Source organism: Cuculus canorus, chromosome 3, assembly GCF_017976375.1.
Source record: "Cuculus canorus isolate bCucCan1 chromosome 3, bCucCan1.pri, whole genome shotgun sequence".
Lineage (NCBI taxonomy): Eukaryota > Metazoa > Chordata > Aves > Cuculiformes > Cuculidae > Cuculus > Cuculus canorus.
Window position 1 is genome coordinate 55,059,908 of NC_071403.1, and position 1,010,538 is coordinate 56,070,445.

Genomic DNA, 1,010,538 nt, shown 5'->3' on the forward strand with positions numbered 1-1,010,538 from the left:
CCAAATTTACATTGAAGTTAGCATTTAATTATCTGCTTGTCATTCAATTACACAGAATTGGAAAGATCATTTAAAAATAAACCAAACAAACAAAAAAGACTTTTAAGAAGCAGCAGGCAAAATACTCACCCTCATGTGTTGCTCCCTGAAGAACTGTTGCCTACTGCAGCTCCTCTCACCAGCCCTGCACCATGTTTTCCGTGCTGGAGACACAAGATGAGACACAACTCTCATCTTAATTACCTGTTGCGGTGTCTATCTAGTGTTCTCTATGTGCTACTTTCATAAAGACTTCTTTATCTGAAGGGAATATCAGAGGGATATCTGTTTCCTAAGAAAATTGTGGGTAAGCCTTGATTAGGTGGCAGGAAATATCCACTATGCAGCAGTCTGTGTACGGATGGGGGATATATATTTCTTTTAATTATTTTTAATAAGACCCCACATTTTAGAGACATTCTGGGGAGTATGGTTCTTAAAGACTCAAGGGTTAAATTTAATGGTACACGTTATAGAGTAAGATAGTTAGCATGAAGAGAGTTGACACTCCCTCTTTGCCCCCCAAAATGGAGATAGCTGGCATTCTGTACTGTTGTTTTCTTTGTTAAAACGAGCTGGTGGTTTATGAAATAGATTTTTAAATAAAAAGACATTAGCTAAAAGTTAATTGCATAGAAGCTGAATACTTATAGTTCTCCTAAATGTCTGTTCTGCACATTGAGGAATGAAAACATTTGGGATTACATCTTTGATACTAAATTGCAGAAATGGATTGCATAACACAGAATAACACGGAATACAGAAGTGAACAAGTCTTTAGGATCGCTGGGCTTAAAGAAAATAGACCAGAGAGTCAGGTAAGATTTTTTGCAGAACTTGCCTTGGGCTGCCAAATGTTTGTGGTACAACTGAAAAAATTACAGTACATTATACATTTAGACTGACTTATCGCACTGAATACAGCAAAGCTGGTCTTGTGTGAAAAGCGTGGAGGACATTATTTTCCCTCTATTTTATTCCAGTTAATCTTCTCTCTCACTGAAGCTGTGCTCTATAGAACCTAGATATTCCCAATGTCACAGCAGGAGACAGCTCTCCTGCCTTAACCCCTTAGTTCTTCATTGGCCTGGTCTTTCTCCCAGTGGCATTTAATCGATTTCAGTGGATGTAGACACAGTTCCAGTACTGTCTCTTGTATAAGGAAGCTGAGTTAAGAAAAATACTAAGTTCCAGAGAGAAGGAAAATAGTTCCGGAATTTAAAACTCTTAAATGACCATGAAAACCTTAAAACATTAATGTTTTTATATGAAATAACTGGAAATCTCATTAAGACATCTAATTATCCCTTGGTAGCAGTCACTCAAAAAAAAGAAAGGATCCAGAAAATGAAAAGCAGACTGGACATCTGTGAGAAAAATGACCAAGCAGTTCTCAGCAGCCCAGGCCTCATAGTGCTTAGGGTATTTAGAACAGCACAATCCTCTTAAGGTGGGCTGCAATGAAAAGATTGTTGACAGAGGGATATTATACTTTCTGAATTGAAATTGCCTGAATTGGAAGACATTTCTTAGTGCTTTGCTGGCATTTACTAATTGTTTACCTTTGAATCTTTAGCTGCAGTATTTTATACTTCTGGTTCCGCTTCTGTGTCATTCCCTGCTGTCTTGTAGCCTGTGCATGGGGAAAGAATAAAAGGATTTGCCAGAGATGTAAGAAAGCCTTGTTATGCAGGAATGCCTCTGGTAGGTGCAAACTAAATGATGATTCCGCACCTTTTCTCTCTCCAAAATGGTGCCAGCCATGATGCAGTGGCAGAGCCTTTCTAATCACTATCAGAAACAAAGGATCGAGCCATTTGTGCAACAGCATCCTTTCTAATCACTATCAGAAACAAAGGATCGAGCCATTTGTGCAACAGCATTCTTTTGCCTCCAGCTGCCCCTCTTGCTGCCTGGACTCTTGTCTGCCTCAGTCCTAAGCATGGCCTCTAACACAAATCACAGCAACCCCCAGCCCTGTTTCAGTATAAGGGCCCTGATTCTCTGGGCAAGCTAGAGATCACTTCCATCTTTGCTTCATGGTGCAAGTTGGCCCATTGTATCTTCCTCCCTTCTGTTCTTTGATCCTGTGAAAAACTCAGGGAGCAGCTGGGGAAATGACAACAGGGTATGGAGCTAGTCTGCCATCCAGCAAAGGATGGTGGTGAAGATGGTGGTGAATTAAAGGCTGTTTATTTACTCCTTTGTGGTCTATGTGAAATTGCAAGTGTGAATTTGCAATTGCAATCCACTTCCTTTGGAAAAATCACTGCAATTGATAGTAATTAGCAACCTCTTGCAAACTGTTGGCAAGCTGTCCTGAAAACAATCCTTAAGTTCCTTGGGTATTGCATTGCCCAGACTTCTAGGTCCCAATTTAATACGTTCCTCAAGCCTGAGGCAAAGGCCCTGCTCCAAATACCTCTCCAGTAGGAAACTCTGCTAAGTGACCATACGGCTAAATGCCCAAATGGCTCAGAAATTGGGCCATTCTCTCTCTTGGGTCTGGAGGGGCAAACCTCCTGGACGTGACCACGTGAACATGGTGCTATGGTACTAAGATGCTGCCATATAACAGTGTCTAGGCAAGACCTCATTAGAGGTCTGCCTGCTTCACAAACGGGACTCGGACACAAGGACCTTGTACCAGATAAGCATTACAACCACAAGTTCAGATAATTACTCGTGAAAACTGTTATATGCTGTACACAGAATGGCCTGTTTTCTATAGCCCAACATCAGAACTGCTTTGACTAGGCAAGTGTTTTTATTAGAACAAGGCATAAAACCATCAACAATGCTGATTTATAGAAATGCAGTAGGAAACAGAAGTACCAAAGTTGAGTGCAATACATGTCAGGTATTTTTTGCTAGGTGTATTAAGTATGGATTGGGAAGAAGGACCTGGATAGCTGTTAAGAGACTCCTCTTGCTCTACAGAGATGCCTCAATGTCATCCTACCAATTCTCATTTATCACAGGACTTCAGGTGCTTCTGAGCTCAAATCATCAATTTTAACAAAAAAACGTCTTGTTGTGCACACGCACAGCCTGGGGTGAGCCCATGTCCTTACCAGCTCCTGGATCTATGAGATCAGACGCAGCTGCTGGGTGTAGTGGCAGCTTTAACACAAACATTCTCAGAGTGATTTGACACAGTCTTATTTGTATGCTCACTTCCATGCTACCAGTATGTTATTAAACCTGCAACCCTCACTGTTTCATATTTTTTTCCAATCTGAATAACACAGCTGATGTCATTTCCTATTCACCAACACCCAGATGACTAAGAATCACTAATCCAGCAATCTCTGAGCTCTGGGATCTGTCAATCAGTCACCTGCCAATTCAGCCACAAAACAATCTACATAAGCACTCTACTTTCACACCTTTTTTCGAACCACAGGTGTCCTGAATGTTATGGTTACTATCAACAAAGGCTGCTGCCTCCCGGCATAGTAGCCATAGTGGTAGTGTGAATCAGAATTGGCCGCAGTAAGGGCAGTAAATCGTCAGCACTGAGCAATGCCATCTCATTAATATTAGCGTCTCATCACCAACTGCTTCTTGGAGACAGATGGCTGCAGCTGACTCCCAAAGCACTGCTTTCTCTTGCCACCCCCAACAAGCTGTAGCATTTTAGACATCAATGACCTAGTAGTCTGTGTTCATTTATGCACTGGAAATGTCTCTTCTGTCCTGTTGTCCTCTTTTCCTGTCTCTTTGTTTTCATAACGAGAATCACAAACTATCAAAAAAACCAGTGTTTATTTCATCAGAGAATTCCAAACCCTATGGCTAAGAAATCTCCACCTCGCACTAGCTCTGTTACAAGACCTACTTCAGGCAGTGTAATGCATCATGACAACTAAATAAATATCTTTTGCCAAAGGGAAAACTTTCTACCTGGCAGGTGTGAAATGCTTTTGTTTGTCTCTTAATACAAATACCTTATTTAAGCAAATAAATGAACCCTGAAAACAAATCCTATGCATTTGCACTGGTCAAACAATTGCAATCCTAATTAGACCCTCCCTCCTGCACTGAGTTGTGCCAAGGACACTTTCCCAAAACTCACTTGAAATAAAGATTCTACAAAGATAAGGAGATTTACCAGTGTTCAGTTTAATGCAGTGTAAGGATCTCATAGCCAGTGTTACATTCTCTCACCAAGGCTTATGGACTTTCAAACAGCAATGTGCAGGAGTCTCCATTGTGACAAAACAAGTGAGGCTTGCACAACCATGTGGTAAAGATTTCTTTTCATGTAATGTTAGATGATATGAAGCACAATAAGGCTTTCTAAGAACTGCTAAGTTACTAATAATAATACTGCACAGCTAAGTGGAGGCAACAAGTGACAGGCTTGGGCAGCAGCAGCTGTTTAATTTTATAGATATCGATTTTATTTTAAATGTCTTTTGGAATCTACAAGCCATGTCAGAATTAGGAAATGAAGGCAAACAAATAGAAAATATTTCTCAGAAGAAAGTAGCTCTTGAAAACCTTCTGTCTCAAATTTTATCACTTAAAGCAATTCAAGCTTGTTCTTTTTTTTCTTATAGTTTCCTGTATCCTAAATTTGCGCCTAGAAGCTAGTTATTAAGAGTGTATTTTTGGAAACATGGATACTTGTACTTTTAAAGTAATTTAGAGCAAATTACTTTATATTGGATGCTAGCAGCAAATGGGAGCTAGCACAGTAAAGGCAGAGGGAGTGGGTTAACAGAAACTGCTCATGATGGAAAATATAGTGAGACAAAACTTCCCTGACTTCAAACATCAGCTCTAATGATCACCTCGCACCACAGTGTCTGGCACTCAAGCTGATAAAAATAGAATTATTAAGAAGGTCCTTAAGTGTCTGTGGATCAGTTGATTGCATCGCCTTAATTAGACAAGAGTTACATTCCTTAATGTTTATCCAGCTTGTTAACTGAGTGACTGCAAATTGCTTTGGGGAAGGTTGTGGCAGCTCTGTTTGGGGTGATGTGTGGGTAGGTGGGGATGGACCTGCAGCTCCCTAGAGAGGAAGATAGACCTTGGCCTGACACACCTCTGGTCAGTGTAGAGCATAGGGAATATTGCCTTCTACTGGCTAAATATTTATCAGAGCATAAACTGTGACAGATATAACTGGTGTAAACCTGGTGTAGCTCCATGGATTTCCATGACACTAGATATTGGATTACATTAGAGGAGGCTGTGGCCCTCTAACTGTGCTTTACCAACATAGCTAAAGGGATTGTTTTAGCAGACAAGCTCCTGCAAATCTCACAGGGTCACTTTCAGATGTTGTTTTCCTAGCTGACCTTCTTACTCTCTTGTGTTACTAATCCTGTAAAAGAGACAGCAGCAACATGTGCCTGTGTCTTTATTGCTCCAAGGCATAGCCCAAGTTTTCAGCAAAATCACCCCCAAAGGCAAACTGCTCAACACTGACTATCACTGGAATAAGGCAAGTAACAGAAGAAGGGCAAGGCACATAGAAGAGCATGGTAGTGTCTTCAGCCACTTCAGCAAAATTCTTCAGAGGGCGTTTGCCAAGGTCTTTGCTGAAATCTGATCTATGCAGAAATTTATGGAAGGTTCAGTGACTTACTTCCCGCAGTTGGCTCTCCTAAAGGGAGTGGAGAGGACAGAGACATGCAACAGATCTTGAAAAGAGTCTGAGTAGCAAAATGTAGCTACAGCAGGAGATTTTAAACTTCATTGAGCTACTCAGTGTTTTAATGCACTGTTTCAGTTTAGATTTACATGCTGAACATATACATATGCAGCAGAAGGTATGTTGCAAAGCCAAGCACTCAAAGAAGGAAATGCCGTAAGGAAAGCGGCCTGTGCAAATTTACTCCCTCCTTTGTGGGTCTTCATATGTTACATAGGTTTCAGTTTTTGTGGCTGCCCAGTTCTTTTTCCGCAGACCTTTCTCATATTCAGAGCAAAGAACAAGCAGGCCTTGTTTGATGGGAAGCTGTTCAAAACTGCTTTTTCTTCTGTATTCAATGTGTGTGGCAGAACCATGAGCTAATATTCATTGCATGTCGTTTCAACTTCATGAGCATTTTTAGTGGTACTGACTGTTATAATATCCAAGTTTATTTTCACAACTCATCCATGAAGTCAGGCCAGAAACATGAGTCTGATCCTGACATCTTTACTCTAAGTGGTGAGTAATGTCTTTCACGATTACTGGTGCTGCTCTTCAGAAAGAGGGAAGAAAATTAAGGCCTGATGTACAGTCAATGTATTTGTGCTTCTTCTAAATGCCCCCCTTGCACCAGAATGGTATGTCAGAATGTGATAGTCACCATCTGGAATGAGTTAGGTTCTCACCAAAGACATGTAGAATGAACTTGATATCAAATTAAAGGACGGGGAATCTGGCCTGTCAAAGAGAGGGATATGTTGTTAAGTCCAAATTTTGTTCTGCAAATGCAGTTTTTCCAATGCCTTATGTGCAGTTTCTAGTTACATACAGCCTCATGTGCAGCCTCTTTGAGTTGTAATACATGGCACTTCTGGCTGGCAGAGACTGAAGCATGCAGATGCAGCCTAAGCAGGGGAGGGAAGAGGATGAGATTGTTTTATCATCCTAGTTACCAACGTCCTCTATGCTATAGTACAGGATATTTGATAACCCGGCCATTTGTATGTACAAGGTCAAAACATTGTCCCTTAGATATCATAGCTACTGTTGTAATTAATGAAAACTGCAGAGCTGGGATACGAGATTGTGACAGCAAAAGGGAAAAGCCTAATGCTTTTCTTTATAGCAAAGTTCTTCCAGTGGCATATAAACATAGAAAAGTTTCAGCTTTCAAATTTCCTACCACTGCTCACTCTTTAAGACTTGATTCTTGGTAGATTACAAGGTGCTTGCTTTGATTTTTTAAGATAATAAGAAGCTAAAACTGAAGGAAAGGCACCTTTTAGGATTTGTTTGGCATTTTTTTTGCTCTTGAATGAGAAATATTGAATAATATTTGGAGCAACTGTTGCTTCCCAGCAGTTTACTACAGAAAGAGATATTTTGTCACAGAATAATTCTGCCAGACAGTTGTGCAAGTACACATTAATGCATTTTGCTTGAGGCCAGACAGGTTGTCAGAGGCAGGTCAGGATGCATATTCCAGCGTTCCAGACTTCCCCTGTTGGTTGATGCATTTATAACAAAGTTCAGTTGTTGATGCAAGGACTGCCTATTTCTGAATGAATCCTGACCGAAGTGTTGCTCGTGTAATTGCGGTAGGTCAGCAAGCATATGGTACCACCATTTATGAAGGCTGAAAAGCAAGGTTCACATTGTCTGTAGCTATAAAGTAACAAAGGAATAAGGTTGAACATACAAAGCTTGTTTTTGTTTTCCTTTGTCACTGAAATATGACATGAATGAACTGCAGAGGATCTATAGCTACAGTAGTAGGTTCTAATATTATTACGTTTGCTGTTGGAATATGGAGGTCTCAAGGTCTCCAGAAACATTAAACCATATTTTTGAGAAATGTTTTCTGATAGGCCAGTGTTCTCTGCAAAGAGGGTGCACTGAGGCCACTTACCCAGTGGTGCTGGCATTTGCTGTTGGATTTTCTACTCAGCAGTTTGCCAAAATGTTAAATGTATATTTTGAATAATTTTCTGACTACTGAAGTGGTTTATTTTTGTTTTCTTATGAAAAAAATTATCTTGTATGAGTGATTAGGTTTTTTATTACTTCCTAGAGAGAGAAATGAAAACTCTGTGACGCTACAGAGAAGTATATCTTCCAAGCTGTACGTACAGTAGATAAAAATCATACCTGCTATATGTATACCTTTTTATTGTTCTACTCAAGGTCTATAGAATGCAATTTATTTAGTCCCTTTTATGTGATGTAAGACAAAACTCATTCAGGGGAAAAACATTCAAAAATACATAAATAGCAGAGAAGGCAAAATGCCATTTTAGCTTTAGGTTTCTTAGATACTACAATAAAGAGTGAAGAGAATTTCTTTGAAAATGTGTGCCATTTAAATTTGTAAAAAAAAAAAAAAGTTATTATCTAGCAATACAGTTTGTATTCTGCCAAACATGATAGTACGATGAATTCAATAAAATAGAAGCAAAACTTACTTTTAACATTTTCCCATGAGATGTTAAACTAAGTAGGAAAATATAAGGATGTGATTGTGTGGCATCATTCCAAACACTGGCACTTACTGGCTAGGAGCCATTATACTCCCCTATGAGTAAACTGGAATAAACTGGGCCCACCCTGGAATCTGGCAGATTGAAGACTAAGATTAATGAAAGCCACCTTTATTTTTCTCCTCATCTCATCTCTCCCCTGAGTGTTACATGCTTTGAACTGCATGAAATGAGAAAGTTTGTTCCATCATCCAGGTATCATTGGGCTGTGGCCACCACAGAAAGAAGTTTGACTGTAATCAGCTATGACTTGAATGACCTCCCTGAAGAGCTGGGACTCGTGCTACCTGTGTCCCAGTGACCTTTAAACAGTAGCCAAAAGCAGGCTGTCTGCTCCTAGTCACATCTCAAGCTGAGATATTTAACCAAGATACCTGAGTTAGGAGCATGGTTGCTCCAAACTTCGTCTATAGTCAAGAGAGAGACAGGCAGACGCTTAGTGAAAACTATTCAGATAATTTCTGCCATTTCTGTCACTGATGTATTTTAATGCTAACCTCATTCTCCCCATGAGTTGGTGGAAACGACACACAATTACACCGCAAGGCAAGGCCCAGAGTTTTTTATGCAATCCAACAAACTTCTTCATGCTTCTTGTAAAGACCCAAAAGAGAGAGAGAGAGAGGGAGGAAGTTCATCTGTTTATCACAGCCACCTACCCAAATGTATGCATTATTTTCCCCCTTAAGTTAAACATAGAATCATAGAATAGTTTGAGTTGGAAGGGACCTTAAAGATCATCTAGCTCCAACCCCCCAGCCATGGGCAGGGACATGTCCCACTAGATCAGGCTGCCCAAGGCCCCATCCAACCTGGCCTTGAACACCTCCAGGGATGGGGCAGCCACAGCTTCCCTGGGCAACCTGTGCCAGTGCCCAACCACTCCCATGGTGAAAAAATTCTTCCTTATATCTATTCTAATGGGGATCTTCTGACCTCAATTTTAAGTAGAATTTAAGACTAGACAGGAGAATGCTTAATGCTTTCTGTAGCCATCATTTAATGATAAAATGAGACTATGGAGCTTCCTCAGCTTCATTCCCTCTCACTTTACTTCACACTTGCCAGTGGCTCAGTGAGAATTTAATGCAGCCATCTGGGTTTTAGCCTAGCTTCCTTGCAGTCCGAATATACCTGTCTGTGAAGCTGAATATACCTGTCTGTCGGTCCTCCCACAGAAGATTTCCAATATTAGGCAATTTCAACCAGATTTTGCCAAGGCATAAAGATCTCAAAGATACTAAGTTTATAAAAATAATTTGCCAGTCATGTACAGAAAACCTGTTAATACTCACCCTGAGAAAAAAATCTTCATCGCTAGTTCAGCCTTATTAGGCACCAGCGCACCTGGGGATGCCAAAGGGAGGAGGTAATTCATGCTGCTGTCACCAGATGTGTAGCTGTATCCTGCATCAGCTAGACTGCAGTAAGCTCTTCATACTGGATTTGGCTGGTACAGACTTAGTTTTCTTCCTACCAGCCTGTGTGTTACTGTGTTTTGAATTTATGACTAACACACCAGTGTTTTATCTGTTCTGAACAGTGCTCAGACAGCATCAAAGCTTTCTATTTTTGTCACTCTACCTTGCAGTGAGTCGGTTAAGGGTGGCAAGAGCCTGGGAGGAGACACAGATGAGGCAGCTGACCCAAACTGACCAAGGGTGTATTACATGCCATATAACATTGTGCCCAGGAATAAAACCTGGGAGGCTGTCTTTCTACAGTAGCCATTGCTCAGAGACTGCCTGGCATCCATCCGTTTTTGGGAGATGGTGAGTGATTACATGTGTATCACTATTTTTTTTCCCCTTTTCCTTCAGTTATTAGACTTCATCTTGACCCATGAAGTTTTATTTTTTCACTTTTGCTCTTCCTAACCTCTCACCTGTCCTACAGAATGTGGGTTGTTGGCCAAGGTCAACCCACCACATTCCTTTACATGAGGTCTGCTGATAGAAATATATATGATGAACCTTGAGGATAAAGACTTGAAACAAGCTTGGCAAATAATTAAATAACTTACAAACTGGACAAGCTCCCATATTCATTGAACATAGCAGATTTACAGTACTTTAAAATAGTAAAAAAAAAATGCTCTTGTAGCACTTGAAAGAAGCATTTATAACAGAATACAAATGTGCACAGGGTGATTACTAAAGGATGTTCCTGTACTTGCCCATTGCAGTAGCTTGTATCCTGAGATGAAAAGCCACAGCCAGCTAGCACCATATAAATGCAGAAACTGAAAAAAAGGAAGTGGGAAGTGTAGACAACTAATAAATGGGAATTGCATTGTTTGGAAACAAGATGAAAGAGGCTTTGGATGACGTAGACTATCATGGGATGGTTATGAATTGCCATGATGTTTCTATGAACAACGTGGTGCTATCTGGCATGTGTCAGAGTGTTCCCAACAGAGAAATAGAGGCATAAATGCTACAGAAGGTGGTGGTGTGACCACACCACCTTATGCAAAAATTCCATCACTTGCACTCAAAAAAGGCAAACTAAAATGGGAATGACTTGATTCTAAGATGCTTAGAGAAATGGTGATCCAAGCTTTTAAGCACAGCCTTTTAAGCTGAGTGAAACAAATGGAGTGGAAATATGATTACTGTCTCCTCCGTCCAATCAGGTTACAAAGGGAATAGGAAATAGAAAATCTTAAGCTTACAAATGATATTGATACAATGATGAATAATTTTAAGCTGGCCATTAATACCTTGGAATGAAAAGGTTTCTCATCACTAGCGGTTGTAATCAGGTTCTAGAATTGCCTTATTATGAAAGCAACTGGAACTTAAAAAAAAAAACCCTGTTTGCAAGAGCACTCTGTAAATTTATGGAAAGCCTTGCATAACAAGCTGCCTGTGATGATGGTCTGGATACAACACACTAACAACACCTTTCTACTCCTGAGACTTTAATATCATGAAAAGGAAAGAAATTAGGTGGTATTATTATTATTATTCTCCACAGCCTCCTGCTGTGGAGAACTGTCTGGTAATGCCATTGACTAGCAAGGGAAGCTGCTGGATCCAAGACAGTGACTGCATTAATTAAAAAGCATCAATTAAAAATTGCATTTGGATGTTGCAAGCAATTCAATAACTGATAGAATAGTCCTCAAAGTCGGAATTTTCATTTGGGAGTAGGCCAGCTTGAATCCTGTAGGAACATATTTGAAGGAATCTCATGAGATCACCTTAACTGTCAAGGCCTACTGCTTGTAATAATGGTGTTCTTTTAAGTAATGGGGTGAAGGCAATAAGAAAACCCATTTTTTTTGTACCAGGCAGTGTTGCATAGTAATAAGTATACGTCATTTATCTGACACTTGCTCAAGCTCTGCTAAGGCCTTTTAAATGCCTACTAAATTTGCCTACTGCAAATGTTTAAATAAATACAAATAGCAAAATAGTGTGAAGTATATATTGTTTGCTGGAAATGTAACAGAAAAGAGGCTCACGGTGCACTCATTACAAATGGCTGTAAGTCATGGACTTTTTTGGTTTTTGAAGAAGCAAACTTACTGACTTCAAGTTTCTTAGATTTTTTAGGCCAGATTTTTCCTCACTGCTCAGCACCCAAAATCACAGAAAAAGTTTTAACTGTTCTCTTTTATCTTTGTGCACCACATTTGCTTAGACACCAAAAGAATCTTTTTTTTCTAACTACAGCTGGCTTTTGGGTTTCTTTATGGGACTGGCCTTTTTGGGTTTCTGAGTGAGACTTGAGTGCTTACAAACATCAGACTCCAAGTATGAGAGTCAACTGTACCCCATCTCACCCAGATGATGATACAGCTTATGCGCAAGCAGTAGGACTGCCCCAGCCATCAGTCATCACAGCGATCTATTGGAATGGGCCCTTCCTGAGAGGGACCGCGCTTATGAGTTTTCTTGAATAGCAAAGGTCTTAAAAAACTCGAGCAATGTAATGGCATAAATATATATTTAAATTTGCTGATCTGCAGCTTATTTTGTATACTGCAGTAGTCTATCGAGGTCTGTGGTACGGCTGTACTAGAACAGCAAGAAAAGCAAGCTTTCTGTTTAGTTTTATATTTTTATTCATTCAATTCTACCCCGAAGCTTACACAAAAAAAAAAAAAAAGAGGACTTAAAATGAAATGCCACTGATTGTTTTTAACTTGTGCACGCTAGAGGTCACACGAGAAGAGATTACTTGTTCAGGAGATGGTATCCTGCAATGCAGGAGCTTATTGCTACAACTGTTTTGAAGCCTATATTTGCTTACTGTAAAACCCAGCAGGATGATGCAATAGAAATACCCTTGATTATTGGGTACTGACTGATTTTAATGGAAATATTGCAGTCATTTTGGCCTTTGAGAAGCAGAATTAAAAATAAAAGTCAACCTAGCATTTGTTGTATCACTAAGCACTTGTAACATTTCAGTGTAGCTTGGTGAGGTAAGTTTTTCTGGTTTTTAAATTCATCAGCTGTGGAACACATGGACTTCAGTTATTCATTAAAAAGATTTCAAACCCTTTTACCATATTGTGATCTCTTTGCTTTGGAAAAGAGCAGTGGAGGGCTTTCCAGGTTTAGCTTCCAGGCATAAACAAACACAGTTGGCTGAACCTATTTAGAAGTATTTAGCATCCATTCCAAGAAAAACACATTGGCCCCACCAGAAGTAGTGTCTGAATCCTATTTCATTTTATTGATTGCTGCTTTTCTTTTTAGCACTATCTTTTGATCATTACTTGAGGTCTCCATCCACCAGTTTTTGGCCTGGTAACCAGCAGATGAAGTTGGCAGTTTGCCGAGATTACTGTTTATGAGGCAGACAATACAAACATGTGCCAAGTAAGAATGAGTGGGTACAGTGTGTTGTTTCAGCTGTACTTAAGTAAAGATTTTTTACAACAACTCTGACATCAGTGCCCGATGGATTTTAGTTTGCAATAAAAGGAGCTGGAGAGAGTGGGCATGAATGTGTTTTGTAGATGAAATATTCAACTAACAAAGAGACAAAGAAGAAACTGGGACATCAAGTTCTCCCAGAGATCTCCTATGTACTGCTAAAAAGTTGAACTAAATGATGTTTTCGAAAAGTCTCTAAATTAGCCTTCTCACAGTGAAGCTAGTGGTAAAATTCCCAGTGATTTCAAAGGATGTCAGTTTAAGCCACTATACCTTAGGCCACTGGAAATCCTACCTTTTTTTTAATTATTGTTATTTCTTTATGTCCCTAATTGGGACACCTTAAACTCCAAACTTGCTTCCTGCTTCCCTGACCTTGTGTGTTCACTGTGCCAGCACACAGCTGGCCTCCACTTTGGTGCAGCCACAGATTTCCCCCGTTGTGAGGAAAGGGCTGGTGGGCATTTGAGCTGTTACCTCCATGTGGTCTCGTTGTGCTCTCTGAACTGAATTCCTAGACTGTAAAAAACAGATAACAGTGCTTCCCTGTCTACATGGATTATAAGGATTCCTCAGGCTTTCTAGGGATAAGAGCAAAAACTAATGTAACAGGTGATGTTTCGCTGCATATTTTATCTACCGGCATAGAACCATCACTCCATTATTCAGAAAAATGGAGATACAGACAAGAAAACCAAATTAAAAGCAAAGAAAAAAGCACTGTTAATAACAATGAAGAAAACCGAAATGGCATATGACCCAATTTCTAAAAAAAACCCGAAGTGTGCAGATACACAAACCACCACATTAAATATGATTCTCCATATGATTAAATGAGCTTCTTTCAACTTGCCTACCTTTTTCCGTTGCTTGAAGGGGAACTGAAGGAAGCACGAGAGTTTTGCTGCCTGGGAACAAAAATCTAGTTTTAAGAGCTGTAGTTCAGCTCTCCAGCTCTGTTTCTCTAGATCAGCTGTCACCATAGTAGTCATCATTGAATCAGATAAATTAAGTCAGCATTGGGCTAACCAGTCTTCAGAGTTGTTAGCATGCCTTATCCTTCCTGTCTTGCTGCAAGTGTTGCTTATTGAGGTTAATAGACCCAATCATTTACTTGGTAAATGTAAAAAGTGGTTTGAGCAGTATGGTGAACGTGAGGAATGTAACAGTCATTGTTACTTCAAGATGTGAGAAAGTTTGGCACAACGGGCTAACTCTTCCCAGTCTTCCAGGGCAGCAGCAGCTTTTGGAACATGGCCTCTCACCTCCAAGGACCTCACGTTCCCCCCCACAAACGCAAATTGTACTTCAGATTCCATCATCTACAAGGCTTTGCTGCTATACTGGTTTTCACTATGGATCGTACCTTACCATTCATATGCAAAAACCAAACCCAAGCTGTCCTTTGGGAGCATGACTTCTATTTCCCAACAGAGCCATAATGTTTCTTCTGAAGTCCCATTTACTGGATTTTTTTAAAGTATGCACTTTAAAATGAAATTATTTGGCTTGCAGTTTACAATGAGATAGGGCAGATAGATAAATGATATTTTAGTCAAAGTCACAACTCCCTAAGTATTATTTATGCTAAGCTTTGAGATATGCTTTTTTCCTTAGGGAGCCAAGCTGTTACATATTTTCTTCTTAATCTACACAGTATTCAGATTTCATTGCCAGCTGGAATTAAATATTAGTGATTTTCATTGTTGTTATGGAGCTGCATTATTATAGAGATAATTATTAGTGAATATTTCAGCATGCTTCTTGTACATAATTCATTTAATATACACAGTAAATGGAGCCCAGATTGCAGTATCAAAAACAAGTCTGCTAAAGATAGCTGAAGTTTGGTGACAAGAATTTCAGTCTGATATTTCAGAGCTGAAATAAGAGAAATAGTCTGAATAGGCACTGAAGACTTGGTTTGTTCTGTTTTGTTTTGTTCTGAATTACAGCATCAATAAGATTATTTTTTTTCAGTTTTAGATTTTTCTTAAAAGGCATTTTCCATCCAAAAGAAATTAAGTGTAGTAAATTATAGGTCCAATTCACACATCTGTATAGGAATTAAGGCTTTCAGTGACATATTAACCCTGATTTTTCATCCCCTTTAAATTGTAGAAACTATTATAATCTCACTGTAAGCAGAAATCAGATTTACAGCCTGTACCACCTCAGACTTTGTGCATGTAAGCATACAGATGTATATGCATTAACAGAAAGAAGATCAGGATATGTTCTATTAAAATCAGCAGGATACACAATTTTTTTTTTGTCAGGGTGTAAATCTGGACTGTGTGAAGAAACCTTAAGTGACAAGAACCTCTAACATCAGTCTCTAAAAGCGAATACTCAGTCAGTACTGGAACTCCTTGCTTTATTCTCCTTTTCTGCCCTTGCTCATGTCTTAGATGAATGCTCATCATTCTATCCTCTGACAAGTTCTTCCCAAGAAAGAGATGTTTCTATTCTAGCCTTCTGACTCATGCCTGGCCAGGCCTGAAAGAAATAGAGCAGCTGATCTATAGTTCATTGACTTCAATGGACCCTGATCCAGGGGCATAACTTACGCGTTTCTGTGTGACTAGTAAAACATTAACCTGTTAGGGCAGGCTCTAACTCAGTGGAACTGCTGACATGGACAAGTTTTTCTTCCTCTGTAAGAAAGACACACACAAAAAAAGGAAGAGATTAAGATTTCTTTTATTCCAAATTTTGTCGATATGAAATATAGTTATGAGCTCCCATGTAACACGTTATCAAAGTAAAATCAAGCATTATGATTTTTTCCCTAGCATGCTGGCAACAAGCCATATAAATTATAGAATAGACTTAGGTACAGGAAATCAAATCATGAAATCATCAGAGTTCACAGTAAAATATTGCTATTAGGATAATGCACCTAAGTGAGGTACATTGCAGCATTCTGTTGCATCCCTATGCTTCAACATAGCTAATTCTGCAATATTTTAGTTCACTGGTGCTGTCATGGTTTAGCCCCGACCCAGTTAATTTCGGCAGCTAAAACTGTGCAGCTGAACTCCCAAGTCTCTTCCTCCCTCCCGCCCCTCAAGGAAAAGGGAAAGGAAAATGAGAGGAAAAAGACTTGTGGGTTGGAAACTAAACCTACAGCTTTAATGAAATGATAATAATAATGAAAGTAATAATATATATATAAATATATGAGATCGTGACCCCACCCCACTCCTCAATGACTATACATCATCGCAAATGCTGTAGAACACATACGAGGGAAGGGTCCATGGCTAGAAGGAGTTGAGCTCAGGAACTGGATTCAGGAACACACAGATCAGGGATCAGGAGTAATCAGACAGATGGTCATCAGTGGGTGTTGGCCGTAGCAGAAGAGTGCAGACCCTCATGGTCTTTCAATTTCATACCGAGTGTGACGTATATGGGATGGAATACTCTGTTGGTCAGTTTAGAGTCACCTGTCCCATCTGCCCATCCTTGCAGGATGGGCCTTTCTCCGCCAGCTTGAGGATCACCTTGGTTACTATAGAGACAAGTATAAGCATTGGCCTTTCTGCATACCAATGCCTTGTTTTGTCACTTCTAGCCAGGAACACTGTCTCAAAAACATGCAGTTAGATTTCGGAGAATGAAGTTACTTTCTGTAGTCATCTTGGGATTTGTTTGTAACTCAAACTTCTTGTTCTGCACTAACTGATACAAGGCACACCCATATTTTTAGGAGTGTACGGCCATGCCATACAAAACATTAATTCAAACTTGACACAAGAAATCCTTGGCTTTGGAATTTACTTTGCGCTAATGATATGTTTTAATCAAAGGGCTAAGTTCTCACCCGGGAGTTCAGATCAGTCAAAGAAATGCACGACCACTCAGCATCTTTGTAATCACTTTGTATTCAAATAAAAAAAAAAAAAAAAAAAAAAGAAATAAAGAAAGTTTAATTTTTGACCACTTTATTTATTGTGCATTTTTCTCCAAAACTGAATTGTACAAGTCCTTACATGGCATGTTGGAGGTGGACAGTACCCATTTAATTTCAGAGTAAGACAGCAATGCAAAGCAAACTGAACAGCAAGATTGTTCAGGCTTGGAGATGCTAGTAAGTTTTACTTACTCCATTAACACTGTAATACAAAAGATGTCCCTCTGCCCCACACTGCTTGAGCTGTGAATGTATTTCCAGAAACATACCCATGTTTCTCAATTTAGGAGAATGATTATAGAGGACCCCCCTGAGAAGTCTCCTCCTGCCTCTCCTTGCCATGCCCAAAGCATTGTTGTAAGCAGCAGAAAAATTAAGCCCTGTGAGTTTAGTGTGCACAACACTTAATCAGATACAGTCACCACTGCAACAGCAGTCACAGTTAAAGCTTAAACTGCATCCTTAGCTAATCTTCCAGTGGTAACAAAGCCTTTAATGAGCATGTAGGCAGGTTTTGTGTCATATGTTACAAATACACAAGCACGGCATAAAGCTGGATGTTTCTATGAGAATTTGGTTTGAAAGCAAGACACCTACAGGAACCTACCTGTTGGGAAGGAACCCTGAGAAAACACTGAAGAGCCACACTCTTCCCTCAGCCAAAAAAGCTGTTAAGAATACTGCCTCAAAATCAAATATTGTGCTGAATGAGTAAAAGAGTGGTCAAAGTAAAAGCAACTGATGCAGAGAACATCCTCCACTCCCCTTGACCCTCTCACACTCAAAACCCACATACGCAGGCCACTTTCTCTTGCAAGAGTTGTAGATTCCTGACTATAAATGTCAATCAAACTTCCTCATGGTAACCCTGTCTGGTCTCCATGCTGACAGACTGTACAAGTTCAGAAAAGTGTAATTTATTCTGTTTGTACCATGATGAGCAAATCTGTCCATTAAAACAATTACTCTTTTTGCTTAGTGGATATCTTCAGTGTGACTCTGATATGATTGCGTAAGCAAGTAAGCAAACAACAAACTGGGCCAACTTCTGAACTCCACGTCCCTGGAATCACTGAGAGTTTTGTTTAAGCAAGGAGTTCAGAATTTGACTCCAATGAAAACAAGCTTCAGCAGCAATGTGGGCTGGCCTCATCACCACTAGTCAAACCAGTGATCTCCCATGCAGGTTCTGTTCCACTCCAGGCCACAGTTCCAGCACCACTCAAATCTGCACTGAGGGCGAGGACATTTCATATGCATGCAGCCACCTGCAAAACAGCAACAGAAAGGCTTTGGTACCTGGCAAACACTTAGAGATGTTAGGCTATAATTAACAGTTTTAAAATCAACTTTCTCATGCATTCAATTATTAACAAAGTATAATATTTAATAAAGGGGAAGTACAAACCTGAAGAACATTTTTCACAGGCTTTCTAAAAACCTTCTACCCCCTTTCTTATTGGGGTGGAATGTTAATGGGGTTTCAGTTGAGGGACTGCAGTAGCAGGAACTGCAGTCCTCTCTGAAATTGAAAGAATCATAATCGTTTGGTTGGAAAAGACCTTTGAGATTATTAAGTCCAATCATACTTGTCCACTACTAAATCATATCACTGAGCAACTCAAGAAACTGCACTAGGGATAGGGAAAACTGATGAGAGTCTGTGGTGTCTCAAAGTAATCATGGAAAAGTCTGTTCAAGGATACTATATTTTAGTCCAGCTGTAAGCCAGAAGCTGAACAAAAGTAAATTCTTTATTTTTAACTTGGACTCAACAACTGAGAGATTTGCAAAGAGAATAAATCAGAAGACACAAACTTTGATGGCTGACTGTTGATTATATCAAAATGATATTAGTAATCTGATTTGAGCTTCTTAATACCTTAAGCAGCCTTTTGATGACATCAGTTTTTCCTGTGTGTTGGGTTTCTCACTTGTCCATATTGTGAAAGCAGCTTTAATCTCTGCTCTCAACCTTGATTAAATGTTTATTTTGTAATATATAAAACATTAACATTGTCAAAGGTCATTACAGGAATACACTTCAAATGGAAATTATGTTGCCTACCACACAAAAAAATCTCTTGCATTATTCAATCTGAAAGAAAAGCATGCGGTATGAAGAAAGGCTGAAATGTCATCTTGGTTTGACTTCAGATGGTGACAGGAGATACACAGACCTTGTGTTCCCTACTGTATGACTTGCTACCCTTACATCATCTTTTCTACAAATGCCACTGCATAGAATCATAGAATAATTAGGGTTAGAAGGGACCTTAAAGATCACCTAATTCCTACCTCCTTGCCATAGGCAGGGACATCCCACTAAATCAGGCTGCCCGAGGCCCCATCCAACCTGGCCTTGAACACCTCCAGGGATGGAGCAGCCACACCTTCCCTTGGCAACCTGTGCCAGTGCATCACCACTCTCATGGTGAAGAAATTCCTCTTTATGTCTAGTCAAAACCTGCCCCTCTCCAGTATACACCCATTCCCCCTTGTCCTATCACCACAAGCCGTTACAAATAGCCCCTCCCCAGCTTTCCTGTAGGCCCCCTGCAGGTACTGGAAGGTCACTATAAGGTCTCCCTGGAGCCTTCTCTTCTTCAGGCTGAACAAGCCCACCCCTCTCAGCCTGTCCTCATATGGGAGATGCTCCAGCCCTCCAATCATCTTTGTAGCCTCTTCTGGACCAGTTCCAACAGCTCCGTATCCTTCTTAAGTTGAGGATTCCAGAACTGGACACAGTATTCCAGATGAGGTCTCACAAGAGAAGATGAGGTCTCAGAAGAGAAGTAGAGCTGGCCCATTCAGGGACCAAACCATGATCTCGGCATTATAAAGCACCACACTCTGACTGAGCTAATCAGCCGCGCTGTAGACTCTTTCAATAAAAAGAATAAAAAAGATCAGGAAATGCATTGTGCCACTGCCCATTCAGTACATTAGGAACCCCAAACAAGGAATCAAACTCAAGAGCAACAACCAGTCAAGCACACCCTGGTGCGCAATTACATTCAATATGACCTGAAAAGCTAAAATGAGACACTAAGTGAGTTTCTGCAAGAACTGTTGCACTAAATCTTAAGATACAGGACACTGCACATTAAGAAAGAGGTCCACCCTAGTCATTTTTGATCCAGTGCATAGTTTTTCTTCTTCTTGCGTGTACTCTACTAGCATTATTACAGAAACCAAAGCTCAGCCCTGGTTTCTGCAGTTTTACCACAGTGCTTTAACAAGAAGGTACACTCCAGTCTCCATGTTACACTTTACTTAAGGTTTACATCCAATTCTCTCTTAAAATTCATATTAAGCCATCACTGGGTAAAACGCATCTCAGTCCTGGTGCAGAATCCAAAGCCCAATGGGCACCTTTCGTCAAATGTGTGGTCTACCTGCTAAGCTATATGAATCATGTTATTCCCTGCTATATGACAGCTGAGATCAGCAGTCAGAGTGGAGAGTGCCTCAAGCAATGTGGCCTACAGCTTTGTGAGTACAGCACTCCTCTGAGAGACGTAGATGTGTGTTTAAACTTACTCGGACTGGGAATTGAGGTCTTTCACTTCAGCTATTACAGAGAAGTTATTGGCATATAGAACTATTCTACAATGCCTATAGCTATACAGGCAATTAGAGAAAAATTGGCATTGCCACCATCCCTTTTAAAAGACAGTGTTAGCAGAAGCATTTAAGGAGGGAAGGCAGAATTATTCTCTTGTGTGTAGCCAGTGTACTCCTTCCAAATGAGGACTGTTGGCAGACTTTGGTGTACAATTGTCAGCCCCTGACATTAGCTGTACTTAGGCAGAAGTGAAGCGCTCCTTTCAATTTACAAATGTCAGCCTAGAAGCTGGCACATGCAGTACCATGACTAGAGAAGAAAGCAAGCACTGCACTTCTTAAGCTTCACGCCTTAATTCACAGAATCACTGAGGCAGGAAGGTGCCTTTAGAGATCATCTGGTCCACCCCAACTCTGCTCAAAGCAGGATTAACAAAGTAGGGTTCTTAGGGTTTTGTCCATTTGGTTTTGAAAATATCCTAAAATGAAGATTCTTTCTAGGCAATTTGATCTTATTTTTAAATTGGATTTCCCATGTTTCAGTTTGTTCTCATTGTCTTCTGTCCTATCAGTGGTTACTGTTAAGAAGAGTTTGGTTCTTTCTTCTTTGCTACCCCCATAAAGTATGCTTTTATGCAATTCTGTTATCGACTTTGTATCGCTGGACTTGCTCCAGTACAGGGGAGCCCAGATTCAGATGTGTCTCACCAGTGCTGAGCAGAGAGGAAGGATCACCTCCCTTGACCTGTTGGTGATACTCTTCCTAATGCAGCCCAGGATGCTGTTGGCCTTCTCTGCTGCAAGGGCACATTGCTGGCTCATGTCCAACTTGTAGTCCTCCAGGACACTCAGGTCCTTTCCACCAGGTTGTCCCTCAACCTGTACTGGTTCATTTCCCTTTGTTGAACTTCATGAGGTTTCTCTCAGCCCATTTCCCAGCCTGTCAAGGTCCCTCTGAACAGCAACACAATCAGCTGATTCCAGTGTGTTTAAACATTTCTAGCCTGCTGCCATGTCTTTGGTGTTTTGCATGCTGACAGGGTCAGGCTAAAAGCAATGAAAGTTTTTTTTCCTGCTGATTATCCATTTTCAATAAATAATTCTTTCAAAGATAAATGTATAATGTTCTTTTTTTCTTTTTGAGACCTTGGCGACTTTCACAAGCGACTTCCCTAAATATCAGTGCAAGTTGTGGGAATGGTGTCAGATAGGGATATCCTATTTGTGGCAAGTGACAACTGCCTGTAAATTAACAGTAATGGTTTTGTAGAATAGTCTAAGAAAAAATAAAACTTCAAGGCTGATCAGAAGGGTTTTTTTTTTAATTGGCTATGCACAAACTGTTAAGGATGAATAGTCACAATTACTATTTGTCTGTTTCTAATCCAGTTCAGTTTTCTGGTTTCCAGCCTGTTTTACAAGACTGTAAATAAGTTTTTTGACCTATGCCTCTGTTATCTCTCTTCTGCTGCCCACCTTGCTCTCTACACTTCACAAATCTTGTCTCGCTTTCCGACTCTTGAATTCATGCTTTCTTTCTTTCTGCTTCTCAGGCATGAAGAAGTCTCCCACTTTTGCATCTGCCAACTGCCATCTTTTCTTTCATCAAACTCCACATTTCAAGATTTGGTCCTATTTCTTCCTCAGTAATATTTGTGTGGTATTACTGCTTGAAGTGTTATCTCCTTGTAGTTTACAGTGCCTTATTTGGTGTTTTCAGCTACCAATTTGAATAAGTGATGCCACAAAACTGAGAAGCATCTTCTATAATTAACATTAGTATACTAGCTAGGCAATCATTTTAACGTATTTTGATTAATTAACACAAGTACAATTAAATCTTGTAACAGCATGAACCTATATGGTATAGACTATTTACCGTTCCTGTTCCCTGTTTTAACCACACCAGTACCAGGAGATTACTTTTCTTCTTACATGGTTAAGTGTTAATCAGTGCAACCAGTTTGTCAGAGTCCACGTGTCTCTTCTACTGCGGGCATGTGGGTTGAGATTAGTCTCACCTAAATTCAGCTATATACTGCATAGACATCTACAGCAGGACTAATTCTCCACACCCCACTTTTAGGTGCAATTCTTCTAGCCTACATTAGACACATGTTCTGTTTTGTTATGAGATGAGTTTTGCCCTACAAATGTCTATTTTTTCCAGTGACAATGGAAAATCTAGGCAACTATCTGGGTATTTAGTCCTAAGGATGCTACATCCAGTGTGTTATGGTCCTTATCTTCCCTATCTATAAAATAGCTGAGCATTTTGTGGGGCTTAATTAGTAGCTTTAGAACTAAGTAATTCAGATTTAGTGATTTCAAGGTAATTTAGATAAAGTGACAGAAGAAAGATTTAAGCTCTCTGTACTCTCCCTCTCTTGGAATAATAGTGAGCATATGTACACATGCACATTCACACATTTATATTGTAAAATTAGTTTTAAAACAGGTAAGTATGAGATATCTAATAAAATTACCATTTTTTTCTACTGGTATACTGCAGCTGGGGCATGGCTTGGTTGTCTTCTTGATTGTTTCTCTAGATGCCTCTTCCCATCGAGCTTGCATGGCTGCACGTTCATCAACTACGTATCCCTGCAAAGAAAAAACAAACACGTGTGGGCATAATACTGAAAGGCTGTACCCAGACATGATGTCTGCACTGAAACGATAACCATTTACCCAGGAGTAACAGACAGGAGTGAGTTCAAGGCCAGGTAAGCTGGATTTTGTCACAGATTGACAGATTTAGTAGAGGACTGGTACAGTTGGACTTGATGATCTCAGAGGTCTTTTCCAATCTAGTGATTCTATGATTCTACTAGATACAGATTTTTTGCTTCAAAATGCAAAGTTACTTTCTCCCAGCATGCACAACATGTGTATCGCGTTAGAGCCTGGCTCCAGGATGGCAACGGAAGCCACAATGATGGAGCTTGTGTGCCACCCTGGGGGTCCTTCCTATATCCAATTGTGCCCTCCCTCCTGCTTCCTGCCTTGAGTGCAAAGCCCCAGCAGGAAGATACAGGGGATATCAAGCCATCCTCCAAATGCACAAAGGCAGGTAAAGCAAAAGGCAAGGCGAAGCAGGAGTCAGATGAACTCAGCTGAAACATGACATGTTAGACACTGTAGGTTAGATTCTGCTTCAGGAATTAAAGCTCTTCTTACAATACAAGCAAAACCACCAACACATTCAATGCAGAATGGTGGGGTCCCTGGAAGGAAACAGTTTTTCATAATAAAGTGTACTGCTTTGTTTCAGAGGTCTAGATTTCATTCAAATATAAATCTGTATCAATGTAAGAGGCCTTAAGAGGCACAAAGAAGAAACACAAACATTTTGGAAAAAAAATTAAAAAAACCCAAACAAACCAGTGAACAATGAAAGCAAGTATGACCCCAGTCAGAATGACACAGATGGAAAAAGTCATCATGAAGAGTGCGCTAAAAGGGACTCCTGTGTTTGTCCTATTTGTGGCTGGGACAAAATTACACAAGTGTCCTATTTGGCCATTTCCTACCTAAAATAATAGTACAAGGACAAAGGAGAGGGCAGCGCCTTAGGTAATTTCCATCACACAAGGTTAGCAACTATATGAATGGTAGCTGTAAACACTGTAGGTAGGCTCCAGCCTTCAAGTCCTATTCTCTCTAGACGTAATGTGGGATTTTTCAATCATGTGGGAAAATTATGAGCTTAAATTAAATGATATAACTTTTAAAAATTTCCATAACTTCTTTGTGTATACCTTCTAAATGCTTGTAGGCTGTTATGTAGATAGACTTTCAATATAGATAACTTTAAAATATATTTATTTCTAATAAGGCAGAAGAAGGAAATGGCCCAACTTCTAAATATTCAACTCAACCATAACTTCTCTTGATTTCTGTTCAGCTACTACTGATAAAACCTGTGAGTTGTTGTGGTGTCAATGAGTAAGAGTAGATTTTATTTCTTGGCTGAAGTCGCCCAAGCCAAAATGTAATAACAAAGAGCAACATTTGCCGAAATCGATTTCCAGCTCGTGTGGCCATTGCAACATGCATCTTTACAAAACCCAAACAAACAAAACCAAACACCAAACCTAGGCCTTTTTAGTCAGAAAACCTAAAAAATGTATTTAAGGTATTGTTTCTTTTATTTTAATACCTACATCAGTCTGCTTAGCCCTTCAATCCCTTTTGTTGTTCCTCACTTAATATTCGCCAATTTGCTAGTATTTTTTGATGTAGAGGTAACAAAAGTGAACAAAGTCTTCTCAGCTCTGTCCTAGAATTGACTTTTACATTTGGCTCTTTGCTTCTGGAGAGGGAACTCTGCCCTGCACCCTGCTGGATTATTCAGCAATTCGGCAAAACGATGACCTCTATACAATGGCACGTAAGTGAGTTCTGGGAAATAGAAAAAGCTGCTCAGCCTAATACCAAAGAACATAATCTGGTATTGATCTTGCAACACCTTGATCTTTAAGGAAGGATGGCTTTAGCAAGCAATCTGAGCTAACTCAGAGAGGCCTGAACAAGATGATGGGGAGAGCGAGAAATGCTAGATCAGGACTTCAGTTTGCCCACCGACAGAGGAAGATGATATTAATAATGTCATCTGGTTGTGATGGGCATTAGTTACCTAACATCATTAAAATTAATTCAAGATGAAAATCACTACAGCAGTGACAAAACATTTCTATTATTTTCAGAATCACAGCTACATTAGAAGACCAGATATATTTTTAATTTTTGTAGTCAACCCAGAAGAGTTTCACAGTGGCTCTGTTTTTCCCAAGTGGCCCATATCCAAACTGTGTGGTTCAGTACTTGGAAACATATGTTTTCCCCATCTTCATATCTTTGTTGTGCCCTAATAGCAAATGACACTGAGACAAAATTTCACATGCCAAATTGCGCCAAATTGCTAATTTGATTTGTATAAAGATATTTGATCTTAGTTCTGAAAACAAATACAAATTTGGGAGAGCTTGGGAATAACTCAAATAAACATTTCAAACCACATATATGCAATTGCCTTAGAAAGAACAAATTGCTGAAAAAAGCAGAGTGAATTATTATATTATTTTCCATTGCAAAAATTCTAGCACAAAATAGATGCAGCAGCATATTTTCAGCCCATTAGAGCTGAAACATCCCTCCTATGAGCAGTCTTGCTGAATGCTAAGTTAAAATCTTCCTGCTGCAGAAAGCGAATGTAGAGAAATGGTACAGTGATGGAACTCCTCCCATGCAGTAAAGAAATCACACCATACTGATCCACAAGCTTCCAGTGTTCATATGCTTTATGTAATGCTCCACATACAATGAATGCAAGCACACATACATTTATCTGCATTTTTTCCTCAAACAATAAAGGAAAGGTGTATAGTAGTTCTCCATTACCAGTGTCTATTTAAATCATGTTCTTTCATCCAAAGCTAGCACACCTAATCTCCTGGACAATGGCCTAGATAAGATCTACCAACCAGAGGTGGCTCTCATTTTATTCAGCCTTCCTGACTTTGGATAGAAATTTCAGAAATGCTCCTCCAGGTGTGCATCACATGTCAGTTTGTTGAAGACAGGAGACTTTGATCATTTGTGATGCTGAACCCACACAATATGTTCTAGATCCCCAATTATTAAAAACCCTTTGTTTTTGTGAAAAGCTACTAGAATTCATCCATGATGCTATATGAATATTTTTTCTTATTCTCAACCGTGCTGCTCATTATGATCAGGAATGAATACCCATAAATAACAGGAAGCTACAGTAAGAGCTATTGCAAGCATTTTTCAACATCCTGTCTGCAATATTCTCGTAGTGCGACAGAGGAAAAAGTCTGTTTTCTTGTCTCTGGGTCACACTAAAGGACGCAGATTTACTTCAATTCTCTTTCGACGCTGAGTCCTTTTGAAAAACTAACAAGGATAAAGAGACCACAGAAACTGCCAAGCACCATACAGTAATACAAGAACATGAACGTGGAAAGCTTTTTATGCAGTTAATCAATATCAGGCAGTACTGGAAAAAGTTCTACAGAGGCAGAAAGCATCTTGAAGTAAAGCGTCCTTCTTAAAACAGCATCTCATTCAGATAATAGGGCACACATCGACTTGTTGGTAGAACTGCATAAAGTAAACAAGGTATGTGTTCACAGTCAGCCACTAAGCAGTACCACCTGTATTAAAAACAGTTATGGTAAAACTGCTTGTTCAAAATACTGGAAACTTTAACTATATAATGTTAAATTCCAGTATCCACTGTATTATATACCGTCTTATGTAAGCATACCTCTTTTATGATGGTGTTTATTTTGCCTAGCACAGACAACATCTGAAAACTGAAGACCCTTGATTCAGAATAGAATGTGAAACTGTTAACATTATGTTATACCTAGCTTTAGTAAGTGTAATTTCTGGACTCCTGCTTATTTACTCTTGGTGCTTAATTCCTTTCTGATAAGCAAAAAAGCTGGTCATGCATTACTTGAAGACATGTATCCCAGTGCATCTCCCTTTAAATCAGAAATACCTTTCTTTTTTATCAGAAGTGCTTGGTTGTAAGTTAATTTTTCATGGGAAAATTAGATTATTTAAAAAAATATATAAAATTATGACTTTATGTAAAGACAGCATTTTAAAAAGGCTTAGATGTCTCAAAACACAAAGTATAACTACTCATTTTCTAGCATCAATATGACAGTAACTATGGATATTTGAAAGACAAAGAATAATTTAATGTACACAAGGCAATGTCCAACTCACCACAATATTTAGATTAACACAGTCCACTACTTATTTCGGACTAGAGCTCTAAGCAAAAGCAGCCTCATCTGTTGAAGCGTGGTCTACAGGAGCACTGACAGTTCAACTTGAATTTCTTTTGTTTTCCTAACATCTACTGGGCTGTTTTATGAAGATATTCACTTCAGTTAACCTCCTGTCATGTTTAGTGGGGTCTTTTATAATACTTCGGTTGTGGAGGGAAAATAACAGATTTTAGGGCACTAGGCAGGCTAAAGGACTTTTGGAAAAAAATCCATTATCTGAGTCATTTGAGAGTCAAAATCTCACAAAAAGAGGTGCACATAATTATTGGACAAGTGCATTAGTCTAGAGAAAGATTTGGCATAATCAGCACACTAAAAACCAGTTATAGATCAGGAGCAAAAAAGATATTCATCAATGGGAGTATGTTTCATGCACTGGAAAAATACAGGTGTCAGTACAACACTGATGCAGTTAAACTCGTAGGAAGCAAGTCTGTGTGAGCCCATTTGTCTGATGTGTCTAGGAGATTCTGTAAAAAAAGAGCTGTTTTGTGATGACAGCAACTAGCTAGAATCAAAGTGATATGCACAGGCTACTGTGTCTGACACAGATGAAAGAGACTTCCACTAAATAAAATAAAAGCTTTCTGGTCAGGCAACATCTCACATCCAGGTTTATCACTCTGCAGGTTTTGGACCACTGATATCAGCATGAATTAAACTAAGTTAGGTGGTGAATACTGAATTTAGACAGCTCTAAAGGAGAAAATCTAACCTAATAAAGGTCATTTTTGTGTAACTGCTTTCCATGAGTGAAATAAAGAACACACCTTCTCCTGTAAGTGGCAACACAGCTGCAAATGACTGTCAGCTTAACCTCATAAACAAAGGAGCCTGTCACTTCTTTTTGTTTTATTACTGCTCAAAATAGGAAGGTTAAAAGTCTCTTTATATAGTTCCCATATACTTCTCATTAGATATAAAGTTAAGACCTATTCTCAGATTTCCTCTGGTGCATATATATTTATAACATAGAAATTAATTTTACAGGACACTTCCTGGTTACAGCTATTTTTCTTGCTCCTTTAATTAGGCATCTGTGGGTTTAAATGTCCTGTACTTGACATTGTGAATATACCAGCTACCAAACCCCTGAGCCTCAGTTTCTTTTTTAATTGTTTAAGATGCTTTAGAAATCAAGGTAGGTATGCTATTTTTTTTGTACAGCCATATTTTATTCAACTTTTAAAATTTATCTGATGGGAAAAAAATCAATAGTCTAATAATAGATGTTCCACATTTCATACTGTAACTCAGGACTCATTGAAAGATGTTACGTATGATGAACCTCCTCAATAGCTTTGTCTTTCACTAAACTGCAGTGAAATTATCCGTGTTTTTTCTGTGGTCAGCATTTACTAATTAGCATTTTGATTAATCTTCCCTGTCTTTAGAACAGAAAAAGAAACTTCCATAAAAATGCTGTGTTTCTCATTTTAACTCTTGCCTATAGTATGCCATTTCAAATACCTCACCTTTTGTTTTCCACTGTTCTAAAAGCAGTAAGGAAAGTTTGCAGACATAGTGAAAGAGCAATTCTGAAAATAATATTTGCAATATTTAGAGCATAAACACATAACACTGATAACCAAGAACTGAATCAGAAGGTCATGTAAATGTGGCGTCCAATATAACATACATATTTTCCCTAACAACTCACCTTCAATGAAGGTTTAAGCAAAAAAGGAGCTTGCTTCTTCCTTCATACAGTCAGGAGACAGACACATTTCCATGATCTTGTCAGCATTATGTCTTTCTGTTACAATTTAATATGCACATTGCATAGTTTTTCAATTCCACAGCAACATTGTAAGAAATACATTGTACGGAGCTTGGTTTTCATGAAGTGTTAGCTAAATATTTCAAATCTTAGCATTAAAGTAATTCAGCTAAGGATATTTTGAAAGCACCTTTATTTGGCTGTCCCACATTAAAATCAAATTCTAAAATATCTTGTGCTCACAGCGGGCCAATATGTTCTGCTGCATAATTACAGCAAACCACCAACTACATAAAGATCAGGTTTCACAATCTTATATGCCTGCTGGGAATCTACAGATGAAATAACATGAGATCAGACAGATGTGGTTGGCAAAAAAGCCTGGCAAGCAATGTCTATATATTTTATACCACCTACTGGCATCTTTGAAATATGCATACCTGAGCAATGGGAGGAAAAGAAGGGCTGGAGGCTCACCTGCAGCCCAAGTGAACTAGGAATTTTTCTGGGAACTACATTACACAAGACTTCAGGAGGGTGCCAAGTGATGTGACACACATTCCTGGATGTGTGCGTGCACATGGCTGTGTTTTCATGCTGTATCTATGCAGCTAAAAGTATTTCTGGGAAGTGATCAAACGGGTCTGCTTCAGAGCTGACAGTTTGCCTGAGAGCTTATGACTGAATTAGGCTGGGGCCCAGAAGCTGTGGTTAGGCTTGCTGTGAAGGCATGTGCTGATGAACCAGCCATGGTTAGGGCTGTCAGGTGGCATGCGCAAGAAATTGTAATGATTTTTAGCCACATCAGCAGTTAAAGATGTATGTTTAGTGATTAATTTTTCTAGATTGCACAGTTTGCAAGGCCAGGTTTGTTAGAACTAGCTGAGCTGGCCTGGACTAAGACTAGCTATGGCCTGATAGAATTTTAAGGAGCTTGGAGCAGAAGAGACCACTTGGCAAACTTTAAGACTTCAGCCACCATAGACATTTTATCCAGGCTTAGGTTTTACAGGTGTTCCTAGGCTAAGGTTAATAGTGGAGTTTGCTCAAGTGAAATGAACTGGATTTACATCTGGGTCCTACAAAGATTGCCAGACGGGGTTTGCGGGGTAATGAATTAGATATTGGATGCTCTTTTAGGTTAAAGCCTTTGAATGCAGGCGATTGGAGGGAATTGTGTACAGCTGTACTATAGAAATCTATCACGATGCTTAATTTATTCTCTTTACTAAATTCATAGCAACCTCTGAAAAAGTAAATCTGCTAAAAAGCCGTTAACTTTTTATAACCACAGACTCGTTGGCTTGGCAAGACAAGATAATCCACAATTAAAACCATCTTGGGGAAAGATTGTCCATAGGACCATCTCTAAAACATACTTAATAATCCATTTTATCCAGTTTATGTGATTTTTTTTTACAAACATTTATGTCTCTCTTCCCATATTTTATTCACTTATTTACATTTGTGCCAATTTTACGTCCGTGTCATTGCTACTGCTGTTACAGTTAAACCATGCAGATGCCTGATCAACAAGCCCAGCACTGAAACAGTCCTGGGAGCTACTCTGTACATGTTCAAGTCTCATACATGATCCCATTTAATTGTCCAGCTGCTAGTGAGCAAGAAGGTACATTACTTATCCTGGTGAAAAACAAACTGTCTAGAAAGGTTTTGCACTGGAGAAGCGAGGCTAATTTTAAGCTAGGGACTTACAGAGGAAGCTGGTTTGTGGCTAGATTCCCGATGAGCATAGTCCATATATGGATGAGGTTAAAAGGGTCCAGAACGCTTGGTTTTGTGGTGTACATGGCAGGGACTATGTGGTTCTTTCTAAACCTAAATCTGGCTGGAGTCACCTTTATTGTGTCACCCACATCATGCACACTATGCCTTTTAATCCATCAAACATGATTTATTCTCATATCCCAACGTTCAAACAGCTCCAAGAAGTGGCAATCATTTTAAAAGAAAGCTTCTCAACTGAAGTTGCCACAGATTCATTTAGTTTTCCCTAAAATTATGTAATTTACATACGATGATGGGAAGTAATTGGCCCTGCACCAATAAATGCTTAAGATCAGTTTTCAGTGGTCTATCAGGATTCAAGGACATTCCAGTAGGAAGAGGGCATTTTATCCATTCCAATGGATCATGCAGTATCTGTGCACAGATCTAAAAGAGTCTGATATACAAGTACATAAAGCTAAGCAATTATCTGCATGCCTGTGCTGATTTTACCTTTTCTGCCCCAATGCCCTCTAGATTCCCACCTTTATAATGTTCAACGTCCTTTATTTTAAGTAGCTTTAAGCATCATGCATGGCACCTACTTTGTCCCTCTTGTGCTTCCTTCCTTCCTTCCTTCCTTCCTTCCTTCCTTCCTTCCTTCCTTCCTTCCTTCCTTCCTTCCTTCCTTCCTTCCTTCCTTCCTTCCTTCCTTCCTTCCTTCCTTCCTTCCTTCCTTCCTTCCTTCCTTCCCTCCCTCCCTCCCTCCCTCCCTCCCTCCCTTCACTGTCCTAACAGATGTGATTCCTCCTCTTGACCTCAAGTTTCCTCTTTACTCCTCCTGACATCTGGTCCAGCATAGGCCCCTTCCACCACCACCATTTCTGCTTCCTAGACCCTCATAATTGTCCCAGATCATCTCACAGGCTTATTCTCTTTCTTCTATCTTTGTTCTCCTCTTTATGCAGCTTTCACTTTATCTCTGAAAGGTCACAGCATGTCGACTGTTTCAGGGTTGCTTTGAGTGGCACCATAGTTCTTCCTGCTCTCCATGTTGCCAGCAACTTCTGGCTATCTAATTCTTCCACAACAGCACTCCTTTTTGGCTTTCTTTCCAGCTCTTTGCCACTCCTTACACTCTACCATATTAATCTGTATTTTGATGACTTAGACCTAAACCTCTTTGCAAGTGTTTTCTTTCATGCCAGGAACAGCAGGGACGTGCAGGCACTTGTAGAACTCCAAAGAATATGGCAGATCCTTTCACTACTGTTGCCACTAGAAGCTAAAACAAGCCTGCATTTTCCTTACAGAAAGTATTTTCCTGTGACAAGATATCCTGCACCGGTTCCACAGAGGAGCAGTTTGGTGGCAGTCTGTCTGGTTGACTATGAGTGGTGGGAGTTATGACAATAAGATCTATTTCTAAAATACATTATATGGAAAGGATGTGGACAGGAGTCAAACTGGAGGAGCTGAAGCTATACAACATGATCCTGAAAGTACGCTACTTCTACCTTGAAACGCATAGTCAAAAGTAAAACAATCCTTCTCACTGCCCAAACAAGTAGTACAATAATAGCAAGCTAAGAGTTGTTCACCTAGCAGAGAAGAGCCAAACAGAAAAAGCTGAATGCAGGGGTGGATAAACGTTTACATTAATTTTAGCGAAAGAGATGAAACAGTCCTACCACACTTCTTTCCATATAGGTCCCACAAACGTTTTGTATGCAGTTTACATGTGTGTTGTATGCAAGACAGCTTTGTAGTGACGTTATTTGGATGAAACAAACATCTCAGCAGCACCTGGGTTTGCTTTGGTTTAGCTACCTGAGTTTGCTCACACGGCTAAGAAATCCAGGAAAACATTCTTACAGTGGCACATCACCACCTTGTGGAGAAATTTAATTAGTGCAGCTCTCTTAGGTTCTTAAAGAAAAAGAAAGCTGACCTACATGAATTAACATCAGCTTAAGTTGGAGTCTAAATGAATTTCAGATAACTGTCTACACCAGGGAATCGAAATGCATAGCTGCAAGAGTTATTCCAGTAATATCGTTTAACTATTTTGGAACAGCTCTTTGAGAGTACAGGAAATTTTTCAGGAACAGCAAAAATGTTCACATTACACTGAAACACCAAAAGCAGTCAACTTCACTAAGTTAACAGGTCTAATTGGGTGCAATTCATGTGCTGAGATACTACCCCAGATAGATGAAGTGCTCCCTTTGTCATCAGGAGAAGCTAAGACAATATGGTTTTAAAATAAACCACTTCTATGGTATTCTGATTTTTCCTGACACACCTTTGTCTCTGCCCTAGAGCATGGAAATTATACAAACTCTAGCTCCCAGAAAACCAACATTGTTAAACTTCTTTGCAAGGTGCCGTGATGACTTTCAGTGGTAGGCATAAATAGCTAATGCGTACAGGTCTTACTGTTCGTGTTAAGATGTATTCAAGTTCCAGCTCTATTTAAATCAGGTGAGAAATTGAACCTTAGTCTCTTACTTTACCAGGCTATTGGATATTTTAAGTATCTCTTAATGTCTCTGTTGAAGTTGTTTTGGTTTTGCTTTATATGAATGGGAGCTGGAAGACTGTTCTAAGGCTATTGCAAACAAAAAGAGATTGTTCTTTGTAGGGGGTAGTTAAGCTGCAAATCTCCTTGTATATACCTATGTGGTTACAAAAAAGGAGGTTGCACAAATTCATTGAAAAAAAATATTGCTGATAGCTACTAAACACAAAATTCCATATCTGAATCACAAATCGCTAGAGACTCGGAAAGTAGATGGATTTGGGGCCTCATACAGTACACATTTCAGGGTGCCAGAGGCAGATAACCTGACTGACTACTAAGATACAGGCTGTTTAATTCTGTCTCAATGAATGCTAATTATTTTTAACAATTAGAAGAGCTTCACTCATAAAGGTTAAGGGGAAGAAACCACCCAGGTCATAGCCTAGTGCAGCAACTTCTCCAAAGTATAGCAAATGAACTGTCTCAAGGCAGCCCACAGCAAAGGGTCTTGGTAGGCCTCCTGCTCCCTTCTGGTCTCTATGTTCAAAGACTATGAGGCCCCAAAAGCCAGAATCTGACAGGAGATGGGTTAAAAAGCTGACCAGATGCAATGACCTCATCAGTACCTGCCCAAATCCACAGTCCTGTATACACTGTATTGAACTGGAGGTGCTCAAAGTCTGAGTTTCCTCTCAGTGTCAAACACGTCAGACACCTGAATTTCTGCTTCATAGAAGCGCACCTCAAGCTGTGAGGTCTGAGGGGGTAACTCTCCATTTTTTTGCATTTTCACTCTCTGTCCTCTATCTATCTATCTATCTATCTATCTATCTACCCATTTATTTATTTATTTATTTATTTATTTATTTATTTATGTATTTATTTATTTAAAATGGAAAGACTGTGATTTATTTGCCATGGAGAGCAGGGAAACTTGAATCTCAAACAAAGAGAAACACCAGAAGGGAAATCTATTTTATGGCCAGATCTATAGCTACAACAGTTACAAAATTATAGGACAGTCTACAATAATTACCATGTCAACAGCTTCCAGGCTAGGCAATCCATTTTTTATTTCTCTATGCTAAACCAAAAATTATCAATAGCATTTTCTGCATAGGCTGTATAAAACTGCTGTTATTCAGTTCAAACCCACATGATTTCCTGACTGGCGCACTGAAAATAAGCTGAAAGGCAACAGGACTGCAGAAAGTCTTTCAAAAGTGTTCACATTGAATAGACACAACCCCAAAAGCCCGTTGGGAAGGCCTTTTCTTCACCAACTGATGGCAGAACCCTGTGTGTTCCTGACAGAAATCAGCTACTCTATCAATTAAAGTGACTGAAATCTACCACAAAGCCAATTCGGCAACTCCGATGGCTGGAGTAATTTGGCATGAACATAATTGCTTTTACATAGAATTATAATTAGGGCCTATTTGACAAATGTTGCTCTAGCTGAGCCAGCGATAATGGTCAGGATGTAATGAGTTGTGGGATCCCTACCTTCCGAGCCATGGCTCCCTGCATGCTGAGGAGAGAGTTGCATTCCCCTTCATGGTATTCTTCTTTACATTCACGGCAGAACACAAACTGGAAAACAGACCAAAGCACACAAGTCATAAAAACACATTAGGGATATAGACAGCAGGTTACAATCATGAGGAGTCACAGAGCAAATGATCTCTTGCCCTTCTCATTCCATTAAATTCCCATAATCCTCCTAATTGTGCATCTTATTACACACTCTCCTCATTAACACAACAATTTTGCTGTTATTATTATACATTTCATTGGTGAGGTAATATAAATGCTATTATTAAAAATGAGGTTTTGCTACATGGTCCATTCAGGGACATAAAGTCATATTAGATATTTCTGGGTGTGTTTCTCCTACACTGAAATCTGTTTATACAAGATGGGTGCTGGCTGAAACAAGCAATTCTGCTTTATAATGTTTGGTAATGGAAATAGTCTATTTGTAGTTCTGAATCAAATGTATTCTCTACGGAAAACTATCGCTGACTTTACTAGGGGACGATCACTTTATATAGGTCATATGAAATATCATTTTCTAGAAAATTATATCCTTGCCATAGACTTCTACAGAATGGTTTTAAAAAAATCCATAGAAAGAACACAATGATAAGTTACTTAACACAAGTTTTAGGGGATGTTCTCTAGACTGTTACTGCATTTCTAGCAGTTGTTCTGGTTTCACTAAATAGCATTGTTCGTTACACACGGCTTCATTGAAAAGTAACATCTTTTGCAGATGAGTAAAACAATTGTCCCTACCCCAGTCTGAGTTGCCTCTGCCACATAAACTGTTTCATATGACTTAAGTTTGGTGCCTTTTTTTAAACTCTAAACAAAGAGAAAAACAAAAATCTCCGTCTTGACATGTCAAAATCTTTGACACATCAATGCTGCACTAAATTCCACGTCCTTGCATATAAGGGGAAAAGTCAATAATGTAAAATGTGTCTCTCTTGTGCTGTTCTAAAGCCATGATGGCTTGATATGTCTTGATGCAACTCCAGACTCTGAAAGATCTCTCAGCAGTAAGCCATTCTGACTGGCATTACAAGCAAGACTGATACAACAGCCTTGATTTTTAGATACAGAGCTGCATTCACACGTAATGAATAAGGGATATCAGGAGGACATGACACTAGAACATTTGCCTACTGCAAATTCCAGCTTTTGCACTTTCATTTTGAACTTTTTCAAGCTGTATTGTCACTTTTCTAAGAACCACGGAAAATTATATTTCTTTGTTATGCTAAGGAAACTGCACTTTTATGAAAAGAAGCATCGTGCAAATTCTGTTATTCTGGAAATCTGTGAAATATGGAGCAGAGGAGTGGACTATGTGTTATAACTTCCAGAGATATAAAACCTAATCCCTTGTTTGCTTTCTTGTCACTTATCTCCACTATTTTGTCAATAATTTAAAATGTTTTATTTTACTTCAACTAACACTGATTTGTCAATTTCCTTGCACTCGTTAGCAAACAGCTTAAAAATGGAGGCACTTCTGGAAGATATGTTGTATGAGAGACTGTATTAATTTAATACTGCATCATTTAAACACATTTAAATAGAACAATTTGTGGTCAAAAGTTTCAGCCGTGTTGAACACTGCTCAAACACATCTACTATCTGTCTGTATACATAATATATCAAAGACTTAACAGTTAAGATTAGGGCCAGGCTTAACTGCATTTCCTACTGTGTGTCCTATTCTCTTTTTCCTTCATGACTTTACCTCCTTATGAACACATTTGGCTGAAAACATTTGTCTGAACAGGTTATGTATATACTGGCTTTATCACTGCCTTATCACACAACGCCACTTGATTTCCTCACTCCTGTCCCTCCCATTTTTCCCATGCGAGTTCTATTTTAAATCTTTCATAAACATTGAAAAGGGGGAAATACTGATGGAAGAAAAAACCCAGCAGGATATATATTTTGCAAAGACACTCCAGCTGCTTCACAATGTAGTTTTTATGATATTGCTATTTATTATAATAAAATTCATAAAGTCATGCCATATTATTTAAAGACAGGAAATGTATTTTCTCATTGCAGAGGGCATTTTTTATACTTACCTTTAAAATAAAAAATCCTTAGGACTAATGTTCCCAACATTTTCCTTATAGGCTTGCTGTACTGGAAACATATATGACTCTGTAACTGGGCCTTTCATTAAGAATTGTATATCCTGCAAGTAAGTCCATGAGTTAGTTTGCCACCTCCTTGTAATGAACAAAGGCTGAGGGTTTTTTTGGTGAGACAGGATACTCTTTTGACATCTTATTAGATAATGGATGAGATGTAAAATCAGTTCTGTGGCAAAAGAACACCTTGGAGGCAGATCAGTTTGTCAGAATAGATAGGCATCTCCCAACAGAAATGCATTAAGCACTCCCTTTTCATGGCAAAGCATGCATCATAAAGAGAAGGCATATCACTTACAACAAAGAGCAGCTTGTGATAGTTTTATTCATTTTTTACATTCAGACATGAAAAATATAATAAAGTTTCAGTAATAAAATACAGCAACCTCAAAACTGCTGTCAGTTAACTTGTATTTTGTGGCTTCATTAGTATTAATACAGTTATTTTTCCCTTGGATAGAAAAAGATTTAAGTTCTTCAGATAGGATTTAACACTTTTGCATAAATTTAATATTAGTAAGTGTTTAAAATTACTACAAGTAGTGTAATTACTAATAACAATCACTCTTTCCCTTCATTTGCCAAAAAAAGACTGGCACATTACTGTGATACATAGACAGCATATAAACTTTTTCCGTCTCTGTGTATTTAGCACTTACTGTTGTTACCCTTGAAAGATTCTCATGTTGGAAAACAACTAACACCAAGAATAAATCCCAAAGGTCCCAAACCTACCTTCCAAGTTTATGCATTAAAAAGAGGATTAGCAGGGAAATCTCCAAAGCACTTAAGGAATTTAGGCACTGGAAATTAATATAACCTCTGTGTGTGCTACTACAGGCTTTTGAATATCTGTAAAAATGTATGAGATAGGCCTAAGCAGAAATCCTGAATCCAAGCGACCTCAGAATATGAGGTATTAAAAATCTCAACAGGAATCCAGATCCTGTTTTTAATATCCTCCTATCTTTATGATCATTCAAAACGAAGGTAAAATTAGAATAAACTCTGGTCAATTCTATAGAATTCAAATCCCACAGATGCCATCCACAGTTCCAAGAATAATACTGAAAGAAAACTAGGATAGTGAAACCAAGCCATACTTTCAGTTATTCTTGACTGTCCCATTTATAGTGTTTTTGTTTGGAAGTGGGAATAGAATGTAGCTCCTTTTTTTTTTTTAATTAAAGAAAAATGAATTTGTCCTTTACATGCTATGCTGGCTGTGTTTTTGGAAACAAGATTTTGCCATTTCCTTTTTCACAACATTTCAAAGATTTGCTTTCCTCTGGATTAAGCACCATAGGTCTCAATCTCTCCCTTGCCTACTGTAAATGCCTTTTCTTCGGTCATTGTGACTATCATAGAATCACAGAATCATAGAGTGGTTTGGGTTGGAAGGGACCTTCAAGATGACATTATTCTAACCCTCCTGAAACCTTCCACTAGATCAGGTTGCTCAAAGCCTCACCCAGCTGGGCTTTGAACACCTCCAGGGATGGGGCATCCACAATCTGTGCCAGTGCCTCACCAGCCTCACAGGAAAAAAACCAACACCCTAATATCTAATCTAAATCTTCTCTCTTTCACCTTATAACCTTCCTCAACCTGCTGGTCACACTTCTTTCGATGCAGCCAGGGTACATGTGGCTTCCTGGGCTGTAAGCACACGTTGCTGGCTCAAGTTGAGCTCCTCATTCACCAGCACCCTCAAGCTCTTCTCTTCAGGGTTGCTCTCAATCCATTCTGCGCCTAGCCTGTATTTGTGCTTGGGATTGCCCTGAAGCAGGTGGAAGTCCATGCACTTGGCCTGTTGAACTTCATCTCCCTATAGTGCTTATAAAATATTACAGTTAGGGAGTTTGAGCGCCCTACTGTTATTTTGAAGTTACTCCTCAACTCAGATATCCCTTTTATTTTATTTTTTTTTCACCCTTACCTCCTCCCATGTGTCTACACAAGGAATGAAGGCAAGGTTGCAGTGAGGTAGTCATGGTCAAGGTTTAATCTGCGGCACCATAGTACACTGCTATTGACTTCCGCGTGAGCTGGCAACTCAAGCACATACTCAGATTTCCTGCCAGGCTTCTGCAGTCCATGTTGAAACCTTGACTAACACATTTTAACTCCTACAGTTACCACTGTTGTCTAGACTGAAGACAGACTATGCATAATACATGGTTTGGCCAAAGTGCATCTTCCAAAGTAGATGTTCACATGCAGATTAAAGATATCAGGTGAGGAAAGATGCACTCATACCTCTGGTACAGCATTTTAACGGCTCTTCAAAATCACTGTATCTATATGTCTGCTTTGACCTCTTCTGGTTTCAGCATCCAGCCACTGCTTTCTGCTTTACATTTGTCTGCCAAAATAAAATCTTTCAGTATTCTATATTATCTTCCCATGAAGGTCCTTGTACTGTAGTCAAGATACCTCTGAATCTTCTTTAGCTCAAACAGATAAACTCTTTAAGTTTCTCACTGGTTAACATTCTCCTCCCTCTCTTTTTAGCCCCAAATCACATTCATGGCAGTTTTCTGGGAACTGTGTTGTTTTTTTCATTAATTATATTTGACTGATCTTTGTATCATTGCTGTCCTGTATCAGCAGAGTCTTTGTATTTTCTTCTGGATAATTGTCAAGTACTGAAATGTGACAGGTTTGCTCCCAGTCCCTGCTGAATGCTGCTAGCTATAGCCTGTTACACATAGATTATTCACAGAAAACACTACTTTCTGTGATCTGCCAGTTGTTAATCTGCATGCCACTGCCCAGTGAGGCATCCGTACTGCATCATTTGATAGTGATGCAACAACGTGGCTGCACAGACCCTAATCATGTAAATTGGAACCCAGTCACCTAAAGCCTTTTATTGGTATATTATGGTGATGATTCCCTTATCAGAATATTCTGTAGTTTGAAGTCTTACAAAAAAATGAAATTTTGTTCAATTACCTTTTCCTTATCAAACTGTAATATCATCATAGAGTGAAATCAGTTTCTTCTGATATGATCTGTTGTCTTTGAGCATATATTGACTAGCAGTCTTATCAAAATTGTTTTGTCTTCTCTGCTCTTCTAATCTTTTTTATTTGATCTTCCCTCAGTCAGTGCTGTCTGTCCAGACCCTTCATTACAGATGGTAAATGAAAATTAAAGCTACTGAATGAAGGCAAGATAAACAACTCCATCAGTACTAGAGCTTTATGACAGCAGTGCAACACTAGTATGCAAGAGGTGCAAAGGTTTCTTAAAAACATGGCTATAGTAGTAGTTTGGCCTGTGTCATCAACAGCGTGGCCAGCAGGACCAGGGGAGTGATGGTGCCCCTGTACTTGGCATTAGTAAGGCTGCAGCTTGAATACTGTGTTCAGTTTTGGGCCTTTCAATACAAGAAAGACATCGAGGTCCTGGAGCGATGAAGCTGGTGAAGGGGCTGGAGAACAAGTCGTACAAGGAGCGACTGAGGAAACTGGGGTTGTTTAGCTTAGAGAAAGGGAGGCTGAGGGGAGACCTTATCACTGTCTACAACTATCAGAAAGGAGGTTGTAGGGAGGTGGGTGTTGGTGTCTTCTCCCAAGTGATAGGTGATAGGACGAGAGGGAATGGCCTCTAGTTGTGCCAGAGGAGGTTCAGATTGGACATTAGGAAAAATTTCTTCACTGAAAGGGTTATCAAGTGCTGGCACAGGCTGCCCAGGGAAGTGGTTGAGTCACCATTCCTGAAGGCATTTAAAAGATGGGTAGATGAAGCGCTTAGGGATATGATTTTGTAGTGGACAGGTATGGTTTGGCTTGATGATCTCAAAAGGTCTTTTCCAACTTAGTGATTCTATGATTCTATGACTATTTCTGTTTTAGTGACTGAAGCCTAATTCATAGCAATCTTTTGCTGCAGATCTCTAAAATTTGAGGATCTAAATTAAGTTGACACGGAAAGACAAATGCCATTGAGGATCCACACCAAAGAGACTTGTCCAAGGTCACATAGCAGCACTGTAAGGGAGAAGATTTACAGGTTCTCAAAAGAACCACACTCTGGTTTCATACAGTCAAAACTTAGCCTAATAAAGATAACCAGGAAAGTGTTTCCATGATTTTTTTTTTTTTTGTAAATGAAAATATGATGGAGGAATGCAAATAAGTAGTCACTTGGACTACTAAGTAGAAGCTCCTAAGAATTCTGATCAGCAAATTTTTATATTATATACAGCAAATATATAGTGGTTTGGTTTTCCATCAGACTAAACAAGATTTTTCACCTCGTTCTTTTTTTGTTTTTTTTTTTTTTTTTAAAAAACCTGGAAAGTGTTTTATTAAATAGTAACACAAATAAAACACTGGAAAAGTAAAAAATTCCTTCTCTTCATCTGACCACATGATCTCCTGGTCAAAAAACTCCCTTGAAAATGTAAAACTTTATAAGTAATCAAGTCTCAATCCTAAATGAACTTTTGTAATCAAAGTATAGGCTACTGATTGAAAATATAAGCATGACACATAGAATAGTACAGACACAAAGTCAGATACACAAAGTCATCTCTCTGTGGTGTTTTTGTTTAGAAAAATATAGCTTCCAAATGCACTTTCCAAAGTATAAATTATAATGTTATAGTGAGCAATAAATACCTAGAGATTTTATTTATTTATTTTTTAAGAAAAGCCCCCAGACCCCAATCATCACTGGAAAAGGTTTTACTATGTTTTGAGTAAGAGAACAGATTCTTGGCTACAGTTCAAACCTCCAAACCCACAAACTAAGTATTTTTTACATTGAAACTACATACTTTGTTACTTATTCACAATCAAAGTCGATTAAAAACACCCCCACCATCCCCTGAATGCCATGCTACCGCTGTGACCCAGACATTTTGGGTATTGGATGTCAATTTTACTTTGGCACTTTGTTACGTCCAGCACTAAATGCAAGATCATGACCCACATACCCTGTCTTTTGATATTCCTTGTGCTTACTACAGGAAACTTTAAAAGCAGAATATTTCCCATCTGCAGTAGCTACATTTACTTCGGATTTGTGGCTTTACCAATTGTCAGTTACAGAAAAACCTGCAAATACTACAAAGAAGATAAATGCCACAGTAGAAAACGTATCCATTTTTAATGGCACTGTTTTTCTCAGATAAAATACAACTGCAAAGCATGCAATTTTGTTGTTTTTTCCCCCCTTATAATAAAGTACACACGTTTACTATGCATATTTCATCTAAAATCAAACTTCTGTGAAAAGCATGACAATCTGTCAAAACATGGTGTCAAAAATATAGCTGCAGTCTCTGTTCAGCTTTTGCAATCTAAGGGCAATTTGCCATCAATACTATAAGAGGCAATTTTCTATAAACATTAAAAGCCTTAAGTGTAGGACTGCATCAAAATGTCTTAGAGATTTCAATGTTTTTCTTTTGAATCTAGAAGTGAAAATCTCCTTCCTAACTTCTGCAAAACAACCCATGGGCTCATTCCCTAAGATCTAGATGATGGCACATACATCTCAAGGCTCTTCAGTGAGTGCTTGATGAATTTGTATCTGCAGACAAACAGACCCTCCTGGAGTTTGCCTTGCATCAGGCAGCAATAACCTAAAAGATGGATTGGTAAAACGGACAGCACAAGCCCCGATAACATGTCCCAGACCTTCCCAAGTCTCATTTGCTGGTCTATGTGGATGGGCAATCTTACTTCTTTCCAGCCCCTTTCTGAATTGCGTTGAGATCCAAGTGCTGCAAGGGGCAGAACAGAAGAAAGAAGCAGAGTGGAACCCAGATGTTTCTCACAGATAAAATTACTTCAGGCCTCTGTGGGAGAAACGATAAAGCTCTTTCCAGATTCTTCTACTCCATACCTACACATAAGGGTAGTGCACAATCTTGCTCTGAGCGTGTTTGCTAGGATGTGAGACTTAATAGTTTTAATGCAGAAAATAAGAATGAAAGTCCATAAAGCAGAGTTAGTAATGAGATTATGTGGTATACTGGAAGTACAAACCCCTGGTTTTTGTTGTGCTATCGTGTGTATGTAATACAGTCAGGTAGCCGACTACACAAGCAAACATGAATTCAAACTGAAGTATGCAGAATTTTCAAAGTAGACCATAGTTTTGGATCTCTGAACAGGCATAGCTTGTGCCTTAACTGTGCCCTGAAGCACTGGGAAGGGGTGCCCAGACTGATACCAATCAAGCTACCTTTGGAAAAGGAAGCCAAGAGAGCTTAAACAAAGTCGACAGCTGCTTACAGCAGCAGGCTGCTAAACACAGCAAGACATTCATGTCCCTGTTACTTACCTCATCTGTACCAGAGCTGCAGACAGCAAGCAGAGAGAGCAAGGCTTCTAACTCGTCATGCTACAGAGACTATGACAAGACCTCAGATGTTAAACATCACTGCTTTGAGGAGCTATTCCTAACCCCAGAAACAGCTGCTACCTCAGATTCCGACCCCTCCTTCAGGACCAGCTGCCACAGCTGGGCATCTTTCTCTGCTCTTAATGCCTGTGTGCTCACTTCTCTCTGCCTTCCCATTTCATTGCAGCAGTAGCTTAGCCCTTTTCCTTCTTCTTCAAGTGGCAAAACGGAACTCTCCTTGAAGCTTATGCTGCTGGGAAGCTTTAAGTAGCCCTGCGGGAAATCTTACAGCCATGTCTGTAATCTGTAGCCAATGCAGCAACAGCACGTTTAGGACCTGGACTACTGTCTTTGCATGGTGGTGTGTTATGCTGGGCAGATGCTTGGAGCTAGCTTAGGGACGCAGAAATACAGAGATCCCTTGCTTCACTATGTAGTACAGATATTACAAAGAAATATAATTCATTATTAGGTTGCTGCTGACACCACTGGAGAGATAAAATGATTGTGTATTGGCTTCATTCTGTTCCCACTTAAGTAACTTTAGTATCTGGTACAGACACCTAACCAAATCTAACTACAGTATAATTTTGTGCTATTAAAATGCCTGGATGAGTAAGAAAATGCAAAGTGGATGCAAGTAAATGTAAGGTTTCTACAAATTATTTCCATAATAAATTACATGGTATTTCTATGAGGAAACATTTAAAAAAACCCCAAGATTATTGCCATCAAATAATTTAATGGAATATATTAGAAATTAATGCAAGGCATAAGAGGATTAGTAATTTATGAATATAAGGAACATTTTTAAAGCAGCCAAAGAGGCAAAATGTATCTAAGCAGTGATTTTTATAGAAAAAAATGTAATTTAGTGGACATTATTCTCTGTATTTTGAATATCTCACAGAAGTATGTAGGATTCCACTTACTACTGATAAAAAGAAAAAAAAAAGAGCACCGTATTTCTAAATACATGATACATAGGAGCTTATATCAAAACATAGCCTGTGTATCTCTGTCACTTAAGAGTAGTAGAAATCTGCTGTGACTCCAGGGAAACAATACTGTATTTACCCTAGAGCAGATAAAGTCAGAGCATGAGTTATGTTCCAAAGAAAAAACCCCAAAACTAGCATATATATTGTCAACACTAAAATGGATACAAAGAAAAATAAGAAGCAAAATTTTATACAGAAGGAAGCATTATTTTTAGGGAACTAGGATGCAATGAGGGAAAATGATAGTTATCATGAGATGCCTTTAGAAAGTGTGAGAAAAAGCATTTTATAACAAGTGTAACAGCATATCTTCCTAAAATATTCCTCCTGCAGAAGATACATCACTTTACATGTGTGATGTCAAAAGTTGATTTTTTGCAACAAAGTGGTTGGAAGTTACACTACAATATCACTTCTGGCAAGTTTGAAAAGGATGTTTTTTTGCTGAATGCATATATCAGTTCACGGGGAATGTAATGAGGAATAAATTTTACTGCCTGTGGCTTTAGCTCCTGCTCTAGCAGCTTTGGAGTTCAATTAATATGCCCTTAAACAGTACAACAAACCTATTTCCATATGATAATACTGCTGCTATGTATGCATGCCCTGGGCATTTTTGCATCTAGCTGAACATTTTTATGTGCAAACAGACCTGGAAATCTGATGGATTCATTAACACGGTTCTTGAAATGAGCTACTGAACGTGCAGGCTGGGAAGCTGATGAGTGTTAAGCAACTACGCAGTGCTTAACTCACACTGAATTGCAATAGCAATCAGGCAACTCACTTCCCCAAATGTTTTTTAAATATCCCTAATATGACCAAGGCACCCCACATATGAACTTTTATTCCATGTCATTCAGACTTCTCCTGCAATGATGTGCAAGAAGCACATATTTTGTTCATGTCCTGATTGCCAGAATTCATCTATTAATACATTAAAAAAAAGTCCACTCAGCAAATATTAAACATTTTCCAGAAGATGGCAGCAGTGACACAAGAATCAATACAGGAAAGCTTTGCTAAGCTTTTGCAGTTCAAAAATATCCTAAAAAAATCCATAGTCAACAGCTCAGATCCAGGGTTACTAACAGCTGATAAATACAAAACCAGTCCTGACAAGACAGTCTGATAAAGAAGAAATAGTACTCAGATGCACTGAAACACACAAAAAGGATCAAGGGGTGCTCCTTGTTTCAAGGGCATTTCATCTTCTCTTGAAACTGGTAACAGCTGAAGCCCTGCAAAAAGACCATCCTTCTAAATATGACCATCTAGCAAATAAAATAGCATAAATAAAGTACCCTGGATAACTACAGTGCTGTTTTAAGTGTTTTATGCTCTCTCCTACGTGCTTTTCATAACTATAAACACCAGTATCACAAATTAAGGAGCAGATTTCTCTAAGTCTCTTTTTTCTAAGGAAGTGTCCAGCTTCTGCACAAGGGTCCAATGAGAGTGCCTTTCCTCTTAGTAACCAGATTAAGCAAGGCATTAGGATATTTTTCCGAGAGAAATTATTCTTTGGGGGGGAGAGGGGGCAGAGGGAGATGTGATCTTAAGCCTCTGTTCTGCTTCTAGTTGATATTTGTCTTGTGAAGAAGCAAATACTTCAAAATTGCGGAATAACTAATCTACAATCATCAAGCCAATCCATCTTCTCTTCAAAGACCAGCACCAATCAGTTCAACATCTGCTTGGTTCACATTCAGAGTGTGAATAGTACTTAACTGCAAAAAAAATCCTGCATTAGATGTTCTAATTAGAGGCTTTTCTAAGCCTGAATATTGACACTGAACTACACAGAAACTTCAGGCAAATTTCAAAAACAGATGACAAGTTAGTGTTAAGCCTTAGTTTAAAATTAGATGTAGCCAGACCTCGGAAGTTCATCAGCTCCAAAATCTGAATGATGGATTTAGACATAGGATCTGCAATTCCAAATAATCTGAAAGGGGAATGAACTAAAATAAAAACTGTTCAGAAGATAAGTGAGAAAGAAATTACATGACATTTTGAAACCCTTCAGATCTGGTTCTCCTAAACTGGGCATCAACTTTGCAAAATATTTTTTAAAAGACAGCTGGAGAAAGCACTGAAATAATAATGAAAATACCATGCTTCATCTCTAAAGGAAGAAAAGCAGGCACTTCCTGAGAAACACAGGCCTGATAAAAAAATCAACGATATCTAGCCTGGTTCATGCCAGGAGTCCCCTGTCACAAACCAGAGGTCCTATTAAGGACCCCTCAGTTTCTATGCCTTCTTTTCAGTGCAAAGGGTAGTTCTGTGGTTTTAAGTAATTTTCTTCTGAAACGAGAATGTTTTTTAAAACCTACACTGTTAATGTTAATTGTGTTCACAGAGTATGTATCTAGTCAATAATGTGACTTTGCTGACCTTTCAAACTGATCCTTTTCTGATTTGTTGATCCTAGACATTTTCTGTGAAATAACCATATAAGCTACCAAAAAAATGATCCTTGAAATGTGAGCTTGGTATATTAGCTGGTTTACAGGAAATGCAAACAATTTGGCATTTTTCGCTGCACCATTTTGAAGAACCAGACAATAGACATTTTAGCAAAAGAAATTCCCTATTTGGATTCTGAATACATATATATGCATATAAACCAAACAAATATTGTCCTGTATCAGCATATACTGACAGGTATCAAGATCCCTGTCTACAAAACATATGCTTCGTGTATTTTTAATGTTTATTGAAATAATTTTACAACTTGGCAATTTTCTTAGTTTTCTTTGGATTTCTGACAGATCTACAAACCACCCTACTATATTTCTCTAGTTGCCTTGGAGGTAACACAGCAGGGCACAAGCAATCTAGAAGTTTTCTGAAGTGCACTGATGAAAATTCCCTGACACAAGTGATGGATGAGCCAAGAAAGGGATATGGTCTGCTGTACCTCATACTTCCATGAAGAAAGCTTGGAGATATGAAGACTGGAGGCAGCCTAAGCTGCAGCAACCATGCATTGTTGGAGTTGAGGATCCTGAGAAGAGGAAAAAGGGCAAAAAGCAGGACCAAGCCTGGACTTCAGGAGAAAAGACTTTGGTCTGTTCAGGGACCTGCTTTGAAGAATCCCATGGGAGCCAGCCCTGGAGAAAACAGGGGTCCAGGGCAGCAGTTGATGTTCAAGGATAACCTCCTCCAAGCTCAACAATGGTCCCCCCCAACCATCAAGAAGTCAATAAAAAGTGTTAGGAGACCTGTACAATGAACAAGGAACACCTGACTAAACACAGACATAAAAGTGAGGCATGCAAGAGGTGGGAAAAGTGATCCAGGAATAATATAGAGGCACTATCCAAATGTGCAGGGATAGGGTTAGGAGAGCCAAAACCTGCCTGGAGCTGAATCTAGTAAGGACACAAAAGGCATCAAGGACTTCTACAATTACATTCGCAACAAAAGGAAGACCAAGGGCAGTGTGGACATGCTGCAGACTGGGGCAGGAGATCTGGTGACAAAGGACATGGAAAAGGCAAAGGTACTCGATGCCTTCCTCACTTCAGGCTTTACTGCCAAGATTTGCCTTCAGGAATCCCAGATCCCCGAAACCAAAGGGGAAGGCTGGAGCAAGAAAAACTTGGCCTTGCCACAGGATACTGCTAGGGAATATTTAAACAAACTGGACGTACACAAGTCTATAGGTGTTAGTGGGATCCGTGAGTACTGAGGGAGCTGTTCAATATCATTACAAGACCACTCTTGATTACCTTTGTGTGGTCCTGACAACTAGGAGAGGATCATGAGAACCTAAAGAAATCCAATGTCACTTCTGTCTTCAAGAAGGACAAGAAAGAGGATCCAGGGAACTACAGGCCAGTCAACTTGGTTGTTTGGGAAGCCAATGAAGCAGCTAATTTTGGAAACCATTTCCAGACATACTAAGGACTAGTAGGTGATTGGGAATAGTCAGCACAGATTTGTGAAAGGGAAATCCTGCCTGGCTGAACTAATACTTTTCTACAATGAGGTGAGTGTCTTGGATGGACAAAGGCAGAACAGTAGATGTGGTTTATTAGATGTTGACCACGGAAACAGGTTTCCCGAAAAGATTGTGGATTCTCCATCCTTGAAGACATTCAAAATCTAACTTGACCCGACCTGAGGAACCTGCCTCAGTAGACCCTGCTTTGAGCAGGGCTGAGCTTAGATCAGGTGACCTCCAGACATCCCTCAGTGATCTGACACTTCTGTTTCCAGTTGCTTAATGAAAACTGCAAAATGTGACTACTACATTTTTATCAGGTATGAATCCGTGCAAGATTTTATTTATCTTTTACTTTGGCATATTTTTTATTAAGACCTAATTCTGCATGACCCTGAGAATCCTTTGCATATGTCAATGTTAGTGGGTTAACACTAACATTGCAAAGGGTTGCCATGATGCAAAGATTCTTCTTCGCTGCAAATATGCCTAGAGTCTGTACTTTGGAGTTGCTTTCTGCCTCATTTTACCAAAGGTGAAATCATACAACAAGGTGCCATCAAAGGCACTTTACTTACAGAGTACACGCAAGGTCCTCTTCCAGATGTTTCCTCTCTCCACTCCCATGGGATCTATCACTAATGACAAGTAAATTTTCAATAGCTGCATAGAAATCTTTCTCACACATGTATGTATAGCTATGCAGAGCATTCCTAGGACTCACAATTAGCATAAATTTCACTGCTAGGAAACATATGATATGGAACTACAATTCGGATGGCACACCAGATTGCACTAAACCAAAGCCCACTTGTTTATCCTTTTCTCAGCACAGTCAGATGCAGATGCAACACTTACATCCCAAGGAAACATGTATCTGCACATGCGCGTGTACAAAAGGACCACTCCAAGGTCCACTTCTCGGAGTAGGCCAGGCCTCTGTATAAAACCAGTTTATGCTTGACTAGAACACACCCATGAATCAATTTTCATTCAAAAGATCCAGTGTAAGAAGACAATTCAACTGCAGTGCATCTGAGTACCAGTGCCAGCGGGAGCTTTACAAACCTATTGGGTTAAGAAAAAAGTAATAAAAATTTCCCTTCTTTTTTTGCTCCGTCTCTTCCAATACTGTCACTTTCCTTCTGCTCATATCTGGAAGCATTACTTTTCTCACCTTGCTCCTGAACATAGGAAGAGCCTCATAATCACTTAGGACTAAATAAAAGCAAGAAAACACTTACAACAATACTAACAGTATCACTACACCAATGCTGGTAAGAACAACGATACTGTCTAACACAAGGTGTTAGGTTCCTTACTCTCAACCCTCTCTTTCCTGCTCTTAAAAGGCTCAGAAGTAGTTACACCTGCAAACCTTCCATCTGTGAAACCACATGATATTGGAGTGCTCTTGGGGAAGGAACAACAAGGTATATGTTTGGAAATGTTCACCTTTTCTACCTCATGAGGTATCCTTAAGGCATTCTATGCAAATTAGTCAATGGTAAGTAGGGTAGCATAAGCTAAATCCTGTATTCAGGACCTGCATAAAAAGCAGATAATTAATCAAGGGGGAGCAAAAATTGGAAACTTTGCTTTTTTTTCCCCATATATTATTCAGATAAAACCAGGCCTGAGGAAATTATTTGTGTGTCAAATCCCCACTACTTGAGCTTACATTCTTGTTGTTCTATTCTGTTAATTGTGATATTTTGGCTTTTTTTCATTTTTTTTTTCATAAATCAAAGTATTATTGGTCACTGATAAATAGCAATGTATTGTTTACCTTGAAATAACTATAATCTGGTGGAAAATGTTATGTTTTTTCTCTTTTCCTTCAAAATTCAACTCCGTTTGCTACTGGCAATTTAACGCAAAGCAAAAAAGAAAATAAACACTGTTGGTGTATGACCCCACTATATTTTTGTTCTTCTGCTTCAAAGGCAGCCTGCCAGCTCATACAGGTTACTTATGCAAACTGTATTAAAAGCAATCAACAATAATGGCCCCAAACCACTTCAGCTCCGTGTTTTCTTATTGCAGTATCGAGGGCCTATTATGGTAGCTTTTTATTAATTAGGGATCATCAGCAAACTTTCTTTTGAGTCTTCTGCTGCATTACCTTTATGTAGTATGTTTACTGCATCTGCATGCCACAACAGAGCATCACAAGCTCCTTCTGATTTCAATCTGATTTTTGGATACACAGGAGGTCAGAATTTTTCTATAAGGAGGAAACAATAAGAAGCAAAGCATGAATGCTTGCACTGAAGTGGCAAAATCATGTTTGTCAAATAGAGATGGACTTTAATTTACCCCTGTAAGTTGTGATATGTGTTATTTTCCCACTGGAGAATCAAGTGTGAGTCAGTTTTCTCAGCTGCTATATGAGAAAATTATAGTTCATGAAAACCCAGTAGGGATTAATGGGAAAATGATACAATTTGACTTACAGTTCAAGTTATCTCTATTTTCCATTAACAGACAGTGCTATGTTTTCAAATTAAAAATGGTCCCAAGCCAGAAAATTAAAGGTATATATCAATCTCATCCTCAAGGAACAAGTTGGAAATTAATCCCATGCATAGGTTCAGCTCATTTTGTGTAGCCTCTGCTCATGGAGTCAGTGTTCAGTCCCAGAAATACGATAAATGCTCATCACTTGTTAAGATAAGATTAGAAAGTCAGAATTAACAACTGTTTGTTCTAGCTTTCCCACCATCTCGGATGCTTGAAGTAACTACCTAGCCATCTGCTCAGTACAGACACACACAAGCTGGATTACATGGCAGCACCTTTTCTTGACGAATCACATACAAGCTTCCAAAGGGAAGTAACTGTGATTTGCTGTATTTATAATAATGTATATGCCACCTCAATTAGTAATATGACGATAGGTATAAGAAAGGAATTGCCCTTGAAGTCAAGAAATAATGTACATGTTTGCTATTTTTTTTTGAAAACCTTAATTTAAGGAACAGAAATTTCTCTGCTTTTTGACAGATGCCACTGTTGCTCTGGGATCCAATTAGATGTTTTCATCTTGCATAATGACTGCTAAGTATATGTACACATGGCATTAGACAAGGAATTAAGATATGTAATTCTTAAGGAGAGCAATGTCTAATGCCTAGAGTAGCGGGCTAGACATAAGGTCCCCATTATGAAAAAGCTTAACTTAAAGCACTTGAATAGTCTTTCTGAAATGGATCTCAAGTATAAGGAGTTGCTCAAGTAAACTTCGCATCAGGTCTTTAGTCCTAAGTTCACAGCAAGTTTATTTAATTCAAACTTTCTTGCAGCTTGTATTAGAAATACATAAAGCCAAGCAATAAAAACACATGTGATTACTTACATGAGGCCTTCTCAGTAGGCAGGGTTTTTACACATGATAATTGACAGGTCAACCTACAACCAGTCTGTAAAACTTATTTTATTAATGTCTTAGCTACTGAAATTTTTCTTAAACTAGAAAATAATTTGAAATACTGGTGAGTTCTTGGTGTTGCTGTTCGGCCATCTCAGCCCACTAGCTCTGCACTCAAAATCTGTTCACACTTTTACATATTTTCAAAGGAAAATGGGGTTATGTCTATCACTTTCCTGACTTTGGTCTAAGTGCCTTCCCATTATACACATTCGATATACGATGGATGTGCATCTTAGCACTGAACTGTAGACAATGGGAGAGCTATAAATGTATAAAAGTAGCATTTCTGTTAAGACCTTGACAGTAAGCTTGTCCATCAGCCACAGAAACTGTAAGGCTTAACAAGATGTGTGGTACTCTGCGATAACACATGCCTTGCGGGTGTTGTGAAGTATGAGGCAGAGGCAAATGCTTTCAGTGACCTAGCAGTCTTATCTTACAGTAACATACACACCTTGGAATATCCTATGAAATTATAAAATAGCCCCAAACTCACAGAAAATTAAATATATATATTTTTTTAATTTAACAACTAAACAAAAGAAATGAGGTGCATAATAATTAAATGGCCAGTAGAGACCAAATAGCAAATGAAATGTTCCATTTCTGGACTGCTGAGGGGAATAATAGGCAGGGTCACAGGTGAATGAAATAAAATGTCATGTGCATTTTTCATGCTATTCAAGCATAGCAATTTCCCCAAAAGGTTCTTCATTAAAACAAAAATGAAATAAAGGAAGAGATCATTTCCTTTTTTTATGCACCTTAATACTTTTCAAGACACACTTGTATTTATAATTCTGATTGCCGTTTGGAATGCTATAGTTACTCTACTAGACTGTAACACAGTCCTGTCTAGACGTTAATTTTTCAGCCTGTGAGTTAATTCATATATATACCTGTAACTAGAATAATCCAATGTTTCCAATAATCCATGGATCAAACAAAATGTTCTGGCTTCAAGATTTCTAGGAAATATGGATTTTTTTTAAAAAAGATTCTTACAAACCAGAAATCATCACTATTCAGTACTTAAACAAGTGTCAGTAATTTATCAGCTGAAATTTTGCAGTCCTGCATGATGTTTAGCAAGTACCAGGGACTACTCGAGATCGACGGTGTATTGTCTTTGGCATTTGTGAACCCTCCGATCCCCAAAAAAACCCAAACTGAAAACAACCAGTGCCTGTCATCTTTGTCCTATCTGTAAATATACATTGGTTCTGGTGGACATAGCTATCCAAATATTGATTGCAACTTAACTTTTAAAAATATATCACCCTATAGCTTGACCTAATGTCCTCTGAAGCAGTGGGTTCCATATTAGTGAAGTACTTCACATTCAACAGTGAGTTTCTCTTGCTTTTTCTTCAAGAGTCATTTAAAATTCATATGCATGACTAAAATACAGCTTTGATAGAAAAGCAGGTGAATGAATACCTCAACATTTAAATGGCACAAAAGCAAGACTACACATAATAAGATTTCTTAAAATTTTATATTAGCTGTGAGGATACATGATAAATCCACCCCTAATATTTATGCAGTTATTTCATACAATATTATTTCTCTCACAGTATATTTGCTGAAAAGTAGTACCTTGTTCAGGGGCAAGATCTCTGGATACAGATAATATCTTTTTCTGGACCGGCCAGTACATCTAGAATAGCAAGCAGGGCTCTGGGATATATATAGCCTTCTTCAGTTTGATCTATACCCCAAAACTTCTCCCTTTTAGGAGTTTCCCAGAATGAAAGAAATGAAGAAAGCTTTTCTATGAGCATTAGCAATGAAGAAGACAGTTTTGTAGACATTTGTATAATAAGTTTGAGAGATGATATGGATTTTCTGATGTTTAATCAGGCTTGAGCTCATAATGCAGCTCAGGATACTTGAAAGGTCTCTCTCTCTCTTTTCTAACCCACTAACTATTCATGAAATTTGTGGAAATATATGTGGAAACATATGGTTAAAATTTGCCCCATGGGTTAGGAAGTTACTACAGGGGTGTGAAAGATCAGCAAAGACACAGAAATAGTGCTATTGCATGAGACTTATTTCTATACAAAATCAGGATACAAAACCAGTGAGCTCATCTCACACTCTATGACAGGCAAAGTCTGCTGATAAAGAGGGAACAGGAACGTGAAGCAGATACATAGTGATGAACACAGTGTAAGGACTTACAGAGTAGAGAACAGAGTGACATGTCCCATTGTTAAATCTGCTCCTCTTTGTGCTCTCTATATCATTTTCTTTCGTGCTCCTGTAACTCTCTATCCTTTTTTCTGTTCTGTATTCTGAAAGGCAGAGACATATCTTTTAAAGGCCCTCAATAGGTTTTTGGTAACCTATTTATGTGATCGTTAGCCTTCATTATGTTTCCATCATCTGATTTTTGCATTACTTAGCTTCTTTTTTTGCTCTCTGTTACAGTGAAAAAAGAAATGTGCCTGCATCCAGGTTGGCTTTTTGTATGCTAATCCCAAACCCTTTCAACAGATTACTCTAAAGGAGTTATTTTCCTTCCTTCCCCCTTTCCCCTCCCAGCATGGAAAGAAAACCTCATATTTTCCAACATTTGAGATTAAATATTTGAAAGCTGTTATAATTTTTGTTGTTCTGCTTTGTCCTTTTTTTTCCCTTATTCCAAGAGTAATTGCACCCTCAGGCACAGGGCACAATAGGGGTTATTGCATTTTTGATGCAATTTAGCTGGTATCTTATATAACAAGACTGTCCCCTCCCAGGCTTTGCTTCACTTTGTTTACCCCAGCAATACAATCCAACATCTGATTTGCTTTCAGCACTGCAGCTGTATTTTCATCCAAAGGCTTTAGGGACTTTTCTATAAACAACTCCCAAATCTCTCTCCCATTGAATAATACCCATTCTGTTCTGGGTTTTTTTGTTTTTTTTTGGTGAGTGCTGATTAGCAAGGTAGCTGAGTAGAGGTTGTTTCCTTTCAAGCTTCTTGCTGCTTCATTCATGGTAAGAACACACAGTCTTTGTGACAGCACAGCTATTTCCAAGAGAGAGAATTTTGATGTCCTAAGGAAACGTGAGCTCATGCACAAAAGCCATCAAGAAAAAGCCAGTTATAAGGAAGAAAATGAAATATAAGCTCTTAGTCCTGCTATCATTAACTAGTGGTGAGCCATGAATCATCTATGTCTATATAACGCTATTGTAGCTCATAACCTATGTAGACATTCCTCCAGAGATGACAAAACAATAATTTTAAAGACGTTTGTTTTATGGTTTCTTGATTGATCAGGCTGTGATCTGATATACAACTACACTGACTACAACAGAGGGCATTGGCAAGTGTATGCATAGTCAATAACTATCTAAGGACATGGTTTTTGAACCATTGCTATATTATGTGTTGGACAGACCATATGAACATGTACTTCATTTGCAGTTGACTTTAGTCACTACAATACCACGGTTTTATCATACGGGGAAGGCTGCAGGAGTAGAGAGTGGGACAGGGAGTAGGACAGGGAGTGGGACCTGGCAGCTAGGACATGAATACAGGATGGGAATCTCCCAGGAAGCACAGAAAACTTGCTAGAGGAAGGGAACAAATTCGCAGGTAAGTCCTTATAGAAAGGAGATGAGTTCTTAAAAATATGGACAACTCTGAGAAGTTTGTGGCAGCCTATGAAACCGCAAATAGTTGATGGGCTGGAAAGCAATATGGAAGTAACGGCACATTTGTAATGAAACCTTGAAGGATTTATCTTTTTCCAGACATTTTTATCTAATGTCTTGGCCACCAGCTTTTCTCTGTTTAAAATTATTACTTCATTCTGGTTCAGTATAGGGGCTGTAAATGTTTACGTATACAATTCATGGTTGTGGGTGTACATGTGTGTACACAGAGTATATGTAGCATTTAGTTTGGTATGTTTCTAACAAAATCTGCCTCCAGAGATGGAAAATTCTTTCCTTTTGTTTTTCAGCATGCTTATCTTTTTAAGTGGGGCTGTTCAGCTTTATGTCTTCTAGATAGTTGGAGGTCCAGCCGCAATATGCAGTAAGAATGTATTACTGTCAGGTTAGAGTAAATGCCTGTTGGGTTCAAAAGACAAGGCAATTAGGATTTTTTTCCTGTAATTATCATTTCACAGTGATTAATCCTCAGTGTTTATCTTTCAATCTCCTTATGAGAATCATGTTTAAGTAAATAAATGAATTCTATTGAAACCAATTCTAATCACTCGGGGGAGGTTTTCATATCCTCTGAACAATGTGAAGCCATTTATTAAATCTGACAACCTCTAGCAATATGCAATCCCCTCCGCTGTTTGTTTGGGAAAGGGGTCTGTGAATGGGATCCTGCAATTTCAAGTGAAGCAGACACAGCTGAGATCCACCTGCAAAAAACTGAGAGTGAGACTCCCTGCAGCAGGTCTCACCCTCAGTCCAAAGCGTGTCTAATTCTGTCTCCCACATAAGATTTCCCATTTCAGTGATAGATGCCTTCAGAGATCCAAAGACTTACTGATGAGAAGTATGAGAGGAAGACTGGGATAAAGAAGGAGTTTAGCCTCCTGACTGTGCAGACAACCTCAGCCGAACATTTATTATTCTTTCAGAAGCATATCTGGGCTTCGCAGTAAAGGACTGCGAAAAGGTAGTACCTTCAAATGCTTTTCTGTTCTACTGTTTCTATACAAAGGAACAGTGTGTACTTCAGGCTAGATCCAATGAAGGACTTAGGTGCACACAAGTTAAATACTGCAGTATTTAATGTCCTAGAATGAAATATGGACACCTGCACACGTATGGCAATTTGATTTAGGTGTTTCAGAGCAGGACAGAGCTGCTGGCAGACAGATGTGTTGTTAGCTCACAAGGACTGCATAGTGTGCACAAAGGAACAAGGTAGACTGATTATTAGAGCTTAAGCCTACACAGATATGAATAGGTGGTATTTTGCAAGCAGACACAAAGCAGAGAGTAAACAGCCAGTTTTTTCAGTGCAAGTACAATATGACTGGAGTTCCCCAGGGATGTATACTGGGAGCTGCCATTTGTAACCACCAGCCAGGAGTCTGCAGCAAGCTGAGAAAGTTTGCAAACAACACTGTGTTGTTTAGAGAGGCAAGGATGAAGTCTGATTGTGAAGAACTAAAGAAGAACCTTACAGATGATAAAGCGGCAGGTTAAATTCCATGTACATTTTATGGCTCTCTACCTTGATTCAGTATAGGATTTAGGGGCATCAAACGAAAACACTAACAACAAAGTTCAAAGCAAGTGATTGGATGGAAGCGGTTCCTCATGACATGTACAACATGTCTGTGGACTTTATTGCCAAAGGATGTTATACATGCCAGAAACCTACACCTTTTCAAGACTGGTTGGGCAAGTACATGGAAGAGAAATCCAATGGAAATAATGACAGACATATTGATCTCGGGAAGTCTGCTTGTCTAGCTGAAATCTGTGGAGATGTAACAGACATTATTATGGATGCTTTTTCTGTTCCCGCTCTTTCATAGGCACTTGCACATGGCTACTAGCAACACTATACAGGCTCAGTGGACTCTAGGTTTGGCACAGCATCGCCATTGCCTCCCAGGGAGGAGTGTGTCCTGCTTCTGCTTGAGTTCAGAGTTCAGGCATGTTCTGACACTTGGCCCTGAGGCAGGAAATAGAGGCACAGTCAGGTGGGACTTAGCAAAGCACAGTAATACTTGCTGTAATTCACTGACATACAGATTTAGAATTTGACACTATTGTGGTACTGGTACCAGTGCAATGACGCTGGCACTGGTAGCACCCACCACTGCTGCCAACAAGCTCTGGCGGTAGGAACTTGTTGTTGTGTCAGAAATACGTCAAAACGGAAAGCATTCCTTACTACTTTACAGCTTCATTTGCACTGAACTATATCTGCCATGATGCTCCTGCATTCTTCATATATGAGATGCTGACTATGTAAAAGTAGGCCTGGTACAACAATAGGCAATGAAAAACTATATATAGAATAAGAATTTAAAATAAAATTTAAAATTAAGGGCTTGAAAACCAATGCTTCTCCCCAGTCTGTTACAAATTATACAGCCTTCATTATCAGCATGAAGAAACAGCAGTTCTTGACAGCAGTTATCCTCTTTTTTCATTACTGGGGCTCTCCCAGTTCCACCAGATCAATAGTGCTCCTATGAATCTTTATAAATCTGAGTAGCAGTTCCATTCTCATAAAGTTGACCCCATCTTGCTTTTCTGCTGAAAAGTGGAATCAAGAAGTATTTTAAGGGATATTTGAAACAGGGAGATTAAATTCTGTCTTAGTTAAACCATGAACAAAAGCCAAAAAAGAATGCTACATGCCTTGGGACATTTTTTTACCCTTGAACCTCCTCATATACTAGTGATTTTTGTAATTTCTTTTTACTTTGTTTTTTGCAATTCTGAAAGATTTTTACTATGCTTTGACCAGGCTAGAAGGTGCTTATATTTTGTAATCTATTAAAAAAAAATACTCCCCTTTATTTTGTAAAACTGATATAATTTTTACACTTCACAGTTTATATTTAGAAAAAAAAAATTGATAATTAAATAAGGCAATCCAGGTCTATTTCAAACTGAATTTTTATTCATGATCTTTCATACCAGCATAAAGCTGTTCCTTGTATGCTGTAAGGACAAATGTGGAAATTAATGCAAAAAGACTTTTTACTAATCAAAGGATATTTTAAAATAATTTTTAAAAAAGCACAAAAGGATGTATACATTGATTTTAAGATCCTTTCCAGATTAGTTTTTCAGCATTTATAACCTTGAGCAAATTTAATGAGAAAATTTCATTCTGAAATTCAGTTAGACTTCATATATTAATATTATCTATGTAGATACTTCTCAAATGAAGGAAACCAGGCTGCTTATGTACGTATACCCTCTCATTTTTCTAAGGGTTTTGTAGAAGATTTGTCACAGTGGATAAAAAAATAAAAAGCCTGTACCTCAAGCTAGCTAACAATTGTATACATCATTAATGAGAAGTATAGGTAGCGTGTAAATAGGAAAATGTACTTCAGCTCAATGTAAGCGAACCACTCAGATAGTTAAGTAAAGTATCATGCTGCTACAGAATAATTTATAAGTTGATTATTCGTTAGATGATGACAAGAAAATGCAATACTTTGGTCTACTTTACGAGGAACATTAAAAAAGAAATGACATAACTTTCCAATGACAATACAGGAGTTTTCAGCAAGATGCTAAAGCAGTGGAAGAACATATACAGGTTTGCAAAAAAACTTCGTTTACTTGCTGGGCTTCTCTTATGTGCGGAAGCCATTATGACTGCTACATTCTTTTTTAGAGGTAGGGATTTCCTTCTGGAATAACACATCCATGGATGATGATGATTAAAAAAGTTGAGAGAATAACGCTCCAACATCAGTTGTTGGTAATCATCTCCAAGGTAGCTACCAGTAGTCTGAAACAAGCATATCACTGCTATTTAAGAAGTGGAAACCAGAGGAACACTGAGTCCAGGTTCTGGTTCACTTTTTAACTCACTGTGCAATCTCCAGCAAGTCATAACTCCTATACCTTAATCCCTGAATCTCTGAACTGTTGTGGAAAGTCAGAAACACCTGAAATATGACTTGTCAGAGAATGGATCCCTCTCAGTTCCGTCCATGGGACTGGCACTTAGTCCCCTTTTCCCAGTCATTTCTACCAATCTGCTCATCACAATTTGAATATTCTATATATCTGAGCACTTTCTGATGCTTTTGAGACAGCAGTGAGCACTGCAGATTTTGGGAAGCACACCTGAGCACCTGCACTCTGCCCAGAGTGGAGTGGGCAGACATGCCTTTGCATTGTACAGCTCAGTGGCACTGGGGATGTCAGACACATCCAGAAAACAGACACACAGACGAACACCTCCTGGCTGAGGCAATGTGGATGTTGGGGTTGTGATAACTTACTGGCTTTTATCACAAAGCTGTAACTAGGAACAAAATGGAGGAAACTCATGCCTAGAAAACTGCTTTGAAATAACCACAGAGCAAGTGAGAACAACTGCTTATGTGAGTTATATTTGCAACAGATATCAATATCAGGAAATTGCCCTTTAAGCTACCAAAATCCCCATGGCTTCTTATTAATGGGCTTTCAAATGGACTATATAACACAAGTAGGAGTTTGGCCCACGGCTGCTCAGCAGAGAGCAGCACGTGCTTTGTGTGTAGCAGAAATCAGGGGCTTTGCTGTCTTCCAAGAGTGGAGGTCCAGTGGAAACATGACATCAGTTCTAATTCAGGGCCTTGGATGTATTTTCAGCTTACCTGTGACATTTACAAGCAATTGTTCAAAATTTATATTACAAGCTATACACTCCATAAAACTTTAGAAAAAGCCTTTGACCCAGAAAGAACATGTTAAACAAAATACTTGTAAGAGAAAGAACAATATATGCAGGCTGCATAAAGGAAAACTTATACAGTACAGTTTGGATACCTTTAAGCAGATTTTCTCACTTCCACATAGCTGAGTGTGTTGTTTATTTTGTTTTTTTTTTTTCTGCAAATGGCATTAACTCTGTATTTCAAAGCCTTAGGATGTTCAGTGGGAGCCCTTCTCATCTGAGCAGTCCTGTTAACCTCAACAGAAACTTAAAAAAGTTGGAAAGCATTTCCCAACACTCAGAAGGACTCAACACCTTTTGGATACAAATATCCCAAAGCCCAAGATCAGGAAACTTGTGAATTCTTCAGTGTCATCTACAAATTACAAACCTACATACCTTTGCCATATGCAACCTTCGTTCCACGGCTAACGTTTATTTGACTCATACATTCCTAACCATCAAAAGCCTTTTGTAAACACACAAAATTCTGGCAATTTCACTTATTCTGAGAAATGATCTTCACTACAAATATTCTCTTTCTTTTTCATGGTGTCACTTTTGAAGTAAGATACTATTGAATGTGAGTATTTCTTCTATTCATCCACCAGGAACAGATCCTACAATTGCCTATCACACAATAATACAGTAGAGAACCAAAATCAGTATTTTCATTTGAAATGCCATTCCTTTCATACTTTGCTCAGTCTCTTTTCCCTTCTTCCTGAAGTGGAAAATGCCAGCATCCTATCTATGCACACATTTATCTGAAATACATAAAACACAGAAATTTGGAGCTACAATGACTGCAAACAGAAAATCAGACAGCAATGATTTCCTACAATCAAATGAAGCACAGACTTTTATGAGATTCTAAGTAAAAACAACACAAATCTAGTAAAGTTTGGATCTGGATTTAAACTTCTGCTTTAGGGTTATCACAAGAACCCCCCCAATTTTAATACTTAGTAATAAAATAAACTGTGGAATTTTGTTCTGAAGATCCATCTCTGTGCTGTATATTGTTGGGAATACATAGCATATATGAAGATGGCACATGAATATTGTTGGGAATACATGGCTCTGGGATGGATACACAGCACATTTAATTACTGTACTTGTTGAACTTTTTGAACTGTAGTAGGAAAACAGATAAAACAACAGGCAAAAGGACTTGAGTTGTTTAAGACTATTTCCTTAAACAGCTTTCATACTGTAATACAAAAGTACAGGGAATTCTTTTAATAAGAGTTTTATATACATATTTAGCATCTTAGTATTTTTTTTCAGATGAAGCTCAAGGCTGCTTATGTATGCAAGGCAAACTGTTCTCCCACCTAACAGAGAATGGTCTCTGCAGATCAGAATATCAACAGAGAACTGTGGTAAAATTCTTTAGTTGTCAAAGACTACATTATACATGGGCTTTAAATGAATGGATTTCAGTTCTAAATACAGACACTCTTTCCATTCACAGAAAATTAAACTTACTCCAAAAAAGGAGACATATTGAGGATTCACTTTCTTTCTAAAATTATCTGACAGCTTCACTGTTTAATGACATACAGCCTGTCATTCCTTAGAGAATCTGTGAGAGATGCTGTGTCACCTGGATTTTACTAATACACTGTTCACATAATTAATAAAATCATGTGGATGGACCAGACTTTATCAGAAACAACATCAGTATACACAAAACCTTGCATGCTACTCATATATGATACATTGTCGATGACTGTGACCAAGGAGACAAGAGTACAAATTAGCTATGCTTAACTTCTGACTTCCTAGCTCTTCATCCATGCTATTTTTGTAACAGATTTTGAAAAGGAACTTATTTATCTATAGAAAAAATGAATGTCATTTCAGGTAATTATGGGTGTTGATTATGATTTCTTACTCCTCTGAGGCTATACAGTATCAAGAGATCTTATCTTTAAGTGTTGAGGACCACAGACAAAATAATATGAAGAAATAATCTCTAAAATGAATTTTCTTGAACATATAAAGCAAATGGTTGTATTGTTTAGTTCATCAAGCTGTGTATGTGACTATAACTGTCTCACGGATTCAATACATTCATACATATTTCTATGTCAGTGCCATGCACTATTTTTGTCATGTGTGTTTTTCACCTATAGTTCAACTAGTCTTTAAAGAAATGCAGTACAAATACGGTCCCTCTCAAAATGCCCATGCCTTTCCACTGTTGTAGCCAGCTGTTTGTAGCAAGGTTTCCTGTTGTGTTCTGAGATCACTTTCCATCTTAACCCAAAATGGTGCCTATTGGCTCACATAAAGGAAAGAAGAACGTATATCTGCTAACAAGCAAACTTCCTGCTTTGCTTTGTAAAATTCATACATCTTTTACAATGGATACTTCAGATTTATTGCTAAACCTGACCTGCCAGCCACTGGCAGAGGGAACGTCCTCACCTTCCAATGTTCTAAACTCAGATTAACTTTCATAAGAAAACTCTATTCTCATAAATTTCTGATTAAGCAAAATGCACATTGAAGAAAAAAAAAATAGCAGCTTATATGAATAAAGAGAGAGATAGTTCTTCGTGACTCTTATTTCTATGTCTGCTTATCAGTCTCTGATCCTGTTCTGCGTGATGAGTTTGTCCGTGTACTGGAATGATTCTGCAGCACTTCCTATGCCAGTCCTGCCTGGCAGGGACACATCAAGATGACCCTGTTTAGACAGGGCTCTGGGGCAGCAGGGAGCTGCGTCTTTCCACAAGACTTTGTCAAGCTTCCTTACGAGACATTTAATAAGAGTGAAAGCAGATGACAAGAACTTTTCTTTCTCCCTCTGGCTTTTCTTGGCCTAGGGCAGCCCTTGAATTTACAAGGGCACCAGCTGCTAGAAAGGTTTAAAGAGAGGGAGAGCTGAAGAAAAAGTTCCCCAGAAGATGAACGCAGCCCTGGGCACAGCTGGGGAACAAACAGACATGTTGCTGAGTATGCGTCTAAGTCACAAATTTAAAATAGCAGGATTTCAGTTTCCCTTGAAGGAACTCTGGACCCAGAAAGAAGGTCTCTGACTCTACCACCAGCCCCCTCTTCCATCCTTCAAAACAATAAACAGAACAATGCTCCTACTGTCAAGGGAAAGGAAAAGAACAGGAAAATGGAGGGGAAGAGGTTTTCCCTAGTCACTAAGGACTGACAGTGTAGTCTTGCCTCAACACGCAACTAAAGACAAAGTCCAAGTATCCCTGGGTGGCAGAAGTTACTATAAGAACAGCCAAATTCAATATCCTTATTCACTTTGTAGCACATCTTTACCTTTCTATACAGGAAAATCAAGTGCCCAACATAGCTCCAAGCATGACAGAAGTAAAGAATTTAGTTCTGCAGTGGTTTTGTTTGCTCACAGATGTCTGTTGAGGCAGCATGCAATCTGTGAGTCTCTTTCTGTACTCTTGACACCAGAGGAGAATGGAATGAGGGAAATTATATCTGAAATAGCAAATGTAGGGGTTTTGAGTCACTACCCAGAAGCATCTTTTTATAAATGAAAACTGCAATCGTTTTGACAAGCAACGTGTAGTTGGGTGGTTTTTGTATAATTTGACTTATCTGGATTTGCTTTTTATAGATCTCTTTCTTGCCCACAATGGCAATTTCCTGTTTACTGCCTTTTCCAAGTAAGATGTAATTTGTTTCCATTTGTAATTAAGACATTAAAAATTACAGCAGTCATAAAAGCTGAATACTGTTACAGGCTTTACTAGCAGAGGTGTTTGGTTTTTTACAGACAATGGTGGGAGAGAGAGAGAACGGAAAAATATTTATTTGCTGCATCACAACAAATAAAAGGTAAAAATCCCATGCTGCTTCAAACCTGATTCTACTCAAATTTTCCACTGTTCTCAGTCATGACATCTGTGTTCTCACACCTAAGCATCACCTGTTGAATCATCCTGGGAGTGTATAGGTAGCTGCATGGCCCTTAAGATTCACAGATCCTTGCAAGGTCACTGTAGTGACCTTAAATGTAGTCCTATGTTTGAAAGATAAATGTACAGCTGTAGACTTATAATAAAGTGCATTTTGTTTGTGATCTCAGTTGCTGTTAAAGACTCTATCTTTTGTTTACAGTGCCCACCAGTCTTTGTGTCATCCACAAATTCTATAATAGGTCATTTCCACTCACCTCTAGATTATTGATTAAAACGTGGCTTTGACCCAATGTCTATGAAGGTCCAATGAAATCACTCTTATGCAGGATAATCTCTCATTGGCAACAGCTTTTTGACATCTGTTCAGTACATTAGAATGTCACAAGTTGCAAAGTCAACCCCCTTGCAATAAATCGCAGTGTATTGTTTCTACCCTATTATCTTCATCAACAAAATATGTCATTATGTCTAAGATTTAAATCAAGTTTGTTGACAAGATCTCCTCTTTATAAAGTCATGCTGTTTAAAATTGATTACTTTCCTGTCCTTTAAGTCTTTATTAATTTCATTTCATTGGCACTTTCTTGTTTTTGTCAGGCACAGGTGTCAGGCTAACCAGCATATAGTTAACTGGGACATTCTGCTTGACATTTTTAATAGGTAAAAAATACTACATACTGAAACAACAGATAGCACTTTATTGCTGCTGTTATTTCATTTTATTAGAACTTCCTCTGTTCCAAGATTTATTAGAAAGAACATCAGCAGACTTTAAATCTTCTTATCTACCTCTTTCAGGACTTCTGAACACATATTATCAAATCTACTTATTTAAGAATATTTATGCCACGTACACATTTCCGTAGTCTTTCCAAGTTAGTAAAAAGCTCTAAAGTCTGCATTTGAAATAAAACACCTTATGCTACTTTCTTCCAAATATATAGCTAAGATATTTATGGTGCAGTATCGATAATTTTGCTGACTAGATCTGAAGATGAGACTACTAAACTTAGGCTTTCTTTAACAATGGATATACTCATCTTAGTTATTCTTGTCTTCTTTAATTTTTCATATCTCTAGAAGCCATGAGTATTTATTTAGCTCAATCTTTAGTTTCTTTAATTGATTTTCTATGCTTGATAAATTCTAATAGATATTAATTATTATCTATTTGTCCTTCATCCTATTTATTATATACTGCTTTCTACCTCTGTTTTATATTCTGCTTTTTATGTCTGTTTTAGGCAAACTATAAGCCAAAGCTGCCTTTTACCCTGTATGTACTACAGACAATAATGTATTGTTTCTTGAAGAATCATTACTATCCATTACTCTATGTCTAAGACTTCATTTTTCATTTCAAGAACACTATTTATGTAATATTTATATTTATATTTGAAAACATATAACAGCTGTGCTGCAAATATAGTAACCATATTTTGTAAAAATATTCCTTTTTTATTGTGCTCAAGTGAACACATGAAATATTTTGTACCATTTAATATTTATATAAGCAGTCATGCTTGCAAAACCTTACATAAAAAAGTGCAGGAACAAGCCTGGTGATTTTGGTCTGTGTAGGCCTGTGCATTTCAATATTATGACCAGTTTATGGCTGCCTGCTGTCATTTTCAAAATATTCATAAACTAGCTGCATAACTAAATTATCTCACAATTAAATTAAAATGGTTTTCTTCTTTTACTTCCTAATTCAGCCTTGTCATAACTTCCATGAAGAACTTGAGCTCTATACCAGGACAACAGGATGAGTAATCTAGTTAATATTTTATTCCCCATTAGTGAAAATACGTGGGATTTATTAAAATTGCGGAACATAGTGATAAAATTACTTATATAGAAATTTAACTGTATCACAAGAAGGATGTTGAGGCTCTGGAGCGTGTCCAGAGAAGAGCAACGAAGCTGGTGAGGGGGCTGGAGAACAAGTCTTACGAGGAGTGGCTGAGAGAGCTGGGGTTGTTCAGCCTGGAGAAGAGGAGGCTGAGGGGAGACCTTATTGCTCTCTACAACTGCCTGAAAGGAGGTTGTGGAGAGGAGGGTGCCGGCCTCTTCTCCCAAGTGACTGAGGACAGGACAAGGGGGAATGGCCTGAAGCTCTGCCAGGGGAGGTTCAGGCTGGATATCAGAAAAAAATGCTTCACAGAAAGAGTCATCGGGCACGGGAACAGGCTGCCCAGGGAGGTGGTTGAGTCGCCTTCCCTGGAGATGTTTAAGGAACGGGTTGATGAAGTGCTTAGGGACATGGTTTAAGTGAGCGTTAGGAATGGTTGGACTCAATGATCCAGTGGATCCTTTCCAACCTGGTGATTCTATGATGATTCTATGATGATTTGCTGGAGGTGGTCAGGGTTTGAGCTTGACCTGCAGCTGGATTTGAACTGAGAGTACTGCTCTAACATTGAGTTTGGGCTGCCTGAGATTAGACTGAGCACACCCATAACTTGGTACATCCAGAACTGAGTATAAAGCTGATGCTTAGCATAGGGGAAACATAGTTGCCATCATTCTTCTGTGATAAACTCTAGACCACAAAACCCTACAAAATAATGTAACAGCAGCTTCTGAAACTATTTGAACTGAGCCAGCACAAAGTACAGGGATCAGTAAGAAGCAGTCCACACTGGCAAAGGGGTGAATTGGATGGCGTTCCCCAATTCTGCCACTTCAGAGGCTCTGCAATTTATAAAATAATCAGTGGTTAAAACAATCAGTCAGTAAATGTGAGAACTAATGAATGCTTACCTACACCTAACTGGACTCATCCATTAAGAAATAAGAAGCTTTTTTCTTGATTTTGCAAGGCGTTTTGATGTTCAAGGTTTATAGTCATGCTTACCCATGATCACAAGCCACATATCTCACGCAGCTTCAGAACAATTTTGCTTGCATGAGGTATCATGTACAGTGAGGGTAGTCCCAGACAGAGTATTTCAATAAAGTGTCAAAACTGTTATTAGTCTGGGATGGGACAGCACAGTATAAAATTTACTGTAATTGCTAAAAGAAAAAGTGCTTACCATGGCTTTATCACAGTCCCATGTGTGAAGGAAGACACCGGGAATGGGACTGTGTCACTGTACTTCATTAACCTGTCCCACATGTTAAACCAGACCCAATCAAGCCCTGTGGTTGATTGCTTTCTACAATCTATGCTACTTTGTGTAGTCAGCAATTTGTGCAGCTCTCTAGCACTGCTGCTTTAGAAACAGAATGTAATTCAACAGCAGTTTTCCTCCTCCCAGTGCAATGCGAGAACCTCATAGCAAGAAAAAAGAATCAAACAGGGCAGGTTGTTACTTTTTTAGTCAATTGCAATGGCACGCAGCACAGACAATAATCTTTTCGCACAGTGTGTTTAAAGGAAATCAAAGCTTTCTGAGAGATGAAAATATATATACACTTACCAACTGAATTTCAAGGATTATAATTACCCACAGTTATATGGAAATGAGATAAAAAAAGCATCTCCCTTTAGTTTTAACAAGATGTAAAGGTGAAAACAATCTGTGACTGAAATTTACTGCATAAAATGTGCTCGATCAATTTCCTTCTGTGATTTTAATTACAGATTGCTTAACAATACCCTGCATTTCCTAACAAGACGAGCACAATCTTCAGGCCAAACGCTATTATTTTGCAAGTTATTCCATTGATATTGAAACAGCAGAATTTGAGTACTGCAGTCTAGTAATTGACCTGCTTGGAACTGTAAAATACGTCTGAGACCAATGACAATTTGAACAGTATCAAAATCAGTAAACAAGTGAAGACAAAGTAAAAAACATAAAAACATAAGAAATCTTTGCTTGTTATTTTGGTTTTGAACAACTCCAAAGTAAGTTTTATTTGCAAACTATTTTCATGTGCGTCATCCAGGTTTCAAACTTCTCAGTTTTGATGTTTGTTTGGATGCAATCATATCTCCAATTAAACTAAACACACACATTTGCCACTTCATGAGTGAAAACAATGAAGGCATTTAAAGGTTCTGACTATATTCCTTGGGAGAAAACATTCTTAAACAGACACTTACTAATGCTTGCATTTTAGGTCGCCACAGTAATGCAACTAGACTTCTGTGCGCTATCAATTTGTTCTCTAGGAAGAAATCACAATTTGAAAGTGATAGGACAGATTAATGCTTCCCCCAGCTACTTATACTATTGGATTTTGTTATGATAATGTTTAAATTTAGCATCTCATTAAATTAAGTCTCTGAAAGATGAAGTGACAGTTAGAAAGTCCTTGATACATCAGAAGTAGTGGCTTACCAAGAAAAGAGTTGACAGCACTAATGTTCTTGGGAATATGACAATCTTTAATTTACAGCCACCGTGCATAGGTTTGGTTTGACACTCTCAACTAAGAAAACATGCCCCCAAAAGTGAAATCTCGTTTTATTAAATTCACGGGGTTTTTTTTAGTTCTGTGTCAAGCTGGGATTTTCTTTAGACTTTTGAACACTTGTCTAAGATCTCAGCCTTGCCTCACTGTCCTATATACTACAATGTCTATATGATAACTGATAAGAAAATTTCTGCTTACATATGCAATAAAGTAGTACTCTGTCTCTATCATGAAGAACATACAAATTTCTGCTTCCAAGAAACCCCATGTAAGTCCAAGATGTGTTCCTTAAATTTAATCTATATTGCTCAAATGTAAACATTGGAAACAACTACAAGAAAGGATGAAAATTAATATCTAATTTTTGATATTGTTAAAGTCATTGCAGTGCCCTAAATCTGAGTTGCAAGCCAAAGACATGTTTCGGCTATTTGCAAAACTGTGGTTTTCCCCGGGTTTATCTTCAATTTAATTTTTGCTTTCTTCCCTAATAAGAGAGATAGACAGATGTTGTTTTTGCAGTTTCTTCAGTTTCCAGAATATTTTCTTCACAAAATATCAGAGCTTGCTTGAAGTCTTTCCTTCCTTTATTTTGTCTTCCATTAGTTAAAAGTTAAAGTTGTCCTTTTTCTCTTAGCCTAATCCAAAAATATGTGTGAGTAGCTCAGAATGAATTCAACCCTGGCTTCATATTTTTCTCTTAGCTGTAACAGGGTTTAATAAAGATGTCTTCATAAAGTATTTGGAACATAGTTTAAAGTGATTTATTTATACGTCTTACAGAGTGGACCTTTCTTTGAAAGTTGTTCACAACTGAGAGGAAGAGAAGGAGAAACAAGTCAAAATGGGCACAGGGAAGTTGCATAACACACCAGGAATTCAGAGTCTTCTGACACTGTATAAGGATAGCATTATCCATTCAAATGCTTTTTTGTTTCATGGTCTATAGTGTAATGACCATGCTTGCACATGGTCAAACTATTTGATCACTGTTACTTAATTATAGTGAAAATGGGATGAACTAACCAAACCTGAAGAATTCCAACATAAGCACTGACCTGTGCTGTTTATTTATTTTTTTTTTCACAAAACGGATCCACATACTTTTTCCATAAGAATGTCATGCTGCAGGCTGAGAGATTTGCTGATGATACCATTCTGCTGTACAGAAAAAAGCAAAAAAAGTGCCCTACCAAAACCTGCAACAGTTTATCACTGCTCCTTTTCATTTTGCAGGTTTGCATATGTTGGACTTTAGTGATTTTCAGTTGGCAGACACACTGAATTTTAGATCTTATAAAGGCTGCAAAGATGGCTACATCTTTTCTATAAAGTTTACATACCCAAAGTATTGCTTAACCAAAGGCTCAAAATTACTGGAAGATTTTTTGAAATGTTTTCTCTCTAGGGCACTTCTAAGTGAAGGTGACCAGCAAATTACTCTCAATTGTGCTTGGGATTTTTGATAGTAGATTTCCACTTGAGGCTTTACAGGTCCCAGTGAGTGACAAAACTCATCCATCATTCTCAAGTGTCACTGCTGGTAGCTCCAAATTCCTCTCTTTCAAATTCAATGTTTTGACGTAGGCTGAAACCATGAGTGATGCTTTGTAATCATTGCAGTCTTAAATGGTTGAATTAGGCAGCACTTCCTAAGTGTTATGAACCTTGATCCCAGCATAATAACAGACACTTTCCTCTTCTTCCTCCTTTTGAATCAAATTCATTAAAAGCAACTGAGACTTTCTCAACACAATCTAGTTGTTTTCTTTCCAAATGCACTAAGTGCATCTGACACGTCAAGAATGTGAAAAATATAAAAGCCTCACACTTTCATCAGCATATCCATGAAAAGCAGACAGAAAATACAGCTGGAGGGTTTGGGTGGAGTAGACAGAATCTATGTGACTCTGGCTGACTTTAATATCTAACAGATGGGGCTCCATATCACTAAATGCTTCTGTTGTTCAGCAAGGCTTCTGAAAGAATATCCTGTTTACTGAAGCCTTGAAGGTCTTTAATTTACTGTGTTTTTTTCAATGTGTTGAACTATAGCTACTTTCGACTGTTTAGAGATATTTTTCCATAGGCCTGAAGAGCTGTCTTTTAATTTCCAACAGTTTTTTTTTTCCTGGCCATGAGCTCAGCATGAACTATAATAAATAATGATAACAATAAAAATGCTGCTCTGAAGATGCACCACCTCTCTTTCAAAGACTAAAGAACACCATGAAATTACTGCTCATGCTACATTTAGTTATCAAACTGTCCTAACAGAACAAGAGCCTTTAAAACTTGAAAATCAAAAACCAAGCAATTCTGTGGATATGGCATTTTTCCTACATCACATAAAGAGACCTCTTCCACAATGTAAGACTCTTGCTTCCCCATAGGAATAGAAGGTACTAACTGCAGGGGCACTAGCTAAAAATGAATACATTACCCGGCTTGGACTCCCCACCGAGCACCATTCTTTTTTCTGTGTCTGAGAAGCACCTAAAACCTTAACTAACTCATGAAAAATTCCTAATGCTTGCACAACACCAAAATTTTAAGGCAACCAATATAGCTGAGAAAAATGGAGGCATTAGCTTTTCTCTACAAGTGCCTTCCATGCCTCCAAATATTAGTGATCCAGTAGTGCTCTTCAAGCCTGACATCGCATAATATGACATGTAAAAGGCTGCTCCTGCTATCATCGATCCAGAATCTGATAATGAACATGTAAAAAGTAATTCAGCTCTGGTTCACATCTCTGTGGCAAACTGTATTTTCAGTTACATATTTTGCCTTGAAAAAAATTCAGAATACTTCATTTTAAGAAGTATTTGTCACATCTGCATTAACATACATCTGATCATTGCAAAAATAAAAATCAGTGTTTCATCCCAATCAGTGTGAAAACAACAATATACAATTGGATTCTTCCACAAGATGGAAAATCCAGGGCTTTTTTTCAGCATGATTCTTTATCAATGGACTCGTTTATTCTCATCCACAAGCACTGACAGAAACTTTCTTCCACTGCACTGTTGAAAAACATTCTCCTTACTTTCAGTTATATTGCTCCCAGTATTAACATATACATCTTTTTCATGCTTGATACCATATCCCAGAGATAATTATCCAGCTATTCATGTTGATTCTCTGATGGGCTAAAACAAAGCAACATCATTACTAGTACTAAAAGAAAACATATAACTGTGATTTTGCTGTATGTGGTTTATCAGGCTCTTTTTCAGGCTGATGAGGGCCTCAAAAAATCCCAGACTAGTCCATTAGTGCTAAAAATAATTTGTCCCTTGATCTTCATCTGATATATGCAGAATAACTTTGAAGTAATTGTTAAAGCGAGTCATCAATAGGATAATCAACTCATTTCTTCCCACAAGAGTCAATCCTCCTCACTGTATTCTTTTTCTGAGGTACAGTTGGTGACACAAGGATATTAGCATTCTCAAAGCCTTCTTTCTGAAAGAAATAAGATGTATTTCATCCACCAAAGAACCTTTTCGCCTAGAAAGGCTTATTCAAATGGTTTCACTACAACCTTTGTATGCTAAAAGATCTACTCATGAAATCACTGTCTGTTTTTTCTTAATAAAAAGTTGAATGGGTATGCAAACACTCCAGCTGGGTTTGCAGCTTACCCTAAAGACACTACCTCCTCATTTAAGGATTGTGTGCCTATATAGTTTCAAAACTGTATCTATAAATTCTGTATCTATAAATCTATAAATATATATGCTGAGCTGAAACCTGTAAAGAGGAGTAAGAATTTCCTAAATTACAAAATATTTCAGGTTCTGCAGCTCTGTTTTTAGGGTTTCTTTAGTGGGGTAGTCTACGAGAAAACCTTAAAGGCTTGGCAGTGAGGTTGGGAGATCAGTAACTAGTATTGTTGATAGATTAACTGAGAATTAAGGAAGTTCTACTATATCTTAAGATGCTTAGAAAGGCATTTGAAGCTTAAACTGACCCAATTAAATGTGCTTACTTAGTATATATATATATAATTCCACATAACATATATTTAAGCATCATGTTTGAGTCACTGCATTTTATTTAGATTCATTTTTTTAAATCAGCCTCTCTGTGGCACTGCAAGCTCAACATAAAACACGCACAGTATTTTCTGAGTTGTTTAGAAAGCCTAAGAAGAAAACTGTTTTCTTTGTCACTTTATCACAATAACATCTTTAAAAAATTATGACATCTCTATATAGCTTAGCAAAAGAAGTACTTGGCAGGGGTAGCAGGGACTCAATTGTTATTTCCAGCTAATACCTCCTCCTGACAGAATCCCACCATTTTGATACGAGCAGTGTTATTCTGTCTAGAATAACCTATTGTGCCCATTGCATTACAGCTGAGAAATTAAACTTTTTCTGCTGCTGAAATCTAAACAGATGCGATCTAACTTGTCTAGGTATTACACACTGAAATAAAACACTTAGTATTGTACAACAGCCTATTACAGAGATAAAATGGTGCAATCCCGATAAAGTTATAGAAAAGGAAAAGAAACATTATTTCACTCTGAGAGTGCTTTCTGGATAACAAGCAATAAAGCAACATTTATTTTGTATGCTATAATTAATGGACGGTGCAGACTGCAGTTTTGTATTTTTTAGGTCTATGTAATCTCTAAATGTCCTTTGTTTTTACTGTGCAATCAGTTCCTTTCTTTGAAATTCTCTTTCTCTTTTTGAACTTCTTTTTAAACTGTTTAGTTTCCAGTACATGGCTGACTACTACTTTTCTTCAGAAACCTATATTGTGATCAGCTCAAGCAGCATTTTTACAAAGGTTCTGTAGTAATTTTAAAGATGGCTATACTGTACAACCACATATCTAACTCATACTTATTTAAAAGTACTATAACCTGGAAAGGCATGCTTGGATAAGCTGTATTTTAAGAGAAGCTGTAGAAAAGGAGGAGCAGAGAGGGCTGTGTAAAGGAAGAAAGTTCTGGGAGATCAGGAACTATGAGGACACGGAAGAAGACAGCTCAAGGCTAAACTCCACTTAACTTACCTGTATTGCTTGTTTTCAGGGGACAGCCCACGGACAATGCCTGTGCAAATGTGATGAACGTTTGCTGACTGCAATGCTCTAGATTGATTTAAGGGTACAACTTAAAAAATACATTTCAAAATGTGCATTGTGAAGTGTTATCTAGTGGATTTAGTAAACCAGCATGACTCCATATGCTTCTCTCTTTTGTTTTACTTAAACCAGCTTGTGAAATTCATTGAGACAGATTTATACGTTCACGTCTGAGGATAAATTCACTTCTGTAGGAAAAATCCCAGGTGTCCGAGACACCTTAGGAGCTTAGTCTAAAATTATCAATGGCTTAGATAATGTAGCTTAGTATTTGTGCATTTTGAAGGAATATGATGTGTATGTAATTTTCTTCTTTCTCTGGTGTAGCTGTCAAAATGGACAAAAAATGTATAGCTGTATTCATTCTATCCCCAGGCAGCTTTAAATGCGGTATGAAAAAGGTATCACATATGGTAATGAGTATCAAACAAATGCTACCATAAAAGCCTACCTATTTATACTAAAATCCTTTTTGTGATCATGTAAGGAAGTACTGAAAACCCCAGCAAATACAGTTTACAAATCTATGTGAGGCTTGAAAATATTTGTCACGTATGCTCAGAAACATCTATCATTAGAGGTCAGCAGTGAAAAAGAAAACAGATTCCCAAAAGCCCCAAAGAAAAATGTTCTTGAAACAACAAGGTCATGCAGCAGTGTGTACTGAAGAAACACTATGGTCTATCATATCAAACAATGACAACGTGTGTGCTATTGAAAGCTGAAAGAGTGGTGATTAGCCTCAGCACTGGAGTGCTGAACTTTTTCCATCTACAAATACCTCAAAAGTGTTCTCCATTGGACACGTGTGCTAAGGCCAAATTTAATTTTTTTCCTAGTTTACCTTGTTCAGCTTTACCCTCACAGGAAGCAGCATAATTCCAGTAGCAAAACAATTTGTCCAGCAAAGCAAAGAAGTGTGTATTATGAAATGCAAAAAAGTCACAAACCAACAACTTCTGCTGCTTATGGAGGGGCCAGCACAAAGCCTATGTACCATTTAAGTCTTGCTCAAACCTTCATGCTGGACCTCCTACTCAGATGTGAATTGCATAGAAAACATAAGCAAAAGCATGAGAAAGCAGCTGTGTAAATCAGAAGGAAAATATCAGAAATTCTGAAATGTATTTCCTTATTATATTAGTGTCGCATGACTAAATTTAATGGTGCATTTATCTTTGTGTATTTAATCAAAGGCCTAATTCATGTTCCGTCACTAAGAACTGCTGATCTGCTCTGTAGGCATCTACATGGCCTCTCTTGCTACTTTAGCTCATTGTTCCTGTGTTTAGACCTACATGTTCACTTGTATAGTGTGAATTCGTCAGCATCTCACTTAAGGACCGAGTCTCCTGGTATACAGTTCATCTCTGTAACAAATGAACAGAGTTTGTGGAAGGTTCTAACTCAGTTAGTTTTTATTAAATACATGAAACATAAAAAAGCCTATTGATATTTGCTGAGAAGAAATACTTTCAGTTCAATGGTATTCACTCTTGCGTCCCTTTCCTTTAAAGTTCAATGATTCACCTTTGATGAAATAGGGCGTCCCTGCCTCAATAGGGTCCCAAAACAAATCATCTCTATTTCCACTGGGGAAAATGGTTAGAGACGTAGAACTGTCTTTGTGCGTCTATAACCTTTCACTTTTCTGTGACATTGACTCCTGATCCACTTTGACAGGTCAATACACATCACCTATAGGCAATGTCACCCTGCTAAGCTAACTGTCTTGCACAGAAGCCAGACTATTGGCCCTGAATCAGTTCTTTTCAGGGACAGAACACCATTCATGTGAAATGTGTGCCCATGCTTCCTGGGGCTCTCGTCCCACACAATTTAAACGTGGAAAAAGACATCAAGAAAGTAAGAATGCTCTCAAGTTCACATGAAAAGAAATAATCCTCAGCATCAGTCAGAACTCAGAGACTGTAAACAAATTATCCAAGTCATCACCCTTGCCACAAGCCATGAATTTCTGTTTTTTTCTATTCGTGGTTTTTTTTTTTGATGTGTAAATTCCAAAATAAATGTCTCTAAACTTTTTTTTTTTATGAGATCTCAGTCATGATCATCCTCTTAACAATAATTTACTATTTCAGATTGTAATTAAAATATTCCATTTCACCTTTCTTCTTTATTACATATTTCTATTTATTACTTCCACTTTTGCATGTTGAACTACTTTATTTTGGTGATTTCTACATTAAACAGGGTCAGGTGGTTTAAGTATCTTAGGTAACCATCAATAATATAAAATAAAGAATGTCTATTTTATATTAGACATACATGAAACTAGATCTAAATATATTGACATATGTATAAAGTGCTTGGCAACTGTATTAGCATGGCCGTACACAAAGCATGACACAGTTATATTACCGTAAGTAGTAAAGAAGATTAATGTGTTTTATCTCTTTATGCCATCTTTATTTCCACAGAAAATCACATCTTAATCCTGCTTTCTATGTGGGGTAAGAATATATTGTCAATTATTAATGCTTCTATTCTATTTCTTACACATTTCCTGGATTGCTATCAGTAGTAATACTGTAATGCTTATTTAAGATTTTCTCCTATAGAAAAGCTGTTCAACTTCATCTCATTGTAGAAATGCAATGTACTTTCTCCTCACTTTCATAATCATAGAACTCTTTTCTCTTCCCTTGTCAAACTGAAATATTTATCAGCTGTTGTCCTCTTCTGAGGCTTTATTAAATCGTCACCTTGATTGCTACCATATTCATTCTCCTCCCTCTTTCCATTTTCATTCCCTTTGGCCTGTTGGGGCTCTAGATTTTTCTGAGTCTTCCCAAAGAACAGTTTCTCTCTATTTCCAAAAATGTGTCCTCTGCATGCTCTTTAGAAAAACTCAAGTTACTCCTTCAGCTTACGTAACCTCTTAAGCAACGTCTTCTCCCATTTCCACTTTTTTCTGTGCAACAGCTCTAAGGACTTTGTCCTTAAGTGTATTTTCTTTTCCTCGTATAATATATTCTACAGTGATTTAATATGTAGATATGCATTTAACCTGACAATTCACAGACCTCCTTCTCAACTCCATACCTGCCTCTGCCATCCACACTAAATTTCTCATAAATCTCCAATATCTCCTCATGGATTCCTAGCCATGCCACAGAGTTAAATGTTTAAATTAGAACTCTTTATTCTCCTTACTGTATCTTTTGATTACTGTGAGAAAGAGAACTATCTTTAGATGCATAACTAAAGATAGGTACATCACAGGTAAAGAAAGGTACTCACCTTTCATTTTTATATCTTTCATTTCTTTGTGATGCTTTGAAGTGTTTTTCCTGTACATACACGTATCTAGAAATGTTTGACGAGAACTGTGTTGGCTTGTGTTCTCATGAATAAAATATCCTCTTTTCTTGATTCAATTCAGACTGCTGCTGCAGAGATCATCTACCTAACAGGCACCTTTAGTTATATCACTCTCCTTCTACATCCTCCTGATCCTCCTCTTTACTCTTTACCATATTTAGCAAAAGCTATTTGTTACCTCTTTCAAGACCTTTCACAGACTGTTGTTTCTTTACATACCATTTGTCATTCTCCAACACGAAATATTGATTCCCATTTTTATCAGCACACTGTGATAATGTCAGCCTCAATCATCTAATTGTTTTATTGCTTTCTACCTTAGTGCCCTTCCCGCTCAGAAAAGCTGCCTATAAATAGCCACACAGAATTTCTTTCTCCGGTTCCACATCCTTGACAGTGAAACATCTGTTTGCTTTAATTTCTACCTAAAAAGCATAGTTGAGAACTAATAGGACACTAATCTGGTGAGACTCCTGCTTGTTGTCCTGTTGTATTATTTCCCATACACCCTTGCTTCTCTGTCTCCATCTGTTATCTTGTGTCGTGTCTTGTTTTGTTGCCATGTTTTTTTGACACCTCTCATAGTGGGTTTTGTTCTTTGGCTACTCTAAATAAATTGCATGGCACAAAATAACTGTGTAAGTCTGAACACAGGTATAAGTCGGTAGCAGCACCATACTTAAAGTCAGAGGGGTAACAAAAACAGATTAATGACATTAACCCTTTCAAACCCAGTATTATGTTTCCATTATTGTTGTTTAATGTTTAAAACTGCACTGTACAAATTGACTGACTGATTTATTATAAAATGCACAGAAACAATATTTTATATTAAAATATAAACTGCCTTCAACAAATGTTAAGTTTTTAAGAGACAGGTGATGGGGTAACACCCAACCAAAACAATTCTCTTTTCCCTTCCCCATCCATTCTTGCAAAATCCTATTCAAGACGCAAACTAAATATCAGCAATTTTCCAAAAAGGAATTATTCCTATACTGCTGTCACAGAAATTGCCTATCACTATCCTTGGTAAGACTATTGGAGATGTTGTTTAAAATCTATAGCTGTATACTTAGAAAAATCAAAAGCTTTTAAAAGCATGTTGACATGCACTGGTTCTTTGCCCTGAATGACAGCAATGGGATGCCCAAGATACTTTCTGACCAGACAACAGAACAAAAAGCACACAGCTCTGTAATTAGGTAAAATCCTTCAGCTGAATGAAAGGCTATTACTGAACCTGAAAATGGAGTTCGGAAATTCAGAGCTCTACCTGTGCAATCCTGCACATTAAACCCAAGAACGTTTTGGAGTCTATTATACAGAGGCAAGCACATGCCCACACAATAAGCGGTGTGATTACGTTGGCTTTCCTTTGTAAAGCTTTTTGGAAAAAATGATAATAATAAAAACATATAGAGCAATTTTGAGTCAGGATTTCAAAGACTGAAAAATCATTATCTGACACCAGGAGAACTATCATATGGAAAATTACTACGTTCAGTATTACCTTGAATGCTTGGAATGCTTTATAGAGAAACGAGAAACATTTTTTTATTATTACTAAGCTTTCAAAAAAATTTTATATGTGCAGTACCATTCTACTGAAAAAAGCAGCACTTAGCTTTATGGTGCACCAGGCACTCAGGCACCCAGGTGATAAACAGTGTCAGGCATTCACAGAAAGTCCTAGCTGACTGTTGGAAACTTCTTGTAATGTCTTCAGAATTTAGAAGTCCTTTCATTTTCATCATCTTTGGGAGAAAGTAAGACTGAAATTTTAATTAGTAGAGTAAAAACACATGAGAAACAGCCTTTCAGCACTAAAACACTCATCAGTGAGACATCACCTAGCTGTGCTTCCTACAGTCTTCGAGATCCTGGCACGTTACCAGGGTGATATAAATTTTATTTACAACAAAACAGTAACTTGCCTGTCCACTACCCACAGCATCTTCTTAACAATGAGCAAGTTTCCCTAACACTTCACAATGTCTAAATCAGAAGAAATTATTCGCTTCCTTCTCCTGAATTTGACTTAAATCATAGTGACTAGATACAGTGATAGAAAACAATGAATAGGACTGTTATGGCTCCACAATTTAACTGGGGACTTCTTTGTCCTGTTTTAATTCAAGTTGCATGTTCTCAGTAGTACAACAAAATTGTCTCTACAAAGCACTGTGACAGTCTAGTGTCATTTCAGAAGTGGTCCACATGTTTGGAATTTTTTCAAGGCATTGTCTACAGCTCACTTTTGAGCCATAAAGACTGAATAAATACCAGAAAGGGAAAGAGAAAAAAAAAAAAAAAAAGGAATCAGACCTGTTTAAGTTCCGCAATTTGCTCTAGTGACAGAGAAATGTCTATATGAGTCTAAACTATATGAGTTTCCACCACATAACCTTTGGAAAATTATTTACAGTCCACTTTTCCTTTTGCCACTAAGGCAGAAGCTACAGCAGAAGCAGAATAAGAATGTCAACCTCTTTCCGTAGACAGAATCAAATTATATGGAGCTGGTAAGCGATAACCACTTGTTATTCTTGGATTCATGAACTATGATTGTTTTTAAGTAAATTGCTGTATCACGTATTTCTTAAAGTGGTGGTGTGTCACTTTTCAGTGAGTGAAAGGAAGCTGGTAGGAGTATGGGATCATTTGGGACACTGCAACAAGAGATACTAAATCTACTATAACACCTAGAAATACCTGGGGTGTTCAGGCTTCAGTTGGCATTGAGTTCTCAGAAGCACATGGCTTTGAGCATTTTACTGCCGAAACCAAGGTCCTTTCTGTTGTTTTTCAAAAAATATTAAATGTTTTAAATATGGTGAGCTGTGTGTTGCTCAGGAGGTCTGAAATCTCAATGCTGCCGTGCATTTCTGGAGCCAGATCTTCAGCTGGTGTAAACTGATATAGATGTTTTGCTTTCAGTGAAGCAAAGCCAATTTACATCAACTGGGAATTGAAACTACAGCTGGTAAAGCATTCTTGGATCCTGGATACATAATTAATAAAAATTAATATTCATCCAGTGAATAGTTACTGTAGATAATTAATAACTGAAACACTTACTAATTTTTCATCTGACAAGTGGAGAAGAATCTATTTCAGTCCTACACCAAACATGCAACTAGTTTCAAATGAAAAATATTTCTCCTTGAACGAATGTCTTCATTTATTTTTGCTAAGGCTCTTTGAAAAATTGTTTTAAAATGCTCTGCCAAACAAGATCTAGCAGGGTAAATTAAAGCATTAAATTGTGGATAATTTTAAATGCAATTTTTTGCCTTTCTGTTTGTGTGTACCCCTCTATGATTATATGACTGTTGACATTTTCCAGGAGAGATGCTGAGGTCAGAGTAAGTGCAGCTTTTGACTAAATAAATAGAAAGACTGCATACTATCAGTTCCTCATTCAATCCACAGGAAAATCCAAGTTGTATAGCAAGCAACGATAAAAGACAGAGCACTCAATCTGAACAGGGTTGCAGGCACCAGCAGAATGGGAAGACTGATTTGAACTCATGAGCAAGATGCAAATCTATAAATTTTTTAATTCACAGCATTAAAAGCAAAAAAGGGACAGGCTCTGTGAGCTGGCAATGTGTAAGGTACTGTGAAAAGTGCATTCTTGCTGAATGGATCAAATCATCAGCAAGACTGAACACCTCTCACAATTAATTATGTATATGAACCAAATGGAGATATGCACATTTTTGCTTTACCACAGATGCCGCAGGTTCACACCCACAGGACACAGACTTCCTTTAAGACTATGAGCTATTTTAGTTATTTACTTATTTCACAGTTCCAATAATAGAATAGAAGTTCTTATCTGATTTTGCATGCACTGGATAATGTGGCATGTGCTTTCCTATTACTGAATGGTTAATGACTTTCTAAATTAGTTTGAAAGCCTAAGGCAAGGAGCGGATGGTTAGTAGATTTGACCAGTCATTAAAGTGCCTCTTGCTAGAAAGAAAACCCTCTAAGCCAAAATAATACTTGAGTTTTATATCAGCAGACTATCCAACCCCTATCCCAAAATTTTAATGTAATAATTAGCTTTTGAATAATTCTGTAAAAAACAGAGAAAAAAGTGACAAATCACTTTGTTGCAAGCAGAAGACACATCCTGAAATCTGAATTGTATGCTAAGCACTATTCTAGAGATGTTTCCAGTAAAGAATGGGTCTAGTTCTATTTTTCTATTTTCTGTAGAAGTAAACCACAGCCACAAAAAAAGAAAAAAATTACCATTTTAATTCAATAGGATAAGCTCAAATCATAATGCTTTTTACTATTTTTCTCTGCACTCAGAGCAGCCTTCTTCAGTAGTGCAAACTAACAGGTTTGAAAAGTCCAGTAGTTGGTATAGGAGACACAATGTCCGCACTGTTAATGTTTCAGGGATTTTATTTCAGACCAGCTTTAGTTTGTCTTGTGTGCTGAGCGCTCATTAGCAGCAGAAATGCATGATACAAGCTACTGAACCCCATCGTTCAGTTTAATTTCTTCAGGAAAAAGGCCAGTTGAAATGCCTTGAGATCGTGCTACCATGTGAATCAAATTGCTGTAAGTGGGAACAATCAAGAAATTTGCTTTAGATGTGCTCTTCTGAGACAAAAGCTCTAAGGCTAACACACATTCTGATGTTCTGAGGAATTATGAATTTTAAACAACATTATTTCCACTTCTAAGCTATAATTTTTTAGTGGAAATAAGGGTTTTCTCTCTCTTATTCCTTCCCACCATTATTTATGCTGTCACTTCATGGAAAGTTTTGAGTTGATTGAATATTTAACTAAATAGGAGAAAGAAACTACGTTTTTGTATCAGTATGATATTCTAAACAGCACTTTTTCAAATTTTTCTGATATGAAAAGAATACATAGGGACACAGAAAACTATGAAACTGCTTGCATGAGGCACCCTGAAATGTGAAATGAAATCAGCCTAATTCTTACCTTCTGATTATGGATTAAATCTCGGTGTTCAAATATCTTATAATCCATCTACATGAGCCAAGCAACACAAATTACGGTGGTATGGTTCAGCCTTGTTTAGGGTTGCTTGTTGTGGGAATAAATGTGGGGAGAAATGGGATTGGGTGCTTCCTCCTCCTCACCCATCCCCTGCCATGGGCTTTCAAAACCAAAGTCAGTAAGGAATGCAGCATGCACAAGGGCAGATAGCACCAAGGGCAACTTGTATCTAAAGCAGGGGATGAGATGTCTGGGAGTAGGAGTAGTCAGCTCCTGCTAATCAGCAAGGCCCCTGCAAGGACAGGAGCCCACTTATTTTGTAACAAGAAGGATTGCAGCTGCTGACAACCTAGCACTCCTGTTGACCTGCACTCATCATTGTAATATCATTATAATACTAAAACACACCTCCACACCTAAGACTAGCTGCCTCTTCCCTGCCTCTGAGGCAAACTGCTCCCAAATCCAGGCCTATTGGTCACGTGCATTTAAATTTTGGCACACAAATGGAGAATTCTTTCTCCACCGATCAGCAGGGCTTGAGGTAGTGACTTCAGTCACTCAAGCTCCACCTAAACCTCTGCCCCAAAGACGCAAGTTACAATAAATAGTATAGAACAAAGGGAAAAGTTGGGAGAGGAAGACGGGAGGGGAAAATGTGATTGAAGCTAAAGGAATCGGCCGATGGGCTGAAACCCCCTTTTACCCCGGATTCCATTGGGGTAAGACTTTGTGTTATGCATGCTAAATATATATCTCCACATCAGCTAATTATTAGTATCTCTCTGTACTTTATTCTTAATTATATATCTTCTTTCTATCTATGTATTATTTTTAGTTTTGTCTGGGTGTTACTGTTGCACATATATCATTCCTTGTGTTCTTGTATGTGTTTGGATGTTGGGTCATACATAGGCTTGTTCAGTGTATTTTCACAGACAGTATTTTCTTCACAGCCACTACTGAACCTTATTAGTCATGAGCTGTTGTAATCAACTGTTAATAAAATAAACTTGTTTGTACATATGTACAGAGAGATTTGAAGGGGGCTTCTAATTTGAACTAAGCAGGCTAGATGATTGATTGTCTTTGTGATACTGTTGATAAGAATCTAAGTGAAACGGTGGGTAGAGCAAGCTGGATGATATTGATTATCCTTGCATTATTGCTCATTAATTACTATGACTACCAGGCTTGAAGATATATATATATATATATATATATATTTTCCTTGCAACACTGTCAGTTAAAGGGTTAAACAGATTGATAAACTCTCCTTTTAAAGTCTCTCGTATTTATTTTCAAATTTACCCACTTGTGATGTCACACAATACTCAGCACTGGCCAGAACACCGGGAGAGCTATGAGGCACTAGCTGGTAGTACAGAAACCAGGTGAAATTTAGAATTTGAACTCATTCAGGTACATAATTTTCCCATTACTTACCACATCATGAACAACGACAAAACAGCTATTGATGCATATATTCTAAGGAGCTTAAAACCCATTCAGTGTCATCCCTCAGCTGCCTAAACTCCAACCAACTTCTGTGCTTAGAGCTTCCAGTTAGCTAGTTCCAGTCCATTGTTCTAGGCTAGATTTAGAGATTAGGGTCATAATCTTCACTTAATCCACATCAGTTGCATCTTATTGTCTATTTTCTGTTTCACAGTTGTATGTGAAACAATGGTATTTCCACTGTCCAGTTAAAATTAAAAGGCTGCAAAGGAACCTATCTATATTGTTGTACAGACACTTTGTGAAGTCACTTGCCTAGGAATTCTGCAAGGAGGTGCCCAACAATGGCCAACATCAGTTGCTTCATAAGAGAGAAGAGACTTCCCATAATCCACTTTCCTGTGGCTGTGACCTATCTATGTTCTGTCTGGTATATTTTCTGATTTGGCTTCTGACCCGATGGTTTAATCTTAGATTTTTTTTTTTTTTTTTTCAAAGCAACCATAGATTAAGCTTTCTTGATGCTAGCATTTTTCTTCAAAGAAAAAGTGAAATCTTTTTGGCACAGAGGCAGATGTCTTGTTTGAAAGAGCCAGCCACACTGCATGGGCAAGCTCCCTACTTTCTCACATAGTGAGCACCTCTTCATGTATTATCTGTTCACCATTCTTGTTTTTTACTGTTAATTTGTTTTCTGTCTCATGGCTTGTTAAAATATCAAGGTGCTGCCTGGTCTATATGAGCAGTTTCAGTGAAGCCCATCCAGCTCTGCTTTTACTTTCTCAGAATCAGCCACATAACAACTCCTTGAATTCAGGACAAAAAGCTAGAGCTCTTGGTTGCACAGCAAAGGCAACTCACCAGGGTGTATTTAAAAGCTTACTTTCTCAAGAATGAGCATGGACGTCATAAGAGTGAAATTTACTATTGAAATGCTGATCTCCCTCATTGTATGTGAGAGATGTCTAAAACACCTTTGGACTTTCAAGGCTCTGAAAAAGCTTTGCTACTCAGTCCCTGAAACTACTTCATATGTTTCATATTCTTACTAATTGCTTTTGACAGAAAACAATGGGGAAGCTTTCAGCAGAAACCCTCTATGTCATTTGTTCTAGAAAAAAAGACAAGGGTGATTCTGCTTCCTCAGCTATCTGTAAATGGAAAGGTAACAGAGATGCAATTCTTTATCCTGACCCACCAAAGCACCAGCTCTGCAATGCAAGGTCAAGGTATCTACATTTACGGACTCGCTATGCTTTGAAAAATAATCCAAGCAAAATCTAGATTATCAATAACATTTTAGCTACAGGTATATGATAGAGGGACAGATAGCTGTTTGGAAACTTCTTTTTGGCTTGAAACCCTACTATTTACAGCACTACTTGATGCTTCTAGATGGATGATCTTTTGGCTGACTCTGAACCTGTGTGGAGCTGTGCCATCTGAACACATGTGCCATCTAAATTACTTGGCCAGTATCACTAGCGGTTCAGTGCCAAGTGACTGTAGGTTTAGACAGGCAGCATACATAATGTTGTAAACGCCGGGTCCTTTGTAAAAAATCCTATCCTCTCTGACAATGCTGAAAAATTGGCTTTACTTCCTATTCAACATGTGATTGCACCTGTTTGTGCTTAAAAAAATCCTCCTTCCTCAGCCAAATAATCATAGCAATAAATGACCATTCAAATGGTGTTAGGCAACGCAAGTTCTCATCTACCTAGGAAATTAAAATCTACTTTAATTAGATATTAGGAAAATAAGTAGGTATCTTCAAAATTGAAAGGCCTCTAGAGACACTTCAGTACAATCACAGTGTCTCTTTTGGTACGTTGGACCTCATTGCGGAAAGCCCAATTAAATTAAACAGCTTTTTCCAAACACTGTGGTATGATATCAACACACTGTTTAGGGAGCCACACCAAACATGCAGTCTACCTGTGTTTGTATCTACACTTTCTGGTAAAATCTGGACAACTATCCCATTATGTTTCATTTGCAGATCAGCTGTACAGAAAAAATGCAAAATTGCCAACAATTCTGAAAATGTTTGACTGCACAGAGTGCTGATGGGAAGAAATCCTTGCCAAATTGCTTATGCAGGCACAGTTCTGGGAGTTTTCTGCTTTACAAAATAATTAGCTTATTAAGTCACTTACTGGAAGGTAATCAAATACCAATCCGTAGCTTCCAGTGAGGACACAACAAAGCTAAATAATGTGGTTACCATCACTTTATCATCTAGGTTGTATCTGTCGTGGCTGCATGTGGGTGCAAGTTTGCAGAGAGAAACTTTATGTAGACGTGTGTGTGTGAAAGTGTGTGTTACAGGAATAGGTTAAACATTATACTATCATTGCCCAAAGGAGTGCCTAATCTAACTATATATAAAAGAACTGCACTGCTAGAAATTCTTTCCCTTTGCCGTCCCATTAAAGTCACATATGCATCCAGCCTTGGATGCTTTACAAACTCAGTCAACTAAGTTGTAGAGAGCATGGAGTCTTTGAAATAGTTCTTGGATATGGAATGATCACTAATTACTCATCAATAAGATGAATATTTGAGGGACATTTCAGGAAGAGGATAATTCCATATTGATGAAAATGGTACAAACCCAACCTCTTCAGACAACAGATTTTTTTCCTCTTTTTAGGAAACTTACTGGAGAACGAGGGAACAGAAAAGCTTTATGATTTTAAATCCATGAGAGGATTAAACAATGTTAAATGGCTAAAGCGAAAATCGTCCTAGTTTTCACTATTGAAGGACATGGTTAGAATGGCTGCAAAAAGAAATTGAAGTATTGCTGTGTATGAAACTGTTGTGGTCCCTAGCAGGACTTAGTGAACTCTGCCACTGACATCATACAATGATCCACTCTTAGAGTGCTAGAGACAAATCAGAATTACTGTGACTTCAGCACACTTTATCCTAACTCTTTCTGGGACATGCCACAATTAGAATGGAATGAACTCCTACTTCATAGTTGTGTATCACCATTCATCACACACCAAAAAGACAAAAAGGCAAAACCTAGATGTCAACTTAAAAGTTATTAACTGAAACACTAATGAGTGAGCTAAGGTGGACTTCAATTTAATACAAACCAGCATATATTACCCTAATTAAACAGTGAGACACTCAAGCAAGAAAGGAGGTTTCTTAATTAACTTAAATTATGCCAAATAACTCTTTTCTGAGGAAAAGCCAATACTACTTAATATTCCAATGCAGTTAATTTTCAGAAAGAAGTATTCTATTTCTTTTAAAAAATACTAAGTACAATTTTTTAACCAAATAGAGAAAAAACATTTCTGGTTTTGTTTGGGGGGATTTTAAGTCATACTTGTTGACTTAAACAACAATGTTTACATTCAGAGACACATAGGTCATTAAAGGACCGTTCATCAGATATTCCATTATCCACTTAAAATTAACTAGAAATTTCTTTTCTGCTATTGGCAGAATTTAAATATTACTGCAATTACAGATACCTTTTTCAATGCTTAACAATACAGTTTCAAGCAAATCTCTTCCATTTTTCTCTGTTTTTATTCACTGTTCAACACTACACTCCTTTAGTACCTCTCAGCAATTTGAGGAACAATGCTGTTGATGTTTTGGATGTATTTGTTTTCCTGACGTATCCCAACAGGGAACTGGGTACACGGTCTTGTTCTAGCAGGAATTTATGTTCTGCTGTTTATGTTAACAGAAATTTATATATGTGCCAGGGGAAACAAGGTCAGAGAACTCTCTCCGGAGAAATGGTAAGCAGTATGGTAGCTGCTTATTTCTGCTAAAATGAGTAGTAGCAAAGAAAGACTTGTAGAAACGATGAATGGAAAAATATCTTAATCTTTTTACACACACAAACAGATACACACACACCTGCCCACACCCCCACATATTTTATGTATGTATTAAAAAATTACTATTTTTTAAAAAGCCACAGTAGAATAATTTCCCAAGATAAGGCTACTTTAAACATCTTTAGCTCATCACCTCAATACTTTAAATTTATATTACGATCTATAGAAAGGAATCTTAGTAGTCAATAAAGAACCTGCTTTGTTTCTGCTTGGGCTCTGCCTGTTTTGCTCTGAATCAAATAATAATCATCATAAAGACAAAGAGACCACCTAGAAGGAGACAATGCAACACGCATGGTAGTTTCTATACCACCAAAACACTTGGGAACCTAAGCACTTAGGAACACAAAACATGTTAAGGGTCAGAAGGATTTGTGCTCCTAAATCTCTTTGATGCTTTTAAAAATCTCTTGCAGTTTTGGTTTTATTCTCTTAGAGTTAGCCAGGCAATTCCACTCACTGCAACGGAATAATTTGTGATTCACAGTGGAGTACATGAGAGGAATATGATGCCCTTCATCTCCACATGACAAAAGAACTTCCTTTATTCCAAGGGAGTGTTTGTGATAAAAATGTTTAGACTCAGAAAGGGAGTATGGGACCCCTGAAGCTTTTAACAAGTTTCTTAATCTTGCAATTCCAGGCTCTCCATCTGTAAAAAAATGGGTGTAATTCTTTCATGCACTGTAACAAATAGACAATAATGAGAGTGCCTTCTGCCTCCCGCCATAGGACAGGTGTCTTGATGACTGGGCCAAGAAAAGAAAATAGATTTCTTACCAGTGCTTTTGGTCATGATGCCTACAAAAAGTGCAGATCTGTAATTCAAATATGCAAAGTATTCAGAATGTTGGTTGAATGCAAACACCCCTTTTGGGTGTAAAAACTTTGCATTGATTGGCACTTAATTTTAGTATTATTTTCCAGTGAGATGTAATTGTTCTTAAAATTTTGGAGGCCACACATCTTCTCATATTCACCTCTGAAGAGTTACTCATAGTCATCCTCAGACATACCTGGACTGCGCAAATGAGAAATGTATTTTCTAACTCCTAACTCAAAGCAAACTCTTGAGTTCCTTGAGACAGTGAAGTAGCTGGTCTCAGTTCATCTCCTACACCTCCCCCAGCAAAAAAACTACTTCTGGGTTATGCCCTTGTGGGCACATTGTGGTGGCTTTTGATCTGTTTCCATTGCAGCTGTACTACTCTCTAGCATTTTCTAATTGATACATCCTTGAGACAGATTTCTAAATAGGCACCATAAGCAAACCAAGATGCAAACCATCACATACGTGAAAAAAAGAGACACTTGTTTGTTCACTAGTTATTGCCAAGGACCTGGGTATTTGGATCAGGTCTTCTTCATAGCCCTCCCTCTTTCTACTCCAGAGTGGTAAATACAGGTTGCTACCTCTGAGAACAAAGAGATTTTCCTGCATGTTCTTTCTGACAACATCATGGGAGCAGAATCTTTTTGTACTCTCTGCCATGTGTCTCCCTCCCAGAACCTGGAGAAACTGTATGGTAAATACAGTAGCCTTTTCCTTTAAAGGAAGTAGAGCATTATACAACAATAATGGATTAAATTTTATAGCAAAATAGATCAAAAACTGCTGTGGGCCTGTACCGAAACCTTTAGTATTCTGGAAAATCTTCACTGTCGTGAAACACATGCATTGACTTTTGTGTTCAATACCAAAACCAAACTTCACAGGCTAGTGTGTTATTTGTCTCATCATTTAGTTTAGCATTTATATTAATTTTTCCTCCCCTATACTTAAGTTGCCAGCAAACTCCCAGTAAGAATCAGGGACCTTGCCAAAGTGCCTGATTCAAGTTTAATTTGTTCTCAGACTGTGTGGGACAAATCCATGACATAAAATTAGGACTATCATGAAGCACTTCATTATTTTTCAGTGACTGAAACACTTGACAAATAATACCTTCTTACTCATGCATGTATGAAGGCTGCCTAAATTCCCATCTCTATTAATTATCCCACAGAGCTTGAAGAAGTTGAAACTTTATATCTCGATTATTCACAAACTTTCGTGAATTCCTGCCAAGGCTCAAGATGACAGAATGGAATGTATTTTGAAACTCAGATGTTTTAAAAATCTCATACTCTTGAAATAAAAAATTCTAGAAACAAGAAAAAAGGCTTCATGTTTGGGTACGAATGAAGCTGTTGAGTAGGAGCAGAAATAACCCCAGGGAATCAGTCTATCAGCAGAAGATGCTGCCTTTCTTTGGGAACTCTTCTAGTGAACCTTATAATTCAATAATTTTCACTATATCAGTGAATCACCATTCCACTATTTATTAAATTCTTTTCTAGGCACAAAAGCCTGTTGAAGGTCTCCTTTCATTTTAAATATATCTGCTAGGCTTCATTCCCAGTCCCTATAGGCCATTTTATGATAATAATGCTGAGAAGTCTACATAAAGTTGGATATAAAGGAAATGGAGAAATCCTTGAAACCAAACCGTGTTCATCTTTGTTAAACTGCAATAACCTACTGTACACTTCAGCTAAATACTGTTTGTAATATCTTCCCTTGAGTAGTGCAGTACTGCTGCATACTAGTATTTGAGCAAATTGAACAGGAAGTATTGTAATATTTCTTTTGGCTCTACCTTCTACTGATATAAGGCAGTCTTGTTTGTCTTTTTACTTTATCTTTTCAAAAAGAAACACCACACAAGGAATCTTTGCTGCACTGCCAGATTCAGCATATAGCCACACAATGTAACACATAAATTGCACCTAATCACTCCAGCACTAACATAAAAAAGCGACTCCTGCTCTCCTAGATATAACAGAGGTGAAGGAATGGTGGTCTCCCCCAGGGATCTAGGGCAAGACATGAGGACTGTTTTGTTGGGAAGTTGAAGACATACCAAAACACAGTCTGTGCCCTCTTATTTTTTCCTGTTTATATTTTCCTGTTTCCTTAGTTAATAGAGGGGAAGAACTGTTAAAAAGTACCTTCTTACTCTCCTACCTCTGTCCTCAGAAGTCCTGTACATTATACATTGTATCTAACCACTTTTCTCCTTTCTTGATTTTTCCCTTCCTTTCAAACAATTCAAGCCCAAGGCCAGTACTGTGCTCTGCAGCTCTTGGGAAAGGGCAGTCTGGGCCATGGTCGTGCTCGTCACAACTTTTGCTGTTGATCTTCCTACCAGTAGCAGATCTTTTGTGTCTCGCCTCACGCATATTACTATGATTAATAATAATAAGTAAATAAAGGGAATATTGACAAAGTAGACAAAATATAAATATGTGCAAGGACAGTGGCTTTTTCTTTTTCTCAGTTTCTCAGCCTTTCAAAGAAGAAGCTAAATACTTTGCATCCCTGGATCTTAATCTTCACTTATTCAAGCTGAGTCCTATCATTGTAATCAGAGTCTATCTGTCTTACTGTGTGCAAATTATCAGTCTTGCTGAATCCTTGTTGCAGGATTCTCTTTGCATAGGACAATTTGGTATACATACTTCAAATAAGTTATATAAACAATACTAAACCAATTAAAACCATTGCTCAATATGTTTGCACTGTACTTGTAGATCAGTGACTCCATAATTAGGAATTCTTTGTACAGAATAAAGCTCAGCTTTAGTATATGAATAAACAGACATGGAAAAGAAGTCTTGACAATGAATTCTTGACGCTTTTGTACAAATGATGTCACAGAGAAATTTGAACCTACAGAAGAAAATAAACACATAAAATCAAGAAGAAAAAATTGTGAGGAAGCATCCAGACTGCAGTTTGAAAATATTTTCTTTTGAAGCAGAACTCCTAGCCACCTTCACCTGCTATGCTTTGGCTCACATCGCGATACGGTCTGGAACATGAACTTGACTCTTTTCTGATGAGACTGAACTGAAAGATTAACTCCAAGAGCTCACTTAATGCCATATGCTGCTAGTGGGCACCATATCTATAGGATGGATTAGAGTGAACCTGAGGCAGAACTCCTAAAATGTTAGTGGTGTAGTCAGTGTATCTCTAGCATCAACTATTTCACTTTGCAAATCCATTATTGCAACTCCATTTGCAAATGCAGATAGAGCCTTAGTATACTGGCAGGGCTGAGAACTATAAAGAAGTCAAGCAGGAAATGATCCTCTATATGTTTTGAAGAGATACAGACCTCAAACTGGCATGTGTTGCAGTCTGCAGATTAAAGTTAAGTCTTGTGTAAATAAAAAAAATATTGATTACAGAATCTGAAAATTCACATTACTTTAAATTGAGAGTCATAATGCTGCCACCCTAAGAAGTTTAGATGCGAGCTGGTAGTCTGGGTCTGCATTTTTGTCTTGGAGTTGTATCTGCTCTTTCAAATACTTTCCAGTCTCACATGAAATGAGGAACAAAATCTTGTCTTGCTCAACCTAATGAAAGTTTCGTCACTGACGTTTAGTGGGGTAAGGGTTTCAAAACTAAACTGCATTTCAACTCAATTGTTTTAGACCATTTTATAAAGCTCCAAATAGACTTGCGTAGAACTAAGTGAAAACAAAACACACAGTCATCTAAGAACACACCAAACATTATTTTTAGGAAATTCTGCTAAATAATAAACTAGTCAACCACTTAAAGCTGATGATCTAAGGTTCTAAGTGTTTTCTGCTTCATGAACATTTGAATGCCTAGTACACTGAAATGTTGAAACCGATACACTCCTTGACAGAGCTCATGCACCTCAAGTAAGAATATCAGCCACAATCATATTTGTTACATATCTGAAAGGAATATTTGCCAACTTCTGGTCAGCTACTGATGTTAAAATACATTCAGAGTTCACGTTGTCTCCCACAAGTATGCAACTGGACTATGAAAGAATCTCTTCGGCTGTGAACTCTCATTACCCGCATTCATACACATTAGCATTCATACAAGCAAGAAAGCTGAAATAATGTTTTAAAAGTCCTTTCTCTTGTACACTGAGATAATATGGTATAACATAATGCCAACTGCTAAATCCAATATCATTGATGGATTAACCCCCAAGCATTAATAACTATAAGTAATGATGGAATAAGAAACCCACTTTCATTTATAAGGGGCTATTAATAATCCAGTATAAAAAGTGAAGATATTTTCTATATGCTGCATAAATATACAAAAAATGATACCCTATGGGCTGCAAACAGAAATTTCTAATGAAAAAAATAAGGCTCTTCTTTTGTCCTATTCTTAGCAATAAAATATGTCTTAAATTACAGAAATCTGTGGTCAGGAGGTGTTGGCCCTAGATGGTTTGAGGAACCATTAGGTCATTGGTTCAGTTCTAGCCAAATCATTACTATCTCATTTTTGCTCAGTAGGTTGCATGAAATGAAATACTACCGGTATTTCATATATACTACTACATGAAATGAATACAACGGTTCATTTTATGAACACCGATGTTAGCACACAGCAGACAGGCCAAAAAAAAAAGGGAGAGTTTTGCGACTCAGGCAGTTTTCTCATAGTAGAGATGGTCAGAACCCTAGCCTGTTGACATAGGAAAACCTATTATTTTTTGCATGACTCCTGCTTTCCACAACCATCATTTGACAGCGTTCACAATAGTTGCAACCAGTTTATTAGGGAGAAACAAATTTTAAGAGATAAACTCATTATCTTTAAAAAAGATATTTAAAATAGGACTCGGACTCACTTGTAATTTATATTGATAGACAGTCAAGTTTAAGTAATGAATCACCATTTTGCTACTATAAAAAACAATTTAAAACTTCACTACTAAGAAAAGTACATTTGATTCAAATTCTATTCCTTATTGACTCTGTTATCTGTGCAAGACTGTTTCTAAAGAGCACGAAGTCGACCAGATGAAATCATAGATGATAGCATCCACTTTTGTTCGTCAACATCATCTAAATCATTATGAATAGCAAAGCATACTTTTTACAAATTAAAACCTTGCCCCTATACAATTTATCATGATTTGTCAGAAATCAGCACAACAGAGACTACCTCATGACTTGCTTGACTTCCATTTTTTCCCCCTCCCTGAAAGCAGAGAATCCATCAAAAGTTCACTACCCATAGATTATTTCATAATAAGGAAGCATGACTATTGCTTTCCAGTACGTAGAAGACTAATATAAACACCATAGGCCTCAATAGTATGCTTTTTATATTTGGATCAAAAGACAGTTTCTTTAAATTTATTAATTCAAATAGGTATGCCCTGAATTTGTCTCTAGAATGATATGTAATTTAGTATTTCTCTTTAGTGACAGGCTACTGAAAAATATTAAAAACCTCTTTCTTCCAATGAGAAAACTGCCTTATAAAAAGGGTACTTGTTTCACAACTTAAATAGTTTTCTTCTTCCTTGATGAGAATTGCAATTTCAGTCTTGTATGTATATTTTATTTTCTTGATTTTATATTTGGTTTACCATCTTTCTGTATGTTTAGAAGCCACTTGAAAGTCATTCCCATTGATCCACCATAACTTTGTTGTCTTTGATGTATTATTATCCATAAGAATCATATATTTTTTTTTACTTTCTTCAGTTTACCTTTAACAGAAAATCAGTTTGATTTCTTATTCTTTAGCCACAAAAAGAAGCAGTTCTTGCTTTAAGTGATTAAAGACCAAGGATCAGATTCTATGTTTTTGTATAAAATATTGATTATTTTATTTTATTTTGTATAAATCATTTGATGAAATTCCATTTCTCTACTATTCACCCAACTTCCCCTCTTTATGCTAACAGTGATAGTAGCATTGATCTCCACCCACAGTCCCAAAACACTGAAATTCTGCCTAAGCATATCTGAATAATCTTTTCCTAAGCAGTTCTGGGGAGCAAAATTTTCAGCAAATTAATATATACATGCATGCTTCTTTGTGTCTTTATGCCTAGTTGGTTGGGGGTTGGCAGAATTTATTTTTAGCCTATGCTTCTGTTTATCCCATTTTCCATTATCCTGAAAAAGTATGGATAAGCATTCATTCCTTCACCAATAGAAATACACAAACTGTGAGCTACGCACAGAATCACTGTAATTATACTACTAAATAGTGATTCCTTTTCTGGCCTATAAATATGTGAGGAAAACTTGTGTGTAAAAGAGAAGGTGGTCTGACAAAGCCTTTTTTTTTAGTGGAAATGTTAGTAAAACAACACTCATTTAACACAGAAGTACTTTTAAAGCAACTCTTTATACCACTGAAAGGAACACACAACCTAATCTTTACTCTTTTGGAAGTGTGGAATCTAAAAGTCAATTAATAATACACCCTAAATAACATTTTTTATTCTCAGTGTTAAAACACGAGGATCATCAAAAAGGTCATAGGATCATAGAATGACTAGATTCGAAAAGATCTATGAGAAATTGAGCCTGACCACACCTGTCCACTACAAAATTATATCCCTAAGCACTTCACCTACCTGTCTTTTAAATACCTCCAAGGATGGTGACTCAACCACCTCCCTGGGCAACCTGTTACAGTGCCCAATGACCCTTCCTGTGAAGAATTTTTTCCTAATGTCTAATCTGAACTCACACTGGTGCAACTTAAGGCTGTTTCCAGTACAAACCTCTTCTGGAGTTTTATGTCCAGCTCTGGAGCCCTTAGCATGAGAAAGACATGGATCTGTTGGAGCAGGTCCAGAGGAGGGCCACAGAAATAATCAGAGGGTTGGAACACCTCTCCTGTGAGGAAAGGATGAGAGTGTTGAGGTTATTTGGCCTGAAGAAGAGAAGACTCCAGGAAGACCTCATTGTGACCTTTAAATATTTAAAGTATACCTAGAAGAATAATGGAGACAAACTTTTTAGCAGGGCTGGTTGTCAAAGGACAAAGGGTAATTGTTTAAAATTTAAAGAGGATAGATTCAGACCAGATATAAGATAGAATTTTTTACAATGAGGGTGGTGAAACACTGGAACTGGTTGCCCACAGTGGTGATAAAACCCTGGAAACATTCAAGGACAGGTTGGGAAGGGGTTGATCTAGTTGAAGATCTTACTGCAGGGTGTATTGGACTAGATGACCTTCAAATGACCCTTCCAATCCAAACCATTCTATGATACTATAATTCTATTTTATATATTTTGTCTATTATGATGTATGTTTTAGGTTTGCATAATGGATGAATAAAACCTTTAACTTCAATTCTCTGTGCACTATTTAAAATGACTCTAAGACAGAGCCATCTCATTCAATTGAATCATTCCCTGTGGATGTTCAGTCATATTAACTGCCTTCAATAGGGAAAAAAAACCCCAACTGTTGCATACTACTGTCAGTGTATTACAACATAGCTACTGGTGATAATAGCTAGAACAGATAATGGCTAGTGTCATCCTGATTCTATTTCTCCTGGTGCATCATAAATAAAATTGCTCACTGAGTTCTTACCAACTACATCAGTAAATTATACTCAAGGGAATGGTTTGCATGATGGGGCTGCATGGTCTTTCCAACAGAAACTTCATCACAAGGAACAGTGTCCGCGTGTATCACATTCACATTGACATTTTGAGTCGAGGTTGCATTAGCAACACACGTGGGTTCTTCATTTCAAGATGCTTGCTCTGTGGTTGAGTATCAGTCGTGAGTATCACATGGCAGTGGAATGAGTAGTAATGGTGAGCAGTTGAGCTTGCCCTCTCCTAGGCACCTTACAGACATGAAACATAAAGACAGTTCCTTGCTTCAGAAAGCCTAATGCAATACCAAGCACAGACTTAAAAAGTGCCTTTTTTGCAAACCGTACCTAGCAAACCGTATATGAATATATCTACTCTGTAAGCAACTTTACTGTTAATTCACCTTTTAAAAGAGTGGAACATTATGGATATGTTTCATACACAGGCCTGAAAATCTCGGTGCAGACCAAAAAAATGATAATTCAAATTAATCTAAATTTAGCTCCCAAAGAGTCATTGACTATAGGACAGGCCAACAGGCTTGAATAAAGCCAACTGCCAGAGACCTCAAGCTGTTTTGTAAATGTAGGTCTTTGATAGATAATAGAATAACAACTAACGTGAGTGTAAGAAGTAAAAAGTGTTCTGCCTGGGTATTACTCTTCAATTTCCAAAGGATTTTGAACAATTTCTCTGAGTTTGTTTAGGATTTCCAAATGTGTGACTATTCTGGAAACTAGTAGTAGTAAAGTTTATCTAAATGTTTTAGCATCAGAAGCCACTCGATTAGCTTTGACTTAAATAAAAAATATCCTTCAAAAAGCTTGGAAACACAATTTAACTGGATTTTGAAAATTGCTAAGAAAAGTACTTTATCACTCATTAATAAAAAGCCATCATCAAAGAGGACAATATTCTCTTACACTATGCAGCAGAGTAATGTTAACTTACTAATTAAAAATAAATTAACTGCTGAAGACTGCACTAAGTCACATCTAGAATTAAAAAGCTTTTTTTTCAACAGGCAAGAACTTTTTTCAGCTATCTTCAGAAGCTCCTTAAAGAACTGGTGCATGATGAATAGACAATTATCAGTAAATCTTGAGAAACATACTTGCATAATTTCCCTTGGACTTGTGACACTTCTTGTTGATTGAAGTTAATTACTTGTATGACCTCTTGTAAGCCAAAAAGCAATTTTACTTCTAGACAGGATATTGAATAAACCTGTTTTTTTTCCCAACCACAGAAAAATGGGAATCTGGTTAGCTTCATAAAACACAAAAAACCCAGATCCCAGAAAGCTTTGTAAAAGGTTTCTTACACATAAATAATTAAAGCATCAAGGAATGCAATTTCTCATCACTGAAATCTCCTTTCAGTTAGTGTTTTAGGAGTAGGGAATATTTCCTTTACAGTAAAAAGTAGAACTGGGTTGTGAATACATTCAGAAGAACGAATATGGATGTTAGCTGACCATCTCTGTTCTATGGAAGCTGTACCACTGTGCTGTAATGCTGACAAGAGTGTTTTCCCCTGTCTCACAGAGGGTGGCAATTGCAAGAACCAAATATTCAGGGAGATCCAAGCAAGTGAACAATGACAACATAAAATATGGGTCTCTAAATACTAGGGAGTTTTGTAGTCATTCTGTGACCTACAGCGCTATCCAGATAACCTGTGGCAGTTCAGGCTGTGACTGTATACTCAACAAGCTCCTCCCTTCTTATGGTGAGATTTGCAAAAGGCTTCTTTAAGACAGCCTTACAGCTGTTGTTTGTATAGTAGTACCAGGCTGCCAGCCTGAAAGAGTAATGCTTTATTAGTACACAAAGACAGGTCATCTAACAATGGAAAAATAGCCTAAGGATACTCTCTGCAAGCTTCTGATTGACTCAGATTGCACTGAGGTCAAATACCTACTCTTAGCTATTAGCAGTTGGAGCTTCATTAATCTTCTAACCTTAGAAACCACAGGCAACCCCCTTGGAATACAGTAACATTAGCAATTTACTTTTCTTTTATCATAGTTTAAAGTATTCTGGCTGTCACAGGCAATTCCTTATGGCTGATCTGTTTCTGAATGTTGTTACATTAAAGGCTGAAATTTATTACTCCACATTTTTGCCTCTTGAAAGAAGGAGAGAACCAGCTAGGAGATTGTTTTTCTAGATTCTTTAATGATTATTATTAAATTCTTTCTGTATATTCTTTTGTACTCATAGGCTTTTGCTATTGCTTTATAGCTATTTACTGATCTGGTAAACTAACAGTTTCAACTTTCCAGTTTGTAAAGTTCTATATGCAGCATTTCTGTGGCATGTGTGAAGAAGTAGCAGAGAACACAGTGCAGTAGTTTTAAGTTTGCACAGGCAAACTAGCAAAATCTCTGAAATGCCCAAGTAAGGATCCAATACCATTGTTAGCTCAGTCAGCTTGTCAAGTCTGTATATTTTACAATGTATACCGCAGATTCAATTATGATCACTAAATTATATGTTGAAAGAAAGACGGTTATAGATAATGCTTTCTATAGATAGCATCAGTTATTATCTTGTCGACAGATCCTATCTGTCTTTATAGATAGATAAAGTTATCCACTTTCTTCCTCTTTCAGTTCTTCCCTGCTTTCCCACTCCAATTATTCATTAAGCAGCTTCTGTGAATTATTTATTGGTCTTTTAATTTAATTTCCTATATTAGAATGAAGAAGAGAAAACATTTGCAAACGCTCCTGAATTTTCCGAGTATTTTCAGGAGCTAAACAGGGTTGACCTGACTCAAAATTAGCCATAATAATCTACCAACAACCATTACATAAGCAAGAATAGGACAAAATGCAAAAGCATGTCAAGGGTACTCCTCAGAGTATCTCCCAGTTGTTCTACATTGCCCAAGTACTGCAAAACAGTGAAAAGTTGATGACCTGGTTCTTAGATATTAATCATCCCCTAAAATATTCCTGTATCCGGTAGGACAATTAAAACATTTGCCAGAGTAAATCCCCTAGGAAACCTATCCTGCACAGTGTAAGTCTTGAAAGAAAAGAAAAGGAAATAAGTAAGCTGAAACCAAACTAAGCTAGATAATTGGAATAACAAGTTACTATATCTCTCTTGCTCCTTTTCTCTCACTCTCTCTCTTCTGGTCACCACTTCCTTCCATCATGTCACTTCCAAATTTTCAGCTCTGAGGAAAGGGTTATAACTTTTCAATTGTATTATTGATACAGAGGCAGCAGGTAAAATTGTGACAAACCCAATGCATGAACTATGGAACTGCACGTTGGAACTATGACTACACTACCCAACATCTGCCTCACAACAGGGCCCTGATGCTGCTCAGTCATCCTGTAAATGACTCTGTCACTCTACAGACTCAGTGCAGTTCCAATTACATGCAATGAAATTGGAGTTCCACCAATAAGACATAAATTTGTACTTCTGTAAATGTTGCCCAGATTAGATATTAAACTTTTTAACAAAAAATTATCACTCCATTCCTTGTGGTTTTTACCAGACTGGTTTGTGGACAGTGCTTTATAATATTTCTTTTTTTTTTTTAATGAAAGCAGTCTGATTCTACTTGTGATACAAGATCTCTGTTTAGATTATGTACATTCACTGAACAACAAATTAGGACAGTAGAACTTAATGCTTCTTTTAGCATGCTGTTTTATCTGAACTAGGAAAAGAATTATCACCATATGATGTGAATAAGCACGTGTTCAGCTACTTCTTGTAAGCGAGGCCGATTGCAAGTTGTTGTGAATAAATGCAAACCAACAGCTTCAAATAGTTAAAACCCTTCTTACAAGACCTTGAATAAATGGAACCATGGGAAAATGCCCCTCTATTCTTCTCTTGTGAGACCTCATCTGGAGTATTGCGTCAAGCTCTGGACACAATAGAGCTGTTGGAGCAGGTCCAGAGGAGAGCTACAAGGATTATCAGAGGGCTGGAGCACCTCATATATGAGGACAGGCTGAGGGAGTTGGGCTTGTTCAGCCTGGAGAAGAGAAAGGCTCCAAGGAGATCTTACAGTGACTTTCCAGTACCTAAAGAGGGCCTACAAGAGAGTTGGGGAGGGACTTTTCACACGGGCATGTAGTGATAGGACTAGGGGGAATGGGTATAAATTGGAGAGGGACAGATTTAGACTAGACACAAGGAGGAATTTCTTCACGATGAGAGTGGTGAGCCACTGGCGCAGGTGTGTTAAATAGGCAATGCACTGCAATTTGGAAGACTTAACAATTTTTAGCATTACAACTTTTCATTTTGCGCTGTACGACATACTTTAGCAAAACATATTTGACTATTTAGCTGTCATAATAAGTTTTATTTCCTTGACCACCAGATATAAAGTGTAATGTTCCGATACATTAACTTACCAATACATTGAGAGACTTATATTTCACACTAGGATATTACTAAATTTATACTCTAACAATGGTGATCCTTGTTCAAATGCACAGGGTGCAATTTGTTGCCCTGCATGAGATTTAGAAAAGAGCAACTTAATGACTTTGTTGCTGTTTTCTGTCTCTAGACTGCTGAACAGTGATTATACACTGCAGTCAGTTTATTTGTCTTTAATGATGAAACCCAAGATACAGTAATATTTAGTTACCGTCACCATTTGGAGATAATAATGAAAAAAGTTTTAGTAATAAAACCTTCAAGAACTCATTCATTGTTTAACAAAAGTAAATTCCTCATTAAATAAACAGTAATAACAACAGATTAAAAGCTGAGCAATGATTTTTTCTTTGTTAGTTTTATATTTGAAGTTCTGACATTTTTCAGGAAAGAGAGGTTTCTAATCTCAGTCAGATATGTCAGTACAACAGTATCAAAGATAATTTGAGATTTGAAAAGTCTTAGCAATTCTAACTAAAAGACAGTTTTGGCCACCTTTACACACTAAGTAGCATTCTGTATCTGAAACAGCACTACTGCAGTGAATACAGTTCCTGTTATTGTATGTTACTGATAACATAAAAAAATTATTGTAGTAGTGTCAAGGAACTCCATTCACAAGCAGGTACACAATGTAATACTTGACCCAATGTATTAATGCCACTTTAATCCCATAAAAACTCTGTCTTGAAGGCCCTGAAGTAAATTATTAGCATGTAGAAACATCTGGAAACCATTGTGGCTCAGACCTTTGAGATCAAAGACCATCATTAGCCTTCAGAATGTCCTGTGTATCCTCAATTTCTAAGAGCAACCACCAGAAGGGCATTTCTTGTGACTCTGCAGACCAACTATAGTAACTTCCAACATCCTTGAGTACCGGAGTCCAGTTGCTGAGCTTCAGTGAACTGATCTATTCTATCTGGCAGTCTAGAACTGATTTTTACTAGCTTGAGCTAGGTCTTTCTTTATTAAATCATAGCAACTTTTAAAAATTCCTACTTAGTAAAGGAGTGACATGGAAGCCTACTGCATGACTTTTTGGAATTCTGGAAATTAAATAATTTTCTTCATAAGGCTTCCTTCCCAGTCCCAAAGATACACTGAAAAATTACTAGATTTCTTTGTTTTTAATGTATCAGTTCAATTTAATTTTTCTCTCCTGAGAGTATATGATTTTAAATGGTCTTTTAATCCATTCTTCACCCCCATAATTTCAATAAATTCAGGAGAGAAAAAAAAGGCTGATGTTATCACCTCTTTGACTCAACAATCTGTTAAAAATCAGTTGGACAACCCATTACACTGCACCATATGCTTCACAAAAGCAGTGTTTAACACCTGTGCCAAATTTCTCCAAAAATATTTAAAATAGTCCCCCATCCAGTTGATTAACTTGAACCAACGAGTTTTTACTTCCTGATAGATTTTATCCAACAATGCGATGAATACCTCTTTCAGACAAAAAAGTAGGGCTGTAGTTCCCAGTGTGCAAAGGACCAGGATATTTTTTGTTTATAAACTCTTTGCCAGACTGGCTTTGTTGATATGGTCCTAGTTATCTTAAGATCCTATTATCTCTTCTCATGCTTATCCTTTCAACAGAGACACTTGCTGAGAACATTATAGTTGAGGGAGAGAATAAGCCATTTTTCTGTTCAAGCCATCTGTCTGTTTTAACAAATTCAGCATGATCTCTCTCATTTGCTCTTCTTTTAAATTCCTATGACACCCTTAGAATATTTACTGGACAGACAGCACTGTCTGAAAGTTTTTCAGGATTTTTTCTTGCAGGCTGGTGGAGTGTGGAACTAGAAAATTTGATTCAGCACCACCAACACTATTTGTGGATTAGTCATGGGCTAGGCAGATAGGTTTAGTGGACTCTCCTTTTTCAGGCTATAATCACAAAACCAAGAAAGCATAGGAGAGGATGAGAAGGAGACAGAAGTTTTCCCTTCTTCCTGAGGAGCCTTGAACTCTCATATCTCAGAGGAAATGCCTTGAACACCACTGCATTTTTGGGGAAGTCTCCTTGAAAGTACTTCAAAGTCCTTCAGATGAACAGTGTTGGACAAGTGTTTTCTACCTCCTGGAGAGAAGTGAAGTTGCAGTTTCTTTTTCTTCTTTGGTTATTTGACTTAAATCTAGCCCAGCATTTCTTCTGCTTTATTTATAACAGAAATATTTCTTGTTACAGAAGTGAAATATACTGTTTTGGGCCAAATATAACATTTTTCTATGATATTATGTTATTTTCCTTTGGTGATTAAAAGTGTCTTTTACATTAGATGGCTGAACCTGGTCATTGATGTGATGCCTTAACTGATCAAAGGCATCATCAGTGGAAAAAAGAGTAAGAAATTAATCCAGACTCAGAACACACTTCAGAAAGATGATCCATCCCTGATTTTGCACTGTGAATTACCAGGTTCCAATGATCAGATTTCTCTCACGCAAATTGACCATGTTGATTCAAAGAGGAAACCAGCAACTTTTCTGAATTGTAAAGGAAGCAAAGGCCCATAAAGGAGAGAGTCTGTTGTATTTTAAGTACAAATCTCCATTCCTATATATCTCACAATAAGAAATAATACCACATAATTTCCCTCAAATGGGAAATAATCTCAATAATCTCAAAAGCAATCTCAGTAATCTCAGTCTTTTTAGCTTCAGTGACCCATCTTTCATGGAAAAGTAATGAATGTGTTTTATAACTATTCCTTTAAAATTTACACAAAAGTGCTATGAGAATTGCTGTTTGAGGGAAAAAAGGAAAGGTTGTATTAGCAGAGTGGAGTTTTGGGGGGAACACTAATTTCTAGGAGCCCCTAAAACATCTGATGTTTACTAGTGTCATCAGATGCCACACACGTTACTCTGAAAATAAATATATACAATTATTTCCTGAATTGTATTTCTTAAAATATCATTTTATTGCTTTGCAGCAATGCCACTGAATCACAAATACCTTTTGATCATGGGTCAGGATGAGAAACAACAGTGCAAGCAGTGAGTTACAAAGTTACCACGTAGCTCAAGAAGCAGATGGGTTGCTTTCTGAAAAAAAAAAAAAAAAAAATAAAATCTGCCAACTGGCAGGAGAAATGTTAGACTGAGAAAACAATATCTCAGTTTTGTGGAGACAGCTCCTGCAGTGACATTCATTTTTATCATGAGATGGACTTCATCTTACTGTGAGCTTTCAGCTGCAGCACAGGGAAGATTTTTTTCTTAATTCCCTCTCTCTCTCATCCTCCTTCCTGCTCAGTGTCACTATAACTCCATTGTTAAATCTCGTATTAATCTGCTAACATACTCTGAATTTATTCAATCTCCAAGTACCAAAGCTTTAAATCAGAGGTTCTCCAATAAGGCTTAACGTGCAGGTACCCTTCAATTGTACGGACATGTGCAGTGTGATAAGTGTGGCCTGTGATGAGATCCATTACATCTGTCAACATCTTCAGGAGAGCATTTTACTGTTATTTCAATAAGAATTTACATGTGACAATGAATGAGGACGAAGTATACATACAATTCTACATTTATCGTGGTAACTGTTATTGGATTTCAATAATAATGGCTTACATAAGTGTCACACATCTCAGATACTGAAATGTCTTGTTCTGCGCATCTGCTGATGTGTGGTCCACAATTTAAACACAGTCCATACTACTCATTGCTATAATGTAAATAGGAAAGATAAGAACAATAAGAAAGATCTAAGAAAGAAGAGGAGAGAGGAGATTCATCTGAGAATGTTATTAATACCATACAATAGGGTCATAATGAGTGGCCACTTTGAAAAAAAGCAGCATTTAAGCTCAAATGGCTGACTTCAAACACCTTAACAATGAACAAAAAAAACCCCATCTCTTATGTGAAATGTGTGAATCAGTAGAATTATCACCATCAGCAGACCTACTGAAAATGAGATAGTGACTCAGAAAAGAAGACTTTTACATCCTTCTATAGAAAGGTATACTTTTTGTACATAAGTATATATACAGAATATTTATCATAGCATAGATGAATTCCTAAATTATTATTATTTTTTTCCACTTTCAGATTCTAAAATTAGAATTGTATGACAAATGTCTGTATAGTACTTCTTGTTATGTACATTCTCAAATAACTCCAGTTTGGAAACTCAGCTGTCCTCACAAAACCTAAGATTTCCTACTTTCATTACTCCATATTTCATGACTTAACAAGCCACGTGTCTTAAAGATGACTTAAAGCTTTTCTGTGTATAATGAATAACAAGATTATGCCCAGCTCTATATTGCCTTCATCTTAAGGATTTCAAAAGAGAACAACAACAGCAAGCTCCATTGGAGAAGTAATTTACCAGAGATCATTATGTTTTTTTTTTTTTTTTTTTTAATTCTTACTCAGCTCCTGACCTGGGTTGATACAGCTGAGGGTGAGGGCAAAATGCGACTTTATGTTCCACCAAATCATGACTCAGTCACTTTAAGGCCAACCACAGAAATAATAAAATTTCAGTGAGGCTGCTTTACCTTAAATTGACTTTCCCTAGCGTTAATCTGACTAATCCAGTTTTACTGCTGCAAATGTACAGATAGTATAAAGAGATCAGCAAGGAAGTTAAGAATATGGCCTGGAATATTTCAGATTCTATTCTATTCCATTAATTTGTATATGCAAACATAAAATCAATTCAGGACTATTCTCCAGTAAAGTCTATGAAAGTGGTCACAGTATTCATATACAGATTCTGAGTTCAGATTCTTTCAGTTGTGATGATTATTTAGGCATATGCTGTACCTAAAGTATGTTCTAAACACAACAGCAAATAAATAAGCACACATACATAGGAAATATCTAGAGCTTGTGCATCCCACCCGCTCAAGTGATTATCTCCAAGGACTACCTTTCAACTGTCACCTTGGCACCTCTAAATCAATCTCATTGTTTTCCTCCATAACAGAGTTTCAATGCCCAGACATTTTCCAATATTAATGCAAAATGTATAAACCAACATAATTATCAAAGGAGAAAAGGTACAAGAGAAAGTATATTTGAAATGATGCTACACCTTTCTCACGTTCCTGTGGTGGATTGTGTGGTACAGAATTGAATCATTTGTCAAACATTCCAATAAGATGTAAGATTTAAATAATGGACTAGACATTAGAAAGTCTCCCCTATTTTGAACTTGAGTAATCTTTTTAAAATTCAAACCCAAATGAAAATCTGGAATATACCATTGAATATCAATTAGGTAATATAACAGATGTCATTTGAGATACAACTGTAAACTGGAAACCTAATGGGGGCATATAGTTCTTGGTTTTCTTTCCTTCACTTGTGACTATAATATGCATATATATCTGCAATTCACTATACTTCTTGGTTCATGAAAAGAAAGAAATCCCTCATATATTTGCACTAAATTATTTATGTTGTGTTTTACTTTGTTCATTGGGCTGATAAGTAAAAATATCTATGCCCTAGTAAGTACAGGCCCTGATTCCCTGATATTTTTTAATTCACTGATATTTTTGTCACATTTAAAAAATAATTTATTGTTTGACTTTTTTTCTTTAATGTTCACTGCTTTATTACTGCACCTACTGGAAAATTATACATGCAAGTGTGAAGTAAAAACTTTTATGTATTCAATTACATATTCACGTGTACCTATAATCCTTAATTTATTAAGCACAACTCTATGGGTTAGGAACCATATAGTCTTAAGCATTATATAAACAAACAGCACAAAGAAAACTCCTAGTCAGAGAACACAGATGAAAATCAATACTAGTGGAATGAATTATTTTGAACAGTATTACATCATAGTACCTATAGGCAGAGAGAAGTTAAAAAAACCTCATCTGTCAGTATTTTGGAAAAAAACCTCCAACAGGATACCTGCAAATGATAATTTTTAGATAGCTGTAACTCAGCTATACCTAAAATCAAGCCCTGCCAATATAATAATCCTAAATCTAGGCCATGAAGATGCCAGGATTTCTTCAAGAGACTGGTAAATGTATTAATGCTGGAAAAACCTCATTCTTATAATGTCTGTAACAATATATCTCCAAACCAAAGTGAAGTATTTTAAAAATAATGCAACCTGCAGATTAAATGATGTGTTTGCTGTTTTTATAATGATGCTACTACTGAAAATATGTGACTAATTTAAAAAAAGATATTGCTATGCAAAAATGCTTGTGAAAATTAACTAACAAATCTTATGATTATCTGATTAAACATTTCAAAATAAAAAATATCACATTAAAAATACTTTGATGTGCAGCAAATAAATGCTTCCATATTGTTTCAAAAATTAACCATCACAGTTTTTCACATGCAAGAAATGCATTTTAGAGATTAAATACATGATGAGATAGCACTAGAGGACTGTAAGGAGAGTACATGAAGCTTTTTAAAGAGTTTCTCAATCTAACCAGAATAAACTGTAATATTAACTTTTCATTCTTCCTTGCCAAAATAAAGATCCTTCCTATTTTGCATTACGCTATTAATTTTGCTAAACTATCAGCTATAATCTAAGTAAAATCAAGCAAGTCTTTGTCATCGATAACAGAAAATAGAAATAGGCCCACATTTATACAAGCATTTGAATTTTCAATGAAGGATATCAGCTCTGCAAGTTAAACTATTCCTTTCTTCAGATTTCATCTTTAAAAGTCTGTTATAATGTATAACTCCAGAAGGACACTGAAAGTGAAATTTGAATTTTCAATGAAGGATATCAGCTCTGCAAGTTAAACTTTTCCTTTCTTCAGATTTCGTCTTTAAAAGTCTGTTATAATGTATAACTCCAGAAGGACACTGAAAGTGAAAATAAGGAGCAGGGAAGCATTTATTTGCCTTACTGGTGTATTTTGTGATACAGATAGCATAAGTGGCTGTTAAAAGCCATAAGAAAAATATGATCAACATGTCCTACTCATATCCTAGTAGGGTTAATTCAGATTAAAATCTGACAATCCATTCTATGTTAAAAAACTATTCCTCAGCAGCTACCTTCTGAAAAATGATGCAGCTTTTGCAGTCCTAAGAGACATTTGGAAAAACCAGGGAATAATTAAGTAAACTTATGTTAGGGCTGTTTTCTTTACTGAATTTCATTACTTTGAGGGTTCAAACTACTTTGTTGCATTTTAGAAAGAAGATTAGTTTAGCTCTAACCAAACATTTGCATAGTCCTTAATCCAGAATTTGTTGACCGGACTTCTGATTTATTCTGTGACATAAACTTCATGGTCTCTAGGAAAAGAAATTTGTTACAGCTTAACCTATACAGACACTTTCATTAAATATGTGGAGCTCTCATGAATTTTTCAAGCAGACCTAATTAAGAAGGATGCTTTAATAGGCATACTCTATTTATTAGCAAGTTGTTTCATACCTCTTATGTTGTACTTACCTGTATCGTGATGTAAGTACAGCCATAAAGATATAGGCTGTTACACTCTACTTGCATGTGGCTCCCTCTTAAGATCACTATAAAATGATTTCTGCTCTAACCATAGTCCAGCTTCATATATGTAGTCACCTCCATAGTAATTTTCTCAAACAGCGGGTAACATACATTAAAATTAATAAGCCATTGAATGAGACTCTAAAACTCTCATGCTTCTCCTTCATTAGATGACATAAAATCTAATTCAAAATATAAATAGTAAAAAAGACAAACTAATACAAGTTATTCAAGGGGTTAAAAGGACCTTACGATATGCATGCAAAAAGAGGATAAAAGAGACAAAAATAAACCTCAGTTTGTGCGAGTGTCTCCAAGTGGAGGTTTAAAAACTGATACTTAGCAAAAATGTTCTGAAATTGTGTCTCTGTAGGGCATTTTTTAAAAAAAATCCATTAATAACATGTTTGCTGTTGTTGAAGTGTCTATTATGAGGCTCAGGCTGTGTAAAAGCCTGTCGCTCCACAAGAGAGATATGACAGGCTTGTCAGGAGGGATAGGAGATTGCTGAAGATGGATACGTGCTGCCCTGTTGACAAGTGGTGGGGACAAGCAAGGAGATGGATCAGTAAAAATTTCCATTAAATCAAGAAAAACACAACTTGCCCCTAACATCACCTCTGATAGTTTCTTAGACCAGCTGCTTCCCTGACACCCTACTGAGAAACAAATTGCTTTCCTAGCAGGACATTTGGACACTCGTGCATTAATAGATATGGATCCCAGCATGCCAAGCCAAGCAAGAAGGCAATTTAATATGAGCAACACTGTCATCTCAATTTAGGACAACAGTTAGGATGTCTACAGGGCATTGCAACAGTTTCTAGAAGTACACAGTGTTAGACATCCTTTCTGTCTTAAGGCTATAGAAAGCTGGTATTTCCAGTAAATAGCCAAACCAAGGGGAATGGAAAATGTAAATGCATAGATGACAACAGCATTGTACTGTCTAGGAGCATCAGTTTCAATTCAAAGGCCTTTCATTCCTGTAGAGAACTGCAGCAAAATTTGCAGGGAAGGAAAAGATAGAAAAAAGATTGGGGAGACAGCAATAACACTAGGTGGCAGGCATTTCACTTTCAGGTGGAGGTGAATTTCAGAACAAAAATGTAGCCTGTGCAGATAGCTGTCACAGCATAACAATGCTAAGTAACAGGAAGAACACACAAAATTTTAATATTGACTTTCTGCTAGTGAATGTTTTTAAAATTTGTAGTTGTTTTCAGTAACTGTACTTTTATTTTTGCAAAAGTGCCATCTTCGTTGCAATCTCCAGCTACATCTGAAGAGGAAAATAAAGCAGACATGTCATAGTTTGGAAACAGTGGGTGGTGTACTGGGGCAAAGTCTCCAAGACTATATGAAGAGAAAGGATTGGGGACTCGATGAGTTACCAGTACCTGGATTCCTGCAAGTCTGAGTAGTTTGGTGAGGCAATGATTTTTTGATGTATAAGGGAAGGATGAATATTGGAAACATCTGATGAATGGAATAACAAGATTGTTTCTGAATCTGACTGTCTTTTTCAGAAGAAAACCTCCTCCAAGTCCAAGGAAGATATTTCAGGATCATGTGATGTTGCAGACAGAAAGCCTTGGAAGGCAGCTTCACAAGGAAGTTGAAAACTTAAGGCTGCTAGAGAGGACTTACAGGTGGTTATGAGAGAAAGGGAGTGAGCAAATTGATGTCTTCACCAGAAAAGAGAGGCGTTTCCTCTATTCTCTGTACAAAGATTAGACCTACATTGTAGATAAAGCAAAGCTATGACCCCTTATCTGGATATCTTGATCAAGGATGCTTGAGAGAAAGTATTTCATTACAAATTATCTATCTCAGTTTTGCAGAGGCAAACTCCACCTAGCTTGATCCAGCTCAGCTCCAACCATTCTTATCCAAAATGTTTCCAACAGTAGTGCAAACCCACCTGCTCACTGCAGCTCCTGAAGACATTCACCTGTGCATGACAGTGTAGAGTTACATGTGTCCAAATGTCTAATCAGTATCAGGAACACATTAAGGGATATTTGCTTCTCGGAAAAAAGACATGACCAACACTAGATATACTACTTCAAATTTTGTAAGTGAGCATGGGGTTTCACAGGATTGCTGAGGTTAAGTCTTATCCTCTGTCTTCTGAGGACCTGTTCAAAGGTTCTTCCTCTGACTGGTTCATCTGCATATCATATAAAGACAGTATGAATAGAAACAGCAGCGTTTGTTGATTCACAGTTGACCACTGAAAAGGGATGTAGATGCTGTTGACTGCAATGTCAAAAATTGGATTCCCTAACTTTACGGGTAGCTTGGCTGCTGTTTCTGCTGTCCTACGTATCACATGTGTTATTTGGATAGTGTCATTCAGGGCTCTGTAACTTTCAACTGACCTTGGAGAAAGTGAAGAATACGGGTCTGTGGAAGTAGTGATAGGAAGTTCTCCGCAGAATCCCAAAGCATTGTATAAGATTATGAGAGTTATAAAAAAAAAGCTATCCAAATATTAGAAATCATACAGTTAACCACCTGTGAAATTATGCCATAAAACTTAACAATTACCTTTCTTGGTGGGGAAATGTCTAGACATTCGGTGTTCGCTATGTTTTCTCTGTCTGAGCTCTGCTCAGGTCTTCTTGAAATCATCTTTTTGTGTAAGAAAACTAACCAGTTGCTTGCTAAAACACTTTAGGATGAGCAGCCACTACTGTTTTCCTCAATCTTGACTAATGTTCACATTCTAAATGACACTGCATATGACAGGAAAAAACATACAGCTCTCTATGCTGATGATATTGCCAGGCTTTCCCCCATTGCTTCAAAGTAGTGGAATGAAATAGCTCTCTGAGAAAACAAATCAAAGTCGTACTCACTTATTCTGTATGTGTGGTAGAGCAAATCAAGATGTTAGAAGAAATCTTCCTCCAGAAGAAATTTTTCTGCATCAGAAGAAATTTACCTTCACTGAACAACCCAGATTGAAAAATGTAAACCCAGAAACATTTGAAGCAATGTTTTCAGAGTATTTCTAATAATGAAAATCAGGAATTGTAAGTTTCAGTGATAATATGTTACTGGAACAATCTTGTGCCATTCTTTTATCTGTAGCTGTTTACAGAGCTTGCTTGGATGCGTGAGAACAGAATAGAATGTTAACATGTGAAGTTATTCTATCCCTCCCCTTTAATCTTATTGACAGGTCACTTAACTGGTCACTATTTTCAATTCCTTGACCCACAATCAAGTGCTAAACAATGCAGTATATGTTCTAATGACATGACAGCTACAGTTAAGCTGTGGTACATGATGGTACAACTGAACTAGATAACATACCTTCTTGATCTGACTGTACCTAACATGGTGAGAAAGAGTAGCCTTTGGTACTTATAAAAACCAATTAGTTTTAAATCAAAAAGCCAGCTAGAAAGATGAATATCCAGCTTTTTAATTGTCTATTCTCATTTTTCTTCACTATGTGATGTTTTCAAGTTTAAAAGACTACAAAGGAAAAAAGCTTTCCATGACGAGTCATGAGAGATCAGATCAAAGAAGGCCATATATGATCAGCTGATCATTCTATAGCAAAAGATTTGTCCCACCTGAGAGAAAGCAGCATAGCATGCAAGGAGGTCCTATCATTATTGAAGTCTTTCAGCCACTGTGAATTGATTAGAATATCAAACAATTAAAGTAGACTATCAGATAAACGAAAGTACCCAGTGCCAAAAGTGACATTAAGGCAAAAGGAAACTCCCAGTCAAGATTACCATTAGCTTTTTTCTCCCTGCTGATGACCAAAGTTTAAAATACCAGTCACAACTACTTAATCAGAAATAACCATAATGTGACATAATTTTGTTAAATAGTAATATATTTCTTTTCACAAGCTAGGTTTATATTTCTAGGGATGTTGCTTGCATGCACACAACCATTCTTTGGCAATAAAAAATAAATCTTTTAGATGCTTGAGAAAAACACATGCTCTAATATGTGGTTTTAGACATAATCAAATGCATTAGTCCATACCAAAAATAAAGTATTTCACTCTTCCTAAGTACTCTTCTAGCTTATAGCAACTGACTAGTTGCACTGGTATCAGTAAGATAAAGGATTCTTGCTGATCTTAATATTTCTATGCAATTTCCATCAGCTGTTCAAAGGTTCCATACATGTATATGAGCAAAAATGCTTTCTAAACTTACTGAAGAAGCTTGGAAAAAATAAGTTGTGTTTTCTGATTCCTTTCACTCAAATATCTCTGCAACTGCCACTTACAAAACCCTACCATCAGCAATAGCAAAAGCTCCCATAATTTTAATATCAAAACAGATTAAATAAAAAAAAAAGTAACAACTTCCATTTTCAAGTTTGTTTTATCTGGTTTAAAAAAGCCCCTCATGACTAGGAAACTTAGATGTGACCAACATTCCACAGCTAGAAACATAATATTTTTCCTTATTCATCTTCTCAGCATATTCAAATAGAAAGTTTTGGCTATGGAAATCTGAAAATCAGGAATATGTTATAAAATTAATGACAAAGTCTCATTCCAACTGTATATTGAATATTAAAATAAAATGAATGTTTATGAAAGGGATTATGCTATTCACAAAATAAAAATATTGCAAGGTAAATTGTCATAGAAAACACAGCTGTACTCCAGGAGTACCTTTAAATTAATATGATTTCTCTGCTTCCTGCAAATTGTCCAAAATCCATCTTTTGCTGCATTGTGTATATGTGTATTGTTCTCTGTGTAAAATCACATGAAGTCTCAATAAAGAGATAAAATGGAGAAACTGTGAAAAAGGTCTTCAATGAATTCATGCAGCAGGAAATGGGTTATTTAAAAACAGTAATAATAATACTCAAGGTAAGTGCTGCATTTGAGAGGATTGTACAAGGGGAGAAAATAAACCATATACAAATAAAAGTAGAAGAACACATATGCACAAGAAATAGAAATGTTACATGAATAGATAGGTGCTGAAGAACCAATACACTACAAATAAAATACGGGAAGTATTATGAGAACCTAACTCTACTCAGAAGTTTTAAGATAAATATGAAATTTTGTCTCCCAAAATGAAGCACTTTTTCTGTTTTAAAGTAGAGTTAGTTGAAAATATCTGAGGAAAGACAGACTGGAAAACTTCTTCATTTAACATCTCCAAAGGTTTTATTTCAAATGTGCTTTTTATAGAATTTGGTAAGGAAAGACTGAGAGGGTGAAACCACAAGACAAATGATAGAATTGAAGTGGTACAAAAAAGAATGGAAAACCTGCATGCACCTACACACACATACAAAGCAACGTCATGCATCACTAATTCTTTCTGAGAAGGGCAACTGCAAGGAGTAGGTTGGTCCAAAGGACAGAGGAGAAAACAGCACTCAAAATCTAGTATTCCTACAAAAGTCTCTGGATCTCAGTGGTGGTGACTTACTTCCCCAATTTAATATACATTCAAGGGAAAATGCAATAAAATAATGGTGAAATTTATGAGGCATAAAATGTGAATGATCACTGCTAAGAGATAAAACACAGGTCAAGGACCCGGTGACTGAAACCTTTTCAGATTCTCTTTTATTTGCTCTAATAATAGTACTGAATTTGGAGGCGGATAGACAGTTTCCCTCCTTTTACACAACACTTATGCCTCAAATTCCACAGTTTCAATTCAATTTTTTAACCAAATCAATTGCAGAATGGGTCTGATTATAATGTGGACTTTCCCTATGTAATGTCCAGAGTCTTCAAACAGCTGGGAGACAGCCCAAACATTTGAGAGCTCTGAAATCACTGACTGTAGGAACTAGACAGATTTCTATTCTAAAGGTCTAATTGAATGTTTCTTTCCTCATAAAATGTCCACAGTGATTTTGTGGCATGTTGGCTAGTTTAGTTGGTGTTTTCATGAAATATCAGCAATGTCATTTCATAAGCAGCTGGCTATTTGAAGGAAAAAGTTTATCTAATAAAATTCTGGCAGTGGGAACTCATAAGAAAAGAGAAAGAACTAACATCACTCCTAGCTAGGACTGACTTTCTATAAAGCAGCATTTAGAAAACCACCAGGGATATGAACTCTCCTCAGGTTTATGTATGTTAGTTGTTAACAGCGCACAAGCATTATGCGATATTGCACTTATTAGATTTTATCTATTTCAGCTGGCTTTTATTTGAGACTCAGTACATCTAGAGCAAAGTTTCTTACAGACTGGCATGAGTAGAGAGTCAGGCAGATATGGAGAAAGTTGTTGACGGCACATGTCACCGATTTGTTTTCTTTAAAATCAAGTGTAACTAGGAAGAGGGTTGAAAAAAAAAGACCATTTTCGTGGATGAGGAGCATTATTAAAATGGACATCTTCCTTCTTTAACTGAGTAATAAAATCAGAAAGTAAAATAGGGCCATTGTTCAGGTTCAGGTTTCCTCACTGTGCATGTCTTCTGTTATTTTGGATTAGGAGGATTAAAAAAATCACTGTGATGTATACACTTCAGTCCAACATTTGCTTCTTTAACACTACCACATTGTTGACTCAGGATCAGATCGTGATCCATTGCAGTACTTGCATCTTCTTTGCAATGCTACTGTCTCTCTAAGCATTTATTCTCTCGTAACATACATCTGCTTGTGTCTAAGTATAGAAACATTACATTTACCCTTACTGAATTACTATCAAGTTCCAAATTGTTTGATGCCCCCCAGCTACATATCCTACGCAAATTTAATAATCTCACACCATAATCATTCATCGAGGCATCAGAAAAATTATTAAGACCTGTCAACTTCAGAACAGACTTGAAACATCCTTCCACGGTGATTGTGAAATGCTGGTAAATAGTCTATACACAGTTTTCCAACTAATTATGTATCCAGCTAATAAGATGATCGCCTAATCTTGTATCTTCTAGTTTGTCTATGGGAATTTCATATGAAACAACGTGAGGAGCTTCACTTTCTCTTTTTTTCTCCTCAAGTAACAGTTTGATTATTTGTTACAATTTTCCCTCAAGAATTAAAGTTAAACCTACTGGTCTGTAAGCATCAGATTCCCCTTTTCTCTCTTTCCATACCTGGACTTCATGTTTACGTCTTTTTTCAAAATTTTCCCTACTCATATTCTTAGAAGGAACCATTTTTCCTGTATTTTCTTCATACGTTCCCAAAGGAAAACCTGACCAGTCCCAGCTGATTTGAAAAAATGTCTCTATCCTGTCCTTTCCCCACTACAGCTAGTATTCTTAATTCTTTTTCACCAATTTTACCTCTGCTAGCCATCTGAGCAGGTTTGACCTTTTAAATTAAGACTGAAATAAAACAAGTAAACACTTCTGCCTTCTTGGAGCTATTTAATGATACATTTTCCTTTCCCAAGATAAGCCAGCCAACAGTTTCCTTGATCTTTCATGTTACTGTTTCTATTATTTCATTACGGAAAGCTTTCTGAATATTCTTTGGCAGACCTTATAATAAAAGTATTTTATTTCATGTCTTGTATTTTCTTACTTTGTCGCTGTGTGATTTCTGTTTTTCTATCTGTTCCTAGTGATACAACCTGCTTAAATTTTTTATGTACTTCTTTCTGACTTTTCAGATCATAAAAAAACTCATTGTTCTAGCAAGCTGGACTTTCCCTACCCTTCCTAGTCCTCCTTTACATTGAGATAATTTACCATTATGGTCTTAATATGATTTCTTTACTTAATTTTTAGTTCCCCTTTTCTTCTAAAACCTGATTTCTTATCAGCTACTCAAGTTTGCTTATTTCTATTGTTCCCTCCTGTTTCACTTGCAGAAGTATGTTTTGTTTGATTTTTTTTGGTTTTTTTTTGCTTTTATCTAGGGGACTTATTCTAAAAAATTCCGTCTCTAAAAGAATCAACCTTTTTGATTTCGGGAGTTGCCAACTGGCCACCAATATGATATAATTTAAATACTGTTTTCTTCCGAGACCTAATGTTGGAATTACACAGATAACTTTTTTTTGTGATCACAACCCCCTTGCAAATGTAATTAGGGAAATTTATTTCTGTCATGGGTCATCTATTCAAAAGGAATAGTCCACATGGTTTAAATGTTTTTTAATGCAGTCTTGAACAGTTACATGTTGAACTCTGAAAATAAAGACTGAACTGCTCGTTCTCTGTTGACTGAAATCTTATAAGAGATCTTTTGCTAACAATTAATGTCACATCCCACTGGGACAAACACTATTTGCGTAGCTTCTAATAAAATCAATTCAAAAACACTAATGCATTTCCCTGAACAGTGAAAGCTTGTGATGCATATTATGAAAACACCACTGGTGAGAACCACAGCAGTATATAAAAGCTATTATTGTACATTTATTGCTAAGTTTATTTCCTCTTTGATTTACTTAACTCACCACTTACCAGTTGTTTTCACTCCTCTGACAGGAGGATAGGTTGGTGTATACTACAGGCTACCTGATCAAGAACGACCTATTGATGAACCCACAGGAGGATTCATGCTTGCAAGCTCTCTACTTGGGTAGACTTCAATGACCCTGACATACGCTGGAAAAGTAGCACGGCAAGCTGTAGGCAATCCAGGAGATTCTTAGAGTGCATTGAAGATAATTTCTTAACCAAGGTAATAGACACCCCTACCTGAGGGGATGCAATACTGGATCTGATGATCACCAGTGCAAGTAAGGCTCACCAGGGACATCAAGACTGGAGGCAGCCTGGGCTGCAGTGATCACGCATTGGTGGAGTTCAAGGTCCTGAGGGATATGGGACAGGTGAGGAGTATAGTCAGGACCCTAAATTTTAGGAAAGCAAAATCCCAGCTCTTCAAGGAATTAGTCAGAAGAACTCCCTGGGACATGATCCTCAGGGACAAGGGAGCAGAACAGAGCTGGCAAATATTTAAGGATGCTTTCTATAAAGTGCAAGAATGCTCAGTCGCCAGATATAGGAAACTGGGCAGGGAAGGGAAGAGACCAATGTGGCTGAGTTGAGACCTGCTGGTCAAACTGAAGAGCAAAAGGGAACTGCACAGGCAGTGCAAGCAGGGACAGGGAACCTGGGAAGAGTATAGGGACCCTGCCCGGTTATGTAGGGATGGGTTCAATCAGAAAAGGAAGGTTAAAGAAAGTGCACCCCGACTAATGAATGAAAATGGTGACCTTGTATCAACAGACAAGGAGAAGGCTGAGGTACTCAACAACTTTCTTGCCTCAGTCTTCATGAACAACCACTCTCCTCACCCCTCCTGGGTCAATGGACAATAAGAATGGGACCAGGGGTGAATAGGCCCTCCCACTGTAGGAGAGGAACAGGTTCATGATCACCTGAGGAACCTGAACATATATAAGTCTATGGGACCTGATGAGATGCAAGCCAAAGTTCTGAGGGAATTGACTGATGTGGTGGCCAAGCCACTCTCCATGACATTTGAAAAGTCATGGCAGTCAGGAGAAGTCCCTGCTGACTGGAAGAAGGGTAACATTGCGTCCATTTTTAAAAAGGGTAGAAAAGATGACCCTGGGAACTACTGACCTGTCAGCTTCATCTGGGTGCCTGGCAAGATCATGGAACAGATCCTCCTAGAAGCTATGGTAAAGCACATGGAGGACACGGAGGTGATTAGAGACAGACGGCAAGGCTTCACCAGGGGCAAGTCCTGTCTGACCAGATTGGTGGCTTTCTATGATGGAGTAACTGCAGCAGTGGACACAGGTAAACCAACGGATGTGATCTATCTAGAATTCTGTAAAGCCTTTGACACAGTCGCCCACATCATCCTTCTCTCTAAATTGGAGAGAGAAGGATTTGATGGATGGACTGTTCAGTGGATAAGGAGTTGGTTGGATGGTTGCATTCAGAGAGTAGTGGTCAATGGCTTGATGGAGATCTGTGACAAGTGGTGTTCCTCAGGGATCTGTATTGGGATCAGTGCTGTTCAATGTCTTCATCAATGATATAGACAGTGAGATAAAGTGCACTCTCAGCAAATCTGCAGATGACAAGCTGAGTGGTTTCCATTGTCACACCAGAACTATGGGAAGTCATCCAGAGGGACCTGGACAAGCTGGAGAAGTGGGCCTGTGAGAATCTCATAAGGTTCAACAAGGCCAAGTGCAAGGTCCTACACTTGGGTTGGGGAAATCTGCCATTTCAATACAGGATGGGGGATGATGTGACTGAGAGTAGCCCTGCAGAGAAGGACTTGAGGGTGCTCATTGATGAGACCATTGATGAGCTCAACATGAGACAGCATTGCATGCTCGCAGCCCAGAAGGCCAACCATATCCTGGGCTACATTACAAGAAGTGTGGCCAGCAACTCGAGGGAAGTGATTCTGTCCCTCTACTCTGCTCTTGTAAGACCCCACCTCGAGTATTGTTTCCAGTTCTGCAATCCCCAACATATTCTGAACATGATTCTGAATATGCACAACCAAGGCACATATACTCTAATCTACACTTTTACTCCTTTATGACATGCCCATTCATCAAAGGTTTTGATAAATTATAGATGTTTTCCTACAGAATGTGCATTTTCAGACACTGCTAGGGATCTCCGGAGAAACTCCCACATTACTTGTGGTTATTCTCTATCTCCACCTGCTCACTGTGGACCAAGCAGGCAACCAGAGGTGCGGTAGTGCCTCACGCAAAGTCATGGCTCTCAGCACAGGAGGCAAGCTCATGTTCCTGTTGTCTCCTTCCAGTCTGTTCACACAAAATGCAGGAGCACCTTCTCAGTCTTCAAGTCAAGAGAGAGAATGAAGATCTTGATGCTCCTGTGAGAGTTTTGAATACTCAGCAAGATCCATCCAGGTCTTCTCAGACATCACTGTAAGGTGGCTTCCTTGTTGCTCTCATTTTCCTATTTGCCTCTCCTCTATCTCCAGTTCGGAACCCGTGGTTTCAGTTTTGATCTTCTGGTGGTTTTTAAGATTTTAATTTTCTGATTTATGTCAAGTGTCAAGTGTCACAAATGGACTATACCAACAGCAGCTATATTCATTTTTTTTTTTTCAGAATGACTTTATTCAATAAGATTTTTTACGTAAGCATATTTACCAGAAAGATAAGGAATAAGATAAGCTAATTAAACAAAATAAAGAAATAAAATCTACATTCATTTTAGTTTGAATGGAAAACAAAGTATTGTCAAATTTTCTTTACCAATGATAATATTGTAGAACATGCCCATGCCTATTTCTTGTTTGCAGATTATATTTATGCACTGGCTTTAGATTGGTGGCCTGAAAGTCAAACTTTTTCTGACATAACCATTTCAGATGTGCATAAGAGACTTACCAATGTCTTTACTTGGTATTACCTATGTAAGCATTTTCACTGGCACAAAAGATAAAATGACAGAGGTAAGAAGAAAACATAATATTGCTGTTTGAGACTTTTTGAAAACAACACCCAGCTTAACCAGTCTATTTCACTGTTCAATTAGTCTGAGCAAGTGAGCCAATAGTACCTTTAAACCTTACTATTTATCTCTTCAATTATGTCTTTTAAGTGGCAGTGTAATAGATTTTCTGTCATGGTAGTGATTGTCACCCAATTTATAGTGAGAGCTTTTGAAAAAAAAATATATAATTGACTGGTATGAATAATCTGATTTTTGAGAAATATAGGGATAAAATGGAGTTAACTTAGACTCAGTTATCCACTCATGATGTTCTGCCCTTAGTCAAGGCCTTTCTACATACATTATCCTTATCAGTATTTTCCATTTTCTTCTCCCTCATGATGGTTCTATGAGCACATACTGCATTCTATTTTTTCTATTATTTCTCACTGAATTACAATTGGTCATCATTTTCCAAATCTATGTCCTTGCTTTTCATTATGACTATTACTAGTTTACTGTGTAAGGGTGTCTTTTATTTAATTTGGTCATTATATTTTCATTCTATTTTATTTTTATAGCTCGCCCTTGACTTCGCAACATTTTCTTTACTCCATCTATTACAGCTTAGTGACCTTAATGTCATTGTTAAGGCTGAGATGCAACTTCTATTCTAAACTCACTTTCATGAGCTTTTAACTTTTCCCAGATATTCTCTTTTGAGCTGTGGGTTTTTTTTATGCTTATGCTTTGTTAGAAGTGGATTTTTGTTTGAAGCTTCATAAGCATCATCTATTTGTTTTGAGTTATCCAACATGAAAAGATAGAAGTTTTACAGCAATCAAGATAGTTTTCAGATGCTTTTTTTGGACTCTGATAATTGAAAATCAGCTTTGTTTCAGCACTTCAAAATCAGCTTTGATTGTGGAATGGTGGCTTTGCTACCTCTTTGAAACGGTTCTGAAATAGTAAAGTTCTGCATGTGACAACATTATTAAATAACTAAGCAGCGATGAGGAAAGTTGTCCTCAGAATCACTGTTTTACATAATATTCCTTTCAAAAGCTGTTTATTTTCTGTAAGAAAACTACATTTAGTTATATTTTAAATCTTTTTAATGTCATTTTCTTCTCACTCTTCAAGGAACATACGGCAATTGGATGCAATACACAGTGCCCAGTCAATCTGGATTCTATACAGGATATGTAAATTATGCAACATATGCAATGAAAAATAGACATTTCTCTTGTACTGGTGAAGACAAGCAGTGCTTTGCTCCATTCCACAGACATACTGTTGTGATTACAAAATACCTCTGAAAGAGCTTTTACTTAAAGGTCCAGTAAGGAATCCTATACAGCTGTAAGCCCAAGAAGAACACCGGGAATCTATAGACAACTTGTTTGTTGCAGGAAAGATGTTTTGTAGGGAAGTGCTAATGCATACTACCCCTAGCTTTTCTGCAGCTCCTTCCTGTGATATACTTGTACTTTGCATTTTGTGCCATTCCTTTTTATACCACAAAGAGTTTCACAATCTCAGTAAGTAATCATCTTATGCCCTCCACATGGAAAATGCTGTTGTAACTTTGAAAGAATGAACCCAGAGCCCGTCTGACCAACAGAGATTTTATATATTCCAGAGTCAAGGTAAAGCTGAGAAAGAAACTCTTCAGAAATTTATTTGATCAGCTAATGGAGAAATATAGAAAATAAAACACATTTTTAATTGGGGTACTCCTTTTAGTAAAAAAGTTTAAAACTGACAGAAACTGATGCTTTCCATATTTATACTTACACAGAATAGACTAAGACCTCTTTTCCACTCTGACATTCAATGACGTAAAGACTCCAAGTGCCACAAAAGCTGAAGGAAACAATTTTTTTTTTTTTTAATCGATGTGAGTTACTCACTTAACTCACTTTATGAGCCCTGTGATTTACTTTTAAGTTGGGCAGTGGCCAGAATTATACCAGACACATAATGAGGACATTTTTTCTTCAAGCATTCAGAACTTCAAATTTTTTCCTGACTAAGTTACAATTGCTGGTCAATAGATTCATTCTAATCTAAGACCTTATTGTTCTGGTCCAATCATTTTACTCCATCATTTCTCATTGATTAAGCAGCACTTGCATTTTACAATAATGCAATCGAAAGTGCCTCAGGAGGCCTTCATATGAAACTTCATATGAAAGGCAATAAATAAGCTTACTTTGATTCATATTTATTTTCCTTTTCATTTATAAATGGTTTTCTGCAGTCAGCCCATGTTTCTCTTTCCTGTTCAAATATGCAAAATTTTTAGAAGATTGCTCAAATAAGCCTCTTACACAATTAGAATCTTGCTGTCAGTGGCTGCCATTCTCAAGCAGTACATCCTCTGCTGATTGCATTATTGTTCCCCCTCCAGTGACTCAGTGATAGATCTGTTTATTCATACCAAATATTCCATTAACCCTTAGTTCTGTTAATTCACAAATTTATTTATGCTCATCTTATCAGTTATAAAACTGCAGTCGGTATATAAGCTGTATAAGTGGGAAAACTCAGGCACCTCTGTTGTCCAGTACAGACTGTTATAACCTTGACTTTTAAATCCATTAGCTTAAGGAAATATATTTTGGTTTAAAATGGCTACACTTTTTTGTCATGTGCAAAGCGATTTTCTCTATCATAAAAGGAAGAATAATCTTACCCTGTATGTAAATGGAATATGAAGTCAGAAGGCACAGCCCAGTTTCCCATGCATGCAGAATTAACTGCAGATACCTATAAACATTTTATTTCTCCTTTCCTGTTGTTGCACTCCATGCCTTTCCTGAGGGGTGACATGATAAAAGTGTCCCCTGACTGTCAGACACATTTCTAGGCACTTTGTAGAGGAAGAAACCAGCAGTAAGAAAAAAGTAGTTTCAAGTCCTCTCCAGTCATAAACTTCCATTATATTTAAGACTTGACAGAATTACGAGTTCATCTAATGTAATCTCCTGAGCATCATAGGCCATTAAATATCACCCAGATACTGCTACATGGAGCTCAATTATTTTAATTAGATAAGAGCACTTCAGTCGTCAAGAGACTAAACCGTAGTGTGCCATAGGCATAGACCAAAATAGACAAAGATATCATCAAAGCTGGAGGCTTTTGCAATAACAAAGAATTTCTAGGTGAGAAATGCCCCCAAAATTCCTGCATATGGTATGCAGCACATCCACCGACCTTGACAAAGAATGTCAAGTCCCTGCAAATGAGATCTGAGAGAAAATTTTGACATGTCCTTCAAGTTTGGTGACCAGTTTAACCCTGACCTGAGCATCAGCATCAAAGTACTCAATAGGTACCTAAGAAAAGGAACCAGAAGTCAACCAGAGAAGGTACTTTTCATGGATCAGTTTTACCAAGTCTGAAATCAGTTTACAATAAGTTGTGGGTATTTTAAATTCTGTACATTTTTGCATTTCACCTACTGTAAAATGTTGTTCTCTTTCCACAGCTGAAGAAATTTGAATTCTAGTGAGCTTTAGCTCTGGAATCTGAATATTAAATGAGTGACAAAGTCGAGTGTTTGGTATCTGTAATATGAAATCCCTAGCATGCTTCCAGGGGACTGTTTGATCTAGACATTTGCAAGAACTAAGATTTAGTTGATAAATCCTGAAATCAAGTACCAATGAGATTTTAAAACTGACACCTATTTTATCTCAGCCTTCAATTTAAAATGGGCATCACGTGCTTGCAATTTTAGTTCATCCTTATTTCAGACAAAATGCTAAAATTAGGGCCATTTATCTTCTGTAAAACATTGGTTTACAAAACCCAGTCTGAGTTGGTTTACGTTCATAGTGACCAGTTTTATCCTGTCTAGTTCCTAGGTCTGCGTGTCAAGTTTTGATTTACCTTTCCAAGCAAGAACTTGATTTTATCCTAGTTTTCACTAATAAAATTTTGCTGACCGGAATACTGTGTTATTCTGCTATCCGTGTTCTCATGCTAGATTAGACAGACCAGCAGTCTCTATCCCTTGATCAAGTAACTACCTCTCTTCTCTACTTCCTTGCTCTTTTTTTTTTAAGACACATATGACAGTTTTTAAATGGTGAACTCCTAGGTAAGTCATAGAATAATAAATCTAGCCAAAACACTGAAGACACTACACATTCAATATAAAATTTGTGATGTGCATTTATAACAGTCATTTTCCAGATGCCTGCATGATGCAGAAATCAGGGAAAAGCTATACCCTAAATAAATAAAGGGATACAGAATTGGAAACCATAATATGGGTCATCCCATAATATTTTGGGCATTTAGCACACAAAACTGATGAAGTCTCAATTCTAGCTCAGTTAGAACTGAAGAGACCAACATGTTGCTTTCTAACATTATTTTATTAGCTAATTCTCTGTGATTTGGGAAGTAAAGGAAAAAGCAGTTATTCTACCTATTGAACCAAGCAAAAGTAATTGATTAATTTTCCTTATAAAAAGTATTTATTTTTCTTTTGCTAGTCCTATGTACTAATATGATCCACGTTTTTAATAATGGAAACATTCTCTAGATTGCTGCATCCATTGCTGACAGCTGAGTTTCATAGCAGTCACCAGATCAATGAATTGCAGCACATATGGGCAATGGAAATAATGCACCTTGACTGCAATACATAGCTTGTTAATTGTACACTGATATTCTGGGCTAAACGTTTCATTAAAACATCATCATTCCACTACATCTTAAAAAGCCTCATGTTCTTACAGTTCATTTTAAACCATGTAAAGCATTATCAGAAAAAATCCTACAAATCCAAAAGAATTTTGGTCAGCCTGAGAAAGCCTGTCATATTTTAGCAATGAAACAACTTGCTTAGCTACTGAAGCATAATGTGTCAACAAGATGGAATTCCACTTTGTAAAGGCTAGAGTGCCCACTCGATAGAAGAAAGCAATACATGATTACTGTTTAGAGCTGGTGGTGCAATGCTAGCAACTCAGCATTTAGCAATAATAGAAAATGTCTGTCTCATTTTCATTCCCCTTGAAAAAACTCCCTATACAATATTATGAAACACTCCTGCTGTGAGTTGGTTTCTTAATCTCAGCAATATCTGCAACTATTATCTTATCCATGGTAATACCTTTCTGGTGAATTTTCTTAAAAGGAAAAATTTAATGACATGTGGAACAAGGACAGATACCTGAAATGTAATAACAAAGAGTAACCCTTCAATTTCACTATGGGTACTAGATAGCAGCTATCTCCTATTTCCATTTCAGTGTTTTGCAAATCACATAAAGGTCTCAAGGTATTTTTTTTCTGAATTATTCCCCTGTTTTTCACAGTCTTGAAGCCTTTTATTTCTGCTTCTGCTTCAACATTAATTCCCATATTAAAACTGAGACAAAAATTCAAATAATTGTGCACACAGCCCTTCTTCACCCATGACCTTTTATTCATCTGATCATGAAATTAAAAAAAAAAATTGTTTTCAGTGCAAATATCTTCAAAAATTGTCTTGAATTAGCACTACTCATGTTGACTGTCTTCATATCTTGAAGTATTTTGAAAGGTGCCTGTTTTTCCTTTATGTACATTAAAGATTTTCCTGGTACTGCTAAGAAGAAGCAAGGCACATGCCTGGAACCAAACAAATATTTACACCCACATCTCTGCTTGAAAATAAAGTCTTTTAGGTTCGTCAGACACTCAAACATTTTGATCAGATGATATATATAGAATATTGCGCCAAAATCAGACACAAGAGAGATAGAAGTTGCACAAAGAAATTACATGTTGATCATGACAATATATAGCATTAGAGCTAAAATTAATAACAACAGACTTCCAAGTGCCAGATGTGGAAACTGTTTTTCACTTCTAGGCTGGTGTACTCTTGCAAACTATTATGCACTTAAATATATAAGAAATAGTTCTGAACCAGTATCTGGGAGCTAGTTCAGGTCCCAGAGGGAGTTTGGGTGCATTCACATACCACTACAATTGAGATACAACCCCCTAAAATAAACAACCCCACTTCAGAAGTTAGAAGGACACACTCAACTAACAAAATCTTTATTTTGAATTATCAAAATTAGGTAAATGGGGATGTGTGGAACTTTTACGATTCGTATTTGTCTTCTCAAAACAAAGTATTTTTCCCAATTATTTGGGGTTTGTCCACACGCATATTATTATGCTTAACAAACCACTTAAGATGAAATACACATGCTAAGAAATGCATGCACAGCAGATAATGAACCACAAAGAGGAGCTTTGCAAACAACAGAAATGTGTATTGCATTTCTCATGTAACTATTTTAGAGTGTCCTCTATTCTATTTAGCTATCTGAAAAGGCAGACAATTATTAATTCTACAAATACACTGCAATTGCTTTTGACATGTGCTTCTTTAGCCGTGGAAGAAGAATGCAAGAAGAAATCAATGGGAAAAAAAATGCTGGGAAGAATGAAATTGCCTTAGGGATTTTGTTCTATGTAATACAATGGCCTAGGAATTCTATTTATAAGGAAGATATGGTATTTATATCTATCGATTTTTCAGGGACCTCTTGCAGCCTAAAGCCTTAAAATTTTGCCTGTCCTAGAAGGGAACATATCTTTTGTGAAATCTTGATGATCTTCAATAGTATTATGCTCACAGGACAGTAAATATGGTGTAAAAGAGGTGAAATAACACCAATTTTTGCGCTCCCTTTGCAAGACTATAAAACTTCCTTTATCATTGCACATTTAATACACTAAGGTTCAGTACTCACTTGTGGACTGGAGTTTCACATTAGGGTATCTGAATAAAAGGCCAGAAAAACATCAATTATGGCAGCTTGTTCTAAGACAATTTAAATTGCCACCCAGAACTTAGGAGAGTTTCAAGTGGTCTCAGGACCTCTGTGAGCCTGGCTATAGCTACAAGAGTCAGGCCTCCTATCAAGGGATTATCAAACAACAGAAATATATTCTTCATCTTGCTTATATAAGCCATGCTAGCATCAAGTAAACTCAAGGGGAAAAGACTAGCAGAGACTCTGTCTCCACTATCCCTGATCTCCCATCTCACATCATTCCAAGGGACAGGTCAGCTGATATTGCACGCTACAAAGTGTTTGTACTGTTGTGGAGCAAGGACTGAGATGCAGTCACATGTTAGTCAGTTATCATCCCACAGAAAGATATTGACTGTGAATGTATTGCAAGACAGATGATCGGTATATGTAGAAACCAAGGCATACTTGTTTATTAAAACGTTATGTAGACTCTTTTGAATGTCCATTCTCACCTGCTTTAAACTCCAAATTTTCTCTAATATATAGGAAATAATATGCCAGTATAATATATATGCACCGGAAGAAGGTGCATATATTGCATGGGCAGAACATTGTGCCTATTTTTAGAAAGGGTAGAAAAGATGACCCTGGGAACTACCGACCTGTCAGCCTCACCTCTGTGCCTGGGAAGATCATGGAACAGATCCTCCTAGAAGCTATGCTAAAGCACATGGAGTACAGGGAGGTGATTAATGGCAGCCAGCATGGCTTCACCAGGGGCAAGTCCTGTCTGACCAGCTTGGTGGCTTTCTATGAAGGGGTAACCGCAGCAGTGGACACGGGTAAACCGATGAATGTGATCTATCTAGACTTCTGTAAAGCCTTTGACACGGTCCCCCATAACAACCTTCTCTCTAAATTGGAGAGAGATGGATTTGATGGGTGGACAGTAAGGAGGATAAGAAACTGGTTAGATGGTCATATTCAAGGAGTAGTGGTCAATGGCTCAAAGTCCAGATGGAGATCCATGATAAGTGGTATCCCTCAGGGGTCCATATTGGAACCAGTGCTGTTCAATATCTTTATCGATGATACTGACAGTGAGATTGAGTGCACCCTCAGCAAGTTTGCAGATGACACCAAGCTGAGTGGTGTAGTGGCCACACTGGATGACGGGATGTCATCCAGAGGGACCTGGACAGGCTGGAGGAGTGGGCTTCTGAGAACTTCATGAGGTTCAACAAGGCCAAGTGTAAGGTCCTGCACCTGGGTCGGGGCAATTCCCATTTTCAGTACATGATGGGGGATGATGTGCTTGAGAGCAGTCCTGCAGAGAAGGACTTGGGGGTGCTGGTTGATGAGAAGCTCGACATGAGCCGGCAATGTGCTCTCGCAGCCCAGAAAGCCAACTGTATCCTGGGCTGCATCAAAAGAAGTGTGGCCAGCAGGTCGAGGGAAGTGATTCTGCCCCTCTATTCCTCTCAGGTAAGACCTCATCCGGAATACTGTGTCCAGTTCTGGAATTCTCAACATAAGAAGGATATGGAACTGTTGGAACGGGTCCAGAGGAGGGCTACAAAGATGATTGGAGGGCTGGAACACCTTCCCTACAAGGACAGGCTGAGAGAGTTGGGCTTGTTCAGCCTGGAGAAGAGAAGGCTCAGAGGAGAGCTTATAGCGACCCTCCAGTACCTGAAGGGGCCTACAGGAAAGCTGGAGAGGGGCTATTCATAAAGGCTTGTGGGGATAGGCTGAGAGGGAACAGGTATAAACTGGAGAGGGGCAGATTTAGACTGGGCATTAGGAAGAATTTCTTCACCATGAGAGTGGTGAGGCACTGGCACAGGTTGCCAAGGGAGGTTGGGGCTGCCCCATCCCTGGATGTGTTCAAGGCCAGGTTGGATGGGGCGTTGGGCAGCCTGATCTAGTGGGATTTCCCTGCCCATGGCAGGGGGTTGGAAGTAGATGATAGACCTTCCAACCCTAACTATTCTATGATTCTATGATAATATAAAACAAGACAAAAATGTTTTATTCTTAGAGCTTTTGTATGCCTTGGTTACCACAGCTTTTCCTGTACCCAAGCCAGCTGGTACAATATGTACTATCCTCTATGTTTTGTTGCCGTTTTCTCCTATTAAATGTGTCAGAAATTTTATATCTGAGCAATAAAAGTTAGTAACATCAGTCTGATGCATAGTAATGAGGGTAGAACAGCAGTGTGTAATGATATTATCTTGGTAAATCAATTATTATGTTTAAGGCTAATGAAAAAAAATATGAAAGAGTAGGCAAGAGTGAGGTCAGTCAGGGGTACCATGACATGGCTTTGGGTGAAGACTACTCATCATCATTAAAAAGGTAGATGCACGCTACTTTTCAAGTCAAAACAAATCTCTCTTCCTGTTCTATTTATTTTCTAGAGTAGGTAGCAGTGCCTGACTAGAGGGTACATATAGGGATGCTTAAATTTAAACCTCTCTCTTCACCTTTTTAGTACAGCTCAGTCTAGATATTTACCTGGCTGTTTCTGGCCACATATTGCATTTTCCTAATCTCTTGAGACAAAGCAAATTCCACCATCTTTAATTTTCCCAAAGGCCCTTTCAGCAAATGAAGAGCACTCTTTTGAAGACTCAAACTTACCTTTGACACTAATGGTAACGATTTTGCAAAAAGAGATTCTAGTTCCTCATTTCACCTATCAGAGAAAGAAACTGAGGAATGCTTTTCAGATTTGGATGGAGTCTTTACATGGTTAGGACTGCCTCACACAATTTTCTCTCTGAATAATGGAATATTTATTTTGCTTTAGTCCCTGGTGACCAACTTATTCTCTATTTGGTTTCTTCTGCCTCTCCATTTCTAAAATGGCCACTGAAAACCCTTTTGATACAGTGTCTTGACTTTCCATTGAAAACCTATACTTCCTCTCTTCTTTGATCCATCTCGTTAATCAAAATCCTACTTGACAGTTGTTAGCTACCTTTATAATGCAATTCAGACCTGAACAATCAGTTTGTTCTGTGCAGTAGACAACTACTTCTCTATAAGGGCTTCAGGGTGAATATCAGACCAGTGATATTAGATGTAACTTCTGCTGTCAGCAATACATTATCACCTCTGAACTTTACCTGAAGACAGGGGTTCAAATACCCCAAATTGTCTTGGTGCCATTGCAGGCAGATCCTAACATTCAGCCAGATTTCTCACTGTCAGTTGACTTCACTGTTAGGACCTTCACCACAGGAGATGTTCTGTGACAAAACTTTCTTGAGGTTATCATTTGTCAGGGTGCACAGCAAAATTCAGACACACATTTTCATCCTGTTCATTTAGAGATTCTGAGGAAGGGCCTGAATGTTACCATAATTTGGCTTATAGACCAGTCTCTTGCTTCTCATTTCAGCCTCAGTGAACTGTACTTCCTAACGTGCAAGACATCACATAATCCAAACAAAAAGGGTGAGGTTAAACTCAAGTCTGCAGATCTGGTCACTAGCAAGCATAGCACAGAGTCCATAAAAGGAAACAGAGCAGTTTCCTAAACTAGGCAATACATCAACGCTTTATGCTATGTATACTTTACTTAAAGAGCGTTTGCAGATTCAGAATTATGATGAATGAAGCTGCAAAACACAATTTGATTTTCATCACTTCAAGGTAGAAAACAGAGTAAAAATTTTTTTTTATTTTATTTTTTTTAACCAATCCATAATAGTTAATCCAGAGGCAATTCTTTCTGTTTACTCAGTCTTGTTTCTTATTACTTTCCCATATCGTGATTTATTTTACAGCCCTTTGCCTACTCAGTGAGTCTGGGGAGTACTCTGTTTTACATGCACTACTGCACGGACAGATAGGAAGTTTTACCAAGGTCGACAGATGCTAACCTACTCATAGAAGACAAGTTACTGCGACTTCCTAGTTCGCCAAACTATTATTCTTCCATGGTATCAGTTTGGGCAACACCAAAACAGCAATAAAAAGTGCATTTTCCACAAGAAAGACATGAAATATTTTACAAATATAGATATTTTATCTTCCCTCACAGCCTGCATGGAATTCAGTAACAATATCAATCATAGAAAGAGTCACTTATTAGAAACATCAACTAGTCACTCTGACCTAACATTTAATAGGTTCTTTTATATATATATGTATTTCTCTCTACATATTTCTATTATCCCCAAATCTTCATTATTGTAGGGAAACTGGTTTTTCTAATGCCAAGAAAATCACTGATCCACATTATCCGACCTCTTAGTAAAAATATTTTCAAGTGTTGTCTGTTTTTATTTTCCATAATTCTACCATTAGTTGTGTATTAATTTTAATTAACTAAAAGTTATGTTTATAAGAAAACAAAAATATATGTATTTCTTTTCATCTAATGTCTTAACATGCATAAGCAAGGTCACTGCAGTATCACAGGCTGGTCATTCTCTCTTATTTTTCCATGAATTACAGAGAAAGCTGGTGCTAATGTAATAATGAATGGTTTCCTCAAGATCCTGTTCATTTTTGCTGAGTACTAGGAGAATAAAGTCAAGCACATTTGGATCGTCATTTGCACAGTTCAATTTCTTATTTCAAATAGTCAGCAACTTCTTAAATTAAATAATGCAAAGAATCTGGAATGGACAGTCTAAATCATGAAGTCATCATTCTTAAGCCATGGTGCTATATTTAAATTGTATATCGAGCTACAGTATCCCACTCTGGTATGAAGGCTAATTCAGTGTCACTGATGGAAAAGGAAAAAAAAACACTTCCGCCCTTATTCTAACATTGTACAATATCAATTGTTTCTCACTTTGCTAGTAGGAAAATGTATGTTCTTACCCCACAGCCTATCCCATTGCCTGGTTCACATACAATTCTCCTCAATCCTGGTTCAGGAAGCAAACCTGCTCCACAGCCGGGAGTTGGACACAGCACTCCTCCCATCTGCAGCACGCACTCCTCAGCCCCATAGCACTGGTAGCGGTTGTACTACAACAGAACAGACTGGTGTTAAAGTTTGAACAGCACACAAAAAAACCTCAGACCCCCACAAACTTTGACCTTGAATCAAGCCCATATAATCAAGTCAAGTGTCCTAATGTCTTGCATATTAAGTTCAGGTTATTTGTCGGAAGTCTAAGACTTAGTGTCATTAAATAAGATGTCAGTACAAGTCAACTCGCATCATATGCATAATTTTCTGACTAAAAGCTATCACTTGCACCACTAGAAAATTGTGTGGGATATTAAAATCAAGGAAACAGCAGATTCTTTCTGTGAGTAGCCTCAAGAACTCTTACATTGTGATAAAAAATTATTGTAAATGTCATAAATATAATCCAACAACAGATATGGATAAATGCTGAACATAGATTGAAAATAAACCCACAAAACCCTCGAAGCATCTATAGCTAGAAGTACAGTATAATGCTTTAGAGCTGAAAGGTGTAAAAATTGCCCAGCCAACTTAATTTTCAAAATAAATTTAATGAAACTGATTGGCAAAATAATTCTCTGATACACACTATTTCAATGTTAGATATAATTTTTTTCCCAGGTGTGCCACGAAATCTTTTTAGTTTTTGCAGTTTTCAACTAGTTCCATCCTGTAGCCTAAAAGACTATGGAAATGCCTCCATTTTAATGACGGAAAAACTGACACACAGCAATATTAAATAATGCAGTCATTGTATCCTTGCTGACAAAAACGCCTACTGTAAAATGACTGTTGCCACTGCTGTATATTTCCCTCATCCAACTTACCCTGCTTTCAGCCTGAGTTAAGCTGAACAAGTACAAATCATGCTGTGTACACGTAAATCACGTCTGCTCTAGGGTTCTCTGTTGGTGCAATTCCACACTAGTGGCTGTACAACCATTGTAAACCAGGCTTCAGATTCGCCTATAAATCTGGTCTACTGTAGAGTGAAGTAAATGAAAGCATTTGGTCCTAACAGCCCCAAAGAAAATAGGAGAATCCAAAAGGCCAAAGAGGAAGGGAGTACTATGAATTTTCTCCATGAGATGAATGGCTTTATGGTGTGCTAAAGGAACAAAACAGAGCTTTATATTACAGCACTCACAACAGTATTTAGTGCTTCGTAAACTTCTATCCCATAACTGCTCATGAAAATCTTGCTCCCTTTTTTCTGGAGATATATTTGTAAGTGTTGCCATAACATATCTTGTTACACTGGGATTTTAAAATTAGTATGTGACTTCTTAAATTGCTATAATACATAGACACTAAAGTGTTGCATCATGAAAAAAAATTACCAAACGGAAAATACTCACCTTTTTCAATCAACAAAAAGTCAAAAAAAAGTTCCTTTTAAAGCAAAGAGCAAAATATAAAATGAGAGAAAGTCTTCAAGATATCACTCAGTGTATGAACAACATCCAGAAATCTTGAATCTTGGATTGTTGGATCTAGTAGTATTTTGAGAAATGTACAAGACATGTCTGTAAAGTCTCCTTGAAAGCAGGGGCTCAACAATTCAATTGGTATTTTTCTATGTTATTATTATGCTTAAACCTAGAGTAATGGCATAAATATTTAATGTTGGACTCATGAATTTTCAGGAAAGTCCGTAATCTTTGCTCTAAATACATGCAAAGGACTCTTAGTTGTTCTGCTGGCCTTGAACAGAAAAATGGGTAACCATAACTGCAAAACTCTCTGCTGGCCTAATTTTTCTGCAGGGAAGAGACTGACCCAAAGGTGAGGTTGGTGATTGTCTTACTCTGTTAAGAAGGAACATTGTGCTACATATGGGATTGTTAGCAGCTTCGCATTACAGAGACAAACACCAGTGACACAGTAGCTGAGATTCTGTCAGCATTTCCATTATAAATTCTCAGCTGAAAAAAAGGATATATTTTCCAATCATTAACTTAGAATAGAAGGGCATGGAGAGATTCCTTCTGTCTTCTCTCCCCCCCTCCTTTTTTTATTTTTTTTTTTTTTTGACACACAAGAAAGGAAGATAGGTAAGATGGGAATCAATCTGTATTGTTACAAAAAGTTACAGAAAGAAAATGTCCTGTCTACCTACCAGCAAGATGGACAAAGCTGTTGTATTCTGTCTGACAAATCTGACATTTTATACTGGTTCAGTGCAGGACTCATGCCAAATCAGTATAGCACTTTCATCGGTGATTTTCACACTATCAAAGCCAAAAAAATGATCAATTTGAAGACACTAAATATCCTCCTAAATGCATTGGCACATCTTGACATCTAGTTACCAAACCTGTTTTCTACTTTCAAAGTCCAGGTGTCATTTTCCAATTTCTTTTTCCTTGTGCCTATACACTAGCTCACTTCAAACCCAGCAACCAACTAAAACACATAGTAGCAGCACATATACATGTTTGCTGCTGTGGCACAGTCATATACTACATATGTGGCTTTATATTCTTTAGTCGGTGGCCTGAAACAAAACTACTCACTTTACATTGGGAGGGCATTTCTAAAGGCTTGTAGAGTACTAAATCACTTATTAAAGAATTATTAACTAAACATTTGCATATAGTGACAGTTTATGTATATTTCTTCTATATACCACAGCCATACATATCACACCAAACTGATGCAGTCAACAGTGCTTAAAGCAAGTCAATTTTCAAAAGCCCTTAAATGTCTTTGGAGCTCATGATGTAATTTTGGTCATGTCTAGATGTGATATTTAAGGATATTCCGGGAGATAACTATCACTGGGTTACTTTGCCTCTTACTATTAACTGGAGATTAAAAGCAGGATTAATTTAATTTAGTTTGGATTTCCACAGTGATGATGTCTATAGTTGTACTAATTGCTTAGACTCCCATTGTAAAAAAAAAACAGGAGAGATGGGATGCAATTCATCTTTTCCCTTTCATATTTGTACATCAGCATGAGAAGAGCTGAGCCCTCGAGTGCCCTTTTCTATTAACAATAGAGAACAGACAATTTGCTAGATAATGACACCTGAAATGAGGTGACTCCCACAATACGTGCTTCAGTTCCAATAATCCTGATCCTAAGTCACCTGGCCTAAGCTATTTTTGAAACCAAGATTTAGGAACCTAAATAGCTTAGACCATGAACCATCTCACACAATTTTAGGTCTTCAAAAATTAAACATCTAACCTAAACAAGCAATACAGGCTCCAAATATGTTGAAAGACAAGAAAGAAGATCCAAAGAAGGGAATTTATCCTGGCTTACACGAGGTGTCTAAGACAGGCAGGATGAATCAGCCTGTGGAAGTGATATTGTTGAAGCTGAGAAACTTAACTCAAAGTTTAATACATGGGGAACTTGACTGAACTGGCATTCATGGAACCTGATTTCAATTCCTGGCAGCAGCACAGCCTTCCTGCGGTTTTCACGTAAGTCTCTTAATCTATGCTTCTCATCAGTTCCCCATTTGTAAAGCGGCAGAATGATACTTGCTGATTTCACTGTAGTGTTAAGAGGCAAAATCCATTAATAGTCATGAGGACATCAAATACTATGGTAATGAGGGACATAAAATTACACAGAAATCACCAGCCATCTACTGCTGCTAGAAAGCAGCTTTTAAGCAAAGCATGTCAGGCATTTATATGCTACTGTAATAAGGTCCTCAGAATTACAGGTAGGTAAATAGCTGGCAGATTCACCATAGAACCAGATATTTCAATGTTTATTTCAAAAAAGCCCCAACAACTTTAAAAATATGATTTACTGCAAATCACTAGTGCTAAGACAGTTAAAGGTATATGAACAAGGCAGATTTTAAACATTCTGTTTTTTTTTTTTTCTCTGAAAACCACATCCTGTTCTGAACTTTCCTTTCAGCTTGTGAATTGTCCCAGTCAAACCAAATCTATACTTTCCATGAATTAAAATTAAGAGTGGAAAAAATTCCCAGCACTACATACAGTATTTCAACCATATCATGAAGTTCTCTTGTGCAATCTTTGCTCTTGAAGATTTTTCAGAGCCTTTATAAATTGTGTTATAAATTATTATCAATTATAGTATAACATAGGAGGCTGGATAGTTGTAACCATTTATTCCCTGCTCCTCACATTCTAAACTGGGATGGTTTCCCTTGATTCTTAGAATGGTAGCAGGTTTTAAGTCAGCAGAACTTCAGTAATTTGATGTTGTGAATCAAATGAAATCATAGGGCTGACACAGGAATAAAACAGGTTTAATATTAATGTGGACTGCAGTCCTTTCAGTTACTTTGAGATTCAGATACTAAGAAAAAAATGAAATGCACCTGGATGCACAAAACTCTTGCAAAATATACTTTGTGAACACAGTCATTTCTTGCTACGTTATCTAATTTGCAAGTTATGCCTTAATATTGTAGAATAATAGAATGATTGGGGTTCGAAGGGACCTTAAAAGATTATCTATTCCACCCACGCCTACCACAGCACCTATGCTATTTTAATTTTGCTTTTATGGTTTAGATAGGGTTTACTTTATTTTTGTTTTTTTTTTCCTCACACTTAAAAGCTGCTGCTCAAACCACAACAGTAGCCTTGCAGGGAACTTTGCACAAAAGTTTAACAGTAGTTGTAAAGCCAAAATTTCTAATCTCTGAAAGGTAATTCAATTACTTGTTTCTTTTAACTGCATGTAACGGTCTCAGAGGAAAGAAAATCTACTTTCTGCCGTCAGATTGTTTTTACTGCTCCTATAAATCAAATAACCATCTGTGTGTTTCAAAATTAGATTGTGGAGGCTATTAGTCCATAATGTAGACTAAGCATTTTGTTTATGTGCATTATACACATTTAAAAAAAAAAAAAAAGAATTAGTTCCATAATGTAATTACACAACTTAAAAGTACAAAAACCCTAGTACTCATTGGAGTAGTAAAAATACTTACAAAAGTGTCATCTAAAACATAGATGGACTGACATGGCTTTCCAGGGAGTCCCCTCATTTAATTTTTCCTGAGTTACTGGGCTCCTCTGCTCGTCAGTGGTGGGATATGAAGAGCAAGCTCAGAGCATGAGCTCCATCTTGTTCCCACATGACCACCACAAAGGAGACCATAAAGAGAACCACCTTTTAGAGGTCTGAAATTTGTCTGACTTTGGAGAGTTGTGGAAAATTAGGAAAGGCAGTCTCAAGAAAATATTTAGATAAGAAGCCCCTGACTGGACCAATGCAACACAGTTCATGGACAAAACTAAACTGGGGTAGAGAAGGGGAAAGAAAGGAATGACTGCAGTCTGCAGAATGCTGTGAAAGAAAGCACAAGGTGAGGAGCAAGAAAACCGAAAACGTAGAATCCTGAGAAGAGACGACACTGGAGGTTGTATTGTAAATCAAACTGAGGCAATATGGTGCAATGAAGAAAGTAGACTAATCAGAGTCTATGGCTTGGCACTGTACTTCCAAACTGTTGGATGTTTGTGGTCTTTCAGCAGTTATTCGTGGGATCAGTCTGTACAAACTGAAGGCTGGAGATAAATATTTAGTTCCTTCCAGCTCTTCTAGAGCATGGATCCACCCTACAAGTAACAACCACCAAGGACCCAAGGAAATCTTTTCAGCTGATGCTATTGCAAAATATGCAAATGTGATTCACTTCAGTAGCTACTGGCTCCCAGGAATTTAACTTCTCAGGTGACAATAGTGAATACATGCATATTCCACGAAAGTCATCCAAGGGACTGAAAAGGTTCCATCTTCTGCATCCACCTGAGACCCTGAACAGTGGGTTCAAATCTTCTCTCTGAATTTAATAAAAGCTAGGTGGAAGAGAATTAACTGTTTTAAGAAACACTCTTTTTTTTTTTTTTTATTGATAGTTATTACAGTTGTTCCAAGTGATTTCTCCTACCATTCTCCCCATTTTTTATTTCAGCTATTGAACCAAAAATAAATTACTTTTACCAGTGTCTAGTGCACAGACAAGTTAAAAAAGGAGTAAAGAAAGCAGGGGTGCTCTGTCTATGACAAGAATTCAAAGAGAATAAGTTCTAATAATCCAAGAGAGACAAAACTGAGGAACTCAGACATATTCCAATTACCTCCGAAGTCAGGGAAGGTGGTGGTTAGAATACACTCAGAACAGATATAGCATAGGAGGAAAAGAGAGGCACATCACTGGTCACATGAAATTGCAAGACATTGCAAGACATTGCAATTTTGTTGCATAGTACCAGTTATAAAACAACATGTGGTTTAAAGAGGATCAGGAGTTAAACTCAGTAGCTTAATTTTAGAGCGAGTGATGGGATGGTGATGACAAATCCAAAAGGTGAGCCAAATGAGATGGATAGAAATCAGTCATTAGACAGAAAAGTGGAAGAAAAATAGAGATGCATATAGTACCACCCACACTAAGTAGTAGCTGAACCCAGGGGACTGTGTGGGAAATCACAGTGTTGGAAGGAACTATAATCTTAAAGATGCAGACTGGAGAATACTAACAAAATAGCTTTGTTTTAGTAATTATGAAGTGGAGAAATTATTCCACGAAAATTTATTCTTTTTTATTTTTAACTGCACGTGAATCATTCACAGGTAACTTACATTTTTTCCAAGTGTAGTTATCAAACAATCTTGACCCATAAATACTTCAGAAGCACTTTGTTAATCATATTTGACAGATTCCTGAACTAAATTCAGCTGATTAATTAGAATTGTCACATGACATTACTTTCGCCTGAATGGGTAAATATATATATATATACATATATATCAGTTAGTTTAAGACTGACTTTATATTAATATTCTGTAGCATATACTTAAAAAACAAATCCTCCAGCAAGATTTGCAAGAAAAAAAAAAAATCAAAACCTTTCCCCTTCCCATACACACACATATTGTATATAAATTTATTTAGAACTACAATTAATGTTAAATGTTTTTTGTTCATACTGTCTCCTTTTAATACTAGACTTCCATATCTCCTGAGGTTACAGCTCAAAACAAAACCTAGCACAAGCCCTTGAATAGTGTGCGATGAGCATCTTCAGATTTTCAGAACATAAGTTTTGCATAAATTTTACCCAACTAGCAAGAAAATGTGAAAGAAAAACCCAGAAAGCCCCATTTAGGCTTGCTCAGATTCCAGGAATCTAAATGCTCCCAACATTTCTAAAGAAAAACTGAGCAGTGATACGAATTGCAGTAGCAGCCCATAGGACAGATCTGTTAAAATTGATCATTCCCCTGTCAAAATATCAAGAAACTGACCAATACATTCTGCAAAGTTGTCAGAGCAGATAATATAGCAGAGAAGTGTAGCTATACATTACTTAGCAGCTTCTTTTCCTGCCACTAGCATGACATCTGCTTCATCTATGCTGTGACCTGTTGGGGGCACTCAGGTATAGCAGCAGATTGCTTGCTCTTCTGTTATTTATTTTCCCTTCCAGCCTTCAGATGTAGCTGCTATTTTATTCATGAATCGCAATATTCCATTTAAACAATTAAACAAGATTTTTTTTTATCACTTCGGGAAGAAGAGGGAAGTTTCTCAGAGAGTCATTAGGGAGACTCCATAACAGTTCACTGCAAGTCGTCTTGCTATTTTGGTATGTTGTAGGGTTTAGGTCAGAATTAAAGCATTCTCTCTGCTGCCTCTGGCACTGGCTTGTTGAATAGAGCCCATACTTAGTGCATTCTTAACATATTTTTGTAAGCAGTTTGTACTATTGCTTCTTGTAGAACCATTTGCATTTACTTGCAGGGACAGCCAGCTTGACAGGGCAAATGGCTGCTGCGGGAGACTAACTTTCTCATATTGTGCTATTTTTCAATAGATAACCAATTAATAAATCTTTCATCCCAATCCTGAGTGTTTCTCAGGTACCTATGAAGTGGAGCATGTTGGACTGCATCCATTACGCCAAGGAAAAATGATAGATTATGAACAGTGAGATCAAATTGCAAGAAAAAGATCAACAGAGCTAGGACAGATAGAAAGCTTCAGGTTTTACTCTTTCTGGGGCTGCGTGTCTAGGAGATTCTCTTTGCCTTGTAAAGACCTTTGTGCACTGGGAAAGTTTCTGAAAAGGAGGTCCAAACCTGCCAAAGCTGCTTTTGGAGACTTTGTAGGTCAGATTTTCTTGTGCCTTCTCAAAGGACCAAGTATCAGATGGGTTTGAAATCTGTTGCTCAATGTATTTGCATTGCATATTAAACCAATTACTCTGGAAGCTGGTTTTATGTGGTAGGTTGGGTATACATAATGCATATCACATACCAAGGAAGCTTACAGTCTTCCATTTTACCACACAGACTATGACTATCTCCTTTCATAAAATGTAACGATAATTCCCTCCTTAAAAACTTGTTGCCAAGAACTAAACCTTAAAGGACAGACTTTTGCAGCTAGAATGATTTTCCCTTAACATACATTTCTGATGGAACAGAAGACATGTGAGATTTACATGCCCTAGAAACTAATGAGAAGTTTGACTATTTGGCCAACTGTTATAGAACTTCTTATAGCAAATATTAATCAGCAGCTCTCCGCACTTCAAACTAAACACAAAGCTTTTTTTTCTCAGCATTATTTTTCCTTCAATGCTTACATTAAGACAAAGAAACACTGTATTTGTACGGACAGACAGACAGATGGATATGTTTTCAAGTGATTTGATCAACGCCTTCAAGTGAAGGAGACTTCTCTGTGGTTATCTTGCTGCTACACAACATTTTGATTAAGTATCTAGAATGATATAAAATTAATGTGCTATGCTATCTGGCATAAGATAGAATTGGAAATGGGCAATCATTATTAAGCAGGTGTGTTTGCAAAAAGGTCCTAAAGGTACTGATTTTCGACCTTGTGCCACCTAAGATGTTTTATTAATGACTTGGCAGAAAACCAAGAACACATCATCAGTGATAAAGCTTGTAACAAATTGAAAAGAGGAAGTAATGAACATGTAACATGGACAGTTAAGTTAATGCTACAGGTGTATTTGTACTGTTGGTAAACTCTGTTTAAACAATCATCTTACATTTCAGCACAGTAACATGTAAAGTTATTTTTCTAGGAACAAATTATCAGCCACAATTGCGTAACAGGATTTCTGTCTGGGAAGCAGTGTGATGGATCATGAGCTGAATCTGGGCTGTGTCCCTCCATGTCCAAAATCACTAAGGCAACTCTTAGTTGAATAAATAGAAATCTAATAGGGAAATTACATATCTTATTGAGCTTTAATTGGAACCCACAAGCATCTAAACCGGGAATATCCACTTCAAACTGAAAGGTTCCTTCATTCTGACTGAAACATATTTAACCAACAGTCTGACTGACAGACTCCCTTTTGCTGTATAAGCAATTTTTTCAGTCCTGTGGCAGAGATATGTTGGCTCTTTCTGAGTTGCATTCATAGGCTCATGCCATTTTTTTAATGATGATAATCACTTATTGTCTCGTGGTAAGACAGAAGGAATTGGAAATGTAAAGGATCCGGGCACTGAGGAATGAGAGATATTCAATGTAGAGAGCACATTGTTGCTGGTAAAGTGGCAGAAAGAAAATACGTTGAGATTTTTTTGTCTTTCACTGATGAGAGGTATAATAAAATCTAGTGTCTGCAAGTGATTTGTAAATAAAGAATGGAAGTTTTTTCTAGGCAATATACTCTAATTTAAACAAGAATCAATCCAAGAAAGTCACGTGATGTGCATTCTAAAGGAGATCTGAACAGATTATCAAAATAGTCCTTTCTGCTTTTATAATCTGGCCTTAAATACATAAGAATTTTAAAAATAAATCAAGATTGGGCATGAGCAGTAACCTGCGCTTATTATTCTTTGACTGTTGTTTGGAGTTGAAGAAAAAATATATTGATTGTTAAGACTGAAATTGTAAGTAGTCTGAATAAAACTGTTAGAATTAATTAATTCTTTTCTATCTAGCACACAAGACAGTTCAGATCTTTTTTAAAAAATCAAATATATCACTGAATAAATATAAGAAATAATTAGATAGACATGTGGATAAAGACTTTTAAATTCCTTTCTATCTTCATTTAGATGTCTTTTAATTTTTTTACCTTGGTGTTGCACCAACTTCTCCCTAACTGTCAAAGTGTGCACTAATTTCAAGCAAGAACTACTATGGTCATCAGTAGACCCTTAGTAACAACACTTATGTAGGGATAGAATATAATTGCAATATCGTTTATACTTTTACAGGCTTATGGAATAATTCAAGCCTCATTGCAATCGTACTACTGGTATATGTTAAGACTGTAATGATAATCACTGTATCCAAATAACCGCTGAGTGCAGTCAGTTTCATAGAAAGGCAAATGTTTATAGGTGAGACCCATTCTCCAAAACGACTTTCCATATATGCCAAAAGTATTTCAAGTGAAAAAAATACTCTATTTATGTGATTAACGAGGCTTTCCTCATCAAACTCCTCTATTCTCTTCAAAACCTCCTATGATTGGACATAAATTAATTGTATTTTCTTTTGAGGTGCCTCATGGTGTACATTGTCCTATTGCTGAAGTTTGTATATGATTGTATAATACTTTCTTAATGTAAAGGTGTAAAGGTAGGTGAGTGGAAGAAAAAAAAAGAAAGTATTAAGATTACACAGGCAGTCTTAAATCTGACACTTCCTAATGACTGAGTTCTTCATTTACACTCTTTTTTTGGCCTTTATTTTTATGTATACCACTTCATTTTCTAAAACGCAAAGAGAAAAATAAAAGAAAGTCCAGCATTTATAAAACATACTACTCTGTTAGTAGTCATCAGCAAAGCTAGAGTCTACAACTCCATCCTTAGAGCTCTGTCAGTGTAGCTATCCAAGTCTATCTGGTTCAGCCCTCTCTCATACTTCCAATCTCTTGGTTTATCCATTCCCTGCTTCTTCTAATTTCTCCTTTCATCCTAGTTCTCCTACTCTCTCCTTTCATCCTAGTCCTCCTACTCTGCATAGCTTCAACAAATTGTATAGTTCATTAAGTACATATTTTCCTTTTTTTTATCAGTTGCTTTAGCAAATTTCCATCCTTGGTCCTAATTCCTTGTATGACTCTTACTCCTTCCATTCTGCTTTCTATTCCTACCCTCTTTGACCAGTGAGCTCCATCTCCCCAGTGTCCTCAAACTTCACCTCACTATGCTCCATTTATCAGCTGGCTCTTACCAGTCTCGTGGCCCCATCAATCCTGGTCATGATTTTCTTTATTTCATCTTCCTAAGTGCTCAGTCTTATCAGATTCTGGCTTCCAGTTTCTCCTTTTTCTTTCCATTTCTGTCAGACAAATCCTCCCACACTATCCTTCACGCTGTCTTCTTGCTGAGGAGAAACTTTTAGCTTTCCATAACAACTGAAGTGGGGGACTGGTGGAGAAAAATTGGAAGTCTAGAAAATGTGCTATCAGCCCTAACTGTAATAAAAATATACCTGTAGGAGAGTGAAAAGGAAAGTAGAAGCAATGGGTTGTTTTAAATAGTATAATCTGATCTTGATCCTGTACTTGGGTCACAACAACTCCATGCAACACTAAAGGCTTGGGGGAAGAGTGGCTGGAAAGTTGTCTGGCAGAAAGGGAGCTGGGAGCATTGGTCAACAGCTGGCTGAATATGAGCTGGTAGTGTGCTCAGGTGGCCAAGAAGGCCAATAGCATCCTTGCTTGTATCAGAAACAGTGTGGCCAGAAGGACCAGGGAAGCAATCATCACCCTGTATTTGGTGCTGGTGTTCAGTTTTGGGCTGCTGACTACAAGAAAGACATAGAGGTGTGGTGGTATTTGCAAAGTAGGGTAATGAAGTTGGTGAAGGCTCTGGAGCACAAGTGATATGAGAAGCGGCTGAGGGAAATACGGTTGGTTTGTCTGGAGAAAAGCAGGTTCAGGGGAGACCTTTTTGCACTTTACAACTGCCTGAAATGAGGCTGTAGTGATGCAGGTGTTGGTCTCTTCTCTGAAGTAACATGAGATATTTAAGGCCATTTTCTCAATATCTCTGTGCATTAATTTTTGACAAAAATAGTGACCATCTTATGGGTGTTGTAAAGCATGTCTCACTTATGATTTTCTAAGATTCCTCTACAGAAATAGTTTTCTGACTCTAAAGCACAGCTACAATTATGAATGAATTATGAATTATGAATTTTAAAAGAGAAAAGAGGCCACAAAAAGAGATGGATAATATTGTGAGTAGCTGTAAGTATCAATCCCTTAGTCAGATTGTTTGTCTATCTGCTGTTTTAGAGAGCCTGTTTACTGCTGTAGTTGAAAGCTGAAAAGCTGTGGCAGATAGCAGATGTACCAATTAATAAACTGTCAAGGCTGATAGATAGAATGAAAAAAAAAAAATCTCACACATATCTCCTGTGTTTTTATCCCCACATTTCAGGTCATTGGGGGTCATGAGATATACTCTACCTCCCTGGGGAGAGACAAAGCTGTCTCATTAGTGTCTATCTTTCATGACATTAAGACACTGCCTTTGAGATGCTAACTCACCTGTTCTTCTCCCAGAATCCTGAAGTGATGAAGCTCTTTAATCAAGGAGTCTTGACAGCCAGCTGTTGTAAAGAAAAATATGCATTTTAGAGATTCCTGTCAGTGCAGTTTCAGCATAAGATACATAGATGCAGAGAGGATAGAATATACAGATTACCTTAGATAAAGAAGATTAGAAAGATTAGCCAAGGTTCTGCGGGCACCAGAACACTGAAAATCATCTATCTGATAATCCTTTCACATTTCCAAGCATGCTACCAAGAATGCTTAGAAAGGTTATATTCCAAATATTTTAGCCATTTCCCCAAAGAACTACAAACAAAAGCAAGATGAAAAGGGTAGCACTGTCTGCCAGATACTGCCAGCCCCTTAGTGTAAACCAAAAAGGCTGTTAAAAGAGGATCTCACATCAAAAGCTTGGAGCCATCCAAAGCTGAATTCTGATTCACACACCAGGTTTGGACTAATTTCTAAGCATAATACAGGCTTTCTCTGATTCCCTGAAGGATTTCATAGGCTCTGCAGGCCCCACAGATCACTTTAATTTTGGCTGCCACAAATAAAATCCATTTCACAAATATGCAGTTGTCACTCACAGCTGTAATACACAAACCAACTGCAGAGGCAGTGGAGTGATTTGCCAGAAATTTGCAATCAGATCAATATTCAATTGCTACAGACTTTTACATACGTACTAGCCAGTAAGAAAGACTACTTCTTGCTAGATGCCATGCACTTCATTGACCTGTTCTGACTGTGATTACCCTCCTGGTGTTGAAATCCAAGGCTGTTACTCATTTTTGTACACTACTGATTCATTTATGGCAAGGAATAAAAGTGCAGACTATGAGACCAATCTGGGCTTTATTCTTCTCACCATAAATTGAAGCATCTGCTTGTGAAGAGAGAAAGTTCCTTAAAAGGAATGAAGAGCATAGTTCTCCCCAGAATATGGGAGGAACTATGACTTTTATCAACCTGCTTTTCTGCTGATCCAACTACAAATAGTTTACCTCTCACCCTTAATGACTGCCATTAAAAGGATCCAAATGAATTTGGAGACAGTTGTCAGGAAATCTCCATCAGCACTATGGCTTCACACAAGGCCAATGAGGCATGATGTGCACTCACAACTGCTGTTGTTGTGATAGCAATACAAAGCCTTTATACTTGGAAGCAACATAACCAAAAAAGGCAAAACCCCTACTATAGACACAATTACAGTAGTACAAGGGAACTGATTTAAATAATATTCAAATCAGCTTCTTGCTAGTACATGTTTTATCTCTATTTAGAACAGGTACAGGTGGACAATGCACCATCAACACAACTTCATCAGCAGACCATTCTAAAGGCAGTCAAGGTTTAAGGTGGCAAAGGTTTAGCATGTGGGAAGACTTATTAATTAATAGCTTGCTTTTTATTAAATATTACACTTTCTTCCCATTTAATAAAAACTATGATATCCTTATAGGCTTCTTTCTACCCACTTGTTCCCTCCCCTTCACACACAAGGATATTCATATTTTGAATGTGTGTTTTAGCTCTGAGTGATTCTCTCTTAAAGGATTTTTATTCTCATCTTCTAGGACCACAACCTCTGTAATACCTTTAACTCTTCTCTCGTCATTTTCCCAATGCTTAGGTTCTGACTGTTTATTTTGTTTCTTGTTCTCAAAGGACATAAAATCATCCTTACTGGTTCAATCACAGAATCACTGCTATGTAGCATTTTTCTGTCCATTTTTATTGGGATCTATATCTTCCAACTCGTCCAAACTCCAAATGTATCAACAGCTCTGAATGTCTCACTAATTTCTTGACCTGAGGCCAAACTTATAGCCCTGAGATGTTGACTTCTCTGTGTTTTAGATCAGAACTCACTGCACAAAACGTGGTCCCCTCTCTTACCAAGACCTTATGCAATTATTAATTTTTTTCTGCATGTAATATTCCCTGAAAATACATGCAGTGATTGTACACTGCAGTAGGATTTTCTATGCATAAGGATAATTATGATTTCATGTAATACTGTGTGTTAATCTTTGACAGATGTTAGCTTTGTAAAACCAACTAAACTGCTGTTTGTGTCTGCTTCTTGCAGTCTTTACAGCTTCTTCTCCAACCAATCATTACTTTCTTCCCTCTTATTCTTTCCAATTTATTATGTACTAAATCCCTTAAAATGGAAAAGTTTCCTTTTCCTTGCCTAGCAAGAACTTTTTCTTTTTTCCATTCTCCTTGAAAGCACATTGCCTGAACACCTATTTCTTGCAGAAATCCATCCCATTCTGCCCCCACGCATAATTTAGATAATCTTTCTTATGCAAACCGCTTACATGCATCCTCTCTTTCTTCCCTGTTAGAAACTTTAAACACTTTGGAACCAAGGATCTTTGTAAAAAATAGTGCAAAAGTATAAAGATATATATACACACACATGTCTATGTTTAAGTGTTACGTGTTGTCCACTGCTGCATCCTCTTCCCGTTATAGAACTTTTTCAGTGACTTGCCCAGTTTAGTTTTCTACCTTTTCATAGTCCAGACTTTCACTGGATCTTGAAAGCTCATTATTACTAGCAAAGAAGGAAGAGAGAGACCTTAAACACCATGTCATTGCTGGCAAGACGCTTTCTAGCAAAGAGTTCAGAAATGACAAATGCATGCAATATTGAATTATGCTAAAACACATTAGCAGGTTGCTGCCAGTAAGAAGTCCTTTCAGATCTTCACATTGCAGAAGCAATAATTTGGGGTAATGATGGCAATTATTTCTGTCAAACAATAATTTGAGGAAAAAGTGGAAATACAGAAGAAATATGGAAAACAACAACAAAAGAGAAGTAAGAGCGAAACACCTTCCTTTTCTTTCTGATATTTCTGTATGTGTTTATGATATTTCTTATTTCTACTTTAATTTCTTCTGTTCTGTAAATAGACCTTTGTAAAACATGCTCCAATGTTGTGTCCCACCTTAGCCAGAAATTTGAGAGTTTTTAAAAAGTATTGGATGACGTTAAATTCCTGCACTGTGACTACAGATAAAGGCTATAGGCAAATAAACTCCATATATAAAAAGAAAAAAGTCCATATATAAAAAGAAAAGAGATTAAAAAATACTTATTCTGCTGAAGAGAATTAAGAACTATTTGTCATTTCACCCACAAAATCACAAATATATATCCATCAACATATTTATATATATGCAAACACACACAGTGACTTAAAAACTTTTACAAGCTAAGCACAGCATAAAAAAGGTTCTCTGGTAACCTGTGCACACCAGAGTTTAAAAGAAGAACATATTTTCGAAGTCTCTCATGCACAACTAGCACTTGCCATATGAGCTAAATAATCTGCGCTTTGCAGATTTCATCTATTTTGTGTAGACTGCTTTGAGGATTAGTTTTTATGTCCTCTGTAGTACAGAAACCTTTATAATCAATAGTCTCAACAATTATTGAAACTTTCTATTTCACTCTTCCCAATTATTACTTGAAAAAGCACAGGCATACATGAAATTTCAAGAGACATAAACTGAACCATAGAAATATTTAAATAAATCTATCAGTAACAATTACACATAACAGCGTTAAAAGGAAATGATGCAAAAGCGTGGACAACTGCCTTTAATCAGAAGCCAAAACTCAGAATTGAGGACATCTACAGACTGATAAAATGACAGCTAAAGCATTTATTAGTTTCCTCTTTCAGCTGACATTCAAACCTATGTGTTTCACATGTTCTTGACTACAATCACTGTTACAGATTTTTGCTTGCTGTGGAGGTAGAAAATATGTACAAAATAAAAAAAAAAATGCAGATCTTTTGGGTTTTTACACCACGTTTTCATCTGGCATAGTTCCACCAGCCTCTAAGCAATAAGACCCATAAAACTAATGTGATAGCCTAGGAATGAGACTTAGTTTAAGCAGGAAACTAAGTTATGAAGGGATGATACACAGTTCAAGGCACCGTCAGCTATATAAACTCACTACAAGTAATTTATTTTCTTGTATTTAAGCATTTATTACTTAAATTAAATTAAAGCATAATATTTGCTTCTAAATATTCCATCATAGCCCCGATTACTTGTTTGAATAATTTTGATTCCCATATTGCTTTATCATCAAACACCTAATGCTGCACTTACAAATGAAAGGTGTATACAAAGGTAAGGAATTTGCAAGAGGAAATTTATCTTTTACATTGTGGTACTCTTTTCATAAAGATATAAACTTATTTTTAAGCTGTTCATATATGGATATGTATCTCTAAGAGAGGACTAAAGGAGCAAAATTTAGGAAGGACAGTTTAATGGCTACTAACATCATAAATCCCCTGATTTGAACATACATTTTCAGTCACATTTGTAATTAAATTATGATTTTAGCTACTACAAATTTAATTACCCAAGTAGTCACATATTTTTTCTCAGACAGAATTAGCTTCTGGTTTTGTTTTTGCTTAAAATTATCACTTTGTATGACTTATGTTCTCCACTGAGAAGGCAAAAGAAAAGCTAAATCAACCTTTAATATTGCATGAACTGGTAAAACGAAGGCATAAAAAAGACTGTTGTTTCAAATATAGCAGACTGAGAATCAACACAAGTGCCGGGGCCTCAGAGGCCCTACCAGCTTTGACTGGCCCTGTCCTGCCCCCGGATGCTCCTCACAGCCCAGGAACCCATGTCAGCCCTTGTCCCAACAGCACGGCAGCAGGGTCGGTTTCCAGCTCCCCACAGCCCTGCCCTGTCCCACCATGGGCCCCTGGAGCCAGGCCCATCCATGTTCCCATGTCCCAGCCCAGCCTCAGCCCACAGACGTCCCCAGGGAGGTGCCCAGTGCCCAGGGCTGGGGCTGCCCCAGTGCCCCAGCTGCCTGCTCCTGGCTCCAGGACCTGCCCTGACAGACCCTCAGAAGCCACTGGCCCTTGTGGCACCCAAACAGCAAAATATTATGGACTATAGAAGCTCCAAGAAAACAAACAGACTAATGGGCTTTAGGATCTACTTGTGCCCTGAATTGGCAGGCATTGCTAATCACGCCCCAGCACTGCTGTGTGAAGTACCAGTGATGGTTATGGTGAAGCTCCATCTCCTTGCCATAGGTGCAGGAGATGAATGCTGCTGCCCAAACTGCACCAAACTGCAGTGTATATTGATTATAAAAATATTTTTTTTCCACCTCCAGGACTGATTTTTTTCCTCAGAGAATGGTAGAAAATCCTACAGTGTCCTCAATAACTGTAGTTACAGTCATATACACCTCTACTGTAAGATTGCCTTATCTTCTTCCACACATTTGTAGCATTATTTCCTACTTTGCATTTTAAATTTAATCTTTCCCCAAACGGTACTATGGTTGGGTGAGATTCAATTAACTGAATTTAAGCATCTAAGTATTGGCTAGATGAGGTTAATATATTCATTGCATGCTTCCTTTTCAGTCAATAGAAGGAAATACACACCTTCGCAGTGTAATTCCTGTCATCTGAGATAGTCCAAAAAAAAAGGTAGCCAATTACCTCCATTAATTGAGGAGTCTAAGGTGACTAGGTAAGATTTACACAACTAACTTTTAGACTTTTAAGGTTAGATGAGCTTAACTTCACCCCAAAGCTGCAATTCCAATTATTTCTGCATGTGCTTAACTTTGAGTATATAAATTTTCTCAACATATTTAGCTCCTTGAAACCAAGCACTTACATTATCAACACAGCCTAAATTCAATTTCTCTCACTTGAAATTTATGTCTGCATCAACACTTGTTAATTCTGAAAAGTACATACCCCCATGTGAGCTCTGCACACAGCCATGTAAGAATATCTATCAGTGTCCTTCAAAGGATATCTTTCCACAGTGCTAATTGCTAAACCAAGCTTGCAACTGAAAAATGTTTCAAATACATGAAAATAACTATTTAATGCTTAGAAAATTAATGGATGTGTGTCTTTTTTTTTTCCTGGTTGCTCCACACAGAATCATATTTGACTGGACTACAGATATGAAAAACATTCTGTATTCAAAGAAATAATTCTAAAAGTTTGGAAATTAAGAACTCCAAAGGCAGTACTTGCAATACAACAATAATTATACAGATATACAGGCAAGTGTACACTGGCCTGCTGTGTGTGCACAGCAAAAGAAGGTGGCAAGGGAAGCCTGCTGCCCAAATGTGCTCGTTATAGTGAGTATCCATCCAGTGCACAGCCAGCCTCTAGCTACTGAGGGACACAGCAGTTGGGATCCTGCATGTAAGGTACAAGTACTAAGCCCAGCACAGCCCAGTTCAGACAACTCCATTCAGCAAACAGGAATGACAGAAAGAACACAGCCTGGCACTCTGTATGAAACCAATGGCAACAGCAACAGGGTAGCAAGAAGAGGGAGTCGGGCTAGAATTTCACACAAAATTGAACAGGTTTGAAATCCTGTAATTAGTGTTCATTTGTTTGTTATGTCATTTTCCAAGTCTCTTCCAAGCTGTTCAGTTAATTGGAATATTGTTGCAAAAAAAAAAACCCCAAACCCTTTCTGCTGTCTGTCTCTCTTCTGGTGAAAAGCAATCGTATGCTGGTGACAGTGAGGTCACTTTTACGGGCACTGACAATGATTTCAAAGTATGATGTGACTTCACTCTGTTCGTATTAATTAAATGTTTTGATGTTTTGGGTGACCTTTTCTTACTTTTGATGTTAGGAGAACATGAACAAAGACAAAACTAAGTAGAGTGCTTGGAATAAATAAATATTTTACTGAAAAGAGAAAAAGGTATTATGAAGAATATTAAGTATGTAATTCACAGAGCATAAGCACATAAGACTATCTTTGGACTGTGCATTATGTAGAAATGTTTTCTCACAGATCCCACAGAAGGCTTTTATTATAACTATTTTCACAATTTTTTTACAACCTTCATGAGCAATATTTTTGTAAATAGTAGTGTTATAAAGTTTTTTCTCTGTTGTTACCTAGATAATTTTCTAATGTAAACAAATCTAAAGCTCCCTTGATTTGTAGACTTACACTGTGCTTACAGATAACTTTATTTTTTTTAAACAAAGACTTAATTCTTAAAGAAAGAAAGGTGATAAAACTGTTCCGTGAATAATTTGTCATCTCAAGTCCCAAGCCTCAGACCTGCAGGTCTCAAAATGCAGGGGATTCATGCGGGTACACAACTTTATCTGGAAGATCAATTATTACTAACTACCCTTAATCATAAAATCACACATCAGAGTGAAACCTGTATCATGAAATCAGCTTGTAATCACTAGCTTTACCTAATGATTTATTATTAACAAAAGGCCTTATTTATTTACCTTCTGAATTCTTAATGTTAATCGTGCATTTGAGCCACGTTTGCAAACTGAAACTCTCTGACCCATTAACTCATACTTCTTCTTCCAATGCATATTTTGATGGTCTATTGTGATTGGGGTAGGTTCAGTCATGGAACATTTTTTCCCAAGAAAGAAAACCAAATGATTTTTTGTTCCACAGATGCACAGTGGTTATTCCCTTGCCTAAATATGTGTTTACCTAAAGTTATTGGAACTTTTCTCAGCAAATAAATGCCTTAGATACAGATCTCTTTCAAAACGCTACAAGCAGCATTCAGCTTGTTGTACAGAACAAAATCATATGATATTTTATTTTTTGTAAATATACTGTTGACTGTCATCAACAATTTGGGAGACAACCCTTTAGTACCCAAATATCTTGTACTGGACACCTTAAAATTGATGTAAGAAATGACACATTCAGTAAAAACAAAAAGGTAAAGTAAAAAATTACACAGGGTTCTTTACTTGTACTCATGCCATTTTGATAACAACAGTTTGCAGATGATATTTTTCTGTACAAGCAGACAGCAAGGTAAAAGAAATGCATGTCTGAAAAGAGTCATATTAAAGTATTTTGATAATATAGATTCCTTTGGAAAAGCATACAAAAGCAGATATTTTCAAAAGCAAGAAGTATTGAATTCTGTCCTTTCAAAATGAGCAGGCATGTATTTAGACTGCAAAGCTCAGCTCTACAGTTGGGCAATACTAAACTAGAGAGCATGATAAGCAATAACTGCACGTGGTTTACATACCCAGAGGTCAACATGATGAAGGTCCTTCCTGTAAGTCTTTAACAGTTTATCTGAAACTACAGGTGATGAGGCAGTTCTCTAGCTCAAGCAAACTAGTGTAGAAACAGTTAAGTCAATGATACTTACACTTTCATACTAGCAAAAAAATTGGCTATGTACACAAAATAAAATACTTTCTGTAAAAGACAGTGTATCAGTAAAGGATATATTTAAGTGTTCCTTTTCCAAAGCTTAATCTGCAAGAAGAAATCTATTTATTTTTTAAAAAATTCAGAATTTAGATACCCTTTTGTCTCCTGGTATCAAAAAGCCTGTTGAAACTAATATTCAAGAAGGTTTCATGAAAGCTTGTTGGGACACAATACTTGTTCTGTTCTAACCAGTTATCAGAGATGGTAGTTGCCCAGCTGAACGAGTTAAATTTTTGTTTGTATGCAACTAATTTCAAAATCATCCAAAGACGAAAGGTAATTTTGCTCTTGTGAAGTACTTGTGCAAAAAATCTGCAAAGGGACTGCAATACAGTTGGGAAAGGATCATGTAAAGTTGGACTGCTAGCAGCAAAAGGAACATCTCAGATTAGAGAAAATTCTGCTGGCCTGGCTTTCTCACATTGCACAGAGCTCTGGCCTTCACTGTGCTGCTACTCACGTTTTTTTTTAATGATGCTTTAAAGGACAATGACTAGAAGTAATGAACACTATTAGCCATTTTCTACTAGGGTCTTTCTTTTATTCTTTACAACAGAAAATATCAGTAGGACTACTGACCTGCTATTTCAGCTTAGAACCTTCTTCCTTGCTTGTTTTTTGCATACTAAAAACAATATTTAAAATAGACTTGAACAACTACTGTTTACTCACATCAGCATTCAAACCCTGAAGTGTACTGAGCTGCACAAGACCAGAATGCTACTGCCTGATATTTTTGGCAGTTTTCTGCATATGCTGCACTGTTATGTGACAAACTGTTGAAAGAGTCTACCACAGAGTGGAATTTTCTAAAAGAAATTCAGTATTGCCCAAGAGACTGTCAGGGTGACCATGTAATAGTGCTAACACATTTGACTAATAGTCTGTACCATCTGGTTGCTCAATACTCCAGTTTAAGTTATAAGCATAAATTCACCCATGAAATTCCCAGTAAAGTCAGTGAACACTAAACTCATGCAACAAAACAAAATCTGTGCTGTCTATCTGTAATAAGAAATTGAACTACAGCCTTTACTGTTCAAATACAGCAGCTCCAGAAGCAGAAATAGAAAGGAGACTCCTTTCCAAGCAAGTACTGACTTTCGTCAAATTAAATTCTACAGAAACAACATGATTTTCTTCTCTCTTTTTTTTTTTTAATGCTCCTTCATCAACAGAAGTTACTCCCACAGTTTCTTCGTAACTTCAGAGTCAGAAAATCAGCAAGTCTAAGGCTTCTAACATAACAAGATGATTTCTTTCTTTCAATTGAGATACAACAAAGCTCCTCTAAACTTCCTTTGGAAGACTCAACACCTTCTGCCATATAAACCTTGGTAGTGAAAATCTCATTGCAGGGATCTGGGTTGAAATGAGCTTTTCACTCTCAGTGTACTAGGTTTTTAGTTCAATCAGCTCGATTCATGAAAGGTTTTCTCATCTTTTATTCAAAATGTAGTTGAAATCTCTAAAGTAAACTCTGTTCTCTAAAATTCCCACCTTCATGCTGGCATGGGCCTTTGATAATGATCAGTACCTTTGAGAAGGCAAGTGAGAGGTCAGGAGCTTTCAGCATGTGATGGAGACTTTATAAAAGAGGAGATTGTCTTCTCAGGAAATCCAACTATCCCTGAATAAAAGTCAACACAAGGAAAAAATAACTATAGAAGAATTTCATTTGCTAGTTACTGAAGGGCAAGTCCTTAAAAGACCGCAATTCCTGAATGCCAGAATTAAGCGGGTGCAATGTAGAAAATGCTAAAAAGTTTCCAGGCTGAAATTAAACCAAAGTTCACGCAGCCACATTCCAGCTAATGGCTTGATAACAGTAGTAGATTGTAAAGCCCAAGTGCTAAGAATCATATTTGGAGAGTAAACATTACTTCTTTTTTCCCCTTAAAAGTTGAATTAAGGAAATTATCCTCCTTTAATTTTGGGAATGACAAGTAGAAAGAAATGTTTCAGCAACTAATGTTGCGATAAATTTCTGTCACACTCACATTTTACCAAGTAAGACTATACAGACGATGTAATCTCAAATAAGCCATTGTACCATCCAGAAAAATGTGGCCAGGTCTCAGAGAACAAACACAGCTTTTTATATCTTTAATTACAAAACTGGCATTCAAAGATATTAAAACGCATTTTTAAATGTTATTTTCTGTACAGGAAAATCAATATGCTAAGCTCAAAAAAAGTCTATCAGAAAACCCAAGATGCATGCATGTAGGTCTTGCTCTCTTATTCACACATGCATAAGCAGGCACAAAATTACTATTGGAGAAAGGAGAATGGCAAACAGTATTCAGTGACCCAGAAAGAGTAGTGCTTTTCTTTCTATTTCTGCATTTCTTCTTTTTTTTTTTTTTTCCAGGATATGATGTCATTCTGTATAAACAGTATATAAAAACTGCTATTCCTTTAATCTGTGCAGCATTTATAAGACTTCAAAATGAGCCTTTCACTGAGAGCTTAGACAAATATTTAAATTGCTACATAAATGACTCAGACTACAAGGCAAGCCCAGGCTACTCTAAAAATAAGTGTTCATGGACAATAAACCCATCCAGCCAAAAGAGAATTTTAAAAAGCCACAGAATATATTATGTCTCACAGAACAGCACAGACAAACCTGGATGAATGTCTAGGATTTTCTCTTTTTCATAGGGATTTTATGACAGAAAGCCATTTCTAGAACACTAAAGAATGAAATAATTGTCTATAAGTGACCTGCACTGTTGCAATGGAGTTGAAATCTTAATTGTTACCTAATCCTAATATTCTCCTTTGCAGCAGCAATACATATATGCATATTTGTTTGTCTCTGTGAGGGAACATGGCAAAGTTCCTCTTGTGAAATGAGGACAGTTTTGCATTTCACCTTAATCAGATCAAATTAGGGCAGGTGGTAACCCTGCAGGCAACATAATTAAGAAAAATGCCTGTGTTCAATACAAACTGTCCTTCCAGTCTTGAGGTCTAATAGGACATCATAGTGCAATCTTTTTACATTTTACTGGCAGCTCAGAACACAGAAGCCCACAGAGGGAGGACTACATACCGTTCTCATTTTTTGTCTGTGCAAATGCAGACAAATAATACATATGTTCTTCAATATTTACTCTAACATAAGAGGCAGAGTGTTCCTGTGAGTGCCAAAGCTGATGTCAGATGAAAACTAAAGTTAAATACAGAAGAAAAAGAAACGAAGCCACTCTCTAGTCAGGTCTAATGCTAATAACATGGTGCGAGACAGGCTAATCCTGCATTACGAGCAGTGATTTGTGTTTCTACTATAAACAATCCTGATAGGCAGGCATAAATACACTAGTTCATGTTGTGTGTTCATCTAACAAAAAAGAATTAGAATGACCTGAGAGGATCCCCAAAGAGAGAGTTAAGGATTTTTCTGATTTTATATTGATATACCAGCCCTATTCTTGATCAGACTACTTGCAATAAATAGCTAGTGAAACACATTTGAAATAAGCTGAACATTTAATGTAGAATTCTGCTCTACATTAAACAGATAGCACAGCCAGGTTCATTTAGAATATTACTCCTCTAAAGACACTCCAAGCACTACAATAACAAATTTTATATCAGTGATGCACTCAGCAACAAACACAGTATGAGTCTCTGTGAGGCGATTTTTCAGTATGTCAGAATTATAATATCAGTCCATGGAAACAAATTAAGCAGCACAGGCTTGGCTGTTGGGATCACTTTATTAGCGATGCAGTGTCTTCTCATAAAGAATGCTTTGCTTTGGATCTGTCAATGAACATCAAAGATGGCCTAGCTGTTTTTATGGTGCACAAATTATTATTTGCCTATAAAATAAACAAAACACTTTAACATCCGGCTCCCTTTCTGCAACATTTCAGAAATAATATTCAGAATAACAAAGCAATTCCTAGTCATTTTTACTGTACAGCTGAAGTCTAGTGCAGTGTGGTTTTTTAAAACAAAAAAATCAAGAGGGATAAACACTTTAATAAGGAGGAGTAAAACTGCTACACTACTAGTAATAGTGAAGGAATAACGAAAAATTTCTACCTGGTGGAGGAGTATCTATTTTTAAATTCCTGTGGATTTCTGAAAAATATTGAAAAAAGTTCTGCTCTGGTTAACCATCATGTTAATAAATGAATTGACTTGATTTTATCCCTCATGCATAAAAAACACAGCCCTTGTTATGTGGATAGACCCTTTCAGTGGGTCAGAGAAGGACGCTGCAAATGCACTGTGATCATAAATTTCCTGGGCTGTTACAATTTACCCCAAGCTCAGTGGCTACACTGCACTAGGAATGCAGAGGAAAATGGGTATGCTTTACATGGCAGGAGAGAACCCCCACAGCTTAGCATTATGCCATCAGACTCATCGGTACACTGAAGTGAATTAGTGCAAGCAATTTCATGAGATTACTCTAGCAATTTAGTACAGAACAGCTGCTGCACCATACTAGAGGATACTCCTTCTGGTCTTTACTTACATGGCAACAAATAACTTCTGAGTTAATCCAGAGTAACAGCATACATCTTTTATTTTTACCACCTTACACAGAGATATGCTATACCTTGTAATTAGTTGGTCTTGTCTAACATTTCTTTTAAACTCATAATAATTGCATTATCACAAGTCCAATACATCTTCATTACAACAGACACTTTAAATGACACTATTTCTTCTAATATTCGAATTACTTCCCATACCTAAAGCATTCACGCTTTTCCCTCAGCTACACATTTTTCTGTATTCTTTCAGTAGTGCAGTGGTTTCTAGGCTGTGAGCCTGAAGCCAGAATATACAGGTATAGGAGCAACTGCATGTATGAAATCCCACAGGGTACACAGTTCAACTGCAGGGGGTTTGTGGGGGTGCACATGTCCCCCACTCTGCCCCTTGGCCTGCCTTAGGTACAGGCATTGCTGTATCAATCGTTTCCCATCAGGGGGGAAATATATATATATATATATATGTCTTTTTCTAAATTCATACCTAATGGCATCCTACAGTGAGATCCTAACATATCTAGTGGAACAGGTTGCTCAGAGAAGTCACGGACGCCTCATCCTTGGAGGTGTTCAAGGCCAGGTTGGATGAGGCTTTAAACAACCTGATGTAGAGGAAGGTGTCCCTGCCCATGGTAGAGGGGTTGGAACTAGATGATGTTGAATGACCCTTCCAACTCAACCCATTCGGTGATTCTATGACTCTAGAATCAAATAGCTTGGCATTATGAATGCTGACATAGTCACTAGAAATCAGGAGTGGAACATCTCTGACCTTAATGCTAACACTTAAGAAGGCTGAAAACCTAAGTCAGAGCCGGTGTTCCCCCAGGGGTCCCCTCTCCCTTCCATATACAAAGTCTCCCCTTTCCTTAGCAACAGAGAGACAGAGCTCAGGCATGAGTCTTCTTTTGTTTTTCTTTTCCTTTGCAAAATTGAAAGTCAAGTTATTGAAAGTAACCATAAGGTTTAGGGTTTTTTCTCACATCATTAAAATGCTCACTTCACTTTGCTTCGCTTTAGTAGATCACTCAGTTGCAGTCGTAAAAAATAACAACACAAGGGCTCACTGTGTGTACACTTACCTTTTGACACCATGTTAACTATTATTTCTGTAGAGTACTTTGAGCAGTCATTTATATGTTAAGTACTGAACTCTGTATCACTTCTGCCTTTCAATATTACATTGCTTGCTATGTATTTTCCACTTGTGTCTGTTATGTCATGGATCAGAAATTCATTCCTTCTACTTCTGTCTGGCTCCAGAATACCATCATGCATGAAATTTCAGAGACATTTTTTTTTCCTGACTGAGAATTATTGGATATACAGCTATAAAAGCACACATAAAAGCTAAAAGCCCTTAGAATTATTTGGAGGGGAAACAAAACATCCCTTAAGCATCAAATCAGTTGGAAATTCTTCATACTGCTCTTCTAAACCAATTCCTGCAGGATTTGCTTTCTATTGTAGCTTAGCTCCTGTCTGCTTCAGGAAAAAGATGGTCAGTTACGATAAATGATTCTGTATAGTAGGATTTAGACTCAGGCTACAGAAAACTATATCTAATGAGATTATCTGATTATTTTTTAAGGATCAATAATTTATTTATAGGCAGGTGCCTCAAAGGTTAATTTCTAGTGCTTTACTCACCAAGCTATCCAGCACTCAAAAGACTTGTAGGATATATACAATCAGGTTAATCCACATCAGTTTGTTTAAAAAAATTGTCAGATTAACAAATCAATGATACTTACACCATACAAAACTGGCTTTCACTTAAAAGCGGACTGGATTTACACAGTTTACATGCAGCATAAATCCTGTTTTCTTGCAATTTAGTGGGGATTCCAGGCAAAGCTATTCTACTCTTTCTTGTCAATTTACGAGACACAAACTGGCCAGCAGAAATCCTATTGCAATTTGATGGATGTCTACTGGAGGGAAACAGGGGAGGAGGTTAAAAAGAGCAAAGCAGGATTTTTGATGTTTGACTATAGATTGTTGTCGCTGATCATTTTCCTATCTGCTTCTGCAGCTAACAGCGACTTTCCACTTAGAGAGCTTTTCCTTTCTTGACTGGTTATGCCAAGAAATATGCCTTGCCTAACCTGTGACATGGCGATGCAACAGCCCTCTGGGAGGATGCACAAACGTAGGATCAATGAATGCTAGAGTCATGGTTTTTTTTCACCCATTTCCCCATTTTAATTCTACTCACACCTGTTGCAGTCACAATAAAAGAGCCAACAATTGCTGTCAAGCAGTCTGTGGCATTGAATGCAAAAGTTTACTTTGCTGCAACAAATTCTTTGGAATGTGTACACACACCTCATTTCTCTCTCTCTGTTTCTTCTTTTCTTTCTCTGTATTTATTGTTCCCCTTTGAAGGTTGTGGAGCATTATCTAGTTTTATCTTTATTTTTTTGTTACTTTTAGAATTTGGTGGAGAGTGGGTTGCTGGAACACAGAATGCTTGAGATCATTAGGACTATATCCTTCTTTACTGGGATACTAACAAATCAAGGTAGCAAACATGTGAAAGGTACAATGATATTTTTTCGTACAATTCCCATTGAATTAGAAGAGCTGTAACATAAAACCGATTCAGGTGGCAGGTGCTTGACCAACTGAATCTCCAAGAACTCCAATAATAGTTTCCTAACTTCTTTCTGTACTTGAAAAATATGATCTGAAGACAAGCATAAATATTTGCAATAAAAAATACACCACAGTGTCAGTTTGCGGGTTTTTTTCAGTCTTGTATCTACAGATCCAACTGAACTGAAGGTTAATGCTAACATTTAAAGACAGCCTGCACATAATCTAAGAGGACATGCGACATTTTTATGTTTCAGGCTAATGCTTGGTGTCTTTGTTGTTCAGGAGAATCTCATGTAGGAAAGTAAGCTAATGTCAATGACTATCTCAATGTTAAATAGATCAAAAAATAAATAGAGACAAAGAAAAACAAGATGGAAGTGGCACGTACACAGTACAGTAAACAATTCTGCCGAGCACCGTTCTCATTTGTCCCAATCTACCACAACCAATTACTCCTGCCTCAGAGACTCCTTATCTTAGATTTTCCAAGCCAGCCAGCCTCTATTTCTTGATAAAAGACATGGCAGTATTTCAGAAAATTGCACATTAGATAAAGAAGAAATGCAGTGTTAGAAATAATTGCCCGTATTTTTTCCCCAGCTGAGATAATCCGCCATCCAAACAGCTGAAAAGCTAACTACCTTCAAAGTTGGGTCTCAGTAATCTATCTGTAGTGGCCACGGAATAATAATAGGCTTCACAATATTGTAGGACCATTGCTCTTAGCATTACTGTTTTCTAGAAAATGATGGGTAAATAATATTTGAGAGGTCAGCAAGAGCAAAAACGGCTGGGTTGAATTGTGCCCTCCACAATACTGGCTGGACATAATGCACACATGTGCTACCGATGCAACACTGAGATGCATGAAAGGTAGAAATCATCTGAGCCTGCTTCTTCCTACTTCCTTTCCCTCCTCGCTCTCCTGGGAAAGAAAAGATATCTTCAGTTTGGGAGAAGCTGGAGCTAGGAATACAACACTACAGATAAACAAATGTACTGATCATAACAAAAAAATCAATTTCTCTCTCAGTATCTTGTCTCTGTCACAGGCCAATAAAAAGTGCTATGAAAAAAAAGCATAAGAAACAAGGAAAGAGTTAAGTATCTTTGTTTACTATCTTAATCTGCAGAACGCAGTTTAGGGACATTCTACAATACAGGACGCAACCAGATCACCTTCTTCCCTTGCCAGTCTTGCGAATTCGGCATTAATCTATCTAGTCACTTTGAGAACCCTGAATACTTTTGGTTGCTGCTATATTCTTAAGCAGTAAGTCCCACAATTTTAATTTGCAGTGAGTGAATTTCCTCTGTTTGTAATTTATACCTGCTCCCTTGTAGTTGTATGGCTATCTCCAGTTTTCAAATAACAAGAGTGGGTAATATCTGTATTTTTTTTTTCCATTCCTCTCATGGTTTTAGAAAACTCCATCACATCTTGATCCAGATGTTTCTTGTCAGAACGGAAAAGTAAGCATCTCATCACACACAAACTATGCCATACCTCCAGATATCTTTGCTGCCCTATGTCTCAACAATAGTTAGTGCCTTCTTTTTCAGAAGCAATAACAAAACCTGCACTTGGTATGTGCAAAATTTAAACTACACTTGGTATGTACAGAGCAGGATGCACTCTTGATTTACTATAGAGAAATTACATTTTGTCATTCCTAATAATTCCTAAAATCTTAATTGCCCTTTTGACTTTCACTTAGTGCTCAGATGATACGCTCAGTGAACCATCCAAACAGGATGCCAAATAAAGGAGGCAGCAGATGAGAGACCAGTGCCACCTTGCCTGCTTTTGCCCTTGTACACTCCAAGCGATGCCACTTTGTCTTCTTAAGAAGCCTTACGGGAAAGCTCTGTAAACTAAATCAGTTTGTTACTCCATCCTTGCACCAGTAGCATTGCAGCCAACTCTGGGCCATGGCCATGTACCCCACTAACCTGACATGCCTCCCTGACTCCACCTCAGCTTGTCCCAGCACTGGCACCTTTCCGGTGATCACAGGGCTGTAGCTGACTCTGCACAATGTCCTTCAGTGGCAGAGCACGGCATGGACAGCCTCACTGCTGCCCCAGGATCACTCTACCACTCTCCTTCACCATGTCGTGGCAGCAAGTAGTTGCTATACAAGACTGCAAAATTACTTAACTAGTCTTTAAGGAGTTAAGGATGCGAGAGCTAAGCTGCGGTGTGAGGTACGGAGGAAGAAAACAAAATGGACAAAAATCTGATAATCAAAAACTAACACATGAAAATGAACAACTAAAAGCTTTTATCTGAAAGTTGAAACCAGGGAACAAAAGATCAGGGTAGCAAATAAATAGGAAGAACAAAGAAAACTAGCATCAGCCTCCTTCTTTTCATGTTCTATTTCATTTGTTTCTCAAAGAACACTACATTTACTTTGTAATAAGTAGCCTTGTAATTTTCATTATAAAGATCATGCAGTAACAAGAAAATTACAAGGATCATTTTATTTTCTTACGGATAAACTGGCATGGGATTGGAAATTCAACACTAGACAATGACTGATGTTCACTGGTATTTCTCCACTGTCCCCAAAGCACGTTATTAAGTAATGCAAGAAATATGCGAAGTAATTAGCCCTTAACTACATAATATTTGCAAAAGCACTGTGTTTTGCTGCATATTTTAAGTGATATTGTCAGCTTCTTTTCTTCCCATCAAATCAAACAGAAATGGAAACAGGAAAGCACTTTTGCATATATGCCTTATGGACTTTGAAAACTATGAAGAATGATTTCCCTAAACCCTAGATGTGAAACTGGAGTTTCATAAAGAGTACAAGGTTCCTCACAACCTGACCTGTGCACACAGCATGCTGGAGCATTTGCTGTTTATCTAGAGCCTGTACTGAATTCATGTGGAATAGTCCTGAGGATAAGACAATTTGTCTGATGTCCTCACTTTTCTTGTCTATGCTAGGGGAAACATGGACCTCAAGCCTAGACAGCATCTGAGGCATCTGATACATAACAAATGGAAAAAAAAAAAAAAGTCTCTATTTGTAGCTTAATCTTTCATCTGCAGGTCTCTCTACAGGTTTGATTTGGTTTGGTTTTTTTTTTTTTTTTCATTCCTGCTAGTTGTCAGGACACATCTGTGATTGAAAATCCTGGTTACGTAAAGTATGCTGCATATAGCTGTGCATAGGTGATACAACTTTTATTTTTATTTACATTAAAGTTGAGCTGAAAGTCTTCCTTGTGTTAATAAGTAGGTGAACATGTCAAATTATACAGTCATTTATAAATCTACCAGAGCATGCCATGTGCAAGGGTGATGCAGAATCTACAGCAAACTCCCGAAGGGAGGGGGCTGAAGTACAAGAAAACGTCACATTCTTTTGTGCTATGGATATAAAATGACCAATGCAAACCTAGGATTCTACTTATGTCTCTCACCATTATAAGCTGTGAGTTTGGCCTAACATAGTGATCTTTCATTCAAAAATATGACACTGTCAAAGATAATTCTCCAGCTATCCTTTACAAACACAAAACCTTAAATCCCATGTCTTGAGTCTACAGAATATAGACTAACAATCTGTAGCAGACTCAAATCCATGTTTGATAATGCTGCCATGCAATCACCTTAGGAACCTCCACTGAAGGCAATGGCAATTGAAAATTATAACGTTTGGCTCTGAATCCTCACTTTATGACTTTGTGGAGAAAGAAGAACAATCATAGCTGGGTAACAAACTATCAGTTTTGTATTTTCTGATTTTTCTCTTGAAGTTTTAACAATATTTAAATATGACTTATCACATTAATATATGTATTATAAAAGATTAAAAAATACAAGATCTGGCTCCCACAAAGTCTTTTATGGAATACATTTGTGTGCATTTTACTCAAGAGTCTGAAGTCTTCACAGATATTTCAGCCTTCTGCATAAAAGTAAGCTTAGGCAGAATTGAAAAGAACGAAAAAAAAGGGAAAAAAAAGAAAAGAAAACAAAATAACAATTAAAAAAAGAAGCTCTTTATGTGCCTAAAATATGAGAACAGTGGAAATTAGCAATATAAGTGTGCTAGGTATATCTTATGCCTTTTTCCTTTTCTTTAATTAACCTGGATGATTTAACCATCTTACTGGGAAAGGAGTTATTAAAGCCCACCTGTTACCATCCCTGAAGTCTGCATAATGAAACAAAGGAAGCCACTTAAGTAACAGCTCCAATATTCATCTTCTTTAGCAATACAACTTTTTATAAAAATAAACTTTAGGGCCTAGAGTAGCTGTATTTTTTAAGTAAATTTTGCTAATAAATTGCTTCCTTGGTAGGATGCAATCTGCAGTTTATTTATTTTGTAATATTCTCATGTGATAGTTATGGTGAGTTTGAGTTCAGAGCTCAGAAACAAACTCCATTTTGAAGGAAGTAGGGCTGGGCTCGACAGGAGGATCGATCGAAAAAGCAGAAGCCTAAATAATCACGTGTGATTAATCACCCAGTGAACAGAGAGCAGCAAATGGGGATAGTTTCACTAGGAAATTTGAAGGTGGGTGTACAGGAAGAGGAGACAGGGATTGCAGCATTAAGAAGAAACACAGAACGTTGAAGACAGTCAGCACTAGCAGAGCTATTTTTCATGTCAGATTTCCTTTAACCTGCAAGCTCTGAGGGCCAGACCCATTATCACACTGACCATGATGAACCCAGGTACTGGATGACATTTGCAGGACTGGAGCCTGTATTTTACCCAGAAACGAGGCCAGGAAAGGGATAGGTTGTACTGAGGGAGCTGCCAGCATCACACTGATAAAAAGAGATATGCAGAACAGGGGATTATGCCGAGATGCATCTGTAATCAGAGAGACCTCACTCATACAGTGTGTGTGTGTGACAGCCAAAGCAGAAAAGCTGAATGCACATCTTCCAGAACATAATTGCCCCTCTGCAGGGAAGAATATGGCTGGTCACTTTGTAAGTAGAGTGTTACGCTCTCTAGCAGGAATAGGTATGCAGAAGGATGAAGCTACTAAAAATTGCTAAAGCTCACACAAAAAACCTCTATTGTTGCCCATGTTTACCTGTGTGGACATGAGCTATACTGCAAAATGATCTTGGGAAGGAAAAAAAGTGACTGGAGGCTCTGGGAGCAGATGTGAAGAGGATATTCTAGGGCTATTTCTATTAGTCCTTTTGGAGTGGTGTCAAAGATCAGGTAAAGACAAATATGATCTAGAGATAAGTATATAACTGCATAGTTAGTGTTTACAGGAAAATAATTAGCTTTCTCAGTCATGGAAAGGTGTCACTTGAACATCTTTCCTTGACCTCCATGAACAGGACTTCCCAAACTTCATCTTAGTGGGTAGTAGCAGTGGGTGAAGCAAACTCATCACTTCTGGTAGTTTCCTTTGAGAACACAAGGAGAACAAGTTTGCCTTAAAAGTAAAGCCAGAGAAAAATGTTTTAAAGTCCTTGACTTATAAGTAATAATAACAAACTTAAATAGCAGGATTGAAAGCACGTATAATGCTGACAAGATCATTGCCCTTAAGAATAATTTGGGGCCAACCTATCACTCAAGATCTGTGAAATTCAATTGACGGTGACAGCTGCAGGCTCTGTGTTCAGTGTTTTTCATTTCTCCATATTTCATATGCAAATTTTCCCAACAGTGACATATATTAACATTTGTGCATCACACAGCATATAAGAGCTCAGGAGGAATCTGAATAAAGAGAGACATAGCAAAGAAGAGGTATTAAGAGGTATGGTCCTCGCCCCTTCCATCCGTAACCTCTAAAGCCAAAGAGAGAGGCTAATTCAGCTTATGACATGATTCATAACAGCCTATGAAGCATTCTAATTTTTGCCAACCATCATGTTTTGAAGACATTATGGCACTGAAAGATTGCTAAGTGTGCCTTTAACAGACAGCGCTTTTCTACACATCCTTCCCTAGAGTCTCTAATGGCAGTTCCATACATCTGTGCCACGAGTCAGGAAGTGAAATCTCACTTGACGTCACCTCAATTTTGCAGTTTGATGAGGGCCTGGATGTGCACCATGACAACATGTCAACATTTAAAAAGATAAAAACATTGCTGTTGTAGAAAAAGGTAAAGGGAGATTACCAACTACACGTGAGCAATGTAGTATTTATCCATCTCTTATCTATAAAGCACACAATTTCACTTATGACTGAGAAAACTATTTCCTCAGTTTCTGCAGAAAAGAATGTGAAACATTTCTTTGTAGGCCTAAATTCCCTTTCATGTGCACCATATGTGTCTTCTACTGAAGTGAATTAGAGTCCTGTACATGTTAAAATAGGAAGAGGTTTACAAATTTTCAGATGCTCAAATGATAAATCCTTTCCAGACATGTATGAGAAGAGAGATACAGTAGGAAAGAGAAAATAACTTAGCGTCATGGTGGAAAGTGTATAGGCAGTGTGTTGATAAGTAATATTGCAAAGCTTTTATCTGCATAATCGATAACAGAATCATATTTGTATCACTGTACGGCAATACATTAATAAACTTATATTCTAAGAAAAAATATTTTAGGAGAAGCATATTGCTGACCTAGAGATCAATCAGCAATGAGAAAATGATAATGGCTTTAAAATAAATGCATGGTATGAAATTATACAACACAAAGAAAATTGAAGATTCATCCCCCAAAGAAGTAATAAAAACAACTATCAACATATAGCGGGGTGAGAACTCCAAGACTTTGACAAAGTAAACCCTGACTCTTACAACTAGAAGTGTGATTCTAACCAATAATTCCAGCATAAAGAAGTTCAGGGCAGGTGCGAGTGGGGAAAGGGCTGGGGGGGGAGGTGGGTGAGGAAAGGGTTGTGGTTGCCTCGCAAGGGTTTTGGATGGAAATAAACGAGAACTTTGCCTTATGTGAACTGGGATTTCATATGACCTTCATGGTGCAGACCTGTCAAGCTGTAGCAATGATGAATGCAATCAGACAGCTATCAGACACTGTTCTAATTTAGACACAGCAAAACTTATTGAGTAATGTCAAATGAAACAAAAAGCAGGACTGTAGTGTGAAAGGGCTTTAGTTACTTTCGGTAAAATTCAATGGACCTTGTAACATCAAGGCCTTGCTGAGCTGGGCATGAAGGCCTTGGAAGCGATAAGGCAAAATTATTGACCAACTATGGCAGAACCCTGTCCCGATAATCAGAGGGAGCTTAAAATTTCTACAGGGATGCCGTGCTTTTGCAAAGTTTTGAGCAAAGCAGTTAAAATAAGTTTGAAATTTTGCCTTTCTTTTGTTCTTTTGTCAACACTACCCAGATTAATTCTTAAGCAAGAAATGTGTGAAGGAAAGTAAAATTTCTTTCAATACTATTTTATCATCTAGTCAAGACCATATCTATGAAGAACACCGGAATAATTTTATGTGCATTAATATCTACACAAGCAGAAAGACACGGGACTGAAAACCTCTTACCTGAACCTAAAATATTTTCAGTTTTTAACACATGGATGAAAATGCTCCCCAAGCCCCTCCAAACCCAGATGTGGAAAAGTTCAGGATATAGCCAAGTGTGAAATAACTAAAATGTTATTACAGACTACAAAGCTGTCACTGGAACTGTCTTTTCAGCTAGACATTGACTCAGAAATACACACTTGCTGTCCTTCATCCTTCTGAATTTACAAGAAAACATAGGGTGATTTAAGACTGCAAGCCAATTCTTTCTGATCATATGTGATCGGATTTTCAGCCTGCCCCAGATCAGAGGAAGTGTCCAAAAGAGTCTCAGTTTAACAGAGAGATTAAATGGAGGTTGGAAATAACTCTAGGTCAAAATTCTGGCTGGGATTTAGGAGGGACTTTACTGTCACAAATATCTGCTGGGGTCACCATGAAACCTGTATTATCCTTGCCTTAACCAATGATGACATAGCCATTAGGATGAAATAAAAAACATGATGCAAAATGCCTAAAAGAAAATCCAAGAACCTACAATTCCCCAGAAGATCAGAAACAGAGGAGTTGTAATCCTTTTAGGATGACCTACTGGTAGTCACGACAATTCATTGCAAAACTAAGCAGGGTGGTACTGAGCTGATACAGCTGGCAGGTTCACACCTGAAAAGCAGCCAGGCAACTTCATTCCTTCAAAGACAGCAGGTAATCTAAAACAGGAGTCAGTCTCTGCAGAAGAGAGACAGCATTGTTAACAGACAAAGAACCTTTTTTATTTAGACTTGAACTTCCTGAATGCTCTTTCAGCAACTTGCTAAACATTGTCAAACTTTCCAGATTCTCACTCTCCCTATACTCCAGCCTGGGTTCCTGAGAATCTGGACACAAAATTTTCCTTGCCTTCCTTGGAAACTATACCTTGATAAAGGACTAATCTGCCCGAGGACAAGTCTACCCCAAAGAGCTTTAGCAACTCTACTGTTGGTGCTAAATCAATATTATCAGGACCATCAAAAAATCCCCAATGAAGCCCCTGGAAATGAATATGTATATTTTGGACACATTCTAGGAGATAAAGAAATAGAAACTGCTTTTCCTGCTCAAGCCCTGCTATAGCAAACTTGGTGACACTTTGGCTTCTTCTGAGCTCCTAGATAAATATGGTGATAATTTTTACTTTAAACTGTCAGAATGGTTCCTAGTGCACTTCTGGCCCATGTGCTGCCCCCAAAAATACCTCAGCATGGTTTCAGAACAATAACATTTTAGGGCCATTTTCCAAAGGATTTCTGCATGCAGATGCCCTGGTTTGGAGGCTAGAAGAACGTCCTAGCATGGACATAGGCTGCCTTTGTGCCAGGCAACCTTCATGTGCCCGGGTATGTGCGTTTTCACTTGGAATTTACTGCTCTAGCTACCAAGTTTGGAAATATCTTCCTGCTTCTGTACAAGACCACACATGAAAAAGTCCTGAAAAGTCCTCCTACTCTACTGATCTCTAGTATCATAACACCAGAACAGACCTATACTAGAAAAAGGCCAATTAGTTCCTCAGTTGTAATTGGTCTCAACTTACTGTTTAATTCAGTGAAAGCAAAGTTAAAGTTCTCATTGTCTTAAGACAGAAGCAGAGTTAGGTCAGGGTGAAGTGGTTGTGAAAATCCAATACAGATGTGGTGCTTATGGCAATTTGTTTCAAAGAGAATTTCAGTCCAAGCTAAGAGTGGAAATACAATTTGCTCTGTCAACTCCTATTAGTGAGACTCTGTACAACCTCACTTGCTGAGGTGACAATTTCTGAAATCTAGGTTTTGATTTATAGTGTGTCCTGAGGATTAAAATACTACTTAAGATTTACAATAATTGCTAGAGCTGCAGGAAAAAAAGAAGTAACACAAATCATTTGATATAACAGAAATTCATGTGCATGAGCTGCTGTATTAGCTGATCATTCAATTGTTTTAATATTCTAACTCAAAGGCGCCTATCAAAGAAATTACTAGTTTTCATAACAGTGTGAGTTACTGGCAGTTTACAGATTATTCATTTCAGCGGTGATAAGTTCCCTTTCCACAGAGACCTTATGAACTTCAGCTGTAGCAGATTTATAGTTCTGCTTTGGAAACCATTACTTAAATTCAGTTAGGACTTGTTATCTTCCCTCACAAACTGTTAACATTAAGTTTTCTAAAGTGAAATGTTTTTATTGCAGAGAAGAAATTTTAAGGTTTAGATTTAATAAGGGCTTCATTTCTACCCGATAGCAAATATGCAGCAGTATCAAGTCTCAGAAGGAGTTTAAATGACTGCTGATTTCTTAAAATAGACTAAAGTTAAACTTCTATTTTCTATTTTAGAGATTTCTTTTCTGTTTCAAAATGTTTAAATGTACAAACCACACATAATTATCAGTATAAAAGCAGAATAAGTTGTATACTTGATCTAGTGTTCCAGTATTTGTGCAATGGAGGGCTGTGGAAGCTCCAACACAAAGCTCCATAACTATCCCTTGACTGCATGGAAGATCAACATTAGATACACTCAAGGGATTAATCTATCATTCACTTTCCAAAAAGAACAAAAAAATCAAATGGATAAATGATAAAAAAAGGAATTAAAGCAAAGGAAATGACTGAAATATGCATCACTGGAAAGCAGCAAGGTACTGCTAGCCAACTGTACTGAATAACTGTTGAACATATCTGGATCCTTGCGCTGGTATATTTGTAAGCAAAGCAGAAGATCTGATCACTTTCCAAATAGAACAAGCAACACTGTATGAGAAATAATCATTTTCCCAGCAAAATGAACTCATACACCTTTTCTGAAAAACAAGAGGTCAAGGGGATGCATATGAACCTGTCTAAAATGTATGTTTTAAAATAAAGCTTTAAACTAGGTTCTCAGAGATATGTCTATTTGAGAATAATACTTTCATATTTTAACAACTTCTGTTCTATATCCATGATTTCACAATGACAACACCTTTCTATCACCCATACTGCCTATTAAAATATGTACTCTTACTCAAGCCTGTTTGGGGCTTTTTAGGGGAAGCAGGGGCCTTACTGGAATTTGTAATGTAATTATGTAAGACGTAGACAGAACTGCACGTTTTCAAGGTTTATTTGAAAATTTTGAACAGAATGGCTACTGCACTATGACGCTAAGTAGCTGCATAAAGTTTGCTCCTAGATGCTTCAGATGTGTTTCTTATGCCTTGGAATACAAAATTTGGTAAATAATTGTTTATTAATATTTCACTACCCCTTTGGAAAGTGCACTCATTAGCGAAGAACTTCACAGAAACTGTCCTTTTAAAATAAGTCTTAAAAATGCAGTGAAAAAATGTATTTTTAAATTGTAAGTGTAAGCAATTGCATTCAAAATTCAATTGTAAAGTTATCGTTATATTATTAGATAAAACATACACCATGCAAATAACCAAAACTCTTCAAACTTGGAATAATAAATATCTTCGCAATACTGCTTAGAAGCAATACAAAGTATTAAATTGTTTAAAGTAGTTTTCAAAAAATTCAAAAAAACCAAAGATTGTTAGTAGTCTTCAGTCAATTCACAAACTTGGAATGCATAAACTTCGAATAAGCAAAAAATAAGAAAAAAATAATTTCAAAAGATAAAGCTTAGCCTGCACCAGACAAGGAACAGATTTGGCTCTGACTTAAGAGCACGTTTCATAAATTCATACTGTAACTGTACATATTCATACTGTAATAACTACAGTGTTGTGAGAGCTTAGAAATGTCATTGGATGAGTTACTGTGTAATTGGCATTAAAAGTTAAACACACTGTCATTATTCTAAAATTTAAAAAATGTGAAACCTTAGAATATTCAAAATAGAAATATTATCCTTAGCACCCCACAGAGAAAGCTATGTTTACCAATTAGCGAAAAATCCCCACTACTTTACCTTTTTTTTTTTTCAAGCAATAATAAAGATGCTCACATGAAAAAAAAACCCTTCACTTCAATAAAACTACCCATATCTTTCAGCTGATGTTTTTATAGAACATTCATTTGTCATTCCAAAGCTCCCTAATCAAATGCTGGAATGCTACCAAAATAGTTCCGAACGTCAGTATTTTTCGCAAAGTTTGACAATAATTTCCAAACCATACTTGACTCATTTTTAAGCTATTTTTAGAAGGAAAGTTCTCATCATGCATCATGACCTTGAATTATCTTTCACCTACCCACAGAAAAGCAATAATTCCCTGCTTTAATCCCCATATGCTGGCCCATGAGATTAAAATCCAGAAATGAGTCTTTGAAGACGCTGACTCTTTCCGCAGCAGTCACTCTCCCCCTTTCTTTACTGTGCAGGATACGTAGTCATGATATCACATACATTAAATTTCCTTTCTGTACAGTACTGGATAATATTGTAATCTACTCATTAAACCTCAGAAAGCGTTCACATCAGAAAATGAAAGCAATTTTACTAATATTCCCAAAATATAATTACCTGTAATTAAAGTGAATGACGTGTACAGGTGAATACACCTTGTTTGGCATAGCACACCGCATCTATGTTGTTTTCACTCAAAATTATGATATCAACACAAAAAATCAAGTATTCTAATGGTCATCTCAAATAATGTCTGTTTTCTTTTAAATGTTAATAGCACTTGAAAACCTGGATTCCTCAAACTGCTCATTTGAAAATTTCAGTTTAATGGAGATAATAGTTAATAACAAATTCATAATGCAGTTAGGGTTTGGAGGACCTAATTAAGATTGCCTGCCATTAAGTTTGTCAGTATCTTGTCAAAATACATAATAAAATGAAATTAAAGTCCCTTCCTGCTGGGCATTTTTCTAATAGACAGGTTTTCAAATATCATCTAAAACTCGGAAGACAAGTGGATTCCAGCATACCCGTATTGGTCTAAATGAGACCTAGGAGTAATTTTCACTCCCTTCCTCCCCTTTATGCTATCCTCACAATGAAGGAAAAAGATTGTAAAAATATCTGCTTTTTTTTTTTTTAAGAGACATTCAAGAAAAAAATTTGCTGATTTGTGAAGGAGCAACTGACCCAGTACTGGTCTCTAACTCAAACATTAGCACAGGCAAACATGGAAAGCAAAGGCAACTCCATTGGAAGAGTTTTCCTGGTTATTGTTATGTGAAGGGTTGGGTGTAGAAAAAAGAACTAAGTAGAGTGAAAAAACTATCCCACACAATATCTTTTCACCAATAAAAGTGACCTGAACATCTGGCTAAAGCCTTTTGTTGCCCCAAAGCTGTGGTAGCACAGCTATTGTGAGTCTACATTGTGAATCATGAAGGCAATTAAGAGAGCCTTGGGACAACTGGTTAAGGAATCAGGAGCACGAGTAACGTTTTCCTCTATCCCACCAGTTGCAGAGAATGATCAAAGAAATAGGAAGAACCAGCAGACCAGTAACAGGCTCTGATGAGTAGAATTTTGTGGGTTTTGATCATGGCTTACACTACACAACACGAGATCTGCTGGCAACAGATGGACTATAAATGTCTTAGAGGGAACAAAGGATCTTTGCATAGGAGTTAGCATTGAAAGAGCTTTAAACTAGATTTGAAGGATGAAAGGGATAAAACCAGGCTTGCTGTAGATAAGCGTGGGGACAACATCTCAATGTCTGAGAGACGGTGTGCCAGTTGCGTCCTTTGATCTGCTCTCTCTGTGGAGATAGAGGATGAATGTCCATGCAACAACAAAGGTGCAAGGATTATTGATGTGTTAGAAATCATGGAAGTGCCTGAGGACAGTCACATAGGAATTAGGGCCTCTCCTCCTTAAAAGGTAATGGGATCAATAGCCCAGCTGAAGTGCCTCTAAAGCAACGCATGTAGTACAGGAAACAAACAGGAGGACCTGGAAGCCATTGTGCAGCAAGAAAACTACAATATAGTTGACATCATGGAAACATGGAAGGACAACTCACAAAGCTGGAGTGCTGCAACAGACAGCTAAAAACTGCACATACAACACAGCAGAAAGGAAACAGTCTAGGAGGTTCCTGAAGTGTATGGCAGATAACTTCCTGACACAGCTGGTGATTGAGCCAACTAGGGAAGGTGCCCCACCAGACTTGTTTACGAACAGAGAAGGACTTTTGAATGATGTCGTGGTTGGAGGCTGTCTTGGGCATCGCGATCATGAAATGATAGTTTTTAATTCTTAGAGAAGTGAGGAGGGGAGTCAGCAGAACTACCACTTTGGACTTCTGGAAGGCAGACTTTGGGTTGTTTAGGAGCCTGGTTGACAGAGTCCCTTGAGAGGAAGTCCTGAAGGGCAAAGCAGTCAAGGGAGGCCGGACATTCTTCAAGGAGGAAATCTAAAAGGCATAGGAACAGGCAGAGGAGGCTGTACCCATATGCCAAAAGACAAGCTGGTGGGGAAGATGACTGGTCTGGCTGAAGGGAGAGCTTTGGCTGGACGTCAGAAAAATAACCCAGAGTTCATGGCCTCTGGAAGAAGAGGCAGGGAACTCGGGAGGACTACAAGGATGTGGGTGAAACCCACAGATTATTATCCTCTGCTAGTGTTTCAAATAGGCAATAATGACATACAGAGGAAGCAGCTGAGGGCAATTAAGAGGGACTTTAGGGCTCTGGGGCACAAGTAGTGTTTACCTCCATTCCAACAATAAGTAACGAAGAGGGAGAGATCAAGAAGAATCAGTCGATTGATACCTGGCTCCAGACCTGGTGTGAGGAGCAAAACTTTGGGTTTTTTGATCATGGACTGGCCCATGCACCTCCAGGCTTCCTTACTAGGGATGGGGCACGCTTGTCTCCTAGTGGTGCAAAAATCCTCACCAAAAATCTAGCAGGGCTCATAAATAGAGCTTTAAACTAGGTGTGAAGGGGGAGGGGGATGAAACCAGGATAGTCAGGAGTGAGCCTGGAAATGGCACTCTAGTGCCTGAGAGATGGTGTACTGGTGAGGACTTCCAGTGCAAGTAGGGGCAAGTACATCTGGTGAAGGAAAGGATGTAACTGGCACTGACGGGTTAGACAATCCAAGTACCAGTCATTTGGGAATGAACACTATCCCCTTTATGAGAGCGGAGGGATTTATGAGAGCGGAGGGATTACCAGCCCAGCTGAAGTGCATTTACACCAATGCACGCAGCATGGCCAATAAGGAGGAACTGGAAGCTATTGTAGGGCAAGGAGACTACGACATAGTTGCCATCACGGAAACATGGTGGGACGACTCATATAATTGGAGTGCTGCTATGGTGGAATATAAACTCTTCAAGCGGGACAGAAAAGGTAGGAGAAGTAGTAGGGTAGCCCTCTGTGTTAGAGAGTGCTTCGATACCCTCGAGCTCGATTATTGTGATGACTCGATTGAATGCCTGTGGGTAAAAATCAGAGGAGCCCACAAGAAGGCAGATATTGTGATGGGAGTCTGTTACAGACCACTCAGCCAAGAAGAAGAAGCTGATGAGCTCTTTTATAAACAACTGGGGGAAGTCTCAAGTTCGTTAGCTCTTGTCCTTGTGGGAGACTTCAATCTTCCAGATGTCTGCTGGAAGTACAATACAGCAGAGAGGAAGTAGTCTAGGAGGTTCCTGGAGTGTGTGGATGACAACTTCCTCACACAACTGGTAAAAGATCTGACAAGAGAAGGTGCCCTCCTGGACCTACTGTTTGTGAACAGAGAAGGCCTTGTAGGGGATGTGACAGTTGGGGGATGCCTGGGGCAAAGCGATCATGAGATGACAGAATTCTGAGTTCTAGGTGAGGTGAGGAGGGGGATTAGCAGAATGGCCTCATTAAACTTTGAGAGGGCAGACTCTGGACTGTTCAGAAGGCTGGTTGATAAAGTCCTATGGGAGACAGTCCTTAAAGGCAAGGGAGCCCAAGAGGGCTGGGTGCTCTTCAAGAAGGAAATCCTAGCAGCTCAGGAGCAAGCCGTCCTAATGTTCCGGAAAATGGCGGGGGGGAAAAACAGCTTGGTTGAGCAGGAAGATATGGGTGGACATCAAAAAGAAGAGGAATGTCTATGAACTTTGGAAGAAGGGACAGGCATCTTGGGTGGACTACAGGGAGCAAGTGAGATCATGCAGAGGAAAAATCAGGAGGGCTAAGGCCCAACTAGAGCTCAGATTGGTCAAGTCAGTGAAAGATAACAAAAAAATCTTTCTATAAATACATTAACATTAAAAGGAGGACCAGGGAGAATATTCAGTCGTCATTGGATGCAAAGGGAACAACTGTGACAAAAGATGAGGACAAGGCTGAGGTACTTAATGCCTTCTTTGCCTCAGTCTTTAATAGCAAGGAAGATTGTTCCCTGTGTGTACATACCCAGAAGTTAGAGGAGCAGAACGAGGCTTCCATGTTCCAAGAGGAGGTGGTTAGAGACTTACTTGCCCAATTAGACACTCACAAGTCTATGGGGCTGGATGGGATCCATCCAAGAGTATTGAGGGAGCTGGTGGACAGGCTTGCTAAACCCCTTTCCATCATCTGCCAGCAGTCCTGGCTGACTGGGGAAGTTCCACTGGACTGGAGGCTGGCTGATGTTATACCCATCTACAAGAAGGGTTGGAGGCAGGATCCAGGAAACTACAGTCCTGTTGGTCTGACCTCAATGCCAGGGAAAGTCATGGACCAGATGATCTTGAGTGCTATCATGAAGCACGTGCAAGAGAACTGGGTGATCAGCCCCAGTCAACACGGGTTCATGAAAGGCAGGTCCTGACAAACTAACCTGATCACCTTTTATGACAAAGTGACCTGCCAACTGGATGAGGGAAAGGCTGTGGATGTAGTCATCTTGGACTTCAGTAAAGCCTTTGACACAGTTTCTCACATCATTCTGCTTAGGAAACTGTCAGCCTCTGGCCTGGACAGGTGTACACTCTACTGGGTGGAAAACTGGCTGGCTGGTCGGGCCTAAAGAGTTGTGGTAAATGGAGTTAACCCCAGCTGGAGGCCGGTCACAAGTGGTGTCCTCCAGGGCTCAGTGCTGGGTCCAGTCCTGTTCAATGTCTTTATCAATTACCTGGATGAGGGGATTGAATGCTCCCTAAGTAAGTTTGCGGACGACACTAAGCTGGGTGGAAGTGTGGATCTGCTGGAGGGTAGGGAGGCTCTTCAAAGGGGTCTGAACAGGCTGGACTGCTGGGCTGAGACCAATGGCGTGAGGTTTAACAAGGTCAAATGCCGGGTCCCTACAGACTAGGGGAAGAGGGGCTAGAAAGCTGCACAGAGGAGAAGGACCTGGGGGTGTTGGTTGACAGCCAACTGAACATGAGCCAGCAATTTGCCCAGGTGGCCAAGAAGGCAAATGGCATCTTGGCCTGTATCAGAAATGGCATGACCAGCAGGTCCAGGGAAGTTATTCTCCCTCTGTACTTGGCACTGGTGAGACCACACCTCGCATACTGTGTTCAGTTCTGGGCCCCTCACTCCAAGAAGGATGTTGAGGCTCTGGAGCATGTCCAGAGAAGAGCAACGAAGCTGGTGAAGGGGCTGGAGAACAAGTCTTATGATGAGCGGCTGAGAGAACTGGGGTTTTTTAGCCTTTAGAAGCAGAGGCTGAGGGGAGACCTCATTGCTCTCTACAACTACCTGAATGGAGGTTGTAGAGAGGAGGGAGCTGGCCTTTTCTCCCAAGTGACAGGGGACAAGACAAGGGGGAATGGCCTCAAGCTCCACCAGGGGAGGTTCAGGCTGGGCATCAGAAAAGAATTCATCACAGAAAGGCTCATTGGGCGCTGGAACAGGCTGCCAAGGGAGGTGGTGGAGTCACCATCCCCGGAGATATTTAAAAGACAGGTGGATGAGATACTCATGGACGTGGTGTAGTGGTTGATAGAAATGGTTGGACTCAATCCAGGAGGTCTTTTCCAACCTGGTGATTCTGTGATCCTGTGATTCTGTTGTGCGTTTATGAAGGGGGGGAAATTAGAAGGACCAAAGTCCAATTACAACTTAATCTGTCTCTCAAGGCAAAGGACAATAAAAAAAGTTTCTATAAATACATTAGGAGCAAAAGAAGAGCTAAAGCCACAAAAATGATCAGAGAGATAGACTGTGCCTCCTGTGAAGATAGGTTGAGAAAGTTGTGGATGTTCAGCCTGAAGAAGAGAAGGCTCCGGGGACACCTTATAGCAGTCTTCCAGTATTTAAAGGGGGTTTATAAGAACATGGGGAGAAACTTTTTAGCAGGGCCTGTTGCAACAAGACAAGGGGTAATGGTCTTATACGAAAATATGGTAGAGTTAGACTAGATATGAGGAAGAAAGTTTTTACAGTGAGGGTGGTGAAACACTGAACAGGTGGCCTAGAGTGGTGGTAGATGTCCCAGCCCTGGAAATATTCAAGGTCAGGTTGAATGGGGCACTGAACAACCTGGTCTAGTAGAAGATGTCCCTGCTTACTGTAGGGCGGTTGGACTAGATGAGCTTTAAATGTCCTGTCCATCTCAAACTATTCTATGATTCTCTAAGCATTGACTATATAAAGAAACTGCTGTAGCAAGGCTACATAAACAGATTTCTCTGGTACATTATCCTCTCAGCCATTTCAATCCAACTGCTCATAAACCTGACTGGAAGATCCAGATCACATATGCTTTCTTACTTTGCTTTTTAAATAAAACAGTGATTTGGTTTAGTTGCTGGGATTAGGAAGAATTTTATCAACACAACTGAAGAGAGAGTAAAAAAAGGTGCTTTGGTATGAAGGGGCTGGTAAGAAGGTAAGGGAGGACATGTGCATGTCTTAAGATGTTTTTGCTACAGAACACATCACTCCACCTAAGTACACCCTTAAAATAATGAGGTCACCGGACAAGTAAAAGTCAAGGCCTTAAGTGAAGTGTCTCTGTAAAAGCCGTCATGGATGAAAGAATGCAGCAGGAGAGCAAGAGTGTGACAGAGGTCTGGCTTAATTTAAGCAATGCAATAAACCAAATCTAGAATGAAAAGATGACTCCTCCCTACTAGGGAAGCCATATCTTCCTCCCTCAAAAGTCTTTTTCACTCCAGCATCTCAAAAGGCATTTTCAAATACTTTGAAAATCTAATCACAGAGTCATCATCCCGGATTCAGTACATTAGAAAAAAAACACTGAAGGAATGTTTAGGGTAGATGTGATCAGCAAGAAGAACTGAAAAGACTTAGTATCTCAAGAGTAATAATGAATATCAGAGATGGGAGTGTGCAGTACAGAGACAATAAGTCCAGAACAATAATAACACTAGATGCAACAGTATAATTTAGAAAGCGTAGAAGACACATGACTAGGCATGTGGAGGAAACTTCTGCCTCCCTGTCATTTCTCTGGCTCATCATTAGAAACCTCCAGTGATTTGATAGATGTCACATCATGAGGGAAGGTGACAAAGACAAGGCTGCGGATTCATGAAACTAAATTTAAAAGAATAAACCACAAGACTTAAGAGACACATTAGCATTCTGACTCTGCCCCACTCCTGCACAGAATGAAAGATGTAATTGAGAAGCTAAGTGTGTTACGAATTCTTGTGCTGCTGTAAGGATATCCGCCTTCTTAGTGGGTATTTGGTTTACTTACTGCCCATCAGAATGAATGAAGAAACTGAATATTTGCCCTTAAATCCAAATACTGTGTAAAATATTGTCACACTTAATTAGGTCATTCTACTGTCATGTGAGCAGTGAAGGAATATTGCAACATCCTCCGAGATGTCAGAGCTGCAAATGAAGCCTTCCATTTCTGCCACTGTGTTTGTGTGTTCTGCTTTTTGAGTGGAAAACTGTTACAAACATTTTGTAAATTAATATTGCTAATATTGCTGTCCATATTTGAGCAAATTACTAAATATTGTGTGCTTATTAGAACACAGTGTGCAACAACCGTATTCTATTTTATGCACTCAACTCATAAATACCTCAGCTTCTGCTCTTTTCTTAAATATCGTAGAGTATAAAGGCAAATGACAGCGGAGAAATTAAAACATAAAATATATCATTAAAGCTGTCATAGGATTTGTCAGCTTCTTGTGCATGAAATACTGTACCAGGGAAGGCACTGTAGAAGATTGGTAACTCAGGCTACTGCATGGAAACTAGCAGAACTGTCTTAAAGTTGCTGGATTCCTAGAAATTTCACTGTCTTCACAAACTTGATTTCTTTTTCTCCTTTCTTCCCTTCCACCAAACAAAAAGCTGCATTAGAGACTTACACTCAGTTTTATAGCATAAGCCTACCGACAAACTATACATCAATACAAGACTAATTGTGCATAAAATTTAAATTCTATTGCACTGCTACATAAAAATGCAAAATGCTCCAGTGCTATAATGGCTGATGCTGAGCTCAATCCAATAAGGGTTGCCCCAAGGCAAGTAATACAGATGCAATTATCTCTCACATACTCAAACTGCTTTCTTTCACAACATTACTTTTATTATGCAAATGTATAAATCTAATTTTAATCCGCACGACCATCTAGAAGACTAAACCAGTACTCATGTCTTACCTTCACTAAGTGTAATTAAAGATACTTAAAAATTTTGTCTTGGAGGAATGATTCTAAAGTAAGAAAAAGCTCGATATTGCCTTGAACCTAGATTATAAAATATATAAGATATTAGAAGAAAGAAAAAAAATTCTTTCATTCAATATGCTTACTTGCTCACTTGCTCTTTCTTCCCCTTTCCTCCTAGAGCAAGAAGTGATTTTGTCCAGTTAAAGTTAATGTGGAAATGGAACTGTGGACTAGAAGAAGTCCATGTTTCAATAAGGGAGGCAGAAGAGCTGAATATTCATTGCCCTGCAACCTGTGTAGTCATTTTGATGACTGCAGTAGTTGCATTCTGTTTAGGCGGCACTTATAAGCACTCTACACAACTGTGACTGACAATGGAAAGTGCTGAAACAATGAGTGAGCCAGACTGTCTGTGTCAGCAAGAAACAAGAACAGAGTAAAAGCTGGTACAGAGAAGTGTGATGACAGAAGGACAAAAAAGGGAAAGAGCCACTCACAATCAAGTGGGATGTGGAACAGAAGAGACTATTGCTTTGATCTGGCACCCCTCTGTAACACTCCATGACCTGCCTGAGGAGAGGGTTTATCCCAGTCCCAAATGGACCTATTCCTCGCTGGTAACAAGGGGTTTTAAAGCCTCTTCTATCAAGCCAGTCATTTAGACTGCTGAAAAAGGCACATCATGGATAAGAATTGCTATCCTGATAATCTCCATTGAATATTATCAGGTTTTAATGAACTCATGCAAAATGCACTCTAATTTCCTAGCTGTTATTTTGTGTTCTCTGGTGAGGAAATGTTACATAATGTGCAAGGAAATAACTTCTACAATATACATCTCAGGAACAGAAAAATGAAAGTGTGGAAATTTCATTCCACTTGTGTTTGAGCTGAAATACTAAAGAATCAATTTTTCTATAATAGATAGTGAAAAAATAAAATAAAATAATTTCAGGAAAAGCTGTGATAAATCCAAGAAAAAAGGCTAGCATAAAAAGTGCATACCTAACACTAAAATGGAAGAGCTAGCAAATGAAAGCTGGTGCTCCATTCCCACAGTACGCTTTCTTAATACACATCCCTTACTACTTCACTTCTCAACATATACTATGTAGGAAAGAATATTTGCCAATGTGCTCATGGAGTTATGAAATTCATTAGAACTAGGATTTTTATCCTATCACTTTCTTCCCTGTTAACTTCAGCAGCTATCTCACTCCTTTCCTCTTTACTTGGTTTTTGAAAATCTTCCCAGCTGCAAGGACTGCTGTGCTTCTTATCTTCCCCATCCCCTTTAAATGCTATTTTATATAATGTTTATTATTTTACTGTTTTATTAACCTTCCTCGATCAGAGACAGACTAGGGTAATTGTAAAACAGAATAACATATATGGCACTGTAAATGCTTATAGAATGAAAACAATGTAATTTACCCTTTGCTGAGTAATAGTGTCTCTAATCTCTGATCTAATCCTGTAAATTATTTGAGTCAGCTCTAGATGATTTAACTATGAGCTTTTTGGCAAATCAAAGGTGCTTCTAAGAGGTTTTATGGAAATGCATCTTAGATGAAGATTTAGACAGGAAAAGATAGCATGATGTGGAAGAAACAAAGACTTATTAGCAGTTTTACTGACACCTTGGAGCATTAGAGGAAGTATGCTAGCTGAAGTATGCAACAGTACAGTAATTAGAGTAATAAAATATGAAAATTTGTTTGTACTACCAATCCAATAGAAAATGATTAGATTTTGAGAAGATAGCATAGTTGTTACTAAATATTAGTAGCTACCTAATTCTAGTGGGTTTAGAAGATTCTTTATTTTCTATAGAAGAGTTTTGATTATTATTCTGTTATGCCATTGTTCTGAATATCTGCAAAGTGCTTGTTTCACTAAGTCTCTGCAGTTAATCATAATAAATTCTGTGGGTCATCTAATAATAAATATCTCAGAAGATTGTTCTTTCTCTTTTCCAGCAATGAAAGGTCATCTGGGTCCAAAGCCACATGGTATGCTAAAAGCATGTAAACATGAGCTCTTAACTGCAGTAAAATCCACTTTTATGGGTATATAAATTTACAGGGATGAAGGCAGTGATCCTGGAAAGAGCAGTGATTTCAGTTTTCTATACAGTAGCTACAAAACTAACACGGAAAATCCACATCTATTTAACGTCTCTAGTTTTAAACAGATGTTTACAAGCTGAAGAGGATGGAGAAAAGACCCACAAGAATGACTGAGGGCTGAAGGAAATGTTTTACAGGGAAGGACTGAGAGGCTTAATCTGTTACACACATTGAAAAAGAAGATTGAGAACTGACTTGATTACAAAGAATAAGTATCTTCATGAGAAAATAAAAAAAGCAAAGAAGACAAACCACTAGGTAGTACATGATACTACAGTCTAGGGGAGAAATTCTTAATGAGAACCATTGGTGAAAGCTGAGGCCAGACAAATCAAAATGAGGATGAAGCAATGAAGCTCAATGTCATTTGTGAGGAGATCGCTGATTAATCTCCTAGAACCAAATAGCAAGAAAAATGGCAGTTCCTTTGTGACTTTCAAATACAAATCTGTTGCCTTTCTGAAAGGTGTGCTTTTTCCAAATATTTATGCTTTGCAGATTATTCAGTTTCAGGAGTGATACACATGCAAATATGCAAAATATTTTGTGTGATACACAGAAGTTCAGACTAAAATAATTATAGACCCTGAACATTAAATCAACAAATTTATGGAATTAGCATACTGATCTTTGTGGCTACACTTCAAACATTTTGATTCAGAAGCTGATGGGGACAGAGGAGTCCCTGGCAGTGAAACTATTGTAATTCAGCTCTGTAAAAGGGAAAAAAAGTTACTAGCAGTTCATGAAAGATGGCTCTGAGGAGCAATGGGAGCATTGAACTGGCATTTCTAAAAGTACTGCATGACTCACCATTACAAATTTCAGGAAGACAGGAATCATATTAATGGTCTAAAGATTCCATTAATCCTTAGGGTAGACTCAAAGTTGCCAAGTCAACGGTCAACATTTTCCTCTTTTGACTTTTTCTTCCTTTGCCATTTTCTTCCTTCTTTCTGTTCCTAAAATCTACTTGAAAATTCATATTTTAAGAAACTGATATCGAACATACCAGGGAAGCAGACACGGGACCTAAATGGAAAGCACTTTTGTAATCTGCTGGACTTTTGAAATCAAACCAAAAGGAAATAAAATATAAAACCATTTGCTGAACACCCTTCGTAAACCACATCCCCTCACCTCCTCCTAAATAGCTAACTAGAGAAAGAAATTTGTTGGGATATGCCTGATGCCTGTCTTTATTCTTTAAGCTGAAAACATGTTTTATAACATGGAAGAGCTTACTGCTATGGAATTAACATCAAGTGGAACTGACGTGTTTGGTCTCCACCCTCTAAATTTTAATATTTAAAAATCAGTCCTCAGACTTCCTGGATCACAGATTAATCTATCTTCCAAATTTCTTTTGACTATGAGGACTCTTTTAATCTAAATTTGTAACACTAATGTGTTAATTAAAAGTAGGTAATACAGTTCTCTGTACCATGTGAGCACCACTGTCCAACTAGGGCCACTGCTTGCCTGTTTACAGATTAAGAACCACTGACCAAGACAAGGTTTCCTCAGGATCCACAGCCTCAGAGTGGAAGACAGTCGCTAGGCTAAAAATTGGGGTATTTGAACCTATTGGTGCAGTGCAGTAATTTTTACTTTGAATGACACAGAGGAATGAAGTAGAGCAATTAGACATCCTTCTCATTGTCAATACTTTAGATCAGATTAGGGGAAAAAATAACCCCTTTTACATGGATTGCTCTGTTAAGCACTGATGAAATGATGCAACTAATTATACAATGGGTTTTTGTACCACAGTAGCAAAAGAAGGAGAAAAATAGGACTTGACATATCCTGCTGATTGAAAATCTTTTGGCTGTTAAAGAAATAAGAATGGTTTGTGCTTCAAACAACAGAAAACATTTTTAATTGTCTAAAAGGTGATAAAACACAATGCCCTGTTATGTGCTAATCTGTTGGAATAAAAAGTATTTGCAACATTGTAGTGAAGCTATTTTAACAAGGTATTTGAAGGCTAGACAATTCTTACACCAAAGATTTTGATAAGGTACAAGTACCTCCATGTAACCATAGAGGATTTCAATGAAAAATTGAATTAAATAGGTCACTATAGACTAAGTGATGTTACAGATACAGAAGGGAAGAAAATGTAAACAAGTTGCTCTTTAACCAATGACAGAAAGCATGCAAAATGTATTTTGAAACATCTCTCATTTAGACAGTTCTGTTTGTGAAAGGGCATCTTTAAAAAATAGCCTTCTGGAGCTCTAAACAAAATTATATTTTTCAAGGCTATTGGTCACGTTGTTCTGCCAGTTCAAGAAAACTATATGAAAGGGCTAACAAACTACTAGAAAGAGCTGGTTTAAAGGAATGTTTCTTTGGCTTTATAAATGGAGAGCATTAACTCTAATTCCTCATTTCCCCTTTTGTTTGCTTCTGATTTCTGTAGTAATTTGAGTGTACCTAACTGGAGTTGAGTCTTGCAAAAAGTAGTAAGTGTGAATTACATTTTACCAGCCTCATGATAATCTGATGGTAAGCAGCCTACTCTACCAACATGCAAACTGGACAAACCCCAGTTTTATGCCAGTGAACTCTCATAAACCCTAAAACAGTCAACAAATCTATATTTTTTCACTACTGCTAACACAGCATCTCTCAAATGTGACATAAAAATATAATGCATGCCCTATGCAGGCATCTATGAAGACTAACAAACAAAAGAAAAAGAAAAATAAAGACACATGCATAAGCCTAAAATGGGAGCTTAAATTACAAAAATGGTGCAAAACTGTTTATGTAAAATATTCTAAAATCATACAGGAAGGGCCCAACTTTAGTCTGTTCCATGAAATTCAAACTTCAAACTACTTTTTCTGTCCACTTTCCTGGTTTCAGTCAAATTTAGGATTTGCTCTTTTTAATGTATTTGCAGTAAAGTAAATGGGCCTTATAAAGAGCCACTGTCTCAAAACTTACTTGCTGTGCTCCAAATTGTCAGTGTATAAAATGAAAGATAAAGAAAGATAAAAGGCAAGAAGGATAAAATGCTAAACAATTGCTTCTATTCAAAAGCATCTGGCAAGTTTTCTTGAAGTATCCATAAGAGCTTTCATGCATACACAATATCATGCTTGGTTATTCATGGACTGTGTTTATTTCTTACCGTGTTTAGTTCTGCAGCAATTTCTCCCTTGCTTGCATGTTATGGTAAGTGCCACCCTTCTGGCTGCTTCTTTGTTACAGTCTGTGCTGCACTGATAGACATGAATGCATTTCTAAAAATATTTGTTAAAAAATAATGGAAAACTATTGGGAACCAAGTTTTTATATGGTAGAGACTACAACAACATAACATTTTTCAGTGATTTAGAAAACAAGGTACAAGAAACAGTTTTTTAGCTCAACATAGATGACTTTGGGCTAATTATTCCCAGAGCTATTGCCAAGCATAATCAGAGCTGGAGAAATACAGTTACTGTAGAAAAAAACCAAAACAAACCAAACCAAGCCAAACCAGGCATGGAACATACTGAATTTGGTTGGAGAAACATAAATTTAAATTGAACATTTGCTGTTTACTCTAATTTCTACAGTGCTCTTGTGTACAATGCCGCATTTTTCCACTTCTCCATTAGCTAGAAAGCCATTTTCTGTCCTCATCAATTACTGCAACTCCTGCACATACTGAAGGTACATCCATCCATTATTTTCCTAATACTTCAGTAAGTCTTTCTGGCCTTTGTATGAAAGGCCAAAAAGCATCATGAATGAAAAATACAGAAAGTAGCTTGTTAAAAATGAAGAAATGTCATCATGTCTGTACCTAGACAGACAAACCTAAATATTTCAAGGCACAACCCAGACTATTTCAAACACTGGCTACTACACTCCTCAACCTGCTGGAAGACTAACATATGTTCCAAATGGGGCTCATTTCTACTGTCTTTTATGCTGATTCTGCAGCTTAGCATGGGTATTGTGTTAGCGAAGACAATTTCCACAGAGCAGAATTGTGACAAATCTCAATCTGCTACAGTACATTAAACTTGGTAGGTTTAATGCTGAGTCCTGTAGACACTAGCACAGTATTCTTTGACTTGATATTTAATAGGACATAAAAGTGTTAATATTTTGACTTGATTAATTTGCTTTCTGCTTTCAGTAGCAGACAGTTATGAAAAGTTACAGTGGTACATTAGTTACAGTAATTTGGTTTTGGGACACAAGCAGAAACAAATAAAATCCATTAACAGAGCCAATAGCTATAACCAAAGCTAATAAAAAGGGCTGAAGGCAATTTATAAAAAGGAGTCTTAAAGCATCTACAAAAGAAGGAAAATTTAAAGTGACCTCAAGAGTAACTGAAACAATATTGGTTTTCCAATACTTTAGCTAATGTTTTTAATTATAAAACATTTAGCAATATATACAAATTGTCTAATGTACAGATTCTATTTGTTTTCCTTGGTTCAATATATTTATTTACTTAAAATGTTTATAAGACTTTTGTTAACAGGCATCAAACATGACAAACAACCCATTCCAGAAACATTAAAATGAGACTCCTCTATAGTTCTAATTCTGTATCCAGCTCCAATTTCTCTTTTTCTTTCAATGGTGGAATAGCCATTGATGTATTATTTTTCAAAGCAGTTCCATATTGTTGATATGCATGATTTGCAATACAATTTTCTTTTTTGATCTCAATCCTCTCCAGACAGAGCTATACCTTGATACATCATGAAACTGACCTTAATAATAACTTTAATTTTTTCTGAGATTGGGTACTTTGAATGACATAGCTACTTTACCCAAGGAAAGACGGTCACGACACCGGTGTGAAAAACTGAGAGTCTGCAGTTTTTTATGGAGAAAAAGGGACTCAAGAAGCAGTGAGAGGACTTCCTCTTGGATCAGCAGTTACGGCAGTTTAAACAGAACAAGAAAAACTCATTTATAAAAGGACGCTACACACCAAATTATTTTCTTGAATCATAGATAAAATACTACATTGTTTTCACTAGATCTCATGCAAAACCAGCATGATAGGTGACCAGCAAATTGACTCAGAGAAACTTGATACATATCATTAGTGTAAAACATATAGCTTTGTGTTCCACACATTATCTGGAATTGATTCAAGACACTATGGGTTACAGAAAGCACTTTAATGACACGATGTGTGTAGCCAGTGGAACCAAGCCCATTAGCAAAACTGGCTTCCACATAAATTTATGTGCTGCTTATGCTACTGCTTCTTGGCTGTGGGTTGGAGTACAGAAAAGGATTTGCTCTCCTAAGGGAAATAAAGAACAGTAACATTTTATGGCTATAAGAGACTGGAATCTGCAGTGTAAAAATAAAAAATAGGTATGGCTGGAAGTAGGCTCTAGCACAGGTATTCATCTCTATTAACAAACAGAAAAATCCACTTCTCTCCTCTTAATTATCAGAAAGTTAAAAAGTCTGTGTAGGCCTTTCTACACAAAGAGGATAAGTCACAGTAAGTTGCAGCACGAAGCTGCAGCAGATCTGTAAATATCCTTTGGGCCACCAAGTAGTTTTCTCCATTTGAAAACTGTAGTAATGAGGCTCATGCAAATGTAGCTCTTGGATATGGGCAACAAGTTTCCACAGGAAAAGCTGACAAGGAACATACAGACTAGTAGCTGTTATGGAGGTAACTGTCTCCTCTCTCTGCTTGTACCTTAAGGTAAAGGTAACAACCATATTTCTGTGAATATTCATAACATTCTATCATTACAAGCCCATAACATTCCTCAAGCCATACAGTTAAAGGAGCAGATTTTCTGCTCTCCAACAGCATTCAGGAAATTGGCAATACTTCATCTACATAGTGAGTGGGCTACGGAAAGCACACCTGAGTAGGACTCAAATAATAAGCTTTTCAACTTCTAATGACCCAAGAAGAAATTGAAGAGAAACAGAAGTTCAGAGTTGACACCCATCTTCTCTATTATTTCCACAGTACAAAACCGACTCTTTGAGTCAGTTTGCTGCTCTGAAAGGAACTGAAATTTCTTGAAAAGCAGAAGCAGAACATGACAGCACCACTTAAGACAATAACAGTGTTCCTTTACACATATTACAGTGAGTGAAGGCTGTCAGCTTCAGACACTATCTCATAATTTACAATGCTGTCCTTTACATAGAAACATTTGTCCTTTATGTGACCATACCAAGACACAGGCATAGACCAAGGGGAAGAAATCACTACCTTTTAAAATAACTTATTTAAGTTTGACACAAAACTAAAAAAAGCCCACAGTTTTATGATGAAAGCAGTTGCTGCAGAATAAAGCTGCCATCATAAGTATTGGGAAGTCTACAATTTTAATCTGTTTCTACATGATGATACCAAATTTTTGCTTCACAGATCTAACACTCAAAGATTCCTATATCTATGCTCATACTCAGATTTTCAATCACTAGCTTCCAGACTAGTTAATACTTCTGTATTACTTTACTTTAGAAAAGGTTAGAAGGTTAAAAAAAATACCCAAACAAATCACCCACAAAAAAGCCAGCTTCAATATTCAGTGCAAGTCTAATTTTTTTCACTAGACATAATGAGGACGGACGCAAAGTGAAGTGCAAGTATGTTCCCTAATCAGAGTGAACTAAGCTGCAGATGGCTGGACAGCCATCTCCCACCCATAGCTGGGAAGCTGTGCAGAAGAAGGACTGCTATAGGCTTGCTCTTAAACTCTGATATACTTTTGTCCTACTGTTTCCCTTCATGCCCTCTGAGGGAAAAACGTAGCCACTTGTATAGCAGAACATCATCAGAAACAGGAACTTTGGTTTGACTCAGTGTGCTAAAAAAACAAAACAAACAAAAAAAAGAGAGACATCTCCATAACTTGATAGTTTCCATTGTTGGTTGGGAGAAGACAGAAATCCTTCCCTTTTGATTTCTATCAGTAGAAGTGAAGGTACATTAAGTTAGACTAGAAGCCATGCCACAGTTTTGTAGGAGTGAATCTCAAAAGAACTACAAAAAAATTAGTGACTCTGCTTCGGTTAAGAGGAATTGCTATTTGTATAAAAGATGCTCTTCAAGTTCTAACTACTCTAAAAATCTTGAGCCACACCATTAAATTTCCTGCCTCTCAGGATATAAGGCATCAAGCTAGTTGAAGATCTAGTTCATTTGAGTAAATGAACTCTTCTGCTCAAAACAGATTTTGCTTTGGTACTATTGAGGATGCCAGCATTAAATAAACAGAAGTAAGGTGAAAGATTTCGCAGTAAACAATAGACACACTTGGCATTATTGTGGGCTTAGAAGAACTCAGAGAAAGAAAACTCTGAGATGGATGGAGCAATTCACAGCTACCGGGGTCTTGTTTCAAACAGCTAGGTGTTATCTCCCCTAGATGTTTTCAGCTAAAAGCATCTAGGTATGATTAACAGGCCACTTCATTTGGGGCAGGACACCAGATATCTAATCTCCTACTTCTTGTCCACAGTTGAAGTGTGCATTTACCACACTTCTGCATGCCTTTGCATGCCTACTAGAGGCATGGGATAGCAAAAAACTGGTGGACATTTTTCTGTCTTTAAACAGGTTGAAACCATAGGGAGAAGAGGGTTGGAATGAGGTCCTTCTTTGAGACTCTACCAGCCCAAAGGGACAATTATAATTTCTATTGCCCTTTATTCCATTACAGCTATTCCCTATTCCTTTATTCTGCTTGCAGATACTCAGCCAGTAGTGCTTTGACTAATAACTGCCCCTTTGGTAGGAAAAGAAAAGGACCTTGCAGGTAGCAATGAATTAACCTGCACAGTTCCTTCATTGTTCAATCCAAAGGAGGGAGGGACTGGGGTAAAGATAGGCTACAGTAAAGGTGAAGAAGCCAGACAATTAGAAATGAGATCATGAATATTAGAAGGAACTGCACCTGGTAAAGTCTCCAGCCTCATACAAGGAAATAAATTCCCTACATAAATCCAGTTGTGAAGAGTTAAAGATACAGGCCTACATCTGCAACACATGCTTTCAGATCTGTTTGTCCAGAGCAGTGTCAAATGAAAAGATTTAAGAAACCAAGTTCCAGTTTGTCAGCAGTGTCAGAACAAAAAAAAAAAAAAAAAAGAGAGAGAAAGGTTCCTATCTCCATGTTATTTCCCTAGTATAGAAAAAAAAATAAAGGGCTGGTCTTACTAGAGTTTCCAAAGCAACAAAACTCAAATAGATCTTAGATAATCAGTGACTCAGATAAATGGTTACCAAATTTGGAAGCAGACAGTGTCATAAATACAGAAATCAAAGCAAGTAGAAGTATCAGTGCTAAAAATCAAGAAAAAGACTAGAGAAAATCAGAAAGGCTGTTTTTATTTGTTTGTCTTGCTCTTTTACCATTCCAAGGTTAAAAAAAAAAAACAATAATCTTATGGCCTCCCTAATATACATGTGTAATATCTCTGTTATTGTAAATGGGTGAAAACAGAGTGCTTAATCATATATTAACAAAACTGTTGTGCTGTTACACAAAAGCTGCAGTATGACTGTTAAATTTACTTGTACTGAGAAGTAATTTACAAAACAGCAAAAAGCCTAAGGGAGAGCCACAGCTTAAATCAAATATTTGATGCAGATTACCGATTTATAGATAATTTGGATGGTATATGTTAAAGTTTTTTCTTAATCATATTAATACAATTATATTTACTATATTAAGTATTTTGCCTGGTTTATATACTGTTAGTTATTGCATATGACTATCTATCATTATGTCACTGTGCCAAACTTCTCATGAGATCAAAAGAAGTGATTGTTGCTTAAATAGACTCTGTTTAATGCATATGAATTGCTTGAAAACAAAGAGAACTGATGAGTGAACAGGCTGCAGTAATTTAATAGACAGATGATTAGTGAACACCTCAATCAAAGCAAAGCAGTAATTTCATGTTCTTTTTCTAAACGAGAAATGTTTTCTAGGTTGCTTGAAAAATCCCAAGAATGATTTTCAATTACAAGAAAAGCCACCTAAGTTCCAGATGAAGATGCTAATATTAAATACTAGGAAAAAAAAAGAAAAACTGAGGAATTCCTGGGGTCTACAGTATCAGAGTTGTTGCAAATGGCAAAGATGATTATTTTTCCACATTAAGAAGGTTGTCAAGGACAGAAGAATGGCTTCTTCAAGTACATCAGTAGCAAAAGGAAGACTAGGGAAAATGTGAGCATACTGCTGAATGTGGTCAGTGCCCTGGTGACAGACAATACAGAAAAGGTGGAGTTATTGAAAGTCTTCTTTGCTTCAGCCTTTACTGCTAAGGCTGACCCTCAAGAATACCAGACCTTGGAGGAAACAGAGAAAGTCTGGAGAAAGGAACACTTTCCCTTGGTCAAGGAGAATAAGGTTAGAGATAATTTAGGCAAACTAGACAACCACAAACGCATGGGTCCTGATGGGGTGCACCCACAAGTGCTGAGAGAGCTAAGCCACTCTCTGTTATCTTTAAAAGAACATGGATGACATGAGAGGTACCTGAGGACTGGAGAAAAAAGGGGGACCCAAGAAACTGGCTTAACAGGCTAGTCAAGCTCACCTCCATCCCTGGAAAGGTGATGCAACAGCTCATTCTGAATATCATATTCAAGTATCTGGAGGAAAAGAGGGTTATCAAGAGTAGTCAGCATAGATTCACCAAGGGGAAATCATACTTGACCAATGTGATAGTCTCCTATGATGGCATAACTGGCTAGCTAGATGAGAGGAGAGCAGTGGATGTTGTCTACCTTGACTTCAGCAAGGCTTTTGGCACTGTCTGTCATAACATTCTCATAGGTAAGTTTAGGAAGCATGGGTTAGATGAGTAGAGAGTGAGGTGGATAGAGAACTGGCTGAATGGCAGCTCAGAGGGTTGTGATCAGTGGTGCAGAGTGTAGCTAGAGGTCTGCAGCCAGAGATGTTCCCTGTTTTTTTCAACATCTTCATCAGTGATCTGGATGAAGGGACAGAGTGTACCCTCGGAAAGCTTGCTGATGACACTAAACTAGGATGAGTAGTTGATACACCAGAAGGCTGTGCTGCCATTCACCAGGTCCTGGACTGGCTAGAGAGTTGGGTGAAGAGGAACCTAATGAAGTTCAACAAACACAAGCGTAGATTCCTGCACCTCAGGAGGAATAATCCCATGCCCCAGTACGGGTTAGGGGTTGATGTGCTGGAAAGCAGCTCTGTGGAGAAAGAACTGAGCGTTCTGGTGGACAAGTTAGCCATGAGTCATCAATTTGCCCTCGTTGCCAAAAAGGCCAATGATATCCTGGGTTGCATTAAGAAATGTGGCCAATAGTCAAGGGAGGTTATCCTCCCCCTTTACTCTGCTCTAGTAAGGCTACATCTGGAATACTGTGTCCAGTTCTGTGCTCCTCAGTTCAAGAAGGACAAGGAACTACCAGAGAGAGTCCAGTGGAGGGCCATGAAGATTATGAGGGCATTAGAGAACCTGTCTTGTAAGGAAAGGCTGAGAGATCTGTTTAGCCTGGAGAAGAGAAGACTGAGAGGAGATCTTATCAATGCTTAAAAATATCTAAAGGGTGGGAGTCAAGAAGATGGGGCCAGACTCTTTTCAGTTGTGCCCAATGACAGGGCAAGGGGCAAGGGGTACAAACTGGAACATGGGAAGTTGCACCTGAACATGAGGAAAAACCTCTCTTCTGTGAGTGGAATAGAGCACTGGATCAGGCTGCCTAGGGACGTTGTGAAGTCGCCTTCTCTGAAGATAGCCAAAACCCACCTGGGCACAATGCTGTGCAACCTGCTCTAGGTGGACCTGCTTTAGCAGGGAGGTTGGACTAGATGATCTACAGAGGTATCTTCCAACACCAACCATTCTGTGATTATGTTATTCTGTTACCATTTTATTATCAATAAATAAGCATTTGAATGCATAGTGAAAGATGAAAGTCACTGTAACAGCTGTCACTTGACTTACCTTTGCCCTTAGAACTGATTTTGAGACATAACCTTCACTTACTCCTCACAAAGGCCCATAAACGACAATCATGTTTGCCATCGGACTGCTGATTAATCCCATCTGTGCACCAGCCCTGAAACATTATTTAGCACTGAAAGTAGATATATTTTTTTCCTTCAAGCAGAACATACACTGCTTATCACACCAAAACAATAACTTTACACCAGTCTGCTTCAGGTAATCTCCTTTGTCATCGAGAAGCATGGAAATACAAAGAAAGAATTAGGATGATACAATGAAGAGGGCATACACCATGATTTCTGGTCCTAACAAGTTTAAGTTTGCATCACTAAATTCTCTTTTTTCCCCATGTGATATTAACTCTATATTTCTATTTTACAGAGTTTTGAGTATAGACCAGAGTTTCAGCAGAATATAAGGTAGCAGTGGTGACCTCAACCCTGAGCAGCTTATCTCAGCAATACTCAGACATCTTGCTCTCAGGTAGGACTCTGGCAATTGTTGTAAGCAACAGCTAATCTGGTAAATATCTTTATCTTTTCATTTAGAAACAAGAAATATTCTCATCAGGCTGCTGGCATGAACAGTTGATGAATGTTAAAATAAAGCAGACTATATCTGTATACGGAAGCACAGGAATTGCTTTACCAATTAAGAGCAATATATGCACCTTCACAACACTATGACTTACAAGCTGACAGTGAGAACAGACTATCCCAACAGATTTAGTTTAACAATGCTTCTCTATTTTTACACATTCTTTTCATTAATATAGATGAGGTCTAACGTTATGAAAGCAGTGTAAGCAAAACTTAATCTTGCAAACTTAATTTTGCCTAGGCAATATGTTCTGGAAAAGATTTTATATAAAAAGAAATACAATCAGCTCTTTAAATTTCAGATGAACACTAGGAGACCAGAAAAATTTTGTAAGGTCTTGACATGTAGAAGCCCTCTACTTCTAATTATTGGATCAATTTGTTAGCTCATTAGTCCAAAAGCTATATAGGACTTCAGTTTTTTTGGATAGGTAAGTGAAGGCAGGCAGAAGTATATGTGACATAGAAAGTCCTCTACAACTGGCCTCTTGGATGAGGCTAACATCAACGTTTTTAAAGTTAGAAGCTTTTAGATGAGAGGCTGTAACCATTAACTAGCCTGAGTTTTTATCCTTCATGGAGAGGTCTAACAGTTGAAGAAACCAGAGAAAATTAAAATATTTTAAATAAAATTCTTTTTACAAACAAATATTTTGATGCAAGATACATGCAATGCATATTATTTACCTTTCATTATCTCTAGTAGTTTTGTGAAGATTAGCTATATGAAAACACAATACTCTTTTAAAGAGCTCATCTGCTCCTGCCTATTATTAAATACTTGAAATCAGAATAATATTCTTATCATATACAAGTATTTTCACAGCAACCAATTATTTGTATCAAATGTATTTAGTAAAATAAGATGGACACCTAAAATTCAAACTCATTTGCATGTAAATAAGCATGTCATTGAAAAAAGGAGAAACAAATCTACAGAGAACATGTGTTTGTACAATCAGAAGAGTCAGTAAATACAATGAATGTTTTCCTGTGTCTGCCGTGAAATGCCAGTACATTTAAGAAGTGAATAGACTTTCTTTGTTATAAATTAATACAGAGACTGGGAGAAAGGCTCCTTCCATTTCAGCTCCTTTCTTCACTAATCAATTGCTGCACTGTATCTTTTCAGTTTAATGGGAAAGAAAATGACAAACTTGGCACTATTTTGATGTTTCAGAAGAAAAAGGGAAGGAGGTTTAAAAAATAGGAAAGACCAGGATGACATTTTCTTCATTCTTCTTCACTCTTTGCATCATGAAAAATAGCTTGTGCACGTGTATTTTACTAAAATGTTCTTTGGAGTGCAGTTCACAGTGCAAGTACCTGTGGGACAGATTTGCAGATTGGATTTCTGGCCTTCTGTTGATTTAACATGTTATCTGAGGCATCTGGCTTAATCTCAAGATTGTCTTATTTTACTGTGCTCTAAAAAATGACAAAGCAGGACTAAACCACAGTGCAACCCTTCACACAGTTATGCTAGTGTGGCACCTTTGTTCTTTACAGAACTCATTTGAAACAAAGATGGCTCTGTAAAATACGTATTTTTTAAATAAGATCCTTGCATAAGAAAAATTTGCTTTGAAAATTATGCTTAGTTTTAAAGTATTGTTTACTGCCCAACCTTGGCCCTGTTATTCAAAATACTGTGGTTTGACCCAACTGTCCCACGTTCCTCTAAATCCTAATCAGTCCATATTTGATTACCCTAACCAGTGTGGCATGAATATAGAATACATATAGAATTACAGAATCATAATATGGTTTGGGTTGGAAAGGACCTTAAAGATCAAATAGTTCCAATCCCCCTGCCATGGGCAGGGACACCCTCCACTACGGCAGGTTGCTCATAGCCTCATCCAACCCAGCCTTTCTCCTTGAATAATTTTACTGTCTTCCAATATTTCTCAAATTCTTATGTCTCTTTTAAACAGCAATACTCTATTCCTGTATGGATACATATTATGGGCTGATTTAATCTTTACCCTACATTGTAATTAGAAAGAATTGTGATTCTACTGAGTGTGAAGTGCTTTAATATTTATCTTTTTAGAGAGTATTCAGGGCACTACTTCCCCAACAGATATACTACTTCTGATAACATTTCCACACTTTCCAACAATTTTCCACATGCTACCCTTGAAAAGTTTTCACATAGAGCTCTTTAAGGAGAGGTTCTCAGCCACTATTACAGTGACACTGTAATATCAGTGGATATTCCTGGATCAGGAAGTGATCCAGGCCTCTTAGACCTTCCTTTGAAGGTGTTGAGAGACTAAAATAGCTCATGCTACAAAGCAAATGACACTCTAGGTGTTATTTAAAGACAAACTATTATCATCTTAGATAAACACACAGTTCATAGTTCTTTACTAGAGCACCTGTAGAACGAAGATTTAAAATAATTTAGACTATTGTAACTAAAATTCAGCTTCTGAAAGACTATAGCAATTCTTGCAATATTCCCCTTAGCAGTGTTTTCTATTTTAAATATCTATTAAAAATTAGTCACATTAACTTAATTGGATAATCTGGCTGGGCTCTTTTGAAATTAATCAAACAAATTAGCATTACGGACTTTTAAAAGCGACTGAAAAGAGCTGATTAGAATACCACACATTAAAGCAACGAGCACATCTGTACTAGGGCACAGAACTTGCAGCAGGTAGGCTTCCATGGTGCAAAGCACATTTAGGGTCATACAGCTGCCATGTATTCATAAAATAACAAAGGAAGATCCTATTCCACCAACTGACATAGGCTTCAAATAAAATAATTGCCAAAATAAAAGCATTTCTTCCCTTCCTGCACATTTCTCTGTCAATGAGGAAGCTGAATAATTGCATAATGATAAATGACTGAGACACACTGTTCCCAGACATTCATAATGGTTAATTGCTGTACTAATCACACAATACTGTGATGTGCTTCTATGTGATTCAGTTAATGGAACAAAACAGCAGGGCAATGTTAGTTAAATCCAGTTGTACAGAATATCTACCTGACACACTGTTGTGGTTTAACCTGGCAGGCAGCTAAATATCATAGAGTCGTTTGCTCTCTCCTTGTCAGTGGGATCAGGGAGAGAACTGGAAAAAGGTAAAACAACCCCTGAGGCAAAGACAGTTTAATAGAACAGAAAATGAAGAGAAAATAATCATAGTAATAATAATGATAAAAGATTAAACAAAACAACTGATGCACCAGGCAGTTGCACACCACTTGCTGCCCAGCCCACTCCTGAGCAGCGGCTGCCGTCCTCTGGCCAAATCCCACCCATTTATATGCTGAACATGACATTACATGGTACGGAATATCCTTTTGGTCAGTTTGGGTTAACTGTCCTGGCTGTGTCGCCTCCCAGCTTCTTGTCTGCTTCTAGCCTTTTTGCTGGCAGGGCAGGGGAAGAAGCTGAAAAGTCCTTGACCTAGTGTGAGCCCTGCTCAACAACACAAACATCAGTGTGTTATCAACATTATTCTCATCCTAAATCCAAAATACAGCACTATTCCAGCTACTAGGAAGAAAACTGAAGCTATCCAAGCTGAAATCAGGGCATGCACTGACCCTCGATTTAAAATAAATATATATAACAATTATACTCAATGATCGCAACTGTGATGCAAGTTCTCAAACCACAAAGCTCCAGATTTGGTATATAATACTTATAAGACAAAAAATGTCAAGAAATTTTAAAATGTCAAGTTCAATATATATCAGCATTCAAAATTCCAGTTGCCTTGCAAATATGCCAAGTGTGAAATGCAGAAGCAAAATCTCTTGTGAAATTTCCAGTTCTTCCAGGTTAACAACAGGTAGAAATATTGTAAGGAAAGAGTGCTCTCTATGTCACACGTGCAATTCCCTTCATTCTTGACCCTCCCCATAATGAGAAAAAATAAAGGAAAATAAACATAAAAATTAAGGGGAGCAGAGTTAATTAACTTGTTTTAAAATTATTTTCAGTGAAATGAACTAAAATATGGAAACAACAGTAAAAAAGTTAGACGGAAGGCTCTCCTCTCCTCTCTACTTTTTATTTCTGTTTGCATTGCTATTTCTCTTTTGAGGACAACATTACTGAAGGAGGTCCCACATGTCTTGTGTTATGTAGGAGGTCAGACTCTCATGATGGTATATTTCTGGTCTTAAATTCTGTTCAGCTATCATAGTACTAAGGTATGCATTATTTCCCATGTACTGGCAGGTATATACTGCTATATCCCTCATCTCCCTGAATGCTATTGTAACTGTTGGTTTTATAGTCTTTGAGCCCTCTTCCCATTATACCCTTTCTTTTCAGATTTCTCATTTAGATTTTTCTTTCCTTTTTAAACATCTGCATTCAAACCAGCTCCAGAACACTAGAACAGATATGCACTAGAAGAGAACTATTTTCACCCATCCACTGATCATTCTGCTTAAATATTGTCCCTCCTCCTTTCTTTGCTCAATTTTTGGTCAGAATGTGGAGGGCCTGTTTGCTACTCACCTGTGCAGGAGTGTTTCCAGTTTTCACTGTCTATTGCACAGTACTGCAATAAACATGACTAATAAAAATATTGGAAGAAAGGTGAGATTTCTTTTCATTGAAAAATGCTAGGAGACTACAACGTATCACACATGATAATTCCATCAGTGAGTGTGGCAGAAAGTCATGGGTAAGGTTGTATGAGCAGATAAGTCCAGACAAGAAAGTTTAAAAGGAAGAAAAAATATTTTGCTGAAGGACTGCTGAATTTTATAGAAGCTAGAGCTACCATCACTCTTGGCATGTGTTTTACAAAGAGAGTTTTGTCCAAAGTGCCCCCTGATATTTAGCAAGAAATAATATAAAGCAGAAGAGCTGAAGGTATCAGGTGAGGAGGACAAAGTTCAAAATAGAACAGAACCATGCAATTCTGCATCAATTATTTACGCATTTAAATGCCAGACACCGGTCCCAATGCTGGCCTGTCAGGATGTTATTAGTAATGCTACAACTCACAGTGGTACCTGACAGCTACTGCAGATTCTGAAAATCTGAAATGCACCTCAGTATTTTTGGCTGTGCTGATTTGTATCAGAAACCTTCTAGTAACATTCAACATACGCAGGTAAAAAAAAACAGAAAAAAACTGTAAAGGATAGGGACACTTGATAGGTGCAGTGAATTCTTTAAATATGAATAGTTATTTATGATCTTTCACTGTGATTTTGGGTTAGATGGCACACAGAATTAACAACCTTTACTGAATATGCCATGTCATTTCACATAAGTTTCTTATTTGAAATAAATGGCAACTGGTGGAATATGACACCTCTCATATGAGTTAACAGAGCATGATGAAAAGCAGGATTTGAAATGGGATTCTAGAATAAATGGGACATCTTGAACAAAAGTAAGAAGGAGTTTCACCAACTTGCAACTTTATGGCATGTTTTGCTGGTTAATCGTTTCTATTTTGTAGTTACACTTTTGCAAGAAGATCCATGATGTTCTTTTTTTATCATGCTGATGTTACTCCGCCTTGTCATCCACTTAAATTTACTATGTATAAAAGCCAAAAGCACATTACCTCAAAGAGCTTTGGGAGGTTACACAATATGAATCAACTTCATTACCATAAATAAATGTCAAATGGCTGAAATACATTTTCTCTGATTACACTGTCAAAGGCAAGAACAAGCAGGAAGAGCATGTCTTTGTCTAATTCATCTTACAGTAAAAAAAAAGAGAAAAAAAGAGTGAAGGAAAAAATGAGTATCTTAAAGGTGATCTTTACATAATAAAAAAAGTGAGTTGATACTTCCCAAAGAGGAAAAAAAAAAAGACCTAATGGTTCACTTCATTAGTAACTAATAGTAGAAAAAAATCTGAACACTCAGTATACTGCGTAGTTGTAACTTGAATCATACTGTGCTATCTTCAAATCCTCGTTTCAAGTTTTTATGCCCTGAGCTTATGAAGAGAATACACACGTTTTGATTTTCCTAGCTATCCCAAAGAAAATGTAGAGAACTCCGGTATCTTCATACCATGCTTGCTCAGAGAATTCACTCTCTAGAAGTGGATAAAGAATTTTCAAGAACTATGTTCATAAATTTTCCTGTTGCATTAATATGTGGAAATCATCTAGAAACATTTATTTTTCACATTTGATGGTAAGGGAGCATGAAGTGACAAGCTCAGCTGTCAATGACTGCTTTTCTTGGCTGAAAGATAATCAACCAAAAGATAATCCTTCCTCTGGAAAGAGGTGTTCAGATCCCCAGGTTTAGTAACATATGGCAACTTTTAAAATACTTGGATTTCAAAAACAGTCACTTTCAAGGTATTAACCTTTACATATATTAAATAAATAAAGAACCATAGATGAATGTGATCAAGTGGTAATGTTAATTTTGAAATTTGTTATAGAAATTCAGAGACATCACTTCTAGTAGCAATATAGCACTTGTGTCTTAGACATTTTTATAATGTACATTTGTACCTTCCCAACCATTATTCATTCCTGCAGGTTTAGCTCCCAGAAAATAGAAGTAATATGAATATTGTTTATTAGCATCAAAACACAAGTGTACTTTAAATATATTTCTCATGCATTATGTATAAGAAAGAGCGAACTGACAGAATGTCAGAAGTTAATGGATTGAAAATAACAATTTAAGGTTAGTGATAGCTAACAGGAGTGATTGCTCTCACTTGTGATCGCCCCAGAGTAGCTGACTGAATCTGACTGAAAACAGTGAGGAAATTATCAAAGAAGAACCCCCACAATGGCTGCTTTCACAGCTGTGTTGTCCATGATCGGACCTTTCCTGTCACAGCTATACAGCTCCTTGATTGTAACAAATATGAATTGGCTCTAGCTGGTGAGAAAATGGTTTTGCCTAACTTTCAAGAGGTTAGAGCTAGCTGTGCACCATTCTTGCATCAACTTTGCTTTGGCCTGAGTTTGAAACAGGTTCAAAGTAACTGATACTGTATTTTTTTCAGTTATTAGACTAAAAAAAACCCACTGAAGTACTCTGGAGTTAGTATAGTATGATATAGCTGTATTGATTTTACAGATGAGTCTTCTAGGTAATTTCCCAGTTTGAGTTTGCAATCTTTATTTTCCTTCCTGTTTTATTATTCATCTTGTGCTTAGTCCCTGCTGTTTGCCTGTATCTCGGTGAACAACTGTGTACAATATAAGGCACAATGAGTTCTTTAACTGTGGCATGAAAATCTGGCCCCATAGAAACTGATGATGATGAAGCAAGTAGTGAAGTAATTCGCTACCTGCCTCCAGCAGCGCTCCACATACAACAAAGAAAATAATAGTGAAAACAAAACAAAAATCCTAACTGTATTAGGCCTGCCCTATAACATTGGACAAGAGAGGCAAAAGAAAGATTCCATCTCTATTTTAGATTGCTGCAATAGCTAAAATCAGTGTATGAATATAGCACTGCTACCACACTTAAAAAAAAAGAGAAAAAAGTAAAACCTGTATTTGAATTATCATACTATCATAGTATTATAGTATAGTTAGAGTTGGAATGGACCTTAAAGACCATCTAGTTCCAATCCCCCTACCATGGGCAGGGACATCCCACTAGATCAGGCTGCCCACGGCCCCATCCAACCTGGCCTTGAACACCTCCAGGGATGGGGCAGCCACAACCTCCCTTGGCAACCTGTGCCAGTGCCTCACCACTCTTGTGGTGAAGAAATTCTTCCTAATGTCTAGTCTAAATCTGCCCCTCTCCAGTTTATACCTGTTCCCTCTGGTCCTATTCCCACACACCTTTATGAATAGCCCCTCTCCAGCTTTCCTCTAGGCCCCCTTCAGGTACTGGAAGGTTGCTATAGGATCTCCTCTGGGTCTTCTCTTCTCCAGGCTGAACAAGCCCAACTCTCTCAGCCTGTCATTGTATGGGAGGTGCTCCATCCCTCCAATCATCTTTGTAGCCCTCCTCTGGACCCGTTCCATATCCTTATGTTGAGAATTCCAGAACTGGACACAGTATTCCAGATGAGGTCTCACAAGAGAGGAATAGAGGGGCAGAATCATTCCCTTGACCTGCTGGCCACGCTTCTTTTGATGCAGCTCAGGATACAGTTGGCCTTCTGGGCTGTGAATGCACATTGCCGGCTCGTGCCGAACTTCTCACCGACCAGCATCTCCAAGTCCTTCTCTGCAGGACTGCTCTCAAGCACGTCATCCCCCATCGTGTACTGAAAATGGGGATTGCCCCGACCCAGGTGCAGGACCTTACACTTGGCCTTGTTGAACTTCATGAGGTTCTCAGAGACCCACTTGTCCAGCCTGTCCAGGTCCCTCTGGATTAAATCCTGTCCTTTGATAGGGGTTGCGTATCAAAGCAACCATCCTTCCTTTTGATAGGGGCATTTGAAAAGGAGTACATGTGGACAAGAAAGTACGGAAAATAAGAGAAAAGGAAAATAGTTCCTCTTTTTTTTTTTTTTTTTTTTGTCACAGAGAAAACTGCAGCTTGGGCATTTGCTCAGCAACTCTTGGCTGATCTCACTGATTCAGTCTTGAACAATCTTTGTGAGTGACTATCCCTACAACTGTAACTGCCCCTTATACTCCATACAGCTGCCTGGGGATGTGAGTAAGTGGACAGGGAGATCAAAAGTGACAGAGTGAAGTTGAACATGAAAAAGTGTAGAGGAAAGGTATTTTAATGCTTATCTTTGCTTTTCACTACCCTTTACCTACTTTAATTGGAAATAAATTAAATTATTTTTTCCAAAATTTAGTTTGTTTTGACCACAATAGAAATTGTTAAGCAATCTCTCTAGGTCAACTCATAAGCTTTCTCATCCTATTTTCTCCTCCTGTTTGATGGGGGAGTTGGGTGTGTGTATGTGCAAGCAGCTGGGTAAGAATTTGGCTGTTAGTCAAAGCTAATACACTCTAAAGTTAATAGACTGGCCAAGTGTGGCATCAAATCTGATCCTGTAGGTCCTACTGGATATTCATTGACTCTGTGAAGAGAAACATAGATATCACTGCTGCAGTCTGCAGCTTGTCTTTCCATAAATCCAACATTTGGGCACTTTTAATTGTCTAGTGTCTCAGTTACTAAGAGGCTACCTGTACAATTCAAGAAAAAATATGAGAAATCTATGTGCAATCCCATAAGTGTATTTTTTCTTATCCTTGTAGTATATTCCAAAAAGACAATAGTCTATAAACTGTTACAGATTATGACCCATCTTTTCAAAATGATTGCAGAATGGGGAATATTATCAGAAAGACTGTTGTGTTCATTTTAAAAATACAAAATAAAATGCTGAGTTTTCAATAGCACCAAGGAATTTCTCCAAGAAATAACTGAAGGCCAAGTCTTTTCCATAATCCTGACCACAGGAATAAAGAATGTTAGCTGCCCTTTCTTTTAACTAACCAACTAATATTTCAGTCACTATTATCGTCATTGATCATTGCTAACGCCATATTTTGCTAAAAAACTTCAAGGCAAAACCCAACATACTCCTGGCAAAAAAAAAGAATGGTATCAGTGATTAAAACTTAAAGTGCATTATAAAATTGAGTTGCAATTTTTAAGACAGAAAAAAATAAAGCACAAATATGTGCTAAATCCAAGGACGAGAATGGACTTCACATTCTGCCAGTAAGTGCTGAAAACACTTTTGTCTCATTAAGATTAGCTTAAATATCCTCGGGCTAAGTTATTACATGATCGTTATAGGTAGAACTTATGACAAGTAAAAACTAAGTAAGAATAGATGCTGCATACATCAGACTGCATCACTTTTTTGTTATTGTCAAGAAATTAACATACAAGGTTGCTAATACGGATGAAAATGGGGCAACTTATTTAGTTTCTGAAAGCTAATTTCACAACGCCATAGATATTTGCATAAGCCATACATCAGAGAACTGGGGAAAAAATAAAAATAGGTCAAAAACCTCTATTGATTACAAACTATAATGTTCCTGAAAAGATTGATTGAAAAGAAAGAAAAACAGAAAATACGACTCAAGGATAGTTTTTCCAGCCAAGCTTTCTGCTTACAAAATCCGTATACCAATAACTCAATTTTTTAAGCTCTGGAAATGGAAAATTAATGAAGAAACTAAAATAAACCACTGCACTTTGAACACTTGCATTTTAAAACTTTCAGCCCCTTTTCTGCTTCTCAAAAACATTCAAGAAAAAACCACAACATTTGAAAAAAAAATCTGAGGGACTTTATGGCGCATTTTAATTGTGTATGATTATGAAGGAACATATTGGAATGGTCATAGAGACACATACATATGATGCAGAAGTAATTTAATACTCAGCAATGCAGAAAAAACAGAAGTGATTATTAGTGCAAATTAGACAACATGGGCTTGAAATGAAAGAGCAAGTTTTGTAACAATTGCTTTTTCAGATGTTGAGTAAAGAACACAGATTCTAACACATACATGAATTAAGACTGAATATGCAGCAGCACTTTCAAGGGTCCTCATTTCAAATATTATTTAAAAACCCTAACCTTTTAGCAATAGAGCAACTTTATTTTGATAGATTAAACAACTGTCACAATTATCTAGATTTCTCCTCTATAAGTTCAAAATGAGGAGACAAATGTTCAGTACTAAGTGACAACTGTTCTTTCTGTTTAATAATTTGTGTTTTAGCGAAACCCTCCTGCTGGAATACAATATTGGGGTGTATAGCAAAGTAACATTGCATGAGACATTATCTGTGTCTGAGGCAATAATTTCTTGCACAAGTATGTGTCTGTTTCCTTTTGTTTACAAACATATTTGCATTTTTATACAGAGAATAATAAGGATTTTCTTATCTCAAATTATTCTATTCTGTTTAAATATGAAGAAAACATTAGAAGCCCAAGGGAAATTTATTTTAGATGGACACATCTATAAGAAAATTTCAGCTACTAAGGCATCCATGTAGTCATCAATATCTTACAAACTATACCATAATCTGCTTTGGACAAGACTCTTCCAACCACTAATAACTCAGTTCAGTATGAAACTATAGGCTAAAACATCTGATTGCTGAGTTACTTTCTAAATAGCTCAGGCATGGGTTCTGGAGGCTGAGGAATGCGTGATATAATTTCATGGAGGACATATAACTTCAGAGGTTTCAAGAAGTTCTGCATCTCCCAATAAAAATGGAGGAAATTAACATCAATTTCTGTCTATACTTTTGTCAGAATTAAAGTTCCATTTTGTGTTATACCTTTACACAATCCTTTATCTGCAAATCTCTGTGGCAAAATAGGTAAGCCAATTGACGTGAAAAGATTGACAACTCATGACTGGTAGTAATTGAGCATGGAATATTTTGCCAAAAAGCTTACTCGGAAGATGAGGAATCCTCTACTATGATATGACACGCCTAACAACTACAGTAAACAACGCTCTACCAGCAGTGGAAGCATCCGATTTTGAAAAAAAAAAAAACCAAACAGTAATTTTTTTCTTATCCTTAATGAAAACAATATAAAAAGACACACAGAGGATGTATGTACACTCTTAGGGAAGATTTTCTGGCAATCAGCGTGTTTGTTGATCAAGACTCTCCCACCTTAAAAAGAACACGTCATCAGTAGGTCAAATGGCTGTTAAATCGGAGAAAACAGAAGAAGATCAAGACCTCATTGAATGACAATTCCTGACAGGCAAAGTGAGTCTTATTAAAGACCTCATAAACTGCCAGTAGAAAAATGAATAAAATGCATGATTTCAGAATGGACTTGAAACAGCACCTTAATGAAATGTTAGCGAACTGGTAAAAAATCTAAGTTCTTTATCCCAACGAACAATCAAAAATGTATAGAAAAGAATTTCTAGGGTTTATATGTCAATGGAACAAGGGCCACAAATTGTCTGGAAAATGTTACTTCCAGGGCTTGTAGTTGGGTTCATCTATAGGTTGAGTAGTCCATTCTGTATTGCTGTGTTCACTAATTCAGGAAGGAAGGAAACATGTACATCACCTCTCCCAACAACAAAATCAAGAATTTAGCCTGGGCACCCAGGACAAAGCTTTGTTCTGGAACAGAATTTTGGTGTCATCATCTTTAATGATTCTTGAAGCAAAAAGAGAGAAGTCTTAGAATAGATCCATTTCTAAAAGCTTCTTATTAAAACAATTTCACCTATCACCATAGCATTTTCTCATGATCTAGTATCATCAGATAAATGAAATTCTCTCCTACAGTTTTCATCCTTAAATGGTGACAAACTAAGAGACTGATCTGATAGTCTGTGCAACAAGTCCAGAGATAAACACATAACTAATACATAGTTAATGCACAGATCCAGCAGTACTATTATTAGATGCAGAAGAATGATAGTAGTACTGTCTACCACCTTGCGTATTTGCTATTCTGCAATACATAGTATCAAGGCTTGACAAAAATATCTTCAGGAAGGCTGAACTTGCTCACAGCACATAACCCTTGAGCTCTTGGTCCCGTCAAATAGGTTCTTCAGTATCAAAGAAAAGCATCTTTGATTATGAATATGCACAAAAATGGTATGTTTCCGCAGATGTGATTTAGCATCCCTCAACAGCTTGCGGAACTATGAATATTAATGATGATAGTTACTGCCGTATGTATCAAGCAAGTAGTGACTGGACACTGCTTTTTCACTATGGGATGTCTGATGAAAAAATATGGTGCTTACAAACATCATATTCGAAGTCTAGTAGTATACATAGCTACGCTTGTACAATCACGTGACCCATCCAAGTAAAGCAAGATTTTAATGCTAGATAGTATTAAATGATTCAACAGAGATTGAAAACAAAGGAATGAAGCTTCTTCTACTAAAGAGGTTCCAACTACTGAAGAGAGGCACTATTAAGTCCAGTTTTGCTATTGTAAATGTCAAGCACTGACAGTGAACCAACTGCTATTTTACACTTAAAACTCAGCAAATCTAAGACATTTAGAATGAGGTTAACAGACTTTATGAAAAGACCTATTCTTTATAAGTCAAGTATAAAGGATAATCATAGCCTTCTGTGAAGAATCGGAGCCAAAGTCTTTGTGAAGATAGTGGTTTCCACAAAATGACCTATAGGAAGACCTTGATTTAATAACAATCCCACTTTGTTTCCAATACTTGATATAATCCAATGTAAGAACCTGATAGCACCTTTTAAGTTAAAAGATGCGATATTATCTCTCTTCAGGAGCAATAGTTGTTGAGGTAATTTTCTGCAAGGTGCCTCTCCCATTAAGAAAAAACTATATTCTGCTATATCCATTCACAGGGAGCAGTAGCAACTAAAACAGGTCATCAATTTAGCAGACTCTTGGTACCTCGACTGCCAGAAAAATGATATAGCAGAATATCTAAAAGAGGATGGAATCAGGATCTGAAACAAATGGAATACTGACTGTTAAATGTCCTCTTTTAGCCGGTTTTAAATAACTAGCCGCCCCTAGACTACTCAAAAATCTCCATGTGAATGGAGTGCCTCAACATACAAGAAATGAGTCAGTCTTTGCCCTTCAGCTGAAAATCTGGGATAAAAGATGATAACTTCTGGAATCCCTTGCATTTGTTACTTGGAATGTCTTCTAAGAACCATAGCCGTGATGACCAGTCACAGATACTTAGGGATCTTGAAAAACAATTGCAATTACAACTATAAAATGACCAGAGTCCTTTCCTAAATTCCTGCAGTAGAATGTCCACCAAAGACAATAAGTAAGTGAAGACTTTATGGAATAACAGTACAAGAGCACCTCACAATGTGTGGCTCGAAATTGCAGCACAGCTACAGATGAGTTCCCCTTAGCCAAAGGAACAAATACGTGAAGCCTTAGTTTCCCCATTCTTCTCAGCAGATACAGCAGCTTCCAAAAAGAAAGGGCTACAAGGAACTTAATTTCTTATCCTGGAATGCAGGAAAATGTTCCCTCTCACCTACATATTCTTCCTCTGCTCATCTTCTCTCAAAACTGCATTGTGTCAAATTAAACACGCTGGATCTAAAAGCCTTGCACTAACAGCCAAGAAACATTTAGGAGCTGAATAATGGCAGAGGTTCAAAACCATGTGTTATCCAGAAGATTATTCAAGGGGAATAGTCAAAGAGAAAATTAATCTATTTAAAAGCTCTAGGAATGACTAATAGGTATCATATGCCACCATATGAATTAATGCAGTTCCTACTGGTAATTAAAGTAGGCATTCCCAGAAAAAAGAATCTGAAGGCTTCAAGACTAGTTACAATAGAGTAGAGAACTCCCTTTTTAGTATTTCTACTCAGAGAGGAAGTGGAATGGAGCATGTGAACCGTAGTGTGACAAAAAAAAAGGACTTTTCATCAGCACAAAAACTCACAGGACAATCTGAATAAAACAGGGTCATAGTACACAGCAAAAAGGTGAACTTAGGACTCTCTGTAGTACTGCTGAAGATGGGCCACTTCAATGGTTGTGCTTGTGTATGAAGAATACACATAGATGCTTAAGGAAGCTATAACAGGGCTTCAACAATAATGAAAAGTTTGGGTACTCTGCTTTAGACAGGCACAGAAGTACCGTTTTCACTCAGCTGAACATTGGAAGAAAGAAAGAGGAAACAGCAAGCCTCATTCCTTTTAGAACTACAGAAAAACATACAGAGGCAAGGGGTTTAGAGAACAGCCCTAGCAACACTGGCTAGCAGCATTTGCATATGCATGCTTTGCAGTGTGAATATGCAAATAGATAAACACTCAGAGAAACTCTATTACATTCTCTTTCTCTGCCTTGAAGAAACTTTTCTTGTTGTATTTCTAAAGCCAGCGAGTGAATTTAAATACACTTGAAGCAGCCCACTTATATGCAGCATCTGAAAAGCAATGCACTTGTTGACGTTCTTCCTTCTGTCTGAAAGTATTTTGAAAACCGAGTTGACTTTTGGCAGATAGACTACAAAGCATAGCGCAAAATCACGAGGTGTGCAGCACAGAGGCAAAGCACCAATAGCATTCCTGATGCAAATCAAAAATGCTTATTAAAAACCCCCAAGAACTGTACTAGCTTGATGAAACAATGCAAATAAAAAATACCTTAAATGTAAGATGCCTAACCATGCACTCTTTACGCAAATGATGTAAATCATTTAACATGGATTCACACAAAAGCTGAAAATTTATTCAAACATCACTTTAGAAAGTCCAATAAAGGAACAGGATCATAAATTTGAAATGAAAAATTAAGAACTCATTTCAAAGTAGATTTGAGAGCTCATGCTTTCTAATTGTTTTGTTACTTCTTTGGAATTTTTTGAGGCTTTTTGTTAAAAAAAGGAATTTACAGTGGTTTAATAGTTTCAGCTGGTCAGTGCCTAGTTCACGTGTTAAAACCTGAAAATCTTTTCTAAACATTAAGGTCTACAGATGCAATTAGGTTTTTGTACTAGTGAAAGTACTGTAGATTACCTAATGTGAGGCAATAACAGCTGCTGATGTTTTCTATTGTTATTGCATGCACCATTTTATCAATTAGTTCTGAAAAGTTTTACCAATCATCTTTTAGCAGTGAACAAAACTAATGAAAACTTGCAAAGAAATGGAAGTGAATAGAAGTAGTAATAAAAGCCGAAAAGACAATCCAAACAATTATTCCCCCCTCATCCCTCCTTTAGAACTAATCACTTCAGCTTATAATGTATAAGAGAAGGAGGGAGTAGGATGATAAAAGAAGTGCCAACAGCAAATAGGTTTTTCCTTAAATCAGTATAAATATTGAAGGTTTTTAAATGCCTAAAATGCTGATACAGGCATCTTTTTTATCATTTCCAGAACAGATATCAACTTCTAGATGAAGGATTTGCTTAATGCTTTTAAACTTTCAACCTCAGTAAACAAGCTGGTTTTGTTTATTACTTGAGTGTTAAGCACATTTTATCATGGAAATGTCTCTTGCAAATTTTGTGTATTTTTCGTCTATTTTCTTGCTTGTGCTTTTAGCCTTTAGGTACCCTGTTTTTTTAAAAGCAGAGTTAGAGTGCAAGAAGCATAATTTAATTGAGCAATAAACATCCTAATATTTTCATGCATCTAAGAAATTTAATATGCTCTGCAGCTCACTGAAATAAAATCAATTCAATAAAGTTTTGCCTTTTCCCCTTCATTGTTTACTTAAGCTTTTATTACCGGCGCGGTGTTCACGATGGGTGAAGTAATGACAGCACAGAAGCCTCGAGTCCTCTACATACACACCAGCTAGGAATAGTTCAAGTGGAAGCAATGCAAAGTTTTTCTACCAGTGCAGATCCACTTCACATCTGACCTAACAGTGCCATCTCTTTTAAAGCAAAATGGCCAGTCAAGTTTCATGTTCACTCAATTTTTTACCCTCATGTGGACTTCCAGCTGTGCCAAACTGTGTGTGATGGTTCTGTAATGCTCTCACCAACATACCAACAACCAGTTTTCAGACACCTCAGTAGGATTTGAATAACAGCTTCTAAACCTGCACAGTCAGGTACTGGGAATCTCCAGTACCTCCTCAGGAAAAACAGTGGATAAAGAAATGAATAAACACAAATGAACAAACACTAGTCAGACACTTAAATGTGCATCTGGTAATGTACAATTCACATTTCAAGCTTTGATACAGATGTCTACAAAAGTTACAGGCCTTAAGCTTATTTACAAATCTTGCCATGGACTTTCAGTACAGTTTGTAGTGCAACATTATGTCCTGAGTGAAAAAATCCAAGCTACTCTGCAATATATGGCTCTTTAGCAAATTATACATAATAGTCAGGAGCATGTGTCAGATTGCAGGAATGTAGATATATATTCAAGAAATAAACTTTCTATTTTCCACGAAAAATCCTACTATAATCCTACTACAGGATTTTGCTTAATATATGCATAAAGCATATCTGTAACAGTAATATTAATAAAAACAGAGACTCTGCAAAACAATTCTATAAATCTACTATTTCATCTGAAAGAAAGATGTTCTTCTGCCACTGCAGTGCTACCATATATAGCTATTATTTTTAAGTGTTTGTACTGGGATTTTTAAAATGTTTGTGGTAGGATATAAATGTTATTTTAAAGTGTCTGGATGGCATGGAGTTAATTTTCCTCCATATGGTGCTGCATTTTGTATTTGTGACAAAAGACATATACCAATCTTTTGGCTGTTGTTGAGCAGAACTTGAATGGCATCAAGGTTTTCTCCTTTTCCCACCATGCACCCCAGCAAGTAAGCTAAGGGTAGGCAAGAAGCTGAGAAGGGACAAAGCCAAGACAACCGACCTTAATTGACTGAAGGAATATTCATACCATATGATGCCATGCTCAGCAATAAAAGCTTAGAGGAAAGGAGGAGGGAGTGGAGCGTGTTGATAGCATTTCTGTTCCCAAGTAACTCTTCCATGAGGCCCTGCTCACTGGGAAACAGCTGAACATCTGCCTGCTTATGGGAAATAGTGAATAAGTCCCTTCTTTTGCTTTGCTTAACTGTCTTTGTCTAAACTCATGAGTATTCTTGCTTTTGCTTTTCTTATCTTCTTTCCCACCCTGCCATGGTGGGAGGGGTGAACAAGGGGCTGGGTGATTGCCTAGTTGATGACTAGGGCCAATTCACCACAGTGATGTTTTTAGCCATGAAGTATAGAATGAGCCGTATTTGCCATTGCTAAACAGGCAACCAAGAATGGCTGAGGTTTCCTAGCAGCAATTGTGGTCATACTCCATATGTGATATCTTAAAGTTTACTGGGAAAGCAGTCAGCGTCTACACTTCTGTGTATGTCTTCTTTCTAGTTATGTTGAAGTGTCACATATTAGGGTGGGTGGAGCAGGAACCGAAACCGAGTAAGAATACTTTGAGATTATGTGAAGGTATTATGTGAAGGCATTATTCAAACATATGACATAATCAATATGGTATAGTTTCAGTTCACTTAAATGTAGGCTTTATGACATCAGATCTTGCATCAGCAGAAAGGTAAATATGGAGTTGAACATCAAAGCCCATCACAAGGTATCTTGCTAATCAGAAACCTATCTGATATGTGAGTGTATCCATGAAGCTGAACCTTTTCCAGATTTGTGCTGAATCCTTGTCAGGTACATAAGTAGTTAAAGGGACAAAATGAATAAAAATTTCCCATTCTTATATAATAAAATATCACTTGTCCTGCAGAGAGAATAAGAGGCACTTGCTTGGTTCCATGTAATTAAAACCAGATGTAGGAAACAGGGCAAAAGATCTTACAGTCAAGACAAAGAGGGATCTATTCCTCACTCTAGCTCTAACTTGCTGAATAACATTACATTTTAGCCTCTCTGGATTTCAGTCTCCTTAATTGCAAATTGGTGGTATCAGCATTTATAGGGCACTTTAAAATTTAAAGACAAAAAGTGCCATTAAAGACCCACACACATATTAATGCTATCAAACATATTTGGTCAGCTACTCTAGTCATAAAAACTAGCAGCTGAATAGATTTTTTTTTCTTTGCCAAACACTGACTGATCATTGCTAACAATTATTTATGGTATAATGTTACCATTACCAAGATTATTACTACTAACGTCAGCATAACATCTAACTACAGTGACTCACGTTGTACAAATATTGAATAAAAAGACAGTCTATATCCTATAGGGCTTGCAATCTAATTTAAACAAACCAACCAAACAACCACCAACAAAAAAACACCACCAAGAGAACAAGGGAATAAACAGTGTCTGAAAGACAAATTGACTAGCATGATAGCAAGTAATCTTATTCCATTTGATGAACATTTGTAGACTAGCTAAAAAATGCTACTAGGTGTATTCACTTCAAAGACCTATTCCAGTGCCATTTTCAATGCCATTTTTTTCAGTAATGGTTGCTACAGCTGCTTCCTCCTCTTTTCTATTTCTGACTGCTCAGAAAATTAAATTACTTACTTGCCATAACATATTGCAACTTGTTAAGGATTCACTATGTCAGACTGTTGAAATGAAACCAAGAGTAATATAAAGTGTGTTGATTTTCTTTTGCATGTAAAAAGGACCATGTATTGATGAGACGTGTATATCACTATCACTGATATTGAGAAATATGTTATTATTTATTTGTTAAAGAGAGGAATTGATAAACGAACTGCATAAAAACTAATTACTAGAAATAACTGAGTTCTAAAACCTACCAAAATGAGCAGAGTGAATAAATATGATCAGCATCTTTAGTTAGCCCTTACGAAGAAAGGAGTCAGTATGGGGCAAAAATTTAGTCACTAACACACAGAACAAACTTATGAGTTACATAAGGACATACACATCAACAAGAATTACCTACTGCCCCTTCCAAGTCCCTCAAATGAGACCCTTGCTACTGAGGTTTTGTGATTCTTGCCTCTCTGTGGGGTTTCTGACAAACGGCACTTTGCTGGGTTTTAGTCAAATGGCTACAGGACTTCTCTTACTAAATGTGAAGGAAATCCCTCATAAAACCTTGATGTAACCTGGGCTTCTCACATGCCAAAAATGATGTTTTCACTGCACTTTTATTGACTTCTCTTCAGAAAGCACCTGAAAACCCGATTCCCTCTAGTCAGTATCACATGGCACTGGAATTTTTACATTTATGATGATACTTACCATGCAACCTAAGTGTGTGTAACACACTTGTGATTTTCCTTGAACCTATTACTTCACATATCCTTTTTCTCCAGATCAATATATCATCTTTTGGCTCACCAGAATACAGCAAATAACAGAAGCCATTATTTAAAACAAACTCTTCTGGGTTTGATTCTTTCAAGATTTTCGTTACTGCAAAATCAATTTACAAACATGGTAGCAATATTTCAACGACCAAAATAAGAAAATTACACTGGCTAAAGAAAATCATTTTGGTCTCCTAAAATCTTAGGAAGAAAACTGCTTACAACTGAAAAACAGAGAAATAGCCATTTTAAAATAGATTCTATCTGCCTGCATCCATCATCCTTTCTCCAGTTTGTGAAGACTATATGGCCTTGAGCTCTGGTTTAATTCATAATGATAAGTTAAGTTCACCCTTTATTTAATCTCAATTTAATAAATTTCTTCTAAACAGTCCTTCTATTAATTTATTAGCACAAAATAATGGCTTTACAGGAGGTCACCTACAGATCTTCTGAGCTAGAGAAAAGCTAGTCCACGGCATTATAAGATTTTCTCTCAATTAATATGTGTCTACTTCTGCATGAATTTTTGCAGTGTTTTGATAAAGTTTCTAGAGGATGATATTTTTCCAGGAATACAGTTTTTGATGGTTTCAAGAGGAACTTAAAATTCAGGAATAGATATTTGTATTATTATAGTTTATGTTGATATACACATAAATTATTCTTAGTCTGATGGAGCTCTGCAGAAAGGTAAAATTAGATAAAAGTCCTAACATCTCCCCTTCACTCTCCTTCTTAAACTGTTCATAATAAAAGCAGCATTATACTGATCTGCTAAAGAATTTGAGACCTAACTAAAATGTCAACCTGCAACTTACTACAAATCAGTCATGAAAGACAGGGTGGAAACTTGTATTTTGCTGTTTATTCATTCAAATAGTTGGAGTTCGGAGCTGTTCAAGCTAATCATGTGCACTGCAACATTAGCTAAACAATTCTTCTGAATCAGATTTTGATCTGGATATATTTGTGGAGTATTTGGAGTAGTCTGATCTAGTGGGACACGTCCCTGCCCATCACAGGGGCTTTGGAACTAGATGATCTTTAATGTTCCTTCCAACACAAACCAGTCTATGATTCTATGATTCTATGACATAAGTAGAGTTTTGTTAGTGAACACTAAAGTTTTTTACAAAACGTTTAGTAAAATTCTTCCAACCCAAACTATTCTATGATTCTATGATTCTATGATTCTATGATTCTATGATAAAATGGAGTAGGAAGTCTGGATTGTTTTCTTTAAAGTGGAGCCCTGAATTCAGAGGTACAGACTGTCACATTGATGGTGCTTCACTTGTCCACTTTATTGCTGATGGCAGCCACAGAACTTTAAATTGCACCACAGAGACTTGCTAAAACTATTCATCATAAAAGACTCAGTGTCAACATCCAGTGTATTAGCATGAGAGGGTACTAGGAGAGAAGTCCAGAAAGAGAGGCCAAGCATTAGCAGCATGAAGGAGCTATGTCAGTGTGGCAGGGCTCAGAATTCTCTCTCCTCTTTGAAGAGGTGCAGAATGCTCTCTGAAAGAAGTTGTTCAGAATATTTTGTTCTAATGGCAATTTCACTCTTTTTTGTTTATAACCTGCAGCCTTACACACACTAAATTTAATTGCATTTACCATACGCTGGTCAAGACACTTCATGCATCTAAATCCCTCTAGATCTTTCTCTACTTTTTATGTTTATTTTCTTTACCATCAGCTAACTTGCTATCTTCTCTGAAGTGTTCACATCTATTATCACTTGAGAAGTTCCACTGCTGCTCCTGGGGATACGAACTCTCAGTCTCTTTCTGGAATCACAGACTGCTGCTTTCTTATTGCTGAAGAAATTTTCACATTGAATCCCAGATTTTTAGCATTGGGATCAACTTTTGATATGGAACATTGCTAATTAATTTTAACTGTATACTAGGAACAAGGAAAATAATTTCTAAGATAAAATCATAAAGATGAAGTAAAATTGCTTAATTTTCAAGTGACAGTGGGCATTATATTTTGTCTTTCTCAGAAAAGGCTAGACCCTTCTACTTAACTGTATCAAAATTAACTAAATAAGATATTGTGATAACAGACTATCAAGTTCATCATTGCACAGATATGTAAAAAAACTCAGTGAAACATTATGGGAACATTACATCCAAAGATGCAATCATATTCTCATTAATTATACTTAATGCATAATATTTTTGCAGTATATATTGGTAATAACTTTACAATCAATTAGTTGCAGATATTCTAATATTCTTCTATTGCATCTGCAGGCAGGATTAATGTACTGCACTTTGATGTTTAATAGGAAGGTGTCTTCAAATCATCATAATTTTAAAGAAGGTCTTTGTATCATAAGAGCAAAGTTGAACACATCTATACTTAATGTCAAAATGAAAGGGGAAAAAGAAGCCAATTTCTAGAAAGTTCAAACATCTTAAGAGTTACACCACTAACATTCAAAGATTGTTTTCTCTAGTTTCTTCTACGGGGAATTTTGTTACTCCGTAAGTTTTATCTTATACTTCTATCATCACAAAAAGATAAAACCACCTATTATATTCTCTGGAATAATGCGTGGTAAACAGATCACATAAAGAATTCTAACTAATTTTATAGAAAAAAAACTCACTACATTTACAAAAAAATGTGACTGACACATGAATAGCATAGCATAAATCTGCAGAGACGATATGCCTAACTGCAAAAATCCACTGTAAACTAAAGTGTTTTCTTGACTCCCCTTTATTTTTTTTGTTGTTGTTGTTGTTTGCATACTGTTGTTTCTCATCTTCTTGGCTAGTTTCTTCGGCCTTTTTCCCTCTGGCATACATAAATCTGTATGTTTTTCCACTACTGAAAATCTCTTGCCTTCTGCTGTAAGAAGAATTACACTACATTACATTAAAATTACATTCTGGCATTCATCGTGCCACCATACTATTGAGAAGGAAAGATGTTAAGTTACTTTCTTGTCTATGATTCCTTAAAGACTGCAGAGGATGCTTCTATATTTAAAATTTGACTGAAAACCCCAGATGAATCTGATGGTTGAAAATCTCAATGAGGAAAAAAACAATAAAGCTAAAAGAACCACCAATTAGCTAGAAATTTAATCTAAATGTTTTATTTTTTCTAACTCAGCGATATCTAGGTTTAAACTTGCTGCATATTAAGAGCAATGTTAAACAATCTAGTCAGATCCCTGCTGCATATATGATTCTTACCACTTTCAGTATGTAAAACCTTGTATTTGGCATGTTGAATTTAATTTGCCTAATGCCTCATTCTGCCTAATCCTCCATCTTTATTAGCAGTCAGCAGAGTTCCTCATTATTTTCACTTGAAAATTTAAATAAAATGAACAAATATTTAGAGTATTTGAGTAACTACAGTGCCTCATGATTTTAGTCATGGAGTTATAGATGATCTGCATTTGTGAAGACCAATTTTACAATACCTGATATCATGCTGGAGCCAGAAGAAGTTAATATAGAATAAGTTTATGTGAAGATAAATGTCATGTACAGAGCATGCAACACAGTTCTGCCAGCCTACGTGGCCTAGATAAGATTGACACAAATGGACAACCTTCTGTTTTGTGTAATGCTGTCCATTGGACAAAGTGGAGGAAGACACAAATAGTTATTTATTTATTTATTTGGGGTTCTCTTGGTTTTGGTTTTGTCTATACAAGAGAAGACTGAAGAAAAGGAAGGTAAGAGCCTTCAAGTATGGATAAAGGAACTGCAGAGAAGCAAGAAGACAGCAGCCAACAGAGGAACAATGCAAATGAATTACAGCAAAAGAGATTCAGTTCATCTGTTCCAAGAAGCTTATTAACGTAAAGGACAGACGAATACTGGAGAAGGAGTGAAACCTGTGTTAGTGGAATTTCTTGAAGAACAAACCCTATTACTATCTTTTAGGCATGGCATAGCATTACTGATTTGCCTGTGGGAAAGTGGGCAGACAGGAACCTGTTAATAGTTCTTTCAGACTATAGGCTCCAGCTTGGCATGTAAGGCTGTGAATCCACCAACTAATACTATAGCAGAAAAAAATACGTTCAAATACACATTCATCTCCATAGCTCAGTAGCATTTTCACTGTAACAAAAGAAAGATGGTGAAACATCAACTTCTGCTGCCTTGCAAAAAGTAAATCTCACAAGGCAGAACAGCTGGTATAAAAGGCTATCTGATATGGCTAGAAATCCTCTTAACCCTACTCCTCTCCCTCATCTCTTACTTTTCCCATCTTTCACCTGAACTGGCTTAAGACAGAATGTGGAAGTAAAATCCATGTTCCTGGGATTCCATAATGTGGGAAGCCAATTAGTATCTAACAGCTGTGGATTCTGATGGAAGTATTGTCCTTGAGCTGGCTACAGGGGCATTTGGATTTGCAAGTTTCGTAGATGTTTAAGTAATTTTAAAATACTTAACTCTGTATCCTGATTTTTTCATTGCATCTCAGGCTTACACAGAGACACAGACAGTCACACTATCATGCTTACAAAGAAACTAGAAGAAAAATAAAAGTGTAGGTGTATTTTATAAAGGACTAGTTAGTTTTCAAAAAGGAAAGTCTCATTCTTTCTGCTAAGAAAAGAATAAGGAAATTAGAATTTTAAATTTCATTCCAAAATTATGTGTTTCCACCACTCATTTCCCTTGCCATTACTTTGGAAAATAATATCTGCATCGCAAACGCAAATGTGCAATATTTTGGACATATTTCTTCTTCCCCTGGAACATCAATTTTTCCTAAAGGTACTATACCAAACTATAAGAACAGACATTTTTTCTGAATTTCATTTCTATAATCATGATCATGTCTTTGTGTCCATTATATTATGCAAAGCTCTATAAAATGAGATAAAGCACTTTACTGCTTTTGTTCTGTCACTTTGTTTTTATAGTCAGTCTCTCTTTGATTATAAAGAAAGTTAGTTATAGTTTGGGCCTGTATGAGACCTCAGCTTCAATAAATTCACAAATATATTCCTAGCTCTATGTGCAGAACACTTTTTTTAAAAGGCCTTTGTATTAAAATTTAAGAGACTGTCAGAGTGACATTAGGCCATGTTTGTATCATTTTCCATTCTCATCATAATTACCATCATAGGTATAGCTTCAAACTGCAGCATTTTTCTCTCTTGTTGCAACCCATGGCACAAGAACAAGCTATCAGAATTTTAATGCTTCATATATTCTATAAGTTAAGTACAGTTCTGTATAGCTTTGACCTTTTCAATATTCCACAATTTGACTGACTGGCTACTCTAATTTTTCCCCTGTTTACAGTCTCAGAAATCTGTGGGGAAGAAGCAAAATGCCCAGCCAATCCAAATACAGAACACTGAAAAGATCAAAGTAGTAAAACATACTACAGTCTTTCACAGAATATATTAGGCATTAAAATTTTCATATCACACTATAAAAAGATAACATTTTCCCCTGCAACTCTAGACACTGTAGAAGTGGAGACACTAGTGCAGCAAAGGTGATATCACTAAACCAAATAACACAGTTTATACTACTCATACATTCTTGGTTTAAACTGTTACACATTTCCTCAAATAACTAGCTCTTTCCTAGCTTTGAAATTAAATCGAATTCAAATTCAGTTTGATAACTTTAATACAAACTTACGACTATCAGTATGCATACCAATTTGGGAAACTGCCAGGGTGGATGTTTCTGATCCCACTGAATGCATACTACAAAATTTTTGTCAACAGAAATCAACATTTCTGACTTGGCACTATGTGGAAGTTTTCATTTTCTTTGTGCTTCATAGACACTGGAAGAGTCTAGTAACAGAGGCAATTTAACGTGATTTTTATTTACATGACTCATTGGCACTCCTCCACTAGTGAGTAAATAGTAGTAGGAGCAGGTGAAAAAATGAAAATCCATTGCTTTGCCAATTCAGCATTCTACTAGGAAAAAACAAAACAAAGTCATCTTGCTATCTCAGAGATGTTAATGGTATACAAAAAGAGATTAAAAATCAAATGTGAACAACATTGAGATGATATAATCTGAATGGATTCATTTCCATATAATCATTGTAGCTTAATTGAGTTATGGAACTATAATGTATTACCCTGTTATCACAATGCACGTTGCTTTATCTACTCACTAATGAGAGAGACTTAAACAAGATGAAGAGCACTAATATGATTTGATTTGTAATTCTTTCCATGAAAACGCCTAAAGAACAGACAGTGATTATTGATATTCTATCAAATGGGGTGTCCTATTTAATACTTTTTGAATGCAAATTGTTAACATGTATCCTTAACAAGTTTACAAAACATATAGTTAATTAGAAAAGTTTGTCCCTATGATGCAGATTTATCAGAATCTCTGTCGTCTCTTTAACAGCAGACCACTTCTAAGAAAGAGGTTCAAATATTATGCACAAGTTGTTCATCCTGCTTTCAAGTCTCTGTTTTGTGGTATGATCAGACAGCAGGTGCAGTCACCAAGGAAACAAAGAAAGAAGCTACTAAGCTACTTCAACATCAGCCTTCACTCAGGAATAACAAATATATCTTATAATACAACAAGAAGCTATAATGTTTGCAAATAGGATAATAATTTGTGTTATAAAATTTATAATTTGATAATGCTGCCTGGCGAAAATCAAAGACAAGGGTGCCATCTAATTTATTGCACTGGGCTCATGAGCAACGTTTACAGGCAATGGTGCTAAGAGGCAAGCATGAATCTTTGTCCCTTCTAGTCACTCAGCTATGTGATCTCACACTGTGCTATGCTGTTCTGTCTTTCTTCTTTCATACTGCATTACAGTTACCATGTACATCATATTTTTATTTTTTCTTTTATCTATATCACGACCTGCTTCTTCTACTGTCTCACAGAAATGGCTCAATAAAACTCCAAAAGTCTCTCACAATTTCTGAGAAAAATGCTATCCTAGAGGTTGTCCTACATCGGACTTTAGACAGAAATATCTATAACAAGAGGTACATTAGGACTCCATTGAGTAAGACTGGCAATTTGGGTGGGTCAAGGAGAAATCACCAAAGAGTTTGTATATTGCTCTCTACAACTACCTGAAAGGAGGTTGCAGTTGGTGTTGGTCTCTTCTCCCAAGTAACAAAGGATAGGATGAGAGGAAACGGCCTCAAATTGTGTCAAGGGAGGTTTAGATAGGATAATAGGAAAAATGTCTTCACAGAAAGGGTTGTCAAGCATTGGAACAGGCAGCCCAGCCAGTGGTGGAGTCACCATTCCTAGAGATATTTTAAGAATGTGTAGTCATGGTGCTTAGGGACATGATTTAGTGGTGGACTTGATGGTGCTGGGTTTACAGCTGGAGTCAATGTTAAAAGTCCTTTCCAAACTAAATGATTCTATGAATATCAACTGAGTCCAGGCACATAGACAAAAAGATTGGCAATTTGTACAGGATATGTGATATGACTTGATACAAGTAAATGCCAGGCAGGAAAAAAAAAAAAAAAAAATTACGTCATTGTTCATTTTCCCATAAAAACAGTGGATACAAGCTGACTATGAATACACTTAGATTGGAAATTGGATGATGGCTTTTAACAATCAGAGGAATACGTTTCTGTGAAAAGATCCAAACAGCAGCAGCTGAAGAAAAATATTCTTATCTTGAAACAGAAAGGAAAAGTACATTGTAAAATGTTTATATTGCAATTTTTTGTTTTCCTGCATCACTTTTCACAGGCTCAGTGTATAGAGGGTTTATTTTTGCTCCTGAATTGTCACAAAAGTCGAATAATTATTATACATTTATTTTGTATGTGAGTTTAGTAAAGTGTAAGGACTGATCTGGAGACATGTCTTGCTGAGTTACACACCATAAAATTAAGCTTGTGATATTGCATGAGACAATCCTTCTCCAAAGCAACTGCAGTGGTCAAGACCAATATGGAGTAAAAGAAAGATTATTTCCCATTTAAACACACCTGTAATTGTTCAACAAACAATAAAGAGCATGTAATTTTTCTGTCTCAGATGCTGAACAGAAGAAAGGCTACACCGACCATTGCCAGTCCACTTGGCATGTCTAAAAACCTCAGGAATATCCTCCAAAGCACCACCAGAACATTTATGTTGCCCTCTATAAAAATGCTAACAGGAAAATTACAGTTACTAAATTATTAGCACTGTACTTCAGAGAACAGCTAAAGAACAAAGATGCCAAATCTCAAGCATTACTATCTGGCAGATAGCTTAAGACAAATCAATCCAGTTCTAAAAGAAAAATCTCCTCTAGACTGAGAAGAGATTTAAGGACAGAGGGCAAGCAGAAATGAAGTTCACTTTCAAGCAGAGTTGTTACTGCAATCAAAAGATACTCTTGCTTGTCACTATGTCATGAAAATAGTTGCTTACTGACTCAGATGATAAGGTACCAATACAGAAAGAGTAAGGACTTTGGTAAGAAGCACCCCTTACACAGTTCCATAACTAAAGGTATTCCTTGCAGTTGGCTAGATGGAAACATGGTCATTTCTCCAACTGATTCTGTCTGTCAACCAAGACCTAGAGCTGTCCTCACAATCACAAGCTTACAATCTGCTTATCGTACTCTTTAATTGAATATGAAAGAGGCTGTTAACAAATATGTTTATAATTTACTATGTTCATAACTTTTCATCTGGAAGATTAGCCTTTTTAGTCTTTCTTTGTGGCTGATGGTGAGACCTTCATTTCCTCATAAACCAGTTCAAAGCACAAGCCTAATTTTGGTGCTCTGTGTAATTTAACAGAGGGCTTGCTATCCTTGATTACATGGGAAGATAAAGCTTCACAGAGCCAGGACCATCCTTCCTAGGTATCTGCTAGATTGCTGTGATAGAATATTTTCACAAAAGAAGACTAGGAATAAAACAATGTCAAAGGTGGAGGAAGAAAATGATTTTTCAGTATTAAGACAGAATGCACTGGAAACCCAGAGTATTACTTTTTGAAAATGGTTTGTGAGAGTACATGCAAAAAGTCCAAAAAATAAGATAAGAACATTCTTTTTCCCTGCCTTACTCTTAGGTCTTATATATATATCAGCTTACTAGAGAAAAATCTGTGGATGCAGAAAGCACTAACACTGGGGGGGAAAAATGGCTATAAGAAAACTATCTTGTATCCCCTTTTTACTAAAGAAATTTACAAAATTTTATGATCCAGCCCCTTTCCATTGTTGGAAGCAAAGCCTTAGTGAGGTTTGAAATTTTTCTGAAATATTTTTAATGTGAGAAAAGTTATTTTTAGGCTGCTTTGCTCTTACAAGCAGGAGAACAAATGGCTTTCTCTCAAAAGCCTCTTGTAGAGAGATTTTCAATGACATTTAATAAACTCAAGAGGTCTGAATAAATATCTAGATCTTTGCAACCAGCTAAGCAGAATTTGAAGTTTACTGAATGTATATCGGTGCCACAGACATCGGGTAGCATTAAATAACCTTAGTGGATTAGTTGACCTGAGTCTTACTGTTAAAGTTGAATAAGAAAAGTGTTTATAAAGACAAGGCATAGACAGCAGTTTTCTGAGGCTCCTTCTCTAGCTGTTGAATGGAGACAGAAGGTCCTCCTAATCAGGATCCCCACTCCTGGGATTCAGATCTCCTTGAGAGTTCAGGATGGCAATGGCTCCCTTGTTGTTGGCCACCTCCTCTGTTTTTGCCATCTCCTCAGCAACATACAGGTGGAACACATACAAGGTATATACATATTAGGTAAATATCAAGCAATAAAGTAGCATAATTTCAGAGAAAGAACATCAGAATGAATAATGTAATGTATCACTAATAATAAACATTTATCTGCAGTGCATGTTTTCCACATTATTCGAGTGAGGATTCAATAATAGCTAGGAGCTTTTCAGAAGCTTCATAAAACGGCATACCAAAATGAAACTGTATTTGAAAACAAGAGTATGACTGAGCACAAAAGTGTGAAGAAGTCAAGGACACAATGAGTGGATGAATACAGGTAAAGAAACAGTGTATGTCAGCACTACCAACTAACAAGTATCAGCTATTTATCTGGCAGTTGAATTTCTTTTTATGGTTTATTTCCTCTCCTCTCTGATTTCTGTTAATCTATATTTCCTTTTCCTTTTCTCTGACACACTAATGTTTCCCTCTAATTTTCTCCTCTAATCATATGTAACCTAGAATGATGACTTTGTCCCCTTATTCGGAAGAAGAAGAAAGGAAGAGGTGTAACTTAGAGAACTGTGCATGAAAAAATCCTGAACATATAGATTTGTTATATCATAAAAATGTGAGAGGTATTGAAAATTTTGTTATATAAAGACAGACAGTGGTGATCTGGAAGTGTTCTGGTATAGATTTGGCATTGGCGTTTTTGTATGACAGAAGCTTATTAAAGAGAGATCTCGGAGCTAAATTGCGCAATTGACTTCCACATTCTGCCTGTCCAGATTTAATCTACCATTTCTAGTGAATTCCCATGTATTTCCTATTCTGTATGTTTCATAGAAGACCTGGTTTAAACATGGTTAATTTGTCTCCTGACAATGAGCGTACAGTCATGTGATACCAAGCATTTTAAAATCTCTTCACAAGAAGAAAGCAAACTCAGCATGGATTTGACTCCAGATGTCCTCTTTCTCTTTTGTCTAATCCAGCATATGGATGAAAATAATATTGGTTTAAGAAAATCAACTAAATTCTGACTGCTGGGCATTATCATTAACAATATTGTCAGAACTGTGGAACATAAACCAGGTTTTCTTGATAACGGTGGTGTTACTAGTTGCTGAGAGAAACCACAGAAGGCATTCTTACATCAATGGGAGTAATTGTAATAAAGTCAGTGGAAACAGGTGTAAGAAAGACAAACACTGTGTAACTATTACTGAAAAGCTATATAGTTCAGACCAAATCTTCTTGTTAATTAATTCATAGTTATTCATAAATAAAATACGTTGAGTAATCTCTGAGTAAGTCTAAGGGACTGTTATTATAGTTATTTATTCATGTCTCAATATGATAATCAATGTTCATTATGTCCTCAAATTAAATCTGTATATACACAGTCCCATTTTTAAATAAAGAATTAAAAAAATAATAACAACAAAAAATCCTGCTGCTTTTGTACATGACGTATGCAAATTCAAAGATTTATACAGTAGCATTGGTTTGGTTTTTATGCTGTTAGATAGGCTTATATCCAGAGTAGATGCAAATGGAGTTCTGAGTAGGTGGTCCTGTGTAAGAAAATGTCTTAGTCACCTTAACTGTATCACTGAAGAATAGCTACATATACAAGTAGGGTGCTGTTAATGAATTTCAAGGTAAAACAGTAACTTCCAAGAGACACAGCATTAAGCATAGGATGAATGATTTTAATTGGTTTTACACTTTTCATCCATGCTGCCTATGCCTGTATGCATCACACTCCTTCCTTAATTCCCTCTGCTTCATTTTGTCCCCTCTTCATTCTCTCCCTTGTTGTCCTACAAGACATAGGCTATCTCTTGGGCGTCAGAAGAGGAAGGAATGAGGTGACAGGGAACTACACATACTCCTAGGTTCATGTGCCTGGGAAGCTAACACAAACTGCTTGCCATCTGTTGACTCCATCTAGCTAAGCAAGGGACTAACTGCACTGCTGTCCAAGGAGGATGGAACATAAGCTCTCTATTTTCTTTTTCATTCTAATGACAAACTTGTTATAGTTCAGAGCAGCCCAGGAAACAACAGTAGGTAGAGTTGCTTTATTTTTCTAGTTACAGGAAATGCCAACGTGCTTTAATTAACAGGTAGATCTCTATGAATCTACAATGAAACTACTCCAGTTTCTCAAAATGCTGGATGAATAGCATGGCTGCAGCACTCAGACTACTGACACGCTTAGGTACTGTCAACAAGAGCTTGTTCTGAAGCCTGCCGAAGGAAGAGATGCCCCTCTCTGATCTGAGATAAGGTAATATTGTGATTAATATTGTGAATATGCTGCAGAATGCACCCATGAGTATTCCAATAGCAAACACAAATTTAAAATCTCAGAAGTCATCAGAGTTGAATGGAAAGGTGAGTGGTTTTCCCTCTGAGACAATTCCATCTTGGGGAAACAAAGAGAAGTCATAGCTTTATATACATAGGTTTACAATAAACTGGATGACTGTGATTTGCAGAACTAACAGAAACAAAGTATCAGAATGCACCTTTAAAAGACAATAATTTCTTTCCTGCTGGAAAAACAAAACAAAACAAACAACTGCAAAAAGAAAATTTGTATCGCCATGTGTTATCCACAGACAGGAAATCTTTATAGCTTTGGAAAACAGAGAAAGAACAAAAGTGAGGGAAATATCATGATATTCTTTCAAACTGAAAAATAAAATTGGCATTAAATCAATGAGACCAAAGAGCAAAAATGTAATGTCTCATTTATCGGACTTTTTCTTAAAAAGTATAATGAATATTACAAGCATGACGTGAATGCCATGCAGGTTAGCCAGACTGTTTCTACTAATTTTAGTGGAGTCCAGAACAGTTCAGTTCCTGTGCAATAGAGGTTTATGTGCACAGTTTCAGAGTAAATGTACTGCAAAATCAGTGCACAATTCACACAGCTAAAAAAGATGACAGAAAAAGCAATGACCTCCGTGCTGACAAGGCAGCAGCAGTAAAGAGCCTGTCATTTGCTGAAAAAAACCAGAAGGATTGATATGCAGCATGAGGTGCTATGTTGTGAACACTCACTGTACATACCACACAGTAACTTTTCTATATGAAAGGTTGTACAACAAACATGCAGGAACAATTTATCACATGCTACGGAAAACACCAGGAAGCTGGTTTTGCTTCTCTTTCCTCTCTGTTCTGTGTAGTTATCTGTATGCATCTACTGTTTAGGGAAATGATTAATGCCAAAATTAATTTGTGCTTGATTATTAGCATTCCATAAATACTACTGAAAAAATAGGACCTACTTGAAAATGCTTCTATTCTCTAGAAGTCCAGAGAAGTACCTGCTACAACTGAAACTCATCTTGAAATAAGTTGCATGGAAGGGAAATGGACTAAACATCCGAGTACCTAAAAATCACATAGTTTCCAGCAAACCTGAAAAGTTAATGCACACTTTAGAATTCAGCATACAGAAGTCAATTTGAAAATGGATATTCACTAATTTAGGTATCAAAGCTGAGAAACACAAGTCCTTTGGTACGACTTATTAGATGTCCTTAGCCTCCTCAACTATGCAAAAAATCAGTGGATAATCTGAAAACATAAAAAAATTAAAACTAACTTAAATAGCAGTTTCCTAATACTTAAGCTTTGCAATTTGCCAGACATGAAATAGACTTTCAGCTGTGTTAAATGATAGGAATGTTGGGTTTCAAAACTGGACAACACTCAGACTTCAATGATTTACAATTAATGTTTTTCTTTGTAATTCAGATTGCTAGATACATACAATTTATTTTTGGAGTTTGTTGTATTTTCTTGTTGAAAAACACCACACTTTCTGAATATTAGGCTTACAAGTCCCTATACAGCCACATCACCATTTTTAACATTGTACCTACCTACTGTCACAACATTCTTATACAGGTATTATATCACATTCTGGCCATGTACATCACAGAATTTATATTCCTGCTCTGTCATACATCTCTTACTGAAAACATAACATCCTGTTAATGGTTGAACCAGAAGCAAAAAGACAAATATATGTTCAGAATATGAACAGCTTGAGTCTGTCCCTACTGACATGGCTTTATATGCCATGCATTTTTTACACCCTTGCAAATCAGCCTCCTTTTCATCAACATATTTGGAATATATTTAGATCTTTTTTCTTTTTTCCTTTGGGCATTACTAAAATAATTTCTTATATCTTATTTTATTCCTTTCTATCAAGTTATGCATATGCGACTGAGAGCTGACTAGCAATGAAACAAGTCATGACGCCATCTGTACACTTAGTGACAGAGTCAATAGGCAGAAAACTAGGATATGAATTTACATTGCAGGAGTAAATGGTATGAGTTCTGCTACTGACTATAATTGCTAAAAGCTGTACCAGTACGGAGCTATACCTTCTCTTCTTCCCCACAGGAGCAACTTTTACACATCACACCCTTCTGAATCACTTCAAAGCATGGGGAACTCAGTCAGCTCTGGATCAGGCTTTTGCCTGCTATGAACCTATTGAACTAGTCGACGATTCAAACTGCTCTTGAATTCTTATTAAACAAAAAATACAGCGCACATAACTTACATTTCCCTCCTTTAAAAAATTAGATAAGAATGTAGTGTTAAATAACATAAATTACATAGTAATTATAGCTTGTTGAGGGAAGCTGCATGTGCAAAACTGTGGTGCAATAAAGTATTCTTTCCCATTCGTGTTAGAATGTTTAGAAAGTTTATAAAAAACAGTCTGTTATTTGAAGTTCGTGACTGTTTAATTTAATTTTTTGTGGGCAGCTTGGATGAATCTTAAAAGTTTAGCTATGTACTATAAACAGGATCAAGCCTCAAGCCAAGACACCTGCAGTTCATTTTCAAGTATCAACTCAAGTGAAGATACTTTTAGGCTAACACCAGCATTACAAGTAAACCATAGGTTAACCAGGTACTAGAAATACATCTACAGAACAACAGAAAACAAATCTCAGTTATTCAGCAAATTTCCTATGCTGAAAACAGAATAGATTTGTTTTATGCTGCACCAGCCACCATAATCTACTGAGAAAGAATAAAAAGTGGAAAATAGTTCTTTCTAATTATAGTGAGTATATTTTTTCACTCTTTTTGCTCTACCTCCCCACATAACATAACGGTAAAACGTCTTCTGATCAGAATAGAATGATCAAAACTTTGATACATTAAATGTTTCAAATTTTTGTTGAAAATTACATATAAATTAGTTCAACACAAGATCTGCCAGAAAAGCAGTGAGCTTATGAACCTGTTTCAAAAACACAGAAAACTTAATGCAATACACTCAAGTCAATATGTTATTCTAACAGAGAATGAGATTGCCGACCAAAACGACTTATCTAAGACATGATGACCCAGGAAGCATGTGACAGGGAAAAACAGAGCAAGCAAAAAGCGGAAACCAGCTAACAGCTTTTGGACTTTCAAAAGATTTGGAAGACTACTGTGATACGAAGTAAAAGCTACAATTCAGTTGTATGCAAATAAATTGATTTCTTTTCTTTGCAACGTATTACCCCAGGGATGTTCTTTAACATTTTGAAGTACAGCAAAAATATTTCATACTTTGCAATAATTTACAACCACAGTGTTCCAGAAAACGCCATTATTTGAAGACTACAAGAAGGTAAGACATTAAAATTATGTTACCTTTTTTTTTTCCTCATTGGCATTTAACTTAACTAAGCTGCTGACTGAGCTTACTGAAAACCCGAAAAACATTCAATCATTATGTAGAATTGCATTTTTGGTCAAAGAACCACTTTTCTTTGGAATCTGAACTGCAACTGTACAGTGTATAATAGACTTCATATCCCCAAAACAGATCATCTTTTCAACTAACAGTGAAAAATGTAGTCTTTTTCCTAGCCAAGGGGCCAACTATCACATATAATATCTGCATTCAGATGTTTAAGGAGTGAATTAGAAGCACTGGTACAACATAAACCCCTTCACTAGAAATCGGAGCAATCTGGGAATGAGTTCACTGTTCCATAAAATTAGAGTAATGCAGACTTTGAAACAACTACTGGATTGATTCGTTCTGTTCCCAAAATCAATTAGATTAATTAAGGTAAACTTTTGTACAAAGTCAGTTTTAGGTTTTTAATCTCATATTTGCTGATTTGCTCTGATGCAGAACCTACTCAAGATTCCATGTTTGGTCACAAGCACACTTCAAGGCCCTCAAAATACAATTGCCATTATACTGCAAGCCCTGATATGATAGTCATTACTAAGGGCAGCCAGAAAAGCTACACTAATCAGAGAAGACTTTAAAAGGTAAGAATACTTAAATGGTAATGCATCGTAATCTCTCCAAATACTGCTCATTTCAGATGTCAAAAAAGAGTCACAGGGTATGCGTGAGCTAAAAAAACCAAGGGAACCAAGATGGTTCCACTGTCATCAAGAATGCAGAACCAAAAGCCTAAGTCTGTTTGCCTGAAATCTTCTTTTATAGGCATTCCAAAATGGAGTTCTCTTTTCTCTACAAAGTATTTCTGCTTAGAAACAGAATTTACTGCTTAGTCTGCTTAGAAACAGTAGTTTAGTCTGTCTCTGGTGCCTTCTTTTTAAGAATAGTGGTTGTCTTCTCTTTTTCTGCCTCATCACAGAATGAGAGGAGAGAGTCTGGGGGTATGGGGAAAATGAAAACTGTGGTTTCACCACAACTGTGATGGATACAGAAACAGTCTCTCAGAAAGCAGAGCATTTTCCCTGGTTAACTGATTTGTTGGCACCATACAGTAATGCCAGAGTACAAACAGGACAGCATGCAATGTAAACAGTGCATAGGCAACGCCACAGCTTCAATCAAGTCTGGGAGAAAAGCCAAATAAAATGGTATGAATGGACGTGTATTTTCATATAGATCAATGGACTAAGCTCCCATTTTAGCTCTAGTTTTCACTGACTCACTGACTGCAGAGTTACAACTGACGAATCCATAATACTACAGGGAGGTTATTAAACTTTAGCATGACAACTGTTTATGTGTTCCTATATATTCTATAACTAATGGCTACAAGAATTGGCTACACTCATTAAAAGAAAACCGACCCAAATTTCTATAAAATGAAACCTGTGAAATCTAAACCATCATTTATAGCAAGAATTTAATTCAGAAAGGGTTTTAAAAATAAATGAAATAACTGCAGGAATTTCTAAGTCACCCTCTGATGGCATCCATCTGCCTGAGAAGTAATATCATTTGTGACACCAGCTACACAGCTGCAAGCATTGAGCTACTATAGGAAGCTTCCATCCTTATTAAATACTAGTTGATGAATCACAAAAAATTTAAATATTCTGCTCTTTAAATATTCATCAAATTGTTCAAATATTAAGATTAAACTTTTCTTTTAGATTGCTAAATCAAAATTATACAGGTTGGAAATTTGTTTACTGTCTTTTACAATAGTATCACTACCTGTCAGTGTCAGATGACATAATTTTCAAGCATCTAGCTGGGCACAGATTTTTTGCTGTGACATAGCAAGTTTAATTAAAACTTTGATTTCAGATATATTTGCATTTTATTCCTAGTGAAACGTTTCTACTTTACAAAGTTTCAGACTGCGGGATAGAGCAAAAATATTTACTTTTCCTATAACTCTGGCACAGTACTTGAAGACTGAAGAGAAGAATCATTGTTGAAACATCTTCAGAATAATTATATTTCTGTTTCTTCAGTGACCAATGCAGAAAAAGTAGTGAATTTATGTCAAAGCAGTTAATTTATGCTGGGGTAAAACAAGGATGAGAAAAAGCTTTTTTTCCTCTAAGCGTGGTCAGAATGTTTCACAAATATTGGGGAATTCAAAGAAATTCCTCAAAATAACATTTGTTAAATAGCAGCAAACATAAAAATGTGTAAAAAAAAAGTAAAATTAAGTAATAAAAATAACTATTAGTCAAGGCAATGAAAAAAGCAGACCCCATCTTACCAGCAGATTGCAATAAATTATGTACTTCTGAATATATGATAATCAGAAATAATCTGAACCAGATCTCTAGTGCTATATAAGCAAATGACTATGAAATTTCTCTTGTGCATCCAAGCTTTGTGGCTGACTCCTACTGCCAAAAGCTACATATCTGCACTTTTATAAATGATGCTCTATATCAGAAATACACAGCTCAGTTTATTATAAAGTGCAGTGTTTCAGAAAACTTAACAGGCAGGTAAGACAGAAGCTATGTTGCTGAGGAAGAATGAGGTGCAGAAGAGAGGTACCTAAATTGCCACTTAAAAAAGGTAGATTTGAAGTTGTCATTACCACAGGTAGAAAAAGGAAGGTATTTTCAGTTAAGAGTGCAGTGGAAGTGCTATACTAAAAAGCTGAAGAAAACCGGGCCTCTGTCTAAATCTCCCTATTAATTCTAATCAAAATCAGAATCCGAATTACTTGAGCTAAACACAAAAACACAGATTGTATTTCTAGGGAAAAAACCAGACCCTCCACTCCTCCCAATCACAAATATGCAGGAGCATATTTCCAGTATTTCTGCAACAGAAACAGATACTACTGCTCAGTCAACATAAATTTTCATCAGTTTTGAACATAAGTATGCATACATACATGATAAGCATATACTTGATCATCTGGAAAAGACTCTTATCTACATAAAACTGCTTATCTAATGATTCTGCCCAATTACTTTTTTAATTATTATTTTAATTTATTTGTAATTTATTGACTTATAAAAGTTATTTAGGCACTTTTGATTTTGGAGATGTTTAGGATATTGCTTGACTTTGTTTATAAATTCCTAACCTAGCTTTAATTAAAATAGCCCATAACTGTCAAAAATTAGTCTGGTGTGTATCAATCTCTGACAATCAATACTAAGGACTGTTTCTACCCCTTTTTCTCACAATATGTTCAACTTTGGATTCAAATGTTCCAGGATATTAGAGGAAGACAGGGACAAATTGGACCAAGAGAGGTTAGACATCTTGACCAAAGGATACTGGAGGTCAGGAAGGCCAAACACTGTATCTTTTCTGAAATGCAAATAGCCATACCATGATTAGTTTGTTTTTTTTCTGAATTCTTTCCTGAAACATCAGTGAATGGTAGGTCTTGAGACCCCAGCATTCCACAGCTAGTGAAGTTCACGTACACAACCACTATAATGAACTTGTGTTCTGTTACGTAGTCATAGAGTTTTCAGGTGTTATAGATGATTTCTAAGCCTACCATTAATTATTTCAGGGGAAAATAATACAGCATATTGCAAGTGTATCACAGGATATATTTCCAGTTTCTCTTATATGCAGTCAACATATTCTGTCACATTTTTTAATGCACAAGAAAAACCAGACATCTGCATATTCCTGTGCTTGTCTTCCACATATTAATTTGTAGCAAATTAATAAGAAGTTACACATGAGAAGTCTCATGTACCAAGCCAAGGTTATTTCTTATCCTTTGTCCAGGGAAATGTAGTTCTTATGATGTTCCCTGTTTTACAGCAGGGAAATAAGAATGTGGAAGCATCCAAGAGAGAAGGTTGGACAAAAATGGGAGAAAGTTTGAAACAACCTTTTGAAATATCTTGATTCTTGGCTAGTCTTTAAGCTGGAATGCACAACTGAATTTAGACAATAATTTGTGGCATTAATGATAAATCCTGAGGTTAATTTATGCAAATAATGAATTTAGATTCACACTTTAAATTATGGGACCCTATAAATTACAGAATTTCCCAGACTCTCCACAGTATTTTCTTCCCTATGTTCCCTCCCCTGCTCCCATGTGAGTGTCTAGACTGTAAAGAGCATTAAAATCCATTGTGGGAGTACCCATTACTCTGCCACAGACTATCCAAAGACTGTAATTGCAAGTTAGCATTCCATTTACATTTAAGACTAACACAATAAAACTGCAAAAAGATTACGTTAATGTCTGACATCACCAGAAACAATGAATATATTCTCCATTCCATAAGGGAATTAAAAGGGCATACGGTTACTGTAGATATGCCAATTTTATCACAATGTAACTCTATGGAGTTAGACAAGAGGTTATTTGGCCAAATAGCACATGCAAAGAAAACAGGTCAGACTTTAAGGCCAGTATACAAGCAGACCTCAAAAGTCAAGGGGATTAATCTATGCCCTCATTTTCCCAACATTGTTTATAGTTCCACTAGGGGCTCAGTGAAATTGTACTAACTCCATGCTACCACAAAAAGTGAAAATTATTTCAGCAAACAAATACCATATGTTTTTGTTACATGCGTTTACAATATAGTGCCATGGCAGTAACTAAAGCTAAATTTACAAATGACATATTTTTTAAAATATGTGACGCCAAACTTGGAGGCATTGCTGGACATCTCCAGTTGAGCCAAATTCACAATATTAAGAAAAAAAAATCATTCTATAGAGAACAATAGAATATGACCCCTTGATCTTAAAAGAATTCATAGCTAGAAGGTGTGAGGAGGTGAAAGGAAGTTGGAAGGATAGGGTTCTCCTGCAGTAGGTCCTTGGCTTGAACAAGGAGAAAAATCTCTTTCACATAAGAAAGAGATAAAGTGCACAGCAACAATGACATCAAAAAGTAGTGGTAGAGTTTCAAAGGAAGAAAGTCAGGATAAGAAGAGGAAGAAAGTGTCTCAAGAACTTGGAGAAGATCATACAGGCCAAAGAACCCTTACAAGCACAAACAAAAAGGGATAAACTGTACTGCTGTGTAAGAACTTAAGCCATACTAATACAGCTTTGAAAGAATGTGAATTTAATGTACAGACAGCAGGTTCTGCAATGAACAAATGCACCCAATGGCAGCAAGAAACCTGAAGGCCACATTCCTGCAGTCCAGAATGTCATTAAATGCATAAACATTAGTATTCCTATTTATTTGTAATGCTCAGAGAGCCATGCACCTTCTAAAATTAATAAGCAGAATTCCAAACTACTCCATCTTCCCCAGATTTAATCACCATTAAACCATTTATGATGGTTCCTCCACAAGGGACTTAATATTCTTTGATATTCTTATGTATAATTACTTCTTCTAATCGGCGCATAGCTATTAAGTGATGTACTGCTAAACCTCCAGGTTTCAAATGGATAAATATTAGCCTAATGTGCTCAATCAATGCATAGAAATAGCTTTAAGCACTTTTCCTGCAAAGAGAAAATATTTACCATATATCATAGTTAGATTAGCTTGTGGCACTAAGCAGCTGATAGAAGAGGACTGAAAGCCTGGAAATTACTTTTAAAGTCCTTGCATTTCTGTGAAGGACATCTTCAACAGAGAGGGAGCAAAGAAGCAGTGAGCTCCATTACCTTGAGCTTCCTATAAAACAGAGTACTTAGGATCAGAACCATTTCAGAATATTTGCTTCATGAGATAGAAAAATGCTCCTTTCTATAAAGAAAAATCACTAGAGTATACAAAAATCTTCTTGCCTCTTTCATTTACTGATTTTTTCAATCTAAATGATAGTTAGCATTTCTGGAGTAGGTTGTTAATAAATAAATCTCCTCCAGTGAAGTTTACACTGTAGCTGGTGTAATGCCTGGCAAGATGTACAATGAATACGTAAAACCTCATTGCCCAACATGACTTAAAAAAAAAAAAAAAAAAAGCATCATCATCATAATCATCATGAGTAACTTCAGTGCTTCTCAATCTGAAGATGAGGGGCAAGTAGAATAATTTCTATTTAACTTGGAGAAACTGCAATATTGTATTCAAATTGAACTGTCTGATTTTCTTCTGCATTTTCATTTAATAAAGTAAAAAATAAAAAACAAATTGTGCTTGCAGCTGTGAAGTCAGTGTTTTAAGGGTTCTTTCTGCCCAGAGAAAAATTTACTTGCTTCAAGAGTAGTGCTATAACCAAGGGAACAGTACATTTAGCTAAATCTGCAGGTATGTTTATATATATTTGGAAAACTACACATCACGTTCTTTTTCCACCACACAGAGGTAGTTTCCCTTAGCAAATATATCACATGTAAATCATAATCTTTAAATCCTTTGTTAGTTTTTGGTTAACTGTCAAATTAATTCTTATTCTCTCAAATACATTGAATGTGAACTGATTGCTGGATATGTTAAGTGGGCTGAACGTATAATAGTCAAAATTACAGGCTGTTTACCATATGATTTGATTATCGTTCTTTTTGTCAAAGAAAAGTTGAAGATATTCTTACACATGGGAACAAAAATATGGAATGAATGAATTTTATAAAAATACTCTTACTAGTATTGTTAAAATGCTTCTCTAACTGCTAGTTTTACTCTAGTAAAAGTTCTGCCGCACAATCTTTAGCATTCTGAACACTGTTCATTTTGCTTCTCTGTTCAATTTTTTTCTCGTTATATAGTACATAACTGATCATTGACAAGTAAAACACTGAAATATGAACTAATTAAAATAAAATAGCCAGTGTTTGCCCTCCTTTAGAACTAGTTCTTGGCTAAGCTGAGAGCAATTAAACTTTACAAATTACTCATCTTCCAGTTTCTTGAAAATAAATTGTGTTTTTGAATAGAGTATGTTGCAATCCTTCATGAAAGAAAAGTGTACTTTCTTTGGACCTTGATTTAATCCAAATTCAATACTATTCTTTCAATGGCAAATAGATCATACTGAATAAAATTAACAAAAAATGAGCAATTACTTGAAAGCAAAGTGCAAGAGGATAAAGTAAAATGATATCAACCGTGGTTTTGAAAATAAAGCTTTTGCAACTTTTGAAAGGCAGCTACACAATGTGAGGACAGAATTATGTTTGATTTACCTCAAACTTTTTTCATAAATTATTTCTTATTTCACATAAAATGCAATTGTTATCCCTTCTAGTAAATGAGGATATTTCTTCCTTTTCTTCAGCAACTTTTCAGTGCTTTCTTAATGAATTTTATGGCAGGCTATAACCAGCAAGGACAGAAACAACACATTTCTGCCACCTTAGCAAAGATACAGGAGGAATAATAACTGTAAGAAAGGTTCCTCACATTAATATGTCTCAGTCTTAGAAAGCAGAGGAGGACAAAATCAGAGGTTTTGTACCCTAGTTGAAAACAAAATGCAACAAAGGCCAGTTTTCCAGCTGTTTTTGCCAAATTCTAATGTGATTGAGCATTCCCTTTATTTTTCAGAATAAAACGAAAGAGCCATTTCAAACCAAAATTTCAAGCACAGATAACAAAATTTCACATCACTGGATCATGAGAGTTGGATTCACTACATTTCCTGAAGGCATTCTTCATCTTTCATTAGCCAAATAAATGCCTCCAACCCTGATGGGTGCCAGCTCAGTGAAGAAGCCAGCCAGTGACTCTAAATAGACTAATTTCTTTTATTACAGAAGACAGTTCTTGTTCAGAGCTTAAACACATTGACTGTCTAAAATAGGAAGTTATTTGGATTGCATGGTCATTACTTTTCTTTTTTTTTTTGTTAATGGATACGGGTCTTTATCCTCAAGATTTTCTGACTGTTTTCTAATGGAAGATTTGCATGATAAATATCTATCTACATTAATCTACAGCACTGTTGGAAGGTTTCGAAAAGTAGATGATGTACCTGCACTGAGCTAAATTATGCATATCTGTAAAAAAAAAAAAGCAATAAAAATTACATAGAATGAAGGACATTTGCACAATCATCTAAATTTCAATTAAGAACAGGTCTGGCATACATCTGCAAAAGGAGAACAGGACAGGAAACATCTTCTGGTGAGATAATTACTTTTCTTTCATTTTCTGTGCTATGTATACTACAGATATTTCACCTCCTCCTGCCTCATTCGTTATACTAGTTAGTCCTTCAAACAGAAAAGAATACAGTTATTTTGCAGCTGTAATACTTGGAATACTGTATCTCTAAGAAGAAGAAATTTTGAACAAATGACAGCATACAATTTTTTTGGCAAATACAGTTTAGATTCAGTTGATGTGAACAAGAGCCTAGTTTCAAAAATGCTCATTACTCATCAGCTCTCACTGCTTTTAGTGAGAACCGGTGGGTGCTGAGTGCTTTTGAAAAAAATCTAGTCTCTACAGTAGATGCCTGACTTTGAGCTGTGGCATTATGAAGCTATTTTTAAAACCTTGCCCAATATTATTTATTGTTGTATTATAAGGCAGAGTAATAAGATCCTTTGTCGAGGACTATCAACCATAAGAATTCTAGGAACATGTAGCAAAGATAAAAAATGCATTTATGAATGTGGTTAACATAACCAATTAACATTATGCAAGTAAATGAGCTATTTGTTTGTTATTGCATTGTAAAAGAAATAATATTTGCATGCTCGATTTCCCTCATACAAAAGGATCTAATCTGTTGATTCCCAAATACATTGTGAAAAGAAATGTGCATGTGAAATCAATGGCTGATTGCACATGCAAACCCTACACCGTTTTAATTGTAATAGTTCCTTTTGCCCATAAAAGTGCACAAATCCAGTTTATGCATTCAAATAATCTAATTTCACCAGGTGTCTATTAAATTGAATTTGTCATTGTAAGATGCACTTAGACATTAAAAAAACCTTGAAAAGTGTAATTCTGTAATCCAAAAGCGATTGCATATGAATTTTATATTGCTCCACAATCAACTTATTCAGAGTCTACTATCTTTATTAGATTTCAGTTCTTAACTCATTACTGAAGCACAGTTCAAAGATCTATCTTATGTTCATTATTTGTTCTCAGAATTCTTTAGAAAACCTTGCTACAGGTCTCCAGTTGTGGTAGACACTGATGAAAAAAAAAGAGGTTTACAAAGAGTGTCATTGCATAGCAGTAACTAAGAGTCAATTTTTGTCATAAGATTATTTGCTTACATGTCCTTAGAAAAAAATCTCTGCAAAATCAGAGTAATGTAGTGGCTAATGGAGGAGTACTACTGAACATACACATCTCTTTGCCAGTCTCACTATTTTTTCAACAGTCTCACCACATGTACTTCCTGATTAGTCTTCAAATAACATTCACAGAATAAAAAAAAGAAGTCTGTAAGACTCTAAATTTAATTTTATCTTGCAGTATGATGTATGAATGTTGTGACAGTGAATCTTCATGGGCAGAAACATGAGGTTCAGAAAAGTCTACAAGAGAAATCTTATGGAAGGGGTAAGAAGAAAATGGGATAAGGAAATGTATTACATGAGCCACAAGCAAAGAGTTACGTTGTTGGTTACCTTGAATTTTTGGGGTTGATAGAGGAAATGTTATTTTCCATTGCAGACAAAGTATATATAGTAGTAATCAAAACCACAATAAACACTGCACTGCAGTGCCATTGTTCCATCCACTATGCAGAGTGCTATCATAGTATATAAGATGCTGCACAAACCCCACATTTTAGGTCCCTGGTTCAGTATCACACGGGCTACAAACTCCTTAGTGACTCCATGGGAATAAAGCATAACACAAACATTGGAATAAGGCAACTGTATCAGTAATTCTGCACCTGGCATGACATATGACCTGCACATTGAGGGAACCGGCAGCTTTCTGATTCATAAGCATTGCCTTATTAGACAGTGATGAACTAATAGCTGTATTAACTGCTACTGCCAGCACCTTGGACACATGGAGAGCCAGCAGTGTCATAGAACGCACATATTAAAATCCTTGTTCCTGCTGAAAGCACAAATGCAAAGAGCATTTTGTTTTTCTGACAACTGTCTAGGATACCACCCAGCATACAAAAAGACCTTTGAAAACCTCCACTACATCTGCCTCTGCTAAAAAAACCAAAAACCTCAGAAGTATTAGTCCTGTTTTAGACCCTTCCCCTACATCCCTGAAACTAATGTTACTCTTTATCCAGTGGCCAAATTAAAAAAAATGTCACAATGTACATTCAGATAATCAGAGAAATAACACCTTTCTCCTTTTCACGGGGCCTCTGGACAAGAGTGAATCTTCAGGATTCAACAATTCTTTTCTTTCTAAACTGCCTAATCAGGACTTAATCTCTTTTCTTCTTCTAGTCTACTCCAGCAATCTCGCTTCTACTGCAATGAAAACCTGAGATTCTAGAGGAAGACTCAGAAATCCCTGTTTCTCTGTAGAACTCTGTAAAATATACTGTGCTAAAGTTCTGAGAAAATGTTTCCAAGGAAACCTGAATGAAAAGAGAACTTCATCCGATTTTCTTTTTTATATCTGATATCAAGTTCAATGAGAGGTGTCCTAAGACTTGGAAACCTTTTCAAATGAACTTTGGCCAATTCATGAGTTCAAAAAAACCACAGAAAATGAAAGGTTTTTTTCAGCTCAAATTGAAAACTAAGTGTCAGGCACTTGTTTGACTCAATTGCATGTGCTTTCTGCTATTCTTTAGAATAGAAATAAAACAAACTAAAGTATTTGAGTTAGGTATTTCTGAATTCATGCAACTTAAAATTCAGCCCAAATCCATCCTTTTGTGTGCAGGGATTTGAACGCATTATTTACTGATACTTGTGTCAGTGGAGCTGCTTCTGAGTTACTTTTGGAAGGTATTACATAAGGATCCAACTTCAAATGAGCTAATGAGAAACAGTTTTGCAAAGGGATATTATGAGGGTTTTGTAATAGATCAAATATAACTTTATTCAGCAAACTTCATAATGGTCCCTCATCAGTGGCCTGGAGCATTGATAAGCAATAGCATCTGAAAAACCAGACAATGACTGAGTTTTCACTTGCTCTGACAATTTAAGAGCTGGCTGCAAGCTTCGTTGTAATTTCTTTCCCATCTCTTTACTTTCCTCTCCGTTACTCGCCAGATATTTCAGAATTAAACATGCATTTGAATAAGATCTAGAATATCTAAGTCTGCACTCCTGCTCATGCTTAAATTGCTTTTCTAGAGAAAAGGGACTTCAGATTTCAGGGAAATGGTGGAAGCCTTTTCTGAATGAGTTTATGCAGTGTCTAGGGGGTCAGGTACACAGTTCCTATTAACACTCAGTGGTGGCCATCAACTTTGAAAATCCCACTCTGACAAGGGAAAAATAGAAGCAAGGTAGGATCTCCCAGAAACCAGAGAATTCATAATTAATAGACTAGAGCATTTCATAATTAGTAGCCATTCCACTGATCATGTTTCAAATGGTATTTAGCATGACATAGTGTGATCCGGGCTTCCTGTGGGGAGAAAAAAGACTAAGAACTGATGAAAGTAGGCAGCAAGAACTGTTCTACGCTATGCAAAACATTCTCCATATAGGCCAGGTCTAATTTCTTTCATAAAGGCCAACTTCAATAGGATTTTTGGTTGCAGTAAAGTAATTGCTTTTCTGTACACTAAGCCATAGAGATACCAAGGACCTTACAGCAGGAACACTGGAAGAAAGGGATTTTATGCTGGACACTCTACTGATATTTAACTCACTTTAACAACTCACTTGGCATTTACATAGAAGTCGTAGACAGAAAGCTGCCTACATACCAAGAATTCTGTTGCAGAAAAAGGTCCTTTTGTGATATGTGGCACTATTTAGTATACAACTTTAGTACACTTACATCCCCCTGAAACCTATAAAGAGTCTAAACATACACATATCTGAATGGTAGATTCAGCATGCATCATTCTTTTCTTCTCTAATCAGTCACACCAGTAGTTACTTTAAAACACATTTCAGTAGTCCATTATCTAGAAAACCCTGAATTTGACATGACCTTTAAATTGAGTAGGCATTTTAATCTAAATGACATACACACTTCAATTAAATATCAGCTAGAGACAATAACTAAGTGAATGTCTGTCACTTTCAAACTAAAATACGGTTTTCCATTGTAGGGTCTATATGCTTGCAAAGTTCCTTCCATTGCAAGCACCATAATTACAGTTATGTGTCTGAAATAGCAACTAAATAGCTAAACACCCTAAAATCTGGCCAATATGAATGCACAGGTGGTTTATTTGAGACTTACAGAAATAAATATATAGAAACAAAAAGCATATGTTAAAACATATAATGAAATATAATTTACAGTGAAGTGTAAGTTTATAGTCTGGAAAAAGTCTTGTTTGCAATTCATCATACCAATGTTTTTGTCTTCTTTAGCAGCTCTTTCCAGGAACTCTTTGGTACAAAGCAGAATAGTATGCCTTTTCCAACCAGGACTACTAACTACATTCCTCACAAGAGAGAACAGAAAAATTAATAGATTGGATCAGAAGGGAAAAAAAACCAACATGCTTTATTTGGAAGATATTAAGCGGAGAAGAAATAGTGCTATGTGGTAATAATAATGATAAAAAGGAGAAATTGTGAGAAAAGAGGTGAGAAAACATGAACTTCAGTGACAATTGCCCAAGCTTTGAGAAAGTAGTAGAGAGGGAGAGAGTCCATAAACAGAATACTTCTGAAGAGGTATGATTCAGCCTTTCATTTAAATCAAGAAATTCCAAAGTCTGCCTGTTGAGTCAGACTGCAGTTCAGACCTCAGAGTGGTTAAGATTCTAAAGATTATAGACTAATTTCTTTTTTATTTTTTATCTTCAATCATTACTTTACTTTGTGTATATATAAATACGTAATGGAAAATGGGAGGGTTTCATAAAGGAAATAACATTTTGATATGGCAGATAACTCAGTCACTGTGTCCAGTGAAATTAGATGGTTGGTAGATTTTGTACAGTGTGAAATAAGGTAAAATACCCTGCAAGAAAAAAAAAAAATTCTGGTGGCCTTTCTTCTCAATTAGCATAAACACATTTTTGCATTGGGACATTTCTAAGTGTCTTCTAAAACATTACTATTTGGGTACATAGAATCATAGAACGGGCTGGGTTGGAAGGGACCTTAACGATCCAACCCAAAAGCGTTCCGACATTTAGATGTTCCAACATATAAATCCCACTTTAAAATTACTAACTGGAATATTTAGAAATTAACAACTGGATAGAATAAATCTCTATTTATTTGAAACCAAGAAAATTCAGAGAAATTATAAACTTATGCCTGTCAGGTGAGAAATATGTTCGGGACCAAAATGATTAACAGGTGGTGGTTTTGCTTTTGTGCAAGTACTACTTAGGAGGTTGTAAGAGTGAGGAAGTGCTTCAGGAGTGCTATTTCAGTCTGCATGATTACCACTTGTGCCTAAGGTAGCAAGCACTGAGTGGGATCGATAAAGAGTCCTTGGCAGGTAAATACTGTTTCCACAAATTGTGCTATTTACTTTACGAAATGATAAGAGCACAGTGAAAGACTACCAGCATCTTCCAACAGTTCCCCATGGAAAGTTGGAGGATTACATCAGCAGTGCTGCTTAAAGCTAGCATTTTGACAATGATGTGAAGAAATTTAAAAGGCCAGTAAAAAGATAGGCACAGAACTTGTCAAATGAGAAATAAGTGTGGCTATAAGATAGAGTGATCATACAGTTTTCCTTCAATAGCATGCAGGATTAAATGCTTGACCAGTTCAGAAACGTTTCTTCCTTTAGTTTCTATCAATTACACTCATTTCTTGAATTGGCCCACATATTTTACCTCTTTATGTTTGTTTGGTTTTTTTATTTCAATGGGGAAGAAAGAGAAACGAAAGGAAAACAAAGCAGAGCTTCACTTCTTAATTCTGTCCATGATTTTCTGCCACATTCTGCATAAAACAGCATGTCTTAACTTCAACTTAACACTCAAGTGTGTATACAACTTCCATATGAATAATTCCTCTTAAATGAAGTATGCCAAATGAAAATATCTGAAAGCCTGACTACTTTGAGGGATATGGCTTCCTCCAAAAATAGCATGAACTGTAACCCTTTGGAATGAGGGTGCTGGGACACGGTTGTGGTCAGGAAACTGACTTGGGAAGAAGGAGAGCTGTACTTTATGGGGGAAGTCATTTCACCCCTACGTATTTGAGTGGAAAATGAGAATAGAAAACACTATTTCTTTCAAGAAGATAAACAGAAAAAACATTTTAGAATATTGTGCATAATCTTTCAAAATTATGGGGTTATAAACATCTCACAGAAAGCCTGTGAAGTAAATCATGATGCTAGTAATGTGCAATAGTTAAATCGGAGTTTATTGTGTTTAACCAATTGATACTTTTGAAAATTTATCAAAAAGTAAAACCTTTGAAAGGAACCTCTGTGTATATATGTCTTGCTATACCTTCAAAAAAACTTTTCTCAACTAATTCCTTTTTAAGTAAAACATAATTTTATGCTTTGGAAAAACATTTAGCTTTTATTTTAAAGAAGCCTGTGGCAAAGAATGATAATTGTGTTCCAATATTTAACTGTCTTCACAGTGAAAAATACTGTATTTGCTTTTCTTCAACACCACTGCCCAACAGAGTGAAAACCCACTGCTATCAAAATTCTGTCTCCCAGACATGTAGCAGTTCTCGTTAAGTCATGCTTTAAGATTTTCACTATTAAAATAAAGACCTCGCCACTTATTTCTTTGTCCATGAAACTATTTTCTTGTGGCATCTACTTTTCCTCCTGTTGTGATTTATGGGACTCTACTCAACCCTCCACAGTGTTCAATTTCTTCAAGCATGGAATTCAGAACTGCAGAAGCTCTCTGCAGAAGCATTACAGAAGTGTTCAGCACACCGCCAAAAATGGGAGCAATGTTTTTTTTTTTCCTTTATGTGATATTTACCTTATTAAACAAGATCACTTTAGCTTTATATGTCATGTCATTGCACTGAGATGTGTCAGCTTCATTATTTACTGTGACCCACTGAATCTTATTCAGACCAAATAATTTTGATTCCCTTTTTCTGCAAATATGATACAGGTTTGTTTTTCCAGGTGTATTTAACTAATGGAATATACTTCTTCTTTTCCTAGTTTGTCAATTTAGCCAGATTGTTCTTTATCACTGATGTTTTCTGTACATTATTTACAGTTACTCAGTCTTTATTTCTTCTGCAACTGCTTGGTTCATAAAAGGTAAAAACAACCAAGAACATATTTCTTTTCTACCTTGTGTTTCTATTATAGACTAGCAGCTTTACTATGATTCCTCATTTACAGTAACATTTGAGATCTTCCATGTAACCAAAAAACTGACGCGTACTTTGTGCTCTTACAGTATATTAAGATCTAATGTCTTACTAAACTGTGATGAAAAGCTTTCACATACTTGTTATTTCAACATTACTCATTTTGTAACAAAACTGGTAATTTCATGACAATTACTAAGATTATTTTTAAAACACATTCTTTCCACAATTCAGTTTTAGTTGGCTTTTAACATTATCCTTCCCTACCTCTTCATTACTGGGGTCTGAAAGGAGAAGGACAGGCACTCAGTTATTAGAGTGTTCTGGTTTCGTCTTTCTGAAATGTTTTAGCATGTTAGCGTCAGTTTGTCATCAGAATTGTTCTCTAAAACCTATTGTATATCAATATTAAGAGTCTGCTAATCTTCTCAGCTAGTTCCTTTCAAGTAAAGCTATGCAGCAAGGGGCTCTGGCTGTAACACCTGGCATCATTTCAAAAGAATAATGCCAAAACAGAAGAAAAATATTTCTGCTGTTTTGATGAGTGGAGGATATCAGAAAACTTGTAAAATGAACCAGATTAAGAACAGAAATGTATTGTAACACTTGTCTAGCAGAATCTAGTTAAACTTCTTGGGACTGTCTCTGAAAAACAGAATCAAAATGCTTCAATGGGGATTTTTGGCAGAAGACCCAGAAGCACTAGAAACACTTTGTTCTTTTTCAATTTACAGGCTTGTCAAGACTCAGCCTCAAGATGCGGCCTGTGGCTTGGAGAAACATTACCTCCTTTCCCCAAAGTCTTCTTGAGTGTGCAAACTGTAGTGGTTGAGGGAGGGATAAAGAAAAGTCAGTAGCCACCATCTCAAAATATGCTTCTTGCTCAAAATGAAGCTCTGCCTGAGCAATAGACCCTCAGGGAAAGGCTGCAGCAGCAGCAGCACGATGCTGCAGGCCACCCTGGCATGGGCAGGACGATGGCTGCTAAGGAGCCACCTGCTTCTTCCGCAGCATTTTTGGGGTGTAGGCCGGCAGCAGGCTCCAACACCCCACTTCCACAGGACCACTGAAATTATGGTGCATACTAGATTTTACACGTGACCAAACAGCATTTGATATTTCTGAGGCAATAAATGCTACCGGTGAATCAGATTTAGCATTGACAAAGTTCATTCAGGATAAATTGTAACACTATACTCAACCTGTAAGAACAAAACTTAGGAATTTGTTTCTCTTTTAAAAGTCTTTCTACCTGCACTTGCTAAGCTTCAATGCAGTTAACACGCCTGCAGTTGCAAACTGAATTTCCAGCTGTCTTTTTGTTGTGCAGTATCATTTACTTGTGGTTTCCTCCTTGGAAATTCTCAATATAAATCAATAGCATCTGCTTTTTTTTTTCAGCAAACATACAATGACTGTGGTAGTTATCAGGTTTCCTTGTCTAGGCTTTGAATCATTTTACTGCTACGTATCTGTTCGGTTAACGTGCTCTGAAGTACAGCTTCACTAAAATCACAAAAAAAGGGGTTATATTTCTCAAATATATGTTTAACTTGGAAATAAAAAAGAAATGGTTTGCAACAATATTAGCAATCGAAGCTATATTATTAAAATAGCTTAAGATGAATAAAAAATTCAGATTGCATTTTTTGAAGATTTTTCTCTATGTGTTCAAGATGAAGTGAGAAAAAGGTTCTGAGAAAAGAGGTATAACAGATATGCCAAACCAACAGAAAAGATAAGCTTACATAGATAAAAACTACCAACTTCCTCAAATAACAGATAGAGAGTATTCCTAAATCAATGGAAGATGTATTGGCAACAATTATTTTTAAGATTAAAAGCTTGAGACTGATTTCTTAAAGCATTAATATTTCATAACTTTGCATTTGTACTGTTAGGCCAATACTTAAAAATGAAATTGGCTTATAAGTTTTTATAAGAATGGCTGGTCTGCCAGACAGTTAAGGGTACTTTTTCAGCACTGTGCCTCGGAATTACCTTTAATGGGATTTATGCAACAAAAGTCCCTGAGCACCACTCTAAATATTACTCTGCTTAGTGACTAATTCAGTGTGACAGCATGAGTATAAATGAAAGGAGAATTTCAATCTAATAATTTTATAATATGGACTAAAGTGAAATTAAGTGATTTGAGAAAATTTTATTCTTATTTGAAGATTTATTGTAGAAAACAGATTTCTTTGCATAGCAATTGAAAATGGTTTAATTCACCAGAATAATATTATATTTATCAGTACAAAAAAATAGACCTCTGAAGCATATTTGTTCTTACGAGCTGCTACTTAAAAAGTTCACAAAGAGGCATAAACTTCACATTTTGGGTGAAATTTTCCCTATGTTCTGGACAGTCAAATTCAACTATTCTGTCTTTGTCCCCTTATTCACTACTATTTTTAACAGAGCAAATATCATTGGCTTGATCAAATACAGGACATAAAAATGGTTGAATATTGTATTCATTTTGTATTCAGTCTATTAATGTTTGTATTACATATTATATTTTTTTAATCTATGTTTTGTCCAACAAAAAAAAATAAAATTAAGACTCTGCCTGTGACATTTTTATTTCCTGAATTAAGAAAATCAACCATGATTATCTTCAAAATAGTTCCCTTCTGAGTTGACGCATAGCTGCATACAGTGCTGCCAACGTTCAAAGCAATTCTGCAGACCATTTTCTGAAAGGCTGTTGAGTATCTCTGTCATTTTTGCTTTCACATCTTCTACAGACAAAACACAGGTTCCTTTGAGCACTGACTTGATCTCTGGGAAGAAGGAGCCAGATCTGGCCAACAGAGTGGTTGTTCAACTGCAGCGATACTGCTACAAAAAACTGCTTTACAGACAAAGCATTGTGGGCTTTACAGCAACATTTTCTGACCAAGAGTAGGAAAATGTCTGTAGTCGAATATGCATTTACTTGTACTGAGTTAAGCGATTGAGTTGAGCCTTGTGTCACTGTGACAGGTTAGTCTATAACCGCCTCTTTGGCTCTCCTCTCCCACTCTTGGTTCCTGACCTATAGGGTAAGTCTCTTTTTTGTGTTGGGCCTCATATGGAACCTTATTTATTAATGAAAAAAAGTAAAGCTTTACAATTAATCTCCAATAAACCCTAAACATATAGGACAACCTTCTGCCATATCTTTTCTAAAACACAATTCACAAATCTCAGCATTGGCTTCCATACATTCTTATTTCTTTTCCCTGTATGTTTTGACTTTATGGAAAAAAAAAACCCCAAAAAAACCAACCAGAAACTAGAAAAAGAAATATAAATAGAAATAAAAATAAAAGTTCAACCATAACACAGAAATGCACTTCCTAAGTCACCAGTAAGGATATTTACTTCTACAGGCACCTACTTCTTACAATCCCTATCTGAAATTTATCACGCACTATTGTAAAAGTGTTAAGGCTGTCAACATCCACAAAACTTGTTCTAGAACAGCAGCTTTCAATGGTTAGAAAAGTTATATTTTCCATCCTAAACTGATCTTTGGAAAGTTTATACCCATTTGGCTTTATGTGAACATAGCTCTTCAGCTCTTCTCATGCTCTAATATTTATCACCTCTGCAATAGTTCTAGGCAGCAGTTGCATTCCTTCTCAGATCTTCATTTTTCCAGGTTAAAAGGACCAAATTCTTTTGTGGCTTCTCTCCTCTTCTCCTTTCACCCTCACAATATGTTACAACTTTTTAAGTGTACCTCAGATTTCCTGAACTGGAAACCAGAACAACACATATTAAGATATTTGCAATCTTAGTGTTAGAGATGAAGGACAAATTTCCCTTGCAATCACACTTGTTTGGGCTGCTGCTGCTGAAACACAGTAATTTCCCACTCAGATATTTTTTTCTAAGTCTGGCTATGCTTTATCTCTCTTTGATGAGAAACATGTATTCATTAGTTCTTTTGTGTGTCTGTACTTCACAGAAAATACATGGGAATAACAAAGGCTAGTGTTTAATATATACATAAATTTAGAACATTAAAAAAGGTTAGCTGCTTTTACAGAAATACTTATAGAAGCCTTATAACAGTAATACTAAGACATCCCTGCATTCTACCTTGTAGCGTTCTTGGAAATACATAATTTCTCTGTGGTAATTCTTTCTAATGTTAAATGAATAATTCAGGGCACATAAAATGGTGATTTCATATTTGAGAATTACAAAAATACTCCTTAGGATATCTACTCAGCTGCCACCTTCCTATGTAACTTTGGGCAAGCCAAAGACTCAATGCTTCAGCTCCCCATCAGCTAAGTAGGAATATTAATAATCCTCTTTCTTGTAAGTGTAAGTTGAGATCACTAATGGAAGCCGTACAAGTACACATAACAGGTAGAAAATACCTCTGCAAAAAGATGTTACTTTCTATTACCTATTGATAGGTAGAAATATGCCTACACCTGTGGCTTATTTACCTCTCACTGTTGCATCATGTCTACTAAGCAGCTTCTTGGAGCTTCCTTATAGTTGTTATTCAAGAGTTTACCTGAGGTAAAGGAACACAGATCAGTATTTCTAGTGAATTGCGAGGCAAAAAAAGTAGGTAATTCCCCTACTGTTATTTCAAAGTGCAGGAGCAGTGGCTGTTAAAGAAAGCAGTAATTTGTGTTCAGCCACAAGGCAGATATGAATTGCACCAAACTGGGCTTTTTTTGGCAGAATTCTTTCTGATTCTATTCTGGCTATGGGGAGAGACATAATTAGGAAAAAAATACTTCAAAATTATGTTTCGCAAAATCATTACAGCAATGCAACTGGCGTCTATAGTTTTTGACTTAACTTGTCTGAACAACTGAACTTAGTGTAATAAAACAATAACAGCTCCATTTGTGATGCATCCTAGATATGGATGGACTTGTGAGCATATAAATAAAGTGAAAAACCAAAGGAAGGTAATACGCTTCTAGCTTCTTTTTTACACACTCTTGTTTGCCAACAGAGTGTGACAGAAAGATCCAACAAATAAAAATACAGAACTGCTTACTGGTTCATCAGTTAATCTAATCCTTCCCTTTTTACAAAAGAGAGATATTTCCAGTCCCTAATTCTAATCCTAGTCTTATTCTGCTTTAGTAAATAGAATGGTACACAGTGACAGATTATAAATAAAGCCACATTAACATATTTATAGCATATAGTATATTTTTACTGATGCCATACCCTATAGATAGGACTGCTTTCATAAAGGGAGATGAAGGTACCTTTACATTAATGCAGAATTAATCACTTGAATTTTCCTTGACATACAGGATTCTCCTTTCATAGTCAAATATTTTCATTCCATAAAATTGTCCTTCTTTTTGCTTTTCTCCAAGAAATGCAGTCACAAAAAAAAATGTCCAAATATGCAATTCTGCATATATTATGGTAGAGAGATAATGGAATATATTGAGAATCCCTGGAGGAAAATTACAAGGATCCAAACTTCATAGATGAAATGGTAACCCACTATCTTTAATGTAGGCATGACTCTACATTGCTGAATATCTACAGATCACTGCAAAGTACATGCAAGTATTCGCCTTTAGTGCAGAAACTCCCTACCCTACTCACCCTGTGCCAGAAATAATGAATATAAGCCAAGGCGTGTTAAGACTGTTAGCAGCATATTGTATTGCAGAATAGTAGCATCAGTGCTGCCAAGTCTCCACTGATCATGTGGGGAATACAAATACAGAATACATAGAATACATACACAATATACATGCAATCTGCACCTAATACCTCATAAAGTGAAGCACAAGAAATATGAGCACAAAAGAATTATGAAGAGATACAAGTAAGCCTCTTCTGCACTTGAGTGAATGGCTAGCAGAAACAATATTGTCACTAAGTGTGCAAAAACGGAGAGCTGCGGAGGATCTCAAAGTGTAAAGTATCCTCCTATTCAAGAAAATAAAGGATGTTTTTCATCTTTGTCTAAAATTACTTACTTTACATAGCCAAGTATTTCCTCCTAAAGCTAAGTAGCATCAACTCGACAGCTCAGGAGGAACATCTCTTAAAACACACAATTTGTGTCAATAAATATTTTAACTATTTATTCTATAAAAACTTGCACAGAACAATAATAGATACAAAACCATAATGTCAGTTGTCTAGTGCTGGCTAATAGTTTCAGCAATAGCGCAGGCATCGCTTACAATAGCTTTTCATTTCTGAGTACAATACAACAGAACATGTGCTCATGTAACACCAGACTCACACAAGGACTTCAGCTGAACACACCTGGCAACACTCCTTGAGCTTTTCTCTTATTCCAGATATAAAATTTACAGAATTTGGCTTCTCACAGAGCTGAGTCTCTGAATGCCAAGGCTGAAATGTTTCCTTCTTAAAAATAGCAACCTCTGTCTCCCAGAGCAAATTCTATTTTTTCGTGAATGCACATAATAACTGAATCCAGGCAGAAACCAGTACTGCTCCCATGAGCAGTTCTACATCTGCTCACTTTAATGTCATAGCGTACCAATCACAAATACAAATAAAAAATAGACATTTTATGAACTTTAATTTAATGTAATGATTTCTCTTAAATTATGTGAGGTCTTGTTCTACACCTAGATTCTATACCTGATTTCGACAGCAGGAACCACAGCTGTTTTAACAATATTTGTAATTAGATGATTTAATGAAATACTATTCTTCCTTTTTATGGAGTAACTGCCACAAAGCATTAAGTTGTTGTTTCGATACCACCGGTCTAGATAGCTGATAGATACTAAAAGTGCAGCCAAGGTACCAAGCACTTAGTAGTATGGACATCAGGTGCCAGGACAACAGAGTGCCAAAGAAGCCGGCATACCAGTTTTGAAATACTGGCCTGATTTAGGGAAATCGACATCAGCAATCCAAAATGCATTAGTAATACATTCTTCAAAAAAAATACTGCATCGAATAGTGAAATTACAAGCATTAAGCATTGGGCATTAGTCTGTTCTGCAAATGCGGAAATTCTGTTAATTTTGTGAATGTTCTCAAAAGTAATGGAAATATCTTGGCCACAGCAAACAAATCACGAGGAAACAAATTGTTTAACAGTAAGTTTAAGTACACACAGAGCCACTTGTGATGTTATTTATGTAAGTATAGAAATAAGCAGGGCCTTGGTTACATCAGGCCAACAGAAAAATTAATGAAGGCATTTAAAGTTATGCCACTATGAAGCCAAACTTAACAGTGTATTGATAACTGATACACTGTATCTATGTCAGATACACTGGAAGATAGAATAGGGTAGATCTCCTTCTGAAAAAGTAATTCAGAAGAAAATGCAGGTTAATGCTCAGGGTAAGCTGGTTTCCTTTCTCCTGAATTTAAACATTTGGAGGCCACTCATGGAGCAAATATACGGTACATTCTCCTTGAGCATTATCTTCTCTGGCATCCTTGGCGAAGGTGACGTGTGCCAAGTAAAACGGTCAGTTAACCACCAGCTGTGTTGCTCAGAATGTTTATATCAGAGACCTATTAAAAATAGTATCAAGTACTAATTGCTGACGTTCATGCATCTCATGCCAGTAACATGGTACTTTATTACACTGTGGAGAACTTCTGCAAAGAATATGGAATGGGAAAACCATTACAGTCAGAAGGAAAGTAAATATACTAGGTTCCCTGACAGACTCTAGCACACCAGACAACTAAAACAATATTTTTGAAGCAGCATAGCTTTTCATAGCATTTCATAGCTTTTAAAAAGTCGTCTTCTCCCACAGAGTTTACAATCCTATTGTAATAAGTCAGCATGAAAAGAAAAAAAAGGGAATGTGAAGGTAGAGATCATGCTAAAGTCAAAGGAAAAAAAGTGACATATCATAAGATAACAATAAAGATTTAAAAGTTAATAAGCAAGGAATTTATTACAACATCAGAAAAGCAATGTGCATCATAAGAGAGAAGACTAGAAGGAAAAGTGAGTCAATAGGCATCAGATTTGGTGCTGCTTTTGACAGTAAGGAGTGGAAACATAAAAAGAAAGACAGTGAGGTGCACAGAGACAAGAGAGGAGGTACAAAAAAATATGAAGGTCTGTGTGGGAGGACACAAAAGTTCACAGAAAGCAGAGTTCAATGATGCAGCTGTAGGAAACTGAGACTCATGAAGTCTACCAGAGGTCAGATAGCAAGATCTAATTTCTCAGGACAATAGTGAGCTGTCAGCAGACTGATATTGTCCGACTGCACCTGTATACATGTAGCAAAATCTAAATGGCACTACTTTGTGCTATGTGGACATATCAATTCCACAACACTGTCAGTAAGCGTATCTCAATGGCATTCTAGTGTATTGGCTGGCTCAGCTATCTTGCCCTGCGGACTCGGGAGCATTGCATGCCATAAGAGGGGTCGAAAGGTTTGGTTTTACAGATGATAAGAGGATATCTTGACTTTTTAAATGATGTTCAACTTCATTTAAGGAAAGGCTTGCTTCCTCTACTGCTGAATTTTTCATTACTACATGGCATCTAGGACAGGCATGCTCCTGAGGATAAATGAATCAGTGAACAAATACACTGTGCCACAACTGCAGGGTTTGTCTCTACACTTAGTTCCATTGAAGTCAGAGATTATAGAATAGGGCCTGCATGTGACAGCCAATTCAGAATCCCTGGATGCAAATATATGCTGTGGCCAAGATTCTTCCATGACCAAGTTTCACTCAGGAAAATGGATAATTTCCACCTGGATGCACAGAAGGTGGGATTTAGAGAAATGCCAGCAAGCTTTCAGTAGAGAAGACAGATGTCACTCATATTAAAAGGTTCATAGAGTAAAGGCAGACATACAAAGATGGTCTTTGTGAAGAAACAACTTCAAGAACCCTGAGTACATGCTAAAAGATGAGAGGTGCTCTTCTTTACTCAAATTTGAGGGAACTGTTTTTTATTATAGCCCCTCCAATGAAGTAAACATCTTACCTTTAGGAAAATTTGGATCTGCAAGACCATATCCAGGTCAAGGCCCATTACATTCACTTTGGTGTACTTTGTGTGGTACTTATAAAATTAAATCTTTATTTTCAGGACAACATAATTTTTCTGTAAATTAAATTAATCAGATGTCCGTGCAATGGGTACCTCCTTACTGCAATTTAGAAATAGGTTATTCCTTCCCTTTCAACAGTAAATTAATACATATTTGAGTACTACAATTACCCAATTTTTTTTTTTTCAGTCCTCTCATTAAAACAAACAAACAAAAATCTCAGTGAGAATATCTCTCACACAATGTTTATGGATCCCAAGCTCTTTCACAGGTGTTGAAAATACATAGGCAAAAAGCTTATACTCCTTCCCTAGATAAGCAGGTGTTATCTGGCATCTTTGGTCATGAAAGAATCCTTAAAAAAGTATTCATGTTGTTATCATAGGATGTTCCCTATTCTGTTTTCTGGCTGATATTACATTTGCCAATAGATGAAGCAGCTCTAGGCACAGAAAGACATGTGGACAGGGAGAAATGTCCATCTGCTATTGACACAGCCAATTAACAAACCGAACACACTTTGAGAACTTTTGATTATTTTTCCTTTATATACTTGTGCTTCTTCCATAAAACCATCAGAATATTCACAGAGGAAATTTTAATGAAGACTGCAACAATTTTACCTAAAGTGGAAAAATACCAAAAAGTTAGAAAGGATGCCCCCTAAGAAAAGCAAAAAATCTGTGGCATGGCTACAATAAATGATCATGTTCAGCCCTCTACAAAGTTTCAAATGCTTATATTGGATGCATATGCCACCTGTGCAATTTCTCTCTGATATCTCAGAAATGACTATACTGTTAGAATCGCTACTATGGCTACAGTTTAAATCTATTCCAATCCAAAAGGTGATATAGGATTTTAAAGTTCACATTTTAAGCCAAGAAAATGCAGAGTAGTGTTACTTAGTCTATAGCTGACACTTGAAGGTCTCTGGAGACCATTCTTAGTGCCTTGTGTACCTGCGAGATTGCCTTCTTATACCTGCCAGAGCTGGTATTTGTGATGGTGCTTCCAGTCAGCAGAGATTAATGACACAAAAATTTTGGCAGAAAACAGAAATAAAATTCCATTCCAAATCAATTTGCAGCAGTGCTAAAAATCATTCTGAACCTGATTCAAGAAGGGCTGGCAATGTCTATTCCAAAGAGGTTCATTCTGGTTTGCAGAAAGATTAAACAAAATACCATAGGAGCTTGTGGAGGCAGAAAGCTCTATACCAGACTCGCTGGCAACACAATTTTTGTCTGCCCCAGAACAGGATGCTCTTAGAAATATTTGATTCACCTGCAAAACAAAGCCATGCCTTGCTCTTCAAGGGAAAACCAGAGTGGACAAGCAGTTAATGCAAATTCTTACTCCATTCTTCAAAGTAGTCCACTAGAAGTTTTCATTTCAAATTAAAGCTATATTATCCTATTTTCTTTGATTCTCAAAAGCATGGCTTTGGCAAACAACTCCAGCATCTTGCAGTGTTTCTCATTCTTAAAGGAAGTTATTGAGGAAGTAGTGACTATGACAGTAACAAGCACAATATGTGACATCTGTCAATAACCTGGACGTGTTACATTTATGGGCATGGTATGGGAATCCTCAGGAGCAGAAATGTTCATTGTCTGTAAGGAACAAAAAATGAGGAAAACAGGCATGACAAAAAAAAGACAGCAAAGAAAGTGGGGGAACTTAGCACATATATTTGAAAGAAAATTATTTTCAGTTCAGGTTTGGGATTTATACATGTAGAATATTAATTCACACTCTGGATTGAATCTATGCAAGGGGGCACTTGGTGTTCCAAGTCACTGAAAGGTGGTCAGCATCAGAGCCCTTTGCATATCCAGGAACCAAATTTTGCTGTTAAGCAAAGAAAATTACCCCTTGCTTCCCAGGGAAAGGCCTACAGAATGGAAATGGAGAGGGAGATGAAATGTGTATGGTTTCATCATAAATCTGTCAAAGTTTTAATAACTAGTCACTGAAGATCATACAGCACCACCCTTCGCAAAACTAGGGAGGGGCCTTAATTTGCTTCATACTGGCTTTGGAGTTTACTCAAAACTCAACTAGAGGTTAGGGTCATTGGCTTTATAACAGGACATCCCAAATTTTCAGGTCCACCCTCTCTTTCTCCTTCAATCTTAAACAGATACACAGACACACACTTTGTGGACAGGCTTATTAAAAAAATCTATTAATTACACACAAGCGTTGATACTGTGTAGCATATCTGAACAAGAACAGAAGAAACTAAAGGCCAAGAAAAGCTCACATTTTGATGATTAATTCACTGAAGTCCATATCAATGGTAGTAACACTCTACTATTAAAATATAGAATGAAGGACCATGAAAGTAAAATACTGCAGTTGTGTTGTAGTCTGTAACATTTCATGCACAATTTGCAATATTCTTTTACTTAATATGAATTTACACTTAGCAGCAACAAAGAAAGATAATAGATGAGAGTATGCTAGCATACGTACTTGTAACAGTGGAGCTGTAGCTAACAATAAAGTGATGTCAACCTAGAAAGAAATAATCCCATATATTCCATGCTATTGTTTAACTAAATGAGACTCTCAAACACAGTCATAAATAATCCCCATTTCTTTCCAGACTGCAAAAATAGGCTGGTATTCAGTCCTAAATGGACCGTTACAATGCCTGTTCTTTGTTCAGCCCTCCATGGAACAGTGTGGTGTGTAAAATCTGTCTAAAGAAGCAGTCCCCCCCCCCCCCCTCTCTTTTTGTCTTTCTGCTACCATGGATATGACATCATTTTTGCCAACCGTTGCTAAGTCATGAACAGAGGGAACATTTCCTTTTCTCACATAGAGGGCAGGGTATGAGCCAGAGCTTCCAAGAGACACAATGTTCTCTTTATGCAGCCAGGGAAAACAGTAAGAGAGGGCTGCCGATGGTCTGGGAAATGGCGGGCAGCCACAGAGCACACAAAGCTGACAGTGCTACCCAGCCAGTCTCAGTTCCCACTAAATTGGTGGCCTATTTTCTCATCTCAAAGAAACGAAAGGGAGGGAGAGGAGGGAGCAAAGAAAAAAGCCCTAGTTCTTCTCCACCTAACCCTTGCTGAGGCAATGTGCTGATCCCTAACCCTTCCCAACAAGCGTTTCATCCTCAGTTGGAGAACAGGAGAGGGAGTGCTTATGATGGATCCGGGAGCTGCTGCTCCTAACCTCGCTGCATATTTCTCCTGCAACCATGAGTATTATGTCTGGGAGAAAAGAGAATTTTTCAGAATGGACAGATGTTAGGTCCAAAAAGGACCCAGAAATGAATTACGGTCAATTTATAAACCACTTTAAGACATATGTTTTCAGGATGCCTGTAGGCTTAAATGCAGGTCATGAAGTCCTAACTCAGTACTTCCTAGCAGGCAAAACTACTCTTGAGATCAGTGTAAATATCATATGAAAAAGGATTTTCGAGACAGGAGCTTTGGTTATTTCCCACACTTGCATAGCTACAGTGACATTGTTTACAGTGTTACAGTTTACAGTTTTCAACACATTAAACCTTTTGGTAATTGAAAAAGGTTCTACATATTTACTTCTCAGAAAAGACATCAACGAAGCATATTTTCTGCAGCACATATAAATCTTACAACTGAAGCAATAGCTATCTTTACCCCAGGTCTGAAAACTTTCATAGCTCACATCACGTTACTTGGAGTGAGAAAAGGCAAATATTCACATCTTTAACAGAAGAGATTATCTTTTTTTCCTTATTGCAGCTATTCATCACTTACTAATCTAACTTACAAAAGACAGACTACAGCTACTTTTGCTTACTTCTGTCCTAAAAGAAAAAGTAGAATTTCCTGCATCTCAGGTAATGGCACCAACCAGAAAAATCAATTGCCTTTTGTTTTTTGAAGAATGTGAATGCAAGGAAAAAGAGGATAACATTTGTCAAAGGAGGAAAGGGGGGAAGAAGATAAAAGGATGTTGCTTGAGTAAGACAGAGGATGTATTTAGGTTCAATATGAAGTACTGCTTTTCCATTCCACTCCAGCCAAGGTTTCCATGAACTGTCATCTTCCATGAGGACAAAAAATTTACTCTTGAGAAGTTATTGCAGGAAGAGGCAAAGATTTGAAATAAGTGCTCCTATTTTCTCATCATTCTTAATTTGTGCTGGAAAAGAAGAGAGTGCAAGCACACGTTCACTCAAACCCTGCTTCAACTGCCTGTTCCTGCAAATCCACCAGCAGAGGACACCAAATGAGTGATTTTCACACTTATTTACAGACAGGTGAAATTGCTCTTAATATGGTTAATGGTAGAAAGCACATATGTCAAGAAGTAAAACTCTCTAAAGTGATGCCTCCCTTTAATACATATCTTTGGCCTTCCTACAGAAATAATTTTAAACTAATTTCATCAGCACAGGCACATGTTTCACCGATACATAATTTAGATGACATGTGGTACAATACTGTATTAGTTAAAAGATAATCCCTGTGTGTTTACATTTCTGAATGTAAACTGCTGCATGTGTAATTTGTGAAGAGAAATTTTAAGTGTGAACTTTAAATATGTTATCAACTTATTAAAAAATGGCCAGTAGTAGAAGTTTAACAGGATGGAATTAGCATATAGTAAGCACATAGCTTGTGGCATAAAAGAAACTAAACTTCTATCTCCTGTTCACAGTTAGATACAGCATCATGAATAAGCAGTGAGATTCTGTCCTCAGTCATCAAGGGAGGGCTTGATCCTGCCCTCAAATATGAAGGCAGGTGTCTTATAAGATCAGCTACTCTACTAGCACTGCATCTGATATTACAAGACACCAAGAGATGTGTGCTGGCTTACTTAAAAGAAAACTCAAAGCGCATAAAATAACCTTCCTGTGACGATCCCTGCCTGCAAGCAAAAAGAGATGAGAACTGAAAAAAAGGGCTAATGGAAAATAACCCTGTGCCTCCATCTTCAGTATAAGAAGGAAAAAATGTCATTAGATATACATATACATTCTCAAAGTTCAGTTGAGTCACAGCATCAGAAGCAAGGAATTTATATTAAGTCTTTTAGAACACTTTGGACTCCACTGATGGCATTTGTTTTGAGTTCACTCACGCCTGAATGCCCAGGAAGGAAGTGAAATGAATGTGCAATGTTGAGCTCGCAGGATATGTTGCTTGATAGGGTGCTGGCATCAGCAGGGTTCATTTTCTTGTCAGAGTCCAGAGCTGCACAAGCGTATTATTGTGTGCTTGTGTGCTCCACTAGGGAAGCTGGAACAATTTCACAAACTACATGGATGAAAAGATGGATGGTATGCATCATCCCACAAAAATGCACTCCTTTTCCCTCCTCCCCTTCCAAGAGTTTGCTTAAAAGGGGGGGGAATACGATTTCTTCTGTAAATCTCTCACAGTCCTTTATTTTGTGTTTGCACTGAGTTCCTTTGAATCAACTACAAAGTTGTAACCCAAATATTATAGTAACATAAGGAAATTGTTCTTGCTGTGAGATTTCCAAGCACTGCAGATCTGTGTCCTATTATACATGCAAACTCCATAAAAAATGCTTTACAGATTTTCAGAGACATTTTAACTTAATCTAGCTTTCCATTATTTTGATGGCACTTGCTCACTTCTCATTCGTTCAGAAACTTAAATTTCATGCTCCCCTCCTTCCTGTCAGACTAAGGCAAAACCAGATTTACATGAATCAACACAAAAATCTGTGGATTAGCAGGGAAGATATCTTAAAACAAATAATTCATCTTTGAGAGTATCTTCTCATCAAAATTCACAACCCTGGAAGTCTCTTTTGCATTAATTATTTAGGACAGTTTACTAAGGAGAATATGAATAGCTTGTCTGTTCCTTTTTTTACTAGATGAACAAATTTTTGTTAATTAGATACAGAATAACTAGCATCATCAGGACAGAAATGTGCCACTAGGGAAAAGAAAGCTACTAATGTAATGAAACATTAAAAGAGATAATGAACCTAGTCAATAGATAATTATGTATTTTGTGAAAAGAAAAATATGATTTTACATATTCGATAAGGCTGAAGCTTATGGATTCTCTGAAAAATTGCCATAAAGCACTGAGCAAAAGTTCCATAATGGACACAGACCAAACTCATTCATAAATGTATTTTAAAAAAATTAGTCAGAAAGTGCACTGCTTCCTTTCTGTTTCAACTAACATATGTGGTGGCATGGTAAAAAATTAATAGAAATAATTTGATGCATTTGCTACATGATTATGTCACATTAGTGGAATGGAAAATGTTAAAGCTACTGCATCTTTCCAAGTGAATTAAATAGGCACCATTAAATAGTCAATCATTTTTAATATCAGTATATTGCAATATCCAGAGCACTTGACTTTAAAAAAAAGAAAGGGAAAAACTGACCAGCTCTATGCTCAAGAAATCGCTACTCCGTACAACTATTAGTAATTTCACTAGTAATACTGAGAAGTAAAAAATCATTATTGTGAATAGATGTAGTAAATTCAACCTTTAGACTCCTCAGCATGGTAAATTATACTAGGCAAATATGTAATCATACCTATCAATATATCCATATTGTACCCTTCCAGTATGTCAATATAAAGAACCACAAACCCTTAGTGAAAGATGTTACATACTTCAAAGATGAAAAATCATAACAAATTAAAGAAATCTGAGGGAGACTTTGAGGCGGTTCCTTTCAAATAAAGCGGTAATTTCAAGTTGCTCAGTATGTAGAGAGTATTTTAGTATTTTTCCAGGGATTTAAAAAGTGATTTGAATATAAAAGCAGTGAAGCAGTGAATTAGGCCTGCCTTACCAGACTTCCCCAGAACAGAGCCCAATCCTCCAAAATTAAATATAAAACCCCCACTGTATAATCTAAACTGATATATAGATTTGTTCTATATGTCCTAGGACTATTTTGTTCCCAGAAAATGCATCCTGCTGAAGTGAATTTTTTTAAAGTCTGAATATGTCACATGCATTGAACATTTCATTGGCTGTTTTTGAAAGATATTAGGCTACTTAAAGTACTATGGAAAGATATCTCTTCAAATATTAAAGAGAAAACTGCTCTTGTGAAAATTTAAAATCCTTTCCCACGTTTTCTTTTGTGAAAAACTTGTATTTAAAAAGCCCTAACCTATTAAAGCTGTGAAGCCTTGCAATGTTTTAAACATTCTATATAACAGTTAAAATATACTTATAGGTGCAGTATATTCAGTATAATATACAAATGTGTAGATGCAAATTCCTTTCCAATTAGAAGTGACGGTGCTAATGATTAGGAAAAAAAATTATGAAATCATATTCTGATAATTAAGTACTATTCCAAGTCCCAGTGAAATTAATCCTTTTGAATCATAGGAATACTTTACTGTCATTTATTTCTCTTTTATGAAGACGCATTGGTGCTGCACTGAGTGACTCAATTTCTAAAGCCAAATAAACTAAATTTCAAACATCTATTCACATCCCTTCCAAACAGCAGGGGCTGCTGTGTGGTAGGTTAAAGTCTAAATGAAAGGAAATGGAAATCATCTACAAAATAAATAAATTAAATCTTGCAGTATGGCCTATGTATTAGAAAAGACTGAGCATAATGAGACATCTCATCAGCTTAAGAGTAAAAGGAAAACTCATATTAATCTCAAATCCTCTTGAAAACAATCCATTATAGCCTGCTGTGGAATTTTGGGAGGAAGTTCCTCTACTATAACTTCTTGGACATTTTTCATTACAGCATGCTGCCAGGAAGACCTGAACGACAGCCTTTATGAGTTATGATGACACAGATTTAGAACTATGGATGCTACTCAAGTTTCCATCTTACTCTCTGGTAAAGTCAGGCTTATCATAAGATGACCAAAACCACACTGGTCTGTATTCTCTGAACCCTAAATTGCATTTCCATTAAAGAAGTTGCTTTGAAAGAAGCACACAAATATATATTAATAAGAATTCACCCCACAAAAGGTTAGAATTTTAGGTCTAAAGAACCAGGGTAGTTTTCCAGTAACAAATTGCGCAGTAATTAAAGAAAAAAATGAATTAGAGCTTCATCCAGTGCAAACAGAACACAGATCTACAAATGTACATTACTTACTCCTTTTTCCTTTCAAATATCTTTCTATTTCTTAGACTTAAACAGAGGCGGAGAATCAAGTGTTCAGTAAGCAAACATGACCATACTGTGACAATAAAAGAGTTTTGAAATCCAGTTCCCAAGACAATCTAATTTCACTATGTGTTTTTCCTGAACAGCTATCCAAATCAAACATTCAATTTTCCAGGCATATTTTTCATTTTCTAAATTTTTTGAAGACAAAGAAGTTTTTCATTTTCTTTCCCCCTTATTCACAGTTCTGGTGGACTGCTAGTCCTTTCATTAAACGTTTACATTTATATAAAAACCCATACTGTTTCCATTCATTTGCGAATGCAAAAACTGTTATCTTAAACTCACTCAAGTAGGGAAATAGTGACACCTTAGATATTGTATCGCTGCTGCTGGTGATGATAAGAAGTCATGCTGTACCTGGAAAATCTTTAGTTACATGAATATGAAGTTAGATTTGAAAACCAGAGGTTCTCAATACTCTTAAATCACAAATTTCTAACAGAATAATTCAGGGTTGGCTGCACTTTGCAAAATCTCTGTTGACAAGTCTGTATAATCTGACATTCAAAAAACCAAAATGCAGCTCTGGGTTACAACTTGGGAGCATGAATTTCAGCTGGGGACAAATATTTATTTTGGTAGAAAATTATTATTATTTTCTTTGATTTAAAGAGCAATTCAATAGACTCTTACTCTCTACTGGTAAAGAGAATTCCCCCAAAGTAACACATACCACAAAATGTAAAGGATAAAAATTAGCATTTTTCTCCTGACTCATACTGACATGATATACCACTGTAATAAAATTAGTATTACTCTTTTGAAATGGAAAACAATATATTAGTCAATTCATTGTTGATATAAAAATCACCAGAACTAATATGGCCTATCCTAGTACATAACTTGCACGCATTTCCTTTAAAGTTACAGTAGCAGCAACCTCACAACAACTTAATTACCCTAAATCCAAAATTAAGTTTTTTGTTCCTGAGCCATGAGTTAAATTTCTGGAGAAATATTGGTTGGATCACGCTATTACTGTCGAACAAGAACAAGTTGCTGTTTGAAATCCATGGACAGCATAGAGTCTTAGATTTTACATGGAAATTAAAGAAAGCATTATTTGTAACTCATGGACACAAACATATAGGTGAAGCTGATATAAGGTCACCAATGAGTGACCTTGATGGCTGGAGCACTATCAAGAGCTCAGCTGCAGAGCTCTACCAGTTGGTGGACACATGTCCCATGAAGTGGGACTCAAATGGCATAAAGTGGCACTATCTCTAACTTATACACATTTGATACATATGAAGTTATACAAATACCACATATATGGTTGAAAACAAGTACGGAAATGTATGCACATATGTGCATCTAAATGTATACAGATACCTGTGTGTATCTTTGAATATGTAAACACACAAAAAGAAACTATGAACTGTTTCTCATGCATTTGTAGCCAATATCCATGTATGAGAAACAGTTCATGGCCCTTTGACAGGCCTCTGGTTTATTTATGGATTATGTTTCTAGTGTTAGAATAATAGAATCATAGAATCATAGAATGGTTTGAGTTTGAAGGGACCTTAAAGTTAATCCGTTACAACCTCGCTGCCATGGGCAGGGATACCTCCCACTAGATCAGGCTGCCCAAAGCCCCATCCAACCAGACCTTGAACACTTCCAGGAATGGGGCATCCACAACTTCCCTGGGCAACCTGTGCTGGTTCCTCACCATCCTCACTGTGAAGAATTTCCTCCTTACGTCTCATCTAAATCTGCCCCTCTGCAGTTTATACCCATTGCCCCTAGTCCTACCACTACAAGCCTTTGTAAACAGTCCCTTTCCAGCTTTCTTGTAGGCCTCCTTTAGGTACTAGAAGTTCGCTATAAGGTCTCCTTGGAGCCTTCTCTTCTCCAAGTTGAACAACCTCAACTCTCTCAGCCTGTCGAAGCCATAGGTTATATGAATCTGAAAATATCTACCAATTTTTCTCAAAATTAAGTATCCACCATTCACCTACAAATTGACCCCTGGTCACATCTTGAGACCTCCAGGCTGTCAGGTGATCTTTTATCTTTATGGACTGACCTTAGACATCTGACTGCAAGGGACCCAGTGGGTGAACTTAATAGCTGCAACAGGTTTAAGTGCTCATCAGTGAAACTCTGACCATCAGTAAAAAAATAAACCACAGAACAAACACCCTCTTTCTCCCCTGAAAAATAAACACAAAATAAACACAACCAAAACCCAAAAGCACCAAACATCACAAGTAAAACCCTGTTTGTAACTACATTAATAAAGCTTTTAATTCAATATAGTTAATTTTCCCTTGGTATCTCTTATCAGAAGACCTAGTAGGGAATTTAATCCTGCAGATATAAACAATGTGGAGCAGGGATATGGAGGAGGGAAGAGGTGGTGCAGAATCCATTTAATCACTTGAGATGCTGTAAGCTCTTCAATTTATTAAATTTATCTACTTTCCACGGCTGGTTTACACGACTAGATAAACATCTTTCTTTGGCATTTTGATGGGATCATAAAAGGAGACGAACTTTGAAAAAATAAAAATTCTAAAGACCTCAATAGAGTTCTATTGAGATTTCCAGCATCCTTTCCCTTTAACTAAAACTCATAAATAAAGAACTACGGTGTCGCATGGATTTATATGCAACACTCCCAATTGATCTCAGTGGGGTTTACTTTGAAAAATCAATGGTGTGACACATACAAAGGCAGACAGTAATTTTTTCCTACTGTAAAACAACAAAATACATTAAATATGACAAATTATAAATTGTTTTTTAACATTTGGGGTTTTTTTGATTATGGCATGTAGTATTTAGAAGTAGAATAAAAATCAAACCAGAGAAAACGAATCCCATTTCTTACTTTGTAAAAGCAAAATGGTATACAAAAGACTAGCAGAAAAACAAGATGAAAACCAATCAAGCCAAGACACCAGAACATTTAGAATTAGCCCAAAGTAGATAAAATCATCAGCAGTGTATTAAACAAGTAAAACAGGAGTTTATATAGAAATATTTCACATTAAAACAAACAAACAAACAAAAGCAATTCCCCAAAACCCCAACCCACTAAACCTAAAACCAACCAAACAGGAAAGCCACAAAAAAAACCCTCCCACTCAATTCCCTGAGTGAATTTACGGTTAGCTATGACAAAAAAAAAAAAGTAATAATGACAAAATATTGAAGGGGATATTTGAGATGCTTTATGGACCTTCTGACAACCAACTACCAAAGTCTGCACTTGGACAGTTATCAGAAGACCAAAGATAAGCCTCTAAAGTACTTCCTGTTATAGTGCAGAGGAATAATTATTATGAGCTCAGAAGTAAATCCCAAACTGTAAACATTCAAAACTTTAACAATTCAATGGAAATTGATACAGTATAACAGAATGTTTAGCTTTGAAGTCAAACTAAAATTAAAATTATAACCAAGTTAATAATTATATAAAATTAAAACACACTGCATTCTTTCCTTTTTTTTTTTTTTTGTCCAATATTAAGGGTGTAAGAAAGTACTAAATTATCTTAGTACATAGAAACACAGGACATACAACAGATAATCTTGCTTCCCAAGTGCTTCATTATATTTTTCAAATCTAATCCAAAGCCAGCACACCAAATTCACCTACAACTCATATTTCAACACTGTGGTACTCTGAAGTCCCTGAATACTTTAAGGAGTTCTCAATGTCTGTTACACTTAGAGGCTGCCTGCTGAAGCACACAGAAAAGTTGGCTAGTTAGTGTTAGGTGGATGCAGTGTAACCTCATCACTTGGAAATAATTGAGAGCAACAATCTAACTTTGCTATTCAGTATTTTGATTCACTGTTACAAAACATAACATTCAGCCCTGTCAAAGACTGGAGATGATTTTTTTTTTTTATCTTGAAAATGCCACAGCTTATTTCAACTGTGGTTTTGGGAAGTCTTTTTTTCTTTAAATAGTTATTGGCTTATTGAAGGAAACAAAACACTGGATTATCTTTTCAAGAAAGGCAAAGGAACTGAAGATAAAACACTGTTATCCACATAGAAATATTTTTCAGCTTGTAAGCAACCGAAGATCTTAAAGTAATGTTTTATATAAGCCATATGAAATTTACATTGTTGTTATGGCAACTCTATTTTTTATCAAAAAGAAATACCACAAGTTTGTACTCAGACAGAAATGATGGAACATTGTCCTACTGAGGATCTTAATAAAATGTGAGACCATTTATGCAAAACTGTAATTATTTTGTATTACTGTTACCTGCTTATTCTTCTGGGAGAAAGTACAGCCTCTCCAGGGCATACATTGATTTGATCACTTGTTACTGTAATCTCTTTTGGTATCCTTGCTTTTATTAGCCATAAAGAAAGTTTGCAAAAGTATTGTGCATGGACAGCTGTCATATTTTAATTTCACAATATCAGGAGCAGAAATGGATTGAGAAGGCACTCAGAACTCATCCCTGATGGTTAATTCTTTGCTGAGAAAAGGACCAGTGATGTAATTTATAATGGTGTCCTAGAAATACCTCCTAATTAGCATCAATTAGGTTTTAACATGACAGATTTCATTACAATATCAATGGTGCAATACAAATGATAACTTTGGCTTTCCTATATAAAAAGGTTTCTGTAACTTTAATGAAAATCACAGTCACTAGACATCATATTCCTTATTCATTCTAGCAGAGAATATGCATCCATTCATATTTCAGAGATCAGAGTGGTGAGAATGATAAAATAAAACAGGAAAGGCCTTGGTGCATATTGCTGTAGATCTCCATTTTAGCAGATATACAAAACCAGCAAAATTGTACCTACATTTTTTTCTACTTCTTTTTCACTTACATCATCATCAGGGTTTTCACAATGTCCATTTAATCTTCGGAAGAACAAATGTTACATGTAAGTCACTTCGCTTTGCTCCATTAATTATGCTTTGGATAGCTTTTTGAGTACTACAGCCAAGGAACAGGTTTGTTCTGGTGGCCATGTACAATTGTGACAGAAATGCCATGCTACAAGCCACAGTGATGTACAGCAATAAGAGGGAAAAGAGGTAAATGTGACATTTTCCTCCTAAGACTTAAATGAATAAGCCCTGAAGAAAAGTAATGATGGAGTAAAGAAATACTGTGAGCCAACACTGTTTTGATGCAGACAAAAAAAAAGGAGGAAGAATAAATCAGTCACAGCCTCCGTTCTATTGATATTTCTGAGCTTCATTGAGGACTACTTTGCAAAAGATTGTGCCCAGCAGACAAAAACCCAAGTTAAGGGCACTGCAAAGACAAACTGGCCAAAGAACTCCAGGAGGTACTGTGCCTCACTGCTTCTGTTTAACAGACTCAGGGACAACCTTTTATTGAAGCTATTCAAAAAGCATTAACTCAGAGCCTCACCATCTCATTTGAAAACTATGACATCTTCTTGGAAGTGCAAATTCACACAAAAAAAAATCTTCCTTTTGGTGTAAGCTTAACAGTGATTTCATTGAGTAACTGCCAATTTTTCTACTACATATTGTTGAGAGTAACAAAGGAGCATGAGGAGAAAAGGAAGGAGAAAAAAAAAAGAGTTCATTGAGCTCAGCAAATTACACAAAGCTGGGTCTAGAAAGTAGTTCATTTAGCCCTTGCAAAAACATTGGATGGTCTCCAAAATGGAGACTCTACAGACTTTTTCATAGCAGAGTGTCAATACACCCAGGGAGGTTTGCCTTTCTTGGGAAGGAAACAAGCATTTCTCTACTCATTTTCTGGTCCTATACAGATTACAGTTTAGGCTTGCGACCAAGCTGGCATGGGTTATATGCCTGGACTGTCCAGACCCATCAAAATTAGTATAAATCCATGGAAAGGATCAATAGAATGTGCCTATTCATCAACACAGCCCCACCCTCAATTTTTAAGAATTACATGCCCATAGCCTCTGTTCACTGTTAAAAAAGCTCTAAGAAAAAGAGCAAATGAAGACGCCATTTAAAAGCTAAATGCTGGAGAAGAAGAACACATATCACCAGGCAAAATCCTTCTCTGGGCATATATTGCGCACACTCATTTTTGCAATGCCAAAAAGCTCTGCTTTGTCATCTGTGGTAGAGATTTTAATTCCTGTCACAGGAGAAAAAGCCTACATGAAGAAAAAAATAGCATATATGTTCAGCTAAAGATTTAATAGAATCATGAAATGGCTTGAGTTGGAAGGCCATCAATTAGGTCATCTAGCCTTTAAAGGTCATCTAGCCCAAACCCTCTGCAGCAAACAGGGACATCTTCAACTAGATGAGGTTGCTCAGAGCTCCATTCAATCTGACCTTGAATGTATTCAGGGTTGGGGCATCTACCACCTCTCTGGGCAACCTGCTCCAGTAAAAAAATTCTTCCTAATATCTATTTCTACCTGTACCCTCTTTCAGCTTAAAACTGTTACCCTTCATCCTATCACTGCACTCCCTGATAAAAAGTCCCTCCACAGCTTTCCTGTAGCTCCCCCTTTAAGTACTGAACAGCTGCTATAAGGTCTTCTCGGAGCCTTCTTTTCTCCAGGCTGAACAAGCCCAGCTCTCTCAGCCTGTCCCCCTGGGGAGATACCCCAGACCTCTGATCATCTTTGTGGCCCTCCTCTGGACTCACTCTAACAGATCTATGTCTTCCCTGTGTTGAGGGCTCCAGAGCCGGACACAGTGCTCCAGGTGGGGTCTCCTGAGAGCAGAGAGGGAGAATCAACTCCCTCGACCTGCTGGCCATGCTTCATTTGATGCAGCCTGGGATATGGTTGGCCTTCTGGGCCATTGCAGGCTCATGTCCGCCTTTTCACCCACAGGTACCTGCAAGTTCTTCTCAGCATGGCTGCTCTCAATCGCCTCTATTGATATCAGGGGCTGCCCTGACCCAGGTGCAAGACTTTGCACTTGGCCTTGTTGAACCTCACAAGGGCCACACAGGCCCACTTCTCAAGCCTGTCCAGGTCCCTCTGGATGGCAGGAGGTTTAGAGAATTCTTCAAAACTTTGAACACCTAGAATGAGATTTTTTTGTCTTTCAAAGATCTGTTTGGAAAAAAAAATTATGAATTTTATATACTTTCTGGGAAAAGTTTATCTCTAAAAGCTACAAATAATAGATTTAAAAACAAAAGAAGAAAAAAAGGGGAAAAAACACTTCATGCAGAAGAACTTATTCAGCGATACAGCAACACTGACTGTGTCCTTGCTTTAGGCTGTAAAGATCTACAATAGCTGCATCAAAATCCTAGCCGGTGGAAACATGTAAATTCTGCTGCCTTTGCTGCTGGTATCACTAAATCTGATTTTCACCCACACTGTGTGGCAGCCAGTAAATTTTGTTTTGTTCAGTCAGAAACTGAAGCCACAGCCCATTCACTAAGAACAGTGATTTGTATGGGCATTCTTCAAACATTTGTCTGCATAGAGGGATTCTTTTGGTGATATATTTTCACTCTGAGAACATTTTATACCATCTTTCTAAGACTTCATTGAGAATTCTACATGGTGACTGTCCATTCTCACAGCAAAACTACATGTGTGTTTCCTTGTGCACATATCTACTCACATATGTACTTGTATTTTACCCTCTTAGATACATCAGAGGGAAAATATGCTGCCGTCTCAAAGCTGTGGAATAAATGAGAAATCGCATAAATATAAATTTATTATTCTTACAGTTTTCAGACTGCTATAATGTATTCTCTTTGGAAGCTTTGTGACATAAATTAAATGAAATTCATGACTCGATAACAGATAGGAGGCCATTAAGTAAAGACAGTATTTACTAGAGTTCATGGCTCACATTCTAAGAAACAACTTGTTTCATTTTAATCAAGTCTAGCTTAAAATCTTGGCTGCAAAACAGTGGAACAGAACCAACTAGCAGAATAGGGGCAATTTATGATATTTTAGGGAAGCATCATGCTCTGATTTGAAAATGCACAGAGGTTTAGTGGAGTTCATTTTACATTTAATTAAGGTGACTTCCAGAATGGACTTTTTAATTTCATAATAATCTAAACAAATTACTCTTTATTTTGTACTAAAGTTTTTAATTTCAGTAATCTGCTCTGAAGCCAAAAGCCACTCACACTGATACAGTAAAAAATTGTTTAAACAAAGGTTGCAGATGATGATAAATTGGTATGGCATTTGTTCTTCTGCCCTTTTAATTGAAGAAAAAGAAGTGGCCTTCTAATCAACCTGTCCAATGACTCCTTCTAGACCCATTCTTATTTCACTGGATAATACAATTAACCAATAATTACAATTACGTAATACAGAAAGCAGAAAATAACAATCAACAAAACTCTGATACATTTTAAGTGTAAAAGGATACAGCTAAGTAACCATAAAATGTAGCCATTATTTTACTGGTAGCAAAGTAATAAAGTGCAGTCATTACCCTACTGATCGCCAAGTAATGAAACAGATCGGTACCCATGATGATACATTCAGAACTGAAAAGCATTAGGTCTTTCAGTTCAAGATAGATCATATACCTGACAATGTAGAAAGGGTAGTGTGAAATGGAAACCAGTGCTGGACACAAGGACAAGTGGGGAGAAACACGGCTTTGCCCAGCATGCTCCTCACATCCCCACTCTCTCTGCTGGTCTTCTTAGAGTCGCTGCCTTTATCCCTGCAATTGACTAAGCCAGTGTCTGGGGCCACACCAGTGGTGGAGAATCTCATAAGGGGCAACAAAATGAGAGTGGAGGAGGGTTGCTCAAAGGCTGAAAGGGGCAACAAGCAGGGAAGGGGGACATGCGTCCTTGGGATCAAAGCTGCTTTCTGCATCCATGAAGTAATTTATGAATCACTTCATTCACAAATGATGTAGTAATTCCCTACCTTGCATAGATATTACTCTATTATAAATCTACAGAAATACCATTGGCCTCAAACTGATTGAAAAGCGATGAAGAATCAATATAAATGTTAAAAAATGGTAAGTAGTACATACATTCAAGGTTTGAAGGCCTTATATAGTTGCCAGTGTGTGCAGCGCATATAGTATATGCAAGGCTTGTGCAGCTGCACAGTGTATAGAAACCTTAACTCTCAAAGGAAAAAATAAGAGGAAAGGTGAGGTTAAAGTGAAATGAAGCCACACAGAATCAAGGAAACATCTCAGCAGCTCATCCTACTATTTTATGTCATCAAAGACTTGTCAGTAGAACAGTATCAGAGGACACTCACTACGCTTTTTACTCATACAGTATCCTTCATCTACAACTACCTTCTAAAACTTCCAAGGAAAGAAAAGAGGGTTTACCCAAATGCTATGTTCTTCAAGGGAAAAAGGGGCAAGCTAAGGCACCTCTCCTAGAAGCAGCACAAAATCCTTCTTTTGCAACAGCTTAACTTAGTAGGAATTTTATTTTTCTAATGTGCCCTGTATCTTTAAGTGACCACAACAACAACTCATTCGTCTCAAAACTTTCCTGAGAATTGTCTCAGTTTATGAACCTTTATGAATTTCTTCATTGCTGCCAAATATTAATTGAAACAATTAACTGTGAAGAACACGTGGGTGCAAAAATATTAGTACCTCATAATCCTTTCTAGTTAAGAGGTCCTTACCGGATTATTGCAGAAACACTCTGGAGTTCTAATTACCTATGGAAGTCCCACAAGGTTACTGCAGAACACGGTAATTAGACAGTTGTAATATAAGGTGTTAGCAGGGGATTGAGGATTTGTGCTAAGAAGCATGGTGTTTTCATGGCTATTTACTGTGCAGAGTACCAGAATTTAATGGAATTTGGTGGAAATCTCCAGTGACAAATACAGTTAAAAGGTGGGGGAAATATTTTAATAGGTATTCCACAGCTGGTGAGGAGAGACTAGTTATACTAGTACTACCCCATAATTTTTAAGTGAACAAAAATGACTCAGATGTAAAGATTTTAATGGAAGTTTTAAAAATCTTTATCAAGTATTGAAAGCAAAATACTATTCAAGTTTGTGCACAAAGCGTTTCATATAAACAAAAGAGCATTTGGCCACTGTTCATCACTAGTAAAAAAAAGGAATAGGTCCCATTCGGTGGTTGATAGCATGCAATAAAATGATGTGGCTCCTGTTGTGTCCAGAATCAACCTAAAACTGATTTCCTAGCTCTGCAGCAAGACAGTTGAACTATTCTACTATGACATCCCATGCAGTAGAACTAATTCATTATTATGGTTTTATAACTTCATCTAAATGTATACACAAAATATTGTGGTAGAATGTTATTTAATTATACTAAGACACTAAGATACTAAGGGTAAATTTGGAGTACCTAAAATTTAATCACGTAGCACTACTGCAAATTGACACCGATGAACAGGAAAGAAAAATGTGTCCCTAGTGTTTCTCTTCTGTGTGGCTGGGGCATTCTAAACGTGATTTTGCAATTGTGAAGGCATTCACACCCACCACTACTGGGAATAAGGGGAGTCAGAGGACATGACATAAGGGTCCATACTCTTTCCATCTTTACAGCTCTGTGAAGTGCATATAAAACACTACAGATGGAAATCCGTACGTGAACTGTAGATCAAGGATGTGATCTATCTGGTCTTCTGTAAGGCCTACAAGAAACCTGGGGAAGGACTTTTTACAAAGACTTGTAGTGACAGGACTAGAGGCGATGGGTATAAACTGGACAGATTTAGACTAGACATAAGGAGAAATTTCTTCACTATGAGGGTAGTGAGGCACTGGCACAGGTTGCCCAGAGAAGCTGTGGTTGCTCCATCCCTCGAGTTGTTCAACGCCAGGTTGGATGGGGCCTTGGACAGCCTGATCTAGTGGGAGGTGTCCCATGGCAGGGGGGTTGGAACAGGAAGATCTTTAAGGTCCCTTCCAACCCAAACTATTCTATGATTCTATGATTCTATAAAATTACTAAACAAAGTGGAAGGTACAGGGGAATCCATCTCTAAACCTTTTCTTAACATTTTAAATGATGGTTATTATAATTCATTTGCTCATGATGGCTAACATCCAATCCAAAGAATCAGACTTCTATAATGTTATGGGAAGAGTCTTCAAGAGGACTCTCTGTATAAAGGTGAAATTCACCTTTCATTGCTAAGCAAGGTTAGATCTCCTTCATTATTAGAATGATAATACTGCCATTTAATCTTCCTTATCCTCTCCTGTCAGTAAATTACACCCCTTGGCTTTGTATGTCAGGCTGAATAAGAGAAAGTTTATATAACTCTAAAGAACGTCTAATACTTATTTTTTTTTTTTTAATCTAAGGAAGTATGTTCCTAAATATCTAGTATACATACATGTATTTTAAAAATTTATATTCTATATCTATTATTATACTTATGCAAATAACCAGAGATGCACAAACATCATAAGCTTTTTTAATGCACATATAAATTAATTTAGAAGAAAAAAACATATAAGAAAGCTCTAGATAAAACTTTCCCTAATATTTTTCACCTCTTTACTTTAATCACAGCAAATATTTTTTGTTCCTCTGATTCTGAGTACCTGACCTTTTAACATATCATCTTGCCTGCCTCTGTATTTTGTGTCAACAAGATAACAGTTGCTACTTGCATTAGTTCATGACTCATCTCTGTGAAAGTTAAATCCTGGCTCTCATGATCCTGGTCAAATTAAAGCAAGTACACTTTGTCATTTTCAACTCAACATTAATTAAGAGCTTGTTACCTTCTGTAGGTCTTTCTAATGAAGCCAGAACGAATAGGGATTGTTGTTGAAGTAAAAGCTGCCACTATGTGAAAATCCATGTGTGTCTGTTTTTCAAGGGATTGTGGAGAGAATTCTCGCTCTGACAGGGAAAAAGAAAGAAGACAGAGAGAGAGAGAAATTCACCCTGAATGACTGTTCCCTTTCAGAAAAGCAAACATCTTTCTAAACGTTAAAGCAAGGAGGTAAAAGAAGAGAGAGAAAGATGCCGGGTTGTTGTCTCTTACAAAAGGACATATCCTGAAAAGCTGATCTCTTCTCATTTGACATAAAAACAGTGTCAAAAGAGGGAACGGAGAGGAAAGGTGGAAGAAGTTAGAAGGAATAATGAAACTGTATGAAATCAGGAATGAGGCTGAACACACATGCATCTCCTCTAACATATGATGCCACAATAGAAGGATGAGATGGACCTGGATGAAGGCATTGAGTGCACCGTCAGCAAGTTTGCGGATGACACTAAGCTGGGAGGAAGTGTGGATCTGTGGGAGGGTAGGGAGGCTCTGCAAAGGGATCTTAACAGGCTGGACGGCTGGGCTGAGGCCAATGGCATGAGGTTCAACAAGGCCAAATGTCGGGTCCTGCACTTGGAGCACAACAACCCTATGCAGTGCTACAGACTGGGGGAAGAGTGGCTGGAGAGGAGAAGGACCTGGGGGTAATGGTTGACAGCTGACTGAACATGAGCCAGCAGTATGCCCAGGTGACCAAGAAGGCCAATGGCATCTTGGCTTGTATCAGAAACGGTGTGACCAGCAAGTCCAGGGAGGTGATTCTCCCTCTGTACTTGGCACTGGTGAGACCGCACCTTGAGTACTGTGTTCAGTTCTGGGCCCCTCACAACAAGAAGGATGTTGAGGCTCTGGAGCGTGTCCAGAGAAGAGCAACAAAGCTGATGAAGGGGCTGGAGAACAAGTCTTACGAGGCTGAGAGAGCTGGGGTTGTTTAGCCTGGAGAAGAAGAGGCTGAGGGGAGACCTTATTGCTCTCTACAACTACCTGAAAGGAGGTTGTGGAGAGGAGGGAGCTGGCCTCTTCTCCCAAGTGACTGAGGACAGGACAAGGGGGAATGGCCTCAAGCTCCGCCAGGGGAGGTTCAGGTTGGATATCAGAAAAAATTTCTTCACAGACGGAGTCATTGGGCAGTGGAACAGGCTGCCCAGGGAGGTGGTCGAGTCACCTTCCCTGGAGGTGTTTAAGGAACGGGTTGATGAAGTTCTTAGGGACATGGTTTAAGGGACTGTTGGGAATGGTTGGATTCGATGATCCAGTGGGTCCTTTCCAACCTGGTGATTCTATGATTCTATGAAAAGTTAGTTGATAATAAGCAACCGTTCCTGCCTGGTTAGGAATCTCAGTAAAATAGGGGGTTTCTCCTCTTCAGGGAATAAATATCTCACTTTAAGAAGGCTAGCAAATACTAATATGTTCATTGAAAGTCACTCTTTTCATCCAGTCAATATGTGCTAGTAAAAGTTTCACAGTTTTTAAGTTAGCTCTCTGTTAATGGGAACAACAGCTGAGCATAACTCACAGCTTTCCAAAGGACACTGGGAAGTTTTGTTTATTGACTTATTGCAGTATGTGAAGTATAAATAGATTTTTTCATTATTACTTAGATGTATCCAAAGCTTTCACATCCTGGGTACTGACAAGACATAACTGGCTAGCAGTTAACCAAGTAACACATTTACACCTTGGGGAAATATCTTTTCATGGTGTATACTGAAAGTGCTAATTGACTTTTATTTCCTAATAACAGTTGGAACTAATAAGTCTGGAAAAGCTGGTGATTTCAAAGAACTGTAAATTAGACATTAAGACATTTTTAGCCTGTCAGGCCTATATGTGAAAATCTTAAAAAGTCAATATTTAAACTTCTGTCCTCTGGACTGAATTAATGAATTCATCAATAAGTCAATCATAAATGCCATAATGCAGGGTGCTGAGAATCTAACAACATCATATATGTAATTACTACTACTGTAAGTCATTGGGAAGGTAATGCAATTGCCTTTCCCTGCATCAGCAGAATGGCGATCTGGAAAAACACTGAGCTGCAGCTAAGGCATTTAGGACACATTTGCCATTATGCCTCAGGAGTTGGACTTTTTAAAAATGATCTCACTGCGTGCATCTGACAGTCTCTTCCCTCACTTACCCATACCATTCATCTACCCATTTTTTTTAACACATTGGATGATTTTGCAGAGAAGTACAAATTAAAATTATCACAAGCCCTGTGAAAATAAGCAGACAGACAGAACAAAGGGACCTTGTAAGTGCTTAAGGAAAAGATGGATATAAAAGCTCATAATGTGTTAGACGACAGAGACTCCACAAAGATGACTGACCTTAAAATATCTCAGTTGTGAGAAACTTTTCAGTCAGTGTGCACATATTATTAAGACACTAAAGTCAAATGACCGGGAATCACAAATCCAAGAGAAACCACTCTTTTTTTGTTTCTTGCAGTTGAGAGAAATCACTGCAATGCCAACCCTGACTACCTTTTCCTGCAGCTTCAAGAACAGAACCAATCTTCCAAAGTCTTTGCCTCAAATTAAAAAAAAAATAAAAAAATGAAAAAATATGAAAAATGAGAAAACAAAGAGAAGACAAGACCTCCTTCACTGCCTCTTCCTTCCAAAACCCCCCAGCACAAAACCTGAAATGCACTCATAGCAATATCTGTGCCAAGAAACAGTGTAAGGGGCTTCAGTCACCCACTACACGACCAGAAATGGTGACACGAGAGTTATATGGTCGGGACCCATGTTCTTATAAAAAGAGACAGCTTGACTAAATTAAACTAGGCTGTGTTTCATTCACTCCATAGGTTCTGACTCATTCAAAGAACATTAGCAATTTCAAAGCTGACTGCCAACTGCTTCCCTATTCAGTGTTTATAATCGGTGTGGAGGCACGATGTGATAAAAGCAAAGAAGAGGCATAACAAGGCCAAAGAACAGAGTGAAAGGTAAAGCTGGCCAATGGAGTTAAAAAGAGAGGATGGAAAGCAAATTAGATACCTCATGCTGCCAAAGCAATAAAACAGTGACAGTCTGCAAAAGAAAAGAGAAAAGAAAATTGGTGAAGTTCAATCAGGAACAGAGGAGAAATGGTCCAGTAAGAATAAAACGAGTGGCAGATGGAAGAAAGGAGGATGGGGTAGAGGGCAATTAAAGACCCGGAGTGCAGATAAAGAGAGATACATGGGAGGGGATTAAAGAACGGAAAGACAGTATCACTGCAAGGAGGACATTGGGGATCTCAGCTGACTAAGGCGAGAAGTGAAAACACAAATAACTGGGAGAGAGGTAATGAGGGGAACAGTGACATGTTAAAACCAAAGCACTGAAACAAAATCTGCCGCTAAGTATTCCAGTAAACCTGAGAGGAAATGTTGCAACAGATTTAGCCGAGCTGGCAAGACCTGAATGTGTGAAGAAAGGATGCCAAGTAGTGAAACTAAGGGACTTCAGGATGTGTATACATTGGCATGACTCATAAGATGATCTAGTCATTGCTAGATAAACCAGCATACACCCCTTTGAGACTGAATATTCATCTTTACTTTTTGTCCTGCAAGCAGATTCCCTCTTACAAGCCACAGCTGCTTTTGATCAAGAATGCTTCTGGTACAGCAACAAGCGATACTACTGCTTCTGGAGCTCTGAGCTGTTTGCTGGTTTGCGGTTTGCTAGCACCTTGTGACTTCCAGACCTGAATCTATGAATCCATACTGTTTGCTCAATCGTGAAGCTTGACTTTTAGCATCAAATTTCCACAAAGAACCCCTGAATATAAAGTCATATTAAATAGGCCTAGTAAATTGCAATTCATACAAAGCGCACCATAAATTCTGCAGAGTGATCAGACACAATAAAATTTCTGTAACAGAAGTAGTTCTGTTTTCAGTTTATATTCTGAAGTCTATAGATCTGACCTCACATCTAACACACAAATGCAAGTTTTAAAGTGATTTCAGAAGAAACCTGAAATATGGTTGACCGATATTTCCTCAATTATCTACACTGTTGGTCTGAACCACTTGGCACACAAAACCAAAAGACTCAAGAATCACTTTTAACAGCTCTTTTTGAAATCAATAAGTCTTTCCCAATGGAGAACTCTCCCAGAGCTACATAACTCCTTGGTGCTTCTATCCATTACTGATGTTCTGTCTCCCAACAAGATCACCATTCAGAAGTGCACTATTTCATAACTAGGCCAGCCACTCAACCGTACAAGACACTTTTTTTGCATGTGAAACCAAATTTTAGAGTCATGCTATAAACAGTTTTGTAAGCCTTAGTTCCATTCTGTTTTACCATGGGCTGTAATGCCATTTACAACAGGATCTGTAACATCTGTATGTTATTTTCTCCTAGAACTGACATCTGACAAAGGTAACAAAGGTACTTTCCCAGTCACCAAGGATTTTAAAAGCATTATCAGTAATGTAGGTGATCACATTATTTGAGGGGAATACTCAGCCATTTGCAGTGAAGAAACACACAGATGTCGTGCTGACCGCTTCAGAGAGCAGAAAAGGACTATTAGAAATGAGGGTTCTAATAGAGCTATTGTGTCCCATTTCACTTCTAATAACTATGATGTCTTTGCGTCCTTCAGCAGGGTTTCCAAGATGCTAACCACCCAGAGCTTAATAGCCATATAGATTCTCACTAGCCAGCAAAATTAGATGACAGAATAATTTTCCACTAACTTTTACTTGTGCTGATATTTATCTCAAATGCAATTTCCAAAGTAATCTAATGGTATTGCAGTTTTCCTTCTGTTTTTCACCTGTGTTCAGTGACTCATTCAGAACATCTTTAAGTCTTGCAACATTATGCATTGTTTGATTCATCTCCCTATGCATATTTTGGGATCCTTCTCGCTGAATCGCCTACTTTCAAAATAATTTTCACACTTTTCTAAAATGCATATTTTTTTCCTCTCTTAAGGCTTGCCTTTACATGCCTTTTTCACTTCTTATGGAGATTCAAGCTTACGATAGTAAGGACTCAACTCCCCTTTAGTTAGACTGGCAAACAACCCCTTGCTTTAAGTAAACTACATAGGTCTTAAGTAAACTAGACACATATGTGAAGAAGTGATGAGACATAAACATCATATGGAGTTAAAATATCCCTATTGTCAAATATGATTCCTTAAATATTTTTCAGGACATGAGAAAAGTGTCATTAAGAAGAGATATGATAAACAGAAGGAAGAAAAGTGAATGGCCAGGTAGTCCGGAAGGAAAGGTGAATGAACAGAGTACACAAAATGAGTAAATGGGCAACTATGGAGTAACACTCAGGAGAACGCTTTGTAAAACAGCCATTTAGAACAAAGAAGAGACAGTTGCAGCAAAACAACAGCTTTATGAAAGTTCCCTTCAGTCCCTCAGATTAGTCATACTGGCTTGAAAATCTCTGTAGTTTTAACCTTGAAGGCCAAAAGGTGGAGAGAAGGAAAGTATCACCTACACTGCAGCTTTCCCCAAGGTAGTGAAATCATGTCTGCACTGCTGTGACCCTCTGAAAAGTATGGAAGAAGGGGATACTGTCTTTTCCCTGCAGCCAACAGTCTCACTTCTGTAGCCAGTTCAACTGGCTGTAGTCCCCTTCCATCATTCCTTTATGTTTATTTCTCTTAATATCTATTATCACTTTCATTCCTATTTCTATACCCACATGAGTTTTACACTACTTTGTATCACATCATGGAAAAAAAATATGGATTTTTAGAGCTTTTTTTAAATGAAATGATAAATGAATGAATGAATAAGACAACAAACAGGAAAAAAAGAATATTCTACAGTAAGGGAAAGATATGTGTGCAACCTAAATAAAAAATACAGACAGAAATTCCCTCCGTTACTCGCCCACTTGCAGATTACTCATATTTCACATTATGATATTAGATGTTTGTATTTTCTTAATAGTCAGTGGTTTAATTGTACTAACATAACAATGAATCACATCTAAATGACTTCATTTGGAGTTGCGGACACAAAATATCTGACGTCAGTAAACGAAGTAGCTAAAGCAGTATGGTAGTTTCTAATGTTCAACACAAAATCTATAGCTTTCTATATATCTATATGCATGTGTAAGCACATGCATGTATGTATTGTGCTTGCATACATATGCATACTAGTCAGTCACGTAAACAAATATTTATGTTTACATAAAATGCGTAACCTGAGTTGGAAATGGATAAAATAAAAAGCAGCAAAACCATGAGGGAGCTATGCGAGTCATCCTAACTGAGCCATATTAAGCCATAAAGCCCCATCATTCATCGTATATTCTATATATATTTTACCAATATATTCCTATAAAAATGTTAAAGAGAGTTTTACAAATTTTATTAGGATTATTTTTCATATCGATCTGCTTATAAAAGCAGGCTCTCACAGTACTAAGATTCCAACTGTAGAGGGCCCTGAGGGAGAGGAATAGTACATATATATTTTTTAAAACCTCTCAAATTATGCAAAGCAGATTTCCAACATATAAAAAGTGTAATAATCTTAAAGTCTGCTGTGAGCTAAAAGCATGTGCCAATGGAAATCAAGGATTCTTCCCTAATAGCATAGAGTTTCCATTTTTATTCCTTAGATTTGCAAGATATCTCTAATCAGCACAGTTCTAGCACTGAACTGTTCCCAGACCAGCTCTTCAACAAATCAAACTTCAGCAGTGTTCATGCATATTCTGAGAAGACAAAAACATGAAAACCATAAAATGTTTCTTTTGCAGGCTGTACTGTGCAATTTGATATTCCTCAGAGGTCTGGAATTATAAAGTTGCTTCAGTTAAATCCTGGTGGGACAAGGGCAGGGGAGTTAATTAAAGTGGCTATAACTGCATATAACCACATAGCTTAAAAATGATCACATGAATACCTAATGCGTGTGGCATTATACAATGTGACACACAAATAAAATGAGTGACCTTTTCAGGAGTTATATTAGCTGAGTAGGCACACAAGGGAAACTGTAAAGAGTGGTGTTTGGAAGAAGCTACACAGGAAGCTTACCACAAAATCTGAGTTTAAGCCTGTCATTTTACACGTAGGCTATTGACATGTATTATAGATAACAAGCAAAAGTTAGAATTTTAGTTTACACACATGGAAATGGAAACAAGTGTTTTGACAGTAAATTTTTCAACTCTGTCTTCAACAAAATGAGTTAAGACTCTTAGAGAAGGAAAGTTTCTGAGCGATTGTCTCAAGAAGTCTGGAAGTTCTCATTTCTTCAAGGCCAAGAGAAAAACTCGTCTAAGCCAAATAGCAAAGTAATATATCTACATTGCAAAATCACATTTCTCTGTCCACTCACAAGGAATAGGGAAGGACTTTTCAAGTAAGGGGAAAGCCTCATGTACCAGAATTTAAGAACCTACAAAATGTGCCTAAGAGAATAACCTTTCAAGAATACATGTTTAAACATGGACAACTAAAATAATAATTAATTCTTAAAAGCAATCACTTTGACCGCAACATTTTGCTTTCAGCTATTTCAGCTATTATTATATGTAGGTATTCAATATACGGTATGGTGACTGTATCAGAATGACAGTATAAAGCTATTCACTAGTGGATTGAAACATTCTGAAAAGTTGATTGATATATATTGAAAGAGTGGTCAGTGGAAGATTTAGCCAATATAGTTAAATGCAGCTGATAAAGCTAAATTATGCGTGAACTTTAATGTAAAAATGTAAAAACGTAAAAGCGTAGTGTAAAGCTATACAAAGATGTACTGGTGCATTTGAATTGCATTATCTTCCCAAAATAAAATTTTTATCATGAAGTTAGATAACATAAAGTGAAAGCAAAAGATAGATATATATACATATCAGTACACACAAGAAGCCTGACAGACAGGGGTCAGAAACATCCATCTAGACATTACTCCTTTCAATTCATTTTATACTCAAAGCAGCAGAACAGCAAGTTGAATCAAGACAACTCTTTGCAGGTGCAAATCGTTACATTCTGCTTGGATTTGCCCAGACTTCTGGGTGAAAGTCTATGTCTACATGCTGCAAGATCAGCAGTTTGTAAGTGGGTGGCTGAAGCAAGCCAAGATTTCAGTGTTATCTCTTCCAGATTTTTCCGGTGCATTAGCATATACTTTCTGGCTGCAAACAATAACATACTGTATGTGTCATATTGTTAGTACTATGCCTTGAATTCAGATGTAAAAATGCCTCTCAAAATAAAGCAGAGAGTGAATTAAAAAAAGAATGTCATCATACCAGAAATGTGAGAAACTAGAAAAGACAGAGAACCATATTTTCAGGTTCCTTGGATATATCACAACATATGGTCTAGAGAACATTTTATATTTACAGCCTCCCGAAAATACAGAATTGTCATTCATAAGAAGACTCTTCTGTGCTTCTGAATTTTAAGGATCAGAATTTCATCTCATCTTGTCTTTATTGTTGGCATAAATGCACATTTTCCAATAGTACACAGCATAAGACTTTTAATTTATTTAAGAAATAGTCTTTGCTTTTTGGTCTTTATTTAAATGGCCAAGAAGCTCCCTATATACACATGGGCCCATCAAACCTAAAGTTTTCAAATTCTGAAGCATTGTGTTACTGGGCTGAATTAATTATAAAGAATTTTAGTGCTATGATTAAAACCGAACACTTTGCACCATCCTAGGCACTTTTAATTTCTAGTTTCAAACAGATCCCCGTTTAAACTTGGGGAAGAAGGACTTTGAGCCTGACTAATTTTAGCTTAAATTCTCAAACACCAAGATCCATGCAGAGCACCCATTAGTTTCACTGGGAGTTATGCAGTAAAATCTCAGATTTTAAAAATAAGTAATTCCAGTAATTGTGGGATAATAAGTATCAATGTAGAACACTGTTCTAAAAGGACCACAAAGATTTCTAGAACAAAGAAGCTGTGACTCTCAATTGCAACTTAATGTTGCTTTCAAATATTTAATCTATCAGATAATATGAATTAAATGGCACTTTTAATTACCTGTACTCCACACTGGTGAGGCCACGCTTTGAATAGTGTGTTCAGGTTTGGGTCCCCTCACTATAAGGAAGACATTAAGATCCTGGAGCATGTCCAGAGGAGAACAACGAAAATGGTGAAGGGGCTGGAAAACAAGTCTTATGACGAGCGACTGAGGGACCTGGGGTTGTTTAGCCGGGAGAAGAGGAGGCTGAGGGGAGACCTTATTGCTCTCTACAACTACGTAAAAGGAGGTTGCAGACAGGTGGGTGTTTGTCTCTTGTCCCAAGTGATAGGCGATAGACAAGAGGGAATGGCTTCAAGCTGCATCAGGGGAAGTTTAGATTGGACATTAGGAAAAAACTCTTCACAGAAAGGGTTATCAAGCACTGGAACAGACTGCCCAGGGAGGAAGCTGAGTCCCCATCCCTGGAGGTATTTAAAAGGTTGGGAGATGAGGTGCTTGAGGACATGGCTTAGTAGTAGACAGGTACGGTTGGAGTCGACGGTCTCTAAGGTCTTTTCCAACCTAATGATTCTATGATTCCATGAATATATAGTTATAGTGTGAAATCTGCCCACTATGTCACATATTCTTTTAGTTTTACAAATACTGTGAAGGCCTACTATTTTGTAAATGAAATTATAATAATATAGATGAATTGGAGGTTGTTTCACTGTTGTTTTCTTTTTCACCATTAGCAACTATGGGAATAAAGCTGAATACAGGAATGGGGCTGAATGAGGGGAGAAACAGGATTGAGTGCTTCCCCTCAACACCCATCAAGGGCTGAGTACAAGGCTTTCAAAAGCAAAGCAAATGAAGAATGCAGCATTCGTGCAGGAGTGGATAGGCACCAAGGCCATCCTGGTATCTGGAGTTGGGGATGAGATGTCTGGAAACAGGCACAGTCTCCTTCTGCTTATCAGCAAGGCCCCAGCATGGTATGTATTGCAGCTGCTACTCTGACAACCTAGCCCTCCAGCTGACCTGTACTCATCCTTGTAATATCATTATAATACTAAAACATTCCTCCTCACCTAAGGCTACCTACCTCCTCCCCACCTCTGAGGCAAACCGCTCCCATGGCCACTCCTACTGGGCACGTACCATTAAGTTTCGGCAAGCAAAGCAATAATTTTTTACTCCACCACTCACCAGGGTTTGATGTAATGATGTCAGTCACTCCACTAACACTCCACCCCAAAGGCGCAAGTTACTATAAAAAGTTTAAGTAAAGGGAAAAGTTGGGAGAGGTAAATGCCATCAAAACTCTTGGGATCAGCAGACAGGCTGAATTCCATTACTCTCCCCTACTCTGGATTCCATTAGGGTAAGACCTTGTGTTACATGTGCTAAATATATATCTTAACATAAAGCTAATTATCAGTATCTCTCTGTACCTTAACCTTAACTATGTATCTTCTATCTATGTGTTATTTTTACTTATGCCTGTGTGCTATTGCTACGCATATATCATTGCTGGATGCGTTCGTGTACGCTTTTGGGTGTTGGGTCACATACAGGATTGTTTAATGTATTCTCAGAAACACTACCTTATTCCACAGCCACTACTGAACCTCATTAAGTCACAAGCTGTTATAATCAATTATTCTTAATAAAATCATCCTGTTTGTATAAGTCACAGCAGTCTCTTATAGCTGTTAAGAACGGTTTAAAGGGAGTCTCTGATTCGAACTCAGCAAGCTAGACAAAAATGATTGTCTTTGCAATATTGTTGATAAGGATCTAAAGTGAAATGGTGTGTAGAGCAAGCTGGATAACATTGCTTATTCTTGCGTCATTGCACATTAATTACTCTGACTGGCAGGCTGGGCAATATATACATTTTTGTTCCTCATGACGCTGTCGGTTAAAGGGTTAAACAGACTGATAAATTTTCCTTTTGAAGTCTCTCGTAAATATATTTTCAAATTGACATCACACACCAGCAACCTGGATTTTATATGTCTAACACTTAAATGTCAAATCTATTACAGAATATTGCTTAATTTGGACTTAGAATTAAAAGCAGTGGAACAAAGGAAGTAAAAATCTCTCATGAGTTTCATCCAGTACATAAACTACAGTATTATGCTCTCTGTGCATCTGGATAACCATACAATGTACAATGGTTTAAAATTGCTTTTGAATACAATGAGTTTTGAAATATTGTGTTTTTCAGGTTAGATGTATTTCCAAATGCGCTGTAAAAATGCAGGGAAAATGGGTTTATTTAGAAATAATAAAGCAGCTCAGTGAATCAGTCGATCTTGATGACAGTGATGCTATCGAGCAATGAGTTTGATGCATGAAAATTCCTTTATCCAGGAAATTATGCCTGTCCATGCATAAACATAAGCATTTGAGTACCAGCCAACTGGGTAACGCATGTGCTGCTAATTATGCATGTTTTTGTGCACTGCAGACCAACAATATTCCTTCCATTGGTGAAGGATTGACTCTAAGCAGCAGCATAAGCAGAATTTTCTGGAAAGAGAGAAACGAAGATGTGAGCTACATGTTATTTGCAATAATGGCAATTAGTAAGAGGTGGAGGTATCCTAGGTTACCCTAAGATGAAACAGAAATGGGGTCAGAAAGAGTAAAGAGATTTGTGTTAGAATTGCTTCCTCTTATTCAATGAGGATGTCATCCAACTGAGCACAAGACATTAGGCCCTTTGGGGGAAATAGTCATTATAGGCATGATGTAACTGTTTGTCCTTAGCATTTGGATGTTGCTTCTGTGATGGGAAAAGAATTTCATGTAACATGATCATAAACCCATATGAAGTCAGGAGGAGAAAACAAGGCTATGACTAGTTTACCAATATATAATTTTTTTACCAATATAATTTTTTACCAATATAATTTTTTTCTTGAACAATATTGTATATTTGTTTTGATAATGAAAATATTCTATATGCTGACAGTATGTTGCATTTTTAGAAGTAAACCTTATTTTACTTCTGAAGAAAATGCAATGTGAAGAAATTCATTGATACTTGAATCATTGAAATTCATTGATTTATTACTTGGAAATAATTCTGCCTTGAGATATTGTCTGACAAAAATTATTTTTAGCTTTTTGTAAAAATATATACTAATTTCTCAAGTGGATTTCTGTAGCACTTAAAAATACAGAGCAAATACCAAGTAAATTCAGAATTGCTTTTATGATCGTCTGTGGAAACTAACCTATAACTTCTTGAATAAAGGACAAAGCCCAGAGTGAAAGAAGCACAAACTGAGAGGGGGAAGAATGTACGCTAGTAGAATAAATAAATACCTATGGACCGACAGATACACTGTAAAAAACCTTACTTATTTTAATTCTGACAGATATATATAAGACATTCAGCTCTCTTGTTAGTAACTAATTATGGTCAAAGTATGCGATCCCTTATTCACACCATTGTAAGAGAAAACTGTCACATCTAGTGCAGAGTTGCTGACCTTAAATGTGCTCTAGCTTTTAATAACTGCTGACTAGTGTTAGTCTGATTAATTAGAGGCCTTAAAACTCCTTTTTCAGACAGTATGCCATCTACAAATATGGCTGCTTCCACTTCACTGCTCATCTTTCCACTGAGAACAGAAGAATAAGGTTTGAAGCCTTTATAGAAATTCTAGACTACTGGGTAGTAAAGCAGACAAATCACTGCATTTGCTAATAATGCATTTTTATGTTCTCTTGGTTTGGTCTTTTGAGGTGATAGGGTGGGTTTTTTAAATACTGACATTCTCAGGCAGAACGGATCAGTATGGAAAGTCATAAAATTCACACTACTTACCCCAAAGGCTAGAATGACTTCCTTCACAAATAAATAATTAGGCAGATTTACAAAACGCACATTATTTTCCCAAGTGACTGGAACAGCTCCAAGCCATTAAATACATAATTAGGTAGTTTTTTCTAAAATGCTTATTATTTACCTGAGAGCCTCATCGCAGACTGTCTGGTAAATACTCTCTCCCTGCTAGCAGTTATTACCAAAAACGCCTCCATAATTTCCAGCCTTTCTCCAGCAGCGATATAAACAGAGGATATTACTTGGGGCAATGGATCATGAAAAAACAAAACCTGACTGTGCCAGACAGCCTATTTAACCGACAAGCTAAGCTTCCTTTGTACCTGGCATTCCACTCTTTTGTATTACAAACACAGAAGAAAGCAAACAAAAGGACTTTTCAACTTTTTGGTACTTTAGTTTGCGTTTTAGCTGAAATCCTTCAGAAATCCTGCTGAAGGCTGTGCCTTATGTGTGTTTATGGGCATGCATGGCTACAGAAGAAAAGTGAGGGGGAAAAAACCACTCATATTCCTATTAACTGTTTTTGTATCTGGTATGGATAATGAAGAAAACACTGTGTCTTAGTGACAAAACAAATAAGCAAATCCCCAGGCCCCACACTCCATTTGACAAGATTTTCCTTCCCATGCCGCTGTCTTGAATGAAGCCTTAATTTGAAACCATTGCCTCTCCCTAGGGGAAATGCAGTCACAGCATCAGGCGCGCAACAAGTGAATGTGAATATTCCTGCTCACTATTCATTGGCTGGTGTCTCAGCTAAGCACAGAAAGACAGGCAAGAAAAAGGTCAGGCATTAAGACCTAGCTGGCTCACCTATGCAGCCAAGGGACAATACCAAATGCCCTCTTCCTAGTGATCACAGACAATAAAACTGACCCTCAGAGTGACCCCTTTACACTACTCCACCTCCAGAGTCAATTTTCCTTACGCTTTTATCTGCCCAGAGGCCTCACTGCTTTGTGGTCCTTACAGAAGAGATCAAGAGTGACTGGAATCTCAATTAGAAAAAAGAGAGCAGGAGGAGACGCAGCAAGGCATGACAAGGTGAGGGAGGGAAAAAAAAAATACAAAAGGAGAAATGAAGAGCAAGAGAAAAAGAAATGGAAAAGAATCAGAGGGTGACCCAGCGATATTTAGGGATCAGCAAATAAGACAACAAAGATGGGCAGACAACAAAGGGAATGACAGTGAAGGATGGAATAGAAAATACTCTCCTTCTTAGAAAGTAGATAAAAAAAGGAAAGAAGAAATTATGACCAGAAATAATGTAGAATCAGGATAGGATTATTCTTGGAGGGATGGGGGGAGAAAAGGAACAAAGAGAGAGAAAGAAATCAGAACCAAGCAGAAGGCTTTTACTGTGATTACCTTTTTCACTTTAATTCCAAGAAAGATTCGAATTTGTCTAGCTTTTAACACCTTTAACCAAGCCATCTGTGTTTTACACACATATAAAATGAATTCATGGTCACAACCAAATACCTCAAATGGAGGTGAGAATTTCTTCAGAATCTTGATTTGGTGTAAATACAATAAAATTCAGCCCTGGACATCTTGGCCCTTTCAGTAAAAGTCTTTAAGTAAAAGCATGCTTGAAGCATTAGTGAGAGTCTTGTGCAGTGCAAGCCACAAAGCTGAAGGTGAAGTAGCTGAGACGTGCAACAAATCCGACAACTGCATACTTTGCCAGATCATTGCTTTTATGGCAGGTACCTTATTCTTTATGAGGTTTAAAAAGAGACACCTAGGGCAAAGGGGAACAGAGAAGAGAACAAAACAGGTACTGATAGGCAGATAGTGGGTGACTCAGCAAGCACACCAGGACGCTACTAGATGCTCTCCTTTCAAATATTGTTGTTCCCATAGCATTCTAACCCCTGTTGCAAATAAACAGTTTGTAGGATGCATCTTGGTGCTTCAGCCTAGGCCTGTTCAAGGCATGTAATGTGTAACATTCCACATACTATCTAATCTTATGAATGTTGCTGTGTTACAACTTATTATTTACTATTGAACTTTATCTATGAGCATCTGAAAGAAGCAAAGTATGCAAAGATACTGAAAGGGAATGTGTGAGTACCGTTCACACATAAATTGTTAGTGAATGACACAGCTAGCAAGGGTCTGGCAAGTTTCACTTCCATGAGCATTTCAGTAATGGGGGTGTCTTATAAGAGAACCTCCTTCACCACCATTTTCAAGTCATTTAACCAACACATAAGGAAACCATAAGTTACATTGTCATTCTCAACTATCTCTTCTGCTTTTTATCCCATACCTTGGCTATGAAGCAAACTGAATTGTGAACTAGTGAAGTTCCTCCTTAGAAGATGTCCTTGATTCTGTCAAGCCATGCAAATTGCAATATTAGTATCCCTATAGATATTTAAAGGTCATAACATAAAATATTGCAGTAAATACAGGCATATGAAATTGTTCTGGTAGATCCTATTGTCCTGTTACTTTCATTGAAATAATGAGGCTACATTGGTTTTAAAATTGGAAAACGAAACATAAACATTTCTAAACTAGCCCAAATTTATCAGGCAACAAAGTAAAAAATAGGTAACTGAAAGCCTCTGAATGATTCCTTTACAAGACCTTATTAAAACTCACCATCTGCTTATGCATTTTTTTTTTATCTTAAAGAATCTAGACTTATTTCCAAATAATACTACTCTGCTATCATGTGGTGGCAAATCTGTACAAGTAATAGCTTGAGGGTTTAGTGTCTTCCTGTTGTAATAGGCTGTGCCCCTGCAATCCAAACTTACTTGGACCAGTACCTCTTTCCACAGTTCTTCTCCCAGCTGCCCATGTTCAGTGCCATTGCTTCATCTACCCTCTCTGTGCAACAGCAGTTCCAAACCACGCATAAAAAAAACCCTAACAAATCTCATGCAGATATATTACAACTGCAATATCCAAGGACCAATTCTTGAAACCGGCCTATGGCATCAAATTCTAAGGAAAAATACAGAAGTCTGATAGTTCAGTCAATGCCAAGATTGACACAGTGCAATGTGCAGATGGTCAGATTTCATAAACATTTTGTTGTTTAGGTAGTAGGAAAGGGTATCAATAAAAGAACTCCGGGTTGCATCTCAGTGGCATTTCAACTGTGCAAATGACCTCGTGTTGTTTCACCCTCACTTCTGATTTCCACAAAGAGCTTCAGCTACTAAGAGGTAGTTTGATTTCCACCCTTACAAGATCCTTTTCTACATTCTTAGGGAAGGAAACAAGGCAATCAACTGACAGTAGGTGACATGATGGCTTCTATAATGTGAACATGGATTCCCCATAGACCACAAGGAGAACACTAACATTGCATACAGACCTTCCATCTATCACCAATTTCAGTCAATACTGTATTGGATTGCATTTGTCCCAGTCACAGAATGAAAATCTTTTTTTCTAAATCATACACCTTATCTCCTTTCCTCCATTTCTTTCTTTTCTTGAAATACGTTTCTTGGGAGCTAGATTTTATTGAGATGCTGTTTGAACCATGGTACTTTTTACAAACCTCACTTGCACCTACATTGTGCAATCATTTGACACATCTGCTATATCAAGAACAAATATGATTTAAGAGTTTTAATAAGAACTTGCATCAATAAATTATAACAGACTGGTGATTAGTAGTATTATTTATATGCAATATTTTGTACCCCTTATAATGCTGATGTCTGCTTCACAGGGATTAATTATTTTCATAATTTTGTCTAAGTAGAAATATAGAAAGTGTCAAAAAGAAAATTAGATTTTCACTTTCCAGACACAGAAATTTAATTACAGCCAACTCCTTATTGAAGGGGAATGTCTTTAGCTGGTTCTGTGATATGGCAGTAGCTCTACACGCTGCCATGTGGGAGACCAAGACTCAGAAAGTGGCTTGGGGAATATTAATCATCAGGCTTCAGAGACTAAACACATGCTGAATAAGCCACAGTTGGTCCCAGCAGGTTATCTATGGAATAATATAAGCAGAGAGTAATGTTTTCTTACAAAGGCTGCTGCTTGCACAGCTCACCTCAGAGATGGCACTATACTGAAAGAGACCCTCTTCTCAGACAAAAACGGATCTATTAGGAAATCTGTAATTATCTAGGTATGAAAGGTCAGCTTCTCCTCATGTTGCTCTAAAAGTCTAAACACATTCAAGCTTTAAAAAATATCTTCTACAATCTGTTGGACATTTTTAAGACCAACAGTCAGGTGTCTCCTGTCTATGGAAAAATGATCTACACACAAAGCACTGAAATACTGTCATTAAAAACTAAATTCCCAGCCTTGTCAAAGTATGAAGAAAGCTGGAGGCGTTATTTTCTCATTTTACCCACCCTCCCTGTGAGAACCTCTTTTTCTTTCATTCTTTGAATAGTCACCAATACTTCTTAATGCAGTGACTTTTTTGCCTCTCTCTCAGTTCCTTCTCTTCATGAATCCTATTCCCTCTCTTCCCTGTATATTATTCCTTCCTTCAATTTACCTCCACTATCCCTGTCTTTTACCTGATTAGTCTTCCTCACCAACATTAACTGCCCATGGGCTAGAATGGGAGCACCAAACAAGGCAATGCAGGAATCCTAAGCATCATCCAGGGACAAGTGAATCCAGTACTGCTTCACAGTTACATTGCAGCCACGAATAAACACAAAAGTTTTTGTTCAAAGCTGGTCCTTCTTTCTTGGAAAATATATTTTTCTGGAAAAGCTAGACTTCAAGGAGGTACAGTGAAAATCATTGTTCTTGCTATAAGAGCACTTACATAAGTTGAATTAGAAAGCAGCTTGAATTAAAAACCTATTGAAGCAGTTGAGTGTAAAGCTGACAACTAACAAGAATCTATTACTTGATTTTATTTTTCATGTAGGTGATGATTTTCCTCAATTGGATGGCAGCTTAAAAGTGACTTGCCAACCATATACTCACATCAAGAGACTATTATAACATCAACCAATATGGACAAAATCACTTTCACTCAGAATGAATACTTCTTATTTCCAAAGACACAGCTCTCACCTACTCCCGCCGAGACAAAATTATAGGTCCAATTCAGCTGGATACAGAAAAGATGAAAGACTAATACTACGCACCTCGCACTTTTGCCACTGTTTCAGTATGTCTGTTTTACTTTGACACTGGACGTCTTATTTTATAGGACAAGAAGTCTGCTTTGAAAGTTCATTCCTAGTTGCTCTTAAAGCCAATTAATTTCTAAGAAAGATTTTTTTTTCCATTATTTCTTTTCCTTCATTATTACTAACCACGGCAAGAGTCTATGTGCACTGTCACCTCCATGCAATTTACAAATTAAATAGATGGCAACAAAAGAAGTAGTAAGAGATAAGGGAGAAAAACACCTATGGTAAATGTCCCATCTTGAATTTCATTATGTCAGCTCAGGTTTCTGTAAGAATCACATGACATAATTTCACTGTAGCTGTTCCCAGAGAGGAGTCCGATGCCTACCTCAACTATAGCACAGGATCGAGCTCTTCTTGTTCCACAGATTTAGAGGCTGTTGAGATATGGAGGTGGCAATCTGCTGCTAAGGAAACAAAGACTTGAGAAAACAAACTTCAGACATTGTGCTTGAACTTCAGTCAACAATGGAAATGGCAATGAAAGAGCTGTTGTGACTTCTAACTACATCCACCGAGCTAGCCTCAAGCACCTGTGCTAGTAAAACTTCATAAACCCCACCAGATACATTGTTGATGTTTATTTTATGCCCAGGGTCAGAGGAGAACCCAGAAGACCACAAAAAGTTCTTCAGGAAACTTCAGGAAATTAAATTAAGTCTTGAGAGTGAAAATGTGGTTTATCTACATGTTTTTGATTTCCTTCTCTGTCAACATTTGGTTGGAATAAACTTACTTGAATGAGGTCAGGTTAGCTTCATCTGCTAGACCAGGGCAGAAAGCAGTCTAGCTGTATTTTCTGATAAGCTTCCAAGATTTTAAAAAATAATACGGGAAATGGACAATCCTTTGTCAACAAGGCTTTCTCCTACAGGGTGCTGCACAGAGTTATGGCACTTGTTCAGTGCACATACAGACTTACAGAAAAAAAAGAAAAATCATGATTCATCATAGCATACTGACCAAGAGTTTGTAGAAAGTTAAAAGAAGCGAAATCAGAGGAATCTTTTAAGACACTTCAGGGGTGAAAAAGAAGCAATAGAGCACTGTAATGAGATTGACTGCGTCTGAGTTCCAACATGAACTCAGTCAGTGATCTCTTGTGTAACCTCCATGTGACTTGTTGCCTCAGCTTTTCATCCCATGTTTTACCTACTCAAAAAATAAGCCTAAAGGGACAGACATTGCTTCTTACTAAAAAATAGATACAATTAAGTCAATGGACTATGTTCCAACTACCTTATTGTGAATAATAAAATAGCTGTAACAGTATGAATACGAAGAAGGGAAATAATCCCTAATAAATACTTAGTCTGTCTATAATACACAGGAAAGATATACTCAGAATTAATGAGTAGGTTGAACAGCTGAATTATTCTTATATAGGGAAATGCTCTAAGCTTCACTGCTCATGACCAATGCATATGTATAGTAGCTTGTATGTTTTTTATGAAGAACTTTTTTTGACTGACAGGAATAAAAGGGTTTCCTCCTCTGTAATGCCCTTCACCACTACAATCCTTGCATTCCCTCTGCAGAACGAATAACCAGCTTCACTTTGAAGACAATGAAAAGCAACAGCTTAGTGGGCATACAACCCCTCTTTAGACTAGAAAGCAGGATTTAGCCATGGGAAATTAATGATTGAAAGAGTCCAGAAAGAGGAAAAAAAAAAAAAGTTAGTTATTGCCAAATGCCCTTCCAAAAGATGCATGTATACCCCTCAAGAACATGAATAGACAACACGGTCATGTGTCTTCTCTTTATCTGCCATGCTTGAAAAATAAAAATACAACTAGAATACAACTGTCACCAAAAATGTAATTGCTTGTTTATTAATTACTCAGAGTAGAAAAACCTCTTTGAAGATAATACAATACATAAAAAGTAAAAATTATTTCTCCAGCCTCCTACACCTGCTTCTGTATGCTCAGATATTTCGTACCAACAAGAAATTACAAAAAGTTTATAGCTGTCAAGAATTTAACGCCCACTAAATATTAAACTTAAGGAGAACTTTGAAGAACTTCCTAATACTGAAATTGCATGAATAAAATAAAAATCTTCTAATAATACACTGCCATTTCCTGCATTTTCTAATTTCCCAAGTTACTTCAAATATTTTTAAGCAGGCTTATTGGAGAACATAGACTTCAGAAACGGTTGATGTATTGAGCCTTTGCAGCAGGTAAATCTCATTTATTGTACCAACTGGTGCACTCTTCTATTTCAGGTCCAACTAAACTTTTTCTGCTTCATCATTACAAGGCTCTGTTCATAGATCACTGACCTTCACTTTAAAAGCCCCTGCACACACATACTTTCCTAAATTTAATAGAGATTTTGTCTATAACCGAAGAGATTCAAACACACTATTTAGAGTGAGCAAATCAAATACAGTTTTCATTCTCCCTTTGACTTACAAATTTTGCTTAGGTTACCTATTTATTTTTCTCTTCTCTCTTTGGGTATTACAATTTTGAAAGATGATTCAGAAATTCACCGTGTATAAGAACATACTGTTATTATACAAATGGCATGTAATGGGGATAAAAAAAAATAAAATTAATACATATGCCTCCTTAATCATTCCTCAGAAGCTTTCTTTCAATGCAACATGGCTCTTAAGGCAATTTATTATACTTTAAAGCTTTAGTCCTTTTTATTAGCAGTTCCATACACAAACTGGTGGTAATTTTACTTATTTATTTATATATCTGTGTGGTAAAATCAGACTACTTCCAGGAACAATAGTGTTTTACTGGCATCAGGAGAACTGCACCTTTTATCCAGATTCCTTTAAAATACATCATACATACGATTACTCATAGGAAATAAACTGACGCTAAGACATTTTTGCAAAATGCCTACAGCAGTGTAAAACCTTGCCTTTCCTCGACCTCACCAACTTTTCTTTTGCCAAAGATCTGTGGAACTTTATTTTACCCTGGGGACTAAGATCCATAATGCTCTAATGCTATTTTAAAAATGAAACGATGTTCATAGAAACAGTATGTGTTTAAATGAGGTACTACATTGTACATTTGTATACAATTCCTGCTTTTAGGTAATGCTATGAGATTCTTTGCCCTGCACAGTAACTAAATAACCATAAATGATCTTTCATGCATATGCAAATCCGTCCCTCTAAGCACCTTATTAATTATTTCAAAGATACTTGGAGGTTACCACTCATGGAAATTTCTATGCATGAAGTCTCATTAATACAAGACACCATACAGAGAGATGTGATAGATTTTTGTTGCCGTTTAACAAGGACAGAGAGAGTATAATCTGTAACGTTTACTTTTTGTTTTAATGACCAATGAAATCCAGCCAGCTCCTATCTATAAGTCCTTGCTCTGAGCTGCTACAGTGGGTTTGAATCAGGGAGCTGCTGCCACACTACTCTGAACAGCTAATCCTATCAATGCACCCGGTCCCATGCTCAGAGCTTTGGTCCTCAACACTGACTGTTCTCAGCTGGAGTAGCGCTGCCTGGCACTAGATTAGCTGCTAAGCACTAAGGAATTGATATTGTTCTTCCAAAAACTACAGCAATGACACATTTTCTGTTGGAATAAAGTGAAACTATGGCATTATCAAGGTGATATAACATAGCTCATCAGCTGAGATAGTATGTGTTCAGAAAGCGGCTGTCATCTACTGCTTAATTAGGCCACATAACAGAAATCAAAGAGGAGCAAGGATACAACCACACAAAATACCTCAATGTAATGAAAAAATGCATCTTCTTGCACACCTCAGCCAGGAAGCAAGAAATTAAACCTATTTGAGACGCACTGTTTCTATGAAATCTCTAGATCCTTTCCAGCTCAAGCTATCACACACATGTGATAACACTGATCTCGTCTGTCACTGTGACCCTTTGCTGTAGCAGCTGATGTTTATTTTTATTCTGTTGTGTGTGCAGTGCTTTCACCTCTAGATTGATCCAACAAAAGATATAGAAAACTTGCTATGTTGGTACATTCCCTTGATAGAAATCAGGAACAGTGAGTCAAATGTTAATGGAAACTGCAGGCTATGTTCATTATGTTATCTCTATTTTTGAAAAACCCTAGAATGAACAGAACTAATTTGAAATGCAAACAATTTAAATGGGCTTAATTACAAACCCAAACCCTCCTGTACAGTTCTAGGGCAATGTGTGCACATGTGAGCTGAAGAAATGGGCTAGTTTTTAAGAAATCCATTCTTACAAGAAAAAGGAAAAGTAAAATAATTGTTATGAAGTCTGAACTCAGAACATTGGTATTCTCTGTTTGAGACACTATAAATACTACTTCAGCATTAGTCTGTAATGTTTAAAAATACATATATTAAAACAGATTGTTTTCATCTCTCTGTGCAACCTGGTCACCTACCATAACATAAACCTCATTACAGTAAATATGGCTTTGTTTTGTATTCCTTGCAGAAGGAGGCTCAAATCAACATCTAACCTTTTAATAAAGCTCAGATCTAATAGTTTTTGCTTTGAGTCATGCTCTGTTAGAGATAACATGCATTAAACCGACATTGTCACAGTAAGAAAGAAAAGGAAAGTCTTTTCTTGGCGTGTCCCATGGTATTCATTCCTGTCAAGGCGAAATAATTTTAGGCTTCACTGAGGTAATTAGAGAAAGCTGTGTCAAAAAGTGCTTTATCATTCTGACATGAAAATACAAACTGCAAATTGCAGTTGCAAAAATGAAGATTGTGAACTGTAGACTGCAAACCCAGAGTCTTATACTATTCAGTACAAGTGCCATGATAAGTGGAAAAGAAAATCACATGATAATGTTCTGAATGTTTTTTTACATTGAATTCATTCCTGATGAAAACTGCTGGATCCATAGCTATGAAGGAGGCTAAAATCCTTGTAGCTGAACACTAAGAGAGGAGTTGGCATCTCAGGCATTCCTCTTCAGAGGTATGATGCAACTAAGCCTTGTGACTTTCTCAAAGGACAAAAAATAGTCATCAGTTCCTAACTGAAAGATAGCCTAATTCTAGAAAAAAACAATTTTTTTGCATACCAGAAAGTCAGGTTCAAGTAGCTGCAGAAATAAAGCACTGAAGTTGCAACAGCACTGATCAGATTCTTTGTCCTGCAAAGCATTCTGAAAAATAATGCTTAGAAATATTTTTATTAAAACAGAACTGATAACACAACAGAGAACTGACCGAGGTAGCAATCAATGTTAAGTTTAGATGGCATATTATTTAAAACTGCTGAATACTCAGAGATTGTGACTGAGAACTTCTCAAACACAAAGCATACCAGCACAGTATAATGCCAGTACTTCTTAGAGAAAATCAGGCTGGCTCAGAGCAAGCAGGTATGCCCACAGAGAACAACACACCACTGTGAAGAGACAGCAGCACAGGTCCTGAAGCAGTATTTGCCTGGGCAGTCTTTATCAGCCTACCAGAAGTGTCAGAGAGCCCATCCTCTGTGCTGTACAGATACAACTATAGTTCCTTCCTCTAGGCATCACAATTCAGCTCAGGAATCTCTGTACCACATAGCAGAGCACTTCACAGCACTGCTCTGTGGCGCACATAAGCTGTGCGCTGCACTGGCACAGGGCAGCACCTCCACAGATATTTTCCCGAGAAACATTCTTACTAATGGGGGAACAGAAAGAAAATGTATAGCAATACTATTGTTATTTTTACTACTACTATCAGTGCTACTTTAATGTCTAGTACTTTGAAAACAATTTTCTGATTTAGAGAGTTCTGAAACTTTAAGATTAGCAATATTTTTAGCATTTCCATACTTAGCTGTTTCAACACTTAGAGTTTAACATAGCTGAGGCTGGATTGGCAGCAATAGCTGCTTTTACGTTCCCACAGCTGAATCCTGTCTCACTTGAACAGTAGAAGTACCATCATCCTTTGGCATTATGCGATCTCTTTCTTAGGCCAAGTCTGCACCTTCCTCACCTCTCAAAGACTGAGATCACATTCCTGAGCATGCGATCCCTGTCTTCTCACATTTTCTCCCCATCATATCCCTACTCTGTTTCTACCACCCAACTCCCACGGTGTTTAACTTCAACACAAGGAAGAGAGACTGCCTTGCTACTGCCTGGCAGGGGTAAATCTGTAAACTTATTCTCCTCCCTAAGAATAAAAAAAGGATGGATAAAACTTCTGAATTGAATTACTAGAGTTGCAAGATACATAGAAAAATGATAATACAAGTTTTGCGTAGCACGGCTAGCAATCAGTTTACAGAGAGACAAGATGGAATGGGCATTAGTTTAACATAACAACCTGAACTGGAGGGAGCTCTGTGACACTGGCCATGGCTGCAGGAGGACCAAAAGAGGGGAAAGATGAGCTGCCTGCTGCACCACTGAGATAAGTGATTAACCTAATGAGCTACCAAGACAACAGGGAAGACTACTGATAAACAAGGGGGGCAAAAAAGGCTAGATTAATCTCAAGTAGCTGATTAACTTGTGTGGGAGCAGCAAACGGATTAACTGCTGTGGAAGCAAGGAGAATGGCTGAGAGTGCAGATTGACCACGCAGTACTACAGTAACATCAAGGTCAAGTAAAGACCACCAAGTATAAAGTTCCTGTTAGGTTCCTCACAATAAATTTACTTAAATGACATTGAAAAGTGGTTTTTGTGGTATGACATCAGTGGGTAAATGCAGTGGCAGAGCCAACTGTAGAGGGGGAAGTAAAATGACACCTGACAATACAGCAGATAACAGCAATTCTAGTGAATTGTGCACTGATGACCCTCGCTAGATTGCTCCGGAAACAATTAAAACCAAATAATTTTAAATGGTTCTTACTACTCTATTTTTGATATACTCAAAGCATGTCCTCACATTAAGTAAATGCCATTCTCCTATGAGTTTTTGTCATTTTTTCTCCCACTTAGTGATTTGAAACTTGTCAGCCACTCAGACAACCAGGCAAATGCAGCTTCTATGCAGCTTCTAATATGCCAGAAAATTCTTATTATACCACTATACACAACTTGTAACAAACATATATGCACATACGCAAATTTAGCAACGGGAAAAATAAATTCTAATCTACTTCTTCATGGCAAAATTTTTGAGAATTTTGCAGTCTATGTGCCACTGTAATTGAATCAATTCTCAAAACACATCTTCCCGATTCAGTGTAAACCTTTATTTAGTTAAGTCAAACTTTGTTTCCTACTAAGGTAAAACAGATATTCTACCATCTTCTCAGGATAATCCATATGTCACTCAGTGGGGTGAAAATTAGTAGCAATATCTTCATCAACAGGAAGGCTGTTTGAATTTCCTGTTGCAGTACTATTTTTATTAGTACTTGAAGACAGACAAAGAAAGTTAACAATTTACTTAATTTGAAAGTGGAAATGTGGAGGTCAATGTGTTTCTTTTTAACCAGAAGTTTAATGTTATCATCTGCTAGCACTTCACGATTATAAAGTACTAATGTGAAGAAAGTATGCATATGCTTTAAAGATAAATGTCCTTTGGAATCCAGTTAATTCTCCAGTTCACAGGTGCAGTAAGAACCATGTCAATACTAAAACATTTTTTTCCATGAAATGAAACACTCCAGTGAAAATAATATAATTCCACAGATATACTTTAAAAAAGATCTTGCACTGAAATCAACATCACACAAATTTATAGAAAGAAAATTAGCTAAAACATACCTACGCAAGGGAGAGAATAGCCAAGCTCTGGGTCATGGATGAACTGACGGTCATTCAGCATAGTCACACAGTACAAATGGAAACAGTCTAGGCAAATGACATGGCGATGCACACATTGGAATACAAGCACAGGACTCCTGTTGAAAACAAAACAGTGAAAATGATGAACAAGGACTGGAACAAACTCCACAAAAACCCTTGTTTCACACTTCTAATTTTATATTAATTTTTCATTAGTAGTACACAGCATTGTTACGTACATTACCCCAGAATTTAGCCTGGCATCTTGCAGCACTTCTTAAAAGAAGCAGTTTCCAACATAAATCAGATGTGAGGAAGAGGAAATAAGTTTCTACTGAAAGTTGGAACTTCACTGGAAACTGGAATCTAAAGCAAGAAAAGTGCTTTAGTAACAGAAATCCTTTGTATGAGGTGAGATCATATATGGTAAATCATCAAATGGTGGTAGGCAGGATTAAAAAGAAATGTGACCAGGTAGGAAAGCTAAAAAGGACTTTGTGAAGACCATCCTGTGCCTTTAGCCTCTCAAGGCAGACATTGGAGCTCTACACAGAGGGCACTCCCTTAGTAATAAAGAGCAAATAATTCAGCTTCCAGTCAGAGGAATGGGATTCAATTTGGGAACAAGAAACCTAAACTTCAGTGCAATATATAAATATGTACCTGCATGTTGTGAGGAATTCCTACTATAGCCAATACATTCAGGGGAGACTGGAGCTGATCAGCCTCCAGGTATCTACGTTAGGACAAGCTGAATCACCTGCTTGGCTCCATTGTCTTTATGGACTAAATCTCCACAGACCATTACGGGAGCTCAGACACCTGTCACACATGCAGACACCTACATGAAGAGAGCTAAATATGGGTACCCCAAGCTTGACAGGATAATGCTTGTAGAGATGTAGAGAGCAAACACGTGGTATAAGTGAGGACAAACAGTTTTGCTCCTGAGCTGGCCCTGCACTCAGAAACTCTAGAGCATTGGCCACAGCAAGGAGGGGCAATGGCTCCCAAAATCCTGGTCAGGACTATTACAGTGGAAGTAAAAGAAACAATGAGTAATATAGGAAATATTACAAACACATGAAATGTAACTTCACTGCAGAAACATAGCAATAAGCCTAATGGGTTTGTTGTAGGATTAACTTCCATTAAATCATGATGGACATATCTCAACCATCAATTCCAAAATAATGACAATGACCATTTGGATAAAGTCATGTGCTCTGTAAGTGTTACACAATACTGTTTACTTGTCTCTTCTCCTTGAAGAGAATTACTAACCCCACATATCTAAATTAGAAAAATAAAGAGAGATGTGTTTAGCTGAAAAGAATAGTGACATTCCCATTCAAATGCTGAACTACTTTTTTAGTAACTAGGAAGAAAGAGAATAATTTTTAAAAATAAAAAGAAGAATTCTCAAGTATTCACTGTAATTTGGGAGACAGGTATTAAAATACAACATCAAATACAGCAGGACTTGTGATAAAATCATTGAAGTTAGTAATACTGCTATAGCTTCTATAAATCCTTCTAGATGATGCTTCAAAAACTCATTGAAACAGTGAATCACCAAACTCTCAATGAGGGAATACAACTGCAAAACGTAATCAATAATAATTTTAGGTACTGTATATAAGCATTTAATCTTCCATGGAAATTTGCATTAGGGTTGCACATACTATAGAATTCATGGCAGTGTGTTGGTATCTCCAAAAATATAATCTCTATGTTTTAAGGATTATGTGGAATAAAGGAGCTTAGAAACTGAATTAAATAAAACCTCCCCATTACTAATCCTTATTAGTTGCCCACTTGCTGTTCTGAATGTAACAAACAATAATTTTAAAAAAAACAGCTGTAAGGCAAAATGAGAAGCTGATCTATATCATTTTAGTTCTGGATGGTCCTAAAATAATTATAGAGAGCTGAAAGACCAGTTATCTCATCTCTACTGTGTAAAAGTCCCTGTGGCTCACCAGTCAAACGTAACTTTAAGAAAAACACCCCTAACATTTCTTCCTGAAATGCAGATATAATCAACATTGCCTATAACTTTAATGGATATGTCTCTTTTAGGGTTAATGTCTTGTTTTTATTGCTGCAGTATCCAAGTACTTTTTTGGTTTCACAGGAAGCTCCCTGGCTCATACCTCTCTGATGTTCATTTCAAAGACAAAACACATCTTATGTGTGAGGAGAGATCCACAAGAGAAAGTCATCAGAAGTTGGGTATCTTAAAGAATTCAGAAATTAATATGGTCTTATTAACAGTTTCACCCGAACTTGTATGAAATGAAGACTAACAGCACTTTGTTATGCAAAAGTACTAGTAGAATCAGTTACTAATGTAAATTATTTTGCAATAGTCAGTTTTACTTCTTAGTATACTACAGCTGTTTGAAATCTAACTGTATTCTCCAGAAGAGGCACAGTCATACACGTGCACATTTAAGCTGCACCTTTGGGAACAACTTTGATGTTACAATGTGCTGTCTTTTAATTCTATCAGTCTTGCAAACAACACATGCAAACTAGATATAAGTCTGGGTTGTGACGGTGTTGCAAAATACAAGTTTAGTTTTCACAGCTATTACACCGTTCACTGATTTTGAAGCTCACAGTATCTGTTATAATGTTTGAGAAACTCAAATTGTACACCATGCAGATTCACCCAAATTAGTTTGGCATTGGAACAGTTGCTATATTCCAACACTTGCAATTATGTATCAAAAGAAAGCACTTCTGGTCTAAAAGAGATATAAAAGTTTTGTTCCTGAGATCAGTAAAAACAATGACGTAGAGATCATCATAGCCCAGGTGAAGCTAATAAATGCTTATTTAGGATAACCCCAAGAGTTATTAATAGAAGCCTCGCTTTAATGAAGCATAATTTATTTCAAAAAGGAGTATTATGGAAATAAAAAAAAATGCCGTTTAGCGTAAGAAAGGCCCATGCTCAATCTAACGTAACAATCTAGTAATGTAAATCTGATGTATATTTTAGAAGGTATTTCATAGGTTCCATTTACATAATGTGTTTGGCTGCATTAGAGGCTTCATGAGAATAATATATAAGAAAAATGTTTCTCACAGCAAGGGATAAATTGGTCCTTTTTGTTCACCAATTAGGAATGTAACCACTTTTAAAAATTGAAAATCCAACATTACAGTGCATCACAGAAAATTTCCATAATAAGTCACTCGCTCCTGTGCACTGATTCCTTTTCATTAGAATTTTATCAGCATGCATTTACTTAAATGAAAAAGAAAAGAGAACCTAAATGTTTCTGCTTCACATTATTACTGTCAGATAACTGTGTGGCACAACAACAGCACGGCTGGAAGTGCTGTCTGGTCTGTACAGTCTTTCTTCCCTCTCCTAACTGAGAAGCACCAAGACAGAGATAATTCTAGGATAGACTACAACAGTAGACCGGCTAAATAAAGATACAAAGACTTGATCTTGTTTAGATAAGAAGCCTACTGGGAAATAAATTTTTCTAGTATAACCTAAAATCTCATGATGATTATTAATGTACCAAGAGCGAGTAGAATGGCTACGAATGTGAGGGGCTACTTAGTATAAGGAATTATTTGCCGATAGAACAGTGTATTAACTGATGCATCTTTCAATGCTTACTGAAGAAAAATGTGGGACAATTTGTTCCTTGCTTGGTCTTTATCCTTTATATTTTGATAAAAGCTTGACTGAATAAAGGTTAAACAGCATACCACAAATATGAGTCCATTATTTGTTAGAAAATGTGAGCAGCCCCAGTCTGAAGCACTTCAGAGCAAGGAGTATATCCAAGCCTGTAAAACTCTCTCAAAAACATGTTGGACAAATCTGTGAAACCCCCTCCAGGACATTTCTAGGTGACAGTTGGATTTTTCTCACCTCAATCTCAAAATTTTAGCCAAATAATAATAAAAAAAACCCTTAGCAGATGTCTAGAAGGCTGCCTTGCTAGGATTACAGTCAGTGAAGTAAAAAGAGCCATTTGGGATTCATATCTGCGCAGTAAATAAATCTGAATGCACATAGCTATATCACAGCCTTTAACTATACTATGAGTGCTATACTTATCATAAGACACTTCTGCATTTCTAATACATTTTTGCCTGCTGGCAATCTTCCTATACTTCAAAAAGCTTTCTATATAAGTACCATGAAATCATTTAATTTATAAATGGATCTCTACGCTATTCCAAAATGAATCTTTGTTAACTTACAGGTCAGATCAATAAGCACCCTTCAAGAAAAGATGAAGTCCTGAATAAAATGCGTAAAAAAAAAAAAAAAAAAACCACAACAAAAATTTTAAAAAACATCAACTTTGGTTCATAGACACTACAAGCACTCTCCTACTTCATAAACAATCAAAGTAATTAAACAGAAAAACTGTTCTTGATCAGCAGTCAATCAGTTTTGGCTTTACCCTTGTAGCAGAATACAATTACAATGCCTAAACAAGCCAGCTTATTCATTCATCACATAGCTTCTTCATAGAGCTGTGTGTAGGAAGAGTATAGTCTTATAATTCATAGAAAAATGGTGCCATATCTAGTTTCCCTATCATATACAGTCCACAGCGTCAAAACTATTGTAAGAATTGCCTGTTTATGATGCTTTAAGTGCATGATTTTATACCATGAAGATATTTCCAAGTGCTTCCAGTTGCAATAAATTATTAAATACCATTACAAATATGCTACTATTTATATAAAATATAAATACATAAAAATTACCACAGTGATTTCTGTTTTACAACTGAGGCAGTTTGGTGGAAAATATAGCAACAAATCCTGCCTTTTAAAAAGTAATCATCTATTATAGATAAATAGACCTAGCAATCGCAGACAACCTGTAACTAATAATGCAGGTCTCTAAATAATTGGACAAGAATAGGTATTTGAAACAGGTATCAAGATGCTACAAGACAAAAGAAACAACGATACAGTGCTGAGAAAGAAAACTCACTGATATGACTTTGCAGACAACAATCTATCTTTTGTGGACTTCTAGGAACACAGAACAAAATTACATCCCAGCTTTCCCCTTCCTAAGGGATGAAAATAAATCTTTACATAGACTGTACAATTTAAAAACTCCAGTATATACAAACACAGTATTCTCAGAAAACTGACATATTAAATCCACTAAAACAATAAAAAAAATAATCCTGGTTTTGTATCTTTGATCACTTGCCCCAAAACACATCAAAAGTCATAAAGTGAAGGTCATGAACAGCATGAGACATCACTGTGTGAGCTTAAATTTTCTGGCTGTGCTTCTGTATGAAGATGTATCTCAACCCATACCTGCTAACTTAAAGGCACATTGGCAAGTGAAATCTGACCTACTTTCTCCTCTACGTTACATGTTTTCCTCCAAAATGTGCTTTCATGTTTCTTGTTTCTATTGGAAAGCAGCATCAAGAGACCAGAACCCAGGAACAGCCTGAAAGTAATAAACCAGAATATAACAGGGAAGAACAGGCACACTTAAAATTAGCGCACATGATGCCAAGTGCTCCTTTCAGCAGTGCTCCTGTTAACTCCGTTGTTAAGGTTTTCTTTATGCTATGGAAGTGACAAATTATTGCCTGCAGAATCTATGTTCACTGTAGCAGGCAACAGCATCTGCCTCCCAAGAACACAGGGAAGGGAATTGTGTTACATGTACTGGTACATTCATATTAGTGCCCAGTATTACATATGTGCTATGCCTGCTTGCTCAGACTTGCCTTGTCTGAGGTCTGTGTTCAGACACAATAACCACCCTTGGCACTAACAGCTGAATCTTGTGATACCAAGGAATGGACAGTGATTAGGCTGGAAAAGAAATGTTTCCTGTAATCTATCAGACTAGCTGTCTACAGAGCTCGTCTGCACAGCAAATAACTGATAAATCAATCATGCTTTGAAAGGCGATCAGTAGAACCTGTTCCTTTTCCTTCATCTATGCTTTTAAAGCCTCATTAATGATCCACTGGAAAAAAAAAAAAATGGAAAAGGTCTTGATAATCGAAACAAAAGATGACAAACACGAACAAAGGAAGCAACTCATAACCTGCTCCAAGCAAAGGCTTAATGCTGGTTGGCAGTGAGAATATGAGAACAACCAACAGAACAGTGTAAATGTGCAACGTCTTTGCTTTTCACAGAGCATGGAAGACTTTACATAGATGTGGTTCTTTGGACCTCAGGCGCCACTGGATATTGATCTGCTCTATTCCTCCCAGCAATCCCCTGGAAGCTCAATGACTGTCTTCATATCGGGCTCGCCACAATTTTTACGTGTATATGGCAACTGTGCTTGATTTAGAAATGGTAGCTGAAGGTAAAACTAGAAGGATGTTGAAGGAGGACTCTCAGGAGAACAGGAACACAGTAGAAATGGCAGAGCAGACTCCATAAATGTTAACCCAGCTTACTGTGCACCAGTTCCTCATACTGGTTCTTTTGCATGCAGTGATGTCCTAGAGCCTGTCACTTGTACCCTTAGCTTTTGCCACTGAAGGGTGACAAATGCTTCTTTCACCCTCCCCCAGATTTAAGGTGGCTCACACAGACATTTCCTCTCCCCTCAGCAGCACAGGCAAAACCGCACAACACAGGCAGTCCACACCAGCTGCACACTTGGTTTTGCCCAGAGCCTCCCTTTCACAGGCTCTTAACTTGTTGACTAGAAACGTAACTGACAGACTAGAGACATATAGTCAGAAATCAGCCTAGTTTGATAAATAAATAATTAACCAGTGAGGCAACTGATGAAGTTGAGAGAATGATGAAATAGCACAATAAGAGGAGGAAGGACTACATCCACTCACACAAGCAGCACCATGTGATCTTTCAGTAATTAAGAAGAATATCTAAAAAACTCAAAATGCCTTTGTACCCTACTGTCCTCTTGTTTCCCTAAATAGTTGCAGAGGATCCCAATGATTTCTTCTAAGTATTTAAATCTTATTTAGTCTTACTCCCTACATCTATGCTAGTAAAATTAACATCGTCAGTAAATGTACATATGCCACTGGAATGCAACTGTCTATGCAGCTAAATTGTTAGAACAGACCTTAGCATGGGTTTAGGCCTGCCAGATAACAAAGTCTTAAACAGTTCCCGGGCATAGTTCAAGGGTTATTAAGTGGTGTTTCCAGCAGGCAACAGCAGGCCATCTTGCTTTAAAAACTAAGAGTGCTTAATAGTACAGATTTATGGCAGAAGACCTTTATTCTGGGACTGAACTCTTAACACTAGAGTTTATTGAATTATTTTCCATTTCTTTATTCTCACACCTCCATTCCCCAAACCAAACTTTTTGAGACAGCCTGTGAAAATTACGTAAATACATGACATAGAGAAATTTCACAACATGAAAGACAAGACAGAATCATGACCTCTTTTTTCCTTCTTCTGGATAGTGAAATCCCTGAGAGCACACAGGAGGAAAAGAATATTGAATAACATCTTAAGGGACACTGTCACATCATCCTCTTCATTCCCTGGGACTCCAGGAGGGACTAGAACTGTTGGATATAGCATGTTTCTACGTGTAAATGTCAGTTATTCCCTTCCAGTTAACTTTGAAAATGCACCCTGGTATATGAACTTCAAGACTGTGTCTCTTATAATGTACAGGAAAAAAGAAGATGGAAAACAAGATAGAGTAGAGAAGGAGGGATGAGGGAGAAGAAAGAAAATGAGTAAGAGGAAGCAGGAGCTGGAAGTGATACTTTAAGTGCATTTGCTCTTTGAGAATTATCTTTCACCACCTTAACATTATGTTTTATGCTTTTTCTCATCTTTCTTTTCAAATATGAATATTCAATTTATATGTTCATCCAAACAATAACTTGAGGGTTCCTCCCATTAAACGAGTCTTCAGTGTGAACCAAAGATATGATTATTATCTTATAAACAAAAACACCCTCAAGTTATTGTTATAATAAACAGATTTCTTTATAGAAAACCACGTTTTTCAATTCTTCACTATCATTATAATTTACAGATAATACCTCACCCCCTCATCCTCAAGGCAAATACCTTAGCATAAACATCAAGGAGCAGTTATCTGAGAATACCTTCAGCATCTTCACTCAAAGGGAAGAAGAAAGAGCCTTGGGCTTGCAAGTCTCATTGACTGCATCATGACTTGGTAGATTGTAAGTGTACAAAGAAGTTAATTTCCCTTAATAGTCTGAAAAAAAATTTCAATGTCCACCAGAAAATTGTACTAGCAGTGATAATGGCTTGTTTATGTCATTTTTCTATACTGCTTACAATCACTATCATAAGATATTCATATTGTGATTTTTCTTCTGATTTTGTTATGGCCCTTGTGGTTCCTTGTCAAAAGAACAGTGAGGAATTTCAATACCCAACATGCACACAGTTCTATGTTTAAATGTCTTCATTTGCCTACTCCAACTTTTTCCCTATATGTCAGCTTCCATTCCACAGAAGAGTAAATGGAATCAACTTCCCAACCAGAAAAAAGAAAAACCACCCTTGATCGGATTTCGGTTTTTAATTTAGATGCTATGCAGAAATAAACTCTGGGATTAAGACTATGAGTGGTAAAATATAAACAGTTTTTTTAGGATGTTCGTAATCAAAAGAACCTCTCTGTACTGCATTACCTTCAGACAGAAAACCCTAGAGATGCTAAGGAAAAAAATCTTTTGAAATAGAGAGTCTCATGCCTTTATTCTGTTTCAAAAAAATCTAAAAGGCTACACGGTATAAGGTTCCATTCACAGAATGGATGGCAAGAACTTCTATGGGATATAACTTCCATATCCTAAGTTATGACTCAATGTCTCGTGTAAAACATGATTTAATTACATTATTATTGTGTTTCCATGCAATAATGGAAATGTCAATGGATGTTTGATATTTAATTTTTAAATAAGTCTAGTTCATCTGTTTTCTTGCATACGATTTTTCCACCAAATTCTAGTCTCATGAAGACAGAAACCTTTCTGGTAATAATGAAGAAAGCCTTAAAATTCAGTGATGAGAAATGGAGGCACATGCAGAAAATGCAGCTATGTAAATTACACTAACAAGTAGGACTACTGGCAGTACAAACTCGCCTAAGTCATACCTCCCACTCTCAGTGTTGTTTTATGTCTTTGAAAGTTGTTCATACAAAGGATTTATGCTTTCTGCAGGAGAAAGAGTGCTGTACTGTGCTCAGCTCCACTCATTTCTATGTAGACGGACACAGCATACACTTTGATTAGCATGGAAGCAATGACTGAATATGGCAGGAATCTGATGTTGGTTCTCTAAAGATACAACAGAAATGTATTTGGTTGCACTCTGCAAAGAAGCTACTAATATCACAACAACTAAAAACTACACAGGACACTTGCAGGGAAGCAACCGAAGTGAGTAACAGAAAAGTTCAGAGTAGGAACTTCTTTCCTAGGTCTGATTCTATTTTCACTGCAATTGACAGCTACAATATCATTGACTTTAGCTCTCCAAAATTTGGTCTTACACTTTTTTTAGTAACTACAAAGACATAATTCAACATGAAAAGTAACATTTTAAATTGACAGGGACAGACCAGGTGTTTTAATCACATCTGAAAAACTTAATTGCACAGCAGCTGCATACAGAAAACATGTTTGCACCTGTACATCTGCTTAATTTTACCTGGAAAACATTCTGCTTTAGCATTTTGGAAGTCTTTGTATTTTTAGGCGGAGGAAGACAGAAAGTCCAGTTCTGAAATAAAATTAACTGATAAAAGCTTTACCAGAATTTCCTTGTCTGTCAAAATACTACCATTCCTCCTCCACCCCAAATACTTTAACCAACATCTTGCTCATACCACTTATTCATGAGTTAGGGGGATCAGTCAAGGCCAGAGAATTTCACTGCTATGCTCCGCCTGACCTGATTTACAGTTCAGAATCAGAGAGAACAAAAGTTTAACAGCTAAGTTAAAGCTGAAAGTGCGATAAGGCACCATTTTTAGGATGCTCATGCTACTAACTATGCCAGGCTTCCCAGCAGTCACATCTTTGGCTATGCAAATACTGAGGCAGAGCTGCCTCTGCCTCATTCCTCCTTTACAGCAGCTTCATAATCCCCTGGCAATGTGCAGATTGGAAAGGAAAAGGAAAAAAAAAATAAAACAACACAAAACCAAACCAAAAATAACCCTTGAAATGACAGTTACTAGGAATGCTAGGAATACTCAGCAATCCAAGTGTATTGATTCAAATCAAAGCTCTTCCAGAAACTGCCAAACCTTGTGAGCATGACTGATTCCCCAAAGAAGGTTCAAGCCAATTCTTATCAAAACTGGCTCACACATTCCCAATTATATAATGTACCAATTATGTTTCCCATTCTCTCTTACATTAGCTAGCCTAACAGGGATTTGTTCAGCCGTGCATGATTCATTAGGTTTGCCTTCTGCTTCTAAACACAGACTATAGAAAAGAGCTGCCCTTCAACCTTAGCCTGCTTTGGCAAAGTGTGAGAAGTCAATGACCTTTCCTTGTCTTGTGGCTGCTGAAACCCGTCAGCCTCCTGATGCTTTGAATCACTACACCACACATGCTCAGCTGAGTGCTGGAGCTGTGCAGGTTTTATAAATAGTGCCTAAGCAGGATTTCAGTGTACTTGCGCAAGGACCTTTATGTTTGAGGGTTGACCTCTCTACAGACAGCCTTGTTACAAGAGGTGAAGTTTATTGGATTAGAAGCAGCACTGTTAGTATTCAGGACACATTTCCAAGTGCATATGATATGTCAGATGCTTACATATCTTCCAATTCTGCTTCACATATTCCTTTTAAAGTTAAACATGAAGTGACAGAACTGTAGAAATATCTGTGTCCTGCACTCTGTGAACATAACAGGTAAAAAACCCACCTTGACATGCCAGCTGACAACGGAAAAAAAATCCCTGACCTCTGCTGAGGTGTTCTGAATTTCCTAACACCAACTACTCATAACAGAGAGGAGAAATGAAAATATGTAATCATGAACTCCACAGCTAAATATATATATATATAAAGCATAACAAATTTTGTTTGCATGGCCTTAGACACAGTTTCAGTCCTCACTCTTCTTTCTGTGTCTGTACAACTACTTATTCTACTTTATAGAGACATCCCAGAGATCTAAAAATAGGGCTAGCTAGTTGTTTATTTCATGTATTTGTAGCTATTTTCTTTTCAAAGATATTTTCCTGCATCTTCCGTTGACAGATACAATGCTTTCAGCAGCTAGTTGTTCCATCTTTTAAATAAACAGAGCACTCCCTGCAGCAACTCCTTTTCCTCCAAAATTAATTCACTATTACTTTGTTTTTCTCTCTCTGTCCTTGAGAGTCCTCCTTCAACATCCTTCTAGTTTTACCTTCAGCTACCGTTTCTAAATCAAGGCAAGTTGATCACCCTGACTTCCTGATGGGCCAGGAATCTAGTTCAACAAAAGTGGATGACCTTCACAGGAAGGTGATGCTCCATTACATTTTTCTTATTAGTCTGATTCTACACTCTGTATTTACTGTAGAAATTCCAGTTTATAGAAATACAGGGGCAACAGGTAGAGATTAATTTATGATAAACACAGCACATTGTACATTGCCAAAGGATTTCTTCTTAGCGTTATTCACATCTTAATTTTACGTTCAGTTAACTACCAAGAAACTTTTGACCTTTTAATATTCAATATTTGAGAAGTTATATGATGAAATAAGACCTTTCATTTACCTAATAGTTGGATTATAAGGTTGGTTATGCTTTAAATGCACACTCGTGAGGAGGGGAGGAAAACCTGTAGCTCTTTAAAAGTCATGTGTGCCCACATGACCTTCAACATCCTGCACACGCCATGAATTGCATGGGAGATATTTGTTATGTACCTTGAAAGGTGAAGAGCTTCAGCAACCTTGTTGACATTCTTATCTGTACTCAGAGGACAGAGCCTAATTTTAATCTTGCTTAGTTCTGCATTAATCAGAACTGACTACACACTGAGGACAGTAAGACTGGTCAACTGTAAAACCAGTGAAAGATCAAAATGTTGTGGCAAACCAGGTGCTTGCAACTGTCTCACAGTGTTTCTCAGATAATGGCCCACAATCCTGAGAAAGGTCACACTCAGAACAATCAGAAAATTGCAGCAAAAATGTGAGCTCAATTATTGTGCGAAGAAAATAAAAGTAATAGAGCACTGTTAAGGAGGCCAAAATCTTTAATTTCAGGTGTCACAGGCAACAGCATTTCAGTGGACATTTTTAAGATAACACAAAAGGAGGCCTATTACAAAACTACTTGTCTTTGGATTGGGCAAACAAGCCACCTGAAAAGTTTGAGAAACATCTCCAGCCATTTTATCAATTTTTTTTTCAATTATTTGCTACAATTATTCATATAGCCATCTTCTATTCCAAAAGGTCACTAACCTTATCTGTCATGGATATTTCAGAAAAACCTAGCTGGGACAGAGCTCATGCACCTGTTTCTGGGAAGAAAGTGCCTTCAAATATTTTCTGATGATAATATTAATGCTCCACAGTAGAGAAGATACTTAATCACCCTAGACACCAACCACGTGTAGTGTAATACGTAGGTGCTAAGTGAAATGTATGAATATATAACTTCCTGATCCAAGCAACAGAGGAGCTAACAAGAAGAGGTGCTCTGCTGGACCTTACACTTGCAAAAAATGAGGGGCTTGTAGGGGATGTGAGGGCTGAAGGCAGCCATACTCCTCTACTCGGCACTGATGAGACATATGTGGAGTGCTGGGTCCAGTTCTGTGCTCTCCAGTGCTAGAGAGACGTGGAACTACTGAAGAGATTCCAATGAAAGGCAATTAAGATGATTAAAGGACTGGAACATTTCTCATACGAAGAAAGGCCGAGGGAGCTGGGACTATTTAGCCTGGAGAAGACAAACCTCACGGGAAATCTCATCAGTATATAGATATCTGGAGGGAAGATGTAAAGAAGACGGAGACAGGCTCTCTACAGTGGTGCCCAGTGACAGGATGAAAGGCAATGGGCACAAACTGAAACAGAGCTTCTGTCTGAACACATGGAGAAACATCTTTACTGTGAGGATGACCAAGAACTGGTATATATTGACCAGCGAGTTTATGAAGTCTCCACCCTAGGCGATATTCCAAAGCTGTCTGGAAACAGTCTGGGCAACCTGCTCTACATGACTCTGCTGGAGCAGGGGGCTGGACCAGCTGATCTGAGGTTCCTTCCAATCTCATCTCTTCTTTGATTCTCTGGTTCTGTGAATGAGAAACTGGCATACAGCAGACCAACCAACCAAAGAAAGCTAAAAATCACGATGTATCATGAAAGTAATGCAGTTGCACCATTTCTTAATAAAAGGTGACTAACTAACTAATTGAAGATTGCAAACTAAAAAGTGTGCATGAGAGGTTCTGGACAACGCACTTTTTAAGCAGGAGAAAGTTATGAGAGACACTTATTTTATTTTGACCATGTTGAGATCGTATCTACTAACTTTAGCAAGAAGAGTATCCTTTCCCTCCCATGAGAAACAAAACTGCTTGCAGGGCTCCTCTGTACCCTTGTTTAATCTGTGACACTGCAATTGGAATTTGTCACTCTAGGAGCTACATCTGATGTTACAGCCTGAAGCGGAGCTAAACCAAAATAAACAATCTGCTCCATTCTGCTTAGACTAATATGACAGTGATGTAAGCCGCAGCACAGTGGAAAATGCATAAATGTGCTACTACACAACACACACACACACACACATACAAAACCAGCAACACAGCTCAGAAGTTTTATTACTCATACATTGGGTTAAAGAAGCCTTGTCTGGACTTTGGCTTTGCTATGCGACTGTATATTTTTTAGTGTGTGTTAATGTGGAAAATATGCTAATATTTGAAAAGGCCTTAAGAATTTTGTGCTGCACTGAGACAATATCTTTTTCTAAAAAAAGAAAAAAAGTTGAGTCAAGTATTTGCTTCATTGCAACGTGTGCAAAGTTACTGGAGTGGGAGAGCTGAACAGGATTATTTTATCATAAATATCCCACAGTGACACAACTGTGCAAATATTTATCCCAGTATCTTCTTTTTGAATACAATACTCATCTCTTGATGATGTTGAAGCCTTAATCTGGTTATTCCTTCTACCCAGGATCATTTGATCAGAATGGGGGGGGTGAGGGGGGAATGCTGTACATAATTATGTTCAAATTTGTCAGCTGGAATGGTTGACCTTAAATCTAGGTCTTATATGCAGTCATTTTTCCTCTTCTCTCTCCCTGAGCTAAGAAAGCCCTGTAAAGGCAACCGACTGAGCAGGTCACATTTTCCATAAAGATACAAAAAGGTTATCTTGTTCAAATAATTTTATTTCAGGAAAAAAAAAAGAGGACGGAGTGAAAAGGAAAGCAACAAGGTCACTTCAATAACAGCATAGAATATTTTCTCTTCTAGCTGCCTTACTATTTATATATTTTCAACTTCAAAGATGCACTTTCACACATTGCATTTTTATATTAAAAAAGGCAAGAAAAAACAGGAAAAAAAAAAAGGAATAAAGCAGCTCATGTAAGTTTAAGGCCTAAGAGCAAAAAAACCTCCTCGTTCCACATCAGGCACAATTTATGCGGATCCAGTGCAATCTTTCCCATATTGTCCTGCCAGTGACCTCAGCACTCATCTGTAAAATTATTTTCTCAAAGGAGATGAGGTTATCTAGTCTGGGTGATAGCTCAGGTCCTATGTTTCTTCTCAGCTGAGGCCCCTACATGAGCCCAGCTAAAGTGTAACAGCTAAAATTTAAAATTAATACCAGGGCAGACACTTAAAAGCATGGATACCCGTTTGCATTTTGCAGATAAACAGCTCGCCTTTCACAAAGCTCCTGCTCTGCTTTCTTGCTCCTGCCTTGCTGACAGCCCAAAATGTGAATTGTTTTTTTTTTCCCCGTTGCTGCAGATTGTGTGCTTGGTGCTGGCAACGCAGGACAGCCCTCACTTGCCACTTGTGACCGTGTCATGGGACCACAGCACCGCAATATCAGCAAGTTTAGGATTCCTCTTGCTTTTTCAAATTCTCACTTTAAGCAGCTCCTTCCACCGCATCCTACTAACGAAGGCATCATGCTTTGCATGCGCTTGTTTCTATTTTCGAGTTGTATCTCAGACTGGATCTGGGTATTTCCCAACGCCTCCCTTCCCCCCCAGGCAGGCTCCAGACAGCAGAAATACTCAGATTTACCCCTAGATGGGGCTACCGTCCGTAAATCGCTGCACCGGGATTACAGATTCAATTCTCTGAGCACCAGAAACTGAAATTAAGTACTGACTATTTATTAATCTCCGGCTCATTTATTAACCCCCTCATCTTTCATACGTACTCCTCTAGCCTGGGCTGGCACACGCCAGTGATCATATTAAAACCTTTAACGCTGTCTCATCCCTTTCTACCTTGTAATAAGAGCTATTTTCCAATCACATAAAACTAGACAGAAAAAAAAAGAAGAGTTAACCACTGCTTGGAGAAAACTATTGATGCTTCCTAGGTTAGCAGCGGCAGAAAAAGTTGTAGCGCAATCTTGTCACAACATCCTATACTGACATGCTAGGGGATGGCTATATTGATTTTTCTGTTTAAGTCATATGGCACAAAATATCTTTCACGTTTATTACGATGCAAGTTATCTCCTTCATATTATTTTCTATTTTAAGGTTCACATTTTTCTTAGCTGGTTGCAGCTAATGAGTTCTTACACTGAAAACCCAAAGCAAATTGGTAGAGAATGTATTTAATACCCAAATAAAATAACATTGTGAATTCTTCATGATTTTTAGCAAGTGATTTCACATAGCAGACTTAACAGTGACTATATAAACAGATCAAACAAATTACTTTGCATATTTACAGGTCTCTTTCCACTCGATTGCTTTGGTTACCTGCCCCATGCTAACCTGCACCTCTTAAAAGTCATTTCCACTTAGACCAAGAGTGCAATTCACTGTCACATCATTTGGAAATATTTTATATCCTCTATGTACAAGTGTAAATGGACAAATATAGGAAGCAAATAACTCAATCCTCTATGGTTACTAGTCTCTGCCAAAGGGATTATTATGCTATTTCTTTCTACTCTAACTTGAGGACAGAAAGATCTGCAGCTTGTTTCCTAGAATTACTTCTAGAAAACTTGCATGTTCACTTTTATGTAAAAGAAATTTATAGAAGACTTGTAGCAGAAGATTAAATGATTCCAAGCTAAGTAAAAAATAAATGGAAAGAAAAAATGAAAAGGAATGAAGAACATGCATAGTGGTACAAACCAAGCAACGAAATAGAAGTAGACAGAATAATTATAGATGTCTGAATAACACTCCAGATGGCATTTTGGGCATCACAGTTAATAAGCAGGCTGTTTCAGGGGACCAGCATGTTAGCACATTATTGCAACAACTGGAAACCAGCAGCTGAAGCATGTCTATCTGATTATCCAGGGAGTACGCTACATGTACAGTAGCAGCCAAATCCAAGAAAAATACAGCATCTGGATACTTACTGGTATGACAGGTTCAGGGGCCCATTTTTCCTAACAGTAAAGACATGCCTAAAGAAGCTACCAGAGCCATAACTACCAGTTGCTTCATGAGGAAGTGGTCTTCAGCCAGTTAATCTGGCCTAAAGTTTGGTCATTTAGAAAAGGTATCTTTTTTGTTATTAATTGCTCCATCCATATACTTCAACTAAAATTTCTTTACTTCTAGTCAGATAAAAATTAAGCTGGTTCCTGTGTTCTCCCTCTGTGCAAATGTACTTTAGTAAAAACAGCAATAACAGCTGAAAGGGAGTTTACACTAATATTTCATTTTATTCCCCTTATCACTATTGGAATCTGCAAACTACTTCTGCAATCACAACTGTTCAGCTTGAATGTTAAATTGTCCACCAAAATAAGCTTGATATCTTGTCAGTTATCTTCGCAAATGAAATACATCATTTTCAGTACAGCAAAGACTCCCATTGCTGATACGCAGCCCTCAGGAAATGTATTTCAGGGATGGAAGGTCTGATATTTCCATCAAGTAGAAAGACCCTTAGTAACACCCATCCCAGAGTAAGCCCTAAATTTATTCTACAACAGCAATTCTGTGAAAACATAATATATAGTATTCTCTGAAATGTCAAAAATAATATGCCTTCTTACTTTCAATTTCAAATGAAGGTTACACCACAGAGCTCCTACAGGTCTAAATCAGAGACAAACTCCACAGTTTCAGCTCTGGAATTAGAAGTTTTATTACTGAGTATCTATATTCTTTCTCTGTGATTTTTGTCTTTTGGTTTTCGCAGTAATGACTTATCATGTTTCTTTGTACCTGAGCAGAGCTACATATAAAAATCCTAACAATACAGGCAAAAAAAACCTTTAAGACTAATCCCTGCAATAATGGCAAAATAAATAAAGCTATTTGAAACAATCTCTTCAGCTCCTGGTGTGTTTTCTAACTGGTTGCATTTAAAAAATTACAGTTCTTCACTGTTCCTTGCTTCACGAAAAATACCTTCTGTAAACTTATTTTTTAATTAAAGGATCTGCCTCCTAACTCCCCAAGGGTATTAGTCGCTTGTTCACAAACCAGAAAATAAGTAAGTTATGGTGGGGTTTTTTTTGGCCTGAGATTTTTATGTAACAGAAAATAATAATAAAAAAGTTTGGTTTGGAAAAAATAGTAAAAACACGTGACAGTTTTCTAGCTCCCTATGACACAAACCACATTTATCTACATACACACATTCCACCCTTATTGAAGGATTTCCTGTTGTAATACTGAACAATACCAAGCATGATGGTTGGCATATATACACATTCCTAATATCTTTTATCCCCTGAGAAGGAAGATAATATTAAATACACCAGAAAATATGGCCGTCTTTTAATAAATCATGGTGGCTCCTTTGGTTCTTGATTTCTTACTTAGTATCTATTTCATCTTGACTACAGGTATGTTAAAAGAATGGAACTAAAAAGCAAGATCGTAATGAAAAAAAACTACAGGGAGGGGCTTCACTTGGTAAATTATACTATATGTGATGTGCATCATGATTCAACATGGTACTGTGGTTTGCAAGGTCTTGCCTTTTTGTTCTGTCCTCCACAATGGCATGGCAGAGAAAAACAAGAGAAAAGAAAATCCAAATCAAAGCAAAATTAACATGAAATGCCAAGAAATTAAATACAAGTCAGAAACCAGCCAAAGCTGTTTGTTCTCAAAGCAGAAACTCACATTACACTCTTTAAATATAATTAATTAAGATGTAAATTCAACAAGTAAAATCAGAGTACCGAGTATTATTCATGTGCAGCTTGATAAAAGTAAACTGTGGGAGAGGATTTAGCATTTCTTGGACTAACTCTGAAACACTGCATTCCAGATAAGCCACAAGGGAAAGAAAAGGCATAAAAAGAACTGGAAAACTTAAAGGTTGCCAAGTCCCCTACTGTCTGTTCAAGAGTTCCTATCCACCCTGTACACGGAAATCTCCTTGAGCAGCATCTAGACCACTAAAGTAAGTTATGGAAACTTTAAAGAAACATAAAATAAATGTAACAGAAGATCAGTTGGCCAGCATCAAAACAATGTCTCACATGCTTGCCCTGGAGGAGGCATTAATAAGAAATGGCTCACCTCTGCCAGACAGCATTTTAATGGATTGTGGATCCTAACATATTTTGGCATTTCTCTGACCTCCTCTGTAGATGCACCTTGTCCATCTTCTCTGTATCTCCCTTTCCATGCTGCTAAATCATTTGACAAAACTTCTGGAGACTTCTGTCATTCTACTAAATAACCTCACCATCAGCAAAAAAAAAAAATAAAAATTAATACCCTTTAAAAAATCACAACAAATACACAAAACTCCTCCCAAAGCCTAAGAACAGAAAAAAATGCACTCAAAATCATGGTTTATATCTTGTCCCCTTTATTTAAAGCATTAGAATAAGATAAATCAGTCTTTGTTTACAACAGAAGGTAGTCATGAAGCTTCTCAGCACTGATTTAGAAGATGCTCAAAGATAAAAGTGACTACTATTTATTATTTTAACTATGTTAATTATATCAATATTCCTTCTGAATAATAATTTGAATTATTTGAATGATATCAATATTCCTCCTGAAGACAGAAGGAATATTGATACCTCATAGTGCTGGGCACAATAGAAAATACAGAATGAAAGACAGTTCCTGACATAACAAAGATAAGAATCTAAATAAACAAAGGAGGTTAAAAGGTATGGGTAAATAAAATGACTTGTCTGGAACAATCGACACTTTTTTCACCAGGTGAACAACAGAGACAGCACATAGGTGTCCTGAATCAGTATGAGTATCTGATGTCTGTGCTTCACAGCTTCACAGTGGGAAGAGAATGAGTGTCATTCACAAACAATCTAAATCAAGACATTTAACTCAAACAGAGAAAAATAACCAGAGCCTACAATTACCATGATTGCCATGGTCACAGGTTCAATGAATGGAACATCTTTTCTTTCTTTCTCAGTAAAATTCAAACTGTGAAAAAAATGCATTCATTTCTTGGGAAGACAGGCAAAAGCAAAGCTGATTAAACAGCCACCTTTATCTGTAGAGATATCTGCACCAATAACAGACAGTGACGGCAGAGAAAGGAAGGTAAGAAGATGATCCTCCAGAAGCTTCCTTTGAACAGCAATAGGAGAGCAGAATTATCACAGACCTGAGAGAAACTGAATTCAGAGAGAAAATTTTACTGAGAAAAGTAGTATTGCTAAATACACAATCAGACTAATTGCCTGTGAACATTAAAAAAAAAAGAAAAGGTTTTGTCACCAGAAGACAGAGGATGCCATGACATTCAACATAATTTTAAACCTTTAAATCTTTGAGCATTTTTCAGCTACTCAGGTCACTAATGAAAATAAGTTTCTTAATGTTTAACCTCCTCCCTTGTGAGGCACTGCAAAAACCCCAGAGTTCATTATGATGAACATTTTGTTTGAGTTCCACATTGAAGACCTGGATTTTGAATATGTGGCAAGTTTATCAGGATATAAGAGCCTTATGAGAAAGCAAATGAAAACTTGTGAATTTCACAACTGCTTTACATCCAACTTTGGGCTCTTAGTCCCTCATTGTCAACATATTCTGTCTTTAGCATTTTTGTTAACATAATGCTGTAGAAGAGTTATATAACGCTGTGAAACGACACTGCTAAATCCCGGTTTTATTCTCTAATGACTTACGATCAAATACATTCAGATCACCTGTCAAAGAGAAGTTGTTTTTAAATTTCTGCTTCTTCAAGTCATGTGGGAACCCAAAAATCCCAGCACTGCTGCCGTAAGAGAAAATAAGCAATCAGAATGTAGCTGACAATCATGGCAATTATGCCAGCATGGTGCAACAACTTGCACCTTTACAGTTATGGTGTGTTTTCCAGATAGAAAAAAATGCACACTTCTCGGTAAAATAAGTTAATATTACGGTTACATAGTTAACATTCACACCGGAAAGATGGGAGGTAATCCAGAGGGACCTGGACAGCCTGGGGAAGTGGGCCTGTGCAAACCTCATGAGGTTTAACAAGGCCAAGTGCAAAGTCCTACACCTGGCTTGGGGCAATTCTCGATTTCAGTACAGGGTGGGGGATGATGTGATTGAGAGCAGCCCTGCAGAGGAGGACTTGGGGGTGCTGGTCAACGAGAAGCTCAACATGAGCCGGCAATGTGCACTCGCAGCCCACAAGGCCAACCGTGTCCTGGGCTGCATCAAAAGCAGCGTGGCCAGCAGGTCGAGGGAGGTGATTCTGCCCCTCTATTCCTCCCTTCTGAGACCTCATCTGGAATATTGTGTCCAGTTCTGGAATCCTCAATGTAAGAAGGATAAGGAGCTGTTGGAATGGGTCCAGAGGAGGGCTACAAAGATGATCAGAGGGCTGGATCACCGTCCCTACAAGGTCAGGCTGAGAGAATTGGGGTTTTTCAGCCTGGAGAAGAGAAGCCTCCGAGGAGATCTTATAGTGAACTTCCAGTACCAGAAGAGGCTACAAGAAAGCTGGGGAGGGACTGTCTACAAAGGCTTGGAGGGATGAGACTAGGGGCAATGGGTATAAAATTGAGAGGGGTAGATTTAGACTAAGGAAGAATTTTTTCACCATGAGAGTGGTGAGGCACAGGGATGGGTTGCTCAGGGAAGTTGTGGCTGCCTCCCTGGAGGTATTCAAGGCCAGGTTGGATGGGGCCTTGGGCAGCCTGGTCTAGTGGGATGTCCTGCCCAGGGGGGTTGAAGCAGAATGAACTTTAAGGTCCCTTCCAACCTATTCCATGATTTTATGAGTTATATAAAGCTTTAATTTTGTCAAAGCACTGTGAGAACCCAATAATTTGTAACATGGATTTTCATGAGAGGATTGATGTCCCTGTACCTAGGCAGAAGCATAAGATTTGGAAGAGGTATGCTGAGGTTCATCTGTCAGAGAGTTTCTGGGTACACATATTTCTGGGTATACTTCTCTACAGAGGCAACTAACTAGCACAGGGACCATTATCCCTCATAGTTACCTGATATATACTATACATAGCATATAGTGATATAGTTACAATGTTTGCAGTGACTATGTTGTGCAGATATTCTGTTCCAGAATAATATGTTCTTGTTTAGAAATACAGCAAGACATGCAGAGTGCAACAGTTATTATGAGAACAGCTTTTGCATTTAAATTCCTTGATGCAAATAAGCTTTTAACATCACTTATCGATATTTTACAGATGAAGAGCTGAGGCAAAGAACATTTCCTTACCTCAAAAAGGAAGGTAAATACACTAAAGAATAAAAAATCCCAGTTGTGCGTATGAGATTTAATTCCCTTAGTAATGAACCCAATATAAAAAATTTTGAGTAACAAAGTCAATAGTAACATAAATGATGCCATATGTATAACTTCTGCTGCTTACTTAGAACCAGTGGAAAGGTGAAGCATAAAAAAAGTTTTACACTCTCTAAAAATAGATCACTGCTTCAAACTGCATAAAATACAGTATACTTTATTATATCACAAAAAATATTTTGACGTTAAGGACCAAAAACTTCTAGGAGGGAGGGCATTATATCAAACATTTACCAATGGAATTCGCTGTAGTGATAAAAGGTTGATACTTATGAAGCCTAAAAGAATGCCATCATGATTTGCTTTGTTGAAACTCTTTTAGTACCTACTCTTTATGACAAAGATTTCTTTTGTTTGTATAAGCATCCTTCCTCAGAGGGCATCTTACTAAAGAAGGCTTTCTGCTCAGAGATAGAAGCTTCCAGGGCTCTGATATCCGTAGCGGTAACAAACAGCCTGGCAGCACTGTCAGATGCATCAGAAAGCTGACAGGAGGAGGGAAGGGAAAGGAAAGGATTGCTTCTAACCCGCACAGACTTTGAAATTTTCTAATGCAGATTATTTTTCAACAGTATTATATTTTTATTAAAGCCATACAAAATAGACTAGATACTTTTGCTTTTTGTCATCTCTCCTCTTATATGCCTCAGTTCTGCTTCACTAGTTCCTCTGAATTTGACTCTTTATACATGGCATTAAATTACAGTTATACTGGTATTTATGGCTGCAGTTCAGGTAGCCAAGAATACTGCTAATTTTCAAAGGCAAATGATCCTAAATACTTCTCTTTCTTCCTCTCTTTCTGTTTCTTTTTTTTTTTTTTTTTTTTTTGAGGGCATTTTGTTGGTTTGATTCTGAAGTAAAAGCCTCTGGAATATTAATATTCTTAATAATAATGCAGACAATTTTCTAAGACTTGTACATTTCCAGATGGAAGTAAAGAAACTTAAAGGTAAAACTAGTAAGTGTATTAATAACATTAGTCTGGTAGAACTACAGGATGTCTTTTTTTTTTTTTCCCCAGAAAAGGAAAACAGAACAGAGTCCTGGGCACTGAGAAGAATTTTTCTGACCTATACTTCGTATCTGCTCTGGAGTTGGAGCAGTTGAAATACTTTGAGTGACAGTCCTTAAGTGTGTGTTAACTTCAAAAACATTGTAGGGTAACAATGGTCATTCAAGGACTTACAACAAACCATCTCCATCATGGCAGGCGTGCCTTAGCCTAATACCCTTTTATACATCAATAAAACTTCAAAGAGCACCGTATCCTCATATACAATAAAGATATCCAGCACAGTGCTGAAAATACACTTGTGACTAAGGACCACTCTGATGTTTGAGTTAACTGCATTATATGCTTTACAGGCCAGGATGTGGTAGCAGAACTGTGTAAGTGGCAGAGATTTTTAACATATACAAGGTAATGCAGAATTTACCCATAGAAAAAACTCAGATAGATTTATCTTTCTTAGATACATTATAGAAAACTGAAGAATTGAGGTAAGACTGCAGTCAGTATGCAAACAATTAAATAGTATTTATTATTGCTGCTTTCCTTAGTTTCTCAACTTTTCAAAAAGCAAAGAACTTTGAATAGTCTAACAATTTCAATAAACTTCTAAGCAAACAAAATGCCTGTACCTTTTTCTCTCTTTCTTAACTGATATTTCCAAACCATATATGTAAAATATAATTAAACAAAATAAAAACTGTAGTAATGCAGACAGAATAGAACCTGTTGAGGAGCGGGGACATCCCTTAAATACTCCTCTTGACTTATTCATGTTCAGCATAATGAATGATTTTGTCATGATTGTTTTCTAAAAAATACTGTATATATCATATCAAAAATATACAGATCATACTTCAGTCTGTTTAAATGAAACAAGAACTGGCTTAAGGTTAACTTTACTGTTGTTACAGCATAAAGTTGTAAAGACAAGTCAGTGACTTTAAACTGTTCATGGTATTTATTATCTGAATGCTGCTGCAAAATGCATTTTTATAGCCTCAGCACTTGGTAGGCATTAAATAGCTGTCAGAGGAGATTTTGAGAGTAACCTTGTTAGGTTCTAACACAGGTTTCAGAGCACAGCCAGCCTGACTCACCAAAACTGCCTACCTCGGGTATAAGCAGCTATGTAGTACAGTCTTACATTAGTTACTGTGTCCTTCCCTGTCTTTACAGGACATCAAAAATCGCTTCCACTCTATATCCCTAGAGGGGACCCATATAACCTTGTTCTTTGTGCTTCAGCACACTGAACTTAGCATCTCTGTGCACATGAAGGAGTGAAGGACGCCACTGGGGAACCACCAGAACTTGAGTGATTTAGTTACCACCCTGGATACAAACTGTGCAGGTCATCATTCTAAACAAATGCGATACTATTCATCTGGTCATGAGACACTCCAACCTGTATCCGCTAAAGGCATTATTTAATGGACAGATTTTGAAGATGGATGCACCATACCTGGGAAAAAGCCTAGTCTAATTCTTTGCTTTATGCATAACCTGACACTAAAGAAACGACACAGTACTAATATACTTCAGTACTTTAACAATAAACAGTAGATATGGGTAAATTAAAGAAAAAAAAAAGAAAAATAAGACAAAGAGAAATTAGATATGCACTTCTTCCCTCTCCATCAATACTGTTAGGTGTAACTGGCATGAAGGAAAATAAAAACAAAATTCCATGCCTAGAGCTAACTGGTTTGCAGTTCACTGGAACTCACTATGTCTGCTTTTTCTGCGAGTATAAAGGACTCTATTACAACGATCAATGATGCTTTAAATGACAAAATGAAAATTCATAATAATAAGTATAATTAGAGGGAAAATAAACACAAATTATAGCATTTGGTCTTAACCATATTTTGAGTTTGTAAACATATGGATAAGGCAAGTCTGCAGCATCTGCAATCAATCCTCATAACTACATCAATATATTGAGAACTGAAATGTAAACAATCTCCTTTAATCCCCAAACAATATAAGTTACTGTAAAATACTCAATCAAGCTCCTTCAACAATTGTACATGGTCTAGGTTTCCTTTTGAGACATTAGACACATTATACAACAGAATGAGAGGAGAAAAAGACTACTTGCAAAAAATACTTTGGAAGTATTTGCTATGAGAGAAAAAGGAAGAAAATTGGAGAGAGAGAGAGATTACAATTGTTAGCTCTGGAAATATTTTCAATGTGTCTTTGATTTAGACAGTAAAACAGAAAGGTGCCGACAGATGTTTTCTCTAATGAGTAAGAATGAGAGACAGGACTGGATCTTAATTAGTGTGGAATAGTCATTTTTACAGAAAAAGAAATTACAAATATATGGAACTTGGAAAAAACTACCAAAATTCCATTTGTGTTTTGCAATGGAACACAGAAGGAAATTGTAAATTTCAAGTTTTGCCTTGTAGGAAAAGCAGGTCTGGATAAGTAAAAAGCTTGGTGGACTCAGGAGACTTGGGGCCAAGTAGGCAATGTTCAGTGGGACTGTTCACTTAAATTAACTGAAAAGGTAAAGCTACCTATGTGAAATGATTCATTTTTCACAGTACTGAATTTTCCTACTATACGCTCTTTACTCAGTGAAACTTTTGACAGCTTTGATTTTAACTCCAATTTTGGGCAAATCCCACAGGCTGATTGATTCAGGCACAGGGTGTTAGAGTGGAAGCATTGTCAACTTCCACTTGACTGGAGAATGGACATCAAGTAGACAATATGGAAAGCAAAAATCTGGATTAGTTTGGACTCATACTATACATGAGACAGCAGGTAATTCCCAGGTGAGCTAAGGAGGAGATTACGGGCTTCTCCCATAGGAGACAGTTGTACAATGAAGACGCGGGTATGGAAACAAAGACTTTCACAGGTAAAAGTAGAAAATGAGGAAACAAAAGCGGTCAAAAGCAGAATCTTAAAGCATGTTAAGAAAGAGGGTTTATACAGAAGAATGTAAAGAAAGAGGGGTTTATGACAGCAGAGCCAGGAGAGGGCTCTCATAAAAGCTAGAAGATAAAGGTGCTGAGGAAAAGGAGAAAGATGGAGCCCAGAGCTACAAAGCCAGCCAAAAGCTTGCATGAAGTTAGGATAGACTAAACCACTGAGACTGCGCCAGAAAAAAAGTACTCGATGGCTTCATTGTGCAGGTTCTCTCGAGTAGAGACTAAGGCATCTGTTGAAAACACACAGGGCAACATGGTCTAATCTGTTCTGTACAGGTACTTATGCCATGCGCACCATCATAACATGAATGCCCTCCAGCAGTGCATTAAGCTACATGATTAACATCTGCTTGCAGTTGTACTAATTTCTATCATTTGATCAGGTACTGCAAAACCAGTGAGAGTTAAAGAAGCTCTTAAAAACAGTCCTTTTCAAGACAGTTTAATGAATATTCAAGTTAATATACATCCCACTGAGTCCTGTCAAGACTGTAAATCACCATCCTAGGAAAAATTCCTATTTATCCAGAGACTACAGTATTCATTGCAGATATCACCATGACATAATCCTTGTAAGGGTAAGAGTTACAGAAAATAATTTCTCAGACAGGCTGCCTACAGTTTACAGAGACCTATTTTAAAGTGGCAAGGATTCCTATTAAATTCCTGAGAATTTACAACCCGTTGATCTTTATATGATACCTACTACTTTCAATACTTTCCCCTGATTTAATTCTGCAAGAGGAAGAAGAAACAGATTTTCAAACTCATCATGAATTTCCCCCAAATTGTTGAAACTCACAAACCATAAGCAGAAACCCACCTATTTTGAACTATATCAAAGAAAATTTCCATGTATATATCTTGAGATCAAGGAAATGAATAATGCAAGCTAAGATGTCTGTTACCAATGCCATGCAGATTGGTCCATTCTTTGTCTGTTCACTTTCTGTCAATCAAGTAATTGTTTAAGTACAGAAAAGAATTAGAAGTAAGGACTGCAGTTTTCCTATAAGGTATCTACCTACTACATAAGATATAATTGTTCCTTTCTATCATAACTCAGACGGTGGTTTTATGATTCACGGATCTTGGCATAATGTTTTCTTGAGCAGCATATTATTCTTCTGGTGGGGTAAGTACCACAAGACATAATTCTGAAAGGCTTCACTTTACTCCTTTCAAAAGGAGAGAGAACAGCATTACAATTGTCTTCAGGATCAGTAAAATGTGTGGGTGGTTGCATGGAAACAGTATTATACAGTGTGGGTAATTGCTTAGTCGTGCCTTTCAGTTAACTAAGCTTAGGCTTGTTTTTTTGTTTTGATTAGCCACACAAGTCAGCTTGAATATTTCAGTTCTGGGAGAAATTTCACAAGCACCTCAGTCTTCATTTTATTGTCGCAACAGAAAACTGGTACTAATAAAGAACCCTGCCCAGGTGAAAAGGATTCACTGTTCTGGAAGTCACAGAACCACCAGCTTTATCACTTATGAAGAAGGAACCATCCCAAGACTAGAATATTAATAGGCAGTTACTGAAGAAAGGTGCCAAAGATTTGTGTGTCCTCCTATCATTGGTGGAAGCTTGCACCTTTCATTCTGAGTTGATAGCAGCTGAAATATTGTTACAGTACACAACTTCACTATAAAACATATCTCGCTCTAAAGAGAGGGAATCTGAAGCCAGACAAAAACATCATCAGTGTGCACACTGGTCTTTGCAATGCATTTATTGTTGAAACTAACTGGAAGCAACAGTCTTAAGGAAAAAAAAAAAATTCTTGTGAAGTTTATATACATAAAAACAAATCAGAAGATTTGACAGTGTTCTATTCCATGGGATGACTGTAACATTTTTGTCACAGTACATCCAAAATGCTAGGGGGAAAAAAGGGGGAAAAAAAAAAAGAAAAGAAAAGGAAAACAATTGAGTTCCGAAAATAAAACTTGTTTACAGCATTAAAAATCTAGCTCTATTTCACTCAGCTGTCACCTGTGATAAAGAAAAGAAAGGCACAAATTCTCTTTCTTTTCTTCTGACAGCTGCTATTCCACAACAGGCCAGCTATCCTGTGGTGGCTTGACACCTCTTTGTCAAGCAAGCTGTTTCCTTTGCATAAAGGCACCTGATGCTGACAAGACCAGACGGAGGACTAGTGGCAATGGCAACACAACCACTGCAATGACTGAGGGTGGGATTTTCAAAAAGGCTCAAGTCATTTATGATCATAGATCCCACTGAAAGTTAATGAAGTCTGGCCTGCAAAATTACCATATTATTTAAAAACAAAAGAAATCTACTTTCAAATAAAATCATTATAATATTTTGTCTAGCTTATAATGAGTGTAAGGAAGAACACAGAATAGAAATGGAGTAGAGCTTGGCAGTTGTGAAATGCAACTCTTCCCAATTTTTTTTTTTTTTTGTAAATGGTGGATCTCAGGCGAAGATTTAGAAATTGTTTCAAAAAACTTGGAAGTTTGGATTATGTGTGATGATAGACGTCTTTATTTAGAAATTCCTACCCTTAATTCCTGAGCCCAAAGCATACCAGGCACAACAAATAAAATTGTGAAGAGGGGAATTTCAGCTGCAGGCTCCAGGTCTGATCTTATAGGTGTAGATTAAAGACGTTGAAAGGTTTTTAAGAAGAATGCCAAAAAGCTGAGCACCTCAGGAGACAGCTGGAGACTTCTGGACAGTTCAGCATTTCAGATGTGTTCTGGCCATATCTCCTCTGGTGGTAGCTTAACAAGAGGAGGCAAAAAGGACTGCTAGCCTCCAGGTTGCCCTTACATGAAAGAAGAAACTTAAAAGCCTGACTAAACCACTTGGCCACCTATTTTATGTCACTGAGACAACAAAAGCAAACGGCAGATCATAATGTCAACTTGGATTCTGAAAAACTTGTATAATTTTCCTTGTGGAAAACCTTGAAAATGTTTGTCGTGCTACTTTGTGTCTTTCTCTGGAATGCCAAATGCACTGGAGAGCACAGCAAAAGGTCAGAAAGAGCTAGGGGCAAAAGTATTGAAGAACTAATCTTGCCCAATAGTCTAGTTTGGCAATGCAAAACACTTAAAAAATATAGTACGTCCTGTGTGGTTCAACATGTCAGTTTGTATTTCTTGCCCCTGGTTAGCAAAGACTGCAAGCTAACCAAAACTCAATTTATAGCTGTGTGATAGCCAGCTTCAGTTTCTGTCAGTCAGACATCCCCTAAGGAAATTAATCATAATCATCATAATTTTTCACAGTGACTCTACAAAGATTTGGTCATTAGAAAGCTTGATTATCCTTGTTAGCAAGGTTTTTAAGCTTTTACATATGACAGTTTGTTCTCAGAGCTTGGAATTAGGAAACACTTGCTAAAGATAGCTAGGTAAAGTGCTAACTCACCCTTTTTCTTGTTTCCTCCACTAGAATAGCTTCTTGATTCTAATTAATTATGCACACTTCATGTCACATGAAGAGCCATTGCATCTGCCACAAGAATATTATATAGTTTTGAATAGAGGGAATAGCTGTGAGTCATCTTGATGTGAAAAGAGATTTTCTATTTAGATGTCAGAGCTATACAATCGGAGTCGGGACCCCATTTTTTACTGTTTGGCATTTTGGATGAAGTGATCTGGAAAGGATAAAGTGATTTATGCCCTAAGGTGGCATTACTAGTAAATAGCTCAGACTACATTGTCAGAAAAGTCAAGTTAAAACGAAAAAAGAAATAGTCAGAGAGCTGATGCACTACCTCAAGTACAATGGAAGAGTCAGTTAAGTAGCTCAGCTCCAGTCTTAGGCCAAAGAGCATGAGGACGCTGTGGTCCCTGTGTGCAGACAGACCATGGAAAAATGGCATAGGGCAAAACAGCCTCCAAAACAGGTTGTGCAAGCACCTCCCTGGGACCCTCCAGCCCACAAGGTACAAAAGCAACAGGGTTTGTTATTCCTTGTTCCCAACAAGTACTAGCTGTAGACCAGCTTATATTTTTATGCCTAGGAGTCAACAAAGAGCAAATAAAATCAGCTTCAGTTTTTTTTTTGGTGATATAATGCCAGCTGGGCTTGAGGGTCTAGAACACAGACAGATATACTGATCCAAACAAGAAAGAAGTTATATTGCTAGGCAGTCAGGCCAAGCCCCACACTGGAGAGAAACTAAATTAAAATGTCCTTTCTTTGATGGTGCACCCTTGTTGCTATTATATTTCTTAATTTACTAGGGCAGACAGATGCGAAAGTGTCAAAATGATAAAACTGAGGCAGATGCATAGAAAATATGAAGGAAATGTTATCCCTGTGCCTCCTTTAAACTTGTGATCTTGTGCAGAGCCATTTTACACTTAAGTGAAACCGTCCCTGATCAGAATTTCCTGCAATACCTCAGGGGAAAAGATTGAATGCAAAACCACTTCAACAAATGTTTCTAAATGCAAAGGTCAGAGAAGAACCAAACTGTTTTCAAGATTACATTATCAGGAAAGATTCCCAAAGTGAGTGAAACATCAATCAAAATAAGAAACACAAGCTGAAAATTGTTTGCTTACAATTATTCCATTTATTTTTGTGATGTGCCTTTCTGCTGACACATTTATCCCAAAAGGATACTCAGTTTTCATGGTAGAAATATTATACAAAGAATATGGAATTCACTTTCAATGAAAAGTATGGAAACCCACACTAAAAATAGAGAAAATAATTTTCCGATGCTGACAACACCTACCGAATCTTTATTTCCCTGGATATCTCTGCTATTCAATGATCAAACAGCAGACTAAGATAGTGGTAATTTGGAACAAATAGTATAATTAGTAACCTAAGCAAGAACAAACAAAAAGCATAGAAGCCAATTTACCAATTGGGGGGTTGGAGAGGCCATTCTACTAAGAATTCACTTATGTTCAGCATTTATTATTTTAATATGCAGGTGTTTTATTTTGCAGTCTGTAGAATTCTCTTCATTAAAAATCAAAAATATACTAATACATATTCATACCTTAGAGATATTTTCCTGAAAATGTACTTGTGCATATTTCATATAAACATGAGCAAGCATTTATGTTACTAATACAGACAATCTCGTCCAAATGCGCACATACGTATTCATTTAGAATGTGCAACTATGCATGCAGATCAGGTAACTCTGATATTTTTGCATATGAAATTACCTAATTTTCTCACCAAAACACGTAAATTTTTTTTTTTTTTGTATTTCTGGTGAAACAGATAACAGATAATACTTCATAATGTAGTTATTTCAGCCTAAACCTAATAGCGCAAAGCTGAGCACCCATGAATTATTTTAAGCACAGGAGAAGTGCTTTTGACAAAAGAGGTTACTCGCACTGTAATGCTTTGCCAGGCAAGTCTTTAAACAAGAAAAAGGTGTCTAATATAAAAAGACATCAGACTCCCTTAAATTTTTCTCTCATACGGTCACACCCAGAATTCTAAAGAAATAAACTGCCAAATGCTTTATGAATACTGCATAGTAAGACAATTATTTTATCACTTCTGCAGATTTTTAGACAAGGAGAAGAAATTACAGATGAAGACAGATGCCTATACTAATACTGAATCTATCAACTACTTTAACTGCTGTTGATAATGAAAAACAAACTATTTCAGAAAGCAGTTGATGATTTTTGAACGCTCTCATTTTGGCAAGGCTCAAACGAGCCCTTTTCAAGGATTTTCAGGGCTGAATTCACGCCACTCCTTGCACAAGATGAGCTTCTAGTATTTTTTAAGGATTGAAATGTCAGTCCCAAATTAAGGAATCCCTTCACCAGCCCCACATTTCCAAGTGTAATACATCAGGAGCAAATGGGGCTGGCTCTATGTAAGACTGTGATCCTTCTGTACTTAGTACTGCCAAAGAAAACTCATTCATTTGTAAGAATGTTATTATCTGCAAAGCTACAAGATTTCTTCTTTTTTCCTCACTATTGACAAATACCAATGAATACTTGCATGCTGAAAGATAAAGTAAGGACGCTAAGCTATTTACACTCTCTGTATACTGCTGAAAAGCATCTGCATAGCCTCTTCCATTTCCCAGAAAATGCTGCCAAATATGTTACAGAACATCTGGTCAAGACTGAAGCATATCACTGAAGACTAGTTGGTAAAACTGACTCTCTGGGAAACCAGCAGAATGCCAGAAGCTATCACGGTTAATGCCAAGACTATACATGGTCCCTTTTCCAAGACTGAAACTACTTATTACTCAAATTTGCAATCTGGGAATACTCTATCTCCTGTTGATACTAGAAAATCAAACTGCTATAGCATTTCAGTAGGATTTTTCATTGCTGCAAGACCTGAAGACTGCAACCTTCTGCAAAACTTCTGTTTTCCTCTATTTGCATTGAATTCCTTTACAGTGACCTATCCCAGCCATGGGTTTATTTATTTCTTTAGCTGTAACATTGCACCTGCTTTAAGGGCCTTTAACGTGCTATATCAAATAAATCCAGAATGATAAACTACTTCCATTAATGAACAACAGATGGCAATTATATCTTATTATTTGCATTACAGTTGTGCCCAATAGTTTGGACTAATATCAAGGCTCAGTTTTCCTAGGAAGTGAAGAAAATCACTATATAACATCATTTTTCCTCCAAAGCACTTGTAATGTAAGAAATGGGTAAAGAAAAGAGTAACTTGGGGACCTGACACTGTATATAATAGAACCCAGAAGAGGGGTAGCAAGAAGATTTTTTCACCAGTCTTGTTCTCTTGCCTGTAGACCAATGCTTCATCCACTGGATTACGTTGCATTGCCGTGAACAATTCCCCTCATGCAGTTTGCAAGATATGATTAATTTTGCATAAGCCCTTTACAAATACAACCCTAAATCTTATAAAGCAGGCACTGCAAGGTAATTGCTGCAATTTGATTCTTCTTTGAAAGCATACGGATTCTGTATTTAAGAACAAATCCTGAATTCCATCAATTTGTGGAACATGATTATCATATCTAAAATTTGAAACCACTAAAAGATAGAAAATGAAAGCAAGCTATAAATTATCCCACATCAATGCTTCATTATAGGGAGGAAAAAAAAACATTTAGAAAGGAACTAATGATGCCTGAGATTCACGCTGATTTAGCCTTTAACAGTCTGGCATGTTGTATTTTATGGTGTAATGTAATCACAGTTGCACTTTTTTACTGTCCAACTCTTTTGTATCCTGTTAATGGTATTAGATGAGTCTATAAATAATAATGTGGTAGCTAATTAGGCCATAGCCGTGTTTTTTTACTCCCTTAATGCATCCTACGCTACAAAAACAGTGTGGGGCTGGTAACAGTAAGAAAAATAATCACTACTAGTCTTCCCTATATACAACTCTACATTTCAAGATCTGGCTAAGTGTGTTAGTAATACACTTTACTGCCAAAGTTCGGGCAAGTCAGGTCACTGAACAAAGCCAAAATTAACTGTGGAAAAATTTTCATATGGCACTGGAGCATTTTGCATTCCATACATAAAATAAGACTTCCAGAGGTTTTTGTGGGACAGTTCTCCTTTATCCTCATTCAACAATATATGGACAAATAGTTTACGTGCTCAAAGTCAACTACAGATGGAGGATGAGAAAAATCATACAAAGTGCAGTTAAGAAAAAATTACAATATCTTTTTGAAGTATAATACTATAGAAATATGCACGATAAAAATGTTGGCTCTCATAGTTTTCCAGGGAAGAAAGTAAGTGCTCATTACAAACTCTTAGCCGGCATTCCCCATTTTTAGGCTGAAGACAAGAAGACCATTTCAGAAAGCATAAGATTAGGTACAGTGGCAGTAAGACCAAATGGCGTGTCCTACTTTTAAGAAAAATACTAATAGGTTGAACATATATGGACTATTCTAGGACTTTGAGACGGACTTTCAAACAAATTACCCATCACTTAACCAAACTTTCCCTCATGCTCTAGTTACAGTTTTCTGAATTACAAGATGTAATGGAATTAAACTATTAATGGGTGCAGTCTTATAGATTTCTACAGCTTAGAGGCTGAAACTCTATGGTGACCATGAAGTCACCCTAGTGAACTTTGCCCTTGCTTCTGATAATTTGTTTCTTTTACAGTATTTTATTCTAAGTACAACTGATAGGTATCAAAGTTAATGGAAATGCAGGACACAGTGTTTTTGCTTAAAGTATCTTAAAATCTATGCATGGATCTGTTGCATTCATCAAATTAACTCTGTTGAATAGTAGTCTGATTTTTCTGGATTAGCTGACCAGTTTGTCCTCAGACAGACTAGACTCAGTTTACCTGATGAAAAAGCCAACGCTGTCCAAAATTTGATAGCAACTGATACTAACTTAGGAAGAGAACTTCTTTTTAAGTGAAAAATAAAAATAACCAAAACCCCTAGGAAGACATCAAGCAAGAAAAAACTTCATTCCTTTTCTTTGTTCTCTTCCTCTGCAGCATTTAATCAATTTCATTTGGAAAAAGAACACATGATTTTGTAAGTTCCAAATCTTTTAGTGGATATCATTAACAGGCTGTCATTGAGCAAAACAGTTTTTCTACCTCACATATTTTTTCTTGCATGGTCAGACAAAGAAAGAAACTTAGCATCCTCTGTGGGCTTGTTAAAATTATGGATCTCTAAGGATATAACATTAAACAGCCAGAATCAGAATAAGCCAACAAACCATCTAAACAACACAGCAACAATGTCTCACCTAGGATGGAATCTCAACGTTCATTCTTCCAACTCTTACATCTGTGATTTATGCTCTTTCCTTACAAATAAATTACACAGTTGTTTTTTCTGAGTTTTGCTTTGTAATTAGCCCAGTGGTCACATGTTGCTTAGCGGTGGTAGCCTTCTAGTATTCCATAGAGTGTAAAAATTGATTAAGGGTGTATGAACTTACTGTCAGAAAATCTTGCCTGTTGGATTCACAATTTTGTCTGGCTACCTTCAAAATGAGGTCTTTTCTTGATAACCTTCTCTACAACAGTCTCACAAGCAAGCTAGGAAAACGCGGCCAAGGTAAAATTTCTGTCACTATATGCATACATCAATTAATGCTTCTGCACAGAGCAATTACCACTATCAGCCCCTGAATCTTCATCTACTCAAAGCTTTCATTAACATCCTGCAGGATCAAATAGAGAACTCACCTTTCACCTCTAACACTAGCTTTGGAAAGATTACAGTTGCCAAAGAGACAGGATCAGAATTGAAGAGATAACCCTCAAAGTAACCAGGTAAAGGAAAAAGAGAAACTTTAGAAAATCAAATGGAGACTAAAAACGCTAAATAAGTTACTAGGCAGCAGAAAGGCATTAAAAAAAAAGTACTTCCATAAATAAATACAAACACCATGAATTATAGAGAAGAATGAGATTATGTTTACATACTTTAACAGGGCACATATATGGCATGCGTAATACACCAAAGGCAATCACTGTGTTCTATCTACCGCTTGAAGAGCACTCAACTGGAACACTCCACCTATTTATTGAGCATCACAATTTAAGGAAAATATGGGTAAACTTGAGCTAATTAAAAGAAAAACAACAGAACACTAAAGTATATGAAGAGACTGAAGGAATTAGCTTAGAAAAGAGATAAAAGGGGTATATCTCACGAAGGATTTCCAATAGGCAACTAGCCTGAAAAACACAGTGACCTTCCACTCTTAAAGTCCACAGGAGAAAAGACTTAAAAACATCAGCCTGCCTACCAGAGCAGAAGACACAAGACTCGCTTTATGATGGTAAAGAACAGGTATTCCATGGAACAGACTGCTTAAAGGGCACAATATATCCAGCCTTAGAAGGTTTTAGAAGCAAGCAAGAAAAGTATCAATCTGGTTTATCAATCATGGCAGCATATTTGATCCTGCCATGGACGAAAGGTTTTATTAGGTGCCCTCATGAGGTGTAGCTACTTGTACGTTTCTATAACAGTCTTCATTCTGACTTTTCTTAACCAAATGAAGTCTTAAGCTTTTCAGTTCTTTATCTCCCTGCAGACTCGCAAAGGTTTTACTCTATTTTTTTTTGATTTTTAATGGTGATGTGTTAAAAATCCCCTGTGCTTGCCACAAATTAAATATCTTCTCCAGCCTTCTCAGGTAACTTGTATTATTTGAGCATTGAATTAGTTCTCCTTGAGTGTTGAAATAAATAATACAGCTGTTAGGAAACATAAATGAACCAATGTAATGTACAGACATCTATTATTAAAGACAAGTATGTAATTCAACAAAAAGGAAAGATTATAAACAACAACAGAAGCTCTACACCAGCTTGGGAGGAGAGGTTTATATTACTTCACTTTGAAACATGGTCCAGAAACTTGAAATTTCAATTCCTGAAAAATTAGAATTCTCAAAATAGAGACAGAAAATTAGATTAAATTGCCCATGAAGAGATCCTCATTATAGCCACTTAATTATTTTGAATATTATTTCACTCACTTCATGAAACATGCCTCATTTTTCACATGAATTTGCAAAACCATTACTACCAAAGCAATTTGGAGGTAAACGCTAAACAACCAGTTAAGCAGAAATTCAGCTAGAAGTTCTGTTTCTTATAAAAGATTCTGTTTTAACAGTACTTTATATCAAATCTTTGATTATCATCTTTATTTTGTTCTCCTCTCACCCAGAGGTCTTCTTTATATGATCACAATCTTTTCAATACCGCAAACTGTGCAGAACATTAACTGGAAGTGGAAACTTTAGCAACTAATGAAAAAGCACTAAAAGTACTGTTTCAAAGCAAAGCTCAATCTTTCTCCAATCTCAATAGTTAAGAATATTAAAATGTATTTCACTAATGCATGATGCTTGGTGGCTATATTAAAAAAAAATACTGAATAATTGGAATGAATTAGAATTGGTCTGTTTGAAACAAGACACTCTTCCCCACCCCTTCCAGGACTCCTATTGAATTTGACGATGAAAACTTTTACAAGGATAATTAGAACTAAACCAAATGTATAAGGAATAAAATTAAGGAGAAATTATAATAGCAGAATGTTATCTATTTTTTTTCAGCTATAAAATTGGTTTGGATTAAGTTTATAATCAGTTTATTTTGATTTTGTGTTTGCTCAGGCTTTGGCAACTTGTCAATAGTTTGTTAAAACACAGACAAATCTGTGCTTGTGACAGTTTGATATTAAAATAAGAAGTGGAGAAAACACAAGGTTTTTTAAATGTTACTGAACTATGATATTTTCAGAATATTATCAAAAAAGATGTGCATCACATTAAGTATGTAGTTAAAAAAAAATTGTAAAGTTTAGTAAGAATATTGACATTTTCAAATGACTGACTCAAAACTCCACTCCCAGCCATACAGTCTGTAAACATTTTCAAATTCGTTAAACTCATTTACTTATTTGAGTTATTAAAATGCTGCCCCGTGTTATTATGAGTGAACAGATAAGTGCTATAATGTATACCAAAGTTATTTTAAATACAGGTAAAAGTGTAAGTATGATTCTTGTACGTATGAATCCTCTATATAATTCCTGTAACAACTTTTTCTCCAAGCTGATTATAGTGGGCAGTAAAAATCAGGAGTTAACACAACTTACATACGACCTATTTACAGCTCATCCTTACTACACTACTACTCCTTATTTCAATAATGTAAAACATCTCCTTTTCATCTTCTCTTCATATTCATTTCCAATATATGTGTACTCTGGCACCACCCAAAAAAAAAAAATTGAAGGCAATTATTCTCTAGATTCTCTCAAAGGCAGAGAAATTTTGTCCCAACACAGAGACTGTTTCTTAACACAGTTCATGCACAGTAGACTGTAGTAATCCTGTATGACTGTATCTAAAATAATTATCAATTTAAGGAATAACTGAAGAATCACGGGTTGATTTTGGAAAAAAAAATTAAGTACATTTAGAAGTTCTCATTGAAGACTAAACATTTTACTGTCACATTCAATGTCAGGCACTATACAGGCTTTTGCTTGGGTTCATCTATACTAGAGGACAAGCAGTATGTTCCTTTCTTACAGCAGCAGAAACCAAAGGAATCTGCTTCTGGAACCATAACTTCATGAACTTATAATTATCTTCATGGTGGTCAGAAGAACAAGAAGCAAGGCTTGAAAAGGATCTTTATCAACCCAAAGCTAAGAAGTCAGTCACACAACATCTCTCTGTAGAGCATCTAATTTATTAATCTAAGTTATATAAAGTCAAGATGACTTCAGAAGACAGTAAAGGTCCATCTTTTGCTGTATAATAATGTTGTATTACCCCACTTGAAATCAAGCTCCAACATAAAATTAGTTAAGGATGGAGTGGGATCCCCCAGAAGCATTCTTACTCAGAAGCGACCCTTCTTATTTCTGACTTAAAACTTAGTCATGGTGAGACTATGTTAATTTGTTTTTTATTTCTGACAGTTAATAGCAGTTCAAATGTTTTTCTTCAGAGTTATGAAAGTAAATTAATTCTTAATTCCTATAAGGAATTTCAATAAAAATAATATACTGTAAATATGATTCCTGGGGAACATCAATCCTCTAGAAATCTTGAGGTTCAGTTCTTATTTATATAAATTGCAAACAACTTGTACGGAACCAAGGTGAATGTCCACAGCAGACATGGAGTAGGTCTGTCATGAATGGTCCCAGACTAACTAAGGAAGCCTCCTGTTGAAGTTTGTATCTAAAGCAGACCAAAGGATTTATTAGCAAAAAGAATATGCTATTTGTGTTTGTAACAAGGACCAAAGAAGACACTGAGGATACTGTTCCGTTTAAAGCAACTCCTGGGACTGCCTTAACTTGAAGTGTGTTCATATTTGTTTTTCCTTTCTGTATCATTCAGAATTTGCCACAAGTGTAGTAAAAAAAGGGTAGCACAAGTGATACCGATACTCGTGTGTTAACATGACTAGTGAGAGGATTAATGTGGAGAATTAATCTGGATACTAAGTAGGCATTACTTCATACTGTCAGAAAATGAGAAATGTTAGATGCGCACATCATATGTGACGGAGCATGAAAAAAATATCGTTATCAAGCTAAAGACTGTTTTTTAAATAAAATTTAAAAGGTGATGGAAGTGGAATATAAAATGGGACACCTGCTCAAAGTTTATTAGGATGGCCATACTTCTAGCCCATAGATGTAACAATAACACCAGCTTTATCAGGATTTAATGCACTCAGTAAGTCCCCCAGAAAATTTTAAAGGAGATTTCAACACCACTTCAAAAGTGGTGATAAAGTAGCATCAGTAAACAATTCAAGTCTAGGATCTGAAATTCAGCGCAAGTAAAAGGGAGTTCAGATCAGGTGTCCTGGTCCAGGTGTCCATCTGATTAAAAGATCACTGGATGCATAGATGCAGATAGAAAACAGGTGTAACAGGAAATCAGAATACTCAAAGGTCTTATTAACTATGCTCAGCTGCTTGCCTGAACTGAGCTCAACAGAATATATTGTGATGAACTGAAAGAGAAGCATAGGAATGATAGGACAGCTGACCTGGCAAGCAAACGTGCTCTTATCAAACACTTCTGCTTCTTTATTTACTGCCAAGGTTGCCTGAAAGTATTTTGATATGAATGAAGTATGGAAAGTTAGGAAAGCAAGAACTACTAGAAACACGAAAGATGTAAAAATGTTAGACCAAATTTGATTTTTAATTGTGCGGCTGAATTAATGAATTCCTATGAATTCATATGCTTTTAAATAGGGCACACAAAAAAATGGGCAACTATTACACTGAATGCTCTGCAGAGATATCCACAGAGGCAGACACAGCTGTGCAGAGCTAGCACAGATGTTCTAGTTTTATTTTTGTTAGCTCTCAATCAGATTTTAGGGGGAGATTACTCACAGCTGTTGCACACAGAAAAATAATGTACTGGCACTAATTCTCATCTACAATGACACTCACAGTGCCAGTACTAGATGTAGGGTTACTTGCTGCTCTAGGCAAAGAAGTGGACGCCCATTTCTCCTGGTCTTTAGTCTTTCAGATAATAGTCATTAACTCTTGTAGCCCTTGGTGAATGTTTGTACAGTGCTATACTTGTCCCTCGCAGGTACTGATATGACACTTTAGATGAGTAAGAACGGTATCTGCAGTCACATTCAAGGAGATGAAAATTATAAGTCAGAAGGAAATTTCTCCCTATGGTACCGTATCACACAAGTAAGTGCCTTATAGGTTTTCACAACTTTCTTTCAAACATCTTCCATTGCTCATTTTTTAAAAATAACATTACATGGAATGTAAGAGTTGTCACATACAATGAAACTTACATTTTTTTTAGCAATTTCACTTATGTCTTCTTTTAGCTGAGTTAACAACAGGTAATCAAGCCTCTCAAAAACTAGAGAACAAGTTGGATTCAGTTAAACTACCATGTACAGTTTCATGTATGTTTCTCCCTTGGTGCTAATGACAGGTTATAGTGTTTCCCTGTCCACATTCTCTGCTGAATAAAAAAAAAAGATTACAATGTACTATTACATATTCAGAATTAAGATCACAAGTTTCAGAGTCATGACCAAATTTAAAGCAAAGCCTAGTAAAAAATGTTCTGCAACAAGAATAACTAGTATCACTGCTTATACAAAAAGTACAAGTAACATCTCAAGGCTAAGATCCCACTCTTGTGTAAACCTGTCACTTCCATTCATATTGTTTTTTTCAAGCAGAATTCCTGAAATAGATGACACTCCAGTATCATGATTTACTTCTTCCATTTTAGACCTTCCTGAAAGTCTTCCTAGTGATGACCAACTTTCTATGGCTAGGCAAGATGTATGGACTACTGATGCCTACTTTTTCTTTTACAGAGTAGCCTGCAAAACAGCAAAGTCTAGGAACAACTTAAATCACTGTATTTCCTTTAGCACTTTAGCACAAACTTAACTTCAAAGCAGACAAAATTTACAGCTCCTGAACTCACAGGTGCAAACAAAACCACAACACTAAGGTCTTGTCTTTACTTTGTTATTTTTCTGAATTCAATCGTGCATATGGTCACTTGAAAGAAGTTAGACTACCGTTTCTTCAGTTAACTCCCTGGCTAGCAAAAGGTCTTTTGGACTTCCTTACTCAATTGTCAGATGTGGTGGTTATCTGTGTAGGGAGGCCTACGTGATAAAAATAATGCCTAAAGATTAAATTCCTTATTTCTATCTCAAGGACATCTTTTATAAGATACTCTCTTTCCAATAAGTCGAATTGCTCAACAGTAAGCCCCCTTTCATTTTTTCAAAATCCTGGATCTGACCACGCAAATCAATGATACGTTTATATTTTGGTTTGGGGTTTTTTTGTTTGTTTGTTTGTTGTTTTTTTTTTCCTTTTATTCTCTGCTTTATTCCTTGTTAAATCAATGGAAGAATACCTATTGAACTCAATGTGACAGAAACTGAATTTGCAGTCCTGCTACCAATACAGATAGTACTTCTGATTTACCATTCACAGGGAAGTCTCTCATGACACGCTGCCTGGTAACATACATATACCTAAAAATAGAAATCATTGCTATAGTGAAGACAGCAAAGACAAAATTTGTCCTGTGATACTCAAAGTCATTCAAAAAGATGTATATAAAGTAAAAATACGCTTTACAAATTCTCAGAACAGCAAGTATATTTTCTGGTGATTAAATTCCCTTTTGAGCTTTTTCCTGAGAGAAATCGTGGAGGCATCCCTTTACAATTCCTGAATGGTCTATCCATTGTAACAGAAAAACTTTTAGAGTTTAGAAGGAAAAAAATATTACTGGATTTCTTTCCCTGTATCCTTACACTGACTTAGAACATCTGTACAGACTCATATGTATAATCCTACACTATGACCATACACTGGTCCACCACAGAAGGAATATTCCTATTGCATGTATGAAAAATGTGCTGTAGATGCCTACTGAACTGTATAGATTTTAATATACTTTAAGATTCTAAATGAATTAACATGGCAGAGGCAAGGTCTTTTCCTTTGCAGTAAGAACAACAGTTTTTTCAGTGATTTATATTCACAATTTTAGATGGGGTAATACTTATTTCTACCCAAATCCAATTACCATTGCTGACTAGAGTGAGCAGGTCACAGTTGCTAAAATGAAGTCAGTAGAAGCGCTGCAAGGATGCAATTGTTTCTAAGTGTTATTTATTTCTGTCCTCTGCTCTGAAGTATCTCTTCAGAAAATTCAGCTCATGCAGTTATGGAAGGGAAACAAAACATAAGCAGCCCACACAGGGCCAGTTGATCTGCAATGCTGAGTGGCTCAGATCAGGTTAGGGAAGACAACTGAATCAGTCCCTGTTAAAACTGGATATATTCACAAAATTTGTGAAATGCTTGTATACAATTCAGACACAGGCAGAAGTCCTAAAGAAATGCAACACATTAGGTACTTCACTTCCCACACCATGATAAGATTCCAGTGCTAAACCTGAATTAGAAATAGATATTTCAAATGATGCTTATACTGAATACATATCATATAAAATGAAATATGAAATACATTTTAAATTTTCATGGCTGTTACGGTTACTTCAGAATAAAATTTGTCTCCATTTTAGAGAAATATTACCATTTTAAGAAATTTAAATGGAAGAATTTTTCAAGGGAGGATATTTTTACAATGCAAAATAAGCATTGCTGTTGATTGGCCAAAAGGGTCTGAATCAAATCTCTGACACTACTGAAATGTTTTTATCTGTCAAACAGTTTGCCTCAATGGGCATCAAAATATGATTAGGCCTTCCTTATTATTAAATAAACAAGACATCATCGATTTCTGACACCCAGTTCACATATTTTCCAAGAACAATATAATTGGTGTTGGTAGGTGTTAAGATCAATTTATGAGAGAAAGATCACTCAAAGATGAGTAGGATTTTTAAGATGGACCTATTATAAGAGGGCAAATTTTAGGTGAATCCAGTTCAAAGCAATGAAATGTATGGTTGGAAGTAATCACAACTGAAAGGCTTTATCTGAGATGTCTAATATTAAAGAAAGCAATCAAGTGAAAAATATAGCGATTGAACGGGTAAAGCCGAGATGGGGGTAGGAAACTGTTAAAAAAAAAACAAGTGATACTCAACTAAAATATATTGCAACCTTTGTTGAGAAAACTACTTGCTTAATTTATACAGAATAATCACACTAAAGCAGTAGATATGCATAGCTGCTCTAAATGAAGTGGAATAGGCCGCATGTTCATCCCAGATGACTTGCTAGGAGTAAATTACATTTAAATTAAGGAAAATCTTTGAAGACGTTTTAAAAGGTTTGAAACTAGATACACACAAGCTAGATAAACCTCTCCAGAAGTTCTTTAAATGTACTACAATATTGTGTTCATATGCAAGTTTAAGGTGAAGCTTCATCATACAAATTGTTTTTCTTAGTTACAATTTATTTTCAATTTCCATTTTTTGAAGCCTGAAATTCACTAGGAGTTCATTGAAGCAAGCATAAAGCGCCCAGCTTGTATTAGCAACTTCATGTCTCTTAAAATGCATGCAAAAACAGAAAGCGCAAAGTACTATCATTATGTTGTGCAGCTAAACAGCTGTTCACTTTTTTCTCCTACACTGACTTTTCCATTTCTAGAAGAATACCAAATGCAATTGCAAGGGTTCATACAAGATGGAGGTTTATTTTTTGTTTCTTTGCTGCAGACAGCATTTTTGCTTTTCTTTTTTTGTTTTCCCAATATTTTTCTGTATTTTCCTAAGACAAATTCCACTCAGAGTACAAACACATATTTGCTTTCAGTGTTTAAAAAAATAGAAGTTTTCAACTCTAATCATGGCACCAGCAGTAGTAGGTCTTACGCTTATAAATTAATCCAGTAAAACTTCATTAGTCCCTTCCATTTTAGAATTAGCAAAACGTACTTCAAATACATCTTGAAGAGAAGTCCAGGTGTCAATTAAGCAAGGCTGAATTAATATTTTCATCTAGATCAAGTATGTCAAATACCTCTAACTTGATTACACTGTAAATAATAGTCACTTTTGCTACCACAACACATTCAACTGTTTTTGTTTAGAAAAGCACTCATTGGTTTCACAATCACACTGATTCCTCCATGATGGGCAGCATTCTCTTGTCCTAGTGATAGAAAATATGTGTCAAACACAGTGCTAAACCAATAGACAACAACGGGAATATTAGATGAAGGAAATTCCTGCTCCCACATGGCATTTCTTAAGAGTTTGGTTTGTTGGGGTTTTTTAAATTTATCAGATAAAATATTTTAGATCCTTCATTTTTCATGAGAACAAGAAATGTACAGATAATAGTTACCTTAACATTTTTTGAAAATGAAGATTATTTTTGAAAGCATTTTAATTGGAATTTTTCAGTTTTGGAGTGCTTGACTTTTCTATCCTTTCTGAAAATGCAAAAAGACATCATTTACAGAGTATTTTTTATAAATTGTGAGGTGTATCAGATACTCTTAATGAGAGAGGGTTCAATTTCAGTAATTTGTACACTAATGTGAACATGTGATTCACCTCCTTAACTATCTGGAATTATATATATTTATATTTTCAATATTTGAAATCCTTGCCCTATAAAAGTTGTAGAATTTAACAGCTCCAGTCAGACACTAAAACCCAAAGAAACAGCTAACTTCCACACTCAGTGAACCTGCTGATTATTATTGAGGCATCCAGAAATCCACAGCTGTTGAAGTGATATTTGAAATAAGTCGCTTCCAAGATAGATGGCAGGTGAGAACAATCTGGAAGATTACAATGATTGCCAAGGTAAGTCCTCATATACGAATATGATGAGAGGTATCAAGTAGCAACAGCACCACTACTTGCTAAAACAGTCACCTGGAATGGGCACTACAGCTTCTACAGCTGGGTGAAAATCTGGGAAATTAATGGAGCCAAGAGCAGCCAAAGCCAGTACTGGCACAGTCCTGGGAACACAACAGCTACCCAAAAGCAAGGGCAGAGGTGGCAAGTACCAACATAATTTACTTGTTAAAGTGATGTTGAATCTCTGCAGCCTGCCATAACAAAATATATCTACCATCCTTGACTTTTAACAGCTTCAGTGAATTCATCCTGTCTTTTGAATATACACACGCATCTAGTTTTACTTCTCCACATGAATCCAATCAATACTTCTGAAAATTTACTGTCTGTTTTTGGCCATATCTCAATGGTAAGCTAATTACTACACGACAATAAAGCAGAATTGTGACAGATTCTTGTCTTTGTCCCCAAGTTGAGTCCATTTTGCCCATGACAGTAATTGTTACGGGATCTTCCTGTCTTTATCTTGACTCATGAATTTGTTTTTCCTATTTTCTCTCTCATCATGCTGGGAGTGGGCGTAAGCATACAGCTGTGGGGGACTTTGGCTGAAGGCAAAGTCTAATCTAACACAGTGATATCGACAGGGAAGAATTTCCACTACTCTTAATATGTCCAAAATATATCACAGGAGCCACAGCAAACACAAAGTAATATTCCTAAGCCTAAGTACAATTGCAGCTGGGAAGAGTTACAGAGTTACGATTTACAATAGGCTACACAAATAGAGTTACTCGCTCTCCGTGGTGTTGGGAGAATTTGATAGAATAATTATTCAGTAGCTCTAGTTTTGAATATTTCTTTTTCTTATGTTCCCCATTACTATAACCATCTTTGTGTTTTTCTAAAGCCCACAACATATGGAAAGCTGATTATTTGTATCTTGTTTCCACAACTTAAATTAAACTTAACCTTTCTCCTCATTCTCTATTGTCATATCTTTGTGCCTTAAGTTCATTCATCAGTTCATGATGACAACTTTGGCCAAGATATCAAGCAGCAGATCAGCTTGACCACATATCAGGAAATAAAACAGAAATAATTTTCTTGAACAGAAATATCATTATACTTCTCAGCCCAAACCCACTTGGGCTCTAGTGTACTTAGAGCGTAACACTAATAACCAAAACGGCTCCATTGATTTGTTTTTGAATGACACTCTTCTTTAAAGGGATAACAAGTGAGTTTCATGACTACCTCAGAAGCACAAAACTCACTGCTGAGGAAAGGCAACAGCTGCTGCTCCAATGCTGCATCAGTCCAGGCACAGGCGGCCAAGTGCACAGCCTTCACATTCCTATGCTATTTTTCCTTTGTTGACATCATCATAAATATATTCCTAGAAGCCCTAAAGGATTACTAGGAGTTGCTTGAGATGCTCAAAAGAATAGTGTAAAAGTCACCTTTCCCCCCTTTTTTTGTTTAAATTATTGAAAGACAGTTTATTTATATTAAAAGAGCTAAACACAAAGGGACTAGGATGCATTGCCAGCCACTCTTTACTCATACCTATCTCCCATCATTCACTCTATACAGTCTAAAAATATGCATAAAAATATCTTAGAAGTGGCAAGGATGAGATTAGACATCATGATGCCAAAAAAGATCTTCCCACGCAGACAGAAATAGATGCTAAAGGCTCATAGTAAAGAAAGGGTCCAGGAAGTCTCAGCTGGCCTTTCTCTTTTTTGTATCCTAACCTTATCTTCTACTGTTAATGCACCACTTCAGCGCAGCACTCTGCATTCAAATACTAGACCCAAGATATCACATTGCCAGACTGTCACGCTGTGAAGCACAGTTACCCCTAAGAATTACAATAAGTATATATACATCGCAATACAGACTAATAGAAAAACATGGATTTCTAATGCTTAAACAATAAAAAGATGCAAATATCTTTGAAGAAAAATTCTATAATACACATCTTTACTTTTTAATTTAAGCTGCAGTATTAACCTCTCTACTTTAGTAAACAGTTAAAATTTCATTGATGACTGCAATAACCTCTCTTCAGTTTTAAAGGGTTCACAAGGCTGTCATTAACAGTATCATGCAATGTAGGCTAAAATTATAAGTAATGTATTTTTTTTCTTGAAATCTATTATAGTTTAATATTTAGTATTGTGATTTTAATATATTTCGTCCTCTTGAACTTTACTAACATGCAATCTGATTTTTAACAAAGCAGTTAAGTTCTCCTCCAGTATTCATTATTTTTATTTTCTTCTTTTAGAAAACTACATAGCAGCCAAATCATTATATCTTGCAGTAGTAAAGCTACAGTGATTTCACTTTACAGTAATGAGACAAGGTTTTGATAAAACTGTATTCTGATTATTTCCGTCCTTGAGTGATCTTCCTGATCACAAACATTTCTGCAATTCACAATGATTTCCAAATAAAAGCTCAAATGATTTTTCTGTGTATACTGATATGATAACAATTTGATATTGTTTTAGGGAAAAAACTTCTAAGGATTAATCGATTTCAGGAAGTAAACAGGTGAATGCAAAAAAGTTGTTATGAATTTCCCTTCCCAATCCACTCAATATTTTATTAAGGATATATGAGTGCACACATTCTTGGAAACAAAACTAGGAAAGAGAACTTCTAGCTAAGCCTTGCTTGATACACAGTGTAAATAATTATACTCAATCTGCTCTTTGTACATTGCTGCTGAAAAATCTCAACAGATGTTTTACTGCAACACACAAAATACTCAAAGCACAGATTCAACTAAAGATGCTTCATGGGAAAGTGCTTCGAACCTGTTGTGCCATGAACTATATAGAAGTGGCTTCTTCCAGCAAAGTTCTATCTAATGACAAAAAGAATGGAAAACAAATTTGCAATAAAGCACAAAATTAGAAAGAGCAAAGATTTTTAATACAATTTTTAAAATCATACTCAGTGATACCCTGCTCCATAACTTTTTCTCAGTTCCAATTAATGGATATGGAAAAAAAAACAACAGTGGAAAAGTCTCACTTTGCAAATGATCTCCTGCTCTTTCTCGATGTGTGGAACCACTGGTAAATATTTCAGTCAGGCACCAGACCTTTACAAACAATTTTCAATTTACAGTCATTGGGTTTTTGCTTGTGAGTTTGGGCTGGTTTTATTTTCAAAAAATAAAACCGACCACCCTATTCTGTCTATTGAAATGACATTACAGACATATCCTAGAAAATAAGGAATACATGCTTGCTTCGACCTAATTTCCAGCAGAAACCTCTTCTCAAAATGTGTAGGACACCTACCTTCACAACACTGTTATGTATTGGCAGTAATGACCTGCTCAAAGGGACATCAGCCTTAGATGAAACAATGTCACTTTTTGAAGGCTGCAGAAGTCTACATCAGAAACGGAACATGAATAAACTTTTTTCTATATTTAGACTGGTGACTTAGGTGCTATGTTTTTCTTACTTCACCTTATTGACATTGTTTATAACACCTGTGGCAGTGGGTCACAGAGGGGCTCTAGGTTACACAGATATTTGTGATAATGAGAGGGCCTGAAGTCACAGATCTCTATTTATGGACTGAGAGAATCATCTTTTCTCAGTAAATGTCAAAAAGCCTGTAAATTACTTGTAGGTTCATTCTGAGAGCATGCATATGAAATAAATAACTTTGAAAAAAATAAAAGGACATACATCATTCCTATTTTGCAACTGATAAGGGATATCAGTGTCTCCAAAGTCTGTTTGGCTTATTGTCTTTCTCTTGATTTTTGTGCTGTTTCCCCATCCTTAACCTATGCCCACGAGAAAGAGTAAACAGCGGCTAACAGTGCCAGTAACATTCAATAGTTCATGTTCACTTAGTCTTTACCCGGGTTGAAATAGGCACATTTGGTATTCATTCCACTCTGCAGCATCCTGGAAACCTGCAGTCTGAACCCGTTTTTCAATTTAGCAGCAATGCACTCTGAACAGCAACATGTTACAGAGCCAGCTGGTCTTCCATAGCCTTTTACCCTCTTTTAATCTTTTAGTGTTCTACAGACACCTCATCTACTCTTGGTTGCTGTAACCTGTGACCACGTATCATATTTATGGTATTTTATACTGCCTCAACCTTCCTGTTATAACAGGTGAAGGCACTGTGATTAGCATTAGAAAACGATGTAATCTATTATTAATTTCAAGTTTGGAAGGATATCTGCAGGTAAAAGAATGTGAACAATCTTTGCTTTGCATTTCAAAACAAAAAAAAAAGTAACAAACCTAGCCAGTTAAAATTTATAGCTCCCTATTACAGAATTTCATTTGTAACTGTGTATTTGTGCATATATGTACATACAAATATATACATCTATACATCCACACACCTGCACAGATGTGCAAATGCACGTGCACCTGTTCACAAATAGAAACACATAGTCTGTTTGCATATGCAGTCACAGAAGAGCAAACTGTAGTTTTTACACAATGATTTGGTTAGAATTAATATCACAGCAAGAAACAAACAGTAACAATAGGGGAGGAAGCAGAGACTCTATTCAGAAATTTAGGAAAACAGGCCTCAAAGTATAGAAATCAAAATGGCTAAATTTGCAGTTAATTAACAGAATTCAGAGAAAATTATGGTATAGTATATAATTAGATATTCATTAAAAATCTCAAACATTTTGGGTCATAGGATACAGAACACGTTCAAGTTCCATTCTGTAAAGCATCTTTGCTGTTCTTTTGGTCTAGTGAAGATGGAGAATCAAATGGATTTCTCTAGACAAGTTAAGAATTTTAGAAAAATAGGATGCCGTATTAGCAGTGGTCATATACCTGGTTTTACTTAGTAGGATAGTTCTAATGCAATTCTCCTAGCTCTTGTGTTCTCAGAAATACATCCAAATGAAAGGGTTTGCAAAGAAGGAAGTATTTGTACTGTTGTACTGAACTAAGTACGTTAATTACACTGTAAGGTAGTCTAGTATGGACAGACTGCAGAAAAGAAGGCATAAAATTTTATTTAAAGTAAACTTGTTTGCTATTTGCTGGAGAAAGAATAAGTTGTGAATAAACAAAAATGCTTTTTTCATTTATATTTTCTAGAGAGCATTATGAATCAGAATTTTTTGGCAAATTTAATTTACATTCTAAAAAATCAGAGCAGTTTTTTCTCTTCTAAGGATTAAAATTATCAAAACTTATTTGCGTCTTTCCCATTAATAAAGTTTGAAGGCACTTGTGAGGATTCAAGAAGCACAATGAACATGAATGAAATGAGATGAATGTGTGTCTCTTCAACATCTGCTTAATCAGTAAAAGAAGTGACAAGAACTTTGCTTATTAATGAGGAATCAGGTGACACTAATTTCTTGCATTGTTAGTTTATACTCCTAGACAAAGCTCTCAGCCCTTCAGAATTAGAACACAACCATGATTATGAGTAGGTATAACACAAAATAGTTTTAAGCCTGAAAACTTTAAATATAAATTTTAAAATTCTAAGACACACTCTGAAATCTCAGCGATAAGTCTATGTACTATATTTCAAATTAAACGCTAGCAGTAAAAAATAAGCAATTTGTGTCCTAATCATGTCTGTCTCTATTTCTTATTTTAGCCTGACATCTGGTATCACAGCAGATTTCTGCCACCTGCAAGGTCAGGAAAACACAGACATCTCAACACTTACTGACTATAGCAAGCACTATTGCAAAGATTTTTACATGGGTTGGATGACTTCTATTTCTTCCCAACGGTCTGACATATACAAAATAATATCTATGAAAAAGGCAATCTTAAAAAGGTACAAAACTGGAAACCAGCATTAAAATGATCTTCCTGATTAAATAAAGAAACAATTATGGCATAGAACCTTCTAAATGCAAATAAGTCAAAGTCAGACATGATGCCATGGCATACATCAGCCTATACCCACAAAGAATACTGCGTGCCAAGTATACCTGCAGTAGCTTGGTAGTATTGCACACAACCTCTGCATCATGCACAGATCCCATCAGCCTCACCTGCAGATTTAAATTCCCGGCTCCTAATGAAACACAACATCATTGTGCTACAAGGTATGTAAAAAAGCCCAAACTCCCACACTTCATCAGCAAATAAGCTTCTGAGTTCATTACGCTTAGGAAGCCAATTGCTTTCCTTGCCATCTGCTAGCTTACTGCATCCTGAAGACTTGCCTCAGTCTTATGCACCATGGTTATTGGAATATCATCTGTCCACCTGCAATCCTGATTAGTTGTAATAAGAATATTTTTATACACTAATTAGTAAAGAGACATCTGTATGTAGGAAACCAGGGAAGAGACCAGCGTGACTGAGTCAAGACCTGCTGGTCGAACTGAAGAGCAAGAGGGAACTGCACAAGCAGTGCAAGCAGGGACAGGGAACTTGGGAAGAGTACAGAGGGATGATGGGTGGTTGTGTAGGGATGGAGTCAGGAAAGCCAATGCACAGCTGGAGCTGAACTTGTCAAAGGAGGTGAAAATAAACAAAGAAGGACTTCTACAGGTATGTCAATCAGAAAAAGAAGGTTAAAGAAAGCATACCCCAATTGATGGATGAAAACGGTGACCTTGTATCCATATACAAGAAGGCTGAGGTACTCAACAACTTTCTTGCCTCAGTCTTCATTGACAACCGCTCTCCTTACCCTTCCTGGGGCAATGGATAAAAAGATGGTGATCAGGGGTGTTAGACCCCCTCCCACTTTAAGGAAGGATCAGGTTCGTGACCACTTGAGGAACATGAACATACACAAGTCTTCACAAGGGGCAAGTCCTGTCTGGCCAACCTAGTGGCTTTCTATGCTGGGGTGACCACATCAGTGGGTAAGGGAAAACCAATGGATGTGATCTATCTGCAATTCAGTAAAGCTTTTTACATGGGCCCCCTCAACACGCTTCTTTCTAAATTGGAGAGATATGTATTTGATGGATGGACAGTACAGTGGATAAGAAATTGGTTGGATGGTCATATTCAGAAAGTAGTAGTCAACAGCTCAGTGTCTAGATGGAGATCCATGACAAGTGGTGCCCCTCAGGTATCCATATAGGGACCTGTGATGTTTAACATCATCATCAATGATTTAGACAGCAAGATCGAGTACACCCTCAGCTTGGTGTCATCTGCAAACTTACGAGTGGTGGTGCAGTTGCCACACTGGAAGGATGGGATGTTATCCAAAGAGACCTGGACAAGCTGGAGAAGTAGGCCTGTGAGAATCTTATGAGGTTCAACAAGGCCAGGTGCAAAGTCCTACACCTGGATCAGGGCAATCCCTGAGTTCAATAGAGGATGGAGGATGATGCGATTGAGAGCAGCCCTGCAGAGAAGGACTTGGGGTGCTGCTGGAGGAGAAGCTCAACATGAGCCGGCAATGCACACTCACAGCCCAGAAGGCCAACCGTATCTTGGGCTGCATCAAAAGCAACGTGGCCAGCAGGTCAAGGGAGGTGATTCTGCCCCCTTATTCTGCTCTTGTGGGACCCCACCTAGAGTATTGTGTTCAGTTATGAAATCTTCAACATAAGAAGGATATGGAACTGTTGGAATGGGTCCAGAGGAGGGCTACAAAGATGATTAGAGGGCTAGAGCACCTCTGCTTTGACGTCAGTCTGAGAAAAGTTGGGTTGTTCAGCCTGGAGAAGAGAAGGCTCACAGGAGACTGCCTACAAGAAAGCTAGAGAGGGACTTTTTACAAAGGCATTTAGTGATAAGACTAGGGAGAATGGCTATAAATAAGAGAGGGGAAGATTTAGACTAGACATTATGAAGAAATTCTTCACAATGAGAGTGGTGAGACACCAGAACAGGTTGCCCAGGGGAGCTGTGGATGCCCTCTCCTGGGAAACGTTCAAGGCCAGGTTGGATGGAGCGTTGAGCAGCCTGGTTTAGTGGGATGTCCCTGCCCATGGCAGGGGGGTTGGAATTAGATAATCTTTAAGTTCCCTTCCGACCCAAACCATTCTATGATTCCATGACCCTATGAGCTGTAAGAGAACTCTCCTGTCACAGAATCACTAGATTGGAAAAGACCTCGAGTCTTGGAAAAGGATCATTGAGTTCAACCATTCCTATCAACTGCTAAACCATGTCCCTGAGCATCTCATCCACCCGTCTTTTAAATACCTCCAGGGATGGTGACTCAACCACCTACCTGGGCAGCCTCTGCCAGTGCCCAATTAACTTTTCTGTGAAATTTTTTTTCTGATGTCCAGCTTGAACCTCACCTAGTGGAGCTTGAGGCCACTCCCCCTTGTCCTGTCCCCTGTCACTTGGGAGAAGAAGCCAGCACCCTCCTTTCTACAACCTCCTTTAAGGTAGTTGTAGACAGCAACTGCCCCCGTGCTGCTGTTTACAACTCTTCATCTGTGCATCACCAGAGAACCTTCAGCCCCACTGAAGCAGCAGAGACAGGAACAACAGAGATAATGGGGTAGGCAGCCAAGCCTAACCTAGCACATTAACTGGTGAATCAGACCATATACTCCAGTCACATGAGATTTCTCTTCAGAATATTGTTTTCTTTCCTATTAGGACAGTGAACTCCCTGACCTATACGATGATATGCAGCTCTTTTAAAGAATATAAACAACAGAAATAATTCTTCCTCTTACAAAAATATGAATGTCTTCCCAACATCATTTAATACAGATAAACTTCGAGAGTGCATTAAAATCCCATTTTCAATAACGAAGCAAGTAATTTTTCAACTAGTATAGCCACTTTTTTTTGTTTTCTCAAATGAAACTGACTTCTAGCTTGTATAGACTTAATGGGCTTAAATAATTCTTGACTAATCACTGGAACTTCGCAAAATTACACCAGGGAAGAATTTGCACCAAATATTTGTGTTGCTAGATACACCATCAGGATACACAAGCAAGATACACAATCAGCGAGATGCTCAAACACTCTGACCTATCCCATATTTTGCCCTTCCACTGAAATCCCCCAAAAATGTTTCTACACAACTAGTTTGATTTTAAACATTTATAAGCCTGTAACAATTACGAAAACATTCCGGCCAAAGCCTGACAAAGGTAATTCAGCCACAGAAAAGACAGTTGAAGTAAAAAGTTTCATTTACTAAGCTACTCTGAGTTGCGTTTTTTCCATTCTCTGTTCCTGCTGCTTGATATTTAGCTGTCGACAAAACTTCTGTACATCCAGATGGACTCAACAGCTTTAGAATATTTTATTTTAATTCATATTATTCCTTACTTAGTCACAAGAGGCATATAAGAAAGCCATAGCATACCTTCTAGGTTAATATAATCTGCTAGTCCTAGTATTGTAGTAACCAGATGCCTCAGTCAGGGAGGTACACCGCTGTTCTAGCTAAAATCAAAGGCAGAGGCACAAATGCTCTTTCTCTTGAGGAGCTGAAGAACCAAACTAAAGCAGGATGACAGAAATGAACATCCTGAGTTTTGCCCAGAGTTCAGGTTGGATGTCTTTGCCATCTGCTGTCTGCAGGAGCTGCCTTGCAGCTGCCCGCCAGCATACTGCTGCAGAAGCCTCACACAGCACCATGGCCTTCCTAAATCCAGTAACCTGCAGAAGCAGCAGAGCAGAGAAGACTTTTTTCGCTATTCTACAATTCACTATGTTACCTGGAGAAGTTCTCCAGACTAGTAGTTTTAAACATAAGTGCCTGATTTGTATTTGTTAAGCTGACAAATAATCTCTCATAAAGGCTGTGAAGATATCTAAGTCCCTTGGGAGTAAATGAGATCCTCAAGAGCTCAGAAGTTACCAAATACTGCTTACATCAGCATTCCCTTGTAAGCCCACATTTCTATATGCGTTCGTTCTGGCATCTCTGTTTCACAATTATCTTACTTACATGGATGCACCAAATACTCACTTGGCATAGCAGTTTGATTTGCATTAATTATCACCAAGCATTTGAAAAAACTAAGGACAGCTTAACATAACATAGCATATTCTTCAACTTCTAACTCTTACCATTGTTTACTTTGCAGGTAGGCAAAATAAGCACATCTCTCACATCTAAAATATAATGTGATACGTATGAGTGAGGACAGTTACAGCTGTTCTGAAAAAGCCAATAATTCAATAGAGACTGGATCTGGAAAAAGTATCTACAGAAGACATGACTGTACACTTTCTATAGTAGAGGTAGGCAGCTAACCAGTTAAAGCCACTAGAGACTACTTGCACTAACGTTGCTAACATATGCTTGTAAGACCAGGATCTAATTTCTAACAATGTCAGTGTTCCAGTATCTTAGACTTCCACTCTGTGGGAACATGATTGTTTTGGGCAGAACTTCCCCTTGGGGTGTGTGTCCTTAATTTATTGCTGCAGGGTTGAGTAATGTACCCATCACAGAGCTATTCATGTTTTATTAAAATTAATTTCAAGGGAATGTTGGTTTTAGGAAGCATGTGTAGGCCTATTTAAATGCTTTGGCAAAACAATACCAGCAACAATGAATAATGAAAATGCTTCCTTTTTTCACTCCTTTTATCTTAAGACAAATGAATTCTAGCCTAAGACTACACTAAGAAAAAGAAAAAAAAACCCTCAACATTTTGCCCAAATTCTTTCAATTTCTCCAGTCTGTCTTATATCGCTCTCCTGGAAGTAGTCCCCCTTTGCAAACACAGGTCTTTGTGATATATCTGCATATCTGCATTAGTAAAAATAAAAAAGTTGTTTGTGAGACATGACTCTCCCTACTAAATATAGATTCGTTTTCTTTAATCTCATCTCTGATCTGTGCCTGTTTTCAGATCTTTTTGTTAGGCATACGAGACCACAACAATAATTGCTTTATCTAGTAGATTGTTTACTCTCTGAGAGATCATCTTATGTTGAAGAGATGTCTGCTATGAGGTTGTCTCATTTGGTAAGTGATAATTAAAGACTGAAACTGTCAGGAACAAGAAAGTAATGTTGATGGTTTCTTGGTATATTTCAGCCACTTCAGAGTGAGGCAGATCCAGAAATGCCCATTTTACAAGGAAGAGAGGAAAGGAAATTCAGGGGAGAGAGCGTGCATGTGTGTGTATGCCCTGGGTGTGGGTATAATCAGGGCAATATTCAGAAACACAATGGTGACTAAAGGCACAAAACGCCTAACAATTTGTATGTCAGGAAGCAGAAAAACATAAAAAGAAGCAGTCCTATCACTAGAAGAGATCAGATGCTTTCTACTACACAGCTAGCTTTGTTTCAGATGCACACAACAAGAGTTCATACATCACTATGTAGACGAACATGCCACTGCTGTGGGCACTTTGCATATGCACCAGATGGGGTGTCAAGCTGGTCTATATAGGAGAGTCTTTCATTCGTCAGTGCTGCATTTTATGAAAACAATATTTAGGGCAGCCAATAGCCTTTTGTATAAGGAGAGCATAACTGTTAATTTTGTTATTGTGTTACAATACAGAGAAAAAGGAATAAAATCAAAGTACAAAATGACCTATCAAATTTGTTTGACAGGTACTAATTCACTTTGATCTATCCCTCACCATAATTTCATTGGCAGAGAAACCATAAATATTTATAAAAGTGGGAGCAGGCTGCTGTTGTTCTGTTTGTAATTTACAGCAACAAAGAATTCATTTAGATTACCATACTTGAAGTCCCAAGGTGACTCTGCCATGGTTACAGGCCCCCTGCTATGCAGGATACCTAACATAATAAAGAACAAAGCAAAACAATGTTACACTGAGACCAGGGCTCCTGGGTAATCAATTCAGGTATTTACAGCTGAAACAATAGCTCTGTGCAAATCAGCATCATTACTACAATTTGCTGATAGAAACCCTGGGGAACTCAGGAAGTGTCTGCCTGCAAAGCAGCTGATTAATCTGATTTACTTAGGTTTTGTTAAAGCATTATTGTTTGCCATCATAATTAACAGTAAATGATTGTTTAAGAAAAGGGCAAGGGAAGTGTGACCAAAGATACCCATCTTCTACCATTTTGGCCTTCCACAATGGTCAGCAAACGTAGCTGTCATGAGAAGGAATTAGTCCAGTTTAAAGCTTGCGTACTGTGAAGTACCATTACAAGACTCACCTGATATATTTTTTATTATTTTTTAATGCTTGCTTGTAATCTTTCAGACTTGAAAAAATGCAATTATGGAGTAAGGGAGAGCCAATTTAATCAATCTACTGCTTCTTCTCTTTTTGGCAGACATACAGGGCTTTCTCTCTCCCTATTTTGCCTTTCCTATTTGAAAAGCAAAGAAAAAGCAACTTCATTGGCTCTCCTCCAGTGCTTTGTCTGATGAAGGCAAGGCGTCCCACAAAGCTGCATCTTTCACACCTAGTGGAAGAGACCCTAATTCTGCCTATTCATACGCTCCCTTAATGTTGTACTTATCTAAGGAAAATGGCATTTAGGCACACTTCAGAATGTTCCTGCTCAAAGCCAGCAATTTATCTCTAAGAGAGGATGAAGCAGGCTGTCTTGCCTTGCCTGTCCGTGAAAACCTTTGCCATGAAACAGAGGTGCATGAGTATTCACATCAAGTGTAAAATGTACCTTACATTGATTTGCAAACTATCTAGAAAAAAATCAGAAATTACACCTTCAGTGAAGGAAGTTTTCAACACTTCTCAAAATAAAATCCTACACAAGCTTGCCTTAAGAGTGTTTCTACATAGAGAGAAGTTAGATGGGGTAGTTGATACACCATTGCCCGTAGCACCATCAGAGTAACAGTTGTTTAAACCTGCTTTTGCCTTTGCAAATGGTTACTAGCCCACTGGTTCCGTGCCTGCTGTAGGCTGCTCCTGAAACAACTATACACAGAAGAACACAGAGTTTTATAATGTTCAAAACCTCCCGAATGTCATGTTAGCTATGAGTAAATTGCCTTTTACATTGAGAAACATCATATACACCTCAGTCATCAGTTTGTTTTCATAACAAATATCTGAGCTGCTTCTGCTGTTATTTTTCAGAAGCATCTATTTCATGTAATTTGCTGACTGATAAAGAGTATGAGACCAAAATAACAGAGAAAATTGTATTCTGAGCATAAACTTAAATTCTTATAACACAGTATGGATCCATTCCTTTGCAGCAGGAAGAATCCAAAGAAACAAGAGAAAATCTGGAAAAGCTACTGCTAACAAGGGAGTTCTGTCTTCTTCCAAAGATTATGTCAGGCCAAATTTATATGGACTTTGAGATCTGATACTGGATGGAACTGAAGAATAATGCAAAATGCATGGAAGTCTCTTCATATTTAAATATTAAGGCACCTTACAGAGAGGCTGAAACGTTGTTTCCTTGAAACTGGAAAGGTATATGCTTAAACTCTTACTGATGCGTTTACAGGATGCCCACACACACATGCCAACAACTTTGACACTATACAGAGTAACACAGAAATGCTCTTTCTTCAGACACTGCCAGTCACAGCAAAGTTCCTTAGTGTCACTATCTCATTGTACTTAATGGGATCACAACATATCATGGACTGATAATGAACTGCAGCGTGATGGTAGATTTCCATGAGAGCACACAACTAAAATGTATTTTAGAGAACACTAAGAATGCAGCCCTAACAATAACCTAACATAAGCAGCAAAATGAGATCTATTTAAGCCTAGTAGTAACCTAGCAAGAAATCAATGACTGAAGTGAGTAAGGCACCCAACTTCTAAAATACAGCTGATGGCGGTACAGTTTGGGGGGGGGATACTACTATTGTTTGAGCACAAACTTTTGAACAGTGTTGGAAATTGAGTTCAGGGCTGCCTATTTCTAAATATACATTAAGGGGAAGGGGGGTGTGTGTGAAAGGTGTCCTGTTGGCAGAAAGGGCAAGGGAAAAAAAAAAAAACACAGAAAAAAAAGAGAGAAAAAGGAGAGATAAATGGTCTCCACATCCAGTAAGGCCTCTACTGTCTACTATTCTAAAGTGCGCACATTCAGTTCAATCCTTTTAAAAACTACAATGCTTAAGAAATTTTTTGTATGTTAATTTTGGAACTTTATAACTACAGTCTTAAAAAGGACTATTTAGTTTTTTCCTTACATACACAGGATAACATCACAAAAGGGCTTGTTCAGGCCACATCAAAGGGGTTTTTTCCACCGTGTTGTTTGCTTACGCTTTGAATAGCTTTTCTGATATGTTCCCATGTGTCTGATTATCCATCCAAGGCAACTACCCTTCTCCCAAAGAGATACAGATAACTCAATTATCTTTCTCATGATTCAACCTGCATTTTCTTTTTCCCACTCTCACTTACTGTGCGTGGTACTTTCCCACAGAACTGCAGAGAGATGAAAGCTCCTGCCACCCTCTGCTCAAGCATAAAGCTATGCTAACTTTTTTAGTTGCACTTCTAATACAAAATTGTCATAGAACTGAGCGTTCAAGATTGCTATCCAACACTTAGAAACAACTATTTAAAGAAACAGATTCTTGTAGAAACTTGGAAGCAGTGAACAGAACTCAATTCATATAGGATATATGGTAGTCTTAATTTTGTAATTTAATTTTTCAAACAAATAGTCAGTTTCTGCAATGAATTCCAAATGAACATGGGGCAGAAGAAATATGTCAAAGTAGGAAAACAAAAAAAAGAGGGAACAAAGTATCAAAAAGTAATTAGAAGCCATACTGTGGACAATCTCCAAGAACATATTTATCGGAGAGAAGTAAACCATTTTTGTGGATCTAACAAATGAAATATGAACACATTTTTTGTCAAAAGTTGTTGCAGTTGGTTTAGCTGAAAACCCAAATGCTGCATGTCAAAGGAGATTCATGTGAAAATAATTTTCATGCAATCAGGGTAAATAGAGCTACAGGCAGTAAATAAAACACACAAGTGGGATTCAATTTTAGTTTCAAAGCATTATACTTCTATTTCCAATCACTTCAAGTAACATGTCTCACATAAAATACAGAGAAATGAAAGAGTAAATAGAGAAAAAAATATCTAGGATGAAAATAAATAAAAAGAAGACAATCCAGCCCAGAGAAGTAGAGCAAATGATAGACAGAGATGAAATATTAACAGATTATAGTTTAAAAAGAAAGCAGATGCATTGTTTGAAAAATGGGACTGAGAATCACCAAATATAAAATATACTCCTCTGCAGCCAACTCCCTAGATATAGGGAGACATCCAAATTGCATATTATTTTGGTTTCCGTCCCACCTGGAATAGGCCTACCTCAAACAGATATGGCCTGTAAAACTCACTTAAATCCAACTGCTACCTCCTTACTCGGTATTTTATCTATTCAGGAGAAGTAAAATACAACCATCTTCAGTGACTGGCTTGACACTTGTTCCCTGCTTTATATGATAGTGCAATATTAAGAACTGAGTGGAAAGATTAGAGTGTTATTGAAATACTGAGGTTTTAAAGCACACAAGAAAAATAAATTATTTAGAATGGTCAAAGAGTACATGATAACTAAGAAAAAAATAGGTAAAATGGAGTACATGCAAATTTAACATAAACAATGAAAGAAATTCCTTGAGATAAAATTTATGAAGATGCAGAGTATAAACTTCAGTAGGATATCCTCCAAGTCCTGTTCTCAAAAGTCATTCAATCTAGACAAAACCTCAGAACAATCTACACTGCAAAGACAACCTTGATAACGTTAATAGTTTGGGGGCTTTTTTTCCTTTTCTGAGCAAGATGTAGCTAAGACTAGCGTGTGTGACATTATGGAAAGGTCAAGTTTGGGATACACAAATGGCCGCAAAGTAGACAGTAGAATTCTCTAATTGGCACCAACCTGGTTGCAATTTTGGTCAGGAGAATGATCCGTCAGTATAAAATGTAAAGAAGTACAAAATCTTTGCAGGGGATCAATCTATCTCAGTTCTGCTTTTGGGGGTACCTTGCCAAGCATCACCCATTCTACTTAGCAGCAGAAACTATGAAAATATCAGCTTTATATTTGACTCAACTGTTAAGCATTTAATTTAAAAAGTCTTTACGTTCCAAGATAAATAACTCTCTATTTTGGTTTTGGTTAAAATATTCTTTGTGACCTATTTATTTTACCCTTCTTGAAAGGCAAAAGTATTTCAACAGTCATGAAACATTCTTGATTGTCAAAATCTACACGTAGGTCAGAAAGTAAGCAAAGCTTCAGCCACAAAGTTCTGTTGTCAAAAGTTCCCATGAAATTATCTCTTTACCTAGAAGGCATCATTAAAAGAGACTTAGAAAAATGGAATAAAATAAAATAAAAAGATTATTCTCAAGGCAGGAGTTGAGAAGTTTTTAATAACTCACCCAGTATAGAAAATTCATGTCAATGCCATTTAAAATTATGACAATAATAAAGTCATGCTCATAAAAGTGAGCACATAAAATATTTCACTCTATAAACCTTTCTAATTGCATTTTTTTAAAATCAAACAAATATAACTGAAGGTTGCCAATCAAATACAAATAAGCTAGAGCTGGGACACTGAAAAAAAAAAAAAAGGAAAAACTTGCAGAACTCAGATTAAGTCAGGATTTTCAGGGTAGAATGAGTTGGAAAGGAACTTGGTATAAAAAGGGCGAACATACTTCGGCAACAAAGCATCAAGAATCTGATGATAACAAAGCAAGCTTAAGAAAATAACATCACTCAAACCTGAATGAAGTTCTGAAATTGTCCACGGAAAGAATATAACACCACAGTGGCAAAGGCAACACTATGGTTCCCTGAATAGACAGCTATTGCTCTGCTGTTTTTCCATGGTAACCTCAAAACTTTAAACCATTCACTGTAAAACCAAAAAAAAAAAAAAAAAGGAAAACTAGACACTTGAACTCAGATTTTAACAGACTTAAAAAGAAACAGGTGGAAAAGATGTAAATTAAATAAATTAAATAAAGGAGAAATTAAGTAGTTCAATTGCAATTTTAATCTGATCAGCACTGCCTCCATAAAGGTTTCTGTGGAGGTTTCTTGAAGACGTAGCTGGTGGCACAGCTTGCTGTCACCTCAAACACAGCAACATCTTTTGGAAGCTTATACATCAAAACCAGGTTTACATATATGACAATTTTTGCAAGTTCTATAGATGACAAAACTGAGGGCCAAGGTCAGAATACATAGTTCCTTCTGAAGAAGAGAAAATATACAGGTTTGATCCAAAATTAATAGAACCAGGCTTACTCAAAGTCAATGTGAGGTATCTCAACCCATGCAAACCCCTTTGATATTGCATCAGTCATGTGAGACAATGAATCCTGAGTCACTTGTGGTGACTGGCTGATAACCTCCCCAGCATTAAGCGTGAGAACAATACTACTCAGCTTCAAAGGTAACAGGATTTTGTCTCCCAACTCATCTAATTGGTTGAATCCTAGAAAAGCATTTGCAATTTTTCTGGAACCTGGAGATATATCATATCATTGGCTGCACTACAGGGCTTGCTGGTTGCTTGCCTTCTCCAATTTGCAATCAGCAAGCCAGCTACGTTTGTTGATTCATTACAGTCATGCTGATTTTATGGTAGCCCCACTGAACAAAATTGAAAGGTTGTCAAAATAAAAATATAAAGATTGCAACCATTCATACAAACTTCCCTAGTTTCACTTACATCTACAAGGCCTTCTGAAAACAACAAGTTCTGCATAGGGAAATCATCATTTATCAAGGACCTGCAGTTAAGAAAAAGTAGGCTTCCTCACTTTCCAAGTCACACGTGCAACAAGACAAGCAAGCAAAGCTCCCAGAATTTCTTTCAGCACAAGGAAACAGTTGACAAGATCAGACCTAAACTGGATAGTATCATATTCCTCATTAAAAAAGATCAGGACATTTAGTGCGTCACAGTCAAGCCAAAGTGTATGGCAACTCGTATAAAATGCTCAAATTACTCGTTCCATCTTGCAATATTCAACAGCACATAACGAATGAATTACTCAGTTTTAAGGAGAGGTCAAACTCTGAAGAAATCTCACATGGGTGTAGTGATCTCGTCTTTTCCAACAGTGTTGATAATTTCCGTCTTTTCTTTGGCAAGCACTGAACACTCACACTAAGAAAATGATCATATAGGTCTGGATTTGAAAAGTCTGTACTTATTTTACTTACAACAGGCAGCAATTGCAAGGCCAGTTACACAAGCAGTGTTGCAGAAATCCAGGGCACAAAAGCAGACTGTGTGTTAATACTCATAGAATATTTAACCTACAGGCAACTGAGCCTAGATGAAGCTGTTAGTTCTGTAGTTTCTACTGTTAGTTATGTGACCTCTTTAGAAATCATTGACTTCATGCCTACCATACTAACTGGCACTATTACCGCAAACTAATTAAAATTAAAAAAAAAAAAGTATATAGGCATGAAAGTAGCAACAAAGGTTTAAATATCAAATAAAAGTGAGATTGTAGGGGGAACAAGAGTTATTATATATATATAAAAAAAGAATCACCAAAGAAATGTCCCAATAAGGAAAGAAGGTTCCAAACTTTAGTTCCCCAATTAATTTTGCCTTTTAAGATTCTTTATTCCTACTAACAAAACAATTCTTGATCATTCTTCTCCCTCAGGTCCTGCAACTCATCCAACCAGGAGACAGCTACCCCTACCAAGATTTTGCAAGTACCTTCTTGTACCTGTGTACCTTTGTCTCTGGCTCTCAAAATTTAGATATTCTGACCAAACCTTGACAAGGCAAGCTGCTAGAGAAGAAAACATTAGTAAGGGGCAACTGAAAAAAAAGCTAATTTGAATAAGCCTTTGTTCTTCTATTGGCGTATTTAGTCACTACTCACACATTTCAAGATAAGCATATGTTTAAAAGACATGCTATACTACCACTTGAGCAGTCAGAGCTTTGCAGAATCATTCTTTCATTGGCAACTGATTATGTGCATGGTAAGAAAAGCCAAGCTAAAATAACTATGAAATGCAATGTTAAAAATGCAACTTTAAAAAATAATTGAAAATGGATCCTCTTACCTGCATGACATTTTTCAATGTTGTATATGGTGAACAGTAAAATAGACATCAGTAAATGCAAAGTGGAAAATTTCCCTTTGAAATTATCATTTTGATAGACTACTCTTTCCAAGTGACATACACTACTACTTAACACCGGCATTTAAAATTGAAGACAATACAGTACTGACCAATCTGCTTCCTACTGGATCGTTACAAAATCTTACAGTACAATTCAAATACATGACTGCTTACTGCACATATAAAACATCTCATGAAAGATTTTTCTTTTAAAATGAAAAAAATGAAATATAGATGCTTGCTGGTATCAAAAATGTACTCCTGCACATTCTTGACAGATTTAAGGTAAAACCTTCTTTCTCTTTTTCCTCCCCTTTTCCTCTTTTCTTTCAATGTAGAAAAAAAATCAAATTTCTTTGCAGAATCAAATAAACATAGCAGAGAGAAGGAGCAGGACAAAGGAAAAAAGGACTTCAAAGGGTATTCTGCTGGCTTCCTTAGGAGCTTAGTAAAATCTTACAAATCCTGTGGAAAAGGAAAAAAATAAAATATTCTCACATTTGGAAAAGAACAAACAAACTAAAAAGGAAAGGAACATGAACGTGGAGTAACGGTATCTCATTTCTTTACCAGCAACTAGAATATGAAGGAATGCTCATTTTTCCTTAACACATTTTGAAACGCCAAAAATATTGCCCACCATGCTGAGAAAAACATTCACTTTCATAAGAACTATTTTAATACTAGTGTTAGTACTTTAACATTTAGATAAATACCATCTGAATTGCAAGTATATATAACGTATTTTCTAGAAAACAGGAAGCTCTGATATGGTATGCACAAAAATATAAATATCTCCCTGAAAACAATGGGTCATTATAAGGCACTAGGATAAACAAGAAAGTGCCAGATACAGCATACACAATACATCTTTTTGTGTGCATATAGATTAGGACAGATTACCAGAAAAGATGGAAAATGGTAGAGGAAAGAGCCCTACCTAGTGATCCTCTAGTTCTCATGGCTGCAGACACTTCCAAGAACAACTGTCTTATTCTCACAAAAAAAGGAATAAAAAAATAAATAAGAAAGAAAGAAAAAAAAAATCTGAATACGCACTATTAGATCTGTCTCCAGTGAAGAAAACCGTTATAAATCCCACCTCACAAGGACTCATAAAAGGTATTCCCTGACTGCCATTTGGATGTGAGGGTATAATTCAGAAAATGTAGAAGGATTAGACTGGATGAGTCTAGGCCTTAAGTGAGCAAAGCATACACAACTGCATTTAAATCCTGTTGACTTTGATAAGATTACTCAGCTGCAGTAAGGTAAAACCAGGTTTTCTTTGCCCCAGTGACACAAGAAGCAATCGCCTCTCATCGGTGCACAGCACTTCTAACATACTAAACTAATTCCTGTATTTTCTCTCCATTCTTTCTAGCTGCAGGAACACTGGAACACCTTAACTTTGACAGAAAAAAAACTACAAAAATGTCTTAGATTTTGGCACTTGGGCTTTTCACAGACAAGGAATACATAGGTGGGGATGTGGAGGAGACACTTAATTTAAGTGCATAATAAGGCAAGAAAAAACCCAATCCAGTAGATGCTAATAGTAAATTATTTTATGAGCTTTACCTCTTAGATCATTGAAACTTTCTTGATCAGACTTTCTAATATGACTTCAATTATGAAGGAATGGTCAATAGATGTTCCAATCCCACTGCAGAAGCACAATGAATAGCATGGAGATCCCAGATCTGCCAAAGTATAGACCAGTCCACATGCTGACTTGTTGGACCCTGGAACAGACTGTCATACTGACTAATCATTTATTCACAAGTCTAATGAACATTTCTCAGTACTTTTTATGAACTGACACTTAAAATAGAAGCATAAGCCTTTCTCTTAAGGCAACACATACCTTAAAGAATGCACTGGAAAGAACAAGTCATCATCTAATTTTTCTTTAAAGAAAATTGTTATAGACTTGCATGAAAGTTTAAATATTTTTTACGGGGTACTAACGTGTCCTTCACTGACATTTAAGTCTGCAAGGGTTAAGAACATAAGCGAATATTTGAGAGGTATCCTGTTAAGGAATAATTTGAGTGAGTGGGTCATTGACTCAGCAATGTTCTTGTATTGCTGAAGTGTCAGAGGAATTTTGTCAATTACACCAATGGGAACAATATCAAATTCTTAATACTAAAGGTTAATACTTTTACTGTCTTCTGTTATCTGTTTAGTATTGCGTTGATTTTCCAATATCTAAAATATTTACTAAGTTTCAGGACTTTTTTTTATATTTTGCAAGACTACAAAGAAATCCTGAAAAAAATTCATCTAAATACTGACTTTTCATCCTGAGGTTAAAAATGAAAAAAAAAGTATCTATGTTCCAGTATAATCCATTCTAGTTTTAAAGGCCTAGAAAATATAAAAAAAAAAACCTTGCATTGATTCTGAGGATTTATAGAACCTTCACCATTAAAAGGGAAATATTTCCTCTGACTGCACTGAATATCTGCTGTATTTGTTATGCCTTAAACTTGACATCTCTGTCCATATTCTGTTTCATCTTTAGCCTCTTGTAGGTTTTGATCTTTTAACCTTTTGAGTTGTGTCACTTATGGTGTATCGTAGACTTCTCAAATGTTGACCAGGACACACTAAAACTGGGAGGAAGGGAGGTGAACACAAATATGTTGTTATTTCTCAGGTTTTCCCCCTGGAGCCTGTGATTGTCTCTATCCACACTAAGCAAAAATTTGTCTTAGAAGATTTTGCGAGTAGCATGCTCTCTGACCTCAGCTGTTAACGTTGCCATGTTGTTACAGCATCCTTTACAGCTTCTGCCAGTATTCCACATCTTCACCAGGACTGACTGTATTGGGAAAATAAGACATTCTCTTCACGTAAACACTCCTCTTTCCTGTGCTACCACGTGGCATGTTGCCTTATATGATGCTTTTGTAGCACACAGGAGCTCTGAACTACGCTCAGGAAATGTTAAGAAGATAAGAGAAGCAACAAAGCAGCAATGGCTAATGGATGCAGAGTACATGAAATCAGCAAGCATCATGACCACTGACCTACCAGATACAACTCTGAGCATTCACTGAGTAATCAGTGAATGGTCAGATTAAATGACAATGGGACAACCAGTTATGCTTGAAAACTTTTACATGCAGAAATCTACAGGTGAAACTTAACTCTACACTTGAAAAATAAATTAGTGGAAGCACACTCAGAGAGTTTGCAGCCATGCAAATAAACACCACCTCACAATGAGGTGCTGTTTCCTTTCTAAATGGTTTGACTCTAGAGGATTAATTAAACAGATGAAGGTGAAATGACAAAGTTTGAAATCTACATATTGTTTTCTATGAGTACTTTTGAAGTCCAAGGCCAAAATATGGAATAATGGAAAAGTCAGTAATAGCAGAGCTGCTGGGGTCACAGAAAGTAAGAGGGAGAGAGATGAAAAGGCTGCAGTAAGCAAGGCAAGATGGTCAAGGAGTCATTCAGGACTTTTAATGTGAAGACTAAAGCTTACAGTACTAAGATGTGACAAAACAAACAAACAAAAGTAGTATCTCAATATCACTTAGAGAAAAGGTGTGTTAGGAGTTATTCACTAGAAACAGCTGGAAGAGAGATTCTGGTATTGTGCTAGCTTCAAGAATTATCAGACCTCAACTAAATTCCAGACAAACCAAGTGATTATGTTACCCTCAAGACTGCAGACAGCTACCAGAAGCAATGATGCTTGTGATGAATTACTTCATCTATTTGCACACAAAAGGTTTTGTTTTTTTTTTTTTCTTTATCCTAGGGACAATATTTTTCATCTTTTATGAAACAGAATAGTAAAGGACAGTCATTTCCCTTACTGAGAACAGACTGCTTATGCTAGTAGTTAGATTTCAGATTGCTTGTCAAAACTATATTCCAAAACTATGTAGTAATGGTTCAGGCAACCTGTTCTAGATGATCCTGCTTGAGCAAGAGGGGTGGACCAGATGACCTATGGAGGTCCCTTTCAACCTCAACCAATTTTATGATTCTGTGAAGTGCAGGCACATCTATGAAAATTCATCCCATGTCAAAGATGAAAGCAGTGATGTAAACTATTGAAATGAGTTGTTAAATGAATGCCACTCAACTGGTGAAATATTTCCACAATTTATCTATTTTTCCTTAATTCCATATAGAAGCAGCATTTTTCTGGTTTTATGATGTGATACTTTATCAGCTAGAGAGCTCTAACCCCTTTGATCTCTACAAATATTTTCTTTATTGCTACTAATGACAAACAATTTACTTTCCTGCTTAAAAATAATTAAAATAAAAAAATAATAATTTTATTTAAATGAAACATTGGAAGGAAAAGCATAAAATATAACAACAATTTAAGTGTTATGAAGGTCATGTTTTTTAATTCAGAGGCCCAGGATCTGTAGCAAGTTTTTTTGAACAGAGACAGTCCTGTAAACTGAAGACGCTCTGGTTTTGACACAGCCATAATGAAATGTCTGAATTCAGAAACAAGAAATGGATTATTCTGCCTCTGACCAAGGGACTCCTTGAGGTCTTTCAGAAGACAGCAGCAGAAGGTCACATATTTTATTGCTTACATAGGCTTACAATCTGAACATCTCATATTGGGAAGAACTCTATTACAGTGCTATGTGACTTATGTTTAGGCAGTGTATTTTTGTATTACAAAGCAGGGACCCTGCAGTCTTGATTTTCTTCTCATTTCCACTTGTGAAAAAAAGTCAGGCTTTTGCAATATTCTAATTTTCATCAAAAGTAATACAAATGATGCCTAGAACAATGTGAGTATTTGTTCTGAGCTATTAGATGCAGCATCTAGCAGTTATGGCATTGAAGTGGAAGAAGTGCTAATGAGTTGAACATAAGATTGTTTTTCCTTTCAGTATTCTGTACTCAGAGCAGCCCACATGCTTTGTGAAAGCGCTACTTAGTTTTCAAGTTTAGTTAATCATAACTCTCCTTAACTTTTCATTTTGTTACTGTGCCGAAATTAATGACATTGTAAAACCAAAAAAAACAAAATATCTGAGTAGCTGGAGAAGATACTAAGTATACTGGACATATAGAGCACTTGTCTTTAAAACAAGAAACAGGGGTTGTAACAGGATAATTCATGAAACCTGTAACACAGAAATTAAATAAAGAGAAAAATACTAGAGACAGCCACAACACAATCACCTAATAGCATTAAAGAGAAAGGAATGAACATTACAGTCTATGAGATACACTAAGTACCCCTCAAGGGCCTGTACATGCTTCACTTGCTTTATGTGAAGACTTGTGTCTTGTACTTTAGAGTACAATCTTGTTAATCAGTTCTCAAGGTCACAGCTGAATGCAAGAGAGTCAGGCTGTGCATCTGTAGAAGAGTTATTTCTGGAAAAAATTATAGTTCTATTTATGTGAAAATGATATGCAGTTATGCAGTACTTAAAACCAAACCTGCAAACACTTATTCCCATTGACATAATAACCCCATTCAATGTCCTGCCTACCCCTGGCAAAAAAAAATAGAAACCTAAAACCCCAAACCCTACAAAACTGTTTTCAGAATTAAAGTGTAAAGGGTCAAATGAGAGTTGTCCTGGGGGCCTGCACACCCTTTACAGGGTTTACCAGCTGACAGGAGAAAATGCTGAAAGTGAGAGGAAGTGCACCCACCACAGTGATGTGCCATTCCTACTTGAATCTCAGTAATTGTGAGATATGGGATAGGCTGGGATGAAGAATGGTCGTAGATTTAAATTTGCTTTCCTCCTTCTCCCTTATGTTGCCCAGCGCAGCTTTGTCTTCTGATAAAAGTGGGAGAAGGAAGAGAGGGATAGAGGGCATAGAAGGGAGCAAACTGCAGCTCTGATCAGTCTGTTCTGCTTCTCCATTGATCCCAGGAGAATACAGCAATGCAGAGTCTTTGAGGAGACTTGCATTTTGCTAACTGAACCATAAAAAAAAAAAAATAAAAAAAAATTAAGTAACAATATGTGGCCAAACAGTATGAATTACATTTCTGAAAGTAAAGTTCCAATAAGATAATATAGACATTATAAAAATTGTGGAATAATTATACCCCAATTAAAAAGTGGAAAAAACTTCCCATCTGAGCAAAAACCAACCAATCAACCAAAACCAAACAGCTTTCCTGGCTTTGTTTAAAGAAATCTGCCAGGCAAAAGAATACAATGAAGCAAATGACTGAAATAAAAATGGATCACATAGTTAAGCAGATAAAGAAAGAAGGGGAGAGTTACCCTACTTTGACATTACTTGCGGCTAGTTGTCTCCTGAGTGATTAAAATGAGAAAATATCACAGATGGAAAGAAGTTTTAAATGGTTGTTAATAGCACCCTGACCTGTAACTCCTACCAACAATCTCAGAATGCCCACTGGAGGATGATATAGGGAAGAAAGAGTCCAAATGTTTCAGCAGACTCAGAAAACAGGTAAATGGTCCTGATGCAAGATGGTCACTACCTGAGTAACCAAGGCATAAGAAAATAATCAGTTCTTCCTGAGAAGCAGCTTAATGACCTTGCCATTCATACCTGTAGGACCTGGTCCAGACCTGTACATCCAGCTGCATTATCATGACCATTCTAGCCATAGAGACCGTGAGTACTTAAGAGTCAGAATGCTTGAAGCTTCCTTTCATCCTAGGGACCGTTATTCTTAACCTTTGGAAGACAATGAAGAAATAAAAGCTTTCAAGAAAATCACAGTTTGATTTAATACCTACTACAGGATTTTTATTTCTTCTTAGAATTAGTCTTTTTAGAGGTGATTACTTTAGCAGATACACACACTAAAATATGCCCCTACAAAACTACAACTATTTTGGCTGAATTTATGGATATATTTGAAGCACAAGACAGAAAAAAAGCCATTTCTTGAAAACTCAATGACACAAGTCTTTAAAATGCTTTTTCTCTGTCTCCTTACTTTGGTATTTCACTTTAAACATAAGATTAAATTACAAATGCATTGAACTGAATAAATGACTTTCAGAAGCTGTTTTATCTTTATGTAACCCGGCCAAACCATACTGCAGTTTCACTCCCACCACATGCTTCCTGATAAGGACACGGTCTGATTTTTTTTGAGGCATCTATACCAAAAGTGAATAAATACAACTTCTTTGTCAGAAAATCCAAGTCAGCCAGTTTGGCTCTGTAGGGAGCAAAGGCATAGTCTTGCTCATGAGCGTAGTTCAAGATTGACACTGGCATTGTCAATTCCTTTGCAAGAACACATTGGCCAGATTCCTAGAGCTAACATCTCTGAGCGCAGTCAGCTTTGCTGTACAGTGTATCTCAAGAGGCTGGTCCAGGGTTTCCTGGCAGCTGTTCATATGATACTGGCTATAGCGATCACAGAGAATGTACCTGATGGGAAGAGGTTTGACTGTTCTTTTTGTTGCTGTGAACAAAACAAGAAAAAAGAGGAACTGAATTTACAATTTAATGAATGCAAATGGCATTTGCATTCCAAAAGAGTACTGTCTGTGGCTCCTACTTTTACTACAAATGTAGGTGGGTTTCTCTCCTCTGCAAAATGAAATAAGAATAGTGTAATTAATGGGGAGGAAAAATGTTTAAAAATGTAACACAACTCAAATAACTGAAGTTTACTTACAGAGGGAAAAGCAACAGGAAGGAAGAAACAAGTACATACACATATATATTTATATATGAATTTATATACATATGTGCATACATGTGTATACATACGTGTGTTTACCTATACATATGTATTATAAATAAATGTATATATTATATAAATAATCAAAGCCCCATTTTGCTTAATAAACATGTAGGAGTGCATATACTTAAAGTGATACAGAACTGAAATTGACTCAGAGGAGGACTTTTTAAAGTTTTTACCTGTAGAAAAACTCTGAGGTGGCTCTGAAATACATGCAGAATGCATTTATGTTAATTCATGTATTCAGAGTAGGCATAATTTTTCTCACACCTTCTTATCTAGCAATGTACACCTTCTTGACTGCTTTAAACACAGAATCATAGAAACGTCAAGGTTGGAACAGACCTCTAAGATCACCCAGTCCAACACCACCATGCCTAATAAACCATGTCCTGAAGTGACACACCTACATGCTTTTTAAATACCACCAGGGAAGATGACTTCATCACTTCCTGGACAGCTTGCTTCACCACTCTTTCAGTAAAGATTTTTTTTCTAATATCCAATAGTAAAACTCCCCTGAATCACAGAATCACAGAATCACAGAATCACAGAATCACACAAGGTTGGAAAGGACCCATTGGATCATCGAGTCCAACCGTTCCTAACACTCCCTAAACCATGTCCCTAAGTACTTCATCCACCCGTTCCTTAAACACCTCCAGGGAAGGCGACTCGACCACCTCCCTGGGCAGCCTGTTCCAGTACCCAATGACTCTTACTGTGAAGAATTTTTTTCTGATATCCAACCTGAACCTCCCCTGACGGAGCTTCAGGCCATTCCCCCTAGTCCTGTCCCCTGTCACTTGGGAGAAGAGGCCAGCTCCCTCCTCTCCACAACCTCCTTTCAGGTAGTTGTAGAGAGTAATAAGGTCTCCCCTCAGCCTCCTCTTCTCAAGGCTAAACAACCCCAGCTCTCTCAGCCGCTCCTCATAAGACTTGTTCTCCAGCCCCCTCACCAGCTTTGTTGCTCTTCTCTGGACACGCTCCAGAGCCTCAACATCCTTCTTGTGGTGAGGGGCCCAGAACTGAACACAAACAGTTCACATCTCGATGCCATTCTCTCTCATCCTGTCACTTAGGAGAGGAGATCAGCACCCACCTCACTACAACCTCCTTTCAGGTAACTGTAGACAGCAATAAGGTCTCCCCTTGGCCTCCTCTTCTGCAGGCTAAACAACCTCAGACCCTTCAGCTATTCCTCAAAACTTGTTTTCTAGACCCATCACCAGCTTTGTTGACATTCTCTGGACACACTCCAGCAAGTCATTGTCTTCTCTCTTCTGAAGGGCCCAAACCTGAACACAATATTTAAAGTGCAGCCTCACCAATGCCAAATACTGGGCATGATCACTTCCTTGCTCCTGCTGGCCGTACTATCTCTGATATGAGCCAGGTCGCTGTTGGCCTTCTTGGCCACCTGAGCACACTGCTGGTTCATGTTCAGCAGGCTGTTGACCAGCATCCCCAGGCAGTTTTCCAGCCACTCTTACCAAAGCCTCCAGCGTTTCACAGGGTTGTTGTGACCAAAGTGCAAAACCCAACACTTGGCCTTGTTGAATCTCATACAATTAGCCTTGGCCCATTGATCTAGCTCACCACTATTCACTTAATTGAACATTTCCACCAGCATTTCTAACCACTCACAGTTGATCTCCAGAGATCAGCCGTAAGACAGGTCTTCTCTGTAAGAGAAAGTTACATCAGTGTAATTGGAGAATTTATATATTAAAAAATTGAAAATCTTTTCATGGAAAACTGTACTTGCTTTCATCCTGCTTGCTGCATTTTAGCATATGCTGATAACGAATTACTTTAAAATAAAATTAATATCTCAAGTGAAAATAGAAGACTCGCCATAGAAGTTCATACCAATTTAAAAAGTGTGGTTTAATTGGTGTCATTTTTCTTGTAGTATTCTTACATCGACCCGACAATGCAATATTACTACCATTTACAAACTTATACTGGGAAAATAATCATTCCCTTAATGGTCTCCATTTTCATCAGATTTCAAATGTCTGCAAGCAGCTCCCTTAAGATGTCACAGACATTACTGACCTTAACAAGAAAACTCCTATGATTTATTTTTTGTCATTTTCAAACTATATTGCAAACCATATTACATCTTTTTGCACCAAGTTTGTAACCGTTATTTATAAACAAGTTTAACTTGACTCTATGTTTCAAGTTCCACCAGGGGACTTAATTTATTTTCATTGTCCCTACCTGACCTTGCCCTGGATTTTTCCTTCATAAGGGAAATTTAGTTCTGTTGATATCTTAGTTAATAAAGAAGTTAGTCTGTCACATCACAATTTACACTAAAATGTTAAGTATAATTTATCGTTATACAACAATGATACTATTATTACAATCATTAAGAACTCCAAAATTGCTAAGTTTTAAAGTAAATATGTATTCAAGTTATTAAATGAAGTTTCATGCAATAACACTCATTTGGAGGAGGAAGGGATTTCTTTGCAGAAGATCTAAATGAGTTAGAATCATACTAGTTTCTCTTGTAGAAAAAAAACCAAACACAGACTGTGAGACTTCAGAAATTGTCTCATCTTCAGAATCTACATCCAAGAATTTAGGGAAAGGAAGAACAAAAAAGAGCTGCCAAGAAAAAAAAAAGTATTTCTAGATAAAACATTCTAATAAAGTTCCATCAATTGCTTTTGAGTGTGCCCATTTATTATACATGCGTAAATGAACATATTTCTCAATCCTCGTTTTTCCAGACAAAATTTTGTACCCATATGGCCCTGAAACTGATACACATCAAAAATATGATTCTATAATCTCGGATTAGTGCCTCACCCTAGATATTTATTGAAAGCAATATGCATAAACATGCCATTAAATTTCATAAACATTGTTACTTTCCTACAATATCTGAATTAGATGTTTATGAAATCTGGTAACAATGCTACTAAGCTATTACACTGAGGAATTGAACGGTTATTAAAGACATTACCTAGGACAATAGTTACTTTTCCAATATTAGATAACTAAGTGATTCTATGAAGTGCCAAACAACATTTAATAAAGTTCCCTGCATATCATGACATGTTGTCTGTCTTAGGACTAGTCCATCATGTATTTGATTTCAGAAATTACATCCTGGTACTTTTGCTTGATATAGCTATTTGCAATTTTTGCTAAATTTCTACAAATTAAAATTATTCTGCCATGTGTATATTTAGGTCCTTGTTGCTGGGCTGCTTCATTCTTTCTGTAATGTTTTCACTCATTTCTCAATGCTCTAAATGCCAACCACATCTTCCACAAACACTTTTTTTTTCACTTTCCAATTTTTGCTAAACTATAATAAGAGTTTGACAATATTGCTATAGCAGATGTCAATGATCTTGCTATGATTTTATGACTCAAAAATAACCTAGGAAAAATTGGCCATAGAGGAAAGCAAATGTTTGTTACTTTTTCCTCCACAGAGCTTTACAAAACTAAATATACAGAATATTTTTCTGTTAATCTATAGCTATATTTACTTTAATTCTTGTAGATTTTATTCAAGACATAGCAGCCTAAAAAGATTATTTGATCATCAACACAAATGCTAACAAATTACTAGCTCTTCACGACTTTGTCAGAAATAGATTTAATAGCTCTGTTTCTTACAGTTAAGCAATTGTCTTACAAAGTCATCCTCCAAAAATTAGACTTTAATGGACTTAGTGTCCATATTTTTTCAATGCTATTCATAGGAGAGGTTAGGAATTTACTTATTTTTATTGGACTTCAGCTTCAATAACAGCCTACGCTCTGGATATGTTTTTCAGTTCACTGAGTTGCCTATATCTTCTCTTTTTCTTTTGTCATAGTGGAATGTACTTTCCCAATAAACAATTGGGAAACAATAGACTAAAAATTAATTTCTCAAAACTAAACTCAATTAAATAGAAACTCATTAGTAGCAAGGAAACTAATTTCTGCTCCACATATATTCTTTCACCCTAGGATATTGAAAATAAAGAATAAAACAAAAAGTGTTGGATAAAACTGTAATTTGGAAAATGAAATTCAGATATACTCTGTCTCATATGAAATTAGAAATGAACATTACATAAATCAATTCACAGAGATAAAGTCCAGTTGTGATTTTTTTCAGGCACTCCTAGCAGCAGCTGCTTGAAAACCACCTAAATGTATCAGAAGTTGTATATGCCTATACATATAAGTGTAAAAAAAATCAGTGGCGAGTCAAGACATTCTCTTCCATGACTCCTTCCTACCTTCGAAGTTGTTTTTTTTTTTTTTCATTTAAGCAGAAAATTAATTTTATTTTCTGCCTTTACTATCTTTGTTGATGTTCAGTTAATCTGGACAGAGTAGTTCTGCCCCCAGGTACCTGGAAAGTGGCTACAAAAAGGTCATGGCTGGGAAAGCTGGGAAGATATAACAGTAAGTACACTCCTCATTTAATATTGTGGACTGTCAAGGACATTAGATCTCAAATCTGTCCTGATACAGTACAAAAAATACATAACTGTGAGTAAAACGGGAAGCACAGCAACATTCTTTATAAAAACCTTCCTAGAGAAATAAATTAATAAATACAGCAGTTTAAAAGAAGTGTTAGTTCTTTCATACATGGTATTGATCAATATGTATACGTATACATTTTTGTGTATACGAATACAACTGAAATACAATGCTTTATATGAATTATATTTGGAAACAATTTTCACACAATAAAGACACACTATTTCTCTATACTTAGTTTTGTTTCCAAAGAACATTTATCTGTATCCCATTTTCCATCTACGATTCATTAAGGACACATTGAATGCAAGTTACAAAACGTCAATTCATTTAAAATGTTAAAGCAATAACATTTTTTTTTAAAAAGGCAGACTTCTCATTGTTGCACTTGATGTTGTAAAATTCTCTTCAGCTGTCACATTCACATTCAATTCCTGTTATCACCTTTTCTTAAATACTCTAAAAGAAATTCAGAGACAGTAAAAGGCGACGGTCAACAGCTCTCAGCTCAGATGACAGCAACAGCTGAAGTTCCTCTACAAAACCTTCCCATAATACTTCAATTGAGACCGGAAAGGAACATTTTTCTGCAATTTGATAACCTTGTTCCTTCAGACCTCAGGTCTCTGCTGAGATTATTAGGCTTGCCAGTTAGTATCGCTTGTGATAGTGAGACTTCAATATACGGATACCTTTTCCAAAGACAACTGGATTGTGACCTCTGATAACATTTCTTATAGTTCACTATACTGCTATCAGATGGTGGTGATATTCAGCTATTACTAATCTTCCCCAGTGCAAAACCAAGCAGGGATGAAAAATCTTTGTCTTCCATGTCAAGGAATTAATTTTAAAAAAGAAAGAAAGAAAGAAAGAAAAGTCATAAACACCCGAACCTGCAAACATCTGCGAAAGAGAGGGCATATTGTGGGCTTCCCAGTTTCAAAAATGTCTATTTGAACAACATTTCTCAAACATCTGCTACTCTACTTTTCTTAAACTTTGAAAATGAATTCTAATGTTTATATTTACAGTTACAGCACTCACACAAAAAATATTCATTAACTAATATTTTTCACTGAATGTTCGTATACAAGTAGTCTACTCTTATGGCTTCCTGAAAACATTTTGGAAGCGAGTGCCACAAAATTTTGCACGTGGTGTATTTGGATACACAACATTTCAGTTTTAAAACTAATAATTCGTCAAATACATTTGAAATATTGTCTGTGTATCTTGCAATCTTATGTACTAAAACACATAAGCAAAGAAACCTGCAAAAGAATCTCACTGTATTGACCACAAGAGTGGCAGAGAAGACACAACACCTAATATAGAGCCCAATGAAAATATTCAGCAATCTGCAGGCTTCAGGTGAAACTTCAAATGAAAAATGAAATTAAGGATATGTAAGCATCCCATACGAAGATGGAGATGAGCATTAGTGAAATAAATTCAAATTAGAAATAAATTTCACTTGTGACAACCTTAAAAATTCTTAGCAGTGGCTGTTTAAAAACATGTAAACACATCACAAGTCATATATATTTATATTCACAAATATACGGATAAATGTAAAAAAATTAGTCAAGACATTCCCTTCCACTTGTCTCTACCGTGGACTGTAAACTAACACATATACCAAGGAGACAACAGATTGAGGTAGAAAAATTTGTGCACCATAAAAAAAGGAAAGCAACTCAGGTTTTGTTCTCCCAGATAGAGAGAAAATAAGCTCATGACTTATGTTTAGCAAAGGAGATGAGTGAGGTTGCACAAAATCCTCCTTACTTGTGCCCTGCCAGCAAAGGACATCCACAATATGACAGTACAATAGCTTCACCAATCTATTCCTTTCTTTGCAAATCTGTGAAAGCTGGAAGTTGTCTCAATGAGATGCAGCCGCAGTGCAGATCTTAATAGATTCGGAGACAAATCAGTAAGTATTGCAATGCTGTCCTGTCATTGCCACAGGGGGCTACTGTATACTAGTGTTTACAATTCAATAGAAAAGGTTAAGGCAACTGAATTTCATGCATGAGGCACATCTTCCAGAAGCACATGGTAGAAATGCCTGAGTCTAAAACACACAGTGCACACCACTAAGGAAAAGAAGGCCACTTACTGGTATTACTATTGGATTTTGTTCCCATCCCGAAATACCAATGAAAGTGCCAACAAAATGTTTCTTTGCACAGTTTTGCTTGTATCAGAGCTCAAATACTACAGCTGTACCAATCAGTATTCTGTCTTACTGGGGAAAAGAAAAAAGCTCAAAACCAATTAGTAACAGTTCTTAGTTTGATATTTGATTAATTTCTTACTTTAAATAAGTGATTCTGAAGAAATCCCATTAATTTCAGGAGCATTAGGAGACAAAGCAGTAGACATTGTCCCTGATGGTCATAGTACTCAGACAAAGTAGATTTAATTCTTAACATAATCTTTTTCCCACTCCTCTTTGAACTACTCAAGGTATATAAAGACAACAGAATGTAACAGGCAGAGATTTGGAGCATAGACCACATTATCAACACAGGTCACACAGAGGGAAAACGTGCTTTAAAAAAAGATAAGCTAAGCATAGATTTAATAACTTGCTTGGATTATAATGGCTCAAGGGGTGATTTTAAGATCCTATACCCTAGAAGCAAAAAGAAATAGCAATTACAAGTCTAGAATTAGGTGCTATTTACTCTTCTGAAAATCATCACATGGGCAATGTCTTTTAATGGACACAGTCTGCATTGTGATCTCAGAAGGGAACAGAAGGCCCCTGGTAAAACTCCCATCAAATAATGGCATAATTGACCCAAATCAAATTTGTAGGACAGCTTCTTCACTTCCAAAGTGTTTGCAGTTCAGATACAGATTCTTATCAGAAGGTGAATTTCACAAATTGTGCCTTCAGCTGTGACACTTGATTCAAATCATGAAACTAAGAGATTCTAGAATATATACTTTTTGTCATATTCACTGCTATATTCTTCCTCTGATATTCTTTTGCATTTTTTTTGAAATGCAGACCACATTAATACCTGCTACTTACAAAAAAGAAGAAGGGTAATTCAAATTATTTTAGACATTTCTAAACAATCTTTTAAACTGTAATAGCAGAAATGTACAATGTTAATGTGCAATATAGGACAGCATATAGATGTCAATAAGGAACTTGGCACACCTCCTATATCACAGATAACATCTTGCAGATCAAACCACAAAATATCACATTACAGAAATCATAATCCTCAACTTAGGGGAGTTGGTCTTCCCTTTACATGTAAAATCCACAATGGCAAAATAATTCACATATATATTATTGAGAAGCACATGATTCTATCCCTTACGAGTTTGGACATACTACCCCATAAAACTAAAGCTCATGAGTCTCAGTCCTGACTCTACAGTGATGGAAATGACTGAGTAGGAGTGATAGCAGGATGGCACAAACTGCTGCTGGAGGGGAAAATTTTGTAAGTTGCACTTTTTCTTAAAAAAAAAACCAAACAAAAAAAACGCTGAAAAAAACCCCCAAAAAAACGACGCCCCAAAAAAACCTTGAAAAAAAGATGGCTGATTAAGAGCTACTGAGGAGCTTGGGAACCTCAAAGTAGTCACCAAAGAGCCAGATTAACACACAGATATCCCTAATGATGTGCAGAGTCGTTCATTCTTTATTGACTGGAGAAGAGAGCTGTCTACTGAATTTCTAACAGGACTTCCTGTAGTACATTCACTGTTTTCCCCTCAAAAAAAAACCAAAAAAAAACCCTCCTCTAATACTCTCCTGCCCATGGAGTCTAACATGATCACAGTCTGAATTGATTTGGATGAAAGGAATTATGACAAAGACCTTACGTTGTGGTTACCCTTGAAAAACATCTAACATACACACTTCTAACTCCCATTACTAGCAAAATTAAGGTCTCACTTCCAACTCTAGTATTAGGAAGTCCAAATAGCAGAAAAACACATCACAAGATTATGTCTAAACACAGCAAAGTTGGTTTTTTTTTTACCCAAGATTATGAAGTAGGGACTTATTTAATAAAAAAATCTGCTAACACAACAGCAAATTTTTCTCCTTCTGGAGGATTCTTCGTACCTATTAAGTGACAGCAAGCCCTATATATCTTTTACATTTACGTGTATCTGTTAGAAGCTAAAAATAATGGTGCCTTTAGGAGTTATACCCTACCTAGTTTGTGAAAGATGACGTGAGGCACTTCTTCTGTTCTGCACATTTTATTTTTCACACTGCTTAACACTGCTGCTATTGCTAAGCCTGATTTATGGGTACCCTGGGGTACTCCTAACCCCTTTTGATGTTATTTCTACTGGAAACAGTTGACAAAAGCAGATCTCCCCTTGAGGGTTGCACAGTTTTAGTATTTGTTTCAACATTCAGCCATTTGCTCAACCTATTAAGAGCTTCTTCAAAGACGTAAAATAGCAACCCATCACCTTGAATGCTACAGAAAAAAAATAAATGCATAAAGGCTGCCAATTCACACTAAACCTGCCGTAGATAAGCAGAATACATTGGAAGGCATTACACTACATGGAATACTGCCTATGGATTTAGCATAACCTTACGAGGGTATTTGGCTCTGAAGTATTTCACTCTGTTGGTCAGAGCTGCATGAAAACATTCATATTGAATATAAACCCAAGGCAAATAGAAAGTGTGCCTAATGTAAACTTGAGAATAAAAATTGGCACTAGGCTTAAACATTACTTCCACTTCGTACTTTTTCTATATACTATAGAGTACATTACTGCATTAAATAAGATTTTTATAAGCTCTGCAAACCTTGCTAAAACCACATATATGCCATGCCAAGAATCTTGGAGCTTAACTGGTCTGCCTGTGGTGGACTAGCTGTCCATGATAAATGGATAGAAATAACTAAAGAAATGGTATCTTGCTGTGAACAGTATTTAAGAGAGAGTACCTGGTTGTCATGTTTTCCTGTTTAATATTCTTAAGCAAAAAGGAAAAAAAAAATGCATTTTGAAGAACACATACATTGTTGTTTAATTTTAATGCAGCAAAACTAATACAAAGTAACTGGTAATGTATCAAATACAGCTATTTCCTCTTTTCCACCTGAATCCTAGCCAAAAACGAACCTAGGTTTCACAAAATACTACAAGTTGCCAGCGCACTGGATACTACTTTTTCAACTGCATGGGAGTATTAGAAAGCAATCACCAGCAAAAATACATATTGTCACCTAAATGTTTAACTACTTAATGCCTTCTTGGCCTCAGTCTTTAAAAGCAAGGAAAGTTGTTCCCCTGTGTACAAACCCAGGAGTTAGAGGAGCAGAATGAGGCTCCCATGATCCAAGAAGAGGCGGTTAGAGAGTTCCTTGCCCAGCTAGACACCCACAAGTCTATGGGGCCGGATGGGATCCACCCAAGAGTATTAAAGGAGCTGGCGGATATCCTTTCCAAACCTGGAAGAGTTTAAGGGATGGGTGGATGAGGTGCTCAGGGGCATGGTTTAGGAATTGTTAGGAATGGTTGGGCTCGATGATCCAGTGGGTCCTTTCCAACCTAGTGATTCTATGATTCTATGAACTACATTAATAACATTATGGGTATTTTCTGTAATTTCTTTGAGTTATATATGAAGATTCCAAGAATGCTAGGTTGGAGAAAAGAATTAGAAACTCATAAAATTGGAACCACATTTCATAAACAGCCCAAGGAGTTACAGTGATTATTGTGCAACACCGATAAATTATTTCCTTTTCCTACCTCTAGCTCTTTGTGAAATGAGCTTCCCTTTGACCATTTTTCCAACTGGAAAAAAGATAATCGGAAATAGAAACTAAAAATACTTCATTTAACAAATTTACCTGTTATCACAGTTCTGCGTAGGATCTCTACCAGTTATTACCATTTGCCTGGGGATCAGGGATCAGCCATTAGCCCTCTTTCATTTAGCAGTACAGACACATACTAGAGCTGTGCACTGAAGTAAGCCAAATCATTTCTCTTGTGTACTGAATTCTTAGAAGGAGCAGAACTAGGAGCTTTTGAGTAGTTTAGAGACTGATACTTGGCCTATAACCTGTACCTAGGAGCCAGTTCTGTAAATAAACCAGAGAGGATGCTACCAAAATCACTCCTTCCAGAGGACACACCATATGAATCAGTACAGAGTTCAAGTGTCCATTGTAATTTCTCTCTTTTGACCAGCAATTGTCATTTTGCAATTCTCTTTGGTATATGTTTTCATGTAAAACAAGGTGCTACCTGCAGTGAGGCAGAGTCAAGGTACAGTAATTTCATGTTAGTTAACCATGAAAGAGAGGAAGAATTGAAGTAAAATTGCCTACTTCCAGCCAATTTCAGCTTGTGCAGCTCCTCAGGCCAGTACAAAAGACCTGCTGATGGGTGGGAGGAGATTAGGTGGTGTGTAGGAGAACAGACATCACCCACCTCTGTGAGTGAAGTACATACTCACCCACCACTTCACCTCTGTGGGGTGAAGTATACTTCATATTGTATATAAAATATAACTAGTCCTTCCCTCTTTAATGTATTAATCCAAGAGGTTTATTTATCAATAAATACACCCAGATTGTGTGCTGACCTAAAAGTTCACTGGAACTTATGTCTCCTGTATCTATTTGATGCCTTAAATTATTGAGAACTGATAAACTTCTGGGATGTCAGTAAACAATTCCACTGAACTTTACATGTAAAGCATAGGAAGCTGGCAGTTAGTGTTGTGAACAGTTCAGCTAAGCAAATCCAGAAAATTAAGTCTTGCCTCTTTCCTTCCTTTGGGATTTTGCCACAAAACAGGAAAAAAATTACAACTTCATCAATATGAGTGAATAGGTCTGTAGTGAATATATCAGCTGAGGAAAATGTCAACATATCCATTTCAAATTTGATAGAAATAATTATAACCCATTCTTAAGACCAAGTAAGAATATTTATGGCTGATATTCTTCCTTCTTGTTCCAGAAAAAAAGGATAAAACTGGGCTTAGAATGGAAACTCTCTACTATCCTTAATTAGGGAGGTTAGAACTGCTGCGTACCTAACCACTGGGGACAAGCAGCTTCGAAGCAGTTCAGCATGTACTGCCTTCAAGGTAGTCTCTGAAACAGACACGTGGCAGTGCTCTAAATGGTGTGTACATTGGAAGTGATGGACAACACACTCTTCAACGCACAATTATCTTACAATCTCCAAGATTAATTTTCTTGAGCCAAATACTATCAGCAACCAATGAGCTGCTATCAATGTAGCAGCATGCAAACACAACATAATGTATAATTAGGTCTGCGATAAAATTGGAATGACCTGTTATTTACAACAGGAAGTTTACTTCCAGAAATTCAGCTTTTCTTCCCCAAAACTAAATCTCCTAACAGTTTCACTCACACTTCCTGCTACCCTGCAATATTTTTACTAAATTCTTTCTTCCTTGCAAAATGCAGACTAATCAATAGCAATAGTTACAGTGTATAACACGGTGCTATTAGTTTTAAGGTTCTACCTCAAAACATCTAACACTTCTGTCCATCTAATCAGTGGACAGAAGTGTTTCAGGTAATTCGTCACAACAACACTAGCTGTCTTTCTTGGGCAATTGGTTTTTAATCCATGCATTTTCAAGTAATGGTAGTACTGAATGTATGTGCCCAAATACCATACATTAAGATGGATTGCAATATTTAAAACTGGAATAAACAAGAACATGAGAACAGATGCATTATAAGACACTTTTTGATTTATAAAACAAAAAGTTTCTTTATGCAAGAATAGTTTCCGTCCCTCAAAACCAGACATTCTTTCACTCTCTCAAATACATAACAGCAGCAAAAATCTACTCCCTTATGCAACTATCTTGAGCACTTGAAGTCGTAGTGAGAACTTAAGCAGTTTTCCACCTGCGACTCGAATAAGGTACAAAGAAAATAAATTACAATTATACTAGCAGGACAAAGAACACACCTGAAAATGTGGCCCATTTTCCACCATGATAATGGAGGAGAATGTTTAAAGAAGGAAAACCAGCAGAGAAAAAGTAGCTTTCTGAAAGTGATAAGTACTCTGAAGCACTGAGACTGTGCATCTCTGACACTTTTGCTTGTACTTACCTAATATCTGTGCATGTTATACATGTGATACGGCGACTGTTAGTTGTAATGAGGTTCAAAGCCACAGATGTTTCACTGTCAGTGGTTGGGTGTGCTCCACATTTAAAGTAAAACTCCTGAAATATTGAAAGAGAGATAAAGAGAAGATTACATACCTGCCGCTCCTGCCCTCCCTTTATCTTAGGCTAACTGACATTTGAGACAACAGACAAATCACCACTGCCAGCAAAAAAGGAGGACAATCATTAGGAAAGGCTTACAAGGAATCCCTTGAAAAAATACCAGTCTAGGTACATACTTGGTTCAGTGATTTCCCCAGGAAAGAAGATATTTGCTTGTGTACTGATTTGATATTAGTATGATACATTCTGTGATTTCCTCGATTTATAGAAAACAAAAAAACCCTTAATCTTAACTTCATCCAAGTATAGTCAAAGGCAGAATAATAATAACTGTCACTATTCATTAATATTTCTACACTTTTGTTACAGATGTTACCATTTTCTAAACTGTAGAACTCAATTTTGGCTCTAAATTAGTAAAGCCTGGCCTTGCTTTTGTGATGTTGGAAATCTATATGATAGAATTTTACCATCATATTAAAGGGAAGGCCTAGCTTGCTTGAACACAAATTACATTTGCAATCATATATTATAGTGTGTTTTAATTAAGTTGCTTTAGTCCATACTGTTTTATACAGCCTCTTAAGACTGCTTTCATTAGCATAATACTTTTTACACAACTGTGCTTTGTTCTCTTTTCCATTGCACCCCACAGAAAGTCATACCAATCATGCTGTGCTTTGATAAGGTTTTGTTATAAAGAGGTTGTTTTAAATGTCCAAATCACTATGCATATGTAAATAAAACCAGTCCGAAGACACACTTTGTAATACAAGCCAAAGACTACAGTTTGCAGTTACTTTGTTCCTATGGGACTGTTTTTTTTCCAGTATCAAATTGTGGAGGTTTGTAATGAAAACATTAAAACGGGTATAAATGATGTGCAAATTGGAAGGTAAGGGTATAAAAGCATCAGAAGAAATTATGAGAAGGCAGCATAAAAGAATGACAGGTGTTGATGGCATCAAGATATTAAGATCACAGACAATTCTCAAGACACCCAAGCCTGCAGAAAAAAATGCCTAAAGAAAAAAAAAGGAAAAAAAAAAACCCAAACTGCACCAAAGGAAAAAGACACAGAAAGAGTGGATAAATCAACAGCATTTCATAGCATAGCGACTCACAGAGTTGGGATAGGAAAAAAAGGTTAGTTACTATCAGCTTCTTTAATGTACAAAAGTCACATCCAAAAGCCAGCATTTCAGTTCTAGGTGAGATGAAGAAGGGGATTAGCAAAACAGTCACATTAAAGTTCCAAAGGGCAGACTTTGGACTGTTCAGAAGGCTGGTTAGCAAAGTCCCATGGGAGACAGTCCTTAAGGACAAGGGAGCCCATGAGTGCTGGGTGTTCTTCAAAACTGAAATCCTAGCAGCTCAGGAGCAAACCATCCCTATGTTCCGGAAAAGGAGCTGGCGGGGGGAAAAAAACAGCTTGGTTGAGTAAAGAGATATTGAGAGATATCAAAACGAAGAGGAATGTCTATGAGCTTTGGAAGAAAGGACAGGCGTCTTGCGTAGACTACAGCGAGGAAGTGAGATCATGCAGCGGAAAAAATTAGGATGGCTAAAGCCCAACTAGAAATCAAACTGGCTAAGTCTGTGAAAGATAATAAAAAATCTTTCTACAAATACATTAACAAGAGAAGGAGGACTAGGGAGACTATTCAGTCCCTATTGGATGCAGAAGGAACAACAGTGACAAGGGATGAAGACAAGGCTGAGGTACTTAATGGCTTCTCTGCAAAGGGATCTTAACAGGCTGGACCACTGGGCCGAGGCCAAGGGCATGAGGTTCAACAAGGCCAAATGCCGGGTCCTGCGCTTGGGGCACAACAACCCTATGCAGTGCTACAGACTAGGAGAAGTCTGGCTAGAAAGCTGCCTAGAGGAGAAGGACCTGGGGGTGTTGGTTGACAGCGGACTGAACATGAGCCAGCAGTGTGCCCAAGTGGCCAAGAAGGCCAATGGCATCTTGGCTTGTATCAGAAACGATGTGACCAGCAGGTCCAGGGAGGTTATTCTCCCTCTGTACTGGTGAGACTGCACCCTGAGTACTGTGTTCAGTTCTGGGCCCCTCATCACAAAAAAGATGTTGAGGCTCTGGAGCATGTCCAGAGAAGAGCAACAAAGCCAGTGGAGGGGCTGGAGAACAAGTCTTACAAGGAGCGGCTGAGAAAGCTGGGGTTGTTTAGCCTGGAGAAGAGGAGGCTGAGGGGAGACCTTATTGCTCTCTACAACTACCTGAAAGGAGGTTGTGGAGAGGAGGGAGCTGGCCTCTTCTCCCAAGTGACTGAGGACAGGACAAGGGGGAATGGCCTGAAGTTCCACTAGGGGAGGTTCAGGCTGGATATCAGAAAAAAAAAAAAAATACCACAGAAAGGGTCATTGGGTACTGGAACAGGCTGCCCAGGGAGGTGGTCGAGTCACCTTCCCTGGAGATGTTTAAAGGACGAGTGGATGAAGTGCTTAGGGACATTGTTTAAGGGAGTTTTAGGAATGCTTGGACTTGATGATCCAGTAGGTCCTTTCCAATCTGGTAATTCTATGATTCTTCTTTGCCTCAGTCTTTAATAGCAAGGAAAAGTTGTTCCCTCTGTGTACAAACCCAGGAGTTAGAGGAGCAGAATGAGGCTCCCATGATCCAAGAAGAGGCGGTTAGAGAGTTCCTTACCCAGCCAGACACCCACAAGTCTATGGGGCCGGATGGGATCTACCCAAGAGTATTAAAGGACCTGGCAGATGTCCTTTCCAAACCTCCTTCCATCATCTTCCAGCAGTCCTGGCCGACTGGGGAAGTTCCACTGGACTGGAGGCTGGTTGATGTTGTGCCCATCTACAAGAAGGGTTGCAGGGAGGATCCAGGGAACTACAAGCCTGTCAGTCTGACTTCAGTGCCAGGGAAAGTCACGGAACAGGTGATCTTGAGTGCTATCATGAAGCACATGCAAGAGAACTGGGTGATCAGGCCCAGTCAACATGGGTTCATGAAAGGCAGGTCTTGCCAAACTAACGGGATCACCTTCTGTGACAGAGTGACTCAACTACTGAATGAGGGAAAGGCTATGGATGTAGTCTTCTTGGACTTCAGTAAAGCCTTTGACACAGTTTCTCACAGCATTCTGCTTCAGAAACTGTCAGCCTCTGGCCTGGACAGGCGCACACTCTCCTGGGTTGAAAACAGTTTGGATCGCCGGGCCCAGAGAGCGGTGGTAAATGGATTTAACTCCAACTGGAAGCCAGTTACAAATGGGGTTGCTCAGGGCTCGGTACTGGGTCCAGCCCTGTTCAATGTCTTTATCAATGACCTGGATGAAGGCCTTGAGTGCACCCTCAGCAAGTTTGCAGATGACACTAAGCTGGGAGGAAGTGTTGATCTGCTGGAGGGTAGGGAGGCTCTGCAAAGGGATCTGAACAGGCTGGACTGCTGGGGTGAGACCAGTGGCATGAGGTTCAACAAGGCCAAATGCCGGGTCCTGCACTTGGGGCACAACAACCCTATGCAGTGCTACAGACTAGGAGAAGTCTGGCTAGAAAGCTGCCTAGAGGAGAAGGACCTGGGGTGTTGGTTGACAGCCAACTGAACATAAGCCAGCAATGTGCCCAGGGGGCCAAGAAGGCCAATGGCATCTTGGCTTGTATCAGAAACGGCGTGACCAGCAGGTCCATGGAGGTTATTCTCCCTCTGTATTTGGCCCTGCTGAGACTGCAGCCTGAGTACTGTGTTCAGTTCTGGGCCCCTCACCACAAGAAGTATGTTTAGACTCTGGAGTGTGTCCAGAGAAGAGCAACAAAGCCAGTGGAGGGGCTGGAGAACAAGTCTTACGAGGAGTGGCTGAGAGAGCTGGGGTTGTTTAGCCTGGAGAAGAGGAGGCTGAGGGGAGACCTTATTACTCTCTACAACTACCTGAAAGGAGGTTGTGGAGAGGAGGGAGCTGGCCCCTTCTCCCAAGTAAGTGACAGGGGACAGGACAAGGGGGAATGGCCTGAAGCTCCATCAGGGGAGGTTCAGGCTGGACATCAGAAAAAAGTTTTTCACAGAAAGGGTCATTGGGCACTGGAACAGGCTGCCCAGAGAGGTGGTTGAGTCACCTTCCCTGGAGGCGTTTAAGGGACGGGTGGATGAGGTGCTGAAAGGCATGGTTTTGGGAGTGTTAGGAATGGTTGGACTTGATGATCCAGTAGGTCCCTTGCAACCTCGTGATTCTATGACTCTATGATTAAGGACTACCTGAAACTTGTGAAAAAGACTTGCTAAAATGGCATTTTCTAGTGTCACTCCTTCCTGGGAAGGCTACCCAGACGTAGTTCAGCACTTGTTTGTATATGAATACAAGAAAATGAACAGGGTTGAATTAAATCAGTTTTACTAAATAAAAATCACCTTCCTCTCTGTACAGGCTTGCACTGAGGTTTACTGCCATCTGTACTAAAATCAGCCCAGAAAAAGCTCCTCATTTCTCATTACCTTGAGCCTTACAGTGGGGAGATTGTTGTCTGCAAAACAGCTGTCAATTGCTCTTTCTCCTCAGTGATCATCTTTTAGATATATTGTGTATTTCTAGATGAGACAAACACAGTACTATGCAGTACGACATCTCAGGTGGAACCCAGTAACCAAGATATGAAAAGTAATAATACAACCTTCCTCCTCAGTTACTTAATTCTGCTTCTCAGAGTCACCAATCCTTCTTCACCTCTTTGCCCTTCTCAAAATGCCTCTGGCTAAGAACAACAACAATCTGTTATTCATGATAAAAGCCCTTTAGGATGAGTATCAGCTCTTCGCTGAGGCTGTCACAGTGAATGCATGTTTGGTCTCAGTGAATACATGAATTTCGACCCATGTGAAGGAACAAGTTAATTTTTTTAAATTATTACTTTTTGAGACAAGCATCAATTTAGAGAAATATTACCCTCCTGCACTTTTCCAAACTTTATTTTCTGCTCAGCAGTAACAGTTGCAACCTAAAAGCATCCAAAATTACTGAGACACATTATATTTCAGAGAAAGAAGTGTCAATACATCTTTACAATACCTCCTTTATTATTCTCTGTAGACTTTGAATAAGTTCACACAAGATAAACAAAAATACACAGTTTCACTTTTTTTTTGGTCTTAGAAGCAAACATTCACCATACCTTTTATTCAGTTAAGGATATCTAAAACAATTTATTATGTATCAAATATTTGAACAGATAGCCTATGATATGGAAAGCATTTTGAGCATAACAGGATTATGGGATAGGAAATGTATACACTATTCAAAATTCATTACAAGACCTAGTGTTTTTGTCCTGACCAAGTCACTTAAACTCAAGTTTTAAGCATATAAAAACGTATGTAAAAACTCACCATAAATGATTTTTTTTAGACATTTTGAAGGACTGCAAAATAGCAACAGCCTCTACTCTCATCATACCCAGATCCTGCTTTTATCTACATTCTTAAAAAAAAAAAAAAAGAAAGAACCCCCAAACATGGAGGAACAATAAAACAACCAACCAATCTTTTATTTACTTATTGATTGTCCTTGCTAAGGAACAACATTTGTATCTTTCATTTTTCCAGAAGTCACTGGAACAACAACAGAGGTACTGTTCAAAAACTAAGAACAGAACAGCTATAGCTACTATTCAGTTTTAATCAGGAGTCTAATGTGATACAACCAGCATTATTAATGATTGAAAAAATCTTACTATCCACTTCTCAGGATTTATTATATGTCATTTTCAGTGATACATACCAATAAGACTTTTTTGTATGCACACAGCTTGCATTTCTATTGTCTGCACTACAAAGGAAAACCAAATATTTCCGTGACACAAAGACAGAACGAACGTTAACTCTTCAGCAGTATGCAGCTCTTCTATCACACAGTTCATCATAATGTAAACAAAGCAATGAAGGCTGCAGGGCTTTGCACCTCCGTATAAAGTGTATCTTTGCCTAAAACGTTACCTTGCAGTGGAATCGAAGGACATTTAGTCAAGCACCAGAAATGCATAACTAACACATTACAGGTACTGTAGTGTCCATGGTATGTAAATATACAGTAAGATAGTTGTAAGTAAACAACTTTTCAGTGAGAATGTCTATGCTTTCATACTAAGCAACATGAAAGGCTTACACCTTCTTCTCCCTGGAGGAGTCCTAACTCTCCCCTTTCCCTCCCTGCTCCTAACATTTTCATCCACGTTTCATTTAGAATTACAATATTCTAATGAACACTAACTTCTGGGTTAAACCAAGACTGCAGTTGTCAGAGAGATTAAATTACCTAGCGTGGCCTCTGGCACCCAAATTCTTCTGTTGAATTTGTTCACCAGGTTTCAGCACGTACAAAACAGTTTATTTTGGAACAGATCCTTTGCATTACTTGAGCCACAGACAAAGTCTCAAAGTAGGTACTTAGAACGTATCACAATCACCATATCCTAAACATTAGTGCCGATTTCTAGGATTTAAACTTTCCCATCAGCATCTTTTAAAGTAGAATCCAACTGTTTAAATTTGTTATCAAGTGTTTCCTGTAGAGTATCAATCCTTCACTTTGAGCTTAATTTCTTCTGGCAATCAGATTTGAATTTTTATGTGAACATAAGCCACAAAAAGAACTCAAGGAAGGAAGCAACTTGAATACTATATGATACCAGATCCTCAGGCTGTGCTTCTTATGGCACAAAAAGTTGTTTGCAATTCCAGGTTTGAGTGATTCATTTCTTTTCCAACCTGCTAACAAGTACTTTGGCTAAAGATAGTGATCCAGAATTCAAAATGACTACAGAATAAATCTATAACATTTAAGAAACAGGACTCCTATGCTTGAGCTGCAAATATCGCACAGGTGACATTATATTGTAAGGCCTCCCAAAGAATCTTATCTTGAGCTTCAGAGAAAAGCCAGCAGAGTTAATAAACCACATATATCTAAGTAAATTACATAATTTCTTTGATTGACTTTTATTTATCCTGAGTATGCTATACGACATGACCAATTCCATGGCCTAGTCTGCAACTACTACGGCAATTCTGCAAAATATGCAGTATATTCCCATCCATCTCATCCTATTACAACTGAAACATTTAAATTTTATCCATCCCTTAATATCAAAGAAACTGGTCAGTTCAAAGCTTCGGAAAAAGGTATTTTTAACCCTGCAACCATCTTAAAAAAAGACTTATTTTTGGTTTCCAGCCTTCGGCTAATATCACCAATGTCCTAGAGACTCACACTCAGCCATTAACCATACAGATCATCTACAAGTCTATCACCTAGCTGAAAGGCAGTACTAAGGCACCCTTCATTTAGCACTAAGGCTGCCTCAGGGAGAGCATCAGTATTTACGTGAGGATGAGGCAGACAAAATTAGGCTGTAATACTAGAGGAGTGGCTGTTCAACTCAGAGATGAGTCTCAGCTTTGAAAAACTGGATGGTCTATTCTGTCATCTTTCCAATGCCTGCCGTAGATCAGCATATGAATGAGAACAAACCAGCCAAGACACTGCCCAGCTACGTTTGGAACAGTGAAAGAAAGAAAGAGAGCAAGTGGCATAAATGTTATTCACTTCTTCTGTAGAAGATATGCTTGCCTTTTGCTCTGAAAACTCAAAAATGTACTAATGAATGTTTGGCACCTCCTGAATATTCATTCAGGAATATTCCATTGCCTATTTGCCACCCAAAAGCTTGCTGCTTTTGTTTTGAAATAAATTCTTTGACATGTCTGCACACTGGTGCTAGCACACCTATAGCTATGCTGTCCTTAAGTCTTAATCAAGTTCTACTGAATTATTGGGGTTTACGCTTCTAATATTCTTCTACAAAACGACAAAAGAGCAGGTCTTGTGTTCACCCCTACACAGAGATGTAACTTCTAACCCACACAGAGAAAGACACATTAAACACAAAGGTGTGAAGAACGTCTGCAAAATTTTCCACGTTTTTCCAATTGCCAGAGCTGAGGGGATTTGGAGTAAATGTTGCTGTGTTTGTTTACATCTTTTTCTCTCCCATTAATCTCTGGTTTAACTATTTTACTTCTATATGGACTAAAAGGTCAGATGGAATATCATCTGCTGCATCACACAAACTGAAGCTTTCTTAAAACAAAAAGCAACCAGAAACTTTCTGTGACACCCAGAACATAAGATACAAAGAAAGAGATGAATGATGTTAAAGATAGTCACATGACTAGACAGAGCAAATAGTCGATTCATACGTCCATCATCCAAGGAGGAAGTGGAGTAAGTATATATTTAGTTCATTTTATTGGTTTCAGAGAACTGTAATTTATACTTAGCTGCTTAGACAAGGAACATCACAATTGTTCCTCCCATTTCTGTAAAACGAGATAAGATGTTTCACTGGCAAGATAAGAGTTTTATGTAATGTTTTAAAAAGCAAAAATTGAACTATAATGTCTAGTAGAAACAATTCACAATCCTGTTATAACTTTCAACACACACACACACACAATTTGTTACATCAAACTTATGAAACACAAATAAGCGTGCAGCCTTCTACATGACTTGTAAGTTTTAAAAACAACTCCTGAACACAGCATTGTTATGGAATAGAATATACCACTACCAGATCAAATGGTGTTATAAAGTAGTCTTGCAAAACATTTCCCCAAAGGTTCTTACAGCTTACTAGATGGTCCTGAAAGTTAAAAAGGGTTGCAGTAAACTAAGTAGGTAAGGGGACAAACAAACAAAAAAAAAACCCAAACACCCACCAAAGTCTCCTCTTCTCTTTGGCTAATCTTGTACTGAAAAAAAATCACTGAAATCTTAGCAGTAAACTGAATTTGTTCTCTGACATTTAGCACTCTCTGTTGTCATCTTTTTCTTTTAATATCTTTTCAACATATAATATATACAGATGAGCAAGGTGCAATACATATGCAAGATGAGCTAGAAACAGTCACAGTGGGAAATCCATTATCTCCTGTATAATCTTGTTAGGAAAAAAAGAAATCTATGTTTGCGTTACACTTTATCTATAGGTTCTAGCATAAGAAATCCCAAAAAGACAGCAAATAAGTTGAACAAGCATTTAGCACAACAAATTTACTTCATGCTCCTAACAGTAGAGAAAATGCCAATGTTTATCACTAGTCAAAGGCACAGTATCTGATTTGAAAAGGTATGTTCTATTACGAATAACAGAAAAATGCGGACATTCTTCCTTTGAGACTATTTAATGCGTAGAATATGACCTAGTGTAGAAGGCTATTTGCATAGCTTTAATATATGCTTATGGTGTCTTGATAGACTGTTTTCACTGAAGTGATTTGGTTTTCCCAGCAAACTTTTATTTATTTACACTGTCTTCATTGTAAAAACAAGCAGGAAAAAAAAAAAAAACCAAAAACATTTTTTTCCAACTTAAAAACATGTATCTAGGAAGAATAATGCTACATCCACACCAACACACCGCTTATTGTTGAAAAATATCCAAGAGCCTTTCTGGATGATTGAACAGAGTTATCCACACATCTGCAGTGCAAGCAAGGTCCGCAACGTACTTTAGATGGAGCCAGCTAGCACAGCTCACAAGCAGAGTTCAGGAGTGGGCACATTCAGGTGTAGTTCAAAGTACTGAGTGGACCACAATGGTGAGACAGTGTTCACATAAACAGGCACCACCTTATGCTGTCCAGAGCGCCAGAACCACTCCAGCAAAATGACCAGCAGAAAAATAAAGCTGGCCCTGACTTACAGGCATTTGGTGACAGAGGCAGTGATACTGATCTGATTTGCCCAAGTTGCCTGTGTAGGATGTTCAGCTTACTGAGCCAACAAGATTAATTTGGCCTCACTAATGTGTTCACACAAACATAACAGATCTATTATACCATTTGTTATGACAAATCTATTTCCAGACTCCAAAATTCTCCCATAGATGGCATAAGCAATTAAAAAGCTAGCACCTGCTAAATACTGCCGTGCACCTACAACTGCCTTTGCAGTTTCCTGACTGCTAACCTTTCTGCACACTTAATTGTAGCAATGTTTGCTAGGCAAGCTCACAACTTGAAAATAAACTTTCCATCATGTAGCCTATATGTTCATGAACATGTAATAGAGATGTAGTAAGACCATGGGTAAGCATGGTGCACAAAATAATCCCGTAAGAGTAATTGTTAGTTAAAAAGACTAATAAATTTGTCTGTAAAATATACACACTTCATTCAAATGTGCAGGCCTGTAAATTATGAAAGTAAGCCCCTCCACTTTCAGAGAGAAGTCACAGCTGGTTAACAGATGTGGTTTTGCTTTGCCGCTTCACACTTCTACAGTTTGAACTTCTCATTTAACCAATATCACACTATGGTTCAACCTTGAGGAAAGAAGAAACATCACTGCTAAAACACTACCTGCCATAGCAAAGGAGTCCAGCCCTTAATATGACAAGTAACCTTTCCAGACACCTTTTCCAGATTCATAATATGATCTTTACCAGCAACACTCTGGAAAACACATGCATTTATACAGAAGTAGAAAACCTGTATTCAGCTTTTTCCTGAACACACAGAGCTCCTCACTTAGCTCCTAGAAGAGGGGGTATGTAACTGCATTCCTACAGAAAATGCTTAGGGCAGAGCACAGGGACTGGCACTCAGGCCAGTATAGCCTAGGGACAATAGTCACTGCACTCAAGATTACCTTCTACAAAATAACTATGCCCAAACAAAGGTCCTCTTCTGTGTACTGCTCCAGTTGGTCATTCTGGTATACTTAACAGAGTACAAGAAGTCACTGCTGTCAGCCGCAAGGCCAAGAGTGGGTGGCAGTGCCCTTCCACAAAGCTTAACTGGCAAAGCATCCTTTTCTCCACAGAATGGATGAAATGAGCATCAACCATCTTACTTATATCAAAAGACACTCCTCAATGGAAATTAATTCCAGATAAGCAGACCATCCCCTCCAGACTACATTGTTTCAGATACCTGCACTAACTGTTACCAAGAAGAACAAGATGTGGGCTGTACTTGACCATGTTAAATGCTGGCAGTCCAGTAACAATGCAAGTTCCAAGTAAAATTTTTCCAATGCACAATTTGCCTGCTCTTGAGGAACATACACAGGTAGAACACATTTGTTGACAGTAAAGTGATATAACAAGATATAACACACTAATATTTTCATGAAGTTGAAAGGCAGTTCCAACTGTGTCATTCTTGGGACCCGAATCAGGCTCTAACTCAGATTCCTGACAGTTGCCTTGAAACTCCCTGTTCCAAAACTTGACAAGCAGCAGGTCAATTGTAATGTTGCTAAGCAAAAACCGACTTTCTCTACAAGCATGGGAAATCAGTAAAAAAAAAAAATAAACACAGAACACTATGCAAGAATGAGCATTTTTTTTTTCCCTTAAGAAAATTTTTGCTGCAGTATGCCATCTCCTAGGTAACCTGCACTGTTTATTCTGAGCCTCTCCCAATCACAAGAGCTTTCTCTAAAACAAAATGAGAAACAGGCCCTCAAGAACGATATTTCAAGCCTCTAGTTAAATATATTCAAAATGAACTCATCTGACTCTCACAACATTTTATAGTCTTTAAAATAAAAGCAAAACATATGTAGTAATGGGGGAAGTAATGTTAATTAAATGTAGCAGTAAGTATGCTAATGCATGCAAGTTTCTTGTTTTTAAGCAGGTCTATCATTCTTTTAATTTTTGTCAAGTTTTTTTTTGGAAGGGGTCAGGGGGAAGGGGTAATTTGGATTTCTTTGGGGATGTGGGTGGGTAATATGGACCAAATGTTTTCCACTATGATTCTTCTCTTTTTCATATACTTTGCATAATTATTTCTACATATTTTCAAAGAATAGTCAACTTTTACAGTTACTTAGAAAACTATTTTTTTAAATTAAAGCTTAAATAAAACTGCACAGATTTATTAGTTCAGGTTTCTCTGAGCTAGAACACCAGTTGAATTTTCCAGCTAAACGTGAATTACAAGAATTAAGTTATTACAGCAAATCCTTATTGATGGGTTAGTGATTCTGCAAGCAATGCATTATTGTCTACCAGTGTTTAAGATAAACAGATTGATTTCTGGAAGCTTTACGGGTGCCACCTCTAACACACGTAAAAGTCACAGCACCTTTAATAGTTATTGCCATTTTGCCATTTTTCCCCTCTACAACCTGGAATTCACTTGGGGCTGACATTTCTATTTGAAAAAAAGAGGAGATATGCACAGTTACAGGTTTTCCTGATGGAGAAACAGTGATGTTCAGTGAGACGTTATTTCTTAGCAATTACCACACAGGAACCAGAAGCACATGGCTTTTCTTTAAAACAGAATACAATAAAACCCATCAATGCAGCTTGAATACTCTTGTGCCACTTCTGATATTGCAAAGGTGGGGTAGCTGGAGTGCAAGACAGCTCTATGTATTAATGGGATTGTTCTAGTTTGGGCTACAGTACAACATATTTCTCTGACTTGTCAGCTAAGTCTAATAGTTATTACCATGATTATGGGGCATTGGTGCGTAGAAAGGTCACTGCTCACGCCTAGTCCTGTGTAAATAAAGCCTTCACAGTGTTGGTGGCAAAGGCAGTTGCACTTGTGGAGAAGGGTAGACAGAACAGGTGACCCAAACCTGACCAAAAAGTATTCCATGTCATACGCATCATACTCAGTATAAAAAGTTTAGAGATCACTAGGGTCAAGCCCTCTCCTTTGATGGCAGATGCTCAGATAGGACCACGTCTGTCTGTCTGCTGCTGAAACAATCCACGTGTTCCTGAAGCCAGTTCCTGAGTCCAGTTCCTGCCTGCTACCAAGTCCAGTCCAAGAACTTCCCTGAACTTGCCCTGCAGTGTCCGTGGTGATGTATCCTAATCCAAGGAGCCAAAATTGGTTTTGTATACATATATATACACTAATATTTTTATTCTCCTTTTACAGTTGTTGCATTAAAACTGTTTTCTTGTTAGTTTCAAACCTATAAGTCTGTCTGCAAGTGTGGAAGAAGCTAAACCAGAACAAAGAGGAAACTCACTTTCCACTACAACACTTTCTACATTTCCAGGCAGCAGTTTAAACATGTGCAGATTCTTAGAACAAATAGTATCCACTGTTACCTTGTCCACATAAATTGAAGTACTTCAGTGAAAAAGCTCAAAAATGTGATCTTGGAATGCCCCAAAGATTTACTGAAGTCCTAAAGATCTGCTATGACATACTGTACAACTGATCAGCAGAAGTATTACTGAGAGACATGAGTTTTTTTACAGAGGTTTGAAAGGCAAATGTTACAATGCATAAGGTCAAAACCACTGTGGATAACATGCTTTTAATAAGCTAATGAGCTTTGTTTTTAAAACATATGTTTCTAACTGTCCATTGCACTGAAGCAAGGGAAATACTTGACTTCCAAGCATCTTCTCAGCAAACAGGTTGAAATATTGACAAATTCTAATGACACTAAGAGCTTCACTAAGACATTTCTATGGATTTATACAGTTAATTAATATTCATTCAAATTAATATCCTATTGGAGGAGGTTCTTCAAGCATAGAGCAGTGTTAACTTCAACAGACTACTTGGATATTTAAAAGCTGGGTGTATACTTCCAGCATCTTCCCAAGCTGAGTCATTAAGGCAGAAAACAGAATCAGACAGGCATTTATTGTTATAATTTAACCTTTCTAGACTCAAAACAATGGAAGTTCTACTTATTCTCAACTTCTCTGAGCTAGAAATACATACTTTATAGTGAAGACAATCATGTCTGCCTGGCACCATATAAATCCACCACTACAAGAAACCAGGTGTTCCTGAGAGCAGTTATTCAAGGACTATTCAATGCATTAGCATGAACCAAAGCCCATAATTTGTAGCAGTATTTCCAACACAAATTACCTTACAGCCCCTGGTGAGGGAAGCGCACAGATGATTCCATTGACTACATTATCTAACACTACCATATTCTAGAAAGAGCTCATGCTTATTTAAAATTTAGTTCTGATTTGTAAGAGTGAGCTTATTTCATAGACTGCATACAAAGAAGCACAAGACCCAAATTAAAGAGTTTACAGATCCCAAATTAGTTACAGGCACAATGCAGTGGAAATAGCTAGACCAAAAACAGAGTAGACAATTGTTAAACAAGACCTAATACCTCTACATGTTAGAATTTCAGATGGGAACATCAAGCATGGAAACTACGGGTGGGAAACAGATTTTATGCTACGGAAAATTTTATAGTGGCTTTTGGATCTAACAGATTATGTCACATAGCATGTCAGCCTGGCAAAATGACACAGTTATTAAACACTCAATAGCAGTACTCGCCCAATGTGAGCAAAATAATTGTGCTTTTCCTTATAAATGCTGCCTGACATTTCAGGAAAGACTCCTAAATAACCATACTAACAAAATCACCTTCATCTGGTTTGATTGCTGATAGTTGATTGCAAGAATATGTTGCATGCCTGAGTGGAAATCCAAGGTTTCAATCATCAGTAATGAATTTGCAACAGCTGCAGACAGTAGCATATTGTTTATGTGTCATGTGCAGTGAGCAACAAAAGATTCAATGAAAGTGTTACTGAAATTCAATGAATTAAAAAAAGCTATCCCTGAACACATTAGACACATTGCAAATCACATGCAAAAACATGTATAAAAGAAGCTGTATGTGAAAAAAAGAAGGAGGGGTCTGATCTGTGAAACAAGTGACAGAATAAGCACAATGTTAGGGTTTGGAACAGATTCTATTGTATCTTCTTGAGTTTATTTCTCTGGTTTTAATATAATAGCATTTAATTCATAGATTTTAATTATTGCTTCACAATTTCTTTAGGTCTCTGAATGCCTATAAGCTTTCTAAAACTCTAATAGATCAAATGCACAAAGGGTTTAATCCTCTTGAAACAATATGCAGAAGTTACTTGTGGAACAACACAAAACATGAATAGAGTACCTGTAGCACTCACTACTAGGCTTGGGACTATATTATGAGATGGGTACAAACAGTACCTTCTTGCAATGCATCATCAACACATTTCTCAGGCATTTCTAAAAGTAAAAAGTCCTAAAACTATTGCAGGCTCATTTACATTCAGGTCTGGTTTGTGAACACTGACTTCCAGCATACTCAATGGGATTAAAGAAGCTTTGAGCGATTTAGGATTTGGTCAGATGAACACAAGGCTGTACTCTGCTCACTTTCCACAACATTGAACCCTTCATACTGAGAATCTAAACAGGATATAAAAATGATGATTCATAAAACATTAACTGCTTATTCAGTGAATCCAGGAACACCACAAAATTCAAAGAAAAGCTTTTGATTTGTTCACCGAAGTTATCAGTCTTGCCAAAACTCTCATTGATTCCTGTTATAGGACAGCTCTTCAACTCGCCTGAAACTGCCTCTCATCAAATGATGAAGCAGTGACAGTTTCTTTTATCAACTTAAAAACAAAGAGCAGATTTTTTTCAAAAAAAACATTGTAATCTTCAGCATATTTTGTTCAAACTTGTACAAAATTGTGACATTTTCCCACACGTAAATAGAAATAGTGGCAGGAATACACAAAAGATGAGCTAAACTTCTTGAGATCATTCAATACAAAGTACATCCAGACTGCCTCTGGATTTGTCAGAAAGCCTATGTAATTCCAGCTCACAAAAAATTACATGCAACTCTTTGCTCTGCTGGTGAGATGAGAAAACAGATCCAAAGACTTGGCTTGATTGAGGTTTTGGAATTTTTAAGGTGTCAAAAAATGCACTAGTTAAAAAAGCTTCTTAAAGGAGTAGTCAAAATAATAAATCATTTAAATACATAACCAACTGCTCTAAATGGTGCTTGTTATGTTTGTTGGTGGTGGATTTTGACACAAGCACCACTTGTGGTCCATACAACATATCCAATATATTGTGGTAATACTCTCTTTTCCACACTAAGAGAGAATAAACATTCACTTTTTCTTTTCTTTTTTTTTTATTAAGAGAAGTCTTAATTTTAAAAGCATTAACTTTTCTTTGCAAGACAAATAATTTAGCTTTTTTTTGTCCTTGTATAGAATTAATTCTATCTTATAATTCAGTTTTTACCTATCATTTTCTCCACTAAGAAGTGGAATAACAGTCTCTTTATAAAGGAAAAAAATATTTACTCCAGAATGAGGCTAATTTGAGAACATCTGTAAAAAAAAAACTAATTATAATCCTACAGAAGTAAAAGGAAAAAAAAAGAGTTGGAGTAATTTAACTACAATTCAAAGAACTCAAAAAATATTAAAGATCTTGAAATGCTAAGAGAAAGTCAACTGCCTTGTTTCTTTCTTTACTAATCAAGTATTTGAAGTAAGCATTTTTAATCTGTAATTGCTTTTAAGGACTTGAAATTAAAGGCCTAACAAAAATTACCACAATGTAATTGCAGCACCTTCCTAGGTTATTTCAAAGTCCCATAGGTGCTGTTTTCAATGTCGCTTCCCCTCTTTTCTCCTCCTTAGAAAATTCACTGTTGGCAAAACCAAACAAAACTGCACAAACCCACCAGCATTTAGTAGTGATTTAATAGAGAGCTTTACAAGAACAGAACCACACCATGTCATAGTTTAGGGTGGCAGTCTAGGCATTTACAGGCATGTGAGTCTGACACCAGCCCTGGATAGAAAACGGCTAATATGATACTTTATTAATAAAAGAAAAGATGTGTAATTAATGTCAGTCAGCAATGACTTCTAGTAACTAGAACCCATCAAACTAAACTGACATTTTTACGAGTTTACAAATTTTGTGGAACAACATAATAGCGATGCTGCAGCTTACCCAGATTTGTGTGGCATTTGACATGGCACTGACATTTTGATTAGAAACTAGAATACTATGAAAGCAATGCTAGAGGGACTTAACCACTATTTTTCAAAATATAATTTCCCCAGAGAATCATCAAGTGTCAGTTTTTCAAGGTGATCTTGCTGTGATCATCTCCCAGCCCTATACTATTCAAGATGTTTGTTAATGATCTAGATAAAAACGAAGTAATTGCTGATAAATTTTTCAGATGCCGCAAAACCTGGGGGAGTGGAAAATGACAAAGAGTCACTGACAAAGCCATACGAAGAGCCCACTCAGTCAAGATCAGACAATGTGCACTCTAAAACAGCCAAAAGTCAAGTCACACCTTTCTAAGTAAGAGCCATGAACACAGGAGGAAGGACCCTATCCAGGGAGGTAGCATTTTGACTCAGGTTTTTAGAAGATTATCAGCTGAGTTTGATCCCTCATGATGGCATTATAGTTAAATTGTCCAATAAAACTGCTGTTATCAACATAAGTAATCCGACTATATCATATCTATACTTGGCGCTACGTCATTGCTATAACTATGCCCCGTTCTGATATGTGAAATCTATGAAAAATATGGAAAAATGGTAAAAATGCAACACACAACTGAGTATATGATTAAGGACTGGAAAATGAGGTTTTGCTACTTACCTCACAGAACATTCAAAGAAAGGATAAGGTATATAGATGTGATAATGAGAATGATACATATGCTATTGGGATTGATTAGAAGGCTCTCACAGATCTTAAAGATGACATACAACACCATCATTAGATTTGTCTTAATACACTGTAATGTGTCAATAATTTCACTCATCTATGTGGATTCTCAGGTTTTTCTAGGGAAATTAGGGTCAAATAACTGAATTAATTTATGATATAAAAGTAATTATTAAGTCAGTACTATGTCTGCTCTACGATTATTCTAGTTAATGTAAGAATGTATGTACGTTAACTGTAGTGATAAACTTAAACATTTGACTGACTGCAGCCATTGCTCTGCTTAACTGGAATCATAGAACAGCTTGGGTTGGAAGAGTCCTTAAAGACCATCCAGTTCCAACAATCCCACTAGGCTGCCCGAGGCACCATCCAACCTGACCTTGAACACCTCCAGGAATGGGGCATCCATAGCTTCCCCGGCAACCTGTTCCAGTGCCTCACCACCCTCACGGTGAAGAATTTCTTCCTAATGTCTAGTCTAAATCTTCCCCCCTTCAATATATAGCCATTCCCCCTCATCCTATCACCGCATGTCTTTGTAAAAAGTCTCCAGCTTTCTTGTAGGCCCCCTTTTAGGTACTGGAAGGCTGCTATAAGATCTCCCTACAGCCTTCTCTTCATTTTTTTTTTTTTTTTTAAAGCATGTGATAGCCAGACTAATCTTTAATGCATAAGGCAAACTAACATGAACAGTAATGAAATAAAAGAAATAAAATGTCAAGAGGCTTCTTGGTATTAAGAGACGCTTCAGAATTTTTAAAATTACTCATAGCAATAATATGACATTGAAAATATTCTAATGGCTCCGAGGAGAGACAGACATGACTCCTTTCACAAATAACCTACCACAGCACTATAAACAACAATGAATAAATAACATAGCAATATATCAGAGAATTCCTATGGTGAGACAATAGGCTTTTGTTTACTATATTCACATTTTGATAGCATCATTAAATTTATTACTTGACTTTTGATACTGTAACCACTACAGAATTTCCCTGTTCTAAGCTGAAACCAAGGTCTGAGCTGATCAAAGAAAACTGAGATGAAAAAAAGAAGTATGTTTCATCTAAACAGTGATATTTGAGAAGACTGGCTTTGGATGCTTGAAATAAAAGCATTTGGTAGACTATATATTTAAAGCATCCAAGCTGAATGCTATTTCCTTAATTTCTTAGGACAGCTGATTCCAGATGAACACAGACTCCCTGTGGAACCAACTGTCTATGAAAATATTGCATAACATTGCTCTCCTCAGTGCCAGACCTAATGACAGTAAACATGCAGGAGGACAAATGTTCATGACACTTTCAAAAATTTCAATATAATAAGATTGCAAAACTCAAATCACAGAGGAAGAATGTGGAAAAACAACACAGAAGTTACATAATCACAGATTCATAGAATGCCAGGCTGGAAGGGACCACAGGGGTCATCTGGTCCAACCTTTTAGATAATCTATAGTTTAAATGAGATGGCCCAACACCCTGTCAAGGCAAGTCTTAAAAGTGTCAAGTGAGAGGAATCTACCACTTCCCTGGGGAGATTATTCTGGTATTTAATTGTCCTCATGGTGAAAAATTCTCTTCTGAATCTGATCAGAATCTCCCCAGGAGATTATACCCACTACCCTTTGTCTTTTCCATGCGACGACTCAAAGGATAAAAATAATAAAAAAACATAACACGCTTCCTATTGCAAACTCCATCCCAAACACACACTGGAACAGTGATGCTCCTGTTTCTAACAGTCACATTCCACTGTACAATGTCTAACTACCACATACCAACCATGGCAGGAGAAAAAAAAAAAGGAGGAGTAAAGACAGATAAGTGACCAAACTGGAAAATAAGACTATGCTCTGGACACAATTGCTATAGAGCTTAAGGTTATACTGATACTTAAGGAAACATAATACGTAGACATTCTTCAGTAAGTTCACAGAAGCCCAGTTGCTTCTTGCAGAAACACTTTGTTGAAACATAATATGTTTTGGAAACTGGAAAATAAATAAAAATGCTGTTCAGTCATCATGATGATGGACAGTTGATGCCGTCTTCATCGGGAATTAAATATTCAAGATAACAATACTGAGACATCACCCTGGGACAGAAATACATTTATATAGATCCATGAAAATAGCATTAATGTTTCCTTATTCACAATGGTTTAAAACCATATCTGACATATAATCCTATTTAACCTTTCCATTATTATTTCTGAGATTTTGAAGTCCACAGTAACATTCTGCATATCAAGTATGAATCTCAAGAACACACAGAAAAATCAATACCTTTTTCCACAGGTTTCTAAAGTTAAAACCAAATTTGCCTGATATTTTGCCTTGCAGACATAGCAATGTCTTTCAGAAACTGATGCAGAGTCAATTCCTATGAAACCACCAGTTCAGTGGTGTTACAGCTCTGTCCCTGCCTACCTATGAAGAGAGCCACATTATTTCTGTGACTCTTGATTACTTTTGAATAGCAGGAGTCTATGAAGAGAAAGAAAACGTAATAGAATTTTTATACACAGAAGTAGTAAAGTCCTCCTCTTCACAATCAGAAATTCACTTCATTTGATGATAAACAGTGTCTATTTCAGAGAACTGCATAAGTTTGAGCTTGGTAAGAATGCTTGAATAGAGAAAGGTATTTACTGACTGAATAAAGAGTTTAGAATCAAACATTCTAATTGCTTGTAAGGACAAACTTGAATCCATCAAAATCATAAGAAATACAACCTACTTCTCCCCTTTCTGGAAACAGGATAGACAGGATAGCAGCTAAAATTTAATTTGAGATACATTATCTATAGCTTTTGTTCAGCTGCATGTGACAAGATGTATTTATTCAGCAGAAAGCATGCGTTCCAATTATTACCATTACACCAAGAACAGAACTGAAACTCAAGATAGCTCCAACTCAAGCTTGCAATTGGTTGAGAAATAACTTGCTTCTATTCATTTCCCTGAGTTACTGGAACTGATTATTTATAACACCCTGAGAAGAGCAGCACTTTCATTTTAACTGTGGTATGGTCTATTCTACTTAGCAGAAATTCTACATCACTGATGCTATATTTTGCAAAGCTATTGATTTGGACAAACCGATTATACAAAACAATTCTAAGATTATTAATACTGCAAAACTTTAAAGCATTACTTCAAATACTCCACTGGATTACCTTTTCACTAAATAGGACTACATTCATACAATGAATAAGTTCATTTCAGCCTTTTAAAGAAGAAGAATAAGAACTTGTTCATAGAAGTTGGGTTTTTGGTTTTTTTTTCCTCCAGCATGGTTACAAATTTTTGTCCTGAGTTATGCAGCTTTTTGGGAATACTTCTAGTCCAAGAATAGACTAGATGACGAAAATGGAAACTTTTCTTATTACCTTTTCAAAAAAATCTCTGTTTAGACTCCATTTTCACCTGTGTTCTAGATAAAGCATAGACCCTTTCAAGGTCCTATTACCCCAGGCTACAGGATAACAGCCTATAATCGAAAAGAACATGAAGAGAAACTGTGGGAACAGTGCCTGAGGCAGCACAGGGGACTGATTTCGAGTATTTCAAGTTCTCCAATTTCTCAGTCAGATATCAGTCATATTTTAAGATGTTACAGTTGCAACATTTACATTTCACACTTATTTCTTTCACACAAATAAAGTACATAGAGCACATCATAGGAAAATTTCAATTCAATTATTTTATGTAAAACAAACCCACAAAAGTTAATCAGATACATTTCATTATTATAAGAACATTGGAATACCTATTGAATCCCAGTGCATTTATCTTAAGGTATTCATTATACCTTTTAGCAGTGAACTACATTAACTAAACTGAAATTTGATTTCTATTGCTTTCTGAAGTCATCAATTACTCTATTTTCATATTTGTAACCATAAGACCTAGAGCATGTAGTTTCTGGCAAGACACTAACTTTATAGCAAAAAATTTACAAGTTAGTATTTTGGGGGGAAAGAAACCCCACATTGCCTCCTGAAGGTACGTTGCAAACTGGTGTTTATGAGAAGTGGAACCCAAAGAGAAACAAGTTCTTAAGCAAAATATTTATGTCTTGGGGGAAAAAAAAAATGGAGGATTTTTTTTTCATTGCTTATACAGCATTATTTGCAGTGTGTTGATAACTGACAAATGAATCTCCAAGAATCTTCATTATTCATCACTGTAGAGAACCATGCACACTGTGAAGCTATTTTAGGCAGACAAAACGTAACTGCAAAAAACTTTGTCATGACAATGCAAAAATGAATACATAATCATAAGATGTGACTTAATCTCCTAAAGATTGTAACAGCCAAGAAAATCTTAGATGTTTCAGATTGTGAATTAAGTTATTCTTTCTTCTTTTCCAAAGACACATAATACATTCATGAAAGTCACACAGGCATGAAGTTCACCATTGATTTAAAAAGCCCCAGACCACTGATGAAGATCTTTGGCCTGTTTTAAAGGGGTCTTCTCCAAAGGATAGTGCAGAGACAACACTGGCAAAGGGATGCAGGTACTTTAGCCCAGGTGAGTTAGCTATTGCCTTCCTTTGCTTTTGTAGTGGGGTTTAACCACCCGGCTTCAGATCACCTCAGAAACCAGGAGGACATTTTAAATCTGTAGTACACATGGCACCGGGGAACAAATGGATGATCCCAAGTAACTATGACTTCAGATAGGACAAGTTCTGGAAAAAGGCACAGTACAGACAGACAGGCTGTTTTACAAGACCAGGAGAGAGTGACAAATGCCTGGAGGGATCCCTCCTGTAACAGCAGAAGCCCAAAAGCTGTGAGACCAGTTTCTGTAGGCTGTGCATGGAGGAAGCCTTAAGTCCCATGCTATTTAAACAATCGTTTGCTATGTAAAGTTAGATAAAATATTTCCTTAAACCATCTTAGGGCAAGCAGGAGACACCTATGGAATCACATTGATGGGCCACTCCACAACTATCTAGCTAGGAAAGACAAGACAAAGAAGACTACAGCAGAAGAGGCAAGTGCCTCTCATGAAAGACAATTATGTTGCCCCATTTGGCAAGTCTTTGATGAATAGAATCTTTTCACACGTACAAAGTTTTGAGTTCAGTTTTAAAAAGCTGTGCCCAGCAGGAACACTTCAAATTACGCTTTTTCCCCCAAGAAGGAAGTACCTCTAATATCTCATCAGTATTAAATACTATTGAACAATATCTAACACATTATAAGATATGTATACATAGGTTTGTTTATGCATAAGTAATGTTTTCAAAAGTCTTCAGTTTTAAGAACTCGAGATGTCTATGCTGCTTCTTGCTCAGGCTTTTTATTGCTGTCACTTTGAGAAACACTTAAAGTAAACAACTATGTTGAGCATGTGGGAGAGCAGATTGTAAAGTAATCAACACTGTGAAGAAAACTGCTTTTGCGGACAAAGCCTGAAAATCTGATATAAGATATCTGATATGCAAGATGACACAGAAATTTGAAGTTCTCAGGGCACTGATGTATGCATGATAATTAAAAAATAAGCACAGACAAAAATTTAAATATTACATTCCATATTTAACTTATACGTGTTTGAATATCTAAGAGTTCTACTTCAGTGAAAGGGATGACATAAAATCATTTTCTCCTTCATTCCAAGGAGCAACTGACCAAGCTCCTACTTTTTGCTAAACATTGGACATATATTATCTGATGGTGACCAGCTAATATGGTTAGAATTGCTACAGAGTTATTCTTACAGCTGCTACAGTACTTGGAGAAACATAACAAAATCTTACCGCTATGTTTCCATTGCACCTTTGGGACTGGCAAACGCCTCTTATTCTGTTGGGAATCAGCACATCATCCCAGCAAGATGGGCCCTTCAAAATAAAACCAAAACATATAAGGGTTTTAATCTACTTAAGTCAACATATAAAAGTTGGTTTGGTTGTCCCTCTTCCTACCCCCATTTATTTTAGGCTTTAGCTAGACAGTTTTATCATGTTTATGTTGAAGTAATTCTAATCAGACTATGAGACAATATTCATCAGTAAAGCTCCATAACTGACAGGACATACAGCCCCTTCATTCTGAGACCAGTGTGGTGAACAAGAGTCAAACAGTACATATTTTGTCTGAGTTTAAGACAGGGTCTAACCTAATGATGATTAGAAAGCTACAATGACTCATCTTCTAGTCACACACTGTTTATACCCTAGTCCACAGCTGAGTAAGGGGAGAAAAAAAAAAAAACTATGGCAGTTGGAAGTAGAAGACACTTAGAAACACTGGAGCGTAACAAAGACTAGGTTAAGTAGCTTTTCTGTATTTTGTTATGCAAGTATTAAATGGCTCTGACTCCACTGAAATTTGCTTGTTTTCATGGGCTACTAATGCGAATTTTGATATGTTTGCAGTACACAAATTGGACTTCTTGTCACCAGAAAAAGCCTTCACCTAACCATAATACCATTTAATGAAAATATTAAGTAAGAACCGTTAGAAGACTTGGGGACATGTGCATTAGCTTCAAGATTTGTCTTTGTCAATTAAAAGAAAGAAACCCACACCAATATGAAGTCCAGAAAGAAAATTATGAACGATTCCTAGCAAACTTTGCTGTGACTTTTTGAATATAAATAGTTAATTTAAGATAGTTAATTTATGAAACGCAGAGTAAATTAAAAGAAAACAAATCTGTATTCTTAGATTTCACAGCTGCAAAATATCATGGTTAACAGTATGAACTATCAAATAAGAATGTTTTGTATGTGGCATATAAAAGAATACTCGTAAAACTATTTCTCAGCACATAAAAAAAATACATTAGCACAAGTCTCCTCTTTTGATATTTATCTCATACCAGTTAATATTTAATTCATAGACAATAAAAATTAGTCTAAGAAATAGGTACGAGCTTACAGATACCCATATACATACCAGAAATAAGCAACCAAGAAGATACCAATAACTCAAATATTTGCTCCTTGGAGTACTCAAGTGTGTTGAGGTTAATGTCACTACTCAGAAATAACAAGAAAACTTTACCCAGAAGAGAAGTTACAGCAGTTAAGACATTTAACTGCACTGATGAAATTACCATCCACTTAAATCTCCGTTGGATTACAAAGCAATCCAGTACCACATACAGATGCATCTCCTTTTTACTGATGTATGAGGCTTCTCTGCAGCATGGTGCAGATACAGGTGAGATAAGCTTTGAACTAACTTAGTAGGAACCTATCTACAAAAGGTTGACAGCCTATCTGAAATGTTCAGTGAAAGAGGTTAATCTGCACCAAGTTCTGCTCTCTACTGTCATAGCCAAAGTGATGGCATTTAAAACACGTAAAAGAGTTTGCACACATATAAGCCACATTGCAGCCAGACATAGGGGTGACTACCAGTAGATTTGACTCTCTTGGAGAAAAACAGTTGCAGTGTACCATGGTTACCATAAAATAATATGATTTTACTTGAAACTGCAGGGGGGAGGAACCCACTAGAATTAATTGTTTAAAACAATTTTAAAATCAACTTTGACATCCAGTGAATTTTGACTTCTTACTAATCTTTGGTATTCTTGAGCTACTGCAGGAACAGCAGCAGGGCCTCCTTTAGTGGCTGTGTAAAGAATCACCTTCCTTTAATTGTTTTCAACTCAGTTGAAAGTTGAATTCAACACTCCACTATTTATTTTTCCCCATGCCACCGAAGACTGTACACACCTCTCACTTTGTTTACTTTCTAGGAAGAAAAGTAATCTACTTTGCCTTTCCTCATATAGAGGATGTTCCTTACCTTTGACTAATATCTTACTTAGTAGCTCTTCTAATTCTACTCTCTTTAGAATATGAAGAACATGACACAGCATACAAGACTAGTGAATGGGAAAAGTGTGTCTCCGAATTTGTTCTTTTCTAAAAGAATTATTAAAATTTGATTTACCTTGCTGATGGGTTACTAAGCACCAAGGCAGCATTTTGCCAAAATTACCTATCATAGCTCTTAGATCTAATTCCTGAATGTAAGTTCTTAAAATCCATAACATATATATCACTTTGAGGTTATTTTTCCTGTGCTCATCACCTAATAGTAACATAAATTGAATTCCATCTACTACATCACCAGCAGGTGAAACTTGCATCCAAAGGTCCACAGAGTGGCTTCCAGTAGGTGCTGCCCCGATTCCTCCATACCGATCCCATCTGCTAGTTCCCGAGCATGAAGCAGCTGCATACCTCATTCTTTCAAAGTGTTTCTTTTCTGTTGCAAACATCTAGTGGACTTAACACGCTTTCTGCTCCTGTTATACTGTAAAAGGACTCAGTAACACTTATTCTTCTCTTTGCAATTTTTTTTACTTGCTTAATTGAAATTTTGTATTTAAGGCATTAGATTTATGTGTTTATTTTGGTTTGCTCTCTTGTTTTAACTTATCTCATTACTCATTTTTCTGAAAGATGCATCCTTAATTCTAACAACTTCTTTCTTTTCTTTGTAATTCACAATTTAGTTGGGCCAGCTTTCATTCAGTCCTATTTGAAATTCTGTGCACATAATCTTTGATTACACTATAATTTTCATCTCCGCAGATTTAACTCTTCACCTGTCCCTTCTAGCTTCCTCTCAACAAGCACACCTACTTTTATGTGGCTCCCCTCTAAGAGGAAGCACAACACTTGTCTTTCTTAGATTTCGGGAAGTTGCTGAACATAAATATCTTACAGACTTTGCTAACCAATAGGGCTTCGTTACTAACATTATAAATCAGACCCTCTGCACTGCCTTCTCTTGCAGGTTCTTTGATCAACTTCTCAATAACAAAACCTGACAGCATCTAAAAGTTTACTCTTGTGATGGTGGTTTGACATAATACTTACCTAATTTACACAACAGCAATTCAAATATCCCATTATCATCGTTTCCTACACTTTCAAGCTTTTGACTTTTCCTAGCATGTTAGATTCACTATTATCATCAGGTCAAGTGGTTGTTAATGGGAGTCTTAGGATTTTTTTTTTTTTGCTTTTCAGTCCTAGAATTTCACTCTCTAAGTATACTGTGAAACTCACTGACTTGTTAAAAACAAGTAAGACTAACAGGTTAACACTTCCTTAACATCTACTCCTACTCCTTCACATTCAAATTTGTTCATGTATATTTATTAGAAAAAATATTTTACCAGTTTATAGGAATTCATTGGGTTTGTATATCTTTGGGTAATCCTTACGTACTTTATGCTTGGAAAGAGAATAGGAAAAAAGGGCACAAAATAAGAAATAAGAGCACTTCATAAAATTTGGGGCAAGGAGGGATATCATTAAGAAAAACCCCTAAAAATTCCCAAATACACCCAAGAAAACTCACCCAAACCCCAAGCACAATCACTTTTTCTTGGTCCTGATAAGACCAACAGTAATTCTTGTTACTTCATCCATTTGTGTTTAATATAAAGGCTCTCAAAGTTAATGATGCTATGCCTGCATGTACACAAAAATAAAGTCACAAGACTGCTACACAGTAAGATCATTTAAAAGTCTCATGGAAGCAATTCCACAGGTATTTGCTATTGACTCTGGTACCAATTGTCTCGATTGCATAAGAAGAATATATTTCAAGATAAAGTTTTTAGGGGAATTAATCTTTTAACTTCACTAGAGTTATTGCACAACAATGCTTCCCAACTATTCAGTAGTTTGAAGGTGTAAATCCATGTTCACAAAAATGTAAGAAGGCAGAGTAATTTTTAAGTGAGAAAGGAAACACATGTAGGACCATTTAAAAGATTGAGTGAAATTCTAGAAAAGTGCACATGGAAAATTGATTTAAAACAATCACTATATCAATTATGCTGCAGTCTTCTAGTAGTTGAGCTATGAGCCTCTGATTTGAAAAATATAACTGAGAAAGCATCCTTAACGAAGCCAGAACAGAAAGGAGTTGATGCAATATGAACTACTGTTAGTTAGAATTCAGCTACTATACCTACCATTGGATTAGGTCCTCACATACTTAATACAACAATATCTTTTGGTTTATTTATAGCAACACCAACTGTATAAATGTTGCGGTCACCTTTCAAGGTCTCACCTCTGAGGGAAAGGTAGCATGCTATATGGCACAGTATGAATTTAAGAGCACTCTCACTCTCTGCAGTAATTTTTTTATGACCTTTCTAATGCATACAAGAGTACTTTTTGAAGGCAGCAGTTCTCTGTTTGTAACAAGAATGTTATCTTTCTCTTAAGGCATGCTGAAAGTATACAGCATATATATATGGATCTAGTAGTAGCACAGTCCCAGACTTTTAGTGACTACTCAGCTGTTAACTTGCACAGTAGCCAACAGCTTTTTTTGTTTTCCTTCATAGAAAAACAACACCCAATCTAACACTTCATTACGTGAACTCTTATTGTGGGCATAAAACCCCTAAGAATCATAGAATAGGTTGGAAAGGACCCACTGGACCATCAAGTCCAACCATTCCTCACACTGCCTAAAAAGAAAGTCAGATACACTTAATTCTATTGATAACATTAACCAGACCCAAGTCAAAAGCATTTTCTCTCTGTTCTAGCAAGTTAGAGCAAGTTCTTAAGGGACAAATTAAGCCAGAAAGAAGAGTCCAAGGTGGATTGGCAGAAAATGTGGTGTTTGTGCCTGTTTGCCTTAAGGGGAAAAAACCAACAAAAAAAAAAATAGGTAAAACATTAGCAAACGGCAAGTTAAATTTGAACCAAAGTTCCTATGCAAACTATGAAGAATAGGGAGGATTAAGATTTTTTTTTTCAATATACAGGGGAAGTACTGGAAACATGTGTACATTCCACTAGTATAGTGTACAGGTCCACAGTCCAGTGGACAGTACACTACTCTCAGCATACTTCCCATCCAGAAACCAAGATCAGATTTTTGTATTGTAGAACCAAACCTGAACTTTGGTCAATAACCACTTAAAAAACCCAAAATTATCTCTGGAAATGGGAATACTATCTAGGGATCTCAGATGACAAATTATTCAAAATTCAGGTGCTGACAGAACTGTTGACCTGTGAAGTCAGGGGAAGGTCAGAAGCAGAGGTCAGCTACAGAATGCAGTGATTCATCAAAGACTTTGAATCATTTAAAAGGCTGGAAACTATCCATGTCTTTAATGCTTTGTATTTTCCCTGCTTTATATTCTCCCCCAGTGAACAATATGCAGCAGAATATCATTAAAACACATCTTTGTACCTGCTAATATCTACATGAGAGACATAAATCATTAAAATGTTGAGCAAATGACCCAACCAAGGGACAAGTATTAATGCAGAAGGATTTTTAAAATAATGTAAGAACTAATTCCAGGTACTTGAAAGGGTCTAAAAATCAGCATACAAGTCACTGAAAGAGCACTAAATCTAATGCAAAGCATGCAAGCCCTCAGACTCCTCTGCAAAATGATGGCTATTGACCTGTCTACACGACAACATTTGAAGAGCTAACCATTGTATGGTGCCCTCTCAGCATGATTTTAGTATCTTGAAGTAATAATAAAAAAAGCTCCCCCAAAAAGCAAAGATGAATGAATAAAAAGTTATTTTCTTTTTGCCATCCTGTAACAAGGGTATACACACCAAGCTACCACAATTCACTACTTCCAGTGCTAGTACAGGACAACTCTCCCAGACATAGTAGGAACCAAGATGTATTCAGATGGTAAATATATACATGCAGACAGTTTAACACAGGCAATGAATATTACATGAACAGTAAGTTATCCCACCTAACCCATATCAGCAGAGATTATACAATCTCTTTGCTGTTGTCTTCTTTTACCCTTCTTAATGAAAGTTTGAGCTCACTTTTGCAACACAACCACTTCAGCCTAGAAAAGGTTCTATAAGGGAACATACATTTTATTGCAACTGCATAGACATTTTTACCAAATAACCAAGCTGCTTCCCTGACTAAAGTTCATCTACTTCTCTAAAATCTAGCATCTTCCAGGACTTTTATTCTTATGCGACCTCCATAGTATATCAGAGCAAGTAACTTACAAGATGACAGTCAGATCCTGGAGGCTCACGAATGTCTTGGAACTGATAGGTAAAACCAGAGATGGGTCAGTAGACGATACATCCTCAAGGAACTAGGCAAAAATCTATAGTTTGTGAAAAGGAAGAAAAAGCAAGGCTTTTTCCTGGAGAGACAAACTGGTTTTGATTAAGCCTGGTGTTACTATTGGTAAACCAGTGCATTCACACTTTCTTAGCCTTTAACCCAGAACATCGTTCTTCACGTTCTGCACTTGTCATAAGAGTCAACATTGCTGAATGCTAGATCGTTTCTCCTGATAATGGTATGGATATAATGCATTCAAATAAAAGCTTTCATCCTATTTTACTAGTGCGGTAACGGAGATGGAAAAACTAGGACTTCTAGATACATCAATCTGTGTTCTACAAGTTCTTAACAGGTTCAATTTAGGAGAGCAATGTGATCATCTTGTGAAGCACTTACTAAGAAAAATCTAGCTCTTACATGAGCAATACTCAGACAAAAAGAATTGTATGATGCATTTCTAACAGCAAAGACTGGAGAGCTCATTTCAGTTCAGAAGAAATATATCTATTTTAATCATAACATTCATCTAAAGCTCATTATTTATTTCAGCATTCTTTATCTTGACAATTATCATGGAATCATATAATAGTTTGGGTTGCAAGGAATCTTAAAGATCACCTAGTTCCAGGAAGTGCTTGCTAGCCTCTTACATAGGTTCTATTTACAATACTTGAAAATTTATTATGATAGTCTATTGGAAGTAAAAACTGCCAGATCAACAACCTTTATGACCAAAATCCTCTGCTTAGCTTCAAAGTTTATCGTAAAGGTAATCACAGAGGCAATTAAGCTTACTCACAGTTTACATAGACCTTTTTTTTTGTGGCATTTCTGTCAAGACCGAGACCATCTGACTAGGACACATGGATGCAAGAGGCAACCCATGATTTATAAGTAAATACATTAGAGTTGCTCCCTCCTACACCCAACATTAATAAATGCTACTGTGAATGATGTGACTCTGCATATCACACCAGAGTAGCAGAGTGCCTCCAACTGCACAATTCTTTGCAAGCAACACTAACCAATTAACCACAATCCAACTTTGACATAAAATGTCTCATACAGCAGCAAGCACGTTATCAAGAAGATGACTAAACTAATCTAGGGCTAGTTTTAAATGGGTCTGTGGAACAGGAAGGGGAGGACTGAAGTTAACGGCTTAGTCTACACAGCAAGTTATAGAATCCATCAGAAGGAATATTTGGTTATCATTAGCTTTGGTCATTACAGCAATCAATAAAGCACATGGACAGCTTTATTCATATGAGAAATAATAATGGAGTTGATCACATTTTAAGTCTTCATGAAATGGAACCTATAGGTTTGATTTACAGTGGTATCTCAAAGATGAAGTTTTCCTTTCAGATTGTCCAGCCTAATTAGTAAATTGACAGTTTTATGTCAAAAGTTATAACTCTTCCAAAATGAAGTAGCTGACAATTTGCTGAACTACTCACAGTTAATGCAATTAAGACTTCCTACGTGCTATTTATTTCAAATCAATTATTGGAGAATCGCACCTCTAATTGAAAATGCAGGCAAGTATAGTAAAATAATTCCCATGATGTTATTTTACTAATCATTACGTTTTCTTTCTTATTACAGGTATCTTTATTCAAAAATAAAATGAAACAAGACCTATTAATAAGATTTTTTTAATAAGTTCTGGTCTTTCTTTTCTTTCCTATTGTATTATAGGATATGGATTTGCAAGAGAAATCCCACTGACTTCAACTAAATAATCATAGAAATATCAGGTTAGAAAGGACCCACTGTATCATCGAGTCCAACCATAATGAACAAATACATAAAGATATCCAACATAAAGGTCACCAGAATCACCTCTCTATCAGTAACATTTTACAATGTGCTCCATGTTGCCAGCATTTATATAAGCAAAAATCTTAATGTGCTTTCAGACAGTTAATTTGGTGGGCTATCCCCACCAAAAAAGGGGGTAAAAGTGAATAAAAAGAATTGAAGTACAATGACTGCAGCCGAGAAACTGAATTGAAAAGGTCCTCCTGTTGCTTGAATGCTTGAGAGGAATATAGTTAAACATCACCCCAGAAAGAAAGATATATTTAACTTCATGAAATAAGAAGTAGATTTAGAGTCTCTTAGAACAAACAACCAAATTCCATTCAAATATTCTATCGGACTGATGACTTCTAATCTATAAATATAAATTATATTACTCTGTCTGGATGACATGAAATGCTTTTTAATGACTGAAAGAAAACAGAACTGGAGAAAATATCTGTAATTCTCCCAACACACCAGGAATCTACTCTATCCATTGAAATGGTAGTATTCAAAAAATCCCAGATCCACAGTTACAAGTGTTAACACCAGCAAATCATGTTGAAGTCAGTATATCCAGGAGCAGAGTAATAATAAAAGAAAAAAGGGCCCTTCAGGCTTCAGTTGCTGGTACTGCAGCAACTTTTCAGGAGTTTTCCTAGGGGAAACAGGCAGATCATTGCAAGCCCATGGAGCTCACACAGGAGAAATCTAAACCTTCTGGGCATAGCCGAGCACACTCCAACAGAAATGAGAACGCTCATGGCTGTTGGACCCGCAACTCTCTACATTGAGAATTTTAATCCACATTTTAAGGGCTTCTGGCTGAAATCAGTAAGTGCAAATACTGGCTTCAAAATCTACCAAAATACTGACTCTGTTACTATCTTTTCCACAGTTACAGGCTTTAAACCAACTAAACTTGAATTAATATTTAATTGGTACTTTAGCTTTTTCTAAAACGGCAGCTGTTTGCAGCACATGGACTTTTTCCCACAGGACTTGGTGGGCTGGAAAGAGCAGTGCCAGGAAAGCCCTCCTTCCCCAGCACCATCAGGACCAATAGCACACAAGGCAGCCTCCTTAGAACCTCCACTAGAGCTCCTCACACCCGAGTGAACAGGGGCTGCTGGGGCCACATCATTCAAGCCTGGTCAGTGCCCCCAGGGCCATGGCAAGCCTGGCACAAGTGCGGAAAAAAAGACAAATGTGATTAGTGTAAAGATACCCCTATCCACACAAGGAGTTGCCCCTTCAAGTCCAAGATCTCTGGGAAAACGCCAGCCGTCTGGAGGTGAAGTGCCTTCAAGACCCCTTAAACTTTCATGTGTATTACCTCTCCATAACCAGGTGCTAACATTAAAATTCATTAAACATATTTCAAGTCAGTATGAAAATATGCTGGTGATTCTGTACCTCCCTTACTTGAGGAGAATCTTTCAGGACAGGTGGGAGATATTTTCTGTGTAAAGGCTTGTTTTATTTTCCTTCCAGTTACAACTATAATTTCATGCCATACATGAAACAATTTAATCTAAAATTTTTGTCCTACAGAAACATTTAAGCAGCATTATACATTTTAGGCAGAGAAGATCTGACCTGTCCTACAACTTGAATGAATCATAACCTATGCCTGCATGGAAAACACACAAACTAAGTCAAGTAGTACACAAGAACACAAAAACTAAGAGAAGTCAATATACAGATGAGGACTACAATTAGCATTTTGCTAATAATGCTAATTAGACACCTTGTAATTAAAATTGAGTTATAGTTAAACAAAGGTAATAAATCTAAGATATAAAATGAAAAAAAATAACCAAGCCCCATGAAAGTCCCACAGTAATAATTTAATTCAGATGTGATAATTGCAACTCACATTGTTCAATTTTAATTATTTTTCTTTGACAAGGATTTTAAAACATCTTTTGACAGAGATGAAGCTAGAGGATTCCTGTTATAAATAACAGCTGGACAAGCCATCAGCTCATTGATTCACTTCCATAAGTGATCATTACACAACATGTCCATCAACAGTCAGATCACCTTCTCAGGCTATGGTAGATCCATTTGGAGAGTATACTGCCCTTAGCCACACATTCCTGCCATTCCCTTTCTCTCTCTGCTCTGTCACTGTCTGTGCCCTTATTTCCACTTTTTTACTTTGTATACAGGGTTTCCTCTAATTCCCCTGGAAAGAGCCATGCTCTGAGGATACTGGATACACTCACAAAGAAGAGCACCCCCCTCCAAATTTTAATGGGACAAAAAAAAAAAGAATTCATTCCATATTTTTACTAAGAATATATTTCTCAAGTAGTCAACCCAAAGATCTAAACCATAAGGGCCACTAGAAAGAAACTAACTTTATTAGGTGTTCAAGCAATTTTTTTCAGTTACTGAAGTTATATGAACCGGTAAAATCAAGACTACACACTAGAGTACCTGAAGAAAATAGATTGCTATATAGCCCACTTCTTATTTTGCATGTAATGAGAACTCTGAAAGACAATATCATATCAGTTTAGCAACAACATTCTTATGTTCCAGAAGAAGAGGTATAGGATATCAAAGATTTTTTTTTTCCCCTAAAAAAAAACCTAAATAAAGTTGCCCTCTTTGCCTTTTTTTTTTTTTTTTTTTTTGAGTGCTACAATTGCTGTAACCTTTACATGCCCACCACAGCATTCACAGGTGAACGTATCTTTATTTTAGGCATTCAGAAATTCAGGAATCTTGGAATCATAGAATGGTTTGAGTTCAAAGGGACCTTAAGACCATCTAGTTCCAGCTGCCCTGTCATGTCCAGCTCCCTGGGTTTAGGGTTTGTTTTTTTCTCCTCAAACACAATCCTGCTAATACACATAAAAGAAATTAAAAGATGATTCTTAAAGCATTTTACACAAGCACATAGCTAATGTTAAAGAATTAAGACTGTGACAGGCAGGTCAGTGAAATCTTTATGAGAGAACACATCCATCACACAGAACATCCAGCTGGGCAGACATCTGAGTATGCAGATACCCATGAAAACAACTAGACCTGGAAGAAATTAAGAAAAAGCAGGAAAAGGAACTAATATACTGAAACTTAAAAGTAACCAGAAAATAGGGACAGGGAGCATTCACCTCTGTGAAATAAGGCTGCCACTCTGATATTGCATAATAGATAGCACAGGACCTCGTCACACCAGAAAATCTCTCAGCTAAGAGCCTGTTTTGGATTATGGTACCTAAATTTTCTCAGAATCCCATACACTACACTAAATCCCTTGATTTATACAAGCATTAATTAAAAACATCTGTCACTATCTCCAGTAAATTCTAGAGGTCTGACCTCCAGAAATCTGACATAAAAGCAAAGTTCAGGATTCCACTTTTGCCTTCAATGTACTGCACATACAGGGACAAGGTCATCCAAAGCAGTCACTGATTCATAGAATGATTTGGGTTGGAAGGGACCTTTAAAAGCTATTTAGTCCATCCCCCAGCAATAAACAGGGACATCTTCAATAAGATCATGTTGCTCAGAGCCTGACCTTGAATTTTTCCATGGATGGGTCTTCTACCACCTCTTCGGGAAACCTGTTCCAGTGTTTTAATACCCTCACTATAAAAAAAATAATTCTTCCTTGTATCCAGTCTAAACCAAGCCTCTTCCATTTAAGACCATCAACCTTTGTTCTGCTCGCAACAGTCCCTACTAAAATGTCTATCCTCATCTTTCTTATACGCCCGCTTTGAGTATTGAAACATTGCAATAACATCTGCTTGGAGCTTTCTCTTCCTCAGGCTGAACAACCCCAGCTCTCAGCTTGCCTTCATAGGAGAAGTGTTCCATCCCCTGATCGTTCTTATGGCATAACATGATTTAATAACAGAGATCTATTTCTATAGCCTAGTATCAAACTCTCAGAACTTTTCTTTTCCTAAGCAGTGCTTTAAAGACTACAGCTCAGCTGTTTTTTTTTTCCACTTCCATCTCCCTACACATGAAATCAGAATTATTCTTGAATTATTTTCTACATATTGGCACAACTGGAAAATGCCTCAAGTCAATCTTTATGGTTTTCACCCAAATCACAGAACAGGCCAATCAGCTTGGGCTAAAGGGGCATTTGAATCCAACTCTTCCATTTTCTGAGAGACGCTTTTGAGGAGGCCTCTGCATAAAAGTAAAGGCTGCCCCAATCACCTGAATTTTGTAATAACCCAATCTTCTTCATTCATACAAGACAATTTCTGCGAATGTCTTACTGGATCAGCCTTGAAGGAGATGATGTTGAAGTGCCTCAGTTCTTTATACCTACTCTAAGCAAATAATTTAATTCTAGGAGCTGATTTGTAAATAAGAACAATTTTAGGCATTTAGCACAGGGGAAAAAAAAAAATCAATGATTTAATGTTCTGAAAAGACACTCAAGTTTCAAAAGGCAACTGAACAAAATATTTCTTGGGTAACTCTGTTCTGCACCCAGCCTCTTTCAGGCTCATCAGTGCTTTCCTACATTTAGCTTTCAATTTCCTTCGACAGAGTGAGATGCTCTCTAGTATAAAATGAGGAAACTGTCTAGTCACAGATGGTTCACCTGAAGTCACTTTACACAAGCCTTAAGTGTAGAAATAGGATAACTTTGAAAGGTGACTGCTACCAAGATAATTTTAAATGCATAATTCAGTATAGATCATCTAGAAGCTACGTAAAATACCATTTAATTTCAAGGTAAACTTCATGTTTACCCTGAATTCCAAACAGGGTGAGTAAAAGATATTAGTTTTGTAGACATGAAAGCTGTTATTTCATTCACGGAGGTTATGACTAGTGTTCAAATTATTGAATTCATTTCAGACTAAGTCCACTTGTAAACCAAGTATGAGAACCATTTTTAAGTTTTAGACAAGAGTAGGCACTCAGACAAAATCAGGGTACTCCTACATTGAGTTGACAGTCATTGCAAACTAAACAACAGTTCCACAGACTTTATTATATTTCATTCTGAAGATAGACTTTCCTTTTCTTTTACTGTAATCTATTTTAGCATCCATTTCTTTTGTCAGAGGGAAAGCTAACAGATAGTACTTAAGCGTCTGTGTCTCCCATTTTATAATACAAGACTAGCACTCTAACTATCGCTATGATGTTGTTTTCCTTGCTTGCGGCTCTGTGTAAACCATGACAACATAAAATTGATATGATTAAATAGAACTAATATTCTGACCAATTCCCGGTTCGGTGCCTATGGCAGTGGCTTAATCAGTACTATTTATTTATTTATCAGCAACAGCCTTAGCTATGACAAATTTAGTTATAATAATGAAAAGGATCTAGACCTGTCACTTTAATCAGAACACAGATGTGCAGTACAGCATAATATATATTAATAAGAAAATGCAGGACTTCCTTGACCACACACACTAGCTCAGCCATTCAATTCTACACAACTGCTGTTCACAACCACGTTCACCATTCCAGGTCTTACACATTACTCCCAAGACTCAGTTTCTCTACTACGTTCAAGGTGTTCTTTATTTCAAGTCTGAACGGACACTCCATCTGCAGAGCAATTAACATCCCAAAATTGCAACTCTGTAAACAAGATAATTACAATTTGAGGTAATGGTTTCTCTTTGCCAAGATAAAGCATACATAATCCTATCACATCTACGGGAGTGCAGGTTGTAGACAAAGTGTAGCTGAGTATCTCCTTGTTGCAAAACCTGATATCAATTACTACACAATGAACTCATCTGATACTGATAGAAAACAAAATGTTCCAACACACTAAGTCCTTCCAAGGAAAACCAAGTAATTCATTATCTTCATACAGGTTCTTTACCCCAACTCTCAAGTGAGGGGGTGCTTCACTTCTCTACACCTAAGGTAAAGGGAAGCAACCAAAGATTTGCCACCTGGAGGTTTTTGGCTGTTTTTTTTTTTTTTTTGGGCAGAAAGTTTAAACAAGATCTAGTAACTCATCTCAGCTTCATTAAATTGACAGGTCAGTAACAGCAAAAAAAAACCCCAAAAAACCAACCCAGTCAAATGTTATATTATAAATACCACACTTACCAGTGTATATTAGATTTCTATTTTACAGAGCAGCATCATGTTACCTTCCTTTTAATTCATACCAACATCCATCTATTGATTGCATTTGAACAATTTCTGAATTGTTAATAGAAGGTCATAAGTTTTACTCTCATACAATTTCTACAAGTTTGCACAATGCTGGGACACCAAAGAAATATTCTTGAGCTATTGTGCATTTTGATAATACATTTATACCTGGGGGGAAAAAAAAAAACCTTAAAAAATTGAAAAAGATAACGTGAAGAACACCTTCATGCTCTCCGACTCTTGAGCTCTCACCTGTTACATTCTTCCAAGCTTCCTCTGGGGGAAGATTACTTTTGAAACGAAGTTTTACTCTCTAGAGCTTTGGTGCTACCACTGCATAGACTACAGATATACATTTACGCATGATAATTAACCATAAGCATGTAATTCCATGCACTACAATGGAATCATGTAGTGCATGGAACTCATCATGTATAACTACTCTGTGATGCAGCCACATGAGCACAGAACACAATGCTGTAAGAAGCAGAAAAGAGAAGATCATAGATCATAGGATTCAGCTGACAGTAATCACAGTAATTTCATTGTAATCAGTTGACTGCATTATAGAGAGGGTTTGTAGTCCAATATTTAATAGGAATAGCTTTGCACTGGGATTTGAAAAACAAGCCTCCCTTCAGAGCTCTTACTTGCTTACCAAGTGGCTGTGGGAATGACACTTTCATTCTTTGCCCACCTGTTTTTAAACCATAATAGATTGATTTCTATTTCCTCAGAGTTGTTGAGACAGCCTCACTTTTAAATTTAGCATAAATTTAACAATATTAATGACAATATTTAAAATAATAATACATAATTGAAGTAGTTCTACAGGCCCTTGTTACAGACTTATGTCTTCAACTGAAATTAGAAATATTTCCTCTCTTCTCAGATCCTAAAAAAAGTTAAATGAAATAAAAATATAAATAAATCCCTGAACCAGTATTGTTGTTCAGTACTAAAACCAAACAAACAATATAAACTATCATCAGCTCTGTACATTAATTTTATTTCTCTCTAGGAGACTTAAAGTTGGTATTTCCTATTACACTAGGGGAAACCACTTGATTTTAAGCTCAGGAAAATATATTGTCATCTTTTACAATCATTGTTTGCAATTAACTTCTCATCCCTAATATAAGTATAGAATTAATCTATCAACTCATGCATTGCCACTTCCATCTAATTATATTGTATGATCACAGAAAAAACCAAACCATTATGGAAATATGCATGCATCAGCAGATGCATGGAGACCTACCATTTAAAAACACTTCCTTGAAAAGCTATCCCAAGGAAAGGGCGAGAACAAGAAAAAAAAGCAAAACAACAAGAAGAAACAAATACCAACAAGAAACCAACCCTTCAGAGCTCTTTTACAGCCATTATATGTTTTTCATGATAGCAATCCCTGTTATCTCAACTTGATATGCACGTGCCAGCTAAATTCAGCCGTGCATCATTTGTTATGAAAGCAATGACCTTTCAAACACTTTTCTAGTTTTCCTTTAAAAAAAATAACTACAAACAGAAGATATAAGTGTCAGTGAAGTGGAAAATTAGCCTTTTGAAACAAGTAAACCATCCTCCTTGCCATAAGAGGAAAACTAAGACTGAAAAGCCACAATGAAAAGCATGCTGAACTATGATGATTTTACTCTGCTTGCTCAAAAAAAAAAGTCCTTGACATTACTAATGTTTGTCTTGCTTACCGGTCCCAGAGCCAAACCTCCATCTGGAGGAGATTTGAACTACCATCTAGAGGCATTTCAACATCTGAACCAAAAGGTTTACAGCATTACAATCCAGTTAATTCTATTGCTTCTAATTCCAGCTGGACTTAAAGTCTTATCTCTGCACTCCAGGCCTTCAGATACAGCCTATCACAGTAACACCAATTCCCAGAGAATTCAACTCCACGACCCAAGTGAGATTAAATCCCTCCAGATAGTCCAAGTAAATGGCTCATAACTCGTTTCTGTCACTTTTGCTAATGCCTTTGTGCCATGAAAGAGACCAGTAAAGGTGTAAATATCTACAAGTTATTAACTGCACTTTTCCCCTTGACTCCTATCAGCGATTCCAGTTGTCTGGTTCCCACTGAGAACATCACAGATATTTACTGGCTCAACTTTTTCTTCAAGTACTGTGCTAATCAACCACTGCATATATGTACTCTATCAACATGATTGCTGTTATTTTTGGTGAAAAACACAAACAGACACAGAGATGTAAGCAAACAGAGAAATACTGTGAGGAAGAAGAGATACATATATTCAATGCTGGTTGTACTTCAACTCCCTCAAGTCAGGTAATCCCACAGCATATCTCATGTTAAAAGAGTTTCATACAAAAGAAAGCAGACAGAAGCTGAAGGAGAGTTTTTCAAGTCTACTTGTCATGACATATTTAGTTTTCTACCCATCAGAACACGCTTATTTTAATGAGGTCAAGATATGATTACCAAATATTCCTTTAGGACAAGTGGAATAAAAAGGAAACACCTTCTTAAATACCACAGACTAATGAGAAATTCCCATGCAAATCAAAGCCCAAACCAAGAAATACAGCACAAAGTTGGGTAGTACTCTTAGAAATAGCTGTTGTCAAACAAAGATAGAGTACTGTTTCATTTCTACTTTGTGTTTTCCTTTTGTTTAGCTTTGTTTTCTCAGGAAAGGGAGGAGTTTGGAGGAGAACAAGAGGAAAGGAACAGGAAAAGTTCAAATAAACAAAGTGATTTCCCAAAGCAGTCTCCAGCATTTGAAGAAAATCTGTTCTAATAAGAGATTTTTAAAGATACCGGCAAAAAATGAGAAGAAACATTTAGGTACCTGTATTTTGTAATTCCAATCTGCTGAAGCTCTATCTGTTGAGAACACTACAGAACAACAGATAAGACAAAGAAAATCACCTACCAGAAACACACCTCTTCTCTTTCTAGTATGAGAAACAGATACCGAGAAAACCATTAGAAGGGGAAGATATCCCCCTTCAAACACTGTTGCACAACACTGAAAAAGTCTCTCACTGCTTCTGTCAGGAGCTCTACTTCAAGACTGGCACTGAAGAAAGACAAGGAGTGTTATTTAAACAGGTGAGCAGGATCATCACAGATGGTTTGTATCCCAGATGCAGCTGAGTTCCCAAATCAGAAGAGTGACTGCCAGCTGAGAGTACTTGGTCAGTGCCGGGACAGTTGGTGCAACCTAGGTGAGGTATGAGATGAGGTACAGCTGCAGGACATCTTGGCCCTGTTTGCTGAGGCAGTACCTGGTTTTACCTGCCAACTAGGTAGAGAAGTGCTCTAGGCTAATTCACAGAAAACCTGAAGCAATCCAGGGTTGTGAACAGGAACTTTGGTCTCCACAAATGCCAGTGGCTATACTTCGGTCACATCCTTTCCAGTGGTGAATAGGGAATGTGAACAGTGCACTAAGGTTAGTCAGATTTATATTTTGTAACTTGATATGGGGTGGTACCAATATTGCTGCTAGGAGGATGCACAGGCAAATTCTTTTCTGGTAGTATATCCAGACAACACTATATCCTCAACTGTTTTCAGGGTGCTCCCACCTAAATTGGCTAAAGCAGCTATTTGAAAATTACTCAGAATTAAAAAAATGTCAAGGACACACTTTCTGTTAACAGTCAAAGTAGTACACGAAGCTGAAACTCTATGTTTATGGCTCATTTAGATAACTAAGTAGAAAAGGACATTGTGCATATGCAACTCTAATGAAGTTAGATCCACAGAAATAGACATAAAAAGGGAAATGACTGAGTGTCAGTGAGGCAGGTGACTCACACTTGGGATTAATATAACTAAAATATGAGAAAACCTACAGACCAGTTAGTTTACCAATTATAAGATTGTAACCATATACTAAGGCACAAAATACCTTGGCAATCTTCTGTGTTGCAAAGCACAGTAAAGGTAAAAAATGGTTTCCATGTTTAATAAGCTGTATATTATAAGTCATGGGATATAGATACAAAGGAAACTATGCATCCACCAGCATCCTGTGTATTTTATTTTACTCAGAGCAAGCCCTGTAACTCTTAATAAGGTAAATGAAATGATGTATTAACCCAGCTGAGGGTGCATGTTCATTGGACTTCAATAACGGTTACACAAATCACCAACTTTGTTTATTGATATTTATTCAAAATACTGAAACTAAACCACACATTTTATTTCTACTCCCTTTTTACCCTTTTGAAGTGCCACAAATTTTTGCCAATGAGCAGGGCAATATTTTTTCTTATGTTCACACCAATTATCTATCTTGAGACAAAGGTTCAAATTTTTAAAGTCTTTCAGATATTGCACCACTCAGTTTTTGAAGTGTTATGTGATGAAGATGGCAATGACCTACTGTGGAAATTGAGGCACCAGTAAATCACAGTTCCACTGACAATCACCTATGACACTGTTAAATGCAACTTATATCAATCACATTAACATCTCAAAGCTGAGCATGCAAGCAACTTAGTATCTGTGAAAGTCTGGTCCAGGGAAACCTACAGAGGTATGTACCTAACCACATCTAGACATTTCTGTCTGATTGCGACTTCCTATGCTCCTTTAATAATGGAGAAAAATACATAGCTCCAGAGTTGTACTAATTTTATTTTCCAGTAGATGTCCAGAACAGGTCAGATGAATGGTGTCCTCAAATTGTCTATTCCTTTATTCCAATAAAGAGAATGTAGAGTTAACACAAACATGGGCATCTATGTGACAAATGGTACAGCTTACGTGAGGTGAATATTCCTTACTGATACTCAGATGGAAGAAGACTGTGTTTTCTTTGCTAGTTTTAAAATAAAATTTATTGAAGACTTCTTTTTCATCAAGACATCTGTTGATATTAATTATTTGCCCCTTTGAGGGATATATGAGATCAGGGAAAATCTGATTCATAATAAAAGGGGCTTACAGTGTTGATGTCTTTAGCATATGGTCATACAGTAAATAATAAAGTATTTGAATTGTAATAAAGGCATATTAAATAATGCATAGTAACAGGAATAATGAGAGCAGAGTGGCATTACCAACATACAGAAGCATGGCTGATGGAGTTACTGTTTCTAAACTATATGATATGAATTCCCTTGGCCACAATGCTAAGTGTAGAGATTATGTCTACAATATGCATCTGATGGCAGAAGTACACAGGAACAGGCAAGAAATTTCCAAACGGAAATAATTTCAAAATTCAATAAAAAGTAGATGTATGTGTTTCCAAATTAGAAGTTTACATTTCAGTTAATGCTCAGCTTGAAAAAATAACTGATAATTAGCATTTTCTCTGGCCTAAGAATGAATAAGCTCTCTTGCAGGCTAAAAGAGAAGTTTGCTTCCTGGTTTTGCTCTTCAGGAGAATGCTGGGAATACCAAACTGAAATCAGACTTACATAATTATTACATCTATATTATTGATTATCTAGTTAAGGCTGAAAGAACTTTTATTTTATAACATCTCAGATGTTGTATCTTAAAAAGAACCCTGAAATTATATTACCTATGGCTTATTTCCATTCTTACCTTGTTATCTAGCTTACATTTTCAGTTATGATTTTTGTTTTTTTAATTAAAGATAACAAAATTCTAGCCTTTTAATTCATGACAATAGTTTGAACAAAGTTAAAAAGGGATGGGCTTTCTTGCATGCAATTGGATGCTAAAACACTACAAGTCAATTTGATGAATGCACCAAATGCCAGGGTAGCATGACCATCCATCAAGCTGTAGATGGCTAATACACTTATATTACCTAAAGATATAATAAACATAAAGCAGCACAGAAGTAAGCAACAAGTAGATTCTAGTATTCCTTGGACAACAGGAATGGTCTTGAGCAAAACTGTGTTTGCCTCTTTCACCCAGGCCTATACAGCTCCTCATGGGGGAAGGTAAGGGACCACAGTGAATTTGTTTCATTGTTAACAACTATAATGTCCAACAGATGTACGCATCCTATTTCTCTTGAGCCTTAAATTACACCTCCATAATACTATGACTGCACCTCTTTATTTGAGTGGGTGTATATATTTAATATCAATAGTGAAACGGCTGGAGAATTCCCGTGAGAGGTCACAGTAGTGCAGCAACCTCCTGTCACAGCAGTGAAGCTACTTAACAAAGTCAGAATATATTGCAGTGCCCATGGAAGGGAAGGAATCTAGCTTTCAGAAGAGAAGAACAAAGCCGAGTTCAGCCCCATTAGGCTTTATCTAAAGTAGGAAAAAAAGAAATAGAGGCCCTTCATAGAAGAACAACAAAGGTATCCTAGGATAAAAATTTTGATAAGAAAAATTAAATTTGGAGATTTGAAATATTGTCTTTTGCTTTTAGCAAAGCTGGCAGTGTTTCTAATTATATCAATGGCTTAAGATTGTGCCCTACCAAAAAGCCATGTAGTGAGTTTAGTTTTACTCTTTCCTAGTTGCATATTACAGTCCATGGCTGTTATAAAAAAGGACCAGCATCCCTGCTCTCTTTGACAACACAGGTAGCAGCATTACTTTTCATTTTCAAAAGAGCTTGCCATTTTCAACAGCAGAGCATACTTTATCCCAAAGTATCTTTTTTTCTAGAAATGAAGTGGGTATATTGCTAATGTATCCTACAAAACAGCTCATATACGGCCGATATACTTATTATTCTTTTCAGTATTATTAAAATCTTTTTTCTTAGAGAAACGTTTTGTGTTCTTCTCTCTATCATTTCTGGCTCCAGGCTGCACCATCTCCTTAATGACTAATACAATACACTACAATGTGACATGAACAAAAACCAGTTATGCGCAAAGCTGAGAAAAAATGTTAAAATGTACTGCCAGTCCACAGATTGGATATGAATTGTGTCTTTGCAGAGCTTTTTATTTCAAAGCCATGTCAAAATGCAATTTTGAGACCTTGCTTACTGCAGATCACATTTTTAGATACCTGACTTAAAAGAGGACTTAAAGGTCATCAAGCCTGATTACATTCTGTTCAACACAATAAAGTGCAGCCATGTGTAAATTATAATTGAGCAAATTATGAATGATTCATGGCAGATTTTTCATTAGAATGTAATGTCCCCTTTGCTGTAAAGTCAACATTATGATCTACTGTTATTTCTTACAGCTCTTTCTATTAAACCAAACAGGAGGAGAGAGGCTTTTATTTGTACCATTTACATCTGCATACAGTAGAATGAATAGCGAAGTTACACTCACAACTGTCCATCCTTCCACTGTTTCAAAGCTCCCAATCACACATTTCACAGTAAGCATTGTTTCACACAATACCTAAAAACTTTGGTATTATCCCTGGTATTTATTTTGTTAAGGTAGGATCATCATAAATAAATATAATTTCTTATAACTTGCTTAAACACTACTTTCTGTCAATCTGCAGCTATGTTTCTCACTCTATGCACGATCCCTCGCCCCCTCTATTTACTTCTAAAGGTTACAGAAAAATATCCTTGCCTGCTCTTTAGAAGATAGCCACTTCAAATACTCTTTTGAGATTCAACAGCCTTTAACAATGTTTGATACAAAGCCAGAAAAGAGCATGGGCTAAGTAGAAGGAAAAAGGGAATGCTTATGTTAGCATTGTCAGAAATAAATGCCAAAAATTCACTTTATTGCAGGAATTAAATTCTATTTTCCCCAACTAAATCTCTCCCCAACACATGTCTATAGCCAACACCCTTCTGAGCCGATATCCATAAAAACTCATCTGTGAAACCTTCTTTTCAACATATCAACTACTTATTATTTCAGACATTGTACCGTTCAGTGCCAGATGTGGGCTTAAGCTCATGATGAGCTTCTGGATCTGAGCGTTGGCATTGACAGTGGCTGGGTGTTTGGTTTACAGATTTAAACAAGCAAGCTATGCCTCTTTAAAAAAAAAAAAAAAGTTAATTCCTTTTTTTTCAAAAGATCACCATTAAATATAGACAGAAAATTATTAAAGATCATCAGTGTACAATAACACAATAATTTTTTAAAGAGAATAGGGCAGTGTAAGGGAATAAAATGGTTTTGCAGTAGCTTTAGGTGGTAATTTAAATTCATTGTAAATCATTATTTCAAGAGTAACATAAATTCAAATCAAATATTAAAAAAAAAAAAAGAATTCCACAAAGTAATTTCCACAAAGAAACTCATACAAGATAGCTAACTGGATGATATAATTATAAGTTACAAAATAAGTTACTTCAAGGGCTTAAAGAGATAATTTTGGCTTTGTTCTCATGCTGGAGGGAAGCATGGCAGTAGCAAACTGTGTCTAAAAACATTTATGTATTTATGTCACACATTATCAACTAGAGAATAATATGAGATGACTAGAGTAAAAACTACAAATGGCATATTTCTGGATCTAGCCAGTCCCTTTATGGAGAAATGGACAGGATTGTAAGGCAAAACTTCTAAATTCTACACCCAAGTTCACAGCTAATGTTCTCTTTGATACTTGTCAAATTTCTTAGTCTGAAACTCACTTTCAGAATCCTGCACTCAGGGTTGCTCTGTACTAAAAACCAAGCCAATTAGAGAAAGGTATTCAATAATAATTATGATTATCTACTTCTACAAAACAGATTTTGGATATTGAACTTTGAGAATCATATATATACACATACATATACTTACTTATCTTAATAAAAAAGATCTGATTTTGCAGAAGGTAAGTTAATGGGTGAGTGGATAATCTGCAACCCCATTTTCCATTTATTTATATATCTAGAAATTTAGTTGCAATCTGCCATTTTTTGGCTTTCTTCTTCAACACTAAAAATCCTTAAGACTATAAAAAATACCAAATACTACTAAGAAGTGGGAGGGATTTTAGAAATTCATTTTTCCTCTAGCTACAAAGTTACTTGAGTGGAAGAAAAATAGTCCACCTGAGAAGAATTATTATTACTAGAATTATCCTGCAAGTAAGGTTGAATAAAGACATTTCACATTAACATGTCCACTGAAAATGGCCCTCATCCAGCAAGGTTTTCAAGTGAATGCTTAAGGTTTACATGTAGCAATATTGACCGAGGCAACTTTATGCTGATAATTAAATATAGTTTAAAAAATATATATATAAAAAGAAAAAAAATCAAACCACTATCTGTGGCTGCATTACTCCAGCTCCAGTTTCATTCTAGTTTAAATTCTGACTAAAACAATACCTTAAAAAAAAGTAAAGCAGAATCCAGAATCTTAGTTTCTAGAAATAAGGAAACAATATTTCATAAATTACTGTTTCATAAGATTGAAGTGTCAATTATTCAATAACACTTCTAGTAATGAATTCCAAAAATTAATCTGTTAAAACGACATCTATCTAGTTTTTCTAATGAAAAAAATAATTAGACAAACAAAGAAGCAAGCTTATTAGATTAAAAAGGAGATGCTAATATAGTTTAGAGAATAAGATTTGAGATCATATTACCATTTCTCAGTTTTCACTCTCGTGCATTGTCAATCTCGCTTTTATTTATAAGTTTCTGGTCTAGTTATCCAGGGTCATTTATAATATCTAAAATATTCACAGCAAAAATAGGAATAATGACTTTTTTGGGGGGGAGGGTGTTTTGTTTTTTTTTTACAAAACAGAAACCCAAAACAAGCCTCAGTAGGATAATATGAAAAGTAATAACTTGTGCAGAACCATTTAACTACGTGTAGTTTCTCACACAAGATTGCCACTGATGAAAGAAATACACAGAGACTAGGTCAACAGGTAGTGATGACTCAGAAAGGAACTCTTGATAGCTTTCAAGAAAAAGGAATTATTACATATGGCAAGGAATTAGTCTTCACATTTTAAATGTAATGGCTTCAACAGGACAACAGTATATTTACAGATAATATTTGAAACCAGAAACCTGTTCTTGGTTAATGACATGTAATCTGTCTCAATGATTCTGCAAACACGGAATATGGAAATCAGTCCTTTCTTAACAAGACATACAAAACCAGCTACAGTTGGTTCTACAATTGACCATAAGTTTAAGAAGTCATCCTCAGCATTACTAAAATGGGTAATATCACATCAAAACTATGGTTTACTACGCATCAAAGATAAGCCTATATTTCATTTTGTGTTTTCAAGAAGGTAAGAAGTTTAGATCTGTAACTCCATAGTTCTCAAAATAATATATACAAAACAATTGATAATCATTTGCTCTGTAACCAAATTTACTAATGCTAATACAAGTTATTCTTTATACAAACAATGTATCTTTAAAAGCCTTAACCCAGCAACTCAAGCACGGGGTTAACTTTCAAACATAAAACCACTTTCCAATGAAATAATGAGCTTTGCTGTTTCTAGGCTTGAGCCAGTTATGTTTAATGAATATTATACACATTCCTGAACTTACTTCTTGTTGCACATTTCAAGATATCACTGATAAAAGAAATATGCATGGTAAGCCATGTTGTGGATCTGAATATCCACAACGTTATGCTTTCAATCATATCTCTGAACCTGTGAGGGATGCTAGCTCACCGAAGGTAATCACAAGTCCATGCAGCTTAAATGTGAGATGAATTTCTGAAATATTTAATGAAGCAAAAAGAAACTGAAATAAAACAATGAGTTATGATGCCTTATAAAGCAGTGTCAATAGTGAATGAAATCCGATCCGCAATGAGTATTTTGTCAAAAGATCAGAAATCTGACTCAACAAGTTTATTCTGCATTTCTATGTTCTACTATTTCTGGGTTTTTTTCCCCAGTAAGTTATTTTACTTTTATTTGTAACATTTTGTCTCAGAATGCTTTCATTAATCCTTTAATATTTATGTTTTCTACAGCTAATAACCAAGAGTCATAGCAGAAGCTAATCCAAAATTAATTACATTTCTATGTTTGTTTTATTTGTAATTGCATTGTAATAGCTTTATACTTGTCCCTGCCAGTAATTAAAATAAGGCTGAAGTATCCTATTACATAAAGATTTCTACCTAAACAGTATTTTTAGTGAAAATATGTTTGTGTATCTTCTCAGATACTGTGGTAAGGAATGCCAAGAATAATACAAAGAGGGACTTAAACTAAGCAACTAATTAAAACAAGCATGTTGATAACTAATGCTGCTGTGATTTCAGGGTAAGAAACACGATTTAATGGAGACAGTTTGAAATCCACAGAAGAAATGTATTTCCAAAAATGTCTGCATATGACCACATATTCATATTTTTCCCCTCATACATCACAAAGATTCCTTCCTAAATATTTCCTGCAAACTATCTCCTCACTGAAACAAAACCACAGGACAGCAGAGGGATCAAATTAATCTCAAAGTCAGTTCTCTTTTTCTTAAAAAAGAAACAAAACAAAAGCCACAACAATATTCTTACACGAGGACTGACAATCAGTTTAACCCTAAGCACATAAGCAGGATATATCAAACACGCAAACTGAGAGATTTCATTATAACAGAAAGCAGCTACATACATTTTTTACCTATCAGTGGCTTTTTCCATTACTTCTCATGAAGAGAAAAACTTCAACCCGAACAATTCAAGCCAAATTATGTGCCTAGGTAGTATCCTTCCAGGACATTGCAAATTATTAACAGAACCCCTGAAAGCACTGTATTAATAAATCAAATATGCTGCAGATAAAATATTAAGAATTCCATCTTCTTCACAACTCCTTGAAAATGCCCACACAATCACTGAAGTGGGAAGCAAACTCTTAGAGGTAATCTATTCCAAACTCCCTTCTCTAAGTAAAATAAGCTGGTCCTGTTGCCCAGGACCATGTCCAATTGGGTTTTGAACACACCCAAGGACAGAGACTCCACAACCTCTCTGACAACCTGTTTCAGTGTTGAACTACTCCACAAAAAAAACCCAAAAAAAACCAAAAAACAACAAAAAAAAAGACAAACGAAAAAACAACAAAGCAAAACTTGTGACCATGCTTCTTGTGCTGTCACTGGTCACCACTGTAAAGATGTCTCTTTTTCATTCCCTCCCATCAGATGTTTGCACACACACTACATATATACTAAACACTAAAATTACAATGACTTTTATTACGGCATTTTCATATTCATCTTTGTGTTCCTTACTGTTCTTTTTTTTTTTTTTTACTCTTATTGCACTACCTTCCCATAACATTTTTTTACAGTGCCCTCCTTTCCCCAAGGTTTGCTATTTGCTTCCTCTGCTTTGGTGTGACTGCACCCTCACTGCCTGCTGTTTTTCCCTTCCTTGCCCAACAGTCTTATCAGTTTCCCACCAACCCTTACTTCGTTTCTTCTCCTTCTGTCTGAGGTGGTCCTGTCACAACTTTCCATCCTCTCATTACTTTCTCACTACAAATGTATTCTCCCTCAAGAAGAGCTCAGAGACTTCTTCCGCACCATCAATACCTTCCTCTCCCAAATTTCACTTACAGCTCTTCTTTTTTCACCCCTCAAGAGGGACTATTATTTTCCACAGCTCCATAAGTTCTCATCAGTCTTTTTCTAAGGACAGAACAGAGAAATGGCAGGAACTGCATATCAGAAACTTTTCTGTGGCAGTGAGCTCTGTCATGATTAAGACACACTTGCAGGAGAACACAAAACAAACCTATAAAACCCCCAGATGCCTATCTCCCACAGAAATATAGGGCTTTCCCTCAAAAGAGGATATGCGAGTGTTTGTCAGCAGGTGACCAGTGAGAGGACCATAGGGCTGCTTGGTGATGGCAGCGGAGGAGTGTCAATGTGGCAGTTGGCTAATTGTGCTGCAAAGGACTTGGCTATTTTTCAACTCCCTTTCCACATTTTATCAGAAGATGTATTAGAGACTGTGGAACAGGATGTAGATGATCTTTAGAGATATTTTCTTGCTGCCTCTTCAAGTGAGAAGAAATGGTCTGACACAAGGACTAGCTCCTGCCGAGTACCACAGAAGCTGTCTTCATCCACATTTATGAGCTAGCTAAGGAGTTCTGAAAGGAAAGGTTGGAGGAGGGCCAGAAGTCTCAGGAAGAAGCCCACATAGTGTTTTAGGAAACCATTACAAAATATTGCTAAACAATAAGTATTACAGAGTACTTTACATTCAAGGTACAGAGTGACCCTATAAATAACTCCTAACGTACATATTGATGTGCTTCATGACCTCAAAATAATTGATTTGTACGTAGTACAACAAATTTAATAAAATTACATACTAAATGGAAAAATCCTGAAAATACATATTCCCTAGAAACACTTTAAATCAACCTTTCCTCATCTCACACTTGTTTTCTAACACTTCAAACTTCATCAGTAATGTCTCAGCCCATTATACCTCTAAGGTAAAGCATGTTCCATGCAATTTGCTACATGAAACACCCTTCAGATAAAATATTAAAAGCTAGTAATGATCAAGAGCACTGAGCACCAGAAATTCTTGTGGATTTAAAAGGAATTGTACTCGCTCAGCACCTTTGAAAAAGATGAGTTAGACCAGTTCTGCATTAGTTTGCACACCAAGGCAGCACTGCACAGTTTACTTGCGCATAATTATTACCTTATACCTTCATAAATACAGTCAGTAATGTGGTACTTTAGGAGCATTCAGCATGCATTAAATTTTATAATTAACATTTTTTTCTTAAAAGAAAAAACACAAAAAATTGCCATTGCACCACTTTCTCTGTGTAATTGTTCCTCTGTCCTGGCTATAGTAATGAGTTTCATGCACCATTTCTGTCTGCTTGCAGCTCTCTGACCTGCGAATCAGGCACTTCTCTATGATGGGAAAAGTCATGCCTGACAGTTTTCTTCAGTAAAGGCTCTCTATTTCTCTGAACCTTCATTTAACCATCTGTAAAAAATACAGGATAACAATTTCTATTTCACAGCATGATCACAAGTGTACACAATTTGAGTTAAATGTTGAGCAGTGATGAAAAAAAAAAGTCATCATATCTGGGAACCCAGTTGAGGTATTTGAAAGAAAGATGCAAAGGTCACCATAGGATGTAAAAAAATGTAAGAAAAGAACACACGTATGTCAAAGAATCATGCTTAATTTCTGTATTCCCTTCTAGTCATGAAACTTTAAAATATAAAGAAGAAAAGATATAAAAAGAAATAAATATAAAGAAATAAAAGAGAAAATCCAGTCTTTCAATTCACATTTTAGTCTATACATCAAAAAGGTATTTGTGGATGGCAAAGAATGGTCCTTTATGCAAATGTGGAAAAAGGTTCTCCTGGAGAGGAGATTTTAAAGGGAGATCTTTTCCATATTAGTATTTTCAAAACACAGTATTTTTTAATATTCACAAGAACAATGAGTTCAGTGAGTGAGTTAGCTTAGAAACTCAAAGCAGTAATAATACAGTTTATTTAAAAAAAAAAATAAAGTTTTCTGTGTATAAGCACATATCACAGAATAATAGAGTCACAGAATGGTCACAGTTGGAAGGGACCTCTGGAGATCATCTATTCCAACCTCCCTGCTAAAGCAGGTTCACCTAAAGCAGTTGCACAGGAACATGTCCAAGAAGGCTTTGAATACCTCCAGAGAAGGAGATTTCACAACCTCCCTGGGCAGCCTGTTCCAGTGCTTGGTCACCCTCACAGTAAAGAAGTTTTTACTCATGCTCTGGTGGAACTTCCTGTGCTCCAGTTTGTGCCCATTGCCCCTTGTCCTGTCACTGGGTAATGTCGAGAAGAGTCTGGCCTCATCTGTTTGACATCCACCCTTTAGATATTTATAAGCATTGGTAAGGTTCCCCATTAGTCTTCTCCTCTCCAGGCTAAACAGACGCAGGTCTCTCAGCCTCCTGACAAGAGACAGGCTCCAGTCCCTTCATCATCTTTGTGGCCTTCCACTGGACTCCCTGTGGTAGTTCCTTGACTTTCTGGAGCTGGAGAGTCCTGAACTGGACACAGTACTCCAGATGAGGTCTTAATGGGACAGAGTAGATGAGGACGATAACCTCCCTCAAACTGCTGGCCACAGTCTTCTTAATGCACCCCAGGATACCATTGGCCTTCTTGGCCATGAAGGTACACTGCTAGGTCATGGTTAACTTATCCACCCAGGTCTTTCTCTGCAGAGCTGCTTTCCAGCAAGTCAACCCCTAACCTGGACTGGTGCATGGGGTTATTCCTCCTGATGTACAGTACTCTACACTTGCCTCTGATGAACTTCATTACCTTCCTTTCTGCCCAGCTTTCCAGCTTGCCCAGGTCTTGCTGAATGGCAGCACAGCCTTCTGGTGTATCAGCCAGCCCTCCAAGTTTTGTGTCATCACGAAGCTTTCTGAGGGTACACTCTGCCCCCTTATCCAGGTCACCGATGAATATATTGAACCAGACTGGGCCCAGTACTGACCCCTGGGGAACACTGCTAACTGCAAGCCTCCAACTAGACCACTGATCACTGATCTTACTCCACCTGCTTCTAATTCTGTTTTTTATCCATCTGTGGAGTGCGGAATAAATGTCTCAGTTTAGACATTATCCACAAAGATAAAATAATTCCCTAAATCTGTGATATTCTTGAACACAGACTGTAATAAATTGGAAATAGAAACTTTTAACTAAAATATTCTGGTTTATTTACTGATGTAATTAATACTCTATTTTGTACCAAACCAGCATGGTTTTAAATGAGATCTGTTGTTTATCAATTTTTATGTATTTTAGTTAAAGCTGTTTCCATGGATTATGAAATGTATAAACACTATACAAATTCCCAAATTCATTAATAAACAATTGAATAAAGCAGAATAGCTCATAATAGGGCCTGTGTGAATCTAATGAGGTTCAATAAGGCCATATGCAAAGTCCTACACCTGGGTTGGGGCAATCCACCGTTTCAATACAGGAGGGAGGATGACGTGATTGAGAGTGGCCCTGCAGAGAAGGACTTAGGGTGCTGGTTGATGAGAAGCTTGCCATGAGACGGCAATGTATACTCGCAGCCCAGGAGGCCAACCATGTTCTGGGCTGCATCAAAAGCAGTGTGGCCAGCAGGTCGAGGGAAGTAATTCTGCCCCTCTACTCCTCTTTTGTGAGACCCCACCAGGAGTATTGTGTCCAGTTCTGAAATCCTCAACATAAGAAGAATATGGAGCTGTTGGAACGGAGGAGGGCTACAAATATAATCAAAGGGCTGGAGCACCTCCCATATGAGGACAGGCTGAGAGAGTTGGGGTTGTTCAGTGTGGAGAAAAGAAGGCTCCAAGGAGACCTTATAGTGACCTTCCAGTACCTGAAGGGGGTACAGAAAACCTGGGGAGGGTTTTTTTACAAAGACTTGTAGTGATAGGATGAGGAGGAATGACTATAAACTGGAAAAGGAAAGATTTAGACTAGACATAGGGAGGAAATTCTTCACAATGAGGGTGCTGAGGTACTGGAACAGGTTGCCCAGGGAAGTTATGAACGCCCCCTCCCTGGAAGTGGTCAAGGCCAGTTGGATGGGGCCTTGAGCAGCCTGATCTAGTGAGAAGGGGGTTGGAATTAAATAATCTTTAAGGTCCCTTCCCACTCAAATCTTTCTATGATTCTATCATAATTCCTAAATATGTTTCTGTAAAAATCCCAGTGGAATTAAAGCATTAAAAATCATGTGTTTTTATTACTGATAGCTGAGTACAACCTGCAATGTTTCTGAATAGAAGCATTCTCAGAGAGAATTCCTGAACAGTCCACACAGAAGTATAGTATTCACATTGAATATCTAAACAGTACAGAATATGTACCTTAAGGTATCTATCATAAACGTGTAGATCAATCATCCTTCCCATACTGCTCCCCAAAGATTGACACAAACATTTCCACCGACTTGAATGGACTTTGGATCAGATCATAAATACTCCTGTGTCTTTTTTTTAAAGACGCTGCTGCAATGAAGAGTTAGATAGAAGCAATTACCTTTTTTCTATTATACTGAAGCCCAAAGACTGCAGGCATAATTCTTGATTCTCTGGCACATACCTGTGGTCCACAGATTCTCCCTCAGCACTGGTAAGTGGGACAGGAGCAGGGCCAGAGAGAGAAGAAAATCTGCATTTGATCCTCAGCCTTTAAGGAGAGCCTGTCAGAATTTTGTTCCTTTTAGAAATGCAATACAAAGACTTGTCAGGGCTGGAGCTGAAAGTGAATCACTGTACAGTTATGGCTAGTTGCTCAAGTCATGATTATGCAAGAATCACTTTTCTTAAAAATGCCACATGCTCATTGTTATGAGAGAAATAGCAAGGCAAATATTCTTGTGTGGCTTAAAAAAAAAGGAAAAAAATAAACACAAGTGACAGCACAAGAAATTATCTGCCACTCCAGGGATTTTTGGTGTTGAAAAGGTGAACAAAGGACAGTGAATGAGAAAACTAGGGAATGACAATGAGATGGAGTAAAGTAGAGGTTTATTATTTCTCCCACTTATCTGTGCAACAGCTAAATCAGCCCCTCACTGACATTGGCAGCTTTATACAGATGATGCTTTTTAAGCATGAACTGTTCTTGAGCAGTGCTTCCAATTCATTAGACACACATATATTTCACTATAACATCAGGTGTTAGTTTGTAGTTTTTCCACCCTTCCCCCTCCCACACTGCTGTAGAGCTTTTACTGACCTTTTACATCAGTAGCTTTCTCTTTGGGCAGATTGAAATTGATGTTTCAGAGCATTGTCCTTGCTTTGTTATTTAAGAATATGAAGTGCCATGACTGTAGAAGATGCTGAGGTTACAGCTTGCTACACATGGCAGCCTTAAAACAGTCAATGTGAGGAAAGTGTTGTAAGGTAATTCTTCAATCATTGATTTGCCATTTGTATTTTTCAAACCTATAACCGTATCTATTATCAATCAACCACTTGTTTCCGTACCATGTTGTCATTTTACCGTGAGCATTAACAGCAAGGCAGGTAAATTTATATATCTGAGATATAGTGTTTACTGGCAGTTAAGACTAAGAGGGTGTACCAGGAATAGTTCATACCTAAGAATAAATATGTTAAAGAGATATTACAGTTAACCTAAACTGAACTTTATTGACATGGGAAATTCAGAGCTACTGTTGCATTTAAGGTTTCATTTAGGCTATGTCAATCTAAAATTACAAAACCTACTTATTGCAGTCCTACTTTGTCACAGAATCATACTCTTATGGTTAGAACATGCTCATCACTGTGGCCTGTTTTTTTGAAACAGATTTTAGATTTGGGTTTATGTACTGTTTTGAGGCAATGTGAGCAAGCAAGATTAAGTAATTTGTAGTTGTCATCCAATTTCAAGGGTCAAAGGAATGCTATGATTACTCATTGCTGCTACCTTACCGATCTGACAAATATGGAAACAAAATTTTTACTCTTCCCTAAATTTTTTTCTCATCACAAATAACTAAGAAGTTAGCATGTCTTTCTTCTGATGAAGATAGAGCTATAGAATCATAGAACGACTAGGTTGGAAGGGATCCACTGGGTCATCGAGTCCAATCATTCTTAACACTCCCTAAACCATGCCCCTCAGCACCTCATCCACCCTTCCCTTAAACACCTCCAGGGAAGGTGACCCAACCACTTCCCTGGGCAGCCTATTCCAGTGCCCAATAACCCTTTCTGTGAAAAAATTTTTCCTGATGTCAAGCCTGAATCTCCCCTGATGGACCTTCAGGCCATTCCCCCTTGTCCTGTCACTTGGGAGAAGAGGCCAGCTCCCTCCTCTCCCCAGTCTCCTTTCAGGTAGTTGTAGAGAGTAATAAGGTCTCCCCTCAGCCTCCTCTTCTCCAGGCTAAACAACCCCAGCTCTCTCAGCTGCTCCTCATAAGATTCGCTCTCCAGCCCCCTCACCAGCTTTGTTGCTCTTCTCTGGACATCCTCCAGAGCCTCAACACCCTTCTTGTGGTGAGGGGCCCAGAACTGAACACAGTACTCAAGGTGCAGTCTCACCAGTGCCAAGTACAGAGATAGAATAACCTCCCTGGACCTGCTGGTCACGCTGTTTCTGATATAAGGCAAGATGCCATTGGCCTTCTTTGCCACCTGGGCACACTGCTGGCTCATGTTCAGTTGGCTGTCAACCAACACCCCCAGGTCCTTCTTCTCTAGGCAGGTTTCTAGCCAGGCTTCCCCTAGTCTGTAGCACTGCATAGGGTTGTTATGCCCCAAGTGCAGGACCCGGCATTTGGCCTTGTTGAACCTCATGCCATTGGTCTCAGCCCAGCGGTCCAGCCTGTATCACATGTTGAGAATCCACCTGTTTTGTCCCTGCTGCAGTTTAGTTTTTACCTGCATCCTATCTGAATAATTTAACTTTGCCAAATCAGAAATGAAGGATCATGGTAGAGTGTACGAGGTGTCTCACCATAGCACCCAGGCTTCCTTAAGAATTTTGCTTACTTTAAACATAGCCCTGTTAATTTAGATTGGGAAGTCTCTGTTTGTGGACATACTGCTAAATTAATACAACTTTTTTATCCATTACAGAAACTAACTCACTCTAACAGTAGTCTGCTGGATGATCAAGTCTAAGAGATCTTTGCATTTCTTTTTGCTTTTTCATTTTGATGAAGCTGCAAATCATCATCGATCACCATAACTGATAATTAAACATGCAATAGTTTAATTAAAATCTGCCCCTTCTGTGTATGTGCTGTCTTAACGTATTTGGTAAGACAACCCTGAAATATATGGAACTTGCTTATAATGCTTTAATAATGTTATATATTCCACTCATTTCTTTGATCATTAGGGTGGTGTTTGCTATGCAATTGCAAGTAGTTAATTCCAAGAGAAGCTAATTGCTAGGAGACAGGAAAGCAGATAAATACTTCTGAAAGCTCCATTCCATCACCCTCAGTAAATTGTGCAGATTCTATTTGCTCAGGTCATGTAGAGATCAGTATCACAATTGTGCAAACCAGGGAGAAGCCTGATAGGAAATTATGGGGAAAACCACAAAGAAACCAGATATCCTGCAAATGGTGAGAAAAAAAAGTCCCAAGAGGAAAAAAGGAGAGAAAATCAAAGACTGCCTTGAAGCTGACTGAAGCCCATTTAATAGAAGTGGAATATTAGTATTAAGACTGACAAATACAGATGCTTCTTTGTGTTCAAGTCACTTTCTCTTGTTATACACTGTTCCTACCATTTAATTAAACAATAGCTTGTTTCAAATAAATTGAACATTCATCTTTTCCCCAAAGAAATGGCAGAAATAACTAACTCAACCAGACTTTCTTGACAATTACAACTGGTAGCAATGCTGTAGTAAACGCGTGTGGGACTGATAAAATCTGGGGCAGGGACTATTAGATTGAGAAGTGCCATGAAATATCTTTAAGAAACATCTGTAACGACACAGCAAATAAATAAAACTACTTTGTGCAGTGAAAACTGAAGTTTCAGTTTTGATCTGAAATGTAGCCATATTCTGTAAACTCTAAAATGAACTAATACTACACTTCTACTTTTTATGTTCAGAAAGTAGCACCATAAAGAGAAGAGAATACAGTGTGAAGCTGCTTGGGTAATCTTGTCTTTCAAAACAATCTCTTGTCACAAGAATACCAGCTAAATAGGAAAAAAGCAGAAACAACTTCTCCCTGAAAATCTTTCATCTTCCAGACTTTCAAAGTATAAACAGGAGCATTAAGAAAAGCTATTTTCTGATCTGACACATTTACAAAAAAAAAAAAAAAAAAAAAGAATTATTAAGAAAGATGAATAGGAAGATGAAAGAAATAAAGCAACATTTTGGAAATGGAAATGGTTTTGGCAAATAACTATCTGCAGACCTCACGAGTCTCATACCATGGTTACAGTTAATAGCAAAAAAATAAAAAAGAGTGTATAAACTCTAGTGCGAGTTACAGACAAATTCAGAACTCCTTTGCAGCAGGTCCACTTAAACAACCAAATGGAAAAAGGACAGTGAGTCACATAAGTGCTGCCTGCCCTGATCACCCCGTCTCCCATATTCATGACCAAGTGGATGGGAATGGATGTCAGTCTCATCTGTAAAGGTTGGTGTTTGCCAGAAGATACAGGAAGGGCAGCAACTAAGCAACTCAGGGAGCTGCTCCTACATGAATGGGATATGGGATTCCCTTGTTATAAACATAAGAATCAAATCCAGCTATAAAAAAGGCTTTTTTTCCAAGAATCCAGTCTTTTCTTCTGGAAACGCAGACTCCTTGCTGCAGCACACCACTCCTACAGCTGAACTGTTCGGCTTTGCAAAGCTTTGTTATATGTCTTGTACCTCTCACTCCACACAGTATTCCACAGAGGAACAATTAATTTAATTCCATAATTTCTATAGCTATTAAGTATATAAAATATACGAGAACATCCTGGAAATAACGAATAAGCTATGTTATAGATCTAGTTCTAAAATATCTATTGTTTCACACTGGTGATCGGACGCAGTAATAACTATGCAAATTATTTTAACTTAATAAGCCTCGAACTGAAAGGAAATGGGGTGATAAAAGTCTTGTGCAGTGAGCTTCACATCCAGGCAAGGATGTATGGGATGTGAAATGAGTATTTTGATAACAAAGAGGATAGATCTGAAAGCTGTTCATTCTGCAATGGATATGTTATTGCTGGCTTGTTCAAATCCATCTTTGTACATTATCCTCCAATTATACACCAAAAATAATTCATGAGGGTCTCATAAGAAGTAACACTGAAACAATTTATAGATAGATAGATAGATATTAAAATATATATTCCCCCTTATTAGAGGGGAAATATTACGAAGGTATTTTGCTTATTACTGAAATTTGTGCCCCGAATTCCCTGTTTTTTTCTTTTAACCTCAGTTGCTCTTGTTCCCACATCTATCCCTACATCTCTTCATGGTGAAAATATCACTTATGCTACCATCCTTAGAGCTAAAAACTATTATACTTGCTTTTTCTTTGAAGTTGATTGTCTTGTGATTAACTTTGGTATCCATGCTGTAAGAGATGCCATGTATTAACATTCAGCTTCCTCTAGTAAGAATCACAACATAAGAATGTGAGTTCCACCTAAAAAATGACACCAGTCATCTGTCCAAATAGCACAGATCACATAAGGCCATTTGGACCTGGCATAATTTACGATGACCAAGTGCACTTTACTTCTCCCAGGGATAAAACGTGTTGTCACAGGAGATTGCACACAATTTTTATTTTTCAGGTTTTTTCCCTATCTTTATAAAATCCTGTTGTTTAATATCTTGCTTTTATTATAAATTACACTCAGAAAAACTACTGAAAAAGGAAAAAAAAAAAGAGTACTGTTATCTTAAATCTTTAATTCCTTGGCTTTCTGCTAGGGTAAATTGCTTACCTAAATTTGTATTGAAGCCTTTTCATAGACAATAGAACAATATGCTTGGTTATACTAAATACGATACAGCTAGCACTAATAAAATTGATTTTCCAGCTTCTCTCCCCAACAACAGCTGGCAAAGTCAGATGCAAATTGCATCCACCTGTACCAAGGAGATATTGACTTCCAGGAGAACACAGAAAAAGTCACTGACAGGAGAAATGTCTTACTGTCAAAGAGAGTCTGGAGGATGTGTAGATTTTACAAAACCTCAGCACCCTTAAGCCTTCACATGCCCTTAGCAGAATCATCTGCTTTTGAGGATGACCTAAGTCTGGAGTTTTTGGTTTATTTATGATGATGTAACATTTTTCTGAATAAGCCTTCGGCCAATAAGAGAATATCAGGCACAGTGAAGCACAGGTTCCTCAGCATTAATTGCTCAATCTATTTCAAAGGAAACACTCAGCAGAATTACAAAATGGATCTCTGAAAAATTTCAGTCCAGTCCTTTTTCTGTAAAGAATTTTCAACAAAGCTTTAAATCTCTCACTTAAACAAAACTCTAAAGTTACCTCTCACTTGTTTACACTTGTTTTTAGAGAGTGCAATGGAAAACAGTTCCTGTTACTGAAATTCTTCCATCTTTCGTTCTCTGTCAAACTTGCAGAATTATGTCTAAGCAAAATTACCAACACAAAGGCATCCTGTGATAAGCAATAATATTTGAGCACACGCAATATATGGCTCTGCAATGGCAACTTCATATTTTATTCTTGATTTTCTCCATCCAGGCATCAGAGTCACTTTGACACAGGCAAAGTTCATTTACACCGAAGAAAGACAGAAGGTCTTTACTCAAAGTTGTAGAATATTTTCTATTGTGATCACTGTCAACATGTTATTTGGAATTAAACTAAGCTAGTTTTCTTCTAAAAGAGAGCAGCTAAACTCTTCCTTGGCATCTGAAAGACTGGGCCACCTTGCTTTCTTTTCTAGTCCTTTTTTCAGAAAAAAAAAAAAAAGAATCAGAGAAACATATTATGACAGGTAATCATTTGCAAACATACAACTCTTTCAACATCTGCCATGTTCAGCTTCATTTTATAGCATCTGTCTTGGCAATATAAATTGTGCTTGGCTTCAAAGGTGCTCTGTGCCACATAGTGAAGAAAAACAATCATGACAACTTAAAAACAAAGCACAGTAGGGGGGCAGGGAGAGAGAGCTAAGAATGTAAAAGCTGTTCACATTTTCTAGCTTTATTTTAAAAGAAAAAAAGAGTGTTATGTTAGCTTTCCTGTATTCTTTAAGCAGCACAGTTTTGCCAATGGAAGAAAAGTGACAACTATTGCATTTATGAAAGGTGCCAAACAACCTCAAGCATTTCCAAAAGAATCCCCTGAAACAACAGCACAGAAATAAAACAATTTAGTCCAGCACACACAGATGAATTATGTCAGTAGAAATTTATTGCTATAAGAACTTTGTTTTTTTCTACACTCAGAAGCTATATTATAAACACTCATAGAAAAGCAGCAATTGAGAAACATGAATTTCACAAGAAAACTATGGGGGAGAAAAGGTAATTTTGTGTGGAATACTACATAATCATCAAAACTTAGCTCATAATTACTATAAAAGTGTTGTTTTCTTTTTCTGTTTTAGATCTGTGTTATATTTAGAAGCTTATTGTTAGGACTTAAAATACATTAAAAATAAGCTTGACATCATACCAAATACCATACACTATATACAAAACATGCTGCAATCTGCCTATCTCATTCAACCCTGCATTCCATAAATTTATAGACTATACAGAGAAATCTTGAAAATGTTAACAGATACTGTCAAGGTGTGTCTGAGAGTCTAGGTGCTTTTCTGCTTCAGAAAACAGGTTGACCAGGCAATAAAATCATATTTCTAATAAATTCTCATACAGAAAAACATTGAGTCATACAAAAAAATTGAGAAGTTGGCTGTAAGCAGCAGTGGTGTTTTCTTTGACAATACTGGTCTACACACGTACAATACACTACAGTCCAAGACACCCATGAGTAATAAGCCCTTGACACAAAACATAGTTGAGATTCTTCAGCAGTTAATTGGGAAATATTTCAAGCACAATGTGAAAGCAAACCATTCCTTGCTATTTGAAAAGACAAAAACATTTCTAAAAGCTCAAAAGAACAAAAGGTAGACAATTATTTTCCTTTGCATTAATGATGAAGAAACAAAAAGACATTGATCAGAAGCCTACTACAATAACGTCAAACTATATATAGAAATTTTAATTTGTGCTTCAAGCCAGTCTTTTCAACAATATATATAAACGTGTGCTTACATTCCAGAGGATTTAATGAGATGCCAATACTTAAAGACAATAATTTACAAATCTTACCATCAAATATCTCTAGAATATATACATATTTTTATACAATATTCTATTTATTCATATTAAGCAAAATATTTTTCTGTCATATATCATGATAAACAATCTCAGTAATTTTCATAAGTCATTCTCATTTTTTCTTTCATTAATGCAGAGTTTAACAATCAAAGTAATTCAAGTAAATGGAAAATAAAGTTTTCCAGGGTATAGATGAAATGTTGGAATCATTACACCTGCTAGCCAAATTGTCATCCCTGATACAACTCCCTGCCTGTAAGGATCTGTAGGGATCTCTAAGGATCTAGAGATATCTCCAACAACAGCTGTATTAAAATGAAGCAGCTCCTTCCTTACTTCATTCAGTTGACTTCCTCTGTAATTTACTAACATCCAAGCTCTACTCAGAAACACTAAGCTGCCCCCTGCAGCTCCCTGGTATTGCTGGATAATGAAAAGTCTCCAAAAGCCTGTTTCTAATTTAGTAGCAGATTATGTGTTTTGGCTTTATTTGATGGATGAAACGGAGCACCGTCTTTCTTCATAACTGAGCTCCTGGAGGCCACTATAGAGGCACAGCATTGAACAGAGCCTCATACATGCTTGGTAGTCTGTCCAAACATTGGCTTGCGGGAGCTGAAGAGGGTAGGAAGGCATATGCAGTCCAGAAAAGACGCTGCAATCAGTCTATTTTTGAGGCTGTGAGCAAAATTCATGCCAATAAATAAAGTATAAATTACTGAACACAGAAACAGATGGATATTAAGAAAATAACCGAAGCATGCTGGAAATGAAAATGCTCATCTGAGTTATAACTCAAGTGTGTAATCCCTAACATACACATTTATCTTAGGACACTGCCAAGCTGTTCCTCATAACTTCTTCAGTATTTGTTACTAGGTTGCAAGCTTGTAGAAACTTTTGGATTGACACTTAAGAGACTGAGTTACTGACAGGCTGGAGCAAGTACTGCGAATCTCAAGGTGAGTTTTCCCCACCAGGGTCTAAGCTACAGCTCACACCTGCAACACAGAGACCTCTTTTTCACTTCATTACCTTTTTTGTTGACTTGTTCAGAGAGTCGTAATCATAGAATAAAATGAGACAAAGCGATATAGCTCTCTATCCTTTTATTCATGCCTTGCTAATCTTTGAAGCGTATCGGTTAAAAATTGTTTCCCTAATTGAAAGAAAGAAATCCCCAAAAAAATTGTCTATTTGTCAGCTTAAGAAGGCCAGGAAGATATTCATACACATTAGAAAAAAATAAATTAAAAGAAAAAAGAAAAAGCAAAAAAAAAAAAAAAAAAAAGCCCAAACCTTGATCATTTCCTTGCAAGTTAAAATGAAAACAAAGAATTGAAGGCTTTTGAAAATATAAAACCAGCCACTGAAATGCAACCTACATTTTGTAACAACTACATCTTACTAAAGCAAGCCCTTCTTATTCTACTGATACAACCACGTTTTTGTAACACATCTAACCTGGTTCTAATGAGTGTGCTTCAAGCGGGCTTACCAAACAGCTCTCTTTCCAGCATACTAAGCCATCATTGTACTTCCAAAATTTCTCATTGTATTCACAGGGGATTTCAGAATATCTTCCGACTTGACAAGAAACTAAGTCCAGGGGAAACGCATGCAGAATGGCAGCAGATTAATGCAGTGCCAACCCATTCTGGTTGGCTCTTAGAGAGTAAATAGGAAGGCAAAGAACGTGCACAAGCAGGAAAAATAAATGCATAAATTCAGGTGACAGATTATGTTCCTAATAACAACAAAACATGATTGCTTGCCAATGTTATTAATATAGTTTAATTATGTCACAGGTAAGATTTGTGTATAAATCATATTTAGGGCATCTCACAGCAAAAAGTAAAAGAACTCATTAAAATGTGTTTGGACAGACACTTAATCATCTTTCACAGAGACATTATTTTTAGAAACCCAAAGAAACAACCCTCTGTCTCCATAGGGACTGAAATTACAAATGGGTACCTAATTTTTAAATCTTTTGTCCTTGTACAAGTAAAGAAATCACTTCCTCTATAGGACTGGAAGGGCAGAAGAAAAATTAATACTTGGGTATTTTGAATTACTGAGAGGTACTCGACAGTCTTATGCTATAAACAAGATGAATGAGGCAGGAGAGGAGAGGGATGGGATGAACTAGCCAGAGCAGAAAAATAGATTACTGATTTTTACCATCAGACAGACATCAAACTGTGCCAGTCACACATAATAAGCAACATATGATTCAAATTTCCCTTTAATTTCATGGACGCTCTGCCTAAGAGGGCTCATTGGTTTTGATTGTTTGTTTTTATTCAGGATGATTTGACAAAATTAGCTTTTGCTGTTCCTTCCTTTATTGTTGATGTTACTTTGCACAGCATTTTAGAGAGAAAATGGACTGGTAAATGCTACTGATCTCAACAAAACCAATGATATCCAAATCTTAAAATCAAATTGCTCAGAAGAAAAACATGACATCCTAAGTTTTCCACCGTCTGTCCACGTAGCCTCAATCAAAGCAATGAGACTAAATATTTTCTATTCAATTGTACATTTGCCTTCCATTTTGCATAATAATTGAAGCTTGTTCAATAGCCACATAAATGAAATAAATACTGCCTTTGTCTCTTCATAGAATCATAGAATGATTTGGGTTGGAAGGGACCTTAAAGATCATCCACTTCCAACCCCCCTGCCATGGCCAGGGACACCTTCCACTGGATCACGTTGCTCAAAGCCCCATCCAGCATGGCCTTGAACACTTCCAGGGATGGGGCATCTATGACTTCTTTGAGCAACCTGTTCTAGTGTGTCACAACCTTCACAGAAAAACATTTCAGTCTAGAAGCTAATCTAAATCTCCTGTCTTTCAGCTTAAAACTGTTACCCCCCATCCTATCACCACCCTCTTAAAGTGGACTTCATGAGAGGAACGAGAAGGTACTTGATGTTGTGAGTCCTCTGACATTCCATCAACCAATGCCGCCAATACATAACACAGGAAAAAATGAAGACATTTTTGGCACTGCTGTGCTGCAGAAAGTATACTTCATACAAAAGCAATCTAAATGTGATTTGATCTGATTCCTTAGCATAGTATCATTGCTGAGAATTTTGTCCTTCACTATACACAATAATACTGAAACTGTAGCCTGTGAATCTCTCTATATGATTTTAACATGTAATCTAGAGAAGAATAACCTTCAGTTTTAAAATAATATACATTTGGAGAAACTTTCTACCCACCTCTTGTAATAGTTTCCATATTGAATTCCCTGTAAAAGTATCTCAGGCTATTGGTTAATGCCTAATATCAATGAGAATAAAAATGCATATAACAGTATAATCATATGCTTTAAGTGTCACATAAGTTCATACTGAAGTGCATGCTACTAAAAAGAATACACTGCAACAATCTCAAAGGATTAAAACAACTCCATATTCAGGGAAACAGCTTTTATCTAACTCTAAAGAGCACTTTTAACCACATAGCAAAAGACATGAGCAGAGTATAAAACCAAGACAGAATAAAGACTCAACAAAACCTTAACAAGAAAAAAAAAAAAAAAGAAATTTATGTGGATGCAACCAGAAGAAAAAGTAAAGCCACAAATCAAATCTGAATAAAAATGTGCCTTAGCAAAAGATCTGAAAGGAACTTCCCTTTGTTAATTATTGTTTTTTCCTCTTAGAAGCAGTACGTGTACCACTGGAAGTTCAGTAGATGCATATAGTAACTTCATCACATTGCATTATGCACTCTGAATATTGCTAGGAAAGAATCCCAAGAGTGCCAAATTTCCTAACCTTTCAGCCCAACTGGTTTAATTTTTTAAATGGACTTGCTTACAGACTTCCATAAAATTCATTCTGTGCTCAAGTAGAAGAATAATTTGTGGAAGATAAAAGAGTTTTCTGAAAGAACAGTGGATGAAACAATGAAATATCTACTACAAAACTATTGTGAAACATCAATAACAATGAAAAAAGACAAAACTTAAAAAAGATCTGTTGGATAACCTTGGGCCTAGCAAGACTGAAGAAGTGCTTCCAATTTCTAGCAGACCAGAGAATACAATTTGCTTTAGGGACAGTCACAGTCCACTGTTTATACAGGATTCAAACCCAATAAAGTTAATGGCAGCATCACGGTTGGCTTCTCAATAGACAGATTAATATATGAAACCTAAGCAATAACACCATCTTGAAGAACGTTGCCTCAGTTTTGCTAGGTCCAGAAATCATGCCTGGCATGTAAAAATAAGTATTTCTTGATTCTCAAGTGAGCATAGCAAGGGTGATGATTGAAATTTACAGTATATTCTCATTACCGATTCAATAAAGACGTTTTAATAAAGCAAAAACTACCTTCCCATATCCTTTGGAAAGAGTTTTGGAGAACACAGATCCCACCATGAAATAAACAATATATTTGTGATCTCACAGAATTTGAGAAACAGAAGTGTGAAGCCTCCTGTAGGTGGAGGAAGAAGGCTTCTTCGGTAGGCTCTCCGTGATCAGGTGGCCTGTAGTATATATCAACCACAAGGTTCCTTTTCTTGCCTCGGTCTCTTATTCTCACCCATAGCTTTTGACCTGTTTGTGGCTGCTCTTCAAAGACAGCTCTTCATACCACCCATTTTTTGATACAGAGGGCAATGCCTCCACCCCTCCCTCCCACTCTGTCCCTTCCGAACAGCCTGTAGCCTGTAGTCATTGACAGCCACACTCCAGTCACAGGATTCATCCCACCAAGTTTCAGTGACAGTAATTAGATCACAGCTTTCTAGCAGCACAGTAGCTTCCAACGCTTCCTGTTGGTTGCCCATTCATTTCCGAATATAATACAAAGCATTTATCTTACCATCTTTTATAAGGCACAAAGGATTATCTTTAGATGTCACAGTGGAAAAAACTTCAGAAGTTGTTATATGGGACTCCCTGAAAAGAGCCTTGGCTGGCCTAACTTCAGCCACAGTCTTTCTTTGCATTTGGCTCTTTTTGTCTGGAATTTTCACTTGGAAGTTACAATTTATTAATTCAATGCTTCATCAGCTGCCTGCCTTGGAACTGTGTTGTAATTGCTTGATTAGGTGTAATAAACTTACTTGCCTACCTGCAACACACTGTAACACAGAGAGGTGCACCTTAGATGACTAACATGATGCATTATTGAACAGCCCAAATTAAATAGGAATACAATTAAGGCTGCTATCTGTCTGGATGATGGATGTTCTTTGCTCTCTTCTTTTAAAATCATGAATATAGTTTTCTATTTCATCAGTTCAGCTTGTAGTTCCTCCACAAAAGATTTTTAACATGCTGTGTTTCCAGGGAAGTGGCAACTCCCTCCACCCCAATGACCTCTGATGTTTGACATCCTGTACCCTGCACCATTTTCTTGTATCTGATTACATACAGAGGTCAGATTTTTTTTTGCTTCAGATATCAGTGTGCTCACGGGAGCTGACAATCAAAGAAAAAAATTATTACGGAGGAAAATAAACAATAGTGACCCTCTACTCTCATCCTACAGCTCTTTGGGACATCTGACTCTTTCTCCTACCAAAACACCTCAAAATAAAGTAAAGAAATTGAATTCCATAAGCAGGGAAGGATTTGACTCTCCTAAAGCCAGATGCGACTGCGGGAAAATCAGCGGGTAGTGCAAGAGGGAATCACATATAAACAGTCAAAACTTGCAATGAAGTTTGCTCACATCATTAGAAAACCTGTAGATTTCCCCCTGAATTAACTTAAGATACTACAGTGTATTTTGTCCTTATGGCAAAACACTGTACCCTTAAAGAAATACTAAATTTTATAATTGCTCAAAAAGCAAGAGAGAACAAATATAGCAGCACCTTTCAGTACTTTTACCATTTTCTTTCCAATAAGTAAAATGCTAGGAGAGAGAAAATCTTCAGTCCTTTGTGGTTCTAACCCAGTGTATTAGCTAAGAGCTGATTTTAATTTTCCTATTAATTAAGCTCCCAAAAAGAGCAGCAGAAGCAAAAGGCATTCAAACAAAAGCAGGAGATTAGCAACACTGGTAGACGCTGAATATTGAGCTATCAAGCATTAGCAGAGATATGGAGCAGCAGACTATTATGGGTTTTTTTCTGCATCTTAGTCAATATTTCTTATCTGTAACAGTAAACACTCTTGTGTTATTCAGTACATTCACACTGACATGTATAGTATTAAACATAGATCAAGAAACATAATGTTTAACCTGTATGCATGGATCTGAATTTAAAATGCATGTTGTAATGCTTTCCTTTTGCTCTTGTCTATTATATACTCAATTATTAAAAAAAAAAAACAAGCTCAGTAAAGAGTAGGACTGAATACCAAGTTTTCCGTATTATTATTCAGTAGGAAAAAAAAAATCAACTTATTTAGAAGAACTGAACAATTGTGTATTTAAAATACTGAAATTCAACCACCATCTGTTAGCCTCTAAGGCAGCTTTCATTAAGGCCATCACCTCTTCATGAGTCACTACAGGGAGCTATCATTAACATTAGCTATGATTAATGAGGATGTTGCCAATCGCAATTATTCCACTCTAAAGCTTAGCAACATTCTGACAGTGTCACATAGCCTAACTACCACCTCCATTCTCTCAGTCATCTCATTAAAAAAAGAAAGAAAAAAAAATGCCTGTTGCTACATTTTTTTATTTGTGAGCTTCACATACAGAAAAGAAAAATGATCTGATTGCTCGACCTAACTCACAAGGCAAAGCAGACAAAATGTCGGTCTAGGCTCTAACACTGTAAATCTAAAGCAACTTTAAATCCTAATCAGTATGTTTCAGTATGCTGCTGCTAATAATGCTATTATTAAATGCTATCATAAAGAAGAAAGACTTTGAGAACCTACATGTCCTTATCCTCTGAACACACCTGATTCTTTGTTGTTTCTTATTGAAGCTAAGTAGCATGGTGTTTTGTTGTTTCAATCTTTTGAATGGATCCAACTGGGAAAAAAATGTGTCTTTTCTTTTTGGTTCTTCTACTCAGAATCTCTCTCCTGTCAGATCGGAAACCTACAGAACAGTTCAACCAAAAGTAAGGAAAACGATCAATCAGCTCCTTTTCTCAAGAACAAAAGCACTACCCTGCTTTAATCTTACTGCATAATACTGGCCATATTTCCACTTTACACCCTGCCCAACATTTGGGCTCCATCAGGTACAGGCAGTGTAGCACTGTAGTAAAACACACTTATTTTAATCACACAAATGGTGTGTGAGGTAAAGGAAATAACTTTTGCTTGATGTATGGTTAGCATAAAATCAGAATACTTAGAAAGATGTACAAGCAGCAACAAAAGAACCGAAAGCCTCAACAACAACAAAGTGAAGAAAAGTATGAGAACTTGACCTAATGCAAAAAAAGCATTGAAAGCAAAAGCAATTATATTGTTTTAAAATATATTTTAATATGATTTCATAATAGTTCAGTATGTTGACATGAATAACTTGTGCAGGAAAAATGAAAGACTAGGTAAACTTTTTTTTTTTACTAAATACGTTAGAATTGGGTATTTTGGGGACTGCTGAATATCCTGCAGAACAATCAGAAGAACTCTAATGCTAAAACATTTTTTTTAAATGTCCATTTCTTTAGGCAGTTCTGCTCTGAGGTTTTCCAAATATAAATGCATTGCCACTATGCTAAAGCAATCTTTTATTTCCTGTTACTGTAAATTGCAAAAAAAAAAAAACCCAAAAAACCCCAAACTCTTAAAATATCATTAAAGCTGAAGCATAACTTCAAAAAAGAAAATTCATATTGTTAAATTTGTTTTACTCTCCTGCTGAAGGACTTCCTAACAACATTGGTCTGTCTTTCTACTTATTGCGTTCTCTGTCAGCTGTACTTGGGTCTCTTAGAAAACACTGTGCCACTATAACATATCGTTTCTAGAGGATTGATGGCGCTTGTCCTCTAGTATGAGACAGTCCCTTAATGCTGAATAACAAGACATTTAAAATACAGTCAGCAGACAGACTCTTAGTCCAGCTTCTTGGGCTCCTGCTTATTTTGGTCAGCTCAACTACTTTCAAGAAAAAAAGATTTTGTAAATTTATTCTTTAATTTCGATACGGCACTGTGAAATCCTGACTATTTGTAAAGATTGTATCCCAAATGTAATTTACCTTTTTTTGTTCCTTTCTTATATTTTTTACTTTGTTTACCTAAAACAATTAAGCTAGGCTGGTTGGTTGCATAAACTAATTTAATACCAGACTTTAATAAATTATATTTTTTTAAAATAGGAAAAAAAATCACATTCATAATGCTAGTGACGTTACATATAAAAGCCCTATTTAAGAACTTTTCAGAAATTAGAAAATATTACTGAGAAAGTAATTCTCCACTTTACTGACTTTCTTTCAGAATTTTCCCTTAGCACAAATCACAAAAGAACCATCTCACTATTTTTATTTACCAACAAATATTGTAGTATTCTCTGATACTGTGGAAAATACTTCAAGCAGGAACATCTCTAGTTATAGTCTACACCCTGCTTCAGAATAACACTATAAAAATCTTTATTTTTTGCTTTGCCAATAGCTGATGTATTCTCACAAATCAATCATAATGTCTTTGCTGGAGGTTTTGGTTGGAAGACAAATCAGCTGATACCTAACTATTCATCTTTTACAGCCTCAATTTCTGTTACACCAAACACTTTGTAGATATTGAAAAAAAAAAGATAAAAAATGGCTATCCTTGTTTTGCTTCCTTCCATGTTTTGATTTGTTTCTAGACTTGTTTGAATTAGTATGAGAAAAAGAGATAGAAAACAACTTATTGGAAGAGTCAGTTTAAGAAATTTGTGTTGCATTTAATTCTGAAATGGTCCCATGCTCTAGCTTTCACTATAAATCTGTTTCATCCTCTGCCTCCTCTACAGCATCTGCCAACACAGATAGGTTAAATCAAGCCCAGTTTTTCAGAAGGGATGCACTATGCTTTTCATCCATACAAAGCAGTCTTTAGCTTACTTCAAATTTGGATAATTAGAGCCAAAATGAGCTTTTGGGAATATAGACTCTGCATGGAACATAAAGCAATGGCACACAAGGAACTGCCAAAAGAACAAAAAATGCCAGAACACAAGGCTGAAAGAATGCCTGTGGTCTCATGAATCTCAAAATCTTCCATCAAGGCTACTTCACCCAAGCCAATATAAAGACTACCCCTCCTTTCCTTTAGATTTGCTTATCATTAGCTTTATGCTGCTCAGGAACTATTTTCTTCCTATCTAGCTAGTCAAAATGCAACCTAAAAATACAAGGTTCATTTGCTTCCAAAATCTTGTCACAACAAACAACGGGATTTTTTTTAATTCGTAAGACATTGATACATAAAATTGCTGTGGGGTGACTAAACAAAATAAGGTGATTGTTAAGACACTTTTCAGAGCGTGTGCTGGAATGATTGCCAACTATGCAATATCTGCATGCAACCCAGTTTTTCTTAAAATTCACTATCAAAATAATCTAACACATGGAGCAAGGAATACAAAGCATTTTACTCCAAGTTTAAAAAAATCATCAGAATAAATTGTTTTGAGTGTCTGGGAAACCTAACAGAGTACAACAGACTGCTTGTGTTTCTTAGTAGAGAAAAAAGCGATCAACTAACAAGGACTGGTAGATGACTGCATGCTATGTAGATGCAGAATTATTTGTAGTCCTAGAAAATATTCAGTTGTGTACCAGCTGGCTTATAGCAAGATAAACTGTATCATGAGTTTGCTTATTTCAAGCATGCTTGAAAAGTGAAGTAAAGATCTGCATGGCCTGTTCAGTGTTGTTATGGAGGTAGAATCACAACAATTTCTTAAGGAAAGATTAATTAATTTGTGACTATCTATTAAAGACTTCAAACATAACTGTAAGTTAACGTAAAAAAGCAGAGTACTAACTCTGCATGTCTCAGCGGTTCCAGAGCTGGATGCATTGCACCTGTAATTTCCCACCCCCAGGGTGCTCGAATGTTAAACTGTATTTTTGTGGATAGTGATAATGAAGAAAAGTGTACCTATTGCATGCTAGTAGTAGGGGGAGGAAAAGACAAAGTTCCAAACACCCATACTAAGAGCAGCAAAAACGGCCCAGGTAATTAGGAAATGCAAGGGTACACACAAAAGTGAAGAAGGTTGTATTTAGGGTGTATTTACTGATGAAAGTTATTTGAATATTTTCCAGTTTTAAAAAGCCTTCTTTTATCTTCATAGGAAGTAAAAAACTGCTGAAAACCTCCTGCAGTATATGTTGCTCATTTTTTTCTCATTAATTAAATTCAGTGTTTAAAACTGCCACCAGCCCCTATAGCATTTTCCTAATGACTATCACATTTGCCCATATAAACCACTGTTTTTTCTGTAGCCTAAATAGCGGTCTTAAACTCCATTGCCCCTAGCAGACAAGCACACAACTTAAAAGACAGAACTCCAAGTTGACAGAAGTGAGGCAGAAGGAAAATAGCAAAGCAGGTGCTTCTGCAGTTTAAGACTGATAAAACACCAAAATTATGCTTCAGTTGATGACACAAATACAACAGGATATATTCTAATGGTTTTAAGTCAGAAAACAACCCAGGCAATGGGCACAGCACATCGTGCAGTCCTCAGCAGCTCTGTAAAACAAGCACATTTAGTCCAATAGGGCTGTCACCATAGAGCCCTCTGTGAAAGAGAGGCCAAGTACCACTAAACAACATAGTTTCTACTAATTAGTCACTCACAGTAAGCTGCAGATCTTACTAATCTTATTAATCAGCAGATGCATCTCTCTAACTATTAACACAGGCCCTTGCTTAAACATTTTCAAAGCTACTTGCGAAGAAAATGTGCACAAGTAAATGGGAATGTGCATGCAGCAAAGAAAGCATCACCCAAAGGACATCTACATGCATGCAATCACACGTTGCACTGGAAGAATCCATGCTGACAGCATGCATAATTTCACATTGGGTAAAAGAGAATGCAGGACTCCCCAAAGCATTTGACTATGCTTTCATACTCTGACTTTGCTCTCCCCAGAGGCTGCTGAGCGTAAGGTTCATTTCACAGCCCTCTTTAGATCCCAAGGTGTTTATGTCAGCAGTGATATCCAGCCCTCTGCTCAGAAACTTGGCAGTCATGATATGGGAGGTGCTTGTGAGGAACGGCTGGAAAATGTGAGGCTTGCAGTCAGAGACTACAACCTTTCTGAAATTGCTAGAAAACTTACCTAGTATCATTTTATAATCAAGAGTTTCTAGAAGTAAGTCTAAATTGAGTTATATTCTGATTAGAATAGTCTGAAGAAAAGCTCTTCTATACTGAAAAGATGAAGACAGCACCTTTAGATTAACGATGATTTATTTCATTCATGTGCACTTAATTCTATATAATAAAATAAAAATCTGTTCAGTGGATCTGGAGTGGAGCTGTAAGACTGGCTTCTCCTGTTGGAAATGCCTCCAGAATGAATCTTTCAATATGGAAGATTCTTTCTGCCTCTGTTTCTGTACTGGAAGAATGTTCAATGCAACTTATGCTGAGGAGGAATACATTTATTTGCCGTTCTGCCTGCTGGCGCAGCTGTATCTTAGGCCTCAGAAAACTGAACATGTTCTTGAATGTTAATGATTGTATAGAGAGAATTTTTTCCTATCTTTGAAAAGCAATGCCAGTTGTTAAACAGTGAATTATCCAACACCGTGTAAGGATCACTGGAAGTCAAGTATTCTAATGGGTGACTTTATTTCAATATAACAATAGAGTTTTAACAAGATTTTTTACGGGATATTTTACTTTGAGTGAAGTAAGAGATCCTCGCTCATTGTTTCACTGTATTGTATGAGATTCAAACTATCAGTAATAAACTCAGTAATTCCATTCTTGTATCAGTAACAGCTCTGCTCAGGCTCTCCAGTGAGCCTGAATATCTGTTGAATAAAAAAAATTAAAGCATTTAAACCTAAACCAATTTTTTTTTAAAAAAAGCTTAAAGTGATATGGGCACCTGCTCTAGATTAAGTGCATTTCTGCAGCTTTCAGGCAACGTTAACAATGATTTTTGCTCAGATTTCAAATCATCTGCTCATATCTGAGGTGCGAGCTACCTTAAACACTATCTTTGTGATGATTCGTAGGTGAGCTCTCCAGTTTCCTGGATTTTTCACCAAGTATTTATGTTTTAAGTTCTCAACAACACTGAATTGCACTTGGGGTGGGGCCAGTGCTGCTCAGCTTAAAAGCAGCTTTGCAGAAAAGGTGGTCCTTGTAGACAATTAACAAACAATGTGCCTTTGTGGCACAGAAAGGGTTGCCAAAAGAGGCTGTGGAGCAACCTGCTCTAGACCATCTCCAGAGGGCTCTCCCCAGCTCATTTTTTCTGTAATCTGTTTGAGGCTAAATTTGCTTTTCTTTGAACTCCTGTAGAGAGTCTTCACAGAAAGAGCATTCAGGTTCCCTAAGTGTGACACTTTCATTATTACCCTTTACACTGGAGTTATTATTTAGGAAAGAGAGGGGTTTTTTGTTGTTTCAAAAACACCAGCATAATCAGGAACAGACTCAATAACTTGATACGAGTCAGGGTGCAGTCTCAACTTTATATGCTGGATTTCACTCCACAACCGAGAATGTCAGGATCTTAAACTGAAGGAATGAGATAATTTAGTAGGTGGCCTGAGCAGGAAATCTGAGTGGTTGGCATCTGTGGTTTCTACATCTCACCACGAGTTTGCATTGGTGTCCATCAGGGCATTACCTCAGATAAAGCAAAAGATCAGAGAACAAAAAAATATTTCAAGTGAACTAGTTAGAAAAAAAAAAGAAAAAATCTGCCAAATTTGGTCCACAGAGATTTCTAATATATGAACAAAATTCTCTAAGTACACATTTACAGAAATGATCACAGTATGGCCTTTTGGGTAAACATTTAATTATAAACACTCTGAGGGGAATAATTCCATTTCTAACCTCCTGCATTTTACATTAAATACATCTGAAGACAGAGAGCAAACACACTTTTCAGGAGAACCACAATGGCAGTCAGATTATTTCTCTCCCGTGTATTTGATTGGCTCAGTGTAGTGTCTCTATTTGAAAATCTTCATGGAAAAAATACATTGCTGGGTCACAGCAATGACAACAGAGCACAGATTATTTTGGATTCCTGGTTTTCAAGTACTTAATTTAATTGCCATGGTTAGTAATAAAAGGAACATTGTTAGAATATTAAGTATTTTCAGAAAATAGATGTGACACTGCAGTTTAAACAAAAAGACTCACTCAAAAAGACTCACATCAAGACTACACACTCAACAGGATGTGCTACAGTTACCTTGCAGGCCTATGCTGCCTAAAAAACATTTTCTTCTACTTTTCAGGCTGCCTTATTTGAGCCAATGAAAGGCTGCAAAATACTTTTGTAACTAATAAGTTGACTTATTTTAGAAGTAAAATCAGTGTTATACTGATGATTTTTGCTCTGAAGTAACCTGTATCCTGTGATTTAATATAAAATATCAAATTAATATTTTTACTAGTGACTTGATTCTATATTAAAAAAGAAACAAAAACCTTGATTTTTACTTCTATACAACACCTTAAAGCTTTTAGCAATTACCTTAACCATATTTTTATTTGTGTAAGTCTTTTAAATTAGAGAGAATATCCAGCTTTCTCAATGCTCTACTCTGCTTTCAACAGAATAGTTATGATTATCTTCCGAAATCCAGCTGGGTGAACAGGAAAACTAAGCTGGCAGTAGTCATTCACAAGCTTAATAAGGTTTTCCAAAGCAGTTCCTGAGCAAACAGTTGTCATCCCGCTGCTCCTTCTGTTTTCTAGTACCCAGAAGTTTGACGTGATTCTGACCAACTGTTTCTAAGTATACTGACTGTTTTATTGTAGGTCAATGGTTTTGCCAACAGCTGCTCCACTGTAAAACTTCTCATTTACTGGGGAGTACAAGGGGAAAAATCATAATAAAGAAGGTGAAAATGACACTCCAGAACCTGAGAGCAGTTAAATGCAATGACAAGGAACCCAGCAGTGTCCCAGGGTAAGCAAATGACTTAACTGCATGGCTGCCTACCTCATTACACAGAGATATATGCTCTTTCAAATTTTGCCTTCATCCTGTGCTACATGGAATAGCAAATCCCAGTGTTTCATACAACAGCTGTTACAGTGAATTTGTGAAGTATAGACTCTTCATCTTCCTCTGGACTATCCCCTCTTTTTTTCCTTAATCAAGCATCAGCAAAACAGGCATGATTGAATCTGGTTTTTAGCTCTTCCATTACTTATTTATGTACGTCTGCTCTGGGGCTACAGAAGATGGTGGGACATGTGGGAGAGATTTGCACATTAGTGTTTCAAGATAATACTGGTATAAATGGCACTGATATAGCAAAGTATCTTCCCATAGGCACTAATTAAAAAGCAATAAGCTTGCTTGAGAAATGTTTGCTTCTGTTTCTTTCCGTTACCACTCAATGCACTGAAGTTTTTCTCCTCTCCTCCCTGATTACAACTACACATTAAAACCTGAGGCAAAATAAAGGCAAGAGAGAGAATTTTTTGTTGCTCTCCTGTGCATGCTTTTGTATAATGAGTTATAGCTAAATTTTTCTGACTAAATAGCCTTATTTTTAGAAATCCGCATGCTTATTGACAAAGCCTGGGTTCTGAAAACACCCTACTGACTTGACTGACAGTTTGTTTGTGATTAGACATAAATATTTTATATCATCTGTAAAATATTAACTTCTTCAATAATTATCACATATCCATCAGTGTCAAGGACCAGTATTACACGTGTGTGAATCATATATTCCTATGTGAACATAAAAGGTTAGCCGGATTATATTCTGACAGCAGGGCAAAAGCAAAATTAGTGCAAGTAAATGAAGGTGGTTCACTTTGCCTGTAAATAAGATGCAGCCAGCTGTCAAGAGTACAGATTATGAACAAATGAGAGCTCAGAAGTCACCAACGAGGAGAGAAAGGTATGAGGCAAGGAGAGGAAAAGCAAGGGCATTTTATTTTTATTTCCACTTATCGACAGCTATCCCTTTACTTCCTGTAATTCCAAAGCCTTTATTGTGTCTTTGCTTATACGTGTTGCTGCTACATAAAAATATGAAATACTGAAATTCTACTTCTGAGGTAAATTCCTCAATGCCTAACAAGGGAGGAAAACAGAGTTTAATACTGAGGAATCAAGGACTTGCTTTCCTGCTGTGGAAGATGGGTGATGATTCTAAACTTAAGTACTTATCCATATCCTATAACTCTACTTCCTGTAAGTCTGTAAGTCTCCTTGATCTCCATCTCTGAGAGATAATGTAACAAAATTCAATAAAGTGCATTTCATTAATTGATTACCTTTTAATCAAGACTTAAACAGGAAAGAACTGCCTGCTCATCCTGCATAACGGGATGCTGAAGATTATACTTGTTAGTCATAAAAACCAGACTTTATTCCAATAAGTAGGCCTGTAGATACAGGAATATCAAACCCTTAAAAGGGCCGCATTTGGTACTGATAGAAGTTTAGACAGAGCAAGCTGGAGCTAAACAGAGGCTAGAAACGTATCAGGGATCTGCTGGCCAGTACTGAGTTCCTGACCTTCTGCTTCTGATGCCCAAGGTAGCAAGTCAGATATATCAGAGTTAACACACTGCATTTCATTATTAAAGCACAACATTTCATTATTTGAATTTATAAGTCTGTCGCTCCCCACGTGTGCTTATTATAGTCACACGCAGACATCCAGAGTATAAACCATTCTTTTTCCTTGGAAAGAAAAATATAGTGCAAATGTAAAGACTGGCTAAATTACTTCTAAAAAAATTTCACTGTTATCTCACAGAGAAAGAAAAAATAATCTTCTTGGATAAATAAACAGACTCACTCCTTAAATCCCTAAATCAAGAACAGAGGAAATACAAGATCCTGATGGGCTTAAGAGCAGAACTAGTAAAAGCAGAAGGAACAGAAATAACTTCGGCATTATGGTAGCTTATCTTCAGAGGGAAACTATATGTTCTGAAAGTGATATGCCTGGTCCAGAGAGAGGAAGAAGGTAGATGACAACTACAATACCTTTAGCAGATACACTTTACAATGGGATTTACAGCATCTTTAGAAAGTGTTTTACAGCTGACCCTTCAGCACCAAGGTTGAAGACAGTGCTGGCATGTGTCAGCAGGGTTGGGAAGCTCAGCTACTAGTACCGACATGGGTCGAAGTTTTGCTTTGCTCTATAATCCATGAGGACCATTTCACTGGCAAACTACAGGCTAGAAAATTAAAATGAATTCCCAAATCCAAGAGCAGACAGGTGGCAACTAACTCTAGGAAGCTAAATTACCATTTTTGTAAATCTCTTGGCATAGTTAATGCCAGATTTATTTTTCTCACAAGAGAAATTTTCAACACCATCCTTGTTATTGGCACCTGAACTAAAAACATGTGTGTAGCAAACAGGTCAATTTAACCAATGAGGTCTGCTCTTTAGTTGTTTTGCATAAGATTTTTTTTGCTAAAGCACTCACAGTAGTAGTCTGTATTTTATGGCTTTGTTACGGTGTCAAGTAACTGTAATTGCAGCAAATACTATTATTTTCTACTCTATTACAAAGATACAAAATCACGGTTTGGATAGACATGGATTCGATGGATTGACCGCTCAGGGGATAAGGAATTGTCTGGATGTTTGCACTCAAAGAATTGTGGTCAATGGCTCAATGTCTAAGTGGAGTCTGGTGCTGAGCGGTGTCCCTCAGGGGTTCGTATTGGGAACAGTACTGTTTATTATCTTCATCAATAACATAGAGAGAGGGATCAAGGTCACCCTCAGCAAGTTTACACATGACACCAAGCTGAGTGGTGTGGTTCATGCACCTGAGGGAAGGGATGTTATCCAGAGGGACCTAGACAAGCTTGAGATGTGGGTCCATGTGAACCTCAAAATGTTCAACAAGGCCAAGTGCAAGGCTTTTGCACCAGGACCAGGACAACTCCCAGTATCAATACCAGGTGGGGAATGAGGGGACTGAGAGCAGACTTGCAGAGAAGGATTGAGGGGTAGTGGTGGATGAAAAGCCAGACATGAATCAAAAATGTGCACTTGCAGCCCAGAAAGCCAGCTGTATCCTGGGCTGCATCAAAAGAAACACAGCCAGCAGGTCAAGGGAGGTGATTCTGCACCTCTACTCCATGCTGATGAGACTCCACCTGGAGTACTGCATCCAGCTCTGGAGCCCTCAGGACAAGACAGACATGGACCTATCAGAGTGAGTCCAGAAGAAGGAAACAAAACTTATCAGAGGGATGGAACACCTCTCCAACGCAGACAGGCTGAGAGATTTGGAGTTGTTTAGCCTGGAGAAGAGAAGGCTCCAGGGAGAGCTTGTGGCCTTTGGACTTAAAGGGGACTTACAAGAATAATGGGGACAAACGTTTTAGCAGGGCCTTTTGTGATAGGATAATGGTTAATGGTTTCAGGCTAAAATAAGGGTAGATTTAGACTAGATATAAGAAATATTTTTTTTTTTACAATGACGGTAGTGAGACACTAGAACTAGTTGCCCAGAGTGGCAGTAGATGCACCAACCCCAGAAACATTCAAGGTTTGGTTGGTTTGGGATCCAAGCAACCTGATCTAGCTGAAGCTGTCTCTGCTTATTGTAGAGTGGTGGACTAGATGATATTTAGGGGTCCTTTCCAACTCAAACCATTCTATGATTCTGTGATAAAATAATCTGTTAAAATAGAGATATAACAATGTTCCTGTTTATTATACAATATCCCTGTAAACTGATTGTATGTCTCTCCATATCAGTGTTCCTCAGCATTGCCCAATTAGATTGCTCCTTGAGGAGAGCCACAGCCAGTGGGACTTTCTGCTGATCAAAGTCACACTTTATGGATCTTGTTATTTACATTATTTTACACTATACTGAAACTACACTGCTACAGTAAAATAATAGAGTTGAAGCCAGGTAAAGTACTCTTTCAAATTTGATTTGCTTATTCATTGATATTTGTCCAAAAGAGACCATTCTGACATGATTCTCTTCAAATACTCCCAAGCTGAAATTTTATTCCATGGTAGACATACTCCAGTGTTATTGCTGATCATGGCATCATATGGTCTGGAGTACCCCTGGTGTCAGTTGGGGTCAGCTGTCCTCGCTGTTTCCCCTCCCAGCTCCTTGTGCACCCCCAGCCTTTTTGCTGGTGGGGCAGGGCAAGAAGCATAAAAGGTCTTGACTCATTGTAAGCACTGCTCAGGAATAACTAAAACATCCCTGTATAATCCAAAATGCAGTGCCATACCAGCTACTATGAAGAAAATTTAACTCTATCCCAGCCAAAACCAGCACAAATATGAAGATTGATTACCAGTAAATTCATCAAAATTTTAGCAGGATGGCTGATGCTGATGTAAGTTTATAACGGACCACAAAATAAATTCTTTTTCCACCCCGTGCTTCCAATTTTTTGCACAAATATGAGATACCTTTTTAATAGGTGTATTGCATTCCACTGACTTCTAGCTCTGTATGGAGTACAGCTATAAAAGTACTGGAACTAGGGAGAAAAATCCTTGTTACTTCATCTCATATTTAGGGGACATACATAGAGATCTCGTATCAGGTATTCCAGAACAAGTCAAATACCAAGAGATAGATAGATTCTATAAAATATCAAAAGCCACTGAAAATGAAACATATTAAAAATAGCAAGACAGCAACGATGTATAAAATCAATGTTCTTCTTTACCCACTTCATTCTACTATATTTTGTTTTCAGGACAACTAGGGTTTTTATATCATTCCACTAGATTTTGCAACCATATGGTCAAACAGACAACACCATGACTAAGTGATAGACTTCTATCCTTTTTATTTCTTTTCTATGTGTCCTACACCAGCTGCTACAACGCTCGTCTTTTTTGCCTAAGACACAGCATTTGGAGGAGTAGTTTGCACAGAGACAACTTACCTTCCTGACAGTATAGGAAGCTGAGACTCTATCTACTTTTTCTTTAAAAAAAAAACCTGTCCCAAGAGCTATTCTACTGTCTTAACTTTCACCAGGAGCTTTTGGATTTATGCACACTGTATAATTGGAGAGCGTTTATGTATAATTTCAGTACATACACACAGGTATGTCTAATACAAATTGCATCTATTTACAGTAAACTAGTGCCAAGATGATTGCAGTCTAATTCTTTACAGTTCTAGGTTCTGAAATTGCTTGCTACACATTGCTGAGGCCCATTAAAAGTCAGTATCAGTAGCATGGACATTTTTAATCTTTTCTTTATCTTTAATCTCTTACAGCACTTAAAATACTGACAAAGATCAGGTTCTGGACCAGCTGTTTTCACTGATCAGGTTAAATCTCCTTTCTTCAGTTGAAAGAGCAATAAATATAGGATCTACATTTTTGTACGTGTTAGTTTTATGCATACGCCATTCATAAGTGCTATGTACAGAAAATCCTTCCTACAAAGTAAAAATACCAGACAAGAGGTAAGGCTGTTCATGCAATATGCTCTAACAAATGAACTGAGTCATTCCTAATACGCTTGATCTCATCCAGTTTTAAAAGTTTGCCCTAATCAGTACTTTTGCTTTTGGATGAGAATCTTTAAAGAGAAGGTAACACAGAGTACTCAGTTACATTTACTCTCATTTGTATATTGTTTATGGGTGTCACATAAGCTTATGTCAAAGGAATAAAATCAGGCACCGATTTGGCTCACTAGCTACAATATCCCTTCTTTTCTGAGAGAAGCCCCCAATTCAATTTCTCGCTGGAATGGATCTTCCGCAAATAAGGATAATCCTTCATTTAGTGTTTACACACTTGGTTACCTCTTAGTATTCATCCCTCTCATATCAGGCTTTAAAAATTTATTTAAAATTGCCAGAATTCATTTATGCATTAGCTGGTATTATTATAGTTATGGCCGAGCTAGCATTCAACAAATTTAGCATTAGGAAAGAACAGTCATGATTTTATCAGAATATAACAGGACCCATACCCAATTTTACCTTCATTTTTTTTGTGATGCGTCACTGTTCATGCAGAAACCTAGGCAGCCAGCACAAAATGAGTATCTGTACCAGCAAAAAATAAACTATTTTTTACTCTCCCAATTCCTCCTTCCCCTTCTCACCCAACATGGACACAAACACTTAGGTCCACTAACTAATTCTATCAGACTAGAGGGAAAAATATATTGTAGCTATTTTTGTGCCCTCCATGAAGTATACAAGAAGATTGTGCTCACTGTACAAACTTAAGATTCAAGTACATCAGTTATATTTTAAATAAGAAAGCTACAAAACATCAATTTTCTATAATAGAACTTGTAATTTGAGATATACTAAAACGAAGTAAAAACAGAAGAGAAATTTAAGAGCCAAACTGAATGAAAAATTTTCCAGCAGAGTACAAATACTTAAGCAAAACTACACAATTTGTAGAGTTAAAAGAAGCTTAGAGGTTCAAATAAGTTTAATCTAGCTATCTTGTTCAATTTGAAGTAAATCTGAATTCTGATTTCCTCTTTAAATTACTGTTTTGAAAAAATACCAAAGACAGCACTCTTAGACTCCATCAGTGGGCCTGAATTTCAGAAAATGGCTTTTTACATTAGCAAAAATGCAGCACTGAGGCAAACGGTGACAGCAGAACAAAAGAGGCAACCTGCTGGCCTCCCATCTCTGATCACAGCTTAGAACCTAAACTGCCTCGTCCTGCCTTCCTCTTAATTGGGTTAGCCACAGAGGCAGGGTGAAACCAGGTGAAACCAAGTCTAACATACTGTAACATCGATCGAATACTTATGAATACACATTAAGGAATTGTTACCATGAGGTCAAAACCTGCAGGCAAATTAAGAGAAAAATAATCAAGAGAAAAAAATGTATCTTGACACTATTCCAAAAGCCTGAGTGTGAAGCAACATTAGTTTATTTTTTAAATCCACTTTCAATAAATAAACTTGTGTGTCACCATCAAGAACTGATGGAATTTTCTGACATTGTCATATACCAAAATTAACCCTGTATGACACCTTATAATGAATACGCTAAAAATGAAAAGCAAAACATGACATTCTAGAAGATGAAAAGTAACTGTTCCACAGTGGAAGCACATTTACTTCCATGAGTTTGTATTCTAGCTTTTGTTTGCTTTTCCTTTAAAGGATTTCTAGTATTTTATGAGAGTTAACATTAAGAACATTAAATATTTAAATGTTCCTTCCTATTAGCCCAGAATAAAAACAACCCTCTACTCATCATCTTAGAACTGACTAAACTAATCCATAACCTATAAGGCAGGAGATGTACAAACTATTCCTTCTGATAGCACCTGACTCTCCTGTTTTAAATCCATTTTACTTCTCACGCAAAGTACTGTCACACTTTAGGCTGATGCTTAATCTGGCAACTTGATGGCTACAGAAAGCACCATGAGGCTCAAGACTCATGCTGGTAGCCAGACAGTCTTTCAATTTCGTGACTGCTTTTTTACATCTATGAAATTATTCTGAACCACATTTAGAAGGAGCTCAGATGTGTTGTATCTGAGCTAGCGCAGATATTTCTACAGATCCAGAAGAGACTGAATATTCATACAAAATTATTCTCCCACTTTTAAGTGCCATATAAAACACTGGCTAAGTTTGAGTTAAACACAATCTTGCCTATTTGCCTGAATTTGTTAATTCAGAATAAAGAAAGCAACTAGACCTACTGAAATGAAAAACCTAACTTCAGGGGAATTATTTTTTTTTCCACCTGAAACGAAATGTTTAAAATCAAGCAATACAAAATATACAGAGAGAATATTAACACCCAGAATGAATCTTTTGTCCCAATGAGGACAGTGCAACATTGTACATCCTCCTCTTAGCCACACAGGTGGTAGTGTGTGAACTGCAACCCAAGAGAGGACCAAATACATCAGGGAAGTACTTTTTGATATTCCAAGAACATGCCCTCCATCTGTAACATCTCTATGGGTAACAGATAAATAACACTACCCTTGGTTAGTTTATTTTTCTTTTTCAAAATTATGGACATTACTCTTGGCAACACTCCTGGGGAAGGATGAGATAGCAGCGTTTTCAGCTGGCAGGCTACGTGCCGAGCTAGACAGAAGACTAGCTAGCAAAAAAAAAAAAAAAAAAAATCTCTTTATGCTCTTTAGGAACCCATGGTATCAGCTAAAACGCAGTGCCTTACTCAGATACAGGTAACTTTTGCTGAGCTGAGCTGATGTTTTTGACAGCATGGGTGGTACTTATGGAAATACAGACATGCAGAACATCCAAATGAATACAGCCTGAACTTAAAATTTAAAAAAGCTATAAAATTTAAAACTTGCAGATGTACAGACAAATTCAAAACAACTGCAAAAAGTTTCTACCTTAAGATCTTAAGTAGCTGATGAGCACATGCATTTCAAATCTAAGTAGAAACACCGATACTACTCTCTTAGCTCATCTATTATGACAGTGTGCATACCAATCTTAACCAGAAATACAGACTGCCCTTGGTAAGGGTACCCACACTTAGTTTGCTCAAGTATCACCATGAATGGATGCAGCAACAGAAACAGTTCATGCTTCTATCAACATGGTACTGATATCACAGTTTAGGAGCCATAGTTCAGAAATCTATACTTTTTAGTAATTGGTAAACATAACAAGACAAAGTTTGAACAGAGCATACTGGTTAAAGTTTGAGCAAGCCTATCCTCATAATGTCTAAAATACTTAAATATACTATCAGTGCTAAGAAATGCAAGAAGGCTCGGAAATGTATTTGTAGATGCAGTTAGTGTCTTTATCTTCCTCCCAAAACAGTAAGTTTAAATGTCAGTATAGACAAACAACATAAGGCTTTGATTCAGGTATTCAGCAGTTTTGGTTGAATAGTTTTTGGTGTAGAAAAAAAGCAATCTGTCTCTCAGTACTGTTTGTTCTTTGAGTGTCTTAGGAGACATAGCCTGAAATTTTATTTAATGAAAATCTTTCCATGGAGAGATTTCCTTTTTTAAAATCTAATGCTAGCAGATATTTCATCAAGTCACCACTTGCCTGAATAAGTTAATGAATTCATGCTAAGTGTCTATATCCAAAATTGTGCTGTTTTCACTACGCCATTTTAACATCATTCAAACAACACAGCAATCCTAAGATGGCAGTAATTTTACATGTAATTAAAAAAATCTCTTATACCAAGACAAATTGTTCTAATTTGCTATTGTTTGACTCTATAGTTTTGTGAGGTACCGGTGCACATTCTAGGAACTATATTGCTTTGCCTAAAAAAAGTTCAAAATCTCCTCCTTCTCAGCCAAAGTATTTTCCTTTATCTGAAAAGTCTATGTGCATTGCCTTGACAAAAGCACACTATTTCAGTTAAATTGAGATTTTTGCATCATTAGACTGCTAGAATATCTCTTTGCAAGTCACTTAAAAAAAATCTTTTGTACTTATTACAAAGCTCCCAAAATTTTATTTTTGCCTTTAGCACAACCAGTTAAACTATTAAGTCTTACATAATAATAAACCCATGTTTCCAGCTCTTGCCAAAGAATAGGTTCTCCAAATAAAATTTAGTAAAGTTAGAGGGTTCAATCATAAATTTATATTTGTATCATTAAAACCAGAAAAACAATCCAACATACTCCTAATATAAAGGAGTTCTTAACACAGAAGCATCTGCTATCTATCAAGAAAACAAACAAACAAAAAAAGCCCAACACAAAGAAAACATGAAACATCTATATTCAATATCTATCACTGAAATCTAATGGCCTTTTTTCCAAATAACGACCAAGCTTTAAATATACGGCAATTACCACAGGGAACCAAAGATGTCTTGTTTTGTCCAGCTGCTCGCAGCAGAAAAACTTAAATAAATACCAACAATTTATCTGTGGATTACTAAATGGTCAAGACCACACGTCCCCAGTGGCCTATTTATGTGGTAGGAAAATTTCCCCAAGAAGAGGAGGAAAACCTTCACTGGAATACTGAACACTTCTACCAAGAAAGTTAAACCAATATAACTACCATGGTTGCAATTGCATCATGTTAAAGGCACTCTGTAGTAATGAAGCTTTGAGGAAAGGTTTAACAAGTTTGACCTTAATACCTTTAAATCACAAGCCTATCTAAACAAGTCTATATCAATATTTAAATACTCAAAACTTAAAATTACCTGATTTTTAGTTACAGAAGTCTGAGTTTCTACTTACATTATATTTAAGTACACCTAAATCTTTTTTTGTAAATTAATTCAGTCCAAAACCAGAAAAAAATTTCTACATTAGAAATGAGGCAAAAATGTACAGATTCAGGGGGTTTCTTCCACAACGAGGTAGAATAGAGAACTATTTACAGTTCTTTTAGAGGGTTACTTTAAACTGTTTTTAATTAATCACCTTAATTATAAATAATTAATATCAAACTATTATAAGTAATGATTTAGAAATTACATCAGCTTCTTAATGGAGATGAAGGTAGACATTTAAGAAAATAGTTTGGCATCTGCTACTTCCACTACTACAATACCTTAAGTAAGTATAGTTATTTTTTCCCTCCTGAGCCAACATTGGGTATTCCAACATCTTAAAAATCAGGAAAAAAACATTAACTCTTTAGAATCCTTGATGCATGATTCCTCTGTACCCACAGCTACCAAAAGAATAATACTGGGAAGACAGAATTTTTGCTGCACTTTAATAAAGAAAGTAAATTAGGAGAGTTACGCACTGGGACATCTGAATCTCAGTGGCAGCTGCCATATTAGAAAAACCTCGCTGTCACAGTCCAAGATTTGATTGTACTGTAATATATTGCAGCAAGACATCCACAGGATAAGGTCTTACTGAGTCGAAAAAGGGATCCAAAAGATAGATATGGACGATATAGATGATATGGATGGAAAGGAGATACCAAGAAGGATTTACCTACACGTACAGCTTAAGACGTCAACAGCACAGATACAACTCTAATGTTTAAAATGCTCATGAACATTCATGGCATCTCCTTTCAACATAAAAGGCTAACAATGTTTAGAGAGGGCCTTTCTTTTTGAGAGGAAGAGTTACTGTGTGGAGAGAAGGCCATATAGTTACACATTGTCAAGATAACGACAGTAGAGCTGACAGCAAACAACATGCAAAGGATGTAACCTAAAGATATGCTATAATTCTTCATCTCCATGATCAACTTAACCTCCTTTTGTGGTAATATTGTCTGTGGGTATGCCAGCAGATGGAAAGAGCAGCCCAAACTAAAGCTGAATAAAGTTTACTTTATCACTACTGCTGTTCTTCTTTTCTCCAAAAGGTATACACCCAAACAAAAAAGATATAAAAAACATGAACAGAAATAGCACAAGAATACAAACAAAAGAAACAGGTAAAGTCCACAGTTTGATCTACATGTATACATTATCCCATGCCACCCAATGGTAAGTGCTCCAAATTTCTAAGGATTTCAGGAGAGGTAGGATTTATTAAATAGGAGATCTATTTATCAAAGAATTCTTTATTACAATTCAGAGAATATACAATGTTACACAAAAGCAATTAAAATGCAACTAAGATTTTGGACAAAACAAGTGTTACTCTGAGCATGGTCTATTTTACTAGTCCCAGTCTCTCAATGATACACTGAAATATACATTAGGGACAGTCACATAACAGTGTGTAAGTATCTAAAGGGAGGGTGTAATGAAGACAGAGATAAACTCTTTTCAGAAGTATCCAGTGACAGGATTAGTCAGAGGTAACAAGTACAAGCTGAAAGACAGGAGATGCTGCCTTTAACATAAGGATGAACTTTTTTACTGTGAGGGTGACTGAGTGCTGGCACAGGTTCTGCAGAGAGGCGGTGGAGTCTCCATCCTTAGAGATATTCAGGATATGTTCTTGGGCAACCTGCTGCAAATGGCCCTGCTTAAGAAGCGGAGCTGGACCAGATGACCTCCTGAGGTCCCATCCAACCTCAGCCAGTTTGGGCTTCTGTGATATCACAGCAACTACAAGAATAGGATACAATGAACACATCTATATTCCTAGGCACACACCTATCTTCTCTGGCAAAAAGGATTTATTAGGGATTTGATACAGAGGTTCATGTAAAAATCTTATGTGAAAGTAAATTTGGTAACTGTTTTCCTTTTCCTTTATGACTGTTGTCATCCAAGCCGGAGAAACTCACTTTAGGCTCCATATGAAAAGGCAGCCTTATTTCATAGCATGATTTCAAGCGGTACATAATTCAAGTAATTTTATGTCTTATCAAGAACATTTTTCCCAGCTTTTAAGACACTTTAAGTGTAACCTCACTAAAAACACATATCACAATTAATATTTTAAATCATGTAGAGATATCTCAAAGCTTCGAACAGAATTAGGAGTTAAAATATACTTTCTTATCCCATTAAAAAGAAAGAAAAAACTGTTATCTTTTCAACACAGAGGCAAAGCTGTTTCCTTTTCAAAGTTTATTTTGTATCAAAGAATTGTTGTCCCTGTCTTTTGGAATGAATTGAATAATTTTCTTCATAAATCAAGTGTGTTTGTTCTCATTCACTGTATATACATAAATAACAATTTATGTCTACTGTAGTGGAATTTGTCTTAGAAGATATTGTAAAAAAAAAATAAATTAAAGAGGTAGCCAAAGGCCTGAGTAAAATAATATCAAGTCTTCCATATTCTCACAACTGCACCATCTAGATGGAGCTTAGCTCTTTAGGGGCCAGCCTCAATGGCAGTGTGATGATGTAAAGCAAGTGCAAGAGCAAGGCTGTCCTTTAAGGTGTTCAGAGTAAAGTGAGACAACATCAAAGACAGAAGTATAGAAGACATAAATGGTAATAAAATAATTTTGCAGTCACGCTGTAGTCCTATACTAAGCACCATAGTGTCTTAAACAGGCTCCAGGAATTTTTGTGGGAGCAGTGTCCTCAGGGTACAGCCGGATTTGACAGAATCTAACATGCCATCAAAGAAAATAAAATTTTTTAAGGTAGAAATGTAGGCATTGGGTTTTGTTGTTTTGGGGTTTTTTTTTGATATTCATATTACTAGAAGCAATGAAGACACTGGCTGAGAAATGGCAGAATCAGACCTGCAGATCCCACATGATTGTTCTTAGGAAAGTTCCAACAGTAATTCTGGATTCTGGGTCAGCTCAGTACTAAATTTATTCAGTGCTGATGCCTTGAACAAACTCACTACAAGCAATAGGAGAACAATAAGGAAGAGTGGATGACACAAATTCCTTATGAGGATGGCACCTATGAAACTAGTAAAAATACCTAAAATATTGGCTTCCTTCATCAGGCCAATTAGTGATAGATTCTCCTTTGCTACAATGTGAAATATATCCCTTTCTGAGACAGATTTTCCTATTGGAAACTGCTCAAACTATCTATATGACAGAGAGAGGTTTTGTATCTAATTTAGCATGGAATTGGGCATGAATTACAAACACCGCTAATATAAAATAGTCTTGCAATATGAGTCTAAACAGGCCTTTTACCATCAGATCGGGTTGTCAGGAAAATGAGTACATTTCCTTGCACAGGAGGTAGGGAAAGGGGCAGAATATGTCTGATTTCTCTGGCATCCTGGCACAGATGGCCTTGGGCTACGCAACACAACATACCTGTATCTTACGATGTTTCCTCACTCTCAAAAAGCACTAGTTCACTAGAAAAAACATTAGGTTTATGATTAAGTATATTGACTTAATATAACTAATGCAGAAGGATTTTCATGAATCTGTGGGAATCCTGGAAAAAAAAAAAAAAAAAGAGTACCAAAGCTCTTTTTCTCTGCACAAATCTTCTTAAAACAGCATTAACACCAGTGCCCAGTGGTAGTAATCTAGATGTCAGAACTGAGACATTTTTCATTGTTTATGTAAAAAGAAGTACATACATTGAATTCATGTAGTTTCTTCTAAGTGCTAGTTTGACCAAGGAACACATGCTACAATAGTAACTTTCTTGTGCACAGTATTAAATAGAAGTACTTTAATAGATAGTGTTTTTCATGTGTTAGCTATCATATCAAATGCACTTTTATCCTTACCGCAAATATGTAATTTTAGAGATACAAATACGTATGTCATCTAGTCTCAAGAATTCAATCACATTTTTAATCTCTCCCCAGCCTGTGAAGGAGATCACGCCTTATCACCCAGCACTCCACTGGGTGTTTAGTGTGCAGTTTAGCTTCAAAGGACAAATTGATTTTTTGTAACCTGCTTGCCTCCAGCAGTGGTAACCAGCGGTGGGAAGAAGCTGACTCAGCAGCAGTAAGGGCTACAACACTGCAGAGGTGCTACTTGTCCCTTTCCCTTTCAGTAAGCAGTACCCTCTTCTTTCTCTGTCACCGAGACAGGATACGAGTAATTAATTCCAGGAAAAATATGTGATCTGAAATGAGCAGTGGTGACAGGTAGTGCACTGTGGAGTGGAGTTTCACAGCGATATATTAAAAAAACAGACAACACAAGTAAACCGTCTCCCTATTTTATATTACTGGAAATCTCTGCTAAGTTTATATTTATTAAACAGAAAGCATCCTACATCAATAACTCAATTAAAATGGAGTTAAATAGAATAGGAACTCAAAGAATATCACTATCAAACACCTTTCTGAGGAAATATGAAAGTATCAAATTCAAAATATTATACTTTCATCTACCAATAAGACCACTTAAACCGTCTGTGACCTGTCATTTATCAGGCACTGAAAGGCACTCAAAAGACTGTAGAGCTTTTCCCATGCAGAACTGCAACGCACCACACAGCCTACACTAACTGACAAGATACCTAAAGGACAAGCTTTTAATGGTGCCAGAGAGACAAAATTCAGCAAATGCTCATTTCTTTGTTAGTTTTAAGATGAAAAGATAGATGAAAACAATACCCCTAATATGATAAATGATGAAGGAGCACTTCTGTGGCACAGACAGTTTAACCAAACCCGTGAACCCAGGAGGCTCCAGGAGTGCAGAGGGTAGGGACAACAGCAGGACTGTGTGCACCACCTGCTCAATAAAGTCCAGATGTACTGTCAGTGCCAGAAACCAAGTCAGCTGTAGGGAGTTAAATCAGATCTAAATAGAACTGTTCATGCCTAAAAAGATCTGAAGTAATGATCTGAGCTATAAGAAACCCTTGAAAACTATAGAAGCAGCTGTTCAAAATACCTTCGGTGCTTGTAACAGAGGAAAATTCAACCAGTACTACCAAGAACATAACGTGAAGAAATACCAAACAGTAATGAGTCATGAACCCCACTCAGCATAAATGGCCTCATGATAGCACCAGTGGCTGAATATGGAGACCTAAAGCCTATTCACTACACTTCAATCCAGATTCTTGCTTGGGTTTTGTATTATGACAAATAGATACAGAGTCAAATGTTACTGTCTTCTATACCAAGAACACGTCACAGAGTCAGTTACATTATAAAAAGTGTGCTTTATGTGCATAGCTTGGTGTACACCAGTTCATAGAATCAGGCAGGTATGTCCTTGCAGATATGCACGCTCCTTTCCACTCCTTTCCTTTATGGAGTTAACACTGTGAATGTTAACACTCCTACAGCTCAAAAAAAAAAAAAAAAAAAGGAACTGTTAATGGGATTCCTATAATCAGGTTTGTGTTGTCTGTCTTGTTTTTTTTTTTTTTTTGTTGTGTGGGTTGTTTTTTTTTTTATAGTGTGAAAGTAATAACTAAAATTTTTGAGCTATTTGAATAAGTTGCTGGCAGGCTTCTAGGTGGACTACAGTAGTCTCCCACCCTCCAGTCTTTCCAGATACACTTTTGTGCTTGATTAATTAGAGGAACTAGGGAGAAGTGATACTTTTGCAGTGATTGATGTTTTCTTATAATTAAATCAATCTGGTGTATACCTCCCAGAAAGCATTAGGTCATGAAATGTTCATAAAATGCCAACATAACTGTCATCTGGAAAATTACAAATTTAATATTTACATGGTAAAAATAAAAACAGTGGGCTCTTTAATTTCATAGACATATAGTATAATAAATTTAGTCTGAACATCACATATTAAAATAATGCTATGCAAATAGGCATGACAGTTAAATAAGGTTTTAGGATAAGACTGTTTAAATGAATAAGTAATATTTTAAAATGTCACTCAACACACCATGAAAAAAGAAAGCTCAATTTAATTAGGCTGGTCATTTGTGGCTTAGGTAGGGAAAGGATTAGCATGTAGAGTTAAGTTAAGGCTGCCCAAAGCTTTGTGCAGGTTTTACACAGGTATCCACTTTCATCTCAATGAAAGAATTAGTGTAACAGATGTTGGCTTACATAGTGCTTTGCTGCTTATGACACAAGACCTTCTCAAGACATTTGCTGGTTCGCCACATAAAGGTACAGCACAGTTTATGGAGAACTGGGGAAAAAAAGATCTTAAAAAAAAAAAAAAAGGGTTTGCCGACAAATCTGTAGTATGCTGGTACAAACAAGCTTTTTTATAGTTTGCTTATGACAACTTTTTTTGACTAATTTCTCTATTAGAGGAAAATAATTGTAATAGCAATACAGAAGACGTTTATCAGCAATCACTGGCACAGTCCAGTGGGATTGAGGGCAAGACAGGGTTTTTGGAGTAATACACAAACTTCTAATTTACATTATTTGTTTTTTAATGCTCACAGAAGTCAAGCAATTGACAGTAATGTTTTCAGCCTAACATAAATTATCTACTGTAGACTGCAACACATTGAAGGAAGTGGAACAGACATAAGGCACTCACTGGGAGGATCACACTTTTGCCTAGCATTAATGAAGAGAGGTCTCTGCACAGTACTGAAAACTAAATGGGGTCTAGTACATAATTCAGGCTTCCCCAGCTGGAATTATTTTCTGTCTTCCTGGAAGATGGACCAGAAAGTGAGAAAAAAAGGAGGTCACAAGGGCCAGGCACATGGCAAATCTGCACTGAATTTTCATAATCACAGGACTGAGTTAGATAATATTTGTTTACCAAACAAACTGACTGTTCCATAGCACATTCATGGCAGTAAGTGTGCCCATACTGTAAATTTTGCACTTTGCAAGTCATGAGGACTGCCAGTCCAAACTGCTGAAACAGCACACTCATTGTTTTCAACTACCATGCTCCAACTGATTTAGGGAGAAAAAGAACAATAACAGATTTTCTTTGTTTTGTGGAGAAAGTAACAAGAATGTTATGTGCAAATTATTTTAATAGAAAAGCATTATTTAAAAATTAAACCATAAAAAATTATTATTTGATACTAAAAAGATGTTTTCCTTTTCTCTTTTGTACTGTTCTGAGGAAGTACCTTCTCAAATTTTCTGAAAGCTGGGATTTTTTGAACCAACCTTGGAATTAGTTCACGTTTCCACTACAAGTTTCCAGCTGCTGCCTTTTAAAAACTACTGTAAAATAAGCTGAAAAAAAGAAGCAGCTGCACTCTCTTCACTCAGTAGGAATTACCAGCACGTGTATATTTCTTGTGTCATTGACCCTGTATTTGCCAAGAGAATGTAGGCCCACGTACATTCCAGACAGTTAGATATGGAGAGTGTGTCTAGAAAGACGACATACTGAAACATTTTATAATAGGGTTTTATTGTGGAGTTATAAGGTATTGTTGGGGGACAATAAGGGAGGGGAGTGTTAAGTTTTGACAATGAAGAATACTATTTAGCAGGTATGGCAAAAAATGAAAAGTTTGGTTATTTATTTAAGTCTAAGGAACACAACAATTCCAAGCTTAACAGCACAGGTCTGAAAGTAATTTCCAGAAGTGTGCATGCTGAAGGAAGCCACTGTGTCCAGCAAAGGACATGTGTGCTGTCAATGCAATACATAAGGATTAGACTTATCTAGTGATAGCACCAATGCCTTTCAGCAACACTGACTGCTTGGATTCAAGCTGATTACAATGTCATCTGTTATTTTACCCATTCTGGATATTATGCCATAGGAAACGTACACTAATGGCATCTTCCCTTTCATCTTGGTTTATACATGATTCAAGTCTACAATAATCACCAATATTTAAATGCAAATTTTGGAGAAAACAAATCCCCTTAGATGCGTTGATTTGAAACACCACAAAATGGAACACTTTAAGCCTCTGAAATAAATCAGAGATATGAGGTGATTCAGGAACAGTCCACAGAGCTTGAGGCAGTTTGTTCTTGTAGCTTTTGAAATAGGTGTATATAAGCATTTCTACAGTTTATTCTTTCCAATGAGAATTCAGAAGCTGGCTTTTTAAAAGGCTTCACTGTGTTGTTATATTTAAAGACATCAAAGTACTGGTCTATATCAAGAACATAAAGTTGAAATTAACCACTTAGAACCACAGTGAAAAACAAATTTAAACACTTAGTTATGTGCCAAATACCACAAAATGCCCCCCCCCCAAAATCTATAGCATAGTAAGGCTCAGTTTGCTGCAAAACCTAAGCCTCTCATATGACAAACCTGGATGAAAAACACTGTGATTTACGAGATAGGAAAGACAGTCATTCCCCAGTAACACCCAGTGAAATTCAGCAGCACTTAGACAAAACCAAACAAATAAACAAACCAACCAACCTCCAAAGCCTCACATTTCTTCACAGTCATTTCAAACAACACTCTCTTGTTTTAGGATGCAAACCAAGCCTGACAGTTCTCCTACTTACTTTCTGTCCAAATTTTTCCTTGATTTTACCTGTGCCAGCTAGGCTGGAGAGACTAATATTCTCAATCACACAGCCACTTAATCCCACCTTCTTTCATTCCATAATGGTCACAATCAATGGCACTGAATTTGGGTCTTTCTGGGGCCTTTAAAACTGCTCCAAGCTTTGCATAAGCATTCATTAATCTAACCCTTTAGCACACATATATATCTATATATAGTGCATACCACCAGGTTAATCATTAGCCCTTAAAATATAAAGCTAAGAATGTTTTTACAGGATTGAAGCTCCATTCTACAATTTGTTCCTTGTGTGTGCTGTAAATAATGGAGATCAGTGAGTGAAATCTTCACAAACCTTTTAATAACTCTTCTCAGTCATAAGCAGCAAGAATATAATTGAGTAGAAATACACAAATACACAGCCACATGTATGCAAACAGATAAAACTAGGTATGTAATTTCCATATAATTCAAAAACCCTTGAAATAAATAAACAAACAAGCTTACCCTTTCCAGTGTCAGTGTTCCTTGTTTACACACACTGCAGTGGACCCTCAGCTTCCCAGGTTTCACGCTTTGGCAGAAACTTTTGCAAAAAACATAAAAGCTGTTGTAACCAGCTGCACCTGTCAGAAAGAAAAAGAAAACAAACAAAAACATATGATGTCTACTCAAAATCAGTAACTAACTGTCATGAAAGGTTTCTATTTGACTCCATAAGTGCTAAGTAAAAAAAAATAGGATGACTAATTTTAAGGCTTGAAGACTGTATTGTGATTATCTGAACTTTCCTGGTTTAGTTCTTCACACCTTTCAGTAACTCCTGCTTCTTGATCAACAGTTACAGGTGAGCAATTCCTTAACTTGTGGAAAATGCATCCTGTGTGGAGTTTGAGCTTCCCACTGATGAGCAGCAACTGTAATATTTGTCAAGTGATGTCTGAGATTAATTGCCCCAGCTCTTCCCAATTTACACCTTACTTCTAATCCAAATTTGTCTACCTGCAAATTCTAATGTGTTCAAATTGCATGAAAATTTCCTTGGATGAAGTTTAAATGATTAGTTTACTGATATCACAGCAAGAAAACAAATATTTAATTTAGCAAATTTAGTTTTCTTCATGGAAGACTGGGAACCATTTCTTTATTCTTGCTGGCAGCGATAAAACCTAGCAAAGTTTGTAAACTGCTGCCAAGATATTAGGCCAAGTAAATTTCCATGGAAAATTAAATGAAACACATTCTATTCTGTGAAACTGTGGAAAAGAAGATGGTATGGAGAGAAATGTGTAAGCCTGGGGCAATGTTAATGAATTTGATTTCACATACAATCCTGATCACTGTTGTGAGTAAACCCCTTTTTTAGGTTGGCTGCTGCTGCTCCTTAGCAAATGATGGAAGATTAATGGTTTAAATCTAGACGAGAAATCTACAAGCTCAGAGACTCAAACTTATTACCAGAAGTCGAACTGAGGCCAGAATAAAGTTTTTAACAGATTTGTCCCAATATCAAGAGGAATGGTTGTGGAGATTTGACCTATTAACAGTGGTGACCTTCAGGATCCACAGCAGTCCTTTAGAGATCAGGAGCTTTTCACTGTCTTTTCCCCATTCTCCTACTTCTCTGTACATTTATCAGCAATGTGCTTTTTTATGTGTGTTTGAATCTTAACATGTTACCACAGTAAATATGATCTGGAATAGTATTTTTTAAACATGACTGACTTGCTTTATTTTTACATTAACTTCATACGGCATGGGACAAACCCTGTGTTCTGGCAATGAAAATTCCTACCAATTTCATGTGACACTTGTTCATAGGTGCCCTAATATAAATATGTGACTAGTTTCCAAAGCTCAATTTCAGAGAACTATGTCATCCAAGAAATGTATTGGGTTTTTTTTCCTAAAAAACTATGTAGATGTCTTCAAGAAGATGTACATTACTAAAAGAAGAAACACTCTTCCAAGTTTTCAGCAATGTAAGCTACATAAGAGTCCATCAGTGATGTAGAAAATACTAACTTCAGTCAACTGATCTATCAAACAGTTTCATTATGTTACCTCGGGAATACTAATTTAGCATAATAAATGCTAAAGCATAACATAATTTAAACAGAATTTAGTTTTTTGTGGAAAATTAACACACATTCACAAATTCACACACATACAAACTTTTCATATGAATAACTGAAACTCAAAAGGTTGAATGTAGACTTCTGAAATCAGTCTAAAAGCCAGTTCTGAGATTATAATAGTTAACTAGGAAAAAAAAAAGGCATACGCTGAACTATTTCATATATAGTACTATGTTGAGAGGGGAATCCAAACCAAATTGAAAAATATTTGGACATTTGGGCCTCTATTCACTCACATTTTGCCTAAAGCTCCTAATACTACAACTGAGAGCACATCTGGATTAGACTCAATTTGAGCTAGAATCCACAACAAAAAAAAAAATAAACTACAGCAGTGCAAATGAGGAGGAAGTGCACTTGCAAATTATTGAATTTTACTTTCATCAATTTCTCTATGCAGGATCAGAATATCAATCAATAAAACAAAAATGTAGTACCTTTAGCACAATTCAAAGGAAATACTACATGGCTTAATAAGGAAGAATGCTATTGCTAATAGAGGCCCACAATAAACAAGATTATTTCAGTCACTTATTCCTGACTCAGTCTCAGCTGCAGGAAGTGAGACCGGAGCCCTTTACCTATTTTGACATCGCCAGTCCTATCCCATTGCTTCAATCTCTTATATGGGCAGAAAGGAGACTACTGCTTCTATTCGCATGTAGAAGCACTCATCCTGAGTAGATCTGTGATGACACTCCTCACTGTCCTAATTCAGTCCTGCTCTCCAGAAGGATTCCTGCTATGACCCTAATGAAACCCTTCTAGTCAAACCATCTTACTGAGTACATGAGCCCTTACAGAATAAAATATTTCAGTTGGGCTCATGCCTTTCCTGATCTGGTCGTCCACTCCCTGATGTTTTGTGTTCCTGTCTCACATTTTATACAAAGTTTATTTCAAGCAGTAAACTACTTGAGGCAGGAATCATGCTTTCTGCCAGCTCTGTGTTCTAAGCTCATTCCATCTGGACCCAAAGATAAAATTATATTATTGATAATGCTCTGCAAAATATCCACAGAATAGTATGGCATAAATCAGCATGATTGAATAGTGCAGTAAAAAATAGCAGTCACAGAAGAGGACTAAAATGAGACACATTGCAGATTTACTATGGAGGATAAATCTTACACATTAGCTTGATATTTACTCTGTGCAAAAATAGGCTACGATAGCTCAGTATTCATTTATCTTAGGACTTTCCATTTTTTCCCCTTTTTCATGTATATAAAAAGTACCCCCAAACACATCCCCTATGCACAAATTTGAAACACAAGAAAAAAACATATAATGAGTTGAAGCAGTTAAGCAGCACAGATCTATTCAGAGATCCAGAATAGCTTTTGAAATGTCTGCTATAGCAAGCCTGTTGGAGAGGCACAACACAAGAGGAGTGCTTTGGTTTTAGGACGAAAGTGTAAATGGAGATTTTCATCAATCTAATCCATTTTATGCAGATGTGCTCATCTCAGTCTCACAAACTGCAGTTACATTATCAGGTGTACGTCCTCAGCAGCACCTACAGGAGTAGCGAAGACTGAATGAAAACCACAGATGCTAAAAACCAGCATAGAGAACAATAAGGAGCATTAAACTTCTAAATAACTTGTTAATGTCACTGTGTATTTTAGCGTGGCCCTTGGCTGTTACTGCATCCTCTTGAATCCCTTTTCAGAAAGGAACTGAAAGAAACAGGAACAAAGAAATCTGCTTCATGCACCAGCTCTGGCAAAGCAATATTAATAATTGCAATTATGGCACAGAGCCAGTAACCACTAAAGGTCCCGTAGCACCAACCTTACAATCTTGTCTTTCCTCGTTCAGTCTTGATCTGTAAGTTTTCATAAAGCTTACCATTAATAATTTTAATAATACTGGCACTTAGCAAGAATGTGCAGACACAGCAAATTGCAAGATAAAAAATGGAGGACCCTTTATAAATGCTGTTCCTGATACTGAACATAAGCAGTAACACCATAAATAAATAAATAAATCAAATTATAACTACTAGTCTTCTTTGCAGTTACCTACATTCGTGGGATGAGAAAGACTGAGGGAAAAACAAATGTGCTAGAGAACTGGGTCTATGAGAACCTCATGAGGTTCAACAAGGCCAGGTGTAAGGTCCTGCACCGGGGTCAGGGCAATCTGCCGTTTCAGTACATGATGGGGGATAATGTGCTTGAGAGCAGCCCTGCAGAGAAGGACTTGGGTGTGCTTATCGATGAGAAGCTCAACATGAGAGAGCAATGTGCGCTCACAGCCCAGAAGGCCAACCGTATCCTGGGCTGCATCAAAAGCAGCATGGCCAGTAGGTTGAGGGAAGGGATTCCTGCCTCTCTATTCCTCTCTAGTGAGACCTCATCTGGAGTATGTGTCCAGTTCTGGAATCCTCAACATAAGAAGGATATGGAACTGTTGGAACAGGTCCAGAGGAGGGCCACAAAGATGATCAGAGGGCTGGAGCACCTTCCATACAAGGACAGGCTGAGAGAGTTGGGGATGTTCAGCCTGGAGAAGAGAAGGCTCCAAGGAGATCTTATAATGACCTTTCAGTAATTGAAAAGGGCCTACAAGAAAGCTGGGGAGGGACTGTTCACAAAGGCTTGTAGTGACAGGACTAGGGAGAATGGGTATAAACTGGAGAGGGGCAGACTTAGGCTTGACATATGGAAGAACTTCTTCACAATGAGAGTGGTGAGGCACTGGTACAGGTTGCCCAGAGAAGTTGTAGCTGCCCCATCGCTGGAGTTGTTCAAGGCCAGGTTGGATGGGGCCTTGGGCAGCCTGACCTAGTAGGATGTCTCTGCCCATGGCAGGGGAGTTGGAGTTAGATGATCTTTATGGTTCCTTCCAACCCAAACTATTCAATGAGTCTATGAAAGTATAAAGACACAGAGGAATATCCTAAGTAGGGTAAACCCATCTCCATAAGCTCCTCTGTAAGCATTTTTTCCTGCTATCTCCACCTCAGTCTTAGTATATGTGTTCAAGGGTGCCTAAAGTATAGGATCCACCATCATAACCTCAGCTCAGCCTCCTAAGGAAACGACCAAGTCAGGAGAAAAAGCTGTGAGCAAGTTTGCAGAAGGCTAAAAGTAAATGGCAGAGAGAAAGGGTTGTGGAGATGGAGGCCAAGGATTCAAGGGGAAAAGTACCAACATGGGTGGTTATAAAATCCCAAAGGAAAAAATGAGGGAGTCATTTGATCTAATGCTCTAAGTTGAGAGCTTAGCATTTAATGATCCAAGATGCACAGATGACGGGTTTAATGTATTGTCATTTGTCCCCATTGAAATCTTTCTCAATATTCTTGCTATTCCTTCAGATTCTGCTTTTCTCTGTAGTGTATATTATATCAGCTATTTGTTGATGTAGCTCTTCAAAGTAGCCACAGAAAATAAATGAGCAACATTAGAATAAGTCACACTGCAGAGTGTGTAAGATCAGGCCAACTGCTTCCTTCAGTTTGGTTTTAGAGAAGTATAAAATAAATTACCCAAATGTGAATATCAAAAGTCTGAGAGACAATTTTCCTTAAATAGCTTAAATAAAATCACAAAACAACCCCTATCTTGCAGTTTTCACTTTCAAATATCATCGGATACAACCATATATTACAGGCTAGTTTTTGTAAAATTCTTAGTGGTTTTCTCATTCAAGTTCATTTAATTATGCTGCTTTTACTGGCCAAAAAAAATTATGAAGACATGAATGCAAAAGGCTTCTCATTTATGATCTGTGTTGAGACCTGTCTTCTCATCCCAATGAGACATGCTTTCTCTTTTTAACTTCTTCAAAGATAATTTCCTCACAAATATCACAAAAAGTATTGAAACTGTTCTCTCCTTTTAATGTTTTATATAAAAAGAGAAAGTAGCTTTCTCTGTTGTATATCTCAGTATTTTCTACTGTCTCCCAATCTAGATTTTCAAGCTCCTTAGGACCTGTATTGCCTCTTTATTTCTGTGTCGTTAATGATGAACATGCTGTGGCAACTTCATACATGTTAGCGACAGACAAATTATTTTGATATGCATGACTTCTTAATCAGAAAACATTAGTCACAATGACTATAGACCTGAGCCTGAAATATCAAATCAGTCAAAACATCCATTCTGATCCATATGACTGCTTAACTGAATAAAATCTGAAAAGGGATATTAGGAGCTAACCTGCTGTTTTCACTTGAACTGCATTTTCATACAGACAATAATGATTACTGAGTCTCTCCCTTAACTCAGCTGTTTAAAAGAGGATACAGATACGGGAAGTTTTTCAATATATTGAAAATTGCATAAAGCTAACATTGTTTCAGATTCTGTTATATTTACATTTAGACTAGTTGTGATTTGCAAAACATAGGCTGACTGTCAGAGACATCTCAGACCACTTTAGCAATTTGCACCCACATAATGAAAAGTACATAGTCAGAAGTGAATGGAAAAGTATTCTTCCAACTGTCTTCACTTTAAGGACTTCGCTTGATTCAACTCAGAAAACCATCTGCAGTATAAGCCCACTAATCTTAAAGTAGTGAAAATTTCCACATAAAGCAAAATTAAAAAAAAAAAAAAAAATAAAAAATGTGTGGAGGTTTGCACTTCTACCCTTAAAAAAAAAAAAAAAAAGAGTGCTGACTTAGGAGATCCCATCTGCTTTCCAAAAATACAACTGATATGTTCTGCCTCTAGTCTTTTCTTTTTTAACTGCCCATCTTTACTTGCAAAAAATTCACAGAGTCCATAGTTTTCCTCCCTAGACACAAATACACAGACCCACACATTTTTAAAACACTTCTACCTCTTGACGAAGGTATAAGATTCTTTATGATTCCTATCTAATAGCATTTGTTTGACAGCTAGATTCATCTAAACTGGTTGTGCTATATTCTAGTAAGAAAACCAGACACTTCTGCAGTTTGATTCAATTCATCCTAAAGCAGATATAAAAAGATATAAATATGTCAGATAATTTGTGCCTAAAGGGGTCTGTTTGTTGTGGGGATTTAGGACTACTAGGTCTTGTGGAGGCACTTACATTCCAAACCTATAAAATTAAGTGAGATGAATCCCACTTGGTGATGCTGTGCACAAAACCTCACAACAAACTGCTGCAGTATTCTGCGATATGGATAGCTGTATTAAATAGACTAAACCTTAAGAAAAAAATCCTTTTCTTGAGACTCAAATACAATTTGTAGAACGTCTACGCATCTCAGGCAATTAAAGTATATGGAAAAAACATCTATTTAGAAAAAAGAAATGGAGTTGCCATTGTAACTAGGACTATAAATGAAAGTAAGAGATGATATTAAGAAGAGCAGGAATTTAGCTGAAGAGGGTGGAATGCCTTTGTAAGACATAGACTATCAGAAGTACTTAACAAAAACAACAGGGGAGGAAATTACCTTTCTAAGTACCTCCTCAGTGAAAAAAATGTCTGCAAAAAGAAACAGGAGATTTTACTTAATTAAACAAAAAATGCAAAAAGAATAGTATTTGATCTATATGGAACTTGGAGTGGGGTAGGAAAAAAGTTTATTAGGCTTTCTCTTTCAATCTTTATTATGAAAGAATCTTCTACGTCCCTTTTCTGAACCCCAGCATCATTTACCTTCACTTTCTTTCATATTTCACCCAAATTCTTCCTTCATTATATTGTCACCCAGCTAACTTCTGTAATTACCTTTTCCCTTTATCATTCCCTTTCCTGACATAAACTTCACCTTTCTCTTACTTCTCATAATATACTCTTCTTTCCTTCACTAAGGAAGGAATAACTGTTTAAAACACAGGAAACAAAGGTCAGGAAAAAATTATCAGTTTTCTCAGTGCAGTTCCAAAAGGAAATTGTGCTATGACTTGAATATTCACCATCAGAAAAAGAAAAATGAACAACGAAATTAAAAAGTTTGCTTGTGATATGATTTTATTCAGGGTAGTAAAAATGAGGGCCAAATGGAAAAAAACATTGAAGAATGCAGGATGCAGAGTGACTGATAATAAAATGAAATTAATTGTGGATAAATGTAAGGAAAGATACATGGGAAGAATAATTTTTACACAAACAGTGGTGGTCTTGACTAGCTACAATAATACCACACAGAAACAAGATCTTGGGATTGTAATAGTTCTGTGAAAACATTAGCTCAGCGCTCAATAGCAATAAAAAGGTAAATTGTATGGTAGGAATTATTAAGAGGAATATAGGGGAGGGAAAAAAAAACACAAAACAGTGCTGTACACATGTAAAAATCCATGGTGTGCTCCATTTTCAACAACACATGCAATTCTACCCTTTCCATCTCAGAGCAGGATATGGTAGAACTGAAAACATATGAAAAAGGAGGGAATGGATAATCAGTAGCATACCTACAACAATCACATAGACTATGACTTTTTGTCCCCCCAATATTGACAGTTAAATGGAAATATGAAAGAGGTCTACAAAATCATAAGAGGCAAAAAGAAACTGACAAAGAGTGGGACAGAATCCTATCATTACCAGACTAGTTTTTACAAGCTACAGGCAGAAGCAAAGGACCGCCAATAGGAAACTATGTTAAAAGAATCTTTGATATGAGCTGGTTTGGCCACTGCCATATTTCATGTGAGAAAGAGATGGAAGTAATCTGTTACCATAATTCATTTCACTGTGCTGCTATGTCCCTTCAGAAAGACAGTAGCTTGGATTTGTAGTTACAGATCCAGTGGTCCAACCTATTTTGACCTCAAGGCTGCATGTGGAAAGACATAGGACAGTCCTGATTCTGTGAACCCAGATCATGCTCTTGGCTGGAGGCAGTATGTGTTCCTGCCTATGACATAATTATATTAGCTGAAAAAAACCCTAAAATCGTGAAGTCACACACATGAAAAGATACTACCAGTAAAAGAGGGCAGACAGTGTCATAGATAGATAAGGATCTAGAAAACATATTGGGACAGTAGCAGTATTAGGAGTACAATAAACTTAGGAAGCTGCTAGTCAAACAAGTTCCTTCCTGGTTCAGACAGCAGCACTGTGATTTGCTGATTTTGAACAAGACAATAGAATAACAGGCATACTATCAAAGAGATGTTTTGCATAAGCAGAGGAGCTGAGTGTTGGAGATGAGAGTCAGAGACTTGATCAAAGAGGTATAAAAGAGGAAATAAATGGTGAAGAAATCACATATGTTTTAACTCCGAAAAATGTCATACAATAAAGGAAAAATGATGAAGGAAAGGAATATTCTCTCTGACAGGATACAGGAAGCTAAACTGCTGTATCAGATCAGAGATGAGCTATGAAAAGATAACAGCTGGACCAGAAGAATGTAGCACAGAGAATAGACAGAAGTATTGGCAATTTTCAAAAAGGATGCCACAATGTATTGATTAAAAAGTGTAAGAAAGTGTTTATTATTTCATTAGGGCTGTTGTATACAAGATGATAGAAGTGTGAAGGTTTGACCAGAGAGATCATAATAAATAATATGGTACAAATTTACCTGTCTTTGATGATCTAAAAATTAAATCAAAGAGCTTGAGCTCTTTGGGCAAGAAATACTTTCATCTTAATCATCCACCTTATTAATAAGTGTAAATATATACATATAGTAAGACTGACAGTATACATTATTTGCAGAAAAATGCTGAAAAGCTAACAAGTATGTTTCTTCATGTAGGGACTATATGGATAGCTACACTGCCAAGGAGCTCCAAGTTTGAATGCAATCAGCTTACTTTCACAAAATAGAAATCAAATTTTTACCACAAGGGGAAAAAGATAAGGTGAGATTATGGATAGCATCAAGCCACAGAACATTTAAGCATAATTAAAGAACTTTATTCAGGAGTGGCCCTACTGAAAGTTCATATTAGCAATAAGATGCTTCACCACAGACATTATAATAAAGATAATGGAAAGTTCTATGGTTAAGCCCACATGCATTTGTACTCGTACAAACTGAAGTGTTTAAACTTTAAAACAAAGATATTAAAATATTAAATAAACTTATATCAAGTGACATTTTTCAACTACTGGAAAAGGAAAGCCATTATATAAATTATATATTATAAATCCCATTATTCAAAACTTAAACACAACACTATAAAAAGAAACTGGAATGCCACTTGAACTAGAAATAATTGGTTCCACCAATGTTGTATCTATTCCTTAAAGTTGTCTTACAGTTACTTTCACATGCACACACACTTTTAAGTGTCTGCTTCAAATACTCTGCAGATTTCCTTTTTTTTTTTTTTAAATGATTCTATAACCTAAATTATAAATTAGTAAAAATATCATAATAGAGGGTTGCAGGAACTGACATAGACCTCAGAAAACAAACTAATAAGTACTTTTTTAAAAAAAGAAACCCACAGTTACTGACAGGCCAGTCCAGGAGAAAATGACAATTATTTGGAAACCATACTATGGAAAGTGCTATAAGCTTTTAATAAAATGTGACTGATAGTATAAACCAGTCAGTTAACTGTTGACCAAATAAAGGAGCACAAATATCCTCGAAAAGGTATTTGAGATACACATTGTATAAATATTGACAGATACAGCTTACTATAAGATGATCCTAAGTAACATTCTAGAAGCTATGAATGGAATTGCAAGATGAATATCTGCTCTAAAATTTGGGGACAAAGCCCAGTAGGAATTGAGGTTATAACCAAACAGCTAATCCATTTGCCTACTACAATGCCTGGGTTTTTCAGTCCTAATACTGAGGTGTAAACTGAATAACTGCTTTGTCAAGCTTTCATATTTTGTTGACCAAAAGACAGTCCTTAGCCTGAATGTCTGAATAGACAGAAAATTACATTCTTTCATTATAAACAAAAAGAAAACAAGGAGTTTAATGAAACTTGTCTCTTTGCATATCAACCCTATTTGAAAGCCATACTAATCTTCTTTGCATCCTTCCAGCTTCAGTGTCTATGCTGCAGGTTCAGTATGGTTTCAGGTACTGGTTTCAAGGATCTCCACCAGGCATAGAGGGACATACACAGAAGTGACACTACCAGTTACACAGATGTATTATATGTCTATGCACAGAATATCAATCATTTTCAGAAGTTCTGGAGATAACTGACAAATCCACATTACCAGAATGTTATCATAACATTTCTGCTTGTTACTCGTGTTCTGCTTTAGGCAGGAGAGCTCTCCAAGTCAAAGCTATTCTTTTTTAGTTATAGTCTATGTAAGCACTGTTTATTCAAAGAAAGAAAAATATGACAAGTAACTGCTTATCTGACTCATGACTACAGATAACACTGCACATTCTTTCCTTTTTCTTAACAAGCACTATATCATTATTCCAGTAGAAAAGTAAATGACTAGTGAAAACAAGACTGTCCATTGATTTACCAAATAACTTGCCAGTGCTTTTATTTGAACAAATGTTTTATCATATTACCAAATGTTACAGTGTAATAACAGTGTACCACAGAAGCTTCCTTTTCAATCGATCTGTGGTATTTCTTTTCATTCCCAATACCCTATGTGTCTGGCTTTTCAGTCTGAAGCTCCCACAAAACTAGAATTTTAAAGATGATTAACTTCTCTTAGAAATAATAGGAAGCAGGAAAACAGCTCAGGAAATGTATCTATAACTCAGTTGATACAACATTTTTCACTACAGAGAGAAAATATCACTACCAATACTTCAAAACTGAACTATTTAGTTTCCAAAATTCGCTATTTAATGATGTGGGTAACATTATTTTATTAAAAGTAGCATTTTGAGGAAAATCCTTAAGCGATTATTCTTTTAAAGACTTGCCCAGAACAATGGAAATTGTGTAAAAATGGCACTTTGCCATGCTGTATTGCTACAACATAATAATAAGGTCATTGCATCACTTTTGTATAATTATTTAAGGTAACACTTACTAGAATGTTCAATTATTACATATGCACAGATTTCAATTCCTCCTAACAAAACAATGTGTTTCATGAAAAGAAGGAAAGACTGAAAGTGAGATAGAGTGCATTTGTAACTGAGCCCTAAGACCTTGAACCTCAAAGCTTTTCTAGTCCTGCATTACCTAACAGAATTCCCTGTCCACAGGTTAGCTGGGAGGGAGCAACCTTCATTGCATGTTTACAGGTAGAGCCTGCTGAGTAACTACAACAGTTATTTGATAAGAAGCATGGAAATAATATTCTCAGTTTTTGAAACAGTGATACAGACTAGTCCTACCCTTGCAATTCTTACAGTGGCCTCATCACATCTAAAAATTCCCTGCAGTGAAGTGATGGTACATAACCACATACTGAATTCCCTGGCTTTACCAAGACACATGTTTCTATTTATGAGAGCTTTGGGCTTCACATCACATCAACTCCACACTGAACTTTGGGGAGACCATTCAAGAGATCTCCAGTTAGAAAACCTGTTGGCTTGATCATCTTCATAAAAAAAGGAAAACACATCACTATCGTGGAGGAATACAATGGCTTCTCTCTTGAAAGGTATGGTCTGATGATTTAATACTTAAGATTAAGTTTGTAACTAGATATCTGTAAGTATAACTCCTTGATTACCACTTTTCCCTTTAATGCAAACCTATGATCAGATGAGAATACAGTAATAAGTAGGCCCCACGGGACTTCTCAGTAGAAGATATTACCTGATTCATCAACTATTATACCATTTTGATACCGCATGTACACTATCTTTAAATTTCTTTCATCATTACTAGCATAAGCACAACATTCTTTTCAAGACAACTGAAATCTGCTTAGGGAAAGTCCCTGATAATGTTAATCAATGTCTTCATCTGGCCATACCAACAGTTCATATTTTATTTAAAACACTATTGACATTTGATTTACCTAATTCAAAAATAATTTGTGGAAGTTGAGAAGAGTTGCAGTAGATAAAAACTCAGTTGCCAAGTGGTATAGCTTTAAACCAGAAACCAAGTGATTCATACTGGCTGAAGCTTTTTTCCAGTAATACATACTGAGTATTTATTGTGTGATAAAGCTAAGGTGGTGGTGAACAAATGATGGGATCAGGGATCCAGATAATCTGGTTGCTCAACAACCAGTTATAACTTCTGTTAAACCACCTTCACATCAAATATGCAATAAACTAATGTCAGGCAGCACTAGAAACCAGGATATCAGGGTTTACCATAAAAACCTTATTAAGTCATGCAGTGTTGCATGAAGCTGACCTCGATGTACACTGTACATGGTGAAAAGGCTCAGTCTGAGGCATGATATCCTGCTGACCCTCCTTCACTGAACCTTAAGTCCATATCCTCACAGCCACCTATTTCTTCCTTTTTCTTTGTCCCTGTGTTTTGACAGCTAAATGTCAAACACCACAGAACCAACTATTGCACCAGGAAGGCATCATGGAAGCTTGGAAAAAGAGCACTGGCGCTCAGCAAACATTGTGTCTCTTGTAATACTCTGGGATGCTTTGCTCCAGGATGCAGCTGTCACCTTTGATTTTTTAATCTTTGTTTTACTGAGTATAATATATATACACACACAGACACACAGACACACACACACGTGCATATCACACAGACACGCGCCCTAGATATGCTTGCATTTTAAGTAGAAGTTTAGTAACAGACATTCTACTCCAGAAATGAGAAATCATTACAGGTATATAGACTATCAAAACTAGATCTGAATAATCCATCTTCAAATATCAGTTATGGCAGCAGTTGGATATAACTGCTCAATAAGAATCTGACATGTTCTCAAGGTCAAAGATCTAAGACTGAATACCCATGCAGATGCCAACAGCACAGATAAGCTTGTTTTTTGAACTACTGAAAAATTGAAAAATGCTAATTTTGAATCTTAAGGTTAACTATTAAATAGGGATTTCCAGACCCCAGATACCCAACTAGGGAAACTGTGACTCTGATATAGTAGCTGTACAAAAGATGGTGCCACAGCACATGTATTCCAGCTCAGAAATATTCCAGACAGCTTCACTTGTAGGTCATTGCATCATTCTGCTTCATAAGTGAAAGGCAGATCAAGGAAGATATTTTATTCTCTCTTTTTTTTTTTTTTTTTCCCTTGCCAATTTGATATTTTGATCACAGATGCTGTAATCCTAAATTCAATTTTCTGGCAGGTGCCAATAGATTCCATAGAATAACATTTTCGAAGCTTGTAGCAAATATTTAATAACAAGGACAATAGTTGTTTGATCAGCATGGATCTTTATTCTGTTCCAACTGGAAAAAGTCTTACTTGCTGTGCATAATGTAGGCAGTGTTGTCTCATGAAGAATGTGTGAGGATGAGGAAGTTTTAAGCAAAAGGTTCAATGTACCTCAGAGCAGGGGAATAAGGATTTTTGGAAATCCACATAAAGCTGATACAGAATCTCAGTTCCTATGGTTAGATAATCTCTAAAAGAAAGAAACAAACAAACAGAAAGAAAATAAAAACAAAGATACAAAAGATGAATAAAATAACAAATCCTTGTTGACAGTTTCTGAAGAGAAGCCTGAATGGACATGAATGCCATTTCCTTGGCATCTCTAACAGAAATCACCCAGGCAGCAGTGGAAATGTGAAACTTTCAGAGAGTCAAAGCGGATGGGAAAAATCTAACAACTTTTTGGCAGAGCAATGCATGAGCAGGCACTGACTTTAATTCTGCTTTTTTTGTGAAAATGAGTTAGATCTTTTGAATTGACTGCCCATTTTCCCACCACAGACATTATTTTCTTAAAAAAAAAAAAAAACCATCAGAAAACCTGTCTTCCCCTGCCAAATGCAACTCTCTTTACCTTTCACAGAAGTTCAAATTTAGTCCCATTGAAGCTATTTGTCTTTATAAAGAGATAGCAGGATGTGTTTTCTATGTCTATTTCTTATTTTCTAGTATCAACTGAATTTATTAAACTATCTGTTCCACGTAATTACTTTCTGTAGATCAAGCCTTTCTAATAAGTCTGTTCTCCCAATGCCTTTGCTGTGTGCACAGAACTCCCAATTATATTAATGAATCTCAGGCACGTGATATGAGAGAAGACTATGTCTCTTATGTCATTTCAAGTGGTAAGAGTTCATTGCAGAGACCATGTAGTGCAAGCGCTAAGCTGCACAGTAGCAACAACTGATGCTTTAAGACTGGTCCAGAGGAGGGCCACAAAGATGATCAGATGGCTGGAGCACCTCCCATACAAGGACAGAGAGAATTGGTGTTATTCAGCCTGGAGAAGAAACGGCTCCAAGAAGATCTTATAGTGACCTTCCAGTATCTGAAAACGACCTGCAAGAAAGCTGGGGAGGGACTGTTTCAAAAGCTTGTAGTGACAGGACTAGGGGCAATGGGTATAAACTGGAGAGAGGCAGATTTAGACTAGACATAAGGAAGAATTTCTTCACAATGAGAGTTGTGAGAAACTGGCACAGGTTGCCCAGGGAAGCTGTGGATGCCCCACCGCTGGAGTTGTTCAAGGCCAGGTTGGATGGGTCCTTGGGCAGCCTGACCTAGTGGAATGTCTCTGCCCATGGCAGGGGGGTTGGAGCTAGATGATCTTTAAGGTCCCTTCCAAACCAAACTCTTCAATTATTCTATGATATTTAAACAAAGCATTCTTCTTAGTCATGCGTCATAATTGGACACTTTCTGATAAAAAAGAAACACACTACATCTCCATTGTAGTGTTTTCACAGATAAGAGCTGTTTCCTACCCATTACTTTCCTCTATTTTCCCCTGTGGCATCAGTAATCAATTAATACCAACAAATATTTTGGAAAACATATTATGTATAGTTTTATTTAATCAACACAGAACATTTTCCACCTGCAAATGCCACCTCCACTTAGTAGCATAATGATGGAAGTGCCATGTTTGCAGAAGAAAGCCCATCCATGCTGTTACCCATAAACAATCAAAATACATTCCAAAGACACAACAGTGTTCCCACCCCACCCCTTGACACAGGGAAGTTAGCAAATGTTACCAGCTTCAATTAACATGAAAGGGCCTTTAGAAACAATAAAGTAATTAGACACAAGAGATAATTACGTCATGTAAAGATGAGCATTCCCATAAGTGCTTTTGGCTCTATTAGAAAAGAACATTTCTCCTCTCAAATGAATTTCACAGACATGCAAAGTGTGGGGAAATGGCACCATTCTCATCAGTGTTAAAAGCATATGATAAGAATGAGGTCTCCGGCATGGCACTGACTGCAATAAATTATCAAGTGTGCGTTCTGTTTTCTGAAATGGGCTCAATTTATCATTTTATTGAAAAGGTTCCATTATGCTAATGTCTTATAAAATCACTTTTTGCTGTTGCTGGAAGGTGAAGAGGGGATATAAATTTTTATATATAGAATTTGAAAGTATTGCAGTTGTGAGTTGCCAAGGGTTAATAACCCTAATGGAAGATACAATATACATAAGAGCAAACTCCCAAGGACGCTGTAATGACAAATTTTCATAACCTTACTGGAAGCAAAATAACCAGAATATTTTTCTTAAGCTTCTCTATTTCAAAAGCAATTTTCACAGACTTAGCAACAGTTAATTAGTGGACTGAAAACTCTCCCTATGCTCTCCAATTAACCCTTGAATTCACACAGGAGACTGTTCAGGAAGTGTCATTTCAATGAAGGTCAGATTAGAGAATACCACTGTTCTTGCAGCTTATCCAGACAGCACATATAAAGCATAATCAGACAGAGGTGATTATGTGCAAAGAAAGGAATACTTTTTCTCTAAATATAATTTTATATAGTAAGAAAGTTTTCTTTCTCTGAAGTATTGGATACAAAACAGGTAAGTATTAAAAGAGGAAAATAACTAGATTGAGAGAGAAAATTGGTTTAATCTTGTAGAATAGTTCATTAGTGGTTGAGATGTTACTTGTATCCAGAAAAACCCTCTTATGCTGTGCATTGAAACACAGAATATTGTTTAAAAAAATATACCACTAAGCTTCAACAAGAAGCATTGTCTTATGGACACCCCTTACCTTGCCTCTACAAACAATATAAAAGGCTAAAGCAACTAATAAAGAGGGATAATTTTACATATACTGACATGAAAAGGCTGCCCAGGGAAGTGGTAGAATCACCACCCCAGGAGGTATTTAAAAGTTCTGTAGATGTGGCACTTAGGAACACAGTTTAGTGGTGGATTTGGCAGCAATGGTTTACAGTTCAACTCAGTGATCTTAAGGGTCTTTTCCGAGCTAAATAATTCTACAACTGTAACATATGTTAGCTGCTGAAAACAAGTGGAGATAGAGCACTGTGGCTGTTATCTCAGTGGATCATCAATAAATACTTCAAACATGGATCACAGTTCAAGATCTTCTGCCATACAACATTCACCAAAAAGCTTGGAAACATTTAAAACTTTCAAGAAGTTCTCATTCAAGTCACAAAAGGTTGTAAAACAAAACAAGAATGAGGGACTGCAAGCAGGTAGAATATCTTGCAGGTATGAAATGCCTACAAAGTGGAACTGGCAATACTAAAACCCAATAGAATCAGTAAGACGCACAAAGGAGACTCTCTTTTGGAACAGGGGCAAATAATATAAAAATAACAAACAAGAAAAGGAAAGACAGAGAAGAAGGAAGACAGGGCTACTTTTGTTACAGTTCCTATTGTCAAAGAGCTCTCAGGCCTAATCAACTCAGTTTCTGGAACTACAACGCATCTGTGACACCGACACATATAGCATCAGCTCTGTCGTATTGTACGTTCACAGTAAATTTAGGATAAAAGGTCTAACGCTTAAAGTCTAACAGTTTTGTGTATGTAATGAATGCATAGTAATAGTGAATAACAATATCCAGGAACTAAACACTCACACAAAGTGTGGTGTTGATCCAGGAATTTTGTAAAGTTTTGTTTTAAAATTTATAACAGAATTCTACATCCAGTAAATCTATACAATGTATGATGAAGACAAGCTCAGGCATGCTTCCCAGAAAGTATTTGCCAAAATCAGGACTAGCATAGAATTGCTGAGTTGGTATTTCATTCTGCTTACCTAAAAAAGTAAATTAATACCTTCCTTTTTTTTGGATATAGTTTGATCCTCAATTTGATACTGGATTTTACATTTAAACATTTGTAAAATAATGCATTATTAAAAATCTGAAATAAATAACAAATGTTGTATAACGCATTTTCATTTACATTAAAACTGGTTTAATCCTAATACAAAAGCAAAGTGTCAGTGCACCAAATCAAACAATAGTATAGTAACATAAGTAGTTGCTTGAATGTGTCTCGTGAAGTAATACTTTGGTTGCATGTTAAGTAATGTATTACTTTTTCTTGTACTGTAGTAAGAATCTTATTCAAATTAATGTCCTGCAAAAGTAACTGCCATAAGAACCATATAACCACCATTAAATGATGTATTAATATTTCAGGAAATTTAACAAAGGTCATGATCATTTGTTTTGAGAGCAAAATTTTGATAACTCTGGGAAAAAGAACCTAATTAATAAATGCAGTTGCAGTTTTCACAGAATACTGATTTCGCCTCTTCAAACTACTGATTTACAATACCGTGGACCTAAAAAGTACTTTTAATTAATTAATTTATGCTATAATTAATCCACAAATGATTTGTACAGATGCCAAGGGAAAAATAAAATCTTTATACTGATTAATTTCCCATGTAAAAACACAGCAAAATTACAGGAGAGAAAAGTTAAGGATACTTTTTCTCGTTTCTAAGGAACAGTAAATTCTTAAGTATTTGGTTTTGTGACACAGGAAAGCAAAATTAAGTCATGGGAAAATAAGTTCATTATCGTCTTATTTTTCTCCGGTGCAGTTGCTGAACACTTACTGAGCTTTTTATCTCAGAATATCAACATAGATGCTCTTGCAGCACTGGAGGCCATTTTGGATGGATCAATGCTCACATTTTGATGGCATTCTCAAAATGAGGATAAAGAAAAGCTGCAGTTGTACTTATCTTCATACTGGTAGTCACAAAAATGTGAAGAAAATTTAAAATACTTCAGGAGCTTAGTTTACTCTTACTTCAAATAAGCCTGACATAAAAATTCTCAGCATTTTAGGCTTTTTTATTAAAAATATCATAATAAAATGTAATTTAAATTACAAAGCACAGGAGTTTTAACACCCAAACAACAGAATACTACTCAAAAATGTATTTATACATTGCCAGCTCTATCTCAAGTTAAATTGCTTTTCTTCTTTATAAATTCATCACAGCTTGTCTCAGAAGTATGCACAGTTCTGACTACCCAAACCCTAAATTGTGGCTTCCCCTTCTAAAAGTTTTTGCCTACATATTTTACATATCAGACTCTTAAATATACTGGGAAACAGCTCATCACTTTATGCTTTTAAGCACTGACAATACTGAGGTTTTGTCAATTTGGACAGTTTTACATACCCTAACTCATAGTTGTTTTATTTTTAAGTACAGGAAGTTTTAACATACTTGTATGTTAAATTTTGGTAAAGTATTTTCTAACTAGGTGGAAAAGAATCAGTACCTCTTTTTACTAGAATTTACAGCTTGGCACACCTAAGTCAATATACAGCAGTACCTTCTCTTTTCTGAAAAGAGGAACAAGGAAAGATAAGGTGGCAGAGACAACTTGCATGTAAGCATTTTTAAAAGCCTAGCTGAAGAACATCAGGATACACCAGGGAACTGATCAGATGAGTGCCTTTTAAAAGTTGTAAAGAAAAGGATGTGAGTAATTATGGACACATCTTAAGACAAAATAATAAAGCAGTTGATAATTGATTAAATTGGGAATTAAATACGTAACAGCACTAATATCAGCTTAGAGAAAACAGATGCTGTCAAACTATCTTGGGTTTTTTTCTGTGATTACAAATTTGCTTGACATGTTTACCTGATAAATACACTCAGAAAGGGAAGTAATGTGATTCTGTAGTCTGACCTCCTGCCTAGCACAATCCATACTACTTCTAGGTTGAAGTCCAATCTTTGTTGCTGGATATATGTTTCAGAAATATGTCCTATATTTATTTTTAAATGGCCAAATATGGAGGATTCTTAAACCAGAATAACTTGCATTGGTAGCTGATTTCCTGGTAAGTTAAAATGTTTGTGTGGTATTTACATTTGATGACTTTCCGTTTACAGACAATGAAAGCTTAAATCCCCAAATAGCTTGTAAGATCTATGACTTGCCTGTTACCAAATTTCCACTCCCATAAATGCCACAAGATTATGTCAACATATATAAGCCAATCATGACCTGCACTTATGTATGATTCTGTGACTCTTCTCCTGAACCTTCTAATAGGTTTTTCAGCAGCTTTCCTGAAGTTTAGACATCAAAATGGTACATTATATTCCAGTTTTAGTTATGCAGCTGTCAAAAGCAGAGGAAAACACTTTCCACTCTGTTTTCTGTTTATATTTCCAAAGATCATATTATCTTTCTTGACCTCATATAATGATGCATTCTCATATTCAGCTGATGAGCCATAGAAACCCTTATGTTTTTCAAAGTCACTGTTTCTCAGGCAAAAATTCCTTCACCCTACACACATATTTACTAATATGCAAGTGGACAGATTGTAAATTAGGTAGAGGTGAAGAAGGATGAAAGTCCCATGCTGAGATCCTTTCACATGTTCATTAGAAATCATGCAAGCTGTTATGTAGCAAATAGATGCTTTAGAAAAAAAAATTTCTAAAAAAAAGGCATTTCTATTACATTTGCCTGCAAAGAGAGGAAAAATGGAAGTCTTTGATACAGAGATTATTTAGATCCATTTTCATGCCTTTTTCAGCCTGTTAATAATGACTTTCAAACTTCTGAATTTCTCATGGACAAATGTGCATTGCACATTAACAACACAATGTAACTAAGATGGTTCTCAAGACCAGTCAAGAGTGCCACTGAAGTGAGGGTGAGCTGGGAGAAGAATGTCCTATGATGCTCTTCCTCAAGGACTAAACAACGTCCCTTAGTGGAGACAGGATGCCAGGCTATGAGGGGTTTTGTCTGATCAAGTGCAGCAGTTTATACTACTTAAGTACATTACTTATATAATAGCAGTACAATTTAACAAGAATTATTTCTGTCCTTGGTAGTATGGTAGAACTCTACAGTTTGACCTCCAAGTATTCAAGTCAGTACATGAAAAACTACTTTTGCAGTTAAATGCTGCAAAAGCTTTTGTGAAAGCTTTTCAGGCGTAAAACCTTTTTCCTCAAAATTCGAAAGAAGACAAACAAAACAAAAGCAGGGCAGGGACACAGGGTCAGCATTCTGCAGTAACAAATTGAAATATCTTAGGCATCAGAAAGAGATGAAGCTTCTTAGTGTTTACTGCTACAATCATGGAATAGCTGTGCAGGATGTTAGGCTAAGCAATAATCAATTAATGAATCCCTTGCCTATAAACTGTAAGTTTAAATTTGTCCTCTCACTCACAGTTGTTGTATTGTATAGGCTTCTACTGTAGACTGATCATTGCAACAACGTCCCACCTTCTAAGACAACAACTTGATAATTTCAAGTGATATTGGTGGCATATGCAGCCTTCAGCCACTCATTCCCACTACTATTACTCATTTCTAAAGAAAATCCTTGCTAAACAGTAAAGTTGATTGGAAAACTGATCTCTGCATTAATCTTTTTTTTTGTTTTCTTTTTATCTCGCTGGATTATTTTTATTTTCTGATTCTTCACTCAGTGAATTATGTGATTACAAATTAATCCAGACCAAACCCTAAAAATTCCCCCATATTAAACAAAAGTGATGCGGCTGAACAGTCACAAGGACAAGTTTTCACAGTGAGAGTTGAAACAAGCCAAGGAGAAGATAACAGGCTTTTTAAAAGTACTTGCAACTAACATCCTTCCAGGCAGAACTGTCAGTCATTAGACTGGCTTTTTTTTTTTTTTATGATAAAAAAATCTGTTTGACTTAATCACAGACAAAACTAGTCCACATATATTCTCAATGCATTTTTTGTATTGCTGTCATTCTGCCATGAAAATATTCACTGCAATAGAAGACAACTATCACTTTGTACTTGACTTCACAGAGTTTGCAGTCTGTGGAAAAATATATCACATGACAAATTTTAAAAGGCCTTACACACATGTAAAATATTCACTAAAGTCCAGCACAAATATTAAAGCCCTCTACATATCCTGTACAGTGAAAAAAATAAATATGGAGTAGTATTATAAAGCTCATTGCTTTGCTTTTCACAGTAAGACCATCCTGAAACCCTCTCCCTAGTTTACCAGATTTAAATCGGCATGCACCCCTCATCTCATTTTTCATTCAGATTGGGAGACATGGATCATTAAGCTGGGTACTAATTTGTTCCTAAACTGCACTCATTCATCATCAGCTGGCAGTGAGAGGCTGACCAAGTAAGTTGTGGCATACTTCTGTGACTCTGCCATGAACTGTGTATTTTCTACATGAGTTACTTAAGAAACTCTCTAGCTGTTATTTTTACTGTTTTAGTAGCAAATTTGTTAAGTGTGATAATTTCTGTAGTCAAGTCAATCTCAGAGGCATCTCTGTCTCATTCACAAATTATGTTCTATACTCAGAAGCTATATGTTTGGTATTATCTTCTATATTGTGTATGAAAGGTATTTTTGTACTATTTTTTCTAAAAAGACATCTCTGATGGACTACTATGACAAATCATGACATCTGCTGTTGCATAGAATGATGTCTCTTCTCTGGGAACAAACACTGCTGTCAGTAAGGGTTAGCAAGACTCTGCATGAAGAGAAGGTTACTCTGAGAAGAATCAGGTAATAGCTAAAAGATTCTTACAATTTTTTTCTGACTTCAGCTTCTCTCTCATGAACAATTTTAAATGTTACAGCACAACCCTTTTGCAGTAACTTAACTTGTGCCTCAAATGATTTTTCGTGAAGAGAAAAGATTCTCAGTAATAATTTGTTGTATGAAGAACTACTAAAATCCATGGTATGAATCATCATAAAATTTTGTGCCAGCTATGTTTTTGTAAATAATAATTCTATTGTATGTGAATACTTTATACAAAATACATGGGTATGAAAACAATACAATGGGTTGGGAATTAAAGGCATTTGCAATCCATAAGCTGCCCAACGTTCTAGTTAAAGGAACTTCTGTAATGTCAAATTTTACAGAGATTATTTCTTGCCTTCTTGTAGATCTCTGGTTTTTTTTGCCAGTTTATAATAATTTGTAAAACTATTAGCATAATTCAAGTTAGAGGCAGGAACAACACAATAAACACATGAAATTACTCCATTTATCCACAAAGCAAAATTACTTTGCTAGAAGACACATTAGATGCTTATCACATCTTAATACAGCTTAGTTATTAAAACAAACCATATGTTGGCGATTTTTTTTTTTTTTTCGTGGTATGGAACTGTTCACCCTAAGATAGAAACAGGTAAATGTTCAGGTCTGTGTACTGAAATGTACTAAATGACTTATTTACCTGAGTTTTCAGAGGGATGAGAAATGCTGGGGTTTGTAGTATCCAGAATAACAGCCAGTCCTGCAGAGAGTGATGGGAGGATGCTGGTGCTGAGATCTACACGAGTTAGACTTTCAGGTTCTCTTTCCAAGGCTTTTAGACTACCTCCACCATGGTTACCTTTTGTCTCATCCTTGTTCTGACTGTTCTTTTGTGGACTCTGAACAATATGAACAATACTTTGCTGGGCCAGGTCACAGTTCTGCAACACAAAACCAAAATCCCAGTAAATAATCACTTGTGACATAAGGGAAAAAATCCCTCTATCTCCAATTTGTTATTTGTTAAATGGTCTCCAAGCCATTTTGGTTAGAATTTCAGTGTGCAGTAATGGAGTTTAAAGCAAAGTGACAAGTGTAAATTGCTGGAATTAGGATTACTTGCATTGGCAAAAAGGTCATAACACTTACAAATTCAAAACATTTAACAAGGAAATGGTGGATCAGAGCCAACAGCTCTAAATAAGTCTGGTTTATTGGCACAAAGGAAAAACTCCACAGAGAACACTACTAAATCAACTGCTAAGAATATCCAATACTTAATATGCCTTTGCACATATAATGCTGATAGCAACTCTTTATGCAGCAGTTTAGGGTCAAATTTGACAATTGCAGAGACTTCATGACCAAGATACTCCAACGTATCTTCAATAACTAAAGTAGGGAGGATGATGCTACTGATGAAGACTGGTAGTTATTTCTTGTCCCTAATCTAATTTTCAGTCTAAATCTGGCTTTAGATGCAGACTCAGTCTGAGTTTCCTGTTCTTTCCAAAGACGACATTTGTTGACTTCAGAATTAGAGAAAGGTTGTAAAAGATCTCATGACTGCTACAGGTGGCTAGTAAAACAAAAGGATTACTACCCTTTTTATGTCAAGAAGTCTCACATATACGTAAGTACTTCTTTCTCAGCTCTCATCAAAAGTGACTGTCAGACAACCTCTCCAGATCTTATGGCTCAGAAAAGCAGCAGGCTGAATAAAGACCTTATGAAAAGTTCATCCACGATAAATCAGGATAGAATTCACATTTTGTTTAGTGTTTTCCTAATACAGAATAGCAAAACAAAATACTACCTCAGAACTAGAGATGACAGGTTTTAGATGACCTATCATTAATGAAGGGCTTTCAAGAAAGATTTGTATTGAAGTTCCCACAGCACAACTTGCGACAAAAATTGTTTTTTCTGGGTAATACCTCCTGGAGACCTGTATTTAGTTCTCCAGTGTCACAAATGAACCATATAGAAACATCAACCAACACAAAGAAGTCTGAATTTCCCATTTGTCTCAGTATCTACAGAATATCTTTTTTTTTTTCTGTTTGTATCTGCAATTATTACATGCAGTTTTAATTGTAAAAGACTTCTTTGAAGATATTTTAGAGTTTTTTTATACCCTTGTTACTATACTACTCACTTTCTTCTACCACGTGGTCTCACTACTGTTCAGTGGTTTCCCTTCACTCTCTTGCATTATTTCTCAGTACCTCCCTCTCCACTCTTTCTTTCTTATGTAACACAGTTCTAAAAGACAAAAATTTGATTTGCTTTTGTTTTTTTCAAATTGAACTCTCTCTTTAGTGAAGCAGCAGAGATTTGCCAGAGCATGGATGATGCAATCTTAATAGTCAAACAAAGCATTTAGTAGATTTCAACTTTAAAATGTTACATTAATATTAAAGGTCTCCTTTTTATGTACAACTTGTTGCTCACAATATTTTAACAAGGTCCATGTAAAGAGCTTAATAATTTCATTCATTAACACAAAATCAGAAACACAGCTGTCACTCTAAAACTCTTTGAACTAAGAATATTGCAAAATATTATCGAATGTAATAAGCAAAGAGAAATTAATAATGAAATTAAGAATCTAGATTAATGAGGAGCTCAAAAGCGATATTGCGCAGTTACAGGTGGAATTACAAAGGGAAATAGGTACACAAGTACATAAAAAACCTCACAATCTTGGAAACCTGTAATCAACTGTCAATTAGTCAAAACATGTTTTAATGAGCAACACTTCTGGCAGTTTTACTTCCTTAAGCAGTCCCTGTCTTGTCTTTTTTTTTTTTTTCACCACCTACTATCCTTTTCAATTTGTTTCTTTTTAAAGTTTGCATGAGGTCCCTGAATCAGTTCACAGCGTGATGTTATGCTACAGTCACATTGTAGCAATGCTGCAGAAGACAGAATAAGAGGGACGGCAAGGACTGCTTAAACCAACTGAAAGGACCCTGCACCAGTCTTGCTTTATCTTGACTGCTGTACAAACTTAGATGCGTGGTTTAAATTGATTGATCTCTAAAAAGTACAGGTTTCCTTCCAGAATTTTTTTTTGTGGGACGGAGGTTATGTGGTTAGCTTAGAAAAAAGGGAAGGGCCAACAAAATGAAGTCCCATCTTATGTACTTATGTACTGTTCTCTCTCCAACAGTGTCAGGAACTACAAACTCAAAAAAAAAGGTGTAAAATTTACACCTGCATCCCTATGACCATAGCAATACTGTATTGCTGGATTTCACTTAATAGAAGTTTTCACTTTAGAATAGTAGGTGAACATGTTATATCTTACGTTTCTTGCATCTCTTTATCAAAAATAAAAATGAACTTTGGAACACCGACCATCACTACTGATGATGATAATGTAGGTCATAGACACAGGAGAGCTTAATAAGCAGATCCCAGAATAAGCTTTCAAAGACAGCAGCTATGAAAACCAAACGACATCCTTTGATTTGTATACTGACTATATTTGATATGGAAGTCCCTGAGCAGTAATAAACATGAAATCTCAGTTCTGTAATGTTGTTTCTGACTACACTGGAATTGAATTTGACTTACGTTTAAAGGAAGTTTCATTTTGAAGCTTTGCAAGAAAACTGAGAAAACAGTACAAGGGGAAAAAAGTAAAAAGTTTGTGATCATATCGTAATTGTGAAGAGACCTGGATGAGAACACCATCAAATAGTTGCCAGAATTAGGGTGTCTAATGCTTTACAGCCAACTAGATTTCATAGGTCTGCAGGGTTTTTTTCCTCTAAGAAAAGAAGTAGAATTCGAACTATTTCTGTATATGTTCAGGTTTTGCCTTAGGTTACTATTGTAACACAAATCTAAGATACAATTGTTTATGTCAATGTCATTTTCATTTTCTTCATGTATTTGTTTTATGCCTCAGGAAGCATTTCTTTAGAGAATATCTATTATTAATGATCCTAGAGATATTGTCTTGTCTTATCTGTTGATCCAAATTAATGCCTGTGATCCGTATTCCAAAGGGAAATACTGCAAGTGTATATATTGTAGATTATGAAGTATCTCCTTGCAGTAGGAAAAGGGAGCTGAGAAGACACAGAAGTCATGAAACCCAGTACTAAGGACTGGTTCTTACAGAGAATGGGTTTTGGTCAACTTGGAAAAACAAATTCATAGCAGATGAAATTAAAAGCTTTTTCATTCAAAAGTTTTGCTTTCATATTTTTTTCTGAAGTTAAATTTCACAGGGCTGATTTCACAGGGCTGAATCAGCACATCCTGAGTGAATAACACAATACTCTTTGGTGCTGCCAGCTGTTGGCTAACTAGAAGGTCACTTCGGGAGACTGAGCTAAATTACGAAGAGGGAAAAGTTGACTATATTTCAGTAACTCTGAAACCCTTTTGTTCTGACAGATTTCTGCTTGACAACATATTTTGATAGTAACATCAATATTGAAAGAAGAGATACATAGTCCACTAGAGTTCATATTATATTTTCTGAAGTGCAATACACTTTTAGATGCTTTATTAAAAAAAAAAAACAAAAACAACCAAAAAACAAACAATGCAAACAGCAGAGCAGAGATTAGTTTGTATTCACAGACTTGGATTTGCATGTAAAAGAAGCTCATTTCTTGTAGTGTTTTGCCTTCAAATATTTTCATTTCATGTTTGCCACCTGTGACAGATGCATTCTACCCACCTCTTTTAACCAAACCAGCAGCAGTCTGTTTCAGATTTCAGGGGAGGTAAAGGCCTGCCTGCAGCTGGGCCAAGAACTCCCATAAGAAACCCAAACAGAGAAGAGTGACACGGCAAACATCAATATGAAGCCTTGTGCATAGCTCTATTATATGCAATCTGACTACAAGTCAACCACTTTTATCCCATTAATATAAGAGTTTTCTTTGAGCTCTCCCTGCTGGGCAGTGTGGCTGCATAGTGATGATCTCCCCTAGTGCTGGGATACCTCTCATGGGTGCTCCTGGAAGAAATGAGATCTTTTGTCAATGACATACCCCATTTAAATCCTCCTTGCATAGCAGTCAGACTGCACACCAGGCAATTCTCCTTTTTAATAGGTATTAGTTGCTCAGTGTAAATAAGTAACATTTTAAGTGGAATAAATAATTTGGAGCTATAGTATAGCATGGGTTTGTATGCTGTTTGCTTAGCTTTCTTATCACGAGTATTAAGACTTGAAGCACCAGGCCACAAGCTGGGAATTTTCAGTTAAAAGCTTTCCCAGTGCATACAACATATTCAGTCAAAACACGGCCCCCAGAGTCAATGAAAACAGGAAAATACAGAGGCTTCAAGGATACAGATAATCAGCACCAGTTGCACCAAGACAAAATAAGGACCTGTCTGAAAGACAGCAAAGGATTCCAATGAGGAATAAGAAGAACCCAGACGCCAAAATTACTACTGAAATAAACCAAATTACTACTGAAACAAACCATCGTGTGATGAGCAGGTAAATAGTCTGTAAGGGCAGAATTCATAGAATCATAGAATCTTAGAATAGTTTGAGTTGGAAGAGACCTTAAAGATCATCCAGTTCCAACTCCCCTGCCACGGGCAAGGACATCCCACTAGATCAGGCTGCCCAAGGCCCCATCCAACCTGGTCTTGAACACTTCCAGGGTGGGGGCATCCACAGCTTCCCTGGGCAACCTGTATCAGTGCCTCACCAGTCTCATCGTGAAAAATTGCCCAAGGATTTCTTGGTTTATGCCAGCCCCTCTTTGCAGTGTCAGCCCTTCTGCAGAGTTGGTCTCCCCAGAGTCGACTATATCCCACTATTAAATTATTTATTTTATAGGATCTTGATGCCTGAGGCCTGCTTAGCAAAACCTCAGATTTGAACTCCAGAGTGAACCCATGCTGAATGCCCAGATGGGAAAAGGAAGTGAATTGAGGATAAGTGTTCTGAAGCTTTGAAATCTTAGCTAAGTGACGCAGGGTATCAGGTATGCACATACAATTCTTTGGCTACAAATACATATAACCCTCATATATATCCCCTCTGCAGTAACAGCATGACATTATAGTAGAACTCTTAAATTGCACTTTTATTTAAATAAAAGCTTTATCTAAAAAACTCATTCATCACACTAACAGTTGGGTTTTTTTATCATTTGGGTTTTTTTATTTGCCCACCAGACTCAAAAAACAGTTTGTTCACACTCCACTGCCTAAGATCTAGTTCAAACTTTTCCTCTTATCTGGAGATCCACATCTTTGCCCATGAATCCCTAGGGCTTATACAGTGGAAACAATAACAGTTTGCCTAATTGATGCCTATTTACATTAAGCACATAATAGACTGCCTGATGCTACTCAGTAAGAGATTCACACAAGGAAAATGTTCAAGAAGAGGTATTTTAAATATCTAGGAATGATCACCAAGAATGAAAATACTGGTTTTCCAGTTAGGCTTTTTGTTAACTGTGCTGCACTTCAATATCAGATGGGAAACTGAGGGGAACATTTTTGTCTCATTAATCTGCAGAATGCAAGAAATAATTAAATAGCTCTCCAGAGTACATGTAGCACAATACATCTCTTTAGACCAGTAGGACACAGGTAAAAGTGCTGATGACACAGCAACTTTATTGGAAAATTCTTTTCCTGTGGATAGTGTAAAGAGACATTAAAGGTAACCTCCTAAACAAAACAAACAAACAAAAAAATAAAAATAAAATAAAATAAAATAATAAAAAAACCCAAAACATATGAAGTTCCCAGAAGAGAGGAAAGTAAGCCAAACAAACCATACTCTGCTAGTGCTCTAACCCTCTCACAACCCAAGGACAGAGACCACGTCTCAAAAGCAGCAGACACAGAAAGGAAATCAATTGGAAGAACAACACTATTTTCATCCTGTGATCAGAAAGAAAAAAAAAATATATTACATTGGGAGAAGAAGCTGAAATATTAATGAACTTGAAAGTAGAGATTACCTAAAATAAAAGATACAGGTACAATATTAACATTCTTTTGAGCCATGATAGTCTAAGAAACAAGTAGCAAGGTTTGCAAGAAGACTTAACGTTTATTTAACCAAATGATACAGAAAGAAAAACCAAATAAGCTTTTGGGCACAGAGGCTCTTCTACAGGTCATAGCAAAGGGGAAATCTGAAAGGAAAATTAACCACTGTTAAAATAATGAAGCAAATCAGCACCCTGATCTGATATCTCCATGCATTTGCGTGAATTCTGTCTGCTGAGTGGCAATGAACTAAATATTGCTCCACATGGGCAGAGGGAAAAAAGCCAGTGCACCACCGTGCCCGAATTACACAGATCACTTAGCAGTTAATTCCAGAAAAAACAAATCACTCACTATTTTATGATGCTGTGGAATACATTTCTGTTTGACTTCAGTCACCTTTCGAACATTTTCTTCTCCAGGCTGAACAGACCCAAATCTCTCAGCCTGTCCTCGTAGGGACGGTGATCCAGCCCTCCATTCATCTTTATAGATCTCCTCTGGACCTGTTCCAACAGCTCCATGTCCTTCTTACATTAAGGATTCCAGAACTGGACACAGTATTCCAGATGAGGTCTCACAAGAGAGGAAAAGAGGGGCAGAATCACCTCCCTCGACCTGCTGGCCACGCTGCTTTTGATGCAGCCCAGGATACGGTTGGCTTTCTGGGCTGTAAGCACACATTGCCAGCTCATGTCGAGCTTCTCATTGACCAGCACTCCCAAGTCCTTCTCTGTAGGGCTGCTCTCAAGTACGTCATCCCCCATCATGTACTGAACATGGGGATTGCCCGACCCAGGTGCAGGACCTTACACTTGGCCTTGTTAAACCTCATGAGGTTCTCAGAGGCCCACTTCTCCAGCCTGTCCAGGTCCCTCTGGATGACATCCCGTCCTTCCAGTGTGGCAACCACACCACTCAGCTTGGTGTCAACCACAAACTTGCTGAGGGTGCACTCAATCTCATTGTCAATATCATTGATAAAGATATTGAACAGCACCGGTCCCAGTACGGACCCCTGAGGGACATCACTTGTCATGGATCTCCATCTGGAGCTATTGACCACTACTCTCTTAATACGACCATCCAATCAGTTTCTTATCCACCTTACTGGCTACGTTATCCTAGAATATGTTCTAGAAAATAGGAGTGCAGGGTGGAATAGGATAGACTGTTTCCCAGTCACATCCTGCCCTGGAAGACACCTCTTGAAAGATGAGATTTTTGTGTTTGCATATTGCTAATGAAACCTTTTTTCTCCATCACAGAAGCTTAAAGTTTGGGCTGATGCACATGTTGGGAAAAATCACTTCTATGCCATGAAACAGTAGAAATGAATGAAAAAAAGAAAAAAAAGACAGCTAAATCAGTGTTTGATATGCATCCGTTAGGACTGCAACCAAAATCAAAGCAAATGTCTCCAAAAGGTTTACAATTATAAAAAAGCAAAACTTTCTTCAGACAAATCTAAAAACTGGAGATTTGGTTCAATTATTGTTCCTAGAATGTCCAATATGCCTTAATTTCAACATAGACCTTCTGACATTATTCTTTATAATTCTCTCTCTGTTACATGGTATGTTTTTTTTTAAGTACTGGTGGTCTTTGCAGTTATCTTACTAAACTCCTGCATTCATTGAGCCATGAGATAATAAACTGCTTCTTGCCAGGATTTTTTTGCAATCCCACATTGAATACAATATATTTGGGGCTCATTTTAGGGACTGATAAAGTGACTAACACTAAGTGATTTAGAGTATAACACAAGAGGTCATATATTACAAAAGTTCTGCTCTGAATGATATTCTAAAGAGAGGCATAAGACTTCGGATTTTATACTGACAAATCCCTTAATGAGTTAATAATTTGCCAGAAACGGAAAGGCATGCAACCAGTAGTACTTAAAAATTCTCGCTTAACTTTAAATTAAGTCAGCCTTCCCTGTCTTCCTTCACTTAAAAATCACTTTGTGCTTCATTTCCATCTTTTTTTCACATTAAAAGACACAATACTTTAAAATTAATTTCCAGCTCAGTGGGCGAAACATGGACATAATGCTTTGCTATGAATTCCATGGGATTAATATTTTTGTACACAATCTAAGAATGTCACAATGCTATGTAGATATTTCTAAATAACATCACTTATACTATGACATTATTAATATGATAACTTTTCTTGAACGTCGGCCTTCTAGAACAAATTCACGAAAAATAAATTAATCCTTAAACTGAATAAAAATGTTTTATTTGCAGCCTATGAAAGTTTGCAACATTAAAATATCTGCTTAGATTCTTGCTATTCTCTTTAGAACTCCATGTAATGATCTGCAAAAGATATAGAAGGCAGCCAGACTTTTTGATATTATGTTTACAAAGCTATTAGTATCTCAAAAGTAGCATCAAGAACATATTATGCTGATACAAAATGGAAGAAAAGTTCAGTCAAATGAACACTGAATACACACAAAACTTTTCTCCTAAGATAATGAACAATATTTTCCTTCTTGTAATTTCATGTACTGTAGACTAAGAGCAACCTATAAAATTGCAATTTATTATAACATCTGTATAGAAAGTAACAGATCAATGAAAAGCTTATAATACTAAATTAAAAATGAATACAGTTAAGTTTTGCCACTGTTTGCTTGCCTCCTAATGCAGTTAAGTGTACCTTATTATTAATCCACCTTCTGCACTGAACTACTAGATAAAACTTGCACTCTCTAATCACGTTCTCTACAGCTGTAAGCATAAAATAAGAAAGCTTATTATTCACCAGGTATGAATCATGTTTTCCATTGCTCTGGTTTCTTTTCAAGCCACAACAAAAAAGAACAAGTAATGAGTGTATATGGTAAAATTTTTGACACATTTTATACTGGCTTAAATGGTGATTAAGGCACTAAGCTCAGAAAAGGTCTCATAAGCCAGCAGTCTGCAGCATGCAGCACAGCCTCTGGACTGTGGACTATATGCTGTTTGATTACATAAGATTTAACTCTAAAACCCTCTTCCCCTTAAATTTTTCATTAATTTTTCTCTGCCAGGTAGAGGCTGCCAATCTGGTCATGCTTCTCTGTCTTTACTTAACACGTACATTAAGCATTAGCGAGCATGTGAGGAACAGGTTTAAAGCAGCTTTCTACTGACACCTAATACGTGTTAGGACACAAATGAGACATAAATTGTGTTTGAAAAGGTGGGGAGTTATTATCAGAACACTGAAAACACCCTAAAGACTTCAGTGATCCCTTGTGCTGATGGGGACTACGTTGGCAGCTGCAGAGCTGCAGAAGGGAATCTGGGAATTGCCCTTCTCCAAAGAGTGCTGAAAGAATTCCTATGTGTAGTTAATAATCCACTGTAGAAAACGAACTTTCATATGAGTTTATTGCCTCGTGCATCACAAGTTTAATAGCTATAAATATTTATTTCAATTACTTCAACTAGTCATTCACCGATGCCTGTTCATGCTTTATGGCCAACGTCTGGTAAACATCCTACCCAAAGAGCACTTTGGTCTTCTACTCACCCCAGTGCATGCATCTATACCTCAGTTTGAGCCGTTGCTATGAGAGCAGCCATAAATAAAGCTTAGTGGGAATCCTGTGTAGGAGTTCTTGGTAACTTGTTAACCCACTAGTATAAACACAGACAAGAAACCAAATATTTTCCAGACATTTCCAGGTCTTTACTTTGAGTTAGAAGAGCCTGGGAAGGGTTTGCTAGAGGTATAGTTAAGTATGTTACAAAACAGTTAGACAACTTACAGATTCTTCACAATCCCTAATTGTAAGACAAATGCTAAATCAGAAAACACTGATATAAATTAATCCCTATATGCAGTACATGTGGGCATAGCTTGAGACCTCTTTCCTTACCACCCCATATGCAATCACCTCTTATTTTAAAGGACGAATGCTCACTAACATAAAGAAAGTGGATAAGAAAAAAAAAAAAAATTAAAATTTGCTATTAAAATGAAAAGATCCTTTGTTTTCCTTTTAAGTAATCTGTGTGATGGAAAACATGACATAAATGTGAATCCAGACTCATTCTGTTAAATAACCAACCTGTATACTAAATTTGCCACTATAAAAGGAAGGTGAGAATGCTTTGTTGAGTCACAGATAAAAGAAGTTTTTGAACATCAGAGCAAGGGAACAACGACCCATAAAAAAGATAAAGGAAACTTGCGTTGAGAGTGTGCTTTTATCCTTACCTGGAAAAAAATCTTCAGTTTCCTCCTGAGGCCATTAAATCTCTGGTGATACAGCATCACACTATGACAGGGAAACTGGGTATTCAGATTTAGTTAGGAAAGCATAGATTATTAAGACAAAAGGTTCCTGAAATTTAATTTGAAGAGGTCTGTATCATGGCTGTCTCTCTTCTGCAGACATTCAGTTTGCAACATATCACATGCTTTTTATGTGTGTGTCACAGGTAAAATCTAAGTCTTGCTTTGAACATCTAAAAATCTGGATTACTCCAGTCTTTTCACGTGTATGAGAAGTTGTGCAATTTGGATAAAGATCAAGATTCTGATTCTGAAAACACATGTGGGAAGAAGCAATAAATTACAAGTTTTCCTAAGATGCAGGTTTCTTTAGGTTTTCAGGTTATGCCTATATTACTAAGCAGCTAAGCAAGCACTCCAAGTTGCATTACCTGCTCCACGATGCAAACTAAAACACACTCTAATTATCTAATCCCGAGCTACTGTCAAAGGCATCAGTAGACACAGTTCAGATTGTCCTGGCGGGGGGGGGGCGGGGAAGGGTTCCTACAGGTAGTTAAAGGTAATACTTCTATGAAAATTGATGACAACAGCAACTGATTAGTCACAGACTTTTGTGCAGTGATTAGCTGGAAGTTACATTTATCTAGGTTTATAGACACTGAAGGAAACATATAAAGGTACAACAGAATGATCAAATGAAGATTAGTAAAGGTATGCTGCCTTCTGTTTAGAACTAAAACACTTCTGTTTAAATGATCAGTTGAATATTTTTTTTACAGGGTGGAAATTCAATAGATTTTACAATAACTGCTAATGATTTCTTTCTACAGTGTATGTAGTAAAACCTTCACGATGGTTTCTGGTGAGGATCAGACCTAGTTCATGAGGGTAGCTCCACTAAAAATCAACAATTGCCTCGTTAACGGTTGTGCCAAGAAAACATACAAACTCACGTGAACTCTCCCTAGCCATGGGAATTAAGCTTTGTAAGCTTGGACGCAGAAGCCATCTCTGTCTTCCAGCTGCACAATCAGTGCAGTGCAGACACATTTTAAACCTGGAAAGCAGGTGATTCAACCACACAATAAAGGGAAGGAAAAAACAAGACAAAGCCAATGACTGCCACACTTCAGTAAATAAAAGCACAGAGACCTCCAGCACAGCTTCTAGCTCTTTATGACAGGGATTGCCACGGCAGAACACAGCAAGCATCACCCCTGGTTTTAGCACAATTTTTATCAGAGTAGATGTATACCCCAAAAGGTAAGATGCAACCCTTACCCTCACAGTGCCTCTTTGTCTAAATTACTGTTTCATGGTGTGAGAATATTTTCTGACTTCAGCTGGGGACCAGCTTTAACAGTCCTGGAATTTTCATCTTACTGAGACGGAAGAGCTGATGTTGCTCTTATCCCTGCAAGTGTCAACACTGTAATTTGTGGTACAGACGCTACAAATTCAGCTTCCTAAAGCTCTTTGATCTTGTCCAACCTCAGCTTAGGTCCCTCTCAAAAACTGACTGTGAACATTCATGCCAATAACAAACACAAAGTCATTTCTTTTATTTTCTCTTATGTTTATATCCTCTTCGCTTTGAGTGAGAGAAGCTGTGAAGTGAATTCAATGACAGTATGTGTATGTTTAGAAGCACATAGTTAAGAGCGAAGCAGAGTTTGTATTCACATCCTTTTATCAGTGTCCACACAGATAATGCTAGAGTTGGCTGACTGCAATTAACAGGATGTAAAACTGAAATCCATGCAAGTATAGCATAAATTATCCTTCTTTCTTCAAACAAGCTACCACTAAACACAAAACCAGGAAAAAAAGCAGGGGAAACAGGGATGGGACAGTTGACTGCATAGAGAGACCCACAGATCTGGGAGCTTTCCTGTGTTTCAACCAAGGGAAGGAATTTCCCTTAACCAACACTGAGATGTTTGTGCAAGTTGAACACAAGGAATAGCAGCTAGATCTTTTAAAATTTAAAATTTAATTTTTTTAAAAAAAATAAAATTTCAATAAATTATCGCATTCTTTTATCTCTAAGATGTGTGGATTCTTTTTTATTTTTTTTTTTAAATTTCAGGTAGAGGATGAAAATTCATTTTACTTGGGTTCTAGTACCAGTCATACCCCACAGCATCCACACCTTTCATCCCTTTAGGTAAGTATGTACCAGCTAGAATTCCTCCACTTCCAATTTTTTTCTGACTTCTAAAGTACAAGAATCAAGTATGCAAGTATACAAGTATTTAATATAGCAAAATCCTGAAAAATCATGCAGACATTACTACAGGGGGGCATCATTCTTACAAATGAGACAACTATATTTGTAAAGCTGTGCTGTCATTTTCTGAAAGCAATGACCAGTGACGGTTCACCCATTGTACCAGGGAGGGGGGAGGACAGGACTAAGAAGAAATGGATAAAAGGCATCTTTTCCGAACTATGTTCTAAATCTCAAAAAAATTTCCATTCAATGTTTGTATTAATCATAATACATCACTACTTCAGGAGCTGTGGCACAACAGAGACCTTGTGGGATGAGGAATCTTCTGTCAGCCTCCACCACCCAGGATGTATACAGAACAAAACTGCACACAAAACAAATTCATCTTAACTTGGCCCAGTACAAACACTGATGCATCACTTTTCCAGGCAGTGTTGTTATACTCACAAAGACAAAATTATATAATTCACTATTAAAAGCTGTCTTCTCATGACAAAAAAAAAAAAAAAAAAAAAGCTAATTTTAATCTGTGCTCCACAAGTTGTACAAATCAGTGAATGATAGAGATGAAAACAGAGTTATAAATATTTAAGTTACACTTGAAGGTTTCTCTAAATGAACATATGCAAATGCTTGAAGCCCATGGGCAGCTCTTTCTTGCACTCAGGACATTTACATAGCTTTCCAAGCTAATATTTAATCTAGTATTCAGTAAAACATCACTAATTACTTTCATAAATTCCTAACATCCTGTGAGATGTCTTTTCCCTCTGAGCAGAGAAAACAGAATCTTCAAACACCTTCCCCATCAAAATGAGTGCAATGATTTTTACTCTGTGGTGCTCCTAATTGTAAGCATAGACAATTTTTAGTGTTCATCTTATTGTTTTAACGCTGCTTTTTGTAATTTTAAAGAATATTAAAATACCATAATTTGGCATGAAGAACTTCAGGGCAGCAAGGAATAGGAGCATTACAACACAAAGTTCAATCAAAGAACTGGTGTACCATATAATAGTAGCTTGATTAAAATTGGTACAGTGGATCACCCATAAGGGTCTATCCTGCCCGCTACCAACTGCTTCCAGAGAAAATTATAAGAAACTCTGCAGGAGGCTGTTCCAGCAAAATTTACATACGGATTTATTTTTTTTTTAACCTAACACTTGCAACATTAAAGTGAGAATCTATTAATTTACTAGTCTTTCTAGATATTGTACAGTGGTGTGTAGTCTTCCAATACAAACAGAAAACCTCTAAGAAAACTACTGCCTTCATTTTCATCAGCCCTGTATACATGGCAGTTCTAACGATGTTTTTCCTCAAACAACAGCATTCATACTCTAAAATCCCACTACATCATGCACACAAACAGCTGAATGAAAATTTGTAACCTGTAATCACTTTATACCTGTTACTTTGTATATGTTTATCATGTTCCTTTGCTGATTTTTCTCTCTCACATAAACAGTTCACATCTTTTCAGTTTCTCCTCTGACAGAAAATTTTTCTCTGGTATTCCTTGTGCGAGGCTCACAATTTCCACCACAGCTGGTGTTCTGATCTGACCTCAAGGCTTTGATTATTGTAGTAGTCCTGCAGCGTGTCAGGAAAAAAGTATAAGTGTGGCAGCATCTCTACTACTAACGTCTAGACTGAACAGTAATACAGTGTGGTGCAATTTTAATGAATGATGAACCTGTGCTTCCTGGAACTCTCTTCTTCTCCTGCTCTCGCTTTTTGTATTTATTTTACTGTTTGTTTAAATTAGACATAAAACCAAGTCCCACATGACATAAGAATTCTACAAGAATATTGCAGAATACCTACATAAGTAATTTCTTTTATTGATTTAAACCCTTAGGGTCTATTTCATGGATTTTAAAGAAACTAAATAGGGCAGACTACCCTGGCACCAGTCAATGTAATTTAACACAAATCCATAGAAGAGGATTGATCTTACTGAGCTTATCTCTAATATGGTTTACAAATACTGACTCTTTAGCGTGTTAACGTAGGCCCTCTTTGCCCTAAAAGATATTTTTATGCCTAGTCTCATACCAGATGGGCACCCAAGTATTTTATAAAAGATGACAGTAAAATTACATTATATAAAGTTGGAAAGAGGCAAACTAACATCAATATAGAAAAAAGAGAGGACAAAAATAATGAATTTGCCTGAACCAATCTTGTATTTCATGACCTCATCATGCAGAAGCTGCCAATCTATTTTGCAACAAGCGGAAGATATTAAAATGATTTTTTTTTGCATGTCTTATCAAAAGCTTCCAATATCAATTGTTTTCACAAATGTTTTCTCCTGCAAGCAGTGAATGCCTCTTCATCAATCTTTTATCAAAAGCAATCTTGTTCTGATTTCAGTCTTATCACAAAAGCTTCTCACTCTCCTTTGTTGTTCCTTTTTTTTTTTCTCTTTCTTGGCAGAAAGTACATGAATATCATTTTACACTTGACTGTGGCTGCATCTCCATCGATCAGGAAATAAAAAGTCAGAAGGATATGTCATGACCCCGCAGAGCTCCAAACAACAGAAACATATGTAATGTTTCCACTGTGCCTGATAGTGGCAAAGGAGGAAAGCTTGTGTGCATGCCTACACGAATGTGTTAATATTCCTTTTTCCAAGGAATGCTTCCATTGCCAATATTTCTAAGAAAAGAAAACGGAGATTTAATAGAGGACTCGATTTCCAGATACCTTCATGATATGTCCACAAGCCTGAAAGAACATATACTTATCAAAACAACACAGGACAGATGTTGGGTTTTCAGCCTCACTTGTTGCGTGGCAGGTTTTCAGTAGTGTGATATGTGGTGGGAAGCTGTGCAAGAAGAGCAACTAAGCCCAGCCACCCCCAAAACCAGTGACAGCAACCCATGCTGCACCAAAACTGTGGCCAGGCATGTTAGCCTGTTGCACCTCAGTTCTAACCTATTTATGAAAACCTCCAGCCATCGGAGTGAGGAAGATGCTTATGGAGACACATGGCTGGAGGCATGCGGCTGAGGAGACAGTTGGAGATGTGCTGCTGAAGGTACTGTGGTGGAAACACAGCTAGAGGGACTCTTTGAAGGAATATCTCCATGTCTTAATGGTGTAGTCATAGGGAACTTCAGCCCACAGGAAATCCATACCAGGCTGGGACGATCCCTGAGGGACTTCAGCCCATGAGCACCCCACAACTTGGGGGGAACACCTCTGAGGGGCTGAAGACCATAGCTGACTCATGTCAGGTAGGGATACTAGGAGTGAAGGAGAGGCAAAGGAAAACCAGCAAGGGGTGTCAGATAGAAACTATTATGCACTTAACTGCAACCCCCTGTGCTTCCCATTGCCTCACCAAAGAGACCAGGAAGGACTGGGCATAACCTGCAGTGAAACCAGACTAGGAAGAGGGAGGGTAGGTGTTTACTTAAGTGTTTGATTATTTGTTTATGTTTTCTTTTTGTACTCAATACCCAGCTCAGTGATCAGAAGCTTGTGTTAATTGACAATAAATTAAATTTAGAAAAAAATCCAAGTCCAGAACATTTTGACTGCAAGACTTGCTCGACCTCTTTGAACCCATAATACATCGAGAAGGATTCATTCTGAAGGCTCATTTCAGACGTCACCTAGGACTGTGGGGAAGAATACGTTCTGAACAAATACCATATGTTTTCTGCTGCTAAACCTGGACAGCAACCAATGTTGCAATATATCTGGACAGGATCCTCAGTTTGTACAAATAAATGTCATTCCAAAAGTCTCACAGCACACTGAGGCCAATGCACAGTAACTGTGCTCCAGAACAGAGAGAGCTGCTGCAGTGATAAAAGTTTGGATATATAATGATTGCCATGGTAGACAGGAAGAGGCTGCAAAATTCCCCATTTATGACTCTTAAGGGAAAAAAACACACAATAACAATAAATAAAACCACCTTAAGGGAAAATGGCAAAAAGTTACACATGACATTTGTAGGCAAATGACTAGTGGCTTGTGCTCTGCACAGAAGTGCTATGTCGGTGTTTGCTTTGTAAGTGTGTATGCATGTGCACCAGGTTGCTCCCGTCCCTCACAAACAGAACCCTGCCTTGAATATTCCAGTCACAGGAGGGCTAAGAAGACAAAGTGCTTGCTTCAGATGAATCCATAAATGTAGAACCAGAATATCCATAAGCTGCTCCAAACAGGTTCTGAGCTCCTGGGCTGCTAATGAGAAAAGTTTTGTTGTAGGAAAGTGTTAAGCTGCATCACAGAAAAAACAATCCCAGCGACAGGATCATCATGGATCCCCACTGTGTCATGATGTCTTCTCACACAGGCAATACATATGGGAGCACAGGTGAAGACAGGCAGAAGGACTCAGTCATTAGGCACAAAAACTGCTGGATTTTAGGAACACATTTTGACTTGATCCCACTCAGCACAAAAGTGGCAGACTTGCAGTGTGTCAAGAGTACACTGGAGAAAAAACGATGATTTGTCAGTGTTGACACCAGGATGAAAGATTTCAGAGAGATAAAGAGGGCTATGTAGGCATGTAGGGCACACAGAAGGTGATGGAAGAATGATTATTCACTCTTAAATAATAAGGAAGCACACAATAAAAATGCCATTTATAATAAAAGATAAAACCTGTAAATGTCGTGTAAAATTTGTATTTTATTTGTTTGTAGCTGCTTGTCTCAAGGTGCAAGGAGGGTGGGCGAGGGTGGGATTTGAGGGTTAGAAGGTAGAAGACGGGAGTAGACCATTTACCTCTTCAAAACAGCATTGTGAGAAGATTCTCTCCTGTTATGTAATTTATATTTATCCCTGTTGGATTTTCTTAAACTATTCCTGTATCTGACAGGATACCTACAGGATAGGTTGGCAAATTTGGTAAAGACTTTTCTTCCTAGGTGAGGTGTCAGTAATATAGAAGAAGAAAGATTAAATATGCCAGATGCAAACATTTGGCGTTTTCATTATGTTGCTGATGAATAGAGGAAATATTTTGCTAACTGGAGGTTGAAGACAAAGTATCTACAATACTTTCTCATTTGGAAGTTATCAGTAGCTATCAGGTTAAGGCTCAAGCTGAATTTTTTCACCACTTCTTCCTAAGTCAAATCTCTGAAAATGCCTTTCCTTTCGATTTACTCATGTAACATGACCTCAGTAGCAGATTGTGCAATCAATGTAGAAGGTCTCCAATGAAAGTATATACTTTAATTTTTTAAGAAACTAATATATTTGTAGATAACATGAAGAGAAGCAGGTTAGTCTCTAAAACGTTATTCTACTTTTCTGCTGGCAGTAAATGAAATAAAACCTATTTCTTAAAATATTTCTTTTAAAATCACAGTATTTAAGGATGTAGGAGATGCATTTTTATAGTGAAGCTTAAATTACCGGAAGATCCAAAATTTTAATGCCTTGTTCTTAAGAAGGCTTTAGCGTTTGTGAAAATGTCCTATAGACTGATGGCTTATTATGGAACTTTCTCAACACCAATGATTATTATGCTTTGGTTTTCATTTTTCACAGAATCACAGAATCACAGAATCACAAGGTTGGAAAGGACCCATTGGATCATCGAGTCCAACCATTCCTAACACTCCCTAAACCATGTCCCTAAGCACTTCATCCACCCGTTCCTTAAACACCTCCAGGGAAGGCGACTCGACCACCTCCCTGGGCAGCCTGTTCCAGTACCCAATGACTCTTACTGTGAAGAATTTTTTTCTGATATCCAACCTGAACCTCCCCTGATGGAGCTTCAGGCCATTCCCTCTTGTCCTGTCCCCTGTCACTTGGGAGAAGAGGCCAGCTCCCTCCTCTCCACAACCTCCTTTCAGGTAGTTGTAGAGAGTAATAAGGTCTCCCCTCAGCCTCCTCTTCTCCAGGCTAAACAACCCCAGCTCTCTCAGCCGCTCCTCATAAGACTTGTTCTCCAGCCCCCTCACCAGCTTTGTTGCTCTTCTCTGGACACGCTCCAGAGCCTCAACATCCTTCTTGTGGTGAGGGGTCCAGAACTGAACACAGTACTCAAGGTGTGGTCTCACCAGTGCTGAGTACAGAGGGAGAATCACCTCCCTGGACCTGCTGGTGACCCCATTTCTGATACAAGCCAAGATGCCGTTGGCCTTCTTGACCACCTGGGCACACTGCTGGCTCATGTTCAGTCGGCTGTCAACCAGCACCCCCAGGTCCTTCTCTTCCGTGCAGCTCTCCAGCCATTCTTCCCCCAGTCTGTAGCGCTGCATAGGGTTGTTGTGCCCCAAGTGCAGGACCCGGCATTTGGCCTTGTTAAACCTCATCCCATTGGTCTCGGCCCAGCAGTCCAGCCTGTTCAGATCCCTTTGCAGAGCCTCCCTACCCTCCAGCAGATCGACACTTCCTCCCAGCTTAGTGTCATCTGCAAACTTGCTAAGGGTGCACTCGATGCCTTCATCAGGTCATTGATAAAGACATTGAACAGAGCTGGACCCAGTACTGAGCCCTGAGGAACTCCACTTGTGACTGGCCTCCAGCTGGAGTTAACTCCGTTGACCACCACTCTCTGGGCCCGGCCATCCAACCAGTTTTCAACCCAGGAGAGTGTGCACCTGTCCAGGCCAGAGGCTGACAGTTTCTGCAGCAGAATGCTGTGAGAAACTGTGTCAAAGGCTTTACTGAAGTCCAAGAAGACTACATCCACAGCCTTTCCCCCATCCAGTAGTTGAGTGATTTTGTCATAGAAGGTGATCAGGTTAGTTTGGCAAGATCTGCCTTTTGTAAACCCATGTTGACTGGGCCTGATCACCCGGTTCTCTTGCGTGTGCTTCATGATAGCACTCAAGATTACCTGTTCCATGACTTTCCCTGGCACTGAGGTCAGACTGACAGGCAAAAAAGATTCCTTTTCAGCGAAAAATCTTATCTTAAAGAATTCACACATTTGTAGGAATGAAACTAAAGAAAAATACAATCTTCTTCCCCTATCAGAAAAAGTTCTGCTTATGATAAACTGGGTACGATGGCACAAAACCTCAGTAACTGGCATGGGATATTAGACTATGAATGTGAGAGCCTAATGATATGTGAAGTTCAATAAGGAAGTCATTGGACAAGGACAATGGGATTTGAAGAAAAAGCTTGGGCACACGGCCACAGGGAGAGAATCCACGAGTGCATAGAGACTTGACTCTAAATGAGAGAAAAGAGAGGACTATGCCAAGGTCAGATTGAAAAGGAAGCAACTGAAATAGTTATGATCAAAGAAAATAAGAAAGTTACAGGCCATTGGAGCATGTTTCATTCTTAAAACCACAATGGCACTTGGAACCTACAACCTCTGTTTTTATAAAATCTAAATGAAACTAGGTGGTAAAGTACTCCACTTCCTTTGCAAGTTGGACCGGGGATGATTGTAACCTGCTGCAAACATTAGTTACTCTGCTACTTCATGTGGAAGAGGTCTGTGTGGTGTATCAGTGATTCAAAATCTGCTGCTTATTTCCAATGTCGTTTTTATTTCCAATATCCAAGCCTGCTAAAGGTTTTAATTATTGACTCAAATTGCATAATTACATTATTTTTTTTCCTACAGGATCTTTGCTTCATTCAGTGACAGAATCATCTGTAAGATTGTGAAGAGGGTTTTTGTTCAAAGGATGAAAGAATTTTCATTTCTGTAAATAGAGGGGGAACTAATCCTTACCAGGTTATTACATTCTCCTGTTCCTTCTTTATCACAAGACAAATGCTTCTTGACAGAAATTATGTCTTCTTTGCCTTCTGCATTACTTGACTGTCCCTTACAGACAAGCGATGGGCAAGAGCGTTTTTAATGCTTGTATGAAGGACTGCCAAAATGAGCTTATTTAGGGGAATGGCTATGATGGACACCTTCCTGTTTGTGCTTGAAATTGATTAATACAATGCTAATTTCAAGTTCGTCTGGTTTACTCTGGGAATTGAAGAGATCCAAAAAAGTGATATTTAAAAAATTTAACAGACATAAGAAAAAGCTGTTTGGTTTTAGCTGCATCATAGTTACCTGAGATATATTATTTATGCTATTTCATTTGCTAGATGGTCATATTTAGAAGGATGTTCTCTTTACAGGACTTCAGCTGTTAGCAGATTGGTATGGAATTGGGCGTAGATGAACATACAAATCCTCATCACAAGCTTCATTAGGAGCAAAGAGGGTCATATCTCTCTATAGATAGTAAATAATAGAGATAGCATGCAGTTGGCTACATTCAATCCTTCATGGGAACCTTGAGAATGTTAAAAAAAAAAGTATATCTGATTTTGAACTACAGCTCTTAACACTTTAATTAACAATTATTATTTTGGTCACCGAAATCTTTTTGATATTTTTAATCATGAAGGAACTGTTTTGGTTTTATTGGCTTTTTTTTAGTGCAACAAACCAAGCAAGTAAACCAACCTCTGCCACGAATAAAGGAATTAATAAAGCTTGATTTCCAAAATACACTGATACTACTTTAACAACTACAATTTCTCTATGCATTCCTGTGATAGCTTTCTCCACTTGTCTGCCACACTGCCAGGCGACCACCACTTCCACAGATCTTGCTGCATTTTTCTGAACTCCCTCACTCATTCTCTGACCCCACTAGTTGGCAGAATACACCGCGGCTGCCTCGGAGCTGTACAGGCTGACAAGCTGGTCCTGCTGCCAGAAAGAGCGGACGGCAGCAGAGGTCTGCCTGTCCTCTCCTCAATGGGTATGCTTGCTTACTTGCTTTTTTCTCCTCTACTGAAAAACTGATTTTCAAGATTTTTTTTTTTTTTTAAATCCCTGAGATTCTTACCATCCTGTCAAGTTTGTCTGATATTGCCTAGCAGTTTAGAAAGTTAATATGAGAGCACAGACAGGCAGTTGACAGACAGATGTGTACACAAAGGTAATGCAGTAAAAATAACTCAACTTCCTTAAGTAGCAAGCCTAAGAATTTTAGTACAATGACAACAAAGCTGTAATTTATCTTCAACAGTAGCTAAAGAGGAAGAAGGAGGGTCTACTGCTTTTTTGAAAGGTATTTTGAGGGATATTAGAGACTGATTGCAGTTTGAAGAAGGAGGGTCTACTGCTTTTTTGAAAGGTATTTTGAGGGATATTAGAGACTGATTGCAGTTTGCATTGTAACAGCTGTGTGTCATACGATGTATAATTGTATTTCCTTATGCTCTGTCTGACGTTCCCAAAATTGATATGACACCTCATGGGGTAATCTATAATCACTTAATGATTACTAAATAAACAAACAAATGTGGATTAAAGCATGCTAGGCCTCCTGTTTTTAAAAAATCAACAATCTAGCCCTTGTGCTGATGCATGGTGTATGCAGTTCAGAAAATATAAAATCAAGTTTAGTAATTCCCTCAGCTCCTAGACACTGCTTTACGCTTGGGGATTTACGCAAACACTGGGTGGGATGGAGAAGGGAACTGAAAGAAGGAGGGATACAGGAGGAAGCACAGCAAAACTTCACAATATTCCATAAGAGAATGTCACATTTAATGCTACCCTTGGAAGCTGTAAGGGACTGTTTTGAATGTCACACCCGGGCACAAGCCCTTCCTCTAGCCTAAACATTACCATGTCCGCGGTATGTGAATACATCCTTGTGTTGAAGACACACTACTTTAGCCCAAGGGTAAGCTGACACATTCTGTATGCCTGTCTGTATACACATCGCAAGACAACTCAAGGGCAGCTGTCGTCATCACAAAGATGTATAGCACCTTAAATTGCATTTGCCTTTTACAGTAACATCAGCTGACGTTGTTGCTCTTCCTTGTGAGCATGCCTCTACTGAGTTTCGAGTCATCTCAGAATAAAGTCTAAATACCCCCCAGACCTGAACACAATGTTTCTTGTTTCTAGATCATACAGAAAAGTGAAACAAGGTAAAGCAGCAGACTAAATTTAGGCAGCATACATCCAACCATCTACCAACACACAGAATAAATATTGCTCATTATCTCCTGATCATTTTCTAGGTAGCATTATCCAATCTGGGACATGAATGCAGGGTCTGTTGCATTGATGTTCGCAGGCTCTATTTCCTCCTGTTTCAACCTTCCTATACACAGGCTTTTTTCTATTACATGCCCAATGAGAATACTATTTCAGACTTGAATTAAGACAGTTCAATATAATGGATCCTATCTGTTTGCTTTTTTCCTGTGTTGGTCTAAACTGTTGCAGTTAAGAATATTTATTTCCTTTTTTGTTTTCTTTGACACAAGTTATTATTTCTCCATTTCAAGGACAAACTCAGCAAAACTATATTTTTTTTCCATATTTAAAAACATAATACTCTTTCTAGCAAGATCTATTAAAAAGGGAGTTCTTCACTGAAAATGAGACCATTTGTTTCAGCAAAAAAAGAATATATTAATTGATCCAAACGTTGCATTAGCAGCTTTCTCCAATAATAAAGCAGTTCATGGCTGATTTGATATACAGAGGGAGTGAGAAAAAGGGAAGACTCCTGAATAACACTTAAGAAAAGGTGTTTCATTATAATCTAAGCTGGAAAAAAATGTGGGAAGGTTGTTAGAGGCATTTTCATAGGCTGACTTAAGCTCTAAGATATTATCATGGCCCCAGTGACATCTTTAGTTATTTGAGTGAGCTGTTATCTAATCTTTACACACAAACACGGTAGATTTTTGTCTCGACAAAGAAAGATGCACAATTGGATAAATATATATAAGTATGCTTCCGATCTTCTTAAAATAGTTTCACTGCCTTCCTGTTAGAGACATTCTGTTTGTTGGCTTAAATGTATTATACAAAAAGTACAAAATCTAAGCAGTGAAAAAGTCATTCTGGATCACTTTCAGTGGTCAGTTTTGATGTTCATTTTTGTCAGTACTTGAATCCAAGGAACTGACTTCTTGAAAGAACACTTAGCCGCTATTTTATATAAGTAAAGTTTAAAGAATTATGAATGTTAGTGATTAGAGGAAAAGAGGATGTGATATTAAAAAATAATAAAGAACATCCAACATATCACAAATAGAAGTTACAACAAATTGATACAGACATTAAAAAAAAAGGAAAACTCACAAAGATCAAAGAGCAGTCTCATAAGTAAATGCAGTGAGAAATAAGGGATAAAAGCTTTATAAATCTGTAGTGCAAAGGGGAAATGAGGAAGCAAAGTAGAAAGAGACGTGACTCAATGGAAACCTAGAAAGTCCATAGGCATTGTGCTATAGCATCACTACTTTGGAAGGTCATTACACATCTTTTCATTATTTCAGGCACTATGATGTAAAAAGCTGCCAAAAAAAGGTAATTATGCCACAGAGACAGAGGGCAGAAGCTAAGTCCAGTGGATGTTCAGGCTGAGCAATATACAGTGTGGAAGCATGCAGGTGCCTGCCACGACCTATGAGCATCATGGGCTTGAGTCAATCTTTATCAACTGATCTTGGACCCAATACCTTCTCCTCTCTGGATAAACAACATAGACCTACTCAGCGCAATCTTTATGCAAACATACAAAAAAATCTACTCCTCCTCTTTGGAAAAGGCATTTCCATTCTTCCTTAATTCATAAATGAGTTTCCCTAATATTCTCTCCTTTTCTTTTGTTCATGGCTCACCAGCTTCCCATTTCTTCTTTTCACTGCTGAAGATCTGAATTTCGCCACCTTGCTTCATTCCTGTAGGTCTAATATAGAACATCACATAAAATTTGCACAGCTTGTTGATCTTGTTAAGAATGTTTATCAGTGTGGATTTGGATCCGTATTTTAGGCATCCTGAAGTTTTTTGGCATTCATACTTAAAACATTCCTGTAAGTGTAGCATTACTCAATTCATTCCCTCAATCCGGACTCTCTCTCTTTCTTTTGAGGAAGTGAAATACGTTCCTCTTAATTAGTGTTTTTTAGTTTTCCTTACACATTAGGACTGATAATCTTCTGCTCTACGTGTTCCAATGGAGGATCCACAAAGAGGAGTGTAACCTAATGTGGATATTTGTTGATGAGGACAGGACAAACAAGACAGATGTACTTTGACCTACCAAATGTCACTGCATTTTGGATGCTGTAAGTTAGTACTGGTACTAGTTGAAATAATTTTTGCATATAAATATATGTAGAGATATGGGCACCTAAGAGCTCTATGAACACTTCCAGTCTTTGACGCAAACCAAATACCTAAGAGTTTAATCAATTGCTCAATATAAATCAAGTAAATTTATAGCACCAAGAGAGGAATTTTCAATTCTTGGACCAGCTAATAGGTTTCTGTCAGCTATATCCAGGACTATATTAGTGACATATAGTATTCTTAATTTTAACATATTATTTCTTCCATTTGAATACATAATGAAAATACAAGATCAAAAGGTACTTTCTTGCTACAAATTATGCTTTCCAATATATGAGAAAGGGAATTCTTGAAACAGAGTATTGAAGATGACTGGCCAAAGAATCCTGCTTCTCAGTCAAATCTGGTATGAGACTGATACAATCATTAAGAGGATATGAGAAATAACTGAATCACAGAATAGTTGGGGTAGGAGGGACCTCTGGAGATAATCTAGTCCAACCACCCTGCTAAAGCAGGGTCACCTACAGCAGGTTGCACAGGAGAGTGTTCAGGCAGGTTTTGGACATCTCCAGAGAAGGAGATTCCAGAAACTTTCTAGGCAGTCTGTTCCAGTGCTCTATCATCCTTACAGTCAAGAAGTTTTTTTCCATGTTCAGGTGAAATTTTCTGTGCCTCAGTTTGTGCCTGTTGCCCATTGTCCTGTCACTCGGCACCATCAAGAAGAGTCTGACTCCATCCTCTTGACAACCATCCATAAGGAATTTATAAGCATTGATAATGTCCCCTCCCAGCCTTCGCTTCTGCAGGCTAAATAGATCCAGGTCTGTCAGGTTTTCTTCACAAGAGATGTTCCAGTCCCTTCATCATCTTTATGGCCTTCCACTGGACTCTCTCCACTAGTTCATTGGCTTTCTGGAGCTGGAGACCTCAGATCTGGACACAGTACTCCAGGATGGGGCCTCACTAAGGCAGAGTAGAGGGGGAGGAAAACCTTCCTCGACCTGCTGGCCACAGTCTTCTTAATGCATCCCAGGATGCCATTGATCTTCTTGGCCATAAAGGCACGCTGATGGCTCATGCGCAGCTTGCTGTCCACCAGGACTCCCAGCTCCTTCTCCAAAGAGCTGCTTCTGAGCCGGTTGCCCCCAAACCTTTACTGGTGTAGGAGTTATTCCTCCCAAGGTGCAGGACTACACCTGCCATTGATGAACTTCACTATATTCATCTCTACCCAACTTTTCAGCCTGTCAGGTCTTGCTGAATGGATACACAACCTTCCAGTGTATCAGCCACTCCTCTCAGTTTTGTGTCATCAGCAAACTTGCTGAGGGTACACTCTGTCCTTTCCTGAGGGTACACTCTGTCCTCTCATACAGATCATTAATGAATATGTTGAACAAGAACGGGCTCAGTACTGACCCCTGGGGAACACCACGGGCCTCCAACAAGACTCTGCACCACTGATCACAAACTTTGAGTTCTGCAATCCAGCCAGTTCTGTCCACTGATCTAACTCACACTTGCTAAGCTTACCTATGAGAATGTTATGGGAGATAATGAATAATTAATTTCTATTAACACATATGTCTTCTAGCCCAGAATCAGATAAGTTATAGAATTTGATGGAGTAATTAATGGTTTGCAGTTTGCCTGTTTTGTTTTTTTTTAAATCATTTTGAATCTTATTCATAGACTACTCATACACATTTTGCATGTTTTGTGCATGTAAGCATACGATATAGAAGCATAATGCTACCTCCAGAAGTCTGTGAAGGTATATTCAATAAAAAATTACCTTGATTCCTCTTCTGATTTCTGACCTAATATATTTGAAGATCCCTGTGCCCAAAGATAAATAAGAAGAGATTTTCAGCTGTGCACAGAGTAAAGTTAATTAGTAAATATTATCAAATGTATGTGCCTGTCATGCAGTAGCAAATTAGTATGGATTTCAGCTGGTTTACATGTATTGCAAAAGCTTTACAGGTACTATTCCTTCAATAAAAGTTTATCATAGGATTACACAGTCAAGAGGAATAAATGCTTTGTTTAACATATACTCCCTTGTTCGGTGATGAAATGGCAAAAGGGCTTGAAATAGAAGTGGGCAAAAAATAAAACAAATAGCACTTAATATTGATATAAAATCTACTGAGAGATGCCAAAGATATAAAATAAAATATATTGGGGTTTTAAATTCATTTCAGAATAAAAAGGAATTTGAAAAGTGACATAAGTCCACTTACAGATATAGACAGATGAAATATTAACATTGAAAAAGTGCACGAAATTTGTAGAGAAGAATGAATGAGTAACTGCATCATATAAGGATCAAGAAGTAATTTCCATCCTATTAGAATCCAAGGAGGACATTGAAACATCTACAAGCAGTTTAAAATATCAAAAGATTTTGGAAATCTAGGTTCAAGGATTCTAAGAATCAGACAGTGAAGATATCTGACCTATGCTAATTTGTGCTTAAGTGTGAGATACTCTATTTTGTAATGCTGAAAACGAGTAAGCAAGATAACCTGCTTGCTCCAGTATAAGGAGAGTAGCTGGATGTCAAACCAGAGACAAAGAAATTAAAACTTTACAAAGATTGTACTTTAACTTAAAGCATTAAAAAGATATGTAGTATTCATTTGGGTAAATCTTGCCAAATGATACGTTTCTTTTTTTAACATGGAAATGAGCAGCTTAGCTGAGAAAGATAACTTCCTTTGCCAGCAATGCTAACTTAAGCAATTGCCTCTCCCCTCACCCTCAGCCTGTTTTAGAACTGTTCCAGAATCCCAGCTGCTGTCCCAGCACAGCCTGTCGAGCTGCCCTGTGAACAGGATGAGAGAATTAATCTATATATGAAATAACAACGTACCCCTAATTTTTAAACCCTTCCACCCTTTTTTCTCCAGTTCACTGACAGTTACATAAAACCTAACGAAAGGCATGAAGCTGCATGACAAAGGTAGGAATGAGAGACTGAAGGTGAAAAGGTACATTCCTATGAGCTAAATTTGCCACCAAAGCTTTCATTTTTTGGAACTACCACCCAGCTGATTTACAGCAATAAAATGTTGTTGTGAGGATACTTTATCAAATGAGGCTTGCCTAAGAATTTCCTCACAGTCACTGCTACTGAACCTGATGCTTTGCAACACCATTTAATCAATAGTATGTGAATAAATACACAATCATATCTGATGTGTACACCTTCAATCTCAATTATTTTTATGATACCAGAATATAGAAAGGATGCAGAGGAGAGGTGTAAAAAATATTCAACTGGTAGAAAAAAATTGCTCATAGTTTAAAGCAAGACAGGGAGCTCAATCTGTTGAACTCTTAAAAATAAAACTGATATATGACTTCAAATATCAAATGCAGAATGTGGTTAGAAGTCATTCAAGCCATAGAGTTTAATAAATAAAGACAGAGAAAACTAATGGTTCTTACATTAATTGGTTCCATGTCTTACGAGCTACTCTGGAAAGAAGTTAGCAGCCAGAATGTAAAATGAAAACCTGCATTTAATCTTATGCACATTAGATTTGAATAAGTATTTGCTTCAGTCACTTGTATGGAACTGACAAGGCTAGTGAATACCTGATAATCCAAATCTTCAAACACAGTTCTATAGAAATTCATGCTAAGCTGTTAAGGAGAAAAGATACAGAAGTCATCATAATTTGATGAACTATTTTTCTTTTAAAGGAAAGAGGGCTTCTAAATATGGAATTTAAGTGTATCTGCTATACAAATAGGCAACAAAAGCTAATGCACTTTTTCAGTATTACATATCTGTCTTAATAAAGCCAGAAACATTTTAATATTTTATAAATTCCCATAACACTGGTAATTACCACAAAAAATTAAGTGAAAGGATGCCTCTACAAAAGCATCGGAGTTTGAAGTTTTATTTAGCTAATGGTGCAAGCTGTGCTTTTCTAACTTCCTGAATGACAGCAATTGCCATCCTCATGATCTCTCAATGTGAACAAACTGTTGTAATTAGGTTTGGTAATGCTAACAACCAAAATCTCATGAGTCATAGCCTTATTTTACTGAATGATAAGCCCAATGCAATTTCAGGAGGAATCTTTAGAAACAGATGCCTCCAAGGGTCCTCTCTCAGCCCATCTGCATCCTCCCTTGCTTTGTTCTGATGCTCTCTGGACTCTGTACTAAGAACGTGTAAAGAAGAAACCAGCAGAAAATGAACCTGACAATCAAAGGAGCTGGTTTTGCTGGACTAGCGTGTTCCACCAGATCATGGAGGAGTTGCTCAAGAAGTGAGCAGTGGGAACACATGGCCATGAGCAGGGCTAACATTGTGGGAAACAGGTGATGGGAATTGGCTGGGTCCCAGTTAGGCACAAGCAGCTTAGCCAAGCCATTTAACTGCTGTTTCCTTCACATGGGCTATCAAGTTTTCTCTTTCTGCCACTCATGCAGCCTGCCAAGCAACCTCTCTCCAGTCTGTAAACAGGCAACTTCTCGATCTGTCCAGTTTAGCTTCTGATCAAGTCAGCTATTGTTATGAGGTCACTGCATTGGACAGGATCCTTTTACCAACTTCACCACAGAAAAGAGCCTTACCTAGCTTCCTCCATTAGATTGAATAATGGTGCTCAATACGTACATATCCTTTAACTAGATATACAATTTTTTAAAGATCAGAGAACAATCTGATGGTAGTAATTACACTATCGCTTGCCTAAGCTCTTTAAAACAGCATATATAGTCCACTGCTCACTGACAGAAGAAACAGGATAGAAATGGAATGTCTCTTATTTGAGGTACATCTGAGATTTTTATCAACTGTATTTAAATCACAGAATTAAAAAAAAAAAAAAAAAGATAACACAGCAATAAAGTCTCTGCAATTTTCCAGTATCCCATGATGTGCAATTATCTTAAACTGGAGGTATAAACTAGGATATAGTTAATAATCATAAGAAATAGAAGATTCAAGCAACTTACAGCTGGTATGAAAACAAAAGAACAAGAAGAATATAATTCTGGAACTTATTTTTTTCAGAACTCAAGACTCTTCCTGTTTGAGAAACTATAACAATATTTGTGTCCCTATCAACAATGGACTGACTAAACAGGACTCATCTCATTGTTATCCACTTCCTGAATCACTCACCATCACACATTTGTCTACCCCATTGTTTTTTACTCTTTTCTTGGAATAAAATGAATTGTGTATCTTGAATAAGAGCAACATAGAAATAGATCTTTGTAAATTAAAATAATTTCCACGGTCCTGACACAATCCCCTGACAATTGCACTCAGCGTCATTCAGCAGCAGCAAACAATACCTACCTTTAATTCACTCTCCATATACATAATTATACCAACACACACCATTTAACACTGAGAAAAAAGGGTCCCAAAGGCTTTGTCTAGCTGTAAGTCTCCTTGTCCCTGCAAAAGAGCAGAAGGCTGACTCTATAGCATGTGTTTTTATTTACAGTTTATGTTCTTACTGATGGCCTTAGAAGCAAGTTAGTTGACCTACTAAGCTCCAGCCATGCTGCCACAGCTATGCTAGTAGTCCTACCTGAAACAGTCTAAAGACAGTGCTGGTACTTTCCTGGCTAAACTACAACAATTCTTTAACATTTGTGGACACAATTTATTTATGAATCCACAGGCTGTTCTACTCATTCTTTAACACAGCAGGATACTCTTCTTTATGAGCACTGGTAATTTCAAGCAGAGAAAACTTGGTCTACACGGCTCCTCCCAAATCATGCAGCGTGGAAGATATATGAGATGGTAAAAAGTGAAAAAACACTAGTGGCAAGCGAATGCATAAAATCAACTCAATTGATCTTTATCATACCAACTGATGTAGAGGAAATGATATTCCATTCATCCTCCAGCTCCTTCCTTGTCTCCCCACTTCACATTTAACCCCCTCAGAAAACTAGTTGCCCCCACATTCCCAGGCAAATGTGTGGGCAGATTTCAAGTCTCTTGTAGTGTTACGTCCATTGAACCATCCACTTAAGAAAATAAGTTTGAGATTCCTTTAATTTCATTCTAAAACAAAAATCAAATAGAAATTGATGAATTTGGTCTGTGAGACACAAAGAAAGCACCATCCAGAGCTCACTGAGATACAAAGAGATAAAGATTCCTTTCATCAAGGGTCATGCCGAAGGTCAAAGTGAAGTGCTAGCAACAATCCATTGCTTCAGAGGCTATATCAAAATCTTATAGTTTGCAAGAGAAAAAAAAAAAAATAAAGTATGCATTATCTGCCTGGTGATTCTGAAGATTAGAAGAACAATTTATTGTAAGTACTTTATGAAAGCATTAGCCTTGCCGCAAAAATCTATTGAGTTAGTTTGATAATTCCTTTCAGGAAACAAACCAAAAAAAAAAATTAACTGGGAAATACAAGTCAAGTATAATTAAACAAATAATATTTTGATATGTTAAAAGATATTGCCCAACAGTGAATTCTAAAGTTATCTTTTTATTAATTGCCTAAGGACTCAAAAATGTTAATGATACTCACAATGATGTACACCTCTTACATTATGCAAATCTTAGACCTTACCTCTAATCTCCTACTTAACAGTGTGAATTGTTCTTGCCTGAGGTCCCTACTACTCAAACGTCAAGAGATTAAAAATAGCTCCTCTAAGCCATATAACTTTTCTTTGATATAAAATAACCTTAGCTTTATGAAAAAGAAAAATAGCAGTAAAGAAACTTAAAAAATAATGATGTTCCTCTAATAAAAATTCCCTTCATTTGAGACACCAGTTATTGTCTCTGTGGCACTAGATTCAGAAACTGTTACTGTGGAACTCTGCTGAAGCACAATTGTCTGTCAGGTGAGTAGAGACTTCTGTGCATGTAAGCACATTTGGAAGGATAGCAAAGAAAGAACCTTACTTCACAGAAAATGGAGAAATTTCTTTTAGGCAGTAGAAGTGACTCTTTCTTCAAGACCCTTGTTACACCACTGGTGTACGGGATAACACAGGACAGATCAGTAAACCCTTCATACTTTGACAGACTGTCCTTAAATTGGAAGATGCTACCTGTAGCTGCTGTTTCAGAGACCAAGAAAAGTCTTGTTTGGAAAGGTGACAGAGAGGTTGAGCAAGGTTATTAGTTAAGAAATGTTATTGCCTCTGAAGATGCAGGAAGCAAAATGAAAGATATTGCATAAACTCAGCCCCAAGAAAACAGTAAGATTTTCACAATGCCTTTGCCAAAAATGAACTCTCTGCTTGCTGTAAATTCTGTTTTACAAGACATTTAGATCAGCACAATGTGCACTGAAAAATAAATTAATGTTGGCCATGACTTGTTTGAAATGGGATTAAAAGTGATGACAATCTCATTAAAAATAGCCAGGAATATTTTACAGTTTTTATTAACTTTGGAATGTGCCTGTATACTGACTTTTTTTGCAAATCACGTGTGTTGTGGGGTCAGAAGACACAAACAGTCATGATTTGATGGGAGAATTAAGTAGTACAGGAGGGTGAGTAGTTCTGGAAATCATGATTACTTGTGGGATTTCACACCACAGAAGTAACAAGTTCAGAGGTTAAAGTACCGAATAAAGAAACAATTCTGAACTTGTTGAGGAAGAAAGCAAGCTCAGCAGACACAGAAGTTCATAGAATCAAACACAGCACTGTGAGTAAAGTAGCTTAAATTTCCCTCTACGTTTGAACTATAAAACAGCACATGATGCTTACTGGAAATGTTCTGGCTTAAATCTATCATAAGCTGGTCTGCAATCAATAAAAACAGCTGGCAGCCACAGCTCTGCCTGGTGACTGGCTGTGCTGAAAGTCATGGCTTACAGGTATTACTTCTCTGTTTAGGCTCTCCTTGGGCACTTAACTCTTAGGGGTCTATAATAGCTTTTCAAACTACCTGTGTATCTTCCAGGTTCTTTCCTCTAAACTGTCCAGAATCCTTACACTTCATTTATACAACTATTTCCTACACAGGTCCTGGTTGTCATGCTAATAGCCACTAATTCCCATGCCAGCAGGGCAGTTTGCCCACCTCTTCCACTACAACAGCATAGCTGGAGTAGTCCAAACTAAAGCACTCAATTTTAAAAAGAACTTTTCATCATCTCAGCACTGTAGTTTACAGAATGGCTTCAGAAGCAATTGCCCAACTACAGCTGAGCAGGAGGTTAATAAAAGTATGACTCCTTAGACACCATACAGAAAATCTTTGTGTCACAACTTAAGATGCCAATCTCTAAATCGTTCAGGTATCTGCTTAGCTTAGAGGAGGCTGAGAAAGGTGAGGGCCATCAGATGAGGTAGAAGAATCCTCCTGCTTGGAGGGGAACCACATATGCTCCAGGAGGAATTCTTGAAGTAACCAGACTCTAAGGTGTGTCAGGGAAAGGAAAGATTAGAAAAACAAAGACCAGAAAAGAGATTGTAAGAAGAGAAGGGAGTAAAAAAGCTTTAGAGGTGATGGAGGAAAACTCATGCTTTTGCCACTCAGAAGACCAAGTTGGCTGACGCTACATTGAACCCATCCAAAAGGACACAGTGTGGGAAGAGCAAAGTTGTTTATGAACTGCTTTTATGTCTATTCCTTTTCATCTAATCACCAAGAGTTTTCCTAATTTAAAAAGCAAATTGTAATTATAAGCTAATAAAAACCTGGAGTGGGGAGTGGTTGTTCAGTGGGTGAGGGCTGTTGAGATTAAAAGACTTTTTGATGCAGACACTTCATTGCAGAAATAGGTCTAGGTAAATCTTTCCAAACCACCTTTTAGCCAATCTGGTAGTCAACACAAATTTCAGCAATAAACATAGAAATATTTGCAAAGCAATATCTACAAATTCTTCGTGGACTCAGCATATTAGGAATAATTTCTATTGTTACAAAATTCAGCACACACTTGAGTAGATCTTAAGTCTTCAGTAAAGTATCTCCAGGATCCTCTAGAGCACATTTACTCTGATTCAGTGAAGTAAATATCAGTAAAATTAAACAAACTTTTCAAAAGAAAGTACAAAGTACATTTTGTGAAATAGTATCTTTGATTTGGTTAATATGAAAAAATGCATATTTCACAGTGAGTTTCCAGTTAATAATTAATTAGTGATTTTTATTGAATTTACTTTTACAAATTTTTGTTTTAAACAAAACCCAAGAGCTCTGCTTATTTCATTGGCATTTTGTTCATTTTCTTTCCATTGCCACGAAAAGCCACTCACTACTTGGCTCTAATAATTGTTCAAAGAATGTCATATAAGTATTGAATTATACTTGGAGCCTACCTATGATAATTGGGCATATATTTAGCCTTATTTATCACAGCAATCAACATGAAAAAATACATGCAGGTAGGCTTCACTAAAGAATGAGAGCAAGGCTTCTTGAAATGTTACATGTATTGTGATTTTTTAAAATGTTAATAATTATTACACGGCTAGCATAATTTCCATATTTACTTGCCATATGTAGATTAAGTTATGATTTCATTTTGACATGTTTATTTCATTTTCCTATGACAGATTTGTATCAAGTAGACAGATTAATTGAGTATGCATATGTTTGAATAATAAATATTTTATATTTTTCTCCACTGAACCTGTGTATATGCATTCTCTACAAAGAAGAAAGAATCACAGATCACAATAAAAACCCTGTTATTTGGTCTTCAAATAACAGGGGAACAAAAAAGTTTGCACTGCCACAGTTTATGCTTCTACAGTTTCTGAGAGGAGACAAATATTCACATCACCAAGATACATTTACATTCAATTTTGCTGAAAATCTTTTTAAAAAAATGACGGATACAAAGACTAAAGATGACAAAAATCATTATGAGTTTCCCCAATAGATTTACACTTACAATTCTCATCTTCTTAAGGGAATTTAAACTGCAGATATGCTGTTATCAGTGGACACAAAAAGATGGTGAGCATATTTCCAGTGGAGAACCAAAACATTTTATGAGAATCAAAGATGACAAGATCACAAGTTGCAAAGAAGCATAACTTGTACCATGAATATTATTCATCACGTTGAAGCCTTTTTCAAAATATGCCAGGGGATAGTACAAGGTTGACAACTGCTCTCTGGGAAGTTTTATTTTGTCAAGAATTTCACAGATGTGATTATGCTGTGTAATTTTAATATATTTTACCAGACTCCTTCAGGCATGGTTTACACTCTACTGAAAAATATATCAACAAAATTGGTGAAGTACTTCAACATATTCAGTGTCACTTAGATTAGGCTGAATAGTGGCAAGAGATTTAAAACTTTCTACTGAGTTATTTTTGCACTATTTGCTTATTCATTATTTGGCAGCACCCGATTATTGAATACAGTCCCTCACCATAACAGACAACCATATATTTATCCAGAAGGCTACCCTAGAAAAAAGATTCTCTACCCTTCACACTTGATAAGTGAGAATTTTTCCTCAATGCATTATTCCATAAGAAAACTTGAAACAAATAAATGACAAAATTCATAAATTTAAAAAAAAGAGAGTGAGCACCAAGAAATAACAGAAAAGAAATTTGTTCTATGTTTGCACCAGAAGGGAATTTAGCAGGCAGAGGAAGTTGAGTAATTCAATGAGAAGAACTTAACCATTCAACAAATGAAGACCCAAAAATCTCTTCAGTCTGTTTTAAGCTAACACAGATGAAAATTTCTTCATCTTAAAAATCTCTTCAAGTGCCTAACACAACACACCAAATAAGTACTTCCCATGAGAGGATTCAGAGAGCCACTGAGGCTTCCTTGACCAATATCCTAACTCTGCTTGTGGCCAAAAGAAAATAAAAAACACCCTGAATCTGTATCACACAAAAAATATAAGGCATTTTTTTCCTAATTGCAGTAGACCAGCAAATACTTTTAACCACTAGATTCTTTAAATGCAATACAAATATGTTACACAAGCACAGTGATTGATATTTTCTGTAGTTACGTCTAAGGAATTTCAATAAACTCATCAGCTGCAGCTGCATGCCTAATGCCTATCTCTCTTATTTCAGGACCACATCTATCCTGTCGTATAAACCCTTCAATTTGTTCTTTGTCTTCCATCATGAAATAATTTTCTTCCTCTGCCTCCACAATCCTTCAAAAACACTTTCCACAATCTCATTCTGTTTTTAGAAATCTTCTCTATAATTACATGAGAGATAATATTACGTGCCTACTTTGTGGATTTTCAGTACTTGAGTGATCACACAAAGAAAAGCAAAAATGGATCAAAGACAAACTCTTGCCACTGCATGGAAGGAGGAACTTATAATTGTATTAGTTTTTTTATTTGAAATGGATATTCATTTCATAAACTTTGAAAATCAACAGAGGGCAACCTGCATAAAACATAACAGAGGGCAACCTGCAACAAATACATAAAATCAAGAAAGCTGTACATAAATTTCTCTAAGATAAACAGCTGTGCCCCCAGATCAGGACTTTTTAAATACTACATTCTAGGCTCTGTCTCTTGGAGTATTCATTATATTCCAAAAGCTCAATACAGGTGAAACCACTATCTCATAAAAATCAAAGAGTATTTTGACATTTGTTTCAACCTGGCCTAGACCTATCCTTAATATCAAAAGATACAAATCTGTGTGAAAAAAAAAAAAGGAAAAAAAATCCACATAAGCCCAGTGTTATTCCTGAATTTTCTTTAAAAAGCTATTTATGGTCTTGCCTTTGATAAACAGCTACTGGATTAGACCGATCTCTCATTGCTGCAGGGATAGTTGTATGAAACTTAACATCTTGCCAGATTTGAAAATTTCAACTAAGTCTTCATTTGTGTATGTTTTTCAACATATTCTTTTTTCTTTTGTCCCAGGTATGTATTTCAACCGTTTTACAGCTCGAGTCTTCTGATATGTCAGTAGTGTGTTTATGAAACAGGGCAGTTTATCCAAATAGCCATTCCTGTTCTAAATGTTAAAGCCACCCATCTGGTACACAACTTGATGCCAACTGTTAAGCATTGAACCGACAGAGGCTCATGACAAAATGCTAATTCTCTTCATGTTTTGCATAAGAACAGTCAAATGAATATGAAGGCTATTAAAATGTGAAAATGATTGATGTGTGCCTCATCAACAGCATTTCCTACTCTTAACTCCAGTCAATGATTCAAATAATGCCAAGCCAACATTTTCAGGAGGTGTGTAAGAAATTTGGCAGCTACTTCATCTTTCCAGCTCGTTTTACTAGTAGTTCCACAAAACCCAAGGCAAATGATCCTCTCCTTCAAAGACTGTTCTCTGAAATAATCTCCAGCTGGTGCTAAAAAGAACACACTGAAACTTGTTCCTACTTCAGTAGCAGCAAGTGGAACTAAGTGCAAAGGGAAAAATATGTATTTGAATCTTCAGAACTGGATCTTATGCTATTAGCTAAGAGATATATTTGGCAGCTTTCTGGGTGTTTTAAATTCAACGATTAAATCTATAAATCTGTCTGTTAGAGTCATGGCCCTGATGGCACCACCAACCCTGACTATCCCTGCCCAGCCCCTCGAGGCTCTCCCATAGCTCAGTGCCCCACATCAGCCCCCCTGCGCCATCAGCTGCTGCCTCAGCAATGCCCCAGCAGGGCTGATCTGCTGCTCCCTGCAACCCTGGTCCAGCTGCCCTACCATCAGGACCCCCTGGTAACCCCCGGCCCCCAGGAGCCCTGAAACTTGACTAGCACATTCTTTAATTAGTTATTTCTTCTATCTTATTGACTAAGAGAATTAAACAGCATATTAAAATTAACTTATTATCCCTGTCTGAAAAGGAACAGAAGTCTAAGTTCATAAAAAATCTTGGAAGGCCCTGAGGAGGATGGTTACAGGTACAGAAAATGTGTTGCTGCTCTTGCTCTCTGCTCTTGTCATAAATAAAAAAAAAAATTAAAAAAAAATCATTTGGTACAAGTTATGGCAAAACGTTTTTTCCTCATTTCGGTCTCAATGTGACGTATATGATTTTCAAAAACCCCAACAACTCATGTCAAAAACAATTAGAAATTTTCTGCTCCAGATCAGTGAATAGTGCCCCTGGTTTATTTTTATATTACAAATACATTGGGCTAATTTTTAATATAAGCATTAAGAATCAGTCTCAAAATCCCATATTGCGGTATGCACTGGCCTGGTATTTCCTTAAATAAGAATATAATGTCAGCTGGCCAAAGGGCCATCTATCTTAGCAATCCTGTTTTCAACAGTGGCTGTAAAAAACAGATGGGAGAAATATAATAGGGCAAGCATATACGATATTTCCCTTTCACTCTTCAAATTTATTTTCAACTCAGGAATTTCCAGAGCTGAATAAGGATTATGTGAATTTTCTACTGGTAAGACAACGTTCAGCCTGGATCATGGCACTACTTTCCAGCTTCCATGCTGGAAAAGACAGTCCTTAACAATTGATAATATTTTAACTCAAAGAAAACTGCTGGCTGTTTTTAAAGGATACTCCAGCTCATGTCTTGCATAGTTAAAATTTGCAAATAATCAAAAATTAACTCTCAGGATAAAGCCTAATAATTTGACAGGGTAGTGAAAAATTCCATTGCAGAGAACAGGAGAAAAAAAGTTTATGCTCCATTTATCAAGAATTTGGTTAGATACAGCAGTCTTTGTACAGGAACCCAGCCAAAACTATACTGTTATCAAAGCCATTGCTTAGACCTTAACAGTGCCCTCAATGCTTAGATCTATGGAGATGTACTTTTTCCCTGAAGTTCACACCTCTTTGTAATGCCTCAATTTCTCCTTCTGGTTCAGTAGCTGCAGTTGGTAGTTCTGTTATTATACAACCACGGACAAGAAAACATGATTTTTAAAAATAATAATTTTCTTCTACATCAAAATCTATGTTTCTGTCTCTATCCAATTTTGGGGTAACAAAAGGTCAATATTCCAAGCCAAAGATTCTATTAAGTTCCAATACTATTTCTTACTGTAATTCAAGAGATGACATACTATTAAATATGTAGTTTCAAAATTCCTAAGTGGAGAGCAAATATGTTACAAAAACTGTCTGCAGTAAGATTCTGTGGCTCTGCCCATGTCAATCTCTTAAAACTCCAACTTATACTCAGAGTTTATGAAAGTCATTGAAATTCCACAATGCCTCAGAGTCCTGCCAACACAAATTGAGTCTCAACATCTGGAAGTTATGTGTCTAAATGAATAATTGTTATTTTTCTTAATCAAATAAAATAAGAGTTTAAAACCCAGGGATTTTAAGCTGTCAACTATCTACTGAGAAAACTGAAGATAAAAAAATATATACAAAATATTATAGCAAATTTTTTTAAGTGTTCATTTTTGATTGTACAGCACATGCAAACTTATTCTGCCTTGTGGAGTTTCTACAGAAATAATATATATAATGTACGTTTAAAGCATGGATTTTTATTACCTAGATTAAGTAAAGGTAAGATTATTACTCTCACTATTCATCACCAAATCTGGGAAAAGCTGTTGAGATAATATTCATAGTCCAATGCAGTCTCAAACAAAGAAATTGCTACTACGCCTCCATAATATCTCTCTCTCATCATCACTGGCAGCTGGAAGATCAGCAGGTTTTCATCTATTATCATTAGTTACTAGGCTTGATGATGATTACTGTGCCACTTCAGTCTGGGATCAAATAATTAGTACTTGTAACTGAGAATGTAAGCCTTATCACAGCTTCTGCCACTCTCACGGTAATTGCAATGTAAAGATAAAAATGTTTTCTGTATGACAGTATTTAGTCTGAAGTTTGTAATGAAGGTCCTGATAGAGAACCATGCCAAGTTCCTTGAAACATTAGTGAGACATTTCTAAACGTGGTCAGTCATTAAAATGAGTCTTTTTAGCACAATTAATAATGCATATACATTCACAACCTATTAAAACCACCCTATGCCAATTCATTCAAATCTGCATAGAGGTGAAGTTCATCTGGGATTGTAACTTTGCTAACAGATTTTAAAATATCAGTTCTTTATAGTGTGTGCTATCATGTCCGGGCCAACAGCATTGTCCTCACTGTACAGAAGGACTGTACCTCACTGTACCTGCAGAAGGACACAGGGAATATCTGTAAATGGAAAATACAGGACATAGGGAATGTTATCTTACTAGTGCTGCCTTGGCCCCACTGCAGCACGTGGATGGCCTGCTGAGAGTATGCCTTCAAAATGCTCAGAGGAAGAAGACCCACAAGGCAGAACTACACTAAATGTCTCGTCTTACAGAGAGTTTGCCAACTATTCTTCCTCCATATGTTGCCTCTCATACTGTAGCAGTGTTCACGAATGTCTATGAATGATGTCAGAAGGAGCCTCAAGCTTCAGCTGCTCCCCATCCATACTCTTATAATGAAGTCATAAATTATTGTTCCTGTACTAAGATCACAGTGCTATAAAACACAGGGAAAATACTATGTATGACTTTAAAAAAAAATCAAGCTACAAAATCAAGTTACAAAAATCTGCAGAAGATATATTAGATGATGACAGTTACTCAAAAACCTCCAAATGCCATGGGACAATCAAGGAAATACAGTTATTCTGGGAAACTAATATAACAAGCAAGGTAGAAATACAGCAAAAAATATGGATAGCATGAACGTTCTAAAAGAAAAGCTATTTTTAAAAAAATCTGTAATTATATCTTAGAAGAACAAAATGCTAATTTAAACGCTGAAGAAAAAGCTGTTTCTGTAGCATTTGCAATGAACAAACTTTTCCAGCATAGATATAATTTATTTCACATTATTAACAGTAGATTGTATTTATAGTATCATATATTATTATTTTTATTATATTTTCACCAAACGTCCAGTACTCTATCAATAAGCAGGGATTTCTTTAAATTAAGAAGGGTAAATTTCAGCATATTTTAAAATATTAATCATTTCAACTTTGATTCTGAGCACAGGCTTAAAGAGTATTTTAATAACTACCATAAAACAATTACTGTTTGGTTTATACATGTAATCCATTACTTAGAAATAGTTATCACATTTACATTTAACAACTTTATTTCTTATATAGGAAAATTAGTGAACTGTGGCTACTTCAATTTATAAATTGGAACACGGCCACTGTGCCGCAGTTCTGAGCTGCATTATGGAAAGCGATAATCACTGAATGGTAAAGCTTCTGGTAAGAGAATTCAATTAAAAATACATAATGCACTGGACTACGAAATTTTCATGTGGTTATCACATTTATAGCTTGATGGGCATAAAGAAGAAAAGATAAAGTGTTTAATCTTGGAATATGCAATGGTTTGCCCAAGAGGCAAACCAGGAAAATGTTAATAATAATTTTGGTGACCATTATAACATGGCAATCAACCCACATGTTTTTTTTTTAAGGTGGAGGTTTGGTTTATGCACTATTAGGGGACATAAAACCATACATTAAATTTTTACAGTTGGGTAAATAAAAGCAGTTTAATCCTCCAAAAATGTAAAAGGAGATGGAAGACAACAGAGGCTGATTATGGCTCTCTTCTATTGAGACTCAGCCACCTCCATTCCCAGAAAGGTGATGGAGCAGCTCATCCTGGATGTCATCTCCAAGCATCTGGAAGAAAACAAGGTTATCAGGAGTGGTCAACATGGATCCTCTAAACAGAAATCATGCTCAATCAATCTGATAGCCTTCTATGATGGCATAACTGTCTGGGTAGATGAGGAGAGAGCAGTGGATGTTGTTTACCTTGACTTCAGCAAGGCTTTTGACACTGTCTCCCATAACATCCTCATAGGTAAGCTTAGGAAATGTAGGTTAAATGAGTGGACAGTAAGGTGGATTGAGAACTGGCAGGATGGCAGAGCTCAGACACTTTTGATCAGTGGTGCAGTCTTGTCGGAGGCCCGTGGACAGTGGTGTTCTCCAGGGGTCAGTACTGGGCCCGTTCTTGTTCAACATCTTTGTCAATGACCCAGGTAAGGGGACAAAGTGTACCCTCAGCATTTTGCTGACAACACGAAACTGGGAGAAGGGACTGATACTCTGGAAGGCTGTGCCTCCATTCAGCAAGACCTGGACAGAGTGGAAGGTTGGTTGAAGACGAATATAATGAAGTTCATCAACTACAAGTGTAGAGTTCTGTACCTCAGGAGGAATAACCTGATGCACCAGTCCAGGTTAAGGGTTGACTTGGTCTCTGCAAAGAAGCTGGGAGTTCTGGTGGACAGCAAGCTACAAATGAGCCAGCAATGTGCCTTTATGGCCAAGAAGGCCAATGGTATCTTGGGGTGCATTAAGAGGAATGTGGCCAGAAGGTTGAGGGAGGTTATCCTCCTCCTCTAATCTGCTCTAGTGAAGCCCCATCTGGAATATTGTGCCCATTTCTGGGCTCCCCAGCTCTAGAAACTCAAGGAACTGCTGGAGAGAGTCTGGCAGAGGGCCACAAAGATGATGAGGGGACTAGAGCACCTTTCTTGAGAGGAAAGGTTGAGAGACCTGGAGCTGTTTAGCCTGGAGAAGAGAAGACTGAGAGGGGACCTTGTCAGTGCTTATAAATATCTGAGGGGAAAGTGTCAAGAGGAAGAGGTCAGACTTTTTTCAATGGTGTCCAGCAAAATGACAAGGGGCAACAGGCACAAACTGGAGCACAGGAAGTTCCACCTGAACATGAGGAAAAACTTCTTTACTGTGAGGGTGACAGAGCACTGGAACAGGCTGCCCAAAGACATTCTGGATTCTCCTTCTCTGGAGATATTCAGAACTTGCATTCCTGTGCAACCTGCTGTAGGTGATCCTGCTTTAGCATGGGGGTTGGACTAGATGATCTCCAGACGTCCACTCGTACTCCGATAATTCTGTGATTCTGTGAGACAATACTTGCTATTAGAGCACCCGTTTAAAATAAGGAAGACTGATTCTGGCACCACTTCAAATGTTACAGAAATATAGACTTGTCTCTCAAATAATGTTTTCTCATAAAAACATTTGAATGCTGTCAGTTCTGAAATGGAACCTAATGTCTAAACCTCCATATTTTTGGCAAAATGGAACTACTGGATTTTAGGTGTTACTACTGATTGCATGACTTTCATCAACAATTTCGACAGACTTGACAGTCTTGAGAAATGCTTCTGTCATGTAAAATGATCAATTTCTAAGGGAAAATTAGCCCACTAGGTATGATTAACTTGCTTTAACATTATTCTCATATACTCTCTATTGTTTTCAACAAGAAAGCACAAGATACCTGATTCTGTTATCTATTTTTACAGCAATAATTTAATTTCAAACCAAAGATCAATGTATTTAAATTTCTGCACAATTCATCTTAAATTAACATTATTTCTCTTGGCAAAACTGCCTCATAAAGAAAGGCACATAGTAATTTGACTGTCTCAGACCAAATGAAGGTAGCGGCAACACCATTCTTCTTATGGTATGTTCCCATTTTCTCTTTATTTGTTTCTATTTAGCAATGACTTTATTAATCTCATCCAAATATTTCTCACTTCCAAGATATGACCATGCCTTAGTGTCAAATAAGAATGAAGCCAGATTTCCATACTTAAACCAAAGCCATTTAAATATCATACAATGCAGATATGCAGGTGTAGATTTGATACAGAATCCCATTTGCCACAGTTTGCTTAAATATAATCCTTAGCATTCAAGAGCTGCAAAAGTTGGATTATTCTCTAGTAGATTTTTTTTTAATTCCTTGGCACAGCAGTAGTATGAAATATTGTGAATTTAAATACATTTAATTAGAGACATTCAGGTCACGTCAGTTTTAATCACCACAGTTTCTAGTTACTATTAAAATCTCTATTATATCTGTATTTTTGTTATTATTGGTAATTCAAGTTAAAAGCAATTTACACTTGATAATTCTTAGGCTCCTCATGGCATATTTGGAAAATTTAGCATCCTTATAAAGGTTTTATATGCACCATATAAAAATCAAAGCAAAATATATAATTTCACTCTAAATCTTTGAACAGTTAAGAAAACAGGCACTTGACAACAGGGTCGTTACTTCCAGGTTATGAGTTCAAACTCAACGTGGAGTAGAAAAGATAGATAACACCAGGTGCTAAACTGTCCAAGATTTGCATTAAATGAAGTTTACAGTTTTTAGAGCCAGTGGGGACTTACTATGCTTTCAAGCTGGGTCCAGATTTGGCACAGGCCACAAAGCTTTACAGATCAATTTCTACATGAAACCTATGAATTATATGAGGATTTCTTTTGGAAAGGGCTTCTCTTTGTTTTACACTTCATCTGATGAAGAATCTACTCCACTTCAATGTTCCTTTTACTACCAAAAACGTGTCACTGTCCATTTAGGTAACAGTTTGTTATGAAACACGGAAAAAAACCCAACAACGATGAAAGCATTTTAGTGGAGACAGCAATGTAAAGGAATGTACTTGCCCTATGCAGATGGAGTAGTGCCACAGGGAAAAACAAAACAAAACAAAACAAAAAAACCCAAACAACCTACTATTTGTGAATAAAACATAAAGAGAAAAATACATAACCAAGCAAGTTGCACAGAACCAGCTCCTCGGACTTCATATGCTTGTCTTTGACCTTCCTCTTCCCATCACATTTTATTATAGACAGTATATTTATTTTACGTTTTCATTCAGTGTTGTTGATTTTCTTGTCTTGTTACAGACAAACCACTGCATTTTTTTTATTAAAGAAATATATTTCAAGTTGTATAGTTGAATCCCAGACTATTAATCAACAATGTAGAATGCTATCTCTTGACTGCAAAATAGAGCGCAAACTGCTAGAAGTGTTTTATTTTAATGCTGTATAAGTAGTGGCTAATACTTCAGCTATATAAAATGAGTTATTGATATTTCAGTGTATTCCTATTTGGAGTGCAGAAAGATTCATTTTTTTATTTTATTTTTATATAATTAGGGTCTAAATTTTAATTATTTACTCTACAAAGAAGGAAGAAATTAGAGATACAAACATAAACTTTCTCCTGTATCCTTGTCACTTAATTACCATTATTTCACAGTTTAAAGTACAAAGCTTTTCTTAACCACTCAGTGAAAGAGGCTCTTACTTAATTGAATGCAGTGATATGACTGAAGAGCAGTAACTTGTGCATCATTTAAAAATATTAGTGGAAAATAAAGTATGCAAGCTTTACCGAACAGCCTATACCAGTGAGTAGTATATTTAGAATATCCTTCTGCTCAGGACTTAAAAAAAAAAAGTAGGTGTATGCCTACATCTGTAAGACTTATTTGTTCCTTTTACTAAATAAAGTTGTATAAGTGCTTTTCTAGATTTTCAAAGTTTTTGAAATGCACAATTCCAGCATGGGTATAAAAGACTAAAAAAGATTTTATCCTTCTTTGGGTATTATGATTTTAATTGATCACTTGCCAGTAAATTAACACTACACAAACCATTGGACAGCAGAGGAATTGTATACGTGGCACTGAATGTACACTTTGAAAATGGTATTTTTCTTCTCCCCAACATTCTGAATGCTAAAATACAGAAAATATTAACTCAGCTTAAAGCTCCAGCCTCTGGCTGTGTCTTCAGAGACAGCAATTACAATCTCCCTGTAAACTGAAAAATTTCAAGTACAAGTTTGAAGGAAAACAGAGAAAAAGGAGAAGCACAGTTTAAAGCTTCAAAGAATTTTTTATTCAGTTAACTTACTTTAAACATATTTATTACTATCAGGAGGAATTTATCTGTTGGATTTCAAATTTTCAAGCATGATTTCCTGCCTTTCTACACGATTTCCATTTTTTCTCTCCTGCCTTTCTACATGATTTCCATTTTTTCTCTCCTACTGGGGGATTAAAACGAATCACTGTGGGGTTTTTTTCCAACAGCTTTTAGACTTAACTGTATCACAAACAAATGTCACCAGCTATCCTCTCTATTCAGCATCTCAGTTTTCTCCTTCTAGATTCCTTATACGCAATCCCAGAGACAAAAGACCAACATCCTTACTCGCTCTGCCTTAACTCTCACTAGATGTTGCTGGTGCATATGAATGAAAATACTTCACTTTATGAAAAATATCATTGACATGCTAATGGCAATTTTTAAAAAAAAATATAAATTTCAGAATAGCCATTTATCCCACAGTTTGTACTTAAAAAAAATCATAAAAACATAGAATGGTTTCCATTAGAAAGGACCTTAAGGTCATCTAGTTCCGCCTCCCACTAGATCAGGCCACCCAAGGCCCCATCCAACCTGGCCTTGAACACCCCCAGGGATGAGGCAGCCACAACTTCCCTGGGAAACCTATTCCAGGGCCTCACCACCCTCATTGTGAAGAATTTCTTCCTAATGTCTAGTCTAAATCTCCCCCCATCTCATTCCCACCCCTTCCCCTCCGACAAATTTAAATCCATTCCCCCTAGTCTTATCACTGCAGGCTCCTGAAAAAAAGTCCCTTCTTGACTTTCTTGTAGGCCCCCTTCAGGTACTAGGAGGCTGCATAAGTACTCCTTGGAGCCTTCTCTTCTCCAGGCTGAACAAGCTCAACTCTCTCAGTCCGTCCTTTCAGCCTGTCCTCATAGCAGAGGTGCTCCAGCCCTCTGATCATCTTTGTAGCTCTCCTCTGGACCTGTTCCAACAGTTCCGTATCCTTCTTACGCTGAGGATTCCACAACTGGACACAATAGTCCAGATGAGGTCTCACAAGAGAGGAATAGAGGGAAAGAATCACCTCCCTTGACCTGCCGACCACACTTCTTTTGATGCAGCCCAGGACATGGTTGGCCTTCTGGGCTGCGAGCACACATTGCCGGCTCATGTCCAGCTTCTCACTGATCAGCACCCCCAAGTCCTTCCTCATGAGGTTCACCCAGGTCCACTTCTCCAGCTTGTCCAGGGCCATCTGAATGACATCCTGTCCTCCTGATGTCCCTACTGCACCACTCTGCTTGGTGTCATCTGCAAACTTGCTGAGAGTGCACTCGATCTCACTGTCTATATCATTGACGATGTTAAACAGCACTGGTCCTGATATAGATCCCCAAGGGACACCAGTTGTCACGGATCTCCATCTAGCCATCGAGCCACTGACCACTATTGAATACAACCATCCCACTAATTCCTTATCCACTGAACAGTCCATCAATCAAAGTCATATCTCTCCAGTTTAGAAAGACGGATCCTGGGGGGGACATGTCAAAGGCTTTACAGAAATCCAGATAGATTATGTCCATTGTTTATCCTGTGTCCACTGATGTGGTTACCACCTCAAAAAAAGCCACTAGGTTGATCGTGCAGGACTTGACCTTGGTGAAGCCACACTGGTTGTCTTGAATCTCCTTTCTGTCCTCCATCTGCTTTAGCATAGCTTCTCGGAGGATCTGTTCCATGATCTTCCCAGGCAGAGGTAAGCCTGATGAAGTGTCCTTTTTAAGCTCATTACTCATGTACAAATCAGTTTTCGTAAATTGGGTAAAAAAAAAAAAAATCACCTCTTTACAGAAAATAAACATGATAGACTTCAGTCAAAACGTTTTTTCAGAAAGTCACGTGTGTCTGTAAAGAGATGCTTACAATAAAAGTGCCTCTCACCTACAGTGGTTATTGTATACTTAAGCACTTCTGTTTGATTGGCAGCCAACACCCTGTTATGAAACCAATTGTCCTTCTATGTTTTTCTTCTACTAAACTGCTGTTTGTTTGTTTTGATGACTGTAAGCAGTAGTGCACGTGACAGGGCTGATAAGGAATCCAAATTTATGCCAGCTTGTGCCTGTATCCTGTTTACATAGCACCCTGTTAACTCCTTTGGAAGCTGATACAGCTGCAAGAAAGATACTGCATAGTTCATTATGTCATAAAAGAGCTCGTCTGACTTGATCAGCTCACCCTGGCGGCACTTTTGAAAAACAGCTTTTATGGATAAGGACTTCAAAGTCAAGTTCTCACGAATATTCTCATTTCAGGAACTTTAACGAAGCATCACAACTATGGCAGTTTGCATGTTTCTATTCTATCATTTAATTAGCCCCCACACGATGACTGACACTTGAACAACCGTGGCACATTTAGAATTCATAAATGTACATTAACATAATACCAGCAATGAAGTTCTTCTGCGTGCCAACGAGGGCAGAACACAGGTGCTGGAAAAGGCTTTGCAGTTTAACAACAAGGACAAGATTTGGATTACAAACAACTCAAAAGCAAGACATGCCATTAACTCTCGAAACACGTTTTTTTCTGAATTTCCCTTGTTGTCACTTCAGAAACTCTCTAAATTGCAAGCACACACATGGTCTGGCATTCCCACCCTCTATAACCCATTGATACCAGAAGCTGAACAAGTCTGACGCTTTTACACTCATGGAAGGGATTACCTCATTGAATTTTGTCTACTCTTAATTGTCTTCTGTTTAACTTCAGAGTTAGCTGTTCCTTTACTTTTGGCATTGTTTCTATTTTTTTTTTGTGTCTTGTTTATCTCTTCTTCTAACTTTGCATTCCTCTAAGGGGCTGATTAGCAGTGTCCAACTTAATGGGGAAAATAGCTACTTTCCTGACTTGCAAAATTAAGAAATGGCAATAGTAAAATGTTCCCATTCCAGCTTTTGCACTGAAGCTAAGCCTTTGAAACAAAACCCATAATGCCTAACTTCAGCAGTGCTGTTTCGTGAGCTCTCCAGCAAGGCAGTTCTTATAAAATTCACACTAAGGCTGAAATATTTTGCTTTGTGTCCATACAGGGACACAGATTTCACCTCTCAAACACCGCACATTCTTACAGATTTTGGACAAATCATTCCAGGCTGCCTGACTGCCACAGTTTGTGCACTGCCTGATCTGATACGTTTTCTGTCAACTTCACTCTTTAGCTGTGCTTATATGGCTTAGTAGCATTCTTCATTATGACAAATTGCAGAAAATGAGAAACTTTATTCTTAGCATTATGACAATTAGACATATCTATCCTTGGGTTCTTACAACCACATAGCATCTTCAGATAAATTGATGATCCACATACTAGTATATATGATATGCATTGTTTCGTTTTATAGCATTAAAGATACTCATTTTATTTGATGGAGAAAGTTTTCCTATAATGATGACTTGTATTAGCACATTTAAAAATGTGTGTGTAACTTTCTACTCTCTTCTAAACTTCTCTCTATGTTTTTCATTTTAATTCCCTGATCTTTTCACATTTCCTTGAGCTAGTTTTCATTCATGGTTTGAGAGTCAAGTTTTACCAAACATCAGATCTTGTAATATCTTCCAGGTTCTTAAACAGGAACCAGATCTCAAGGTTGAGGAATGGATGAACTCTCCAAGGAGATGTGGAAGATGTGTCTCCAGCAATAGTTTAGGAATTCCAATAGCACCCAAACGGATACTGCAAGGATAAGGGATTCTAATGTTGTTTGTACACTCTCAAAATCTTCATATGACCTAAATTTCAAAACAACTCATATTATATGCAAATGTTAATATAAGAATGCTCTCAGTGAAGAATCTCTGTTCAGTGAATGCGCTGTTGAGATAAATAATACCAGTTGGTCTAAAGAGCAACTGTTGAGGATATCAAGGCACTAGATAGTCAGAACAAACTAAATGAACAAGAGCAGAGTAATATCCTGTATATACCACAAAGCTGCCAGAGTCAAAAAGCCCCACAAACTATATCAGCTTCCAAATAATTCTTTGGTACTTTTAAGATTCACATTGGCCTAGAGAAGGAGAAAAGTAAATAACATGGGCTAGTGACTAATCTCTGCTGACACCAAAGTAGTTTTTATTCACTTGCGAGAATTATTTTCATCGTCAAAATACTACAGTAACATCTAACATGCCTATCTGGAACAGATCCTAGCATATGCTGTTGACTCAAACTACTCCTGAGAGCTGTCTGGGAGACAGTTTGGTTGGAGTAGATTAAAACTATGCCAGAGAGCAGGCTAGCAGTAAAAATGCATGGATGACTGCTTAGAAAGTGCGTAAGCCTGTTCCATTCACTTGTAAACACGCAAGCCAGGTGACCAATACTGATGCATTGATGCTGTCATACTGAAAACAGCAGTACCAAAACTGTCATTGCTTTTCTAACATAGAGCATGCCCTTTGTATGCCTGTTGTGATGCATGTGCTATGAAAGACTCAGCCTGACTCACCTGCAGTATCAAAGTCATACTGAAAAGTCCTTTAAAAAAAGTATCTCTTGGCATAAATTTCACCTCTTCTTATAGAAGCACTAGCTGGGGTCCTGGTTTTCACATGTCAAGACAAGTGCTACTTTTTGCATAAGTCATACAGCCTTATGCAGATCTGGCACAGAAACTGTAAATGTAAAAGAACTGATGAAGGTGAGGTTGACAGGGAACATCTTAGCCAGAACATTATCCATGGAATTGCTGAAGTTGGATTTGAAGTTGATCTCAGCATACAATCAAAAAAAAAAAAACCAAAAAAAAGAAAACCAAAAACCCTAAGAAAACAGACTGGAAACAAGCTTTCATAGTTTTCTAATTTATCTTAAAGAGCTTTGCTGTTAAAACATTAATTCAACGTGTCGAATTTCCTCAGATAAAAAAGATATTTAGCTAATTTAGTTAATAACATCAAGTACTTCTACCCCTAACACCCTATTTAACTTATTTTAAGCGTAAAGTTCTAACAATGTTTCTCAGCAGCAGAAGCCTCCAAGAATATATTCACAGGATCACAGCATAAGCCTTGAAAGTGCAAGTACAGAATGGTATCAGAGGCCTGAAAGATTAAAGTACAAATTGCAACTGGCAATTTCAAGTCCCTAGGACTTAATGCCTAGGAAAGAGACCAAAAAGAGCATATATCCAACATAGATGAACTATACCATACACATTCAGAACACAAAGGTCATAACAGGAGGTAAAAGATAGTCACAGTCCCAAGAAAGCAAGCACTGAAAGAGAAGAATTGTTTCATTACTGTCTCCCTGATTAAGGATGCTGTGCCTTATCAAGGCTGCAACTTCAATGACAGCCCTTGCTGTCCCTTATATGCCTTCCCTTTCCCTTTGATGGAGAAATATCATTGGTTTTCATTTGCTGATCTCCAAACTTTGTTACTGCCAACTCAGTAATCACATATATAAATATTGTTACTACAAAACTGTTAAGTAAACAAGATTGCAAGAAGCAGGTTTTGTGTGCCTGCATGTGTGTGCTCATATGTGCTTCTATTTTCAGCGCCGTCCTTTCCACACTACAAGGTGACTGACACTGCAGCACAGAGTCAGAGTAAACTCAGATGTGACATCCAGATACTGTCATAGTAAAGAGCAAGGAAAATCGGATGGTCAAGTTAAGTCTTCTTTTGATTGTACCTAACATTCTCCATTGATTAGAAACAGAACTTGGACAATAAGCTCAGGTTTGACACCTAATCTTTAGATGGCTGCAGTTTGGGAAAATGTACCATGTCCCTAATATAGCCTGAATTTACTGTTACAGCAGCTTTCCAAATAGAAACAGCTTCTACCCATGAGCCTCACAGCTAGGCATAAAAAGCTCTCTAAGGGAGAGAAAACTCCATAAAAAAATGCAAACTTAGAGGAACATTCCTAAATAAATGCCTTCAAAATCATGCTGATAAACAAAACAGAATGAGGTTCAGGCGATATCTACTATTTAACATAGATAGTATACGAAAATCAAGAACATTTCTACAGCCCCATCTCATTTGACTGTGCCTTGAAAAGAAAGGGACTCTATTCTGAGGTTTTTTTAGTCCTTTATGCTTTTAGGAAGGATGACAAAGACACTTAGGATGACTGTCACCTAATATCCCCAGGTGTTACATTAGAGAGAGAGTGCTAAAAGTTTCTCATCTTGCTTTCAAACATGACGCTGAGTGTTCCGTCAGGCCACATGACTCCAGGAGCTGGCAAAAAAAGTCCTACTATCTAGTTTCTTTTCCAAGCGCTGCCTGAAAGGTACTTTGGCCCGAATTTCTCTTTCCTCAGTATAATGGCATTCATTATCTTGGAACTTTACCTTACTCTTTTAGGTCAAATCTAATATGACGAGAGTGTACTTGGGCAAGTAGCAGCTGCTTCAGACCCTAAAACTGAGAATTCAGGCAATGGACAAAATAAAATCTGTGGGAACTGAAGCACTAATCCAAGTGGAACCAGTGTTTCACTATGCATAGGTGAAACTGAGGTTCTTCATGTTTTCTAGGCTTCAGAATTCAAACTGTGCATATCATCACTAGTGGCAAGGTTGTAGTGATGAAAATTTATTCATTCAAAATAATGTCATGGTATCTAAAACATAGCCACATCTGTTCATTTATAAAGAGATTTCTATGCTGCTCATTGCAGTTCCATCATTTATTTAACAGATCTGTTAAAATTTATGACCCTTCTACTCAATAAACAGTGGAGGTTGTCTGAAATTATTTCAATCAGAATATTTTAATCAGAAACTGAAGGGAAATTCAATACTTTAAACTCACAACTGAAAACCTGAATTTGCAGCATTTCTTCTATTTTATGGGGTTTTTTTACCGCTTCTACACAAGTATCCTCTTCAATCAATGCAACAAATTGACTTTGGTCTGTTTCATAATAAAATGTATTATACTCTAAGGAACCTTCCTTGCCATCTCAGTAGCTGTATTCTTTTACCACATCTGCCCCATTAGAATTATCTGTAGTGTCTTTAATTTCCTTGGCTTTGAAAACGATATTGTTTGCATTTCTCCTCACAAAGTAGTGAGAATCAACAAGTGTTACTGGGAAGGCTATGAGTTTGCCATGAAATGAAAATAATGCAAAGAACTACAGAGCAAAATGCTTTACTAATTGTACCACATCTGTCATGTGCGTAGCAATCTTAACTAATATGCAACATGAGGGCTTGGAAGGCATAGAGAGGGTATTATTATGTACAAAAAGGTGAGAAAGAGATCAACGTATATTACATGAGAAATCTGACTTTATTACATTAGGAGAATTGTAACTATCATGAGAAAGGAGTACAGTTAAGTGCAAATCCTACCATAGGTAAAGTTTCTAAGCCATAAGAAAGTCTGACTCTGTATATAAGCCCTTTAATAAGCCCTACAATCTCTACATAAAAGTTTCTTCTGCTTTTATGACTCATCCTGCCAGAGCATAAAATGACTCAAAAATTATTTTGTAACCAGAAATCTAACTGCCTACCAAGTTACCGAATGTGAAACAGATCTAAGAAAACTGAATCAAATGACAAGATCTGGAAGACCACAGCGTCAGCAATGTGAATCACAGCTATATTTCAATAGCCTGTGAAGCCATCCACTAAATCAGTAAGAATGAAAGTAGATTTTTAAGACTACCTACCGCATGCAAAACAAAGATTCATTTCCACAAACTACATTGCTTTTGGGTCACTCTCCTTTCCTCCCATTTTTCAACAATAACTGAGAAAAAATGGGAAGCAAAGTATTGTGACCAACGTAATGCAGTAGTGAAAGCCACCAAGACTCATTCTGTATTTCACTCCTTTCCCCTTGGCTTAGAATGAGCACACTGTAATCTTACTGCTGCAAATCAGATTGTCATGTTGGGCCTTCATCTTTGATTTCACGAAAACAGGGTAGCCTTGTCTTTGATGTCAAAAGATTGCCGCTTGCATTAAATTCTATTATTTTTTTCTGATTAAAGATGTTACATTTTATCAAATGATAGTAAATCTAATTCAGAAGACATTGAGCTGACATCAAAATGCTCTTCTGATTAGAAACTGCCTATTATAGAACTAAGACAACACTAAGGATTACCAGTTGTTTGGTTACATAGTCTGAAAGCAGTCTTAATCCTCTATTCAAAACTGAATCTACTATTTACAAATGAAGATGAGAAACTTGCTATTCAAGGGAAGTTACAAAACTCAATAGGATTTTCATGCTTAATTACAGAAAGCCATTTTCTTTCGTATTTTATCTGACTAAAAGATGGATCTTCAATCACTCTAGTAAATTTGGAGGACATGCTTTTAAGGTTATTATCTATACTAGCAGCAAATACATAAGCACTATCAAGTGGACAAAGAATAGCTATAGAGAGTTATGTAAGATGAAGGAAAGTGACAAACACACAAGAAACAAATCTTAGAAACACAGAAGCATTTGTTAGTTTAACTAGAATAAAATTAGTCTTTCATTAGTATGAAAACTTCTTTTGCTAGTTTTCTGATCAGATTGTATGTTCAGCATGAAGCTAAATGCCAGATTTTCTAGATTGCGCTTTTTGGGTGAAGAAAGAATCAAATAGCACAGAATACTCCTTGCTACAATCATTCTGAATTATTTCATCATTTTTCTTCTATTTAATGATTAAGGTGCATCATAGTATATGTTTTCCATTTCACCACTTTTTCATTAATTGGATTTTCCATGAAGTGGTAAAACATTGAAGTATTTTCTCTTCATAGCACACATTAATATTCATCTTGCAGAACGTTAAAATTTTTCGAAGTGCTGAACAAGTACAATGGAGTAGTAAGTAAAATGCTGTACAGAAAGGAATCCAAATATGGGGGAAAAAGTAATTATCTGTACATATATTGAAGAACTAATCTGTTTTAAATGCGAAAGGAATCACCACAGTAATTGTCAACCACATTCGTCAACTGACACTTTTAATTAATATCTCAAGCTTTACCTAGAAACAACTGTATATTGTATTAGCCCCTGTCCTCTCTTTATTCAATGGCAAAATTGTATTAAACTGAAATGAAAAGTGTATTTTAAAGTTGTTGTTACAGATCTGCTTGTGCTTCATTTTCTTTCATTTTCCTTTATTTTTGTACAGACCTACAGAAAACGTAGTTTGTCAATTTTGAAATACCTGATTTTTCTTAATGTGCTTTGAAATTTTTAAAAAAGCTGTTGTATTCATCTATTCTCATACACAGATGGAAAAGAAAATTTGTGTCAACATTTTTATCACTGAGGTATTTTCTGAAGTTTTTTAAGGAGTAATTCCAAAAATAAAATCTGCTGAAAGATCAAAATCATGCTATAAGCAATAGCAAAGCTTGCCTAAATCCCTCAGTACCTAATTCTATCATCTGTTCATTAGGTAATGGCACCTCAAGTTCCTGAGAAATGTTCCATAGCGAAGTACCTGTACACTGTTGTCATTTAAGATCCCATCAAACTTCCCAGAATGAGACGAATGAAAACATTTTGGTTTTGGTTGATCTTGCAGTATAGCATATAAATCCAGCCACTTCACTGCTACACCACCATATGTTCCCACCAGGAGAGGCTGGGGAAATGAACTAGCAGTTGAAAAGATTCAAGCTTTCTGATTAACTTAAGGTTTCATCTTCTGAAAATGGGTTGTGTTTTTGGAAATCATACTTTGAAGACTTTATGTCTGTACAGTGGTTTAGGCACTAGCCAAAAAAAAAGGAATAATCAAAAATTACATCTCTTTTCTGATGATTAATAAATGAAACAGAAAACAAAACCACAATGCTTTTACTCTTTAAAAGTATCTTTAACTTCTGTTTGCTGTCAGCATATAACAACTGTGATCACGATACTCCCAACTTGTCAAGATGCTTCCAGTCATCCTAGCCACAAGTGTACTAAGGCAAAATATATTATAAAATTTATGTGAAAATGAATAATACAAGCATTTTAGGATCCCTTCTGTTATTCCTTTAGATAGGTAACTAATTGAATTTCATACTGTCACAAATTTTCAAAAGGTCACAGACAGAAAAATTCAAACCTATGAATAACTGTAGAAGTTGTCAGCTTTGTAGCTGGAGATTTTGGCAGCCAGGATGAGTGCAGCTGGAGCTCTCATACCTAACAAGTTGTGATAAATAGCTTAGATGCTTTAGAGACCAAAATTTTAAAGAGGAAATGGCTATTTTTCTTTCCAGAATGAACTTGGGAAAGGGCGCTCTGGATGGGAGCCAGCTCTCTTATTGTATCTTCTAAAAAATCCACCTAACAACTTTTTTGCCTGACCAACTCAGTTTAATTTAAATTATTATTGTTCATAGTTCAGTAACGCTTGAAGCTCTCAGCTGAAACTGGGGCTACTTTTTACTAGACTGCTTAGAGGGAAAAAAATGACATGAAGAGCTTGCAATAGATAAGACTGATAAGAAAATGCAAGGCATAGAGAAAAGTCACCAAAAGGCAAATGACAGAGCGAATTTCCAGCTCTCCTAGATATCCTTATGCCCATGCTACTTCTCCCATTTTAAAAGAATAACGCTGACATTTCAAAGACAACAATTTGGATTCATAGTTCATATGACTACAAATAAATGAGGAATTTCCCCTCCCTTCACCTCAGAAATAATACTTCAAGCTGCTTGAATGATCAGAACGACAGGAGTATATGGCTATAGCTCCTGCTTACATTCTTGCCATAGTTTGGAAAGTTATCTTTGGAACAGTAGGAAATTTTGCAATGAATGCTTAGAGCCTACTGCATCCTGGTATGACAGGTGATCACCATGGCAGATCTGCAGCTTTGCAGTTGCATATTGTGTGGTCAGAGAGATACATATATATTTTTAAAATAAAGAATTAAATCCATATTGCTAGTGAATGAGGCTGAAAATAATCCTATGGAATGTCAAACACATAGAGTGGTCAGCCAAGCAAAAAAGAAGCAGTTTTACTGAATCAGGTATTGCAACCACAGAATCAACGTTCAGTAAAGGGATCAAGTGACCAGAACAAAAAGGTTAGTACAAAACCAAATTGGAAGAGATATCACCCTTAGTAATAATATTTTTACCACATTGTGAACAGAAAGAGGAAGATAAAAGCATTCTCTTTCACTTTTGTATAGTCTTTTTAAGTTTATAATTGCAGCGGTATTAATTTCCCCAGGTTTTTAACAATTTTCCTTAGAACAACTACCATAACCTTCTCCATAATTAGATATTTTGAGGTGTTATGAGAAAGTTTCCTGAATAAAATACCATCAGCTTTACTTATATATCAAAAGCAAAAGAATTATATAAAACTGTAGCTTTCCCTATAATACTACAGAAAGACTCATAGGATCATAATAGAACAGTGCTTTATAACACACCAGTTATAACTAACTTTTTCATAATCCCAGGTTAGTACATGACACTAATATTCATTTGGAGAAAGGAGGATGTAATTCATTTTCTCCCTATAATTATGTGACATTTTGTAAATCAACAAACTTCAAATGTCAACATTCATTTAGATCAGCGAGAAAGCTGTGATGCCATGAAAATTAAATGGATCTCAGGAGGCAACAGAGTAAGACACACTACAGGAAAAAAATCAAACCATGAAAATCTAAAACTTTTTTTTTTTTAACTGTCCAACTTTATTTTTTTTAACCTTTGCTTATGAAAAATAATCAAAGGTAACTGTCAAAGTACAAAATGAGCCTGGTAGGACATATATCCTGATTCTAATCATTAATAATGGTTTCATCCTTCCTCTTTCCACTCACAAGCCATTCTACTCATTTTTTAAAAAAACCTTTTTCTCAGGAATGGAAATTGATCTTCATGAGAAAGTAGATAAATGCTGACTTTTAGAATGAAATAGTTGAACAGCTTTGAGCTTAAGTTAAAATTGGAAGGGAAAAAGAAAGTCCAACTTTTAAAAAGAGCTTTTCATCACAACTGAAATATTTTCATCAGAAACTTTGGCATCTCATCCAGTACCTTTGAAGTTGGCTGTAAAACAAGACAATCCATCTTATTAGCTGGGTAGGAATGCCCTTCAAAGAGTGATGAAACTATTGCTTGTAAACATCAGTCAATTTGAAATGGCTGCATTTGTACTGTGTATATTGGCTTTGTACTTACTACATCTAAGGTGAAAAAAGTATGCTTAACTTGTTTAGAGACATTAAAGAACAGTCTTTCTTTAATTCCAGAGCTAATATTTTTAGCCAGTTGTGATGAAGAGATCATGTACATTGACTGAGTATTCGTGAAGCAATCAGTCAAAAGTCTTCTATTTTATTCTGGACCAAAATCTATTTTCTTCTGTTTTTCATGTGTTGAAAGGAGTTAAGGTTAAATATCAAAGCCACACTTTAAAGGCAAATGGAATATAAGTATGGAAAAAAAAAGTTAAAATGAGAACTAATATAAAACTAGTGTTCAAGTACCAGTTTTATACAGAAAAGATGTTAGCAAATGAATTTATGAAATCACATGCAGAGCTTAGATTACAGTTTTCTAAGAAAACACTAAAAGTCTGAAAAAAAAAAATGAAGTGCTCCAGAGATGATTCTAGAAGATTATTAAAAATTCCATTGGTCTTAAAATTTGCATTGGTAGATAATCTATAATTTCTTAAAATACATACCTGCCATGTCTTGAACAGGAATGTGTAATACTGTGGGACTGTATTCAATGAGAGTATCAGTACTAGTCAATGCCACTAGTTTGTTATACACAATCTTTTAAATCTCTTCAAAAATATTTTTTATATTATTCCAATTTCTACATCTCTATTTTAAAACTACACTAAAAACTTCTTTCCTGCAGTATTTGAACACATTCCTTGCAAGAAGATTGTGATGCCACATAATGAATTTTAATTCAGTACCTACAAAATTATTTATACAGTTTAATTATGAGAGACTCAACCGCTATTGAAATTACTACAATTCAAAACAAATGGGCCTCTCAGTAATTGGGATTCATTTGGAAAGATATTTAAACATTAATGGTAGCTCAAAGCATTTCCTCTTCTTTTCCATTTTGTTTTTACTGGAGCACTAAGCAAAAAAAAAAAAAAAAAGAAAAACAGAAAAAAAATTACTCACTCACATCAAGAAAACATGCAGGAAGGAAATTTTCATTTACAACCAACCCATTTTTTTTTAGATTTTTTTTTTCAGCACTGTCTGTAGTAGCGCGAATTAGGAGTCTGATCTTACACATCCTTATCCACCTGAAAGTCCATGTGACCTAAGTATTTACAGTGACACACGCTTTGAAAGAGAGAAAATGAATTTTTGCATACATCCTCTGAAAGTAATATTGACTTGAATGTGCACTTAGTGATAGTAGAATATAGTAGAAGTTGGCAGACAAAGAACACCTTGTTCACCTTCAAAATACATAAATGGAATTGTCTATAGCAGTTTTTCCTGTCAGTGTGGCAAGTGATTTGCTGTCCACAGCTCTTTAAAGATATTCCAAACTGTTTTTTGACGAGGGAATTTATGTCAAAATCAATTTGATAAGTTTCTCTTTCTTCAGCCATTAAGTAATAGCTAATTAATAGATAGGTAGGGACCACACACAGAATACATAGTGCAACGGGCCAAAAACTTGAGAGATACCATCCTTGAGGATCAATAGATACAGTGCTGATTGCCTGTAAATTAAAATAGGAAATGAGACACAAAGAAATACATGTAAAGAATCCTTGCCTTCTAAACCTCCAATGTATATAAATTAAACACAAAGCAAGAAAAATACCATCTGTTCTAGTAAATTACAGGTCAACATAAAGGAATTAAGCAAATCCAGCCACAGCACACTGTGGCTCCACAGACAGAGAGTGTCAACAATTCTGGGTTGTTTTTTTCTCAGCTGAAAAATCACTAGTCCACATTGCTCCACTTCAGTTTTGAGCATTTTGCGGCTCTGGAAACATGGTTAGCACTATGTAGCATGGTGGTGGACCTGACATTACTATTGCTGGCAGTCCTCTCTTTTACTACTCTAATATCTTACTGAAGACTTATTTAAATGACATAAAATCAGCTGAAGGAGAGTAAGATCCCTCAGATAATTTGTTGCAGTCTTGAAAGTCACTAGAGGGTTTCTTTTCTGAGATTATTGCCTTTGTTGACAAAGTCTTCAACTATAAAACCCAGTTTGTATCAGTAATCTGATCTAACACCTTAATAGCAACTAGTGAACATATGTTCTACTTAGGCATATGTTTGTGGGTCTGTCTGTCTGAACACCTGGTTCTTTTTAAAACAGATAACAGCGTCGGTGGGCAGCCACTGATTCATCAGAAAACCCTAGCAAAAATCTTGTTAATTTTCAATATTATTTCAATAGAAACAGAAAGTAATTTTCAGCCAGGGAATGGACATTAAATATTTCTGTTTGTCTTTATTCTAGGACTTTATGGCAGTAATTATGAAATTCTGTGAGATTCTTTAATTGTTAAATTTTATTTCCTTCTTCAAACCCTTACAGCTTTAATGAGGTTTCTCTACTATTGCAGAACCACTTATTAGCAAGTGAAAAATCAGTGTAAGGAAATTTTCTTCATAATTTCCAGCAAAGGAATGATCTCTGAAGGGAAGAATGCCTCGGTAGCTCAGGAGATCAGAAAAGGAACAGAGAGCAGTTCAGCTGCAGGAGTGGTCCAAGGCAGAGTATTCTGACAGTGAGCAACGGTTGTAATCACCACCCTGTCTGCCTGACAGTTTGTATGAATTGTACTAGGGAGGAGCTGTGTGAAGCAAGGTCCTCAGCGTAGTTTTCATGGCAAGTATTCATAGTGCTCTGGCTGAGTCTATCAGGAAGACCAGCAGCGAGCTCAACCTGGTTTCCTGCCTCTAGGAGCCTTCCTTCCACACAAAGTACAAACATGCAGAGGCAACGTAAAAGCCATAAAGATAACCTCAGCAATCTGACTCCTGTAATGCAAAGAACAGGCTGTTTTGAAAGTTAGCAATAGTAGCCTTTTTTCATTTTTTAAACTATCTCCTTAGAATAAAGTTTCTAAAAAGTTACAAATGCATGCTGCAAAACATATATGTATATAAACCCAAACCAAAACAGTACAAAGCTTTGCAAGACTGCTTGCAGCAAAATAAGCCAAACTGTCCCTTAACACTATCAGTTAAGGATAGCAAACTGCTTTGGAGCAGCTAATAGTTTCTGTGGCAATTTATGTTAGAAGAACCAACAAGAAACCAAAATATGAGCATGCTTTTTCTTATGAAATGAGAAATCAACATAATTCATGTTCTTTATCCTTATTCATTTAGCAAGTAATCTAAGAAAGCCAAATCCACACCTTTATTGGCTTACAGTCTTAAGTGCTATGAGAGAATGTAAATGCCAGCAAAGACCGGTAACTCCACTGGCCTCTTACAAAACATGAAGAGCAGCTGTCCCCTTGTCATAAAAACAGCTGGATCTAGAACATCCAAAGCAATTAACTTTCCTCTCAGATTTTAGGCTAATGTCTGACAAAGATGCAACAACCTTAGAAGGTTTGTTCCATTGCTTCTCTAATTAACACCAGCTCACAAGTTACCAGCTCTGTGTTATTAAGTCAGCTTTGGCAAACCTGGAATCAGCTGGCAAAGGAATTGCAAACTTCAAAGAGAGATCTCAAATATCTGATCATATAATATAAAAAATAGTTACTTTTAGTACCTTATCTTGGAAGCTCACATTGGTTAGATGGTGACCTTTACAGGATTACCTTAACAAGGAGGGAAAACAGCCCTCTCTGAAGTGCTCTCAAATTTGTAATAAAAAACGGCTGCATGAGTGACATTTATATTGGAATAAAGGAAGGAAAAGAATAAGGTTTAAATGTCTCCCAACGTATGCTGAACCTCTGATTTAAAGTCATTTGACTTTCAAAGGAACGATGATAGCCAATCGCTGATTTACAATATGCAACACAACACTCACCCCATTATGTAGGGCAGGGCAGATTGCAGCTTCCAGATTCTGAATCTTTCCCCCACCCCGCCCCCAAGCATCCTGTTCTATCTGGCAACAAAAAGTTTAGAGAAGATGACAGATATTTATAAGATCCATTTAAAAGCAGTAACTCATTATCCTCTATTTATCAAGAACAGGTGGGGAGTGTGGAGTGGATCTGTCAGACATTTCTTCTGCCTTTTAGCAGAAATAAAATACTTCTTATGCTGAAAATATTTATGTATTAATGTACTTAGTGAATCCTCAACAGGTGTGGAAATTTTTCTGCTGTTCTAGAAAAAAACACCTCTTGTGTTTCAGGATATTATGTACTATCTTCTTCCTAATGTCAGCTTCTGTTCCTGCTGTTCCAAAGCCCAATTTCTCCTCTTAATCCTGATATATTACTTTTTGCTGTTCCATGACCACAGTCTGGAATATCATATTCACTTTAGATTGTCACACAGTCCACATACAGATCAGCCATCGGTGAGGCTTTAAAATCAAAACAACTTACAGGAAAAAAAGCATAAATAACAGGTCTTATTATTAAATTAAATCATTAAATTAATCATAGGTCTTATTAGGTCATAGAAGATTAGCCTTATTAGTTTTCAAACATTTAGTTCTACTGAATACATAAGCCATATTAGCATTTTGGCTCAGGGTACTAAAAAAGCTTTGAAAATAGTCACCTCACTTTCAGTACAAGGGTCAGGTTTCCAGAGCAGTTTTGTGCACATTAACTAGATTGAAGAAAACTGATTGTGAAGAAAACTGATCGAGGCATGTATGAAATGCACTTCAGTCCCTAACGGGGAGCGGTCCCTTGGACAGCTTTGAATTTTATATGTATTGTAGACCACATCAGTACATGGACTAGACTAAATTAAGCCCAAAGTTAAAATCTGTGAACCACGCATACTAAAGACGTTGGTGCCTCAATACAAAGTGCTTGACCTAGTGATCCCCTCCTATCCCATGCAATTATTTGCTAATGCAGACAACAACCTTGGAAGACTACAGAAAACACAAGAGGACATTGCTGAACTTGGACTGAAATCAAACCTCACATAAACAATTCTGAACTAAGGATGTTCTAAACACTGCTAGTCAAGCCATGGTAACACTCAAACAATACAGTCACATTTCCATTCCCCTTCTTGGAATTGTTTCACTCATATATTTAGCATAAAAATCCCTATGCAGTATTTTGCATTTTCAGCTACCTTAAATTTAGCTAACATTTCAGAATATACAGCAGATACCTATAAAATATTCTTGTATTACTTCTACTAGCATCAAGGGTGACATTTATTTACTGCATTTCATCACCGTTCAAAATAACTAGATATCAAGCTTATTTATTTCTGACCGATGAGATGTAAACAAAGCCCGTGGGATGTTGTGGCACTTCAGGGCCAATTTACAGCAAGGACCAGAAAATTTTGTAACTCATCTATGACAGTGAGAGCTTGATGACATGGAGACAGCACAGGCACACATGGGGAAACTGAGCAAAAATATCATATCCTCTTCAATCTTTATTGCTTGTACAGTGAAAATTTTATATCCACTTCTGCTAACAAAGCTCTTCCTTTGAGACTGCAATCATAGCTCTTCACAGCTGAAAAATCACCAGGCAGTAAAAAGGACGTGGAAGGCCAGACTGACTGGCTAACATCAAGCTCTGTGCACAGAACTGGCCCTACTGCAGTGCAGTGTAACAGTGGACCAGGCTGCCGCAATAGGGCTGTGAGCCGCAGGGCCATCCTCCCTCACTGGGGAGCTGCCCTTTACCTGTGACTGAAGGGCTGCAGCCATGCCTGTGCCTGGACAGGCATGTCCTAGAACCCAATTCAAAGTCCTGGCCCCATTTTGACCTGCCCCACCACTGGGATTTGGCCAACGTGGCTGGCATCAGCTCCCACTGCCAGGTTGGTTGGCTCGTCTCGCATGGTGCTTGGCATGGTAGAGCACAGGGGAGCTGCCTCACTACACTCTGACAGTGATTCACTGGCATATTAGCTATCATGTGCTAACCACCAATAAAAACACACAGTCCAAAAGACACTGACGTACTTTGAGAGTGCATTAATCAAAGCTCATAATATAAAGGCTAAATTGTTTGCATCAGAAGTATAAATCTCATCCTGTGAAGTCTCACGCTAAAGTTTCCTGAGATTAAAAATCCTGAAATTTGTAAACTAAGCTTTACAGTGTTTTCAAAGAACCAAGAAGTTCTGCTTGAGCAGAGTTTAGTGTCTTGTATAGGTCTGGGTGGTGGACATGGAGTGTCTGTGGCTATGATTCTGGATTCCCAGTGTGGGTGAAGCTCAGCATGATTTGCCTTCAGAGAGGTGCAAGGTGCTGACACCTCCATCCTGCCTCACAGGTGGGTGTAGCTTGAAAAGCACTGAGACGAAAAATTCTATGTATTGGTTTAGCTTCCACCTGTGTAGGCAGGGAAAGGCGAGCCCTACTATAGTCTTTATGAGTTATCCACAACAAGATAAATAACTAGAAATAAGAAAGCATTCCCATTGCTACATCAAGGACAAGAAGGGGATAAAAATATCAAGAAGCTTTTTCTGCTGGAATAAAGCAGCAAGGCAGGGTCATTTTCTAAAGGCACATTTTAAACAAGATCTTTCTCTCCACTGCCTGGAAGACATGGCTCTAGGGTAGAAACCAGAAGGATTCAGCAGTTCCATTCCTCACCTTGTTTATTACTGGAAGTCTTTTCCTCTTATTTTTTTTTCTTTTTGCAAAAGTTTTTCAATACACCTGAAGTAATTGTCCAGAGAATTATTTCATTGCTTACCTTTTACTCTTCTTATTTTTATCCTGTAAAGTGTTGACGCTTGGATGTACTGTGCTTTAGTTCCTTGATTCTCATTTTCATTCATGTTTTCCTCCTTGCACTTAATGTACTTCTTTTGAGTAATACAAAGGGCAAAAGCTATCCCTTATTTTGCATTGGTACTTTCACTATGCACACAAGCTTACTACCTTCTTGCACAATCACATATACTGTTTCAATGCCCACCAAGCTCCTTAGTGCCTTCATGAAGTCTCTGCTTTCCACATATATATCCTTCTTGAAATCTTCTGCCAAAGAGGTATTCCTACCAATTTTTATTAAAAAAAAACCACCAAAAAAAACCCCTCAAACCCAATCTGCTTATTTCTTGGTTCCAATCTATAGTACGCAGTCTTTACCTATTTACATGCCTTTGGGAATTTCAAATTTTCATTCAGGAAAAGGCATCACATGCAAACATGTCTCAAACATATTTTAATTGCATCTACCTCAGGTAACAATCACAACGGAAATGGAGAGAGGCATATGTACAGCCCATTCGCTGAGGAAATCTTCTTCAGTCGACACCAAAGCCTCTGTCCATGTAGAACTAACATTGTGGCTATCACTCATGCTAGCCAGACGCAGAGTATGGCTCCAGATGCTACTTGCATAGCAACCCACAAAATGTGCAAATAGGCCCTTTGGTTCTTTATAATTGAGTTCAGAAAAGCTACCCAAATAAAGTTGTTAGCTAATGTACTGCAATTCCAGATAGTTTGCCAGTAGAACCTGACATCTCTAAAATGAAATGCAGGTCAATTAACTGTTTCATGAGGGGATCATAAAGTTTGGCTATATTTTTGAGCATAGTTTCAGTTCAGTAGCTGTAGTTTTATTTTGACTGAACTATTAAGTAAGTGGTTAAAAACTGCATGGTTAGAAATGATAACAAATGAAATATGAGCAAAAGATAATACACAACACTGAAAGCCAACTATGCTAGATGAAATGATTATTTCAGATATTAATTCAAGTGATATACAGAATGCACATTCAGTAATGATGACTTAATGTCTTATCAACTGAACTCCATCTTTACAATTATATGTGACAGGCAAACACTATGAAGCAAAATTTTATGTATAAGCAGAGAAATAAACAAATCATGAATCAGAAATGTACTGGAAAGATGGTGCAAACAGAGTATGGTGCCAACAGAATTATTCACGTACCAGTCAATAGAAAGTAAAGTAAAAAATAACATACAACACTGGAAAACACAGTGAAAAGATACATATATATATATATATATATATATATAAAAAATACATGTGAAAAAGACAGACTAGTCAAAATCTATAAACCCAGCCCAGTGCACTGCTGAAACTCTAATTTTGTCAGCATTTGCTCACAAGGATATTCTGATGCATTGCCCTTTCAAAAGTATACACTGTAAGAAGCTAAACCAAAGAAACAAAACCCAGATCATGTAGAGAAAACGAAGTGAGTTTCAGAGAAAAAGTGTATTTTTTACTTTTCTATTTATATTTTAAAGACTTTTAGTTAATACATTTCATTCAGTAGATCACAAACTAGAAAAATCCATTCCTATCTAATGTGAAATTTCATGAAAGCATCTCAGTTCAGTCTAACAACACTTCAAAGACAGATTTAGTTAAATCCGATAAGTAGGATTACATGCAGGTGTCAATCAATACGTGTTCCATATCTATCTGTATTTAAAAAAATAATTGAAATGTCATGGTTAATAATTACTTTTTAAATGTCCTTATCTAACATAGCTTGAAAAAATCATGCAGAAACATGTTACAGTATACTTGTGCTCTGCAGTTTCAGAGTAACATGAAGATACCACCTTCAGTTTCATAGCACAGTCATTTTTTAGCCTTGAAATTCTGACTATCTTTTAAAAAGACAAACTAAAAATGATGCAAAAAAAAAAGTACTCAGGCAGATCTAGGGGTAAAAAAAAAAGAAACCACTATCGAACAACTATCATAAATATTATTTGAAAAAACCTACTTCCATGCATGGGAGAAATAAAGTAATCCAGACACAATTGCTAATAACATTTCCCTTTAAGAAATCTCTACTAGAATAGACTTTACTTCTAATAGAATATGAAAAGGTCCAAATGAAAGGCTAAAACCATTGCAAAGTTTTAATTACAAGTATTTTTAAGAGGTGATGTATGAGACTTTTACTTGATATTTGAAGTCAATGCAGTATAATTGAGTTAATTCTGTTTTTCTTCTAAAAATATTGGCACACTCTCAAAAACAGTCTCATGTAATCCAACAAGCTCAGGATTTGTAGGAGCCCAAACCAAATCAGAGCACTATATTGGTAAATAAGTGAGCAAGCAAATGAAAACTACTCACTTCTGCCTCCTGTTTCTTCGATGCCGCCACTGAAACTGAGTGACCCATAAATCCTTCCAGTGCAAGTATTTCTTTTAACCAGTCAAAGGTTTTAACCAGTAGCTTTCTGGCCTATGTTTTGTGTTGCTAACACAGCCAACTTTTATAGTTATCTCTTTGAAAGCGATCAGTGCCAGAGGCAGCTTGCTCCTGGGATTTGACTGTAAAGGTACCACTTAAAATGTAAAGGTACCATTAGGAGCTCACCCTCAAGGTGCAAAGGGAAAGCCAGCAAAGAGGCAAATTTGCAACTTTGCCCTTCTGTTTCTGTCTGGGACATAATTTAGCTAAAGACAGCCTCTTACAAAATTCAGCAAGGAGCTATTGCAGGCTGGATATGCTCTTTCATGGCTGTCAACATGCAGCATGAATTGAAGTTTAAAAAACATCCTAAACCATGCTAATAATGGAAAACCAGCATCATGCATGATACTTGCAAAAGTATGATATAGGATATCTAGCTGTAGTAATGAAAAGAAAGGGAGTGAGTATACAAGGTTTTATTTTCCTTCCTCACGTGTAGTCATCCCTCCCGTATCTCCGTGCTTAATATCTGAAAGAAGCAGCATCAGAGAACAGAAACCATTTCCCAAAAATGGGAAACGAGTTGACATTGCAAAGACCCTACAGTGCCTCTGAGATGATCACAGTACACAAGCTCCCTCAGCTATCACAGCCACAGGTGAATTGTTTTATGCCCACAGAATATCTCCCTCAGACAGACCGGTTGAATAAATAGAAGCTTTTACAACAGTGCGAACAGCAAAGTAAAAAAGAACTGTAGGTTCAGCCAAACCATCCACATTTCTTGGAGCCCCTTCTTATCTTACTTATCTGTCCTTCCCAGGAAGCTCATTGCCTGATCAGCCTCTCCTCTTTCGTTCCCACATTGAGAGACTGGGGGGCAAGAACTCACTTAAAATTTGTTCAAACTAACAAAATACAGAAAGCTAATCTAAGTCTATCAAATAGTGTTTGAAGCTCCACTGCCTGGATAACAGCAGAACTTGAGTATAAGTAGGGAAGCATACCAACCTTAATGTACAAACATAGCTTTTAGGGAATGGTCTATAAAACTGATTTACTCGAGAGAAATTACCAAAATATTCCACCAATGCTAGTATCAGTTCAGCAGAGCCTCATAAACTCTACTGAAGCTAGAATTGTGTTTTGATATGACTTACTTTCAACTGAGGTTACCAAAGAGAGGCTCAGGACTCTTTAGGATTTTTTTGCTTGGGAGAAATGTAACAGCTACCTGTGGACCATCACAAGTATTTTACCTTCTTTCACCTTTTACCTTCTTTACCTGGAGATGTAATCGCTGTGTTTGTAACTGAATTAAATAGTGTGGGTTTTTAATATTCAAAATTTTAGATCCCTATGTGCCAAAATTTCAAGGGCATAAAATTTTGCAAGACCACATGGGAAAAAGAATTAAATTTTGTAAGGCAATGTCCTAGATACCACTTTGGGGGGAGAAGTATTGGAATTATGTTGTACAATGTGGTAGTGTTATCCAGCACCAGAGGTATTTAATTAACATCTGTTTTATTCTATTATATCTTACTTGAAGCTGAAAATCATGCATGAAGAATTTTTCTCGAATCCTCTTAGTTTAAGCTAATCAAGTGCCTAATGCTTGATAGCTGGAAAAATTAAATTGCAAATGTGTTCTTAAAAAATAAAACATAATTCATTTATAATGAAAATCACTTGAAGAAAATAAAGAATTCCACAGATATAGTATACATATTCTTAATCTCAGTTTTGTATTTCAGGGTCCACATTCATGGTGACTCCTGATTCCACCATAAAAACATTACTACTAGTTAAAAGATGGAATAAAATCCAAGACTGATTGTCTTTTAGTAATACACATTAGCCACCAGTGAATAACAACATCCAGCATCACTAAATGCTTTGATTCTTTTTTTTAAAGAGTACACAGCAGCCAGTACAAGTTACACCAAGTATCCATTGTCTTCCAAACAGGAAAATGGGGTCTAAATAGGGCTTCCCAGGCATTTTTCTGGTATGTATTTTATCAGAAGATGTCAATTTCTTAAAACTGAAACTGTAGAAGCGTACTAGTTGCAATTATTTGCGAAAGGTTTCTTCAATCAAAGATGAAATTTCTGGTGTGAGATACATCCATAGGCCACCCTGGGAGCCCAAGATGTCCCATCACTGCCTGAATCAGAGCCTGTGCCTGTGTACAAGTCCCAGCCAGCTGCTTAGTGCTTTGCAATCAATAATTGAAATTTTAACATAAGAGTTAAATATGTGTTGATTGTTTCTACAGCTCAGGGATTAGGTCAGTCAACTAGAAAGAAGAAGACTCAGATTCAAGCCCTGCCTTCTATTTCCTCTCATTTAATACAACCTGCAAAAATCTACCTTAATTTGAATTCTCAAAAGAAAAAGGAAACAAAATATTCTGGCACATTTTAAGTTAAAATAACTTTGTCGAAGCCCACAGTGGAAACAGTGCATAAAAGTTTGATTAAAGAGCATTTAATGGTACATCTGTGTGCATATGAAAAATGCTTTGTGGAATTTGCACTGTAAAACAAGGAGTTTATTTCCAGTGTTTGGTCTGGGATTCTGTCTGATCTGATACCCTATCAAAAAAAGATACACAGCTAGTGGTGCGTGGATCAAAAAAAAAACAAAAAAAACAACTAAAACCAAAGAAACAAAGGAGTACATGGACACAGACACTAGAAGTGAGAGGAGTGACACTGTAAGTGTATGAAGCTGTAGAAAGATAGCTTCACAGCTTCTTTTTGTCCTCTTTCTCCATGTGTAAAATGAGGATAATTGAGCATGAATTTCCTATAGTGGGAAGGAGAAAGGGAAATACAGATTTATGTTAAGCCAACCTTCCCCCACATTCCTATCAGCAATGCTGGCTGTAACACGAGCTGCACTGTCATGGGATTTGTTTGCACCTCCTGAGCTGTGCATCTTCCTCATTCACATCCAGTCTGTCTTGAACCTCATACTTATGTTTCCATATCTTGGCAGAGCACAGTTGGAGATCTGCAAATAAAAAGGTTACTACTGAAATGTTAAATGTTTGCATTACAACAAACACCTAATGCTAAATTGTTTTTTCTAGCATTCAAGATCATAGCAGACTAATTCTTCTAGCTAAAGGTTTTCCGTAAATAATCAAAAGCTAAAGAACAGTCATTAAAAATGTATATGTTGGCATGCTCTAAATAGAAAATTGTTATTTTCTCTTTTCTAATCTGGTAATGACTTTTAGCTGAAAACCGGTATGTTGCCTTATAGCAATGGAAAACTGGATTATATAGCAGTGAAACAATTCTCTGAATGGAATATTAATAAAAGGCCAAAAGACCTGTGTCTGCATCAAGACTTTACCAGAACTGCTGAATTAATTGTACTTTTATCCACCACTCAACCTACACAGCTCTCCCTGCAACTTTTTAAAAGCAAAGCAAGCCTCAGTGTATGTGTACTGGCCAATTAGTCTGTGCACTAGTTACAGCTTAAAAGAATGTGAAATGGGAACAGAATTAAAAGAAAATATTCAGAAAAAGGTACTGCACCAAGCAAAGTCAGTATGAGGATTTGTAAGGGAAAATAACAAGAGAGATAGTTATTCCAAAATATGTTTGAACGACTGCCAAGCAGCCTTCTTAGACATCTGGATCACTCAGCACTTCAAGATGTTTCCCTGGACTACATGAAGTACACATCTTTCTGATTTCTTCTAAGAATATAATAAATATTTCCATTTTCTGTGTGAATGTAAATGTATCAACAGTTAGTATTGGTAAAGAACTCATACTTTCCCTCAGAGACACAATTCCTGGTACCTCCAACTCAATTTATTATTTTAACCTTAGAAAAAAGTAATCACAATCATAGCAAATTACCCTGCAACAGTAGCACTACTGACTTGTTTTTATTATGCAAATGGAAATTAGTGTCCTTTGTTACTTTCTCTTACCTAAAAACCAGTAATTAACCCTTCGTTATACAATGACACTTATAAAAAAAAAAAGTGATATGAAATTCATGCAGGAGGTGATTTTTTCAGAATCGGTGCCAAGTTTTAGAGGGGACACGAAATTGAAATAAACTTTGGGAAGAACTAACTTACACAACCAAACCCCAGTGTCACTATATACCTTTTAGAAACCTCTTTTTTACTTTAGCTGGGTACAGTGTGTTTCTTCACTTTGTGCCTAAAACTACCTTTAAACTCCCTGTATACTGATAGAGAGACTCTGATTTCTCTAGGTTTGCATTTATTGCTTTATGCATTAAAAATATTCCTACCACGTATTATGTAAGTGGAGCTACAACCTAATTAAACCTGTCAGCTAGATGATCCCATTTTCACTTGATTATAACTTCGGACTTACTTCAACACAGCGGAAATCTGTACCTCTGGATGCAGGACTAGAGTCTGATTAGTCAATAAGAAATCTGTACCAATACACCTTCGCCCCCTCTGGCTTTAGCAACAAACTGATACACTGAGAGTCTGGTAGCTCGGGGCCAGCTGTCTAGCTTAAGCATTCAAGTCTCCCACAGTCCTAAAGATGCTACAAGAAGAGAGGTTTGCAGTAGTACAGTCTATCACAGCTTCCTTCTTTTGTCTCTTAAAAGAAATGAGGAATTGTCTGACAGAGTCTACTTTATAAGCACACTGAGGTTGCAAAGTCAGGCATTTGAAAGCTGGAAAATGCCAGACTTACCCAGCTGTCTGTGTGAATTTAATTCTCCCCTTGCTACAGTCATATATAAGCACTGTGATATGAATTTTAATTAGGCCATTGGATACTATTTTTTCCACTGGACCTCAATTCAGCCCACCAGATGAATACAAAAGGGGGCTGAATTAATCTTGTACTGACAGTCATAAAAATGCCGTTTTCAATTTGCAAGTGCTTGACTTTGCAACCAAAGTTACGTTCTTTTGACACAAATTTGAATAAAATTTGAATTATATAAACATACATAGATTTGAAGGAATAATGGAGCAAGAGGGAGATGAATTATTTATATATGACTGGCATCAATGCAATTAATAAGAATAGCAGGAGGTGTTAATATCTACATGGTTGAATATACTTTGCAAACAAAAAGTCATTATCATAATTTAGATATTTCAAAACATTTTACAAATCCATATCTTTATTACTTATGACCTTAACCCTTTCAAGATAATCTGCAGACAGTGCAGTACAACAAAGATAAAGAAGACCAAAAAGGAAAACTGGTAAGCACTAAATTGTCCTACTTATTCTTCAAATTTAGCATACAGTGAAAGGGAAAAATATCTGTCCTTTTGTAAAAGGTGAGTAGCTGTTTTTTGAAGATGCAATAGGGTTATACTGGCATTGGTTCTACAAAAATATCTATAACTAAAAGATACTACTGAAAAAGAACCAGAAACTGTCCCAAGGGATGCACTAATGTCAAAAGCCCCAGCCCTATGGCATAGTCAGTCATGTGGAAAATTGAGGCTATATTTAGTTTACATTTTCATGCCTTTATTAGCAGAAAGTCAGCTATGGCTAAAACAATCACTATCAGGCTAGAATTGTTATTTCATCTTAAATGAAGTTCTAAAATGTTATTTGCTTGTTTATGCACAGAAGTGAGTCTAATGTTTTCCTCAAGATACAAATCTCCTCCAAATTCAAAGCCATATAACTGATGTCATATCAAAGGCAGTTCTTTTTGTCTCATCACTTCTTGCTATGATGCATCATGTTGTGATTAACGGCATTACCATAGAAAAACATTATGGAAATGTAAGTTAAAAAGCTCTTGTTTGGAAAACAAATCTTCACTGTTGCTCTGTTGTTTTATATACAGTGCTGTATTCTGCTTCAAAGATTTCCCTTCTGACAGAAAACAGATCTCAGTAACTGAGATATGTTTTCAATCTCAAAGGTTCTACTACATTAAAAAAAAATCAAGAATAAATAGTCAAGTAGATAGCTAAAGATATAATCGTGTGAAGTAAGAGTACAGCTCTTTGTTTCACTTATAATCCTGAACTGCTTACTCCTTTTCTGTTTAGCTAGCTGCTCTGAAGGAAATTTTGTAACATTCTTTATAAAGCCAGTAGGAATTTCTAAAAAGCAGCCGCATATTTATTAGAAATCGAGCTAAATTATATAGAAAGTCTTACGACAGAGTCATTCTACTTCTTTCTTTAAATAATAACCTGTCCCACCTTCCAAGCCTCATTTAAAAAAAAAAACAAAAAACAAAAAACAATTCAAAGCACTAGAGACTGGTTTCAGTCTTCATTAATTGCTTCCATGCGCTGCTGCTCCCTGGATTCAGAAATTTGCCCTCTCAGCACCAAATCCAGAATATTGATCCTCAGCCAACCCTGCCGCTTCCTATTCTGTTTCCCAGAGTCCAGCCCCATTGCCAGCCATCACCCCACATGGTTACAAAGCTTGTTCTTCCTCCTCTTTGAAAAAGGACAACTTTTTTGTGAAGTAAATTTAATGCAGGACATTAAGTAAACTAATGCTGTCATGAGTGCAAATGTCAAGTTTGTTATAGCAGATGCTGCAGCTGAAGATTGTTACACACTAAAATCTCAAAACAAACGTGCAAAGCATTCAACATTTGATTTAGTGTGTCTGCTTCCACGGTCTCAAGAGGGAGCCAGAAATGGCTTCAAGCATCAGTACCCCATACGTGCATAGCAGGGGCAGTCTTTTGGCTGGGATATTCCTGAAATGTGTCATGCCCCCAGTCTCCTGAGAACCATTTCTATCAGTGCTTGGATGTGTAAGATGTTGGTAAATTACAGCATGCAAAAGCTACTAGTAATGCAGTTAGAGACTGAAAAAAGCTTGGCAATAGTAAGGAACCTCTACCGTATTGCACACACTGTTGCAGGAACCTCTTCATTGGAGGAAGCAGGCGGCATGACTGATAAATTATGTTCTTTCTATGAGCATTTCAGTCCTGGAATGGACCTGCATTCAGTGTCTTCGCACAGAGAACAGCAGATGAAATCCGTTATCAGGAACAGTGACTTCTGAGGCTCTTGTAATTGTCTATCTAAATCTAGAGCACAGAATACTTTCTTGTCTTTCAGGTCTAAAGTGACTTCTAAACATCCTTCCTAAGATCATAATTCAGTTTTACCATAGCAGTCTTAGTTTGATTTATAGGAATTTACAAACCGCAGCTGAAACCCTTCTAAAAGCGGTAACAACAGTCTGAAATAGACTGACCAAAAAAATAGAAGACCATAAGGAATCCACACTATGGGATCTCCCGCAATCTTACACAGGTCACAGTATATGGGAGTCAGGCAAATACTGCTTTAGACAGCAGAAGATTTGTCATAGCCTTATTCCCATATGGCTCTAAGTTCTTTCTTTTGTGCTTAAAATTTCCCTCCTCTACCCATCCTGGAATATGCCAGCAAAACAGACAATTGAATACAGAGTAAAATTTGTCTCGAGATGAGAGAGGTCCATGGATGAAGGAGTGATTTATGAGCCTACACATGACAATGCAATAAATGTTTGACTCAGTATCAAACATCTGTTCACAGAAAAAGGCTAAAGAAAGAAGCACCAGAGACATAAGAAAAGCTGTAATTTATAGATTTGGAGACAGGAGTTAAAGCTTGGAGACCAGAGTTAGAACAACAGTTCAAAAGCAATCTGCACTTAAAAAAATGTCTTAGCAATTTCATTTCATATCTAACGACTAAATAGAAAAGATCTGTAAAGTCTTGCAAACGTTCTTGCAGAAGTCTGAACATGTACTTGCCTCTAGCGAGACCCAGCTTCACATGTAATCTAAAAAGTTAGGTCCATGCTCTAGCAGATCCAGCCATAGCATCCGATTGTTCACTAGCGAACACAGTAATACACAATCTCTTGCTCCTTGACACTCAGTTTCACTGTTGTCAAATGTACACTTGTTTTTATTCCACTAAGTCTATTACATTGTTTGCTTCACAGTATTGCTAAAGTTTACTCCAATCAACAATTTTTTTTTGTGCAATAATCGGATAAAAACACGTATTTTACATTTAGCAGTATAAGGATGTTTCAAAACTAATCTATCCAAAGTGGAGTCAAGGATTTAATGCGTTCTGGGAGAGCAAGAAAGTACAGCTGAATTATCTTTCTACAAGGTGTATGCATTTATGCCACTGTAAAAGAAGAAAGAAACTAATTTTATTTTCACAACTAAAAACACGTTCTCAATTGAGCAGCTTTGATTTAGCCAGCAGGTCTAACCAAATACATTATCAAGGAAAATAAGATTACTGTATAATCCAGCCTTTTTTTCCCCAAATTAGTCTAACATCTCTCATTTTATCACTGTGTGAATACACACTTCTCATGAGAGAAAAAAACTCCACTTCTTTTTCCTGCTACAGAGATGACATAAAAAGAATAAATACTTGCTGAGGTTTTTTTTTTTAGTTTCTGATGGAGATGTGTTCATTTGGAAACTGTTCCAATTCCACTGATACTTATGTTTTCCAACAGTAAAAGTCAAGAGACAAAATTACTTAAATTCAAACACAAAAAGACTGGGGTTAGCTTTAAGCTGAAGTGTTTCAGGGACAAACTTTTTCTTTCCGGACTGAGAAAAAGAAGAAAGGAAGGTTGGATTTTTTTACTTGTAATGTGTATGTATTCATACTTCTTTTTTTTTTTTTTTTTGAGTGCACTCCTGTTCACTCTATACATTTATCCCTTTAACAATACTTGCTGGGTTTGCCCTCTGTGTGCAGTTTTCATTGAAATGAAGATAGTGTATGCTGCAAACTTTCTCTGCTTTAGACTTTCTTAAGTGTAAAGACTCCAGTACCATCTCTGCAGCTCTCAGGGGAAGTTATATTCTGCAAAAAAATAGTCAGCCTTTTGCTTAAACTCCACAGAATGTGGTCTGGTAGCCCCACAAACAGAAAAATCTTTGTAGCTTTATAACTCTTTTTTTAGACACTTAGACAGGGAGCTATTACTAGTGGTCAAAGTGAGGTAGTGTGTGAGGGGGGGAAAGTATGTGAAAGATCACTTGAGAGGAATGGCTTTCTTCTACCATGCAGCTGGAAGTCATGGCCATAAATTCAAAAGACTGGTGCATTAATGATGTAAGAACTAGATTAATTAAACTGGGTCTTTTATTACAAAGGGTAGGGGGGAAAATGCACAGAAGAGGAGCCTCCAAACAAATCCATAAGGGATCTTACAGTGGAAGAAGAAAAAATTCAACATGTACACATAACAGGTAGATACAGTTGCTAATATACTTCATGAGAAGTGGTGGTGAAGCTGCCACCATGATAAACCATGCAGAATAGCAAAGCTGTATGAAAGGGGATGAGTGATAGACACACATACTACACTGAAAATCTGGATTTATCTACTGGAAACTTCCATGCAATTAATCGTCTTTCCTGACTGCAGACTGGCAAGAGTAGTCTAGTCCCTAAAGCCCTCCAGCTCTCGCACTGTAAGAGGAAAGCAGAAGCTCAGTGATAGAAGGTGGCCTTTTAACATGAGGAGTCAAGGATGTAAATACAAAAAATGTCTTGGTCAGCTGGCAGTAGCATAATCACTCAAATATCTTTCTTTACACTATGCAGAGCACTAGCAGAGGAGGCACCTGAGGAAACAAGTATGTCAAAATCTCTAGAAAATTCAAAATGTATTTGATGGGAAAAATGAAACAGAAAACTCACTCTTCCTGTTGGTCTCAAGGCAGAGGGGCAGACATGAGTCCTGCAAAGCAACTCTTACAGTGACATCCTGCTGTAAATGATCCAGTAGTTCAAAATAACTCAGGTTGAACACTGTGGTTAAATCTATACTAATTAAAAGTCCCTTGTTTGAATCACCAGTTTGACACAGTCGTCCAAGAGAGGTTCAATAAATTCCACATCTTTAGCATAAACTAAATAGATTTGGTGTATACACCATCTGTTTCAGTAGGAAGCCTTTTACAGATTTAGAGTACAAACTAATCTTCCCTCTCAGGCAGGTTTTTTTCCATTGCACAGATTCTGCCATCTGTAAACTTCCAAAAATTGACACTCCTTTCATTAATTTCCATTCTCTCAGCAGTAATTGTTGCGTAGTACCCTACTCATGAGGACCTGCCAATGAAGCATGCTGTCACAAGAAAAGATTCTTGGAAAAACACAGGGAAGGGGCCATCTGATGAATGAAAGCTGGGCAGAATAACCATATTGAGGCTTATTTAACTGGTTGATTGCTCTTTTAGATAACAGTTCAAGAGCTGATGCCCAAAAGTTTGCTAGTCTGAAGAGTATGTTAATGAAGAAAAGGGCTTTAAACTGTATGTTGATATTGTTCACAAAGACTGCATGCACAGTGCAGGCAAATGCTAGTGATGAGTGTTTCAAAGTAAGTTTATGCCTGAAACATCCCAGACAACAGATGATGGGCCCAGCTAATTTGCATGGGAAGAAATAGCAGCAAAGGCAAAAAAATAGATTCCTCATTAATAGAGGAGGACTACATCTCAGGAGGCTTGTCAGCACTCTGCAATCTTTAGCCACAGAAGAGGTTTTCACATGGAAGGTCTGGAGTCACCTTTCACTACAGACTTATTGATTTACATCCTAGACAAACTCTTCTGTGAAGATGGTGGATATGGAATTCCATTTTGAAGTATTCATTAATGTGGCTTTCTAAGAGGCTACAGGATCAGTGAGGAGTGAGGAAAAGGGCTTATCTCTTATTCTTCTCATCAGTGTTAAGGTCAACTAGTTGTGTAGGGTTCCAGGGATTTACTACCTCAGAGAACAAGACAGAATAAGAATCAAATTCATGCCTATCTTGTATAACAAAGGCATTAATCACAGGCCCACCAATGCAATAACACAGAATGGATAGATCATGGAATAGCTAGATCATGGAACTGATAACAGATATTTGTGATAGAGCATGTCATTTGTTCTGTGTGTTACAGCAGCTTGAAACCACATTCAAAATTATATTATTATCTTAATAAAAATCAAGAAAAAGCCAACTACTGAGAAATTGAGCACTTAGTAAAGCAAAACAAAATACCACCTTCATAACTCATAAAGTCACACCATAATATCCTAAAATAATGAAATAGTTACAGAAGAAATAATGTAATAAAACAAATACTGTAGAGTTGAGAAAAAATTTAACGTAGATAATACCTTCAAACAAGTGGCTCAGCAAGGTGCTTAAATATCAACCTATCTACTAGCATAACTTTTCATGGAAAATAAATCCATGGATTTTTTTAGAACACTTTTGCAGGCAATAAATTTCTCTTTTCAAGTTTGAATTCATATGAGACAATTGGGAAAGAATAAACAAAAAATTGCCTATACTTAAAATCCAGGGAGGACGCTTGCAAGTCACAAACTTGCTCATGTGCAACTTGTCTTTCTTTAGCTAAAGGAGAGAAGAAATGGATTCTAGGTGGAATACTGTGAACTACAGAATAAAGGTGGATAGTAAAGCAGGACAGCTTAAGTTAGAAGTCTGGAAAGCAGATTGTGGCAGTTCTCCAGTTACTGTTTTTCATCATAACCTGTTTCTGAAGCTGAAGTTTAATTGATTGGCAGCCTTCCCACAGCTCATACCTGTGGTACTTTGGCATAGGACACAGTTGTCTTTTTCCTCTCACCTAACATAGGATACTCAGCTGGTAGTTGTATATATAAGAACATGAAGCTGTTTGTTTTCTGAGAAGGTTCTAATTGATCTGGAAAAAGCTGAATGCTGCTCTATGTTCTCAACATGCGAAGATGCCAAGTGACATATACTGCATATTGGAGTCATGCTGTAAACAAAAAGTTCTAGTCCTTGAAATCAGTAAGATACATATGTGTGTGCTGACTTGCAAGTCAAGGAGTGTCTACTAGACTGTAGAATTTGATACATAATGCCAGAATCTTACATGAAAGGGGAAAGTCACTATGAAAATAAGCAGATATGTTGACAAAAGACTTCTTGCTTAAAGCATATTCAGAAAATGTATTTTTTTTTGTTTTATATTTCTGCATGCATTAGAATTTGCTTTGCTGAGGAAGACTAGGGAATACATTCCTATTCCCTGGCATTTACTAACAACTAAGAAGTAATTGATACTAATCAGTGTTAACACCTGCTACTAGAAATCACAGACTAAATAACAGAATTGTGCCACATAGACAATAGCTAACATTGTTACAGAAGGACATCTAGCACCTAGGAAAAACACATTTTTTATGTAGACATTCTAATGATTGTATACTGAGGGATAGTTTATGCTGAAACAAAAAGTATGTAACTTCATAATTACTTGACATAAACGCATTTATTGAGACAAACTGGAAAGGCAAATAAGTGTTTTAAGATTGGCCAGGCTGAAGTGGTAAGAGGGATGGGAGAGAATGAAAACATCTGCTGAGGGAAGCTTGGGGAATGAGTGCCCAGAGAAAAGAAGCCACACAAGCTCCAGAGAGCAGAGCTTAGTGGAGGAATTTCAAAGAGCTAATTCTACTGAAGTGGGCCAAAGTGCCTCAGTAAAATCATATTGTTCTTAGCTCTTGCATTTAGTTAGCTACTTAAAAGAATAAGAGCACTTGTTGGCTTACTACTAATCACTTAACTAACTTTTTGCCTAGCTGGGCCTGGGGACTGAAGTCTGAATCATAGAATCACAGAACGGTAGGGGTTGGAAGGCACCTCCGGAGATCACCTAGTCCAACACCCCTACTAAAGCAGCATCGCCTACAGCAGGTTGCACAGGATTGCATCCAGGTGAGTTCTGAATATCTCCAGAGAAGGAGACTCTATAACCTCCCTGGGCAACCTGTTCCAACACTCACACCTCACAAGTTTTTCCTCATGTTCAGGTAGAATTTCCTGTGTTGAATTTCATTGCCTTTGTTGAAACTCATTAGGTTCCTCTCCACTCAACTTTCCAGCCTGTCCAGATCCCACTGAATGGCAGCAGAGCCTTTTGCTGTATCAATCACTCCGTCCAGTTTTCTATCATCTGCTAACTTGCTGAGGGTACACTCTGTCTCTTCATCCAGGTCACTGATGAATATTTGAAGTCTGAAGAACATTTCTTTTCAGTGACGCAGAGCATGGGTGCTCATGTGTGTTTTAAAAGAAAATACAGTGTTTGGTGTGGGAAAAACTACTGTGTTCCTTTTCTAATGCTGCTTTTCTTCTATTGATTGAAGATGGAACAAGCACTAAATAGAAGTAATTTAGGAGGTTAGATTTTAATGCTGTAGAAAGAGAACAATTCTCTGTGTAAATGAATATCAAATAAACTCCTCCATTTACTTTTTGCTAGCAGAGCTCATCTTTTAAGAGTAATCACTACATGCTACGTAAGTGTCTGATATAAGCAGACATCTACTGTGACCTTCTTAAGAAAAATCCTGCAGGACGGGCTTTCCTTTTTTCGCTTAGTTTATACAAAGTAAAAGAGTCTGAATGGGATTACAGAAAGAAGTATGAATTTCAGTTATCTTCCATCTTCCCTATCACTTTCAATTCAAGGTTTCATTCGGTCTTTCTGCCAGATCCCGAGCTTTCGTATCTTTCTCTAAGGATCCAAATTTTGATAATACTGCCTGAGCATTTATCTACCCAGAAAAAATCTACCATATAAGGCAATAGCAGGTCAAATTCCCACATATATCTTTTTATTCAGTCTCCTAAGGTTTTACAGCTCAATTTTAACCATCTCAAAAGTGAAGCAAGCAAAACCAAACCCACACTTTCTTATACTGGAAGAAGACCATGTACTTAATATGTTGCAGTAATGAGTATGCTACCTGTTAAATGCTACTGATTTTAAATCACCTCCAAGTATAATTTAATATCAAAGTATCCATTCTTTTCCTTGATATGTTTAACTGTCCAAGAGTGCTGGCAGGGTTTAAAAAATATGACAGTTTTTCTTTCTGCAGAGAAATACTCAATGGAGCAATACCAGATGTGTTCAGTGACTGGGTGATATTTTATTATAAAAACTCAAACATTTTGAGAAGGAATGTGCAGGACTATTCAGCTATTTTCAAAAAACCACTTCAGTATTTTGACATGAAGGTTCCTGTTTTCTGAGCTGAAGAGGCGGAGCAAAGTTGTAACAAGAAATGACATACCTTCTATCTGAAAAACTGACATCCAGATAAAACCTATGTTATGTCTATTGCCTCAGAACATAACATTACAATAGCTCTCACAGTTGCCCAGATGATTTTATATGTTCTCCAAAGGCTTCCTAAAGTCTGTACATTCTTTGTATTTCCTTCTGTCAATGAACTGAAGTTAAAAAGTCACACAAAACTTCCAATACGACATCTCCAGAAGTTGCAGGAGTAAAATAGATAGTGTGAATTATGCAAATATTCTGCTGAGATAACATTTATCTGAAATAAAAAAAATCAATTAATTAGTAACTAACTGAAAGTAATACATCATATGCTGACAATGAAGATGGGAAGTAGTATGAGGAATTGAAGAGTTTCTTCATGTAGAGGGGTGGTTGGATTATGGAACAACCAACTCAGGCCAACAATTTAGCTGATTTTTATTAATGCAGGAAAGAGTTAGCAACCAATATACACTACCAAATTATATTTTTTTTCTTGTTTGCTGTAGGGATATGCAGTTTTCATTCTTATTTAATAAATTTCACTATTTTCTGTACTAGTCTTTTCCTAGCATTTACCAACACAGTGTTCTTATGCATTAGAAATTTGCAGCAAAACATGCAAAAATATTATTAACCTGTTGTACTCTGAAACTGGCTAAAAGAACAGTTTTGTCTAGAAATTTTCAACTCATTTGGAGTGTAATTTGAAAAAAACGACCTTTCAAGCTAAATACAGCCAAGTGTTGCCCAATTAATTCTATTTAAAATTCATTAATTAAAATTTATTTTGAGTTTTATGCTTGCAGGTAGGAGGCAAAACATACTATCAGCTATTACACACTTCACTTTGCAAAGGCAATGCACTTTATCATCGAAAATGGGATAAATCAGAGCCTGGTTTGAAGGTTTTTTTTCTCTCTGCACCTCTAGCAGCAATTATCTCCATAAAGTACATCTGTTAGAGGTTCCTAGGATTTCCAGCAAAGGGGAGGAGATGCCACTGCGTCATGGTACGTTTCTGCTGCTGTTCTGGTATGACAGAAGTATGAGCTGCCTGATGGCTAAAGCACTAAGGACTTAGAATCCTATATATTCCCAAATTATTCTGTGTCTGGGTACATTTATTTTGAACAATTGTTCCGTTCTGTTAAAGCCATATTGCAAACAAATATTTGAGCAAACAGCTGTTTCCAGATAATTCCATATTAATTAAATCAGGACAATACAGAGATTTCATTCATTTGGTGCCAAACCTTAGAATAAGATGGGATATTGTATTCTAAAGCTCAGTTCCATGTCTTCTCATCTTGAAAACTGTTAGCAAATGAAAATCAGCATAAATGGGAAGGATGAAGAAATGACTACTTCGAATTTCAAACAATGTAACTCCTATCTAAAAGCTCAGTTTGTACTGCTCATCTAAAATTTGAACAGAACTACTTTTTGAAACATGAAAAAAATCTACAATGAAACAGCTAAGCTTGATTTCATTAGAACCAGCAACACATAAGAAGCCTTAAAAGAAAATTGAACTATGTAGTAAATAATAAAATTATATATATTTTTTTTATGTTTATACTTCTATTAAGAATACAAGAAAACAATTCCCTTAAAGAATGCCAGCTGAAAACAGTTCTTAATTAATTTTTTTTGGCTTTGCAAAGGGTTCTCATATGTCAGACTTGCCAATAAACTTAGAGTATGAAGTTTTTGTTTTACATTTTTGCTTAAACTGGTTAATTATTATTATTATTTACTTCCTCCTTCAAAGTCGGCAAGCAGAATTTTATTCATAAACAGGGCAGCAATTTCTCCCCAACTTATTTTTTTTTGCTATTATAAATGTGATTCAAAGTATTAAACACAAGTCAAGCACTTGCCTCCCCCAATCTTTTTTCAATTGTACATGAACTCTTTAGCAAAAATTTAAGTGCATTTCCAACTTTGGAAAGTATCTTGCAACATTGATACAGAATCGCAAACTACTCAAAATTGGAAAAAAAAAGATGTAAGAGATGCAGTTAAGATAATTACTTACTGTGAATAAAAACGAAAAAGTAATAACTTGCAATGAAAGTTCTCTCCCAAACCTTCCAAACACATACAACAGGGCAAACAAAACAGTGGCTTAGGGTCTAACTGGGGAACTAGAAACTGAACTAGAAACTGAAAGTGGAAAGACTATAAAGTCATATTTAAATACATATACAGTACATTCAACAGGTGCAGGCTATATAGGATGTAAAAATGGCTCATAGTAATGAAATTTGCTAAATGGCCTTCAAACCCAAAATGCAAATGAACTATGCACTACAGTATTCAGGAAGTTACATTCTATATATTGTCTGGACACACACATACATCATTTTGAAAGCATGGCATCCTCTACAGAAAACTATGGAGAGACCTATAATAATTACACGAAATTGAAACCAATCACATCTACAGTCCCAATTAAATCATTAACATACAATATTATGTCAGTGTTTTTCTGCAACAGTTATAGCAATATATTTCAGATAGATTTTTTTCTTGTATAAAAACAAACTGACAGTTATTTTTCTGTGGGAATCTTTGGTGTTAGTTGAGTTAGGGCAGACTGGAAATACAGAATTGAGATAAGTAGAATCACCTATAAAATATGACAGTCCAAATGTAGCTTTGAATTCTTAAACTAACAAGAGTAGGGATTTTGGCAATGGCAGGGAAAAGTGAGGTATTTTTTTAAGGACAGATTTTAGGTTACTCTAGTTTTGATATTGATGTTAGGTTTCAAAAATGCTTATGAGAACATACCGTTATTTTGAAGGTCACATCAACAAAAGATTTCGGGTGGCTTTGCACATTATACACAGTTGATTATAATATATTTATATAGTATACTACAATACAATATATTTAGAAAATCTCTTTCTAAAATCAATAGCTGAACAGTCATACAACTGCTCCCTACAATAGACATCACCTGGAACATTACAGTATGCCTTACATTTTTTGCTGTTCTATTTTTCCTAGTTTTGTAATATGAGGGAATTGTGCAGAACTTCCATTCAGAAATCAAATTATTGTTAACAATTTTTTTAATTCTCAGTGTCTGGCAGAGGAGTCAAAAGGTATAGAAACAAATTCTGCCCTCTGATGTGAAAATGCCTGTTTCCTTTACTACTGGTTAAGCCGCAACTCTTTGGCAAGGCCATCAAACACAACAGCATCTTAACCACATAAAAGAGTAAATACGCAATTCTGAGTATATTAGAATTTAACATCTACCACAAATAAATTACAGTCTGAGAAAAAAAAAACAGAGATATAGTACTGCATTCTTAAGTATGGAGTAACATCATTTAATTTTCTTTACAAGTTAGTGAATGTTGTCTCAATGTACATGTTTGGAATGCAAATGAAATATTGAACTTTCGAAACATATAGCAAAAGGACAAACATATCCTGAAGAGTATCTTTACTACAGAATATATCGCATTATTCTCATTTTTCCTCTAAGTTTTCCAGAAACTTTTGAGAATGATAATTTTGAAGCTGATACATAGAGCCTCTTCACATGAGCGGCTCTCACTGAGGAATGGCTACACGTGTGTCAGCAGGAAGTGATGCCCAGCAACAGCGTCTGCAGAACCAAACAACTGATTGTGAGGACCCAAAATTCATAAAGAGGGCATTTCAGAGGGGATTTATTTCAGAATCACTTCAGTTGCATTCCATAGACTGAATGCCAGTAGCAGCTGAGTGCATCTTCTTTTCAACCAAAAGTATCTGTCTTCATGCACTCCAGGACTACAATACTGAATGGATAAAAACAAGTGCACATCTTAACCAGATTAAGACACCTGACCTACATACCTGTCCCTTGGCAGAAAATGGGAAGACCCCTTAATACAATATACACTTTCACTTTATATCTAATTTGTATATTTTGCTAATCTAGTAGAGTGTTCTGGCTCCCAAACTCACAGAGCATGAACTAGACAGATCTCTGCACTCCCTTTTGTGAGCATCAGACAGACAGTCCTGAGAGGCAGCAGTAAATCAGCAGTGGTCCACTGTGTAGCGCTGAGTGGCTAGGAATGCAGATGAAATTTTTGGTACAGTGATTCACCACTGTATATCAGACTGAATCAGGAGGTCCTATTTGAGTGTCTTGTTCGTGAAGTTCAATTAACCGTCTTCTATTTCTTTCAACCTCCAAAATATCATTATCATACAGATCAATAAAAAATAAGCTTTCTGAGGACTTGGGTAACTAGCTCAGTTGTACGTAAGAAAGTAGGGGGCATACAAAGACTTGATCTTTAGCAGTATTATCTGTCCAGCTTTACTTCCTAAAGCAGGCATCTTAACGTATGCAGTCATCATTAATGTATGCTTCTGCTTTCCGCTTGTTGTTTTATTGTTTCAAAACTAAAAGCTGAAAACAAACTGAGAGTAAGCTTTAGTTATGATACACTGGCGTAATGCATGATAAAACACACATCTTCCCACTGAGCTAAAAAGGAAAACAGTTGTAGGCAGGCAGGAAAAACATAGCACCTCAGTTCTCCACAGAATATTGTTTAAATCACAAACACTGCTTTACATGCAGCATTTGACCTACCTTACATTAAAGTGTACTAAATTGCAGAAAAGGTATAGAACAAACAAAAACATCAAAACCCCAATTCTTAATTCTAATACTTCTAATGGAAGTATGATAAAAAAATATCCACAAGTATAATTCATATTTAACTCAGCTCTAGGGTAGGAAGTCTCCAAAAGGCTGGTCCATAAGAACTCAGACTGTCAACCTGACTCCTGCATCGGATGAAATCTTGACTAAAGCAAATGTATTTTGAATAAGCAGGTGTCCAGAAAGAGTACTTTTTCTTACTCCATCAATGTATTTTGACTGCACAGAAAGGAATTCCTAACATAGTCTATGTAACAGTAGATTAAGCCACAAAAGGAGCAATATTGACAGATTACACTGCAAGTGATGTAGTACATCTTAGAGCCCAAGCCCTGCAGTTCACATTCCAGGAAGAAAGGCTGGAAATGAATTAATGCACCCTGATATAATCAAATCGCATCTATGTAAGTTACTATTACAATGAAAAAAAAGGATGTAAGTGCATGTCACAAGCTTTTCTTGACTTACACAGGAAACCTAACAGCCATACAAAGCCAAATAAGTAATTCCTTTAAATTCCATTTTACTCAAGAAAATAAGTAGTCTTCTTCCAAACTTAAATTATAGAACTATGAGAATTACTGAGTTACAGGAACATTAAGATGCATACTTCAGCCTCCTTCCTGTAGTAATGAAGTCAGGACATGACACACAGTCTTCAGCAACAAGACCTCACGTGCCATTCCCAGTATGCACCTTTTTAAATGTCAGCATGCCAATGCCATTTAAAAAAGGACTGATAAAGCTACCACAAAGAGATTTCAAAGTGGGCAATGACAAAACAAGCCTCAAAAGCAAACCAAATCGTTCATTTTAGGAAAAGTTATTTCTCTTTCAGATCCTCTCTCTTCTAAACTCTAATGCAACTACTCTCCTGCACTAGAAATCCTAATGTTGACTGCTAGTCTCCCATACAGTGCAACTTTAAAACTGCAGATACTGGCCTTACTGTGAGCTAGGGTATATCCTGCAGGGCTATTACTGTTCTCTGCTGCTAGAAAAGTTCAATTTTTAGCTGTAACTATAAATACACAATACATCACACTAAATTACCTTACAATGGAAGTAGCATGTCTCCTAATGCAGTGAAATAACAGAACATATGAAAGTTTCCATTAATGTGAACAAAGTGAACTCCCTCTCCAGTTCTATATTTCATTTATTTATTGATAGCATTTTTTTCAATATTTTCTATAGGCTGTAGGGGCCTTGCAAAGTCAATCCTTCTTTTTAATAGAAAAATAACATTTCTGAGAGATTTGAATTATGTCAGGAGATAAGTAATTCACAGACTACTTTATGACTGACATATATACACTCAGAGACACAAAGATATTAAATCCTGTGGCTACTTGAGGTATGAACCCATTCTGTGTCAATCTTTCTCCATTTGTTTCTGGAGACTGACACTGTGCCAGTGCTCACCAGTCAGAAATGCATCAATCCTTCAGAGAAACAGGCGAGAGAACTTTCATTTGCATTCACTTAAATAGATGAGATCAGCAATGAATTCCATCAGAAATGAACACTTCTGGGGATGCTGCTTTTATTACCTCTGCAGTGATAAAGGATGGCATTTACAGGATGGTCCTCTGAAAACCAAGTGCACAAATCATTGCAGGCATATAGTATAGGTACTAATACAGTTATGTGTTACTGCATCCAGTTTCTCCACTCTTCTGAAATCAGAATTAGAACTCATAGCTCTAATTTACAATAAGGCTAAGTGCTTACCTGGCTGAATAGTGCTTACATGGCCAACATTTCTGGTTGAAAAGATATCCCACTAAATCAACAGTTTAGCTCAACCTCCCCAAATCTTGTTTCCTATAATATATTTAGACTTGCACGCAATTCTGCATTGCATAGTTCTTCAGTTGCCTTGTGAGATTATAGGACAACAATTCCCAGTAGCTGATTTCATTATAAATGCTAATATTGAGTATGCTGAGCAAGTTTAAACATAATATTTTGTTTGAATTTATTGTTGTAGGTAATGCACTCACAGCCTACCTCAAGTGAGGCAAATGAGCTGCAGTGCTTCCTAAATCTGTTTCTCAGACAATAGACTTGCATGGATTACTGCTCTTCAGTTTGGATTTTTTTCTCTTCTTTAAAAATGTACTGAACAAAGTTCTAGTCTTTAAAAAAAAAAAAAAATCACCATTTTTCAAGGGAGAAGTCTTTAATCTTAGCTAATGATAAGCTTAAGAAATTACTTAGGTCTGGTGACCCACTAAGTGGGTCTACCACTAAGGCAGATTTCTGTATGCGATCACTCAGCTTTGGAAGGCAGTAACATGTTCATTTGTTATTTTTGGTGTCAGGCCTTGAATGTAGTTCTTTATATTCTCCCCCAGTAGCCTTACATTGTGAATTATATTAACACACAGAAAATTTCCAATTCCAACAGTTACTGGAAAATTTGTAAATGTTGTCTTACTGGTGGTTATTGTCAATTCATATGCTTTTGTAATCCAGTTCCTTGGTTTTCCTTGCTTTTGCAGTCATCTCTAACGTATCTTAACCTTCACCTTATCTCTTGCTTACCTGCCTGGTAGCACAACATCAGATGCTTCATAAACCCTGCTATATAATAGATTTTTCTTCAGTTCTTCAATCTCCCTCACATTCAGCAAATGCCATACAATTAAGCATAACCCTTTCTGTTGAACGTTTCAGGTCTACCTGAACCCTTTATATCTGAAATATCCACAATCCTTCTAACCTTCTTATACTCAGTCTTGAAATGTTTACATCAGCATGACACATATTTCTATATCTATCCTTTTCCCCCCCTTGTGATTCCGCTGCTTTGTTGTACCACTTCCTCTCTTTCTGGGTTTGTCATAGTGAAATGCATTGAAAATCTTCCTATCACAGCAGAAAAATTTAGAAAATTGTTTTAAGAAAACTAACAGAAGTTTCCACTACTACTTGCTGCCCAGAAACAAGACTTACATAGAAAATTACATGAAAATTCCCATATTAAAAACACGATCATCTTTATACATTCAGAAGAAACACACTACAGTTTTCATTATTAATAAAGAAAAATGGAACACTTTCACAAAGAATAACTCTTCCAATGATGTATATTCAATCGGTCATTTAAATTTATTTATTGCCATTTACTGTCATTGAGACATTTTTGCTATAAAATTATGACAGTAGAAATATTAAAATATTTTAAATTTGATTGATTCTTCCTTTCCTGAAGCTCAGACACCTTAAATTATGTGTGCTTAAACTGTAGTAATAAATACAGGCTCTAAGAGAAATGTTAAACAAAGACCCCAAATCACCATCTAGTGTAATGAAAATAATGTAGGAATAAAGGTTACATGATGTTGGCTAAAGAGGAAGGTAGCTATTATTTTCTGTACCTAAACATACTTACATACATTCATCTGTTTTGTACTCACAATATGTTGCATACTGTGAAAGATACAAATAAATAGATTGATATGTTAAAGATGCTAAGGTATTACAGTAAAAATATTTTATAGGATAATTTGGGATGAGCTGCATAAGAAACAAATCACAAAGTCAGAGCTCTGGTATATCACACATACAAAATATATGACAATAAAACTTTTATATGTTTCCATCATGTTAGTTTATGTCTACTAGTCAATAGGGAAATCTGTATTAGAAATGTTCTTGAGGTTTAAAGATGTTTTACTATTGGTATCTTTTTTTATATTAATTCTACCATATAACTAGCAACTGTGGTGTCAGGTACATGTCTCTTCATGAGAAGTGTAACCTCATCAATCAAAAAGCTGCCAACATTTACATACCTTTTCAAAACTACCTAAAATAAGTTAATAAGCTTTTATGTATTATCACACATGCATAGACAAACCAATATGAAGATAGGCATGAAGTCCATCTCACAAGAGGGCCTGGCTGTGTTCCTGACAGGAACACACCTGTTGGAGATGAGAATATCCTCCCTAGATTTCACACAAGGCCACCTCCACTACCTGCAGATTACCCTGTAACTCTACAGCCTCCTACAGATCTGTCAGCTTCTTGGTTAGATACAAGACAACCAGAAAACAAGGTCAGCAGTTAGAATCATAGAATGGTTTGAGTTGGAAGGGACCTTCAAGATGACCTAATTCCAACTCCCCTGCCATGAGCACGGACACCTCCCACCATACCAGGCTGCCCAAGACCCCATCCAACCTGGCCTTGAACACTTCCAGGGTGGGGGCATTTACAACTTCCCTGTTTCAGTGCCTCACTGGCCTGATGGTGAAGAATTTCCTCCTAATGTCTAGTCTTAACCTTCCCCTCTCCAATGTATAGCCATTCTCCCTCATCCTATCACTACAGGCCTTTGTAAGAAGTCCCTCCCCAGCTTTCCTGTACCCCTTTAGGTACTGGAAGTTATCACAGAAACACATCATCCAACGAGAGACAGAAAGCCCAAGAAGAAGAAACTATCAGCTCACAGACAGGTAGAGCAAGTCCACAAGGCAACTTAGTTTTCTCACTCAGGCTGGGGAAGGGAAAGATTAGAAACAATCATTAGTTTCCTAAGCTGTTTTAACACTGCAGTGGGCAAGGAATATTGGAAGTAAACAGGATTTCAAAGAACTGAAATTGATTTGTAAAGGCTGAAATGGAAGTAAAAGTCACTTGAACTGTGGGAAACTAAAAATACGAAAAGCAGCACAAGTGAGGAAAACACTGACCAATTCATTCAGGAACAGCACTGGAAACTGGACTCAGCAGGAATGGGAAGTCACATCTGTACTTCTGTGGATGGAAGGTACAGCATATCACAGTAACTGAGGAGCTTCCTCGGGACAGTAAGGATCATGTGTGTGAAAGAGAAAAAGGGAGAGAGAAGAGGAGGGAAAGAATGAGTGAGACAGAAAATGAGGGAGAGCGGGTGAGAGGGAGAATATTGGTTCACAGAAGAACAATGGCACCACTCTCACTAGATCAATGAGCCAATGTTTTACCTGAAAAAAACTGAATAACAACCTTTTCTGCATATGAAGAAATTGAAAATTATTTCATTTGAGGAACAAGTACTTTTACTGCTTTATTTAGTCTAAATGAGGAGAGAAAATTGCATTGCTCTGTTGATCTGCTTATTACCAATTTATTTTTTTAGAAAACATTTCCCATTCATTTCTTCAACAGGCTTGTAGAGGTCATAAGAAACCTTCTGGGAACTGTAAATTAATTGGGAGTTGCTCCAATGAAATGATATATAAGGAATTAATACACTTACTTTTGCTTCAATAACTCCTAAAATAATTGCTTTCTTTCTCTTTAAGGTTGTGTTAGTGTAATTTTTTTTAGAACCAATGTTATTTATTTTCACAGGGCCTTTGCTGTTATAATGAAACAACTCTGTTCTTTTGATTTCTTCTCTCCCTCCACTCACTCCCATCAAAGGCGCTCCTGATGGGAATAATTCTGCATCTCCTGGAGGTAGAGGTTAATGTGTGATGAAAACTCTAATCAGATTTGAAGCATCTAAAGTTTCCCTCCCGCATTTGCACTTAAAATGATAGAGAAAGCATGAAAAACAAAAATAAAAGAAGAAGAAAACACAGAATGGTGTACTAAATAGCTGTGTGACCTTGATAATTACAAATAGGAATGTATTACAGATGACATTTCAGATGATTAGAGCTGTAAAAATTTAAGTAAAATTAAGACTAAAGGGAAGAAATTATAATGGCAAGTGACTACATTCCACCTTTCTGTTAAGGAGGCAGATTTGATATGCTACCTGCTATTTTAAAATACCTTTCCAGCACTGCATTTTCCATCTCTCCCTTTATGATTTTATTTTCCAGAGAGAAAACTCTCAATGTTAAAAAATAATCCATAGATACTCTGCAAAGTAAGAAAAGTTTGCAAAGAAAACCCTGTCATATTTCCTTTTCAATCATCAGCAGACCAACTGACACATTTCAGACATGTCAGAAGAATCCAGAAGGTACGAGCAATGCTCAAGGCCATCCTAGATGCTGCAGCAGCCTCAAGTATGGCCCAATCGCTATCTGGAGTTATCAAATGACGTGAAGATAATTTATCTCTTATTTAGCTACAGCTAAATCTTTTTCATAGTCTCCTACTTCCAGGAAAAACTTATCATAAAAAGAATAGAACAGCAATGTATTTAAAAGCAGAATGGAAAAGTGCTACTGGGCTTGAACACCTAATTTATTAATACTTTTAGATTTTGATCTGCCAGAACACTTAACAAGCAATATATCCTCTTAGCTAGATATGGAAAATCTGTAGACCTGAGCTGGCCCTGACTTAATTTCCTACTAAATATGGCTACCTGGTACATTCCACGTTCATTATGGGCGTTTAATGCCATGAGGCCCATCACACGTCTTGGATAATCTTATTCAACATGTAGAGTTTGTGTCGTCACATACAGTGAGTCTGTAGGTATCAAAAGAATCAAGAGAGAGCAGTATGGTTATCCACATCACTTAGCCAAGTCCACACCACTTCGCAACACAGATGGCATCTCTAGATTTTCTTTATTTCTATACTGTACCCAAGTATTCTTCAGCTGGCTTTTTTTTCTGTTTTGAAGAAGTACAATACACATTTCTTCCAGCTTTACAAGAAAGAAAATATCCACAGGCTGATCAAGTATTGACCCAAAATACTGATTTAAATACAATCACATAAAATAATTTTCTCTCTTTAAATTTCATATAGTATGATTGATTCAGTCAGAATTTCTGAGGGGAAAATCTCTCCAAATAGCATTTATGTATGCAAATATTGGCTCAACTGTATTCTGTAACCCAGAGAACTGCTGAATATCAAAGATATTCCCGTAAGTGATTTGGTATCCTATATACAAAACTGCAGGTTGTAACAAAAGGCACAAGTTGTTGTGTATGTTAAAAGATTCATACTAATCTAAGTGTTCATGGGTTTATAACTAAATCTGAGCACATAGGGGTTCTTTGCTACTTAGGGACACATTTTGCCCCATGTCTTCCGGTTTCTCCTTTGTGCTTTCAGTAAACTCAAAACAGAGAAATGCAAGAACTGCTGGAAGCTCTGCTGTGCTGAGTTGTACTTAGACAGTAAGAAAGTCACCATACCTTTAGGTACCCAAGGTCCTTCTTCACAATGCAATGTTCCATTGTTCAAATATTTGTGCTAAAAAAGTTGTTCATTGAGAACAATGGTATTAATGATAAGTATTTTCATAAGAGAGAGAGGAACTGGGATGCATTGTAACAAGGTGCTCTCTGTCCTTGATTTTTTTCACACAATAGCACTGGAAAGTGCTTTCAGTAGACCCAGGTAACCTCTGGATTGACCTCTAATGCTTACTATTCAGAAACCCTTCCACATCATAGCATACTTTTCCCAAACCATTGTCAAACTGCAGCACGCTAGCATTATTTACAGCACCATTTCTCCCCTACCAATTCACTTTTCCCTCCTCTGTAGAGATGGTCATCTCTGTTGCTACAGTTATGCCACTCCTTTTTACTCATTTTCAGTTTTGCCCATCAGCTCATGTACTAGTGCTTAACAATATTTCTATTCATGTTTGTTTGTTTCTTGAAAGTATGTATAAATAATTTCAGAAAAGCAGCTACATGGATGGATGCTGCTAAGGTCAAATTCATGCAAAGCCTATGCTCCAAGACTCGAGTCTATGCTCCAGTTAAATGCAAGCTAGCTCTTGATTTGGAAGCTGTCTCAAAGAAGCACCATGCTAAAACTAACAAGTCCTGCCACTAATCCCATATGTAGTATTTTTCTGTTGCAAAGAATTGCATTTTCTACATTTGCCTCACAGAAGAAAGACTGTCAGAAAGAAATGGTACTGGATTGGGAAACAGAAGACTTAATTCTATCCCTGTTTTGCTACTGACTGTGAACAAGCCAGGCTACTGATTCGCATCACATCATTTGTCTGCCTTATTCATTTATACTGTGAGCCCTGCAAGGCAGGGAATATCTCTTACAAACTGTTTACAAAGCGCTTATTCATGCAAGGGGATTTTGAGTTCTCCAAGAAAGGGCAAGCCTCTACTAACGTAATACTCCTTCTAATATCAACAGTAAATTTCAAATTGTTTGCATTAAGTAAAATTGTGCATAAATAAATTTTACATACTTTGCTTCCAGAAGGCTTGTCAACTAATTTTGTCATTCTTAGAGGCAAGGAGAACATTGTTGTAAGCAGTCATCTCCTGCTACAGCATTTAAATATTCCTGATATGCAGCTAAATCCTGTTTATTGCTTTCATGAGCATGTTATGGTTCTATTCCTTTTCGCCATTACAATTACTACAAGAAGATCTGACCACTGGACACAGGTACGTTGTCACATATCTATGACAGCCTTCTGAAAGAATTCCTATTTTGGGTACATATAAATTCATTCCTCTATTCATTCCAAAGTGAACTGTAATCAGCAGGGAGCTCACCGTCATTCTTCAGAATATTTAGCATCCTTAAAGTACAACTTTTGCCGTGCTTTTAGTAAGTAGCTTACTCCTCTAATTCCATCCTATGAGACCAAAATTTGCAGATCTCATACTCCATCCAGTCATTACCAATCTTTCCTTACAATGGCTCTGATTTCACCACTTGCCCCTTAGTCACTAAGACACTGATCGCCCCTGTACACAGTTGAATCAGTGTTAAGTCTTCCTCTCTTCTTTCAAGGGCAAAACACCTACCTGAGGTACCAAATTAAATGTCTCCACACATTTTTAATTTCTTTCCTTCCTACCATGTTTTTCTACTCTTGTTGTTGATATCAAATTATTTATTCAAGGTCTCAACTTGGCACCTTCTGTTTTATTTAAATTTCTCTTTAATGTTAGTCCTTTCCAGCTTTATTTCTTTTTTACAGGTTTCAGCTACCATGAAGGATTTTTCCTCTCTCCAAACAGGAAAACAAATGCAGCTTTCACATTCTCAGTTATGTTTTGTATCAATTGCCTAAGATCCTAAAGTAGCTGTCAAGCCAAATCTAGTTGTTCTGTTAGCTTTGAAACCAATAGTTTGCTATCCTGAAGTATTTCCTATATCCTTGCCCCATACTCCTGTGACTATCGCAGCTTTTTCTATGTCCTCTATCATCTTATTATCTGTAATAGTGTCAGTTCTCCTTCCTGACCTCTAGATTCTCCCACAGTATCTTGGACAAATAAGTCCAAAAAAAGTAATTTATGAAAAATGGAAAGACAAAATGGTCTTACTAGAAAGTCTAGGTTACCATAAAATGAAATAACTTTTAAAAAGTCAGCTAAGTAGAAATCTATATTGTATTTTTCTTATTCTGCATGCAAATCCATAGGTCTAGAAAACAAGATCTAGTTAAATTGCTTGTGCATAGTGTTAACTCTGAAATTACAGATGCAACATAAATGCCAGCAGTTAGTATTTCACTAGCACTTAAGTTTTACTAGCATTCAGCTGCTTATGCAAAAAGGTCCAAATAGCCTACTATAGAAAGTCAAACACCTCAAACGCTCAAATGTTCTTGTGCTGAAAAATTTCTACAGTAAAGAAACAAACATACACAAATATGACAGGAAAAAAAAAAAAACCCTGCAGACACAGAAGCAGAGTAAAATATACTTAAATAAGTATCAGGAATAAAAATGTAGTTGATACACTGCTGATGGTGCGAAGCATTCCAATATTTAGGACAGTTAAATACAGAAGTATGGATTATAGCATCTGAAACAACTTTTGAACTTCCTACCTGCTTTAGAAGCCAAGAGTCAAAGCAATAAGTCCAGGTCCAGTTTGCTAAATACCAATGGTAATTCTGACATCCCAATGAAATTCCTCAGTCATCAGCAGGACTGTATATTTGGAAAGGAATTTTTAATTTACCTTCCAGTAAATAGTACATTGTAGCTGACGACAAACTTGGCTGCCAGTGTAAAATGTGGCTCAAAATCTGTTTCATACTGGCATAAAATGGTAGTAACACCAATACCTACACCTTCTCAGGAAATACTAAGTGGTTAAGAAGGTCCTGACAGACATCCAAATCTAGCAACTGGCAACTGATAAATTTCTACAAATCACATTACATCTTTTTTTTTCATACTTGCATTTTCAGATAGATGTTTTCACATATAAGTGAAGAACATTACCGTTCATGCTGTGAATGTATGCATCAACACTACCCACAAGTGATGCATTGGAGACTGACAACTCGCATTTCTATACCTTCTTTTGTGTGCTGAAATTTCCTAAAACCCTTCGCAAAGCAATAAATATCATACCCAAGGAGAAACACTGATAGGTCATCAATATAATAGTGACTTTCTGTACCTAGGCTCAGCAGCCATCCTAAGTACAGCAATACTTCTGAAATATGAGTGCCAATTAATCTGAAATAGTTCTGCCTGTGAGGGATCTTTTATATAATCACCTGCACTACTACAGACTGCATCTGCAGTTCTTTGGTACCACTGCAGAAGGAAAGCAATTTCGTTAAATCAGTATTTGCACTCTATTCAAAGGTCAATAGGTTTCCCCAAGTTCCCCAAAAGTCTTAAATGTGTCACCTTACGCTGAGCCCTGGCTATCTGAGTTAACTGTCAAGCCCGCACACAGGGTTAACAGAAATATTTACAAAGCAACTGTCGCAGTACTGGTAATGGGAGAAGAGCAACAAGGAAAAGAAAGCTGAACCTATCTTTCCATGCTTACTATTGCTCACCACTGATGAACACCTCTCTGCATTTATTGAAGAGAACAGTTAGCTAACCTTCAGGAGCTGAAATTCAAATACCTACTTATAGCTGCTCTTCCATACTCCCTGTTCCTCTCTTAGCTTCACACGTTTATGAGTTCAGTGGTTTGGAGTACACTTCTGTGAGCTTTCTGATCTGGAACCATCCCTCCAGCAACGCATTCACCTGCGTGCGCACAGCAGCACATGGATCTGGAGCAGCCCTGTAGCTATCCTCCAGGGGTCACAATTGGGTTATAAATTCTATAAAATGTGATGACTGTGCAGCCTGATTTAGAGCAATTTATTCACATCCTTCTTCATTAAGATTCAAATAGCATAAGTAAGATAGAAATTGAACAGATACAGAAATTGTGCATGGCTTGCTTCTGTAGTCAGTAAACATTTATTCACCAGGCACAGCTCGCTCTCATGCTCTCCCTCTCGTATTCTCTCTCTTCCTCTATCTTTCCTACTTGCTGTTTTAATGCATAATTAAGAAGGTCAGAATTAATGAAGCAGTGTGGAGTAAAGTTCAAGGAATCCCCAGGCACTATTTATTCTATTAGATCTCAGGCATGAATGTCAGATTGGCAGCATTAGAGGCAGTGTAGCTGGCAGCAGTCCAGAAGCAAAGCTTCCAAGAGAGACTTACCTGCAGTGTCAAGTCATTGCTGAGCTCCCTCCCTGCAAAAATCACCCGCAGCTGGTCAGCTGGAACTCCCTGTCGCTGGGCAACCACCTCCTTCAGCTGGAGGATGCTGGAGTCTGAACCAACCTCCACCGGGAAGCCATGGCTTGAGTTGAACCTGACAAACACTAAGCAAGAGCAAAACACCTTTTAAAGCAAGCATTCCTCATGACTTGTTTGTACTAGAGTGACTACGAAAGGCTTCCTCTTCAATTTCAGGGAGCACGTACTATTTTCAGAAAAACGCTACAAATACTGCAGTGTACCATTTTAAAACCCATCACAGAATAGTTAGTGACCAATAAACAAAACCCACATGTTTCCCCTTGGCAGTGTTAGAAATTACAGAGTCCAGTCAGAATCAAGAGACCCGGTGAGGCAGCTGTCTAAGTAGTCGCTAATTGGCACAACAGATTTTCACTTCAGTCCTAAGCTTAGTGCACACAGGGCACACACACTTTGTGTGCCCCTAGTGCTCTACCCCACTGCATATAAAAAATAAATGCAGGAAATGGATGTATGCTTTAGAGCCAAAATGCATTAAATAATACAAGGGAAAAATATTCCTTGTTACACAGTAAATCACAGTCATACAAACTGGTTTCCCACAGATATAGTTCTACAGAAGATAATAATGGAGAGAAAAATCACATGCTAGCAGAAATGTTTGGGAGTGTTGTATTAGAGCACGGTCTTTTCAGAGTTCACTAAAATATCTGCAGTACATAACTCCTGCCGGCATCCACCTTCAGCACAGAAAATCACTACTGCACCAGTCATATAATTTTTAGAGCTGCAGCAACTGGTTTATACACCCAGAGAAGGCTGGCAAATAAACTCATAAGCTTCCTGCCATTCAGCTGGCAGAGCTGTTTTTCATAAGGAGTCTGAACGTGCTCATGGAGCCCATGGTCACAGAATGACTACAAGAACTATCAAAGAGGAAGAAACCTCATTACACCCAAATCAGTCACAGAGATTGTATGAACAGTAGGCATGTCCCCACCAGACTCCTTCAACCAATAGTTCCACAGGCAGGAAGCAAAGGAATTAGCAAACCCCAATATAAAACAAAAAAATCATTTATATCAATTAGGTGGTGGGTAGCTGTCACCTAAACTGCTTGGGTATTGATTTTAACAACCAGTCATCTTAAAGATTTATTTCCCATTCCCACTGCAATGTTTGGGCTGAAGACGCTATTCCTTTGCATTTCTGGTGACTGACAGAAGCATGAGCAGAAAAGTATAGATATAGTTTAAAGAAATAATTATTTTTAAACTGAAAAGTGGATTTTTATGATTTTTCAAACACTTCAAGTCTATCTGGCCACTACACAGTTATCAGATTCTTTAAGGGTAGTTGAACATATCTGAAAACTCTGCCATTGTTTTGCTGAGCAAAGAATGCTCAGCAAAATATCTGCAGTTTCTCAACTTCCAATTCAGATTTGCCTAATCTTTAAGGGACAAGGCTGTATACCAATAAAATTTTACACTACATTTCAAGTTTTGCACTTGAAAGTATCCTCTTAATGTACTAAAATGTAGGGTGAGATTGCATAATGCAGTGTCAGGCAGGGTGCAGCATATATGCCCTGAAGTGTGTTACAGTCTCCTGCAGTACATCTCATTACTGGATCTCTATTTAAAGGTTTTCTAGAAATAACTAAACTTTGCAAGCTATATATTCAGACTGTTCAGAAAAATCAGTGGAACATGAATTTTATTTTTATTGTGGTTTGGAGAGTAAAGGAGGACTTTATATGACAAAAAGTAGTTCCAGCCAGTGGAACACTCACATTGCTCAACTGTAAATAACTTTATCTGGGCCAGTAGCAAAACACATAGTTAAATCAGTGGAGATTTAATTATGGAGAAAATACTTTTTAATATGCTAATCTTTGACTATCTGACTATGTGCATATATTTTTTATACATTTATATAGATATGCTTGCATACGCACATAAAAAGCATACATGTGCAATCCCAAAGACTTCTTCCTAACTAATAAATAACCCTCTTTATCTTTAGTCCTATGAAAACCAGCGCTATTGGTTTTGGAAATGAAAAAAAGTTAGTAAGTGCATTGCCTCTGCAAATCGAATGTACTGGTAAGAAGAATCACAGAATCACCAGGTTGGAAAAGACCTCTGGGATCATTGAGTCCAACCATTCCTATCAACCACTAAACCATGTACTTGAGCATCTCGTCTACTCGTCTTTTAAATAAAATCCAGGGATTTTATTTAAAACCACCTCCCTGGGCAGCCTCTGCCAGTGCCCAATGAACCTTTTGGTGAAAAAGAAAGTAGTGGTAAGAAGAAAGTGCTTGATAAAAAAAGCATAAAGAAGCAGTGTCATTTATATTAATTATAAGGCAATACTCATTCTTAAAGACAGTATAAATCCAACATATTTCAAGCATAATTTATGTCCATCACCAACAATCTCCACCCGTTCCCTCAAATAAGTTTATTTTTATTCCCTTCCAACAGGTATACCTTCCTCCTCCCAATGTGTGTGAGGTAGCAGAAGTTTCAGTCTCATGCTTGTAACCACAAGCAAGCATGGGAAACAGGTGGGTGTGGTGCAACACTTTGCGCCTCACAGAAAATACTACAGCTACTCTCTTAAAAGCCTGAATAGCTAATTCAAAATAATGCCAGAATGCCAAACTTTGCTTGCTGGAAAGTTCTAATCACAAATATTTTGTCCTTAAATGCATTTATTCTATTACAAAATCTGCAATCCATCAACTCTTTTTAACATAATAGAACAGAAGAGATCTTTGCTTACTTGCACAGAGCATAAAAAGATTAAATACAAACCTTCTGCCTTCAGTGGAATAAAACCAGGTTTTCATCAGTATAATATTTCAAGCTGCCTTTTTGGGAAATAAAAACTTTTTCTTTTCTTCTTGACATTTCAAGTCAATAATTAAATCATCATCATCTAGTTGATACTCTTAACAGCCCACATCATTCACGAGATCACAGATGAAGTTATGCAGACATTTGAGACCTCTTCCAAAGAATATATCCTTTGAAAAGACTTGGAATTTAAAGTTTGTTTACTGCAAGTTAAATAAATACCGGCTTAACAGAAGATTAGAGAAATTACCTGAGGCCTAAACTACTGATGGAAATCTAAATGAAATAAATCACGTTACTGAAGTCAAGAAGTAGCCAAACTAAGCTGAAGAAAAGAGGCTCCGTTTGGATCAGCTCTCCTTCTCCTATATCTGGAAGAGGTGACAAACTGTAACACTAATCTGATAAAAGGAAACTTTGTGAGTCTTCACTGTCATCGCAAATGTAATCTCTGCAAATATCACAAGGCTCTGATTCCCAGAGGGATCAAGAGGTACCTAAGTGCTTTTGTAAATGTCTCTTGGTATCTATCTGAATCTCCACATGCCTTTAAAATACCAATTTTAAGTCCACACATTTCAAGCACAGTACTGAACAGAGGAAAGTGGTATAATTGAAAAGAGCAATATAAAAGAAGTACATATCTATTTCACTATGTCTTTCGATATCTAAAGTATACAACTTCATGCAATAATTTCAATTTTACATTTTAAGAAATTGGATAGTATTGGAGTTGGATAGTTTGGAAGTCTTAGGAAGTACACAAGGATTTCTAGAGGAACTTCCCATGCCTACTATGAAAAAACTCATTTCTTCAAGCATGTACCTACACAGCAAGAATTTTTTTGGTCTGGCATAACGACTCAAGTGGTGAAGATTGGCTTCTTTAAAGGCAGCAGGCTTACACCTTTGGCACACCACTTCTGCAAGCGTGGCAAAGGGAAAAGTTCGCAGTTCAGAGTGTAAGAGCAGGAAATGCATTTGTACTGAGCAATGCATCTTCCCCTAGAAACTGATACTGCAAAATCAGAATACAAGGAGTTGCAGGGTATATGAAATGCATTCAGGAACAAAGAAGACACAGAAGACTATATATAGAAAGGTTAAAGCTAGCTAACAGAATGTAACAAGCCTTCACAGAGGCTGGCAATTTAGGGAAACAGAAGTGAGAAGTAAAAAATGCACCCCTCCAACTCTCCCTGATGCCCTAACTGGACGACAGAGTAGAAGCACATGCAGAGGTAAATACTGAGTGGAATTAGAATCTTGATTCCCAGTTGTGGGAAGTTTCACCACTTTGACATTGGTTTTCATCTCAAATAAATAAAAAATTCAATATATTGACTTTTAATGGTTTCTCTATTATACGAGAAGTACAAAGTAAGTGTAAAAACATTTTCATTCTGTGGCAGTTCACGGAAAAAACTCCTTCTTTATTCTTACAGTCCTGTTGTCTGGACCCCTCGGTTTGTATTCTCTCTCTCAGAACAAAGTACCAGCACAAATCCCAGAAGGAAGTGGGTGCTGTGGTCATAAGGAAACACCAATGTTTCACGATGGACAGCAGCCCAGCAGTTATTTTAAATAAATGTTCTTGGGTTTTAGCTGATTTGTATTTGAATGACCAATAAAATTAAGGTGTTATCATCTCAGAAGGGACTTGCATTAATAAATTCATGTACAATGAGTCATTTCAATCGTATGAATACAATGCAGAAATGCACCAGTTCCCAAACAAAGTATTACTGTCCTGAAGATTTCGTGTTTCACCAACAGTATCACATCTCATTTTACCCAATATCAAAATGGAGTCAGCAGCATAATTAACCACTTAGGATACAATATGATGAATAACTTCCCCACAACATAATACAGGAATTGCTAATGAAGGAAATATAAGTGAAGAAGATTGTAACTAAAATCTTGGGTAGTTTAAGATATTACTGCTCCTGGCCATCTGTCCATCCCTTATGTTTGAGGTTGCTGCAGACAGAACTGTGATACTGAAATAAATGAGTATCTGTGCCTTTTTTAAAATCCAAGTTATTACTAACTCAGCTGGAAATTTAAGCAAATGCACATACAAACTGGTTAAAGTCAGACAGAAGTACATGGGGCAGGTGTGCAGGGGAGCTGCAGAATTTCAAGTGAAGTCTGGAAGAAAGCTGGTGGGCAGGAACCCCAACAGGATCTCAACAGGCCTTTTTGCAGGGCCCTGTGATCTATCAGCCTTTTATCTTTGGCAAGTCATACCAAAAGTTCAAAGCTTTGACCCCCGTTGTCATCAGTCCTACAAGTTTTCCAGTTCTGAATTGAGCAGATAAACACTGCATGTTGGAGAAGCTTAGACCCTGCTTGTGAAGAAACTGTGAAGGCACAGTGCCGATAGATAGAACCAAAATAACTGAAATGTGCCAAGAATGGGAAAAAAAAGTTTTAGATGTTTTTATATTGCTACATGTAAAACACAAGCTTTATTTTTAATTTTGACATAAAATAGGCATTTTTTTTACTTCCTAAGCAATGAATTAGACAACTGTGCTCTGCTGCACACCAAGCAAAAGCTAAAACCTACAATGTATGATCTGTGGCATTAGAATGCACGTTTAAAATTTAAGATATTATTGATGAGCAACTACATTGTATCTGTGATAACTATGACAGCTTCAAGTGCTCATTATTACCCTCTCTTCCTAGGGACAAAAAGAATAAAACCAAGGTTTAACCTAAAGACATTGTAAAATATGTGAAACCGGGTTTGATTTTAAAAAGCCCTCTCCCTGTTTGGGTCAGATGATAAGACTTTTGAAATACATTTTCCTAAGTCTGGGAAAAAAAGTCTTGTGACAGTATTTGCCTGTAGTGATCAATTCCTCTTTGGTTCAGCACTTGACCTGAGAACCCAGCCCTTCTTGGATCAGAAACGTATATCTAAATTATTTCACACTAAAAAGTATTATCTCTTCCTTTTCAATATTATGTCTTTCTCATAAATAGTGATTAATAACTTATACAGTATAAGTAACCAGTTTAGTGCAGATTAAAAACAGGGAAATGCCCAGAAAGCATTAAAAAAGGGAAAAGAAAGTAGAAATCAAGACAATGTATAATCCTTGCCATTTACTAGAGCACTGTGAAAATGTTCTACATGTCTCTTTGTTATGACATAACTGCACATCACTTCTTGAGACATAGGCTGAAGGCAGCTGTCCTAAATATCTTTTTTTATTTCATTAAATAAAATAATTTTTTTTCAGATGGTGAGGCTCCTGTATCTTCAATCATATGCCAAGATACTGTTCTATTATTTTAATCTTTATATTTAATGAACATAAGATACATTTGTAGGCACTTTATAAACCCCAAGTGAATGTCTGTTGCTGCCTGGAATTTCTACAACCTAAATTGTAGAAATGCAACTGTAGGATATATAGTGCAAGGAACTAGCAGCAGAACACAATATAATGTGATGGCAGTAAATCTCGCTCCACAAGGTTTTATTGTTATTTCCTGGTTTTCAGTGTGTCAAGGGAATGGCAAAAAGGGAAAGAAGTAAAGTCATAGATTAAAGAGGAACAAAAAATGAAAAGAAAAAGATGAGTTGGGGGGACAGTGCAAGTTGAAGTCATGTCTGTAAAGGAACAGCTCAGATCTCTGGCAGGCTAAATAATAAACAGCTAGTCAGCACTTGTTGTTGGAAGTCCAATTAAATGGTAAAACAATCTTGTGCAAAGTTCTTTGAAGTGTCTTTCCACAGCAGCTCCAGTAGCCTGGAACTGGTTGCAGTCTTTTTCTTCACAACTGGAGACCTTCCCAAGATGTTTTTCTCCCAGGAGCACCAGAGGGTAGGATGGTTAAGTTGGTTCCATTTTAATTTCTACCCTACCTCCACCGTAGTATCACAGTATCATAGTATCATAGTATAGTTAGGGTTAGAAGAGACCTTAAAGATCATCTAGTTCCAACCCCTCTGCCATGGGCAGTGACATCCCACTAAATCAGGCCGCCCAAGGCCCCATCCAACCTGACCTTGAACACCTCCAGGGATGGGGCAGCCACAACCTCCCCGGGCAGCCTGTGCCAGTGCCTCACCACTCTCATTCGTAGTAAAGAAATTCTTCCTAATGTCCAGTCTAAATCTGCCCCTCTCCAGTTTGTACCCATTCCCCCTGGTCCTATCCCCACAAGCCTTTACGAATAGCCCCTCTCCAGCTTTCCTGTAGCCTCCTTCAGATACTGGAAGGTCACTATAAGATCTCCTCTGAGACTTCTCATCTCCAGGATGAGTCCTGCTTTGGAGGCTACTGTCACTCTCACAAAGCTTTGACCAACTGGCTTGCACGATATTTTTCTTGACATACATATGTGATAAAATAAAATTCCATAGGAATGCATGTAGCTATTTCATCAGCTGGTAAAAACATCCTCAACTTTCTTCAAGAAAACTTTGCCAAAAGTTGCCAAATTCCAACAAATTGGATACAAGTTGAGATAGCAAGATCCTGAGACTTGACGCCTTTGCACCGAACATGCTGCCAACAATTCGCTTCTTCTATACAGAGGAAAATCTAGCTACAGAACCTCTGCTGTCTACACAAGGAGTGAGATAGTATCTCAGAGATAATGATTTCACACATTTCAGTCTGTATAGATGAAAATCCACACCTTAAACACTACCCTGAGATGAGCGGGTTGTCATTGCAGGTATCAGTGCATTGTCATGATGTTTTCCTGGCAAAACAGTCTGCTTTATATTTCGGACCAGGCCCAGACTGACAGGTACACAACAAAGTTATCTACGACTTAATAAGTTACCACTCATTGCTGAGCCATAACTGGCAGCATTAGGCTTCCTCAATCACTGCACTTGCAAAACAAAATTAATGCACATTAATGTAAGCCAGCTTCATAGCAGCAGCAGCAAAAGAGCCTACACTGGCAATAAGTGGCAACTTATTAAGCTAGAGTAATTTGGTTGCTTCTGATCATTTGTAAATTACCTTCACCTAACAAATTATTATATGATGTAGACACACGTAGACAGCAATGTAGTAATCTAACATAAACAATGTCTATAAAACCCCATCCTTCGTGAGGTTATTTCTCTCCTTAGCAAGGAATAAATGCTCTCACAGAAACCTATTTAGTTCTAGCTAACATTAAACTAAGTATTATAAACTAAGTATCATAAATTGTTTCTTGATAACTCAAATTTTAAGTTCGAGATTTCTGATTTATTTCTGTTTTATTTTCTTTCTAAATAAAAATCATGACTGACTTTTATTCAAACAACTGGTTGTGGAAAGCAATGCAGTAATACAATAATACAGTAATATTCATAAATGCTACATTTATATCTAATGACAGTTTTCTACAAAGTCATGAGCAGCATGGAAAAGGTGAGTAGGGACTGGGCACTCTCTTCCATTGCAAGGTTTAGGGGGCATCATATTAAGCTTGTCCATTTTTGTTCAAAGCAGAAAAGCATGAGATGTTTGCTTACACTACTCACAACAGACCCTCTGGAAAACCCCAGAGAACTGGTAGATGCAGGATGTATAACTTTGGCTCTAGGGGAGAAAAGAACCTGGCAGTTATTGCACAGGCACCTCAGTAATCTCTCTACCAAAAAGGCAGGGATGAAACATAATAGTATGAAATAAATAATTTCTAGATAGATCTTAGAAAGTCTATGTCTTCTAGCCATGTCCTGAGCCAAAGAGGAACTTATCATTGCAAGTACAATAAACAGTAAAAGACGTTGTCACAAGATTTTTTTTCCCATTCTTAGGAAAATACAAGCTCCTACCATTTGACTTAAAAATATCTGTCAGGGAGAAATACCATCAATGGTTCTCTACTGTCATTTTTCAGAATGGTCTCTTTGCTTACAGTTACTGCTGGAGATGATAACCCATGGGGTTAAACACAGGCTCTTGTTCTAAATGAATATGGCATCTGTTTTTATAGATTCATCGAATCATAGAATAGTTAGGGTTGGAAGGGACCTTAAAGATCATCTAGTTCCAACCCCTCTGCCATGGGCAGGGACATCCCACTAGATCACGCTGCCCAAGACCCCATCCAACCTGGCCTTGAACACCTCCAGGGAGGGGGCAGCCACAACCTCCCTGGGCAACCTGTGCCAGTATCTCACCAATCTTATAGTGAAGAAGTTCTTCCTAATGTCTAGTCTAAATCTGCTCCTCTTCAGTTTATACCCATTCCCCCTGGTCCTATCCTCACAAGCCTTTACGAATAGCCCCTCACCATCCTTTTAGATGTCCTCGGTTTGTATTTCCTCACGTACTCCACAGAATATAGCACTGAATAAAATTTAACAAGTAGGCAGGTTAACAGTTTCCTCCTGACTCTTCCTCACTGCCAAGTAATCCACACCAAGAACAGAGGCAAATAAAATAGGCAAGAGGTCAGCAGTATTCTTTTTTTCCTCCATAACTACGCATGCACATGCAGTTCCTTTCTCATATTGCAGTGAGGCAAATATTAAACTCTGCAGTTCTCACAGTAATCTAATTTTGTTCTAGGAAGTATGCCTTTTAGTCCAAGAGACAAGCTAAATTTGTCCGGTAAATTATTTCCTGTGAATAATTCACTCTGTTTCACTATACCTAAATTCTCTTTAAAGTTGGAGGAATGCACAGCTAGCTAACCCAACATTGTAATTATGTTGGCCTTTCCTTAAAAAGACTCTTAAAAATGCTATTTTCCTAGGTATTTTTGTCCTGATTTACTGGCTGCTTATGTCAGCACAGAGCTGCCATGAACCTCCCTGATGCGGAACCAACCTGAATTCATGTTTCGTATTAAATAGACATATACTGTCCTTTAATGGGTTTAGATATGGCTAAGAGTCCTTAAACTCTACATATTTCCGACAATATGCTACAGCTTTCCTTATTAATAAGAAACATTACATTTAAAAATAAAATGTATACCCTTGCAGCTTTTAAATTACCCCTGTCCTATGGAAGAATGAGCCAGTATTGTACCAAAGACAGCATGAGTTCAAGGAAATTCATAAGAGGGTCAGAAAATCTCAAGTAGGACTATTGCAACAACTTTAGGGCTGTAAAACGGACTGCACAGTGAGGACTGCGATAGTCAGATTCCACTGTTTTAACAGTTATGCTCATCTGCAATTCCCCTGGAAACATCACATTTTTCTAATGGTATCTATGTTCTCCTAAATACTAGTATCACTAGTGGGCAGCTTAAGATCCACTCAAACATATGTTTGATAAATACAGCAGCTATCACACTTGAGTAAGGAAGGAGCTTTCTGACCTCATGAAGTTTGTTAATTACTCAGTGAAGGTCAAATAAGTATAAAAAATTGTGCAATGCATGGTTGCATAAGATGGATAAAAATGGTATACTACTACTGGAATGGCTATGTAGAAACAGATTAGTTTGACATGTACCAAAAAAAGAGAAGTCCCAGAGAAAACATACCTACCTACCCACCTACTGACATGGAAATCTTTGGTTTCACTTTGTTTAAGTTTTACAAAATCTACTACAAATAAGACCAACCCCAAATCCAAGAGAATAAGCACTGCTATAGTCCTGGACAGTGTTAGCCCAGTACATGGCCGTATGCAATCTAGCTATGAGCATTGCTTGAGGGGAGGGGATGAAGCCAGCTGCTCCAGAGAGCAAAAACATAAAAGGGCTTATTTCCTTAGTGTTTACAGTTCTGATGTTAGTTTTCTAATCTCTAGGTTTCTTTACTTTGACTCATTCCATTTGTGGGGATCTCAGTGTCATTATAACCATACCCTGATCTGTTTTAAAACACATAATGTACAAATGAAACTATATTTCATTACTGAGCACTCAATTTGAAGGCTACATGCCACAGCCTCTTTTCCTTGAGCATCTTTGCAATATAACTGTTTTGCTGATAAAGTAGTTCTCTACCAGCAGAAAAATAAGCATCGATGTTCTAGGACAGTTATATTACAAGCTCTTCACCTTTAAATGCTATTCTTGCCCTCCTTCCCGGTACTTTGCTTTTCTTTGGAACCCTGGGCATGGTCTCCACTTCCTGAGACCCACCTCAACAGCAAAATTCTTGCAATAGCAGGGCAGACTTAGGAGGGTGGCTGCTCTGCAAAATGGCCTGAGAGGACACCACAAGAGCACTGGGGCCAAAACCAGCCCCCATGCCTGCCTTCCCCAGGGCTCCCACACTGCCCATGACTCCACCTCTGCCCCTGGGGCTGCCAGCCCCATGTTCAGCCAATGTCCTGACCAGCCAGTTGCTGTTCCCTTTGCGGCTTCTCCCATGGATGTGGCCTGACTCGCCACCTCCCATGGTGCCAGGTGCTCTGTCTTGCCACATGCCCAGCCTTGCCCTGTCAGGAATCTGGTTAAACCCAGCCTCCTAAGCCTCTCCAGGCTCTCCAGCTCTGTGTGAGACCCAGCCTCTGGCTCCACAGCCCTTGGCTGCCTGATGGAGCAAGGCAAGCAAGGCCACGGCAACCTCCTGATAGGGATCCCTGGCCTGCGGGAAGCTCAGCCGCCCACATTGCACATCCCTGGCTCCAGACAGCCTGCTGCAGCTCCGGAGTTTTCAGAAGGGCATGCTGTTCATTGTTTCAAAGCAATTTTAAGATGTCTCTGCCCTTTAATATTTGAAAAACATGTTTTCTTTCAAAACGTACAGCACTTCTGTAGCAAGTTGGAATTTACCCTGATGGGTCCAAGTCAAATTCTTTTGGCAAAACAACAGCTGTTACAGATGTAATGTAAAGATTTGTTAAAGATCCTAAGTAATAACACAGGCTTTACTAAAACTATCTCAGCTATTTGCTCCTCAGACAGTAAAATTTATCCCCTTAAATCAAGAGAACTATAAAATGATTCATTACCAAAGAAATCCCCAATGCATAACAGAAATGTATATGCAACTTCTGAATTAGTTAAAAAAAGAAGTTTCCATAGCTAAGCTCGAAGATTTACTGTATTTCAAAGATAATCTCCATCTTCAGTTTGTCAAAGCTTTTCCTCTCTTTGTTATTTGTTTGCTTTTTTTAACATCTGCTCTTGCTACCTTACACCCAAATAACAAACACTTAGAAACTAAATACCTTGTAAGTCCGTAACACAAGAAAATACTCAGTAGCCACTTTTACCTGACAAAAACATATGGCCTGAATGCACTGCCAAAACCAGTCTATCAGTCCTTCTATAAAACTGCTAGCTGGCTGGAAAAAAAAGAAACACAACTTCAAATATTCCAGTATCACATCAGAATTCTATGAATTCAATATATTCCCTGAACAGAAAGAAATTAATTGGGCCTATTTTAAAAATATACAGTCATTTACAATCACCCCTTAATTATATTGAATGTGTACAGTGAATGCATATATAGATTTATACAGACCATGTAGAGATATATATGAGATATATATCCCCAAGCCAGAATGTTGTTTTTTTCAGTACAGAGTGAAACCCTTATTCACTGAGCAGATGTGGATGTGAATTTGCTGAGCAGGACAAGAGTAGGGGCTCCAGTTCACAAAAAGTGCTTACTGGGCACATGACTCGAATACTATTACAAACAGGAAAAATTAAAAACTCCAAATCATAATGAAATGCCAAAATACAATAGGAGGCCTCAGACTGATAAATGGTGATGCACATAGTAAATCAGTTGAATGTGATGGGATAAAAGTTGTGAAACATTTCAGATATTGTACAAGCAACATTGGATTTGCTTTGTTGTTTATATCACCATAAAGCACAGACAAAGTAGGTATATATTATAAATACGCACACCAAATAGTGAAGACCATCTGGAGCTATGCTGTGCCACACATTTGCTTTCTATCTTTCTTGCCACTTTACCAATTCTTTGCCAATTTACTTTGCTGCATTTACCTTTACTGTCCCACACATCAGCAACTTTGAAGAACATGACAAAATTATTTCTGACTCTCTCTGTTACATCTAGGTCCATAGCTGATATGAAGTTGGACATTTCAAAGCCTGCAGGCCTATAAATTTGAGGTATGTTTCATTACAAAGCTAAGAAACCATAGAGATTTTTACTAATGACTAAGCTGGCTATATAAAATAATTTCAGCATTAAAAAGGAGGCCTCATCATCTGAAGTTTTAGCTTATCACCATGATAGATCAAAATATTTCAGATATCAGAATAAGAATACTGTTTATCTAGTCCAGGTCATCACTCTCTGAGAAGAGCATATTTCCAGTAGCATGTGATGTACTGAAGCCAAAGGTTTTGTAGGCACATATAATTTCATGAATGTCAGATAAAGAAGATTTACTTTGACAAAGCAAAATTCACATAAATTAAAATGTGGAAAAACAGCTGAATTGATGATGACAGGACAAATCAGTTCCTTCTTGTTGAAGTGAAAGATTATTTAAAACAATTTTTATGTTAAAATATCGCTTTTGTTTTTCTTGGAACAAAATTTAGACTTTTTCCTCCAAACAACAGAAGCTCATAATTTTCACTCTAACTAACAAGCCATGAAGTTAAAATATCTGAACAAGCAGAACAATAAACCTGTGTTTGATTACATGTACTTCTCTATAAATAGACTATCTTTTTCCCTACACCGGAAAAGATGAAGCTTAGTGAGAGCAGCAAGCACAGGATGCATCTAACCTTTGGAAAAGGGTAACACTGCTACCAAGATGTATCTGCTTTGCACAGTTCCACAAATTGTCTTGCAAAAATTCCACTTTGCACACCATATATCCATAGGTGGAAGACAGAAATGCACCGTCATATTCTGTGAGGCACATGAAGAGCAAGAAATGGCAGAATCTATCTTAACTCTGTTTAAATACTGATTGTGCTGAGCAAGTCTTTCAGTCCTCTGAAGAAAATGCAGTAGGCCAGTAATAGGTTATTATTTTGGACCATGTGCTGGCTTTCCACTTTTCCTGTTGTCAGGGAATGAAGCTAGAAAAGCAACATAGTCTTCTATGGGATTTACTGATATTGAAACCTATTTTGAAGACTGAAAGAACAGGCAGCCTTTTTTTGCTGAAAAATACCCAAGGTCTGCATTATAACTATAAATATTCCCAGAGGAAGAGCCATCTCAATTTCAAGAACACCTCAACACTTCTCAAGATTTCCTTTCTTTCTGACAAAACAGGAACACAGCTGCAGCCGAATACTCTCCGTGCCAGTGAATTTGTCAATTAGCTCCAAGGAAATCTCCCAGTACACGACGACAAGCTTATGATCAGACAGGAAATTATGGTCTATTATGCAATCTTATTCTCATCTGTGATTGACTGCACATCAAAGGGCCACTCAGTGGCAGCTTCTGATACTTGTTAAGGTAAAATAGTTCTGTAAAACCAGATGGTGGAAGCAAGAAATCAGTAGATCAGAATTACTGAGACAGAGTACAATGTACTTTACATGAAACATGTAGAAGTAAAACAGGTTTTTAAAACACAGCTTTCCTTTGGTGTATATTGACATTACAATCTGCACAGTATTTTCAGACACAGTGGATGTTTGCCAAGTTCTCTTGATCAGAATTTTCCCACCCACCCTATTTAGAGTGATGTGGACATCAGCAGCTTTAGACTTATAAATAGGTACTTTTTTTTTTTGTGGGATATGCTCCATATACAGGCTCTATCAGTATATGAAGTTGGGCATTTCAATAACTCTGTGTGCAAATAACCCCACTTACTTTTTACATTTTTACAATGGTTAGGGATAAAATGATCATGACATATATTTATAATGTCAGTATGTCCACCTTAGTAAGACATTTTGAACAACATCACTTATAAACATAGATAAAATTAACTGTGTCAACTTAGGTGAGTGATACATGTGAAACAAGAATAAAATCAGAACAAGATTTAATTAAATAAAGCCATAAAATGTTTTAATCCAATCATCCAACTAAAACCACACCTTTGTAACAGCATGTGTAAGCTCTGAAAAGTGACTGAAATTAAAAATGAAATACTGTGGCAAGCTAAAGAGCCAAAAAAATTACAGAAATGGGTCATTTGGTTAGATACTTAGAAATTAATTTAGAAGAACCTAGCAGTAAAATTACGTTAATTCAAGAAGAATAAGAATTCTGAACACAAATAGCTGTTTTAAACTGCGTACCTCATTAGGTACAAATGTGACAACATTCTTGGAATCCTAATTCTACAAAAGAAATAAAATATAGACATATTTCTTCTTATGCTACACAAAAAAAAAGTGTTGTTCTTTCTCTTTTCTCCAAAGAATTCAGCATAAATGATATTGCTGAATTACAACTGAATAGTTAATAATTCTCAAAAAAAAAATAATTCTCATTATGGAGAAAGAAATTCACACCATTAACAAAAATATATACGAAAGGCTTTGAGCCATTATTTGTTTGTGATATCACATATGGTGGTAATTGCAAAACCGCAAATATTTATTGCTCAATAGATGAATTCCTTATTTTGTCTCCTGAAAAACATCCAGAAGATGTAGCAGACATTTCATGATTTCCAGAGAATTAACATAGTTCACCTTAATTGGGGAGCGTTCTTTAAATTTGCCAAAGCACACTATTACTCAGTTTATTGATGCATCCCGTGCAAGATTTTTTTGCATGATTAATGCAACTGAAATAGCAGCAGCAATTAAACAGTTATACTGTGTTAGTGAAACTGTTTCATTACTATGATAAACAGCTTCTGTAAGGATATTGCTTACAACAAGCAGAGAAACCAGTAAGTGTATTAAATCAGATTTAAAAGGGAATGTAACCTTCTGCAGAACCCAGCTTTTATGAAGCCAGCATTTGTGTGTGCTTTTTACTCCTAAGCCTCACTGGCCTGATAAGAAGTAGGAAGAATTTCTAAAATCCTGACAGTTTCTGGCTTTTACAGGTCACAGGAGCCCAGAGTCCAAGACAGTTCTAGGCAATTGGTGGGCTACACTGGATCTTCAGTAGTGTGCTCTGGCCTGTCCATGAAATCCTGCTAAGCCTTTTCATTGCAAAAATAGCCAGGACTGTACAGAAATAGATGCCTGGTAAAACAGAAGGGAACATCATGATTTAACACACTGATCATCCCTAGCTCGAAACACCAGGAAGACCCAGGTGACCTCAGAAGCCCAAGGCCTGTGTCCAGCAATACGCACCAGATAATTACTCTGAGTGGCTCATAAAAGATCAGTTGAAAAATACAGGAGATAAATTTCAGTGCATGACAGAACAATGAAAAAGGCAGACAAAAGGAATAACGAAATTAAGAGACGAAACATTGCAAATGGAAATCAAATAGATCAGAGGACAAAGAAAAGGCTTCTCCAGGACTGAGGAGAGCCTACACTCAGTGCCATGATCTTGGGAATAAAACTGAGTGATCTCCATTTCTCTTGTTTAATGTAGCTAAGTCATGTAGCAGCATGTGAAGTGTCCTTACTCCAGGCTGTGCCTTTTAGTGTTAAAAACAGACACTTGCAAAGATCCTCTAACTTTTACTAAGGATACAGAACGGATACATCTGTAGAAAAGAATACATTTCAACATTTTTCCTTTTAACTTTTTTCAATTATTTAATTAATAGTGTATTTTTTCAAGAACAAAGAGAAGGAAACTAAAAAACAGTACAGGTAAGAGAATGCAATCACAAAGGAAGAAAGCCTGAAAAACTGAGTCCCTTTTCCACTATGTACTTGTCAAAACTTTTTCATCTCCTGTGAAGAGTCATATATTTTACAAAGTTAAATATTTATATTAATTTGTCATACAAAAGTTCCACAGGGAATAGTCAGTCCAAAATTCACAATATGCATATATTTCACAAAGAAATTTCACAAAGTCATTCAATAAAAATTGTTTAAAAAAAATAAAGAGCATAAAGATATGATTCAAAATAAGCCTCTACCATTGGCCAGAGCACTCAACAAAAAATAAGGTCTCTTAAAACTTGCAGGAATCCTAAATTAAGACATGGGAAAAAGGACACTGGTACAAATATTTGTTCGAAGTACTTACTGTTTTCTGAAGTAGTAAAACTGTAGAATTTAAAATTATTTAGCACTTTTCTTCAATATGTTCCTCAATATGAACCTAGAATTCTGCAGCTCAACTGATTCAATAACTTCTCAGGGAAAAAATAGTAATCCTTGCATAGTATATAATACTCCAATAGAAGAGAACACTCCTTCTTATTGCTCCCTTCTAGATGCCATTAAGAGAAGATAGGCCAAATATAATATTTCAAACTTGGATTACTTTAATATTGCAGGGATAATGTAACTTTCTACTCAGAAAGTGTCACCCCTTATGTTAATTTTACCTGGATGAGTAAATTTAAAATATATATTTTTTTTTCTATTTAAATAGTTAACTACAGCAAAATACTGAAGTAAACCTAAATCTAAAAATTACTCAAAATTCAGAAAAAGTAGACAGAATAACTTAAAAATGAAAACCAGCTTTGCATAAATGCAAGAGCATTTTGCAAAACCTTCCTTCAATATGCCTACAGTGATGCAAAATGAGATTGAATACTATTATTGCAATGATTTTGTGAAAGTCGAAACAAAAAATGGCTCAGAAGACTGCATTTTAAAAATTAAAACCAACTGCAAGCAATCTCTTTTGAAAACTACAGTTGTTATGTGTTTAATGACCACACATGCTTTGGATCCTATTCACTACCCGTGCCAGTGCAAGCTTTGAGAGAGCCAGAAAATAGCATAAGCCCAGGAGTGCACTGACCACATTACAATCTCTGCTCTCTGGCAATGTCAATACTGCTTGAACAGCCCTCCCAAAAATGCAAGAGCTTATGTGGAACACATTAGAAATGCTGAAATACTGTGGAAAGATTATCTGACAGGTCCTTCAGGAGCCACTCATTATAGGTGTACTACCTATCTGCACACACTGCCTTTATATATACCTGCACTACACAGAGATACACACACCTTACGTACACATTGTGCATGCATGTATATGGTAGTAACTAACAGGAAACCTTTGAGAGTCTGTATTATTATGAAAAAGGCTAACAGCTGAAATTAATTTTATTTTCTAGGCTTAGTAAACTCTGCATCCATAATTCAGCTACAGAGCTCATCATTCCAAGTAGGTGAATTGGCTTCCTCACTCTCCACTGATGGTGACTGAAGCAGACCTGGGCACTCATGTTTGGCATCACTTAGTCTGACTGCATCAAATCTAGGCCTGAGTGTTAAAGGACTATTGTACCAATCTTCACTGCTGCGAGAAACACAACCACCTGTGCAGTGCAAGACAAAACACACAATGCTAAAATCCAGATGCGAACCTTTTCTGAACACCTTTGTGTGATGTAGAGAGGAACCAGATTAGTCCAGCCCCATATGCAAGTCACTAAATCATGACTATTAAAAGTTTCTGTGTCACTAAGTAATATAAAGAGAAAAATGTTTTGATCATTTTGACATTTCCATTAAATCCCTTTCTATTTAACCACGCAGCTTAAGAACCAGTGCGTCAGAGAAAAATTATGCAAGAAAGCATTATTTTAAAACTGGGGCCAAAAGTAACATAGTCAAAACAGTATCAACAGTCCTGACACTGTGATTGACACTCCAGGAATATCAGAGGATCACAAGATTCATTCCGCACACACTGGAGAAGCACAGAGACTGCTCTGGGAGTATGGTAGTCCACACACAGAATATTACAGGGGCTTTTCAGGGACCTCTACCTCTCCAGTGAAGAGCAGGATGGAGTAGCATGTATATATCGACCACACATACTTATGGCCAGCCTCTCCAGCTCTTACATACTAATTTTCTACAGCAAGAGGTTATCTAGGAGCCCCCATACAACCACACATTTCCAGTCTGTTATGCACCACAGTCCTACTACAAATGCTGTCTTTAACATCCAAACTACAACGGGCTCAAGTGCCTCAGGTCAGCCACGCCTGGACTATCATGACAAGTACATAATGCATTTGGAAATAGAATGTGGTCCCATCATATCATAAATGATCATAAACATGAAAGAATAACTCATAAGTTGATAATAACTCATAAGTTCATTGTTATTAAAAATTACCATTTCTGAGTACTTTTGATACAGTTTTCTAGCATTCTTCTTTTCTCAAGTTTGTAACTAACTGCATGTTCATATCTGTCCATGAAAATATTAAACACATTTTATTGTTCTTTAGTTTTGATAAGATATTTTTAAAGTACATGCCAATGGGCATTAGTTAAAAAAATACTCTGAATATAAACCTTACAGAATATTACTTACATTCTTATTCCTGTGAATATCAGGAAAACATTTTGTTAGGCTGACCCAAATTCAGAAACAGCTTCTGAATGACATCTGAGTCTTTTTTAATTGAATTATTCTATTACTAATTATTTATTTCCTTGAATATAATATTTACTCAAAAAAGTCACCATCTCTTTTTAGTCTGATCCATGTTACACTTCATATTGGCATCCACAGCGATTGCTGTCATGCAGACAACTAGAACCAGCTTGTCCAAAGATTTTTTAATATAGTGAACTATCACTGCAGTGCACTACAGTGCACTGTTGTGTGGTGTGTGCAGAGAATCAATATCCCTGAACTAGGGATACCGCTTGATGTACTTGTAGAAGGAAGAAATTCTTGCAAAGGTGCCACTAGGACTTTCATAAGGCGGTAGACAGATATTAAATTACAATTGTGTATCATTTTGAGGAATATTTTGATCAACCAGTGACTGGACCAGCAAGCTGCAGTTTAGAAGATCAACTGGTTATGTCAACAGAGTGAACCAACAAGCTGTCCATCTCCACGTTAATCAGAAGAGAGCAAATGTCTTCCTGCATGTGCGGGACCAGTGCAGGGGGTATATACACACATCTTGGCCAAACACAGAATACGAAATATTAGAACAATGAACAAAAAGAGCTTTGGATGTAGCAAAGGACTTGAGCTGACTCCTTACTCCATATATTTCTTCCTGGCCACTGGTGATGCCCAGAATCGTGACACTGTATTATACAGACTGATAACAAGAATCACATTCACACTGTGATTCAACTATGTATTAAAATTGCTGTACTCTGCGAAGTGTGATTTGTCCTGGCACTGTGATTTAACTGTATTGCTGTAGCGCTCCACTATCTCAAAATCCCATGCAACATCATTTAACTTCAAGTAAGTCAATTCAGTATTAAACATCAAGCCTTCTACACGTGGTTTATCTAAAAGATGGTCAGAGAGTAGTGGGCTCCCACAGGAACAAATAGTCCTCTGTGCTTGATATAAAATGCCCGTTTATTTACCCAGAGCAAATAAACTTTAAAGGTCTAGATTACTTCCTTTCAGCAAGGAAAGACGAAGGATAACAAACTGTGTCTAAAGGATTATTTTTAATACAGCAAATAAGATAGAAGAGGTGGTTATTTCTAGCCTTACTGTGCTTTTCCAGTGCTGTGAGCTAACAAAAACTTTACTGATCAATATATCAAACATGCTAAATTACAAAGTCAGAAGTTCATAGACTACAAAGAGCACAAGCAAAAACAAGCTCAATATTGAAATGCAACCCCGTGACCTTCGTTTTGTTTTGCAGCTGTCTCCTGAGGGTGATTTCACTCTCCCGGTCTCATCATTGAAGAGGTGATATCATCACTGAAGAGGTGTTACTGCAACGGGTCATTTTCAGTAAATTAATTTTATTAAATTATTTTCAGTATTAGAATTCATCAGGTTAACTGTGGTGCTAACAGCAACAGGACTTGTTCTCTAAGTAGTGTTAGTTTGTTCAACATGTCATATCACAGTAAGCTAAAACCCTGTAAGCACATTTTTATGCTGAGGCAAAGCATACATTAAAATGATGAATTGTTGGGAACCCTGATCAGATAGGTAAGTTTGTATTTCTTGCTTGAATAAATGTTACTGTCTTACATTTGGTTTGTAGATTACAAAAGCATGCACTTGGTGGCAAAACAGGCCTAGTCAAACATGTGGATGCTCAGCCAGCTCTCAATCATCATCACAACTCAGGAAGTAACTGTATTTTTTTAAAGCAACTATTGTTTGCAGACATAAATCATAGCATTATAATAATAAGATATGAGATATGACATGCAATCTTTTTGTTAATTATATCTGTGTATATACTTTATCTGATGTCTTAAACATTATGTTTTCTAATAGCCCCTTCTTTTAGTTATCTCATTATCTGCTGGCCTCTGGCACTAATGTACAGCTTCTTTTACAAAACCTTAAAACCCCTACAGTGGAGAAGCCAAATATAATAAATAATAAGCTACTACAGAAATCTTGAAGAATAGATTTGTTTTGTGCTATGAATGTCTCAAGTTGATTATAACCAGAAATATCAAATTAACTTTAAAAATGCTAAATAACTTAGCTCGTCAGAAGGGATTAGAAATGTTTTCTTCAGCTGTCATACCAAATAATTCCCAGCATTTTGATTATTTAAGGACTAATGTATACCCTTGAGAAGAGGAATCATTTGAAAACTGACCAACGACATACTAAAAAAAGCCCTGTTCTAGAATCTTCCTCGACTAAAACTACATGTTGTCCCAATGATAAAAGCATACAGTGATGGTAACAATATTTCAACACTGGATCTTGCCTGAAGGCCATCCTTAGTACTTATTTTCTGTAGTCTTTCTCAGAAAATAAATCCACACACTGGCTTCCAAGTAAGATCAGTCTGAAGAAATACAGTATCTAGCTGTTCCCTTTGTCTACAATTTTATTTTCTGTATTTTGAAATATGTTTACTAACACCAAGCATGAAAGAAAGGAAGCAAGTATGTACAAGGGAAAAGAAAAAGCTTGAAGAGCTCCACTGAGACCTGAAAATCATGCCTAAGGGCAGCATCAATCTTTATGTTAACAGAAATGTTGGGGCAGCAATTGCCTCTGTCACAATGATCATTCTCTCAGATAACAACGTGGTGACAGCAATGACTGCGGGTTGTCCCTCAGGCAATCTGCATAAATCTGCAGACAACTTGGTCAGGCCTCACTATCTACTGACTTGTACTAGGAAGCACACTCAGCTACCATGGCGGAAGCAAGGCGAAACCAGAACCTTGAAAGCAAGTTGTAGTTCACAAAGCAAATCCAAATGTAAGGCCACAGTCTAATGCCAGCTTCCTTTCTTTTCCTATTTTTTTTTCAAAACTAAAATCTATCCTATCTAAAAAAATTATTGCATATTCATTACATTAAATAAATAGAGTAATTGGATTTTCCAGTCATTTAAGGTAGACTTTCATCAGTACTGTGCAAGGCAGAACAAAGGCTGCATGATGAAAATAAGACCCACAAGCTTCCACACTGTTGAGCTTCACCAAAATTATCATATCAAAGAATCTGACTTTAGTCAGAAATAGCATAGCTTCATTAATCACCAGTTTAAGTACATAAACCTGCATTATGGGAGGTATAACTTTTCCAGAAGATGAAACTTTTCCAGAAGTTTGAGATTTAATATCCACATTTGTCACAGAAATAACTTAAATAAAAATAGGGAAACTGAGGACATTCTGTTTTCAAACATTTTCACAACATATGTAAATCAAAAGCTCTTTGATATTGAAACTAATGTAATACAGATCTTTAAAATGGAGGAAACATGATTTAAGATCAGAAAACAACATGCATGGACTTTTAGCACTACACCCACACTGACGAAAGAGATACTCCCAAAAATCTCTTGGGCCACAATCTGTAAACAAAGAAAGAACATCTAAGGAGACCATAATTACTTTTAGGGTCCATTAGAAGATAAATTGCCTTTCTAATTAACACTATTCACAAACAGATCTTGAAAATATTGTGCATACTTCTGTGAAAGGATTATGTAAATAATATGTATTTGCAAAATTGTTCACTGTGCCAAGATTTCTGTTTATTCAGTGGAACACTCTAGCAGGCCTACCCAGTAAATTAGATTTTAAAAATTATCATGCATGTGACAATATATTTACCCAATACCCAAGCTCTTAAGCTTTTTCTTATAAACACTGCATACAATTAAAAAAGAATATGCATAACTAACATCTGAACAAAGAAATAATATGTATTTTAGATGACTAGTGCGTACATACAGGATGTAGCCGATTATGTTTGGGGTTTTTTTTATGAGATGAGTCTTGTAGGTAAACACTGCATATTTTATGAAATTAAATTAGTGGAATGACACCACAGTTAAATTAGAAGTTCATCTCAATTTAACAGAAATTTTTATTCACTCTAAAAATCAACATGCATGCTTGTATTGTCTTGAAAATTACTATCCTTGAATGGTGCAGAAACCAAGTTTAATACAAAAATATATAGTACCAAATATGTATTGTTACAAAAATGTAACAGCTACCAGTTACTAGCAGGGTTCTGCAGGGATCCATCTTAGGGCCAGTATTCTTCAATGTCTTCATAAATGTCTTGGATGCAGGACCTGAAGGTTTACTAACCAAGTTTGCAGATGACACAAAATTGCGGGGAGCTGTTGACACTGTTGAGGACAGAGAGACCCTGCAGAGTGTTCTGAACAAATTGGAGAGCTGGGCAATCACCAACCACATGAAGTTTAACAAAAGTAAGTGCCAGATTTTGCACTCGGGAGACAACAAACCTGGATATACATACAGACTGGGCAGTGAAAAGCAAGAGAGCAGCCCAGCAGAAATGGATCTGGAGGCTCTGGTCAATGGCAAGTTGAACGTGAGCCAACAGTGCGCCCTGGCAGCCAAGAGGGCCAGCCGTGTCCTGGGGTGCATCAAGCACATTATTGCTAGCCAATGGGAGGTGACTGTCCCACTCTAGTCCGCACTGGTGTGGTCTCACCTCAAGTATTGCATGCAGTTTGGAGTGGCTCAGTAAAAAAGGATCTAAAGCTACTGGAGAGCGTCCAGAGAAGGGACACAAAGTTGGTGAAGGATTTAGAGGGGAAGATGTATGAGGAGCAGCTAAAGTCACTTGGTGTGTTCTGCCTAAAGAAGAGGAAACTGAGGGGACAACACACTCAGACACATGGTATGAATGTTGGGGTTGTCCTATGCAAGCGTAGGAGCTAGACTCAATGATTCTTGTGGGTCCCTTCCAACTCAGAACATTCTATGATTCCATTATTTTGTTACTGGAGTCTTATTACTTTACCCACAGAAAAGTAAAACATCTAACCTAAATCAGTTATTTAGATTCCTTCTCAGATCAACAGAGTTTAACACCTATAGTGCATCCATCCTCCTAGCTAGAGAAGGAACCTAGGTTAATAGGTTGGCCTTGTGTAATAGCAATGCTGTTATACTAAGATAGTCTAAAGATGTGAGTGTAACTCAGTTTTAAGGAGACACTATGCCTATTGGCTGCTATAGACAGATAAAAAGGAGACAGGTTTGAAGGCACAGAATTTCTTCCTCAGGTCTGAAAAAGAAACTGCAGTCTTACAATAATGAAACTATGTGAATGACCTTGGACCACCTAAAAGGGGTAGGCGGACATTACAGCAAATTGTATTAGCAGTGGAAAGGTTATTGGCAAAAGTAACAGCCGATGAGGTCGTAAGTAGTTGATCAGCTTTAGCCATGTAAAACTTCAGTCATTTATCCATGAGAGCATTTGATGCATCTAAACTATCACATACACAACAGGCTGTCGTTAACGGAGCTAGTTAATTACTATGTCAAAGTGACTCGATTTTTTCAATTTGAAAAACTGGGTTTAGATCAATCCCACTCTTGCTAAACATTTCCTGAAATACTAAACACTGTTTCCCCTTCTGATTCGTGCCTACTAACCCATTAAGGTTGGCCACAGAGTAGACCTCATACATCTTTCACACAAGTAAGCAATATTTGAAAAAAATGTTAGGAATTCTTTATACAAAGTATCTTTAGATTATGTGACACGCTATATCAATTACCTTTTTGAACACTGCAAGAGGGTCTCATTCACCTTAATTCCCCAGTGTATAAAGCATGACAAATTCTATGAGTTATAAATGGTCCTTCAGGAAGAATTCAGTGTGAACACAGATCTTCTGGGTCTCAGTTCACAGCTTTGCTCATGGGACCCTAATTTTGATTTAAAAAAAGAAATATATATATACACCAAGAATGTTACAAAATGAGATTATTTATCCAATTAACGTTTGTTATGTGCTCGACAGTGAACTTGCACTGGTATTCTTGAGGATGCTGCTGCTTTAAAGGTGCAGCCCTTGTTTAGTCTCAGTGTCACCGTCTCACTGTCCCATGATCAGCCTGGCTTCACACAAGTGCACAGCTGGTATCTAGAGAACACAGACCGGAGTACAGGTTACTCCCACACTTAATCCCAATGTACAAAATGGACATGATCTTTTCACCAAAAAGGACTACGGGGCTTCTACAGCATTGATACGAAACACCAAATCAACAAGATTAATAAATATAGATGTTCTCTGGCATATTTTTCAGAGACAGATACGCTTACATCATACTTACATAAACTACTTTATTTGGTTTTACTGTTCACCCTATGGGTAACTAAAATGCAATGCTAGTTTGAGCACTTCTTTAAAAACTATCTACAAATAGTTCTATCTCTTAGTAGATTTATGAAATCATTGTGGGATTTGTTTAGATGAATTGAGTTAAATCAACATAAATATATCATTACCAAACTAGTGGTGGTGGTTGCTGAAAACAAATGAGAAAAATTCTAATTGAAAGAAGCAGTCTGCCTCTCCACACAATTAAAATAAATTTCTCCTCTGCACTGCTCTGCCCTTCTCTCCTCAATACTCTGTCTTCCTCTGAAGTTCCTTAATAAATGCTTATGAGAAAAACTTTACTTAAAGACAGAAACTCTTAGATGTTTATAAAAGCCTAAGTTTGACCTAAAAAAATTCAAATTAGTAGATATGTAAAGGCATCTATTGATCTATCCTCCAGGATTGGAATAAGTCAAATAGACACTAAATGACCAAATAAGAAGCATGGCTCCAAATATTCTTTGCATTTCTGGTGGTTTTGAACCTGTACTTTCTTACATGGGCAAAGTTATTTGAGCATTTCAGTATCTTTGTTGTTGAATATCTCTTTTCTGTACTAGAAATACTATGCTTCTGTTTAATTCAGTATCTAATAGTTTTCTTGCTAAAAATATTATAATACATCCTTGCAATCATATGACAACTTCTCCTACAAAATAAAAACTACTAGGGAAAGCAATTGTCTGGAAGAAAGAATTAATTCTTGCTCAGGCTGTAAACAGCTCCCAAGACCACAATGCAGACCCTTCATAGTCTGTGTTGATGGGATGAGAGAAAACCTTGATGTCCACTTGGCTGAAAAGGGAAAACAAACCAATCGAAGGGAACCAATCTGCTTAAATGATTGTTTCACATCACTCTGTACCTAGTAGATCCCCCTGGGAAGTCAGGATCTCAAATAATAGAAAAAGGCTACTGAATGTATAATTTGTCTAATAATGCCTGTGACTTGACTACTGGAGATGGAAGCAATGAAACAGACCAGCTCTTTTACAGGAAAAGGAGTGAGGGAAAATTTAAGCTATTCTCTAAGAGACTAGAGATCACGGTAGCATGTTCTGAGATGCCTACATCCTAGAGGACAGAATGCACAACTGAGTTTGAGCAGATTTAGAATTATTATGAATTTCTAGAATCTAAAGAGCAGATATGGAAAGTATGAACTTCAGCTGAACCATAAAGGAAGATGAATTGTTAGCACTTGAGTATACCAGAGGAGAAAAGAGTGATATAAACTAATAATTGAGGAACGGAGATTGGTACAGAAGAGTCAAGTTTGAAATGACACATCTTTCAGGGCAAAGGGCAGTAATACATCTTCAAGAAAAGAGAAGACAGGAAAGCTAATAACATTCAGGAATTAAATAGTGAAAAACAATGTCACCAACTAAAGTTCAGTTTAAATACCAATTAAAATAGCTGAGTAAAGCAAGATCAAAAATCACTGTGTGATAAAGAAATAAAAATGAATGCTTGGCTTTAATTGACAATATTAACTGAACAGGTATGTCTGGCACAATTGGAAGAAGGAAGTCAGCAGGAGACTTGTAATACCCAGGAATGAGCTATATTAAAATAGGCTGCAAGATGCACCTGTGAAGAATTGTTAATGAATGTTCAAGAAAGTGTTGAGAATAATGAAGTTAACTGAATGAACATGTACCCCAGAATTTGTGCAGATTGAAACTGAGTGGCTAGAAAAAGGAAGAATATAGATTGAGGACTACTCTATCAGTCATCTGGCTAATATAAAAACAGTGATAGTCACTAATAGTTTCATATCAGCGAGGACTGTGATATCTACATTTTCAGCTAACTTTAGTGACTATTTTCAATCCTGCGCACACAGGGCTTCTGGTTAAAATAGAAACTGTGATTGTAATGCACTAAAATTAAACAAAAATCACGTTTTACTATTTCATAATCAACACATGAAATCCAAATAATTATGAGAAAATTAAGATTTTTTTTTTTTAAAGAAAAATAAAGGGAGGACCTGAAAGGGTGAAGCACTGGAATCAGTGGAGTAGGTCTTTAAAGACTAAAGAGTAAAAGCTCAGAGTAAGTGTACATCAGTTTTCACAAAAACTTCAATCATACTTTAAAGAATCAAAAAATTTTGATGGCAAAATAGAAGGTTACTTGGATTAATAACATACTTTTAAAACATGATGTCTGTTCGTGTGATAAAAGCCATAAAGAATATGCTCTCATAAGTTGTATCTAAAGCTATAAATGCAGTTCAACAAGATTTTCCTTGCAAGAGATATATAATGCAGTAAAAATCTCTTTCAGATGCATCTTAGGCAAGAAACCTGCTATCAAGTCTGTACAGTCATAGGATAACAAAAGTGTCACAGAACCTCTCAAGAAAGTTACAATTGTTACAGAACAAAGCCTCGAACTTAGCACATTTCGCACCCCACATTCATTTAGATTGGACATTAGGAAAAAATTCTTCCCAGAAAGGGTTATCAAGCACTGGGGGTCGCTGCCCAGGAAGGTGGTTGAGTCGCCATGCCTGGAGGTGTTTAAAAGGTGGGTAAATGACATTCTTGGGCACATGATCTAGTAGTAGATAGGTATGGTTGGAGTTGATGATGTCTAAGGTCTTTTCTGGCCTAATGATTCTATGATTCTATGATTTTATGTTTATGCAAAAGCTTAAGCAGATCTGTCTTTGGAAAAAAGAAATCCAAGAAACTTTGTGATACTGAAGTATCAATGCAAAATATGAGTGAGAAAAATACTAAGACATAACCATAACTGGCAGCAGTCATGCAAGACTTCTGATGAAGTTTAAATATGTATAATTGCAAGCCTACCAACTACCAGATACAAGCCAAAATTTAAGTCAGGCTCAAGCCAAATGCATCCATCAATCTCTGTCCATGTCAGAATATAAGGGAATGAGAGAACATAAAGGAATTACAAGTGGCCTGATAAAATGAATAGGTGTCTTCAGTGGAAAGAAGTATTACAAAGATACCCAACACTAATGGAAAGGATGATCATGAGAACCTGGTCAAAGACATGCATTTAGATTAACAGAACTTTTCACAATATCCCTTAAAAGACGTTCTTAGAGAAACTAGATGTGATAAAGAGAAATGCTTTTCCATGGATTATTGATTGATTTAAAAATAAGATGCAAAGACCAAAAATGAATAATTAATTTTTTAAATTCATAGAAATTACTGGTAGAATCTTACAGTAGGTTGTGCTAGACCCTCTGTTGTTCATGATAGTCATAAATGATCAGGAAAAGAGTTGAAAGGTAAAACAAAAAATAGTTTACAATGTAAAATTATCTAATATAAAGCTGAAACAAATTTACCAAAATCACAATGGTGAGAGATTTGTTGACAAGATGTTACTAAATCATATAACACACCCAGAAAAATATGTGTACAAATGTGAACAATGAGCTCTAAAGTAGATGTTATCCCTGAAGACAAAGATCATAGGTAGTCATTTGGAAATATCAAGTTAATAGTAGTTTAAAAGACAAATTTTGTAATTTTAAGATTCATTAAAAAGGACATAAAGAACACAACAAAAACCCCCTTCATTTTGCTACTGTGTCATTATAGCATTCTTTCATAATTTGAGCAGCTGCATAAAACCTTGATTTCTTCATTTCATAAAGTAAAATGAGAAAAGCCACTGAAAATCATTACAATAATAATCAGAGGTTTAGTTTAGCATCTATAGAGGGAGAAATTATGCTCACTGTAATTTTTCCCCCTGTAAGAGACAAGATCAGAGATGCAGAGGTACCCTGCATCTTACAGAAGTCATTAAATAGAGTACCCTGTTGCAACAGGGGAGGGCATAACCACAGAAGTATGCCCTGCACTTTTCTTGTTATAGTCTTTTCCTTATTATCTGCTACAAGCTATCATTGGAGATAGGATTCTGACATAGATTGACCTTGGTGTGATCCAGTATAATCAGGTCCGATGTTTTTGTCCTTGCCTTTGTAGCTTATGACATGAAACAGTTTAAATTTGGGGCACATTTAAACTAAGAAAAAAAAACATTCACAAGCTGCCTAAAACCAGTGCAGTTTGGAACACAGAGATGCAAATAGATCACAGTAAAACAGCAGACTTAATGGCAAGTAGAAAATTAGCATTTGAAATCCGAAATGGATATGATCAGCAAAGCACAAAGTGCAAATGGAAGAAAGAGATACTGATGGACTCTTCTATGACCAGGAATGGAAGTGGGAATAGAAAGCAAAGTAGCAAAGAAATGATTGCAAGAGAAATAGATGGACTCAGGGGGCCTTAATGCACTGTAAGATATTTCACCATATTTGATCAACAAAATCAAACCCAGATGAAGAAAAAGAACAATTATTTGGACGCTTCGAGAAATGACCAAAACAGGTCCCTTTGAGATTCTAGTGTTAAACTGTGACAAGGAAGCTAGAAAAAGCAAAGGTCAGACTGAAGGGGATGTAGCTGGACTGGGAAAACAGGAAATCAAGCACATGCTCAAGGAGATAACTAACGGAATGGGAAAGAGATGGAGAACTAATTCATGGATACTGAAAAGAGGGATATGTAGAGTTAACAGGAAGTATAGAAAGAGGAGAACAAAAGGACAGCTTCAAGAGGATGAAAGAAGAAATACAAAGTGGATTGTAAAGAATGACAGGGGAGTTATGACTGGTCACACTGAGAAGTAATCAATTATCTTGAAAGCAATTACTGTGGAATTACCCGATAGTGCAATGATTCAATTAAGCAGTGAAGTAATTATATGATGAATCAAGTACTGTATGAAGTAAATATGGAGAGAAATAAAGTATTATGAATCAATAACAAAGATAATCAGTAATGGATTAAACCAGTTATGTCAATAAGTACCTATGCAATTAATCAATTATTATGAAAATAAAAATAGAGAGAATTAATTAATGTGCCTAGTATAGAAAGAATATAGCTACTAACAAAAGCATGCTGAAAATATTAGTCTGGTCTTCCTTTTCAAACTTTTCATAAGAAAATGTTCAACCCCATCCTTCCCTTCTTTTTGGTCTTTAGACAGCTTATTATCTTATATCTATGGTAGACTTTGCAGTTCTCAGCAATAGCTAGGGAAGTTTAAGAAGTAACTTAGCTTTGCTATCACTTGTCACAGTTGCCATCATTGGAGAGCTTTACAGAACAGAAATGCATAGGCCACAAAGTCTGTAGACTGCACACTGGCTAAAGAAGGACATCTCCTAGTATTATGGCATATACCTCCAGGTACAGTAATGTTACTCATTGAAATTTACTTCTTTAGAAACTAAAACTCCTTTAGAAACTAAATCTCCTTTAGAGTAGCACTCTCTGTCATTTGAGATGCACTATGATATCCAAGGCTTGCACATGTGGCTTGCATATAGGACACAGCACATGGGAGACCATTCCCTTCACCAGGTGACACCTGGAAGCCAGGAAAGAAACAAGAGATAATTTTGAACAGCACAGCACAACAGTGTGTAGGAAACAGAATCATGTCCCAGGTGACCACTTTGGGGGCAAAAGTCACTGTTTCTTATCTGCTCCTCAGAACCCTCAACACTGAACTGTCTGTAAAGACTGGATATCTGGTGATACGAACAGGAGCAGAGACAGCCAAGCACTCCATTGGTGCCTAAATGAATGTATCTTAACTTTGGCATTTGAGTCTTCCCAAAGATACCAGACAGTTGAACTGGATCTGCCTCAATCATAGTTAGCAGTCCAAAAATGTCAAAAAGGCTTTTCTTTCCTATTTCACTTTCCACTCGTCTTTCTTGAATGATAAGGATACCTATAAGCCAGGTGACAATTTATCTGCATTCTTTACAATGAACTGGTCTTTCCTTTGGCCTTCTGAATTGTATTATCTGATAATCAATAAAAATAATAATCAAAGACATTCAAGCAAACACAGAAGGCTAATGGAATGAGTGTACAGTATACACTGTCATCATGAAACGCTATCCAGAGATTAATATCCCAGTATGACTGGATCATCTCCAGCCTCTGGAAAACTAGCACAGGAAGACACAAATCCAAGAACAAGCATTGCTAATAAATCTAACAAATTCAGGAAAACAGCATATAACTGAAGAGTAGCAAGAGCCAAGTGTATATTTAAGAAACTGATAAAAGTCATGTTAGCAATTATATGCTCATTAATCTTACCTTAATAGCTAGAAGGCTTTAATAGAAATTTTGAAGGGAAGTATAATTAAGCCCATAAAGGTAAATGAAAAATGACATCGAAGACAATATAAGTTTACAGAGGTGTAAAGCTCTCTGCCAAGCTAAACATGTATCTTTCTGTGAAACACTTTTGGTTGTTTGTTTGTTTTCTTTTAAGATTGGAAAATGAAGATTAAATCAGTTCAGAGTTCAGTGAAGCTAGCACACAGCAATGAAAGTGTAGAATTTGCATGACTCTCTCTAATGTAAGATCTTAAGAGCTAAAAAGGAGAGAGCAATGAGTTATACTATACTTTTATTATTAGAGTTCCGTAAGGATTTGCTTTGGGATTAATTGTTTCACTTTGACTTTGTAAATACTTAAAATTCATTGATTTGTACTTTTCAAAGTTGGAAGGCATGATCAGTGCAGCATAGGATTAAAGAAGAGCTGGATAATCTAGAAATCTGAAACCATGGAAGATGAAATTCAAGAGTATTTAAAGAACACTAGAAGACTGTGCTATAAACTAGTGGCTTGTCATGCATGTACAGCCAAACTTTATATAGTAATTAATTACAGGAAGGTCAATAGATCCTACATTTTATCCAATTAGCTATTCCAAGCATAGATGGAAATCTCATCATCATATCATTTTGGTGTCTGTAAGACTAAAGTGTTAAATATGAGGTTTTGGCTATCATCACATTTGAAGACATGCACATGCTGCACAACTTATGGAGTAATGTCCTAACTAGTTCTTTTGACAGGTTGCTTACATTGGGTAGTTTCATCTTCTCTTTTATAGTTACCTCTGCTGCTTAACATATAATAGCAACACCGGTATATCTATGTAGCTGAATAGTGGCAGGACCGACGAACCCTTGGAGCCCTTGATTTTCTCATAGGCTTATCACGTAATTTTTTCTGAGTGATTCATAGATGAAATCCCAGCCTCACTGTGTTTCACACTGCCAGAATTTTACTTACAGATTTAAGGCATAGAAGTATTATTTGTGTGTTGCTTCCTTTTGTGTAACATCAACACAATTTTACCAAATGATTTCTATACAGTGCAGTAACTTTAGATTAAGACATAATACATGTAACAGAAAGATAGTCAATTTCTACATAGTTGAGAATTCATCACACCTCTGAATAAGCTGCAAAAGTGGTTTGTTAACCTCATTGTAAAAATATGTGCCTTAGTTTTAGCTTAATTTTTTTCTAGCTTCACTCTGTCTAGCTGTAATCTCCATACGTCTGATTTTACATGCCTGCTAGATTTAAAACACCCTATAACAAGGTCTAGTGAGGACTTCATCTGTCGGTTTGCTCCTGATCCTGAATCCACGGGTTCCTTAATCCAGTTCCCAAGATCAACTCCCCCTAGCTGTAGACCTATTCCCTCGTGTCTGCTGTACAGCATTTGTGGTGACAGTATAGTCAACGAGGTGTGTGGTGGGGGCGTGATCTCATTATATTGTATACATTTTATTACTTTCTTATGTAAGATAAATCGTGACAAATTTTAACTCCTGCTAGAATTCCAAAGGAATCATTTATTTATTCAGTGGGATATGTACTAATAATTGACTCATTAACTGGCCTAAAAAGTCACACAACTGAAGAATAACTCCCGTACTGGTAGCAGTATTTTTGTACCAGGAGCAGGCAATATTACTAATGAGTAGAATGTGGTTTTAGTTGTGAGTTCACATGCTGCAGATCCCTGAAGACTATTTCTTCTGGAATTGCCTTTCCCTGAAATGAGGATTCTTAGCTTGTGGCTGAATTACTTGCACATATGTGAGTGTGCAGGCTAGTCAGCTTAAGGCTACACATTTGATTCAAAATCATATCCTCAGACCTTGCAAATTCTGTATGTCCATCCTATCAATGGCACCATTAGCTTAGAATTCAGTCATTTCTTTTATCCATGGTGTTTGCTGACATAACTTTTTTAAAAGCACTATTTCTAGAAAATGACTGCTTTCTAACTTTTGCTACTCATATTTTTAAATAAGAAAATATCTAATGCTCTTAAAGAGAGATTAAAGATGTCAAAATCACCCTGATCCAATGGTTTGAAGCCAAGAAAATCTTTTTATACTGCGAAAATACGAGAGGCTTTGCACAAATGAGCATGAAAACGTTTAATCTAAATTGCTCTTAAATTTTGACTACTTAGCAAACTATTTTCAGCTCATAATGTAAACATTCAGTGACACACTGGTAGAGAAATCTAGGGCAAATCTTTCTTGTATTTTAACTGGTTTTGGAAAGGTCATTTCTATGTAAAAAAATGCAGTAAATGATGCTGCGAGACTGTGCAAAACGTTGGTACTATAATCTTGTGACCACCTCTCGTCTCAGAAATTTTTTTTCTTCACTTTGACCATTTCTCTTTCATATTTATATTTACATTTAAAGAAAAGAATAAACACTTTTCAGAAATTCTTTCATAAATATTAGTGGCTTGGGCTTATAAATGGGGATTTATTGCTATCATCATTGCCATCCGTAGTAAAATGACCAATGACTTAAATGGGTACAGAGTTTAAGAGGATTTTAGTTGAACTCCATCAACTTTGTTACATGAACAGGGACCTGTTGTGTTCAACATTAAAAAAATCAGATGTAAGTAACAGTTGCTATCCAGAAGAACCTACAGTCTAATTATCCATTCATCACCTGTTACAAATCCTTTCCTACAAAATAACACAGACTTTTTCCTTTCCTTGATTGAAATTGCTAGCACTGAATTGTTGGATGGAATATTGAACTATTGATACCCTCACGCTAATTGATTCTGTATATATTAATTCAGTATGTTGACAGGAGCTATAAAAGCTGCAAAAGCACTGGAACATAATGGCCACAGTTACATGGCTTCGAGTCAGAGAACTCAGATTAAAAAGTGGAGGAAATTGCCTCAGGGCAACTTCACACAAACACTCTCAAATCACAGAAAAAAAAAAGAAATACCGTGGTTTAGAAGTGGAAGAAAATTTCCCAGACTCCAGCACTTTTGCTTTGATTCAGAATAGCATCACATGGTGATGACTTTTTTTTTTCAGTGGGTTGCAGGATTTTCCTACCCTGTTTACTTGCTCACTGACAGAGTAAGGTTAAACAAGAAAGAAGAGCAAAGGACTGTCCTTACACTTGCTCTATGCCTAATTTGAAAACTGTAAAAACCATATGTATAGATAGAGTTTTCTATTTACTTATGCACAGTTTCTACTTCTACACACAAGAGGGAAATTCAAAATTCTTCTTACCAGGAGGAAACCTATTTCCTCTGGGTTTTTTTACAACATAATTTCTAAAGCAAGGTTCAATCATTATTTTTTGAGTAAATGTGCCATGTGTTTTCAGTTCAAAAATGAAATTGTGATATTTGGAAAACAAATGTTACACATGTAGAATACTGCATACACAAACCTATCAAATTATCGCTATATAACACTGAGAAAGAAATAAGTCTACAGTTTCATTCAGTCTTCTTACTTGCAGCAGGATCTGCGTTAATGAAATGAGCTACTACTGTTTTGTACTTTTATAAAGACAAGACACACAAAATGACAGCTGTCTTCATAATAAGCATTTATATGCTTGCCTCAAGACCAACACTATTGCTACCTAGCATTAGTGAGTATTTGGCATACAGAGAACCCAGATATTCTATAGGTTTGGAAATGAGTTTCCTTGTTCTGTACTGTGAATCATTTAGAACAGGGATGAAGAGCACTAGAGGGAGAGCTTTGAGGAAGCTTATTCACCGGCAAAAATATTTAAAGACAGAGAACTCAACCCTACTGAACTAAATTTAGAGAATATGCTTTTAACAGGAAAGACATACACTAATCATCAACACCTTACCATCTACACTGTAGGTCAAAAGAAAATGTAGAATTCTCTGGTTTCATTCAGAAAAAAATAATGACGAACACACATATGATGATGGCACCAGCTATTTACTTTTAAATATCTGGTGTTAATATCCTAAATTGTAAATTACAGTGCAGATTGCAGAGACAGTAGAGTACTGTATCTAAAAATGCTGAATTTCAAATGTAAATCCGCAATTGGGCTGAGCTCTATTTTTTTTTAATTATTTGGCTTCCTTTCAGCTGCACTGGGATGCATGAATGCTATGAAAAAAAAAAAAAAAAAGAGAGAAAAAAAACAGAAAAAAAGCCCCACAAAGCAAATCACAGTAGTCTTTCCTGTGCTAAAACTGCATGATAGAAGCTTTGAGAAAGCAGAAATAAGGATATGAGTATTTTATATACATTTTATTCAGGCTTTCTCAACCAATTTCTCAATCCAATGAAAATCTGAAGCAATTGATTCTTAAAATGTAAGTCAATAAGGGAGGACTTTTGTCAGATTACATATAAAGATTTCTAGCCCACATTCTTGTAATCCAAGGTTATTGCTTGTATCATCATACTGACAGGTTTATCTTAATAATAAATGTTTTGTGCTTGGAGAATTTATGTTTTCATGCTCAATTACAGTTTTATGTTGGATGTATTAGGTAGGCAATAAAAAGGACCTACCCTACATCTATTATTCATTTTTCAAATCCACAGTCATGAAGGTAAGATATCATTTGAAATGTATTTCTCTTGTCTTTATTAAGCAAACAATTTGTATTAATTCTGCTATCTCAAACTTTACCATTTTCAGATGAGAAAATGGTATGTCATAAATTACATAACCCTTCAAGAATGGTATTTTCCCTAGATGACCCCAGTTAGGACTGGATTTTCATTACGTGAAGCACTGTATAAACGTAAAAGGAAGTAGACATTCTCTGCCATAAATAGTTCACAATCTAAAGTCAACAGAACTTACAACAGGAAAACTGAAAATCCAAGGAAAAAGCACAATTTTCTTCCTGGGCAAAATAAAGATCATAGGATCTAACCATAAAATACTAATTGTAAATTTAAGAAATTACACAAAAATATTCATAAACATCAGAAAGGTCTCCGTGTCTGAACTTGAAAAAAAATGGCTGATTTTTCTTTCCTCACCCCTCTCAATGTAGTACTGCACATGCTACTAATATAGATGAATAATGTGAGACCAAGCTCAATGATCACAGTTTGCTGCAGGTTAAAAAAAGAAAAAAAGTCACAATAATTATGTTCATTACCATGACGGGTTAGTTAGAGTTCAGTAAAAGCTCTACATGTCCTTAGTGATTCCAATTAAGTTGATACTAAGAATGATGCCTAAGGAGCAATTTCAATGTTACCTTTTACTTCCACACAGTACACTGAAAACTCCACTGCAAAAATTGTATATTTCCCAATCCTTTATTTCAATTCACAGTTTCTGCATTAACTATGCCCTAACATTTTAACTTATTGGGCTAACTAACCTATAGGAATCAGAGGAGAGAACCTACTGCTAATTATTAGGTAAGTTGTCATTTTTCCACCTTTTTTGTCCAAAGCATTCATTAAAAGGAAACAGAATCTTTTAGCGGTGTGGTGATACATGTGGTCACTAAGCCTTGAAACGATAGGAAAGTGAAACCTAGAGCCTGAAATGGGAACATTTAGCGGAGGAGGGTAACTCAACTATTCATAACTCATCAGTAAATTATACTGCTTAGATTCCTTAAAGATGTAGCCAGGCTGGGTTAATGCAATAGCAAAGAAAGGTACTTAGAAAAATATGTTTATTTGAATGCTTCCCTTATGATTCTTTTATGTCCTCATTCACAATGAGACACTCTTGCATGAAGAACTATGGGATATATTCCTGTAGGTACAATCACATACCGTGGGGGAGAACATCTCCCTTCAGCATTCAAAAAAACTGAAGTCCAAAAGCTCATTAAATCTAACATGCATTAGGCTGGAGTATTCAGTTACAGATATACTTTGAAACAATGGGAAGGTATTAATAAAGAAACCCACAGTAAGAAATACTATATTCCATGGGCAAGAGGACAGTATTAAAATCAGAAAATTATTACTGTATGTGTTTCAATCTGTATTTGCCAGTCCTATATTTATATAGGGATTATTTGGTCACTGTGATGCTACACTTTTTTTTTTTCCTTAGGATTAATTTCAGTGAAACAAAGCACAATTTTGCAACAACATTTTTAGGAAATTGTATGGAGGAATCTGTACTGTCTGCTCTTGTTAACATGACCTGGATAACAGCAGGTGATGTGAGAAGAATGTCAGTGTAGCCAGTGTGTGTGAACAGATTTTCCAAAACTGTCTCTGCTGAGGTGTTTGCTCAAAATCTGATAATGCTGAGAGGAAATTAAGAGTGACATTTTGCTCAAGGCGACCACCAGTCAGATTAAACATTAGCAAAGGCTTACCAAAGACTTTTGAGAAAAGGAAGAGTGAGTTTGGAAGGATATATAAAAGAAACATGAACATTTGTGACTGGGTGGAGTCCTTGGTATCAGCAACTGCCAAACAGGGTATGGTATTTCCAGAAGTTGCCCTGCTGGCACTGCAATGTCCAGCTAGGCTGGACAAAGCATTGTCTCCATCAAATGCCACCCATACCTTGCCATTCAACAAAAGGGCTGACAGCATGAAGGCAAAAGGAGGGACTCCAGGGGTGGTTTCTCACCAGCATGCCAGTTAGAGGGTTGTAGGGAGCAGCATGGTCACACAGTGGGTGGGTCTCTATAGGAACTGGCACTCACAGAAAAGGAGGGTAATTGTAACCCACACTGGGGTTACAGGCATGCAGCTGTGTGAAGGGCTTTTGTGCAGGGAGATGAGAACTTCCTAGGAACAAGTACAGAACGTTGCTAGCAACTTGTAAGCATATGTTTACAGTCTCTGAGTGTATCTTATATTGTGGCTTATCTGTTGCATTGCAGACATTGATCCTACATGTATAGTTCATTGACTGCCAGTTAATTACATGTTGTTAATAAATCAATAAACCTCTTCAATACTGATTCAATTTAAAGCATGTGTTCAGCAGTTGTTCTCTGCAACAGGGCTATTCCATTTTGCTATAATTCCTAAGAAAGCAGGCATAATCTGTTCTGAGAAAGCTGAGCACCTGCCTTTCTTACTTAAATTACAGCTCATTTCTGAAATGGACATGAGCATCAGGGCCAGATGGTGTAATTCATCACCTATCTATGCGGTGGTGGATCACTGAAAAATGGGGTGAGATATTATGGGAAGTTTTCCGAAGGTAAAAAAACAATCCTCTCTAGCTTGTATGCCTGAAGTTAGAAATAAATCATTGTCTATGACCAGTAACAATGCTTTCTGAAGAAAATACTGCCAATGTAACATAGCTAGGGTCACTGTGAGCTTTGCTAGCAACACAGGTGATGTTCAGGAAACATCTATCTGGGGCATGCTGTTAACTTGAATCAACTTTCAAAGTTGCCATTCATAAAGGAAGTATTAAAAAGAACTTTATGCAAGTTGGAATATGCTTTCCTCACATCCAACTCTTTTTTTCTCTAGTTCTGACTACGCAGTTGATTAGGACAGGTATCAATTGCATATAAACAGAGCATGTATGAGTTATATAGAATTGAAAGTATATAACTGTAATATTCCATCCTTAATTATGTTCTTTTTAGTATACTTAAGTGTCACTAACATAATTAGATATCTTACAAACTGTAGAGAATAATGTAGTTAATGGACAGCTACACACACTTTGTATGCCTGGGACTGGAGTTGTCTCTAACATTTGCACAGGTAAAGGACAATTTTTGAATTTTAAATCCCTTACTATAATCACTGTAGACTTCTCTGGTGAGCTGATCTGCTGGTTGAGACCTGGTTATTGTCACTGGACTTCATCTATTCTTCCAGTTCCAGTACTATGTCATTGCTCTTTTGCCAGTGAGGCCACAGCCTCTGCCTGCCATTTTAGCACGCTCAGCTCCCGTCTTCCCTTGCCTTGGGAAGCAATCAGTTGTGGCTGCTCCCTGACAACATGTACTCAGAGCATGTTTATTAGATCGGGTTTTTCAGGGAACTTAGACAGGGGCCATCTACCAGTTCAGGAATTCTAAAAAGTCTGGGAAGAAAAACAATTACAAAACCACCTCCTGGAGCTCCCAAAGGAGCAGCACATCTGAGCCTGTGCAGAATCAAAAATGCCAGTATGCAGCAAAAAGCTAGGTGCTTGATGCTGAAGGTTTTTTAATTAAGCACTCGACTAGTTCTTTAAACAAACCTTAGGAATCCACATCCCTTCCTGAGTTTAGGGCAACATGATTTATCGAAAGCTGTATAAGAAAAGAAAAGAAGTGAATCTCAGCGTCCTGGTAACACAGTCAGCATCTCAATTTTTAAACCATCATTCCTAGCTATATATTTTTGTGGTGGGTGAGAGTGACAATACGAAAACTAACTGAGTGAGCTATTGACCTGGAAAATTGGAAAAATTAAGAGATAGCAAGTTGTTCCGTTTTTCAGCAGGAGATGGATTACATCTCTGTACCAGTAAACTAGACTGTTAAGATCCTGTGTCTGAGGAATCCTTTCCATTGCCTCTCAGGGAAGATATGCTTCACAGCAGAAAGTGAACACAAGAGAGCACTGCTCTTGAGCCTCTGTTCATTGGAGAGCTCAGTACAGAGTTTGGCAGTTTGTGAAAGGCTGTTGCAAAGAGATAGGACTAATCTGTTCTCTATATCCATGGGTATAAGACAAGGTGTAGAGCAGCTTAATTGCAATAAGAAAGATTCAGGTTAGACATTAGGGAAAAGTAACAGCAAGGGCAAGGGTACAGGAGCACTACTAGAGGTGACAGTGGAATCTCAATCAAGAGATTAAAGAAACATCAATGAAGAAGCACACTTGTAGAGTTAACTGAAGAGAGACAGAGCAGGGGAAGGGGAATTAGATGACATATTGAAGACTCTTTCAGTTCTGTTTATTATGATTCATGATCTCTTGATTCTTACTTTGGAGTAGATAATGCTTAGGTGATGAGCAATCACACCGTCTGGGTTTCCTTTGGGAAAAAAGGTCTTGGTGATATAAAATTGTTGATAATGCATCCAGCTAAGGAGTTTTTTATCTGAATATTCATAAAAAGATTCATATTCAAGTGTGACAGAAACACATACAGTGCTCTGTGTATGTAAATATATTGAAATGACAAACAAACAGGAAAATCTTATACTCCCTTAATATTACTCAAAGAAACTGGTCAGTAATCAAAGCAAAAAAAAGTGAACAGAGGGAAAGAAAACTCTCCTCCAAGAAATACAGTCACAGAAAATTACATTTTCAGATGTTGTTGACACAGCAATAAAGAGAATATAAAAACATCCATTACTGATAAACTCTGCGTACCTAAAATCCCTCGTTCAGCCTTCCAAGCACACTGAAAGATTGGCTATTGGCTGCAGAAACGTGTGACATGGTGAAATGCAAGCACTTATCATTTGTTCTGAAAGTGTTGAGCTTAACAACTATTATTAACACCAGAATTACTAAAACCAGTTTCAACTGCCCAAAGTACATTAATAATACACTATTTTCTTAGCTGAACATCATCACAAAGCATGATCTGCAGTGTCAGCTAAGCTACCACTTTCTTACTTGGATTAAACAAAAACCTAGTGAATTATTATATACAGTTATACTGAATGGAATTAATTTGTTCTTTGAGGCACAAAGAAATGATCCTCACAATCAGAAAAGGCGTTACAATTATTAACACTGTATGTTGCTGAACCTGGCAAATATTTTTTGGTTTTAATACACCTGTCAGTAGTGAGCTACTGGGCATGCAAGGATGTATGAGTCTAGGTCATAGCTGGCACTTCTCACCATTCACAGCCAGCTACATCCTGGCTCTCTGGTATTTGTTGTGGTTGACTTTCCAGTGTTTGCAATTATAGCATTTAGTCCTGAATCCAACAATCAGCTTCATAGGCTAGAGCAGCTTGTGTACAAACTTACTCACTTTATATCCTGCTGATTTTGGGTACTGCAGGTCTTTTCCCTGGGAACTCTGATAAATCACCAAAGTATTGTTTCCTCTAATAGTGCAATACAACTAAAAAAAATTAAGCATTAATATGCACAATGTGCTTTATCTAAAAATAAAGGAAGGTGTATGTTACCCAGATCTCTGATGGGGGATTGCTCTGTATCTGGAATCTATTTTTCCTCCAACTGTAATATCCTGAGCTTCTCCCCCGGACACATTCTGCATTTTACTGTACAAAAAAAGTTACTGTATTCCTGCCATCTCAAACAGACACAATATTCCAAGAGAAAATTGTTTAGCAAACTAGCTGATGCATCAAGTCAATACATCACAGTAAATGAATCCAGCAATATTCTTCAGATGTTTGCGAAGTGATATATCAGCCACGTCTTAAGTTCTGGAGACACATTTCCTTTCAGTATTACCAATGGATTAACACCATAGCGCTGTGGTAGCCCAGTCAAGATGTACTACTCATAAATAAGTACAGGTAGCTCCAAAATCTGTCAGAAAAGGAGGAAGCACGCATCTTGGAAATACCATCTATCTTCATGTCTTAAGAAATCTTTGCTTCCATTACTGTGTGCTTGGCCACGTGAAAGGATTTCCCGAAGCAGCAGAATGCCCAGCAGAGAGATGCAGACTGAGGGTTTCAAGCATAACATCCCAAATATACTGCAGATGTCTAACATACAGACAGCTCTATAAGCTGAGTCAGTAAAAGGAAACTTGGAACTCGAAGTTACCAGCCAAAAAGTCAATGTAAGGGGAAGGTAACACAAAAAGACCAGACTGAGCTGTGTGAGAGAGCTGCGGGATGTCCATCTCTGCCCACGTGTCCTCAGAGGACCGCTGGCCTTGCCTGAGCTCTGCCAGAGCCATGGCTGTGAGAGACACTCTACTGTCCCATCTTTGCTTGCCTTCTCAGCTCCATCTCAGCTTTTTTTAGTTCTATTTTTATTTCACTAGCTATGATGGTTTTCATCATAAGTTCTGTAGCCCTTTGAAAACTGAAGGGTTTTATTAATGGCACAGAGTATACACTCAGCGTGACCTGTCATTCCCACCTCTCTTTCTTCTGTCCAGATGGCACAAACAGCCAGGGTTACTGACAACTTTTATAACAGAAGCCCAACCATCTGCTTCTCTGGCTGTTTCAATTGCTTTATAGACAGACTATATTAAAATAAGAAACTACCAGCTCAGTAACTTTGAATGTACAGGCGAGTTTGAGTGGAAAGAGTAAAAATGCCTAATCTTTATTGTGGAATGCATGACACTCTCTGCTAATAGGTGGTTTTATTCGCATGAGAACCTATGCATTCATAGGTTCATACCTATGAATGTCATACTCATGACATTTTTCCCCCCTATATTTAATCCATCTGTAGAGCAGTTAAGAGACAGTTAGGACAAGTGATACAGCCACCTCTTCATACCCATTTCTGACAGCTGCAACTTCAAAACATATTAGATAATAGGGAATATGTAAGAAAATGTTATTTAAAATATGGAGTTATTCAACATACTTCTATACATTTTCAGGAGTGTACAGTTTCTCTAAAAACACAAACTCCTTACCTCTAGTCAGGATAGAAGTAATATCATTTAGGTTTTTTTATACCTAAGAGATCTTACAAAAAATACATTATTTAAAATCAAAAAAAATATATAATCTTTTTATAAGTTAGGCTCTTCTTAGCCTTACCTTAAGCAAGACAGAGGATTGTACTGTCAACAGCAGTTCCCAAACTTCCCAAATAAAGAAATGTTTTCTTGTCAGAGGTATTCATCCAATGTATTGACATGCTTCTTATGTACAACACGAAGGATATTTAGGAACATCCTCTGGTATACTTTTAATAAGAATATACTACTCACTCAATGCTACCATATATAAGAGCAGCAGTTTAATACAATTTGCTTTATGTTTCATATCTTAAATAGCTCTATTATCAATACCAAAGGACATTTCTATTTTCACTGTCAATTACTTTTACGTTCTAATTGTACCTCTCTTTCAGAATCTAAAGCACATGACCTAGCCTCTGCTAAGTCAAATGTATTTCTTTCATCCAGGTTTTTAATATGAAGGCTTATTTTGATTAATGAAATATTGTACATGCAAATCACCTTGAAAGAAGTAAACTCTTTTTCTTATAAATCACTTTTTGTTGGTTTTGGGGTGGGTTTTTTTAAGTGCATAGATACCTTTTGTTGCTTGCTTTCCTTTACAGGTTGTGACATCAGACTGAAATCCAAACAAGAAAGTAGAAACATGATCTGCTATAAAAGTTCACAATGGAAACCACATTTGATTTGATACAAGAGGAAAAGAGGAATAGCTCTACCTAAAAAGCTTCTGAAATATTTTTGTAATTTTTCCTATAAATTATGTGTTTCTTCAGGGCAAAGAAAGACCACAATAGAGTGTAACATCATCCTGTTTTTTCCATAGGCCAGTAAATGCAATCATCCACACAGAAGGCACTCAAGAAAAATCTCACATCATGATGCTCCCAGTTATCAACTGAGCTGAATGTCAGAAAGTAACCTTGTGATTTTTGAAATACTATTTTCTCAGAGTAATGCAGTTTTTCAGATTAAATGTTAAGGATTTGATAAATGATGAGAAACCTCCAACTGATTAACAAATCAATTTGTTTTACTCACTGTTTTTCCTTAAAAGAAAATTACATAAACCTAAGAAATATATTCAAAAGCAGAAATGATTTGTGAGTAAAGCTAAAATTTTTAGATTGATGATTGCAAATTCAGACAATAATTATTAAACATCTTTTTCTTTTTTTGAGAAAGGTTTTTATCCATGGTTGCCAACTATGGACAATACTACAAAAAGCACTGTATAGATAAAAACCAGCAGTATTCAAATTAAGTACCATAGCTTGTGATCAATATATAAGAAATAAACACATTACAGATTATTTTATGTTGGTGTTCTCCTGCTGCATTTATTTTAGTAATTTAAAACTACCAGGCATAAGAATAGCAGAAAAATTGAATACAAAGGCTTCCCAGAGGACTCGGGAACTTCCAATAGCATTCACTATTGCTATGGAAGCAAAGCCCTTCTGTGTGATAATATGGCTTTATAGATCTGATATTTGCCTGACCACACATATCATCATTATATCTATCCCATGTCATGAAATAAAATAAAAAAAGATAAGGTAATATTTTACAATGTAATGTTTTGGGGATCTAACACTTTCTGAAATTTAATTCTTCTTGGGTTCCATAGAAAAAATTATAAAAGTGTAAAGTTATAAAAATAAACTGAAGGTCTCCTGCCAAACAAAGTCTTTGACTTTCTAGATAGTCAAATTATACAATTTCTACCAAAAGGCATATCTTAGTTTGGATTGCTGGATTAAAGCTGTATGAGACTGTCAAATTTATATCTGCAGGCCTTTTTGATGATTTAGCTATAACTGATTCTTGTTTTAGGCAAGGCAATGTAATCAATTACCTTCTGGTGTTTGAAACAGATCTCTTTTACATAGCAATACAGGGTATTTATATTACATGTTTACAACCCACCTCACCCCAGCTGTGAGAAGAATTAGACAGAAGATAATAGGGAAAAATACTACCTGATTAGTCTCAGACTAAACTTTAATTTCATAATTACTGGAGAAGGTCTGGCTAAATAAGTGCAGGTTTATCCTTGCTGATTGTTTCCCCCTGGAAAGGAAGCCAGTGTTTGTCCAATAGTTTGCTAATGCTGAGAAAATAATCCATTATGGACCTTCTAAAGGTAGAGAATCCTGACTGATACTGGAGATTCTGGTTTTATCCACTTTTGTTCATCGATAATAAAAATTATATCCAGTCTTAGATGGGGGAACTACTTCTTTATCTCGAAGTCTTGAAAAATTCTGTGACTAGGTCTTCTCTCTCCTTCTTCAATAATTATATGAACTCCTCATTCATTGCTCACAAAGTAGCCTAATATGTCCAAACGTTCATAACCTCTAAGCTCAGATATAGCAATCTTTTGAGATTCTCATTTTAAAAACAACCAATCAATCAACCAACTGAAAACCACACAGAGAATAAAGTTGCTTTTCCTAGAAAAAAAACAATAGGTTCAAAATGAACTATCCCAATATCTTAGCAATACAACCACTGTGATTGTGTCTCACTCCCCTTTCTCCCCCATTTGCCACAGTCCAGGTTTTTTTTTTATAGCAGCCCTTTATTCAATGGAGAAACAGCATATTATTTCTTCAGCTACTCAAAACGCCTGCAGCAACCTGCCTGAGTGTCTAAAATCCCTTTGAGAGGAGTCACGCCCACCATGGCAGACACATCCAACAGAATGCCTGTACCAAAAGGCTCACATGCACATGTACAGAAAATAGAGCAGTTGCAGAGTAATCAGTCTGGAAGTTCACAACATAAAGAAACCATTCTTCATAACGTTTTAGGCCCAGCCCTCATAGATAAACATGCTACAAATTTAAAGCTAAATTTTAATGTGGCATTTAGTTTGATAACTATAGGTCAGAAGAAAAAGTAGCTTTAAGGCACTATAACAAAAATCCAGCAAATTCAGTGCCTCCCTCTGGCCCCCCATAGGTTCAGAAGGCTTTTTTTAAATGTCCTGCAGGACAGGATTAATTTCATATTTTTCTCTTGGCAAACCCAAATACTTCATATTCAGTGAGAAAAACATACATTTTAGTGATCCTCTGTTTTCTGGAACATGCTGATTTCTACTACTGTAATGACTTCTTTCTCATTGTTTTAAACAGAATTGATGCTGATAAGACGGTTTTAAATGCATTCACATTAGAACTGTCGTGCCTTTGTTTTATTTTTTTCTGTACTAATTCCCAAACAGTGTTGACAAAGTTCAGTTTGATCTTCTAGGAGATCTTTGTGCAGACAATGATTCCACTTAGCATAATGTTGCTGGCAGTAAGGACTTTATTGTTAATTGACAGCAGATTATTCATTACCAAACAATTATTTCTTTGAATGTAACCAAAAACTGTATGCATGCCATCCACATAGTTTGTCCTCTCCCAAGCAAACGACAACTGCATGCAGTTTGAACAGAGCACAATAGTATCTTTACCACTACTAATAAAAAAATATTTATACGTGCACAGATACATTTCCCAAAACTAGTAATATTTTTCACTGATTCCATCTGCATTATGGTATGGAATACAAAAATAAAAAAGAAATCTGCAATGTTTTACTATAGGGAAATGTATGAAGCCTGTACTTGTATATGTAAAGCCCATTTTGCTCAGCTCGTTAGTCAGTATAATATATATATGACTTCCTCTAAAAAAAATAACTTAACAGATGACTTCAAGCTTTAGGATTTTTTTTTTCCTAAGAATCACTTTCAAGGTTTGCACTCTTACAGTAGAGCTGATGAAAACACGATTGCTTTTCATGACTCCTTCTCTGCTGCTGGCTAGGCACATTAAAAAGACATAGCTGTCTATCTCAGTGTACACATGCCATAGTAAAATGTGTTATTTACTGATAAAAACCACATGACAGCAGTTTTAAACCAGGATTTATTCTGTCAGTCAAATTAGGGAGGCAGAATTTCCTCTATGCCAAGTGATTACTGTCTGGGTCTAAGTATGGCAAACTGCCAGATCAATTATAATGGTAGAGAAGAGGAAATATGAAGACAGATTGGCTTAATTCTAAGCAGAAGCATCACTAAAAAAGAAACCCAGGGACATTTTAATGCAACATCCAATTTCTTAAAAGTGCATCTTCGGCCTGCACTGCAGTTTTTATTTATGGTTTCTTTCTACATAGAGTATAAAAAGGGAAATCAGCATAGTAAAAAACACACTGATTCCACTGATACAACGTATATGTTGATGCTTCTGAGAAGAAAATTTCTCAATGTCAGTTTTGACAACGGCAGCCTAGGAATTTCATGGGACAACATATTCAGAAGATATCCAAGAAAATGTCAGATGCAATCACATCAATATACTACCATTTTCCCCCTTTGACCTGTAATTGATTTCAAGGAGGAAAATAAACCTGTGTGGATTGCCCTTCATTCCCAAGGTTTTCCTCTGGTATTCATTACTTTATGGATAATTTACATTTCCAATGCTGGTGGGAAAAGGATAATGGTAGGGCTGGTAGATTGAAGCCACTTCAAACTGATCTACAGTGTTAACTCTCTTCTAAGAAGAAATTAAGAAAAAAAAAATCCAGATAAACATGTTCTGTAGGTTTTTCATACTGTTATTTTTATTAATAATGGAATTCATTCTCTCAATTGTACAGCTCTATTTCAGATCCCTACTTAATGTGAGAAACGTGAGTTTCCATGAAGGTGATCAAGAGTTTAGTATTCTGGAGGATAAATTCATTAGCATTATTCGGTGTGGTCTGATCAGTCTTCAGATGAAGCCTGAAAGAAATTGATCAAATTCTGATACAAGTTGTTAAGGATCATGCTACACAAGTGGTGCAAAATTAGAGTCTGATCATTATTTCATAGTTCAAAAAGACATAGTTTTGAATGATACATGCATCTAAGGACCAGCATGCATAGTATCTGGCCAAATTAAAAATTAGTATCTAGAAATGGATATAATAGAGTAATATGAAACAAAGGGCAAACTTTGCTGAAATAGTTGCATCATCTTGTTTATACACAAAACTGTTAGATTTCTATTGTACAAAACTTTGGAATTAATTAAAATTTAGAAAAGCACAGAAATGTCAGACTACGAAGTTCAAGAGATTTGTCCTGGAGCAAAAGGAAAATTAGAGCCATTATTTTGCAGCCTGCCATGTGAAGACTACTAAGAGGATGCACAATATATCAGGTTTTAAAGACATCTTTTGCTAAACGTTGAAGAAGATTCATGACAGAAAAAGAAATGAAACAAGTTTTCTACAGAGACTCGGAAAAGGTAAGAAGGCAAAAGAGATAATAGTATAAGAGCCTTAACATTTTTGATTCATTAGGGAGAATGGTTCACCTTTAACAGAGCAGAGATTTAAAATGAGTAATATTGGTATAAAAATCTGAAAAGAAGCACAGGAGAACCTAATGCTGAGCATTGTCTGTTGGTATGCCACACATCATTATGAAAATGTATTTATTCTAGATAAATCTACCTTAACAATACAAAGTATTCAAAAGATAATTGTGATTTCATACTATATATATATATATATACACAATATATAACTGGTTAACTGATGGATTCAACAGGAATCATCATACCCTAGAGTATTCTTTGTCTGGGGGCTGTTCAGTGTTACATAAGGAACTGGAGGGAGAATACCATTCAGCTGACTGTAGGTCTGAGTAATTGTTTTGTTTCAAGCCAGCCTGTCAATGCACGGAACAAATATTTCTATCTTGAACAGATAAGCAGGGAAATATAACTCCCTCTACTCCCACTTTATAACTGCACTATATAAAATAAGAAAGTTCAGCGCTGGCATACTGTAATTATTTCTACTGTCATTGCTTTAAAAAGGATTTTGAAAAAAAGATGGAGAGAATGAGATGTGTGAATGATTGAAAATTAGAAATAACCTCCATTATAATTATACAACAAAACAACAATCTATTTTTTTTTATCCACAAATAGCTTAAAATTGACTTAAGTATCAATTAATGGATACTAAAATTAATGTTTATTTGTTTAACCCTTGCTAAGAACAATTAACTACTGAAATAATTTACGGAGGTACACAAGGGGTACTCCATGATTTGAACACTTTTCTTGAAGAGATGCTATAGTCCAGACAGAAGATTTGGGCACAAACCAGAACCTAGTAAGCAGCATTCTTTGACCTCTACTCAATAGGTCAAACCTGGTAACTGCTAATAATCCTATGCTGGTATTAAAATCTATGCATTTTAAGTGGTTCTCCATGTTACCATTTACTCTTTCTAACATATCTCAGGATCCAGAGCAATGACTCATCCCTTATGACTGCCTTATCACTATCACTTATCACTATGTCTTTTGTCTTTAAAGGAATTTCATTTTCATTTGTCAAAAAAAATCAGGATATATTTCTCACAGTATGCAACTTAAGCTGATCCAATAATTAAGTAGAATCAGCAAAGCAACTTCTAAAACCACTCATGCTTAGAGAAGATGTGTCCCATGTTAGGCTAATAGTAGAATAGATGTGTGAATAGAAGTTCAGGACTGACATCAGCTTTCTAAGATGAGTGGGAATGAACATCGTCTAAGGTACCTGACAAGGTCCACAGCTCCCGCCCATGCAAGCCAGAAGCCCTCCCCATTGATGTTTTTTATCCTTAGAACAGGGAGAAGCCTAATTGGCTCTAAACACAATCACAGGATCTGTCTGCACTCTTTTCACAGACTGAAAACCAGACTCTCTCGGTCCTGTCTCTAGTTAATCACCTGGTCAGCACAGTGCTAGCATATATATCCCAGTGGATGATGAGACCAGCAGAGCCCTTCCTGAACCTATAGATGAGGTGGCCATGCAACATTAGAATCATAGAATCACCAGGTTGGAAAGGACCCACTGGATCATCGAGTCCAACCATTCCTAACGCTCCCTTAAACCATGTCCCTAAGCACTTCATCCACCCATTCCTTAAACACCTCCAGGGAAGGCGACTCAACCACCTCCCAAATCCACATTATGGATACGTAGTTACATATTCACACAGGAAATGCTGTAATTAAGGACACATGTTTTTAGGTGCATCTACTGATGTGCCCTATTTACAGACTAGATAAGCCCTTTAATTATAAAATCACACAATAGTTCACATATTAGTTAACTCATGATGACTAATGTTGCATCCCTACATCCTTGAAATTCAGTTTATGTGGAACTATCCTTTATATAATCGTTTTTATTTTATCGGGTTTCACATATGCTATGGTAAACAGTTCAATCTTCCAAGTAGTCCAATGGGATCCAACACGCAAAAAGAAATTCTTTGAGAAATAGCATTGTTTTCTAATGCAAGAACTAAATTAGTGCTGAATACAGTAATTCAAATATGTAGACATCTACTAGAATATTACTTCCGATTTCTTTCAGAGTGTAATCAGTAAGCTCTAAGTTGGTCACTGACTCACTTCAGACAATCAGCTAGCCTTTAAATGTTGTAGTACAACACTATATCAATATATGAATTGAAATATATTGCTAAGGACACTAGTAAGATTTCAGTAAGAAACAGATAATGTAACTGTAAAATACTAATAACTACTAAAGCAGTGATTTGGTGGACCTTTTTCCCCCTTCTGGAAACTGCATTTGCATCCATTACATTTCTGTAACTCAGACAACTGACACTAAGAGTTGTTCCTGCAAAAATACCTGCACTCTGTTGTTGACTTTCCACAGGTCATTTGTGCTGAAACAAGGGATAAAGTGGAATATTCTCATCTATGTGTGCATTTTTCTCCACATATAGATTCCATAATTAAAGAACAAATACATTCCTTGTTCTGCTATCTCTCACCTTCAGTACTGTTCTAAAAATCCCAGATTAAAAGACCTCAGGGTATAACAACAACTTCCAACAAGTGATAAGGCAAGTCATTAGTTCTGCAAAACTTCCTTTGAATGGCAAATATGGAAGTGCTGATTGGTTTAGTAACATAATACGTTCTGTTCCCAAGAATCTGAGTATATCATAATATAGTCACATGAATAACAGAGCACAAAAATATTAAAGACTTCTACTCATTTATTTGGAACTATTCACTTCTTAGTTTACTTCAGGGTAAGTAAATTCACTTACTTCAGGTGCTTCTCTAAAGATATTTTTTTTTCTCCCTGAAACTAAAGACAGCAGAATGTATTTTTAATAGTCTTCCTCTTCGGTAATATTATTGCTCACTGCTACCCTGGCAACAAGCAGGAGTCCATTTTTCCCTGCCCTGGCCACTTGGCTTTTTTAATGTTCCTATTTGCCTTTCTGTCAGCTTCATGATGGAAAATCAGTCTCTTCTAACAACTTGGTAGCTGACCCTAAATAATACAGAATCACAGAAAAATTTAGTTTTCACGTGACCTCTGGAGGTCATGCAGTAAAACACCCACCTCAAAGCAGGGCTCACTTCAAAGTTTGGGCAGGTTGACTGGCGCTTTGTCCATAGGTGGAAAGTCCACAACCTTCCTGAGCAACCTTATCCTGAGCCTTGCCACCCACACTGGAGATTTTTGCCCTCTATACCTAACTTAATTGGTTTCTGTGCTGTCACATAGCATAAGCTGGCCCAGCAAAGCAGATTATTCCTTTTCCTGTGTGTACTGAAGAAATAATTGTTTTCAGTCCATTCCCAGAGGTTCCACCATTCCACCTGTCAGAGGGGACATTCTGCATGTCCCATCTGATCTACCACGCAACAGCTGACTGGATATTTCACTACTCATTTCAGTCAAAACTCCGTACCGTCAGCTTCTTTTTTTCCCTCATGTCTTTCAGTATAAAACATGCATGCAGTTTTCCTTCGCTGTGGTTTCACACTGACTCTTTAGTTTTTCTTTTTTTTTTTATTTCTAAAGTTTGATTATTTTCACAGGTTACACAGTGCCAGGCCACATGGCCAGGTCTTTCAGCTTGATTGTCGAAGAAAGAGTAGTTAGGTAATATAATTTTTTACCATTGCTTTGGATTTTACTATGTCATCTGGAAGATCTACAGAAAAATGTCACCGGGCTAATTCCTTAGCAGATGAACAAGTAAATCAGCATTCTTTGTAATTACATCCCTTCACTCTGAGTTATGATTTAGTCCAGTTGCAGGAGTGGCTGCTCTTGCTGCAGTACTTCCTACAGTACTACCTTGTAGTCTGAACAATTACATTCTAGTAACCCTTCTTGATGCAAAAAAGTACCTCCTATATTACCAGCTATTTTCCAAAAGGATAGTCTACTTCTCAAGCTGTGCAGAGATCTAAAAGGATTTCACTGAAGGCCCAGTTGTCAAAAGAGGAATATGAACTTACTAGTACTGAAAAATGAATGCTTGCGTGACTGCCAGCATTTGAATGAAGTGACATCTGGTCAAGCTGTCCTCAACACACATAGACACACAGACATGCCAGTCATGGTGCTAAGACATTTGGGAGACTGCCAGCAAATCTTAAGTACACAAACACACAATAGGAGGCATGCTGTTCCAAAGATTACTTACGAGAGCACAAAATAACTCAGTTTTAAAAAGATGCGAGTGGTTGCCAGGTAATAGAGTTTGAATACATTAAAGTTACTCTGAAGTAATATTCCCATACAGACAAGTCCTCAGGGAGTCATTTGGAAAAACTCATCGTAGGTATAATGAGTGCAAACTATGTGCATGATTCCAGCTAATGATATCCAACTCTATTTTATTAGTGCCAAAATTAAGCTTCTTGCTATCATCCAGAATACAAAATAATATTTACCTCTTTTGACAAATACGATGATTTCCAAGTAGTAAAAATACCTTCTCCAACAGAAAACTTAAAAGTTAACTATAAGTGGTATTGAGAACTCCTGTCTTCTCCTAAAAGATGAGTTTGGCTACCATCATAAAAAGAAACATTGAGATCAGTACACATTCTCTCAAATTAAATGCACGAAGAGAAATTCCACTAAAATTGATAGATTTGCATGACTTTGTACCAAATAAGATTGTGGCCCAGCAGTGTGGCATCCTTGTATACCAGGAAAGTAGAATTTGACTTTTTGCATAGTTTGAGAGCATTAACGAAGAGTAATGAAGGACTCCTTAAGAGACTCCGATACACTACTTGGTGTCTTTTTCACATGCTGTCTTTGGTATTTGAATGACTCTTGGTACAATTACTTCACTTTCTCATCTACCAGCCTAGAAGCAGGAAAAAGGCTTTCTATTTGGACTTCAGCTGCAGTAATTGAACTAATTCATCAGTCTTAACAAAGTCAATAGCTTTGTCCTCCAGTCTCCTTCCCCTCAAACCCATCATCTACACTAATATAAGTTAATATAGCTCAGTGATCATGGAACTCTGAACATGTTTCTTTTTCACTTGATATCCTCTGTATCACTTTACAGTTACTAATGACTACAGAGAAAAGTCTGGACTCCACAAAGCACAAACTTCCTCACCAGCTTCAACAATTATTTTGAAGATTGATATGTTGGCTCAGTAATGCTTTGTCACTCAGAAATTCTCTATTTATTGCCTCCCTCTCTACAGGGAAATCATTCTCATGCATAATCCTTCACTGCATGTGTCAAGATATATGAACTCTGTGAGAAAAATTCCATTTTTTAAGTCAAAGCAGATATCAATTATGTAAACAATCCTCTAAAATTAGGAAAGGAAACTATAAAAACCCTCAAATCATTATTGTTTGCTACTTCACTGCCTGATTGAGTAGGTAGCATTTCTATTCATAAATCTTCTGGAGAATGGTTTTCACCTTCCTCTATTTCTCACATTGATCATCTCTCCATTCTGGAGTTTTGGGTGGCCAGATTGTTCACCTTTACAGGGGTGATGTTATTTTCTATTTATCTTTTTTCCTTAGCTTGCTAGAAGAAACTGTGTTTTTTTTCTGCACCTGGAATTCTGTTTTCCAGTAGCGTCCACAAGTTGTTTGTTTAAAAGTAAAAGTACAACAAAGAAGCCTAAATCACTGAGAGCAGAATGGAGCTTCTGATTATTTTATACAGAGAAATATATTAAACTTCTTTAACTTTTTCTGAACTTCAGCAGCTCACATGAAGTTTCAAGATACTAAATGCAGCCTTTTTATCAGAGGAGAAGGTGCAAACATTTTACGACTGTTCTACGATTAGTTCACTAATGTTTTTTGCACAATGTTCAGGAACAGAGGTGGTCTGGAGTCACAGGTTTAATATATTGACAATAACAAATAACTGGGTTTTTCTTTTTGCTGATTTTATAAATTGTAACAGAAAAATGGCAAAACCAGTACTGGCCACTGCTACTATGGCTACCGTTGCATTAGTGATATTAACTAGAAAACCCAGACTGTGAAGGCAAAGAAGGCACTGGAAATATAAAGGGAATAATTAGAGCACATCTGAAAATGTGGTTTTAGTTTTACTTCTTTGGGAAACAAACTAAAACAATTTTTGCCCTTTCTTCCCTTTAGTAACTTTCAAGTTCATCGATTTTCATATTTTTCTTTTCCAGAAGAGCAGTAGAAATACCAAAATAAGTAATTACTTAAGTTTAATGAAACCTGAAAGATGCGTAGGTCAGAAGGCATTAAATCATTACTTTCTGAGTAAGAGGTCAAGCAGAAGGTGGATGTTATGCATTCCACTGAGCAGAAGCCTACTTGTACAAAGAGTTTGTGAAGACCACCTGGACAAAATATTGACAGGAAATGCCACTGTGGGTAAAACTGAAATTATTTGTCTTTCTTCTAAATCTCAAGACTGTTGCCATGTATTAGTTATCTCATAGCATAAAAAAATCCGCACAAAACCAGTAAATAGAGGACCTTAATTAAGTAATTTGAGAGCAGGTTCCATACTATGATCTCCATCCATACTGTGGCTGCATCTGAACTTCAACAATCAACATTGGAACAGATCCTTTACTTTCCCCTGTACTAATTCCCATTCATTCCTAGAAGTCCTCTTCAAGAAAAGCAGTCACGGCTACTGACCACACAATAACGCTGAACTGAAAGACCATATAAAAAGCTATTAAAATTATCTCTTAGTTATGTCTTGTAATGCAAATGCATTTCATTGTAAGTTAGCCAGGTTAACCATAGCATCTGCGGAAGTGGTTTAAGGTCTGTACTGCAATCAATAACTTCGGCTAATGTGTGGTAAACAACACCCTCTGACAGTTCTTTTCTAGCTGTCAGACAATTCTTTTCTAGTTACACTCATCAAAGCACTGCCTGCCGTATAAAAAAGTTTTCTGGGAAAATTATTAGTGTACAAGCTTTTCCACTGGTAATTCTCATATGAAAGACTTTATCTAAATGCACATTTCAGTCATTACAATATGAAACAATTTCACTCAAGGTATTCCTTGTACTGTGTGCATGGAACACAACCATGGCAGAAGAAAAACTGGTAGAACTGAGACATAATTTAAATATGAAACTGTTTTTGAATGATCATGAGCAAATGACCCTCAATTCCATGCTGGCTTTTCCGTTTGATCCTAGGTCATCATACTACAAAATGGCACCATCCCTTGTTTTGCAGAGGTTTGAGAGGCAAGCGAGTGTGGCAATATAGTAATTAAATACTATAACTACCTATTAGTTCTGGTGATCTCCCCTTGCATTATATGAGGCATAGAGTAAAATGAAAGTAGTTAATAGCAGTACATTGTCAATTAATATACTGAGGTGATTTTCATGTGATTCATATTTCAACATGACTAATACTTATATATGCATTCATATATATATATAATTCTTATATATATCGTTCTTTTATATAAGTAAATTCTCAACTCCAGAAGTCTTACCATGCAAGTTATAGTTTCTGATTAACAATAAAAGGAATATTTTTTAAAATTAGAAAATAAATCCCTGTTATATATAAAATACCTAAAGATATGCAGGATGCCAAATATTTCTATACATTCAAGACACTACAGAAACCCAGAGCTGATAGTCAGTAGAGATAGATAGAGATGAAATTATAAAATGGGAGAAACTGAGATTCAAATTAGGTAAACATTTTAAGCTGGTATTGTATTTGAATGCATTTGACTTTCATGGGGCTCAGGTCTATGCTGACCTGTTTAGCAATGTTTACCTGGATCTCTATTTTACACCTCAATTATGGAAGATTAAATAAATAAAACTTTAACAGTCCTACACATGTACTAGTTAATCATAGTGCAAAGAAGTACTTTTTATGCTCTGATACATCACAGATACAATCCAGCATCTGAGAAGATGATGACTGCAATAAGCACTGGATCAGGTACTGAATCAGTAATACACATCAAACACAGTCCTTTCCTGCATGTTATTGTTATTAAGTACCTACATTTATGTAGTAGAATCTTCCCTTTTAGTAGGCTATTCTACTGCTCAGATATTAAGTGCCTACTCTTAATAACTCACCTAAACTTTCATTTCTTAGCTTCAAGCTACTACTTGACTTTAGAAAATGAATAATTATCTTTTTAGATTTTTATATGCTCAACTCTCTGCTAGACTATTGTAATTTAGCTTCTTTGGTCGAAAAAGTGTCTTCTTTAAAAAAACTTGTGTAGTTTTTTTTCCTTCCTTCCTTAGTGTTTTCTTCAGTTTTCTTTTCTTTTTCCTGAATAGCATATATAATGGAATCAATATAATGAAATTAATATGCAATTTGTTATTTGTTTTATGTCTTCATCTGACTCTTTGTGTGCTTCATTGTCTGTTATCATTTTGTAATCACAGAATTTCTACCAAGGTGTAATAACTGTACTTTGTTAATCAGAATAGAAAGTACTCTATTGTTCACTCTGGAATGTAACAATTTTCTCTTTAAAGAAAGACAGCCTTTAAATAGCATAAATGAACATTACCACATAGCATTTCATGTCAAGTAGACACTATGCTAACCAACTTCTAGAAAGTCTGCTTAAATTAATTTGCATTGAAGAAGTCCATATGGTAAAGCCAATATATTTTTATTGAGATGTCTGTCATTATGTTGCAAAGTATCTCTTTATAGGCAGCTCATTGTTACTCAAACTCCCACAGAATATTAAAAGGACATAATTTAAATGCTGGCAACAACAATGAATGCTCCTTCCCTTTGAAAAGATGCTATGAGATTTCTGAATACCAGAAATAGCAAGAAATCTGGCTTTTTATGTCAAACACTAATTTTATTCAATCCAGTTATTTTAAGCCTTCTATAGGACAATCGGTACCAGAAAGAAAACGTTTCTATTCATTTTTTCAAAAGTTAGTGTCATCTCATTCAAAACAGGTACCTTCTTAAGTCTGTTCCCTTGCATGTTCCATTATTTTTCTTTCAAGAAATCTCCATAACTCATGATTCACAAAGGGATGTTTTCATAAAGACTAAGAAAAAACAAAAATCAAGTAAAAACACCTGTTTCAATTTTATATCAATGAAAGTGTCTGCATGGCTATCAATCACTTTACTGGGAAAATACTCTATGGAAGATCTAAAGACCAGTGACTAACATAATTAATTTTCAAAGTATTTTTCTGATCTTGCTGGCAGTCTTTCCACTCTTAATTTCTATCTACACTTGGTTAGTCTAATTCAAGATAAAAATGATTTTTTTTTGCCTTAGGCCTTTTAAAAATATTTTTTTAAAAGAAGCTATCAGGTCTGATCCTGCAAATGTCCTATTTGCAGAACAAATAGGGACTTCATAAAAAATTGAAGGATTACACTGAAATGTACACCAAAATGGAAGTGCAAACCAATGGGAAACACAAGATCTCAGAAAGTTAGAAGTTCTTTGTGATGATATCTCCTAACTAAATAAAACACTTATCAAGGTCCAATAGAATATTTTTTTAATGTAAAGATCAAAGCATGTTAATGTTAATCAATTAAACTCCCTCTACTTCACAATTCACAGGAAAAAAAACTGAGGCAAGTCCTTCAAAGACAAACACATTACCAACTCAGAATCAGGGAAATTAAATACAATAAAATAAAAGAACTAAATTTGCAGTGGTGTTGCAAAGTAGATGAAATCACATAATGTACAAATTGTCATTTTGACATAACAGGACACTCAGCTGCTGGACAGGAGAAAGAAGAAAACATCAAAAACTTATTCCTTATTTCTACATCATCTGCTACTCTGGGAAGTCCTTTTTCTCCAGTCCTTCATTTCGCGTACATTCTGCACCGAGTTTTCCACATGAAGCAATGGCATTTTGGCACTTAAAAACTAATGGCCCTAAATCATTACTCTTCAGTGCTGTAGGAAGTTTCACTTGCAAAATAAATTGAGATATTTCCTATAACTTCTAAGGAAAAGGTTTTACATGAAAAAAAGATGATTAGTATGTATTCATTATGAATAGCAATGAACAGCACGCTTAAATACTGCTTCTCAAAAAATGCAGGGTTTTGTCCTCCCATGACTTATTTATATGTCTAGCAACTCACATTACTTCTGTGTACAATGTACATACTAAATCTCATGTTTATCCAGATTTTTAAAAGTTCTTTGAATTCAAAAATCAGGTCTGATGTCATCTAGATACAGAATTAAAAAGGCCAGACTTCCAAAAACATTGAGTACATCTTCAATAGACTTTTCAACACAGTTCTCTATTGAGATCACAAATGATGCCAGAGGATCTTGCAAATACTAATTAGGTGTAGTTTGCCCATTTTACTAATGCAGAAGCACAGAGGAGTTATATAAACTGAAAGACATAAGTCAGCATCACAGCCAAGAAAAGGTCCCAAAACTCCTAACTTCCAACCATTAAGAAATTATTTTCTTCTCCACACCACACTCAAACACAAGGGACAGCAGTCTGCTATTCAATATTGCTGCAAATGTAAGCATTTAAATATTATTTTGGCTATTTTATTTTTGTATTTCCTAAATTATATAAAAAATATTATCAGGTTCTGTATGAAACAATCTTTTTCTAGTAAAAAAATGAAACACTAACTTTTGAAGTATTTAAAATGTAAACTGTGCTTTTAGCTTTCAGGCTCTAGAAACTGTTGCAAGCATAAATTAAATTTTAATTAAATTAATTTAATAGGAATTTTGAGTGTTCTGCATGCGTAGTTCAGAATTGTAACAATTTTTAAACAAGACTGAAGTAATCAAATGGCTTGACTTTAATAGTTACCATCACATTAAGTAGATTTCTAATTAGACTATAGGTTTCAGAAAGAAAACCACAACTAATGAACATTTGACCCAGAGACTTTCAAATCTACTGAACTGTGGGAAGTTTGATACATGTTACGCTAAATGCTGGTAGGACAGTTAACAAGGAGAGTGAAGTGGAGAGCATAGTGAATTCATGTCAAATTTTACTTAAGCTGTTAATTAAGCTTTAGCGTGGGTCCACACAGAAAAAAACAAAGTCATTATACCTATCATAGGAGCTGCTCAACACTTTTACTGTCCTGCTTCCCTTCTTATATCTTTGCTAAACTGTTAAATACATAGGCTTACATACTTCATATCTTACATCTGCCTTAGACTAAATTGTTCCAAGAGCTGTGTGCTCTAGACACTATTCAACAATACTTCATGAGGTGGTCTGCAATTGTGTATTACTCTCTTTTTAGTGCTCAGTTTAGATCCTGTGATCTGATTTTGCAGGGGAAAAGAAAAGGAAAAAAAAAAAGAAAACACTAAACACCGCCACAACTCAAATCAACAAAAGCTGTTCTCGGAATGCATGTGGCACTATATATAATGCTAATTAAACGAAGACCTGTTTTTGCAGGCCCCTTCAATGTATCACCTAATTATCAGTATCTAGAGGATGCTGAAACACATTTACAAAAATAAATAAATAAAAAATTCAGACAAAATAACGTGGCCAAAAGGCAGAGGAAGACAATATAAACGATGATATTTTCTAGTTGATCTTTGAAAGTACTGTTCTTGGAGAAGAATCCTGACCCATGAGAACATGACTCTCAGTGTTCTCAAAGCTCAGAAGCATTCACTAAAGAAGTTCTGATTTCATTTTTTTATTTACTTCTTTGTTAACACTACAAATTATGAAAACTAAAAGTGATACAGTTGTTTAAAATTCAGTAACATGAGCTCAAATATTGGGAAAGCAGATGAATTTCCAACATTTTCCTCAACTAATTAGTTCATTTCATACTAGACTGACACTTTACCTTCTTGAAAAATTTCTATTTAACTTTTTTCCAGTCTATTTCTTTTTTCATGCTTAGATCTTAATCTTACAAATACACAGCTGCTTGTCTTGATATGAATACTTTCAGCTGAGTGTGTGTCAGAGAAAAAAAGTCTTCATTTTTTACAACAATATTCTCTTTTCTTGTTTGCTTTTGGTGCTTCTTTTGATCTTGATCATTTTAGTCTTCACATGTTCCTGTGCTGGCTTTCCTGGGTAATGACTACAAATAGCTGTTCACTTTTGTGTGCAGAAGAGTGTAACGCTCCAGAAAAAAAAAAAAAAAAAAAATGTAGTGAAAACACTGCTTGCTTAATTTTTTTAAAAAGAAGAAATACAGTGGAAATAAAATCAGGAAACTGAATCTAAAAAGAAGGTAATTAGACTGGTTTTCCTCTAAAAAAATTAAGGGGAAACAAATGAAAAATAAAAGGAAAAAGTCACTAAGAGGTACACCATTAGACTATATGATTCCAAAACTCAAAGTATTAGATTTAGTAAAATTGACTCCATTTTTCCTTTTCTAATCTGTCAATATTTTTCCTTATGTTTATATTTTCCACTTGAGAAGATGCTGGGGTATGATTTCTTCCTTCTCGGGGAGAACAGAACATATTATCTTCAGTATCATGATATTACAAAACACATGCAACATCAAAAGACAAACTTTGTGTCTTTGATCTCAAAACCAGAGTAGACATACGGTGTATGATACTAATACAAGCTGCTTTTTCATTTTCTTTTACGTTCAGAGTAGGCTTGCCTGGCTAGAGAAGGGCAGTTATGGTCTTGTGAGCTCCCCGTTTTGACTAAGAGATCCAATGCATATATACAGTTTAAAAGGACAGAGTCCTGGGTAGAAGAAACTGGCATGCTGTACAGCCTGTTCAGAGAAAGGTGGAAATAGGTAACTATTGGATGGAAAGAGGCAGCTCACAAAATTCTGCAACATGATTAATTGGTAAGATCCACTAAATGGAAAAAGATGGACTTCTGTCTGCAAATAAGCACAGAATTGAATGCCCTGGAATAAAGCAAGGGCACTGTGCTTCTATGACCTTTGTAACATTTCTGGTTTGTTATCAGTAATGATATGACTTGATATTCTGAAAGTTTACCAAAAAAAAAAAAAGAAATGAAAACACAAAACATGAAAACTTCAGAAAATTTGTAAGTATTATTAACAAAGCCTTGAAAACTGGAATTTCTGTTAGAACAACTAATGCTGTACCCTAGCTGTGCCAGGAAATAGACTTTGGTCTCTATGGATGGATTAGAAAACAGTCTGCCACAATTCTTCCAGTATTTTAAGCAGTAAGGCATAACCTTGACGCAAGTCAGAGAATTGATATGTTCTGACAAGTAATTGTCAGAATTTCTTACCTGTTAATAAGAAATACCTCGTAACAGTGATTCTCCCAGCTTTTTCTGTTCTGCTGCACTTCCATCCTTTCAAAGCCTCAGATACGTAGTGAAATAAACCTCAATGTGGTTCATTCATCAAGACTGACAAAATGAGTCCCCTGCCTTATTGAAAATACCTAGTAGGTGGTTTTGGACTACATTTCTGACAAATATCTTTGAAAATTCAGAAAGACTGACATTCAAACCATAATCAAAACTGAGCTGGTGAAAGGAAATACTTTTCCTGTTCAACTCTTGTTGTAAACACTAACTGTCTGAGAGAGTTACAGTGAGTAAAGGGTAACTGGATTCTACAGTTGCAGTGGATAAACCCTACAAACATCTGAGATTGAAAGGAAGTACAGTTCTCACTGTCTAGACTTTCTTGTAAGCCTTCAGACATCTAAGGCTGGATAGAAGTCTGACCTGTAAATCAAACCAGGAGATGGATATGACCTTATTATTGGTGCAGCTATTGAAATAAAGAGAATCTATTACATATGAGAAAAGAAAAAAAGCTAGAAGGATTTACTTCACACAATGCCTTGGATATTCCAGGACTTATTCCGTTTTGTCCTTCTGTGATGTATTTCTACTGTCAATGGCCACTGGAAGCCCGCAAGACAAACCCCATCTTTTTTGGTTTCCTGTAAGTAATGAACTGTCTAGAAGCAGCTGAAGAACAAGCAGCTTTTCACAAGTCCTGCTCAGCGACTGCAATGTAAATACTTGTTACTGCTATTAGCAGAATGGTAGCTATCAAAAATGTAATGGTGCCTTAGGCTTACTTAGTGCTCCCAGCCCTCTTGCTCTAGGTGCTGAACAAGTGAATGACCAACATACAACGACAGATTCAGAGAATGGGTTGGGTTGGAAAGGACCTTAAAGATCACCTAGTTCCAAACCCCCTGCCATGGGCAGGGACATCCCACTAGACCAGGCTGCCCAAGGCCCCATCCAACCTAGCCTTGAACACCCCCATGGAGGAGGCATCCACAACTTCCCTGGGCAACCTGTTCCAGTGCCTCACCACCCTCATTGTGAAAAATTTCTTCCTAATGTCTACTCTAAATCCGCCCCTCTCCAATTCTTGCCCCAAACATCTTATAGCCACTGTATATAAAACAATAAAATAGATTCATACAAAAACTACCCAAGGAGGTAAGTGGGCAAATACAATAATAAGGCAAGTGGATCCCACTGCTCATTTAGTATGTGTACAGACTGGTTGAAACCAATGGTAGAGAAAACAAAGAACTGGATATACAAGCTACCCAGTGGAATAGTCCCATATTTGAGACCACAAATACTCTTGATCTCTGATTTTGTGCAAACAAATGAAAATAGAAAATTCAGTTGAAACATTTTATGAGAAATATACTCCTTTTTCAGTCCAAAACCCAGAGATTAGAACCTTGATCTTACAAAACGCACTGAGTGATTGCTGTCAGAGATGGCTGGCAATCTCTGCAATCTACTGTTTCCTTAAAGTATATATTTTCTCAGATGAGCTTGTAGCTGCCCTCTTATTTATGGAAGTGAGCCTCCTGCTCCGATCAGTACAGTTATCCCAGTCCTTAAAAAGCAGAGACAGAACCTACATAAGTGCTGAGATCCTGGCCACAAAGTCAAACTTTGTTGAAACACAAATCAATTTAAGGCATGAGAGAGAGATTTGAACTTATATCCATAAATATTTTGATATATTTTTTCTTTCTGATACCAATATTTACAAGCGTGAAAAAATGTAGTCACATTAAATGTAATGCCAAGTACATTTTGAAAATATTCTTGATATTTATTAAGTACCGTGAGGAGGTGGGAGGAGGATTCTCCATCTAGGTTTATCCTTATGGCCAAGGTGGCACTCTGTTTTACTCTAGGGACCTTGTTCAATCATATAAATCCTAGTTTGATGTGAACTCTAACATGTAGAAAGACAAATACTGTCCTTGGTTAAAAAACAATTCAAAAAAAAAGGACTATGGGAGAGAGACAATATCTCACTTCAGTCAAACTTAAAGAAGATACAGTGATATTAGTCTAAGATTGCCAGACTCCACGTAGAAATGGAGACAATCCTCTCTGGAAGCCTGCATGCCCAGGAGGAGGGTATGCTGGCTCTGATAGGCCCCAGATTTCCCTACAGTGAGTGGAGCTGACCTGGACTCCAGCTGCAGCACTGCCATAGCTACCTGAAAGAGAAGTTATTGGGAAACATCCCAGGGAAGCTTCTCCTTCATTCCTTGAAAATTTATCATTGCTCAAGATGGCAACATCCCTTGACACAGTGGATGGCCATTCTCATCACATGGGCTTTGTGACCACTATCTGGCACGCTGCCTTTTAAACAGCACAAGGCAGCTCAGAGTGCGTTTAATCAATGAGCTACAGCAGTGTCCATGGGAAAGCATAAAGCAAACTCTGCCAATCGCAGAGCACTGTGATCAGCCTGCCGTGTTCCTGGTGCATCTGGCACAGGAGGTGCAAAAGTTTATGCCATATCTATTATGCCACCATAGAGGGCACAGGAGGACATGCTTCAAAGAGCTTCAAAAAGATTTCACTGGTACAGACACAAACTAATGCTTGGTCCAAACAACAAAGAGATTATAAAGTCGTCAAAGTTGCCAGTTCTACCAGAAAGCATCACTGAAATTCTATATTAAATTCCATGCGATAAAATGTGTGAACTACTCTTATTTTCACCTAGCTTTGTTGGACTTTTTAACTTACAGTCTTGTTAACTGTTTTCTGCATTAGAACACTCCCTGCTAGTTTTCTTCTCTGCAAGACAAAAGTATGTTTTTCAGTACATAGATAATTCACAATATTACAATAATAAAACTAACAAAAACTTTAAAAAAAAGGAATTTTAAAAAAGTTGTCCTTAATTTAGAATTAAGTCATGATGGTACAGATTTTATTCTCAATACAGCTCCAAATCACAGGCTGTCATGTTAGGAAGCTCACATACGCTTAAAAGAAATGCCGTGTTTTACTTTTTCTTTCCTTAAATTTTTGCCTGCCAATTCAGTATGGTAGGTACAGCTTTCATCTCAGCTCCATTCCATCAACTCCAGATTAAGAGCTTTCTACCAAAACAACACAAAGAAGCTCATCAATATAATGTGACTATATTGGCTCTCTGAAGAGTATTTGGACTCAAAAAAAAAAATAGATATTACACCTTAAAACTACAAACTGCCCACCGTAGTTCTGTATTTTCTGATAGTAGTGATAAATGAAAGTAAATACCTATTTCAGATCATATATGACTTTATCACAAATCATTGTAGCCAATTAGTATTAACGACTAAGCTAAACTATGTATCTGTGTGCCTACTCTATATTATCCATCAAGCTATGTAAGGAAAATTGCAAAGTTGACTTCTTTAAATAAATATAAACAATGAGCCAAACCTTCAGAGATTATACGAGAGTTTGTCACAAGAGGATCATAAACAAGAGAATCATTAACAAGATCATAGAGCCTGCTATAGGTCTATTCCAGCCCCACTCCAAGAGAAAGACTCCAGTGCATGTATGCACACACACACACATGCACATAGAGGAGCAGAGCTGGCTGGGAACTTCGAGTCACATTTGTCTGACAGGAAGTGCAATAGGAAGTCATAAAATATCATTTTGATGGAAAAATGTGATTTTTCCATTTGGAAGTCAAAATTAAATCTTTGGTTCAGGGTAAGCTTCATCCAAAGCCAGGATGAATGTTTTAGTTAATTAAGCTGAAGCATAATGTAAGGGTGTATATTCCATTCTCTTATTTGCAAACACTATTGTACACATTGAGCTTGCTGAGAGACCACATCTTAACACGGCACGTGATCTTACATGATCAGGATCTGCTTGATGATACAACAATAATTTTGTGAATACAACTAAATACAAGTAAAGGGGAATACATTATAGCTAGGGAGAATCATGTTAAAGAGGAGACTGGGGGCAACAGACTCTCAACCAAGAATTCCCAGGAGATAAGATACAACTGTGGAAACAAAGACTTCTTCAAACTGACTTGAAGCATGTGTTTGGGGTCAATTCAACAAGCGAGAAGAAAATTCCTTCTTTTGTGAATACCCAGCCATAGTTACACAGACCAATCATAAGAAGTCATTCTAGAACATTAATGGTGTGACTGTTAAAGATGCATTAAACTTCATTTAAAAAAATCACATATATGTGGAAAACTATTGTCTCCACCTACTGTGTCCTACTTTGATTAAACTGCTCTTTTAAAAATTATTTTCATTTAAAAGAAAGGGAATGTTCTATATAAAAGCTGCATCAGACAGTCTTTTATATTTCATTTGATATTATGGAACAGAAGGAAACAATGCTGTAAGTCGTACAATATGTTACTATCAGGTCTTGCAAAAACATTTCTAAGTGTGCCACATCCAAATCAAAATCTACTTGTACCTGCTGATAGCTAAAGTCCTGAGATCTGAATAGTTTTATCAGTTACATGGAACATTTTATTTTTGTACAGAAATATACAAGGTTATTTGCTCAGTTGTAATAAAATAGTAAGCCATATGAAGTGCAAAATCAATCTTGGCATATTCATAAGCTGTGAATCCTGTCCAGCAGGCCAGCTGCCAAGACAGGAAAAATCAATAGTATTTCTGAATAACATCAAGTGCATGTTGGCTTCTTGTTCCTCTTTTACTACATGTATTGCTGTAATATCAAGACCAAAGACAGTAATTAAATCTGACAGTAATTAAAACTGTGAAGCCAGAGTTCTCACCTAACTTATGTAAATCCAAAGCTTAAAAATATTAACTCAATAAAGTGAATGCATATTAAAAATACTTTGCCTTTATTGTATTCATTTTTTCTAATATTGCCAAATGCTACGCTACCGTCCTGGTAACGCACAAACTATTTAACTTGACAGTCACATGCAGCAGCAGCAGTATTTGAGTGTTAATGATACAGCAGCAGCTACCGCCTCTGATCCAGCAATATGCAGAAGGAAATAGTCAGCTGTTTCTGAACTTCTCAAGCCAGTTGCCGCAGGCAATAGGTAAGCACTCTGTGAGCTTATTCCACAAACCATGAGCTAGACTCTCCCGACTTAAGGAAATAAAGTACCATAGTCATTAAAATAGTTTCTTGTGTCTTTTTTATGGGCTGTGTTCCCAGTTTCTTCCTCTTTCTTGATATTTTATTATTGGAAATCATCCTTTTTATCCAGACAAGTTATAAGTAGGGGTAGACTGTGATAGCTACAATTATTACCATACTCACAAGATGCTACACATAGCATCTATATACAATAGCCATAACAACCTGCCATGAAAGCTCAGTTCATTTAAACATAGAACAAATTAGACTGGAACAGACACCTGGAAGTCATCCAGTCTGACCTCACATAAATATATGGTCTTTTCAGGGTGTATCTTATTTTTTCACTGTCACTTGGGTGACTTAGAATCATAGAATCCCTAAGTTGGAAAAGACCTTTGAGATCACCGAGTCCAATCATACCTGCCCATTATTAAATCATATCCCTAAGCACTTCACCTACCCATCTTTTAAATACCTCCAAGGATGGAAACTCAACCACCTCCCTGGGCAGCCTGTTCCAGTGCTTGATAACCCTTTCAGGGAAGTTTTTCCTAATGCCCAATCTGAACCTCCCCCGGAGCAGCTTGAGGCTATTTCCTCTTGTACTATCACCTCTCACTTTAGAGAAGAGACGAACACCCACCTCTCTACAACCTCCTTTCAGGTAGTTATAGACAGCGACAAGGTCTCCCCTCAGCCTCCTTTTCTCCAGGCTAAACAACCCAAGCTCCCTCAGCCGTTCCTCATAAGTCTTGTTCTCCAGCCCCTTCACCAGCTTTGTTACCCTTCTCTGGACCCGCTCCAGAGCCTCAACATCCTTCTTGTAGCAAGGGGCCCAAAACTGAGCACAGTATTCGAGGTGCAGCCTCATCAGTGCCGAGTACAGGGGCAGAATCCCCTCCCTGGTCCTGCTGGCCATGCTGTTTCTGATACAAGCCAAGATGCCATTGGCCTTCTTGGCCACCTGGGCACACTGCTGGCTCATGTTCAGTCGGCTGCCAACCAATACCCGTAGGTCCTTCTCTGCCAGATGGAGAGAGGGAATACAGATCTTTCTGCAAGAAAAGCTGAAAGAACCCTGAGGTTGAAACCACTGCTCAAAGAATGGCTGACACTGCAGTGTTACATGGCAGAGGAAAAGTCACAAAAAATATTGTTGCCTTGCTTAGACTGAGTCACAATTTATCCTAGAACATGAGTCAACTTAATTAATATAGACAAAGTTTGAATTTGAAAAGTTTCTTAGAGTTTAATGTCCCCTTTTAAAAAATTGATGTGTTCTTTAACAGCTAACACTGGTCAGTGCATTCCACTTGGCTTCTCTTCTAAAGCCAATTCTGCCAAACATTCAGTTTTCTAGTAGCAAGCTACCAAAAGAGTGGTTCCATGATTGTGCCAGAAGAAATAATTTTATCAATTGACTAGGTTAGCCTCTTCATTTACATTTACATGATTGCCGCAGAGTGGCTCCACTCAGGAGTAGATATACGTAATTCTGTCTCTTGTACAATAAAGTTCTGCCCAAGACTCACAGCTAAAGACTTTCGAAGAACGAGTGTGAAAACATGATTGTCTCAAATGCATTCAGCTCGTAGACAAAAGAACTGACTTAGAAGTACCCAGTTCAAGGACCAAACATGAAGATGAACCCTTAAAATTTTAACAGTTCCAAAGAAAGAATTTGTCAATTTTCTATTTGAAAACACCTTTATAGTAGTATACTTGTGCAGCAAAAAATATACAGTTCAATTTTAATTACATTACTATTGTCCCTGTTATCTTACAGATACAATGAGCAAGAATGCAAGCAGCGTATAAATCATGTGAACTCTTATTATGCTTATCAGCCTCCAATATACTTTATTACAGCCTTATGGCAAAGAAGGGGGAAGCACTGGAGTGTCTGCCTATGCTCCTCTTGCAAAGCAACTGAGCACAATGAAGAAACTTGTGAATAATGAAGGAATTTGTAGCACTGTTTAATGCAAACCGTCCTTCTCAAAGTCTTCCAGAAGCACTGTGGATCGGGTACAAAGGTGTTCAGGAACCTTTATTTAGGTATGCAACTTTTCAGCACCCAATGAACATTGCTGTACTTTAAATCACTATTCCAGTCTTATTTTATTATGTTTATTAAATACTAATGTATAAATTTGATTTTAATTTCATCTCCATTGTTCACTGTCACTCACAGAGATCTTTATCAAGCAACTGGCAGAGTCAGATAGATCAACAATGCAACATTAATGTCCATGAAAATAGATTAAGTAACAAGTCCTTTTCATTGTACTTCCAAGCTAGTGACCTTGGCAAGTCACATTTTTTTATCTCACTTCCAATTGTTCTTATTATTATTTCCTCACTTATATTTTCATTCCACCACACCATCACTTTTTTTCCCTCTTCTAAACATTATTAAAATGCAAACACAAACTTAATTAGGTGACACCCTTCCAAAAATTGGCTTTTCTTGATCTGAAATGCCAGGATGAAAGTATTATACTTATAAACGGCTCCCTTCATAGAGAGGAATTATTGAATAGTGAAATAATTTCCTCCACAGAAGCAAAGTTTCTAAAAATCTGAAGAAGTACAAGTGATTTCCTCCATATAAGCCCTAAAGTTCAAGTGTTAGCAGGCCTACCAGAACTGATGGTCATGCTTTGAAGCAGTAATATAATTTGTATTGATTCAGCCAATAAAAAACATTAATGGAATCGAAAATGCACATGACTAATTAAATCAATAAAACCAGCAATATTAATCCAGACTTGCATCAGTATCTAAAAGCCAATATCATCATTCAAGCCCAGACAGAAGTTAAGCAGCTAATAAAATGTGGGGGTTTGCAGCACTACTCCTAGATGATTTGAACTATAACAATCTTCGCTTTCCTTTAGTGTGCTTTTTCACTATTATAGTCAAGTGAACTGAAAATCAAAAGCACAATAGCTTCCCATAAATTAATATTTTGTAAAAGTAAAATTGTTTTCAATATACTTCACCTTGAAAGTAGTTATTGAAGTGGAATTATTTTATTTATGCCAAAGTACATTTTGATTTAGTGATGTTTGCACAGAGGCTTATGTGGGATTAGTAAAATTTGGCAGTTATGAACTACTTCACTCACCAATGAAAGTCAGCACTTTGCAACAGAGATAAAAAGTATGAATTAATAAACAGGAAATTTACTCATACACTTGCAGAAAACAACGGCTTGCTTCAGATGCCACTGTTAAACTGGAGCTTATTATCCAATTTCATATGTAAGGTATGTAGACAAGGAATAGTTCTTGTTTACAGACTAATGAAACAACTCTACATTTGCAAATGTATTTTCTATATCAAATAAATGTTTGTGAGGTTTTAAGACTAAGCTGTAGTAAAATTATTTGGATATTTTAAAAATCTAATATTCCTAAAGTGGAAAGAAACACATGCTGCTGCTGAAAGTTATGAAAATCAGGTCCTGGCGACTAAAAAACACAGAGGAATTGATAGTGACTTGCAAGAATTCCCAGAATTACTGTTCTGGTCAAATCCCAAAGATGTAATCATTTTCTTGCTGCTCAAAAATTCCTCAGCAGTTTGTCTTGGATTATTTATTCCCTATATTATGCAAAATTCAAATGTTTTCTATATTCCAGTTTCACTTCCAAAGAGAATGATTTCACTGATTGATTTTTTTTTAATTTTACAAAGCTTCCTGCAAATATTAATTAAAAGATTAAGCAGAAATATTGTTTAGGCTACAAACAATGCCAATCATTACCTAGCTTTTATTCACCATGCTTAGCTTTACTGAAATGTACCTCAGGAAGCATGGCAGTTTCCCCTTCTTCAAGTACTACAAGGTTTGTGATCTCTCCAAAACTGAAATAAATCACTGAGACCTGCATCAGAAAAATTTGTGTACTTTTGCCCTCTCTCTTTGCGATAGTGAATCCTCATTAAAGGTAGGAATAGTAGTGAAATCATGGCCAATATTTCATGGCAACATTCCCTTTCACAGAGGCCAAGTTTTTGCCTACAAGTAGATGTAATACTGGACTGGAGAAGAGCTGGATCACATGGAAATAATTATTTTATAATGTGGAATGATATGTGAAAAGAACACCTGAAAAGCTCCAGAAAACCTGAGATAATAAAATATGATAGCAACAACCTCAGCCCAGTCTGGGTTGCAGGGAAGCAGGAGAGCCTTAAAGTTGAACAACAGTACAACTCGTACAATACTGGCTACCTCTGTTGGCAGAACACTGGTGCAGCATCTCAGATGTCAAATCACATTAATTTTGGTGATAGACACATTCAGAGGTCTGCAAGACACTGTAAATATCATCACTGTTCATTTTTAAACTGCTTTAAATGATGCAAGATTAAATGATTACATGTTGTAATGAACTACCTATCTTGACCAGATACATTCCAGTGCTCTTTGCTGAGTTTGAAATTAAAATGCTTGTATCCAGAGACATAATATTTCAAAATCTTGGGAAACTAGATAAGGTGAGTGAAACTTCAATTATGAGTCTGTTGTCCCTGAAATCTCATGTTAGCTAATTAGTTCATGTTGTGACATTAAGTTCAAACAGGATCATAGAATCACCAGGTTGGAAAGGACTCACTGGATCATTGAGTCCAACCATTCCTAACACTCCCTTAAACCATGTCCCTAAGCACTTCATCCACCCGTCCCTTAAACACCTCCAGGGAAGGCGACTCGACCACCTCCCTGGGCAGCCTGTTCCAGTGCCCGACGACTCTTTCTGTGAATTTTTTTTCTCTGATATCCAGCATGAACCTCCCCTGGCGGAGCTTCAGGCCATTCCTCCTTGTCCTGTCCTCTATCACCTGGGAGAAGAGGCCAGCTCCCTCCTCTCCACAACCTCCTTTCAGGTAGTTGTAGAGAGTAATAAAGTCTCCCCCCAGCCTCCTCTTCTCCAGGCTAAACAACCCCAGCTCTCTCAGCTGCTCCTCATAAGACTAGTTCTCCAGCCCCCTCACCAGCTTCGTTGCTCTTCTCTGGACACGCTCCAGAGCCTCAACATCCTTCTTGTGGTGAGGGGCCCAGAACTGAACACAGTACTCAAGGTGTGGTCTCATGAGTGCTGAGTACAGAGGGAGAATAACCTCCCTGGACCTGCTGGTCACACCATTTCTGATACAAGCCAAGATAACGTTGGCCTTCTTAACCACCTGGGCACACTGCTGGCTCATGTTCAGTCGGCTGTCAACCATTACCTCCAGGTCCTTCTCCTCTGTACAGCTCTCCAGCCATTCTTCCCCTAGTCTGTAGCACTGCATAGGGTTGTTGTGCCCCAAGTGCAGGACCCAGCATTTGGCCTTGTTAAACCTCACGCCATTGGTCTCAGCCCATTGGTCCAGCCTGTTAAGATCCCTTTGCAGAGTCTCCCTACTCTCCAGTAGATCCACACTTCCACCCAGCTTAGTGTCATCCGCAAACTTGCTGAGGGTGCACTCAATGCCTTCATCCAGGTCATTGATAAAAACACTGAACAGGTCTGGACCCAGTACTGAGCCCTGAGGAACTCCACTTGTGACTGGCCTCCAGCTGGAGTTAACTCCATTGACCACCACTCTCTGGGCCCGGCCATCCAACCAGTTTTCAACCCAGGAGAGTGTGCGCCTGTCCAGGCCAGACGCAGACAGTTTCTAAAGGCTGCGGAATGGACACGCTCTGTACCAAAGGGAAACATTTGCTCAGCTTGTCAGAAGTGTAATTCACTTGAGTCTCACTCAAAAACACCCTTGTGTTCCAGCCAAGAATGATAAAGTAATGAAGATGGTAAGGGCTTAGGTGGAATGGAGTGCCTTGCCTCAATTCAACTGTGGCCAATGGGATAGGATGAGGTTTTTATCTTTTGACAGGACAGTAAAATCTTCTCTCTTTTCTCTAGCTTATTTTAGCTGGAAAGCTAAAACTATTCATTTCTGACTCCCAGAAGTTCTTAGACACCGCATTAAACACATTCCAACTCCAGACACTAAAATGTATTCTCTCAGGTACCTCTTGTAATACTTATTTGTTGTGGAGCACTTAGAGAACAGAAGCCTTCCGAGTTGAACAGCTTAGTCTACATCCATAGCTTTTTCTTCCCCTCCCAGTGCCCTACATGACCAAGCTAGCATGAAGTACAAAATATCGACTAGAACTGTACTATGGATTCCTTGCACTGCAAGTTAAATTACCGTATACTGTATATTTTTAATTTCCCACATATAACAATAAACATGATTGATTCTTCAATTTCAGAGCATCATTTTGGCAATTAAGAAAATAAATACTCTTTCTGTGTACAGCTTGCTTTTTTTCTAAGCAAATGCCTGCAGCCTATTAGCTCATGTGTGACAGACAAATAACTACCCCTCTCCCCGTAGGACTCATTCCCTTTTCCCTTTCTTTTTTTTTTTTTTTTGCTATTTATTTAGAACCTGCCATTCATTTTCACACCTGACAGTAAAAACCTCAGGACGTGGCTGTTGTGAAGAGGATTATCTTTCAGATCAATGCTGAAATTGATTCCAGACCACACTATCTATCAGCCTGCAGCTAAACTACTAGGAGTCAGGAACTATTTCCTCTTCTTCATCCTTATTCTGCTTTTGGAAAATCACAATACTATGGCCTCCATTAATACACACTTTTTCTATTGATTGCGCATGTGGAATATCAATGTCGGACAACGCAGTTAGTTGCATCATCAAATCCACTTCAAAAAGAAACAGAGTACGAAAACAACAACATAATTTGGCTTTGCACCACTGCTAAATAGTTGCTGAAGCTAACTAGGAATAAAGCCTGATGTTTCTGAGGCTTCTGCATTTCACATAAAATATATTTTATATTTCCATTAGTATCATATAAGAAATACACATTAAATGTCACCCAACTATCAAGGCATGATACAACAGTCATTCAGGTATACGAGGTCACATCAGTTAAAACCTATCCTGCTTCTGTGATTAACAAACTTCATGATGAATAATTAGGGACAATCTGACGAATTGTCAAAATTAATGGGAGTCTTTCCATTTATTATTATTAACCATATTAAGCCTTTATTTGTTGAGACTATAGAGACTATAGAGACACTGTTAGCTCATTTTGACATGACTTAAACTGTAGTTTAATACTGGCTGAAAGTACAGGACAAAGCACGTGGTGAGGCTTAATTTAATGTAGTATGCAAGCTTCAAATAAATAGAAATTACAGTGTAATTTACAATACATAAAGACTCACAGAGTGTAGGGAAATTTAAAGTATTGTCAAATAACATTCATATATGGTGAATATTATAATAAGTAGTTAGGTTAAGCAACCCTGGTTTCTTTGCACTTTGTTTTGCTTAGAAGAGAAAACCAGCAGATTGTGACTAAGATTCTAGAGTTTCATCAGCTCTGCCAAGCTCTTGACAGCAGAAAGGGGATGTTTTGAATTTCACTAGAGATGCAAACTGAAAATTGTTCAAGTAAGATTTAATTAATGAAAGCTTAATATTAAATACATGAGGCTATGCTTAAAGAGGATACTAAATTCATGTTTCAAATTCAGACAGCCAATTAAATATCCATTGCTAAGACCTAGGAGGTCTTTATGAGAGGTTAGTGTTTAATTTTATCTGAGAGCAAAGACCTGTATCGTCTCTTGTAATAATGAAAGCAAAACAATAGCTGATTTTGATCATTCCAGATATAAGATTTAACATTTTTGTGGCAGAATTAATCTTTTAATTTGTTTTAATACATCTCCTTTTTAATCTTTAAGATATTTTCACAAATTAGCAGATTATCATAGATGTGTTTTGATAAAAAAAGACCTCCATAAACCATCCTTAGAAAGGGGAACTGGTATAATTAATCCCCTGCTTTCTTGCTTCAACTTTAACACTTGTTGGAAGAAGCAACTTTGAAGACGTGCCTCTAATAAAGCAACACCTCCTAAAAGAAATTTTATAACCTGAAGGGACAGAAATATACTATGTCCACATGCGACTGATATTCAGCTTGGGAAAACAGTTAACACTATATAATAAATATTTTTGAACTATTTAGCAATCAAATAACTTCATTAAGGGAATAAGACATCTCTTACTATTAGCTAGCCCAATATATTTTTAAGCACGATCACATTTTTCTTTATATTACCATTACTATTCTTTATATTTTTAATTTAAATTGCTTCAAAATTCAAAACAAAATGTGCAGAAAAGTAAATCTGGCAAAACAAGCCCTTCAAGTTTGGGCTTTCCACCTTCTATTTCAGCTTATCATACGCATTATTAATCTCAAACAGGAGGAAAAAAATAAGCCATACTGTTCATAAAATTCTATTCTTCCAGAAATGCAGCACATACAGCCTGAAGCATACACTCATATTTAAAAGAGAAAAGCACTCAGTATTGCAGACAGAAGATTGCAATTTTTTTATGATCTGAGTTAAATGCACAAGCACTTATTTTAAAGTATAATCAATGCACACCATAATTCCTAATAACACTGTTATTCATTAATTATTTTGACTTTTTCATAGAGAAATGAAAAGAACAATATTTTCAGAGTTCACAGAAATTCATTTATATCAATGAAAAGAAAATCATATTTAAAGGGGGGTTGTTTCCAATAGAAGTGAAAAATTATATGTGGGATCTACTTACAGAAAATAAATAAGTCTTATCACACACAAACATAAAACAATTGGAAATTCAAATCGAGCATTGAAGTAATTCATTTCTAAGATAATACTCTGAAAGCTACTCTCAACACGTCATCAAATGACTAAAAATACACTATTATTTATGTTAAAATTAAAAAAATTGGTGTTTTGTACAGCCAAATTTGCTTCAGAAACTCCATTTTAACTATCTTAACTGTGTCTTGAGCATAACAGTAAAGAGCTATCAGTGAAACACCCTGATTAGTTAAAAAAAATGTTGACTGAAAAGGTATTATTACTGTATAGGAGATTCTTAGTAACAAAACCTCCTAGGATTCTACTAATTTACACAGCTATGACTAGTGTCCTAACCTTTTACTTCAGGCACAATAGGCTACTGTTGGTTACTTTTTATCACAGTAGACAATTATTTCCCACTATAATTCTTGACTCATTGCTCTGTCTACTTATTTCTAATATGGATATAAAGAAACATTACCCAGCTAAATGTGATCTTACAGCTACATATCACATTTAATAAAATCCCATTAGCCAAGGAAAATGTGTCAGTTATGACATTATCAGAGACTCACAATGCCTCTGTAACTTTATAGCTTAATTTGAGTTAGGGTTGAATCCCTTCCGCTGGTTTTCAGGGGATAGCTGGGGGCTGAAACCAACTCCTTTTGCTTAAATGTTGAGTGAAAAATTGTCTTTGTTGTTCACAGATACTTGCTGTATCTGTGTGTACAGGCAGATATATTTTCAAATTATGATGCAATATACTGGACTTGATTTAGGGTATCTAGAGTCTATGCTTCACTTTATCACCATCCTGCTTTGTGATCTTCAAGCAATGCTTCATTTCTTTCCCTTTTATTTTGTCTCATCTCTCTTTAAATGCAAGTCCTGATCCCAGTAGATATGGTGACTTAGGATCAACTTTAAGGCACTTGATCTCAACATGGAATTTATAATCTAGGATACCCATGCAAATGACCTATACAAGGAGAGCTTAGAGACTGAAAATAGAATTCACAACCAGGATGTAAAGCAGAAATCCACATTACCTAGGAACTAAGAGTACGCTGTTCTTGTGTAACGCCGTGCCATGTAGGTGCAGGAGCTACCAACAAATAAAAGGTTTCCGTGGTTTTTTTTGAAATCAAAAGCAGCCGTGTAGACACATCAGTTCACCAGAACTGAATAGTTCTGCAAAGTACAGGGTTAATTTGCCTCAGCACTGAGCTAAACTACTGAAAGTATGCAATTTCCAGATTAAGAGCTAGAAAACCTGTGTTCAGTGCTGCACTGGAGCAGGTGGAATATCTTTCCACAGTGCTGCACTACATGACATAGGCACGTCTGGCAACATGGGAAAATGGTGTTCTTCAGAGCCTAGGTTTCTACAACAGAACTGCAGGCAAATGGTTAAAGGAGATTTGGCATGTTATCCTCTTTTTATTTAAGGGACTGAAGAGATCTTTCTAGATGTGGACAACTAGCTTAGTCTGATTTGCAGCTGAATATGAAAAACTTACACTGTTAACATCTTGGAATATTTATCACAGATCTAGGATACTATGATTAGGTCTCCATCCACTTGAATTAATTTCAATTTATGTTTCCCATATCCCATAGTTCCTTAATCACTTCTGTTTGATTCCTTATTCAGCAAGTAAAAAAACTCATGCCATTCTTAGTCTGTTTACTTCAGATATATCCTCGTGAGTGAAAAGATCAAAGTGGACAGAGTTAAGGAAATAGACATAATGACTTAGTATCTGAATTAATGAGGACACTTACTTGAGAAGACAGGTGAATGGAGGCCAGCGTTACTGTACAGCTTAGCTTTTTACATACAGCAGTCTTACCAAAAAATACATAAAAAGCGCTAAGAACAGGGAACAGAAGTCAGGATTATCACTTCATAAAAAATACTACAGCAAGGTCTCTCAAAAAGCCAAGCCCCACAAATCTGCTATTTCTTGTTGCACTGTGTCCCCTCAAGAGAAGAGATAGAAGAGTAATCTCTGCCATGACAATCATATCTCTAATCCAGTGGCCAAAAAGTGGCCAATCTTCTAAAAGGTTAGAGTTTCCACTACTACAGACTGAAGCAAATTTACAATTGTGGTTATTGATTAAATGCTGTAATCTCCATGTTATGATATAAATGGTGGACAGAACAGTTACTGCGACTGATGTGCTGAAATCTGTTCTGTTACTATATACATTAGGCATAGTCCAACAATTTCTGCTGCTCTGCAGTGGAATATCAAGTATACCATCTTGAAATGGGTTTAGGTATATGGTAGTGGCATATAGATGGTGTCCCTACTGCATACCTAGATGGTGATGAACTTAAGTAGGTTCAATTGAAGATGTGTAAGCACGTAAACAATTTAACTCTCAGAAATCAAGATACTTGTCCTATTTGATGGATCATGGATTTAACATACAAGTTTCTACTTTGTTGAGGACAGAATTTAACTGGGTCCTGGCTACTCACGGATGACATCATTGGAATTTTTTATAAAAGTGATTGGATAGATACATAGATGGATAGAACTCTTGACAGCACAGTGCTAATAACAGCAGGTAATGGTCAGCCCTGCTCCTCTCTCACTTTTCCTTCATAACGCTCCAGAGCTAAAACTCTTCTGCTTGTGTTCAGGGCAAATAATTCTACTCCACTTCTTTGGAAACAAAAACCTTTCCTCAAATATCTCTCTTATACTGCCATATTACTGAAATTTCTTTTTATTTTTTTTTTAAAAAGAACACAAAAAGACAATGTCCTTCATAATTCAGAATAAGAAGTAACCCACAAACACATCTGTGTTTAACCAATGAATGCACACTCTGGCCTCACCATGATGAAAAAAGTATTGTCTTTTCATTCTTATAATTTTGTGCTGCCTTTCTCTCTTCTCTTTCTTCCTCAGTCTCCTCTTTACTATTTTTTATCCACTAGTCTTCTTTCAGCCATTACTTTTCTTTAGAACCTTTTAATATAATTCTGTTAATACTTCTATACCTGCCTTCTGGGATCTGTCAGATTACCTTTTAAAAATGGTTATCCATACATCTACAAAGACTAAATCTTCACTCGGTGCGTGACAAGCAATTCAATTGTAAAAGTCAAACTTAAACCAAATGCAGAAGAATCACAGAATCACAAGGTTGGAAAGGACCCATTGGATCATCGAGTCCAACCATTCCTAACACTCCCTAAACCATGTCCCTAAGCACTTCATCCACCCGTTCCTTAAACACCTCCAGGGAAGGCGACTCGACCACCTCCCTGGGCAGCCTGTTCCAGTACCCAATGACTCTTACTGTGAAGAATTTTTTTCTGATATCCAACCTGAACCTCCCCTGACGGAGCTTCAGGCCATTCCCTCTTGTCCTGTCCCCTGTCACTTGGGAGAAGAGGCCAGCTCCCTCCTCTCCACAACCTCCTTTCAGGTAGTTGTAGAGAGTAAAAAGGTCTCCCCTCAGCCTCCTCTTCTCCAGGCTAAACAACCCCAGCTCTCTCAGCCGCTCCTCATAAGACTTGTTCTCCAGCCCCTTCACCAGCTTTGTTGCTCTTCTCTGGACACGCTCCAGAGCCTCAACATCCTTCTTGTGGTGAGGGGTCCAGAACTGAACACAGTATTCAAGGTGTGGTCTCACCAGTGCTGAGTACAGAGGGAGAATAACCTCCCTGGACCTGCTGGTCACACCATTTCTGATACAAGCCAAGATGCCATTGGCCTTCTTGGCCACCTGGGCACACTGCTGGCTCATGTTCAGTCGGCTGTCAACCAGCACCCCCATGTCCTTCTCTTCCATGCAGCTCTCCAGCCATTCTTCCCCCAGTCTGTAGCGCTGCATAGGGTTGTTGTGCCCCAAGTGCAGGACCCGGCATTTGGCCTTGTTAAACCTCATCCCATTGGTCTCGGCCCAGCAGTCCAGCCTGTTCAGATCCCTTTGCAGAGCCTCCCTACCCTCCAGCAGATCGACACTTCCACCCAGCTTAGTGTCATCTGCAAACTTGCTGAGGGTGCACTCAATGCCTTCATCCAGGTCATTGATAAAGACATTGAACAGAGCTGGACCCAGTACTGAGCCCTGAGGAACTCCACTTGTGACTTGCTTATTTCTCAAATCGAGTGTCTCGGGTACAGTGCTGATCACACAAAAAATTCTCAGAGTATAATTCACAGCACTGAAACACATTCTTTAGTGCAGACGCTTCTTCTCTTTCAACAACTGAAACATAGTTAAAAGACCCAATTCACCATGGCATTGCTATACCTGTCTATCTGTGTCTTTCAAATGCTTTCAGTGGAGTCACATTAGAGCAAAACTGAAGCAATGCAGTGCTTCATCAACCCTAATATGTGCTCCTGATAACTTTTTGTTTTACTCCAGCCCATTAACAGGCTATCTGGTATGACAGTGCAAAAAGATCATTATGTCTTAATAAGATGATTAAAAACAAAACTGTGCCATTGTTGCAAAATATTAGAATGGTCTCAAGGAAACACTAGCAATATTTAATGTATTATGTTAATGCTTTATTTGTTGCTAACTATAAAGTCTGCCAACTTCAATTATGTAGTAGTAAATTATCTAAGACATACATATTCTTAATGTTAAAGCATTCATATATTAAAATGTTGGACTAAATTTAGAATTATTTACAGATGTTGTTCTGCTATTATTTTAATGGTGTATTACTACCTATTATTTTATTAATCTGTGCATTTAAACTTCTAGCATTTAAAGGAAGCACTATAAGAAAGTTTATGCTAAAATCTGAACTTTCTACAATTTTTACCACATAACAGGCAAAAAAGACTAGTGGTTTCATTAAAAGTTTCAGAACCAGCTTCAGAACCACATTCAAAGTTACTCAGGTACATACCTGAGTTGGGCAGATTCCTACTGGTCCTTCCAAGACTGGTCTCCCTGCTCCCTAGAATTTGACAGATTTGTGTTAATTCTGCTTAATTTGATTTTGCCAACCCAAGGACTAATGTAGTGTTACTTTCAGTGTCACTAAAGTCTTCCTAGAGAAAATAAATGACAACCCACAAGACTTGAAGCCATTTTTTTATACGTGGGGGCCATTTAGTTGAGGAAAAATGAAAAAATATAAACTCCAAAGGCAATGGAGATAAGTTTATAAACGGTAAACAGGAGAAAATGTGCTATAAAAAACCTCATCTACTATCATGTATATACAAAAGGCAAAGTTATATTTGAACTAATGCTATCTAAATATAAAAGAGAACTGACAAAACTACTGGATTTGAGCAAATTTGGGAACGAATACAAACTCCATTTGCCCTTTAGCTAAGTACTTTACAAATTATCTGTCAATCTTCTATACATCTCAGACTAAATGTTTTAGTATCTATTGTCCATATCCCTAACTGTGCTGCTTTATGATATTTTAGTTATTTAAAAAAAAAAAAAACTGAAATAATTTCAGTGCCATAAGCCTATAATTGTTACTAAGTTATTTAGAAACACTGTTTACACAAAGAAGAGCACTGAGACACTATAGCAATGTCTTTAGTTTGTCCTCAAGCCCTTAGTAGAAAATAGATGGAAACTGAAAAAAGCTCTGGCCAAACCATCTGTACTGAAGCAGATCAAGAAACATGCAGGTGAGCAATGTAACCTGCAGGTAGAAAATTAAACACTCCATTAAACCACATGTTATTTAGACTTAGATAAACAGAGCAAAACTATCCCAGATACAGAGAGAATTCTGCAAGACATCTCAAGACCAGGTTTACTGAATGTGCATGCTCAGCACTGTTCCACATCATATGTAGGGAGATCTGAGTTTCTACACACCCAATATAAAGATATTCCACGTATGCATAAATGGGATCCACAGACTCATTTGACATTAGGGTGGCTGTGAGAAAAAGGAAATATTGCTGACATTATGGAAATGCTTCACATTGTCTCTTTTAAATAGAGCAGAGACCAGTCGATATTTAAAAACAGGATTAGAGTTTTCATATTATAATTTCTATTTTTTTTCTGTACATTTTGAGAACCATACCACTATAAAAGAAAAAGAACCACAAACTTACAGACATTGACTAAAGACTAATTAAAAATAGTTAACCTTAGCCAGAAATGTCTACGTATTAAAAGCTTTAATCTTCTTTATAAACTATGCAAGCTATCAAACTCACTTTTTTTATGGCCAGACACAGGCCATAATCCAATGTATTAATGTACAAATTCACAATTCATGACACTCTTTCAGAAGTGATCTTCAAACTATTCTAAAGACATAGAGGTTATTCGTATTTCCTAAATTGAGGGAAGCCTAATTATCCAGGATCTAGTCGCCCAGTCAAAATTTTGCCCTCCTACTCCTTGTATTATACATTAAGTACTCACTGCCCTCTCTCCTTTACCCCTGCATCATTTGCATTTGAACAGTCATGTGTTCACATACGGAAAATGCTTGTCTATGTGATGATAACTAAAAGATGCCATGCAAACATGTTTTAAATAAGATAAAAGAAATTGAAATTTATTTCTCCCTGCAGTTAAGAATCTAAATAAAACCAAGTCATTCTGATGGGAATTTTTATTGTAGATTTATACATCCCTTAGCTTTATTATAAAAATGCTGATGCACATCTAGCATCACAAATGCAAGACTGTGTTCTTTGTCTATCAATTTTAAAAACATATATATTTCCAAAATCTTGACAATGTATTTTATTGCTCTTTACCTTATCCTTCCCTCAAAGAAAAATTGTCTATCAGAAAGGTATGTCTTCTTTTTATGTCCTATGACTACTGTATTTTAAAATGTAAAGAAATACAGAAGGAAGAACACCCAATGTTCATTAGAAGCAATGGTAAAATAATTTCTCCGCAAATCTTGAAAATTACATGAATTAACTTGGCAGAATTCTCAGTGGGATAAAGACAGACTGACATTAGCAAGTGCTTAAGATTATTTCTTGGTCTAGAATGTAATATACCACAAGACTGGAAGACCTAGAAAATGTGTGTATTTATTTTTTGTCAAGTAAACTTAGCAGCACACATACCAGCCCAGGTGGTGAAACCAATGTTGGATATGAATAACAATAGAAAAAGAAGTTATTCAGGGAAAATTGTGCCTGCAGCTGGACTGTATATGTCCCAAGATTGTCACTGGATATTCCCCACTAATCTCAGCTAACAACTTCCAATAGAAGATGGAATATCGCCAGTCTGAAAAGTCCCAGATCATTTCACTTTATAAATAAAACCATGAACTCCAGTCAGAAAGTTAAATCCCCAAATACTAAGAACATATGGTAGCCACAGAGTCTTTGTCAAATTATTACAATCTATATTGAGTATAGCTCAGGGCAAGTGCTAAGTACAAGTTTAAAGACATACAGGTCTGCATTTAAATGTAAAGACTGCAATACCCTGATTTAATATCTCTTCTTTACTGCTACTATCTGGCTATTGTTTTAACCAGCTGTTAAACCAGCTGTGTGACAGCTCAAGTTCTAGGCATAGGGAGAAAAGAGCAGTGGAAATTTAGTAGGAGCAAGACAGCATTTGTGCTTTAGAAAAGCTCCCTCAGGGTCAGAAAGATGTCCTTACAGACTTTATTTACTCACTGCTGGTTTGCCTACTTGAACTCTGAGAGTGAGTCACCTGAAAAGTCATGTTTTCATCCACGCCTCAGTGATGACCTGACATTGAAAAATATATGCAGAGGAATCTGCATCCAATAAAACAGAAAAAATACTATTATTTCTGTTTTATTTTTCCTATGACTTAAGAAAACACATAGACTTGGGAACTAGTCAAAATTTTAACGCCTCTTCGCTGTTGTCAAATGGCACTCTTCTGAAGCCAACAAGCTACCTGATTCACATCAGCTGAGAATAAGCTCTTTCTGGTAAAGGTCTCTTTCATCAGTAAAGAGTTATCAATTTTCTCAGCTCTTTATATCTAGTTTAAGAATAACCAAGCATCCTTTATGCCTAATGCTTAAGGCAAAGTTAAAAAAAAAAATGCTTTGCTTTCCTTGCTTATGTAGGAGTTTATTTTTTTCCAGAAAATGCTGCTGGTGTATTAAGGGCTATAATGATATACAATGGTATCAGTAAGAGAGCCAGTGCACTAATACAGTCATAGACCTTACAAAATACACTCTAAAACTTTTTGACCACAAATAAGGATTCTTGGTGAGCTTGTAAACTTAATGTATGTTAAGGCAGGCTTAAAAGAAATATAGCACATGGAAATGAAATAAGGGCTGTTTATTATTATTATTTTAAAAGGCTAGAGTAATTTATTAAACATAGTGCATTCATCAGAACTAGAATCTGACAGACCCATAGACATTTTCCTCCCTAATAGATCAAATTAATCATAAAACACATACTATTTCCTGCCCAGCTCCGTTCTGCTAATATACTTCATAGTCTTAAATTCTAAGCACCGATGCTAATTCTAAGCATGCAAGAGCCATAAAAATTATTTGCATGACCTGTCATCCTTGCTTACTTAGTTTTTCTATTTTGCCAAGTATAAATAATATATTTATAAAAAAGAAGTTCCAAGGCAGTGACATTTTAAGACAAATTAGTGAAAACGATAAGCAATTTAATACTTAACAACAACGTAGAAATAAAATGAATAAGACTCAAGAGAAAATGAGGGTTGCTGAGTTTCTTTTAACTGATTCAGGACACAAACATTGGTAAGCTAGGCAGTCTGACTATCATCATCTTTAAATATAAGAATTTATTTGCAGTTTAAGTGTGGATAAAAGAAATAATGCAATGTGATGGGATTTCTGAATTCACATTTCAGGCTATTAACTTTAAAAGCAAAGTGGTTTCAATTAAATCTAAAGAGTCCAAGTGTCCTATAGGTTTCACGGGCAGCATAAGTTGATTCAGTTTTCTTCCCTCTTTTGCAAGATTAGGTTTTAGTGGGATCTATGACTTTATCTGATTCTCCTTAAAGCAGCAGGGAGACTATCACTGGCAGAGGACAAGGAAAGGAAACAGACAGAGGTGTAACAGAGTATCCAACTATCACTTTCATTGGCATCATGGTATTAGATCAATGTAGATCAAGCATAACTTTTAGTACAAGAAGTTTGTCTCCAAAGGAGAAAAGCTGAAGAGATGCAAGATTTGCCTGCTTTTGGATTGTTTCAGCCATTTAAAATTTGCATGCAGTTCAAATACATCAATTTATTTCATTTTCTATCTGTTTATTGTTCCTGTTCATTTGTTTGAACTCAGGAAATATGTTTAGTTAAATCTCCATTGCACTGTGTTGCATAACAAAATCTGGATGAATTATTTTCATTTACCAGCCTCTATTCTCCATCACAATACAGAGCAAGATATGACCACTTAGTTTGCTTTCATTACAGTAAAGCTCTTGATATTTTTAACTTGATCTATAGCAAAAGCACAGGTTGGTCTTACTAGCAGAATGAGAGACCTCTTCAATTCCAAGTAACCACTAGGTACACTGGTTCACATAAGAAACAAATAATTACTCTGTTCTTTCACCTGAATGGAGGCAAAATCTTCAGGAAGCATTAGCAGAAATACTTCTACAAAGAGAAATCCAGAATATGGATTGTATTTCTAGGAAAAAAAGGCTGGAGTTTTTCCAAAGAATTTACAGGAAGAATAGCAAATTTTTCTCCTTTTAAGAAAGGAAGAATTAGCACACGTTTGAGATTCAGACTTTATTCTACACCCAACCTGTTAGCACCCTCATAAAATGAAACATCAGAATTTTTAAAATTTCATCTGGGGAGAGGCAAAAATTCACATTAAAATTTTTAAGCAAGCAAGCGAAAAAAAAATTTTTGCTTGCACTCTTTGAAGTCATATGCTATATCAATGCACAAACAATTTCACTGATGAATTCATGCTTTTATCGTAAATTCACAGAAATGCTGACATGAGCCAAGGACTCAGAGTGTAAAAGAATGTGTGTTCAAATGTCTGGCAAGAAAGGAATGCTAGCATTCACCATTAGAAAAGTCATTCCTTTACTGAAAGTAGTCTGTCAAATTAAGAAGTTTGAAAATCACTATCACTGTAAATTGACGTATCTGAAAAATCAGTTGACTGCAAAGAATTGTGATGAACATTGCTTAATGTTAGACACCTACAGTTTATGTAAGAAACTGTTTTCAGCACATAGGCTGAAATAAGAATATCAGAAAGTGTCCTTCAAAAAGAATATATTTTCTTGAGTGAAATATTTCATGCTTGTTTTTATACTTAAATGTCAAACAACCTTTCAAACTGCAAATAGCATTGTAGTGATGATTGCATCTGCCTGGTATTAAGCCTTTGAGAAAGATACATGGCAAAAAATCAGTAAATTTTGAATTCCACATAACAACTTGACAAAACAGCCTAAGAAAATAAACACTGCATGCTAGTATATTTATAAACTGAGTTGATATTTATAAACTGAGTTATGCTGTGTTTTATTTTTTTTTGTTGCTTTTCTATATCCTCTCTTTATTGCCTCAAGTCACTCAGACATATTTTCCCTTTTTATGGGGCAGAAAGCAATTGCTATGAAAACAGTAATATATCGCTCCCTGAACTGCATGGTACACAAAATATTGTTGTGGCTGTGGTCTACTAAATGATAAGTAAATATTAGTGACAGATAAAATAATTTTCTGTTTGGGTTTTATTCTTATTGTTGTATATTAAAGATAACAAATTAAAAAAATCTGTAGACTCATCCATGTCTGTGCATGCATTCAGGACTGGCAGTAAATAAACACAACATCAATTAAGACAGTCAAACAACAGTGATACAACCCAGCTTAGGACCTGACTTAGTGAACACCTGCTAGGACAGCTCAGCATTATTTACAAGCATAAGTACATCATTAAGCCCATCACATAAGAAAGGCCAGATTTCCATGGCTGAAGACTCTTTCCCTTTTATCAGTCAATGTCAGAACAATCAGAAACAGTCAATAAGACATAACTCTAAAAGCAAATTTCCTTACACTATTATATTCATAACTATAACCGCTTCTGTTCCAAGCCAGCAATCTAAAGGAGAAGCTGACAAAAAGTGCGTTGCACTTGGAAGCTAACAAAGAGTGGTTCAGAGCCCTCAGAGGATATAAACGATATAGATCCTGGGCTAAAGTTCTATGAACGCCAGATACAGATGAGAGAGAGCACAGGGAGGACAGGAAAAAAATAGGGCAAGAAAGTAAGTACAAGACAAAAGCACAGCACTTTGATGTAGTTTTGGTTGCCACGTGGACTTACGCACTTCTATGAGATTTTTTTTTTTTTTTTTTTTAAAAAGCAAGAGCTAGTCAATCAAATATGACTTTTATAATTGTGGCATCTGCTGATCCTTGTTGAGTCTTAATGCAAAAGATGGGAAAAACAGGTCTAAAAAACACCTGAACACATCTATTGTAGCACTAAACCGAACTAGCAAAACTTATCACTTTGGGCTCAGGGCTATGGTAACACTATGATGTGATTTTTGGTCTATAGCTTATCCACCTCCCACAGCTGAAGTGAGTCTGAAACCAGTTCCTATCTGTTTTCAACAGTGTGTATAAATTCTTCTAAATCTTTCCCTGAAAGTAGCTGCTACCTCATGAAAAGCTGACTTTGTCTCAATTTGGATTCTTTTACTATTCTATTGGCAAGGCAAATAGAACGACAGCTACACCTTTATCTCTTTAATAAAGAAGCTATTTATTAAGGTCTGCATCACTTAAACTATGGATGCTTTGCTATTAGTGCCACTGAGCAGAATGAAATCCTTGGATCAGTGGATTGCAACTTTGGCTACTTCTAAGATAAGCTGCACTAGAACTAATGACTGAAAGTGAAAACTTTTATACATCGCCTGTTCCTATCTTGCCAAGCTTTAATGTTAAAAAGAATACTGTAATAAATTGGGAGCAGCAATGGAGCAGTGGCATTTCCACTTTAACAATTATTTCAATTATCTGCGTCTCTGATTAGAAATCTTGTCTCTGGCCACAATTCAGCGTATTTGATTTCATAACCTCACCATGCATTTTTGCTTGATAGTGATGCGAGTTTTCAATGAGAGCATTTTGAAATTCAGACAAAGAGAAGCCAGAATGCATTTTTCCATTTTGAATGCTTTTTGTATGCTGAAAATACACATCTACTTTACTTTCTTTTGAAGTAATTCAAACAATTGATTAGATTTGAAGGAGAAATGGGTGCTTTCAAAATAATGAAGTACATCACTTCTGAGATGTTTCAACACTTAAAAAACATAAAGAGCACCCATTCACTGTTTTGGCAGTTCCTACATATTGGCTGTCATAGTCGGATCAATGTTCTTTGTATTTGAAAATGCTATATTGAAAATTGTTTTATCCTTTCCTCTAAAGGATTGCAAACACCAAAGTAGCAAAAGATTTTGAACAACAGATAAAGTGTTGTTTATATATAACTTAGGGAACTTCTATAACAGATTTTTCATGTTAAATTATGAAATCAATAGACTGTGTACCCAGAATTCCAGAAATCTCAGACTGAAAAAAAATAGGTCTGTGTCAAAGATTGTAAGTAAGAAGTAAAGAATTTCAGATATAATATTCTGGTCAACATCCTCATGTTGATGTTCTATCATCCTTAACAATTACTTCCCATAAGACATTCAATAAAATTGTATAATCAAATGTATTAGATTTGGACTGTTAAGCCATTATGATTGCCTTCTGTAACCAAATTTTTCTAAAGAAAGCCTGATCTAGTTTAAAGAATGAAATGGAATCTTAAAACACTTTTTCAGGCAAGGACCTCATGATGCTTCCTCCATAAAGGATTCCACAATGTAATTTAAAATAAAGGTTCCTAATTACAAGGAACATATTTTCATAAGATAACATTCCGTGTTAATTCATTTCTTATAGCTAAAGTAACACCACAGTCACATAATTGTACTATTATCTTAAATACATTAGTCATAGACATCGCCATAAAACATTTTCATTTATGTACTTTTGAGAAACTAAAGTCCTGCACATTTCTTTTATCTACACATTTTTACTGTTAATATTACTTTATAGAAAGCTACGTCTCAACTTCAATTTCATTCACCATATAGCACCTACCATTTTTTTCCCCACCCTATGTTACTTTGAGAATGATGTGATCATCAAAAAGCTATCCTGTCAGCATTCACCAGTGCAGCAGTGCCAGCATATTTACCATGATGTGAACTGTAACTATTCACTTTCTCTCACTTCTAGGTGTAAACACTTCAAAGACAGCATTAATAATTTTGTCATGGCACATGCATTGCACTACGATGATATCAAAGTTTTTTAAATTATGTAAGAAAGAAAAGCACACAATGTAATTAAGTATTACCCTTTCTTGTGATCTCTGATTAATGAAGGGGAGCAGATGGTGCCTCCAGAGACCTAGAAGTAGTTTCTGCAATTGTGTCATAATTTGCTCTAGATAAAATTTATTTATAGTTTTCCTTACATACTCTTTTCTCATATACCCTTACAGACTATATTTTGGTATGAGGAATCTTCACTACTTCCTTAAAATCAATTTGCAACTGCTGATACAAAAATATTAGGTTTACCTCTTTTTATTATGCCTACTATGCAGCGTACAACTCCTAAATACTGTAATTTTTTTTCACCATTTTTTTCCAAGTTTTGAAGCATTTTACCTCTTTGGGGTTAGAACACTGAATAGCAATGTACCTGTAGCAATTTTTTAGTATTTGTCACTCTAGGTCAGTATTGCAGAATGTTACTTTTTTGCCTGAGGCTCAAACTTAGAAGAAATATTCACATACTATGTAAAACATAGGAATTTAAAACAAATGTGATCTGAGTTCTCTATATGACTAAGAACCTCATCTTTTTCTTTCAGAGAAAGCTAATCTTATTCTTTCAGAAGAACTGAATGTTCACTTCTGTAACTATTGTTTGTAACACTGAGTCCTAATCTATAATTTACACTCTTTGTTCGGTAAGTATCATGGTCTGTCTTCAGCATTCAAAGATTTTAGATAACATTAGGACAATTTTCTGCAGCTTCGTTTGAATAAAAGTATTCTAAAACTAGGCTGGCATCTAGCTCTATGTACAATAGCACATAATATTTTTAATTCTCTCACTATAAGTAACCTGTAATCATAGATGATATATAAACACATGCTATCAAGAGCTTTAAATAAAACAGATTTAATTATGCATGGATAGACACTCAATGAAACAATATTTGCTTTGGACATTTAGATGTAGACATCTCATCTTAATGTGATAAATGGGCAGTTTCTGTTGGGGCAGACTTTTTTTGATTTATGATTTAATTTATAATGTTAAAATAATATCAGACTATTTTTTCTTGAGGTTTTACTGCATGCAGAGAGGAAGCTAAGACAGTTGTAGCTATAGCCAAAGCTAATAAACAGATCTATTGCCTGCGTTCAAGTGCTTCACAAGTAGGTCTTTTAGACTGTAACTTTTGGACAGCAACACACAGTTAGGCTATCCTGTATCATCATGGCTCAAGAGTTACCTCTTTGTCTGCAACAAGGCAACAGCAAGAACAGGATGCTTATACAGGCAAGAAGTGTTACAGATATTCTCTTTTAGAAATGTAATATGTTCTCTTTACTTCTAATGAAGTGAATACAAACAGGCTTTCTCCAAGAAGACTATATTACATTGCAAAAATTATTGCTGTAACTATATTTTAAATACAATTGGTTCATTTATTACCAGGGAACTTAGATTTCCTGTTTAGAATTGAAAAGAGATCAGTAGAATTATAAATGACATCTTAGTTTATTTCTACTTCTCAGCTAAGAGAAAATAGTAAACCTCTGGGTGCATTCACTATTTTACATTTGTCCTTTTCAATGCTAATTTATTTGGAACAAAAAGTCATTTCTGAAAATGTGTCGAAAACCTACAAAGTGTTTGCTAATAGGCTGTCTGGTCCTGAACTAAATCTAAAGCAAGATTTTGGGGGAAAAGGCAAATAGGATAAAATACATTGACAGTATAACAAATCATGTTACACTGTTTCAAGTATTAAGGTTGTTTTCATGACTACTATGTCCAGTCAGAAATACTCAGGGTCTTGGTGCATCTACACATTATGCAAAGCTGATCACAGAACTGATAGGCAAAGGAATTTACAGGATGAAGTGTGCTATAAATACACAAGAGATATTTGTAACTAAATATCTAAATATATCTAAGATATCTATGGCTAGAGTACATTCTCATTTTAAGATTTCATTACTTAATTCTCCTCTAAAAACTCACCAGTACTTACCTTCACTCTGCCGTCAATAACAACTCTGAATGCCTGCTGCTTTCTGCCACTGTCAGGCTTTCTCCCGTGTCTTCCCATGTTTGGAAAAACATTGTCACTGAAAATCATAAAGCCTTACATGCTGTTAAATTTCCCTTTAAACCATAAGTTCACTGCAATCCCTTACACAGGACTGTGATCTACCACTGGCTGAATAAGTGTGGATGCAAAATGAAGATCCTCTGTTTTACCTTGAAGGCATTCCTGTTTGCTTATCCTGCATTCCTTTTCTATCTCACTTCTACCTGTTGAGTCCTTCTGACCTGTAGATGGCAAACAGTATGGATTTGAGAGCTGATGTGCTCTTACTTTTACGCTTTCTCATCATAGCTTACTAACAGTCAGGCACAAAACTGATTCCAGCTTGGGTTCCCACATTCCCTCTAATGCAAATAAATATATTATTTACAGGAGTGGCAGTAGCAATGATGGTAATGGAGAAAATGAATACACAGCACTTTAGGTCAGCTCACAAGAGTAAAATATTTTTACCAAAAAGGGGAATTCTTCCTCAAGAAGAGAATTAAATATAAAGTACAAAATTAATAAACCCAGAACTACCTAAAAAAAAACCCAAACCTTTCTGTTTTCTTCAGACATATTCTCATGTTTCTCACTCTTGTCTCCCTCCCTTCTTGAGTATGCAGTCTTTCTTGGGAATGGAAAAACAACACACTTTTTCATGCATTTTTTCTCTACCAGATAGATAGGCACATCTATGACAAACAAAATCCAATCCTTTTGGAACAGGACTTTAGTTCTTCATCACTCATCATGATCTATTCAATCATTCACTCCGACACTATTTACGTAAATATATGTATACGTGTAAACACTAAAAGCATGCATCTACTTGTGAAGCAAGGACTTGGATCAAAAACTCTATTAGTATGGTCACTCCTGCACTACTAATCAAAATGTCACAGAAATAAATCAAATCCATACATAAGAAAAGTGGTTCTTGTTTCTTCTTCCATAATCAAGAGGTGTAACTGAAAAATGTACAGAATATAACATTTTAAATCAAGTTAAGCGTATGGTTCAAGCCAGTATCATGTGTCCCTCTATTGATTTGTTAGAAATTTTATCAGATTGTAGGTACTATTAAAGCAGTGCCACTTAATTTCAAGGCATTGCTCCACATGTTTTGGGAAAATTGTCTTGCATAGGAAACAGATGGTCCATTACACGTGTTTGTAACTACACAGTAACTCTCATCAAGTACAGTGGAAACTTTCCCTGATGTCTAAGAAATGCGACTTTAAGCAAGATGGTTTTGTTCTTTTACAATAATCTTATTATCCATAAAAAACAATTCTATTATTTCACAGATTTTATTACCTCAAACCTGACAAATTAGTTATCCCCTCTCAAGAAAGGGGCTATTTCAATACAATGGAAGTATTCAAAGAGGCCATAAAAAGAAAACGTTTTTTATAATAAATGATTATGTGGTCTCTAACTTAGAACACACTGGTTTTAAAGAGAACCATTTAGTAGATTAATTTTGAAACATGAAATATTTCTTTTCACTTCCATAGGTTCCTATTTTATTAGGTTTTTATCCACAGTTAGGCAGCAAATCCTTCAGACTTCCACGAGAATCTAATGACCATCTGGAAACTCTGCGTAACTGAACTTCAAAAAACTGCTCAGAGACTGTCTTTCCCCGGCAGAGTATAAAGGTTTTCTCAACAAGTATTGCTACCATGACTAATGTTTTAAATTCCTTTTCAGTCCATTACATTAATGTTTCTGCAAGTGTAAGATTGTCAAAGCAGAAGAGTAGCTTCCATTAAGTATTGAAGCATCTTTTCAAAGATACTGGTAGGTGAACTCCACCAGCCCAAGCAGAAGTTCAGCTGATGACTTGAAGTACTTGCATTTACAGATGTGAAAGTGGAAGTTTAACGAGATCCCAGCTTAGCATCTGCTGACAGCAAAGATCTAGAGGCCTTGCTGATTGGGTCCAGCTAAATTAAAGAGGCAACCCTTACAGTGTGCCTGGACTCATAACATCTCCACTACACAGCTCAACAGAACAGATGGGAAGCCCAAACTAGCTCTAGAACATGAAACAGTACTGTCAACATGACAATGGCACCAAGTCTATTTAGACACATTGAGGATGGTGCGCAACACAGCTCACCAGCCCACTGTGGCTTTTGGGGCCTCACACCATTCCACCACAGACAGCAGTCTAGAAAAAGTGTTTCCAGAACTATCTATGCAACAGGACATCTTGAAGTGTCACGTAAAGTAGGGACACAGGGTTTTTGTAAGCAGTCAGTACTGATTGAAGACAGCAGGTCAACACCTGATGACTGGAGTGAGACCTGGTCCTCTATTTATATATGTATAGTTAATCCACTGCTGTTCTGCCTCAGGCAAGCTACGGCCTCTCACCCAATCAGCCTGAAGATTTTATAACAGCAAAACCAACACAGAAACACCTAAGTACCCCCAGAGACTGCATAGATACAAGGGTCTATGAAACATACTTAACAAGTGCATGTTTGAGAAACATTTTGCACTGCCATGATTGTAACACAGTCGTCTGACAGTGATCTATTCTTGTGTATTTACCTCCATTGAAAAAATAGAATTATTTCTGAGATTACTCTTCTGCATCCCCCATTAGCCACGATCAGCAGTTATATTACAATTACCTAAAATTCTAAAATTCCATTGTAAAATTGTGAATAATTTTATAATTCAAATCTTGAAATTTATTATGGTAATACACAGATCTATGTCTCTAATCAATGCCAACAGAGTAGAAACAAACCTAAAATTCTACAGATCTCCTGCTATCTAAACTTGAGGTCTTACCAATGAAATCATACCACCTTTTCCTTCTGGAAGAGAAAACATAGCCAAAAATAACCAAAGCATATTGACATATTTATATTCATTTAGAAATAACATTTTAGTTCAGTATCAAATATACTGCATAAATAAAATAAGTTAATTAGATGAAAGGCTTAACCTGTAACATTTTTTTGCAGAAATGTAAGAAATGATTAATGCCTGACCGTATGGTCTTTTTGTCCTGTTTGTTAATTACCTACAAATAGTTGCCCCAGTTTTACTGCTGCTGGGTATCATTAACTGGTGTATGTTTCCTCCTGAGCATTGTTCCTCTTTTTCACATCTTTTAAACCTCAACAGAAAAAATGCACTTAGTATTCATGGTGCTTAATGGACTGAATTACAAAGGATACCTTCTACAATTGAATTCTGTAAAGAAGAGCCACTTTTCAGCCAGCTTTTTGTCAAAAAACCAAAAAGCTGGCTGAAAAAAAAAAAAAAAGCTGCAGCCATACACATTGTATTGCTCTAAAACTAGAAGCTGAAAATATTGAAAACAGTCATATTTGCATCAGAATTTTCTTTGGCTGTATAAAAACAATGTAGTCCTGGGCATATACTCTGACGAGCATTACAATGATGCAATAATGATTTTTTATATAGAAAGCAATTAGCATTTTTTAATGATCCATTCTGTAGAAGCCATGTCTAATTCAGGGCATCTGCTTCTAACAATACTTCACTATCCATGTATTAGAGTTTAAATCTTAATTACTGTTTTTGCAATATAAGAAGTCTAACATAACTATCAATTATGGAAACTACAATCACTCACAGAACACAGCTGAGGCATTCTTGCCAAGCAGACAAAACTAGAAGAATAAGTAAAATCCTTTTTTAACCACCCTACAGCCCAGAAGATCCTTGAAGTTCCACTCTTTGATTAACAACTAATTATGCAAATTCAGATCTACAAGTCCAACAGCTAAGAACAAATGACTTTGCCTAGTTTATTTATAGTAAGCATATACTTTATTTTTCTCCTTCATTCGTTTACATTGCTCAAGAAAGAAATCAATTTTCCAAGATCAATAATTATTCAGATATTCCTCTAGCAGCAGTCCTGTAAACATCACAGTTGAAAAAAAAAGCCAAAACAAACAAAACTCAGCTTTGATGTTCTGTCAAACAAATGTTCACTAGCTGGAATTCCAGGATTAGCTTGCCAAAATTTGCTAACCAGAAGACAACAGTTTAAACAGTTTGCTTTAAGTCATTCCCAAACCAGAACATCTCCAGGCTTTACAGCAAACTGAACATTTCTACAAAGACAAATGCAAGTCTTTTCCTTTAGATATGTGTATGCATCAAAATGTTTCTCTACTGTAAAATTATTTACATTTACTAGTATAACTAATGCACCTTTATTACAAAAATCCTTGGCTTTCAGGAAAAAATTCATAATAATTTAAATTAACTTTTCCTCATTTTCATTAACTGTACTAATTAGAAATTTTCAAATAAATTAAAAAGCCAATAATATCTTATTTTTGCACTATCTCCTTTTCTTTTATTTAGACATTAAGCACACATACACCAGCTGTCTGATACTGCTTCTAGATCTGCAAAGCTTTGTTCTCTTTTATTTCTAGAAAGGAACCTGTAAGTACTAGGGTTAAGTAAGGAATGCAAATTGCCATGACCCAATTATAATTCTACCTACCCATTACAGTGGACTTCATGGTTTCTTTTCTATCACATCTTCAGATGGTGAGGTGGAGTCAAAACCAGCTGAAGGGCCAGGGGCCCAGAGGGTGGTGAGAGTAACTGAGCACTGGTACAGGTTGCCCAGAGAGGCTGTGGGGTCTCCACCCTTGGAGGTATTCAAGAGCCGTGTGGACATGGTCCTGGTCAACTTGATCCATGTGGTTCTATTTCAGCAGGGGAGTTGGACAAGACAACCTCCAGACGTCCCTTCCAACCTCAACTAGTATGTGATTGTGTCTATTGAAGTCATTGCAACTAAAATTCTGTTACACAGAATTAAATATCTGTTACACAGTTCTCCAAATATCTCCACATATCTTAGTATTTACTCAGGAATCATATCAACTTTCATATTAGTTCTTATACTTTACATTCTTCAGGTGGAGATCAATATTATTTTCATTTTAGCTATTCTTGTTTATTTTTGAGATTTCAGAAATGTTCTACTCGAAATTTTCAGACAAGACAAAGATGGAAAGAAACACAAATGACAGTGTGATAGTTAAGAAAGGCAGTTGGTACAGGAAATTCTAACAATATTTAAGTTTCCTGATGAAAAGACATCTGCTCAGAAGATTTCCAACTAGCTATTCTCTAATAATTTCTTCTCCTACAGCTTTCAGAGTCAGTGTTCCGCTTCCTGTTTCTAAACAGATGCCCTTTCCCCAGCAATCCTTAATGTCAGTGAAAGGGAGATTTTATTACAGCTTTTTTTCCACAGCAATCTGACAAAATGTGTTTCTCAGCTTAGAACACATTACTGACAGCTATGTCATTTGACATATTTACATGGCTCCCACTCCCAAAATATGGGGAACCAAAGTATCAGGTTCCTTTTCCCCCTATCACTTTCAATACCAATTGTTGAGGTGAAAGGAAAGTCCTTCAAAATAAGAACATTTTCTGGACATGGGTAAAACTTTCATGAAATCCATCCAAAACTGCTTATCTGCAGCTGTGCAGAGCAAAGAATCCAGATGAGACATTTCTACTGCTAGCACTCTAGCCCCAAGGGCTAGAGCTTTCCTCTTTTACTCACATTTTCACTGCCTGTTTCAGTGTCTTAGAATCGTTCAGTAGCATCAATCTGAAGCGGTCAAGTCTGACTTCACTGCAAGGAGGCCTCCTGTGGCATGAGCCAATTAATGAGGAAGCACTATCTTGCTCCTATCTGCTTTTCTGCTTTCCCACAGCATAACCAAAATTAGGTTAATTAGCAGTGCGCTGGGGGAAATAAAATCACTTTATTTAGATTAACAGTTTTGGGTTGGCCTCATTATGAAGTATGGGACAATTAATAAAAAGTAAAAAATGGAATCACAATCCTGATAAAAGTTATCAAATAAATTTCCTGTCAGAGATCTAGCAAACTTGATTAAGTTTAAACTATTTTCTATCTTAAAAAAATAAATTAAAAGACAGTAATGTAGATAAAAGACATCTAATTTTTTTGTTTGAACAGAATATAGCTATATTTACTTTAATTTCATATACACAATAAAAGCTGTTTAAAAAGTGGAAGAAAAGGAAGATCTACCATTCACCTGGGAAGCTGAAAACATTGCACAAGTAGATTAAAAAAGACTAAGCGTGCAGTTTCACTACAGCTAGCTGAAATAATTTCCATAAGAGTTATCACTTCCTGAGTTAACCTAGCTCAGGAGAGAGCAGTCACAGTGAAATAACACACAGCACAGAATGATTGCATTGATTCAAGCAGCTATTGTGTTCCTATCTCCATCAACACTACTCAAACTCAAATTCAAAGCATTGCTAATCCTGACCTCTACATTTTAGGTTTGGAATAAAATCAGATGAATGTAATTGCCGAATTACACCTTTAAGTTAATAATGCAGTGAATACCAGCCTTAGAAATGAAACCATAATTTTCTTAAGTGCTGTAAAACAGCAGAACTCCCTTCCTATCAGCATGACTATGTCATTTTACAGTATTTGAGGATCTGCTTCAAGACATAAAGGGAACAAACAGCCTTACTGACCTGATGAGAAGGACTTTAAACTAGGTGTGCTGAATAAAGCTTACTGTCACATAAAGCAATAAGGCAGGGGAAGTGAGAAAGAGACCACAGGACAAGACAACAAGAGAGGATCTCATGCTCCCTCCTTTGAAAGCAATGTTACCAAGGGTTCATCTCAAGCACTTTTACATGAAAATATGTAGCATGAGGTAAAAATCAGAAGAGTGAGAAATCTCTGCAGTTATAAAGCCACAATCTCATTGGGATTAGAGGGATGCAGAGGCATAGTTCACTTCTGGAGGGTAGGGAGACTCTGCAAAGGGATCTGAACAGGCTGGACCGCTGGCCCGGCATGAGGTTTAACAAGGCCAAATGCCGGGTCCTGCACTTGGGGCACAACAACCCTATGCAGTGCTACAGATTAGGGGAAGAGTGGCTGGGGGGCTGCGTGGAGGAGAGGGACCTGGGGGTAATGGTTGACAGCCAACTGAACATGAGCCAGCAGTGTGCCCAGGTGGCCAAGAAGGCCAATGGCATCTTGGCTTGTATCAGAAACGGTGTGATCAGCAGGTCCAGGGAGGTTATTCTCCCTCTGTACTCACGAGGGTCTCACTGTACTGGTGAGACCACACCTTGAGTACTGTGTTCAGTTCTGGGCCCCTCACCACAAGAAGGATATTGAGGCTCTGGAGCATGTCCAGAGAAGAGCAACAAAGCTGGTGAGGGGGCTGGAGAACAAGTCTTACGAGGAGCGGCTGAGAGAGCTGGGGTTGTTTAGCCTGGAGAAGAGGAGACTGAGGGGAGACCTTATTACTCTCTACAACTACCTGAAAGGAGGTTGTGGAGAGGAGGGAGCTGGCCTCTTCTCCCAAGTGACTGAGGACAAGACAAGGGGGAATGGCCTGAAGCTCGGCCAGGGGAGGTTCATGCTGGATAGCAGAAAAAAAAATTCACAGAAAGAGTCATCGGGCACTGGAACACGCCGCCCAGGGAGGTGGTCGAGTCACCTTCCCTGGAGATGTTTAAGGAACGGGTGGATGAAGTGCTTAGGGGAATGGTTTAGAGAGTGTTAGGAATGGTTCAATTTGATGACCCGGTGGGTCCTTTCCAACCTGGTGATTCTATGATTCTATGACTGGAGTACTGCAATGGATGATACAAACTCTTCATAATACCCATAGGCTGGGAAGGCAAGGATGTTGAGTTTCAGTCTATGCAAAGGAGCTGCTCACATGCACAAAGCTTTGCCTTGGAACAAGTGCTTAAACGGCTCAGATCAAGCTGCAGAGAGAAGTCAATATGCTGCAGGGCAAGCCTGGAGAAGAAGCCAGAGAACTGGTCTGACAAGAATCTCACAAAGTTCAACAAAGGTTAACAAGTCCTGCATCTGGGACAGAATAACCCAATTACAGCACAGGCCATGAGCAAACTGGCTAGAAACGACCTGAGGTTCTAGCACACAGTCAACTGAACATGAGTCAGCTGTGTAGCCTTGCAGCCCAAAAACCCACTGGCCTAGTGGACTGCATTAGCAGAAGGTGGAAAATTGATTATTCCCCACTCTTCAGCACTTGTGATAATATATCTTAAGACCTGTGGCCAGTTTTGCACTTCCCAGTCCTGAAAAAAACACTTGATATACAGGACCAGGCCCAGTAGAAGACGCTAGGTAAATATGAAGCTGAGAGCGCTAGATTTGTTCGGCTTTAGAGGAGGTCAAGGAGGGATCTTCCTGTGGTGTTCAGCTTCCTGATGGGAGGGCACAGAGACAATGCAACCACACTCTTCTCAATGGTGCCCAGGTATGAGACAAGAGACACTCAATTGGAAGACAGAAAGTTCAGATTGGATAAAAGGGGAAAAAATTACACCATGAGGATGGTCAAACACTGGAAGAAGGTTGCCAAGAGGGTTCACGCAGCTTCTATCCTCAAAGCAATTCAAAACTCTGAGCAACCTGGCTGACTCTGGTTTAAAGTGAGTTGGACTAAATGATCTCCAAAGGCTTTTACGTTAAGTTTAAACAGAAGATAATATTTGTTTCATTGAGTATCCTACAAACTTGCAATGTAATAAAGCTATTGTTAAATAACTGTTTTGATGTTTTCCCCCCTCCTCCTGTCTTTTCTTCTCATTTTCTTATTCTGTGAGGAGGAAAATCAGACTTCATAAGATTCAAATCATGTGTAGCAATATTGGCCCTCCAGGGATGAACCCATCAATACAATTACAAATGCATTTCTTGAAAGAACCATATATGTGGCTACAGGACTAAAATTATGAGTTTACAGACCACTCTTATCCAGCAGCAATGTCATTTTTATGCTACATCTCAAATGCATTCTGACACTACAGCGTTCTATCGTGCTTTTATTTTATTAATCGTTCTCTGTTTTGCTTAACAATTTACTATTTATTTTCGTTACTTTTCTGTGGGAATGTTTAGTCCCTATTTGGCTGGCACTCAGCGCATTCTGATGTCTTTGTGATTTATGAACTTGCTGATTCTCAGTTGTACTGCAAAAAAAAAAAGAATTGTTTACAATAAAAAATAATTCAGAATTGTTTAATATGCCCCAATGAATGTGCTAATTATTTCAGAGAAGCAGATTTGCTGCCACCTTTCATTCTTGAAAGCAACATACTCACGGCAAACTTCAGTGCTATAGAAATAAATACCATAACTGTTTAATATATGAAAATATTATTTGCCATGCGCAATAAGTGTTTTAATTTGTTCACCACCCAATGAATTTGCACAGGTCTTTCCATGATTTATAGTAGACTGTCTTATGGCTTGTAATTTGTCATACTCTAAAGGGTCTTGGGATGCAATTTTATGAAAAGTAATATATTAAAGTTAGTCTTTATTGTAAAATGCTAGAAAACACAGCTTTGTTGCATTATACCACAGAGCACTATAAGCAGATTTTCAAGGGATGACGTGAATAATAGTGGTTCCTGAATGTAAAAGGAAATAATTTAGGGAAATGCAGAATCTTAAAAAAAAATAAGTAAAAACTGATTTTCTCGTATTTTAAGATACTACACACAACCGTCAGAGAACTAACTTAAAAATATTCAATTTTTATTCATGCAAATATATGCTTTTCATGGCTTGCTTCCTTGAATTTCTTTTAGATAATTACAATATGAAGCCTTTTCATCACAAAACCAGTTACTTTTTAAAGCGGCATCTCAGCAGTCTTAATTTCTGCCTGCAGACTTATATATAATGTTCGTAGTACTATCTCTACTTACCACAGGCCCACCCAAAATCAAAGCTGTTTCTAGTAAAAAGAGAGAAATGTTCTGCTGCACTAAGTAAGCAATGGTTATGCAATCTGATAGGTGAATCTCTACATGGTTACGAGCTTTTAAGGTTTAGACTGCATTTGGTTTTAGATTTGCAGATTTTTTAGGAGGATTAATGTGATATTTTTGCACATTTAGAGAGAAGTTTAAAAAGCAATATACCTCCATACTGAAAAAAATCAATTATTGATTAATTCAGAAATTCTGGTGACCTAAGTGTTAGAAGTTCATTTCAGCTCAATTTTTAGTATATCGTCTACTTAATATAGTTGCTAATACAGCACTTCTAGCTCTAGCCAAGCATTTCACAAACATCTAGACTGAATTGCATTGCTTGTACATTTTGTTTAGAACATCTCTACTCAGGACATGATATAAACACACATATATATTCTCCTCACTTTATATAGTTTTGTGTGAATTGAGAAGCAATCCCGGTAACTCAGAGAAAAAGAGCAAAGGCAGGTAAGTCTAAAACGCTTATCCATATACCCATGATCTGAGATTAATTTGTCCTGCAGATATATTGAACAAAGCTTTAGGCTGCTGCATTATTCTGTCTGAAGCTTTCACAGTGAGCTTTCAAGAGCTCCTTGGAACTGCGCTTCCAAGGAATTGAAACTCATGTTCGCTATAAATGTAAGAATGTTGGTACTTGAGAACTCCGTCAAGTACAGCTCCTTCCCACCTCATTAGAAAAGCAGAAGTTTAGCTATTCTTCCCAATCGCCAAATGTACTGAAGTGTCTCTGAGGAAATGCTCTGCCCCCCACTCCTTCCCTTTTTTCCTTCATAGCACAATAATCTGTGACTCTGTGAGAAAAAAAAGAACTGCAGATTTGAAAAAAAAAAAAAAATCAATTAAAATCTGTGCCAAAGCAGTAAATTTAGTAATTTAGCAGATTTCAATGCCTGCTTTTAGCTACTACCAGCTGTAAAATTTATTACTTCATATTTCAATGTGATCATCAGCAACAGTCTTGCTAACATGAAGACTCTTCCTCTGTAAATGTTAAATACAGCTCTCTACTCACAATTTCACTATTTTATGTTTTACACGTCGTACAAGAACTCAAAATATTTCAGATCCTGAATTCTCTGACTACTGGACATATAGAATTTTTTTTTCCTCTTTTTAATGATATCCAGGCCAGTAAGACAAATAACAACACAGATACTGCAACATTGAAGGTGTGCATTAAAATACATTATCTGCAACTTAGTTCACTATTTCAAGTTACAGTCCAATCACTCCCTTACTCTCTAGTTTAAAGGAAAAAAACCCTACAATAATTAAACAGAAGAAAATTTTACAAAGCATTTTCAGACAACAAATTAGGAGTCAGAAATTATATCAGGTTCTTTGCTGCCTCTTCAGATACCAGATCCTGATACAAAGTGAAAACATTGCTACACAAGTCTCCTACAAATACTTAAATTATATTAGGTCAATCAAATGATGAAGCATGAACTTAGATGGAGGAAAGAAATGTTTTTTTCCTCAGGACCATTGCATTTTTTTAGTAGTAAGTGGGTAGCTGCATGTTAGTATGCATAAAATACTTTCTGACAGAGATCTATTAGACTTCCAAGCAACTTCCCAAGAAAATGGCTGAAAACCCTTACCAGCAGACATATGAAAACTAGAAATATTTTCTTGGAATAGAGCATGGGAAAAAATACAGAAAAAAAATCCTTTTTGCAGCATTGTTTTATAATCCTATGAATGAGATGATGAACGATGTAATGTCAAAAGAAGCTTTCCTCCCTTGTATATATTGTGCCTTGCTTCTCAAGTCTTTCTTGTTTAATTATCAGTCACCTGACTACTTTCTAGTCATTGACAATGCTTCCATGAAAGATGATTAAATTTTTATGTTTGTACTCATTTCATGCCATAAATGTTTTACAGATGCGTGAATAGCCACTTTATTTTAGAAGTTAAAGACAGAAGTGTTTCCAGGGTTTCTTTGAATCTTGTTATTGTGCATCATATTTTGCTTCATCTGAATAATTTTGTATTATTGAAGTTAACGGTTCCTGTGTACACAGCAGTCACCTGTACACTGAAATGGTAATTTTTTTTTCTCGGTAACATTTCACAATGTACATGAAAAAACTACTACAGCATAGCAACCGAGCCTGTCGCCTGCAAGGCAGTCTTCTCATCAAGATTCAGAGTAGCCATAATATGCTGGTGTCACCACAGAAGTCAGTTCATTCCGTAAATGATCACTGAAAAGTTTGGATTGAGTAACCAAATGAAATAGCATTTGTTTTCAGGGAGGCAGTTGCCAAACATTACCGTCATCAGTTAGGAAAAGAATAGTACGTCATCTTATTACTTACCAGCAGTCATTATTTTTAGCAAATAAGATGACCTACCGACTTAACAAACTTCATATTTGTGAGCCAAATTCTCTGCAGGGATGGAAGCAGAGAAACAATATTTGAACAGCTGCTGCCAGGAGCTTACAAGCAGACTGTGTTCCAACTTTGTTCCTCGCATACCACACACATAACACTCACACAACGGTTACTGTTCAAAGTCATTACCCTTCTGGGAGAATTCTTTCATACTTTAATTGTGTAACCCGTATTTATGAAGACTGTATTCACAAAATCCCTATCTTGCAAACATTTTCTAAAGAGTACGGTGCTCAAGAGCATAAGTAGCCTTTTCACTTAAAAGAAATTTACGCAACAAAGCACTCCAAGCCAAGTGTTTTCCTGTTGTAGATAGGTATTTGAAAACTATATTTATAAGCACTAGGTCCCAGTGGCTTTTGAGAATGTGATGATTATGGCTTCTGTGGTGCAAGACCTGTTTCTTTGTCTTATACTTCACACACACACAGTATTTCCAATTTTCAGTTTAATAAATTTGGAAACCAACACAGGGTGGTTTCACTGAATTAATGAAAAGGTTTTCTAAAATTATTTACTTAACACTAACCCAACTTCACCTGTAGACATTGTCACGGAATTTTTACTGACAGTAATTGTCAGATCTTAGTTTCACAAACTTTACATTTGCCTCCAGAGGGTGTTGGCTTTGATAAGCGACTGCCCCCTCCCACAAGTAGCAGCCGTGCAGCCTCTTGCAGAGCCTGGAAGTGACTCTGATGTATGTCACTACCTAACCCCATGCCTGGCTCTGCTGGCGGACTCAGTAACTACCATTTGTTGGTATGGATCCACATTGGCAGACCTGAGACCCAGCTCCCACATACCATTCAGCTTCTTCATTGGACCATGCTGAATCAGAGAACTGGCTTCGGTGTTGCCTATGACCTTTTGCCTTAAGGATTTTTGCCTAAGTAGACATCTTGACAATAATAGCTGTCCTCTAACTACATGAAGTGAAGTCACTTAGGAGATGCACCCTTCTTTTTGCTTATTTATGTAGTAGCCTCGCTGCACCTGCTTACTAGGCTATACACTTATTAGACATCTGGCTGACACAAAAAGCTGTTGCCCAGGATGTATTACGCTTTCAAAGATATGGATACAAGCATTATGAACAGCTAAAATAGCGTGCTTTGTGCCTGGTCCTCAAATAGATTTGTCCATCAATAAGAAGACTGAGCTACCTCCAGTCCCTTTTCATCTGAATTTTAGTTATGAACTCATGGATTAATTCTGCCACTTTCTGCACTATTCTTTTAGCCAGCATCCTGAAATGCATGGCAGCCCAATACCAGAGACAGATGAGAGAAAAAAGGAGTCTGACAGTGTGATAGATACCTTGTACCAGCATGACTGATGGGGACACTGGGTTGAGTCACAGAATCACAGTTATTAAATTAAGGCTGGAAAAGATCTTTCTGTGGGAGTCATCTAGTCCACATCACTGCCTAAAGACCCAGTTATACCAGGGTGTGCAGGACTGTGTCTAGTCAAGGTATGACTATCAAAGAAGGCAATTCCACAGCCTCTCCAGGCAAGTCAGTTCCAATGTTTGAGTACCCCTGTGGTTTTTTTCATCTAATATGCAACTTATCTTTTTACAACTTGTGCCTGTTACCTCCTGTCCTAGCAATGCAGACTTGTGAGAAAAGCTCCAGTTTGTTGTATGTCTTCCTATCAAATAGTTCTAGACAGCAATAACACCTCTCTTTACTCTTCTCTTCCTAAGTGAACACAACCTGCTCTGTCCTTCTTCTCATACATCACGGGTTCTACAAAGAGAAGTGTCTTGGTGATATCTTATTGGATTCACACACATTTTAACAAGAAGGCTGCGGTACTAAACTGTTAAAGTATCTCTTCCCCACACTGGAAGCCCATGTGCAAGGTGCAATTATGAAGCACATCTGAGGACTGCCTGCCAGATATATCCTAGGTATTGGCTCCTACAGAAGGTGAGTAGTAGTTATGAGCAGCAAACACCAAAGACATCAGGATCTGGACAGAAAAACATGAGACAAAGGGGTGAAAAAACACAAAGCTGGTGTTTACATTATTCAAGTTCATAAAAGCTCCTAATCTTTTCCTTTAAAGAGAAGTATTTCAAAGGAACCTAACGGGCAGCCTTGCGACTTCCAGGCTCTCAGTGTTCACAGGACAATTCAAAACAATTTTGAATGATCGGGCTCCTACTTTGAAAATGTTCCTATAATGCAGAACACTACTACAGAAGCAGTTCAGTAATAATTAGTCTTTCTGAATACTCCTTCCACATGTACACACATCAGGTCATCATTAATCTGTGTATATTCTTGTGCTTGCCACATTTCATTACAAAACTCAACACTTTAAGTTAATCGGTTGCTTAAAAACTCAATACAGTGTTGCCACTAAGTCAGTGCCCAATTCTTCACCAGGCATCGCTTGCTGTGACCAATGGATTATTAGAAAAATCTTATCTTTGAACCAACAGGTTTAAAGGACAGTATATATATGAAAAAAATAGGCCATGATCATTACACAAGAGTCATTAGTCTTGAAGGGCAAATCAGTTGGATATTGCTATAAAATTTCTAAGACCTTTAAAGGAGATCTCATTTTCAGAAATACAAGTATACAGAGTACTGTCAATGATGCCTCCCATAGCTAGAACTATAGCAGGTTTGGTTTGTCATGGATTTGGGAATTTTTTTTTAACAGCAAGCCGACAAATCTCTTTCCCTGCCTACAATTTTATAAAAGCTGTAGCAGATTAGTAAAGTGAAGCTAAATCTCTTTTCTTCCAGTTAGAAGGCTTTCATATTTAATTTGTATTTGAAGAAATTTTACTAACATAGAGGCCCTGGGATAAAAAATTTAATTTTATGGCTATAATAGCTAACAGGGGAATTGAAAAAGCCCCTTTGGAGTTCAGTAACAAAAAGGAAAGATTCAATTACTTTGAAAATCTTTAGAACCACAAGACAGAAATATTGGAAATTATGAGCTAGACTGGGGGTCATCATCAACTGCAATCCCAAATGGCATTTATTCTTTGACTTGTATTATTATTCATTTAGTAACATAATGAACTGCAAGCCACTAAAAACATGAGGCAATAACTGCACTTAAGAAAAGTAAGCTTTCCGATAATTATTCATTAATTGAATAAAAGCAAATCTTAACCACAGAAATATTTCCATTGTCTGCCTAGTGTTCAGTCACAAAACCAAACCAGCAGGAAAATTAGTTTCTGACTATGTCCATTTATGCAAGATCCCTTATGGCAATATATTATAATAGGGTTAATATGCAAATTAAAGTGCTTAAAATACATTTTAATTCTGTAAAGGCTAATAAATACATAGTAAAATACTATGATGATGATAATATATTTTAAATTACCTTTACTTTCACAGAGTGAACCATTTTACATCACTATTGTTCTATTAATTTTAGTCATTTACTCCTAACATATACTAAGCAAATACAAGCCACATGAAGTTAGCTATGTGCATATTCCTACAATATCTATACCTGGCATCAGAATGGAAAACAAAAATTCGGTATTAATAGGCAGCCACTTCTTTCAAATATTTATGTGAGTAACTGCTATCACACAAACCAATCAAAATATGACAAAATTAACTAGAAACATTTTGAAAACTACCTCATAGAATGGGCCGATGCATTTGAAGCAATTCGTAGATCAATATTCAACCTTCATTGAAATCTAAATCAATTTATGTTTTAGGGAGACTTCAGAGCTCAAGAGAATCATCTTTAACATTGCCTTGAATAAGACAATACAAATTACCAATAGCAAAGTACTGATCATTCCTTTTTAAAATACTACTTTCTGAAAGACTGAACTCTCTGTTTATTGTTGAAATACATTTGGGGTCTAAAAAGTTTCTTTTGCTATGTTTTATGCTTTAGGGTTTTTTTTTCAAAATTAAACGCTCCATATCCTAAATGAACTATTACTTATTTTCATGATCCTAGTAGTTATATCCAAAATAATGATTCTGCTTTCTTAATTATTCAAATCTTGAGGTATGCATGTGTGTGTGCAAACTGTGAAACGGCCCTAGTCATCTGAGGCCAGAACTATGTCTGACAGATTTAATATTGCAAAAAGTACACAAATATATTAGCTAGCATGCAATATACTAATAGATAATAAGCTTTTAACTATTTGTGCAACGATGACTATGATTTGATGATAAATGATGTCTGAAAACTTATCAAATAAAAACTATATTGGCACTTCATTTCCATGATGTACTGCTTAATGCTTGTAATTATCCTATCATGAACTGCATTGACCAGTAAACTATAAATAAAATTGAATGCTCCTTATGTATGAAGTAGTTTTCTATTTCAAAAAGGGAGAAAAGGAACAATAACTCAACATCACAGTGCTGTCAATGCATTGTATTCTAGAAATCATTTAAGGGATTACTCTAGGGTATTTAATTAATCCATTAACAAGTAGTGAACTATCTGTTATAAACTGATTTCTCTCCTACACACTTAAATGATCCTGCTATTGATCTGGCATTCTGCTCCCAAATGATTTCAAGTGAAGTTCTTCATTATTCACTACTGCGTAGGACTCCTAGTATAGAGTTTTCAAGACCCCTAACCTAACGAACGTAACCTAAAGATTCATTACACGCAAGACTCTGGATGAAGGAATGCTAGTAAAGCAAGAAAATAATATATAAGGCAAAATAATTGATCCCAACTCATGCTCTCTTCCTCTGGTGACAGGTTTTTTAATTTTCTTTATAAAATAGCAAGCTTTGTCAACTACAGATAATTTTAAAATTCCATGTGCGGAAATAACTGAGGTGGCTATAATCCCTTGCTCTACCTACAAGAGCTTAGTAGTAAGAACATACTGGGTGGCAAATACTAGATCCTTTCTCGTGCTATGCTATAATGACTTAGTAGGCAAAACAATCCATCTTTACTGAATACTACTGTTTTTTTACTTTTAAATGTCTAATATGAACCATCAGGACAACTGAAGAGGATTTCATTTCTGTAATGTGCTGAACTACACCCCTGAGTTGCTGTGCTTTCTTAGAAGCCATGAATTCAATAGGAACTCATGATGTTGCGTATTTTATGTGGCATAGCCTGACTGCATTTTGGAACAGATTAATTTCAAGATTAAATACATTTATTTTTACATTTATTGATTAATTTTCAGATTAAATACCTGCAGTAGCTAAAGAAGTAAGAAATCTTTTGGAGTTTTGCAAGTTGGGTTAAATTTAAACTGGAAAAAAAAAATGCAGAGACACACTGTTTTCACAACAGTGATGATACTAATCAAGTAAACATTTCAAATGCTAATTGCTAACAGACACTCATATGACACTACTTCACTTTTCCCTCTATCGACTACATTGAGGAGGATTATTTTAATAGATTTGATTTTATTTTACTATTAATTTTACTAAGTTTCATCTATCTCTATTATTTCCCCTATTTAATTTACAAAATTGCTGCCACCATTGCCTTCATTATTATATAAATGTTCTAAACCATCATATATTGTCTTCATTGTTAGGGGGTAAATCAGTCAGTCCCACACTTTCCAGTATTACACACTTCCACTTCACAGGAAAAAAGTAGGATATCTACACTCAAATAGTAGAAAAGTGATTTTAACTTGCCAGATGTGCTGCTGATCAGGAATAAAACTAACGAAAACCCAAATATAATACTAGTTATGCATTAACCTTGCTTGACACATGACATGGCCCAATTTCCTAAGGTTTCAGTATGATGGTCAGAAGCATTGAACTACTGGATGTTATATCCTTCTTCCTAATCATTTACACCCAACACTCATTTTCCTGGGAATAAACTATGTTGGTAAACATTGCAGAAGTGTCATTTAGGGATATGGTTAGTGGTAGACTTGGCAGTGTTAGGTTTATGGTTGGACCTTAAAAGTCTTTTCCAACCTAAATGATTCTGTGAGTATTAGTTTCTGACTAACATCTCCATTTGAAGTTTCTAGACATCTTACACATCTCCTTAAAAATCTCTCCATAATTTCATTTCTTCCCCCAACCCACTCCTTTTTTTTTTCCTTCTTGACATCAGGCTTTCCTTAACTGTGTCCTGTTGCCACTAGTAAACACAGAACAGTCTCCCCAAGTCAATCAAGCCTTTCCTTATCGATGCATAGGTTCAAAAGAAATTAGGTAAGTACAAGAAAAAAAACTGTATCAACACCTAGTAAATAGAAGCGCAGCTTCAAACTGGTTCAGAAAAATTCTAAACTGCAGTGAAAGACTTAGAAATAACATATCATTGAATGTCTGCCTTGTTCTTAGATCCTTCAAAACTTATTTCCAACTGGAATCTGTCCTGAAAATCTGTCTTAGAAAGAGGCAAGGAGCAGAACTGACAACATAACTACAGTGGATTAAAAGACTTCAGAAAAGGGGATTAGAATGGGACATAGCAAAGAACATCCTCAAATTGCTTAACGACTTCTGAATATACTACTGACCTTAACTAGGACAGCACACTGGCAAACCAAGCTGGTGTTAAGTTCTCAAAATATTTTCCACTGGCTCTTGTAAGACAACCAGTCAAGGAGACAATATGAATATACCTAATTTATCAAGACATTATGTACATGGCCTATGTCATCATCCTCAGTCTCATCATGAATTCTTAGAAGCAAGATTTGAACCTTCCAGGTGAGTTAAAAACATAGAAATGTTTGTCTTACTATCCAACTCTTTTCATGTGTTCCTTATTAAAAGAAAATTTAATCCGGGGAACTACAGGCCTGTTGGTCCGACCTCAGTGCCAGGGAAAGTCATGGAACAGGTAATCTTGAGTGCTATCATGCAGCACATGCAAGAGAACCGGGTGATCAGGCCCAGTCAACATGGGTTTACAAAAGGCAGATCTTGCCAAACTAACCTGATTGCCTTCTATGACAAAATCACTCGACTACTGGATAGGGGAAAGGATGTAGTCTTCTTGGACTTCAGTAAAGCCTTTGACACAGTTTCTCACAGCATTCTGCTTCAGAAACTGTCTGCCTCTGGCCTGGACAGGCGCACACTCTCCTGGGTTGAAAACTGGTTGGATGGCCGGGCCCAGAGAGTGGTGGCAAATGGAGCTAACTCCAGCTGGAGGCCAGTCAAAAATGGGGTTCCTCAGGGCTCGGTACTGGGTCCAGCCCTGTTCAATATCTTTATCAATGACCTGGATGAAGGCATTGAGTGCACCCTCAGCAAGTTTGCAGATGACACTAAGCTGGGTGGAAGTGTGGATCTGCTGGAGGGTAGCGAGGCTCTGCAAAGGGATCTTAACAGCTGGGCCGCTGGGCTGAGACCAATGGCATGAGGCTGAACAAGCCAAATGCTGGGTCCTGCACTTGGGGCACAACAATCCTATGCAGTGCTACAGGCTGGGAGAAGAGTGGCTGGAGAGCTGTACAGAGGAGAAGGACCTGGAGGTAATGGTTGACAGCCAACTGAACATGAGCCAGCAGTGTGCCCAGGTGGCCAAGAAGGCCAATGGCATCTTGGCTTGTATCAGAAACTGTGTGACCAGCAGGCCCAGGGAGGTTATTCTCCCTCTGTACTTGGCACTGGTGAGACCGCACCCTGAGTACTGTGTTCAGTTCTGGGCCCCTCACCATAGGAAAGATGTTGAGGCTCTGGAGCGTGTCCAGAGAAGAGCAACGAAGCTGGTGAAGGGGCTGGAGAACAAGTCTTATGAGAAGCAGCTGAGAGAGCTGGGGTTGTTTAGCCTGGAGAAGAGGAGGCTGAGGGGAGACCTTATTACTCTCTACAACTACCTGAAAGGAGGTTGTGGAGAGGAGGGAGCTGGCCTCTTCTCCCAAGTGACTGAGGACAGGACAAGGGGGAATGGCCTGAAGTTCCGCCAGGGGAGATTCAGGCTGGATATCAGAAAAAAATTCTTCACAGAAAGAGTCATCGGGCACTGGAACAGGCTGCCCAGGGAGGTGGTCGAGTCACCTTCCCTGGAGGTATTTAAGGAACGGGTTGATGAAGTGCTTAGGGAGTTGGTTTAAGGGAGTGTTAGGAATGGTTGGACTCAATGATCCAGTGGGTCCTTTCCAACCTGGTGATTCTATGATTCTATGAAAACAATCAAGTCTTGGAAGAGGTTACCCAAAGAGGCTGTGGAATCTCAATTCTTGAAGACTATCAAGACCAGACTCGACTCAAGACCTTAGCAAACTAGTCTGAATTGACTGACTGTATTGCAATCAGAAGTTTGGATTTGACAATCTTCTGAGGTCCCCTTCCAATACTGCACAGAAAAGCCATCTTGAGTGCCTTTATTTTTTTTCATAATCTTGAGGAGAAAAAAAAAAAGAAATCAACCTAGACAACATCATCAGTTAACATTTGCACTATCATATTGCCAAGGAGATAAGTCATAGGTATGTCTTATTCTTTGTGGCGAAGATGGAGACACAGACCTCACAGTTATTTCTAAATATTCTCTTTTAATCAGCATGGCATGCAGAAGTCAAATTAAGAAAGCACCCTGGCTTCTCTCTTTCAAGCAGATTTATACAGCTTTTCCATTCTAGAACCAAGACAACAAAAAGGATATTTTGTTTTGTCTGTTTCACACCCACACTCTCATTTCCAGGTGGGTTTTTCCAGACTGGCTCTCTCACACACTAGAGATTCTTGTTTGGAACACCTGGTCTTTTAATCATGTTTATCCTGATATGCTTGGTACCAGCTTCATGCTTTATCTCAGTCCCAATTAATCTTCCACATACTTGGTGTCACTCTCACATTCTTTACATTTCTGGACAATTTCAAGTATTCAAATTCAATTTTCAATAATAACTGTAAAACATTAATGTGCATTATAAATGCAAATAATTCACAGGAAAAAGTTCTGCCATTAAATTATTTTGAGACCACAAAAATTTGTTACAAAACCCAGGAACAGATACAGCTGCTAGAGCTGTTTTAGCAGATGTCCTCTATTGAAACAGTGGATGGAAATCTCTATCATGATGCACTGTCCAGTTCTGCAGGTCAACAATCTTCCTTAACTCCCTTGGTGGTCATTTCTTCTCCCCTCTCACAGCAAAATTTCAGACTACGGATACAAAATTCTTCCCAGAACTCTGCAAATTAGATGATATTTATTCAAATTGCTCTAAAAGGATTTTAAGTAGTTTTTATGAATACATAGAAAATTTATCAAAGAAACTGACAACTATAACTTAGAAGAATACCATGAGTTTCCATCAGGTAACACCAATTTCTGCATTTTTAATATGAGTTATTTCCATTTTTAAATATAAAGACAAAATGAGCAAAAAGTATTTTCTGAGAGGATTGCAACATGCTGGAATCTCTCAAAAAAAGACCAAAAAGGTTTTAAAAGTGTTAATATCACATTTAAGAGGACAACTACAATAACGTTGAAGCACCTGTTTGCCAAAAAATGTGATGGCATAATGAAACTTTTTTAGTTCTATGACACAGTTTAGCCAGCATCTCCTTAGACTACATTTTAGCCATGGCAAAATCACAAGCAGTGGAATGTTCTAAGCAGAAGCCTCCTAAGTCACTGCATTAACAAATACTGGTTTAGTAGAAATACTTCCCAAAGCTCTTCCAAAAGCTTTGTCAATTTGCTTAAGTAGCCCATCAGTCTTCTACTGACCATATTGAAACCAATTACCTGAATTTCTCAGACGCCTGTATCAGAGAGCAACAGTAGAACTAACCGCTTCATCGACAGTGCTGTCAAAGCACTATGGACCAAGACAATTATTCAGAACAAACCTTTAATGGAAGTCCTCATATAAATGTCAACATTTTGGTTTAATTTTATGAGTAGTTATGAATAATTTTCAAGTTATTTTTTTTGCTCTATGCAATTAAGCTACTTTCAAGTAGAATAATATGAGCATGTAAGAATACATGTTAAAAAAAAAAAATCTGGATTGAAAGTCATCTATCAACACACAGTGAATGTGCTCAAAAAAAGATGCATTGGTACTTACAATAACCACACAAGTAGATCATTGTTTTACAAATGTAGTTCTACAATATTCAGAATAGTTTAGAATTCAAAAAAAGGAGAGGGGGGTGGGGAACGGAAGATTTTAAGTCTTAAATCTGTTACATTGCTTTCTATACATAATATTGAGATTCTCAGAAATTATATCTGAGCATTAAATTCTGTAATATACATTCTTGTTCTTAATAACTTAGTCATAAAAAATAGGCAATTGTGCTATAAATTAAGAGTCTTTTGTATCCAAAACACTCCAAATAACTCTCAAGTCAATACCTGTTAGATCAAGTATCCAGACTATAAAAGCAACGACACACCTGGGTACACCAAGAGCTGTAGTTTTCTAAAGAGAGCTCTACAAGTGGAACTCCACTACACAAATGAGTGGAAATAGTTAGCACCCACCGAGGTAACAATTGCTGAAGCAGAGAAGTAAATCCCCATAGAAGCAGCAACAGAGAAGCAGAGAATCATAAAAGACTTCAGAATGTGGATCCAGAGAAAATGGCAATACATCATCAGATATGGCAAGTAAGCAGAGACAGAAAATGTGTGTAAGAGGAAGACTTAAAATCATTTGTCAATTGAAAATATTGTGATGGTGAAGGGGAAGAGATATTAGAAAACATACAGGAAATAGGGAGAGGGGGAAAGGAGAAAGTAAGCAAGTGGTAAACCAAAAGAAAGCAAAACTAAGGGACAACAAAAGGACAAGAATTGCTTAAGAAAGATCAGAGGGAATATGCTGACACCAAAAGTAAAGCAAGAAACTGATGTCTAAGATCATTAAGAGCTACAGTTAGATACCTTTAAGTTTCTCTGCTTACTCTCAACATGGTTAAAAGGCTATTCCAGAAGAAGTTCCTGCCTGCTGCAATAGGAATGTTTCTGTCCTACAGCACAATCAATGAAAATCAATTGGCTGATAATTGCTTTGCATCAAATTAAATTACTGAGGACTACATGGCTTAGAGGGTTGGAAATGAGATGTGGAGCCTTTCACCTCTAGGTCACTGCTACAAATACAACACAAGTCAATAACGACTAAGAGCTGCCAGCCTCACGTTAGGAAAAAAAAACTTATTTTAAGCTCTATTAAAACACACCTTTACTGCTTTATAACCTCAGAACTTTGTTTTGCCAACCCCTGAACAAAGCTGGGTGAAGCTCCTGATACTTCTCACATGACCTTTGTGCTGCCTGTGATCACATCTACGTAATGTCTTTTCAAGAATACTGTTCTTATTGTTTCAGTAGGTTAGGGCATAAAATAATCAAGTTATTTTTTAAATCAGTTTCAAAAACTAAAGACTGTAAATAAGCTGGAAAGTATATATTAAAATCCAAGAATTATAGACAGTATTTCTTCTTTTAGGTAGGACCATAAGTACTCAAAAATACAGACATTTTCGCCATTTTCTTTGATTCTCATGCACACATACACACACACAAAGTCGTGCTTCCCTATGGAGGCATAAAATCAAAAGGGATATAATACAAGTTTCTGAAACCACTAGCTGATGTTAGGCGCAGCTTTTTGTTCATCAGTGATTAAAGTTCTTTTTCATGCTTAGTATTTTCAGTGTTGCAGACAAGCCATAGGAAAGGACCTCATCATAAAATGTAGTCCCTCTGTAGCTTTGTGTTTTGATAAATATACCACATCGTGAAGTTGCCACTCTTCCCACTATCACAGCAGGAGATTGCCTTGTTGGTTATGACACCAGCAACTGAAAGAGCTAATTAAAAAAAAAAAAAAAAGTCAAGAAGTCAAAAAACTTTTTCTCACAAACTTAAAACAGTTTCTCAGTGCACTTTATATAGCACCATCATAAAACCCTTGAAACAGAGGGCATAGGGATAAAAAGCAGCACACTGAACAACAGCAATATCTTAAGCAGGTGCCTTCCATCATGAATCAGCGCCCAGAGTCACCTTCCACTCAAGAAGGAACAATCCTCACAGCTCAGTAAAATTTTCTAAGCTATTCTGAGCACAAAAGTACTTAATAGTTTAAAAATCACCTTACAAAACTATACTAGCAGCACACTGAGACTGATTTTATTTCAGTTAAATCAAGAGTAAGAATCCTTTTATACAATAGTACAGTTATTGGAGCACTCAAGTGAAAGCAGGAGCACTGATTTCCAGGCCATGGTCACCCTGAAGCCACAACTTCTTTTTAAGAAAAGCTATAGAGGACCAGGAGAGCAGTTCTTCTACTGCCACCACAGCATCTGGGTCATTGTGACAAAGGAATCACAGCCTACAAATCACACCAGCCTCAGCACTTACAGAAGCCATCTCTATCGCCTTGTGAACCCTGTATTGCTACAAAAGGCCTGAGCTTCAACTGCAGTGGTCAGTTTCCCTGTCGTAGCTTGGCTAGGAGCTTGGAATACATTTATGGAAGAAGAGAATTGCACGTTTTATCTATGGCTTTCTGTTGGTGCTCTCTAATCACACATTGCACATATGAAAAGTTGGTATCACAAGGTGTGTTTTGAACTGAAATTGATGGTATCTAAGCGAGTTTGCTGTCTTCAGACCCTGCCCAAGAAGCCAGATTTATTCTGGGAACTTAGGTGGAGATAAGGTATGTTCCAAAATGTGTCCCATTTACGATCCACCTCCTCCTCCAAGCAGAAAAACTATAACTGCCCCACATACAGTACAGTGCTATACATCTTAGAAAATATCATTATTAGTGAGTAGTTTCTATTCTTAAGATTTTCTCATTTTCACAAATAATGTTACAGGTCTGTAATATAGATGCATCATAGATAAATTTCAAATTACTGCAGGAAATAAATATTGCTTTATGAATCTTGACCTGGAAACTTGAAAAATATTGAAACTTGCAGCACTTTCAAAATATTAACCAAATTCCTTACTATGCTAGAAATCGAAATCGGTTACACTTATTTACTACAGATTTTTTTCTCTAGCAGAGTGAAATAATTTTTCAGCAAGCTCTGAAAGTTTGTCATGATTTTTTAAACAATCTTTATTGGCATAAACCAGTTTGATTTCACAGTGATTTATAATGTAGGTTTCACTGTGTGTTATTTTTCTACAGCAGCTCTTTAAAAGCCATTTCCATTCGCACACACATTGCTAAGAACAAAACACATATAAAAATTAATGTGCCACTATAATTTGAAAATATTCATCTAATTCACATTCCCCTGCCTCCACTAAAAGATTTATAACACGTCTAAAATAGGAATTGATGAATTCATCAGCGTCTCAGACATTTTGATCATAATCAATAACATAATTTTACTCTTTAAATGGGATTTCAATTAATTTTTTGAAGTAATTTTATTTTTATCATAAAAATAGTTTGTGCCAACCAACAGCATTAATTCATTTGATACCAGGTGTCACATCATAAGAGACCTACACAGTCAAACAATGGTAATTTTACACTTAATGGAAGATACATAAAATTTATTGTGCTGTTACATATTAAAAAGTAAAGTATTCCTTAGATAAATAAGTACAAGCAAGAAGATGAAGCATCATTACACAAGTTTAAAAGTCCATTATCCAACAACGAAGAATCTAAGGGAAGCAACAGAATATCAATGTCAGGAAGACAGGCTGACAAATTCACTTTTGAGCTTTCTCTTAGCTCTCAAGAAAACACAGGGTAAGACATTCCAGTAGTTTCCACATAAAGTTAACCGTAAAAGATTTCTTGGATGGACAAGCCTGTCACGAGCAGCAGAAAGGGAGCAGACAGACCATCATCAGTCTCTCATCAGATGACATTAAACGGCACCCTCAGAACTTATTTTGAGTTTTATCTCTTTGGAAGCTGGTGCTCAGTAGGCCAGGAAGTTGCTGCAGGGAGTTGAAGTAGGGAATGTTGTAAAGGAAAAAAGTATTTAGAATACTATACAGCAAGAAATTTTAGATATAAGAAATAGAAACAAAATGTAATAATCTGGCATAAGATAAATGAACACGTATATATGAAGCCAGGTAAACCAGAGGGGTTTGTGGTCCATTGAACAAATACTCCTTCTGTAGAAAGTAAATTAAATCAAGTGGTGTGATCTGATAATCTCCAAGGATTATTTGTCATGGGCAAACTACTAGTTCAGGTAGGAACAGATGGTTACCCTTCAACTAAGTGGCAGTTATTGATCTGTGCTGGCACAGCCTCATTGTTACATGGCTTCACTGTTACCGAGAGGCTGCTAGCTTAATATCTGTGAGTCCAGGAAATAAAACTAGCCCTTACTTAAGAAAGATAAAGGAAGGTGATTTCAGGGTCTTTCATCTTCTTCAGAACCATAATACTCAGAAGCCAGAAAATGTATTTTCTTTGTCTACGGCAATTAGCTAAATCTTGAATATTGCACAGCTTCTATGGATGGATAATATATACACACCTAGGTACAGGAAGAAAAATTCTGGCACTACAGGTATCAATGGAAATACAACTTCACACCAAATCTTCATCCCACAACAGGACTCAGCCTTTAGAGCAAAGAAAGGAGAGGAGGGAGAACAGGGCCAAGGGGAAGACTGCACGTAACTATTTGAAGCCCTTAGGAGTTTCGGTGTCACTTTGAGAACTTTCTTAATCGAATGGAAAAACAGTTGCAGAAAATCTGAAGACACAGGTTTTTGTAGTTTTCAGGACTGACAAAAGCCTAGTGATCTTGTCCAGGGAACTGCTTTATATAAATCCTCACAAAGTCTCTTAGAGACAGTACCAGGTCAGAAATCACAATAACTATAGCTATTTCTCAAGCTCAAGTATCCAGCTTGTTGTGAGGTAAATCTCAAGACAAATACATCAAAACTATAAATCAGAGAACTACAAATGATGCAAGCAAAAATAGGACTACATAAACCCAGGAATAAGCACATACCACTGCTTCTTACTTTTGTCAAAAAATATTACAAAGTTTCACAGCTCTCCACGTAATTTGAAAACTGAAAGTTACAACTTGTACTAGTCTTGGAAATTTCACTCAACTCAGCTTGGTGGGAGGAACCTTTATCTCCCCTTACACTATTTCAGCTGAAGAATCAGTTTCTGTTTGCCTACATTTGGAAGCTGGTCCTGATAAGCTTCATCACAGCCAAATGGGCATGAATCCAGCCAGGTATTATCACTGCAGACTGGTAAACACACAAATGTAGACCAATTAAAATAGAGAGAAATCTTGTTTTGATACATACACCCTCTTAGCAGAGAAGATTATTTCCTGTGATAGGCCATTTTAAATAGCTTCCATCATTATTTTACACATCCTCCTAGGCTCTTCCCTGCTGAATTTAAGTCCCAGCTGAGAGATCCAAACATATAATGACATTCTACTGAGTTTCTGAGGATCAGTATATCTGTCAGGGGAGTCAGGCTCCTCGGAAAGGAATGACAGCAGATACCCTCCAGGGGAGCTACAAACCATGACTCATCCCGGACTGCCACCCCGGGCACAGGCTGTTGACTCAAGTAAAAGAGCTGACAGGGAGCAGCCATCGTTTCAGATGTTTCATTTAGATCTCTCCCAGCAGGTGTCACTGCAATGTAGCATTGCTATAAAACCTTAAAGTAACAAATCCAAAAGCAGCAGGATTTTTCCTCCCCCAGCAAATGACAACAAAAAGAAAAAAAAAAACAAACAACCTGCAGAATAATTATGTCAAACCTGAATAATCTGCGGAAATCAGCTTTGTGAGGAGAGAGTGGGGAAAACTCTTAGTTGTGTATCATTTCCATTTTCATACAGCTATTTTTCTTCTTATAAACTGTTACATCTCTTCCAAAGAGAACTTCAATGTAGTAGTCAGTTCCATGTAAAGACTCAGCATTCCGATCTTAACAATAATGTACACAAATGGCCATATACCAAACTCTATCCATCTATTTCAAATTGTTATAAAATGGCTGTTTAATTTTATTCTTCATAGAGATAAAATACATTTATAACAAATATGGCACCCACAAGAAAGTTTTCTAGCAACTGGTTCTGGAAAAAAACCCCAACAGAACAAGAAAATTAATTTTCCTTTCAAAAGTAGTCTCCATGCAGACTCCGACTACCCTACCACCCAGCTATTCTGCAGGCATTCAAACACTTCACTGTAATGTCTCAAAAATCAATAGCAATTTATTCTCTCTTTGGACCCCAAGCAACAAAAGTAAATAATACTGTCACCTCCAGTCTGCCTTCAGAACATGGTCACAAAACAGTCTTGCTACTATGCTACAGCACTCCAGAACTCTTTATCTATGCTGGCTTTGCAGATTGTATTGGCTTTCATAAGGGAAAAACATGCAAGATAGCAACACAAAGGTGTCGAGCTCTAGTACTCCAACCAGCCAGACCATTGAGATGGAATTAAGAAAAAGGCTTGGCATTTGTATTACTTCAGTTACGCTTATTCTGATTTCATAGGAGAGAAAAAAAAGAAAAAAAAGAAAAGTAGTACTAGAATTTTGTTTTCCCATGCAGTAAAAGGGAAACCCAAGAGGAAAAACGTTGACAGACTGCAACTTCAAGCCTTTGCAACACTAAACGGTATTTCTTAAAATATTTCTTAAAAGTAAAAGGCTTTAAAATTCACAATCCTTGCAACAGTACTGAACATGTCAGAAAATTAAAGAGTCCAGAATATTCTTAAAATCATCATAATTTGTACCCAATTTTAAGAAATTAATTCCCATTTCATCATATGCCAGCCAGTTTCTTTCACTGCCCGTAGCATGAAGCAGCACAGTGTCATTACACGGATTTTTATGAAGTTTCAAATACATTCAAATTCTTAGATACGAAGATATGATTGGTTAACAACTGTTGACCCTGTGTATGTGTGAAATGAAGTCCTCTCTTTTCAGGGAGTAATATTTAAATATTCTCGCATCTTTGCATATTCAGTTGTCTTCACTAGTGGATGCTGTGTAAATCGGTATGTACAGCAGAGAAATTCTTACCACCACCCCCAACACCAATTCTGTTTCATTTTAAAAATACTTATTTCTCATACGTAACAAGTCCAGGATGTATCACTAGCTCATACAAGCATCAAGTCCTGATTTAAAGGAGTCCACCATTTCTTCCATGGTAGTTTCTATCAACGAGCACAAAACAGAGCACAGGCTTGATGCAAAGCAGTGACTGTATGGTGAAGAGAAGAAAATTTACCTTTTATTCGTCCAGGTTTCAACATTGACAGTAATTCCATTAAGTAATTTCCCATTGTCAAATGATAAATTCCTGAAACTTAAAAGCACAATAAAAATCTCTAAATTTAATGGATCGTTTAACAATTCTCATAACCTGCCAGGCCAGAATTAAGATTTTTTTTTTTCAACGGGGGTTAACTAGTAAAGGAAATGGGAAATTCTAAAAGATTTTAGGTTAATATCTTAGGAAAAAGAAAAATCTGAGTGGATTTTACATGACTACTTGAGGGCAAAAGAAGAGATACTAAGGCTGTTTATTCACAAAAGATAGATATACATACACACTTGTCTATTCAAAGGGCTTTCTGAACCAACGTAAGCAAGGAATTCTAGTAAAACACTAGATGAACATATCTATTATTTTAGAATTCAGGTGCAAAATGCAGAAAATTCAAAAACCACTAATGTGAATGAAAATAAAATAAGTTTTATACTGAGTCATAAAGTGAATGAAAAGGGGAGAACCGAAAGCTACAGAGATTTAATTCTTATATGATAGTTACAAAATCCACAAGGTGCTTTGGACAAAAGATGCCTGGAAGAAGGCAGAACTGGAGATGCAAATGAAGCCACGGGGCTTCTTTTTCTTGTGAAACACAGCCACAATGAATGGCAACTCTGCTACTGTCAGAACCAACAGTCAGGGCAGAGCAAAGACAGCCTAAACAGTAGATTATTATTTATTTATTCAATTAAAGTCTTTAAAATATGTGGGGCTAGTTAATGGAATTGTAATAAGCACATTGGCATTTGAAATCAGACTGTCTTGTCAAACTGTCTGATTGTCACTTGACACCCATACAATCCTACAGGCTACACAGGCTCTTACTAGCCCCATATAAAAAAATCTCTCAAGACAAAAAAAGATTAAAATCTCACAAGAAATTAAAACAGCATATGAATCAACAAAGCAACAGTAAAAATCAAGAGTGATTCTCTGCTGTTCTATATGCTTCCCCCAAGAAGTACATTTCATTCAATTTACCACTTCCTCATTTTACATTTGCTATTCCCTATAGGTGTCAGAGAATCCAGTGCTAACTACACCTAGTCCTGGGAACACAAAGTAGAAATTTTTGAGATGGGCTTAAATCATTCCAGTAATTCTTCTGTGGCTTTGACGTATCTCCCAGTAAAGCTCTGAAAATTAAGATAGGCTTTAACACTTTCAAGAATAGTTCTATTGTGCTTAAAGGAATTACTCTATGGAAATGCTCTGGAGCTCCAGGATTCAATAGGTCCTTAGGCAATAGAGGGTACAGAGTAGTGAACATCAGATCACTGAGCACTACAGTGCCTGGTTAATACTATTAGCTTTGTACCAGCAAAATGCTAAGAACTTAAGCCAATATCCCATAAAGCACTTATGCACAAAGTCTTTTTCAGGACTTAGTTTACAAAATATCTGAAATTCAAACCTGCTGCTATATTAATCACAGGCACGCCCAGGAGTGATAACACCATACTATGACTAAAGGACTCATTCATTGGGAAGTCAGCTGGAGCTTTGCCATTGGCTTCAATGAACATCATCTGATCATAAAGCATGCAAGATGAGTTAACTAACACACAACAAAAATACCCTAATATTGCTTAACACAGCTGTAGTAGCATGTAAGACTATAAAAGTTGCAAGCAAGCTTCAAAGTACTTATGCAAGTGAAGATCTAAGTGTCTAAAACAGATCCTCAAAATGTCACTCTAGCCACATCCCTACAGTGACCACCTTAGTACTCATCTAGAATTCTTGCACTGATACCAAGTATCTGTAGAAAGTAAAATTCAAATACAACCCTGAATAACGTGTCCTATTTATAGCCTTTACCTGTACACACAAGCCAAAGTTTCAGAGTTCCTCCCAAGAGTACCTTTCTTCTGCAGTTGCTTCACTTTGCTTACACCCACCTTCTAATACTTATCTGGTCTCGCTGGAAGCCAGTTCAAGGAGCTAATCCAGCTAAAAGTAGCACAAAGGGAATAACATCAACACTTCTTGTCAGTTAAGCTCTCAGAATCAGCTTGACACTGAAGGAGGCAAGTGAGAGTACTGGCACATGAAAAGGGCTGGAAGAAATGATTTAGCTTTTTTAGGTTTTGCCTATCCATTTTACCAAATTAGTTATAACGTGAAACTGCAATCTGACTGTACAGAGTACCAAAACAACTAATATGAATGCTCAGTCATCCTAATAGAACAGCTACCAACATCACTAACTGATATTAGAAGCTTCTTGGTCTTTATTAAGAAAAGGTTGTTAACATATGTAAACTAACAATTAAAAACTGGATAAATATTTAAAAATTTTGTTAACCAATATCATAGTAAAAGAAACAGAATAGCCATCACATATTATGAACCTACCTAATTTCTATTTTTCACACTAAAAATCAAAATACGTACATTTATGCTCATTTTACAAGACCTTTACAATAATAAATAAAGTAGCTTTGCATAAATAAGAATTAGGAATATTATTTTGGTGCTTGCACTGTTTCTGTATATTACAAAATCCAGCACAGGCCCAAATCCAAGTGTTATTCCTTACACTTACAAAGTACATAAACATACAATGTATGCATGGTACTACCTCCCCAAAGTTTCTCCTTATTAAAATCTTTACTTAAAATCACTGCTGAGTACATTTCATCCCACCTAACTGTTCAGTAAGATTTGTTATACTAAATAATTTATTCAGCCATTTCCTGATCTGAACATAAATCTGAAATGTGGGAAGAAATTAGCACATGACGTTTGGAATAAATGCAACAGAGAATATTGGTTTAATATTTTGCCATATTTATTTGATCTGCTGGCCATTTCCTCTCCTTACTGTAGATTCACAGTAAGTAAGAGAATGGGGAAGAGAGATCAAGGGAAAACAAGAGGGAAGAAAGAAAAAGTTGTCTGTATTTTTAGTTTTGACATGTTAATTCTATCACTTCTAAACTGTACCTTTTCTTCAGGAATAAAAGACTGAGAATTCAAATACTCTGCTGCACCCCAGCAATGCCATTTTCAAGAGATTATGCCCACTCAATAAAACTCCCTTAACTAATTCATTTTCTAACAATATTACATTGCATTTTTGCCTGCCTTTTGATGAGGAAGCTTTTTATAGAGGCTCCTCTACTCCAGCATGTTTGTGTGTGTGTGTATTTCTAATAATTAACTATTACCCTCTCTCTAAAGTTCTTTGAAAAAAAGAAAAAACATTGGAGCCTCTGCTGATGTAAGTGTTCTCATTTCATCTATGTTCAAACAGGAATTTTTGTCATCTTAAGGCTGGACGAGCCTTAGCCTAGAGCCTACTGTTTATAAGGAACTAAGGAGAGTTAACAAGAATACTTACTAAGTCTGTAATGAATCAAACCCTTCCCTTCTAACCAAATCTCCACTAATTGCTTCACTGCCTGGAATAAACTAAGAATTAAGAAAGATGCATTCTAATCACCACTTCACCAATACTACCAATAAGGCTACTGCTGGGATGCTAATATGGCCATTTTCAGGATGTAAATAGAAATTGTTAACTTACTTTACACCTCTGAAATAACCAGTTTTGAGTGCCGATCAGTTTAGGCCAGATTAATATTTGCAAATTAAAATCTATAAAGAGATTTATAAAACACTACTTTGCACTCTAAGGTGTGAAATTGACTGGCTAGGATAACATACTTGCTTCCAGTCCTTCACGACTCTCAAAATCTTGGTATATGCACTCACTTCCAAATATCACCTTATCAGAGCACAGCCGCATGAGAGAATATTACATAATGAGGAAGCGTGAAAATAAAACCAAATGCAACTTTTACTGTTTTAAATGAAATCTCAGACTCTTGAATTTCAAAGAATCTAAAGAGCCAAAGCTTAAATAACACAGTTTTCTGCTACAGCAGGAAAATAACTCTGATCATGCTTCAGGTTTCTTAAAACTCTCTTCTCCTTTTATCCAACTGTATCTATTAGTAAAATAAAACTAACATTGTTTCTAGTAGCCTGCCAGTTGCTGAATGGAATTTATTTGTACAAAGAATAAATTATCAAAATTGCCTTTCCTAGGATAATATAAGTTTTACTCTAGGAAATCAGGCTGTAAGTAATAGCAATCTGAAATAGCTCTTCATATCACAAATGGATGTATGTAACAAGTCTTGGTTTACTTAAATAATTAAAAATTATCTCATTTAATACAATAACTTATCTCCAGAGGTATTTTTCACACTCAGAAGTGTTCTCGTAATAGGCCACAGAATACAAAAAATGCATTTTGTTTAACATTCCTCAGGCACTTAAAACTGTCCTTTCTTCTCTATAGCAAATGGTAGAAGACAACAACCCTGCATGGAAGAAAGATGCAATATTTTCTAAACTTAAAGAGATGTAAATGCATTCCAATAGTTTCTAAAGTTCAGTATGCTACATGATATTGCAGGTTTTTGTCATAATATAGAGTCTACTTTTTCAAAAAAAAGTTTCTAAATTAACAGTCTACCTATACTGCTGTCAATGAAGGCAGTGTGTGGAGAAGAAGGAAGAAGAGGAGAAAAAAAAGAAAGGAATAAAACAATGAAATGGCCAGGCACTCCTTCTGCCACAGAGAAATATAAAGTCAGTTGCTTGGATAGGAGACGTGGTTTGCATTCATTAAGCACACATCTACAGCTTCTGACACTACTTCCGTGCAGCTGTTTACCCCCTCTTTGTTGAACATCAGCATTACACATTGACTGGCAGAGGGAATGCATTTTTGTGCCTTCTGTTCCCCTAGATTTCCTTCTGCAGTCGATACACCTTCAGAATCCTTTCTCTCTGCCCTTCAGATCTCTAGCCAGATTCAACTCTGTTTAGGCTTCTGTTTTCCTAATCCCATCCTTGCATATCTGCACAGTGCCTCTATTTCTCCTGGGTCACTTGCCCTTGCTTCCAGCTTTTGCATGCTTCCATTTTATTTTAGTGTTTTATCAGGAGCTCCTTGTTAACCCATGCCACATTTCCTGCACATCGGGATGGACCACTCTTGAATCCAGAGGAGAGAATCCTCTGGGTGATGCCCATCCTCTGAAATGGAGCAGCTTGAGGGCAGCCTCTCAACACGCTCCTTGTCCTGCTGATTTTGCCTGAGAGCTGTAGCCCCTGGCAGAAACACACTGTTGACTGTTGCCTACAGCAACATCTGAAGTGCCACAGTAAGGCTGGCCAGATCTTACTTGTCAGAGCCTGAAGAGTGGTCTAAAATCCCAGCTGAGAAAACACTGAATTTCAAGTTATTCTGCATTTTAATGGACTGGCATGTAGTTAGCTACAATTAGATAAATCAACAGTAATTAAAGTAGTTGAGGAGTATAAGCTCTACAGCTATTTTGCAAGTTCTTAGAGCACCTTGTAATCACAAATGAAATACATTAGAATTTACATAACCTAAAACCAAATTCAAACTAAGCCAGAGGGCAGTTTGCAAAAAGAACAAATGTACACATTAAAAATACAAAAGTGGAATAATTCTATAGAAATATTTCCTATCTTATTTCCTGAAAGAAAACTTTAGTATATTGAAAAGAAAAGACTAAAAAGTGCTCAAGGTAGAAACACTAAGGGGTCTGACTAACACGTAAAAGGTTTTTTTTTTTTAAATGACTGCTTTTTCCTCTGCTTGAACTACTGTTGATTTATGTTGCAGAGGAGAAGTTTCAGCACGTTTGTAAATAGAGGAGTAATTTGGACTCAACAAAGAATACAGCCTTTGAGAACCAGAAGTGGTATTATACTACTAAAACAGGCAGCACAGAAATCCCAGCAATGCTGATGAAATAACTGCTCACTCTGGAAAGATGTATAAGCTACTCTATCTTAAATTAGCAAAATTTAAGTAGCTTAGGAAGAGAGCTGCTGTCGTAAAAATCATAATTTCATTCCTAGCATAACTGTACGAATGTTAATTTACAGTCAACAGCCATTACGAGTAACAGTAAGTGAAACGTTGCTTCTTATGAGGAAACAAAAAACTGTGTACAAACTTGTGCTGCTAGGATGGTTTCTGTCTGGTACCATCTGCACCGAAAGGGATGCTGCATATGCTAAAAGGAAGATAGTACTGACTACACAGTTATACCTTTTGGTGACCAATGGTAGACGAGCCAAATTGAGGTTGAATATTAAAGATCATTATGCTTTTAAAGTAAGTAGTTAAGAGACAAATGAATTTAAAAAACAAAACACAAATGAGAAAAACAGGCCTATTGCCAAATATTAATAAAGATATGATGTCATTTTTATAGTCATTTAGAAGGCAATATTCTAGAGACAAACTTTCATTATTAGATCTTTAAAATGTCAGCAACAAATCTCATGTGTTTCACCAGTTCTGAAATTCTTAATGCACTTACAAAACAATTTTAGATCGGTTGATCTATTGTTGTTACCTATTGTATTGCTGCAGAGACCATTTTTAACTTGTAGCATATAATCACCATCAACAATAGATGCAATAACAAAAACTTGCCATTTTCTTTTTCAGTGAAATAGAAATAAAGCCTCAAAGGTTAGCTTCACAAAAAAACTATTAGCTGACTGCATTCAAGCACAAAGATAGGAGGCAGTTATTTATGGAATACTGTTCACCATTATGCTTTTCAAATTCTAGAAGGCTAAATATTGATGCATTCCCTAGTCATCTTTCCCTCCCTTTAGTCTTAGCAAGTAGGAGTATGTTTTTGATGCTTCCAATTTGTCAAGATCAGGTGAACTGAACAGTTTTACAGAGTACACTATTCCAACTCCTTCAGGGGCTATAAAACCACATTACACTATGCTTGTTATTAATAATTCATGGCAACTTCCTTAGTTTGCTACAGGGGCATCACTCTTATCGAAACAACTTAACAGGGAAAGTCAGATCAACAGTGTTACCATCAAAATGAGAGGAAGCCTACTAGGAACCCAGGGACACTGAAAGCTCTAAAGAATTGCAATTCTTTTAATTTTCAGGCTAAATACAGCATCCTACACCCCTTTCCAAAAGCTGGTATGCATTTAATAGGTCAGTAAGAAAAACAAAATTCCTTCAATCTACTGAGATTTGGCTTATCTACAGATTTGAAGTGTCAAACGTCCACACATTTAGCTATACTGCAAAGGTATTCATGCTCGCATTACTCTGAAATAGACCCTTTAATAAGAATATTTTACTTCAGTTAAGTATTAAACAAAGTATATCCCCTTAAACCTATCTATGATGCAAAAATAATTAAACTAGTTACAATTGATACCAATTAGTATACATAAATAAAGAACACAAGACCTCATTATTCATGGCCATGGAATGGACGTCACAAAACTGTGTCCCATATTACTAATATATTTGACCTCAATGCACACCACACTAACTAGACAGACAGATTCAGAAAAAAATGGCATTCAGTATAAGCATAATAAGGTAGGGATTACACACCCAAACTACATTTTTGTTATTTACCCCATGGAGGAAAATTAGCTTTGACGCATCAGTAAAACACCATGGAAACAATTTATACTTTGTACTTAAGAGTTATTTAATGCTGGTGTAGAAGGAAAGCAAGTCCACTTCCAAAGTTTGGTCTGTTCGGTCAGTAAAATAATAACTTCTGCACTAAAAACTTTTAGTCATAGGAAAATTTTAAATCTATCTTTGATTCTTTCAAGTACCAAGAGAAAACACTTTTAAGTGTTTTAACTGCCTTTTCCTCCCACAAATACATTTTTTTAATCTGCTGCTACACTAACGCTGGATTTAACTTGTATGAGCAATAATGTTCCTTAATGTAGGCTTTATGTCATGTTTTACACGAGTGTTAAGAAGAGAACGAAGAAAGATGTGCTAGGACAAAAACCTAATCCAAGGCACGAAAAGAACTATGTGTGTCAGCTTTATGACAATCTGCATCTATGCGTGTTCATTTTTATAGGTAGTGTGGGGAGAAGATAGTTTAATACTTGTCATTGACTATAGTCAGTCTCTCCTATCTTAACCACACCTGTAGATAGGAATAAAAAGAAAAAAAAAAAAACAGGAAAGGATGTTCTGCTTGAAGGACTTGAGAAGAAGAAAAATCAATCTCTCTTGTCATTTCTCAAGAGTATTGTACTCACACATATTTGGACAATTTAATTCTCTAAGGAAGGCTAAAGAAGAAAAACCTCAATTTAAAGAAAAAAAGGAAGAATAGATACTTTTAAACTTCTAACTAATAACTTAAAATTCTGAATTTCAGAACCACATATTACTGAAATACTTATTGAAAATTTTTTATCTAGGACAATTTGAAAAACAGACAAAAATCCCAAGTACATGTCATCAGTACTGTAGGTCCTTCATACAGCACGAGATCCCACCTTCTTGGTCACCTATCAGGGTTCCAGAAATACTTCAAAATTTTTAATATGAGATTTTTTAGAAAAAAGGTGGACTTCATAAAGAGCAAAATGCAGAATAACAAATGGCATTAGGGTCAAACGAAAATTCAAGACATGAACCATAATTGATTTATATCTTCATGTGATGTTACTCTCACAAGAAGCTATGCTCCTACGCTGCCACAAAAGGATGGCAGAGCGACCACATATATAAAAATCCCATAGAAGCACACCTTTAAGAACTCAAGACACTCAACAATGCTAATTTTATCTAATTTAAGCAGTATCAGATCCTTGCAAGCCTCCACATGAACCTCAAACTTTCCCAGTGGAAGGGTGCCAAAAACAGGGAGGGGAAAGGAGGAAGAGGAAATTTATTTTTTTACATATCACTATCAAAGTGGTATGGATGGTTGCAGTTGAAGGGAAAGCTGGAAAACATCAGGAAGGAAAACAGGTGTTTTCCTGGAAAACCACCTTCACTCAAGAAGAGGGATACAGAACACCCCTTCTCAAGTTCTCTGCACTCCACCACATAGAAGAATAGCTCATAAGAGCTCCACATCTTTAGTGGCAGCACTTAAAGAGAATAAAAATTCTTCCCCCCTGCTTTTTACCTCCAGCAAGCATTTTCAACTCATCCCCACCTCTAGGCTTAAATAGGTTTTGGTTTGGCCCCCATCTATCACTGTAATTTTCAAGTGCTTGGGTTGAAAACCCGGTATTAAGAAATAAAGTATTAGTAGGCAGCTTGCCCTAGCTTGCAGTCAGTGACCAGCACAGATGAAGGCTAAAAGGGTAAAGCCTCAGAGGTAAGTGGGATTAAATGTTTTACTGCTATGCTTTCAACATACAAGAAGAGAGACTGTCTTTATCTACATACTTGTAAAGGCAAAAATTAGATGAATCACGTTAGATTGCTGGAGGAAACAAGGAGGTTCAGGCTTTTGCATATTCATTGTGTATCACCTACGCAATACTCAGTCCTTGGTGTTTTTCATTCACTCCCTGTTCAGTAATGTATTAGCCCAGGAAGGTTGTTCTTCCTGTCATGAATCCCAAGGACAAACATAATTTCATTACTGCCTTATGGCCGAAACAGTCAACAAGCCTTCTCAAAAAGTCACTTATTTCTCCTAGGACAATTGACATCTAAATCCATCTGGGAACCAATAAAAGTAACTCAAACTTTCCTTTTGAAGAAATCTGCATTGTCTTAATTAACTATGCCATCACGGTTGAGTAACAAAACCTAATTCTCTAGTAACAACACAAAGCAAGTAGGTATGCACAACAGTTCCACGTAGAAAAAATGAACAAAGAAAACAAATATTTCTTGATTTTGTATCTTAACCCTCCTCTTCGTACAAATGGCAAAGTAAATAAAAATCGTTCTGGTGCACACAGAGCTTTGTCCTCAAAAGGCAGCCTAATCATATTCACATCTAGAAATGAATGCAGATTTCAAAATCTGCATTCACGTGAAATTGACTTTCTGATTTTTTTGCATGGCAATTGCATCCTAAATTGATTTACAGCTGGCTGTCTGCTTTCCCTTAGTTCAGGCAACTGGCTATATGAACAGTTCTAAAATACCACATCTGAAATAAATTGGAAATTAATACTCAGTACTCATTCCACACAATGATACACAAGGATGTCTTTGCTCCTTACCAGAATTATATCAGTAGTTCCTCTATTACCCATGGAGAGCCTTTATTTTTTTACAATTTTACTTACATTAAAGATAAATGATGATCTCTTAATATTGAAAAATCAGGAATGAAATACGTTTCAACATATGTTGGAACTACTGTCACTGTCAGATCAAAGTACAGAAATACCAGGCTTTCAGAAGCAGGGTGCACCCTGAGAAACATTTTAAGTTTGCCACTGAATACAAGTAATATAAACAAGCGTTATTTATTAGTATTGGAGTATTACTTGGCATTTTGAATATAGAACCCCAACCAAATGAGAAGAAAAAAAAAAAATAAAATCTTAAAGCTCACTTTAATGGCAGTTACCTGTCCTTTGGTCAGGATACATGGCTAAGAAACCCAAAATCTCTACAAAAGGGTAAGTACGTGAATGTACAGCAGGTGTTCATTGATTTGATATAATCTTAGATTAATTGTAATGTGTTAAATACATTTTTTAAGTGCATGATGCTTACTTTTTAAAGGTGCAATCATTTTTATCTTCATAGTAATAGCGAAGAATAGCAAATTTAATCCAGAGATTAGCCCAGAGATGCAGTTTCATAACACCTAAGCAGAGCTGCACACACACCACAGCAAAAATCAACTTCTGTTAAATGGATAAAACTGTCAATAATTCTCAGGTACAAATGAGACTATAAAGTAATGGATTGAAGCAGTTAGCCCAATTCAGACAGCACAAGTAAGCCCTCAGAGCAATGATGGCATCAGCTGTGTGACTGCCACTGATCTTAGCACAGGTTACTCAAGTCTTATATTTGCAGAATAACTAAGGTAAAAGAAAGGGTCGGTGAAGTGCCTTCCCCAAGTTTCAGATGTTTAATGAGACTGATGTGACCAAAGCACCATGCTATACTTTGAGTTTTAATGCTCCTTCAGAGCAGTACTTCGTACATTTATAAGGCTGAAATGCATTTTCATTTTACCTGTACCAAAAAAAGAATGGAAAACAGCAGGGAAGCAGCTATTCTAAGAATGGAAAACATAAAATGTAAACATAAAGCAACAAAGAATCAAATGAAGAAACTCTTCTTTCCTTTATTAGAAATATGGGAAACAGATTGTGCTCATCTTGCTTAGGGCCAAGAGCCTCATTGTGTGGAATCCAGCCAGGCTCTGCCACACAGCTCACTAAGGAGTTTTGCTGTGTAAACCAGATGGGATATTTGTTTCCAATAAGATAGTTCTAATGGAAATTGTTGAAAGTACTGTAAAACAAACTTTTCAGCTTCATCTGGTATTTTATTGTTTACAATGAGGGCTAGCAGAATGAAAAGTAGGCTATGAAAAGCAACAGAAAATTTAAAAATTCAAAACACTAATCATTAACCAATTTTAGAATTTATCTGCCTCAGAACTCCATCTGCTTACATAAAGCACAACCTCGGCTAATGCTCGATCTCATAACAGTAGCAGAGTTAGTATCAATAAAACACCTTAAAACTACGTAGAGTATGTCAAAATGCTCAACTCTAAGGTCAGCCTGTAGCGTCACACAGCTTGAAGAAAAAGTAGGTAGCACATCAGAAGACTGCTACACTCAGGGCGTGGTAAGACGATAACAGGCACAGTCTTCTTGTTCAAGGCCATTAAGAAAACATTTCATGTTTTTAAAAGACTCCATATCTTCCAGATGAGCTACTAAAGATAAAAGAGAAAGGATACTAGGTACAGTTCCTGTTCTTGATATCACCTTGTAAATCTAAGAATTTTTGAACTCTTAAGTCCTAACTGTGCTAGAGCAAAATGAAAAGTTTGTTTTCCCCCCTTTTTTTTTTAATTACTTCTTAATCAATAACTTAAACCATAGACCCTGAAAAAATGTTTCTGGTAATAAACAGCTTATTCCACACAGGGTACAAGCATTTCATTACAACTAATTTATTCTTACAGGAAGAAAAAAAGGTAATAAAGGAAATATTTTGCAAACAAAGCAGCTTAGATACACACTGAGCCTATTACTTCTGAGAAAAAGGATCAATTATGATACAGAGATAAACTCATGAATCAGTTATCCTCACCCAGTTTACCAACTAGAAGTATCTACAACCAAAAATTTATCATTTATACGGGATACACACACACACACACACAAAATTCTTTGACTGTCTTGCATTCTTATTCTAAAAACTGCTTTAAGCTCCCTTTTCTTCTTCAGGAACTGGTCTATACCAGACTTAGACATCTTCAACATTCTAAACAGTCTTTGACTTTGTCTGCCATGCTTCTTCAATTAGTCAGAAAGAAGACTGGAATGAATTTGATATGATTGGATAAAGGAAAAAAATCAATTTTTTTTTCAACATTTAGTTTCAGTAATCTGATTATGAAGCTTTTAGTAATAGTGTAATTACTTTGAAGTTCTGAACATATGTTTCCACTGAGAGTATTCCACAGAGGCCACTGCATCAAAATGGAAGAAATGCAAACATAAAAGTACCAAAAATGTTACAGCTTATCAAAACAAATTAAAACTGAAAGGAGGACCATATGCCAGAGATGTAACATGATGTCCAGTATGAACCAGTTTCACTTCCATCATCCTCAATCCCTTTACTGAACGACAATGAAGAAAATGGAAAATACTTTTTCCATGACCTCAATGCACTCTGGCAGAGGTGCATATTGACATCACTGACAAGATTGGCATATTTAAAAAAGGAAAATGCACAGAGAAAATGACTAAGACAGAAAGCAGCTGAACACTTCCTTGAATTTTGAAGGGAAAGATTTAATCAGTGCTAATGTTCCCACTGATAGAATGGATGTTTCAGAGAAATAGCTCAGTCTTGAAAAGCCCAGATATTTCATCTCGTGATTCTTACTCTTTTGAAGTTAACTAAATATCCTTAGCTCTATACACTGAAAGTTATTAAATCAGACATATTAGATCTGACACAAGACAGTTCTATTGTCTAAATTTACTAGGAAAAAAAAAAATGAATCTATGAACTAAGAAGGGAAATTCACCACTGAGCAAAACATTAGAAATGCTAAACAAAAGATATAGAAAACAGCAGAACAAACAACAGGAAAATACTGGAAAACAAAGAAAAGGAACTGGAGGAACTAAGCCATTACGCAGAAAAGCTTTACACAAAACAAAACTCACATTAGTCATCACAGCAGTGACTAATAAAACCAAGCACATCTTGTTTCAGGAAAGACAAGTTTGCTTTTTTTTTTCTTCAAGCATAAATTAACTTGCTTCAGTGCTCATCTATGTCTACAAAAGCAAACCTGCTACGTAAGCCCACTGTTCTATGTGGTGCAGTAAAAAAATTCAGACATTTGTAATCACATGAGTAAGTTTTCACAGATAAAGTGAATGAGGATGTCTGATTTGTGATAACAAATGTATCGTTTCTACTACCTCCACAGATAACACAGCACAATCAACACCTTTTGATGGCAACTGCTCTCTAAAAAGCTGTGCTTTCATTTCCTACACATTAATGTATTATAACCTTGCTGCCCTCTAAACTGTCACGGAATGACAAGCTCCTTCCTCAATTAGTATCTTCATTCATCTTTACCAGCTTCTGAAGCTCTCAAACAATAAATCAAATCAATTTCTAAATGCCTTTCTCTCATACACTCACATCAGGATTGCCTACGCTCCCAGCAGAAGGGTTTAGGCTTAGAGCTTGGAGGCAAAGACAAACTGTGATCTCAAATCATAAGAGAATGCCAAAAGAATTTCCAAAAGCATGGAATACAACAAGGCACATAAAAATATTTTTGTTGTTTTCTTACCAAAAAGGTCTACGCTATAGGGACCAATACTACACAATAAAAGACTTCTCAACACATACAGAAAATAACACACAATCTCACTGGTCAGATTTCCAAAATCAGGGTTAGACATTAATGGCAAGACACTCGTTGAGAACCTTCATCTGATAATCAGCTTCCTTTCACTATTTCTACTTAGCTCTAACTACCTGAGTCCAGAAAAGCACCGATCTTCCTTAACAATCACAACTGGAATAAAGCTGAGAGGTGTGGCAAATTAACTGTACGCAGGATCCAGATAATTTATTTTGGAGATGTTTAATGGGCAATTGCCCATCATTCTTTGTAGACATGTGCATGCGTTGTCATCGTTTTCCCACTTGCAAAGACAAACGGATAAGAAAATAATGGCATATAGTATCACAACTTTAGAGGTCATCAGAGAGGACAAAAGCTTTAAATAGTTTAGAGTGAGAGTTTAAAAATTTTCCTCCAGTGAGACTGTTAGCACAAATAGAGATATTAATTTCTGCAAGCAGCCTCAAATGGTTCCAAAGTCCAAAAGAGAGCTTTTGCTGTAAAAATTTACTCTAACTGCTTAGAGATAACAAAGCCAGAAAACAATTAGCGTGGACAATCTCTCTGAAGCATATAATTTACAATGTCACTTCTTTTGGAAGGCATTGTGATATATTTAGAAGGAATTGCTGAAGATTTTCTGCCTTACCCATGATACGCATGTAGCCACCGTAAAAAACATCACTGCAATGTCCTACATAAAGCTATCACGTGCTTAATGCATTATAATTGTAACAACCTATTTATTGAAAACTTTTCACTGAATTCATGAAAACTCATTATTCAGACTGCCTTCTTCAGAAGAGATGCATATTTACCAGCACAAATACCAGCTACTACTGTAGACATTTCTCAAGGGCGTGAAATAAAAGACAGTCTCATGATTAATTGCTCATTAATTTCTACCCTTAAGATCGCTGAACTCGCATTTCGTATTTGACTAATGGCTGGAGAACTTAATTGATTCCTCTTGTTGCTTGTCATTTTAACAGAAATTTTGTAATAATGCAACTAATCTCTCATAGTTATTTTCACACACCTCAAAGAACAACTTCCATGCTACAATTTTTCTTGGGTCAAACACTAACAATACTAATGTATGTATGAACATGCTCATTGATAAAAGCCTTGTAACATAAGAGCTACTGATATTAAGCCAGCTTAGTACAATGCAGCCACAAAACAGTTTGTTTTTCAGAGTACTTTTCTATCTGTAGGGCCTTATCTGAAAGAATCAAAAAACTGCATCCTTAGTCACTGCTTAATTAGTCACTAATGTCTTAATATTACAGTACTATTACTTTGTGGTCATTAAAAAAAAAAAAACAACCAAAAAAAAAAAAGCCAAAAAAATAACATTTTCCTCTTGCCTTGGTACTTTTTCTTCAAAAAGAACGCCAAGCTAAAAATCTTCCCAACCTTCTTCAAGGGAACAAAGAAATCCACAATGCTCACACATATCTAACAGAAACGAGGAGTCTTTTGAAGATAACCTATTTCATACTACACTAACTTTCTAAAACTTTGCTGATAAAGTCATAACAAAATGCTTTGTAGTAAAATAATCCATAAAATATAAATCCAGTGAAAACACACAATGTTTCGTGATGCAGTTCTGTACATACAGGACAATACAGTTACCCTACAGGAAGAAAAAAAGGCTCAAAACAACCCCAGCAAAAAAAGTCAAGTATATGAAATGCAAGTAGCCTTTGATATTTTGAGATTCAGGTTTTGTTTAAGCAAATTAACGATTGGAAAGATTATTTCACACATTTGTGAAGTAAGTGTAATAGTGATCTATAACTTAAACTATTATTGCAGTGAAAATTACGTACTGTAGTAGTGGAACTCTCCATAGCATTACATAAACCAAAACAGAACACCAACAGCAAAAGAAAGAAACCCATAATCACAGCACGACACAAATGAAGTGTCTAAGTAGACAATTCACAAAATACTTTTCCTTTGTCTGCCAAGCTGGCAGCATTATTTTCTAGTCTGAATTCATTCAAGGAAATTCTGAAAGTTTATTCTCATTTTGCTTCCCCAAGGTTATTTTTATAACAATGAGAAATAGAAACATTTATGCAGAAAGTAAAGATTACTGAAAAAGACTGCAACACAGAGGAGGTAATCCAGAAAACTAAAAGTTTCACCCAAGCTCCTGTTCTCCCTTAATTTGATTACTACTGTATGACTCGTATTTCACTGTCAAAGCCCTTCGCAACCTGTCTCTACTACTACCTTCATCTCTCATTCACTACAGAAATGCTGATCTGCCAATGTTAACCCTCTAGAGCCCATCTTCTACATTTTTAAAACATTCCAGGGACTTCTCCCACATTTTATTGTTCTTTGAGACTGATACCTTGAAAAATTCCATGAAGCTGCCCAAATACCTTCCCTCAGTTTTAGTTTGCACCTTATTTTTTCTGCAATACCTACTGAAAACTCAAGAACAGGTTTTCAGGAAGGTAACACTATTGCTAACATTGTTGGCTAAGTAATAGCTCAGATAATCCTGTTGCGAGTTGTTGCTTCCCTTGCACCAGCACTGGTTCTCAGCTGATCCAATGGTAAGCAGATATAGGGTATTAAATGGAAAAAAGAAGCAAACAGAAAAAAACAACACAACCCACAAACCAAAAACCTACCATGCCCCTAAACGGGTGTTTTTGACAACCCAACTTAACTAACTCATTCTGGAGTCAAATGAATTTAATGTCAGCTCAAGGAACACATAGTTGGGTAGTAAGGGGGAAAGGAGGGCACGAAAACATTCCCCTTTAGGTGGAAAAGAGCCATACCACACACCACCACCACCATGTGTATGTGACTCAGCAATTTAAAGAGTCATGCAATAAAACAGGCTTAATGTATGTTACACACATGTAACTTTCACATCGCTACACTGTGAACCAACTGAGGTAATTAACACAGATTAAAAAGAAACTATTTTTTCTGGATCATAAAATAGAGATATTCATATGTTGAATCTGCAACCTGTTTTTTTTTTTTTTCCTCTAACACATAAGAGAATCATTTGAAGGAACTGTTTATCGATGTTGTGCTTGTGCTTTGTTGAGCCAAGGGGAGCTTGCCTTGTTTGAAAACATATTTCCATAGTTTAGTTTTAAAATTGTTGGGGTACAGATGGGAAGAGAAGCTGGGGAATCAACTATATACTGAGTTTCCACTAGATCTGGGTTTTTTAAGAGTTTAAGAAGCCACTTAAAAAAACCCCAAACAAACATACACACCCCACCCCCAAAAATACTATTAAAGGTATAGAATTGCCAGCTTCTGATGGTAACAAACCAGTAAGAAAAATATAAAATATCAAATGACATAGGACCACGTTAGCATTGCCTCTTCTTTCAAATTTTAGCACAAACATTTACTGATTTCACTAATACTTAAAAAGTGAAGCAGCGTATTTGACTAATTTTTCAGTATAAAAGGGCAACATTATTGTGGCAAGGTACAAACATAAAAGGTATACATTGCTAAACAACTGCAAAAAGGGTTACGTGCCATTTATGGTAGTCTATGACTAGCTCCTGAAGTTGCATTCCCTGTTACAATCTTAAACTTCCTTATTAAAGACAGAAATTAGCAATGCTGCATCAAATTAGAGCTATAAATTTTTGCTACTGAAAAACTTTTTTTATCAAATTAACTTCAGTACACAAATCCCTGGGAGGTTTTTGTCCACATTCGTGTTCATCCACAAAGACTATCTCGTATCACCTTCAAAATAACACCAGAGTATTACACTTTCCGATCAATCTTCCTGACACTTATACCAACATGGGAGAAGCACAAAGAGGAAATTGGAATGCCAGGGGGTCAATTGATGTCTTTCAGTCCTTACTTAAAAATAAGCCCTTGGCTTGATTAAATCCTCATATCTAGGTGACCACTTTAACTTATCTTTTACATCAAATAAATAAAATCTACAACCATACCAACTAGACCACAAGCCCTACTGTTATTACCTATATTTTTCTTTACAAAGTAATTTATCACTAGCATTTTTCTGTAATTGCTAATTAAAAAAACTTTACTGAAAATTCAACCAAAAGGTATTTCATATATAAAATATTCAGTACAAAATATGTTATCAATTCCACTAGTTCCTGGCTTACAAGAACAACTGTGCTGTTTCTAAGCACATATTTAAATAACGCCATTTCCTCGTGTTTTTTATTTCATGACTCCATCATTAGTTAACATTGGTTCCTATGTCTCCTGTACTGGTAGAACACAAAATTATCACCCATAACCATTCTAAAATAACAGGAAGTTACATGTAAGCTAGCTGCAAACTCATTGTGGAATATATTTCAAATACTTTAGGCCCTGTTCTTCGTTCTTTATGCATCCTCACAAAAGCTCTCCCACATTTTGACAGAGTACGACCACCAGTTCTGTGTGAAGCACCAGAATTATGACAGTAGTGATAACAGAGAAACACAGCGCAATGTATCCACATGGACCTTGTACTGAGTTTATGTATCAGACATTACAGGGTTCAGCCAGTTTAGAAAAAAAGAAAAACTATATAACGCCATACAAACAGGCCTGTATTTAAAACAAAAATTTAAAAAATGAAGATGTAATGTTGAGATCTTCAGTATGAACATTTTTTCCTGCTCTGACCTGGGTAGAAATATGCAATCTAGTATAAGCAAAAACAAGTTCGAAGATTCTGTGAAACAAATTCACGAAAAATTCTGGACAAACTGCTGAGCAAACTGATTGGGTTTTTTCCATGATTTCCAACTTTTTTGCCCCATCTAAATGTTAAATTTAAAGCAACACATTAATATGCTAAGTACTAGTTTTAATGTTCAACCCATGATGTAAACATAGTTCTTTCACCCTGCTGTAAAGGTAGCGCAGTTAGCAACTTATGCTCTCTATGCGCAGTGCCAGTGGGTTTGTGCTGCTATCTGAAATTCTAAGCATACTAAACATGTGGGTATTTTCTGTACATTAAGTCAAAACCAGGATACAGTTAATCTGTTTGAGAACTTATATGCAGGTCACTATAGTCCAAAAAGGTATGTTAAAACAAATGAAACATAACGCAAAAGTGTTCAACTATTCTTACCTTATCAATCCTGGCACAGGATTTACAATATGTAATCAAACATCATTTTCTACTAGAACCTCAGATTTGGTTAAGACTTTTTTCCCTGGATTTTTGCTTGGTTCTTGACTGCATGACAAAGTAAGCTCTAGGCATCAGCAGTTAGTGTTGCTTAGGGCACACAACTGTTGGAGGCTGCAAAACACCCGTAGTAAGGTTGGTCTCAACCATCACTTTGTTTGTATCCAAGCAATACTATTGCTGATCAGGAGATAAAGCCACTACAAGCAGTCACCAGCAGATCCTACCTCGACATCAGCCACACACCCTGAAAACGTGTTCTCAAGACACCTAACCAGCCCAGTATTACAGGAGACAAAGACCACAGGTAGTAGCAACTCCATCCAGCACTCCTCAGTCCTCTAGGCTGATTCTTTTTTCTCTCCATGGGATATAACTTACCATTAAACTCATGCTTCCTAAATTTCATTATCTACACTGCAGAAAAGCTTTGAATTAGCTGCAACAGATCAGCATTTCCACTGTGCTTCTACTGAAGCACAAAGTCACTAAGAAAATATGAACATAGAAAAAAATTGGGATAGGAAGCAAATTGACAAAAAGAGACACAAACATGGAAATATGACATGAAGTCTCATAAACTTAAGGTAAATGGTAGTATAGAAGTTGTCCATAGAAATGCTTTCAACTACAGCAAACTCCTTCAAGAACTGGCTGACAGAAGGTAATGAAGTATGACACAGGTCCTTCAAGCAGCAGACATTCAGTTCACTTAATTTGCATTACTGTTACAGCTATGGAAAGCAACAAGATTTTGGCTCCCCAACGGTCATGAATCTATTCAAGAAGTCCTATTTTGCATCAGTCAGAATGTATACATACAGCATATTTTGGTCAAAATGAAAGACACTAACTTAAACATTTCTTCATATATGTTCATATATTCATAATTTTTCATTATTAAAATAACATTAATTTCTATGGAAATGTTTCCTGAAGTCCTTACCTGAACAGCCTGTCAGCAAGTAGAATAAATAAATCATAACTTTAAAACAGGCAATATAGGTTTAACTGACAGAACCACCAAGGAATCATTCTGGCAACTTGTGTGTGAAACACATTACAGAAGAGTTTACTAACAACACTTGTAAAGCAAGAACCAACTTTATTGATAAATACACAAATATACTCACAAATTAAAATTCTAAAAGCCCCCATGAATTGAGTGCAATGTTACACGTGTCACCTCTACACAAATGGACTGCTACATAATTAACACGCTGTTCTCATACTCTAGATGTAGACGTCACATAGATGAAAATAGATAGCTAGGCATTTTGAAGGCCTCCATCAGTGAAAAAGCCCCTTAATGAAATGGAGCACGCACTATTTTTTGGGTTTTTTGAGGTAACACCATGGCAGGTACCCCACCAGACCGGTAGCATGGGTAATACACTAGGAAAGGCCAAAACAGTTCAGAAATCGCACAAACCTTGCCTAACAGGATATACTCAGGGGAAATAAAACTGTTTTAAAAATAACGCCAAACACAAGATACTGGTGGGTGGTGAAGAAGGAGGAGGGCACAGAATCATAGAATAGTTTGGGTTGTAAAAGACCTTAAAGATCACCTAGTTGAAGACCCCCCCGACATGAGCAGGGACACCTCCCACTAGATCAGGCTGCCCAAGGCCCCATCCAGCCTAGCCTTGAACACCTCTAGGTATGGGACACCCACAACTTCACTGGGCAACCCGTGCCAGTGTTTCACCATTCTCATGGTAAAGAAATTCTTCCTTATACCTAGTCTAAATCTGCTCCTCTCCAGTTTATACCCATTGCCCCTCATTCTATCACTACAAGCCTTTGTAAACAGTCCCTCCCCAGCCCTCTTGTAGCCCCTTTCAGGTACTGGAAGGTTGCTATAAGGTCTCCTTGATGCCGTCTCTTGTCCAGACTGAACAACCCCAACCCTCAGCCTGTCCTCAAATCACTTGGTTGGAAAAGACCTTTGGGATCAAGTCCAACCATACCTGTCACTACTAAACCATATCTCCGAGTACTTCATCTAGTCTTTTATATCCCTCTAGGAATAATGACTCAGCAACCTCCCTGGGCATCCTCTGCCAGTGCCTGATAAGCTTTCAGAGATGAAATGTTTCCTAATGTCTAATTTGAACCTACACTGGTGCAACTTGAGGCCATTCTCTCTCATCCTATCACCTGGGAGAAGACACCAACACCCGCCTCGTACACCCTCCTTCCAAGGCGCTGTAAAGAGCAATAAGGCCTCCCCTCAGCCTCTTAGTCTAGGCTGAACAACTCCAGTTCCCTCAGCCGCCCCTCGCAAGACTCGTGCTCTAGATCTGCCACCAGCTTCCTCGCCCTCCCCTGGATATGGTCAATATCTTTCGTTTAGTTGAGGGGCCCCAAAGTGCCCCCTCGACGCCTTCATGCGCGGCACCGCCCCGCCCCGCCCCGGTCCCCCCCGCAGCGCGAGACATCGCCCGCCCCGGGCTCCGCCGCCACACGCAGCGCGTGCCGGAGCCCGAGGGGAGCGGCGCCAGCCCGCGCCGCGCCGGAGCCGATGGAGCGGCAGCCACCACCACAGCAACAACAGCAGCGGAGGGGCGGGCAGGAAAGGGCGGATCCGCATCCGGGCTCGCTCACTCACCTATCATGGCGGCGGAGAGGAGGGGAGGGGAAAAGGGAAGCGCGCTCTCGTGCCGGCCGCACCCGGCACTCGAGCACTTGCCCAGCAGCCCTCAGGGCCGCGCGACTGCGGGTGCGAGTGCGCACGCGCCTCAGGGAAGGTCACGGGGGCGCCTGGGTAATGTAGTTCTGACCTTTTCAGGCATGCCCCACACCCCCTCGTTCAGCCCTCCTCACGTGACCTCTTACTCCCTTCCTCCCCACCCCGACCGCGCACGTGACCGGCATAGGCGGTGGATTGTTGACGCGCGTTGCCTAGCGACGGCCGGGGACGCGGGCGCCCGCCCCGCTCTTCTCGGCGGTCCGCGCCGTGGGACCTTGGCGGGCGGCTCAGGGGGTGAGAAGCGGGGAGGGCGGGGGTGGATGGAGGGGTCGGGGTGCAGGAGTGGGGAAGGAGGACGAGCTGGGGTGTACAAAGGGGCAGCGGGATGGGAAAAGGTCTCAGGGAGGGGGGGCAGGAGGAGCAGGTGGTGATGAAGAGGTCGGGATGGAGGAATGGGAAGAGAAGAAAGAGGGAGGACGAGCTGGGAAAGGTCCCAGAGTGCAGGAGAGAGGGCAGGAAGATCGGGTGGTGCTGAAGGAGTCGGGATCATAGAATCATGGAATAGTTCAGGTTGGAAGGGACCTTAAAGATCATGCAGTTCCAGCCCCCCTGCCATGGGCAGGGACACCTCCCACCAGACCAGGCTGCCCAAGGCCCCATTCAACCTGGCCTTGAACACTTCCAGGGATGAATGAAAACAGTGGGGAGAGGGGCGACAAGCTGGGGTGTAGGAGGGGAGGAGGGGGGCACAAGGGGCAGGGAAAGTGCGGAGGGGTTGTCGCTGGCTGAGAAGAGCACAGAGGTGAACCTACTGTGTTTTCTTCACTTGCTGAGAATGGGGCGCTGATGCTTGCTTGTTTTTTCCAGTCTGCATTTTCCTTCTTGTCCATTATGGATGGTGGTGGGGACAAAGTAATGAAGAAAGTGGGCTCAAGCCCCTCGAAATCCATAGGTGACAGGTCCCCCCAGCATGAGAAGACAGGCAACCAGCAGATCTGCGACGGATTCACTGTTAGAGCCATGATGAAAAACACAGTGGTATGTTGCTGCTAGTATAGAGGTGTTGCTAGTTAATTTACTCTCACACGCCCAGGAAACATAGCAACTTGGAGCTAGGGATAAAGCACATCAGATAGGTGTGTGAGTTGCTATAACTATCTGCAGTGTGCTGGTTGTTGAAGTTACCTTCGAGCTTTACAGAAGTATTATTGTTAGGTAACTGTCTGAGCCTATGGAAACTGTGGTGCTTCACCTCCAAGTGTATTGCTTTGGTACCACGATTTTCATGTATTGTTTTGTGTTGGTGATGGATGTTCTATTAAACTGTCATCCTGTAGAACTCTGTGTAACACTTACTACCTCACATTTAGCAAAATGCTGTCAAATGATACTGTAGGATCATTTTTGAAATATTACTTGAAAGTGTTTTCATATACTAGCACAGTGGCATAAATTTGATGTGAATGTCATATAGAATGGCAAAAACCTAGCAAACACATTCATTTTTAAAATAAACTTAAAAAATAATAAAAAGCTTTCACATGGTACAGGAGAATATTGACCCGGAAACAAATATTAGTTCACCATCTCAGTTCAAAGATGAAGAGGAGTTGATCAAGCAAACTTCACTTTCAGTAACAATTCCAATTTCTATTGAATTTCCAGGTAAGTGGGTGACCATACTAGGATAAAGGCCTTTCAAATTATATATAACAATTATATTGTTTTATTTATCTACTTTTGTCAGGTTTTAGGAATAAAAAAAGCTTCAGCTGACAAAGAGTGCAAATGTTCAACATGGAATTGGATGAGCTAATGTGAGCAAAGATCTGTGCTTAAACTTCTAAATTGGATTTTTCTTTATTTGGACGCAATTCAAGATGTTAGCAAAGTCTTAGGTTCTCAAGCTTTTTTAAATTTTATATATTCTTCTGACAAAACTTATGAAATACATTATTACCCTTGTTTTGCTGAAACAGTCTTCCTGTTGCAGTCTCTCTGGACTTGTTATCTGTGAGAACATCCTCTTAAAATCGCAAACAAGTCCATCTTTAAACAAATTTTAATTGGAGTAGAAATTGTGTACATTAAAAAAATTCTCATTATTAGTAAAAATAGGATGTCTTTCACTTTAATGACAAGGATATGAGGCAAAACCAGCCAAAAACCATCTTGTTGTACAGATTTTTTGCTTTGTTTGATATTAATTCTAGAGATGTGTGAAATAGACTGTAAAACACTTAAGCAACTCTAAGGATTAATTTTTAAGAGATGTTTCCTGTTCTCTGGACAAAATTGAAGTAATGACTATGTGCACGTATTTGTTTAGACTTTGATGTGTTAAAAAACGCTTGATTTTGTCTGGAAGAATCCAGCAGTTTCAACAGAGTTTGAGAAATGTATACTTAATTTTTTTTAAAAAGGAGCTTTGACTTGTGAACATAACTAACTATAAGTTTCATCAGAATTTAAGTTTCCTTTTAAATATTTATAGGGTTTGAACTTTTATGGCTGCAATTCTAACTGAACATTATGTTAATGTTAAATCATGTGGTCCTGTCATTAAGCAGCAACTATTCATTGAATCATAGAAATTGTAGGGTTTGGAATGGACCTCTGGAGATTATCTGACCCGGTGTCTCATTTGAAGTGGGCCTGTCATTAGCATTAGATTAGGTCAATCATGGGTTTCCCTGGCTAAGCTGTAAAACCTTCCAACATCATCAAAGATTTGCTGACCTCTCTGGGCAACCTGTTTCATGGCTGCCCTGCCTGCCTGTCCCCCTGCCTTCTCGGTGCCCTGTCAGAGCTAGGGCTAACAGTGTTCTGACCCACTCTGCAGCTTCTGCTTTAAGTGGCTAGAAAATGATGAAACTGCCAGATATTCTAGGAGATTCATAGTGCCAGGGCTGTATTTTGCAAAAGCTCTAAGTGAGGACGGGCAGCCACTAAAATAATTTCCCTGGGGGTCAGTGTGCAAAAAAATCAGGACAGAATAAGGAATATCTCACTGCCACTCTGTCTGTGCAGAAGTGGGTGTCCCTTTTCTCTTTTCCAACAAATGGTTAAATGGAGCTTCAGATACATTAGTCACTTGTCAGAGGTTGACATCATCAATGAAGTTCTCATGGAGGGCTTAGGAGTTGACTGAGCATTGAAAGCACAGCAGGCAAATATGGTTAGGATACGGTAATTCTTTTCATTAACAGCATGACAAGGCACAGGGTTCTCAGCAATGTGTTCAGCTTCTCCAGGTCAAACAACTAGGTACAGATTAAAAGCCTTTGGTGGAAGCATACAGTGTGACTTATACTCTAAGCGTAGAGTCTAACAGATTACTGTGATGCTTACATGAATGTAAATATTGTAGGAAAGGTTCCAGAGTTCTTTGATGTTGCTAGTGCAAAGAGTGTTTTATGAACCTTTTTCATGAAAGTTGCTAGATAAACATTTTTTGTCCTAAGTCTGCTTTCACAGCCAGTATTAAGTACAGAAGTTAAGCACATACAATATTCAAGACTTATCTCAGCTCTGGCTAAACCTAAAATTTACTTATTGAAATACATTACTTAATAAATATTCACAAAAAAAATTGTTCCTGAACTGAAGAAAGTGTTCTGGTTTGTGTTATTCCAAAACTGTAAATTCATATAGCAGTTTAGATTAACCAATCAAGGTCTTCTACACTAACAAGCTAGATACTGTGACATTTTATGTTTTCATTATTTTGTCCTCCAAGTGGAATCAAGAATGCCATGTTATGTGTTCATAATTCACATGTACTGCATGGGTAGAATTAGGAGTATAATTAAAGGTTAATATACAGCCTAATAGGTAGAAAAAGATCTGCACGTGAATGTGGACAGCCAGTGTCCCATTTTTCTGTAATAAACTATTGGTAAAAGCGCTTTTTCTAGGAGAGAGTTAATTTTATTATTTAGAGGGAACTATAGAAAAGGAATTGCAGTTTGTCTCCTAAGTTTTGAAAGATTCTTAACCAACAAGTTACAAGATTACTAAGCTGAAAAAGATAGCAGAGGGAAAAATCTCCACATGCCCTATCAAAGTGCTGTTACTATACTGCAAAGAGTTAGGCTTCATAGGGCTAGAAAGTGGCAAGGTAGGAAACTTGCTAGACAATATATTTTCATGCATATATCATTCATGCAGGAGCTTTGGAAGCTTTGGGTTTTGGCATTTTATGTCCATCACTGCCTGCTAGAATGGATCCGATGTTTTTGTGCTGAGCCAATAAAGATATGAAAGAATGGGGTTTCATTTCAGTTTTTCCTGAACCTTGAATTCCTTACTACAAAACAGTAGTTCTTCAGCAGGAAAAGAGGAGTTTATCTTTCGTCTACTGTTCCTCCTTTAGTAACAGTATTGCCAGGTGAGTTGAAGTATCCTTCTGCAGCATATGAATTTGAATTCCTTGGGCCAGAGTACTGATTTCAGATTTTCTTTCTGGATTAGTGTGTAAACCACTAGGTTTTATATAGCAGATATCACTATTACACCGAGATATGTTTCATGAAAGCAGTCAGAAACTCCTGCTAGTAATGGCCCACATCCAGCCTATGCGTAAGGGATAAAGTGAGAATGTCTAGTAAATGGCCTTAGAAAGAGAGTGATGCTAAAAATTGTTTTGTTGCAGAGCTACTCAACCTGAAAGAGTCTTACTTATGTGAAAAAGTACTGTTCCGATCTCCTAAAAGAAGTGTAACTGCTTATAAGCAGAAAAAGATTATTGAGGTTGCAGTTCTGGATTTTCATCCTTCTGTTCCTCATTTAGGACTCTACAGTCTGTATGTACTGGAATGAGTTCTCAGTCTCTATTGTTTGAACTCCTCTTTCAAGCCATTATCAGTAGTGTGCGCTATGAAGGACTTTCTTACCCTTTACACTTTAGTAATAACTCATAGAAAGGATTTCATTTTAACCATAGTAATAATGTGATTTGTTTACATTCTGAAACTTGCAATTTGATATTCTATTTATGTTCATCCTTGCTGTGTAACTAAAACTACTTTTGTTATGTACTGCATAGCAGTAACAGTTTCCAATCAGATTTTAAGTCTACAGGAAAGCATTGCTTTCAAGAAAAAAGTTTTAACTTTCTATTATAATAGCTAACTTACTGGAAAAGGCAGTATGTTTTGGGTGAGGTAGATGTCAAGTTAAAGGGATAGTTTTATTGGGCAGAAGTGCATCCATTTTGGAGGAACTGCTTCAGCTTAACAATAGCAATTTTGTATAATCTACAAGTAGACTTTAGTGAACATTGAGTCAATTTAAACTGTCAGTGCTCTGAAGGGCAGTCCTATCTTATTCCTCTTTCAGGGTCTTTATTACTGCTGTCCCTTATTGTGCCTGTTTTTATACAATGCTGGCTGATGGAGGAACTGATCCTGCTGAAAATACTCTAGCCTTCTTAAGCTAACAGTGTTGAACTTCAGTCTTTGGGCATGAAGCAAGTAAAGCTCTTCCTACCACCTGGCTGCTCTGCCCTGCCCTGCCCTGCCCTCCTCCCCATCCTGACTACATGCTTCCATCTCCCCTTTGGCATTTACATTGGTGTTTCTTGAGACTACAGAGGAGGTTGGTTCAGCTATAACAACTGTTAAGTTAACATGCAAGGAGAAGGGGAAACAGGAACATGTTGTCAGCACAAGCTGTGTGGTTGGGAATGTCCCTCTTAGCAACATTGCAGTCTTAATTCTTTTTAAATGAGTTATGAAGCTGAGTTCTAGCAGAGTAATTCCACGAGCATTTAAAGCAGCATAAATTTGCGTCATAATTGAAAGGTGTCATTTTCATGTTTATTCTCTGTGCAATGTAAACTTATGCATGGCTGTTTGGTGAACTAGGCTGGGGTCCTGTTTAAACCTAGATTAAAAGCAGCTCGGCTCTTTTTTTTGCCTTGCCTGCTTCTGCTGCATAGTTTTACCTTCTGCTTTGTGCCAACGCACACAGTGATGCAACTGCATTGATAAGGCACTTCAGTTGCATTAAACCCAAACATGAAAAGCTTCGGTGTCAAGTTTTTATTTCCCCTCATGAAGTTATGTTCCTTTCCAATTCTGTGCTTGTTCCTACTGTAATGACCACATTGATAGTGTAATGTAAAAGCACATAGTATAATGTAGAAGCAGGAAGAATCCTAATGCCTGAGACTATAATATCTTCTAAAAGCATATATTTCATATTATGTTTCTAGCTATTACTTACATGGCTTAATCTTACTGCTGTTGTTATTTTAAAAGATTTTAAACACAGCCCTTAATTTTTGCAAATGTGGAAGAAGTTTGATATTGTTCATAGTTGCAGTGTTAAGATGATAAGATTAATATCCTCAAGCATGAAGAAATCATGCTGTTTTATATATGAAAATCTGTTACACACTAGAATCTCCATTAATTTTTTTTTATAATTCAGTCATATGACTTAAGATAGATAATAAATTGATAGTTAAACTCCATTTCATATTTTTGATTGACATTTCTTGTAGTCCTACATCAATTCATTTGATTCATGGTATTTGACAGAGAAAAAGACCTTGGAAGGGTTTAAATTTTGTACATACAGGAGGTAAGTGTAAATTGATTTTAAAACTTTGGGACTGTTGTTTCAAGAGTCCTCTACTAATCAGTTTTTCTGAATTAAGGTATAAATATTCTAACTGGAGACAAAGATAGTTGGTTAAATTGTGTCAATTCTTCCGTTGGAAATAAACTATTTTAAACTTTGTAAACTGAAGCTAGTGTAAACTAGCAAATGCCAGACTAAATTTTTTTTTTTAAGTAAATGAGAGAATAGGTCATTTTTACAGATATCATGCAAGTTAAAATCCTGAACTAATCTATGTGCATATCTTCATCTGTTGTTTCACTGAATGAATGGAACATTTTTCAGTTTTCAAATGTTTGACTCCAAGTGACCAATTCAGAGCAAAGTATTAGAAAAGAGTTAATAAAAGAGTTAATAATAAGAGTTAAGAGTAGTCTTAGAACAAGATTTTAAACAGTCAGCATTTCCCACGTGCAGCTGGGCATGCCTCTAGAGCTAGCGAAAAGAAAATGTGTTTGAAATACTGAACAAAGAAGGTCTGGTTGGGGTTGTGAAATCTGGGGACAATTTTGGCTACAGTGACCATGAGATGGTAGAGTTCAGGATCCTGCATGAGAGAAGCAGGGCAATAAGCAGAATTACAAAACTGGACTTCAGGATAATTAACTTTAGCCTCTTCAAAGACTTACTCGGAAGAATCCCGTGGGTTAGGACACTAGAAGATAGAGGGCTCCAAGAGAGCTGGTTAATATTCAAGAACTTCCTCCAAGAGCTTATTATCAGTGCATCCCTAGGAGTAAGGGATCAACCAAAGGAGGCAGGAGACCTGCATGCGTGAGCAAGGAGCTTCTGGAATAATTCAAATGGAAGAAGGAAGTTTACAGAATGTGGGACTGGCCACATGGGAGGAATATATGAACACTGTGAGAGTATGCAGAGGTGCAATGAGGAAGTCTAAGGCCCACTTGGAATTCAGTCTGGCAAGGGATGTCAAGGACATCAAGGAGGACTTCTTCAAGTAAATCATCAGCAAAAGGAAGGCTAGGGAAAATCTGCTGCACTTGCTGAATGAGGTCAGTGCCCTGCTGATGGAGGATACAGAAAAGGTGGAGTTACTGAATGCTTCAGTCTTTGCTGCTAAGACTGACCCTCAAGAATACCAGACCCTAGAGTAAAGAGAGAAAGTCTGGAGAAAGGAGGACTCTCCCTTGGCTGAGTAGGTTCTGGTTAGAGAACATTTAGGCAAACTCACAATCCATAGTCCCTGATGGGTTGCACACATGAGTGCTGAGAGAGCTGGCAGATGTTATTGCTAAGCCACTCTCCATTACCTTTGAAGGACCACGGAGAACACAAGAGGTGCCTGAGGACTGGCACTGGAAGCCAGTGTCACTTCAATCTTCCAAAAGGGCAAGAAGGAGGACCTAGGAAACTACAGGCCAGTCAGGCTCACCTCCATCCCTGGAAAGGTGATGAAACAGCTCATTCTGGATGTCATGTCCAAGCATCTTGAGGAAAAGATTATCGTGAGTGGTCAACATGGATCGCCAAAAGGAAGTCTTCATTAACCATTTTGATAGCCTTCTATGATGGCATAACTGGCTGAGGGGAGAGCATTGGATGTTGTCTACCTTGACTTCTGAAAGGCTTTTGACACTGTCTCCCATAACATCCTCATAGGTAAGCTTAGGAAGTGTGTGTAGTGCTTAGGAAGTGATAGTGGACAATGAAGTGTATTGAGAACTGCCTGGATGGCAGAGCTCAGAAAGTTGTGATCAGTGGTGGAGTGTCTAGTTGGAGGCCTGTAACTAGCAGTCTTCCCCAGGTAGTAGGCCCAGTAGTGGGCCTAGTCTTATTCAACATATTCATCTTTGACTTGGATGAGGAGACTAAGTGTACCCTCAGCAAGCTTGCTGATAATGCAAAACTAGGATGAGTGGCTGACGGACTAGAAGGCTGTGCTGCCTTTCAGCAAGACTTGGGCAGGCTGGAAAGATGGACAGAAAGGAACATAATGAAGTTCATCAGAGGCAAGTGTAGAGTCCTACACCTTGTGAGGAATAACCCTGCGCGCCAATATAGGTTAGAGGTTAAACTGCTGTAAAGCAGCTCAGTGGAGAAGGACCTGGGAGTCCTGGTGGATGGCAAGCTAAACATGAGCCAGCAATGTGCTCTCAAGGCCAAGAAGACCAATGGTATCCTGGGGCGCATTAACTACTGAAAGTGGTGACCTGGGTGATCACTAACCCAATATGATTTTTGCTATGGCTGTGCTTACCAAACTGATGTGTTTGCCTTGTTACAGGCAGAGGGCTGAAGTCCATACCAGGGAAACTGAAGTTTTCTTTCCTATCTGATCCTTCCAGTTAATATATAAGCCTGGTCTATGTTTAACTGAAACAATCTGGCAAGGCTTTGAATGGATCAGGGAGGTTTTGTTTTTTTTCATAAAGTTTTGTTAACCATTCTGCAATGACAACTACTGCAAAGCCAAAAAATAGTAGCAAGCAATGGTGTTGGTACATTGGTAAAATTTCTAGACAATGCGATAGAAAAAATGCTGTGAAAGAATGTGGTTCTTCCCAGCAACAATTGATATACTTGACATTCATATAAGCAGTTTGGTATAGCTTCTTATTTTGATAGCATACTTTCATAAATTTTGCTGGAAAAGTTACCTTTTGTCTGATAAGTGCCTTTTGTAGCCAAAATACATGTCAGATAAAATGAGATGAAGTTGCAGAGTTCCAGTGTATGGTCATGTTGTACTGAAGGCTGTGTTACGGAAGTCTTAGGTTTAATATAATAGTTATTCTCTGACTGTGGGTGCAAATATGCTTGTTATTGTTGCAAATTTTGGTCCTTGATGGGTGTAAGTAGCACGGATACATGTAAGTAAAGGGGTTGCTCCAGAGAGCAGTGTAATTCTAGAGTCAAATAGACCTTCAAGAAACTTCAGTTGGGCCACTTACTTGACAAAACAGGATTTTAATGAGATAATAAAACCTGTCTGAATTATAATAAGATAGTAAACACATAGCTTTTCATACATTTGTGATGGTATTCGTAATGTACATTTAATAATTTGCATGCTTTCGTTTGAAGAAAAATTTCTCTATTTTTAAAAAAATTGCTCTTCATCCATGTTTTTGTAAAGGACAATGTCAGGAACTTGATAGCAAGAGTAAGTATAGATTTGTTTTCACTTTGGTAAAAGAAGTGTGTGGATAGCATGTTCTGCCTTGATTGAAAGCTAATATCATTAGCTTGTTTAAGATCAGATTAGGATTTTTTGTGGGGGATGAGAGGGTGGAAGATTTCATATAGCTTGTCTAAAGTAAACAATTGTATGCTGCAGTAAGTACGAAAGTTCTATACAGTGTGTGATGAAGTTAGAACACGTTATAAAATACCCTGCAGAAATGAGTGTGAAATGAAAATTCTTGAATGCCTTGAAGAAAGAGTAGCATACTGTTAAGTTCCTGTGTAACGATCATTTGGAGGAAGAATACGATTTTATACTTATGTTTTGATGCCTATTTCATTAGACATAAGCATATTACTGAGATTTTTGTGTGTAGTTGGTAGGCAATACATAGTATTCTGTACAAAAAATGATGTCAATCTGACTTAAAGGGTACAATAATGTCTTGCCTGTCTTGTGTGCTTAAGACATCCATTAGGTTTGCCATCATCACATGGACATTTTTATTATGTTTCTCTCACTGTGCATCTCATAATATGAAAGGAAGATCTACTTCTGCATACATTTCTTGGACTTACCTGTGTGTTCCTGAAACTATCACTAGGAATTGTCTTCTAAAGTTTAGCAGATCTTTCATTCTTTCAATGATTGTTCAGATAGGATTTCTTTTCTGTTATTTCCATGTAAGATTTGTCTTAATGACAGCTGTATTATTAAGCCAGTGTTGAGTGAAATATTATTTCCTACCTTTGTTTTTTAATATTTGAGCATGCGAGTCCCCATGCACAGATCATCCCTGGAAGGGAGTGAGAGTGCAAGGACCTGTGCAAAGCGCACAAAGGCTTGTACAAGGCCACACATGGCAGGCCAGTGCATGTCCCTGCGCATGCTTCCACTCCCATGAGCGTCCTTGAGCGCAGCCACTGCAGCCCCAATCTTCTAATATTTTAGAGGTATTCTAAAAAGGTCCAAGAGATTTGGATTAGTTTCCTTTGATTTTAAGTTTTGTTGCATAAAATTAGGGGTAATCCAAGTTTTCTCTTTCGAGGCTTTTAATTGTGTACTTACTTAGAGAAGACTGGTGGTCCATATTTAAATCTGTAGAAAAAATAAATAATAACCTGGCTTTCCTTACTGCTCTCTTGTTAATGATTTAACTTGGCATTACTGTTCTGTATTGGATATATTTTTAGCTAAAACTATTTAGGCAGACATGTATGCATATTTCACTGATACTGACAGCTAGAATTTGATAAACCTTTTTTTATTCTTATTTAGTGTTCTAAGTAGATTCACATCCTACACTAAAACCTTACTTTTTAATGACTAGATATGCTTTCTGTGGGCTACCAGAAACTGAAAAGAAACTGATAGATGAGGACTTTGTCTGTGAAGATCATAGAATATGGAACAGGTATCAATAAGTCCGTTTTTGTGATCTGGTTTTTTTTTTTTCTGCCATGTGCCCTATGTTTTTTCTATGCAACCAAAATTCAGCTGTCACAATATAATTGTTAACCTGGAAAAAAGCGTACTTTTGCTAAAGACTTGAGTAGGATATTTTTAGAATTTGTGTACAAAACCCTTAATGGAATGTAAAAAAGATGAAATCTTCCTATTTCCCCTTAAATAAGGGGGGTTTTTTAAGATTTAAATGAACCTACTGAGCAAAACTCTAGGTGCCTATTGTGGAAGGCCTTGTAAAATATACATGCTTATCCTTTAAACACGTAAGTTTTTGAATTATGTTATAAAGAACTTTAGAATGATAGACCAAACTGATTTTTTTGAGTCATTTGTGTCATCCTCAGCTACAGCATTTGCAATATTCCAGACTTAAAGTGAACATGTAAATAATAAAATAAATATACAACTGGAAGGTACGAAAGTACAGATAGTGAGAGCATATATGTATGTTTGGCTAGTGGCACTGTTTGTGGATTGATGCTCAGTGAAGATTCAGGAGAGCCTAAGTAACTCACTTTTGGCTAGGTCTTCAATCTTCCTTATGTCATTCAGAGTGTACTAATGTTCCTGATAAACCATTGCCTTTCCAGCAAAGGCACAAAGAAGATGTACAAATACCTCATCAAATCTCTCAGCAGTGTTTGGCCCTGAGTATTGTCTAATTTTCTTTTTTTCCCACTACTGCACCCTTCTTTCTCTCATTCCAGACATTTTTTAGCAATATATCCCAGTTTTTCACAAGGACTTTAGGTCTACGGTCCCTCTGTGTTTGCAGAAATGAAATCAAATAAGGAATCGGCTAGCTTCTCTTGCCACTGAAGAAGTGTGTTGTCTCAAGATCTCTTATAAAGTTTTGTGCTAAGCAAAACAAGAAGCAGAACTAATCCTCATAGCATTACACACAAGTAAAGGGTTTCAGGGCTGGTAAGAAGCCACACATCAGAATTGTCCTGAAGCTGACTGATAGGAATTGACCTATCCAGTTCAGGGTGACTGATTCATTTCTGTCTGTCTTCCAGGCAAGCCAGCAGCACATGCTGATCTACAGTGTCAAATGCTGCTGATATAGGTTTAATGAAGAAAGCATGGATATCTTCCTCTTAGCTGTGCCAGAGAGGAAATAGTTCGGAAGCAAGACTAATGCATTCTGAAAGCTGTTAGCAAGTCTGAAAGCCCAACTGCAAGAGGTTTAGGTCATTGGCAGAGACTTCAAATTCGGTAGAGGAGTATGTTGATTTAGTTTTTTTAATTATTTTTATGACACTTTTTCCCAAGAATAAAAAGCTATATTATGCAGTAGCTGGACATGACATTCAGACTAAGGGGAGTTTTTTCAGCCTGGGCATTAGCACTTAGGTTTTCATGTTGGTTTAATAAATGTGATTTAGGTTCAGGTTACGTTAGGTTGCTCAGGCCTTTGTCCATCTGGGCTTTGACTGTCTTCAAGCATGGCAATTCTACGTTGTCTTTGGATAACCTTTTCCAATGGCTGCCTTCGTTGTTAAAAAGGGTTTTCTACTGTCTAGTCAGAATTTCCTTTATTGCAATTTGTGACCATTGCCTCACGTCTTTTTGTCGTGCATCTCTGTGAAGAACCTGACTCATCTCTACTATGCCTTCATGATGGGTATCTGAAGACAGCAATAAGTTTCCCATTAAGTCTCCTTTTCTTAAGGCTGAACAAACTGTTTCTGTAAGCCTGTCCTCATGTGTCATGTAGTCGAGCCCTCTTTTCATAGTGGTGGTCTTCTACCAGTCTTGCTCCACTATATCAATACCTTTCTTGTACAGGGGAGTCTCAAATGTGACCTTGTGCTCTAAATACGGTCTTATAAGCATCAGATAAAGGGGGATGCTGAATTCCCTCAACACTTCTAATATAGCCCAGAATGCAGTTGTCTTATCTCTGCCACAAGGGTACACAGTTGTTCAACTAACTGCTCACAGGGGTCTCCAAGATCTTTCCTGCTAAGCTGCCTTCTAGCCAGCCAGTGCCTGGCCTGAACTGTTCCAGTACAGAAATTTACATTTGCTATTGCTGAACTTCATGAAATTCCTGTCAACACATTTTGCCTGCCTTTCAAGACGCTTCTGATACTCCAGCTTCTTAATGAGATGTCAATAGCCCAGTATTGAGCCCTGAAGAATGCTTCATGTAACCCACTAATGGTTGGCTAACTGCTATCCTGCCCACCTTTTTCTACCTTCCTTGTGGTCAGTTCCCCATGGAACTCACTTGAAGTGAAGGGGATATAGACTGCTAAATGGCATTAGGTGCCACGCTGCACATTTATGAATGTCTCCATCTCATTAAGATCATGGGTCCACGCATGAACTAATTTCTACATCAATTCCCTGCTCCTTGAGAATAAGAATCAACTGACATACTTCTTTTATACTCTACAATTTGAATTTCTTGTTCTCCACCATTTCCTGAAGAGATTAATTGCATATCTTATCCCAGTGTGATAAATATAAAGGCTATATATTTACTTTTTTTTTGATATTACTACTATTGCTCTGTAATCAGTGTATCATATCTGTTAGGTTGGTGAAAAAATAATTGCCATTTTTGTCATTGTAAACTGTGATGCTTATTTTGGGTTAAATTTTCATTTAACTGTGTTCATATAGTGAAGCATGGAATTCACACTACTTATTTATGCTAATTATTTTGTTTTCACTGTTTAGTCTTTTTTATTTTATGCTGTCAATTTAATGACAAAAAAAGTAAGTTTGAGTGATTTTATTTTATGAATTCAAAAGGAGATGTAAAGCAGCAGAAGCTGCTAGTAATATTCATCAACCAAGCATTCCGCCAGGTGACTGTCAACAAATGTGCAGCTCAACACTGGTTCCAAAAATTTCGTCATGGAAATTAGAGTCTTGAAGTTGAGAAGGGTTGCAGATGTCCTTCTGTGACAGACAACAACCAACTGAGGGTCATTATTAAAGCAAACCTACACAACACATCTTGAGAGGTTGCAGAACTAAGTGTTGACCATTCAACAACTGTTCAACATTTGCATCGAAATGGAAAACCAAAAAAGCTTTACAACTGGATGCCTCACAAGCTGAACGAAAAAGAAAAAAAATTGTCATTACAAAATCTGCTCTGCACTTCTTTTGTGCAACAAAACTGATCCATTTCTTGATCATATTGTGACATATGACAAAAAATGGATTCTATACTACTGATGGCACAGTGGCCAGACCAAGGTGAAGCACCAAAACACTTTCCTAAACCAAAGCTGCATCAAAACAAGATTATGATCACTGGTGGTTGGCAAGTGAAATCATTCAATACAACTTCTTAAATCCTAGCAAAACCATTACAGCAGAGAAGTATTGCCAGGAAATTCACAAGGTGGACCAAGAACTGCAACATTTACATTCAACACTGGTCAATCAAAAAGGACCAATTCTTCTCCATGACAACGCCTGACCGCATGTCTTGCAAATTACTCTGCAGAAGCTGCATGAACTAGGCTATGAAACTCTACCTCACCCATCTTTCTCTCCAGACGTCTCTCAACCAATTACCAGATTTTCAAGTATTTCAACAACTTCCTGTACAAGAAGGTTTCCCGCAACCAAGCAGCAGCTCAAAATGCCTTCAAAGAATTAATCAGTTCCAGGACTCCAGAATTCTGTCATAATGGAAGAAATAGACTTTTTTCTTGTTGGCAAAAAAAGGTGTAAATTGCAATGGTTCTTATTTTGATTCATATTTTATTTTATTCTAAGCTAAGATAGACTGCTTTAAAGTGGATGGTTAAAAATAGCAATGATTTTTGCACCAACTTAATATTATTCGTCCTGAAAATGTGCAGGGCTTTTTATATTCACTACAGAATATTTCGATTACAAAAATTATATCATTACACTTAGGTGATGTAAGAAGGAACAGCAATGTAATTAGCGTTAACAGGGCCACACAAAGTTTACTACACGTTTTCTTGTTATGTAGTACAAGTAAGATTTTACCATACTAACAGCACTAATGTAATAAATACTAAGTGCAGTGTTTGAACTGCTTTCTGAGTTTTGTATGATTGGAATACTAGATATTTTTCACTTAGAATTCCAGGATCTAAGTTAGAAGAAGAAGTTTGTTAATGACTAACTTTTCTGTGTGGACAAAAAGAGATGGCTAACTGCTACTTTGCTAGATTATTTTAATTCTATTTTATAGTAATTAAAATACATGTGTGCGGAATTTACTGTTGTATTGTTAGGTTAGAACAAAGCTAGATGAATAAATTAACCAACATCACTGGAAGATTCACTTTTTAGACATCAGGTAAACCAGACCTACTTATTAGATGCAGAAGGAAGATAATTCTAGAAAGTAGCTCTGGTACTTCCTTCATTCATCTTAATGAAAGCAACCATACTATTTTATACATGCAACCTTTCAAGCTTCACGTACCATTGTATGTCTTGACTTCTGTTGATTTTATTATTTTGGAAATTGGCCTTTTATTTTTTGTCATCTTTCTGAACATGATTTCATTAATATTTTATAAGATCTGTCAGGTATAGGAACATAAGTAAGCACGTTGAAAAGGTTGGAATACAGCATTTATTCTGTAGCTAGCATAAGTGAGGACTTATTTACACTTCCTTTACTTTTCTCTGTCATTACAATCTGACTTTTTGTTACAGTCTTGTTGTAATAGTCTAACTTCATGAGATCTAGAGGGTAGCAGTCTTCTGTATAGCACTTTGGCACTGTGAAATCGTATTAGCCGTCTTTCATTACTTTATCAGTGGTTATAGTAAGATGGTGGCAGCGTATAGGCATCAAAAGTAACTTCTTTATCTTCTGTAGCTTATTTTGCAGACAGTCACTCTGCAATATCAATAGACATTTGGCTTGCTTTGGACCAAAAGGACCGCAGTTACAAGTGAGCGGGGGCATAATTGAGCAACAAATTACAGTGAATATGAATTAAACAAAGCATCCCTAGAGCTACATGGCAGAAATCGAGTGTTACTAATTCTCCAAGTTATTACCTGATAATAACTAGCATTCTGAAGTTGTTCTTCTGTTATTAAATTCTTGCAGAGGGAGTGTGTTCTATGAAATACTGAATAACATTTTTCACAGTTTGTGATTCACATCAGTGCTTTATCTCTAGTAATCAAATCGCATTGCATAAAGGAAATGTGTATGTGGTTGCATCAGAATTTAGAGGAAAATCATTTTAAATTCATCTGAAATAGTAATTCTAAGAAAAAAGAAATCATCAGGCAACTTTTTTGCACGTACGATGTATCATATCTTATAGACTTCTGGAGTTGCATGGTTGTCAGAAAATTTTTCAGTAAAGGGAAAGGCCAGTGATAAGTCATTTTCAGTTTTCCTGTCTCTCCAGGACAGTTCTTTATTAAAAATAAATTATTTTTATGCTTAAATTTCTAATGCAATTCAAAACTTATCTCCAAATCAGTAAAATAATTGTTATTAAAAAACTATAATTTGTATTTCCAATTATAAAATACGGTTTCATTTAATCAGATATGTAGCTAGTGTTCTATCACACTTTATTATCGATTAATTTGTAAGAATTAACTCTAAGAACCTGAAAATATTTTAGGGAAATTGGAAGTTTTCAAGCATTGTAGATTGACTGAACTTAAGTATTTTGTTCTGAAAATTTGTTGTACGTTACCAGGATATTTATGCAGGCAACTGAAAATAATTCCATTTGGAATAGAAATGGAAGTTCCTTTTTTTGTCTTGCTCAGGTAAACTGTTACCTTTACCTTGTTTGTTAATAAAAATGCCATACTGTCAATTGTAATGATAGCTTGTGTGGCAACTCAGAACTAGAGGAGAGCCACCAACCTAACTCAGCCAACAGTAAACATATGTGCACAACTTTCTCTTACTGTTGTGGATAAGATAAAATGCAACTAAGGGTAAAGAAGCTTAATATTAAAGCTTAATACTTTGTTACAAAATGGTAGGATGTCAGAGCTTCAGTCTGTATTTTCTCCAAATGTTGCCAAGGAATGAGCTCTTTTCTACTAATCGTAAAAATACGGTATTATGTTTTGAAAGGTCTTTTGAAAAATCAACATCTTAAATAAAATTGTATCCTCTTCATCAGAATGTGCATTTCAATTATACTCAATGTAGCCTATGAATAAATAATACATCTACTACAGTGCTTTTATAGTAGCATGTAGCTGATCACGTAATATGCATTTGCAGGATGTAAGTGGTGGCTATGCAGTTCCATCAAAGCTTGCATTTATAAGGCTTTTGCAGGAGTGTTTTGTGAAAAAAAGAAAATAAAAAGACGCATGGAACCTGATATTTTCGAAAACTACATTAGATCAATTGCACGTTTCTGCTTTTGTGCATACGCAAAGCTATCTATATCTCTCAGAATGCTTTTATACTTTAATATCCAAGTTCACTTTTCATACTGAGCTACATATGAGTAGGCTCTTGAGCCCATGCACCTTTTCGTTTTCCTTGTAGAGGCTGGCTGAGCTGTATACAATCATAGGTGTCCATTTGAACCCTGATTATCAAAGATCTTGGTAGAAATTACAAATCGTTTGGGATATTTAGGATTTGTCTGTAATCTTTGCATATGTCTGGTTTCAGCATAAGCAGGAACATAAAAAACCTTTATGCTGCTGTAGATTAGAGTTCAGTACAGAGTAGCTACTAAGGGTAATACTAGGGAATCCAGATGAACACTGCCAGAAACTGCAGACCTACTGACAGTTACAAAAGTGAACATCTTACACAATAACAAGAATCCATACCCAAGGATGAGACGTATGACTGGCTCTAATTTCAAATCATTGGCTTGTTTGTGCTACTGCTTGGTTAAATAAGAATAATTGTTTTCAAAAAACCTGAAGTGTTTTTCTGCCATTCCATAGTCTTTAAACCATTCAGAAAAAATCTGCTTGCAAATATTACTAAATGAAAATTTTTCACATTTGTAAGCATTTAATATTTTGAGGGTCCTAAACACCTAATTGTCCAAATAGCTTTTTCCTTTGATATGACATTCTTAGGTGGTCAGTCAGGAAAAAGATTATGCATTCATTGTGAATTCTGCTTCCTCTAATATCTCGATTTGGTGATCTTGAAGTTTTTCATTTAGCTATCTATGAGAAAGAATGAACTTTCCATACATTTAAATCCAACTTTCTGTTTTACAGCATTTCTTCCAACAGTAGTCATGCAGACAAATCTATTCTTGAAAGCTTCTTGAAGGCTAATTACATATCCTACACCGAGATGCATGCTATGTCGATGAATAAATCATAAATCAGGACATAATTATGAAATTTAGTAAAGCTAGGAAAGCAAGAAAAGGAAAGTTGAGAAGGATTTTTTCCTACCACAGTTACCATTCTGCTTAAAGTTCTATCATTAACATAACTGGAATAACCCTGGTAGAGATTTATGGAAACCTATAAAAGATTGATGCTGACTACTATAGACTTTTTTATTTGGAAAGCTGCCATAAAAAACACAGTTCACTAAAACATTTACTCTGAACTTGTGTGGCATAACATGACTTATTCTCAAGTATAAAATATCATTGTAATGATGTGTTACTGGGATTTATTTTTCCTCATCCAGTCAGAGAAATATGACTGATTTGCACTTCCCAAACAATAAAGTCCTTGCCCATCTACTCTGTGATGATTATTGTTTTATAACATTTCTCTTTTAAAAATCCTGTGGTTTTGCATTGCTTCTTGAACCAGACACGAGCTGTTTGATTAGGCATTGTAATCACCAAGAGACTTTGCCAATCCCAATAGTGGGTGTAGAGTGTAATCCTAAATTTTAGGCGCTTGATCCTCATGGAGAAATATGGAATGTGCAGCTTAGTCACTAAGCTTCCTTTATAGCATCTTGAGGAAATGCCATAAAAAGTCCATGGAACTTCTGTTCTGAAGAGTTGCCTCTTAATGTCTGTTTTATAGGAAATGTGAAACATATAGTGTCATACAGTACCATGTCAACTTAGATTCATCGTCTCTGGCTTAGAGGAGCAAGGAAGTACCCTCATTCACATGAAGTCAGAAAATTGAAGTGTTTTTCAGAGAATAAACAGCTACTAGTATTCTTTGAACAAATGAAGTCAGGGCTTGCTCCCTGTGTGACTGCCACAGTTACTGTTCTCTATATAATAAACTAATGTTTAGAGATTTTGGCTAGCAGGTGGAAGGTCTAGATTTGATTCTCTTAGGCTGAAGACATTCAGGTCCACTTCTCATGAAAGCACCCATATAAACCTTCATATCCTTAACCTTCTCTATTGCTTTCTGATACTCATGTCAAACAGGAGAGTGGTCAGAATGGAAAGACTGCAGTTTTTGCATTTGAGAGGAGCTGTTTTAGCATATTAAATTGGCAGAAAAGTAAACCCCCTTTTCTCTAAAACTGAATATGGTTTTCTGATTACTTAGTGCACGTAAACAGCTTAGCATAGCCAGACCTAAGGCAAGAAAGGAAAAGAAAACACTGCACCGAGGATAAGGCTGTTGTGACCTGCAACTTTCAACATTCTAAAAGATATTGTAGTTAGGAGAGTATATGTATTTACCTCTGTCTTTTCATTGTGCCCTAACCTGGACATAATTAAAGAATGATTCTGGAAACACGAATATCTTAAAAACAGTAGTAGAAAAAGTGACTGGAGAAGTAAATTGCTGCAGAATAAATATTTTATTCTCCATCTCTGCACACCTCACTGCTTTTTTTTCATTTGAGAGACATCCTGGAATGGATACTAGCAAATTTACTTAGTATGTTACTTGAGTTGTCATGAAGAGTCTAGCTAATTTCAAAGTAAGTTTCTTTTATCTCATCTCATCTGAAAGCAGTGCTAGCATTCATTAACCATTCAGTGAAATGTAAACTTAAAATAGCTGGTTGAACAAGAAGGCCAAATTGATTTAACAGGTTGACTATAGTATTTTCAGCACCAAAGAATAATATTTTATCATAATCACTTACTTAGATATTTAACAGTGCAAGACAGAATGTCAAAATGTAATTTAGGTACAACATACTTTTTTCTTGGTTTTAACATGAAAATATACTTCTAAATAGTTTTCACAAAATAATTACTTGTGAATACTTATTTTCAGTTATTAAAGTATGATAGCATTTTCTATTGATTGCCAACACAAGGGTAATTGAGAATATATGCCCTTCTAGAGCTTTGTTGAAAGAGTAATGTTATGTCAGACAAGTGAGCAGTGACTCCTGTACTGCATTTCTGTAAAGCTTTCATGGAAAATTTCCATGAAATATATATCCAAAATAACATACTCTGTATAAGGTAAATTTAAAATATTAACACACCTATATAAGCCAAGCTAGGGAGTATGCAAAATGGAACAGAAAGCAAATTCTGTAATAGGTAGGTCTTAATTTTCTGAGGTTTTGTTTTTTTGGTTTTTTTTTTTGCTTTTGTCCATGTTGTATTATAAAGCTGTGATGATACCAGTAGTCTTCAGGGACATGATCTATCATATTACATTTAACAATACCTACAAAACAGTGAGTAGATTTTAAAAAACATGACGATTTTCTTTAAAAAACATTATTACTAGGCTTGGAGTAACAACCATAGCAAATAAATTAAGGAATTTGTAAGGTGAGGTACTGTGGCAGATACGCACTTGTGGAACTTTGATATTCATTATTTTATTGAAATTTCATATCCAAAATAAAAGGTAAGTGTTAAACTCAGTGTTTATGCTAAGATGTAGTCCTTCATGTAGTCCTTATTTAAAAAGATGTGGAATCAAAGAAGTCATTCACTAAAAACAAGTATAGTTTATTTTATTTGTGTTGCAGTTATCAGTAACATTGAGAGATAACCCACTTTTTCTGAATTTTTATGTTTATCCTAAAGGCAGTAGGAGAATCAAATATATTTCAATTTACATTATCTACCCAAATCTTAAATGCCCTTAATTAATAAAAATGCATGTGACAGCAAAGGATATCTCTGCTTTTCATCTGCTAGAAAGGCCATAAAAGCACTGAATATTATGACTGTAAGATGTTTCCTGAGGGATCAAGAAGTCTTCTGCACTTTTCTTATAGTTGACCTATCACCTTGAAAAGCAGTCATGAAGGAGAGCTGCAAATGCAAGACCACTGTCAGGTCAACCTGTCGTGGTGCTGACAAGTTTCTGATATAAAACCCAATTTACTGTTTAAGAAGCACATCCATTATCCTTCTGATTTTAAAATAGAACATGCATCAGCAAAATGATAAAAGAAAGTGCTTAAGAATTACGAAAGTCAAGGACTATTTCATATCAGAAAGTCACAACCATTTTGCATATTACTGACTAAAATTACAGTGAATGTTAATGTTCATCTGTGTCTTTTTTTCTTTCAGAAAGTTTTCATCAGTTGAACTTTAATCATTATAATTCTACTTGTATTATGTCGTTATTTGGCTTAGTTGGACATTTTATTAAAGTACTCTTCATGGGAGTTGGACTTTTCTGGAAGTGTGGATGATTTCAGGCAAACCAATCTGTCAGTTTGGGGAAAAAAATGTGTCTTTTTTTATCCTAATGAAAAAAAACCAAAACAACACCAAACCATCATTTTCCTATCATTAAGTTTAAGCTTCATCTTTATTTGTAATTTGGAATAGAGTAAAAGTCTTAAGTTTCTTGTGGAAAGAGGATCTCTAAACTCTTCTACTTATTACAGTTTCTGTTCTTGAAATTGGAAAGTTTAAGGCATTACTGAATGGACAGTAAAAAGGAAAAGTATATTAAAAAAAATTATTTGATGACCTTAATAGATTGAAATATTGAGTTGGGTATCCTAAAATAGTAGGAACAAAGCACTGATTGTATTACTGAAATGTCCACAAAAGCTGGTGGAGAAATAAGACTATGGATTTCTAATATCAAAGCAGTTTTCAGCCTTTGGAATAATTTGCAATGTCATCTTATGAAATTTTAAAGTAGCTGTTTCAACTTGTGCCTGTATTTGCTAATACATTTTTCCTGACTGCATTTTTGCCTTTATTGCTTGTTAAAGGCTTAAGGTCTTACTACATAATTCTTAATCGTGTAAAATTACTGGGAATAAGATTGCCTAAGTACAATTTTTAACCATAAAAATTCCTCAGGAATAAATATATTATTGGTTTCATATTTTTTATGTGCTTTTTGTTTTTTTCAAGAGTTTGTCTAGATTACTTGTAAAGGAATTGCATTTCTTTAAACTAGTAGGCCTGTAAATTCCAGGAGGGCTCTAAAATCTTGTCTGCATTTTGTTTTAGTTTAGCTTCTACTGGTAAATGTTTAAAAATCATTAATCTGTCCTCTGAGCAGTGTAGCTGTGTTGCTTTTGTTTTCAGCTTGAGACTGCAGATAAGATGAGAGGTAATAATCAAGTTTGGAAAGTTGAAACACTTTTAATTAATGTTTCTAAAGTCTCTGGAGATCTTTGTGTGAAGTAATTTGGAAAGGCACAAAATAATTCTAATTTCGGTCGACTGACTCAAAATTTGTTTTGTTCACTTGATATTTGTTTGCTGTTATAATCTGTGAAACACAGCATTTTATTGTTTCTTGAAGACAGTGTGATATTATCTGACTTATTTTATTTTATATATCAATAAGTTAAGAATGTTTATATTTTAAATGAATTAAGAAAAACACTTTTAACCATGTGATCTATATTTACTATCTGTCAAAATTTTTCTTTAATTTATAATGTACTCCATATAACTGCATCATCCTTCATAAAGGGCATTGCAAGCAAATGCCATGTAGACTTATTTACAATATATGTGTCTACAGGCTGACTGTTTTCATTGAAAAACAAATGCTATCTTGGTACGTAAGTAAAGCTGCTCTAAAAAGTGAAAAGAGTCTTGTTCCTGCCATTTGTCTAACTGAATTTGCCATTTGCCACCTGAATTTGTCTAACGGGAAGTAGACGAATGTAGTTAGCTATTTTTTTTAAGTAATTACACTGATGATGAAAGAAGAACATCTATCACAGATAGACTTTAACCTGAAATTTACTAAAAGGTACCAGACAGTCATTTTTTTTTTTTAAGAAGGGATGGTTTTTTTTGGTTGGTTAGTTTTTGTTCATTAATGGAAATCAGATGTAGTAGAGCTTTTTTTGCAATTAATGTAAAAGATGTCAACTCTAGTCATAAATTTGAACTTCATGCATTTTTAATTTCATGGAAACTTTGAAGAGTCTGTGTTATTCTTCTAGTGATTATTGAAGTTCAGGAAAGGCAAGTGTAGAGTCCTGCACCTCGGGAGGAATAACCCCATGCACCAGTATAGGTTGGGGGTTGACTTGCTGGAAAGCAGCTCTGTGGAGATGGATCTGGGAGCCCTGGTGGCCAGCAAGCTACACATGAGCCAGCAAATGGTTTCCTAGGGCGCGTTAAGAAGAGTGTGGCCAGTGGGTCGAGGGAGCTTATTTTCTGCCTTTACTCTGCCCTAGCAAGGCCCCATCTGTATCCAGTTCTGGGCTCTTCAGCACATGAAAGGCAAGTAACTACTGGAGAGATTCTACAAAGATGATGATGTCACTGGAGTGTCTCTGTTATAAGGATAGGCTGAGAGACCTGGGTCTGTTTAGCCTGGAGAAGAGAGGGCTAAGAGAGGATGTTATCAGTACTTATAAATATCTAAAGGGTGGGCGTCAAGAGCATGGGGCCAGACTCTTTTTGGTGTTTCCTAGCGACAGGACAATGGGCACAATAGGGAACACAGGAAGTTCTGCCTGAATTTGAGGAAAAGCTTCTTTATTTTGAGAGTGACAAAGCACTGGAACAGGCTGCCCAGAGAGTTTGTGGAGTCTCCTCCTCTGGAGATGTCCTGCCTGGACATGTTCCTGTACAATCTGCTGTAGGTGGCCCTGCTTTAGCAGGAGAGTTGGACCAGATGATCTCCAGAGGTCCCTTCCAATCCCTACCATTCTGTGGTTCTGTGAGGAAAAAAAATCTGAGAGTTAATACTATGGTTCTTAAAGATTCCAATTTCAAAATGATTTAAATTCTAAAAAATGACATTTACTTTGCAATTTCCAAAACTTAGCTCTGTTCCTGTAAAGCAAATCTTGTAATTCTCAACAAGTTATATTCTATTCCCTGCTGATTAGGTTGCTTCATTGTGTGATTTTCTGGGGCTTCCTTACATGGCTTGTTTCAGCTACTACAAGTCTTCCAGTAAAAGGTATTTTTAAACAGCTCAGTGTAAGGTTATACAATCTGCAAGCAGGAAATGCAGGCCAAATGCACAGAGTAGGGTCTGTATGCTGAAAAGCAAGGATTCCAAAAAACTGTCTATTACTATTGTGAAAAAAATAACAGATAGGCAGCAGTGGGCTGTGGAATAATAATAATAATAATAATAATAATAATAATAATAGACTAATATGAAAACAAAGTTTATATATAGAGTCTATATGAAAATTACTTTGCTCATATATAATATTAGCAGTTGGAGATAGGTTGTGAAGATAATTTCTTGCGTTACGTGTAACTTCATTATACATGCAGAATGTATGGAAAAGGAATATTTACCCCCTTTTGGGGTTCATTTTCTATTTTTCCAAAGTATAATTATTCTAGAATAACTGTCTCTATGTGTATAGTCTCCTCCTAGGTGTGTTTCTATATGGAGCTGAGGAGAAAGAACTTATAAGAAATAATTGTTCTAGGCTGATTAGTGCATATTAAATATTTTGGAAAATTTCTGATGTTAATGGTGTACCCTGCAGACTTGGTCCATAACCACACCCCTTGCTTCAATTAAATCTCTTTCAGAACCATCTTTTAATATTACTAGAGTAGATTGCGTTAAGGCAATCTGCAATTTGGTATAGTATTTAATAGGACATTCAGTTGATTTATGGAACTTTTGTGTTACATTGGTTGAATTTCTTTGTAGTTATCTTGCTCCACAGTGAAAGGAGACATCCCTCTGTTCATTAACACGTGTGCATTGCAGCAACCATTTCCACCAACTTCCTCCAGAAGTAGCAAATAATCCTCCTTTCTGCGGGCATGGTTCCATGAGCAAGTGAGCTCATAGAACACTTTTCTGTTGCTTAGACCAAGTCTTGACTGTCTCATTTTTGATCCCCTGCTCCTAATTGTGCTGCCTGTCTTCTTGAGTCATTTCTCCTGTTCATCTGATACCAGCATAAGCTGATTTGGCTTACTAACTCAGCAAGAAAGTATCATCTTTTTCCTCCCTTTTTAGTTTTCTGCCAAATTATTGAGATGAATGAATATGTTCACAAAAAAAAAACCGAAACAACTAGTATAAGTCAGATGTTGTGAGCATGTGTCTAGTAGCTGGGAGTGGAGACAAAATAAGCTCCACTCTTAAGCAGTGGTGAGATGTCAGATCAGCTTACCTGGTTGCGTAGAAATGTTGTGATAGCAAAGCCACTGTTGAAGTTTGCACTTTATAAAGGTGCCTCAAAGAAACACTGACAGACAGTATTTCCTAATTCAAGCAATGGAATTAATGCACAATATAGGCTTTTCTATAATCACATCTGAAAATTAGGAAAAAACAGTCTATTAGGGTTAGTAATTAGATATTTATCATGAATTGTTTCTTTATCCTCTAGATGATTATTGATTTTTTTTCTTCTTTTTTGATACACTCAATTTTTATCATGTAAAAATTCAGGTGCATTTGCAAAACTTAGCTGTATTGGACAAAAGCGTTCAGGCTGTGATTGCATGCATTCCCCCCTTCTCTCTGTTTCTAACACATATGCATACATGCACAAAATTCTACAATAATTCTACAATATTTCTTTGGTGGCATAGTTTACAGTAAAATGTATCATGCATATAATATATCTGTAGTCTATTTTACTCTCTGTAGTTTTCATTATCTAGTTAAATAATTCCTTTTTTATTTTTCTGTTCCTTAGGCACAGGGATACATAAACCGGTGAGTGGGTTGGACACCACACAGTATTTTCATTGTCATTAACTAGAAGTGGAAAAAAATATTACAGTGACATGAATTTAATTTACTTTGTACCTCTTTCCCATATTTACTTTTTTGTGGATGAATTATTAGAACTTATTTTAGCTTTTTTTATTAGCAAATCATCTCTCAGTAGGCTGGCATTCTCACTCTTTATTATTGCTATCATTTTAGTTAAAGGACTTTTTTTTTCTCTAAAAATATTTTTATTATAAGAATTTTAATCAGTTTGTTTTGTTAGTTTTTACTTTTATCTTTCAGTCCTGATTGGATTCTGGGGAATAACCCCAGGTTAGCTGTTCTTACGTTTCCAGTACAATAGTACTATTATGCTTTTCCTGAGTTGTTTTTGAAAAATCACCATGAACATTTCCAGTTCTTGCATTTTTCCACTGAACTGTAATTTATTATTCATTATTTATGGTATTGTTAAGCTGTTTTAATAATTTTCCAGGCTTGTATTGCAATATTATTGCAATATTCTATGCTCTCTTCCTCTCTCTTTGGGTACAGAAAACCCCATGAAACTAATTAATCAATGAAGGTGTAGGAAGGAGAAGACAAAGCATAAAGCAATCATACCACACTTCCTCAACCTTATGTGTGTATTACAGTGCTGATTCAGAACAATCATAGCTTTTTCAATGTTAAAGGAAGATTTTCTTCAAATTAGTTGCAATTTTTTACTGCATTTGTATTGGGACACAGATTTGTGGTTGTCATGGTTTAACCTCAGACAGTGACTAAGCAACATACAGCCACTCACTCATTCACCCCTACCCCCATGGATGTGGAAGAGAATTGGAAGGGTAAAAGTGAGAAAACTCATGGGTTGAGATAAAGACAGTTTAATAGGTAAAGGAAAAGCAACACATGCAAGCAAAACAAAACAAGGCATTCATTCACTATTTCCCATCGGCACAACGGAGATCAGCCGTCTCCAGGAGAGCAGGACTGCAGCGCGCAAAACAGTTAATTTGGAATACAAACTCCATGACTCTGAATGTTTGCCCCCTCCTTCTTCTTCCCCCATATTTTACCACTGAACATGACATCATATAGTATGGAATATACCTGTGGTTAGCTGAGATCAGCTGTCCCAGCTTTGTCCCTTCCCAACTTCTTGTGCACCCTCAGCCCATTCACTGGTGGGGTGGTGGGAGAAGGAGAAAAGGCCTTGACTCTGTATAAGCACTGTTCAGCAACAGCTAAAACATCCCTGTATTATCAACGTTGTTTCCAGCACAAATCCAAAATGTAGTACCATAACTGCTACTATGAAGAAAATCAACTCTATCGCATACAAAACCAGCACAGTGGTCAGGTAGTTAATTTCCAGCATAGTTCCTTCTTTGCATCAAATATCCCTTAGTGTCATCTTCCTGAGTTTATTCCTTAGCATTCAGAAACACTGAGGTGTTATATAGCATAAAACTTTAATAACGTTACTCTTCTGGACCAGTTTCTTCATATAAGTAAAAAGAAAAAAGCCATAAGGAGGATGACTGTTGTTTTCTGAGATTGCCTGATATGGCTTCTAAATCTTTGATAAATATCCATTACTGTTCTATTCTTAATGCTGTGATTGCCAATTCATATCAGATAATCACTAGAAGCCATAGTTAAAGAATAGGATCTATTGAAGGCACTATACAACTAACTCCTCAAATACAGTGTCTTCCACAAGGATCCATATACATTCATCTGGCCAAATGCAGGTGAATACCAAGAAATAAGGCAAGAAAGTAATAAGGTATCCATAAAACTTACAGTAAATATTGAGTTAGAAATTATCAGCTCTGCCTGCCCACAATGTGATTCAGCTTATCTTAGGGCAGACATAAATTTTTAGCAATAACTGTGCAACTGAGGTTTAGCAATACTTTATGAAATAGCTGTTAAGTATATGTGAATCAGTATGATTTGGTGCCATAGATTATTCTATATCTGCTGTCTACCTTTACTCTTAATGCAGGGAATTTATCAGGAAGCAGTCCTATATATTTGAAGTATAGGATCATACTTCATTTGCTATTCTATCTACCTTTTGAACAATGACAAAATATTGAATTATTGTTATTGTCATTTAAGATGAATTAACAATGTTATATTTGAGAAGATATTTTTTATCTTAATAGTTGACATTTGGCACAGCTTACAAGATTGCTTCCTTCCTTCTGACAATGAAATCTTCTTGTCTTTAAATTTCAAAGCTATCTTTTTCCTTCAAGTCCAAGAAGTTTCTTAAACATGAAAATTGGGCAAGTCTAAGTTCTGCTTTGCCACTGGGGCAAATTAAAAAATATAGGGTTGTTACATATGAAGACAATAATTTTTCTTAACTAAAAAGTTAACAACAATCACCAAAGGCACTAAAGATTATTTTACCTTTGTAAACATCCAGTATTCATAGTCATATATTGCCAGAGCATTTCTATCATTTAATTATTTATTCTAATATCATACATTTTTTCATTTCTCTGTCTTTTCTAGTTTTCACAGGATCACAGAATCATTTAGGTTGGAAAAGACCTTTAAGATCATCAAGTCCAACCATAAATCAATCATGGCCAAGTCCACCACTAAACCATGGCTGTAAGTGCCACATCTACATGTCTTTTAAATACCTCCAGGGATGGTGGCTCAGCAATTTCCCTGGGCAGCCTGTTCCAATGGTTGACAACTGTTTTGTTAAAGTGGCATTCCTAATATCTAATTTAAACCTCCGCTGGTGCAGTTTGAGGCCAGTTTCACTCCTCCTATCACTTGTTACTTGAAAGAAGAGACCAACACCTGCATTACTACAACCTCTTTTCAGGTAGTTGTAGAGAGTGATGAGGTCTCCCCTCATCCTCCTTTTCTCCAGGCTAAATAATCCCAGATCTCTCAGCCGCTCCTCATAAGACTTGTGCTCCAGACCCTTCAACAGCATCCTGCCCTTCTTTGGACACATTCCAGCAGCAAAATGCCTTTCTTGTAGTGTGGTGTTGCAGCCCAATCTGGGATGCCCAGAGTGGGCCCTGGGTCCCCCTGAAAATTTATAGACTTCCCACTGTCTAAATTAAGGTGAAAATTACACCAACAGCTGACTCAAAAGAAATTTATTCTCACAGGCAAAAATCTCAGGAATAGGAAAAACATTAGTTTATCAAATCCCTGGTAAGAACAACATGACAGAAAATTGTTTTGTGTGCACATATACAAGTTTCCAGAAACATCAGTAATTAATGTAAAGGATAAAAGGTATTTGTCCTGGTTGATGCTGTCAACAGGGGCCCAGCATTCGGGGCAATTCATGTTTTGTCCTGTGACACAGCCAACCTGGTCCTGACAGACTGGGAAATTTGTATTTGCCTTGGTGACACTGTCAACATACTCTTGGCAGACTGGTCAACTTTTCCCCTAAGTGCCTTTGCTCGTGACATAAAACATGACAGTATGGCATCAGATTTTGTGAAGATATGTTTAAATTAATGTTACTAGTCTTGTATACCAGGAATTGTCGTTACATCCCGGTTATAATAGCATCTGCCAAAATTCTCAAGATTTGAGGATCTTTTGTAAGTTTTATCATTTTATAACTATCTTGGGTTTAGTCATCGGGTCTCCCAGACTCTTTCTTGATTTGGAAACTAGATTCTACATCTACATTTCAACTTGTATTTGCCTTCAGTGTAATTAACGCAGCACTATACATTTTTTTCCTCTTTGTTAGATATCTATAGGTGAACAGATTATTTCAGCTTGTTAGAAAAAAATCTTCCTAAGATATAGGTGCCTTCTGACTTTTAAGCATTTTATGCCCTGTATCCTAATGTGCTAAAATTGCTTTTATTTAATTACATTCTGCTTTTTCAAGATACTTGCTTTTATGGTGACATCCTTACAAGTTTGCATTGTTGTTTATTTTAAGCAGATATTTTCTTAAAATGGAAGGTGTCGACTGTCAGAAATACAAAGAACTATTCAGACAGCTGGAATCCTTATAAGAAGGAGCGTTTTTCCTTCCACTTATTGCTTTTCCTTCCACTTCGAGATTATTTGACAGTTTTTACTTAATTGCAAATTATCACATAGTAGAGTGTTATGTTACTTATTACTAAACACTAGCTTGAGTGTTCACAAGTTCCATGGATGCTGTCTTCTGAAAAGTCCTGAAATCTTGTTCAGTTCCTCTACTGTTGTTTTGTCTGTGTTTCAGATAAGGGCTTTTTAAAAAGTTTAATCTTCAGAAAGTAACGGACGGTGCATATAACCTGTTAAAAAGTTTTTTTTGTTTTGAATGATATTCCTGTTCCTATGGAAGTATTGAAAATTAATTTCTATGTGTGAAAGATGAACATAAATACTTAGAGACATTCAGTACATATGGTCACATACTGCACAAAGGAGCAATTATTGAAATTACCAGGCTTTCAAAATACTGGTCTGTATTACAAGTATACATTTTTTGCAGTTTACTTTTTGAGAGTTAGGACTCGATATTTCTAAAGGAGACACATCTTAATGTTATGCAATATGGTCTCTGATATCTGATTTGTGCCAATATCAATTGTGATTAGTCTGATAATATCTTATATCCTCTTTAATCTTCTCTAAGTCCCTTTATTATTGCAAAATTCAGTCTCTGACATCAATATTTTTACTATGCCAGTTATGATCTGGATTAATTTAGCAAATTAGTTTTTCTAACTGATGGCATACTCTGCCTGTGCATCTTTGCAGTTTCTTTTTGTGACAACACTGTATAATCCTCTGAAGCATCTTTTGCTGAGATTTTTAAAAGCTGCGATCTCATCAATAATCATAAGATTAGTTTCTTCCTTATGTTATTGCTAGCAGGAAGTATTTTTAATTGATAAACTTAAAGCAAAAAGTGACTGATTACATGCACTTGAGATTGTAGAGGCTCTTCTTTGTCAGGAATAAAGAAAATGATTCATAGCAAGTAATTAGCTCAATGAGTTTAAATGAGTTTACCATCTACTGTTTAAAAAATATGCATAAGAATATCTGAATTCCCTCAGTCTTATTTATTGTACTGATTTGTTGTGTAAATATTTTCAGCAATGTGGTAATAATTTTTTAATGTGAATATTTGGATTTGTACTAAAACACAGTTTCAGTTAGGTGAACCTTCTAAATAGGGAGAAGTTGTTTAATCCATCTCAGTCAATACAGTAATTGCTGAACAAAAGACCATTGTTTCTTTAGAAAGAGAAAATAACAATGCAAAAGAGAAACACTGAACTCAAGATTTTGAAGACGAACTGTCACTATTTCATACTGGACAATAAAATGGAAGATTGCAAGTACTTTGGCATATAAAATGCAAAATGTAATATTTGATCGGCTGAATATTTTCATTGTTTTCAATAATCACATAAATTTGCCACGAGAGGTACTGTCAACTGTGTAGCAAATAATTGTAAATATTGTACATACACATTCTTATTAGAAATCATTTTCATATAAGTTTCTAGAGAATTCAATATGAAAATAAGGGTAGAAAATTCAAGCTACAAAAATTTTTGTACTCGATAAAGTTAAAAATCATCACCAGGTAAATGTGTACTTCACAGTAAAAACAGCATTAAAATTAAACTTCTTAGTGAAGTACTTCTTTCTATTAAATAAATTATGAAATTTCAAAATTCCCATAGAAGTTTTCATTCCTTCTGCATCTGGCTACATCTGAGGATATGTGTTCTGTGAAAGGAAGGACAATTATGAAGTGTTCTGCCTGTCTTTTTTGAAAGTTCCATCCTTCTGGAAAAAAATGCCTCAGCTGGTGAGGAAGGCTTTCATTTAGTTGCATTCATTTTAGCTGGTCCTGAACCTGTATAATTTTTTTAGAGAGCAAAATCACTATTTATTTTTCAAATATGTTTCAGCTATACTCAAATTGTAAATACAGACTTTGTTTTTTGTCATTAGAATACTGTATATTTGGAAGAAAAATAAATGTGTGATCTGTACTTTGCTTTTGCCTAATAGCAGAAAGGATTGATACTAGATTAGTATTTATGTGCAGCTCATCTGGGTTTTTCTTCTGATCTTGTCAATCTTAAAAGAACAATGAATTTTACTGAGGCTGTTGGTGCAGTTGTAGATTTTTTTATCTGTTTGAGAAGCTACAAAATATTGAAGCTCTTTAATAACAAACCCTTTATATTTCCTCTGTCAGCAGATTTCCTAGATTGATACATTCTGTTTGATTTCTACAGTCCTGCACTGTTTATATGGTCCTAAGGCACTAATTTTTGCAAGACCTTAAAAATAAACTAGTAAAGGCATTACAAATATACCTTTTTTCTTTTCTAGTTTAGTCATATGACTTTCTCTGTGCTATGATTAGCTACAATACTTACTTTATTCTGAATTTTATCAATGTTATTATTAGTTGATGTCAGCTGAAAGCTGAACTGTCAAATACTATATTACTGAAAATTAGTTCCTTAAAATGTTAGTAGGTCTGATAACTAAATAATAGTCGCTGCTCACTTGTCTTCCACATCTTCACTTCATAATTACCCACCTATCTTTTCTTTCCGAGAGGGTACAACTGATGTATATCCAACTAAATGGTTAGCAATTGTTCTCAATTTCTGTTTAACTTTGAAATTGCAGTTTCTATTACAGAGCTGAAGGAGGGCTTCTGTTTTGATCCTGCCCATCATACCAATTCATCCAATAAAATATATTCACCTTATCTGCAGACCTTATTGCTAGATTCTATGTACATTCAAGTCTTTATATACATTGCTTGTATGTGTCGAGGAAAACAGAGCTGATAATAAATTTAAATAATCATAGTAGGTCAGAAGCAACATCATTTACTACATATCTGCATATCTTTACAATCATTATTTAATGCATAATCTTCCATTTCTTCAGTATGATTTTTTGAAATCTGCTTTATAATAAGTCATTAGATTTTTAAAATTATCAGGAATGAAGGCATGGGAAAGTTTTATGATTCAGTAGTTCATCTATAATTACATGAAATTTTTTTGGTTGATCCGTAGTTAAGCAAAGAATTCATGCTTGTGCTTACCTTGTGATTGGCTGAATGATTTGAAGAAGAAAAGATGGATGAAGCAATGAAGCCTGATGTTTTACTACTGGTTTCCAGTTGTCACTGCTGTGGTTTCAGCTGTACCTTTTACTCTTCACTGGGTTTACCTCTTATTTAGGGTTAAAGGAAACTAAATAAAGTCTTTTTCTGAGATGAACGACATTGCAGCATGGTGTAACCGCTTATTGCTCTCAAGGACATCGAGCTCCTGGCTGTGAAGCTAGGCCAGCTGCTTCTGTGACTGGCAGCAAGGAACTTCACCTTCTGTTTTCATTAGGCCCTGCATAACTGCTACGATAGGTAATATATGATAATTGCATCACTATCAGAACAGAGGCCTTAGTAGTATCACTGTGGAACTTGCTGAAAAATTTGTCATTAGCTTTCATCTGGAGCAGTGATCACTTGAATCATGACCAACACAGTATAAACTTCAGAAAGCGAAAAGTACAGCTGTTGAATAGATTTGGCTGCTGGAACACCTGTGAAGATGCTCAAACTACTTAGGTTAAAACCTGTCCTGCTCTTCTGACTATAAAAAATTCTGTGCAGTTCCCACTTAAATTTATTTTTGGTTGGAAACAGGCTCTTTAGGAATGGCAGTTTGTGAAAGGGAAGAGGGGGAGTTACTCTTTACACAAGAGAGCAGCTGGAGTGCTCCCTAGCACGGACCTCTGCCTTGTGACAAATGATGAGAGTTTATGGGTTAAGATTAGAGGGAGGGCAGATAGGATGATGTTGTTGTTGGTATCTACTACAGACTACCTAACCAGGTGGAAGATGAGGCTTTCTTCAGACACCAGGAAAAAGCATCACATTTGTAGGCCCCAGTACTCATATGGGGAACTTGGTTGATGTGACTTCAGTGTCCGTCTCGATAATCTTTGAAAGGTCATAGCAATCTTGGGAGGTTTCTCAAGGCCTGAAGAAAGCAATTGCCACTCCTGTCTTCAAGAAAGGCAGGAAGGAGGATCCAGAATGCTGCTGGCCAGTCAGCCTACTATTGGACCCGAGGAAAGTGATGGAGTAAATCCTCCTGGAAACTATTTACAGATACTTGTTGGACAAAAAGGCAATTGGGAGTAGTCAGCAATGGATTTATAAAGGGGAACTCATGCTGAAGCAACATGATGGTCTTCTACAATAAGGTGATTGGCTTGTAGAAGAGCAGTGGATTTTGTTTGTTTTGACTTTAGCAAAAGTTTTCTTTGCTAAAGATGTTTTCTCTCATAGCAGAATCACAGAATTGTTTAGCTTGAAAAAGACCTTTAAGATCATCAAGTCCAACTGAAAATGTTCACAGAACTGAAGTATGGACTAAATAAGTGGGCAGTGAGATGGGCTGAAAACTGGCTGAACTGCTGGGCTTGAACGGTTGTGATCAATGGCACAAAGTCCAGCTGGAGGCCAGTCATTTGTGATGTACTCCAAGGGAACTGGACCCCAGTATAGGGAACTATGAGACACAGTACACTCTGAACAAGTTTGTGATAATACAAAGTGAGGAGGAGCTGCTGATACACCAGATGGTTGTGCTGCTAGTCATCTTGATGGTTGTGCTGCTGTGCCATTATGAGAGACTAAAGAAATGGGCCAAAAGGATTATTCTGAAGTTCAACAAAGGCAAGCAAAAAGTCATTCCCTGGGGAGGAATAATCCCATGTACCAATACAGTCCAGGGGCCAACTAGCGAAAAAGCAGCTTTGCAAAAAAGGACCTGGGGGTCTTGGTGGACAACAAGTTGAACATGGGCCAGCATCCTGTCCCTGTGGCAAGGGTGGCCAGTAACTTCCTGGACTGCATTAAGAGCATTACCAGCAGGCAGGGAAGAGGATCCTTATACTATGCTCAGCCCTGATGGAACACATCTGAAATGCTGTGTTCAGATCTGGGCTCCCCATTAAAATAGAGATATACATACAGAAGCAAGTCCAGTGAAGGGCCACAAAGATTATTTTGACTTCGGAGCATGTGACATAAGAAGGAAGGACCGAGACATCTGGGACTGTTCAGTCTAGAGAAGAGAAGGCTCAGGGAGATCTTATCAATGCATAGAGTGGGGGCTGAAATAAAGGAGATGAGACAGGCTTTTTCCTGGTGGTACCCAGTGACAGGACAAGAGGCAGTAGGCATAAACTGAAATACAAGAAATTCCATTTAAACATAAGAAAAATACTTTTTTTTCTTTGTGAGGATGATTGAACACGAGCATAAGTTTCCCTAAAGGATGGTGAAGTCTCCATCCTTGAGGATACTCAAAACCTGACTGCAGACAGCCTTGAACTAACCTGCTGTAGCTGATCCTGCTCGCAGCAGGAGTTTTTATGCATAGTGTATGGGAAAATGACACAATGAGATCTAAGGAAAACAGTTTCAGAGATTTCCATGACTCAACCATAGTTCTTGTTCATTTGTGTTCATGGGAAAACTACCTTTTGATAAGTTCATATCAGTTTTAATTGAATCCCTTGGAATTTATGTTGAAGAAAGTAATTCGTATTTCTGGAGTTTGCTATTTAAAAGATTAGCTCCTTTTTCCTTAACTCTACTTACTACTAGGTTATGCTAACTGTGTTTCTTCGATCTTTTTATTCTTACCTGAAGAGTCTGCCAGGTCCCAGCAGAATTATGCTTTTCTTTTCCATAAGTATTTGTTATTTATTTAAAAATAGTAGTTGTAAGTACCTGAGTTGGGAAGTGAAGCTGCAAACAAACACTTGAAAGAATTGGCAGTCCAGATGTGTCTCAGGGAATGAGAGTCTGAACTTCCTGGGAAAAAAATAAAGTTAAATAATAAAATGCTTACCTCTCTTAAAAATGCTTGATAAATATTTTTTCTAGTATCATAGTAAATACATGCTATTGCATCTTAATTACAGCCTAGGTCACCTGCCCTCTCTATCAATTGTTGCACTGAGATTTAATAGCAAAGCCTCAAGGGCAAGGTTATCCGACTAAACAACCTGTGCAATTTCTGTAGCCTACAGGAATACACCCTGTGTGTGAAACCAAGAATTTATGATTCCTCTAATTAAAGTCTTAGCAGTCTGATAAAAAAATTATTATCAAACTAAGAAGGTACTTACGCTTATAGTCAAATTACCCAATTATTTCTGCTTCTGCCCAATAATGGAACTATTAAAAATCATACACACAAGCTTTACAGTACCTCTGCCTTATGCTGATTCTGTGTTCACCCTTCAAATGCATATCTGGATCCTGAAGTCAATGGTGCTGCTCCTCCTCAAAAGGTTTATGGCAAATCATCAGCATCCTAGATTTTTGATATGGAATCAAAATATTTGATGTGGAATGTGGTATTTACATTGATAATTTCCACCTTTGATCTATTTGACATCACATTTACGGATTCACTAACACAGTTGGCTTTTTCTTCATTGGTCTGCATTTCCACACTATATCAAAATTTACTGCAAATTATAGTTTTGCATATGTTGTGTACTTATTCGTGGCTGGTTGGGGGCAGGAGGTAATACAATCCTCGTTTTATTCAGCAGCTTTTAAGCTGTGGTTTTATAATATAAGTAATGTTTTACTAGCATAACCTAGTTGAGAATCTATGTTTGCTCGGAGGCCATTAATAGTTACAGTGTCCTAGTAACAGCTTGTCACCGGTATCTACTAGTTATGTCAATATCACTGACATGTCATCACATTTATTTCACAACACAGTGCTTGTCATAACTTGTAGTCTATACTGCTTGTCCCTGCTCAGGAATAAAGACATCAAACATGTTCTAAAACTCTGCAATATTACTAAGCCATTTGGGAAATTATCTACTAAAAAACCTCCCAACCCTCCCAAGCTGAAAGATTGATTTCTGAAAGTGACTTTCTGATCAGAAGTAAAACATTAATATAGATGCACCCGACAAGTTAACAGTGGAAATAGTTGTAAAGTGTCTGAATTGCTAAAACACAACTCTATATTTAATTCCCTGTTATTCCTGAAGAAGGTTAATGAAGAGATTACAACACCCTCCTGATAAACTTGCGTATCAGTTCGCTTTGACGTCTCCAACAGTCCCATCATGTTTTAAAGGTTCCGGTGCACTGAAATATTCTAGAGACTTCTCACTCTTGTCTTCAGAGGAGCTCCCTATTTCATCTCTAGAGTTCTGTTATATATGTGATTAGCTTTGTCATTGCACTGCTGCCTCTTTACACAGCAAACTACCCAAGAACCCATAAAATTACAGTCACTTGCAGCCACTATTGCAAGCTTTACTAGAACTTAAGTCACTATGATGGCATTGTTGCAAAATGTCTCTGAGATCTGCACTTTTACTTTGAACCTTTATTCATATTTTCATAGAATCATAGAACCATGGAATGGTTTGGATTGGAAGAGGCCTTAAAGATCATCCAGTTCCAAACCCCCTGCCATGGGCAGGGACACCTCCCACTAGATCAGGCTGTCCAAGGCCCCATCCAACCTGGCCTTGAACACCTCCAGGAAATGGGGCATCCACAGCTTCCCAGGGCAACCTGCTCCAGTGGCTCATCACCCTCAAGGTGAAGAATTTCTTCCTAATGTCTAGTCTAAATCTTATCCTTTCCAATTTATAGACATTCCACCTAGTCCTATCACTACAAGCGAGGAAATACTGAAAGCTTTATAAATATTTCAGCAGAATTTCTCAAACTGGGCAACAGGGGGCAAACTTACCTTATCAGGTGATGCAAAAGAAGTTGACAATTAAAAACTATTCATTTCCTTTATGCTTAGAAAAATGTGAAGTTGGGAGGAATAATTTTACATCTAGCTGTTAGTGTCATCTGGCTTTCAGATCCATCTTTCTCCTAATTTTGGGGGGCGTTGGAAGCATGTTGCATGAAATGAGAAAAAATAGAACTGTTTTGACTGTTTAGATATGAAGATTTTTGGTTTTTTAAGTTCAAGTTATCTTTGTTGTGTTTAGTTATTAAGTACTTGATAAAGTAAATAAAATATGTAGTAGCTTTTTAAGCAGTTTCTTAACCTATTTCAGAAGCTTCTGATTTCATAACTTTTTTTTAATAGGTAGTGGCTTATCCCAGTGGTTCAGTATTCTATTCTACTACTTGGTTCTTCAGACTTAAAATATAGTAGGTATACAAATGTATACAGGACCGTAGGACATATGGGACCAGGACATAGAATTGTACTATTTACTTAAGATGGAGAAAATGAGGATAGGTAATGAGGGTAATGAGCAATCCACTATTACCCTCCTTTCCACTTTAGCTGTTGTGCTTAGTGTTTCTATTGCATCTCTTCAGATGCAGTCAAGTAATTTGCTATTGAAGAGAGCAATAGGATAGGATTTTGTACATTTTTTTTAATTGTGGGAGGATGATAAGGGTCTTGCAGTAACTGCTTTGCTAGCTGAAGCCTTTAGCCATCAGAAGTTCCAGGTGCATTCTACAGAGAGCTGAAACGTGACTTTATGAAAGGTGATAGCTAACTCATCACAACCCTGTTTGACTTTCTGGATTTCTATGAGGTTGGTAAGTAATTGTAGATCAGTTCTAAAATGGGAAATTAGTGCTAAAATCTTGTTTTACCTAAACCATTGATGGAGGTCTCTATCAGAATCAAAGTGGAGTGATTTTATCTTCTCAGTCCAGTGTTTAGTCCTTTAAACAATGTTCTACCAAGAATCCAAGCGAATTTCATGCTACCTCACAGGTCAATGCAGCCTTTCAGAGTAAATGTATTCAGATAAATGATTCGCCTGGATTATCTTAGGGCTAATAAACCAGTGCTTCAAAAGCTGACCGACCCAATGGGGCCCTGTTCTCTTTTGTGAAAAAAACTAGATATTTTTAGATACTGCTCCCAGCTGGAGCAAAGAGAAATTTCATATTTTTATATTTTCCATGATCTGGAGATGTCTCTTTGCACAGTACTAATAGAAATTAGAGTAGTGTTATTTCAATATATAGGGCAGGACTTTGGAAATTTAGAATAACAAGAAGCAGGGTCACTATATTATGGTATTGTTTTAACTGTCTTCCCTAGACATCTTCTGTCAGGGTCATAATAATAAATTAGGATGTTAGGTGTATTCCAACATGGACCTTCATGCATGTGTGTGATGGAAGTGCAAAATAGACTGAGAGTAACATTCCTAATATGTTACAGCTTTACCAACTGTTCTTTGAAATACGAATAAGCTATGGTAATGTATAGGACCATTATGAAGAACTACAGAAATCAGAAAAAAATGTAATTGAATTATATACATAACGAAAAAAAATAAAGCCTTGTGTTTCATTTTGCTTCCTACCCAGCAAAATTCTTATAACTTGCAATATGTAGATTTGGCATCCAAAAATACATGTGTAGCCAGAAAGAATGTTTTTATTCTGCATCAGGGAGGAGCACATGCCAATAGAAGAGAATTACCAAAGGAAAAGAGCTGATGATAAGGATATAATGCTTTCATATTTCAGGGATTTTTTCATTCAGACTGACTGTTGTCTGAAAAGACTCCAGTTCATTCACTCAGAAACTGCTTCATGACATGAACTGTAATTGAGTGCCACTGCAGAGGCACACTGCTGATTCCAGCTGAAACATTAATGCAAATGTACTTACAGTGAATTTATATTTTTCTGAACATTAGACTGCAGATAGAAGAATTTCCACAATCAGGAAAAAATTAAGAGGCTCCCAGATTTGGTAGGACTGATGTACAGGAAAACCTTGTGAAATTAATAGAGTAAGGGATAGAAGACTGTACTCATCTGTAGATGGGAAGGAGAAAAATATATTAGCAGTTGTCACTCTTCTCTCTTTTCATTAAAGGAAGTTGCTTGGCAGGCAGTAAGAGAGAAATCTGGACAATATGAAATAGTTACTCTGTTCTCTAGCAGAGAATAAGAGATAGAGTACCTTCTGAGGACAAAGTCTGGTAAAGTAGTTTGCAACATAGGCACATCTGGCTTATTAAAACAGCTTATCTTTCCCCAATCAAAAATAACATTTCTGAGGTGAAGAAATAGAGTAATTCTGTATGCAGCTCATGAGTTGCTTTCAGTAATGTCTCAAGGCAATAATGAGATACAATATCTTTGTACAAAATCACGTCTGATTTTTCTTTCAAGTTCTGGTGCTTTAGAAGCATTTGTAATGTTTACTGACCTTTTTTCAGTAGTTTCATTTTGGGGTCTTAAAACTGATTTCTCTTATTTTGACTTTTGAAGCTATAAGATGGGCTTTGATCTGTTGACCAGATTTGTGCAGTAGCCCCAGAAGCAGCTTTTAAACATTAGATGTGGAACCATTTAGTGTATATCAAGAGTGGCACATGTGAAGAAAGATCTCCCTGCTTCCTTTTGGATATAAAAAGCTTTTGTCTGATATGTGTTGATGGATAGTGTTCTTTTGATATTGAATGCTTGTGATACTGATATTAAATAAAAGGAATTAATGTGGAACTCAAGAGTACCTATTGGGACATTTTATCGTGCGTCTCTTGTCATTTGAAGTTTCTTATTCAATTTCCATATGTCTGCGTAGCAAAACCAAAACATGATTGTAGAGTGTATTACCAACCTATGTTAGTTTAATCAAATTAGGATCAGTAAATGAACACAGAGCGGTGTAGGCTTTGTTGCTCATTGACAGTCAGAGTAGACACTCTTGGGGATGCCTAGTGCAGATTCTGATTGTTAACACTTCTAAGATTTGTGTTTCCAGGTCTTTACTACTACTATTACATATATTCCACTACCTAAGGGGGACCTGCAGGAAAGCGGGGGGGGTAGTTCTTTGTCAGGAAGTGCAGTGATAGGATGACGGGGGATGGATTTAAGCTGAAAGTGGGGAGATTTTTGTTAAATATTAGGAAAATGTTTTCTTCTGTGAGGGTGGTGATGCACTGGAACAGGTTGTCCAAAGAAGTCATGTATGCCCCATCCCTGGAGGTGTTCAAGATCAGGTTGGATGTGGGTATAAGCAACCTGATCTAGTGGAAGCTGTCCCTGTCCATGACAAGGAGTTCGAACTAGAGGATCTTTAAGGTCCTTTCCAACCCAAACCGTTCTATTAATCTATGATTCTATGTTTATTAGAAAATATGTGGATATGTCACCAAATAATATTATCATGTTATTGCTTTGGTTTTTTGGTAGGTTACTGCCAAAATCTTGATCTTTCCTCATACATAATTGCTGTGCTTGTCTTGATGATGGGCCTGTATATGTTACAAGACTAGAAACATGCTAAGGAACCAACATACTTACGAGCTCCAGAACCACAAGTTGTGATAAGACAGTGTGGTACCAATGCCTGATTGACCAAGTTAAGAACTCTATCACACTATATGGACAAGGGAGTTGCAGTTGAGGGTTCTAGAAGAGCTTTATATGTTAACATGGCACTACATAGTGCCGGGTGTATTATTTGACCTTTATTCCTGCTAGCTTGAGTATGTAGTCATTGCATGGTGTAATTTATTTGACTTATTTAATGTATATTGCATTTTACTTGAGATTTATGTTAGGTTTTGGCAGCAGCATCTGGCTCCAGTACACAAGGACATGGATGACGGTCTTTCCTGTGGGGAAGTCAGTGGGTTGCCGGTTGGACTATGCTGCATTAACCCAGAAAAGTGTTAGTTTAACACTAGTACGAGAGGCGGATGAGACAGACACCTTGTCAGTGGTTACACAAACATTTCCTTGATGCCATCACCTTTACACCTGCCTTGAGACAGCAGCATGCATCAGTAGACTCTAATCTGTGGATAGAGCGCAACTTAATAAAAATACACTTTCCAGTTTGAATATAAAGAAATAGGATTTATGATTTTACTTCTGAAAATTTCACTCTTCAAAATGATAATGTGGTACTATATTTTCAAGGAAGACTGCCTTTTTTAGGTAAGACAGTTGAGTGGCATTATAACTTTTGACCCCTATAGCTTAAAAAATAAATGTAATGAAATATTTTTGCGAGGAAAAAACACAAAAAGTTCTGTTTAAATTCCAGTTTTCCTGTAAGAAACTTGGCTGATAAAAAAAAAAAAAAGGAAGTTTTTTCATTCTTCGGTGTCATTATGTGTCATATAAATGCAGTATCCTGGGTTAATCAAACAGATATATGTCTTTAACCATTAAATTTGATTACAATAGCACTGGTCTTCTTTTTTCTTTAAATATATATGTTACATATCATACATCATTGTATTACAACAGTAGCATCTCAGTCCATTCTACAAAAGTAAAGAAGTAAAACCAGTGGTCTCTTAAAATCCTGATTCCCTGCAACTAATTATGTGAACACATCTTTTATTTTCCACACAGCATTTGAACAACTATTGACTTCTGATTTGAATATAGCAACCTATGTCTGCACAGGCAAATGAGAAAGTGTATGTCCAATTAATTCTTGATGTTTGATATAAATTCAACACTGCTCCCTAGAGAATCAGTCACCTATTTCTTCGTGTCATTTTCCATGCTGCTCCCTTCCCTGTACCAGCATAAGTGTTCACACATCTTTGCAGTAAACCACCATAAGGACATAATACTTCATAAATCAACCAAATAAAAAACAAAAAGCAATCAACACCATCAAACAGCAAAAAAAAATAAAAGAAAAGAAAACCATCTCTTTGTTCCTGACCTGGTCCTCTGAATACCCACATGAAAGCTTCTGTCAGTAATGGAGATTGGTACATTGTGGTAGCATCCAGGCACATGAAGTGGGAAAAACCACTTATGTCTGTGTCAGTGTCAATTTTTTTCTGGCTTAGACTGCTCATGAAACTAGTGTTAGTTTTCATGAAAATCACCGGGTACATGTTTAGGTCCCTGAGTACGCATACATTTTGACACTTATTTAGGAAATTTTAAAACTTCAGCCTTCAACTAATTAATCTTTGCTTAAATCTGTCTTGAAATAATTTTTCTTAGTCATTTTCCTAATGTGCCATCACTGAAAAGTCTAAGAGTGCAACCTGATACGATGGTTTTAAATGCCCATGAGTCGCTGAAAGAAAGATTGTCTTTCTCTCTTTTTTTTTTGCTTAATAGCTTGTATCTTTTATCTTGTCGCATAGTTCAATGGCACAGAATTACAATAAATTACTTTTGCAATTTTCAAACTCTTCAACATCTCTTTGGCATTTAATGAACCTCAGAATCTGTTTATTGCTTCATATACTTTGCCATCATGAATATTAGCCTTTAATTAACTGGAACTCTAATCTTAATTTTTCTAGCAATGTTGCAGTGAAATATTTTGGTTAGGTTGAAGAAGACAGTCTTTGTTACTGTTTTTCCAATAAATGGAATATTTTCAGAATGACCTTTTTATTCGGTAATTATAACAATATAAAATGTAAGACAAAACTCATCACGAGGAAAAGATGTGCTTTTATATGCAACATAAAATGACAGAGAAGCCTCAGCTGAGCAGGGCCTCTGGAGATCATCTTACCCAGCATTCTGTTGAAAGCTGGGTCTTAGTTTTGTTTTTTCAGGTCCTTGCCAAGCCGGATATTGAATATTTTCAGGGAGATTCCACCACTTCTCTCATCAACACTGTTCCAGTGTTTAATATTATCTTCTGATGGTGGAGAACTCTTTTCCCTTGAAGAAATTTGCACCCATTGCTTCTTATCCTGTGCATCTTCCTGAAGAGAATACCTCTATCTTCTCTGTAACTAATGGTTAGGGGTTCGGAAACTGTGATTAGATTCTCCACTGAGCCTTCTGTTCTCTGGGCTGATTGCATTCAGTTTCTGGAGGCTTCTGTCAAGATCTGCAGACCTCTGATGATCTTCATGGTCTTTTGCTAGACCCTCTCCCTTTCTTCAGTCTTTATCTTGAACTGGGATGAACAGAACTAGACACAATATTCCTGGTGTGCCTTAAAAACTGTCAAGCAGAGTGGAACGCCTTGATCTGCTGACTGTATCCTTACCAATGCAAACCAGGGCTCATTCTGCTTTCACTGCTACAAAGCCACTGCTTACTCGAGTTTAGTGGTGTCTGTGAGAATCACCAGGTCCTTTTCAGCAAAGCTACACCCCAACTAGTCTGATCCCATTCAGCTTGTAATACTGCTTGGGATTATTCTGTCTCATGTGCAAGACATTACATTTATGCAGTCCTTGTTGGCCCTGTCTTCTAGTTTGTGAAGGCCTTTCTGCAAACAGAAAATAAGAAGTCTGATCTCAAAACCCGCTATTTAAAATTTAAGTAGAGGAAAATATATATATAGAAGAAAACAAATCAGGAATTATAAAAAGTGAAAAAGTAAATTAGAAACATATACTTTTCCTCAGGCAGTACTCTTTAGTCGTGCAAGGTACAGTTCAGTGCAGCAGCAGTTCCACTCACTTTCTGATCAGTGATATTTCTTTGTTCAAGGCAGATCTTAGGCTCATTCCTGTGTAGGTTGTCTCATTGCTTTGGAGTCAGTTGTTCATCCTGGTATTTAAAAGATCTCTATGCCTATTACAGATCAAATTGACAAGAAAAACATCTTTAACACCAAAGGAAAAACAGTAGCCTCTCTCTAGACTATTTTCATGTACCTGGTATACTGCTACTTCCCTAGCTATCTGTAGTACCTTACTAGTTATACAATACAAGAATTATGAGATGCATAAGATGAGTAAGAAACTCCATATTGAAATGGAGGAAATAATGACTTATGATGAAAGGAGAAATATGATAACAAATGGAAATTATTCATGTAACTTCTTAAGACGTGATTTTAGGGCTAACTTTATTTAATATTTTCATTAGCGACCTTGAAAAAAAAACCTATTCAGATTGTATAATGAAACGTATAGTTGATGTAATGTTCAGAGTTGTTATTAAAACCGATGAAGATCATGGTGTCACACAGGTGGAAGTGGAAGCCCTTGACAACTGGTGTAATAGAAATGGAGTTAAATGTAATAGTACAAAGTACATGGTGATGTACTTAAAACTAACTACAAGAAATTATTAGCATAGAGCTCATCAACTGGGGAAGGTGTTTGCTGTGCCAGTTAATCAAAGGATAATCATGAGGTGCCAGTGTGATGCGGCCATAAGAGACTAAATGTAATGCTAGGAGATCTAGCAGACAGACTATATCATGTGAAAAAACATATTACTAATTGTATTTCTGATTACTTATAATGTGGATTTAGTAAACCTGAACAGATTTTTCTCTGCTCAGCTTTTCCAGTCACAGCTTGAATGTACAGAAACTTTTAGGATTCCAAACACTGACTTTTGAAAAAAAATTTTATTAATCCACTACTTTCTGCATGAATACATGACTATTTTTGTTTGTTCCAAACTTGTCACTTACTATATTTTTTGATGCCCTGTGCTATTACTGAAAGAGTCAATAGAAAATATGTCCATATGCATCCTCCTAATGAATTAATTATTTTGTAGATCCTTATTTTATTCCTCCTTAGCTGTCATTTTCCTGGTTTATTAATTTCCTGTGAAAGCTATTCCATACCCTCAGTCATTATCCTCCTCTGAAACTTTTCTAATTTTAGAATACCTTTTTTTTTGAGGTGGCAGATCAGAGAAGGCATAGTATTTACAATATGGTTTATAACCACTGAAGTAAGGATAATGCATAACAGCCTTTGAACAGGCAAGGGACAAATAAACAGATTTGTAATCAATTTTTGAAAGACTTTGTGTATATGGTAGAGGAATATTAGAAGAATAATAGGGAAATAGGTTTGATAACCAAGATCTTTTTAATCCTTCTAGTTTCTTCGTTCCTGAATAAAGAATAGTAAGAAGTCAAATTAACACAAACCTATTTTCTAGAAAATTTGTAAAAGTGCGGTAGAAAAAGGTACATAGCAAATTTACTAACATGATATGGAAGAATAAAATGTTTGGTTTCAGATAAGATGCAGTTTGGGATTGTATTAGCTACCTCTAATGATGAAAGTCTGCAAGAAATAATTAAGATTGTATCTCATGAAATCAAGACAACATATTCTTTATCAATAATTTCAGTTAAAATTTAATAGAACAGCAACTCCTAATATTTAATAGAAAATAATGTTTTAAATGTCCTGTATGTTGAAAAATTTCAAAAAAAGAACATACACACTTTCTTTATAGCTCCATATGAGCAGTGACTCATAGACTTGCCTGAAATGCAAAAAAGAAAATTAAAGACAAGTAGAATTACTTATACTAGTGGGACAGAACGAATTGTTCCTCTGCAGAACAGTAAATGTACATTTATTAATATTGGATAGAAATGCATTTCTTGGAGTATTACTCTCAAATGCTGTGGATATGTTTAGTAAGCAAAGTTACAGCTATACATATCAAATCTATTTTCATTAGACATGGTCTATCTATGACAGCAATATGCAACAATAGGTCACAGTTTAGTAACCTAATATAAGCAATTTGTAGTGAAGTACACTGTAGGCATATCACTGATGGACAAATGATGTCAAAATACTTCGCAGGGAAAAATGCCAAGTCAGATTTAGACCCATAGTTAACACAGTTATATTATAGAATAGCACAAATGAAGCAAAGGATGTTACGTGTTTGCATTCTGTTCACTGGAAAGAAGAATGTCTGTACTGCTAGAAACGAACATAAGGGTCACGGAAGACAAATAGAACAATAGAAAATACTGGGTATGTTTTATGATCCTTGAAGCTCTCACCTTTTTCTGACAATGACACTTTCTAAGTTATAAAGGTACCAAGTCATAAAGGCATTTTTGAAAAAAGACACACAGAGAATTATAGGAAGTTCTTGTCCCAGCTGTATGGCTATAGAAACAAAAAAAAAGTCAAGAGTTTCTCAGGGAAGAATCAATTGTCAAGGACGTGTAAGATGAGTTGAGTTCTCTCAGTCTCTTTTAGCATTTAAGATTAGCTTTGCTAATTAGCTTAAACAATAGATTTCTTATAATTACTTAGTTCTATCTTAGTGCCAGTTGTTAGTTGCTGTTACTTTTATGTTTGGCTGAGGAAAAAGTTCCACTGCGAGCATTTTAAAATTGGACTGTCATTCAGGCAGTCAGGCTATGCAATATGCTGACCAGCAATAACTCAGATAAGGAACTAAGCAGGGCTAAATCAAATTTCTTCCTCCAAGAAAACACAGGCAGAGAGGAAGGATCTGAGAGAAGACTTTCTTTAATTTCTTCCTTTGCTTCATCTACCAGTATGTAAGGGGTGGAAGTCCTGTGAAAGCCAGATCCATAGCATTTGAGGAACTGTTGGGGTGAAGGAGATTAGGTAATGGCAGGAGAAGGACAGTAGAAAGAAAGGACATTTATTTTAGATGGAAATCAAGCCAAATGACTTCTATAAAGAAACAAATAGAAAATTATTTCTGAAGAAGAAATGCTTAATTTTCCAAGAAATTCTACTACATAATGTGAATACATTCCTGGTGTTCTCTTCCTGCTTAAAAATGCTGCAGTAATGGAGATAGATACCATGAAATACGAACAGTTTTGATGGGACAATCTGAAAGTAATAAGAAAAAAAGCAGTTGTTAAAATCTGTGGATCATTGCCAAAGTGTACTTTCAAAGAAGCGAGGCATAGCATGTAAAGAAGAAAGCAAATTATCATTGGGACATCAATATTATTCTTCTTTCTTATCTGTTTTTATTTTGAACCACATAAATTAGTCTTTTTCTAAAAGTGTGTTACCACTGAAGTATGTTTTTATTTTTTTTTTTTTTTTTTTTTTTTTAAGGTTAGAGGGCCTCCACTTGCAGGAGCATTTAAAGAAAGACCGGCAAAGCCCACAGCATTTCGCAAGTTTTATGAGCGAGGAGACTTCCCAATTGCCCTTGAGCATGATACTAAAGGAAACAAAATCGCTTGGAAGGTAAGTCATGGCACAGCTATGACAGCCAACTGAGCTTATTGCAGTGACATCTCTCACAGTCAAACAAAGTTGGCTTATAAGTAAATAAACGGAAATAATTTCTTAGTAAATGGAAGGTGGTAGGGAAGCCATTAGAGGAAGGCCCCTGAGTCAGCTGTCTAGCTTGGCTAACAATTAAATTATATGCTGCAAAAAGGAAGATGACAGAGTTGCTTTGCCTTAGAGAATTGTCTCCTGCCCAATTCATCTCTATTTTTATGAGGACCTGGCAATGCAGCCTGTTTCAGGCAGTTCATCAAATGATGGAAGTGGCTGGATACACTGAGCAGCAGCCATTTATCTCCCCCAGATTTCACCTTCCTGCAGGACACTTCCAAATAGAAGCTTTAATTACCTAAATGGATAGGTCAAGATTGCCTGCTCCCTGAAAATGCAGAGCAGAATACAAACGAAGGCAGATTCTCATTCCACAGCTGTACTCTCAGTCTACAGCATATGTCAGACAGCGTAATCGCTGTCATACGTGCCCTGTTAGAGGCTGACCTCCACTGCTGAAACCATTACAGCTCCGACATTTCTCTGACAAAAGGTTAATTGGCTTCAAAATAAATGTATTGCCTAATGACTCCATTCTAATGCAGCTGCATTTCTCTCTAAAAGGCTTGGTGATGTTATTTGTAAAACTTGCCAATCTTCTAAGTAACTGCTGCAGAGTTTTAAATTTAATTTGAAAAATGAATGCTGATCCTTAACCTGCTCCTACTATTTAATTATTTTAGTTATCATGAATTACTTCATTGTTTTGTGTTATTTATTGGACTAGGATAAGATTTTGCTGGAAGCAGTGATAGTTACAGAAAATTAACATGATATGCATGAGCAAAATATATCAAATTTGTAAAATGTTTTAAACTGTTCATGTCACGAACATGATACCAATTTTAAATGTATAGTTAGATTAATTCAACTCAAAAAGTAGGGATTTTGCAATCTTGTAGTTCATTCTACTCCTAATGAAGCAAACAGCATTAGACCTAAGTAGTAAGTGGTACTATGTAATTTGTTAGCAACTAGAACTTTAAGATAGCTTTTTCGCTTATTGAAGTATAGAAGAAAGATTTGTGCTACTATTTTGCTGCCCATAGCAGTGTTGAATCAGCATGAGGGACAGTTAATAGTTCTTGCAGCAAAGAGAATCTCTATCCAACAAGACAGATCAGAATAAGATCAGAATAAGATTCTAGAACAACAAATATAGGTCTTTAGGCAACCCTGGAAATATCATTTCTGGACTAAAACTTACAGGCTTACAACATAGGTCTGCACACCAATCTTTCATCACCAGGTAAGACCCAAATATGATTTGCAAGCAACTGCAAAAATCTGCAGATTTTTTTTTATCTTGAGCCTAATAACTTCTAATTTCTCAAAATCAGACTGAGAGGTACAGACAATTTATCTCATTTTAATTGCTATTCATTGCATATGCCTTCATCATAAGGACCAGCATTCTACTAGATGATGATAATGACTGCTTAGTTGACTTAGGACACGTGGAGATGGAATGAAGTTCAAACTGGACATTAGGGAAAAGTTCTTCACCGAGAAGGTGGTCACTGACTGCAGCAGGCTCCCCAGGGAAGTAGTCACAGCATCAAGCCAGTCAAAATTCAGGGAGCATTGAGATGACACCCTTAATCATATATTTAGGTAGTCCAGTGAGGAGCAGGCAATTGGACTCCATGATCCTTATGGATCCCTTCCAACTTGAGATATTCTATGATTCTACAATTCTGTGACATCTTGCTAAGTTGCTATTTACAAGCCTTCCCAAAGATGAATGCCTACAGTAGGTGTTTGTAACTTGTATCCAACAGCTGAATGATTGAAAATATACTACCATAAGACAGTCATGATAGCTAAGTCTCTGGTCAAGGTCCAGCATGTATTTTTTCTTAGCACAATTTGCAGTCCTGTAGACCCAAAGTCTCCTGAGTGTCCACCTACAGCAGTGAAACACTGATATGTAGCTAATGCTATGTAGGACTGAGATGTAGTGCAACAGTGACTTTTGCTATTGATGTTAATCCTTCCTTTCAAAGAAAATTACCGCTACTTCAGCATGCGTGCAAGAAGGCAACATAATACTGACTATTCCGTTCTTATGTTAGCACATGCCAGGGTCCAACATTACTTCCCTTATTCCACACCACTTGATTTAGTCACGAATCAATCCAGAGTGAGTTCTGTGGCAGATATCCAAGAAAGCAATACTAAGGTAGTAGAATTACTTGAAGCTGTTGTTTAATTTGGCATGCAACCATCATTGATTATTGTGCATTTTAAGTAGATCAAGCAGGCAAATAGGAGTTTCCTAGTTCAAACTTTACATTGGATAGCTTCTAAAGTCTTAGAAGCTGCCCACTGATGCAAAAGGGTGAGAATGTCGTCCGTTATGAGCTAATATTTAAAGGTGCAGAAAAAGTAAGATCTGTATTTTTCACTTGTTTTAAAGGACAAGGCTTTTTTTGTTTTGTTTAGATGTAAAGTATATCATGGTTCATTTCACTCTTGTTAGTTTGTCTGCCAAGTGGTGCGTAACAGTAAATGCAGGGGGTTCTCAGAAAAATTTCTGAGATTTCTTCTGACAAAAGAAAATGCTACAAGATTTTGTTCTTTCCTGCAAAATTAACAGTTGGGTTTGGCTTATTCTTTGCCTGTTTGGGTTCACTATATTATAATTCTGTAGACAGGATACAGTCATTTTCAGCTAGAACAGAAGAATCTGAAGTGTTTTAATATCCATTAATTGTGTTAACATGTACCAAAAAAAATGCACAAATAACTCTTGATTTTGCAACAGTTCTGCGTATGCGTAATTTTAAGCTCATGATTAATTTCCTGTAAGGACTGGCTGCATTTTACTATGATTATAGACCTAGATAAGATATACATTTAAAGTTAAGGAACTATTCAGAACTATTTCTGAATAACTGCATGTGTTGAATCTTTAATACTGAAATAACAGTACTTCATTGTTGTTTAGCCTAATTAATTCCAAAATGCACTAAATTTAGAAAGAAGCATTCTTATTCCAAGTTAATCCTAAGCATAGACAAGATCAAGATTAAACTGTGCAGATAAACCATGCTGTTTACCTTCCTGCCTTTGCTTAAAAAAAGAGACTAAAGCAAATTAGATATCACTACAAGATCATTATAGCAAGAGGTGTCTTCTATGTGAATTCTCAGACTAAGTCTTTAAGTTCAGAAAGATGTCACTTTGAATACTCTTGTAACATTGGCATTCTAGTTGGTAAATTCTACTATTTTTGCACCCTGAAGTAAACCTGTTCTGATCTAATTGAAGAAAACGGATGAACAGATGAAAATAAGTTTATAACATATAAATAATTATATAGAAGAACGGGAAATTGAACCTAATTTTAAAGAATACCATCCAGATGGAAAAAAAAAAAAAGAATTTAAAAAGCTCTGATAATACCAAACTAAAATTACCTGGCGGTAGAAGCTGTAATCATGTTTATTTCTAAAGAAGAAGGAATGACTGTCTTGGTGTTCCTAATCTTTCTTTTCAAAACTGAAGAAAAGTTATCCTTTTGTCATTTTCAAAAGGTGAATATGGAGAATGCCTTGTTAATTATGTCTGTGAAAAGAAACTCACTGTCTTTGTACCTCACTACACAAATTTCTGGGGTTTATTGCAGTTAAAGTGAAAGACTCCACACAAAATTAATTCACGGCTTTTCATACCCGTTCAAGTGGTCTACTAACAGTCAGTGAATTCTTTGCTAAATGGCATATGCTCAATGTAACATTTTAGTATATAATTTAAATCCTTTGTTTTCTTGCTTCCTCAGCAGTCATTAAGTTGAACTAAGATGTACATATTGGTGCCTTAAAACTGCTGCAGATATGTAATACTCCTGTTTTTTATAAAGCAATAGCTTTTGAGACCTAGAAATAATCAAATTCTTTGATTGGATTATTCAACAAATGTTCAAGGGTCTTTCCAAATCTGTAGCATTTGTTTTGGTCCACTAGCAGACAATGAATAAAATTATATGGTTTTAAAATGTGTTTCTAATGTGTGCCGAACATAAAAGTTTGGAACATAAATTGTTAATTTAGATTTAGATAATACTAAAAAGGGATCTTTTTGGAAAAAAATTGTGTTAAAATATTTATAAGCCCTTTGACCACTTACGTGTGATCTTGCAGCTCTCCTTAAGCCTATGTATATCACAATTTTATTTTGAAATGTAGTAATATATTCTTTTGCACAGTCTAATACTGAGTTACAAATAACAAAAGGTCATAGTCCAGGTCTGAAAAGAACTTCCATTTTTACATATAAACCACTGAATTAAAAAAGGTCAGAATGCAATTAAGCCTTTTACTAAGAAAGTTGATAAAACCAATGAAGTATTTCTGAATTACTAGGAATGTGTTTGAAATGCAGCCTCTCTGTATCATATTGAAAGTCATCAGAATATTTGAAAATTTTGGGTTTTAGGGAGTAGAGTTAATTATGAAAGTCATTATGCATGGGGAAAAGCGCTTCTATTCTTCAAAAGAATGTTAGCTAATTCAGGGAAATGAAAACCTAATTCAAAAACTGAACTTCTCAAACAAAATGTCAAAAGGAACATGATTTCCATCTTTTGGAGTCTGTAGTTTTTTCCAGAATAGCTATGTTCACTGAGGGTGTGACCATATTAATTTCTCTTCATCCTCTTTTTCCTACATAGTTTCTTTTTTCAGGGGCCAGTATAAGCTATGGCAGCAAAATTGCTTCTTGGTGATAGAAACGGCATGCAGAGGTAAAACCGTGTTCTGCCCTTAAGATCATGAATTTGAATTGTGCATACACTTTTTCCTTGTGCAGACTATTGAAAGTTGCTTTGGTAATGGGGACTACAAATAATTTGAACAAACCACAGAACCACAATTTTTATCAGAATCTTTCATTTTCATTTGCTTGTGTATTGCTTTATATAAAGTTTTGGGCTGCTATCACTAAGCTAGTATCTATACCCAGCACCAAGAAAAATATTTTTTGGTTTTCTTTTCTTTTGGTTTTTTTTTTTTGTTTTGATGTTGAAGTCTCTTATGGGGTCTTTTCCATAAAATACCTGGGCTTTAAATTTTGTTTTGTTTTGATTTCCTGGAAGTGCAACATTTTTTGCTTGTTTGAAGTCTAAGTTTAAAGTAAGAAATACATTTTTTTATATCAAGCAATACGGTTGAGAGACAAATTTTCAGTTGCAGTTCAGTTTTTTTGTGGCATTATTTTGCCATTAAACCACATGAATAAACAGTGTGTTATTCCCTATTTAGTATTAAGTACACTTAGGTAACACTTCCCAAAGTTCAAATCCCAAACCAAATATTGGGAGGGAGCTCATTTACTCGCCAGAATGATCCCATTTTTATACTAAAGTCTGATACAGAAGTGAGATGTAATTCTAGAAGTTGAGGAGGTTCAATAGCTCCTAGCCATCAGAAGGGAAGGTCTAACTTTCCTTCACCTCTTCTGCTCTCTCTTTCTAAGGCATACTTACATTTTGATAACAGGAGACTTAAATCTCTCTTAAGTCTATGAAGTATTAGTTTGTTTCTCATTATATTTATATTTAATAATATGTCAATTTTATGTTTATATTCAATAGATATGTGGGGTTCTTTTCTTCAAAAGTTACAATTTGTATCGACTTTAGCATGTTAGCCGCAATCAACCATCTTTCATTTACAGACTGAAAAGGTACCAAGCTGGTGTTCTTCAATTAAACCAATATTTTCAAAGCTGCTGAGTAACTGTGGGTACTTTCGTTTTCTATTCCCTGATAGACATAGTCACATTATGTGTTGGAACAATAGGTTTACAAAGTTTGAAATTTCTGTATTGATTTGATGCCACCACTAAGTAAAATTAATTCAAAATAAAGTTAGTCTGTTCAAATTTTGCTTTCTAAAAGCACTATGCTAGAAATAAATTTCAATTGAAAAACATTTCTTAATAATAATGCATCAATTAACTACATGCTTAAAACATGCATAAAAAATTTAGGTAGCCAATGGCTCTCTAATATGCAATTTTCTGTTAGCTCACTGCTTCTTAATACTAATCTACAAATCATTCAGGACTTCACTCTTTTCTGTTAAGTCCTTTTTCATTTCTGAAAAGATGTCTTTTCAAGTCTTAGAAGAAATTGGAGATATTAGAGATTGAAAAAGAATCTTACCAAAATGCTATTTTACAACACTGTAGCAAAAACACTTTTTATGAACTCTCATAAAATTCAAAGTAACTATTTCAATACTTAACATTTTCATTGGTTGTTTATAGTCTGTACATTTACACTAATATTTCTGGTGAAGCACTGAACAATGCCACATTATGTGTTAGAGATTACTGAAACCTTTCTCTTCTTTCTTACCACTCATGGCTCACAAAAGTGTAATTCTTTCTAGAATTTTTTTTACAGTCCTCTGTTCTTTTCCATTTCATTCATATTCATAATTTAAGAATCTAATGAAATGTATCTTTTCTTCATGCTCAAATAAAGTACCATATTTATTAAGAATGTGACACATAAGTTTGCTTAACAGCTGAATAACATATTTCCCCTAAAAAGAATATTTTCCTGGAAATGTTTCCCTGGAGGTGCTCAAGGCCAGATTGGATGGTGCCTTGGGCAGCCTGATCTAGTGGGACATGTCCCTGTCTGTGGCAGTGGTTGTTGGAACTAGATGATCTTTAAGGTCCCTTCCAACCCAAACTATTCTATGATTCTATAGTCTTAAATCTCCTTTCTTTTAACAGCATCAATGCTGAATCTGGGGACTAATGTTCAGATGGAGACTAAAACAGTTCTTGCAAAGAGCAGTGACAATTTACCTGATTCCTATAGTACAGAGCTGCCATATTTCAATTATTAGTTCCTCTGTGGCTAATTAATAGTTGCAATTTATCCCAGGATTCTAGAAAACAGTTGTATTGTGGCAGTTAATTCACTGTTCCTTTTCCCTGCATACACAATTAAAACCATTGCTTTATTTGATGTAAATTGCCATCTCTTGAAAGCGTATGGAATGAAAACCCAGCCATGTAACAGAAATAACTTTAATTTAAATTTGCTAAATGACCTCTGAAGGCTAGATGAAAGATTTTCTGCTGAATGGGCTGGTGCTCCCTGCCTGTATAATTTATGTGAGAAATTAGTGCGAATGGTTCACTTTTATGGAGCAGTGCTGCTTGTAGCAAGCCTGCAGAAACAATTTTCCCCCAAGCCTCCATCTGTTCTTCAAACCAGGGCATATGCCATCTCATTGAGCCTGAAAGTCAACTGATTTATAACTCCTGAAAAGTGCAAAGATTGAAAAGAAAGGTCGACTGCTGCTATGTGACAAAGATTTGCTAGGCACTTGGATAAAGACAATTCACATTATTATGGACCCTAGAGGACACAAGTGATGTTGTAAGCTTCAGAAGTTGGTAGATTGATATATAGGACAAAACCAAATTGCTCCTCCTCTGGTTAAACAGCTACCTCTCTTCTTAGAGATGGAAACTTTTTAGAAAGGCAAGTAGGTAATATGGCCAAGACATCTTGTTATACTCTGTTTCAGGCAGAATAAGCTTGTCCTAGCTACAACGGTGGCCATCTAGAAGTGCCAGGGCTTGTTCCACTTTAATCTTTAGTCTGCAAGCAGAAACATCTGTCTTTAAAAGTGCTTCTTGTTGTTTGTCAGAAAGTTTTGTTCAGTGCCACAAACACAGCATTGATGAATTTTCTGTATCTACTCTGATTTCTGAGCCGTATCCCAGTAAATGGATGGCTTGTTCTCTGTCCATTAGTTGTCACACTTCCTCCTTTTACCCAAATATTGCAGAGTTTTCTGGCAAGTGACAAATCAAATAGAATTGACAACATAAAAATCAATGACTGTTTGATGTTTTCATTTCTGGTAGTCAGATACTGTGACCATTCTACTCTGAGGCTTTGAGACTGAATAATATCTTCAGCTACTTTGCTTTATCAAGTCTGGGATTTTTTATATGATTTCAGGTAAAAGAGGCGTATAATGAAGTGCATTTTTAGATTAAGAAAAGTAAGGTAGAAATGATGCAAATAGTCTTTTAATGTGAAAACTGGGGAGCAGATTTTGCCTTGAAGAACACAGAGATGTGCCTTGAAAAACACAGAGCTGTAGTATAAATATTGCATATAAATAGCAGGAAGAATCAAGAATCACCTTCTACAAGCATAAGCATATCGTGGAAGTATCCATAGCATATGTTAGAAAAAAAATGGCTTTGTGGCTTTCCACAGCCACATGATGGTAGCCATGGATATCCTGGCCTAGCTCACATGGACAAGTATACTTTCTGAACATCGTATAGCACAATAAAGAAAAGCACAGCAATACACATTAATTAGATCACTATTATGAATTATTTCTCTTTTGTGAATGGAATCTCAAACACATAAGAAGTACCCAACATACATAATGGGTATTCGTATGCTATTAACTGACTAAAGATGATGAAAATATAGAGATAATAAATGCTGATAATTAAATACAAGTTGCAAACATCTTAGTTTACTGTGCTGAAGATGTGCTAAACAGTTATAATACAGCTTTATAAAAGCGTAAATTGTGTAAAGGAGAATGAATTATTTTTAAGAAACTTCACACTATATGGCTCTTATAAAAATTGATAGAGAAAAATTCACTATCACTGAAAACATATACTAAAAACATATTCAGCAAATGTCTCTGCTTTAGAAATGTATTGTAGTGGTGTCTGTTCTCATCGAGTTTGTGAAAACACTATGTATTTTTTTACCCTTTCATTAGTTCAGTTTTTTTGGTCACTATATGTTAGGCAAGTGCATAGGGCAAATTTGTCTCCTTCAGTTCCATTTCATTTCCTATACTGTTTCCAAAGCATAAATTAGTTCATCATCATTTCAGTGTCATTTTCTCATCTCTAGCCTCTATCTATGAACTTTTCACACCAAATTCATGTTCACATCTACGGTGCTGCAGAATTCTGATCTGGGCTCAGCACTGATCTCATTCCTCACATTGAATTCTTCTAATCAATAATACCTGTTTGCTTCATACCTATTATTATTGGTTGCTTCTTTCATTTGTATTTCGTCTTGCTTGTCTGTGAACAGTTTGCCTTCATATGAAGTTATTCACTAGGACAGCTCAGCAGGAACTAGTTTAAGCTTTTTACTCAAATAAGAAATGCTTTCTACATGTTTTATTATGTGTAAAGGTGTCCTTGAATAGAAATTATTCAGACTAAATTTTATGAACATTTCCTAAAGCAGCAAAAGGTAAATTTTAAACTTTCCTTTTTTTTTCTTGTTAAATATCCTCTTCCTTTGAAACTTGTTGACAACTTGATTCAATATAATAGCTATCAATGTGGTGTGAAAGAGCTCTGTTCGTGCAGATTTAAGCATGTACTTAAGGTCTTGTGGTCAAATCCACTGAAGCGATACTTTCTCTTATACTATGTAGCAGTGGTGTAGTGAGATAGTGTACCTACTTCTAAAATAAGAAAAAGGTATTTACATTTGTTTGGTTTCAGTCATAATCATGTAAATTTCTTAATAAGTGCTAGTTTCAGATGAATGTTATTGTATCTTTAAAACATTAATTGCCAAGACCTTTAAAAATGAAACTAATTTAAATGTGTCTCATAAAAACTATTGAAGTGGTTGAATTGTGCTTTTTTTTAAATGAAAACTTTGAAAACTGTGTCTATATTTGAATTTCAAATAGCAGTGTTGATATTTGACAGTAGTTGTAGCATGTGGTAGGTTATCAGGACTAAAATAAATTATCTTAAATATTTAAATGAGATACTTTCCCTTGGCTCTCAGCTTTTGTACATTAATGCTTGAAAACAGGCATTTGTAGGGAATTATTAAATACCGCAGATTTTTCACCAAGTGACAAGGTCTCTGGGTTGATAGTTTTCTCTCCTGTGACTTCCTTCAATATCACATGAAGAAATGTATCTTAGTTTGGTTTTAAAGGAATAGCAGCTAAACAATCTCTGTGTAATGAAACAATCTAAGTGCTGTAGGACCTAGTGGAAGTCTATTTTTAATATTAGAGTTAACACCCAAAACCCCTAACTGGCACATTATACTTAATGATTTCAACCTTATACACTGGAACTGATTTTCTGTGTTTTAATATTATGTTCATATGTGCAGGTAAATCCATACCTTATTTAAATAATTATTACATAAAAGTAGACAAATAATACCTGAGAATATCACAAATAATGATTTTTAAAGCGATATGAATACTCAGATGAAAATGTCCTCAGGCTAGAATGAGGCTAAAAAATGATGTTTCTTCCAGTGTAGTATACACTTCAGTTTAGATGCATATCTTTAAGAACATGAGTTGTATTGAAATGTAGTGCATCTCATCTTGTAAGTCTAGTTCTGCTCTGAAAAAGTAAAACAATTAATGTTGGTGTGTTCTGTTCGTATTCAAAGAAATTCTACTGGGATCAGAATCCAGTGTCTGTACATTTAAGAAATCATAAACACGTATATGAATATGTACAGCAGGTTATGTTCCCAGTCTATGTTTCTTATCTTGTCCTTTCAGACTCTTAAAAAGGCCAGTTCAGTTGGGAAACCCCTGCTTTGTCTTGCCTGTAAAAATGGCACTGGAACCTTGCTGCTCTTATTATTCATGGGTTGGTAAACTGTGTCCCTGGATAAAGACCCTGACTGAGATAGAAACCTTCCTTTTAACAAAGCCCAAGTTAGCCTCAGTTTTACACTTGAACTCAGGTGAATTTCAGTTTCTTTTCAGTTGTTGCTTCTCCTGTGCTTCCACAATGTGAAAGATTATGCATTATTAGCTGATTTTAACGTGAATTTTTTGCTTAATATATTCACCATATGCTTCCTGAAAAAAAAGCCTCCCATGTATTGACTAGGAGAAAACAGTGAATGCTGTGGTCCTTTATGTGTCTGTGGCAAAGTCCAACCTTTTGTTTTTGTGCAGCAGTTTGGGTGGAAACACGAATAGCTATAAGTTACTACAAAATGGCATAGTATACATAATTTTGAGAATTCGATCATCACATATATCAAGACTACTTTGGTTCTTCAGAGTTAAAGTAAATTTGCCTGTTTAAAATTCTCACCATCATACATTCAGTCTGAGTTCAAATAACAGCAATTTTGTGATTTAGCTGGAAATTTCTAGTCTAAGTTAAAGATGAGAAAAGCTACATTTCCTTTTTTTTCCTTGTACAATTAAACCTGTACGTTATTTCTTGTTTCTGATATACCATTTTTCATTCCTTTTATGTTTTGATGCTTTTCCGAAGAGGTAGGAGAAATAGCTGTCTAAAACTCTTCAGTAACATACTGAATTTGCCCTGTTCTTTTTTTGCCACAGTCATGATATTAAAACCCTTCCCATAATAAGAAAATAATTTATTTTTTTTAGAGAAATGTTATCTGATAAGGAAAAACCTTGTTGTTTATTGAATTTATGCATATATTTGTATTTATTTTTAAACCTGAACTTATTAAGATCATTCATTCACAAATTAAATCAGAAATACATAGTAAAATATTTCCAATATGTTTATCATCGGCTGTGATAAATTTGATATATGAGTTCTGTGAGATAATAAAAGGCCGTAAAATTCCGTCCAGCTACAACAGAAGTCCTTATGCTATGTATAAGGATGAAAAGATGAAGTGAATCCAACTTCCTGTTCACATAGCTCTTGCCATCAGTCTGTCAGAGATCTCTTGTCACCAGACAACAAGGAGTAATATTTATGAGTTCTTGTGTATAGAGTTGTAGATAATTAGGACAATAAATCTGTTTCCTCTCCAAAGCATGGAAAGACTAACTTTTATAGATTTACTGCTTCAGAAGGTGATTTAATCTAACTGACTTTGCATTAAGTTGATTTGGAATGCTCACATGATAGCATACCATAGCACTGAATAGTTTAGTTAAGTTGGAAGGGACTTACAATGATCATCTATTCCATCTGCTTGGACATTTCCTGATGCATTAATTAGACCCCACTGGTAATCACCAGTGCTAGCAATAACAGAGAGCAAGAATTTCAGCCCCATACCTTTTCCCTGGGTAATTGTTATTTATGCATTTGGGATCCTAGATCATTGATCTAGTTTTTTTAAATGTTACAATCTACTGTAATATCATCGCCTAAATGACATTAGAATAAGCCTAAAAAAGCAGGTTCAGTTTTAGATATGTACCAGTTATGGTCCAGAATTCCAGTTACTGGTTAGCACTGGATTATTTGAGCAAAATTCAAAGGCAGCAAATGCATGTTGGGACTACTAGAATTGTGCTATTTCTCTTAACTTTTTATTTTATCAAAGAGGTTTGGAGATAAACCTTAGATTGTAAAAGTGAATTCTCTCTAAGAATGAAGTATGTTTTCTCTCCTTTAATAATTGATTTTGTATCCATGTATATTTCATTATAAAGTGGCAGCCTTTTACACTGCTGTTACTTCTGTAAGGAAGTCAAAGCTACTCCCCAGTCCTTATGCACTATAGTGGGTAATGTACACAAGCATATTGGAATGCTTTTTCTAAGTTTTTACTTTTAAAACATTAATATTTTCATATCAGCTAAGGAATGTCTTCATTTATATGCACATTCTCACTTGCAGATAATGAAAATGGTGGCATAAATGGTGGCTTTCAAAATATTGTCTAGATAAAGCCTTCTGCCTTTTATTTCCCAAGGGATTTTAAAAAGTAATTATGTCTGATCTGATATGACCTTACATGAAATAGATTTGATTGAGGTCTTCCATGTCCTACTATATATATCAAATTTCACTAAATCAGTAGAAGTTACCATAACCTTCCAAGAACAGGTCTAGAACAACTCTCTATGGCCAGCTGTCTGCAGGACAGTTCTCTGCAGGGAAAACTTTCTGTCGGGACAACTCTACACAGAGACACTCCTAACCCAAAGCTTGATCCTAAGACTAACCGTAAGCCTCATGATCTAGTTTAGTTTGTTAATTTATTACAGAATCTTCTCTCTTTTTTTTTTTTTTCCTACATCATTCATCATTTCCTGTTAGCTGTTGGCACTTAATTTTATTGCTATGAAACAGAAAGTGTTAGGGTTTGTGTCTTGCTTTTATATTACATTTTCAAAAATAGAACAAATATGATGTTTACTTTCTCATCAAAGTCCTTAGCTTTCTGTATGACAATCTGAGATTGCAGATGATTTTGAGTTTCCACAAATATTTTGTCCTCACATTTTATCATATTTGTCACTGTTTGCCTTTGTATATTTATGTAGTAATTCTTAGTTTGGTTTTAGGGCATTTTGGTGTGTTTTTTTTTTTTTCCCATGTTTCTTACTGTAGTTTATTTTATTGACTCCAAGAGCCTTTGATTTTTGAAGTCCAAAATTTGACAGATTTCTTTTTGGTTAACTTAAATGCAATAAGACGTTGAAGAATGACTGGTTGGCCAGTAGCATTTACGCAGAAAAGCACCTATGAGTCTTGGTGGACAGCAAGGTCACCACGACTCAGCTGTGTGCCCTTGCAGCAACGAAGACTAACTGCATGTTAGATGACATTAGGAATATAAAGTCAGGAGACTGAGAGAAAGGATTATTGCCTTTTACTTAGTAGTCACAATCCTGCATCTAAAATTCTTTGTCTGATTTTGAGCCCACAGAAATAGAAAACAGGTATCAACATACTCCAGCAGTGAGGCCACCAAGATTGTTGCGGCACATGACAAGTGAAGTGACATTGAAGGAGCCAGGTTGGGTTAGCATGGGCAACAGAAGCTAAGGGAGATCAAATTGCAGTCTTCTGATGCTCAGATGGATGAGAGGAGACAGACTGTAAAGGGGCAGAGGAAACTGAGCTAGACAGGTTTCAGTAGCACACAACTGGACAAGAGGCATCAGTCACAATTTGCAATAAGAGAAATTCCAGTTGGATAGCTGAAAAATAGTTACCCATGTTCTGGACAGTTGGAGTTGAGTGAGATGATCTCCAGAATTCTCTTTCAAAGAAAATTATTCTGTGATCCTGTGAAATTAGGAGGATGAGCCTATTATTTTTTCATTCTGCCTTACCTTTCTTTTGAAAATGTCAAAACATACTACTGCTTAATGAGTAAGATTTCCTGGTGCTTCTGAAATACAGATATTTTGCAAGTAAAGAAAGTGAGGCACAGAAGTAATGGTACAACTGTCAATGCTGTTAATGGACTTAATGAATTCCATTGTATTCTAACATTCCTTTAAAAATAAAAACATATTTCTTCCATGTGCAGTATTTATATATACATATATATTTTTTCAGTGTATGATTGTTATCACTTTCTCGCCTTATCAGGTAAATTTACAACTGCATTTATAAGATATCAGAGACTTGTATTCACATTAATTTTACCATAACGAAATGCTAAATGCAAAAAGTACCTCCAGATTTAGATCCTGCAGGCAACATACTGTAGCAGCTTTCAAAACTTGTGTTAGTCTCATTCTTCTTGAAGACTCTGAAATTGATGTGGCTTACTGAGGAAAATCCCTTCTTGACGCAGGAAAGGCAGAAATGTTGAAAATAACTATGATTACTCTATCGACATTGTACAAAGTGCTTTGGGCCTCTAGATTTCATGTGATTTAAATGAAAATAGAAGAATTTTAACAGTACCTGTCATGTAGTATTAGGTTCTAGAAGTGACTCAGATAGAGAAGCTGATTTGTTTTCTTTTAAAGTCTAAAAACATGAGGAAAAAAAATATATAAAACACCTCTGGAATACCAGACCTATGGAATACCAGAACCTAAAGGCTATATATGAAATAATAATTAATTTGTCTAGTAACCATCAACTCAATCATCTCTACAGTTCCTCTACATCTTTACCAAGGTGTGGCAAGGAAACAGAACATAGTACTCCTACATACAGCCTCACCATTGCCTGTTATAGGAGGATATTAACTTTTTTGTACCTGCTGGCCACATTCTTTTCAATGCAGTCCGAGATGTGACTTGCTTTCTTTGTGACAGGAACAATACTGGCTGTTATTCAACAAGGCAGTCACCACAGTATTCAAGGGAGCATGACTGCTACTCTGCCAATCAGTTCCCAAACTGTACCAGTGTTGGGGTTTGCTCTGTCCCAGATGCAGGGCTTTGAACTTCTCCTTGTTGAGTACCTGTTTGCCTAGTCTTCAAGTTTCTAAAGGTCCTTCCCAACTTAAGCTTTGTTTTATAGTTGCTCATCATTCTTTATATCAGGCTTTCCTTTAATATTTTGGGGGGACGTAAAATGAAACTATAAAATCCCTCTATTATAGGAAAGTCAATATTCATTTTAGGTGTTGCTATGAAAAGTGTGTGTATATATCTCTGTGTGTGTATATCTATGTGTATATATACACCATGTGCATTCACAACTAAACTATACATCCTGGAATTGTTTGATGCTATTGCAGTAATAAGGACTCAATACTGCATTTTAAAAACTTTCTTGGACAGCAGGCATCAGAAGGCCAGAGATGTGAAATATCCTTCTGTAGTGGGAGTTCCCTCATAATAAAGAAAAAACAGAAGAGAATATTCCAAGCAAGGACATAAACTAGTGAGGTAGGCTCGGAAAATATCTCTAATAAATGAAAAGAACTTGAGACAGACAGAAAGAAGCTGTTTTTTTTAATAAATTTGAATATAGAAAACTGAAATTCCAGAATTCTACCACCATTTAACTTGCTGTCTTTACAAAAAGTGTGGGAAATTGAAGGCTGGCTAACCTGGGATATGCTCCAGAGAAGTCTTGTATACATAGATAATTTTGCTTATATTAAGATTCAAATAATATCAGAGAGGCAATATTACATTTTGTAGTTAAAAAGAAAAAGTTTGATTCTGTAAATCTCCCATTTCTCCATTTGTTTATCTTTATTAGATATTCTGAAATATCTCTATGTTATTTCCTCCTACTAACATTTGGTTCATTTTGTATTTTAGAATGATCTATGTAAAGATGAGTTTTCAAGCATAAACTGTAGAAGCTACACAACTATAGGAATATCTGAAAAACCCTCAAAGATTTGTTGTTGGACAAGCAGACAGTATCTAAAGATCCAAAAATTCTCCCAGGCTCTTGGATCTGTCAACACTCTTGGCTGCAGTTTGTTCCTTTACTAAGCCTTGACCAAAGGAAACACTATAAATCCAACTGCCCTTTATAAGTGATATGTGGATGTAGTTATCCAGACCCCTTTTACTTGCCTGTAGTGTGAATTGCAAGAATAACTTTTGCTTTTAAAAACAGACTTCTTCAAATGGAGGTGCTGGGCTAGAAAAATTAGCAGAAATTTATGGTAGTGTTCAGTATTTTTGAGTCTGTGTTCTAATGATGATACTCGGTTTCTGGGAATTTTTTTTTGTTCATATACTGTTCTGTCCTTCCATACCCAATGATGACGACTAACAACATATCCTCTTTAATGTGGAAATGATAACAGTTTTGGATCACATGTTCTGTCCTGGCTGATAAATGTTCTTTGTGTTGGTACGATGCCACGTAAATCTTCTTTAATTTTCATTTGCTTATTTAACAAACTAGGAAACTCCATACCTCACAATCAACAAAAACTATATTTTCATTTATTATTATGTTCTTTAACTATGAAATTGTGTATTTTTCCCTTAGGTACCCACTTCATCTAATACGCAGGATGGATAGTTCACTTGAGATAGAGCTACACGAATACTTGCTATTACATCAGAACCAGATTAAAAAGTTCCATGTTTGTTCATGTCCTGTGCCACAGTTCAAAGTTCCCTCAGTTGCACTTATGTTTCATTCTATTAATCAGATCACTAAGATGGCAGATCTTAAAAAAGTAAGAAAAAAATGTTTGTGGTGGGGTTTTTTTTGTTTTGTTTTGATTTTTTTTCTCTTTGTTTTGTTTTTAGTCCTGTCATTACAATAAACTAAGTGCAACCATACAGACATTTACACTGACACAACTGAAATGAGTGTAACCCATGGCAGTAAAGTAGGAAGACATAGCAGAGGGAAGGATGCAGGGAAGACATCTTAAATCCATTCTACACATGGATAAAATTTTTAAACATAAAATATCAAACCAGTGGTCCCTAGGAACATTGCATGAAGAATATGTTGTTATATATCTTCTTAATCCGTGCTTTTTTTTTTTTTTTATTGCTCTCAGTGTAATATCAGATTGCCTCATAGATATTCATCAATTTATTTTACACAGCTTATGCTATTAAACTTGTCTTGAAGGTAAACAGAAAGGTCACAGAGGGAGACTTTATATTAAATTTCTAACTCTAACCTAACCTTGACAATTATTTTAACAATTTAGTGATTACTTAGAAGTTGATAATTTTATTCTAAGACCTGTCAGTTCATATTACTTAATTTTATTTATTTTGTATGTTCAAAATGCAGCTCCTGCTGACTTATGCAGTTTATATGAAGGCTTTAACTAACAGACTTTAGAAACAATTCTTCACATTTTTAAATTAAATGTTTTTAAATTGCTTGGAATTAAGGTTTACTATTCCAACAAAATTAAACATATGTACTTTCCAGGCAGACCTGTAACAATATTTCCTTTTAGGACCAGACCAAGACAAATCCTTTTTATTTTTCTATTTGTCACTTCTGCGAGTCAGTGCCAGGATCCTTCTTGAGTATATATAAATCAATCCTGTTGAGGGGAAGAAGGCTGATTCTGTAGTTAAAAACTTTATGACATTATTGTAAAAAACAAATATCACATTTAAGACTGGGCAGCAAATACAACAATTACTTTTCCTAAGATTATAGTGCTTAATGGTGCAATTTCAGAACTACCCTGTATTTTTTTTACTACTGTTTTACTTTGTCTACCTATTCTACCTGTATTTATCCTGTCTCTGTCCTAAAAACAAACACATATTTTTCCATCGTATACTATGCAGTTTAGACACATACTGAAAGTATACTAGAATGAAGTTTTAAATCAGTTTCTATTTGTAATGCCATGTTTTAGCTATTTGAAACCTAATGTTAGCATGCTGCATTTACTAGATATATTTTGAAGAAAAGGAAAGAATATTTCTGTTTATATGAATACAGGGCTATCTATTTAAGATAAAAATAACTCTATTCCTCATACATAAGAATAAACTCAAACCCGCCAAATTTAATGTTTTCATCTCTCTATTTAAAGACTAGTTGATATATCTTAAACTTTTTTTTGTAGAGCTATGAAACCTCATGCATCAGTATGTATTGAAGAAAATACCTTTCATTAAGCAGCTTCTGATAGTTTGAAGCCTAAGATCTAATCTTACTCCCATGATATCAGTAGGAATGTTTTTGGTTTCTTTTAGCAGAATTGAGAACTAATAAATTTATTTACAAAGTGTTTTTTCTCTAGGGATTACTGAAAACATCAATCAAATATGGAAGATGATGTACAGAAATCTAAACTAAATAGTAAAGAGTGACATAAATCTAATTGAACTGAGAAGAATCTTTTTCACTTATTTCCTTTATCAAAACTTACTGAAGGGGCATGGTGTAGAAACTCTTCTTTCCTTCAACTGACCCACAAAACTGAACCCAAAGAAAGTAGCAACGCTTCTCTGAATAGCCTGTCTCTATTGCTAAATGTTTTTAAATGTTTTGCATATAAAGGTAAGAGGATTATTCAACGTGATTATTTACTGAAGGGCAGCAGGGGATCTTGCAAACTTGTTAGGTTTGTAGTGATGACTTCAGAATACAAATAACCTTATAGAGTGTTTTCAGCAACAGGCAATGTAACAAGATGTACCCAAAGGGATGAAACAGGACAGCAACTGCAACAGCAACAGCTACTGTCACAAAATCTTTGAATTTGTCCTATTTACTTCCATGATTTCTGCTTATTCTAAGGTAATGGAGAAAGCTGAGGGGAACATAAACCTCTATGTTACTAGGTGCCTTTGTGTGGCAGCTTGCTGAACATTGTTACTTAAAAAGTATTTGCTATTCTAATTAAAACGGTAATGTTTTATTTCAGCATTCGGGAAAGATTCTTCAGCATGGACTGTAAGGTTTGACAGGGAAATGGTTGCTATGGAACTATTTTCTGAGCCTGTATGGCAAAGCAACATGTAGCAGGATGTAATTTGCATCTCTGCCATGCTGTAATTTCTTCATGATCATCTGACCATAGATTTCACCAGAAAGCATAGCTTAGTACAGAGAGTAATTGTTTCCTTAGAAGTAGTACAGGTGTCAACCCTCCCATCCTTACATTTAGTTAGATTTCTAAAAGTAGTGAAGATCAATTTTCAAGATTACTTAATATGCAATCTAGTAGATATCACATTTATAAATGAAATATAAAAATGAAATAAATCTTCAACTTTCTATTCTTTTCATTGATGTTAGACTTGTTTTTAGGAGAGGAAAAAAGGTTGTTATGTTAATTACAACTGTTAACAGTTGCTGATTCAAGTGGGAAAGGGACCTTCCATTTGTGCTATACAGGTAGAAACCTGTACATAAAAGAATCTTTTCTATCTTTATCTTCCATTAAAATGAAGTTTAATAGCGTGAATTTAGTTTCATGCTCATTTGAAATGACTTTCTACTTAAATTTTTCTTTAATCTATAGTCTATTAATTTAAGCAAAATAATTTATTCATAGTCAAATAAAATATTTCTGTGAATATTGCATGGCAACTTGATTAGTGATTCTTTATATTTGACATTCAATGTGCCTCTGAGATGACTTCTTACCGAAATATCGCTAAACATGTTAGAACTACAGCATTGTACCAGAGCTGCGGTCATCAAAACTTCATGTTTTCCCACCTAGTTCTCTGCTTTGGCAGAGAATAAAATTGGCTGTCATCCGGTGCCTCTTTGCAAGGCTGTTTCCCATAGGAACTTTTGACTGGAGAGGAAAAGGAGCAGCCATTCCATCACCATTAGGTGGCTCACTGTGAATGCGTTTGTGGTGGAAGGAGCTTGCCACCCCTCCTCCACCTCGCCTGGCTCTCCGCCTCTGGGGCTGTGTCTGCTGCGATGAGGTCTTTTGCAATGTGTGAGTCATTTACAGGAATGAGGAGGAAAAAAAAAGGGGCCTGTCTTTGCGTTCCAGAATAGCCGAGACCTGGGTCTTGCTCCGAGGAAAGTGGTCCCAAACTGCAGTGTAAGAGGAGGTCTCTTTGCCCCGCGTTACTGCCTGCCCCTTTGTTCCTCTGTCCTTGGCAGAGGCTGAAAGAGCCGGGCCTGTAATACTCGGGCCCTGCTGTGCCACTTAAAGAAATAATAAGCCATTGTCTTCATTAAGCAAGCCTTGTTTTAGCAAACAGAATTCAGATACTAAAAAGAGAACACTTTTGGGGGGGGGGGGGGGGGGGAGAATTAGAGACAGGGATGCTTTACAAAATTCCCTAGAGAAACTGCTTTGTTTCCGCTATTTTATTGCTAGTTACTGAGAAGATTCATATTCAAATAGGTTGGGGTTGTGAATCGGTCGTTTGCACATTCTCATGCACCCAGGAAGGCTATGATTATGGCTAATTACAATGACGAATGAAATCCTAACAAGAGTGCTCAATCAGATTGCTGTTCATGCATGAAGCAACTTAGACTAACCAATGGAGGTGTGATTTTGGTAATTACAAACAATGGGGCTAAGTTGAAAAAAAGCTTAGTAAATCTGCTCGAGACAAAATAAGGTCTAATTAATCACTTTAGGTTCTGAATTCTCCAGATGATCTGCATTGCACTGTTCTCCTTAGCATTCTTTTAATAGACTTAGTCTAAGGAGTAAAAATGCTTCCTTTTTGCTCATACTTTCACTGGATAAAATGCAACTGTTTCAAAATATTCTGACTTTCCCTTTGTGACAATCGTGTTGCAACCTGCTTTTCAGGCGAGTAGATGGAATGTCAGAAAAATAAATACACTGCCTTGCTAGCAGTGTCATTATCTACATTGAGAAAAACAATGACACTTCTTTAAGTTATCATAATATTATTAACCTCATTCCGAAACCTTATTTTATCGAAGGAAATGGGAATTTTGACATCGCCTCCAAAGACTGCAGATTTTAAATCTAGGCAGTTGTACTCAGGCTAATATAAATAAATCACTAAATATTTTTTTTTTCATTTTATTACCTTATTTTTTCAATAAAGAAATATTAGTTGCATATATGTAAAGTTCAATGAAGTTTAACCCTTTGGTGATGAAACTTTGAGGGCAGAGCAGTTTCTCTTTAATGCGTTAATAATCATTCCAAATTTTATTTTAAACATTCTATTACATGAATCAATATTTTCATATAAAAATCCTTAGATTATTTTTTTCCATTAAATAAGCACTATACTGAAGGTTATAATGTATGTGAGCAGCATAACCTGGCTTCAGCACATTAGGGAACGTTTGAAGAACTATTTTTTTCTCATAAATTCAGTTGGTGTAAAGGGTTCACCTGTATATTTGTACCTTCAGTGAGGTACACCTGTGTATTTGGCTTAAGTGAAATCTTGCTCTGACATAACCTTTGAGGGGAGTCATTTAGGTTTTGAACTTTTAAGAGCAACAGTTGCTATATTTGATGTTAAATAATAATAATTCTTCATATTAAAGTTTCTAGTATATTTCTGTTCATCCTCAGAAACTTATCTGTGTCTGTACTGAGAAAACCTATAGAATAAATTTCTTTTATTGTCCTGTCACGTGAAAAAACACAAACAATAAAGTAAATAGTATTTGTTTGGGGCCATTGATGGTTGTATGGTAAGTCTTCACCGGTTTTATCCTGTCCTTTTATATCACTTTGACAAATCAGCAGTTTGTCCAAAAGGCCTTTTTTATTAGAAAGATCTTTTAGTACATAAAATGCCTTTTCCTTGCTAAAAATGTCGATAAGGTTGATGCACATGTTCAGAATTTTACTAGATATATCAGTTTTTTTATTAGGCAGTTTTAATTACTGGTATTTTGTGAAATCTCAGTGTTAGAAATGATAAAGCTTAGATTTGAAGTGCTAAAATAACCTTAACAAATTACTCTAAGGGTTCTGTTCATGCTTATTTCACATTTCACATATAGATTTGCTAATAACCTTGCCACTAAGGAGTAAAACTTTTGTCTCTGATTCAAGCAGGTTGTTATTCATTTTTTCAGCTAAAACATTGGCTCCATTGATTTAATGAAAGTGGTGCCGTTATTTTTCTGAGAGCCAACTTTCACCCTCTCATTCTCTCTCCCTCCCTTTCTCCCTCCCTTTTTCTCTTTCACACACAAGGTCCTTACTGACCTAAGGAAGCTCCTCAGTTTCTGTGATATGCTGTATCTCCCATCCATAAAAGTACAGATGTGACTTCCCGTTCCTGCTGAGTCCAGTTTCCAGTGCTGTTCCTGAATGAATTGGTCAGTGTTTTCCTCACTTGTGCTGCTTTTCTTATTTTTTAGTTTCCCACGATTCAAGTCACTTTTGCTTCCATTTCAACCTTTACAAATCAATTTCAGTTCTTTGAAATCCTGTTTACTTCCAATATTCCTTGCCCACTGCAGTGTTAAAACAGCTTAGGAAACTAATGGTTGTTTCTAATCTTTCCCTTCCCCCGCCTGAGTGAGAAAAATAAGTTGCCTTGTGGACTTGCTCTACCTGTCTGTGAGCTGATAGTTTCTTCTGCTTGGGATTTCTGTCTCTCATTGGATGATGTGTTTCTGTAATAACTTCCAGTACCTGAAGGGGCTACAGGGAAGCTGGGGAGGGACTTCTTACAAAGGCCTGTAGTGATAGGATGAGGGGTAATGGCTATACATTGGAGAGGGGAAGGTTAGACTAGACATAAGGAGGAAATTCTTCTCCATGAGGGTGGTGAAACACTGGCACAGGTTGCCCATGGAAGTTTTCGCTGCCCCATCCCTGGAGGTGTTCAAGGAAGCCTTGGTCAGCCTGATCTAGTGTCATGTCCCTGCCCCTGGCAGGGGGGTTGGAACTGGATGATCTTTGAGGTCCCTTCCAACTCAAACCATTCTATCATTCTTCTGAAATAAATGTGATGTTAATCCCATGCAACTATTTATTGCCTGAGCTTCTGCAATTCTTTCATTATAAGTGATGATAATTATCAACTATCAATGATAATTTGCCCCTGGTGGCTCCTGCTGCTTCCCTTGGATAAATCTAAGGCACAGCGTTGCTTACTGAACCAGTAGTGGATATAGTCTTCTGCTGGTCTGAGCTGAACTGATCAGCAAGGGATTGCGAAAATACTCAATTTTGGATTATAGGGTTTGATTCCGCAAAACAACCAGAGTGAGCAGAAAGACAGAAAGGTAATGCACATGCAGAGATGAAGATGAAGAGAGAAGCAAGTGGTACCTCACCTCTTCATTTATATCAGGCAACTAGATTGTTTTATTCATCTCTTGAAACTATGTCCTTTGTACCTAGCCCGTGATTGTCTTTCGCATTTTTACTTCTGTTCCTTCCATTAACAACATTGTTCAGGGACTGTCTTCAAAAGCATTTTACCACTTTTGATTCGATCTAATGCATTTAAATACCTATGCTTTTGTATGGAAAGCCTTTCTGTGATATTTTTCTTTGATTTTCCAGTAGTCCGGTGAATTAAAGCCATGTAGGCCACATGCCAAACACTTAGATATCCTAAAATTAATCAGGTAATCCAATTCAGTTCATGGCTTGGTCACACGCACTGTACATAACCTAAGAAAAAGTGGAAGTAATCATTTTACTTAGCTGCAGTTTCTCATTTAGTATGAGAAACTTACTTAGATATGGACACATGTTTAATTTTAAAATCTTATGAAAAATTCTGCATGTGGTGCACATACAGTTATCTCATTTGTGGCTTTACCCACTGGTGAGACCAGTTACTTTTGTCCCTGCTTCAGTGCATCTTCAAATCACTACTTCTCATTTTTATAAAAGTACAGTAGGAATCAGAGGAACATTTCAAGAAAGGAGTCTCTGTACTGTCCTTCACTATTGTGAAAAGCAAGATAGGAAACAGTAGTTCCTACACCAAAGAAGTCCAGCAATGCATAGCTCATTGAAACAGGTAGGAATAAGGGGTTTCTGCTGTTAGATAGCCTTAGCTATCTCTCCATTCCATTCCAAATGTCTTTTAGCCTTGATAGACTGTGAAAATTATATTAAAACTATATATGAAAAAAAAATCTTTTAAATGTATTTGTTTTAGTTTGTAGAAGATCATTAAGATTTTCTGAAGATGTCATTAGTCTCTTTGCCTTACTAGTCTATAAAATAGAATTTATTTAAAAAATGAAATTTTTATGAATATATATTTATAGAGTATATAGTGGTATGGTGCAATATAAAGGTTTAATTTGCATTCATTTTTGAGTGACCTACATAATGTCTATAAAACCTTTATTTTCTCAGTGTAATGTTTTTTCATTTTAACAATATGGAGTTGCAGCAGAGCAACGTAAAGAGCTCTTTATCTTGTCAAGAAATTAATTTAGCAAATAGGCTTAAGTAAGGCATTATTTGAAGTAAGCAGGAAAAAATCTGATTTTATTTCTGTTAACACTGTATTACAGAATGTTGTAGATTTCAGCTTGTTGTCCCCCTGCGTTTGATCATATATACTACATGATATCTAAGAGTAGTTTAGAGAGCTTCTCCAATAAAAAGTTTTACAGTGACTTTTTGTATTCTTAATTGACTTAATATAACACAAAAGCATAAGGTGCTCTATGAAGTTACTTCAGAAATAAACTAGATCCATGTCTCCCAAAAATATACAGATGCTTTATCTAGGCATCTGACTTCACTTAATTTATTCTGCTTGTCATAAACTTTTGGGATATAGGAAACTCAGCTGCTCTAATGGCATCTCTGACAATTTATTTCCACGAGCATCAGCTTGGATATTTCATTTTTGGAACAGGAGGCACTTAATTGAAAAGTATCCTGGAAAACATACTGAGGTTAGAATGACAGAATCGCTTATGAATCAGGGAGCCAAATCAGTTTGCTATCTACAGTACTTTAGCCTATCTCAATGCCACTTATAACTGGAGGAACTACAGACTGCTGTATCTGTGTAGTTTAGTATGTATTATTCACATATTGTGTAATGTAGCATATGAAAGAAATTCTACAGGTAATAAATAAAATGAATCACTAGAGCTTTGATTTTGCCTGCCATTTCCTTCATAATTTCCTATCTATTAAAATAACATTTTTATTCTTCATTTCAATCTAATATTACTGCCAATTTTTTTTTCCTTTTTTTTTTCCTGAGACCTTTCATACTTGGTAATTGCTTCCTTTTTCTTGAGATATTTGCAAGCCTTAGTGAAAGTAATAATAATACAAAGTTGGAAGGTGTTGCTAATGTAGAGATCTTAAATAAGACAAGCTAGACAGGTTTGTCAGCTGCAGTCCTAGAAATGGGTTGAAACTCAATAATAAAAAGTTACGTGTATAGAGAGTAACAGTATAAGTTACTCATAGTAATATTAACCTGATTCTTTGAGACTTTTTTTTTCTCAGTGACATAACTGAGAGTTTGTGCTTAACTTGGATATATAAAGAGAAGATAAAGAATTTCTGATAATGTCAGTTGACGGGGAGGTGGTTACGGGATACTGGTGCGATGCAACTGTAATGCAATTTTTCAATGCATTATCTCATTTAGGGAGGTAGGAAGTGTAACACTGTGGAAGGATTTGATAGAAGCCATTTGCAGTATTCTGTAATTCCAGTCACCCATGTTCAGGAAATATCCAGGTGCAAAGAATTTCCGAATGACTAGAAGAACGAAATATTGATTTTACATATTTAAGGGGAGTGGTGTATTTAGCTGAGCCTCACAAAACTTGAGAAAGAAATGTAGGTATTCAGAATAAATACATGGTTATAAAATGTGACTAGAAATTTAGTCAGGAGTAATAATTTGGAATAATCTTCCACACTGTGTGAAGGCAGCAACTTAAAAGGCTTATGGAAGGGTTACATGTCAAAACCCTGATTCCTGGAGATAATAAATTCCTATACATAATAAAATCTTTCATGTATGGCTATGTAAATATGATTATCTCAAAGCGTTTTGAAAATAAAAGGATTTGTTCTTATTTACACTTATTTGTTAATTACTTTAGGGTTTGTTTTTGTTGCCAGTAGAGTGCAAACCAAAAACCCTCTTATTAGAAATACATAGTTTTTCTCTTGGTTTATTTGCTTTGAAATAGTCAGCATTTCTATAATTAATAATAGGTTATCAGGACAATTTTTCTCCAGAAGTCTGACCTATGCTTGTAAAACAAAAAAATACTTCTTGTACCTGCAAGTGGATTCTGCCATCATGAAGTGAGCTAAACTGATAAGATGCTTGGTAGTAATGTCGATAGTTTTATTCTGTAGATCTTTTGAGAATGATTTTTTTTTTTATATTTTCCAGCTTTTCCGAGTGGTCTAGACAGTGTGGGAAAAAATCTTTCTACTCTAATTTTGTTTACAGATTTACAGGCTGTTCAGCAATATTCTTGAAACAAATTTAAGTAATAATAAAATGGTAATATGGTGATTACAGAGAAACGCCATGTCATGATTTCTCATGCTGTTGATATTAATTTTTCAAAATTGCTCCCCAGTCATAAGAAGTATTCAGTACTTACTGGATCTGAACTTTCATTATTTTTTTTTTTTTTTGGTGACAATATACTAAATTATAAATGAAGATTCCAGGGCTGATGTATATCACTAACTCTTTATTGATATAACAAGCATTTCATGGCAAGCTCATACTAATTAATTACTGCCTAATTAAAAAAAATAAATCTGATGTTCCCCAAAATTTTGTTTTAGAAAATACTTATCACTTAACTAGCCAAAATAAAAGTGGGAGAAGTTATGTTTTACTGCAGAGGTGAGAGCTACAAAATGGAATGTCATTTATTAATATTTAATTTTATTTTGGAATTATAAACACTTTTTAAATTTATTAACCTATCACTTATAAATAAGTCTGTGCAAAATCTGAGTTATGACAGGAGCAAAGTAGGTAAACTAAGTTCTCCAAATACTTTGACAAGTGAATATTTGATAATCTTTCTAATAAAATGTATGTTAGAATGCCATAAAAAAATCCATTTAGTGTAAATTGAATAAAAATGAACAGAGTAGCTAATTCTGTGCCTATTTGCTAAAAAAGAACTTTGTTTATCCTTTAGGTAGTGATGTTGCAAGAAGCTATTTGAAGGTTGTTAATGACATATACTGGGGGGTGTGCAGAAAACATTGCAATCTTCAGGCAGTAAAGATTGAAGTATTTGTTTGTTTGTAATTAGACATAATCTTTTGTCGACTGACCTATTTAGAATTTCAGTATAGTGTCTGTATGTTCTGCATTATGACTATGGAACAAGAGTATTTGTTTCAGAAGAGTTTAAAGGAAGTGAAGAAAGAGAGAAAGGCAGCGAACTGATTTTTTGCTCTTGACAGGGGACCCAACAGGATTTGATATGAACTGGTTGCTGGGTAACCTACAACTGCTCCAGTAAGAATGTCGTATGGCAAGCATTTCTCTGGGCAGTGATATTTAGGACCATGTCAAGAATTAGAAGAAATGTAATCTAAACACAAGTACTGAAAAAAACCCTTATTTTTACTGGAAGTTTTAAAGGACATATTTGTCATTCCTTGGATTTGATTTTTCATTTTGTATTACTAGAGTTTAATTGAACTGAAGCAAGACATATGTGTCACCAATTAATGCCAAATCAGTTGCAATGTTAAAGCACACAGGTATGGATTAGTTAACCTTTTTATGATAATTTTTATTTAATATTTTCAGCTAGAACTGTCATATGACAGTAAATACTACCTCAGTAATTACTGCTATATAGTTTAGAAGCTAAATTGGTACACTACAATCAAACCCAGAACTATCTATAATTTTTGTTAAGAACATTTTAATGAGTTAATTTTAAATCACAAAACTATTTTTTATATTTAATTTCATACTGGATTTTTTTCCCTCCATGCTACTAAATATCTCTTCCTGAAACTTCTGATGAGTTCCTGCTATAAGAATTAACTTTTTAAATGGAAACCAGTCTCATCGACTGGTGTGTGAGAAGACAAAAGCAGACCTGTACTGAGAAAATACTTTTGCATTTCACTTTAAAAATAGTCATTTTCCAGAAGTAGCTATCAGTTTCTTCAATATGAAACACTTCACATGCAACTTAGAAAAAGTTTGTAGTACAAGCCTAATAGTCTATTCAGACATTAAACTAATAGATTAAGATGTATTTGCATAATAATGGTCATAACATAGAAAATGATACAATTCTAAGAGAAGGCTTAAATAGAGACACTTTAAAATCATGTGTATGTAATTAATTTTATAATATTTATATAATTAATTTTAAAATGTGTGTTGTTTAATGAAAATCTAGGGGGCCAGAATGCTTTTAATGAGGTTTAAAACAGCCAAGGAATACACATCTAGGAGAAGGGATTTTAAAAAGTACTGAGCTGTGGAAGTGAGTAGTTGGAGGAAGCCAGCACTGCCTACTATTCATAACGCACAAACCTGTTTACCTCGTTTAGAAAGTTACAAAATACAAGGCAAAGAGTTGTCCTGAAATGAGAGTATGCATTATAGGGATGCTTCTAATGTCTTTCTGTTATAAATACAGCTGTGTGAAACGGGACTTATTTCATATTGCAGTGAATGAACTTGTAATGGATACCATGTTCAATACAAAGCAAGAAAGACTTTAGTTTTAAATTTACCTAAAATTTTAGTTTTAAAATTTACCTAAAATTTTCCCTTAAGCAATGTTGCATGATTTTTTTAGAAGTCTTACTATTCTTACAAAATGGCTTTATTTCTCTTAAAGCAGGGATATTCTTAATGCGTAAAATAGTTGCCAAACACACTTGTATTTCTGAAATACTTCTGACAAGCTTTCTTCTGAAAATGAAAAAAATGCATGTATTAGACATTACTGTTAATGAATTTTACAGTCAGTTCAGTATTCTACTATCATTAATTTCTCCATTATTCTGTCCGTCATTTCTTCTCCAGTAATTTTCCTTCATTTTGCAATTATTTTCTGTGCATGATAATGAAGTGATGCCTGTGGGTTTTTTTAGGGAGAGAGGTAGAGAGGTTTCCTTGGTAGTCTTTCTACATTCATTTTTTGGTGTATACTATTTTTAATATTCCTTTGACATGTAAATAGATGTCATTTGCCTAGTTGCAGGGGTAATACCTGTTCTACTATTAAATTACATGGAGAAAGAATTGAGCTTCTCTTTTTAATTTTTCATATTCAGCTCATGTATTTGACTGACAATTATACATGTCAATTCAAACTCAATTTCAGGCTGTTACTGAATTTGATAAAAAGCCTCCCATTCATTTTAATAAGCACAGTCACAGCCCTGAATGAGAACAATAAAAGATTACATTTGAATATAGTGAATATTAAAAATGTAGATTCATTGTTGTTATCCAAAGCAGAATTCAAATTCCAATGATCATATTCTTTTTTCAAGTCAGAGCCCAAGAAAAATTTATATCTTACTATTCATAAGAACAAGACACTATCATACTCATTCAAAGGTCTATTTGTCTAATTTTTAACAGTGATTGGGACAAAACAGGGAAATTACCATCAACAGGGTAAATATTCCTTCTTTATTCCTCAGAATATCCTCCTAGTTCCTAATTATCAGTGGTTTAGCAGCTTCCTAATCTGGTTATTTAATTCAATTTTGCATTTAGGAAGAATGGACATACCTTTCCTAATCCTTTCAAATGTATTTATTAGTTGTTCTCCACACTCTACTGTGTCATTAAACTGTAATTTCATTATGCATTGTATGAAAAAAATACATCCGTTGATTTTAAATTTATACCTGATTATTTTTCTCTTGAAAAAATGTTGAAGTATTGTGATTGATTCACTCCACCTACACTATTCATGATTTCTGATGTCTCCTGCTTAGTCATCACTTTTTCTAAACAGAACAGTTCCAGCCTATGTAGATCTTTATATTACGAAAATATTCTGTACCTCTGATAATCCATGCTGCCCTTTTCTTTAGTTTCTCAACTTCTGTTACATAGTCTTTAAAGTCATATGGCTTCAAAATTTTGCACCAACCAGACATTATGGATTTGCCATCAGAAGTAATGAGGTATTATGACCAGTACATAGTTTTTAGCAATAATTACAGCCATTTTCTTTACCTTCCTGATTATTGACAAATACTGTGCCTACATTTTCAAATAACTGTCTGCAGTGGCTTCAAGATCTCTTTCCTGAGTTGTATCCTGGTGTAATTAGGAGTGTTTTATTGGTTTTCCTCATATGTATTACTCTGCCTTTACCAATAATGAATTTAATCTATCATACTATCACATTTAATTTTTAAATATAATGAACAGCATGGGCCAACACATATCCTTTTCAAATCTTAGCAGTAACTTCTCCATATTTTGGAAACTAGCTCCTCAGTTCTAACACTCATTACTATCAGCAAGTTATTTATTTATGAAAGGATTTTCCTAGATAGAGCTGTTTATTTTCTGTAAAAATCTTGTGGTGGATTCGGAGCTCTATGCACATCTGCAGTTTCAGACCCATAACTTAGCCAAATTTTGTAGGCATCCTCTGTGGACAATAAAGAAAGAGGAAACTTTCCCCAGACAAATTCAAGGTATCACTGTCTTATCAAACTGTATGGTGCAATAGAAGCAGGTCTGTAAAACAGTTAGTGATGATAACTCTGCATCCATACTCTGTGTGTTACAGGAGATTTATTTCTGAGTAGCTGTGGTTTGATTTTGTGGATTGAATACCCATCAGCAGTTGGAATAGACTAAGTATGCTCTTGGAGCATGTCTTTTGATTTAGCTTTATTGAAAAAGAATCCAATAGAAGCACTCGAAGACTACTTTATGATATGTGAGGATGGTCAGATTTGCTTTAAGAGCACAGTTGTCCTTCTAACTAATGCATTAACATAGACTTTTCTCACATGGAATAAGCTGGATTCCAATCTGGAATCACCTCCAGAACCTCTGTTTCTTTTCACTATCTATGGTGGACTCCAGAGATATTAGACTAGGGTCTTACAGGTATGAGTGCATAATTTTATTGAAGGTTTCTAGAAATACCAATATAAAGATAGAATCACCCTTGTATTTGATGCCTGTTGTATGGCTTGGTTGTTATACGGCTTTTGTGATTTCCTTGAATCCTTCCAAATCATATTCATGTATGTATCCATTAATTTTATGACCTGTTTTACCAGTTCCAGTGCTGTCATGCTCTGTTCTGTTCTGCTGCTACCAATATCTACTGAAATTATAGGATGCACCCTACAGTGGGTGATGCAGAATATTCATAGTTTTATTTTCCTTTAATATGAATTGTTATGAGTAGCTTTGATGCTAAGAAATTATTATTAAATGCAGCACTTAGATCTATAGAGCTTCTGGTAGATCTTCCTACGGTTGACATTTACTTCATTGTATTTACTTCCTTTAACATGTAACAGCAGCCCTCCAACAGCAGGAGATTTGAGGAGAAAAATGGAAAATTGAAGAGGTATTAACTTGAAAACTATTCAAACTCACACCTACTATTGCAAAATATATTCTTTTCATGATAGTAAAAGAGAATCTCATGAAAATCATACTTTCTGAAAGCTACTGATAATTCTGTCTGTACTGACAAAATGAAAAGGATGAGTACACAGGCTAAGATATTTCTTGCTAATTAGTGCTTTCAGTTAGTGTTAGAATGTAGCAGTCCATCTCTATGTGAACTGTATTTAACAGCTGATAATAAAACTAAAAAAATTAAACAAGACCATTTCTATCCCTGGCTGCCAGGCAGCTGAAATCTAATTTAGGAAAGTTCTCAATTTTTACTCTTTTAATTGTTTTAATATCACATTGTTATTAATATATTTTTTAACATTGCGTTAGGTCTTTCATAGCTCTAAATATAAAATCTTTTAATAAAAGTGTTTTTCTTTTCGTATTTGTGGGGTTTTTTTCAGTAATGGACACTTCATATTCAGTAGTTGTGTAGAATATAAACATTTCTACTCCTTTCAGTTCAGCTGTTGATAGGTACCGTGTATTTCAAATGATTGAGATATTCTACTTTTATACGTTTCAGGACTATGCGGTAAAGTGGGTAAACCCTGAACCTTTTTTTCCTGGGAAGGTGGAATTAATAATTTCATGTACTCAAAGAAAAATATTGCTCTTTAGCGGCACAAATTGGAATACGTGAATAACTTATAATTGCTGCTAGTGTTCAGTTCCAAACGATTGTATTTTTGTTTGCTTTTATACTGATTCAATATGTATTTTCCCTCCTGCTAGTAATTGTTGATGTTACAGATTATAGTGTTGCATTTTTAAATGAGGTTATAAGGTTCTAGGTGACAGCCACCTACAGTCTGTGTAACTCTTCAGAAAGTCAGCTTTTTTTTGTGGAAAATACCTTGAAGAATACATGGAAAACAAATGTTCACTACCTGAAACACTGTTTCTTTGTCAGATTTCTCATCTATAATGTAGCATTACTTCTGCACTACAACTACTAAACACTGGAATTGATTAGAGAAAGGCCAGCCCAGGCTTGTTTTGTTCTGGGTTCTGATTCAGCCCGAATCGATGGAAAGTAAGGGAAACCTCACTCCAGAAATGTAGAATTATCTGAGAATTTCTTCTTGTAGTTGCAAATTGACCTAAACTCTAAAACACAGGGTATCCCAGTCCTAATTTAGAAAAACACTTTTCAAAGTATTGACACTCATGTCTGTTGTTGTACTGTTGTATTATTAAATTCATTAAATTCTATTAAATTCAAGGTGCAATGTGTTTTCAATAAGAGAGTCAAATAATTATTCAGTCATTTGAATCTCCCTTATTTTTTACAATATTATATGATGAGTTCCATGTATTAATTATGCATCTTATGAATAAATATTTACTATTTAAAATATATTTTTCATTTCTTAATTTCACTGACTGCCCCGCTACTTATTGCAGAAGGAAGAACTGAAGCTCCTAATTATCTTCACATATACCATTCATTATTTTGTGTAGTTCCAATATAATTATTTTTATTCATTACCATTTTGAAGTAACCAATCACAGTTTTTCAATTCTTGAGATTTTTTTTTCCTAAATCCTTAACCAGTCTCACTGTTTCACTGTCTCTGAACTCTCTTTAAATATGAAGTAATCATTGTTTCTTATGATATTGCACATTATTAACTTTACATTTTTGTCTGTATTTCTTTCTGTTCCATATTTTCTAAATCCTAATGCTTTGTTTACTGCTTAAACACAGCTGGCTAATGAACACAGTCTTCTGTATTTATTTGTGAACAATTGATAATTTGGTCTTCTTCTTGAAGTAATTTAACCAACTTGCTATAGTATTTTTTTTCACCTGTTGGGTTTCTTTGCATTTAGTAACACTCATAACATTTCAGGGCATGCATTCATTTAGTTAATTCTGTAATGAGCAGAATGCAGATTGTCATTAACCTTTCTTCCTGTCCATTTCTAGAATTTTTGAGGAATTCAGTCGGAATGGGATGTCCCTTTTTTTCCTGAAAATTATGTGAAAGTCCTTTAAGAATTAAGCAGATTAGACCGTTGGAGCTCCTGCATCTAAAAGTCCATTTATGTGCAAATTGAAATAGTGCTTTACCATACAGGGAAAATCAGCCCGTGTAGAAAACCAAATCTTTACACAATTCAGATCACATTTTTCAGTTTTATATAACTTTCTATAATCTTTTTAAAGTAATGATTGTCTTTAGCACATGTTATGTCTTTATTATTATCATCCGTAGAATCATCATCAAAGCATGCCTAGCATCTTTGTTCTTTTGGGAAATACCAGCATATGTTTTAGGTTGTGTAGATTTTGAGTTTGTATTTCTGAGAAAGACCTGCAGTATGCCAGTAGTAAAGCTACAAGTCTGTAACCTCATATTATTTGCAGCTGCTGCTATAAAAAAAGTGATTTATTAGTTTTTAACCTAGTTCTCATAGTTATCTTCCCTGCAGTAATGAATGCAGACCATTGTTTACCATCTAAATCAGCTTTGTCAGAGAAAAACTCTCCAATAATATTTTTAGGTCAAAATAAACTGATTAATTCTTTTGTGATCTGTGATCAAGCTATCATGTAAGGCTTTTTTTTTTCTTTCTTGTAGTTATATATTGAATTTGAATAAGACAGAAGCCTATTTACCTCTTTTATTAAAAATATATATTTGGCTTGTACTCACTGCTTTAATCAGGAGCTGACTAATGCACTGAGAGGACTGATACATTCTGATTACTTTCTTTTTTTAAAGTTTCTCTTAAGATGTTTGGAGTTTGCGTTTATGATATCAAATATTAAACTTAACCTCATTTGTAAAATATTGGAAAACACCAGCAAAGCCAATATAGTTTTGTGTATTTTATTTGAGAGATGAAACTACAGCAATAAACAACAATGGCAGGAAATTTAAGGCCCAAAATAAAAGAAACCAAACCCATTACAGAGACTTAATAAATAATTGAAGATTGGCAGACATTTAGGAAAAAAATTACTAGGCACTATACTCAGATTACGTATCTAAATTAGAAGATTACAATGTATTTTACCCATGAGGAAGAATTGTCATAAACTCCCGATGTCAGAATTCAGTAAAAAACAAGTATGTATTTATGTATATATGTATTTATTTGAACTTAGATGTCTGGTATCTAAATTCTGTATCCAAGGCTGATATACCAAACTTACAGTTGTCTGTCTCTTTCTTTTCAGTAATAAATGTACTCTCTATGGGGCTTTTTTCCACAAAATATTTAGATTGAACTTATGAGTTCCTAAAGATAAACAAATTTTCACGGAAGTGAATAAGATTAATGTCTAAGTATTTCAGAGCACACCTCACAGCACAGTGTTTCAGTAGATAGAAGAGTTAGGTTGTTGAAGGTATTTAACAGAATATGTTCATTACTTCACATTGCTAGACTGTTGAAAGGCATAACAGACTTTCTTGTAAATATGTTCACTGAGAAATGCAGCTGTGTAGGTCAGCAGAAATTGAATCATCTCAGCTTTAAAAGGCAAACAAATAAATAAATAAGAATCACCAAAAGAAGTCTCCTGTGTCTGGCTTTTGACTCTAGAACATTTATCCTTCTCTATATCTACTTTTTCCATTAAAAATCAGCTACCATGGAATTAGTATGGAACCAGTTAGATTTCACCCAAGCAAAGGGTCCAGTTTCTGCCGTCTTATATAGCTGATATGATATAACATGTGAATAGCCTATTAGACAGCCTACTAATGTGTTTTCTGGGGGTAGCATTAAAAATATGTTTTGGTAGTGAAATTTTTGTGTTGGATCTGAATTGTGAAAGCTAAAAAGCTCAGCTAAAATTCCTTTCCTGACATAGGCAGAAAAAAGTTTTGTAGAATAATTTCTGAAAAGAGGAAAAGTATCAAATAGATTGAAATACAGGTGAAGGAGATAATTTTAATTGAGTAATAAGTAAGAAAAGGATTGATTCTTGTTTCTTCAGAATGTTTTGAGTGAGTTATGTTGATTAGTTTGAAGATATGAAGCTGCAACAGGATTATAGGCCTAGGATTAAGAAAGTGCAGTGGTTTACAAGGTGAGAATTGATATGACAATGCATATTGTTTTGTATTTCTGTGTTCCAGTTTTTCTCTCCAATTTAAAGCCGTTGCCCCTCATCCTATCACTACATGCCCTTGTAAAAAGTCACACCTCCAGCTTTCTTATAGCCCCCTTCAGGTACTGGAAGGTTGCTATAAATTCTCCTCGGAACCTTCTTCAGGCCGAACAAGCCCAACTCTTTCAGCCTGTCCCCGTAGAGAAGGTGCTCCAGCCCTCCAATCATATTTGTAGTCCTCCTCTGGACCCGTTCCAACAGCTCCATATCCTTCTTAGGTTGAGGATTTCAGAACTGGACACCATACTCCACGTGAGGTCTCACAAGAGCAGAATAGAGGGGCAGAATCACCTCCCTCAACCTGCTGGCCATGCTTCTTTTCATGCAGCCCAGGATACAGTTTGCCTTCTGGGCTGTGAGTGCACATTGCTGGCTCACGTTGAGCTTCTCATCAATGAGCACCCCCAAGTCCTTCTCTGCAGGGCTGTTCTCAATCACGTCATCCCCATCCTGTACTGAAAATGCAGATTGCCCCGACCCAGGTGTAGGACTTTGCACTTGGCCTTGTTGAACCTCGTGAGATTCACACAGGCCCACTTCTCCAGTTTGTCCAGGTCCCTCTGGATGACATTAGAATGTTCAGTGAAAGAAACTCCATTGAAGTGATTACAATAAATACGATTCAGATTTTCAAATAAATTATAAAAATATTTGTTTGAGGTGACAGGAAGTCTTTTTCTATCAAAATCTAATGATGCTAGTTTTATTTTTACGTAATATTTGAAATAGTTGAAATAGTGAAGACACGTATATTTACATAGGGCTGGAGACTGGTGAGAAAATTGCCTACTCATCTGAGATCCCAATTTTTCAAGTGAAAGATGACTTACTTTCATATAGGTATTTATTTCTGTGTATAATAAATGTATGTACGTGTAGAAATATAAATACATTTTGTTTTATTATTTTCCAGTTGAGTATCTAAGCTGTGTATTTTTCCTGTCTCAAAATATTTTTCATATAAAAAATTAGAAATACCTCTTGAAAGCATCAAAATAAACATCTGCTCTGGGAAGTGATTATATAAAAATGTCAACTCCTTATTTGGTAGATCTATTTCTATTGTGGCATTTGAGTCATATTTGACACTAGTGACAAAAATATTTTTGATTTGGTTACCTAGCTTCTGTTACAGCAGCAGGGACCCCACAAAGAAAAAAAAGATTGAATAACTTCTGTCAGCATATATCTTGAAAATTCTTTATTATTGGGGGGTGTTGTATGAAAACTGATGAAATTCAGACTCACAATCACATTTTTTCTTCTGGTAAACCTTAGCATATATGAAACAGATAAATAATTACTCAAGAAGAATGTGACATTTTTGAGACTATTTTCACGTAAAGTTCTCCCTTAAAGGAGAGCAACCTGTTAATGTGTCTCCTTTTTCCACTTTGCTTCATATTTCTTCAGCCTAATTGCATGTGATATTGTGGTGTCAGTAACACTTTATTCCCTTATGTAAAGATTTAAGCATATATTTGAAGTTTAACTTGTGATCATTCAGATTTGCAGAAGTTATTTCAAAATAAAATCAACAGAAATTCTCTTAAGGAACGAATTTTGCCTGAAACCCCCCCAGTTTTGCTCAAAAGTACTTTGTGCAAGTACTGTCAAAAGGGACTTTTGAATAACAGCAAATTCCCCCTATCCAGTTTCCTGGTAAGCCACTGAGAAGTCCAGTAGCCCAGCTTCCACATCTTTGACACGTGTGTCATGTGGACTGTGTCACAAAAATCTTCAATTGCTATTGGAAAAGTACAACTATATTTATTGCTCCAGGAACAGGGACTTGAACTTTGAAAGTCCACAACTGCTTGTTGACAATATTCTTTACATTGGTAATGTTAGTTTTAGTTAGCAACTAGGAACAATTATTTAAGTAAAACAACATTCTTATGGGTGAAGAAGGTATTTTTGCATCACATAAAATGTCAGTATTTCCCATAAACTGGAAGCATAGAGAATCCTAAGAAAGTAAGTGTTAGTTCCACTCTCCCCAAACTCCTCACACCAGGATGCTAATCCAATCAATGCAAGTTCCCTCAAATCCTCTCCCATTAGTTTTGTCAAACATTCCTTTCTTCTGAAGAGTCATGTTAGACATGTTAGGAAACACTACCCATTACTGATGAAACTTGAACCACTTCTATCTTTCTTACCTGTGGTAACTGAAAAATTGATGGCAGAGTTGAATTGGTGGCAGTGGCTGCCCAGTGTTTACAGAAAAGTTTGGTGAAGTGTATATGATTCATTTAGTTCCCTAATGGGCAATAAGTCCCACACTTCCTTTTGCTCTTCATGAAAGAAAAGATTATAGCAGTTAAACTTTCATTTTTCTGTCATTTTGTTGCAAGTGAGGAAATTATTTTCATGATGTACTACTGCTCTACTTTCCTTTATCTACCTGTTTGCATTTTAAGGGGTAGTGCGATTGCCTGTTCATACGTTATTCAGGAATTTTCCTCATGCAGTTGAGAGTGCCTTTATAATGGATCAAAACATTAATTCATGTAAATAAAGAGCCAGATGCCTACATAACACTTTTCTAGCTCTGAGATGTTTGGTGACAACGAAGGCTACAGGAAAAGTATCTGATATATCCTTTAGCAAGTACAGTTGATTTATTCTAGTATTACAAAGCATGATATTCATTTGTGTTTATAATGATTTCTTTTTATTATCAAAACAATTAAAAAATCAGGACTAAGTTATTTTAAGCAAACAACTTTCTTTTAAATTCATCTATTCCTGTTTGGAATAGAACACAGCTGCACAGTAACGTGATCAAGCACAATAAAAGCTGCTGTATGTTTTATGGATGGCAGAACTTTACAATCCAGATATATTTACCTTATATATTTACCTTATATAAAGTTCAAAAATTTCAGTTAATTTTTGCAACTGCAACTTCACTTATTTTTAAGAGTATTCTAGCTATGTCTTTCTCTGACATAGTCTCTGTTTCTCTCTGTCTTGAAGTACACTTATTTGAAATCCTTGAGTGTGATATAATGGTATTTTTTGGCACTGAGCTCCACGGAGACTAATTATGAATCAGATGTATGTACCCTGTACCAAAAGACCTTCTGGATTATGTAACAGGTCCACAGCCTTTGTCTTCCATTTTTCATGCTTTATTTGGCCAGATGGTCATATAAAATATTAGAGGATTGCGAGATAACATTTATCTTCTCACAAGATAAGAGAACAAATATAGCCAAATAATCTCCTAAAAAGAAGTTCAAATTAAAATGAAACTGTGAGTTTTAAATAAAGATTTTTATAGTATCAAGGGATGTTAATATCTTCATTTCAAAACTCAAGTCTTATTTTCACTAGCAATTAATTATTATGTTTAGTATAATTTGTAGTGACTTTGTTACAAAACTTATGCAAACAGAAGTCCAAACTGAAAGAAGAGTTTGATGTGTTGCCAACTTTATAGGCAGGCATGCTGAAGAACGCATTTTAAGCCTTTCTGGATAATGGTTCATGTGAAATAGTCTAAATCCCTGGAAGCATTCTTTATTTAAAAGGATAAAATTGACATTTTCTGAGCAGTGGAAATGACGGTGTTTCAGTAGGCAGAAAGGGCAGCTGATGAAATAGATGAGCGATAAAGATGCGTGGAGACACAGCAGTCTTCATTTTAAAAAATAAAACTTTTCTAATTCATTTATTGGTGGCTAGCTTTAAGGAATATTGCTAGATATCAGTGAAAAAAATGTTTTGGGAAAAAAATTCAACACGATTTGTCTCGAAACAGTCTTATAGAACTAGCTTTAATTCACTTTAATAATAACCAAGACTGTTTCATTCTTCCTGCTACTATTAAGCAGTACCTAGGGAGTGCTATCACAAAAACTTTTCTTTGGAAAACATCTGTGACTAAAAGTTGATTTTTTTTTCTATTTATTCTTCTCTTTTCTCCTACTCAAAAACTCTAATAGTTCTTCAGTTTTGAATCAATTAAGACAATCAATATCTGATGCCACTGTTAATACCTGTTACATATCAGATATTTGATACTGAGTAACACTTCCTTTTTCCCAGCTCTGTTACTGAAAGTAGAGATAAAATTATGTTTCCTATCTGTGCATTAAATTGCTATGTTTGCCACTAATGCTGTGTTCCTGCATACTTAAAAGACATTTCAAATACTGACTTCAATATAGGAGGTTCTGTCCCTACCCAACAAGTGTGAACCTCATGAGGATCAACAGGGGTAAGTGCAAGGTCCTACACCTGGGTTGGGGCAATCTGCAGTTTCAATACAAGATGGGGGATGACACGATTGCAAGCAGCCCTGCCGGGAAGGACTTGGGGGTTCTCATTGATGAGAAGCTCGACATGAGCTGTCAATGCACACTCACCACCCAGAAGGCCAATTGTATCCTGGGCTGCATGAAAAGAAGGGAGGTGATTCTGCCCATCTGTTCTGCTCTTGTGAGACCTCACGTAGAGTACTGTGTCCAGTTATGGAATCCTCAACATGAAAAGGATATGGAACTGTTGAAATGGGTCCAGAGGAGGGCTACAACAATGATCAGAGGGCTGGAGCACCTCTGCTATGAGGACAGGCTGAGAGAGTTGGAGTTGTTCAGCCTGGAGAAGAGGAGGCTCTGAGGAGACCTCATAGCGACCTTCCAGTACCTAAAGGGGGCTATAAGAAAGCTGCAGAGGGACTTTTTACAAGGGCATGTAGTGATAGGACAAGGGACAATGGCTATAAATTGGAGAGGGGAAGACTTAGACTAGACATTAGGGAGAAATTCTTCATAATAAGGATGGTGGGACACTGGAACAGGTTGCCCAGGGGACTTGTCGATGCCCCCTCCCTGTAAGTGTTCAAGGCCAGGTTGGATGGGGCCTTGAGCAGCCTGATCTAGTGGGATGTCCTTGCCCATGGCAGGGGGTTGGAACAGCGTGATTTTTAAGGTCCCTTCCAACCCAAACAATTCTATGATTCTGTTTCAAACGGTATTTGCTCTCCACATTTGTTAAAATTCCTTTATGCTGCAAACTGCTTTTAGCAATAAGTGGAAGAGACTTTACTTTTAGTTTCTATTAACTCAGGAATGTATCATCACTGTTGGAAACAAAGGTGAGTAAAGAACTGTGTAACTCAAACACTGGAATAGACTTCCTAGAGAGATGGTCGATGCCCCAGGCCTGTCAGTGTTTAAGAGCATTTGGATAATGCTTCATAATGTGCTTTAACTTTTGATCAGCCCTGAATTGGCCGAGCAGTTTGACTAAGTGATCATGTAGGTCCCTTCCAACTGAAATAGTGTATTGTATTCTGTTCTGTTCTATTCTGAAGGAAAGAATGTCTAAAACCAACCAAAAACTACTTCACAGGCTTCACTACTACTTCACAACAGTCCTCTGGTTAGGGTTGTCTTCTAGATCTCAGTTTCTGGACAATTTTTATCTTAAGAGAAAAATCACATTGTGCATTTAGTATAAGTTTTAAAGAGTTAACGTAAAGAAATAACTGGCTGTTCCGTGATTCATAGTGACCCCCATATTTTATGACACTTATGGCAGTGATAATTCATGCCCTTTGTTTATTACCATATTTTGTCCTTTTTAGTAAACTGCCCTTTCTAAGTATGTAGATAATCAAAGAACTTTATGACTAGCTACAACTGGAATAATGGATAATAAAATTTCTAGTACTAAAAATGTCATCATCAGACTACATATGACAGCTGTACTAGAAGAGCATTATTTGAGATGTAGCTTTGGGAACTTGAAAGTCGGGAAGTACCAGACCTAAGCTGGCTGAATTACTTTAATTATGATCATTTATATCTTCTTTCTTAGCATTGAATGCCAGGTTCAAAGTATGTAAAACAGGAGTGCAGTGGTGCATAGACACAAAGGGGCATTTTAATGTTATGTAGACATTGAATCTAGTGGCTTTTCAGATGTTGACTTTTCAATCTGATGACTTTCTGAAATAAGTTTATTTTAATATTTTTAAAAGTAAATTCCTAGAAGAGTGAGTTTATTTTATTTTTTAAGGAAAAAGGTGAAATAAATAATTACTTTTCTAATAAATTATAACAACATTACCTGTCTGTAGCAGGTCTTACACTCTTAAGTCTCCAACAATATGGTACAAACAGTGGCAGGATGAGAGTCTAATATAGCTTTGTTTTGTCTGCTCCACAACACCTTCTTTGACATCTTTTAAGTACATCTTTTGTGGAATCTTTAGCCCAGACTTAGAAAGTACACATTCAACTAATTAGGCAATCCACTAAAATTTGTTTGTACACTGCAAATAAGGAAAAGGACTTTATCATATACAGTGATTTGTATATCACTTTATCCTTTGCTGAAGGTTGAAGTTTGCATCACAAAGAAAAAACACCTTTTCAACCTGAGTGAATTCTCTTGCTAAATGTATTCAGTGGTATTTCCTGCCTGTGTGGTGTCTCATAAAGCTTTCTATATTAAGCGTTATGAAGTAGGAAAATGTTGGCCACTTACTGTTCATCAGTGATGAAGTTCGTTAGAGGTCAGAGATGTATTTCCCGAACAAATCAGCCTTGCAAAATGATATTTAGGGAAAACTTCAGTAGATCTTCAGGAATCAAACTTGCAGAAGTGTCTGAACAGGTCAGTCGATATCCTGTTCCTACAATTCAGCTTCAAGAAGGCCATTGCTCATGTAAGAATGTTTTAGAACCTGTTATCACTAAAGATAGGTAAATACTACAGATGACACTCTCTCTATACAGAGCTATATGTATGTATCTATGATTACTGCTGATATTTATTTACTGATTAAATAATTATAGTTGTAGTAACAATTTTGTAATGGTAAAGCTGTGTGTGCTATTAATCATACTGTTATTCATCTTGCAAACAGATTTGTGGTTCAGTCTAGGGAAAGTGAAAGGATATCTGGAGTAACAGAGGCAAGGAAAAGTCTTCTTTAAGGATGAAAATTGCAACAGACTCCCCATTTTCTAATGTTAGTGAATATGCACTTCTAATCTGTTATCCGTATTTGTTCTTTGTCCCTTTTGAGGCTGATGCAGGGCTAAACTAAGAATGCAGTGAGTAACCACATTATATGGCTAAAATCACACTAGGACGCCAAACTAAAATCCTGAAAACTGCTTTGATAAATCAGTGGTATTTTTAAAACTTAGACAGTAACTATGAACTAAATCAGCTTGACAGTGTGTTGGAAGAAAATAGATAAGATGATAACGTAGAACACCATTTTATAGAAAATAGATCGTGTTAGACTAACTGCATTTTTGTCTAATTGAAAAACTTCTGTTTTAAGTGTAATGCAATGATCGTAAAATCATAGCATCATAGAATCATTAGGTTGGAAAAGACTTTAGAGATCATCAGCTCCAACCCTACCTGTCTACCACTAAATCATTTCCCAAACACCTCATCTACCCACCTTTTAAACACCTTTGGGGATGGTGACTCAACCACCTCCCTGGGCAGCCTGTTCCAGATCTTGAAAAGCCTTTCTGGGAAGAAATTTGTCTTGAAGTCCAATCTAAACTTCCCCTGAGGCAGCTTGATGCCATTCCCTCTTGTCTTATCACCTATCACTTGGGAGACAGACCAACACCTACTTCTCTATAATCTCCTTTTAGGTAGTTGTAGGCAGTGATAAAACCATATTTTTGTTTGTAGAGAAAAAAAAAAGAACTGGCTATATAACCCTGAAATTTACACTTCTATTTGTCATTGCATTTTCCTAGGTTGTTAATATATGATGATAGTTAGTCCTGTATTCCATGAACTGCTCAGTGTAAAGCTTGACTCCTCTGAAATGTCTTGTAGATTTTGTCTCTCTTAAGTGCCACAATGAAGATAAAACAAGTCCCATTATGCTATCCAAGTAGCATTAGTTAAAAATTCAAAGAGCTTTTAAGGGCTTAAATGCCAAATATATTTGTATTTTTAACCATCTTTCTTCATTACATAGTGACCTTTTTTTTGACCCGAAAGCTTAGTAAAGAACCAAATATAAACCTAAGATTTAATGCATTGTTTTCTGCAGGAGGAGAATAGAGGGATGCCAAAATGAAGTCACCTTACTTTCTTGTCTGTTCAAAGTCCTCACTTGAATTCCAGAGCACCAATTTTTTAAAAACATTTTAATCAATTTTTTGGTAGTGATTTCTCTGTATGAGAACATTTCTGGAGATTAAGTTTTAGTGTGCCTCATGGAAAACCTATTATATTTCTAGCAATATCTATTCTTGTCTATATAATATATCATTGTATTTATTCATTAGTTAGCTCCCTACTGTAAATTTATTTTGTTTGGAAAATAAACATGCTGCTTTTCTAAGTATTCAGATAAACTGTAATGGTGTCACATTTTCCATCAGACTTGTTAGACAGTAGTTTATATAAAGAGAAATAAATGTTTGTATCTTCTTTCAGTAGCTGCTTGCTTTTTCACAAGGAGTTATTTCAGTTCTATTTCAGTAGCAAGTTGAATAGCCCTCATGATCTGCATGCCCAAGTCCAGCTCACTGTCAATGAACTAGTTGAAAGTCTGTATATTCTGAGAATTTTTGCTAGTATCTGGCTATACCCAAGGGACAGTCCTCCACTGGCCCTCTTCTAATCAAGATCTTTTCTTTCCTTGTCTTGCTACATTTCAGGTATATCATACTTCACTCCGATTACTGTCTGGCCACAAAAGAAACAAACATTCAAACAACACACACCTCCCCATACCAGACTTTAGCCATGCATGTAGATAAATCTGTGTTGGGGGATCATTTCTGTAGAATAACTGAAGCTGGCACTCAAACTGGCTGGAAGAAACTTGCTATTTCTATCTATCTTTTCCAGCTGTTATTTGTGCTATGTTACTACCGTGATCCAAATCAACCTATGTTGTTATTTTCTTTTCAGAGTTAGTGAGTAGGTTTTGGATTATACAAGCCTGAGAAATGTGAATTAAAAAAAAAAAAAAAAAGTGGAAGGCTTCACTGGAGTGATTGAAAAACAATTTCTATACAGAGAAAAGCTGACTTAAAATGAGAGATGATGCATAATATAAAGGAACACTTTGCATCTTCTTACTCAAAGATTTATTTTATTTATTCAGCTTGAATTCACCTGAATCCTTTGATAAGTATGTTGCGTGGCAGTACAGTGTTACGTGAATGTGAAAACAACCACTGGGCTATTTCATTTACCTATGAGGATCCTTACTGTGTTCCTCATCAAGTATATTTACATGTCATGTATAACATAATTTTCTTTCAGTTACACACATTACTTGTTTATTGCTTCTGATTAAGTCAATGAAGGTCATAATGAAGTTCAAAGCTAGCCCTTAACAAGAGGTGGAAGGACAGGTGTCAGGGGTCAGCTGTTAGGGAGGATACTTCTCCAAAACACCTTATAGGTAATAGAAGATCCACTGGGATGGTGATGCAACCGGCAGCCCAGCTGAAGTGCCTTTACACTAACACATGAAGCTTGGGTAACAAGCAGGAGGAGCTGGAAGCTACTGCTCTACTTGAAAGCTATGATCTGGTTGCCATCACGGAAGCATGGTGGGATGAGTCCCATGACTGGAATGTGGCTATCAACGGCTACAGGCTGTTCAGGAGAGACAGGCCAGGAAGGAGAGGTGGATGCGTTGCCCTCTATCTCAGGAAGGGGATAGAGTATGAAGAGCTGTCGTTGAAGAGTAGCCACAAACAGGTTGAAAGCTTGTGAGTAAAAATTAAAGATGTTAGAATCAACGGGAACCTTGTGGTTGGTGTATACTACAGGCCACCTGGTCAAGGAGAGACAACTGATGAAGCCTTCTTCCTCCAGCTACAGGAGGCTTCGTGCTCGCAAGCTCTCATCCTGCTTGGGGACTTCAACCACCCAGACATATGCTGGAGAAGTAGCACAGCAAGCTGTAGGCAATCCAGGAGACTCCTAGAGCGCATCAAAGATAATTTCTTAGTCCAACTGATAAGAGCCCCCCACCCGAGGAGAAGCAACACTGGACCTTACGGTCACCAATACAAGCGAACTCATCAGTGACGTTAGGATCAGTGGGAGCCTGGGCTGATCTTCAAGGTCCCTTCCAACCCTAACTATTCTATGATTCTATTATTTTAATGCAATTTTATTTATTTACAAGACAATTTAGGTGCTGCTTTTCTAAACACAAGAATTCAACAACTAGAAACAAATTTACTCATGATACCTACTTCTTTAGTCTTCACTCTACGCTAAAAGCCTAATTTCAAGCTTTTTCCTAGAACATGTATGCCAGAGGTTTTGTCTTTTTTCTAGAAGTTGTTTATGTCCTTCAAAAATTGTCCTGCCTCATTCACAAACACAAAACATACTCTGCCCAAAACTATACTCAGAAAAGTTCTCTGTTGCTACCACAGAGCTCACACAGTTTTCGGAGGAGATAGCTTAAAAATCAGGGTTTTTCTAAAGCTAGATCCAAACTATTACCTCATCTTTAACATCGCTGTAAGTAAAAAAAAATCATTAATACTACTGAACATAACAGCAACTGAAGAAAACAGAATGTGGATATGTGTATATATGTGTGTCTTGATTCTTTTAAGGGTTTTAGGACTTCTTGTTGTAGGACATGATGTAACAGCAAACATAGAATATTATGACAGCAAAAATTATTCTGACCTTTGAATGGATTATTTTAGTAAGTCTTGCAAGGTAGTGGGTCATATTATAAAAATTTTTTCTTTGTTATCAAAAAGTCTCATTAAATTACTGCAATATAGGTTTTTCAGTGAATAAAAAAGTGTCTTTCAAGCATTATTAATACTAATTAAAAGAAACCTCTTGATTTTTAAAACTATTGTGACCCTTAAAGTCTTACTGTCAAATGCATATTGAAGTTACAGAAATCTTAGGCGATACTGAAACTTTTTGTTTTAACACCCACAATGTTCTTTTGATATGGGAATTGCCTTTACAAAGCTGTTTATTTCAGTATTCAGATTTTCAGATTAATTTTAGGCATTCAAGTTTCAGATACTTGAAACTATTAATTTCACAGTTTAATTTTTGTCTTGTCACGTTAAATGTCTGCATGCTAGTAGTTTTAGAAGAATTTATGAAGAGACTGTAAAACCACAAAAAAAGAAGTGGATTAAGGGAAAAATTAGATGAGACTCAAAGTATGAAATCAGTTGTGCAGAATTCTACTGATAACACTGAAGCTGGCACCTTTCTCTAAAACCTCTTGAATTTTGAAAGCAGAAAAATTAGTGCTGAAAATACCAACTCTCAGAAAGCATGAACAATCAGATGCCTGCCATCTAATATTTACATCTACAATGTGTGAAATAAAATTTATAGCATTAAATTGTTTCTGAAAAATTGGGAATTTATTTTATGGTTTGGCCAGATAAGTGTGTAATACCAGATCTTAAACTTTCTTCTCTCAGTTAATACTACAAACATTTGGACTCAATGATCTTAAGAGTCTTTTCCAACCTAAATAATTCTATGAGTCAATGTAGGAACAGATGAATTAAACATGGACATGGTAGATGGTTGGAGTAGGCTGATTAAAACTAGAGGATCTTATTAGAAGCATTTCCAGAACTGTGCCACAGCTAATGAGGATTTTCTGGAGACTGCAGGGCTGAGGATGTGAAACTCTCTTGTTCAACAAATTAGGTGTTTTCTTCCACTTTGCTCATGTCAGTGGTTTCCTACTCTCTCTGCCATTTGGAGAGCATTTTTAACCATGACTGGAAACCTTGATTTCAAAAGGATGGAAGTCCTTTCCTTGTCTTCTTTGTGCACTGTTGAGAAAAAGGAAGGAATATACATAAACACATGGGCTTGTATGTGCTCCATGGGTAATGATGTTCTTTATTTAGTCTGGAATGTACCACAATTATTACTTAAAAGTCACATTGCCTTATTCTCTTTCTCTATATGAGCAAAGAAGGAGAACAAATAGAATTTTGCAGGTTTGGGCAATTTTCAAAGGTACAAAAATGAGGCAAAGTTAAACTTTCCTGTAACTCCTTCTTTTCTACAAGTGAAAATATTTAGACCACGTATATGACTTTATGTCGAGTTCTGAAGTGTTCTGTAACAAATACTTAAGCAGTTTCAGCCTTCTCAGCCTGAATTTGTATTGAAGCAATGTGTTCAGGAAGCTGTCAATGCAAATATGTTTACAACGCAGATGTGAATGCAGATAGTAGTAATATGTCACATGAAAGCACTGGAAAGTGAAAGTTTAATCCAAGGCAATTTTCTAACTCTGCCTTCTAAATGTAATGTTTAAATGTGGAAATGTGGAATACACAATTCAGTTAGAAAGGTTTGAAGTTTTTAGTTGTATATTTAAATCATCTTTAATGTATATCCGGGATTTTCAGTATAGTAAAAAAAAACAGGTTCAGGTGACAGAAGTAGATTGCCTGTCTGTGATTTTTTTCATGTTATAAACTTAACTTGCCATGATCTGAAAAGGAGTAGTTAACTGATCAGGCATATGTGATTCCTTTGATTTACACTGTTAGAAAGCAGCTTTCATGACATGCTGGTTTGATTCAGGTCTCACAACAGCTTGTAAAGAGATAAGGAGGTTGTCAGAAAGATATTACTGGATGCTCAGGGACTGCTTTTGAAGTTACTCTGAGCTGACAACTAATGAGGAGCTTTTTTCATAACTTACCCTTCAATGCACGTAGATGTTCATTTTTATTTGCAAACAGATGGATTAAATATGCCTTTTTTTTGCTGTCTCTCTGTAGTATAAAATCTAGCCTGTCACTAATCGGTTTGTTAATTCCCCTTTTGTGTTTCTTTTGAGGTTTTTTTGTTGTTTTTTTGTTTCTAGTGGGTATATTCTTTACTGTGTGCTACAGCAAAACAGCAATGTTTTTACGCTGGGAAACAGTTGGTATCTAAATATTAGGAATCTTATTTTAGTCTTTTTAGGTATGCTCTGGAAGACATCTTTTGTTATAATGATAATGCCATGGGAGATAAAAACAGAAACATCAATCTTAACTGAATATTAAGTCTGAAATTTTATTATGATCACTTAAATCCCAATAAGTTTAATTATTTTTAGTGTTCATTATTCTATGAGAATATCCATCTTGAATGCTTGTCTAGTGTGAGCAGATGAAGTTGTAGTATCATAAGGTTTAATTGATCTTTCTGAGTTTCGTGTTATAGGAACAAAACTTTAAGTACTGTAGCAGCCACTGAATGCTCTATCAAATATAATTTGGATCATTAAAATAATGAAAATATTTTTTTTACTTTAAAAAATTGTTATGAGAATTTTGAATAATTACCTACTTAAAACTACTTTGGATTCCTGCAGAAGTTTGGATAATTGTGTGGCTCTTGAGGTGTTGTTAGGCATAACTGATACCTAATATTGGTATGGAAAATAATAAAAAAGAATATTGTCATAGCTTTTCTATAGTGATTCAGCAAGATCTATGCACCTTGTTTTCAAGTTTACTTTCCACAGCCCATTTGACAGCTATTAATATAAATCTTTATCAGATTCCATTTTCCTTCTCATTTATTATTCCACTTTTTGGATTTACATTACATTTCATATAAATAGATGTTTATATTGGCCTTTCAATCCCAACTGAGTTTACAAGCAGCCTGGAGGCTTATTGCACTAGGGTGACAAAACTTCATTGACAAATAAAACACACTCCCAACAAAGAAAATTGTGTTGATAAGGTTTTGGTTTTAGCTTGTTCCACAGCAAAATTTATTTTACTGTCCTAATGCTGTGACAATAGAGACAGTGTCAGTGTACTCATTTTGGCAAATGCCTCAGCTTAGTCCAAAGAGAGATTCCTGTACAAAAATCTGTCATTGATGCTTATTTCACTATATCTTCCAGACAGCAAATTAAGCTACTGATCTAACATTACAATAATATAAAACTTTATATAGCTATGCAAAAATTGTAGTTACTTTTTAATAAAATACACCAATATTAAAAACATTTGTAGACTAGTTTAAAAAATAGATCATAATTTGCATTTATATGTAGCACTATTTTGGTAGCTAAGCAGACAGTAAAATAAGTTGGGTGATTAAGCCCAAGTATAGTGCTATTGCTTTGGGACTCAGTCCATGGTAGCCTGTCTGCCCTCCAGCCCCTCAAAACAAGTGCAGAATTCCTAGTGAGATTACTAAGACTACACTATACTGCATTGCAAATCCACTATGTTATAGTGATTGCTAAGAAAATAGGTCTGTGGAAGAAAAAGCACAAGGAATTACTTTATTGCATGATTATTGTCTACTGAGGCTTCTAAAAAATCTGAGATTCTCATTGTATTAGTGAAGTCTATTTATATTCTAGCAGTGTGTCTTATCAAGCTCTCCTGTGCTTGATAAGTATGTGTACAAATTCAGTAAACTCAAATTGATTAGTGATAGTGTATTTAGTCGCCTATGTATTGCCTTTGAACTGTTTTTTCAAAGAATGGTTTGTAACACATTTCTTCCCATATACTGACTATACTGCAGCTTATTCAGGCTATAGCTCGATTAGGAGACGGTAATAAAACAAGTATCAGTGAAGCTTCTGCTCCTGATGATGTTAGCAGTGCCTGAATTTAGAACAACTCTATCGACAACTTCTCTTACATTTCCTGTATCAAAACCTATCTAGGATACCCAGTATTCAAATAAAAATGTTAATTTCTTATCTATCTTTGGTTGTTTACTTCCATCCTGAGACCTTTTTTTTGTCTGTCCATTAGAATCTGTACTGTAGCAGTGAGCTTTTCTACTGGCAGTAGAAAAGTGATCTTGCCTTTCTAGTCAGAGGTCTTTAGCATTATCATTAACTTTGTTTTGAAGATTACTTTAAAATAAAAAAACACCCTCCATTTACTTTGCATAGATTCACAGAATTTATATTGTTAGTATTTAATGACTTCTGGATGATTGTATTTGAGAAAAAGGAATTAGATGGATAATGACCAGATCTTAGTCATTGGTCTATGGTTTTCAAAGTTACTTTCTTTTCTCTTTAGAGTCTGCATACGAATGATTGCATTAATAAGGCTACCCAAACTCTACAACCCTATTAACAAATAAAAATACATAGGACATGAGAACTGATTGAATAACTATTAATTAGCATAAAACCATATGTCTGCATAAATTTTACCTACATTTACTTCCTTTCTTCCCGTTATACAGTTCTATTTCATATGACTTGGGAACCAATTGCGTATTTTCTAAGCTTGTAATCTTATCTTTATATTTGACATTGGTGCATTTAACTTTTATGTCCAATTTACTGATATTACTTATTTATCTATGCTGCTTAACTGTGAATGAAAGTAGCTATAGCCAACAAAGTGTTTGAAAAGAAAAAAAATCATATGTATAATTATATGTATGATTTCTCAAGTTTTCTCTGCAAAATTTATTGTCTCTTATTCTCCTGGTCAATATCAAAATAGAACAGCATTCCTAGTGAGCCCAGGAACTCTCTTAAAGACATAACTCCTAGAAGTATAAATGGAAAATCTTATTAAGTAAATGTCTAAAGATACATATGTGGGATGCATATCAATACCATGACACAGACAGATGCAATGTGATTTATTGCCCTGATGGGTATATTTTTTTCAAGGACAGTTTACAAATTCAATGATCCAATCTCATTTCATCTAGTAAAAACTAAATTATTAAAAACCTGTTTTTTTTCAAATTCAGTTTGCCATACACTGAAAGACACAGTTCATCTTTCAGTGATGAACAGAACAGAAAAGACAAAGAACTGTGCAATGATCCTGCTAAATACACCCTGACTTGCGGATGCTAGATTTTATATAATGTAATTCTTGAGATTTGGGAGATAATAAAGTACAGTGCTAGCAACCGTTTTGCTGTTAGTTATTTTACTTAAGTTCAGTTTACTTCCCACAGATTTGTCTCTGGTTTACATGATTTATTAATTTCAAAGAAAATAAAAATCAACCAGAGCTATCATTGTCATAGTCTACAGTCATTATTTATCTGAGACTCTGTGGTAGTTTTCCCTCTCACATAATTTTAAGAAGAGATTAGTCTAGTCTGAAAAAAAAATCTTGAGTCAGTATTCTGGTTTGTTCAAATTTAAAGCATTGCTGTGGCAGATTTGTAGAGTACTAAATTACCTCAGTAAACATGATCCTCATTTTTTATAGGGAGAAGTCTAATTTTGAGCTAACAATGCAAGATTTAGCTTTTTTCTTAATGGCTCCTGCTTTTGAAAGGAGTGGATTAAGAACAAGTTTTAAATTTGCGGTGCAAATTCAAATTATTGTTGTTATTAATGTATATCCAAAATATTATTGTCTTATTTTCAATTCATTGCCTATCCACTTCATTGTCCTTATGTTAGGATTTTATATTGGCAACCACTGCCACAATATCTGCAGTATCTTCTGATTTTAAGTACCTATATTTTAAAAATAATACTTCACTGATTTCTATAAAGACTATAGATACACCTACAAAGTACATCCTCAAAATGTAAGAAGGACTCTGGACACTAAAAATAGATTTAGCATTGAAACAAAAGAATTATAATTAAAGACCTAACTTGCCTAATAGTCTTGAGTGATAAACCTGCACCATTTTGTTCATCTATATATTCATATATTTAATAGACTACTAAGAAGTTAGGTAAGCAGACTTCTATTGATTTATTTCATGCAAACTTATTTGTGTTCTTCACTCCACCTCTGTTTGCATAAGTCATGCCAACGTCCACATTTATTGTAGAAAACTAACAGGGTCATTGTATGACCTTGAGCACTGACACAGCACCATATCACTATAATTCATGCAAACATCTATTAGTCACTCTGTAAATTCTCAGTTCTGAAAATTATATGTTAATCTTGAGGTTTGACTTCTTCGGAATAGCACTGATTTTCATAAAATGAGGATTTTAATCTTTTCCCAATCTATGTGTTCCAAATTCTGACCTTGAAATTTACAACAATATTCTGGCTATATTGTTTCATGGTTCACTCTTGAAATAGAGATGACAACACCTTCACAGAGTTTGGCATCATCCAACAGATGGTGTAGTAGTCCCTTCTGTTTCTGAGGCACTGTCAATGTCTGGAATTGGTTAATTTAGAATTTCAGTCACCTGTCTGCAGTTTACCTTTGAGGACTTTTCAGCTTTGCTAGCACATTGTCTCAGGTATTTCATTCCACCAGACCATGTCTGGAAAGTGTGAAGTAACTTCAGAGTCATCTTTCATGAGTCTTGGAGGACACAGAACAAAGGATTTCTGGTGGCTGACCTTTTCTTCTTAGCCCTCTGCTCCAAAACTGCTCTCAGTCCATTCTCCTTCTCAAAACCACAAGCAGTGAGAATGCTTTGGTTTTCCTCTGTATTATTCTTGAATTACTTTGCCAACATATGCCACAGACATACAGCTTCTGAAAGTTCCTCGGTCTTAAACATTATCAAGGATTTAAACAAAGTTTCCCCTTTTAAGATACCCTGTGAATCAGAACAGACCTTAATCTAGTTACTGTGACTTTGAAGAAGCCACAGGGTAGGTCAGACACTTTTAGTATGTGCTTGACTTCTCCTTGCTGGAAATGTGTTTTTTCTAGTGTCTATAATCTATTCTAGCAGAGTGAAGGATTCCGATGTTAAAGAGGCATACACATGTTAAGATATTCCAGTTACTGAAGAAACCTTATCCACTTCTGTGAAAAACAAGTGGTTTTATACATTTCATCATAGATTATACCCTAAAGAATATTAAATATTACTGTGATGCATTTTTACATGAAATACCATTAAAATTCATATACTGAGCAAAAGGTATTGTGTGCAATCTAAACAGTTTCTTGAACTCAGTTGAAATTCGAGTTGCTACTTAGTTATTTTAGCTTTAGAGAGATACAATTAGAAGTTCTGAGTAATTGGGTCACCTTTACCCATCTTTGATCTTTAATTAAGCTTAATCAGTAGGAAAATAAAGTTCAGTTGGAGTCCTATGGTAGGGCTTCTAAGAAGTGGAGGAATGTCCAGTAGCTTGTGCGCCCTACTTATACTTGTGACTAGATTTTTAAAATGGAATAGTTTGTCTGGGAAAAGATCAACTAGATGTCAGTGTTTTGATTTTTAAACTGATGTTGTTGTGTTGATTTCCTTTTAGCAGTAAGTTAAGCAAATGTGCTGGCAGTAATGACTTGCTTTACAGTATTTTATATAACACAATTTGCTGTGACAAATTATTCCCTCATCTGAACCCATGCTATTACATTTTACTATATGCATTTAAAATATGTAGATATCAGCTTGTGTGGCCATTAGATGGAAGGGGTATAACCAAAAGAAGGAAACTTATATTCATCCAAAATTAGGTGAATTTGTGCACCAAACTTCTATGAGGAGTACTCTTTGTGACACCTCAGATAATTCTGTTCAGTTAGCAGAAACTTTTATTTAGCTCCAGTCAAGAACTCCTACGTAGGGCAATGTGACACATTGCAATGCCAGTATGGCATTAATAGAACCAGGATGAATCAGCAGTGGATGGGCTGACCTTCTATGGCAAATGCCTTCCCCTGCATTGCTGCCCTTCGAGAGGAGAAAGGCTCATGGGATCTGGTTGAATTGCCATCCTTGGGGGTGTTTAAAAGATAGGTAGAAGTAGTGCTTAGGGATGTGTTGTAGTAATGTACAGGTCTCGATGATCTCAAAGGTCTTTTCCAACAAAGTGATTCTATGAGTCTATGATTCCACTGACAAAGCAAGCAGAGAGCAAATCTCATAAGAAGAGATCCAGACCTAGAGAGAACTATTGCCACTGTTCTCACTTTCCTCCCAGATAATCCTCATTTTCTGTATGCACTTAATGAACTTCTTCCCTGAAGCTGTTGGAGAAAACTGTGTTACTAGAGCCTGTAAAAATCCTTATCGTATTTCCTTGACTGGCACTGTATGTATCACTTTAGGTCTTCTTACACAATGGTGTTTCACAATTCAGATTTTTTTATGGCTTCCAGAAGATCCAAGATGGTAGCAGTTAGAAAAGGGATTACAAAAATTAAATTTTATAAAGTATTCATTTTCTTGAAGGCTTTAAAAACTTATATTCAAGAAAGTACGCCTATTAGAAAGTAATCTTCCTTAATACTGCCTATGTTGTTGAACTTTGTGCCAGGCCAGACTTTTTCCAAATCAGACTAGACTGCTAACTGCAACTCTTTGAAATCTGAACCAACTTTCCTGCATGTTTCATGGTTAGCAACATGATTTGGCCTCAATATTAATCAACGCAATAGTCAGAAGCTGCAGCATTGTAAGTTATAAAACTGATTTATTGTTTCTACTTTTCTATCTTGCATTCTATCTGTACCACACTGGTAAATAATTTCATTTTGTTAGTCAATTTCAAATCTTTGCAGTATTCCATAATTTTTATCATACTTTTAATTCAGAATTGTGTTTGCCTGTGATAATATACTAAGCAGCAACATTAGCCCCTTTGCTGCTTCTACTGTAACCAGCTTTTAATTCATGAAAGGGCTTCATTTTGCCTCCTGTGGCTACTAACTTAATAACCTCCTGAAAAGGACTCTATGGAAAGCTTTTTGAAATCCTAATTCAATATCAGCAGAGCCAGATATCTTCTATCTATTGTTTTGACAACTTTTATAACTGCTCCTTAGATTGCTTTCAACAAGCTGAATCTGTACATCATGGTCTACAGAACAATGCTTTGTCTAGCAAGCCTGTTTCATAAGAAAGAGAGAGATATGAGACCTTTATTTAGTGTTGCAAGCCAGCTTCTCAGTTCTTGCTAAACTTACGAGCCAACAATTAAGTCACTGGGCTCTTGAGCATGTAGGATTCTGATTATACTTCTGAGAAATGTAGATAACTTTAAAAAATCGTCCGGAAAAATGGTTGGTCTCATTACAAGAATTTTGCAAATGCTGTGAGAAATGAATAAGAATAATGAATTAATAGAGTATGGACTATATCTTCCTTCCTGTTTTGTACAATTTTCCTTGCTTAATAATATTGCAATCCACAAATAAACGGTTACATCTGTTGAGATTAATAAAATGTGAGGGAAGAATTTTTCCAATGTTGGTGGTACAGGAATAACACATTAAAACTTGCAAATTATAACTGGTGTATAATAGGTATGATGTTATTTTTCTGTGACAATGCTCAGAAATTCCATGGCAATGCATTTTTTGGAATTTGGGACCAAGAGCATAACATGCCTGTTCCTGCAGGGTTCCTGTAGGAAACCATCAGTGACCAGTTTACTTTGCTCTAAATAAAGGAATAATGAGAAAGGCTTAAAAAGAAAGAGATTAATCACATCTAAATGCAATACCATATTGGCTGCACACATGCTTTTGTTACAAAATGTAACTATTCCCTGTTTGGATCAACTTTGAAATTGAATGATGTCTCCAAAGTAAGATATTAATGTACAGTCACCTTAAGTCATTTGAAGAAATATCTCTTATTTTTTTGCTGGGGAGAGTGAATACAGTACCTCTGCTTTACTCTGTTATGACCACTCTTCCCTCTTTCCTACCTAGAGATAAATGTCAAGACTCAGAAGGCGATACAGTCTCACAGAATGCTGTTTATGTATAAAAATTACTAATTTCCCTTTGAGACATCTGGTTTAATAATTTTTAGTATATTTGTAAAAACTGTAGTGTGTAAAAATGCAAATGATAATGTTTAATGACATGTTTTATAAGCTACGATTTCTGAAGCTATAAAACTGCCAGACTTTCACTATGTGTGTGTCTGAAACTTATGACAAAATTGGATTCCAGTTGTGCTCTACATAGTAGAAAGTTTTCTTTCTCTGTGTCTTTGTCCCAATATACCTGCTCATGTCTAATTTTTCTGGGTTTTGTTCTTTTTATTAAAACCAAAGAATTTCAAGTTACCTTGACAGCTCTGCATGAATAATTTGCAAAAAGAAAGGAAATGTATGCCAAAAAAATCCAATTACTTGTTCACTAGGTTTCCAAACTGGATAGAATAAGTTGACACTCTCTCCTGATTTACCTTCACAACTAATTCTTGAAAAATAACATGAGTGTTAGGTTTCATCTTATTAATATAGTAGCAATTCTTTCAGTAAAAGTTGAATACTTTTTCTGATAAGTCAATATTGAATTAGTTCTATACTGACATACTACATTTAATGTGTTTTATTGGGATGGACAAACACAAAGGTAACTTAGATAAGCATATATTCTGAAGTAGTGGAGATAGTTCTGTCTGCTACTGAGGTTATCATGAGGTCCACTATTTACTTCATGTAAGTAATTCTTGAGTATGTTCCACATTTGTCAGTCATGTTTATAGAGCACTCTTCTCAGAGTGAATTCATCTTCTGTTTGTATTCCCATCAATTCAAAGAAAGCAACTCTTGAAGTGTAGTATACATCTGTTTGCTGTATTAGAAGCAAATATTTTTGCGTGTATTTTACATGCTTCCTTAGAAATTAGTTGACATAGATAATCTAATATGATCAGGGTCCAAATAAATAAGAACAAATTCAAACCCACTTAATTTCCTTTGCTTTGTTCAGTTTGGGGTATTCCTGTCTGTGTTATTTCTAATGAAGAATTAAAGAGAATAACATATATTTCATATTAGGGGAAACTGATGATGTCAACAGGTGAACACTCATGACTGTCATGTGTAGTAACATTAATGCTTTCCTATCTGTATTAGAAATGGCTCATACATTTTAAATAATATTTGCCCTTTTCACATCTGCATCATGGTGATGGCTGATTATGATTAATTAGTCTGCTCAACTCTTTTTCCTGTCTTACTGTATCACACTGATGAACTCCTATACTGTACCAGAAATCCTTGCTACTAGTCTGTCACTTTAACATTGCCTGTCACACTATCAGGCCTATATCTCATAATCCAGGGGTTTTTTTGTCATCTTTTTTTTTTCCTGTATGATACACTGACCCTCCGCTATATTGGCAAGACCTGACTGAGCTGTATAATCAGCCAAGTGTGATAATACAGCTAAGTGTATATTAGATCTAAATCCAGGCAATATAATTTTAAAGGTTTATGAAAATGCATGAAGGGTGAAATCTCCTCCCTCCTGAAATGTCCTAGTTTGTCATCTGGATTACATAGCTCACAGACTGTTAGGGATTTACACATCTAGCTGAGAATCCATTTCTTAAATAAAAATTAATTCTTAGGTTACAATTATAGGAAGAAATTTCAGGTTGGTTTTATACTCTCTTTCTAGCTGGGGATTGGTTTACACAGAACTATATCTCCATTGTCCTTGGTTCTATTTCTCACCAAATCATTTATCATCTAGTTGTTTAGGGAATAATATGACCTTGTTCTTGACTATTAGTTTTCCTCACCTCATTAACACTAATAAGATTAGATTGTCACCTTCAGGTTTGGCCACTGAAAGGAAAATGTTTGGTTATCATATGCAGGACCATCACCATTAGTTGTAGCAATTGCTCTCCAAATAATACCTGTGGAATATGTCTGCTGTAATGACATAAATCCGAGTACTTGATAGTGTTGCAGAGGGCTTAATCGTATTCAGTTCTAACCATTGTTGCTTATAGCAGACTATGAATAGACTGTTTTTTCCATATTGCCAACTAATTTTGATCAAACCATTTCTATTTCAGTCATGCTTCTCACTCATATGTATCAAGCATGAGCCAAAAGCAAGTGGCCACATTCTTTGATGGGTGTTTCCGCATAATTTGAAAAGAATCCACGTGGATTAGGCAGCAGTGTTAGCTGAGAGAAAGTAGTGAAAAATGAAGGAGAGTGGTAAACGAAGCCATTAATCTGCAGGAACAAAGAATTGTGTTGCTTCATTTTGAAGCTATATGTAGAAGGAATCTCACTGTGGAGATTGGAATAATAGCTAGAAAATAATTGTTGATTATATGCTGCTAAAATGAGAAAAAGAATAGAGTTTAGAACTACATTTACTACATTTACTTTGAGGTGCACGTCGTAGTTGGGAGCCTTTTCGTACTGTAAGTGTCTTCAGTGTTTTCAGACTTAAATGTTACCATGTTCCAGCTTCGTGACAACGAGATCTAGAGAATACTATAGAAATTTTACTATTGTAAAATATCTTGCTATATAAAGTATAGTAAAACAGTATCTCTCCCTAGCTTTGCACAACTATTTTTATTACTTTTGTTGCTAACATGGAGGTAATAGGGGATGCAGAAAATATAAAATTATTATCTTTTCTGTTGGTTTTGCATGAAGTGATTTCAGAGCTGAATTCAGACAGCTAGTACAGTAAGACTCAAAAACCCTTTCTTATTATTACTTCTTTTAATTAACCATGGCAGGCAAATATTTTCTTTTGTTATTTAATTTCTTTTGGGAAGTAAGATATCTGCAGGATATATTAAAAAGGCTCTAAATTTAGGTACAACTTTCCTCTTTTTTTTTTTTTTGATAGGCACGAGTAATAGTTTAGAATAAAATGTAGCATGAGCCCATGCAGTATGTACTGGAAGGTGAAACACAGAAGAATAAAAAGAGAATAATTTCTTGCTGTAAAATTTGTAGGGACTAAATGTGACAGTAGAATTGACCTTTGAACCATAAGTACCATAAGCGAAGTTAAAAACTCCATCCAATCAAGGTGAAAAAATACTAATGAGCATTACTTGCTCCATAGTGAAGATTAAAACTAACATCCCATTATGAATGAAGAGAAATGTACCACGAGCAAGAAATCAAAATGTGAAATGCACAGGCTTCATGTTGAGTATGGGTAGAGGAGATTGGAAGAAAAAAAGAAATCTTGAAAGAAGGTTGAAAGAAATCTTGGAAGAAAATTCACAAGGGAAGTTCAAAACTGAGATTATTCAAGAATATTTCTGCTTTTCTCTTTCTATTAACCTAGAAACAGAGATCAAATATCTGGCATAGAATGAAAAACACATCTTAAAAGGAACTACTGTTTTAGCAAAAATCCTTACAAAATCTTTACAATCCTTACAAAATCTTTACAATCCTTACAAAAACTTCCATTTGTCCTTATCAAACCAACAATTTGAGTTTCTTTTAATATACCTAAATTTAATGCCTTAGACAAAGATGTTAAAGGACTACATAAACAGTTAGATATAGTGTTTCCAGGAGATCAAATCCTATTTTTGGATAATCATATCAAAGCATACAGTGCTATGTAATCAGTTGTGTGAAATGAGATGGAAAATTAAGTTGTTTATGTATCTTAAACACTACCTTCTAAAGCTCAAATTTGCCTTATAGTTTAACAGATTACTTTAAATATGATTATTTAAGAAAGACCAGTAACAGCCTTATGGGCAAACTTCTACACCTTAAGTTCGCTCAAATAGATCGCTTTCTTCTCCTAGTGGGCAGATCAGCCTCAAAGTTTACTTTTGCTATTTACAATCTAGACCCTTTATCTGCTTTTTCATTATCACAGCAGACTTGCCTCTTACTTTGAGCTGCTTCATAGGAAGAGATTTTCTATTGGGCAAATTAACTGCAATACTGCCATTAGTTTCCTCCTATCTTGTGCAGTAGTTATACGTATTGATAAAACAACAATTATAAACTCAATATTGTGTCTTTTTCACCTAGGGACTTGCACTATACATCAGTAGCATGGAAGTTTCTTGAAACAGCAAACTTTACAGATTATAATACAGTTGGTTTTTTGTGTGATCATATTTTATAGTAATATGTCAATTTGTGTTAGTTGTCCTATTTACTGAAAATTCAGTCTAGATTCTCAAAAATTACAAACCACTAGTACAGAAGTTCACAATAAGTATTTTGAAATTTTGTCTCAAAATCCATAGTTGCAACATTACTATCAGATATGGACAGGTTTTGCCAAGAATTTGAGCTTTAATCAGCACTTTTTGTGGGTGGATGTGAAAAACAAAAGAATTTTGTAGGCATAAACAGAAAAACCACATTTTTCTCTGAACAGCTGTATAATAGCCACTTTTAAATGCTAAATAGTAAACACAGAAGGGAAGTGTTTTACACTATAGAATGTAAGGCAAAATATTTCTGGCTTCCATATTGTGGGAGTTATTATAGAGCAGCAAAATGCTAAGTAAAAATTGGCTGTATGCTTGGACAGCTGACACTGAGAAATGAGAGTCCTTTTCAGAGCCATTCCAGTTGCCAGCCACTTACAGCTTTGGAACTAACTGAGAAGTACACACAAATACTTCATAATCTACAGCTTGTTATACCTATACTTCATAGAGATTTTTTTCATAATAAATCTTTCGTGTCACATGTAAAACTCAGATTTGTTTTTAAACCCAGGAATCATATTCACCTTAAAGTTAGTATATCATTCCTATGTATATGTAATGTATGAATGTAAGACAGATTCGGTAGATAAAGGTAATAGCTTTTATTGAAATACATTGTCAAGCTTTTGAACACATAAGCTTTCTTTATACCTGAAACAGAAAAAATATATTTCAAGGGCAAAGAACAGCTAAGAAAATTGCTCAGAGTATCAGAAATATCACATCGTTGAGAGGAAAGATGGCTGGTAGATACAGTTAGAGAATATGTAAGTAAAGAGTGGGAAAAAAAGAAATGAGATATTCTACTATGCGTTTTGAGCAAAATAGTTGCAAGTCCTCATTCAGTAATCTAACATGGATATGTATCCATCAAGAATATTTTTGCATGGAAATAGTTTGCAATTTTGAAAGAGCTGTCAAAAACCCATGTAAGGAAAAAAAAGACCTAATCCAATGAAGGTGGTTTTCCTTGTGAATTCACCACCCCTTGCTTAAACCCTCCCCCCCCATATTACTACTTGTATCTCTCTTTTACACGTCTAAAGCTTTTCCCAGACACAAGTAGCTGCTGAAGGTTTTGGTTTTAAGTTTCTGAAACTAGAACATTCAAAAACAAAAAAATGCAATTGAATAATATTGCAAACTATAAATTAAAAGTTTAAATGAAAAATATTGAAGGATGTCTTAATGTCCTATTGACAGAGAACAGGAAAAAAAATTGCTTCTTTGTGGTCCTGCTTTTTTGTCAATGATTTTTTGACCGCCTGGCCATTTCTTACCTGATTTCTCGCTGTAATGAATAATAAGACCGCTGATTTAGGCTTGTTACCAGATGTTTGCAGTTGCTATATTGCTTTCTTCTGTTCTCAGTGACTTTGGGGGCAGGCTTCTTTTACCATCTCACAAGTATTGTCCGCAACATGCTAGATGTCCTCAAGTAATACAAACCTCATCTACTTAGGAATTTAAATATTTTTGTTTCTTCTTTTGTAAAAACCTTCATGCATGGTTGCTTGGTATAGTTATTTTTGAAATTTCTCCTGAATTGACTCTGGAATATTGATCCTAAAGGCATCTGATAAAGCCATTTTTCATTGTGAAACAAAAAGCTAATGAGCAAAAATTACAGAGAAGCCGTCATATATAGTGTTGTGAAAACAGGAAATGTGGGATTTATTTATTCCTTCTTCTGCATGGTTCATTAAAAGGCCTCGATTTCAGTCATATAGGTGAATAAGTATTATGCAATTTTTCTGTTTAGTCACCTTTAAGGGATTAAAAATCAGTGCCTGTGAGACTAAGTATGCAATTGACGCTACGTCTGCCAATAGTGTGATGCTTACAGCAAATGTAAAAGATTTACTTTGAAGTATTTGTTCCAATTAATTTTCATTTATCATGGATAGATCAGTTTCAACATGAAAAATTGAAGCAGTCAAGTCAGTAGCTAAGATGCACAGGACCAGGATTCAGATCTGTCAGAGCTAAGCAGGGAGGAAAAAGAATCATGATTGCAAACAGAGAATGTCTGCTAGTTGCTGACTGTAGGATTTATCACAGAAATGTAAAACCCAAGTTCAGTTCTTGGCCACTTTATTTCAGACTTTTCTTCCACATTTCAAATGAGAATGTGATTACTGGCCCCAAAACAAAAGCTTGTTAGGTGTGAAGAAGGAAGCATCTACCCAATTCCAAAATATAATCTCACGGGGAAAATAGAATAGCAGCTAAGCCATGTTTCAAAGATGGATAGTAGATGCCTAAAGAGATGGATTGATGTCCTAGTGATTTTGAGGATCATATTCTGTTCAGAGAGAGTGCTTTGCTGTTGAGTCACTTAGCTGTATTCAGCTAAAAGCAAACAACTTCTGGTTCCCGCTGGCTATCCTGACTGTATGTAACATTGGAGTGCTGATGAGTAGATGGAAAAGGAAAGAAAACTAGGATAGAGTGCAAAATCCAATGTCTACTGCTAGTGAAGGTTAGCAAACTTTGTGTTCTAGGATTGGACAGAGAGGTTCCTGTTGGAAATAGGTGCCTAATTCCTCTACATTTTTTAACAGTAAAGACCCATCTTTCTTTAGAATTCTGCTTTTTCTTTAGAATTCTGCTCCTGAAATTAATAGGAAATAAAAATAGATCAAGATCCTAGAAAACTGCAAATTCTATACAAATATTGATTGATTCCTTTTCTGGATATTTGTTGGCTAAGGATTCTTTCTCTTATTTGTTCTTTCAAGTGCACAAGTGAGAAAGTAAAGATCAGATTTTTGGACATAAATAGAATGTTATTCTTTAAATGACTGGTATGATTCTTAGTGAGTAACTTACAAAGTAAGATGTATAAGCAAGAATATCAGAATCTTGTACTGACTCATCATGAAGTAAAATTTATGGGATAATATTAATTTTAATTCCTTTCTTTAGTTCTAATGTTTCTGGATTTCAATTTATTTGAGACTTAATGATATTCTACTGAGATACAAAATTAATTATTATTTACAAAACATACCTGTGTTGATGGTGTGAATAATCCCTTGGCCTGATCACATTCTAATAGTACTGAAAAGTTGTATTTATTTGTTTATTTATTTTGTTTTTTCAGGTACAACTTGAAGAGCTGGACTATCTTTACTGTCTGCCTTTGTTTTTTGAGGGGCTTTGTGAAATGACATTTCCATGCGATTTTTTTGCTCGTCAAGGAATCCATGACATGCTGGAACACGGTGGAAACAAGGTCATTCCTGTCATTCCACGTCTCATTACCCCAATAAAAAGTAAGTGAACATCTAGGAAAAAAAGTCCCTAAAATTGCATATGTATCGTGCAGGTTTTTTCACAAGCTGCTAATTAAGTAATAAAATATGGCAGGCCGTAAATGGAGATTATTGCAAATGTGAGTAAACTGTAAAGTATAAGGCCAGAAGACTTATGCCTCCAATCACCTGGTATGTGCAGTAATTGAGAACAATAGATTGTCTAGTTAGTGTTTTCTTATCGCATCGTAGCTCTTGGTCTTTGGAAATGAGAAGTGACATTTTGTTACTAGCAAACTATCAAAAAATGTACATCTAAAATGACAGGAGAAATCAACAGATGAAACTTATCAATTATGCTTCTTTTTGTCCTCTTGTTTATTCCACAGTTCCCTTACTTTTATTCATTTACATTTATCTTTTCTCTCATCATTCTCATTACTTTGTGTATATGTATATCTATATAAACTAGGAGTTCTGCCTGACTAATTAATGTTGTATGTAATATTTTGACATTAAAAATATTAATTTTGAAGTTTGTATATATTCAAACATAGTTTTTCAAAGAAAAATCATGTGAAAGATGAGGAATTGTTTTAATACAAGTGTTATACGACTGAAACTTCTTTTATTGAAACACCGAGTCTTGCAGATATATTGTTTTGTCGTTTTCCTGTTTCTTTGGATCAGCAGCTTGAGGAGACAGTGTTCTGAATCATCATCCTTCTTTGGTTAGGTATTATGGTTCTTCAGTCTGCTTGCTGCACCTATGCTACTAGATGCTCATATTTGTTACATTTAGCTTCTGTTTTATTGTTAATCAGTAATGGTATCATTGCTGTCCTTTGTACTGTTTTCCTGAGATGATTCAGTGTCCATGCTAATACAGGACAAAACAGAGTCATTGTATTTGTAATACAAAATGGATAGTCAAACACAGCTTTTGAAAAGAGGATAGGGAATGTAGTTTGGAGCCTGAAAATACTGAAACAATAGTTTTGGAAGGGTCAGAATGGTAGGGGTTTTTCTTTTTTTTACCATTAAAGAAAGATGCCATCATCTCTTATCTTACTATAGATTTTTGAAATGTCAAAAGGAATATGTAATATTCAGAATGGTTGCTCTTTGACACTTGTGAAAGGTTATGAAAACAATGTTAAAGTTTTTTCTTTCTGAAAGGGAATCATATAAAGAGAGGTATCATCATTTCTTGAAGTGTGTATTTCCAACGTCACCCAAATATATTTACAGTAGTATTTTTTTTTTTTAAAAAAAAACCCAAACATTTTTCTGAAACCATTACTTCAGAAAAGACTGCAAGTTTATGAGAGCAGCTACCCAGGATTTAAAAGTCTTGCTGAGATCAGAATCTAGCTTAGAAATAGTTACTTAGAAGCTTTAACTGTTACACAGCTTTTAGCATTGGAAAGAGGCTGCTAGGTGAGGATATTTATATAGGTTGATAGTAGTCTTTTAAATCAAGTTATACTTTATGCTAGTTATAGTTAATCTGCTAGCTAAATTTAGTTCTTGGTTCTACTTTATTTTACTGTCCAATGGTTATTTTTTAAATTGTAAGAAGCTTTTCTTCTGTCCTTAATATGTGAAGAGCCCAATTATTATCAATGACAAAGGCTTCTTCCTAGTTAAAGCCATATTAATATTAAAAAGGGACACCATCATCTCAAGGAATCTGAAAGTGTGCACTTCTAAGAGTTTTGAAATTTCCTGTGACTGTGTAATATAGTAGCATAGTCAGAACTATGCATTTCTGTGACTCAGGTACCTCCACAATTGACTCAGCTGTTTTACACATATTACTGTCTCTGAAGTGTCCTGTTGGGTGAGATATATCTGATTAACCAGTCTTCATCCAGACCACTACAATATTCCTACTGTGAAAGAATGGATCAATTGATTGTTAGGGAAGGTAATACATATGAAGGAGGGTAAAGGGATAAAAGAAGGATGGAAAAAGAACTCTACAGGTAGAATGCTTTTAAAAGCAGTTTCCTCTTCTGCGTGTTAATCAAAGAAAAATGTTAGTAAAGGGCTGCTCTCCAAAACGACTTAAAATTAAATATTAGAATTCTGTATTATATTTTAATGATCTAATGTGAAATCTATCCCCCATCCACCATTGCTTTGGGTTCACACCTTTTAACACTATGTCATTAAAGACGAAAATTATATTATATAATGAATCTCTGGGTTCCTGTAAGTCCAAAAACTTTTAACAAATTGTCTTCTGGTTATGAAAACAGGCAATGACTAAGAAAAGGCAGATAACTGCAATTAACAGGTACAGTTTCTTCCTAAAATACCCAAAATATGTTTAAAGTAATATGAAAGAATGCTATTTAGTTGAAAAGCAATTGCTTATTTGAAAGGCAGTCTCTTTTTTTGGAATACAAAGGAAGAAAAAAATCTCAGGTTGGAGGCACTGGTTTCTCAAAGAGAAAAATATTCAAAGTGTATTTTGATATCTCAAAATAAAAATTAAATATATATTGTACCTTGCAGTGGCAAAGCACAATGGATAGTTTATGAATACAGTTATTGAATGGCATAAACCCCAAGAAAAACAAATTACGTGTATATGTCAAACTTGTAATCAAAACAAGTAAAAATTAAAAAAATGGAAGACCAAAAAATGTCAATACTTCAAGATTTTAAGACTTTTTACTCAATTTCGCAGGCAAATCCATTGTCTGAGTTATTTGAACTAGAGCAAAGATTCATAAATTGAGATGTATGACCAATAGCAAAGTGCTTTGTTGAGGCATTTTGAAAGTTCTGATGAACAATACACAGCAAAATATCTTCTATGCCAGAAAGATATGTATTCTTATTTTCAAACTGCAGACAAGAAAAGAGGAAGGAGGAGGCTAATTTTGCTGCCTATAGGTCACCTGAGATTTCCCTTATTTTTAGGGAACAGAGGGATCATTTGGCCCCACCATGTCTTTCAATAATACACTGATATATCTTAAAATTTGCTTGTGACCTACCATCACCTATAGCCAGTGAAGAATAGTCAGGAAAAGGTGTGTAAGGATAAGAGATGCCTATTTTATCATGCTTATCAATGGAAAGCTCCTGATGCAAATTCTGTGTGGCCATTATGCTAATTTAGATGCCTTTTGAAACTGGCTTTGGGGGAAAATACTAAACTTCTGCAACACTGAGGTTCCTGACTCGAGTTCCCCAGATTCACCATGAGACACACATGCAGACATACACATTGAGGGGACAGACATTTTCTACAGCTTTGCATGATGTTTCTATAGGTAACATTAGAGACATCCAACACATACTGTGGAAGCACCTCAGCTCCTTTCAAAGGCAGCAAGCATGCTGCTATTTACATTTTCTTTGTTGGCATCATGGTTGAAGGAGTTTCCAACCTCTTCACCCAGAATTTGACCAATCATTCCAGCTCCCACACTCCAGTTCATTGTAACCGACTTTTACTAATGCAATTGTTTGTGGAGCAACTCAGTGAATCTCACCTCTGACGTACTGAAATAAAATAAAAACCACCAAACCTAATATAAAGCCAAAATACTTTCAGAGGGACATTGCTTTTAAATTGCATCATTTTAATGGTCTAGTTGTTGCTGCATTGTCACAAATGAAGGAATAGTATGCAACAGCACACAAGTTGGAGGAAGTAAATAGAGATGATCAATAGGAACATGTTGATACAGCTTTGCTAATGAAGAAACTAATGTGAAATTAAACACTTCAGCATCTTGAATCACCCATTTGCCAGAATCTTTTCTGTCTTGTGCTGTGATCACAAAAGGACCTATAGGTAATCTGAACTTAAGTCTAGAAGCCAATAAAGCTCACATCTTTGCACTTAAACTCAGATTGAAGTATTGTTTCTACACAATTGCAGTCAGCAGACCAGCAGTTTTGATTGAGTCCAAAAAGAATAACCTCTGTCCTAAAGGATGTTGGAGTTTTCCTTTTTGAGGCTTTTTCCATGGTGTTAAAATCCCCTCTGTTTCACGGTTGATCAAGGATACCTTAAAGTTTGTTGAAAATATTTCATTGAGGGCAACAAATTTTTTGTTAGATACAGAAAAATGCAGAGAGCATTCCTCCCTCAGTGTCACCTACAGAGTCCTTTTTAATGTTTAATAAATTCCTAAATTAAACTGATTTCTCTTTTCTTATTCTCCACATCCTATTTGCATCTTAAAATGTGCACTGTTGTCTTGGACAACAGTGTAGTTAATTCACATTTAATGTCAAATCAGTGTCACTGTTTTCTTTACAAAAGTAATTCTAAACTCGTTGCTAGCAGTTGTTCTAAGCACTTAATAGTCGTTAAGTACTTCCTTGTTTCGCAGAATGCTGAAATATCTTTGTGGAATAATATGGTGTTTGGGACTGTAGTATTTTTCTTTCTGTAAATAATGTATGTTGATTTCTGTCATCTGCAGAAACTAAGTTGAATGTTTAAAGGAATTGCAATCTTCCTCCTGACCATCTGTTGCTCTTGAGAACCAGTTCTGCTTGTTAAGATCACAGGCTGAAAATGAAACTCTAATGAAACATTTTTGTCGGCTAAAAATGCTTTTAAAAAAGCAAAGGTCTTTGATTTTTTTGGAAAAAATGAATTGATTCTAAAATACCAAAACATTTCTTCTCTCTAGGCTCTGCCAACCAGTACAAGTGATTGCAATTAGAATGTCTATATTAGATTCTGCTGCTCAAAACTTATCATTTCAGGTAATTTTAAATGGCAGAGAAACTAGATTCTTCATCACTTCTCTTTACTCCTGTCTATGAGGAGGAACTGTGTTTCTGATTCAATAAATCTCATCCATATTTGGAAAGTGAAATCTGCAATTAACATCTCTCACTTTTGAAATTGAAGTTAGAGCTATTCTTTCCTGAATTTATTAATGCATTAATATTTAACATTTATTAGTAGTGAATTTCACCTGCCATTTTATCATCCAGTCATTCTATACTTTAAAGTCCTTCTGCCGTTCTTCAGCCAGCCCTTATCTTTGGCCTCTGGAACAACTTGTATCTTTAGAAAATGTTGTCACTCACCAGTAAACATCTCTTCCAAATCACCTATGAATCTACTGAAAAACGCGAACTTCAGCACAGATGTCTGCAAGGCTCTATTAGTGATACATCTCCTCTGTGGCCATTTATTGTTGCCCTCATTTCCTCTCTCTAAATGATTATTTATTTATATAGAAACCATGGCAGTTAAAGTGTTTCAAGAGCCTTCAGAAAGGGACCTTCTCAAATACTTTTTGGAAGACTAAGAAAACTGTATTATCAGGATATTTTTATCCACATTCTCTTCTTCAAGGACCTGCAATACATTTAGAAAACTATATTAGTTTCTGCAGTACAGATGCCAGTATTACTGGTCTTTAGTACCTCAGATCTTTTCTGAAATCTTTTTTTAAAATGGTAAGACATTTCATTGACAACAAAGCTGTTTTCATTGACAGGGTAAATAGAGCAGTTTAGTTACTTGAAGCAGCAGAGGGAAAGGAATGTACATCTAGGAACAGATGGAAACTGTAAACTGACATAGCCACTGAGAAAATTTTTAGGACTCTACTCTCAGTGTATACTTTCTATTAATACCAGTTAATTATACAGGGCTTGCAAATGTTACTAGAATTCAGGTTTTACTGGCGCTGATCTAGTGAAATACTACAACTGAGTAGTTGTAGTACAACTACAGCTGAAGAAAAGCCACTGACTTTCTCTTCAGCATTCTGCTAGATCATTTTTCTTGCTAATATCAATGATTCAGTTATGGATCTTAGCCTTTTCTGCACCTTAGGCTTTACAGGACAAAGTCTGATGACAAAATTGGTGTAAATTTTTCATGTTTTGCCCCTTATTCCTTCTGCCATCACCTCACTGCAACACATAACTCCTTCAGTTGTACTGGAAGAAATATCTGTACATCTATATTGTAAATTGGATCAGGATCTTACCTGAATTTTAAAAAGTACAGAACACAAGGTTTTTATTCTGTTCGGTTGTTTTGGTTGTTGTTGTTGTTTTAATTTACTCTTGATTGAATCACTGTGTTTTATAAGAGCCTTCATTACTGTTCTGTAAAAATAGTGTAATACTTCTATCATATCAGTTCAGGTAGTTAAGTACTACACATTTTGAAAGTTTTGTACAAAATTCTTTGTGAGAGAATTATGTATCACTTTTATCAGTTGCATTTTGAGAACACTTCAAGTTAGCAGTTATTTAAACCTCACTCCGTGAAATTAAGAAGCTTTTGATCAAAAAGATGAAGTAGATCACAACAATTGAAGCGTCTTTATCCTGAGCACTTGCTGCCCTGCAGGAGACCTACTCTATGTATCTTGTTCTGCTTCACTCAAAGAATTTTCTAAAACAGGTGACTCATTTTCCACTTGGAATGGAGAGATATGAATGCAAAATAGTTGGTTTTAATTTTTCCTTGTGAGACCTAAATAGTAGGTGAAAACTGTCAGTGCATTTCTAAACATAGATTCACAGGTGTATTTGAACAAGGGGTTCAATATAATTAAAGGCCAGTGCAAACTAAAGAGAATTAAATTATCAACATAACTTTAACTATAATCTCCAAAATCTAAACTTCAGTATTTAGAGAAGAGATGGAAGTTTGTGGAATCTGACTTTATTCTGTGAAGTTTAGGCTATCTATGCTCTGTCTGGAGAAGAACATTCTGATTCAATCTCTTCTGTGAAAATACATTGTGTCATGGAAAGATCCACTGTATACAGGGAGAAATGCTGTTATGTTTCCTGGCTTATAAAATATATCAGTCTCAAAGATGAGAGCTATGGCTTCTATTATAGGCAACAACTAAGACTGAGACAGAATTTTCCGAATCGCCACATAAAAATAATATATATACAAAAAAAACTTACATAGCTTCTAGGTCTTTTTGTTTGAGATGTTAGAAGTGTTACTCAAGGGAAAGGCTTGAATGTTTTAAAATAATTTCTATTGCTGAATATATAAGCTGCCTCTGTCTAAATGGATAAGGAAACAAGTGACATATATTGAGAGAAGTCTCTGCTCTTAATGAAACCTTACAAAATAAAATTCTAAATTTACAGTTATTGCCAATAAAATTTAATGAGGAAAATATTCATGGAAGCTGTCAGTGAATTGGTATTGCATATCAGCTAATTGCTAACAAGCTTTAATAAACAGCGCTGTGAAAACTCTCCATCTCAAAAATGTTCAGTGTTTAAAAAAAGCTTTCAGATTTCATAATTATCTATTACTGCAGCTTTGAATGGTAGAAACACACATTCTGAGCTCTTATGCCAGGTATTCAACCTACCAACATTTTAAAATTCTCTTTTATTTAAGAAAGTTATGATGAACTTCAGAAAATACTCATTTGGAAAAACTGTAGCAGTAAAAAGTAAAATATGCTTGAAATACTTCATTATATACTTGCATGGAGCAGTTATTCAGGCTGGATGATTTCCTGGAAAAATGTGTATTCTCATCACAAGCAAAATTGTCAAGCTTATATACCACTGAAGGACGAAATATCAGAACTACCAAGCAACAGAGTCAATTTATTTATTTCAAAGTTGGTGCTTAAGAGAATTGTACAGTGTATAGCATATAGACTAGAAGACCAAAAGAGAAGTAAAACCATCATTATCTTTGCAGTTATTGTGATGATCCACTTCTTACAGCAATCTTCTAGGTCAAGAGGAAAGAGCTTAGCATGCTTTCAAATTGATATTATGCATATTTCCTTCTTTAGGGAAATGTAGCTGTACTGAACTAAGAGTTTTAAATGACCTGGTTTATTCTTATGTAGGGATACTAGTAATTTCTTCCATTTCTGCTAACCCCCAGATACCACTGACATTTTTCAAAATGTTGAAATGTACTTATTTCATACACAGCATTAATTTTTTTTCCCTTTGGTTCATGTGGGAGAATGGTCTATAGTGATGGTAGTACACAGAAAATAATTACCAGATTTTTAAAAGATAAACATATGTTTGAAATTGGCGTATCCTTGGGGCAGGGACTATCCCTAATTAAATGTTTATACAGTGCCTAATATAATCAAGCCAGGAGCTGGTTGACTTCTATGCATGCCACAGTCCAAATATTTAATAATAATAACTGCAGTTCTGCCTTCAGTTTGATCTTACTTTTGATATTTAAAAGTGTTTTCCTAATACACGCTGCAGATTCCTGCCATTTGAAAGGTTTCAGACTCAAATTCTGCAGTCTGTTTTATTCTACCATATCCATCACTTTAACATTCAAAATCTTGATCTAAATCTTGTTTCATGAGTCAGATAGAGGACAGGAAGGCTGTGTTTTGAAGGTGGTGGAACAAGTATATAGTATTTGTGTGGATGACACAAATGCCAATATTACTATTTAAAGTTCTTTCTCTACAGGACAACTCACATGTAAGAAAACTTGCATGACAGGTTCTGTGATGAGTTTTTCTTTGAAAACTTTACTCTGGATTCTTTATGTGTTCAGTTTCATAGAATCATAGAATCACCAGGTTGGAAAGGACCCATTGGATCATCGAGTCCAACCATTCCTAACACTCCCTTAAACCATGTCCCTAAGCACTTCATCCACCCGTTCCTTAAACACCTCCAGAGAAGGTGACTCAACCACCTCCCTGGGCAGCCTGTTCCAGTGCCCAATGACTCTCACTGTGAAAAATTTTTTTCTGATATCCATCCTGAACCTCCCCCTGGTGGAGCTTGAGGCCATTCACCCTTGTCCTGTCCCCTGTCACTTGGGAGAAGAGACCAGCTCCCTCCTCTCCACAACCTCCTTTCAGGCAGTTGTAGAGAGCAATAAGGTCTCCCCTCAGCCTCCTCTTCTCCAGGCTAAACAACCCCAGCTCTCTTAGCCACTCCTCGTAAGACTTGTTCTCCAGCCCCCTCACCAGCTTTGTTGCTCTTCTCTGGACACGCTCCAGAGCCTCAACACCCTTCTTGTGGTGAGGGGTCCAGAACTGAACACAGTATTCAAGGTGCAGTCTCACCAGTGCCAAGTACGGAGGGAGAATAACCTCCCTGGACCTGCTGGTCACATCATTTCTGATACAAGGCAAGATGCCATTGGCCTTCTTGGCCACCTGGGCACACTGCTGGCTCATGTTCAGTTGGCTGTCAACCATTACCCCCAAGTCCCTCTCCTCCGTGCAGCTTTCCAGCCATTCTTCCCCCAGTCTGTAGCACTGCATAGGGTTGTTGTGCCCCAAGTGCAGGACCCGGCATTTGGCCTTGTTAAACCTCATCCCATTGGCCTCGGCCCAGCAGTCCAGCCTGTTCAGATCCCTTTGCAGAGCCTCCCTGTCCTCCAGCAGATCCACACTTCCTCCCAGCTTAGTGTCATCTGCAAACTTGCTGAGGGTGCATTCAATGCCTTCATCCAGGTCATTGATAAAGACATTGAACAGGGCTGGACCCAGTACTGAGCCCTGGGGAACCCCACTTGTAACTGGCCTCCAGCTGGAGTTAACTCCATTGACCACCACTCTCTGGGCCCGGCCATCCAACCAGTTTTCAACCCAGGAGAGTGTGTGCCTGTCCAGGCCAGAGGCTGACAGCTTCTGAAGCAGAATGCTGTGAGAAACTGTGTCAAAGGCTTTACTGAAGTCCAAGAAGACTACATCCACAGCCTTTCCCCCATCCAGTTTGCTGCACCCACTAGGACACTTTCTTAGGCATGACGCATAATGCACACTATTGGCTTTATTAAGGAATTAATTTTTACCAGGACAGTTTTGGTTTCCACTCAAATACAAGACAGAACTCTGAAGACAGGAAGTTGTGAAAACCTTTGGAAGTCACCATCTGCAGAAAAGAGATCTTCCTAGAAGTGGCTGGACAGCTATTTCCACTTGCATGACACCCTTTGCATGCCTAAAAATAAGGTCTCTGAACCTCTAGGTCAGCTTCTAGAGACAAGAGAAACTATTCCTGGAAGTGGGTAACTTTCGTTGGTTAAGGATTAAGAAGTTGTGATAACTGTTATTGATCAGTCTTTATATCTATTACATTAATTATTAGCGTTTTCATGAATAATTAATGTTAGTAATTTTATTCATGTTTGTAGGAATTCCTTCATGCAAATGAATACAAATGTGCATTCATGTTTGTATAAATAATAATTATTGTTCTTAATATTACAAATGTTAACAATAATTTCCCTGTTAGTTCAGTTGGCTACTGTTTCTGTGTATGGCGATGTAGTCATATACATAGTATATATTTTGGAACCTCAGAGCTTTCTCTTCCAGTCACTCATAAGAAAAATATGAATAATGCCTGTTCCTCTGTGAAAGAATATTTTTCTGCCTGGGGTTTAGACCTAATCTTTAAAATTGTAACAGGGATCTGTCTTTGCTAAAGCAGCCTTAGAATATCTACCTATGAAAGAGTATTTTGAAACAGTCAACCTCTTGCTGAAACTGTGGACAGGATGTCCATCAATGCAGTATGCTCACATTAATATGCTTAGAAATGACGTAATTAGGCATAGCCTGGTGACTACAGTAAGGATTAGCAAATAAGATATGTGTAATCCAGTCTGTTTTTTCATTTAACAAAACTTCTTCAGCTAAAAATCACCCTATGATGCACTGCAGTATCTATGTACCTTGAACTCCCTAACTCCGTTGTTTAACAGTAGTTTTAGTATGTACATAAACATGCAAAGAGGCGTGAAAGAAGGTTACTTAGTAGCTGATTTTCAAGAGCTGTCTCTACACATTCACACAACCAACTTGCCTTGCCCTTATTTGGGAGCTCCAGCTCTGATTTTTAACAATCAGCAGGCATGTGATAAGAAGCAGAAGTGGGTGGAGCACAATGCATTTGTGTAAAGAGATGGAAAAACTGACAATGCTCTATCATACTATTTCATTCCCTATGAAACGGCATTCCTGTGCACTGACAAAGCTTAGTGCCAGAGATATAGAATCCTATTTCTCCTTTGATAAGAGGCAGTTATTGAAGTTGTTAGTAACTCCTCTTCAAATTTTGGTGTGTTCTCTACTATAATTTTTTCCAAGTGCTTGTACTTACATTATGTTGAATCATACATTTATATGCTTCTGTTGTTATAAAACATGTAGCATTGAATATCAGCTTATTTTTACAGCTTTTGCTTTCCCAATGCGATGATGTAAACCTCTGTGTAAGTGGGCAGAACACTGGAGAATTAAACCAATACATAATAGTGTACCAAATTTGACAACAGCTTCCAGCTGCATAATTTTGGGAGGTGTTATAACTTGAGAGATTTTGCAAGAAAAAACGTATATATATTTCAGGCATGACTCATTTTGCTTTACAAAAGAGAATGTGAAGCACTTGCTTTTAGTAAAATTAAAAGATAAGAGAAACAAAAGGTATTAATGAAATGTCTTAATGTCATTAGAGTAGAAGCATGACACTGAAAGCTAAGAAAAAAAAATCTAAAGTAGGCAAGACAAAATCTTTTTTCTTTCCCTAGAATGTTTATCTTTTTAAAAAAGACTACAAGGGGGGGCTTGTGTTGGGTTTTTTCCCTATAAACATTTGCTTCATTGTACTGATTCTCAGAATAGTAGGAATTGTTAGTTGAATGAATAAAATGATAGTGAAATAAATGAGTACAAACATATACAAACACTAATTGTTGCACTAGAATGTGTCTGTTGTCAACCTTTGCAGGTTGTCTTGCAGTTGTATGGTTCCATTGGCCCCGAATGGTACTTACTGAACATTTATTTTTTATTTGTTTGGACCATACCAGTATTACAGAGGCAGCATGAGGCAATAATGAGATGCATTCTTTGGGTTACTGAAGAGTCAGCACAAATTGTGGGAACAAATAACAAACAGACAAGGCAGTGTTTTATAACATCGGGACTGCAATCCATCTTTGGGATCTTTCAAAGCTGGGCTAATAAAGGCGCACTTACAATCCCCAGCAGAGTACAGTTTAATTAAATTTATCCATTAGAGCACCCCTCCCCTTCCCTCTACATTTTAGAAATTAATTCTGCTTTCTGCCTGTTGTTCCTTCCACATCACAGATGCACTGAGCCTTCGTAACCGACAGGTCATCTGCATCACGCTGAAAGTCCTCCAGCACCTGGTAGGCACGGTGGGGGAGGCCTTGGTGCCCTATTATCAGCAAATCCTCCCAGTCCTAAACATCTTTAAGAATATGAATGGTGAGTTATACTAACAGACACTGTGTTTCAGCTCCTAAGGTAAAAAAGGGCTTGAGGCAGGGTTAATTAACAATGTAGTTAAGATTTATTACTGTATATAAGCTCAAATCCATTTGGAGCTCTAAATAATATAAACCCCTCTCTTACTATTCCCTAAGGATGCACTGAAATTAGCAATTTCATTTATTACTCCTTGCACGTACAGTTTATTTAACACAGTACAGAAGCACTGAAGCAGTTCTATAATCTTCCAATAATTAAATTGTAAAGTTTTGTAACAACCTTTTGAATACATTAATAAACTGCAAAGGTTTTTTCCTAATTCCAACACATTAAATCATGATAGCCTTTTTATTTTTTTCTGTGCTCTTCACAAGCAATAAACTGCTACCAGTAGGGTTAGGAAAGAATAAAAATAAAAGTAGCAATCAAACTTATTAATTTGAGGGTCAAGAGAACTCCTTGTTGTAGAAAAATTTCAAGTTATATAACATCTAGCAAAACAGTGAAGTTAGAAGATTTTACTGCTCACACAGCAGGTTTTATTATAGAGAAGTTTAGAACTAATTTGTATCTATAGTTAATTATGTTGTTTTCTTTGTAGTGCAAACCTCTATTGCCAGTTTCAGTCTTTAATAACTGGTACTGTGAGTACTGCAAGTACCACATTCTGTGAATGCATTTACACTCCAGTTACCAGCTGAAATAAATATTTGCTTTTGCCAAAGTAATCTTTAAGATATTTTTCTGTAGCAAATCTATCTGTACTTACCTGTTATTAATTATACAGGTAATAATAATACAGATAATATTAATTATTTACCAAGTTACTGACTTTAAAGTTTCTGTTATTGACTTGCAGCTATATAGAGCAAAAGTTGTTAATTTCTCACAATCTGACAAAAGAGGCTTTTCGTTAAATTCATGGCATTTTAATAGTTGTCTATAGGTGTGCTTTCTGTTATACTTTCTGCTTGCATTGGTACAGAATGTACTCACTCTTTAATGAGTAGAAGATTCACCTCAGATTGAAAAATGCCTATCCCAAAACTGACTTGGAGACTCAAATGAGCTCTAGATTTTAGAACACTTTACACACATATATGTCTGTGACCTTGTTTTGCTTAGTGAGAAAGATGCAGTAACATATGGCATTCCACAAATTCCACATGGTTCAGATGACAACCGTGGCTTTATAGAAGTTGTGGAATGAAAGATTATGAATAAAATCTGTACATTGAACTTAAGTAGTTTCAGCAGAGCTCCTTATGAATTAGAATATTCTTCCTTAACAGATCCAATTCTAGTATCTGGCACAAAATAAGACTGTAAAGAAGGATTCTCATTGATTAATGAATATATGATATATACTTTTTTTCCAAATTTCAGTCTGAAGTAGCCCATAAATTCACTTGACTAGGCTTTTCTGCAGTGTTATCAGACGAATAATAGGCAAAGATCATGTGTAACTAAGTACGCAGCTTAACAGGGTATTAAACACATTCTAAATATAACCTGAGTTTTGATTGTATTATGAGCAAAATAAAACATATTTTCAACATATTTGCATGACACCTTTGCTATGTGAACTTGTGTCTATGTCAAACTACACTAAATCTTGCTATTTGGCATTTAAGAATTAAAAAAGAACAAAACAAAAAGAAATGAAAAGTAATAGTTCAAAATGAATACATTCTATTAAAGCATTACATTTTGTAGGAAGAAAGGTTTTGAAAGATCAGTATTGCCAGCAATGAAATGGATACTGTTTGCAAGACCTGTGGTATGAAACTATTCAACTTATTCAGTACTTGCATCCAAGTGATAGGGAAAGATTCTTCCTTAGTCTCCCCTTGCCTCAAAAAGCTTGTATTTCTTTCTTCCTTCACTAGCGGCTAACAGAAAATTTATGCTCCCTTCCTTCTCCTTTCTATCTCCTACATGCTAAGTAAGTAACTGAGGTGCAAGCCTTTGCGGCTAAGGTGTAGAGGCTGATCCAGGCTATTTTCTCCACTGCTTCATACAGGTTAAAGATGGAGAAAAGGAGTTTACACTCTTCTTCTCACTTTTATGTATAGCTTGAGAAAGGATAACTGTGGTACATCTTCCAGGAGCTGTGTGAATTGCAGTCTATTAAGTCTGACACCGTGGAATTTTATCTAGAATTAAGATAGCTGGAAGAAGCCATGTTTCAGTCATTGCCACCTTGCTAGATCAGTATTTCTCTGCCTAAAGGAGAGAAATTAAAAATTTTCAAAATTTTCAAAAACTTTCCCAAATTCAGCATCTGTGAATACCACACTCAAACTAAACAAGCTTATAGCCTAGACAACATTAAAAAAAAAAAACAACAAAAAGTACTAGTAAGACATGTAAAAGGTCAACTTACTTTAAGGTCGCATTACCTGGTGACCAGTTCAGAACAAAGCAACCAAAGCAATTTTTCATGCAGTGTTTGATGTGAAGCTCTAGAACTCCTAACCTCTAATTCTTTACATACCAAAATTTTACATGGGTTCAGTGGAGGCTCAAAAATGTCATAAAAATTAGTCTACTCCTTGTTTCGTAAAATACACGGATCACCTCTGGCTCATGGCATTCCTGAATAACAACATGATGGAAGCTGAGAAAGCATTAGGTGAAGTACTGTAAATGCTTGTCCTGCATTCCTGTTGCCTAGTCATGTCCTTTAGAGAGACACATTGTTGGACTAGATGGTCATTTGCTATTAACTAAAATGCCCGTAGTCGTGTTCTTCCTACACTGGTCCCTAGCAGACTTGCAGAAAACGTTCAATTCCTATTGAGTTTAAAAATGTTCTGGAATATGGGTTCCTCAGAAATGTTATCATTACTGCATACCTCTGATTTGTCTGGATCATGGTTCACATCACAGTATTAGACAGGCTTATAAATAAAACAGGAAAAAAGTTGCTTTGGTAATATCTTAAGATTAGAATATCAGAAACAGGTATTTAATAAAACAAATACAGACTGTAATCTTAGCTTCAGCTTATCACATGCTTATCTCTTGAGATGTTCTTCACCCAACAAAATTGGGAAATCATTGTTCACAGTTCCCAGTGTTACCTGAATGCAGAATATAGTGATAGTTGAGAAGCTCTTAGTCCCTCCTGTGTCTAAGCAATTCTTTCCAAATTCCGATCTGTTTCCCAGCACTGAGGCTACTATTTCACAGTCAGAAAAGTTGCTGTTTAGTTACCATTGCCTTCAAGGGGAATTCCACGATAAAAAAAGAAGGTAGCCTTGATGACTTTCCCTTTAGGCAGCCAATTCAAGCAGGTGAGGGTGATTCCTACTGCAGATTTTTACTGGATTAGCCAGGGAGGCTCTGAACTACGTAAATCCTCTTTTCTGGGATCTGATGTCTTTGTTGCTTAAAGATGATATCTCCATGCTTCTATTCAGTCTGGAGGCAAATTGCTTTTTAACCAGATCTGAGTGCTATTTTATGCAGGCTTATTAATGCATTCTTCTTAATTGTATATAGAATACTGATTATTCACATAAACACAGTTTTTCATGTGTTCCTTCGCTTTTACATATTAGTTTTGACATTTCTACTTCTATCTGTTACCTCCAAATCTCCTTGTCATTATCTTGCAAACATAGCCCTTTTTGTAAATTAGCAGATTTTGATACTGATGTCTTATTTTATGGTGTCTCCCCAACCTGCTTGTTTCTAAAAATTAGTGTCTTTTTAGTGATTAAGTTGTCTTGATAACTGTATAACAGCAGCAAAAATGGTAAAGGACTACTGACCTCTTGGAACAAAAGATAAACTGGGTATTGAATGTAGCACCCGTCACAGAAATTTTATTAAAAGAATTTTGGTCAATATTTCATAAAATGTCTACTGACTTCTTCTGCATAATATTTTTTAGTGAAGTACGTCTTTCTTGCAATTTTGTATATCAAAGAAATAATTTTGATTTTGTTTTCTGAGTTCTCTGTAATTTTATGGTCGTGTGTGAGAACACATTATAAATGGAATTACTGTTAATGAACAAATTAAGGTGTGCCAACTATATTTCATCATAAGAGCTTATGGACCACAAAATACACATTGTTCAGGTAAGTGATTGCCAGGCATATGCTCTGTAATTTGGATTTTGGAATTACAGAAATGGAGATCTTCTGTTGGTTGGATACAGGTAAGTTTTGCCATTTTGTATCCATTCGTGTTTCTTATATATAGGTATCCACTATTAGTCATTTTTGTAAATTAAAAAAAAAAAAAAGAAAAAGAGCATTGATGGAAAAAAATAAAGGTTTTAGTTATGGAAAACATCTAAAGCATGCTCACTGACCTGAGTAATAAAATACAGGTAAAACCAAAACAATACAATCTAAGTTACAAGTGCCTGGGGAAAGATCCAAGCCTTCTAAGACAGTCTGCCTGAAAGCCAGAGGAGAGAGCTCATTGAACTCCCGAAGAATCTTGGTAGTGAGCAAGGGGCTTTTTTTTGTGCATAAAGCATATTTTTTGTGTCTGAATTTGTACCCTCTCTGGCGCTTAAGGGCCTAACTTGCAGGAGACATTTATTTCCACTTGGGTTCTTGAGTGCTCTGTTACAGTGCTTTAAGGCAATGAGGAGTAAAATTCTGTTGTTGGTGGTGCTACCACTGAGATCCTCTTACTGGCAGAAACAGTGAGAGCATCCTCACCAACTGGCCGTGGTGTGCTCTGAAAAAGGGCTGAAGCTTTCTGATAAAACTGTTAGTCAGGGTCAAAAGGCCAGCAGGAGAGAAAGAGAAGGGAACATGTATTCACCTCAGTGATTGAGGAATACTGAGATGTAGGAGCCGTTTGTCTAATCTCTGCAGACTGGGAGGGGACTAGCAGTCTCTAAGTAAGCTCCCCAACATATGGAGTATTATGCAAATGTGCTACCATATAATCTGAGAGACAAAAAAGTCATGATAATGCTTACTAAATCTCTTATCAACCTGGTAATGCCACTGTAGCTTCCATTTAAATGTGTAAGTTAAATGTACTCTTATGAAACTCATTTCATTCCTATGAAGAGAGAAAGAAAAATATGTATAGACTCAAATAGAAATATATATTTTTTACATCACAATCCCTTTTCTTTTTGGGGTGTTTTATTTTCTAATCTACTCTCTATAAATCTGTGAGTTTTCTGAGGTAAATACAATTTAAGAACAGATAGAATAAATTCATTCTTTTATGAAAGCACGCAGAAGACAAAAATAAAAGGAGTCCAAAATATGCTATTAGGTTGTATGTATAACAGAATACTGTCTGAAACAGGAATTTGTTTATTAAAAACATTAGACAGTTATGAACAGCAAATTTCTCTTGTTTAATATACCTGACTGGGAAAGGAATATTTCAGTGGTTTAGTTCAACAACTATTTTATACTGCCAAATCAAAGTAGTCTTAACAGCTGTACTACATCAAATAATGTACGCAAAAATATTTCTGTGTCATCCATTTATATTATTCAGTAGTGAATCAAAAGCAGCATTGCAGATAAGATAATGTAGAATAGATGAAAACAAAACTTTATTTGATTTACATGCCTCAGACAGAGAAGTATGGGGTGACACTGCACTGTGGAATGTACTTCTCCAGCATGGTAATTTCATATATGAATTCTTTCAGTCACTGTAAGGCATTCAGTGGTAACAGGACAGACTGAAGCCCAAGTTCCTTTTGGCTGCAATAAAAATACATTGACATTGTCAGTATGTAAAGCTAACATAAACTTCTGACAAACTTCACCTATCTAGTTAGTCCTTTAAAATAAAATGTTAGTAATATGACTGAGAATACTAGATGTAGCTGACTTGTACCTTTTAACAGCGCAAAGCGCATGTTTTACAACACCTGAACTTCACTAGTGAAAAAACATTCACTTGTCTGAAATATGCTTGATGTACGTTGGAGAACTCTGTTTTCAAAATACAAGTTTTACATAGACTCTATAGGAAGAAGCAGAACAAAAGTGTTTAATTGCAGAAGCAAGAGACTTTGCCTATAGGTAAAATTTTCTCTGTATTGGAGTTATTTTCAGAAATGTTGTGTATTCCAGTGACAGCAATGCTCCTCGGAGCAGTTAATGGCTATTAGTAAGAAGTAGCAATTATCCTTTAATGGGATTGAACATGCTCTAAAGAAAAACTCTGGCCCAGAACATTCCGGCTGTTTGCTCTTTCCACTGGAAAATCCAAAAGTGCTTTCACAAAGAATGTCAATCCTATTCTAAAATACTTTACAGTTTGCCAACTCAGAAATAATGCTTAAAATGATTAAATTAATGATCTTAAAAAAGAATTTTAAAATGATAAAAAATTATGATAAAAACAACAATTACAAAAAAAAAAAGGATGGCTTGAACATCGACTTTTACAGGTAGTGTATTCAAGATTCTCTTCATTTATTCTGAGAAATTTGAGATTTCAGATTATTCCCAGGCAACATTTCTCAGGGTTCCCCTGCTACTGAAAGAGTTAAATGCTTTATCTTTTCCCTTTTTTAAAGGGAAATATGGACATTCCTGCAAAATTAATTGATTCATGGTTGAGATTTAGATAATAACCACCTAATGCCATAAGGTTATTTATAAAACAAGGCACATTAGTATAGTAGTCGTATCAGAGCAGTAACACAAACTGTGTACTAAAGCCAGTAGTATTCTTTTTATTCCTATGCATATTTTGCAAGCTTTTTCATTATTTCCAATATTTCTTTTTAATTCCATTTTCTGAAATCAGTTATGATTTCTGAAATTCAAAAACAAAGAGTCTGAAATGGTTTTAAGGATACACACCTCAAAGAAATAAAAGCACTATGACAACAGAGATCTGAGTGAACAAATTAGGTTTGATACATTTTTTGTTGTTTTAATATACACCTCTAGCAGAAGAGGATTCAGAATGTTCTGATTCATCAACATTTAATGAAAAATACTGTATTTTTCCCCAAATGGATTCTCTTGTGTCAGTAAATCACGTTTTTAAGCAGATAAGGATAGACTGATTACACTCAAAAGCATTTTTATCATACTGGTGAGAAGCAAAACATATTTTTGTCATTCCCAGGTGTAATTAATGATATTATTTCAACATACTTCCTATGACTTATAGTTATAGGAATACCTATTTAACAAGTAAACCAGAATATTTTTAAGGACATTGAAACATTTTTCTTATATGAAATCAGCTGATTAAAAAGTGTCTTTCAAAAATGTTTTGTTTTTTTCAACAATCTCATCCTGAAAGCAAATGTCCCAAAATAATGTTTCATATAATAATTGAATATGGACTAGCAAGAAAGTGATCCTCAACAGGTAAAAGCCATTGTCTCACATATTTTTTTGCACCCATTGATGAATTCCGATGTAACAGAAATACCAATGGAAATTAGAAATTACCAAAACCCCCCTATATCTGAGCATTTGTTGTGTTAGTGTCTTTCATATAAAGCATGTGATTTGGAGCTGATGATATAGTAAACTTTTAATGTATAATCAAAACCCTGTCAGGTACTTCATAACACATTTAGAGAATCATCACACTTAGATCATAATTGCTGGGTAATTTCTAATTACGATCTAATTTCTTAGGTGAAAATACAGCATCAGTCTGTGTAAAATAAAACTGACTCAGCAGTGATTAAATGGATCTTATTAACACTTAGCACTTTTAATGTGCTAATAGCCTAATTCATTTGGCATCTTGAATTCTTGATAAAAGAAAAATTAAAAGCATCCCATATTAGAGGGTGTACATTGTACCTGCTATTTTCTTTTTCCTTTTTCAGTTTTTAATTTTTTGACTATGTTGAACAAGCGTTGTCTATTGGATGGCACACAGAGGTGAGAGTTAGTACTTCTGATACCACAGGAGATTAATGGAAAAGTAAAAGAGTGGAAATGTCAAATTCTTCCCATTCTTCAGTGTAAACATCTGTAATATGGGTATAACCTCAAAAGGCTTGTAGGCCTTGATCAACATTTTGTTTGGCAGTTAATCAGAACTCGAATGCAGGTATGTTCATGAGTGAAATATTTGTTTTCATAAAGTTAAGAGTTCATATCAAGCTTTGCCCACTTTCTAAAGGTAATTATTTTCCTGGGGTTTCTGTTCCTGTAGAAAATAATTACATTTAGAAATTCCATGTTTGAGGAAGATTTGGACATTCAGGATTGGACTTATATAGATTTACAATAGTATCCATAAGTCTGCATACTCTGCATGATTATTCCTGTCTTAGTCTCGACAGGTAAGTATCTGGTCTACAAATGAGACAGAAAGGTGCTTAATTTACTTGAGAAACCCATCTTGTAGGTGGGCTTTGGGCAAATTTATTACTGCAACCTTAATATTAAAACACAGCAGGCACATTCATTTTAATTTATTTTGCTTCCAGCTTTATTTCCTGTTTGTCTTGGGTTGGCCTAGAAGGCCAATAGCATCCTGGCTTGCATCAGGAGTAGTGTAACCAGCAGGACTAGAGAAGTGATTCTCTTCTTGTACTCAGCGGTAGTGAAGCTGCACCACAAATACTGTGTTCATTTTGGGGCCTCTCACTACAAGAAAGACATTGAGGTGCTGGAGCGTGTCCAAAGAAGAGTAACAAAACTGATGACTGGTCTCAAGCACAAGTCTTACGAGGAACAGCTGAAGGAAATGAGGCTGTTTTGCCTGGAAAAAGAAGGAGGCTTAGGGGAGACCTTATCGTTCTCTACAACTACCTCTACACAGGAGGTTTCAGTGACATGGGTGTTGGTCTCTCCTCCCAAGAAACAAGTGATAGGAAGAGAAGAAACAGCCTCATCTTACACCACAGGAGGTTTAGATGGGACATTAGGAAAAAGTTCTTCCCCAAAAGAGTTATCGAGCATTGGAACAGTCTGCCTAGGGAAGTGGTTGAATCACCGTCCTCAGAGGTATTTAAAAGATATTTGAGGTGGTGCTTAGGACACGGTTTAACGGTAGACATTAGGTATTAGGTTTATGGTTGGACTCAATCTTAAAGGCCTTTTTCCACTCAAATGATTCTGGTTTTCCGGACTCTGTGTTGTTGTGTTCCTTTTTTTAATCAAATGCATGTACAATTGTGCAAGCTGGAACTAGAACCCATGGTTCTCAGCTGCTGTTTGACTGCACAACTGCTAGACACAGATTCTTGTTTCATCCATAATTTCTTCTTTGGAGAGGAGTTCTGAATTCTTTGCTGAACCTAACCAAGATAAAGCATGAAGGATGGTGCAGACTGGTGTAGATTTATTAGGAAATTACTACCCACAGAATCAGCTGGTTTAGCATATGCTCCGGTTTTGTAGGATTACATCTCCTTAGGTTCACAATTCTCCAGTTGCCCCAGATATATCAGAACTGCACCTTCTGTTCTGCAGTTCTGATTAAGCCCTCACAGCTTTGGAGGAGCAGAATTTTTGATGTGGACCCGCACTTCACATTTTCAATTGATTTGCTGTAGGCAGCTCCCTATGGACTTTTTGGTCACTCTTCTGAGGCTCCTAATTCAATTTGCAAAGAGCCAAGACACCACAGTTTCCTCTCTAGATATTAAGGTTTTCTTTGCATCTGACCCTTACAAGTAATCTAGAGTGTCAAAATCCTGACTACTACTCTTTGAGTTAGGAGTTATTCCTTTCTTCTTAATAATTCATTTCTATGTTTGTCACACAGAATGTTTTCACATGTTGAGGCTGAGGAGTGATTTCTTCAGTTGGACTGGCAGTGCTTGCTTCATTTAGAACTACTTTCAGAGAACCCATTAAATAATTCTGAGAATACATTTTTTTTCTGCATAATTATTCTCTTTTTATGTATGTTTGCAAACAGATGTGTCTAAGTTTGAGGGGGCATATGGTTTCAACTTGTCACATTTACTAAGGTAGCATATTTTTTTATTTTAAATATGCATCTGAAATACGTGTTCATTTAATAATTCTAAGTGAATTATGTTTGTTTATTGCAGATATTTTTAATTTGTGTGCTTAATTAGGATTTCTGTTCTGAGAAAACTATTTCTGTGAAAATGAGTGTGAAGTTGCCAAAATCACAGAAGTTGGCTCCTGGCTTTCTGTTTTTTTTAATATCAAATTAAAAAAAAATCCAAACAGTAAGCCAGGTAATGGGGAGAGAGGAGTCTGGGAGAGAGAGGATACTGCTTGTCTGGATGGTGCCTTTCCTTATGGCATCTCTCTCTCACCCCCAAGGAAACATATCAAAGACCTATATAATGGAATTATACTGGTGGGAACATAAATGTTGCACTGTGATTAAATCACCAAAATACTCAGGTGAATAAAGAGCTTCAGGTCCTTTAATTATTATTCTGTTATATTATTTCATCTTATTTCAAGACATTGCTTTTTTCATAGTTTTTGAACAATTTGGACAATCAGGTTGATTTTGTGAGGCCCATAATCATGGACCATTGATTCCTTTTTCTATATTGCATTATCCTCCTTTTTAGATACACCTACAAAAATATGCATTCTTGTTATAGTACTGACCATCCTAATGCTGATGGAAATAGCACATGAAAAACTCAGCTTCTTGACAGGACTGTACTAGTTGGGAGATACCCTTCTGACTTTTTTTAGTTGAGAATTAGGTGAAGTAGATTAGACATTTATGATCAGAGCATTTGAATACTAGTATCTGCAGCTAACTGAGAAACTTCTGTTTCAGCTAGGAGTTATATTTTTGGAGAAAAACACCAAACAACCCCAAACCAAAACGACAACCTCAAAAGATCTGTTTTTATATTAAGACTTTCCACTTATACATCACAGTAAGTTCCCTGTTATTTTCTCTTTCAAAGCTAAATTAAACATTCAGGAAAAGGTAAAATATGCAAAAGATAACATTGTACTCCAGCTCTTCTTGCTTTGTTTTATGTATTATGATACAGTTCCTAAGCAAATGTTTATTTACTCTTTATAATATAACACTAGTATTATAGCAAAGTACAGTTTTTCATAAACTCCGGACAAACATGAAACACTGAAATATCTTTTTATTCTATTGTATTTTTCACTGCTGTGCTGATGCTATACATTTTACTTACACACAGTCTCTGTATTCATTTTCTCTCTTCAGTGTATACTCAAATATTTTTTCATTATTTAACAACTTTTGCTCCAATTATTTGGCCAAGTACTTATGAAATTGTATCTATCTGAACATATTTGGGAAGGACTACCTGCGGAGCCATTGGAAATAAGTTTAAAATTTATTCTGTCCACAAGATATATATATGTGTTCAAGGGAAGTTAATTAGGGAGATTCAAAGAAAAAGTGGCCATGGTTAGGACAATATGATATGAAACACTTTTCCTTATTTTAAAAGATATTAAAATCTCTTTAATAGTTGCATAGTGTTCATCTGTCTCCTTCTCCAACAAATTTAAAGTCTAGGGAAGAGAAATTTTACCAAAACTTTTGAAGTTCTCATCTCAATATTTTTTTTTACAAAAAGTGTAGACTTTCTATTTAAAAATTGAACACCGCAAACTGTTTCTGGTCTAGGCCTGAAAACAAAACAAAATAAATTATCAATTGGCACCAGAAAATATTTATCTGCAGTTCCTGCTGGTTTTCTTCAATTTTAATTTCAAGGCCTCATGCTCTCATTCGCCACTGTAACCTGAGTTTTTACCCACATTAAATTTCCCATTATACTCCACAACCAAGACTTGCATTGATCACTGCTTAATCAGTGGGTGCCTTGTGAAAGGCAGATACAAAATGAAAAGTGTGTGAAGCTGTAACTTCAATGAGCCATGGTGAATGAACTTCCAAATCAACACTTTCTTTTTACAGAGGTGAAACTTCAGATAACAAAATATTTGCTGTTCTCTTTTCCACTGAAAAGAAAATATTTTCAATGGAAAATTTTGTCATCAAAACCTCCACACAAATATATTTTTCAAGGTTCTAGTTTTCATTACAATGAATACATGAGGATTTCTTACAAGACTGATGTTTCTCAGTCTTTTGAAGGTCTTGGAAACAAACATTATTTGGAAGAAATCTCAGGATTGTTTAACTTTTTGAAGAACTCCATAACTCACCATATGTGTATTTGCCTAATAATTTTCCATCAACCACATTTAGTCTGTGGTTGGAGAAGTCAAGTAGTACTTTCTTTTTCCCTTATTTTGTATATCTTCCTGATTGCATGTGTAAAAATCTGTTCATTTAACTATTTATTTATGTATTTGTCGATCACAGTTGTTAAAAAGGCAATTATAGAGGATTAGCGTTCCTCGCATCACAGGACAGTTTGTTCTGGCCTTAATATTTACCTAGATCTAGTTGAAATATCCATGCAGCATGATTAAAGTGTTAGGGTTTGTTATAAGAAATAAGAAATGTTACTAACTGACGGACCTCCTTATTCTTCTTATTTTTTTTTATGTTTCCTAATAGGTTATCCAGAGTGTTGCTTTAACAAATGATCTAAAATGATGGATTAAGAGAGCAAGAATGAAAATAGTTATTCTGGAATATATTTTTACCATTTTGCCTTTGAAGCTATTAACATCTTCCCTTTATTTTTTTTTTAACATACAAATTCACAGAGAATTTATCAAGTCATTTTTAAGGATTAGGATGATTTTTATATGAAATGTTATTGATAAATTTATGGTTGTGCGGCATATATTTTCCCCCTTATCTTATATACTGCAACAAATTTGAATGCCGATTGACTAAGTGTTCTTACAAACAAAAAAATCTTCTCCCTACACATTGTCTACTATGGAACAGTAATAATCCAGTCAGATGCTAAACTAAGAATACTGAGGGCAGAAATTAGATTAAATGCTCATAGAATCATCGAATCATAGAATAGTTTGGGTTGGAAGGGACCTTAAAGATCACCCAGTTCCAATCCCCCTGCCATGGGCAGGGACATCCCACTAGATCAGGCTGCCCAAGGCCCAATCCAACCTGGCCTTGAACACCTCCAGGGATGGGGCATCCACAACCTCCCTGGGCAACCTCTGCCGGTGCCTCACCACTCTTGTGGTGAAGAAATTCTTCCTAATATCTAACCTAAATCTGCTCATCTCCAGTTTATACCCATTCCCTCTGGTTGTATCACCGCAAGCCTTTATGGATAGCCCCTCCTTTTCTGTAGCCCCTTCAGGTACTGGAATGTCGATATGAGGTCTCCTCTGAACCTTCTCTTCTCTAGGCAGAACAGGCCCAACTCTCTCAGCCTGTCCTCGCAGGGAAGGTGCTCCAGCCCTCCGATCATCTTTGTAGCCCTTCTCTGGGCCTGTTTCAATAGCTCCATATCCTTCTTACGTTGAGGATTCCAGAACTGGATGCAGTATTCCAGATGAGGTCTCACTGGCCCCTAGAATCCGTTCTTGAAAGGTCTTATATTGGTTGTGTCCTTTTTCTGTACAACCAACTTCCCCACACCTTATTTAACCACCTTCCAGTAATGCGAACACTTTGATGAAACCATATATGAATGTAAATAATTTTTTTGCTTTAGAATACTTTTTCTAATGTCCCTCAAATTGTTTAAACAATTACTTATTATAGGCAGACTACTGTGTCGCAGGCCCGCACCAGGAAGAGCAGTATCCAGCAAACTAAATGATAGGAAGTGATTGACATACACGTACTTATCTGTGAACAGGCAAACTGAGATCCTGCCATGTGGAATATTGCACATGTAGGCATGGAAGCAGAAAAGAGTTTTTTAAAAATTTACTCATTTGTAATGAAGGCAGATCTATAGTGAAGATCCTGTTACATTATTCTTAGGGGTTTAACAGCTCAAGGTTCTGTTGAGAAGATGCAAAGATCATTTTCTCTCTTATTGAAAACCAATTTCCTGATATACAGACTTTTTATGAAGTCTAGGTAATAGGTCAGATACAACCGAATTTGGGGAATGAAACAAAGAAATAGCAGGGAATAAATTTAAACTTTTAAGGTCCCCTTTTGCAGAGAAACTTTTCTTCTACATATCCTTATCAAACTTACAGAAAGTATTCTTACTACTCTGGCTGAAACTACTATTTAGTGAACAGTCAGTATTTCTTGTATGGGATCCCAAAGAAACCCATGAAACTCAAGGTAGGAGCAGAGATTTGTTTCTGGAGGCCAACAGGAGACTAAGAATTTTGAAAAACTTAGGAAAAAACAAACTCTTGATAACCAGATCTCAAAATATTATATCACTTCAGTGGGATTTATAATGTAGGCATATTGCAGATTTACATACATCTCATAGTAGAGTGTGTGTTCATGCAACAAGAGTATTCTAAGCCTTTTTCTTTTTTTTCAAAGGCTTTTGTATTTGGACAATAACAAAATAAAAAAATTCTTTACCTTTACATTACCATATTTTTAATTGCAAGACAGATACAAAATACAGGTTGCCTGTTTTTGTTCAGAATCTGTCCTCTAATGAAACTTAAAAGTTTCAGAATTTACTGTCCTCTTTCTGGGGGCTTGAACATATAATTCCAGCATATGATCTTTAGGACATCTCTGGATCATTAGCTGCATGTGAATGATATTGAGTAAGGACTTCAATCGGCAATCATTATGCAAGTCGTAAGTGCTAGAGAACTTACTCAGTATTGGGGACTGTAAAATTGCCCGCGTGTCAAACACTCAAGACAAAAACTTGACATCACTGAATCTAATGAGGATTTTCCATTTTTTGGAGTCATAATCCTTTCAAGTTAAACACGATATTTGTCAGCTGTGATCTGTCTCTAGTTCGTTCTTTGTATTACTTCTTAGGGAATGCAAAGTTTTTTGTGAACTATAATTCACAAAGCTATCAAAACAAATATAATAGAAATACAGTGCCAATTAATAAACAATATGTGCTCAAATCTCTGTTTTGATAAAAATAGCTCTAAGGAGTAATATATAATACATGGGTGAAAAATTACCATTTTAATATATCATGTGATGAAATGTAATATAGTTCTCTTGCTCAGATTTTATTCAACAAAAATCATGTCACTTTGCACATTAATTTTGGGGTTTTGTTTACTTCCTAACCCCACAATACATGAACTCGCTATAGATTTGAATTGGAATTGAACCAACCAAGTTCTGTTTTGCTGTTATCTAATATAGCTGTATCTGTTCTTGTATCTTGTCTCAAATACTACATTTTTAATCTTAGTTTTTCATTACTAAATGTATATTGTAGGTCCATCAGTTTATGTAAGCATTTCATGTATTGCACAAGTACTGAGTTATGTGAAAAATCAGTAGCTTATCAATTTAAACACTTTAAAATGGTATGTCTCTTCGGGAATATTTTCAAGTGACAATTTCAACAATAGCAAGATTAAGGAGAACTAAAAATTTCAATCTCTACATTACTGACATCATGGTAGATACATAATGTAATGCATCTGAATGTCCATGTTAATACATGCTAATGTGCAAAGCTAGTGGGCTAGACATATGCTAAACTAAGCATTGGTTGTGTACTACAGCAAGCCTGTTATTGTATGAACCTGGATGTGGCAACTCTATACTGCAATACAGACAGCAAAACCTATCAGGACTGCATATTATTGCATATTATTTTATTTTATATGAAGTATTAAAACCAGAATGTTTGACTAGAACAGAGTTGCTCTGAAATACATACTGCGTATCACATCTATCCCATCATCTATCGGGTAATTTTGGTTTTTTGCAAGAATTATTTTGGGTTTCCTTAGGAAATTTTTTTGTAAGTTATTAGTGCTTATAAAATAATCACAATAAAGTAGAGAGATACACTTTAATTGCTTGCCTCTGGAAAAAAAAAAAAAGATCTGTTATTCTAAAATCTTGGTATGAGAACCATGTTTTAACAGCCTGAGAATGAGGAAATACTTAAAAGTCCAATGAATACAAATTAGTGCATTGGAGCAAAGATGGGTTTATTCTGCCTTCATTTAATAGAGAACTAATGCAGTTTTACAAAGAAAGATTTAGGGTCCTATCACTAGCAATATCTCATATGCTTATGAATGTAATAATAGAGACATCGCTATCCCACAGATGGATAAATTAAACACCTGTATTTAGGACTGATTTTTTTTAGGCAGCAAGACAATGTTTATTGATATACATGATCTGATAAATGAAAGTAAACTTAATAATTCAGAGACTCTGGAACTGTATTTCGTGGGACTCTGATTTTCAAATATGAAGTGCTGATGGTTGAGAGAAACTCGCTAGACCTCTTTTTACTGTTCTATTTAGATACTTTGTCTTCTGCATTACCTTCATAAAGGCATGTTCTTCAGTGTCTCAGAAAAGGAAATTTCAGTTTTGACCTTCAGAAGTATAGAAGGAGGTCTTTTTACTATATCATACAGAAATCAGTGTGTATCAATCATACACTGTATGATGTTATGCAGTATTCCCTGCTTGGTTTTTTCATTGCTTGGATGCTACTCTGAAAAGAAGTAGTGACCAATTTTTTTTCTGCAGTTTAATCTCAGGCTGCAGAGTAGTCAAAAAGGCTATATCCTTGCTGGTAAAAAAAAGAAAACAGAACCATTGAGTTCAAGCACTGTATCTCTGATAATCGATATCGCTTAACTGTTAGAACCATGCCTGGCGTGGATTTGGCTTGTGCTGAGTGACACTCCCAAGGCACATTTTTTGTGTCTTGACACACTTTTCTGTTTATAAAACACACACAGAGAGGATCATTTCTCCAGCAGATAGTGTGGGCAAAACTTTAGTGACTTGGGTACCTCTTTCCCTCATAGTTTTCCAACACCATTGAGTGTGGCCCTACTCTCAACTGCATCCTGTCTCTTCTTACTTTGCATGCTATGTAAATGAAAGACTAGGTTGGAAGGCACTGACTGGGTCATCGAGTCCAAACATTCCCAACATTCCCTAAACCATGCCCCTCAGCACCTTGTCCACCCGTCCCTTAAACACCTCCAGGGAAGGCAACTCAACCACCTCCCTGGGCAGCCTCTGCCAGTTCCCAATGACCCTTTCTGTGAAAAATTTTTTCATGATGTCCAGCCTGAGCCTCCCCTGATAGAGCCTGAGGCCATTCCCCCTTGTCCTGTCCCCTGTCACTTGGGAGAAGAGGCCAGCTCCCTCCTCTCCACAACCTCCTTTCAGGCAGTTGTAGAGACCAATAAGGTCTCCCCTCAGCCTCCTCTTCTCCAGGCTGAACAACCCCAGCTCTCTCAGCTGCTCCTCATAAGACTTGTTCTCCAGCCCCCTCACCAGCTTCGTTGCTCTTCTCTGGACACGCTCCAGAGCCTCAACATCCTTCTTGTGGTGAGGGGTCCAGAACTGAACACAGTACTCAAGGTGCGGTCTCACCAGTGCTGAGTACAGAGGGAGAATAACCTCCCTGGACCTGCTGGTCACGCTGTTTCTGATACAAGGCAAGATGCCATTTGCCTTCTTGGCCACCTGGGCACACTGCTGGCTCACGTTCAGTCGGCTGTCAACCATTACCCCCAGGTCCCTCTCCTCCATGCAGTCCCCCAGCCACTCTTCCCCTAATCTGTAGCACTGCATAGGGTTATGCCCCAAGTGCAGGACCCGGCATTTGGCCTTGTTAAACCTCATGCCATTGGCCTCAGTCCAGCGGTCCAGCCTGTTCAGATCCCTTTGCAGAGCCTCCCTACCCTCCAGCAGATCCACGCTTCCACCCCCACTTCCAAATGCCACTCCGCTGGGCTGCATTAGAGCCAAGTCGTTATTTCAGACACTTTGAACTGAAGAGACCATTGAAATGATAATAATCTGTGTCTGAGGGTCAGATGGATGTCACCTGGGGCCCAGAAGATAATGCCAAGTGCTGGGCAGCATGCTTTTGCTAGTTGCCCCCATGAGGACAGATGGAGTGCAACAATTTATTTGTTCTGTAATAAAACAGTTTCTTCAGTTAGTTCCAGGGCTGTTTTCATTTTTTTTGATGATTAGGAAGTGAATTTGAGATTTTTTTCATGCTTTGCAAATATTAATGTAATATTGTGTGAATAGTTATGTCCTTTTCCTGTGAATTTAGTGTCTGACATATCACACCCTTGCTTTGTTCCATCCATTCAAATGAAACAGTTCTGCAGCCACCTTATACCAAATTCAGATATGCTCAGGTACGGTTGGATAGAGTAGCAAGGTAGGTAAAAATTGGCACAGAAGGTTACTCTGTTATTTCTGCCACATTTAGACTGATGGAGATTTCTGGCACTAGTAGCCTGGTTGGTTTGCTGTTCATTTGCCATTCCCACAGTACAACAGGCTGGTAAAAGATATCGAGACTCCCTGTCAATCTGAGTTGTTAAACAAGCAACGTTCCTCAAATATTATCCCATGTTAAAACTGTCTGCATACTCTGTGGCAATTAAAAATGTTTGTTAAATGGCTGGAATATATGCAGATTCTTCATTGATTTGTTCTATTTATAAGTTTGCATTAATTAGATAACAGAAGTTCAGACACAGCAAATACAAAAATGTTGCATGTTAAAATGTTTGAGGGATATTTTCACTAAGTAAAGACAACTGCATTTCAGTTGATAATCTGGATACTGCAATAAAAAATTATATTGAGCTTTTTTTTGCGGTAGTTAATTTTGAAAAACAGTGATCGGTTAACTTTTTGTATTTTTTGTTCTTTTTCTTTTTACCTAACAAAAGTACTTCTCATTACTGCAGAGAGAAATATATTTGCTCAGCTCACATGAATGCCATCAGAGATGTATAGTACATTATTCAAGGGCAGGATTCTGCACACGTTTACTCTCCTATGATTAATATTTAGCATGTTTTGTTCAGTGCAATTGTTCACCGACATTATGAGAAGAAGGTTCCTTTTGTTACGTTGCTTTGTGTAGGTAGAATGGTATATGATAGGTTGTTCATGTAAAGGAGCCATTTAGAGGCCATGGGTCCAGTTCTCATACCCTCATTCACACTGAGGCAGTGCTTTTTGTAGTTATTGATCCCAAGGAAATAAATTGCCTGTGGGAGGCAGAGGATTTCATAAAGTGAAGGCCTGTTCAAAATCTTAATGAGGGCAGAATCTGGTACTAGCCAAAGCAGAAGTGTTAAAATGCAGAAACCCACGTTATCAGATGCAATGACAGTCACCATGCTGAGAATTCATTTATCTGAAAATTAATTACTTTAGTTATGCATATATTAATTATATATATTGTTTATAATTATATAATATTATGGATATATTAATTATATATTATGTTTCCTTTTACATAACATTATCTTCACACTGGAAGTGGTTGTGAACACAAGATATTCTTTTAATTCCTGTGTAACATCTGCCCCTAACTAGGCCAGGAAGAGAATATACCTTTTCTACTGTACTTTGCTGGGCAGAAACCCCATTTAGCTGTTGTTACATATCGTCATTATATCATTACGCTGTTATTGTTTACCTTCCAAGGAGGACCACATGTGTTTTGCACATGACTAGAACTAGAATTTGTGAATTATTACAAAATGGCAGGCAAGTCTCTCGATAGTTTCAGCTCTGTCTCTAGGTAACTCTGGTGTCAGGAATATTTATATAATTTACTAGTGGATTACGTCATTGTTCTTCTTTCAAGATGAGAGTTTATTTGGAAGTAATCTCTTCTAGAAATTTATGAGTTTCCAGTGTGGGTTGGGGGTGGGTGGAAACTGGGAATGCTCTTAAAATCCGTCAGACATTTGGGATTGTGATGCAATGTTTACCGGTTGAGTGAGTACTTACGTGGTGAAATGACATTGCTAAAAACAAGAGTTTCTTGCAGAACATGTATGAAGTATGCACATTCCAAATATCGAATTATACATTACAAGAAAATCTACAATGATCTGTATTGATCTGTAGCACAATAGTTATGGTTAAATATAATATAGTCTTTACAAAGGTGTTAATTTTATTTCAAGACCTTACTCAGTATCGAATTAATTCTAATTTTTAAAAAGTGACATAAATGGCAGCATTATTATATATCCCAGGGAGGTGGTTGAGTCACCATCCCTGGAGGTATTTGAAAGATGGGTAGACAAGGTGCTCAAGGACATGGTTTTTTTTGTGGCAGGTAGGAATGTTTGCTCAATGATATAAGAAGTCTTTTCCAACCTAGTGATTCTATGATTATTGATCTTATTTTTTTATGCCAGAATTGTATGTGTGACCCAGAAGTGTGTAAATTTAGCTTAACTTAGATGTTTTCTACTCTTCTTCCAATTTGTTATCATCATTATTTATGTTATTTCACTGCTGATGACTTGCAGCTATATACTGAAGTTGTAGTTAAGTGCAGACTTCTTCTGCTTTCTTCTAGGAGAAAAACATTACAAAATGCAGATTTCCTGCTTTAGATATGAGAATGCATAAAAAATGTGGGATATTTTACAAACCTTCATTTAAACTAAAAAAATTATTACTCCGTAGGTTATTTTTATAGGCATTGTAGTTTTGTAAACACTACGGAATTTCACTTACTGCAAAATTTTATCTGAAAGTCCTCTTTGGTTCAGTTTAAAGAGGTGCTTTGTTTCAGAGTAGAATAATACATTAAGTTTAGGGGACTTCTTTTCTTTTTATTTTATGACTGTTTGAGTCATTTTTTAAAATCTAGTACTGCTTGCAATGTTATCTGGGAAAGAATGTGAAAAGCAATTCCCTACTGTTCTGTAATAAACTTAATTTCTTATTTATATATCCTTAGTATTTATTTGTTTTGTTTTAGGTAATAAAAAAATTTGTAAGTGTTTATGTAGGAAATCAAAATAAATGTAGTAAATTGTAATTTATGTTGGGCAAAAATGTATGTTTAAACATCTTCATAATTTGTGTGCTTTATTCATGTATAGAAAAATCTAAGGACATTCAAGTGAATCCTAAAACCAATTGTTTACGTTTCTGTGTTCTTAAACTATTATTACTTTTTCTTTTTCCACTGTTTTTAGTTGTGGTGTTTGAAATTTTAAAATCTGCTGTAGCAGCACTGGAAAATGAATTATAATGGTACTTCAACCTTAAGTACAGAATTGTTCTTGTGCACAATTTTTTAACATTTATTTGAGATTTTTAGCATTTACTCCAATGGCAAACTCTTTCCAGCACATTACATATCTGTACCTTATTCTGTAGTTGATGAACAGCAGGGATTAATATTAAAATGGTGATATGATTTTGTGTGATTAACTGCAGATGAATATTAGACCCCTGATAAACTAATTATCAGAGAAGCTCCTCAATATGCCATTTTTTTATGTACAGTCCAATAAATAAAAAGTGATTGTAGAGGAATAGTGATGTCAGATTTTATTGAGATTGTTTTCCTCTTGTTTTTTTCCATGCGTTTTTACTAGCTTTTGATACTCCTTGCATTACTTTTCTGTCAGTTATTCATGTGCACAGTGTTTAAGCATTATCCTACTAGTTGTGATTGGCTGACAGTAGGAAAAGATCTAAAACTGTTCTTGTGCACATAATTTGGATGCATGTATATGTGTGTGTGTATATACTTACACACACACAGATAAACACAGACACATATTAATGCACATGCACAGATGCTACCCTACTCTTCTGGAAGAAATTTCTTACTTTTAACTTGTAAAAGTCTTGGAAAACCTGCTTATTTGGAGTTTGTGCTGTATCTCCTTTGAAAAGAGCACGCTAATGACATTTGGGGAGTAGAAAAGATGGTGCTAGAGTGTTGTTTCTGGGCTATTAATGGTTTTCCAAATGTTTTGGGGGCTGGTGAGGTCAAAAACACTGGGACAAAACCAAACCTTTCTAATCCCTTGTGTTCATATAGCCATCTCCTGCAATAAGCAGATCTCAAAAATTAGAATAAGTTTGTATTAGCTAATATAGATATTACATTGACAACAATTTAGCATGTGTTGTGCATCTTAAAAAACAGATCCTTAAGTCATCAAGGTGATTGTTTCTTTTAAGCGATGGGGTTTGTGATGTACTGCCTAGTGGACAGGAAGAATGATACCTTTCAAGTACAATGTCCTCCATAGCACACCTAGACTGACATCCAGCTGATTGTGACACAATATTTATATCTCTATTTGAGCATCTCTTATGAGTCTGTAATATTTTCTTACTTTGATAAGTTGTATCCTTAAAAACTCAGATCTACTGGTAGTTTCAGGTTTCAGCAGAGAATCTAGGATTACCTACTGCAGAGAATATTAAAAGTTTTATACATAAAGTGCCACAGAATCCAGTTGCTCGGTCTTACAGTGTCTTTCAATCATCCAAAGCCATTATTAATTGACCTTGGTAGCTTCGTTAAAACGAAACAGAGCAACTTTCATGTGTGCATCAGTACAGATGGTGGTAGCCACAGAACTGTTGCTTCAAGCCAGAGATCACAAGCTATTCAGAACAGAGCATATCCCTCCATATACTTTCTACTGATCATGGTCCATTAACAGTACTAAGTTCCAGTGGGAGAAGGGGCTAGTCAAGAACTCTGCTTGGTTGCTTGAGGGCAGAGTCCATGTTATGCAGTTTACTGCACTAATTATACACTCTTGATAAGCTCATTAGAGGACAATAAAGGAAAATGAAAACAGTTTGCAATATGTGTGGTCAAATTAGCCACAGAGAGAAATTTTGGTTTGTACTTAAATGCTGTTTAGAAAGCGTTCATTAAAAAACATGTAGACACTCATGTATGTACACTGTAATGATGCCTAAACTAATTTTCTTTAATGTGTTTATTTTCCAAATTGGGAATTGGACCCTGTTTCTATCTGATTGGAATGCAAAGGAAAGATTTAAATGAGAGGCAACATTGTATCTACAGCTATGCACATCATGGAAATCTATTTCATGGAAGTTGTTAATTAAGCAGATGCAGTTGGTGATCCATTTGTAACATTGTTTTTAACCAAAAATAAGGTTGAAATCTTACCTCCACTTTAGAAAGAAACTATATTTAAATTGATAGGCTTCACTTAAGACTATCAATTTAAGGCTATCCATTTCAAACTATCCTATATGCACTGAAGTGAAAATAAAATGCACTGAAGTGAAAATAAAATGCACTTAAGTGCAGTGAGGAATCAACTTTAAATTAATCATGGAAATTTGAAGAAAAAACATTTTGAAGATTTCTTTAATAAACACCATGCTTATACACCCTATTTCATATACAAAATACCAGCATGGATAGAAGCGGATATTGGTCCTTAAGTTTGTAGGTTGTATTGACCTTAAAACTGCAAAGGTTTTTTCTTCTCTTTAGGTGTACAAAAGTTACTGCAATTTATAAATGGGGAAAGTACCGTAGAGGTCGACTTGTGTTATGGCTGCACCCAAATCAGATCAAGATGTTGCTACAGGAGACAAATGAAGGACCTTCCCCAGTCTGCTTAAAAGCTGATATAGTTGCATGTGCCATTGTTCCTTGCCTGGAGTTTGTCAAAAAACTCAAGAGTTTAAAAGTCTTGAAGTTAACAGGGTTCATTCTAATAGAACTTAATTTGGAAGTGAAGAATCCATGACTGTTAAAAGGAGTAAGATATTCTGCTTTTTATTGTTGTGAACACATAACTGTGTCAGTAGGAGAACACTGAATTGCATGCAGGATGGAAAGTGGTTGGATGCTTTAACCACTGTTATAACTAGAAGTTTGGTTTGGGGTATTTTTCTTGTCGATGGTGGTAGGGGTTTTTGTTCCCCAAAATATGACTGATTCAAAATAATTGTCGTTATTAAATATTATTATTTTTAATACCTACAATTTCTTCAAAGCAAAAGTAATCAGACAGAAAAACAGATGGAAAAATAGTCTGAAGTAAAACAATAGGGCATGTAGCCATAGCTAGATGACCATAGTGGGAACTAGGGCCCCTAGTTTGCACAAACCAGGTACAGAAGTCCATCAGACTTAAAGCTCATATAAGCAGGTGAATTAACTTTTGCCATTCTATGAGGTGCAAAGCTCATAGAGGTGCCCCAACTCTCTCAGCCTGTCCTCATATGAGAGGTGCTCCAGCCCTCTGATCACTTTTGTGGTCCTCCTCTGGACTCATGGACAGGTCCATGTCTCTCCTGTGTTGAACACAGTACTCCAAGTGAGGTCTCATGAGAGCAGAATAGAGGGGCAGAATTACATTCCTCAACCTGCTAGTCACACTTCTGATGCAGCCCATGATATGATTTGCTTTCTGGGCTAAAAGTGCACTTTGCCAGCTTATGTTGGCCTTCACATCCACCAGCACCATTTTGTAGATAACATATAATTTTTTAGATACAATATATAGTTATACATCAGAATTTTTCCCCGCCTGCTTTTTAATATAATTTGATCTAAGAATTACAAAAGTATAAATAGTGCAAAATTAGTTTTTAAATGGCTTGTGGATGCCAATGATATGATAACTTGTTGGTAAGTTATAAACTTTTTATTTAATATATAACAAAGGTATGAAATTATATATCTCCCTTCAACAAAATGTAATATAATTACGCCTGCTATTATCATAAATGTATCAACAATTAATTTTGAAACAATAGATTTTGCAGGTATGCACTATTATACATTATCAGGAAGCATTGTGACAATATTGTGAAGTGCAGTGGAGCTGGTGAATGTTCTGGAACACAAGTCTTATGAGGAATGGCTAGAGGGAACTGGGATTGTTTAGCCTGGAGAAGAGGAGGCTGAGGGGACACCTTATCTCTGTCTACAACTACCTGAAAGGAGGTTGTAACAAGGTTGTTACTGGTCTCTTCTCCCAAGTAACTAGCAATAGGACAAGAGGAAATGGCCTTGAGTTGCACCAGGGGAGGGTTAGATTGGATATTGGGAAAAATTGGTAAATCACCAGAACAGGCTGCTCAGGGAAGTGGTTGAGTCACCATCATGGGAGATGTTCAAAAAGAGTGTAAATGTGGCACTTCAGGATATGGTTTAGTAGACATGGTGTTGTTGGGCTGATGGTTGGATTTGATGATCTTAGAGGTCTTTTCCAAGCCTAATGATTCTGTGATTCTATGAACTTGTGGAATTGGAAATTAGAAAGTGCATCCTTAACAAAAGGAAAGTCCAACTATTCTATATTGCTCTAACCAAAATAACTGAATTTTTATTTCTAAGCTATAAATAGTAACTAGGCAAAGCTTCAAATTGTGAAATCACCACTTTTTCTTAAACATTTATGGTTATGGTTTATCAAATTGTCTCAGTTTTTCTTTGGGATAGCTGGATCATTCCTTTTTTCAGCTAATTAATAAGTTCTTTTAACCTTAACTGAGCCCTACTGTATTTCACAAACCAGAAAATTAACTGCTCAAAAACCTTGAGAACCTTCCTTGGGATGAAGAATGCAATGTATTCTTTAAAGAACACCTGTCTGTTACTAGTAGACTAAGTCTTTATCCCTTTTCGGTTCCTGCTCTGGGTGGCACTGCAGTCCAGATAATTCTTCTGTTTGCGGTGGCTGTTTGTAACTGCAGGATTAGTGGATGGCGTGGACTTCCTTTAGAGATGCAAGTTGGGGTTAAAAGAGAGAGAGGAATAGGGCTCCTTCAGAGGTGAACTACCAGAGAAAATGGCTACCTTATATTGCACAACTCTTTAGTATTTGGTTTTACTAGATTTCTTTTGTCAATGTTCTCATTGCTCTGTAGCCCGTCTCTTACAGCTTTAACATTTTCTTAAACTTGGATCATAATATCTTTACAAACTGAGCAACTGGAGAACAGTCTGACCCAGTTCTCAATAAGGAAGGATACACATTGACTTTAACTGTAATGAGAATTGAATGGGCCCATAAATGAACAATTTGTATTGCCTTTTAATTAACTAAAGTAGCCAAGTTAGTCATTGCACCAGAATCACAGGACTACACATACAACTGGTTGTTCAGCTCTTCCTAACTGAAGATCTACTCATGCTATTAGAGGATATAATTCATCTTATCAGAGTGTAATCTGAACTATTCTCCAAATCAATAATAATTTGAAAAGAAAGAAGAATCCTTTTTGCCAGGCTGCAGAGAACCACAGGTTCAATAATGAAATGATTGACTCTGCACTTCTTCCAAGAAAAAGTAGTTAAACCACATGCAGTTTGCTCTGTACTTGGACTAAATACTACAGACTGGAGCTGTATTCACTCCAAATGAAAATTAAAGATTCCATGAACTTGAATAAGAAATAAATCTTGATTTGAAACTGTAGCCAAAGCCTTTCAGTCTGTGCTGGAACATAAGTCTATGGAGCTGTTATCTATAGGGCTGCTATGTTCTACTGAGTATTTTCTGTATTCTAAGAACTACTCTAAATATCTAAAGTATTGAAATTCTTTGGAGGTTCTCTAAGACTGAGTCTACCAGTTCAAAATATTTTAGAACCATAGCATATATAGAACATTAATTAGGAAAACATGGTGTTTTTCTTTTTAGCTATTAAATTGAACTGCTTTATAATTATATTTATAACTAGAATAATCTTAGTAATACTAATTCAACTATTATTAAATTCTTTAAAATAAATTATAAGAATTGATTTTTATTGTTATTTTTAGTTTCTTCTTCCACGTAGTCTTGCCTCCTGAGTTGCACTCAGAATTTTGAATGCAAACAAATCTCAGCAAATACTTAAAGTGAAATCATCAGCCTTTCCTTATCTGGAATTAAATATAATAAAAAAAATTTAAGGTTTATATAGGATTCGTGCTGATTTGCACAGTACCTGAGGTGCTTTGTAATAAATAAAAAGTAAGTGAAGTGTTCAAGGGCAGGTTGGATGGGGCCTTGGGCAGCCTGGTCTGGTGGGATATCCCTGTCCATGTCAGGGGGGTTGGAACTAGATGATCTTTAAGATCGCTTCCAACCCAAACGATTCTATGATTCTATATTAAACATTGTTAATCTTATGAAGCAAATCTGTTCATGTACTGGGAAAATTTTAAAAAGTCAGTACTTTTGTCACTTATAAGCTATTTGAAAACCTCAGTTTGCTGACTCGTTTTAGTAGAAAAACAAAAGAATTCATAAATAAGGGACTTAATTATAAAATTATCAGGGAACTGATCCTTCTTAAGAGGAAAGTCTGCTTGTTAAAGCACCAGCCAAAACCTGGCAGGCGTGGATTTCATTTTCTCCTTGCATTTACAAAGTAGATCTTGAACTATAGTATGCTGTGCATGTTCTTAGAATGCTTTTTCAGTGATTTTTTCCTCTAGGTGTTATACCACTAAGTAAAGTATACTTAAATATTTCTTACTGGAAGGATTTGATTTTCAATATTTTATGGGGTTTTTTTTAATATAGAAATGAATATTCTACATCTTATCTGTGTCAGCAAGCTTTTAAATAGCTGACAAAACCCAGATTTAACGGAAGTGACTGAGAAAACACAAACTAATGCATAAAACACAGGCAAATGCATTCTATGATGATCAGAGCCATTTCAGTGAGATGTAGCAAATGCAGATATAAGTCCTGACATTCTGAGAAGAAAATCTGAATGTTTCAATGTGCTAGGTGATTTTCTTCCCTTTTTCTAGATACAGGGGAAGCTGCTGCTGTGTCTTTCCAATTTGTGAAGTTGAATGTCTATGCTTTATTTCCATTTTTTTCAAATATCTGAGATGGGCATAATAATTTTCCCAATTTTTATTGCAATAACATCTTTTTAAGAAGATCCAGAACTGATAATATATATGGCTATGAGCATCATAAAAATCTGCATTCTTTTTGCTGTTGAGTTAAAAATCTACAGTTAAAAACTATGTTGTTCACACTGGTCATCCCAGGTTGGGATTGTGTATCATGGAGGCTTGAAGCCAAATTTATGCTCAAGTTCTTATGAGCTATTTCGGGCAGCAGATAAACGCCTTTGCAAAGGGTTACATAACTTTTCTGATTTTCTGTATAAATTTCAGTATTGTGTTCTAGAACATTTCTTGCATGTATATCTGGTTTGCCTGGGTTGATTGAAGAGGACCTCGGTAAATAAACCAAGTGCCTCATTTCTCCAGGAGTTGTTTCCAAACTCTTACAATCAAGTCCCATTTTCAATTACTGAAAACGTAGGCTTAGACATCTGATTTTAGATCCCTAACGTCTAACAACTTTGGCCAGAATGTAAAAGTATTTTTGTGAAATTCTGTAATCTCAGTTTAACCTCATAACAAGTTTTATTTGCTCATAAAAAAAAAAAGGAATAAATGTAGAACCGAGATGGTCCCTTTGGGTTTTTTTTTTATGTTATAAGGTTATTTGTCACTTAAAACAGCTGAACTAGGGATTAATGGATTAAAATGTCTCATATTTCTGGCAAAGACAGATTTTTCAGGAAGCTCTAGGAAAGCTAACCTTACCTTTATTATTTTAGAATTTGTGGTAAAGAATATATGGTAACAAGAGTTAAAAATCCATTTAAGCCTGCCTTGTGTTCTAGCAAGATTCCACACTGTGCCCTTTTGATGACTTGAGCTGTTTTGTGAGGTGTATTCTAAAGTAGAGATAATAATATCATTAGAACGTAACTACTGCTGATAGTACACTTGGATGGCTTCTCATGGAGAAGCACTTATGCTGCAGATAACCAAAATAATTTAAATATTTGCCTGTATATGAACCCTTATTTTACTTTCTCATATGCGGTATAGATATTAAAAGCACATTTTTTATTTTCTTTGTTATTCAATGGAAGGGGTACTCTTCTGATCCACACGAAGTCCAAGTAGTAAACTCTTATTTCTTTTACACCAGTCTAACTATGTCATACAATTGCCATTAGTTTTTTGTACCATCCTACTGGTACATGTTAATAATATGACAGCATGCATTCCAAACACAATGATCTAAATGTAGCCATGAAACTCCTACCAAGTCCATTAGATCTCCTAAGCCATCCCCAGCTAGTGAAGGTCTGCTCTATACAGTATATTAAAGGCTTAATCAAGAGTAGTAATAAAATATTAATAGCTTTGTTTTTCACTCCTGAAATATAACGTCCATTTATAAATAGCTATGCAATGATATTAGACATTAAATTTCCCCATGTGCTTCATTTCTTAAAGTAAACAATTAATTTAGAGGTAGATGAGGCTTGTAAGGAAGGAAAACAACTGCAGAGGTCTACCTTAAAACATGAAGACTTCTATGACTATAAAGTAATTATCATTGCAAGGAATAAAAATGATACTGCTATTTTTTTATTGGACCAAAATAGATGTGAGAAATTCTGTAGCCATTACTTGAGGTCAGACAAGTAGATTTATTATTTTTCATACTATTCCCTAGGTATATCAGCTAATGTTTTATTTTTACTAATATTTTCAAAGTTCAAAAGCTTTGAAAGTAGAATTATCAGTTAAATATTTTTTACAGTGAAGATACTTAATATCACTTGATTGAAAATATTTAAGCAGAAAAGGCATTACAGGATCTGAGTCATACACAATGAACAAAATGTATGCTTGAGCAACTCAAGAGGCTGAATATGCCTAAAAAATTTCTATATTTATTAGAAAACCTAAATTACATTGGCATATATATTATTTATAACAACACTGCTACAGTATCATCTATAGTTACTACAATGCAGCTGAGCATTTTTTATTTGTGTAAACATGAACAATGAAAAGATTGTTTATTCCCAGAATGGGAGAGAAAAGTATTCTAATTACAGTCTGCATTGTTTTGCCTGTGGGCTCCCCAAGAGTCAGTCCCTGATGGGAAGCTGCTGCCTCACACTCAGTGATGCATGAACTCAGGCTCTTTGTTCTGCAACGGGAAAAAAAAGTATCTGTGCAGTGCCATTTCTGGAGTAATGCATGTAAAAGGTTATTGTACTTGATTCCTCCGCATCTGCACAGAACTGACACAGATCTGTCCTTTCTTCTTTCCACTTCTGCATGTCACTATTGTTAGTTTCTTTCTTTTATCATCAACAGACAAAATGAAAATAGAGTAGAATCAACCTATTATTTCTCTGGCAATGAAGGAAAGATTTTGTGAATTTATACATTGATATTGGAATTATGAAAAATACTCTAAATACATAGATGAAGGGGAAAGAAAGCTCACAAACACCTATTCCTTTGGGCAAAACACATAAGATAAACCAAGTGCAACCAAATGTTACATTATTTACATGTCATGCAAATTTACTTTCTAAAATGATTTGACAAAGTATTGAATTCACTTATAATAATATAATAGATCCCACTCATGCTGAAGTTTTTTTTTATACTCTTCTCTGAATAATTAAATCATATGGAAAAATGTCAGAAGGCAAACTGAAATGTATTTATTGCAGCCATATCTTCCCACAGCATGACATGTCGTCAGAAAACAACACTAAGCATTTTATGCCATCTGTGCTGGTTGGGGATACATTTACAATGCATGCCAGTGCGGAATATTCCTTTTCAAGTTACTCACAGACAACTTATAGCAATAAGCACCTAAATAGAGTGATATACAAAACCAGACAATCATCAATACTTGGTTCACTTTCATCCACTTCTTGAGCTTTGTTTTATCTTCAGGAGATGGAGTTTGTTCATTATGTTGTCATTCATAGCTTTCTACAAAAAAATATTACTACAAAGCTTTGTTTCTGTACAGTAGTGAATAGGTTTTTATGAGATAAAGTCCGAATACTAAATACTAACAGCACTTAAGTAAAATATTAGTGTTCCTTAAAAAAGATGGCTTGTTGTACCTTTTGAAATGTTTGTTGTAAATAACATTAAGAAAATGCAGGAAAATGTTCAGAAGATTTTCATCATTTCCAAGGGACCGTACATAAAGCATATGGTAAATATAAGAACTCTTAGCTTCTGTTTAAATATAAGTGATAATCATTGTATACCAGATATCCATAGATGATTTATAGAATCAAAGAATATATTGTTTCAGTCTGCATGTGCTCTGTAAATTGTATCTTTAAAGTCTCAAATAAGTGTATATTTGAGACGTGTTAAATGCAATTATTGCCAATGAAATGACAGTAATTTGATGTCCATATTTTTTTCTTAGCTTGTTAACAGTTAAGAAATATTTTCACAACATGAAAAAAATTGCAGATCAAACAGTCTTCTCTATTTTGACCAAGTAGAGCTTTGACACTTGTAGCGAAGGGCCTGCTAAGAAGTACTTTGAAGCTCTCTCTCTCTCTCAGTAAAGTCTATCTTCAGCAAAATGCAGATTTGTAGAGGACAGAGGATGAGTCTGCTTAAGAGAATTTATTTTTGTGTTCTGACATATAAAGTCCCAGCATGAGCTGGGGGGACTCTCCCCTTACATGCTGTAGGTTCTTTTCCCCCTTACCCTGTTTATTGTACAATAATTTTCCTTTATTAATGACTTAGGTATTATTTTTTGCTCAATCCTTGTTAAGTGTTACTAGTCTTTTAATCTTAATGCTTTGCTTGTCTAAGCAGTAATGATGCAAGAATTTCCACAGAACAAAAGGAAAGGGTCAGAAAGTTACCATATATCACAGGAAAAGTGTATGCATTTTTACTATTAAGAAATACTGTTTTCTTGTTATGGCATTAATCACTTATCTCCTGTTTTGAAATGCCAGTTATCAATGGTAATTATCAATGCCAATGCCTCCTTTAAGGACATTGAACTTTGAAATATTTAGGAAGCAGAAAGTATTCAGTCTCCTGATGGAAAAGAGGAAAAACAAAAACCGAAACAGGTTACGTTGATTATTGTCAATTTCTACTGTAGTTGAATTTATAAATAAAGTTTGGTCTCCTTTCATTTTGTTTGGTAAATCTGTCTAGAAAAAGTTCAAGGTGCTTAGAAGCTCTGTTATTTTGTCTCAGTAATTGACTCTCAGAATATATGTACTGTGCATACTATGTATAATATATGTGCTAATGTCTGAACAGGAACATTTTAAGATGTGTTATGAACAGTTCCATCTGGTGGAATGAGCTTTTGAAATGAATTTGTTTTAATTAGAGCTGAGCAAAATTGTAAGGAATTGTGATGGACATTGTAGAGAAATATCTCTTTCATTAAAGTAGCTGATAAAATTGGAGAAAAGTATATTTTCTGATGTTCAAACGACAGGTTCAGTTCAGACTGTAATATATTCTGAAATCTTTGACAATGTATTTTTTGTTCTACACTGATTTACATCTGACTTGAAGTTTTAGGGAAGATTTCCCTATCACTGTATTTCATAACAACTGATCATTAGAATGCTCCTTAAATATTTCTCCTCCGCAAGAAAGTCTTGTACCTGCAGTTTTGCAACACAGTTTATGTGTAAATAGTTTTTGCATGTAGCAAATCTGCCCGTCAGCAATATCTGTAAAATCTACCTTTTAGATCTTTATACATAGCTCATTTCAAGAAAATAAGTCATGTTTCTTCTGCATCCCTCTGTAGCCTGCTATGAGCAAAATTGCCAGTCTCCTACATTCCAAGTGGTGACAGTGCTATGCTACTGTTCTTTGTTGCTTGCAAGATTGTTAAATAGAATAGAGCATATTCCAGACAGATTTAATCTTAAAATATGCAGTACTAATTGTGAAAAAGGCAAGAGGAAGATAAAATCAGTGGCAACAAGATAAACTCCTAGTAGGTCTCAGTCAGTAGTTTTCTTTGAACGAGGGCACAGACAAACATTAAGCTTTGTAAATGTGGTAGAAATTGAAAATGCGCATCATATGTCAAAGCAAGAGAAATATTGGCCAAAGTGTATTTTGATCTGCGATAACAATATACAATTAGCTTGTGCTACTTTACTTAGCATTTGTTATAATGGCCTCTGTTGATCAAACATACTTTGTGCAAGTTGGAGAAAATAAAACTAACTGATTAAAAGCTATTGATAGGTAACAGATCAGACAATTTAAGGTAACACAGGCTAGGTGCAAAAAAAATATACATGTTTACTTAGACTAGTTTCTTGTCATAAAAGCCCTTCATTGCTTCAATCTCTATGTAAATACTGCCCATATCCAGACAGCTAGTGGATAGCAGGTTGGTTCTGCTCTTAGCTCCGTAATAGCATGGAGAAGATTGTTTACAGCAATACAAATCATATACTATAAGAGTAACAAACACTGAAATATACTTAACCAGAAGCATTTATGTCTTTTTTTTTTTTTATTTTCTGTACTTGTGATTAGGCTCAGGAAGAGAAATTAATCTACAACCTTACAAAGTAAGTCCTGTATTCTTTAGTAACATCTGTCTTTCTCCCACATTAATGTTTTTTAGATTGAAGGAAGCATTTGCACTTCTGAGTCACCAGTCAGTGGTGACAGTTTGCTCATGCCTCAGGATATTGAGTCCAATGGTTTCATGCATATTAGTCATCTCATTTGTGAGATTCTGAACGTGTCCTCTTTGGGCTTAACTTAGTGCACAGATTTTTTGCAGATACTTGTTTGGTTGACTTTCAGACCTAGATAACAAAAGGATAAATGGGATGCTGTGGGAACCTGTACTCAATAGCATATGAAAAGTAATTAAAAAAATCTAATTTTCTTTAGCAGTTTTTGAGAGCAGTCTCTGTTATTTCCTTGAAAAATCAGCTTGTCTGATGTCAGTTTAAATTATGCATGCTTATTTACTTTTCTTTTAAACACTCTATATAAACTCCTGAGTATGGAGATTAGCAAAGGTTTTGCTACCAACTTCGGTGACAGTCAGTTTTGTCTCTATGTGTCTTTGTGCCAAATCTTGTTCGTGATAGAGACAGTTGACATTTGCTGTTGTTAGGACCTGGCCTTCTGCAATCATTGTATTGTCTTTATTTATTTATTTTCTTCTTTGTTATTGAAACAACAGGAATGTCTGGTTGGTGTAAGGCAAAGCCATTTCATGTTTTCACAATAACAAAGCATGGGTAGAGAGTAGATTTACTATCTTCTCCAATAAAGAATTTTCTAACACTTGTTAACTTGACATGCATATAAAGGGTGTATAGATGTGAAAAGGATGGTGTATTATAGAGGCTGGTGTATATATTTGGCAGCTTGTTTAAATATCTTGCCTGTTGCAGTCTGGTTCAGTGACAAACAGTTACAAACACAAGAATTAGGCAACAAAATTCTACTACTACCTATCACTATTAAGAAAAAAAATCTAGCAGAGAAACTGAGATGTTTTGATTTGGCTCCCAGAGCTGGTAAACCAGTTCTACCTGCTGAACTACAGGTTTAAAAACTTAGTGTTAACTGATATACCTGCAGGGTTCCCTGGTCAGTCATGAAGATTCACCAAAATCTTACACTGGAAAGAATGCTGCAATATCAAATAAAAACATCATTCCATCAAAGAACACAGTGTGTCACAACACATTCTCTTAAGTTCCCTTCCACGCAGTTTACAGATGAATCATTCAGAATAGAAATGCAGGGAATCACATGCTGTTTATTATTGATTTTGGTATGAAATATTTCAAGTGTGTATTCTTAAATCAGCACCAAATAGAGGACAATGTCTTCATTTAAATTAAAATATAAAAAATTTCAAGTACTCTGATAGTTCTTCGATATTATGGGAGCTTAATTTTCTATAACACTGCTTTGGCTGTAATATAATAATGAAAGAAGTGAGACTTTACTAGAAATTTCTTTGTGAAAAGTTTGCTATAACAATATTTTATTATATTCTTACTGAGCTTCAGCCACTAGAAAATAGGATCTTCTCTCCGTCCTTTGAAATTCACTACAAACTTTAAGCAAAAGAGAAAATCAATGACCAGATTTGCATTCTAGTTTCTTTTATGATTACTACAACTGCAGAAGTTGTGTTAATATGTAGTTAAGGTTGCTGATACTAATTTCTAAATACAAACATTAAAAACCCAGAGCATCGCGAGCTATGATTTGTTCACCAATTTAGCAACCGTTAACTTTTATCGTATTTGCATATATAAGTTCAAGTAACCAATCCAAATTTATAGGACAGTCTTTATTGTGATTGTGTGCATATGTATTCATGGGTATGTATTAGTATGCATATGTGTATAAGTATCTCTTTCTATATAAGGATCTTCTATCATATGGCACTTTAGAGCATCAGGGACCAGACTGAGGGCAAGTGAAACATCTGACAAGTGGCAAAGGGGAATGGAATGTGTGACACGAGTGGAAGTAAGGGTATATAGCACAAATTTGTCTGTAAATGGAAGATATTTCTGTTAATCTTTGTTCTCTCACAAGTTTTAAGATAAATAGATAAAATATGGATAAAAGGTATAGAAATATTTTATGTTGTTTATTAACACAGTCTATCTAGGAGATTTTAGTCAATATTTACATGTATTGTAAATATTACATTTATGAGGTTTTAAGTATTTAAAACTAGAGAAAAACAAACTAACATGCCACTTTCGTTCTGTGTACTTCGATCAGTCATTTAAAAAAACTTCTGGCTTTGAATCTTTCATTTGAATGACAGGTCACATTCGAAAATATTCAGTCTAATAATAATTGATTTGAGTTAGGGAACAATATGTTTAATTTTTTTTTACCTATTCAAAAATCAACAAAATTAATTTAACTACATTTTCGATGCACCTTTACTTAGCTAGCTACTCATGACAAAAAAAAATAGAACGTCTTGGTAGGTCTTAATTTTGCTAACAGAGAATAATACAATTTCCAAAAACTTAAAAATTCTTAGCTTGAAACTAAAATTACATTAAGTTCCAATTGCAAGCATAATTAGCAGGCCCTGGGACAATTTATATATTGTGTTCAGGACTCTACAATGGCTTTTGAGATAGGACTGGATAGACTTATTAGAGAGATATTTTAATCCAGTTCTTAGAGGATGAAATTGTTTTGTATGCATAGTCTTGGATTCTATGACTATGTCTGTATCAGCAAATAAAATATCCCAAACCTGTTCTCTAGTGGCTCTGCATTTGTGCCTGGGTGCCTGCTAACAATTAAGCAGTATGGGCAGTAGTATGGGCAGTAACAGAGTAGTGCTTGGCCAATGCTCTGGCCCTGTTTGTTTCATTAATACAATTGCAGTCTGTATTTTTTTGCTGGAGGACAGATGCAACAAATGTCCTGAAAACATCTAGATTAATAGGTCTCAGTTTTCTTGAACTGCACCACAAAATTTGTAGTTATTGTGTTCACTGAGATTGATTAATAATAGAGTCTAATTTTGTTATTGAACCCAGTCCCCAAAACCTTAACAAGCAACAAACTTAAGCTAATCAGACTTCGTAAGTTCCGTAGTTACAAAGCAATGGGATGTGGTTAATCTTTCTACACTCAGAAGCAGGCTTTGAGACTTTGTAAGAGTTAATGATATTTTAACTCAGTACTTCAAAATAATCTTCTATGTTAAACATCCAGCCATTGCACAATGACTGTGAAATCAGGAGAAGAATGCACAGGCAAGATCGGTAGAACTGAGGCCACTGAGTTGCTGGATACCATGAGATTCATAGATTTCAAAGCTGAAGAGATAAGCAGATCATCAAATATAATGTCAATGCCTGGTAACTTGTGTTTGAATAAAATGTGCTTCATATTGAAAAAGGGAGAGCTCAAAGGTTGACTGAATTTTAGCTTCTGCAAAGGCATTCAGACCTTACTTGAAGCCCCTGTTTGGCTTCCATTTCTTCTAGTGACCAGATATTTTTGCTGTTGAAATTGCATGCCTAATCTGCACTAAATTTGCAATTTGCATTTGAATTTGACTTCACTACTCAGCTTTTTTACCTAGTGGTATACCTCTTCGTAAGATCAAAGAGCTTTTTAGTAGATAGTATTTTGTTCCCATGAAAATATTTATGTACTGTAGTCAATTTACTATTCATTCTTCTTTCTAGTTAGCTAAGACACATTGCACTTCTTAAGTCTAACGGTGTTTTCTCAGATCTTGTGGTTGTTTGCTGTACCTCTGCCAATTTTTCACCATTTTTTTCTAGCACGACACAGGATCAATACAAATATTCAAGAATTAGCCTCACCGAGACTATAAAAATTCTTTCTGCTTCTCTCACTGCACCTTTTTAGTAGCCCATAAATAAGTACTGGTTTCTTTGCAGGAGGGATCTGCATCATCCATAAAGCCAAAGGTACAAGGATTTACATTGAACTTAAACATTTTTAGGTAATATTTCATAAATGAAGAGAAATCCATATAGAAGAATGAGTGAAAGAAGATAGAGCAGAGATAAGAATAGCAGAAAGGTATGATTGAAACTGAAATATATAGTATGAGATAAACTGAAAAAGTCTGGAATGAACAGTACATGAAGAATGGATCAAGTAGAGTCAATTAAAACAGTAGTGAATCATCTGATGCCAACAGTGACTGCAGATCCTTTTTCATGCTGACTTTATTTTGTAGTAGTTAACCCCTTCCTTTAGAATGTTTCAAGCCTGGGGGAAAGACGAAAGTGCCATATCTAGGATGAAGTGAAGTGGTCTACCTTGCAGAGTTCTAGATTCCTGGACTCCTTTGTCCCCAGAGTGCAAACATACTACAAAGGGACACTCCCTGCCCCAAAGACCTCACAGTCTAGAGTGCAACTCTGCCTTTAACAGGTGGAGGAAAACAGACAGACGGGGAAGCACAAGAAAACAACAAAGCAGGTGTATTCATTAAGGAATGAATGTGTCAGGAAAGCAGCCATTTAGCAAGGGTGTACATGCAACTTTGTTGCAATTGGTTTTTTCATCATGGCAAAGAAGGTTTTTAAACAGAGATTTGAAGGTGGATAGTGACCATTCCTGTGCAGATGTTTACAGAGTGTTTCTGATTTGTATAAGGGCAAAGTGTAGAACTTTTTTCTAATACTTATTTTTGGTGACAAAAACATCTGATTTTTTAAATCTGGACCTATGTATTTTTTCTTAAGGTCACTGGAATCATTAAAACAAGACATAGTCTGGCTCAGTTTCTACATCAGTTATTAACTATTATTGCCTCGCATTTGTATCTTTGCACTAAAATCTACAGTTTATTTTTAAAGGAGTCAGTTTTAAATGATGCATAGTTCTTGTGATCACTTTCAATTAATTAATCAGGTTATGCAAGACTGGCATTAGAAGGCTCGGCTTTTTTGTATGTGCTTGGTGTTCCACAGTAGCCCAAGTTGATCAACATCCTGTTTCCATCTTCCTCTGCCACCATCAGTTTTACAAGTCTGCCCATTCTCTTGGGCCAGGTCCAGTACCTGCCTCACACTACTGTTTTTCCGAGTAGTGAATACAATCCAACAAAAAAGGATCATAATTTACTCTCAGGCTGGCATGCTGAAATTGTCTATCACAATATACGATGATCAAACCAGAGCTGATAAAATGAAGACACTGGGAACACAGAATGTCTTGGGGAGAACACGTAAAGTTGGAGATAATGATTTTAAGAGACGTTATTAAATGGCATGGTTTGCTGCTATGGGTTAGGAACTCACAGCTTGAATGACCAACAAGAAAACCAAGAAACTGGAGAATTCTTTTTTGGCTGAGGGGGGAAATCCCTTTGCTGAATAAGGAGCAAAACAATACTCCCCTACAGTACTGAAGGCACCCTGTGTTCCTGTATATGCCCAGTTTCGTCTGGGGCTCCAGAGAAACTGAACTTGCCTCTAGAATTTAGCAGAAGAAATTGTCCAGCTCTGATGCTAAGTCAAGTTTTCATTCTGAAGGTACCTACTGTTAATAGCTGTTATTCAGAGCCTTTATTGTGTTTTTCAATAATAGATATCAGAGCTGTTTTATCACATTTTACTGTGATTTTGTGATAATTGTAGTATAGTCCTCTGACATTATTGTGGTATTTCACTGGATGATCAGTACCTGTTTTAAAGAGGTAATATTGACCTACTTCAAGATGTATATAAAGAGAAATTGAGTCTCTGGGATAAAAATAACCACCTATTTTCTGCACCAAGAATACATCTCTTACTGTGTACTCCAGTCGCTAAATTACTCTGTTGATATTACACCTAGCCTCCTTAATTTCTCCTGAAGTGCAACAGGTACAATACAGAGTAATTTTCTTTCATAGTATTCTAAAATATTACATCCAGTGCTTTTGAGTGGCTTCAGCAATTTACTCTAGAAACATCTTTTCTAAAGTGCCAGAAGTCTGAAAATCTTGCAATTATTTGGAAAGGCAGAGGCCAGCAAGATAAATAGGATGACAATATTTAAGAGAGTCCAATTTTTTTTTCATTTGTTTTTTAAAACTGAATTTAGCAAAATTTTTTATCTGCAAACCAAATTACTCTTGATTTTGGTTTTCCTTACTTACAGGATTTATACTCCAGTGTCTCATAAATGGACCGACATAATTTATGGGTTTTTTTAAACCTAAATATTTGGATTGAATTGCAACATGTCACCCCATTTTAATCTAAATGCATATTAACATTTCTATTGAGTTCCTATTTTTCTGCAAAGTTATATGGCTAAAACCAAACAAATGCACTGTCAGACTAATTTCGATGAGGCATATAACACAGTAGACAATGACTTCACTTTGCTTAATGTAATGTAAATCCATAAGTAGACATTTGTTTTATGTTGGAAAGGTGGGCTTGCTGGTAGAGTGCAGCAATAAAGTGACAAATAGAGACTAAAGAATAATAGTTGATTCACTTAGAAATTTTATGAGCTGTAGTGCCCTATACTGCATCAACTTTTTAGTTAGGTTCAGTTCTAAATTAAAATTTCAGAGCAACATTCTCTTCTGGTTTTATTTTTCATATAGTTTGCAGCATCATATATTAACATTTTTTTGCAAGAAAATGCTATTTGTTATGTATGTTATTTCTGTAGTATCAAAAAAACCTAACAGAACTCATTTTAATGGTTATATCATCAGCATCTGGCACTATAGACATGAAGTTTCTGGAGTCACGTATAGAAACAACACAAAATATATATTCCTTCCTGTGCTAAATGCAAAAAGGTAGCACACGTTGTCATTCTAAGATGTTAAGCATAGCTACGTCGGCAGCTCATTAATTGTGCCTTGTGCAATGTCAAGCGTTTACTTCCAGAACCAAATCTTGACAGAAGTGGAGGATCTGAAAATCTGAAGCAATACTACTTTTTGTCCTGCAAAGTTGTTGCCCTTGCATTAAGAAGTTCTGTGAATGTCCTGAAGACAGATATGATGAAATCTGATTCTCTGTAGGGCTAAATAACCACTAATGTCACCTGGTTATCTGACTTCTTAACATTGCTAGGGTAAAGACAGAAGTTGGAAGCAGCATGGCATAGTCAGTGGTTCAGCAGTATTTGGGAAAATATTTAGTATGCTGAACTTTCTTCAGAGAAATAAACATCCCGGGTGGTTTGGTCACAGAAGAATGTAGCAGTTACCTCACAAAACTACACGTCTCTGCAGAATGAACAGGCAGGTGTTCGGTGTTAAGGTATGCTAGAGAAGCAACTAAACATCTTGATCTACTAGATGCAGATATATGGCAATATCATTCTGGTGTGTTCTAGTATTAGCAGAATAAGGGAACAATCTAGAAGCGTCTTTCCACTGTTCTTTCCAGTGTTTAGATATTACATCAACATGGTTTTAGTGCTCTGTCATACTTCAGCAAGAGAAGAGTGTTAGGCCAATAGATGCATACAGTTACCAAGGAACGCAGTAAGATGCTGAAAATGTACAGAAGGAAAATTTATAGGAGTGTATTCTTAGGCCATTATCAACCAAATCAACTTACCCTCAAATATTGTTCCAATCTTTCGTCCTTTTGTTATGTTCCCCACTAGTACATCGGTCCACTTTTACGGCTGAAGATCATAGGATGTCTGTAGCAACCTTAACTTGATACATTGCTTAAACTATATATTTCATGGCATATGAATAGTTTATTTAAGCTTAATAATGGTACATTCAAGTAAAGAAGGACCAAATGTATCTCTATAGAGTCAGTCCCACCAGAACAGCAGTGCATTCACAAAACTTGAAGTTCTGAAGATTTTCTTTCCAATAGAAGCTCAACTTCTCACATAAAGATATTTAAAGATAATTTAATTTAAAATGTGAACTTATTTAACAAAAAGGAGAATGTAAGAAGACTTTCTAACTTGAGGCTGGAAGTTTAGCTGCCGTGAGCTGTTTTTGTAAAGTATTAGATTTATTTTATTGTGGAAAACCGTACCTGACTACTAGATCAAGCACAGTGTTTACCCTGGAAAACAGCAGGAATTTTTGACTTTTTTACAAAATTATGAGTTTTAAAATTCAAGCAATGAAAAATTTAGCCCTAAATTTAAGACCCTACATCAGTGTTCCCTCTCTTTATGTAATCAATCAGCTCTGGGTAATCTGGTTGTATGATGAAGCTGCTCTCATTCTCCATTCATTTATTACTGTTTCCCATGAGGAACTTCATCTGTGGAATGCTCCCTTTATGCTGGTCCAAAGTAGCTTGATTCTCTTGACATTTTATGAAATCCTGCAGACGCTTTTAGGGATAAATCAGTACACAAATGGGATTAATTTATAGCGTAAATATGTGGGAGTGGAAAAGACTGAATAATACTTCTCTTCCTAAAAGTAACTGGAGTAAGTGTGAGAGTTTGACGTGCAGACAAACTGCTGTTTGCATTATACAGTTTAATTTCTCTAGGATACAGAGATACTGACAATTTAAACATAGATCAGATCCAACTTGGTATTTTGGGCAGGTATACCTTTTGCTTAGAAGTTTTGACATCTGGAACAAATATTTTTAAAGTAAAAGAAGAAGATGACTATAAAAGTATATTTTTTAACAAAAATTTACAGCTAAGGAAGTCCATATATTACTTGCAACCTTCTTAACATCCTCTACCATTTCAAAGCTATAATTACTATCTGAAATGGAAAAAATGTTCTGTCAGCAGATGATAACCTGTCTTTTAAAAGCACTTTTCTATATGTTTGTTGAAAAGAAGAAATGAAAATAACATAACGTATGTTCTGTGACTTACTACTCTTCAGATCCTACCAGTTTCATATGCAAATACATTTTAAAATAATCTACATTTGATTTTCAAACAAGTTTCCATTTCCTTCACATTGGAATTAAATTATCTTTTTTTTTAATTTCCATTTCACATAGTAACAGTCAAAGTATCTAACATAGTAGCAGAGAGGTTTCTTCACCATACGACCTGCTCTCCTTCAACAAAAAAATCCGTATTTTTTTATTCACATCTCTGAAGTTTCCATGTTGCAGTATGGATTGCTTATTAAAAGTCTGGTTTGTCTTTCCTTTCAGTGCTTCTCTTAACTAAGCAGAATCATCAAGACTAACAGAGTAGCTGTGAGAAAACACGTTCTTTGAAAAGAATTCCAGAAAGAAGTAAAATCCTGTAAGATCAGTTTTTTCTCTCTGTTATGATAACTTCCCAGAAAAGTCAAAATCAAAAAAAGTATATTCTGTTTAAGTCAGGCTTTGGGCAGCATTTACTTCGGATCATATTTCATTTTGAAAAATTTACTTGTATCTACCAAGCAATTGTTTTCCTCTCTGAACTTGTGTGTAAGCTGAATAGAAGTTATCAGAATACACAGACGGTGAGGCTGAAGACACAAAGATGCTTATCCCATGTTTTCTTTGAAAATTTGTATGTTTTGTGGAACCGGAAAAATATTTATGATGATGATACTTAATCATAGAATCATAGAATCACTAGGTGGGAAGGGACCCACTGGGTCATTGAGGGCAACCATTCCTAACACTCCCTAAACCATGCCCCTCAGCACCTTGTCCACCCATTCCTTAAACACCTCCAGGGAAGGTGACTCAAGCCCCTCCCTGGATAGCCTTTTCCAGTGCCCAGTGACCATTTCAGTGAAAAATTTTTTCCTGATATCCAGCCTGAACCTCCCCTGGCTGAGCTTGAGGCCATTGCCCCTTGTCCTGTCCCCTGTCAATTGGGAGAAGAGGCCAGCTCCCTCCTCTCCACAACCTCCTTTTAGGTAGTTGTAGAGAGCAATAAGGTCTCCCCTCAGCCTCCTCTTCTCCAGGCTAAACAACCCCAGCTCCCTCAGCGGCTCCTCATAAGACTTGTTCTCCAGCCCCCTCACCAGCTTCATTGCTCCTCTCTAGACACGCACCAGAGCCTCAACATCCTTCTTGTGGTGAGGGGCCCAGAACTGAACACAGTACTCAAGGTGCGGTCTCACCAGTACAGTGAAACCCTCATGAGTACAGAGGGAGAATAACCTCCCTGGACCTGCTGGTCACGCTGTTTCTGATAGAAGCCAAGATGCCATTGGCCTTCTTGGCCATCTGGGCACACTGCTGGCTCATGTTCAGTTTGCTGTCAATCAACACCCCCAGGTTATTCTCCTTTAGCCATGTTTCTACCCATACTTCCCCCAGTCTGTAGCACTGCATAGGGTTGTTGTGCCCCAAGTGCAGGACCCAGCATTTGGCCTTGTTAAACCTCATCCCATTGGTCTCAGCCCAGCAGTCCAGCCTGTTCAGATCCCTTTGCAGAGCCTCCCTACCCTCCAGCAGATCCACGCTTCCACCCATCTGCAAACTTGCTGAGGGTGCACTCAATGCCTTTATCCAGGTCATTGATGAAGACATTGAATAGGGCTGGACCCAGTACTGAGCCCTGGGGAACCCCACTTGTGACTGGCCTCCAGCTGGACTTAACTCCATTTACCACCACTCTCTGGACCCAGCCATCCAACCAGTTTTCAACCCAGGAGAGTGTGCGCCTGTCCAGGCCAAAGGCTGACAGCTTCTGAAGCAGAATGCTGTGAGAAACTGTGTCAAAGGCTTTACTGAAGTCCAAGAAGACTACATCCACAGCCTTTCCCTCATCCAATAGTCGAGTCACTTTGTCACGGAAGGCAATCAGGTTAGTTTGGGAAGACATGCCTTACATGAACCCGTGTTGACTGGGCCTGATCACCCGGTTCTCTTGCATGTGCTTCATGATAGCACTCAAGATCATCTGTTCCATGACTTTCCCTGGCACTGAGGTCAGACTGACAGGCCTGTAGTTCCCTGGATCCTCCCTGCAACCCTTCTTGTAGATGGTGACAACATCAGCCAGCCTCCAGTCTAGTGGAACTTCTCCAGTCAGCCAGGACTGCTTTAAGATGATGGAAAGGGGTTTGGAAAGGACATCTGCCAGGTCCTTTAATACTCTTGGGTGGATCCCATCCGGCCCCATAGACTTGTGGGCAAGCAAGTCTCTAACCGCCTCCTCTTGGATCATGGGAGCCTCATTCTCCTCCTCTAACTCCTGGGTTTGTACACCGGGGGAACAACTCCCCTTACTATTAAAGACTGAGGCAAAGAAGGCATTAAGTATCTCAGCCTTGTCCTCATCCCCTGTCACTGTTGTTCCTTCTGCATCCGATAGGGACTGAACAGTCTCCCTAGTCTTCCTTTTATTGTTAATGTATTTGTAGAAAGATTTTTTATTATCTTTCACAGACTTAGCCAGTTTGATTTCTAGTTGGGCCTTAGCCCTCCTGATATTTTCCCTGCACGATCTCACTTCCTCCCTATAGTCTACCCAAGATGCCTGTCCCTTCTTCCAAAGCTCATAGACATTCCTCTTCTTTTTGATATCTCTCAAGATCTCCCTACTCAACCAAGCTGTTTTTTTCACCCGCCGGCTCCTTTTCCAGAACATAGGGATGGCTTGCTCTTGAGCTGCTAGGATTTCGTCTTTTAAGAGCACCCAGCCCTCATGGGCTCCCTTGCCCTTAAGGACTGTCTCCCAAAGTCTGCCCTCTGGAAGTTTAATGTGACTGTTTTGCTAATCCCCTTCTTTATCCCACCTAGAACTGAAAACCCTATCATCTTATGATCACTTAGTCCCAGGCGCCCTTCAACCATCACATCCCCCACAAGGCCTTCTCTGTTCACAAAGAGCAGCTCCAGGAGGGCATCCTCCCTTGTCGGCTCACTCACCAGTTGTGTGAGGAAGTTGTCTTCCACACACTCCAGGAACCTCCTAGACTGCTTCCTTTCTGCTGTATTGTACTTCCAACAGATATCAGGAAGATTGAAGTCTCCCACGAGGACAAGAGGTAGTGATCTAGAGACTATCCCCACTTGTTTATAGAAGAGCTCATCAGCTGCTGCTTCTTGGCTGGGTAGTCTGTATTAGACTCCCGTCACAATGTCAGCCTTCTTGTGGGCTCCTCTGATTTTAACCCACAGGCACTCAGTCCCTTCCTAACCGTAATTGAGCTCTAGGGTATCAAAGCACTCTCTAACATAGAGGGCTACACCACCTCCTCTCTTACCCTTCCTGTCCCGCCTGAAGAGTTTATACCTCCCCCAGGGCTGCACTCCAGTTATACGAGTCACCCCACCACGTTTCCATGATGGCAATGACATCGTAGTCACCTTGCCCTACAACAGCTTCCAACTCCTCCTTCTTATTGCCCATGCTGCGTGTATTGGTGTAAATGCAAAGGAATGTAAAGAAATCTTTGCCATTATTTCCAAGTTACCATTTGATCATCTTCAAAAGCTGTCAACTATTTAACATGCTTTGGCTGAACTTTATCCATTCCGTCTATTAACAGTTTCAAGTTTTCAGAAAGAAATAAAACATAATACATGTTCACAAATTAATTCAGTAATCATGTCATACATATGGAGTCAGTGAGTTGATAGGACAGGATTGCTGGACAGTTTTTCATTATGGGCAACAGAAGAAGTTGCTACTTGGAGTGTTATATGCTGTCTGATTGCCTATTGGCATTAGTGGCAGAGATAAGAAGCTTGCCTTCTTGGTCAGATAGTACAGCAATTGAAGCTGTCAGAAAAAAAAGTGCTGCACATTAGAACATGTAAAAATAGTGGGGTACTGTTTGTCAGACCAGGTGCAAGAACAGAAAAAAATCCATGTTTCACTAGAAAGAGGAGGATGGATAGAAGAGAAAAAGGACACAGAAAAGAGCAAAAACATTCCTTCTGCTAAATACTAAACTATAGTAATTGGAAAGAATACAAGAGTTTTTTCCAGTTCCCTTGTTGACTAAATTGTATGTTCTTCCTACAGATAGTTCTTAAAAAAGAAGAGTTCTTTGTTTTCCTGCATACAGACACATTATCAGTTGTTTATAACTATAATCATAGCATGCATAGTTTAAAATGTGGGACTATGAGATAGGCTGTGTTTCTCTTTCTGGTTTGTTAGACACTAAAAAACTTGTTCTTTATTTATTACAGCCTCTTTGTGATTTTGTAATAAAATTTCTGTCTTGAAACTAATTTCCAGTACTTTCCTTCTACTACCCTGATCTTTTTCAAAACCACTGAACCATGTTTTTCCATGCCTTATCTTTATGCTAGATGTATCTTGTCCACCACAATTTTTATTTCTTTTTTTCACATATGGAAAAAAATTCTCTTAAAATTTATGGAGAGAGAGAGTATCTCGGAGTTCTTAGGTTCTGTTTTTCTTGAAACACTTTGTTAAGCTTTGGACAGGTGCAGACATCTGCAGCTTCTTAAAACTCATGGTTGTCACAGAATTTCCTGATCTCAAACTGGGATCTCAGTTTACTGATTCTGCTATACTCCCCATTACCCTCTAGCTCAAGCACGTGTACAGAAATCCAAGACATGAATGGGAAGTTAGTTATAAGTTGAAGGCAGTTGAAGCCTTACTTATGAAGGAATAATTCCGACTCATTTGGCAAAATTCAGATAGGTGATACGTAATATAGTGTTCATCTTTTCCTTCCCTAATATTTTGTTTAATGATCACTATATGTCAATGGCCCTCTCTGTCAATATATACTATTGGTTTAATGTAGAAGCACACTGAAATTATATATGCAGTATCTGAATATCAGAGAAAACTCTACTTAGGTTTAAGTATATTCATAAACTTTAAAGAATTTTATTTCAGGGTTGAAGACTATGTTCTGACTTTATTAATGCCTTGAATCCCACCCACTCCCATGATTTTTTTTGTTTTCTGTCAGCAATGCTCATGCTTGCTGACTCTATTTGTACGACTGTGGTCAGGTTACTAGTTATTACAGCACTGGAATTTGATGCTTTCTTTTGTACTCGTGTACAAAAGCTCTTGTTAAATTTCTGGAAAATTGTCAGCTAAGCAACTTTGCTTGTGGATTGTCAGAAAACTGAATGTGTGGCAGAGTTCTTCCTGACAACTGATTAACTAGGTATTTGCCAATAGCTACAGCAGTACACCTCTGTATGTTTTTGTGTTTATCTGAATGAAGGGGTAAGCAACTATATATGTGATTATTTTTCTGGGGTTTTGTTTGTTTCTTTGTTTTAAATGCACCTGTCTTTGGATATTCTTGTTTGGAACATCAGCTAACTTTCACAATTTAAGAGCTTTCACAAGGTAACTAATGCTGTGCTACTGCAGCTAGGAATATAGTGTTATGCTTGCTTTACATAAACCAAGACAGAGATTTTAGTCAAAATATTTCTGAATGGATGAGAAAAGAACTCAGTTCAGCCTTTCAAGTGGCTCCTTTAGGTACACTGGAGAAGAAAAGTTTTGAAGTGTAGAACTGGTCTTTCAGCTTAAATCAGTTGGCCTGGCTACAGTCATAGTTTTGTAGTCTACTTTCTATTTAAAAGTCTGTTGTGTAGTACGTGTGGTCTCTTCTCAGGAATTTCTCATATTTAGGAACTAGGTCTATCCATTCATTAACATACTAAAACTTATTTTGTTACTTTAAGAGACCTATTAACTCTTTTATAACTAAAAAGGCTAAAAACTTTATCAACAGAAAAATGTCCTGAGCTTCAAGTGGAGTTTTGTTATTGATTTAAAAGTGAGCAAGAGCAAGTCTGAATCAGCTGTGTAGCAGAAAGAATGCTGAGATACAGGAGAGTACAGCAGTCTAGGAGACACCAGAGCAGAGCATGAAAGGAGGCAGGACAAGAACATAGTATGGAAGACTTGATATAACTTTCTCTGAGGTCTAGTTTCTAGATATCAGACTGGACAGATTTGAAGACAGTCTGTAGCTAAGAAAGCAACACAGCTTTCAATTATTTCTAGTATGAAACTTACACCTGCTACAACATAACAGCAAATTGATGCTCAGATCTATTATGCATTATGACCTTCAATGTGAAAATGTATTAACCTTGAACTGCAGATGGTTGGATCAGAAGCTAAACTGCATTCACGTGTTAAAAGCTTATGAACTCATGCATGCTTGAATAACAGCACATCCATGTAGTGTACCAAAGAATTGCATTCCATCTATGCTGTTGAAGATCCAATGATAACAACCAGGGCTCAGCAGCGTCAATCACCAATGTAGGTTTCTTAAAGGGAAAAAAAACCCCAAAACCCTCAAACGAACCAAGATACAGTTTTGATATGACTTTTCATACTGTAACGGGATATGTCTTTCCAATATAAATGCATTTAAAATAAACGTATGTCCATATTTTCCTTTAGACCTCATGCTTTTAATTCATTTTGCTTTTCTTTGTTCTCTTGACATTTGTTCTTTTCCTATCTGTTTCTCTAGTGTCATAAACAAACACTGGTAAGTCAAACAACAGTTACTATCTTAATATCTTAAAGGCAATAAGTTACTGTAAGTCCATAGCTCATACTGAGCAGGCAGCCTCTATTGTAAACCAAATCATTTTACAATGACATGATAAACAGAGATGAAAGAAGTCTTGAAAAATTAAGTAGTATTAAACATGCAGACATGGATGAAGATTTTAATGGCATGAGCACCCAATAACAGTAAACCAAGATGTGACCACCTGAAACTAAATGGTTTACACAAACACAAATCTGAATATGACTTGGTCAACAGGATTTAGAAGAAAGAAAGATACCATGGAACCAACACTGGAGATATTCCTATCTAGACTATTTAATTTATTAATCAAAAATTGTAAACCCTAATTTTGTCTAATAGTAACGCCTTAATGATAGATCTGTATTTAGTACATAAGATTACTATAAAGAAAATGTAAATTTCATTGACTGCCTTAATCTCATTTTATTAGTTTAAAGCATTGGTGTTTTCTACAAGTATGACCTCATCTTTTAATTTTCTGCCATCTTAGTACTTAGTTTGGGACAATTAGAAGATATTTTTTATGCTCACATTTGAGAAATATATCCTTAGTTTTATCTCTGCTTAATATAGGTTTTCTACCTGTCAGTGAAGGCAGTTACTGCAAGGATTTCTGTTGACGGTAAAAAAGTGGTCTTCTTGTTTGTAAATTCATTCCTTCACGGCACTTGCTAACAAGAGATATGGTACTGCTACCATAGATAGAAATGGAAGATTTGCAATTGATTTAGAACATCAGTATGGAGGATTTACATGACAGATTTGTAAGCTACACTTAGCCATAAGTGTGTATCTTTCTGTTTTGAATATCAGCACTTTTGGTTTTGTTTTCTTATACTGTGAGTAAAATGTTATTTTCAGCTGTTATGCAGGAATATTTATTAGCTTTGATATTTCCATAAATCTCTCCTTAAGCTAGTCTTCGTATCCATATCCATATCTTTTTTTTTTTTTTTTTGAGGGTGACAGGTAACGTTTGGACTTCAAAACTGGGACTTCATTGAAGAAGTGAAGGTGAAAATTTCTATAGTTAAACCCCTATCCATCATCTTCCAGAGGTCCTGGCTGACTGGGGAAGTTCCACTAGACTGGAGGCTGGCTGATGTTGTGCCCATATACAAGAAGGGTTGCAGAGAGGATCCGGGGAACTACAGGCCTGTCAGTCTCACCTCAGTGCCAGGGAAAGTCATGGAACAGGTAATCTTGAGTGCTATCATGAAGCACACGCAAGAGAACCGGGTGATCAGGCCCAGTCAACATGGGTTTACAAAAGGCAGATCTTGCCAAACTAACCTGATCACCTTCTATGACAAAATCACTCAACTACTGGATGGGGGAAAGGCTGTGGATGTAGTCTTCTTGGACTTCAGTAAAGCCTTTGACACAGTTTCTCACAGCATTCTGCTTCAGAAACTGTCAGCCTCTGGCCTGGACAGGCGCACACTCTCCTGGGTTGAAAACTGGTTGGATGGCCGGGCCCAGAGAGTGGTGGTCAATGGAGTTAACTCCAGCTGGAGGCCAGTCACAAGTGGAGTTCCTCAGGGCTCAGTACTGGGTCCAGCTCTGTTCAATGTCTTTATCAATGACCTGGATGAAGGCATTGAGTGCACCCTCAGCAAGTTTGCAGATGACACTAAGCTGGGAGGAAGTGTCGACCTGCTGGAGGGTAGGGAGGCTCTGCAAAGGGATCTGAACAGGCTGGACTGCTGGGCCGAGACCAATGGGATGAGGTTTAACAAGACCAAATGCCGGGTCCTGCACTTGGGGCACAACAACCCTATGCAGCGCTACAGACTGGGGGAAGAATGGCTGGAGAGCTGCACGGAAGAGAAGGACCTGGGGGTGCTGGTTGACAGCCGACTGAACATGAGCCAGCAGTGTGCCCAGGTGGCCAAGAAGGCCAATGGCATCTTGGCTTGTATCAGAAATGGGGTCACCAGCAGGTCCAGGGAGGTTATTCTCCCTCTGTACTCGGCACTGGTGAGACCGCACCTCGAATACTGTGTTCAGTTCTGGGCCCCTCACCACAAGAAGGATGTTGAGGCTCTGGAGCGTGTCCAGAGAAGAGCAACAAAGCTGGTGAGGGGGCTGGAGAACAAGTCTTATGAGGAGCGGCTGAGAGAGCTGGGGTTGTTTAGCCTTGAGAAGAGGAGGCTGAGGGGAGACCTTATTACTCTCTACAACTACCTGAAAGGAGGTTGTGGAGAGGAGGGAGCTGGCCTCTTCTCCCAAGTGACAGGGGACAGGACTAGAGGGAATGGCCTGAAGCTCCGTCAGGGGAGGTTCAGGTTGGATATCAGAAAAAAATTCTTCACAGTAAGAGTCATTGGGTACTGGAACAGGCTGCCCAGGGAGGTGGTCGAGTCGCCTTCCCTGGAGGTGTTTAAGGAACGGGTGGATGAAGTACTTAGGGACATGGTTTAGGGAGTGTTAGGAACGGTTGGACTCGATGATCCAATGGGTCCTTTCCAACCTTGTGTGATTCTGTGATTCTGTGATTCTGTGAACTACAGTTGTTGCTAGATGCCTACCTCAGCCTGATTCTCAGAAGTCATGCATTCAGGGAAATAAATCAGGATTTAAGTGTCATTTTAAAAACCCAGCAGTCGGTTTTATAGGTGCTTTTATATCGTGATTTAACACTTGAATGTGTATTGTTTTCTTTACTATATAAAACATAGTCAATAAAGACTTCTAACATACAGTCATCAGGGAATCTGTTCAGTTCCCTGAATGAAATCTATTCAGTGGAATAATTTGCACCGTGCTGAAAAAAGAGGAAATAAAACTGTAAAATTAAAACCTTCCAATTGTTTTTGTAATGTGAAAAAAGAAGTTCATAAGAAATTACAATACAGGTACTTGGAACATTGTCATTTAGAAATTATTTGATTTTTAAGTGTAGTAGGCATCCTTCATAATGCATATATTGAAACACTTGGCAAATGTCTGGCTTTTCAGTAAACAATAAGGATATTCGTTACACAATGCAGTAGGATAAGCTATCCCTGAGCAACTTCACTCAGGTGCTGCGACCAGTAGAGGCGAGTAAGCTAACGCTGCAGGAGAGTGAAACAGGCCAAATGCCTTGATAACTTGTAGAATTCAGGTGTCTCCACATAGGACTTCAGCATGCCATTTAATTACTACCTTATATGCTAAGTACTAAAAAGAGGCAGGTGTTATTGACAAAGCAGCAAGCTGGAACATCAATGCAGAAAATTTCTATTTATGTGCGTATACTTTAACAGTAGCAGTATGCTACTGCATGTACAAAAGTAGTCAGTTTTGCCACTCAGTCAGTAGGTATTCTGAAATGAACTGTGGCATTAATTTTGTCTGCTATTGCTTGATTCTCCAAAGAAAAAGCAGCTGTTGCTTCAATTTCCAAGCCTTCTCAATAGCACTTAAATAATCATCCAAATCCTCAGGCAGCCTCCAAAGCCTGTCTACTCTCTGAATTCTTGCCATATTTACAGTCTCTTAACATTCACTGCTATCACAGGGTGCTGCTCCAGCAACGCAAGAGATGAAGGGAATGCTTGCATAGGCTGGTTCTCAGCATTCCTGCTGCCATGGCCTCTCCGGCTTCTGAGATCAAACCCAGCTGAGATGCATGACAAAACATCTTGTGGCCTCTCCCAACTAAACTCCCCTCCAATATGTGACACTGAAAGAGCAACAGTGGCAGATCTTATGAAAGAGTTATGCAGTCAAGGTCTGAATGCTCTGTTGTCAGGAATTCAAACCTTGTTAGGTGTTTGAAGTCAAGCTGGGTGGAGTTGGGGTATGGCAAACACTCCACCATCAAAGTATTTTGCAAGTAGATACTTTCTAGCTTTTTGTTGTCTTATTTTTTTAGGGTTTTGTACCACTGAATCCTACTTTTGTTTCATTAAAATAAAAGTTGTTAGAAGATGCTCTGAGCAAATATCTTTTACTCAAGCAGTCTGTGAACCCTTTTGTTTTAAATCACGTTATTACAGCTGACAAGAGAGCTGCTTAGAATGAAAGACTGAAAATTCAGTCTGGCTCAAGTGCAGATTTAACTTGAGGGTTAGCTTCTCTACCGTTTCCTTCTGTGACCTGGAAGGATATCAGTCCTGCCGGCACTACTTGCTCATTTCGGATCTGCATGTCTGTCAGGGAGCAGAAAGGGCGATGCAGGTCCATGAAGGGGGGACAAGCCAGGCACCAAGGCTGACACCAGGGTAGGCTGGTGACCCTCACCAGTGGGGCACAGTCCCACACAGGATTCAAACACAGCAGATGGAGCTGATGACAGGGTTTACAAGCAGCCACATAGAGCAATGGCCCAGGGTCTCTCCAGCAGTCTCAGCCAGATCCGAGGCTCCGTGATGGTACACCTATGGCACAGCCCAGGCAGGGCACTAAGCCCTGGTTCCTGAGCATCAGGGGGACACATGTGCAAAGTGTGGGTGGAGGCCCCAGGTGAGGTTACTCAGGGCAGTCATGGCCTATTAGTGCATCCAGAACCCTGACAATCACATTTGTTAAGGTCAATTATATATAACACAGAAAGTGTGAATTTGCTGTTTGTACATTCAAATTTGTCACTACTGGCAGATTCTTCCAGTTACCTTCATTAGCCTAATTTAATTTGAAGTGGAAATGCTAGCAATCTCATTTTTATATTAAGTTTATTTTATAATTAAAGATAGATGATAGGCCACACAATAGACACAGCCTGTTGCTATATCTTTAATATCTATTTGGTCCCTGTAGCATTTTATTATATCAAATAAACCCTCCACTTTAAATATAAAGGGTGTTTATTCATTTTCTTTTCTTATAACTGACAGCAAAAAATAGCTCATAGAGAAAGGCACAAATAACAAATTTTGAATTAAATATTGGATATGCAGCAACTTGTTCTATACAGGATTCTGCTTTGATACCTATGGTACCCCATATTTAAACCCTGTATTAAAATGACCTATAGCTTTTACTTAGACCTCCCTGATTCTCTCAGCTGTCCCTTTTTCCCCTTGAGTTTTTTTATTATTTCAAGAGGGAGTAGACATTCATGGGGAGGAAGCAACATCTTTGACTTTTTTCCAGTTATTGTCTACACTGAGTGTGTCATATACAGATCTGTAGATTAATTAATTCAGAAACAATGATTATGACTGTCTAATATGACTTGCATATGATTTTGTTTATGTACTTTTATTATAAGACTATAGTATGACTCTATCATAATGCCCCTGGTATCTTAATGGCAGGGTATCAAGGATAAAGACTTCAGCAGCTTGATCATATCTCATCTCTGAGTCTGCTTTGAGCAGGAGGGTGGATGAAAAGACTTCTTATGTCCTTTCCAACTTGAATCACTCTATGATTTCATAAATCTATGAGTTTTGAGACTCAGACGATTTTCTTTATGTCAGGAATAAAGCCCACCACAACATATTTAACAACAAATGTGACTCTGGATTTCATGTAGATGCCTCATAACGTTTTTATTTTGGAATAAAATATCAAATAGAGTTGACAATTGCCTAATACAGTTACATGCAGAAAATCAGACCACAACTTTTACTGAAGGGTAATGTCAGAGCTCTGTGCTCCATATGGATGTCACCAAAAGGAATTGTGATTTCATCAACACAGCTGCTAGCTTTGTAACGCCATATGGGAATAACTTTTTTTTTGATTAAACTTTCTACAGCAATGTTCCTCTCACCTTCTGCATTTTTCCTGACATCATGACTTTAAAGATGAGCACTTAAAAGGCAATAATAATTTCTGACAAACTCTTTGTACTTGTGTTAGCAATCTAACTTATCTCCAGAACATTTCTCAAATCTACAATTTCCTGCAGATCCAGATATAACTTTGATTTGTTCTGTAATTGTGAGATAGATATTTTAGCCTAGAATTTGTTTTGTCTTGTATAGCTGAATGTGGGTTTAGACGTTCATACATACATACATAAATGAGTGAAAATCTCCCTGGATTCCACTTCTACAGGACGTATTAAGGATAGTATTGTAGAACAATAGTATCAAGAATAGCAAGGATCTATTGACTGTTATTTCACATAAAATGGTAGTATATCAAATCAATAAGTACGATGACAAAGACATAATAACAGCATAATAACTTTCTATATGCTATGCTGTATTTAATGTCATCTTCTGGTATGTAGGTGCTTCCTAAATTAAGATAAATCTTTACAGAGGCAGATTTGCACTGGAGCAAATGGCCTCTGTACAAAGGTACTCCTTATGATGCAGTGACTGATTTATAAGGAACAAATCAAGTATTTCAAGTATTATTTCAAGTATTATTCTAAAAAATATGGGGAATATTTCCTTGATAAACTTACTGTCAAACTACCTGAATTATCATCTTTCTGTAAGTATTTTATGCTACAAGAGGGTAAGGAAGAGAGATATTACCTTTTCAAATTAAAGAAGTTTGTCTTTTCCTGGGAGGGTTTAAAGTATATACAAACAACCTTTATTATTTGACGTAGGACTTTCGTTATGATTGAGACAAGCAGAAGTGAAAATCAGGCTCATTTTTGTGCAGTAGAAGTCATTCCTAATCCACACACAAACACTTTACAAGTTCAGTTACTAGATAAGTCTGTGGGTTAAATATCGTATAGATTTTCTGATATCATTCCCTTACGACAATAGCCTTTGTGAATTTAATGAAAATAGTGAATAATTAAATATGAAGCATTTAACAAAGCAATTGATAAGAACAGTCTTAATTACTAGCATTGGGTTTTGTAAGAGGTTTCTATTAGATTCTAGTAAATAAAGTTCAGTGACTTTAAATAAAATAAAAGTAGCTTTTGGTTTTTTTTTGGAAATATTAATTTATGTGAGACTGCTGCATTTTAAAATGTAAACAGTTTTCTAAACAGTTACACTTGTAAACACCTTTATAATATGCATTTTATTTGTATGCAGTTTTTTACTTTGATAAATGAATGGTGTGAACGGATATGTTTGTGTTATACTGATGTCTACTCTGGATAAATGATGAAGGCTCCATCTGTTCAGTTATCTTTCATAACTGAAGGTGAATCAGCAAATATCTAATAATTTCTCTAATAATGCATAATATCCCTAAAATTTTAAAATTTCTTTTTATTTGTTGTTTCACAAGTCATTAACTAAACCTGTCTCATGAGACCTTGTTGACTGTTTCATGACCAAAGGGTTAACTCACCTAATGTTAGCAGTCAGAGTGGAAACAGTTGGGGAATGCAATTCAAAAGCCACAGATTACAAAGTCTCTTAAACCCATGAATGCTGAGATATGCAATAAATATTATGGATAAAAAGGTGTAAACTGACATAATAAATGAATGAAATACATATCTCATTAATAAACATAAGGTTTACAATTCACATTTAGGTGTGAAATTGATATGTAGAATTCTAAATTTTGAGAGGGTATGAGGATGGAGGAAAGTAGTGCTGTATTAAATATAAACCATTTACTTGAAAAATGACTGTATATATTAACCCATGTAAAACCTTTATGTTATTATGGAATATCGCAATGGATGTCAAACAAGTTTCAATTTAAACAAAATACTCATTAAAAGAAGAGGAGATCTTACTCCAGAATAAAAATCAAATGTTAATAAAAATTCAGCTCAAATATTCAGTCCTTAACAGGAAAGGGGCTAATTTCACTCCTGTCCTGGGATCCTGGCAGCATTAACAGTTGCATTGCTTGTGTCAGTCATTAAGACAATTAGTCTGACTTTTTTCCTTTGCCCTCTGACTTCTTTATGATACAGAGTGGAACAGTAGTTTATCGTGTAAAATGCCTCTTCTCAAACATAGTGGGTTTTTTGCAACTGGCTCAGAACAAGTCTTCATAAGGGTCCAGCAACATGATACAAGTGCATTTTGAACAGCTCAGGAAGTGTTGCATAACACCCAAAAATTAATTAATTTTGAGTACTGCTTTAGCTGAGCTGTAGCCTTCACTGAGTCCACAAATATCTACATAGTTTGCTCATGCTATCTGTAGTCACTCTTAACCTCCGACAGTGCACGTATTTAAATTGGCCCTTCTGAATGACACTGCCCGAACTTCCATTCACCAGTGTCAAGAGAGAGTCATAAGCTCACCTTTCCCTGCAGCAGTTTCTTTGTGGAAGTATCTTTCTTTTTACTCAGTTGACATCTGTGAGAGCATTACGTGAGAAGGAGTCAAAGATGGCCTCTGGGGAACTGGAATTGAGGTTGAAGGTCTCACATTAAAAAAGTCATTTACTTCTGGTTTAGTTTTGCTCTCAGGCACTATTCACAGCTTTGCTCTGTCTTCAAACAAAAGGCGCAGTGGCCCCACTAAAAGAAAAAAATCTGAAGCCATCAAATGTGCTTAGAGTTAGTAAATATTAACTTGGGCTTTCCGGAGTCGGTCCACAGTATGACTTTGAAGCAAGAATCCCTCTGCTTTTCATTGCCACTCCCTTATTGTTACTGTACTATTTTCATTTATTTCTTCCCAGACAATACATTTCTAATAATATTTTCTTACAGCATATGGCTTTGTATGTAACTGGAGTAAAATTCTTCTTCCTCAGTTGATTATAGCTGTGATAAGTTGTTTTCTTGTTGGTACTAACTAAAATAAAATACAAATGTTTTCTGTGAAATGCAGAAGAATATTTGTTTTGATACTTTGTAGATCTCAGATAGACATATGAAGCTTCAGTACGTATTTTAACACATCTGATGCTAACTGCAAAAATGTTACAAAACAGGTTTATGAAAATCACATACTCAAGCTTTGATTTATCTTATAGGGATGCCTTATTGTATATTTTTGATTATGGGAATGTCAGTCTATTGGCTTTATCATCTTCACATCAGAAGACTTTTTCATCTAATTATTTTCATACATTATTTTCAGATTTTTTTACTACTCGACTAATGTAAAACTGAATTTATTTAAGTAAGGCTTACTTGGCAAACAAGTAGGACAGAGTATATTCCTCCTTGACAAAAATGTTTTGATAGGAAAGGTAAATTTGTATCTAAAGGAGCACACAATGCTTACTGATTTCAAAGGGAATTGTTTCCTCTCATTTGAAAGCAAATTTGACTCAAAGAATTGAAGCTGTAGAGCCAAGAGTTAAATTGAACATAGCTTACACACTGACATTTTTGTAATTGTTTTTCACTTTCAATTAAACAAAGGACTGCTAAATATTTTGAAAGAAAAGTTCAGCAATTTAGTACTACTGATTCAGAATAAAATAGTCTTCTCAACTTTATCTCAGAAATTTCTATCCTAATATACTCTCAACATACGGTTATCAGCCTCTTTCTTTAAAAGTTGTGCATAAAAACATTGTGCAGATATGAATGACAGAATGATTCAAATATCTATAGATCAAAGTTTGAAAATCATGGCCTCTACAGTCATTGCCAGTATCACGGCTACTGGACTAAATGTTCTACACTGTCTTCTGGCAAATAATCTGGAACTGTGTCTGCACCGCAGTGGGACAATGAGATGTCTGAGCTATTACCAAGCAAAGCCAGAAGGGCAAAACAGTTAAGGGACAAGCAGAAATAGCAAAATGGATCAAGATGAGAATACCTGAGCCACTGGGTGCTGACCTGGGAGTCCCTCAGTAGGGTTCCACTTCCCTGTGTGGGCATAACCAAGTGATTTTATTTGCCGCTATAGATATTACTAGTTACTTCTTCTAGAATGTCTCACTTGCAGGGTTACATATCTGGCTTACTTCATATTCTAGTGTATTTCACTGAGGACAGTTAAAATATTTGCTATGCAAACATAGGTGTTCATGCGCTGGCAGGGTCAGTGTTTAAATGTCTGCGAAATTTAAGCCAAAAAGAAAAGCATTTTATGAAATTAGCTTGCCACATTGGAGGCTTCTGCTTTATAATATCTTAGTTTCCATCTCTGCATTTTAGTTTCTCAGCTGAAATTTTACTGTGAAAATAGAGCACCTTGAAAAGAAACCAAAACCAAACAAGTCATATTCTTTCTCATATTTTCTTAAGGCTTTTTTTTGAATATTTTGAAAAGTGGTCGGCCTAGACTTTGTTTATCCAGAGGCTGAGGCACAACATCCTTCTGTTGTGCTTGTCAGGAAAGGATACTTTTAAAAAAGAAATCTTAATTAGATTTTAAAAGCAAAGAGAATTTCACAAATATCTTTCCTTTTTACTACTTCAATAAAGCAAAAAGTTCTCAAGTTACAGCTCTTGCTATTATTTTCAGATGTTTCAATATTAAGGGATAACCTGGTATTACAGAATCTTTTGTCACAGCACCAGAAAAAGCTTTGAAAATCATTACCTTAGTTTGAATTCCTTTTCATTGTCACTTGTGATTTTAATATCACTGTAAAGTGCTACAATTTTTCCTTCTAAATGGCTCAGAGATTCAAACTTTTATTCTATTTCTTCCTCAACTAGTCCTGTAGGGCCACATGTTTTTTACTGAACGCAGCCAAAAAGTCTATGCTGCATACAGAAATGATCAGGTCAGTTCCAGAAGAATTTTATGGACTGCTTTTGTACATTTTATAAATAGGCCTTTGGTTATCCAATAGTTAATGTCTAGTATAAATATGGGCTGCTGTCAAAAAAAAGAGAAGTCCTTTACCACTGCCTGTTTTCTGTCCCAAGACACCAGCTATTCATTCCAGCCACATTCCCAGTGCCAGCTCAAGGAGTCATGTGGGGAGTGAGGTCAAAGCAATGGCTAGGATTAAAAGTAAAATTTCTCTTCATTTACATTTCAAGTAGCAAAGGAGAGTATTACGATTTGTTCCTTGTGTGTACTGGTGTTTTTTATGTGTACTAATAGGTTATATTACTATAGAGATTTGTTATCATAAAGTCTCCAACCTCTTTAGCTCAATACAGGAAGAAATTGAAACCATTTGACCTGCATAGCTGTATTCACACGAGGTAGACTTGCAGGCACTTTCTATACTAGATTAGGAACTTCCTCTGTAAAGGGAAATAGCCCTTTGCTTCCCCAGAGAAAAAAATCAAATTCTATAATTTGGAGTGAAATTGTTTGAAAAGATAAGTTATGCTAGTAATAATTTTTTATATGAGCAGCCATAGACATAATAGCTAATGAAAATGAGTTTTCAAAGAGTGTTTTCCAAACATTTGTATATAAGCTTAAGTTGAAGAACATGGTCTCAGAGTTGGGACCATTAGATATAATCTTTTTGTTGTTTTTTTGATAGAGTGAATGATTGCTTAAATACAGTCCCCGGCTTCTGACTTTTAAAAAGGAAATGCTATTGTTTTGGAGAACAATTCAGTACATTTAAAGCGTTGTTTTCAAAAGGATGCTAAAATCTTGATGAGATCAGTATTTACTTTCATTAGGAATTTTTGTACTAATTAGCAAATAATTTATGTTAGGCTGGATCTGGCACAGCTAGAGCAATATTTTTTACTCAGTAAATAAATGAAAAAAAAATTGAAAGAAAAAGTATTTGAGAATTATTAGGTCCTGGTTTAACCAGGTGAACATGTTTCATTTCATTGTTCAATAGTATGAACAGAAACAAAACAATGGAAACTATGGACTTTTCCTAAGCATCCTTGACAGACAGGGGCCACAAGGAATTGTTATCATTACCAAACCCTTTTCTAACACTTGCTGCTCATTAAGGCATGGAAACAGGCTTAGTTTTCTCCTGAGCCAGCATGTTATATGGAATGGGAAGGTTTGCTGAGCTTAGAGGTTACACGGAAGAGTGTCTTGCTCTCAGTCTGTTCTGCATTATTTTCATTGACATGTTAGTATCAAATCAAAGCAAATTACATAAATATTAGATTCAGAGCTGCTTCTGCTCGAAAGTAATGCTCTGAAAGGCGGTGAGTGTGAATTTATGGGTGGTTCAGTGACAGTTCTCTGAGAACTGGAAGTGGTCTTCAGTATCCACAGAACAGTACCTAACTACTGAGCTCGTTTGAAGAACAGGGACATTACATTTGCCGTGCTGTTATGCTGTATCAAAATGTTTCACCAGAATCTCTTAAGTGAATTTATTGTGTGTGTATTTGTATATATATACATATGTATATGTATATTTCTGGATGACCCTAACTGAGTTTTAAAGTCCAATATATTGTGCAAACCAGAATCTGGCCTGCCTTTGTCACCCTGTTCTGCTAATGAAGTTTTTAAAATGTTGGGAAATGAAAGCTGTGGTTAACCAACTCTAATTGCTGGTTTTGGAATAGTTTTATTCTGTTGTTCAGAATTAGATTCCATTCAGAAACTGCAGTTTTCCTCAGTTCAATATCTATGAACTATCTTGAAAATATTTTTATAGTTTCCTTTATCTGCTATAATTTATCTTCCTGTCTTTGATCTGTGCTTCTCATACGGTTTCTTGGCATTGTCTCATGTTGACAAAGCCATACCCTTTCAGCATTTACTACTGATTATTTTATGTTGCCCTTTTTAAAGATGCCTCACACTAAAATTAACATTTTGATGTTTTACTGGAAGCAAGGTCATATATCAGTGTCATTCTTTAGGTCAAAACCCACAACTACATTGTCCAGTTCATAGGTAAATATCATATTTTAAGTAGCCCTATAGAACACATAGATGATCAGACGCAGAGCTAGTTCTCTGCATGTGTAATTCAGTATCTCCAGTTCTGTCTTGGTTTTTTGTTGACACATTCTGACACAAGTACAATAGACCTGAGCCAATAATTTTTTAATCTCAGTGATCCTTAGTCATAAAAATAGTGCCTCGCAAGCAGTCACTTAGGATTGAAGTGAAACATCACTTATTCAATACTGGGTGGTAGATAATGTGAAATTCGGGATGAGAGATACTCATTTTCAATTAAATTTTGCAGCGTTTATCAGGCCAAGTTACTGAACTAGCAAAAGATGCAAATTTTGATTTGCTGTGCTGCCAGCGATCACTGTACCATGCAAGTAGTAAAGAGGTAAAATTTCAGAGAAATAGCAGTTGGTATATCTGCTGTTACGTGCCTGCACACATCCTGGGAAAGGCAGCAATAACTGTAGTTAGGGCTTAATCAGACACTGGCAGATAGAAGCAGCTATGGAAAAGCACTGTAAGTAATGCATCTTCTGGTACTCTGCTCACACATGGTCCCAGATTGGTACTATTAATTTTTCAGCTCTAGTAGCACCCTTCAGACTTGATAACAGGAGGAAAGTTGTTGCAGTTTTATGCGTTTTCATTTCTATCCAGCTGCCTTACCGCAATTAGTGACAGTGGGGAATAGTCTAAAACCCAGCAATGATTAAAACAATCCAGGGTGATGGTGGGCAGTAAATAAGTTTGCAATGTACTGTAGAGGACAAAAATTGCTGATTTGATTTGTGTAGACAAAGATTCTAAAGACCTAAGAAACTCTCAGTCTCTCATGTATGCATCTGATGTCACTATCTTTGATGCATTTCTTAACTGAGGTTATCAGCTAAAAACCATTTTTTTCTGAAGGCAGACCACCTAAAAAAAAAAAAAAGCAATAAAAATCCTAGTTTATTGGTAGAGCTGGAGGAACAGATACATGAAGAAAGACTGTAAGAATACTTCTGAAAATGCAAGACTTCAGCTTACAAATATTTTAATTCTATGCAGATTAAAGAAAGATAAAAATGTGGATTGATACCATGGGGCTATAATGATGGGTGAAAGGATAATGTTCAGAAAAGGATACATCAGACCAAAATCAGGGAATTAGTTGTTGATGTTCTGATAGTTCAGTCTGCAGAAAAATCTCTTGAAGGAACAGTCACCTAGGTTTTCCAAAACTAGAGGACTTTTCCTATAAACTTTGGAAAACATAGCAGAAGACCCATTATGCCACTGAGGAGAGATGAACAAATGAACCACCCCTTCTCTATCCTTACCTCTAATATAATATTTCTATATTAAATTGCTTATTCAGATGCTAAGAGGGGAAGTTTTCACCTTTGACAAGTCAACATGATGTTTAGATAATCTATTATTATAAAATAAACTGTTTTAGCAGAGAACATAACAGCAAGTACATTTAAAAAGAAAGCTTAAATGTTTATCTTAGGATTGTTTATGTTTCCAGAAGATCATTAAGAAGGGATCATGTCTGAAGCCCATGACTGTGAAAGGAGCATAATATATTTTTAGTAGTGCTTCATACTATGATATCTAGACAAATCTCAAGAACCTTAAGCATCATTATACAGTATCCTAGGACATGATACCATGTTCCAAATGTTTGGTCACAACCATTTCCATCAAATAGGTGGCTCCAGAAAGTAATGTGTACAATGTCTGTGTCAAGGAAGTAGTTTTATTAGTCATTTCAACTCTTTTTACTAAGACCAAGAAAATGAAAAAGTAGAACATGTTGATAAAATTACTACTTTGTGCAAGAGGAAAACCAAAAATTTCCAGTGTCATGCCAGACAGAAGAAAATACTGTATTTTATTGCCACAGTTACTGCATTTATTCCTCAAAATTATTCTATTACTTTGAATAAAAAAAATAATAAAGCACCATAGTCTGTTGTGTCTTGAAAATCAAGTACCTGTAGAAATCATGGCATAATATTGGTACTATAATATTGAATGGGTTCTTAGTTTATGTTTTGTTCTGCACACTTGCCATTTAATTAACAGAAAATAACCCGTGCCAGCAACCATTATCCTCTCTGATACCTCTTGTTTTATATTCCTTCAGATTTTATTTACTTATTCTTTAAAAGCAAATGGATTTTATGTTTAATTAAATTTATCTTTGAATCAAAGAGATCAGCAAGGTGAAAAAAACATCCTAAAAGTTTTAGAGAAAGGCTGCAGAAGGAAGTGCTTACACATTTTTTGTGTTAGATTTTGATAAAATTCCTCTGTTGATTGATATTATAAATATAATTTCTGTTAACATTGTAGGCTGGTAGTAACATTTTGTTCTTATACTACCAAGGAATTTGTTTGAACTTCATGCAGCTTATACCAAACCCACAATTTGCATTTTGATCTTCAGAGAAGTTAGCTCTGTAATTACTAAAGACTGTCATTGGTGTAACATTTGAGACTGCAGAGATTTGCAAAGGTTTCCTCCTCCCACAGGCTTTGGCTATATTTGTCAACTCAATAAAGACTGTAGGGTGAAACCTGAGGATTGCTGATTCCATGTGTCTCCTAATGACATCAGTAGGAGCTTAACACCTATCAGCATCAAAGAGTTTTGTTACTGCAGCTGTCTCTCAATAATGCAAAACAATTTAAAAATAATAGCAAATGAAACAAACCCCCAAATGATCCAATAGTCAGGGAAAGGCACTGGTGAGGCCATATCACCATGCTCAGTTTTGGGCCCTTTTTACTACAAGAAATACGTTGAGGTATTACAGCATGTCCAAAGAAGGGTAATGAAGCTGGTGAAGGGCCGGGAGCACAAGTCTTATGAGTAGCAGCTGAGGCAACTGGGGTTGTTTAATCTGGAGAAAAGGAGGCTGAGGGGAGACTTAACTCTGTCTACAAGTATTCAGAAATGAGATTGTAATGAGGTGGGTGTTACTCTCTTCTGCCAAGTAACAAGTGATAAGAAGAGAGGAAATGGCCTCACATTGCACCAGGAGAGGTTTAGTTTGGATATCAGGAAGAATTATTCCACTAAAGGTGTTCTCCTGCACTGGAACAGACTGCCCAGGGAAGTGGTTGAGTCATAATCCCTGGAGGTGTTTAATAGACTGTGAGTGGCATGGCAGTGTTAGGTTAAGAGCTGGACTTGTGGTCTTCAAAGTCTTTTGTAACTTAAACAATTATATGATTTTATGATACTTTAAAAATTTAGAATCATCTTATTTTCACAATTCAACATTTCAATTGTTGCCAGACTGTATGAATAAAACTTAGGACATAAAATGAAATTCAGATCCAAAGCTGAAGAAAACTGTATAATGATGAGAGTTTGAAAAGACTGAGTCTGATCCGTATCAAAATTAGTACAAATTCAACCTAAAGTGACACTGTGATAGGAATCACCATTGTCTCTGCTGTCAGGAGTTATTTTCACATTTAAATGACGTATGCATCTGTGCTGAACATTTAGCCTTTTCTTTATGTCCACCACCGCATCTATTTTGCCTTTTGACACATGTATGATTTGTTTACCTGTGTTTGTAGCACTTTACACAACGGAGATTCTGAACCATAATTGAAGCTCCAGTAAAACACATAAAGAATAATAATAAGTAACATTTCTTACACTATTGAGACTTTAGTCCCCACATATGCTTTTCCAAGGATTCCAATCTTAAGGGACAATTTTTCAAATCTTCGTTCTTTCTGCCCTTCTACACACAGCAAGAGGTTCATTTTGTAGTGTGTTTATTATCTCTATGTGAGTGGTCTGGATTTACTTGGGATGAAGCTGATTGAACATTATCCTCCTTTTTTAAGCTGGCATCAAGGCTTGGGATATTTGCCTTTGCTTGTGCCTGGAATCAATGTAGTTAGGACTTTGTTCTAGTCCTGTACTGTGCTTTGATATCTTTTCAGCTGGACCTATGCAGAAGTCCTAAATTTATTTGTCCTCTCAGAAGAGTCAAGATTGCAAAGCCCTGCAGAAAAGAAATCACAACAAAGATATTCTCTAGTCATGATAAAGGCATAGCTAAGCCTGATTAAAAATGGAATTGCCAAGTATGAAAATGAATCACAGGAAGTCCAAACCAAAGATCAGACCTCTAAACTATGAAGGAATAAATAGGATTTTGCCACAGGGCCTAAGCATCAACCTGCACTTTCCTCTGAAAGCTACTGCAGAGATTAAAAAAAGCACAGACTCCAGGACTAACAATAACTCAATAGTCAAAAAGGCTTTTCCAATGTACAGTCTCCAATGTATAAAAACAGCCAAGTTCTCTCTGAAGTGGACTGTGTCTCATCTTTAGTGCCAGCTAGCCTTTCAGCCTTTAAAATTCTCAGAATGCATTGCTATGAAGAAAATCACTGGAGCATGATCTGGCATATGAGCTTTTAAAGTTGTGTTCATTATTTCCTAGTTCAGGCCTCTGGTTTTCTTTTTCAGAAAGGCAACCTGTCTTCTCTGTTCCTATCTTGCAATAGTCATCTATCCATGCCCTTTTTTCCCCATATTTCCCTCTTCCCTCTCACTTTCTTTTCTATCTGCTGAGACATCTTCAAATGTAAGGCTATATGTTCAAATAACAACTGTGCCAAAAGTTGTGGAGTAGTACGCTGGCTTGCTGACACGCAGCTTCAGAGTGAAATATCAACTGTTGCTGTAACGTCTACCTGGCTGGAAATTCATGTTGCCAACTTTGTGGCATAGACTACTGTTTTGTTTGCGTACCTTGCAAACATAAAAATTTCATTTGGGAGATAATTAATTGCATTTTCTAGTTATAATCTCATTGCAGAATTGCAATGACACTCAGCAAATTTTCATAAAGTTTCCACCACATGCTGCACAGTCCCTCCCAGCGGGGCCAGTGATACAAAAGAACATGAGCTATATCCCAATTAATAATGAACATATAATTCTGAGAAAGCTCCTCTATGCCTGCAAGAAACTACTCATCATAAATTAAAATGCATTGTACGTTTACATGCAGTTCCTATGTACCATCAACTGTCTAGCACTATATGGCTGAGTGAAGCCTGCCTGTGTAGGTAAGTCATTGATAGCATCACTTTCCTGGGAAGAGTCATGCTTGTTTGTGTAGGAATATTGGCCAATGTGAAAAAAAGTCCTTTTTATACCACTATGTCAGACCTAGAATTCAGGTGATTTAATGTATTCTGATTTTAGGTTTTGTTGTTAATTTTTAGTGTATAAGCCATTCCTTCATAGTTTCAGCATGTTGGTCGAATATTCTGAAATTGTGTTACTATGTCACCTCAATCTGTTTTCATATCTGTAGCCAAGAGATATGCCAAATATATGTGGCTCCTTGCAGGGTATGTCAGTGGAAATAGATTTATCTCTGAAGTCTCAAGAACAACTAACCATTAAATTTCTGGTCCGTTAATTAAATAAATTTTCTTTGTTGAAAGCCGCTTGTCTCAACCATTACCTGTTTTGATAAGATATATAGTGACAATCCTGAAATCTCTTCAGTCTAAGAGAACCTTGCACATTTCAGGAAAGCTTTTCAGGTCTGTGTGATTCCAACAAGACTCAAGAACTTTCCATGAGGATAAATCAAATTCACTCCAAAACAATACTGTCATAAATATTTAAAAGTGTCTGTGATACCCTCACTTTTGAGATGGACAGTGAGATTATTTGCCAAAGGAGCTAACGGTCAAAACTGGAGGGTGGAGAGATGATTTGGAATTAATATATGCAATATGCAGTGCTATACAGTGTAATTTGTTGTCTGTTGGTGAAATAACATTTCTCAGCATATTTCCAAATGAAAGCAAAGTCTTTACATTCCATCTAAATTTCATTACCTGAGAGATGCATACAAAATAAAAGATGATGCTGAACCAGAAAGAACAATATCAGTTAAATGTAAATCTATGACTTATACTCACCAGAGAAAAACAAGCACAGCACTCAACCAGATGTGTAGATTCATTGTATCATTCTAACAGCAATTTTTGTCAGCTCTGATCTGGGCCAAAACTTGAAGGCAACCTTAAGGAATGCAGTGCAGTTGGTTATATCAGAAAGTTCCTAAGCACACATTAATTTAAACTGTCTCTAATGGTATTTATCACAGTTTCACAGCAGCTGCACAGATTAGACTTAGATGATTTTCAAATTTTTAGTTAAAAAAAAAATAGAACAATTTCAAAGATCTGTACCAAACTTTTTCAGATCATTGATCATATAAAATAGATGGGCATACAAAAGAGAATTTAATATTCCAGGCTTTTCTATCCTGCAGATGACATGAGCCAAGGTCTCCTTTTCCCATACTTGATGGGCTGCTCAGGTAAATGATAAAGATCTAATGAATTAGAGTAAAGACTAATAACTAACAGATGTACGGGCACTACTCACTCTATTAATTAATGCTGCTGTACATTATGTGGAACTAATGCAAATTACTGTCTGCGGAATGTTTACAGATTGGTATTGTGCTTAGCAACTCAGTGAGCACCTCAGTGGAAGTATTTCCAATATATTAGGAAAAGTTCTGTGAAAGAACTGGTATGGTACAAGCACTGCAGCATTTATTCATGACATTCATGTTCAAATTAGGTCTCCTTGCTTATGAAATTTTTGTTCGGTTTTAGTCAGTTAAGGATACATTTTATCATTACTTTTAGAAAGATAATACAATATTGAATTTTCCTAGAGCTTAAAAATTATAAACACAGAAAATTAGTGTTGCTGATGAAACGGGCTTCTGTCTCAAAAGACTAATTTAATTAACTATATCTAAAAAAAAGACATATAAAATGTGGCACCTTTAAATCTCATACACTGGTGCCAACATGTCTTTCATTATATGTCACATTTTTAGGCTGTAGAAATTATTTTTTCATTCACTCCTCAAAAAGGATGATTTTGTCAGGGAATTGTTTCTTTTGATATTCAAATTAGCTCAGACTCAAACTAACATTTAGAGGGAACTCAATGAGGAATTGCAAATTATAACTGAAACGAGTCTTGTATCATTGATAGTTTAGTCAACCACTGGTTGTCTCTTTCATATATATACTACGCATACCAGAGTAGAAATCTTTTCAATATTTCTTTTCATAATCCATTTTTTAGTTTGGCCAGTGCTTAACAATTGCCTTTATCCAGCTCAAAGACTTGGGCTGATTCTTAAGAAGAAATATAAGTACTTACAAGAGGAACAGTGGGCAAAACGAATGCACTTCATATGAAGGACAGAAGTTAGGTATGATACGTGCCAGACAGTAAGAAGTGATAGAATCAATAGCAGAAATCAATACAAATTTGTTTTAAACTTGTGTTTATTTCACACACACGGTATCACTAGAACAGCTGTCAATATTTAGGCCCTGTGTGAAGCACTGCCATTCATAAAGCCTTTGGTAAAAAAGATTTTCACATCCAACTACCAAAGCCAGCAAAGTAAGCAAGGTTATTATTTTTCTTTTTCCTATTTAAAAACATATATCTATTGAAATATTTGCTGCTTACCCGCTATTTAAGGGAGTTAAAGTCTGGTTTTATTTGCTTTGAAGTGTGAAATTAATTTATTTCATTCTCAGCATAAACAAAGATGTACCTGTCCAGTAGTATTCACAAACAACTTGTCAGCGGTAAAAAAAAAATGTTTTCCTGTTTTGCAATAAGGTCTTTATTCCATTTTGTAGATCAGTTATGGATTTAAGCTTTGTCATAAAAACTACCATCCAGTAATTTTTATTAAATACAGTATTTTAAAAATTATGGGTTTGATTTTGAAAAAATTAGTATATTGGAGACTTCCAGTGTGAATTCAGAGTTTCACTGTAATATTGGGATACTATGAACTGAAAAAAAAAAGGAAAAATAAAACTGATAGTAGTAAAGTGTTGCAATGTCATACCTACTCCACCTGATCTCTGGTAAGCAGTGTGTTAAATTTTTATTTATCATAGTCAGGAAGTCTTGAAGCCTTTGCCAGGGTTGTAGAAAGGAAAAATCACTGGAGGTTTGGGCTGCCTGCAATCAAGTCATTAGCTTAACTGAATAGCAGAAGTTCTGGGATGAGATTATTTATGATCCTAATTGACAGCCTGCACTGGTTTACCATAGGAAAGGGAAAGATAATCTAACAGGGGAAAAAGCTACCCTTAAAATGGAACTATTACAGCAATGAAATTACGTGGTTTGCATATTTTCAGTCTTCTTGAATTTATGGTTGCCTAGCTTGGAGAAATTTAACCACTGGCTGAGGAGGAAATGTTATTTTATTTTGAAAATTCTGTTCTGTCAGCATCAAATATTTCTTTGTAGTACATTTTTTGAGATATCTACATTCCTTTTTTTCAAACATGATAAACTGCCTTTCACACCTGACCTAACAATTGCCCTGATGCAACTACCAAAGCTGCCCCTGCTCTGGTTTCTTGTCCATAAAATTAAAGTAGTGACACATTATTTCCTCTCAGGGTGGTTCTGAAAATAAGCAAACACATACTGTATATAAAAAATATATATATAGTATATATATAGTGTATATATATATATAGTATATAATATATATATAAAATATATATAAAATATATATAAAATATATATAGTATATAAAAAATAAAAGCTATATATATTTTATATATAAAATATAAAAATATTTTTACATTACCTGGGATAATTCTTCCATTTGTCTGTGATATTTATTTGCATTCGTATTAACTAACTGCTCCTTAAGTGCTTTGAGAGTCTTGGATGAAAATATTATTAAGGGGTCTCATTTGCAGCTGTTCTGCCATTGCTCTTACTCAGATATCTTCACTGACTCAGATATGGTATAAATCCTTGCATACTTAACACTCATTGTCATCTGATTTCCTTGATTGTAAAGGTCAGGAGCAGCAAAAACTACACCATAAGTACTAAGATTTATATCTGAGTAAGTAGAAATAATTGACGGTTAAAGAGCTTAAAACAGCCTACTTGTAGCTTCTGGTACCAATGTAACTATCACACACAGATTTTCCTCTGCTCCACTCCTTGGCTAAACTCAAGCTAATCCTTTTTTTTTGATGTAATCATTTGATCAAAAAGCGAACAGCTAAAATGAGAGTAAATTTCCAAAAGAGGACATTATATCTGTGTGAGCTTTTGTTAACTATTTTAAAATATTTCAGTCAAATTGCTTTGGATTTTTAAAGAGAGCTGATACGTATCACTTCTTTCTGCAGTTAGTTTAGCAGCTGCTCTTGGGAAACCGAACTGCCAGAATAGGTACGGGGGTTGATAAGACATTTTTTCCAGCTCATGCTACAGAGGATTTTGAGCACTACCTCACTGTCACCTCTAGGTTTTCTCTTTCTATTTAAGAACTTTGTTTATATGTTCTATTTTATAGAAAGTTGGGTTTAAAGGGCAATGAATAAAACGTATTTGAGGCTGATAGGGTGAGTAGCATGGAAATCAGAGTAGGCTGGTAAGTGGGGAGGGGGCAAATAGAAGAGGGAGTGATAATTACGGAACCAGAACTCAGTCTGATACAGTGGAAAATGGTAAGCCAGAAAGGTGTCCAAAGAGGGCTTGATCATTTACATTACAGCTCCAGGCTAGGAAGATGATAGCAGCTGTTTTGAGTTAGGTTGAAGAATGAACAATTTCTGTCAAGAATGCTAGAACTGAATTGATTGTTATCATGATGGAAGAATCTGTTAGTCAATAAGACAAAACCCACACCAACAACATCACCTCTTTATCAGGGAGTCTAGTGGTAGGATGAGGTAGCTGAAGTGTTTAAGATAAAAGAGGGGAGATTTAGATTAGATATTAGGGATTTTTTTTTTACTGTGAGGGGATTGGGGCACTGAAACAGGCTGTTCAGAGAAGTCTTGGATGTCTCATCCCAAGAGGTTTTCAAGGCCAGTTTGGATGAGGCTTTGAGCAACCCAATCTAGTGGCAGGTCTCCCTGCCTATGGCAGGGGGGTTGGAACAAATCTTTACGATCTCTTCTGACCCAAACCATTCCATGATTCTGTGATTCTATGTTAATAAGTTTGGAGAGGATGGCATTGGGTTTGCTTTCTCCTTTTTAAAATTTTATTTTGTATGATGTATCCACACTCTTCTTTACTGGCAGTGTGTATCTTCCACAGAGTATTTTATTTCCTTTCTTGTAGTTGCTTTTTAAAATATAGTCGAAGTATTCAGTCACAATGTAGGAAGTCTGTTTTCTTCTCCGTTTAAAAACAATGCATATTATTTATTTTCCAAACTATGTAATAATTTATGAGAATGAGGACCTAATACCTTGATTGTGCTTTTGATGCTTCATTAGCCTACAAAAAACTCAATTTCTAACAAAATCAATCTAATCAAAAGCAATGTAATCTCTAATATTATATTTTTTAATCTTAAATAAGATATGATATACTATTTTTGTTAAGTATATACATGATTTCTACGGAAGAAGATGGCAAATTTTTTCTAGGAAGTTATTGGAGGGGGTGTTTGTGAGATTTTTTTATTAAACAGCCCTAATCAGTTCAGTTTGTCTTCCTCTGTAGGTAAAAATGTACCTTCATAAAATAATATACCCATTTTATTTTTTTTACTGTTTAAACCACTTATGTTCTATATTGCTGTACTCTTCTGTCAAATATTGTTTGAATTTTATATTTTAGCTTATCATTCATATGTTTCACTTATGAATGTGCACCCTGAGCTATATTTTCACAGAATATTCATTCTCTTCTGGACTGCACTGCAGCAAATGTGAACTCCTAGGCCAATGCTAACTTGTGTGATAAAATGGCTATTTATTCACTGAATATACCGTACAGACTTATTTTTGAGTGACTCAATTTTTTTTCTGTTCTTATATGTGTAGAATTCCACTGTGAATTTCATGAAAGACTGTGGATTTTTTGTGTAGAAATTTCAAAAGAAAACTTTTACACTAATATTTGATTATAATTATGGTTACTATCTCTGTGACAGTACAATGTACACATGTTGTTAATAACTATCTTTTGCAGTCTTAGAAAAATTATACAAGTTTGAGTGGCATCGGTATCAAAGACAGTGTGCAAAGATACATATATTAATAAACTCCAGGTGTAGCATTTTATTCATTAAAATGGAAAGTGAAGTAATGTTAGAATAACTTCTTTCTGGTCTCATACTCACACACTCCCTGCTAAATTTACATAAATGACACAGAAACCAGGCTTCTTTAAGCTAACGACTTTCACTGTGGCCAAATCAACACTGCTTTTGTTTTTCTCTCAGAAGGGAAGCAAGGACAGTTTTTTAGAATGAGACAAGTTAGACTTAGAAATGCCAATCATATGACGCTTTCTTTCCTTCCCCATATGCAATTTCTACCACAGGGAATAAATGACTGACACACCAACACCCGCCACCGTAACGATGCATCACCCAAGACCATTATTTTTCAAACATTAGTGGCATCCCTCCAACTGGCCATAAGGTTGCAGACATATTTTTTAATCATTACTTCACCCGTTGCAGGAAGCTGAAGTCACACTATTTAACATGTGCTCACAATAAATTTCACCTTCTTGTAAAGCAAAATGAAAGCTAATGAAGTACAGCACAATTGTGGTGAATTAGACAGCAGCAGAACAAGGCAGAAGAATACCGACTTATTGACATTACCAAATATATCTTTAATGCATTAACTTTTAAACCAACTCATATTCAATTATTAAAAAGGGTGCAGGGGAGCATATTGTTGGTTCATAAAGAAAAAGATTGTGACATTTCATTAGTTATTAATTAATTGACCATCTAGTTTCTTAATGTCTTTACATTTCTGTACCTAATTACTTACTTCTGTCCATTTTATTTTTCATCAACATGGCACTTTATTTCTTCCGTCTACATGTGTGAGGGAGACTAAATGGTCATGTTTTAACAATGTCTATTAAGATGTTTCTAACATCAATCAAGATACCTACAACAAGATTATTTTGAGAATTAGTAAATAATATTTTAAATACAGTTAGGCATCTCTCTGGTTTTACTATAGATTAAATTCAGGTGTTAATCCTGTCATAAGCAAATCACAGGTTTCCTGAACAGAAACTTGTGGGGAAGAGTGGGACAGGAATAGACAGACCCTACAATAAAAACAAGAGGCTGTGACAGTAGTGCCCAGAACAGAATGAGTTTGACAAGAATGATTAAGAGACAAACCTATTTATTCTTCCATAAATTATTGCTTTACTGTACTTTTTACTCATTGCAATTAGAAATATATATTTTTAGCTGCTGTTGTATACTCCATCCTTCTGATTCACAAGCAACATAACATTGTTCTTACAGTATCTTGAAACAAGGAAGGCTGTAAAGCGTATGTATTCAGGACTGTAATCCCATGCTTATGTGCATCCATTTCATTACCAAAATACCTATTGATATTTATTGAGGCAGATTTCTCGGGAGGTGCAAGAAAGACTATAGTCATTGTGATCCAATAAATGTCCTCAGGTCAAAGTGAACTATGCAGTTCACTAGCAGCAACTATGCCTGTTGTATCCACACTGCAGGTATTCTTATTTTTTGCTATGGCTAGATTTTTTCAGTATCTACTAATATTATGGGCTTTTATGAACAGAATGTATTTATAGAATTGTCCTGCATCAGGGCCTATGTTTTTTAATTCTCATAGCCTGAGGTCAGTGCTTGTGCCAGTATCTAGGGAAGGAACACATTCAAGCAGGGGCTACCAGTGATTTAATACATACTGTAACATAGTATTTTACTTTAAAAAAAACAAACAAACTTAAAACCCAACCAACTCATTATGTTGATGACTGTAGGTGTTGTCTCATAAAATTCATGATGAGCTATTTGAATCATTACTGCCTTTCATCACATAACTATAATTTGCCTTAAATATACAAAAATATATATATTTCAGGTAATAGCTTCCCTCAAACAGGTTTTCCTCATTACATTTTTCCCTTGCTTATCTTACCAAACTTGTATATGGGATGGTCAAAGGAAATCTAGAGAATCTGAGAAGATAGAAAGAGCAATAGTGAGTCTCCAGAGTTGGTAACTTCACATGGTAACTTCTTAAACAAAGTCACAGTGTCTAGTCCAGCAGCTGGAATAGATAGCCCGACCAAACTGTATCATGACATAGTATTACGCCACTGCTGAAAAAACACAGTGACCTCCTCACTCTCTCACCTTCCCTCCTGGCCAAGGAGTCCTGCTGCTTCATTCAGCTCCTAAGAGAGGAGCTTCATTCTCTCTTAAGAGACCTGATTCAATTAAGTATTTGGCAGAAAATTGATCTAGCAATAAAAAAGTATGATTGATATTTCTGCCGGGTTTGTGAGCTAAATCAGCCTACAAACATCTGAGATGTATAGAGAAGGTGGCAGGAAGAAATGCTTCCAGGACCTGTGGAAGAAAACCAGCATGCATTCAGCTGAATCTAGGATCCTAAACTATAAAGTAATTAAGTACAAGGAAATACTTGGGAGGAGTAGCATTGTGCATATACAGAACAATTGAAATCCTGCCTAACATGAAATTAAAATGCACACAGGATAGGGGAGTATTTTAACAGGGAAAGGAGGAAGAAGAATGAAAAAGTGTCAAAAGGTTAGCATTAGTTTAAGGACGGTTATTTCCATTGAATTTCTCTCTAATCATTTGTGAGGAAAAAAAAGCTTCTCTAGAAGCCATTTCCAAACAAGAATCTAATTTTAGATATTTTGATTCAAGTCAGGAGGAAACCAGTCTCCTCATGTGCTCTAGAGGTTGATGATGCTAAGAGATGAACCTTAGACTATTGCTAGCCTTTATGGTTGCCTTCCAGTGACTTCAACAATGTGCAAATCAAATTGTTATGAGTGAAAATGCTAAGGATGTACCTAATTCAGTGGAAAATTCAGCTTTGGTAATGTTAAAGAGATTCTAGATTTCAGAAAACTATTCAGAATCCTAGGAATAATGTATAAAAGACTTGTATCTGGCAGAAGAAACTTGTAATCGTTGCCATTGATTTCCCTCCCCTTCAACAGATACACATTTCCCTGGAGGACAATTCAGGAATGTTTATAATGAGGCAAAAAGTTATCAGCAACTGGATGACAGCAGAGGCAATTTCAGCCAGAGTGAAATGTCTGAAATTGCATCTGTTTTTTCTAGGGCTGTATTTGACCTAAAATGTACTAAATTCTGAGTGAACTTCTTTTCATTTTGTATTCTGATTTCCTAAGATTTTACTCTTCTTCTCACATGAGGTCACGTGGATCACTAATATAACTCCTGTGCCTTACATCAATGTTCAACAGGCCTTTGTGCTTTGCTACTAAGTTTCTTGATAAGCCATTGATGGTGTTTGTATAACAATTCAGCTTGATACAGTTTTGTCAAAACTGAAGTAGCATGTGTACAAACTATTTCCCCAAATTTCCAGAAAGTAAATCAGAATTGACATATCAGTGCAACATGCATATTCTAAAAATGTGAGATATTTCATGATAGAATTGATATCTGTGTGACTTCTAAACATTCTTCCTCAAAAAGTAGGTATGCAGATTCATCTATCTCAAAATATATATCATGCTCTATCAGCTGTTACCTGTAAACAGCTCAGAGTTCCTATCATTATTATTAGTAAGATTACTAAGTCTGATTTTAGTTGTTTTTTTTAATTTAGAAATCTCAACTTATTCTTTTAACTATGATGAATCAAACAATTTCAACACATACTCAAAATAGGTGAATTAATACTTAATTCTAAAGCTAGAATTCTAGAATAAAGCATTCAAAAGTATATTTCCCACTAAAATTTCAGGTTAAGTTTAAACTCTGGTATATTAAAACTAAATAAACTTTAGGAGAGTTTGGCAGACAGAAGAAGGAAATCCACTACTATTTCTGACAATACAAAATTGAGAATAAGAATAAACAGAAAGCAAAATATCAAACGTATCTTTGAAGGTAAGGCTAAAGTCTTTTCCCTCATGATTACTAAAGAAATGAAAATGGCAGTAAAGTGTTCTGCCGTAACTCAGGAATCTGTAGCTTATACTATGTCAACTGAGATTTAGCTTTCACTAATTTTTTGTAACAGCCTACTCATAAGGAAAAGATAGTATCTCTCTAGCTTTTTCACAAGAAGGGAAACTTATAGTCAGCTGGGATTTATCTGCTTTGCATGATCTATTTCACATCTACTCTAGTTCATGCCATGCTCTACATTAATATTTTAACAATGCTTTTTTTACTACCTGCATTGCTACCTCCAGTAGCTCCTGGAGTCTGCAAAAACATGTACGTATATTCATAAATTTACCCTTGTGAGTAGTTGTCTGCCTTACATTTGGACTCATTGTGTGAATAAAGGTTTGGTTACATATACAGACATTTGCAAATCAGAGTTTAAAATGTGCTCAGCTTGAATGAAAAAATCAACATTTTGGCCTAAAGAATATCATCTTAAGAAAGATAATTTGTAGTAATTGAAACTTTTCTTTTTATGCTTTAATATTTTTCATTGAAAAACATAAATAAGGATTGATTCGTTAACAGAAAAGTTCCATCCTCATGTTTGCATTATGATCTGGACAAACAATATTTTTAAAATTTCTATTTTTTTATTTAAAAACTAAAAAAAGGGTATAGTTTATTGGAAAAAAAAATCTACTACTGTTTTAACATGAACCTTTTCAACCATACCTACTATTTCAGTCAAAATATTTTTCATCATGTCTGAATATTTGATTCTTTCTTACAAAGGGCCAAATCTTCTTATGTAAACTGACATCGTTCCATTGAGCTAAATTGGCACCATTCCACTGTATCATCTAAAAATGCTATATATTCCTGGCTAAAATGTCATTCCCCATATGGTATGATTTTTGAAAAAACACTTACTTCAATGGCTTTTTAATTTTTTTAGAAGTTTAAGATTTTTAAAGAAACCATAAAATAGGAAAATAATAGGATAGCAATGACTTTCTGACCTTTAATTACACAACAAGTATCCTCGTGCTATATTTCTTACAAAGAACTTCAAGCTATAACTTGTACATGAGAATTTTAAGTATTGTGTTGATTTAGTATCTTCAGCTTTCCCTATATTTCCTTTCTTTACAGAATATCTTCTAAAAATACAAAACAACCTGTTTCCTTGACTCAGTATCAGGAAAGTAATGAATCATTTCATATAGTGACGTCCTGAAGATGATATGAATATTTAAAATGTAGATACTCAATCTGACTTTAAATAGAATATCTATGCCCGAAATTTCAAAAGCAGTTACAGATTTTTGAGCTTTTACAAAAGTATAAGTGAAAATATCTAAGTTATGAAGCTGAACTTGAAAGGACTGGGAGATAAATTCTTCCTACCCATTCCTGTACACTGTTCCTTCTTGTTTCAACATCAGTTTTGTGTGAAGGGTTTGTTACAAATTTTAAATCATAACTTATTTTCACTTGTCAGAAGAATATTAAAGTATAAAAGTTTATGAAAATTAATTCACACATCTGTGTGTGTGCAAACTTCATCATTAAAAATTTGCTGCTTTTCAAATTTATGTTCACTTTTGTTTAAATGAAATTCTGCGATTTGATCTTGTTTGCTTAGGTGAGAGCACTGTCTTCTACAAAACTAACACATCTAATTGCATAAATGTTTATTCATAGATGATGTTCCATCTAATTCAGTAGAAGCATTTAGTTTGTAAAGTGATGCGGTGGCAGACTTGGATCTCTCCTTACTAGTAAAGCTATAAACCTATTTAAATGAATATCCTACAACATGCAAAATACTTTCTAGTCAGACCGAAGCACCAAAGTGTCTGTTTTATTATTCAGTGTTGGATTTGTATCTTTAATATTGCTTCTCAATTAAAAAAAAACAGTTTCCAGTGAAACTGCTAGAGCAAAAATCTCTTTCTCTTTCCCCTATATGTCTCTGAGCATAAGCAGTAGGCAGGATCCGACTTTAAATCTCTTCCATTTCTGTTTATAGCCAAGAGTGGGAAAGACTGCTCAGATTTATATTTTCCTTGTTTAAATCAGCTATGAATCCAGAATTTGGGGTTATAGTATTTTCTAAGGTTTATAGTAAGTTAAGGGGCATCTTTCAGGTCATACACAAATACTTCGGAGACCTTATGTGAAAAGGGGAAAAACATGGGATGAGTAGCCTCTAGTGCTTATATTTCTGATAACCAGGAGACCAGGGTCATAGTTCATCCTAAAGATTCTGGAATAATCTATTATCCTAAACAGTATCTCCCAGAAGATGCATTCACAGAAAAGATCATGTAACTTTAGCTTTGTGCTATCTATCAAGCTATGTTTGCTGTGACCTCGTCAGATTACAACCCAGAGCAGTAAGGAATGCAACACTGGCATGAGAGGAATGTGGCGCATTACCCATGTGTGATAACCCAGCCCCGAGTGGTTTCTGCCAATGGAAAACGTGCTGGTCAGTTTACAAAATGAACCTAAGTAAGCTACAGCATCCTTGTTTACTTTGCTGTTATTCACCCCATTTCATTGCATTTCATACCATTCACCATTTCAGACCATCATGAATTAACATATTTATTTCTATATAACAGAAGATAAGTGTATAAAAATTAGCTACTGTAATCCTGAACAAAGAGGAACATTAAAATCCTGTGCATTTAATTTTCAATCTGGCAATGTATTTTCAAGGTTTGGATAACGGATGTTCCAGCGGCAACTTGGAAAATTGTTTCTTCTGGTAACGAACTCAGCCACATGTTTATAATAATTTGAAGTAAATGTTGCATAATGAACATAAGCATTGGCTTATAGTTAAGTACATAATCAAGTATATTTCCTAAACTAGGATGGATTTACATGTTTACTGATTTCCTGAAGTAAGTGCCTACAATCTAAAAAAACAAGTGTTTTGATTGCTTTCTGTTTTGACTCCTGGACCTTAATTTGAATTCCAAGGCTTAAGTGGGCATGGATATGTTATCTCTTATTTAGCACAAAATCACTCTCTTATCATTTCAATTGTCTTCATGTCAGAAAAGAACAATAATGCACCTGATTGATGCATTGTTTCAGATTTAATTGATTTAACTGTTGTCTGTCGAAAATATTTGCTATCAAACTTACTGCTTAGCTGCATTTTGTTGACTAAAGATTGCAAAAGTTTGTGGGTGGGAATGACCAGCACTTGCACTGGTAGCCTATGAACTATAAGAAGTTCAGAACACTGAGAGCAAGTGGGTCTTCTTAGAATGAGAAATGGGCTTCTAACTTTGCAAAGTGGAAATGAGATCAAATAAAGCTTAAGACAGATCAGGAAAGTTAAACAAAGGAGCCTTTCTGATGCTGGGCTGATAGTTCTGCACTGACTAACGTCTATGTAATTTTCTCCATTATTTCTGGATGAAGTGGAAGACAGAAAGACACTCGGAAAGGAAAGAGAAACTTGTTCAAAGTGTACCCTACTGGGAAAACATGCAGTTTACATTGTCTGTGGCAATTAATGGTTTCTCTTATACCAATCCAGTCTACATTTCTTCAGCCTCTTTGTGGAATGAAGACTCAGGCAGTGAATTTTTTTTCCTGACCTACAAATGTATATGTCCCTTGTACAGTTCTTCCTCCGGACAGGATTCATTCTGGAAATCGAGTCAGTGTGGTCAGAAATTAATCCATTTGTAATATGTTGTATTAGCCATCAAAAAGGCAGTTCCTATCTACCCACATGATTAAGTTTATTTGCATAAACTTGGGCTTACTAGTTTCCTGCAAGAATTAAACAGAGAGTAAAGTTAGTAGTGGCAGAAGGCCATTGCAAGCAGCAAAAGAAGAGATTTATCTACTGGCATTGTAATAATTGCCTTAATTAGCTGAAATTTAAATCAACTGCGTTTAAATTAAATCTGATTTTTTATCTTCTCAAATGTACACAATCTTCACGCTTCCTGAAAACTTCAAGAAGACCTGTCACAGAGCATTTCCTTCCAATCCTTTTTCTACTCTTTCATTTTACTGTTATTTGGGGAGAAGGAGGGACTCTTTGTCCTTGTTACTTTTGTTTCTTGTTTTGTGTGTGATTTAAGTTCTTGGAAAAATAAAAAGCTGTTTACCATGGAAAGGAGAAAAATGTAGAAGTATCATGCAACCTTACCTTTCTACATGGATGTTGTAACTTTCTCATTTTCCACAGCTTCTAGCACAGTTACAGACTATCTGAATACAGCTACCAATCACAATCATAGAAAATTACACGGTGATTTTGAACCATGAACAAAGGAACAAGAATCACACCAGAAAACTCATTTCATTCATACTTTGACTATGACTTTCAATTCTCATCTGTTGAGGTGAAAAGCCAGATGGTGTGTCAACTCACCATGCTACCTGTACTTCTTCTGTTGTCTTTGTCTTCATACCAATTTAAGTCTAAAAGTTACTTGATAGTATTGTTGAAACATGCTCTGTCTTCATCCAGAAGCTGATTTAACTTCTACTAAAGGCCACTGATTTCATCATGTGGGTGACTGTGGTTGCAGAATAAGCTTAGATGATCTTTATCTCACGTCTTTTGGAAACTTCAGGGTTGGTTGAGCAATCGTGCTACTGACTCAATTTTATATATTTTATTAACCTCCAGAGCTTGCATGAAAAGTAAAAAAACTTAAAGATTATTTTTTTTCTTGGGCTGACTGATTCTCGAGAAGATCCTGTGCCTATTCAGCTTCTTATTTGAAAGTTATTTTCTGTACCTTGTTTATTTTTATACTATTGCCATTGATCTTAGAAGCATTATATGAAAGTAAAAGCCTGGTAATATTATTACTAAGGACTATTAAAGTTAATATGTGTATCAACTTCTATAGCCCTGATCAACCCCTAAACAGTAAAGTAAAAATATTTTCTAAATGTACTATAGCCATGCCCACTTTTCTTATATAGTAATTACTAGTTTGTAGTAATATTTCAAACTATATTTCTAAGGCAGTATAGCTCAAAGAAAAACTTACATGCATACTAGTTGAGACATAAATGGAGACTTGTAATCGTAGCTAGGAAGACATAAATTAAATAGCCACTGACATTAATATAAAATTATACTAACTATGCATCTGAAATAGAATAAAAAAGAAATATTATCATGGGGTCCTATTTATAATTGATGCATCTGATTCCTAGTCAGTATATTTATCAGAAAAATCCCAGGTGGGTTCAGGGTTTTACTGGAGCCAATTTTGGAGGTGAGGTAGGCAGACAGTGTTCATTGATGCTCAGGGCCTTTTATGCCTAGGTTTATATATTGATTTTCATCCTTTCTGCATTTGTATTTGGTCAGTTGCTTGGGGCCAACAAAAGATGCATATTTTAATTCTTCAAGTCGATATTCTAATCAATTGTGGGATTCAGATATATGCATTCATAAGAAAACAAGTTTCAAAATGTTGAGGGATGTGCTATAATATGAAATCAGAAGTAGAAATTTCTGAGATGTAATGGTAAAATATCTAAACGTTGTGTGATTGTACTTAATGCAAATTATGATCCACAAATTTAGAAAAAGAAATGAGATTTCCTTCCTAGCATACTAGAATTTAGCCTACTTATGCTGAATTCAATTACATCTAACAAACGTGCTGACAGAGTACTTTTCATTTCCTCATACACAGAGAGACAATGTATTTAAATACTTTAATTGTTCAACATGAAGCAATGATGGGTACCAAACTAAAAAAAAAGCCAACCATCCAATTCTTCTGGAACATTTAAAATACGTGCTGCAGTTGATAACATTTTGTGCACAGCAGAATAACTTTGAATGCATTTTTATTGTTTCTTACTTGTAAGAGAATATTTCTTTAAAAAATAAGACAAAGATTATTGATGTATTTAAATAAATAATATATAACTAAAAAATATGGAAAAAGATGATCATAACGTATAGCTGGAGTAAAAATGGTGATTTTACATTCAAAGAGCTACATTTTTTATTTAGATCCAAATTTGTAAACTTCATCAAGGTAAATTTGCTACATATTTAGCAACACATACATTATACTTCTGTTGTTGTTTTAAATGGTCTATTATCTTACATTTGTTTTTAGAACTATTTGTGCATCAATTAATTGCAATAGAAGATATATAAAAATACATGAAGTGAATTTGGCCTTTGGTAGTAGGAGTACGAAACGCCTCTCCCTTAGTCATTTACTTCATTTTCCTAAAGAAAAGCAGATTAATCTTATTATTTATAGATGTCTCTAAAGACAATGCTCTTGCCATTTTCTTGTTCACATGGGTTCTGGTGAATCATGTCTAACAACAATATGATAAATTAAGCAGCTCCAGGGAAAAATCTTCAGCATTGGAAGCTCATAATATCAAATGATGGGGTCTGTCCCAAGCACAAGCACAGTTACAGGCTGGGCAGAGAATGGATTGAGAGCAGCTCTGAAGAGAAGGACTTGGAGGTGCTGGTGGATGAGGAGCTAAGCATGAGCTGGCAATGTGCATTCACAGCCCAGAAAGCCAAGTGTAGCCTGGGCTGCACCAGAAGTATAACCAGCAAGTTGAGGGAGGTAATGCTGCCCTTCCACTGTGTTCTTGTGAGACCTCGTTTGGAGTACTATGCTCAGTTCTGGAGTCTTCAACACAGGAAAGGCATAGATGTATTGGAACGAGTCCAGAGGAGGGCCGCAAAGATTATCAGAGGACTGGAGCACCTCCTATGTGAGGACAGGCTGAGAGAGTTGGTGTTGCTCAGTCTAGAGAAGAGCAGGCTCCAACGAGAGTAGCAGTACTTAAAGGGAGCCTACAAAAAGCTGAGCAGGAGCTCTTTATAAAGGAGTGTAGTGATAGGATAAGCGTCAACAGTTTTAAGTTGAAAGAGGGGAGATTTAAATTAGATATTAAGAAGAAATTTTTTTACTGTGAGAGTGGTGAGGCACTGGAACAGGTTGCTCAGAGAAATCATGGATGCCCCATCCCCGCAGGTGTTGGGTGATGGTCATGGCCAGGTTGGATGAGGCTCGGAGAAGCCTGGTCTAGCAAGATGTCTCTGTCCACTGCAGGGGGGTTAGAACTAGATGATTTTTAAGGTCCCACCCAACTCAAACCATTCTATGATTCTATGATTCCAAGTAGATTTTTGTAGGTGCTTTTAAAATGGTGAAATGATTCCTGTTGTTGTTGTTTCAGAAAATAATAGATTAATTAATCTTTGGGAAAAACTCTCCCTCTTTTGTAATTAAATAGAATTGGCCAGATCTTCATCTCATATAAATGATTTTCACTCCAAAGAAGTTATCAAGTGCTAGTTGTAGTCTAACTTTGCAAAAAAATAACCTAAAAGTTTCTCCTTATATTTTCAAAGGTTCTGTTTGGTTCAAAAGATGGAAACAAAATGTGCATCACTCAAGATAACAGCTCTGAGGGACAGATAAGCATGTTGATTACAGACTGCTGTTGATCTTTCAGCGCTACACACTTGATGTACAGTTCAAAAGCTATCTGTTGTTGCCAGCAGAAGTGCACTAAAATGCAACAGTTCACTACACAGCCATCTTTACTTAATTTCAAGCTTTTTAATTGAATGTCAGTCAATTACACAGTTATAATTCATATCTTATTACAAAGTACTATACACATGCATTTTAAATAGCACATTTTCTTAAAACATTTTCCTTTTTAGAAACCACTGCAATCAAACCACAGTCGATCAATCATGCTTGACCAATCTTGTAGCCTTCTATGATTGCATCACTGCCTGAGTAGATGAGGGAAGAGCAGTGGATGTTGTCTACTTTGACTTCAGCAAGGCTTTTGACACTGTCTTGTCATCCTCATAGGCAAGCTTAGGAAATGTAAGTTAAATGAGTGGTCAATGAGATGTTTTGAGATCTGATTGGATGGCAGAGCTCAGAGGGTGTTGTCACTGGCGGAGAGTCTAGTTGGAGGCCTGTAGCCAGGAATGTTTCCCAGGGATCAGTATTGGGCCCAGTACTGCTCAATATATTCATCAATGACCTGGAAGAGGGGACAGAGTGTACCCTCAGCAAGTTTGCTGATGACATAAAACTGGGACAAGTGGATGATATACTGGAAAGTTTTGTCTCCATCCAGTGAGACCTGGACATGCTGGAAAGGTGGGCAGAGAGGAATCTAATGAAGTTCAATAAAGGAGAGTGTAGTGTCCTGTACCTTGGGAGAAATAACGCCATGCACCAATACAGGTTAGGGGTTGACTGGCTGGTCTCTGTGGAGAGAGGCCTGGGAGGCCTGGTAAATAGCAAGTTAGCCATGAGCCAGCAATGTGCCCTCATGTCCAAGAAGGCCAATAGTATCCTGGGGTGCATAATCACAGAATCATAAACTCATAGAATTGTCTCACAGCAATGGCCAGATTGAGTTTGAGCTGGGCTTTTGCCTTTCTAATTTTCTCCCTGCAAGACCTAATGAGAACCCTGTATTCTTCTTGAGCTGCCTTTCTTCCAAAAGTGGTAAACTCCCCCTCTCTTCTTGAGTCCCACTAAAAGCTCCATGTTCAGCCAGGCTGGACATCTTCCCTGCTGGTTTGTCCTGTGGCACATGAGGACAGCCTGGTTTTGCACCTTCTGAAGATTTCCTTCTGAAAGAATGTCCAGCCTTCATGGACCCCTTTGCCCTTCAGGAATGTTTCCCAAGGAACCCTCAACCAGTGACCCGAATAGGCCAAAGTCCGCCCTCCAGAAGTCCATGGTAGTTACTTGCTGGTCCCCTTCCTTACTTCATCAAGAACTGAAAACATCATTTCATGGTCACTAAGCCCAAGACGGCCTCCAACCACCACATACCCCACCACTCCTTTTCCATTTGTAAACAGCAGGTCAAGTGAGGCACCTCCCCTACTGGGGTCATCTACCAGATGTGTCAAAAAGTTATCTTCCACACACTCTGGGAGCCGCTTAGACTGTTTCCTCTCTGCTGTATTGTATTTCCAATAGATGTCCAGTAAGCTGAAGTCCTCTAGGTTAAAGACCTCTTGATGAGTCCCACCGATTCACTGACAAGAATTCATTTCCCTCTTTGAGACAGCTGAACTCCATCTGTTGCCAGCAGGCCCAGTGCTGTGTAAACCTCCTCATGAAAAAAAAAAAACCAAATTCCACTGATGACACGAGTGTTAGTAATGTGTTAGTCATGTGAGTTTTACTGTTCCTTTCAGTGTTCTTTTCTGCCACTGATGGGATTGAGGAAACCACTATCTTTGCTCCTGATCTTTCAGCCAATCATCCCAGTGTCTTGAAGTCCCTTTTGATGCAAATTCATCATTGCAAACCTGTATAACTAATAGTGGGTAATAATCAGAGGGCTGTACTAGACCGGGGAGTTTCCTAGTAATGTCTCTAACCTGGGCCCCAGGGAGGCAGCAGACCTCTGTCTAGTTGATACAGAGTGTGACCAAGAGGTTATCGTCCCTCTCTACACCACCCTAGTGAGGTCCCTGGAGTACTATGTTCAGTTCTGGTTTCCTCAGCTCAAGAAACTCAAGGAACTACTGGAGAGACTTCAGCAGAGGACCACGAAGATGATGAGGGTACTGGAGCATCTCTCATGAAGAAAGGCTGAGAGACCGGGTCTGTTGAAGACTGAGAGGGGATTTTGTCAATGCTTATAAATATCTAAGGGGCAAGCATCAAGAGAATCATAGGATCAATCATAGAATCTTAGAATAGTTTGGGTTGGAAAGAACCTTAAAGATCATCTAGTTCCAACCCCCTCTGCCATTGGCAGGGACATCCCACTAGATCAGGCTGCCCAAGGCCCCATCCAACCTGGCCTTGAACACATCCAGGGATGGGGCAGCCACAACTTCCCTGGGCAACCTATGCAAGTGCCTCACCATTCTCATGGTGAAGAAATTCTTCCTAATGTCCAGTCTAAATCTGCCCCTCTCCAGTTTGTACCCATTCCCCCTCGTCCTATCACCACAAGCCTTTATGAACAGCCTCTCCCCAGCTTTCCTGTAGGCCCCCTTCAGGTACTGGAAGGTCTCTATAAGATCTCCTTGGAGCCTTCTTTTTTCAATGCTGAACAAGCCCAACTCTCTCAGCCTGTCCTCATAGCGAAGGTCCTCCAGCCCTCCGATCATCTTTGTGGCCCTCCTCTGGACCTGTTCCAACAGTTCCATATCCTTACGTTGAGGATTCCAGAACTGGACACAGTATTCCAGATGAGGTCTCACAAGAGAGGAATAGAGGGGCAGAATCACTTCCCTCGACCTGCTGGCCACGCTGCTTTTAATGCAGGCCAGGATACAGTTGGCCTTCTGGGCTAGAGCGCACATTGCCGGCTCATGTCGAGCTTCTCATCAACCAGCACCTCCAAGTCCTTCTCTGCAGGGCTGCTCTCAATCACGTCACCTCCCCCCCACTGTGTACTGAAAATGGGGATTGCCCTGAACCATGTGTAGGACCTTACAGTTGGCCTTGTTGAACCTCATGAGTTTCTCAGAGGTCCACTTCTCCAGCCTGTCCAGGTCCCTCTGGATGACATCCCGTCCTTCTGGTGTGGCAACTGCACCACTCAGCTTGGTGTCATCTGCAAACTTGCTGGGGGTGCACTCGATCTCGCTGTCAAGAGGATGGCCCAAACTCTTCAGTGGTTCCCCACTGACAGGACAAGGGTCAATGGGTGCGAAGTGGAGCACAGGAAGTTCCACTTGAGGAAAAAAACTTCTTGTAAGGGCAACAGAGCACTGGAGCAGAGATGCCACAACCTCTCTGTGGCATCTCCTCTAGAGATACTGAAATCCCATCTGAATGCATTCCTGTGCAATCTACTGTAGGCGTGCCTGCTTCAGCAGTGTGATTTGACTAGATGGTGTCCAGAGGTCCCTTCCAACCCCTGCCATTCTGTGATTCTGTGAATTGAAATTATGGTAACAGCCACAAAATATTTATTACTTAATGTGATTATTTAATCATAAATTTAAAAAAAAAAAACACCCTCCTGTCTTATTTTCTATTAAATCAAAATTTTACATTAAATACTTTCCTAGGGTAAAGTATTCCTCACCTTCACATATAAATAAGATTTTTTTAATGTTACCTATCATAGCACTTGAGTATTCAAAAACTAATTAGACTTACAGTAGCTGAGCAATCTCATTTAGTCTTAACCTCACTTCTTCCACCTTGATCCATGTCCTAGTTTCTTCTTCTTAGCTGTTTTGTGTAGAGACTGTAAGGATACTAATTTGAAGTGAATTTTCAGCTTTGTTCTGAAAGCTGAGAGAACTTTGGTCGCATCCTCTGACAGGGAATCTGAAATCTTCTGTTCTGTTTATTGAATTAGCCTATATTCTGCTCCCATGAGATTTGTTTTACAGATTGATAGATTAACGACTAATAGAAAAGAGAGCACTGAGGATGACAGTCTCCTCACAGAGAAATATACTCTGCAGTACGTGGGAAAAACATTTCTCATGGGTCTTTCATGTTTAGGATAAAACCCACATTTTTTGCCTGGCAATTTTAAAGTTGATACCAACAGTACAGAGTTTGTTGTACTTAGACGGAAGTGATATAAATTTCAATAATTCATTCTGGCAGTTTTCAGTGAAAAAGCCAGGGTGTAATCATAACACAGCAGGTCAGGATACAGCTATATAGTTTTTAGGTAGAAAAAGGCCTTTTTCAAAATTTTGAACTATTCAGTCATTCTGTGACTGAATGCCAAGTGATCCAAATGGATTACTTTGATGGTGTAGTTAGATTGAGAATCCCTCAGTATGAGGTGATAGGTTGGAAGATGACACCCTTATCAAAATTAATAGAATATTCTCTTCTTATGGCATTTGCTGTCTTGACCGAATCTGAATTTGCACAGCCACTCTGTCCTCGGAGCTGATTCCTGTGAAACACTGGGAAGGGTGAAGATGGAGCTATTGACATCAGAGATTAGGGACTCTTACAGTTACTACCCAATAAAAATATTCCTGCCAATACAGATGTTTCTATCCTGGATGTTTAGCAAAAGAATTTTTGAGAAAGTCCTCAAAACCGCAGATTTAAAGGCAAAAAAAAAAAAAATTATATAGACATTCTATGCATTCCATAGATTTTCCTTGTATTCGTGGCCTAATTAAGGAACTGGAAATTATGGCTCTCTTAGAAAATCAAATACTAAATTCTATTGATGTCTCTTACAATTGAATAGGCCCTATGAATCACTAAGGAATTGATGTCCATATTACATCTTTAATTTGCCTTATGGAATATTTGTGATATGCATACAACATCCCACTATTTGTTTGTAGTAGTCAATTTAAACTGTTTCAGGGAACATGTGCATTATATATGAAATACTTAAAGTTCCAGCTGAATAAACACTCAAGTTTCCCATCAACTTCAGATAGCTATAAATAAACCTTGTGCACAATTTAAAGTGAATAATGTGTATTACATGCATCTGACTTTTTTAATTTAAAATGCTATTCTGCCTTATCTAAGTTATCTGTGTTAAATAATTGTCAGTGGAGGGATGAAGAGCTTCATGCATCATATTTCTCAAAAACATATCCTTATAGGCACTCAGATAGGTTTTATTATCAACACTTATTGTATCAAGTTCATGTGTCACGAACCCAAAAGCTTTTCAGAATATATGACTAGTAAAGCTGTTGTGAACATCTACTAATACTTTTGGACAAGAGATGAAATATTGTGATATCTACATATTCTAGAGGAGGAGTATGGAGTTTAACATTAGAGTATGCATAAGGTGGAGGTTAAGATAAAATCAAATTACATTCTTAAAGCATTATTTTAAATTATCATGCTTTTATCAGCTATTGCTAAAATGTGTTCTTAAGTCATTAAATTAAAACCTTGAGCTGCTAAGTGAAAGCACATTCACTTGCTGCAATTACTCATTTAGAAACAAACCAGCACAAGTTAAAAACATAGAAGTAAAACAAGGTTTTCTGACACAGGTAACTGATGGATATTGATGATGATGCTGAAATCAAAAGAATATATTTTTTTTTTTGTTAAAGGGATGTGATTTCCTTCAAAATAAGCTGCATGGCACTAATTCTTCTGAAAGTAAATGGGCAGATTTTAGAAATACATTCTCAAAGAGACAAATCATTTTATTCTGGTTTACTTTAATATCAAAACAGTTTCACAATATGAGGAAAAAGTTAATCCGCACTTCTGTTAACATCTCAACCATGAAAATCAAATCATCACATCCGATCTTGCTCTCACTGAATTCTGAGTAATAAATTTAATAGAAAGACAACCTCATCACAGCAAAGTCCAGCACTGGTCCTGCTGCTCTAATTAGACTTTAACAATATTAGTTCCTTTTTTCCCCTCATCTTTTTTACTTCATTTCCCTTGGCTGGAGTGCAATTTCACCAAAATGCAGTACACTAATCATTAACTGCCAGCAGCATGTAGACCGAAACTTTAAAATGACATCCACAGAAATAGAATACCAGAAATTTATAGAAACATAACTGTTTCTTCTGCTGGGTGTTGGATAATTGTTTTTCTGCTCATTTACATCCAGAAGTAATTGAACTCTACAACAGAACTATGTACTGTAGTATTGGTGTAAAGTCTGCTGTTTGAAGGTTATGCAGAGATTCCATGAAAACATCACGGTGAGAACTGCCATTCATTTGCATTGTCACTTCCTAAAAATTTGCAGAAACATACTCTTGAAAGAATGAGGTCACACAAAATGTGGCCTAAGGGCTTCTTCTTTCTGTTTTCCCCAGTGGAGTTGTGCAGCTGATATGATAAAAACTGTTCTACATCAATAGTTTTTTTAGTTTATATTTCCTGAATATTTTTTTTTTGACTTACAGAAATAAACCATCTTTATCATTCAGTGGGAAAATTTCCTTGTCTTTCCTTCCAGATCTGGCTTCTCAATACAAATGCAGTGGTGTTACAGTGCACATAGAGGTGTAAAATAAATGTTGGCAACTGTAATTATCTTCTGAATCTTCTTCAGACAGTCGTAGTTAAAGCTGTGTATTAAAAATGCATGTCGCAGTAATGTAAGAAAATGATTACAGCAAACTTTGCTTTCCCTGGATATTACAACTTACATAAATAAATACAGCTTCAAAGCTGAGACATTTTGTTTCTCATGACATTTCTTAACAAAGCCTCATAGTGTTTCATGGTCACGTGTGCCTTTTCTCTGTTAGAGGGGAAATGGATAGCTGTTGTTTTCTTGTACTGTGAAAAAAAGTTATGAGATAATTACATAGTTAGTACTTTTTGTGCTGAAAATAAGCTACTTAATCACTATAGTGGGAAGAGAAAAGCTGACTCCTTTTCTCATTTAGTCTTATGAAACTCATTGATTGACGTGGTGAGGCATGAATATAGCTGACAGCAATATTAGGTCCTTCATTTCTTAGTAGTTTGTACATGCTTCCCTTGCTTGCTTGCTTCTTTAGTTAGGAAATGCTTTGATATAAATAAACGCACTTTAGTCCCGATTTTGCAATCACTTACACGCTTGCATGACAGTTTCCTTAATCAGACTTATATCTGCTTATGATACCAAAAGCCTTATTTTATGTTGCATGAGATATCTATTAATAATAAATACTGCATGAATTTTGTTGAATTCCATCTTCGGAAGCTTCAGATATGCATGCTTAAATATTTTCTTTATCTCTATTTTCTCCTCATTTTTTTCAGATTTTGGGGGTTTGTTTATTGTTTTGGTGATATCTTGCTTAAGCTTACTATGTTACAGATTATTCTAACACTCAATTTATGTTCGTTCACTTTGCCTTATGGTCACAGCAGATTTTCTTGAATAATTGGAAGGACCTCTTCTGATTACAACACAGAAAGCCCATCGTTATTTAATTTCTATGGATCATGAGGTACAATAATATCCTTAACTATAATTGCAATATAAATAAATAAAAATATAAAGAATAAGCTTGTATCACTTTCAGATCAGTTATTACATCTGTAAAAACATAAACAGCCATAAATAAATTAAGATAGATGCATAATAACCATCTGTTAGGAAGTTAGTTCAAGTCAAAACACTTAAAACTTGGCACAGTAGATGTATTCACGTAAATTTGTATTTAGGCATTTAAATATCTAGCCTCGTGTACAGATGTTCTGATTCACTGCAGCCTTCATTTGGGAACAGTTAAAGGCTCAGGATAGGCCCACTCAGGTAGCTGCCAAAAATTGGATACAGGTGCTAAACTTTGAATCTCTCTGAAAACATTGGCACAAGTTCATTGTTTAAAAAAAGGTCAGTCTTACAGCTTCTTTCTTGCCAAATTAAAAGCATAGCAGTCAAAAGAGCCTTTCTCCATGAGTAACTAATTTCATAACTAGGTAAAATCTTCCTGATCATGAAAGATATAGATTTGAAACCACGCAGCCTGAAAGATGCTGGACTCATTTCCTGCTTGCTGGGAGGGTGCTTCACCACTAGATTTTCAAACAATAAAAACTAAGGCAGCCACTGCTGCCCTTGCTCATCTTTTTTTTCTTGCCTTCCTAAGGATACAAGGCTTAATGGGTCACAAGGTTATTCTGTTCCGTAAGTCTTTTCCCCTCTCAACTTCCATAACTTTTAAACTCATTGTCCAAGTTCAACCTCAGTGGAAAAGTGGCAGATTTTCTGGAAATATAGTCATCTGGTTAGAGGGGAGAAATCCAAATTTATGCTGGTAGTGAGAGAAATGTTGGTAGGGTACAGCACATACGAGATGTCAGAACACACCTTAGTTCTATATAGCTGCTAGAACTTCTGGGAAACTTCTGGGATTATTATCATAAAGATGTGTAGCACAAAACCAACACACAACCATGTGAAACAGGTATCATTACTGCCTTGTGGCACAAGTTGCTTTCAAATAAAGTATTCAGTCTCGCCCAGAAGGAATGATGATAGGTGTCTGCCCTCAGGAAAACTTCTGGGGTGTAGCTCCGGAGTGGATACAAACATTTCAGTTTTGGAGAAAAGCAAGATTTTAGACACTGCTCTACTCACTGCTTCCTGCTGGCTGCCTCTGTGAGACTCAGTGATCAGCCTTTCGCTCACTTGGACACCATTCTTGGGAAAGCAACTCCTACTTTATGCCGTGAGGTAAGCCTAGTGCAGAATTACTAATTCTCCCATGGAGCCCATGTGACAGATATTGTGTTGCAATTCCTAACTTGGTCTGAAATTTCAGTTCTGGTTGTAAGAGATTCATACCATCATGTTGCCTCCTGTCCCTAATTCCCCCTGCTGTTTTCAGAGTTGTATTCCACAAATACGTGAAGTCACGTGTCTCTGTTACCCGAAAACTGTGAATGCTGTTATCATTCTTCTCCTATAAAATCAAGTTCTCATCTTATTGTACTATTTCCCCTACAGAGCTAGAATCAAACCTCTGTTGAAACCAATCTGAGCTGCTAGATATAGATATATCTTGATAGTGAGAATATGTAAATAAACTGCTATTAACCTCACTTCTTCCGTGACTTCTAAGGATTCAGTGACAGTGGTTATAATCTCTGCCAAACAACTATTAGCATTTTCAGGAGCTGTTGAGGCAGATGGCTGAGTCACTAGATCTGATAACAAGCATGCCTCAAATGACTTTTTGACTTTTCAGCATTTTTTTATATTAAGGAGAGAGGAAAGTGTAGGCCTCTCTAAAGTGAGAGTATTATGGGCAGGACAGGGTGGTGATTAGTGGCAGCCAGAATGGCTTCACCATAGGAAAGTCCTGTCTGATCAACCTAATGGCTTCCTATGATGGGGTGACCTCATCCGTGGACATGGGAATACCAACAGATGTGATCTATCTGGGATTCCATAAAGACTTTGACACAGTCCCCCACCATATCCTTCTCTCTAAATTGGAGAGATATGGATTTGATGGATGGATTGTCCGGTGGGTGAGGAATTGTTTGGATGCTTGCATTCAGAGAGTAGTGGTCAATGTATCAAGGTCCAGACGAAGATCTGTGAAAAGTGGTGTCCCTCAGGGGTCCATACTGGGACTAATGCTGTTTAATATCTTAATCAATGGTATAGACAGTGAGATCAAGTGCAGCCTCAGCAAGTTTGCAGATGACACGAAGCTGAGTGTTGCAGTTGTCACACCAAAAGGATGGGAAGTCATCCAGAGGGCCTGGATGGGCTGGAGGACGTGGCCTGTGTGAAACTTATGAGGTTCAACAAGGCCAAATGCAAGGTCCTATACCTGGGTTGGGGCAATCTATGGTTTGAATACAGGATGGGGGATGATGTGATTGAGAGCAGCCCTGCAGAGAAGGACTTAGGAGTGCTGATTAATGGGAAGCTTGACATCAGCCGGCAATGCACACTTGCAGCCCAGAAGGCCAACTGTATCCTGGGCTGCATCAAAAGAAGCATGGCCAGCAGGTCGAGGGAAGTGGTTCTGCCCCTCTATTCCTCTCTTGTGAGACCTCATCTGGAGTATCATGTCCAGTTCTGGAATCCTTAATATAAGAAGGATATGGAAATGTTGGAATGGGTCCAGAGGAGAGCTACAGAGATGATCAGTGGGCTGGAACACCTCCCATATGAGGACAGGCTGAATGAGTTGGGCTTATTCAGCCTGGAGAAGGCCCTGAAAAGACCTTATAGCAACCTTCCAGTAGCTGAAGAGGGTGTACAAGAAAGCTAGGGAGGGACTTTGTTTTACAAGGGCTTGTAGTAATAGGACTAGAGGGAATGGCTATAAATTGGAACGGGGAAGATTTTTCATCATGAGGGTGGTGAGGCACTGGCACAGGCTGCCCAGGAAACTTGTGGCTGCCCCATCCCTGGAGGTGTTCAAGGCCAGGTTGGATGGGGCCTTGGGCAGCCTGATCTAGTGGGATGTCCCTGCCCATGTCAGGGAGGTTGGAACCAGATGATCTTTAAGGTCCCTTACAACTCAAACCATTCTATGATTCTATGATTTTATGATCACCAAATCAGCAAGAGATCTGTATTGTTTATCCATATTGTATGCCAAAAGCAAGGCAGACAAGGGAAGAGTGGAAGATTTGGGCACTGGGAGGCTGTTGGTACCTCTCCTCTCATGGACTAGTAACAGCTTCAGTTCATCTTCTGCATCTTAAGAAGTCAATACTTGAGCTGATAACACACATTCCTGCAGGAGCCCTACACTTATGTTAATAAGGTTGACATTCCCTTCTAATCATTTCCCAAAGTAAACTTGTAAGTAGGTGGGATTCTTACTCAGAACTGTAAAGCAAAGATACTGTGTTCTAGGTACAGACATGCAGATAAGCTTATCTACCTTTTCACCTTGTTTTGGTACAAAATAACTGTGGAAACTCCACAGGTTCACAACATGTCAATCGACATACAGTGTGATACTTTAAATTATGCTATTTAAAGTATCTAAACTATATATAGATACTATTATAAACTATATATAAATACTATTATAAACTATATATAGATACTATTATAGTATCTATAACTGTGCTAATCTGTAATGTATATATTCATACAAAGCAGAAGCTTTATGGAGCATATTTAGGAAAATCAATTAGTCAAATGTATGTCCTTGGCTTTTGTTCTTCCACTTTCAGCCTTTGTTTTTATTTCTGTTCTACTCCTCTCATGTCCACATTGTCATCTTTGGGACAATAATTGTCTATTTTACTTCAATAAAGTGCACAATAAACTTTGGCTGTGCTAGGACAAGGAATTCAGGAAGATCTTTCCAGATATCACCATTCAATGATGAAATTTTTTGGTTACTCATGAAGATTTTTGCTCACATTAATTTAGGGAGACTAGTATATGTTATACTTTTGCATTAAAATAACATCCCATAGTTTCCTTCAGAACCCGTACTAGCTGCTGTTGTCCAAAAATACTTGGTAATGTTTTTCTGAAGCAAAGTTTTCCATAACTCCTGAGGTACTGTTTCCACGGGTACCAATTCAGCACTGCAGGTACAGAGTTGGATCAGAGACCTGGAAACTAAAATTCACTGCAGACACTACCATTAAACAATGTAGGAGGTGAAACAGCCATCTGTGGCTTGCTGGAGAAAGCCGATAAAGGAATTTCGTAAGATGTTACTTCTCCCATTGCTCTGGAGGCTGCCCCTTTCTACCGAGTAATAAGCATTCCAGGGAAACTGCAAGAGAATATTACTCTCAAAATATGTCCCTCTTAGATATTAGTCAAGCAGTCTTCCAGGTTAGCTTCTCAGTGTGTCCCAAAATTTATCCAAAAAGACCCCTCACAACTTTCCTTCATAGGAATGGTTATTTTGTTGTAAATTTTGTTAAAGCTAGTTATAATGTGTGCACCTACTCTCGTATCATCCAAGTGTGCAAAAACACATTTAAGTTCCCAGGGAAGAATTTTCTTGACAGCTTTTTACTTTTGTTCTTCATTACAATACATGAAAATGCAAACTTACAGATATTCAAGTGCTCTGCCATGCTATTTAGCTGTTTTCTTGGCTGTTATTTAGAAACCCCTAGGCCAGCCTGAACTGACCAAGACCATTCAACAGTATCCCATATCACAACTACTTGTCTTGACTCTTGCTCCATGTCCTGACATGCATGTCTGTGTGTGTGTGTGTGTGTGTATGAGCTGTTCAGCTGAAGCTGCACAGTTGTAGGTTTGTCAGAAACCAAGGCTGGAAGGGCTGGAAGAAGAGTGAATGAAGAATGAAAAATTAAGATTGTAGTTACAAAATGTAGCAAGCTTTAGCTACATGTTGGAGAATATAAGTGGTTATATTTGCCTTATAATGCCAAGATTGGCTGGAGAATAACAAATTACAAACTTTCTGATCTTATGCCTTAAGGATTTGGCACAACAATGTGACAGGACGATAAACATACAAATGACCACTGGAAAGGAGATGAACTTACTGTAATTAGTACACTGCCATCACCCTATGGGTATGTGATATTTGCAGAAGTTTATGACAAATAAATACTAATTCATCTGAGAATCAAAGGTTCTTTTTCAAGCTTTACTCTTGTTCAGATTCAATGCTTTTGTAGTGAAATGAAAGGGTATTAAGAAAAGTTTTGCAGTCTGAACTAGAAATGCTGCGTTGTTGTCAATCGGATGTTTTCTTTGTGAAGACACAAGCACAGGTATCATAAAGGTACTACGTCAGTGTAAACCAGGGTTCAATATACCCTACTGAATATGTCATGTATTTTGCTCAGAGAAAAACCATTTTTTACTTCTATTCATAGTCCCAGAACTGAAAAGTTTAAGGGTCTTTTTCAGTAAATGTGTAAAAACAAGAATGGCCTTAAAAGATAATGTGCTTGTGGATGATTGTAGTTCCTCAGGTGTAAGCAATGTAAGAAATAACAGCATTTTCTTTTCCTATATTCATACCATGTCAATAGTTGTATCATGGACACTGAATCAAAAAAATATATATTTAATTCTTTTTCCTGTAGCTAGGATCTGTGATTGCTTTTTATTTTTTTGAAACAATATTACCTGCACTAGGAAAAAAGATTCTACATTAACAATTTTTACTGGAACAACACCGTTTTCTTAAAATAATGAACAAAAGTATTGATGTGTAATAAAAGAAATAAATATTTTTATGTATTAAAATAATTTTCTCTTAAAATTTTGTAATATATATGAATAATAGTTTTATTTAAAAAAACATTTCCCATCACACTGTTTTTCACACATCTGTGTGCAATTACTTCTTTGTTACAAAAAATTGTATTTAGCCATCACTAAAATCCTTGTGTTTTAATAACTTAACATTGCAATCCCTTTGTGAAAAAGTAAGGAGCACATTTTAAAAATCACAATCTAGAGTCTGTAGTACCTATAGTGGCATGACTTTATATTGGATAGTAAAGGAAGTAATCTTACAAAAGCTGCAAACCAAAAGGGCTTGCTTTCTATTGCAAGAGAGTCAGTCTGCTAAATATCAGTAGCTGGTCTTAGTACCGGGTCAGGTTATTGCAAAAACATGTGTAAATATCTTCTGCCTTTGTACATACCCACTGATGTTATCAACAGCATTTGTTACTGTTATCTGCCATTGCAGTTCATTTTCGTTCTACTTTTTTTTAAATCCAGCAAAGTGTTTCTTCTCAGACGAATGAAAACAGCAGAAAATTAAGGCGCTCACAGCATCAGCATGCTTCACTATTTGAGTCCCTGCAGTCTTGATGGCAAGCTAGACAAATAAGCAGTCATATCTGATATGGTTGACTTTTAGTAGCCATTGAGATGGGTTATCCAGTTTCACAACATGCCACCAAGCAGCTTCCCTTTTACTGATTTATCGCTGGAGAAACACATTTTCAGAGCACTATGTGGTTATTCAGTTCATTTAATATCAGTAAAAGGTGCTATAGGAAGATATTTAAATGCCAATATTTAAAATAACATTTTAAAAAATAGCTTAGGTCAGAACAAGATTTGACGAACTCAGTAAGTTTTACTGGAGAGCTCTCACATCTCCGTTCCTAAAATTGCTCTTCCTTCAGCTTACTATTTAATAATTTAAAATTACACAAAAAAGATGCAAAAGATGAAGAATTTGGGATGACCATATGCTGTACTTTCTTTCTGTTCAGCTGTAGTCTCATGCTAGTGGTAGCAGTCTCACTAAACCACGTGCCACAGAATACAGGAGTGCCTTCTTTGCATATCAACATAGTCTCTTCAAGCATCACTTCAGAAGACTGAACTGACATACAAGAAGAGATATTGGGTTTTTTTCCACATAACTTTATTTCCCAAAGCATTACAGCTTTCCTTAATTAAACTGATTTTAATATGAGATCATCTCAGGCATTCAGCATGTTTAGCTGGATGCTGCTGGACCTCTTGCTTTCTTCATACTTGGGAACCTTTTGAATAATAGGTCAAGCAACAAAAGGCACAGGGGTAATTTAGACAAGAAGGGTGAAAGTTTTCCAGTAGGAGTCACTCAAGAAATAGTGCTTATGTACTTATCTTTCTTTACACTTAATGGAAGGAAAATATTGAAAAAGATAAACAAGACAGATTTGTGAGACATTCCTAAAGGTTTTCTTAAAAAAAAAATCATCCTGCGTGTGGTGTATGTGCAGCCCCTATATTGCTTTCAAAAGGCTTCAGCTTTCACATTTCGAATCTGTGAATCTGCAGAAACAACACAGCTATGGAACACAACTGTCTTTCCTTTTTTAAATGTTTCACACACTAGTAAGTAAAGACTACACATTCTAATATATTTTAGTTGTATAAAAATTGGGGGTTTTTCTATCTGCTTGAAAAGCTGTTATAAATTCAAATGCATGCTTTTCTTAATGTAAAATGAATAGTTGTTAACTGTTCATTCATAAGTGCTTATTTTGATGTCTTTCTTGTTCTTATTCTTAATAAAAAGAATGCAAATTCATATCAAAGGAAGGTAATTTTTAATTGGTTTTTTAATCTATCATAAGTATTGATCGGACTGGAAATACTCAGAAAGAAACAGTAATCAATTTACTCCATTTACTTTTAAGGACATAAATTTAAAAAAAAATTAAAAAGACACTAGAAGGAGATATTCTGACCCTTACAGTATGAATATCTGGTTGAGTAGGGTATTCCTGGCTTGAGTACAAAATAGTACACTCCAGTTTCAGTGCTAGCTGTCTTTTGTACTGCATAAATTCTATCCTTGTCCCACAGCAATGAAAGAAATCTTGGCAAATCCACACAGTCATTCATGGCTTTCATGTCCTTGCCCATTCTCAAATCAATGCTAGAACATCCTCAGTTGACTTCAGAGTCTTTTGCTTAATCAGGGTCCAAAAAATTAGAAATCTGATATAGTTTTGATGGGAAATATTTAGTATATTTACCTATTTTTTGTATTGTTGCATTATAATGACAATAAAGGACTCACCCTTCTGTCTTAAAGTTATGCAAACAGTCGTTGCAGTCATTTAGTTGTCAATGAAATTTTTGATGGGCAAGCTATACAAAAGAGGGTCCTGAAGCTGTAATGAATTTTAACTGTGAATTTTGACACAACAAATTCCATTAGTACATGACAGATGTACAAACATGTCAACAGTTATTAAGACAAAGTAATTAATTACCAAGTTTTTGCTTGTAAAGAAAAGCCTAGGGCTTTCCCTCAAAAGCATTTTGGTTACATTAATAAAAATCTTCCAATGGGAGGAGGAAGATAGATTGTCAAGCATCTTGAGTCTAAGTATGAATAAGTTGAATGTTAAAAATTGGCCATTGTGGGATTACGTTTCATACTGAAATCAGCAAACTTTAAAGCATTTTGGGACTTTCAGCTTTGTCACTTTGAATTACATTAAAAAATAAATGATGTGTATTCCACGCACATACAAAGATTTGTTTTTTTCATAGTTTTAATTCTTTTTGCATTAATTATGCCATATTTGGATGAGAAATTAATGTGATGAACAAATGTATTTCACATCAGTCCAGCAAAGCTACGCAAATTTTGCACACACAAACATGATTCCTAGCTAAAAAAGAGTATTTATTTTTTACTAGCTTACATACCTCCAAAGCAACTGGAAAAACATTAGATTTACATAAGTGCTGCAATTCTTGTCGCACTTTAAGCATGATTTGAGACTCAATGTATTATTTTGCAACAGCAAACAGTGTACCAAGGTCAAACAGAACTCAGCCTCCAGTTTCTGTTCCCCTGTTGAACATGCTGTTTATCTAAGATTATTTAATACTACTTTGTTTGATATTGATCAGTAGCACTAACATAGGCAAACTTCAAAGTCTAAATCCACTGGAGAAGTTTAAGTACCTGTAGAGCAAAAAAAAGCCCATCACAATAATATTCTCTTTTTTTTTACTTCGTAAGTCAAATATGTTTGCTAATAAGATTTGTTACAAGTTTCATTTTTGTACTTCTTTTTAAAAGAAAAAAAAAGTGCTTAGAAAAGATTACATCTGATGTTAACATTTCCTTGAAATGGAAAACCGTGATAACACCTGCTGTTCTGGGTTACTTTCAGTTGGTTTTTTTTGTTTGTAGGTTTTGGGTTTTTTTTTTTATACTGCAGCAATTTACAAGTAGTTACAGCTATCTCTAGCAGGCTTACGTAAAACATCGTAAGTCAGTCAAATGTTTCCTTTCCAATCAGAGCACTTCCTCCACTTACTGAATTGTTGACTTTCTGAATAGTATTTATAGTAACAGCACTTACATTTTAAAATAAATGCTAATTTATGAAATAATTAAAAGCTAGCTGCATATGGCAGATCACCATAGAAAGAATCCAAATTTTATGCTAAAAAAAAATGCCTTCAATGAGAACTAAGAAAATCTTGGAAGCTTCTTATTTAGATAGATAATACTCAGCTGATTCGTATCAAAGTATAAAATTGGTTTTTTCCTAAGACCTACGATGAGCAGAAATGACTCTGAATTAGTATTCTTTTAAAGTCCCAAGCATACGTGCTTTCTTCTTGGATTGAAACATTCTTCTGCAATCTCTGCAGTATTGTAGCACTGTAAAGTGATAAAAACTCAGCACTAGTGACAAAAAATAGAAGGAAGAACCAAATAAAGCAAGAGAAAAGGAACACTAAATGTTGATAGTGTCAAAAAATGGGTCAGTGCATATTCAAAGATTTGGTCTCCTTATATATCAGCTTTAATGTTTTAAAGTGTTTTGAAAAGATATATCCTCTGTTTAAAAAAAAAAATATGGTTTCATAGTTTCAAGTCAGAGTGTTAATGATATTTTATTAATTTTTCAGCCAAATCTGTGCCTCTTTCTTTGGTATATGATTAAGCTCCCAAAATAAATGGCATATAGACAGGTCAGAATCTGTTACTACGACAAAAGTTTAGGTTTATCTTTTATCAAAAAAGATAATAATTCTCCCTATGAAGGTTGTTGCTTCAGCAAATCCTCCTTTGGCCAATACATCTTGATGTTTAAGGAGTAGCTCTTCCCTTTATCACATTTGAAATGGCTGGTGAAAAGCTCTGCCAGCTCAAGGGGATCTCTGCACCACTTCTCGTTCTGGGATTACACTGCACTGAGCAAATGCAAATATTTCACCCTGAGCAACCTGACCTAACTTTGTAACTGGAGTGACTTTGAGCAGGGCATTTGGACCAGATGACTCCAGAGGTTCCTACCAATACAGATTACTCTTTGAGCTCTTCGTTCCAACATCCAAGCTTTGGGACCAGCCTGCTTGAGGCTAGTTTGCTCTTCAGTGTGCACACAATCTAGACATGTCCTAATAAACATGTAGAACTGGTGTTGATATTGCTTTGAGCCTGCAGGAATGGAACATGGGGTTTTCTGTCTGGGTTAGTAACAACCAGAAGTCATAACCTCCTGGTGGCTCTTCCTTCACCTGAATGAAATGAACCAGCAATGTCCCCCTGTTTCTTAGCAGACAGAAGGATTTTAGAGTCTTAGCCTGTGACTTTCACAGACTTTCAATTAAATTAACAAGGAGACCGAACTACCTCATCCCTCCTGGAGCTGACAATTTCAAAGTGCAGTTCTGAGTCACATTGAGAGGAACGGTGCAAAGGAGCCCTCCTCCCTCCCACCGCACTGACTCATCTGGGGCTTTCATTTTCCACTCCGGTCAGGAAGCCAACATCTTTTATGACAATTAAACTAATCCTAACAAGAGGACTTTGAAAAATTAATTAGGCTCCAAACTGTACCTGAGAAGTGAACTTAAGTGATGTGAACCCTGACACTCATGCATGCCAATCTATAGCTGAAATCAGCTTCCATTTATTTCTTGGTACTGATCCTGACTCCTAGAAGACATAAAGTCATGAAAAATTTCACAAAACTTCTTAATACTAGTTTGTACTGCTTAACTGTGCATTGTTCTATGATAGGTTTTTCTGTAGAAATACAATTCTATACCGAGAAATACATCTATGCTTTACAATCTCATCACTACTGTTCTTTTGAAGTAAAAATCTTAGTTAAGTGGTGATCATGTTAGGTTACTGGATTAATTCAATTTAATTACTGTAAATATCTGTTGGTTTGACAGACATGAACTGAGCAGCTTAAAAATTACTTTTACCATAGTTATATTTTGCCATAAATAGTACTTTCATCATCTACAATAAAAAGTCAAAAAGCGCAGTTTCTGACTGATCCCTTTCATGTCGTGGAGCGAGTCACTTAACCTTTCAGTATCTCAGTTTCTCAAGATTCAGAAAAGGAGGAATGATGCCTATCTTTCCAAGTAGTTGTATTGATTCGTATACAAAAACTCTCCCATTACACAAAAACTCTGAATTTTTAACTAGTACCAGTTGGAAAATGTCTGCTAGGACCCACTTGTTCTAAGACAACAAATTGAAATATGTTTGTTTATATATGCTTTCAAAAGTTAATCAGTAAAGAATAAAGGAATGGCCTTGGAATTAAAATTTGATTAAAAACATTGCTTAAGCTTGGGATGTGAGGCTTCCTTCACAGTCTCTTCAGAAATCTCTTTTAGGTATTATTCTGTCCTCCAACACTAAGCATTCCTCAGATATTTAACATCTGGGAAAAAATCTAATAACCTAAGATTTACAGCATTGCTACAACAACAGGTGTATGATAACTGGTTTGAATCTATGATTTAAATGAAGTAGAACCTTGGGAAGAGTCGCCACCAGGAGCGAGCTCTGGATCTGTGAGATACGTAGAGAGAAGCGCTTTGACATATTTGTGGGATTAAAATCCCTTCAGTTCAAGACCTGTCCTGCCTTGAAGTGAAATCTAATAAACTGTAAGAACGTCTCAGACACTTTCAGATGCTAACAAATGTCTAGAGATAAGAATAGATCTGACTGAGCTTTAAGAGTTGGTTTGCCTTTCTTGTCCACTCTAGGACTTCAAAACTGCCCTATCAAGTTCTTAATGCACTGAGAGAAACTTGCTTGTCCTTCTTTAATTCAATACAATTTTATATTTGTAGCATAACCTTAATGAAATTTTAGAATGAAATAAGAATACAAATAACACTAGGATGTCTTTAATACCCTGAATCATGAATAAAAGTATGTCTAGACTCAAATACAAAGTGTGTTTTAAAACAAAATTCAGATTCTCCTGTGTTTGCTGCCAAATGCTGAGTTCAGTCCCTGAGGGTCTGAGCAGAGTTTCCTCAGCTACAGCATCAGGGCAGGGAGTGCCACTCCTGGGCTTGGTGTGCTGGATGATTTCATCACCTAGCACAGGTCTTGACAGGTGCAAGGCATTTCACTTCACTTTGAGGACCATAAAGCCCTTGGTGCATTTTTTAGGAGACTGGGAACTAACTTTCTGATCCAGGAAGGAAAAACAAGATCTTTTCCTGACTGTAATCCTCTGGATTCCTTCAATGCATTTCTTCTAAATACAGAAACAACATTTTCTCCGAAAAGTGTTCTCGACGCATGCTGAGTTTGCCAGATATTTCACTGTGAGACAAAGATACAACAAATGTGCTTTCCTAGCATTTTCAGGTTGAATTATGCTTCCTCACAAAGAACAACTTCATAGAATCATAGAAAGGTCAGGGTTAGAAGGGACATTTAAACATCATATAGCCCAACCCTCCTGCAGTGAGCAGGGACATCTTCAACTACATCAGGCTGCTCAAGCCTTGAATGTGTTCAGAGATGGGACTTCTACCACCACTCTGGGTAACCAACCAGTTCCAGTGTTTCACAACCCTTGTTGCAAAAAAAATGTCTTCCTTATATTTAGTTTTAGTTTAAAACCATTACTCCTTGTTTAATTGAAATAGGCCTTGCTAAAAAGTATCTCTCTGTCTTTCTTACAAGCCCACTTTAAGTACTGAAAGGACAAAAAAAGGCTCCCAAAAGCCTTCTCTTCTCTAGGCTGGACAACCTCAATTCTCTCAGCCTTTCTTCACAGGAGAGGTGTTCCATTCCTCTGATCACTTTTATGGCCCTCTTCTGGACCCGCTCCAACAGGTTCACATCTGTCCTGTGCTGATGGCTCCAGAGCTGGACACAATTCTCCATGTGGAGTCTCACAAGAGCAGAGCAGAGGAGCAGAATCACCCCCCTCAATGTGCTGGCCACGCTTCTTTTGATGCAGCCAGGATATGGTTGGCCTTCTGGGCTGCAAGTATTCATTGTTGGCTCGTTGTCCATCGTTTCATCCACCAGCGCCCCCAAGTCCTTTTCTGCAGTGCTGCTATCAATCCCTTCACCCTGCAGCCTGTATTGATACTGGGGGTTGCCCCAACCCAGATGAAGGGTCTTGAACACCTCAAGAACTTGAATCAGATGCATGTTCTCATTTTACATATGCAATATTTTTGTGGCTGACAGAATTGGCTTCTTATGCAAACTAACTTGGAAATAGAGTCAAATCAGAGAAGGGTATGCTGAGACCGCTATACTTCAGTAGCTATCTTTTTCCAACTAATCATCATTATTATTATCATGATTAGATATTTGCCCTCAGGTGCATTGGGCAGATCATTCTGACTCATCCGTTTAGTGGATGTTGTCCTGTTCTGTTAACGATTATCTTTTTTGCCTGATAGATTTGTTAACTCCAATAACTGCATAGGATAGCTATTTTAGTACTTACCAGCTGACCTCGATGCTGCCATAATCTTTCCGGTATTGTTGGCTGTAGCTTGTCGTGACACTAATGTGAATTATGGCTGTCTTGAGGATACAAACCTGTATATAGCTCAGATGGTTTGCAGAAAAAAAAAAATGTAATGATGGTCTACATGTCACACATTCAGTCTTCCCTTCCAGACTATTCCATTTATAATTTTCTCATTATTTTAGGCATCTTTTAATCAAGCATTTAAGGCATCAGTTATTGTAAAGACTATGCTCTACAGTAGAGAGCATGTTTAACATGTGGTTCTGGAGAAAACCTCTGCTACCAGCATTACCATCACATGTTTTTGGCCTTCTCCAAACTTGCTTACAAGTGTATCACCATTACTTCCAGAAAGCTGGGGGTGTTTTTTTGTAGTATTTCTTTGAAAGAATGATGAAAGCTGTGTAAGCTCATTAGCAGAGCATGTGTGTAGGCTTAAAATTACAGATAATTGACAAGTGGTAGGAAAGTCAGTAATTCCTTTACATATTTGCCAAGACTTAGGTCAAGGTTCAGGGTCCTCCTTGCTAAAACTGGTGAAATCAGAAACACCTCCAGGTGTTCAAGGGAGTGCTGGCAGTTCTCATGCAACACAGGTGATGAGGCACAGAGGCACAGTTGATCTCAGTTGTTTTCTGCAAGGGTAAACTACATTTAGTCCAAATTGCACTCAATTGTGGTGTGCTTTTCTTTTTGCATTTGTTTTTTGGCCAATCCTTTTACTTAATAGCTCTTGGTGTTTTCTATACACTTTCATAATCTGCTATTTCTAACGTTACAATAAATTCATTGTAGTAACTTTTGATGTCACCACCTCAGCTTCTCATATCAGTGAAATAAATAGTTAATACATAGTAGGCTATTTGTGTGCTTAAGAGTAACCAATAAAAAAAAAATACTGGCTTTCCACTCAGAAACCTGGTCCTCGTATGTCACATCTGTGTTTGTATAAACATCTTACAAAAAGCAAAGGGATACAAATGTGTAAGAAGTTTGATTACACATAATTAACTTAGAGTGCAATTAGATATTTTACTGGAAAGATTAGCAAAATAATGATTTTTACCCATCTTCATCAGCTTTTTCTTCATGAACATGTTTTTTCAGTTTTTACAGGTAACAAAGTCACAAACTTTAAATCCACATCCTTGAGCTTACATCTAGGAAAGGATGTGAGCATGAGTGCAGTTGTACATCCACACTCTCCTGGCCTGGGGATGTGGAGGCAGCAGTGGAAGCAAACTCTACCCCTGCCTTTGTATGTGCCACGTTTCTAATGTGAAAGGCAGCCACTACCTGAGAAACTAGTTGTGTTATCCTTGAAAAATGTGTCCTTTGCTGACTGGTTGAGAATGTTAGCAAGCAAGTAGCATTAGTTGAGATGTTAAATGTTTGACATAGGCACATTGCCATCACTGCGTGGAGTGAGTCCACTGACAGACTGTGCGTGGACTACCATATAGTAGTGTGAGAGTTGCTCCACCTGGCCACTACACTGCACCTGATCTATGTTGTGCTCTTACCAAATTATGTTTTATATATGTCTTGGAATATATTCATATTAAGATAGTTTTCAGAATATTGTTTCAAAACAAAAGAAAATATATTTTCCTCCTCTAAATCTCTCAGCATCGTTGCAGGTGAAGTAATTTCTTGTTCTTGTACTTATTTCTTGTCACAGTTGTTCACACTGATTTTTTTTAAGCTTTGTCCTCTGTGTGTATGAACGTGTGTCACCCTTGATAGCCCATGTTACAGAAAGCAGCAGTAAATGTTACTGCATCTAGAAGCTGCAATAATTTGTCCTTTTGACATTGACTTAATTTTAGATGTTTTTCTCTTTTAGGACACATGACATCCCCTCTGTGAGAAACAACACAAGAATGTGAATGTTATACCTAACATGGAACAATCCCAAAACAATACCTATTTAAGATTTCAAACCATAAAGGGTTAGGTTAAGTCACATTTTGTAGATAAGCATTTATGCATCTGGCAGTAAATTTTGTCCTAAATAAGCAATAAAGAAATAAAGTAGATAAATAAGAAATAAAGTATTAAAGTTCTTAAGAGAGTAACTGTAAGAGAGAGTCCATCTTTCTGTTATAAAAGAATACTTTATTTTTATTAGGATTTTCACTTAGATACTGAAATAATGCATACAGAAACAAATTTTGAAGGCATACAAAGTCAGAGCCTGAGCACAGCCTTACAGAGATACCAAAACCATCCTGTTTTCAAATTCAACTCTATTTTGTGTCACAGAGAAAGTTCCTAATAGAGGCACAGTGACTAACCAGCAGCTGTAATTTCCTGTGCCATTGTTTGAAAGCGTAACAGTAAATTTAATATAATTCTTGTGATTTTTTTGTTTTATTAACCAGTTAATTCAGGCGATGGGATAGACTACAGCCAGCAGAAGCGTGAAAATATTGGAGATCTGATTCAAGAGACATTGGAAGCCTTTGAGCGCTACGGTGGAGAAACTGCTTGTAGAAGGATTAAACTCATGATCCCTACTTACCAGTCGTGCATAACATACTGAGTTGTATCAAATGCGATGATTCCACTTGTGTGCTAAAAAAACTGTATCTGACTCTGTATGGCATCTTGTTAGTCATGCTTTTTTTCTCTACAGCTGCTAAAATAGTGGCTTCTGGGGCATTAGAGTGTTAGCACTATTGTGAACAAGGCTTTCCAATATATAAATAGTGCCTGTTCCTTTGATTACAATGGTGTACTGTGCTTGTTTGTTCCCTGAAAGAATTGCTTCTTTATAACATAGCTGACTTGAGCAGGAATCAGAGTTAAACCTTCACTTGTATAGACAATAAAACTATAATTTTCATACGCAATTCAGCAGTTGCTGTTCTGTGTCCGCTTGCCCCGAGGGTGATGTCAGAGGCTGTAACAAGAAGAGTTTATGCTGACTGCTTAATAGGTGTTTGTCATGGAAGAGAAACACCAGTTCAGCAATGCCTCTCTAGCAGCTGTGCTGAATAACGTGCACTGACATACAATAAAACTGTTGAATGTATATACCAATTAGAGCAGGAAAATTTGTATGGTCCGTTATAAAACACTGTCTTTAAATTAATTCACATTTCTTACACACTCCTGATCTTGGCTTCCAGGTGTTTACCTTTTCATCATACTTGGGTTCCTCTTGGTGAACATCAGGCACAACTATGGATTTGAAGAAAGGAAACCCAGAGAAAACTTTAATAAATCAGACGGAAATTATAGCATGCATAATATATCAGTCCCAAACAACACTGTTAACCTAAATAAACACAGAATATACACATATATTTTTAAAGGGCTCCGAGTATTTCTTTTCTGTTGTTATTATTACGGTATCTATGTGTCCAAACAATGTAACAGTTGTTACAGGAATCCCTTACAATTTCCTACTGATTTAGTTTCTCCCTGCATTCCCACAATATGATATAATCGTGGATTTAAGCAAGGTTATTGAGATTGCCTTTATTGCTTTTTAAGCATTTCTGTGGAATAAAAACCAAAAAAATAAGAGTTTTACAATTCTCAAGGACAACCATTTAAAAGTATCGATTTAGCTCAAAACAAGTCTGGAGAGATGAGCCTTGTCTAGAAAGCATGAGATTTTTAAAGGCACAGACTTTGGGCTCATTTTTGCTTTTATTCTGGTTTCTGGAGGCTCTTAAAATACATGCAAGTTGCCCTTTTGAGTGTTTTTCTGTAACTGTTAGAGCTCAAAATGCACTCTTTGGTGTTAGACATGAGACTTTTTCCAAGTGCTCATCCACATCCATATTCATACCCTACAAGGCTTGCCTGTGAGAGAGACGGTCTCTACACTGCCCTTTTCTCTTGGGTGCCTACTGGAAGCATTGGGAGCACGTTCCCACCTGCTGAGAACTTGAACTGGATCTGTTAGACTGACAGTAGACTTGCCTTTTGCTGTTCTGTGGGATCTTCAGCCCGATGATTTTTTTTTTTTTCTATTACTTTCTTCTCTTTTCTGTAACTGAAAAAAAAAGTTAAGAGGAAGATTTTAACTTTTCTGGCCTCTTTGAGGAACTGCAGCATCAAGTGATGCCACCAGCCACGAGCACTCACCAGTCCCCGGGGTTAGGCATGACTGCTGCAGGTGTGCTTTCTTCTCAGGCTCTGGGGACTTTTCTTTTATATTCGGTTTTTGGTTCTTTCTGAGTTTTCTTTTACACATTGTCAGGGCTTCCCTCAAGTCCCTAGAGTTTAGGCAGTGTCCAATGTGTGACTTACACACACCTGTGATGGGTAAGCACTTCCAATATGCTGCCTCACATCTAAGGTATCTGTAAATCTTTCACCTCCTGGTGAGAAGGGAAGGTGAAGCGTGGCTGTAGGCCCATGTCTTGGGCAACTCAAGAGCTTTGTTTTCAAACCTTGCAGCACAGAGTCTACTAGGATACCGCAGTGGGGCTAAGGGCACATCTTCTCTTCCAAAAATGCCTTTCTACACAGCCACCCTGGCACTATCAGCACAGCCTTTGCTTACAGTTTTTCCCCGCTTCCCACAGCAACTCCCCATCCTGCATTGTCCCTGGCACCACTAAGCCATACTTTTTCATTTACTGGCACCTATGGGTTTTGTTACTGTGGCATTGCAGGTTTCCCATGAGTACAGAGTGTGCTGGAGGACTGCCGCTCAAAGGGAGCCGAGTTACTCAGCTCAGAAACAAATCAAGCCCTTCATAAAAGGAAAAATCCCAGGCCACCTTTCACTCCTTAGCTATTTGTATTCTGTCCTTAAAAGAAAGCCCTGTACCACTCTTTGCCTGAAGTCAAAACAGTCCTCAATAGCTGGCTTCAGTTCCCCCGCCGCTGGGCTCCAGCCACAGAGCCGCTCACAGAAGGGACAATATGAGGAAGGGCTCTTGTCCCTTGGATTTCCCCGTCCCATTACCCCTCTTCATTCCGAGGGTGCTGCTGAGGACGAGATGAAGTTGCAGGTTCTCACGAGCACTATTCCCTCACTCTTTTTGCATCCTCTTCCCTTTGACTCAACTAGGACAAGACTACTGACCGAGAAAAAGACACTTGGTTCATCTGCAGACTTGCCCAGACCCGATCCTCTCAGCCTTGTACTCTTTAATGGAGATTTCTTTTGCAAGACCTTGCTTCAGCAAGGGGTGACCTGTTTGCAAACGATAAGGGCAGTAGAGGTCATGCCCATTCACATGAGGAAAAGTAGGTTTTACAGCAAAGTGCTTTTACTTGTCTGTTCAGTATGGGAACATTAGCTTCTATCGTGCTCTTTCTATGAATGGGCCACTGCTTTAAAAGTGAACGTTTGCCCATAACCCTATCAGTCCTAGGAGCTAGACTGATAAAAATAAGCACAATAAAAACCACAGGTTGGTAATTTAGGAAGACTGAGAATAAAACTATTTTAAGATATAATTTTACTAAGTCAAACTGTAGGCCTGCCAACCCTGACAGTATCCCTTTAAGCATGATCAGCGGCATATTTATAGGCAATTACAGCACAGCTCAGAGCATTTTATAAAGCACAAGATCAAGGACCCAGGTGCTTAAGCATATGAGTAATACGATGTCATTCAATACACTGCTTAGCTATCTTACCATGCTCAGAAAATGGAATTGTAGTTAAAAAAATAGTAACTGCCTATTTTTGCCAGATCATATAATTGTGGTCACTGACACTAGGGGCAAGCCAATCAACAGTTTCTAATTGTAATCAATTAAAAGGCACTCTGGGCCAGGTGTTTCAAGAGATATAAATTAAGCATATCACCATTAAATATAACTTACCTCTACAAAATGTTCTGAGATCTGCTGCTGCTTTCTAGCTTCCTAGACACTGCAAGGTGAGTAGCATCAGTAAAGACACCTCGTGCATGGTTAAATTAAGTCATAAGTGCCGGTTTTCTGAAACTAAATATTTAAGATGTCTCCTCTTTATCTTGAAAAACATTGGGTAGGTTGGCTGGTGGTTACTTAGCCTGAAGAATAAAAGCATATGCTAACATTAGGGAAAAAAAAAATCTACCTGTGGCCTCCTTTGTCTTGCATAATCATCAAAATAGGAATAAAATGAGATCCTTTTAATGATTCCTCCCCAGAGCTGCATAAGGAAATTCTGTAACAGGTGTCATAGTTTTGGGAACACAGGCATGTTGTGAACGCTTGTGGGTTGCTGTGCAAGCTGTTGAGCCACTGAATGGTACAACTTGTCTGTGTGAAGCTGAGCTGGGGCAGAGGTAGCTGTGGTTCCTGCCCAGCTCGGGCCAGGGCTGCCTGTGGGCCCCTGTGGAGAGGCAGAGCCTGGCAAAGGACCAGGCAAGCTGCTGCCAGCACTGGCAGTGGGGAGCCGGAGCCAGGCTTCTGGCTGGTAGCTTTCCAGAGTTTCAAAGAGATGGGGCTGACAAAAAGAATTTGAAAAAGGCCTCCCAGGAGTCAAATACAAAAAGGCTATGGGAAGCTGCAAGTGGGAGGGAAGGTGCGGGACCCTGGCTGGGGGAGGTGGTGTTCGGCGGGGGAGGGGACGGTGCAGGGAGGTGTAGCTGCAGCCAAGCAGGGCGAAAATAAAGAGCTAAAGCAGACACTATGTGCTTTCTTAATCCTGTCTGGAGACCCTCTGACTTCCAGAAAAGCATTCTACAGTCTGAGGGGCTCTGCAGGCAGTGGGGCGGTTCACATTTTTCCACTCATCTGTAACATCCTGTGTTTTCTGCTTTAAATAAAAGTGGTGATGTTTGCAGGAACTCTGTACAAAGCCTGTCTGCTTGCGACTGCTTGGACCTGCTTTGTGCCTTCTGGAGACTGAGAGAAGAAGGTTCATGCCCTGGCAGGACAAGAAGTACCCTTCACTGGCCCCATAATCCTTCCGGCGCACAAGGGGAGGGAAGGGGACCATGTGTGGTGGGGCATATCTCAGTTGCGATTGTTCTTGCCTAGCAAATACAGCCTGGGTATGCCTGTGAGGCTCCTCGCTGAGAGCTTTCCCCTCCTTATGACAGTATGTCCAAAGTAAGGAATAGGTATCCCAGGACCCCTGGGGTGCTGGGTCCCCTCTGGCATGGTTCCTGGTGGGGTGAGAGGAAGTCTGCCTGAGCTGCAGGGGAGAATCTGCAGCCTTGGAGGGGTGAAAGTTCCTCTTGCAAAGCTGAGAGTCAGCTGAGTGACGAGTGTCCCTTTTGTGATGCCAGTTTGGGTGTTTATTCCACAAATTGTCAAATATTTGATGTTTTTACCAGCACTCAGGAATGAGGCAGCTCACAAACTGCAGCCCTCACAAAACCTCTGGTTCATAAATTGCTGCTCTCTGTACGCTGGGGGCTGTGGGTGCAGCAGGATGGTTCAGCACCACTTGGGGTGAGCACACCCAGCGCTACTGATAACACCTCTCCCCTCACTGAACTTCCCAGTTAGCAACAGAAGCTCCTGTCGTGCACCCTCTCTGCTGCCGCTGACCCTGTGGGTGCTTGCGTGTACGGGAGCCCTCTGCAACTCTGCATCTGCTGTGGTCTGCTGACCCTGGCTGCTGAGGGCATGGGGTGAGAGGGGATAAAATGGGAACTAATCCTAATGCTTTACAAATGCTGAAGAAATTAAATCCTAGACTGCTTGCTCTGCATTGGTGAGGATGGGTTACATGCATGGAGGTAACGGAAAGAAAGGGGACATCTAAACGAAGTATTATAGTGTAGGGTCTTGTATGCCTGTTTCAAGAAATGAGTGCAATGTAGCCTAGTTCATTAAATGATTGAGGCAATCCAAACTTCCTGTGTTCATCTGCATCAGCATGATGTTTTTTAAGAAAATAAGAATCAGAGGTTGAGGCTGCCGGAGGGCAGGAGGGGAGCAGCTGCAAGCCAACATGTTGCCACAGCCTGCTCCGCCCTGGTGCAGTGGGAACATCTCTGCACTGCTTCCACCTCTGTGGCCATATGATCCACAATGAAGTAAGGATTAATTGACACCACCCTATTTAATATGATTGCAGGTAAATGTATGGGTGCTTTCAGTGGCATACAGCATACTCGTGTGCAGATCTAAGCGTTGCAGTCACTAGCATCCACAACCACTGTACCTCTGTGCCTTCCATGGAGTCATACTGTCTTTGTATGGACTCACATTGCTCTCTGATAGGGGCAATATGATCAAAGAAAACTTGTGGATGAACTCCTCAGAAGAACATCAGGAAGCTTGAGGACGTCTCCACATCGCAAACACATCCTGTCTATGAAGTGTCTGACAGTGGGGGATGCTGAAGCGCACTGGATATAGGTCAGGCAAAATTAATGTCTGACATAAACCAGTTACTAAATTTTGCACACTATTTGGTTAATCAGGAGGGGCCTGGCTTTACATGTGTGGCCCGTCCAACTGTGTATCAGATTTCAATTTCTGTTTTCTGGGTGCAATTTCCAAACCTTTCCCTGAGGGCAATTGCCAAGAAGCAGTTTCGTGTACCTAACTGCAGCCGTAGAAGCAGGGAATAATATTCCTGCATCTTGCCATCTCCATCTCATGCATTAGTCCCATTACTTCATTTTTGTGTGTTCTCGCTTCCTGCTTCTTCTGGATCCCTGTGGTGCTGTACTGAGCTGGAAGAAATGCTAAGAGAGCCAGGTGGGTAGAGGGGAGGCTGAAGAGAAAAGACCAAGAGGGACCAGCTATTCCGGCAAAGGCTTTTCCTACGCAGTTTATGTTTTGGAAAATGTGAGTTTTTGGGAACTTGCGTCTCACACCCAGAGCTGCTCCCTGGGTAGTAGCTGAGGCAAAACATTTCTGGAATAAGTCCTCATCCCTTCCTGCATAATGCTGCTGTGTATTGGGAGTAAAGTATCAACTTCGCTGCTGGTGGAGAATGGGAATGAGAGCAAATGGTGAAAATCTCTTGACTTGTGAGTGCTGAGAGGCTGCATTCGTCCAGCTATTTGGGCCCCTGCAGCTGTGCATCCCAAATCCCAGCTTCTCTGGGCCCTTGTCCCTCTCTACCACACATCCCATTACTTCCCAGCTGTTTTCTGTGGTGGAGCCTTTTCTAGGCTCTGCTTGTGTGAAGGGCTGGACAGGTGCCCCAGTGCTGCTAAATGGGGCAGTCTGAGACTTTTCCCCATTCGCTTCCTATGTGACTTTCACAGTGTGGTTGGAACTTGCCATGCTGCTGCCAGTGGTGGGAAGGAAGTGCATTTCCTGCAGTCGTCTCCTACAGGTGCTCCTGTCTCTGCCCCCACTTGCCCACAGCAGCATTCTGTCTTGGTGCGTTGAAAATAGTGACCATCATAGTTTGGGAATTACCAGGCATTATGAAGCTAAGCCTGGCTTCTCCTGGCCTGGCTCCTCCTGGCCAGCAGCACAACCTGCCAAACTTTCCTCTTTTCCCCACAGGGGCCAAGGCAGCAGCTGTTGGTGGTGCTGTCCTGTGGCTGGAGCAAGCCTGTTCCAAGGCACATGCTGGGTGAGGCACCCCAAGGCAGGTGGTCTGCAATTCCCCACCTCCTTGGGAAGAGACTAAATTATCCATAAGCAAAAAAACCTAATTTCACCTAACCGAAACAGTGCTTTCAGTCTGATACTGTTAAGTCCAAGGATAAAACACAGATCTCTTTCAAAATGCTCTCGGTGCTGGGAGAGAGAATACTTGAAAGCCCTTGTTCAGCCCCACATTTCACACTGTGTGTTTTATTTCTCATATATTTACTGGAAGAACTTCATGCCTGAAACTTTTTTATTAAAACTGAATCATTTATGTCTGTTACAAAGGAAGAAATTGCTAGTGCACTGCCTCAAGAATTAAAGTAAAGGGAACATCTGCTCTAAACTTCTTGCATCTGACTGTTCCTTGCTATGCATTATTACTTACTGGAGTAATGTGACTAATGAAACCTTTTTTTCTTATGCTTGATTTTATGCATTGCTTTGGTACAAAATGTTGCTTAAAATCAACCTACAGCTAAAGCTATGTCTGCATAGAACTGAGCCCACATGTACTTCGATTCAATTAAGGATACAATTGGAGCATTCTGAAAGATTGCCTTTAAAAGGCCTTTTGTTCACTCCCCCATAGGGACTGGGTGTACAAGCACGTAAAATGCAACATTAAGAAAAAACCTACATGAAGAATTCTGTAGATGCACAGCAATGTTTTCTGTGGCTCAGCAACTGTCTGTATTCAAAAGCAGCGAAATAACTCGTGCCACAAGGATGATGATAGTTTTGATAGGAATCCCCCGCATCTCAAGAATGTTTCCAACATAGGAGGAAAAACCCACCAGAAACATTCCATGGCTGTGAACTTGCAAGCCACTAAAATCTGCATCTGAGCTGCTCTGCAGAGACAATGGCAGCAATTCCAGCTACTTCTGCAGGAGGCAGTGAGACTTAGTTATTTTCCTTCCTTTCTGAAGTGCAGTCTTACCAACAAGCTTAACTGATTGAAAAAGTATCTGGAAAATAAAGCTCTTGAACTTGCATGCCTAGAAACGTACCAGCATCACGTGCATAGCAAAGGCCACATATCTCACAAAATACCACAACATTTCACAAAGGAGGTTTAAGAGCTCCAATTGAATAAAGCTTTCTCTGTGAAATATCTTTATGGATCTACAAAGCAGTTAAACCCTCCTTGGGAAAATATGTGTACATCTCTTACAGTGCAGCGGCAGCAGTGTAACCACCACCAAGGCCTCATTAATAAGGTTTCTCCCTTATCAGTAGAAGGAGAAAAATAAATCCTCATCACAGGAAAAGAAATCCAAACTACTAAATTCTGACCATTTGCTTCTAAATCCTATAGATATACAGTGTAACCGTGCTCTGGCCTTCTTTAAGGGATGGATCCTGTTACTTAAAGCCAGTAATGACAATAACAGGGCTTAAATAAACTGAATAAAACATCTTTCTAACAATAGTTTTGTTAGTGACATAGTACAGGATTGTTTTTTGTGGTCTGTGTTATAGCAGCTTTTAGTTAAAGACGATTTGGGTGCCATGTGCAATAGGAAAACTGGACAGTTGTAAATGCTGCAGTGTTCCTTCATACATAATATAATGGGTGTTTTTTACTCCTTAAAAAAAGAAAAATAGAATCCCTCTGTTTTCAGTGGGTTTTTAAAAGCTTTTATTCCTTGAGCATTTTTCAGCTCCCAAGAAGACGATTGCGTTGCCTCTGCTCAACTGTTTCCATTCATATCCACAAATATCTCCAGTTTTTTATTACCAGCGTGTAGTGTTGTGCTATCTTTTCACGTCCCATATTGTTATAATTATATTTGGGCAAGGGAGATGGATGGAGTGTTGAGTGTGTGTTTGGTTTCCCCACAGCCGTCACTCATGGCTGTTTTCTATAATTTGATCAATAGAAGGCAGTTGTACAAACAGTAGTTTTTAATTTCCAGTTCTCGGTATCAGGTTTCTCACGAAAATTTTAATGTTTTCCGTAAATTATACAGCATAGTTTCACTTGCTTTGCCTGAGGCATTTCATGACATTTCTTTCCTTCTCCCTCCTGAGAAACTGCAGGGCTGGCCATCCCGGACTGCCTGGTCCATGTGGACACATGCATCTACCATCCCAAAGGCTTGAGGAAGTGACTTCTCCTTCATAAATACTCACAAATAAACTTCAAAGTGCAGATGTTGCCACGGAGGTGCAGAAAAGTCTGGAGACTTGGCTGGGGATTAGGTGAAATTAGCTGAGTTCTGGCACCAACGTAGGGCTGGGCTTGTGAACCAAGGATGGGAGATGCCTTCAAAGTGGTACTGTCCAAGGAGGCCACTGAGAGGACCCTTTCCCAGGCCCCACAGGGGTGTTCAGCAGCCATGTCACACAGCTGTATGTGGCCCTAATGGTCAAGCACTTGCTGAGCCCAAACCTGCAGTGTCCACCAAACAGACCCCAGCAAAAGCAGACACTCAATGTGCCCAGCATGCACCAAGCTGCCAAAATCTCTTCACATCTGCTTCCTTCCTGCCACAACAGATGGTGGCTACAGCTGGGAAATACAGCTGGCAATTGGCGTCCGCCAGGCTGAGTACTTGGGAGGAAAAGGAGGCACTAAGGCAAGGGCTTAAATACAGTGATAGTTTTTCAAGGGAGATATCTCTGCTGCTTCTCTCAAGTAGCTTTGCTCCAAGCAAGAACAGGAATGATGTATATGCTGCAAATATAGGAAGACTGGAGAAGAGCTGTGATCACTTACTTCTAATACTCAGCAGAAGACCACTTTCCCTTTTACTCCTTGGTGGATCATTACAGCTGGCATGGCAGACCACCACAGACCCCTCTTCCTGGAGGTTGGTGGCTCCGTGCGGACAGCCAGCTGAAACCTGAAGTTCTGTTGGATGGCTGGGAAGTGTTGCTATTTCTGCTTTTAGCTGAGGAAACTGAAGTCAAACAGAAAACGTGTGTTAGAGCAGAGGGTGAAACCCAGTCAACTAACAATCCAGCCCCAACAACTGCTAATTCCATTCTGGTGCCAGATCTCCTCCTTTCTTCTTGGTCTCAATGAGGGTGAAATGGGGAAGCAATGCCATGTGACTGCTCTAGTTTCAGTTCAGCATGTACAGAACTGGCTGTAGCTGCACAGGGCAGTGACCACAGCTATGTATTACCCATCTTAGCCTACAGATTGGTCTTTATGAAGTCAAAGGGACTATTCATATGAAAAATGAGAGCAGAAACTGGCCTTGACCTTGGCTTAAACTTACGTTGTTGCTATGTAAGTGGGTTGCATGAGTATTTTCCTGGATAATTTTTCTTCACCTCAATCAGTACTTTAGAAGGACCATATTTGCGTTCATTTTATAGCAGTAGTGGTCATTTAAGTTGGCTTCACTGTCGCCGGTTTGTGTGCTGTTAATCTGTTTTACTCATTAGCTCTTAACCTGCATTTTTCTACCTAAGTGACTTTCCACAGAAAACGTCTGTCTCTTACATCATGTTGTGATTTGATGTAAAAGTAGCATGCTTTAAAGACTGACTGAGGTTAAAATCAGTGATATGATCTATTTGTTTAGGAATTTATACAAAACTGCCGCTATCGCACAATAATAAGAATAATGAAATTTGCTGTGAAAAGCATTTCTTTTTTTTACTGTGAACTTTATGCCTTTTCACTTATTTCAGTAAATGCCCAATAAAAGTGCAATAAATCCAATGCAGTAAAAGTGTGTATAGAAGTATTGCACTACAGGCTTTGCAGCTGACTGTCTTTCCTGCCACAACTGGTACCCAGCCTCCCCATGGTGCCAAGGGCTGCCTTTTGGGCTCTCCCCACCACATGCCTGGAAAAACACATCCCACCTGCAGCACTTGAAGCCCAAGCACCCTCTGCCATAGGCTGCCCACCCTGATGCCGTGCTTGAGGAGGAGGAAGGAAAATAACATGACCGCAAAAAACAGGGGTGGCTGATGCGTAAAGACATCTGGAAAGAGAACAGGGCAGGGGCTGCAGCCCTTGGGGAGAGGTGGGAGGGAAGAAGTGAGTACTCTGCTGTCCTGCCTGCAGGGAAGGGCTGTGAAGTGGAGTATGTGGCACGCTGGTGTCAGTCTGTTTCACATCACAGTTAAATGTGGAATTTGTGAATGAAACTAAATTGGAGGGGGAGGGGGGAGCAACAAACTTTGTGTTAGAAGCTGCTTGAACTGAAATAGGTAATAACCTTCAAACTTGAATTTAACGGAGAAACATTCAACTGTACATTTATGCTTTATTCTTTTTCTCTTATAAAACCCAATTCAAATAGTAAACATGGGAAGCAAAAAAAAAAACACCCAGAACAAAGCTGAAAATAACTCACCTGTTAGACTGACTGTAGCCTTGCGTCTGTGATACCAGGAACATTGTGGGACACCTCAACAGTACAGATGCAATCATCTATGCACAGATGGAGATGACAGGGAACGCCTCAAAGTCCCCATTTCTGCTAGAGCCACTTTGTGTCTAAGCGCTTACTTCTTGACTGGCACAACATCTTCTGTCAAGCCTTTCCAGGGACAAAGACAACACACCCTTCAGCCCCAGGTGGAAGAGCAGCCTCTCTTGAACAAAATTAATAGGACAAATCCCCAAATCTTAAATCCCATACAGGAACCCAAAAGTGACTGCTCATGGGCTAAGCCTGCTGAGCTGAGAGCTAAACCATTTAGTGGTGGGACGTGCCATATAGATGGGGACATCCTTCTGCAGAGAAAACAACAGTTCAGCCTAACTTGCAAGCTCTGCTGCAACATTAGCCCTAATGGCCAGTAGCTTGGTCCTACACTGCTTTCTGTGGGTTTTGTTCCTGTCTTCCAGGAAAAGGAAACCTACCCCTTGAGGGTAAAATGCAGAGCCTTCTTGCCCAAGCCAGGTTGCGGTCCTGTCTTGCTTTCTATACTGCCTCACTAACTCTGCTTTATAGCTGTGTACAGAAGAGTAGAACTGGCCTTCTGAGTAGGTCATAGACCTTTTCAGTCCTATGTTTATATGATTTTTCGATTGTCTCCTCCTTGAGCTGAGTGATCTAGTGCTGATGTCTGAGTCAATAGCTAGAGCAGCCTTTCATACACCAGACTAGAGAAACAGCAGCAGCTGCTGCTGAGGAGGTGGCTGGTACACAGACACTGAATGTTAGGCTTTGTTTCCCCATCTGATGTCCTGTTTGGCTCCAGGTGGATGGTCTTCTCTTGGATGCCTCCATAGTGCTGAAAGAGAAATATGCAGCTGCTCTTTCAAGGGATGGATCCCAGCTGACCTGCAGCTGGGCAAAAATGTCCCGATAAGTTATGTCTCAACAAATGGTTTTACTGCCAGGCCACAGAAAGGCAGCAGAAATAAACTACTCTCCCAGCAGCATGTGCTGCTCAGATGGGGCCACCTGGTCACAGCTTGTCTCCTTCTCTCTGTGATGTTTAGCTCAGCACAACAACGCATGCTCAGAAATGCTTCTGAGCGAGATTAGAGCCCACTGTGAGCAGGAACAATGGAGCTGAGCTCCTCTGAAATGAAGGTTTGCAGGGAAGAGCTGAAGAAGAAATGTGAGCCTGACTTCGGAAGGCGGAAGGATTGAGAGGTTTTGCTCTATTAGCAGGAAGGTGAAAAAAAGCTAATGAGGAAAGGACCAAATGTTCTGGGAAGGAAGAGCAGTAGTATATGGGAGGAGTAAGGCAGCAGGGGGTAGAAAATCAAGGCAAGGAGGATTGATGGTGGGGAAGAAGGAGGAAGATGCAGATTATCTAAAGAGTAAATTAAAATATGTATCCCTGTGGCAGGTGGGCACAGGTGACTGAGGAGGAGGCAAAACTCTTACTGTGCTTTATCTGCTCTAACCGGAGGGTCGTTGCTGCTAGGTCTCCTGCTCAGACAATATCCTCAGAGCCACCTACCCGCTCCTCCAGGAAGTACCAATCCTGAGCTTGTACCGTGGGACACCGTAGTGTTGAGAAGACATTAGGTGCATAAAATTATGATACAAGACAAATAGATACTCATCCTTGTGTAGGAAACAGAATACTGCTTAAATATTTAATCATGTTTTGGTTAACAATAGTTTAATGGTGTTAAAGCATCTAATACATGCTCACAAAATATCAGCATTTTAAAACCATAAATTATTCTGATTGATTCCCCCCACCCTAAAAAAAAAAGCCATTTGACAACAGGCTCCCTCAGACAATTCAGCCCATGATAGTCTCGTTACAAGCTAATATATTCTCTCACACGTCTGAACCAAACCACTGAGAAAGTAATAAGTGATCATTCATAGATGCAGACTGGTAGCTAATAGCATCCTTTCTTACCTTCTAAACACTGAGCACAGTTAAAATAAATTCAGGATGTATGCATGCGGAAAACTCAATTGCAGTCACATCTGAGATGAACCAAAAATGGAAGCATTTAGAATTGCTAACGTAAAATCCAAGTAATGACCTATAATCGATGTCAGCCTGAAAGGACAACACAACTCCTGTAATCATCTTAAAGGAACTATGTCAATGTGTCCAACGCCCACACCTCAGTAAATACATGTTATTCTGTCTAAGTAGATGTACTATGTAACTGAGTGTTGAAGCTAAATAGTAAAGCCTCTCCCATTAAGGCCTCAGGACTTGTGTGTTGTTTCCTTGGATAGGAAGACTATGGCAGACAGCCAGATGAGGCTGGATTTACCATTCTCTGTTCCCCAAAAGAGGCTGTCCACTTCAACAGGGAAATATTTTAACAGTCCATTTTTAAAAAGCATTTTAACAAACAAAACAGGTAAAGAAAGGCCTATTTACACCTTGTGGGTTCCTTGGGCTTGGATGGTAGATGCTTCAAGTCACTGACGTTTTGGAAACTTGTCCTTCAAATATGTCGCGCTTGGCCTGCGATCGCTTCTTTGCATGGGGCAGTGGCACAGACATGGTGCTGGTGCGTTACATGGGTACAGCCTCAGGTGGAAACGCAAAATAGGAGAGCTGCCACATGTTCTGCAATGCATGGAAATGGAGATTTTATGGATAACAGTATATGGTGATTTATTAGAAGCTGTGATCCTCCAGTAGCTTTTACTGTATCATCATAAACCAACAGTCCTGTATAGTACATTAAGCTGGGTAATTCTGTTGGCTCTTCATTAGGGCTGACAAAAGTATATTTAAGTTTGCTTCATGTGGGCTGGGGAGCTGAAAATGTCATTACTCTAAACTGATCATCAAGAGGGGGAAAAAAGAACACCTGGTCATCACAGCTTGGACATTTTGCAGGGCAAGAGAACCTGGTATGGATGGGAAAATCCAGCTATTGCCTACATCAGCCAGTGCTGGTGGCTTAAACACCTGAGTTTTTTTTTACTTCAGCACCAGTGAAAATAATGGCAGAATTTGTCTCTCCGGGTTTAATGATTAGGGCAAGTAATTAGAACACATTGGTTCCTGCCCTTGCTGTGCTATTGACTTGTTGTGGTTCCTTTGGGTTGACCTCTTTATGCCCTAATTTTCCCTTCAATGGTATGGGAATAGTAGATGTTTTGTTGAGGTGTTGTGATGCTCATTTAACTGAGGGAACACACCAAATCTGGTAAAACCCAGTGAAAATGGTATTCAGAATGCAGCGTTATTAGGATGTATACAAGTCTGCATTTTGGGAAATGCTTAAATTCTACCTCTTAAATATCTTTTGGAACTTGCAGAAAAGCAGGGCAAGCACTGCTAACACAGCTTTGCCACACACTGTCAAGTGCTTATAAACCCTATTTATAGCTACAGTTAAAGATTCAGATATGCAAGTACTCCATTAAAAGGCCACATTAATGAGCCCTTAGAGAAAATATCTCACAAAGCCTTTTGAGCTCGTAACTGCTCAGTTGTGCAGGGCTTCTTCCTTGTTAACATTCATAAAATATAAATACTGTATACTAAACATCATCGCTTTGTGGATTGCAACGACTTATCTTGCCATCAACAACATAACTTGTGCGAGTGGAGAGGCAGCAGTCAGTGCTCACTGGTGGGGTGGCAGAACTCCACTGTCAGTCTGTGCTAGTCACTCGCATGCTGCCTTGTATGGGGGCCTTTCTTTCCAGCGTCAAGCCGAGTGTCAGAGTTACTCGCACGTCTATGAGTATAATATATCTGTGAGTATAATTTGGGAGAGAACAATCAAACCTATTAGCTGAGAGTGGCAGAGCTGGGCCTTCTTGCAGCTGCAGTTCCAGAGTGTGGCAGGTATTCAGAGAAAAATCTAATAGATAAAAGTCACAGGAGACTTTTTTGCCCCTTTTGACACAAGCTGGCTGATGAGAAGTGTCATTTGAGAGAGAAAAGAAGTTGCTAATTTGATTTGTCATTATTTCCCCATTGTCCTTTCCTGTCTGCAATTATACAGTTTCTGTTTTCTCATCCTCTCCTCTTACAAAATTCCATATTTTAAGTTGAGACAGATGCTCTTTCTTAAACATTTTTGATATATGTTCTATTGCAATTGTTTTATCAAGCCTGCATTGTGTAAACAAACATCACTTGAGCCCATTTAAGAACAATTCTCTGAATACTGCATTTCCATCCATCCATGAGTCACAAAGCACTTGAGCTCTATAGAAGACAGTTTCTGGTTTTGCATCTGGCTGTCTGCAAGCTGAAGGAACTGAAGTAAGGAAAGATGAAGTGATTCGTGGGATGTTATTTCCTGGTACGTGTTACCAACCAATCTATGTTCTTTTCTTTGTGCTGTGGTTCCATTGCTTTTCAAACAGAAGGTGCCCCGCTGGAAGAACACTTCTGCTCCTGAAATGAAAAATAAGGACAGCAAGCTTTTAAAAGCCTCAGGGCAGCTCTTACTGTTCAAATGTGTCATTGATTTCAATAGTGCATTAGCAGGCTTGTTAAGCAGGATCTAGAGTGCTTAGATTTATTTTATGGTGGTGAGTACCTGATTGTTCAAAATATTAGCATCTTATTGTAACAGCTAGCTGGCTAGTGCCATAAACTGCTTGGTGCTGTGATTACTGAGTGCCTAATAAAGTTGTTCGCAATCAATTGGCAATGAATGCAAGACTGTGGCACTACCATAGACTACCTTCTTGCTGCAGTCCTTTTTAATTTCTGTTTATCTGCCTTGGTCGGTATGTCTGTCAGCAGAGCTCCTGCTGTTTGTCCCATGTCCTGTATGTGAGTTCCAGCCGAAACCCTCACACTGACCACTGCTGCATTTCTGCCTGTTTGTAGGTGAGACTCAGATGTCAGCTGTGCCAATAACCTGGGAGACAGCAAGAAAAATCCCACAGCTTGAGGGATTGCTTGCTATGCTGGGACACCTGGGTAGGCTTCTCTTCACCAGTCTGGGGAACCTGGCCCTGTGTGCAGTGAGCTGGTGGTACTGGTCTCAGAGTGGTCAGCAGGGATGGAGTCAGCATATCAGCCATCCAGATGGACATCTCTTTATTTTTGCACATCCACTGGCTGTGCAAACTGATCTCCACTAACAGAGGAGCAAGATCCTTGGCTTCTGGGTTCCTATTTTAATGCATGACAAAATCTTATGGTGTGGAACAGTTTGAACAACAAAGACAGAAATAAATGCCGTACAGACTACCTGTATTGCATGTTCCCCCACATGTTGTCAGATGAACCCCTTATGGAACTGTGGGTGAGAAAGCCACCAGGAACATGCTGTGCCTTGACTTCAGGGTTTTGGTCAGCTGTGGGTGCCCTGCAACCTTGGACTCGAGCACCTGCAGGCACAGCTGAGGTAGTCTTGCCCTCCAGGCTCTTTAGGCAGAGAGAATGCATCTACAGGGAGCAAACAGAAGACCAGAATTGGGGAAATGGTTGAGAGGTGGGGGAACATAGGTTTTGTAACCCTGCATCTCAACACCAGCAGGGCTTTTGTGTCTGTCTGGGCAGAAATGATCTGTGGGCTTTCAGCAGGACAAGTCTTAAGTTCTTCCAGGAGCAGCTGGCAAGGCAGCAGAGTTCTGGGTGCTTAGGGGCTTACAGCTGTGGCTGCCTCTTTTTTTTTTCATCTGTGCAGGAAGCAAATTGGCACCCTTGAGGAATTAAATACTTTAAACCACTACAAAGCAAATGGGTCATATCCGTGTCCTCCATACTTTAGGTGGTGTGGGAAAACAAAGCTGAAAAAGAAATCTGCTATCAGAGGCCAGAGGCTGCCTTTCTGGAAGCAATGCTGGCTGCAGACTAGCCCAGTCTTCAGCTGTGTTAATTAAGTACATATACTTTTAGCTTCCCTGTGGCAGCAAAGGGAAAGACAAGAGGCAATATGCGGGCATGAGGAATGAATAAAATGGTGCTGATGGAGGCAGTACTTGTGTGTGGGACAAAGGGGGTGAAAAGCATTAGAAAATGGGAAACTTCTCAGAGGAAAGCAGCTGGACTTCTGAAAAAAAGGAGTAACTTACAGAATCAGAACTGTTTTTATTTTCCGCTGAATTAGATTTAGGCACTTAAGTGCATTCACAAATGTAGATCTTGACTTCTGTACTTTGATTTCCCTCTACACAAAATGTAAATAACAACACTTTCTTTACTCACAGGGTAGTGTGAAAACAAGCTTGTTCATATCTGGGAAGCACTTACAGGCTATATGGGAACTATATCAAAGACCACGAATATACAGCTAAAGCTGTAGGCTTATGTTGTGGCACTTGGCACCTGCTCAGATAGGCTATGCATCATGCAGAAGGGCTAACAGAGGAGGATATGAAAACACAGGCCAAATTTAATGAGTTCTGAAATCATGAACATATGTCTCCCCAAAATTAGAAGTGTAAAATCTTTGAACTCAGAGAAAACATTGAGCAAGGCATGTTTATTCTTAAACAAACAGCAAAAAACAGTGAAGAGGTAGGATACTGTGCGGAAATACTCAAAGGTGTAGTCCGTGGAGTTAAAAAAATCTGTATACCATTGAGAAATAAATCTACTTGGAGTAGAAATGACCACTGTGTACGACTGAAAAAACACAAAGACCAATAAAGAGAGAAGAATATGAGACCTATAAATCAGCAGGGTCAGTGCTGCAGGAATGTGTACAATAGCCTGTTGTGAAAGAAGAATGCAAGAAAATGATCCAAAAAAGCTGAGATAGGAAACGAAGATGGGGAAAATATGTGAACACAATAAAAATTTTTATAAATTTAGTATATAGAAAGCCAAAGGTCATTCAGGGAGACAGCCATCACCTTCCTGAGCAACTGGGAGGCTGAGTTTACAAAAAGGGGGTTATTGCCAGGAAAGTGAATTACTACTTGTAGCTGGGTATTCAGCGGGGAGAGGTCGAAAGTCTGTCAGAGTTTCTATAGGACTTTTCTATTAGGAGTTTTCTAAGGACAGGAAATAAACAATCATTAATTCTAAAGGCTACCAAGGACTGAAGAAATTGACTACAATCTCCAAAATAAAGAACTGTTAAAGAAGTGGGTTGTTTACACCCCAGATATTTTTTTTAAAATTAGGTGCCAAAGGAATGAAATCAGCCAAGAAATTTAAGCTGGCTGTGGGAGAGGCACCTGCATGGTGGAGATATTGCTGTATCCCAGAATTTGAAAGAATAATGGGGCAAGAAGCTCCAGGGCACACTCAAGACAGCTGATTAACATTACCAGAAAGGCAGATATAACTGGAAACTTATTATTTTACTTAATTAAATAAATGAAGAAAAAAAAGGGGGTTAAGAGGAATAAAAAAATAATTTTAACGCCTTTAGATTTCACGAGTAGAAGGTTTAATGCTCCATGAGACGCCACTGTGTATGGTGAGATGTATGGGACTGAGTCTCTAGATGCCAGGCTTGATTACCGAATCCAGGTGGCGATAAAAAAAATATGTAGAGATTGTTTAGGGTAGAGGTGGATAATGGAGTGAGATGCTTATCTCCTCAACTCTGTCAGTGCTGCACAGCTGTCACTTGGAAGAAAGAGCACAAGGAAGTGAGGACGTCAAAGAAAGAGGCATAATTGAGAGCAAAGAGGAGGAAGGCTTTTGGAAGCAGAGGATGTTTGCATTGTTATATGAATTTAATCTGAAAAAATGTAAAGCTAGGAAAAGGAAAGTCAAGGTAAAGCTGCCTTAAGGAGATAGCTGGGACAAGTCAGCATAGGAAAAATACTTGAGGACAACAGCTGAATTTCTGTGTTCCTTTTTAAGGTTCAGAGAATGGAGGAACTAGGAATGAACATTGCGATGTCTAATTATTATATACTTTGATGAAGCTCATAATCTGAACACATGCATTTACAGTGCATAGCTACCTAGCAATAGAACCTGAAACTTGTTTCACGCAAAGCGGGTAATCACCCTACAAGTAGTGCTGCAGATACCTAGTGACAGAAGGTAGTTCCTCACAGGCTGTTTGTTGCAGTGGAACCAGAGCCTGGCTGGAGCTGGGTTGCAGGCCTCCTTTCAGCTGACTTTTAGAAACTTCTTGTTATGATGGTAATCAAAGCATGTGGCTATGATGTGGGGAAATTGAGTTCAAAGCTCATTCTCCTAAGAAGTGTTTCAGCTTGTAACTCTCCTATGTAATGCCTTCTTGGATTAGGGGTTTTTTTTGTTTCCTCCTGAGGAAAGTTATTCTAATTTTTATGTATTGCAGTTGGCCCACAGAGAGAAAAAGAGCTAAAGGAGCCAATTGTCCAGCAAGACTGGCCCACGTAGGCCAGGTGCCATCCTGCTGCTATTCGTATTTCATCATGATGTGAAAAGTGGGGAAGATTGAACATGTTAATATTGAAGTTTGGTGTTACAGCATTCATCAGGAGACTGAAGGGAGGTAAGTAAGGGCAAACGGGCAGCTTTAACTGCATGAGAACTCTAGCGTAATTTTGAAAGGAAGTATATTTGGACACACAGATGTAAAAAGAAATTGGATGAAAATGCTGCATTTGAGCTTACTGCAGTAGATTATGCCAGATTGACTGATATCTTTCTTTGATTAAATTGAATTATGTCCTAGATAAAGGAAATGCTTACTTCTCATACTTAGAAAATGTAGATGATTGGTGAAGCTGGAGAATCTGAGGAGTAAAAAGGGAACTGTGAGACAGAAAAAGATTTGGCTAATGGGGAAATAACGGTGGGTAAGCTTGAGAGAGGAGGTAATGGAAAGCACTTAACAGAGGACTGTCTCAAGAATGATCCTCAGGACACTATGACCTTGGTACAAAAAGTGGTAATGACAATATTTTCTGCAGCCAAAGCATAAGCCAAGAGAGAAGGCTGTTGCCCCAGGGCCCTGAGCTGGTCGCTTTGGTGTCTATGGAGGCAGCCTAGCAATCTCGGTTAGGCACTGGTTAGATGATTGCAGTGAGCTGCCATGAATAGCTTTCCCCGGGAAGAAATTATGCCCTTAATGAATGAATTTCACTGTATTAATGTTCCTGTGTATTCCAGACTGGTATTGTTAAGCTGCTACAATGACTTGTAGACCATGGTGCAAGGAAACCATGAGATGCCAGCTGCATCCTCATGCCTATTTTCATGAACCTGACCCCCAAAAAGAAGGCAAAATCAATATTAACTCCAAACTGTGATAAAACCAATAAAGGATACTGACTTCTGAACTAACTGCTGTTAGCATTTACCTATCTTTGAAGCAATTATTTTTCACATTTTTTTGTGTAGATAGTGAGAAATGAAGGGATGATAGAGCTGCATTGTTATGGCTGCAAAGCTTCCTTGAGCGTTAAACTCTTCTGTGCAGTCTAGACTTCTACAGTCAAGACCTTATACTTCCATCAGTGGACTTTTCTTCTAGGAGATATTTACCCTTAATTAATTCAGTAACGTGTCAGGTGTGAAAAAAATGCCTATCCTACAATTAAATATTACACAAACCTTATTTTGAAATAGGGTTCAGTCTTGACAGACTCATATGGACAAAAAGAGCCTGCATACATTACTACTGAGGCAATTTTTATCACTGAGGGGCTGGGCTTTGCTAATATTATCATGTATCTTCAACTTGTTGATCAAAATGCATTGCAAAACAACATCTTCCTTTTTTCCTTTTTTTTTTCTTCTGTCATTAATTTCAATCATGTAATAAGAAAAACCCGGTTATGCTACTTGGTATGACTTCTCCTTAAGGGCAAGAAATAATTCCAGTCATTACTGACAATGCAGGGACATGAGTTTTCCCTTAAGGATCTGTCTTGTCTGGTGATTTGGTGACCATACAGAATGGCATTAGGATTAGAGACGTATTGTTTTAAAATTAATATTTTGTCAGGAAGGGGCTGGAAGATGGTAGGGAAAGAGGACACTTAAAATTCCAGAGATTACATTTGACTTCAAGGCTCTTGGAGGCTGATGCATCTAACCAGAATTTATCAGGCAAACCCAGCTGTTGAGACATCATTAGGCCTGGCTCCTATTTTCTTTCTAAAAGGCAGCTGAGCTGGTGTTTAAAACATGCCATGGACCAGCAGAAAACTAAATCAATGTAAAGTTAGTCAGATTCATTTCTCCTTTTTTATTTTTGGGAGTGAAAATTTCATTTCCTTAAAATGCAGAAAGTGTTCAGACATGAGCTCCCAGGCTGTCCTGAGTTCAGTTTGGTAACAGAGCCTCTGTCACTGGCTTGCTGAAGTTTGTCCTCTGCTCTAACAGGTAGCACGTAGCCTGCCGAACGAACACGGCAGACAAATGTAGGTGATTCTAGCTGAGGGAGGACGAAAAAACCAATACTTTCTTTTTTTTTTTTTTTTTTTCCCTTTTGCTGAGCTAGGGAAAAAAGCATCTATTGCTACTTTTGCTGCATTTGCAACATTTTCATTAGCAAAGGGTTTTTTTTTTTTTTGGAAACCAGACTGTCTTTGTGCAGAGGAAGTGAACCTCCTGACAGCTATGTCATTTCCCTTGTTTCCAAACAGCTTCTTGTCTGAACATAGAACCTCCACTTGTCTCACTCAACATCTGGCTATAAAAGAGCAGGGAAGTTTGTGCCAGCTGTCTCTCTGCTCTTTTCCTTGCTGTTCTCAGATGTTGTTTTCAAATCTTTATTGCAGCTTTATTTTTGCATACTTTTATCATGCATACTTTTGGGTTTTGTTCCTTGGGTATTACCCTGGACAGATATACTGGTTTGACGATTCCATTCTTACCACTGAAGAATAGGTCCAAGCCAGCAGTGACCTTTGTTGCATGGGTGTGTTCATTAGCTAAGTGCAAAATACTGAAGAGCATCAGACATAGATTGTTCCATCTCTTGAGCAGCCTCTGTGCTGAGGATTACACATGAAAAATAATGAGTAAGATACGTTGCAGAAGAAGGCTATGACACGAGACGTAACCCTGCTATTATAGATCCCCTAATGCAAGCACATCTCCCTGACAGAAATGGAAACAAGGATAACGTCTTTTAACTGAATCGATACAGATCAATGCAAAGACAATAACTCAAGAAATAGATGCATTAACTAGGGAGTAAGAACGAATATACTACCAAACTGATCTATAGCTCTAGAATTAAATGTACTGAGGGGATGCAGGCCATGTTACTAAAAGTGATTGAAATCATAACCAAAAAACTGAAACATAAAAATAATTACACATTTTTGTTTAAATAGTGTTGTATGATAGAAACTGAAATTTGGAGGAAGGAGGCATAGGAATAAATTAGCTCTATAATTGGGAGTGAAAGACCTATTTGTTCCTCAGGGTTATGTACAGGTCAGACATCTGTAACAGAGGATGTGACTAACTGACTTGATGGAAAAGGAGCAACATCAGCCAAGGACCATGTAGTCACCTTCACCAGGCTACCCTATGCTGAGGAGAGAGCAAGCTTTCCTGTTGTATCTGAGTAAAGCCTGGGAATATATATTTCATGCTTCTACCCACATGTTTTCAGAAAGAAAAAAACATCACAAATCCCTGTAATATTCCTAAATTTGACAAGCATTTTGGAAAGGTTTGTGCAATTGGAAGAATGACATCGTACCAAGCTAATATGCACGTGGGAGAGCCAAAATCCCCACTGGAAGAACTGTGGAGAAAGAAAAAAGGGGAAAAACACAGTAAATGTGGCATCTGACAAGTACAGCTGCTGCCACTGTAGGTATCCTGTGCACAACAGAACTGCTGAAAATAATATTTGATAGGAGGCTACCTCAAGATATGGAGACAGCCGATGCCTGTGTGCAGCTCCCACAGTGATACTGGGAGATGTAATAGTTTAGCGTTGCTGGGAAAAAAGAATAGCAAGCTATAGACTTGTGTCTAAATATGCTGTTTGTGTGTTCTTTTCTGGATCTTTCTTTTGTCAAAGAATAGATTGAAATCCAAAGTTACCGGGAGTGTATGTTTGCATTCCTCAGCCCTGCTAGCACACCCGTGGTTGCTCTTTCAATTTCAATACCTTGCTCAATGCATTGTACTTTCCCATTGTTCTTGGAAAGCTGGTGGTGAATAAGCCAACCATGCTATTGCATTGACGCTCTCCTGCCCTGCCCGCTACCAGGGAAGCCAAGAGCTGGATGGCTGTTTCTCAGACGTGTCTGGCCAGGACTGTAAGGCGCAGCAGGCTGGGAGCAGCGTGCCAGACATTTACTTGACTCCCAAGCTGGCTTCAGCTGACACTGAAAGCAAAGTCTGTGGAGTGCAGTGGATCTGTCGGTCTTGTAGCGGTGGCGGGGATTGCTGTTTCCCAGGGACTGACAGGGATCCAAGCTAGGTCCATGGAACAGATAATCCTGAAGGCATAATATCTACTTAAAAGGATGGTTTCCAGTCTTAGCAGCCCACTCTTAGGGATACCTGCGAGCTCGTGTTTGATCATGGGGAAATCCCACAAAAAAACTGAAGAGGTAAAAAGCAGAAAATAGAAATCAGTTTCTGGAGATGCAACCACACCTTTGAAGTACTCGCTCTACTACCATATAGCCAGTAGGAAAATCTTAGCAAGAGACACTTGAACCTTTTAAGCATCATCTCTTGGCAGTAAAGACCTCTCATGCATATTTATGCACAGCACTTAGCTTTATAATGGCCACTTGAAAGACATTTAATTCTTTTTTGCCCAGGAATGAAGTTATGTGGAGTGTGACAAAAATGTTCCAAGGTCCAAATATTAAAATACAGAAATGGTCCTGGTATTTTCTGCATGCCAGCCAAAACTACCTCCTGGGAGTATACAGTTTAAGAATTTATCTACATATATACATACCCATAAAGGTTAGTAAAATCAGGTAGTTGCTACAGGGCTTCAGTCAGGCTTTCCTGGAAGAATTTCACACAGGTCCTATGGCTTGGTTTGGTTTGTAAAACCTTTTTGTTGCACAGAACTTAATGTTATTCATTATGCACTGAAAGCAAAATCATATGACTACCATTTCCTAAGTAACATAATTATCTTATTTATTCTTATGGGGCAAAACACTACTTTTATTGTTAATTAATACTGCCAAATCTGGTTATGCAATTCTGGGTATAGGAAGTTCAGTTTAATGTGTGTTTAGAAGGGAAAAGTCTAAAAATAAATGCCTTAAATAATTTTTTTTCCTTTCAGAATGTGAGTACAGATATTCCTTTGTGTGATTCCTGTTCTTAGCTACTACAGGAAATACAACCTGTTATCTCTTTTCGTCAGGGAGAAAGAAATGGCTATAATGAAACATAAAAATGTCGTGTGAAACACATTTGAAAAAACTTCTTTAAGTAGCTGACACATGCACAAGGCAAAGATACACAACCCTCCTGTTTCAGAGATGAAGTAATTTTATGGAAAATGAAAAGTATACTTGCACTAATTTCAAGGGCTTACACTTTGATTCTTATTTTAAGCGTGAATATATATCAGGAAATTCTTCTGGAGAGGGCACATAAATAGTATCTTATCTGTCCCACGGAAAAGTCAGTATGAAAGATTCATTACGCATTAGGACATATAATGACTTCTGATTCCTTCAGCTCTTAGTCAGTGCTCTAATGAAATTCAAACCTGCTACATCTGCCATACTACACTGTTAATTAGTTTTCTATTTATTTAGCAGATCTAGAAGTGGAAAGCAATCTATTGCCAGTGAATTGTTTGACTTCTATGCTAAGTAGGCTGCATTCCAATCCTCTGATGTTGAAACTAGCACAAATCCAACTTTCATCTCATTGCCATGTCAAATTAGCACCCAGCAGATTCTAGATGCAAAGACTTTTTTTCTCCCTTTGGTTTCTAACAGATCAACAGTTCTTGGAAGTCAAGAAACAGAAGCTAGGCAATTTTTCTGCAGTATCACTTTCCCCCCACCTTACTTGCTACTGTGGAGGCAGAGAGGCTATAGATTGTTTATATCAAAAGAGGAACATGATTTTAAGCAGACCATGTTCATTATATAAAACAGAAATATTGATGTGTATTCTGCAAGAGTTTGAATAAAGTGTTACCCAGCCTAAGAAAAACACAGAATGCCTTGGCAAAGTTACGAGATGACTTTTGCACATGCTTTGCCATTTTCTATTTCTGTCTGTATTCCGCAATATATTGCAGCACCTAAACATGATATTCTGTTATGTGACTTACTCCTATCTTTCAGTGCCAACAGAGCCACTGGATTGTGAAAGTATAAAACAAAGCCAGATGAAATTAGAAAATAAATTGGCTAGAAACAAGCCATTAAACCTAGCATACCTAGCATACTAAAGGAGCTGCAGTGTGTTACAGGGTGGTGTGGGAATACAGACCTACAGTCAGACTTTGGAGCTTGCTTTGAACTTCAGTTTTTTCCTGATATCTAGAATACAAACTTTGAATGTAGTTTTTGGATCGCAGTAGTCCTAAACAAGCCTCTCTTCTACAATGAGTAAACAAATGTTGAGTAAACAAATGTTGTACTGAACTTTAGCAAAGTGATCACATAACTGATCTACAGTGCTGTTTTTGTAGACCATTCCTGATAAAATTCTCTTCATGGGAAAGGTGTTGGTTTTGAGTAATTTATGATAAAATTAGAAAAATACAATGTGCAGCAGAGGACATCAGTATACAAAAGCTGGGTCCAAGAGCACGCTGGCGGTAGTGTTCACAGAAAAGTAGCTCCTTTCAACAGGGAGGAAACAAATCTCATTTTCTAGACCACATGGTATTTTTTGAAAAATGTTTTTTGGATTTCAGGTCTGAAACAGAAATAGCGAACACTGGGTAAAGTAGTAATTGAAAAACAGTCTATGTGAGTTTACCATTATTGTGCTAATTGATTAGATGTCTTGAGATCCACAGATGAAAAGCTTTTCAAAAATGACTATGTGATACTTGGAAGGAAAGATCAAAGCCAAGACTAGACTTGAAATAAGAAGGGAAAATGTGACAAGTTTTGAACTGAAAGAACTTGATCTTAACTCAGGACAAAAAAGCAGGAAGAGTGAAGACATATCAACTCAACTTCTTTTTCTGATTTAAATTCATCGCTGTCTTTCTTTGGAGTTGTGAAATTTTTTTTTCTTCTTTTCAGTGACAAATTTTCTTGACTCTGCTATTATTCCTTTATTATGTTGCTCTCTTCCACCTTTAGGAAGAGCAGACTACCTAAAAAACATGGTAATTCTGAGTCTGGGAAAGTGAAAAATAGCATAGCATAGTGACATGTTTAACAGAGTCAGCAGTGACATGAATTCTCTAGTGGTCCCTGGAAGCCTCCATTCTTACAGCTCAGTGTTTCATCATGGTAGAAAAAAGGAAACAAACTCAATGAGTCAGAGTAATTTTCCTAGATTTTTTTTTGTAAGTTGTTTTCCTGGCTTCCTGGCATATTCAGAAGGACTGAACAGTGCTACTTAAGAAAGCCTGCCAAAGAGTAAATGTTGCATTTGTAATGGTTGGGTTTGAATTTTCGATAGTCAGGAATGGTACATAGTATAAAGCAGGATTTATTCATCTTTTCCAGTGTTCATAGAGCTAAATGGACTGAAATAAACAGCTGAGGTTGGAGGCAGAAATCTGAAGGCTAGCATTCTGATAATGAAGCTCTGTGATGTATAAGCATGTCTTCTGATGATTAGGAATAAATCCATGAGTTTCAAGAACCTTAAATATACCTGGTCTGCAGTTTTTCCAAATGGATAGATTATCTGCATGCACATATGAAGCAGTTGCCAGAAAGACTTCTGCTTATTATGAACTGTTCATAATCTTCCTGTAAGTTGCTGGAGCTGAATCTGAGCTACAGCACCTCTTGTTTCAGCCCAGCTGGGAAAATTCGGCTTTATCATGTCTGTGGCTGAGCGCTCGGCATGCGTGGTACAGTGCATCCTCTCTCACTCATTGCTTCTGCACCAGTTCAGTGGGGGCAGGGAGCTCAACCAGCAAACAAAGCTGCTGTGGTGCTCCTCTTCTTGATCAAGTTACGCACTTGTGTCTTATTTTTTTTGCAGTAGCATAAAAAAAAAGTTTGTCTAACTCCCATATGCAACCAACAGATGCTTGTGACCATGGATGTTGCACAATCAAAGAATGGTAACTTATACAATCTTTAAACCTGCAGAAAGAATTCAGAACTTCAGCAAATTTCTGTCTTGTCTGGCTGCTCATTTCAATTAGCTGTAGAAAAAAAAAAGCCAGTTGTGCATAAACTCCATCTGTTCTTATAGAGTAGTATGGATGTGCTTGGGAAGAATATTTAAAGGGATATTTGAGCAATGCTGTTGGAAAAAGAGAGAAACTGAATATGGGATTAGGATTCCATTTGATGCACAGAGGAGGCAGCAATGATCGGCAATTCAATCTTTTGCAAAAACATTGGCAAAAAAAATTGATTCTCTAAATGTAAAGTGTGCCTTGAAATAAATTCCGTAAGCTATTTAAATTATGCCTGCATTCTACAATGCTGTGTAATCTGCACTTCTAATTCTTGCCTATGCAGATGTTACACTCAAATGCTTCTTGGTATTTAGTAGAGCTGGATGCAGACTTTACTGAACAGTGGAATGAAAGGCAGAGAGTTAAGGTGCCATTTCATAAAGTGACTGACATAACTCAGATTATTTATTCTTCTGGTCTGTGATACATAGACATATTACTTCTGTAAAAATGATGAGGAATACCCGAAGTATGAGCCAAGACAGTAAAGTGTAATTTTAATGGCAGGGAATAATAACATGAGAAGAATAACATGAGGCGTATGTCTCTCTGTACTCCTTACTTCGCCGTTAAGTCCTTTTTAGTAGGGATAGCTGGAATAAAGTGTGAACATGAATTCTCATTGTGCTAGGACACAGTAGCCAGGAGGCTGTATTATCATCACAGGAAGTAGCAGTCATCTCAGAAACCTCTGCATTTCTTCGGATCTGACGGAATTTTACAGAACTGCAGAACAACTTTGGTGAAGTCATGTATGTGCCAGGAGACCTGAGTCAGTCTGAAGAACAGCAAAGAAAAGATGAGGAGAAGAGGAAGCACTGAGCTATACTTTCCACAAAATAAGGCCTCTGGAAGTAAGATGGTGTCAAAATCTCTACATTTCTTCTTATGTCCTTTATAGTTGAGGCAGGAAAGATCCTTGCCCTGACAAGGTTACACACTAATTGAAACCTTTGTGTTTCTGCACAATACAGCAAAATAGAGAGCTGAGGTGACAATGGAAATACTATAACATTGGTCGGTTCAAAATACGCATTTTGGGAGTATCAGCCATGAGAAAAGGATGGATATTACTGCAGGACAAGGGGACATGTGGAATAGGGAAACTGGAGCAGCACAGCTTGTGGAAACCAGCATGAGAGAAACCTGGATAATCAGGCAGGAAAGAAATTATGCAGGAAGCTTGGAAAGTCAGGAGTTCTAAGGCAAATAAAAAGAGACATAGAACAACAATTTGAGTAGATATGATTGCTTGAATTACATGTTTGAAGTTGACTTAGCAGGTGAAAGGAATAAGGAAGATGTAGCCATCTGAGTGGCTTTAATAGGGATCATCTGGAAGGTGAGAAGTTGAACTGTGAAGAAGTAGTTAAATAAGGTGAAGCTAAGGAAGAGGTGTGCCTGTTCTGGAGGTAAGCATGGTAATGGAAGATGGTGTATGAGTGGAAGATTAGGGTAAGCAGGGGGGGAAAAAAGGAACTTGAAGATGTGTGATGTGTATTGCAGGGACAGAAGAAGGAACAGATGCATTAGAAAAGGGTGGGAAAAAAGGAGAGCAGGGAACACTAGATCTAGTAGGTTTTCTATGCAATATAATAAGCAAAGTAGTAGCAGAGGGTAGAGGGCAGCTGTTGCTTTTAATGGTATATCCTAATCTATAAACAGTACGGAATCTCACAGAGTTTATTTACAGACTCGTTACTAATAAAAGCACAGGCGAAAACATTCAGCTGGAAAATTATAGACCCCTTATACTCAGCACAACTGAGGCAAAATAGGGAGAAAGTTTCAGTGACACGCACTACCATATGGTCCAACATCAAAAAAAAGTAACTTTTAAAGAAAAAGATGGTTAACTTTTCAGGGAGGAATGGTTCCCTTGCTCTTTGGACTTCATGAGCTTTGTGCTGTTCTCAATGAATGAATGCATTCTTAAAATGCCTGCAGTTACAAACTTTCTTTTCCACAGTACATGCTGTCATGCCTCTGGCATTCCGTTTATGGCACTTACTGTGGCCTCCCCCTCCAATTTACAATGGGTGCCCTTCGCCACCACCCGCTGAATTCCTCTTGGGTTCATTCTGTTATCTGCTCTAGTTCTTTATATTTCTCTGCTTCCGTGCTACGCTTCTACTGCTGCCAGGGTTGGGATACACTTAATGTTCTGTGCTAAATCCTTTCCTTCTGTCTGTAGCTCCTGACTCCTATACACACCTATGAATGTTTACCTCCTTGTTTTGGAGAATACTCTCTCCTGCAGGTGATCTGGCACCCACAGCATTGGTTTGCTGCTTGCTTTCTGTCTGCTGCTTGCAATTTTCTCTCCTTTGCCTTAGATGTGTCACAGTTTCTGATGAATAGTTGTGTTTTTCTGGCAGCAAGGGAAAAAAAAAAAAAAAGGCCCACTTCCCATCTGCTGAGGCTTTATCTGAGAATTGGTAAAGTCATCTCAGTGGTTTTTAAATTTTGGAAGACCTGAGCAGGTTGGGGGTGGAAGCAAGGGGAGAAGGAGAAGAAACCTCTCTGCATTCTGATCCTGGGGAATGTCATCTCTGTTTGTTATTTTTTCATTTATCTTTTAGAAATCAAAATGTCCAGCAACAGTGCCATTTTGTCCAATATTTTCAAAGGATAGAGACCAGGAGTGAGAAGGACCTAAGTTACAGCTCTTTTCTTACCCCAACCTGCTTGATCAAAGGTCTCATGATGTACTGGCCACTTCTGTGTTCTAGCGGATTGAAGAGAAATATGCGCACACTCCAGCACTACATCCAACTATTGTAAAAAAGATTACTTACCAGGACATCATGCAGTATCCATCCTCTTCCACTGAGTGTACAGTGACAGTTTGGGTAGTTCTGCTGATTTTAATGTAGTAAAACCATTGCTAAAAATGCAGGTTTTTCTGTGATGTGGTATAATCAGTAACACAGCAATATAAAAAACTTTCTATGGACTTATTTCATAATATGTTTGAGCATCCCAGTTCATATCTGCATGTATGTGCACTTTTTAAAAAGCAGTTTGTGCTTTTGATCCTATGTCTCTTCAGAAAGTTAGTCATGTCATACAAAATGCTGAGTTTGAGACTCAGTTTATTTGCAGTTAATGATAGTGTGGATGTTTTCTAGTGTTTTAAGTTCTGTGTTTTCTATTGCTGTTTATTCTGAGGTCTTTTATTTGAGCATGTTTAAGTATTTGATATAACAGAAACAATAATACAGATGAAATATCTGTCATTTTTATTGTACAGGTCAGCCACCATTCATACGACACATAGTTTTAAAAACTTTCAAATACCGTCTTTGGAATTAAAAAATATTATTTTTTTTCCTTTTTTAAGAAAAGCCCTGTCAAAGGGATATTGTAATTTTAATAATTGTTCTAGAAAATTAGGGATGAAATCCTAGCATCAGTCAATCAAAATACCCATTGATGTCAGGTGGGCTAGAATCTTTCCTGTAGTTAAAAAAAAGTGTTACCTGGTTTTATGAACTGATTATGGTGTAAATCCACAGTTGACTTTATACTCAAATATTCTTACTTCTGACTTACAAGAACCTGAACAAACAGAATTATTTGCTTCACATCCCATGACAGCAGAGTAATTGAGGCTGTTCACTTCCATGCAGGAAAATACAGAGCCCACAATACTTGGGAAACCATTTTCAGAAAATTAAACAATATCAGTACAGATGCAGGTGAGCTTTTTCATAGGTTGCACTCACATAGGACTGCTCATTCTCCTCTTCCTTGCTGGCAAAAATGCAATCTCTTATTAAAGAGATCTGCTTGTTCTGCAACCTTGGCCTTGTTCACAGAACAGTTATGGCATGATGTGAGACTTGAGGAACAGGTCAGGACTTTATTTGGTGCTTATTACTGGCTCCAGATGCAAGCCCTCTCCTCTATCCTCCACTGTGCTTGGAGACACGTCGGGTCCTCCTTTCTCCCGGCAGCTCTGAGTTTGTGACAGTTTTTCCTTCCATCATCACTTCTGGAATACAACCAGCAGCCCACTGCTGAACACAAATCAAATGCTCCGCTTCTGAATTGCAAGAGAAACCTTTATGAGAAGAGATATTGGAGCTTTGTTCTTGGCAGCTTTAAGTAAACTATAAAAGCTTTTCTGTGGTGTAAATAGCCAAAAAGGAAGTGTAAGTAATTTGCTTTAAGGTGCTGAGTGTATGCCTTATATTGCTTGCTTCAAGGTTTTGTAAGGTGTTAACCCAGCTGAGAACTTGCAGGGTTAAGCTGAATACTGTGCTGTTACCAGGTAGCTAAACAACACAAGAGATCCCATTTCTGACCGCTCAACTTCTACTTCATACAAAGGTAGAAAAGAAACAAAAAACCTTCTGATGGGGACTTCTGTCTTTTATTTTCTGAGTCACTGCTAAGACCTAAAAACTCCAACAAATTTTGCTGTTTCTGTAGCCACCTGCAAACAAATATATGAATGCCCAGAAGATGTTTCTCAAGTTTCAAAACCACTTATTCTAAAAAGAAAGCCTTTATGGTGTTTGACTGAAGCTAAATAAACTTGACATTCAGATATTTCTTTGGAAAGAATAGTCTGCTAATTGGTGTTGAGGTTTAAATGTTTGAGCTTGTTTATTTCTCCCACTTCCCTACGTGATTTTTCAGAAACATTCCCCTGTTAAAGTAGTCTATTAAATGCGACTTATCAAAAGGAAACATTTATTGATATCTTGAGAGATGTGTATGTCTAATTAAGGCTTTGTTACTGTGCATATTTTATATTAAAGTAAATGTTTCCTGCAATTTGACTTTAATCAGGTCTGAAGGGCCCTAATAAGTGTTCGGCTTCATCTTTTTTTTTTTTTTTTTTTCATCTGGACTAAGGCAGGATGTACTGTATCATTTTGCAAAGTCATGTCATTTACCGTCATTTGAGGACATTGTGCCACACACTGTAGTACTTATTCTATACATTTGTCCCTGGAAATGGTGGCAGCTGGTACTAAATGCACATTTCTGGTGCAGCTTGTGAGTACTGGTAAAACCAGAGGAAGTCTGGAGTATTTGTAGATCACAGCTTTGAAAAGTGTTTGAAGAGCTACTTTGCTTATTTTTTTTGGTTATTTCACCCAATTTTACTTGGAACTATGATTACTAGAAGAGAAGATGATTTAAAGGTTCTGAATTCCTCGTTTAAAGTCTTTAATTTACAAGCTTGTTTTTTGTTGTTGTTATTGTAGTGCAAGGTCCCTCTTTGTGCCGTTACTGTTGTCCTTTGCTGGTTTGTTGTTTTTACTGCCTTTCTTGTTTCATGTACAGTTACCACTGCTAGAAGGAAATTCAGTCTCAGGTATGCAACCATTAAAACACCTGTCCCGTGTTTGGGTTCTGCTTTTCTTGTGCTGTCACTAATCTCCATGGTTAACTTGATCCCTCATGAGCAGTTTTTTCCATGCCATCATTTAACATATATGGTATGTAACCTGATCTTACAAGACAATCTGAAAGATTAACAGAAAGAGACTAGCTACCACTTTTTTTTTTTTTCTGTATAACACTGTCAGTTTTGAGTGAAACGTCATATATGCTTATGTGGAAATATCTCTAGGTTTTTAGAAGAGTAATTTATGATGCAAGAATAAGTTTATCTAATTAACCGTAACATTTCTGTCAAATAGCTGTCTAATAGACTGTTATCTTACTTCTACGGGCAGAGGGATGCAGTGATGCAGACCTTTTTGCACAGTATATTTAGAGTGTGTGTGTATATATGTGTATTTGTATATACACACACTACTATGTATTTGTATACTTACACATTCATGCTTATACAAACATATATATCTGTTGGGAGCTAAAGATTTCCATTTCTTTTATCAGGCTTTTCTAAATTTTGGCAGTCTTTGTGTTACTACTCAAATTAGTATACTGTGTAATATCATTAAATTAAAGCTATGATCTTACTGTAATAGATGGTTTACACATAACAGAAAGAGACTATTTTTACCAGTGATGCTATAATCCACATAGACATAGGAGGTAAGAGAAAGAAAGGAAGAAAGTTATTCTCCACTAATGTGGGACTTCAGGACAGAATAATCTCGTGCTCTGCTCAAACACCCATGGGGGTTATGTCTGCAATGAGAAAGCAGTGCCAGAGAGTGCATCCCGGTGCTGTTCAGGTTCAGAACACCCCTGGGGACAGTTTTCCCCCCAAGGCCAACTAGCATTTTGTCAAAGACTTCCTGAGCACCATTTGATAGGTGACCATGCTGTGTTGGATGAAATCTGAACAGCATGAACAAGGCCAGCCCAGGGTGCCTGGCCTTACAGTCACAGTTGGGTCCGGATGCTGTTTAACATACTAGAAGAGATGCAGCCAGAAAATCTGTATCAAAAGTTGACATTAAATGCAGATTCCTTTTGTCTCATTCCAGGGCCTTTCTAGATCACTACCCTCGTTTGTATAACATTTTTCTTAAAAATCACCCTGGTAAAATGACTAAGGTAGTGCTGAAAGAACAAAACAAATCCCTTATTTTCCTCAGACAAACATCACAAAATGTTAATCCATTTGTTTCCAGCTTTGACAATAGTTTTTTTTAGAAAACCAAGATGACAAATTAAAGAAATCAAAAGATAACTGATTCAGAAAAAAACTTCTAGAACACTCCAAAATTAGATCACATAATTAGTACTCAACTTACAAGCATTGACATTTGGTGGAAGTACACTTGTGTGAACAAATTCAGTTCACAGTTTAGGAACACTAAATGATCTTTAGGAAGCAAAGATGCTTGAGGTTTCTGTAAGACTCCTTGGTTGCTTTAATTCCTGATATTCAACGGTTTTTAGACCAAAAATTCTCACATTTTGTCGAAGAAAATCCCTGACAAACAAATTAGCAGTAGTCATTGCTTAAAAAATGGCAGAAGTGGAATTGTGCCAAATTATTATGTTCTGATATAGGGAATATGAATTCTAGAAATAACAGTACAGGCTCCATATTAGTTTAGTTCTTATACTTCAAATAAGTCTGCGAGTTTTGTCTGTATCTTCTTTTGCCTCTCAAAGAATCATTTTGTATTTATAAAGTCTGTAGAGTCTGTTGGCAAAATTAACAGGTAAGAAAACAGTTATCAAAAAGAAGCCTGTTCTTTTGCCCTTCCCCCTTTATGTGGATATATTCAAATAGGAGAAAGCAGTATAAGAAAAATACTGTTCTCGGAGAGGAAAGCTCTCCCAAATCCACTTTCCTTCTTCCTAAGTCAGCACTGTTGATATTGGAAGCTACTTGCCTGGAAGAACAACTGCCAACGTCTTGATGATTTGTGAAGAAATCTGGAGTTGATTTGTGTATAGAGGGAGGAGTGATATTCTGTTTTACTCCACCAGCATCTTGCAGGCTTGCTGTTACAACACTCGACACTTAGAGCTCTGAATTCTGTACGTAAGGTAATACATCTTTGTGTCCAGAGGTGGGCTCATCAATTAATTCATGAAAGTTAGGTGTCTGAAGGATATTTCTGGAAAAGAGACTTGCAGGGAGTCCAAATAGAACTATGCTCGTGAATCTGAACCATGAATCTGAGCGTTGCTTACATATGAGAAGAAAAAAGCATGCATCACCTATAATAATTTGAGAAAATTTGTAGACCTGCTATGTCGACATTCTCAGAGATGATGAACAAATTTCCCTCCCCTTTTTTTTAATGTAAGATAAAATTTCTTTTGAGAAATTTGTCTTAGGACATCTTATGCTAAACATCTACGCACTTTGGTATTTGTGGCTTCAGCACTTTGTAGGATCTCTGTGAATACAGGAGAGCACAGACAATTCTCATGTATACACCTAAATAAATTGTTCAGGCACTGAAGAGGAATACTGTAAGCATGTACATCAAACATAAACACAAAAAACTGAATTCCCTTTCAGATTCCACTTCAGTTCAGTGCCATCCATGGTGACACACCCTGCATCTGGGAGATGACTGTCACACTAATATGTAAACAGCTAGACTTCTCATAGCTTAGGCAAAATGCCAGATTCCCTTTAGAATGCTGTGATTCAGCTATAGGAAATTTATTTTGGGAAGTAAAAAAAAAAAAAAGCTAAATTTATGCATGAATCCATTTGGAAAAACCCCAGACTAAAGGTTAAGCAAACTCAAGAAACTACTTTCTTGAAAATACATGGCTGTACCCCACACTGCCTTCATCTTAAAGTAACAATGCTTCAGAATCAGCCTCAGGAAAAAGGAAGATGGCTCATTTTTAGTGTTCAACATGAGAGAACTTACCTGCAATTTCCAGTGGTGTGTGGGTTTTTGTGTATTTTTTTTCTTTAGTCCTTAGGTATCTTGCAATTTCCGATTTGAGCAAAATTTACTCAATAGAAAATAGTAAAAAATGTGAAGCAAATTCTACACCTAGCAAATGACTAAAGCCGAGTTTCTACCGCTAGAAATCTTAACTTGTTTGGTAATCCTGACAGCACTGTGATTTGGTTCTTTTCAATCAGTTCCATGGCTTGTTTTTTTTCCCCAGGAATTAGGATTTTGCACTGGGACATAAACTCTGAATCCATTTTAGGACTCTACCTTTGCTGATTTTGATGCAGAACTTCACAAGGCAGAAGATCACTAGGTCAGTCTGTGGTCTTTCCTTTAAGAATCCACTGAAACCCTTACTATTTTTTTTGTGCATTTTCATCTTCTGGAGCAGAGCTTAGTCTAAAAGGTTAGAAATCTGAAACCATTTGCATCCACAGAGGGAGCGTTCATCTTCAGAAAGTATTTTATGTCTGATATTCTACTTAAAGAATGTGAGCTAGCCAGAAGTCCCGTTGGTCTAAACAGGCCTTTCTGGCTCCTCACATAAGTTCCTTTTCAGATAAACTTTTGAGATGGAAGGAGGATTGCCCTTAGCATCAAGTGTGCTGTACTGAGACGCAGCTGTTGGGTGCTGTGTAAGCTGTAATACACAGGTGTATGCTGTGTAAGCTTGTAATCTTTGCAAATTCTTCTATTTTCTTGTGCCATTTCCTTTTGGGCAAAGTACAGATAATTGCTTTCCTTTCACTAGTATGGTTAAAAATTCAGGCCTTTTACAGGCCTCTGACATACCAGCTCCCTGATTTAGGCCTGTAGTTCATCCACCTTTCTAATCCCTAAAAACCACTTTCGATGTCCTTGGCTTCTGTACCACCTTCTCCTTCCTCATTTTGGAAGTATTAATAAAGGGAGCCAAGTATTAATAAAGGGAGCCAAAACTTCCTCCCACTCAGTCCAAGGACCCTCTTAACTTTGGGTTTTCTTTACTGTCCCTCCTGTAAAAGCTTCTGTTATATCTGCCTCTTTCACTGTGTCATTCTTCAGTGTTTCTCCCTAGCTTTTCTATCACTTGCTTTCAGTTCTTACTTCTTCAAAGCTTACTGAAGTATCTCATCTCCCTGGTGCTCTTCTCTTCCAACATTTACCAGCTTCATGCACGTTCCTCATTCACCTATTAATTCACTGTGTCCGTACATTCATATTTAAGAAGGAAGTCCTTCTTCCCCTCCCTGCAAACCCTCCCACAGGAAAAAACCCCAAACCATTATGCAGATGTGCAAATATGTTTCACTAAGATCCCACATAAGTACTTCAGTATGCCCAGGCCAGACAATTCCACATAAGTATGAAACATCCTCAGTTAAGACACAAAACTGCGATTTTTTTTTTTTAAATTTTTATTTTAAGCTTAAGGGGTTTAGAACTTGAACAGTATCTTAAATTGTATCTGGTGACAACTGGCAATGTAAGCTTATAGAAACAAAAGAAGTGAGCAGAAGATGATGCAGGTTAAAGGACTAAACAAAGGTGAAACAATTTCATTTGTCAAGTATTATTCATTAATTAGGTTGTATGCAACTTTAGTGTCATGGGGCTAGCTAAGCTAAATTTGTTTCACTTAATCCTTGGCTATCACAGGCAAAGTTACTGAAAATTGTAAATATTTGAAGATCATAAGCAATAACTTTAGAATAAATGAAATGTAGGTTGCTTTATTGGATTTAATTACATATGAAATTGAATACCTTCAAAACAAAGTACAATAAAAACATGAATGCATTTCTTAGGGCAATGTTTTGTGAATTTGACAGGCATAAGTGAAAAACCATTGCAGTCGAAGAGCTAAGAGTTAAGATTCTGCAGTTGCTTGAGTAAGTTTGTAAATGACATCACAAAAGCCCATTTTAAGATTACATTTCTGGTTCATGAATGTGAAAGAATTCACTATCCCACTTTTATCAGTTAGGGCCCTGTCTGCTACAGCTATGTGTGCATCTGAGAATAAAATGGGGTAGAAGGAAGGCAGAGATGATTAAAGGTTGAAGACATGACTCTTCTTGACAATGCAGTATTAAAAAAATGAATATATTCATATTTCAGTTTTAATATTTTAATGCAACAGTTTTCCACCTCTAAGAACCATGTTCCTTAAGTTAGTTTTGAACTACCTATACTGAAAATACTCATATTCCAGTATCTCTAGCTATAATCTCAGTATGTTCTATGTACTTAATTTAAAAAGTCAGTTTAGTTCCCAGAACACGTCTCATAAAATCTAACCCTCCCAAGTACTGAAGCTAGCAAAACCATACCAAAAACAGTTTCATTTAATTATTTGACTTGTAACTCAAATTAAATGATACTTAACTGCACCTGGGATCATACAAAAAAATACATATCATCTTTATTACTACTGATGTCAAAGGAAACTTGTACAGGACTGAAGCTTTCTCTTTCTTTCATTACTAAAAATACAAATCCAGTTAAGACAAGCTTTCATTTTTCAATTAACGTGTTTTATTTCAAATTTATTCAGAGCTGAAACAAGAGTTACATTTACAGATGAGGAAAGCCAAGATGAAACTTTGTTCTTTCCTTTGTGCTCAGCCATACAATATATTTTTCTCCTGGCAACAGATTTTAAATCTCTTTGCTTTTTTTTTTTTTTTCCATGGGAACTGTTTAGTAAGTACTGACATTAGGGCTAACAACGCTTTGTGTGATTTTTTTTTCCCCTTTTGCTTGGTTTCTGTGTGTGCAGGCATGCATTCATTAACGTAATTCCTCAACATTCAACAGGAGTGCATCATAAACCAGAGCAAAAAAGCCTCATAAATATTTAGATCCTCCATCTACCTTCCAAAACTGAAGTGAAAAAGAGTGTTTAGTGAGGACTTCGTTTGAGTTAATCTGCATATGAACTGAAAGGGGGTACAAAAGGATGAAAAGGTGGTGGAAACGAGCATACAAACCCCATAGTCTCCAGGGGGCCATTCATCTTGTTCTTGTCAATACAATCTCGGTCTCACTGCTTGGCTGTTTTCTGCGCATGACCCAACAAATGAGCTTTGCAAAGACAATGTTGCAAAGGATGTGCATGATTCTTGCTAGTTTTATTCTATCCTGTAACTGTTCAAGAGAAGAAGCAAAATACTTCCATGCTTCAGAATCTGCAGAAATTTTACTAAATGCTTCTCTAGTTTTTTGCAGTCCACACACTGACATACAAACTTAAAACATCTACATAAAAGGACAAGTAGGTTATATGAAAAGCAATTTTGGGTAATTTGAAAATTAATGAGACTAAAGTATGTTATTATCTGCTGTAAAGGTGCAAAATCGTGTAACCTGAACTTAGTGCTGTATCTATTTATATGTAAAACCCCACTATTTCAAACAATGCTGCCATAAAGTCCAAAATTATAGATACAAAAAAAAAATAGAACACAAATAAAATATATTTTATGTATTTCCAGAG

At 36.9% G+C, this 1,010,538-nt stretch overlaps 2 protein-coding genes and 1 non-coding gene across 6 annotated transcripts; 1 reads left to right on the forward strand and 2 right to left on the reverse strand.

The window, feature by feature from the left end:
• Positions 1-17,032: 17,032 nt before the first annotated feature.
• PRKN (parkin RBR E3 ubiquitin protein ligase) lies at positions 17,033-739,499 on the reverse strand. Of its 2 annotated transcripts, XM_054062009.1 has the most exons (12): positions 739,347-739,498; positions 597,026-597,189; positions 500,035-500,275; positions 476,942-477,060; positions 404,718-404,801; positions 381,253-381,368; positions 297,161-297,297; positions 143,182-143,243; positions 130,569-130,718; positions 34,916-35,002; positions 23,091-23,208; positions 17,033-18,305 (listed from the first exon to the last, which is right to left on the reverse strand). In XM_054062009.1, exons 1-12 carry the CDS (start codon positions 739,351-739,353, stop codon positions 18,196-18,198), a joined length of 1,395 nt encoding a protein of 464 aa, XP_053917984.1. In that variant the 5' UTR covers positions 739,354-739,498; the 3' UTR covers positions 17,033-18,195. The 2 variants fall into 2 exon arrangements, with proteins under 2 accessions (XP_053917984.1, XP_053917985.1); XM_054062010.1 differs by lacking the exon at positions 404,718-404,801 and having other exon boundaries at positions 739,347-739,499.
• On the reverse strand, positions 20,105-20,285 carry LOC128851936 (small nucleolar RNA SNORA81). Its single transcript, XR_008449466.1, has one exon. It is a non-coding gene; the product is annotated as a small nucleolar RNA SNORA81 (small nucleolar RNA).
• A 69-nt stretch (positions 739,500-739,568) lies between the features above and the next one.
• On the forward strand, positions 739,569-971,849 carry PACRG (parkin coregulated). 3 transcript variants are annotated; one of them, XM_054062011.1, is made up of 6 exons: positions 739,573-739,721; positions 740,295-740,465; positions 787,483-787,617; positions 851,496-851,667; positions 863,739-863,879; positions 971,084-971,849. In XM_054062011.1, exons 2-6 carry the CDS (start codon positions 740,319-740,321, stop codon positions 971,242-971,244), a joined length of 756 nt encoding a protein of 251 aa, XP_053917986.1. In that variant the 5' UTR covers positions 739,573-739,721; positions 740,295-740,318; the 3' UTR covers positions 971,245-971,849. The 3 variants fall into 3 exon arrangements, with proteins under 3 accessions (XP_053917987.1, XP_053917988.1, XP_053917986.1); XM_054062012.1 differs by lacking the exon at positions 787,483-787,617 and having other exon boundaries at positions 739,569-739,721; XM_054062013.1 differs by lacking the exon at positions 863,739-863,879 and having other exon boundaries at positions 739,571-739,721.
• Positions 971,850-1,010,538: the final 38,689 nt, after the last annotated feature.

Coding starts and splice junctions, on each gene's coding strand:
- PACRG (XM_054062011.1), top strand. CDS start 740,319: ATGGATGGTGGTGGGGACAAAGTAATGAAGAAAGTGGGCTCAAGCCCC. Junction 851,668..863,738: donor TCTCATTACCCCAATAAAAA/GTAAGTGAACAT, acceptor TCCACATCACAG/ATGCACTGAGCCTTCGTAAC. Junction 863,880..971,083: donor CATCTTTAAGAATATGAATG/GTGAGTTATACT, acceptor TTTATTAACCAG/TTAATTCAGGCGATGGGATA.
- PRKN (XM_054062009.1), bottom strand. Junction 500,276..597,025: donor GCAATGACTTGACACTGCAG/GTAAGTCTCTCT, acceptor TTTGTGTTGCAG/AACTGTGACCTGGCCCAGCA. Junction 18,306..23,090: donor TATACCAGTAGAAAAAAATG/GTAATTTTATTA, acceptor GCTGTTTTGCAG/GTGGCTGCATGCATATGAAA.